General features: G+C 43.2%; 10 protein-coding genes, 2 long non-coding RNA genes, 1 other non-coding gene and 2 pseudogenes across 45 annotated transcripts; 8 read left to right on the forward strand and 7 right to left on the reverse strand.

Annotated features, from left to right (window-relative positions):
* Positions 1 to 5,069: 5,069 nt before the first annotated feature.
* NMS (neuromedin S) lies at positions 5,070 to 16,444 on the reverse strand. Of its 3 annotated transcripts, XM_043917022.1 has the most exons (10): positions 16,271 to 16,444; positions 13,822 to 13,877; positions 13,489 to 13,527; positions 11,510 to 11,533; positions 11,359 to 11,412; positions 9,318 to 9,392; positions 7,848 to 7,883; positions 7,212 to 7,253; positions 6,081 to 6,130; positions 5,070 to 5,222 (listed from the first exon to the last, which is right to left on the reverse strand). In XM_043917022.1, exons 1-9 carry the CDS (start codon positions 16,404 to 16,406, stop codon positions 6,092 to 6,094), a joined length of 501 nt encoding a protein of 166 aa, XP_043772957.1. In that variant the 5' UTR covers positions 16,407 to 16,444; the 3' UTR covers positions 5,070 to 5,222; positions 6,081 to 6,091. The 3 variants fall into 3 exon arrangements, with proteins under 3 accessions (XP_043772957.1, XP_043772955.1, XP_043772956.1); XM_043917020.1 differs by lacking the exon at positions 5,070 to 5,222 and having other exon boundaries at positions 6,100 to 6,130; positions 9,260 to 9,392; positions 16,271 to 16,434; XM_043917021.1 differs by lacking the exons at positions 5,070 to 5,222; positions 13,489 to 13,527 and having other exon boundaries at positions 6,100 to 6,130; positions 9,260 to 9,392; positions 16,271 to 16,434.
* Positions 16,445 to 30,674: 14,230 nt separating this feature from the next.
* Positions 30,675 to 54,267, forward strand: CHST10 (carbohydrate sulfotransferase 10). 12 transcript variants are annotated; one of them, XM_043918580.1, is made up of 9 exons: positions 30,675 to 30,947; positions 32,979 to 33,045; positions 40,144 to 40,288; positions 41,247 to 41,378; positions 42,440 to 42,568; positions 47,147 to 47,238; positions 48,077 to 48,296; positions 50,709 to 50,886; positions 52,404 to 54,267. In XM_043918580.1, the coding sequence occupies exons 3-9, from the start codon at positions 40,246 to 40,248 to the stop codon at positions 52,939 to 52,941; spliced, it is 1,332 nt and encodes a 443-aa protein (XP_043774515.1). In that variant the 5' UTR covers positions 30,675 to 30,947; positions 32,979 to 33,045; positions 40,144 to 40,245; the 3' UTR covers positions 52,942 to 54,267. The 12 variants fall into 12 exon arrangements, with proteins under 12 accessions (XP_043774515.1, XP_043774514.1, XP_043774519.1 ...); XM_043918579.1 differs by having other exon boundaries at positions 40,180 to 40,288; XM_043918583.1 differs by having other exon boundaries at positions 30,679 to 30,947; positions 40,180 to 40,288; positions 50,781 to 50,886.
* Positions 54,268 to 64,729: 10,462 nt separating this feature from the next.
* Positions 64,730 to 89,302, forward strand: LONRF2 (LON peptidase N-terminal domain and ring finger 2). The gene is given in 14 exon segments (XM_043918591.1): positions 64,730 to 64,933; positions 65,761 to 65,845; positions 69,053 to 69,171; positions 72,794 to 72,916; positions 73,576 to 73,641; positions 73,644 to 73,736; positions 74,652 to 74,853; positions 77,541 to 77,634; positions 78,173 to 78,285; positions 79,147 to 79,267; positions 80,457 to 80,615; positions 81,215 to 81,377; positions 83,354 to 83,503; positions 87,446 to 89,302. Coding segments are annotated over 13 exon segments (1,629 nt in total). The 5' UTR covers positions 64,730 to 64,933; positions 65,761 to 65,814; the 3' UTR covers positions 87,641 to 89,302.
* LOC122703963 lies at positions 76,182 to 76,560 on the reverse strand (annotated as a pseudogene).
* A 79,129-nt stretch (positions 89,303 to 168,431) lies between the features above and the next one.
* Positions 168,432 to 173,600, forward strand: LOC122702566. Its single transcript, XR_006343281.1, has 3 exons — positions 168,432 to 168,535; positions 172,855 to 172,862; positions 173,569 to 173,600. It is a non-coding gene; the product is annotated as an uncharacterized LOC122702566 (long non-coding RNA).
* Positions 173,601 to 205,341: 31,741 nt separating this feature from the next.
* LOC122703641 lies at positions 205,342 to 229,233 on the reverse strand. Its single transcript, XR_006343546.1, has 5 exons — positions 229,069 to 229,233; positions 224,780 to 224,784; positions 209,585 to 209,593; positions 206,267 to 206,269; positions 205,342 to 205,353 (listed from the first exon to the last, which is right to left on the reverse strand). It is a non-coding gene; the product is annotated as an uncharacterized LOC122703641 (long non-coding RNA).
* A 3,382-nt stretch (positions 229,234 to 232,615) lies between these two features.
* AFF3 (AF4/FMR2 family member 3) lies at positions 232,616 to 844,732 on the forward strand. 8 transcript variants are annotated; one of them, XM_043918593.1, is made up of 25 exons: positions 277,936 to 278,620; positions 279,300 to 279,407; positions 368,445 to 368,519; positions 370,748 to 370,868; positions 371,922 to 372,231; positions 372,358 to 372,740; positions 550,085 to 550,132; positions 636,192 to 636,272; positions 646,928 to 646,964; positions 659,202 to 659,253; positions 680,158 to 680,211; positions 715,604 to 715,655; positions 750,051 to 750,091; positions 788,252 to 788,435; positions 795,869 to 796,966; positions 802,113 to 802,237; positions 807,721 to 807,922; positions 809,980 to 810,101; positions 821,311 to 821,374; positions 824,865 to 825,001; positions 831,327 to 831,398; positions 833,305 to 833,398; positions 836,621 to 836,670; positions 837,066 to 837,289; positions 841,048 to 844,732. In XM_043918593.1, exons 2-25 carry the CDS (start codon positions 279,355 to 279,357, stop codon positions 841,167 to 841,169), a joined length of 3,801 nt encoding a protein of 1,266 aa, XP_043774528.1. In that variant the 5' UTR covers positions 277,936 to 278,620; positions 279,300 to 279,354; the 3' UTR covers positions 841,170 to 844,732. The 8 variants fall into 8 exon arrangements, with proteins under 8 accessions (XP_043774533.1, XP_043774528.1, XP_043774527.1 ...); XM_043918592.1 differs by lacking the exon at positions 277,936 to 278,620 and adding an exon at positions 279,003 to 279,152; XM_043918594.1 differs by lacking the exon at positions 277,936 to 278,620 and adding an exon at positions 279,003 to 279,152 and having other exon boundaries at positions 750,054 to 750,091.
* LOC122703966 (protein YIPF5-like) lies at positions 478,973 to 480,657 on the reverse strand. The gene has a single exon (XM_043918600.1). It carries the CDS (start codon positions 480,591 to 480,593, stop codon positions 479,820 to 479,822), a length of 774 nt encoding a protein of 257 aa, XP_043774535.1. The 5' UTR covers positions 480,594 to 480,657; the 3' UTR covers positions 478,973 to 479,819.
* TRNAG-CCC lies at positions 525,951 to 526,023 on the reverse strand. Its single transcript has one exon. It is a non-coding gene; the product is annotated as a tRNA-Gly (tRNA).
* On the forward strand, positions 825,060 to 826,469 carry LOC122702546 (annotated as a pseudogene).
* Positions 844,733 to 887,933: 43,201 nt separating the features above from the next.
* On the forward strand, positions 887,934 to 978,335 carry REV1 (REV1 DNA directed polymerase). Of its 9 annotated transcripts, none has more exons than XR_006343686.1 (24): positions 887,934 to 888,144; positions 914,222 to 914,282; positions 915,656 to 915,782; positions 928,421 to 928,589; positions 938,871 to 939,023; positions 941,702 to 942,417; positions 944,519 to 944,626; positions 946,043 to 946,159; positions 950,104 to 950,212; positions 955,138 to 955,266; positions 957,540 to 957,694; positions 959,736 to 959,855; positions 967,020 to 967,240; positions 967,501 to 967,673; positions 972,192 to 972,294; positions 973,010 to 973,175; positions 973,294 to 973,490; positions 974,519 to 974,752; positions 975,268 to 975,416; positions 976,113 to 976,335; positions 976,441 to 976,597; positions 976,862 to 976,964; positions 977,294 to 977,463; positions 977,711 to 978,335. XR_006343686.1 is itself a non-coding variant. In XM_043918602.1 (24 exons), exons 3-24 carry the CDS (start codon positions 914,232 to 914,234, stop codon positions 977,403 to 977,405), a joined length of 3,792 nt encoding a protein of 1,263 aa, XP_043774537.1. In that variant the 5' UTR covers positions 887,934 to 888,144; positions 905,383 to 905,581; positions 914,222 to 914,231; the 3' UTR covers positions 977,406 to 977,698. The 9 variants fall into 9 exon arrangements, 8 of the variants coding, with proteins under 8 accessions (XP_043774537.1, XP_043774538.1, XP_043774536.1 ...); XM_043918602.1 differs by lacking the exon at positions 977,711 to 978,335 and adding an exon at positions 905,383 to 905,581 and having other exon boundaries at positions 977,294 to 977,698; XM_043918603.1 differs by lacking the exon at positions 977,711 to 978,335 and adding an exon at positions 905,383 to 905,543 and having other exon boundaries at positions 977,294 to 977,698.
* Positions 910,387 to 913,668, reverse strand: LOC122703971 (cleavage stimulation factor subunit 1-like). Its single transcript, XM_043918611.1, has one exon. The coding sequence runs from the start codon at positions 913,611 to 913,613 to the stop codon at positions 912,318 to 912,320; it is 1,296 nt and encodes a 431-aa protein (XP_043774546.1). The 5' UTR covers positions 913,614 to 913,668; the 3' UTR covers positions 910,387 to 912,317.
* Positions 977,320 to 1,052,665, reverse strand: EIF5B (eukaryotic translation initiation factor 5B). Of its 2 annotated transcripts, none has more exons than XM_043918610.1 (24): positions 1,052,451 to 1,052,665; positions 1,019,289 to 1,019,414; positions 1,019,103 to 1,019,187; positions 1,017,770 to 1,018,445; positions 1,016,228 to 1,016,445; positions 1,015,677 to 1,015,827; positions 1,007,579 to 1,007,674; positions 1,007,012 to 1,007,101; positions 1,005,138 to 1,005,212; positions 1,001,852 to 1,002,135; positions 997,119 to 997,226; positions 996,824 to 996,934; positions 994,129 to 994,196; positions 993,423 to 993,564; positions 985,426 to 985,557; positions 984,824 to 985,006; positions 984,506 to 984,667; positions 983,860 to 983,991; positions 982,313 to 982,444; positions 982,130 to 982,206; positions 981,852 to 982,016; positions 980,947 to 981,085; positions 979,662 to 979,823; positions 977,320 to 979,356 (listed from the first exon to the last, which is right to left on the reverse strand). In XM_043918610.1, exons 1-24 carry the CDS (start codon positions 1,052,483 to 1,052,485, stop codon positions 979,249 to 979,251), a joined length of 3,657 nt encoding a protein of 1,218 aa, XP_043774545.1. In that variant the 5' UTR covers positions 1,052,486 to 1,052,665; the 3' UTR covers positions 977,320 to 979,248. The 2 variants fall into 2 exon arrangements, with proteins under 2 accessions (XP_043774545.1, XP_043774544.1); XM_043918609.1 differs by having other exon boundaries at positions 1,001,852 to 1,002,138.
* A 980-nt stretch (positions 1,052,666 to 1,053,645) lies between these two features.
* TXNDC9 (thioredoxin domain containing 9) lies at positions 1,053,646 to 1,063,326 on the forward strand. Of its 2 annotated transcripts, XM_043918612.1 has the most exons (5): positions 1,053,646 to 1,053,802; positions 1,055,733 to 1,055,951; positions 1,057,690 to 1,057,808; positions 1,060,161 to 1,060,415; positions 1,062,716 to 1,063,326. In XM_043918612.1, exons 2-5 carry the CDS (start codon positions 1,055,763 to 1,055,765, stop codon positions 1,062,831 to 1,062,833), a joined length of 681 nt encoding a protein of 226 aa, XP_043774547.1. In that variant the 5' UTR covers positions 1,053,646 to 1,053,802; positions 1,055,733 to 1,055,762; the 3' UTR covers positions 1,062,834 to 1,063,326. The 2 variants fall into 2 exon arrangements, with proteins under 2 accessions (XP_043774547.1, XP_043774548.1); XM_043918613.1 differs by lacking the exon at positions 1,053,646 to 1,053,802 and having other exon boundaries at positions 1,055,714 to 1,055,951.
* A 31,876-nt stretch (positions 1,063,327 to 1,095,202) lies between these two features.
* Positions 1,095,203 to 1,109,555, forward strand: LYG1 (lysozyme g1). 3 transcript variants are annotated; one of them, XM_043917725.1, is made up of 6 exons: positions 1,095,203 to 1,095,278; positions 1,099,790 to 1,099,856; positions 1,104,717 to 1,104,821; positions 1,105,694 to 1,105,887; positions 1,108,972 to 1,109,104; positions 1,109,307 to 1,109,555. In XM_043917725.1, exons 2-6 carry the CDS (start codon positions 1,099,814 to 1,099,816, stop codon positions 1,109,423 to 1,109,425), a joined length of 594 nt encoding a protein of 197 aa, XP_043773660.1. In that variant the 5' UTR covers positions 1,095,203 to 1,095,278; positions 1,099,790 to 1,099,813; the 3' UTR covers positions 1,109,426 to 1,109,555. The 3 variants fall into 3 exon arrangements, with proteins under 3 accessions (XP_043773660.1, XP_043773661.1, XP_043773659.1); XM_043917726.1 differs by lacking the exon at positions 1,095,203 to 1,095,278 and adding an exon at positions 1,095,784 to 1,095,837; XM_043917724.1 differs by lacking the exon at positions 1,095,203 to 1,095,278 and adding an exon at positions 1,099,220 to 1,099,344.
* Positions 1,109,556 to 1,127,350: the final 17,795 nt, after the last annotated feature.

The raw sequence follows: 1,127,350 nt of genomic DNA on the forward strand, positions 1-1,127,350 counted from the left end.
GACGTTTGACCTGGAATATCAAGGCTGTGAAGACAACCCCTTATCCAAGGTGTCCCAGAATCTCTGGTCTTCTGGACACTGAGCAGCCTCCCAGCCTCCTCTCCCACCACTTCCCAGGTCCTCAAGGAAGAGAAAGGGAGAGAGGTTCAGCATCCAGGGAAGAGATGGTGGATAAAGAGGGGTTTTAGCGCGATTCAGAGAGTCCAGAGAGGCGTCCGTTAGAGGAGAGGGAGGCAGTGGAAGGCAGCTGGACCGGGAGGATCCAGGTCGGTAAGCACTCGTTGCTTCATCAGTGGACACCAAGGCAGCTGGCACTGTGTGCTTTCCTCCCCACAGACACCCCTCACTCTTCACCTATTTCAGGTCAAGGTGAGTTTTGCCCAGGAGGGTGACAAACAATAGCTCTTCCCTGGACCACGCCTCCTCCAAGAGTGTGGACATATGGTCTACCAGCTGGCTGTCCTGCACCCTAGCATCTCCGCAGCTGCTGTGAAGGGAAGCTTCTTCCCCTGGGTTCTGCTTTATCACAGTCACCCTCCAAGTTCTGTTTCACTGATGTCTGGAAGACAAAGACTAAGAGTATAAATAAAATAACACCTACCACCCCTCCTTCATGGTTTCTATTGATCCTGGCTTAAACTCTTGAGGCAAATTGATGGTTTTAATATTAAACTGAAATACCAAGAGTCAGCAAAGAGATTAGAGAATTGAGCAAAAAAATAACCCTTTCCCAAACTGGAATTTTTCCAGCGTCTTTGGATGTGGATTATTTGGGCCAGGAAAATGTTCCTTTCAGGTCAGGTATTGAGACACACAAGATGAATAACTTTATAAAAATTAAGAAAGCCAGAGAGTCTAAACATGTTGAATTGGAAAAGCACCTGAATCTCCTATCTCCTGGGAAAGGTGGGGGAGGGTCCCTGTTTAGCCTCCCCTGATTGATCCAGATCCCTTTTTGGTCTCAAATCCGCTATAGCCCTGGCCATGGTGAACTCTTCTTCTTCTTCTTCTTCTTTTTTTTTAATTGATTTATTTGGCTGCACCAGGTCTTAGTTGCTGCATGTGGGTTCTAGTTCCCTGACCAGGGATCAAACCCAGGCCCCTGCATTGGGAATGGGGAGTCTTAGCCACTGGACCACCAGGGAAGTCCCAACCATGGTGAACTCTCGATTCACCTTGTTCTCGCACCAGGAACACCATCCCCACCTGAGTCAAGGGCTAAGGTGGCAGGGTTTTTAGGTTTGTAACTTCATGTGCAACTCAACCTTGTACCTGCATTTCATCTCACTCCTATTTTTTCATTTCAGTCTAACTTTAATAAAGATGTATCAGTCTTTTAACAAACATTCACAAACATTGACTGTCCCAGCGCTAAAGGAAAACATAATGATGACAAGATATTCTAGATGGAGGGACTCTGGGTAGAAAACGTGATCTGATCATAAATGGAGCCATCAGTGTATGGAAGGCAGGAATAAGGTCTAGTGGGAAATGTCTTATTAACTAAATCATGTCTTGATATTGCATTCTGATCTGATGATTTTAATCCCTTCAAATATATATTAAAGCATGTGTTCTTTAGCCAATTCTTTGTGACTTCATGAACTGTAGCCCACCAGGCTCCTTTGTCCATGAGATTTTCCCAGAAAGAATACTGGAGTGGGTTGCCATGCCCTCTTCCAGGGGATTGTCCTGACCCAGGGATCAAACCTGCATCGCTTATGACTCTTACATTGGCAGGCAGGTTCTTTACCACTAGCGCTGCCTGGGAAGCCCTTAAAGTGTGGTTTTTAAATTTCAAAAATAAATCCTCCTCAGGATGGCTGTGCTGGGTCTTCGTTGCTTTGTGAGGGCTTTCTCTGGTTGCAGAGAGGGGAGGCTACTCTTCCTTGTGGTTCAGGGGCTTCTCACTGTGGTGGCTTCTCTCGTGGAGTGTGCGGGCTTCAGTAGTTGTGGGCACGGGCTTAGCTGCCCCACAGTATGTGGAATCTTCTCAGACCAGGGATCAAACCCGTGTCCTCCACATTGGCATGCAGATCCTTATCCATTGTGTCACTGGGGAAGTCCTACTCAGGACATTTTTAAGGCAGTTTGGATACTCTTCTTATTACATCTAAAAATTACTTAGTTGCCCAGTTTATTTAGTTCATTTACTATTGGTCTTTCATCTTTCATCACTGAGTTGAAAGTTGTTTTCTTTCTTTTTACTTTAACCATATTCTCTTAAAGGTCCAAAGTTTCCAACAAAAGGGCTGATGTAAACAATATCATGTGTGGTTGTGTAACTCTTACTGTGAAGACACAATGCCTTTAAAATATCAAGTGAGGAAAATCACCTCAGTCTTGACCCTGGCCAACGGCTAATTCTAAGTCTCTGGGAAGTGGCCTGTGATGGTAAAGAGCTATAGGTATTGGAGTTGTTTCAACCTGGGTTTGAATTCTGACTCTACCATTTAGTGACACAGCCCAACATCTCGTGGAAGTAGACTTGCTCAACTCATCCTGCATGTCAGGGTCTACAGATAGGTCTTAAAATATTCTTTTGGAGAAAATAGGATTTAGACTTATTGCAAAAGCTTATGAAAGTGAAAATAACCTTTATTATAAAATAAAAAACTAAAAACTGAATCCTAGAAGTGTGATGGCTAAATGACAGTTTAAAATGAGGCCTCTTAAATATGATGAGAAGCTTGAGAGACTTCAAAGACAGAAGGTTGAGTGCAGTTTATGTTCATGACATGTATCATTCAGTTTAGTTCAGTTCAGTCGCTCAGTCATGTCTGACTCTTTGCAACCCCATGAATCGCAGCACGCCAGGCCTCCCTGTCCATTACCAACTTCCAGAGTTTACTCAAACTCATGTCCATCGAGTCGGTGATGCCATCCAGCCATCTCATCCTCTGTCGTCCCCTTCTCCTCCTGTCCCCAATCCCTCCCAGCATCAGGGTCTTTTCCAATGAGTCAACTCTTCGCATGAGTTGGCCAAAATATTGGAGTTTCAGCTTCCGTGTCAGTCCTTCCAATGAACATCCAGGACTGATCTCCTTTAGGAACTGGACATGGAACAATAGACTGGTTCCAAATAGAAAAAGGAGTATGTCAAGGCTGTATATTGTCACCCTGCTTATTTAACTTATATGCAGAGTACATCATGAAAAATGCTGGGCTGGAAGAAGCACAAGCTGGAATCAAGATTGCCAGGAGAAATATCAATAACCTCAGATATGCAGATGACACCACCCTTATGGCAGAAAGTGAAGAGGAACTAAAGAGCCTCTTGATGAAAGTGAAAGAGGAGAGTGAAAAAGCTGGCTTAAAGCTCAACATTCAGAAAACTAAGATCATGGCATCTGGTTCCATCACTTCATGAAAAATAGATGGGGAGACAGTGGAAACAGTGTCAGACTTTATTTTTTGGGGGGCTCCAAAATCACTGCAGATGGTGACTGCAGCCATGAAATTAAAAGACGCTTACTCCTTGGAAGGAAAGTTATGACCAACCTAGACAGCATATTAAAAAGCAGAGACATTACTTTGCTAACAAAGGTCTGTCTAGTCAAGGCTATGGTTTTTCCAGTGGTCATGTATCACTGGGAACCCTCAAATGTCATTTACAGAGGAGGCACCCGAGGAGGTAAAGGCCAGGTGCTCACTGCTTCTTGAAGAGTCTAGGGTTGGTATGTGGGATTTTATGGGTTTTGTTTGTTTGTTTGTTTTTAAATTTTATTAACGTATAATGTGGTATTAATTTCTGCTTGCAGCAGAGTGATTCAGTTATACACATATATGCTCTGTCTCATAGTCTTTTCCATCATGGTTTATCACAGGACATTGAATACAATTCACTGTGCTGTACAGTAGGTCCTTGTTGTTTATCCATTCTATGCAGAATAGCTTGCATTTGCTAATCCCAAACTCCCAGTCTATTCCTCTCCCGCCCCTTGGCAGCCACAAGTCCGTTCTCTATGTCTATGAGTCTGTTTCTGTTTCATAGATAAGTTCATTTGTGTCATATTCTAGATTTCACACATAAGTGATAGCATATGGTACTTATCTTTCTCTTTCTGACTTATTTTGCTTAGTAGAATCATTTTAATTTCTAGGTCTATCTGTGTTGCTGCAAATGACATTATTTCATTCTTTTTATGGCTGAGTAATATTCCTTTGTGTATGTACACAACATCTTCTTTATCCATTCATCTATCAGTGGATATTTAGATTGTCTCCATGTCTTGGCTATTGTAAATAGGGCTGCCATGAACACAGAGGTGCTTGTATCTTTTCGGATTATAGTTTTGTCTGGATATATGCCGTAGGCCCACAAAGAGTTGGTCACGACTGAGCAGCTGAACAAGTGCCCAGAAGTGGGATTACTGGATCATATTGGAGTTGGTATGTGTTAACTTGATGCTGTAACTTTGAGCCCCTGGTCAGCAATATAGGAGCAGCTCTCATTAGGGCAAGTCCCTTTGGTACCATTTGTATAACAAAACCCATCTCCAAAGCGTACTTAGAGCTAACACTCCCTGAGTGCTCACTGGGTACCACCACTCTAAGCCCCTTAGGTGGACTGTCTACTCAGTCATTACAAAAATGATGTGAAGATGCTGTTATTACCAGCCCCGTTTTATCATGAAAGTGACCAACCCACAGTCCTCCAGCTAAAAGGTGGAATCAGGATCTGAAGCCAGTCAGACGCTCCCAAGCCTGTGCTCTCAACTCTCAATAATAACAAGGTCGTCAAGATATGCTAAAACAGTACCAAATCCAGCACATTTTAAACATATGTATCTTAAAGCTTTCCCGGTGGCTCAGACAGTAAAGAATCTGCCTGCAATGCAAGAGACTCAGGTTTGATCCCTGGGTCAGGAAGAATTCCCCTGGAGAAGGTAATGGCAACCGATTCCAGCATTCTTGCCCGGAAAATCCCATGGACAGAGGAGCCTGGTTGGCTACAGTTCATAGGGTCGCAAAGAGTTGGACACGACTGAGCAACTAACACACGTACACTTTAAAAATATACCCAATCCTTCCCTCAACACTTTCCAATAAGAAATGAAAATGGTCGTGTCAATGCTACTTTATTTTTTACACAGTTGAATATTCTAGTGAATACAGAGACCAAGAGAATTCTTTTTAAACAGTGTTCACAGAAAGAAATTTGACGTTTGTTCAAAGCAATTGCTCAGTTGCCTGATCCAGACTCCCTTTGCCATTGAATTCTGAAAAGAAAAAGGAAAAATGTACAGGTCAGATGGAATCATTATCAGAATGGAGACAAAGCAGAGGGGCATGTTATTACATAACATATTTAAAAACGCCTCATCCTGACATGGCGTAAATGCCCATAATCAGGACTCATGAGATGTGTTATTGCTGTAACTGACCAGGCCATTAGGTCAGTGTGAGGGGGATGGCCTCAGGGACCAGCTTCCCCTGTACGGCCAGGGTAGCATGTGCCCCAGTATCTGCACAGAGCTCTCAGACACTTTCGCCTGCCAGGGCCTCAGTCACTGCTGGCTGGTCCAGGTTGTGCTCCAGGAGGGAGGCTGGGGCGTCCCTGAAGGACAGCAGCCTCATGTTCCTTGAAACACATCATTATAAGAGACAGAGAAGGTCCAGAGTTGCCCACATGCAGACTCCCCCAACACCATCACAGGCCAGAAGCCGAGAAATCTCCCAAGATTTCACCTCGGGGTCTCTGAGCATAATTGAATGGAGGGAATACTCTGGCCTGGCTGTAGTCGGAAATGCTCCCACTATAGAAAACTCCTCCCCACCAAGCATGCCAGATACGTGGATTTGCCTCATCACAAAGGCCCAGTGAGAAGTCACGAAAGCTTCTGTCTCCTCACAGCTGCTGCTGGAGACAGCGCACCTGCAAAGACTGCCTTATTTGGGACAATGCCAGGCTGCAGTGGGGTCTCTGTGATGCTGAGAGCATAAAAGGGAGGGAGCAGAGATCCTTAGGGGCTCCACATGGTCCCCACTTTTTGGAACTATCACCCCTCCAGCTGCCTCTCACTCCCCCATGTCTGACATAAAACATTTATTTGGAGAAGAGTTGCAGAGAGACTGACCTTGGACAATCCTATGAGGTGTCAAAGTCAAGGTTTCTTCCATTCCTTGGCTGAAACAAAACAAGACAAAACAAAAAAAATGGAGCTGCTTATAGCGCTGAGACCAAACTGCCTGGAATCTGCAGTGGTTCCAGATTCTTTCTCTACTACCCTAAGTTTCTGTTCTCCTAACTGGGATGTCAGCAGCTTCCTTGCGGGCTCAGCTTGGGAATGGGTCTGTGGGTCCTCTGGACAGTGCCCCAGGACCCCTGCTGCTCCTACAGCCCTGACACTGTCCCCCACCCCACCACTCCATCCCTTAGCCTCGGTTTATATGGCAGGACCATCCCCAAACCATTCATCACAAGATTTCTCATCCTAAAGACATCATGGAGACCCAGACCAACTGTTTCTGCAAGTACTTTCCAGAGAACAACCACCAATAGGGCATGCAGGTTTAAAAGGTGTAATTGGGGTGTTGTGGAGGTGGGAAGAATTTCTGTGGTTAAGTAAGTTTGGAAATGTGTGACTGAGCCACATTAAAGAGCTTGTTTCCTGAAGACATGGAAGTGTGCTCTGTAAACACTGGAGTGTCAGATGCAGTGTTTTTGACTGTATTTGATCTTTGCAGAGCATCTCTTAGCACCAGTGACCACAGAATGAAGATGGAGGGGCATACGCTTAGTCTGACTCACACGTTTTTCTGATGCAAACACTGAAGATCTAAGGGGTGAAACAGCTAGTGAGTGGTAGATCAAGAACTAAAAGACCATATGCGACTTTTGCAAGAGGCTTCAAGTGCCATAGGGAGAAGGACCAGTAGACTCCTATTCCCAGGAGAGGGCCAAGTTTTCTGGACCTTCATGCTAGGGAAAATAGACTCCAACTGTGGTTGGTCCCCGCATCTGTCCATCAACATAGCTCCTGCCTCCCACCCCTGAGCTCCTCCCAGGGCCCTGGTGTCCTCAGTCTGTGTCCTGCTGGACCTTTGCCTTTCCAAGTGATGACTCACACCCTAAGGGTGAGAAAGTTCCCTCAGTGATTCACCAGTTCCCCATGGGGCCCTGGCCGGGCTCATTCAGTAATAACTTCATAACTGGGGAGGCAGAACGGAATCAGGGTGAAAAAAAGAAAAGAAGAAACATGCTTTACCCTGAAAAGGAAAAACGGTCTTCCCAAGGTGGCAGTGTAATCCTGCAAGATAAAAACACAAACGGTTACCCGATCAGGCTGTGCCAAAGGTCTTTCAAAGATGTCCATGGCAGTAGTTTTCAAAGTGTGGTCCCCAGACACGAAACATCAACGACACCTGGGAACTTGTTAGAGATGCAAAACCTCAGGTGCCCACTGATTCTATGGAGTTGGGGCCCAGCCATTTGAATTTTAACAAGGTCCCAGGTTCTTATGATTCATGGTCAACTTGAAGAAGCACAGGTATTGACACATGGGGTTCATACCACCTACAGCATCCCTCCCCAAGTTTGTACAATGGCCTGTGGGCCCCTGAGCCAGAACACAAATCTCCAGGAGCAGATGGCCCCACGTGACTCATCTGTAAGAACTGACATGAAATAGTCCCATCCAGAGGCGTGGTTCCTTGGTTCCTTTCTGCTCCAGGACAAGCCCAGGGAAACCCCAAATTAGATGCTCAGCCTCAGAGAATTCCAGAGCATAGTGTGAGGCCAGTTCTTGGCAGAAGTGGTCCAAAGAGCCTGCAAGCATTCCCCCATCTCTAGGAGATGCAGATCTTTCTTTTTGGGGGTGGCGTTCGCCGTAAGGTTTACCTACCTTTTTGGTAAAATCCGCTGCAGTGGCCCTGGAATCCTGCAAAGGAATGAGGACCAGGTTCATTTAATAGGAAACTCACCCCCTGTTCCCTGACTTGCAGTGGTGCTGTGACCTGGCCCCTCCCTGGTTCCATTCAAAGATAATCAGAAGTCAGATGCAAAAAAGTCATTCAAGGAGACAGCTAACCTTGGAGACAATTACAGTTTCTTATTCTGGAAGGTGAGGATGTTTTCTTGATGGTGTTGCCTTAAGGTCTAGGACAATGTTAAACTTGCTTGTTCTTCCCAACCGCCTCCACTTGAAATTGACTCCTGGCATAAGCATATTTTCCAAGGATAAACCATTTCAGTTTCTTCAGCTCATCTTTGCCAGTAAATCTGGCCCGTTAGTGGAGGCTGACTCAAGCTGGAAGCCTGCTGTCAGCATCTGAACAGATAGACTGTGATGGCCTGTGCTCAGGGTGACCAACTGGCTTCTCAGGAAGTGAGCAATTTTCTGGGGTCTTGGCATTTTCTGAGCTAAACCTAAGAATGTCCTGGGCCAACTGCAAAGAGTTGGTCATCTTACTTGAACTCATATTGTCCAAAAATTGTGTTTCTTTGTTTTGCTCCCATGCAACAAAACTTTGATGGACCTTTTCAACAGGTTCAGCTATTACTGAAACTGCAATGCAATGCTAAGTCTCTTCAGTCGTGTCTGACTCTTTGAGACCCTATGGACTATAGCCCACCAGGTTCCTCTGCCCATGGGATTTTCCAGGGAAAAATACTGGAGTGGGTTGCCATTCCCTTCTCCAGGGACCTTCCCAACCTAGGGACCAAACCCATGTCTCTTGCATCTTCTGCATTGGCAGGTAGGTTCTTTACCACTAGTGCCACCTGGGAAGCCCATTATTGGAACCAGTCATAGCTAAACTTAAAAAATTTGAATCAAAATGATTCATTTTTAAAATTTAATATTTATTTCATATTAGTACATAGTTTACTTACAACATTGCATTAGTATCAGAGGTTTTTTTAAGAAACAAAGCTCTGGTGTTGCAGCTAAGACCCAGAGCAGCCAAATATAAATAAAAATATTTTAAAAAACAAAAGAAACAAAGAGATAGGAATAAAGGAGCAGGTGGGACAATGGGAAGCAGTGTATGTGACCAGGGCAGGTGGGACAATGGGAAGCAGTTTATATGACCAGGGCAGGTGTCTATGTCATGAGAAGGAATAAGATGGGGCAGGGAAAGTGAAAAAAATGGCACAAAAACTAAAATGGAAAAGGATGAAGAGCACAGATGAGGAGAGGATGGTCACGAAGCTGGACCACAGCCCCTCCCCCACCCCAGCCCTGCAGCCACCTGTGAAGCTTGTACAAGGAGAAAATGCCAGTGAGCACCACCCAAGGCAACAAAAGGCATTTACCACGGAGAAGTGAACTTTTAGCGGCATTAACAGTATGGTGGATGGAAAAAGTACATACGCGCCGCCAAAACGTCTTCATCCTTCGATCAGCAAGCTTGGCTGCCAGACGCATTAGAGGGTGCACGGGCGGAAACTGGCAAAGAAGTGGTGAGGGTCAGATAGTGCCAGGACGGAGCCCAGGGCTATGCGCAATCCTGTCTGCTCACCCTCTTACAAATGGGTTTAATTTTCAAAGTAAAATCCATTTCCAAGCCTAAGCCTGAAGTTTTATGTTATCAATAAAGAATCGCTTGCCTGGCTCACACATTTCATTCCAACACAGCACTTAAAAATATTCCCTTAGGGGAAATCAGACTTGTATCTGCATTAACCCCAAGCATTTGTCCCATTGTGGAGTACTTCATCTCACAGAAGCATCTCTGTGAAGATCCTCTCTGGCACGCCAGATGTTCTCTCCTCCTCCAAGGGACAGGCTAAAAGGTGCCATTCATCACCACCACCCAACTATGTTATTTCCCTGAATGTCTCATCTGTGACTGCCCAGCACACACTCAGATGTACACACCCTACCTTATCTAGTTCTGTGAATTCTCCCCAGGTATTTTGGCCCAGAGTAAAACTTAATTTTTGTTTCCCTGGTGGTGCAGTGGTAGATAATCCACCTGCCAATGCAGGAGACATGGGTTTGACCCCTGGGTTGGGAAGATCCCCTGAAGAAGGAAATGGCAACCCATTCCAGTGTTCTTGCTTGGGAAGTCCCATGGACAGAGGAGCCTGGTGAACCACAGTCCATGGGGTCACAAAAGAGAAGAGTCAGACACGACTTAGTGACTGAACAACAACAAAAGTTAACTTGCATCATAGGCATGGGATTTATCTTTTCCCTCCCATTTTTACTGTTTTAAAGATTTTTTTATGTGAACCACTTTTAAAGTCCTTATTGAATTTGTTACAATATTGCTCCTGTTTTATGTTTTGGTTTTTTGGCTGTGAGGCATGCAGGATCTTAGCTCCTCAACCAGGGATTGAACTTGCGCCCCCTGCATTGGAAGGCAAAGTCTTAACCACTGGACTGCCAGGGACGCCCCCTTCCATTACTGACATCACTCTACTTGAAGTGCCCATGGCCTGACTTGACAATATCCCCCTCCTTACCTGATCCCCATGACCAAATCTATACTATTCTTGAGTCTTTGCCTCTAAGGAAAAAAGAACATTTTGCTTGGTATTTGTATGTTTGTTTGTGTGCTTGTTTTTAAGGATCTTCCTGAAGACTTGGAAAGTCTTGATTAAATAAATAAGCAACTTTCTAATAGTATAATTTCAATCACTGTGACTGGATTGAAATTCTAGTAAAAATTCTATTCTGTGATCTTCCCAATATTCTCCAAATCATACCCTGTAGAAATTCAACAATCTCTCCCTGAGGATAACTCAAATTTCTAATAAGAAAATTAGAGATGATGCTTTCAATTCCCACAGCACATATTACACTGTGACAGTGATAAAATACACTCATGGATCACTTTTGGGAATACGGCACTTTACATTTAACGAAATAGTTTTCCAAAATTTAAAAACGAAAAGTAATAATGAGCAATGTAAATAGAGTTCAGTCTTTACCAGGCTCTTCTCGTCCCTCTGTTTAAGTGCATAATAAAAAGTTATTTCTCACTAATTTTTCCTTTTCTGTAATGTGTTCTCTAGCTTTTCAGATCTCTCAACCTCCCTGGCCCCTTCCCCAAAAAGGGAGAGAGATGATCCTTGTAGTCCTCAGCAAAAAGCACCAAGAGTGTCTGTAAGTCCCTTGTTTTTCTATTTATCTGCATATTTTAAAGATTTTTTTGATGTGAACCATTTTTTAAAGTCTTCATTGAATTTGTTACAATATTGCTTCTGTTTTGTGTTTTTTGGCCCCAAGGCAAGTGGGATCATAGTTCCCTGACCAGGGATCGAACCTGCACCCCCTACATTGATAGGTGAAGTCTTAACCACAAGACCACAGCGAAGTCCCTATCTGCCTATATTAAATGAGAAGGGACAAAGGCAGGCAGAGGAAAGTGACTTTTACCAAAAGATGACTATGATAAAATACTGACCCCTGTTTTAACTGGATGTGTCGGCTCCTGAGTTCTGGAGTAGTGAAATAAAAACTAAATAAGAGGGAAAGAAAGATTGATTTTAATTCTAAGTGTCACTTGCTGAAAGTGTAGTAATCACATACTTTGTTACTGGGTTGGTAGTACTCACCCTTTTGTATATGTCTTGACTATCCTGAAAAGAGAATAGTGAGGATGTCACATAGAATATTACTAGGGCAGGTTTCCAGTAGAAATTATAGCAGGTACCTTCTTGACTTACCTGAATATTATGAAATAAATTGGCAATCTAAAAGGAAATCATTTTATCACCTTAATACAGCTGCAGTTGATGTGGAATCTTGCAAAAAGGAAATTTGCCAGCAATAGCATTACTTTAAAACTTAATCTTATTTTACCCTCTCGATCTTCAGGGGAAAACATATGCTATAATGCATTGAAGCAATACCCTAATCATTTCCCAGATAGCCATCTGACTAAGAGGTGGGATAAAATAATGGTTGCAACTTTTAATCTGCTCCTGGGCATATGCTAGAATTCATTTTTTTAAGGGTTGCTTCATATAGCCCAATTTCTCCCCCTAAAATCTCTCTGCATGAATCTTCACTGTTTTTTCAGAAAACCCAGCTTTTAATTTCTAAATCCTTGCTAGAGCATCACTTTGTTCTGTTCTGTCTGCATGAATGACAGCCCAGGAAAAGCTGTACTGGCAGCAAATCCTACTCAAAGATGTACTGTGAATGATCTTGCAAGTATCTGGTTACTATTGGTCTCATCTCATTTATAATACTGACTGATCTCATCTCATTTATAAACATTGTTGAGTCAGCTCAAACTTCAATCAAGACAGAAATAAAAGTTGTTAGGAACACTTTGATTTTATTGCTGTGAGTAGATATTCCTACCAACTGTGGAGAGTTTCTTCAGTAACCAATACTTACATAATTCTCTCTTTCTCTCTGTGCTATGCATGTACACGTACACACATGCATATGGACACACACACAAAAACGAACCTAAACTATGAACAGCAGAGGCTCAATGGACATTAACTCTCTACTTCCTTACCATCATCATTTCTAAATCAGTCGAAAGTATTTACTACTTTTACACCTCCTGGTCTCTTGTGAGCTTCTGTTCATAGAAGTGTGTGTGTGTTGTGTATGTGTGGTGTGTGTGTGTGTGTGTGTGTGGTGTATGTGTGTGTGTGTGTGTGTGTGTGCATGCTCTGGACACATATCAGGTAAACAATATATTTGTTACCATATTTATCAACTTTATACCATTACTTTCCAAGTTAAAAAAAATGTGAAGATGATTTTCTAGGTGATGAATTCCAACCCTCAAGATAATATGCACTTTCCTGCTTTATTATTTTCTTTTTAGAGAAAAAAAAGTTTTTTAAAATTTTAGTTATCTATCCTGTAGACTATTTCCCCAATTAGAATATAAGTTCCATGAAAGCAAGTAATTCTGTCCATTTGGATCTGTACTATATCCCCACATAGTATGCAATTACATGTATATATGTGATTATGTGGGCTTCCCAGGTAGCTCAGCTGGTGAAGAATCCACCTGCAATGCAGGAGACTCTGGTTCAATTCCTGGGTCAAGAAGATCCCCGGGAGAAGGGATAGGCTACCCACTCCAGTATTCTTGGGCTTCCCTGGCTGCTCAGATGGTAAAGGATCTGCCTGCAATTTGTGAGACCAGGGTTTGATCCCTGGGTTGGGATGATCCCCTGGAGGAGGGCATGGCAACCCACTCCAGTATTCTTGCCTGGAGAATCCCATGAATAGAGGAGCCTGGTGGGCTAGAGTCCATGGGGCCTCAAAGTTGGACACGACTGAGCGACTAAGCATAGCCCAGCATGTGATTACATATATGGTGTGTATATGTGACTATGATAATTGTAAGAATGCAGATGAACTACCAATATTTTATGGTCATTTCTATTTAGGAGATTCACTTGTTATTTCCCAAAACCATACTTTTATACACACAATGCATACACACAGAATTCTGTAGGTTGTAAAAGAGTGCTTATTTACAGATATTGATTACAGCATAAACACGTGCACTGTTATAAATAAAAGAATTATCTTACATACATCAAGTTTTTTTTTTTACCTTAGGTTGTCTAGAAAGACTTGCCCAATATGCCATCCGCTAAAAAAATGAGGAAAATGATTCAAAGATAAGTACAAATTCCTTAATCAATAGAATTAAAATTAAATTCTAAAATTGTTTCCTTTATGAACCTTGCATTATCTTCTCACACAGCGGCCATGAATTTCAACACAACCCCCAAGATAACTTAGACACGGCCATGAAAATGACAACAGAGAGTTTCTGCTGCAGCCAAGAATCTGATCTGAAGACAGTTTTCAGTGAACATTGTTCACATGATATTTTCAAGGTTAAGACTAAATAAAAATCTCACATTACTGAACAATGGTGTACCTCAAACTTCACAATATCCAGGCCATCTGAAGCATCAGCTAAAGGTCGAGGAAATCCTATTGTGAGAAATCATAAAAACCTCCATTAGGAAAAAAGAGGTAGTAACATCAACTTTTCAATCTTTACCATGAAAAACATACAGTGATTCTATTAATATGATGTTGTTAAAAGGACTGACAAAGAAAACACACTTCTACTTACCACTAGCAAATCTCAGGCTTGTGCCAAAATTAACTTAAAATTGCATGGTTTTTCATATTTACCAAGAGTTAGCAAGTCAGGAAAGAAGAGAAAAAACACCTAGGTAATAGCTTAATTTGTATTTAGATGGAATGTGTAGGGACAGGATATCAAGAACTGGTGTCAATAAGAGGAGATATACGTATACATACAGCCAATTCACTTTGCTATACAGCAGAAACTAACACAACAATGTAAATCAGCTATACTCCAATAAAAATTAATTTAAAAAGCAACCTCCTCAAAACCTTGTATCTACCTCTACAAAACACTTCTACTTCATTTTTTATTTTTCTCCTAGTTATATTAATAAAATGTAGTCATTGTTTTAAAAAAAATAAGTATGTGCAACAGAGTTAGTCTTGGAACTTTAAATAAATATGGCCATTTGTCTCTCTGCCTCATCAGACACTTCAGGGGTAGGATTATGGGGAAAGTTGCTACCGGCATGTACCCGAACCTTCTGCCTGTCAATTTTTATCTGACCTAAATGAAGTCTTCATCTCATTTGCATACAACACAACACTTGAAAAAAATAGTTAATACGGCAACTGAAAGAATCAGCTGAAGGATAGATCAAAACCAACAAGATGAAATTAAATGGGATAAATATGAGATGCTCAATTCAGATTTTTAAAATCTGAGGCAGGGAATATCTGGCTCAAGAGTAGTATTTTTTTTTAATATTAAGTGACATTTTGCTCTCTACAGTCTTGCTATGAGCCAAGAAAATAATACTGTATGTAAATAATACTGTCCCAACCTTGAAAGGTTATAGTCCTACCTGAAATGATAGAATATGTGGTGAGCTGATGGAACTGAGCATAGGTTTCTTTCACCAAGGGAAAAATTATGAAGTGTGTGTTAACTGCCTTCAACTATTTTGAGAACTGTCATGAGAAATATTAGTCTTGTTCTGTTTATCCCCAAAGGGCAGAACTAAGACTAATGGTTAGAAATTACATGTGATCATATTGCAGCTTGATGTAAAAAAGTTTTTGATGACTGGAGGTATTAAAAAATGCAAAGTAATTCAAAACAATCCCCTAAGGACTTATTAAGAGTTTCTGTGTTAACATTACAATGATAAAGGTCATAAGGACCCCATACTCAGGGAACAGAAAATTAAATTATAAAAAGAGGGAGGTGGATATAAATATGTAAGCAGATAAATAAAAGGTAATAAGACATTGTAGTATTAATAAGATGCTTTTGAAAACCAGGGCAGACAGATACTGGCTGACTTGGTCTGGTAGTGAGCTGAGCGTCACTGAAAGTAATCAAATAGGGAAACCATAGAGGTGATCCCTGCTTTTCTGAAAGGCTAAACTAGATAAATTCCATGGTTCCTTGCAACGCCCAGGCTTTGTGATTACACCGCAGAACACGGAAAAACAAATATGCTATTTGAAATGTATTTTCTGGTCGAATATATTTTCAAAGATATTCTACTCCTTAAACCAAAATTTTAATGGAAAAACCTAAAATCTTGAAATAACTGTGTTTCCAACAGGAGCTTCCACCTCTTCCTTCCACTTCCTGTATCATATAGCGAGTTACGCAGAGATGGGTAAGAAATTTTGACTACGAACCCCATGCCTAACCCTCGTTCCCTACAAAAGCACTGATTCCCAGTTGCTGACGCGACCACCCGAGTCCCGTCAGCACCTCGGACAGCGCCCAAGACTTGGAAGACGGGAGCTTCTTGGGACGCTGCCCCCACCCCACTGCCCCGCCACCACCGGTCCCAACAACCCTGTCCAATCCAGAGGAAAGACTATGAAAAGATTCCTTTTTCCTGTGTTCACTTCTACACTGCTCCTCTCCAACTGTCCCTCAATCTTCAGTCTTTGGGACTGTAAGCTCAGTATTACCATCTCTGCTCTCATGTCTTCAGAATTCTAAGACCACATATGACTAACACGTTGGAGTTGCCCCCGACTCATATTCCTCACAGTTTCAGTGGCACATCCTGGGGCCAGCCCCAGGGCAGGAGCTGTTTAAAGGCAGTTCCACACGGGAAAGTAACCTCCTTAGGTAAAAGGCTGTGGCATCTCGCTTTGTCCCTCCTCTCTGATGGAAGCCATTTCTAGAGGGTGGGTGAGGAGATCAAGCTAGTCCTTCCAGAAGTGCCTTGAAGGATCAAGGTCTGTCCCAGTCTTCCTTAGAGCTCAGACCAGCTGGGGTCTCCTGGAAGGGGTCCCCTTACCTGAGGAAGGAATTTGTAGCAGGCAGAAGCAATAGATGGCCAAGATGGATGGGAACTGGGCAAGACATTTCATCTTCAAAGTCCAGATTCTCTTTGCTGGCCACAGATGTGTTCTGCCAGGATAGGAGCTGAGCATTTCCTGAAATTCCACCGGCACAGACAACCCTTCACCACGCGTCTGGGCAGCTGGGTGGAGAAGGTACCTTTATTTGCAGTGCCCTGGAGCACATGGGCTGAGCACCAATCAGCTTTACGCAGGAGGACTGGCTTTCTCGTAAATGTCATGCTGGGCCCTTATTTGTAGAATAATATCTTCCTGGTGTATGTAGGCATTGTAGAGTCATCTGTTCAAACCAGCAATAAAAATAAAAAGTGGAGAGTCATAATTGCTATCCTATAGTGGTTTGAGAAACATTTCTGACTCAAAAAAAAAGGCTTTTTCTCTTTTTTTAAAATCAAAGCACTGGGCATAGAACTATAAACTCTTGAACGATGAAGTCTTGTTTTGTAAGAAGCTGTTTATTTTCCACCATTAACAAAGGATGCTTTATAGTCTTTGCTGTATCTGAGAACAAAATTTGGAGTCCTGGATATAACTTTACAAATAACTCAGAAGTTCAATTAGGGTTTTTCAAAAATTAAGTATGGTTGGAAATTAGACTTCTTAAGGTTTCCTCAGATTCATTTCTATGAACAGGTAAAGTATTTCAAATTAAATCAGTATTAAAGAAATTATGACAGTGTTTAATAATAATAATAGCAAAATTACTTCATCTACTAAGCTTTCATTTAGGATACCATATAGGTTATTTTATGCAATCTTGCAGGAAACCCATAAGGAATGTGTTTCTTTCCTAATTTTATGAATGGAGAAATTGAGGCTGGGAGAGATTAAGGAACTTGCCAAGATCACCAAGCCATCAAGGATGCAAACCAGGGATTTGGACTCAAGGGTGGGATTTTAGTTGATGTGTTATTTTTTTCTAAAAAGAGCCTCCTTGAGATTGGATATGAGATAGAAGAAAAATGAAGTCAGCGAGCTTGCAAAAAGTGTAACATACATGTCAGATACAAAACAGCTTTAGGATTTTTTTCACCATGCTTGTCTTTAATTTTTGCTTTTAAGGATTAGGAGAGTAAGTTTTGGTGGAAGCTGCTCAGCATGAACTATTTATTTATGACTTAAAATGTGATCTTTTGTCAAAAAATTTCTAATTCATAACAAAGTGGAATTATAAACTATAGCCATAATATTTTGCCAACTTTTTTGATCCAATGAGAAATACAGATTTCTATTTATTACAGTATCTGACACTTTGGTTCAAGGAGAACAACCAAAGTCTTTAAACATCACAGAGAGAAGATGTCTTTTGTATTAAAATACAGTTGAACAGCAAGTCTACGGAATGAAAGAAAAAAATGAGTGATTGCTTTTTGAACATAAACCTCTTATCTGTATCATATTGAATACAACTGCTTATGGACATTATAGACACAAAACGCACAAATAATAGCAAAGATTTGTGTTCTATAAATTCTATAAAAGCAAAGTTCTATAAAGCATCAGTCAACAATTACTTTTCAAACATCTGGCCTGTGTCTACCAGTCAACTGGGTGCTCTATACACAAACATATATTTTAAAAATAAACCTATAGGATAACTGACTTGTGTCAAATTTATTTTGTTTCCTTTGCATATTTTGAATTCACTGTTTCTCATATTCAGGATAAAAAATTATTTTTAATAATAATTCAGAAATGGAAAAAGGAAAAACCGAGAAAAAATCTGCATTGATATTATTCAACAACATTGGTGTAGATTGAATTGTGTTCAAGCCTTGACCCCTCAAGGTGACTTTATTTGGAAACAGCTTTTAAGGAGCTAACTAAGGTTAAATGAGGTATAAGGATGGAGCCCTAAGCCAATAGGATTGGTGTCCTTTATAAGAAGGAAGAACACTAGCGTGCTATCCCCACCCCTGCTATGGGCTCACAGAGAAAAGGCTGGAAAAGGATACAGGAAGAAGGCCCTGTCTGCAAGCAGGGAGAAAGGTCTTGTCAAAAACAACCTTACTGGAACCTTGATCTCAGACTTCCAGTCTCCAAACTGGAAGAAAATTAATTTCCGCTGTTTAAGCCACCCAGTCTGTGATCTTCTGCTATGACAGCCCAAACCAACTGACACAAAGAGAGAGACTTTTAGCTAATTCAGTACAAACAGAAAATAATAATAAATGCATGCGTGCTCAGTTGTGTCCAACTGTTTGTGACCCCACAGATTATAGCCCACGAAGCTCTTCTGTTCATGGGATTTCCCAGGCAAGATATTGGAGTGGATCGCCATTTCCTCTTCCAGGGGATCTTCCCGACCCAGGGATCGAACCTATGTCTCCTGTGTCTCCTGCATTGCAGCTGGATTCTTTACTGCTGAGCCATCATGGAAACCCAATAATAAGATAATGAAATTGAAGCAAAAGATGAAACCTTTCATGGTTTAAAACGATGTGATTATCTACCCCCCCCCAAATCCAAAAGAATCAATTGACAGATTATCAGAATGAATAAGAGTTTACTGAAATAGCCAGAGTTAAAGAAAACTATTTTCAGGAATAATTTTCTTTCCTTAGAAAGAAAATGTGTTTGTTTCTTAGACTTAAGTGAAAATAAATTCAAAAATGTTTATTAGAAAATGTGACTAGCTTAAAAATCTATAAAATACTGAGAACTAAATGAAAAAATAAATATGGAATATATGAGAAAATAAATGTACAGAACTTTACTGAAGGACATAAAAGAATATGTAAATAAATAAAAAGGTACATCATGATCCTTGACAACATTCAATGTTGTTAAAGGTTCAACTGCTTGCAAATTACTCTATAAAGTCAGCACAATTCTTATTAAATTCCAAAATGACTTTTCATAGAATCTTAATACTGATTCTTGAAATTAATTTGGGAAAGAAAATATTCAAGAATATGCAAGAAATTTCTTTTAAAAAGAACCATACTTTGTTAATGTGAAAACGTACTATAAAGCAATAGTAATTATGTTGCAGTAGTCATTTTGTTAATGATCCATGAACAGGCAAACAGATCAATGGAAAGAGAGTATTGAAGCAGATCAGCTTTTCAAAAAATGTTTATTATATATGTTACAAATATTTCTTCCCAATTTGTGGGATCTTAGTTCCCTGACCAGGGATCAAGCCTGTACCCCCCCAACATTGGCAGTGCAGAATCTTAACCTCTGGACTGCCAGGGAAGTCCCAGACCAGTTCAAGGTGCTATTTCAAGTCAGTGTAAAAATAATGAACTACTCAATAAACGGTGGTTAGGGCAACTGGCTATCCATCTGGAAAAATCCCTTCTTTCAGACTATAATTTAAAATAAAATTCAGAGGATTAATTAATTAAACCTAACATACACATGTAATGTGCACACACACATATAAAATGCTATGTTAGAAACAGAGTAAATAATTGATTGGAAATCGCTTTTGGACAAAACCCCAAATAGGGAAGACTGTACAGTGGAGCTGGCTTTGATAGGGGTTTGAAAGACAGGTGGAGTTTGTGGAGCAGAGCAGGCAGGTAACGGCAGGGTAGAAGGTGTGGAGGCGAGAAAGCATCAGAGAAGAGTGGAGTTTGGGGACAGAAGCGAGGCTGATAGCTAGAGGAGCGGGGGGAGAGCCGTGGCATCTTTGGAGAGGTCGTGGGGACTGTGTCAGAGATGATGGGGAGGGACTTCCCTGGAAGTACAGTGGATAAGAACTCATCTGCCACTGCGGGGGACATGGGTTTGATCCCTGGTTCAGGAAGATCCAACGTGCCTTGCAGCAACTAAGCCCCTGTGCCACAACCACTGAGCCTGCAGTCTAGAGTCGGGGCCATAACTACTGAGCCCACATGCTGCAACTCCTGATGCCCACACGCCCAGAGCCTGTGCTCCCAACCCGAGAAGCCAAAGCAATGAAAAGCACAGGCGTCACATAGAGAGGAGACCCCACCCACTGCAACCAGAGAAAGCCTGTTTCCAGCAACAAAGGCCCAGCACAGCCAAAAATAATAAATAAATAGATATTAAATAAAATGGAAAATAAAATCTTTAATATAAAAGATGATGGGGAAGCAGAATGAAGGGTTCAATGGCAACAGGTTATCAGTCTGCAGACTTGTAGAGAGAGTGGTCAACAAGTAATGTCATTTTTATCTGCTTACTCTTTCCATTTGCAAATGTAGCTGCCCACCACTAGCTGGGCATCTTCTGATAGTAGAACCTGGCCTCCTCCTGAAGGAAGGGAAGTGAGAAGGGAGAGGAGCACAGTGGTTAGCGACCAGGTTGGCATGGAAGGCTGCCACTGCACTTGAAGAGCCTGCTATGCCGATCAGGAGTGGGATGTATTAGGTAAGAATCAGGACATTCTCACAGTTGGAACGCAGGATCTTGGGATCTGGAGGTGGAGTCATCTTCAGGTGAAGAACAGTGAGGACCACGCCCATGGAGTGTTACCAGGAATGGAGAGGAGGTGGCGCATTCAGACATTTGAACTGGAGAACTGACAGGAGTTAGGTGTGTTTGGAGGCTGAAGGGAAGCAAGGAGCTGAGAGGCCTTCCGGGAATGAGGTCTTCAATGGAGAGCAGAGTGGCAGCCCTGACTAAGACCGGGATGCAGGCTTGGCGGGAGGGCGCTGGGTTGATGTGTTGGCTACAGGCCTGCAGAGGATGCAAACGGAGGGGCCCAGGATGTGGTTGGAAACGAGTGTCTTGTGCTTTATCGGGTCGGCCAAAAACTTCATTTGGGTTCACCATAAGATGTTACAATCATTAGTTTCATGGGGACCATGTGCTATCAGGGATTGTAACTCCTAAGGGGACACAGATGTCTCTTGGTATGTGAGGGATGCTGTGCATTCTCATCTCTGAAAAATGCACAGACACATGTGAATGCCCAGTTTTCATAGCATTTCAGAGATTCAGGCACATGGTATTGTCCACCCTTTATCTTTATCAAGTTAAAATTTACATATAATAAAATGCACCCATATTAAATGTATCCTTCCAGGAATTTTGAACAACTAAACACACCCAAATAGCCAGCATTAAAATCAAAATCTGAAACATTTTCATCACCCCCCAAATTTTCCTCATTTTGGAGTTGGTCCCCACACCAAGTCCAAGCCCTAGGAAACCACTGATCTGTCAGTCACTGTAGATTAGTTCTGTCTAAGGCAAAGGGACCAGAGATCAAATTGCCAACATCCGCTGGATCATCACAAAAGCAAGAGAGTTCCAGAAAAACATCTATTTCTGCTTTATTGACTACACCAAAGCCTTCGACTGTGTGGATAACAATAAACTGTGGAAAATTCTGAAAGAGATGGGAATACCAGACCACCTGACCTGCCTCTTTGAGAAACCTGTATGCAGGTCAGGAAACAACAGTTAGAACTGGACATGGAACAACAGACTGGTTCCAAATCAGGAAAGGAGTATGTCAAGGCTGTATGTTGTTACCCTGCTTATTTGACTTATATGCAGAGTATATCATGAGAAATGTTGGGCTGGAAGAAGCACAAGCTGGAATCAAGATTGCCAGGAGAAATATCAATAACCTCAGATATGCAGATGACACCACCCTATGGCAGAAAGTGAAGGTGAACTAAAAAGCCTCTTGATGAAAGTGAAAGAGGAGAGTGAAAAAGTTGGCTTAAAGCTTAACATTCAGAAAACTAAGATCATGGCATCCGGTCCCATCACTTCATGGGAAATAGATGGGGAGACAGTGGAAACAGTGTCAGACTTTATTTTTGGGGGGCTCCAAAATCACTGCAGATGGTGACTGCAGCCATGAAATTAAAAGACGCTTACTCCTTGGAAGCAAAGTTATGACCAACCCAGATAGCATATTAAAAAGCAGACATTACTTTGCCAACAAAGGTCCGTCTGGTCAAGGCTAAGGTTTTTCCAGTGGTCATGTATGGATGTGAGAGTTGGACTATAAAGAAAGCTGAGTGCCGAAAAATTGATGCTTTTGAACTGTGTTGTTGGAGAAGACTCTTGAGAGTCCCTTGGACTGCAAGGAGATCCAACCAGCCCATCCTGAAGGAGATCAGTCCTGGGTGTTCATTGGAAGGACTGATGCTGAAGCTGAAAGTCCAATATTTTGGCCACCTCATGCGAAGTGTTGACTCATTGGAAAAAGCCCTGATGCTGGGAGGGATTGAGGGCAGGAGGAGAAGGGGACAACAGAGGATGAGATGGTTGGATGGCATCACTGACTCGATGGACATGGGTTTGAGTAAACTCCGGGAGTTGGTGATGGACAGGGAGGCCTGGTGTGCTGTGATTCATGGGGTCGCACAGAGTCGGACACGACTGAGAGACTGAACTGAATCTAGAATTTCACATAAATGAAATCATACTTTACATACTATTTGCATCTGACTTTTGTTTAGCATTATCCTTGTTGCATGTATCAGAGGTTCATTCCTTTTTACTGATGAACAGTATTCCTTTTTGTTGGAAAAGGAAATGCCAACCCACTGCAGTATTCTTGCCTGGGAAATCTCAGGGCAGAGGCGTCTGGCAGTCCACAGTCCATGGGGATGCAAAGAGTCGGACACAACTTAGTGACTAAACCACCACCATTCCTTTATGTGGATCTAGCACAATTTGTTATCCATTTACCTTGTGTGTGTGTCTGTTTTATTTTTTTTTAATTGACGTATAGCTGATTTACAGTGCTTCAGGTATGTAACAAAGTGATTCAGTTATATATATATATGTATATATATACATATATATATATGTGTGTTCTTTTTCATTTTCTTTTCCATTGTGATTTTTCACTGGATATTGAATATAGTTCCCTGTGCTATACATTAGGACCTTGTTTACCTCTTTTCTCTACAGCACTTTGTATCTGTTAATTTCAAACTCCCAATTTATCCCCACCCTTTCCCCTTTGGTAGCCACAATTTGTTTTCTGTGTTCTACAGTCCTTTTTCATGAAACCTCACCACGACCACCCACCCACCCTCAGGAGAGGATTCCTCTGAATACAGCCCCCAGACCACATGCTTCAGAAACACCTAGGGTGTGCATGAAAAATGCAGGTTCGTGGGCCCTGTTCTGGACCCTGAGAATCAGGATCGCCAGGTGTGGCACACAGAACTCGACACTGAAAACCCGCTTCCCAGAGGCCTCTGCTGCCCTCTGAGTTTGAGATGGGTTCAGGGGCCACAGGTGAAGAACCTCAGTTCAAACAAAAGTAGATGATTTCTGAGACTTCCTTGGTGGTCTAGTGGTTAAGAATCTGCCTTGCAATATAGGGCACACAGATTTGATCCATGGCCCAGGAAAATTTCACATGCCAAGCAGCAGCTAAGCCCCCATGCCCTACAGCCTGTGCTCTGCAACAAGAAAACCCTCCACAATGAAAACCCCACACGGCAACTAGAGAACAGCCCTTGCTCACCAAAACGAGAGAAAGCCTGCAAGCGCAACCAAAAAAACAAGTGCGTGCTAAGTCGTTTCAGTCATGTCCGATTCTTTGCAACCCCATGGACTGCTGCCCACCAGTTTCCTCCGTCCATGGGATTCTCTAGGCAAGAATATTGAAGTGGGAAGCCATTCCCTCCTCCAGGGGATCTTCCTGACCCAGGGATTGAATCTGGGTCTCCCACATTGCAGGGAGATTCTTTACCATCTGAGCCATCAAGGAAACCCCTATCTCTCCAAAAAACTAATACATAAATTAAATTTTAAAAAATTTTAAGTAGATGATTTCCTTTGTTTACTCAGTAGCTCATTCTCAGCCCATTTTGGATTCAGGACACGCAAAGATATTTTTATATTTTTTCTGTAAAAGTACAGACAGACAAATCTTGTACCAAAAATAAACAGATTAATACAGGACTCCCTGGAAACCACATGGAATGTCTGGAGTGATCTGTGCCCCAGCCTGGCTCCATCACAGCTGCTAGCATCCGCGTGATCTGTGCCCAGTCACCCTCATGTGTAAAAACATCATCATGCACTAACCTAAGAAGCTCTGGTGGATGGGAAGTTTCAGGAAGGCTCAGATGACTAGAATTTGTCATTTGGAGAAGCAGAAAGCAAACAGCCCCTGAGCACAGCTGGCTGCCCTGCTCTGCGGGCATCCTAGCCTTTCCATTTTATGACCCACTATGAATAATTCTCACAGTGCTTCATCTCCCTATTAGTCAGATGTCACAAGCTCGTTTCTTTTCATCCCAAGGCCATATTTTAATATCATGGAGCAGTGCTCCTCCACAGAAGTCAGTGTTTTTATTACCCATCATGATACCACAGGAGCACAGAGGCATAGGGACACTGCGGAGAAAGCAATTGGTTCACTGGAAGTAAAACCGGGCTGGAACGATACATTCATTCATTCTCTTCTCATCCGAGTAATTTTCTTTTTGGAAAGTCCGCTGACCAGTTCATGGAGTGACTCAGTTTTCTACTGTGAGACAGTCACAGAATTATTGCAGTTATAGCTACCCAGCCGTGATATCTGACACTGCTATACCGATCAGAAGGTATATATCTAGGTCCTGAGTCCGTGTCAAGCCCATTTAGGCATCCTTTTAAAAAGGCTCCGGGTGGTGTTCATGGTGCGTGTTCAGTCATTCAGTTGTGTCTAAGTCTTTGTGACCCTGTGGACTGTAGCCCACCAGCTCCTCTGTCCAGGGGATTGCCCAGGTAAGAATACTGGTGTGGGTTGCCATTTCCTCCCCCAGGGGATCTTCCCCACCCAGGGATCGAACACACATCTCCTGCATCTCCTGCATTGGCAGGTGGATTCTTTACCACTGAGCCACCAGGGAAGCCCCAAACCCACTTTATTTTGAAGAAACTCTAAGGAAGTCCGCAACGGGCTGGTGTCCACTGTATATACTGAGATGTGAGGTCAGAAAGGGGAGAGCAGTAACGTGAGAACTGTCTCCTGCCCTGGCTAACATGGGGAATGCAGGGGCCTCTCTGTGGCACAGTTAGGAGTAGGAAAGAGGCAAGAAAGAAAACAATGTCGATTTCTGGCACCCAGCACTGAAGAACTCCAAGTCCGTACTTGTCTACCAAAAATGAAGAACTGGAGAGAAATTTATGAAATCTCAATACCACAGAATGCTTAGAGGAACTGGCAAATTCCTACTCTTACAGGATGATGGCCCTCCATATAACCCACACCCCCTCTAAGAGGCATCTGCTACTGCTACTGCTAAGTCACTTCAGTCGTGTCCGACTCTGTGCGACCCCATCCCTGGGATTCTCCAGGCAAGAACACTGGAGTGGGTTGCCATTTCCTTCTCCAATGCAAAAAAAGTGAAAAGTGAAAGTGAAGTCGCTCAGCCATGTCCGACTCTTTGCGACCCCATGGACTGCAGCCTACCAAGCTCCTCCGTCCATGGGATTTTCCAGGCAAGAGTACTGGAGTGGGGTGCCATTGCCTTCTCCGGTAAGAGGCATCTAGTTTTCTCTAAATGTATCTATTTCATTATTCCACTAGTTTGGTTCAAACAGATAGAAATAGGTTTTGGTCAATGGTTAAATTCTGTAATTCCTCCAGCCTTCACTTTAAAGATGCACATTTGGCGACTGTGGAGGGTAAGAGGATCTGGTATACTCTTCTTTCAAGAATGAGGGTTTCTTTTAGAACAGCAGTTCTCAAACATTTTGGTCCGAGGATCCATTTGAACTCTTAAAATGATCAAGAAACACAAATAGCTTTTGTCAACCTGAACTGTAAAGGAAATGGCAACCCACTCCAGTATTCTTACCTAGAGAATCCCAAGGACAGAGGAGCCTGGCAGGCTCCATAGGGTCGCACAGAGTTGGACGTGACTGAAGCAACTTCACACACACGCATGCACACAGACAATATTAGTAATTGAAACTGACAGATTTAAAACATTTTCTTATTAATTGATTTGAAAATAACAATATTAGCATTGTATGTTACCATAATAACACATTTTTAAGGAAAAATGACTGCATTTTCCAAAAGAAAACTTTAGCATTGTTTACCTTTTTGCAAATCTCTTTAACATAGTGCTTAATTTAGAAGACAACCGGATTCATACACTTCTGCAGTCAACCTGTTGCAATGTTATTTTGGCCAAAGAATATGAAGAAAATCCTTCCTCATGCAGATAAGTAGAAAAGGAGGAAGTAGTTCAATCATCTTTTCAGATATTTTTTGGCGTTTTTCTTTAATACTATACCCCAATTCAGCAAGTGGTGGTTTCTTAAAGTTTGGTACAACATAGAACTCAAGTTCCTATCAATGACTTTCTGTACTCTTATATTAAAATTCATCAGCCTTGGCTTGTTTTCCAACCACCAACTCTTAGATTCCCCAGACACCAATTGAATGTCCTACAATTCTATCCTGACGGCATCCAGAGTTACCATCAGACTCCATAGGCTTAAGAAAGCTGCTCCCACTGCAGTCAATCCTAAAGGAAATCAACCCTGAATATTCATTGGAAGCACTGATGCTGAAGCTGAAGCTCCAAAACTTTGGCCACTTGATCTGAAGAGCCAAATCACTGGAAAAGACCCTGATGCTAGGAAAGACTGAAGGCAAAAGGGGAAGAGGGCAGCAGAGGATGAGATGGCTAAATAATATCACCAACTTGATGGACATGAATCTGAGCAAACTTCAGGAGATAATGAAGGACAGGGGAGCCTGGCATACTGTAGTGCATGGGGTGGCAAAGAGTTGGACATGACTTAGCGACTGAACAACAACAATCAACCAGGAAGTTTCAAAGGATTTAAGCTATTTGTGTCAAGAACCAAGAACAAAGGCCAAGTATTAGAAAAAAAGATGCTTTATCACCCCTATTATTTGAGAAATTTCAAAGGTCTTAGAATCTCTGTCAAGAACCAGGGAAAAGGCCAAATATACATTTCTTACTTGCCACAATCAGTCTATCAGTCTACAGTACAAAAATAATAATAATGACCGTCAATATCACCACTGATTTCATCAGAAAAATCTTCAAGTATTGGGAGGCTGTCAAACTCATAGTGGCAGATACAGGTTTTCCCAAAGTTTGAATTTTCACTTGAAAGCCTGAATTTTGTCATTGGCAACAAATACTATTAGGTATTTTCCTTGAAGTGACAGGCTCATTTCATTCATTTCAGAGAAAATGCCTGCCAAATCCTCAAGCCTGTGAAATGACAGTTTGTCTGTCAGTTCCTCCTTCAAGTAAAAATGGTGTTCAATGAAAAAAAGCAGCTCAGTGTTCTGAATTGCAAATCATGGCCCCAGAGCTTTGGTTCCAGACAATCACCATACCCAGGAGTGCTCCTGTGCACTTCGCATCGAATCCCAAAAAGGAGAGCTGCTTCGATCTCCAGTGGCGCTTTTTGTTTGCATGTTTGTTTTTGCTGCATGTGCATGATGGTGATGAACACGACTAACAACCCAGCTTTGTACCACTGCCTGGATGCATGCTATGCATCATCATTTTAGCCATCATTCCTTTTGTGCCATCAGAGCAAATGTCTAAGCAGTGAAGACAGCTAGACATAGAAGCAACATAAATGTCCATCAAGAGATGAATGGATAAAGATGATGTGATACACACACACATGTATATACAGTGGAATATTACTCAGCCATAAAAAAGAATAAAATAATGCCATTTCCAGTGACATGGATAGACCTAAAGATTATCATATTAAGTGAAGTAAGTCAGAAAAAGACACATAAATATCACTTAGATGTGGAGTCTTAAAAAATGATATAAATGAACTTATTTACAAAGCAGAAATAAACTCACAGACTTAGAGATGGAACTTACGGTAGGAGGAAGGGTGGGGGCAAGAGATAGTTAGGGAGTTTGAAATTGACATGTACACGCTGCTATATTTAAAATGGATAGCCAGCAAGGACCTGCTGTATAGCATAGGGAACTCTGCTATTAATTCTGCTAACAATATTATGTAGCAATCTAAATGGAAAAATAATTTGAACAAGAATAGATACATATATATGTATAACTGGATCACTTTGCCGTACACCTGAACTAACACAATATTGTTAATCAACTATACTCTGATGTAAAATTTAAAAAAAAAAAACAGAAATAGACTCACAGACATAGAAAACAAACTTCTGGTTATCAAAGGGGATAGCAGTGGAGGCGTAAATTAGAAAATTAGGATGAACAAACTACATAAAATGGAGGAGGAAATGGCATCCCATTCCAGTATTCTTGCCTGGAAAATCCAATGGACAGAGAAGCCTGGACAGCTACAGTCCATGTGATAGCAAAAGAGTCTGACATGACTGAGCAACTGAGCACATACGTAAAATAGATAAATAACAAGGATCTACTGCATAGCACAGAGGACTACACTCAATATCTTATAATAACCTATAATGGAAAAGAGTCTGAAGAAGAACATATATATATATATATTCAGGTATACATATATAACAGAATCACTTTACTGCACATCTGAAACTAACACAACCTTATAAATTAACTATACTTCAATTTTGAAAATGTTAAAAAAAATAATGAAGACATATAGTGTTCTCATATTATTTTGAAAGTAGTTTTGATATTGCAGATCCCCTAAAAGAATCTTGGAGACTTTCAGGGGTCCACAGATCACATTCTGAGAATTGCTATTTTAGGAACTACCCTGCTGTTATAAAGACTGAATACTAATACTTTCCTTAAGTTCATTTATAGAAACAAAAAGAAGAACTAGAATAATTTGGAAAACCCCCCAAAAAATATTCGGCTACCTTAGTCACTAATGCATAAGCCTCTTGAAAGAAGTGTATCTTTTACTATTTGAACAGCATCTTAGGTATGCAATAAAAAGTAAGCAATAATAATGAAAGTTTATGTCTGCTGTAATGTTTATTACTGGGGAGAAACATGCTATGTACTTTAAACGAATTATTTCTATTATTCTTTAGTATCAAACTCCAGGGTAAATACTAGATAATATTCCCATTTTGTAGATGAGGAATCGAGGAGCACAGAGAGACAGATGAACTTGACAGGTCACGGGCTTTCTGTGGTGAAATAAAGACTTGAAGCCACAAGCTCTAACTCCCAGAGCTTGGATCCTTAGCCCTGCATGTTATTCAATGTTACATCTAGGCTCCAGATTCATTTATTGTGCTTCTATCATGTATGTGCTTCCATTCAAATCCTCAAGGAGAAAGCAAATGTCTCTTGTCAACGTACTGCCCCAAGAAAGGGCTTAATAAATGTCTGAACAAGTGGTCAAAAAACCTAGCAAATCGCCCTTAAACCGCTTTGCCATCTTTAAGTCATGGGTGGTTAGTAATCACGTTAAAAGTGAAATTCTATAATACTGAACCCCATCAATATTGTATTTAAGTCATTAAGGAAGAAATCAACAGGGTAAATAAAAAACTAACAACAACAAAAAAACCTGGTTCCTGAAAAGCCTGACAAAATTTTATGTGTCCATGTGCATGCATATGTGTACACACATATCTATATTACCCTGTTTGCTAAATAGATATATATTTAGGTAGTTAACAAACATATAGGTTTTAGCATAACAAAACTGGTTTATGTTTTCTAGTGCAATAAAACTCTCATCACCTTTGAGGCTTACGTCACCAAAAATCTTAAAAAGGATTTCCCTAAAACTCCAAGCCTTACCACATTGCTCAGGTTAAGAAGTTACAGCTCTACTGGACTGTAATCTGACCTGGTCTTTATGTCTTGTTTATGAACCCCTATACTGGGTCGGGAAGATCCCCTGGAGGAGGGTATGGCTACCCACTCCAGTATTCTTGCCTGGAGAACCCCATGGACAGAGGAGCCTGCTGGGCCACAGTCCACGGGGTAGCAAATAGCGGGACAAGACTGAGCAAGTAACACTTTCACTTTTTTTTGCATACCTTGACAAGGAGGTGACATCCTCCAGACTGTCAGTCAAGGTGGGGGGGGGGGGGCGCTGTTGATGGCTCTGTTTTTTCTCTCTCTTTTTTAACCAGGTAGGCTGATTAGGAATGCTGGGAGGCACCCCAAACTCAAGCACTTTTGCTTTTTCCACTTTGGGATTTTTTTCTTTCATTTTTCCAAGTTTGGGGTTTTTTTTTTTCGTTCTCAAACACCCAGCCTGTTTTATGGATGGTAACCTGGTGGGATAAGGTTTGGCCACACGTCTCTCTGTCATTTCCTGGGATACACTCTCGTGGAGTTTTGGGGACTGGGTTGGTGTGGGACTGGAACTCGGCCGCAAAGGCCAGGCGTGGAGCCGGGTCCTGGGGTCTCTGGTCCCGCCTCCCTGCGCCTCCCCTTGGTCGACGCGGCGCCGCGCACGGCGGGGCGGGGGCGCGCAGAGCCGAGCAGGAGCGCGCACGGCGCTGACCGGCGCGGGGGCGGCGGCGGCCTCGCCCCCAGAGAGAGCCTCGCGAGTAAGCCTTCCTCCTTCCGGCGCCGCCGGCGCCGCCGCCGCCACTTTCCCGGCCGGGAGGGCCGGCGGCGGCGCCCTGGCCTCCAGGCCGGCTTCCCGCGCTCCCGGGACGCCTGGGCCCCTGGCGTCTCGCCCCCAGGCCCGCGAGGCCCAAGCCGAACTAAGCCCCCGAGACCGCGGAAGGGCCCGAGGACCCCGACAGCCCCGGCTCCACTGAGGGTGAGCTCGGGGACGCGCGAGAGCGGGGGGTGGGCGTCACATTGCTCTACCCCTGCCCCACCCCTGGTGGACGGGAAAACGGAGAGAACCGGCTTCTCCTTGCCAGCGACATCCCAGTGTGTTTCGGGGACTTAGGCCTCCCTCGTTCTTGGAATGAAAGGGGAGAGCCTTCACCACGTTAATTATGCAGTAAGGCAGCGTCTTTGCTGGGGATGCTGTAGTCGCAGCATCACCGGTGCTCGGTGATCCATAGTTTACTTCTTTCATCCTTGCCTGAGAATTTGCATTTGTCATTGGGAGCGGAAAGAGGAAGAAAATGTACCGCTTGGGCACAGGGGGCATGCAGAGATGAGAGGAGAGGCCAGGAAAGAAGGAGCATGTGCAGCTTTCTAAGTGCACAGTTAAGCACGTCTCCGGTGGGTGGACGGGAGGAGGGAATTCTTGCTTGGAGAATCCCATGGCCAGAGGCGCCTGGCAGGCTTCAGTCCTTGGGGTCGCGAAGAGTCGGATGCGACTGAGCACGCTCGCACTGGTGGGTAGGAGGGGAAAGGATGGTTGGAAATACGTGTGTCCTGCCAGCTAGGCTCCAGGATGCCCTCAGCTCAAATTTGGACATAAGAGGGGCCTGTCAGAAGTTGGAGGTGGAGGCATAGATTTCTGCACGTCTGGCCCGGAAGATGAACCAGATCTTCCAAAAGCTGCCTTGTTATTTTCCAAGTCTGCGAAAGGCAGGAGAAAGGGCCAGCCACTGAGTGGAAAATGGTACAGCCAGGTTCTGGTTAGCTGAGCCCGAGCATCGTCACAAAGGGGTTTTTTGTCTGAAACACCCGAAGTCACTGATTTTGGGCCCTGAGGAGTTGGTCGTTGGTCAGTTTTCAGGGTCAGAGTGAATAATGTCTCAGATATTCTTAAAACCAGGCAGCTCTGCTCCAGGCTTATTCACCCTTTTCATTGGCTGGGTTAAGAAGAGACATGAAGACTGAAACGGTCTTCTCTCTTTTTTTCCCCCATTATAATTAGGGCGTATTTCATGTTGGTCAAAATAGGAATTTCAGCATGGAAAAAAAAATCTTTCCATCTTTGCTTTTGACCCTCAAGAATAAAAATCTCCAAGAAATACCTGAGAGAGAAATTCTCTTCTTCCCTGGAATGGAAACTGGACTTCTTGCAGAACTCAACAAAGAAAGGGAGAAATTAGTTACTATCCTGGACAATTCTCAGTTATATTTAGATCATTTTTCAAATGTTTGAGGTTATATGATAGAATAGAAACAAGGGAGAAAGGTGGATGAGAGAAAAGGGCCTAAAGGATTACAGAAGCCAAGAGAGCAGTTTGTCTTGATACAGGTTTAGAAGAATCTGCATGTGAGTACATAAATCTTTCCATCTTTGTAATATGAAATTGCTTTTCATTTTAATATTGAGTTCATAAGCATAAAAGAAAGCATAGCTAGACTTCTCTGAGCATCCCAGACTGCTTGGGCTGCACTGTGTTTTCCATGAGTTGGATGTTTATTTTGCCAGCTCTATTAAATCTGTAATCTCTCTAACTCCATGAGTTTGGCTTGTTCCCAGTTACTCATTCATGATATGACATTTGCGTAGCGTTTGCCAGGTCGTTAAAGCTTGAAGAAATACAAAACCCAGTGAAAATCTTGCATTGAAAGATTTGATCATTTTATACAGAAATCCTTTACCCAATATCAAACATAAAAGTGGCATAATAGGATTTTATTATTTTTGCTCCAAAAATGGTTTCATTTTCATACTAAATTACAGGGAAGAATCTTTTAAACAGCTAGCTCTTTTGGTACATTTAGAATAATTTATTCATTTACCAAGCCATCCCCAAAGATAACCCCTCTCTGTAAGAGACCTGGTATGCGAAATATACTCAAATAATCTAAGTGGTTAGCTGTTAATACTGGTTAACTGTTTCCCAAGTATAAAGCAAGTTGTGTTCAGTAAGTTGATCTTGTAACTTTTAATGGTGCTTGTTTGTTTGTTTTTTTTTTTAATTGTCCCATACAGTTACAGGAGGAGCCAAGAACCTCAGGCAAAGCAGATACTGCAAGGAAATGTGGATCAAGCTCAGAAGGTATGGACACCTCACCAGTTATCTGAAATCCATGTCATGTAATAGCATTTTCCATTCTTGCTCATATGGAGATTTTCAGAAGCTTAAACTCATAAACAGGAGTTTGTGCATGTATTCTTAGAAATGTATTCTTAACCATAATAATAATAGGAGTGCCCTCTTAGGCAGGGGCTTCCCAGGTTGTGTGGTAGTGAGTAATCTGCCTGCCAATGCAAGACACGCTGGTTGAATCCCTGTGTTGGGAAGATCCTCTGGAGGAGGAAAAGGCAACCCACTCCAGTAGTTTTGCCTGGAAAATTCCAAGGACAGAGGAGGTTGGTGGGCTACAGTCTATGGGTTTGCAAAGAGTCGGACACAGCTTAGCAACTGAGCATGCACGCATGCACATACATGACTTAGGCAGGGCATTAGATGAGTTTAGTATCTGTAGAAAGCAGTGCATGGCCTGCGGCGCCCTCTGCAGACGTGTTTGCTGTTCGTCATCATCATTGAGACTCTTGTCTTCACCTCTTGTTGATTCTCCATCTGCCAGAGAGAAGAGTGTGTTTCCCTCCGGGTCACTAAGGATGAGCAGTCGTTCTGAGACAGGAAATTGTGCATGGCCAAATTCTTTTTGTGACATTTCCTTTAGTGTGTGGATAGGTTTTGAATGAGTGTTCTACAAACTGAGCCCCGGACAGGGAATCCTTTCCTCAGGGTACACGTGTGATGGGAGTGGGGGTCCAGGAGTCAGTTTCCATCTCAGTAAAGGGCCTTGGACAGGACTCTTCATCTGGGCCACTCCCCTGCCCTCTTGCTCACTCCTTGCCGCTCTGGTGATTCTGGACCCAGACTGAGCTTCCCAGGTGCTCCGTGATGGGTCCCCTCCCTTTGTTGAGCATCTTCTCAACATCATCTCCTCCCAGGTCCCCCTTCATCCCTCACCCTTATGTGTTATTAACCATGTCACTTAGCGCCTGTGTGATCGTGGATGTTAATGGCTCTGTTTGTTTATGTCCCATCTGCCTCTATTAGAACAAAGCACCAGGTGAGCAGGGTAGGTTGGTTGCTGGATTTCCAGAGCCTGGAATGGCTCTTGGCTCAGAGAAAGCCCTTGGTAAATGTAACTGAATGAATGACATTTGGGGAAAAGCTGTTTTGTGGTCTCTTTAAACCTCATCTCCTTCCTCTGTCTAGTTGTCCATCCCTCTGTCCCCTTCCCATTCAAGGAGTTGAAAGGGTGCTAACTCCTGGGTTACTGTCTCTGATGTCCCCAGGGCCCCTCTCTCATTTTGCTTACTTGGAGATTCCTTTCTCATTCCCTTTCCTCAAGCTCATTTACCCTCCCCCACCCACATAAGAAATCACTGGAAAGGTCATCCTTTTCTTTCTTTCTCTGTGTTTTCGTAGAACATGTTATTTTTGGTTTCAGCGCCTGTAAATGGCACTGTGTCATATAGCTCATTCTATTCTTACTGTATTCCCTTTGCACTACGGTTTTGAGGTTTATCTGTTACTGTGTGCACACTCGGCCCTGTCTGGAGCAATAGCTTTTGAAAAATTTTTAACTGTTTTAGAAAGTTAAATGGGCTTATTTACCACAGGATGAGTGATTGTGTGTAGCAAAAGTAGAACTAGGAAAAAAAAAACAGATAGAATTAGATGGTAGGGGGAAGGGGGAGTCCGACTCTTCAGCACAAATTCAGAAAGACTGCTTTTGGATGACAGCTCAGACAGGGTGTGGGGGGAGCCACTGGCAGCTGAAAAAATGGATGCTTTTAGACAGCATCTTTTTGAAAGTGCAGGGGAGGGAGAATTTGCACCAGAGTCATTGTTAGTTACTACAGATGTGTCATATGCATGCTGTCTTCCTCTTCATTGAGAGAGAGAGAAACAGGTTAGTATTTCTTGCATGTTTAGTGATCTTCCTGCATCCTTGGTCCTGCTTTCCCCATCTGTCCATCATTCTTCTTTTTTTTTATCCCCCCCCCAATTATTTTTATTAGTTGGAGGCTAATTGCTTTACAATATTGTAGTGGTTTTTGCCATACGTTGACATGAATCAACCATGGATTTACATGTGTTCCCCATCCTGAACCCCCCTCCCGCCTCCCTCCCCACCCGATCCCTCTGGGTCTTCCCAGTGCACCAGGCCCGCGCACTTGTCTCGTGCATCCAACCTGGGCTGGAGATCTGTTTCACACTTCATAATATACATGTTTCGATGCTGTTCTCTCTGAACATCCCACCCTCGCCTTCTCCCAGAGTCCAAAAGTCTGTTCTGTACTTCTGTGTCTCTTTTTCTGTTTTGCATATAGGGTTATCATTACCATCTTTCTAAATTCCATATATACGTGTTAGTATGCTGTAATGTTCTTTATCTTTCTGGCTTACTTCACTCTGTGTAATGGGCTCCAGTTTTATCCACCTCATTAGCACTGATTCAAATTAATTCTTTTTAATGGCTGAGTAATATTCCATTGTGTTTATGTACCACAGCTTTCTCATCCATTCGTCTGCTGATGGGCATCTAGGTTGCTTCCATGTCCTGGCTATTATAAACAGTGCTTCGATGAACATTGGGGTACATGTGTCTCTTTCAGATCTGGTTTCCTCGGTGTGTATACCCAGAAGTGGGATTGCTGGGTCATATGGCAGTTCTATTTCCAGTTTTTTAAGAAATCTCCACACTGTTTTCCATAGTGGCTGTACTAGTTTGCATTCCCACCAACAGTGTAAGAGGGTTCCCTTTTCTCCACACCCTCTCCAGCATTTATTGCTTGTAGACTTTTGGATAGCAGCCATTCTGACTGGCGTGTAATGGTACCTCATTGAGGTTTTGATTTGCATCTCTCTGATAATGAGTGATGTTGAGCATCTTTTCATGTGATTGTTAACCATCTGTATGTCTTCTTTGGAGAAATGTGTTTAGTTCTTTGGCCCATGTTTTGATTGGGTCATTTATTTTTCTGGAATTGAGCTGCAGGAGTTGCTTGTATATTTTTGAGATTAATCCTTTGTCTGTTTCTTCATTTGCTATTATTTTCTCCCATTCTGAAGGCTGTCTTTTCACCTTGCTTACAGTTTCCTTTGTTGTGCAAAAGCTTTTACACCTTATCTTCGACAAAGGAGGCAAGAATATACAATGGAAAAAAGACAATCTCTTTAACAAGTGGTGCTGGGAAAACTGGTCAACCACTTGTAAAAGAATGAAACTAGAACACTTTTTAACACCATACACAAAAATAAACTCAAAATGGATTAAAGATCTAAATGTAAGACCAGAAACTATAAAACTCCTAGAGGAGAACATAGGCAAAACAGTCTCCGACATAAATCACAGCAAGATCATCTATGACCCACCTCCCAGAATATTGGAAATAAAAGCAAAAATAAGCAAATGGGATCTAATGAAACTTAAAAACTTTTGCACAACAAAGGAAACTATAAGCAAGGTGGCCATCATTCTTTATCCTCCACTTCTGCCCTATGGGTTTTCAAAGAGCTGGCCTCCTGGCCTGACACCTTGATGCTTGCAAATCCCACATAATGGTCTGAAGTAAGGAGGTTCTACAGACAGCCGGGCTGCCCCTTCCTGCACTGGGGTGCACACTCAAACTCACCTCTGTTATCTGCAAGAGGTACCTTGGGAGCTGTCTTGGCTCCTTGAACAAAGGAGAGTTAAATACAGAAAGTGTCCGGCTTTTGAAAGGCCATTTGTCCCCAGACTTCAGGGGCGAGGAGAGGACTGTCTGTGGCGTCAGGCCCCAGCCTCTCTGCAGACAGAAATGGTGAGCCTTGAGCCCATCGCCCTCGGACAGGAAGCAGACCCGTGGTGAGTTTGTGCGTTCATGGAAACACTGCAGGTGGTGGGCACGCCGAGAGGAGCTGGGACTATGGGAATTTGGAATGACTTTCTTTTTGGTTAAAAAAATGGGGCAAATTATGCTCATTTTTCCAAGGTCAGCCCAACTATAGGGGCTAGTTACCTATAGCTGGGAAGGCTAAAACAGGAGTAAATGGGAACAGTGATGGAGGTCCTTTTTTGTATTTACCACTTTTATTTATTTTTAATTGGAGGATAATTGTGTTACAATGTTGTGTTGGTTTCTGCTGCAGAACAACATGAACTAGCCGTACGTGTACATATATCCCCTTCCTCTCGGACCTCCCTCCCTCCTAGATCGCCTCAGAGCACTGAGCTGAGCCCTCTGTGACCTATAGCTGCTGTCTGGTTTATGCATGGTAGTGTATGTATGTCAGGGAGGTCTTTGTTTTCACTAAACCAGTCAGTCCTAAAGGAAATCAACCCTGGACTATTCATTAGAAGGACTAATACTGATTGGGCACCTGATGTCAAGAGCCGACTCGTTGGAAAAGACCGTGATGCTGGGAACGATGGAGGGAAAGAGGAGAAGGGGGTGACAGAGGATGAGATGGTTGGATGGCATCACCGACTCAATGGACATGAGTTTGGCAAACTCTGGGAGACAGTGAAGGTCAAGGAAGCCTGGAGTGCTGCAGTCCATGTGGTCACAGAGAGTTGGACACGACTTAGCAACTGAACAACAGCAAACCTCTTTAATCCTACGTCGAGCTTTATCAGATGCTTGCAAATCCCACATAATGGTTCGCCCAGGTTCATCATCGCCGGTTTGCTTGCATCGTTTGCCACAGGTCTGCACTGTCTTGGCTCAGGTGTTCTTGGGGCCCAGGACATTGCTGTAGCTTTTTTTTTTTTTAACTTATTTTTAATTGAAGGATAACTGGTTTACAACAGTCTGTTAGTTTCTGCCATACATGAACGTGAATTAGCCATAGGTATGCACGTGTCCCCTCCCATCTCCCACCGCTGCCCACCCCTCTAGGCTGTGACGGAGCTCCCTGAGTCTCACGGCAGATCCCACTGGCTGTCTGTTTTACATATGGGAGCGTGTATGTTTCCATGCTACTCTGTCCATTCACCCCACCTTCTGCTTCCCCTGCCCCTGTCCAATCATCTGTTCTCCGAGTCTGCTTCTCCTTTTGTCGTTTAGTCCCTCATCGTGTCCGACCCTTTGTGACCCCGTGGACTGCAGCCCGCCCGGCTCCTCCGCCCCTGGGATTCTCCAGGCAAGAATACTGGTGTGGGTTGCCATTTCTTCCTCCAGGCATCTTCACGACCCAGGGATTGAACCCGAGTCTCCTGCATTGGCAGGCAGTTCTCTCCCACTGAGCCACCTTTCTGGATATGTGGAGATTAAATAGGAAGGTCACAAGGGATGCCGAGGGACTGGCCAGTTTCTGTTCTTAGAGGGTCTGCTCCTGGGCAGCTGGTCCTTTTGGTGCAGTTTCTTATCTAATCCTTGTGACCATCCTGGAAGGAGGAGGGCCTTGTCTCAGAGACGGGAAGCCACAGCTTAGGGAGGGTGAGTGACCTTGCAAGTCCCAGAGCTGGCGAGTGGTGGGACCTTGCAGGGCTCTGTACTGGGAGGTCCTAGAGGAGGAGTGGCAGGAGGGGACGGGAAGACCCTGTGGAGATAGACCAGCTGTTTGAGGAGGTCAGAGAGGGAGCGCGTTCCTCTTGTTGGGTGGTGCCAGAGAAAGCGCAGGACACGCGGGTAAACTGGAAATTCGGAGAAACAGCAAGTAACTTTTTGAAGTATTAAGTGTGTCCCATGCAATATCAGGGGCATATTTATACCAAAGTACTGGAGGAGGAAATGGCAACCCACTCCAGTATTCTTGTCTGGAAAATCCCATGGACTGAGGAGGCTGGTAGGCTATAGTCTGTGGGGTCGCAGAGAGTCGGACACGACTGAGCGACTTCACTTTCACTGAAAAATTGGGGCTTCCCTGGTGGCTCAGACAGTGAAGAATCTGCCTGCAATGCAGGAGACCCGGGTTCGATTCCTGGGTTGGGAAGATCCCCTGGAAAAGGGAAGGGCTAACCACTCCACTATTCTTGCCTGGAGAATCCCATGAACAGAGGGTTTAATTTAACTGAAAAATCAGTATTTAATCTGAAATTGAAACTTCATGGAGCATCCTGTGTGTTCATCTATTTAATCTGGCAGCTCTGCTAGGTTGTTGTTCAGTTGTGTCTGACTCTTTGTGACCCCATGGACTGCAGCAGCCAGGCTTCCCTGTCCTTCACTCTCTCTGGGAATTTGCTCAAACTCATGTCCATTGATTTGATGATACCTTCCAACCATCTCATTCTCTTTTGTCCCCTTATCCTCCTGCCCTCAATCTTTCCTAGCGTCAGGATCTTTTCTAATGAGTCAGCTCTTCACATCAGGTGGCCAAAGTTTTGGAGCTTCAGCTTTAGCATCAGCCCTTCCAATGAATATTCAGGGTTGATTTCCTTTAGGACTGACTAGTTTGATCTACTTGCTGTCCAAGGGACTCTCAAGAGTCTTCTCCAGCACCACAGTTTGAAAGCATCAATTCGTTGGCACTCAGCCTTCTTTAAGGTCCAACTGTCACATCCATACATGACTACTGGAAAAACCATACCTTTGACTATTCGGACCTCTGTAGGCAAAGTGACATTTCTGCTTTTTATATGCTGTCTAGGTTTGTCATAAGTTTTTTCCCCAAGGAGCAAGCGTTTTTTAATTTCATGGCTGCAGTCACCATCCACGGTGGTTTTGGAGCCTAAGAAAATAAAGTTTGTCACTGTTTCCATTTTTTCCCCATCTGTTTCTACCAGGGGACTCCAGGAAAACAATGCACCTGCTTTGTGGGAACTTGAGGGTGAAAGTATAGATGCAGGCCGGGTGGCAGGGGGAACCCCCCCTCATAAGCTGGAGAGCCCCTTGGGGGTGGGTATTCAGAGTCGCAATGAGGTCTAGGCGGCAGGGATCTGTCATGGAGACAGGCGGAGAGCTGACACCCGGGCCATGGTGAGCACGGTCCACCCGCGCACACAGGCTTTCCGAAGTCGTCTGCCATCAGCAGATGGTCTGTGTGGAATAGACCACCTCCCTGCTGCCCGGGAGTGATGAACGGGCCTATCAGCTGATGGAAACTAACCCAGCCTAGTGTGGTCTTTCTATGTGGCTGGGTCTGGCTTCAAGAAGTCCTGTGTTAAAGGTGACATGTGAATAAAGAGACTTTTTTGTCTCTCTTGCCAAGAATTGAGTGCAACTTCCAGTTCTGTGTCCCCTACAGCAGCATGTGGCTCATGTGACCCACTGAGGACCCAAGTGCCCCACATCGCTCCCAGGTGGCGATAACATGAGAAATGCCCACCCACAAGGCTCCTCCCAGGCCCTGGCAGGCAAGTGCATGGAGCTGGACACTCCAGAGTTCATTTCTAGGGTTCCAGAGGTTCTCCACATCTCTGTAGGTCTCCCCAGGTGGCACTAGTGATAAAGACTCCACCTGCCAACGCAGGAGGTGCAAGTTTAACCCTGGGTGGAGAAGATCCCCTGGAGAAGGGATTGGCAACCCACTCCAGTTTTCTTGCCTGGGAAATCCCATGGACAGAGGAGCCCGGCGGTGTACAGTCCATGGGGTCGCAGAAGAGTCCCACGTGACCGAGCATGCATGTACCACACTTCATTTCCGTACGTGTGGCTGAAGCTTGTCAACAGGGGATTGTAAACAGAGCCTGCTGGTATTTCCTCAGGAGGGTGTCTGCCCTCTGAGAATTAGCCACAGCAAGAGTCCAGGCCAAAGTGAGCCCCTCATGCCCTGGCTTCCAGGCATTGGCAGGTGACTGGGCCACAAAGAGTCAGCAGGCTCAACTGCAGCAGTAAAGTCTTACCATGTGTTCTAAAACCAAATAGAAATGGTTCCTTTCCATTAAAGTTTGATTTATTATGAATTTATATTGCACGCATGCACAATCATATCTGACTCTACAACGCCATGGACTATAGCCCGCCAGGCTCCTCTGTTCATGGGATTGCCCAGGCAGGAGTACTGGAGTGGGTTGCCGTGTCCTTCTCCAGGGGATCTTCCTGACCCAGGGATCAAACCTGCATCTCTCGCGTCTGCTGCATTGGCAGGCGGATCTTTTACTGCTAGCACCACCTGGGAAGCCCATCAACTTTATAAATTGTTATTAATTAAAAATATAATGTTACCAAGTTCAAATACCCATGGTATCAATAGAAAAAAATTTTAAAACATTTGTATCGAGGCTATTAACTGAAATAGCCCGTTCTTTTTATTATCTTTGGCGTAATTGATTTGTGTATAAGCAGCAGGATCATTTGGCTTGTGTTTTCCAGGAAGAATCGCTGAATGGCTGACGTTTGACAACATGCACCACCAGTGGCTTCTGTTGGCCGCGTGCTTTTGGGTGCTTTTCATGTTCATGGTGGCCAGCAAGTTCATCACACTAACCTTCAAAGACCCGGACGGTAGGTATGCTGCCTCGTGGAATGGATTTGGCGAATTCAGACCTTGCAGTGATACTGCTTCGGGGTATCTGCCCGGATGAGTAGTGACACAGAATCAAAGGACTCTCACGCCAGAAGGAGGTTGTTGGGTCCAAGTGATGTGCCGAGGCTCGAGAGGGGAGGTGGACAGGGGTGAAAGGGTCCTCGCCTATGCCTCCCCTAGGGGCGGGGGAACACACTTTCCTTAGGGGCTTCTTCCGTGTCCTGCTCTCAGGCTCCGGGTTTGGGGGCCTGCTCAGTGTCCTGGTGAGATGCTGCCTGCTGGGGGCAGCATGTTTGAAGGTCACCTTCAGGGCTCCGGAAGGAAGTTGGTGTAAATAGATGTGTGCTGGGATTTTTAACTCCTGTTGACTCGATGTCAGATGAGGACATGTTAAGAGCACCCAACCCGGTCTTTGAAGATCTGTGTCTGGTTCACGCCCTTGCCCATTGCTTGGGCCTTACTGTTTTTTTCTGTGAAGTGAGCGTCCTCCCTGTCTGACAGCTCCAAGCCTGACCCCAGCACAGTGAGGCCCTGAGAGTGACCTGTGAGGAGGTGCTGGGCATGACTGAGGAGCTGCAGGGATGGTCATTTGAACCCCAAGGCAACGACTCCCGCAGGGGTGGTGGGAGGCCAGGTGCCTGGGAAGGCTCCTGAGCAGCCGTGGACTGGCCTGGGGACAGCAGCCTGGCAGGGAGGAATTGCAGGCTGTGTTCATTCCACGCAGGGTCTGACGTGGCCACCTGCAGGTGTGGCCCATAAGGAAGGGGAGAAGAAAAGGATCCCAGGGGTGGTTTTCCTGATTCCTGCCAGCGGGCTCCGGGCCCTGCCCACCCTGGAGAGCCCCCCGGGCTGCCCCTAACTGCGCAGAGGCTGCCGACGCCCCACCCTGCCTCCATCCTCCCTGTAGAGGCGGAAGGTGGGAAGGCCGGCAAGAGAAGGAGGCGCTGAAATTAGCCCCCAGCGGGTTCCCAGCCTGGCGGTTTCTGTCCTGGGTTGGCGTTTATTTCACCTGCGTTCAGTGTTTTTGCTCTTGACCCAGGAGCGCACTGTGAGCTGGCATCAGGGCATCACCGAGGTGCAGGGGTGTCCCAATCCCTGGCCCCGGCCTTCAGGGAACCGAGGTGCTCCGTGTCCATGGGCGGCTCCTTCCAGCTCTGTCCCCGGGGAGGTGAGCTTTGTCCCAGCTTTCTAGTCAGCGGGTGAGGGGCTTGCTTCTGGCTTCCCTGTTCTGTTTTTAATTGTATGTTTTGTCTGGGTCTTCCTTGCGTTGCAGGTTTCTCTCTCGTTGCCAGCAGGGGCTGCTGTTCACTGGGGTGGTTTTCCTTGTCGCTCTGGGGCACGCGGGCTTCACACGTTGTCACACCAGGGCTTCGTTGCTCCATGGCACGTGGGATCTTCCTGGACGGGGGGTCAAACCTGTGTCTCCTACACTGGCAGGCAGATTTTTATCTGCTGCGCCCCCAGGGAAGTCCTGTACCTCCCTGTTCTTTTTTTTTTTTTTCTCCCTGTTCTTAATGACTTCCCAGCCACGCAGTGGATAGGAAGAGCACGTTTGTCTTCAGTTGTGGTTTAAAGCCGGTGGGGGGGGGTGTGTGTGTGTGTGTGCGCGTGCATGCATCTCTCTTTGGCTCAGCAGTGAAGCCACAGTGATGTTTGTGGCAGTGACTCAGTGTGGTTAACAGACTTCAGTGCTGTTCTGAACTAGCCTTTGTCCTAGGGAAATAAATCCCACTCGGTGGTAGAAAACTGACGGCATGGTATGTGGACACTTGATCTCAGAAGCGACATCCTTGTGAATCTGGTGGGTAGGTGTAGATGCTGATTTTCTTGCTTCTGTTTGACCGCTTCTTCCAATCTTCTGCCTCAGCTCAGCTGCCAGCCGCTTAAGGGCAGAACCCATGATGCGACACCTGCATGCCCTCTATCCGGCGTGTGATGCAGTGGGTATCCTGGGCAGCTGGACACACACAGAGGTCGGGATGAGGGGATGTGGTCACATCTAGAAAAACAAGGCAGTACTGTACCTGGCAAATGTCAGGACATTTTGTAAAGCAAATATGATGATGCCTCTAAGGAAAGTGAGCTCCTATGTTCTGACGCCTGGTCATACCTGTTGATCACCCTTGGGCCTGGCGCTGGTGCCTTGCCCCTGAGGGTTGGGGAGGGGTGTGATCTTTGGCCACAGTGTGACAGCGGGCATTCAGTGAAAATAAACAGCTGCGGGCAGAGCAACTGAAAAGCAAAGCCAGACATTAAGTTGTGCTGTCGGTTTTATTAGAATCTAGTTGAATTGGGCTTGAGGAGAGTTGAGGAGCAAATACCAGGAGTTCACAGTAAAAGAAGTTGTTAAGAATTGGTGGATGGCTGTGTGTGGCTGGCATGTGAGCTGTCCCTTAGCTACCAGGGTCATTCTCGATGCTCTTGAGTGTGTGAAATAGACACTTTTCAGAAATTCACTAGTAAGTCAGTTGTTTAGAATTCAGACTACATCTTACATCTAGAATGTCACTGAGGAAGCTTAGGTTTCTAGGAACCCACGTGGCCCCTGGCAGAGCCGAGCGTTGCCGTGCGGCTCACAGACGTGGGCACGTGAGGTGACCGGACCTGAGTGGGAGGGGACGTTCCCCTGAGCACGAGGGCGCTTGGAGACGAGGCTGTGGAGGACGGGGAGGGCAGGCGCTGGCCTCCTGGCCCTCACGGAGCGTTTCAGAGCCTGGTGGCCCAGGGCACTGCCTCTGTCTTCATACCGTCCCTGGCCTCAGAGCAGATGCAGAGTGGCTCCTGCGCACAGCTCTGGTCAGGGCTGCATTTCAGCTCAAACGCAGGAGAAAGGAAGACACAATTTCCTCGGGATTCACAGAGGTGTGTGGCCAAGATTTCTGCTGGAGATTTCTACTGGAGCCGGAGAGCTCAGGCGTGAGGGGTGGGAGATGGGTTATTATCACTGGTGGGGTTCCAGGAGGATGGGTTTCTCCCCACTGGGCAGGGAGGATGTCAGGCTGGTGCCTGTTCTCAGCGGTGCTGGCTGGGGAGTGGGAGGTGGGGAGTTGGGGGTGAAGCGGAGAGTTGGGGTGCAGTTTAACAGCCAGACTGAAGTAGGGGCTGCAGTGAAGCCTGCAGAGTGTGGGTGGTAATGACCCAAGAGGAGTAGGTTTTGATGTTTATAACAAAAGTGAAATGTGCCTTTGCTTATACTTTATTAGGCTGATTTCTATGCCTTTATTTGATAACTGCTTTTTTCATTCTAATTCTGTATTCAGGCTTTGCAAAATTTTGAAAGCAAATGTTTCTTTGATTGTAGAGATTTGAAAATTTTCTTCAAATTCTACCCACAGATTTCCCCCAGATCAGTTTGTTGTGAATGATTACGGTGCTCTAGCATTTTGTAAGATTTCCTTTAGTTGAATATCAATTCCCATGTTGTATAGTTGATCAGTCATGTCCGGCTCTTTGCAACCTGTGGACTGTAGCCCACCAGGCTTCTCTGTTGGATTTTCCAGGCAAGAATACTAGAGTGGGTTACCATTTCCTTCTCCAGGGGATCTTGCCTATTCAGGGATTGGACCCATGTCTCCTGCACTGACAGGCAGGTTTTTTTACCACTGTGCCACCAGGGAAATCATCAATTCCCATAAGTTTCAGAAATAATGTGTAAGCACTAACCTGACTGCTGACTTGGCTTTTGTCTAATTAAACCTTTAATTTTGAAATCACTGTAGTGTCACTCGCAGTTGTAAGTACATAAGACAGAGGGTTCTTTGTACCCTTTTTTCTTTTGCCCAGGGGTGACGCGTTGCAAAACCATAGTGCAGAGTCACAGGTGGGGTATTGACAAGAATGCAGAGCATCTTCATCACCACAGATTCTTTGAGTTGTCCTTTTATAGCCACTCCCCTCTCCCTAACTCCCAGCCCCTCTCCCCACCTCCACCCCCCGCCTTTGGTAACCACTAATCTGTTCTCCTCTCCATAATTTTGTTCTCTCAAGAATGTTGTATATGCAACCTTTTGCGATTATTTCACCATGGTTACCTGGAAATTCATCTAGCCTATCGTGTGTATGAATAGTTCATTCCTTTTTAGTGCTAAGCAGTATTCCATGGTTTGGATGTACCAGTTTCTGATTAACCACTCACGTGTTAAAGGAGAACTGATGGAGCCCATTATACAGAGTGAAGTAAGCCAGAAAGATAAAGACCATTACAGTATACTAACACATATATATGGAATTTAGAAAGATGGTAATGATAACCCTATATGCAAAGCAGAAAAAGAGACACAGATGTACAGAACAGACTTTTGGACTCTGTGGGAGAAGGCGAGGGTGGGATGTTTCAAGAGAACAGCATCGAAACGTGTATATTATCTAAGGTGAAACAGATCACCAGCCCAGGTTGGATGCATGAGACAAGTGCTCGGACCTGGTGCACTGGGAAGACCCAGAGGGATCGGGTAGAGAGGGAGGTGGGAGGGGGGATCGGGATGGGGAATACATGTAAATCCATGGCTAATTCATGCCAATGTATGACAAAAACCACTACAATATTGTAATTAGCATCCAACTAATAAAAATAAATGGAAAAAAATAAAATAAAGGAGAACTGAGTTGTTTCAGTTTGGGACTGTTATAAATAAAACTGCTGTGAACATGTGCATGTAAGTGTTTTGTTTTGGTTGTGCTTGATTTTGGTTGCTGCAGGTAAGTTTTCTCTGGTTGCTGCAATCAGGGGCTACTCTGTCGCAGTGAGTGGGCTTCTCATTGCAGTGACTTCTCTTGTTGCTGAGCGTGGGCTGTGGGCACCCAGGCTTCAGTAGTTACGGCTCAGGTTCCAGAGCACGGGCTCACTCTTCATGGTGCATGGGCTTCTGTGCTCCGTCTCATGTGAGATCTCCCTGACCAGGGATGTAACCTGTGTCCCCTGCATTGGCAGGCGGTTCTTATCCACTGCACCACCAGGGAAGTCCCATGTATAGGTTTTTTGTGACATAAATTTTTATTTCTCTGGGATAAACGCCTGGGAGTGGGTCATACAGTAGTTGAAGACTTAGTTTTTAAGAGTTGCTGCACCGTTTGCATTTTTCTGCATCCTCACCAGCATTTGGGGTTTCACTTTTTTGTTTTAGGCATTTTGGTAGGTGTCACGGTATCTCCCTGTGGTTTGCTTTTGCATTTGCCTGATGGCTATCCTTTCCTATTGAACATCCTCTCCTGTGTTCATCTACCATTGCAGAGCCTCTTCTGTGAAATGTCTGTTCCTGTTTTGCCCATTTTCTAATTGGATGGTTTGCATATTTTGCTGTTGAGATTTGAGAGTTCTTTCTATATTCTAGATCCCAGTCCTTGGTCGGATGTGTGGTTTGCAGATACTTTCTCTCCTGTAGCTTGTCTTTCCATCCTCTTCACAGGGTGTTTTGCAGAGCAAAATTTTTAAGTTTTGATGAGAGACAGTTTGTCAAGTTTTCCGAAGATTTACGTTGATGCTTTCTACAGAACTTTTCTAGTTTTATGTTTCACATTTTAATGCTGATCTATTGAGTTTGTTCTTGAATAAAGACTGAGGTTTAGGGAAGTGCTCCTTTTGTTCTCGGGGCGTCCAGGCCTTTGGGTCCATTTGCTAAGAAGGTGCTCCTTGCGTGGCTTGCCAGCTCCCACTTGGACCGTTTGTTGGGTCTCTTTCTGGGGTCTCTGTGCTGACTGCTCTGTCTGCCCCTTCGCGGGAAGACGTTTGAACCTCTGTGTCTCCTAGCCTACAGCGCCAAGCAGGACTTTCTGTTCCTGACTGCCGTGCCCGATGTGGGGAGGTCGCCAGGAGAGACACACTTCCCTGAGGAGCTGAAGGTGAGCATGGCCAGGCCCCGGCGCTGACCCAACCCCCCTCACGGCCCATTCTTCCCAGAGCGTCTCCGTCTCACCTGCCCTCCCCCTGCAGCCCCAAGCGGGTCTCCCATCATCGGACTCAGAACAGAACCAGGGCCGATGAGCTCCATTACCTGCTCACGGTGGCTAAATTTCTGGTACCCTGATGTGACTGCCAGCACTGCCTTCCACGTGTCTCGGGCTGCATTTCAGAGAAGCAAAATTGTGTGCTCAGCACTGAGGAAGTGGAATGATGGCTCCTGCCTTTGAAAAACCCATACTGCATGGCCTAAGGTATTTTCTTAAATTAATAAACCAGACACACCAGGGTACTGGTTTCATCTTAAACAGCCACGATCTGTGCAGACACACCAGGGTACCGGATTACCTTAGACAGCCACCATCTGTGGGTCCTTAGTGCGGCTCACAGGCTTACACTCCGGTTACGTGGAGGTGGGGAGTGCAGGGGCAGAGCTGGCCTCCCTAAAATTCCTGAGTGACGAGGCCCCTGCCTTTGCCAGGGTATCAGGGGCCCGCGTGCGGTGGGTCGGCGCAGTGCCAGGCGGACAGACAGCCCACCCGGCCCCTCGGGTGTCCAGGCTGAGGTTGAGGAGAGACAGTCAGTGGCCGCTGGCTGCTCGGTCGTCTGGCCCATCCACAGCCTGAACCCCGGGCCCCTGAAACTCGCACCTGCTGTCCGGCTGTTTCTGCCGGGCGGCCTTGGCCTCCGCAAGTTAACGCCCAGCACGGGGTCAGGGCAGGGCTCCTCCTGCAGGCACTCATGGCGCCCCGGTGCCCGTTCCGCCTCTGTTCCCTGCAGCCGACGGGGAAGATGCTGGTTGAGCCCCTGGTCTACACGCAGCGCCTGGAGCTCATGAGGAACGTGTGCAGAGAGGATGCTCTGAGGAACCTGTCCCACACCGCCGTCTCCAAGTTTGTCCTCGACCGGATTTTCGTCTGTGACAAGCACAAGATTCTCTTCTGCCAGACCCCCAAAGTGGGCAACACCCAGTGGAAGAAAGTGCTCATTGTGCTGAACGGTGTGTGCTGGGCTGGGTGAGACCCGTTCCGCCCGGACCTCAGGGTCTGCGGGGAGGGGGTCGGGAGGGCTGGGGATGGCAGCCAGGGAGACCTGGGAGGGCCGGCAACTCACAGACAGCTTGCTGGTGCTTTTCCTTTTTTTGGCCACGCTGCGCGGCACGTGGGACCTTAGTTCTCTAACCAGGCCTCGAACCCGTGCCCCCTGCAGTGGAAGTGAGGAGTCTTAACCACTGGACCACCCGGGAATTCCCTGGTGTTTACCCTGTGCCTGTCTCACGTTAGGTATTGGCAGGGTTCACCCAGGCAGCCCGCACCCAGCACCGGGCCTTCCCGCTCCTCCATTTCTGCCTGCCACCCTGCCTCCCAGGTTGATTCCTTTTCTCCCTCACGGTCACTGCATTGATTCTTACGGGTCTCTTGCTCTGTCTGAGGAGCTCAGGGCTCTGCACTCACTGAGTCACCTGGCGGCTGCCCTCGCAGCTGCTCTCCCGTGCGGAGAAGGACCCACGGCCAGGGCCCGGGGGTGGGGGTGACCCCTGCCGGTGGGTCTGGGGTCTCCCCACCCACAGTCAACCCCCTCTTCTAACGAGCAGCCACGTTCAGAGGGTTTAATTGACTTGCTTCAGGAAATGTAGAGTTTACTTGGGAGCAGATGAGATCACTGGAAAGTGCCCTTATGCTCTGCTTGTTTTGATTCCTCACCACTGTTTTTAGATGCTGTATTTGTTTAAACTCTAGTTACTCTGAACCAACCCAAGATAATTATGGGCTCTATTAAATTCAGCTTCAAAATAAAAATAATCATAATGGACAGCAGTGTGACTCCCAAATCAAGAATCAGACCTTGGAAGCCTCATGGGATGTGGGCCTGGGGTCTGCGTCCCCCTGCCCCGTGGGCCTCCTGCTGCTTTCAGAGGTAGTGGTTGGAGCTGGTGTCATTTGACCTTTTCACTGGCTGATTGGGGAAGGAAAGGAGACACTTGCTTTATCTTCTCGTGGTCATCAATGTGCTTCTGGAATAATCTGACAGTATGTTGGCTTTTAACATTGGAGAATGAGGTTACAGATCAAATTTAAAACAACAGATGTACGAAAGTCTTACACATTTGTTGCCACAGCATGAAGCATTTGTCTTTGAAGGAGAAGAATCCGTTGATGAGAGCAGGACTCAAACAGAAGCAGTTTGCCAGTGCACATGTGGGCTCCGCAGGTGGCACCAGTGGTGAAGAACCTGCCTGCCAGTGCAGGAGCATGAGAGATGGATTCCATCCCTGGGTCGGGAAGATCCCCTGGGGGAGGGCATGGCAGCCCACTGCAGTACTCTGGCCTGGAGAATCCCAGGGACAGAGGAGTCCGGCAGGCTGCAGTCCGTGGGGTCGCAGAGAGTCAGACAGGACTGAAGCGACTTGGCACAGTAGGAGGACAACAGGCCTGAGGCTGCCTTCTGTTGTCCCTGGACGCGCCTGCAAAGCGACAGGTACCAGAACAGGTCCAGGTGCAGATCCACAGAGCCGGCCCTTAAGTCAGCCCCTTGGGAGTAGACGGGACATCTTGCTCGTTTACAACCGTCCATTCTCAGTGCTTAGCACAGGGTGCTGGATCAGGGCTTAAATATTCTGCAGAGACTGCAGCCCCTGCTTTGAAGGCCCAGCAGAGACCCTTCCCTGCCAGACCCTGAGTCTAACAGAAGGATTAACACACAGGCGGATGTGAAGGCTGGTGAGGCCTTGACTAGCACCCCAGCACACTGGCACTTTATTTCCATTCGCCTGAGCTGAGAAATGAGTGAACACCCACCCAACCCCTAGCCCTAGGAGGAGCCCCCAGTGGCACAGGGGCCACCTGTTCCACCCGGCGGCCTGGACCCGGCGCTGTGGCTCTTGGTCCTGCCCGCCGCCTCCGATGCTCCTTGTCCTCCGAGCCCTGCTTCCTCTGTGTCACTTCCCCCAGCGCATCAGCCTGACTGATCCGTCACCAAGCGTGGCGGGCACTTGCCAGCCTGGGATGCTGTGAGGTTACCTAGAAGCCTCTGAGGCCCTGGTGCTCTGGTGCTGGGAGCAATGGAGCGGATCAGCTGGGTGCTCCATGGTCCTGCTTCTCTGATGTTTGCCCCCAGTTTCAGAGGAGAGGACGTGTTCCAGGTTTCAGGCATCCTGCTTGCGGGCAGTGATCTTTCTTACGTGGCAGATTGAGCCTCACTCAGGTGCTCGTACCTGTAGGCCTAACTCCCTCTTTCTGACTCCTGCGTTTCCTCCCATTGGCTCCTGGGTCACCAAAAGCTTCTCTTCAGTCTCATGCTGCCACAGGAGCAGTTGAAATTCAGGAGTCGAGACCTAAACGTGGATACTGGGGGATGGTTTGCGGGGAGTGTGGACCTGCATTCTAAGATGGGCATCTCTCTTTAAGGGCAGCAGTGGCCAACTTAAGAGGCGACCAGACCAACACACCTTCTTCCCCTACCCCACCCCCCATTTGCTTCCCAGGAGCCTTCCCTTCCATCGAGGAGATCCCTGAAAACGTGGTGCACGACCATGAGAAGAACGGCCTCCCACGCCTCTCCTCCTTCAGTGACACCGAAATCCAGAAGCGGTAGGAGTGGGGCAGGGAGGAAGAGGAGAAGGATGGGGAGGGGTGGGGAGGAGGAGGATGGGGGGTGGGGGGAGGTGTGGGGAGGAGGGTGGGGAGGGATGGGGAGGAGGAGGATGGGTGAGGAGGAGGGTGGGGAGGGATGGGGAGGAGGATGATGGGGGAGGGGTAGAGAGGAGGAGGATGGGGAGGGGTGGGGAAAGGGGAACGCTGATAAAATCCCAGTTTCCGCTCCTCTACTCATTGTTGTTACCCAAACAGCTCCAAGAGCTGCTCATTTGTGTTGGTGAGAGGCATCCAGGCACACAACCCAGTGTTTGGCGCATTTAAATTCACATCTTTCATGAGAATTTCTGAATTTCTCCACCTTAACCTTCACACAGGTCATCAAAATGAAAGTTACATGGTGGTCTTAGTAAAAATGACTGGTCGTTTTTGTTCTGCTTTGCTTTGGTTATGTTTTATGGGTTTCTTTCTGAGCATGACCTTAGTTTCATAAGAAAGGGATTTGGCTTGCAGGTAGACCCCACTTCGTTTCCCATTTTCTCCCGAGGTGCTGCGTGGCCTCCGGGGCAGCAGTCCCCTGATGAGTGGCCGGGTGGGCTAGACCCAGCAGAGGGAGAGGGAGACCGGCCTCACTGACCACAGCCAGGATGGAGACTGGCATGGGGAAGATTCCTTAGCTGACTGGACAGTTCTCTTGAGAGCTGTGAAATGGCCCCGTAAGACGAGGTTTAAAAGGAACAAGTGCATAGTATGCCGGCCAGTGTCAGGGCACCGAATGGTCTTTGAGCTCCTTGCTTCTCAGCTACTTCACTTCCACTGCTTCTGGCTCCAGCTGTTCACCATTTCCAGCTTGTACAGCCTCAAATGCCAAAGCAAAGACTGTCCTGGGGGCAGGTGGTCTTGTCACCCCCTCATCAGTGACCTTGTGGGTCTTTTGTGAGAGCAGCCGAACTGAGGCCTGTAGCACTGAGGGTCCCTGGCCTGGGGGAGTGCTTGGGGTCACAGCAGTGTCATCATCACAGGCTCTTCACACAGGCACCCCGGGCCACCACCGCCCCCTCTGGCAGCTCCCCCAGACCCTCTTACTGCCAGCTGGGGCCTGATGACCTCCCATTTTCTCTTCTCTCCCCCCACCCCCCATTTTTCCTTCCCCTGGCAATTTTGAATTGAGTTTTTAAAGGTGCACCTTTAGAGTCACTCACTTCCCCTGGCTTCAGCTATTCCTCACTTGATTAAGCAGGTTTCTACTCTTTTGGTTTTCTGCCCCCAAACAAAACTTGTAAAAACATTCCTGAAGTTAATATGGGGTAATGGGTTAACAAGAGGCTCTGCCTCCAAGGGTGGCTGCATGAATTAAGTAAGAACTGTGTGCAATGCCCTTGGCGCAGGGCCCAGCCTGGTGGCTGCTGTTGCTCCAGCCATCACGCTTCACTCTTCCCTGCCTCACAACCCGCAGCCAGCACCACCAGCAGCGTTGGGTTAACCTCTTCTTTGTCTTCCATCTTCTTCCTTAGCTTGAAAACATACTTCAAGTTTTTTATCGTAAGAGATCCTTTCGAGAGACTGATCTCTGCGTTTAAGGATAAGTTTGTCCACAACCCCCGCTTTGAGCCTTGGTACAAGCACGAGATCGCCCCTGGCATCATCAGAAAGTACAGGAGGAACCGGACGGAGACCCGGGGCATCCAGTTTGAGGACTTCGTGCGCTACCTGGGTGACCCCAACCACAGGTGGCTGGATCTGCAGTTTGGGGACCACATCATCCACTGGGTGACGTACGTGGAGCTATGCGCACCCTGCGAGATCACGTACAGCGTTGTCGGGCACCACGAGACCCTGGAGGACGACGCTCCGTACATCCTCAGAGAGGCGGGCATCGACCACCTGGTGTCCTACCCCACCATCCCCCTCGGCATCACTGCGTACAACAGAACCAAGGTCGAGCGCTACTTCCTGGGCATCAGCAAACGAGACATCCGGCGCCTGTATGCACGGTTTGAGGGGGACTTTAAGCTCTTTGGGTACCAGAAACCAGAGTTTTTGCTAAACTAACGTGTAGGACCATGAGTTCAGATATCTTTGTTAGACCAGAGGCTAACCAGGTGGAGCTCAGGCACAGAAATGACACTTCTTCCATCTCACTCCTCTTGAGGACTGCCACTCCCTGAGGACCGGGGTGCACCTTGCCCAGTGAAGCTGGACCCTGACTGTTACGACATAGTCTGCGCATAAGGTGCATGGAGGGTCCTGGCCCCCACCCTCCAGTGCCACTGAGCCTCTGCTCTCCCCGGGTGGTGGGGATAGCATTAAACATTTGCAGTCAGACAGAGCCAAGGGGAAAATCAGACAGCCTTGATCGTCTCCCTCAGTTATCAGACACCTGCAGGGCAGGGCAGTGCTATCTGTCGCCAGGGGACAGCAGGCATGGCACCCAGCACTTTGAAGAGAGGCAGACAGCGGTACCCTGCAGACATCCCAGGGGCCGAGACAGGATCAGATCTGAGTAATAAAGTCATCTTCTGGCTCTCATCTTGGCCGCCACTGTCATCGCAGAGGCAGACCCTTCTCTCCATGGCTGTCTAGTTCCCGAGAAGTTCAGGAATGACCCGAGGGCGCTCCTCCCCGTCCACCTTTTCAGAATACATGCTGTCTGCTGCTCGGCCGGATTTCCACACCTTACCTGCCAAGTGATTATCTCATTCAGTCCACGAGACCCAGTGTTGGGAAGTGAGGGAGTGTCCATTCTTCCCACCTGAGGAAGGGAGCATCTTTGGGGGCCTTAACGGGAGCATGGCCTGGGAAGGGGCAGGGCTGGACGGGTGCCGGAATCCAGGCTGCCCTGGACCTGGGCACGTCCTTCCCAGTGACTTTCTGCCTCTTGTCTCTGATGGACTCACATGGGTGGGCACAGAGGTCTTCACCCGTCTCCTCCAGGACCAGTCCCTCCTGGGGGCTGAAGGCAGGCACAGGCAGCATGCCAGCATCACCAGATCAGTGCGGTGTACACATTTTAGTCTCCTTTCATCTCAGCAAGACGTGTCCCACTGGGCCCATTTCTGATGATGCCGTCATCCTGACCCACGTTGGATAATCAGGTTCACCAGCAATAAAACCTTGGGCCGAGGCAGCCCATGTAACACATCTTCCAGGCACTGAGGAGCAGCGGACCACACTCGCCACTTCATGTGCCAGCCGACAGTGAGGCCCCTCGAGGTCTGGGACAGTCTCCCTGCAGAAAGTCCCCAGTGTCCAACCAGGCTGCACAGGGCTCGGGAGCCCAGCTCTTCCTCCAGGCAGCCCCTGCCGTCCCTTCCTCAGTGTGACTTCCTGAGTTTGTAAATGTGAAAGTAACACGAAATAAAAAACGTGCCAACCTGACGTGGGCTGTGGTTCCCAGGGAGGTGCCGCGTGGACTGCGTCCCGAGGGCTGGCAACAGTGCGGGGCATGTGCCCGCCCACAGCGCCGACAAAGGGGCAGCCCACAAGATGGCCTGTCACCTGCACCATTTTTCTGTCAAGTTGTAGCAAAGTCTTGTTGAAATCATCTCACGCCTGATGCACAGAACGATTGTTGTTTAGTTGCTAAGGCATGTCTGACTCTTTTGCAACCCCGTGTACCAGCCTGCCAGGTTCCTCTGTCCATGGGACTTCTCAGGCAAGAATACTGGAGTGGGTTGCCATTTCCTTCTCCAAGGGATCTTCCCTATCCAGGGCAAATTCTTTACTACTGAACCACCAGGGAAGCAGACATAACCTGGGAACAACCTCAAAAAACTCCCAGAGCTGTTCCCCATGTTAGAAGTCAAAGCACAGTTACGTAAGTTTTTGAGACAGCAGGCTGCACGTTAAATGACATATTATTGACAGTTTACACAATCCAGATCTTCAGGTACAAAGTGTTGGATCATCGTGACCCCTGGCAAGATGAAGAAGGAATGTTATCTTTTTAAGGATAACATTCTTGATGAAGCTGGGAGAAAGTTGCTCCTCATGGCTGAGCAGGTATTTTTGCAAATGGGGAGGTGTGGTCAATGCCCAGCACAGATACACGGTGCACAGTGGAGGAGAGAGATGATGGCCGAGAAGATACTTCATGTTTAAATTTTTCTTGTCTTGCCATAAAATACGTATTTCACATGACATTTTCCAAGCCCCTTGGACATGCCAAGCCCTGCCCCAGGGTTGTGGGATTCCAGAGCTAAGCAGAACCCTCTCCTCACAGGAGAGGAGAGGCTGGGAAGGGGTGGCTAGTACACAGGAGGAATAATATGTTTGTTTCCTTGCCTTCAAGCCAGTCTCCCTGTCTGGTTAATAGCAGTTATCTTGAAACTGCCTAAACCAAGACTTGGACAGCAACATCATACTCATAATCTGTGCTGTCCTCAAGGCCGAGTCGGTTTACCTGGTAAGTCACCATGGGCATTTGCACAGAGCCGCCTTCAGTCTTATACCCTATCACTTGGAATCTATAAACTCTCAATTTTTATGACACAGCAAGAAAATTCTGGACTTTGCATTTGTGCTTGCCACTTTCAACTAGCCAGTCCTCTCCACCTCTCTCTGCTTGGAAAATATAGAGAGGAATAGTTAGTACACATTCCCATTTTGCCCCTTTCCCTCCACTTTCCCCAACAGTCTCTGTCTTCTCTGTGTCACTCATGTTATTACAGATGACTTCACTGAATACCACACTGCAGCATTGCATGAGTCTCAATCTTTCCAGCCTACCATACCTATATTTTTAGCCACCCAGCTCCTAAACACTGAGTATGAAATATGAAAACCACATAGTTTAGGTTTCTGTAACTGCAGCCCCATATTAGTTCAGCCTAAAAGTGAAAGGGTTTCCCAGGTAACTCGGTGGTAAAGAATCCACTTGCCAATGCAGGAGACTCAGGAGATATGGGTTCGATCCCTGGGTCCAGAAGATACCCACGTCGAGAAGATCCCCTGGAGGAGGGCATGGCAACCCACTCCAGTATTCTAGCCTGGAGAATCCCATGGACAGAGGAGCCTGGTGGGTTACAGTCTATAGGGTTGCAAAGAGTCGGACAGAACTGAAGCAACTTAGCACAAAACAACTGCAGCCCCTTTCTTTATTGACTAGGGTAACATCAGCTGTCCTAACAAAAACCAAAGTTCAGCATCTAATGACAATAAAGTGATTATTTCTTGCACGCACAATAACCCAATGGTCTGTTCCTCATGAGCAGGGAGTTTTCTTTCTTGTGATTCCATTATGCCCAAAGGTCACATGGTCCTCGGCTTCCAGGAGAAGAGTAGGAGGGAGGAGGACCACTGGGGGCATCATCATGAACCAGTCATGGAACTGGACATGTGTCTTTCACAGCATCCAAGCAATTTCACTGGAACTGGGAAATGCAATTCCTAGTTTGATAGACATTTCCTGGTGACAACTCCACAAGTTTGCAGTGAATGTTGATAAATTGATAATAATCCTTATGAAAGGATAGTGCTTTACTGTCTAATTTAAATAATGACATGAAATAGGCCTAAGGGGCTTATAATACACCATATCATAAAGGGAGAAATGATTTCACAGGGATTAACTTGCTCTAGGTAATACAGCTAGACTTCTGGTTTCAGGTCCAGTGTGTGAAAAGCCTGGAAGTTGTCATTCCTGTTGTTAACAAAAACGCTGAAAAAACTGAAAACCAACACCTTACACTCATCGGAGAATTGAGAAATGGGTGAACACAATCTCAGCAGAGGTCAGCTTACCTGTAGCAGAGCCCCCAGAGCCATGAACCAGTGAAAGTGAAGTCGCTCAGTCGTGTCTGACTCTCTCTGACCCTATGGACTAGCCCGCCAGGCTCCTCCGTCCATGGGATTTTCCAGGCAGGAATACTGGGGTGGGTTGCCATCTTCTTCAGGGGATCTTCCCGATCCAAGGATTGAACTCAGGTCTCCCGCATTGTGGGCAGACTCTTTACCCTCTGAGACACAAGGGAATCCTTTAAGTTCTAGAGGGTGTTCTGGGCATATTTCAAAAATGCCCTACATGAACCAGTAGGGTCACTTATACAGTAATTTTGACAAATTGCTGGACGTTGACTGTGAGCTACCAGACATTGTTACCATGAAGAGTCAAGAAAAATCTCCTGGCTCTCCAGGTAGATGCAAAAGCTAACCATTTTGAAATATGCCCAGAATATCCTCCATAACATGCGCTACTCTCTACAGAGAAAGATTTTACCAGATCCATGGGAGATAGGCATTTACCCCCTCAAGCCTTTCTGTCTCACCTCAAGGGTGAAAAAACAGGTCACAGCCCAGAGACACAGGCCCACTGAGAAACAGATTTAATCACACGATTATAGAATGCTGCCGCCTCCCCCCCCCCCCCCCAGCCACCACATCACCAGAAATCACATATAATAGCAGTGAGTTAAGCTGGAAGAGCTGCAAAGTGCAGGCTCCGTGTGAGGGGGCGTCACTAGGGAAGCCCAGAGACAACACAGTGGGCAGCAGCAAGGACACTGGAGGAGGTGGGAGCGTCTCCAGCTAAGTAGTTAAAGGCAGCCATCCTCCCATTAAAAACAAAATTTCTAAAGGGGAAAACGTGGTCAAGATACACTAATTAAAAGACGGGCACCTGTGGCTGCAACAAACCTTAAACAGCCCAGCCCCTTAACAGCTAAACACAAAAGGCCTTTACTGCAGCTTCTATTACCTGATATGTCTGGTTTTTAACAACAAAAAAAATTTCAAGACATGCTAAAAGATAAGGAAAAAACAATATGAAGCGCATCAGAGCCAGACTCAGGTATGACACAAATGTTGGAATTATCAGGCAGAGAATTTAATATAACTGATTAATATGTGGAGAGCTCTAAAGGAAAAAGTAGACATCATGTAGAACAGATGAGCAGTAAAAGCAGAGAGATGGAAACTAAGAAAAAGCAAAAGGAAATGCTGGAAATCCAGTGTAACAGAGATTCAAGAAGGAGGGGACATACATATACTTACGGCTGATTCACATTGCTGTTTGGCAGAAACCAACACGGTGTTGTAAAGCTGTTATCCTGCAATTAAAAATTTTTAGAAAGGAAAAAAATGTGAATGGTCAAAATATGCTTATTAAAAGACAGAGTGGATTAAAAAAAACAGCCCCAGGTACATGTTGTGTGCAGTAAACCCACTCTAAGTACAAAGATCATACAACTAGTGAGGCTCTAGTGACCCCTCATTTTCCACCCTCAATCTGCGTGTCCTCTTCCCACAGCACATGCCGTCGGTGAATTACTTACAGAGCCAAGTTCAGTTGCTAGGAAAAACAGAGCCTCCACACACCGCCAACATTTATGTCAAAGGGGATAAATGAGGCCCGCTTCTCCTGCAGGTCCTTGAGGGCTTGCTGTGACGTTCAACAGAATATTGGACTAAATAAAACTAACTCCTCCCCATGCAAGGAAGCCTCGGGTCAGTGATCTATTATAGGAAAGAATGCTTTAAATGGATCTGTGTCCTACTCTCTTTCACCTCCTGCTAGGCACGCCCCTCCTCCCCCAACCGTCCCCCGACTCCCAACCCCAAGATTGGGTGACCCTCATGAGCAGGAAGTGTTTGCATTTACCCACAGACCCTGAGCCTGCACAGATAGTGGACGTTGCCCGACCTGGCCGGGTCACTCTGAGCGTGGCGTTTCTCTGCGGGGACGCTCGCTTACCCCTGTGGCTGCCCATCTGTTGTACACCCCGCACCACTGAAGCCGCAGGGAACCTCTTCCCCAGCTCCCAGCATTTGGTGGGCCGCCAGTCATGAACTAAGCTGCTTTTGTCCTTGTCACCTTTTCTCCTTGCCGCCCTCCACATCCCATGGCGAGGACAGTGAGAATATCCATTTTACATTAGGACATCAAAGGTGCACAGGTTAAGGGGGCCCTTGGCCCTTGGGTCATCCTAAGCCTTCTGGTCATCTGTTTCTCTGCCAGCTTTGTTCCCCATCTTCCTCCCGGGGGCGCTGTCTCTTCTAGCACCCGCTAAAGCCGGGTTCCCTTTGTGTACACAGGAAAGCTCACTGAGGTAGGCTTAGAAGCTACAGTAAGGATGATTACAAAACACTACTCCTCTGAAGTTAGGTCCAGGACGTACGTGGTCGGATTTTTCTCTGCAGAAGAGCAGGTAAAAGACAGGAAATCAAACGAAGTCTACAGAGAGAGTGCCAAAAGTCTCTGAGCCGTGGAAATGGAAATTTTGTCTATTTTATTAAGTCGTAAGCTCTGAAACAGAAAGCTTCCGTTCCAGAAGATAATTCTTAGTAAAAGACTGGGACTTCTTGCTTTGGTCTTTGTATGAGTGTGTGTATGTGTTTAGTCCCTCAGTCGTGTCTGACTCTTTGTGACCCTTTGGACATTAACCCGCCAGGTCCTCTGTCCATGGGATTTCCCAGGCAAGAATACTGGAGTGGGTTTCCATTTCCTCCTCCAGGGGATCTTCCTGACCCAGGGATCGAACCCGCATCTCCTGCATTGCAGGCAGATTCTTTACCCAATGAGCCATCGGGGAAGCTCCTTTGTATGATGTCACCCAATTTTACTTTTCTTGAAACTTGCCTCAAGTGATAGTGGCAGCAACTCCAGCTAACTCTCTAGTTCTGAAGGGAATGGGGACCTGCTGTGAGCCCAAGGCAGCTGTTCTCTTTGCGAGGGGCAGTCCTCACCAGCCACCGTGTACCACGGAGGACTCAGCCCACCTGGACCTTAAATACTCCTCGGGGCTTTGGTGGGAATTGCAGAAAAAGAAATCTTCCCTATTCCCTTCCTGCATCAACAAAACCCAAGAGTATAACGTTTTCATGATCAAGTTTTCTATTCCACAACTGCTTGAACTTGCAGGTCAATTAATTATTCTACAGGAAGTTTTTCCTGCTTAATACTCAGCAAACAGTAAAATCAAGATATGCAGGAAAAGCTTTGGGTGCGACAGGCATGTGTGTGTGCATGTGTGTCTGTCTGTACGCACATATTGTTAACAATTTAACAGTAAAATTTAAAGGCCTAATTGGTTTTTATTAAATGATTCATGAACTGGGCAGCATTCCTTCTAGCAAGCAGAGCAGAGCTTTGAGAAGCTGTATAAAATGCAAGGCTGTTACAAGCAGACAGAGGGAAAGAGTGGATTGTTTCAGGCTTAGGTAAGCTGCCTATGGGAGACAGAAGCTACCTCACTGGGACTGACCAGAAATTTCCATTGTTGTTGTTGCTAAATTGTGTCCGACTCTCTGCAACCCCATGGCCTGCAGCATGCCAGGCTCCTCTGTCCTCTTCTATCTCCTGGAGTTTGCTCAAATTCATGTCCATTGAGTCAGTGATGCTATCTAACTATCTTGGCCTCTGTTGTCCCCTTCTCCTCCTGCCTTCAATCTTTCCCAGCATCAAGGTCTTTTCCAATGAGTCTACTCTTTGCATCAGGTGGCCAAAGTATTGGAGCTTCAGCTTTAGCATTAGTCATTCCAATGAATATTCAGGGTTGATTTTCCTTAGGATTGACTGGTTGGATCTCCATATAGTCCAAGGGACCCTCAGGAGTCTTTTCCAGCACCACAATCAATGAAAGCATGAATTCTTTGGCGCTCAGCCTTCTTTATAGTCCGACTCTCACATACGTATATGATTACTGGAAAAACTTGCCCTGTTTTGTACATACTTCGCTGACAAGCTTCAACCCATATCACCTGAGATAACTGTCCTGTGCAGGGAAGCCAAAGCATCTTGTTTCTGCCTTACCTGTATAGATGGCAAACGTCATTAAAAATATAGGTGGGAACCCACAAGTGAACATAGTCACTGGGGAGACCTTGGTGGGTACAATCTTTTACAGCCAAGAGTGAAGAGCAGGAAGGTATATGAGGGAACCTAAGAAATGAGCTGTGAATACAGATAATGCAGAATGGGTAGGATGGTTTTATGCCTTGAGTTTCTTTTTAGCCTACTTGCTTGTCTTTTCACCAGATGTTTCTGGACAGTGGAAACCATAGTTAGATGATATATGAAACTAAATTGTATATTTGAGGACAACTTTGTGAAGATTTATTGGGTCTTAGTGGAAAGGACTTGTTGAGAGGAATTTCCATTGTAATACTGCACACGCTCAGGATCAGGGAGTTCCTAGGGGGAAAAGGCCACAGAGCTTTTATCTGATCAGTAGCCTCATTACCTGTTAGCCAGTAACTCCATTAGCGCTAATGATGGCTTGTTTCCGCTTTCAGCAACAAGTTTCAGCAAGAAGTTCCAAGTTTTAAGAAATGACTGATGGGCTGCAGAAAGGCACACCATCGCCTGCTCACTGTGCATCTGTGTCACAGATGGCTGGAAAGTTTCCAATAGTTTATTTTTATCTTCATGAATCCTGTAGTGTCTGTGCCTGATTTTGTAAAAATTGTCTGCCCATGGCCAGTGTATAGGGTCAGGGAACATTGATGTCTCCTACAGTTTCACTTCACCATCCTAAAGGAATTCCACATCCATCATTTAGCTCCAGTGCTTAGAGAGTCGTACTCATTTGAGCTGGAATCAAGATTGCAGGTAGAAATAGCAATAACCTCAGATATGTAGATGACACCACCCTTATGATAGAAAGCGAAGAGGAACTGAAGAGCCTCTTGATAAAAGTGAAAGAGGAGAGTGAAAAAGCTGGCTTAAATCTCAACATTGAAAAAACTAAGATCATGGCACCCGTCCCGTCACTTCATGGAAAATAGATGGGGAAACAGTGACAGCCTTTATTTTCTTGGGCACCAAAATCACTGCAGATGGTGACTGCAGCCATGAAATTAAAAGATGCTTGCTCCTTAGAAGAAAAGCTATGACAAACCTAGACAGCATATTAAAAAGCAGAGGTATTACTTTGCCAACAAAGGTCAGTATAGTCAAAGCTATGACGTTTCTAGTAGTCATGTATGCATGTGAGAGTTGGACCATAAAGAAGGCTGAGCACTAAAGAATTGATGCTTTTGAACTGTGGTGTTGGAGAAGACACTTGAGAGTCCCTTGGACAGCAAGGAGATCCAATCAGTCAATCCTAAAGGAAATCAACCCTGAATATTCATTGGAAGGACTGATGCTGAAGATGAAACTCCGAATACTTTAGCCACCTGACGTGAAGAGCCAACTCATTAAAAAACACCCTGATGCTGGGAAAGATTGAAGGCAGGAGAAGGGGATGACAGAGGATGTGATGTTTGGATGGCATCACAGACTCAATGGACATGAGTTTGAGCAAGCTCCTGGAGTTGGTGAAGGACAGGGAATCCTGGCGTGATGCAGTCCACGGGGTCACCAAGTGTCAGACACGACTGAGCGACTGAACAACAACTCATTTGAATATCACCATGTTTTCTCAATATAATGGTAGTGTGAATATTAACTGTGAAAATAAGGAACAAGCATCCTCAGTGCCCAGGCTTCCCAGGGGGCTCAGTGGTAAAAAATCTGCCTGCCAGTGCAGGAGCTGTAGGTTCGATCCCTGGGTCAGGAAGATCCCCTGGAGAAGAAAATGGCAATGCACTCCAGTATTCTTGCCTGGGAAATCCCATGGACAGAGCAGCATTGCAGGCTGCAGTCCATGGCATTGCAAAGAGTCAGATACGACTGAGCAACTAAACAACAACAATATACTCAGTGTCCATCAAGGGCTGGGGTCAGTCTATCAGGTAGTATCAGGTACCTATATTCCCCTTCACTCCTCCAATTTGGTTGCTGCTCATTTGGTCTCCTTTTCACTCCAGAGAAGGTAAATGCCCGAAGGTGGCTCCCCTTCCCCCGCCCTCTGAGGGGTACAGCTGGGTCTTGAGCAATGCATGTCCTATCACTTGCAGCTCTTGTTAAAGTGCCTCTTCTGAGTGGGGCCCCAGATCTTTCCTTTCTAATCAACTCCAGGTGATGTCAGTGCCATTGGCTGGCAGAGCATCTTTAGAGCAGCAACGTCTGGGAGCTGTGCCCACCGCCCCACAGCACAGTCTACTCCTGATTATCCAGGTGACTGAGTGGAGGCCAACTTAGATAAACAAACATCATGGTGAAAACGAGACCCGAGTCAGCCCATGATCATCCAGGGACAAAAGAACTGTGACCAGTGCAACAGCAACCTGGATCAGAGAGGCAGATTTCCCCAGCAGGTGCCCTTAATTAGGATGACAATTAGGCAGCAGTTCATTAGAATGGGGGTGGGGGTAAGACCTAAAGCCCAGCCAGCCCAGGCTGTTCTGGGAGGAGCTGGGACTGGCCCTGAGCACTCACCAGCAGAGATCCTTTGGAGCCTCAATTATGTATTGATCACTATCAATAGATAATCCACGTGTGGTCCCCAAACAATGCAGAGGTGATGGAACTCAATAGAATGGTCTTGAAGGTGGGCTTCTGAGGAACCCATCATGACCCATCTGGCCCTAGGGTGCTCAACCAGTGCTCAGCCCAGACTGTGTGGAGGGGTCAAGCCCACTGACCCCTGCCATGTTCATGCTGTGTAACCTGACTGACCTCTCCTAATTGGGAACATCCACTGTGATGCCTTAAGTTCCTCTCAAACAGAATGTGATCTTGTGTGCTGGCTAAGTGGCCTCAGTCGTGTCCGACTCTTTGTGACCCCATGGACTGCAGCCCGCTAGGCTACCTCTGTCTTTGGATTTCCTGGGCAAGAATACTGGAGTGGGTAACCATTCCCTTCTGCATCTTTTCCTATAGATGCAATAGAAAGAAAGGAAAAGAAAGAAGGGAAAAACAAAATTTCTCCTTGTGATGAGAACTCTTGGATTTGCTCTCTTAACAACTTTCCCGTGCATGGTACGCCACGTTAGCCACAGTCACCATATTGCACCTAAACCCTTGGTACTTATCTGTTCTCTTTTTAACCACAGCCGCAGGTGGTGGTCTTGGCCAGGCGTTGGAGCCAGGCTGGCACTCAGCGCGCAGAGCTGAGCGCCGGGCGGGCTGAGGGCACCTGTTACAAGAGCGGAGGGGGCTGCGGGCCCTAGAAGTCGCGGAAGGCGCGCAGAGAACGCGCGGGCGGGGGGCGCGTGGAGACGAGCGCGCACGCACACGCGCGCGGAGTCGCCGGGGGCGAGGAGAGGAGGGTTTGCGGAAGCCTCCGTCCGGGGAGGTGTCGCCGCGGTCCTGCACCGGGCGGGGCTGTCTCAGCTGCCAGAAGCCCGCCGTGCCGGCCCCGCCCTGCGCCCGCCGCGGGCGGTGGAACGCCGCCCCCAGACTCGCTTGGCCTGCGGCGAAGGAAGCGGCCGCGCTCCCGCCGGCGGGACCCGGGCAGTGAGCTTCCTCCAGGCCTCGCCGTCGCCGCAGCCCCGCGGTCATGAGCCCCGAGCGGTCCCGCCACCCTGTCGCGGCTGCGGCTGCGGGGAGCCGCCGGCACAGCGCGTGGACGAGGGCGACGAGGTCTTCCGCGCGGGCGAGTACGACACGGCGGCCGAGCTCTTCCGCTCGGCGCTGGCCGGCCTGGCGCAGCCCGACCGCGACCTGTGCCTGCGGCTGGGGGACGCGCTGGCCCGCGCTGGCCGCCTCCCCGAGTGCCTGGGGGCGCTGCGGCCGGACGAGCTGGGGGAACCGACGGCCAGCCTGGCGCGCGCCCTGGGCCCGCGCGAACTGCGGGAAAGCCCGCTCCGCGCCCCCGGGGAGGCCCCCCGGGACCTGCTGGGCTTCCCGCGCTGCCCGCGGCTGCTGCACAAGCCAGTGACGCTGCCGTGCGGCCTCACCGTGTGCGGGCGCTGCGCCGAGCCGGGTCAGCGTGGTGCTGAGCGGCCTGCTGGAGAAGTGCTTCCCGGGCGCGCAGGCTGGCGGGCCAGGCGCGGAACCTGCAGCGCCAGCGGCAGCCCGAAGCCGCGCTGGCCTGGTGTCACCAAGCCCTGGACCTGGCTAAGTGGGCGCGGGCGCAGGGCCGCTTGCCCGCGCACCTGTTGAGCCGCAGGCCCGTGCCGGGAGAACTTGCTTTCTGGAGGTGGTGAGGCGAAGAGCAGAGGCCAGGTGCACCCGCGGGCGGTCTTTTCCAGGACCTCCGCGGCATTGCTGAACCGTCTTGTGAGGCCAAGACTGCTTTTTTCACCCTGTCTTAGGAGTGAAGGGGTGGAGGTATAGTGAAGGGTTTTCGGTGGTCGTGCAGGGAAATGCAGATGGCTCACGCTCAGGGGCAGGGCGCAGAAGAGAGCCGTGTGGTGGGGCCGGGTCTGCTTTGGGGATTCAGCTGGTGAATCCAGGAAGGATGCTCTTACACTGCAGTCAGGCTCTGACCTCCCTCCTCTCTCCAAGGCCGTTAGGTGTTGTTACGGTGTAATTAGCTTTTCAGGTGGTTATATACCCCCTGGAGGAGGAAATGGCAGCCCACTCCGGTATTTTTGCCTGGAAAACCCCATGGAAGGAGGAGTGTGGCGGGCTACAGTCCCTGGGGTCGCAGGGTTAGACAGGACTTAGCGACTACACCATCACCATCACATTACATAGGTACATAGATGCCCAAACTTTAATTAAATTTCTTAGTATTTTGAATCCAGCTATGTAGTAAGAGTTAAGGTCAAGAGGGGAGACTTATCTCTGAAATGTAAGGGTAATTCAACATTAGCATCAGTGTGATGCACTGTAATACCAGGGGAGAGACATACTACATGTAACATACCCGCATGTTATAATGCCCTTATAAGAAACTAGGAATAAGAGGCAGCTTAACCTAATTTGATAAATATTCTCTCTCAGAAGATTTTAGCAAACATACTTCATGTTAAAACATTGGACACTTTTTTTTTTTAATTCAAGAATAAGAGAAAAATGTTCACTATCACCGCTGTTGTTGCCAGGTCAAAGGAAACAGTACAAATACTAGAATGCAAGAGTCCGCTATTTTTTTTAATCAGGTGTGATTATTTAGAGCATTCCAGAGAATCAACTTGTAGCAAAGTGGGAACAAGATGGAAATTTCCATTTTCACGGAGATTTTCAGTAGGTATATTTCCCAAGCTCAGAATATATTTCCAGCAGCATTTTCTTTCTCTCTCTCTCTCTCTCTCTCTTTTTGGTTTGTTTTGTATTTCCAAAAGTCTCTAAAGATTTCTGTGTTTCAAAATGCATTTAACTGTGCCCTTGAGGCACTTTAACCTGGTATTGGATTGGAAAGGATTAATCTGCAATTATGTTCAGTACAGACTGACTACAGAGGCTAATATCATGAGACAAATATAATAGAATTCTGTGAACACCTTCCAGGCATTGAAATACTCAACTAAAATCTACATGTTTGGGACTTCCCTGGTGGTCCAATGGTTAACACTCCACATTTCCAATTCCGGGGCCTTGGGTTCAATACCTGGTGGGGGAACTACCCATGTAGTTTTTTGGTGGCCAAAAAACAACACATAAAATAGAAGCAGTATTGTAACAAATTCAATGAAGGCTTTAAAGATGGTCCACGTCAAAAAAAAATTTTAAGTAAAATCATGTTTGTGGACTGACATCAGTATTGCATAGTACCTGTGAGCATTTTCAAAGATGAATATGTAAAATTTCACTATAGATCAGGTGGTGAACATTTTCAGTTGATTTTTATGACAGGGGACCCTAACTCTGAACCTGAATTGAGAAAATTTTACCTTCTGGAAGAGAATTGCGTTTTTCTAATTGTGTATGTGTGTGCTCAAGTCATGTCTGACTCTTTGTGACCCCATGGACCTATATTACAAAAATATTTTGAATTTTATTAGCAAATAAGTTATAAAAATTTGTTTTCTGCCTTGTTATATAAATACCTGTGTATCCTTGAGTTAACCTCTTGTCCTGCAAAGTGTAAAGTATTTAATACCTGGCCTTTTACAGAAAAAAAAGTTGCTGATCTCTGTTGTAGCTAGTCAATGTCTTTTTAAAAATTCAGCTTTTTCTTGTTTGACTTTCCATTCCTGCTGTCCCTTTCCCCTTTGCCCCCTTTTGCCCCTGTCATGCCCTTCTCTATATTATACACTTGTAGCAATAACACATTTATGAGCAATGCCTGCTCACCATGTCTTGATACAGTTATCTTTTTGCATGAGTTCTTTTATGCATGTTTTCCCAGTTAACTGTGTAAACTAAGAAGGTATAGAGTAGGGTTTGGAAAGCACCAAGTACTTGGAGGAAAAGGTCAAGCTCAAGGATTTTGAGCAAGCTGAAAACATGTGTGAAGTGGAGAGATGAGAACACATCTTAGGTGCCCCGAATATTTATCAATCAACTAAAAGGCACACTTCAGCCCTGTTTCAGAGATCCTACCATGAGTATGGGTAGAGTGAATTATGTCCAGCAGCGTAAGATATAGCTGTAATGGTTCTGCTTTCATGAGCTCTGACTTTGTCATATTTCCATGGTACCCTGCCTTCTCTGCAATCCCATACACTGCCACTAGTCTCTTGGCTTCTGTGTAGCTGGACTTAGGTCCTTGGTAGCATATGAGTAATTCTCAAGATCTCTTCTGTTTGAAGAATCTAGGGAAAAGATTTTTTTCCCTTCTTTTCCCACTTAAGAGAACATATTATGAGAACAATTATGGTCATGAATCTGCACCCACTCAGTTGTATAGAAAAACAAATTATGTTTTACTATTCTGTTTTTAAGTGCAAGTTTCCTTGTGTACTTTCAAGAAAATTACTCTGAATCTTTTATTTTTATATGCCTAGTTATAACATTAAGATGGCTCAGCGTTTACTCAGTGGAAATTATGTTGTAGCTAGTGTGTGTGTAGCAGTCTGTTTTCTTGATGCATTTTGAGATATCACTCATTCTCTTTTCTGATTGCCTGAGAGAAGCCATGTAAAATATACTTACCAAACTACGAAACTCTACATATGATTTGAGAGGAAGTTATTTATTTTACCTTTTTTTAAATTGGAGGACAGTTGCTTTACAACGTTGTGATGGTTTCTGCAATACATCGGTGCAAACCAGTCATAATTATAAAAATGTTCCCTCTGTCTTGCGCCTCCTGCCTCCATCCCTCCTCTAGGTCATCACGGAGTGTCAGGCTGGGCTCCTGTGTTACACAGCAGTTTCCTGCTGGTTATTTGTTTTTCATATGATATTGTATATATGTCAATGCTTTTTTCTCAATTTCTCCTAGCCTCTCTTTTCGCTACTGTGTCCACAAGTCCATTCTCTACATCTGTGTCTCCATTTCTTCTCTGTAAATAGGTTCATCAGTACTATTTTTCTAGATTCCATATATATGCATTAATATATTTGTTTTTCTCTTTCTGACTTTCTTTACTCTGTATAACAGGCTCTAGGTTTATCCGTCTCATTACAACTGAGTCAAATTCATTCCTTTTTATGGCTGAGTAATATTCCATTGTATATATGTGCCACAACTTCTTTATCCATTCATCTGTCAGTGAACATTTAGATTGCTTCCATGTCCTGGCTATTGTGAATAGTGCTGCGGAGAACATTGGGATACATGTGTCTTTTTTAAAAAATTTATTTGTGCTGGGTCTTAGTTGTAGCATGTGGGATCTTCGATCTTCCTTGCAGCATGTGGGATCTCTTTTTTTTTTTTTTTTTAAAGTTGTGGCTTGTGATCTGGTTCCCAGGCCAGGGATGGAACCCGGGCCCCCTGTATTGGGAGCTTGGAGTCTCAGCCCCTGGACCACCAGGGTTCTACACATGTCTTTATGAACTGTAGTTTCCTAATTGTCTGTGATAGCTCAGTTGGTAAAGAATCCACCTGCAATGCAGGAGACCTAGGTTCTATCCCTGGGTTGGGAAGATCCTCTGGAGAAGGGAAAGGCTACCCACTCCAGGATTCTGGCCTGGAGAATTCCATGGACTATACAGTCCATGGGGTCGCTAAGAGTCGGACACGACTGAATGACTTTCACACAATCATATAAACATTCATATAAATACTCACACAAAAGGAAATCTTGAAAGTGACAAAAAAACAATCACAAGGAGTCACACAGAGTTGGACATGACTGAGTGACTTCCACTTTCACTTTCATGGTAGTTTTCTTCCTGGTTTGTTAAAGAATCTCCATACCCTTCTCCACAGTGGCTGTTTACATTCCCACCAACAAAGTAGGCTTACCTTTATGTTCGTTTTCTAATTTAATCTTTTTAATCGCTTAAAGATAATTTTTTAAAATGCAGTCATGTTTGTTTATTTCCATCCCTAATGTCTTTCAGCTCCTGGTGATAATTCATTATTGCTGCTGCAAGCAGAGTTGTGTTTATCCATGAAGAACTGTGAGCAGGCTCTGCAGGATGCTGGTGAAGTTTGTCAGAATGAACCTCTCTTGCCTAAGGTATTTGTATGGGTCGGCTTTGGAGATAATAAATGTAAATTTATGGAATGTTCTTAATAAATTATTAAATAAGACTATTGTGATCAGGCAGCTATAGACAGTATACATTTCTCTCAGTTTATAGGTAGTCTAAATGTTGCAATCCAGTTCATAATAATCCAGCACAGTTGAAAAGACCAAGTTTCCAACTGGATCTAGATAAGAAACACTAGTTTAGATTACTCTTAGTAGATGATTAACTGAATAATATGCCTTATGCACTGAATAAACATGTAAACAAAATAAGAGAACTGTATAAATTTGTGAGTTAAATGTTTAAGATGATGGTTTAAATAGGAAGATCATGTAATAATCATGACCAGCAGTAGAGCCCTAACATACACGGTGAATATAGGCAATGTTAGTAAAAGGGTGAGCTTTGTATGTATTCTGGAATAATTTTAATCTCTGTGTCTTAGCTGGGAAGTTCCGATATCTCTTTCTCTGTGATACAAATTAAGGTTGGCTGACCTAACAATGATAGCTTAAATTGTCCTTGAGAAGATTTGTAAGCCAAAGAATAAAAGGTGTAGCTTTTTTCATGAATCTTTGAATTTTAAACCCCTTAAGAGATTTTAAAGTTTTAAAGAACTTGTAATGAGATAAACACCTATAGCATTCTCTATTTAATAATTAAGATATTTTTCCTCCCGCCGTATTACTTTCTAATTACATTTGTTTTAGAAACACTGAAGAAACATTAACCCAGGCTAATAGACAATATGTAGCCTGTTCTCCCTTTTTCCTTTATTTTATCTATCCAGTCATCCATCCATTCAGTCATCTATTCATCTATCCAACCATCCATCCATCCATCCAGTCTTCCATCCATTTAGTCATCCATCCATCCAGTCATCCAATCATCCATCCATCCAGTCATCCAATCATTCATCCATCCATTCATCCATCCAGTCATCCATCCATCTATCTAGTCATCCATTCATCCAACTGTCCATCTATCCAGTCATCCACCCAGTCATCCATCCATCCATCCATCCATCCATCTATCCAGTCATCCATTCATCCACCCATCTATCCAGTCATCCACCCATCCATTCATCCATCCATCCATTCATCCATCCATCCATTCATCTGGTCATTCATTCATCCATCCATCCGTCTGTCCATCCATCCATCCAGTCAGACATTCATCCATCCATCCATCTATCCAGTCATCCATCCACCCATCTATATTGTCATCCACCCAGTCATTCATCTACCCAGTCATCCATCTGCCCAGTTATCCATCCATCCAGTCATCCATCCACCCATCTATATTGTCATCCACCAAGTCATCCATCCATCCATCCATCCATTCAGTCATCCATCCATCTATCCAGTCATCCATTCATCCAGTCATCCATCCATCCATATATCCAGTATCCATCCATCCACCCAGTCATCCATCCATCCAGTCATCTTAGAATCTAACTGATTCAGTGTCAGAGGAAACCTGCTGAAAGTAGTTCATCTTTCTTAAATATGAGCGAAGAACTGAGGACCAACAAAAAAAAAACTCAACAGCGCAAGAAGAGAAAGATTAAATGATGGAAACTGCCAGGGTCCAGCCCCAGCAGGATCCAGGGGAACCCTCAGGATGAACGGCGTCGGCGAATGAGAGAGAGAGAGAAAGAAAGAAAGAGAAAGAGACCAGACGGGAGTGTGCAGCAGAGTCTGGCAGTTGCTTTATTTTTCACCGTACCCTTTATACCCTAAGCTGGTACATTTCTAAGGGGGAGATAAGCACACAGACTTAGTTTAACATTACATCAGCTTGTCCTCCACGAAACCAGGTGTGCTCTGTATATTTTTGTTTATGAGAGTCTTTTCCATAGATTTTTTGTACATTATCTTCTGGCCTTGAGGTTAGCAGAAAACAGAAAAGTGGCAGTCTCATGGTACAGCAAGTTGCAACATAATAGAAATACAATCCTGTTAACATAAAAGTCAGTCTATTTGCAGAAGTTCTCAGCTAAATTTATCTAAAAAGTTTAACACACAAAGACTCTGTGGCTCTGGTGAGGCAGCCCCTGTTTAGCACTCCTGGTTAAAATTAACAATTATCTTATTGTTTTTACACTAGGGCTAAACTCTTATTTTACTAGATCTCCAGCTATATTAACAATAGTTTCCACTGTACAACCTCAGCACATTAACATCAATCAAACGTTGATCCAATAACCATGTTTAAAACAATATGTTTTGTATTCTCTAATAGGGCTTCCTCACCCCCCAAAGGGCTCTGTGCCTATTAGGGCCTTTTTTAATGGTTAATCTCTATGTATAATATCTTTTGGCTTTCAGGCCTGTTGACAATTTATGGCTTGCACCTGGTATAACTTTAAGCAACCTCAGTAGCCGACCCTGTCTTTTTTGTGGTAAATCTATTTTCTTTCTATTAGGTGTCATCTTCATGGGAACTAGATAGGATTACATTTTTACAGAACAGAAATGCAAAGGATTGCAAAAACAGCAGATATAGCACAAAACAGGCTCTTAGTCTAAAAGTTAACTACCTGCAAGAAGTCACCAGCTAATCTCTATCTAAAGTATTTTTTATTAGGCACATTTGTGGCTATTTTATTTGTGGAGCCTTTCTTACCCCGTGGAGGGACCTATGCTTAATAGTTTCTTTTGTTAGCGTACTGTGCTTAGGATGTTTAGAACAATCATGAGCATTTTTTGCAATGGAAGCACATATTTATCAAACAAGCCAGAATGCCAGCAAAAGGGTTTGAACTGAAGCATTTCCTTCATCCCTGGCCCCTTCACAGGGTACCAGTGTCCAGGAGATTTATTAATTAGGGTTTTAAGTTGGTCTTTATTCAGTGAAAGAGGAACAGGAGAGCTCTCGGCAGGCAACACAAGAATCCGCAGCAGGGCAAACAAGAACAACAGCAGGAAAGGGGGGAGGATACAGAGTGGGGTAGAGGCCGAGGCCAACCTGGAGGGTCCCTTATATCCCGGACAGCTTTGCCTGTCCGGTATTTTCTTCATGACCTCATCATGGGTGGGATCTCCCATAATGGCTCCCGGCAGGAAACAACTGACTCCAATGGAAATATAACACGTGAACTAGTCAAACAAACAAATCACAATATATAGTGATTTGAGAAAATATTGCATCCATAAAGCAAAAACAAAATGCTGTTGGGAAATACAGATCCATGTTGTGTTCTGTTCATTTCTGTTGTGGTACTTTGTATGTTAACACTTTGTTATAGTTACTTCTATCGTGTGTGTCTGTTCCCACAAGACCGTATGCACCTTGAAGACAGGAACATGGTAGTGACCTCTGATTACTGAGTGAGTTAAAGGGCCAGACATCCAATTCTCTCTTGCACCTGCTTTGGGATCAGACTCCAAGTGTGGACTCTGGTGTTCTGATCGTGGATCATACTTGTGGGACATTCAGGTTTGCCTGCTTTATAACGTGGTTGATCTGAAGCCATCCTCCGTGGGCTTGTGTTTATTCTATTTGATATGAAAATAAAACAGTTCCAGTGATTTTTTTCAGGGCTGTTTGTACGCAAGTGTATCATCACACTGTTTTTTTCAAATGTTTGTCTTTGGATGCATCCAGGGGCATCATGTGAAAGCCCAGGCTCTCTCTGGCCTGGGAAGAAGTAAGGAGACGTTGAAGGAGTTTCTCTATTGCCTTGCTCTAAATCCTGAATGTAACTCAGTGAAGAAAGAAGCCCAGAAGGTGTGATTCCCCTTCAATGACTTGCTTCTTTGAGTCTTACCTTCTGCCTTTGTGTTCAGGCTGAGTAGCTCCTTTGTGTAAAATAAGCGAGGAATGTAGCTCTGAATATTCATGACAGTGTGATTTAAAATGCACAGTGATAATGATGAGTTCACGCATTTGATAACCTTCATTTATGAATAATGCAGCACGTCTCATGAGTCAGGAGCACATATATCTCACCTCTGCTGCATTAATGACAGGTATCAGTGAGACAAGGTTAATGTGTGACCCTGGGGATGCAAGGTGATTTATCCTGGGGTTTGTAATTCAAATGTTATAGTTTGTGCAGGAGCCACATAAAAGACATTGTGATATATGCAAAATATATCAATTCAGCTACATAGGTTGACTTGAAATTTTCAGCAAAGCTTCTCCAACAAGATGCAGAAATACCTGCTCTTTTATGCAGATCTTTAGCCTAATCTTATTAGAGGTCATCAAGTCACTTGGTGTAAGGACCTACCCTGTTAAAAAAGCTTGTATGGTAGTTACACAGCCTAAGCATTTCCAGTGACCATGAGTTCTTGTTTTTACATTTTCTGTGAATCTTTTAGGTTTGTTATGTATTTTTCAAAAGTGTTTTAAAAAATGCTTTTTTCCTCTTGGCAGTTTTGTAGGTACTGTGTGAGGTGTTTTTCCCAGCTTCAGAAAATATGCCTCAGAATTTAACATCTTCCACCCAAACATACTGTTGAACACGAGATTAAAGGCTCACTGTCAGAGCTGTGTGACCAGCCAGGGTCCTGTGGAGGACGGTGGCAGTGCAGGAAGGTCTAAGGTGGGAAGTGCACGTATTTGTCAATATTCTCTCTCTCTCTTTTTTTTCTTTTTTAAATTTAGCTGCGTAAGGTCTCAGTTGCAGCATGCAGGATCTCTTGTTGCAGCACACGGATTCCCCAGCTGTGGCTCTTGGGCTTTGCTGCTCCAGGGAATGTGGGGTCTTAGTGTCCTGACCAGGGGTGGACTCACGTCACCCGCATTGAGAGGTGGCTTCTTTAACTACTGAACCACCAGGGACGTCACTGTCGTAATTATCTCCATTAAGCTCAATGTAGTTTTGAACATTTACAAGTTATTCAGATGTTGCTGTTCCGTTAGCTAGTACTTCTCAAGACCAGTTCTGGCTTCTCCTCTTGAGAGTTAAAACTTTCAAAGGTTGTTGGTGGAAGTACTGAAAATCACTGAAGATTGATGGGGCTTCCCTAGTAGTCCAGTGGCTAAGACTCTGTGCCTGCAATGCAGAGAGCCTGGGTTTGATCCCTGGTCAGGGAACTAGGTGTCACATGCTGCAACTAGAGATTCCACATGCAACTAAGACTGGCGCAGCCAAGTAAATAAATAAAATATTTTTTTAAAAAATCACTGAAGATTGAAAGAAACTTCTAGAACATTCCAAAACACCCCAAACCTCAGGAGACTTGAAATTATTTTGTCTTAGAGAAAAGAAAGCACAGGGATAATTTGAATATATGAATACAGGTGTTCAGTTGCTCCCTCAAGAAGAAATTATCCTTATATTTTACCATGAAAACTGTACAGTTCATCTCAACAATTAATAGATGAAACCCATTATGAAAGAAGAGTGTAAGCCTTCTTTTTTTCCAAAGGTTCCCAAGAAAGGCTATTGCCTGAACTTTTTTTCTTACGCTATGATGTCTTTAGTATTCAGGATTCTTTGTTCCTACTTTATCAGAATCCATCTGAGAAACCTGATGTGTTTAGAAATAACAGTTCCTCAGTTTTACATTTCATACTGGGCTTACACTGTGAAGAGGATCAGGAGGTGTTAGACGACATCCTTCCAACGGAGCCCAGCACTGGTTTAAAGAGACAGTTTCCGAGTGACTCAGAGGATGCACACGATGTGAACGCCACTGGGAAAATTCCCAAGAAAGGTCAGTAGGCTGGTTGTCATGGAGTATGTGACTGTAGAGTGATAGCCTGTTGGCTGATGCTTAATATACTTAAAAAATTTTTTTATATAGGAGTTTAAGATGAATAATGAAATGAATATATCACCTTTCAGACTATAGGCCAGTTTCAGTGGTTACTTCTATAAAGACTTCATAGCCAAAAAAAGCAGAGAAATTTAGGTATAACTTTAACTTTTATTCATGGCTTATAGCTAAATAATGGCTATATACAGTCAGGCTTCAGTACATGTGGATTCAACTGACCATGGGTCAAAAATATTTGGGAAAAAAATTTCAGAAAGTGCCAAAAAGCAAAACTTGCTTTTACCCTGTGTAGCAACTATTTACATAACATTTACATATATTGCTATAAGTATTATTAGTAATCTGGAGATGATTTAAGGTATAGGCATGCCTCATTTATTGTGCTTTGCAGATTATTATTATTATTATTAACAGATTCAAAGTTTGTGGCAAACCTGTATTGTCAGGAAATGGTTAGCCCATTTACAATACATTATTTTTAATTAGGGCTTCCCTGGTGGCTCAGATGGTAAAGAATCTGCCTGTAATGCGGGAGACCAAGGTTCCATCCCTGGGTTCAGAAGATGCCCTGGAGAAGGGAATGGTTACTCACTCCAGTACTCTTGCCTGGAGAATTCCATGGACAGAGGAGCCTGGCGGGCTATATAGTCCATGGGGTCACAAAGAGTCAGACACGACTGAGCGACTAACACTATTTTTGATTAACATATGTGCATTGTTTTTTAGGCATAATGCTACTGCACACTTAGTGGACCACAGTAGAGTGTAAACATAAGGTTTTTTTTTAATTCTGTTTGCTCTTTTAATATCATTTTTTCGCAGTGTCAAGGAAGTGGTTAACATGGTATACTTCATGAGGTAGCAGTACATTCTTAACACAGTTGGCCCAGGGGTTCATTTGGGAAATCTTAAGCCCTGACTTGGCAGCTATTAAATTCCAAGTTTGTGCTTGAACAGGTGACTGAAAGAAGAACGATATGACCAACAGCACATAAGCTTTTATTAATAAAGCAAAAAACACCAACCGTTTTTTTCTTCCTTGCATTTTAAATCTGACCATATGCCAGAGAAATTGTTCTTTATGAGAACTTAGATGAGAACTGTCAATAAGCCAGTTCTGTCAAAAATGGCACACTGGAATATCTAATAAAGTTAGGTAAATGAAATTAAGAAGAGAACAAATCAAATATTAAAAATCTCAGGAACTGCTCCTTCCAATATCAGGGGCCTCCTTTAATAGTCCTCAGTGTAGCTCACTAGCAATCATCAAAATAGTTCAACCATACTGCACAACTCCCAAAGGAAAAAACTGAGGGAACTCATGGGTAATCTTCACAGCCTCATTGTAAAGCCCAAGATCAAAAGGATGATTATCTTCTCTAAACTGGACATAAGATGCACACATAATGGTTGCCTTGGCTGTCACTCTTCCAATTACTTCCACAATTCCAGAGATGTCTTCATCAAGAGGCTCCATCAACTCAATAGTTCCATTTTTTCCCTCACCATCTGAAAGAGTAAAAACATTTTCCCAGTGGGATGAATCTTCTCCAGCCTCCCTACGAAGCAGACCGGCTGGTCGATGAACTGAGCTAGCATGCAGGCGTTGATGCGCGCCTTGGGCGACTCCATCACGTCCACCATGATTGCAGCGCAAGGCGGGCAGCCGGCGAGACCTACGGTGTTTTTTTAAACTTTAAACTTTATTTATTTTTGTCTGTGCCGGGTCCTTGCTGCTGCTCGCGAGCTCCCTCTAGTGTGGAGGGTGAGGGCTACTCTAGTCGCAGTGCTCAGACTCCTCACTGCGGCGGCTGCTCTTGTGGCAGAGCAGGGCTCTAGGTGCTCGGGCTTCAGTAGGTGCAGCTCCCGGGCTCGGCAGTCGCGGCTCCGGGCTCATTAGCCGCGGCTCCCCGGCTCTAGAGCACAGGCTCAGTCGTCGTGGTGCGCAGGCTTAGTTTTTCCGTGGCATGTGGGATCTTCCCAGGTCAGTGATCGAACTCATGCCTCCTGCATTGACAGGTAGATTCTTTAACCCTGAGCCACCAGGGAAGTCCAAATGTAAGTTTTATCTGCACTGAGAAACCAAAAACGATTTGAACGACTCAGTTTATTGCGGTGTTCACTTTATTGCAGTGGACTGGAACTGACCCCGAGATGCCTCTAGGCTGTGCCGTGTGTGGGGGGCCGGTGTGCTTAGGTTATAGGCAAACACCACACCGTTTTCTGTAAGGGACTCCATCCAGCATCAGGGATCTTGGCGTCCCTGGGGGTCCTGGAACTGTCAAGGACATTTAAAACTCATTTAAATGTGTCCCTGCGTGCATGCTCAGTCGCTTCATTCATGTCCAACTCTTTGTGACCCAGTGGACTGTAGCCCACCAGGCTCCTCTGTCCATGGAATTCTCCAGGCAAGGATACTGTAGTGGGTAGCTCTTCCCTTCTTTAGGGGATCTTCCTGAACCAAGGATTGAACCTGAATCTCCCACACTGTGGGCATATTCTTTACCATCAGGGCCACCAGAGAAGCCTGTAAAACCCTTTAGCCAGAGGAAATACACTTTACTGCTTTCTCTTACCCAGATGTACAAGTGTTAATTATAGCATTTAAATGTTTTCAGAGGCAGACTCCTTACCCCAAAGAAATGTGAACTCTAACACAGGAGAAAGTGAAGAGCTCCCCACAGAGGTGGCTGACTTCGGGTGTGCCCTTTGCATGAGGTGTGGTGACACAGCATCTACACCACTGTGAAAAATCCAGCCTCTCTGAATTTTGTGTCCTAAACGTAATGGGCTTTTAAAAAAATTATTTGTTTTAATTTGAGGATAATTACAATATTGTGATGGTTTTTGCCATCCATCTGTATGAGTTCGCCATAAGTATACCTGTGTCCCCTGCATCCTGAAATCCCCTCCCAACTCCCTCCCACCTCATTCCTCCAGGTTGTCACAGAGCACCAGCTTTGGGTGCCCAGCTTCATGCATCGAACTTCCACTGGTCATGTTTTACATTGATCATGCATATGTTTCAATGCTGTTCTCTCAAATCATCCCACCCATTCCTTCTCCCACTGAGTCCAAAAGTCTGCTCTTTACCTCTGTGTCTCCTATTGTCAGAGAAATTACATACACCTCAATAACAATTGCTTTATTTTATAAAAACCCGATAAGGAAGATAAATACGGAAAATGGGTATAAACAGATTCTTTTGAAAGTCTACTGTGGACGTGTCTTGCTGAAAACCCAGATGTTTCTGCAGGTTGCTCTTTGAACCTGTGACTACGCCCTGTGGACACACGCTTTGCCTGAAATGCCTCGAACGCTGCCTGGACCACGCCCCACATTGTCCCGTGTGCAAAGAAAAACTTTCAGAAAAAAAAAAAAGGAAAACTTTCAGTAGGTGTTTCTCTGGAAGTGACTAATCCGGGCACTTTTTAAATTTGGCCTCCACCTCCTTTCCCTTCACATGCAGCTTTTAATTCCTTGGTCCTTTAGCTCCCATTCTCAGTCCTGACAAAGTCAGCTCTTTCTGCTTTTGTGTGTGTCGGTATAAGTAAAGAGCAAAGCTAGAGTCAACCCACAAAGTAGGGAAGATTAAATTTCAGTTGAAATTCATAATCTTAAATCTGAGACTTGAAACACCATTAGTCATTTTTGCTGTTCTTCTCCGGTAGCTTCAGCTTTTCACCCTCCAAGGCGATTCTTTGATATTTCTCTTGTCTTCCACCACCTGCTACTCACTCCCTCTCCCTTCCCTGACCTGATTCTCCATGGAGAGTGTAGACGCCAGCAAGCTGGTACTGCCTCTTCCTTCCTCCAGGCAAACCCTGTCTGCTGAGATGCTTTCCTGGGGGAGGAACAGCCCGCCCCTCCCTCACAGGGCCGACCTTCCATCTCTCTCACCTCAGTCCCTTTTGTCTTCTGAGACCCCAGCTCCCTACGAAAGAGAGCTCTTTTTCCTTAAGCATTGATTACCATAGGGACTTCCTTTCCTGGTGCAGTGGTTAGGACTTAATCTTCCCTTCCGGAGTGTGTGGGCTCCATCCCTGGTTAGGGAGCTAAGATCTGACATGACTTGCAGACAAAAAACCAAAACGTAAAACAGAAACAATATTTTTACAAATTCAATAAAGACTTTAAAAATGGTTCACGTCAAAAATAGATAAAGAAAAATCTTAAAAAGAAAAAAAGGAATTAAATACCAGGCAGTATTATTTAACTTTGTTTTGTCACAGTTGTTGGCAAGCAGAAATTTTAATAGAACTGCTCTGGCTGAAGAATTAATATTTCAGTATTTCTCAGATGAGCTGTCTGACAGAAAAAGAATCTGTGATGAAGAAATGACGGTAAGTCAGTCCTTGTATTCTAGGTACTTCGTGCTGAGTGGAGGTTAAAGAAGAAAATCCTGGCTAACCTCACAGCTCTATCTCAGTTTTTTTCCCCCTCTTTGGCAGAGAAATTGGCCTCAAAAAAAAAAAAAAATTAATTGCAAAGAGTTTATGGAATTTAATTGAAGAAGATTGTAAGAAATATTCCAAAAGTGTGTTTTGACAAAATAATATAGCTGCTTTTTATGTCTAAATAAGCAATACTGAATTTTTCAGAACTGAAAAGGCACAGTTCATTAAAAACAGAAGGTGTTTGAAAACAGGCTTTTTTCCCCTCAAAATAGGCTTGACAGTTGTTTTTTTTTTTCTTTTAAAGTGATTAAAGTTTTGTGTTGTATTGACCTGTGAGTATTGAGATCTTACCATTCTTCTAGTCTTTTTTATTTATTAGTAGAATTCATTACTTTTGACATCTGTCATTTTTGCTTTCATCAGAATTTTTTCTTATTTTTCTTGTGATGTAACCGACGTTTAACATTATACTAGTTTCAAGTGTACAACAGAGTGAGTCGATATTTGTGTCTACGGTGAAATGATCACCATAGTAAATCTAAGTTAACATCTTTCTCCAGACAAAGTTACGATATTTTTATTGTGATAAGAGCTTTTTAAGGCTTATTCTCTTAGCAACTTTTAAATATGCAATACAGGAGTATTAAACTATGGTCGCCATGCTGTGCATTGCATCTCCAGCACTTGTTTATTTTATAACTGGAACTTTGTGCTTTTTGACCCCCTTCACGGATTGCACACACAGATACACACACAGACACACACACAGACACACACACAGACACACACACCCACTACTGGTAACCCTGACTGTCCTCTGTATCTATGAACTTGGTTTTGTTTGTTTTTAGATGCCATATATAAATGAGATCATACAGTTTCTGTCTTTCTCTGACTTAACGTCACTTAGCACTGTGCCCTCAAGGTCATGAGAATGTGTGCATAGTGATCTTAAGCATGTTCTCTCATCAGATTAAATAAGAGGGCTTGCTGAGAACTTTCTCATGCTGTGACTGTTGACTTTCTTCTCCCGCCTAAGGCTTAGGCAAGCCTGAGGGTTTTGTCATTAAGAGAACCTCGGTTGTCACGCCCTTCCGTGTCTGACAGCTCCCACACCTAGTTAACATTCCTCTTACCCCGCAGTCTGACCAGAGATGTGCCCATCTTTGCATGCGCCATGGCCTTCCCCACCGTGCCCTGCCCGCTCCACGTCTTCGAGCCCTGCTATTGGCTTATGATACGAAGATGCATGGAAATGGGCACCAAATGGTTTGGCATGTGTTTATCTGCTGAGCACGTGGAGTAAGAATTATCAGTATTCAAAGAAAAGGTTCTGGGGACTTCCCAGTGGTTGAGACTCCACGCTTCCAATGCAGGGGATAGGGGTTTGATTCCTGGTTGGGGAAATAGGATCCCACATGCTGTGTGGCGGGGCTTCCCTGGTGGCTCAAATCGTAAATAATCTGCCTGCAACGTGGAGATCTGGTTTTGATCCCTGGGCTGGCAAGATTCCCCTTGAGAAGGGAACAGCTGCTCACCCCAGTGTTCTTGCCTGGAAAATCCCATGGACAGAGGAGCCTCGCGGTCCAGTCCATGGGGTCACAAAGAGTTGGACAGGACTGAGCGACTAACACTATGTAATTGTGAACATGCTGGGTAGTGCAGCCAGAAGATTAAAAAGAGGAGGGGGCTTATAATTAAATGAATCATTTTTCATTTTTCTTGGAGAACAACTTAAGATGATGTTGGTAATCTCTAGAGGCTCCTATTACAAAATGAAGTATAAGCCTGGGGACATCTGTGTTGTGACTCCACCTTTCATTCTGGTCTTGTCTCCCACGCCTTTGCCTTGAACATCACACCTGCTGATTCTCGGCTGTCTCTCCCACCTGTCCCGCCAGGATCTCGGAGTACGGCTGCGTGCAGGAAGTCAAGGACGTCAGGACATTCCCCGACGGCAGCTCCGTGGTTGACGCCTCGGGGATCAGCCGCTTCCGGGTTTCGAGCCACCGTCACAGAGACGGCTACAACACAGCGGACATTGAATACTTGGAAGATGGAAGGGTGAGTAGTCACCTGCAGTGCCAGCTCCGTCTCCTCTCCAGCCGCTCTTTCTGCTCGCCTGTGGGCACCGGGCCTCACGGGCCAGAGGGCAGAATGCAGCCAGGTGAACGGCAAGGTCTGGGGCACAGGGAGCTGGTTTGAAGATGATGACTGAGTGTGGTGGCTCTTGGGTTCCTCTTCTGTTTTTGTTGTTGTTTAGTCGCTAAGTTGTGGCCGACTCTTTGCAAACCCATGGACTGCAGCATGCCAGGCTTCCCTGTTCCTCACTATCTCTTGGAAGTCGTCCAAGTTCATGTCCATTGAGTCAGTGATGCCATCCAACCATCTCATCCTCTGTTGTCCCCTTCTCCTCCTGCCTTCAATCTTTCCCAGCATCAGGGTCTCTTTCAATGAGTTGGCTCTTCACATCAGGTGGCCAAAGTATAGGAACTTAAGCTTTAGCATTAGTCCTTCCAAACAGTATTCAAGGTTGCTTTCCTTTAGGATTGACTGGTTTGATCTTGCTGTGCAGGGGACTCTCAAGAGTCTTCTCCAACTCCACAGTTCAAAAGCATCAATTCTTTGGCGCTCAGCCTTCTTTATGGTTCAACTCTCACATCTGTACATGACTGCTGGAAAAACCATAGCTTTGACTATACAGATCTTTGTTGGCAAAATGATATCTTTGCTTTTTAATCAAATAAAGAATGGTTGTAAGTTATAATCTAGTTCCAGAGTCTACCTCAATTTTAGTAAATGCTGTAGTCTTGCAGTCAGGAAGGACCTTAGTGGTTTATTCCCATTTTACAGATGAGGAAGTTGTACCCTAGCGTGACTGAGCAACTGGCTAGCATTCCCACATGAGAGGGAGGGAGGAAGCCAGAAGAACCCTGGCCCCTGGCCCCTGCCTGGAGCTATTTCTGCTCAGTGTTCCTACGTAGGATGGAGCCTTGCTGGGCAGTGAGAGGGGCCCAGGCAGCAGGGTGTGTCCTTCTAAAGCCATAGGATCTCTCCTGGCATCAGGCTCAGACCATGCGTGCACCGTTGCTATAGCGTGTCTTTTGAAATATAGTTTGGGGGCATGGAATACAGGTGTTAAACTGCTGTAACTCTTTGACTTGGACTACCCTGGTGGCTCAGTGGTAAAGAATCCGCCTACCAGTGCAGAAGACAAGGGTTCCATCCCTGGATTGGAAAGATCCCCTGGAGAAGGAAATGGCAAACCCACTCCAGTATTCTTGCCTGGAAAATCCCATAGACAGAGGAGCCTGGTGGGCTATAATCCATGGGTCACAAAGAGTCAGACACGACTAAGCAACTAAATAATAACTCTTTGACTTGATAATTCTGCTTCTGGGAATGTATCCTGAGGCAATGACAGCCCCTTCTCATGCACATATGAAAAAAACCGCTTTGCATAATTACTTAATATTATTTGTGTTATCTTATTAATAAAATACATCTTATGTGAATGGTTGAATAAATTATGGTATATTTCAAATAGAGGATTGCATGTAGCCATTAAAAATGATTCCTGGTAATATCAGATACATCTTTATATCAAGATACTAAGAGGAACATCTGGATGTTGCTGTTGGACATGGGGTAGACTCAGCCCCACTGTGTAAGAGTGCAGGCTTCTACATGGAGCTTGTGTACCCGAGTGTGTGCGCTCAGTCCTGTCCCATCTTTGCACCCCACGAACTGTAGCCCGCCAGGCCCCTCTGTCCATGGGATTTCCCAGGCAAGAACACTGGAGTGGGTTGCCATTTCCTTCTCCAGGGGATCTTGCCAACCCAGGGATGGAACCCACATCTCCTAGATTGGCAGGCAGATTCTTCACCAACAGCGCCACCTGTCCGTTTATGAAATTCTAATGAATACTGAAGTGCTCAATGCAGGGAATGTGCTCAGCAGACGTGGCCTTGGTCACTGTGTGATGGACACGTAAGTGTGCTAGTGAATCGCTGAAAAGGCTGTCTGTCTTCCTTGACGAGGTGGAAGGCCCAGGGTACGAGGAGCTCGGCATGCTGCCCGACCCAGTGTATCAGCAGCCTGCGTCCCGGCTCGCCTCACTGCAAGCTCCCATGGAAGAGCAGACTTGAAGCCACTTTGGGTTAATGCCGGACAGAGAACCTGAGCCTCGGGCCCGCCGCACGGCTTCTCTCATGGTGCTGACGTTTCCTGCTGCCGTGTGCTGGGACGTCACAGCACCGCGGAGCGTGGCAGCCCTGCCCTGCCGCCTGCTCCGTCACGGCCGTTTGTGAACCACGTCACGTATCAGCAGCCCAGAGAAGCACCTGATAGAGCAGCATGTGCCTTGTGGAGCAAAAGTGATAAATGCTACGTGGAGGTAATGTGTTTTCTGTCAGAAATCAGTTTACTCTGGCTGGCTGTCCTCTTTTGTACTTCTCTCACCAACATCAGCTGGTTTGGTAACTGCCGTCCATCAGCAGGACAGACTCCACGTTTTGTACCTAATCCTGCCTTACCCCTAATGAACGGGCGTTGAATAAATGAGAAAATTCTCTGTCATTAATTTAGAAGCTTTCCTAGTCCTCTGTCCCATCTTCACGGGCTTTCTCTCTGCTCCCAGGCAAGCTTCAGTGATGCTGTTTTTTTCCTTTTTTTTCTTATTTATTTTTATTGATGTATAGTTGGTTCACAGTGTCGTTAATTTCTGTTATACAGCAAAGTGATTCAGCTATACCTATGTATACATTCTTTTATTAGTGTTCTTTTCCGTTATGGTTTATCATAGGATTTTGTTTGTATTGGAGTATAGTTGCTTTATAATGTTACGCTAGTTTCTGCTGTTCAACAAAGTGAGTCGGCCACGTGTGTACATACGTCTCCTTCCTCTCCCCCAGCTTCCCACCCCTCTAGGTCATCACAGGTCATGGAGCTGAGCGCCTGTGTTATATAGCACATTCCCACTAGCTACCTATTTTTGCACACAGTAGTAGGTATATTTCAGTGCTACTGTCTCAGTTTGTCCCTCCCTCTCCTTCCCGCTCTGTGTCCACAATTCTGTTCTCTACACCTGCTCCTCTATCCCTGCCCCGCAAATAGGTCCATCAGTACCATCTTTCTAGATTCCATGTACATGTGTTAATATATGGTATTTGTTTTTCTCTTTCTGACTGACTTTGCTTTGTATGACAGACTCTAGGTTCAGCCGCATCACTCCAAATGACCCAGTTTTGTACCTCTTATGGATGAGTAACATTCCGTTGTGTTTCAGTGATGAACAGGCTTCAGGTCTGTGAAGCATTGCTAAGTGCAAATAGCTCATCTCCCCCGCATTTGGACGACAGAGCCAGGAGGGGATGGTGCGGGCTTCTGACTGAGAGCCTGCAGCTCCCCCGGCTGGGCCCACTCACCTGTCCTGGAGACAGGGGAGGGGACAGGGCCAGGTCTCAGCAGGTTTAGGGTCAGATGAAGTGTCTTTGGTATTGTTTCCATCAATTTTCCTTTCTTTTCGTGTTTCTTGGTGGCTTGTATCTTTTACTGTCATGTGAGTTCTGTCTTTGCCAAACCCAGGAAAATGCTTTTGGTCAAAAATCACCCTCAGGCATTCCTCACCCTCTGCTCTATTATAATCTGTGCGCCTTCTCTGTTTTGTAGCTCAGATTCGGAAAGCAAGGTGGTTAGGCTAGCTTGATGACAGTATGAATTATCCTTTTTTTCTAGGTGTTTTTGCTTATTAACCCAAATTTTTCTCTAATTGTAACACACTGCATGATTGTCCTGGATTAAAAACAAAAGAAATTTATTATTGTACAGTTTGGGCTTAGAAATCGCTCACAGGTCTCTCCAGGCTGCGATCAAAGTGACGGCAAGACTTGATTCCTTGCTGGAGGCTCTGAAGGGTAGTCCGTTTCCTCCCCTTCTCTGGGCTTGGCCCCTTCCTTCCTCCAGGCCAGCAGTGTTGACCTCTGACCCTTCTTCCATAATTCACACCCCCCTCTGACCACAGCCCAGAGCAGCTCTCTGCTGGAAGGACTTTGTGATGAGGTTGAACCCGCCAGGAACAATTCAGCATCACCTCTGCACCTCTCCAGGTCCCTGACTCACTCACATCTGCAGGGTCCCTGCCGCCGTGTAAGCTGCATAGTCACGGGCTTCGGGAACCAAAAGGTGAACACCTTTGGGAGACCGCCTGTCTTCCCACTGCGGAGGATTTTAGGTCCTATGTGGGAGGTATTTTTATGCTGAAAGTGAAAGTGTTAGTCACTCAGTTGTGTCCAACTCCTTGCATCCCCATGGACTGTAGCCCGCCAGGCTCCTCTGTCCATGGGATTCTCTAGGCAAGAATACTGAGGTGGGTAACCATTCACTTCTCCAGGGGAATCTTCCCTACCCAGGGATCGCTTCTCTAACCTGGGTCTCTTCCATTGCAGGCGGATTCTTCACCGTCTGAGCGAGCAGAGAAGCCCCTTTATGCTGAGGCTTTCCCATCAAGCCTGCTACTCAGTTTCTCCCTACTCTGTAAAGTGAGGCGGGAAGAGAGTATGGTGTTTTGTCCAACAGCTGTGCCGTCTTCCCTTGGAGGGGAGGTGGGTGCCTTCTGCACGGTGACCTGGGCTGCCCACTTTGACCTTGGTGCCATTCTTCGTCTCTCACCCTGAGCTAAGGTGAGCCCAGAGCCACCCTCCCTGGTTCCCAGTTTGGATTCTGCTTGCTTCTGGAGTGGGGATGGAGGAGAAGCAGAGAGACCTGGGTATCTTGGTTTCAGTTCCGGGAATATTGAAAACAACTCTGTAGTTACCTTTTACTCAGAGCTCAATCCAGAAGTGCCTGTTTGGTTATGAAATAAAGGCTATCAGGTGGCATAATAATTCATATATATATTTAATAGTAACTCATTAAATGGGCTTCCCTGGTGGCTCAGTTGGTAAAAGAATATGCCTGCAATGCAGGAGACCTGGGTTTGATCCCTGGGTCAGGAAGATCCCCTGAGAAGGAAATGGCTAACCATTCCAGTATTCTTATCTGGAAAAGTCCATGAACAGAGGAGTCTGGTGGGCTACAGTCCATGAGGTCACAAGAGTCAGACACGACTTAGCAACTAAACTATGATACCACACACACACATATATATATATATAACAGTAACTCATATATATATAGCTATTTCATATATATGTATATTTGTCTCATTGACTTTATTATAAGATTTATAACAGTCAAATTTGTACCTACACTGTTTCTTTATAAACATTTTGCTTTGTAGAGCATGTTTAGAAAACAATAACAGAACATTGGAAAGTAGAGATTAAAAATTATGATCGCGTCTTCTAATGGGCCATAGACTTTGAACTAGAGCTTTATTATTATTAATTTGGCTGTGCTTGGTCTTACTAGTTGTGGCATGTGGGATCCAGTGCCCTGACCCGGAATTGAACCCAGGTCACCTGTATTGGGAGCATGGAGTCTTAGTCACTGAACCACCAGGGGAATCATGAACTAGAGTTTCAAGAGAATAAGAACAACAAATTCATGAAGCGTTTTCCTGTGGAAGATGCGTCTCTTGGCAGGTTCTTCCTTTTGTGAATTAAGTGTGTAACATTTAAGTGTGTAACATACAAGTGAGCTTCGTCGGGGCTTTGCTGGTAGCTCTGCGGTAGAGACTCTGCCTGCCAGTGCCGGAGACACGGGTTCAATCCCCGATCCAGGAAGACCCCACACGCCACAGAGCAGCTAAGCCTGTGCGCCCCAACTATTGAGCCTGTGCTGTAAAGCCTGGAAACTTCGACTGCTGAAGCCTGTGCACCCTACAGCCCGTGCTCCACAAGAGAAGCCACAGCGGTGAGAAGCCCGCGCACTGCAACCAGAGAGTAGCCCCCAGTCTCTGCAACTAGAGGAAAGCCCACACACCAGCAAGACCCAGCCCGGCCAAAAATAAATAAATAAATGATAAAAAGCTTTTTAAAAAGTAAGCTTTGGGCTTTAGGGCTGCATGAATGGGGCAGTAGACCTCAGAGAGAAGGCAGCATTTAATTCTTGCTCATGTTGATGAGACAGAAGACCACATTGAGAATAGGCTTGTACTTGAGGTGCTAATTTTGTCTTCCTTTCTTTTGCAGAATAACCCTAGTGGTCCCACGTGGTCCTGGTGGATGCTGGCGGTGTTGCCGTTGGAGCAGAAGGCTCAACTGGCCATACTGGGCATGATCTCGCTGAAGGAGCGCCTGCTTGCCATTAGGCGAATATTAGTCATCATCACGCGTGAGATGAATAGCTGGCAAGAGCTCGTTAATAGCAGGGAGAGAAACAGTTGATTTCTGTCAAGGTTTCTGGAAGGACTTGAGTTTTTATGAGGCGTGCCAGGCACGGATGAGTTAACATCCATCCACCATGCTTTGTAACATGCTTGTTGATAGGGTTCCAGAATGGAACACTTGGCAGATGTTGTTTCCTACTCAGAAGTTAAGTCTGTGCTAGGTGGAATCTGACTCCGTACAAGGTGAGCCTGAAATCTGAATGGATCCCATGGTTGGAAACCAACCTAAACAAATCTCTCTGGAACAGATGCTCCAGTGCTCAGTACACTAAAGATGACTGACAAGTGGTTTAGGTTTTGCTAGAAAGAAGATTGCCTTCCCAGTGAAGTGTCTTGCTTCTCCAGACGGGAACAGCTCGCTTGGGTGCGTGGATAGGAAGAAGGACACTGCCCTGTTATCTGGAAGCATATTTCTCAGAGTCCAGGCTAGCTGGAAACATGCTTATTAGGCTTTGTCTGTCACTGAAATGGAGGAGTCAAACTGTTGTTCAGTGTGGGGGGTGAAGTTAGTCCTTATCCAAGAAGTAGCATAGAAGCAAATAGAGCTGTGTTTTTGTGTCCTGCAGTAGTTCAAATGTGGTAAATTGCATATTTTAAATAAATGAATATCAAAATATAAGAAGGTGTACCTTCGATGTAGAAAGCCTGAAAACAGTGTAGTTGATTTAGGATATGTATTTGTGCGTATGCACACCCACACAGTACAGGATGAATAAAGGGAGCTAAAACTCTACCCATATTGGGATGTTAAGAATACAACCAAAATAGTGCAGAGAACCCCTTGGAAACACAATGTCTTATTAATTCAGTGGGTGTGAAGCATTTAGAAAATGTCATGTTTCTACTCAGATCAGCATTAGATGTTAGACCCATCAGTCAATTTGAGCTCACTGTCCATCCACTGATAGACATTAAAAAGCTGCTATGAATTCAGTATCTATTTATCCCAGGAAAGCATACCAGGACAATATACAAAGAGAGGGAGGTGGGTATGGGATGTAAATATTTAGCAAGTTTTTTTTTTTCCAAACCCAGCCTAAAAATTCTTTTTTTTTGTTGTTTAAGTTTTACTATGATCAGACTAGTTAAATACAGTGTATAAATTCCAACCCCCTAGTGCATATTGATGATAGTTGTAATAACCATTTGAACCTGATGTGCTGACTCATCCTCACTGGCCTGAAAGCTGGTATGTTTAGGTGGCTTCTTGGTCTGTGAGGTGGATGTTTTTAATGAAGAGATGATGAAAACCAGACTAGAGAGTTAATCACAGCTTTGAGTTTTGCTTTATTAGTCATTCAAGGTATGTGATGTTTGAATTTTAGAAAATGTAGTTAATAATGACCAGTGGTAGTGGGTTCACAATCCATCAAGCATTTTTATTAGAAAGACTTCATAGTCATATTTGTTTTTAGTTGTGGGAGGTTTCAGTGGCTGAAACTCAGTTTCATTATGGAGTGAGCAAATACTAATCTTAACTTAATCACAAAGAGAAAATTTGAAGGTATTTTCCCGTCGCTGTTTCCAGTGCCTCACATACTGTGTATCTCAAATCTCATCTTAAACATGGTTTCAAGGCAATTTGGCCAAGTGATTTCTAAAATATGTTACTAATTCATGCATTGACAACGTGTGTGCTCAATCTCTCAGTCATGTCTGACTCTTTGCAATGCCATGGACTGTATGTAGCCCGCCAGGCTCCTCTGTCCATGGAATTTTCTAGGCAAGAATACTGGAGTGCATTGCCATTTCCTCCTCCAGGGAATCTTGCTGACCCAGGCATCTCTTGCATTGGCAGGTCAATTCTTTACCACTAGCACCACCTGGAAAGCCCCTGCATTGACAGTAGACGTCACCATTTGTAGACATTATAGCCTAAGCTGATGACCTAAAAGAAAGCAAAACTGTGGTATACCAGAAACCTCTGTTAGAAGTGGTTCTTGACTGTCATGGGTATACCTTGACTGTGGTCTTTCTCTTCTGGAAAATCTTTTCTACCTTAAAGCCATATCATTGCTGTTCCGTAGTGTGATCCTGCTTTCCCCAGGAGATGTCCTGAAGTTAAGTTTCTGTGCTCAGAGTATAAGAGTTTCCTCCTAACAGTTGGATGCTATTGCTTTCTCAATGTCACTTTTGAAATGTTGTAGCTTACACATTTCTTTAACCAGAATCATTGTTACCTCTTCCTGATTCTGTCTGCCCCTTTCTGAGACGTATTGTCCTTCTGAGTGTTCTCATATAAAAGCCTAGTCAGCAGTGATGATGCAGACTAGAGCAGCAGAAATTTTTTCCTTTATTTTCAACTTTGAACTTTTTGTTTTGTATTGGGGTGTAGCAGATTAACAATGTTGTGATAGTTTCAGGTGAAAATTGAAGGGACTCAGCCATGCATATACATGTATCCGTTCTCCCCCAAACCCCACTCCCATCCAGGCTGGTATATAACATTGAGCAGAATTCCCTGTACTATACAATAGGTCTTTGTTGGTCATCCATTTTAAATATAGCAGTGTGTACATGTCCATCCCTAACTGTCCACTCCCCTGGCAAACATAAGTCCATTTTCTAAGTCAAAAGTTGTTTTTTTTTTTATTGTTTTTGTTTTTTGACACCAAAGGGAAGGGACTGTAGTCGCTTCATGCTGTCTAGCCTCACACCTCCACATCATTCAAAACAGAAGGAGGTGGATGCTTCCTGAGCACTTGGATTACATTATTTATCATGAAGCCGAATGAAAGAAACAATATCCCAAGTCATATTAGGAAGAAAGCTTCCTTTTACAAACTTCAAGGAATCCCAACTCTGGTTTGCTACAAGTCTAGTTAAAACAGAGCAGTCCACACGCCTCCCTGTTCCTGCCTTCCTCTTTTTTACTACGATAGAGATGTCATGTCTAAGGATATCTCAGAAAATAACGTAATCCCTTGTTCAAAGTCAGAGCATCCCAGTTTAATTTCACTGAAAACTTTCTGGTCCTAATGCTCTAGTTACATCAGAATAAAAACAAAATCTACTTAGAGTGATAAAAGTGTGGAGGAGTAACTTTTCTTCCTTAAATTTGACACTGGAAGCACAGTACACTCTGTTAGGTATTTTTCCAGTCACTCTCCTGAGTGACTTGACTCATAATTCCATCCCTGCCTGTCTTTGAAATGCAACTGATACCCTGATAGACAGTATTCTGAAAATCCAGGTGATTTTGCTGGGCTGGAGGGTGGGTATCTTGTTCCCTATGTAGCCCTGTCATCTGAATTGAAAGAATATTTTTTTAAAGTTCCAAATTTAAAAAATTTTTAAAGTTTCAAGGTTTATCCATGCAACCGCCATAGGTTCTAACCAGTTCACATGCCAAATTTTGAAGGGTGATCCCATTTTATATATAGGGATCCCATCCTTATAATCAAAGAGATGTCTTTGCTTAAACTGCTTCTCTCACCCAACCAAGAAAATGCCAAGAAAACATTTAGTAAGTTGTAACTCAACCTTTAACATATGTCAAGTCTTAGGACAAGGCTTTTCAGTTATCAAAGAACTCAAATTTATAGATGGTGAAATTGCTGTAAATCATGATATTACCATTTTGTCATAAAATTATTTGAAAGTTGGCCATTGATACAATGAAAATACTCTGTTGCCTGACCTAGCTGTATTACACAAAGTCATTCAGATCTATGACGCTTTTTAAAAAATATTCATCTGTTTCTTCTCCTTCCTGTCTTTCTTTGTATTTTCTCCCACCACTTAAATTGCTGTTTAAAATTTAGATGCTGTCTTTCAAATAATAGAGAAATCTAAAAAATATGAAGAAGAATGAACATAGCTCATTAGGAGGAAAATAAATGAGGGTGGTTTCTTTTTGTGTAAAGCACGGGTTTCATTTTACGCAGCTATGTCTATGGAGTCAGATAGGGAGGTTTCCCTTCTCCCATTTTAACGTGGGTAGCAGTGGCAGCTTGCAGGAAGAAGCTCTGTGTTTAGAACACCATCGCTCTTGAAAGGCCCTGTTCTGATTCTGTGGTTCATCAACACCTAATTCCCAAGGAAAGTGTTAGTCACTCAGTTGTGTCCAACTCTTTGCGACCCCATGGATGGTAGCCTGCAAGCCTCCTCTGTCCATGGAATTCTCCAAGCAAGAATACCGGAGTGGGTTGCCATTCTCTTCTACAGGGGATCTTCCCGACGTAGGGATTGAACCCATGTCTCCTGCGTTGGCAGATGGATTCTTTATCCTCTGAGCCACTGGGGGAGCCAGATTCTAATGGTAGGGACATCCGTACCAGCCACACAGGCAAAAGTGAACCCTGAATGTTACCAGATATCACCTCCTCTCCGCTAGGCCTGGATGCCTAATTCTCAGCCATTGACTTCTGTGTCCTAGAAGGTCTTTTCACCTTCACAAATCCTTACCTGAACTTTCACCTCTCAACTTAGCGCTAAAAAAAAAAAAAAGTACCAAAATCTGCTGAATCCTATAAAGTAGCTTTCAGTAGTGAATCTTAAGTCTGTACCAAAAAGACAATACTTTGGCCACCAGATGTAAAGAGCCAACTCATTAGAAAAGAGCCTGATGCTGGGAAAGACTGAGGGCAGGAGGAGAAGGGGGAGACAGAGGATGAGATGGTTGGATGGCATCACGGACTCAATGGACATGAGTTTGAACAAGCTCCAGGAGATGGTAAAAGACAGGGAAGTCTGACATGCTGCAGCCCATGGGGTTGCAAGGAGTCAGACACAGCTAAGCAACTGAACAACAACAAAAATTGCATATTAGGATGTTTCAGCAGAGTAAAATAATGAAGAAATGGAAGTGCTGCCGTTGTACTTGGCCATGTGGGAGCAGTAGCTCTGATTGGGCCCAGATCTTAATTTGTGACCGTGACTGGGTGACGATACTGAGAGGGTGAGTGCCATTGAAGGAAACTTCACTGTTCAACGGTTGTGCTGGACTCTGCGCTGGGGGAGCTGCAGAGTCAAGGAGGCAGACACAGGAGTGAAGGGAAAGCATGTGGCAGGGCCTTCGTTGCACTGAGATTTCTGCAGGCAAGGCCAGGCAGGGCAGGGGAAGCAGCTTGGTGATGTCCGTGTGGAGAGTCTTCTCCTGTGTTGTTGGAAGACGGTATTTGCTATGACCAGCGCGTTCTCCTGGCAAAACTCTATTAGCCTTTGCCCTGCTTCATTCCATACTCCAAGGCCAGATTTGCCTGTTACTACAGGTGTTTCTTGACTTCCTACTCTTGCATTCCAGTCCCCTATAATGAAAAGGACATCTTGTTTGGGTGTTAGTTCTAAAAGGCCTTGTAGGTCTTCATAGAACCATTCAACTTCAGCTTTTTGAGCATTACTGGTAGGGGCATAGACTTGGATTACCGTGATATTGAATGGTTTGCCTTAGAAACGAACAGAGATCATTCTTTCGTTTTTGCGATTGCATCCAAGTACTGCATTTCAGACTCTTTTGTTGACCATGATGGCTACTCCATTTCTTCTAAGGGATTCCTGCCCACAGTAGTAGATAAAATGGCCAACTGAGTTAAATTCACCCATTCCAGTCCATCTTAGTTCTCTGATTCCTAGAATGTCGATGTTCACTCTTGCCGTCTCCTGTTTGACCACTTCCAATTTGCCTTGATTCATGGACCTAACATTCCAGGTTCCTGTGCAATATTGCTCTTTACAGCAGTGGATTTGCTTCTATCACCAGTCACATCCACAACTGGCTATTGTTTTTGCTTTGGCTCCATCCCTTCATTCTTTGTGGAGTTATTTCTCCACTGATCTCCAGTAGCATATTGGGCACCTGCCGACCTGGGGAGTTCATCTTTCAGTATCCTATCATTTTGCCTTCTCATACTGTTCATGCGGTTCTCAAGGCAAGAATACTGAAGTGGTTTTCCATTCCCTTCTCCAGTGGACCATGTTCTGTCAGACCTCTCCACCATGACCCGTCCATCTTGGGTGGCCCTACATGGCATGGCTTAGTTTCATTGAGTTAGACAAGGCTGTGGTCCCTGTGGTCAGATTGGCTAGTTTTTTGTGATTGAGGTTTCAGTCTGTCTGCCCTCTGATACCCTCTCTCAGCACCTACTTTCTTAATGGGGTTTCTCTTACCCTGGATGTGGGGTAGCTCCTCTCGGCTGCCACTCCTTACCTTGGACATGGGGTATCTCCTCTTGGCTGCTGCTTCTGACCTTGGATGTGGGGTATCTCCTCTCAGCCACGACCCCTGACCTTGGACGTGGGGGCCTCCTCTCGGCCACTGCCCCTGACCTTGGACGTGGGGTAGTTCCTCTCTGCCGCTCGCTGCTCCAATTTGCCTTCATTCATGGACCTAACATTCCAGGTTCTGATGCAGTATTGCTCTTTACAGCATCAGACTTTCCTTCCATCACAAGTCACATCCACAGCTGGGTGTTGTTTTGCTTTAGCTCCATCCCTTCATTCTTTCTGGAGTTATTTCTGCACTGATCTCCAGTAGCATATTGGGCACCTGCCGACCAGGGGCTTCCCTAGTGGCTCAGATGGTAAAGCTTCTGTCTGCAGTGTGGGAGACCCAGGTTTGATCCCTGGGTTGGGAAGATCCCCTGGAGAAGGAAATGGCAACCCACTCCAGTACTCTTGCCTGGAAAATTCCATGGACCGAGGAGCCTGGTAGGCTACAGTCCATGGGGTCGCAAAGAGTCGGACACAACTGAGTGACTTCACTTCACTTCTCCAACCTGGGGAGTTCATCTTTCAGTGCCTTGTCTTTTTGCCTTTTCCTACTGTTCATGGGGTTCTCAAGACAAGGATGCTGAAGTGGTTTGCCATTCCCTTCTCCAGTGGACCACATTTTGTCAGACCTCTCCACCATGACCCATCTGTCTTGGGTGGCCCCACATGGCATGGCTTAGTTTCATTGAGTTAGGCAAGGCTGTGGTCCATGTGACCAAATTGGTTAGTTTTCTGTGACTGTGGTTCTCTGTCCACCCTCTGAGGGAGAAGGACAAGAGGCTTATGGAAGCCTCCCAATGAGAGAGACTGACTGAGGGGGAAATTGGGTCTTGTTCTGCTGGGCGGGGCCATGCTCAGTAAATCTTTAATCTAATTTTCTGTTGATGGGTGGGGCTGTGTTCCCTCCCTGTCATTTGACCTGGGGCCAAACTATGGTGGAGGCAATGAAGCTAATGGCGCCCTCCTTCAGAAGGTCCCATCATGCACTGCTGCACTCAGTGCCCCCACCCTGCAGCAGGCCACCGCTGACCCACGCCTCTGCTGGAGACTCCTGGACACTCATGGGCGAGTCTGGGTCAGTCTCCTGTGGGGTCACTGCTCCTTTCTCCTGGGTCCTGGTGTGCACAGGTTCTGTTTGTGCCCTCCCAGAGTCTGTTCCCCAGTCCTGTGTAAGTTCTGGTGGCTCTATGGTGGAGTTAATGGCGACTCCTCCAAGAGGGCTTATGCCACACCCAGGTCTGCTGCACCCAGAGCCCCTGTCCCTGCAGCAGGCCACTGCTGGCCCGTATCTCCTCAGGAGACACCCAAACACAGTTCTGGCTCAGCCTCTGGGTCCTGGTGTGCACAAGGTTATATTTGAGCCCTCTGAGCATCTCTGGCGGGTATGGGGTTTGATTCTGAACGTGATTTCGCCCCTCCTACTGTCTTGCTGGGGCTTCTCCTTTGCCCTTGTATGTGGGATATTTCCTCAAAGTCGCTCCAGCACCAGTGCAGCTGCTGGTCCAGCACCTACCGTCTTGCTGAGGCTTCTCTGCCCGTGAACATGGGGTATCTCCTCACAGTTGCTCCAGTGCCAAGCAGCAGACGTGGGGTATCTTCCTCACAGGAAGTTGATAATTGGGATATCCAAGGGCAGGGGGATTTATTAAACATTCCTTTAAGATTTGAAAAGTCATGCCATCTGAATCCTCCCAGAAGATAAGGTTAACTGTAGTAGTTTTTTAACAAGGTATATAAAGGTTGGTTCATAAGGGGAAAGTTTGGGATCCAGTTGTGACAGTTACCTGCCAATCCTGGAAAACCTTGCAGTTGGTTTTGAGCTTTAGGGCATTCAGGATTCAGTGAAGTTGTCTAAATGCAGTCCTTGTTTTGAGATTAAATGTCCTAAGTAGTGAACTTGAGTGTGAACTGCCAGGGTTAAGCCTCAGCAGGATCCAGGGTCAGGATGAATGGCATCGGAAAGAGAGAGAGGGAGAGAGACCAGACTGGGGTGTGCAGCAGGGTCTGGCGTTGCTTTATTTTTTACTGTAGCCTTTATACCCTAAGTTAGTACATTTTTAAGGGGAGGTGAAAGATAAGCATACAGAGTTAGTTTAACATTACGTCAGTTTGCCCTTTATGAGACCAGGATGTTTTCTGCATATTTCTTTGCTTATGAGAGACTTTCCATAGTAGATTTGTGTACATTATCTTCTGGCCTTGGGGCCCATTGCCAGTTTATGACCTAGGTGAATGCAAGGCTGTTTTCCGTAGTCTATTTTTTATTGTTCTATTTTGCCTTGAGCTTAGCATAAAACAGAAAAGTGGCAGTTTCATGGTACAGCAGGTTGCAACATAGTAGAAATACAATCCTGTTAACACAAAGGTCAGTCTTTTTGCAGAAGTTTTCAGCTAAATTTATCTAAAAAATTTACCACACAAAGACTCTGCAGCTCTGGTGAGGCAACCCCTGTTTAGCATTCCTGGTTAAAATTAACAATTATCTTATTGTTTTTACACTAGGGCTAAACTCTTATTTTTCTAAATCCTTAACTATATTAACAATAGTTTCCACTGCACAACCTAAGCACATTAAGAGCAAAAACACAGCAAGCAAGCGTTGACCCAATAACCACTTTTAGAATAATATTTTTGTGTTCTCTAATAGGGCTTCCTCACCCCCCAAAGGGCTCTGTGCCTATTAGGGCCTTTTGTGTGATCAGGTTCTTTATGCTGTTTATGATTAAGGTGTTGTGAGCAGTCGTGTGCATTAGTACGCATTTGCCAAGCAGGCTAGAATGCCAGCAAAGGGGTCTAAATTGAAACACTCCTTTCATCCTGGATAATCTTATAGATCAGCCTTTAAAGTCTGTGAGAAATCAGAAGGGCTTGAAGTGACCCTCTGGGACATTACCCTCCAGGTGTTTTGCTGTCCTTCCCAAGTAAGGGTAAAAAGATACTGTCTGACTTTATCTACTGGGGTCCTAAAGAAAGCATTACATAAATCAGTCACAGAAAAAATACTGTTGTCAGTAGGGATTAAAACTGATAAAGTGTGGGGCTGGGGACAGCAGTATCATAATCTACAATATTGATTATGTCTCAGAGATCCCGGACGAACCTGCATCGCTGGTTATTTGGTTTCTTCACAGGTGAAATAGGAATGTTGTGGAGAATGGTGCAATGGATAATGAGACCCTGGGCTTTAGAGTCTCATATTCCTGAATTAATGTCTTTAAAGGGCCTCTTTATTTATAAGATACTAACTAATTCTGGGGAAAGGTTTTGAGGGATCTATTTGGATCTCCATAGGAGGTGCACTGTGGATTCTGCCAATATCATTTGAGGATTTTGTCCATAAGGAGGGTGGTAGCTGATCCAGTAGGGATATATGATTAGTGTTCTTGGAATTGGCCATCAGAGACAGAGCAAATAAAAGATATTGAAGGGACATTTGATTCACCTAATTGGCCATTTCTGTTGCTGCTGTCAAGTTTTAGAATTATTTCCACCTTTTGGGAGATGAATATTCTGTTATACTTTTCTTAAATCTCAACCAGATAAATGAATAAGAGCAGAGGAGCTAAGAAGAAAAGGATGGGTATCTCCAAAAAAGCCTAAGCAAAGGGGGTAAATTTAGAGCTAGAAAGCTGCTGAGATTTTTTAGAGACCCAAATATTTGAACTGTTTGGAACTCTGAGGCAGGGACTGTTGAATGGTAACGGGGTTGAGCACTGAGAGTGTAGCTCTGGTGTCAGTAGGGACAGAAAGAATCTTTCCCAGTCTAGAGAGTGGTGTTTCTCCAAGACAGTCGGGAGAAGGATTGGGAAGAGCCCCTGGAGTCTTTCAGGAGACCTGTCACTGGGGACAGGAGAACATTGAAGAGGCTGGCTGAAGGGCTGTTACCTGGAGCACTTAAACTTGGAGCAGTATTTCTTTCAAGGTCCTGGCTTTTTGCAGTAATGACAGAGACCCCTTGCAGAACATTTGGTCCTGTTTGAAACATCCCTTGGGCAAACTACGGGAAATAATGAGGGATAGGGAGGCCTGGTGTGCTGCAGTCCATGGGGCTGCAAAGAGTCAGATACGACTTAGCAACTAAACGTCAACAACAAAATATCCCTTGAGACATTTGGTCTATGATTTGTTAAATAATGTAAACATTTCACTTTGTTAAAGTTTTATTATTTTTATTACAGTTCATGATGAATTTTGGATTTCACATTTATTCTGGTTCTTCCTCATCATGTAGTTCAGCAGGGTTATTCTAAAGTGGATGAACAGTTGCTGTTCTCATGCACATATTGACCTGATTATTGGCTTTATGTTAGTTATATATGTTAAAAATGTTGGTTATATGAACTTGATTTTGTTGGTATCATTATGAAGTTCATGCCCGTATTTGAGTGTGACCACCAAAAGTCTGGGTGATGACTTGTTCATTGCTTTGCTGTTCGTCTTTTCAACTTCAGTAAATCTCTACATTGAAGGATGATGCACTGCCACCAGCTTTTGAAATGTGCTTTGCCAGACTTCCACTGTGTCGTTTATCCTTTGATCACCATTCAGTCCTGATGTATAAACATTGCAAGTTTCTAGTGGAAATCCTGGAGCTCTGGTTTTCTGTCTCTGCCATGCCTTCCACAAACGTACACTCTTTCAACATAATTCATTCAGTCACTGACATTTTCTTCTGCCTTCTCCACAGTATACTCAAAGGTTCATTCACATCTTTTAAAGGCATAAGTGGAAGTTGCCAATCACCTACAGGTGTGTCTTTCTGTTGTCATGTATTCTTGTGTTAGACCCAAAGAAGATACTTTTTTACCAACATGATTGTGACAGTGAAACAAGCATCCTTTTATTTCTGTATTTGGTAGGAGTCATCTAGTAACATTTATATTCACAATCTTGAGATCTGTCGTGCACAATAAAGGGTTAATGTTGTGATTTCTTTCCCATGCAAATGCAGGTAGCCTCTAGTTGTCTTAAACTTCATTCAGAATAATTTTGTTAGATGGTATTGTGACAGCTGTCATATCAGCATGCGTTTAAAAAAAGAGTATTGAAATTAGTGAATTTCTGTGTGCGTGCTAAGTCGCTTCAGTGGTGTCTGACTCTCTGCAACTGCATGGACTACATAGCCCCCCAGGATTCTCTGTCCATGGGATTTTCCAGGCAAGAATACTGAAATGGGTTGCTATACCCTCCTCCAGGGGATCTTCCTGATCGAACCCATGTCTCTTATTTCTCCTGCATTGGCAGATGGGTTCTTTATCACAGAGAAAGCAATGTTTTCAGCATATTATGCTTTATTATTTCAAGAAAAGTAAAAACACAATTGAAATGCCAAAAATAAAAAATAGCCCAGTGACATATTAATTCACCATGTGTCATGAGATCCCAGTCTCAGCTCCTCTGTGCAGTTCTGTAACTGTAGGACTCTGCCTCCGTTCCCCTCTACTGCAGGGTTTGAGCCCTGACCCCATGTGCTGTTACCAGCTAGGCTACTGAGCAAGAAGCGTTACTGTTAGCAATAGAGCTACAGCACAATTATTGGACTAATGAAACATGATAGTATTTTTCATGTATTAATCCTGTAAACCAAAAGTATAAAGAAATGTTACTGGCTGTTTGAACCCAGGGATGTTTCCTAAGCCTGTTTTTTGACAAGACTAAACATCAGGGACCATTGAGTGTGGACCAGATGTCCACATGGATGTTTTGGACAGGACCAAATACCGCTAATCGGATAATTTGTGATATAAACTTTTAGTGTATAGATTCTGGATTTCCAGCTGGATCAAGTTGTAGACGTTTGTTTTACTGTAGTTACATATGTATATGTATTGTTGTTGTTCAGTAGCTAAGTCGTATCCTCTTCTGTGACCCCATGGACTGTAGCCCACCAGGTTCCTCTGTCTGTGGGATTCTCCAGGCAAGAATCCTGGAGCAGGTTACCATTTCCTCCACCTGGGGATCTTCCCAACCCAGGGATTGAACCCATGTCTCTAATGTCTCCTGCATTGGCAGGCGGCTTCTTTACCACTGAGCCACCAGGGAAGCCCATGTATATGTATTAGTGATACATATAAAATAAAATCGGGTTTTTATCAGAAACTGTGGTTTACGGTAGTTGATTTCTGGTAGGAGATGCAGGGTACATCTTTCCCAGCTGGGGTTTGTAATTGATGGCACTTCCTGTAATTAATGTTGGGGTGGTAGGGCATGAGCAGCCCTCTGGCCTCCTGACTCCACTTTAGTGGGGTCCCTTTAAAAATTTTCACTATATATATTTTATTTGCATTGAAATTATATATGATATAACTATAATATTTATAGTGTAATTAATATACAGTGTTAGTTGTTCAGTCATGTCTGACTCTTTGTGACCCCACGAACTGTAGCTCTCCAGGCTTCTCTCCAGGCAAGAATACTGGAGTGGATTGCCATTCGCTTCTTCAGAGGATCTTCCTGACCCAGGGATCAAGCCCAGATCTCCTGTGTTGAAGGCAGATTCTTTACCATTTGAGCTACAGGGGAGTCCTATAATTAATATATAATTATGTATAATTTTAATGCAAAAATGCATATACATATAAATACACATACACGTATAGGTAGATATAGTTATCTTTAGTTTCTCCCCTGTGTCTAGGGAGATATTTTTCCTTTTCTGTTTTTCTTTTTTAAAAATTGTTTTCTGTTTCAAACCTTTAGCCCCTGAACTTGAGGTTTTTAGTTTCTGTCTGACCGGAGGGAGAGGCGAGCAGAGAGGAAACCTGGAGCCTCAGGCAGAAGCCTCTCGCCAGTACAGCTGCTGACTGTAGCATCATCCATCCCCTTTACCCCTTTTTCTTTTATATTTTTTCATGATGGCTTGTATCTCTGTTCTTTTTCTCTTTTGTTTAAAAAAAGAGTGCATGACTTTTTCTTCTCTTGTTTTCCTTTGGTGTGGCCTGATAGCTCCTCATGGTCTTGAGAGGCCCTCTTTCTAGGGTACCCCGGGCCACATCACAGGGGCTGGTTTTGGTCCAGGAGAGCAGAGGTGCAGCGTCCTGATTTGGGAGGAAGCGCGTAGCATCTTCATAGGCAGCAACACGCATGGTGCCCAGAGATCTGCCGTCTCCTATGAGCTGAGAAGCTTCCCAGGTGGCTCAGTGGTAAAGAATCCTCCTGCCAGTACAGGAGACACAGGAGTTGTGTGTTCGATCCCTGGGTCAGGAAGATCCCCTGGAGAAGAAATAGCAACCCACTCTAGCGTTACTGCCTGGAGAAGTCCATGCAGAGAGGAAACCTGGCAGGCTGCAGTCCAGAGGGTCACACAGAGCTCGACTGCGCAGGCATGAGCTGAGAAACAGCCTCAGGTCCTGGGGGCCTGAGGACAAAGCACTCCTTCCCCGTTTCCTTTTCCTTTCTTTAAACTAAGGAAAGTACATATACATGGGCTTTTCATATTCATAAACTGAGTTATAGTTTACACAGAGCACCGGATCTTGAGCTGCCGGTCTCCTCAGAAGGGGTCTGTCACATCCCACTGGGTCAGGGGCAAGCCGCAGAGCAGCAGGCAGGCAACAGCAGAGGTTTACTCTGGAAGCAGCCTGTACACGTTTCAGCTCTGTGGCTTCCTTGAGGGGGGCTCCTCGCAGCATGTCGGCCTTTACCACTCTGGGGCCAACACCTGGACTCTCTGCTGGGGACACCCCCTGGAAGGGCAGGCCAGGGGGCCCGTCGCTCAGAACGGGGAGGGGGTGACTTAGCTGGGCTGTTACCTTGGTTGCTGAAACTCAGATTCAAGCACAGACTGCTCAAGGAGGTCGCCCCTCACTCCTTTTGGAAGGAGGCTGCCTTGTCAGCCGTTATCCTAGTTACCCCCAGGGTCTCCAGCCCAGAAGTGAGGCTGTCTGGGTAGAGAATCACATGGGACGGTAGGTGCCCCAGAGGGGGCCACCTAGGGGTTTACCATTATATCAGCCTGGACTACAGCACCCAAGAGTGAGTGAGGGGGGCAGAGGGCCGGGCTTTGGGGTCCCCCTGCAATTCAGGCTGGAAAGCCACGGCAGCGATGGCAGCCGGAGCGGTGGAGCCCAGGGGTGCCAGCAGCCGGCCGTGCCCCCAGAGGCAGCGTGGGCTAGTCGGTGTGGGTGTCGAGTAAGTCAAGCGCAGTCATGGGCATGCCGCTCTATCAAGGGCACAGTCGCCCCGCTCGCTGCACCAGCTGTGGTAAAACGTGCCCACAGGATTTTTTACAAAGATGTCTGTGGCTGCATTGCGTCTTAGTTGCATCATATGGAGATCTTTCCTTGCGGAGTGCCGGCTCTCTAGGCGTGACGTGAGGAGAGCGCCGGTTCTCTAGGCGTGACGTGAAGGGAGTGCCGGCTCCCTAGGCGTGACGTGAGGGGAGCGCCGGCTCCCTAGGCGTGACGTGAGGGGAGTGCCGCTCTCCAGGCGTGACGTGAGGAGAGTGCCGCTCTCCAGGCGTGACGTGAGGGGAGTGCCGCTCTCTAGGCGTGACGTGAGGGGAGTGCCGCTCTCCAGGCGTGACGTGAGGGGAGCGCCGGCTCTCCAGGCGTGACGTGAGGGGAGTGCCGCTCTCCAGGCGTGACGTGAGGGGAGCGCCGGCTCCCTAGGCGTGACGTGAGGGGAGCGCCGGCTGTCTAGGCGTGACGTGAGGGGAGTGCCGCTCTCTAGGCGTGACGTGAGGGGAGCGCCGGCTCCCTAGGCGTGACGTGAGGGGAGTGCCGCTCTCTAGGCGTGACGTGAGGGGAGTGCCGCTCTCTAGGCGTGACGTGAGGGGAGTGCCGCTCTCTAGGCGTGACGTGAGGGGAGTGCCGCTCTCTAGGCGTGACGTGAGGGGAGTGCCGCTCTCTAGGCGTGACGTGAGGGGAGTGCCGCTCTCTAGGCGTGACGTGAGGGGAGCGCCGGCTCCCTAGGCGTGACGTGAGGGGAGTGCCGCTCTCTAGGCGTGACGTGAGGGGAGTGCCGCTCTCTAGGCGTGACGTGAGGGGAGTGCCGCTCTCTAGGCGTGACGTGAGGGGAGTGCCGCTCTCTAGGCGTGGCGTGAGGGCTTAGCTGCCCCGCAGTGTGTGGGGCTCTCAGTTCCTGACCAGAGATAGAACGAAAGTCCCCTGGGATTTTTTTTTTTTTTTCAAGATTTATTTATTCGGGGGGATTTCTCTAAGTTTTTTATTGGCTGTGTTGGGTCTTCTTTACTGCATGAGGGCTTCCTCTAGCTGTGGTGAGTGGCGGCTACTCTCGTTGCAGTGCCCCGGCCTCTCATTGCACGGCTCCTCTTGTGGAGCACGGGCTCTAGGCACGCGCTTCTGTAGTTGCAGCACGTGGGCTCAGCAGTTGTGTGCGGGTGTACTTGCTCTGAGACATGTGGGATCTTCCCAGACCAGGGGTTGAACCTGTGTCCCCGGCATTGGCAGGCAGATTCTTATCCACTGGACCACCAGGTAAGCCGGCAAAGTGGATTCTTACCCACGGGAACGCCTGGGAAGTCCCTGCCCACAGGGCTTTAACTTACGGAGGTGACTGAGAAACAGTGAGAAGAGGGTGATGCCGTGCCACCCAGGGCCACAGGGAGAAGCAGCAGCTCCAGTCAGAAGGCAGGGGCTGGCGTGGGGGAGAGGGGGCCAGAGCTTGCATTGTGAAGGCAGGGAGACAGGAGGCACGGACCGGTTTGAACAGTGTCAGGGGCCTGGCCCTGGGCTGCAGGCTGGTCCCCGGCTGTCTGGTACTGGCCCTGGGTGACTCGGGCAGCGGAATCTTGCCTCCCAGCAGGTAAGAGCCACTGAAGGAGGTGGCTCAGAGTGTGGCTGCTGGGTTGGTTGGTTTTCCTGTGGAAGTCATGGTTCTTGTTGGGTACTTGATGCTGTCTCTGAGAATTGCTTGCCAAGGGAATGGATACATGTACGTGCATGGCTGAGTCCCTTTGCTGTTCATCTGAAACTATCACAACATTCTTAATTGGCTATATCCCAATACAAAAAAAAAAAAAAAAAACTTTAACGAAAATTCAGACCAAAAAAAAAAAAAAAAAATAGAATTTGCTGCCAAGGGAGGGCTCTTCCCTGTCAGGGAGGCTCCCAAAATGTCAGTGTCACAAAATACGAAAAATATGATTAAACAAGCTCATTGTAGCATTCTGGCTACAGCCTCTGTTAGAGGTTTTTACTTTCAAAATGAGTAAGTATTTCTCTGCAGGAGGTGAGCCTGGGGCTACCCCTCTCTGTGGGTGCAGACCCACTGCTGCAGTTGGGGAGCACAGAGACAGCTCTGCAGAGCAGGGTGCTCCTGGGCAGGTGACAGTCCTCAGGTAGAAAGATCGGGCCTGATAACAGTAGAATACACTGAGGAAGCTGGCCTGGCTCATGAGGCTGACTTGGCATCTGTGGCCCTTACGGGCAGAAATGGAGTTTGCAACATGGATTACCTCTAACTTTTTACCTCTGGGAATCTTTTTAAAACCTTGCAGGTGGACCTTCATTGTTTAATATGCTCCTGTAATGTGAATAGTTTGATTGAGTTTCCCACTGGCTTATCTTCTTTCATACTGCTGACCCCACCCCTGTCCCATCCACATAATTTCCCCCTGAACTCTGGGGAAAAAAACTTAGCAGGTCAGAGAGTTCTATTTGTATATTGCTTTTTTCATGCTAGCAGAGGATGGTGTCATTATAGCATCTCAGTGTGATTGTTTTGGGATGATTTTACAGTTAAGAATTTGATATGTATTTTTTTTTCTATTTAATCAGAAGGGCAGGTTTGAACATGGGTCAATGGAGATAAACTCAAAAATCATGCTTTTTCCTGTTTAGAGATTGGCAGTGTGTTTTCATATTCATAAAATGTAGATGATTCCTCTGGCTTTCCTTTTATTTCCTAAGTTCAAATCAGAATTCAAGGTGTAATAACAATATTTGACATTTCTTGTTGCTTAGCGAGACCATACTTCAGTGTTGTGATGTTTACTTCATGTATTCTTATGCTATTTACTTTCTTTCACTAGAAATGTATATCTAACATGTGGTATTTGTTGTAAATAAAAGCGTTGTAAATGTCCTTTAAAAAGTAATTGTACCCGAGTCATAGGATAGAATAACTGGAAATTAGATTGAATCGGTATGCAGGATATTGGATGATTTTCCATAGATGCTGTCCATCCAGTTACCACAAACTTGGTGGTGGTGAACAACAGACATTTATCATTTTGAAGTTCTTGGGGTTAAAAGTCCAAAATCAAAGTGTCAGCAGTGTCATGGTTTTTCCAGAGACCCCTCTGGAGGAATTTTTTCTGCATCTTCCAGCTCCTGGTGGCTGCCAGCACACTTGGACTTGTGGGCAGCAGAGCTTATCTGTGTCCGCAGCATGCCTACCTTCACTGTGTGTGTCTGTGTGTCTGAATCTCCCTCTTCTTATGGAGGGGCAGCAGTCATTGGCTGTAGGGCCAACCCTAATTCCGCATGACCTCTTCTTAACTTGATTCCGTGAGGAGCCCCGAGGGCTACAGTCCACGGGGTCGCAAAGAGTCGGACATGACTGGTCAACTAACACTTTCACTTCAGCATGACCTCATCTTAACTTGATTACATTGGCAAAGATCCAGTTTCCAAAGAAGGTCACAGTCACAGGTTCCAGTTGGACATGAATTTGGAGGAACACTATCCAACTCAGCACAGATGTGGAACTATTCCACCTTAATCCAGGAGTAGAAAAATCAGAGAAGAGGCTATCAGTGGCTTTGCTTTAAAGGCAAAAATTGCTTCTTAAAATCAGTTCTGTCCAAGGCAGATAAGATTTTATTTTATAGAATTTACAGAAAAATTTTGTAGAAACTGGAGCTTATTTTTTTTTCAGGGATAGGGGGTCATGTTTCTTAAGGAATATAAAATTCTAGGTACAGAGCTAGGTATGATAATGCCTATTTATTTAGAATTTTTAAAGAAGTAAGTTTAAAAAATATAAAGCTGGCATACCACACTCATCACAAAACACTATAAGCTCTTTTTATTAACTATTTGACACGTTTTTGATACTTTTCCTTCCCTTTTTAGTTGGTTCCATATACTTTGACCACCTCCTTCTTGAGACAGTTTTGTACTATGTTAGTTTCTCAGTGATATTTAAATTCTGTCTGTAGCTTGGTTGTTGTAAAACACAATTTAGAACTTTCAGTCCTCATAAATAGTTACTGGTAGTGTTATTTAAATTGTTAGGATTGTTGTCATAATTGGGAAAGCCTAAACTGAACTGTAAGATTCAGGCCTTTATCAAGGTATAGTGATGACTAATCTTAAATCCTTCATCACTGTCCAGTAGAATTTTCTATGATGACGAAAATCTTGCTTATTGATCCTAATATGGTAGCTGCTAACCACAAGTGGTTATTGAGCACTTAGTGTAATTAGTGTGGCTAAGAAACTGAATTTTTGTTTAATTACATTTTAACCCTTGGCTTTTCACCCAGAAATCTGCCCCTTCCAGCCTCAGGGCCCACCTCTGTGTGTGCTCCCTCCAGACCCAGTGACTGTGTCAGCAGACTGGGGACCTGAGCCAGTGAATTTGGTGAAACCAACCAAGGATGTGGAGGTACAAAAAAAATTGTCTCCCTCACTCACCTTTGTGTGCTCAGAATGACTGTTGAATCACCATGTTTAATAAAGAAAAGACTAGAATTCTAGAACAAGCTCCTTTTGCATATTCTTGAGGCTTCTTTCAAAGCATGAGATTCAATATATCTGTCAGGATAGACCACGTGATGCTACAGTAACGAGCATGCCCCCAGACCTCATTGTCTTCAAATGGCAAAGGTTGTCATTTGTTTATTTTACCTATATCTCATATTCATGAATGGTGGGCACCAGCAGTGCATGGCCCAGGTCCTCTTTAATGTGAGACTGGTGGCCTTCTGCTGGGAGAGTATCTGGCTGTCAGCCCCTTCAGATGGCCATGTTCCACCAGGTCTCATCCTTTCCTGGGGAGACTCACATTCAGTAACTGATCAAAGTGATAGGGTAAAGGGTCCAGCTGCGTCAGCCCAACAGAGGGACCCCGTGGGAGCCCAGCTGAGGCTGCTGTTGCACCTGCAGTCCGGCTGGATTTCTCCCTCTGCCTGTTCCCCCTTCCTTCCTTCAGTGTGGATCTCACAGGCATTGTTCCCAAGGCCTGCCTTAATAAATGTCTTGCAGGATACACTCTTGTCTCAGAGCCTGCTTCCCTAGAGCCAGCCTGTAGTGGTTTCATACCAGGCCAAGAAATCAAGTCTTAAAATGAGGTGTTGGAGCTGGATTTCTCACCACTTTCTTGCAGTAAGATCCCCATCCCTGGCTGGAAAGCCCCTTGCATGAAGTGACCATCTAACTGTGCAAACCTTCCCTGGTGATGAACTGAGATGGTGTCCTAGCAGAAGGAAAGGCACCAGTTCATGCCATCTGTCAGGCCTTTGAGAAATGGAATTGGGTAGCTATTGATAAGACTGATGGATGCTCTAGACAAAAGCTATGAACAATTTATTGCCAATAAAAATCCCTGGGGAATTCCTCCTGGACCTCGTGAACCTACAAAAGTAGCTTAAAGATGATGCCAGTGCTCCTTCCTATAGCAGCTGACACCATGGGCCCCTCAGAATCCACCCCCACCTACCCTCCTGTCACTAAGCCTGTGTGCTCAGCGGCTCAGTCGTGTCCGACTCTTTGCAACTCTGCAGACTGTAGCCCACTGGGTTCCCCTGTCTTGGGATTCTCCAGGCAAGAATACTGGAGTGGGTAGCCATTCTCTTCTCCAGGGGATCTTCCCAATCCAGGGATTGAACCTGCATCTCTTGTGTCTCCTGCATTGGCAGGCAGGTTCTTTACCACTGCGCCACCTGGGAATCCCCACTAAGCCTATAACTAGGATTAAAATCACTGTAAAACCCAAGAAGGGACAAGACCTCATCCATGTATACCAGCAGAAAGCAGAAGACAGTGCGTGGAGTGGGATTCTGTGGGCATGTCAACAAAGGGATTGGAGCATAAAGTTGAGTAAGAGAGAGCTGATGACTATGGGCACAATCTTTTGGGATTCCAGATCTATCTAACATGCTGGAAGGACTCCAGGGACTGGGAGAGTGGCCTGATGAACAGGGGTACAGAAATCCTAAAATCCATCATGATCCAGGGCTGATGTGGGAGCGTGTGTTACAGAACCCACGCCGCTGATGGCACTTGGGATTAGAGAATTCTTAGGAGAGGCCACAGAGCACACGTACCTTCCAGCAGGAGGCGGGCCGTCACAGTGAGGAGAGGTGCTGCCAACCGCAGAAGGCTACAAGGATGGTTATTACAACAGAGGGTCCCCTGGGACAAAATAGGTGGACAGCCACGACGGGAGCAACTCAGTCTGTACCACTCAGGGGAATCAGGAGCGGTGACCAAGAGGTCAAGGGGAGTTGCCCCAATAGAAATTCACATTCCTTTGCCCAGTTTCCGTATCTGATTCAGTTTCATACCCAGAACCTGCTGAATGAAGAAGAGACCAGCTCCGCAGGAAGAGGGGGACCATCACACCATGATAAGTTTCTCCTGTCTTTCTTCAGAGGTTCCTTCAGCCAGTCATTCAGCTAACAGTGCAACAGGGGAAGAGAAGCAGCTCACATTTTAAAGACTCTTGCACGTAGGATCCATATTTCTATTGTCCGGGTATGTGTGTGCACATGTGTGTGCTCAGTCGCTGAGTTGTATCCGACTCTTGAGACCCCATGCACTGTAGCCTGCCAGGCTCCTCTGTCCTTGGGATTTTTTAAGCAAGAAATACTGGAGCGGGTTGCCATTTCCTCCCAGGGGATCTTCCCGACCCAGGGACGGAACCCAGCCTCCTACGTCTTCTGCACTGGCAGGCGTGCTTTACCGCAGTGCCCCCTGGGAAGCCCTTGTCCAGGTGCATCAGATGTCGCCTTGGCACCCCTTTGCAGTGGGCTGTGTGCAGTCCTGGTCGGGACTCAGCTCCCTCTGGGTCCACTGGTTCACAGCCTCCCTCCACCCTGGTGGTCATTTCCCTGGTTCCTGAACGTGTGATCAGATTAGACCTGTTGTTGGCTCTTTGGCCTGAGAGGTAAGAGCTGTGATAGCAGGGAGGGGCAATCAGAAACTGCTGAAACTATCCCCCTCCCTTAGTCAGATGGCGAATTGAAACAATACTGCGGATGGGAGAAATCAATATTAAGTGTCAAAAAATTCAGAGGTAGTGGTCCCACCGTCTCTCCATTTAACTTCCTAGTCAAGCCCTTGAAAAAATCCCAGTGGATCCTGGAAAATGAGAGTAGATGCTCCTAAACTGAAATGAGCTTTCACCCCGATCACAGTCTGCAGTACCAGTCTGCTGTTTCTTTGCCAGGACATAGGAACTTGGACGGAGGTAGCTGATGTGCAGACACTGGCATTTCCTATCAGAAGAGAGGCAGTTTGCATTCACATGAAACAAACATGCACACTTAAGGTTTTATCCCAGGACTAATGTTGACCCACCCACCATAATTATAAGGTCTGAAGAGATCTGGACCACGTGGAAGTTGTGCAGAGCATCACATTCATCCACTGTACCATTGAGAGCATCCTAACCAACCTGGGTGAACAAGAAGCAGCCAGTGTGCAGGAGGTGTGGGTAAAACTTTGCAGAAGGTGGGAGATAAACCCTCTGAGGATTCAGGGCCTGCCACCTCAGTCTGATGGTGAGAGACATGCTGGAGCAGGACAGCCCACCTGACGGAAAGGATGCATGACACCATCTTGCGCATCCCACAGTGAAGAAAGAAGCACAGCGTCTGTTACCCTCCTTGGGTTCGGAGGCAGCAGGTTCCATATCTGGGGATTCGGTTCCCACCTGCAGACAAGATGAAACAGATGCCTGCAGACTTTGTGGGGAGGTCTGGGCTGTGGAACAAGGATCCCTGGCATTTGGGCTGTGTAACCTGGCAGAGGTATCGTCAATGGGAGAGGAGCTGTGTTTCTTTATGGAAAATCACAATAGGAGAAGCACTGCACACACTCCTTTGCCCTGCAGAGCAAGCCTGTGCCTCTCATATCTTTAAAAAAAAAAAGAAAACAGTTATAGTGTGCTGCAGGAGGCTGGTAGAGATGGGACCCTTGACCATGGGGCATATAGTGGCTATACAGATGACCGTGACAAGCTGGGTTCTGACACCCCCTGCCCCAGGACAAGGTTGGGTGGGCCCACAGAGATTCATTTTACGGTAGATGTGGTCTACAGTCAAACAAGCCAGATCAGAGGGAACAGCAAACTAGACGACTCACAGCCCAGGTCTCTGTCTTCCACCGTTCTCCCACCAGCGCAGCTCCTCAGTGCCTTCCTGAGACTGGGAGCTTGTGTGCGACCAGGCGAAGGAGGAACGAAAAGTCCAAGTCTAGTTCATGGTCATGTGGGCTTGGTACACATGTGGAAGCTGGAAACAGATGGCAGCTTTATACTCCTACAGTCAAGGGTGGTCTTAAAAGAGCTTTGTAGTAGCTCAGTCGTGACCGACACTTTGTGACCCCATGGACTGCGTAGCCCACCTGGTTCCTCCATCCGTGGAATTCTTTAGGCAAGAATACTCAAGTGCGTTGCTAGTCCTCTCTCCAGGGGATCTTCCCAAGCCAGGGACTGAACCCGTGTCTGTGCCATTGGCAAGCAGATTCTTTATCACTGAGCCACCAGAGAAGCCCCTTGAAACCGTAGCAAGGGGGAAAAACCAAACTCCTAATTCTAAACTCTGCAGACAGATGTCCTTGTCCTCAAAGGTAGATCTCTGCCTGGGAACATGTGAGACTCACTGAAACACAAGCCGTCATTGTATCCGAACACGTCAGGGTCACCAGCAAGCAGGAAGAGTCACATCCTGATGGGGGTATTTGCCCAGGAGTGGGAGGCAGAGCTGCCACACATGGGGGAGAAAGGGGATGTATGTGAAGCCGGGTGACGCACGCGGATGGGAGACTCTTGGAACCCCCTTGCGTAGTGTTGATGTAAATGAAGAAGCAACAGCTCCAGCCTGAGACGGGCATGTAGCCTAGGGCTCATATGTCTCAGAGATGAGGTTCTGGGTCATCACATCGGTTAAGCCACTGAAACCAGCAGAGTTGCTAGCCCAGGTGAGTGGAGCCTGGAGTGGAAAGTCCAGGAGGGAGACCATGGTTATCAGATGTGGCCTTGAGAGCAGCACCAGAGGCATCTTTACTGTTCATGTTCGACCTTTTGCGACCTCGTGGACTGCAGCATGCCAGACTCCTCTGTCTTCTGCTGTCTTCTGCTATCTTCTGGAATTTGCTCAATTTCATGTTCATTCAGTCAGTGATACTACATATCTCATCCTCTGCCACCCTCTTCTTCCATCTTTTCCAGCATCAGGGTCTTATTTACATCTTATGAAGAAATGCTGTGACAAACTTAGACAGCATATTAAAAAGCAGAGACATTTACCGACAAAGGTCCACATGGTGAAAGCCATGGTTTTTCCAGTGGTCACGTGTGGATGTGAGAGTTGGACCATAAAGAAACCTGAGTGCTGAAGATTTGATGCTTTTGAACTGTGGTGTTGGATAAAACTCTTGAGAGTCCCTTGGGCTGCAAGAAGATCAAACCAGTCAATCCTAAAGGAAATCAGTCCTGAATATTCACTGGAAGGACTGATGCTGAAGCTGAAACTCCAATACTTTGGCCACCTGATGCAAAGAACTGACTCATTGGAAAAGACCCTGATGCTGGGAAAGATTTAAGGCAGGAGGAGAAGGGGACTACAGAGGATGAGATGGTTGGATGGCATCACGGACTCGATGGACATGAGTTTGAGTAAACTCCGGGAGTTGGTGATGGACAGGGAAGCCTGGCGTGCTGCAGTCTGTGGGGTCGCAAAGAGTCAGACACGACTGAGTGATTTTATGCACACACACACAACCTCCTTTAAAGTGTCCCCAGGAAAAGAGGCCCATGGGAATCTTGAAGGAGCTGCTTCTAGAACATACAGTGGAAGAAGGGGTGGAAGCAGTGTGTCTGAGAGGCACAGGGTGGCTGTGGTGACCTCTGCCATGTGCTGCCGCCCAGGCCCCTTTCGGCAAAGGACAGGTTGCTCTGGGGGCTGGAAGTGCTCTCAGCCCCCAGCCTTCAGCTCTGCCCCTTCTGGGCTTGCCTAACTGCAGAGAGTTCCCGTAGCTCAGACCCGGGAATGACTGTAGCCTAGCCCAGGACACCTTTGAGAGGTTGTTCCAGCTCCAGCACTCCCCATGGGGCCAGCCCAGCCTGTGGTTTTGCTGCTCTGCCCATTTCTGCCTCCTGCCTTGCCCTTCGGTAGATGTTGACTCCGAGGGCATGTCTTTTTTTTTTTTTTTAAATTACTTTTAATTGATTGATGATTGCTTTACAATATTGGTTTGGTTTCTGTCATACATCATCATAAATTAACCATAGGTGTACCTATGTCCAAGAGCATTTCTTAAGCATCCCACACACCAGACTCCATCTCAGAGTCTGTTTCCCAAAACCCAGCCTGCAGCACCCCTCATATCAGCAGAATAGACGGCTGCAGGACGTGTTAGTGATGAAGCCTGTATCTGGCGGCAGCACGTCTGGTGAGCAAATGAGCATGTCGGCCTCTTAGCAGCTGGGCACAGACCAAGGGCCCAAGGAGGGGTGGGTGGACTTCCCCTGGCCAACAATAGTTTCTCCAAACCCAGAGACCTGGCTGGGCCATGCGGAAAAGCCTTGCCTGGGTTCCCAAGTCCTCGCTACCTGGAGCCTGAGGGCTCAGGGCCAGTCCAGGTGGCCACGGGCAGGCTGGGTGAATGCTGAGGCCCTGTGAGGTAGGCAGAAGGGCTCCCCAAGAGGCCCGTGGGCTTCCTGGTGGCTCAGTGGTAGAGAATCTGCCTGCAAACGCAGGAGACATGAATTCGATCCCTGGGTCGGGAAGATCCCCTGGAAGAGGAAATGGCGCCCCACTCCAGTGTTCTTGTCTGGGAAATCCCATGGACAGAGGAGCCTGGCGGGCTACAGTCGGACATGACTGGACAACTGAACAACAAGAGGCCCATGTCTTCACCCGCAGGATCTGTGAATATGTTAACTTATGGGCAAGAGGGGCTCTGCAGTTTAGACTAAACGGTGGCTCAGATGATAAAGAGTCTGCCTGCAATGCAGGAGACCTGGGTTCAATCCCTGAGTCTGGAAGATCCCCTGGAGAAGGGAATGACAACCCGTTCCAGTATTCTTGCCTGGGAAATGCCGTGGACAGAGGAGCCTGGTGGGCTACAGTCCATGGGGTCACAAAGAGTTGGACATGACTAAGCAACTCTCTGTCTCTCACACACACACACCTTGAGATGGGGAGATGATCCTGGATTATGTAGATGGGCCCACACAGTTACCAGGGTCTTTAAAAGCGAGAGAGAGAGACAGGGAAGTCAGAGAAGTCAGAGCAATAGAATAGCTGGCTTTGAAAATGGAAGTGAATCATGAACAAGGAGTGTGGGCAGCCTTGAGAAGCTGGAAAAGGCAGCGAAACAAATTGTCCCCCAGATCCTCCAAAGGAATATAGTCTTGATGACACCTTGATTTTAGCCCCATGAGACCTATGTGACATCTGACCTTGGCGGAAGGACTTTTCACATTGACAGGTGGGATAAGTCATTCTGGCTTACACGTGAGGTAACTGGAGCTTTATGCTCACTGAACAGTTTTGTGGCCCATCAAACATGCATTGTACACCTGCTTTAACTATGAAAGGAAAGAATGCATTTAAGAAATAAAAATGGAGTCACTGTGGTTCAGGCATCAAAAATGAAGCCAGGTGGCCATTGTGGATATGGTTTCAAGCACATTCCTGCCTCTCTGAGAACCGAGATTTCCTGAACTGTGTCAGACTCAAGGACACCACCAGCTGTTCCCAAAACATCTGCCGGCAGCTCCCACCTGCAGCCTTAAGGTCTTAAGGCCTCAAGGTCTCACCCTTGTAACTACAACCATTCCAGACTCCTTGCTCAGTGAGCGCCCACCCTTCTTGCCAGCTCTAGTTATTATTCTTGACAGCTTATGTATTTTGTGGGTTTTTCCTTTATAAGCCTCCTCCACTTTGCAGACCAGCAGAACACAATTCAGGTGCTTCTTGAATCTGACTTCTGAGCAATGAGGTGCTCAGTTGTGTCTGACTCTTTGCAAACTCATGGACTATAACCCGCCGGCTCTTCTGTCCATGGGGTTCTTCAGGCAAGAATACTGGAGTGAGTTGACATTCCTTCCTCCCGGGGATCTTCCCAACCCAGGGATTGAACCTGGGTGTCCTGCATTGCAGCAGATTCTTTACTGCTGAGCCACCAGGGAAACCATTTTGCCAAATTAATCCTTAAAAATATATTTAAAAATACTGGAGCATCAGTCAAAGGAACCTTGGAGTAAGTTGTTTTTAACCAAACAAAAGGATTTTCCTTTTGGAGGGCATGGCAACCCACTCCAGTATTCTTGCCTGGAGAACCCCATGGACAGAGGAGCCTGGCGGGCTACAGTCCATGGGGTCACAAAGAGTTGTTCATAATGGAAGCAACTGAACACACACATGGACACATTTAAATGAGTTTTACAGAATTCTGAACCTAACTGTACAAATAGTGAAAGATGACGCTGTGATGGGATGTTAAACCAGAGCAGTCCAGGGTCACCTAGAAGGTCTCACCTGTGGCTACAAAGTCAGCAGCAGCAGCAGAAGGATGAAAGATCTCCGTGAAACGTGCCCGGCCAAGTTGCTAATTTTGCAGCAGACCGTTCTGTTTAGTGCTCCCGCTCTTCCCCACGGCGGCACAGCAGCAACAACCTCCTCCTCAAAAAGAATGCCTTGGTGTCGTTTCTCTCTGCTTACAATTAAGAATCATTAGTAACTATGCCAAGCAAGGAGCTTTGAAAGGTGGCCCTTGGGGCAAAATGCCTGGCTGAGTCCTGTGGCTCTTCCCCTTCAACTGGTGCTCGTGTAAACACCTCGGAGTTTGAAGTCAGTTCTAGGTTCAGATTTTGTCTCCATCACTCACTACAGAGTGCAGGTAACAGCCTCCCTGGGCTTCCCTGGTGGCTCAGCAGTAAAGAATCCACCTACAATACAGGAGACGTAAGAGACAGGCTCGATCCCTGGGTTGGGAAGATCCCCTGGAGGAGGGCATGGCAACAACCCACTCCAGTATTCGTGCCTGGAGAATCCAAGGCTACAGTCCTTGGAGTCACAAAGAGTTGGACCCAACCGAAGTGACTGAGCATAACAGCAACAGCCTCAATAAACTGCATTTCCCTTACCTGTGAAATGGGAATGGTGAGCACCATCTGGAAGGGCTATTATGGGAATGGACGAGACAGTGCATGTAGACACAGTGGGCACTGGAGGAATAGAAGCTATTGTCCCTGCTAGTTACAGATGAGACTTCTTTCTGTTTTCTGCCTGGAACTCAGAACTGATGGCTGGAGCTCTAGCAACCCCATTGTGACCATAATGTAACCTTGTGGATAGAAGACATACTTCAGGATTGATGAAGCAGAAAGCAGAGCAGTTAGGGTCTCAGGATATGGTGGAGTCACCACAGCCGCCTTGGGTCACCTGTGCCTCTATTGGACTCCAGATTATGTGAGAAAACACCCCCCACCTTGTTTGAGCCCCCATGCCTTGACACGTGTTAGCCACAGCCTTGATTTTTCATAGTGGGTTTCTGAGGGAAAAAAAGGCACTACAACTTTCATCAACTGTGAGCCAGAAAAGATTATACAAGAATTCCAAGATCCTATAGCAATGGAAATAGTGACAGGAAAATTCTGCAAGCTTACTTTCTGGGCCAAAGGCAACACTAAGACTCTCGCCTCCTGGCTGCAGTGGGGGCCTGAGCTGTGCAGAAAGCAGCGTCTTCCATCCCTTCCAGGGGCAAATCCTGCTTCAAATCCAAAGCCACTTAGACAACCGCCCTCTACCCGCCTGCCGGCGCCCATCCCATCATCTCTATGCCGGCAGCGCCCCCGTGTGGCCATTTCCCAGTACGGCCATATGCAGTTCCTTCAGGGGAGACCTCTGAAAGTCGTTTCCCTCACTTAACATTTAATAAAATAAAGGAGGGGTCCGTCCCCGGACCTTCCCCTCTCACGTAACAAGCCCCCATTTCCACCTCCTGAGGCTGGAGGTTCTACCAAGGCAGTTTCCCTGGTTTCACCTGTTCGCCTTGATCTTTCCACCAAGTTTCAGCAGCCTGGATTCGGGGAGGGCTGGGGGGCGGGGTGGGAGGCGGGGAAGCAGGGGGCAGGTGGAGGGGCCAGTAGAGGGCAGCAGCTCACCTTGGGGTTAAAGGTTAGCTCAGTACCTTGAGGTCCCACCACCACCTTGCTGTCCCCCCAAACAGTGCCAAAGGGGTCGCGCTCGGCTGGCTTCCTGAGCTGGTGTCGCCACGGCCAGCATGCCAGGAGGACGTTTGTCCCCATCAGCTTAGCTGACCTCTGCCCAGTCAGAGCTGCTTCCGTTGCTCTCCTGTGCAGTGGGATGAAGGAAAATGGCTAGCAAAAACACCAATCTGGTGATTTTTTAAATAATGAAAAACCAGAGCAGCAAGACGCTGTACTGAGAAATGGCCACAGGGTGTCGCCGTGGGCTCAGAAATGAAGAGATGGATTTGGGGCCAGAGCTACCCTTGGAAGGGACGAAGATGCTCTTTTCTGCACAGCTTAGCCCCCACTGCAGCCAGGAGGAGAGTCTTAGTGTTGTCTTTGACCCAAAAAAGCAAGCTTGCAGGGTTTTACTGTTTCTGCTTTCATCGTTATAGGATTTTGGAATTCTTGTGTAATCTTTTCTGGCTCACAGCTGATGAAAGCTATAGATCCTTTCTCGCATGCATGCATGCTCAGTCGGGTCTGACTCTTTGTGACCCCATGGACTGTAGCCTGCCAGGCTCCTCTGTCCATGGGGATTCTCCAAGCAAGAATACTGGAGTGGATTGCCATTTCCTCCTCCAGGAGATCTTCCCCGACCCAGGGGTCAAACCCATGTCTCCAGCCTTGGCAGGCTGATTCTTTACCATTGAGCCACCTGGGAAACCCCGCCCTCTCTCTGAAAATATCAAATACCCACTAGGATAAATCAAGGCCAAAGCCTGTGGCTCAGAGGGTCCTGATGGTAAGTTTAGGTTCTATCGCCCCCTGCTGGGTGGATGAAAAGGCCCACAGAGCCACTGCAGATGGCTCTGAATCCCACACTGGCAACATGGCCCACTTCACTTACTGGAGACTTGATTTTCTTCTTCTTATAAGATGGGAACGCTGAGCTCCACCTTGGTCTGGAGTTAAAGTTGCTAAAGCACGTGGAAAGTCATCAGTATAGATGACCATGTGCCTCCCAGGTTGGGCACCCAGGAAGGAGAGACCATGGCTGCCACGAGGTTACCAAAAGTGGGGTCTGGCTTCTCCCAGCTCAAAAGCCAACAAAGAGGGAAAGTTGGTAGAAAGGAAAGTTTGTTTCGTTTCACAGGCCTGCAGCCCAGGGGATGCATGCATGCTCAGTCCTGTCTGACTCTGATGCGTGGGGGTTGGAGAGTTTGGGGGGGGAGGTCAGACTTATGTCCAAAGGCTGACAGCCTCCCCCAATCCCACCCCACCCTCCCCCAATTGAGGGGCAAGAGCTTTTATAGGCAAAAGGAGGTGGTACATGCAGAAACAGCATGTCGGCTCTGACAGCCATCTTCAAACTGGGCATCAGTGATCTGACCAGTCATCATTTTTGTTTACTAACTGAAGACAATCAGTTCCAGGGTCAGTGCTCCCGTCTCTTTGAGGCCAGTTCTGGGAGCTGTGGCAGCTCAGGTCATGGCTGAAGTCTGGTCATCATGGAGTTAACTTCTTCCACTGGTGGAGGTTCAGTCTCTACAAGACAGCTCCCAGGGTGTGGCTCAAAATATTGTCTGCAGCCTCTGAGAAGGAACTGAAGGGCCTTAACTTTGCTTAATGACTGTTATTATTTTGTCTATTATTTTGTCTTTTTAGACTGTTTTCCTTTGCTTCTGCATTTTCTCACTTCTCTGATTAAACTTATTCTTTGGCTAAAGTTTTTCACAGACAAAAGGGAGGCTGAGGATGTGAGGTGGGGCGGGGGGAGGCGGGCGAGGACCATAGGGTCCCGCCCCATTTCAATCTGAGCATGGGCGTGTTTGCACTTGGCTCCCCAGGCGGCGCTAGTGGTAAAGAACACGCCTGCCAATGCAGGAGAGGTAAGAGTCTCAGGTTTGACCCCTGGGTCAGGAGTCATGCCCTGGAGGAGGGCATGGCAACCCACTCCAGTATTCTTGCCCGGATAATCCCATGGGCAGAGGAGCCTGGCGGGCTACAGTCCATGGGATCCCAGAGTCGAACACTACTGGGTGACTTTCCGTGCACTTGGTCGGGGGGCAGAATTAGAGTTCGGGACCGAGGAGTGGAGGAGGGGGTGGGAGCACAGTGACTGCTGGACGCGCCCCAGTGGATGCTCAGTCCTAACCAGTGAGTCTGTCAGGGAGCCTGGGGAGGGATGGGAGAATCCTTCCTCCCCGAACCCTAAGGAAAGAAGGAACTAGCCTCCTGCCATCCCCAGTACCCCGTGTGCAGGAAGTGCTCCATAAATACACATTGGACCCCAGTGCTCACCCACCCACAGCCCCGGGGCCTGGACCAGGGCTTGCGTTTCTCCTGCTATGTGGCTTCTAAGGACTCTGCCTCCTCTCGCTCTGAAAAGATGCCTATTTTTAGCCTCAGTGCTTGTGTGTAGCCATTCTGTCGAATCAGTTCAGACACTCAGCCGGGAAGGGCTCAGATTAGAGCTGCGAGATGACCTGAGCTCAGCAGCCCCGGAGCAAACACAGGTTGAGAAGGCTCTGGGTCCTGGGAGGCGCGGGGGTGAGAGGAGTACCCGCCTGGTGGAGGGGGTGCTCCCGGCCTGCTGCTGCCTGACCCGCAGAACTGGGGTTAATCCAGGAAAAGCAGGTCTGCACTCATTTGAGGATCTGATGAAATTTTTTACCTTCAAAAGGTCCTAGATCTAAAAGTCAAGAGGCAAATGAAAGAAAATAAGCCACAAGGCCATGGGAAGTGATGTTGAGCTTACTTAGAATGTCCGCCTCCCCCGAGGTGCCTTCCCTGCTTTACCCTTCAGCCTTCTCTCGTTCCGGCTCCTCAGCTCCCGGGACCGCCGTCCCAGCCTCAGTGTAGAGCTGACGGTGGCAGCGGTGAGGTGCCACCCTGAGCATGGCGTGGGTGCTGCTCCACCGGTGGGTGTGGTCTGTGGGAGGGGGCACCAGCCCAGGGAGGCTGTGCAACAGGAGTGGTGCCGCTCAGCATCCGAGCCCCTGCAGCTGCCTCTTCCTTCCCTCATCTCTTCCCTGGAGCTCACCTCTAAGGAGCTGGGTTGCTGCTCAGTCACCCAGTCGTGTCCGAATCTGCAGCATCATGGGCTGCAGCACGCCAGGCCTCCCTGTCCATCACCAACTCCCGGAGCCTGCTCAAACTCCTGTTCACTGAGTCAGTGATGCCACCCAACCACCGTGTCCTCTGTCACCCCCTTCTCCTCCTGCCTTCAATCTTTCCCAGCATCAGGGTCTTTTCCAATGAGTCAGTTATTTCCATCAGGTGGCCAAAGTGTTGACGCTTCAGCTTCAGCATCAGTCCTTCCAATGAATATTCAGAACTGATTTCTTTTAGGATGGACTGGTTTTATCTGCTTGCTGTCCAAGGGACTCTCAAAAGTCTTCTCCAGCACTCAGGAGCTATGAGGGTTAATTTGATGTGTCAACCTGGCTGGGCCATGATGCCCTGATATTATTCTGAGTGAGTCTGTGATGGTGTTTTTGGACAAGATTAACATTTGATTGATGGATGGTGAGTAGAACAGGGGGCCCTCATTCTTTGAGGGGGGCCTCCTCCAATCAGCTGCAGCCTGAGTAGAACAAAAGACAACCCCCACCCCCAGTGAAAGAGACTGCCTCTCACCTGAAGTCTTCAAACTGGAATGTGAGCTCCTCTTGGTTCTACATAGCCTTTGGACCTGACCTAGGACAGTGGGTCTGCAAATTTTGGGCTTGACAGCTTCCAGTATCACGTAAGCCAATTCTGTATTTTATAATTTAAAGATTGTTTTTTATTTGTCTTTGGCTGCGCTGGTTTTCTGTTGCTGCGTGTGGTCTTTCTCCAGCTGCAGCGAGCGGAGGCTTTTCTTGTTGTTATACACGGGTTCCAGGGCTCGAAGGCTGCAGTAGTCACAGCATGTGGCCTCGTGTGGTGGTGCATGGGTTTAGCTACTCCGTGGCTTGTGGGATCTTTCCGGACCAGGGATCGAATCTGTATTGACAGGTGGACTCTTAAGCACTACATGCGTGTGCACTAAGTCGCTTCAGCTGTGTCTGGCTGTTTGCGACCCCATGGACTGTAACCCGCCAGGCTCCTCTGTCCGGGGATTCTCCAGACAAGAATACTGGAGTGGGTTGTCATGCCCCTCTCCAGGGCATCTTCCAGACCCAGGGACTGAACCCATGTCTTTTATGTTTCCTGAATTGGCAGGCAGGTTCTTTACCACTAGCATTACCTGGGAAGCCTTCTGAAGCACTTGATCCCCAGGGAAATCTGAGCCAGTCCTTTCTAATAAGCCTCTTTCTTTCTCTCTATACATGTATACACCCTATTGGTTCTGCTCCTGCGGGGAACCCCGCTACTAGTGGAACGCTTTGTAAAGTCTATGCTTTCGGCAGCTCCAGGGCACTCGGTGTAGCCCCCAGCTCATGGGGGCAACAGAAGCATTCGTGAGCCCAGGGGCCCCCGTGCAGTGGACCCTTGCCCCTGAGAAGGGTGTTTGGTCCTCCCCGACCCCTGCGGGGTACAGGCCCTGGGAGCGGGACGAGAGTGCCTGACCAGTGAGTGTCAGGGCGGAGCAGAGAGGCAGTCAGCCTGTGGTCCCCGAGAGGGCCCAGACTGGGTACTGATCCTTGTCGCTGTTGACCAAAGCAGCGGCAGGCTGTGTGCTACATGGCAGGGGGATCCCCGGGAAGGGGGGGCAGCAGAACTGAGTGTCCCAAAGGTAAGTCCCCGTGTGCAGCTGGGGGAGGGCTCGGCACTCTGGGAACCATCTGTCACTGCGGGAGCAACATAGTAGCAATAATAAACAGCAGACTGATCTCTGGTTAGAGTTTGTCACTGTTATAAATTCTCCACAGACAGTGCATCCCTTGCTGTGAGCGCCAGGGCCCCCACTCCCGCCATCCTCGGTGAGAAGCCCTTAGAATGCCAGGTCATCGAAATAAAGTGTTTGGTTTCATTTTTTACTGTTCTGGTTATTTTTTAAAACCTGATTCCCTTGGAATATGTGCAGAAACGTTCCCTTAAAACTGGAATAGAATATCAGCCACAGTACAAGTCATGGGTAATCTGGTGGTCATATTTTTAACAAATGGAAAGAAACAGGCAAAATAAATGTTAACAATATAGTTTATTTAACTTGGTGTGTTAATTCAATATATCATCCATATAAAATTAAGAATGAGCTATTTCACTTTTGTATGTGTATATGTGTGTGTGTGTGTGTGGTGTCTTTGAAATCCAGTATGGATTTTAAAATCAACACCCATCTCCACTGGGACCTGACACCCTTCGTGGGCTCGATAGCCAGATATGTAGAGTAGCTTCTGAACCCACAACCCCCAAAGCCTTGGCCCATCGGTGGAATGAGTCTCAGTCAAGTTGGTGGCTGCTTAGAGCTCCTTACCACTTAGAGATGTTTTGTTTGCTTGGTTTTGTAAAAACTTTTTATTTATTTATTGGCTGTGATGGGTCTTTGTTGCTCTGCACCAGCTTTCTCTAGTTGTGGCGAGTGGGGGGCTATTCCCTTGTTGTGGAGCACAGGCTGTAGGGCATGCATGCTCAATAGGTGTGGTCCACCGGCTTAGTAGCTCTGCGGATCTTCCAGATCATGTGGGATCTTCCAGGACCAGGGATCGAACCCGTGTCTCCCGCATTGGCAGGCAGATTCTTTACCACTGAGCCACCAGGGAAGCCCTGATTTTGTTTTTTAATAGGACACGGGGATGTACCATTTAGCTCTAAATATTGATGACACGTGGCCATTTTCCCCAGGGGAGCAAATTCTCTTTGGTACAAAAGCACAAACAGAATGCTGGCCTCCTAGGGTGGAAGGGTAGATGCTAAGAGGAGTGTCTCTACTGTGTCTCGGCACCCATGATCAAAGGCAGGAGCCTGCTCCCAGCAGAGTGATGAGAGCAGGCGGGGCGGCCGGGGCGGCCGGGGCGGGCGGGTTGCGGAGCCAGCCGTCCTCACCAGAGGCTTGGCTCTTGGCAGGCGCTCCTTGGCTTTCCTGCCTTTGGTTGCACTGTTTCATTTCCAAGCACACGCTGCTTCCTTCCGGTGAAGGAGCTGGCCTCAATGTCAGTCTGGGCTGTGGGCTGCAGTATCCCAGGCATCGAGCACCTACACGGAAGAGCAGCCCTTTCCCACTAGGGGCCGGAGGCAGCTGAGCCCCTGGGCGGTAGCAGTATGTGACCTCCTGTCTCTTCTCGGTGAAAGGTGAGATCCGACCTCGTGGGACACCTGCCCGCTGCTCCCCAAGACCCGCATACTGGGGAGCGAGGGCTCTGCAAGCTCAGCTCTCCCACCAGGTGGGCCCTTCCCTCTGAGGACCTGCCCAGACTTGGGAAGGACAGACGGGGGTCAGCCACAGAACCACGCCGCCCAAGTCGCCCCCGCGGTTCTCTGCCCTCCTGCCCAGGTCAGACGTGGAGAAGAGGGACATGAGCATGTCCGGCAGTCATTTCCCGGCCGTTCTGTGCTCTCTTCCCTCCCCTGCCTGGGGCTTTCCTTCCAAGACGTGGATAGACGGCAGGAGTGGAGGCTGCATCCTGGGCGTCCCAGCCGGACTTTTCCCCTGAGGGTCCCGGTGGCGAATCCTCACCCAGGTGGCCTCTGCGGGCAGTGAATGAAGCCTGAGTTCCCACCTGGCGGGTTCCACTGGTCACTTCGCCATGGACCCTCTGCCGCCACAGACGTCCGGGCATGGTCACTTCATGGAAACCCTGGAGTCAGCGGCACGTCGCCTGGAACCTGGGACCTCGGTAGGAGCGTTATATTCTTCAGGAAAGGGGCCGGTGAGCTTCAGATGATGGCACAGGACGCGTGCCTCTGTGCCGGTCCTCCCACTCACTGCACATCTGCGCCACAGTCGCGTCTTTCTCTGCCCTTTCTGCTGCTGGTAGTATTCCATCGTATGAATAGATTATATTGGGTCGGCCAAAAAGTTTGTTCGGATTTCCCCATAACAGCAAATGAAAAAACCCAAACTTTTTGGCCAACCCAATACATTGAGGACTATACTCAAGTTCAACGCACTTTGTGTAACTTATTGCATTTGTGTTTTCCCTCTGTGTAAAAAGTTATAAAAGGCATCCCAGGAATGCGAACCACCCAGTACAAAATCTGGCAGCTGCACACAGCTGAAAGGAGTTCTCACGCATGTGAGGGTGCCCAGCACACAGTCTACAGGGAATTATGAAATGCATGGCACTCTTTACCGTAGGACCTACACAGCTAATGGGTCCACACAGATGTCCAAGAATGTTTTTCTGGAACTCTTGTACCTTTAGCCACCCCATGGTCAAATCTCAATGATGATGTGATAAATGGAGGGGTTTCAATGTGTCACATGACTTTTGTTCTTGTTATTTTCTGTCTCTTTTCATCTTGCTTGCATTTAAACAGCTTAGCCGATTTCTCTGTCATTTGATATTTTTAAAAATATTTTTCTTTTTTTATAAAAAGATTTTATTTATTTGACCTTTCCGGGTGCTAGTTGTGGCACTCAGGGCACTCAGCGTCTTTGAATTTCATTGCTTCCTTGTGGCATGCATGATATTTAGTTGCAGCATGTGGGATCTTGTTCCCTGACCAGGGATTGAGCCCGGCATTGGGAGAGCAGAGTCTTAGCCACCAGGGAAGTCCCATGTCATTTGACATTTTGGGGACTAGAAACTGAAAAATAATTCTACATTGTGAGTGAAATTCATGAGACCAATTGAAGATTTACAAAATTTTCTGTTTGTGATCTTGTTATTTACATTTAGAAATGATATAGATTTTAAGCAACTTTATTTTTCAGTTTATACCTGTAACTTCAGTGACTCACTATTTCTTGCGAAATCTATTAGTCTTTATCATCTTATCACTGACAATAGTGTCACAAAATCACGCTACAGATACGTGCATGATACAATCTGATTTGACAGAGAACTCACTCATATCATTCTAAATGAATAAAACCTCACCATAAATGTCTATTGTTTATAAGGCAAAGTGAACCAACAAAGATGTATGTCACTCATTTGTCAATGGTGTAAGCAACTTCTTTGCTGAATTAGATAACAGTTTGCAAATACTGGAAGAATATTTGCTCAGTTTTTGAGCTGTTTGCAGTGTAATTGTTACAGGCACAACCCTCTTTTACATTTATTCTGCATTAGTAATGTGTTCGTCGGTATTTTCTCAGTCTAGACAATCATGCAAATAATAAATCACCCCCTGGTTTGCAGTATTTGCCAATTTCCTTTGTGTAAATACTTCCAGCCCAGTCAATTTCAAGCTACTGACATGTTGTCATAAAGAAGTGACACCCAACTTGTTTTTGAAGGACACATCTGCGTTAACTGGATGAACAAAGGAGTGGATGCTCCAGGCAGAGAGAAAAACGGTGTGAGAAAATGCATGGGGGGCGCAAATGGAGTGTGAAGGACCACGTCCAGGCTGTGGGAGACCTTGTCTACCCAGGAGAACTGATAGTATTGAGTGCAGATGTTCCTTGAATGGACTCGCTGTGCTAGGGTCTAAGCTAAACATCATCTTATTTAACCCTCATCAGAACCCTATGAAACAGGAATTTTCCTCAGAAGGAAATTGTCTGGCTTAGAGCAGTTGGCTGGCCCACCTAAAGTCACACAGTAAGTGGCAGAGCTGGGCTTTGAACCTAGATTAGTCTGATGCTAGAACTCCACCTGTGCATGCCTGCTAAGTCTCTTCAGTCGTGTGTGACTCTCTGTGATCCTGTGGACCATAGCCCGCCACGCTCCTCTGCCCATAAGATTCTCCAGGCAGGAATACTGGAGTGGATGGCCGTGCCCTCCTCCAGGGGGTCTTCCCGACCCAGGGATTGAACCCGCATCTCCTGCCTCTCCTGCCTTGGAGGCAGATTCTTTACCCCTCAACTACTGGGGAAGCCCAGATCTCTACCTACAACCTCTTAAAGAGCTCTCCTTTCTTATAGGGAATCCAGGCAGAAAGTGACGGGCACTGAGCCAAGTCTGGCTGTGGCAGGGTCAGAGACAGGATCCTGTAACCAGCCAGGCGGGGAGGTAAGAGAGGAAGGGAAGAAGATATGTCAATGGAATTTTTAACAGGAACAGTTGGGTGACTGGTGCTCTCATTAACCAAAGGTATAGACTCGGATAGGAGCGTGGGGAGGGAGCTGATAGAGTGGGTTTTGACATGCGGAGTGGAATGCAGGCTGAGCATCCAAGTGGAGAATTCTAGGAGGCAACCTCTTGTGGTTGCCAAGAGCAGGTGGTTGGGGAAGGATGGATCGGGAATGTGGGGTCAGCAGATATAAGCTCTTACGTATAGGCTGGATAAACAACAAGGTTTACTGTACAGTGCCAGGGACTATATTCAATATCCTGCAATAAACCACAATGGAGAAGCACATGAACAAGAACATCCATACGTGTATAACCAAATCACTTAGCTGTGCACCAGAAACTTGACAATATTGCAAGCCAACAAAACTCCAATAAAATAAATTAGAAAGAAAGAAACTCGGCCCCGGAATTAGCGGGGAGGCTGGCCCATTGGCCCAGGTGTGGACGACATCAGCCTCACCTGTGTGCCTGTGAAATAAGCTGGGGCGGGGTTGGTGGTGGTGGCAGCATTTGGCTTCAATCAAGCAGATTCTAAGAGCCCACAAAAAGAAGAGTCTTTTTCTTTCGGCGGTGTTACCACCTGGCTGAGTGTTCCTGGAAGGCTGGTTTTGATGACCGCAGAGTCTAGTCAGCAGGAAGAAAGCAATCCTGCTGAAAGTGTCAGAGATGGGCCATCTCTTGACTTCCACTGGAGGCCCCAGGGCTTGAATGGAAGCCAGGCCTGCAGACCCCAGGCCCAGGCTGCCCTGCCAGGAAGAGTCTAACTGCTCTCCTGGGGACCCCATCTTGGCCTCTTTGGGTGAAGGAAGAGGGACCAGCAGGGGACTGTGACCCTGCTGACTGAGAAAGAGGGGCTCTTGAGCCCTGAAACCCCCTGCTGGCCACGAAGCTCAGCTGCTTTCCTTCACAGGAGAATAAGAAGCTGCCGAGGTGCCTGCAGACTCCTGGGCGCCTCCAAACATGTGGATTCATTAGGTCTGAGGCAGCGCTCGAGAATCCTCATTGTAACGACTACCGACATCATGGTTCTCCTGATTTTATATATATGGGCTTCCCCGGTGGCTCAGTTGGTAAAGAATCCACCTGAAATGCACGAGACATGGGTTCAGTCCCTGGGTTGGGAAGATCCCCTGGAGAAGGAAATGGCAACCCACTCCAGTATTCTTGCCTGGAGAACGCCATGGATGGAGGAGCCTGGTGGGCTACAGTCCATGAGTCAAACAAGACTGAGTGACTAAGCACACACAACATTATATGTAATATATGCATATACGTGTGTATACACACATACATGAAGTCAAAGTGTTAGTCGCTCAGTCATGTCCAACTCTTTGCAAACCCATGTTGCAACCCCATGTTGTAGCCCACTAGGCTCCTCTGTCCATGGGATTCTCCAAGCAAGAATACTGGAGTGGGTAGCCTTTTCCTTCTCCAGGGGATCTTCCCAACCCAGGGATCGAACCCAGGTCTCCTGCCTTACCGGCAGATTCTTTACCATCTGAGCCATGAGGGAAGTTGACTACAACATATGTATATACATATACACAATATATGTGTATATACATATATATGCACATATATACATATTTTGTATATATACATGTGTATATAAATATGGAATTTTGACTAAATGTTTGGACACCCCATGGCCCAGGCAGGGTGACATAAAATAATCCCTCACCTGGCCCAGGTGAGTCTGAGGCTGGGCAGGCCCAAGAGGACCATGCTGGGAGCAGAAAAGATGGAAACTGGGAAGGTGGTTGAAGACAGGTCAGCTGAGAGTCGGGGGTGGGGGGGTCATGTCATCAGGACCTGGGTTTCAGGAAGCAGGGAGGGAACTGGGTGAAGAGGACCTGGGCTCTGACCGTAAGCCCCCAAAGACCTGGGTGGAGGGGTCAGCAGGGCCTGCTGCGCTGAACAGGAGCTGGGCTGAGAATGAGGAGGGCTGGCGGGCGGGGCTTCCCGCAGAGCAGCAGGGGAGGCAGGAGAGACACCACTCAGCCGTCCGAGGGGAGCCCAGGGCCGGCTCCCCGGTGACGGTGGGTGGTGGGAGTGTTCGGGGAAGGTGGGAACTAACCCAGTGGCTGGAAGGACTTGTTCAGTCCCCTGTGCCTTTTACTGGAAACCATCCTCTGGTTTTCTAACAGGCAGTGGCTCACCTTGATTTCAGTCAGTGGTTCCACCCAACAGCTCCTTTCAGAAACCTTTACACGTGGAGCCGACTTGTACCAATATCTGGAGAGAACACGCACGCCCTCAGGTTGTGTTCATAGCAGACTCTTGGCATTCATTTTCTGAATGGTTCCTGTAACAAGTTACCCCAAAACGGATGGCCTGAAACCATGGGAACTTAGTCTCTCACAATTCTGGAAACCAGAAATCCAGAATCAAGGTATCGTGGGGCTGGGTCGGCCTGGAGGCCATGGGAGAGACTGTCTTCCCTGCCTCCTCTGGCTTTGGGTGGGGTTGATGATGCTTCTTGATCCATGGCCAAATCAGCCAGGCCTCTGCCTCAGTCTTCACGTGGCCTTCTCCTCTATGTGTCTCTTAAAAGATACTTGACATTGGATTTAGGACCCCTTTAGGCAATCCAGGAGAAGGCAATGGCACCCCACTCCAGTACTCTTGCCTGGAGAATCCCAGGGATGGGGTCGCACAGAGTCGGACACGACTGAAGTGACTTAGCAGCAGCAGTAGGTAATCCAGGATGATCTAATCTTAATATCCTGAAATTAATTTATCCACAAAGACCCTTTTCTATTTTTTTAACTTGGCTGTGCCAGGTCTTAGCTGCAAGATGCCAACTCTTAGTTGCAACATGTGGGATCTAGTTCTCCCAGCAGGGATCGAACCTGAGTCCCCTGCTTTGGGATCTCAGAGTCTTAACCACTGGACCACCAGGGAAACTCCCCTTTTTCTAAATAAGGTCACATTCACAGGGTCTGGGGATTACGATGTGGACTTATCTTTGGGGAGGGACCGATCAATCTATACTACTACGTGCTCATGCAAACCTTCTAGACAGCAGAAGAAACCTTGAGCATCTAAGATGTGTGACTCAGGGGTCCCTGCAGAGAGGAGGGACCGGAGGGGTCCTGAAGCAGACCTCCTGCAGGCCCATTGCCCAGGGAACATTGAGGCCCAGAGGGGAGGTGGCAAAGCCGAGGATGGACTGGCAAGACTTCCTCTCTGGACGCACAAGTCCTTGTACCTGGAAACAACATCCCTTGGCCCTTTTTGCAAATAGCAACCATGTTGGAACATCTTTTCTTCGATCCAGAAGTCACGGTCATGAGCAGACTCAACGGCACATATTCAGGGCAGAAGATAGGGAGCAGTGACCTATTGATTTTGGCTGAAGCTCTTAAAGCTTCTTGGCGTGTGTAAATGATTGTTCTCTTCAGGTGATGCCTGGAATCCATTCGACTTTTCTTGAAGAACACAGCTGATTTTAAATGTCATCCACTGTACCCCTCCATGGCTAACCTTGGGCTTCCCTTGTGGCTCAGACTGTAAGGAGTTTGCCTGCAATGCAGGAGACCTAGGTTCGATCCCTGGGTCAGGAAGATCCTCTGGAGAAGGGTCTGTCAACCCACTCCAGTCTTTCTGTCTGGAGAATTCCACGGACAGAGGAGCCAGACTAGTGGGCTACAGTCCGTGGGGTCACAAAGAGTCAGACACGACCGAGCAACTAACACTTTTGCTTCCTTTCACTTTCATGGCTAACCTGCAGTAGATTTCAGAACAAAGGTTTGTTTGTCATTGTGAGGTTTTTCTGGAGGGAGATAGGATTGTGTGACAAGCTGGAGGAAGGGCCTGTGTTCAAAATCATCCCTGATCTTTTAACTGCTAAGCTGTGTGACCTGGGCCACTAAGCTAACCTCTGAGCCTCTGCTTCTCTACCTAGGAAATGGGTTGATGACACCCAGCTCCGAGTCAGCTTGGGCATTGGTGACGCGGCTGTGAAGCACCTGGTGTGTAGTCTCTACTCAACACATAACTTTGGGTTTTGCCTTTTATTTATTTTTTTTTTCTTCTTTTTTTCTTTTTTCTTTTTTTTTTTTTCTTGGCAGAGATTTGGGTTTTGCCTTTTAAAGAAAAGGTGCTTACAGTCTAGAGCGGAAGGGAGCACTTGTTGTTCAGTCACTAAGTCATGTCTGACTCTTTGCGACCTCATGGACTATACAGCATACCAGGCTTCCCTGTCCTTCCCTATCTCTCAGAATGTGCTCAAACTCATGTCCATCGAGTCGGTAATGCCATCCAACCATCTCATCCTCTGTCATCCCCTTCTCCTCCTGCCTTCCATCTTTCCCAGCATCAAGGTCTTTTCTAATGAGTCAGTTCTTCACATCAGGTGACCAAAATATTGCAGTTTGGCTTCAGCATCAGTCCTTCCAATGAATATTCAGGGTTGATTTCCTTTAGGATGGACTGGTTTGATCTTGCAGTCCAAGGGACTCTCAAGAGTCTTCTCCAGCACCACAGTTCAAAAGCATCAATTCTTTGGCACTCAGCCCTCTGTATCATCCAACTCTCACATCCGTACATGACTACTGCAACAACCATAGCTTTCACTATACGGATCTTTGTCAGCAAAATGATGTCTCTGCCATTTAATATGCTGTCTAGGTTTGTCACAGCTTTCCTTCCAAGAAGCAAGCATCTTTTAATTTCATGGCTGCAGTCACTATCTGCAGTGATTTTGGAACCCAAGAAAATAAAATCTGTCACTGCTTCCACTTTTTCCCCTTCTATTTGCCGTGAAGTGATGGGACTGGGTGTCATGATCTGTTTTTTTCGTGTTGAGTTTCAAGCCAGCTTTTTCACTCTCCTGACAAATTGTGGTCCACTGGAGAAGGAAACGGCAACCTACTCCAGCATTCTTGCCTGGAGAGCCCCGGGGATTGCATGAAAGGGAAGGGAAGACTCTGAACTTAAGAGCGAACACCCATGTGAGACCCTGTTGCCTGGGCCGCAGGTGTACTCACTCACTCTTGAGGAGCCTGCGCGGCATGCGCAGTTAGCACTCTAGCTTTACAGGTGGGTGAAGGGAAGCGTAGTGCAGGGAGGCGACCTGCCTGGGGTCACGTTGCCCCTCAGAGTCAAGGGAGGCGACAGGAGCTCAGGCTGGGTTTGCAGGCTCAGAGAGAGGACGCTCAGCTGGGGACGAGAAGCTGGGCTCCAGGACTCGGAGTCACGAGAGGGCTGACTGGGTTTGAACAGACACCGGGCGTGAAGCGATGCCTCTCGGGTGTCTGCCCCGGGGGCGGCCTGCTCTCCTCAGCCCACAGCAGCCCGTCTCAGGCTTCCAGAAGGACTCCAGCCCCTCTCCAACAGGGGTGGAGGTCCTGCAGGCTGGCCGGACTTTAGGGGCCGAGGAGATGCTGCTGGCGCTCAAAGCTTCCTCATCAGGCCGCTGTTGCTCCGTTGCTAAGTCCTGTCCAACTCTTTGCGACTCCATGGACTGTAACCCGCCAGGCTCCTCTGTCCACGGAATTCTCCCGGGAGGAACACTGGAGTAGGTTGCCATTTCCTCGTCCAGGGGCTCTTTCTCACCCAGGGATCGAACCTGCATCTCCTGCATTGGCAGGTGAGTTCTTTCCCACTGGGAAGCCCCCTTTTACCGGGTAGGGGGACCGTCGTTGTGGTTCGAACTGTGACACTCTGGAGTTCTTAACCATTCATCCCGGACAGGAGGTGTCAGCCGGGGCTGTCCCAGCAACCCGGGTCATGCGGTCAGACTGTCATGGAGCAGCCAGATGCCTGGCCCTTTGGGACACAGGTCACATGGAAGCAGCCCAGCGTGGCCCCCGACATCCCAGACGGGGCTCCAGGGGGTTTGGGGGGCAGGGCTCAGCTGAAGGCATCCTGACCAAACAGGATGTGGCCGGCAAGAGACCCTCTCAGAGCCCCATGTAAAGGGGAGTGGGGAGGGGGAGCCAGGGGGAGAGGAAAGCATCCCGTCTGTCTGGACACACCTGGACCACACACCTGCAGCCCCTGCTGGGTTCTGGGAACAGAAAAGCCCAAACTTCCCACCCAGAAGGGACTTTCTCGCTCACAAAAGGAAGACGCCACTGGAGTTGTTATTTGAGTAAAGCAGGCAAGAAAAGCCAGTGTGCGCTCCAGTCTCTAGAATTACCCTGGCCAAAAATAGCCTCCTAGGTGGTTTTCCTTCTTTTCACCGAGCCAGCTGCCAAGAGGGTCTGTGGTGCGTCCCGTGTAACCATGTGCCCCAGAACTCTCAGGGGCCCTGCGGGAGTGGGGGGCCTGCGTCCGGACCCCTGCCCCTGCCGGAGGCCCTGCCCTTAGGAGGGGATTACAAGTCCCCTGGTCCCCGAGGGGAGAAGCAGATAGAGAGCAGGGTCCTAAGGAGGAGGGTGAAGATGGGCGAGTGGTGGGAGGGGGTGCTGCTGGACGCACAGGTGGCTTGGGGAGGGGGTAAGGACAAGTGTCCTCTCTTCCTACTAGGACCCTGGCCAGGGATGTTGTGGACCCGACTGATGCATCGGTGAACAGCGGGGCTGGGACCCCCCTCACCCTGGGCCCCGCCTGGGGTCCCCGTGCCCGTCTGGGGCCCGCACTGTGGGGTGACTGACACATAAGCGCCGGGTGTCTCTCGGGAGCAGAATGTATCCACTGCACAGCAGCATCCCACGACTTTGCTTTGTCTCCTAGGAAATAATTAACCAGTGCTTGCATGATATCAGAAAATTGCTAATTATGGCAATGAGCGAACGCAGTGATCTGGGAACTTGCGGAGCTATCCTTAGCGATGACAGAAAAGGAAAATATCTGACTGTTTGGTGCTTCATCCAGGTTCTCTGGAGGAGGCGTGAGGCGAGGCCAGGCTTGGCGCCCCCGGGCGCAGGACTCCGCTGCGTCCTGGGCATGGAGTGGGTGTGCGGGGCTGGCCAGTCCAAGGAGCTGTGAGGGGCCCCTTGGAGGGCCGGCGCCTGGGCCCTGGCTGACCGCCCCGAGCTCACACACTTACACACACATTCATGTTCACATACCGGCCTCACACACTCTCATACACACACATTCACACAATTCAGTCACACATACACTCACAATCACAAACATACACCTGGTCTCACATATAATCTACACACACATGGCTCTCACTGCTCACACACTCATGTGTACATGCAGCAGACACACAATCACATCACCTGGTCTCACACACTCACTCACACACGGCTTTCATTGCTCACACATTCATATATACATGCAGCAGACACACAATCACATCACCTGGTCTCACACACTCACACAACACGGCTCTCACTGCTCACACACTCATGTATACATGCAGCAGACACACAATCACATCACCTGGTCTCACACACTCACACACACACGGCTCTCACTGCTCACACACTCATGTATACATGCAGCAGACACACAATCACATCACCTGGTCTCTCACACTCACTCACACACACGGCTCACTGCTCACACACTCATGTATACATGCAGCAGACACACAATCACATCACCTGGTCTCACACACACACGGCTCTCACTGCTCACACACTCATGTGTACATGCAGCAGACACACAATCACATCACCTGGTCTCACACACTCACACACACACACGGCTCACTGCTCACACACTCATGTATACATGCAGCAGACACACAATCACATCACCTGGTCTCACACATTCACACACACACGGCTCTCACTGCTCACACACTCATGTATACATGCAGCAGACACACAATCACATCACCTGGTCTCACACACTCACACACACACGGCTCTCACTGCTCACACACTCATGTATACATGCAGCAGACACACAATCACATCACCTGGTCTCACACACACACGGCTCTCACTGCTCACACACTCGTGTACATGCAGCAGACACAATCACATCACCTGGTCTCACACACTCACACACACGGCTCTCACTGCTCACACACTCATGTATACATGCAGCAGACACACAATCACATCACCTGGTCTCACACACTCACACACACACACGGCTTACTGCTCACACACTCATGTATACATGCAGCAGACACACAATCACATCACCTGGTCTCACACACTCACACACACACGGCTCTCACTGCTCACACACTCATGTGTACATGCAGCAGACACACAATCACATCACCTGGTCTCACACATTCACACACACACGGCTCTCACTGCTCACACACTCATGTATACATGCAGCAGACACACAATCACATCACCTGGTCTCACACACACACGGCTCTCACTGCTCACACACTCATGTGTACATGCAGCAGACACAATCACATCACCTGGTCTCACACACTCACACACACACGGCTCTCACTGCTCACACACTCATATATACATGCAGCAGACACACAATCATATCACCTGGTCTCACACACTCACACACACACACGGCTCACTGCTCACACACTCATGTATACATGCAGCAGACACACAATCACATCACCTGGTCTCACACATTCACACACACACGGCTCTCACTGCTCACACACTCATGTATACATGCAGCAGACACACAATCACATCACTTGGTCTCACACACACACGGCTCTCACTGCTCACACACTCATGTGTACATGCAGCAGACACACAATCACATCACCTGGTCTCACACACTCACACACACACGGCTCTCACTGCTCACACACTCATGTACACACACACAGCACACCACTAGCAATCACACGTATACACCTGGTCTCCCACACTCACAACCTACACACACACACACACAGAGGTCTCACACGCTCACCGACACACATACACAGCACACACAAACACACTTTAAGCCCCGTTAGAGCTCTCTTCTCCTCAAGAAGGCAGGCACGTTAGTGTCTCAGGCTCAGATGCCCTGGCTTAGGTACGGAGCCCTCCTTGTTGCCTTGAGAGGTTCAAGTCCTCACCTTCCACGCTCTCTGGTCTTTGAGGGGAGGCTGGACCTCCAGGGGGCGAGAGGGAGAATGTTAACAATGCCTGGAATAAATTCTGCTAAGATACTGCAGCTTCAGTAAATGTTGGTATAAACAGTACCTGCAAATCACTGCAAAGAAGAAAATGTCACGCGAATGCATGTCTTATCTGGTGGATAATGTGTGATGTGGAGGGGGCGCTGTGTGGTGTGGAGCCCCAGGAAGTGGTGAGGAACCACCTGCCTCACCAGCTGGTGGGTGAGCTCCTGCCATTAGCTGACCAACTGCCGTAGAGTCAGTGTTTGCAGAGGGCCCTCTCTGCGTTCTCTGCCCCCACACTCTGCTCAGCCATCAGGATACCTGAGATGCCCAGGAGCCTCCTAACCTGGGCTTGGTGACTGTTCATCTCTGAGCTGCAGCCCCCCTATCAGTGGCCACACTCTGCCTGGAAAACTAGGCTTCTTCTCACTCTAGATTCACCCCTAAGATCGGAAGTTGCAGGTATACAATATAAAGATTTACAATTTTTAAAGGTTATACTCTATGGAGTATAAAATATTGGCTATATTCCCTGTGTTGTATGATCTATCCTTATAGCTCATTTTATACCCAATAATTTGCACCCCTATCCTCTATTCCTATATTGCCCCTCCCCTCTCCTCCTGGTAACCTGTAGTTTGTTTTCTATTTCTGTGAGTCTGCTGCTGCTTTGTTATATTTGCTAGTTTGTTGTACTTTTTAGATTCCACTTATAAGTGATATTATACAGTGTTTGTCTTTCTCCACCTGACTTTTGTTTTACTTAGCATAATGTCCTCCAAGTCCATCCATATTGCTACAAATAACAACGTTTTGTCCTTTTTTATGGCTGAGTAGTGTTACATTGTGTGTGTATAATGCTTAGTCTCTTCAGCTGTGTCTGATTCTGTGCCACTCTGCGGACTGCAACCCTTCAGGTTCCTCAGTCCATGGGATTCACTGGAATAGGTTGCCATGCCCTCCTCCAGCAGATCTTCCCGCCCCAGGATCGAACCTGGGTCTGCTGTGTTGCAGGCAGATTCTTTACTGCTGAGCCACCAGGGAAGCCTATATATATAAATATGTATATTTACATGTATGTGTGTGTAAAATATACATGTAATACACATATATATGTATTATACATGTGTGTGTGTATACATGTGTGTGTGTATCTGCCACATCTTCTTTACTTATTCATTTGTTGGTGGACACTTAGGTTGCTTCCATATCTTGGCAATTGTATACAGTGCTGCTATGAACACTGGGGTGCATATATTTTTTCAAGTCAGTGTTTTCCTTTTTTCCAGGTATACACCTGGAAGTGGAGTTGTGGGTCATGTGGTAATTCTACTTTTAGTTTCTTGGACTGTTTCCATTGCGGCTGTACCAATTTCCATTCACACCAACGATGTACGAGGGTTCCCCTTTCTCCACATCCCCACCAATATTTGTTATTTGTGGTCCTTTTGATGATGGCCATTCTGACCAGTATGAAGGCCTGTCCTTCAAAGAGCTCAAGGAGGGGCATGATCAGAAAAAGCTGAGGCGGGAGTGAGGGAGCCACATGAAGGTACACCCTAAATTAGTTTCAACCCCCTGGAAATTCTTCCGTGTCCCTTCCTGTGATCAGCTGAAAACCTGATACCAATTCTGTTCATTTCTGGTCCTGAAAACCAACGCAGATAGTGTGCAAGTGCCTGGGAACAGTAGCGGATGAGGCATGGCCGTGCCTTCAAGGAATTTACAGTCTATGGGAAGGTGGATGTTAAACAAAGGCGGAAACGTGAACAACCTCTGTGTGTGTGTTTCAGAGCACCATAGGAACATGTACAAAAGACAGGAATTCAGCTAGTCTTTGTGTGCGTGCTTGCTAAGTCGCTTCGGCTGTGTGGTATCATCTGCATATCTGAGGTTGTTGATATTTCTCCCAACAATCTCCTTAAAAGAATCAAGGGAAGCAATAGCACTTGGGTTAAGAAGTGTGGGTTTTCCACTTTTCTGTGTTGACTCAGTTCATAAAAATAAGCAACTCTGCCTTGAGTTGTAAGAGTCTGTAAGGTTGGAATGCATTTGGTGGGACTAAATGGGAAGGAAAAACAGAATCCAAAAATTCCAGAGGAAGCTCTAAGAGGTCTGGGGTTGCCGGCCTTTCCCTGAGTCTGGATTGTGTTAAAGGGCCCCGGCTGTGCCTGAGCCTGTCCTGGGGGTGGGGGTGGAGGTTGGGGGGCGATGGTGAGGTTGAAGCCCCTGGTCTCCCCAGAGAGCTTGATAAGTGAACCTGAGCCCCTCTGCGTACTGAGCCCCTTCAGCCTCCAGGTGGCGCTCTAAAGCCAACGTCCTGCTTCTACCTTGGAAAGAGCCAGGTGACCCCACCCCCAGGCAACTAGGAAACTCCAAGGTCGAGCTTTCTAGAAGTGCAGGGGGCGGGGGAAGGGGGCGGTGAAGAGGGGTAAGAAAGCACTCTGCCATCTGCAGGCTGCGTCCCCAACGGGATTTTTATCTTACTCACGTAAAACAATTCACAACTTACATACTTTCTAGCCGGCCGAACTAGACCATTTATAAGGGGGTCAGTTCTGTCCATCTCCGCTTTCCTCTCCCCTACCCTCCCTTGTTCTAGTACCTGCATGAGGCTGTCTACAGAGCCAGAGAGGAATGACTGGCTGCCTGAAGCTCCGTCCTCCCCTGCCCGCGCCCCGCCTTTTATCCCGCCTCACGTTGTTTTCATCAGCTCGCTTCACGTGGTGCCCAGGGACCCACATGCCCCGGGACGGCTGCCTCCATCTCCTTGTAGCTCACAGGATCTCGGGCAGGAAGTCCTGAGATGCAGTCCGCACTGTGGCGGGCAGGGAAGGTGATTTGAGCACAGTGGGAGAGGACAGGTCCGCCCCTGCTCACTGGGGGATCCCTCCTAACTCAGACCCTGGTCAGGAAGACACTGTTCCCTCCAAAGAGGCGGAGGATGAACCTGGAGCCTTGGCCACAGTTCAGGTGGGGAGCGAGGGATCAGAGACCATGAGAGCCAGGGGCCCAGGCTGTGCAGGCTGTCCGGTCGCCAGGACTGGGTGCTCCACATGGAGGGAGGCACTTAGCAGAGTCTTAGGGGGAACCAAGTCTTCTCTGCAGTCCCTCCCATAAAACTGCTGAGGCTCGCTCTGAACCTGGTGGCAGAAATGATGTCCCAGCGCAAACTTTGCAGGATAAGCAAAATCCAGAGAGGAGAAAATGCTGAAGCCAAGGGATCTGGCTCAGCTTAGAGCAGAGACCAGCTCTTCTCCACGTGCTATTAAAAACGTTCTTACTTTTGGCAGCGCAGACTGTTGAAACTTTATGTCAGAATCTGTTTATATTACCTGGAGACCGTTTTATGTGTCTATACTCAAGTTAAGTATATGAGAAATTGCCTTATGTCTTATCCTAGAGCAAGAACCGGCTCTTCCCTTGTCTTTGTGCAATCCTGTGTTCTGGAAGCTCTTCTGGGGCTTGTCACAAGTAGGTTCCTGGTTTTGGTGCCCAGAGCAATGAAACGAGCCACAGTCACACTTAAGGGACTTCTCGGTTGGCTCAGTGGTAGAGAATCCACCTTCCCATGCAGGAGACTCAGGTTCAGTCCCTGGGTCGGGAAGATCCCCTGGAGAAGGGAATGGTGACCCACTCCAGTAGTCTTGCCTGGGAAATCCCATGGATGGAGGACCCTGGCGGGCTTAGTCCATGGGGTCGAAAAAGATCTGGACATGCCTGAGAGACTGAGCGTGCAAGCCTGCTGACGTGCTGAGAAGCTGCCTTCCTGCCTGGTTCTCAGCTAGTCCATGTGTGGCTCGGGGCACGGAGAAGCAGTCTCTTCCTGGTTTCCCAGCAGGATACATCCTGAGACAAGGTCTGATATGACTGGTTTATTTTGGGCCAAATAAATAAACTGGGTGGTCCCAGAAAGCAGGCTTGAGGGAGCAGGAAGCGGAGAGATGTGTGATCCAGCTGGGCGCTGCAAAGGGTCACTTGATGTTGCTCCTTGGGCTCTGAAGAACCTTCTGGAATAAGATTCAGAACCTGAGCATTGAAGAGGGGAGCATGGCCTCTCCTCCCATCCTCACAGGCATTAACTCTGCACTTTCAGGTGATGTGCGGGTGAGACATTTTCCACAGGCATCCTCAGCATCAGAGAGAAGACCCAAAGTGGGTGTGGTGAGGCAAGAAGCCGGCTGTTCACACCTGTATGAAGCTGGTCCCCAGGACAGAGGCTGGAACAAGAGGTGAGGCAGATGGGAGCTGAAGTGATTCACCAAAGGTGACCCCCGCCCAGGTGCAGGGTGAACGGTTGGTACTCAGATCACACTTCTCCATCAAGAACACACTGCACGAAAACGAGGTTAGATTACCCCGTGGGCCAGTCCACGGGCAGCTCGGGCTGCATCTGGAGGCACTGCTCAGGGAAATATAGCCATGCCATCAAGGCTCTCTCTGCAGAAGACAACATACAAACAAATCGCATTGCAGGAAATCATGTTTGTGAAGTTCATCTTGAATGCTAGTGCTTGAGGAAAGCAGGTTTCCTTGGAGAAATAGAATGAGTAGTTAGGGGCTCCTGGAGAGGAGCCAGCACTTCTGGGGGTGTCATTGCATCTGCCTCCATGGCAAAGGTGGACACGTCTCTTCTGGGTGGACCCAGATCCCCACCACGACTTGTGCACCATCCACCCCTGATTCTGGTTCACGTTTGGCTTCCTAATGGAAAGAGGTTAGGAGGTGGGTAGGGTGTTTCCTGAAGAAACTCCGATGAATTTCAAGAGAATGAGGAAGAGGAAGAGGTTAGAGAGAATATGGGTGTGTGTGGGAGAGAGGGTCTCTTAAGTGGAATTGACTCATTCTCTGTATGTAAATGTTTACTGCAGTGGTCCCCAACCTTTTTGGCACCAGGGACCGGTTTTGTGGAAGACAATTTTTCCTTAAACCAAAAAGTGATGGTTTTGGCATGTGTCAAGGGCATTTCATTTCTTGTGCATTTCATTTCTGTTATTATTACATCAGCTCCACCTCAGATCATCAGGCATTAGACCCTGGAGGTTGGGGACCCCTGATTTACTGGATGCTGGAAGACAGAAGGACCATGGTGGGAGCTTGGGGAAGGCACATGCCTTATACTGATCATCTTCTCAGAAGGACACATGAGGAAGCCAGCTGCAGGTGCTGACCCTAGGGCTCGCATGGACCCAAGGGTCTGGGTGGCTGCCTGGCAGGTGGGACCAGCACAGACGAGCTTGGGGGATAGGTGCAGTGGTGGTGCATGCAGATGGAAACACGTGTTTCCTAGGGTGAAAGTGCAGGACACGGGGACCCCAGAGATAAGCATCCATTTAAAAAAAGTTTTGCTGACATCTCACTGTAATGGAGAAGAAGCTTTGAGAGTCACCTGGTCCTGCAAGTCTAGCCCCACAATATTCTCACAGGTAAAGATTTATCTGAAATGCTCAGAGGAGGCTGTCATAGATTTTGATGCATATTTCATCGTCTCTGGCACACTGCTGATCTCACAAACAGATTTATGAAAACATAGTATTTGTTGTATCATATCCATGCGTGCGTGCTGTCACTTCAGTCATGTCCGACTCTTTGTGACCCCATGGACTGTAGCCTGCCGGTCTCCTCTGTCCGTGGGGATTCTCTAGGCAAGAATACTGGAGTGGATAGCCAGGGGATCTTCCGAACCCAGGGATTGAACCCAAGTCTCTTATGTCTCCTGCATTGGTGGGAAGGTTCTTTACCACTAGCGCCACCTGGGAAGGCTTTGTGCCACATCCATGTCTTAGTAAACGTGGTTACATTGCGAGGTAGAGGGAGGTCATGGCCACAGCCTCACTTCTGGGATGGAGCCAAATTCCTGAGATGCAGGGATGGGACCAGATGAGGTTGGCCTGGCCCCGTCAGTAACCACCCTCCTTGGTCTTTAACCTTGAGATCCCCCTTGTTGGAGAAGCCCCTGCCTGTTCTGACTCTGCAGGGAGAGAATAGCTCTCTCTCCTTTCTGCCTGGGCAGGCAGCAGAGCAAGCCGAGTATTAATAACATCGTTGGAGACGGGGGCCTCAATCTTATCTGAGCTCGAGAGGAGTCTGGCTCGTTATCCTGTCTGCCGCCCTCAACTTATCTGAGGAGCCACACAGCGCGGATTCATCCTTCAGCCCCAGCAACCCTTCCCTCCTTGGAAACCTGAGAGTCTTCGCTTCAAACACGGCCCTCCAGGCCAGGCATCCGATGGGCCTGGCTCCCCTCTGATCTCCCGGAGTCTGGGAGCCGGGGGTCCCGGCAGCTGGAGTAATTCTATGCCTGCAGTCTGGCTTCTTTTCTTTTCCTGGACAAGATTTATAAGGCAGGGTGTAGTCTTACCACAGTCATTCCCAGGAGAGGCCCTGAACTCCTGAGTCACCACAGCCCCTTTCAGCTCCTTGCAAGCTCATGTGAAGATGGGTTTTTAGGTAAAGTGGGGTTGATACTTAAGGCAAATCAAATTTGCGTGTGATTGAGAAACTGCCTTCCACAACTTGAAGCATGGTGCTATAGCCCTCTCGAGGGAGGGGAGTCGGGAGGCGGGAGCTATGTCTACCCCCCAGGCCGTGTGGAGAAGCAGGCATAGGCTTGGAGTCAGGAACAGAGCAGTTCGGCATCTGAGCTACCTCACTTTGCTGGCTGTGTGACTTGGGGCTAGTTACTTAAGCTCTCTGTGCACAGCTTCCTTAGCTGGAAAAGGAGGGTACTAACAGCCTTGCAGGGCTGTTGGGCGATAATGAATATGAAGCACTGTCTCGGGTGCAGAGAAAGAGGTCAATACAAGTTAGCTATTATTATGAGGTCATTTTGTTAATCCACATAAGCCGTGGACAGAGGAGTCTGGTGGGCTGCAGTCCATAGGGTCACAAAGAGTCAGAGACCACCTAAGTGACTAAAGCATGTACACACACACACAAGCCGCAGAGCCAATAGCTTAGCTGCTGTGGTTTGATAAAGGTCATGATTGACAAGTGGACAGTGTCCTATGTGGAGAATCCACAACCCAGGGAGTGAGTGAAGGGACCAAGAATCAGACCCCAGGCTGTGATCCATCCCCGCCTGATGCTACAGCTAGTGGTCCAGGTACTTGCTGGCTAAGGATGTTGAGGATGGAGCGGGTGCTAAGTGACATGAAATAATAAATTACACAAAGCATGTATAATTGTGTACAAAGCATGACCCCTGCATTTGAGGGGCTGGAGACATATCCACATGGGGGCCACAAATGCCGTGGGTGCAGGCATCTCCCCCTTCCACTGTGGAGGTGACAACGTGCTCCATCTGCAGTGAATGCCCTTTTATTTACCTGGCGATGTCAGTTCCAGACAGCCAGGCCTGGCTGCTGATCTGAATAGTAATCAGCTTCTCATGTCTCCCTGTCTTTGCGAGAACCCAAGATCCTAACAGCCTCCTCGGGTGGGGCTTCGGCCTTGCCGAGTGAGCGTCTGCACAAATGCACAGCATCAGGTGTCCTCGTAGGCGGCAGCCAGGGATGAAAAGGGTTTTTCAACTTGGTTGACAGTTTCATGTAAAAAGCAAAACAGAGTAAACACTTGTTTTTGTTGGCCGTGGTGGAGAGACATTTGTACTTTTGAACAGTTACTCAAAATGACTTTCTATTGGAACCTCCATTTTATTTTGTTTGTTTTTAAAGTCTAAATGCTCCTAGTCTCTTGATTTGTTGTTCAGTACCCCAAGAAATCGTGACCACAGTCCTACACCCCACTCCTACACACAAAGGGGGTTGTGTGGGAGGAGGCCCTCTGTACACCATCACCCAGAGAAAGGACATGGGCTGTTATAAGAGTGGTTTTTATTTGAATGCCCTTGAAATAGGATCCAACCATTCTTTCATTTGGTATTTATTTGCTCTGTGCACAGTCGGATGAATCGAGACCCTGTCGTTGGGGGCTTCCACTCAAGGCAGGATCCTGGAAACTTTAGCCCAAGTACTGTTTAGGCCCTTCCTGCTGTCCAGCTCTCCCTGTTTCCTCTGCACCCCTGCCCTGACTAGGTTGTGCTGGGGGTGCAAGGCAGGAGAGACGGTGCAGTGCCCAGCAAGCAGCTGGTCTTGGGGAGGAGCCCCCGCCCCCAGCTCGGAAGCTTAGCCTCCCTGTGGCTGTCCAGCCTGCACCATGCCTGTCACCAACCCCTGGGAGGATGCGGAAAAATTACTGCAGGGACTGCTAGGGAGGTTTCCACTCCCACAACTAAATTTATTCCATCGGAGTTTTTTCTTTGCTTAAGCCTAATTGGTGCAGTCATTATGTCAGAGTGAATGTTATTATTTTAGTCAAAAGCAATAAACTAGAAATGACATTGTGTATCACCCTCTCCTCCCTGTCCTAGGCCAGGATCCTTCCTTAGGAAGGAGTCCACGAGACCTGATTATGTCCTGCTGCTGCCAGCACAGACCTTCCAGGGCCCTCAGAGAACAAACAGAAAACTGGCCTGTGGGGTTTGCCAAAAATAATTTTAAACAAGGTGGTGAATAGACATGAGTATAGACTACATTAATGTAGAGAGAAAAAATACTTCTATACTACTTTCCTCCTGGGCTTGAAGATGTGAGTTCCATCCCTGGGTCAGGAAGACCCCCTACAGAAGGAAATGGCAGCCCACTGCAGGATTCCTGCTTGGGAAATCCCAGGCAGAGAGGAGCCTGGTGGGCCACAGTCCATGGGATCACAAGAGAGTCAGACATGCCTGAGCGACTAAATAGCAACAGCAGCTTTCCTTCTAGGATGGGCTGTTTTACCCTGGAGGGCTCCTCATCATCGTATAGGATGCTGGGCACAGTAGCCGGGGAGGGGAGTGTTTGCTGAATGAATGAATGAACTGTGCACTGTCCATGCAGTGTGATGCTGTGCCGTGCTAGTGGTGCCTGAGGCAGATTGAACCCCGGCTCCACTTCTGGTGAGCTCATGTCCTGACTGTCTGTGAGTGTGCTGTGACAGTTACCAGTGATGAGGAAGAAAACAATCCCAAATGGAATTCATGTTTATGTCTTCATCCAGCAAAATGCATATCAGATGACAGAAAAATCAGAAATGTCTGTAGATAAAATTACAGCGCAAGGCTCTACAAAGTCATCAAGGTAAATCCTATTTTGTGAAATTGCCACAAAATCATGAATGTTTTCATGGCCCTAATTCAGAAAACGTCCCTCAAACAAAGAACATCTTGGTTTGATTCCATTTGTTTTGGAGCCCATATTGTATGGATGTTTTTCTTCTGTGTGTTATAAACATGTAAGGATAGTAAGTGAAAACCTAGATGCTTTTTCACATGCATAGATTTCCAGTCGACAATTATATGGAGGACTAAAACACAGTTAAGTGGGTTAAATGGAATCAACATGCACTTAATCTAATTCTCATCGAATATTTAGGACTTTATGCTTAGGGTATCAGCTCTCTGGTTTTTTGTGTGTGTTTACAATATGTCAGTTAAGAACACAAATATCCCTTGCAGGTGGCACTGCCCTTGATAAGTAGATGGTTCTTGGACAGTTTCCTGAGACGTGAGGAAGTCTCACGGAAAGCCCGTGATCCTATTTTAGGCTGTGTGTGTGCTCAGTCGTGTCTGACTCTCTGTGACCCCATGGACTGTAGCCCACCAGGCTCCTCTGTCCATGGGATTCTCCAGGCAAGAATACTGGAGTGGGTTCCCATTTCCTCCTCTAGGGAATCTTTCCAACCCAGGAATCGAACCTGTCTCTTGCATGTCCTGCGTTGGCAGGCAGGTTCTTTTCTAGCTGCACACTGGGGAAGCCCTAGTTTAGTCTGAAAGCATGTAATTCCAGCTTTGCTGTATTTTAATGTGTAGCCTTACCCTGGGAACTGTTGTAGACAGGCTGGGTTTCTTTTAGCAGGATGTTGAAAATGAGCTGTTGTATTTGTTTTCAAAGGCAACCAGCACAAAGTCCAGAATCTGGTGTCTTAAACTACAGAGATGTGTTTTTTCCTGGTCTGAAGTCTTCCCAAGCCTGTCCCCGTGGGTGGCTAAAACATCCTTAGAGACTTCTTTCATTGCATCTTGGAGATTCTTGGTTTTCAGGAATCTCACCTGATTGCAGTCAAGCCCAGGAGAGATTTCAGTCATGCTCAGCCTTCAGCTAACTCTCTAGCACCGTGGCCCTCCACCTGTGCACTGCAAACTGTTACTGCCAGGCTCTGGTCAGTGTGTGCATGCGTGCTCGGCTGTGTCTGACTCTCTGTGACCCCGTGGACTGTAGCCCACCAGGCTTCTCCGTCCATGGGATTCTCCAGGCAAGAATACCGCAGTGGGTTGCCATTTCCTCCTCCAGGGGATCTTTCTGACCCAGGGATCGAACCTGAGGCTTCTGCATCTCCTGCGCTGGCAGGCAGATTCTTTACCACTGATACCACCTGGGGAGTCTAGGCTGGCCCAAGGGGCCCACAAAATGCATTGTAATGGCTCCAGTATTCTTGGTGGCTTTTTCTTTCTCCCTGGTCCAACCCTGGCTGGCAGTAAAGGCATAAACCCTACAAGACCGTCCCAAGCTCACTTGATGGCTTGTCTTTGCCACAAGAGCTGCTCTCAGGGTGAGAATCAGCCTGGAACTGTCCCCCACCCGCCTCCCCGCCTCTTTATGCCTTGGGCTCCTGAGCTGCTGCTGAGTTCTGCATGTGCAGCAGGGACCTCACAGCTTCCGGAGCAGTGGGGAGGTTGTGGGTAGGAAGGGGAAGTGGGGGTGGCCAGCGCTACGTGCACCTGGGCTGGATCAATGGCCACGTTGTGGAGCAGGCTCCCTTGGGGCAGCCGGAAGGCAGGCTCTGGGACTGGGGGTCCGTCATTGCCTCTTGAGGTCCTGGTTGGTTTTGCACACGTTTGTGAGTGTGATTTGCACCTCCAGTAACTCATCTGCAATGGCCCTCCCTCCTGACAGTCCCCATCATCACTCGTATTTTCTTCTTCCTAATGCATTTCTCTCTGTCTGTCTCTGTTTTTCTGATTTTCTTCAGTTGAGTAGCTTGGGGAAGCGGAGGCTTCGGATGAAAGAGAGAAAGTATTGGAGTGGGAGGGTCCACTGAGGTTATTCTGGAAGGGTCTGTGTTTAGCTAGATCAGTGGTGGTCAGCCAGCTCACACTGCCCTGGTGCTAGCACATGTGCCATGGCCAGCAGAAATTCTCACCTGCACTTCCGTACCCGCCCACCGAGCTCTTCTTAATCAGACCTTAAAAAGGACTTCTCGCCCAACTGAGGCTTCAAGAGACTTAAAAACTGCTCACCCAAAACCCACAACCAACCACACTGTTTTTTAAAAATTTATTTTTAATTGAAGGATAGTTGCTTTACAATATTGCTTTGGTTTCTGCCATACATCAACATGAATCAGCCATAGGTATACATATGTCCCCTCCTTGAACCTCCCTCCCACCTCCCACCCCATTTCTCCCCTCTAGGTTGTCACAGAGTCCCCGTCGGAGATCCCTGAGTCATACTGGAAATTCCCATTGGCTCTCTACTTTACATGTGGTAGTGTATATGCTTCCAACTGCACTTTTTAAAGTTTTATTTGCTTTTGGCCGCACTGGGTCTTTGCTGCTAGCCTAGGCTTTCTCCAGTGTGGCTGACAGAGGTACTCTTTGTCAGGCTGTGCTGACTTCTCCCTGCAGTGGCTTCTCTTGTGGAGCATGGACTCTAGAGGTCGGGCTTCAGTAGTTGTGGCACACAGGCTTATTTGCCTCATGCCATTTGCCTCATGCCATGCTTATTTGCCTCCCAGACCAGGGATAGAACCTGTGTCCCCTGCATTGGCAGGCGGATTCTTAACCACTGGACCACCAGGGAAGTCTCCCAGTTGCAATCTTTGATGTGATGTGGAATCTACATGAACCTGTGACGTGGCTTTGGATGTACCTCCCCTTGTTTATTCACACTGGGGATCCGTGTCCTCTGTGAAGTATCACTTCATATGTTCACGTGTTTAAGAACATCATGAGTAACTCCTGCTAATATTCACTGGCTTGAGATGTGTTTCAGAACTGTACTGCAACACAGTCCTATTTTTTTTCTTTTCTTCAAAAAATTTATTGACATGTAGTTGATTTACAATGTTGTGTTAATTTCTGCTGTACCACAAAGTGACTCAATTGAACATATATATATTCTTTTTCATATTCTTTTGCATTATGGTTTATCACAGAATATTGAATAGAGTTACGTGTGCTATACGGTAGGACCTTGTTGTTTTTCTTTTTTGCTGATTAACTGATTCCAGGTTACTTAAAATTCCAAAGTTTCCAGGAATATGCATTATTTCCCTTCTAGAGACAGGCTGCCAAAAATTGGTAATTAATTCTCTACCTTCTTTTTTTTTCACACTGATATTAACTCTATTACTGTTGCCATTGATTATTTTGGATGTGGACTCATATGAGCCAAGCTGCTCTGAGCTTGCATTTTTCACTTTCCACATCAGTATAAAGAGGTCTAATTCACTCTTAAGACATGTACAGTATTCTACTGTGTGAAGGTGCCAACATTTATTTAATCTTCTTTAGAGTTCGCTTGGGTTACTTGTATGTTTTTAATACTTTTAAGTTTTTAAGCAAAGCCACAAGGAACATTCCTGAGTCTCAGAGCACTTATAGAATGGTTTCAGAGGTTTAAATAGAAATACCAGGTCAAGAGGTATGACCTTGAAACATTTCAATAGATATTACAAGTCAAAAATGTGTACTGTGACTTCCCTGGTGTTCCAGTGGCCAAGACTCTGTGCTTCCAAAGCAGGGAGCCTGGGTTCAACCCCTGGTCAGAAAACTAGATTCCGCATGCTACAACTAAGAGTTTGCATGCCACAACTAAAGATCCTGCATGCCATGACCAAGACCCAGTGCAGTCAAATAAATAAATATATCTATTTTAAAAAGTGTATATGTTTTTAAAAGCTTGCTTTTTGGAAGAAAAGCTATGGGAAACTTAGACAGCATATTAAAAAGCAGAGACATTACTTTTCCAATGAAGGTCTGTCTAGTCAAAACTATGGTTTTTCCAGTGGTCATGTATGGATGTGAGAGTTGGAGCATAAAGAAGGCTGAGCACCAAAGAATTGATGCTTTTGAGCTGTGGTGTTGGAGAAGACTCTTGAGAGTCCCTTGGACTGCAAAAGAGATCAAACCAGTCAATTCTAAAGGAAATCAATCCTGAATATTCATTGGAAGGACCGATGACGAGGCTGAAGCTCCAATACTTTGTCCACCTGATACAAAGAGCCAACTCATTGGAAAAGACCCTGATGTGCTGGGAAAGATTGAAGGCAGGAGGAGAAGGGGACAGCAGAAGATGAGATGGGTGGATGGCGTCACTGACTCAATGGACATGAGCTTGAGCAAGCTCTGGGAGATGGTGAAGGACAGGGAAAGCCTGGCGTGCTGCAGTCCATGGGGTCACAAAGAGTCGAACACAACTGAGTGACTGAACAAAAACAACAAAAAGCGTACTGATTTATACTCTCGTCAGCCATGGACCCCAGCGTCCATTTATTTCCTACGCCCTCACCAATGCTGATTCTAATGGCCCATTTTTGGCTTCAGCAACTGGTCGCTGGAACACTAGGTCACTGCAGTTTAGTGCACGTGGCTTGATTATCTCCTGAAAAAAGTAGTGCCAGTGGTTTCCCAGGCTTGGGCTGTTTCCTCCTCCTGGCCAATCTGCTCCTTGGCTCTTTCCTCACCCCTTCACATTTGTGTAATTGGGAAATGCCCATGGATTTTAGTGGCAGCCTCAGCAGAGCCTACAAAGCAGCTGCAAATTCATGCCCTAAGTTCGGAGCAGAGATTGTGACTTTTAGATCAGAGGTATCAGCACACGGGCTGCCCAGGTGGCACTGGTGGTAAAGAGCCTGCCTGCCAATGCGGGAGATACGAGAGACGCAGGTTCAATCCCCGGGTCGGGAAGATCCGCGGGAGGAGGGCACAGCAACCCACTCCAGTGTTCTTGCCTGGAAAATCCCATGGACAGAGGAGCCTGGGTCCACAGGGTCGCACAGAGTCGGACGTGACCGAAGCGACCGAGCATGCAGCACTCACTCACCAGCACAGGCTTCTGTTAGCCCAGCCAGGAGTTGGCATGCTGTCATAAGATCCCATCACCGAGATACTTTCCTGCGGCCTTGATGGAACAGAATGATCGCAAAGGGGCTGCCAGCATCCGAGGGTGGTTGTGTTTCATAGGAAGGTGGCTCTTCTCCAGACAGTCAAGCAGCACTCTTTACCAGCTTTCAGAGTGTGACGTCCCACTGAAAGTCAACTTTCGGGAACAAAGGCGTGGCCATGGAGATTGTAGAATTCTTGAGGGCAAAGATCAGGTCTTATCCTCATTTGATACCCACCCAATTCCAAGTCTTACCCATGATGAGTGTGGATGAGTCTGGTGCTGTCCTGAATCTGAAGGGCTCCAGTGTGTACTGTCCAGATTCCCCAGGTGGTTTGACCTCTCTCCCACCCCCCCACCCACCGGCTTCAATTTAACCTTGCCTAATGAGGCCTGGAAAAGAGCCAGTTCTAGAACAAGCCAGAGACCTGACTTGTCCAGGTGGCCCTCAGACCACCCCCAAAGCCAGCCTGGACCTCTGCCCCCAAGTGAAACTTGTCATAAAGCAAGTGCTATGTTTCTCCTCTCAGACACATACTCCTGAAATTAACTTGTCACCACCCTCGCCAGGGTCCCTGCCTGATGGAAGGCAAAACTATGTCTACTCATGTACTTATATCTGATTTTTTTAAAAGAAGAAAAATGCTTCCATTTGTAGCACTGTGTATATTTCTTTATAATTTCTGAAGATTAGTGTTTGAGTACCATGTTGCTCTCATAGCACTTGGCCGAAACGTCATTAAGCCTGCTTTTGCTAAGCTTCACACTTTCAAGTGTGAATAACGTAACTCGTTCAACCCTACTTTTAAAAAAAGAGGAAACATGCAAAGCTCATTAGAGGTTTTCAGGCATTCTTTCAGGATTTAATTGCCAGATTTTATACCCCATTAGAGCCTTTCCAGCTCTCTTTAGGAGCCATTCCTAAAATCAAGACTTTATTAACACTTTTGAACACATTTGCTCTGTGACAGCATCTATGAGAGGAAAAATTCCTTCCTTTAAATTTTCCTACCTGCAGAAGAATATTGTGGACCATATAATATGAATGAAAACTTGGAGAAGGCTGTGATCGGTGAGGAGAGATTGTGTTGCAAAGGACTGAAAATTCATTGAGGAGTCAGAAAATGGAATGGTTAGACACTGGAATAACTCAGCCAGGGGAGGAAAGAGCCTGATGAGTGACTTAAAAAAAGAAAGCTAAGTTCTTTCTTTTATAAACCTTTCAAACTTTTAATAACTGGTGAGCATTTCCATGCAGTTCTGTGTACATTTAAAATTTCCCTTTGGAACTCCGTTTTTGGCCAATAGGTTTTTTAAATGAGGATTTGACGATTTATTTATTTTTGACTGTGCCGGGTCTTTCTTTGTTGCTGTGTGCGGGCTTTCTCTAGTTACAGAGAGCGGGGCTCCTGTCTAGTGAGGAGCGCGGGCTTCTCACTGCGGTGGTTTCTCTCGGGGAGCGGAGGCTCTAGAGCGCAGGCTCAGTAGCTGTGGCGTCCGGGCTTAATTGCCCCCAGCACGTGGGATTGTCCCCCACCAGGGCTCAAACGGTGCCCCATGCCCTGCAAGGCAGGTTCTTGACCCTTGGACCACCAGGGAAGCCAGACTTTTTTTTAGAAGTATATTGTTTAATTTCCAAGTGTTTAGAGATTTCCCTGTGTTCTTTATCTTATTGAGGTCTAATCTAATTGATTCCATTATGACACAGAACAAGGTCTGCATTTTTTCAGTGCTTTTACATCTTTTGAGATTTGTCTTATGACCCAGAATGTGGTAGGTCTCCTTTCACATACAGGTGCTAGGTGGGTAGGTAGACGTCACATACAAATGATCATGCATAGCAGTTGTCTTTCTCTGATTTTTTTCACTTAGCATAATATCCTGTACTAGGTCCATCCATAGTGTTGCAAATGTCAGAATTCAACTCTTTTTCATGAGGGTATGTGTGTGTGTATATAATTTCTTTATCCATTCATCTGTTGATGGACACTTAGGTTGCTTCCATGTCTTGGCTATTGTAAAATAAATAGTGCTGCTACAAACATTGGGGCAAATGCATCTTTTCAAATTAGTGTTTTCATTTTTGTTGTATGTATATCAGGGGTGGAATTGCCAGCAGATCATATATAGTTTAATTCTTAGTCTTTTGAGGAACCTTATATTATTTTCCATAGTGGCTACACCGATTTCCACTCATATTGATGGTATACAAGGGTTCCCGTTTCTCCATATCCTCACCAACATTTGTTATTTGTAGACTTTTTGATGATAGCCATTCTGACAGGTGTGAGGTGATATCTCACTGTGGTTTTGATTTCCATTTCTCTGATGATTAGCAGCGTTGAACATCTTTTCACATGCCTGTTGGCCATCTGGATGTCATATTTGGAAAAAAGACTGTTCAGCTCTTCTGCCTGTTAAATTTTTTTTATATTGAGATATAAGCTATTTATATATTTTGGATATTAACCCCCTATTGATCACATCATGTACAAGTATTTTCTCCCATTCAGTAGGTTGTTTTTTATTTTGTTGATGGTTTCCTCCCAAAAGCTTTTAAGTATATTTAGACTATTTATATTTAAACATTGATATGTTACAACTAAGTCTGTCATTTGTTTCTTTCCTCTGTCTCTCATTTGCCTGTTTCTTTTTCCTTGTCTCCCTATAGATGCTTCGCACAAATTTTAGAATACATTTTTCTTTGCTTTTCATGTTCTTGAGTGTATCCTTTTGAAAAGGCTTCTTAGTGATTACTCTGTTACCATAAACAATGTGACTTATGACAATCTACTATTACTAGCATTTTACCACTTCAAGTGGAGCTTGGAAATCTTACCTCCACTGAAGTGCCTTCATCTCCCCTACACTGACTTGAATGTCAGATAGTTATTTTTGTTTCCATGGTGAACTATGATTTATGAAACCTAGGAGTAAAAGGATAGCCTATTGTGTATATCCATAAGTATTCTCTTTCCATTGTTATTTTCTTCCTTCCTGGTGTTCCAAAATTCTGTCTTTCATTATTCCTTTTCTCTGTGTAGAACTTGTTTTAGCCATTCCTTAATGGTAGGTCTCCTAACTGCAAATTTTGTGTTTGCCGACTGACGATATTTTTATTTCCTCTTTATCCTGAAGGGTAGTTTTGCCAAATATAGAAATTGTGCATTAGCAGTCCTTTTCCTTCAGTTCTTAAAAAATATCCCACTGCCTTCTGGTACCCGTGGTTTCCAGGTGATGAGAAGCCTGCTCTCATCAATTTGTTATCTGTATCTTGGTGATGTGTTGTTTTCCTCTGGCAGCTTTCAAGATTTTGTTCTTTTTTTTTCATTTTCAGAAGTTTAATTGTGATGTGTCTTGGCATGGGTTTCTTTGGATTTATCATGTTTGGGATTGGCTCAGCTTCTTGAATTTGTAGGCTGATGTCCTTTACCACATTTGAGAAGTTTTCAGTTATTATCTCTTTGAATCCTCTTTCAGCCATAGTCTCTTTCTTTCTCCTCTGAAACTTTGATGTGGCAAATGTTGGATCTTCTATTATTGCCACACAGATCCTTGAAATTCTTTTTTTTTTGTTTTTGTTTTCTTTTGTTTTATTTCAGTTTCTTTTCTTTCTCCTATTCAGACTGTGTAAAATCTATTATTATTTTCTCAAGTTTACAAATTCGATCATCTCACATCTCCTCTCTACTATTGACCCTATCCAATACTTAAAAATTCCAGTTATTGGGTTTTTCAGTTCTTCAATTTCCCACTGGTTCTTATTTATTTATTTTGGCTGTGCTGAGTCTTAGTTGTAGCATGTGGGATCTAGTTCCATGAGCAGGGGTTGAACTTGGGCCCCTTGTATTAGGAGTGCAAAGTCTTACACACTAGACCACCAGATAAGTCCCCCATTGGTTCTTTTTTTTTCTTTCTTTTTTAATAACTTGCGTTTCTTGCTGAGATTTAAATTTCTTTCATTTGTGTCAACAGAATTGTAATTGATTGTTGAAACATTTCTATATGACTGCTTTACGACTCTTGTTAAATAATCCCATATGTCTGATTCCTCTTAGCATTGCCCTCAGTGGATTGTCTTTTTGCACTTGAGTTGTGGTTTTTCTGGTTCTTGGTATGACTTGTGATTTTTTTTTTTTTTTTTTTTTTGTATCCTGGACATTTTAGTGGAGAAGAAAATGGCAACCCACTCCAGCATTCTTGCCTGGAGAATCCCATGGACAGAGGAGCCTGGCAGGCTACTGTTCATGGGGTCACAAGAGTTGAACACAACTTAGTGACTAAACTGCAACTGGACATTTTAACTATAATGTTAGGTGACTATCTTTTTAGGCTTAGCATCCAGACTAACTTCGTAAGCTAAGGTTGCAAAAACAATTAAATTTCACTGCCTTCCTGGTGCTATTTTGATTTGCTTGATTTATCTGGTGCTGAGGTTTCCGCTGGTTGTTCCTTGTGCTGCCACAGCGGGTGGAGGGAACTTCTCAGCTGGTGCCTGTAAATGAGGGAAGGGACACTGCAGGTCCTGGAAGTAAAGTGATTCCTGAGCAGGCTCCTCCCTGCCTTTGGGGGCAGAGAGCACTTCCTGGGATGGGTGCTTATTGTGGCAGGTTCCCTCTTGCTGATGCTGCCCTGCACCTGATGTCTCTGGGTTGGAGTCTTTATCAGGAGACAGAGATGCTTCCTTGGCTCAGAACGTCCTATGGAAGAGCCCCCTTGCCAGGACTTTCTGGCTCCCTGGTATCTCTAGATGGAGGAGGGTCTCAAGCCAGAAGGAAAGGAGAACACTTTCCCTTGCCTTGTTTTGTAGGCAGGGTTCCTGATCCATCCCTTCTGGTATTTGGGGGGCAGGATTCCTGCTCTATCCAGGGAAGGAGTGTTACCTTGGTCATTTTCTATTGCAGAATTGGGAGTTGCCAGATAAGAAGGCTGTGTCACATTCATCTCATGGGTCGGGGGTTGAAAGAAGAAAAACACAGCCATGTTGCCTTGTTCTTCCACTTTTCAGTCTCTCTGTTTTCCTCTTTCTATTTTTCAGAGCTCTCTTTAGTTGCCTCTTACATTAAAGCAAAAATATTTGGGGCCTAAGGCCAGACAAAGTGTTCTTGCAAAAGTCACATCTGAGAAAGGACTGTTAGTTAAAATATACAAGTAACTCTTAAAAGTCAATGATAGGAAAGCAAATAACCTGAATAAAAATTGGGCAAAGACCTGAACAGACATCTCACCAAAGAACATATACAGATAGCACAAATGCATATTAAGAGATACTCCCCATTATATGTCATTCAGGATTTGCAAATTAAAACAACAACGAGATACAACTATACACCTATTGAAGTGGCCAAAATCCAAATCACTGTCAACAGCAGATGCTGGTGAAAAGGTGGAATGACAGAATTTATTCAATGTTGGTGGGAACGCAAATAGTATGGCCAACATGGAAGACAGTTTAAAAAAACCAAACTTACTCTACATTCCAGCAGTTTTGCTCCTTGGGACTTATCCAAGTGAATTGGAAACTTATGTCCTTACAAAAATCAGCACATGGATGTTTATAGCAGATTTATTCATAATCACCCAAGCTTGGCAGCAATCAAGATATACTTCAATACGTGAATGGATAAATAAATTCTGATATAGCCAGACAATGCAACATTATTCAGTGCTAAAAAGAAATGAGCTATTAAGTCATAGAAAGACATGGAAGATCCTAATCGCATATTACTAAGTGAAAGAAGTCAATCTGAAAAGGCTACATGTATGATTCCAATTACATGACATACTGGAAAAGGTAAAACTGGAGACAGTAAAAGAGATCAGTGGTTGCCAGGGGTTAAGGAGAAGGGAATGATGAATAAGCGGAGCACAGAGAATTTTTAGGGCAGTGAAATTATTTTGTCTGAAACTACAGTGGTGGATACATGCCATTATACATTTGCCCAAACCCATAAAATGTACAACACTGCGAGTGAACCCTAAAATAAACCCTGAACTTTGGCTGATGATGCGTTAGTGTGTATTCATGGGTTGTAATAATGTGCCACTCAGGTGGGGGGTATATGTAGAGCCTTGGTGGCTCAGACGGTAAAGAATCTGCCTGCAATGTAGGAGATGTGGGTTTGATCCCTGGGTTGGGAAGATCCCCTGGAGAAGGAAATAGCAACCCACTCCAGTATTCTTGCTTGGAGAATTCCAGGGACAGAGAAGCCTAGTGGGCTACAATCCATGGGGTCGCGAAGAGTTGGACATGACTGAGCGACCAACACTTTCACTTCCAGGTGGTGAGAGTTGATAGTAGGGAAGGGTGTGCATATATGAGTACATGTACTTTCTGTGAACCTGAAACTGCTTCAAAAAGCTACTCTTAAAAAAAACAAACAAACTCAATAGTAATACAACAACAACAGTTTAATCATAAAATGGGTAAAAAACACGAACAGACATTTCACCAAAAGGCAGATGAATAGCAAAAAAAAAAAAAAAAACCCACGTGGAAAGATATTTAACATCATTGACTTTCAGGAAAATGCAAATGAAAGTGATCATAAACTGATCAGAATAGCTAAAGTTAGAACATAATGACACTACCCAATGCTGGTATGAATGTGGAGAAACTGGATCACTCACACATTGCTGGTGAGAGAATGTGAAATAGTCCAGCCATTCTGAACATAGTTTGACAGTTTCTTATAACACTGAATGGAATTATCATGCGTGCTCAGTCACTCAGTCATGTCTGACTCCTTGTGACCCCATGGACTGTAGCCCGCCAGGCTTCTCTGTCCATGGCATTCTCCAGGCAAGAATACTGAAGCGGGTTTCCATTTCCTCCTCCAGGAGATCTTCCCAACCCAGGGATCAAACTTGTGTTTCTTGCACCTCCTGCCTTGGCAGGCGGATTCTTTACCATTGTGCTCTTGGGCATTTATCCCAGAGAAATGAAAACTTAAGTTCATAGGAAAAAACTACATGGATGCTTGTAGAAGCTTTATTTGTAATAGCCAAGAACTGGAAACACTCTAAAAGCCTTCAATGATTAAAAATGTGGTGCACCCAGGCCATGGTATACTAGTCAGCAATAAATAGGAACCCGAATTGACACATGTAGCTACTTGGAAGAACCCCTTGGATGCGTCTAGAAGGAATTATGCTGAGTGAAAAAAAAAAAAAAAAACAATCCCCAAAGCTTACACACTGTATAATTCCATTTATATGATTTTTGTTGACATGAAAAAATGTAGAAGTGGAGAACAGATTAGTTGTTGCTAGAGGTTAGGAATAGACCAGGGTCAGAGGAAGGAAGTGGGTGTCTATAAAAGGTCAACAGAGGGGTCCTTGTAGTGAGGGAGCCGCTCTGTATCTTGACTGCCGTGTTGAAAGCATGAAACTGCACCTGTGATGAAATTGTGCACAATTCAACACACACCCACACATGAGTGCAAGTAAAACTGGGGTGATCTGAATAAGATTGGTGGATTGTATCAACCTCGTTTGATATCCTGGTTGTGGGATTGTACTATAGTATTGCAAAATATTATGGCTGGGGGACACTGGGTAAAGATGTGTCTCTGTGTTATTCTGCATCTACAGCTATTTCAAAAGTTTCAACTTAGAAAGGCATTCACTTTTTTTTTTTGACACTAAAAGATAACTTATTGACTTGGCTGTTCTGGGTCTTTATTGCAGTGTGCAAACTCTTAGTTGCAGCATGTGGGATCTAGTTCCCTGACCAGGGATTGAATCTGGGCCCCGTTGTATTGGGAGCTCAGAGTCTTAGCTGCTGGACAACCAGGGAAGTCCCCATTCATTTCTTTGGATCAACTGTAGGCCAGCTCTGCATGTGCAGGAGCCCAGGTGTGCAACAGAGAACAGGGTTTAAAATTTATCTGGTGAATTCCACGCGGATGACTGGCAATTCTGCTGTCCTCCCCCTCTCCTCCTGGGTTCTGAGTAGCAAGTGATGAGACCACTAGATAAAGTCCCTCTTGGTCAGTTCTCCTTTTCCAAGTACAGCTGATTCCAACACTCCACACACCATGGTGATCAATGAGTCTTTTCCAAAAGAGAGAACTTGGAAGGGTTTTCCTAGAGGTATTATTTCCCTGTTATTGTTTGCTTTGATGAGAAAAACAGATGTAGTTAAAAAAGAAAATCAGTTTCTATTGGGATGGGCAGAAAGTTTGTATGGGTTTTTCTTTAATATCCTGTGGAAAAACCCGAATGAGCTTTCTGGCTAACTGATATATTAACATTCATTAATAGATGTGAAATGTTATGACTTACTAAAATGCTAACAATTCTTTATGGTTAAAACTTAAGCACAAAATTTCTATCATGATAAACCTGAATGATTATGTGTAGTACTAATGGAGGTTAGCAATAGGGAAGGCAGAGTGAAATTTTTATCATTTATTTGTAACTAAAAAGAGCTCAGCCAAAGCATAACTGAAGAGAAGTTTAATTAACACTTTGGAAATACAAATAGAAAATGTCAAGTCAGTAATTCTACAAAGAAGTCAAATTTCTCCAGGTTCCTAAAGGCACTCTGTGGACATTCTACACTCTTTATCTAGATAACCTGGTGCTGATTTTTTTTTAATTAGTATCATGTTATGTTATAAACATTTCTCCAAGTCAATAAAACCATTAATGAGCATCATTTTAGTGGCTTTATAATGTTCAATGAGGTAGATACATCATTTTCTTAACCATGAGACATGTAGATTTTCTGATATATATATATATGTGTGTGTGTGTGTGTGTGTGTGTAAGTAAATATGTGTACACACACACACCAACTGATGCTTCCCAGGTGGTCAGTGGTAAAGAATTCACATGCCAATGCAGAAGACTCAGGAGACACAGGTTCGATCCTTGGGTCGGGAAGATCCCCTGCAGGAGGAAATGGCAACCTACTCCAGTATTCTTGCCTGGGAAATCCCATGAATAGAGGAGCCTGGTGAGCTATAGTCCATGGGGTCACAAAGAGTCAGACATGACTTACTTAGTGACTGAGCATGCACACACGCCATAATATAAATATATATATAGAAAATACCATGGAAATATAAATATATCTCCATGGTATTTATTATGGTCTTATGTTATATTCCCAGCAGAATTACCAGATGAAAAAGAATGAACATCTTGATGTAATATGATGCATTTTTGTCCAAAAGTTTTTTCCAAAGGTGTATAAATTTACATCCCCTAGAATAGAGTTCGCCATTGGAAAGCCTTTCCAGAACCCAGTGATATACTTTTAAAGAGAAACATGTGCTAATTTAATAACAGGAAAATGGTATCCCATCATTGTTTTAAATTGCTTTTTCTTGGTTGTGAGGGGGAGTAATACTTTCCCCCTGTGTGTCTGTTAACAATTTGAAGCCCTTTTTGAAAATCGTTTGTGTCCTTTGAGTAATATCTATGAGCGATTCCATCGATTTTATTGACTACATAAAATTCCATTGAGAAGTGAAACTAATTGACTTAATCATTTTTCTGCTATTGGATGCATATTGTTTCTGAAATCTACTATTATAAATTAATTCTTTTATTACAGAGAAGATGCAAAAGTGTGCTCTATGTGTCACTGACTGTATAGCAGTGAACCAGTCAAAGGGGTTTGTTTTCCCCTGTAGGTAGAAGAACTTGCCAGGTGGCACTAGTGATAAAGGACCTGCCTACCAATGTGGGAGACATATGAGACGCAGGTTCGATCCCTGGGTTGGGAAGATCCCCTGGAGGAGGGAATGGCAACCCACTCCAGTATTGTTGCCTGGAGAATCCCCATGGACAGAGGAGCCTGGCAGGCTACAGTCCACTGGGTCAAAAAGAGTAGGACACAACTGAAGCAACTTAGCATGCACGCATGTAGGTAGAGGAGACAAGCTCTAAGCAATAAGTGTATTACATGCCAGCAGGGCTGAAGTGCTAGGAAGGGTGAGGGGAAGAGAAGGGTGGGTGTGTGGAGTCTTTGCTATTTGACAGAGAGTGTTCAGAGGTCTAACTGATAAAAGGCCAAGAAGAAGTAGGGAGCAAGCCAGGCAGATATCTGGCAGGAAGTGTTCTGGACAGAGTTTAGAGCAAATGCAAAGGCCCTGAGGCATGTATTAGAGAAAGGACAGGAGGCCAGTGTGGCTGGCATGCAGTGAGTTAGGAGGAAATGAGGGGATATGGGGTTGTAGAGATTGCTAGTAACCAGATGAAACTATGAGTGAGATGGAAAGACTTGGGCATGTAAGTGGAATGATAGGGATGATATTGGTTTACATATTTTTTAATGGCCCCCTTGGAAGAAAAGCTGTGACAAACCTAGACAGCATATTAAAAAGCAGAGACATCACTTTGCTGACAAAGGTACATATAGTCAAAATTATGTTTTTTCCAGTAGTTATGTACAGACGTGAGAGTTGGACCTTAATGAAGGCTAAGTGCCAAAGAATTGATGCTTTCTAACTGTGGTGTTGGAGAAGACTCTTGAGAGTTCCTTGGACAGCAAAGAGATCAAACCAGTCAATTCTAAAGGAAATCAACACTGAATATTTTTTGGAATGACTGATGCTGAAGCTGAAGCTCCAATACTCTGGCCACCTGGTTCAAAAAGCCGACTCATTGGAAAAGACCCTGATGCTGGAAAAGATGGAGGACAGGAGGAGAAGGGGATGACAGAAGATGAGATGGTTGGATGGCATCATCGACTCAATAGATGTGAGTCTGAACAAATTCCAAGAGATGGTGAAGGACAGGGAAGCCTGGTATGCTGCAGTCCATGGGGTTGCAAAGAGCTGGACATGACCGAGCAACTGAACAATAATAACAAAAGTTACTGTACAGAGATTAGATTGTAAAGGGGAGAAAAAGGAAACAGGGGGAGTCAGTTGGGCCACTGAAATATCCTGATAAAGTTATGGTATAGATGGTAGGGAAAAAAAGGTTGGAATTTTAGACATAGTCTGAAGAATTGGGTGGTGCATGGGAGAAAAAGGAAGCCAAGGATGACTCAAAGGTCATTTGGTTTAAAGTACCACTCATTTAGAATGGAAAACCTCCTGTTTGCTCCAAGGTTCTGTTTGGATGTAGTGAACTTGAGGTGATGCTTAATTTGCATAAGGATGTCAAGTGGGCAGTTGGCTATGAATCTGCCTTTTCTGGGAGAGACCTGGGCTAGAGGTGTGAATTCCACGGTCCTGAGCAATTAGAAGCAGTGATACCTCATAGGGAGTGGATGTGGAGAGAGAGAAGCAGAGATCTGAGAGCCGAGCTCTGGGCACTCCAGGTTGGATTGATGAAGAGGAACTAGCCAAAGACTCTGAGAAGGTGCCTTGAGATAGGAGGGGAGAGGAGAGACGATGGTGACCTCGAAACCAAGTAAAGAAAGAGTTTCAAGGAAGACATGATGAGTAAGATGAGAACTGGGAACTGAGAGCTAGGATTGATGGGAAGACGTTAGCAGAGACCTTGGTTAGAGCATTCAGTGGAGTGGATAGAATGAAGCTCAGGGTGGGACTTCCCTGGCCCAGTGGTTAAGACTTCACCCTTCCAATGCAGGGGGTGCAACTTTGATCCCTGGTTGGAGAACTAAGATCCCACATACCTTGCAGCCAAAGAAACAAAAATAAAAGAAGCAATATTGTAACAAATTCCATAAAGACTTTAAAAGTGGTCCACATTAAAAAAATAAAAAAGATTGATAATCAGGAGAGAACTGATCTATTTTTTATTTATTTTTAAAGTGATATCAACTTTTATTATAATTATGTATGTATTTTTTATACATGCTACTTGCTCATCCTGGCAGCAGATCTCCACCCCTGCTCACCAGAATCTCACGTTTACAGACAGGCTTTTGCGGGGCCAGTCGCCTACCGCCCTCAAAGGGTCTCACCGGCACCCTGCTCTCCCAGCTCAGGGAGCTGTGTCCGTGGCTCCCGCCGTGGGAAGGAGCGGCAGGTGTACACTGCAAGGCCAGGGGAGGGCGAGGAGCCTCCCGGCCCGCTGTCCAGTCCCGGGAACACCTGAGCGCACGCCCACTGGATCACCCCACCCTCCTTCAGCAAGCCGTCATGAGACGCTGAACGGTCTGCAGGACCCCGTCCATTTCCACCAGCTTTTGCTCTGTCTTCTGGCTTGTGACGCAGGCTGTCCTCTCCGCGATGGGAGCTGAGACAACTCTCCCAAAGAACATGCTTCTGTCAGATTCTCCACTCGGGTCCTCAAAGAGCTGCCAGACCACGGAAGGGGCCATGGCCCCCAGACCGCAGTCGGAAGAACCTTCTCCCCGAGTGATTAGCTGCTGCTTTGTCACCTTCCCTCAGAGCTTGTGGACGTGAAACACACCCTGAAGCGGCCCCTGCAGGAGACGTTCCGCCTCAGATCCTGCGGGTAGGCCCGGCGTGCGCGACACGCACTTCCGCTTCCGGCCACCAGCCCGCCTCACCCGCCTAGCACATAACGTGTGTGTTACATATACGTGTGTGCTCGTTATATCTGTGGTATAAAAACGTGCGTTTCTGGAAGCTGCCACAGCTACTGATGCTTGTGTCCCCCCGCCGCACCAAATGCATATGTTGAAATCCTAATTGCATAAAATATATGTATACTGCATATATACGTTTGTATATCTGAGGTAAAAAATTGTTGTTTCTAGCATCTACCATAACTACTGACAGTTGTATTCCCCCAGAAGTTGTATATTGAAATCCTAACAGCACGTAATATATATATTATGTATATCTGTGTGTCTATCTACAGGTACATATATATGGTTATATATCTGATTTTTTTTTTCTTACAACAATTATATTATCACTTTATTTTTTTTTATTAGTTGGAGGCTAATTACTTCACAACATTTCAGTGGGTTTTGTCATACATTGATATGAATCAGCCATAGAGTTCTGTGATTTTTAAAAGTGTTTTTAGAATTTACTTGGGCTTCCCTGATAGCTCAGTTGGTAAAGAATCCGCCTGCAATGCAGGAGACCCTGGTTCGATTCCTGGATTAGAAAGATCCGCTGAAGAAGGGATAGGCTACCTGCTCCAGTATTCTTGGGCTTCCCTTGTGGCTCAGCTGGTAAAGAATCCGCCTGCAATGCGGGAGACCTGGGTTGGGAAGATCCCCTGGAGAAGGGAAATGCTACCGACTCCAGTATCCTGGCCTGGAGAATTCCGTGGACTGTATGGTGGCAAAGAGTTGGACATGACTGAGAGACTTTCACTACTATGCTTGTGAGCTTCCCAGGTGGTGTTCGTGGTAAATAACCTGCCTGCCAATGCAGGACACATAAAGGGACACAGGTTTGACCCCTGGGTCGGGAAGCTCCCCATGAGAAGGAAATGGCAACCCACTCCAGTATTCTTGCCTGAGGAATTTCAGGGACAGAGGAGCCTGGCAGGCTACAGTCCATGGGATTGCAAAGAGTCAGACACGACTGAATCGACTTAGCATGTGCATGCACTGATGCTTGTGTCCCCCCAAATTTCATATGTTGAAACCCTAACAGCACATAATAAATATATTATGTATGTGCAGTACTTAGTCGCTCAGTTGTGTCCGATATAAGTATATGTTTATATGCATATGTATTTTTATATATCTTTGGTAAAGGAAAAAAGTGAACTAATCTTTTTAAAAGGAGAGGTAATAATTCTCTGGGCATTGAATTTTATTTTTCTACTTGGGAAAAGAAGGAGAAAAAGTTTTCCCATAAGTTGTCTAATCAGCATGGTGGTCCTGGCTTCACACAGCCAGTTAAATGGATCCACAGGAAACTCTGTTACAGGGTCAACCAGGTCTTTAAGGACAACCGGTACCTGCTTGGGTGATGGGATGTTAAGCTGTGTAAAAGGTGTCCTTCCTCCACCCCGATCCCTTCAGTGAACAAATAGAAAACTTCTACCTCACAGTCTTGCAGAGAGAAAGATAGTAACAGAACTGATGCATTAAATGTAAGGAAGATAGAGGTTTTAGGGGTAGGGGTGGAGATGAAATTTTAAAGAGTGGTCAAGAACAACCCCCCTTTGTTTTAAACTGAAGCCTAGTTGATTTACAGTGCTGTGTTTATTTTTGCTGTACAGCAAAGTGATTCAGTTATACATGGATATACATTCTTCTAACATTTTTTTTTCCATTGCGGTTTATCATAGGGTATTGAATAGAGTTCCTTGTGCTCTACAGTAGGACCTTGTTGTTTCTCCTTTCTAAATATAGCAGTTTGTGTCTGCTGACCCCAAACTTCCAATCCATCCCTCCCCTGTCCCACTCCCCCTTGGCAACCACGTGTAGGCAGAGTATCCTCACTTTGAATGTGATGTTTGGGTAAATACCTAGAGAAGGGAAAAGGGTGAACCTGTGACTCTCTAGGGGAAGATTGTTGCAGGCAGAAGGAAGAGAAGATACACAGGCATGTTTAAGGAGACCACAAAACAGAAGCAGGTAGAGAGCCAGGGAGAGTACAGATATGAAAGCAGAGAGACAGGTGGGGAGCCACATCAGGGAGGGCCTCGTAGGTCACAGTAAAGACTGGCTCATCTTCTGAATGAGATTAAGAGCTATTGGACTAATCCTAGCAGAGAAGTGACATGTTCTGACTATGTTTTAACAAGGGCACTCTGCCCCTGGGGTGAGTGTAGACCCTGATGGGTGGGAAGAAGCAGGGAGAGCAGCAGGAGGTCCTGGAATCACCCAGAGAGGAGGAAACGGTGGCCTGGCTCTCAGTGGACGTCCCAATAGCCACTTACTGCTTTTGTGGGGGTCTCATCCTACTTTTGCAGACTCTGTGAAGGAAGAGACTTACGTAACTTAGGTACAAAGGGAGTCTAGTTAATGGGAGCAGTTTGACAAGTTCTCTTCTCAGGAGTAAATTTTAGAGAACAAGTGAAAAATAAGAGCCTCTGGGTTCCATGCAGGAAGGAAGCCAAAAAGTGTGGTCCAAGAATGACTGTGAGAACGTGGTTGGATTTCTTGAGTCTTACAAGTTCTCCACAGGTATTAGTTTTGCCCATAATTCCATTCCTATGTAATTATAGAAACAATGAAACATTGGTAACAACAAAAATGATAACAATGAAAGTGACTCTCAGATACACCTAGAAATGAAGTCTGGGAAACTCACTTCTTTGGAGCCGGGCTGAAATGGAAAAGCAATCACTAGAAACTGAGTCCATGGTGGCAACTCTGAAGGGCTCTGGTCCTCCGGGGTGGGGGGTGGTTGTTGACAATAACTCTTCAGAGGCCTTTGAGCTATCCAAGGGGAAGAGGAGAAAAGCATGTTGTTTCTTTTAAAATGCATTTCCTGGGAACTGACCACCTCTAAGAAGTCATGTAATATTAGCCAGCCTTCTCCAGCTTTAGCTTATGGGCATCTCAGTGAACACCTGCTGCATTTTGTGTTGGACTGCAAAAGGATGGGGATTTAGTTCCAGCATGCTTTTGCTCATTCACAAGCCCATATTTTGGACCAAATGTTTCAGGAAATTAAACTGGCTCAAGAAAAGTTTCAAGATATTGCTGCCACAGTCTCCTTGCTTGGATAAAGGAAAAGGACTCGGTTGCAAGCATCAACTCAGTAGCATCTCTGAGCCTGTTCACTTTAGGGTGACTTGATTCCTTTAAGAACTAGGTAAGAGAATAAAAAAGAAAATCTGAATAGACCTGTAACAAGCAAAGAGGTTAAATTAATAATAATAATATAAAAAGCACTGAGGAAAGTCCAGTCCCAAATGGCTTCACTGGTGAATTCTATCAAACATTTGAAGAATTACAAACTCTTTCAAAAAGCAGGAAAGAAGGGAACACCTGTCAATTCATCGTATGAGGCCTGTATAACCTTAATCCCCGAATCAAAGCCATCACAAGAAAAGAAAACTACAGACCAATATGTCTTATCAATGCAGATGTAAAAATCCTCAACAAAATACTAGCAAATCAGATCCAGGAACATATAAAAAGGATTATACACCATGGCCAAGTGAAACTCATCCTAGAAATGCAAGGTTGATTTATCACCCAAAAGTTGATCAACATAATACACCACATTAATAGAATAAAGGGAAAAACCCACGTGATCATGTCAATAGAGGTAAGGATTTGACAAAATTCAAAACATCAGTTATAAAAATATTCAGCAAACCAGAATTAGAAGGAAAATTCCTCAACCAGGTAAAGGGCAACCATGAGCAGCCCTTAGCAAACACCATACTTAGAAGTAAGACTGAATGTTCTCACCCTAAGACTGGAACAAGACCAGGCTGTCATTTCCATCACTTCTACTCGGTATTGTCCTGGAGGTTCTAACCAGTGCAGTTAGGCAGGAGAAAGAAATAAGAGGCATCAGATTGCAAAGGAAGAAATAAAACATATCTATTTGCCAATGACATGATCGTACATATAGGAAACCCTAGCAGCGGTCCCTGACCCTTTTGGCACTGTGGACTGGTTTTGTGGAAGACAATTTTTCCACAGACAGAGGAAGGGAGATGGTTTCCATATGATTCAGGCATATTACATTTATTGTGCCCTTTGTTTCTGTTATTATTACATCAGCTCCACCTCAGATCATCCACCTCAGATCATCGGGCGTTAGATTCCGGAGGTTGGGGACCCCTGCCCTGAGGAATCCACTCAAAGACCCATGAAAGCCAATGAATGAGTTCACCAAGATTGCAAATAAAAGATCAATATGTAAAAAGCAATTATTTCTATATACTTACAATGAACAATCAAAAAACAAAAATCAGAAAACAATTCCATCTATAATAGCATCTAAAAGAAGAGCCTCTTATATTCTTGGTGTTTGGGTGTTAATACAGCATGAGGAGCCTGGGTCAGGACCACAGCTGCAAGGGGTCCCAGGAAGGTGATTATTCATGACAAGTGTGTGGTGGTGCTGATTAAGAGATTGGTAACAGTTACCCTGGGTTCTTGTGGAAAACGACTCATTTTAGATCACATCTCTGCCACTCACAGTGATGTCCTTAAGTATCCACAAGCAGGCAGCTTGTGATCTCCTCAAAATTAATATTTCCAGTGACAAGTAGGATTCCCTATTAGTGGACTTTGGGATATCCAATATGCCTTCCTATCCCCAAATTATTAATAGATCCTCAGTTCCTCACTCGGAGAACTTTGCAATGCCAATTAAAGTCTTGGTTCCTGCAAGAGATGTTTACACTTTAGTATGAATGAATTATAATTAATTTTGTGCCACATGTGGAGATAAACACAGAGATTGAGTACCTCTGAGGGCCCCAGGATAAACTGGGAAGCGAATCATGATTTAGAAAAGAACTTTTCTTGATTCTCAGTGTTCGCTTTACCCCTTCTACTACAAGAGTGCTCAGTCTGTCAGTAGTGTCCAACTCTTGTGACCCCATGGACTGTAGCCCACCAGGCTCCTTTGTCCATGGAATTTTCCAGGCAAGAATACTGGAGTGGGTTGTCATTTCCTCCTCCAGGGGATCTACCTGACCCAGAGATAAAACCCACACCTCTTGTGTCTCCTGCATTGGCTGGCAGATTCGTTTTTGTTGTTGCTGTTAGTTGTGTTTTTTTTTTAAGCTTTTTGTTTTATACTGGAGAATGGTCAGTTAACAGTGTTGTGATAGTTTCAGGGGAACAGCAAAGGGACTCAGCCATGCATATACATGTATCCATTCTCCCCCAGGCAGGCAGATTCTTTCTACCTGGGAAGCCCCTACCCCTCCTACTAGTGAATGTAAAATGAAGGAAGATGCCTTATCCTAGGAAAAGTTTTATAGCTGATAAAACACAGGCATGATCTTACTTGGTCTTTATAGTAAATAACTCATGAAGTAAGTGTAAATGTGGTTCCCATTTTCCGAAAGAAGCAAATAGAACATAAAGGTAAGGACCACCCCAGGTCATGCTGTGATTAGATGCTAGAGCCAGAATTTCAGCCCGCGTCTATGAATTCCAAATCATGTGTTCTTTCAACTACGCTAATGTGGATGGAGCCAATTCCGTTTCTTTCCCCAGAGAATTTAAATCTCAGCTAGTACTGTTTAATGCAACACAATAATTATTTTAAAATAATTTTAAAGGAGTTTCTTAGAGCAACTGAAAAGTGAAGGGAAGAAGAACGACAAGCACTCTTTCATAAATTCATCACTATGATACTTTAGCTTCATTTCTTCCTCCAAATGCCCCATCCTGTGAAGGATGCATAGAACTGCTAGGCCGTGAGCCTGTGTTTGAGAATTCACTGTTTTAATTCAGGCCCTCAAAGCGGCATCCATGTGTTCTGACAAATAAATTAAGGCACTTTTCAGAATTGGCCCTTGCTGGGTAGGGGGAGGGGGCTTTGATTGAATTACTCTAAACCCCAGGAGAAATGCTAGTGATATTAACACTCGTGCGGGTAGGAGTCAACAGGAATCTGCCTTACCCGGGAGTACCTGTGTTGGTGGCCTGAAAGTGGGTCAGGGATTTTTTTTTTGAAGATAAACATTCTTATATTTCCATATTAAACTCTATGTAGGTCAGTGCCTACCTAAGGGCTCTCGGTTGATATTGCAGCTGCGAGAATCAGAGTTGTATGTGTTTCTGTCACACAGGGGTTTGGTGGCTGACGAGTGGCTGCATTTGTTGTAGGGGGAGGGACCCTGGGGTGTAAGATGGGAGAGAGAGAGGAGGAGAGAGCATGCTGTCCTAGGTCTCCCTGCTCCTGGGAAGCAGTAGCATTGGGACATGTTAAGAGAAGCACGGACGGTCTCTCCCTGCCCCCAGCCAAGGTGGAGCGTTTTGATAAAACAGGGATCTTCCAGGACTTCAGAAGCAAACATGAACTGCACTCCCATGTCAGGAGGCCTTGGTCACCTTCATTGTCTCTCTCTGGCTGGTGGGTGGGGGCTCTTAGGGCCAGGAGCAGGCCCCCATGGGGCCTAGATAGGTGTGTGTTGAGTTTGGGGGTGCCACTGAGGGATGACCTAGCACTGTGTTTGTTTAGCAATGCAACTGCATCTCTGTACCTCGGAGCCTCGAGGTGAAGCCTGGGATCCTCCACCCTAGGTAGGACTCTGACGACGAGGATGCTGACGATGAGGACAGCCTAGGTAGGACTCTGATGATGAGGACACCCTAGGTAGGATGCTGATGATGACACCCTAGCTAGGACTCTGCTGATGAGGACGCTGAATGATGTCATCCACCCCGCCCCCATGCCTGTTAATTAGTTTTTCTGTGATTTCAGGGTTTCCCACCTGCTTCTATTAAAACACTCAAGTTAGAGAAAAACCTGTTTGGGAAAGAAAGGAATGTGTGTGTTTTACATTTTTATTGAAATATCTGAATGGTTTTTAAACATATACCTTAAAAGAGTCAGACTGCCAAGGAGTGGAAAAGAACAATCATATAAAGTGATTTTAGCCACGTGACGTCATTTCCCTTTATCAGTGAGGAAGGATTAGGCTGGTTGATGTAATAATATCTAAGGGATTCCCTGAAGACCCTCTTCTGCTTAGGAAAGCCTGAGGCGTGAGGAGGCTACAGGTCACAGGGAGAGCAGCCAAGACCTTGGCTGAGGCCGTGTAGACGATCACAGCAAGGACTCTGCATCTAAGAGGGGCAGCTGACATCCTGGCTGCCAGATGAGGTTTCACTAATACCAACCCCAGAAGCAGTGTGTGGTTCTCTGTTGGTTCCCCTTCGGAGATGTGGCCTGGGACCCAGGCTTCAAAGTGAATATTTTTAACGCTGGTGAGCAGCATGCCAGGGGACCTGAGTTCTCATTCAGGCTCACCCACCAACTGCATGGGATATCAGGCAATGTATTTAATTGCTCTGAACATCTCAAAATTCCTTCATCAGTAAAATGAGAACAATGATTTTGTAGGTCCCGCTTCATGGGTTTATTTGAGGGCTAAATTTGTGGATATTTTCTAAGCAGAGGATCTGGGGTACAGAGATGTTTGCAATGAATCATGACCACAACAGTGTCCTTAGAGGGGCCCACAGGACTGCATCTGACACATCTTGACTTTGCCTCTGTATGAAGGTTGTGCGCACATGCTAAGGTGCTCAGGTGTATCTGACTCCTTGCGACCCCATCGACTGTAGCCCGCCAGGCTCCTCTGTCCGTGGGATTCTCCAGGCAAGAATATTGAAGTGGGTTGCCATGCCCTCCTCCAGGGGATTCTAACCCAGGGATCCAACCCGCATTTGCAGGCAGGTTCTTTACCACTAGTGCCACCTGCCTGCCCATTATATGGGAGAGCCACTAAAGCATGTTGTATGCCTTTAGAGAAAGAATATGTTCGCAAGCTACAGAGTTCCTCAGCTGAGTATTCACCCAGCATGTGTAGGAGGTTATAGTCCTGAGTTGTGAAAGTCCTGGAGGAAGAAGATAATTAGTAGTAGAGAGAACCATGGTGGACGTTGTGGGACCAAGCAGGTCCCCACAGCACTCCCTCCCCTAGATGCTGGAGTGCTGCTGGAGATGTCACCTGGCTGTCAGCCCCCTTCAGGAATAACTGCTCCGTGCAGAGGTACAAAGGCACGGATCTTTCTACTCACTTGGCTTGGGACCTCTCTGAATGGCCCTTCCTGCTGCAGAACTCCCCTTGTGGAGCTGAGTGGGCCTTCACTGAGTCTGCATTGCAGCCAGGCTTCTCACCTGGTCCAATCCTGCCTTCCTCCCCTCCCTTCCTTTCCACAGGTGTTGATTCTGAAAGCCCAGAGAGGAGTACAGGGGACCCCTGATGGGATGGGGGATAAGACAAAAAGGGGAGGTTGAACCTAGTGACCTTTGAGGCATCCTGAGTCTGTGATGTAAAGCTTACATCTCACAGCCTTGATGAGTCTGGGATGTCCACTAAGATGACAGATTCCTGAGCCCTCCGTTGGCCCCAGCTGGACCCACAGAACCAGACTTTCTGGACTGCATTTAGAAATAGCTCCAGGATCAGACTTCTAACCACTGAGGAGGAACAACTGCCTTAGCCTTTTGGCTCCAGTAACCATACAACAGGGCAGGAAATTCTGAGTCATCTGAGATCAACGTGGGATTTGGTGGATGCTTTTCTGGGCATAGGGCTTCCCTGGTGGCTCAGGTGGTCAAGAATCCGCCTGCCAATGCAGGAGACCTGGGTTTGATCCCTGGGTGGGGAAGACCCCCTAGAGAAGGGATTGCCTACCCACTCCAGGATTCTTGTCTGGGAAGTCCCATTGACAGAGGAGCCTGGCGGGCTACAGTTCATGGTGTTGCAAAAAGTCAGACACGACTGAGTGACTAACAACTTTCACCTTTTTTTTTTTTCCCCCTGGGCATAAAGGAGAACAGGGGGCAGCCTGGACAGAGTAAGCCTTTCACTTATGCACCCACTGCCTGCCTGCTTCCAGCCCTGTCCTCACACCCTCGTGGTGAAATGACCTCCAAGTTAGAATGGTTTCACTCTTCATCTTTCCCACCTGGTCTTCTACTCCAAATAGATTTATTTTTGAAGAGATCATTTACATAGGTTTCACCAAGAAGCGTAAGGGTCAGAGATTATTTGCAGCTTTCAGGTGCAATTATCAAAAGATGTTGATTCCCGTCCAAAAAAGGAAAAACCTCTAATCGACAATTAAATATTTATAGGTTACCTTATTATTCATTTATTTCCCCAGGAACTCAGGAAAGCACCCAGATTTCATAGCTGAGTTAGTCATTTGGTTCTCAGCCTGGCCACACAAAACAAGTATTAATCATATCAGGAACATGTGCAGTGAAATTCGAGTCTCAGTTTTACTGTCCTCTTGATCTCTGCTTGAGCTGGCACCGAGTCTTGGACCCAAAGACTTTCTCTCTGATCAACCCTTGCATCAATGAGACCATAGTTGGGGCAGCCTGCTCAGAGAAGAGCTTGTGCTTCAGAGCCACAGACCAGCACTGGGGAGCCCTGTGACCTCGGGCAAACCACTGCGTCTTTGTGAGCCTTACCTCTCTCACCTGTCAACTGGGACTGATCAGCGCCTTCTCCAGCGGATGCCTTAACACCTTATGGGGCTCCTAGCATGGAAGCTTCTGGCACGTAAAGTGACACATGTGGTGGCTATTCTCCTATCTTCCAGTAGATTAACTGTCCCTGGGTGCACAGCAGACAACCAGCTCCTTTCTTCTGCTCACCACTGGAGGTATATTCAAATGCCAAGAGCTGGCGGGGGTGGTGTGCTAAGGGGACAAGGGGAAGATGGGGAGGGTGTGAAGATACTCACCACCTACCCTAGGAGGCAGAAACAAAATGACAAGTGACAGTACAAGGAAGCGAATGCTAAGCACAAATGAATGGTGAAGAGAAGTATTCTGGGATCAATGTTCCAGAAATACAAGGTCTGAGAGGAACAGGAAGGCTTTCTGAGATGGTGATTCCCAACCTTGGATACACAGCAGCAGCAGCTGAGGGACAAAAACCCAGAGCCCATGCCTGAGCTCTGCTCCCAGGGTCTCTGATTTAATTGGCTTGGGGTAGAGTCCAGATATCTGTATTTCCCCAGATCCCTCTCGTGATGCCAGCGTATGCTAGTTGGGGATCCTCTGTGCCAGGGGGCAAGGTCTGAAAAAGGCAGGACATGCTCACCTTGGACATTTGAATAGCACTTTTTTGTTCCAGGTGCTTTCAGGTACATGCTTTCAAGAGACCCAGGCAGGTGGGGCTAGTGGTAAAGGACCCTCCTGCCTCATGCAGAAGACTTAAGAGATGAGAGTTTGATCCTTGGGTTGGGAAGATCCCCTGCAGGAGAAAATGGCAACTCAATCCAGTACTCTTGCCTGGAGAATCTCATGGACAGAGGATCCTGGCAGGCTACAGTCCATGAGGTCTCAACGAGTCATATAGGACTAAAGCGACTTGGCACAGTGCAGGCAGGTGGGGAGAAGGGGAGGAGTAGAGCCAAGGCCTCATGGACGATGACGCTTTCAGTCCACAGATTCCTGGGGCTGTGCTTGGGCCGCGAGCTCTGAATGCTGTTGCTTCTCCTGTAGCACCTACACCTTAGGGCGTAAGGATTGTCCCTCCAAACACATAAATGGCCCATAGCAACCGCAGAAGTGGAGTCAAGGCTTTGGAGCATACGCAGTTCTGTTACCCAGTCTAAGCTCACCCCGCTCACCACACAGTGAGGCCAATAAATCGAGAGATGAGTTGTTGGGACAAAGGATAGTGGCTTTATTCTGGAGAGAGCTGGCAGACCGAGAAGATGGTGGACTTGTGTCCCAGAGAGCCATCTTGCCTGGGTTAGAATTCAGGCTTCTTTTGTACTAAAAGGGGAGGGAATGAAGTTAACTATTTTCTGGTTCAGCTCAGTCTCCAGAAGGGATATGTTCATTTCTTCCTTCCTGTAGTCATTCACACAGTCTGGTCAGTGTGTCTCCTGTGAGCTAAACAGAAAAGTTTTTAGCTTAATGATCATTACCTGGGAGGCAGGGTTCCCAGAGATGGGCCATTATATACAATTTCAGTTTATAGGCAGCATCCCTTTAATGACTAAGAATAGAGGTTCTTCCCTACTACACTTTGAGAGCACTTCCTCCCAAACAAGTGACACAAAACTACAACTACACATAAATCTTAGGCTTCATTAACTTTAGGCCAGACAGGCCCCTGGGAGGGGATGACATGTTTAGTCTCTCTTCTGGTTAAGGGGATGTGCCCCTTAGAACTGGCACTGGAATCCAGATCTAACTCCAAAAGATCCAGACTCTTAGCTGCTCTTGGAAACCCTGATGCCTGCACCGTCTGGAGTCATTAGCACCTTTTCATTCGAGTATTGGTCTCTCGGTGGAAATTACTGCTTGTTTAAGGTGTTTCAGGCAAAGCTTCCCGAGTAGAGTCCTGAGCAATAGGTCCTATTTCCATCTCAGGTCCTATCCCAGGAGTGTTTCCTGGAACTCTTTCTGCACCAGACAAATCCCATCTCCACACTGCCGCCCTCCCTTAGAGAGCAGTCCAGGCAAAGCTCCAAGTCGTGTGAGGGAAACCTCGGTGTGGCTTACTGCTGTCTCCGGCCAAGCTGGGACATTTATGGGCTGGCCCTGCCAGAAGACTTTCGGGGACTTAAAAGCTGAGAACTGGAACTAAGTCCTTCCGGGAAGAAAGAAGCCAGTGAAGATGCCCCAGCTAGAGAGGGCAGCCTGGAGCCTGGCCTGAGGAGCCTGCCCGGGGCTGGGGCTTGGGGAGACAGGCTTGTGAAAGGAGTCGGGCAAAGGCCCAGGGGATGCCCCCTTCTGGGAGCACAGGCTACCCAGCCATGCACATCAGCCTTTTGGCCTCTGACCCCCTTCGAATACCTCTGTCCAGGGGGACGTCCTGCTTCAGAGTCTGTGGGTGAGGGGGCTAGCCCCCAGCCCTCTTACCTCCACCCCTTTTGTGTGACCTTAGATGAGGCTGCTTACCTCTTCGGCCTCAGGTTTTTCCAAAGAAAAATGGGAGCTAATTATAGCTTCCTTGCAAGGTGTTTGTGTTGACGACAGAGGAAATATGCAAGATACTGGGCCTGGAAGAAGGTCTGAGTAACCTGCAGCTACAGTTTCATCTAGAGTTTTAGAAAATTGTATGTATTTTTAATGAATAAAGAGTAACACAGCATACTCTTGCCATGCAATAGACACCGAGGACCTCAGGGCGGAGATGGGAGGCCATGTCCCTCCCCGAGTCACCACCCTCCTTACAGCCCTGCAGGTGGTCTCGATGGTCAAGAAAACCAGTAGTGTGTGTGCTCAGAACTTGCAGTGCTTGGCGTGGAGTGTGACTCCCCTAAACATATGTTGCTGAAGCCCATTACCTTGATCCAGGTAGTGGTCGCCGGTGTGGGCTTGGGAAGGAGGCATGGCTCCCAGGCCAGGCCACATTAGGGCAGTAAGGGGAGAGGCTTGAGAAAACCTTCCCTGTTCAACGGAAAGGATTCTTTTTGGTGCCTCATTACAGATGGTTCTCATGAGAGGTGTGTGGCATGCAGGGCTTGGAGCCAGGAGGATTGGTGTCCAGGCCTGGCTCTGCTGCTGGCCATGTACCCGTGTGACTTGGAGACGGCATTTCCCTTGGTGAGGTCGTGTGTGTGTGCTCACGTGCTCAGTTGTGTCTGACTCTTTGTGACCCTATGGGCTGAGGCTGCCAGGCTCTCTGTCCATGGGATTTTACAGGCAAGAATTCTGGAGTGGGTTGGCAGTCCCTCCTCCAGAGGATCTTCCTGATGCAGGGATTAAACCCGAGTCTCCTGTGTCTCCTGCATCTCTTGCTTGGCAGGTGGATTCTTTACCACTGAGGCACCTGGGAAGACCCCTGAGGTCCAAGAGGCCTTGTTAACTGAATAGAGGGGTGGCCTAGATGATCTCCAAACTGCTCACTCACTGGATTTTACCTATTGCAAAAGTCCAGGGAAATACATCTAATAAAGCCATGAAATTAGAAGACACTTGCTCTTTGGAAGGAAAGCTATGACAAACCTACACAGTGTATTAAAAAGCAGAAACATCACTTTGCCAATAAAAGTCCATATAGTCAAAGGTATGGTTTTTCCAGTAGTTATGTACTATTGTGAGAGCTGGACCATAAAGAAGGCTGAGCACTGAAGAAAAGATGCTTTCAAATTGTGGTGTTGGAGAAGATTCTTGAGAGTCCCTTGAACAGCAAGGAGATCAAACCAGTCAATCCTAAAGGAAATCAACTCTGAGTATTCATTGGGAGGACTGAAGCTGAAGCTCCAATACTTTGGCCAGCTGATGTGAAGAGCTGACTCATGGGAAAAGACCCTGATGAATGCAAGAGGAGAAGAGGGTGACAGAGAATGAGACAGTTAGATAAGGTTGTTGACTTAATGGACTTGAATCTGAGCAAACTCCTGGAGATAATAAAGGACAGGGAAGCCTGGCATGCTGCAGTTCACAGGATTAGAAGAGTTGGACACGACTTAGCGACTGAACAACAAGAGTAACTTCAGCTCTATTATCGAACAATAAATATGGTCAGTGGATGGATAAATCAATCACCAGGTAGTTGTGGAGGACCCATTAAGGGTCTGGCGTGGTTCTAAACACTTCAGGGCAAGAGACAGGCTGTCTACGGTGGGGCTCTTGGCCTCTAACCGACAGCACTCCTGGTGTCCACTGTTCCAGTCGCTGCAGTGGTCTCTCCATGTTTACCATCCATATATTTATCTGAAAGCCTGTCACGCACACTGATCTTGGTTTCTACATGCCATTCTCCAAGACAAGGAACCAGCACTCCCAAGAAAAATGACTTGATTCCAGGGCTGTGCCAGGAGCGTACAAGGTGGACCTGGATCACTGTTATGCCGGAAAGTAAGGAAGCATGCACAGAATGATGGGGAGATGTTAGAAGAACTTAAAAGATAGGAGCCAGCATGCAAGTGTTCCCTCTGACCAAGCCTGGGACAATTTGAACATCAGAATAAATAAGGACAGTAATAGACCTTAAACCACTAAAATAATAAGAATCCATGAGTCCACGCTGACATACAAACCCACATGCAAACATACTTAGATACCCACATACATGCAGGGAGAGAGGATGCAGAATGCCAGCTAATAAAAGGAAAATGGAAGGATGGAATTGACAAAGCCTCCAAAATTTGCAGTGATCCTGGGAATAGCTGAATCAGACAAAGATCATTAATTTTGCTAAAATTATTGGGTAAAGATTTGATGAAGAACAGGTTATGACTTAATAATTACGAAGGGGAAATTGGTAAATTTACTACAGATGAGAAACCTAGTAGATCAGAGTTTATATCATCAATGATGGGACAAACTGACATCAGGTTCTGGTCCCCTGAGAAGGATAGCATCAACTTCCTGATTTTGGTAACCATGTGCTATGGCAGGAAGACACATAGGGTGTCCCCCATAAACCCCACTTCTTCGTATTCTTGCCTCGTATGATCCTCTTCCCTTGAGACAGGGCAGGACCGATGACCTCTTTCTTTTTAAATTTATTTTGCTGCTCCACACAGCATGTGGGATCTTAGGTCCCAGACCAGGGATAGAACCCCTACCCCCTGCAGTGGAAACAGAGAGTCTTAACCACTGGACAGGAAAGTTCTTGGTTTTGAAAAGAGAAGCTGCTATGGTTTTGAAAAACATGCTTTTGACTTCATCATTTCCTATCCTTTCCTGAAATTGAGGAAAGTTACCTTATCTCCTATTTTCTGACATTTTGAACTTGGGTTTGGCTTGACCATCCATTTGTGTTCATTGTGTCATGGGTTGAAAAGTTCAGAACCACTGTGGTGAAACTGGAACACCTCACAATCTGCAGTGTTCCCAGTTCATGGTTTTTAGACTCAAGATTTCAGTCAGGAGCCTGTTGGAGTTTTGCCGGGATCGGGATACCTAGTGATACATCAGGCTCCAGTCTCCCAGGGAAGTCATTCTCAGAACAGCCAGACTGTTCTGGATGGCCCCAAGCCCCAACCAGAGTATTTTGGATCATCTGTTTATGCAAATTTTGCTCTCACCAATTTCTGAGAGCCATTAGAATGTGTTGGTGAGATGATGACAATACTAGCAGAGGTGCTTTGAATCAGTTGCAAAGCCAAAGTCTAAAGAAGGACTTCATTATCACTGGGATTGATGCAGAAGGGGCTGGAACCCACCTGGGGTTTCCTGAACAGTGACAAGAAGGTCACAGGCACGCACCTGCCTCTCAGGAGGATGTGGTACAGTCAAGCAACTTCCTAAAGATGGCAGCTGAAGAAGGGGGGACTCTGGAGAGCCAGAAGGACTGGGATTGGTGGCCTACGAGCTCCCCAAGATTACCTGTGCTTTGGCATGTCCATCTGACACACCTCTTTCTAGCTTCTTTCCTGGAAAGGGAGTAAAGAGGGACTTAGGCATGCGTGCTGTTCCCAGGTAGTTCAGAGCAGAGAGCCAGGTGGCCCGGTCCAGCCTCACCCTCACTCTTCCACTGGCACGTGTCCACCCTGCTGCAGCTGTAGGTCCAGAAGACAGGCCTTCAGGGTCCCTGAGAAAGGGTCACTGGCCTTTTAGCCCGTTAAGAAACCATGGCTGGTCAGGCTTTCCTCATGGAAAGGATTCCTGTATTCCTGATGCTCTGGTATTCTGAGGACTTTCAGCATGTGGATGGGTGGTCCTTTCTTTTCCTGGACAGACGATGGCATCGTAACACTTCCGTAGGCAACAAAGCCCCAGCAGCATCTTCCCTGGTTTAATTGAATCCAATATTCTGGAAGAGCCTGAGGTTTTGCCTTCGAGTCCTGGGTAAAGCAGATGAATGCCATCCTTTTTGTGTTTTCTAAAAGGGAGACCGGAAAGTCTTGCATCCCTACTAAAAAGTATTCCCACCTCATTGAAATTCAGGCTTGAACTCTCCACCCTGAACACATCCAGAAGCCCTTTCTCTAATTTTGGAAGCAGTGATCTCGGGAGAGAAGTTTTCCATCTGTTTCCTTAGGATGCTAAGCTGTTAGTGTTGTTCATTATTTATTACATCTCCTACTTCATGTTAAACTCTGATTTTCTTTTTTGCTGAGTATTAAGAATTCCATCAGGTCGATATAAAAATAGGGTTGGCATCCACTCCTGCAGGCTGATTTTGTGAACAACATATTTGGGGGGAGGTTTGTATTTATTCTTGAACTGCTTTCATTCTCAGCCAGAACTTGATAACAACTCTGGTTGTTTACACTTGTGTTGTATCAGACACGACTGTGTGACGCATGTGCTGAAAATCGGCAGTGAGGAGTTAGGTCTGCACATGTGTGGGGGGCTGGGCTGTCTGCCCCCAGAGGCGAGACGACAGGGCACTAGGCCACATAGAGATGTGTGGCTGGGAGGGGCGGGGGGGTCTTTTGCTCACAGTAAATTCACAGCAGTTTGCATCATGTGCTTGTAAAGACAAACACTTTCACAGACTAAACAACTGTCATTCAAAACCTCTCCGGGTCCTTCAGGGCAGCCAGGGCTATGGCAGTGATGCATGCATCAGGTGAGGCCTGCCAGGTCCAGGTGGAGAAAGGAGCTGGGTTTCTCAGGCCTCGGGCCTCCAGCTAGACAGTGCCCCGAAGGGAGTCCTGCACGTCCAGTCAGGCAGGGACACAGCTGAGAGCCTCCCCAGGTCATGCACACCCCAGCCACACGCTGACAGACAGCTCAGGGTCTGGAGGAAGGGACGAACGGGAACCATGGCACGAGCATTCTTGCAGTTAAATCATTATCGTTCGCTCCCACAAAGCAGGGAGTTCTCTCTGTGGCAACCCCTGTCTGCCCGTCTCGTGCTTGTAGAGTCTCAGAGGTGGTGAAATAGCTGTGAAGGATGTTTATTTCCTTGCAGCCAAGTCGAATCATTTTCCACCCAGCATCTTGTTTATAGAAATATCCTATCAGACATGGAAAGGAAAAGATTGGTATCTTGTGTATCATAATTAAAGTATTACTTTTCTCCATAAAACATTATCTAGATTATCCCTCCAGAAAGTGTTGTTTACAACAGTGATGATAAATGTAATACAACTAGCAGCTAAAATAGTATAGAGAACATACTCACCGGACCATCTCTTCACAGTTTTTTTTAATGTCCTACTAGGAGATAAACAGACTTATCTTTGCTGTCATCCAACGCCGTCCTTAATTTAGTGGAGATGTTATTAAGATAAAATCTCGATTCAATTCCATATTGTATCATATTAACACACACAATTAGTAATGCTTTATCAGTTATGAAGAAAGATGATGACTGCTTTTAAGCTAAATTACCTTTATCATGGTGGTACAGGCTGGAAACCACAAATATTTACCCAGTGTGTGTTCATTCTTATTTAACTGTAACACTGCTTTTATCAACCAAATTAACCAATGGATTTTATTGAAGGGAATGTTATCATAGAAGAGCTTCCCGTACTGCATTTCATCTGCTTTTATTTATATAATTTTGATGGCTTCTTTTTCATTTCATTTTTAATTAAGAGGAACACGTGGAAAATCGAACATTTGGGCCTAATTGTAGCAGAATTTGTAATAATTAGACCTATGTTCTTGTAAATATAAAGATTGTCAATGTTGGGCCTGCAGGGCCTACATCTATTCATCTGAACCCTTGCAAAGGATGTACTGTGATGAAGGTACATTAAAAAGAGTGTGTGTACATTTGTCATCTTAGGCATCTCACATTCTATAGCTGAAAGGCTATTGATCAGGACACCTAAGTCCTTCTGTTCTCACTGTGGAAAGTCACTCATATGGCCTGGAGCAAGTCACTTGATTTCTCTAAACCTTGGTTCCTTATCTATAAAACAGGGAATACCTGCCCAATCCATAAAATATAACACATAAGATGTGTTCAACTAATGCTCAGGATCTTCTAAAGAGAGCATGAGAGAAGAAAATTGTTTTTAAATAGTTAAAAATATTATACAGTGCAAACTATCATTGTCATTTTTTTAACTGAAATCTGAATTATTTTTTATTCCCACTAAGTTAACAAGATCTGAATATACTACTGAAAAAGAGGTTAGAAAATGTTCGTTGATGAAATCATTTCTGATTGCAGAAGAACCTTAAAGGAAGTCTGTGATAACCCAGGTCTGGGCATTATTGATCTTATAAACTTGAAAATAACCAAAGGTTATTTTTATCAGATTGAGAACAAATAATTAGAATCTGTCTTCTTGCCAATATTCAGGTAGCAATTTGCCAGTAGTCATAGTAATAGTAGTATTATTATTCCCATTGAGTTATGATAGCTACCTGAAAGCCAGGGTTGTAATGGATAGCCTTACAAAACTTTATAGCAGCCTTAAATAAAAATATAATGTAGCCAGAGCCCCTCTACACCTCACTTAAACTAGCACTTCGCAGCTATGGAAGTCTCGTAAAATTCAGAGCCTGGCAATTTATACTTAATCTCTGTAAAGACCACGTGCTAGATTGCCCCCGTCCCCACCCTGTGAGACGGCAGCCAGCATCAATATTCTCTGCTGAATAAAATGGCTTGTCGGGAGTAAACATATTAATTTGACCCCAAGGGAGAGAAGGTGAGAGCAAATCAGCTAGAGTGAGTCATTTACATTATTGCTGAAGATGAATCCTTCATTGATGTTCATCCGGTAATCGGGCACTTGCCAAATATATGAAAATCTCATTTTCTATCTCTGAGGCCAAAGTGTCTCCTCACTTTGATAAGTCTTGTATTTAGGAAGTATTGATGTTTTAAAATTACATTTTAAACAGGAGAAAAAAATCAGTCTCCATATAATTAGTGAATGTAAGCAGATTATTTGCAATCAACATCTACTTAATGCCTTATTACCCTAATGGAAGTTATTGTAAGTGATGATAAAATTGTCAGAAGGAAGTTATGCTAAGTGATGATAAAATTGGTGTTATTAAGTAGTAAAACCTTTTACCTTCTGCTTGGCTTTAAACAAAAAGTCGACACAAATTCATCCATGATGAGAGAACCTGAAGGGCTCATTCATGGCCTTTGGGCCAAGGAAGCTACTATGGACTGAATGATTGGGTTCCCCCCCAAATTCAGACATTGGAACCCTAACCCCCATGTGATAGTATTTGGAGATGGGGCCTGGGGCAGGGAATTAGGTTGTGAGGATGGAGACTTTGTGATGGGCTTGGTGCCCTTATAAAGAAGGACAGGAGAAAGATGATCTTCTGTCTACCACGTGAGGACATGGTAGAAGGCCACCGCCGGCAAGCCGGGAAGAGAGCCCTCACCAGGAAGGAAGCTGGCCAGCAGCTTTCTGTTGGGCCCCAGTCTCCGGAACTGTGAGGAGTAGTTGTCTGTGGTTGAAGCTGCTACTTGATGCAGCCTGAGCTGCCTAAGACCGAGGAAGGACAGTGCTCTTACCCACAGCCAGGGGAGATGTCAGAGGGCAGAGGTGACACCCAGGTGGGAGGTGTGCATCCTGCTGTTGGGACACCGCATGGCTTCGCCCACCTGGTGCCTGTCTCTCCGTGTCTAATCTGTGGCTTTTGCCGTTGGTCTGTGGCTCCCAGGCTTGGTGCTGGAGAAGGAATGCGATGTAAAATGATCATTCTGCAAGTAGAAGTCAGACATAAGCAGTGCTGATTGTTGCACCCTGGGAAGGATGGAGAGGACCATCCTGGCCAATGGAGAGGACTTTCCTGCCTCCAGGGAGAAACAGAATCGGGCAATAACTGAGGAATTGCCCTCCCCAGGCTGGGAGATTCGCTCACACCCATCTGGAGTGTGAAGGAGTACCCACGTGATTCCTTCATCTCTTTTTATTAGCACTTATTGGATACACTGAAGGGGAAAATAAATAAATATGGATTTCTAAGTTAGTGTAACTGACTCTGGCTTGTCCGCTAAAAGCCCTGATGCTATCTTCATGTCAGCAGGAATGAGGTTGATGAGGCAGATGTGAACGTGTTTTCAAGGATGAAATGAACAGCAAGTCATTGGAGAAGGGCATGCAGCTGAGTCTGGCCTGCAGCTTCTGGCTTATGATGCTCCTTAAAGAAGCAGCAGTGTGTTTTCTTAATATTTATTTAATTCACTGGCTGTGTCAGGTCTTAGCTGTGTCCTGTGGGATCTCATGTTGCAGCAGACGGACACTCTAGCTGTGGTGCATGGGCTTCAGCAGTTGCAGCACTCGGGTTTCGTTGCTCCATGGCATGTGGGAATCCTAGTCCCCCCACTGGGGATTGAACCCGCGTCTGCTGCATTGCAAGGTGGATTCTTAACCACAGGACCACCAGGGAAGTCCCAGCACGATGTTATAAAATATCTTCCCCACCGGGATATAAGCTCTGTGCAGGTGGCTGGTTGGGGTTTGTTCATTCCCTGCTTTCTCCTCAGCACCTAGGACAGGGCCTGGGAGGTGCTAGGCGCGTCAATGCTTGTGGGATGAAGGCAAACATGATGGTCACTAGCATCCTCGTTTGAAAGAGGAAATGAAGAAGCCAATTAGCCCCTTACTTCCAAGCTTCTCCTCTTTTCCTCACTCCTATTCCTGCCCCTGTCTTTGGAGAGGCTGGCATTTGGAAGCTCTGATCATTCTCTTCTTCTCCTGCTCACCGCACTTTGCTGGTTGGCAGATCTTGCCCTTTGTGATCTACACTGCACTTTTCATTCGCTCTCCAAGGACCCTGGGCCCAGCCCTCTTGCCTACGCAGCTACTCCAGCCTCCTCACGGGCCTCCCTGCCTCCACCACATGTACTGCAGCCCAGAGCAGATCCATCTTCCTCCAGGACAGTTTGCCCTTGGCTCAGGAGGTGGCAGAGGTTCTCTGATGTCTGCAGGATAAAGTCCAGGTTACTCATGCAGGCACAGGGGCCCTCATTCTAAACTCAGACTCACTTCCTCAGCCCGGCCTTTTCTGGGTATATGACATTTTGGTGGGGCTTCTTTGAAGCTAGGAATACTTGGCGTGGCTGCTTTACTATTATTCAGGTAAGGGAGGAATGGGGGCTGTGGTAGTTGTCTGGCATCTGGTCCTGAGGTGATTAGGGCAGGAGAGGAGTGACCCTGAATGTAAGAGCCTGGTGGAGGAGGGGGTTGGATGGGTTGGTTTGCATATGAGAGGCAAGCTCAAAGACCTGGAAATTGACAGCCCTCGAGGGGCCATTCTCTCTAGGTATATCCAGGCCCCAAGGTGTCAGAACATTAGAAAACACACACATACACCCACATCCAGATTACTAAACCATTGCATAATGCCTGTGATAGTCAGCCTCTGCCTGTTACTGGGTGTCCCCGTTCCTAAGGCCCACTGCGATGCAAGTGACCGATGTTTCCACCCCCAGTTCCAGATTTACCCTTAGTTTCCTAGAAAATTCTCAGCAACTGAGGGGACATTAGACTGGGCTTTTCCCGTTTGCTCCCCAGGGAATCGCTGATCACACATTGTGATGTACCCCAGCCTCAGTCTTTGTGTCTTGGGCCACCTCTGTGTCTGAAAGCCTGTTGTGGTCCATTTCCTTCACAACTGGCTATTAAGAATCCAAACCCGTCATCTGTTCAGCTAGGTACTTACCATTTGCCAATTCACAGTGCTTAAAATAGTCATCCAAACTATTTTGTTAATTTTTAATAGGCTCTGTCTGTGCGCCCGGATGCTGATTCCTGAGAGCAGCCGTTCTGCTCAGCCTCCTGATAGAAGAACTTGGCCAAGCCCCCAAAGGCTTTTTTTTTTTTTTTTTCCGTCCCATAGACTTTTATTCCAGCTTTAAAATAACATAAATTCCACTTGATTACTCACTTCCCTATTTTGTTCACTCTCAGTCATTAATCAGTTTATTAAAAATGATGAGTGACCCAAGTTGCCATCACAATGTGAAAATAGTTTACCTTCAGTATTTGAGAAAATCTTCTCTTGAATATCTTTTTATTTTAAGTTCTTGTTTTTTGAAAATGAACAAAATAATAAGAGTAGGAAATTGCCATCTCTTATATATTCTTCAAAAATTTTTTAAAAAGGACGTCATCCCACCTTCTTAATCTATTTTACTGTATTTTAGTAGATTTTACAAAACTTCCTAAACACATATGAAATAGAGATCAAGCATACTTATTAAAAACTTTAATTAAAGTCTACTCTCTAATCTGACATTTAAGTGAAATAGTAGGCATAAAAAATGTCTTTATGATGGAGCATTCTCTCCAAAACCTCTTTTGTGACTGAGATTGTAAAAAACTCTCAGACTATAATTTTTCTCTCTGCCATTCAACGTGGTGATGTTTTTAGTGCTCCCTGGATTTCAAGTCTATGTATAATCTATGAGGAATAAAGAATATCCAACTTGGAGTGGTTAATTGCAGTTGATCTGACATGACCCAGTCTTTGTACAAAGCATGTGGCATCAGCTAATGTTGAATTTGCTTAATACTAATGATAGTCAAAGTGGAACAGAGCTTGCTTGGATAGATAATATTGATAATTTTGGACACATGCTAAATATCTTACGTGAAAGCAAGTTAAAGTGTTAGTTGCTCAGTCGTGTCTGACTCTTGTGACCCCATGGACTGTAGCCCTCCAAGGTCCTCTGTACATGGGTTTCTCCAGGCAAGAATACTGGAATGGGTTGTCATTTCCTTCTCCAGGGATCAAACCTGGGTTTCCTGCATTGCAAGCAGATTCTTTACTGTTTGAGCCACCAGGGAAGCCCTGAAATACCGTATATAGATCGTCTCATTTTATTTGCGGAATAACCCTAAGAGGCAGGTACTCTGATGATCCCCTTTTGACGAGTTAAAAAACTGAGTCATGTCTAGGTGAGCCCGGACTGCTTTGCCCAGTGACAAAGTCCCCTGACTTTGCCTTGGACCAAGGGTCCCCTCAACTAGGCCACCTCCCTCCCCAAGCTGAGAACCAGCCACAAAGCTTTCCTCACTGCATCCACATGCATGCTCGCCAGAGGCACAGCTCATCACCATAATATGTCCTTTAAGAAAATAAAAAGAATTCCTTGTCCAATGTCCTAGAGAGTTGGCCACCCTATGGACCGGGGACTGTAGAGCTTCAGTTGTCCCCATGTAGAATGGAAGCTTGGCTGGGACAGGCCGGACCTGTGTGAACTTTCTTTCATCCTGCCCACCAGCTGTCAGCACGTGCTGGCCGCGTGGGAGCACTCAGCTGAGGAAGACCTTGGCTTTGTGGACAGGGCTTCCACTGGGACTCCTGGTTTTGACTCTTTGCTACCCTTTGCCTTGTGACATTAGGCAAGTCCCCTAACCTCTTTGAATCTCAGCTTTCTCATCTCTGAAGATAGGGAAAAATCTGCTTTGTATGGTGGTTGTGAAAACAAGTGAGAAAATTATTGTGAGGGTGTTTTGTAAACTGTAATTAATACAAATATAAGCAATTTAGCAAGTTCCAGTTAAAATGTGACACCCTTATGCCTAAGCACCCACTTTCCAGGCATCTTTGCAGTCCCAGGGACCCCAGAATTTCTGAGTCCACATGGACAAGTTTCCTGGGAAGGTGAAGAATGAAAGTGGAGATAGTTGGAATACAGGATCACCAAGGCAAAACTCCACGCAGGCAAGTCCTGCTGGCTGTGCTCTGAGGTGCCAGGAGCCACAGACTCTAACATTAACTGTCACCATCACCACTGCAGGCTGGTGACTTCTCATGACCTAGCACTTCTCATGACCAGATGAAGTAAGTCCTGCTGAAACCATGCACTTCTCACTGGGGCTTAAACCCATGGCCTTTTAACTGAGATCACATATCTCGTCTCAGGACTTAATGAAGCTCAGGTTCTTAGTCTCAACAGAAAAAGAATTCAGTGAGAAAAAAAAAAAAAGAATTCAGTGAGAGACAAAGTGAAAGGTAAGAAGTGGATATATTTAGAAAGAAACATGGGCTTCCCTTATAGTTCAGTTGGGAAAGAATCCGCCTGCAATGCAGGAGACTCTGGTTCCATTCCTGGGTTGGGAAGATCCGCTGGAGAAGGGATAGGCTACCCACTCCAGTATTCTTGGGCTTCCCTTGTGGCTCAGCTGGTAAAGAATCCACTTGCAATGTGGGAGACCTGGACATGATCCCTGGGTTGGGAAGATCCCCTGGAGAAGGGAAAGGCTACCCATTCCAGTATTCTGGCCTGGAGAATTCTATCCATGGGGTTGCAAAGAGTCGGATGAGACTGAGCAACTTAGACTCTCACTTTCACTTTCATACTCTAAGCTACCGCTTCCCTTGTAGCTCAGTCAGTAGAGACTTTGCCTGCAACTCTCCCAGAACCTGCCGGAGACCCAGGATAAATCCCTGGGTCGGGAAGATCCCCTGGGGAAGGAAATTGCAACCCACTCCAGTATTCTTGCCTGGAGAATCCCATAAACAGAGAAAACTGGCAGGCTACAGTCCCTGGGGTCACAAGTGCCAGACAGACCCAGCGACTAGACCACCATACTCTGTAGACAGAGAGTGGGCCATCTCAGAAGGTAAGAGTGGTCTCACAGTATGGGTGAGCAGTTTTTAATAGGGCTGGGTGATTTCATAGGCTTAACGAGTAGAAGAGCTATTTTGGGGGAAGGGGACATTTCTAGGAATTGGGCCATCACCCACCTTTTGACCTTTATGGCTGGCCTTGGAACTGTCATGGCGCCTGTGGGTGTCATTTAGCTTGCTGACATATTACCTACGATGAGCTGTACTGAGGCTCAAGGTTTAGTGGAGGTAGACTTGTCTGCCATATTGGATGTATTCGGTCCTAATCAGTTTATGTCCTGTCCTCAGGCTATGTCATTCTTTCACAGATTGTGCCCTGCCCCCTTCTCTCCTGCTTCACTGCAATGACCCCCTTGTAGCAGTGAAGGGATCAAAGTGCACAGAGGCTGGAGGGCCCCTCAAGGTCAGGGAGCAAGGAAATAGCAGAAGCAGGCTGCCGGTCAGCGTCTGACCACTCGGCTGTGGACAGCTTGTCTCTACTCTCTGAGCTCTTGAGGAGTTCTGTAGGGCTGGGAGAGTTGGGAATCTACTCAGGGGGACCAATTATGTGAGGGGTGGAATGTCACAGATGCTACTGGTCATTAAAAAGCAAACCTTCCTCTGCGCCCACTGACTCTTCACAACCCCTCACTTAAGTCAGCGAAACAGAGAGAAATGTCACTCTTTTCAGCTTTTGGAGGGTAGATGGGCCCAGGCCAGGCCCTGGAAAGCAGATACCCTGGCGTCACTTGTGAGGGCAAGTATAGGCACCATGGTGGGCAGGGAAGGCTGGCCTGGCCTGAGGGAGGGGAGGTGAGGGAAGAGGAGCAGCTGGGCTCCAAGTGAAGGAGACTCTGGAGGGGGAGTTTGGGGTTTGGAGTTTTTTGTTTGTTTTTTCCTTTGTTTTTAATTGAAGTATGGTTGATTTACAGTGCTTCAAGTGTAGAGCAAAATGATTCAGTTCCATCTATCTGTTCTTTCTCAGATGTTTTTTCATTACAGGCTATTATAAGATATTAGGTGTAGTTCCCTGTACTATATAGTGCACCCTTGTTGATTATCTATTTTTCATATCATAGTATATACTTGTAAATCCCAAACTCCTAACTTATCTCTCCCCATCTTTCCACTTTGGTCACCATAAGTTGATTTTCTATGTTTGTGAGTCTGTTTCTGTTTTGTAAATAAGTTCGTTTGTGTCGTATTTTAGATTCCACACATAAGCGCTGTCATGTGTGTGTCTTCTCTGACTTGCTTCACTTAGTATGGTAATCTCTAGGTGCATCCATGTTGCGCAGATGGTGTTTACTTTTTGCTAAGGTGAAATTCACAGAACAGTAGGTGATCCACTTTACAGTGGTGTTAGCACACACACAGTGGTGTGCAACCGTCACCTCCATTAAGCTCCAAAGCATCTTCATCACCCCCAAGGAAGACCCTGGGGGGAGGTTTTGATGTTGTGAGCAGGCAAGGGCATGATAGGACCCCCAAATGTGCCCCAACCTCAACCTTTAGGCTTTTGTGTAAGGGGATTCCTACAAGGGATCCAAGAGGGGGTCTGTGTCTCACCCCCATCAGGACAGATATGGGAGACAGGGTGTGGGGAGCAAGGTCCAGACTGAGAGTGAATCTGAGGGTGCTCAGGAGTCATCAGAAAGCCCCCGAGGGCTTGAGAAGCCAAGATTCCCTCAATTCCAGGGTCAGTGAGGCCTCAGCGGACATCTGAGTTAGATCAGCAATTTGTCTGCCTAAAAGGCAGCATCTCCGACAGGCACAGAACATCTCTAGGACATAAAATGCCTTCCTCAGAGCTGTACCAACTGTACCTTGCATCACAGAAGCCAGTGTGCTTCAGAAACCGCTGTAAATTGTCCACGAAGTGAAAGCTCTTTTCCTATTGGCTCCGGGGTCCTCTCCAAGGCATGGCCCCATCCCTGGCTGTTTCTGCCTGGGCCTGATCATGGTGCAAAGCAGATCAGAAGGGAGTGGGGGAGGGGAGCCAGAGCTCCTGGGGCTGCTGGCAGCGGCCCTTTGGGCAGCCGGGGTCTCTGGCTTCCTGGAGCCACAGACCTTAGCCGAGACAGCAGCAGCCCTCATTCCCCGCCAGACTGAGGCTGCGCCCCTCCCCCACCACTCCTGCTGCCACCCCCCCAACCCCCCCCCCCACCACCTCGCCTCCTGTCTGGAGTCTGAGCCACATTTTTCATTTCCCTTCTGGTGCATTTCTGGTATTTCTTAGTTGCTTTACCGAAAAATCACTTTGAAGAACATCTCTATCCTTTAAAGCATGGCATACCTATGTCCTCCTGAGTTAAAATTGTATTTCATAAAGGATTCCCTTATATTGTGATTATTTAATGGACAATCTGCCCTGCTGGGAACAGCAGCAGATGTAACTATTGACAGGAAAAAAAAAGATGCACTTTCTGAGACAGATTTGGCAAAGTAAATCCAGCTTCTTACAAGAAAAGAATGTAATGAATTTCTCTCTATTTTTAGTCATGCATAAATCCCTTTAATACATTTGAGCTCAAAACTCCATATTTGTCTTGGTCTGAAGTTAAATCTACAGGATAAGTTTAAAGGACAGCATATTTGTCCAATGCTGTGTATTGAGACTCCCCAAGTGGAAGAGAGGTTTCCTGGACCCTGAGTGTCCTGGCAGTGCTAAAAACTCAGCCTCTGCCTCTGTGCCAAATTGAATCTTGGAGGCAGAGTTTTGGGTGAAGTAGAAAAGAATAGCCTTATTGCTTTGCCAGCAAAGGGGGACACAGTGGGCTTGAGCCTCTCAAAACTGTGTGTCCAACTCTGGGGGATTTGGTGAGGAGTTTTATAGCAATGGTTCAAGGGCAGGCTTGCTGATAAGGATGGGGTGTGTTGGGGCCTGCACTCCTTTAATTTGGCCTCAGGTAGTCTCCTGATGAGCTTCTCTCTGGAACATCTTCCATTTGGTGGGGGTTTCAGTTATGCAGAAGGGTTTAAAGATATTGTTATGTGCATCCCTTGAGGGGGAACCAGGACCCTGCCCCAAGGATGCACTGTTATTTCTTGGTCGTTCCTCCCTTGTCTCTGTATCCCTTCCCTTCCTTGCTTAGCAACTTTTTGAATGGCTTCTGGGCCCATTAGCCCCACAGGATCCTTCTGGGTTGCAGGTAGTATGAGAAGGGAAGGGCTTTCCCTCAACTTTCCCAGAAGCAGAATGGATGGGAAAAGAGTGCCCACTGAGGCCCTGGGAACACCATTTTTGATGTCCAGTCAGCATAGATGGAAGGCGCTGACTTTGAACTTAGCCCCTGGAGCATCTAATGAAGGCCCAAGTGGCAAGGGAGGGGAAGTGACTCTACTGAACTAAAAAATAAAGAAAGAGAAAATTTGTTACCCCAGGGTCACTATAAGACTCTAAGTCTCCCTATTTACAGATCTCAATTGTTTCTGTGAATCACAGTTAGATGGCAAGCCCTTGCCTTACCCAAGGGGTATGCCCAGACTCATGTGGAGGGAAAGAGGGGGTCCAACCCTGACAATCAGAGGTGACTAAACTGATTTCCCTAAAAACAGAGCTCAAGGTCATGAATCCTAGAGTCTCACAAGGGACACACGGTGTCCATGGCCCCCCAGGGACAGGTGAGTGAGGAAGAGTAGTGCTCCTGACTGCAGAGGTAGGTGTTCCCAAAGGACACACAAGTGAGGGAGCACAGCTGTGGCAGGACTCTAGAGGGACTTGGCATGTGTTTGGGGGAGGGAAGATGGCAGGCTCAAGACCCAGCAGGCCCACATTCCCTTGACCACACCTTCCCGGTAGCTGTGGTTTGAGAGCCCCACCCACACCTTCTTACATCAGGCCCCTAGAATGGAAGCAGAGCATCACAGCAGAGGTTCCTGTAGTCCTGGGGACTCCCTCATCCTTACCACATGCCCCCTTTAGTGGGTGAAGCATTCAGAGCATCTTAGACCTCACATGCAGACCTCTCTGTCTGGGGAGTGTGCCCAAAACCCACCTCCTGACACCCACCAAGCCCAAAACCGCTGCAGTCATGGCAGTGAATACACTGCTGGGGAAGTGACCACCTCTTCCCTCTCTCCCCACCAGGGACCAAGCCCGACTGTAGCCCGTGTGCTTGGCAAGCAGCCAGAAAGGCGAGTAAGTGGTACTGTGCTTTTCGATGATGCTCTGTGCTTCTTCAAGCACCAGAACAAGTTCTCATTCGTTCCCTGTCAGGCTTCAATGGGACAATGGGGCAGAGGTGTTCGTCTCTGTTTACTCACCGAGAAATTAAGCCACAGGAGGCTCAGCTGTTTGCCAGGGGTTAAAAGGTCCTGAACACAGGTCCCCCAATTCCCTTCCTGCCCATCTAACCGTTGGGATGTAGACATCCTGTTGGAATGATTTTCAAAATCTCCTTTTGAAATGGAAATTTTTAAAAACCTGCATAAAATTTAAGTTTGCAGTGTATAGAGGATATTTTCCATAAGAATGCCCAGTATTGATAGCACAAACCATTGGAGGGTCAGAAATCAATCAGCTTGCCAGGTCAAAGCACTTTAGTATAAACTCCCTTTAAAGCCTTTCGGAAAGGACTTTTGCAGTCTTTCAGATCTTTAACTGTCTTTCATCTCCTCCGTGAGCTGTAAGTTATAAGTAGCGTGGCCCTCAGCCCTCTCCACGTGGTCAGCAGGTGTGTCTTCTGCCGAGCCATTGCTGGGAACCTGCACAATGCCTAGACCCTGGGTTTTCCTTAGGGAGACAATGAAATGAAATGCACAACTTTGTTTTGGTCTCATTTTTCAGCCAGATGTTTTGGTCCATGTAGTGTAGACACAGACTTTGAGAAATTCCTAACTGGATCACAAGGAAGAATCTGCTCCAAAGATTTCATTCTCAACTTGGACAATCCACCACCATTTTTATTCCCTTAAGGGCAGAAATAGATGGAGAAACCAAATCTTTCATAAATGTTCCTTCTTTTATTTGAGCAAAGAGAAGGAGCAAAGAGAGCTCAAGGGAATTAAAATTTGAGATGAGGACATTAAGGCAAGTTTCCCATTTATTTCAGAGCTACAGGGAAATCTAGATTGATCACAGAAGTGGTTTCCAACCTTCTCTATAGCACTGAATACAATGCCATTGCCAATGCCTGAACTCCAGCTGATATAGTCGGTAATTGAAGAAACAAAACCAAACCCCCAAATTCTTGAGTTCTTTTGTTTAGATTTTTATTTCCAAGGCCAACCGTTTAAATGGAGAACTTCTGCTTAGTGAATGAATGTGCCACTGGGGCTTACAAAGGGTAGCTGACTCAGCAAACTCATTTCCATGTGATAATAACTGCAAATAAGGTGAAAACATCCATACATATAAGAATAATCAACAAATAAACCAAAGAGACCAAGAACAACAATAAAGCAAAACTAAAATAAATGAAACCAAATATCACGAAAAGTGTTTTCCCTCCTGACTTTATGCTCAGCTCCTGGGGGATCTCGTCTTGGAAAGTCTCTATATCAGGTGTTTTCTGTCTCCCCACCCCTGCCCCCTGTCCTTTTCCCCCTTCTTCCTTCCTCTGCCCTGTTCTGTGCCCCAGGAGGCTGACGTGTGCAGAACATGTCACCTGGCACCCTGTCCACTCAATTCCTGGTGAGATGCAGCCAGTGCGAGAGGCTGGCAGGAGGGAGGATAGTTCTTCCTTACTCCATACTTTGGTATTTTCTGAAAGCTGTGTTTGCCTCTTGGTGGCTGTTGAGTCAATAGACACAACCAAGCCAAACATGGGGAGAAGTAAAGATTTGTTATCTGCAACAAGTAAGGAGAATATCGGAGACCTTTCCCAAAGAAGTATCTTCTTGAACAACAAAACTGGGAAAGCTTTAAACTAAGCTACCTGCATATTCACGAACGGGCTTGAGCAGAGGAGAATTTCACATAGAGTTAGGGCAAAGGTCAACAGAGTCCAAGCTTTAGTTGACTGAAGTCAAGAGGGTCAACACCATCCTTCCGTCCTCCATCTGGGAGTGGGGGCTTGATTCCTGCAGAACTAAGACTGTGTCAGGTTGTTATGTATATTCCCTGAGGAGGAACTAGGATTCAGTTTTGTCACTGAACTATTGTTTCTTGACTGCTTTCGCTTTGTTCCTGCCTTGTCTCACTTTCCTTAAGATCACTGATTACTGAGACTTGTAAGGACAAGCATTGTGGCCAGGGTTAGATCACAAAATGGCTTAGGCCAAAATGGCTTTGCTATGTCAAGGAAGTGATGCCTGGTTCTCTTTCTCTGGAGACTCTCTTTCTGCTTGCAGTGGGGCCAGATTTCTCCTCTTGATCAGGCCCCCAGAACTCCAGCTCTCCTATGTTCCTTTGTACTATCTCTTCTTCTTGCCCCTCAGTCCCAGCAGGGCAGTGGCTTCCAGTGTGGCAACAAGAATGTTACCAAACTCAGGTTTGGCTACTTGCTGCTCAAAAGTCAAAACTCTACAGACCAGTGTTGGTAGGACTGGTTGTTGTTGTTGTCCAGTTACTAGGTCGTGTCTGACTCTTTATGACCTGTGGACTACAGCACACCAGGCTCCCCTGTCCTTTACTGTCTCCTGGAATTTGCTCAGATTCATGGCCATTGAGTTGGTGATGCCAGCTAATCATCTCATCCTTTTGCCACCCTCTTCTCCTTTTGCCTTCAATCTGTCCCAGCATCAGGGTCTTTTCCAGTGAGTTGGCTCTTTGCATAAGGTAGCCAAAGTATTGGAGCTTCAGCTTTAGCATAAATCCTTCCAATGACTATTCAGTGTTGATTTCCTTTAGAATTGACTAGTAGGAATGGAATTATTTGCATAATTCAGGAGGCCAGCAACCTGGGGAGAAGGAGGACTCATGTCCAAAATTCAACTCTGAAGATTCTGCTCAATCATGAAAGTTTTTAAAGGGGGGATAATTGGCGGAGTAGGTCATTTATTCAGTTCAGTTCAGTCGCTCAGTCGTGTTCGACTCTTTGCGACCCCACGGACTGCAGCACACCAGGCTTCCCTGTCCTTCACCAACTCCTGAAGCCTACTCAGACTCATGTCCATTGAGTCAGTGATGCCATCCAACCATCGCATCCTCTGTCGTACCCTTCTCCTCCCACCTTCAATCTTTCCCAGCATCACGGTCTTTTCAAATGAGTCAGTTCTTTGCATCAGGTGGCCGAAGTATTGGAGCTTCAGCTTCAGCATCAGTCCTTCCAATGAACACCCAGGATTGATCTCCTTTAGGATGGACTGGTTGGATCTCCTTGCAGTCCAAGGGACTCTTGAGAGTCTTCTCCAACACCACAGTTCAAAAGTATCAATTCTTCCATGCTCAGCTTTCTTTATAGTCCAACTCTCACATCCATACATGACTACTGGAAAAACTATAGCCTTGACTAGACAGACATTTGTTGACAAACTAATGTCTCTGCTTCTTAATATGCTATCTAGATTGTCATAACTTTTCTTCCAAGGAGCAAGCCTCTTTTAATTTCATGGCTGCAGTTACCGTCTGCAGTGATTTTGGAGCCCCAAAAAATAAAGTCTGACACTGTTCTATTGTTTCTTTCCCCGTCTATTTGCCATGAAGTGATGGGGCCAGATACCATGATCTTAGTTTTCTGAATGTTGAGTTTGAAGCCAGCTTTTTCACTCTCCTCTTTCACTTTCATCACGAGGCTCTTTAGTTCTGCACTTTCTGCCATAAGGGTTGTGTCATCTGCATATCTGAGGTTATTGATATTTCTCCTGGCGATCTTGATTCCAGCTTGTGATTCATCCAGCCTGGCATTTCGCATGATATACTCTGCAAATAAGTTAAATAAGCAGGGTGACAATATACAGCCTTGACGTACTCCTTTTCCTATTTGGAACCAGTCAGTTGTTCCATGTCCAGTTCTAACTGTTGCTTCTGACATGCATACAGGTTTCTCAAGAGGCAGGTCAGGTGGTCTGGTATTCCCATCTCTTGAAGAATTTTCCATAGTTTGTTGTGATCCAAACAGTCAAAGGCTTTAGTGTAGTCAATGCAGCAGAAGTAGGTTTTTTTTTTTCCTGGAACACTCTTGCTTTTTTGATGATCCAATGGATGTTGCCAATTTGATCTCTGGTTCCTCTGCCTTTTCTAAATCCAGCTTGAACATCTGGAAGTTCAGGGTTCACGTACTGTTGAAACTGAACTTGGAGAATTTTGAGCATTACTTTACTAGTGTGTGAGATGAGTGCAATTGTGCAGTAGTGGGAGCATTCTTTGCGATTGCCTTTCTTTGGGATTGGAATGAAAACTGACCTTTTCCAGTCCTGTGGCCACTGCTAAGTTTTTCAAATTTGCTGGCATATTGAGTGCAGTACTTTCACAGCATCATCTTTTAGGATTTGAAATAGCTCAACTGGAATTCCATCACCTCCACTAGCTTTGTTCATAGTGATGCTTTCTAAGGGCCACTTGACTTCACATTCCAGGATGTCTGGCTCTAGGTGAGTGATCACACCATTCTGATTATCTAGGTCATGAAGATCTTTTTTGTATAATTCTTCTGTGTATTCTTGCCACCTCTTCTTAATATCTTCTGCTTCTGTTAGGTCCATACCATTTCCTTATTGAGCCCATCTTTGCATGAAATGTTCCCTTGTATCTCTAATTTTCTTGAGGAGATCTCTAGTCTTTCCCGTTCTATTGTTTTCATCTTCTTTATATTGATCACTGAGGAAGGTTTTCTCATCTCTCCTGGCTATTCTTTGGAACTCTGCATTCAAATGGGTATATTTTTCCTTTTCTCCTTTGCTTTTTGCTTCCCTTCTTTTCACAGCTATTTGTAAGGCCTCCCCAGACAATCATTTTGCCTTTTTGTATTTCTTTTTCTTGGGGATGGTCTTAATCCCTGCCTCCTGTACAATGTCATGAACCTCCATCCATAGTTCTTAAGGTACTCTGTCTATCATATCTAATCCCTTTAATCTATTTCTCACTTCCACTGTATAATCATAAGAGATTTTATTTAGGTCATACCTGAATGGTCTAGTGGTTTTCCCTACTTTCTTTAATTTAAGTCTCAATTTGGCATTAAGGAGTTCATGATCTGAGCCATAGTCAGCTCCCAGTCTTGTTTTTGCTGACTGTATAGAGCGTCTCCATCTTTGGATGCAAAGAATATAATCAATCTGATTTCGGTATTGACCATCTGGTGATGTCCATGTGTAGAGTCTTCTCTTTGTTGGAAGAGGGTGTTTGCTATGACCAGTGCATTCTCCTGGCAAAACTCTGCTAGCCTTTGCCCTGCTTCATTCTGTACTCAAAGGCCAAATTTGCCTGTTACTCCAGGTGATTCTTGACTTCCTACTTTCACATTCCAGTCACCTATAATGAAAAGGACATCTTTTTTGGGTGTTAGTTCTAGAAGGTCTTGTAGGTCTTCATTGAACCATTCAACTTCAGCTTCTTCAGCATTACTGGTCGGGGCATAGACTTGGATTACCATGATATTGAATGGTTTGCCTTGGAAACGAACAGAGATCATTCTGTTGTTTTTGAGATTGCATCCAAGTACTGCATTTCATACTCTTTTGTTGACTATTGATGGCTACTCCATTTCTTCTAAGGGATTCTTGCCCACAGTAGTAGATGTAATGTAATTAAATTCACCCATTCCAGTCCTAATTCTCTGATTCCTAAAATGTCGATGTTCACTCTTGCCATCTCCTGTTTGACCTGCCAGTTTGCCTTGATTCTTGGACCTAACATTCCAGGTTCCTATGCAATATTGCTCTGTACAGCATCGGACCTTGCTTCTATCACCAGTCACATTCACAACTGGGTGCTGTTTTTGCTTTGGCTCTCTTTATTCTTTCTGGAGTTATTTCTCCACTGATTTCCAGGAGCATATTGGGCACCTTCTTACCTGGGGAGTTCATCTTTCAGTGTCCTATCTTTTTACATTTTCATACTGTTCATGGGGTTCTCAAGGCAAGAATACTGAAGTGGTTTGCCATTCCCTTCTCCAGTGGACCACATTTTTTCAGAACTCTCCACCATGACCCATCTGTCTTGGGTGGCCCTACATGGCATGGCTCATCGTTTCACTGAGTTAGACAGACTGTGTTCCATGTGATCAGATTGGTTAGTTTTCTGAGACTGTGGTTTTCATTCTGTGCCCTCTGGTGGAGAAAGATAAGAGGCTTATGGAAGCTTCCTGATGGGAGAGACTGACTGAGGGGGAAACTGGGTCTTGTTCTGCTGGGTGGGGCCATGCTCAGTAAATCTTTAATCCAATTTTCTGTTGAAGGGCGGGGCCGTGTTCCCTCCCTGTTGTTTACCTGAGGCCAAACCATGGTGGAGGCAGTGAAGATAATGGCGCCCTCCTTCAGAAGGTCCCATCATGCACTGCTGCACTCAGTGCCCCCACCCTGCAGCAGGCCACCGCTGACCCACGCCCCCACCAGAGACTCCTGGACACTCCCGGGCAAGTCTGGGTCAGTCTCCTGTGGGGTCACTGCTCCTTTCTCTTGAGTCCTGGTGTGCACAGGTCCTGTTTGTGCCCTCCCAGAGTCTGTTTCCCAGTCCTGTGTAAGTTCTGGCGGCTCTATGGTGGGCTTAATGGCGACTCCTCCAAGAGGGCTTATGCCACACCCAGGTCTGCTGCACCCAGAGCCCCTGTCCCTGCAGCAGGCCACTGCTGACGCGTACCTCCTCAGGAGACACTCTGACACAGTTCTGGCTCAGTCTCTGGGTCCTGGTGCACACAAGTTTTGTTTGAGCCCTCTGAGCATCTCTGGCAGGTATGGGGTTTGATTCTAAACGTGATTTCGGCCCTCCTACCATCTTGTTGGGCTTCTCCTTTGCCCTTGGATGTGGGGTATCTCCTCAAAGTCACTCCAGCGCCACGCAGCCTCCTCTGCACCGCCACACAGCCGTTGCTCCAGTGCCTACCGTCTTGCTGGGGCTTCTCTGCCATTCATTATCTTCCACCATGTTCAGAGTTTCTTCTGATTGGTTAGTGGTGAGGTAACAGGGCAGTGCTCTAGGAATCTAGTGCTCAGCCTGAAGTTACCATCCTCCGCCTGGGTGGGGACTCTAGTACCTACAGAAGAACTGGAAGGTTTTGTCATGTATATTCCTTGAGCGGGAACCAAGGCCCTGTCCCAAGACTGCTTTACTGTTTCTTGACTGCTCCTTTCCAGTTTCTGCATCTCCTCCCTTCCCTGATGAGCTGAATTTTCTTTACCACTGAAGATAGTCAACGACACTCTTCGGGGCCCCTCTGCATTCTTCTCTGATACCATTTACCATCTCCACTGTAACCTTCACATATCTCTCAGTCTCCCTGTTAAAGACTGCGAGCTCATTGAGGTTCAGGGCTGACTTCTTTACCTCCCATTCCTAGCACTGAGCATACTAGCAGACCTAAAATGGGCAGTTAGTTGATACTGCTTGAATGAACATGTAATTGCAGGTTAAACAAATAGGGTCTGAATGCTCTCCTGAGACAAACAGCATATTGTTTACTTTTCACTTTCATTAAGCATTTGCTACTTGCCAGGCCTTGGGCCAGATGATGAAGCCAGAACCATGAACATGACAGACACACTCACGGCCTTTAAGGAAGCTCCTCTCTGAAGGAGTATTGAGGGAGCTGACAAGAAAATGGCTGGTTGCAGCCCAGGTGGGATGCATGAGACAAGTGCTCGAGCCTGGTACACGGGGAAGACCCAGAGGAGTCGGGTGGGGAAGGGGGTGGGAGGGGGGATCGGGATGGGGAATACGTGTAAATCTATTGCTGGTTCGTGTCAATGTATGACAAAACCCACTGAAAAAATAAATTAATTAATTAATTTAAAAAAAAAAAAGAAAAAAAAGGAAAGAAAAAGGAAAATGTGAAAAAAAAAAAAAGAAAATGGCTGGTTGCAATAGTATGTGGAAATGCTTTGACAAGGACGTGGAAGGGGGCCTGGTAAACAACCCAAACCAGATTGGGAGTGGGCAGGCAGGGGAAGTCTAAACCAAGGCTGTGTATGTGTGTGTGTGTGTGTGCACGTGTGCACGCGCACGCTCAGTTGCTCAGTCGTGTCTGACTCTTGTGACCCCATGGACTGTGGTCCGACAGTCTACTCTGTCCATGGGATTTCCTAGTCAAGAATACTGGAGTGGGCTGCCATTTCCTTCTTCGAGAGATCTCTGCAGCCCAGGGACTGAACCCATGACTTTTGTGCCTCTTGCGTTGGCAGACAGTTTCTTTACCGCTGAGCCACCAGGGAAGCCAGTTCCCAACCTCATATGTCTACAGGGCCAAGCAGGCCCAAAAAAAGAGTTAATCTAGCCATGTAGAGGCTGAATGAACTGGAGTGGTTGGCTTAAATGAAAGGAGTCCTGCAGCCATGTGGGGCCAGTGTTCCCAATTTTCAAGAGGAATCAGCTGGATTTTTGTTTTTAAATGTCCAGAACTAATGCAAAAATATAAAAAGACAAAGGGAAACACACAAAATGTATCAATAGATCAGATACTGCCTGCTTCCCACTCGGATAAAACTACTGCTCAAAAGAATGAGCCAGAATTCACCAAGTAAATTGTGTTTGTGTGTGTGTATGTATGTATATGTGTATTCACGCTGGAGTCTGGGAGGATGTGCTTCAGTGGAAAAAGGGTTCCTGGTAAAAGAATGGCATAAGCAGATACCCAGAACAAGAACAGAGCCTGGCAGGTGGGGACATTTAGTGCAGCTGAAGAAGAGAATGGGCCAGAGACATTGCAACAGATGAGGCTGGGTGGGCAGGACCAGATGGAGGGTCCCATGAGCCTGAGGTGGTGGGCACTAATGACTGCTTTGCCACTAGCCATCCTTCTTTGCTCCTGGAATCTCTATGTTGTTCAGCTGCTAGGCAGGATGTGGTTGAGAGGAGGACCACTCCTCCCCAGACCAGGGTCTAAGCAGATCATGGTCATCCCATTCCCTTTTCAGGGACAAGGGTAACTTTGGCAAGTATGCAGTACTTGCCAAGGAGAAAGTTGCGGAGGAGTGTTTTCCACAAAGCTTTCCATGCTCATTAAAAGGGTCACAAAGAAGCAAACACATCACTCCCTTTTTCTTGCCCCTGTGGATATAACTTGCTATTTGGGGATCAAAAGATAAACCAACTCCAGAGAACAAATCAGTTTGTTGACAGGCCAGAGCAGTCAGATGAAGAGACCCCGCTTTTATAATGAGGTCTTTGGCCAGATGAATTGACTAGCTCTCAGGCCTCTCTTCCTAGGACTTCTCATTATGGAAGGTAGTCTGCCGTCTTACAGTTGGCCCTTTATGAATTTTATTGGTAAATTACCAAGTCAGGGAGTTGGAGCTTTATTCTGAGGGTACTGGGAAGCCAAAGAAGAGTTTTAAGGACAGAAGTGTCATATTCAGATCTGTGTTTTAGAAGGATCACTCTGGCTGCGGTGAAGATAAATGTTTGGAGCCAGGAAGGAACATATATGTTTCATTTTGACCAGGAAACGCGAGATCCCCTGAGGGTAGGAATGGTGTTTCATTAATCTGCTGCAATGCTTTGCATATGGTTGGCACTCAGTGTCTGCTCAGGGAATGAGGTCAGTTGCTGAGTGATTATATCCTTTCTATTACATCTGGAACAGCTGGAGGTCACCCTCCAGCTGTGTCACATATGAGTACCTATAGGTTTCTTGCCAAAAATTGCCTGTTAACATTTTTCTTCCTTTCTTTCTTCCTCTCTTCCCTCTCTTCCTTCCTTCCCTTCTTCCTTACCTCCCTCCTTCCCTTCCTTTCTCTCTTTCTTCCTTTTGCATTTAACATTCCTTTATCTGCACCCAGCTACATAATTTACTAGACCAGCACACCATGAATTTTTCGGATCTTTTGTCCAAAAGAAGGAAGGGAATAGTACTAAAATATAAAGTATACATATATCTCCTCTGCTCATGTGCGTACTCCATTGACTTCATTTGTAAAACCACGAGTTCAAAGAGTTACTAAGAATGCAAAGATGGTGAGAGCAGAGCGTTAAAGCCCACGCCTGGGACTGGTTTGAGCGTGGGGCTTCGTGAAGCCACGCAGCTGGCACCCAAGAAGCAGCGCGGCCTGGAGCCTAGAGTCTCTGGCTGAGATGTTCACAGCAAGACGAGCAGTGTGCAATGGGGAGGGGAGCCCAGGGCTAGGTTTCTAGGGGGCTGTGGGTGTGTTAGTCCCTCAGGCATGTCCAACTCTTTGCAACCCCTTGGACTGTAGCCCACCAGGCTCCTCTGTCCATAGGGTTCTCCAGGCAAGAATACTGGAGTGGGTTGCCATTCCCTTCTTGAGGGTATCTTCCCGACCCAGGGATTGAACCCAGGTCTTCTACATTACAGGCGGTTTCTTTACTGTCTGAGCTGCCAGGGAAGTCCTGGGGGATTGCCTAGATTCTAATTATTATTGACTTAAGCAACTTTATAATTACATTTATTGCAAATTTATGTTTTTTATGCACTTCTGCCAACCTGTATTTATTATGTTTTCCAACTATAAAAATTTAAGTAAATGATGAAGATAAATTCATTGTAAGTCTAATGAAGTTTCTAAATTGCCTTCTCCTGGGAACTTTCTCTCTGTTTCCATGATTGTTTTGGGTGTTTCTACATTACCATCTATTCCCTTCTCACTTCTCAGAAGTAATTCAGATCCATAAGTTCCAGATGGGGTATACACTTTTTCATGATCCTGCCAATGATAAGGGAAATGGGAACAGCATTCAGGGATGAATTAAAGAGTTAACTTTTCCCAGAAGTGTTATGCCAAGACTTAGAAGAATTATATCACACATAAGAGAAGGGCTTCCCTGAGAGCTCAGTTGGTAAAGAACCCACCTGCATTGCAGGAGACCCTGGTTTGATTCCTGGGTCAGGAAGAGCCCCTGGAGAAGGGATAGGCTACCCACTCCAGTATACTTGGGCTTCCCTTGTGGCTTAGCTGGTAAAGAATCTGCCTGTTATGTGGGAGACCTGAGTTTGATCCCTGGGTTGGGAAGATCCCCTGGAGAAGGGAAAGGCGACGCTCTCCAGTATTCTGGCCTGGAGAATTCCATGGACAGTCCATGGGGTCGCAAAGAGTCAGACACGAGGTAGCGACTAAACAAACAAGTGTCCATTCTGCCCCTTCATGGCAGAAAGAGACCCTCAGGCTTTCCTTCATAGAGATGTCTTTTTTTTTTTTTTCCCAGTTAAAGACCAAAAGAGTTCCCTCTCCTGGAGTAACAGGATTGGCAGGCATCTTAACAGAAGGATCACGCATCCTGATGCCGCTGGTGTGGCGCCATTGTGCCGCCTCTAGCTGTGTGGGCAGCACTATTATTTGTGCCTTGAGGATCCAGGTTGAAATGGGCTCTGGTCTCATTGGGTGGGTGTGCTGTGTGTCCCTTGCCCACCTAACTGAGTTGTTAAATGGTAATTTCCAGTGAGGGGACTGGATTACAGCAGAGTCTTCATATCAAGTGATCCACGTGCAAAATCCATTACACTTTATCAATAAATTTCATCATTCAACAGTACATGTAAGTTTTAAAATTTTTATTTTTAATTGGAGGATAGTTGCTTTACAGTATTGTATTGATTTCTGTCATACAGCAATGTGAATCGGCTGTAAGTATACATATATCCCCTCCCTCCTGAACCTCCCTCCCCCGCCCTCCTCCATGTTGCCCCCCTGGATCATCACAGAGTGCCAGCCTGGGCTCCCTGTGTACCTCGCAGCTTCCTATTAGCTATCTGTTTTGCACGTGGTAACGTGTATATTTCTATGCTACTGTCTAAACCTGTTGCAGCCTCTCCTTACCCCTCTGTGTGCACAAGTCTGTTCTCTACATCCGTGTCTCTATCCCTACCCTGAATATAGGTTCACCAGCACCATTTTTCTAGATTCCACATATATGTGTTAATACATGGTATTTGTTTTTCTCTTTCTGACTTGCTCCACTCTGTATCACAGGCTCCAGGCTCATCCGTCTCAGTCCAGCTGATTCAGGTGTGTTTCCTTCTGTGGCTGAGTAGTGTTCCACTGTACGTGTACCACAGCTTCTCTGCCCATTCGCCTGTCAGTGGGCATCTAGGTTGCTTCCATGTTCTGGCCACCATACACATAATTTAAATTTTTTAAAAATTTTAACCTTTCTGGAATTAAGATATGCCTAGCAATCTGTGACATCTTACATTCTTTGTCAAGGTTGTAACATCATTGCCATCGCCCAAGTTGGCGTTGACATTGGAAACACCAATATCAAAACTTGCAGAATGGAGATCACTGACCTGGAAGAAAACCCTGAGGTCACAGTGCAGCCCTGTACAGAGGGGTCACAGGACACGCTGGTGTGGGGGAGGAGGTGGTGAGCCAGGCTATGGGGCAAGACTCTCAAAGCAAGAGTCACAGGTCGGCTGACTCTACAAGGAGCAGCAGAGCTGAGGGCCCAGCGCCAGTTGCTCTTGTTCTAAATCACTTCAGTCGTGTCTGACTCTTTTCAACCCCAGAGAACCTGCCAGGCTTCTCTGTCCATGCAGTTCTCTAGGCATGGATACTGGAGTGGGTTTCTGTGCCCTCCTCCAGGGGATCTTTCCAATCCATGGATCGAACTCATGTCTCTTACATCTCCTTCATTGGCAGGTGGGTTCTTTACCCCTAGTGCCACCTGTGAAGCCCACTAGGGCTTATTTTTAGGACCATTTTAAAAAGTGCCACATCACCAATGAGCTTGATGGTCCTATATCCCAGAGCGTGACATGGGCAGGAAAACCTCCTCTTTGAGTCATATGGTGACTCCAGAAGGTCAGACTAAATATGAAGTTTTAGGGGTATCTAGAACTGTTCATTTCACTTATGTTTTCCTTTTTATGAATGCATAAGAGTGATATGTGATAGAAATCTATGTCTAATTAGAATGGCTATTATAAAAAGAAAATCAGAAAATAAAAAATATTGATGAGGATGTGGAGAAATTGCAATCTAGGTGCATCACCACTGATGGGAAAGTAAAATGGTGTGGCCACTGTAGGATGGCAGTTTCTCAAAAAATCAAACGTAGAATTACCATATGATCCAGTAATTCCACTTCTGGGTATAAATTCCAAAGGACTGGAGACAGGGACTTGAACAGATAATTATACATTCATGTTCAGAGCATCGTGCGTGTGTGCTAAGTCGCTTCAGTTGTGTCCGACTCTGTGCAGCCCCATGGACTGTAGCCCGCCAGGCTCCCTTGTCCATGGGATTCTCCAGGCAAGAATACTGGAGTGGGTTGCTGTGCCCTCCTCCAGGGGATTTTCCTGGCCAGGTGTTGAACGTGTGTCTCTTGTGTCTCCTGCACTGGCAGGCGGGCCCTTTACCACTAGTGCCGCCTGGGAAGCCCGATGCAGAGCATCATTACACACAAGAGCTGAGAGATGGAAGCAACCAAAGGTCCTCCCACAGATAAATGGATAAACAAAACGTGGTTGCTACGTACAATGGACGATTATTTGGCCCTGAAAATTTGTGAAATTCTGATACATTCTACAGTTTGGATGAATTTTGATGACATTGTTAAGTGAAATAAGTCACGAAAGGACAAACATTGTATGAATTCACGTATATGAAGTCCAAGAGTGGTCAGACTCATAGAGACAGATAGTTGAATAGTAGGGACCATGGTAAGGGGAGAAGTGGGGAGTTACTGTTTAATGGGTGCAGAGGCTCAGGTTGGAAAGATGGAGAATTCTGGAGGTGGACGGTGGTGGTGGTTGCACAACAGTACGAATGCACTTGATACTGTCGAACTGTACACTTAAAAATGGTTAAAATGGTAACTTTTATGTTTTGTATATTTACCACAATGGAAATCTATATCTTATTAAACCTGTATAAACTCTGTTAATAAGTATAAATTAATATCTTTAAGTGATAAGAGAGCATTTAGCCAGAATTAATTGATAGCATTTTCCTTTCTCATTGGTATGTGAAACAATGGTCGATCTTGTGGTCACAGACATCCTAGATTTGTGAAATATGGCCATATGTTTTCCTTTACCTCCTCCCTCCATATGAGAAAGGCTCAAATGACAGATTCACATTTGAAGAGAAAAAGTTGTACCACCTTCACCTCTGATCAATTATTAGGATTTGCTCCCTGTCCAGTCCTCTTCTAGGAGCTGGGACTAGAGACCTAATTCTTAACCTCAATGAATGTGTAGCTTCTTGGTCAAGTAAAAGTATTGCTTGGGTAGAATTGTGAGCACTGGAGCAGGAATCTTTTTTTAAAAGTGATTCTGAGAGGTCAAGGATAGGAGAGGAAACTGAATGCAAAGGGGCCAGAGGAAACTTCTTGGTGTGATGAAAATATTCTGTGTGTAATGACTGTGATTATATAACTGTAGTTGAAACTCATCACATGACATACTTAGAAAGTGGTGACTTTTATTGTATATAAGTTATACCTAAGTAAATAAAATAACCCAAAGAGAAGAAGGAAAGGAAGGAGGGAGGGAAAAAGGCAGGAAGGATGGAAGGAATCTGGAGAGCAGGGTTCTTAGTTTAGACTCTGCACCAGGCAAGTCACTTTGCTTCTCTTGCCTCATCTGTGAAATGAGATACTTCAGTTAAACCTCTGAGGTCCCTTATTACTTCTCTGCATCCACGGAAATAGAGAGACAAAATACAGTCAAAATGAGGCAGCATTTTGATGGAGCAGAGACAGTGCTTGTACACCCTTCCCACCCCCAACCCCCACCCCATATGGGTCCCTTCTCCTCCTAGGCTACATTTCCCAGTGTCCCTGGCAAATAAGTAGGGCTGGGTGGGTGATTCTGGAAACACGGCCAGAAATTAGGTGCGTGCCCTCAGGCCTGGCTCCTGGAGCATCCCAGTGGGATCCTCTGCATGCTCTGCCCTTCCAGGTTGCCTTCCCAGGCCTTGGGTTGAAGGGACTGTGCCTTAATGGAAGGTCCTTCCTTCCTGGGTTTCCCTCTGGGGATGTACCGCCCAACTAACATGGCAGGAATTGCATCATTGTTGTTTTAGGCTGCTCAGATCTTGTTTTGCTTATTTGAATAAACAAAACAAGCCTACACTGAATAAAATAAAGAGCTAAGTATGGGACAGTGAATGGAGCTCCCACCCCAGGGCCTTTGCACTTGCTATTCCCTTTGCCTGGAAGACTTTTCCCCACACGAATTTCCAGGTTCAACTCCCTCCCTTCCACTCAGATGTCTTCTTCATATGATCAGAGTCGACCACCATTAGCAGAATAACCCCCTTCTCCACCCCACCCCAGGAAACTCCGTCTCCTTCTCTGCTTTAATTTTCCTTCAATACATTATTAAAGTATGTATCTATTTATCTGTCTTCTATGAGGGCATGTCATTTGCTGTGTTTTCTAATGTGTGCCCAGGGCCTGGGAGAGGTACATGGGCTATGACAGGCTTCAACAAATACTCATTTGCTGAGAGATCTTGCTTGCTAACCCACAGCAGTAGCTTGTAGCTGTTCAGAGGGCTGTGCTGAGAAAGATTTGAGCATCAGCATACAGTAATCAATACTGATTGTTATTTTGCCCAGAGTCAAGAGGGAGAGCCAGAGGGTATGTTGGTACCACTGCTGCCTTGTATTGGGGTTGAAAATGGTGCTAGGTTTGTACTTTCCTAACATATTAGCCAATAAGGCAATATTCTCAGTTTATGGGTAGAATGAACATCACAGTGAAAATTTGATGAGGGAAGAGAGTCCAGCTGGCAAGGCACACAGGTCAGGGCAGAGTGGGGCTGTTATGGGAGGTAGCCTGAGCTAGGAGGCTGTGGTTGGAGGAAGCCAGGTCTGGGCTCAAGGCTCTGGGCGAACAGAACGCATGGAGGCTAGCTGGGGAGGTGGGGCTTGTTTGAGAAACTGACCAAGGTCAGCGAAGGAAGACAGACACAGAGGGGCCAGTCTATTCCCTTCCACCCCTGGGCTCCATAGCATCCTCATGTCACTCAGAGTTTCCCACCATCTTGCCAGTTCAGAGCAGAGCTATAAAGGGTCCATGGAAAAAGAGCGAGCAGGGAATAAATAAGCCCAGAGATTAATGCACTAGACTGTATCCTTTTTGCACTCCTTAAACCTGGACTCCTTAAATACACTGGGGTCATCGGGGATTCTTGCATACTCTCTTGGGTCCTTAGGCGAAGCAACAGAAAGAAAAGCATCTCCTTTTTTAGACTGGAGAATTGGCCAGCAATGTCAGGACTCTTTTTTCACTGTATTTTAAAAAATTTTCGTTGGGGGTATATATTTGGTTTACAATGTTATGTTAGTTTCTGGTGTACAACAAAGTGAGTAATTTATACATATACGTATTTTCACTGTTTTTCAGATTCTTTTCCCATGTAGGCCATTACAGAGTACTGAGTAGAGTTCCCTGTGCCAGACAATAGGTCCTTATTCGTTATCTGTTTTATATATAGGAATATGTATATGTCAGTCCCAATCTCCCAGTTTCTCTATCCCTGACATCTTACCCCTGGAAGACGTAAGTTTGTTTTCTACATCTGTAACTCTGCTTCTCTTTTGTAGATAAGTTCATTTGTACCTTTCTTTAAGAGTCCACATATAAGTGATATCATATTTCATCGTATGTTTAATGATAAGTTAACTGTGGGCTCTCAAGCAATCGTCCCCAGTGCCAGGCCGGGGCCCAGCACAATACTGCTGGCTTCCCAGCGCCAAGCTGCTCACTTTCTCTCTCTCGCTCCAAAGCAAAATAAAAGAACATCACTGAGCATCTTGGAACTGCATCGCCCAATTTCTGGGATAGGACGCAGAATCGACAGGCCCAGCTTTATTTCTCCCTACAAGATGTGTTCTTGTATAATAATCTCCTTCCCATTTCCTAGAGTGTCTTCCAGCAAACGATGACAAACATAAACAACACTTGCAGAAGAGATGGTCTTTTATTAGTTCTTAGAAAGACCTTCATTTCCTTCCAGGCTCATCTCTCTAACTGGGAACCAGCTGATCATTGGGAGTGAAGCAAATAGATCAGAACAGTAAACACCAGGTTTTTGAAATATGGTTATGCTTCTAATGGTAAAATAATTATAAGCTAGGGCCTTAAAGCAAGCTTTTGTTTACCCCCGGGAAGAACTGTACGATTACAGTGTGATGCTAGATTAAGACTGGAGGTTTAAATGATTGAATTGTGTCCCTCTTGAAGTGGTGCCACTTAATCTCTAGAGATCGGGAGAAAATGAAACCTCCTTTCATATTTCAAATATTTTTTTCCTGAGAAGCTGTTTGGATTTCAGAACTGATTTCTCATGCAGAAGAGATGCGCAAATGTCAGGAAATTATGCAGAGTTCCATTTTAGTGATCACCACTCGGGAGGATGTTGTCAGCCACAATGACCAGGGTTTTGCTTCTGGCACACAGGTTTCTTTTGATACATATGAAATTTTATACAAATGATCCCAGATCCCATGTTATTCATTTCTCGATTGTTTGTCGCTCACTTTTAAGCAAGAATTGAGTTCAAAAGCGTCTTGGTCATAGGTTATCCATGCCACACAAACCCCTTTCTGCCTGAGTGACTTTGTTGATGCCATTTGAAATGATCACCCATTAGGATTTATTTTTGCCAGTCTACACGCCTCAGCCCAGATAAGGCAGATCATTAGCGGGTGTGAAGGGAGGCTCAGGAAATGAAGGCCCTCCAGCACTTGTCACATTACTTTGACTGGTCTGATAAGACAGAGCAGGGCAGGCGGGGGTTTTTCTCCCCACTGGGATATTGAACTTACAGAAAATGAGACAGTGCATTGAGCTGAGGCGGTCAGATCTCACCAGAGAGACTGGGGTAAATGTGTTTCCCCAGTTGCTTAAGGAAAAGATTCCAGTGGATGGCAGGGGGCCAAGGGACAAAGAGAGCTAAAGGCCCGATGGGAGTGACCCTCTGAGGCCGCAAGGTGAAGAGGTGGGAGAAATGCTGACAATCAACCAGTTACTACAAAGACATCAAAGGCATTGGCCAGCCATGCACCCGACACTAGTTTCAGATCTTCTGCAGAGTGAAAGGCTGGCCCAGTGTGCCCCGTCTTACGGATGCAGGTGGTATGCATGGGCGTCTTGACTGATCTGTGCTCTACTGGGAGAGTGACCCTGCAGATCAGAGAGACGGGGCCTCCTGGGAGATTTCCACCATCCCTGGACTCCTGTCCCTCCTTTAGGGGAGCGCTCCCCCTACCTAGCTGTGCCTGAGCCCCGCTCAGTGGGCTGGGGGTCCCTTTGCCCCCCCCTTCCACCCAGCATCTCAGGATGCTGGGAAGAAAGCCACTGCTCAATGAAAAACCCCATGAAGGCCTATCTGCCTATTAATAAGTTATTAATAGTTATTCCTAGATGCCAGAGACAACATGTAAAAATTATCCTTGTGACTTTATTAAAATAAATTGGTGGAAGTCCACATAAATAAATTTGTTCTTTTTAAATAGCATGCTTTTTAGGATGACCAGCCATCCTGGTTAGCTCCTGGTCAAACTGGGGTGGCTGGTCACCCTACTTCTAGTTAATATCAGAGTAGCCGGTTTAGGATAGTATAAGAGAAACTATTACATTTTTCAGAACTGGATAGCAAAATTCTAACGGGTGATTCACTCCTCTAGCTTTATCTAAGGACATAAAAATATTAAGAAAACCACCGTGAACCTGCTTAGCCGGGGACCCCAGTGACTCTGGAGTCAGGCTACTGGGACCTGAATCCTGGCATCACCACCTCCAGGCTGTATGAACTTGGGCAAGTTGTCGCCCCTTCCCTCTGTCCCTTGATGACTTTGTCTATAAAGTGGAGATGATAGAGCACATCTCGGTGGGTTGTTATCTGAATTCAAGGAGCTAATACATGTGTGATATTGTGATTTATAAGAAATACATATTTGGTTGTTGTGCTTTCCTGACACAGAGATTCTAAAACCTTTGGGACTTTTTTTGTGATGTGCGCAATAAAGGTGTCTTTTGTTATGTTAATGAGGTGCAAGTTGGACTGAACCTAAGCTTGGGAGCTGGTTACCAGGGGAGCCAGTCCTGTGATTGGAGGACTGGAACTTTCAGTCCCACCCCCTGACCTCTGGGGAGGGGAGAAAGGGTGGAGGTTTTGTGTAGTCACCAGTGGCCAGTGAGTTAAATCAATCCTGCCTGTGTAATGAAGCCTCCATGAAAACCACAAGGATGGGTTCTGAGAGCTTCTGGGTAGGTGAGCACGTGGAGGTGTGGGGAGAATGGACTGGAGAGGGCGTGGAGGCTCTGCACCCGTTCCCCATCCCTGTTCAATGCATCTTTTCCATATGGCTGTCCCTGAGTCACATCCTTTATAATAAGCAGGGAAAGTGAAAGTTGCTCAGTCATGACTCTGTGTGACCCCGTGGGCTATATAGTCCATGGAATTCTTCAGGCAGAATACTGGAGTGGGTAGCCTTTCCCTTCTCCAGGGGATCTTCCCAGCCCAGGGATTGAACCCGGGTCTCTTGCACTGCAGGCGGCTTCTTTACCAGCCGAGCCACAAGGAAAGCCCAGTAAGCAGTGATGGAGAAAGTAAAACGGCTCTCCGAGTGCTGTGAGCTGCTCTAGCAAATTAACCAACACCAACCTCTGACATAGCCAGTCCGTCAGAAGCACAGTGATGGCCAGTGCCTGGGCTTGGCCTCTGACGTAGGGGCGGTCTCGTGGACCTGGGCCCTGGGCTGTGGGACCTGAGGCCACCTCTTTGTAGACTGTGTCAGGGTTAAGTCAAGTTAAACGATCCCCAGCAAGTGATTAGACAATTGCCTGCTTGGTGGTGGTAGGGGGGAAGCCCTGCCATATACACACCCCACCATGGTGGAATTGGTTGCAGAACTCTTTTAATACGCAAGAGGCTTAGAACAGCTCTAGCACCCAGTCAGTACTTAATAGTCTCAGTTATCATCCTCATTATTATTATCTCTCTTTTCATGAGCCCTGAATTACTGCCAAGGGTTGAATATAACTCCTAAGTATACATTAAGCCTCATGTCATCACTTAACTGTTGTAGTTCCTGAGTCACTAAACACTGTATTCTTTGAGTAGGCCTCAAGTGTGATTTTTCTTCTTCTTCACCCTGCACTGGTCTGGAACTTTTCCGTTTCTTCTGGCTGCCTCTGCTTTCTACTGCTCAGAGAAGGGCATCAGTTAGCTTCCTAAGAGCCCATTGGCCCAAGCTCTCTCCTCGTCATGTAGTTAAAACATCTTAGACCTACCGTCTTCTGTCTCTGCTCTAGGATTCTAGCTGCCCCTCTAACACACACACACACCCCACAGCAAACACCTCCCACATACACCAGTATATACACACAAACATACACACACAGCTATATACACTGCCACATATACATGTGTGTAAACATGGATGTACACACACCACGTATACATGTACATGGCATACAAACATATACATGCAAATATACACATACACCATATACACATTTACCTCACACCCATATACACAGATAAAAAATACACATGTACATACACATAAATACACATGGGTATATACACACATACACACCATATACACACATGCATGCAGACACATATACATGAATACACATACACATGTGCACCCAGATATACACAGATACACATACACATCAGGTGTGCATGCATACACACACAAACACATACATAGATACACACAAATGCACGCACATCACACACACATACCTACATGATACACACATGCACACACTCACACACACACATACATACATGCACATACATACACGTTATTCATGGTGAACTGTGGTCTCCAGCTCATCCCAGAGAGCATGGCAGAATATTTTGACCATCTCCACACAGATTTAAAGGTAGGTCTTCAGGAAGGAAAAAAAATCACTTCTAAAAGGTAATTATGTGTGGTTTTCTTCATGATCACATTATGAATAGTAATTATATAAAATATTATTTCAAATATCAAAACTTCTATGAGCATGCTGGTCAGATACTTTATTCAACAAATCACTGAAATTGCAGAGCCTCCTCTGTAGCAGGGGCCCACCGGGCATAGATGTCTTCTGAGAGAGTCTTCACCTCTCCCCCAGACCTCCTTGTCACTAACTTTTCAACCCTGTGTTTTTCAACATCTTTCACCTACTGGCTGAACCAACAGCCCCTTCACTTAAATAAGTGTAGAATCACTTTTCAGGCCATGTCTCTCTCCACATGAGGTGGTCAACCAGATGTGTTACCTGAAGCTTTGCCCCTGGGAGGATTTACTCCACCATTGAGTTTCTGGGCCACTTCAAAAAGGACTGTAGTGCTAACCCCATCTACTTCTTGCTTTCCTAGCATCCCCATTTTACTGATCCTAAGGAACACCTCAGGAAGCCATGGGTCAAGGGAGAAGAAGGAAATAGGAGCAGGACGCATATGACTATGATCCATTGGCCCGGGCAGTGTATTCATGCCTTCCAGACCTGCCCTGACTCAGTTTTACATTTGCCATTTTGCATTTGACAAGGGAATGTTATTGTGTATGTCCCTTTTTATGATCTGATACATCAGATAATACCTTGTTCAGGAAGCCAGTCCAGAGTGTATTGTCTCTTGGTATCTGTAGTGGATTACGCATGACAGCAAAGTCTGTCACTCTCTCCCATTGAGCGGTAGAGTTTATTTCTTCTCTCCTTGACACTAGATTGATGGACCAAGAAAATAATGTGGTAGCAGTTCCACTGTGTGTTCTAGGCCTGGACACTGAAAGGGCTGGTGGCATTCATTTCTTCCCTCCTTCCTCCTTGGAAGACAACCATCACGCTGTCAAAAGCCCACATCTCACAGAGAGCCCATGGGCAGGTACTCTGGTCAGCAGCCCCAGCCAATCTCCTCGTCAGCAGCCAACATGAACAGCCAGGCTTCTTGGACTCGGTAATCAACCTTGGTCTTTCCAGGCCAACAAAGTCAAGTTCCCATTGAGATCAGAAAATCCAATAAATGGGGACCTCCTTGATGGTCCAGTGATTAAGAATCTGCTTTCCAATGTAGGGGACATGAGTTTGATTCCTGCTCGGGGAACTAAGATCCCACATGCTGCAAGGCAACTAAGTCCACACATTGCAACAGCTGAGCCCGTGCACCACAGCTATGAAACCCACACACGCAACGAAAGATCCTGCACGCTGCAACTAAGACCGACACAGTCAAAAATAATTATTTTTAAAAGAAGTGAAATAACACAGTTGAGTTAGTTAAATAAAAAAGAAAATTCAATAAATGACCACACCAATATCCCCAACCTTCAAAAGATAGCCACCTCAGAGCTTTTCAACGATCACAGGCCCTTTTCACTGATTCACCTCTTATAGCCTTGGGGAAAGGATGGTCCTCCCATGGCTTAAAGTCAGGAGACATCTGAACAGGTTGTACTTACCACATCCATCCCATCACTGCCATCACCCTTCATCATCAGACACTTGCCTCTTCAGGTATTGTTTGAATGCTATCCCAAATCTACCTAGAGCATAGGTATCACCTAGAAGCGTCTTAGAAATGCAGGTTTTCAGATTCTAATCCAGACTTAGTTAATCAAAATCTCTGGAGGTGCTACCCAGGAAACTGTTTTAATAAACTCACCAGATTGTGCAAAGCGTTACCAGGAGTGTTCAACCTCAATGACTATAGACCAGGATTTGAGTCCAGGCTTCAACGAATCCCAGCAAATAATTGCTGTCATTTTCAGGTGTAAAAGTCAGCACTTTAAATCCAAAATCCTGAGTGAGTATACTAAATTAATTGATTTGATCTGATTATGTATTTCTTCTTCCTTGGCTTTACATCCTCAGAATTCACTTCCATTATATGCTTTCCGTGTGGGTAAACTGCCAACAATACTCAGCAAACAATTCAGCAAAGCTCTGAATCTCTCTTAGTTTGTTGTCATTCTCTCTTAGCCAAACAGGTTATTACCTTCCAGAGCAGGTCTTGTAAATTTATCAGGGGTACATGGGGATGGAGCTGTCTTTAGCATCTAGAGGTGATGAGGGCTGATGGCCGAGGGTCTTGTGATACAGTTGCTCAGCCACAGTTATTGAAAAGCTTCAGGGAAAGTTTTTTGGGAGGATGTGAGGTCTTCTTTCCACTACTAAAAGATTAAGGGGAATTTGGGTAGTTCAAAACTCTCAGCCTCTTCCCGTCTGCCCAGATGTCTGCATCCTACTTCTCAGGACACATCTTGTTCTTTACAGTGTCCTAGTACAGTGAGGTACTATTAATAGTATGTCCTAGCACTAAAGTGCTAGTGATGGCCTAGTACAGCAATGTACTAGTTTGGCCACCTCATGTGAAGAACTAACTCATCGGAAAAGACTCTGATGCTCAGGAAGATTGAGGGCCGGAGGAGAAGGGGGTGACAGAGGATGAGATGGTTGGATGGCATCACCGACTCAGTGGACATGAGTTTGAGCAAACTCTGGGAGACAGTGAAGGACGGAGAGGCCTGGTGCACTGCAGTCCACGAGGTTGCAAAGAGTCGGACATGACTTAGCCACAGAATGACAACAACAAAAGCACAGTGATAGGAGAAGTCTGGGGATCAAGACTTGGTGGGGTTGGGTGCTTAATTGATGCAGCAACACCCCAGATGCTATAACCAGATTCTAAGCTTGTTCCACAGCTATGCCTGCCCTACAGCTGTAAGAATGAGAAACACTTCAATGCTTCCATAAAGATCTTCTGACCTTTGAGTGCTGTGGGTTTTCTTTTGATTTTGTCTTTTCCCACACAGACTCCTTAAAACTATCAAAAGCAGTCATCTGAGCCCCCATCATTTATAATCACGTGTTGTTGTTCTTTTTTCTTCCCTTAGTTCCCAAATTCTTCCATGTACAGGCATAGTGTAATAAAGTGGAGTGGAGGCTCAGGTCATTTGGTCCAGGAGGGCTAATTCTTTCCTTGGGAGGCTAGCTTGAAGGGTCACCAGCATCTGAGTTACCCTCACCTCTTGCTGACTGGCAGGCATCAAGAGGTACCAGCCCTGGCACATTTCCTGGTCATCCTTTCATCTTCTTTCTACCCTTTCACGTCTCTGTGTTACTCTATTTCTCTTTCCCCATTTTCAACCGATATTTTTATTTTCTTCCTATCCGTGCCTAGCCACACACTTCTGACGCTGACATTTCTGTCTGCGCTCACAGTTTTAAACACTTTCCTGCCCTTCTTGGGGTCACAAGCTCCCAGATGCTGTGCTTCCATTTAATACCCCACAGTCATTCACTTTCTTCTCTTAAAGCCTCATTTTCTGCTTAAGAAACCCAACCTTACTGCATATCAGCTCAACTACAAATTGAAAGCCAGGTCAGTACACGTTATTTTTTCAACCCAGACTTGAGATACAGCAGCACCTCCCAGCAGTGGAAGACCACTCTGACCATTCTTGTATTTCTGCTTATGTCTGGCCCCTGGGGCTTGCCCTCCTAGCCCCATCCTGGTGACACTGGCAGATATGAGAACTCCCTACTTGCATGAGTCACCTTCCTGTCTGTCCTGTTTGTGGGTCATGATCTCAAGGTTTCCCCAAGCCACCTGAGAGAATGAAGTAACTTGGCTCTGTTGAAGCTTGGAAATAAAAAGGTCCTTGAGAAGCTTTTGTGAAAACTCTTGTACTGGAATGTGGATTAAAAAGGCTTGCAGGGGTGTACTGCTAAATCTTTACAAATGTTTAGGATAAAACACAAATGAGAAAAACATGTTCAGTGAGGCTTCTTGATTTGGGCTAAACTGTGTTCTTAATTCTCTTCTACTGAAATGTGCTCTGATCAGGGAGAATGACCGCAGGCCAGATGACGAAACTGTTGTCCTTCTGTACTTGGAGTGACTTCCCTCGAGAGGCTATGCTGTTTCTCTCTGACTCTGTCTCATTTTCTCTCTCTCCCTCCCTCCCACCTCACTCATGACATGGAAAGTCAATGTTTGGGGTACTCTTATTTAGTAGCATTACAGTGAACCTTTGTCACAAAACAGTCTTCTGGGCCATCGTCAAGCTTTTTAGAAGAAGTGGAAACTTGGGTGGGCTATGCTTCTTACTAATTAAGACAGCTGAAAAGAAACTGGTATAAAATGGCAATGAGAAGAAAATAAGTTTTGTGGGGCAAAAAAAAAATGGACGTCTATGATTTTGTAGTATTTTTTAAATTTAAAAACATTAATTTTGGCTGCACTGGTCTTTGTTGAAGCATGTGGGTTTCTCTAGTTGCAGCGCTTGGGCTTAGGTGCCCCCACGGCATGTGGGATCTTAGTTCCCTGACCAGGGATTGAACCTTCATCCCCTGCGTTGGAAGGTGGATTCTTAACCAGCAGACCGCCAGGGGAGTTCCTGTAGTATTTTCATAAAATTATTTTGGAAGCACAACACACATACAGAAAATGGTACAGATCATAAGTATGTAACTCAAGGAAGTTTCCACAAATGAATCACGTGTAGCCCCTACCCAGATCAAGAAACAATATTATTGCTGGCCCCTCAGAAGCCCTATTTAAAAGTGTCTATATAAAAGTGTCTGCTTTCATCATTAGTATTACCCCTAAAGGTAACCATCATCAAGACTTTTATCAGCAGCAGTTTTGTCTAGAATTATAAGTATATACACTTTTATGAATGGGTTCTCTCATGCAAAGCTGTGTTCAGGCAATGTATTCATGTTATTGCATATAGAGTAACATGTTCCTTGCTAGTGGTTTGAAGCAGGGACTAGCAGATGACAGCCCACCCCAGCTTGCCCTTGAATGGCCCACCAGCTAAGAATGGTTTTTGCTTTTGTCAAGAGTTGTAAAAAACAAAATGAGAACATGCAGCAGAGACGATGTGTGTGTGTGCGCTTCATTGCTCAGTCGTGTCCTCTGCTTTGAGACCCCGTGGACTGTAGCCTGCCGGGCTCCTCTGTCCATGGAAGAATACTGGACAAGAATTCCGGGCAAGAATCCTGGAGTGGGTTGCATTTCCTCCTCCAGGGGATCTTCCCGACCCAGGGATTGAACCTGCGTCTCTTACGTCCCCTGCACTGGCAGGTGGTTTCTTTACCACTGGTGCCACGTGAGAAGCCTCACCAGAGGTAGAATTATTTCCAAAAGATTTATTGAACTCTTTCTTACTACCTCCCTTCTGACCCTCCTCATCCCTACCCCCCAGCAACTACTGATCTGCTTTTGCCATTGTAGATTATTTGCATTTTCTCAAAAAAAATTTTTTTAAATAATTAATGGTAAGTTGCTTTATTAATGTCTTTTTTGGGGGCCAACCTTCTAAATCATTAGGTTTACTACTTTGGTGAGGAGGGAAGGAGACATTTTACTGACCCATGGAGCCTGAATATCGGGAACTTGTGGCAGCTGAAGAAAGAGCTCTTCAGTGAGAGCACAGTGTCAGCGGCCCAGCGGGGCGAGCCTGGTCACTCGGCACGAGTTTGGTATCTTCTGCAGTCTCGGCCCGATGGCATCCTCACTTGCCTCATTGATGGCATTTAGCTGCTAAGTCAGGTCTGACTCTTGGCGACCCTGTGGACTGGAGCCCGCCAGGCTCCTCTGTCCGTGGGATTTCCCAGGCAAGCACACTGGAGTGGGTTGCCATTTCCTTCTCCATACATTTTCTCAAATTTTATAGAAGTAAATCCCACAGTCTCTTCTCTTTATTGTCTGTCATCTTTTACTCAGCATAGTTATTTAGAGACTCATCCATATTGTGCCATATTTTCATTTTTTTAAAAGCCGACCAGTGCTCCATTGTGTGGATATACCACGATTCGTTGAAGCAATGTTTACTGAAAATCATAGTGAAGCCATTAAACTAGAGGTTTATCAGTTTTATTGTTCTCAAAAAAGCTAGTTTTTGTTTTGTTAATATTTCCCTTTTGTTTTTCTATTACATAAATTTTTGCTTTGACCTTTATTATTTCCTTTCTTCTGATTACTTCAGGTTTCATTGGCTCCTCTTATTTTCATTTCTTAAGATAGTCTTTGGTTTGAAAATTTCTTTCTTTTCTATTATAGGCGTTTTACATTTCCTTTTAAATATAGCTTTAGCTGCATCTTGAAGATTTTTGATAGGTTGTGTTTTCATTTTCATGCAGTGCAAAATACTTTCTTACTTAGTGTTTTTTTCCCTGAGATCCATAGGCTATTTGGAAGTCTCTTCAGTTCAGTTCAGTCACTCAGTTGTGTCCAACTCTTTGCAATACCATGGACTGCAGCACGCCAGGCCTCCCTCCAAATATTTGAGAATTTTCTAGGAATTTTTATTATTTATTTCTGATTTAATCCCATTCTAAAGAGCATACTTTGGATGACATCATCCCTTTATAAATTACTGAGAACGGTTTCATGGTCTGGAACATGGCCTATGTTGACAAACATTCCACGTGCCCTTGAAAAATGAATGCATTCTGCTGTTGTTGGGTGGAGTGTTTTTTGATGTAAATTGGTTCAGTTACATTGATAGGGTTGTTCAAATCTTCTATATTAACTCTGATTCTTTCTGTGTATTTGTTCTCTCCATTGTGGATAGATGGGTGATGACATCTACCATAATTGTGGATTTCTCTGTTTCTCCTTGCAGTTTTTTAAATTTTTACTTTATATTTTAGAAACATAAATATTAGAATTGTATGTTCCTTTGATGAATTGATCTGTTTATCATTATAAGATACCATTATCATTAACCCTCTTGGTCCTTGGTGATTTTTTTGCTCTGAAATTGACTCTACCTGATTGTAACACATCAGCCAAACTTTCTTTTATTTATTTATTTATTTATTTATTTTTTCAGTGGGTTTTGTCATACATTGATATGAATCAGCCATAGATTTACACGTATTCCCCATCCCGATCCCCAGCCAAACTTTCTTTTGACTAGTGTTAGCACGGTTTATTTTTTTCCATTCTTTTACTTTTAACCCCTTTTTGTCTTTATGTTTTGATTAGATTCTTACAAGCAGCATCTACTTGGGTTTTGATTGTTTTAAATCCCATTTGTTCTTGACAATCTGTGCCTTTAAATGGAAGTGGTTAAGTGGTATATATATATATATCTTCTTTATCCATTCATCTGTCAACAAACATTTAGGTTGCTTCCATATCTTGGCAACTGTAAATAATGTTGCTATGAACATTGGGGTGCACGTATCTTTTGAATTATTGGGTGTTTTTTTAAAAATAAATAAATACCCAAGTGTGGAATCAATGAGTCATATAGCAGCTCTACTTTTAGTTTTTTGAAAACCTCCATACAGTTTTCCACAGTAGCTGTAACAATTTACAATCCCAATAACAGTGTAGGCGGGCTCCCTTTTCTCCATATCCTCACCATTTTGTTATTTGTGGTTCGTTCGGTCACAAGGATTCGGACACGACTGAGCGACTGAACTGAACTGAACTGTTTTCTGTATACTTGATATTTTTAATTAAGTGTCAAATATCATGTGTGAAAATTGAAGTGACTGAGTATGTTTTATTTTCTTCCTTCAGAGAGGATTAATGTTATCCTATGTTATAGACTTCGTAAGACTGTCTGTCTCTGATTGAACTACATTTAGTATGTACTCCAGACTCTCAGCTGAGAGTGTGGGTGTTTACTAGAGCCTGAAGGGTGCTGGACTCACAATTTTTCTCTCCCCAGATATACAAGAGCACTAAAATACCTGCAGTACTTTCCAGCTATATTTTTAGAGATTTCTGAGCGTTTTGTATTACAGAAATTAAGAATCAGGAAGTGCTTCAAGGGGGAAATTGCTATGGGGTGTCAGACTCACTTTCCTGAGTTTCTCTTCCTTTCGTGTACTGAGCCCTTCAAGTCTCTGCTGCCTTGGCAACCCCAAACTCCCGTTTTGCCTTTGCATCCCTGTGAGATTAGCAAAAGCTCTTCTGGCTTTTCTGATTCTTCATGACATTCTTCTGCCCAGTTTAACCTTCTCTCTGTGTCAGGAATCCACAAATGTCCTAAGAGAAATGAAAATAGTTGACTTTTCAATGGGTTTCCTTTTTCTCGAGAGCTTTGGCCCCTCAAGTGCTGGCATTTGTCCCAGCATCTCTTCAGGACCCTCAAACAAATTTATTGTGTATTTTCTTGTCTGCTTGTCTTCAGCTGAAGCATTTGTCTACTACAAATGATGGAATCATCATAGCCTAAAGAAAAATACTCTCTAGAAATTTGATTTTAAAAAAAAATTGAATTGTGAACATACAGATGCCAAAGATTATATATTATTTTTTATTTGACTCTATTTATTCAAATTTGCTAGTACTAGTGTTTGTGAGTGTTCTCATGGTAATATTTTCTGTTGTACATGGGATGATGAAATATCTAATGAAATAACAGTGGTGGGGTCTATGGAAGAGGAAAGTTTTGAGATGTTAAACTTCCCAGATTTCCCTCCATTTAATTTTACCCATTTCTACTGAGAGTTCACTCTGTGTCCACTGTTTCATATGAAAATAGGATAGACTAGAGAGTCAGGAGGCATGTCAGTTGCTGACTTTGGTATTCCAAAAGCCTAGGACTTCAGAACAGCTTAGAGAATGGGACGATTCAACAACAACAACAAAAAAAACCTTTTTATTTTGTGCTGTGCTCAGTCATTCAGTCGTATCCCACTCTTTATGACCCCACAGACTGTAGCCCACCAGGCTCCTCTGTCCATGGAATTTTCCAGGCAAGAATACTGGACTGGGTTGCCATTTTCTTCCCTAGGGGATCTTACTAACCCAGGCATCGAACCCACGCCCCCTGCGTCTGCTGCATTTGCAGGCAGATTCTTTACCACTGAGCCACCTGGGAAGGCCCCCCCTTTTATTCTGTATTGGGGTGTAGCCCGTTAACCATGTTATAATAGTTTCAGGTGAACGGCAGAGGGACTCCCAGACACGCACATGTACTCATTCCCCGCGTCTCCTCCCATCCAGGCCACCACATCCCACTGGGCAGAGGTCCCTGTGCCCTAGCGTAGGACCTTGGTCACCCATTTTAAGGACTGCAGTGCGCACATGTCCATCCCCGACTCCCTAACTGTCCCTTCCCCTCATCCTCCCCCACCCCACTCCCCCCACTGGCAATCATAAATTTGTTCTCTAAGTCTGAAGACGCAACAAAACTCTTCAGAGAAACAGGGTGGGGACAGTAGAGGTCTCCCTGCTTCAAGACAAGAACATAATTCCCCAGAACTGGTGGTGATAGAAAGTGACGGGAGAGAGAGCCGCGATGTAGCAGGTGCCGTTGGTTACCCAACCCCCTGGCCCCAGCTATACCTTAGAATATGCCAATCTGACAGCCAGCTGCCAAGGCCTGCACTTCCATGCCTGAGGATTTTCTCTAGCTTTCAAACCTCATTTTGCTTTCAGCTGTGGCCGACTGAAGGTCTCAGCCAAGTAGTCTCTCCAGCAAGCAGCTTTCAACCAATGACAGATAGGGGTCATTATGTAAACACTCCAATCCCTAGCTCCTGAGTTGTATGTTCTACGTGGCTTCCTATTCATTTTCCCAGAAGGTTAAATTCCAGTTGGCCACAGTGGCTTGATATCGCCCTCTTTTGGATGCCTTCCCTTTCCTGTCTCTCTCTACCCAACTACCCTACTGATGTTTTCTTCGTCTCCCAAAGAAACGATTTGCACTAGAATCCTCATCTCAAGAGCCTATTTCTGGGGGACTTTACCAAAGACATGGCTTAGCCTCACACAGATGCTCTAGATCCTGGCTCCCAGACAGTAGCCAGAGGAGATAACGAGCCTCCAGAGATGAAAGACAGGACTCATGAGGTCTGTGGACCATGAGGCATGGTCAGCCTCGCAGAATGCTTGTTGAAGTAGTGTTAAATTGAAAAGAATCTTCTACACTAGTGAATGTCTGTCTCCTAGTTGGGTAGATAGTGGGAAGCTACATTTTGGAAGTAAGTAAATGACTCACTGGCTAGAAACAAGTGCTTGTGTCTGCAAGTGTAGCCTGGACAAAGCTTTTTATCAGGATGAGGTATTCTGTTCCTTCTGCCTTTATTTGCCCTGTGTTAACCATCAGCATGTTCAAACACAGGGCAATTATTCTGAATGTATAGAAGCAAATAGACTTTAATGATTATTCTAGATGACATTCATTTCAGATCTTCTGAATGTGTTCAAAAAGGGGCCAGGAGTAACTTTGCTTTTCAAATTTTTCTTAAGTTGTTCAAAGTATGATACAGTATGGGGTGATTTCCCTCTTAATTCCTTTATCAAACTTCCATTTGCTCATTAAACCTTATAAATCAAGTGAGATTATGAAACTGGTGATTAAGTTAAGGCTTGAAAACTTAGACATGGCCTCTTGGACTCAAAATGCCAGAAAATATTTGTGATATTTTCTGTAGCCCGTGGTGGGCTACAGCCTGTGGGGTGGCAAAATATGTCAGAATGATAGATATTTTTTTTGGCTCCCTGTGGTAAAGAATCCACCTGCAATGCAGGAGACCTGGCTTTGATCCCTGGATTGGGATGATCCCCTGGAGAAGGGAATGGCAACCCACTCCAGTATTCTTGCCTGTAGAATTCCATGGACAGAGGAGCCTGGCAGGCTACAGTCCTTGGGGTCTCAATGAGTCAGACACAACTGAGTGACTTTCACTTTCATGTTCAATTTCTCCTTTCCCACGCTGTGATCCGAGAGTCTGAACTTTATAAATGTAGTCAGTGGGCTCCCTTGCTTTTCTTACCTTGTATTTTTATTTATTTTTTTGTTTATTTTTGGCTATGCCAGGTCTTGCTTGCTGCGTGTTGGCTCTCTCTAGTTGCAGTGGGTGGTGGCTACTTTCTAGTTGTGGCACGCAGGCTTCTCGTGGTGGTGGCTTCTCTTGTGGATCACAGGCTCTAGAGTGCAGGCTTTGTTGCCCTGTGGGATGTGGAATCCTCTCAGACCAGGGATTGAACCTTCCCTGCATTGGCTGGGAACTGAAGTGCTAGGGAAGTCCCTCCCTTGTTCTTTGGATTCCACTGGGTTTGGTCAATGGGTGTCACTAGTAGGAGAGCAGAAGACAGTACAAGAGTGATGTCAGGGTAATTACACCCCCGGCTCCATGTCAGCTGGGTCACTGCAAACGGCTTGTGTCCTTCTATCTAAACAACAGCTCCTGCAAAGCATCCCTGCCCTGCAGCACCAGCTATGCTCCTTGGCTCACGGGAGGCGGTTTAAGGAATGAGGGTGACTGGTAATGGCTTCCTGACATTGCTAACCCAGATATCCTGCAGCATCCTCTCCTGGTTTCCCCTAGCCCTGCCCAACAACATTTTAAAAGTTTTCTTTATTAAACTCTCCTCCATTGTACCATCTGAGTGAGGAGGCCATCTGTTTCCTGCAGGGACCAAGACTGGTACAGTGTATCCCTCGTCACTGGTCAGACGTGAAGCAGAACAGGACAGTGCAATGCAGTGAACGGGTGGTGCAAGTCCATCGCAAAGTGAATCGATCCATTTTGCTAGAGAGGGTGGGATTTCATGAAGTGGATAAAAGTGGTGTTGGAGAGCTCTTTGAATCACATTTAAAACTATTATCTAATGCAGTTTAGCAGAATTTCTCTAGTTAAAAATTGAAGAGAAAATCCACACTTGGGCATTTCAAAAGAGAGTGATTTTTAATGTCAAGGATTAAGAGAGACATTAAGCAAATACATAAATCCTTTGCTGTTGCTTTTTTAATTTAAATACAAGAGACACTTTCTTCATGCTTTTGTCATAAAACCAGTGAAGTGAAGGGTGTCCTTATGTGCCATCCTACTCTTTCTCCAGAAATATTGCCCCCAAAAGCCACCCAAAGAATATTTAGTTTAAGGCAATCTTGTTTGCCCTAAGAATGAGAATGTAATTACAGTGATAACCGACACTTTCGTAAATGTAAGATAAACTTACTTTCTTAATTCTTCTCTTGATTTTTAAAGATTAAGTTGCAATCAGACTTCTTTTTTTTTTTAATCAGCCATGGATTTACATGTGTTCCCATCCCGATCCCCCCTCCCACCTCCCTCCTCATCCCATCCCTCTGGGTCTTCCCAGTGCACCAGCCCTGAGCACTTGTCTCATGCATCCAACCTGGGCTGGTGATCTGTTTCACCCTTGATAGTATACTTGTTTCAATGCTATTCTCTCAGAACATCCCACCCTCACCTTCTCCCACAGAGTCCAAATGTTTGTTCTGTACATCTGTGTCTCTTTTTCTGTTTTGCATATAGGGTTATTGTTACCATCTTTTTAAATTCCATATATATGCATTAGTATACTGTATTGGTCTTTATCTTTCTGGCTTCACTCTGTATAAGGGGCTCCAGTTTCATCCATCTCATTAGAGCTGATTCAAATGAATTCTTTTTAACGGCTGAGTAATATTCCATGGTGTATATGTACCACAGCTTCCTTATCCATTCGTCTGCTGATGGGCATCTGGGTTGCTTCCATGTCCTGGCTATTATAAACAGTGCTGTGATGAACATTGGGGTGCACGTGTCTCTTTCAGATCTGGTTTCCTTGGTGTGTATGCCCAGGAGTGGGATTGCTGGGTCATATGGCAGTTCTATTTCCAATTTTTTAGGAATCTCTACACTGTTCTCCATAGTGGCTGTACTAGTTTGCATTCCCACCAACAGTGTAAGAGGGTTCCCTTTTCTCCACACCCTCTCCAGCATTTATTGCTTGTAGACTTTTGGATAGCAGCCATCCTGACTGGCGTGTAATGGTAACTCATTGTGGTTTTGATTTGCATTTCTCTGATAATGAGTGATGTTGAGCATCTTTTCATGTGTTTGTTAGCCATCTGTATGTCTTCTTTGGAGAAATGTCTGTTTAGTTCTTTGGCCCATTTTTTGGTTGGGTCATTTATTTTTCTGGAATTGAGCTGCAGGAGTTGCTTGTATATTTTTGAGATTAATCCTTTGTTTCTTCATTTGCTATTACTTTCTCCCAATCTGAGGGCTGTCTTTTCACCTTGCGTATAGTTTCCTTTGTTGTGCAAAAGCTTTTAAGTTTCATTATGTCCCATTTGTTTATTTTTGCTTTTATTTCCAATATTCTGGGAGGTGGGTCATGGAGGATCCTGCTGTGATTTATGTTGGAGAGTGTTTTGCCTATGTTCTCCTCTAGGAGTTTTATGGTTTCTGGTCTTACATTTAGATCTTTAATCCATTTTGAGTTTATTTTTGTGTATGGTGTTAGAAAGTGTTCTAGTTTCATTCTTTAACAAGTGGTTGACCAGTTTTCCCAGCACCACTTGTTAAAGAGGTTGTCTTTTTTCCATTGTATATCCTTGCCTCCTTTGTCAAAGATAAGTTGTCCATAGGTGTGTGGATTTATCTCTGGGCTTTCTATTTTGTTCCATTGATCTATATCTCTGTCTTTGTGCCAGTACCATACTGTCTGGATGACTGTGGCTTTGTAGTAGAGCCTGAAGTCAGGCGGGTTGGCAATCAAACTTCTTGTTTCTCTATTGAGTATCAAGTTTTGTTCTCCACATGAAATGGATTCACTCAAAGTGAATCCCGATGATCCTTTTCCCCCAGTGATCTTTAGCTAAGAGGACCTTCTGAACATCCTTGGAGAAACTGCAGAGGCCACTCAGGGAGAAGGGACTGTTCCTTAGGTGATTCTTGAGGGCATCCCTTTGGATTTGGGGTTGGCCTCTGGGATCACACAGCCTGGATTCAGCATCCAGCTTCAACTCTGCTAGCCCTTGGCCTTGGCCAGGCCCTCAGCTTTGGAAACTCCATCCCTGCATCACATCTTTGAAGCACTTAGCCCAGGTTTCTAGTATGTGGTACACACTCAGTTCCCACCATAATTACTGAAATTATTGTGCCATTAGTAGCTCTATTTAATAGGCTTCTCTGTGAGATGTTATATCAGTTTACTAAAATTAAAACAGTAAATATTGCTTATGTTTTTACCAGTTTAAAAATGACAAGGTTTAGAGAATAAAAGGCAATGGAATTACAACAGGATCTCTACCTTTCAAAGAAAGGAACACATAAATTACATAGAAATATAAAAAAGGAGAACCCTGAAAAATAACAAGAAAAGGCAATTTAATTAAGACAATAAAAATAAATAGGGGAAAATTTCTTTTCTAAAGGGCAAAATACCAGCTGAAACATAAACTCTAACTAAGCTTCTAGGCTCCTAATATGTAAATCAAAATGACAAAGAAATATAAAAAGAATAAATAAAGACTCTCAGGAATGTGCAAAACATAAAGGAGGTGGGGGGGCAGTATTTATATTCACACAAAGTCTAAGTCAATTTAAAATTGTAATTATAATGAGAAATGGAATAATTTCATAAATTGGTATAAAGCATAATTACTAACAAAATTAAAACAAGCAGGAACATTAATGTGCCCTGAAACATAGTATTGGATAGAGAAAAGGCAAAATTTTAAGACAATCAAATTGGTAACTAAAACCCCCAAATGCAGGGATGCAGGAACACACGTATCAGCCAAGGGCCTACAGGGCATGGAAATCATAACCCTCTCTTAGCTTCTGTACCTTAGAACAGAGTTTCCCAACCAACCAACGAGTACTCCTGGGCTGGAGGACCTCTGAGCCCTTAAGGAGCTCAGGATGTCGTGTAAGGAGCCTAGGGATGCCGAACACTTCAGTTTGGTCTGCCTCGAGCCTTGAGCAGCTTTTCCTGGTACTTCTCAGAGAACTGCTTAAGCAGACTGTGTGTGACCACGTGGCCTGCAGTCCCTGAGACCAGAGAGAGGATACGATACGTGACATCTATCTTTGTCTGCAGTACCCCAGTCCACGGAGCATGGGCAAGGAAGTGTCTGCCACCTGAGCATCTGATTCAGCAGCCACCTGCAGAAAGGTCTTCACTGCCTGTCCTGGGACAGGTAAGTCCAGGTAGGGGGCCCAAGGAGCAAGTCACATAGCAAGCACCTGGCTGGGAGTTAAGGAGGATGAGCAGGGACCAGGCCGGGACTTGCATCCACATCGCTGTTGTTGTGACGTGGATGCTCTGTGGCAGGTGTGCCTTTTTTTAAATATAATTTTTTATTGTAGTATAGTTGATTTACAATGTTGTGTTTGTTTCAGGTATTCAGTACAGTGATTCAGTTTCAGGACTTCCCTGGTAGCTCAGCTGGTAAAGAATCTGCCTGTAATGCAAGAGACCATGGTTCGATTCCTGGGTTGGGAAGATCCACTGGAGAAGGGATAGGCTACCCACTCCAGTATTCTTGGGCTTCCCTGGTGGCTCAGCTGGTAAAGAATCTGCCTGCAATGTGGGAAGACCTGGGTTCGATCCCTGGGGTGGGGAGATCCCCTGGAGAAGGGAATGGCTACCCATTCCAGTATTTTGGCCTGGAGAATTCCATGGACTGTACATTCCATGGGGTTGCAAAGAGTTGGACATGACTGAGCGACTTTCAACATTATTGTCTTACCTATAAAGGAAAATTGTGTCAACATTAGCAATGAAAGATTGGCAGAAATTATTCTTTAAAAGTCTTGTTTAGGAATTAGATGCAGCATAGAACAAGAGAATACAGCAGTGTTCATGAAAGTTAAAAAATAAAGGAATGATTACATTTAACCAGTGGGAGAACTGATACTTCAATATTTATTTTAAAATATTTGTTCCTAAAATGATACTTCAAATACATGAGGCCAAGAATATACATACATAAAATGAAAGTGAAAATAAAGTGGCTAAGTCGTGTCCGATTCTTTGTGACCCCATAGACTGTAGCCCTGCCAGGCTTCCCTGTCCATGGAATTTTCCAGGCAAGGATACTAGAGTGGGTTGCCATTTCCTTCTCCAGGGGATCTTCCCGACCCAGGGATCAAACCCAGGTCTCCCACACTGTAGGCAGACTCCTTACAATCTGAGCCACCAGGGAAGCCGCATAGATAAATATGTACATGTATATATGTGTAACTGAATCACTGTGCTGCGCACTTGAAACTAATACAACATGATAAATCAGCTATGCTTCAAATTTAAAAGTAAACGTTTTTAAAAAGAGAAGAAAGAAAATGAATGAGATAGACACACAAAATATCCGTTAGCATTCTGAATTGAGAGCCGCATACCTGTTTTGAAGCCAAGGATACCATTTGAATTTTATTTTGGTCATGTTATGTCGTTAAACCTACACGGTATCAACTGAATGATTTTTTCCCTACTGACATGCTTTAATAACATGTATGCGGTCTTATCACCGTCCCATTCCTGTGCTTTCAGCATCTCATTTGTATGCAAATTCTCATGGAGGCAACTTATTCCCCGGTAAACGGTGCCAGCCGATTGAGTGGCTCTGTAATTATGTTCCATCCCTGTCTACCCTATTTGTTTCTTATTTTATCCCTGCCGCAGCGCCTGCTTCGCGTTCCGGTCGTGAATTACTGACTGGCTCCGCAGCAATCTTTCTTCTGTGTGACGGGATGCTTTGCCTCCCTCCCCTTGATGTATTCGTTCCCCTTTTGCCATCACTTTCTAAACCTGTGTGTGAGGCTTGTTCCTTCTGCCTTTGGATTGTTTCCTCCTGTTGTTTAATCTGGAAACCTTTGGTTCTAGGACAGATAAGTTGTTCCACTAACTAACTTGGCTTCATCCCTCTTCTCCCTCAGTTTGATATATGTGTTACTGAAATTTACTACTACCAGTAAAATGATTTTATATACATGTGTACGTTTGGGGTTGCTCAGGAAGGCTGAGAAATCTAATGAAAATTTCATGTGGGACAGTCATGCCAGGAATAAACATTATGCATATAGATTTACATATGAATACAGTATGTAGACTTGGTTTTACACATATGTACAAAAGTATGTGAATAAAGCGTGTGCGTGCATGTGTGTGTGTGTAGAAACTGTATGTGCCCTGAAATAGTAATACTTGTGTTTGAACTCTAGATTTATCATTGATTATTTGTGTGACCTTGGACAGTTTCTTAACTTCTGTACTTTATTTTCCACATTGGTAATGAGGTTAAGAATCATATCTATTTCACAGGGTTTTGGAGGATTAAGTAAATGAATACATACAGAGTGCTTCTTGGGGCACTGTAAGCTTGAATGCAATAAATGTCAGTTATTTTTAATTATCACACAGGACACACAGTAGATATGTATGCGTGCTAAGTCGCTTCAGTCATGTCCAACTCTTTGTGACCCTGTGGACTGTAGCCCACCAGGCTCCTCTGTCCCTGGGATTCTCCAGGCAAAAATACTGGGGTGGGTTGCCATGCCCTCCTCCAGGGGATCCTCCTGACCTGAGTCTCTTACGTCTCCTGCATTAGCAGGCAGGTGCTGCCTGGGAAACCCCACAATAAATATAAACATGCACAAGGAGGTATCAATTAGATTAGATCCTTCTATTCAGTCAACCTAATTTCATAGCATAGCTGTATGCAGGAGGCCTCGCTAGGGCGCTCAGAGTGGTGTGGAGATGGGCACTTTCTCAGATGTGCGTTCATGATTGTGCAGTCTTCCCGAGTAAGGAGCCGATGGGCCCCTCCCTTAGTACCCGGTCTCCATACCGAAACTGGCACGAGGCAGGGGAGGCTGCCCACACCCACTGTGGTCGGGAATGATGGCACGGACTCAGTCGGCACTAACCAGCCCGTACTCACCCATTGACCACCCGCGCTGTTCTGTTTGCCCAGCAAAGAAGTGCAGGATTCCCAGACACGTCTCCCCACCCCGCCTCACGGAGAGGTTCTCGCATGCAGCCCCTCGGGGGCCTGTCTGCTGGTCCAGCAGACAAGACCAGCTGCGTTTCCTGTACTCTGGTTCCCCATCGTGAGGCGTCAAACACAGCCCTTCCTGGGACAGAGGCGAAGCCCCAACTTTCTCCTGCTGGAGAAGCAGCATGTTTGGTCAGGCATCCAGCTGATGTCCTGCTGGGTGCAGAGCATTTCCCCCCTTCTCTTCTGTCATCTTCCTTCCTCTATCCTCCCTTCCTGCTTCCAGCTCCAAACACACCTGGCCGCACCACTTTCCCAATGGGCTCTGCAGTTTACAGCCTGCTTTGGCCACTACCCTGTTCCTACGGGAAGACACGTCTTGTGCTTCTCATTTTACAGATGAGGGAGCTGCAGCTCCGAGATGTGATGCCTGGCTCCAGGCTACACAGCGTGGCAAGGCTGACACACAGCTGGACTTGGGCCCATAACTGGTTTCACACAACTGCAGTGTAATAACCTCGTGGACTTCTTCAACAACCACTGATTGTAATGAAGTGTGCTGGGTATTGTGACACAGGAAGTACTTTTCCTACACATCGTGCCAGTTTGGGCCGGGCAAGGCACATGGAAGGAGAACAATGCATGTTGACTGGGAAGGTAAGGAATAGGTTTTCCAAATTCAAACTCTTTCCCCATTTAGGTTGTTGTATAATATTGAGCAGAGCTACTTGTGCTATACAGTGAGTCCTTGTTGGTTATCTGTTTTAAATATAGCAGTGTATACATGTCAATCCCAAGAATCTGATAAAGAATAGATACATGTATATATATAAATGGGGCTTCCCAGGTGGCTCAGTGATGAAGAACAGCCTGCCAATACATGAGACACAGAACACACAGGTTCAATCCCTGATCTGGGAAGATCCCCTGGAGAAGGAAACAGCAACCCACTCCAGTATTTTTGCCTGGGAAATCCCATGGACAGAGGAGCCTGGTGGCCTACAGTCCACGGGGTCACAAAGAGTCGGACATGACTTAGCAACTAAACACTAACGAATATGTATAACTGAATCACATTGTTATACATGTGAAACCAGTGCAACTTTGCTAATCAACTAAACTCCAAAAACACGAGAGATGACTCTACCCATGGACGGCCCCAGATGGTCAATACCAAAATCAGATTGATTATATTCTTTGCATCTGAAGATGGAGAAGCTCTATACAGTCAGCAAAAACAAGACTGGGAGATGACAGTGGCTCAGATCATGAACTCCTTATTGCCAAATTCAGACTTAAATTGAAGAAAGTAGGGAAAACCACTAGACTATTCAGGTGTGACCTAAATAAAATCCCTTACGATTATATAGTGGAAGTGACAAATAGATTCAAGGAATTAGATCTGATAGACAGAGTGCCTGAAGAACTATGGATACAGGTTTCTGACATTGTACAGGAGACAGGAATCAAGACCATCCCCAAGAAAAAGAAATGCAAAAAGACAAAATGGTTGTCTGAGGAAGACTTATAAATAACTGAGAAAAGAAGAGAGGCAAAAGGCAAAGGAGGAAAGGAAAGATATACCCATCTGAATGCAGAGTTCCAAAGAATAGCAAGGAGAGATAAGAAAGCCTTCCTCAGTGATAAGTGCAAAGAAATTGAGGAAAATAATAGAATGGGGAAGACTAGAGATCTCTTCAGAAAATTAGGGACACCAAGGGAACATTTCATGCAAAGATGGGCACAATAAAGGACAGAAATGGTATGGACTTAACAGAAGCAGAAGATATTAAAAACAGGTGGCAAGAATACACAGAAGAACTATACAAAAAAGATCTTCATGACCCAGATAACCACGATGGTGTGATCACTCACCTAGAGCCAGACATCCTGGAGTGCAAAGTCAAGTGGGCCTTAGGAAGCATCACTGCAAACAAACCTAGTGGAGGTGGTGGAATTCCAGTTGAGCTATTTCAAATCCTAAAACATATGCTGTGAAAGTGCTGCACTCAACATGCCAGCAAATCTCAAAACCTCAGCAGTGGCCACAGGACTGGAAAAGTCAGTTTTCATTCCAATCCCAAAGAAAAGAAATGCCAAGGAATGTTCAAACTATTGCACAATTGCACTCGTCTCACCTGCTAGCAAAGTAATGCTCAAAATTCTCCAAGCAAGTCTTCAACAGTATGTAAACCTGAACTTCCAGATGTTCAAGCTGGATTTAGAAAAGGCAGAGAAACCAGAAATCAAATTGGCAACATCCACTGGATCATCGAAAAAGCAAGAGAGTTCCAGAAAAAAAACTACCTCTGCTTCATTGACTACACTAAAGCCTTTGACTGTGTGGATTACAACAAACTGTGGAAAATTCTTCAAGGGATGGGAATACCAGACCACCTGACCTGCCTCCTGAGAAATCTGTATGCAAATCAGGAAGCAACAGTTAGAACTGGACATGGAACAACAGACTGGTTCCAAATTGAGAAAGGAGTACATCAAGGCTGTATATTGTCACCCTGCTTATTTAATTTATATGCAGAGTACATCATGTGAAATGCTGGGCTGGATGAAGCACAAGCTGGAATCAAGATTGCTGGGAGAAATATCAATAACCTCAGATATGCAGATGACACCACCCTTATGGCAGAAAGCAAAGAGGAACTGAAGAGCCTCTTGATGAAATTGAAAGAGAGTGAAAAAGCTAGCTTAAAACTCAACATTCAAAAAACGAAGATCATGGCATCCGGTCTCATCACTCCATGGCAAATAGATAGGGAAACAATGGAAACAGTGACAGACTTTATTTTTTCGGGCTCCAGAATCACTGCAGATGGTGACTGCAGCCATGAAATTAAAAGACGCTTACTCCTTGGAAGGAAAGTCATGACCAACCTAGATAGCATATTAAAAAGCAGAGACATTACTTTGCCAAGAAAGGTCTGTCTAGTCAAAGCTAAGGTTTTTCCAGTAGTCATGTATGAATGTGAGGGTTGGACTATAGAGAAAGCTGAGCATGGAAGAATTGATGCTTTTGAACTGTGGTTCAAAAACTGTGGAGAAGACTCTTGAGAGTCCCTTGGACTGCAAGGAGATCCAACCAGTCCATCCTAAATGAAATCAACCCTGAATATTCATTGGAAAGACTGATACTGAAGCTGAAGCTCCAATACTTTGGCCACCTGATGCGAAGAACTGACTCATTTGAAAAGACCCTGATGCTGGGAAAGATTGAAGGCAGGAGGAGAAGGGATGACAGAGGATGAGATGGTTGGATGGCGTCACCAACTCAATGGACATGAGTTTGAGCAAGCTCTGGAAGTTGGTGATAGACAGGGAAGCTTGGCGTGCTGCATTCCATGGGGTCGCAAAGAGTCGGACAGGACTGAGTGACTGAACTGAACTGGTGTGGCCAATACTGGGATCGGCATGGGGGTGAGTAGGGCAGTGTCTACATGTGTCCAGAAGTTTATCCATTCTGAGGATATGGATGGATGGCTCTGTTTGATAAGGAAACTGAGAGTCTAGCCTGAAAAAGCCATATTAGCCAAGGTCAGAGCAAAAAGCCAGACGGAGGCAAACTCAGGAGCAGGAATCAAGGAGCAAGTTGGGAAGATGACAGGAAGGGTTTCACAAGCCACACGGAAAGTGATGCAGATGCAGTTTACAGACCAGGATTTCATTCAAATGGTCACATCTGATGCCTGGGAGATGCCCTGGGAGAGCAGCAGAGATGGGAATAGGTGGACATGGGCTTTGGAAAGCAGTATCTAGTTTGCAGAAGAGGCCACTCAGGAGAATGCGAATCACTGCACTGAGGATGGAGCCCTGGGGAAGGACAGAATTTAAGGTGATGGCAGAGGAATGGAAGCCTGACAGTGACAGAAGTTACCAACTACAACCAGGAGTTGGGAGTCACGGGGCAAAGGGAAGGTTCCAGAAGTAAAGAAGTGGGCACAAGTGTCAACACTCCTGGGGAACAAATAGGGACAGGAACTGAAAAAGTGTCTCTTGTCTAAGCTTCCTGGTGACATTAGTGAAAGTAACTTTAGAGGTGGGGGCAGGGGCAGAGAGAGAGAGGCAAGGGCATGGAGCAGGAAACCCTACTGGTGGAGATGAGGAGGTACCAACCCTTCAAGTACACAGCCTCGGGTTGTCTGATTCCTCATCTAGTGTTCTTTCTTCTCTGCCAGTGCATCTGGGCCCTAGAAAGTTGTAGAAGGCTTGTTACAGTCCAGAGGCAGGATACAGATTTTGGCGTGATCTCTTGGGTGCCCAGGAAATTTAGGGAAACCAGCAGAGTTTCAGTTCAGTAGCCCATCTAAGTCACCATACCTGATGACAAGAATATATTTAAGGGATTCAAAGCTATTCCTGGGATTCTTTTAAAGGGTTTATTTAGAGTTAGGAAGAGGATCAGAGCAACTGAGAACTTCTGCCTTGGCCTTCCTGACCATGTTCTTCTGCTCTGTGTTAAGCAGCCCCCCAGAAGGGGGCCCAGGCTGCTGGTTCCAGCCTTCTGGTTGACCTTGCTCTGCTGTGGGTGAGAGGAGGCTGGCTGCATGCCTCGGGGGGAAACGCCATTGGCTGGTTTAGTCACTCGCCTCCACACTTTCACATCCTCTATCAACACCTGCACACTTCAGTGGTGACCACACGCACTCTTCCTGTTTATACGGAAAGTGCCATTCAGAAAGCTTGCCAGGGAGAAGGGAGTTGCACCCTCAGCCTCAGAAGGAAGACGTTGAACAACTTAATTTGGGAGAAAAAGAAAAAGAGCGTGTGTGTTGAGAGGTAAGATCAAGCCAAGGAGGTCTGACTCTCTGGGCCACCTTGGGTGGAAAAGAAGTGACTCTCCCTTTGCACCCTTCAGGGGGTGACTCAGAGGAGCCTGGCCCAAGCTCCTCGGGTCCAGTAGTGGGGACTCTTAACCTGCCCCATAGACAGAACCCAGCCTCGGTGAGTGGCCGCCCCTACTGGGGAAGCCGATGTGGAATGTAGTCCAGAAAGGTTGCAGAATTCACATGGGGGGAGCTTGTAGAGAATGCACAACCTGGGTCTGAGCGTGTGAACCACCTTTGCGGTGCTGGCTGGGCCTGTGGGCGTCAGGAGGAGTGTGTCTGAATCCCACGGAGGCCACTGGCTCCACCTCAGACAGAGAGCCCATGAGCGGTCTCAGAGACCTGGGCCCAGGAGGGATCAAGAGTGCAGGCAGGGCGCACTCTGAGGCCACCGCCAGCCCTGAAGAATGGCTCAGGCCGCCTCATGGGCGGGGGCCGACAGCACTCTGTGTATTTCTTGCACAGCACATTATCACAGCTAAGCGCGGGTCGAAGTGTGCAGAACGGAGTCTGTGTCCAGATTCTGCTTCTAGCTCCCCGTGTCACCTCTGCAGTGTGAGCTAAGCGATAATGGAATTGTATATGTGTGTGCATGTGAGTACACCCGTCATGCACATGTACATGCAGCATTATGTTTAGAGACAGGCATACACACATGTGACACATAAAGACTCATATATAATACAAAATAGCAATAGCAACTGTATTTTTGAAACTAGAGAGTTTATGGTGTGATAAAGGATTTTCTTCCCTAAGATGTGAACTCCTTGCTATTCAGGTCTTACAAATATAAAAGTGAAATCATATTTGGGTATGTATTTTATAATCCCTTTTATTCGAAGGGGTAAAAATCCCAGGGGATGGGAACTGCTCAAGTAGTCTGGGGCCTGATATTGCAGCAAGAATTAGCTAAAGGCTAGATGTTAACTCACACCCACATAACAAAGAGACAGTATATGCTCATTCTTTGAGTCTTGAGTGTACACACTGAACCCTCAGGTAAGAAAATTATGCTCTCTGCCCCAAGTATCAGGCTGTGGGTGCAAAATTGAAGAAGAGTGCCCTCCCTTACATAGGGCTTTCAAGCTTTCCCATCTCATGATAGTGAGGGTTTTATAGTAATAGTAGCATAAGGACTCAACATTCTAAGGTTTTGGTTTTGTTTCTGTATTGCTGTTCCCTTGCTGTGGGCATTACCCAAACTTTGTGTTCAGTTACGTCATGCATATTTTTATTTGTTTTGCATTTGGAAATGGAAAATATATTCATTGTTCATTGGCTAGACTTCTGGGTTCAAATCCCAACTCTAACTTCCTTTGGCTTTGGGCAAGTCGCTACACCTGCATCTGTAAATTGGGTTCAGTAGTAGTCTCTAATAATAGTCTACATCTAAATAAGGGTTAGATGAACTAATACATATGAAGTGCTTAGAAGAGTGATGCATTGAAAAGGCCTCATAAGTGTTAGTGGCCAGCATTATTGTTGTTGTTGTCACCACGGTTTGTGCAGTTAAGCTTTCAGATGTGAAGGGAAATGGTAGGAGGAAAAGGTCAGTAGTGGGAGAGGGGGCTGTGTGGTTGGGTGTTTGGGGAGACACATGAGAAGTCAGAGCAATGACACCAACACGCAGTCGTTTACCTGCAGGGTGTCGTGAGCAGGAGATGGGGAAGGAGCAGGGGCAGCCCTCCACAAATCCCCCTGGCGAGAGGGACAAGCACGTGAATTCAGCGAATTTGATTCCACGAGCTCTTGCGCTCTTCCACATGCTGTGTGTCCATGCGCACAGCGGCCAAAGGCACACGGGTGTAACTGACATCCTAGGGGTGGTAGACGGCCTGTGTTCGTGCCTCTCGTGTGGAAGGCGTGTGCTCCCGTGTCACACGCCTTGCTCACATTGTTGCTCAGATCCCTGTGTGATGGTGCCTGTTGAAGGAGAAAGCTGAGCGCTGGTCTAAGCGTGCAGACTCTGCTCCTAGCTCCCCGTGTCGCCTCTGCAGTGTGAGCGCAGTGGTTGTGGAATGTGATGGGTGAGGAAGCTGAGTCCCAGGAAATTAAGAACCAGATTCAAAGTCACGCTGAGAGTTAAAGCTGTGGCAGGAGCTGGATGCTGGTCTCTGATTTCCAGACCCTCTGTTCTGCTCTGTGGTTCAGGGGAAGAACCCCCAGGCTTGCACCCAGCCTCTTGACGTTGACAGCCGTGGGACTCCTTCAGTAAGTCCTTTTTTCTTCCACACTTTGGTATCTTTCTTTGTAAAGGGGGTAAAATAACCTGCTCTACTTAGTTTATAGGGTTTTATGAGATTTCAGCAAAGCTACATGTGTAAAATGCTATTAAATTGTAAAATGCTACATATGTAAATGCTATGTAAAGTGCAATTGATCTACACTGTTTCAGGCAGAAAGATTCAGTTATATATGTATCTCTTTCCATATATATATATGTATTACATACATATATATACACATACACTTTTTCAGATTCTTTTCTATTATTAATTACTAGATTTTGAATATGCTTTACAGTATGTCCTTGTTTATCTATTTTATATATATTAGTGTGTATCTGTTAATCCCAAACTCCTAATTGACCTTTCTCTCCTTTACCCTTTGGTAATGATAAACTGTTTTCTATGTCTGTGAGTCTAATTCTGTTTTGGACATAAGTTTATTTGTATCATTTTTGTAGATCCCACATCTAAGTGATATGATATTTGTCTTTCTTGGTCTGACTTACTTCATTTAGTATAATAATTTCTAGATCCATCCATGTTGTTGCGAATGACATTATTTTATTCTTTTCATGGCTGAGTAGTATTCCATTGTATATGTGTACCACATCTTCATCCATTCATCTGTCGATGGATATTTGCATTGTTTCCTTGTCTTGTCTATTGTAAATAGTGCTGCTATGAGTATTGGGGTGCATGTATCTTTTCAAATCAGAGTTTTCATCTTTTCCTGATGTATTCCAGGGGTCAGATTGCTGAATTATCTGATAACTCTATAGCTATTATATTTCTGATCCATGTAAGAAAAAATGTTGAAAGCAACACTCAGTAAGGTCAAAAGAAAAGGAAAATGTAAGTGATGCTGATTCTTCATAATACATCATTAAGTATGATTTAACTTATTCTTTCAAACGGCTACTTTGCACTCTCTGATACTGACATTCCGTAATTCATTTAACTAGACTCATATATGGAAAATAAATTTATTTCCATTTTTAAATATTCCAAATTAAACTGCAGTGATTGTTCTACAAATCCTTTACTGCCATCATTTTAATCAGTTCTTTTAATTTTTGCAAACCTGATAAGCAAATGGCATTACTCCATTGGTTTTATTTGCTTTTCTTGATGATTAGTGAGTTGAATCCCAATGTTTTAAAACATAGCTTCATAAAAGATGAAACACATTATCCTTCATCTAGCAAATAGTCAGAATTCCTTTTAAAGTGAAATAGCTTCATTTTTCTCATGATTAAAATACAAGCAGGTATTTGTGTGCAAACATAGACCTATTAAAAAGCACCTGCACAAGTATTTCTCTTTATAGTTTTTATCGGTGCTAAAAATGGGGGATTATAATGAATACAAGACAACCAGACTCCTGCAATAACTAATAAACATGACAACTTGATTTATTGCTGTTCCTCTGCTGTAGCCCGTTGACAGGTTATTTTTTTTCTTTCTGGAAAAATTACCAGGATTTAAATCTCTATCATATGGCACTTAATTCAATTGACAATATGTTACCAATTAGATTCTGCTTAAACTACCATCCGCCAGCAGACCACGAAGCGTGTTAAGTAGGATGACAATCAGATAACTAGTAAAACACTTTGGGGCAGCTTTCTCGGGGCTGAGGAGCAATGCTGAGATGATGGATAGTAAGAGAGAAAGGGCCAATCGAGCATTTTTTTTCCCCCATCTCCCCCAAAGAAATTGCTTCAAGTTCTCCTGAAAGCATACAGGAGTTTGTATTGGTAGTTATGTCAATTTGCTGTTTGCTACCCCTCTTCTGCACCTCCGTCCTCCTGCCCTTTTTGATGATAAAAAGACATTCTACTCCCAGATTCTCTCCAGCATGGTGATGCCTAACTTCAGCTCAGTGGTCCTGTCCCATTTAGTGATGTGTTAAGATTTCACCTTTCTCCCAAGTCCTGGATGTTGACCACAGTAAGAGAGAACTCTTGGAGTGAATTGAGCCTCCTTTTCTTCTTTTTCTTGGGGAATGTGGCTGCATCAGGCCGTGCTCTTGTTGCAAGGGAGAAAAACCACGTTGAGTTGTGCCGAACAAAAAGACCATCTATTTTTTATTTTTGTTTGTTTTTTTTTTTGAATTGGAGGATAATTGCTTTACAATGTTATGCTGGTTTCTGCTGTACAACAGTATGAATCAGTCGTATGTATACATTTATCCCCTCTCTCTTGAGCCTCCCTCCCCTCTGCCCCCTCCCCCATCTTACCCTTCTCGGTCATCACAGAGCACCAGGCTAAGCTCCCTCTGATATACAGCAACTTCCCACTAGGTATCTGTTTTACCTGTGGTAATGTATATATTTCAATGCCATTCTCTCAATTCATCCCACCCTCTCCTTCCCCCATTGTGTCCACAAGTCCTTCCTCTATGTGTCTATTCTTGCCTGGCAAATAGGCTCATCAGTACCATTTTTCTAGATTCCATATGTGTGTGTTAATAGATGATATTTGTCTTTCTATTCCTGACTTACTTCACTCGGTATAACAGGCTCTAGCTTTGTCTACCTCAGTTCAACTACTCAGATTTGTTCCTTTTTATGGCTGAGTAATATTCCATTGTATAAATGTACCACTTCTTTATTCATTCCAAAAAGGCCATCTTTTGTAACAATTTTGGAGGCTGACCAGGCTTAAAGAACAGCAAGTAAGGAGATCTGAAGGCCAGGCAGCCAGAACCAGTAAGATACCATTAAGAACCGTGGCAGTGGAAATGTGGGCATGGGCTGGGCCACGTAATGTAGCCATCGCTGTAGCAGACAAGACCTCAACTGCTCCCATGTTGGCGCACCACGTATATAAAATACAGGATCCCAGGAAGGGGACGGTGATGAGCTGTGTGTCAGTCACATGTGCGTCCCCAGGGAAAGTCAGATCCGTCCATTTGACTCCAAGCTATGCACAGGGAGGCCTCCCAGAGGAAGTCTGGAAACACAATAGGAAGGGGTGGGTGGTTGGATGGTGACAGCAGGAAGTGCCAAGTGATTCTTACACAGCAGGCTCTGAGTGGAAGCTGGCTGGTTGTCACTGGAGAGATGAGCCTTTGGTGGTTTGCTTGTACAGACAAGGGCACGCCAGGGAGAATCAGGAAACTGAGCCCCACTTCTTCCTGCATCCTCATTTATTCTGGTCACTTTGCTTCTACATCAGGGAATAGAGTAGGAGACCAGGGAATTTCCTTAAGGATTTGAGCAATAATATGGAACCTCCTTGCAAATCAAAGGAATAGGTATATCTCCCTAGCTCCAACCTGTGTTGAGCACTTTAGAGTCATTTTCTGAGTCCCCACAACAGTCCCACAATGTTAAATATTACACATGCCTTTTACATACGGAAGATGGAAATTCCAAGAGGTTAAGCGATCTGTCCACCGAGTGCACACAGTTAGATGTGGGGCTCAAATCCAGGCTCCCCAGCTCTGAACCCTTCCCCCAGCTGGCTTTAGGGCTACGCTGAGTCCAGGCTGCACAGAAGCAGCATGCGTAGTATTATTTGAGTGGAATCTTTTTCTTCTAGGACACCACTCTGTGTGTGTGTGTGTGTGTGTGTGTGTGCATGCACATGCACACACCCGACACACAGCACCAGGAAGAATTCTAAGAGGAAACTTAGGGTTTCAGAGGAAAAACATCCCATATGTTCTAACTTTGTCTGGGCTGTCCCTGTTTCTAAATACTGTGGCAATATTTTTTGAAGCAAAGATCAAAGGACATATGGTCTGACTCATGGATTAACAAAGGGAAAAAAATATTGGAAATTGGGGCTCTCCGGGACTGTTTGAGATGTATGGCTACAGTCATTCTCAGAGCACCTGGGGATCATGGAGTTCTTTGGGAAACACTTTGAAATCCTGACACATTACATCCCATTCTCCAAACTAGGAGTGATTTTATCAGCAGAAAGTCAGACAGTCTTATCCACTGGCTCTGTGATTCCAAAGCTGTCTCTCCCATGACAACAGCGAAAGGGCTGAAATCTGTCTGCATCACCTGTAAAATCATTAGACATGATAAGAGAATTCTTTATACAAAAGTGGATGGGTTTCTTAAGGCACAAAACAGCCAGTAAGAAGGGATTTAATTCACAAAAGTCACTGCAGTATAAATATCTAGAAAAGAACTTAAAACACATGAGGCCTTTACCAAAAAAAAAAAAAATCTACTTAGGGACATAAAATATATAATTGGAAATACATAGCATATGGAGACTAGATAAGCAATATGAACTTTCACCAACCTAATTTGTATGCAAAAAGTATGTAAAAAAAATTTCCAGTGCGTTGGTAGGGGGAGGAACTTAGTAAAATTCCAATCTAAAATTCTAAAGAATAGCAATGGTATTTTTGAAGAAAAGGTGGGGACAGGCATGGTGCTTGTCTTGTCAGCTATGAAAGTTTCAGTGGTCACATAGTTCCAGATGGATAAACAGATCAGTGGGAGAGAAGAGAAAGTACGCACACACGCTCTCACACACATGCAAATGTACCGGGTGATAAAAGCACCTTTTGGAATCAGTAATAGCAAGAGTGAGGACAGTCATATTGAGAATCAATGGTCAGTCCTCATTTGGCTTATCTTCAGCAGCTTTAACACAGTAATTTCTTCCTTTCTTTTTTTTTTTTTTTTGGTGTGCTGGGTCTTTGTGGTGGGTTTTAGAGCCCACAGGCATGATAGTTGGAGCATGCAGGCTTAGTTGCTCCATGGGATGTGGGATCTTAGTTTGCCAACCAGGGACTGAACCCACGTCCCCTGAATGGCAAGGTGGATTTTAAACCACTAGGCCATCAGATATAGTGTTAGTTGCTCAGTCATGTCTGACTCTTTGCAATCCAGGCTCCTCCTCCATGGACTTTTCCAGGCAAGAATACTGGAGTGGGTAGCCATGATCCTTCCCCACCCAGGGATCAAACTCAGGTCCCCTGCATTGCAGGCAGATTCTTTACCATCTGAACTGCAGACCACCAGGGAAGTCCCTCATTTCTTCTTGAAATACCTTCTTCTACCTCCAGAACATCCTCCTCTTCCTCCTTATCCTGTCTCACTGTTCTCCTGTTAGAGTCCTTTTCCAACTCTTCCGTGTGTAAGATGCTTCAGTGCTCAGGGCTCAGACCTCCAGCATCTCTACTGTGTCTGCATTCACTCCTCGTGTGATCTGGTCCAGTAACACCACTGAAACACCAGCGACATCTGAGATGACTTCTCCCAGCCCTGAGCTCCTTTCTGAGTGGACACCTCACTCTCCATCACCACTCAGCATCTCCCCTTGAATGTATGTCCAGCCTCACAGCCATCATAGGTCTAGCACAGAATTCCTGATCTCCCTAGCCCCAGCCCCGGTCCTCCTGTGGTTTCCTTGCACATCAGCAGAAGTCCACTTCATTCTTCCAGGGTCAGGCCCACCCTCTGAAGCCATCCTTTACTTCTTTCTTTCACAACCCACATCTAATCCATCAGAAGATCCCATCCACATGTCCTTTGAAATATATCCAGATTTAATCCCTTCTTAGCACTCAACCTCTTGGGTCCCTCACCTGTTCCACAAACATGCTCCCTTCTTTATTCTGTTCTCAGCACAGAGTCAGAGGAATTCTTGTAAAACTGAAGTCAAATCAGATAATTGCTCAAAACCCTCCCATGGCATCCTTACCTCACTGTTTCAGGCTACATAATCAAGTACCCCCCAAAACACATGGTGGCTTAAAACAGCCTTTCCATTTTGCTCAAAATCTTGTGGTTCATGAATAGGGGCAGTTTAGTGTGGGCTAGGCTGGAGGGCCCCTTCCAAGGTGGCTTTTTCACTCACATCCTGGCACCTGGTGACCTCTCTCCTTCCAGGGCCCTCCATGTGGTCTGACCAGTCCTGAGGTTCGTGCACGCTTTCCTTTGTGATGGTCTCTAAGAGGCAGGAAGAAGAAGCTGCCACACAAGAAGGAGCTGGGACAACATCTTTCTGCCATATTTTGTTGGCCAAAGCAGTCAGCAAGCCAGCCGAGATTCAGAGAGGTTGAGAGACAGCCTTTCCTGACAGGGGCAGGGCAATGTGGCCATGCAGAAGCATGCAGAGGATGTTGCTGAGGTCATATTTGGAAATGCAATCCACTCAACTCAGCCATCACCAAAATTCAAAGTGTTTACCATGACCTGTCAGGTCCTACACAGCCTGACTCCTGCCACCCCTCTGACTTCTGGCCTCCTTTTCCCTAACTAGTGGTATGGCTTCAGTTTGAGTGGCCTCTTTGCCATGATTTGTAAATGTAATTTACAATTTGCACCAAATGTAATCCCACCTCCTGGTCCAGTGTTTGTGGTCCCCTCTGCCTGGCACTCCCTGCCTGGGTGCCTGGGTCATCTCTTACCTCCTTGAGGTCTCCACCCAGATGTCTCCATTTCAGAGAGACTTTGCTTGATCACCCTTGACCAAGAAAGCCATTCCAGCCCCTCTTGGTCTGTCGTGTTTAACACCATCTAATGTGTTGTATGTTTAGTTGTCATTATCTGCCTCTTCCCATTAGAATGTAATCTATCACCAGGACCTAGAAAAATGTCTGCTCATGGTAGGTTCTGGATAAATATTCATTGAGTAAATGAATGATTCGACAAGTAACTTTTCATTAAATGATACTGGGACACTGTCTTAACTGTTGGAGTGGTGGGGAGGAGAATAAAATTAGATGCATGAATTCAGTTCAGTCGCTCAGTCGTGTCCAACTCTTTGCGACCCCATGGACTGCAGCACGCCAGGCCTCCCTGTCCATCACCAACTCCCAAAGTCCACCCAAACCCATGTCCATTGAGTCGGTGATGTCATCCAGCCATCTCATCCTCTGTCGTCTCCTTCTCCTCCTACCCTCTATCCTTCCCAGCATCAGGGTTTTTTCAAATGAGTTAGCTCTTCGCGTCAGGTGGCCAAAGTATTGGAGTTTCAGCTTCAGCATCAGTCCTCCCAATGAACACCCAGGACTGATCTCCTTCAGGATGGACTGGTTGGATCTCCTTGCAGTCCAAGGGACTCTCAAGAGTCTTCTCCAACACCACAGTTCAAAAACGTCAATTCTTCGGCGCTCAGCTTTCTTTATAGTCCAACTCTCACATCCATACATGACTACTGGAAAAACCATAGCTTTGACTAGACGGACCTTTGTTGGCAAAGTAATGTCTCTGCTTTGTAATATGCTGTCTAGGTAGACATACATAGTACATTAAACCAAAATATGTTCTAGAAAGATTTTAATGTCTTATAATAAAGCTTGAAAATTGCTAGAGAAAAATTCAGGTGAAGATGAAATAATCTTGTGGTGAGAAAGGTTTTTGTAAGCCTGATACTGAATAAATGAAGTATAAATAAAAATATAGATTTGACTCTGTCAAAAACACACAAAAGATGAGCAGCAAACTTGGAAAAATACTTCAATATATAATGAGGAAATACTGTTTCAAATATATAAAGAGCTCTGTCAAATAAATTCAGAAAAGAAAAAAAAATACAAAAGCCTAGTAAGCTTTTCAGAAGAAAAATCTCACCAGCTGTGTGGTTGGCAGGCGAGTTACTCAGTTCTGTAAGACGGAAAACCAGGTGGATTCAGGGAGCAAATATACACAGCCTTCTTAGAAAACTGTTAGGCATATGATGGTGGTTAGTAGCATTAGCTTTTCATATTACTATCTCTAGTGCCATGTATAACTTTTGGATGGGGCTTTTTAAATTCTTTATTTTTTAAACTGGAGTGTAGTTGCTTCATAATGTGTTAGTTTCAGCTGTATAACAACGTGAATCTGCCACGTGGAGAATAGGCCTGTGTGCCCTCCCTCGAGAGCCTCACTCCCGCCTCCTGCTCCCACCCTCTAGGCCATCACGGAGCACTGGGCTGAGCAGCTTCCCACTGGCCGCCTATTTGACACATGGGCGTGTATATATGTCAGCTCTCCTCTCCCCATTTGCCCCAACCTCCCTTTCCCCCATGTCCACATGCCCTTTCTCTATGTCTGTGTCTCTATTCCTGCCCTGCAAATAGATGCAGCTATACCACTTACCCAGATTCCCATATATATACGTTAATATACAATATTTGTTTTTCTCTTTCTGGCCTCCTTCACTCTCTGCGACAACTCTAGGTCCAGCTACATCGCTACAGATGACTTAATTTTGTTTCTTTTTATGGCTGAGTAATACTCCATTGTATATACGTACCATATCTTCTTTATTCATTCGTCTGTTGATAGACATTTAGGTTGCTTCCATGTCCTGGATATTGTAAATAGTGCTGTGATGAACACTGGGGTGCATGTGTCTTTTTGAATTATGGTTTTCCCTCTTGCAGTGTTGGTGGGAATATATATTGATGTAGCCACTATGGATAACAGTATGGAGGTTCCTTAAAAACCTAAAAATAGAACTACCTTATGACCTAGAATCATCAGTGGAATGTTTTTGGGGGCTCCAAAATCACTGCAGATGGTGACTGCAGCCATGAAGTTAAAAGATGCTTACTCCTTGGAAGGAAAGTTATGACCAACCTAGACAGCATATTAAAAAGCAGAGACATTACTTTGCTAACAAAGGTCCATCTGGTCAAGGTTATGGTTTTTCCAGTGGTCATGTATGGATGTGAGAGTTGAACTGTGAAGAAAGCTGAGCGCCAAAAAATTAATGCTTTTGAACTGTGGTGTTGGAGAAGACTCTTGAGAGTCCCTTGGACTGCAAGGAGATCCAACCAGTCCATCCTGAAGGAGATAAGTCCTGGGTGTTCATTGGGAGGACTGATGCTGAAGCTGAAACTTCAATACTTTGGCCACCTCATGTGAAGAGTTGACTCATTGGAAAAGACCCCGATGCTGGGAGGGATTGGGGGCAGGAGGAGAAGGGGACAACAGAGGATGAGATGGCTGGATGGCATCACCGACTCAATGGGCATGAGTTTGAGTAAACTCCGGGAGTTGGTAATGGACAGGGAGGCCTCGTGTCCTGCGATTCATGGGGTCGCAAAGAGTCAGACACGACTGAGTGACTGAACTGAACTGAACTGATGACCCAGAAATCTTACTACTGGGCATACACCCTGAGATAACCATTAACTTTTAATATTATTATGTTTCCACACATGACATACAGATGGGGCTTTTAAATGTTTATTCATTATTTTATCCGTCCATCCATCCATCCATTCATTCATCTATTCATCCATCCATTCATTCACTATTTCCCTGGGGTGCACCACTTCACAGACTGCACTCTGCCTTCTTCCCTCACTGACTCATAAACATAATAAAGAGAAGGTGCTGCAGGAGACCTTTAATTCTCATTCTCAAGAAATCTATTTAAACAGACAGCCTCGCCCAGGAAAACTGCTCTTACATCATATCAATAACAGTAACCTGAAAATCATACTCATCTGAGCAGTTTAAGGGCAGAGGAAACCCCAGTGACACGCTGAGAGAACGGTTCCTCCCTTTGGTGACCGGGGGGCCTGAATGTCACAGAAGTAGTAGGCCTCCCTTTTCCTAAAGGAACAGGGATACTGGGGAACTGGGTTCTTGAGTCCATCTTTTTGATTTCTAAGTAGCATATTTTACCATCTGGGGTCTGAGAAACTCTGGATTGAAAACGTTGATGTGGAATTTCTGGACATTAATTTTATGAGTATGTGTGAGTATGTGCTCAATCACTTCAGTTGTGTCTGACTCTTTGTGACCCCGTGGACTGTAGCCCGCCAGGCTCCTCTGTCCATGGGATTCTCCAGGCAAGAATATTGGAGTGGGTTGCTACACCCTCCTCCAGGGGATCTTCCTGATGCAGGGATCAAACCCACGTCTCCTGCTTTGCAGGCCGACTATTTACCACTGCGCTACTGGGGAGGCCCTATGAGTCTATTATTCAACCTTTTGTTGTCTGGCCTGAAATTATGCTTTTGTACTTTAGGAGATGCTCGACAATCTTTGTTTAGCAATAAGAAGAGAGTGCTTAGTGTTTTGGACTGGCAAACAAACACCCTTCTGTCCCCTCCATGGACACTTCTGTGGTCCTGATCGTGCCTAAGCTGGGTTGTTCCTTGAGGCAGTACCTGCTCAAGGAAGCTACAAGATAGCCCACCAATCTCACCACTCTAAACTGCATCAATGATTTTGTTTACAAGCCTCCTAAAAGGACTCCAGGAAACCTGGAGTTCCTGGAAACTGCTGTTTGGAACTTGTGGTATGCAGGACTTGTATTTCTGGGGCAGTGAATACAGCTTGCACTGTAGGAAGATCTCTGTGGGTAGCAGCCTCCTGCACAGGTCACACTGCTGAGTGTGTGAACAGGGCCGAAAATCCCTCCGACCCCATTTGCCTGGAGGAACAGACGCCTTTTCCTCAGTTCTCACGATGGACCCAGTGTCTCACCAAACCTGGTGTCCACCAGGCTGCACCCTTAGGAACTGGCGTCTCTTATGAATGAACACCAGCCAGGCCTGGATGAGGGCAGTGTTTGGTGCGGCATAAATCTCTGGTGCCGGGGAATGGAGAGCTGGCATGGAGCCTTGCCCACACAGCAACCTTGGGCACGTCAGCTTTAGAAATGATGACATGTGCAGCAGAGAATCTAACCATGGCTGCCATGAACACTGAATGTATCGGTGAACCTCTAGAATCTTTTCTGCGCACCTGTTCAAGTTGGGAGACTACATCTTAATCATTTGTTTGGGTGCTACATGCTCTTAAATGATAGGGAGCTCCTGAAAGTGTAACATACACAGTATGGCTCCCTTAGGACAAGGATTCCTGCCAGTGACACGTGGCCATGACCCACTTCCTTCTCATGGACGGTACAAGTCATAGGAGAACCACAGACAGGCCAAGTGTAAGGGCTTTGATGAACATGAGGCCCCTCCAGGCTCTGCCTCCCAGTAGAAGGGATGTTAAGGATCACTCATCAAGTACTTTGCTGTTTGACCATGGGCGAATTATGTTCCTTTTTTAAAGAATAATTTTATGAGTGTATAGTTGATTTATAATGTGTGTTAGTCTTAGGTATACAGCAAAGTGATTCAATAATACATATATTCATTCTTTTTAAGATTCTTTTCTAATATAGTTTATTAGAGTATTGAATATAGTTCCCTGTGCTATACAGTAGGTCCTTGTTGGTTATCTATCTTGTATCAGTCAGTCAGTTCACTCACTCAGTCGTGTCCAACTCTTTGCGACCCCATGAATCGCAGCATGCCAGGCCTCCCTGTCCATCACCAAATCCTGGAGTTTACTCAAACTCATGTCCATCAAGTCAGTGATGCCATCCAGCCATCTCATCCTCTGTCATCCCCTTCTCCTCCTGCCCCCAATCCCTCCCAGCGAAGAGTCAACTCTTCACATGAGGTGGCCAAAGTATTGGAGTTTCAGCTTCAGCATCAGTCCTTCCAATGAACACCCAGGACTTATCTCCTTCAGGATGGACTGGTTGGATCTCCTTGCAGTCCAAGGGACTCTCAAGAGTCTTCTCCAGCACCACAGTTGAAAAACATCAATTTTTTGGCGCTCAGCTTTCTTCACAGTCCAACTCTCACATCCATACATGACCACTGGAAAAACTATAGCCTTGACTAGACAGACCTTTGTTGGCAAAGTAATGTCTCTGCTTTTTAATATGCTGTCTAGGTTGGTTATAACTTTCCTTCCAAGGAGTAAGCATCTTTTAATTTCATGGCTGCAATCACCATCTGCAGTGATTTTGGAGCCCCCCAAAATAAAGTCAGCCACTGTGTCCACTGTCTCCCCATCTATTTCCCATGAAGTGATGGGACCAGATGCCATGATCTTAGTTTTCTGAATGTTGAGCTTTAAGCCAACTTTTTCACTCTCCTCTTTCACTTTCATCAAGAGGCTCTTTAGTTCTTCTTCACTTTCTGCCATAAGGGTGGTGTCATCTGCATATCTGAGGTTATTGATATTTCTCCCAGCAATCTTGATTCCAGCTTGTGCTTCTTCCAGTCCAGCGTTTCTCATGATGTACTCTGCATATAAGTTAAATAAGCAGGGTGACGATATACAGCCTTGACGTGCTCCTTTTCCTGTTTGGAGCCAGTCTGTTGTTCCATGTCCAGTTCTAACTGCTTCCTGACCTGCATACAGGTTTCTCAAGAGGCAAGTCAGGTAGTGTATATATGTTTATACCAAGCTCCTGATTTATTCCTTCCACCTACATTTCCCCTTTGATAACCATAAGTTTGTTTTCAGTATCTGTACGTTTGTTTCTGTTTTGTAAATAAGCTCATTTGTATCATTTTTAAAAATTAGATTCCACCCAAGTGCTATCATGTGGTATTTGTCTTTGTCTGACTTACTTCACTTAGTATGATAACCTCTAGGTTCATCTAAGATGCTGCAAATGGCATTGTTTGCCTCTTTTATTGGCTGCGTAACGTTCCATGGTATACATGTACCACATCCTCTGTATCCAGTCCTCTGTTGGTGGATGTTTGGGTTGCCTCCACGTCTTGGCTGTTGTGAATAGTGCTGGTATGAACATAGAGGCGCAGGCATCTTTTCAAATTATAGTGTTGTCTGGGTGTGTGCCTAGGAGTGGGACTGCTGGGTCGTGTGCTAGTTCTGTTTTTAGTTTCTGAAGGAGCCTCCATACTGTCCCCCACAGTGGTTGCACCAGTTCACACTCCCTCCAACAGTGCAGGAGGGTTCCATTTCTTCCCACTTGCTCCAGCATTTATTGTTTGTAGACTTTCTGACGGCTGTTCTGACCGGCAAGTGACTTTCATTTCCAAGACGCAGTTTACTCTTCTGTTAAAACAGGGATCCTAACACATCTGGGCTGCTGTGAGGACTTAACGAGGCTGGACTTCAGTCCCTATTCACGCACACAGAGTGCCTGGGACATATCAAGCTCTCAGTAAAAAGTAACTTTTTTTTTTTTTTTTTTTTACTATTTAGACACTGGACTCACCTCAGCTTTAACATGCTTATTACTTGAAGAACAAATAATTGAGACATGTTGGGGAAGAGGGTTAATTCCTCACATTGGTGGAGCGTTTTGTGAATAATAATAGTGATTTTTTAAATGGCTCTGAGTAGCCTGGAAAAGAGCGTGCGTCTAGCACCAGCCCTGTTGCTTTCCTGGAGAGTAAATTGCCCATTGGAATGGCCTGACCATTACTTGCTCATAATGTCAACTGTTACATATATATACACACATACATATCCACTTAGTAATAGCACATTTGCCAGGAAAACTATGAGGCTGATGTTTTTGCTGAAATAGTCAATCTTCTTTGGTCTTGGATAAAGTGTCAAATGTATGATTTGGATTTTATGTTCAGTTGATTGTTTACATCAGGAAGCATCAACCCAGAGTAACTGGCAAGTGGGTACACATTCAAATGATATGATGACATGCCTGCCACATTTTCCTGTGACTCTAAGTGGGGGAATCATTAGGGATTCTTGTTTTAGAATCTCATCAAAATGAATCCTTTGGTTTGGTTAAGTGCTTGATGCTGCTAAGTTTGTGCACGGTGATGGTGTAGCTGAAATCAGGGAGCTCTGACCCCTTAGCACGTGTTCTTCCCAGCTGTCCTCTTCGATGCTGCAGCCGGCATATTCCTGGCTGGACCGAGTGGATGAGCAGCCTGGGTTAGCCAAGGCGACAGATGGACTGGAGGTGCCTGACTGTTGACCCCTGATCTCTGACCAAACTCCAGAAATGTGTCCATAGGAAGGATAAACAAATTAGATATGTGAGCCTTGAGACCTTAGAGGTCACAGATTCTAACCATACTCTCCTCTTCCAGCATATTTTGATAAGGAACTGTTCACTCTCTTTAACTATCTCTGACAACAGAAAGCTCACAGTCCCTGAATACTGCCATTTCTTTCTTTCCAAAGAGTTTCAATGACTTGAAAATCTTTCTTTTCAAAGCAAAATTGGTCTCTTTGTAAATTTGGCCCTTGTTTCCCATTTTGCCTTCCGGCGTCACAGGGAATAAAGAAAAGAATATGAGGTTGACTTAGGCAGACAGATCAGAGTTCTCTGTACTCAAAGCATCCTTTGGGCCCAATAACAATAAGTATCATTTACTTATCTCCCGTGGCACCAGTTGGAAGAGGCAGGCTCTGGAAAACTCATTGCTTGAACTCTGAAATTAACCTTTCATGAGTGGGTCACTCTGGTCATCCTTAACCAACCCCTAAAAACACCAGAAGCCTCTGGATAGTTGTTCCCATGAGAATGGGCAAAAGAAGGGGGGCTGGGGGAGAGAGAGAGAGAATGAGTGAGAGAAATTAGGAGGGGTATCGTTCACACCTATCATAAAGGCGTCCCCAGCAGAGGCAGGGAGCTAGCAAGAGAGGCTCAGGTATCTACCTGCCCCATGATCGTTTGCTGACTGATGCCGGCCCCGCCCTCAGCTGCACCCCAGCCTGGAGTTCTCCAGTCTCTGGGTAACTCACCAGCATCAAGCTGGGAGCGGGGAACCACCCTCCTTGGGCTGCTTCTGGCAGGCCTTGTTTATTCAGACGTTCAGAACATTTGTGCAGTAGCAGGGGTGGAAAGCATCGATTGACGTTCAGAGGTCAGGCCGAGTAGATTCCGGGGTCAGGGTGTCAGTTAGAAGTGCCCACTGTGGGGACTTCCTGGTGGTCCAGCCAAGGCACCACACTCCCAATGCAAGGGGCTTGGGTTCGATCCTTTGTCAGGGAACTAGATCCCACATGCCGTAACTAAAGATCCTGCCTGCAGCAACTAAGATCATCCCTCATGCTGCAACTAAGACCTGGAACAGCCAAATAGATGAAAATAAGCAAATAAATAGAAAGAAGTGCCACCAGGAATCAAAGACCCTCATCTGGTTCTGGCTCTGCCACCAAGCAGCTGTGTGGTCCTGGGAAAGTGTCCTCAACCTTTCTGAACCTGATGTCCCTTACCCATCACTACACCCTGCTGGGGGCATCAGGTTCTTTTTCTCTGACTTGATGAACTGTGAATGTAGAGTGACCTCCTACCAAGGATGGGGACACAGCACTACTGTCCCTCCAAGCAGGATCACCCCCGAGGTCCTGACAACCTCCCAGAGCAACCTGACAGCTCATTGAAGCACATTTATATGCGCCAGCACTGTTTTCATCTTCGACTTTAAACAACCTTAATTAATAATACCCTCCCTTCTCAGAGTGTCAACAGAACTCCACCTTTTCATTTGGAAGGAAATTAAATAAATATCAAAATAAAATATCCAATTATCAGAACCTGGAATGAGAAAATATAATTGTTTTGAGAGGCTTTTGTTAACAAAAATCCCCCGGGGTCTCTGACTACATTTTATTAAAAAAAAAAAAAAACACAGACTTATATTTCTACATTTCTTATGTAATAACTGCATTTCTCAGGGGGAAAATAGTATTATGGAAGGAGAAATAATTATGACAAGTGCTAAGGATTAGTGCGCTGGATTCCCTTGATGTGCCACCAACATCCTGGGAGTAAGTTAAGTGCCTTAGAAAATGCCGTGAACCCTTGTCATTGACTAAATTACTGCTTCGATGCACTAACGAGGACCCCAGTGGATTAGAAGAGTTCTTTCAGCTTCCCGGAGTGCCGAGCCTAATCCCTGGGCAGCGTTTGTGCTCTGTGAGAATCTGGATCTGCGTTCACCCACATCTATTTCTGTCTTCCTAGAACAGGCACTTCCTGGGGCAGTGCCCATATCTGTACAGAGCTTGCTGGCATCTGGCCCAGCCCCAGGCTCCGGAGAGCCCCGTAAATGCACCTCCAGCTTCTTGAATGGAGCGCTTTGCTGTTGATCATTGCCTCAGTGGCCTTGAGCATGTTCCTCTGCTTCCTGCTGAAATGGGCTCCCAGCATCCTGACGAGGACTGGCACCCTGGTGACGGGGACATCCAGCCATTTCCCTCAGCACTCTCAGCTGCTCTCATTAGGGGTCTGCAAGTTAGCACACAGTGTGTGGAATAAGTGGATTCTTCTCAGGGGCTTTCCTGGTGGCTCAACGATAAAGAATCTGCCTGCAATGCAGGAGCCTCAGGAGATGAAGGTTCGATCCCTGAGTTGGGAAAATCCCCTGGAGGAGGGAATGGCAACCCACTCCAGTACTCCTGCCTGAAGAATCCCAAGGACAGAGGAGCCTGGTGGGCTGCAGTCCATGGGGTCGCAAATAGTTAGACACAACGGAAGCAGCTGAGCATGCCCACACGCATTCCACTGTTTTCTGAGAATGTTTTCTTCTGCTTTGGTAGCGCAGTTATTAGATCCTGAAAAGCAAACCCACAAGCTGGGTCCCTTCCCGAGAGGTCAAGAAGCCTACTTGGAAGCTCTTGTCTCAGGTGCATGCCCAGAGCCAGGAGATCCCAGGCTGAAGCGTGATATTGATAACAGACAAGTCACCATGCTTACATGGCATCTCTTGAGTGAATTCTCAGCGTCCTAAAATGCGGCCGACAAAGCCCTGTTAGACTTGGCTTTTCCCCTTTCCCAGGCTCACGTGGAGCTTCCTTACAGCACCCCAGTCTACCCCAGCCACAAGGTCTTTCCTCTGCCTGAAATTGCGCCTGTGTTCCCCAGCCCGGAGCTCTCTCCCCTCATCTGGCTGGATCTTCCTCAGGTTCCTCTTGCTGGTCGCATCCCCAGGGAAACCACCACTCCGTGTGACCACCTCTATTCTTCTGAGTACCATTACAATGATTAGGTTGGTGTGAAAGTAATTGCTGTTTCAGACTGTTAATTTTAGATCATTATAACTAGGCTAAAACACATCTTTATGAATCAAAATAGAAACCATTAAAATAACACATTTTTACCAATGAGAAATGTTTGCTGATTCCTGTAGTGTAAAATCATGCTTTGGGATTAGATGAATTCTTGGAAAGCATTTTCTGCCTCCTGCTCATCATGGAAGCGTTTGCCCTCCATAAAGTTGTTGAGATGCTTGAAGAAGGCTTAGTTGGGTGGTGAGAGGTCAGGTGAATATGGCGGATGAGGCAAAACTTCATAGCCCAATTCATTCAACTTCTGAAGCCTTGGTTGTGGGACATGTGCTCTGACATTGTCATGCAGAAGAATTGGGTCCTTTCTGTTGACCCATGCCGGCTGCAGGCATTGCAGTTTTTGGAGCATCTCATCGATTTGCTAAGCACACTTCTCAGATGGAGTGGTTATGCCAGGATTCAGGAAGCTGTAGTAGATCAGGCCAGCAGCACACCGCCAAACAGTGACCATGATCTCTTCTGATGCAAATTTGGCTTTGGGAAGTGCTTTGGAGCTTCTTCTTGGTCCAATAGCTGAGCTCATCATTACTGGTTGTCATATAAAATCCCTACCCCCGTCCCACACCCTAGGTCATCACAGTTCAGTTCAGTTGCTCAGTTGTGTCCGACTCTTTGCAACCCCATGAACTGCAGCACGCCAGGCCTCCCTGTCCATCACCAACTCCCAGAATCCACCCAAACCCATGTCCATTGAGTTGTGATCACAGAGGACTACTTTTTTTTTTTTTTTAGTTGGAGGCTAATTACTTCACAACATTTCAGTGGGTTTTGTCATACATTGATATGAATCAGCCATAGATTTACACTTATTCCCCATCCCGATCCCCCCTCCCACCTCCCTCTCCACCCGATTCCTCTGGGTCTTCCCAGTGCACCAGGCCCGAGCACTTGTCTCATGCATCTAACCTGGGCTGGTGATCTGTTTCACTGTAGATAATATACATGCTGTTCTTTCGAAACATCCCACCCTCGCCTTCTCCCACAGAGTTCAAAAGTCTGTTCTGTACTCCTGTGTCTCTTTTTCTGTTTTGCATATAGGGTTATCATTACCATCTTTCTAAATTCCATATATATGTGTTAGTATGTTATAATGTTCTTTATCTTTCTGTCTTACTTCACTCTGTATAATGGGCTCCAGTTTTATCCATCTCATTAGAACTGATTCAAATGAATTCTTTTTAACGGCTGAGTAACATTCCATGGTGTATATGTACCACAGCTTCCTTATCCATTCATCTGCTGATGGGCATCTAGGTTGCTTCCATGTCCTGGCTATTATAAACAGTGCTGCGATGAACATTGGGGTGCACATGTCTCTTGCAGATCTGGTTTCCTCAGTGTGTATGCCCAGAAGTGGAATTGCTGGGTCATATGGCAGTTCTATTTCCAGTTTTTTAAGAAATCTCCACACTGTTTTCCATAGTGGCTGTACTAGTTTGCATTCCCACCAACAGTGTAAGAGTGTTCCCTTTTCTCCACACCCTCTCCAGCATTTATTGCTTGTAGACTTTTGGATAGCAGCCATCCTGACTGGCATGTAATGGTACCTCATTGTGGTAGGACTACTTTTTTTATTGTATAGTTGATTTACAATGTGTTGTGGGTTTCAGGTGTACATCAAAGTTATTTGGTTATACATAAATACGGAGAAGGCAGTGGCACCCCACTCCAGTACTCTTGCCTGGAAAATCCCATGGACAGAGGAGCCTGGTGGGCTGCAGTCCATGGGGTCGCTAAGAGTCGGATACGGCTGAGCGACTTCACTTGCACTTTTCACTTTCATGCACTGGAGAAGGAAATGGCAACCCACTCCAGGGTCCTTGCCTGGAGAATCCCAGGAATGGGGGAACTTGGTGGGCTGCCGTCTATGGGGTCGTACAGAGTCGGACACAACTGAAGTGACTTAGCAGCATATATATATATATTCTTTTTCAGAGTGTTTGGCATATTATTGTTTTTGTTCTTCCTGTGTTTTTATTTGTATTTTGCAGTATTATACTAAGTCTGCATTTCTCAATCTATCAACTTTTGATGGGCTCCCCTGGTGACTCAGATAGAGAAGAATCTGCCTGCAATGCAAGAGGCCCAGGTTCAATCCCTGGGTAGGGAAGATCCCCTGGAGAAGGGAATAGCTACCCATTCCAGTAGCCTTGCCTGGAGAATTTCATGGACAGATGAACCTGGCGGGCTACAGTCCATGGGGTTCCAAAAAGTCAGACATGACTGAGCAACTAACACTTTCACTTTTTTCAACTTTTGTTAGTGTTATCTCTCCTATTCCTCACTTTAGAAGATGAAGGTACCCCTACACTTTCTCCACCTTCCATGTTCTACTTTTTGGGATAAACATTGACTGTACACTTTGGTCCTGTAGTTGCAGCCAAGTCTCCATGTCTCCATCCACTGATTAAGTCATTTAAGAAGTTTAACATCCTAGCCCATGGGCCAGTGAAGAGCTGATGTTCCCACAATCAAGGGTCATGAATCTTCTCTTTTTGTTTATATCCACCAATATGGCCACACTTTGGTTTACTTCATGTGTGAATTATGGTTTTATTATGTGTTCAGCTGTACTACATATTCCTCACCTTACCACTGAGCCCTGGTGGCTGTTGTTTTTCTTACATTATTTGCCCTTGTGATTAATTTTCCCCAAGTCTGTCTTTTCTTTTCAGTCCCCCTTTTCTCCTGGAGACCTCCACCCCTGATCTCCCCACCACCCTTCTGCTCCTTCCTCTAAGCTTGCTGTGCAACCCTTATGTTGCAAATTTCTTCCACTGCTGTCAGGACTCTGGGTTGGAACCACAGACTCCTAGACCCCACAATATCCTTCTTATTCTACCCTTTGTTTTTCTAGATATATCTCCAAATACTTTTAAAGGAAAGAATATATAGGAAATAAACCTTCTGATATGTATTTGTCTGAAAATATTGCTTGGCCTTCATGCTTGACTGATGCCTGTCTGGGCATAGAACCCTTTAGACAAAGTTTTCTTTATATTCTCAGTACTCATCAGAGTACTGTCTAGGTAACACATCAGAGGCGTGTCTAGGTATGGCTCTCTTTTCTTTAGTTGTTCTGGACATTCAGAAAACTCTTAATCCTGAAGAATTTTATTCTTAAACTTTGACAATTTTCTTCAACTATTAAGAAAAGTTTTTTTTTCATCTCTAACCCTGTATGCGAAATCTGCTAGACTAATTTTCTTTCTCATAGTTTTAAATTTCCTTGTCTTTTTCCCCCTATACTGTAACAGAGTCCAGTATTTGGGTTTATTTTCTAGTTTTTCTTTAATTAAAAAGTTTTTTTTTAACCAGTCTTATTTTTTTTAATCTGTAAATACTGTCTTTTAATCTCTAATCATTTCTTTTCTTAGCATTTTGTTCTCATTTTAAGGATATTATATTTTCTCCAAAATTGTCTTGGCATATTAGAGTCTTTTTTTTTCCATTGGAATATGGTTCATTTACAGTATTATGTTAGTTTCTGCTATATAGCAAAGTGAATCACCTATACAAATACACATATCCCCTCTTTTTTGGATTTCTTTCCCATTTAGGTCACCACAGAGCATAATAGAGTTCCCTGTGCTGTGTGATCACTTCTCATTAGTTATCTGCTTTATACATAGCAGTGTATATACAGGGGCTTCCGCAGTGGCTCAGTGGTAAAGAATCTGCAGGATTCTCACAGGTTTCATTACAGAAAGCTGTAATGCAGGAGCTGCGGGTTTGATCCCTGGGTCAGGAAGATGCCCCTGGAGGAGGGCATGGCAACCCACTCCAGTATTCTTGCCTGTAGAATCCCACGGACAGAGGAGCCTGGCGGGCTACATTCCGCAGGGCTGCAGAGTTAGACACAACTGAAGTGGCTTGGTACCGCACAGCACAGCCTAGGGTATGTATGACAATTCCCATCCCCCAGTTCCTCCTCCCTTCCTTCCTTGGTGTCCATATGTTTGTTCTCTACACTTGTGTCTAGTTAGAGTGTTTTTAATGCTGTCTTCTGTTCCCTAATTATCTTTTTTTTCTGGATCAGTTTTTGTTTCTTTTGATCTTTTTCATGTTCTCCTTGTATGCCTGGTGATTCTTAGTTTTGCATTTCCATTTCAGAGAGAAGGAAAGAGTGTGTATATTTCATTTGTTTATTGTCAGCAGATCTATTTTCTGACTGGATCTCTCTCCTTGAGAACTGTGAGTGGGATGGGGGTGGGTGTCTGCTAGGAAGCTTCGCTTGAGGGTAGCAAGATGGTGAGCCACAATCATCCTGAAGATTTCTAAATGCTAAAATGACAAAGACTTTATTCTAGTTTTTGAGCTATTTTTTTTTTTTTTGCTGAGCTATTAATGCCATTTTAAAAAGAGGAAACCGAAGCTCAGTGACCTGCCTGTGGTTAAATAGCTAGTAAGTGATGAAGCCAAAATTTGAACTGCTGTTTGCCGGATGAACACTTTTATTCTCATTCCACAAAACCAAATAAATTTTAACATAAATGGGAAAATCATGTTGCATGAATAAAAGCTCTGTCTTTTCTGTAAATATACACTTTCACATGCTCTACAACTAAAGCTTCCACCTTGATGGTCACATCTTGAGCACCAAGGACTCTGTACCTTTCTTCTCATGTAACAGCCATCTTTTCCTCTTAAGCAATTAATCTGCACTCTGCTATTAAAGAAAATGAGATAATTAAATTTCACTCACACTCAGAAGGCATCTAAGCAGAATTAACAGTTTCAGAGGAACTATGAGCTGAGGAGCTAGAGGGAATAATTTATTCCTGGGTTGGGCAGGTCATGAGACGGTAGAAATTCCTTAAATTATTTTTAGTGGATGTTAAGAAAGCCACATTCTTCCTAATTCTAAGGTTTTGTCCTGATTCTAAAGATCACTGCTTCTTCACTTTTAAAAAAATCTACTTAAAAACTCGATGACAAATAATGACTTTGTTATTAAAAAAATTCTCTGAAAATTAAAAAATAAGCATGTATGGATCACCTTGCTACATCAGACACCATGACATTAAACCATGGATTGGTTTCTTTTTTTAATGGATAAAATCCTTCTGTTAAGCATCAGAGATTCTCATGTTGAGTGAAGACAATGACAACATATGTTGTCCTGTGCTTTTTTTAAAAAAATTATTGAAGTATAGTTGATTTATAATGCTGTGTTAATTTCTGCTATACAACAAAGTGACTCAGTTATACATACATATTTTCTTTTTCATATTCTTTTCCATTATGGTTTATCATAGGATATTGAATATAGCTCATTGAATATAGTTCCCTGTGCTACAAAGTAGGACCTAGTTGTTTATTCATTCTATATGTAATAGTTTCCATCTGCCAACCCCAAACTTCCCAGTCTTCCCTCCCACCTCCCCTCCCTGGCAACCTCAAGTCTGTTCTCTATATCTTTGAGTCTATTTCTGTTTCACAGATAGGTTCATTTGTGTCATATTTTAGATTCCACATACAAATAATATCGTATGGTATTTCTCTTTCTCTGTCTGACTTATTTCAGTTAGTATATCATCTCTAGGTCCATCTGTGTTGTTGCAAATGGCATTATTTCATTTTTTTAATGACTAAGTAATATTTCATGGAATGTATATACCACATCTTCTTTATTCATTCATGGTAGATAGACATTCAGGGTGTCTTCATGTCTTGGCCCTTGCGAATAGTGCTACTATGAACTGAGGCATACATGTATCTTTTTGAATTATAGTTTTGTCTGGATATATGCCCAAGAGTGGGATTGTTGGATTATATGGCAACTCTATTTTTAGTTTACCATGTTGTTCTCCACAGTGGTTGCACCACATGAATTGGTTTCTTAATTCAACATTCCCCACACCTTTTAGGGATTTGATAATAAATATTCCATGAAAAATGCATTCCCAGGTCAAATAAGTTTGATCAGCTCTGGATTAAATGAAGTTAGTTTTCCTTTGCAGCTGCTCTTCTCAGAGCCTTTCATTGGTAATGGGCATTGAGAAAAGCACATTTTGGGAAATGCTCAATTTAGAAAACACATAATTTGAAAGACATTGATTTAATTTATTAAAGAGCCATTTTGCTTTCCTTTCCCCTTCAGAGACATGTTCTCAGTTACTCAGCTTTAGGCCACATGTACGGCGATGTAGTTTTCCATGACCGGGTCACGTTGTCTTTATTTTGGGTTGGGTAACCTCGCTGCTGTGTTCATTTTTGTTCTTTGCATTTGGGCTATGACTACCTCTTAATTTTGCAACCATTCCTTATGTCCTTGAAGATGCTATATGTTAATGCCTTAATGTCCTCATGTACAAAATATGAATCCACAAACTCATTAGGTGTTCGTGAGACATGAAAAAGAACGATTATGTGTGTGTTCCGTTGCTACAGTCATGTCCTCCTCTTTGCAGTCCCACGGATTGTAGCCTGCCAGGCTCCTCTGTCCATTTCCATGGGATTTTCCCGGCAAAATAGTGAAGCCCCGACCCAGGGATTGAGCCTCTGTCTCTTGTATCTCCTGCATTGGCAGACATATTCTTTATTACTGAGTCACCTGGGAAGCCCCATGACAAAGAAAGATTGCAGCCTACCTATTATCTAAAGCTGACAGTAAAGCATTTGAAATAAAGTTCCTGCTTCTGGAGAGTTCTCTTGGGATTGATCATCTCAGCCCTCAGAAGATGACATCCCATTATAATCAACAACATATTGAAAAATATATAAAGACTGAAGCTCTAGGATAGTCACAAATGTACCCATAAGAAAGTTATAGGAGGATTGCAATTTGTATAAATACAGAGAAAGGCAGATTGAGACAGTAACTCTGATTAAGGTCCACCAGTGTCTTGATGAAGGATTTCCCATGTGTGGCCAGATACCATGTTTGTTATGACTTTGACATCTCCTCCATCCATTATTTTGGCAGCACTGCCCATCATTTGTCTGAGTGAGAATTTCAGAGTCATCCTCACCCCTTGGCTTTCCTGATTTGAACAAACCCCTTTTCCACTGACCAAATCCATCCTTTAAGATCTGGCTCAAAGCCTTGACCAGCTCTGGCACTTTCTAGATAAATGTATCCATAGAACCAGCATTCTTTTAAGATTCAGTGGCCCAAGCCTTATCCAGGATTAATGACTAGTGGAATACAGAGCAAACCTATGTGAACTTCATTTTTTTTAATCTTCAGTTGGGAAGCCACTGCTATAGCCTGTATGACTGCCCTCCCCTCATCTCCACCATCTTTGGAACACGGGTCACAGGCCATTTCACCTTCACGCCAGCACTTTAATATTAGCAATTCCCAAATCTATTTCTATCCATACTTAGACTCATCTTATTAGGTTGAAAGCCTGGGGTGAAGGGAAGAACCCTTCAATCTTATGATAATCTTCTGAAGCTACATTTTAATTTGTCTCAAGAAGTTAAGGGGAATGGGGATTCCCTGGGGTCCAGTGGTTAAGACTCTGTACTGCCACTGCAGGGAGCATGGTTTCCATGCGTGGTTGGGGAATTAAGATCCTTGCAAACTGCAAGGCGTGACTTAAAAAACAAAAGAAGTTAAGGGAGAAGTTTATTTCCTCCTCTCAGATAAGTGGGGGTAGTCAGAACTATTTGGGTTGGTGGGGTCCTTACCCTCCAGGCTTTAGGCTTCTCGTTGGAGAAGTATTCACAGGGATACAACAAAACTAGTAGTCAGGGCAGCAGGACCACTAAGCAATTTTATTCTTACTCTAACTTCATGTCACCTCAATAAAAGATCCTCAAGTACAAAGACTTGTGTGGAGGGCTTTGGGCTGGGCTGTTAGAATCCTTAGTGAGGGTAAGTGCTGTAACCTGGTTACCCACTTAATGGCTCTAGTCAGAGATCTTATGGGAGCACAGAATCCAGTGACTAGAAGGTTAATTTTTCACAGGCTTAAACAGTCGACCCCCAAACAATGAAAAGGTTAGGGGTACCAACCTCCACAGAGTGGAAAATTCACGTTGAACTTACCGTTGTTGCTCCACATCCATAGGTCTACGGATTCAACTGACCACCCATCCTGTACCCTGCAGTATCTACTATTGAATAAGGGCTACATTTAGGTGGACACAGTTATTCAAACCTGTGTTGTTCAAGAGTCAGCTGTACTTTCAGGAGCATTGCCTCTCACTTAGCCCATTGTAAGTTTCTCTAAGAAGCTTCTTCTCAGGATCTGCTAATGCCTCCTCTAATGGATTATGTATTGAACATGACCACTTACATGGCCAGATGCTCTCCTTTGCTTTCAGAATCCTCTCACCCTGTTCTGATGGATTGATTTGGATATTTGCTAACCTAATCGTTTTAATTAGATCCTTAGTCTCTGTTCTCATCAGGATAGTCTTAAAAAGCACAGTCCACCAACACTGCCCTACTGTATAGCACAGGGAACTATACTCAATATTTTGTAATAACCTATAAGGGAAAGGAATCTGAAAAAGAATATATGTATACACACATGTATTATATATATTATACATATATATATATATATGTATGTATAACTGAACCACTTTGCTGTATACCCAAAGCTAATACAACATTGTATAAATAAGCTATGCTTCAATTAAAAATAAATTATGAGACTTTATTTTTTCTAATGTGTTTAAGGGTATGCAAATCCCATGGACAGAGGAGCCTGGCAGGCTACAGTCCAGGGGTTGCAAAGAGTCAGATATGACTGAGCACACATACATTCCCCTTAAGTATTGCTATATCCTTCTTGTTTTGATATGTGCCATTTATATTATCATTCAGTATAAAAACATTCTAATATCATTATGATTTTTGTCTCATTTTCTCACTGCTTAGAAAGCACTCCTATGCTTTCTTTCTAAGTTATCTTTGTTATTGGTTTGTAACTTAATTTCATTGGTGAAGTACATAGTCAAATTTTGAAATGTTCCATGTGTACTTGAAAACTAAAGGTTTATTCTTCTTACCCCCCCCCAAAAAGGCATATTCTACCCCATTCTAACAGAGCAATTCTGCAGAATAACTATAGATCTATTAATTCTCTGGTCATTCCTTCAAAACTTCACAGCTGCTTCCTCTGTGATACACTAAGTCTCAGTTTTTCAGTCTAAGATTCTACAGGGGCAGCACATAGACTCCAGGAGATACTGACAGGAGCCCAGTTGATGGTTTGTGGCCTTTGGTTAAATACTCTGCCCCTGTAAACCATAGTTCAGTTCAGTTCAGTTGCTCAGTCATGTCCGACTTTTTGTGACCCCATGGACTGTAGCACGCCAGGCCTCCCTGTCCATCACCAACTCCTGGAGTTTACTCAAACTCATGTCCATTGAATCACTGATGCCATCCAACCACCTCATCCTCTGTTGTTCCCTTCTCCTCCCGCCTTCAATCTTTTCCAGCCTAAGGGTCTTTTCCCATGAGTCAGTTCTTCGCATCAGGTGGCCAAAGTATTGGAGTTTCAGCTTCAGCATCAGTCCTTCCAATGAATATTCAGGACTGATTTCCTCTAAGATGGACTGGTTGGATATCCTTACCATAGTTCCTCTCCTGTAAAATAGGGATAATGACAATGCCTACCTCATTTGGTTGTTCTGTGCATCCAGTGAGCGCATATGTGCATGTAAACACTCAATATTGTTAGCAACTATTAAGCCTGTGATGAACTATTGTTAAACCCTATCATTGTTTTGCAAAGTCTGCCAAGGATAACATAACACTGTTTGCTACTTCTATTGACTTTTCACAAGATTTTGTTCTGGGGTCAAGACTAGGTTAGGAATTAAGCAGCATGAGGTCAATGAAGACTCCTAGTTATTGATGTTTAGATGAACCTGCTTTCAAGTGCCCAACAGGCAGAATTGGCAGGAATAGTCTCCTGAAGAGTAGATAATCTCTAGACATATAAAACAAGGCCAAGTGGTTTAAAAGTAGGGCTAGAACAACAGGGCCCCTGAGGGTAATCACAGGGACTTTTTGCTAATGTACCTTTGGCCTTACCTGTGGGTGAAGAGGCATAAAAACAGTTGGAGCAATTGTAGAAACTTAGACACATAAGCAGAAATCTCATACATCTCTGTGTGGAGGTATACTTTTCAACATTACATGTAGGCAAAGCCAGATTTGCTTTAATTGGAGCTTGTAATTGACCCCACAATGCAAGGAAGTATTCCACTGGGTTCCTGAGTTCTACAGCATAAACACTGCTGAGATTTGAGTATGAAAAAATTACAAAGCAAGTATTTCCAGGACCCCAGAGACATGACCTAAGAGTTTCTTTCTGAAATACAATACCAGAAAAAATAATCCCATAATTATAAACATCTTAAATCTAAAATAATAGTTATGTTTGACTCATGAAATATTTAAATAATTCATACTGAATAAGAATAGTTGCCATTTGATCGGTCCTTACACTAGATGCCAACTCTGTATTATATCTTTACAATATTGTCCTATTTATTTGTCAGCAAAGGAGCTGTAATCATCATTCACATTTTACCCATGAGAGAAGTGAGAATCAGAAAGTTTAATTAAGTTGCTGTAAATCTCACTGTTAACAGAAACAAAACAAAGATTTGCACCAGATTTGCTGGAACTAAATCCTGTGCTGTTAACTATTAATACAAAGGACAGTTCACAGCCATCCTGTGAAGGTCATTTTCAGAGCAAATTACCCAAATCCAAGAATAGCTTTGCTTCTCGTAGCACATGTGCATCTATTCAGTGTGTCTGAAGGAAGAACTTTTTGAATAATTAGAATGTAAAGGCATTAGAGATCTAAAAGTTAAGTGAAGGATTGCAGAGCCATGCTCCAGAAGAAAACAGAGATTAAGGGACGCATGTTTGGTGTCTAGGACTACTTTTTGTCTGAGGGTCAACTTTGAAGGCAGTGATAAGAGGATAACACAAGCTGTTGGCAGCTCTCTAGGGCTCAGGTGATGACAAAAGTCCATAAAGAAAAAAATAAGCATAATGAACACCCATTATTAGGATTGGAATCTTGGGGAGTGTATACCCCCCAAATGAAAACTATATGCCCCTAAAGGTACTTTTCTATCATTTAAAATTCCCCAGTATGTGAAATTATATAAAGGTAATCCTAAATTGCTAATGAGCCTAAAAACCTGGCAGAAAGGGATGTACTTCTCTGGAGAAAAATAATATCACTGTAGGCCTCAAATTACTTCTGAAAATTATTTTGCAACAATGTCCAGCATATGAAAAAAAAATTATAGAAGGAGGTATGAAAATATGAATGACTTGTCAGCAGAAAAAAATAGATGGTAGAAGTATAGGGGCTCCAGATAAAGACATCATTCGATACAAACTTTAAGATAACTATGATGTCTAAATTGAAAGCAGGTAAGATGGAGAATTTTAACAGAAGATGAGAAACTATGAAAATGAATCAAATGGAAACTCTAGAATGAAAAAATGTATTTCAATCAAGAACTCAGTAAATGTCTTAAAAGGCAGATTATACACAGCTGAAGAAAGAATTAGTTAACTGGAAAATACATTAGAAGAAAATATTCAGAAAGGAGATCTAAAAGACAAAAAATTAAAATTTTGAAAGACAATAGAAGAGAAGACAGTGAGAAATTCTAACATGCATGAAATGGAATCTCAGAAGAAAAGGAAAGAGAGAATGAGTCAAAATCAATAACTAGAAGCTATCGAGAAAAAGGCTAGTTCAGTTCAGTTCAGTCACTCAGTCGTTTCCGACTCTTTGCGACCCCATGAACCGCAGCACGCCAGGCCTCCCTGTCCATCACCAGCTCCCAAGTCCACTCAAACCCATGTCCATCAAGTCAGTGATGCCATCCGTCTCATCCTCTGTCGTCCCCTTCTCCTCTGCCCTCAATCTTTCCCAGCATCAGGGTCTTTTCAAATGAGTCAGCTCTTTGCGTCAGGTGGCCAAAGTATTGGAGTTTCAGCTTCAGCATCAGTCCTTCCAATGAACACCCAGGACTGATCTCCTTTAGGATGGACTGGCTGGATCTCCTTGCAGTCCAAGGGACTCTCAAGGGTCTTCTCCAACACCATAGTTCAAAAGGATCAATTCTTCGGCACTCAACCTTCTTTATAGTCCAACTCTCACATCCATACATGACTACTGGAAAAACCATAGCCTTGACTAAATGGGCCTTTGTTGGCAAAGTAATGTCTCTGCTTTTTAATATGCTATCTAGGTTGGTCATAACTTTCCTTCCAAGGAGCAAGTGTCTTTTAATTTGATTGCTGCAATCACCATCTGCAGTGATTTTGGAGCCCCCCAAAATAAAGTCAGCCACTGTGTCCACTGTCTCCCCATCTATTTCCCATGAAGTGATGGGACCAGATGCCATGATCTTAGTTTTCTGAATGTTGAGCTTTAAGCCAACTTTTTCACTCTCCTCTTTCACTTTCATCAAGAGGCTCTTTAGTTCTTCTTCACTTTCTGCCATAAGAGTGGTGTCATCTGCATATCTGAGGTTATTGATATTTCTCCCGGCAATCTTGATTCCAGCTTGTGCTTCTTCCACCCAGTGTTTCTCATGATGTACTCTGCATATAAGTTAAATAAGCAGGGTGACAATATGCAGCCTTGATGTACTCCTTTTCCTATTTGGAACCAGTCTGTTGTTCATGTCCATTTCTAATTGTTGCTTCCTGACCTGCATACAGGTTTCTCAAGAGGCAGGTCAGGTGGTCTGGTATGCCCATTTCTTGAAGAATTTTCCACAGTTTATTGTGATCCACACAGTTGAAGGCTTTGGCATAGTCAATAAAGCAGAAATAGATGTTTTTCTGGAACTCTCTTGCTTTTTCAATGATCCAGCAGATGTTGGCGATTTGATATCTGGTTCCTCTGCCTTTTCTAAAACCAGCTTGAACATCTGGAAGTTCATGGTTGGAGAATTTTAAGCATTACTTTACTAGCGTGTGAGATAAGTGCAATTGTGCGGTAGTTTGAACATTCTTTGGCATTTCCTATCTTTGGGATTGGACTGAAAACTGACCTTGTCCAGTCCTGTGGCCACTGCTGAGCTTTCCAGATTTGCTGGCATATTGAGTGCAGCACTTTCACAGCATCATCTTTCAGGATTTGAAATAGCTCAACTGGAATTCCATCACCTCCACTAGCTTTGTTCCTAGTGATGCTTTCTAAGGCCCACTCGACTTCACATTCCAAGATGTCTGGCTCTAGGTGAGTGATCGCACCATCGTGATTATCTGGGTCATGAAGGTCTTATTTGTACAGTTCTTCTGTGTATTCTTGCCACCTCTTCTTAATATCTTCTGCTTCTGTTAGGTCCCTACAATTTCTGTCCTTTATTGAGCCCATCTTTGCATGAAATGTTCCCTTGGTATCTCTAATTTTCTTGAGGAGATCTCTAGTCTTTCCCATTCTATTGTTTTCCTCTATTTCTTGGCATTGATCGCTGAGGAAGGCTTTCTTATCTCTCCTTGCTATTCTTTGGAACTCTGCATTCAAATGGGTATATCTTTCCTCTTCCCCTTTGCTTTTCACTTCCCTTCTTTTCACAGCTATTTGTAAGGCCTCCTCAGACAGCCATTTTGCTTTTTTGCATTTTTTTTTTCCTTGTCCATATTCTTGTCCATATACCTAAACTACTGTACAGACTCAGTGTAATCTCTATCAAAATCCAAGGACATTTTTTCACAGAAATATTAAAAAAAAATCTAAAATTTATAGGGAACCACAGAAGACCCTGAACAGCCAAAACAATCCTGAGAAAAAAATAAAACTAGAGATAGTCACATTCCCTGATTCCAAGCTATAATTACAAAGCCTTGATAATCAAAACAACACAGTATTAGCAGGAAAATAGAATAGAAATGAAAGCCTAGAAATAAATCCCCACATATATGGATAATTTATGACAAAGAAGCAAAGAATATACAATGGAGATAGACCCTTCACTAAATGATGCTTGGGAAAACTGTAAAGCCACATTCGAAAAGAAGACTCTAGACCATTACCCTACACCATACACAAAAATCAACTGAAAATGGATTAAAAACTTGAATGTAAGACCTGAAACCATATAAGTCCTAGAAGAAAACATTGGTGATATGCTCTTTGATACTAATCTCAGCAGTATTTTCCTATCTATGTCTTCTCAGGCAAAAATCATCATTAGAGATTAAGAGGGACACATCATCCTTTTAATAAGATCAATTCACCAGGATGATATAACTGTCCTAAATATTTATGCATTTAATAAACATAGCTTCAAAATATATAAAGCAGAACTTAAATTATAAGAAGAAACAAGTAAATTCTTAATTATAGTGGGAAATATTAACATGTCTCTTAGATATGATTGCAGAAAAAATATCAATAAGGATAAAGAGCTTTGAACAATAATATTAGAAACATGATATTATATATATATGCACATATGTATATATTGTGGTGTTTAGTTGCTAAGTCATGTCTGACTCTTTGTGACCCCATGGACTGTAGCCCCACCAGGCTCCTTTGTCCATGGGATTTCCCAGAAAAGAATACTTGGATATTAAATGGAGTGGATTGCCATTTCCTTCTCCAGGGGATCTTCCCAGCCCAGGGATCAAATCCGCATCTCCTTCACTGGCAAACAGCTTCATTATCCTTTGCCACTGAGTCACCAGGAAAGCCCATATGTATTAGAGAGAGAATACTATACCAACAGTAGCAGAATACACATATTTTTCTAGCATACAGAAAGTATTTACAAAATTGATCATATGTAAGACCAGAGAGTACGTCTCAAAATTTTTCATAAGATCAAAATTCTAGAGTACCTTCTGCAATCATAGTGCAGTTGAACTAGTCAACTGCTAAAGGTTAACTAGATAATTGCACATGTTTGGAAGCAAAGAAATATGCTTCTAAGTGACTAGCTTGTTAAAGAAGGAATCACAATGGAAATTAGAAAATACTTTGAGTTAAATGATAATGACAGTTCTATACATTAAAGCTTATAGAATGCAACTAAAGTTGTGCTTACATGAAAACATGTAGCACTAAATACACAAATTAGAAGAGAAGGAAGATCAACTATCAGAGCCAAGCACCCAACTCAAGAAGAAAACAGCAAATCAAAATGAAGTAAATTAGAATGAAGGAAATGATGAAGATGAGAACAGAAATGAATGAGGTAGAAAAGAGAGGAGTCAAAACAAAAGGCTGTTCTGTGAAAATAATAAAATTGAGTGCTGGTGATATTGACTTAAAAAGAGAGAGAGAGAAACCATAAATATGCAATGTAAGGAATGAAGAGGAGAATAACTACAGACCCTACAGCTACTAAAAAGACATCAAATAAGTAAACATCATGACTAGCCCACTCAATTTGAAATTTTTCATGATTTCCATGATATCTTTGTAGAAACAAGCAACTTACCAAAATTGACAGAAAGTAGACTTAAAACTGTTGAAAGTCAAATACAAAAAAAAAAAAAAGTCAAATCCATAATTAAAATTTTTTCCTTCAGAGAAATGTCTAAGCTCAGATGACTTTACTGGTGAATGCCACTAAATTCTTAAAGAGGAAATCATTCCAAGATTACACCATCTTTCCCAGAGAATAAAAAGAAAAAGAGGTACATGTCCCCAGTTCGTTTCCAAGGGCTTTCTTAGCAAAAGCTAATGAGCTCACTTCAAAACAGGAAAATTTTACTCACTTATTCATGACCATTGGTGCAGAAATTCCCCTCCCCCACAAAAACAGCACATTGAATCTATAGCAAGTAACGTATTACCACTGACTTTTATTTACTCCACGAATACAAGGCTGGTTTGACTTTTGAAAATTAATCAATGTAATTCACTACATTAACCATCAATAGAAAAAAAAAGTTAGATAATACAATCAACAGGCCACAGAAAACATTTTATAAATTTTAGCTACAACTCATGATTTCAACAAACAAAAATTAATAGCTATAAGGTTAACAAAGTAGGAATAAATGGAAAATTCCCTAATCTGATGAAGGATCTACTAAAAAACCCTAGTTTGAAATCAGGAATAAGACAAGGATGCCCACCATTACTGTTTCTACTCAACATTGTAGTTAAAGTTCTAGCTGGTAAGTTAAGAAAAGAAATAAAGGTGTAAGCATTGCAGTGGTTGGGAAAAAGCCATCCCTAAATCACATGATGATGTTGCTGAATTATCGTGTACATGGGAAATAAAGCTACAGACAAATTATTAGAATAAATAGGGTAGTTTAATCAAAGGCAAAATCTAACACATAATATGCAAGATCTCTATGGACATGAATATGAAACATTAACTGACCTAAGTAGAAATCTAAATAATCAGAGTAACATAGCATGTTCAGGTATCAGACGACAGTATTACTGATGTATTAGTTCTCCAAACAGATCTACATATTCAAAGCATTTTCCGTAAAAATGATAAGAGGATTTTTGTGTGAGCGTGTGTGTAATTTGTTGATTCTAAAGCAATGATGAAAAACAAAGAAGTGAGGGTCCCTGCCTCTAGGAGCCATCGAAGTTTATTATAAAGCTATAGTTATTAAAAATGTGGTACTGGCCCAAAGAGAGACAAACAGGTCAATGGAAATGACAGGGTGACCAGAGAAAATGGCCTGAACCAGGGCCGGAAGACATACCTAATCTTGGCCACTTGTGTGACGGCTTCCCTTGATTCAGAGGCTCTTCAAACTCTCCCTGGTGATTCTAATCTGCAACTGGGCTTGAAAATCATCTCCCCCAACACACACACACACACACACACACACACACACACCTCTTTCTTCCTAAGCGTGGAAGAGCATTGCAGTTTTTTATTTAAAACTGGTCGGGTATATCATATCATAAAAAATTCTGAAATCCCATTTAGATTTTCTGTCTTTGCCCCAAATTCTACTCCCTTAAGCTGTGGCCCCTTCCCATTCCTTCTGCCTCTAGCCAAGCTCTTCATTTCTTCCTGTACTCCTGTTATTACTATTTTCTTTTGGAGAACAATTTCCTCCTTCCCTCAGTTTCCCTAGCAGCTCTATCATCACTTGCCTAGCAAACAGAAACCTTTGTGAGGACTCACTCTTTTAAACGGAAAGTACTTTTTTTGGCTGCGCTGGGCAGCATGCAGGATCCGACCAGGGATTAAACCCATGCCCTCTGCAGTGGTAACTGAGAATCTTAACCCCTGGACCACTAGGGATGTCCTAAGACTACTTTTAATTTAAGATTTCCCCATCACATTGCTGTGCATGGCTTGGATTATCTTCCACTGAATGTTTTCAGTGCTGTGGTACAGACCGTGTGAACGCAGGCTCTGCTCCCCAGGTGCCTCTCAACCAGCCTTGTGAAGCAGGCTTCCCAACACTCACCCTATCAGCGACAAGGTGCCCTTCAGCAACAATACCTCAGCAACCCTGGCTTTGTGGGCTGTGACCTCGGCAGTGACACAAGGCCCCACACCTAGAAGGGTCCTGCCCTTGGGTTAATACTCTCCTCTCATCATCTTGAAATTCTTCATCATTTATGAACGAGAGGCTCCACATCTTCAGCTTGCTCTGGGCCCTGCAGACGGTGCGGTCAGCCCTGTGCTGCAGGAAGGGCTTGCTCGATTTTATAGCCAAAAAAAAAAAAAAAAAAGCCTCTGGGCTGAGTGCTCCGTGCAATACTTTCTCTGGTTTCTCAGAAACCATTTCCTCTTTTCGATTCTCAGTTATCCCCCTGGGTTTAGCAGCTGGGTGTGTGAGTGCTGCTTTACTGAATCTCTGATGTTCATTTCCTGCCCACTTACAGTGTTTTCACAACAGCCGAACGCGGCGCTTCACCACCTGGCCCTAATCTCTTGCCCTGGCCTTGGCGCCTTTTTCTTCTGCTTTTGCTCCCACCCTGAACACGACCCACTGACAGCTCCAGCCCTCCTCCCCAAAGCAACACTTTGATGACACAGAATCTCCTCTGTCACCAGGCTGTGACCTGCATCTTGCCTCTGCCTGGAATGCTTTTCCATCACTTCCATCTGCACTGTGGCTCTCATTCCTTTAGGCCCAACCCACATGTTAGCTTCTGCATTACGAGAGCCTCAGACAGGACTCATCACCCCCTTGCTCCTGCTCCTATAGCTTTGAAGACATACCTCTGTCATAGCAGGTGATTCAGCATGGCATAAGGCCTCTTCCATCCTCTGCCACACACCTTATTCTGGATGAGTCAGTTCTTGACTTAGAATATGAGTCAGTCATTTTTTCTAGAAGATCTCCCTAAGTGCTTGCATTTCCCTAGACATACCACTAATCACATTATAATATAATCGCTCCTTTTTTTTTGTTTTAAGCTACTTGTTTATCTATTTGGCCTTCCCAGGTGGCACTAGTGGTAAAGAATCCACCTGTCAATGCAGGAGATGCAAGAGACATGGGTTCGATCCCTGGGTTGGGAAGATCCCCTGGAGAAGGAAATGGCAACCCACTCAAATACACTTCCCTGAAAAAAAATCCCATGGACAGAGGAGCCTGGCGGGCTACAGTCCATGGGACCGCAAAGAGTCAGACATGACTGAGCAGAAGGACATTTATTTATTTGGTTGCAGTGGGTCTTAGTTGTGGCAATGCAGGATTTTTAGTTGCAGCATGTGGGATCTAGTTCCCTGACCAGGGATCGAACCTGGACCCCCTGTATTGGGAGTGTGGAGTTTTAGCCATTAGACCACCAGGGAAGTCTCTCTCCTTACATCTTAGTGCACTGCTTGGCATGTGCTAGATGCTCAATAATGTTTGTTCATTAATATATATATATGAAATGATTTATGTGCTCATTGAGAGTATTGTCTTGGGTCCTGAGCCCGAGACCTGGGCTTGGTTAAGTAACCCCACCCTTGACTTGAGGTCGCATCCTTCAGAGAAGGATGACAGAGATGACAGTGTGGGGATCCGGGCTGCCACTCACTTGGGCCCAAAAGGATGAATTTCCCTTTATGCTGTAATAAACTTCATATTGTTGTCTAGAGAGTGACAGAAAGTAATGTTAAATTCATAAAAATGTAACTATCTGTGCCAAGTATATGGAATTATAATATGCGTCACAGGAGAGTTGGAACTTTGGAAAAACACTGGGAACTAGCTCTTGAAAGAGCTGCTGTCTTGAAGGCAGGGTGGGTCTGGCCCTGAGGCCTTGGTGCTTTCTTCAGGCCTCCTTCCTGGCCTCACTCTCACCCTTCTCCCAGGGTTTTGGGCCCCCATTTTCTACTTCTCATTGTCCAGCTTCCTCCTTAAAAACCCGGTGGATATAGCTTTCTTTTGGGAAGGTTCCTGCCTCCCTCTCTTGTAGTGGCCATTTTCTTGCTCATGGCTCCTGCCTTTTGAAGCTCCCTTCTTCCAAGAGACCAAGGACCAGGTGGAAGAAGATGGAGTTTCTTTCACCCCCTGTCTACTTCCTCCTTCTAAGAGACGGGCTCCGCTTCATTGTAAGGGATTCCCAACCCAACAAGGAGATCCCTCTGCCAAAGGTGCCAAGGAAAACTACTTGAGCTTGCAAGTAATTCCAGGTATTGAGGACCAAGAGAGGTTCAGTGGAGCTGAGTGTAACTGTGCTTACTGTAAGCCAGTGAGATGCTAGGAAGTTGCAGGGAGATCAATTTGGGATTCATAAATATAAAGAGGAATGTTGTTCAGGCAGAGCTAAGTGCCATTAAAAATGGAATAGGAAGCCTTTTGAGAGAGTGCACCACTCATCATTAGAAATCTCCACGAGTGGGCTGAACACACCAGGGCTAACAGAGAGGGAATTCCTGCCTGGGGTTGGAGGTTAGCGAGAGAGTGCCTCCATGGTTCCTCCCGACTTTCAAGCTTCTACAATTTCATTATAGAGTTCTAACCTTGTAATACAGTTTATATTTCAAAATCCTGTTCTTAATTAGTTGTTTTTCTGAACTCCTTCTGAAGTAAATCAGCTTCATACAGTGGTAATTATTTTATTGGTAGAAACAATGGCAGAGCCTAAAACATGCATATTTTTTGCATATGTGGCAAGGACACAAGAAGGGCTGACTCTTATTGTTCCTACACTATTTTCCAGAAATGGGATCTTCCAGTATCCCTGTGAGGGATGTAACAGTCACTTAACCAGGTTAATAAATAACATGGAAATAAAGAAACAATTATTAATATGGAATATTAAAAAAATGCTGGAGCTGGATTAATCAGTCTTCAGACAATTGAGGCTGCATGGGTTTCTTGTTAACTGATCTTACAACTGGAGTGAACCCAGAAGGCAAGATTGTATTTAAGAGAGAAAATATAGGCTTTGCCTTTGGGGCAAGTGCGTGTGTGTGTGTGTGTGTGTGTGTGTGTGTGTGTGTGTGCGCTCAGCCATGTCGGACTCTTGGGGCAAGTGCGTGTGTGTGTGTGTGTGTGTGTGTGTGTGTGTGTGTGCGCGCTCAGCCATGTCGGACTCTTGGGGCAAGTGCGTGTGTGTGTGTGTGTGTGTGTGTGTGTGTGCGCTCAGCCATGTCGGACTCTTTGCGACCCCATGGACTGTAACCCACCAGGCCCCTCTGTCCATGGGACTTTCTTGGCGAGAATACTGGAGTGGGTTGCCATTTCCTTCTCCAGGGGATCGTCCTGACCCAGGGATCAAACCCCAGTCTCCTGTGTCTCCTGTATTGGCAGGTGGATTCTCTACCACTGAGCTACCTGGGAAGCCCATGGGGCACATCGTCTGGGACACCTCATAGACCTTACTGTAACAGTCAAAAATGATTATGGTGGCTCAGCCAAACAGAGTCTTGTTTTGTCCCCAAAAGTCTTGAGCTAGGTGGTGGTTCAAAGACGGCACAGTTATGTGAAGACACCAACAAGGGCATGGCCTCCTTCTAACTTCAGATCTGCCGACTTTAGCTTGTGGGTTTTGCCTGCGGGGTCCAAGGTAGCAGTTCTATCTCAGGCCTGCAGTTGCATTCTGGAAGAAAGAATAAAGAACTGACCTAGAGGATAAAAGTCTGCCTACTCCAGGAAAGTGAAACTTGCCAAGAAATTCCAGCCGACTTAGGCTTCTGTCTCATTGGCTTGAGCTGTGTTCCATGCCCAGTTCTTGCCGTGAGAGCACCTAGAAAATATAATTATTTCACCTGGGTCATCACTTCCCCAAACTTTGGTTTCCTTAGTGACAAAGAGGACAGATAGATACTGGGTAGGCAAGCGACCGCCATCACGTTTGCTCCAAGCTCCCAATGAGGTGCCCTGCTCTCTCTGCGTCTTCTAGTTCTAGACGAGAGCACTTCTGCTATGAACTTTGAGGTTTGGAGATGCTGCTACCTGATAGACTTTGTGAGGATCTTATACTGCTGTCCTTGGCCCATCAATGTTTAACTATCAAGACGTATATTTGAAATTTCTCTGTCTTTAGGACATGAGCCAGAACTGGCCCACCTGTGACCTCAGTGTCCTCTGAGGCTCTGTGGGGATCATTAGCTCTACACGTGAATGCTCTCTGGTGCCCCAGAGAAAGGAGTCTGACATGAAGTCATGTCATGACTTCCTTACCACGTTTCCCCCTAGACCTGAGCTGCATCTCCTCCTCCTGGACGCTACTCTTGCTGTCTGTCAACACCTAACCAAACAGCAGGTGCTCCTGTTGGGAACAGGCCAACACCTTGAGATTTGTTTAAGCCAAGGAGGAGGGCCTCCATTTACACAGGAGAAGATTAATGGCTCCCCTGCTGTCCTCCAGAGATTTCTGTCTGGCAGTGCTCAGGAGGACAGCTGAAGATAGAACTCCAACATTTTAGGGCTGTTAGAGACAAAAATGTCCAACCCAGCCTTGGTCACTAGATCCAATCTGCGTTCTTTGGTTTGTGACACATAGCTGTTCTTTTTTACTCATCTGTAAAACAAAAACAATGGTAACATACCTCATGTGGTTTTAGGAGGAATACACAGAATTGATAGAACCCAGTATATCATAACATAGAAATGTTGGCCATACTCCCAGGTAGAGCTAGTGGTAAAGAACCCACCCACCAATGCAGGAAATGCAAGAGATGCAGGTTCAATCCCTGGGTCAGAAAGATCCCCTGGAGGAGAGCATCACAACCCACTCCAGTGTTCTTGTTTGGGGAATCCCATGGACAGAGAAGCCTGGTGGGCTACAGTCCATAGGGTTGCAAAGAGTTGCATGCACACATTCTCAAAGGTTTAGAGTCCTTGAGTCTTTACACGATGGTCAGTGCACATCTCAAAGAAGCACAACAAACAGCCAATGGGAACATTAAATTTTAAGTCAGGACGGTTGGTCCTTGTTAGCAGTACCAAGGGATCTTCTCGTATCACAAATAAAGGGATTATCCCCCAAGTAGGTCAGCATGGTGTGAAATACATGAAATGTGATAGGAATTACTTTTCTGATCCACTTTTTGAATTGCCTATGCTTTTTCTGTCTGCATTTTCATTTTCAGTACACATGCTTTGTTTCTTTTTTTAAAAAAAATTTGTGGTGAGCTTCAGACACAATAGTCTTTTGTAGCAGATGTATAAGGAGCAACTAACAACAAAAAGGATCAGATGGTTGGATGGCATCACTGACTCAATGGACATGAGTCTGAGCAAACTCCAGGAGAGTGAAGGGCAGGGAAGCCTGGAGTTCTGCAGTCCATGGAGTTGCAAAGAGTCGGATACAACTTTGCAACTGAACAACACTGAAGACATATATCCATAGAATTCTTATGCAAATCAATTTTTTAAAATAAAAGTAATCTTTAATTGGACACTACTTTAATTCTCTAAACAATGTTACAGTAGTTGTCCACATTTTGAAATTGCCTTGTTTGGTACTTGAATGGCATGAAAAATTTCTCTCTGCTTCCCTCCCTTCTCCCAAGGGTCATTTCCCCCACTCTTTTCTCTGCCCTGCCTGGCCTCTGACCTGCCCAGCTCTGCTGTTTCCACAGACTTCTGAATCTAATTAATGTCTTAGTAGCTATATAAGTGAATTATGTAGGCAGGAGGATGTTGGAAACTTTGAGGAAGGTACATTCCTTAGGGAAAACATGGTTTGTTAAAAAAAAAAAAAAAATCCAGAAGGCTGCTCAGGGAGGGGGCAGAATGTCAGTTAAAGGTAAACTATCAGTAACATTGTTAGACTCATTACATATCTGCTGCCTGATGAGCAGAGACAAGCTTAGGCGCATCTCTTTTGACATGTGGGCAATAATCAGCCATTATGGAACCTGGCTGAAGGGACAGATAGTCTGAATATGCCCCTATTGCAAACTGGCCTCGGCCACACAACTGGGGTACCGGCATTCCCTCTCCTCCCGTCCCTTTTCTAGTCAGTCCTCAACCATTCCTGGGGAGTACGTCCTTAGATGATCTCGGAAATGACCCCGGCAGAAGGTTCTCCAACTCTTCAGAACGTGGGCAGGCCAGGGGGAGGGGCCAGAGGATACTGCCAGAGAGCCCAAGGCAGAGATGGTCCCTATGCCCCAGGTTTCCATGGAAACATAGGAGGGTGATGACAGCCAGCACAGCCACACCATCTGCTCAGGGCCCGGTGAACGATGAAAGAGATAGAGAAAGAAAGGCGCCTCAGGTCCCAAGCCAGAGCCACCCTAAGGCAGCAGAGGAGAGGACAGCCCGGAGGACTCTCGAACTCCCAGGTGGGTTAAAACTGGAGCTGTCCGGGGAGGCTTGACATATTAGCATGTCATTTGCAAGCAGAACGCCTAGAGGGCTGATCCTGCCATCCCTACAGGCAAACACAGGCATCCAAGAAGCCTCAGGAAGGAGACACAGACAGATCACCGCGCGCCGGTGCCATCCGCAGTCTGGCCGGAACAGGAGGGAGGCTGTGGTGAGCACAGTGCTGGCGGGGGCGGGGCAGGGCGCCCACCACCTTCCTGCAGGACCACCTGCACCGCTGACTTTTGGCCAGGCATATCCTTCCAGAGGAATGGTGGGATCGGAAAAGGAAGACTCCCACCTGGTCACAAAAGACCTCTGAGCTGAGGCCAGGTCTTCAGAATAAGGCCTGAATTAATAAAGCCATGTAAGGGCTCTCTTCTCTCAATTCGTATCCAAAAGGTGATCTTAGTCGGATACCACAGGTTTACTTCTGGGTCTGTTTAGGAGGTTTCCAGTTCCAGGTTGGCAGAATGTGAGTGAGGCCCTAGCTAAGTCCCCTTGAATGCCTGCCCCAGACTGAATAGCATTCATTTCTGAGTCCTTTTCATTCAGAGATGTGGCCTAAACAAACAAACCTGACCTAGGATGCCAGCAGCCCCTCTCACGTAGCTGCCTCCCCTGGCCGCTCTCTGAAGCTGGGCGCTTTTGTTGAGCTTTCTGTAGTAGTGTCTCATTTATCTCCAGAGAGAGAGAAGTCCCTCCAGCCTGACTGCCTTTACTATGCACAGAAACTATATCAGCTTCATAGGAAATACCAGTTTTATTTTTACTTTTAACAAAGGTTATCTCTTACTCCTTTACAAAAAAAAAAAAAATCCTCCCTTTTAGTTCTGGCATTTGAATCCCAGGGTGTCCAAGCACCACCCTCCCCCCTCTCCCCCGCCCCCCACACACTTTTTGGTGCTTTTTATTAAGGATTGAACATTTTGACATAAGTGCTTGCTTTGGTATGTGTACCAAAACATACCACTGGCTGGAGGATAGTAAGAACAGCTTAATAAATCTGATAAATAATAATAATAATAAGACCACACTATAAAAGCTCTCATTAACTGTTCTACATTTTACCTGTGAATGATATAAATTTCTTTCCATGACAACTTAGCAAAGCTGGCATCTATTGATACAATATTATTTGAGTTTTTTCAAAAGGCCTTATTGTCCCACTGGAGACTATACACAAAAACTGGAAATAAAAGTGTTCATGTAACTTCCCCTGTGTTAGACGCCCCAGACTGAAAACATGAGCTATTCCTGAAGAAAAAAATGCCTACTACCCACGGTGAAATTGCTTTAGGCTCAAATTTACCCACGTCTGAGCACGAGAGACTCCGTGTTTAAATTCAAATAGAAATCTATCTGCCATTCCTCTGTGGCTTTGGGGGAAGAGGTCTTTTATGAGGGAACCACTCTGCCAGCTCCATACCCCTAGGGCTTTCTCCTTTCCCTCTTCCAGGACCGTCTAGTCTATAAGCTTCCATGGTGTGGGCAATTCTGTATCCTGAGCTTAGGCCCAGGATGGGAGTCCCAGTGAACATGGTTCTGTTTGTTCTTCAGCCTTCCTCCATTGTATAAACAGACATGTGGGAAGGGAAGGGAAGGGAAGTCAGATCCCTGAGAAGGGTGGGAGGTCTTTCTGGAGCGGCTTCCCGGCAGGCAGCCGGCAGCCCTTAGCCCAGGGACAGGACGCTCCTCTTGTTGGGGAGTGGAACTTGCAGTTGTTCCAGAGTGGGGCTGTTTTCTTGAGCTCTCCTCCACCCTCCACAATGCCTCCTGCCCCTCCGCCCCTCCGCCTTTGTTCCTGGGAACACTGTCTGGATGCTTCAGCCATCTCACTTTTGCCAGAGCAAACATTTGCAGCAAGGCCTATGCTAAGGAGACGTTGAGAAGACAGATTCCCCCTCCCTCCCAGTCTCTCCAAATACACCCTGGACTGGGTCCTGGGAAGAGTGCTTCACACCTATGTGTTCCCCCATATTCACATTCTCTTTGTTCCTCCTAGCCTTGTTACTACCTTCAACTAATGAGGGAGGTCTTTAGGGGCTGGGAGTTATCAGCTTGTAAAATAACAATTCTTTTCCCTCAAACTGTGTTGAGGGGAATTCCTTTCTGTCAGACTCTGCCTTCCTTTACTGTTTTACCTTCTGCACATTAGTTATGGATGCTAATAAAGGAAGGACTACATCAGAGCTGGGGGAAGGCAGCAGGGGGCTGAGCGTTTTTGTAATCCAACCCCAAACAGGAAAGAATTCTCCTTGGTCCTTTCTTCTCCTGCATGTGCTCCAGACTTAGTTTGTTAATCCTCATTCAGAGGTCAGGGAGGTGAGGAGGGTATAATTCCTAGGCTTGCCTCCAGATGGAGGGATCCTGTGACTGACTTCTACCCAAGGGTCTAGATTTCTGGCAGCCTCCGGGAGTGGTTCCTCTTGTCTAGAATGAACAAAAGGGGAGCGTGCCAGAAGGCTCCCTGTGGCAGGGCCTTGGGGGGTTGGGTGCAAGGGATGGGTCTTACCCTGCCCTGTACTGTCTCTCCAGGAAGTCTTTGGGAGCTTGGGCCAGGCTCCCAGCGCTGTGGCCAAGAGGACAGGAGAGTCAGGAGACAAAAGAGAGGTTCTGGGTTTTGGCCAGCTATAGAGAAACAAACAGGGCTAGGGCGCTGATGGAGACGCCGGCTTCTCATCCCTTACACAAAAGCAAGGGAGGGGGAAGTGATCTTTAAAATCCAGGAAGTAGTAATAATAATAAGAACTTGGATTTTTAGGAGGCACAGTGACACTCTTTCATTCTTCTGTCAGACAGAAGATAGGGCTGGAAGTTTGCAGTCAACCCCCAGAGGCCTGTCCGCCTTCCCTGAAAGAAATAGAAAGGAGATGGGTTTCCAGGGTCGGGCCAGCTGAACCACTGGGGATGGCGGTCCCTTCCTCAAACTGCAGGTCCCCTCAGAAGAGGTTTCATCCCCGATCCCCTTGATTTAACGTAACTTACTGGCTCCGGATATTTTAAGCGGTTTGTTTACGGCGCAACTGCAGGCTGCACCGCCAACTCGCTCCGCGCCTGGAGCGGCCAGGGCATCTCCCAGCACCCACTCAGGTCGGCAGCCGCCCCATCGCCCGGCCCGCGGCGGGGGGCGCCCGGCCGGATCAGCTGCAGACCGGACCCCCCAAGAAGTGTGTGCATACGGGGGTGAGGGATGGGGGGGCGGGAGGCCGGGCGGGGCCGGGGCAGAAGATGCGGCAGCCCGGGACGAGCTGTGCATCTCCGACCCTCCGCGCCGCCGCCCGCCCCTCGGCCCGGCTGGCCGGATCGCGCCGGGCGCCCCCGGGAGGCCGGGGTCGCGGCGCGGAGCGGTACGCGGGGGTCGGGGCGGGCGGGGTGGCGCGGCCTGCTAGCGGTCGGGACCCGGGGGAGCCGCGCGGGGAGCGCAGGGGCGCGCGGGGCGGGCGCGGCGCGGGGCTCACGGCGCGCGCGCGTCTCGGCCTCGCCCGCGCACACGCGCCTCCCGGAGGAGAAAGGCGGGCGGGCGGGCTCGGAGCGGCGGCGGCTGCAGCGGGCCGGGCCGGGCCGGGCCGCCGCGAGGGCGGGAGGAGGGGCGGGCGCGGGGCGGGCGGGGTAGGGGGGAGGAGGACGCGGCGGCGGCGGCGGCGGCGGCGGCGATCGCGCCGCTCTCTGCGGAGTGTGCCTGCGCGAGCCGGCGAGCGGGTGAGTGCGCTGGTCGCCGCCAGCCGCCCGGCCAGCCCCGAGGCGGGAGGGGGGCGCCGGGAGCCCCGAGCCGGGGGCGGGCGGTGGGCGGGCGGCGGCCCCTCCGGCGCGGCCGGGATGCACCTTGAACGGCGCCTTTCGTTGCAGCGCGCGGGCGGCCCGATCCTCGGCGACGGCGGCGGCGGCGCTGACACCTCCCACCATGGACAGCTTCGACTTAGCCCTGCTCCAGGAATGGGACCTCGAGTCGCTGTGGTGAGTCCCTGGTGCCCGCCGCTTGGGCGGGCGCGAGCGCGAGGGGAGACCGTGGCGGCCCGCGCGCCCTCACCTGGGTCGGGGGTTCCGGCGACCAGCCACCGTGGGGGCGGGGAGGGTCCGGGGCGCCCGCCGCGGCGGCTCCTTCCCGTCTCCCCCGGGGGGAGGCCCGGCCGCCCGCTTGTCTTCTCGGCCCCCTTTCCCGTCTCCTCCGCACGGTGCTGTTGGCCCCCAGCCCCGGGGCCGGTGATCTGGGGGAGCCAGGGGCAGAGCGCAGCCTTGATAATGCACCGATTTCTAGAACGTGTCACTAGTGCCGGGGATCCACCCCTCGGTTCCCCCACCGCGCCCCCGCACCTCTCACCTCCCTTCCCTCCGTTTGCGCACCCCGTCGTCACATCAGCGACCCCCTGGAGTTGGGGCTGCAGCCAAGTGCCCTTAGAGGATGCTCCAGCCTCCCGCCTGCCGGCGCCGGGTCCTGGCCGCCGCAGCCTTTCTGTCTCTCCCACCCACTCCCACCCGAGATAGAAAGTGAACCCGAGGGCAGTGGGGCGAGTGCTTCTCCGTGCGGGAATTCCGGAGGCCCCGGCCTTGGGAGACTCATTTCCTCGAGGTTCGCAATCCCTGTGGGCACTTTCTTCACACCTCGCCTGGCCACACTCCTCCTGTCCCCGCTCCAGCCCACGGGCGCCCCGTGTGTCCCCTTATTCCGCGCTCACAGCTCGCAGCTTGGGGAGCGGGCGGCCTGGCGGAAGCCCTCTGTGGCTCGGGCTTCTCACATTGAGGAGCTGCTGTAGGTAAAGCGCCGCTGGAAACAGTTTAATTCTAGTTTCGGGTGTGTTAAAAATCCCATTGGCTGCTTCCACATCCCTCTTATCCACCGCCTCCCCCCATCTCCTAAATGTTTCCAACCAGCCCTGTTCAGGTGGTAAAATTACCGCCTGCATATTCCTGGAGGAACTTGTGTTATGTTTAATATTTACGGAATGAACATCTGTGGAACAAGCATATTAACTGCATTCTGTTCTGCCTCTGGAAATGGCTCATTGTAGAGCTGAGCTTTGGTTTCCCCCACCCCTCCCTTTTCTTCTTTAATTCAGTAAAGAGTTCACATGTGTCTAAAACTGCAAGTGGTGTGCACATGAATATGCAGTGTGCAGTTTTAAAGCTAAACTGCTATTTGATTTATAGATCATATAGATGATTTGTGGATATGTGTATGTTTCCCTTGCTTCATGCTTCCTGTGACTACTCCGTCTAAAACCAGGTGTAACTAACTAAACTGAACACAAAGCTAGTGCATTAGCAAACAGTTTCTTAAAAGAGATCCGAGGTTGAGTAAGTGCAGCTTGCTCTGCATAATGCTGGCACCCATAAAATACACAAGGATGGGCCCTAATGTAATAAAAGTTTTATATATTACACTGGAAACTTCAGAGAGTCAGTGTAGAAAGAATATGAAACATGTTATTACTCTATAAAAGTCACTAATTACTGTGTTGTTGCTTCTGGGGTTTTTTCAGTCTTTCATTTATAGATACTTATTACTTTACAGGTTTACACTTTGAAATGTTGGTTTCTGGCACAAATTCAGTAGGTTTGGAGATAGAAACTGTGCTTTAAAAATGACTTTTGCTTTTAAAAGGCAGTTTTTCAGTCAAAGGAAAGAACTTTTTGTTTTGGTGGAGTTTTAGGCTGCTTGTCTGCTTGCTGACTCAAAACTGAAGCCCCCTATGACTCTTACAAGGGATATTTTGAAATTATCAGTCATAATCTGTGACTTTTCCAGCACATGCCTAAGCTCTCTTTTCCTCTGCATCTTTAGTTTCTGGCTGAGTTACCTGGAGCACAGTTACACAAAAAATGTCTGTTGAATTGACTTGAAATTTACATTAGCTACAGTACTTTTATTATTTAAAAAAATTTAAAAATAAGCGTGTTTTTTTTTTTTAAGTTGCTGTACATGCAGTCAGATTTTAATCAATCCATCAGTTTCTCTTTGGCTTATGAAACTGTGCAGGCTTTCTTGCTTAGAACATAGTAGAACACTTTGGCTTGACTGAGGGATTATTTCTATTTTGCAGATGCAGAAGTTACATCTTCTAAGAGCTTATATATTTCTGATCAGTTAAGGTGAAACCAAACTCCTTAAGCATACATTTCTAACATGGAATGGATGCTAATTTCTAACTCGGTTTAATGGTTGACTTTTACATTTTTCTGTTTTTAAGTTTACTTTTAAGCTTATAGGTGACCCCAAATAACTAACATTTGAGTATTTTCTATGGGTCAAAACATTTTCATATCCATTGTTTCCTTACTTGAATCTCATAACAATCCCAAAAGTGGTAAGTGGTAGTAGTCCCATTCTACAGATAAGGAAATAGAGGCCTTGAACTGTAGAATGACTTTACTGAGACCATAAAACAAATGACAGCAGAATTTTTAAGCTAACATTTACCAGACCCTTAGCCAGACATGCTCAGTGCACGTACTTAGCATCTTTAAACTCTGTTCTAAGTACATCACATGTCTTAACTCATTTAATTTTCACGACAACCTTAGGGAACAACCCAGTGCTGTTTTTATTCCCAGTTTACAGATTGGGAAATTGAGGGTTGGGAAGATTAGCAGACCTGCCCAAGGTCACACATCTAGAAGTGGAGGAGCCATGTTTGAACCAAGCATTAATTTCAAAACTCAACTTTTCTGATTTTAAATCAAGCGTATTTTCTAAAGTATTACAGATGTATTCCCATTTTATGAGGGCAGGTCTGGAATTTATTACAAAACAAAATCTTGATGAAGATTCTGCTATAATATTAAAGAGAAGGTCAGAGCCCTTAATTATATTAATTTAAAGTTAAAAGATTTGAAAACAAAATACCATAATTTAGGAAATTACATCTGCTGCCCTATTTGAATTAGCTTATGAAATGTATTTAACTTTAAAATAGAGACCACTAAAAATTTCTTTCTTTAATCCCTTTTAGGAAAACACTGTTCTTTGGGGTGGAGTTGGTGGAGTGTGTGTGTGGGGGGAGAAGGTACTAAGGCAAAAGAGAATGGGATTTTAACAAACAATGTTTTCACTGCTGGATATCATTTTCCAATAAAACAAATTTCAGTTTATTAGTTGTGACTGTGCCTTTGAACCTGAGCTAGCTTAGTCTAGTGGTCACTGGGAGCATCCCCAAATGACTGTAGAGACAGTATAAACTAAAGAGCTCAGTACTGTTGAATTTAATCTCCTCTGCTTCCTTGCACACTCTTTCCCCTCCTCCCCTTCCCTCCAGAAACCCCCATTCTTTTTTTTTTCAAGGTGGGGGGTGGGGTGGAGATTTTGAACCTGAATCATCCAGATAGCAGTTTCAGTTTTCTTTTCAGCCAAACCTTAAAGTTGAGAAGGGTTGCCCTTATTCCCACTTCTACTTCTCATTTCTGGTTTGAAGCAAGAGTGGAGAGTTTGGAGCAGGTGAAGGCATGCATCCTGTGCCCAGCTCCCTAGCTTCATTCTTAGAGCTGAATCCCTGAAGAGCTGGGGATTCAGTAAATTTCCAGGAGCAGATGCCTAGAGAAGCTGAGCCCCTTCTCAGACTCCACCTCTGTCCCCTCCGTCCCCTCTTTTTCCAATTCTCCATGAGCTTTTGATCAGCTGCTGGCCATGTATGCCATTCCGCAGGGCCTTTAAAATAAAGACCATCCCTTTGAATGGCATGACAGTTGCTTTCATTTATTCACTTAACACATTGTATTGATCATCTCTTAAAGACAAGAGCTCGTGCTGGTTACCACAGGGGATGCAGAGAAGAGTAAACCGTGAGTTGTGCGTGCTGTTGTCTAGTGGAGATGAGACAAGAACACACGTGTTAAAAAGGCTTCAACACTGGTGATTCCCAAGTGAAAAAGGCCATATTTGGGACCAGGGTGGGTGGGTGGTGGAGGAGGGAAAGAGGAAAAATCGAGTTTTAAAAAAAAGGCTTCCGTGGAAAAGGTGGCCTTTGAACTAAGCCTTGAAAGATGAATGGGATTTTTACAGACGGTGGGGGTGGGGTATTGAGAGGACATAGCTGCATCTTGGGCAAAGAAAGAACTGGAACAAAGGCTTTCATGGTGTCTCTGAAAGATCCTTTTATGAGTCATGGTGGAATTACCTATACCAAATATTTTAAAGATTCAGAACTCTGTAATCATGAGGTGGTTTCGGTGACCGAGATAAGCTTTCCACAGTGAACTTAAGTCAAAATTGTATCTAATCTCCCTTAAATATAGACACATGTTAGTTACTGGGGAGAAAGTCTGTTGGAATAAAATAGTAAATATTCAGATCCCTCTCTCCTACTCCTCCGCCCCATAGTTTCACATGGCCCAGAATCCATTTCTTTTTGTTCCAATAGGCTTTCTACTTTATATTCTTTCCAAGTGGAACCTTTGAAGTTGTAATAAATGGATCGTATCATACTCATCAATTTGTTCAATGAGCGTTCACAGAGCATTAGGCAGCCTCTAGGTTAGGTGTCAGAGAGCAGTTGCTTTCAAACGTTTTCTACCATGACTCACAGCAGCAAGTATGTTTAACATTGCAACCCACCACATCATTTGTGTGCACACAGACTCATAACTGAAACTACTGTCACAAGTAACACTTGCCCGCATTATGGGAGAGGCACTTTGATATTTTATATTCTGTTTTTTAAAAATTGCTTATCCATGGGTTGAAACCTGTAGTTTAGGAGGAAAAAAATAAAACCTACTGTAGTAATGCAAAGGAAATTGGATTTGTAGGGAACTTGAAGGAGAATAAGCCATCCAGGTCGGTACTTGCTATAGGAAGAAGCTGAGGCTGCCCCGTTGAGGGGGAGACAGGCTTCCTTGGCGGCTCCACCGTCAAGAACTCGCCTGCCAAAGCAGAGGCGTGAGTTCTATCCCTGGGTCGATAAGATCCCCTGGGTTGAGAAGGAAATGGCAGCCCACTCCAGTATTCTTGCCTGGGAAATCCCAAGGACAGAGGAGCCTGGGGGCTACAATCCATGGGGTCACAAGAGAGTCAGACACGACTAAGCGACTAAGCAACAACAGCAAGGGTTGGGGGAGAGGCCTTTAGGGCAGAGGGGCCTGTGAAAGGCATCCTGGAGAAGTGGGCTTTCAGGAGGAGGAGGTGACAGGGAGGGAAGTGCATATGGAGGGAAAGCTGTGACTAGAAATAAGGCGGGAATAAAGCGTGGAGCTCGTTGGATGAAGTTATTAACTATTAATAACTCAGCTGGGGAGGGACTGCACCCCTGTGGGGGGCGGGGAGCCAGGCGGAGGAGCCACTAACCACGCAGTCCCCATGCCGAAGGCTCCCCAGGAGCGCCAGCGGGCCCATTTGGTTGTCTTAAAAGTCAATCACCTTCTTCCAGGCCTCCTTAGGCTCCCCCCATGGTAGGGTCAGAAAACGGCCCCTCGTTGCTGATTTTGACCCTCAGCCCTTTCCTCTAGCTCCAACAAAGCAAACATTTTCAGGCCTATCCCCATTCCTTCTGTACTGTTGGAAGCAGTTTACCAGAGGGAGAGGTGAAGCTGGTACCATCACCTCCACTGGGCGCGGCCTGAGCCCGGGCGTGCCGGAGCCCATTGGTCCAGAGCAGTCCTGTTGGCCGCGCTCCTTCTCATTGGCCGAAGGTGGAGGATGGGTGGCTGCGGGGGCCATCATTGGCCCAGAGCACGCATGCGCAGCGCGTGGAAAAGGGCCTCCCCGGGTGCAGGGATGAGAACGTTTACAGCTGAGTGGCTGCCAGGGCCAGGGCGGGAGGGCTGCGCCTTGGAGGGGCTGGCGGCAAGTGGGAGGTGGGAATCAGGGCAGTGCTGAGCGCAGGGAGCCGAAGGGTGCATCCCCTTGTGGTTCCGTGAGTGGTGTATCTTGGAGGAAGCCAGGGTGGGGTGGTGGGGGACACTGGTTAATTCAGGGCGCTGAAGCTGAGGGTCCTGGGTCCTCAAACTGGGTGTCAGGATAATGGGGAGGATCTGCGCTGGATGTGCATACGGGCTTTAACCAAGGGTTTTAACCAAGAGCCTTTTGATGACGATAAAAATGAGTCTTGTGTGTGAGGAAATGATTCCTTCCTGTGTTCCAGATTCTCTTCTGTGAAAATGTAGGAGGGTTATAAAATGCTAAAAGTCTATTTCGGGAGAATGTCCTTGTGAACCAGAATGGATCTAATCAATGGCACTTTAAATTTAGCAACTTGAACGAGGCCCTTTGGCATAATTTTGGTTAAAATAGCAGTCAAATTAAGAAAAAACTCCCTAAAAATGCAGGATTTTTTTTTTTGGGGGGGGGGGGATAAAGCCTTGGTGGCAAAATAAGGGCCATAAAAGATGATTTTAATATCATTTAATGATAACATAATGTTTCCTTGTTTTGTTTCAAAGTGGAACCCATAAAACTTATTTTAGTGTTGCCTGTTCTCTTTTGTTTGGGAATTTAATTGAGGTTTCTGAACCCAGCTGGCTCCAACCTTGCTTTCTGTTTGGCCCTGGGCAGCTCACAATCTTTCTCATTTCCTATTCTCAGTCTTGTTTAATCACTTATAAAAAGGCGGCACTTATACCGGCCTACCTCATAAGGTTGTGATGTTAAGTAATGAAAGTGTCAATTGCTTCATGAATGCCAAACGCAGTTCTTTTATACCCTTTACTTCCTTCAAAATGTCTCTTTATCATAAACAGGGAAGGATACAGAAAGGTCACGTTGGGTCAGGTCATCCATCTGGTGCAGAGTTCTGTCCCTGGCAGTAGGACCCAGGGACCTTTTTGAGTAGAGGTCAATAGTTTTTCTTAGTTGTACATCATGGTTGAGCAGACAAATACGTCCTTACTTACAGCTGTGCTAGTAACGTGTAGATATATTAACCATTACATAATCTTTGATGTTTCACTGAGAATGTATTGAATTACCACCCATTACATCAAATGACTTCATTTGGCTCTGTGGGTCTCATTAAATTATGTCAGGCTAATCATAATTTAGTTTCAGTAAAAACAAAATAACACAGTTATTCCAGGATGAGAGGGTACCACACCATCCGAGGAACTTAATGGGTTTTAGTCTATGGAAACGAAATACCTGGGGATGTGAAATACCTGGGGATATGATAGGGGCTCTGACTGTTCCCAGCTATTTCACTGGGTTGTCCAAGGATGTCATTAAGGTCAGTGGGTGTGAGTGACAAGGCTGTCTCAGAGAGTATCGACCTGTCCCTAGGAGGCTGAAACCCCCTGCCAGGGACTTTGTAGAATGAGTTTCCAGAGTAAGCCGACTGGCAGCAGGAAGTTATCTCTGAGTCCTTCCAGCTTCAGAATTCTGTGATCATTCCTATCACATGCGAGCAGGAATCAAAGACAGCCAAAGTCATTAATTGTGTTCACTTGTGTATTTTACCCTTTGCAATTTCTCTGCTCACATGTGGGGAAAGGCGTGGAGGGTACTTAGTCTTCTTCACATTAATTTCTTCCCAGGAGGCTCGTTGTTAGCTGAGGTAAACAACAGTGACTGTAATTTGGTGACCACACTAACATAGCAACTCAGTTTAGAGTTATGTGCTTAACTTGAACTGAAATAATTTTATTTTTCCTTTTTTTATGGATAGGAAATTAGTTTCCGAAAACCCTCTTGAGGTTGTAATAGGAGTCAGTTAGTCTTAGGTAAATTTTTCTTGTCATACCTGCACTGTTTACCTGAGTTATGAAATGACAGACCAAATTTTCTGTCAGCGTTCATTGAAATGATAATTAGTTACCTGGCAGTTTAGATAGCAAAAGGCTTTATTCTAGCCGATCATCAGCAGTTCTGGGAAATAATCTGTCTGCTTTTGTTTTCGAATTTCAAGGTATATTTATTTTTCTATAAAATATATCTTGAGGAAGAAGGGACTTAGGGCTTAGAAAATAGTTTTGAAGTATAAAGGTCCATATATTTACCTATCACTCAGGCCAGTGCTTCTCAAATTTTAACCTGCATCTAGATAAACTGTATCTTGATAAAATATAGATTCTGATTTAGTAGGTACAGGGCAGGGTTGTTACTGTTGTTCACTCACTCAGCCGTGTCTGACTCTTTGGGACCCCATGGACTGTAGCACACCCCGTTATGAGTCTGCAATTTTAATCAGCTCCCAGATAGAACTGCTGGTCCTTAGACCAAACCTTGAGTAGCAAGAAGTAAAAGAATAAACATTCCTTTGAAAAGAAGCTCTTTAAAAAATTTGCATCATCTTTTTGTTTTGAGAAGGCTCTGCATGATAACATTATAATTCCACAGTGCTGGGAGGTTACATTTTGATGCGGCATTTATTTTATTTTCGTGAGTCTTCCTAATACAATTTTGATGAGTGAGGGGGTGGTTAATTGTATTCTAGTGGGGATATTGTGGGAAATAAACATAAAAACCTAAGTAAACAAAGTTTGTAATAAATAGGCTAATCACTTTTTATAGCTTTACAGTTCTTGTCAGCCCTTCAGAGACAGAGTCCTGCATTAGGAGCCAGTGCTTAGAGTGACTGGATTTGGAGTTTTACAAATACTCTGGGTTTCTCAGGAATCTCACAAACGTTCCTATCGGTGCCCAGGACTCAGACCAAATGGTCCCATTCTCTTTAAGAAGGAACTAGGGGTGGGGTGGGGCAGGGAGGTGGCAGTGATGGGGGAGGGGGTAACTATTTGCAGAATTACTGCACTGCCCTGTGGCCACAGCTGCAAACTGCACCTCTCCCAGTGTCCTAAAAGAAATCACAACTCAGCTCCAGGTGGAACCCAAGGTGGGCTCAGAGCCTCTGGGGGGACCGTCCCTCCCTCAGCAGAGTGCCCGAGTCCATTAGGCAGTCAGACTTAGCTGCTGTTTAGCCATGTTTAATATCCAGTCCTGTTTCATTAGAAAAATAAGTGCAGATGAGACTGATTATGTGAGTAAATACAGCACAGTTGACTTTGAGTGTACTGTGAGCTTGGCGGGAAATTTATTTACTTTATCTTCTTAATGAGGGTTTGTGTGCATGCACACACATACACACACACAGATTTTCGTTCTCTGAGATAGGCATGGAAGAGTGAAGCTGATAGGAGCAAGCCAGATTGGGCTTTAGCAATTGTGACTATTTCAGATTTGGAAAAAAGAGCCGACTTTTCAGGAATGATAGTGACTGGTTTAAATTGTGCAGCCTGGAGACACATGTGACCCCCTCAGAGGAAGTGCTCACCGTTGCTTTTAGCCCGTTGTTTGGGGCAGCGCTTTGCATTTGTGCTTTTAGTGGCTGGAATATTGCCTTCTACCTCATAATCCATTGTTATCCAATTGCATTTAACCATTTCCTGTAATAGGCAACATTAGATTCTGTGTAACTTCTCCTTTAGATAGTGAATAAGCGAGAAGGAAACAGCTGCCCCCAGGCATGGAGATAGATCAGACCCATCAGAAGGAAGCAGGGGTTTGGTTATTGCTTAGATTTATACTATTATCATCAAATTAATGTATTTTCTCTTACTTTGGAGAAAACATTATTTAATGACTACCAATAATGATACAGATAATGGAATAGCCAGGTGATTTGCATAGCTCCCTAGTCAAGGAGGGGAGGCTCTCAGAGTCACTGGTTTGCTGTGTTGGGGCCTAAGTGGAAACAGTGACAGATTTTATTTTCTTGGGCTCCAAAATCACTATGAATGGTGACTGCAGCCACAAAATTAAAAGATGCTTTCCCTTGGAGGAAAAGCTATGACAAACCTAGACAGCATATTAAGGAGCAGCGACATTACTTTGCTGACAAAGGTCTGTATACTCAAAGCTACAGTTTTTCCAGTAGTCATGTATGGATATGAGAGTTGGATGATAAAGAAGGCTGAGCACCCAAGAATTGATAACTTTCAAATTGTGGTGCTGAAGACTCTTGAGAGTCCCTTGGACGGCAAGGAGATCAAAGCAGTCAATCCTAAAGGAAATCAATCCTGAACATTGATTGGAAGGGCTGATGCTGAAGCTGAAGCTCCAGTACTTTGGCCATCTGATGTGAAGAGCTGACTCATTAGAAAAGACCCTGATTGATGCTGGGAGAGACTGAAGGCAGGAGAAGGGGGCGAGAGAAGATGAGATGGCTGGATGGCACCACCGATTCAATGGACATGAGTTTGAGCAAACTCCAGGAGATAGTGAAGGACAGGAAAGCCCGGCATGCTGCAGTCTGTGGGGTCGCAAAGAGTCTGAATTGACTTACTGACTGAACAACAAACAGCAACAGCAAGAAGAAACACCCAGCTGTTCCTTTGGAATAAAAAAAGCAATTGATAGTGGTGGGCCAAATTCTGGACTTTGGCTATGTAATTCAGAAGTGGGGCTTGACTGACGAGATAGGCTGGCCTGTCTCTGCAGTTCACTGAAATAGAGGCTTAGGGTCTGGAATGGGTTGGCCCATCCACTTTCTGAAATATGTCACTTAGCCCCTCTTGTGGTCCATAGCAGCAGTGGAAATGAGGATTCCTTGGATAGGAGGGTGTAACTTTAGAGACCCTCCGAGCCAAGTATGTAAGCTGTCTGTCATCCGAGGGAGCAGGCTATAGCATCAGCAGTGATGGGGAAACCATACCTCTTCAACAACCTCCATATGTTAACAGCTTTCTCTCTTTGGTGGAAAATTGAGCAGTTAATAGTTGTATGGCTATGTTGTATGGCTGGCTATGGAAGTTCAGGATGAAGCCTTTGCCTGGCTCCCGTTGTCTGGGCTCATGTTGGGGTGAGGAGGGAACATCCATGCTGTTCCCAAGTGCCCTGATCATCTGCTGGTCATGATATTGGCGCTCAGGACAGATGCTGCCCGCAGAGGCTGCTGAGTCCTTCTCAGAATCGCCTCCATGTGCCAGAGTGGGCGGCCCAGCTGGACTTTCCTGTGTGTGTGTGAGTGTGTGTGTGTGTGTGTGTGTGTGTGTGTGTGTGTGTGTGCGTGTTCATCAAAGGTAGATCCCTCCCCAGAATATGGCATGGCTTCTTCTGAGAACTAAATCTTTTAGGTGACTTTCCTTCAGAGTGTGTGTGTATTTTTCAGTAAGTAGACTTTAATCTTTTAGTACAAGCAGAGTATCTGAGAAAAGTATCTTATGGGAAAGCAGTGAATTTCACATATCACTTTAGTCCCCGCCTCTCCCCTCCCACCCTGCAAGTTGAATGAAAACTTCAAGGCTGAGTTAACAAGTTCTGAATATGGAAATTAAATATTTATAGTAGAAAAAGAAAGAAAGTATGGTAATATCATTTCTAGTATTTAGGTAGATAATTAGTTACATAAATTGATTTCTATTCTTTTCTTTACTGTTATCCCTCAGCAGGATAAAAGTAATGTTTTAACATCCTGAAATAGTATATACAATATCTAACACAATATGTATGCCTAAGCTGCTCTTCATATCCCTCTTTCTCTATAGATTTATAGGTTTCTGTCTTGAGATTATTAAGCCAGACACAGAAATAAGCACCACATTTTTAGCCCTTGGTGTTTAAGCTTCAAACAGATTATTTCAAATAATCTCAGTAGGGTTTGTACCTGTTTTAATAGGGAACCCAGTGGAGTACATAAAAGAGTACCCTCTCCATTATGGAGTTTCAGGGAAGATTTCCTGGGGAAAGTGACATCCAATTTGAGTTTTGAAGGATGAATTGGAGGTCGGCTAGGAGAAGAGGGTGCTGCAGGTGCAATAGTGAAAGTAAGGTGGAGGGGTGCGGGACGGTGTGTGGGGACAGCAGCTGTGACACGTGCAGGTAGGTTGTGGGTCTGCAGCACCCCAGGCAGGGAGCAGCCGGAGAGGAGGCTGGGGTGCGGAGGGCCCCACCTGGCATTTCAGGGAGCTTTGACGTTTTCCAGTAGGCAGTGGACTGCTGCGTGAGCAGGGGAGCAAAATGGTCCCACTTAGGTTTTATTATTATTTCTAGAAGGCATTTGGCATGGGTGAGTCTGGGGGCCGTGATGGGCCACGTCTGGAGGATCAGGTCAGGCAGGAAGGATAGAGGGAAGAGGAGGACTAGAGAAGTCTTACGGAAGTACACTGGAAATTTCGCTGATTGACTTGTTGGGGGAATGAGGGAGACTGGGGTCGGGGGCAAAGATGCTTTGAGGATGTTTGGCTTGTGTGGTGAGGTGGGAGTATAGGGGGAGGAGCAAGCTGAGTGGGGAAGGATGGAGTGTTTGGATCTTAAAGTGTTCCGTTTGAAATCCCTGCAGACCATCCGGGTAGAGTTGCCTGAAGCAAGCTTGCCGTGTGGTAGTGACCTTTTGAAAGAAGGCAAGGACAAAATAGATATTTGGGAGTTATCATTATATAGGTGCTAGTGACAGTCATGTGATTGGACGGGATTAACTAGGAAGAGAGAGAGGAGAATACGTTGGCTGAGGACCCAGAGGAGCAGTGGGTTGGAAGGCCAGCCTGAGCAGGAGGTTGAAGAAATCGTCAGAGGGATGGAAGCCCGGGGAGAGAGGGGTTCGTGGCTGCCTGCTCTGTTTTATGGAAGTGTGGTTGGTTTACAATGCTGTGTTCATCTCTGCTCTGCAGCAAAGCGATTCAGTTATACATGTGTATGTACCCGTGTTCACATTCTTTTCCGTTAGGGTTTGGCATACAGTGTGGAGTATAGTTCCCAATGCTACCCAACAGGACCTTCTGGTTTGAGACGGAAACTGTTAGTCACTCAGTTCTGTCTGACTCTTTGCGACCCCGGGGACGGTGGCCCGCCAGGCTCCCCTGTCCATGGGATTCTTCAGGCACGAATCCTGGAGTGGGTTGCCATTTCCTTCTCCAGGGGATCTTCCTGACCCAGGGATTGAACCCGGGTCTCCTGCATTGCGGGCAGATAGCTTCTTTACCATCTGAGACACCTAGTGGTTTATCCATCCTGTCTATGCTAGTTTGCATCTGTTCCCACAGTGCATCCCTCCTCCTCCCTGCCTGCCCCAGTGGGCAGCTGCTTTAGAGGAGTCACTAGTGTGAGGAGGCTGGGGTGGTTTTTTGATTCAGAAGGAATTGGACGAGGCTACATTGCCAGGAAAAATTAGTGGACTTTTCTCACGGTGAACTGTTGAACATGGATTATTAAAAATGTTTTCAAATAGACAAGACTGACAGAGTCAGGTGCCCTGGGACATTGCTCTGACATTTAACAGCAGGATCTCCTTAGAAGGGTGCTCATCAGCCCATTTGGCCTCAGGGTTTCATAGTTTTTCTTCATAAGGAAGTGCAGTGAGCCTTTTACATGTATGGTATCTCAATTAATCTTCCTTACCTGTGAGGTCAGTTCTCTTATTCCCAATTTTATAGAGAAGGAAACAGTACCTTGCCCAAAGCCCCAAAGCTCCACAGCCAGCGCAGGCAGAGCTGGGGTTTTAGCCCAGGCGGTCTGGCTCCAAGGTCCTTCCTCGTGGCCATCATCCTATCAGAAGTTATCTCAATATCTCTCAATGACAGACTTATAGGGTATGGGTTCTGAGGTCCCTTCTGATGTTAAGATATTTGTAATTTATGTGTATATGCATATACATGTGTGTGTGTGGTCTCCAACAGGTACAATAAGGTATATATGGAAAGGCATCTCGAGATTTACTTTCAACTTTTAAATTCAGGATGAATAGTACACTGTGTCCAATTATTGTATATTTCAGATAAATGTAATTCTGATCAAACAGGCTTTCCTATGCTAGGATTTTCTGAAATTCATTGTCATTTTAGGTACTGCTCTTTTTGTCAGCATTTCAAACATATAGAAACTTTGTATCCTCGTAAAACCACTAATTTGACAAGTTTTATGCATGAAGAAATGGTCACAACTGTTCACCCCAGCTGGTCCAATCTACCCCAACACCTAAATGTAATTTTATTAATAACAATAATGATGCAGCAGACAAATTAGTAAAACTACCTTATGAAAGTAATTTGAAACTGTGTAAGTGATTCTTTTTCATACAGATTTTCCTGCAGTTACTTCTTAGTTTCTACATAAAGACAGACTGTCTCTTCAAGCTATGTTACTGCTTCTATAAAAAGTGTTACCTTGATGACATGGAAAGAGTAAATAGGCTTAATTTGTGTCACAAGATATTTGGGTGAAGTAAAGTTAATAGATTCTTGGCATAAGGAATTATGACATGCTGAAACAGGTGACAAAAATAACTTTGAATGCCTCCTTTAAAAATCCTTGAATAAGACAGTTTAAATTTTAAGGAAAAAAAATCTGCTTGGCTGATAAAATTTCAGAACACTGACATTTGATAATGGGAAGGGCAGAGGTTTTGAACCAGCATGTGGTGGGTTCTGACTATGTCATTTACAAGGTGTACTACATTAGACTAGTAAACTAACTTCTCTGTTTCCTAACCTCAGTTTCCTCATGTATAAAATAGGCAATAATGCCTATGCCACTGAATTGCTATCCAGATTAAATAAGATAATATAGCCCAGCACACAGTAGGTCCTCAAGAAGTGCTAACTTTATTATTCATTCTTTTTTCCCTCTCATGGTTACTTAATTTTTTTTTTTTAACTTAATGTTTTGATTAGCAATTGTATTCAATGGTTGTATCCATTCTGTGGCTGAAAAGATACTCAGAAACTCAGAGTCAGTTTGTATCTTAATTTTTAGCTGATATCTTCCCCCCACCCCAAAGGCCTGTGCTTGTGTTTATCTGATGACTGCAGAACATAGGCTTAGAAGATGGTCTAATACTTTTTTCTCTAGAGGGCAAGGATTCGTTCTTCTGGCTCCTCAGTGCTAATATTAAACATTATGAGCCCTGTGCATTGTGAGTGCTAAGAATTACCTGTTTTAAAAATTTATTATATGTGTTTTAGTTAAGATAGAGAACAATTAAAACCGGAACTTCAAAATTGGTGAAGCAATTATATTATTGTTCAGTTGAGGTGGACTTAGGAGCAATGACTATGGATAGCCCAAATGGAAATGTTTATATTCTTTTCTGTCAGTACAAACAGATCATTATTTCAGATGGATAACTATACCTTGACCTCATATCTCTACTTCAGTCCATACCCGTATGCCTGCTCCCCAGTCTTCGGTCATAGAATGACCCCAGATTCTCCAGTGGGATGACTGTTCCTTGTGCTTTTGGTACAGTGACCCGAAGTCATGCAGTCCTCATTTCTATAGACTCTAGATTCCCGTGCTTTCCATTCTCTTGATCCCCTTCTTCTTTCATCTCTGCATTAATCACTGATGTAGATCATGGGATAGCTTTACATCATATTGCTGGATCCTGGCAAATCTGGAGATGAGTCATGAAGTATTTCTTTCATATTGAAATGTGAAATCAACCTCCCCTAGGAGTTGTTTATGACATCTCTTAGGTTTGTCTCCCTGCAAATAAGTTAAATTGGTGAAGCAGGTTAAATGTTAGGGTTGTAATTTGTTATCAGGCAGCTTTTGTCAGGTGATGCTCTGGTAACAAACACCCCCCAGACCCCTGGCTTATAGCTGCAAATTGTTGTTCTTGTCCGTGTTACATGGCAGGTGAAGGTCAGGTGCACACTCGTGTCTTTTTCATTCCCAGACACAGCCTTACAGAGAGCACGCTTCTGAAATACGCCATCCTCTCGATAGAGGGGACAGAGAGCTTTTGCTGGATGTGGAGTCTGTCATATGGCTCCCATGTCATTGGCTTAATAAGTTGAAAGGTCAAGCCTGACGTCAGTTGGAAGGAAAGTATCCCTCTTTTCCAAAGCAGCACTGCAGGTCACATGCCGGTCAGCAGGGATCCATGTTCTCTTAAAGGGAGGGCGATGAAAAAGTGGAAAGTGGAATAGCCTACTATGTAATTAATCAGTGTGTGTCTGTGTGTGTGTGTGTGTGCATGTATATGCATACATGCATGCTTGGTCACTCAGTCGTGTCTGACTCTTTGCAACCCCATGGACTGTAGCCTGCCAGGCTCCTCTGTCCATGGAATTTTCCAGGCAAGAATACTGGAATGGGTTGCCGTTTCCTTCTCCAGAGGATCTTCCAGACCTAGGGATAGAGCCTGCATCGCTTACATCTCCTGCATTGGCAGGCAGGTTCTTTATCTCTGCACTGGGGGAGTCATATGTGTGTGTGTGTGTGTGTGTGTGTGTATGTATGTGTGTGTGTATGATGGAGGTGTGTATGTGTATGTATGTATGTGTGTGTGTGTGTATGTATGCATGTATGTATGTGGACTTCCCTGGTGGCTCAGTGGTAAAGAATCTGCCCGCAATGCAGGAGGCCCAGGTTCGATCCCTGGGTCGGGAAGATCCCCTGGAGAGGAGTATGACAGCCCACTCCAGTACTCTTGCCTAGAGAGTCCCATGGACAGAGTAGCCTGCTGGGCTGCAATGCATAGGGTTGCAGAGTCAGACATGACTGAAGCAACTTAGTAGCAGCATCATGTCTGTATGTATAAATGTTTATAAGTGTATATACACACGCACATATATATGTGCGTGTGTATATAGTTAATCAGTGTTTAGATTAAAGAAAAATAGCAAGATTCAAAAAAGAGTTTATAGAACTGTCTGGTACGTATCCTTTTATATTTTAGAAGATTTCTGTCTTTTGGCCTGTGGTTTTCTTTTTACTGGAATTTATCATCTCTTTTGAATTTACACTGAAAAAAAAGGGACAGATGATAAACCCTAGTGAGATGTTTTCATCCAAAGGTCCAAAGCTTCTGTGCTACAGACTTATAACATTAGGGAAATTGTTTTTAAAAATATGTGTTTAGTTAAACTTTCATCTCTAAATAATTTGCCTCCACCATGTAGAAAAGAATACTGTTATTCAATTATTATGTCCTGATTTGTAAATTAATAACTTGACTTTGCTTGCCACTAATTATAATCAAGTTGTAAATGAGGAGCAAAATCCATATGCCTTGGAAGGGAATCAGGCAATAAATTATCTGCTTTACAGAAAAAGTCTCATTAATGTCTTCTTTAACTGAAGCTTTACATATAGCTTGAACGTAGTTTTGATGTTTAAAAAAAATTTAAGTAACAAAAGAAGATGTGTGAACCTACAAGTACATGGGGAATGATAAATAACCATTGATGTGAATTAATGAGTGTGTGTTTATTGGGGTCCTAGAGCAGAAGGTATGAAGGGAATTTCCTGGATCTTCATAGTATTTCTCAGAGCTTAGTCATACTTTATTATATATAAAGCCCACTTTTTTCCTTATGGGTTTTAGAATAGGCAGGGTCCATATTCAGATCTTTAGAAAAGAGCTAAATATAATGCTTGCTATGTATTTTGGGGTTATGTTACTTAAGAAACATGTTCACTATTATTGGAATAAGATACTCTTCTACATTAATTCTAATGAAATTGAAGAAAGAGAGTCCACACCAATATTGTGATGTGCTTAATGGTGGTTAAAATCTCCAGGAGACTGGCCCAAAGTAAAAATATAAACTTTATAAGTGAAAATGTAGTCATTACTTTCAGTTTGTGTGAGCATCAAGATGCAATATTTTGAACCAATTACAACAAGACCCATTAGAGAATTAAAACATGAACAAATTAGTGTTCTTTAATGGGCCTAGCTGGAGAAGGAAATGGCAACCCACTCCAGTGTTCTTGCCTGGAGAATCCCAGGGACGGGGGAGCCTGGTGGGCTGCCGTCTATGGGGTCGCACAGAATCGGACACGACTGAAGCGACTTAGCAGCAGCAGCAGCAGCAATGGGCCTAGCAGAAGATCTTTGTTTCTTCAAAATCTTTTCTAATTCTCATCATTTAACCTTCTTGGCGATATAAGCAAAAGATTTTTCCTTTTACATTTTCTAGAACTGTGTGTATTCCAAGAAACATCTCTCTTAAATAACGGATAGTTGAAACATCTAAAATAAATTCTGAATTTTATATGTTTACGTCTCAGATGGAGATGAATAAAAATAAAAGAGCAACCTTTTTAGTTGCAATTAGTTATATATTGATGAAAATGTGGATGACTAATAATTTGTACTTTATTTTTTGTATATTAATCTTTACCCTGCAACTTTGCTGGATGTATTCATTAGTCTTGATAGTTGGGTAGTGGTGTGTTTGTGTGCATGTATGTATGTGTTCCTTTGAATTTTATATATGCAAGATCAGCTCATTTGCAAATAGAGATAGTTTTGCTTTTTCCTTTTCAGTCTGAATGTCTTTTATTTCTTGTTTGACTGGTCTGTTGGAACCCCCAGTATGAAGTTGAATATCAGCGGTGAGAATGGATATTCTAGACTTGGTCCTGATCTTAGGGGGAAGACGTTTAGGTGTGTGCTATTCAGTATGATGCTGTCTGTGGGTTTTCATAGATGTCTTTTTATCAGGTTGAGGAAGTTTCTTTCTGCTCCTAGTTTATTGAATGTTGTTATCATGAAAGTGTTTCATTGGTCAAAGGCTTTTTCTGCATCTATTGATCTGATCATGTGAATTTTGTCCTTTATTGTGTAAATGTGATTTATTACATTGACTAATTTTTGTATGTTGAACCAACCTTGCATTCCCAGAATATCTCACATTGTCATGGTGTATAATTCTTTTGTACAATGCTGGACTCTTTTTGCTAATAATTTTGTTGAATTATTAAAAAATACAGACATTTTGTCAGCTTCTTTTTTATTATTAGAAGCTCATGAATATGGGGGAGAAAAATGTTGGTACATGACTCCTTAATGGAAATATGGAAGTTTCATTTCTGCTCATACTGTTAATGACTGTCCTTCAAGTGATAACCAAATTTCAAAATATGCCTACCTGAGTACTCAAGTTCAGAAACTTTTATATGATGGTTATCTGAAGAGCTTTACCTTGAAACTTGCTTAAGAAATTCCCACACCATGTTATTTCTTGCCTGACACATTCAAAGTTTAGGTCCTGACCTTGTGAAAGTCACTCAGTTTTTTTGTTTGTTTTGGGTCTGAATTCTTTTTTTTTTTTTTTTTAATTTGTTTTTTTAATTTGAGTTAGATTTTTTTTTTTACAATGTTGTGTTGATTTCTGCCATACAACAATGCAAATCAGCCATAATTATACATACATCCCCATCCTCCCCAGCCTCCCTCACTTGCTCCCATCCCATCCTTCCAGGTCATTACAGAGCACGAGACTGGGCTCCCTGTGCTACACAGCAACTTCCCACCAGCTCTCCATCTTATGCCTGACAGTGTGTATATGTTGGTGCTGCTTTCTCTACACTCTCCCTCCCCCACTGAGCTTAGTTTTCTAATCAGGAAATAGGAATATGAGAAGCAAGTGAAACGTATGCTGTGAATGTGCTCTTAAGATATTATGTGATGTTAGGATAGAATTATTTACATTTACTTAAGTATGTTAATGTAACTTTTTAGCAGGGGGTTCACAAACTCAAATACCTTCAGGGACCAGGAAGACCCAGTAATTGTCTGAATGTGCTGAGTTGCTTTAGTTGTGTCAGACTTTTTGTGACCCAATGGACTATAGCCCGCCAGGCTCCTTTGTCCATAGGATTCTCCAGGCAAGAATATACTGGAGTGGGTTGCCATGCCCTCCTCCAGGGGACCTTCCTGATCCAGGGATCAAACCCACATCTCTTACGCATCCTGCATTGGCAGATGGGTTCTTTACCAGTAGCACCACCTGGGAAGCCCCAAAGGAGACTTGTCTGAAACAGTTACATAATTAGACGTGATGGAGCCTGTGGCCAGTTGGATGCTCTGACACCTTGTTTCAGGACCTTGGGTTCTTTACCAGTAGCACCACCTGGGAAGCCCCAAAGGAGACTTGTCTGAAACAGTTACATAATTAGACATGATGGAGCCTGTGGCCAGTTGGATGCTCTGACACCTTGTTTCAGGACCTTCACATTTAAAATAAAATGAATGCAACAAACCAACCCTCCCACTGACCTGGCCAGACATCACACATCTTCTTCCTCTGTGGGATTCCTGGTAGAAACAGTAAGAGAGTGTGAACCCTGGGTGTCTGGTTCTAGCTCCACCATGGAGAAGTTTCATAACCTCTCTGTTTTATTTTCTCATTTGTAAAAATGCAGATAATGTACACCTTGCCTGCTCCAAGGGCTGTTGTGAGAGGCTGAAATGAGATAGCATGTGAAAATGACCTGAACACTATTGTCGTTTACATTGTTGTTGTTCTTTAGTTGCTAAGTTGTGGCCGTCTCTCTGTGACACCGTGGACTGTATGTAGCCTGCCAGCCTCCTCTCTCTGTGGGACTCTCCAGGCAGGAATACTGGAGTGGGTTGCCAAGGGGTCTTCCTGATCCAGTGCTTGAACCCGTATTCTCTTCATTGGCAGGTGGATTCTTTACCACTGAGCCACCTGGGATTAAGCCTATATAAATGTGAGGACTATTGTTTTTTTTTTTTTCTGCTTCTGTAAATCTTAGCTTTTCAACAAAGATACTTTTCTTGTTAAGAAGATTCCATAGCCACACACTGGAAAACTCCAAAAGGCCAGCTAGTAAAGTCCCCTTTCAATAGTATAAGCTTGGTAATAGATGCAAAGCCCATTTGATATATTTGCTGGACTTGAATTGTTACCTGCATTTTCCTCTTGGCATTGCAGTAAAAAGAACTATGATCTTGTTTTTCTCACCATTACTTTCTCTTAGATATGTGAACACTTTCGACAGTACCAGCAATATGGCTTATAATTCTCACAAACCAGAGATGGAATCTGTAAGAGTTTTCTGTGGTTTCCTTCACAAATAGACAGAAAGTCAAAACTTAAGCTTTCTTGGTTTTCTGGTATTTGAAAGAGTGATTTCTGTAGTTTGCGGATGGCAGTAAATCAAGTGCCAATATCTTGAAGCCTCTGTGGGAGGTTCTTTTGGTGCAAGATGTAGCTTGTGGATCAGACTCTGCACAAGATTTGCCTGGCCACAGCAGCGTCTATCTCCTCAATTGGCAGGACATAGTCATAGGAGCTCATGATTACGTTTATTGAACTGTGCACGAAACACTCAGAAGAGGTCATGTGGTCTCTACTCTGAAAAACATGAAGTCTGGTTGGAGAGAAACCAGTATCCCTGAAGTAGCTCTAGAAGCTAGACTCCCAGACCGTTAGGTCCGTGTGGACGGAGACTTGGGATCATCTCTGCAGCCCAGTTTCCTCATTGTACAGTGAAGAACATTGATCCCATACACAGTGTTAATATCTACGGTGTAGTCCAGGAGTTCTTAAATCTAGCTGCTTCCCAGAATCACCTAGACATTCAGAGTCTCTAGGGTGGGGGACCAGGGATTTGTACTGGCGTATGAAACACCGACAGTCTCAGGCGATTTGGGCATAGCCAGTTTGCTGCATGGATTTGGGAATGGAAATGGTCCAGCTGGGAGTGGTTTTGGAGTTTAGGGTATAGAAATCTCAGTGAAAGGCCAAAGGCCCTGATGGAGGACTTGTATGTTTGCGGTCAAGGGATAGGAGAGTTGTTAGGGAAAGGTGTGGAGTTGGGAACTGGCGTGGCTACGGTGATAAGAAAGATGTTTACATCAGACCAGCCTCTTGAATAGAAAGGGGCTGAAGGGGCGTTCATACCTTTGCTTTGACAAAGAGCTATGACAGGCTCAAGACATTCTGATGTCACTTTGACTTGTATCTGTGTGTGTGTGTGTGTGTGTGTGGCAGGTTTTAAGAAAGTATTTGATTGCATTACAAGTAATTCTGCAAACCTGAATTCATTGTATTTGACTAAGCATGATTTTTTTCAAGTTTATCATTGGTGTCATGGTTAATACACTTGTCATTTGGTATCTATGGGAGATTGATTCCAGGACCCCTGAGCATGCCAAAATCCACCGATGCTCAAGTTCCTTCTACAAAATGGCAGAGCAGGTCGGCTTCCACATCCACAAGTTCCATATCCAAGGATCCCTGGCTGGTTGAATTCTGCTTCTGCAGAACCTGTGGATACCGAGGGTCACCTGTGTCTTCAGTGCCTTCCCCAAATTGGTTTTAGAGTAACACTGATAATTTTGTGTGTTAGTTGCTGTATCTGTTGGTCATAAAGTAATTGATATGCACTATGCTAATAAACGTGTGCATAAAGAAGTGTGCTATGGACAAGCAGTGAAAACATGAGCATTTATAAACTATCCTTTGTTGAAAATAATTTTATGTCCTGAAGAAAGTTGAGTTATCTTGATGACATTTTTTTTTAAATGAAGCATCTTTTATTTATTTTTATTAGTTGGAAGCTTGATGACATTTTAAATATTACTAAAGATACATGATATTTTATTGATACAAATCTTTCATAATAAATTAATGTGTCTAACCAGTATGTCTAGTGAGACACTGATCCCCTTTTTTGTAAAAAAAAAAAAAAAAAGAAAATCTGTCCACTGCATATTTACGTATCATTTATAGCTATGTTCATTTCACTGTCAAAATATTGAGCATGTATATATATTTTGTATTGAAACTATTCCCCTGGTGTGAGAGTTGGTGGAAGGCAGGAACCACCTACTCGATGTTAGAGAGCGTTGCTCTTAATCAGGTGGTCTGAGTCCCCACTCCCCCTGGGGCCACTGCTACTCGCTGGCCATGGATGGCTATTTTGTCAATTGTGAACTCTTGGAAAAAAGTATACCCACCACAAAGGATCGCGGTCAGGGTTAAATGAGTTCATAGGTATAAACTGTTTTGAGGTTATCTAGTTAATGCCCCTCCTTGTACACCGGAAGAATCTGGGGCTTATTCCAAGAGCTCGCTCAAGGTCACTGGGAAGCTAGAACCTCAACCAGAACCTAGACACCTGACTCCCAGGCAAGGAGAGAAGAGAGTCGGTTCTCTCCTGCAGCACGTTCTTCAGTGTCTGTTACTTGTTCTGACTCCCCCCCTCTCTCCTCCCCCCACCCATTTCTCTCTCTTTCTCTGTCTCCCCTACCCTCATCTCTTTCTCTCTGCTTGTGCTCACCCCAATCTTCCTCTCTTAGCCTTGAAAACTGGAGGTTAGGGACCCCCCCCTGCCCCCGCCAACATCACCTGTGCTTTTTTTTTTCCTGAGAAGAGAGCCTCCAGCTTTCAGTAGACTCCCAGAGGCATCTGTGACCCCACTTTCCAGGAGGGTGGACATGGCCCTGGCAGCAGCCGATTTCTACCCTGAGCACAAGCTGAGCTGGCACTCAGAGAAGAACTGTATTCCTCTGTTAGTGTTTCCAGATGCAGAGGAAAGAGGGCGAGCTCAGAGGGAGGCCTGGCCAAGCTGTGTTGCTGGGTGAAAATGATTGCATCCTGAAGGCACAGCTGAGTCTCTTCTGAACTGTCTGAACAAGCAGGAGGCTTGGAGTTACACAGCTGGGGCAGAGGGACAGCGTGGGCCATGGAGAGTCAGCCAGTAAGGACTCAGAGGCTATGCGGGCCCTGCTTCACCTGTCATTTCCTAGGGACATGACGGGAGTCTGCTGCCTTCGATTTGCCTTAATTGCAAAAGTTGATTATGTAGACGTTTTCATAGTGTAGGCCTAACTCATAAAAGAAAAACGCTGGTGTTCTGTGACTAAAGGAAAATTAAGGAGACCAGTATTGTGCATAAGGACTCAGGAATCCAAATGCATTGTTATAGAGCCATTTTATAAGACTGCATATCACCCTGTTTCTTAAGGACTTTTCAAGTGTTAATTGGAGCCTATGTTAACCCTGAAGATCACTCACTCAATGATAAAGTCGTGATCAAATAGCTTCTTCCCTTGTCACTTTGAGAGTGTCATGCAGCCCTTGATGTTTTCCCCTCCACGATGTAGTATTCAAATTTGTCACATGACAGCTTTCTCATAACTGATGGTGAGGCACTTTTTATTGGCTGTGGCAAGATCAAGGACTTTTTAATATAGTCTGGCTGGACACCAAGAGTACAGAGGCGATCCATTTCTCCCCTGGCAGTTGGGGAAGACAAGTTTATGTTGGGGGCATTGAATTAGCCATGGAGGGCTTTATCAGGATGACATTCTTTTACCAAGTGTGTGTGATAAAGCCGGGGTTAGACTTGGGGAATTTGGACATGGTCTATATTTAGAATCCAGAAACCACCATGGGGTGGTCCGGTCATTGTGCTTTAGTGAGTGTTCAGTCACAGTTCTGCTGGAATTAGACAATTTAAGCATCTAGAACAGTGCTGCCCTCTTGTCTCTTCTGAAGTGTGTTTGCTCATCCATTCATTTCATATTTCAATATGTCTTAATTTTTCCTGACATTGTGTTTGCTTATAGGACGACCTGAACCATTTTTGATGAGAAAGACTCAAAATGAAAAATTAAAGTTAAGAAGACATTAGAGCCTTTATACTTTGGCTAAACTTTCTTAAAGGGCTTTTCAGGGAATCAGATATTAAAATTAACTGAATGAAGGAAAGAAATGTCAATAGGAACTTTTCTTTAAAGTAATAATAATAAAAAAACAGCCTATACACAAGAGCTTTCTGTGTGGTTCCATCTCATTTTTACCTCCAGTAGACATAATTTCTTTACAGAGGCTGCCTGTTGACCATTACAGGAGCACATTTGGTTCACAAGAGACCAAATGTGGTCTTTCTTCTGGTTATGCCTAAGGTTAGCATCTGATTTTTAATTTCCTTATCTATAAAGTGGGCATACTATTACTGCCCCATCTTAGGAGAATTAAATGAATGAATTCTGACAGTTAACCCAGGACAGAGTCTTGCACTCAGCACTCAGTAAATCATAACTCTTTTCCCCCCAAAGATTCAGTGCATCTGAAGGAACAGAGGTGAGTCTGAGTCAGTTGCTGGGGCCTGCATCCTGTTCAGGGTCCCCCTGCTTTCTGTTCCTTTGAGAATCTAGAGCACACAGCTCCTGGGCCAGGTGAGGGAGGAGAGTGCAGGGCGAGGAGAATCCGGGAGGCAGGGCAGAGTGTGGAGATGAAGCAGAACCTGTCTGGGGTTGGGGGTGGGGGAGCTCAACCTGTAAGCAGGTGGGAGTTTCAAGCTTTCCCAGCTCCGTTCCACGCGGCTCCCAGAACTTTCTTCCTTGTCTTCAGATCTGAATGAAGGGGAGAGAATAGTTTTTACAAATCCACTTCCTGAAATTTGGAAGCCACTTCATGGTTAGACAGAAAACAGGTCTCTGAATCAAGATCCTTTCATCCATTTCACCATAATCACCCTACCACCCGAGGGCTGTTTTTCTCATTGTGCTTGTGGATGGTGGGCTTGGCCCCTCCCGCAGTGGGACACCCAGGAGCTTGAGGTCTTGTCCGTGCTGCCCTCTGACTTCTGTCTAGGCATTCTGGTTGGTTTTGGGGCCCCGCTTTTTCATGGCTTCCATGTGGCTCCCAGGTCTCTACTGTCACCTGGCTTTTTAGCCAGCTCCTTAATCCTGATTGGCTTCCCTGGTGGCTCAGATGGTAAAGAATATCCGTGTAATGCAGGAGACCTGGGTTCGATCCCTGGCTCTGGGATGGCTACCCACTCCTGGAATATTCTTGCCTGGGGAATTCCATGGACAGAGGAGCCTAGTGGACGGTAGTCCACGGGATTGCAGAGTCAGACACGACTGAGCAACTAACGCAACACAACCCTTAATCCTGATTACAAACTTCTGGGTGCCTCCCCGCCTACCTCTGCTCCTGGCCCAGCCTTGGCTCCCAGCCTGCCTTGACCGTCCTCCTGGGTTTCCAGTGCCAGTAGCAGTGAGGCCCAGTTATGACCCATTCAAAGGCCTTCTCTTTCGGAGACGTGCAGAGCTCGCTGAGCAGGTCCTCTGGCAGCACCCTGGTTTCCTAGAGACAAAGGTGGGTGAGCCAGGCTGATAGGACACGGCTTCACCCAGGCGCTTGTCACAGGCCAGTTAGCTCTGCTTGGAAGGCACTCGTCCTCTCCCTCCTGACAGCCGGCACAGTGGGACTCAGAGGCGTTAACTTCATGCCTAAGTGTGGCAGCTGGTCAGTGGTGCACCAGGGGTGCATCCTAGCTCTCTGTGACAGGCAGAGAGGTCCCCAGGAGAGGACAACAGTGCTCTTCAGCCCTGAAGTAGAGATTTGGCTGAGAAGTCACCGACATTGTACTGATTCTTCATCTGTGTGATTGACCACGTACCCCAAACAATACAGAATTTTCCCTTCAAGGAGAAGATCTGAGGCAAACCTGTTAGCACTTGGTGCATGCCTATGCTTTTTTTCCTCCAGAGTTTTACCTCTTTTTTTTTTGGTGATAGAACCTTCTTGCTTCTCCTTCCTGACTCCTTCCTCCATCCCCTTCTTTATGATCTGAGACGGTTGGCTTTACTTTTGCGTCTTGTCTCTGGGTTTCGGAACAGTGATGTACAAGGGGGTTGACCCATCAGGCCCTGCATGATACTGTAAAGGAAAAGAAAGCCCTCAAAATGAACTGTAGTCATGTTTTAATTAGAAGTAATTTATTGGGTTGGCCAAACAGTTTGTTTGGGTTTTGCCATAACAGCTTATGTGAAGAACTTTTTGGCCAACCCAGTATTCTTTGAGAGAGCTGAACAAACTTGTGATAAACATGCAGGAAATACTTTGCCAGTAGCAATAAATGATAGTAACCAGAGCTACTCATCACTAAGGGCATCTCACCCACACTCTCTTTAGTCTTCACAATAACCTACCCCAGCTGGCAGACACGGAAGGCAAGGCATAGTTGAGGTTGAAGCCCGGTTATGACATTGGACATAGCATCATTCCAACTTTAAAGCAAAACAGGTTCTCTCTCTGTCTCTCTCTTTTAAAGGATGTAGCAGCCTTCAAACCTTTTTTTAATTCTTATTGTTGGTCAGGCCGCTGCGCTAGAGGGCTGGGGGCAGGGCATAGTAGTTTACATACTATGTAAGTAATGTTGACGTACATGCTTGGGTAGTCAAGAGCAAGGAGAAGAAGCACCTGGGTGTCCTGTCTTCATGGCTAGGAACTCAGGAAACGACCAGCTTCAGGGAGACTGACTTCCTAATCTTTTCCTCCAGCGAGTCTGATAGCAGCCTGTTCGGCCAGCACTCAGGCACGACATTGGCATCCATCAGGCTGACTTCAGTCCCAACTGAGAATAAACTTCAAACCAAGGAGCAAACACTGCTCCAGGAACTAGGCCCGGAGGAAATGTTTAGATTATATCTGCAAGTGTTTATGAAGCTGGGGCCTTTGAGTTCTGTTGAAGGGCTGGAAGGAAGTACAATTCATATTATAAACTCCTGTGTTCTGGAGGGTCTGCCCATCTCTGAGGGCTGAGCAGGAATTTCGCATGCCTGTAGAATTCACCGTGTCCTGGTGGGCCACCCATTGTAAAACAAGGGGCGCAGACCAGAAGGGCAGTGTGGCAGGCAGGTCAGCCAGGGCGTTGACAACGTAGTTGAGAAACGTGTGCTAGTTTTTAGTTAACCTTTTGAAAAAAATTTTTGGAGTATTAGTTGATTTGCAATGTTGTGTGAGTTTCAGGTGTACGGTACACTGACTCAGTTATACATACGTTCATTCTCTTTCAGGTTCTTCTCCCATATAGCTTATTACAGAGCGTTGAGTAGAGTTCCCTGTGGTCTGCAGCAGGTTCATGTTGATTATCTATTTTTATATATAGGAGTGTGTATTTATCCCAAGCTCCTAATTGATGGCTCCTCCCACCATGTTTTCCCTTCTGTAACCGTAAGTTTGTTTTTGAAGTCTGTGAATCTGTTTCTGATTTGTAAATAGGTTCATTTATATCATTTGAAAAATGAGATTCCATGTGTGAGTGATATCATATTTGTCTTTCTCTGACTTCTTTTAGTGTGATGGTCTCTAGGTCCATCCATGTTGCTGCAAATGACATTATTTCACCCTTTTTTATGGTTAAGTAATATTCCACTGTGTGTGTGTATAATACACACACACACAAATATACATCGCATCTTTTTTAACCATTCCTGTCAATGGACATCTAGGTTGCTTCCATGTCTCAGCTATTGTAAATTGTGCTGCAGTGGACAGTGGGGTACATGTATCTTTTGAATTATGGTTTTCTCCATAAATATGCCCAGGACATTAAGTGTGCTCTCTGTGTAAAACAGTTAACTCCATTTGACGTAATATTATTCTTAATTGGATTTTTTAATCCTTTCACTGGGAGATGTTTGCAAGTCCACTTAACCCAGTTCAGCCTGCAGCACAATGAGCCTGTGCCCTGTGTCATCATTTATACACTGATTAAAAACAAGACTCAGTGATGCAGCTGGGAGAAGGCCCCCTGAGACATTGTTTAGTTTGCACTTCTGAGTCAGGACCATGTCATATGTACATACTCCTGTTGAGAGAATTCTCTGATTCAGTGAAAGGTGGAACAAATAGTCTCTAAGTGTCTTCCAGCTCTAAACAGATTATTTTGGTTCAAAATAATAAAAACAAGCCTTGTAAAAAGCTACAAATTTCAGGTGCTAAAAACTCTTGTATTTTTAAATTTTATTTTATTGAAGTTGGGAAAGATTGAGGGCAGGAGGAAAAGGGGGTGGCAGAGGATGAGGTGGTTGGATGGCATCACTGATTCAATGGACATGAGTTTAAGCAGACTCTGGGAGATGGTGAAGGACAGGGAAGCCTGGCATGCTGCAGTCCATGGGGTCACAAAGAATCAGGCACAATTTAATGATTGAACAACAACATAGTTGATTTACAATGTTGTGTTAATTTCTGTTGTACAGCAAAGTGATTCCATTATATATATGTGTATATACATATATATATATATCTTCTTTCCTGTTATAGTTTATCACTGTCACATTGAGTATAGCTCCTTGTGCTCTGCAGGTGGGGGCCTTGTTGTCCATTCATTCTATACATAATAGTTTCCATCTGCTAATCTCTAACTCCCAATCCATCATTCTTCCCTCTCTGGCTTGGCAGCCACAAGTCTGTTTTCTGTGTCCGTGAGTCTGTTTCTGTTTCATAGATAAGTTCATTTGTGTCATAGTTTGGATCCCACATATAAGTGTTTTGGATGGCATCTGTAGAACCTGCAGCTTGACAGACTTCTACATGGATTTATCATATCCTGTATGTGTCAGCAGCAGCTGAGGGCACCTGGCTTCAGGATCACGACCAGGCTAGCGCCCTCTGTCCTAGCTTGTGCCTGATGCTGTGCCGTGCACTGTAGTTCTCTGAGCTGTCTGTGCGAACATGCAAAATATGTACGTTTTACTAACTGAAATCGTTATTTGGGAGAAGTTTGCCAACGGAATAACTTAGGGAAGAAAGTCTGTGTTTCTGACAGACCCAGTTGTTGACAATACAAGCAGGAGATAGGAAATTTGGAAAACTGGGTTACGATATCAGCAGAAGTTACCAGTTGACTGGATGTCCCTGGGCATTCCTTGACACTCTCTGCATTCTTATTTACCTGTTGGTAAAAAGAAAATAATTTTCCTCTTGATAAAAATTGCAGGTTTGGCTTAAATTATCAGATTGTGTGTGTAGCCTTAAGAATTCTGCAATGCTGAGTAGTCTTCAAGGAAAGGAACTGATGCCTGGTTAGTTTCTGTTACTGGAGCAGCTCATCATGGGGAGTGGAGGTAGCTGAGAACAGAGTTTGGAGGCCTGCTAGGTATTTTCTACCTACTTGCTTCCCCAAACTCCCAGGTCAGATTAGATCAGGAGGGAGGTAACATGCTGGATTAGATTCGGTGGCATGGCTGGAGCAAATTTTCTCAAACTCAGCGGATTGAAATTGCACACATTTATTTGCAGTTCTGAAGGTCCAAAGACTGAAACAGGCTTCCCTGAGCTAAAGTCAAGGTGTCCACAGGACCGTGTTCCTTCTAGAGGCTGTCAGGAGAATCTGTTGCTGTCAGGAGGATTTGTCCAGCTGCTGGAGTCTCTCTGCAACTCTTGACTCCTGGTGTCTTCCTCCATCTTCACAGCCAGCAGCTGCCCCCCCAAACCCCTGATTCTCCAACCCTCCTGCCTCCTGCTTCTAAGAACCTTTGTGATTAGTTTGGGTCCACTGAGATCATCCCTGTAGCTCAAACGGTAAAGAATCTGCCTGCGATGCAGGAGACCAGGGTTTGATCTCTGAGTTGGGAAGTTCCTCTGGAGAAAGGAATTGCAATCCACTCCAGTATTCTCGCCTGGAGAATTCCATGGACAGAGAAGCCTGGCAGGCTACAGTCTGTGGGTTCGCAAAGAGTTGGACACAATTGAGTGACTAATGCACAAACTGAGATCATCCAGGAAAATATCTCCAGCTTGAACTCCCTACCTTAATCCCCCTGCAAAACCTCTTTTCCTCATGCCGTAACATATTCCCAGGTCCCTAGGACCATCCCCATCTCTGGGGGCCATGTTCTTGCCTCCCACACACCCTGGTGTGTGGCCTTGCCCTGGCACTGGAGACCAGGCTTCCCTCCCGTGGAGGAGGTATTGCTAACGGATTAAATCATCTTTAGCATCCTTGAAGGAGCTACACCCGCACTGTTCCAGCCTCTTGGGCTGCAACAGGAAGTTTGTTAAAAGGAAAAAGGGGAAACAATGGAGAAAGAATAACACTGTTGGGAGACGGTTTTAGCAACTCAGAGTCAAAGGCAAAGCCTCTGAAAGGAGCATCTAGGATGTACACTGACTCAGTGGAGCAGAGGAAAAGGCAGAGTTTCCCGGGGCCAGAACCACAGGTACTTTGAGACTTGTCTCCTAGGACGTTAGGTGTGAGGTATGAGGTTTCTGCTTCTCTGGGAGCTCAGCTGCAGTGACCACTCTTGCACTTGATGTGGAGGTCACATGTATTTACTTTCTGGTGGTGAGGCTTTTTTTTTTAAAGCACTGGGAAATTATTGGATTCTCTATGGGAAACCAATTCCTGTATTTAGTGTGAAGGTGACGCAGACAGTGTTGATCGTTTGCTGCAGCAGAAGTTGTGGTGAATGTGTGTTCTTTGTGTCTCGGGGGACATTTTAATTGTCACTGCATTAGATAAGAACTTATCTCAGTTTGTCATTAGAGGTGTAATTGATGGGGGACGATACAGAGTTTGAGGGAACAAACTTCAGTGACCCTGAAGACACAACTTTTTCCCCATAAACTGCAGCCACTTTGCATCCATGTCATCAGAAGAAACTCAGTCGGGCCAGGAGAATTTTCTGTTTCTCTAGTCCTTTCTGATTTTCTGATTTGCTTTGGTGGAGGCCTGCCAGCTGGCCTGCAAACCAGATTAACACCCGCTGTGAGTGGTGGGTGAGCAGATTCCGGGCTGTGTGGCTATGGGTGTGTCCCGCTAGCCAGGAGGTACCAGGGCTCCATAATGGGGACCCCAAGATATTCTGATCATGCAGTGCCTGCAAGGCCTGAAACCTCTCTCAGAAGAGAAGCCAGCGAGACAACTAGAACACGGTCTTCTGTGTTCACCATCATATGAAACATCCGCAGACAGATGCACACTGGGAATTTGGCTAGAACCTGTAAGGAAGAGCGAAAGCTTGAAACATTTATAAAATATCCAAGTTTGAGATTTTCCCTAATTATATTGAAATTTCCTTAGTTATTTCCCTAATTTTCTTTTCTTTTTTGCTTTGTATATATTTTTTGCTACTGTTGTTGCCACGTCTAGAAATAGGATTATTCTGGTCTGACAATTTCTAGGAGGTGTAGCTGCTAGTCCTCCAAGCTCTGCTTTAGTTGTGCTCCATGGAAGGGTATTTTCAGCACAGCATCCTGACAGAGTGTCCTGAGGAGAGTCAGAGAAGCAAACAGCCCAGGCGATCCTCTGACTGTGGGCCTCTAATACATTATGCCTGATGTCATATGCTTCTTCCTTTTAGTTTTCAGAGCTCTAGTGTAAGAAGGGCCCCCTTCACTGGAGGGGCAAAACTGTGGCCCCAGATTCTGTTGTTGTGCTCGAGGACTTGTTTGTTAGTGAAGGTTCGATCCTTGTGTTTCCTGGGAGGGTATTGGAAGAGGTGGGCTGGGGAGCTAGAGGTGTTTGCCATGTTTTACCTGGGATCCTTGACAATGAACTTCATCCAAGGCTAGCTTCTGTGTGGTCTTCTCTGAAGTCCTCTCATCCCCCACCGAGAAACACAACTCATTAGCTCAGGTCATTCTCGTAAAAGCACAGGACACTCCCTAGAGCCCAGAGAACTCTGCCCTGCGTTTCCTTTCTAGAGGGGTTATATTTATAGCTCATTGTCATGTAATTAAGTGCTCTATTTACTGGAAGGAGTTAAGATCCTATAATGGTCCTTTTGAACATTTAAATTAGAATTTTAAAAATCTATTCAGGCATCCTGCTGCCTCTTCTTACCTTCTTCTCTACTGCTGCTGCTGCTAAGTCGCTTCAGTCGTGTCCGACTCTGTGCGACCCCATAGACGGCAGCCCACCAGGCTCCCCCGTCCCTGGGATTCTCCAGGCAAGAACACTGGAGTGGGTTGTCATTTCCTTCTCCAGTGCATGAAAGTGAAAAGTGAAAGTGAAGTTGCTCAGTCATGTCCGACTCTTTGCGGCTCCACGGACTGCAGCCCACCAGGCTCCTCCGTCCATGGGATTTTCCAGGCAAGAGCACTGGAGTGGGGTGCCATTTCTCTACCAGGGCTTAAAGGTGGGCTTCAGTGTGCTTCTGAGAGGCAGTGGCTGTTTCCAAAATCCTGCTTCATTCTGCGGGGGCAGAATTGGTGTAATCAGGATAAACCATGTCAGTAGGCGCTCTCCGGGGCCTTTATTCTTTAGTTCTTGAAGTGTGGGGAAAAAAACACCCCCAAACAAAACAAAACCCCCCTGATTTCCATGAAGCAGCCATCTGAAAGCTCTTGATAGCAGCCTTTGAATTGTAGATGGCAACAGTGATACTTTTAAATTTTAACTTCTGACCGTGATACATGAACTTGCCTTTATTTGAGAAAAGGTTAGTGTCTTGTGTATCTGGTTCCGTGTTGTACTGAGTTTGACTGACTCTGTTCTGTGTTGTGTTGAGCTCCATGTTGTTTTGAGTTTGACTGACTGTTGTGTTGTGTTGAACTCCATGTTGTGTTAAGCTTAACTGACTTTGTGTTGAGTTGAGCTTCTTGGAGAACAGAGACAGTGCATGCCTAGGGCTACTGTGACCAAGTGCTGCCGACCGGAAGGCTTTAACAACAGAAATTCTCTGCCTCATCTTGTTGGAGGCTGGTACTCCAAGATGAAGTTGTAGGCAGGACTTCTTAGGGCTGGGAGGGACAATCTGTTCATGCCTCTCCTAGTTTCTCCTGGTTTGCTGGCAACACTTCATGTTCTTGGCTTGCGGTCTCCTTACCTTGATCTCTACTTTCAGTTGACCCTTTGTATGCAGGTTTGTGTTCAAATGTCTCCCTGTTGTAAGGACATCAGTCATAATGTATTAGGGGCCCACTCTACTCTGGAGTGGCATCTTGACTGATTATATCTGCACAGACCCTATTTCCAAATAAGGTCACATTCTGAGTGCCTCAGGGTTAGGGCTTCAATGGATGAATTTTGGGAAACACAAATTACAGGAAGTTTCTCCAAGACTGAGATTAGGGAATCTGTCTTCAACATTCAGACTTTAAAGTGCTGTAAGTTGTCATTGACATTTCACTGAAGTCCAGCAATACCATATTCGTGTTTAAATCTGTAAATTCACTAGCCAAGTCATTTAATATGGGAACAGACATCAGGAACAAAAGGACTCCGAAAAGTAAGAGTGATGGCAGGAAAAAAGAAAATAGTGACAAAATGTCAAAGATAAAGAAAGAAAATACAAATAAGAGACAGCCGCGATAGTTATTTGGGGAGCATGTTTCAGATGGAATTTTCTGGGTGCAGAAAATCTATGAAGTGGGCCAAGCATATTTTATTGTAATAAAAACCAAAAAGTCAATGTTTGTGATAAGGTGGATTCTTAGCATTCGTGGCATTAATCCCACACTTAAGAAAAAACAAAGGTGCAGCACTCGGGATGACTTTGGAGGTGTTTCGGTTTGTTGCTGACACCTTGCCTCCTGGTCCCAAATGGGCACTTCCTGGGACTGCAGCCTTTATCAGTAGGAGGGCCCCCTCCCAGTGCAGCCTAGCCAGCAGTCTGCCTCAGCCGGCTCAGGACTCCCCCTCCATGGCTCCTGCTCCGCATGGGTCCACAGCGTGTTCCCTTGAAGGCCAAGGGGTCACTTGGAGGACATCTTGCAGGGAGTCCAAAATGTCTCCTTCCGTGGTGAAAATTGAAGTGACTTCTCGGCCACCCCATCTTGTAGATTAGAAAGCTCCAGTTTTTAGCGACTCTCCTAGGGTCTATGTTTAGTAACAGGCGTCAGAAGGCATAAAAATACACGAGCAGTGGTGATTAGTTGGACAAGCTGGATTTGCAGACTGTCCTACCTACAGATAACCACCTCTGCCATGCAGAGGGTGCCTGGAGTCTGTACTCACTGGGGCTCTGAGATGGGCAGAGTATCTCCTGAGGAAACAGGCAGCTGATTTGCAGAGAAAAAGGAGAAGCACACCACAGTCATGGTGCTTAGATAAAGGCCCAGCCTGCTTACTGCGTCATTGGTGTTCGTGGATCGTTCTGCCTGAGCCTTCTAACATCTGCACGTTGCCAGACCCTATGAAGGAAGACCCTGACATGGAGCCCTCTCACGGGTCCTGTTTAGGTTGAATCCAAAGCTTGGACCTTGCTTTCTTCAGATGAGGAGTCTTACAGAATTGCACCCCCTCCTTCCAAATGTGTTTTGAGGATCAATAAATGTGTGTTCCCTCTTGGCCTGGGACTGTTACTTCTAACTGAAGTCCATATTTGTATAGTGTGGCCTCATGGAGTCATCTCATTCATAGACAGTCTAGCGTACATATCACAATTCATGTTCTGTACACTCTTTACATGAAAACCTAGAGTTTGGAGCTTTTAACCCCTCCTGTAATTTTTATACTTTCATTGAAAGATATCTCAGACTTTTCTCCTGTCAATCATTTTTGTTTTTAGAAACGTTCTCTATTTTATGTGATGACAGTTCCAGCATTAAGCTTTTACACACATTCTGTTTTTTTTTCTTTTTAGAAAAGGTCATATACTATTAGACCACAATCAAAAAGAATAAATTTACATTGTTAAATTGCAGTATATTTCAAATCCAGTGTTTCAGTGCTGTAACTTTTAAAATGTAGAGTCTTTTTGAACAATATTTGAGCACCTACGCTCTGCTGGACAAGAATATAAGTGTAATTTTATTCTATTGTGTACTCTCAAAATGTTCATTTCTATCAATAACTTTAAAACAGAAAGCCAGAAACAATATATTCCATTTTAAGAAAAACTTCATTTATTAAAATTAAGAACAATCAGACACATTCACTAGAGATGGCGATTTGCAATATGAAGACTTTGCCAAAAACCATCCGGAGGGCATAGATCTTTAGGTGTTAAGGATAGTTGCTTCATTCAGCTAATCTTGACTAAGCATCTACACTTAGTCAGAGGCTTCCTATGTGACAGATGTGGGCACAGAGACTCTCGGGGCCACGGCCGTTTAGAGTCAGTCAGAAATGAAGACAGTGTATTTCTAAAATGATCATGTGTGGAACAAGGTGAGAATATCACCAGTGATTAGAAACCAGCATATCACTTTTCAAGAACACAGCTGGAGAATAATGCCGAACCCCGTGCCGTCCTTCAGGAGAACCAGAGGGTGAACATAAATGAAAGACAGGGGTTCTGTCTCAGTCATGAACAGGATAATGGACCCGAGGCATCAGACAACTGCTCTAAAAAGTGATGTATCTTCCCAAAATGCTCAGATTTCTGTTCACAGCAACTCAGCAACGACAGTTTCGCATCTGTTAGTCAGCCGGTTTTAATCTGCTGGAAGGCAGAGTATTTGACAGCTCCTTGTTCTCACGTACAGATCAGCTGCTTGGAGTGTAACCTTAGGTGTGCTGAAACAACCATGCTTTACCACTTTTTTGTATAAAACCACCCAAACAGAAACAGTCTAATAACTTGCAATGAGAGATGCAGAGACCCAGGAGATGTCTTTTCACTCGATATAAATTGCTCCAATTACCTCTTTTCTTCCTTTCTGTCTGGGGGTATTTTAATGCTCACCCTAGTGTCTAGAAGCAACTTTACAATTAAAGAATGGGAGCCGTTTGTGGCAATAGAAATGTCAGAGCAGGATAATTCTTCCACCTCAGTGCCTTGCAGGATTTTAAACGAGTGAGTGTGACTGCCTGATAAAAGGAAGAAGAGAAATGGAGTCTATGTTTCACCTGAGTATGTGGAAATATGAGTTTTCAACGTTGTACAAAATTTGTAGCTTAAGCTTCTAATTGTTATAAAAGAGCAAAAATTCAAAGGCTGTATGTAGTACTGTATTAAACTTTTCCTGGCATCTTTATGTTAAATTAACTTAAGGTAATGTTCACAATAGAAAAGCTATGACAAGCCTAGACAGCGTATTAAAAAGCAGCGACATCACTTTGGTGACAAAGGTCTGTGTAGTCAAAGCTGTGGTTTTTCCAGTAGTTGACCAGCTGATGCGAACAGCTAACTCATTGGAAAAGACTGTGATGCTGGAAAGATTGAGGGAAAGAGAAGGGGGCTACAGAGGATGAGGTGCTGGGAAGGCATCACTGACTCAATGGACAAACTCCAGGAGGTAATGAAGGACCTGGGAGCCTGGCGTGCTATAGTCCATGGGGTCACAAAAAGTTGGACACGATTTAGTGACTCAACAACAACAAATGTTTGCATGTCTAAGGCATTTTTTCTGACTGAAAATACTGTTGCATCCAGTTTCATCCAGGTTTCATGCCTGGAAGGACAGGAAAATAGGAACATAGGAGATGGCTGAACATTCACTCTATGGAAGCCATGGTGTCCTCATTTTTAGTCAATGAATGCTTATGAGCTTGATCTTGTGCTACAGAGAACACATTTTTAAGGGACTGGGTGTTTACTAGATACAGGCCATGCTAAGTGTTTTACATTTGTCATCTTGTTTACATATCTTCATGACTCATTTAGGCAAAAGCTAACATCCTATTTCACAAATAAAGATGTCGGCTAAAAAGTTTATCCCTGGTTCTGCAAATTGGAAGACTTTTTAACAACTGAGATTCCTGGATCCACTTCTGTAGAGTAGGATTTAGAAGTTGCAGAGAATAGATAGAAATGTCTTTATGGTTGAGTTGGTTCACTAGTAGGTTTTACTAAACACCACAATTTGGGGACCACACTTGGCTGGAAGAGCGACCTCGTGTCACCCGGTTATGAGATGATTGTGTCGACCTAGGGACTCAGTCCGTGACCCCAGTGCTCATCCTCTGCAAGTGACCATTGTGAGGGCCTGAGCAGAGGCATTTAGAAACCATCGTCGAATCCCAGCAGGCTTCCCAGGTGGTTCAGTGATAAAGAATCTGCCTGCCAATGCAGAAGATGTGGGTTTAATCCCTGGGTTGGGAAGATCCCCTGGAGAAGGGAATGGCCATCCACTCCAGTATTCTTGCCTGGAAAATCCCATGGACAGAGGAGCCTGGTGGGCTATAGTCCATGGGGTCATAAAAAGTCAGACATGACTCGGCGACTAAACAACAACAGTCAAATCTTAGCATTTGAAGGAGTCCTTGCTTTCATTGTGTCTGACATCCTTCTCCATGTGAAAGTCTCCTCCCAACATCTTTGACTGAGGGCATCTGAGCTTTTGTGGGAGGCAGATGAGCCTCCAGTTTGCTGGTCGGCCTTCGCCGTGGTTGATCCCTTCTTGATTGTTAGTAAGCAATGCTCTGCGCATGTGTAGTCCTTCTTTGTCATGACAGCCTTTATGCTATTCCAAGCAACCCAGCTTCTTCCTATTGAGACTTTCCTACTCTGAGCTAACTGTGAGCCCCCCACAAAGGAAATCCCTTACCACCCCCAAAAACAACCCAGAAACCTCCCAGCTCAATGGGCAGGGTACGGTGTGTCTGTTCCTTCCAGGATAGGATCATCACTTCGCTTTCTGCAGACCCACAGTTAATTTTCTTTTCCTCCTTTCCCCCTTAGCTCCACATCAGAATTTGGACACTTGGTCATTGTTTATAACACAGATCTGAGTCTGGCTTGTCAGAAGAGATCACTGACATTCCAGGTCAAAGACAGGCAGGATTTAAAAGAGCAGAACTTGGAACGTTAAGAGAGAATCTAGCTGTGCCGAAGCAGCATGCATCTCAGGTCCACGTGGCCTGGGCTCTGGTGGCCCTGGCTGTGCTGGGCCAACCTTTCCCAGAAGAACAGGCTGCTCCTGACCAGCTCCTCCCCTGGAGGTAAAGCAAACAGATTTTTCTCCTATATTAAACCCTTTAGCCCTTTGTGTTTAAACTCTTTCCCATCTTGTTTGAAGTGTTTTTTTTTTTTTTTTCCTGGAACAAACATTTATCATAGGCAGTGTAAATAACAGCTGACACTCTGTTTGTGCTGACTTTTCTATAACTCTTCTGAGCTGTCCGTCATTTAGTTAGCCAGGAGTTGGGAGAACTGAATTCATGTCTTTCTACCTTGTCACCCATTTAGAGTCCAGACAAGTCTTTTAATTCTCTGGGCCAAAGTTCTTTTCTGAAATAGGGTTAATAAGCATCCTTGCCCTACCTTGTGAGGAGGGAAGCTAAAAATATTGCCTAGCCAGAGTCTTGATGTATGGGTTACATAAAGGCCACAAATGTTGTGACTGTTTAGTTGCCATTCTTCTTAACACCACTGTTGACTTCTCCGAGGAATTCAGACTCTTTTTCTAGTGGGCTGTTTTCTTATTTTGCTGTTGCTTTTAAACAGGGTGGAGTTGTCAGAAATATTTACCAGAAAATTCTGACCTTGCGGGGAACAGATCACTCAGAAACAGCGCTCTTAATTGAGCTCAGATGAGCTTGGAGAAGGGTGTGTGTGCGCACACACATGCACATTCGGATCTGTTGTTGGCTTCATTTGTTCTCAGGAAGGAAACAGATAAGAGACTGTTTCCCCTGCAGATCACCCAGTTCTTTCCTTGGCTGTAGACTGGACTCCAAGAAGTCAACTTTTTACATCTCTCTGAGGATTTAGGATTATTCATCTGGCTTTTTGAGCAGCACCACTTTTAACCAAGTGAAAGTATGAGCAGATCTTCGCGTTTCCTGGTTGAGAGGGAAAGAATTATGGGAAGGAGAGTTTAGCTGAAGATACAAGTCACTGCAGCTGCCCATTGTCAAGAGCATTATTGCCTTCAGGTCATAGGTGACCCTGGAGTGGAAGATACAAATAAGTTATCTTCTCTAGGTTCTAGTTGTTGACGCTCTCAGACTGTCTTCAAGTTTTCTGTAGATTTTTCTCCTGTCTTCCCCTCTGTAAAATATCCGTATCAGACAGTATTTTCTCTGGCTTTCCTTGCAGAGATGCTGTGGGGGTTAATGAATAGATCTCTAGCAAATGCTTTGAAAATCAAATGGTGCCTCAGACATGATAAACATTATTTGGTCCTCATTTGGAGTGTGTAGAAAAGAGCTCTCATTTCTTTCAAGTAATTTTAAGAAGATGGAAGAGAGGATGTTTCTCCTCTTGCAGTGATGTGAATGGCTTTGTTCTGATGCACTGCTTAGGCCATCACATATTAACGTGGAGAAGGCTTCTCTGGTGGCTCAGACGGTAAAGAATCTGCCTGCAATGCAGGAAACCCAGGTTCAGTCCCTGGGTTGGGAAGATCCCCTGGAGAAGAGAATGGCAACCCACTCCAGTATTTCCTGCCTGGAGAATCCCATGAACAGAGGATTCTGACAGGTTACAGTCCATGGGGTTGCAAAGAATCAGACATGACTGAGTGACTAACACTTCATAAGGGGAGAAATCAAGGAGCCCTCACTGGGTCTGCCAGGACCTTCTACTGCAGACCGTTACAAACACATTACAGTCTAACCAACATCTAGTAACTGTGTGTCTACAGCACGTTGGTTAGAATATTTAACTGTGCATTAAAAGAAGAGTTAATAAAGCGCCCAAGAAATGGAAAATAAGGTTAGGAATGGCACTGTGGCCCCTATTCATGTGGCACAGGACTGGAAAGATAGGAAACCCAAGTTGGGTTCTTTCCTGTGTGTTTGCCAGTGGCTCGTTTGTCGCTAAATGTCTGTATTTATTTGTATGTCACCCCTTCCCCCAAAATGTTCTACTCTCAGTTTAATTCAGCACTGTTTTGTCATTTTATGATATGTGGAAGTTTTAGAATTCACTTTCAAAATAAACAATAAAATGAGTTATAACGATTATTTGTTGATTTCTTGCTGACTTTTTTTTTCTTATAAGACAAATTGCATTGATTTCCTACTTTCTTCCCCTCAAAAATGACTAACCCCCAAAATGTCTGGAGATGTTTTTTTTAAAGTACAAGTGAACCCCTGTTTAGCAATATTGACTGCAAATGTGCCACATGGGAATTTCACCACTATATAATTGCCTTCTTCATTTCTTTTCTTGCTTAACCAGTGTACGTAACCACTGATTTATAAGTGTGAGCTGTAATAATGTCAGCTGTCTGCTGACATGATTGGAGAAGTTATTATGAAATGAAGTTAATTTTCTATCTTCTTTTCTTGGGAACTCTTTTACACTTAATTTTAAGCAGATAAGTGACATTAAAAGACCCAACCACTTGAAGATAACGCATTTAGAAATTGCTGATTGATGAGCTTATGCTTATCTAATTTTGTTTTAAAAAGATCCTAATATATCTTTGGAGACTAGGTTTTTGAGTGGAGGAACAAAAATACTCGAGGATAGGTGGATGAGGTACTGGAAAAAGGAAAATTGAAGGGCTCTGACTGAGTGTTTTTATGTCTCCAAAAATTATTTTAATATTTAATCCTGGAATTCATGTTTTAGTCATGGTTGTCAGTTGTGGAAAATATTATTTGGCTTAATCATTTTAATTAAAATAAATGTTTGTGTTTGAAGCAAAACAGTTTATGTTGTGAGAGGAAACAACATTTTAGGCATCTCTTTCTTTGCTGGATTTCTTTTAGAGATAATGATCTTTTGGGCTGCTTTTCATAAATATGCATATCATACTTGTGTTTCTGTTTAAATGCATGCATGAGTAAGAAGCACTGAATTTGATTAACTTTATTAACCATAAATAATCAAGTGGACTCTTTTACATTAACCCTTATTTTATTGTGTATCAGCCTTTAGACATTTGGCTATCTGGACAAGCAATCATTTATATCCTTTTAAAAAATATTTATTGCTTCTTTGACTAATTGTTTCTTATCCAACTTAAAGCCTTTTGCAGGGGTACCATTTGTTAAAACATTGCTAGAAGCAGGCAGAGCAGCGTCATTTTTCAAAAATTTAGTGTCATTTTTATAGACAAATAGCACTTGTAAATGATGGATAATAGCCAGCAGAATGCTGCACGGTATAAAGTGCGTTTGAATTATATTTTCTGGGAGTGAGGAGGTTAACTTGTCTATGAACTAATTGAAGAGCTTTATGGTAAATGTGAAATGCTGTGTGCACATTATCGGCAAGACTTAAACCAGCTGAAGAGGGGATTTTTCCTTCTCTTGGGAATTATTCATTATCTCATCCTCTTTTCTGGTCAGCTGATGTATAAGAAGAGCATCTCGTAAGGCATCTATAGTATTCATAAAAGAATAGATGCTTTTGTCAACAAGTTGGCAGGTTAATATTTTGCTTTTTAAAAATTGGAGTGGAGGTAAGTGCAGGCATTGACATTATTGCAGCATGGTGATTGTTTCTGTGTTTACACAGGCCACATGTATCAAGCCAACTGTGGTTTCCATTCCTGGGAGAACAAATGGTGAGAGATAGTCGTGATTTGTTTTGCCGCTTGCACTGTAGAAGTCACAGGAATTTAACAGTTGCATTGAGGAGGGATCACCCGTGAGTCTGTTTTTACAGGGGACATTTGGGTTAAGTAGAAAACACACTGTCTCAAATTAGTAACAGTTGGAATAGACAATCAACTGTATTGTTGTTGTTCAGTCTCCAAGTCATGTCCAACTCTTTGCAACCCCATGGACTGCAGCACGCCAGGCCTCCCTGTTCCTCACCATCTCCATCTCCCGGAGTTTGCCCAAGTATCATGTCCATTGAAATGGTGTTGCCATCCAACCATCTCAACCTCTATCATCTCTTTTCCTCTTGCCCTCAATCTTTCCAAGCATCATGTTCTTCTCCAATGAGTCGGCTCTTTGCATCAGGTGGCCAAAGTATTGGAGCTTCAGCTTTAGCATCAGTCCTTCCAATGAATATTCAGGGTTGATTTCCTTTGGGATTGACTTGTTTGATCTCCTTGCTGTCCAGGGGACTCTCAAGAGTCTTCTCCAGCACCACAGTTTGAAAGCATCAAAGAATTAGTACGTTAGTAAAAACTTGAGAGACTTCATTCCTCCAAAGGTAAGACTTTTCCTGCCTGAGGCATGCTTGTGGGCATCCACCCTGATAATGGAGGAGGAGGTGTATCTGGTGCCTTTTTCATCATCCCCCTGTGTTCACACTGCCCTTTCTCACTGGGCTTGTGTTGAGAAAGAAAAGCAGTTGAAGAAAGAACGGTAATTTAATTGTGAGAAACAGAGAAGATTTCCCACCTGCCCAGTCTGATTAGAAGCTGGCTCTGTGTTTTCTGGGCTAAGCGGCTGTTCCGTCTTTATCTCTGGTGCTTTTCAGTTTTATTATGTGTCTCAGCTGGATTTCTTTTTATTTACCCCAATTAGTATATCTGTGGATTCATGTCTTATCACCTCTGGAAAAGTCTTGGTTATTATTTCCTTGAATACATATCCCCTTCCCTCCATCTTTTCTATTCTTTTCTTCAAGAACTGTGTTTAGACTTATTTTAGACCCTTTCATCATATCCTCCATATCTGTTAATGTTTCTTTTGTATTTCACCTCCTTGTCTGTCTGAATTGCCCCCTTGCCAGGGCAGCTTTTTCCTTCAGCTGCACCCAAGTGCCCTCACAGATAGTCTGCTCCATCTAGACCCAGTTGGGGTCACCTCGTCTCCTGGAAGAAGCTGCAGGGTGACCTCCGGGCGGCATCCCCACCATACCTTCTGCGTGTGGCTCCCCAGGTCAAGGCCCCTTTGTTTCACCTGAGCGGGGACCAGGGTGCAGGTGTTGCCCGAGCAGTTGTGTCCGCACCGGCCTCCAGGCGGGGGTCGGCTTCCCGCCCAGCCCCGGCGGCCTTCGGCTCTAGGGCAGCCCCGTCAAGGGCAGTGCTTTTCTTCTTGGAGCTTCTCTCACGAGACTCAGGAGAGAGGGGGCACTCCACCCACTTGCTATCCCAGCCCAGCCCCAGCGGCAATGGTAATCACAGCACAGCTTTTTTCCTCAAAGAAAGAAATTCTCTCTTGACCTCCTTTTATTTTATTTTTTTTAAATTTAGAGTGGGCAGAGGGTATAAACAGTCATGAAATAGTTGTGATACGTTAACCTTGAAAAGTTCCTTTGAGAAGCCTGACACCTCACTTTGGAACTATGTTTACACCTGTTGTGACTGGAGAGCTCGTTGGAAGCTTGCACTTTAATAACTGTCCATACGGGACTTCCTTGGCGGTCCAGTGGTTAAGACTTCACCTTTCAATGCAGGAGGTACGGGTTTGACCCCTGCTCAGGGGTCTAAGGTCCCACATGCCTTGCAGCCAAAAAACCAAAACTGATAACAGAAAAGATATTGTAACAAATTCAAAAAAGACTTTTAAAATGGTCCGCATTAAAAAATATATTTTAAAAGAATAGCTGTCCATATGAAAAGTGTAAGTGTTACTCACTCAGTTGTGTCCGACTCTGCGACCCGAGGGACTGCAGCCCACCAGGGTCCTCTGTCCGTGGGGTTTTCCAGGCAAGACGTCCATACGAACATATACAGATTGTGTCACCCCCTCTCTCACGGGACAACTTTTCCCCTTCCTCTCACCTCGTTTGTTAAGCATCCTCTAGAATGGAACAGATTTCCGGCTTCTCTTTGCAAGCTCATTGGTTCACTTTTTTCCTTGCCTTGCAGAAAGTACCTGTTCCTCACTGATATTGAGACACAGGAAGAACAGAGGGAAGCCTCAGAACCCTGACAGGGTCACTACAGACAGGGCACGGCAGGACACGCTTCAACACCAGGACAGATTAAACCCACTTAGAAATACAGTTCTGTTTATATAGCTACACCCACTGAGGAAGTGGAGTTTAATTCTCCATCCCTGGAGTGTGAGCTGCTTTTTGTGACTTATTCCCAAGAGCCGTTTGTGGTGGGGGTTGGGGGGAGTGTGTTTTGAATGGAGGCACCTGGTGAACGCCTCCTCAGCCAGGGGGTCAGGGTCCGTGTCAGCAGTGGTGAGCGTGTGATAGCACATGTCCTTGATGAGACATGACAAGAAGGGCCCTTCACCCCTGGGGTCCTCTCCTGTAATCTCAGTCCAGGGATGAGGAAGGCATCAGTAAAACCCTCACTGAGGGATGTCCTACAAAATGCCTGACCAGTACGCCTCGGAACAGTCAAGGTCATCAGAAATGAGGACAGTCTGAGAAACTGTCGCGGTCTGGAGGAGGTGAAGGCACCCTGACTACACACTGTAATGTGGTTGGGCCCTGGAAGAAAAAAAGGATGGCGGGGGAGAAATTGTGAAATTAAAAGACAGTGCAGCGTTTCGTTAGTAGCAGTAAACCGGGGTTGGTTCCTTCCTTGTGGCAGAGGTAGTCATGTGAAAGGCCAACAGTAGGGTAAACGGGGTGGTGGAGAATGCAGATGACTGCCCTGTCTGTGCCGCTGTTCTTTACATCTAAAACTGTCGTAAAACCAAAGGGGTGTTTCAGTCAAAAATTTTAAAACAAATATAAGTAAACGAAAATGGCTATCAAAATAGTTTTCCTAAGAGCTCTGAGAGATATTCAATGTGTGGTTTGTCTGTATTTCAGCAAAACCTTTGACCAGCTTCTAGAGGGGATGGGAAATTGTGGCTGACAGGTAGCACCGTTAAGTGGATGGCACCTAGCACCATTAAGGGCACAGCCTTTGGAGCCAAAGCAACTGGGTTTAAAGCCCAGTTTCCTTCCTTGCAGCTGTGTGACCTCAGGGCCGTTAACACTGCTGTGCCTCAGTGTCCCCTTCTGTCAGATTTCTATCCTGGCGTCATCACTTGTATCTCCTGTACCCTCTAAGTGCTCTTTAATGATTGATGAATGGATCAGATGAGTACATTTAGTCATGGGTGTTTTGTGATTGTGGCCATGCAGAATGTTATTTATGGCTTTAAGGAAGCACATCATATGGTCGGGGTTATAAAAGGTGTCCTGTAGATATTGCCATGTTTCATGCAAAAACACTTCTATTGTCCTCTTCAGAGGCCCTTGCAAGGCATCAGGGCCAGGCCCTGGGCCACCTTCTTCCAGGTCTGACATCTGGCTTCTTGGTTGACTCTTCAGATGGATGGGAGCATTGATGTGGCTCTGGGTCAAAATTTGCTTTTGTTTTATCATTGTCCTTTTGTTAACTTACCTTGGTATAGTACAGATATACACTTTAAGAAAAATAGCTTCGTTGAGATAGAACGCACTTACCATACAACTCATCCGTACAAAGTCTTTTCACACTGGGCAGTCCTCACTGCAGTTGATTTTGGACCATTTTCATGACCTCCAGAAGAAATTGTATACCCTGTAGCTATCATCCCTGACCAGCTCCCCACTAAGCCCACTCCTGGAAAAACCATAAACTTACCACTTCTGTTCTCTATAGATTTCAATTTCATATAAATGAAATTATACACTATGTGGCCTTTTCTGTCTGATTTATTTTGCTCAGCATAACATTTTTGAGGTTTATCCACATTGTAGCACACTTAATTCCTTTTTATTGCTGAATAGTATTCCACTGAATGTACAGGCCACCTTGTTCACACTTTTTGGCTATTGCAGAAATGTTGCTTCAAGCATTTGTGTGCAGGTTTGTGTGTATATGTTCTCAGTTTTCTTGGGTATATACCTAGGAGGAGATTTGCTGGTTGAGATGTTTAAATCTACGGTTAACTGGTTGAGGAACTGCCAGACTGTTTTCCAAAGTGGCTGCATCATTGTATATCCCGCCTATAGTGTATGAGGGTGCTAATTCCTCCATATCCTCACCAGCTCTTGTTATGATGTTGATTAAATCTACTTTGTTTTTTTGTTGTTACTTGTACTTTTAGTGTCATATCTAAGAAAGCTTTGCTAATCAAGGTCATGAAGATTTACTCCTCTATATTCTAAAATAGTTTTAGCTCTTACATTTAGGTCTGTGATTGATTCTGAGTTAATTTTGATGTGAGGAAGAGACCTCTTGCTTTCCTTCTGTGAGAGGGGTGTCTGTAGTTTTGGTTTGAGTTACATGACCAACTTCTGATAAAAACCTGGGGTGCCAAGGCTCTAATGAGCTTTCCTGGGCAGAAACGTTGTATCCGTGTTGTTGCATTTTTGTTGCTGGGGGGAAAGTGTGATCAGTGTAAACCCTCAGGGAAAGGAGAGAAAGGAGAGAAAGGGAAGACTTTCCATGGATTCCTCCAGATTCCCATATATCTTTTCCTTTGTGATTTAGCTTTGCATCCTTACTGCATGGCTGTGATACATCTGTTACAACTCTGCTGAGTCCCTGTCCTTTCAGCAAATATCTGAGCATGGTGGTGGCCCTAGGGCTCCCCAACACAGGGTCCCATTTCATTCCCTTGCACGTGGATATCTAGTTGTTCCAGCATCATTTGTTGAAAGAAGACATAGTTTCAAAGAGAAATTTAACTGCTGAAAGCTCAAGCTCATGGACACCAAACATCTAATACAAGTTCCTTCATGTAGCCAGTATGTGGACTATTATAGGGACCTATTCTAGTCGGTTCAGGCAGCTCTAACAAAACTACTACAGAATACAAAACCCACCGAAATGTTGTGAAGTAATTAGCCTCCAACTAATAAAAAAAATTAAAAAAAAAAAAAACTACTACAGAGTGAGAGGCTTAAACAGACGTTTATCCCACACAGTTCTGAAGACTGGGAAGCCCAAGATCAAGTGCCAGCTGATGTTCCTTCCTGGTTGCTGGCTGCATGTCCTCTTGCTGAATCCTCAGTTGGTGGAGAGAGAGGGGACTCTGGTCCTTCCCTCTTTTTATAAGGGCACTAATTCCATCATAGGAGCCCCACCCTCACGACTTCAGCTAATCCTTATTATCTCCCTAAGGGCCCACCTCCAAATACTATCCCACTGGGGATTAGAGTTTCCATATAACGTTCAGTCCATTATTAATAGGACCCCATCTTCTGAATTCTGGGCCACTTCATGGCATTTACTCACTTTCTCTCTGGTACATAGAATGTGTCAAAATGAGACCTCTCTTGAGTTTGCTGGATGTAAGTAATTCATTGTAATGACCTGCTTCAGGCTACTGGCCTTGTGTATATTTTATATGTCTTGGGTAAAAAGCACCTGGGGTATCTGACTTTCATCATCCAAATTGCCGACTAAAAGTCATCTATCCACTTAATCAACGAGGTTTATAGATTTCTCTAAAATGCAAGTAAATAGTATTTTGCTTTTTTATCATGAAGGCTTTTTGCTTTTTTTTGTTGTTTTTCAGTCACTAAGTCATGTCCGACTCTTTGTGACCCCAAGAACTGCAACACGCCATAAACTGCCTTTTTTTTTTTTTTCTTTTTAAGTGTCTAAAACCAGGTTTGGATTGTCTTTATAAAAAAAATAACATGGTGTATCTGAAAGAGCCTGAACTTTGGGTGTGGGAGACCTGGGGTGAACTCTGTTCCTGCCATTTACTAATTATGCACCCATCGAGTCCTCTGAGCCTCACTCCCCAGAAGAATTGTTGAGAGGGATGCATGAAATAACATTTATGAAATGCCTAGCATGTCATTTCTTGGCATACGGTAGTCGCTCGGTAAAGGGTTGCTATTTTTATATTTGGTGCTGAAACCCGCTATCACTCATTTTTTCCTGTGTGGTCCTTTTTCTAATGCTCTTATTTGAATATGCTTCGGTCAGTCTTTTTTCTCAGGAAGTTAATGTAGTCATTGTGTTTTCTAGCTGGTATGATTTACTCTGGTTCTTTGGGAGTTGAAATCTCCCAAGTTTCAGTATGTGTAGGGGGGTTGCTGTTCCCAGGGGAACTATGCAGGAGTGTTGTTTATCTTGATTCCAGGGACTTGAGATGCTCAGGGATTCGTGGAATATGTGTTTGCATTCCTGCCAGAGCAGCTCACGAGTTATGTAGGTTGTTAATGCAAGTTGTTTCTTTGCTAGGGGAGAAACCTCCTCTGAGGAGCCCCACTTTCCAGGGAAGACAAAAGACTTCTCCAGCAAGGTGGGAGAGACTTTAAGAGACTGTGGGGGGGTAGAGTTGAGGGGGTGAATATCTTTGCTAATGATACTCATAGTAATAGCAGGTCACACTGAGCATTTACTCTGTGACCTGTGTGCTGTGCTAAATGCTGTAATCAGGCATGCATGAGTTTAATAGGTACAAAGATTCCAGCAAGTCGAGAGTTCGGGATTGATTGACTTTCACTGAGGTCACACAGCTAGTAAATGGCAGATCCAGGAGGAGAACCCAGCATGGCTAGAAACTTTAGCAGGGATGTTTTCCTCTTCTTCTTGAGTGTGTGAGAGACCCAGGAAGCCACCAAGTCTATGAAATACTGTCTGCCTCCATTTCCTCTGCTTTCTGTACAGAACCAGCTGTTCAGACTGAAAATGTTTTGGAGTGAAGAGGCTCTATTACCATTTATTTACCTCAGGGCCAAAGACAGATACCTGACTGCCCCAGGCAGCCCAGAATGCACAGCCACCTGGATAGAGATTTTAGAGCAATTGTATTTGGAGCCAAGAGGAAGAACGCAGAGCCTTATTTAGAACAGATGGTATAGTGCAAACAGATGTCACGGAGAGAGCAGAGCTGCTTGACTCCGGTTTTGACTTTATCATATTTATCAGGAAAAATAATCTTGAAATGGGGAAAGGGTAGAATAAACATGGTTGGGAGAAATTAAAGCCCAAGATAGAAGGGAGAATGAGAGCCGCTATATAGAGAATGTAGGTCTCCTGGGCACCAAGAGAACCTGCAGATAGGATTGTGGAGCCACTGTAGATATTGTTTTGTGAATCAAGAAAAAGAGCGATGCCTGGAGATTGTAAATGATTTCAGTGAACATGTCCTGGTTTTCAGTGGGGGAAAAGCATAGTTTAAAACCTTCAGATGGGTGCGCTTAAGTCAGTTTATGATGAAATTCGAGAAGCAATCTTGAACAGATGTTTGTGAACATCTAAAAAGGCAGCAGCGGTTACTGGGAGACAGAAAGGATCTTCAAAGAACAAGTTTATTCCTGTTTGCATGGGATTATTAGTTCGATACAGGAAGGGAATGTCAGATGGACAGTGAATATTGATCTCACCAAGCTATCTGAGAGTCCCTGGTGGCATGGCAAGACAGAAAAATGTGAGCTGGGTGACAACACAGTTCAATGAGTTTGTATTTGGTGCAACAACCCTTTAAAAACTGGATGAGGAATGGATTAATTGACATGCTACAGTCTGTGGGCCAACTACAATGCACTGCTTGCTTTTGTAAATAAAGTTTTATTGGAACACAGTCAAGACACTCATTTACGTGTGCCTGCGGCTGCTTTTGTGCTGCCGGAGCAGAGATGAGCAGCTGCCTTGGGGACCAGATGGCCCACACAGTGCCGAAGATGTTTGCTGCCTGGCTGTTTACAGAAAAAGATTTGCTGACCCCTGGCCTAGACAGAGGCCTGGCTTTCAGATCAGCTGCGTGTTAGAATCACCTAAGTATTTCTTACTAATACCTCCACCCCTCCACTCACAGCGGAATAGAAATCTCTGAGCTTGGGCCTGGCATTCATGTTGAAGGTTCCCAGTTGATTGTAATGTGCTGTCAGGGCTGGTGGCCTCTGGTCAGGAGAGGGGACAGGAGAGGGAGTGCTGTGGGACCCGGAAACCATCTCCTGTTTCCTGCTGGAGGTAATGATGTGTAATCCAGTCTCTGGATGACAGGAAGGCGAGCGGAAGAGCTGGTTCTGTAGATGACAAGATCATAATTCCACCATTTGTGCCCCGAAGGTAACAAAAGGATGTTGGTTATTGTAGCAAATGTGAAGTCCCTCACTTCTGCACTCAGGGTCCTTGGCAGAACAGGATATTGGTGGGGTGGGGGGTGGTTTCACTTCACTATGATGTATGTGAAAATGGGCTGAGGGTTCCCTGCAGACTCAATATTACCAACATTATATTTATAGCCAGGAAAATCAAAAGGAATCAAAACTGACAGTACCAGCCAAGGCAGTCTCGACCTGTGTTAATGTGGTTAGAATGGAAACAAGGATAGAAGGCTCCCTGTGTGTACTCTGCTCAGGTCATGTCACACCTGTTAGCTGCAGGCTCCCTATGCTGAGAGTGTGGCTGATTCAACTTTAGATTCTCATCCAGAGGTGGTACTTCCCACATACCACCCTCCTTAAAACAGGATGAGCTGCCGCGGGAGGTGTGCGAGCAGAGACTGGATGACCATCAGGCATAGGTTAGAATTGTAGAGGCCCTTGGTGATTGTATCAGTCAGGGTTCTGCAGAGAAACAGAACCACGAGGCTGTGTGTGTTTATACAGAGAGGTTTATTGTAAGGGATTGGCTTATGTGATTATAAGGGCCAGCAAGTCCCAGACTCTGCAGGGTCAGTCAGCAAACCAGAGACTCAGAAGAGCAAATCATTTCAAGTCTGAGTTCTAAGACTGGTGAGCAAGAGGGCCGACGGTATATGTTCCAGTCCGAAGGCCTGCAGGTTCAAGACTCAGGAAGGGTCCATGTTTCAGTTCAAGTTTGAAGGCAGGAAAAAGCCCATGTCCCAGCCTCAGGGCCTCAGGCGGAAAGAATTCTGTTTCCCTAGTGCTAGTGACCACAGGGTCCTCTGCAATCCTCAGGGTTAGACTGACGTTTTTAAAAGAAATGGAAGCAGTCATGCCTTGGAGTCAGAACCTTCACCAGGACAGAGCCCACAGCCCCTGGAAAGCTCAGTGCTTGATTTGAGGAGCTGGTGCGTCCACTATACACGGAGGCGGTCAGTGGGCACCCCGGGGACAGCTGTGGGCTTAGGTACATGGATTTCATGCATAAACACCCTTCAGGCCTCTTCAAGGAGTCCCAAGTGCTTGTTAATCCTTTAATACTGTCAAGAGGATGAGGAAGAGGGCTCTTCGGGCAGAATTCATGAGGGTGTGCAGGATTAGGTGAGTTCAAGGCCCCCATCAGAAGCTCCACTGGGGGGCTTCCCTGAGTGTTCTTGGCACGTGGGCTCCTCTTGTTGAATCAGCAGATGATGTGGCCAGAAAGACGCGAGACCCTCAAAGGGGAACTTCCTATAGGGTGCTGCTCCTGACACCGTCATAACAGGCTAAGGCACTTACCTTGAGTCTAAGATGCTTCTAGATGCCCCGTTATTTTTCCTAGTCCCAGACAAGCTGTGCAGGCTCCTAATTACCCCCAGTGCACAGATGAGAAGACAGAGCTCCAGGTGCCTTTTCTTCATTTTGGAGGAAAATGTTTGAGCTGAAAGCCTAGATATGTCTGGTATGCTTTCACTATGCTGGCATGGGGTCCATTTGATTTCAGGACCGTTAATATAGTTATTCAGAGTCAGCTCTCAGTTACTGGCAAACAGCAAAATGTGAAAATCCATGCCGGCTGACGGAGAAGGAAATGGCAACCCACTCCAGTATTCTTGCCTAGGGAATCCTGTGGACAGAGGAGCCTGGTGGGCTGCCGTCTATGGGGTCGCACAGAGTTGGACACGACTGAAGTGACTTAGCAGCAGCAGCATGCTGGCTGACAGGCTGCCACGGAGCACCACTCGGGTGTTGTTGAAATAAAATCAACAGGCTGACTTTTGAGTGAAACATAGTTTTTCAACTGCTGCCAAGAGGAAGATAATTGATACTAACAGGTAAACATGAATGCCTCTTTGATTACCTGTTGTAGATTACTGCAGCTTCTCTTCATCCTTACCCAAGAGACTTAAAAGTGATACAAAGAGAGTCTCTTGGTATAAATTTCCCTCCTTCCTCTTCCCCTCTTGTCACATTTCTCTACCCCTTTTAACTGAAGTCCTCCTCTTGGGGAAGTCAGGAATTAGTGGCTTAACTTTTTGAGTTAGGACGAGTGTGTTAAACAAATCCAGGTGAGAGGCTTGTGCATTGCAGGCACCCAGGTACCTGAGGGAGGTGGCTGGAGAGAGCAGGAGCATGTGCCACCTTCCTTTCCAGCCACTGCCCGAGATGTAATGCAGATGATGGTGCATGGACCTGTGATGCTTTGAGGAGTGTTCTGTCTGGATTACAAGTCCATTCCTTTTCAGCTTTAAACCATCCATGCTGTGTGCTCAGTCATGTCTACTTGCAATCCCATGGACTGTAGCCCGCCAGGCTCCTCTGTCCATGGACTTCTCCAGGCAAGAACACTGGAATGGGCTGCTGTTTCCTCCACCATGGGATCTTCCCAACCCAGGGATCAAACCCACATCTTTTGTGTCTCCTGCATTGACAGGTGGGTTCTTTACCACTAGCACCACCTGGGGAGCCTAGGCTTTAAACCATAAGAATTGGTATATGGACCTGCCAAGTTGAATGACAGTCACTAGACCCAGCTCCTGCACTCGGACTAGAGTGGGGACAGGAAGTGTAGGCAGTTGGGAAGTTTGGTGTTACCACAGGGAAGTTATCAAGTTATCCTGGAGAAGGAAATGGCAGCCCACTCCAGTGTTCTTGCCTGGGGAATCCCATGGACAGAGGAGCCTGGCAGGCTACAACTCATGGGGTCACAAAGAGTTGAACATGGCTGAGCGACAGACACACAGACACACACACACACAGGGACGTTATAGATCCAGCCCAAGCAAGTGTCGTCCTGGAAGGCAGGACCACAGCACTGGGTGGTCCCCACATACACTGCCTATGATACCCACACTGCCCATCCCTTGATCCATTCCTGGAGGGAAGGTGGGGTAAGATAGAAGATGTGACGCTGCCTCTGCTATTTTTTTCCATAACTTCACAGTTTACTTAAGTTTGTGAATTTCTTTGAACATCAGTAGCGATCTTAATTTTACTCTTGATCCTGTAAAGAAGTTTCAGTGCTGAGACTTTAAAAAGAAGCTGAGTGGCATGGCTGCTCTTCCCAAGATTAGGATCTTCAGTGAAAGATGTGATATAATGATATCTAATGTAATTCATATAGCTCATATGTGAACCGTCCAGACAAACAGATGTGAAAAGACCACATGAACGAGGGAAAGAGAGGCAGACCCTACATTTAGATGACCTTTTCTTCTCTCCCTCCAGTCTCTGCAGTCCCCTCCCACATGCCTGAACATCCTAAGGCTCTTTGAAAATGCATCAGCATTTCTATTGAATGCATCTCAGGTCTTGAAGGCTCACAGCCTGGAGAAGTATTGATTGCATTTAAGGGTCCATTACTTAGGTAAACCAAATAATGTAACTGATCTTGGCTCCAATTGATCACATCTCTCCCACAGTGTTGGAAAGATGGTAATCTAATTACTCCAGTTCCTGGTTTCTAAGGTGAAGGTTACGTTTGGCTGAAACTTACCTGCTTCAGCAGCCTCTCCTTAAGGGGTTGTTGCTTCCTGAAGCACACAGTGCAGTGCATGTAGTGTATTTGTGAACTTGGAAGTGAGCACACGTGCAGACACACACAATGCAGTCTGTGCCTGTCAGCACCCTTGGCTTTAGCTTTGACTCTATATAAACAGTAGATCGGGAGTCAGGTTAGTTTTTAACGGCCTGGCAGAGAGGGGGTGGGGAGATGCTGCTGCCCAGGCAGGGTCACTACCGGTCTCTTGTCTCTCCTACAAGCCTTGCTTCATCCCAGTTCTTTCCTTTTCTGGAGGTGGAAGACCCCAGAGACTTGTCCATTTGGGGATGTGCAAGCGCAGTGGGTTTGGAGGCCATTGTTTCAGCACCCAGCTGCAGGTTTACCGAGATATCGGCGACCTCACTAGCTCTTCACTAGCAGCCTTCTGCACCTGCCTCAGAGGCATCACATGGGCTCTGCCTGGATTTTCCTGCTCTTTCGTGAAACATCTTTTGATCTCCCTCATCCATGGACAGAAAAGCCTGGCAGGCTGCATAGTCCATGGAGTTCCCAAGTCACAACTGAGCAACTGAGGACGCACGTGCAAGGAGTAAGAGGGAGGGCGTGTGCTCCTCTTTCTGAGCAGAGAGGACTGGAGGCAGGGGCTGTGGAATGACAGGTATTTTTGTGGGTCCTGCGACAGCGGATCCTGGTGGCTATTAAACCCCAGCAACCCAAGAGCAGTGAGCAACCTCCAGAAGAGACAGTCAGCATTGTCTGTCATTTGGGGGTGAGCAGGAGTGGTCCAGAAGCAGGATGGAAATACTCAGCTGGCTCTACTTAGAGATGAGCGGTCTACACTCTGCCTTTTAGTGTTCTGAGGGGTTTCTCTTAGTTGGGTGAAATCTCCACGTACAAACGCTTACTTTTACTTATTAAGAATTGTTATTATTCAGCTACTAAGTCATGTCCAACTCTTTGCAACCTGATGGACTGCAGCATACCAGGCTTCCTTGTCCTTCACCATCTCCTGGAGTTTGCTCAAACTGATGTCCATTGAGTCGGCGATGCCATCCAACCATCCAAGCATGTCGTCCCTTTCTCCTCCGGCCTTCAGTCTTTCCCAGCATCAGGTCTTCACATCAGGTGGCCAAAATACTGAAGCTTCAGCTTTAGCATCAGTCCTTCCAATGAATATTCAGGACTGATTTCCTTTAGGATTGACTGGTTTGATCTCCTTGCAGTCCAAGGGACTCTCAAGAGTCTTCTCCAGCACCACAATTTAGAAGCATCAGTTCTTTGGTGCTCAGGCTTCTTTATGGCTCAACTCTCACATCCATACATAGCTACTGGAAAAACCAGTATATCTGGATTTTTAATAACAGAACCAAACAGAGAACTGGCTCTCTCTTCCGGCTGTGGGATTTATGAAAGAGTGTTTCTCTATGGGAAATGTCTTGGCTGCTCTGCAGAATGGATCCTTTCTGGGGTTGGAAAATGTCAGGTGATTAGAATGTACTTTATGGGAATTTTGCCTGTGCGTATGTGGAAGCACGACTGTGAAGCCATTTCTAAGGGTAACTGCCATTTTAATGGGTTTAATCGTCATGCTGAAAAGGTTGCACACAGAGGAGTACAGTATTTCTTGAAAGTCTGCATGTGAGAAGTTGTAGAAAGAGTGTTTCTCCTTCGGCCTCCCACCCAGCCCATTGGACTAGTTATACTTCCCCAACCTGTGACTTCAAGTTTATAGGAAAGTGGAAAGACGTTGTGATGAGCTTAACCCCATTCACTTGCCATTTTGCTACATTTCCTTCCTGGCTCTAACTTTGTTTTTAATATATTAAAAAAAATTTTTTAAAAATATTTATTTGGCTGTACCCAGTCCTAGTTGCACCATGGGGGATCTAGTTCCCCAACCAGGGATTGAACCTGGGCCCCCTGCATTGGAAGTATGGGGTCTTAGTCATTTTTTGCATATTTCCAAGAAGGTTGCAGATATGACAGTTCATCCTGCCACTTCAGGTATGTCTCTGAGGAATTAGTTGATTCTCTTACACAATCTGTTACTGTTAAAACCCCAGGAAAAAGTACCCTTGATGTGATGATATAGTGCCCAGTCCATATTCTAGTGCATAGGTTCTAGTTGTCATGATAATTTTCCATAGAGCTATTGTTGGTTTTAATCCAGGACCCAGTCAAGTATCACATATTGTATTCAGTTGTCACATCTGTTTAGTTTCTTTTAAATCTAAAATACTCCCTTGGCTTTTTCAGAGTCTTTTGTGATGTAGACCATTTGGAGAAGTCCAGTCTAGTTCTTGTGGAGTGTCCTGCAGTCCGTATCTGTTAATTTCCTGTTGTAAGAGTTAAGTAGGCCACCTGAGGAAGAGCAGCTTCCCACGTGGCCCTTAGGAAGCACATCAGGTCAGCTGTGTTGGAGGTGCGGTTGGGTGAAGCGCACCAGGTCAAGCCGCATTTGTGGGGTTGCCTCTTGGTCACATGTTTCAGGTGCCCACCAGACTTGTCTGCCCTAAAGGCACTTCCTTCTGTGATTAAGAGCCTTTGGGTTGGTCGTTTGAGACCAAGTGTCCTGTTCTCCATCCATCTTTCCCAGGAATTGAACATCTACTGATAGTATTTTCCTGAATTAATTATTCCATTGGTAGTAAACTATGCCCCAATATCTGGAGGGGAAAAGTCAGTTATACTTTGGGTGCCAGAGAAATGACTCAAGGGAAAAAAAAGGCATGTCCTTTTATTAAAAACAAAAGGAATTTGCTTTTTCTATACTTAAGAGTTTTAAATGAAATTTGTCAGTGTGCATATCAATAAAAAGAAGCCTATGTTAATTTTGAATACAGGTTTTAAAATTTTGAGCTTATAAATTTCTAAATGTTGGACACCCATTTAAAATTTGCATTAAAAACTTAGAGTTGAAGTCTTATTACTGGTAATTATTACAGTATTTGGAACAGAAGTGGGAAAATACCTTGAGTTCATGAGTGAAAGATTTCTGTAGAGATGGGTCACTCTGCAGGAATATCATCCAAGGAATTTATCATCCTCTGAATGAATCTGTTGTGTTTTTTAAGCAGTTCTCATTTGAGAAATTACTTGTGATAAATGGGTTCCACTAATTAAATCATACACTTCCATAGTACATTACATATAAAACTAGACTAGGAAATAAATATAATTAAAGCAAACATGCCCTTCTAATTAGTAATTGTTTCTGCCATTTTAAGCAAATTCCAGAGTCACAAAGAACTGCTCCGCTATAAACCTAATAATGAAGCTTGTGATAACAGGTGTAAATTAACACAATGGAAAACATTTACACTGTAACATGCTAAATTAAAAATGACATTAACAAGTCTCATTTTAAAATTCCCTATAATTAACATTTGTTCAACCCAGAGATGAATAAGAGCAGTACAACGGTAGATGTCTTGATTTATGGCTTATGGTATTTGTCATGGCTTTATCTTTGCTAAATTGTAAACAACAGAGACACACTCCTTCTTAAAATATGTCGCATTTATTTAATCTTAGACAGTTCTGACAAAGGGTAAACCGTGTTATTTACTGGTGCCATGACTGAGGGTGATGTGCAGGTGTGCCACTGGCAGGGCCCTGGTCGGGGTAGAGGTAGGCATGAAGTGCCGGGAGCGGGCCGAGCGTGGAGGTGTGCGGGTACGGGGTAATAACATCCACGACGTGATAAAACATCAGGATTCCCTCGAGTGTTTCCCCTCCAGGCACATATGTGCCTCTAAGTGCTCCAAATCAATGCTTGTTTCTGCAAATAAATATTATCTTAAAGGTTTTCTTTTATGACACTCGTTAATATAAGTGAGAAACCAGAGAACAGAGGAAACAGCTTTGCAGCTTAATATGTCACCAAGGACACGATGTTTTACTCCTTACAGAGAATTTCATCAGTGCGCTAATGATTGAATGAAGAACTTAAGTGTTATGGCCATGATAAACATCGGCTTAGATCTCACAGTTGATTTTTCTTTTTTAACTCAAGATTTTAATCAGTCTGAATTTAAGAAGAAATTGTCGAGTATGTGTACTGTGGATTGAATTGTTTTTTATTTATTTATTTTCTTTTTAATTTGGCCATGCCACACATCATGTGGGATCTTAGTTACCCAACCAGGTACCTGCATTGGATGCACAGTCTTAACCACTCAACTGCCAGAGAGGTCCCTTGAATTGTGATTAACACACCAACATAGGATTGTGGGGTAGTTTAGAAATCACATATGTGTGTGTGTGTGTGTGTGTACACACATCCACCCAGAATAATAAATATCGGTACCCTTCAAGGTAGTGTGTTTACGTAGTAATGTACGGTTGGCTGAGCACTGAAAAATGGATGCTTTTGAACTATGATGCTGAAAAAGACTCTTGAGAGTCCCTTGGCCTGCAAGGAGATTCAACCAGTCAATCCTAAAGGAAATTGATCCTGAATATTCACTGGAGGAACTGACGGTGAAGCTCCAATACTTTGGCCACCTGATGTGAAGAGCTGACTCATTGGAAAATACCCTGATGCTGGGAAAGATTAAGGGCAGGAGGAGAAGGGGGCAACAGAGGGTGAGATGGTTGGATGGCATCAGTGACTCAATGGACTTGAGTTTGAGCAAATTCCAGGAGATAGTGAAGGACAGGGAAGCCTGACGTGCTGCACTCCTTGGGGTCACAAAAAGTTGGACACGACTGAGTGACTGACAACCACAACCCTTGAAGGCAAGTTTTCAGGAAGTTCTTAGCAGAACACCTGATATATAGTGAGAACTCAATAATGATCTCTGTTCTTCTTAAGTAAGTTTGCAGTTGCTGGGTTGTTCTCTAGGCATCTTAGAGGCAAAACAAGAGCCCTAGTGAGAACATGAGAGGTGCTGATGGATGGGGACTGTGCCATCCAGCCACTGCCTGGCTCATATTGCCAACATCTGTTGGATCATAGGAAAACCAAGAGGATTCCAGAGAAACATCTACTTCTGCTTCATTGACTACACTAAAGCCTTTGACTGTGTGGATCACAACAAACTGGAAAATTCTTAAAAGAGATGGGAATACCAGACCATATTACCTGCCTCCTGAGAAATCTGTATGCAGGTCAAGAAGCAACAGTTAGAACCAGACATGGAACAATGGACTGGTTCCAAATTGGGAAAGGAGTATATCAAGGCTGTATATTGTCACCTTGCTTATTTAACTTATATGCAGAGTACATTATATGAAATGCCAGGCTGGATGAAGCACAAGCTGGAATCAAGATTGCCAGGAGAAATATCAATAATCCCAGATATGTAAATGACACCACCCTTATGGCAGAAAGTGAAAAAGAACTGAAGAGCCTCTTGATGAAAGTGAAAGAGGAGAGTGAAAAAGCTGGCTTAAAACTCAACATTCAAAAAACTAAGACCATGGCATCCTGTCCCATCAATTAATATTAAATAGATGAGGAAACAATGGAAACAGTGACAGACTTTATTTTCTTAGACTCCAAAATCATTGCAGATGGTGAGTGCAGCCATGAAATTAAAAGACGCTTGCTCCTTGGAAGAAAAGTTATGACAAGCCTAGGCAGTGTATTAAAAAGTAGACAATACTTTGCCAACGAAGGTCTGTATAGTCAAAGCTATGGTTTTTTCAGTAGTCATGTATGGATGTGAGAGTTGGACTATAAAGAAAGCTGAGTGCTAAGAATTGATGCTTTTGAATTGTGGTGTTGGAGAACACTCTTGAGAGTTCCTTGGACTGCAAGGAGATCCAACCAGTCCATCCTCAAGGAACTCAATCTTGAATATTCATTGGAAGGACTGATGCTGAAGCTGAAACTCCGATACTTTGGCCACCTGATGGGAAGAACTGACTCATTAGAAAAGACCCTGATGCTGGGAAAGACTGAAGGCAGGAGGAGAAGGGGATGACAGAGGAGGGGATGGTTGGATGACATCATTGACTCAATGGACATGAGTTTAAGTGAGCTCCTGGAGATGGTGAACAGGGATGCCTGGCGTGCTGCAGTCCATGGAGGGGCAAAGAGACAGACACAACTGAGCAACTGAACAACAACTAGCTCATAAGTTGCGGCTTTGCTGAGGGGAATTCACATCTTCTCTGGCTACCACTGGCCACTTGATTAAAGAAAACAGTTCTTGATTAAAGAAACTACCTCCACCTGCCTTTATGCTCTCCCCACCACCCATTGCCCTGGTTGGTTTCTCCTGCTTCCTTTCAGACCCGAGCTCTTCCAACCCTGAGCTGTAGGAGGATGGCTGGCTAGGTGAGGGAGGTGCTTGAGAGTCCCTGGGCCGTGGCTCTTTCTCCCAGAAAAGATGGTCATCCCGTACTGCTCCTAGCAGACTTTTCCTATCAGTGCTTTCAGATCTGCTTCAGGGCTTAATGTGGTGGGAGCTCCTGGACAGTGAGCCAGCAGTAGAACAGAGAGAGTCCATGGCCTCTGAATGGACAGAATGTTTTCTGTTTCCTCTTTGGCACATTTATGGATTAGTTTTGAAGGAATATAAACATATCAACTTCCTCCAAACTAAAATCTCAAGGGTCAACCAAGATCGAATGTCATGTCAAACATCCATCGGTCAGTGAGCCAGCAAACAGCGGGCCAACCCACAGAGGGGAAAATGAGATACTCTGTGTTTCTGTTTATTGTGGTAGGGATTTGACTCTCTTAGCGGTTGGCTACTGTGTCCATTCAGGAAAGGAAACTGCTGTGGTGTGTTGAGAATGAAAAAAAATCTTGAAAAACAACATTGAGAATCATTGCACTCTCTAACTCATTTAGACAGACACAAAGGAGGCGAGAGAAGGGGCAATCTTGCATACATTCAATATTTTCATCTAGAGATTTTTCTTTGTACCACCCCCAATATTTGTCTTAGAGGACAGAGGCAAATGAAAACAGAAAGAGCTATTTTCACTGGAAATGTGTCATTGTCTATGAATATATAGATATTGTTACTGCCAGGAAATGAGTGTTTATGAAGCGTCTTCCACGACAGGGGATTCTTCTAGGTGTGGAGAAAGAAGAGGAAGATGCCCTCCAGGCCTGACCGAGGGGAGAGCCTGGGTATCTCAAGGTGGAGAGGGAGGGCAGGTGGCTACACTGCTCATGGTCACGGGCACGCTGGGTTCATCTGGCCCCATGGCCAGATGGGAAGGAAGCTGTGCCATGAGATCTCATTACCGGAGGCGAGACGCTCAGGTGTGAGCTGCTTAATTATGAAAGCCCAGGGCACACATGCTCTCTGGAGGCCCACCAGTGTTACAGATATTGGAAAATTATTTTGGCAGCAAATTTAAGCTCAGATGAGTTCCATCAGGGCTACAAATGTAGAAAAAGAAGTCTAGGCTTTCTTAAAAAAAAAAAAATCACAAAACCCCTCAACAACAGCTACAAAACCCCTCTGGAATAATTATTTCAAGCCAGATCTTCATGCCAGTTTTGCAAGTGTGACAATGAATGCATATGAGGAGAATCTTTTAAAAGCTCAGATTTAAGGCAAAAGATCACACAGCTGATGGTTTAGTAGATGGCAGTAGTAAAAATAACTGCTCTCTGTTGTGCATAGTGGTTAAAAAGAAGTTTTATTTTCTGATATTCTTGATCACGAAACCTTTTTTTTGAATGTAGCTATTTTTTCCCTTCATCTGTATTCAATTTCTCTGAAAATAAAAATCTCAGGTGCAGTGAAGTGATTTTACGTCTTTTTAAATGTCACATTGTGTGTGTGTGTGCGCGGGCTAAATCGCTTCAGTTGTGTCCGACTCTTTGTGACTCTATGAGCAGTAGCCAGCCAGGCTCCGATGTCCATGGGGATTCTCCAGGCAAGAATACTGGAGTGGGTTGCCATGCCCTTCTCCAGGGGATCTTCCCAACCCAGGGATCGAACCTGTGTCTCTTGTGTCTCCTGCATTGGCAGTGGATTCTTTACCTAGTGCCACCTGGGAAGCCCTTAACGCCACATTGTCTCTGCGTAACTGTACAGGATTCGCTTTGCACAGCCCCAGACCAGCTCCTCCCAGCCCTGCCCTCCTGTGCGGGAGAGCCACATGTCCTCATGGGCCACCAAGCCTGGTGGTGACAGAGTGCTGCTGTCAGAGGAGAGGCTGGCGGAGGGGCCAGGAACACACACGGCACACTGCATCATTCCACCTGCCCTTCTTGTTAGAGGCTGAGGCTGCAGGTTCTTTCTCAAGCCAAATCTGTAGTCTTTAGAGGGAAGCATCTGGCCTTTTGGCAGCTCCACAGAAGTTCTCATGGTTGTTTGAGAGTTTCTCCTGTGTGCTTATCACATGGTTTAGATATTGAACAAGTTCCTGGCATCTGAACGTCCCAGTTTCTGGGCATGAGGAACGAGGAAAAGCTAGAGTCTGTTTGCATGTCAGAGCCTCTTTGAAATTTGTGAGGCTAAAGAAAATAAGTCTTCCCTACTTAAAAAAAATTATTTTGGTTTCTGTCATCTCTGCATTCATAGATGATTTTTCTCCTGCCTAATTTTAATATCCACATGTCCCATATTTATGCTGGAAAGATCACTAGAGATTATAGAGACATTTCTCTATAAAGTGGTCTTTAAAATGATTCACTGAGAAAGCCATAGTAACCTTCCAGAGTTTTCTTGGTTTAAATATTTCACAATTCAGTGATATTTATTGAGCAATTCTGATGTTCCAGGCAGTGGGTACCACATCAGACACACCATGTGTATGAGCTCAGGCTGTTATGCGAAATACAGAGTCTTGGGGCTTAAACAACAGACATTTATTACCCAAAGTTCTTGAGGCTGGAAGTCCAAGATGAAGGCGTCAGCTGATTTGGTTTCTGGTGAGGGCCCTCTTCCTGGCTTTCAGACAGCTGCCTTCTGGCTGTGTCCTCACATTGGGCTGGAGGGGGGCAGTGGTGGTGGTGGTGATGGAATGTGGTGAGGAGAGAGAGAGAGAGAGATGTTGGTGTCTCTTCTTCAGATTAGGACACTCATCCCATCAGGGGACCCCATCCTCATGACCTTTTTTAAACCTGGTGGTGGTGGTGGTTTAGTCACTAAGTCGTGTCCAACTCTTTGCGATCCCATGGACTATAACCCGCCAGGCCCCCCTGTCCATGGGATTCTCCAGGCAAGAATACTGGAGTGGGTTGCCATTTCCTTCTCCAGGGGATCTTCCCCACCCAGGGATTGAACCTGCGTCTCCTGCGTTGCAAGCTGATTCTTTACCAGCTGAGCCACCAGGGCAGCCCATCTAAACCTGATTACCTTCCAAAGGCCCCCACCTCCAAATACCACAACGTCAAAGGAGATCCTGGACTTCAAAGCATGAGTTTGGGGGAGGCACAAATATTCAGTCTATAACACCATGTTAGAACGTTCACCAAATTCTTCATTATCAAACCTCACGCAACGCCTTCCCAGCCTGGACCACTCGGATTTATGTGTGATCGTCCTTATTTGATTGATTAAATAATTTGTTTGAATTGAATACAGTCAGCTCACTTTGATGGCTTAATCTCAGTTGGGTATGAAACTGCTACATTTTGTTTTAAATGTTTTTTGGCTGTTCTTAGTCCATTTAATTCTCAATCATTAGATATCTTTAGCGGTGTGGATCATCATGTCTGTAACTTGCTTTGTCCATTTCCTAGCACAGCATTTATTTATGTGACCTATAGCTATTCTGGACCTACTGTGTGCCAAGCAATGTTCTAGAAACTCCACAGAGAGGAAACAGCTTTCCAATCTGAGCTTCCATCTCAATGGGCCAGATAATCAGTGGATGGCAAATTTCAGCCTGACATATAGTTATACAACAGAGAAAATGAAATGGGTGCCAGGGGATGTGATAATGATGGCAGGTGGAGGCACCCCTCATTGAGGGGGCAGGAGGAGCCTACCCCCCACACCAGTGAGGTGACATTTGACCTGAGATCTGGAGAAGGAAATGGCAACCCACTCCAGTACTCTTCCCTGGATCCATGGATGGAGGAGCCTGGTAGGCTACACACAGTCCATGGGATTGCAAAGAGTCGGACACGACTGAGTGACTTCACTTTCTTTCTATACTTCGTTTTGGAGAAGGAAATGGCAACCCACTCCAGTGATCTTGCCTGGAGAATCCCATGGACAGAGGGGCCTGGTGGGCTACAGTCTATGGGGTTGCAAAGAGCCGGACATGACTAAACAACTAACACACACCGAGAAGTTAACCACACGGAGGTTTAGGGGCGTAAAGCTTTCTAAGCAAGGGAAGAAGCAAGACAAGGGCTTCTCTGCTCACTCATCATAGGACAGAAAACAAAGAGGGCCAGCCTGCCAGGGGAAGCACAAGTCAGGCCAGGGGCTTGGATAGATTGTGGAGTGGGGTGGGGGTGGGGGGCATGAGATGGGCTCAGAGAGGGGGTGCAGGCTGGAGCTTTCCAAGTGATGATGAGGAGTTTGGCATTTATTCTAAATGCAGAGGGAAACCAGGGTAGGGTTAAATGCGAGAGAAAAAGGATTTTATGAATGCTGCAGGTTTATTCAATAAATATCATGATAGTCAGTATTGGCAGCCTGTATGCAATTAATAACATCCTGTGTACTTGCCATGATTCAAACACCTCTTCTCTATGTTTGGTTCGAAGCAAAAAGAAACATCTTATGCTAACTTAATAAATGAATTATATCTCTTTGTGCTTCTGACAGTTTAATATTCATCACTTGGAGAAGCTATATGTGGTTTTACCCCTATGCAGGCATAAATTGTTCATTCGAGCAGGGCATGTCAATTTTAGCTAAGGTCTCCTCTTAATTGTGATTGTATATCCCTTGTGGCTACATGTCAAAATATGACATACCAGCCTAGCCCAACCTGGACTTAATGAACAGGATGCCATGGAATTATATGATTTGGGGGCACACAGGGGCTTTCCTAATGCCAATTCCAAGGGTAAGTGGCATGAAGGTTATTTGATTAATTGGACAAGCCTAACTCTAGCATCAGCTGCCTGCCTGTCATCTGAACACAACACATTGAAGTTGAGTTGACTTGGCACTCCATGATTAAAATCATGGTACTTCTCTTATTGTTAACAGAATATTTTGCCTAGTGTTACACTATTCCTTGGTGGCTCAGTTGGTAAAGAATCTGCCTGCAGTGCGGAGACCCAGTTTTGATTCCTGGGTCAAGAATATCCCCTGAAGAAGGGAATGGCAACCCACTCAAGTATTCTTGCCTGGGAAACCCCATGCAGAGGAGCTGGTGGGCCACAACTGAGTGACTAACACTTTCACTTTCACAATGTCTTGCAAATAAGCATTGACACTGTCTGGCATATTTAATACTTACAAGTGAGGGTCTTTCCAAGGTGTGTTTCAAAAACAGTCTGCTCCCTGAAGTCAGGGTATGGTTGAAGCCACACCTGTGCGATGAGGCCGGTTTCCTGGCTCATCTGAGGACCTGTTGGCTACTCTGCTGAAACGAGGAGTTCCACCAGAGACTTAGGAGACTTACTTGAACTTCTCTGCAGATGTGATATTGATGGAACCATCAGTCCCACGTGACTTTCCTTGTCTTGAGGTGATGCATTTGCATATAGTTTTAGCTCAGTGTTGGCATGTTTGGAAAACTCAGGGACCTGGATTGGCTCAACTTTCCAGGTGGTGAAGAAAGAAGCCGTCACCTGGAGGAGGACTTGACAGGGCTGGCGCGCTGGGGTGATGGGGCCTTTGTCCTGATGAGCTGGTGTTGAGACTATACACTCCTCACCTCTTGGGAGTAAGAGAAAGCTTCAGAGGTCCTAACTGATCCTCCAGACTCTCACCACCATTTGGAGCATCCATCGCATAAACACTCCTGACACATTCAAACTTAATTCAGATGTGCTTTCAAATTCTTAAAGTTGATGACTTTTCAAGAAGCTCAGTAATAAAATTTAGGAGTAGTGGAGACAAATTCAACTCTGCTACAGATTTTAATGTTACGTTATCAGCATCAGTTTTTCTTTGGTGCTGCTACTAATAAACTGCTTTCTTACTTGATTTACTCTTTTATAGTAGAGGAGCAATGTCTTATATTGTCTTTCCAAAAATACAAAGAGGATGTGGGATATCAGCCTTATTGTCTCGCTTTGTGGGTAAAGACATTGATTGTTTCTCAGAGGTGGATGTCTGGCAAGTGTAGAGCTGGGTCCCCCCCCCCCACCCGCAGAAATGCAGACCTTAAGCTCTGTGCTTCTTTTCCATGCCGCCTTCCAGTTTTTGATAAGAAATCACTAAATTACAGAGTCGGTAATTGTAACTTTTTTTCTGGTTAAGAAAGGGTATGGAGTAATAAAAATTTATCTAGAGTATTTCAATATTCCTTTGGCACTGGTTTCATAGGAAGGTAATGTGATCAAGGAGGAGGCAGTCCTCTTCAGGATGAAGAGCTATGTGTATTGAGATTATTGAATTGTATCTTTTTTAGAATTCATAGACTAGAATTTGGTAAGGTTTAGTTCTTACTTGTGTTCAGTCTGTATGTTTCCAGTAGTCATGTATAGATGTGAGAGTTGGACCATAAAGAAGGCTGAGTGCTGAAGAATTGATGTTTTCTAATTCTGTGCTAGAGAAGACTCTTGAGAGTCCCTTGGACTGCAAGGAGATCAAGCCAGTCAATCCTAAAGGATATCAACCCTTGAATATTCATTGCAAGGACTAATGCTGAAGCTGAAGCTCTAATATTTTGGCCACCTGATGTGAAGAGCCAACTGATTGGAAAAGACCCTGAAGCTGGGAAAGATTAAGGGCAGGAGGAGAAGGGGACGACAGAGGATGAGATGATTGGATGGCATCACCGACTCAATGGACATGAGTTTGAACAAACTCCAGGACATAATGAAGGACGGGGAAGCCTGGTGTGCTGTAATCAATGTGGTTACAAAGAATCCAGCATGACTTAGTGACTGAACAGCAACAAGAAGAGGGTATATGAAGAGACAGTTATAATTTTTTTTTATATGTCAACATTTCTATTCTTTCTTTTCTTTTTTTTTTACTGACAACTGCTCTCACATTTCTTTTTACTTTAACAATCCTAATTAAAGGGGAAAAATAACAAGGTTGATAACCGTGCCACAGGATGTGACAGACTGCAATCAGACCACAGGTCTCCTTGACTCTTGTCACAGGTACATCCCCCAGTTGACGGGGGTTTCCATCCCTTAGTCTCACATCCTGGTTTTCCTTCAAGACTTTAGCCAAGTGGGGACTCTGTTCCCTCAGGGGGGTCTTCCCATCATTGTCCAGTCTGACTTCCCACCCAGTCTGACAAAACAACACTTTCCCTCAGCCCTGAAACTGTTTTCAAACACCGCTTTCACTTGTGATGGTCCGTGAGAAAATGCTCCAAAGAAAAGGCAGGCCTGTGAGCATCAGGCGAGGGAGCAGGTGCCCAGCCCTGGACACCGTCACCAGGCAGGGGCCACAGCAGGAGAAGCTGACACCGGTGTTCATGGCCACCCTATCATCTGTTCACCCCGGGGGTTCGTGGTGGGCGCCTGCTGGGATCGGTCGGCTGTGAAACCAGGACATGTTCTCCTGCTGCTAATGGCAAGGAAGGGGGTCCCTTACCTTCCTTTCCCTCTCCCCCTTAGTGACAGGACGGAGGTCCCCAGGAGCATTCAGACCCTTTGAAAAAGCTCAGTGCCGTATACAAGCTGGGTTAGTCAGATGATTGCATCTCAGCTGGATTAGACTCTTGGAGCAAAGAAACTCTAGTCATTGAGGTAGAATTCTGTGTGGAGTGTCAGCGACTCAGGAGAAATGGAATTCCAAGTAACTTGTCGTGTTTTCTTTCTTTAGAGAGATCACAGGCTGATGTGGAGGCTGTGCTGTGCTTAGTCGTTCAGTCGTGTCTGACTCCTGAGACCCCATGGACTGTAGCCCCCCAGATCCTCTGCCCATGGGGATTCTCCAGGCAAGAATACTAGAGTGGGTTGCCATGCCTTCCCTCCAGGGAATCATCCCAACCCAGGGACTGAATCCAGGTCTCCCGCATTGCAGGAGGATTCTTTACCGGCTGAGCTCTCAGGAAAGGCTGTTAGCTATAATTGGGCTTCCCTGGTGGCTCAGTGGTAAAGAATCCACCTGCCAACACAGGAGACGCACGTTCAATCCCTGGGTCAGGAAGATCCCCTGGAGAAGGAAATGGCAACACACTCTAGCATTCTTGCCTGGGTAGTCCCATGGACAGAGGAGCCTGGTGGGCTACAGTCCATGGGGTTGCAAAAGAGTCAGATATGACTTATCTTCTAAACAACAAGCTATGATTGTCATTGTCCTTAGTAACATTGGGCACACAGGGTCCAAACAGCTACATGTTTAGGAAGGCCCCCAGAGAAAAATAAGGTCAGAAGAATGTATGGGGGAGGTCAACAGAGTGGGGTCCAGGAGCAGAAGCTCCACTTGAAAAACTGACAAGAGTCATGAGGAAGGAGAAATGTTATGGGTCATGAGAGCAGGTGAAATTCCAGGGGGAAAGCAGAGCAGGTAGAGATCTTGGATTTGAAGTGGTGAGGCAGGTGCTTGCTGTATTGGTAATGTAGAAGACATAGAACTGTTCAGTTCAGTTCAGTTCAGTCGCTCAGTCGTGTCCGACTCTCTGCGACCCCATGAATCGCAGCACACCAGGCCTCCCTGTCCATCACCGACTCCCGGAGTTTACTCAAACTCATGTCCATCAAGTCAGTGATGCCATCCAGCCATCTCCTCCTCTGTTGTCCCCTTCTCCTCCTGCCCCCAATCCCTCCCAGCATCAGGGTCTTTTCCAATGAGTCTGTTGAGAGGACTCAATTTTACATGTATTCAGTGCCTCGTTGGAGCTATGCATGGAGCTGGGTTCTAAGAGAGCAAAAATGAGTTGCCTGAGAATGCAGAGTTTGGGTGGGGAAGAGGATGAAGAAAGCTATCTGGACTCGATGTGAGTCCTAGGCCCCTGGAGCAAGCAGCTAGTTATGGGAGAGACTGCCCCCTAGAGGAGAGGAGGAACCTTCCAGCAATGAGTTGTGGGTCAGGAAACAGAATTTCATGCCAGCTAAGATGTGTGCACCTTAAGATATGTGGGGAGCAACCTGGTCTTTCAAGAATATGAGTGCGTGTAGCAGAGTAACTTGGTTAGGGGTGGGGAGGCAGGTGGGTCATTGGGTAGGGCAGGGGGCTAGGGAGAATTCTTATGTCATGCTAAGGATTCTGGACATCATCACATCTGATAGAAAATATTGGAAAGAGAGTAAGTTTGATTGGATAGCTACTAATCCCTAGGAAGCTGTGGTAGATTTTTGAGCAGGAAGCTGACATAATGAAGGTGGCATTTCATTTAACTAATTAACATTTTAAGCACAGGTATAAAAGTCTTTTCTCATTGTAAAAGTAAGACTAATTTCAGGAACATTTCAAGGTAGAAGAACTATAAAGAAGAAAATAAAACATGTTGCTTAGTCTCATGACCCTTAGGTACAGATTCCATCACTTGAATGCTTTGTTACATTGTGGTCTTTATGTGTCAGGGGTAAAGTCACGGGAAGATTTGGCCTGGTACCCAGCCTCTTCCCCCAAAACGCCAAGCCCTGTGATGTGTTTCACTCTCTCTCTCCAGCTTTTATGAAATATATGAGAAATAAAATCAAAGCTCTCTTTGTATTACTGGTTCACAAAATGGTTGAGATAGTTTGCTCTTTTCTGTGGCTTACTGTAAAACATTTTTTGCTCTCTGCAGCCCTTTTCCTTTCCTTCTGATATGTACACACTTGCTCATCATTCTGGGGGCTTATTGATATCACCACTTGTTGTTGTAGTTTTTAAATTTGAAGACGATGTAAGTCGACTTGTGGAAGGTTGGAATCCTGGAGAGGATGAGATAAGGGGCCAGGAGGTCTGTTGGGCTCAGATCTGTGGAGACCACCCAGTACCCTTCGCGTGGTGGGAACGCAGACATCTGTAGGTCCACTTGCTCAGCTCAAGTGTTCATGGGTCCCTCTGTGTCCTGTGTCCTCTGGAGAGCACCCAGAGGCTGGAGAGGCTTCTCTTCATTGCAGAGGAATGACTCCTGTATTGTCCTTGCCTTTTCTTCCTTTCTTTTTTTCCCCCTCTTCATTTAATGACTTGATGGGGATTTTTTTTTTTCAGGTGAGAAGAAATAAAGCCAAGAGTTTTATAATTTGAAATATTGATTTTGAAAGTCTTTCTTTCTATCCATGCCATTTCAGAGTCAACAGAAACCCAAATCACACACTTAAAAACCAAACAAAAAGCACCAAGTCACTCCAGGTTCAAGCTGAGAGTACCGTTCCTGCTCTTCTCATGGGGCCAAGTGTACACAATGTGTATTCCTCTTGGCCCCTCCCCCCATATTTGGATCCTACCCTATATAATTATGAATCTTGCATTTTCAGTAATATTGTAAGAATTTATCATTAAATATTATGATATTTTCCTTGAAAACAGATTCATAATACTCAGTTACATGAAAGCACCGTAACTTACTTAGCCCTTTTCTATCAGACCTTTACATTCTTTTTCCTCATAGTATTTTAGCTGTTACATTAACATGAGCTATGGTGAGCATTCCTGTACAGAAGACATTGCAGATGTCACTGGTAATTCCTTTAGCAAAAATTCTTAAAAATGGATTTCCTGTTTGGAGATTGTGAGCTTTAGTACACTCTTTGATATATTGTCAAATTTCCCTTTGGAAAGACTTGACCTGTTTAGCTCCCAGCAGGAGTGAGTGAGACCGCCTGCCGCCCTGTACCATTGTCAGTATTGAAGATTATACTTTTAGTACTTTGTCTGTTTGGTATGGAAGGTGATTTTCTTTCTTTTTCCCTTTTGTAAAATTACTGGTTATCTGCATTCTTAACATGTTCAGTTGTTTCTCTTTCTCTTCATTTTTTATTTTTGGACTTGCTTTTTATATCCTGATTCACTTTATCTGTTATTTTTAAACCATTTTCTTTATTTCTAACAACTCTTTATATATTGAGTTGGCCAAAAAGTTGGTTAAGATTTTTCTGTAACATCTTTTGGAAAAACTTCAATGAACTTTTTTGTCAACCCCACATGAAATAATACTGTTATCCCTTTTCTTATATGTTTTATATCCTTTAAATACAGTATACTAACACATATATATGGAATTTAGAAATATGGTAATGATAACCTTATATGCAAGACAGAAAAAGAGACACAAATGTACAGAACAGACTTTTGGACTCTGTGGGAGAAGGCAAGGGTGGGATGTTCCAAGAGAACAGCATTGAAACATGTATATTATCTAGGATGAAACAGATCACCAGCCCAGGTTGGATGCATGAGACAAGTACTCAGGGCTGGTGCACTGGGAAGACCCAGAGGGATCGGGTGGAGAGGGAGGTGGGAGGGGGGATCGGGATGGGGAACACATGTAAATCCATGGCTGATTCATGTCAATGTATGGCAAAAACCACTACAATATTGTAAAGTAATTAGCCTCCAACTAATAAAAACAAAGGAAAAAAAAAACTTCAGTGAACTTTTTTGTCAACCCCACATGAAATAATACTGTTATCCCTTTTCTTATATGTTTTATACCCTTTAAATTTTTTCTCTTAATATTTTAGCTGGAGGTTTTATGATGTATATAAACGTATAATTTTTACATGGTCAAATATAGCAAGTTTTTTTTCTTTTATTGCTTTAGTGATTAAGAATCCTAGTACCCTCCAAGATCACTTAAATATTTACTTTCATTTTCTTCCTGGTATATAGCTTCATTAAAAATGATTCTTTGATTTATTGGGATTTATTTTTGAATATGTTATGAGGTAAGCTAAATTTTTTTCCCCAAATACTTTACCTATGATTCCAAAACTCATAAGGGGGATTATTGAAGAAGCATTTTCTTCTTCAAGCATGTGTAATGATATGAATTTAGTTTTTTAAAAGTTGGTAGGATAATAATGACCTTAGGTATTGTGTGGGCCAGTCCTGGAGCTGTTAAGTTAAAGGAATTGAATGTGATAGATAAATGGCAGACACTTCAAACCTAAGGCATTGTAAAGTGGTGCCATCTATGTTAAGTGGGAAATTCATGAGGGGAGAAGCTTGTCAGCAGAGACTTAGAAAAATTTTCTTCAACACCTTAGTTTTTCAGAGCCTAGCACACACTTACAGGTTTGGTTAGAACCGTATCAATGATTTTTCTTGGTAGATTGAACATCTTTGAAGCCAAGAGGTGGATTAAGTGGTTTAGGGACAGAGGAGAAATCTGGGCTTTTGGAGGTTATTTTATTTTTATTCACAATTGTTCCTTGAAGTACCCTCCTGACAGCCACCACACCCATCCCAAGAATGCATCTTTACTTAGAACTTACCTTTATAAACGTTGTCACCTTTGTTTAACTTACCTTTATGGTTAATAGACAATTTTTGTTTGTATTAGTTCACCTGTTCTCAAAACAATCTGATGTAAAGTCCTATAGGTGTTGAGATGTCCTTGTTTTAAAAACTTTGGAAACATGAGGGGCTTAAGGTAGACACAAAGAAGATGTGTTTTCTTGCTCTTTCATTGATCAAGCACTCACTGGGGGCTGGTCCTATGCTGAGCACTGTTAGATCCTGAGAATACATAAATGAAATTATTTTCATAAAAAGTTTATTTTATTCAAGTTTAATTGATTTATAACATTGTGTTAATTTCTGCTGTACAGCAAAGCAACTTAATTATTTACGTGTGTGTGTGTGTGTATGCACAGGCACGCATGCCAGGTCACTTCAGTCGTGTCTGACTCTTTGTGATCCCATGGACTGTAGCCTGCCAGGCTCCTCTGTCCGTGGAATTCTCCAGGCAAGAATACTGGGATGGGTTGCCATTCCCTTTGGGAATCTTCCCAAACCAGGGAATGAACCTGGGTCTCCCTCTTTGCAGGCAGATTCTTTACCATCTGAGCCACTAGGGAAGCCCATATGTACATATATATATATATATATATATATATATATATATATATATATATATATATTCTTGTTCATATTCTTTTCCATCATTGTTTATCTAGGATATTGGATGTACTTCCATGTGCTATACAGTAGAACCTTATTTATCCATCCTATATAAAATAGTTTGCATCTGCTAATCCCAAACTCCCAATCCATCCCTCCCTCACCCCACCTGTCTTGGCAACCACAAGTCTCTTCTCTATGTCTGTGACTCTGATTCTGTTTTGTAGATAAGCTCACCTGTGTTGTATTTTAGATTCCACATGTAGATGACATCATGTGATGTTTGTCTTTGTCTGACTGACTTCACTTAGTATGATAATCTCTAGGTCCATCCATGTTGCTGCGAATAGCATTTATTTCATTCAGAAAGGGGAGGTCTTGCTCTTCAAGTGCTTGAGAGAAAGAAAAGGTAACCCTGGAGCTAGAACCTGGATCCTGTGATTCCAAGCTGGAGTCTTCCCAGTGCAGTTTATTTTCTGGTTTGTGGACCCGTAAGCTTTGTGGCCAAGACTGGTCAAAAGTGCTTGGCTGTCCTCATTTGTTAGGACTGGACGGTCAACTGAAGAGCCATCATCCTCTGCTGCAGTCATTTTTATTCATAGTTGTGGTGTCTGGTTACTGCTTCAACTAAATGTGATTCATCCACACTTGGAGGGTCCCAGCACGCTGGCAGCATTCCTGGACAGAAGGTTGCCTAATTCAGTGAGGATTTCTTAAGCTTGATGTAGGCGCTGATCCTCGGGTGCAATAGACCTCATAAGCGTCCTTGTTTTTACAGAGTTCGGGTGAAGTAAGGGCAGCTCTTGGGCTTCTCAGGTGGCACTAGCGGTAAGGAGCCTGTCTGCCAATGCAGGAGATGTAAGGAGACTCAGGTTCGATCTCTGGGTTGGGAAGATTCCCTGGAGGAGGGCATGGCAACCCACTCCCAGTGTTCTTGCCTGGAGAAGCCCTTGGACAGAGGAGCCCAGCGGGCTACAGTTTGTAGGGTTGCAAAGAACTGGACATGACTGAAGTGACTTCACACACATGCATGCACAAGGGCGGTTCTTGGTGTGAGCAGTTCTCAAGCAGGCTCCACTTTGTTACAGTGTGTGGCTCCATGGGTTCCCAAAGATGGAAGTCTGAATGGAGGGAGTCGGCCTTGGCTGTAGAGAAGAGAGCCCTGATGGGCCCTCAGTCGGGTATTGCTAATCGTGAGATGCCATGGAGCAGTGTACTGCCTTGCTGGTGACCTTGAGGACGCCCAGGTAGGGCACAGGGCGATCCCCTCCCAGGGAATGGACACTGGAACAAGCAATGACTTTTCTTGGAGCAGACTTCACTTTTAAGAGTCAACCTTTGGTGCTTGGCAATAACCATCCATTAAAATATGGAAGAGGAAAAAGTGGAAACAGTGACAGATTTTATTTTCTTGGGTTCCAAAATCACTGCACATGGTGACTACATCCATGAAATTAGAATACCTTACTCCTTGGAAGGAAAGCTATGACAAATCTAGACAGTGTATTAAAAAGCAGAGACATCACTTTTCCAACAACTGTCCATATAGTCAAAACTGTGGTTTTTCCAGTAGTCATGTATGGATGTGAGAGTTGGGCCATAAAGAAGACTGAGTGCCAAAGAATTGATGGTTTTGAATTGTGGTGCTGGAAAAGACTCTTGAGAGTCTCTTGGACTGCAGGGAGATCAAACCAGCCAATCCTAGGGCTATCAACCCTGAATATTCATTGGAAGGACTGATGCTGAAGCTGAAACTCCAGTACTTTGGCCACCTGGTGCAAAGAACCGACTCATTGGAAAAGACCCTGATGCTGGGAAAGATTGAGGGCAGGAGGAGGAGGGGACGACAGAGGATGAGATGGCTGGATGGCATCACCGACTTGATGGACATGAATTTGAGAAACTCTGGGAGACAGTGAAAGACAGGGAAGCCTGGGTGCATGGGGTCACGAAGAGTTGGACATAACTTCATGACTGAACAACAATAATAATATGTTAAAATAAAAAAAAATTATATGAGGCAATGTGTATGGGTGACATTTACTACTTCATATATGGTGAGCTTGAGTGACCTTGATGTAATGAGGGAATGTGGATAATGATTAGATCAGTGTATTATGTTGCTATCTACCTAAGGTAGTTGCCCATATATAACTTTTTAGGAGTCTTTATAGGCACTAGATCAAAAGCCAGACAGAGATCTGTATTTCTGGGTTCTTTATTGTATAAAGTATAATTTAGAGTCACTCAGACTCTGTTTTAAAGAGAAATTTTTTTTTATTGGTGCTCTGATATGAATGTGCCAGCATTATCACCCCCTAGGAAGTTTAGTGTTCATACATAAAAACAAACAAAAAAAAATTAGGTTTCAGTTGACTTTCATGGTAATGGGAAAAGGTAGTTGTTCTAATGATTTCATTTATTATTTTGAATTCTGAACTGAAAAAGAGATGGGTATATTTGAAAACCAAAGATAAGAGTAAGTCTGTCCAACTGATTTTTGTCATCTTAGTTTTAATTTCCATATTTAATTTTTTTTGCATTTAAGTCTCTATTCATATGTATATTCATTCTGTTTTATGTGTATGTTAATTCTATTTTATATGTAATGTTGTTTTATATTTCCATTGCATCTTACATTATTATTCAGTGTACTTTTATGTGTTCTAATAAAATCATTGTTTCTGTATGTGTTTTCTGATTGACAAGTTGAAGAAAGAAATTGATTTTTTTCTTGGTTGTAAAACTAAGTATAGTGTCATATGGCAAAGCTTTTAGAAAACAAATAGAGCAATCCCTTTGTCAATGAGAATACTTCAGTTTTTCAAGCTACTTGCATGACTAGAGTGATAAGCAATCTTAGAACAAGCATTTGATATTGATTTGCCAGTCTCAAGTAACAAGTTACTGCTTCACTTATTGAGAATTAAATCAAAATGATTCTGTGCCCTAAATAATGTGTATCGTGAGAATTCCCTTGCATGATTTATATGCTGTGGTGTAGCAAGGGTAAATATCAAAGAATAATACGACTTTAGATAAAGGTTGTGTATTATTACTACATCATTTTATTATGTAGTAAATTTTAATTGGAGACACACAAAAAGCTGTTGCAGAGGTTCTTAAAAAGTTTTAGAGGCACATTGTATTGTAAAAATTTGTATCTTTTTTTTATTTATTCAGATGAATTCTTAGCCATATGGTCTTTATTGTCCAATAAAAATTGCAAGTGGGAAATACTTATTTGCTTACAAAACATAGACCTTTTTGCAAATCAGAATTGATTATCATTCAGAACTGATATTAGAAATAAAAATTCTTCTCAAAATTGAAATACAAAGTTATAATTAGGTACTCTGTGTTTCATATAAAAGTCAGATAGTATTTTTTTGCATATTTTAAATTTATTTCCAGAATTTGCCATCTGGTAAATGATTTGAGTTAATTTTAGAGAGTTGCAAGTAACTCAGATGTTTCATACAGATTTGACGATTCATGTAGCCCACATTTGTGTGTGTGAGTATGTAGATGCAAGCTTGTCATAGCTCAGATGTGTAAAATAAATCCATCTTTTAACTCTTCCTCATACACTAAGGCCATAGAATTTTTAGGACCATAGAATTTTTTTTTAATAATGAATGTCTATTTTTTGCTCTTGGGGGGGCTTAAACAACAGAAATTTTTTTTCTTGCAGTCCTGGAGGCTGGAAGTCCAAGGTCAAAGTGTCTGCAGGTTTGGTTTCTTCTGAGGCCTCTGTCCTTGGTTTGCAGAGGACAAGCTCTCGTGAGATCTTCCTGTGGTCTTTGTACAGGCCTTCCTGATTTCTCCTTCATGTGTCCTCATTTCATAAGACCCCAGTCAGATTGAATTAAGACCCACCCTAATGACCTCATGTTGACTTAATCACCTCTTTAAAGACCCTATCTCTAAGTACAGTCACATTCCGAGGCACTAGCGGTATAGGAATTGGCGGGGCGCGGGGGACGCAGTTCAGCCCGTGATGTTGTAGTGCACGTCGGAATTTCCTTCCTGTTAAGGCTGAGTAATATTCCATTGCATGTACAGACTACAGTTAGTTTACCCAGTCACTCATCACTCGGGCTGTTCCCACCTCATGGGTGTTGTGAATAGTGCTGCTGTGAACATTGATCTCTTTGAGGCCATCTTTCAAGTCTTACAGGGATATGGCCAGAAGTAGAACTGTTTGATCATATTGTAATTCTAGTTTTCATTTTTTCAGGAAGTGCCATACTCTTACATGACAGTTGTACTTTATTGGTATATTCCCACCAGCGGTGTATACATGGTTCCAGCTTTTACATATCCTCACCAACACTTGTTATTGGTTTGGCCAAAAATTCGTTCAAGGTTTTCCATGACATCGTACAGAAAAATGTGAAAGAATATTTTGAGTAACTTCATATTTTCTGTGTTTTTTTTTGAGAGTACCTATCCTAGTATGTATGAAGAATAATAAATGTTTAATACACAGCATCAAACATGCTAAGTAAAAGCAAAGGAAAAATAAAATGTTATTTTTTTCTGTTACTAAGAAATAACCAATGTTAATATCTTGGTATTCTCTTAGATTCTTTATGTATATATTCATGTATATGTGCACACATACATACACACATGTGTCTATGGATAATTTTAATGGAATTTTAATCACATTGCTTATATAATTCTTATTCTGTTTCTTTATTTCATATTACATTGTGGGCATTTCCTATGTCATTAAATATTATTGAACACATGAGTAGAGTGGCTACAACATACAAATGATTTCATTATTTTCTAATCATTGCACACAGGGTTGCTTCTAGTTCCCCCTCTTAGATACAATGAAAGTGAAAGTGAAGGTCGCTCAGTCGTGTCTGCCTCTTTGCAACCCCAAGGACCCCAAGTCCATGGAATTCTCCAGGCCAGAATACCGGAGTGTACCTTAGCCTTTCTCTTCTCCAGGGGATCTTCCCAACCCAGGGATCAAACCCGGGTCTCCCGCATTGCAGGTGGGTTCTTTACCAGCTGAGCCACAAGGGAAGCCCAAGCATATCGGAGTGGGTAGCCTATCCCTTCTCTGGTGCATCTTCCCGACCCAGGAATCGAACTTGGGTCTCCCGCATTGCAGGTGGATTCTTTAGCAACTGAGCTATAAGAGAAGCCCCCTTATATACAATATTCTGATAAAAATTTCATCTGCATGAATCTTTGCATTTCTGACAGTTGTCTTTGGCCAGATTCCTAGAAGGAGATTAGCAAGGTAAACAATTCTCTTTAAAGTTTCCAAATATGTACTACAAAATGCACAGTTGTTTTCAGGAATTTTATTCTGGTCTGTCCTCCCTCCAGCCCCAGGGGAGACACCCCAGTCACCCAACACTTACTGGGATTGAATATTATATTATTTTTCTACCTTGTTTTCAAAAAATTTTTTTCAATTGGACAGATAAAAATGGTTTCACTTTGGTATAGTTTGCATTTCTTAAATTATTAGTGGAGATATGCAATTTTTACATATTTATTATTATTTCTTTTATATATTTTCTTAATATACCTGGTAAATAATTGACATGGTTAGGAAATGGCATATTGGATTTGCAGGCTTACTAATATTTTTAGAGATACTAATAGAAATCCCATTAGTCATAGCCTTTAACGTTGAAGAAAATGTGATATGTCTAATTTAATATTATGGTGATTTTGCATTTATTAATGATAATTTTGTTGCTCTATAAGACTTGCAAATACTAGAGATAACTGCTTGAAATGTAAATATTTGAAACAAAGGAAACACACAACATAATCTGAAGAAAAATTATTTTTTTATCTAAAATTAAACTTGAAAAGAAATATCATAAGTAGTATTTCTCAAGCAGCAAACAAAGTTTGATGAGATGAAAGATGAGTCAGTTTCACATAAAAACTGGAAAAGAGTCCTAGAGAAATTAGAAGGCAGGAAAGATTTGTAGGGAATGGACAGTTAATTTGTAGCCGGGAGAGTAGGGTTCAGAGTTACTGAAGGGCCTTGGCAGTCCAGCCGCCCCTTTCTGATGTAAAATGTTGTCCCACTATAAATGCAATGTCCAAAATGCCTCTGCACCTAGGGTTCATAATCTTGTGGTTCTGTGTCTCTTGGAGGAAGCAGACAAGTTGAGTTCCCAAAGAGAAGTTCCCAGAGCTGCTGTCAAATGACCTGGTGTCTTCTGAATTATCCTTGGGAATCATGCATGTTATTTGTCTGAGGCCCAAATGATACTGGAGTAGGTGCGGTGAGAAGTTAGATGCTTTCAAGATGAATATGGTGGCTTTCTTTCCTTCTTTGTTTTTGCATGTGTAATTACAGGGGAAATACTGGGAAATTCAGAATGTTTTTGCTTGATGTAGAATTTGGTTGGATTGAAGTCAGTAGGTGAGATAGGTGGAGAGATTGGTTTAGTGTTTCCTTGGGGAGGGTGGTCAGTAGGAGAGAAGGAGTAGAGGAGAAAATTGGCCTGGCCTGGCGGGGAGAGCCAGGGTCCTGGCAGAGGGCAGCACGAAATCTGCTTAGTAAATCCAAACTTACTAATCACTGCCTTAATTTTGGCTTCCCCGGTAGCTCAGCTGGTAAAGAATCCGCCTGCAATGCAGGAGACCCCACTTCGATTCCTGGGTTGGGAAGATCTGCTGGAGAAGGGATAGGCTACTCACTCCAGTATTCATGGGCTTCGCTGGTGGCTCAAACGGTAAAGAATTTGTCTGCAGTGCGGGGAGACTTTGGTTTGATCCTTGGGTTGGGAACATCCCCTGGAGGAGGGTATGGCAACCCACTCCAGCACTCTTGCCTAGAGAACCCCCATGGACGGAGGAGCCTGGTGAGCTACAGTCCATGGGGTCACAAAGAGTCAGACGTGACTGAGTGACTGAGCACAGCGCAGCCTTAATTTTACATTTTGCATGTTTATAGACAGTTCAGAAAGGGATCCCCTGCATGTGTGTGCTGTCATGTCTGACTCTTTTGCGACCCCATGGACTGTAGCCCACCAGTATCCCCTGTCCATGGGATTTCCCAGGCGAGAATACTGGAGTGGGTTGCCATTTCCTTCTCCAGGGGATCTCCCCAAACCCAGGGATCGAACCCAAGGCTCTTGTGTCTGCTGCATTGACAGGTGAATTCGTTATCACTGAGCTACCCGGGAGGCCGGCACTACACACTGCTATATTTAAAATGGGCAGCAACAGGACCTGCTGATAGCACAGGGGACTGCTCCATATTATGTGGTAGCCTGGATGGGAGGGGAGGTTGGGGGAGAGTGGTTACATGGACGTGTATGGCTCTGCTCTGCACCTGGAACTATCACAAGATTGTTAATCGGCTGTACTCCAATATAAAATAAAAAGGTAAAAAAAAGACGCTGTTAATATTTTTAAAACACAATGCGCTTTATTCCACAAGTAATATGTGGTTATAAAATATTCAAAGAAGACAGAAGAATATAAATTCCCTTCTCTCCCCACCATTCCATCATTCATCTCAGAGATAAATATTTAAACATTTTCATATATCCATAAACACACAGGTTATTTTATGTAAAAGAGATTATATCATTTCCCATCTACAACTTATTCTTTTCGGTTTATGTGTCTTGGATATTTTCCACATCTGCACATTTAGATCCATGCCATCCCATGGCTACATACTCTTGCATTGGATGAAGTATTGTAATTTGTCAGCCAGTCTTCTTGAAATGATATTTAACTGGTTTAAATTTTATTTGTAAGTTAATTCATAATTTGCTTTGCAGTGATCTCCTAAGTACAAATTGTATATGCCTAGTTAGGACATTCTTGGGTCAAAGCCAGCTCTTCGTGATGGCCTTCTCAGGCCGTCTACCTGGGATGGATAAGGGGTCATATTTTTTCCTGCGTGGTAGGTATTTTAATCACCTTCCATCCAGCTATTCATGACACTTCACCTTGGCAGAACATGTTAACATTTTCAAGTACCTTCTGTGCTTCTCACTGATCAGTGTATGGATTGCTTTGGTTCACATGTTTGAGCCTGCAGGACAGAATAGTCCACAGCTTGTCTGTGGCTGGATCACCTCTGAGTCTTCTCACTCCCGGCCCAGCGGTAATACCTTTGAATGTAGAGAGGACAGTCCTTAGAAGTTAAGGTCTTGTTAAGTGGGAGGCTTTGCTGTGTCTTTTCCATGTAATTCCAAGCTGACTCTCACTCATTTTCTTCTTACTGAAGGCTTCGAGTTCAGTAATTTTCCAGTTTGTTTTCCACTGACCTGTTATTAATACAATATGTTCCATAAATGCATGTAGATTTTTCATTGCAAAAGGACATCATGACACTTCCATGTCTCTTTGTGCAAATCTTAAAAAAATTATTTGTTAAAGCCTAGCTTCAGCAGCTCCTCGAAGCTGCTGCTTTCAGAAAGTATCCGAAAGGGCTTTGTTTATTGGAGCATGTGCTTTACTGTCCTGAGAAGACCAGACAGATCCACTCCCAGTGTTGCTTCTCCTCCCTGGCTTCACTGAAGGTGGGATTAGTGAAAAAGAAAGTCAGTGATTCATTCATCCATCTGTTCCTCTGCTCATGGAACAGATAAATGATCATTGAGTGCCTCTTGTGAGCCAGGCATTGTCAGTTTATTCTGAGAGGTGTAGACATTAGTAAACTTACCCTAATATCAGAGCTCCTTACATTGCCTAAGACATTAGGCTTACTTTGTATATGGGTGTATGTGGGAAACATAAAAAAAAGAGTTAAAGGCTGGGGAAGGGGCTTCCCAGGTGGCTCAGTGGTAAAGAATTTGCCTGCCAATGCAGAAGATGCAGGTTCAATCCATGGGTTGAGAAGATCCCCTGGAGAAGGAAATGACAACCCACTCCAGTATTCTTGCCTGGAGAATCCTGTGGACGGAAGGAGCCTGGTGTGCTACAGTCCATGTGGCCACAAAAGATTTGGACAGGATAGCAACTAAACAACAACAACAAGGGCTGGGGAAGGAGAGGAAAGAAGAGGAGGTGACATTTTAAGAAAACATGAAGCGAGCATGTTGTCAGAACAGGCTTAGCGAGTGCCCTCTTTGAAATGTTTCTTGGAGAACTGGGATAATTATCATCATGTGTAGGCAGCCTCATAATATATAATATCTTAATGTTCTAGGGATCAAATAAAACAGTTTTATGATCAATGGCATGTCTGGTTGAACTGGAGAAATGTGTGAGTGATGCATCAGTCATGGGAGGACCCCTTGGTTTTCTGACACTGTGTTATATGGATATTTAGAATCAATCATCTTTAGTGTCACTCGCACAGAATGAATTATAGAACCGTAGAGTTCAAATAATTCATAATTTTCAACATCTTCCTCTACATCAAGCATAATTGACTACAGAATTTTCACCCCAGCAAGATGGAGAAACATCCTCAGGAGTCTCTGTGTCAAGGTAGGGCCACAGACTAGCTGGCAGTCTGTATAGAGTGTGTATTAGCTGAGCATTTTTTGAATAAGAATTTATTTTAAAAACTTAAATTGTATTTAATGTCCAGAACTTATACAGAACTTAGAATTTAATAGTAATGGTTACTACTAAGAGTTATGTTTAAATTTCCTAAGCCCTTTTCGTTGAAGAAGGGTGTCTATTTGTAAAATGAGCATAAGAATCTTTATGGCACACAGATTTTATTTCATTTTATATTCATTATGATGTTGTGCTTTGCATAAACAGAGGATACATAACAGGTTTGTTGAGAGGGATAAAGAAGATAATAAATACAACTTTGTTTAGAAACTCTTGAACATGACAGTTGTCCAATATTGATATTATTATGCTTCTCATTATTATATTCTGTATCCTTAAAAATATTTTAGGATCCAGGAATTGAATGGATTTTTCATTCTGTTTGTTCAAATTGTGGAATGTGTACAGGTCAAATTTTGTTTTAAATTTGGGTATAGGTGCTTTACAACGTTGTACAACGAAGTGAATCAGCTATAAGTACACACATGTCCCCTTCTTCTTGTCTCCATCCTACGCTCCATCCCGCCCCTCTAGGTCATCACAGAGCCCCGAGCTGAGTTCCCTGTTATGCAGCAGCTTCCCGCGAGCTGTTTGTTTTACATACGGCAGTGCTCATATGTCAGCCCCAGTTTCCCTTTAATGCCGCCTGTCCACAGCGGGAGCACTATGTCGTCCTCCTAGCCCAGGGTTGGTTCTGGACCTCACACTGCAGCAGCCCACGCTAACGGCTGCTCATCTTCAGAGTATTCATGTCAGCATGCATGTGTGCTCAGTCGTGTCTGACCCTTTGTGACCTCCTGACCGCAGCCCGCCAGGCTCCTCTGTCCATGGGATTTTCTAGGCAAGAACACTGGAGCGGGTTGCCGTTTCCTCTTCCAGGGCCCATGTCCGCAGGTCAGTGCTTATCTCAATCCTGTTTCTGGGTGGATGCAGAGGTGAAGAGCTGGATTTAGGAAGAAGGTGAGCCATTCCTTAATGGTTGATGCTTAAGGTCCCAGAGCTTTCCTTGTCCGGGAGCCTGACCTGTTGAAAACATCAGGAAGTTAGATGAGGCACCCCAGTCATTCTTCTGCCCTTCACATGGGCACCCTGGCCCGTGAGCCTGAGTGGCCGCACAGGGGCTGTTTGGGAGAGCATCCTGGTTACAAGAGGCTGGAAGATAGAGCCCTCCCTGGGAGTGGCTTTAAAATCCCTTGGAGCTGAAGTTTAGCAACTGATGCTGTAAAGTGAAAATGAAATTTAACTGAGCATTTGGTGAAGGAAGAGTAATTTATGGGCTCTAACATGAGAAGCCCTGGGAGTAGGCATCCTTGCTCACCACGGACACCTGTGATGGATGCTGGCTCTATGCCTCGGGCTGCAGTGGACTCTTCGAAATGGCATAGTAGGGGCTTCGCAGGTGGCCCTCATTTGGTTAAGTTACGGCTTTTGTGAGGTTCTGCCGTGTCTTTATAGTCTACCAAGGAGAAGATGGTAAATCAGTGTAATTGCTTCATCCCAAGGCACTTTTATATTGTAAAGCAAAGAGGTCCTGTTAAGAAACTCAGATTAACTTGGGCTGTGGATACTATACGGAGAGCCTCTCGAAAGCTGCTTGTCATCCAGCCCGGTGGTTTATCACGGAACAATTCCATTAGAACCTGACACTTGCTCTCGTGGCACCAAGACTGAGGATCCCTCAGGAAAAGCGTTTAACCCTTGGCTATGCAAAGCTGTCATTTATCTGTCATCTCTCTGAACACTCACTGGAGCATGTTTACGAGAGAGATTTGGAGCAGTCGTCATTTCCACCAAGATTGAAATGGAGTCGGGATTCAGTAAATAGTTGGGAAACAGTCAGTGTCCAGGCCCATCCTGCAGCATTGACCTGGCCCTGCTGGCCCCGTTATAAAACGCACTCACTGTGGTGTTCTGTAATTCTCAAGGAGCTCGCTGTACAGAATTCATCAGCTGGAGTATTAGTTAATTGCTGGTGCTGACTCATTTGACTTGCTTATTCCAGTTCTATTTTATAGGATTTAGAAGAATTCTTATGGTTCATACATAACCACCAAGGGAGCTTAGCAGATCTTGGAAGAATGAACTGAAATTGTCACGATCTGAAAATGAACACCCTTCTGCCTGACATTTACTAACAAAAGATGGGGGCACCATTTGTCAAAGTCTGTCAGTGAGTAAGGTCCCTGGGGAGCCATGCAAGCTGAGTCGAAGAAGTCAGTCTCTGGTGCCAGACGGCCTGGCTTCAGACCCAGGCCTTGTTGCTCACCGGCTATGGGCATTGAGCCTCTCGTTTCTTCGTGGGTGGATGGAGAAGTCTCTTGGGATTCTAAAGACTATGAAATGAAATAATGCATGTGAAGTCCTTCCTACAGTGGCTGTGTAGAGTAATAAAGGGGAATTGGTATTAGCAAAATTTAATCTGGGCCTAATGGGTCTGAGATGATGGTACAGGTCATCCCAAAAGGCTAGTTTTTGTTGAAATATTTACTGGCTGAATTTTTCTGTGAGTGTCCGTTACTTTCTGACTCCCTTCAATTTTCTAGTTTCACAAAAGCTGTGGTGCAGGAGAGATTATGGCACAGACCAGCCCCAAATCTCTTCCCCTTCTCGTAGAACAGGCTGGCAGCCCTAAGGCAGAGATCTGTAAATTCTCTCAGAGTTCCAAGATTGAATTAAAATTGAGACAGCCTTTTTGGTCAGAGACACACAAGTAAGGTTGGGCTGACCTTTTCAAAATATCCATGGTGGAAATAATCGTGGGGTTGACGCTTATACTTACAGAGCTTATGGTGAGCCAGGCATAGAATTGTGGGGGGAAAGTAGGGTGAACAGGCATGGGAACTGGGATTCAGTGACTCAAAGTGAAAAGCCTAGTATTGGTGAGCAGGGTCATAGGAGTGTTCTTCAGGGTTTAAGGGTTCATAGTATGCACTGTTGACCAGTCCTCATTCCCCAGCAGGGCTTTAATCACTACCCCCACCTACTGCCACCATCACAGTCCCCACCACCATCATCACCATCACAGTCACTGCCATTGTAATCACCACGATCACCTCCATCACCTTTGCAGTCACCACCGTCATTGCCATCGCCATCACCACCGCCCTCGCCATCAGTCACCATCATCACCATCACCACCATCATGATCCTCACCATCAGAATCACCACCATCACTACCATCACATTCTTCAGCATCACTGTCATCACCATCATCATCTCCTCTGTCACCACCATTACCGTCACGGTCACTGTCATCACCATCACCACCATCACCATCATCACCAGTCACCATCCATACCATCACCACCATCGTGATCATCACCATCACCACCAGTCACCATCCATACCATCCCCACCATCACCACCATCCCAGTCGTCAGCACCACAATCACCATTTTCACAGTTATCACCGTTACAGTCACAACTGTCAGAGTCACCATCAACACCACCAGCACCACAGCAGCTACAATAACTCAGGGCCTTCCTGCACCCCGTTTGGGAGGATCCTTGCTTCCTTACCCATCTCTGTCTCCAGCCACATCTTTTCTGCCTGACTTGCCTCTATCACCTTCCCACTCCCTGACCACCTTTCTGCCCTTCAGTCCACCAGCTCTGACTGCGGACTAAGAAAGGATTTTGCAAGTAAACTTCAGCAACCTTGCTTTTCTCTGATTTAAGGAAGGGTTACTGATCTTTTAGTATTTGTTTTATAAATAACAAGAGCTGTTAATTAGACTCATTAAATTTAAAGCAATTGTTATAATTTTGGAGCTTGGTTTAGTCTCCTTAGTTACACACGGTTGCTGATGTTGCTGCTCTGAAGAGCAGGAGCGTGTCTGCGGAACATCCTTCCCCCTTCGCTTGGTGCTTCTTCTTCCTGTTGACTCTGTGCCTCCAGCCCACCCCCCGGGGGCGTGTTAGCCCTGTATTCCAGGGCTGTCCACATCCTCGGACAGATAAGACTGTCTCCTCTGTGGTCCAGCTGGTTGAGGGAGGCCCTGATGCAAACTGTAAAGAAAGGGCTAGTGAGTCTGGGTGCCCGTTCATTCTCCCCTGCATCCACCCTTCATTATTCACTCCCAACCAGGCCCGCTTTCAGGAAGAGATCAAATAAACTTATTTAGGGTGAGGTAGCTTAGCAGTGGAGCAAAGCCAATAAACGAAACTTTGAATGTGGAATTCCATCTGGTTAAAGATGGTGTGGTGAAGGCAAATGTCACCTCCTCCAAACACTGTCAAAGGCCCCTTTCTCATTTGTGGGTCTTCTACTTCCTGGTCCTCTTCCCTTCCCTCTCTTCCATATGCTCCTTTGAGACCCAGCTCGAAGGAGATCTCATACAGGAAGCGATCCTGACTCCTTCTCAAGTGCCCTGATCACAGGATGTCAATATCCTCTGCTAGAAGGGGTCCTCTAACTGCTGTCTGAAGGAGAAAATAGCCTCCCTTTGTCTCACTTGCCCTGCTTTGCTTCGCTGCTGCTTATGTGCCCAGCTGCTCCACCCTGGGCTTACGGACACCAGGGCTTAGGAAATGTGGCCACTTCTTGGTTCTTAGATAGGTCCTCTTCCATGGATGGACATGAAGAAAGTACTTTGGATGTAGGGTCTTCCACATGGTGTCTTCTTCATGACACTGTTTAGACAATCAAACTCTTATCCTAAGTTCCTCGATCTTTAAAAAAGTGAACCTAGGAATAACTTCCATCCCTGTCTTTCTCCAAGGGACATTGTAAGGATCAAAGGATATATATGTGAAATGCTTTGAGCTCAGTGGTGGGTAGAAGTCTGAGGTTCAAAGGTATTACTGCTGCTTAGTTCCATGCTGTCACCATGTAATGGAGGATGCATTAATTTTGGAAATGATAATGTCATATTGGTGCGTCTTTTCCTCCTTAAGCAGCACAATTGGCTTTGACCAGAGCCCTACAAAATCCTTTAATTTATAGATTAAAAACAAATATATGGGAAATTATCAGATATGTTTTTAACAGCATTTTTCATTGACTTTTTTTTTAATAAGTCTTTTAGAAGAAGTTGATTAAAAAGCTTCATTTTGTGGGAATGATATGCATTGGCAATAAGTAATAAATAGTATCATAGCAGTTGACTGCCTTTACTTTCATGCAAAATAAATAAATACATTTGGTGACATGCATTTGAGGAGTATGATTCCTGTGAATGTCAGGGAAACAAGAAACCGCCTTACAGATGATAGAGATTTTACCGTCTGCTGGTAACAAAGAGACGTGACACATATCATGAGGCTCTTACTGAGTTTCTGTATTGACACGCCAAGCATCGGAATTCCCTGTGACTGTCCCCAGGGAGGCTGACCTGGCTTTTGGCACGTGGGAGGAAGGCTCCTTTGCTTGAAAAGCAAATGGCCCGACCCTAGTGTTGCTGGATGGCAGAGTGGGGAAGAGGGCTGAATTTTCTTGGTGCGACATCAAGAGAAATGTGCTCTCTGGGGTTGTGAGAGCCTTCCCAGGCTTGCTTTAGAGGAATGGTGGAATCACCACTGGGCAGGTACTGTCTCAGTGTTGGTAGAAGAGAGAGAAGTGCAGACACTTAGGGAGAGGCTCCAGACTTTCTGTTCCCATGACCTCTGTCGGTGACGAGGGGGTTGTGGTTCCTGTTCAGGATAAGGGAGGAGGAGGTGGGTTCCTGGTAGGAGATGCTGAATGAGCAGTGAAAGCAGTGCTTCCCTCCCCAGGTGGAGAAGAGAAACCTGAGGGAAGGCAGCCAACAAGGATAGCCTCCCTGGTGAGGCTTCCATCGCCCTCCTCTCGGGGGAGGGGGAGGTGTCATCTTGGGTCACTCTCGTTTCATCTGATGGCGTGGAGGGTACGTCATGGTGTCCCACGAAAGGTGGCCAGTGTGTTTGTGTTAGTGGCTTATGTGGAGGAGGTCCTGAGGGCATTCAGTCCTCCTTGTAGGAAAGCCGAGGCTGGGCGTGCCTGCGGGACCTCGTTAGAGAACTACAGCCAGTGGCAGCCTGCATCTGCGAGCGCCTTTGGGTATCTTTACGCTTCCAGGTGTTTGAGAACAAGGCAGGTCTGCCTAAGGAGGAGTGCAGCGTCTTACCTCCCTCTTCTCCATATTTGGGAGTGACCCTTGAGCCCAGAAATGCAGCCAGTCGGATACCTGCTTCATCGATGTGGCTTGTATCCTAATGCCTTTTTGTTTTTTTTTAAATTAATTTATTTTGCTGCATCTTTAGTTTCGGCATGCAGACTCTTCATTGTGGCCTGTGGGATCTGGTTCCCTGACCAGGGATTGAACCTGGGCTCCCTGCATTGGGAGTGCAGAGTCTTAGCCACTGGACCACTAGAGAAGTTCCTTTAATGCCTTTTTCTTAAACGTCTAAGTCTCGCTGCAGAATAGGTATGGTTCATTTTTTTTTTTTAAGTATCTTTTTTTTTTTTTGCTAGCCAAACATCAAATCCCCCTTCTAGGATTTTTTTTTTAATATTTATTTATTTGGCTGCATCGGGTCTTTTGCAGCAGACGGAGTCGTCATTGCATTGTGTGCGATCTTTTATGTCAGTGTGTGGACCCTCTAATTGTGGCACATGGGCTTACTTGCTTTGTGGCATGTGGGATCTTAGTTCACCAACCAGGGATCAAATCCGAGTCCCCTGCATTGCAAGGCGGATTCTTAACCATTGGACCACCAGGGAAGTCCCTTGAAATGTAACTTCTGTATCGTCATTGCTACATTCTGCATTGTTCCTGACCTTTACCTTGCATCACAGGTCCTGTTTGGACTCCCCTTGGACCGTGATGTCCTGTGTCCTTTCCTCCAGCCTCTGGGGAAAAGCTGACAAAGGCATGCGCACTTAGGCACCGAGGGCTGATCAGGTGTAAAGTGTTTTCCCTCCTTGTGGTGTCTGCATTTCTTACAGGGGTGAAGACATCCTAAACCAGAGGAATGACTCTCTAGTTGTGGAGTTTCAGTCGTCAGCCAGCAGATGCAGGAGGTATCACACTGGGTATGGGGGCTTCGCAGAAGCCCGGGGAATCATCCTGAACAACCACCTGCCTGCTCTGTGTTACATCAGTCCACCTCATGCCTCCCACCAGTCTTGTGTGTTTGGTTAGCCTGAGTTGGCTGAAGACAGCAAGCATGTCTGTGGGAATCTCTGTGCATGGGGGGCACACAGTAGGTGCTTCACCCATGGATGTGTGCATGTGATGCAGGCTTGTGTTTCTGAATGCCAGTGCTGGTCCAGAAATGAGCCAGTTCATTGGAAACCTGCAATGCCTCTCTTGGCTCCAGCCCACTCACTTCATGCCCATCCATAGCATGCGTTGTGTGTCCTCAGAGCAGCCTCCATCAGAAATCCATGGTGTGTTCACAGAAGTCAGGCCCAGGTGTCTGCTCTCCCCTGTGAATCTGAAACCTGGTTGTGTGAATGAGTGTCATTCCCATCTCGTGCCTCCCTTATGCCCGTCACTGTCACCAAAGCCACCCTGAGGAGTCCCCGGTAACTATAGGGTTGGAGTGGTGAGCCTCACTGTGGGAAGACTAGGGTCCCAGCCTCCCTTACGTGAAGGTCACTTCTTGGACTCCCAAACCGAATAACTTTGGGTAATGTACTAAGGATGAATTAAAATGCTAATAGGCTACATGTTCTGGGTATTTTAACCTTCCCTGATCTGAAATTTAAATGAAATGCCTTAGGTGCTCTCTAAGTCTTGCCAGAAGCACATTGAACATCACCCCTTTGACAGCAAATTTAAAATACATCCTGGTCTCATGGGCAGAGCTGGGAGGATAAGCAATATTTATTTTATGATCGTTTTATTTGCATCCTTTACAGCAACATGACGTGCATGTGCTCTTCTACTCGAGATAGCAATTTAGCTAAAAAAATATCCCAAACCTCACTTATTTTTTTGCTTCTTTGAACCCTCGAATCCTCTCATTATAACAACATTTGATAGCAGTACATTGGATTCTGGGCACCCGAAGCTATTACAAAGCCCTTTTTGGAGATTTCCTTCATGTTTAACCCTTGTGACAGTACCATGAAGGTGCTGTTTCATAATGAGGGCTGCGGAGAGAGCGATGGCATGGCTTTTCCGTCATCACATCACTGGTTTACGGCAGGATCGCGGTCAGGAGGTGGCCATCCTGGCTTCCAACTCTAGCCTCTGTCTCCTAGACTGAGAGGGAGGTCTGAGCGAAATGACGACAAGGTCACTTAAATTAACTGCTGGAAATGCACACAGCACTCGTTTGGAGGACGTGGTAGTGCCTTACAGTGGGTAGTTCTGTTGTCTACATGGCGGCCAGATTTCTCTGTCTACTGAGCTGAAAAAACAAGTCTGTTTCCTTCCATCACTTAACGAGTCACTTCCTTATTATTAGTTGAATTAGCCCCTTTATTTTCCCCTCACTAAGAGGAAGAAACACTATTTTTTTTTCCTTAGTCCTTCTAGTTATCAGGTTTCTGGTCACTTCGTAATTACATCTTGAGGGAATAGATATTAATTTTCTTGCACAAAAAGCCCGGGTTCCTTGATGACACACCATGATTCAATTTCCGTCCTCTCTGTCATTGCCTGCATCCCTTCCTCTTTGCACATTTTTCATGGTGAGGAAGAGTGATCGTGTCAAATATATCAGAAGGAAGGATGGATTCGGGAGGGGTTTGACGACTTGACTGATTAGCAGAGATCAGAAGAAGGCTCATAACCGTGAAAACCACTGCAGCATGGAGTTTTAACAGCTCTTTGGGGATCTAGTTAATGAAAGAATCACTACAGAAACACAGCCATGGAAAAAAAAGGCGGAGGAGAAAGAAAAGAGCAGACACATTCCCATATAACATTCTGGGGCTATGTCATAAGAGGAAATACACTCGTAATTTCTATTTACACATTGCTGTAATTACCGTCTGCTTTAAGATTATTTTCAGTCTTTTCCTGTCAAAGTTGCATAGGTACTCCCTCTTTCACGTGTTAGGAGAGAGGTCTAGTACTGGTTGCAACTTGTCCTGAAGATTTTTCTTCCCTCCTGAAGAATGGAATTCTAAAACACCCTCACCACACTGCTTGACTAGGCTGGCTTTCATCTGGTCCATGTTCCCCTTCACCATCATCGTTTCCCGGTGAACCAGACCTCTGCACTCAGGTGAATGTTACATTGGTCATTACATTTAATTTGTGTGTGTGGTTATCCTCTTCTTTCTCCCTTACGCAGTGTCTACGAACCAGATAGAAACGTGTTACGGAGGAAAGAACGAGAAAGAAGAAACCAGGAAGCTCAGCAGGATGATGGCACATTTAATTCGAGTTACTCCCTCTTTAGTGAACCCTACAAGGTAGGTGGTTTCCACTTGTTCTTCTTCACCCCCTCTTTCCCCCTGCTTAACCCCATGGAATGGCAGTTTTGACTACAGGATCTGGCCAACCCAACTTGAGACATCTCAGCCCCTAAACATGCCCCCCCCCCAATTTTGGTGTCTCTTTCGTGTGTCCTTACTGTCTGGTCCCTCAGTGAAGTACAACTTTTGTTGAAGATGGACGTCTGCATGCTGTGGTTTTTATCCATAATTGACTTCATCTCTGCACTGACTTGCAAAGTCAGTGCTGTTTGTTATGTTTTCTAAACTGTTAGGAAGCAAGCACTAAACAGAGGTTGGGTTCCGTATTTGTCACACGCAGCTTGTACTAGGAGCAGGGTACTTGATATGGTTCATAAGAAAAGAACTGTTGGTTGTTTCTTATTTCTGCTGAAGGCCAGAAGTACAACCTTGCTTCCAAAATGAAATTCTCTTCCCAGATTTCACTCATATCTCAGGCTGCTTGGAAGTGAGCATAGTTCAGGCCGGGGGCTTAGGGCAGATTGAGCACCCTGGTGCCCCCTTAGTCTGCTGCCCAGGGACTGCTGGCGGGGTGACGGACATGGTGCTGTGCCCTCTGGCTCCTTCTGTCTGTCCCTCTGGGCTTCTGATGAGAATAATTCTATATTTAGACATCGGAAGTGAAACAAGAGCCAAATCTGGACTTTCAAGGAAAATTTACAGTGGAATGAAAAAAAGAAAGGAAAAGGAAATCCACTCCTAAGGAAAGCCTTAGTCCAGACTATTTGGTGACGTGGTGATAGTAAATTTCCTGGTTTCCTTGGCTGCGGCACAAGACCAAGGAGAGATGCTTCACTCGCGCGTGCTGAGGCCGGTAGCAGTGGTCCAGCTCTGGTGAGATGCAGAGAGTAGACAGATGTCTTCAGAAGCACCGAGTCTGATCCAGTCTTCCTGCTCTCGTTCTGAATGTGGCAGGTCTGTGTCTTTGAGTGATAAGGGCCTGTTCTTCCATCATCCCCCTGTGTTCCCGTGATCTCTAACAGAAGTGTGGGTGTTGTGTTCTCTCTCTAGACTAACAAGGGGGATGAGCTCTCCAACCGGCTCCAGAACACTTTAGGCAATTACGATGAAATGAAAGACTTTCTCACGGATCGATCAAACCAGAGTCATCTTGTGGGTGTTCCCAAACCTGGGGTTCCTCAGGCTCCCGTGACCAAGATTGATGAACATTTTGTGGCAGATTCAAGAACCCAGACTCAACCAGCATCCGTCTGCAGCACCACATCTGCCCCAGCAGCCATGCCCGGGCAGCAGAGTAAGCGGGGCACCGTGGGCTGGCAGAAGGCTGGGCACCCGCCGTCCGATGGCCAACAGAGAGCAAGTAAGCACGGACACAGGACGCTTGATCTGAACAGATCTGCTCACCCAGAAAATCGTAATAAAAACCCCAGCCCCAGTGTGTCAAGCCCCTCCTCCTCATCTTCCTCTTCTTCTTCTTCCAACTCAGCACAACAGGGCGCTCTCAGGACCTTGCTTGGCGATGGCGTTGGCAGACAGCAGCCGCGGACCAAACAGGTGTGCAATGTCGAGGTGGGTCTCCAGACCCAGGACAGGCCCCCCGCCATGGGAGCCAAGCATAGCGGCAGTGGCCACTGCGTGCAGAACTTTCCTCCCTCCCTGGCTTCGAAACCCAGCCTCGTCCAGCAGAAGCCTACTGCCTATGTGCGGCCCATGGACGGCCAGGATCAGGCGCCCGATGAGTCTCCGAAGCTGAAGTCGTCTACAGAGACTGGCGTTCATTGCTTGTACAGGGGTGTCCCGGCCGCCAAGTCAGAGTCAGCCAGAGCCAAGGCCAAGCTCTCCAAGTTCAGCATCCCCAAACAAGGAGAGGTGAGTCTTCTCAACGCCACGTACGCGCATCTGGGTCGTCCGAGGGCTGACCTGACAGCTCCGAGTTTCCCTCCCTGTTTCTTTATGTTGATGTGTGACTAATGTCACGTGGTGGAATTTATAGCCATCAATACAGAAGGGTATATGCAGCCATAATGACTCTTAAAATCTCAAGTTGATTATAATAAGAATATTTTTAAGTACCAGCCTATGCAGCTGTGGCGTGTCTGCTAGTTCAGGAAGGAATGCCTTGAAGTAATATAGTTCAAGGGATTTGTGTGTGTGTGTGTGTGTGTGAACAAGGCAGTGTTGTCAGAGGTTTTGTATACTGGAAAAAAGTATGTTAAAGCTTTTAGTATGTAAAGAGGCTCATTTGTATGTAAAAGAGTTCAGAAATTCAACATTTTTGACAGTTTTGAAAGGTTCCAGGAGAAACTTCACAAGGCAGGCCTCATCATGTTTTCTAAAGTAATTGTTAAGTGATTCAGTATTGAACATGGTGATTATTCAAATGTTTCAGGTGTCCTATCCGTATTATAGTATCTGAGATCTGGATTCACTGATGTTAAGTGAGAATTCTCCTTGTCCTGTGGAAGTGATCTTAGGTAATGTGAAGAGAGTGAAATCTTTTAGTTCGGGATCTTCTGGTTTGCATGTTGAGTTTACTCTGAAGTGCTTTTTTATTGCATGACAAAATATATAGGATGAATATATGGAATATTAGACTTTAAAAAAAGTAAATCCCAATCAGAGTTAGCAGAGAGGCTGCGGCTAGACACTTGAATAGTAAGTCTGGGTGGAAGATGAGGTTCTGTTTGAGAAGATCACGTCTCGTATTCTATTCCAAATAGATAACAGTTGCTAAGATCACATGAAGGAGAAATATGACTGTACATTTTTTGTTTGTTTTGCTGTGATCTAGTAACCAAGTGAAACAGATGATTTGACATTTTTCATCGTGGGTCGGACAAGACTGAGCCACTGTCATCTCTTTTGTGCATTTCTGATTTCTCATCTCAGAAAGCACCAGATAGCTACTTAGAGATCAGTGTATTCCCCTTAGAGAAGACACACTTATTACTCTGAGATGTTTACACAGGTTCTCATGAGGAAATTAAGTGACATGCATACCAATAACTTTTTGATTATTCATTTATGATGATCCCAAAAAGTGTTTATTAGGAATTAATGGAAGCAAAATGTAACTTCTGTAAGCATTTACATTTCTAAACGTCTATAGGAAACATACCTAGATACTTGCTGACAAAATTGAATTCATCCAGCTCTTTGATTTTTCTTATCCTCATCAAATAAATGGTCTGTACCAGCCAGTGAAGCCTGACTTATTTTTGAACAGAGGTGACCATAATCACCAGGAATCCCTTCATCATTTTAATTCCCAGTGATTTCTTGTTAAAATTATTTTTTTATGCACCAAAGAAACTTAAAATTTATTGGGTAACAATTTATTTACTTTGGAACCTAATGAGCTTGGTAAAGCTCTGGTGGAAAGTCTGTTTCTGACAACCAGGGCAGCCTTATGTGGACAACTCTCCAGTTTTCACTGGGCTTTTGGGTATGTCCTTGATCACGTGGATGCTTCCATGATGCCTATCTCAGATTCCAGATTGAGAATGACACCCTGTGTAAGTGTTGGTATTCACAGAAAGGGGGAAATGCTTGAGATAGAGATGCAGACCAAGAGAAATGAGAACTTTTATATAAGAAGTGTTTCATCTCCCCAATGTGGAATGACATTGAACTTTCTCCAGGGTATATTTCAAAGAGGTCAATCATGCATTGAGGAAAAGAGGTAAAGTTGTTTGCACAACAAAGTTAAAATTGATGGGGTGTTTTGTTTGTTTGGTGGGGGAGGGTATAGTCCTTATTTTAGCAAAAAGCTTTGCATATTAGGGACTCTGGTAATTTGGATCATGTAACTCTTGTGTGCTCAGTCAGTCTGCTGTTAAAACATGACTCTCCAATGGGCAGCAGGGTGGAACTTGTAAGTGAATGTTCCACTTCCTGTCCTTCAAGCTCAAAGGGTTTGGTGGTTGGTTTGTTTCTTTACAGTATCCCCAAGAGTTTAAAAAATACCCTTTGCAGACCTATCATTCAATATTTATAAGACATTTCTATAAAGGCACAGTCATAATAGAAACTGAAGAATTTTATCAACTAGTTGGATTTGAAGGTACTGCTTTAATTTTTTGGAAGGAATAAAACAGGGTAGCAAACCATTTAATAAATGTTAATGCCTTTGTATTTTTTTACACAGATACCAGCTCTATGGAAATGTCCTTTCAGTAGTACTGATGTTATTTTCACTGAGATAGAGCATATGTTTCTTAGGAAAATTGACACAGGAGATGACCTGAAGGGACCTTGCATTACTTGACTATACTTTTTCAAGATGTTAGCTACAGAACAAAACTTAAGACACTGTGAAGAATTTGGAGACTCAAAAGAAGTGTTGGGTAAAAATGACATGAAAACCAGGGAAGTGAAAATGTAACTATATATGTATGGTACTGGGAAGGGCCGTTCCTCGTAAGAAAAGCAAATCAATAGCTAGGTGGAATGTGATGTGAGAGATTAAAAAAAAAATGTTTTAAAACCTGATCTCTGCCTCCAAGAAAGGAAGGAGATTCCAGCACTTCACTTTTAATTTGCCATTTCTCTCACTTATAGTCCAAACTAAATTTAAAATTGGGCTTCTAGCCCTAGGAAAATTCCCTTAACTTCATAATCCTTAGAATAGAAAAAATTCTTTGTTGCTTTTGAAAATTGAGAATTTGAGACTCTCTCTTGTCTGATCTTACACTTGGTGAATTCTTCATTCTTTCCAACATGTGCACCCTATCTGCTGCCGTGGCGAATTATTTGTTACCATTCTTTCATCTTCAATAAGAGGTAATCAGTGCAGAGAAATTTCAGTGCAGTTTGATGTGGAAGTGAGAGAGCTCAGGGGACTGCCTTCACTGATACACCTGCCTCTCAGCTGGCTGTTCCCAGCTCAGTTTTGTGTTTAATGAAAAACAAATTTTTGTTGTTATAGCCAAGACTTTCACTCCGGATGCTCCCTCTCGTTAAGTGAGCCCTCCCCGGGGTGCCACTTGGAAGGGTGGCTCCTATAGGAGCCAGGGGCCTTGAGGAATGGCTGAGGCAGGAGTCCTGGAGTGTTCTAAGGCAGGCACGCTGAATCTTATTTCTGGTGGAAGTGAATTATTTTTTTGTCTCCTGCACACACATACACAATTAATATTTTGCCCTTAACATGGAGCATGTAATTCACTGTTAGCCTAGAGGGGGCAAATATAGGTTGTGAGACCTAACATTTATACTGTCTTAGAGGTCCTGTTTAGGAAAAAAAAGAATAGGAAAATATTTTACACTTGAAATATTTGCAAAAACACATTACTGGGGCTCCTCATGGGACCTTGGGAGGAACCTTGGCTCCAGAGCCCCTGAAGCTTATGCTTCATTAGTTTCACAATGCCTGTCTTTGGCTCATGGGCTAATAAGACACTGTTATTTGAAATAAGAGGTGAAATTATCTAATTTCAGATTGGAAAAGTGTGCTTCATTATTAGTCTCAAAGTTGGTAGAATTAAAAAATACATATTTTTATCCTAGGTGCTGTAGGCAAAACAAAAATTGGGCAGTGCTATAGAAAAGCCTAATATGTAGTGCAGTGGAGACAAAATATGAGCCTTAGTTTTTGAATCAGTTTGTTTGGCACGCTACAGCTTCAGCGGTGGCATTCTAAAACATTCACGTTTTAGTTTCTGTTTGCTATTAATTTAATAAATGGCAGTAACTTACACTGCTCTTGCAGAGGGCTTGAGTGGCTGGGAAAAGAACGCGTTTGCAAAGTCAGGAAACCCGTGACTGCCCCTCCCCGGGGAAAGAGACACCTATATTTGAATATCATTTAGTAGACTGTATGTTAGGAGTTTTCTTAGTGGTTGATAATTCATTTACAAGAACACACTGACCGTTTTTGGTTGATCAGATTTCTGTTTTTAAAAGAAGTCATTAAATCCCTTAAGATGTATTGATTAATCATAGCATTTTCATGACGGGCATTTTAAAATCACCATTTATACCACAAATAAGAGCAGAAAGATAAAGCACCTTGATTTCATAAAACAGCTTCCTAGAAAAGCAATTAACTGATTTTTTCTTTAAAGTTCACAAAAGATAAATGAGGTAGGCTTCCTATATCCTATCACTCTCGGTTACCTTTGTATGAAAATGGATTTCTTCCAAATGAAAGTCGGCACCAGCCTGTCGGAGGAAGAAGGCGTCTGCAAAGCAGTGTGTACATTACATATTCATACCAGGCTAAATTTCTTAATTACATTTGAGCTGCTTAATGTTTTCAAATCAAAGGATGCTCTCTGATTGCTCCCTGATGGAAAGAGGGTGTGTGGCCAGCCTGTGGTCCCACTCTGTTTTGGCCTCATCCTGCCTATCATGACAGCCTCCATCCTCCCCCAGTGTGGCTTAGCAACGGCATCGATGGTTACACTCTGCTTCTTCCTCTCCACAAGATATGCATCCTCTTTTCTCTTGGGAAGCCTCAAAGAACTGGTACTGCTTAGACTTAGAAGTGAAGACTCACAAATTTGATCTCAGATATGGTGGGACGAAAGCGCTTGTTTTCCATCTTCCAGGTGGGTCGTCCTGAAGGTCACAGCAAAGGCTGGCGAGTGGAAATGTTTCTGTAGTTTTCAGTACTCTTATGTTCAGCCAGCCTGTTTTGGTACTCTTACATTTACCCTAAAAGGTAAAGCACTCAGTCACTTTAAAATGACTTCAGTTGCTCTAATCTTATATTGAAAATGGTAGAGAAAGCATATTAAAATGTGACCTGTTGGGAGAAGGTAGGCATCTTTTCCCATCCCCCCTTCCCCTCTGGCTTCTCTAGATTCACATTATAGAGTTTTCTAGCCATGAGGTGGGAAGCTACTCCCAGTGATGGAGGCATTGCAGGCAAGACAGGGATAGAGGCGGGTGGCAAGCCACTTTATTTTCCCCATATATTTTCTCAGTTCTCATAAAGCTTCCCATCCCAGATATCATCTGGACAGATGATGGGTCTGTTTTCCCTTAAATGCAACCTTGTGGGGGTTACTCCAGACCTGGGACTGAGAGCCTGAAGCCTGGGAGTTGGGAGTCACTTGAAAAGATGCTGGGTGGTCCAGCATCTCCCCTGCCCTGCACAGTCCAGGGAGGAAAGCCTCTTCTTATGTGTTTCATCCTCTCTTGGGCAGAAATCACGTGCAGGCTTTCAGACACACCGGGCTGGCACGTGGCTCAGTGAGATGACCAGGTCTCTGGACACCCACAAGGACCAGGTTTCAATCCTGGCTCTGACACTTGTTAGCCATGTCACCAGGAGCCAGGGCTTTAACTTCCCCTTGGTTTCCATTCTTATGAAGTGGAGCGGATGATCATATCTGCTCAACAGAGTTACCAGAGGGTAGATGACATAAAGTCTGTAATGTGCCTAGCATGGTGATATCATGGTAAGCGTTCAAAAATTACTGGCTACGTTTTTCTTGTTTGAAATGCCCCTGAAACAACAAAAGCTAACAAAATATAAAAATGAGGGTGTTATTGAAAGTGGTTTTGCTTGTGTGTGAGTTGGAGGTGTAGTGGCCCCGTGACAAGAGGTGGGAGGAGAAAGAAAAATGAAATCCTGCAATTTCTTTTGTGTTTATTTGTTAAAAGTCACTGCAGTCGTGAAGACTGAGATTATCCTGGATTAATACAGCAAAAAAGCCTGAGTGACACAAGTCTCCCTTACTCAACGCTTAGCCCCGTCCTGAGAGTTCATTGCTGAGTCTGGCGTGGAATTTCTCGGTTTTTCCGAGCTATTATTATCTGCCGTGGACCACATCATTCTTGAGTTTTATTTCCAGTTCCATGAAATACAAAATCAACAAGACTGGAGCTGAGAAGAAACGTTAAAATGTTCAGGTGGCACATATTCAGAATGACTCATTGAAACAGATCTCTTTGAAGGCACAGAGTATTAAATAGCGTGTTTAATTGAGCTGAGCGGCAGCATCACTCACCCACGTGAGGGAGCTGCATTAGTGATACCTCTGTAGTGTGCACGCTGCTTACACACTCCATCCGGGGCTGCGCGGGGGACCGATGGCCTGCCGGCCACCCCTGGACACGGCGGTTTTCTGTTCTGACCCAGGTCAGGCTTCAGGACCAGCAGACACTTTCACAAATTGGTTAGCATAGATCAGCAGAAATGTATTGTCTCACAGTTCAGGAGACTGGAAGCCCGAAAGCAAGGTGTCAACAGAGTCGGTTTCCTTGGCGGGGTGTGAAGGGGGTGCTGCTGCGGGCTTCTTGCCTTGACTTGTAGGTGGCAGCATCTTCGTCATGTTCTCATGGTGTCTCTGCTCGCTCTCCCTGTGTCTGTCCCATTTTCCTCCTCTCGTAAGGCCATCAGTCACTTTGGCTTAGAGCCCGCCCAGATGGCCCCATTTTAACCCAGTTGCCTTTGCCAAGACCCTATTTCCATCTAAAATTTAAAACTGTGAGGATCACAGTTGAATGCGACAGTACCCATTGATAGCATTTTTATGACGGCTTGATAAGTTAGTGATGTAAGTGCTTAGAACAGGGGTGGGCACATGGTAAACACTCAAAATATCCACAGTAAAAAAACAGCTAAAGTTATTATTATACTTGTTCATAGTAGCTCTGGCTGCTCACATGTCCCTCCTGATGTGCTCACCCCTAGATGGTTTGAGAGCTCAGAATCTGGAAATTGAGATGAGGTGGATGAAGCTCACTAGAATTGGAGTGCCTTGTGAGGGCAAGGATTTCTGTTTTGTTTTGACTTCTGTGTTTATGGAAGCACCCCTGACAGAGCCTGGCTCAGTTAGATATTTGTTGAATCAGTTGATTAATGTAAGGACGTGGGTGAAGGAAGTCACTCCCTTCCAACCACTGACCTCCTCTCTTTGGGGCCCCAGTCATTTCTGCCGAGCCTTTTATGGGAAGAAAGGAGGCTGATGCTTCCAACAAGTAATTTATAGCCGCTGTGCCGAAGGGCAATGGGAACCATATTTACTGATGTATGTAAACACAGCCCAAGTGAAATAAAACACGGAGCTATATGCAGGCCTTTGGAAACAAAAGCCGAAGCAGGCCGGGCCTCTGCCGGGGGTGCCGTGTATGGGCTTGGCCTCTTTCTCACTATTCTCCTTTGTCTGATTTCCGTGAGCAGAAGTCCTGGCTGGGGGGCAGGGCGTGTGGTGGGCTGTGTTTGTGATTCCTCGTGTCTCCAGCCACGTGATGTGAGATGTGGGAACAAGCAGGGCGATGCGGGTGCTGGGGGCGCAGGGCAGCGCCCGCCTCTTCACACTTTCTGCCATGAGAATCAAGTGTTCATGTACTGGAAAGAGCCTAGGATACAGGGGTTCTTAGAGGCCCCCGCCAGTGAGCGCCGAGTCCCAGAATGTCCCACGGCCCTTTCCTCTGGGGGTCAGTCTGTGTTTCTGTCACAGTCCTATTCCAGTTACTCAAGGTAATCCACCGTTTCATAATTTACACAAACATAATCCACATCCAGGCCTATTTGTCATCTTCCAGACACATCCTTCAGTAATACTGCTGGTTACATAGCATTCAGGTCTATGTAGCCCTTGGGTCAACGCAGTAAAGGGCAGACCCATTTAAGTGTGTGACCAGGAGGATAAACAGTGAAAAATAGAAAGGTGTACACATTCAGCAGTGTATCAGCCCCTCCCCTCTCCCTTTAATTCTCAGAAGTCTTGAAAATCTCACAGAGAGCCTTGGTGATGATGGAAGGTCTTCTCCAAACCTCTGTGGTTCCTCCTGTCTGTGTTCCAACTGCACAGCCTAGAGGCAGCTCGCAGCCTCCAGGGACGCCGCCCCATTTTGGATGCTCTCGCCCTTCCTATGTGGACCTGCAAATCAACCTGCCACTTGGGCTTCTTGGCTTTAGATTTGTTCCCTGGAATTTCAGTGGTGGTCTATTTCAGTTCTGCTTTTTTGTTTTCTTTCTTTTTTTTTAAACTATTAACTCCTGTAGGTTAAATCCGCACCATGTCCTTCTGGACAGTGCTCCTTGCAGGATCATAGCACCCTTTCCTGATAGTCCATTTAAGTGTGAGTTTTCAGAGTAGCTTTCTTTGCTTCATCATGGCCTGTTTTATCACTCCTCTTTAACCTTTCATAAGTGGTGGTAAGTATTAGGGAAAAAGAAAAAAGCAGAGCAGAGTAAGGGGTGGGGAGTGCATGTGATGTCGGGTAGGGACTGGGTTGCAGTGTAGAAAGGGTGGTTAGGACAGTCCTCACTGAGTGAGGGAGATTTGAGCAAGAAGAAAGTGAGGGAGTCTGCCAGGAAGACAGCTTGAGAGAGTGTCAGGTAGAGTAGGATAGAGGCCCTTGCCCTGGAATAGCAGCAAGGCCTACGCTGCCCCAGAGTGCATGGGGAAGAAGAAGACCGGAGGGGAAGCCCACCATCTGAGCCCTCTCAGCCACAGTAAGGACAGTGAGTGAGAATGGGGAGCCACTGGTGGGTTTGGAGCACAGGTGTCGTGATCTGACTAAGGTGTTACAAGGATCTGACTTAGGTGGTCCCAAGACCGGTCTTGCTGTCATGTCAAGAGCAGACTGTACCCAGGCAGGAATAGAAACTCTGCTGGCAGAGTGCTGCCCTGATCCAGGGGATCAGGCGGTGGCAAACACGATGAGGTTGGACTCTAGATCCACATGGAAGGAGAGCCAATGGAGAGGAAAAGAGGTCAGGTTTTGGCCTGAGCAGCTGAAAGGAAGTTGCTGTCAACTGAGATGGGGAAAGCCATATGGGAAGCAGGGTTGGGGGGAAGAGCAGAAGCTCATGGGTTTATTGAGTGTGAGATGTCTGTTAGACATCTGCGTGGAGGTAATAAGTGGGCACACAGATTGGAGTGACAATTCTGGAGTTTAGTAGAGAAGAAAATCTACATCTGGGCCAGAGATGGAGATTTGGGAGTTTTCCACAAACATGTGGTATCGAATGCCTTGAGGCTGGGCGGTCTCCCAGAGGTTGAGTGTGGCTGAAGAAAAGAGGTGAGTGCTGGTACAGTCCGAGGGCAAGGGGTTGATGGGTAGAAGGAAGCTGTAAAGGAGACAGAGAAGAAGGAATCAGTAGGTAGGAGGACAACCACGCGCCGTCCAAAAGCCACAAGGAGAGAAGGTGTCAAGATGGGAAGAGCATGATCACCAGGGTCAATTCTGCTGATACTGGATTTAGTAACATGGAAGAAGGGTTTTGGGGCCAAAGCCTGTTTGGTTTGAAGAGAGAATCAAACAGAGGAATTAGAGACATTACATATAGATAACTCCAGAAGTTTTACTGTAAAGATCAGCAAAGATTTTACAAATAGCATGTCTTCACTGTAGAAACTTGGATGACATTAAGAACACAAAGGAGAAAAAAAATCCCTTGTTAACCCACAATCTGGAAAAAAAAATCACAATTTATCTTTGGTATGGATCCTTCTGGACTTTTCCTATACTTCCTCCTGTATGGAATTGGGATGAAGCTGTTAGATTTGGTCATTATTCCATTCATTTTTCTAACACACCGTCAACACTGTACTATGTCATTGAACAGTCTTTGACAGCATTTGATGCCTGTTTTTTGCATCTCATTTGTTTGGGAGACTTCTTCAGTGGTTTTGTCCTGTGGAGGTACCACAATTTATTTATATAATCCTTTTCTTGGGCACTGAAGCTGTTTTCGGGTTTTTTTTAATTATTGTAAATTATTCTGCAATGAGTGTCCTAATAAATAAATTTTGTGTTGATACAATATTTCCCAAGAAAAAATTCTTAGACATCTAGTTTATGATTCCAAAATGAACAAGAGCTTCTCATATATAATCTTTTGTGAATCTTCTGTTCGTGTCCTTTGCTTATTTTTCTATTGAAGTATTTGTGTTTTCTTACTGAGAAAATGAAAGTGAAAGCCACTCAGTCATGTCCAGCTCTTTGTCACCCCATGGACTATACATTTCTTGGAATTCTCCAGGCCAGAATACTGCAGTAGGTAGCCTTTCCCTTCTCCAGGGGTTCTTCCCAACCCTGGGTTCAGAAAGAGTTCTTTAAAGTTGACCTTTCCTAAATATATTGTAAGCAGTTTTTAGTCTTTTGATTAACTTTGTTTAGTAGAGAAATTAAATTTTGTATCCTTCCTGTGATGTGTTTCTTTGTAATTATGGTTTACAAAGCTATTTCCATAGGTATATTGAAGAGTTAAATCTAACATGAAACCCATAAACGAACTAGATGAAAAGTTATCTATCAGGAACTTATTTTGCTGTAAGGTGAAGCTTTGCTTACTTATTTTTTCAAATAGTCAAAGTCCAGTATAACTGATTAATTAGTGTATCTTTTCACTATAAGTTCAGTAAGAAAAAAGACAAATATTTCATATTTATGAAAGTGTGATCCAGCTGTAGGTAGGGATCCTATGATACAATTTCTTGTAAAACTGGGAAGACTTAAAATACTCCATCCTTTCTTCAAAACCTACCACTAAGCCCCCACCACTTTGGCAGCCTGCTTCAAGCGTCCAAGAACTTCTTTTCTAAATTCCCATCATGTCCACGTGTGATGTATTGTCGTTGTGTTATTCAGTCACTAAGTCGTGTCTGACTTTGTGACCCTGTGGACTGCAGCACGCCCGGCTTCCCTGTCCTTCACCATCTCCCAGAGTTTGCTCAAACTGAGTCAGTATTGCCATCCATGGTGCTCTATTACCGTGTTATTGTTTATTTCTCCTTGTGTCCATCTGATCTCACAAATATCTTGTAAGTATCACAAATATCTGATCTCACAAATATCTTGTCCATCTGATTTCACAAATATGTTGACATCAGGGTTCCCTTCTCGTTTATATTTGCATTAATGATGAGGATTCTGTTTGATCTAATACTGAATTATTTTGTTCCTGAGGTCTGGGCATTGCATTTCTGCACCTGGTAAATAGAGACAGACCTACTTTAATTGGTTTGAATAGTATTCTGTGGTTTAGTGACAGAAATAAAGACTAGAATGAAGTTCAAGCATAGCATGTAATGTGACCCAGGCTTTATCTCCATCTGCTTAACTAGAGTTCTTGCTGGTCCTAAGCATGTCATTTTCTTTCACTCTTTTCTTTGTTTATGCTTGGAGTGCTGTCCTTTCCTAGTCTGCCTGCCAAATTCTTTTTTTTCCCAGGCCAGTTCCTCTTAAAAAAATGTAACAATAATACTTGAAAGTTAGGAAGTCACCACTTAGAATTGAACATCGTTGATATATTGGCACATTTGCTTTCCGTCTTATTCTCTCTCTCTCTCTCTCTTTTTTTTTGCCACTCTACCATGTGGCATGTGGGATCTTAGTTCCCCAACCAGAAATTGAACCTGTACCCCCTGCATTGGAAGCACAGAATCTTAACCACTGGACTCCCAGGGAAGTCCCTCCATCTTATTCCTGATACTTTTCTGTTTCATGACTCATTGTTTTCATTAACAGGCCACATGTTCATTTAAACAATTTAAATAATGAAGAACAATGAAAGTTTAAAACCAGCTCAGATCCCACCATCCAGAAAAAGAAAAATATAAGATGAACTTCACTCCAGATAACACTTTTTTCCTTCTCTCTCTTTACATTTCTTTAGATGCATCAAACACAGAACCCTCTCGAGTTCTGTCATATGTTCCTCTGATATGCCCATCTGTTATTTCTTGTAGATGTTTTGTTCTTTCTGCTTAAATACCTGAAGAATTACTTCTTTAAAATTCTGTAGCTTAATGAAAATGTTTCAGTACTGAGCATTTCCTGAAACATGGGGTGTTTGTTCAGTCTTTCAAGATTAGTTCATTTTTCTAGTTCAGGGAATTTCTTTTATATTAAGTGTTTGCACATATTGGTTTTGATTTGCCTTTTAATTGAATTATCCTTATGTTGAGTCAGATTGGTCTTTTTTGCAGTCCTATTAATACTAATTTCTTTCTAATTGCTTTGATCTGTATTTTTTCACCTGAATTCACTGTTATTTTTCCTAATCCTTTTCTCTGTGTCAGTGATTCAGAAACAGTTTCCATTCTGTTTCTTACAGTCTCTGATTTTTTTTCATTAGTTGTATCACATGATTGTATACATTAGTGGAGGAAAAAAAGAGATTATGCCCCCTCCCTGTGATTACTTGTCATTTTTTTCCAAGAATTTATAAAATTATACTTCTCATTTCTGTTTTACTGATTATAAGATTAATTTATTGCCATAGTTCAGGGTTTTATTTTTCATGAAAAAATTATAAATCATACTTTCCTTTATTCACACTATTAAATTTTGGTTCTTCCTTTTAATGGCCATTTTTCCTGTAACATAATCCTCAGAAAAAGAAGCATCTCTATTATAAATTAATTAGAGCACATTGTTATAATAGGTTCCAAAAACAGCAGCTTAAAAACAAGACAAAAGTTAATTTCTCTTTCATTTTAAATCTGAGATGGTGTGCTGGTTCTGCTTTGTGATATCCAGTCATGGACTCAGGCTCCTCTATCCCGTTGTTCGATGATCAGTAGGAGTGTTAGGCTCATACATGTGATCCAAGATGCTCCGTGTTCCTTTCCAGATTGGGAAGATGGAAGGGGAAAGGTGGGGAGCGTGTCCTGCCCTTTAGAGGTTCAACTTGGAAGGAGTGCAAACCACTTTCTTTCATATTCCATTGGCCCGAATTAGTCACCCGTCTCTCTGAGAGTCAAAGACGGCTGAGAAAATTGTCCAGTCTTTATGCTGGGTCATCGTGTGCCCTGAGAAAAATTTTATATTCTGGAAGAAGACATGAATAGATAGTGGGGGAAGCAAGCAGTCCCTGCTGTATAGTAGCTACTACTTCTTATCAGTGGTTGCTCGTTTAAGGGTTTAGTTCTCATGGTTTCCATGAGCCCTTCAAAGGAAGCAATCTTTCTCTCCTTTCTCACTTCTCCAGTGTTTGAGTCCAACGTTTTTGTTGAATTGTTGTTTTTGAATTAGGATGACACAGTCTATGTAATTTTCTGAATTTCTGGATGAATGGGATCTATAAATTCATAAAGTGTTTAAGGACATTGTGGACATTTTTGACAAATAGAGAGAAGCTCCCTATTATATTATTATATATGATAATTGCCCCTGACATCAATGATAGTTACAAAGTATATAAATTTGATTGAAGTAAGTATAAATATAGCCAGTAATATAGGTTCTTCCTACTCAATATGAAAATTTCTTTGGCTAATATGTGGATTCCTATCTAAATTCATGAGTTCTCTTCTGACATTTGGGTTAAGCCTGAAATGGATTAATCTTTTTCTGATAAAGTTTCATAAGCTGTGATTTCTCTGGTGACCACATTTAATTAGATATTAAATAAACTGCTTATCTTTATACCAACAGGTTTTATGACTGCATTTTTTTTTCTTGAGCTGTATTTCACAGATTAATTATCTAGCAGAAGTAAAAATAAAATAAAATATTTAGTAGATATATTTAGTAGACCACAATAACCTTAGATTAGAAATGAAAATATGCCTCCTTTTAAAATGGAAAACAAATATTTAAGCTTAAATTTAAAAGATAGAGATAGGTAAGATTGTCTAAATATATCCGTTCCAGTGAAAAAAAATACATTTTGCTTTTCCAGGTACTGTTTTCCCCCACCCCCTAGAAATTGACTACACTTGTTTTAAGTGGAAAAATTCTATTTAATCTGCAAAGGCTGAAACATTTTGTGATAAGGCTGTGAAGGTTTTAATTAAAAAGTTGAGTTTTCCTTTTTTCTTTTTTTCAATACCCCACTCTGTGGTAAGTTTCTTCCACTCAAATATAATGGCTTTCTGACTCGCTCCACCCCCCCCACCTCCGCCCGTGTGTTGGAATGGAGAGGAGAGATTGTAGGCCTTATGAATATTGAACAGCCAAGATTAATGTAATCTGCTGTTTCAGTGAATGGAACATCACAGAGATGGATCTGGAAATGCCAGATGACCTTTTGTTCAGATCAGAAGAGAGTTTCCAAGTTGCCTGCAGAAATAGGATCCAAACAGAAGGAAGATCAATTGTCAGATTGCCTAAAGGCATAAAATCTATAAAAGGTTTAATTTTTCTCAGTTAGATTATGTTCCCTAGAGCTCAGCAAAGTTTTAGAAAGAGACTCTTCCACCCTCCAGAAGTTTCTTCAGTTCCTTCAAATTGAAAATGAAGTGGTTGTTTCCTCTGTTAATCCCTCGCCTCCCCAGGTTAACTTCAAGTGAAGACTGTGTAGGGATAGGTGAGTAGGATAACCTCCCTGGGACAAAAAGTGATGGCTCAGCTGGTTATGGGAAGGTTGTGGTGAGCTGGGGTTCACCCGAGTTCCTGGTTTGAGTTTCTGGCATGTATCTCTGGATGGTATCTTTGGGCCTTGATGATTAAACAGCATTCAAGCTGTAGTCTCCTTTATCCAAATGCTTTCTGGATGTTTTCATTTCAATGGTTTAAATTCAAGCTGACCACAGCCTGTGCCGTGGTCTCACTGGGACTCTTGAAATCATCTTGGGTTCTTTATTTTATACCATATCTTGTTGATTGCTCTTTCCAAAAATCCCAAAGAGTCACCTAAATCTTAGTGCTACTTCCTATTTAACTACTAGCTTTTCTAGCTTTTGAGTATTCATCAGGTCCACTTCTCTTTAACAAACCCTGAAGAGCATTATCTGTTTAATCCTTCTAAAGGTCCAGTTTCTCCTCTTTCTTCCCCACCTCAAAATCCTTGCAGGCGAACAGGGGGGAAGTATATCTGTGTGATACAGAACGGGTATTTCATGGACAAATTTAAGATAATTTAATTTCATAATGCCTTTAAATTTTTAAAAATTGTGGTAAAAAGGCACATAGCGTAAAATTTACCATCTTAAGCATTTTTAAATATATAGTTCAATTGTGTTAAATGCACTCCCATTGCAGTGCAGCAGTATCTCATAACTCCTGAGGGTTTTTATCCCCCTCATTTTGAAGAGAGTTGAAATTTTGTTTTATCTCACACAGGTTTCAAAGTATTCTGTACTTAAAGCTGAAGAACTTCATGCCAGTCAGTTACAGTCATTACGTGCAGTTAGGTGGTGGCTCCTGGGACCTTCCTGGAGATCAGTTATGATTGTGCTGGTCCCTCCTCCTTTGCTGGTGTCTCCTGAGTGACTAGGGACTGTGTCTCACTCATGTTGGGTATTTGGGGACTGTTTGTTGATTGACTGTGTGGGATGTTAAGACCATTGTCGATAAAGGATACTGCCTTTCTTCATCACCCTCCCAATAAGCCAGGCTAATTGCATGATGTTACAATGAAATGCAATTGGGCTTCCCTGGTGGCTCAGATGGTAAAGAATCTGCCTGCAGTGCAGGAGATCTGGGTTCGATCTCTGGGTTGGGAAGATCCCCTGGAGAAGGGAATAACTACACACTCCAGTATTCTTGCCTGGAGAATTCCATAGACAGAGGAGCTTGGCGGGCTATAGCCCACAAGATCACAAAGAGTTGGCGACCAACACACACTGAAACACAATTTGACTACATCGAGAAAAAGAATAGTTAATATTGCTGATACTCTCAAATAAGGAATTAAAACTATGAAGAGAACATGTGAAGGTAGCAGGATGCCTTTTTAATATCTGTGAATGATCTTATTCAAGTGAATTATTTGATTTTATTTGCATTCTCACATACCTTAGAAATAAGTAAAATGAAAGAAAGCGTCATATTTTGAACTAATTTTCAACCTTCTCATTTCATAGGATTAAAAAATATATGGTTTTGATTAAAATTCACAGATGGATTTCTCAGTCTCCTTTCCAGACCTGATTCTTTTTAAAAAATCTTTATTGGTCTTTTCACCAACGAGACTAACCAGTACCAAGACTCCAGTCAGTTCTCTTAATTGCTCTGGCCTTCAGGCGTATTAAATTACACCCTATTCTGTTCCAAACATATTTTGGTTCCTTTACATGTTGTACCAGTGACCAAAGTGAAAAATATAACATGCAACCTTTGTCAGCCTCAGCACTGAATTTTCTGTTCTAGATAATGTAGAATAGAATGTTTTACATTATAATAAAACTTTACAATAAATTATAATAAAACCCCTAGGATTAAAACTACCCCAAAATGTTGCATAAAGCTGATTAATTAATTTGTATTTTATATATTGCAGTGTTGATATTCTTGGTTCTGTGCTCTTTCAATCTATACATTTTCCCATGAGGGTGGGGGAAGGGCTTTATCATTCCAGTAACTTCATATATCATCTGTATGTTTACAATATATTTCTTTAGTCCTGACCTTCCTTCTATGCCAAAAAGCCATATTTCTAACAGCTTCTTGATGTGCGCATGTGGATATTTTTGTGGACACCCCATATTTAAAATGACCAGCACCAATAGCTCTGCAGAGGACTTCTCTTCTGAAATTCTATGTCTTGGTTAAAAGAGGGCCTTTCCTCTGGGTTCTAAGCTAGAACCTTCGAAGTTGTTTGCTGTTTACATCATTCTATCTCTACCTGATTTGATCCTTGGGTTGGGAAGATCCCCTGGAGAAGGAAATAGCAACCTGCTCCAGTACTTTTGCCTGGGAAATCCCATGGACAGAGGAGCCTGTGGGCTACAGTCCATGGGGGTCACAAAGAGTTGGACATGACTGAGCACACAGGAGTGCACACGCACACACACACACACACACACACGCGCACACACACACACACACACACACACATGACCTCTACTTCATTGTTAATTCCTTTTAATTTTACCTTTGAAAGTCTCTTGAGTGGAATCCCTCATCCTTGGGTTTCATCACCTCTTGGCTTTTTGCCATTAATCTCTTCCAAATGTAGCTCAGCATCCACTCACTACCAGACATATATAACTAAAAATTTTTTCTAATATAGAGGGAATAAAAAGGAAAACACTAGTCTGATCATGTTACATTCTTGCTCCAGAGCTCCTTTTCTTACCCGGCTTCCTAGAGCAGCTTTCAGCATCCCCCAAGTGCATTCTGCAGAACGTTAGTCTGGAAGGTTATCAGTAGCTCCATGAAAATGATGTTTGAGTTACATGGGTTTTTACTTTCGTATTTCTCTTATACCAAAGGTTATATTATGAATCTCTGAAAGGAGACTATTCTGAGCAGCATTTTCTAAGCTCACTTGATTACAACAGTGTTTTGGTTGTTGTTGTTTTGTTTCTGTTTTTTTTTTTTTTTTTTTTTTCAGAGAAACTCATGGAATTAGCATTCTGAGAAACATGCTAGAAAATACTAACCTAGAAGATAAAAGTCTAGAACCTCACCATCTTCCCTCATCTCCTGCTCTGGCTTTCACCCGAGGACCTGAGCCAGGCCCTCTCTTTTCTAGCCACTCAGAGCAACACACCATGCATGCTCAGGCCTCCATGTTTTATAGTGAACTGCTCCTAAAGAACCTGCCCTCCAACGCAGGAGACATACGAGATGGGGGCTTGATCCCTGGGTTTGGAAGAGCCCCTGGAGTAGGAAACAGCCGGACGTTAAGTTTTTAAACACTAGAGATTATATTTTCAAAAGCTGTGGGTAGTGCAGGGTTAAACTGTGTGTATGAAACCTTCGTTTGAGGTAGCAAATAGTTGGTAGGGAAGTGTCGACATTTGAAAACTATTATTTCATTGGGATAAGTATTCTTGCCTGGAGAATCCCATGGGCAGAGGAGCCTGGCGGGCTATAGTCCATAAGGTTGCAAAGACTTGGACATGACTGAGCAACCGAACACACACACGCTCCCTACCAGAAATCTGCTGATTGCACTCACCCCTGCCCCACTGGGCTTCTGCCACTAAACCTCTTTATCATCTCTGTGAAACCTCTGCTCACAGAATGAGCTGCTTTCTCTATTCCTTCGCGGCACTTCTCGTCTCTCTGTTTTATCCATCCTTCCATCCACAGATTGACTTTTTCAGTGAGCTGCGGCCTGTGAGCTCCCAGTCAGGCTGGTACTCCTTCTTATTCATCTTTATATCCTGCGCACTAAGTACCCTGCTTACCATGCAGGTGCTTTACAAAGTAATGTTCAGTTAAAAGGTTAAATTTAACACTAAAAATTCTTTAAAGCTTTAAAAGAAAATCTTTAAAAAAGATCACATAGCATCCCCCCCCCACCCCCCAACAAAAAACTCAGTTTTATAAGAAAACATTATCCCAGGCTGGAGATTGAGAAAATAGCATACTTTATATCCTACATCTTGTCAGAATTCTGGCCAGACATTAAGTTTTAAACACTAGAGAATATATTTTCAAAAGCTGTGGGTAGTGCAGGATTAAACTGTGTGTATGAAACCTTCGTTTGAGGTAGCGAATAATTGGTAGGTAAGTGTCCACATTTGAAATCTATCATTTCATTGGGATACAGATCTAGTTTCCTTAAATTCTGGCTGCGGAAGAATTCTTTGAAACAAGTCAATGCTCATAGTCTGATATATTCAAAGTCCAAGTCACATCTCTTACCCTAGCTAAAGCTGAGAATAAGTGAGGTGAACCCTGCCCCGTCCTGGGTTTGCAGCTCTGTCTCAGAACCACATGCACTTGGAAAGGTCTGTGGCTGCATCTCCACTAACAGTAGCTTGAAGATATGTCTGTCTGTGGGATCGTTGCCCATGAAGGCAAAACCAGACGCTGAGCTATTTCAGCTCATTGCAGCAGACAACCAGTTTATGGAGAGCTTCATTGTGCCGGGTACAGGGTCTCTTAGGTTTCCCTTCTCCGTGCGGACCCCAGAGTGATTCACCAGAGATTACAGATGAAGTGTCCTGTATCCCTTTCTTTTAGGTTTGACACGAATTACTGGGTGGGATCAAGCTATCAGAAGAGAATTAAGCCTTGGCAACAGTGTTGAAATAGATGAACAAACATAATGAGACGGGTCAGAGAGCCCCTCCTCTCAGTGCAAAGAAAGCTTCTTTATGCTTTTGACCCCTGGTTCATGCATTGATGGTCACCATTTGAGAAGTGCAGCTGTGAAGCCACTTAAAGTAAAGCGTGTGTGATTATGTTTGTAACGATCAGCCTTTTTGTTCATCAAAGACCTAACTGGGAGGAGAGAGCGTGCAAAACGCCACCCTCGTGAGCAACCCCACGACTCACTAAGCTTATCCAGGTTCTCTCATGTCTTAAAGCTTATTTACAGCATTGATGTCAGCTTCTGAAATTGCAATTCCAAATGAAAACTCCACCGCTCTTTAATCTACTAATCAAACATCACGGAACTACATGTTGGGTATTTTGGTGGTTGTAGTGTTTTAAATCTAATTTTAAGTATTTGGACTCTTGCAAAGTACTATGTCAACTTGGGTAGGCATTATCTTACATTTTCCTTAGCTTATTGACATTGGTAGCTTTCTATAAGGATTATTGTTCCTCGGGCGAAAAATAGTGTGATAACATGTCCTTAAAAGAAGTGCTCCTAGAACCACATTTTACTGAAAATGACATGTTTAGAACTCCTTTGCTTTGAATTATAGGCGTCATAGTGAAATGCACAACAGAAAATTATTTAATATCCACACTTTTGGGGGGTGGTGATCAGTTTAATTTATTAAATAAGCTGTCCTAGGACATTGAAGCCAAAACATATGGCCAACTTAGTCACTCAAAAAGTGTAACTTAAGACTTGATGAAGATTATTAATCAAGACACTGTTGTAATAGTGTCAGGAAGTTTGTGATCACTGGGTGGATTGGGTCATGTAAAAAGGTTCTGGCTCAAACTGGTGAGCAGGTGATTGAGAATCTGGAAATTTAGTGCACGCCTTGAGTATTTTTAAAATTTAATTTCTTTTTTGCTTCTTGTGGAAGTACCCTTTATTTATGGAAAAGCAATCCTAAGTATTTAGTATGAAGACGTTTTACAAATTGAATACATCTGTGTAACCATCACCCAGATTAAGAGAGCACTACTTGACCTTTAGAAACCCTCTGATAACCCCCTTCCAGCACCTGCCCCATCCACCCGTGGTTGACTAGTATCTTGATTTAAATCATTTTTGCCCATTTTTGTACTTTATATTATTGGCTGCTTTTGTTCAGCATTTTGTTTGTGAGAATCACACATACTATGTGAACTGTAGATTTCTCATTGCAGCAGAGAATTCCATTAACTTGCCCTCACCTACCCATTTTTATTATAATTTTATCATTTCATTAATTTTATTTCTCTGACTTAACAGCACACCAATTTACCTTTAAAAAGGTCAAATGCTATTCTTTTTACTGCATGTGCCATGCAATCTTTTAAAACGTGGATAAATGAGGCAGCCATAAATTGAGCCAATTTTATGAGTAAAAGAAGCTGGTGGCACACTTTCATTATTTGAGCGAGGTCATGTCCATGGCAGCCCATTGCAGTTCTGAATATGTAAAAAGAAAGTGAGTTTGGGAGAATGCCAAAATAAATTTAGTTGCAAGATGATGACAGAAATATAGTTGTACTTAAGGTTTGAACATTGGCGTATGCTTTTCTCTTTGGATTATATTTTAAGAGAAGATTTTAAGGCAGAAAAGGTGAATTCGGTTTGGTTACCCAGTACAAAATTTCCAGTATGGAATGCCTCACATCTGTGTATTTGTTTTGCTGCAGACAAAACCAGCAAGAGTTTAGTGATGAAATCTGTTCTTAATTATGAGAGCAGCTGTTGGAGTGGTAGCCATTTTTTTTTTTCCTCCTGATGTGAAGTTGCCTGATTTACTCACTTTTTTTTTTTTGCCTGCATTTTTCAGGGTTGCTAGTGCAGAAAAGAGCCCCTTTGTGAGAGGTTGCAATTTGTTTTCTGTATGAGAGCCAGTGCGAACGGGCTCAGTCTGCACAGCGGGGGGGTTTTATCTGTCTTCCTCCTGCCCCGCCAGCTGTCCTTACCTCTGCTCGGCACCAGAGACCTATAAAACCAGCCGACAAATGAGGGGCCTGTTAAGTGTTCTGGCAAGAATCTCAGGCAGCAAGCCGCTCTCCTGAATTAACTGGGTCCTCCTGATGGGCAGGGTGGGGGTAGGGCTGGATGGTCCAGAACTAGAGCAATGGTATTCAGATACTATTTTGTTTTTAGGTTTGTAGATTTACTCACATACCTTTTCCCATTTCAAGCCAGTTATGTTTTTTAAACAGTAGTTCATATTTGCACTTTGGGAATCTTATTTAAGTTTAAAAAAATTTATTTTTTGTTGTGCAGTCTTCATTGCGGTGCACCAGCTCTTTATTGCTGCAGGTAGCCTTCCTCTCAGAGAAGGCAATGGCATCCCGCTCCAGTGCTCTTGCCTGGAAAATCCCATGGACGTAGGAGCCTGGTAGGCTGCAGTCCATGGGGTCGTGAAAATTCGGACATGACTGAGCGACTTCACTTTCACTTTTCACTTTCATGCATTGGAGAAGGAAATGGCAACCCACTCCAGTGTTCTCGCCTGGAGAATCCCAGGGACGGGGGATCCTGGTGGGCTGCCGTCTATGGGGTCGCCCAGAGTCAGACACGACTGAAGCGACTTAGCAGCAGCAGCAGCTTTCCTCTAGTTTCAGTGAACAGGAGCTACTATCTAGTTGAGGTGCCCAGGCTTCAGTAGTTATGGTGCTTGGGCTCTAGAGCAAGCAAGCTCAGTAGTTGTGGTGTTTGGGCTTAGTTGTCCCAAGGCATGTGGGACCTCAGTTCCTGGATCAGGAATGGAATCCGAGTTCCCTGCCAGGGCAGGTGGATTCTTAACTGCTGGGCCACCAGGGAAGTCCCTCTAGTCAGTTATTTTTACATCCATAGGACTGTAGCATATTTCTGATCTTGTAAGTTACCAAAACAAAGCAAAAACACATTTAGACAATCTTTCAGGTTATTTCTAAGCGATCTTAATTCTCAGCCCAGGCCCTCACAGAAGGGGCCAATGTTTAATTTTTCTAGGTATTTCATAGTGTACTTGAGATAAGGACTTTGGACTAAACAGGATATGGAAGCTGAGTGAAGATCTTACATTATGAAAATTTTCTACCTGGGGCCAAGCTTAAAAGCTTCGTACATCCCCTTCGTATACAAAAACCAGTGAATTGTGTAGTTGGAAGGATGGATCCCTGTATGTGAGCCTTTGATGCAGTGTGCCTTGTTCACTATCCATAGTATTTCAGCTCTTGGCATAATCACCTCAACACGTGAAGCCTGACATTTTAAAAAATAGTGGCAACTTATAATCGATTATGGGGCTTCCCTGGTGGCTCAGATGGTAAAGAATCTGCCTGCAATGCAGGAGACCTGGGTTCGATCCCTGGGTTGGGAAGATCCCCTGGAGAAGGGGATGGCAACCCACTCCAGTATTCTTGCCTGGAGAATTCTGTGGACAGAGGGGCCTAGCAAGCTACAGTCCATGGAGTCACAGAGTCAGACACGACTGAGCGAATACTACTCACTTTTTTTCATAATCCATGATAAAGTTGAAAAAATGAAGGATTACAAAAGTGAAAAAAACAGAGCTAAGTCTTGACAAACTGGGAGGAAAGCACTTTTATAATTTGGGTTATTTTATGTTAAAAAAAAAAAAGGAAAGAGCTTTTCTTTCTCGTGCTTGAAAACCATGGTTCTATATATAAGCTTTGTGAAGTAGATTTCTTATGAAATTAGTGAAATTAAAACTAATGTTGTTTGAATGAATTTTTCTGCTCAGCTGGCACTTTCTGGAGCTGTGTAGTACAACCATTGCATTAACCCTTGAAGCGAGTCCTCGGTACTCTAAACCAGACCACACTGCTTGCCTGGCAGAATTATTCCCTTCCTGATTTTAATTACAGGCAAACCAATGCAGAACAATTATCTGAGTAATTCAGTCCATTAAAGCCTCTTTAAACAAAGAATTCAGGGAAAAGTGAGTTTTTCTCACCCAAATTGTCCAGATAATTATGTTTCTGACTTCTGGCTCTTCTGAGGTCAATCAGATAAGATTCCAGGCCTGGTTCTCTGCAGTTTCTCCTCTCAGGTGGCCAACCATGCCAAACCCTTGAAGGTCAAAACACTTGAGATTGTCAAGTATTTGATATTATTTCAGCCTATGGATAGAGGAGCCTGGCAGGGTACAGTCCATGGGGTGGCAAGAGTCAGACGCAACTTAACGACCGAACACACATATACTAGTATTATTAATATTAATAACAACAAAGACTTTAAAAAATAATTCACGAGTGAGCCACGAAAAAATGAAAGTGAATTGTATCATCTTGTGTAGGGGTAAAGAATCTGTCTGCAATGCAGGAGACACAGAAGACGTGGGTTTGATCCCTGGGTTGAAAAGATCCCCTGAAGGAGGGCTGGCAACCTATTCCAGTATTCTTGCCTAGAGACGCCTACAGACAGAGGAGCCTGGTGGGCTACAGTCTATAGGGTCGCAAAGAGTCGGTCCTGACTGAGTGAGCAGCCGCACAGAGATGAAGGAAAACACAGGTGACGCAGAACTGTGGGAGGCATCCTTTGTGCGAAGGACTGAAAAGTTATAAACCACTCACAGCAGAGTGGAGGCAATGGGTCGAGTGAAGAACAGGCTCATCTGATGAAGCAGAACTTCTAATTCCTCTCATATATTTCTAATCTTTTATGGTTGAATTCTAATCAGCCACAGGCATATGAATAATTCTTTAAGGGTCTGAGATTTTTGTCTTTATTAAGGGTTTGTGGATTATCCTATGTATGAATGAGTGCTTACATACTATGATAAAGATAGTGTCCTGTCCATCAGGGAGATTACTTGTATGTGGTAATTAACTGAGTAATTGTGGAAGAGTGAACTTAACTCCTAAAGCCCAGAATGTTCTGTTTCCTCCACTGTTAAATCCTCCCCTGTCTTTAATTACGAAGTATGTTTTTAGACCTATCATACACTTTGTTTTTTTTTAACTCTCTGCTTGATGTTGAAGTATAGTTGATTAACAATGTTGTGTTAGTTTCAGGTGTATGGCAAAGTAAATCAGTTATGCATGTATCTATTCTTTTTCAAAAAATGTTTCCCATTTAGATTGTTATATAACATTGAGCAGAGTTCCCTGAGCTATACAGTAGTAGGTCCTTGTTGGTTATCCATTTTAAATACAGCAGTGGGTGCGTGTCCATCCGAGACTCCCTGACTGTCCCTCTCTGCCCTCACCCGTAAGTTCATTTTCCAAGTCTGTGAGTCTGTTTCTGTTTCGTCAGTTCATCTGTATCATTTTTTAAGATTCTGCATGTAAGTGGTATCATATGGTCTTTCTCTTTCTCTGACTATTTATATAATTGGGAAGTATTTTTTTTTTTTCTGTCCTGATTTTCTGTATTAGTTTTAATCTTAGTTCTCTTCTTGATTGCCTCATTTTCGGTTGCATTTTGAATTAAATGCTCTGGATTGAATGTTTTCTACATATTTCTAGTAAATTTAGTGTCCTGGGTCTACACACCAGAGTCCTGAGGAATATTTCCTGTAGTTAACTTGCCAAAATGAGACTCAGGTATTCAAGTGGCTCAGTGAGTGTGGTTGCTCAAACTGGGGTGCTTTATTTTGTTCAGTGTATGTTCCTTGGGTTCCTCTAAACTCCAGGCGGCATTCCAAAGGATGACAACTGGCCTGGACGGCCTTTGCCTGCTGGCGTGTGGCTCCTGTGCTTGGAAAGAGCCTTCTGTAGGGATGGGGTCTTTGGATACTGCTGGGTCCTGATCTCATGAATGGCAAAAGAACAATGGAAGCTATTGGCACTTGTCTTCTGATAATTGTCAAGGCTCTCTTTTTTACAAAATGTTTTAAGTGCTTTTCTGTTTTATGTGGTTAGCAGCCAGTGGACAAGTTCAGAGCATCACCTGTATCTGATTATTATAAATGGAGTCATTTCCAATGATGCCTTGAAGCTCCCCTGGGAAATGACACAGATACAGATTCCTATTCATTTGATTTTTTAAAACATGATCTCAGATTTAAAGGCAAATGACAAACTGGGACACTTTTTTAGTTTGTTAATATCTTTAAAACATAAAGGACTGTTAAGTGTCAATTAGGAAAAGACCCACAGGCTTTCCTGGTGACTCAGACGGTAAAGAATCTGCCTGTAATGCAGGAGACCTGGATTCGATCCTGGGTTGGGAGGATCCCCTGGAGGAGGGCATGGCAACCCACTCCACTATTCTTGCCTGGGGAATCCCCATGGACAGAGGAGCCTGGCAGGCTAGAATCCATGGGGTTGCAAAGAGTCAGACACCACTGAGCAACTCAGCACACACACGCAGGAAAAGACCCAGGGCTGTAAAAGAAAAGTGGGCAAAGGTCCTGGGCAGCCCGTTCACAAAAGACAGTGTCAAACTGTCTAGGAAACCATATGGAAAAACACAAATGAAAATATCAGTATCGTGGCTTGTCCCCCATCACATTGGCAAAAAATTAAAGACTGTGAAGGATTGGGAGCAGACGTTCTTGTCATATCCTTTTAGAGGTTTAAATTGTTAATTTTCTACAGAGCAATTTTGAGCGTGAGTAAAGAAATTTAAGGTATCTACAGAAATGTGTGTCATAGTTTCATTTAATGCATCAAGGAATTGGAAAAAATTCCTTTGCCCTATGTGACATTAAAAGACAATTTTGAAGATCACTAGTATCATGAGAAAATTTTATAATATGTTAACTGAAAAATAAGTGTATAAAACAGCATGCAGGGGATGATCTCAATTTTATAAATATACACTGTTACTAGAGATCATTTTGGCCTGTGACTTTATTTAATATTTTTACTCTTTTTTACTTTATTCTCATGATGAACATAGATTACTTTTATAATTAAAGAAACTACTCCTAAAATTTAACAATAACTCTCTTACTTTAAGTTTTCTTAGACTGACTATGAAAAACGTGTTATGCCAACACATATTTTGGTAAATACAATACCATGACTGAAAGACATATTTTTTTATAGAATCAATCTGGATAAAAGAAAATTGATCCAGGTAATTGCTGCCCAGGGAGTATTAAATAAGAAGAAAATACATGGTCTCATGGTTCAGGTCAACAAACCTGGCATTAATGGAATCGGGAAAAGAAAAGCAATTGTCACAAGTCCAGTTCTTAGTGCGTCTGTCTGTTATTCCTTTGAAATCTAAAAATTGCCACCTCTTGGGAAAGAGAACTCATTGCCTTTCTTCGTTTCCCTCTTTCTGGTCCGGTTGTTTCTGAGCTGTGCCCCGTCTCTAACTGCCCCCTTGTGCAGGTTTGTGCCAGAGGGTCATCATAGCGGCAGTCAGAGGAGCGAGAACAATGACATAGGGTCTGTTAGGGCTTCTCTTGTGTCTTCTGTCCTGGCCCAGGGGCCAAGTGTGCCCCACAGCCTTCCAGGCTGAAACGAGATTGCGGAACAGCAGGGGAAGGCAAGCAGCATAATGTGTATTTCCAGAAGCAACATTATGACGATGAATATGAAACTCACAATCCTCTATTAACTTAAGTCAAGCAGTCCCTGGGGTTGAATAGTGTGCTGTAGCCATAATGGGGCCATAAGTCCAAGGAGATTGTTGGGAATTTTTACATTATAAAAAAAATTGGGTAGAAACAAACTTAATTAAGGGCACCTGATTATGGTAAGAAGTGTAGTTGTTGGAAACCACAGATGGTGAGACGTGTAGACAGCATGATACGATACTCAGAACAGCGTTTGCATTATCTGCATTGCTTGGCTCTACGGAATTCAAATTGTTAATGATGCTCAGAGTTCAAATAGTGAATTTGCAGCAGGAAAGAAAACATTTAATATAGAGATAGCAGAACTTAAGAAGTCATTTATTTTTGTAAATAAAGAATAGAAAAAAGAAACCTAAAAATACACTGAGCTTTTTTTTCTCCATTGGACTCTGAATGGTGGCTTTTCATGGCTTAGGAGACTTCTCCCTGATTTGTTCTTACGCAGCCTCAGCCCCACAGCTGTTCTGAGCTTGTGACCAACCAGCCTACTTCTTTTCTACAGAGACTCCTCTCACATGGCGCCTCTTACTGAAACGAGCTAGTTCTCAAGCTGGGACTCTCGCCTGGAGAAAATGCAGTCCGTTCGGTATACATGTGTGAGAAACACCTAGAGTGCGCAAGGCCCTGGAGAGCCTCAGGGTCACTCGGAAATAACTTAATCCAAGTCTTTGTCTTTGAGAGCAGGAGGGAGGCAGACAGATGTGCTTGTTAGTCAGATATTCCCTGCTTTTTTCAGATTTTGGAGAGGCTTAAAATATCTTCCCTCCTTGAGTTGGTCTCTCCTAGTTGGAGGATGCTTTCTCAGGCCTTGTCCGCCCACTCTTGGTTCTGTTAGCTCTTCATCTCTTCCTGGCTGTGTCATGCATGCTCATGTGCTGTCCCCTCCTCCAGGAGGAGAAGGAGGACGCCCCCATCCTCTGGATGATGATTTCCATCTGCCATGTTGGCTGCTCAGGCCGTGTGCTTCGGGAAAAGCCAGTGACATTCCCCTTCATATTATTCTCGTCGACACTTTGACATTTTTATTCATCAATAAGTAATGTTGAGATGGGCTTCCCAGATGACACTAGTAGTCAAGAATCCACCTGCCAGTGCAAGAGATGTGAGACATGGGTTCGATCCCTGAGTCGGGAAGATACCTGGAGAGGAAATGGAAACCCACTCCAGTATCCTTGCCTAGAGAATCCTGTGGACAGAAGAGCCTGGCGGGCTACAGTACATGAGGTTGCAAAGTGTCGGGACATGACTGAAGTGACTTCGGATGCATGCAATGTTGATGTATTCGTAGTACCACATTATTATTCAGTTCAGTTCAGTTCAGTTCAGTTGCTCAGTCGTGTCCAACTCTTAATGTTACCGTGTTACTAATGTTAATAAAACCACACTGTGAGCATTTTCTAAATATGTTTTCCATACTGAACTTCTGAGCCACTCTTGGTTTCTGCTGGGTTTTCAACTCTGTACTAGGCAGCTACAGTATACCATGTTGAGATTTTTCCTGTGGATCGGAGTTCTGTGAGGATTCTTCACTTGTAAAGAAGCCTCAGACATGTTTTTCAAGTTATTTTGTTTCCGAAAAGAAGAGATGGCACTAACCTCAAAGGAATTCTGCTCCTGAACCTGAGGTTCTGTGATTGCGACCATGGAAAGCTGAGAGTGGGATCTGCCCAGGCTCATGCAATAACCTTTTGACTTCTATTTTGAAAAGGAGATCCCCTCAGTGAGACAGCAGGATAAGGGGTCTTTGTTCCCAGTGTCTCACATTAGCTGACTTGAGGTCTCCTTGCAGGGGGATAAGAAAAAATCCAGGGTGCCGGCAAGTGACAGTTCAACTACATCTGAAGCAAATAAAAAGCATACAAAATATAAAAACAAAACAACCCCGAAACCCCGTACCTGAAGGCACATTCACTGCAGCTGTCTTGGGCTTTATTGCCCAGGTGAAAGTCCTGCATTTAGATCTTTGACTGACATTGCACAGGCTCGTGTGGACCAGAGAAAGAGGCAGATTTCAGCCCAGCTCTTTGTCTAGTTTAGAGTAGGCCAACTTGTGGATGGTTGGGTTGAAAGTAACGATTCCTCCTCCTGGGGGCGCCCTGGCTGGAGCTGGGTGAACCACTTGGGAGCCTTGACCGAGGGGCAAGCATTGTAGACAGAAGTTGACCAGATGTCTTCCAGGCTCCCTGAACAGCTCAGGGTCTCTGAGCCTGTGAGGATGGGCTGATCAGAGTTGGGGGAGCGGGGTTTCCAGACCCTTGTGTCCCCTTGGTGTCCACTTTGGCTTTCACATTAAGACTTTTGAGGCCGATCTGAAAGTCTAAGACAGTAGACATCTCCTCCCTTCTAAGTGGGGGCAGGATTGTCCAGCAAATAGGGAGGCAGAAACCAGCCCAGCTGGAGAGATGGTGTTTCAGTAGCAGAGCCAGGCTCTGCTTTTTGCCAAGAGAAGAAAAAAGATGTGCTGAAAAATTAAATATGGATTTAAACAAAACTGATGTTCATGCGAGTTTCTACTATCACACCTGAGATCTTTTGGGTTGGTCAAAAAGTTCATTCTGGTTTTCTGTATGATCTTACAGAAAAACCCAAATAAAATTTTTGGGCAACCCAATACTTCTGTTTTCCTTGAAAACTTAGGTTCACTGAGGCTTGGTGGAGATTGAGGGTAAAACTGGGGAACAGCACTTTCCCCTCTATTGGATACCCCCTCCCTAGCCTCAGGCAGAAGCAGGCCCCAAGTGGGCAATAGTGGCTGAAAGATGACTGGTGTGTGGGACTTATTGGTTGGTGACTGTCCAGCCCAGGTTACAGAGCTGGACATCCAGGGTGAGTGTTGGAACTTCTGATACACCAGCCATATCCTTACATTTACAGGCTAGGAAGGGACTGTGGGGGGCAAAATTCACCCTCCTGACGTCAGGCAAGACCACATCCAAGCCATCCCAAACTTTTAAAGAATCTATCCTATTCAGAAAGTCTCCAAAAACAGTACTTAAGTCTCTCAGTTTAATGTTATGAACTCTTTATGTCAGGAAATTTAACTTCAGAGCAAAACTCAGATTCTTCATAGTTTAGTTCAAAGACCATTTCCTTGGGCCATCATCCTCCATCTGAGTACCCTTCATGTATTTGAAAACCAATATTAAATTGGCTTTCAGCTTTCTCTTCTCCCCAGGTGGAATAATTTCAGTTCCAGTCACTTGAATACAGAAGAAAAAAGCTCGATAGGAAAATTCAAGTCAAGTAAATATAAGCCTTTCTTTTTTAAGGTAAAAAGACTAGGAGATAAGGGGGTAAAAAAGGGAAAGAAATGGTTTCTCTGCTGACACTATCCAATCCGAAATTCAGGCTACCTGAAATGAAGTAAAACGTTGTATATTAAATTTTCATCAGTACAGAATTCATCAGTTCCTGCCCGTTTCCCTTCCAGTGAGAGCTGGAGTTGACTTTTCTTTGTAGGTCTTACGGATTTCCTTTGTGAATTTAAAAGCAATTGCGCGAATCAAAGAGATTTAGAAGCTATTGAGAGAAATAAGATTCCAGAGTGCAGATTCCTTACTTCTGCCAAAACCTCAGCCCTCTCTGGAACAGAAGTTATTCATCTTTGGGGAAAGTCCTAGATCCATTTGAAAATCTGATAAACGCTAAGAACATTTTCCTAGAAAAATATTTGTATGTACATCCAGGAACTAGTCTCTACAATTTCACTGAATCCCTGGACCTCAGATTCTAATCCCCAAACCTATTTTAATAGGCTGCATTTTAATCAGAGGTGAAAATGAATCATTTTGCACAGAACTCTTAATTTATGACCAGAAAGAAAAAAGGGAATTTTTCTTTTTATAAAAGGGTGAAGTAAAACAGATTCCTATTGAGGTATGAATTCTCGGAGACATAATTAGATATTTAATTTAAATTGAAAATGCTTTTTAATTTCCAAAGTATTCCCATCAGAAATCCGTATCTAATAGAATTTGATTTTGAAGAAGAGTTGGTATTAACCTCCTCTTACAGTGCAGTGAACTGTGTGCAAAAACCCTGGGTGGGCACCAGGATAGTAAAATATCCTGCCTCAGCCCTTGGCTGGTTGTATGGACCTGGGTCCATCTGGCACCTTCTTGGTCCTTCTTACCAATAGAATACTGTTTTCAGAATCTGTTTCTTAGCTTCGTTTTCTGTATTTTAGCTCTCCATCTCCCTGGCTGTGCTTTTCCACAATTTAGTGAGATATTCTTTGATGCATCACTTTTATAATCTAGGGTGGTTTAGCAAAAAAAAAAAAAAAAAACAAAGAGGGGAAGGAAAACTATGACGAGATATTGGCAGGAAGAGCTGTGGCCACAAGTGCTCATCAAAGCACATGTGTCACTTGTCCTACCTTAGCCAGCTGGGTTCCAAAGGTCTTGTAATAAAATGGAAACTCACTCCTAGCCCAGGAGTGCGCTTTAAAGATACAGGGTGTATGAGAATCCAGATTTCCTAAACAGTTTCTCCATTTTATTCTCACTAATTAGCAAAATACCAAAGTCAGTGTCTTGGTTTACAGATAATTCGTTTACAAATATATTTCCATGGTCCACACTGGCATCCATAGATTTGAAATCAGAAGACTTCCCTGCCATAGTGATTCATATTTTAGAAGCAGGTGTATCTTTTGTTGTGTTGTTGTTCAGTCCCTAAGTTGTGACCAGCTGTTCGCGACCCCGTGGACTGCAGCACCCCAGAGTTCCACGTCCTTCATTATCTCCCAGAGTTTGCTCAAGTTCATGTCCATTGAGTTGGTGATGCTATCTAACCATCTCCTTCTCTGCTTCCCTCTTCTCCTTTTGCCTTCAGTCTTTCCCAGCATCAGAGTCTTTTCCAATGAGTCAGCTCTTCACATCAGATGGCCAAAGTGTTGGGGCTTCAGCTTCAGCATCAGTCCTTCCAATGAATGTTCAGGATCAATTTCCTTTAGTATTGATTGGTTTGATCTCCTTGCTGTCAGGGTACTCTCAAGAGTCTTCTCCAGCACCACGGTTCAAAAGCATCGATTCTTTGGCACTCAGCCTCCTTTATGGTCCACTTTCACATCCATACATGACGACTGGAGAAACCATACCTTTCCTTATACAGACCTTTGTTGGCGAAGTGATGTCTTTGCTCTTTAATATACTGTCTCTGTATATCTTGGGCTTTCCTGGTGGCTCAGACAGTAAAGAATCTGCCTGCAGTGCATGAGACCCGGGTTTGATCCCTGGGTCGGGAAGATCCCCTGGAGAAGGAAATGGCTACCCACTCCAGTATTCTTGCCTGGAGAATTCCATGGACAGAGGAACCTGGCGTGCTGCAGTCCCTGGGGTCCCAGAGTCAGACACAACTGAGTGACAAGCACTTTCACGTCTAGGAATAGCTTGTTGTGGTTGTTGTTCAGTCACTAAGTCATGTCTGACTCTTTGCGACCTTATGAATGGCAGCATGCCAGGCTTCTCTGTCCATCACTGTCTCCCTGAGTTTCCTCAGACTTAGGCCTATCGAGTCAGTGATGCCATCCAACCATCTCATCCTCTGTCGCCCCCTTCTCTTGCCCTCAATTTTTCCCAGCATCAGTGTCTTACCCAAGTAAAGTTGTTGGATCATTTAGATAGATTGTTGAGGTTTTTTCCTGCCTTGTGTGATACTGAAGAAGACCCAATTCTTCCCCAATTCATTGGGGTTAAATAATTCAGTGAGTCTGAGTGGATTCTGGCTTCAAACTCCACATCATGCTCCCTAGCCTAACTGCTGTCAAGATAAAAGACCCAAAGAGCTTGGTGAGACTGAAAATCAAGTTGACCGAAAAGTAAGGGCAGGTGAATGCTAGTCCCAGGTTAAAGAAGCCTTCCAGGTTGGCAGGCCTTATGGTTGGCCCACATACTGCGGGTTCTTTTGGTTATTTTAAGTTCCAAATGAAGTGGACAGTCTTCTTAATACCCTCTTAGTGGTGGAAGCTGTGTATTTTAGGAAGCATATTTTTAATGACCTTGTTACAGCCTGCTTATGGGACTCCTCTGTGTCACCATGTCGTCACAGGGCTGCATCATTGCTGGCCTGGGATGGCTTCACACGTGTGTCGTATCACCGCTTAGAAAGTGATGTGTCCATGGTCTCCATCGGCACCCAACAGGTGGATGGGGAGAAGGGATTCGAACAGATCCCACTCAATAACCTTTCAGCCCTGCGGTGTGATCACCAATGTCAGCTTCTGAATTACTTCATGCTCAACAAGAGACCCTTCACCGTCCAGGGGCAGCACTGTCAGACCATTACCCTTTTTCATTAGTCAGAGAGACAAAAGGTGGTCAGACCTGGTCGAGGGGTTTCAAATAAATGCCAGAGCGCCCCGGTGGTCAAGGCGAGCAGGCTGTCTGTCTGTGGATCAGGGCTGTGATGATGCCTGCTTGTGGCCAGGCTCCTTCTGTCCCTGCACTTAGCTTCTTATCTGCCAGTGTTTGGGTACAGGGTCTGTGGTTGTCATGCAGTCAGTGGCAAAATCGCTCAGCACCGTGCTAACTTTTGAGCAGGAGGACACTTATTGACACGCGCACAGGTTTTAGATTGGTTTCAAGGCATTGTACGGAGTCATCAGGCACCAACTATTCTTCCTCTTGTTAAGGTTTCTAAAGCCCGGGTTACAGGACTGGGAGGAATCTTCATATGGTTTTAATCAAGTAGGAATTTTAAAGGTTCACTTGCTTTAAAACCTTTCCATCACACTTCACCTAAAGGTGGGGGGCGGGGAGGGGGGAACAACCTTTGGTAGAAAATAGGCATTTAGATAACAGGTATATGTTTTACAAGACAATGCTCTTGACTTTCATTTACCTCTGTTGTATTAACATAATTTGTACATATTCAACCTCTAAACTCCCTCACATCCCAGCTCAGAAAATCCCTGGTGAAATTGTTCTTCTTCCGGAGTTATGTTTAAATGCAAATGAGAAAGGCAACCTTAGAAATTCATGAGCCATCCTCTCCTGGGGGCATCTCGGGTGCTCTGGCTCCGGGCTCAGCAGAAGGCTGTCTTTCTGAAATGGCTCATTAAGACCCACATTCCAACAGAAGACCCCTCTGCAGGCCCCCACGCCCCAGAGCAGGCCACAACAAAGGGCCAGCCCACCAGCACACAAACTAGTTAAAACAATAGCTGCAGATGCAAAGTGGAAATAGAAGACCTGTAGTAATCATTTGCCATCAAAGGTCTTATCTTTTAAAAATTGCACCTGGATCAGAGAGAAGATTAAGAATGAGAGTTAGGCAGTGGGCGGAGGCCGTGCCTTGCCTCACGGAGCACGTGCCTGCTCAGTCCTGTCTGCCTCTTCGCCGCCCCACAGGCTGCAGCCCGCCAGGCTCCTCTGTCCGTGGGATGCTCCAGGGAAGGATACTGGAGTGGGTTGCCATTTCCTCCTCTAGGGGAGCTTCCCGACCCAGGGACCAAAACCACGGTGTCCTGCGTCTTCTGCATTGGCAGGCGGACTCTTGTACCACTGAGCCCCCTGAAAAGCCCACAGTGTTATACACCCACTTCCAAACAGTGAGAATGATTTCCATGGACCCAAATGTCTAATTTGGGTCTAATTCCCTGTGGCACAGGCTTAGGGTGTGAAACTTAGGAGAAACGTGGGTCCAAGTTAAGTGATCTTTTCCTCCTCTGTGCATATAATCAAATAAGAGAAACAAACCCCTCCATCCTAAGTGCTAATCTGAAGGGATGGATAAAAATTACTCATGAAGTATTCTGAATTGATGCAGGTCGTGAGAAAGTAAGGCCTGGAGAGCAACCTCGTTGGCCCCAGTTTTCACCGGTGTAAAGTTACAAAGGATGCAAGTCCTGAGGGCCTGTTTTCCCTCCTCCTGTCAACTCCTAGCAAACAGGTGTTTTTCCTGTGAGCAGCTGGCCTGCCCTTTGGCTGCATCATGCACAGGTCAGTGAGAGGTGAGTGTGACCCAGGAATGCTGAGAACAACAAATGTATCCACAGTGAACACACCATTCAGAACGACTGAGCGTCATGGGAATGGAAGTGTTCAGAAATTATATAAGATCTCCAGGAAAATAAATGAAAGGGATCGTGTGTTGTTTTAGGGTCCATTTCTGATCAGGTCAAGTATGTCCAAAAGCATGCTTGTCCATGAAATGAAACAACTAGGAAAGAGCTCATGTGTCCATATGTACTTGACCACGTGTAGGTATGGAGATATTGCTTTGTTATGATGGTGCCGGGCTTCACAAAGGAGTAAAGAGGCAATGTACTATTTGTCCCAGGCAGGATTGGAGACAGAGCTCTGGCTGAGAGGTGGCTTCCGACTCCAGGAGCCAGGGGAGGGTGGTGAGAAGGAGTTGGAGACACATCCTTGTCCCATGGCCTCCACTGACTGCCTCCCTCAGGTCCCTGACCACCTACATGTATTCTGCATCCTTTCCAGCCTGTTAAGAATGCTGCATTTCACTTATCAGTGTCTGCAGCTCCCTTCGTCACTTTCTGGTTCATTGCCTGCCTCCTCAGTATATTAAGTACCATGTCTGTTTTGTTTACTGGTGTATCGTGAGAACCCCTGCTGGGGGTTCTAGCATCCAATAAAGGGCCCGTAACTGGTCGTCGAGTTAATGAAAATACCATCCATCTTGAAAAGAAAATTAACCAGAATATTCCATGAAACTCTGCATGGTGTCACTGGTTGTCATTGACCCCCTCCCCCACGTGAGTTCCATGAACTGATAAGAAAGGACACTGCCTGAGGCTTCCCTGACTTCAGAATTCACCAACTATAGCAGCCCTAGAGGTAAACCTTGTCTTGGACGCGCTCCTGTCCAGATCTTCCTGCTAAACAGATCTGGTGGCCTCCTCGTGGTCTCTGGGAACAGAGGGTACCTGGAAAGCCAGCCCGTGGCTCCTGAGCCTGCCACACTCCTGTGGCCTCTGCACTGGACCGTCATTGGCCTTCCCTGTGGAGCTGGGGGATCTATTCTGATTGATGCCCAGGAGCAGAGTTCCATGCTCTTAGAGCTGGTGGACTTATCAGAGCCGCTGTCCTCCGGCAGATGGTCATCTGGCCCTAAACAGGAAGGTTGCTGTGCCCCTGGAGAGGACACTGGCTTGAAGCGGTTCTGACTCATTTCACCTGTTCAGGGATTGAGGCTGCTTCTGTCTTTGCAGTGCACAGACATGTCAGATTCTTTTGGTTTCCTGCTCATGGTTTAGACACTGGGAATCATCCATGTTTTTTTTTTTTCCCTCCCACCATAAAGTTTTGTTAACTGGGCCTCAGGATATGTTTCTAGATCAGTCTTACTGTGCTAAAACCTCCAACTAATACACTGACTTTTGTTGCTCGTTTTTTGGTTTGGCCCTGGGCCTGGCTCCCCAGTGTGGGGCTGGATGATGTTATTATTGAAACTGCAGTGGCTTTCATTTCCATATGATTTTGTGATCATATTACCCTGCTTAGCGCTTTCAGTGCAAGTTGGCTCCAACACCACATGCTCAGTCACTATGGACTATGCAGTGTGGGTTACACAAAATAAATTGAAGACATGTTTCTTTAATGTTGGTATATTTTCATGGAGCTTTCAGCCTTGAGGGGAGACAAGGCGTTTACATTTAGGAGTCACGGGTTCTGGTTTTGGATTTGTTGGAGATCCTTTTGATTGGACAGAAAAGGTTATGTTCCAGGGGGATTGAAAGTCAGCCAGGAGAGTTTGGATATTTTCCTGGGCAGAATGGGGACCATCATCAGTTTAGGAAATGGGAAGAGATGTTGTGGGAGTTAAAACTTAGGAAGGTTGTTGTGGGGGTGAGGAGGTAGCAGAATGGATAGAGAAGAGAAAAAGAGGGAAATATCTGAATTTGGAAACTGTTGCAGAAAGTAAGTATTGGGTTGACTAGAAAGTTTGGGTTTTTCTGTATCATCTTACAGAATGAACTATTGGGTCAACCCAATACTTGGGGGGACGGGTGAAGGTCTGGACTGAAAGAATGAGAAGGATGGATGCCTCGAAGGGGCAGGACGTGAGGATGTACCCAGAGGTGCGAGAAGGGTGGTGCAAGAAGGGAGAACATGGAAGAGAAGGCACTGATTCTGAGACTTAGGAAAGGGCTCCTTAGAGCAATGGGGGAGGTAGGAGAAATGACAAGACTCTATTGTAGGCATTTACAGTGTTTGGTAGGTGTAAAAACCATTTGACCATCACAACAACCCTCTGAACCAGGCAGGAAAGATATTTTTGACTCTCGTGTTGTAGATGTAGATATTCAGAAAGCTTAATCCATGCAAGGCACGTGGGTCATAAAGGTGGAGACACTGACAAGCAGCCTCGGTTCTCTGGGATCTGTTCCAGCATGTGATAATTTCTCATTGGATGTGTTGAATTTGAGTTGATGGCAGAAAATCTAAGTGGAATTCTGAGGCATTTAGAGAGGTAAGGTAGGTGCTTGCGAGAGCAGTCCTAGAAATGAGAATTCAGTGAATGGAACAAGTAAGTGAGTCTCTTTGGGAAGGAGATTGAGAGAAAGAAGAATCGTCATGGGCTCAGAACTCAGCCCTGGGAACCCAGCACCGTTAGTGCACAGTGAAGACCCCAGCAGAGAACAGCTGCAGGCGCGTGAGAAGGATGTGGAGTGTCCTGGAGCGGAAGGAGGGGCAGTGTGTCAGGAGGGCGAGGGGAGAAGCAGGTGTCTCCCGTCTACATGCCTTGGGAAGTTAGGAAGAAAGTTTATCTCTGTGGCCAAAGAAGGTCCTTGTTGACTTTTGTGAAAGCAATAAAAATAGGAAAACAGTTTGGTAGAACCTAAGCCAGGTGGGGAAAGATTTCAAAGTGAGTGGATGGGTGACGATGAAATAGAGATTTTGATTCTAAGTTATGTTTAGTAATGAAGAATGATGGAAGGATGGAGAGAGAGAAGGAGGTTTCCAGGAAAGCAAGAGGATCAGTCAGTGGGTTTTTCAGGCTGTAGAAGAGCTGTGGTTGTTGGAAGGGGAGGGAAGTTGGTGTTGGTGGAGGAGAGGTTCAGGATGACCAAGGATGCTCTCTGGGTCACAGGTGGAGGGTTACTCAAGAGAAGGTGGGGCCCTTCTTTCTTCAGGACGTCAGGAAGGTGACTTGGGTGTGTTGTCATTTAAGAGTAAGTGCCCTGATATGTACAATGGCCAGGACATGGAAGCAACCTAAATGTCCATCAGCAGATGAATGGATAAAGAAGATGTGGTGCATGTATACAATGGAATATTACTCAGGCATAGGAAGGAATGAAATAGTGCCATTTGCAGATATATGTAGAGACTGTCATACAGAGTGAAGTAAGACAGAGAAAATATCATATATTAATGCATATATATCAGATCTATAAAAATGGTAGAGACGATCTTATTTGCAAAACAGAAACAGAGACACAAATATATGGATACCAAAGGGGGAAGGGGGAAAGTGGGAGGAGTTGGGAGATACGGATTGACACCTATATGTTACTGATACTATATATAGAGTAGCTAACGAGAACATATCGTGTAGCACAGGGAACCCTGCTTAATGCACTGTGGTGAATGGAAGGGGGAGGAGAGATGTACGTGGAGGCTGATTCATTCTGCTGTGCAGTCGGCATGAACACAACTCTGTAAGGCAACTATGCTCCAATACAAATTTTTAAAAAGAGGAAGTACCCCAAAGAAAAACTATGGGGACATCTTTTCAGGTCTGTGCCTTTTGCCGTTTTTTCCCTTTTTAGTACTTATTGAAAATGTTTCTGCCTCTCCCAGAGAAGAGGCGCCTTTTGTAGGCTATTAGGTAATATTGTGTTTTTCTCAGTTCAAAGAGCAGGACAAAAATTGAGGCTGAGGTGGACAATGTTATTCCTTGGCGAATGTTATTTCTTGAGAGAAGAATGTTATATAAATGTATAGTGCTATTGTAACTATTCTGTATAAAAGATGACAGCAAATAGATATTCAGGCTTATAAATACTAAAATCATTTTATTTGGTAGAGATCTATGAATTTTTAAGAATGGATCTGGTAGAAGCCATATGGATTTTCAGGTTTATAAGTTTCTATTAATAAAGTTATCTTTCTTCTTACATAAGAGAGTTTAAGTTGACCCTTCCCCTGTAAAGGGTTTCCCTGATGGCTCAGACAGTAAAGAATCTGCCTGCAATGCAGGAGACCTGGGTTCAGTCCCTGGGTCAGGAAGAGCCTCTGGAGAAGGGCATGGCAACCCTCTCCAGTATTCTTGCCTGGAGAATTCCACCAGGCTATCGTCCATGGGGTCACGAAGAGTCAGATGTGACTGAGGAACACTTTCTCTTTCACTTTTCTCCCCCAGAGAAACCAGCATTATCCAAACATGGATCTTTCTACCGACTAGTATGTTTTATTCAAGGCAGACTGGGATCGCCAGTCACCAAAAGACAAAATAAATGTTAGTGTCACCGGTGAGGGTGTTAAGGCAAGGGGAGTGTCCCAGGTCCCAACATCCCTGGGGAGTCTGGCAGGGAGATGTCGCATGCCCACCTGAGGAGAGCATCTCCTCACCCGCGTGGCTGTGGGTGTAAGTGCCTCACCCTTCTACCCCAGCAGAGGGGAGAGCAGAAATCCAAAAACTATAGCCATGCTTCCTTCCTTCCTTCCATGGGTCTCAGAATGAGCACGTTTGCTCCTTCTGACTCCAGAGCCTGTGTCACCTCCCTTTTTCTTCATTTTTATCTCATGCATTGCCTACAAAGGTCGATATAGTCAAAGCTATGGTTTCTCCAGTAGTCAAGTGCAGATGTGAGAGCTGGATCATAAAAAAGACGGAATGCCGAAAAATTGATGCCTTTGAACTGTGGTGCTGGAGAAGACTCTTAAGAGACCCTTGAACAGCAAGGAGATCAAACCAGTCCATCCTAAAGGAAATCAACCCTGAATATTCACTGGAGGGGCTGATGTTGAAGCTGAAGCTCCGATACTTTGGCCACCTGATTTGAAGAGCTGAGTCATTGGAAAAGACCCTGATGCTGGGAAAGATTGAGGGCAGAGGAGAAGGGGGTGGCAGAAGATGAGATGGTTGGATGGCATCACTGACTCAATGGACATGAGTTTGAGCAAACTCTGGGAGATGGTGAAGGAGAGGGAAGCCTGGCGTGCTGCAGTCCAGGGAGACGTAAAGAGTTGGACACGACTGAGCAACTGAAAAACAACTTTTGACCCTACATCTGTGAATGTCTTCTTTTGTGATTGCACAATACTGAATTCTGGTACATAATTAAGAGGATGCTGCTTCAGTTGCCTTAGATGTGGGCAATGAAGAGGTAAAGGGAAGTAAAGCTGAAAAAGGAAGGATAATGGGAAATTGTACAACCTCTCCAGCCAGCCAGAAGCTAGTGTGGCTCCCCGTGGGTGTTTATGACAAATCAAACCTCCTCTGGGTCCCTGTCTCTTCCTGTTCACTCCACGTTTCACCCATGACTCAAATACATTGAGGGCATTCCCATTCCTTGTTTCTTGATGTCATTGCATGCTAAATCATGCCAGGGCAGCGGAAGCCATTGCAACTCCAAGTTGAACCAAAGCAGAAATGTCAACTAAATTATCTCTAATGAAATCATTTTCTTTCTTAATCACAGAGTCAACCAACAGGAGGAAGAAAGATTCACTTAATTGCAGGCACTTGGAACACCCAGCCTGGGGTTAAATATCCTTTCATCTTGCATGATTGTGAGAGACAGACCAGGCATTCTTAACTCTGTAAATACTTATGGTTTGAGGAATAATTAAATTGGGTTAGGAAAGCAAAATGAAGGAAATCCATGGTTGAAAGGAACATGGAGTCTCCATCAATTCAGAGCAAAAGGAGGTTTTAAAAAGAGATAGAAGTGAAGTCAATGGCTTGCCAAGTTTCACCCACAAGACATTGAAGCTTAGAAGGGAAGAAGAAATTGTGATCAAACAAAGGTTATGTAGGCACAAAGGAAGGAAGGGTTACTACTTCTGGGGAGAATCAGGATGGGGGCTTCTCAGCTGAGTGAACCTTGAGATGAGGGTGTTGAGGGTAAGAACGTTTGAAGTCAAGGGACTACAAGAGAAATTCACAGATGTACATGTTCAGGTACTTCTTGTGTTCTGGGAACACAGGATGATCTACTGTGTTTTGGACTCAATTCCTTAGAAAAAGGTGAGATATGGAAGCAGAACTGAAGGTACAAAACTCTATTATAAGGGATAGAGTCCTGTGGCTGTGAGAAGGACAGATTGTATGATCAAAGATGGAAGTCAAGGGGATCAATTGCAATTGAAACAACTGCAATAGTCTAGATGCACACCAATGATGGCTTGCATTAGGCAGTGGCACTGCGTGGAATGTAGAAGAATAATCTGGAGAGGGGCCATTTGCCAATTTTCACATCATAGACACTTTCTCCAAAGCTGATTTCTGCCTACCGGGATGGTGTCACTCACTACCTGTGGAGTTGAGAAGAGGGAACCAGTCAGAGCACAAACTGCTTAGAGCCTGCCCCAGCACATGCCTGTGTCCAGTAGCTTGTGGAGAAGGACACTAGGTCCAGTTGGGAATGGTTTGAATGTCATGCATGAGCAGAACATCTATATGAAAAGAGTCTTACAGGCATTGGAAACTCATAGCTGGCACTCGGGAGAGAGGGCGGGGAGACATGGAGGTAGAAGTCTTGAACTTTCTGGGGATGAGGAGGGGAGGAAGAAAGGGAAGGAGACTGGGAAGAGTTGGGGTAGTGAGGGAGAGAGAATTTACAGACATGGATTTAGAACTGAGTCCAGGGGAAGACCTGTGTATAAGGGCTGAGATGTGGGGAAAAATAAACGAAAGTGAAGGCCTGGGAAAGAGAAAGCAGGGGTGGGGGAAAATCAGGAGAAGGCAACCTAGGAGCATCTGAGACAGCAAAGCATTCAAGCTGCAGAATGATGTCATCAGAGCATAGGATGTTTTGACTCCAATTTATGAGCATAACATTTTAATCATAATTGGCCCAGCATGAATTAATTTTCATGAAGTTCCTGAGGGAACATCATTAAGCCAATTTAATTCCTTCCCATAATCAATTTTCCATAGAGCACTGTTAATCTGTTTCCAATTTTTCTCATTTTCATATTTAGCTTAATGAAATTATTTAAATCAGGATCAATGGTTTTCCTCATAAATAACATGGTAATGATTTATCAATGATTTTTTTAAAAAATCTCGATTGAGTTTTACTGATTATTCCTTTCTCGTACATTTTCTTTTGAGACCATCGTTTCTGAGTCCAGTTTCCCTTGGTCATTTTTTTTTTTAACCATTAATAATAGGTGATCTCCTTAGGCAGTATTTCATCCGTATTAATTTTAGTCTTTGGCCATTATAGCCATGTATGTTTTACTTTGTCTTCAAATGTAAACCCAATTGTTGTTCAGTTGCTAAGTCTTGTCCGACTCTTTGCAACCCCATGAGCTAAAGCACGCCAGGCTTCCCTGTCTTTCACTATCTCCCAGAGTTTGCTCAGACTCATGTCCATTGAGTCAGTGATGCCATCCAACCGTCTCATCCTCTGTTGTCCCTTCTCCTCTTTCCCTCAATCGTTCCCATCTTCAGGGTCTTTTCCAGTGGGTCAGCTCTTCACATGAGGTGGCTGAAGTGTTGAAGCTTCAGCTTCCACATCAGTCCTTCGAATGAATGCTCAAGGTTGATTTCCTTTAGGATTGACTGGTTTGATCTCCTTGCAGTCCAAGGGATTCTCAAGAGTCTTCTCCAGCACCACAGTTCAAAAGGAACAGTTCAAACCCAACAAGCTCATCTAAACTGATTGCTTTCTCCTACCAGTTTACATGAGCCCACAGCTCACGTAAGGGAGACCAGGTTAGGGGGAGGTCCTGATGGAGAAAGATGAAGTGTTTGTAAAGGTCTTTGTCTAATCTTCCATATCATAAGCCTAATGGAGCTAATTAATAAGAGTCTTCAAGCCTGGAATTGGGAGAAATTAATTTCATTGCCTCTATTATAATCATTTTTAAATTTTGAATTTTCATAGTGCTTTAAAATAAGCAAAAACAAATTATTTCACTTGCCAGTCAAAGCAGTAGTAAAACTCTCATGTATATTTCTATTTGTCATGCAACAATTGTGTTAATATAATCAAAGAACAAAGTGCCATATTGAATTTGGTTTTATTGATTGAAGAATGACTCAGTTCAGTTCAGCTCAGTCATTCAGTCATGTCTGACCCTTTGCAACCCCATGGATTGCAGCACACCAGGCCTTCCTGTCCATCACCAACTCCCGGAGTTTACTCAAACCCATTGAGTCAATGATGCCATCCAACCATCTCATCCTCTGTTGTCCCCTTCTCCTCCTGCCTTCAATCTTTCCCATCATCAGGGTCTTTTCAAGTGAGTCAGTTCCTCACATCAGGTGGCCAAAGCATTGGAGTTTCAACTTCACCATCAGTCCTTCCAATGAATTTCAGGACTGATTTCCTTTAGGATAAACTGGTTGGATCTCCTTGCAGTCTAAGGGACTCTCAAGAGTCTTCTCCAACACCACAGTTCAAAAGCATCATTTCTTCAGTGCTCAGCTCTCTTTATAGTCTAACTCCCACATCCATACATGACTCCTGGAAAAATCATAGCTTTGACTAGATGGACCTTTGTTTGCAAAGTAATGTCTCTGCTCCTTAATATGCTGTCTAGGTTGGTCATAACTTTTCTTCCAAGGAGCAGGCATCTTTTAATTTCATGGCTGCAGTCAGCATCTTCAGTGATTTTGAAGCCCCAGAAAATAAAGTCTGTCACTGTCTCCACTGTTTCGCATCTATTTGCCATGAAGTGATGGACCAGATGCCATGATCTTAGTTTTCTGAATGTTGAGTTTTAAGCCAACTTTTTCACTCGCCTCTTTCGCTTTCATCGAGAGGCTCTTCATTTCTTCTTTGCTTTCTGCCATAAGGGTGTCATCTGCATATCTGAGGTTATTGATATTTCTCCTGGCAATCTTGATTCCAGCTTGGGCTTCACCCAGTCCAGCGTTTCTCATGATGTACTCTGCATGTGAGTTAAGTAAGCAGGATGACAATATACAGCCTTGACATACTCCTTTCCCGATTTGGAACCAGTCTGTTGTTCCATGTCCAGTTCTAACTGTTGCTCCTTGACCTGCATACAGGTTTCTCAAGAGTCAGGTCAGGTGGTCTGGTATTCCCATCTCTTTCAGAATTTTCCACAGTTTGTTGTGATCCACACAGTCAAAGGCTTTGGCGTAGTCAATAAAGCAGAAATAGATGTTTTTCTGGAACTCTCTTGCTTTTTTGATGATCCAGAGGATGTTGGCAATTTGATCTCTGGTTCCTCTGCCTTTTCTAAAACCAGCTTGAACATCTGGAAGTTCACGGTTCATGTACTGTTGAAGGCTGGCTTGGAGAATTCTGAGCATCACTTTGCTAGCATGCGAGATGAGTGCAATTGTGCAGTAGTTCTTCACGACCCAGATAATCACGATGGTGTGATCACTCACCTAGAGTCAGACATTATGGAATGTGAAGTCAAGTGAGCCTTAAGAAGCATCACTATGAATAAAGCTAGTGGAGGTGATAGAATTCCAGTTGAACTATTTCAAATCCTTAAGATTGATGCTGTGAAAGTGCTGCCCTCAATATGCCAGCAAATTTGGAAAACTCAGCAGTGGCCGCAGGACTGGAAAAGGTCAGTTTTCATTCCAACTCCAAAGAACGGCAAAGTCAAAGAATGCTCAAACTACTGCAAAAAAGATCTCGTGGGCAAGACGAATGACTAGTGGGTTCAAAAAGATCAGAGCCCCCAAGACAAACAGAGGGAATGACATTGGCTGTGAAAGTCAACCCAGTTCTTAAGAGGTCATTTGTGGTGGTGCCTTTCAGTCCATAGGCTCAGAAAACTGATTTTGTATCCAGAGTCTGAAAACTGTACTCACATAAATTAAACTATCAAGATGTGTGAAGTAGAATGTCAATTTATTCACTAAAGTGGGGAAAAGATTACAAATTTGGGGAAGAATATAGGTTTGAGATCTGTCTGGCTTCGAGGGAAAAAAGCAAAAGATAGACATGTATGCTAGCTGTCAGCAGATACAGGATTACTATGGATTTCTAAATATTTTGATTTATCTGCCATGCACCCTAGGAAGGAGAATAGGACTGGAATATTTGAAGTCCAGTAAGGACAATTCTGCGCTTCCATCCCGATGGTGTGAATGCCTTATTAATAGGATCTTAGTGATAGATTTGACTAAGGCTTCTTCCCTGGAAAGGACTGGGATGGTCAGTCACCTCAACCATACTTCTGAGTCACATGGCATTTCTTTAGTTAGGTAGCTTCAGTCTGGTTATGCTGTTGTCTTCTAAGTCTAGCATTCATAGTAATTTTTTAATGTATTTTTATATTTTGTCTTACATTCACTTTGAGTCGTTCATAAAGTTGAGGTTTCTTTAACCCCTAAGAGCCAACCACCATGGCACTCCGTCTTCCATAATAATGGAGATCTCTTAGAGATGAATGATTGAGTTGCATTAGATCCAGCAGCCACAGATGCTTTAATTACACATTTTGTTTTGAGATCATTGCAGATTCACAGGCAGTTTATGGAAATAATACAGAAAGACCCCAGGTACCCCTCACCTGTTTCCTCCAGGGGGTAACATCTTGCAACTCTGGTAGAATATCATAGTCAGGATATTGACAGCAGCACAGTCAACATCAGAGGAATTCCATCACCACAAATTTCCTTCAAGTTGTCCTTGCCTTCCAGAAATAAATCCTGCTTGGTCATGGTGCTTAATGCTTTTTATACACTGCTAGATTTGATTTGCTAGTGTTTTATTGAGGTGGTTTTTTTTTCTTTGTCTCTAATACTTGATATCTTTCCTTTTTTCTAATGCAAGTATTTTAGCGCTACCAATTTCCCGTTCAGTACTGCCGTAGCTGCCTGTCCTGAATGTCGAATGTGTTATATTTTCATATTCAGTTGTGTCGATTCTTTATTTGCTTTAAGATTTCCTCTTTGATCCATGAATTGTTGAGAAGTATGTTGTGTGACTTCCAAGGGTTTAGAGGTTACTGTCTTTTGTTACTGACTTGTAGTCCGGTCTCCTTCTGGTCTGTGTATGATTTCAGTTCTCTTAAGTTGGTTGAAGTTTGTTTCTGACACAGAAATGCTCCGTCTTGTTGACTATTCCATGGGCACTTAAAAAAAATGTGAGTTCTGTTGTCATTGAGCGGAGTTTTCTGTATATGTCAGTGAGATCTGTGCTGTTCATCTCTCCCACATTCTTCTTGATGTTCTGTTTAGCAGTTCTGTGGCAACCCACTCTGGTGTCCTTGTCTGGGAAATCCCATGGACAGAGGAGCTTGGCAGGCTACAGTCCATAGGGTCGCAGAGGCAGACGTGACTGAGGGGCTGAAAACAATGACTGTCGCTGGAAGTGGGGTTTTTAAGCAGTGAGGTCACCTGCTTGTGGTGGCAGAGCCCCCTTCCATGGTGTGTCCGGGCGAGGAGGGCTGTCTCAGTCTCACACAGAACACCTCTTGACACCAGTCTGTGTGTGGGGCGTGGGACCCACCCCCCGTACCAGCTCTGCCTCATGTGCTATTGTGGATTAAGTGTGCTAAGTCACTTCAGTTGTGTCCGACTCTTTATGACCCTATGGACGGTAGCTCGCCAGACTCTTCTGTCCATGGGATTCTCCAAGCAAGAATACTGTAGTGGATTGCCATGCCCTCCTCCAGGGGATCTTCCTGACCCAAGGATTGAACCCATGTCTCTTACGTCTCTTGCCAATGCAGGATTCTTTACCACTAGCACCACCTGGGTAGGTTAAGACTCATTCAGTTTACAAAAGAACTGAGTCTACCTGGCTGCCTTCTGTTCCTGCAGGTTGTGGGCCGGGGAATGCCAGGTCTGAGACATCATCTTGGGTTGGATGAGGCCGTTCTAAGATGCTGTCTCTCTGTGTACCTTAGGACCTAGGATCCCAGGCCAGTTCACCTTACCTTTGACACCTTTTAGAGTTTTCCTTCAGCTGTTCTCTGTGTTATTTCCAGGGTTCATTGCTGCGCTTAGCAGAAACAGGGAGAAATGAGTTGTCACCATCCCTCTTCAGAACTGAGGCTCACAAGTCATTCCACACATATGTTTGAGACCCAGTTTGCATAGCCTATGAAAAATGCAGAGATGTATAATCCATATAACCTCTCTGTCAAACAGACTGGCCAGTTGGGAACAAAGAGTTAAAGAAAATGGCAAATGGCAAAAGGGAAACCACTGTGTCTCAAAGCAAGACGTGATTAACTGCCAAGTAAATGATATAGACAGGAAACATTGGGGACTCCAAGGGAGGAAAGATCAATATATCTCCGAGTCTGATCTCTGCAATTCATAACCACAGTTTTTCAATGGTCACAATGCCAATAGGATATGATCTTAAGATTAAAGAGGCTTCTAACTGGTAATATGAAAACAAGAGCTAAAAAGTCACATCTTAAAGCAAGATACCTCCCCGCCCCCCAAGTCATCTGGTCCCTGCTTTACCGTATCCTGGGAGAGTGGGAACCGGGGCAGGCAGAGATCAGTGGGAGAGAGGTGATGGGGAAGACTTTGGGAGAATGGCTTTCATAATGAATGCCTGCATGTGGTGACGAAAACCCTGAAGGCAGTGGTTGAAAAGTGAAAGAGGTGTCTGGCTGAGTCAGTGGGATTTCCAGTTTTGAGAAAACAGGTAGCAAGCCCTCTGTACGGATGGACATGTGTCAGCGGGGGAAAGCCGGGAGCACAGGGCGCTGAGAAAGTAGGTCACTGGTTTGGCAGCTGTGTCCATGAGGCTGAGAGCAAACGGCACGGCATGCCCAGGCAGGGGCTGGCAGAAGGTGGAGGCCGGATCCTGAATTAGCCTGCCAGAGTGCTCAGCGGGGGGCCTGGGAGGCCCACGGTCTGATGTGTGCTGTGGTTGGTACCCATTCCCCTTCGGAACCTGCCAGTGTCCCTTCCTCAGGTGCTCCAAGCTCCTGGTCCAGTTTTCAGGGTTCCTGTGCTAGGTAGTGTATAGGCACGAAGGAGGGGAGGGAGGAGGGAGGAAGAGATGAAAAATAATTCAACATAGATGGCATACTTGATTTTTTTTTTAAATCAAAGATTGCAGCCTGAAGCTCAGCAGGTGATAGGAGGAGAAGTATTGGGAGGGTTATTATAAGGTTGATAGCATTTAGCATACTGTTCATAAAATACAACATCCCAGCAGATTATCTGAGTTAGTCCTAAGGTACTAGCAGTTTTTTCAGTAAACATAAAAAATAATCATAAGTAGTAATATTAGATGAAACATCAGAGTGACTACTTTCCTTGTAATAGTTATGAAAGCGTGAGAACATATAAGGTCAGCATTTTCTATGCATGCATGCTCAGTTGCTCAGTTGAATGCCGACTCTTTGCAACCCTATGGACTGTAGCCCACCAGGCTCCTCTGTCCATGGGATTCTCCAGGCAAGAATACTGGAGTGGGTTGCCATGCCCTCCTCCAGGGGATCTTCCTGACCCAGGGATCGAACCCATGTCTCTTATGTCTCCTGCCCTGGCAGGTGGTTTCTTTACCACTAGCACCACCTGGGGAGCCCCCAGCATTTTTTAGTTGAGTCTAAATATCACAGTTGAGAAACCTGCACCATTATTGTTGTTGTTTAGATACAGTTAAATATTTAAAGGTGGGTACTGGGGTGGGGGGCGATGATCAATCTGATAGTCCATCAAGGAAGGAAAGGGTTTCCCTTTTAAAGTCTGCACATTCACATTTCATTTAGTGCGAAATCAGGACTGTGTTGGAAACTCTGTTGGTATCATGGATAATTTTAAGGAGCAAAGAAACAATTAAACACATAATTTTATTTTGGGTTATTCTACATAAGTTAAAGATCTGTTTGCTTTATTTGACAACAAACTGTTGATCACAGACCATGTACCAGGGATTGTTCTAGTCTATAGGAGCATACAAGAGCCCCTGGTCATGTCTGTTTAGTCTTAAGTCACTGTTGAAAATATCTACGGTCTTGTGATGGGATGTGGAAGCGAAGGGTGTGGGAGGGAGGGGTGTGAACTCCGTTTGTGTCTAGAGGAGATTGATACGGAATTTAGGGATTTAAAAGGGGGGCCGATACTGTAAGGCTGTTTTTAACATGAGTGGGCTGTGTTGACAAACAGAAAGGGAAAAAGAAATCTATGACTAATTTTAGGAGGAAAAATGCCAATAATCTCATTTGTATTTATCCTGTTACACTATTTTAAAAAACATAATTTCATTTTCCTGTTCAAACCAGTAGTCCATTGTTGAGTGTTTACAATGTGTTGAACCAAAAAGTTTTACCTGGAGCCAGGGGGTTGTGAGGGAAGGATATTTGTTCTCTGTTTTCCTAACACTCAAATAAGAGTATTTTTATAATGTGATAAAAATTCTCTTTGAATATAAATATGCCTGGGAAATACATGTTTACACACCAGTCTTCCATTACTGTCCTCATCATTCTGTATTTTCCAGACAAAACCAGACTCTTCTCTCCACCCTCAGACATTTTATTTTCCACACCAACCTCTGTGTGTCCTATTCCTGGTAATGTCCTGTTTCTTACCTTATACTCAGAGAGTCTGGCTCTGCACTTCATCATCCCTCCACAAAGCGCTCTAGTGAAATATGACCTCGCCACACCCCCATGAGTCCCCAGGGCCCGTGGGGCTTCCTCACACTTGTCTGTGTCCTTACTAGTAATTTCTAACCTCCCAGGCTACACTGAGTTGCAAGCTCCCCAAAGACAGGGACTGTTTTGACAGTGTTACTACTGGGATCATCCACGTGAGGGTTCCTTAGTGAAGATTTACTGAACTGCATCAGATAGCAAACCTTCAAATACTTTGAGGATTGACTCTGTTCCACCAGTTTTCCTCGCTCTCCATCTTCAGTTCTTAAGGTTGATCTCCAAAGCCGTTGTCTTTCTATTTGCTCCTGTTTGGATCTTGTCCTAACCGTGTATCTAGAACTGAAAACAGAGCTCTTACTGGTGCTGAGGACAACATGATGACAAATTTCCTTGCTCTAGGTGGAAAACTACCCCCCTAGGGACATGAGGGACATTTTGCTTTAATTATCCTGGGCAAGTCAAGTCAACCAGGGCTTCCCCGGTGACTCAATGGTAAAGAATCTGCCTGCAGTGCAGGAGCTTTAGGAGACATGGGTTCAATCCCTGGGCTGGGAAGATCCCTGGAGGAGAGCATGACAGCCTGCTTCAGTATTCTTGCATGGAGAATCCCATGGACAGAGGAGCCTGGCAGGCTACAGTCCATGGGGTCACAAGGAGTCAGACATGATGGAAACGACTTAGCATGTGCACAAGTCAGCCAGAAACTCTTTGTGGGCCAAATGGCCGTGAGCCATGCTGCTGGGCCTGTGGCCAGGGCAACCCAGGTCCTGTGGCTGTTCCCTCTTGAAAGGCCGACCTCTCTTGCTTTAAATGCTGCTGCTGCTAAGTCACATCAGTCGTGTCCGACTCTCTGCGACCCCATGAACTGTAGCCTACCAGGCTCCTCCATCCATGGGATTTCCCAGGCAAGAGGACTAGAGTGGGTTGCCATTGCCTTCTCCGTTTAGATGCTGAGGATACATCAAACAGCATCACAACCCTTTGTTTCCACACACTGAGTGGCTTTTCTGCTGAAAAAGATTGAACCTGTCCTTATCTTCCAGGGATCTTAAGAGTTTGCTTCTTTTTTGCTCATTGCATGTGCCCCGTCTGAAAGATCTCTCTAACCTGGAGGATCTGGTTGGTCCTGCAGAACCTTCACACCACCCTTGGAGACAGTGTTGCCTCATGAACGCCTGGTTGGGGCTGACAACCAGGAAGCTGGTCTTTCTGTGACCCTGGCCTATATCTTTCTCACTCTGTAAAGAGATATACTAGCTTACGTCCATCTCCTCTCCTGTTCTTCCACATCCCACACGCAAACGTAAATGAATGTTCTGACGTGACAGGTTGTGGAGATAAACTTAAGGGAACGATCACACGGGGTTGTTTTCCTTTGATTCTAATCTCTTTCTGCTGGCAATTCTGAGGTGCCTAGCATGACTCCCTTCCCTGTAAAGGAGTGACACATTGAAAAAATAACTCAGGAATGCCTTCCCCAATTCTTAGGGTCAAGATTTAATTAAGTAAGGTATGTAGCAGGTTTCTACCTGGCCCTGTAGAGAGGGACACACACACGCGCGGTCTGTGAATGTGAGGGACCTGTGTGGTTTTTGCATTGGAGACCCCTGTTCAGATCCCATGGGCAAGGAAAAGTGTGTTGTCCCTTCATACCAGGGCTCAGATGCGGGGCTTGAGTTTATTGAGCACCATGCCCAGTCCTTTCTGCTGAACTTGCTGTAAATTGTAACTTTGGTGGGTAGGTACTTATAATATTTTGCTTTATACTTAACCTACTTTTACGCTGTGATTCTTAGGGCATGAAGCTTCCATTTCCCCCTCAGTCAGAGGCGATGGTAATGAATCATCATATAATACCAATGAGTTCCTTATTTCCTATTCCACCTTCTGTTCCTCTCTCAGGAAAGGCTTGTCTGTCACCACTCTCCAGGGGTAATCTGTCGCCTATTGTTCAGCAATGCTGAGATGTTCTGTCATGAATAGGAATGGATGATGGACACAAGTGCTCCTGAAATTCCTTTCATGGCATAATACTGAAGGGTTGAAATTAGGCATCTTTAAGGAATGTCACCAAATCGTTTCCATTTATTTTTATGTAAAAACAAGGCCTTGCAGGAGAGGGATAACTTTTGTGGTAGAGTAAAAACAAGTCCTCAAACCACAGCTTGCTAATAAAAACCAGATGCAGGCTTCATGTCAATCAGTTTAAGCTAAGCTCTGCTGCGGTAACAAACAGCCCCTGATTGACTGGCTTCCGACAGAGTGGTTTACATTCCACGTCTGTCATGATTGCATTTCAGTTCTGCTTCAGGAGACACTCACTCCCATGGCTCAGGCTTCTTCTCACAGCCGTGTGGGAGGGCCTTGGTGCTTGCTACCGCTGTCTTCCTGCTCTGCTGCTGGTCTCACACTCAGCTGTTCTTTCAGTGGAAGCACATTAGTCGATCCTTCCTTTAATGTCCCACTGTATTACCTTCACTTGTATATGTTTGGACTGAAACTATATATTTTTAAAAAGCAGCTTTTGTGGGCAAGGAAAGTATTAGAGGATGAAAAATTAAATACAGTTGGATTCTTGATAGCTGTTTGATGTACATATATACAATTCTCAAATTTACTGTGACTATTTTTTAGTAAAACATCTTCATTTTTGAGTGGTTACAAAATCTGTATAAAAACATTTGAAATCTTAGCCTCTCCCCCCATCCCTTACAGTAGTATAGAGTTTATGTTTACATGTGCCTATGTATACAGAGAATTCTCTAGACTCTGAATATGCTGTAAAGAAGACTGAAAGGTGGGATTTTTTATACCCTTTTAAAAACTGAATGCTTCCCACAAGGACACTGGAATGGCTTTATGGAACATTGTCCTACTTCCTTAAATGATAAAGAAATGTGTAAAAAAAAATTGACATGATCATCATTGGTAAAAATATATTCTTCTGCCAGTCTTTCTGTAGAATATTATTTTTGCATTAAAATTTAATTTTTTCTTAATATTAAACTGTGCTCAGCCTTGGCTTTCAGAGCATTGGACATTTCTAATTGGAGCAAAAGTCTGTCTCATGGGCACCAGAAATATGACAAGTTCAGCTGAGTCCTGACTGTGTCAAAATTCATTTCTACTTGTTTATAACACACATCTTTGAGTTCCTTTAAGATGTTCCACCATCATAAGAATTTTTTGGAGGCAATTCTCCATTAAAGTATCTTGAGTTCACAGTAGTAAAGTGTCACAAAAGAAACTTAACAGCTTTCTATAACTTTAATTGCTACCTTGAAGTAATTATGTCTAGAGGACAGAATACAGTATATTTTATTATCCATCAGTTTCTTTTTTTCATATGAGTTCTGGGTTTGTACAAGTCAATTTTTTTATAGTTTCTGTAAATAATGTTTAATTATATTTTATCGTTTTTACTTTACTACATCACCTTGGTGATAATTGAAGCATTTGTAAGCACTGTAGTTCTTGACAGTATTGTGTGCACTATTGCCTTGTTAGCATGTCCACAAAGTTTTAATAGGTATATATCTATATAGAGAGAATTCCCAGATGGCTCAGTGGTAAAGAATCCGCCCGCCAATGCAGGAGATGCAGGAGTCTCAAGTTCGACGTCTGTGTTGGGAAGATTCCCTGGAGAAGGAAATGAAAATCCACTCCAGTATTCTTGCCTGGGAAATCCCATGGACAAAGGAGCCTGGTGGGCCACAGTCCGTGGGGTCTCAAAGACCCAGACACGACAGAGCACACATGCACGTATCTGTATAGAGACAGATAGGTATATCACCATTTACTGGAAAATATTTGAAATCCATCTTCTCTCCACTTACAAGTTGGAAAAGCCCTACAATGTGAATGAGGGGTGAAAAAAAACCCAACAAGCAATACCTTCTGTGTATAATTGTCAGTGTGGCAAATTGTTATTTAAGCAGGTTATTATGTTTTTTGTATTTTTAAAATTTTAATTTCTCTGCTTTTATATAATTCTAAATGTACATGAAAAGATGTCACTGATCCTGTATCAGAAGGACATGTTTTGGGGATTTTGGTCTGTGTGCAGCAGAGGTAAAGCTCTGTCATCTGTTCACACACATGCACGATAAGACCCTGCAATTAGCATACAAGGTCAGTTAAGCCGTGAAGTCCCTAAGTTAATCCATGACCTTGGGCACGCAGTCAGACCCACCAGACGCAGTGTCATATCCACTCATCATCTGTTACGTCTGCGTAATGACTCACGCCGTCATATGGGTGAGAGGTGCCTGTTTCCAGCTGTGGGCCGTTTCCGGAGGTAGTGGAGGATCACGGGAACTGCGGCTGTAGAGGGCAGCCAGCTCCTCAGTTAGGTTCTTCCCAGGCTGGTCTGCCACCCTCTCTCCCATGCTGTCCGCTCACTGTGTTTGTAGAACCATCCATCACCTTGTCTCTCATTTTCACCATTTCCTGACCACTTTTAACAACTGGCATCCACCCCACCCCGCTGCACCACACCGCTTCTGTATAAAACACAGCCCCAGAAAGGATGTTATAAAATAACTTTCTCAGTTCATTTCTCAGCCTCTTCTGTACAGGATGAAATGATAGATTTTGGTGACTTTGAAAAGTTACAGCTATTCCTGATCCTCCATCTTCAAAGGCTTATGGTTTGGACATATAACAATTTAAAATTGACCACAATACACTTTTATTTACACGGCACATCCTCTTCTAGGTATTTGCAGATTCAATAGAGGGGCTTTGTTCTAAAGAAGGAAAGGGAAATGAACATTTGTGAGTAGCCGTGTGAGTCTGCTTCTGATCCTTTGTCAAACACATCTTGCATATTAAAAAAATTCAAAAAAAAAAACCATCATGTGTTGGGGAGTGTTGTGTTCATGTTTTACAGTCAAGGAAAGTCTAATGATATATTAGATATTCAGTCTAGAGTCACACAACTGCCAGGATGCACAGATGGTGTTGAATGTCTGTCCCTACTCAGTTCAGTTCAGTTCAGTCGCTCAGTTGTGTCCAACTCTGCGACCCCATGAACCGCAGCATGCCAGGCCTCTCTGTCCATCACCAACTCCCGGAGTTTACCCAAACTCATGTCCATTGAGTCGGTGATGCCATCCAACCATCTCATCCTCTATTGTCCCCTTCTCCTCCCACCATCAATCTTTCCCAGCATCAGGGTCTTTTCCAATGAGTCAGCTCTTCGCATCAGGTGGCCAAAGTACTGGAGTTTCAGCTTCAGCATCGGTCCTTCCAATGAACACCCAGGACTGATCTCCTATAGGATGGACTGATTGGATCTCCTTGCAGTCCAAGGGACTCTCAAGAGTCTTCTCCAACACCACAGCTCAAAAGCATCAGTTCTTTGGCACTCAGCTTTCATTGTGGCCACACTCTCACATCCATACATGACTCCTGGAAAAACCACAGCTTTGACTAAAAGGACCTTTGTTGGCAAGGTAATGTCTCTGCTTTTTAATATACTGTCTAGGTTGGTCATAACTTTTTCAAGGAGGAAGCATCTTTTAATTTCATGGCTGCAGTCACCATCTGCAGTAATTTTGGAGCCCCCCCCCAAAAAAAAATTAAAGTCTTGTCACTGTTTCCACTCTTTCTCCATCTATTTGCCATAAAGTGATGGACCAGATGCCATGATCTTAGTTTTCTGATTGTTGAGCTTTAAGCCATCTTTTTCACTCTTCTCTTTCACTTTCATCAAGAGACTCTCTAGTTCTTCTTCACTTTCTGCCATAAGGCTGGTGTCATCTGCATATCTGAGGTTATTGATATTTCTCCGGGCAATCTTGATTCCAGCTTGGGCTTCATCCAGCCCAGAATTTCTCATGATGTACTCTGCATGTAAGTTAAATAAGCAGGGTGATAATATACAGCCTTGACTACTCCTTTCCTGATTTGGAACCAGTCTGTTGTTCCATGTCTGGTTCTAACTGTTGCTTCTTGACCTGCATACAGGTTTCTCAGGAGGCAGGTAATATGGTCTGGTATTCCCATCTCTTTCAGAACTTTCCACAGTTTATTGTGATCCACCCAGTCAAAGGCTTTGGCGTAGTCAATAAAGCAGAAGTTGATGTTTTCTGGAACTCTCTTGCTTTTTCGATGATCCAACAGATGTTGGCAATTTGATCTCTCGTTCCTCTGCCTTTTCTAAAACCAGCTTGAACATCTGGAAGAGTTCACAGTTCACATACTGTTGAAGCCTGGCTTGGAGAATTTTGAGCATTACTTTACTAGTGTGTGATGAATGCAATGGTGCGATAGTTTGACCATTCTTTCACATTGCCTTTCTTTGGGATTGGAATGAAAACTGACCTTTTCCAGTCCTGTGGCCACTGCTGAGTTTTCCAAATTTGCTGGCATATCGAGTGCAGCACTTTCACAGTATCATTTTTCTTACATGGTCCTAAATTACACAGCCATGAATGTGATGCTTCCTTTTGAAGTTCCCACCTTACAGACCCCTTTTCAGATTTCAGGGCTCAGGCATGGACCCTGATGCCTCTTGTTAGTGTAGCCCTGGATGGTACTTGACGTACCCAGTAATGACCAGCTCTTACTCAGTGCTTGCTGGGTGCCAGGCACTGTGTCGGCACGTTTCCTACATTGTCTCACCTCATCCTCTTCCTGACTCTATTGAATTGAGCACTGTTACTACCCACATTTTACAGGTAAGGAAACTGAAGCCCAGAGAGGATGAGCAACTCACTGTGGGTCACATGGTAAATTAGAGAGCCAGGGTCTGCACCCAGCTGTCTGTTCTCAGCACCCACGTTCCCAACCACTAGGGTCCACGTGCCTGGGATTAGTCAGTCCTCAGTGGAAGAAACAGAAGGGTCCTGGTAAAGGGCAGTGTGTCAAAGGAAAGGACTTCTGTCTTTGCACCATTTCTAATCACAAATGATGTCGTCAGATAAGGCTTTTATTGGGTTGGCCAAAAAGTTGATTTGATTTTCCGTAATGACAAACTTTTTGGCCAGCCCAGTGTGTTAGATAGCTATTTTCCTAATAAAGCTTAGAAATAGTAATATGCAGGATTGGATAATCAGGGAAGGAGGAAAAGCAGAACACTGGAGGGAAGGTCAAGGGGAGCATCTTCAGGATGGGGGCAGTGGGACACAGAGAAGCAACTGAGGGTTTCAGTCTTAGAAAGCCGAGGACTTTTCTGGAATGGAAGAATTCCACTGGTACCTCTTGTCTCTAAACAAGGCAAGTTTGTATCTCATTTTTAATTATTAGAGAACTCAGTCACTCCAGATTTGCAAATGACAATATTTACAAGTGAACTCACCATTTGTTACTTTAATTTCAATTCAGATGTCTCTTTTCTGACCCTGTGTCTGCCCATCCTATTTGTCACAAAGTGATTGTAAACATCTGACAATAAATTGCAAATACACATCAGTTTGGAAATGGGTCTGGACAAGGGAATGGCTACCCACTTGTATTCTTTCCTGGAGAATTCCATGGGCAGAGGAGCCTGGCAGGCTATATAGTCCATGGAGTCCCAAAGAGTCAGACACGGCTGCGTGGCTGACACCACGCTTGGAAATGGGACACACACATCTAAATTTCATCAGTGAGAGTGATGAAGAGCCACTCGAGTCACAGGCAGAGTGCCATTGGCAAGTGAGCGTTTGGCAGTTAAACAAGTGAGTAATTAGAGAAAAAAATCAACCGGGATGATGGCCTGGTAGGTATTTTGAAAAGAGAAATCCTTGGAAGAATCACAGACCCTCTAAATTATTTTTGCAAAGGAATCCTCTTTATGGATTGAAACTCAGAAAGATGTTCTCAAGGACAGGCATTCAGTTTTTGTCAGAAACATTATTTTGAAGAGTAATTATGACTTGATTCATTCTTTACTCATGACAGAGTGGATATTAAATTAGAATGGTAAAATGCTCAACTACAAGTTAATAAATGTTTTCTTAGTTTGATGCATACATTCTCCATCTATGAGTTTAAAATGGCTAAGTCTATTCTCTTAATCTTAATTTTGTAAAATAAAATTATTTCATAGATACAGCAATCCACTCAAAGCACACACCAAAGCAAAACCCACTCAGTTTTTGTTCAGCCATATTATTTTCATTATTACTAGTACTAATGATTTCTTGTGATCATTCAAAGAAGAGAAGAAACAGTTAATTGTCTCCAATACCCCAGGTATTGGAGTCCAGAATACTGTGACTTTATATCTCTTTTACCAAAGAGAATATTGAGAGTCAACACATAATTTCATTTTTCCTCTCTTGGAATGTCTATCACGTATTTCCCCACACACCCACTTTCCTTTATCTTGCGTCCCCTATTATTTTTGGGTGGATTAAAAAGCGAAAACAAAACTCGAGGAACGTAACCACAAATGTAGAAATACCTGAGAACAGAAAAAAACGGAAAGAAAATTCACTTAATCTTACTGTTAGGGTACATGTAATTTCACAATTAAGTTCTTTGTTCAAACTTACTTGACACAGTTGAACATGTAATTAAGATTTAGCTATAAAATCACTCTGTTAGTAATGCTTTGTTTGTCTCTTATAAAATCAAATTGCTAATATTAGAGATTTGATTGTAAAAGTTTCTCTATAATGGCTAGGAAAAATAGAGTTTTTTTTTAAGTACTTGGAAAGAGTGAAAAATATTACCTCATGGTTATTGTGTAAAAAGACATTTTATTCTATTTCTTGTCACTGAATTATTATTTTAAGAGCTTTAAAAGACATACTTAGAAGCCTGTGATTGTTGTAGGACATTCAGTACCAAGTGGCATTTATACACTTGGCATTTATACACTTCCCCCAAAGTTTATCTTTTCTCCTGTCTTTAGAGAGACTGAAAGGAAAGATATTTTACTTGTAATGGAAACAGTTAAATAAATAAAACAGTTTTGATACATAAATATTAGCAGCAATAAGGTATCCAAAGTGGGTGTGTTGAGTACTTTTACATGAACTAGTTCACTTAATTCTTGACAGCCCCATCGGGTTGGTACTATTATTTTCCCCATTTATAGATGAGAAATCCAAAACCTGAGTAACTTGCTCAAGGTCACCTAGAAAGGGACTTTTCTTCCAACTAAAATTTTATTTGGAGCAAGTAAATTCAGGACACATCCAGAGGTTTCCCACCTGTTTCCCGCCCGCTCCCCCCCCCGACCCACTCCCACCCAATTCATCTCCCTCTAGTTGAGGATTAGATGATGTCTCATTTTTGAGGTGTTTTTTTTTCCCCCATGTCTATTTTTTCCTGTGTTTTGTTTGCTTTTTGTTTTCTGTTTGTGACCCAGCCTTTTTCATTGTCAGATGTCTTCCTGGAGGAACTGCTGGTTTGGAATAGAGGGTGATGGCTCTGTCTTAGATTTCCCGGGCTGTGTCTTTTTTTTTTTTTTTTTCCACTTTTTATTTTTTTTATTTTTTTATTTTTTCATTATTTTTTTTTTCCAGTGGGTTTTGTCATACATTGATATGAATCAGCCATGGATTTACATGTATTCCCAATCCCGATCCCCCCTCCCACCTCCCTCTCCACCCGATTCCTCTGGGTCTGGGCTGTGTCTTTAGGACTTAAATTCTTCCTCAGGATTACGCAGAGGGCCCCTTTGGGGACAACAGGAGAAGCTCATTTGTGAGGGAGAGATGTGCTCTTTAATAAGGCCCTTGTTCTCCACTGTTTTCTTTCATCTTCCTTTTCCTTTGAGTTTTTCTGTTCCATGTGGAACAGAATTGAATGGAATTGCAAGAAAAATGCATGCATACAAAGCCCAGCGAAGGCCCAGCAAGTAGATGCAGCCAGGCACCTTGGGGAGCTTTTGCAGGGTTTAATTTGGAAGAGTCTCTGAGACCAGGAGATTCTCAAAGGAATGAGTGGTAATTGTTGTAGCCACGCGTTCCAGGAAACAAACTCACCCAGGAGGACAATGAAGATAGTGGAGTGCAGTTTATTACACTGGCGGGGCCCAAGGCAGAGTCTCCTCTTAGCCAAGGACCCCGACCAGTTTTTATGAAAACCTTGGATACCCTAAGTGTACGTGCTCAAACCCACCTCCCCAAATTCTCTGAAACTAGTCTGAACAAAGGAAAAGAAAGATACAATCAAAGTTAACCCGTGATTCTTTTGCCTTAAGCCTAGGTAGTTAACAGTGGACAATTATCAATAGGCCTGTGGTCACACCCCAATAAGCATAATAGAATTTGTGATTCTATTCGGTTACACAGATAATTCGGGTATTCTTTTAGGGGATGGAGAGTCTAGGTACTAGCCTGGGGCTCTTCCATGGGAAGGGGGAGCTGGTTTTCCGGTTGGTGTGTTGTTTCCATAGATACGGGGCGTAGAGCTCAAAGTCCACAGTCCGGCCCAAGATGGAGCCTGTTCTGTCTGTTGCCTCCTTCAGTATAGTATTTGAACAGTGCAGGCAGGACACTGCCAGGCCTTCCTCAAGGCAGAGCTCACAGAACTCCGAGGCCCCGACTGGGGATCTGTCCCACGCAGACCAGCATGGGGGAGGGAGGCCAGTCAGCCCAAGTGAGAGGGCCTTGTGTTGCAGAGGACTGGAAAAGTAATTTGGCTTTATTGCCCTTACGTTCAGTGTCGTGATCTCCCTATTGTAAAGGAGTCCAGCCGCTCGCTGTGCACAGCCTGAGTCTCGATGCTTGATTACCGCTGAAGGATGCTCTGTTCCGAATCCCTGAGCTCTCTTCCAAGGTTTATCCTCCACTAGTCCTTTGGTTGACTCCAAGACTGAAAAAACTGGATGTCTCAGTATTCCCCACGCACCCCAGGCATGCTTCCCACCTCTCCTAGCTGATTTACAGTCTCCACCCACACCCCACCCTCCAACTGGTCCTAAAGACCCCCCGTCGTGATCTCCATGCTCAGATGCCACTTCCACTTCCTGTGGAAGTTTCATGCAGTTCATCGATACATACCTCTTTTTTTCATTATCTATTCCATGAACTTGTTTAGATGTCTGCTTATTTTTCCAATCTGTTACAGTACTTCATGGGCTTCCCAGTAGCTCAGACAGTAAAGAATCTGCCTGCAATGCAGGAGACTCGGGTTTGATCCCTGGGTTGGGAATATCCGCTGGAGAAGGAAGGAAGTGTTCTTGCCTGGGAAATCCCATGGACAGAGGATCCTGGTGGGCTACAATCCATAGGGTTGCAAAGACTCAGACCTGACTAAGAGACTAGCATACGCGTGCGTGCACACACACACACACACACACACACACACACCACACACACAATACTTCATACAGGGCTATGCACATAATAGGTGTAGAATAAATATTTACCTAATGACTGACTAGATCAAATAACACATTCACTGGCATGTGGGCAACAAAATGTTGCCAAATAGAAACCCATAAGTGACACATCTTCAAAAGGATGCTTTCATCCCAGATGTAGGCAAGGCCTGCTGGGTAATGCACAGACGAAAAGGCACAGTCATGGCTTAAAGGTTGGCGATTAGTTACTCATTTGTATGTAATTAGGGATTAAAGCAGCCTGAGATAGTCTAGCCTCCTAGGTAGGTTATAAATGACCCTCCCACATGCCCATTCTTAGTATTATTTTCTTAACAAACCATTTTACCCAAGTATCAAAAAATAAATGTAAACTTTGACTTGGTTTTTATTCATCTATTATTGATTTCTAAGTAGGGTGGCCCACCTTAATTGGCTTCCCTCTATTCTTGATAACTGTCAGTCTGCAAGGGAAACATCATGTCTGAATTTGAGGCGTGTGATGGAGAAATTCTGGAGATGCTGGTGCCTCCTGATCCCCCAGCAGGAGGTCAGAGCCTCCTTCTGGACCATCACCGTATTTTGAGTTCATGATCCTTCCCTCTGTCATGCTGCAGGATAGAAACAGGTCTGCGAGGTAGGGGTTATGTGTGTCTCTCAGAGCTTAGGAGAGGGATTCACAGGGGACATATGTGAAGCATTTAGAAAATCACTGAAGTAGGTAACTGAAGAATTTCTATCTGTCCAAAATTCAGCAACTGGCTTTGCACATATGTCGTCATTTATAGTAATCATTAAGTACATTTTTTTTTTTTTACTTTTATTGAAAATAAAGGCTTCCCTGGTGGCTCAGATGGTAAAGAATCTGCCTGCAGTGTGGGAGACCTGGGTTCTATCCCTGGGTTGGGAAGATTCCCTGGAGAAGGGAATGGTACTCCAGTATTCTTGCCTGGGAAATCCCATGGACAGAGGAGCCTGGCGGGCTATAGTCCATGGGGTTGCAAAGAGTCAGACACGACTGATTGACTAACACTTTCACTTTCGTTGGACTATAGTTGATTTACAGTGTTGTATTAATTTCTGCTATATAGCAAAATAATTCAGTTATACACACACATATATATTTATGTATTCTTTTTCATAACTCTTTTCCATATGGTTTATCACAGGGTATTGAGTAGAGTTTTACCCGTGCTATACAATAGACCCTTGTTTATCCATCATGTATGTAACAGTTTGCCTCCAGGCCTGTGCCAGCGTGGGGCAGAGCCCTCTGTCACATCCCTCACACTCTTCTTGAGAAGTGCTGAGTGGGTGCTAAGATTTCTGTCTACAGCCTTTGCGTTCCAACCCCAAGCATCTTCCAGGTACAGGGCTTACTTTCAGAGAACATGACTTCTCTAGGGATTATTTTTCCCAGAGTTTAGAGCTGAGCCATGTGTAACATATCTGTGGACTAGGCTTTAGAGTCAGCAAGAAGCCAATTGAAGGAATCAATGTTTGCGTAATCTGGATCACAGATAGTTTCCCCGGGGAGGATAAGACTGATGGTGAGGTCCTCATTGTCCCTGGCTAGACAGCATGGGACAGAAGTGAAACAAGCGGAAAACAGAAACCATCCCCAGTAGCCTTCATGAAGAGCAGTAAGGGCTGGACTCCACCCCCTCTGGTGGGGACCACTGGGAAGCCTGCATGAGTGGTCTGACTTCACAGGTGAGAAGGTGTAATGGGAGCTGAGAAGGTTCGATGGGGCATCTGATCTCTGCCCTTCACCCGTCTCTGGAGAGGGAGTCATGGTTGCCACCGGTCTACAAGGAAGATGTAGATGGTTTCCTCGGAGTTCCATGAGCCTAGGAGTTTTATCTGGTCAAAGAATTGTTTTCTTGCTGCTTGTTTTGCTAACTAGACAAGCAGAGAATCATGCATTTGTGTCTTCTGAATCCATGTATTTACATGATCCTGGTGGTGTCTGAACAGTGGGAGAAAAAGACACTGTTGCTTTGGAGGAGTAGAAATCCCAAACTAATTCTTACTCAAAGGGTGCCAGGTCTCAGAAATCATATTTGTCTCCCAAGAACCAGCTAAAGGCCATTCTTTGACTGCTGGTTCCTCTGTGCTTGGTCCCTATCTCTGCACCAGCCCTCATTGTCCTGTATGCAGAGTGATCTCTGTATTCTGACCTCATCTCTGAGGATGAGGTCACCTCAGGAGGAGGGTCAGGTCTTGCTTTTGTTCCTGTGACATTAGTTCAGTGGTGTGGAATTTTAGTGTAGTTTTCTGTGGCATGCTTGAATGGGGGAATCACATTAAAGAGCATACATCACAGAAGCATCCAAACTCCTTAGCACTGAATTTTCTCGAAAAGTCTGTTTTAAAAAAAATACCCAAGAGATAACATCTTGAGGTCCATTTCTTTTCTTAACTGAATGTAAAATAATGTATGTTTTAAACCGTGATTATTATAGTTCATGTTGAAAAAGAGATCTCTTTCTGGACTCGGATCCTGTGGGTTATTGACCGTATGTCACCCTGGGTAGAGGGCAGCTCCTTGGCCGCTCTGGAACCCACTGCTGAGTCTTATCCTTCTTTGAACAGCCAGGCCAAGCATGGCTCATGGCACATTAAGTGCTGAAAAGGCCAAGGAACAGTAAGTAGTAGAGCATGTTGATTCTTCCGTAGGATGTCAACTTCTCAACCTGCAGTGAGAGAAGGGCTGGTTCTTGGTATTTTCTTGAGGTCAGAGTTCCTGTCAGGTGGTGTAATTTGATGTGGCTGGGAATCTTTCACCAAGAACTCTGGATTTCTGAAGAAGCAGGAATTCAGATTCTCCACCATCCATGAGTCTGCTTTGCCTTAAGTTGAGTTTTTGTCTGATCAACCCTACTTTACTTATTAAGACATTCCTGAGTATGGATGTTATTACTGATAGGGCAGTTGCGAGTACATTTAAATAGCTTTAAGTTTTAGTGAGAAATATTCACATTGTGACAACATGTGTGCTAAGTCACTTCAGTCATGTCTGACTCTTTGTGACCCTATGATCTGTAGCCCATCAGGCTGCTGTGTCCATGGGATTCTCCAGGCAAGACTACTGGAGTGGGTTGCCAGGTCTCTTATGTCTCTTTCATTGGCAGGCAGATTCTTTACAACTAGCACCATCTGGGAGGCCCTTGCGATAACATGCAAAGAATATAATCAACTCTAACCCGAGATAATCAACCCCAACACCAGTTGTGGCCGTTAGAACAAGAAGTTAATGCAAGTAGACTTATTTTAAATACAGAGAACTCATGGAAGGCAGAAGTGGGTTAGGTTGAAAGCCAACATTCAGTCTCATGTTGATGAACATCTAAGCAAAAGTTGCAAATAGAGACTTCAGTGGGAAGGATGATCTACTGGTCCCAGTTTTAAATAAAGTACTAATCTGAGAGAAACATACAAGAAGGGAAGCACCAGAAGACTCTGCAAAGATTGCCCTCAGCTCGTTATTACACAAGAGACCATGAACAGTCAGCAGAGGGGTAATAGGAAGCTGATGAAAAACTATTATTTCACACTGGGGTTCTTTTTTTTTTTAACCAAGTTGAGTTCATTAGAAATAGATCACCAGGTAATAATTTGACAGTTATGGAAGGCAGTAAATCTATGAAAAGTGAGAAAGGATCTTCACTAAAATGAGGAAAAACCCTTTCACTCAATAAGCTCTCATTTTTTTTTTTCCAGAGGAAAAGAGCTCTTTTGGGTTTGAGAAGTAGACAGTGCCACATTTTCTTTGAAAGATCAAAGAATTATTGTCCATGTAATAATATCATCATCCAGTGAAAACCGAATACATCACCTGTGAATCTTCTAAAGTCAGTGGACTAGTGTGTTTCTACATTCCTCAGGGTTCAAATAATGGGCTGTCGCCCTCTTCTTAGTATTTGTCCTGGAGCCGCTTAAGGGTCCTCAGGGCTGCAGACCATCCCTGGGTCCTCCCTCAGGGCTTTGGAGGAAGGGGCTGCGTTGTGTGTTTTACTTGCTGTGTTCTCTCTGCAGCTTTGAGGTTCTAGGGGGGCAGTTTCTCTTCCATGACAGCTTGGCAAATGGTCAGGGAAGATACAGTCAACTGTTTCAATCAGAGGTCGCTGGCAAATTTTGAACAGGGATGGGGTTTTGGTGAGCTTTTGAATGGCCGTTAGTCTGGGAACAGGCTGGGTCTGATTCACGACAACTGCTGTTGATGTGGTGATGCTGCCAACAATGTGGTCCTCCAGCAGGGAAGGAGAAGGATGGGTTTCTTCTGCTTTTTTCTCACATGACTGTTTCTCAGGGAAGTAAAATCTTTTGGGAGCGAGACACAGATGGTGGTGTCACTGAGCCAGGTGTGTGGTGGTCATGGGTGGAGAGGGGATCCAGTCACTGTGCTTCTTCTCTGTTGGGAATACGTTTGCTCTAGAAAGGAGGAGGGCATGGGTGTAGCCAAGGCCAACTTGGAAAGCTTCTTTGATTTCTCCCTTCCCCTAGTCAGAGCTAAGGGCTTCTGTGTGGGTCATCAGTATCGTCCTCTAATGTGCTGACTGTATACCTACCCCAGGACCTTTGCATCTGCTCTGCCTTTGCCAGGAAGATTCCTTCCCTCGCTCTGCACAGGGCTCTTCTTCCTCTTTGCTCAGGATCTCAGTTCCGATATTATCTTTATAGAGAGGTCTTTTCTGGAACGTATCTAAATAGCCCCTCAGCAGTCCCTCTATCACAGCACCCATGTTTTCTGAAGCCGCCTTGTTCATTAATTTTCTTCTTTGTTATTTTTGTTTCCTCTCTTTCTCTTCCCCTTGCCACCTGGAGTATAAACTCTTTGTCATATGTTGCTAGGAGAGCACCTAGCACTTAGCAAGTACTTAACAGACATCTTTTATTATTATTTTTTTACTTTTTAAAATGAATTTTTGTTGGGGTACAGTTGCTTTGCCAGGCTGTGTTAGTTTCTGCTGTACCACAGAGGGAATTGGCCGTGTGTATACACATAGCCCCTCTGTTTGGATTTCCTTTCCATTTGAGTCGCCACAGAGCATTCAGTAGAGTTCCCTGAGCTGTGTATGGTAGGTTCTCATTCATCATCTATTTCATGTGTGTTATCAATAGCATATCTATGTCAGTCCCGATCTCCTAGTTCATTCAGCCCTCACCCCTTTCCTGACCTGGTGCCCACACGTTTGTTCTCGACATCTGTGTCTCTGTTTCTGCTTTGCGAATAAGATCATCCATACAATTTTTCTAGATTTCACATATATGTGTTATATGAAAGCATCTCTTAAATGAATGATGATAAGCATCTTAGTGTAATATAAAATGTATGCTGCTGCTTACCTGAATGTTTCCCCCAGTAGACTATTATAGCTACATCTTACCTACATTTGTATCTTCAGTCCTTGGCACACTCAGTAATGCTGAATAATTGACTAGAGAAAGGGGTGACCAAGGTACCTGAAAGATAAGCTATGTGTATCTTTAAAAGATTGACCAGTTGATTGATCTCAACAGGCTGTTTAGCCATGATGTCATCATTGCCTCAGGCTCATTCTTTCTGTTACCATCCTTAGTAGTATTAGTAGTGTTTAGTCGCTCAGTTGTGTCTGACTCTTTGCATCCCCATGGACTGTGGCCCGCCAGGCTCCTCCTCTGTCCATGGGATTCTCCAGGCAAGAATACTGGAGTGGATTGCCGTTCCCTTCTCTGGAAGATCTTCTCAACCCAGGGATCAAACCCGGGTCTCCTGCATCGCAGGCGGATTCTTAGTGTGTAGCTTCTTTCCTCGAAGTTATTCATTGTCACAAGGTGGCTGCTGCATCTCCAGCCATCATGTTGCTCTCCCTGCTAGGAAGGAGGGGAATGGGCGGAAGAAGGGCTGCCAGCTGAGTAACTCTACTTAAGGAACTTTCTCAGAAGCCCCAACAGATAACTTCTTGTATCTTACTGAAAGAAATTAAATCACATGAGTAGTCACAGCAGAAATTGGTAAGTAAGACTTATCAAGTGAGTACATTGCCTCATCCAGCAAAATTTGGGTGCTGTTAGTAAAGAGGAAGGGGACAATAGATAGTAATATGTAGTTAGCCATCTCTGCCACTACGTGTAATTGAGATTATGTAAAATTGGAAGGTTTACTGCACATGGCCTGCAAGGCAGCTCTAGTAAGCATAACATGACCATGGCATGGTAACTTAGTAGACTGCCTGAAAGATGCTACCTACAGAAATCTTTTAGGCAAAGCTTCTCGTAGCAGGAATGGCCGCTGAATCTTCTAGGGAATTTTTGGCAGTTCCTCTGAATTTAGAGCAGCGCTGAGCCAGTTTCTTTTGCTCTGACTGCCAGAGGAACTTCCAGGCACCATCCATACCCTGATGACTGGCTCTCACTGGGACCCTCCTTCTTGGAGAGAGGGGGTGTGACTGTCCTGATTTGGTCTCCATAGAAGTAAAAGCTCATTTCCCTATTCAGGGCTTCATAGCAGCGTTCTGGAAATGCTCATTCTCCACTGATGGGTCTTCAGCCTCTGCAGACCTTTTCTGATTCCCTTTAATATGGACCTAGTAATTTGGAACATGAAGAAAGGGAGTGAGGAGGCAGTGGTTAGGAAACAAAGGGGGGATTTGACAGATGGAAAATAAAACAAAGTGGAATTGCCTCTTGGTTCTAGTTCTAGTTTTGGTTTCTGGAAACAAGTTATCTGGAAGATAATTTGGAAAACTGGAAAATTCTATCTACTTAAGAGGGATATTTTTCTAATTTCTTAACTGATAAAAAAATTTATAATCACAGAGGAAAGTCCATGTAACAGATTAAATGGAATAGCATGCACATACCCACTGAGCACTCACTTGCAAACATAGAAGCTCTGGAGTGTCAGGGTCTCCTGAAATAAGATTATATGGTAGCATGAGTTGCCACATGATGGAAGGTTGTTTAGAAGATTCTAAGAGTTCTTATCATGTGTGTGCGAAGTCACTTCAGTTGTGTCTGACTCTTTGTGACTCCATGGACTGTAGCCTGCCAAGCTTCTCTGTCCATGGGATTCTCCAGGCAAGAATACTAGGATGGGTAGCCATTCCCTTCTCCAGGGGAATCTTCCTAACCCAAGGATTGAACCCACATCTCCTGCATTCCAGGCAGATTCTTTATCACTGAGTCACCAAGGAGTTCTCATCACAGGAGGCCTTTTCTTTCCTCTTTATCATATCCATGTGACAGATGAATGTTCACTAAACCTATTGTGGTTTATTTTATGATAGATGTAAATCAAGCCATCATGCTATACACTGTAAATTTTTACAGCGATGTATGTCAAGTATTTTTCAATAAAACTGGAAAAAATGTAAAAAAAATATATAGCAAGAGTCATCTGCCATGTCAGATGTACATGTATTTGGAGGTGAACTCTAATGAGCAATCTAAGATCTCAGTGTTTGTGAAAGAAGGGATATTTTTTCCCTAAATTAGCTTTTAGTTCAGTACACTGGAGCACATCTGACTGTCATCTCAATGCTGCAGACCCCATCAGAACAACATAGTCACCGTTTAGAACAAGACTTAAATATAAAGCCTTTATGTACCTTAACAACTTAAATTTACCTCAAGAGAAAATTGACACACTAGCAAAGTTATTCTTATTAGTGCCATAAACATAATGAAAGAAATATAAATTTCACTTCTTGTATTTCAAGTGTTTCATTAATGCAGAAGAAGTAGGTAGAATACCAAATGTTTCCGGAAGCTTAGCTTTAACAAATAGGTCTATTTGTCCCTGTCTGGAGTTAAGAAATATGAAAGAAAATTGTTAGTTTCTACCTCAATACAGCATAGCCTTTTCAAAGCTGCACGTAGTTGGATGTTTCTGGGTAATTCATTCCAATTTGTTGCAAATATTTAAATGCTCCTTAGGTACAGTGTCAACCTAAACAGAAAGAAACTATTGTGTTGGAAAGGGGCTTAGGTTCTTTAACCAAGTGAAAAAGAGGACCAAAAACATAAAAGAGAAGCCCTTTTCTCTTCTAAATCAAAGAATTTAGTCATTACGTTTATGTGAGTAGATGAGCTAAGTGTAAAGACCTTTGTGATCAGGAATGTAAAATGTTACTTAAGTGCATCTTAAACATTTATATTTAAGCTAAACTAAACATTTATATTTATTTTGTGATGGAAAGGAAACAACCAGGTATATGTTTTAAGTAGATCATCCTCTTGACATTCTGCCTGAGATCTCTGGGATCCAAGATCAAACAGGACGATCCTTGTGGAAACAGTCAATCAAGATGGAATCTTGCGTGTGATATTGATCCCTTGCATGTCTCATCTTTCTTAGCCATAAAGTAATAATAAAAGGCTAACATTTATATTAGGGTTCTTCAGAGAAACAGAACCAATAGGGTGTGTGCATACATGTTTGTGTGTGTACATTTATACACACATATACATACGTATGTACACATGTAGAGAGAGTATAGTATATATATTAATATATATTATATATATTGAAAGCATATATGGCACTTCCCAAAAGTATATATGGCGCTAGTGGTAAGAACCTGCCTGCCAATGCAGGAAACAAGAGAAACAGGTTCGATCCCTGAGTAGGTCAGGTCCCTTGGGGGAGAGCATGGCAACCCACTCCAGTATTCTTGCCTGGGGAGTCCCGTGGACAGAGGAGCCTGGCAGGCTACAGTCCGCGGGGTAGAGTTGGACACGGCTGAGCACACACACAAATAAAGGCTATCACTGTTCTCAAATCTTTTCTGATAAGAACCTTCATTTCACTAAATTATATGTGCTTTATACATTCATCTCTTTTCATGCTCCTGTATATCTGTGTGAATTGCCTTTTGCCTTTGTCTCCCTGCCTGTCAGACCAACACCCCACGGTTCTTATGGCCAAGCACCATGAAATACACTGTACTTTCCTCCTCTTTCCTTCCTGAATATAGATAATCATTTTAGAATGTTACTTTTTGGGCTTGGGGCCCATTAAATAATCATAGGTGTCCTTGGATCATGCTTGAGAGTCTGAGGGTCTGCTTAGACTGAGATGTCCTGCATTGACTTTGATTGTGGACGATACCACACAGAGATCCAGCTCGAGCTCATGTCTGGACTGAGGGCAGAAAATAGACACCAATAATTATTTTTTTTTTAATTAATTTACTTATTTTAATTGGAGGCTAATTACAATATTGTGGTGGTTTTTGCCATACATGGACATGAATCAGCCACGGGTGTACATGTGTCCCCCATCCCGAACCCCTCCTCGCATCACCCTCCCCATCCCATCCCTCTGGGTCGTCCCAATGCACTGGCTTTGAGTGTCCTGTTTCATGCATCAAACGTGGACTGGCAATCTATTTCACATATATACATGTTTCAACGCTGTTCTCTATAATCATCCCACCCTCACCTTCTCCCACAGAGTCCAAAAGTCTGTTCTTTATATCTGTGTCTCTTTCTGTCTCGCAAATAGGGTCGTCATTACCATCTTCCTAAATTCCATATATATGTGTTAATATACTGTATTGGTGTTTTTCTTTATCACTTACTTCACTCTGTATAATAGGCTCCAGTTTCATCCACCTCATTAGAACTGATTCAAATGTGTTCTTTTTAATAGCTGAGTAATATTCCATTGTGTATGTGTTCCACAACTTTCTTATCCATTCATCTGCTGATGGACATCTAGGTGGCTTCCATGTCCTAGCTATTGTAAACAGTGCTGTGATGAACATTGGGGTGCACGTGTCTCTTTCAGATCTGGTTTCCTCGCTGTGTATGCCCAGCAGGGGGATTGCTGGGTCATATGGCAGATCTATTTTCAGTTTTTTAAGGAATCTCCACGCTGTTCTCCATAGTGGCTGTACTAGTTTGCATTCCCACCAACAGTGTATGAAGGTTCCCTTTTCTCCACACCCTCTCCAGCATTTATTGGTTGTAGATGTATTGATAGCAGCCATCCTGGCCGGGACATGCCAATAATTATTGAAGGAAGAGACTTTTTCTTGATGAAGGTCATTAGTCCCTTAAGGTGTTTGCCTTTCTGACTAGTGCGTTTACACTTTGTAAGTCCGGTGATTTCTCCCCGTGAGCCAGCATCTGCAGGCAGAATGGATGACCCCTGATTCCCTTTCCTTTCCCTGAGACTTCTGAAGTTGAGGTTGGACCTGATGCCTTTCATGTTGTGGAACTTCTCCTTAGTGTTCTAAAAAAATTAGAACATGAAGTTACAAGGCTATAAACTTCACAGGCACAAGCCCAAATGGCATTTCCTCCCATCTGTGTAGGAATGTACACGGATTTGACAGATAACAAGAATGCCTTGGTTCTGTAATCCTCCTGGTAGCAGCATGGACATCTCTCAGAAGCTCAGCTGGCTTCCTTGTCCCTTCAGTTCCTGGGTGGTCTGATTAGGGTAAAACCCATCATCAAAGCAGGCCAGGTGCTGGCACTCAGCAGATGAAGCTGTCAGGAAGTGATCCTCTGATTTCCTGGGAAGTCCTGCCCACACAGCCCCACCAGGCCCTGGCGGCTCCGGTGCCTCAGGTGAGGGATTAACCGAGCATCGTGTGGCTGGCTCGCGCTAATCCTTCTGTACCAGTGAACTCAAGTCCTCTAATTAATACCCAGCTGATACTCAACTCCCTTTCCCAAAAGGCTGTGATCTCTGAGCAGTAGAAAGAAAGAGAAGGGGGAAAGGAAAGAAAGAAAAGCACAGGACTGTTGGGTTATGCTTACTTTTCCTTCCAAGTATCTTAGAAAATTCTTTCTCTCTAGCTCTCTCCCTGGACATTCATCTATCTATTGATTGATCTGTCAATTTACCTATCTATCTATGCTCCAAGATCAGTCAATGAGTATGTGTGTTTTCCTTTCCTGATTTTGGAGTTATTTCTGCTTTTGTTTTTGTTTAAACTCATAGTCTTATATCCCTTCTCCTTCCTTTCATTTCTGTTGATTAAGGATGAGGAAACTGTATTATTTACTGGGAAGAGTATTCGAAGTTGGATTGTTTCAAGCAAATGTTCTCAATTCCTTCCTCCATGTTGTTGAGCACTCGTATATCTTACTCTCTGATAACCTTCAGTGGAAAGGAAAAAACTGAAGTGTATTCAAATCCTAAGTGTATTCAGAATAAAGGCGTGGTGATGGAGTTTGGGAACAGACTGTATGCCTTCCAGCATGGGGCTATTTGTAGGGTCCTGGGAACACCCATGGTGGTGCTAGGATCCCTCAGAGTTCTCCGCCATCAGATGGGACATACAGCCACCACCCTCATTCGTGGGCATGGCCTGCAATTGTCAGAGAATGTTTGAGTTTTTTTTCTTTTTTAAATTGTAGCCATGAGTGTAGTGAGAATATGTCTTCTCAGTCGGGCTCATGGTACTATATTATGCTCCGTACTTAATTCTTTTAAAGAAGTTCATTAAGGAAAATGTCTGCTGCTTTCTCTCCCACTTGGTTATAAACTGCTTATTAAATATTTGTACAGTGAATGAATAAATGAGTGAGAGAGAGAAGCCATCTGGCTGAGTATGGTAAGAAAGAGTTTCTTCTAGAAAACACAGCCCATGTCCAGTATGAAGGAACAGGAATAGCAAACAGGTTACAGTTCATGTTGCAAAGGCGGTTCAGTGGCGGTGCTGCTGCAGACACCCTGGTGCGGGGGGTTCTGAGGTGTCTCCACGGCTCTGGAGCAAAGGATGCCACCCGTGCTGGAGATGGCCGTTGCCTTCGCTGTGCCAATCCTCAGCATTGGGTGACCTCCCTTTTCCAGACATGAAGGTGTCAGGTTTTAGGCAGGCTATAAAGTCTCTTCCTATCCTGGATTCAGAGCTAGTTGGGAAGTAAGATATAAGCAGCAGATGTAGGTGGAAAGCTCAGCTGACAGAGAGGATGAGAGAAGGTGGTCTTCCATCTGTGTCTCTTCTCCCCGGAATTAAACATTCCAACTCCAGCAGGTTTGGGTAATGCTGGAAGCCACAGCTTTCCCTGAGAGGACTGGCAAAGCTTCCTGTCTGATGGGAGAGCAAAAGGAAAGTACCAGAAGGATTTGGAGCCAGGCGCTGGGCCATCTCCCTTAGGCAGTAACAGACGGAGGGCCCCCCTGCCTGGGGCTGAAAGTGCTTCTTCCCATCGGGCCCCTTCTGAGCACTGGAGTGCAGGCCTCTTCTCCTCTGGATCGAAAAGAAGAGGGGAGCTCTGAAAAGGTAACCATCTGTATGTAAATATCTACTGTTAGCACAAGGCATCTAGAAAGTCTCTGGATCTATTCTCTTGTTGTCCCTGGGCCAGCGCTGCCCTCACTGTGAGGCTAAGCCCACTGTTCCCCTGCCCCGTCCTGTGGGTGGAGGTTGGCCAGGACTTGCTTCCTCGGACCTGCCCTGCTCCTCGGCTCCTGTGAGCGGGCCCTTATAGATACACATGCAGCCCCTCTGAAGTCCTGTAGATCCCTCTGTTGTTTTAGAGAATTGCCTTTGTAGCTCCTGACGTGCTGGGTCACAGAGGAGCCTTCCCAGAACCATTTTTGACATTCAGCACTTCATGAATACTCACGTAAATGTATTCACCTTCTAGACCTGAAAATGTACAGTTGATAGATCCGTGTCAAAGGTCAACCCATAGGTCTAAAAGAGAGCCACAGGCTTGATGCAGGCATCACTGTCCCTTCTAACGATGTGTTGGGAGAAGCATCGGGAGGCAGAAGCCCAGCTTCTGATGGGGAGACCTCAAGCAGGGCGTCTGCTCCTCAGTCTGCTGTGTCCTATACGTCCGCCCTTTTCAGCTCCGTGTGCGGTCATTCTGACCATTCCAGAGGAGCGACTGGCTCCCTAGAGATGCTGGGGCTTCCTCCCCAAGCCTGGAGTGCCGGCTGAGCATTTTGTGGAGGTCTCAGACCCGAGGGAGTTGAGCATGCTCAGCCGGGTTGACACGGGTATTGAAGCCTACCTCCTTCCCGGGACTCCCTTATTCCTAACACCTCCAGCCACCGTTAGCTGTCTGCCCTACAAACAAAGCTCATGTTTAAGACTCTTTCAACTGCTTACCCTAAATACCACCACCTCTGGTTTAAGATCATTGCTTTCTTGATGAGTCCTCAAAAGAACTTTCTTCAACTCCTCCCCAGACCTTTAATTTTCAGAATGTTGTGTCTGTCTGAAAGCAATCTCAGGCGAAATACATCACCACTGTTGCAGGGCTCGAAATTTCCATACCGCCGTCTTCTTTCCATTATGCTCCTTGCTGGAAATATAAATCTGTTCTAATTATGAACATATATATTTATTATCTGACAAGCAAATCTGGTTTGCCTTTCTATGAAATTACTTCATTGCAGTGCAACTCCTAGGAGCATATTTAACATCAATAAAAAAAAAACCCACATTATTGAAACTGTACGTTATGATCATGAATAGAACAAGACAATCTGTGTAGCACAATGGAAAAGTTAATTGGAAAATATGATTAACTCAGAAGTCCAGAGGGTCACGTGGAGGCTGTTTCCCCTGCTGCCTTTCTGTGTAGCCCTTTAAACTCTTGAAGTTCCCTTCTCTGATCCTGAGAGTGGGGAGCTGACACTGATGGGTGTTTTGTGTGTGCCACACAAGGATGAATTTTTGAGGTGCAGTCCCTACCCTCCTTGGAGAAGGAAATGGCAACCCACTCCAGTGTTCTTGCCTGGAGAATCCTATGGGCAGAGGAGCCTGGCAGGCTACAGTCCATGGGGTCGCAAAGAGTCAGACATGACTGAGCGATACACACACCCTGCCCTCCTAGTTCTCACAGTTTAGCTGGGCAGACAGTTTATAAGGTGGCATGGTGTCCCGTGTGTAGTACTGTCCCTGAGCAGGGAAAGTCAGCACCATCCAGCAGGCCCCTTGCACAGTCTGCAGGCAGTGCCCTGGTGTGTGTGGTGTGGGAAAGGCCATAAATACAGAGGATGCCTCTGCACTGCAACATTCTCTTGGCAGTGCTTGCTACTTGCCCCGTAAAACTAGAGAGTGCTCCGTTACCAAATCTTGGTGTTTTTTTTTCTTTTCTTAATCAGCATAAAATCTGGAATGAGGAGAACTATCTTCTGAAATGCACTTTCTCAAAGAGAAAAATGAGCAGAGTCAGCTGTATCATCTATGCACTGATTGTAGTGCTAAATTAGGGAAGATAAATGCACCTAATTTATAGTTACAAAGACTGCGCTGTTGAACATCTCGTTTCCCATGGACTGAAGTGGGTACATAGCAAACCTCATGATGCAAATTACTTAAAGTGTGTTTCTATAAATCAAACAACAACAAAAGTATCACAATGATCTCTAAACAGTGTACGTAAATAACTGTGGCTTTAATGAAGCACTCAGTGAAATGAAAAAGAAAAGCAAAGAATCCATGGGAGGTCTTCCAGCATCTCAACCAGTCCTCATAGCTGAGGTCCTTCCGGGTTGGTATCCAGAAAGATCCAGTCTCTTCTTAGTCATGAAACCAACACCTGACTCTCCCTTCAAAGGCGCTGTGCCTTGCGGCTTTCCTTGCTGGCCACACTGAGAGCTCTTTGTGGACAGAGCATGCAGACTGCCTTGCTTGATATCCCAGCAAGTGGTTTGAGCTCAACAACTATTCAAGGAATGTGCTTCCCTGTTGTCTCATTGAAAAAGAATTTGCCGACCAGTGGAGGAGGTGTAGGAGACCGGGTTTGATCCCTGGGTTGGGAAGATCCTCTGGAGGAGAAAATGGCAGCCCACTCCAATATTTTGCCTGGAGAATCCCATGGACAGAGGAGCCTGGTGGGCTATAGTCCATAGGGTCACAAAGAGTCAGACACAACTGAGCAACTAAGCAACGACAAAAACAACACTATTCAGTGAATGGAGGTTCTTAGCACCTGACGCATCATGCACTCAAGGCCTAAACCAACCAAAGGTAATGAGGTGGGAGGACACCATTGTGTTTATTTTCTAATTTTGTTGATTTGTTATAAAGCAGGCTGATCCTGGGATCATGATAATCCATACTTATTCAGTGTCTTGAAACTGTGAACCATTGCCAAAATTGTGAAGTTTAAAAAAAAAAAAAAAAAGGCAGACTCATTCAGTAACTTTAAATGCTCTTTTATATGAATTTCAATTCCAGATCTTAAATTTGAGTTGGAACCTGAGTATGCAAAAGCTTAGGCAGGTTACTAAATCATACCCAGATGTGCTGTGAGGACAGTTATAAGCATGAACCTCTCAGGTCTCATGAAAGCCTTCGAGACATGGGGCATGTCCTTGAGAATGTAGATTGGAAATTACATACATTTGAGCTTGCATTTTGAAGCTAACTTCTAAGGTCCCAGTGGGAAACTTTGCCCATCAAATGCTGGCACTTTAAAGAAACATGAAAACCCTTAGGCTGGTCTTCCCCTCCCCTCCATGGATCTGCATAGCAGGTACAAGCATTAATCAACACTTTGGAACCCCAGTCACAGATCACCTTTGATCGGAAGCCTCGTTGGTCCCAGAGTACAGAAATGTAGGAGTTAAGTGAAAGAGAGAAAGAGGGAGAGACAGAGGGAAGGAGGGGGAACAAAAGAGGAAGGAGATGGAAGGAGGAGGGAGGGGGAGGAGCCTAGCTCACCTGCTGGAGAATTTTCTCCTCCCTTCTCAAAACAAGTTCTACTATATATAAAAGATAACTAATAAGAACTTACTTTATAGCACAGGGAATCCTTAGGTGTCTGGAGCAACCTATGTGGGAATGGAGTCGAGAAGAGAGGGGTCTGTGTGTATGTGTGGCCGAGTCACTTTTCTGTGCAGCAGAAACCAGCACGATGTTGTAAACCAACTATATGCCAATAAAAATTTAAAAAATAGTTCGTGGCACATTCAGGTGACCACATGGTATCCATATGTGGGGTCAGGGCTCAGGCTGGACTCTGATGAGTGTGGGACCAGCATGCAGCAGCCACGTTGAAGACACTGCTGACAATGCAGCTGACCTTGAATTTTGACCGCACATTACTGGGTGGGCTGCACGGCCCTTCATGGGAACCAGCTGTTTGTTCAGCTCTGCTTGTCTTTCTTAGTAACAGATTGCAATCCTTGGGAAGAGAATGATTTTGTTCCATTCTTCAGATAGGGACCATCCTTTTATCCTTTCCTGGTGGGAGGGTGCAGGGTTTGGGTAAACTGAGCTCATCCTGTCGACCTCACCTGGGCATCGAACACTCTCTTAGCTCAGAGTCAACATTTCCCTTAAGTTTAGAGAGGTGCTGGTGTGCAGGTCTGTGGCAGTCATTGTGGAATCCTGAAAGTAGTTTATCTATGTGAATATCTCAGGATGTTCTGCTTTTCCTGAATTTGAAACATATAAAGAAGTTATATGCTCATTTTTAAAAAAATTAAATTCGAAATGTATGATAGTGCGTCTGCCTCTGGTTCCCCTTCACTGAACATGCCAAACTATATTTGAAAGTGAAGCTCATTCTCTGCTCTTTTTTGGCATTCCAGCCTCTTCAGTTGTTTAGAAATGCTATTTGAAAGCTATTTTGGTTGTAAAATATTATACCCAAACACATTTATTTTAAAAGTTTTCAATTGCTTTTTATTTCATTGCACTATGAACTTGAATCTAAGTAAAGTGAAGACAAAGCCATGTGATATCAGAAAATGCTTTGTTCTAAGAGGACATTTTTCTATAAGAAGCTACACTTTTAGTAAAGTGGTTTTTCAGATGATTAGTAGAAGTCCCAGAAATAAGAAAGTGATTGGTTTTTTAAAAAATAAATGAGGTCAACCTAAGTTAGTGTAAAGTTATATGAAAGGAGGTAGCAGTCAAGACTTAATGATACAATGATTTCTTCTTGAATTGAGTTGATCCATGGACTTAATTTCAATTATGTGACATAATTGGTTATGAATTTTCTCATACTAAGCAGAGTTTTTACTTCCATTTACCCATGCTGTTTCTTAAATCATAGCTCAAAATGTCTTCAGGTTAGCTCAGTTGCTCAGTCATGTCTGACTCTTTGCAACCCCATGGACTATAGCACGCCAGGTTTCCCTGTCCATCACCAACTCCCTAGCTTGCTCAAACTTGTGTCCATTGAGTCGGTGATGCCATCTAACCATCTCATCCTCTGTCGTTCCCTTCTCCTCCTGCCCTCAATCTTTCCCAGCATCAGGGTCTTTTCAAATGAGTCAGTTCTTCACATCAGGTGGCCAAAGTATTGGAGTTTCAGCTTCAGCATCAGTCTTTCCAATGAATATTCAGGACTGATCTCCTTTAGGATGGACTGGTTGGATCTCCTTGCAGTCCAAGGGACTCCCAAGAGTCTTCTCCAACACCACAGTTCAAAAGTATCGATTCTTCGGTGCGTAGCTTTTTTTTATGGCCCAATTCTGACATCCATGCATGACTACTGGAAAAACAATAGCTTTAACTATTTGGACTTCTGTCAGCAAACTGATGTCTCTGCTTTTTAATATGCTGTCTGGGTTTGTCATAGCTAGGAACATAGGTTGGATCATCACAAGCCACAGTAGAGTTATTAGTTTATTACCCAGCAAATCACCAAATCCTGCCAGAGAAATTGTCTTGTTTTCTGGCTTCTTTCTGTGTTTCCTATTGAAGAACACATTGGACTTTCCTTGTTTATCTAAAGAGTGATGATAAAAAAAAAAAAAGTAACCTCATTTAGTTTATGCAGATACAGTCAATGAACTTTTAAAGCAAGGTTATTTTATCTATCAGAGACTTTCAAGTTTCTCTGGATACTGGCAGACAAAGTCTAGTTTATTCTAGTTTTGTAAATAAAATTAGATGAGTACATTCTGTGTGAAGATGACCTGTAAGTATCACTTACAAATATCTGTGTGGACAAAGAACTTTAGGAAACTTGTGTTTAGGAAGGATCCCAGGTTTCATGTTGTGCATACTAAAAAGATGGACATGATGCTATTTTACTGTCATTTTGAGGTTTTCGTGAAGTTATGTAGCCTGAAGCTTTCATTTTTTCTCACATTAGAACATCTGTCCCACAATAGCCTGATGGACCCTGAAGCATGAAATAGCCTCGCATGCTCTCTGTAGCATCTCTGTGTACATCCATGGTTCTCTGATCAGGATATTTCCTATTTTGAAGGTTTAGATTCTTGGACAGGCTCCAAGGCTGGATTGCTTCCAGCTCCATCCAACTCAGAGGCTTCTAATTTGGTATCCTTTGGAAAATTGTTTAATTATTCATCTCCTTCTGATGAAAATTATTTGATTATTCAACTCCTTCTAGCTGTTGCCCCTAAGCCAGTATCTTTCTACACAAGCAGGGGCATGATGAAAAGTAGGGAGATGAGAGGTGTAGGTTTCAACCACTTTCCTTCAAGGAAGCAGATGTCCACCACACTCAAGAGAGTCCAGGACAACCTTGTATGTCACTTATACCCCAAGCATGGAGCCCATAGGAGCCAGAGGGAAACTGGGTAGAAATTGACATGGATCAGCACATCCACCTGGAGGAGGAAATGGCAACCCACTCCAGTATTCTTGCCTTGGAAATCCCATGGACAGAGGAGCCCGGTGGGCTACAGTCCATGGAGTCACAAAGAGTTGGACACAACTGAAGGACTGAGCATGCACACATGGCATATCCACTAAGATGCTTTTATCTAGAGGTTTTGGAGGTTTACATATATGAGCATCATCCTGATTGGTTTGACTTCAGAGATTTGATTTTATTTGAAAAAGTATTTAATCTGTTAATATAAGCAGAGGAAAGAAATCAGGTTTCTAGCAGGAGATCAATAGAAGCATTGTTCAGTGTGTATGATATGTTGGAAACAAGTTGTTGGATAATAAAAGGACAGGCCGTATTACATCCTCTGCAAGCCTGCATGGCATCAGGCTTACCCCTTCATCCAGGTCCTGTGTGTTTAAAGCGCTTTGCACATCTGATGGAGGGGTTAGTCCATGTACGAGATGAAGATTGCCCTTGAAATGCTCTCAGCCTCCCCTACAGAACAGTTTGTGAGTGCACCGTGTGCGTGCAAGCTCAGTCACGTCCGACTCTTTGTGACCCCATGGACTGTACCCCGCCAGGCTCCTCTATCCATGGGATTTTCCAGGCAAGAATACTGGAATGGATAGCCATTTCCTTCTCCAAGAGATCTTCCCAACTCAGGGATCAAACCTGCATCTCCTGTGTCTCCTGCTTTGGTGGATTCTTTACCACTGAGCCACCTGGGAAGCCCATACAGAACAGTTTATGCCTGTTCTAACATATCTGGTCCTCCACCTATGTATGTATACCATGTATGCATAAGTTAACAATGCAGGGAGTAGGTGCTTTAGGTTGCTTTTTGGTTCTTGTATAAAAAACATGTGTCTGTAAACAGTAGAACCCAACTCAGTGTGGGGAAATGAGAAACATAAAGAACCTAGACCTGCATGTGGACCAGCAGGTCCTGCCCCAGTCCAGACACTCTGGGCATGCGTGCTCATAGCAGAGACATGGCCCGTGGAAGCGATAGATGCCTCAGTGACTGTCATGCTCTTGAACCCATGCATTTGTGCTTTCCTCCCTGGCTCTCACTAGCTCTCTCCATTGTTTTTCCAGGCATAGATATTCGGAATCTGGTGTTGTACTTACTGGTTTACGTTACAACAGTGACGCCATTGGTGGGGAGCCCCATGAGGACGAAGGATTGTGAAGTATTCATTTTTGTATACTCAACTCCTCACGCAGCTGAATTGGGGCTCAATAAATGTTACTGAGATGTGTGAATGATGACTTCATTTTCCTTTGCAGATACTAATTAAAATGTCTGCAAAGATGGCACACTTGTCTGTAGCATGGAAGGGACATCAGCTTACCCAGTAATGTTATCATTTCCTGATCCATAGTTATGACCTTGGTTGATTCCCTGATAATTAACAGCTTCCCAGGAATGAAAGCTCAGCTAGTGGGTCTCAGAACAATATGCACTGTTGAACTGACAAACATTGACTGCTTGTCTTTTTGTGTGCTGAGTGGTGCAAGGGTCTGCAGACGTGTTCTGTGTGTGCCCTTCCACTTGCACTTAACCTCTGAACTGTTCTATCCACCAGGACAGGCTCAGCAAAGGCACGCACCCCAGGGAAGCCCAGCAAGGAAGGTCAGAGGTTGTGAAAGGCTGAGATCTCAGCACGTTCCTTTTTTCATTTTTGAGTCATCTTTTCATCTGCCCAAGACTAACTGAAGGGCATCCATTCCACAAACTTTGATTGGGTATCTACTATGTGCCAGGCGCTCTGCTGTCTGCTAAGAACACAAATGTGACATTCATGTGTGGTCCTTGACCTCATGGAGATCAAAAGCAATACATGTAAATTCCAGTATCTGCTCGGTGGTAATCTGATTTATTCCTTGAATATGCTTGCATTCATCAATAATAATAAGCATGCATTCACGTGTGCTTGCTAAGTCTCTTCAGTCATGTCCGACTCTTTGTGACACTATGGAACTGTAGCCCACCAGGCTCCTCTGTCCATGGGATTCTCCAGGCAAGAATAATGGAGTGGGTTTCCATGTCCTTCTCCCAGGGATCTTCCTGATCTAGGAATTGAACCGGCGGCTCCTGCATTGCAGGCAGATTCTTTACCACTGAGCCATTGGGAATAGTTTGTAGGAAAATATCTGTGTTGAGCTTGAAAAAATGGACATTGATCATCGATGCCAAAAGTGAAGTAAATTTTAACAAATCAGTAGGAGCAAAAGGAGAAAAATCTGGTGTAATAATCATGTTGATAGTTATAGCAATAATAACAATAGTAGTAATAAAAACCTTAGCATTTGCATTTGATGCTGTGGTTCTAAAATAGAAATTCCCTTTTGAAGTATGCGACATGGGAAAATTAAGTTGATGAAATGGCATTTGGGTTTTAATGTGTCATCTTAATAGTTTCTAATCTGAAGCTTAGCATGTGATACAGTGTCCTCATAACGTTGCTATTTTTGTCAGGTCAATGCTGAGTTTATAGCAATAAGCACAGGTAAAGTGAAGTTTGGGTTCACATGTAATGTGATGGATGGAAGGACGAGGAGCGGGATTTTTGCTCCCTCGACTTCCTGATAGCCATGGTCCTCTCTCACATTCCTGACTGAAATGAAAAGGCCGGGGAGCAGCTCTTCTTGTTGAGTGAGCACTGGCTGCCTGCAGGGTCTGTGCTGACCCCTGTGGGAAGACCTCCACATAGACAGACCCAGAGCGAATACCACACGCGCCCTGGAGGTAAACCGTAGCTCTCCACAGGATCACAGGCGAGCCATGACAGGGGCACGGGCAGTGATGGGAGGAAGAAGGTCAGTTTCTTTGCAGGCTCTAGGAAAGCAACTCACAGGAAGTGACCTGCAAGTGGAACCTGGACGACTGTGTGAGATCTGTGTTTGCTGAAGAGGGAGGAGGGTGTGCGTTGTTGACTGGTCTCTGTGTGTGTGTTCTTTCCGAAACACCTGAGATTCCCTCAGTCCTCAGTCTGATGTAGGGCGCAAAAGTTTGTTCCGTGGTGTTTGCTGGAGGAAGGACAGGGCTGGGAAACTTAAGGGTTGGGGGAGCGGAATTACAACAAACTAGGAGGATTGGCTTGAGTTGGATACATGAATGGTGCTCCTTCTCTGACAGTCCTCACGGGCAGTCCTCTCCATAGACCTGAACTTAGCTACCTACTCTGATTCTCTCCATTCTCCAGTCAGAAAGCAGAGAGCCATCTTAAAGTGGAATTTTCTGAACCTTTATGTACAATTTTATTCTTGACCTTGGTTTAATTATCATGGTAAGAACTGTAACATTAAAAATGCATTCCATGTTATGAATATAGAGAGACATAAGCACACTTAATGTTTAGTACAGTACATGCATACTGGTGTAGGTCAGAGCATCTTCTTTTTCCTTTTTTTTTTTAAAGCTATATAGATCTTAGAAACCAAGGAGGCAGAAATTTTCTATTTGGAGAGTATGTTTTTCCCAAAGCGAAATTATGAATTTCTATTGCAGGCAGCATCATAGGTGTGCTTTACACCATTGAACCTCTGTTGTCTCTGTGATTTGTCTCTTTTTAATGAATTTGTTGGGCCTCACTCTCCACTCAGCCAGAATTCAGAAGATCCTCAGTTCAGTTCAGTTGCTCAGTCGTATCTGACTCTTTGCGACCCCGTGAATCGCAGCACGCCAGGCCTCCCTGTCCATCACCAGCTCCCAAGGTTTACTCAAACTCATGCCCATCGAGTCGGTGATGCCATCCAGCCATCTCATCCTCTGTCGTCCCCTTCTCCTCCTGTCCCCAATCCCTCCCAGCATCAGGGTCTTTTCCAATGAGTCAACTCTTCGCATGAGGTGGCCAAAGTACTGGAGTTTCAGCTTCAGCATCAGTCCTTCCAATGAACCCCCAGGACTTATCTCCTTTAGGATGGACTGATTGGATCTCTTTGCAGTCCAAGGGACTCTCAAGAGTCTTCTCCAACACCACAGTTCAAAAGCATCAATTTTTCGGTGCTCAGCTTTCTTCACAGTCCAACTCTCACATCCATACATGACTACTGGAAAAACCATAGCCTTGACCAGATGGACCTTTGTTGGCAAAGTAATATCTCTGCTTTTTAATATGCTATCTAGGTTGGTCACAACTTTCCTTCCAAGGAGTAAGCGTCTTTTAATTTCATGGCTGCAATCGCCATCTGCAGTGATTTTGGAGCCCAAAAAAATAAAGTCTGACACTGTTTCCACTGTCTCCCCATCTATTTCCCATGAGGTGATGGGACCAGATGCCATGATCTTAGTTTTCTGAATGTTAAGCTTTAAGCCAACTTTTTTACTCTCCTCTTTCACTTTCAACAAGAGGCTTTTTAGTTCCTCTTCACTCTCTGCCATAAGGGTGGTGTCATCTGCATATCTGAGGTTATTGATATTTCTTCTGGCAATCTTGATTCCAGCTTGTGCTTCTTCGAGCCCAGCGTTTCTCATGATGTGCTCTGCATACAAGTTAAATAAGCAGGGTGACAGTATACAGCCTTGACGTACTCCTTTTCCTATTTGGAACCAGTCTGTTGTTCCATGTCCAGTTCTAACTGTTGCTTCTTGACCTGCATACAGGTTTCTCAAGAGGCAGGTTCAGGTGGTCTGGTATTCCCATCTCTTTCAGAATTTTCCACAGTTTATTGTGATCCACACAGTCAAAGGCTTTGGCATAGTCAATAAAGCAGAAATAGATGTTTTTCTGGAACTCGCTTGCTTTTTCGATGATCCAGTGGATGTTCGCAATTTGATCTCTGGTTCCTCTGCCTTTTCTAAAACCAGCTTGAATATCTGGAAGTTCACAGTTCCCGTACTGCTGAAGCCTCGCTTGGAGAATTTTAAGCATTACTTTACTAGCGTGTGAGATGAGTGCAATTGTGCGGTAGTTTGAGCATTCTTTGGCATTGCCTTTCTTCGGGATTGGAATGAAAACTGACCTTTTCCAGTCCTGTGGCCACTGCTGAGCTTTCCAGATTTGCTGGCATATTGACTGCAGCACTTTCACAGCATCATCTTTCAGGATTTGAAATAGCTCAACTGGTATTCCATGACCTCCACTAGCTTTGTTCGTAGTGATGCTTTCCAAGGCCCACTTGACTTCACATTCCAGGATGTCTGGCTCTAGGTGAGTGATCACACCATTGTGATTATCTGCGTCATGAAGATCTTTTTTGTACAGTTCTTCTGTGTATTCTTGCCACCTCTTCTTAATATCTTCTGCTTCTGTTGGGTCCATACCATTTCTGTCCTTTATTGAGCCCATCTTTGCCTGAAATTTTCCCTTGATGTCTCTAATTTTCTTGAAGAGATCTCTAGTCTTTCCCATTCTGTTGTTTTCCTCTATTTCTTTGCATGGATTGCTGAGGAAGGCTTTCTTATCTCTCCTTGCTATTTGGAACTCTGCATTCAAATGGGAATATCTTTCCTTTTCTCCTTTGCTTTTTGCTTCTCTTCTTTTCAGCTATTTGTAAGGCCTCCTCAGACAACCATTTTGCCTTTTTGCATTTCTTTTCCAATGGGATGGTCTTGATCCCTTTCTCCTGTACAATGTCACAAACCTCTGTCCATAGTTCATCAGGCTCTCTGTCTAGAAGATCCTAATCATCTCTAATTGGTCCTTTTGCAAAACTTTGAATCATCTCCTAAATTTATAGAACTTATAACTGTGGATCTTGGGAATACTTTGAATAGAATGTGAAATAAAGTACTTGCTGATTCTGAAGCCCAAAGCCTATTTCTTTCCAGCTGTCCCATATGTTTTTCATTATTGAAAGCTTATTTCTAGAAATTGATAATCAGAGTTCTGCTAAGCATCACAGATACAGCTCAGACCAAAGTCTTGTTGATACTTTGTGCACATGGAGGCTGAGGAAGTTCTCTTTTCTTCCTAGCAGGCTGAAAGTTCTTCACTTAAATGGGTGATATAACACAAATGGGTTATGTATTTGGACATAAATGGATGTGTCATATGCTTTGTCTGCATCTACTGAAATGATCATTTGAATATCCCCCTTTCATGTGTTAATACAGTGAACAGCGTTAATTGATTTCCAGCCTTTAATTCATGGAGTAAATTCTACCGGTTATAGTATATTATCTTACTTCATATATTTCCAAGTGATTTGATATTTTTTTAAAGATTATTTTTTTATATTGCTATTCTTGAGGAATTTTGACCTGTAATGTTCTTTTCTTATCTTTGATTTTGGTAGTGAAATTATAATGACTTCATATGATGAGCTGGGAAATAATTCTCTTCCTTATTTTCTAAAAGTGTATGACTGGTTTTAGTTCTTTTATTAGTTTTTGGAAGAATTTAACTGTGGAGACAGTTCTAGAGTTTTCTTCTGAGAAATTGTTTAATTATGAATTCAATTTCTTTAACAAATGCAACATTATTTAGATTTTATTTCTTTTTGTGTCAATTTTGGTAAGTTGTATCTTTAACTGAATTTGTCTATTTCATCCAGGTTGTCAAATTTATTGGTATAAAGTTGTTTATGCTACCCCCTCATCGTGTTCTTCATTTTTATGCAATTTCTAATTATGGTCACTGTTTTCTTCTTAATATTGATGATTTAGTTTTCTCTTTTTTTCATCATGATCAGTATTGCTCTGTGGTTATCAATTTTTTCAGTCTTCTTAAAGAACTGACTTCCAGCCTTGTTGATTCTTTTTCTGTTTGTCAGTTTTCTATTTCATTGATTTCCTCTCATATTTGTCATTTTCTACTCACTTCAGGTTTAATTTGGGAAACTGTTACTTTTAACATTATCCTTAGTATTACTAATTAATAAGAAGAAAAAAGATTAATTCATGTGAAAAAAATTTAATAGGGATTTTTTAAATTAAAAATATTACAGGTAAGTTGAATTTAGTTTTCTAAACATGAACAAAGTTTATCCATTAGACCTAAAATAATCTGAATAAGCATGGCTGCTCCGGTCTTTTTAAATTTATTTTTAATTGTATGATAGTTGCTTTACAATGTTGTACTAGTTTCTGTCGTACACCAACATGAATCAGCCATAAGTATACATAATTTCTCTCCCTCTTGAGCTTCCCTCCTACCCCTCCCCACCCCATCTCCCCCTTCTAGGTCATCACGGAGCATGAGCTGAGCTCCCTTGGTGAGCGACTTCCCGCTAGCTATCTATTTTACCCACGGTAGTGCATGTATGCCAATTGATGGCAGCTGCCCGTAGGATTGGACTTGTTCACAGAAGGAATCATCCCATATTCCACAACCTTTTCTAGAATTGGCGAAGTAATGCCTCCTGAAAGACCTATACAAGAGGGCATACAACAGATTTTCTTCACACAATTAAATTCATTTGAAACATGAAAATTATGAATCTAGTTTTAATTGATGTGTTCAACCATGAGCATTTACGTGAGAAATATGGTAATTACACTTAAAAGATAAACATTAATAGCTTTATGCTCATGGATCCTCCATAAAAGCATTAGGTGCCCCAGATGTTTTTCATCCATGTCATTTATGGGGAAGAACATTAACTGTGGAGGGAAATGATTCCAGACTACCACTAAGAATTAATGATTATTGTCTATGTTCATAAAAATCAAACAGTAACCTAAGGTATACCATAAAGCAATAAAGATAATGATTAGGATTAATAATAATTCCTGCTTCAAAGCATGATAACCAGGCCTTTTCATGCCCCTGATGAAAAGTACCTTTTTTATGGGGCCATAGGGGGATATAGGAGTTTTGTGTAGAAGCAGTTTTGGATGACAAAGAAGGAACTGACATTGAAGTTTAGTCTTCATATGAAACTTTTCTACTGAATTTTGTAGCTGCTGTTATTTTTCATAAAATCTTTGGAAACAAGACTGCAGCATATATAAAGTTGGCCCGTGGAGGCTGCTTCTATTAGGTTTTGATTTCAAGTGACGCTTGTACTTATTCTTCATGCTCCATTGGCACATGACTTCTGTGAGGTAGCCTTGAGGTTAGCACTTCCTATGCCTGTTGTTTAATGCTTATTTGGGTTATGTCTGTTCATCTCACCCTATAAATATTTGTTGTCAGAATGAATGAGTGCAACAACCCAGAGTTGTTAATGAATTAAAGATTGGCACATTTAATATTGCAAGCACTGATGCTTTTCTAACAGTGGCACCATCTTTGTGGAAGGCAGGAGTGGAGCATGGCATGTGGGGACTTAGTACTTCTGACGCACAGAGTGTCTAAAGAGCTAGGAATTGGTTAATGGAGATGTTTGTTAGTAGATTTTTAAGAACAACAAATGTAATGAAGTAGTGGTCTAATTTAAATTGTTTTAAATGGCCCCAGAAATTCCCAGGGTATTTCCAACTTTGATTGCCTTTTCCTCATTGTCTCTAAAGCTAGATGATGATGCTCTGAAAACTTCCTCTATGACTTGTGAATTATCATGCTCATCATTAAAAGATACCCAGCAATGCACAGGGCAAGCCAGTACAAAAAATAAGAACCGGAATCTGTATCTTATTTTGTTTCTTCAACCAGAATATATTTTCAAATAATAGGAGAGAACTGCTTGGTTGAAGGAATGGTAAATTACTTTTTCCCTTTTGAAAACTACACTGAAAGAGAAAAACTGGGTTTTTCTTTCTTCCTTTTTTTGGTGTTAGAATTGGTCATGCACTAGCACATTACTATTCAATTCTGTAAGAATTCATTGGGAGTTTTTTCTCTTTGTGGGGTTTTTATTTCTGTAATATTTTCATATAATGACCAAGTAATAAATACACACAAATTTTTGTGGGTTTTGTTTTGTAGAGCAGATAATACAGTTTCCTTGTCACATAGCAAGATACTTTCATCATTTACTTTCCTTACCAAATAATGTTGTATCTTGTATAGAAATACATATTAGTTGGTACAGAATTCGGGCTACCATTAATGAGATAGATATCCATTGCTATCACATATAATCAGAGTATTGTAATTTCTATTACTTTTGGGTTGTGTTTTAGTATCAGAAAATTTGATGGTCTATCTAGTAATCTGTTATGTGTGTGTGTGTGCAGTTGGGTCAGTCATGTCCGACTCTTTGCGACCCCATGGACGGTAACCAGCCAGGCTCTTCTGTCTGTGGGATTTCCCAGGCAAGAATACTGGAGTGGGTTGCCATTTCCTCCTGCAGGGGGTCTTCCCGACCCAGGAATTGAACCTGCATCTCCTACGTTGGCAGGCGTGTTCTGTATCACTTGAGCCACGTGGGATGCCCTATTTACAGGAAAGAAGGGAGAGCAATTTGGTTGGAAGAGAAAATCAGGGGGTTTATCATGAAATTACGTTTTTATATAGGTGACATTATTTTTCCTTAAATGAAAATTATAGAAAAATATAACAAACCTTAAAAAAGACTTTGAAATGTTGAATACTGGATTGTTTTTTCTGCTTTTTTTCTGGTTTTATCACCACAGGCTAAAGCTATATTAACATCTTAAGGAATGAACTTAAGGAAAGATCCTTTATAAGCTGAAAAAAAATTGAAATACTGAAAAGTACATAGAATAATATAGTGAACACCTGGATATATACTATCCAGAAATAGCTAATTCATTTTGGTTGTTATGAAAGAAATAAAATATTACAATAATTTATGGGGCACATAATTTAAGCCCCAGTCAGAAATGAAAATGTGGGATCTTCATGTTAAAAAAATACTAAGAATTTCACCAAATATCTTATGGTAATATTTCCCATGTTTGTTTTAAATTGCATATGATACTGAACTGTCCATGACATTGTCTAACTTGCCTTTTTCACTTGACATGGTTTCAGCATCTATCCCTATTGGTCCATGTTGTTCTGTATTTTTTCATGTTAACTACTGTTAGAAATTAATATGTAGCATTTTAATTACCCTGTTTCATTATTAAGTGAATTTTTTCATCTTTCCATATCTGTATAATTCTAAGATACTTTGAAATAATTTCATCCTTAGAAGTTGCAGGAAGAATCAAAGTCTTCCCTTACACCTTTTACTCAGATTCCCCAAATACTAAACACATTGCTTTATTTTTCTCTTTATCTCTCCTCTCTTCCCTCTCCTCCCCCTGCCTTCTTCTTTCTTTTGCTTCTCCTTACTTTGCTTCCTTTATGTGTATATAATGTAAAATATATTAGCATATGTACATATAATTTTTTGGAACCATTTGAGAATAAGTTACAGACATGATGCTTATTTATTCCTAAACACCTCCAGTATATTTCCCCCCAAAGCAAGAACATTCTCTTACATAACCACAGTACATACAGTGATACAAATTAGGGATTTAATAATTACTATAATGTTATAATCTCCAGTCCTTACTTTAATTTCTCATATTGTACTAATGATTCCTCTCTTTCTTTTTCTGGTCCAGGATCCACTTTAAAATCATTGTTGACATCTCTCTTTAGGCTCCTGTAATAGGTATCAGTTCCTCGGGCTTGTTTTCCCTGTCTTTTGTGACCTTGACATATTTTGAGGCCTTGAGACCATGGTTTTATAGTCTGTTCCCTAGTTTAGGTCTGTTTGATGTTTTCTGGGGCTTCCCAGGTGGCACAGTGTTAAAGAATCTGCCTGCCAATGCTGCAGACACAGGAGACTTGGATTAGATCCCTGGGTTGGCAAGATCCCCTAGAGAAGGAAATGGCCACCCACTCTAGTATTCTAGCCTGGGAAATCCCATGGACAGAGGAGCCTGGCAGACTACAGTCCATGGGGTCTCAGAGGTGAACAGAACTGAGAAGATTCAAGTTTTGCATTTTGGGCCCTGGAAGGGTGCTGATCCCTCTCAGAACATTATGTCAGGAGGCCCATGATATCAGTTTCTCCTGTTGCTGGTACTGTGAACATCATCACTTGATTAAGGTGGTGTCTGTCAGGTTCCTCCACTGAAATTACTAATGAGTTTGATCAGTAAGAATCTTTGAGCTATTGCAACACCTTATTTATCATCCAACTTTCACTCAATAGTTTTAACATTCATTGATGATTCTTGCCTGAATCAGTTACTATAGTGATGCTTGAGGTGGTGGTTTTCTAACTACATAGTTACCTTTACATTTATTAGTCAGCATTCGTCTGTAAGGAAGAGTTTACCTTCTACTTGATTTACTTAACCAATATGAATTCATGAATTTTTATTTTATTCAATGGTTTACAATGCCAGACCTAGAATCAGCCATCTTCAGGGAGCCCTGGTTTCACTTATCGAAGAATTGGTTTTTAGCGAACACTGTGTGTGTGCTCATTGCTACTAGGCCCTTTCATTGGACAAAGCTACTACATGACCTATCTGTCTTATATAGTATACTAAATATACATATAAAATACATATATACATCCATCCATCTGTAACTACTATAAGTATCTATTTAACATCTATCATACATCCATATATCTTATTTATCTTTCTTTTTATCCAACAAAAAATAGGGTTCATACTGATACCTCTAATTCCAATACAGTTTCACAGAGATCATTCTAATATTCTCTTTCTGTATTCATAACTGCCTTTTCTGACAGACAGAAACCTTGTTCTTATTATCCACAATCTATTTACTTATTTGTTCAATATTAGGATGTACACAAACATACACACACAAAAATTCACCGTTGATAATATATACACATGTGAGAAAAAAATACTACCAGAAGTTCAATATTTAATATAATTACTTAAGTAAAGTTCCTACTGCCTTAGGCACAGTGGTAGGTATAGCTAGATAAGACACTGTCCTTGTCACTTCAGTTTCAACTTTTCTTCTTTCTCCTCCTCTCTGGGTGGAAGGGGTGAGGTGGAATTGGTTCTGCTCCAGTATTTGTTAGAACACAGTGAGGGCTGGAGAGCCCAGGTGACGACAGGGTGTGGAGTTGGTGGGGAAGGAGGAGCTGAGCTCAGAGCAGGGTTGTCCTTTCTCCTCCCTGTTTCCGTGCCTCTTAGCATTTGCCTCTACAAAGAGAACAGCCGTCACAAGCGCCTTTGTGCGCTTCCTACAGGAGTCTTTGTGTTAGCTGTTGCTGCATGGCAAAACACCTCGAAACCTAGTGGCTTAAAATAACGAGAATAATTTATTTTGCTTGTGGAATGTGTGATTTTGGCAGAGCAAAAATCAATCTCTAATACAGAAACAATAAGCTGAGAATTTGTTTCCCTGTGTTATCATTTGGGGATGTATGACCCTGTGAGGTTTTGTCCTTCATTATATTTACGGTTTCCTGATTAAATATGTAGCCCTGTGTCTCTTCCATACCCTAGTGATTTCTGATTTTGAAGGGATCGTTTTGTGAGAAATACAACTACATTTATTCAGGTTAAAAATACGACCTTTTGAAAGCTCTGTGTGATTGGAAGTTACCCTAATGAAGAAAGATCTTCATAATCAGTGGTGCAGAGATGTAATTTATTGGGTCTTAATAGGGACCTACAGCATAGTTGTAAATATGAAGACCTGTTGTAATCAGTTATGTGGTACTTGGAAGCACACATGCCCCATGTGTGACTTTTGGCTAATAATTTTTGCCCATGCAAATTACCAAGTGACATTTATGGACTGTGTTTGTCATCACGCATAAAATTTAGCTAAATATAATATAGAACTATTGATTGTTTGTTTCCTGGGCAAACGTTTTCCCAAGGGTCACAGTAGGTTTTTGCCCTTAGCCTCTCATAATGCTAGATTCTTACATTAATAAATAGAGCAGTCTTCCCTTTATAGGTCAATCACTGGGAGAAACCAGGGCTGGCTGTTCCTCAGTGATGTGAATGTAGCCTTGCTCTCCTTGGTGCTAAAGAGCAATCTGTTGTCCTGTTATCTCTGAACTACTTCCGTGTGCCATGGAATATGTGTCTGAGGCTCCAGTCCTTGTTGCAGATGAATTCTGTCTCTCTCTTTCACTGGGACTCAGTCCCTTGCACTTGTAAATTCTAGCATCTCAACAAGACAGTACTGGTGAATCAATAGAGAGGTTAACCTTTACCGTTCAGAGCTTTTAAAATGTTAAGTGGCTTTCAGATACCCAAGGCTTCTTGGAATCTCACCTCCCAGCCATCACCGTGGGGGTCCTTCACCGCCTAGCCTGGTGCTGGGTTTTGTCTTCCTGGCGCTACATTGCCACAGGTATACAGGTCTCCACTTCCAGCCCCTTGGCTACCGGGACTCAGTTGACCCCATTTGGGTACCAGTCGGCATCTGTTCAGGGGGATAATGGCAGCTGCTGCCGGGTAAAGCAGCTTATTTCTTAAAGAAACATTTTGCAGTAATACGTGACGCATCACTTACAATCTGTTTTTATGTTCAGTTTAAAGCATTAATCAGTAAATTTCAATATGAATCTTGGGACACAGAAAACCCCCAGGACTCCTCGACCTTCCTACTTGGATTTTGCCATGTCACAGGGGTCAGAACTTGCTTAGCTGCAATACCCATACCCTTTGCCCTGCTCATCTAAGAGAACATAAAAAGTGCAAATCTTGAAACGGTCATGAATATTCGACAAAACCAGTTTGATCTATTGAGGGAGCTAGTCTGTAATTTCCATTTTCTACTGAGTTTTGAGAGTATTCTTTTTCTTAAAAAAAAATTATTTTTGCACTAAATCTTGGTACATTCTCAGTCTTATGAAAAGGAACACATAGAAATAATAGATCAGTGGTTGAAAGAGATTTGGATGTGATAGCCACACACAAAACCGCCTGGACCGGGGCGTGAGGCCGCACCTCCCGCAGCACGGGCCAATCCACCGTCAAAGACAAAACATCAGACAGCTGGCAGGATGAATGGACTAATATGCTCCACTCCAGGAAGCCCAGAGCCCACAGCTCTGACTCAGACACTGCGCTGGGTTATTATACTGTGCACACAAATCAAAAGCTTTTTTAAAAAATACTTTTCTTAACATTTATGTGCAAGCATTCTTTTAAGATTTTTTAGTTAAAGTTCACCAAGTTCACCAATCATCAGAGTAGCCTTGGATAAGGAGGAAGGAATTGTAGCGTCCCTAATTCTGAATTTGGAGAAATACGTGATGTTGGCTTTAATTAAGTGATTTGCTCCAGCCAAAGAGCAAAGCCACCCAGAGTTCCTGAAATGATGATATTTAACTTCGTCTGCCAAACCACACTGCTCCTCATAGTTCTCTTATACTGAAAAGGACATTAGGTAACTTACCAAAATTCGTACAATTATTGGTAAGTAAAAGTAGCCTGTAAATTGGTGCTGAGATTCCTAGCAGTGAAAGTGAACAGGGAAATTCGAGAGACTTTAAGAGTCATGTTGTCCTTGGGACTTCCCTAATGGTCCGGCGGATGCAGGTTCGACCCCTGGTCAGGGAACTAAGATCCCGCATACCATGGAGTACGGCCAAAAAAAAAAAAGGAAAAAGGTTCGTGTTGTCCTTAAATAGAAACTCAGTTACTTAGGAGAAGCAGAGTCCTTCCTCATTGTGATCCAAAAGACTTTATTCCTTAGTATTCTCATAGACAGTGATACAGATGACAAGATTGTTTATAACATCCTTGAAATAACTATAGAACTTTCATCTAGGTGTTTTTGGTGCATCCCTTTGTGCATACCGTGATCAAAATGCTAAAATATAGCACAAGGGTGGTAGAGGATGAGTAGATTGCTATTTTATCTCTAGAGCTTTCTTTAATGTTTTAATATAATATCCAAATGCTACTACATAATACAGTATTTTTAATTATTAATCAGATATAGTTTTAAAAAATAGGCCTGGAATTGAAAATAAATGAACAATAAAATTGTTAACTAACGATAGTTAGTGAATAAATAATGAGAGGATAGTTTTCTATCGTTGCCTGAACTATGTTTATTCCCAAATCAAGTATTGAGAGTGCTTTTCTCCTGAGTAGTCATTTTATTGTGATTAATATTTAGTGAGTAGTCTCTGTGGCAGAGCATAGCATTGTGGTTGTGTTCTTTTTAATCTAAATCAGTACATTTTATATTTGGGAGTTCATCTCAGATTGAACCTATCCCTGTTGTATATGAAGAAATCATTTTTAAACATTTTTTCATCAGTGACATTGAGTGAAGGTTGAAAGTTAGCTTCAGTGACACATAAATGACTTCTTACTGGTTTTAGATCAGTAGACAAGACGTAGAATGGGCAGCACAGATTCAAAATTATTATGAATGAAGACTGGACTTATGACCACGTGATGCTTACGACTTATCTCTCTGCCTGCTTGATCTTTGTTTTTATTCATATGATCTGTACTTGCCCATTTTCTTCCATTTCCCTTAATAATGAATGGGGGAACTGTAGTAGCGAAAGGATGAATATAGTGAATCCAAGACCTTTCGATACTATTCTTCACCTGTTCGTTCTTCTTCTCAGCAGAGAGGGACTTGGTTCTTTACTTTCCATCTTGAATCAAATGAATGAGGACTGGACTTTTGACCATGTGATGCTTACAGCTTATCTCTCTGCCTACCTGACCTTTGTTTCTATTCATGTGGTAAATATTTGTTTCATATTAAGAGTAGTGTGCATGCATACTCAGTCATGTCTGACTCTGTGACGCCATGAACTGTAGCCCGCCAGGCTCCTCTGTCCACGGGATTTTCCAGGGAAGAACATTGGAGTGGGTTGCCATTTCCTCCTCCAAATAAGAGCAGCATTCCTCAGCAGTTCAGAATCCCTTATCAGAAGAAAGAATCAAATGCTAGCTACTTAGGATGAGAAAGAATGAATAGCAAAAGCTCCACAGGCGAGCAAGTGAAGTAATTGCCAGACTGGATGCATGATTCACTGTGAAGCATTCAGGGAATGTGGTTATTTAACCTGAAGAGAAGAATGGGCTTTTCTAAACTAGTATCTAAGGAATAATATTTTGGTAATACTAGGAATACTTCACTTTAATCTTGCACATAGAATGACTGAGTTTTGCATGAACTCGTTAATTATGTAAAATGGTAAAATTGTACACAGTGCAACAGAATTGAGCTAGTGTTAGGCAGCTTACACAGATTTTACAGAATTCTGACATCTTTTAGTCAATGACATAATAAATATATGAGTGAGTGACTCCAAGTACATAAGTAGGATGTCCTTGAAGGATACGCCTCCATTAAGGAGAGAAGAGTCCTGAATTACAAAAGGAAAAATAGAATTAAATTTGCTTGTCACTAAGGGATTGGGATAGGTTGATTTTCAGGAATATAGTGCATCAGATGTTTGCCTGGCGCGTAGTGTATGACTTGCTGAACAATTGTCACGGGAGAGGGCCCTGTGCAGTACTGGCATGTGACAGTTCCTTAATCATCAGTAGAGTTCTTAGGTGTGAAGCAGTCAAGGTTCCGGAAAAGAATCAGAAACAGAAGGAGACATACATATTATATGCATAATATAATATATATGTATTAGATTGTTATTGTTCAGTCGCAGTTGTGTCTGACTCTTCGTGACCCCGTGGACTGCAGCACCTCAGTCTTCCCTGTCCTTCACTATCTCCCGGAACTTGCTCAAACTCATGTCCATTGAATCGGTGATGCCATGCAACCATCTCATCCTCTGTTGCCCCCTTCTTCTCCTGCCTTCAGTCTTCCCCAGCATTAGGGTCTTTTCCAATGAATCGGCTCTGCACATCAGGTGGCCAAGATATTGGAGCTTCAGCTTCAGCATCAGTCCTTGCAATGAATATTCAAGGATAATTCTATATTATCCATAATAATAATGCCCTTTGCATGAAGCCACCTGATTGTGGATGTTAACAGCATTTTACAGAATACCTTTACACCTAGGTGAGCATTTGATTGAGAAACCAGGGCCTCTAGCCTAGCTAAGCTGACACATACATCTGACGACCCCAGACAGACAAGGGTAGGATTATGTTTGAGGCCAACATGCAGATCTTCAAGCACCTACTTGGATGTCACAGGGTGTATGTCTAAAGCCCAGGTCCGCCACGTCTTAGTTCTCTGCCTACCAAGTGCATTTGCTAAACTCTTCCTTTTTAAAAAAAAAAATGTTTATTTATTTATTCGGCTGCATTGTGTCTTAATTGTGGTGAGCAATCTTAGTTGCCCTGTGACATCTGGGATCTCAGTTCCCCAACCAGCGCTGGAGCCCTCATCGCCTGCAGACTTAACCACTGAACCACCAGGGAATCCCTCTAAACTGTCTTTGTTCTAGTTTCCTTGTCTATAACGTGGAGTTTGTGGGGTTCTTGGGCCAATCACATGAATATCTGACATGATGAAAGAACACAGTTAAAGGCTTCCAAGTAAAGTTAGAGAGTTTCATTTTCACATTGTTTGGCATCACATCTGGAAATATAAGAATGCCTAACAATCAGCTGGATGGAGTGGTAGGCAAGAAGCTGGAGTGTTTTGGTGCTGGGACATGAAATAGTTTATTCCTTCTTATATCTCCAGACACACATTAGTCAGGCCTGGTTTTAATATTCTTTTATTGTGCACCACAAAGATTATCAGCTTATTTATCAAACACAAGGAACTGGAAAAAAAGAAAAAAACCAACAGTGAATGGGCCTGATTCTGCGATGGCAGCGGAAGGCGTGATACATGATAACGTCTGTAGGAATACCAAATGGAATCATTAGGATCTATGCTGCTGGTATGAGCACCAACTGAATCTGTAATGTGGAACTCTTCAAATAATCTATTACTTAGGATGTGAGGAAGTGGAGCGCTTAATTTTTCTGTTGGTTTATTGCAGCCCTTAACAAGCATGGCTGGTTGTAAGTAGACAGTTAAATTAAACTCATGAATATCTGTTATAGTTTTTAAAATATAAAATGGCAACAAAGGACTTACATTGCTGTTCGTATCCATGTCGTGGAGTGCATGACGCTTCTGTCCTTGTGGGTCTGAAGCTGGGAATAAATACCCAGGAGAAAGGGAGCAATGCACTGGGGCTGTTCCTCCTTGTCACGACAACCAACATCAGAGATGGTGAGAGCAGAAACAGTAACTGACTAGATGACCTTAATTTCTGAGGGAGGGAGGGAGGGTGGAGGGGCAGGCAAGAAGCATTTTGCCCAAGAATGCCAGGCAGGTATGCTGAGGACTGACTTTGTCCTTAATGTGGAAGGTTAGTTACCAAGAATTAAGAGTGCTATTATGTAAGTTTCAGTGGAAGCTTTTCCCCAAGGTAGCAGAGTAAGGCTGGCAGAAACTTGAGCAAGCATCTTCAGGGCAGTTCCTTGAAGATGTGGGTGCCAGCTGGAAGAAGAAACAGGAGAGCCTCCTGGATGGCACACCATTGTCAGATGCCCTGCAGAGTTGTAGGCAGCACAGTTCCATCCCTTGAAATGCTGGCTATAGGGGAGCACGGTTTATGGACTTCCCCAGCATGGAGACCAAAGCGGTAGAGTGGGAGGAGCAAATGCAGGAGAGTGACAGCAAAGAGGAGGAGGCCAGAGGGCATGGAGGGAAAGGGAAGAAGCCAGAGGCAGCACCAGCGAAGAGGAGAGTGGAGGGAAGGGAAGGCAGGCCCGTGGGGCACCAGCTACCTGGGCATCATTATGGAGCAACCCGCCAACATGGCTACAGGCAGGAAGGCAGGCCCTGGGGGCGTGGGAAGGGCTATAATTCTAAACCCTAAAAGACATCTAGGAAAGGGGACGAGACGCATTATGTTAGTGATCCAAACAGTCTTAGAGAACTGGCCACAGTCATTTGGAATTTTCTTTCCCCCTCCAGAGGAGCCTAGGCAACAAGGCCAAGGCAAAGTTGATTGTTGAAGAAACAAAACAGTGAAAAGATAGGGTAACATTGCCACCAGTATCGCTTGCACCAAAAATATATCAATAAAAATGAAAGCCCTCTTGTAACTGAAAACTTTACAAGGCAGCTAAAGGAGCATGGGAAAGTATTTTAGATTTCAGGGCCTGAGACTTCTGTATCTACCAGTGTTTGCCTTCCAAGATATTGAGAGAAAAAAGTGTAAAATAAGTTAATTAAAAATCAAACAAAAAGGGCCCCAAGCCAGAGTGTATTTTTGGATAGGACTTTTTTCCTGTACTCTAAATTTTACCAAGTGGAATTCTTTTATAAATACTGTTCTGTTCAACCTTTGGAAGCGAAGGATTTGCCATTTAATAGGAGATGTGCGTTTCGTTGTGAAGACAGAACACGATGACCTTGGTTCGTTATTTTCCAGAGTCCAGACCCTGTTTTGCATTGTTTATTGAGTACAGATATTTCAGACCCAGTGGACCTGGCATTTTTACATGAAGATCAAGGCTTGGGGAATCCAGAGATTCCATTCCCAGTGGGCCATCAGATGGCAAAACCATTAAAGATGACATTACCAGTTCCCATTTTCATACTTGTAAGCCCATAGAGGCAAAACAACCAGGAAGAAAAGGGAAGTTTTCAGATGAAGGTGAAAATCCATAAAGAAGATGTATAAAGGGATGAACTAACACTTAGCCAATTTAAGCAAAAAGTGAGAAGTTATTGAACTCTCTTCATTTATAAAAGTGCTCCCTGTTGGTAATATCTCAAAAGAATGTCAGCTAACAGAAGAGAGATATACTAAGGAAGAACTGTTCATGAAATACACTTAGGAGTTTGTAATTGGCAGCATCAGCAAGTTGTCAGCAAGTGTAAAATAGGGCACTTTCCCATTCATATTGACAGGATTTAAGATATAATCTAAGGGGTATTTGGTTACATTAAGATAACTCACACCTTTGAGATAAGTCTGAAATAAAGGGGCTTAAAGTAAAATTCAAAGGACAGTCTATTGCAAACTATTATCAAAGTGGCATAGCAGGGTGATCATTTAAAAATGTTATAAAAAAGAATCTCATAAAATTTATAGGTGATTTTTTTTGCATGTCTTAAACCTGATTGTCATCTATTTAATGGACATTTATAAGAGTTATATTTATGTTCTAATTTCCTGAGCTGCAATTAAAAGGAGAGACAATTGGTATATAAAACAACTGTTATTTTTTAAAACCTTTGATCAGTGTCCATAATTTATATAATTTTCCTATATGCAAGATATTATTTTGCCGTGTTTTAAATATTATTATTTTTTCCTTCACTCAAGAAATATTTGTAGAGTGTTTACTGTTTGCCAAGCAGTGTTCCAAAATGCTGGAGAAGAAGCAGAAAGGAGTCTATTCCTATATATCAGTGATTTCAAAACGCACATTTTCTCACATTTTAACATCTTTGAAATTAGAGTGTGTCTTACAATCTATTATGAATCATAATGTGGTTGACAGAAGTTTTTCTTTCTCAATAGCACACAGCATTGTGGTACATCTCACAGTTGACAGCATCTTATAATTGTTGAAACAGAGTGTAATGATACAATTACATGTGTATGTATATTGGTATGCTTAAGAAGCTATTTCGTCTTTATTTACTTAAAAATTGAGATAATTCTTCTAAGAATCCAATATTTGTGCCTTTGGGAAAAATGCCTCTATTCTAAAATGCCATGTGTGTTCTTGGTAGTTGTAAATTGGGAGTTTTAAAAAAAATTGAAATTAGTAGATCAAATGGGATTCAGAAGGATATAAATACTAAACTTTCCTGTATTTCTGCCTTCATTATGCATGAGAGGCTTTTAAGACAGCTTAATCATCTCAGTGTTGGTATTATGTAGGATGTTGGTAATAGGTAGCTACATATCTTATATTACTGGGTTTTTTCTTCGTGTTTTATTCTGTGATGAGAATCAATTTAATTAGTTTATAATATTGCTATAAGTAGATCCAATTATAAAAGTCTGGATTATTCAAGAAAGTTAAATTAGGACATGATTCTTCCCTTTGAACATGGAATTACACAGAATTTGCTCATTGGAACATTTAAAATAAACTTTGATTCACAGAAGTTTAGTTTGCACACAGTTATCAAAGGATGCCCATCATGTAAAATGAGGTACACCTGCATTGTTGAGCTGAGTCAACAGAATTCAGCTAACTATACTCAGACACATAGTATGCTGCATATGTGTGTATTTAAGCATTATTCAGAAAAGTCCCCTACCGGGAATTAGAGTTTATTGCTTACTGATTTTAAATAAATGTTTGATTTCTCTGACTGTAGAAAGAGATTATTTCCTTCAGTGTGTGTGCAGAACAAGTCAGTATTAATTATAGCACGTGACTTCCAGATTTTAAAAATTTATAGACTATAAATTATTTATACTGTTTATTAAAGTTTATACTTTTTTAGTTCATGAGCTTACAGTTTAAACAGTCATGTGCAAATACAGTTCCATAGATGTGTAAAATCTTGATTTCATGAGCAATATCAATGGCCACCACACACAGAGTTTTGTGGGAACACCCAGGAGGAGAAAATTACATCCAAGCAGAGAAGTAGATGATGCAGAGGGACAGGGGGAAACAGATTTGTAAAACCTAGATGTCTAGGTGAGGCTGAACAAGGCTGGAAGGAGGAACTGTGGAAGAAGTTGAGCAGGTGCATGTATGCCAGATCATGAAATGCCCTCCTAGCTGTGATGAGCAGTTGGCCTTCGCTTCTAAGGGCACAGCCATCGAAGTGTCTCGGGCAGGGGAGAGAGGTCATGTTGTTCAGCCACTCGGTCGTGTCCAACTCTTTCTGGCTTCACGGACTGCTGCCTGCCAGGCTTCCCTGTCCTCTACTGTCTTCTTCACTATCTCAGACTCGTGTCCACTGAGTCGGTGATGCCATCCGACCATCGCATCCTCTGTCGCCCCCTTCTCCTCCTCGCCTCAGTCTTTCCCAGCATCAGGCTCTTTCCCAGTGACTCGGCTCTGCTGCTGCTTTAGAGAGATGATTGCAGCTGCAGTAGGAGAAGCCCCTGGAGTCGGAAGGGACCCCAGAAGATGTGTCAGAAGGCACCTGCCGCGGCCAGACTAGAAAGATCGGAAGCAGGAACAGACTCAATACTGCAGAAATGGAGAGGAACATGCAGAGGGCAGAGGTCTCAGGAAGAGTTTGTAATGCATCGGTTGTGGGTGAAATGAGGACAGAAGTTGAGGCTGACTTCCAGGGCTCCAGCTTGAGCAGTCGGAAGGGTAGCAGTGTCATTCCTTGAGGAACTAAATACACGAAGCAAAGCAGACGAAGGCAGGGGACCAAGGTGGACCAAGTGGAGAGCCCATTGGCCACAGAGCCCGCAAAGTTTGGCAGAACTTGTCGGAGACTCGGAGCAGCCTAGACGGAGAAACACAGGTTTGCATGGCCAAGCCTGAGGACAGGGCCCAGTCTGCCAGGTTGCATTCAGATTTTCTCCAGCTGTGCTACATCACCCATGTGTAGATGGCATCCTGGTAGAGGAAGGGAAGATCTCAGTGATTTGACAGTGAAGTCTTCTTTTTCTTCTACAGTAAGTCCCCAACGTACGAATAAGTTCTATTATGAGAGTACATTTGTAAGTTCAGTTGGTTCATAAGTCCCACAAAGTTAGCCTAGATACCCAGCTAACACAGTCAGCTGTGTACTACTGTATTGTCATAGGTTTATAATACTTTTCACACAAATAATACATAAAAAACATGTTTTTTCCTCCTTCCACTCTTTCCATTATTTTCACTTTTGTTTCCGTTGTTACCACTTGGCACTTCTTAGCAGTACCAGCTACATCACTGCTGATTTTATGCTTGCTTCTGGATTCCTGGGCTTGAAATAAAGACATGGTACTACTGTCCTCTACAGCGTACTGTACAGTGAAATACACAAAAGCACGAAGGCTTGTGGAGGACGCAGGCACGTGACAGTGTACGCCAGATGTGAACATGTGAGCTAATGTATGTGATGGGACATGCAAACATACATTTGCATCTTTGAAGGTTCATATGTAGGGGTCTTGCTATAATGCATTGGGAAGACATGTCCAGTATGCCTCAGAGGTACTTGGGAAGGAGGGGAAGAGAGAAGACATCTCCCACTAATTTCTTTAGTGCCATCATACCAGGGAGATTTACTGCAGTAAATTTATAGCTGGATGGCATGTGTGCATATACACCCAAGCATGATTGCACAAATACACACACATGCACACACATAGCCTGGTCCTTCAAATGACCAGGAGGGATGCTGCTGTTGGACAGGGACCTGCATTTCTGCAAGTCTGGCTCTGATCCTGTACTTTGAGCTGTTTAGGGGATGGAAACTGAGTAGCACTGTATACTCCATGGACTCTTTCTAGTGACCTGTCATCATGAGAATGTTCCAGGCCTGTTTCATGGAGCGCATCCAGCCCTACCCGACAGCCTCTTGTTGAGGGCCTTTCCCCCTTTGACTGTACCCATGGCTACCGCTCTGTCCTTGCCTGGGGTGGCTTGCACAGCTGTTAGAACCACATTGCCAGCAGCCTGTGACCCTCAGGGAATCCCAGGCCTGGTCTAGCCATCCAGACACTTCCATCAGTAAATAGCATTGTATGCAGCGCCCACTATGTCCTGTGGGCATCACACCAGCCCCCAGGGGGGAGACCCTGTTTTTAGCTACCTCGCCTAATGCTGAATGGGCTTTTCTCTAATGGGACCCTGAAAAACCTCTTTCTAGGCAGGAGTCTTTGAAGATGGCCATGGTCTGTGTGAAGGAAAGGAAAAAAATCAGGCGTTCTTGAAGGGGTCTTGGTACTAATAAGAAGAGAAGCAGAGCAGGCTCAAAAGTTAAGCCGGGAGAGCCTTTTCTGAGGACACTGAAACCAAGTTCGTAATCAGTCTCTGCATTCTAAGAGTCGCGCATCTCCCTGGGGGGTGGGGTTTGACCGAAGTCCTGATTGGGCTGAAATGACTGCATCAACTTGTGTACTTTTATCATCATCAGCTTGTTCCATCACATGGTGGTAATTTTGTCTTCACACAACTGCAGTAAAATCTTCTTGCCAGTTTAAGTTCTCATGGTATGTTATAGCCACTTTGCAGGGTTCCCACTTTTCCTGGACTTGAGTCAAGATTCCTTGGAAGCCTTAATGTCCGGGTGGCTCAGACGGTAAAGAACCCACCTGCAATGTAGGAGACCTGGGTTCATTCCCTGAGTCGGGAATGTACCCTGGAGGAGGGAATGGCTACCCACGCCAGTATTCTTGCCTGGAGAATCCCCACGGACAGAGGAGCCTGGTTGGGCAACACAGGGTCGCAAAGAGTCAGACACGACTTAGTGACTAACACTCTGACTACACTTTCACTTTGGAAACCTTAATGTCCTCTTACAACCACCGTGCTGTGGCTTCATCACAGCCTTGCGTTGAAATCTTTATGGGATCGTTGTGGTGCAGGTAAGTGATTATTGGTACAGCCTGATTTAACAGTAAAGCCTTCAAAAGCCACTTCAGAGTGTACCCCATTCTGATGTTTTTTAATCTAAATAGACTGCCATTTCCAAACATACCTTCAAAATATTCAGACATTTCTCTACCTTAGAGTTTCTAGCAGTTGCTTTCCGATTAGCAGAATGAAAAAGCAAAAAAAGAAAAAGAAGATAAAAGAAAACAAACCCTTTGTTGATTTGCATGCCTATTTCATGAGGACTTGATTTTTAGGTCCTATTTTTCTTGACCCTGTGTTTGTGAAAATGTTAAACCAGTTTTGTCTTTCAGAAATCAGAATTGTCTGTTATTTCTTCCTTCCAGTCCTTATGTCAGTGATATTTCTTTCATGATAACATTTATTTATCAAAGTTTATGCTACTTTGACTTTTTATAAAATACCAGTGAAGATAAATGGATCGATTGACCCCAGGAACAGTTTATTTATCCCTTTAGTCACACTTCAGTGGCAAAATCAATAACCTTCTGAAATATTTGATATTACAGCAGTTCCAGTAAATAGTGACATTCGTGAGCAATGTGCAAGGGGAGCTAAAATTTATTATCAACTTGGATTTTTTAGTACCTGTATTGATTTTCCTGAAGATGCTTGTGAATTTTTATTTATCTGTGGCTGAGCAAGTGACCTTTGTTTCAGAAAACTGCAGTTTCAATTTGCCAAGATTACGGGAGTTGAAAGGACTTGTGTATATTAGTGAATGTGGGGTGAAAGACAAGAAACCATGAAGAGGGCTTTTTTTTTTTTTCATAAGTGGGCTTTTTTGTTTTCAATACACTGCATTTTTTTTGTGTGTGAGCAAATCCAGACATTCCAAAGCCACAGGATTTATTAAAGACAACATCGTGCTGAGTCCTGCAAGATGGACTCTAGAGGAAATGGTATTTGAACAGTTCTTGGGTTTGAAGGGGTGAGGTTAGCCTAAGCCGAGATGTAAAGAGAAGACAAGGAGCTGAGACCAGAGCAGGAAGGAGGCGGGGATGCTGGACCAGAGGGGCGGCAAGCAGTCCTGAGGGAGCAGGGCAGCAATGGGACGTGAAGTTGACCAAGAGGAGGCCGTCAGCGGGACCTTGGCTTTGAAGTCTGGAGGCAGTGGGACCCATTGTAGAATTTTTTTTCTTTTTCCCATTGTAGAATTTTAAGCTGAGATGAAAATGTATTTTTTTTTCCACTGCACATGCTGTTTTTTTATAAAGATTGGGGAAAGAAACTTTTTTAAATTTAATTTTTATTCTACACTGGAATGTAGTTGATTTACAATGTTGTGATAGTTTCAGGTGTCCAGCAAAGTGCATGAGTTATACACACACGTAACAATTCTTTTTCAGATTCTTTCCCCCCACAGGTTATTACAGAATACTGAGCAGAGTTCCCTGTGCCGTACTGTAGGTCCTTGTTGATTGTCTATTTTATATTTAGTGGTGCATATATGTTAATCCCAAACACCGAACTTATCCCTCCCCTCCACCTTTCCACTTTGGTACCTGTAAGCTTATTTTTGAAGTCTGTGAGCATTTCTGTTTTGTCAATATGTGCATTTGTATCATTTTTTTAGATTCTATATATATGTGATATTATATGATACTTGTCTATCTTCGTCAGACTTACTATGATAATCTCTAGAACCGTCCATGTTGCTGCAAATGCCATTATTTCATTCTTTTTAATGGCTGAGTAATATTCCATTGTGTTGGGTTTGTGTGTGTGTGTATACACACATCACATCTTTATCTATTCCTCTGTTGATGGACATTTAGGTTGCTTCCATGTCTTGGCTATTATAAATAATGCTGCTATGAACATCTATCTTTTTGAGTTATCATTTTCTCTGGTTATATAACTGGGAATGGGATTGCTGGAGTATATGGTAGTTCTATTTTTAGTTTTTTAAGGAAGCTCCACACTATTCTCCTTAGTGGTTGTACCAGTTTACATTAGGGGAGAGAAACTTGGAAAATTTGCACACTGTATTCTAGTATTCAAAATGTAATGAAGTCATATCAATTTCCTAAAAGTAAAACTATGATTTTACACATTTTAAATAAATACAGCAAATTCTGAAAAATGTGTAAATCATGAGTGTATGGCTTGCTAAAATTTTACTAAGTAAACCCATGTAATCAGCACCCAGATCTAGAAACAGAACAGAACCTATAACCTTGACATGGCCTTCATGCCCTCCCCAAAGGTCACCATGAATTATCTTTCTAATTTGGAAATACAGACTGTGTTCTCTTTTTATCTTGCTTCTTCAGCTGACGTCAGATGTGTGAGTCATCATGCTGTCGCATGTAGCAGTTGTTAACACATTTTCCCTGCTTTTAATATTTCAAAAATATATTATTAAAGCTTTGTCTGGGGGTAGGAGGTGGGCAGAGCAGATATGGAAGAAGCTTCTTGAGGGAACAGTCACAGGCTGGAAGCAACATTTGGGGATTGAAAGTGTTGGCAGAAGCAAATGCAGGACTGAGGAAGGTGTCCCCTGGGAGAAAAGGAGACAGTGAAAGGGAAGGTGTCCATGATGCAGTTGTTTAAGGATGTGCTCTTTGAGATCGCGAGCTTGCTCTTGAAGTTGGAAATGACAGCTTGTCCGGTGTGGGGTCATGGAGTGCTGTGGTCAGTGTTAAGAGCCAGGGCTTTGGAATCCAAGGGAGATGGGGAATGCTGGCCTTGAGCTGCTCTTGGTGTCCTCATATGAGGATGAAATGAGACGGTTCAGTTGAAGCATTGAGCGCCCTGCTGGATACAGTGTAGATTCTCAATACATGTATGTAGTCATTACTTCAAAATTTATGGGGAAATGTTACATCTCAGGAAAATTGAAAGAAAAGCAAAGGGGATGAGAGCACAAAATTTTCTTTGCAAACATGTTTCTTAGTTAACAAGAGAGAAGAGAACCCACTTTTGTCTGGGTTCTTTTTTTTTTTTTTTTTAATTGGGAAAATTTTAATCAGTAAGCATCAAACGCACTCTACATTGGGAACTGCAATACTGAAATTGTGACATTTTAAGTATTTTCCTCAAAAATGGTTAGTGATTTTCTTTTTCCTGGGAAACATGGAAATCCAACTATAACATTAATGTGGCCAGTCTAGGTCACTATGTTTTAGTTAATGCTACTATTTAAATAGATATTCCATTCCATGTCTACAATAAGGTAGACTGTGAACTACCTGTATTGCTGAATTTTAGCCAAAATTCCATAAAATAACTCAGAGGAACGTCAAATTTCTGAAGTGCAAACTCATAAAACTTTACATTGGGATCACTTTTCGGCTTCAATTGCATCTGACTTGACAATACAGGCAAGTTTTCTTTCCTAATTCCTTGGGAAAATATTTCTCCAATAAGTCCTGTGTCTTCTCTACTATGGATTGTTTTTAAGATATCATCTCTGTGGTTAGTTTCCCACAGTTGATAAAAATCTATCAAAAACACCATAATATACAATTAGCAAGGGAAAAAGTTGTTTTTCTAAGGCTGCAGGAACAGGAAAGAAATAGCACTTCTTATTTGTATAAGCACAAACACCTTTTAAATCTAGTCATACTGCATAAATCCAATATAGTATTCAAAAGTTCTACAAAAATGAACAAAAGATACTTATTCACTTCCACTGCTCCAAGAGTCAAACATTAGATCTGCATGAGAGTTGCACTGCAGCCGTTTGCTGGTCCGATTAAAGAGTTCAAAGTCCTTTTCATTACTTGGCCCAATGATGTCCACATCCCAGATAAATTCAGTTCAAAAAACGGAAATTAGGGCGAAGACTCCATATAGCAAAGCACAAGGATATGCGACTAGAAGTTGCTGTCCTTCCATGGCTAATGCAGAAATGAAAATTTTGGAAGCAGAGAAACTACACCATCCAATAATCCCAGCAGTAAGGATGATTCCTACCACTCCTTGCAAAGAAAATATCACTGCGAAGCTGGAAAGCAGGATCATAGGTAGAAGGCAATATCCAAGGACACTTGCCACACAACCAAATGAAACACCAGTCATACTCATTAAGTTTAATAAACAAAACATTCCTAGGCATCCAATTGCACTGATCCCATATACGTAGCCAAACTGGATTTTGCCAGCCAATAACAATGTAGCTCCAAAAGCAAGGCAGAAAACCATTGGTCCTGCCAAATCAGTCTCATTCATGATGCTGCCATCTGCTACTTTCAAGGGGTGTAAAACTGTCAGTGTTTTTTGCCAGATGTGGTCAAAATTGATACCCAATTCTTCTAATAAAGGTGGTTCATCTTCAAAGTTGTTTCCATAGAATGGCTGAGGTGTAGTTGGAGTATATGCCTGAGTTGGCTGGAAAATCTGCCCGGTGTATGGCTGTTGTGGCTGCATCATGTCTGCAGGGACAAACCGGCTTTGGTGCGAGTAGTCATAGCCAGCATACTGTTTGCTATAGGGTCCTCCACTTCCTCCATAATCGTAGGACTGCTGTGACTGGTCATCGATGCTGTAACTTGTCTGGTAGAAATCCGTGTTTAAATTATCAAAGCCTGACATTGCAAATGATCAAACGTGGAAGCAGCGGCAGCGGCGGTAGCTCTGGCAGCCCCCTAAATCCCCCAAACTCAGCTCTTGTCTGGGTTCTGTGTGTAACTTTATAATGTCCTCAGCAGTAATTGCAGAGAGGGTTGAAAATAGAGAAGTCTTCAGTCTTGTTGACCCAGCTTATCAGATAAGTTCTCCAGGATATTCTAAAAATTAATCATTTGAGAGGCTTCATTTTCTCGGGAGGCTTCGTTTCTTCATTTCATTAGGGACTTTGTTATCATTTCACAATTAATATATTTTTTTATCAAATTGGCAGATCATTAGTCTGCTTTGCAGTTCAGGGACTCTTAAATGAATCATATTCATCAGCTGTATCTATATCACTTTTTTTCAACTAAGTATTTCAATTCAGTATTTACTGGCATTTGCCAACTCTATGTTCATCACTAGTCTGGACAAATAGAAGGGCATAAGATGTGTGATATAACAAAGTAAATGAAAAAAGACAAGAAGTGGTGTGGACAGTCCACATTCCAGAAGTTGAAGGAAGTTAGAAATGCACCAAAATCATCAGGAGAGGATTCACAAAGGGCAAGAAACTGGCCTCTGAGGAGGCAGCCGGGTGTAGACAGTGAGACGCTTTCCTTCCTAAGTTTCTCCTGAGAATCTGTTGAATGTCTTGCTAGAGAAGGGGATGGGGGTTGGGCAGGGGAGTTTGTTTTTTATGACAAAATAAATCAATTGCACATAACTATTCAGGAAATCAACCCTGAATATTCATTAAGGACTGATGCTGAAGTTCCAGTACTTTGGCCACTTGATGGGAAGAGCCGACTCATTAGAAAAGACCCTGATGCTGGGAAAGATTGAAGGAAAAAGAAGGGGTGGCAGAGGATGAGATGATCAGATAGCATCATCGACTCCAACGGACATGAATTTGAGCAAACTTCAGGAGGGAGTGAAGGACAAGGGAGCCTGGCATGCTGCAGTTCATGGGGCCACAACGAGTTAGACACAACTTTGCAGAACAACAAAAAAATAAGTGTATATGTTTACAGTCCAATTTCTTTTTTATCTGTTGCTGAAATAAAACTTCTGAAATGAAGTTTAAATGTTGGTCTTTATTGTCCTAAAATGGTGATCATACCTATGGTAATTAGTTGAATTCAACTTTCTGTTGACTTTGTAATAAATATCTGCCTCATTTAGTTTTGGCAGGTAAAGTGACCAACCATTTTCCATTTTTGAGTAAACCTCCACAGTGCAATTGAAAAAATAATGAAAAAGACTTTTTAAAAACTCAAGGAAAAGTAAATCATTTCTTTAAGATTTAAAAGTTTTGCTGTACTTGAAAAAGAGTTCATTAACCCCTTGGGTAGAGAACTATTGAATAAGAATGTATTTTTGACTGGGAGAAGATGACCAAATGAAACATATTGACTAGCAACTTTAAAGCACCTTGACTTAACTCTGCTTCACTTCAAATGGAAACTTCTAACAGATTCTTGGGTCAAGTTTTGTGCAAAAAATATCGAGTACTGACCCTGGAAAATTCTTCTAGAGTCAGACATGCCTGGAAAAGTCACAGGAGTAGATTGTGGGAAGGTGGCTATGGCAGAAAGTAGGTCAGAATGGGCTTTTCTGTTTCGGAAATTTGGAGGTAATAGGTGAGCACTTAGATGGTATTGGTGGGGAGTTCCCTGAACTGATAATAACAGTTTCATCTAAATTTATAAAATCATATGTATGTGTACACTTAGTTGCTCAGTTGTGTCCGACTCTTTGAACCCAATGGACTGTAGCCCACCAGGCTCCTCTGTCCATGGGATTCTCCAGGCAAGAATACTGGAGTGGGTTGCCATGCCCTCCTCCAGGGGATCTTCCCAACCCAGGGATCAAACCCAGGTCTCCCACATTGCAGGCAGATTCTTTACCATCTGAGCCATATGTGTTGTATTTATCATATAACCGCCTTGGGTCTTCCTGCCTGTTTACTTGAGAAACCTAAGGTGAACAGTTTTCTTGTTTTCTATGCTATATGACTTCTCAATTGAGATTTAGTTTAACAAAAAAGGAGGAGGAAGAAGTAGAGGTGGAGATGCAAGAAAATGAAAGAAAAGAAGTGGCCCTTTTACAGTATATGTGTGTTAGTCACTCAGTTGTGTCCAACTCTTTGCCATCCCAGGCCATGCCAGGCACCTCTGTCAGTGGGATTCTCCAGGCAAGAATACTGGAGTGGGTTACAGTATACAAGCAGCTACTAATATGCTTTATTACTTTAAGTCACTTACACCAAGTGTCTAATGCACTGCTCTTTCTGTTTCATCAGAACAGACAGAGTATACAGCCCATGCCTTTGCTGGAATGGGCCATGGCAAGCAGGTTCTACATCTGTGTAAGAGGTCAGGCTTGACCGCGGGTGATGGTCCTCTCTGCTGTGAGCTCTGGGGCCTCTATAAAGCTGATTTCAAGAGTTCTGTGAAGAGAAGCAATTATAAGTGAAGGCAATGATCCGTATTCCACAAGAATATCTTCTGCTTTCAGTTCAGTTCAGTCACTCAGTCATGGTCGACTCTTTCCAACCCCATGGACTACAGCACGCCAGGTCTCTCTGTCTATCACCAACTCCCAGAGTTTACTCAAACTCATGACCATGTTGGTGATGCCATCCAACCATCTCATCCTCTGTTATCCTTTTCTCCTTCTGCCTTCAATCTTTCGCAGCATCAGAATCTTTTCCAGTGAATCAGTTCTTTGCATCAGGTGGCCAGAGTATTGGAGTTTCAGCTTCAGCATCAGTCCTTCCAATGAATATTCAGGACTGATTTCCTTTAGGATGGACTGGTTGGATCTCCTTGCAGTCCAAGGAACTCTCAAGAGTCTTCTTCAACAACACAGTTCAAAAGCATCAATTCTTTGGTGCTCAGCTTTCTTTATAGTCCAGTTCTCACATTCATACATGACTATTGGAAAAACCATAGCCTTGACTAGACAGACCTTTGTTGGCAAAGTAATGTCTCTGCTTTTTAATATGCTGTTTAGGTTGGTCATAACTTTTCTTGCAAGGAGCAAGCGTCTTTTAATTTCATGGCTACAGTCACCGTCTGCAGTGATTTTGGAGGCCCCCCCCCCAAAAAAAAGCCTGTCACTGTTTCCATTGTGTCCCCATCTATTTGGCATAAAGTGATGGGATCAGATGACATGATCTTAGTTTTCTGAATGTTGAGTTTTAAGCCAACTTGTTCACTCTCCTCTTTCACTTTCATCAAGAGGCTCTTCAGTTCTTCTCTGATTTCTGCCATAAGGGTGGTATCATCTGCATATCTGAGGTTATTGATATTTCTCCCAGCAATCTTGATTCCAGCTTGTGCTTCATCCAGTCCAGTGTTTCTCATGATGTACCCTGCATGTAAGTTAAATAAGCAGGGTGGCAATATACAGCCTTGACATACTCCTTTTCCAATATGGAACCAGCCTGTTGTTCCATGTCCAGTTCTAACTGTTGCTTCTTGACCTGTATACAGATTTCTCAGGAGGCAGGTCAGGTGGTCTGGTATTCCCATCACTTTAAGTATTTTACACATTTTGTGGTGATCCATATGGTCAAAGGCTTTGGCATAGTCAATAAAGCAGAAATAGATGTTTTTCTGGAACTCTCTTGATTTTTTGGTGATCCATCAGATGTTGGCAGTTTGATCTCTGGTTCTTCTGCCTCTTCTAAAACCAGCTTGAACATCTGGAAGTTTATGGTTCACTTACTGTTGAAGCCTAGCTTGGAGAATTTTGAGAATTACTTTGCTAGCGTGTGAGATGAGTACAATTGTGCAATAGTTTGAACATTCTTTGCATTGCCGTTCTTTGGGATTGGAATGAAAACTGACCTTTTCCAGTCCTGTGGCCACTGCTGAGCTTTCCAAATTTGCTGGCATATTGAGTGCAGCACTTTCACAGCATCATCTTTTAGGATTTGAAATAGCTCAACTGGAATTCCATCACCTCCACTAGCTTTGTTTGTAGTGATGCTTCCTAAGGCCCACTTGACTTCACATTCCAGGATGTCTGGCTCTGAGTGACCACACCATCATGATTATCTGGGTCATGAAGATCCTTTTTGTATAGTTCTTCTGTGTATTCTTGCCACCTCTTCTTAATGTCTTCTGCTTCTGTTAGATCCATACCATTTCTGTCCTTTATTGTGCCCATCTTTGCATGAAATAGTCCCTTGGTGTCCCTAATTTTCTTGAAGAGATCTCGTCTTTCCCTTTCTATTGTTTCCTCGATTTCTTTCCATTCATCACTGAGGAAGGCTTTCTTATCTCTTCTTGCTATTCTTTGGAACTCTGCATTCAGATGGGTATATCTTTACTTTTCTCCTTTGCCTTTTGCTTCTCTTCTTTTCTCAGCTATTTATAAGGCCTCCTCAGACAACCATTTTGCCTTTTTGCATTTCTTTTTCTTGGGGATGGTCTTGAACACTGCCTCCTATATAATGTCACGAACCTCTGTCCATAGTTCTCAGGTACTCTGTCTATCAGATCTAATCCCTTGAATCTATTTGTCACTTCCATTGTATAATCATATGGGATTTGATTTGGGTCATACCTGAATGGTCTAGTGGTTTTTCCTACTTTCTTCAATTTAAGCCTGAATTTGGCATTAAGGATTTCATGATCTGAGCCACAGTCAGCTCCTGTTCTTGTTTTTGCTGACTGTATAGAGCTTCTCCATCTTTGGCTGCAAAGGATATAATCAATCTCATTTCAGTATTGACCATCTGGTGATGTCCATGTGTAGAGTCTTCTCTTGTGTTGTTGGAAGAGGGTGTTTGCTATGACCATTGCATTCTCTTGGCAAAACTCTATTAGCCTTTGCCCTGCTTCATTCCGTACTCCAAGGCCAAATTTGCCTGTTACACCAGGTATCTCTTGACTTCCTACTTTTGCATTCCAGTCCCGGATAATGAAAAGGACGTCTTTTTTGGGTGTTAGTTCTAGAAGGTCTTGTAGGTCTTCATAGAACCATTCAACTTCAGCTTCTTCAGCATCTTCTGCTTTAGCCTGTCTGAATTTCCACATGTCATCTTTTTTTATAATCAAAGACATGTCCCTACACTGTGTTATTGAAATACAGTTCAGCTTCAAAAGCAATATTTAAATTTTTAAAATCAGTCTTTGTATCAGTTTTCTTCTCAAACATAGGAAAGTACTCTGTTGGTGAGTTTGTAAACTGGCATTGTCTTTTCAGAGTGCAATTTAGCAGTATCTACGAGTATTTGAGAATATGAGCCCATATGAGTATATGAGCCCTTTAGGCTGGAAGTTTCATTCCTGAGCACATTTCCGGCAGAAATATCCACACATGTGCACAAAGAACTAGTAACAGAGAAAAACTGTCAACAACCCTAATGCCTCCTGTAGGGGAGACGTTAAATTGGGGTATAAAAATATTGTGGATTATCATATGTCAATGACACACAAATGATGCAAATCTACATATGCTGAATGTAGAAGATCTATGTATCAATCTGTAGTTGATGAAAGAACTTTTAAAAAGTTAAATGAAAAGCAGTTGCAAAACAAGTATATGGGCCTGATTCTACTTTTCTTTTAATTTATTTATTTATCTTTATAATTTTATTTATTTATTTTCAGCTGTGCTGGGTCTTCATTGCTACACAGGCTTTTCTCTAGTTGTGGCAAGTGGGGGTGGGGGGTAGACTACTCTTTGTTGCAGTGTGCAGGCTTCTCTTTGTGGTGGCTTCTCTTGTTGCAGAGCACAGGATCTAGGGTACATGGGCTTCAGTAGTTGATGCTCCTGGGCTCTACAGCACAGGCTCTGTAGTTGTGCAGGGGCTTAGTTGCTCTGCAGCATGTGGGATCTTCTTGGATCAGGGATCGAACCTGTGTCTTGGCAGGTGGGTTCTTTACCACTAGCGCCACCTGGGAAGCACAAAAGTACATAGATTTTAAAGTGTTAATCCATTTTGCTTTTTGCCAGTCTGTATCTCTCTTCCAAAATAACCAATTAGCAATAGTGCACTTTTGTGCTTTGTGAAGTTTTTTAAAAGTGTGTGCTTATGTATTATGTACCTAAGATTTTAAAAATGTTTTGCTGACATTCATCAGAAAAATTGTCAAACAATCTAAATGCTACATGCCAGACAAAGTCCTTCTTTCTTTTTTTGTTGTTTCTTTCCTTCATTCTTAATTTTTCAAGTTTAAATAATATTGAAGGGCTTCCCTTGTGGCTCAGGTGGTGAAGAATCTGCCTACAATCTGGGAGACTGGGGTTTGATCCCTAGGTTGGGAAGATCCCCTGGAGGAGGGAAAGGCTACCCACTCCAGTATTTTGTCCTGTATTGTCCATGGGGTTGCAAAGAGTTGGACACTACTGAGTGACTTTCACTTTCACTTTTTAAGAAAGTATACAATAAAATTCCACTTCCACCTTCATCCTCATCTCTCCTGTATTGTCCCACTCCATCTCCCTCCAAAATTTATTTAAATATTATAAATATTGCTATATTTATTTATTTTTCATTTATTTTTATTAGTTGGAGGCTAATTACTTTATAATATTGTAATGGTTTTTGCCATACATTGACCTGAATCAGCCATGGATTTACATGTGTTCCCCATCCTGAACCCACCTCCCACCTCCCTCCCCATCCCATCCCTCTGGGTCTGCCCAGTGCACCAGCCCTGAGCACTTCTCTCATGCATCCAACCTGGGCTGGCGATCTGTTTCACACTTGATAATGTACATGTTTCAATGCTATTCTCTCAGATCATCCCACCCTTGCCTTCTCCCACAGAGTCCAAAAGTCTGTTCTGTACATCTGTGTCTCTTTTTCTGTCTTGCATATAGGGTTATTGTTACCATCTTTCTAAATTCCATATATGTACATTAGTATGCTGTATTGGTCTTTATCTTTCTGACTTATTTCACTCTGTATAATGGGCTTCAGTTTCATCCATCTCATTAGAACTGATTCCAATGTATTCTTTTTAATGGCTGAGTAATATTTCATTGTGTGTATGTACCATAGCTTTCTTATCCATTCGTCTGCTGATGGACATCTAGGTTGTTTCCATGTCCTGGCTTTTATAAACAGTGCTGCAATGAACATTGGGGTGCACATGTCTCTTTCAGTTCTGGTTTCCTCGGTGTGTATGTCCAGGAGTTGGATTACTGGGTCATATGGCAGTTCTATTTCCAGTTTTTTTAAGAAATCTCCACACTGTTCTCCATAGTGGCTGTTCTAGTTTGCATTCCCACCAACAGTGTAAGAGGCTTCCCTTTTCTCCACACCCTCTCCAGCATTTATTGCTTGTAGACTTTTGGATAGTAGCTATTCTGACTGGCATGTGATGGTACCTCATTGTGGTTTTGATTTGCATTTCTCTGATAATGAGTGATGTTGAGCATCTTTTCATGTGTTTGTTAGCCATCTGCATGTCTTCTTTGGAGAGATGTCTGTTTAGTTCTTTGGCCCATTTTTTGATTGGGTCATTTATTTTTCTGGAATTGAGCTGCAGGAGTTGCTTGTATATTTTTGAGATTAATCCTTTGTCTGTTGCTTCATTTGCTATTATTTTCTCCCATTCCGAAGGCTGTCTTTTCACCTTGCTTATAGTATCCTTTGTTGTGCAAAAGCTTTTAAGTTTCATTAGTTCCCATTTGTTTATTTTTGCTTTTATTTCCAATATTCTGGAAGGTGGGTCATAGAGGATCCTGCTGTGATTTATGTTGAGGAGTGTTTTGCCTATGTTCTCCTCTAGGAGTTTTATAGTTTCTGGTCTTACATTTATATCTTTAATCCATTTTGAGTTTATTTTTGTGTATGGTGTTAGAGAGTGTTCTAGTTTCATTCTTTTACAAGTGGTTGACCAGTTTTCCCAGCACCACTTGTTAAAGAGGTTGTCTTCTTTCCATTGTATATTCTTTCCTCCTTTGTCGAATATAAAGTGTCCATAGGTATGTGGATTTATCTCTAGGCTTTCTATTTTGTTCCATTGATCTATATTTCTGTCTTTGTGCCAGTACCATACTGTCTTGATGACTGTGGCTTTGTAGTAGAGCCTGAAGTCCGGCAGGTTGATTCCTCCAGTTCCATTCTTCTTTCTCAAGATTGCTTTGGCTATTCGAGGTTTTTTGTATTTCCATACACATTGTGAAATTATTTGTTCTAGTTCTGTGAAGAATACCGTTGGTAGCTTGATAGGGATTGCATTGAATCTATAGATTGCTTTGGGCAGTATAGTCATTTTCACAATATTGATTCTTCCAATCCATGAACACGGTATATTTCTCCATCTATTTGTGTCCTCTTTGATTTCTTTCATCAGTGTTTTATAGTTTTCTGTATATAGGTCTTTTGTTTCTTTAGGTAGATATATTCCTAAGTATTTTATTCTTTTTGTTGCAATGGTGAATGCTATTGTTTCCTTAATTTCTCTTTCTGTTTTCTCATTGTTAGTGTATAGGAATGCAAGGGATTTCTGTGTGTTAATTTTATATCCTGCAACTTTACTATATTCATTGATTAGCTCTAGTAATTTTCTGGTAGAGTCTTTAGGGTTTTCTATGTAGAGGATCATGTCATCTGAAAACAGTGAGAGTTTCACTTCTTTTCCTATCTGGATTCCTTTTACTTCTTTTTCTGCTCTGATTGCTGTGGCCAACACTTCCAAAGCTATGTTGAATAGTAGTGGTGAGAGTGGGTACCCTTGTCTTGTTCCTGAATTTAGGGGAAATGCTTTCAATTTTTCACCATTGAGGATAATGTTTGCTGTGGGTTTGTCATATATAGCTTTTATTATGTTGAGGTATGTTCCTTCTATTCCTGCTTTCTGGAGAGTTTTTATCATAAATGGGTGCTGAATTTTGTCAAAGGCTTTTTCTGCATCTATTGAGATAATCATATGGTTTTTATCTTTCAATTTGTTAATGTGGTGTATTACATTGATTGATTTGCAGATATTAAAGAGTCCTTGCATTCTGGAGATAAAGCCCACCTGGTCATGATGTATGATTTTTTTAATATGTTGTTGGATTCTGTTTGCTAGAATTTTGTTAAGGATTTTTGCATCTATGTCCATCAGTGATATTGGCCTGTAGTTTTCTTTTTTTGTGGCATCTTTGGTTTTGGAATTAGGGTGATGGTGGCCTCATAGAATGAGTTTGGAAGTTTACCTGCTGCAGTTTTCTGGAAGAGTTTGAGTAAGATAGGTGTTAGCTCTTCTCTAAATTTTTGGTAGAATTCAGCTCTGAAGCCATCTGGTCCTGGGCTTTTGTTTGCTGGAAGGTTTCTGATTACAGTTTCGATTGCCATGCTTGTGATGGGTCTGTTACGATCTTGCATTTCTTTCTGGTTCAGTTTTGGGAAGTTGTACTTTCCTCAGAATTTGTCCATTTCTTCCAAGTTGTCCATTTTATTGGCATATAGCTGCTGGTAGTAGTCTCTTTATGATCCTTTGTATTTCAGTGTTGTCTGTTGTGATCTCTGCATTTTCATTTCTAATTTTGTTGATTTGGTTCTTCTCCCTTTGTTTCTTGATGAGTCTGGCTAATGGTTTGTCAATTTTATTTATCTTTTCAGAAAACAGCTTTTAGCTTTGTTGATTTTTGCTATGGTCTCTTTTGTTTCTTTTGCATTTATTTCTGCCCTAATTTTTAAGATTTCTTTCCTTCTACTAACCTTGGGTTTTTTCATTTCTTCCTTCTCTAGTTGTTTTGGTGTAGAGGTAGGTTATTTATTTGACTTTTTTCTTGTTTCTTGAGGTAAGCCTGTAATGCTATGAACCTTCCCCTTAGCACTGCTTTTACAGTGTCCCATAGGTTTTGGGCTGTTGTGTTTTCATTTTCATTTGTTTCTATGCATATTTTGATTTCTTTTTTGATTTCTTCTATGATTTGTTGGTTATTCAGAAACGTGTTATTTAGCCTCCATATGTTTGAATTTTTAATAGTTTTTTTCCTGTAATTGAGATCTAATCTTACTGCATTGTGGTCAGAAAAGATGACTGGAATGATTTCAGTTTTTTTTAATTTCCCAAGGCTAGATTAATGGCCCAGGATGTGATCTATTCTGGAAAAGGCTCTGTGCACTTGAGAAAAAGGTGAAATTGATTGTTTTGGGGTGAAATGTCCTATGGATATCAATTAGGTCTAGCTGGTCCATTGTGTAATTTAAAGTTTGTGTTTCCTTGTTAATTTTCTGTTTAGTTGATCTATCCATAGGTGTGAGTGGGGTATTAAAGTCTCCCACTATTATTGTGTTATTATTCATTTCCCCTTTCATTCTTGTTAGCATTTGCCTTACATATTGCGGTGCTCCTATGTTGGGTGCATATATATTTATAATTGTTATATCTTCTTGGATTGATCCGTTGATCATTATGATGTGTCCTTCTTTGTCTCTTTTCACAGCCTTTATTTTAAAGTCTATTTTATCTGATATGAGTATTGCGACTCCTGCTTTCTTTTGGTCTCCGTTTGCATGAAATATTTTTTTCCAGCCCTTCACTTTTAGTCTGTATGTGTCCCTTGTTTTGAGATGGGTCTCTTGTAGACAGCATATATAGGGGTCTTGCTTTTGTATCCATTCAGCCAGTCTTTGTCTTTTGGTTGGGGCATTCAACCCACTTACATTTAAGGTAATTATTGATAAGTATGGTCCCGTTGCCATTTGTTTTGTTGTTTTGGGTTTGCGTTTTTACACCCTTTCTGTGTTTCCTGTCTAGAGAAGATCCTTTAGCATTTGTTGAAGAGCTGGTTTGGTGGTGCTGAATTTTCTCAGCTTTTGCTTGTCTGTAAAACTTTTGAATTCTCCCTCATATCTGAATGAGATCCTTGCTGGGTACAGTAATCTGGGTTGTAGGTTATTCTCTTTCATTACTTTAAGTATGTCCTGCCATTCCCTTCTGGCCTGAAGAGTTTCTGTTGAAAGATGAGCTGCTATCCTTATGGGAATCCCCTTGTGTGTTATATGTTGTTTCTCCCTTGCTGCTTTTAATATTTGTTCTTTGTGTTTGATCTTTGTTAATTTGATTAATATGTGTCTTGGGGTGTTTCAGTGTTGGTTTATCCTGTTTGGGACTCTCTGGGTTTCTTGGACTTGGGTGGCTATTTCCTTCCCCATTTTAGGGAAGTTTTCAGCTATTATCTCCTCGAGTATTTTCTCATGGCCTTTCTTTTTGTCTTCTTCTTCTGGGACTCCTATGATTCGAATGTTGGGGCATTTCACATTGTCCCAGGGGTCCCTGAGGTTGTCCTCCTTTCTTTTGATCCTTTTTTCTTTTTTCCTCTCTGCTTCATTTATTTCCACCATTTTATCTTCTACCTCACTTATCCTATCTTCTGCCTCTGTTATTCTAGTCTTGGTTCCCTCCAGAGTGTTCTTGATCTCATTTATTGCATTATTTATTTTTAATTGAGTCTTTTTTATTTCTTCTAGGTCCTTGTTAAACATTTCTTGCATCTTCTCAATCCTTGTCTCCAGGCTGTTTATCTGTAACTCTATTTTGTTTTCAAGATTTTGGATCATTTTTATTATCATTATTCTAAATTCTTTTTCAGGTAGATTCCCTATGTCCTCCTCTTTTGTTTGGCTTGGTGGGCATTTTTCATGTTCCTTTACCTGCTGAGTATTTCTCTGCCTTTTCATCTTATTTAGATTGCTGTGGGGTGGCCTTTCTGTATTCTGGTAGTCTGTGGTTCCTTTTTATTGTGGAGGTTTTTCCCAGTGGGTGGGGTTGGACAATTGGCTTGTTGAGGGTTCCTGGTTAGGGAAGCTTGTGTTGGTGTTCTGGTGGTTGGAGCTGGATTTCTTCTCTCAGGAGTGCAGTGGACTGTCCAGTAGTGAGTTTGGGGAAGGGTCTATGGGTTTGGTGTGACTTTGGGCAGCCTGTATGTTGACGTTCAGGGCTATGTTCCTGCGTTGCTGGAGAATTTGCATGGTATGTCTTGCTTTGGAACTTATTGGCTCTTGGGTGGTGGTTGGTTTCAGTGTAGGTATGGAGGCTTTTGGATGATCTCTTATTAATTAACGTTCCCTGTAGTCAGGAGTTCTCTGGTGTTCTCAGGTTTTGGGCTTAAGCCTGTTACCTCTGGATTTCAGTCTTATTCCTCCAGGAGCCTCAAGACTTCTCCATCCATACAGCACTCCTTTCGAAGACAATGGGCTGCTTTTCTGGGTACCTGATGTTCTGTGCTAGCGATCAGAAGTTGTTTTGTGGAGTTTGCTCAGTGTTCAAATGATCTTTCGATGAATTTGTGGGGGAGAAAGTGGTCTCCCCGTCCTATTCCTCCACTATCTTAGCTCCTGCTGAGAACCTGTCTTGAGATAGTGGACGTACAAGAGTTGGAAGCCTGGAACTCTACTTCAACTGACAGCAGGGAGTCCCTGCCAACCTCATCCACTTTATGTGCAATGTAAATGCTTCTTGTATTAAGCCATTCACATTTCAGATTAAGAGAATTTTATCTCACTGAGTCACAGCTACTAGTTCTGCTGTTGTCTGTTAGTTGCCAATCTATGGTGTTCGACCCATAGACTGTAGCCCGCCAGGCTCCCCTCTCCATGAGATTTTTCAGGCAGGAATACTGGAATGGATAGTCATTCCCCTCTCCAGAGGATCTTTCCGACCCCGGGATCGAGCCTGGGTCCCTAGATCACTGGTTTATTATACAAGGATGTAACTCAGGAACAGCCAGATGGACGAGATGCAGAGAGAAAGTGTATAGGATGGGACATGAAGCTTCCAGGCTCTTTTCAGGTGCACTGCTCACTCTCCCCACATCTCCAAGTGTTCACCAAGCCAGAAGCTCTCCTAATGCTCTGATCACTGTATTTATTATCTTGTGGATCCATCTAAAGTTTTCATTGAGCCAGTGCAATCACATAGGAATAAATATTTTCCTTATTTTCCTCCTCCCCCATTCTCCCCTCTCCCTCTCTCTCTCTCTTTCTTTTTACAAAAGACACATATCAATGTATATTTTCTCTTCCTTGTTTATCTTTTCTTTTCACTCACCAATTTGTTTGGACATCTCTCTCTCTAGAAGTTTCCTTAGCACATTACACACCTGCATGGTGTTTCACTGTATGGGCAGGTCATGACTTTTCTAAGCACTTTATATGGAACTTCTCATTTAACCCTGTTATGAATTCTGTTTCATAGATAAGATCCCTCTGTAGTTTAGAGAGAAGAGTTTTACAAATGAGAAAGTGGCAAAACAGGGTATAAATTCCAATAGTCTGAATCTAGATTCTTAGTTTGGAATCCTTTAAATGTTAATAGATAAAAAGTTCAAGTCAAAAGCTGGAGATAATGATTAAAGGTAATTAGTAATTTCTGGATCTTTCTGTCTCGTTTATCTGTCTCAATTTATGAAATAATGTTAATTGATGCTCTTTCTCAGCCCCATAAAGCTATCTGTGTTCATCTGTTCAGGCTGCTATGACAAAATGCCATGGACTGGTGACTTAAACCACAGACATTTATATCCTTGAGTTTCTGGAAGCTGGAAGGCATAGATCAAGATGTTTGCATGGTTGGGTTTTGGTGAGGGCCGTCTTCCTGGCTTGTAGACTGTCCCTTTCTCTCTGTGTCCTCATGTGGTTGGGAGATTCCTCATGGGGACGCTCTGGTGTCTCTTCTTAACCCATTACTGATTGGGAGACTTTAACAGAAACCAGCTCCTGTGGCTGGTGAGTTTTCTTTTGGCCAGTCAAAAATTAATTCTCAGTTCAGTTCAGTCACTCAGTCGTGTCCAAGTCTTTGTGGCCCCATGGACTGCAGCACGCCAGGCCTCCCTGTCCATCTCCAACTCCCAGAGTTTACTCAAACTCATGTCCATTGAGTCAGTGATGCCATCTAGCCATCTCATCCTCTGTCATCCCCTTTTCCTCCTGCCTTCAATCTTTCCTAGCATCAGGGTCTTTTCAAATGAGTCAGTTCTTTGCATCAGGTGGCCAAAGTATTGGAGTTTCAGCTTCAGCATCAGTCCTTCCAATAAACACTCAAGGATTGATTTCCTTTAGGATGGATTCCTTTGGATCTCTTTGTAGCCCAATAGTCTTCTCCAACACCACAGTTCAACAGCATCAATGCCTCTATTAATTGATTAATATTAAATTAATATTAATCAATATTAAATTTAATAATATTAAATTAATTCTATTATTTCATTAACACTTTGTGAGTTATTACATTCAGTAGTTAGGCCTGACGCACCTGTGAAGTCTTCCCATTTTCATGAAATATTGTCTTCAGTCCACTCTTCTGCAGAATCAAAGGAGCATTCTCCAGCACCATGAGTCTCATTTTGACTTTATGTATCAGAATCAATCATTAAGGATTTTTGTCTTCTTGTTGGTCTAATATTCATATCACCTGAATCAGAACTATATCTTGAAGAACTGTCATCTTCTGAGACACTAGTGTATATGTCGTTTGGATAGTCAGATAAAGTATTTGCACAAAGTTCACTGAAAAACTCTTCTTCAGTCAAAATTTCATGTTGTATCATTTTTGGAAAATTTTGTGTTTATAATATACACAAGGTTAGCGAAAAATCCTAATGGATCAATAGGTGAGTCATAACAATAACAATAAGGTGTATAGTGAACCTTGATCAATGTTAAACTCTAACAGTTTCACGCAGTAATGTTAATGTGCAGATGACACCACCCTTATGGCAGAAAACAAAGAAGAACGAAGAGCCTCTTGATGAAAGTGAAAGAGGAGAGTGAAAAAGTTGGCTTTAAGCTCAACATTCAGAAAACTAAGATCATGGCATCCGGTCCCATCCCTTCATGGTAAATAGACAGGGGAACAGTGGAAACAGTGGCAGACTTTATTTTGGGGGGCACCAAAATCACTGCAGATGGTGACTGCAGCCATGAAATTAAAAGAGGCTTACTCCTTGGAAGGAAAGTTATGACCAACCTAGACAGCATATAAAAAAGCAGAGACATTACCTTGCCAACAAAGGTCCATCTAGTCAAGGCTAATGTTTTTCCAGTAGTCATGTATGGGTGTGAGAGTTGGACTATAAAGAAAACTGAGCACCGATGAATTGATGCTTTTGAACTGTGGTGTTGGAGAAGACTCTTGAGAGTCCCTTGGACTGCAAAGAGATCCAACCAGTCCATCTTAAAGGAGATCAGTCCTGGGTGTTCATTGGAAGGACTGATGCTGAAGCTGAAACTCCAATACTTTGGCCTCCTGATGTGAAGAACTGACTCATTTCAAAAAACCCTGATGCTGGGAAAGATTGAGGACGGGAGGAGAAGGGGACGACAGAGGATGAGAAGGCTGGCATCACTGACTCAATGGACATGAGTTTGAGTAAACTCTGGGAGTTGGTGATGGACAGGGAGGCCTGGCGTGCTGCATTCCATGGGGTCACAAAGACTCAGACACGACTGAGCAACTAAACTGAACTGAACCGAATGTTAATTTTATCACTGTCTAAAAACATATTTATATGTCTGGTCAGTAATGTTTGGGTAGCAAAAGACATATGAATATGTTTCCAGTCAACATGTGTTAAAATAGCACTAATCCTGTGAGGAGGACTCCCCCCATCACGACCTCTTCTAACTCTGATTATCTCCAAAAGGCCCCCACCTCCAAATTCCAAATACTGTCACATCAGGGTTTAGGGCTTTGACATATAAACTTGGGAGAAGACAAATTTTCAGTCAGTAGCACTGTCTAAATTAGGACTGTCAAAATTAGCACATCACTAACATTTATTAAATACTTGCTCTGTGTCGCATACTCTGAAGTGCTTCAGATACATCCTTAAGAGAAATTATTCCTGCTGTGGGAGGTGTTGAGGAGGCTCTGATCATCTTCATTGTGAAAAGAAAGCTTAACCAGCCCCAGGAAGTAGACAGGCCCAGCCCTGGTGAACAAAATGGTTTATTTGGATTAAAAAAAAACGTCAGGGAGGGCCAAAGCTGATTCCCTCTATGATGTCCATCCAGATGGTGAGAATGGCTTTTCTCTTCTTCACGGGTCACAGAGCAAGTCTGCGTCAGCCTCAGGGTGAGGAGAACTAAGTGACCATGTCCTCTTTCTTGTCCAGGACGGGGCATCACTCCCATCTTCCCCCACAAGTCCACACCCTCCGTCTGAGCTGTTTGAGGAGGAGAGATCATAGTGTGGAATGTTGATCCCCACAACAGATATGGGAAGAAATCCTGCAGTGATTCTCCGTGTTGTTGATCTCACGAGATTCTCTTCCGTGCTCAGAATGTTGATGTGTATATGTTACTGATCAGGGGTCTTAGACTCATTGATCAATAGTAATTGATAAGAAGCTAGAGAAGAAATTCGGACAAGTCTTTAAGGGGACTCAGGCTGCAGCCGTCGGGAGTGAAAACAAGGAACAGATTTCCTTGCTTGCTCCCTGAGGAGAGGAGGGAAAGCTGGTCTCTTATATGGGGTGATGGGTCAAGCCAGAGGGGTGGCTTGGGTGGTCTGCCCACCCCCTTGGTGGTGCTGTATGCAGGATCATGCACAGGTCCCTGCTTTTGCTCTGATACCTCAATAGTGGCAATTGGGTTTGTGATCTTTTGTGTCTTGTTATTTATAATTTGCCCCAACTGCACAGGCGTGGATTTATTTTTAGTCCCTTCAAATTTCTTTGTGTTCTGTTGCTTGTAGAGATGTTTGTCCAGGTGCAGGCCCTGCAGCAAAAGGTCCCAGGTCCCTGGTCCCAGCCCATCTCAGACAGAAGGAACACACGGGCTTTAGGAAGAATTGGGTGGGAGGGAGGATGACAGATGCTGACTAACTAACAGAGGACGGATGGCAGCATATAGGCTCCGCTGTCTCCTCATCGTGATGCCCAAATAATATTCTCTGAGGCTCTATGAGTCCAAGAGTCTCTCCAAAGAGACTTACATAAATAACATCAAATAATACAGACTTTCCTTTTTCACATTCAAAAGCAATTTACATTTGAGGATGTGTTTACTTCAAAAATAGTATCCTAGTTCTAATTTATCTAAACTAATGTACCCTAAATTTGTGTTAAATTGCCCAGGTAGCAAAAGGAGAATGTGGTCAGAGTCTCAGGACAGCTGACTCCCAGACCTTGCCAACTCCTTCACAAATATCCCAGAGACTCCATTAGAAATCTGTCCTGTGTTTGAATATTCTCACCTTGTTTAAAACTGTGAGATCATACACTGTAGCATTATAGGTATCAGATGCTGCAGTGAGATCTGAGGTGTGATGAAACGTTGGTAGTTACACCAGATCCTTAGAAAAATAAGAAAGAGGCAAGTAATTTAGAATGTGTTCAAGTTACCAAGACATGACTTTTAGAGCAGCCGTCTCAGGGAGAAGGCAGGAACCATTTTCTTCAGGCAGACAGTGTTGAAAGGAAATTCCAAACAGAGAGGAAAATAGAAAAATGACCTCAGAGAACCAAGATCATGGAAGTCTAGATCGCAGAATTAAGATCATCACAGTATTAAGATCAGTAAGTGTGATTTGTATCATTTCTTTTTCGATTCCACACATAAGGGATGTCATACAATATTTCTCCTTTGCTGACTTACTTCACTCAGTGTGACAGTATCTAGGTCCATTATGTTGCTGCAAATAATGTTACTTACAAAACAGAACAAGACTCACAGATTTAGAGAATGAACTTATGGTTGCCTGGGGGAAGGCTGGGGGGAGGGGTAGTTAGGGAGTTTGGGATGGACATGCACACACTGCTGTTTTTAAAATAGATAACCAACAGGGACCTACTGTATAGCTCAGGGAACTCTGCTCAATGTTTTGTGGCAGCCTACTTGGGAGGGGAGTTTGGGAGAGAATGTGGATATACATATGTGTAGGTATGGCTGAGTCCCTTCGCTATTCACCTGAAACTGTTACAACATTATTAATCAGCTGTACCCCAATACAAAACTAAAAGTTTTTAAAAAAAAATCAGTAAGTGTGAATGTCAGTCTCTAATTTTCTACAGGTGATTCTGCAAATTAAAGTGGAACAGAACAGAACAGAATTTAGCAAGCTTTTTTCTATAAAGGGCCAGATAATAAAGATTTAAGGCTTTGGGGACCATCTGGTCTTTGCTGCAGACATTCAAGTCTGCCATGGCAAAGCAGATGAAAGCAGCCATGGCCAATACGTAAATGAATGAGTATGCTTGTATTCCAGTAAAACTTTATTTGTACAAACAGGTGGAGGGCTGGATTTGACCCATTAATCATAGTATACGATACAGAAGACCAGTTAAAAGAGTGAAGTAATACTGCGTTTCCAATCTCTCAGTATCATAACCATTTAAAATCATGCTGTACATCATAATGTATACCATACAGTGAGATTTGTTCTGTAACTATACATTTATTTTTCTGACTCCAGTAGATGATGTTCTTTACTGAATTTCTTTATTGCTTTTCTGATTAATTTTCCATTGAAAATCCATACTAAAAATAAATGATTAGAAACAAAACATGTACATATATAAAGCTAGTTCAGAAACCTATAAGCTTATACCTATTGGCAAGCCTGTCCAGCCCCCTAAATTGTGTAAAATTCAGAAAGTATTCCCTGGCCACTGTCTCTCTGGGTGGGAGTGGCCACCGGCAGTTTTTCAGGCTGTTCACAGAATGCTGTGGACTGAACCCAGATACCCATGCCTTCCCTCCCAGCCCTAAGACAGAATATCCAGGGGACCTCTGGGGAGGCCGCTGTGAGAACAAGACCAAGCTAGAAGCCCAGTTCATTCAGAATTTGTCAGTGGACAACAGAAGGATACATGTGCTTTTCAATGGTTGAGGCAGGGGAAAATTTACCATTCAGTTAATCAAGCTTCAATTTCAGGGCTTTTGGATTGCGTTGTCCTCTTACAAAACCCTGTACTTAATTTTGTGTTCCTTACTTTGCATTCTTTTCTAAGTGATCTCCTCCAGGGGCTCCCAAAACCCACATCTGCCCCTGAGAAGGTGTGCTTGGGTGTTATGGGATGTTTTCATTCCTTTCAAAGAAGTCTGTCATGATAGAGCATGTGTTATGATGTGTCAACATAAATGTATTTCAAATATATTATTCATGACATCTTAAAGGAATTATATTGAAACCTTTTGCTTTTCTCTATATAAGATTAGATCTGTTTGAAGTCTATGTAGACTATGAGAAAAATAAAGAATTGATAAATCCGGATTTTTAATTCTAGGCAATACATCTGTCCTTCTAGACTGTAAACCAAAACATAAATTTTTAAAGGTGTGAGGCACACAGTTACATCATATTTTTTATGACAGTCAAATTAATTCTTTCATCTAGCACTTGAAACCAGTAGAGATCGACAGTCCTGTTTCTTGCTTTAATGATGTAAAAACCTCATTGTAAATGAAGATTCTGCTGGGTGAACAATGATGCGGTGACTGCTATTGATTTAACTGTCTTGTTGGCTTCGTGGTTCAGCCCTCATCGGCCTCTTGGGCAAAGGGAGGCCCAACAATAACATTGCTGATATTTCCTTGAAAAGATGCAACGCTTTGACAAAGACAGCTGCACGCTTCAAAAAGATACAGTATGGACATACATGCTTTAGTCTTTTCAGAAGTTACAAGTGATGGATGACAATGCACAAAAGAGAAAGATGTCTTATGTTCGGCTGAATGTCCATCTGAAATACTTAAGAACAAAGGTCGTAGGATAGTAACTTTTCAAAATCCACACTAGCACAGTTTTTAAAAAGAAACTGACAAAGTGGGAAACAATAAAGGAAGAGCTAAGAAAATTATCTGCAAGCATTGGAGTAATTATAACATTTAATTTAAATAAACATTCCTACTCTTGTAAGTGAAATCCTGGATGTGATTTTGAAATATAATACAGAAAACGCTATTTTAAAATGGCAAAGTTCAAACATTATACATATACTAAAGCTTCTGTTTAGTTGACAGTTTTTATTCACTTGAAATTTCATATAATGTCATCAATGTCTATGTTTTATAGACAAGATTTATTTAATTTATCCCAATCCTCCCATTACCTGCTCTCTCGTTTGTTCTCAAATTACAGTGACATTTCACTACATTTTATTTTTTGAGTTCCCATCCCCAATATGCTATTAGGGATATACTTTTTCTTCTCTTGCTTTGGCCTTATCTAAAGTATTCGTATTAGGTTCATTACTAAAAAATTCCATGCGTAGTTTTGACTATGTGTCACAGTGTCTGTGAAATTCTTAGTGCAACACTTGCTGACTTTGGTTACAAATAGTAAGTGCGGAGAAGGATCCCTTAGAATCACATGTGGTCATGGATATTTACTAATGTTCCTGTTGGGAGCTGGACAAACCAGGCTGAATCCAGTCTCCTCCCCTCATAGCAGAAGATCTAGACGAGAAGGCCCCAACGTTCTTGGCGCCAGGGACCTGTTTCGTTGAAGACAGTTTTTCCGCAGACTGGAGTGGGGGGATGGTTTGGGGATGACTCAAGAGCATGATTTTGGGTGGGTGAGCTTGAGCAACTATCTCATTACGGGAAGTTGAGCGAGGACAAGTGAGGGTATTTTACAAGTTAGGACTCACTGGGAATATAATTCAGAGAAAGGTACTATTTCTTAAAGTTGAAGTCAACATATTTTAAATATTTTTTCCTACATTTGCCAGAAACCAATGCTGTATTGTAAAGCAATTATCCTTAATTAAAAAAGAAAGCCTGTAAGAAAATAGCCCAAATTAATACAGTAAAATTTCCTCATGAATACTGTTGTTCTTTTTCCGGTTAAGAAATCTACAAATCAAATATTATAATGGAATTTCTTCTGCAGCCTTCAGTTTGATGTAATATATGTCTGCCTTATTGTCATTCAGTTTTTTTCAATTTGGCTAATAAAATTTCTTCCATGGAGCGTGGAATACAGACCCTTTTTAAAGGACCTTAATCCAATGGACTTGAAGTTAAACTAGTCCAAAAGCAATCAAAGGTTGTCCTGATGGCAGACTTGCATGCTCCGAATTTTCCTGGCAGGGAGGGGAGACAGCAGGGGACTGTATGTGCTTTTAGCTCTGCCCGCAGGCCTGACATCATGGGAACTTGTCCATCTCCTGTTAAGGAGGCTGTCTGACCTTTGCATGTCCCCCCTTTGTTCCGGAAAAAAACATTTTTCTTTAATGACTCTAGTGTACTGATTTTAATTTAGCTGTGGGAATCTTGGGACATCCATGTGTCGGGGTAGGCTGCAGCCAATCTGAAGAAAGGGTTCCCCAGCAAGACCTGGCCGGGGGCTCAGATGAGTGTCCTCCCAATTTGTGATGTGTGGGTGGAAAGTAATGACAAGATCCAGCAAGCATGAGTCTGAGCATCAGCTTAGGGTCATGTAAACCTTTCTGAAGTAGGAACAAGATCATAAATCTGAAAGGCACAGTGGAACTGAATAAAACATGAACAGGGCTGGATAACAGGCGGAGGGTGAATAAGAAGCATTTGAAAGGAGGTATTTTTGTTTGTTTGTTTGTTTATGTATTTTGAGGACTTAAAAAAGAACTGCACACTGGGTTCAGACCTAGTTCCTCATCACCCAGATTCATCACCAAAAGTCAACTGGATCCATAGCTTTCACTTGTCTACATTTCTCCTGTTTCAGTAGCTCCTGGCATGTCTCCAGACAGCAGGGGGTGAAATAAAACTAGCTGATAACAGGTAAGCTCCATAGCCTATAATGTAACAGGAGAGGGTATACAGAGACATTCCATCTCGTGATAGCTTCCAAGGCTGGTCCTGTCAGTATGATCTGCCCAGAAGTGAGATCTGCCCTCCAAATGACCTTGTTCAAACAGCCCAAGTGAGTGGTCAAATTTCGCTCTCACCCAGGAGTGAGATGCAGTGAAGGGCAGATCTAGCATGAACAACTCAGTGATCACGGACAAGCACCCCCAGAGGGCTCCATACCTAACAACTCAGTGATCACTGACAAGCACCCAGAGGGCTCCATACATAACAACTCAGTGATCACTGACAAGGACCCAAAGGGCTCCATACCTAACAACTCAGTGATCACTGACAAGGACCCAGAGGGCTCCATACCTCACACAGTGATCACTGACAAGGACCCCAGAAGGCTCCATACCTAACAACTCAGTGATCACTGTCAAGGACCCAGAGGGCTCCATACCTAACACAGTGATCACTGACAAGGACCCAGAGAGCTCCATACCTGACAACTCAGTGATCACTGACAAGCACCCAAAGGGCTCCATACCTACACAGTGATCACTGACAAGCATCCAGAGGGCTCCATACCTAACAACTCAGTGATCACTGACAAGCACCCCAGAGGGCTCCATACCTAACACAGTGATCACTGACAAGGACCCAGAGGGCTCCATACCTAACACAGTGATCACTGACAAGGACCGGAAGGGCTCCATACCTAACAACTCAGTGATCACTGACAAGGACCCAGAGGGCTCCAGACCTAACAACTCAGTGATCACTGACAAGGACCCAAAGGACTCCATACCGAACACAGTGATCACTGTCAAGGACCCAGAGGGCTCCATACCTAACAACTCAGTGATCACTGACAAGGACCCAGAGGGCTCCATACCTAACACAGTGATCACTGACAAGCACCCAGAGGGCTCCATACCTAACAACTCAGTGATCACTGACAAGCACCCCAGAGGGCTCCATACCTAATAACTCAGTGATCACTGACAAGGACCCAGAGGGCTCCATACCTAACAACTCAGTGATCACTGACAAGGGCCCAGAGGGCTCCATACCTAACAACTCAGTGATCACTGACAAGGACCCCAGAAGGCTCCATACCTAACAACTCAGTGGTCACTGACAAGCACCTGAAGGGCTCCATACCTAACAACTCAGTGATCACTGACAAGCACCCCAGAGGGCTCCATACCTAACACAGTGATCACTGACAAGCACCCAGAGGGCTCCATACCTAACACAGTGATCACTGACAAGGACCCAGAGGACTGCATACCTAACAACTCAGTGATCACTGACAAGGACCCAGAGGGCTCCATACTTAACAACTCAGTGATCACTGACAAGGACCCCAGAAGGCTCTATACCTAACAACTCAGTGATCACTGACAAGCACCCCAGAGGGCTCCATACCTAATAACTCAGTGATCACTGACAAGGACCCAGAGGGCTCCATACCTAACAACTCAGTGATCACTGACAAGGACCCAGAGGGCTCCATACCTAACAACTCAGTGATCACTGACAAGGACCCCAGAAGGCTCCATACCTAACAACTCAGTGATCACTGACAAGCACCTGAAGGGCTCCATACATAACAACTCAGTGATCACTGACAAGCACCCAAAGGGCTCCATACCTACACAGTGATCACTGACAAGCACCCCAGAGGGCTCCATAGCTAACACAGTGATCACTGACAAGGACCCAGAGGGCTCCATATCTAACACAGTGATCACTGACAAGCACCCAGAGGGCTCCATACCTAACAACTCAGTGATCACTGACAAGCACCCCAGAGGGCTCCATACCTAACACAGTGATCACTGACAAGCACCCAGAGGGCTCCATACCTAACAACTCAGTGATCACTGACAAGGACCCAAAGCGCTCCATACCTTTCACTGCCTCTGGAACCTATAATAAGCCAAGGATGGAATTTTCAGGGCTTCAAAGCCCCAGCACCCTCATCCCTGCAACCAGCAATTCCTGGCACAAACACACATTTAGAAGTGAGAATATCTCTCTGAGACTCATTTTTCCCTCAGACTCCTTTGGAGATGATTGAGTTGTCATTTAGTCTTTACTCTGGGTAAGGCACTCTGTGATACGTATGTGTGTCTGTGTACTCACATGCTCAGTCATGTCTGACTCTTTGCCATCCCATGGACTGTAACCCACCAGGTTCCTCTGTCCCTGGAATTTTCCAGGCAAGAATACTGGAGTGCTTTGACATTTCCTTCTTCAGGGGATCTTCCCCACCTGGGGGAGAAGGGATTGAACCCATGTCTCTTGCATCTTCTGCATTGCCAGGAGTGTTCTTCATCAGCTGAGCCACCAGGGAAGCCCCTCATGTTATAGGTAGGCTACATGCATTTCAGTACCAGTCCCAATTTATGCTACTAGAGAGATTGTTCAGAAGGAAATGCCCAAATGAACCAGACAGGAAAGCTTAGGATGGGGCAGCCCGTGGCTCTGCAGGCTGTAGATTTATCCTCTCGGTGATGGAGAGCCATTCAGAGTTGGTAAGCATGGAGAGCTGAGTGGTGAATGCTGTGTTTCATGCAGGAGTGTTGGTTCATGAGTACTGCCGCAGTGAGCATAATGAATCATTTACCCAGTGGACATAAAAGATATACCAAGTGAAATAGCTTTAAATAATTGGCTTGGAGTGGCTAGTAGCTAGCAAGTGGCTTTTAGAGATACCCAAGGTTGAGAGGATGTTTTTCTTAAACCATTTGCTATAGATGATGAAGTGGTAGGGTTTACTCTCTTCTTGTTTACTCCTTCCAAGTAGATGTACACAAAAACGCTGTTTTTCCCCCTGTTCCTCCACCCTGCCACCCTGTTAAAAAAGTTTACGACCTCCTCCTCAATACATGTAAAATTTGTACAAAAATGTCTCCTATGAAAATGATTTATAATCTGTAGACCTAATACCTGGGAAATGTCTATTATCCTTTGCCTTGCTTCATTCCGTACTCCAAGGCCAAATTTGCCTGTTACTCCAGGTGTTCCTTGACTTCCTACTTTTGCATTCCAGTCCCCTATAATGAAAAGGACGTCTTTTTTGGGTGTTAGTTCTAAAAGGTCTTGTAGGTCTTCATAGAACCATTCAACTTCAGGCTTCTTCAGTATTACTGTTAGGGGCATAGGCTTGGATTACTGTGATGTTGAATGTTTTGCCTTGGAAACGAACAGAGATCATTCTGTCATGTCCAACTCTTTGCGACACCGTGGACTGTAGCCTATCAGACTCCTCCGTCCATGGAATTCTCCAGGCAAGAATACCCGAGTGGGTTGCCATTTCCTTCTCCAGAGCATCTTCCTGACCCAGGTATCGAACCTGGGTCTCCCACATTGCAGTCAGAGGAAAAGAAAGAAATACCCTTTGAGGCCACCAGGGAATAATTCTGGCTGAAGAATCCCAAAATACGGAAAGACACAGATGGTTCCACGGAATATCCTTGAAAGAGGGAAGAACTGAGGTTGAAGGATGATGTGAATAAAAGTTGCTCAGCCACATCCAAATCTTTGCGACCCCATGGACTATACAGTCTATGGAATTTTCCAGACCAGAATACTGGAGTGGGTAGCCTTTTCCTTCTCCAGGGAATGTTCCCAACTCAGGGATCGAACCCAGGGCTCCCACACTGCAGGTGGATTCTTTACCAGCTGAGCCACAAGGGAAGCCCAATGATAAGACAAAAGATGATAAGAGAAGGAAATACAGTGAACCCAGCAGTCCTTATGCCAGAAAGGCTCTCCTCTGAGACCTGGCTTGTGTGGGCTTCATGGTGAAAGCTGGCCGGCAGCACGGCATACTCTGCTTTGGGTAAACATCCAGCTTTGAAAATCTAGATTCGTACACCAGCATATAAATGAACAATTATTTACTTTCCAAAATGGATCTCTTCCTCAGGGGGAATTACAGTAAGAATTACCTTGTAGACCAAGGCCTCCACATGTATTTAAAACTTGATTTCTGTTCCTCTGATATCTGACACATTGGGTGAAAGGGAGCAGCGTCTCTCCTGACTGCACACAGACCTCATCTCTTCGTTTGACTTGTTAACTACATTAACATAATTCATGTTCCATGGGGTTATATTGTGGAAAATCAAGCAGAGTTGTGTCTTCTTGACAAACCAGATCCCCGCAATGAAGAATAAAATCCCAGCTCTTGTGAATTTACTAAACTTTTATTAATCGCAATGCTTCCTTCTCCCTGAAATGTATAATCATTCCCTTTAGCCTGTTTTTATTTTCCCACAGACCTAACCTTAAATTTTATTCCCTTCCTGATCCAGTCTATAGCTGCCCCTTACTTTTAGATTTAGGGTGTTTCGGTTGAGAAGGAAAAAGCAGCCACCTTGAGGGTGAGAATGGGGAAGTGATAAGAAGAAAAAAGCCATGCTATTTTCCTTCTCGCCATGAAATCATGGTCTGCCAAAAGAAAAAAAGACCTTTTGTGAAATGTGGTAGTTCTCTTCCAAATGAAATGGAAGGGTCACTCCAAAGATTAATGATGCTGAGATGTTAATTCAGAGGAGAATTTATTTTTAAAGGCTGAGATTTATTCTGAGCCAGAGGATTCTGAGTTCAGCTGGAGGACTAATGAAGCATGTATTTTATTTTGTGGAGTTCCTAGTGAGACTGTCAGTCATTTATAAAGGGGCCTGTTTGCAGGAATTTTAGATCTGGTTAAAAGTCTATGCATTCAAACTGTGAGATCCTTCTTCACTGGGAATTTGCTCCGAAAACATTTAGGGGAGGAGCTTATTTCTTTTATTCTTGAAGGGTTTTGTGTGTGCACATTTTGTGTTTTTAAGGAGGTACCTACCATAGGTGTGGATTTATGTTATTATCAGATTGCAAAGTTTAAAAGGCACATTCTTCTCAGTAGGGAATCTCCCTGTTCCTGGACTGGACAATGTTTTTCCTGCCTGGGGTAAAAAATAAATTAATTTATTGAATCCTAACCAGTTATCTACCCAGACTCTAGTTTAAGGATTGAGGGTTAAATCCCACCTAGGGCTAATTCTTGTTTGATGTACGACAGAAACCAACACAACGTTGTAAAGCAATTATCCTCCCACTAAAAATAAATTTTAAAAATACATCTCTCGATGTACAGTACTTTATTAGAGTTAAATGTCTACGTAGAGCCATGCCTTGTTTTCTTTGTCAGGAGTAATGCCTGCTTTATCGCTCAGACTACATCCCTTCCCTATCTTCTTGTTCCTTTCCCACCAGGACTTGTCAAGACCCTGTGGACCTGTTGCGTTAGCGTCCTCCTCACCCGTTAATGCTGCTCTTAGATCATATACCAATCCATGGGCCCATCAAAATGTGCATTTTAGGAAACTGATGGACAGAAGTGAAACGGCCATTGCTTGAGTTCAGACGACAGAGTCTCTTTATGTGGCCAACGGTCATGTTGACAGTCTTGAGTCTTGTGTTGAATTCAGCTCTGTCATGTTGTAAAGAACATTCTTCATTAACAATAACCCATGGGATGTGGGGTGGAATATGTGGATCTTCCTGTGAGCCCCTGTTTGTCCTAATGGGCTGTTTCATCAACCAAACCTTCAGAAGGAGGTGACACTCAACCAGAGGGGGACCTTCCCTAGGAGCTGCTACTAAATATGGGAGCTTCTAAGATGCAACAATCCCCACGAACCACACAGGCTTTGGGGATGTCCCTCAAGCCAGGCCAGCAGTTGGTCCCTAGCCCTTGCAAGAGCCTAGGTTTCACTGTGATGCTGCCTACCAGCTTGCTTCTTTCCCAGCTGGATGGTTTCAAGCCGCCCTTCTGGGCTCTCTCTCCAACAATTCTGACCTCATAAAATAGAAAGTCTCTAGAATACCTAGCTTGGTTAATGATAATTTATTCTGCAGATTGGGGCTGTAGAAACCCCCTTGCACAGATTAATGGGTGTCCATTGGACATCAGGTATACCTCAGCAGTGCAATTATTTGTACCTTCATTTTATATACATTCAGTCACACACAGAGCTGAGAGCTAGAGAGAGACATGGGTTAGCTGAGCTCTCCCATAAGCAGGAACGGCCAAAGAATGATTTATAAGTTGCAGAAAGAGAGGCTAGGCTGGGGAGGGGTGGGGAGAGAGTAGCTGGGGAGGGAGAGAGAAAAAGAGACAGAGAGAGGCAAATGAGGACCAATCATGCCAAAATGAGACATGATTTGCTGCTGTATTCCTCTCCCGGCGTATTTTTCCTGGGTGCCTCCCGAGCAGGGCTGCTCCGTCACTCCTGTCGTGTGTGTGCTCATGCATAAATTCAGGTCAAGTACAAAACCCTGATTTCTCTATTCATCATAGGAATGGGGAACGTTCTTATCAATACAGAACAAGAAATTGCAACTAATTTGGCTCATGACCTTATTCTTTTATCATTAATGTTTGAAATGGTGTTTGCCTAGCCATTAATGCATTCGGTTCGGTAAACTCAGGCTGTTTGAAATTTTCACTAATCCTTTCCTATTGAGGGCTTCCCCAGACCAGATCGCTTCTGAATAAAACAAAGCAAATGCACGCACAGGTTTCTAAGATTTTTCTGAATCAGACATAATTTTACAGGGCACAGCATTTTAAAATGTGATTTGGGGTTTTTTTTGTGGTTTTTTTAATCGCAAATTCCAGAGTACTACAGAATGAATGAACTGTTTACTGAAAATATGAATTACATGAACTTACCCTATAAAGTGTTCACGGATTGAGGGCTTTTTTTCCCCCAGCGAAAAAATGAACTGATACATAAGAATAAAAGTAGAAAAATGGTTTAACACCAAGCACAAAGATGCTTTTCGAATGAATCCATCTTTGCTATTTAATTTACATTTTGAGGGGTCATTAGGATGATGAATGACATGGCTGGAGAATAAAACACACTTCCTGAACAAAAGACGATCTCTGTAGCCTAATAACATTTTATGCCAGCACTTACATTTGTCAGAAGTGGATGCTATTTATCCCTATGATTATTTAAAAATCATTTTTATTGTCCTTTGTGCTGTGTCCTCTTCTGGGAATTTTAATTCAGAGTTTGACACCTACTTATTAACTTCAGTGAAGTATGGAGTACAAAGGCCTCTACTCCATAAAGAATTCCACACAGCCATGTTTATACTGCCCGCAGCTGTACACAAATTAGCTCAGTTTGGATTTGTTTCCATCAGAAATAGAATGTCGACTGGAAGAGCCTGTAACCTTTGCTTCCTCCAGGAGGCCAGTGCTCACTCAGTCTGAACCATGCAGGACTGGCCGAGTCGACAAAAGGGGAATTTTCCTAATTATCCTGCAGCCCTTCTGCATAAATACATCACTTCCATTTCCCTCGCCTCCCCCAGCTGCTCCTCCCCAACGACACTCCGTCATCTGTCACCATACCGAGGCCCCTTCTCTGCTCTCCCAGCCTCCATGTCGACTCCCACACCTCACTATCATTCCAGATTGCTTCTCCCCAGGCCATCTGTTCCCCTGGCTGTGGATCTTCCCATCTCCTCCGTGGACCAGGTTTGTTTCCAGGGTGGGTAGCACCCTTTGGAAATTGAGTGGGAGTCCTAGAAGCATGATGAGGTCCACGCCAGGAACCCTGGAGCTAGGGCTTCTCCGCGCACAGCACGCTCACCAACCCTCCCTCACTGCCTGTGAGCGGTCGCAGCATCCTTCTGCCCGTGCACGGCCTCGCTTCGAGCCTTGATTGCCACACGCCACCCCAGAATGCCAACTCATTTTCCTTGTGACTCATCTTGGAGGTTTTTTTTATAAAGGGCAAGTGTCTAATCTTTCCCAAGAGGAAAAACAGCCCTGATACAGTGAGTCAGAACCTCCAAGCAAGCCGCGCCCCAGGAGGTGGCTCCGCAGCTCCTGCAGGGCCCTCCTGGGGCACCTGACTTAGAATGCGGCAGGGTGCAGTGCGGGCCCATCCGCTTTCATAGGATGTGCAAGGATTTCTTCATCATCTCCTTCCTGCATCTAGGCTCAAACGTCTGCCTACTTCAGATGGTCTTACCTTTCCCAGTAGGCTGGAAATAAAACAACCAGCAACAAAAGCTGAAAGATGAATTCTTGGAAAGTAAAATCCTGATACAAATTTTAAATCTCATTTATCAAATGATCTTGGCTGTTGATACCTCGAACCCATGTTCTGCAGAGAATCCAGCTTTGAGTTATGGGTCTGGATTCATTGGCAATTGAATGAACATGGAACCATCATACCACTGTCATTGGCATTTTTAAATGATATCAATAAGGAAGACTATTTCTCTTTGGTCCTTAACTACTTTAATTTTTTAAATAAAAGTTACAATGATGTTACCTTATACTTAAAAGGGGTACCTGTTGTGTCTACTCCCATGGACACTAATAATAATCAAAAAGAGCATTAAAGACTCAAGAAAGCTTAAGATCAGTGTTTTCATAGTTAGGACAGGAGCACAACTGTGGCCTCAGACACACTGGCAAGACCGGATTGCTTGTGAATCTGGCCACATATGAAATAATAACCCATTTCTTTTGCTGCTTTTTGCAAAATAACCACCAGTTGTTTATTCCCAGTCGACTCTGAGCTTTCCAACAGTTCAGAATTGCCTTTGCAGAGAACCTCTGACTGTTTTCCTACCATGAGGTAATAATAGAGAAATTTTACAGAGGTGGCTCTCTTCACCCACAGGAAATGGAAGAAAAACTGATACCCACTCTGCAGTATGTAATGCTTCATTAATATTATTAATATTGTTGTTATCTAGACATTTATGGAGCTGCTAAGAGGTTGATGAGCATGGCTCAGAAGATATAAACGTGGTCCCTGTTCACAAGCTGAATTTAAATAGCTTGGAGACAGATAGTATAAACATAAAAATTCAGGTAAAGGAAACGATTTCAAGAAACGAATTCCATGAATCTGCAGAACTCGTTATGGACTGCCTAGGGAAGTGACTGACTTTTTTCAAAAGCATGAATAATAGGTATCTTTGTTAAAGAATACAATCTGGAAAACAGTTTTAGAACTGCACACTCTTGTGTTTCCCTCACCATGACCAGCTCTGGGAATTTTTTTCTTTCAGCCCTATGAGTTATTACTTCATTGCCTCTACCCAAGATTCATGGGCTGCCCTGAGTGCAGACTTTATGCAGACAAAGAAAACCTGGTATCTCCTCCAGAGTGATCTGATTTTGTGGACTTAAAGTTGTCTAGCTTTCTCCTTCCTCTGCCCATGTTTAATTCAGATATTTGCAAGATTTTCCATAGACTTAAAAGAGTCAAGGTGTGCGATTACTGCTTAAAAGTGGTCCAGTGACAGGGTACTATTAAAATAAGAGTGCAAAAACAAACCCTGTTGGCAGGTTTCAGGAATCACCTGTCTTTCACTTGAGAGATGTCCCATTGCTAAATCAAGAATTTAGGGATAGTTTTTCTAATTAATTGATTGAAATGTCTTACATGTTCTTAAATTTGCACTTATTACTGATTATTTTTAGACTATATCAGTTTTGATAGGCTAGCCTCAGAGAATATGACAATGAAAAGAAATATGTCAGTGTTTACTGACAGAACAGAAATTTGTTTACTTCATTTCTACTAAAGTGTACTTATCATGAAATTGTCACCAAGTCCAGCCTGGTACTGTTCACCATGAGCTAGGCCAATAAACGGAGAGATGAGTTCCAAAGAATAGCAACTTAACTCTGAAATTCAGCAGACCAAGAAGACGGTGGACTAGTGTTCCAAAGAACCATCTTACCTGAGTTAGAATTCAGGCTTCTTTTATCCTAAAAGGGCAGGGGGTGTGGCTGGTTGCTGCAAACTTCTTGTTGTCTGAGTTATTTTTTTTCTTGCAGCTGTCCACATAGGTCTGGCTGCACTGTTCTTATAAACCTCCAATAAGACAAATGTTATTCTCCATTCTGCAACTTTTTATCTCTGTATGAATCAAAAGTGTTATACCTCTAAAGATCAGAGCATGGAGAATGGACTATCCTGTATATTGTGGTGGTTCAGTTGCTCAGTGGTGTCTGACTCTTTGCGACCCCATAGACTGCAGCACGCCAGGCTTCCCTGTCCTTTACTGTCTCTCAGAGTTTACTGAGAGATGTGCATAAGTGTCAGCTTTTCCCCAGTGCTTTGAGGAGTTGGCTGGCAAACCCCAAGCGAGGTGCTTGGGCCACACAGGGGAGGCCAGCAGTTAGAGTTTTTTAGATCTCATCACTAGGGCCTTTGAAGGAGTCCCTGACTTGTTGATGAAAGGGAAAGAGGAGAGTGGAAAATGTTGGCTTAAAGCTCAGCATTCAGAAAACTAAGATCACAGCATTCGGTCCCCTCACTTCGTGGCAAATAGATGGGGAAACAGTGGAAACAGTGACTGACTTTATTTTTGGGGGGCACCAAAATCACTGCAGATGGTGATTGCAGCCATGAAATTAAAAGACTCTTACTCCTTGGAAGGAAAGTTATGACCAACCTAGATGGCGTATTAAAAAGCAGAGACATTACTTTGCCAACAAAGGTCCGTCTGGTCAAGGCTATGGTTTTTCCAGTAGTCATGTATGGATGTGAGAGTTGGACTATAAAGAAAGCTGAGCGCCAAAGAATCAATGCTTTTGAACTGTGTTGTTGGAGAAGACTCTTGAGAGTCCCTTGGACTGCAAAGAGATCCAGCCAGTCCATCCTAAAGGAAGTCAGTCCTGATTATTCATTGGAAGGACTGATGCTAAAGCTGAAGCTCCAATACTTTGGCCAACTGATGCGAAGAGCTGACTCATTAGAAAAGACCCTGATGCTGGGAAAGATTGGGGGCAGGAGGAGAAGAGGACGACAGAGGATGAGATGGTTGGATGGCGTCACTGACTCAATGGACATGAGTTTGAGTAAACTCTTGGAGTTGGTGATGGACAGGGAGGCCTGGCATGCTGCAGCTCATGGGGTCGCTAAGCGTCGGACACGACTGAGCAACTGAACTGACTGACTGACTGACTGACTGACTTGTTGATCTTTTACATTTTAAATAAGTTTAATTTATTAATGTTCATGAGATATTTTTTGAAAACTCTTAGTTTAGCATACTGTAATCAGTTGTTTGAAAATTTGGCTATAAGTTCAATTTATTTTGACATTTGATTTTAAATGATAGCTGTAATTTAATTTTTTAAAAAAGGTCCTAAAAGGTAGATACAAATGGAAGGAACACGTCATTGGCTTGGCATTTTTAAGCATGATACTGATATCCCCCTGATCGTGATCCAATATCACTATCTCAGAGAAATACTCAACCAACAACTCTTTCAGCAGAAATGACTGATGAGTGTTCTCCTTTTTGTTAAATCACTGAGCTGGTTGTTTTGATCATGCCTAAATGGGCCAGAGGATGAGATGGCTGGATGGCATCACCGACTCGATGGACATGGGTTTGGGTAGACTCCGGGAGTTGGTGATGGACAGGGAGGCCTGGCGTGCTGCGGTTCATGGGGTCGCAAAGAGACACGACTGAGCGACTGAACTGAACTGAACTGAACTGAAAATGGGCCACAGCTCCCAGTTGGTCCCTACTGTCCTTTCACCTCATCCTTAGATGGTGCCTGCCATCAGCCAGCTTTGTTCTTGACATGGTTTATTCCATGTAGTTCTTACAGCAACCCTGTGGGATTTGTCCTGTGCATTATCTCCATTCTACAAATAGGAAAACTGAGGCAGAGAGGTAAAGTTCTTACCACATAATCTTTGAGGGCACCGAAACCCTTACGGTGGGTCCCCAAGGCCAAAACTCTCTTCACAGTAATGTTGAGATAACAGCTATTTGTTGTTGTTTTCCACTGTGTTGACGGTCACACTTGGTGTGAAAACAATGGGAGAATAAAACTGCACTCACAGCCATGGACTCACAGTTTAAAAAAAACCAAAAACCTGCCAGTTTCACTTAAGAATGTCCTTGATGAAAAAGTGAAATTATTCATTTTTTTAGATTTCAACAGCTGAATACATGTCTTTCTAATACTTTCTAAGTGAGGAGTATGTATAAGGCATTTCTGTCTCCCCCATAGGGTGATAGGTTGAGAAAAACTACTTAGTGCTGCAAAAGGAAAATGGAACGCGACTTTACTTTAAAGAATGCCTGAGAGACACCCAGTGGTTCTAAAACTTGGGTGTTTGGCAGACAGCTTCTTTAAAGTGAATGTAGTGAGTCTGTCACTTCCAGGAAAACAATTGACAGTGTTTGTTGCTAATGATAAAATTTGAGCTTTGAAAGTAAAAATTAGAATTTTAGAAAAAACTTGTATCTGCCACTTAGGAGCTTGACAGCTACATTAACTTACACTCTTAAGATCTTTTTTGATGAGACTGGTGGTGATGTAAATAAATGTGATTTCTTGATGTTCTATAATGAAATGTGTTAGCATATGGAAGATCTGTTTAATTCAACCAACCGGTATTTTCCAAATTATCAATGCATCCCGTTCCACATCCATGCATACATATTATGCATGTGTAGGAGATTTTTCAAAGTGCCAGATAAACCAATGGCTTTTAATGCAATGACATTTGGAAACGTCATTGCTATGAGTTCAGAATTCACCTTACAACTAGCCTTTCTCATTTCTCAAAACATTGTTGCTGTGATAATAAAAATCTTCACAACATTGCCTTCAGTTAATTGTTGGGTGGAAGTCAACCTTGAAGAAACATCTGCAAAATAAGCCAGTTTTGTGAGCCTTTCCTTATCATTAAGGATTTTATTCAACTTACCCAAGTTTTTAATGTTTTATGGTGGGTCAGAGAGACTTCGTCAAGAAGTGGAATAGAACAGAGCATAGTGTTATGATGTAGACAGACACTTAGTAGCTGATATTTATGGAGAGTGCGTGCTCAGCTGCTCAGTCATGTCCAACTCTTTTGTGACCCCATGGACTGTAGCCCGCCAGGCTCCTCTGCCCATGGGATTTTTCAGGCAAGAATACTAGAATGTGGTGCCATTTCCTACTCCAGAGGATCTTCCTGATCCAAGAATTGAACTCACAACTCTTGTGTCTCCTGCATTGGCAGGCAGGTTCTTTACACTGAGCCACCAGAGTGGGTGGCTACTATGTGCCAGGCATTTTGCAAGGAGATCCAACCAGTCCATCCTAAAGGAAATCAGTCCTGAATATTCATTGGAAGGACTGATGCTGAAGCTGAAACTCCAATACTTTGGCCACCTGATGTTGCAAAGAATTGACTCATTGAAAAAGACTCTGATGCTAGGAAAGATTGAAGGCGGGAGGAGATGGGGTGACAGAGGATAAGATGGTTGGATGGCGTCACTGACTCAATGGACATGAGTTTGAGTAAACTCAGGGAGTTGGTGATGGACAGGGAGGCCTGACGTGCTGCAGTCTATGGGGTCTCAGAGTCGGACACGACTGAGTGACTGAACTGAACTGAACTGAGACATTCTCTGTGAGGCAGCTGGTCTTACGTTTTATAGGTCAAGAAACAGATACAAAGTGGTTATGTAACTGTCAAATGACAAAGTCAGCATTCAGACTGAGGCCATCCACATCCAGGGGTCACATTTTTAATTACCTTTCAGGGAATTTAACCAATTTGACAGAGTGGTTTCTTTCTGTAATTGATAATTTTGCACATAATGCTTCTTACAGTTGATTATTGACCCCTTTTTTTCCTGCAAAAAGCTGCATTGTTTCTGCTTTTCCCTCTACTTAGGGGAGAAGGCTTCCAGGGTGGTTAAAACCTCCCTCCTGGAGGCTCCTAGTCCCAGAGTGCCAGCCTTTCTCCGGGGTCCTGGCCCAGCCCACAGGGTAGCCTGACCTCTGTGAAGGATAGTCAAGAGGTCACCTTCCTCCTCATTGTCCTAGTGTAGGAAGTGGTCCTCCAGGAGGTCACAGGGATAGGGCGTGGGGGACCTGTGTGAGCTGACGTATCTGGGCTGGGATGTCCAGGGTGCCACCCCCTACGGAGGCCAACTCTGTGTGTGTGGGGTTGGGGAGGGTAGCAGGTACATCCTCCCACTCTCCTCTGCCAACTGGGGAAGTGCCCACACCCTGCAGGCCCACGCCATAAGGGCGGAAGTCTAGGTTCAGAGGGAGGAGGTTTGGGAGGTGAATGCAGATCGCTGGGGAGGTGATCCAGTTGGGTCTGGGAGCTCAAGGCTGCTCAGTGACAAGATGCCAACTGGAAGCAGAGGGTGGCCAAGACGGGGGTCCAGAGGCGGAGGCTGGGGAGAGGCTTGGAGGTTGCTCAGCTCTGTTAGGTAGAAGCAGTAGCCTTGAAGTGAGGCCTACCTGCAGGACCACCAAGTTCACAGTGTATTCATTTTCTACAAACTTTCTCACGGGGTCCCTGCAGATACACTGAGGCCTCACCAGGGTCTGACCCTGGCCAGCATCCCCGCCACTAGCTCCTTTGTGCCCGGCTCACCTGGACCTGGTGAATTCCCTAATACAGGTTCCCTGTTAGCCAGCCAGCCCCTCACTGAATGCACACGTTCCTGCTCTTTCTGAATGTTTAGGAATAGTGTGAAATTAACTCACGGAGAAGAGCAGAATTTTGAGTTCCTCCACTAGTGACAAGATTTTTTAATAATATATGACTTTCCCCTCCTAAATCCTCCCATCGAAGTGATCCTCTGTGACAAGGTTCTGTCGTTACACACTGGCTTCACGGGCTGGCCGGCACATCACTGTGTACACTGGGATGCCTCCCGGGTAACACGGGGTACGCTGTGTTACTCTGATGTCCTCTGAAAGGACACACGGTGGTGGACCTGCTGGGCTGGAGAGAATGGATACAATTGAATATGGTAAGTCCCCTATATACGAACGAGTTCCTTTTTGAGAGTGCGTTCATTAAGTCCAGTTTGTTCGTAGGTCCAAAATGTTAGCCCAGGTACCCAGCTAACACAATCAGCTATGTAGTCCTGTGCTGTAACGGGTTTATGATACTTTTCACACAAATAATGCATAAAAAACAAACAAAATGTTTTGACTCTTAACAATATAGTGCGTTGGAAAGCACAGTAGTGAGGTTCACAGTGGCATCCAGGGGCTGGCGTTGACTGCACAGGCAGAGGGTCACTGACGGGGGAGGGAGACGAGGTGGGAGACGGAGGGGCTGAAGGTCATCAGCAACGGGAGACGGAGGGCAGGCCGCAGTTTCACGCACGCCTGACGCTGATGGAATGCACAGGCGCATCTTTGAGAGTCTGCAACTTGAAGGTTCGTATGTAGAGGACTTACTGTGCTACTTTTTCAGCATTTCTTATTATTCAGTTAAGTCCGTGCCAGCACTTCCTGGGGACAGATGTTGTCATTTCCAAGGTTGTATCAGTGATATTTTAAATTGTGGGTTCTCTGCAGTAGAAAGCCTATCCCAGTCATATTTAATTCCCTCCCATCTGCCCACACCTACCCTGTAGGCCTGCAGCTGACACATGGGCATAGTGGGTGCTGAGTAAATGTTTATTGAGCCAGTGCCTTCTTTTTATGGAATGCCTTTGCTGAGATTGAAGAAGTCCTATAATTTTATCAGCCAAATAAATTCTTTTGGGTATTTTCTGGGAAGATTGCTGATCTCATCCTTTCCAAATTCTGGGCATGTGTTGGATGTATCGACTACCGCTCTCTCTGTACCAACTCCCACGGGGAAGGGGGCCCTTTGTTGGGAGACAGTTCGCTGAGACCTGTGAGCTGGCTGGGGCCAGGTGGGGGTGGCCAGGGCCATCTCTAAGTCCAGAACTAGGAACTTGTATTCAAGATCGGACTGTTGGATCTTGGCATAGCTCCCTTTCTTCTTTCTATAAAGAGACAGCTTCCTACAAAGAGAACACAGCGTCCAGCCAGAGAATAGTAACTTTATCCTCTCTGCTTCTTTGATGTTGTTCAGAGGATCCGAGATGCTACTTATTAAAATGCGCAAGTCGCAGGGTCATCCCAGACAGACTCATGGTTCTCAGAACTCTTCCTGCAGTGCTCATCCCCTTCCTGCTTCTGTACGGAAACTCCCAGCCCCCTCTCTCCAGAACTTTCCTAACAAGATAAAAGGCCCCTCCTTCAAGACCTTCCTGCTTCAGGACACACATCCCTTCAGGGCACCACCTGTCAGACCTCCACCCCCTACCCCCTGCCTGTCCTGTCTACCCTTCCAGCCTAACATTGAATTTCAGTCAATTCCAGCTAATGTTGAGTCTGTTTCCCGTGCTGTGCCCTCTCTGTGAACTATGCAGACAAGATTAGCAGATACAATTAGCCGCTTTAAGATTTAAAAAAAAAAAAAATCACAAGGACTCGATTTTAATTATTGCCCTATTGTTTAGGACTGCTTGGAATGTTGGCTTTTTTGATAGTCTGTCTCTGAAGCAGGGAGAGTGTGGGATATGCGTAGACATCAGACACAGGATTTCTTTTTCTTCCTAAGGAACGAAACCAAGCATGCTTTCAGAAGCTGTGAGAGCCTTCTCATGAGCTGGTAGATCCCATCTGTGCGTTTTTCAGTGACATGCTTCAAGTACACAAGCTGCAGACAAAAGACCTTAAAAAAAAAAAAGTAGAAAAGAAAGAAAGCTAAACGTGGGTGTTAATGAGAAAGCCCCAGCTTGACAGCTGTGAGGAGGCTAGTCTCTTTTTCCATGTGCCCACCTGTCCCAGTGGTGTGATTAGCACACTCGCATTTCCTGGGGCGAGTGTGGCATTCAGAGGTGTCACCTATTGTCTAGATGCCCCAGAGGACGCTTTCCCGTATTGTATGTGAGGTTGTGGTGCCCCGCACCCAGCACTGTCCTGTGGAGACCACAGTGAAATTGATGGAAGAAATGGTGAGCCCCTTGTCTGTGTTTTCACTCCTGGGGACTGGAGGGGGAACTTGGATGGAAAGAGCAAAGTGTTACTCAAGAACATTCTGAGCATGAGATGGAAGTCTTCTGCAGTACTGTCTTACTCGTGTTAAGTGTTAGTCACTCAGCCGTGTCTGACTCCTGGGACCCCGTGGACTGTAGCCCACCAGGCTCCTCTGTCCATGGGATTCTCCAGGCAAGAATACTGGAGTGGGTTGCCATTCCCTCCTCCAGGGGATCTTCCCGACCCAGGGATCCAACCCTGGTCTCCTGCATTGCAAGCAGATTCTTTACCATCTGAGCCAACAGGGAAGCCCTCTGTCTTATCTACGGAAGTTATCACATGACCTTCTCTAGAGGCCCTTTGGCAAACTGGGGCTGCCAGCAATCTTTTTGGAAATACAGGCCCAGGGACACTATATGATGGGTTCCTTGGTTGCTAGAGGTTGCTCCCAGTCCCATGATACTAGTAGGTTATTCTAGTCTTGTTGCTGTGATGAGTTTTCCAGTAGGCTGACTTCAACCTCATCTGCCATAATAGATTTGAGATGGCTCTTGAAGAATGAATTCTCCAGGCAAGAATACTGGAGTGGGTAGCCATTCCCTTCTCCAGGGGATCTTCCCGACACAGGAATGAAACTCAGGTCTCCTGCATTGCAGGCGGATTCTTTACTGCCTGAGCCGCAGCCTGGAACTCCCTGCTTTCTCTTTGGTTTTTCTCCTCTTATCAGTTCCATTCAGACTTACTATGACAGTTTACAATGCTACCCATGTTTAGGAGTGGCCATGACTTACAGAATTCTTCCATAAAATTGGGATTTAGAGGAGCAAATGTGTGTGTGCTAAGTTGCAACCCTATGGACTGTAGCCCGCCAGGCTCCTCTGTCCATGGGATTCTCCAGGCAAGAATACTGGAGTGGGTTGCCATGCCCTCCTCCAGGGGATCTTTCTGACCCAGGGATCGAACCCATGTCTATTCTGTCTCCTGCATGGGTTGGCAGATTCTTTTCCACTAGTGCCACCTGGGAAGCAAATACTCCCTCTCATATTAGAGAAGCTACTTTACCAGCTTTCATTTTCTCACCTTTTGGCCTTCTCTTTCAGTTACTGGGTTTCATTAATATATTATTGGAAGAAGAATTGCTGTAACTTCCATTGAGTGTTTTTACATCTTTATTAGTTTTAGGAGAACTAAGCATCTGATCATCCTAATAGAATCCTCTGCCTTATGAGGCAGAGCCAAGCTGCAGAAACTGAAAATGCTGGATAGCTGATTCTCCAGCCTCCTTTGAAACTGGGGCTTAAGCTCATGATACAGGCTCTGCCAGCTTGATTAAACCCCTCCAGATACCTGGTGGGAGCCTTGTGGTCCAAAAATGTAGGGAATGTGTGGAGTCCATCCAGTAAGGATGTCGACAGTGGAGACAGTGTCCTCAGGTTTCCAGGCTGCTGTTTCCTTGTAGCACTTTCCCACCACCCAGTGCCCGCCACCCAGTGCCCGCCACCCAGTGTTCAACATCCAGTGCTCACCACCCAGTGCTCGCCACCCAGTGCCCGCCACCCAGTGCCCGCCATCCAGTGCCCGCCATCCAGTGCCCGCCACCCAGTGCCCGCCATCCAGTGCCCGCCATCCAGTGCTCACCATCCAATGCTCAACATCCAGTGCCCGCCACCCAGTGCCCGCCACCCAGTGCCCGCCACCCGGTGCTCGCCACCCGATGCTCGCCATCCAGTGCTCGCCACCCAGTGCTCACGACCCAGTGCTCACCATCCAGTGCCCGCCACCCAGTGCCCACTGATAGGGATGGGGCCCATCAATTACAGAGAGGCATCTTCCCCAGACCCCAGCCATGCATGCTTTGCACCTTCTCTGTCTTTTAAGGCCTTCAAGCCTAGCTTCCCAGATCTCGTGTGGTGTCTGTAAGAAACCCAATATTCTCTTTAATAAATGCCATTTCAAATTAAGTTCACTAGAATTGGTTTCTGTGGCTTTCCACCAAAAGCCACATTGAATAGTTAGCCTCTCTCATAGAATGTAGAAGAACTAATAAAGAGAAATACATAGTGTAACTGGTAGGTGGTCATAAAATGCTCTGAGTTAGGAGTTTACAATTCACCTATTCCATTTCCGGTCAGTCTAAGATGGAAAAGTAGCTTCCAGGCTTGGCTTTAATATCTTCAGAGACCCTGTAGTCATTGTATATTCTAGCCAATTTCTGAGAAGATCTGAGTGTTGAAGAGATGTACCTTATCTTGCAATTCCACTGCCGAGCACGATGCCTGACACGTAGTAGGAGTTCAACAAATACCAGTTGAGTGAATGAACCGTGTGCCCTTCATTGGCTTTAATTTCCCTTTCAGAAATGTGAGGGCTATAGGATATCCTTGACTTTTCAGTGACATCATATGTTCCTCTTCTCTGGGTGCCTTTCTAATGAATGGCTTCTGGAACATAGCACAGGGCACTCTATTTGGTCCAGAGCAAGGTTGTCCTTTTTCCTGCAAAAAAAAAAATAATAATTTATAAGTCAACTTTACTTCACTGTCAACTCCCACCAGTAACTTCTAAGTTGTACACAAAAGAGGCTGCTTAAGCTCCAGCTCATATGTTCTTGGAGTTGTATCTTTGGCCCTAAATATAATATTCATTTATCTCTATTAAATTCCATTCTGTTAGAATGGCCCATCCTGCTTAATGAGCTCTTTCTGAATCTAATTCTGGCATCAAACATATGGAGTATGTGTGGCTAAAATAAGCAATGTGACAGCCAGGACCTTCTGTGCTCATATAAATAATTCTTTGGTTTACTCTTTAATCACTCTTTGTTTCCATAGCTCATTGCTCATGGGTCAAAGCTGCTGCCCAGTTGTATTTTTTTTTTTTTTTCCATCAAAGGCTTCCAAAGAGTCAGCCCAGAGAAGCTGTCCCGTTTCCACCAGCTGGGATGGTCCCTGTTGCTGTCTCCGCCGGCACTGACGGCTGGCCCACAGCAATCAGAGTTCTGCCACTTGCCCTTACAGCACTCACCTACCCGCAGCTCGTGTTGACGACCATTCAGCAGCTCATGCAGCTGTTGCCTGAGGTCATCAGTGTCCACATGTTTTCAGCAGTGTTCTCAAATTGTCTCTCTGCATCTCTCCTTTCTATTTAATGCTGAAGAAGGTTCCTACAGGACGCTGATTAAAATGCCTGAGAAGCAACATGTGACCGCCCTGTCACCTCTGAGTATCCAGCGACACAGAAGGCGTAACTCTTGGGCCTTTTGTTTCCTTCTGGGTTCTGTGGGGTGTTGCTGGTGCTGAATGCTGTCTGTCACACTCCCGAAGAACGTGTCAGCCCTGAGTCACGTTCAGCTTCGTGTTCAGTGAATGTAGTAGGTTGTGGAGCCACATTCAGGCAAAGCTCCCCGGTTCACCTTCCCTGATGCAGCTCGGGTTGCTTGCAGGCCCTGGCATCGACCAGCTTGTAGACTCGGGCTTCTCCCCGCCCACGGGAGGGGCAGTACCAGCAGCGTGGTCGTGGTGTCTGCGGGGTGAGTGGCCTTCGGATAGCGGGTCACATGGCTGATCGAATGGCTGATTGTAGGATTCTCCTGACATTCGTAGACTACTGAGAATTTCTTTCAAAGGACTGGATTCATCGTTATCCCAATCTCCAGATCTGTGTTTATGCTTAAAAAAGTATGAAGTAGATCCAACAAAATAGAAACTGTTGTGGAACTCTGCTTTACTCCATCCCTCATGATCATGGAAAGGTTAAGTGGACTTTTAAAGATGTGTGGATTTTTATGAGCAGATGAACTTGTCAAGACCCTAGAATCCAACTCCAAATGATATCACACACCTTGGATAAAAGTGACAGACCCAGAGTAGAGACTTTGATCTTATCCCCTGTCTGTTTTCTGTCTGGGTTATGCAGCCATCATCAGATTCTTTGTATCATAAATCAAATAAAAGCTACATAAACTGTAATTCTGCGAGACCACAGAATTGGGTGAGATTGGGCAGTAGCTAGACTAGTCAGATGTTACAACAGTAGTGAATTCTCTTGGAGGCCCCTGGCAACAACTGACTTCCTCAGGTTCCCTTGGGAAGGTGATTCAGAGGAATTGAAGTGCCAGAGAGATAGGTGGTTTCTGCTGCATCTTCCTGGTACCCTCATGGCTTGGAAGTTCTTCATTAATGTCTCTCTTTTATCCCCTTCTCTGTCATTTCCAATGTGGCGTGTTTGCTCCACCCTTGGGAAAGAAGCAACATCTTTGTGGCCTGTGGATTTCGGGTGAAAATTGACCATGAACCTGCCGTGTTACTTTTCATGCAGTGCTTCCATCCCCGTCTGGCTCAGAGTTGCTCAGTTAGGATGCTGTTGACTGACTCACACACCCTGGCCACACACAGCCCCAAAACCTCTGGGTCACCTTGTCAAGAATGGGTCTACTGTGTGGATAAATTAGTCTCCACTAAATCATATTTTTGTGTCTTTGGATAAAAACATAATATGTACATTACTAGTTGATTTTTAGAAGTGGTCTCTATAACATGGCATGTAAGAAACATAAATCAGTGGAGGAACTCAGATATTTCCCAGTGTCTCTAAATCATACTTTTATTTATTTAAGATACTTTATTTGGAGGCTAAAGGATTAGGGTTAGGGTTGTGTGAATTCTTTCCTGAATTTTTTTTTAAGTGAAGACAAAATAAATAGAACAGTCTGACTCTAATGTTTATACAGTTTAAATCAGTCATCAGCTAACTTCATAGCCCATGAGAAAATAGTATATTTACACTGAAATAGTCATCTCCATAGCACAAAAGTGTTACTTTTACTCTGAAATAGTTATCCTTTTAGCACAAGATACATTTTTAACTTTTTTTGTCTGAAATAGGCAATTTTACCCTTTTTTTGCCTCTAAAAAGGGAGCAAAAGCTCCTTTTTGAAAGACAAAAACATCCCCGTTTTTAAAAGCTTACTTCTTCTCAACCTCTGTTATTACCTGCAAAAATCAATGACCACAGTAAACGAACAGCAGAGTCTTTATTGAGCAAGATAGATGGATTCGTTTTGAATTCTGTGGTTCCATTTCCTTTGCAGAAAAAAATCTGTTGAGATTGTTATTGAGTATTTCCACATAAAACTATTTATTTTAATAAAAAATCCTGGTTATAATATTCATTGGCCAAACTAGCATCATTAGATGATAGAATTGGTTAGAATAGAGCACAGTGTAGTGACCACAGGGCTCTTTTTAATTGCCATCAGAACTACTTAAAAGAAGGACACAAAGAGGAAACCTTTGGTATCCAGCACAGAAATTTAATTTAGACCAGAAAACTGAGTACGTTTTATCACAATCTCATTTAGTTCCTTTCCTTTCATGAGGCTTTTGCCTTTGGCATGCTGACACACCAAAAAGGTCTCAGAGATCCCTTTTATGCTTGTAAAATATTGTCTTGTACTCAGCTGTTACACAGGGTGAAGAGCATAAGGGATGATTCGAGACTGTGGACGTTCCCTGCCTAAGTACTTTAGGCCAGTGTCAGGACCACAGAACCGTGGTACCCGGGCCAGAGTAATGATGCATAAACATGGCTAGATGTCAAAACGTTAAATGAGGGAGTCTTGGGGAGGATGGGGGATAGAGGAAGCCTTCAAAAGCTAGGCAGTGAAGAAAGAAGTGGACCATTGTGAGGAACAAAACAGCTTTCAGAGTCTGTGACAGTCCTCACTTTAAGAGAACAGGAGAGCTTAATAAAAAGGTGGCAGATGGGAAATGTTGACAAGAAAATAGGTCATAAAAGGATTTATGAGCAACTTGCAAAGTTTTCTTAAAAATTGTATTAAACAGAAAGGTAGTAAAACTCTAAAAAGCAAGGGAATGACAGACACACCATTTGGGATGGGGAAGGGTGGGTGATGAGGTGAGGAGCACAGTGGACCTGAAAATATATTTTAATTCTGTATCTGAAGCTGTTTGGATATACAAATAGGCATTTTACTGTTACTCTTTAAAGCATGCGTATGTATTATGAACACACTTTTGTATGTGTTTATATATATAGAGATAGATAGATAGGTATTTATTTATGGCTGCATTGGGTCTGGCTGTCTAGTTGCAGCAAGCAGGGGCTGCTCTCTAGTTGCGGTGCTCGGACTTCTCATCTCAGGGGCTTCTCTGGTTGCAGAGCATGGGCTCTGGGTGCATGGGTTTCAGTAGGTGCAGTACATGGGCTCTAGAGCTCAGGTCAGGAGTTGTGATGCTCGGGCTTAATTGCCCCGCGGCATGTGGGATCTTCCCGGCGTGCGTGCTGACTCACTTCAGTTGTGTCCGACTCTCTGAGATCACATGGACTGTAGCCCACCAGGCTCCTCTGTCCATGGGATTCTCCAGGCAAGAATACTGGAGTGGGTTGCCATTTCCTTCTCCAGGGATCTTCCCAGACCAGGGTCAAACTCGTGTCCCCTGTATTGACAGGTGGATTCTTAATGACTGGACCCCCAGGCAGGTCCTGTATGACATATTTTGAAGTAAAACATTTAAGAAAGAGAACAAGGAGTGGGTTAAGGACCCAGGAGCCTAAGATTTATAACAGTGCCAAGAATACACTTGAGGATTTCAAAGTAATAATGATGACCTTACATCTTGTCTTTGGAGCCAGGCCCTTTTCAGTCACTTTTCAATGTAATACATATAATACACTGACCTCTGTAACATGTTATTGCCATGATCAGTTTTTAGAAGTTAAAAAAAAAATTTTTTGACACTGCTGAGTCTTCATTGTGGCATGTGGGATCTAGTTCCCTGGCCAGGGATTGAACCCAGGCCCCCTGCGTTGGGAGCACAGAATCTTAACCACTGGACCACCAGGGAAGTCCTGCTATGGCATGGCCATTTATACAGAGGTGGGAACTAAGACACACAGTGTGACTACAGTGCAAATCCAGGCACTGCTCTTGGCCTCTTTTCTGTACCACCTACATAGTAGTAAACTAAATAAAACCTGTATTGGCTCTTGGAAAAGATCAAATTGTCTTTTTTTTTTTAATGTTATGAAGTATGGTTTATTTACAGTGTCGTTTTTCTTCTGTACGGCAAAGTGACTCAGTTATACGTATTTTGATGATGGCCTTTGTGACCGATGTGAGGCGATACCTCATTGTAGTCTCGATTTGCATTTCCCTAATAATTAGTGATGTTGAGAATCATTCTCGTGCCTGTTGACCATCTGTATGTCTCAAACTGTCTTTTGAATCAGAGAGGTACAAAACTACAAACGAAACGAATCAGCAGCAGCATTGATTTTGGAGCTGTTGACCAAAACCCATCATTTAACTGGCAAATTGCTGAAAGCCTGGTGACCAGTTGAGTTGTTTCCATCAGGAATTTAATGAATTAATATTTATGAGTCATTTCTGGAAGAGGCCAGCCAGTGAATATCATTAAAGGAGACACTCACTGAGTGCAAAATGCCAAGCAACACATGGAGGGGTGGGGATGTGGTTTCCATAGGGAATATCTTGACTAACCCAGAAGCCACAGTTTTGAGAGAAGATATAAATTTGTTAATAGAGAGAAGCCATTGAAAAATTCACTTAGATTATCAGAAGGCCTTTAAAATCACTCTGTACCAAGATTACTAAAACAAACAAAAAACAGAAAAATAAAACTGAGCTTTCATGTGATTAAAGGTGGAGACGTGGAAGGAAGAAAAAGCAATGTTTTGAAGTAGGTAGAAAATGATCATATAGAAAACAAAGGATAAGCAGGTATATTTCTGGATGATGATAGATAATCATGTAACTCCGCTAGGATTATCCTCAGTATTAGCTTGGGATCTAGTTAGTTACCATATTCCTAAGTATGCAAGTATATTACAAACTTGGTTGTAATATGAGAATTTCCCAGGGAACTTGTTAAAAATGTAAATTCCTGGATCCTACCCCAGAGATTCTGATTCAGTAAGTCTGGAACTGGCCCAGGAATTGGTAATTTTAACAAAAGTTCTAGATGATTGTGCTGTGGATGGTTTCTGGCCATGTTCCTCCCCTCACTGCCCCCCAACAGTTCATACTAAAAATGATATGATTCTAGAAAACAGGGTGCAGAGTAGCATGTTTGCAGATTCACAATTCTTCTGAAGAACAGCGCGGTCAGGAAAACTCCCAGGAGAATCTTCAAAGACTGAGTGGGCAGTAAAGAGAGACATTAGCTTTACTGTAGGCAAGTGTAAGATAATGACAATATAGGAAAGCAACCCAATCTCAATCTAACACTGTATTTAGGATGTGGGAAATGCAGAGCTACAATATTTTATTCTGGAGATTATTTCAGAGTATAATTTAACACAGATATATTCATAAAGGATGAAACCTCACATTTTTAAATTTTTTAAACATTTTATTGACTTTATCTTTACAGAGATGTTTAAAGTGTAAACATTTTAAAGTGTAAAATTTTCCTTTAAGGAAAATTGAGGGGAAAGCAGAGAGAGATGTGCCATATAATCCCAGCTTCCCAGGTGGCTCAGTGGTAAAGAATCTGCCTGCCAGTGCAGGAGACACAGGAGACACTATCCACCCCTGGGTCGGGAAGATCCCCTGGAGGAGGGCATGGCAACCCACTCCAGTATTCTTGCCTGGAGAATCCCATGGACAGAGGAGCCTGGTGGTCTACAGTCCACGAAGTCGCAAAGAGTCAAACACAACTGAAACGCCTGGGCACACACATACTAATGTTACATTTCTATATCTTAATGTTTTTTATGCTTAAAAATAACAACATGTATTCACCCTAGTTTAGTTTGCTAATGAGCTGTTGACAGAATGGCTTGGAAAAACCTCTAAATTCTTGGAAGTAAAGCAAGCACAGTAAAATAAAAAGGCCCTGTGGTTCAAAAATCCAAGAATGCAGTGATTATATTAAACAATTTCTAACTGTTACAAAGAAAAACTAAATAATACAGAATCATTTGATAATCAGCATAGTTATTTTAGGATTAAAAATTATTCAGTCTTATTAACAAACTGTGACAATTGATCACAATTAATGCAAATAAGTAGGATGCAGTATTATGTACTGATTCGATCAATTGTGCTTGTAAATGAGTGACACAATTATAGGAACAGTTTGCAAACGAGCTCCCAAACATAGTCACCAATTATGATTACTCACTTATTTAGAATCAAAGAAGATTAGTTTCACAGTTTTCCCCTTCAGAAACTAAATATTCATGTGGACAATCTTGAAATCTATGTACATAGGTCCCTCTCCAAATAATTTAATAATAAGTAAAGATAAAAATTAGTCCTATTAATTAGTCTCCGATTCTTTCTAGGAAAAGACTGAAGAATTTAAAGAGATGGACTCAATAAAAACAGAGCGCATTAATTTCTAGCAGAATTTCAATACAAGAGGCAAAAGTGATAGGAGGCTGGGAGCTATAACTAATGTATATGTGTTTATGTGAATTGGGTATATGGAGTTTTTTCTCTGGTAAACAGTTGTAGTTACAAACTTGTCATGTTTTCTTGTTCTGCCCAAAGTTGTTGTTCTGGTTCTCTTTATGTTATTACTCTTTGGCTACATGAGATTTAAAGAGTTGCTAAACACAGTCAAGATTGCTAAGAAGTCAGGAAATAAAAGCATTAGACAAAAGCAAAAGAGGTGAGTGTGAAGTGAAAGTTTTGGGAAAGAGTTTTATGAGACCACCTAGCTTTCTGTGCAACATGAATGCCCCTGGCCATATGTATCAATAACTTCTTTGCTGGCTGATTTGTAGACGTAACTCAAGGGCAATGTACCCTTTCGGACTGCTGGAAGTCACTGAGTACCTCACATCTAGCCTTGTACAGTTTTTTGCATTTGTGAGGTTACAGTTACAACTTCATTTCCAGAGAACTTAAATGTTTAAGAGATGTTCCTACTGTCTGACTTCCTTTGAGCTCTCCCTAAACTATTCATCAAGTTGTTTAAATATGTTTTGTTATTTTTTTTTTGCATACTTATATTTTATTACAAAAACATACACTTAAAATAATTAACTAAAACTACTAATTAAAAATCAGAAATGGGTAAATAAATATTTGTTCCATGGAGCAGATTGTAAATAATAGCCAGACAAGCCAGACCATTATAAAAATAATAATATGTTTTGTTATTTTTTTAAAAAGTCTTCTAGATACAAAAGTAACTTTAGCATTTAAAATATACTCACCAGACCCCAGCCTTTTGAGGTAATAGAGACTTATCTCAGAGAGATTGCAGGTTCAGTTCAGAAAGCAAGTCACCTGATTTTTTTTTTTTTTTGGTTTATCAGTGCATATAAAAGATATATTTACACTATCCTGTAGTCTATTAAGTTTGTGATAGCATTATTTCTAAAAACAAACAAGCAGTGTTTTATGCCTTAATTTAAAAATACTTTCTTGCTTAAAAAAAAGCCATCATCTGAGTCTTCAGCGAGTTGTAATATTTTGCAATAGTAATATCAAAGATCACTGATCACAGCTTAACATAACAAATATAATAATTGTGAAAAAGTTTGAAATATTTTGAGAATTACCAAAATGTGACACAGACACATGAAGTGAGCAAATGCTGTTGGAAAAAATGATGTTCATGGGTTTGCTCAACTCAGGACTGACACGGACCTTCAATTTGTAAAAAATCACTCTATCTATAAAGCAAAGAAAAGTGAAGTGCCATAGAACAAGGCATTTATATTCTGATTTTTACATGTGAATTAAAAGTGCTATTCAGTCATCAAGAATTAGGTTCCCACTGTATCCCAAAGATACTTTGTGAAACTGTTAAGTTGAATGAAACACCTTTTTAATTCCTTTGAAACCCCAAGGATTTCTGTTGTAAATTTTTAATTCTCTAGGCCTTTATAAATTTTGTAAATTTTACCAGGCATTGGAATTGGCTTCTAAGATGAATTATGAACTGAAATACAACCAGTGAACTTCAGGCTGCTTTTCTGTCTCACCAGTTGAACTATTTATCACAAATGCTTTGCTCAATTTGATGGACACACATCTCTGCAGTGCTGGTCGCCACTGTGTTAGGTGCACCAGGCATGTCCTCAGGCGGATGCTGGAAGGCTTATGCTCATTTACACTCTGTCTCTCTGATTGAGATGAAGTCGCTTCTCTAGTGGTGAGTGCTTTGGGTTATATAGCAGGGTGCATCGTCTGTTACTGACAATGGAAATAACAGCTTTGTAGATGTCATTTTTTAAAAAATATTTTTTGTGAACCACTTTTAAAGTCTTTGTTGAATGTTTTACAATATTGCTTCTGTTTTATGTTTTAGTTTTCTGGCCATGGGGCACGTGAGAGCTTAGCTCCTTGAGCAGAGATCAAACCCTCAACCCCCCTACATTGGAACTCGAAGTCTTAGCCACTGAACCTCCAGGGAAAGTCCCACTGCAGATGTCATTTTAAAAGTTAGGTTGAAAAGTTTAGGTCTCCGACTTACTGTGGGAGACGAGGTAGGCTGTGCTGATGTTAATCTTCTTCTAATGCCTTTCTCAAAAAGCGCATTGGCAGTGTTCACTCACTGTCCTCCGTTTGGTCCTGGGCTTCCCACTCTGTGACTGTCCTTCTGTCTTCTGCCTCTGCAACAATTTTCCTGTAGACTACTGTAGAACACTCCTTCTATTCTTTAAAGTTTAAGGCACTTCTCTAAGAATCTCTTATTGATGAGACAAGAAAGCTAGCTTGACCCTAAACATACATTGGGTTTCCCTGATGACTCAGACAGTAAAGAATCTGATTGCAATGCAGGAGGCCTGGGTTTGGTCCCTGGGTCAGGAAGATCACTTGGAGAAGGGAATGGCTAGCCACTCCAGTATTCTTGCCTGGAGTATTCCATGGATAGAGAAACCTGGTGGGCTACAGTCAATGGAGTCACAAAGAGTCGGACACAACTGAGCAACTAATACACTTAAACATACATTGCTCATTTCTTAAGCTTGAAAAGTCAACTCTGTTTGGTCCACAGAAATATCTGAATACTGATGTATGGCATGGAATAGTAGTTGAGAATGCGTTCTTGGCCTGCAAAGTTGGGTTTGGTTTATGGTCCTGCCACATGCTAGTCTTGTGACACTGAGGAAGTTCCTCTTTTACAAAATGTGATAATAGTGGTATCCACTTTGTAAAACTGTGATGATTGGAATAGATGATGAATATAAAGCACAGCGCCTAGACACTCAATGAAGTTGGCTATTATTTCTGAGACTGTGAGATCAATATGCAGAGACCAATAGACTTAAAACAAGTGTGTGTTCATTAAGTTATATGTAGTCACCTCCATGTTCCTTTTTCTAGAACAGTTGACTTTAATATTCCTCACTATATTGTCTACTCCATCAGAAGAGTGAAATGAATATTATGATTCTAGGTATAATTCAAGAAGCTGTAAACACCAAGGAATTCAACAGAAAAAAAGGAACCTGTTTTAGAAACCATTGGGTTGAAGTAGAAAATGCAAGCAGGGTGATTTTTTTGTAACCTGCTGTAGAGCCATATGGTTGCTGAATGTGTTGATGCTGGTTTTAAGATTCCTGAGTATTTTAAACTTGAAATGTTATTTTTTTAATGATTTCAAACATCATTTCTTTCAGGGCCTTTTCCCAATGTTGTCATCACATTGAACAGATGGCGTGATGGCATGTACATTTGCATTCTGTAATCCTCCCATGTTATTTGCAAAATTTCTTATCACAAACCTGTGATTCTTTTTCTACCTTTTCAGTATGGCTGCAGTGAAACGGTAAATAGGTTCTTTCCTAGAGTGCTGGGGATGTGGTAGAAATTGGGACCGCGTGTTGCTGTTTCTTTTCAGTTTTATGTGATTGTATTTTGGGATTTTATACCTACTGTTATTAGTACACACTCTCATCTCAAACTGCCCCTTTCACCCAAAGGACTAAAAGTCCTCATTATACCTTTATGATATGAGTAAAAATACAGTAGTATCCGTGCTGAGAGGAATCTTAATGGTTACACGTCACCCTTTCATGCCATTATGTTGACTTTTCTCATTGCTATCCGAAATTGTCCTATTGGTTTATTGCCCTGTTTTGCCAGAGGATGGAATAAGCTCCGTGAGACTCAGGACCCTGTCTGTTTCCTTGGTCCCCATTGATCACGTGTGGACAAATGTATGAGTGAAGTCATTGATAAGGGACCTTCTAGATACTGTCCCTGAACATAATTGCTTTTCTAGTCTTCTTAGCTTTTATTTTATTCAAGTCTGTTTGCAAAAGGGTTTGTCCAAAAGTGATATCTTCATAATCTTCCTTGTTTTTTATGCTTTTAAAAAATAATATATGATTTTTTTTAATAAAAATGTGTGTATATAAAGAGTCCCTCAGGAGACTTTTCAAAAAATTTTATTTGGCTGCTCCAGGTCTTAGTTGCAGCATGTGGGATCTAGTTCCCCCACCTGGATGGAACCTGGGCCCCCTGCATTGAGAGCACTGAGTCTTAACCCCGGACCACCAGAGGAGTCCTCAGAGACTTTTTTTAACTTGAGGGGCACAATGGGATTAGTGCCAGCATCAAGGCATCCTCCTGCTTCTCAGATCGAAAAGACACAGGACACCAGAAAGGCTGTATTGATCAGAGCTGCCCCAAGGCCTGTCCTTTCAAAGGCTTGTGATGATGAAAAGTACACCCCCGCCTGCCCCCCCCCCCCAACCACCGCCGCCGCTATGTCTCTATTAAGGTCCTTAGATTTTTCTCTTTTTTAAAAAATTATTAATTAATTAACTTTATTTTCAGCTGTTCTGGGTCTTCCTTGCTGTGCACGGGCTTTCTCTAATTTCAGCGAGTGGGGTCTACTCTCTAGTTGCTTGCGGGCTTCTCATCGCAGCGGCTTCTCTCTGGAGCGTGGGCTCTAGAGCATGCAGGCTCCAGTAGTTGCAGCAAGGGCTCAGTGGTTGTGGCTAGCTGTGGAATCTTCCCAGACCAGGGGTCGAACCTGTGTTCCCTGCATTGGTAGGCAGATTCTTAACCTCTGGACCACCAGAGAAGTCCTGATTTTTCTCTTTTTAAATAAGGTCTGCTGAGGGACCTGTGTGGCCCAGGGGGTCCATGCCGTGGGCTGCACTGTCTGACGACTGGCTTACTGTCCGTGCGAATCTGGATTTGCCCAGCCCGTGGCCTGCACTGAATGTCTCCCTGACTTCAGGCTAGGGATCTTTCTAAGGTTCATACAAACTGAGCCGCACATATAGAACAAATAGAGGAAACACTTAATATTGACGGTGACTCTTTGCTGTGTCTAGAAGAGGACCCTTGCCTCTAATTATTGCCGAGTGTTGGCAGGTTCTTTGTCAGAAGATTAATAGATTTTATCAGCTCAGAGGTACACTGAGAGGTGAGGGGACACTTTGATTACTTCACCGTGTGTCTGGAAAGTGTTTTGGGCTTCACTGAGTAGGTTTCTATAGATGTTAGAGTTTCTGTGAAAAGGCAGCGGAGCTTCATCTCTGCTGAATGAAAACTTTGATTTTTCTGAAGCCAGAATGACAAACGTGAGCGTCTTTGTACTGTGCATTTATACTTCCCGCTTCTGAGCCTAGATTTTGCCCGTGGAAGCCCCCCCTGATGCTGAGTAGGAGATTAAGTCCTGTCCGAGGTCAGCTCCACAGCCCAAATGCAGGAAAAAACCTAAATGGGAAAAGAATTTGAAAAAGAATAGATATATGTATATATATAACTGGATCACTTTGCTGTAACACAGCATCAAAAGTAAATCAACTATATTCCAATATAAAATAAAAATTAAGGGGGTTTCCATGTGGTTCAGTGGTTCAGAATTTGCCTTCCAATGCAGGTGGTTCAGATCCAATCCCTGGTCAGGGATATAAGATCCCACATGCCTCAAGGCCAAAAAACCCAAGCAAAAAACAGAAGCAATATTGTAACAAATTCAATAAAGACTTTAAAAATGGTCCACATCAAAAAAATCTTTAAAAAAATTTCCCTTGGCTTTCACAATACACAGAATATATTCTGTGAAACATTTATGCAGGTGAGATTTGAGGAACCAAAAAGAGAAGACAAAAAGTCAGCTTCTACAGTTGAGTCTTTCCCAACATGGTAGAGTTCATTATGTTCAGTGAAGGTATTAATGTATGGCTTCGCTAAACTTCCTCCCTCACTTTGGAAAATCTCACCTGTCTTAGCAGGAAGCTTTATTTATAATGTATTTTCTAAGGCAGGGCTTTGTGTTGTAGGGTTAAGGAACACTGCCTAAGTGTAGTATTTTCCTCAGTAATGAGTTTATCCCTCTGTTTGCTGCAGCCTGTAGTCATGTGACCTGCCTCTCTGTGAAAACGAATACTAATTATCATTATAAACAGTTTTTTTTCATTATGTTCCTATGGATGGCATCTTTTATAGCTTGCTAATTATAAGCACACAGAACTCAAGTGCTTGAAGTTAAATAATGTCAACAGGGTTGTAACAGATTTTCACATTGAATACTTTTATTGATTAATTGTTCATTAAAATCTCTCAAATCTCTACCCAATTAATCCACTTAATTTATTGGGTTCTGTAATAATTCTTATTTCATACTTATAGATTAGTGCTTTTAAAATATTCTTTTTCTTCTCTTTATGGATTTTCTTCACAAATAACTCATACAGACTTGTAGTACTGTAACTAAACTGCACACAGGTGGCTGATTCATGTCAATATATGGCAAAAACCACCACAGTATTGTAAAGTAATTAGTCTCCAATTAAAATAAATTAATTAATTAAAGACAATAAAAAACAAATTTACTGTGCATAATAAAAGGAAAAAAAACACAGCATAGTCCTACTGTATAGCACAGAGAACTATATTCAATATCCCGTGATAAACCATAATGGAAAAGAATGTTAAAGATAATTATATATATGTATGTATATATATATATATATATATATATATATATATATATGAATCACTTTGCTCTACAGCAGAAATGAACACAACATAATAACTGAACTATAGTTCAATAAAAAATTTTTAAAGTGGAAGAAAACTTATGCAACATTTTATTGATTGAAAATTGGTTGGTAGTGACCAAAATTATAGTCTTAAAGTTAGCGAGAATCTCACCCTTAGAGGTGTGACTTTAATAACTGACTTCCAATCCGTGTGTGTGTGTATGTTAGTCACTCAGTCATGTCCGACTCTTAGGGACTAACTTCCACTCAGTCCCTTAATTTCTGGTTGAACATGTAATTAATCATTCTATTTGACTATTTCTTTGTTAAAGAACTTTCAGGACTCTAGATTGACTCCTGTACTTCACCCCATTGGTCAAACTCCACCATCTGGAGTGACCCGGAATTCCTTTCAACCCTTTTCCGTAGCAGCGGCCTTGAAATGTGTTTCCTGTCCGCTGTGGCCCACTCCACTCCTGTCCTTCCACTCCCGCCAGCTCTTCCGCAGAGACTCAGACCTCCCTCAATCTTGTCATTCTTTTACAGACACCTGGAGCTTTCAGCTCAGCAACAACGGGAAGCTCTAAAGACAAATATGACTAAGAGTGACGAGGCTCTAAGTGCTGCAGGTATAGAGAAAGTGCTGCAGCTATAGAGACGGGAAGGCGGTGGGGAGGGAGCTCCCCCAGCCCAGGCCTCAGACTCTGTTGCTTGCAGAGACAGTGGCCTGTGAGATGAGCCACGTGCTTATCCTACCCCACGGTCCCAGTCCCCTTGCTCTGCACGTTTTTCCCCTTAACGTTTTGCCTTCTAGGATACTATGTGATTTATCTGTTTGCCATTTTTAGCTCAGTTTTTTATTTTGCACATTTCTTTGGCTATGCCAGGTCTTAGTTGTGGTACACGGGATCTTCAGTTTCAGTGTTCGAGATCTTTTTACCATTCCTTTTCGTTAGAGTCTAGACACGACAAGGGCAGGAATTTTTGCCTGTTATATTCAGTTACGAGTCCCTGGCATCTAGAACATGCTGGCCACATAGTAAATGCAATAAGTAATTTTTGAACAATACTTACTCCTTGTGTACTAGTTCACCTAACCATGTTAACAACCAATTCGTACATTTGCAGCTCACCTACTGGGAGATCTTTTAAGTCCTTGACAGAAAGCTGAAAGAAGTCTAGATACATTATGTTTAAGACCAGAGGAAGGACTTCCCTGGCGGTCCACTGCAGGGGGTGTGGGTTCAGTCCCTGGTGGGGGAACTGAGATCACGAATGCTGGCCGTGTAGCACAGCCTCAAAAAAAAAAAAAAAAGCCCAGAGGAAACTGGAGTGAGAACATCATCTGGCCTTTGTGATCCTCATGCTGGTCCCTAGTGTTCATTGCTTTCTTTCCTAAGTACTGAAATATTCTCTAAGATAAAATCATTGGGGCTATTTACTGATCGGCTGTCAGGTGGAAGGCACTCTCCTAAATGCCTCATACGTGTGGCCTCATTTTGGTCCTAAAAGGGAGGAGATATATGATGTATATGTATGACTGTTTCATTTTGCTCCACAGCAGAAACTAACAACATTGTAAAGCAACTCAACTCCAATAAGAATTAATTTTAAAAAATTCAAAAATCATTTACTTTCCCAGTATTAGAAATCAAGTCAATATCCAAATATTGTTATTCATTGGTATTATGTTAGAGAGAAGGGTTAATAGATCACTTGGTGATTTTTTTTTTCTGTGAACCTTTAAGCCATAGTGTTAGAAAACAGCCTTGACTAATTTTCATTTACACTTTCTGACTTCACTTGACTGCTCTTGGCATTTATCACAAAATGTTCTTTATCATTAAATTGTTCCAATATAATCATGGGTGTGTTTTCTTTAGATTTCAGCCCCTTTTATTTTTTTTCAATAAACACAGTTAAAAATTTCTTCTTTGGAAAGAGAGATTCTAGATTCAGAAATCTGCCTTCTGATCAAATATGGTAACATCCTAACAAGAGAAGCCAAAAAAGTCAAAGTCTGTGCCACCAGCAGGGGACCTAAGCAAATGGTGTTCTCTCCAATTCTTTCTTGTACTTGGAAGACCTGACACATGGTGTCAGGCAACAGTGAAGAGGGGCCATCTGCATTCTGTCCAGGTAGCATCTTGCCATAATAATCATAGTATAGTTTAAATGGGGTATTTACTTACTATCAAATTTTTGCTTTGTAAATCTTTTTTCTCCTTTTGTTTTTTTCCATAATTTTATTTATTTCTTTTTGGCTGTGCTGGGTCTTCAGAGAAGGCAATGGCAGCCCACTCCAGTACTCTTGCCTGGAAAATCACATGGACGGAGGAGCCTGGTGGGCTGCAGTCCATGGGGTCGACAAGAGTCGGACATGGCTGAGCGACTTCACTTTCACTTCTCACTTTTATGCATTGGAGAAGGAAATGGCAACCCACTCCAGTGTTCTTGCCTGGAGAATCCCAGGGATGGGGTCACACAGAGTCGAACACGACTGAAGTGACTTAGCAGTAGCAGTGCTGGGTTTTCTTTGCTGGTTGCTGGGTAGGCTTTTCTCTTGTTGTGGCAAGCGGGGGCTGCTCTCTGGTAGCAGTGCCCGGGCTTCCCACGGCAGTGGTCTCTCTTGTTGCAGAGCACAGGCTCTAGAGCTCGGGGTCAGTAGCTGTGGCTCATGCGCTTAATTGCTCCGCGGCTTGTGGGATCTTCCCAGATCAGGAATCAAACCTGTGTCTCCTGGATTCTTTACCACTAAGCCACCAGGGAAGCCCTGTTTTTCTCCTTTCAGCTTATGACTCCAAGGGGTTTTGTGACCCAGTGAGGGAATGAAGATGGAGAGTTTGTCCTTTTATTGGGCCCCACAGAGGCCCTGGACTCGGGATGGCAAACAGTCCAGCTCTCCTCCCCGCATTATAGGGGCACAGGAGCTGATGTGCCTCTTGTCTTCCTGAGTTGCCCAGCGAGGGTCAGCAGAAGATGGCTTTGTCTGGTCATATTTCACTTGGAAATCCAGTGGTCATCGGGCACTGCCCGGGGCCTTCTGAGACCTGCCCTGGTAAGGGAAAGGGAAAACGGTTGGACTCATATCCAGGTTCAGCCGCAGGCACCAATGGTTGCACAGGCCAATGGACTCACTCTGCCTTACCCTGTGACACACACAGGTTTTGAAGTAACTAAGCATTTTATGGCAGTGGAAGGGAAAAGATAAAACCTACTGTGACTGTTAGGTTGCAATAGCCTGCAAGTATGTTCCAAGATGACCAGTAAAACTACATCAGCAGACTCAAGAATGAAAATGCTGGGACTTTCCTGGTGGCCTAGTGGCTAAGACTGCATGCTCCCGATGCAGGGTTCCATCCCTGATCAGGAACTAGATCCCACATGGCACAACTCAGACACAGCACAGCCAAATAAACAAATAATAAATTAAAATAAAATAAATTTTTTAAAAAGGATGACTTAACAGAAAGAAGGAAAATGCTGTTAAATATGCATAAATGAAAAAAAAAGAAGAAAACCTTTAAATATAGCATTGTAGGGTGCCTCCCAGGTGGCTCAGTGGTAAAGAATCTGCCTGCCAAGCAGGAGACATGGGTTCGATCCCTGGGTTGGGAAGATACCCTGGAGAGGGGAATGGCAACCCACTCTAGTATTCCTGCCTGGAGAATCCCATGGACAGAGGAGCCTGGCGGGCTACAGTCCATGGGGTCGCAAAGAGTCAGACACGACTTGGTGGCTAAATAGCAACAGCATGGCATTGTAGATAGATTTACAGAATAGAATTTAAGAAAAGAAAACTTCCTAGTATTAAAAAATTCTCACCAGCCAATCAAAACGCATACTGATCTCTTACTCATGTTCTCCAAGGTTACCTGCTTCCTCCTGGCAGGTGAATCTTCTCCCCTATCCCAGCTGATTTCAGCTGGGTATCTTAATTCAGCACATATCTATAGCATATCTCCTCCAAGGGCATACATAGAAAGAGTTTATGTTAAGTGTACACACAGGATGAACCCTGTTCTGAGGGCCAGATGACATGAAACCTTTTTGGAAAAGTGAAATGATAATGCAGAGAAAAACTCATGAGGGACTTTAATATATTACACATTATTAACCAGAGATGTATCAGTACATTCTTAAAGAGTGATACAATTAACAATACCTTGCAAAATTGTTAAAGCTTAAAATGGATGAAAGGTTCATTATACAACTTATGATTGTCGTTATCATTTACATTTTGCTCCATTAGATTTTTGTTCCAACCTTGTGTGTATTATAAATGCAAGTTTATTACTGTAAAATTTTCAAAGATGATGCATTGCAACATTTTGAGTGAAGAAGAATTTTTCAGTGAATTTATGCAGATACTTTGTCTGACTGTCCAAGCAACATATATACTAGTGTCTCAGAAGATGATCGTTCTTTAGAATATAGTTCTGATTCAGATGATGTAAGTGTTAGACCACCAAAAAGACAAAAAACCTTAGTGATTGATTCTGATATGGAAAGTCAGAATGAAACTCACCTTTCTGGAGAAGACTTTACAGGTGTGTCAGGTGTAACTATTGAATGTGATAACTGGCAAACCATTAGTGAAGTAGCAGAATTAATTTTTGACTGGCCAGAATACAAATTGCCGGCCACAGGTGTTAAGTTTGCAAAAATCCCCTGGTCTGTAATGAGTTAAGAGTTATTTGTGAATCTCTCTTTCTCTTAGCAAAATGCTTAGGTAAAATTAATAGACTGTGTCACATAGAATTTTGCCAAATACTTAGCCCCACTTTTACCATTTCCGATAGTCATTTCAGTTCAGTGCTAAAAGAGAATTGATTATCCATCTTACCACGGGACACAAATCAGAGCAGCCCTAAGTCTCTTTAATCGGTTAATTTCTTCAGGCCCTCTGGATTACTCTCTCCATCTTATAGGTTTCTGTGTTCAGAATTTCATGACTAGAAACAAAAACCATGTTCTCACTGTACACAGTAATCAAATGTTTTTTCTTGTACATTTCATTCCATTTTTAAGGGGAAAAAAAGGATAGATTATAGGACTGCCCTATTAGTAAGCCTTCTGCTACCTACAAATAACATGTGTTATTAGATTACAATTGACCCTTGAACAATCCAGAATTCACTTACTGCTATCTCTGCCTCTGAAACAAATGAATTGATGAATGAATCACCCAAGGACAGGAAACAGTGTGGATAGAATCAGGACTCGGCTCTGGGTTCTTTGAATTCCACATCTTGTGACCTCTCTCCAAACACATACTTTCCCCTACCTTCAGTTCACTTAAAGATATGTAAAATGAAAACACAGTTACTATATTTATTGGGAAAAAAATAGGCATATAGATGGTTCAAACCCATGTTATTCAGCAGTCAACAATATATAGATGGAATGCTGGATGAGATTCAGGATGAAAAAGGAAATGGTGCATTTAGAAGTCTCAGTGAAGAATGCCTGACACGGGAGGGTCAAATACCTTCAGCCTTGTCACTTACCTGAGCCTGTGTGGTCTTCCTCTCACTAAAAGTAACGACCACACAGTTGTGGATGAGAAAACACAGAAAGAAGAACAGTCTTGGAGTGGTCTTGTCAGAGTCAGGCCGCAGGTGGGACTTGCATGTGAATTCTGTCTGTGAATTCTGTCCCCAGTTAGGACAGGACAGTGTGGAGCGTGGCCCCGGTATACAGCGCAGGGTTCTGTATTGAGACATGACCCCCTGGAAAAGCACTCAATATCAATTAGTGATCAGGATGTAAAACCACTGTCTCTGGTTTTAATCTCTTTGTGCCATCAGCAGACATTTGACAAGGTCAGTGCACTGACAGACCACTTAACTTCCTGAAAACCAAATGCATTTTTAACTACAAGCTCTCACTGAGATCACTAATTCTCATTATAAAAATAGCAACATGATTGAAAGATCTTGTCCTGTGGCTAGGAATCTGACCGAAAAAATCAATTATTAACTCTTTAACAACTTTGCCTGTTAATAGAAGGCTAATACTTGTTCCCTAATTTACAGATACAAATGTGGAGATTAGGAAAGCCAAATGACTTGTTAATGATTTCTCTATTAATGGGCATATGCTTAATTTTAATAAAGTATATAAATGTTGATATTTTAAGAGTTTGTCTTTAAGGTAATTCTGGTTTTTTTTTTTTCCATTAAAGTGAAGACATTGTAATATAGATGACCAATCATACTAAAGTGTAAGACTTTAACTTTTTTAATAGTCTTTTCATTTTTTTAGTGCATTGGCCATTTATTATTCATTCAACAAACGTCTTCAAGTGCTTACTCTGTTGTGCCAAGTACTCTGCCAGAAACTGGTCATAAACACATAAATGAGAGATAACATATCCAGTTGTAAAATCTACTAATACAAGTAAATGATACTCATCAACATTTTTCTCATTTTGTTCTTTTCAATTCAGTATGGTATTCATTACTCTACTACAATCATAGTAAAAATTTAGCATGAAGGGGATTGAGGAGAGACTGCTTTATGGATGCAGTGTTTCACTTTGGGATGATGGAAACGTTTGAAACTAACCAGAGATGACTATGACTCACAGCACTATGGATATATAAAAGGCCACTAAACTGTACACTTTAAAATGCTTGGTTTTCTGTTACATGACATTCACCTCCTTTTTTTTTTTTTTAGATATACACTTTGCAGTTTGTCCTAATTGATACATTTATTTAGCTTTGTATTGTCTAATAGAGTTGAAAGGTGTTGGAGAAGCTAGGAGCAGTCTCTTCCAAGCATTTCATCTTTCAGTAGAATTCTGAAGATTTTTCTTACAGATCTTCAACATGTCTCGTTAAGGTTATTCCTCATTTGTTTTTCTTGATAGTGTGGGTAGAATTTTTTTCATATTTTTAAAGTGTTTATTGCTGCTGCACAGAAGAGCTATTGAGCTTTGACTGTTAATAGCCAACCACTTTTAAACCTCCCTTTTAAATAACAGTAACAGTGGACTCTTTTGGACTTTTCTAGATATATGATCAAAAAATCTTTTGAGGTCAGAAAAAAACCTGAGATGATCACAGTTTTACATGTTTTCCCTAGTGATACATTACTTTAAAGAGGCCCTAGGATTGTACTTGGAGAAGGCAATGGCAACCCACTCCAGTGTTCTTGCCTGGAGAATCCCAGGGACGGGGGAGCCTGGTGGGCTGCCGTCTATGGGGTCGCACAGAGTCGGACACGACTGAAGCGACTTAGCAGCAGGATTGTACTATTTTTGCATTCCTGGGACAGAGCCCACTAAGTTTCCACTAATTCTTAAAATATTTTATTAAATCATATTTACAAATAATCCATTAAGGATTTTACACAGATTTTGAGAGGAGGATTGATTTATTTTCTTATGTGAGGTTTTTGTACTAATTTAATAAAATAAATCACATAGCTCTCCATTACCTTCTACTTTGGAAGAATAAACGTGAAATTAGTTCTTTCTTGAAAGTTTAAAGTCCTTCACTTTAAAACTATTTGGCTTAAAGCCTTATTTGAAGATAATTTTTAATTTAATCTGCATTCTCAGATTTATAGGTCTAACCTCATTTTTCTTTATTTCTTATATCAGCTTTTTTCCCAGAAAGTTACCAACTTCATCAAACTTTATTAGTATTATTTTCTATATTAATGTTAACATCAATGCTTTCTTACGATTACAAGCCCTTCCATATATTTTATCTCCTTCTTATAACACATTATGTTTATTTGGGCTTTTTTTATTGAATAGATTTCTAAGTGACTTTCTATTATAGTTTTGAGTAATGTGTTTTTGTTTTAAGAAATTATATTTTTGTTTTATAAATTGTGACTTTTGTTTTATAAATATTTCATTGGTTTTCTCTATTTGTTATTTTCCTTTTGTATGTCTCCTTTATTTTAAATTTTTAATTGATTGCTTAGCACATACATTTTATTTAAAAAAGAATGAAAGCTTTTAGTGTACGAATTTAGCTCTAATAATATCCCATTATTTTGCTTTGCAGTATTATAATTTTATTTTCCTGTAAATGTGAAGATTTATTTATAGTTGTGTGGTATTTGTTTTATTACAAGAATTCTAGGAGTTTTTTATGTCTACTGTTTTAATTTGTAGCTTAATTGTTTTGATAACTTGTGACTATAGCGTCTGGACTATAAAACAACTGCTTTCTGGAATTTTCTGATGCTCTTTTGTAGCTCACCGTGTACCCACTTCAGTAGCCATCTCACATACACTTGAAACATTGGGGTTTCCTCATAACTGTCTAGGTTCATTATAGCTCTCAGTTTAGCCTTATTTAATTTTATTCTCAAATTCTCTATCCCCCCTTATATAGCTGGGGTCTTCTTTTTGGTATCCTTTGTCTATTAGGGAAAATAGAAGTGGGTTAAAGACATCCAACCGTAATAACTATTTTTTCTCTTTCATAGCATACCTTATTTTGATGCTCTATTTTTCTTATGAGCTGTCCTTTAGTTGAAAATAATGCTGCTACCATCTGCTGCCATTTTGTTTGCATTCTTGAAATACAGCTTTCTATTTTTATTATTCTGTGTTTTTTTCCCCTCGATGAGTCAATGTCTCAGTGATGGTGGTGACCGGAGTTCTGAGAGGAACAGGGGGATATCAGCAGCAGAAAGAGAGGTGAACAGATCTGCTGAGCGCATCCGGGATGTCAGGAGGGACACCCAGGAGGGATGGGGCCAGCCTCCCGTGGGCGACTTGGAGCAGAGGGTAGCCTGAAAGGGGAGGTGCCAGGTCTGATGTAAGACCTGCTGAGGAGAGCACGGGCTGGCTGACTCCTGGCCTTGGGTGACTCTGCCCTCGGATGAGCCTGGCCAGGGATACAGTCAGAGCGTGGGGCTTCACACAGATGTGTGAACATGAACACCCCTGGGTCCGAGCTCAGATCCTGACCCTGCTTTGGTGGCAGTCACAGGACACCTCCTTTCTTTGTATCTCAGTTTCCCTCTGAATCAAGTTTGATTAGTCTTCTACAAGGTATCTAGAACAGTCAAACTCATAGCCAGAAAGACATTGTTAGATGCCAAGAGGAGTTAGTGTTTAATGGAGACAGAGTTACAGTTTAGAAGAAGGTGAAAAATTCAGGAGGTGTATGGTGGTGAGAGTTGCATCACTGTGAATGTACACTGTGCCACTGAACTGTACAGTTCCACATGGTTAAAATGGTAGGATTTCTATTATGTGACTTTTACCACAACTAAAAAACATTAGCAAAATAAAATATGTGCAAAATGCTGCTCTGAAAAAAATAGTAAGACATTTAAGAATACTTTTGTAGAAGTATTTAATACTCTGCATGTGGTGAACAGTTCCTGAATGTTTGAGGACCTTTTGAGTGCTTGCAGACAGAGGTACTGTGACTTTAAAACAGTGTTATTTTAGAATGAAAGTTCCTCCTTCGATGCGTCTGATGAAGAGTTAAACTATTTTTGAAAATAGGATGCGTACAGCTTCATCTCCTCCGTAGTGAAATGCCATTTCGCACTGATTGGCTCGAGACTTTTCTCCTACAGCTCGGCTTGCTTCTTCCAGGGCTGTGTGCCTGGCATGGTAATTAGGGGCTTAGGCTCTCAGAAATAGGATGCTCCTGGATATTGCTGAGCTCTCCTTGCCCACAGCTCCGTCCCTCACGTTGTGCTGGGAGTGTGTGGTGTGTGTTTTCAAGCAGTAAAGATTTGAGGAAAGCAGTTCTGTGAAAAAGGAACGTGATCGACAACACTGTCGAGAAGAAGAATCAGCTGGGGTTGCTCGCTTTTAATTGAAGTTTAGTTGGAGGTTCAATGAGGTGAGGCTGTTATGACAGATTTTCAAAATGCAATGATAGGAAAATGGCGTGGGTTCATCAGAGTCAGAGTAAATAGGGAGCAACAGCTCAGCAACCCAGCATGAAGTAGCAGCTCCAAACCCTCACAAAATACAGAGTAATTCAAATTTTCATTGTGCAGCCGTGCTCCTCAGTGGGTACCTTTCCAAGGAAAGCAATGACTTTATTGTGAAAAATATAAACAAAAATTTGGAGATGTAAATTACATGCATGTTTTAATCTTTGTTCATAAACACTGAAAGTTTTAAAAATGTAAATATAATCGAAGTGTACAACTGCAGCTGAAACCATATTTGAGAAAGACTTTGAGAAAGAAAGCAGGTAAAAGGCCCCCCAATCTCCCTAACTCCCATGCCTAACTCATTCCAACCCTACATACCCACCCCAACCTTTGTAGATTTGGAAAAGGTGAAGTAGAATTCTGTCCTCCAGTTTCTGAGGGCACAAATCCTTGTCTCTGATGTGTTAGTGTCACAGAAGAAATGGTTGTATTAACCCTTTTTCTCCACTTCCTCTCCTGTCTCTTCCACTTTTGGTTTATCCATGTGATGTTTGATGTTAATGAGTAAGATCCAGAGTGACTAAGTACTGGATAATTTGCAGCATGGGAAGAAAGGAGGAAATTTACCTGACTACTGTCCAGATTCTTTCATTTCTATACAGTAAGCATGATGGTGACCTCAAGTTGAGCCTGTTCTGAAGGTTGAGCTTGGAGAGATTGCATGAGGTAGTAAAATTCACTAAACTGGTGTTGAACAGATGTGTGTAGGTTCTACCCTGACTGTCCCTTGCTGCCAAAAATGATTTTGGGCAAGACGCTCTACTTCTGTGGGTCACAGTTTCTTCATCTGTTGAAGTCATCCAATTGGGTAAAATGAGCACTAAGGTTCCTTTCATTTCAAACTGTCTACAATATCGTGCCTCATGGATCCACTCCAATCCACATAGGATCTGGGAAATTCAAACCCGATGTGGTGCCTTCCTTTGGGACCCCCCGGAGTCAGAGATGTTCCAGAAAAAGCTCCAAGTGTTCCTCGCCAAAGCCCCTCCAGCACTGTAATTTAAAGCTAGGACTCCCTGAGACTGTTGTTGGAAGGCCTTTGTCCTGGCCTCATTCCTGGCACCTTCTCAGCTGGGTGAGGGGCCCTCCCAGGAAGGAAGGACTTGATGTTTGGCCAGACCCTCAGAGCTCACAGTTGGAGTTCCCATTGAGATGACCGAATGTAATAATCCTACGTCCTACATCTACATTGACAAGGGAAGTATTTAACAAGGCTTCTATACTGTTTCCCTCTCCGGGTGTTCTATTTTCAGAAAAGGGTAGTGGAAATTTATAGGATTATGAGGTGAGATACTAAGGGGAACCTGTCATTGATATAAATCACTTCAAATGAAATTAAAGTGTGGTATTCAGGGTAAGCTTAACTTTAAGGAACCAAACATAGAAAGAGTTTTTGTAATAAGTTGTGTGCCTCAGTGAGTCCACCAGGAGAGTGTAAAGTCACGTTTTCCTTGGCTGTTTGTTTTTAAGGTGGAAAATAGCAAATACATTGACAATTTAGGGTTGGAATTTGGAAGTGGGATAAGAGGAGTGGTTGATGGGTCTGAAGATACGTTTTCCAATGCATCCATTCTTTCTCACCTGAACTCCAAAGGAGGTCATTGTTCAAAGGACCATTGAGACCTTCATGATGGTTGCCTCTGGCTGCCCTGGAAAGAACATAGGGTTTAGGTCTGTTCCAAAAAGAACTCTCTGATCTAATTTGACTGAAGTATCAGGATGGTGACATTTCCAGAGCAGTCCTGGGATAAGGCACTGGAAATGGAAGTTGTGGGGTGTAGTCAATGTGTTTTGCCAAAAGAGAACTTTTGGGAAAACAGAAGAAGGGATGAATATAGGAAAGAAGAATGAGATATTAGTGAAAGCATTGAGTCTTCTAATCTTATCTTGATAGTTAACACTGCTTTTTACAGGGATAGACATATATATTATGATAATGCACTGTTAGCACAATAGTTGTGCTTTACACATTTTGTTATCAATCTTTTAATGATGCGACTAGAAAGGAGCCATTTATACAAAGATAGTTTTCCTATCTTAACTAAAATAGTGTTCCTATTTTAACTAAAACTTAGCAAATAATTTGTAAGGAAATAAACGTCACCTAAAAGTTCTCAAACTATTGGATTAAAGTCCTAAATGTAAAAACTAAAACTGTAAAACTCTTGGAAGAACACATGGGGAAATCTTCATAACCTTGGATTTGGCTTTGGTTTCTTAGAAATAACCTCAACAGCAAAGTAAAAAAGAAAAAGGTAAATTGGACTTCATCAAAATTAAAAATTTTGTGTATCCATGAACACTATGAAGAGAGTGAAAATACAACCCGCAGAATGGGTGAAAATATATGCAAATCTTGTATCTGTTAAGAGTCTTTATCCAAAATATATCAAGAACTCTACAACCAAACAATAAAAAATCAAATAACCCAATGAAAAACAGGGAAAAAGCCATTTCTCCAAAGAAACTTAAGTGGCCAACATTCACATGAAAATGCTCAACCTCTTTAATCCTTAGGAAAATACATATTAAAATATCAATAAGTTACCATTTCAACCCAGTAGAATGGCTATTATCCAAAACAAAACAAAACCAGAAAATGACAAGTGTTTGGTGAAGATGTGGAAAAATTAGAACCTTCATACATTGCTGGTAGGAATGTAAAATGCCATTATGGAAAACCTTGTGGCAGTTCCTCAAAAAGCTAGGCATAGAATTGCAATATGACCCACCGATTAGACTCCTATGTCTGTAACCCAAAAGAAGTGAAAACAGGTATTCAAACAAAAGCGTGTACACAGATATTTATAGAACTGCTATCACAATAGTCAAAGTGGAAAAACCAAAATGTCCATCAGCTGAAGAACAGATAAATTGAATGTGATAATATTCAAATACAATGGAATATTATTTAGCCACAAAAAGGAATGAAGTACTGACATAAGCTACAATGTACGTGAACCTTGAAAACATTATTCTAAGTGAAACAAACCAGCCAGACACAAAAGGGCACATAATGTATAATTCATTTATATGAAATATCTAGAATAGAAAAATCCATAGTGATAGAAAGTAAAAAGATTAGTGGTTACCAGGGGCTGGGGAGAGGGGGGAATGAAGAGTTCCTGCTTAAGGGGTGTGGGGTCTCCATTCAGGGTGACAGAAATGTTCTAGAATTAGATGTGACATTATAAATGCATTTAAGGCCAGTAAAGGCCTATATACTTAAAATGGTTAAAGGCCATATATACTTAAAATGGTTAAAATCATTTATTTTATGTGTATTTTACCTTACCACAATTAAAAAAAAAAAAAAAAAAAAAGGTTTGCAAGCTATAGAAAACTCCTAGAAACCATGCTGATGAAATACCTTTGACAAACACGTGAGCTCAGGTTTGGGAATGGATATATTTCCAGCACAGCCTTTGGGATTGGGGAAAGCTTCTGTACACAGCTGAGGATTGGGAGTCCTGTTTCCTGGTCCAGGCCCTGCTGTTCTGTGGCCTGAGGATAAGTCACGTAAACCTTCTGTGCCTCAGTTGGGAGCCTCGGACAAATCGTCTATGTCTGAGTAGGAAAAATCTCAATCATGTATAGGACCTTTTCAAGCCTCACATACTTTCATTCACCCATGCTCCTTACCTAGTGTGAAGTGTGGAATATTTCTGATAAAATACTCCACCACCAGGAAGAGAAAGTGGGGGGCATACATGGAAGTCTGGGGTTTGAAGGTACATTTTTTGGTAGAACCTTTGTAATATTGGAAAGTCCTTGAGTGGGTTGTGGTAAGCGTTCCCATCCCTGGGAACGGCAGAAAGTAGATTCGTTCGTGCCTTCCTGACAAATCCTGGTTCACTGCAGATGCTTAAACCACATGAAGCATGTGCCGAAGGACTCAGAGCCCCCAGCTGGGTGGAGTATGTGTCCTGGAGGGAGGAGAGCTCTTTCCAGGGTCTGTCCATAAATTGCCATCATGGTGAGCACACTGCAAGGGGAGTCAGTGCTATGTGAACTACCATCCTGCTGAGTGCCCTGGAGAAGAAGCAAATGCTGCGTGGCTGAATATTCCAGGGCCAGGGGTGCTACTCTGAGGAAGTCACGGTTGACACCTGCACTCTGAAGGATGAGTTAGAGCAAACGAGGAAAACCAGCAATATGCAAGTCAGCCTTCGTCGGGGAGAGAGAACCGTGGGAAGGAAAGAGAACAGAGTAGTCTTGGGAAAGACATCGTGAAGAAAGCCTCATTCTGGGAGGTCATGCCGAGTTCTGGTCAATGTCATTGAATCAAAGGCCAGAGAAGTGTCTCACTGAGACCACAGCGGGCACTTCTGCCAGCAAACGCTGCTTTCACGTCCCCATAAAACCACCTCCTGTGCTCTGGGAGTATGTTCCCAGTAGTAACCCCACAGCATCTCTGAAGCTTAGAATGGTCCCCAGAGTCGGCTGTGACCTGACGTCCCTATTTCTTGGAGCCTGTACCGTCTTCAGCTCAGGGCAGTGTGGGTGATGTGACAGCCAGCCTGCCCTTGCAGGATGTGTCTCCTTTTGGTCTTTCGGGTTGCAGCCCATCACCCTGGAAATCTAGGCTCTGGGAGTGATACGACTACCAGAGTTGTGCTTGTGTTTGGCAGGGCCCTTGCATGTATCCAGTGGGTGGACTAGATGCACCTTTGCAGCAGAGGCCACCTTTCCTTCCGCACGTTGATGGAGCCCCAGGTGCACGGAGCGCACACCTGCCAGGTGTGTGCTGTGCTCCTGAGGAGCCTGCCCTGCTTAGAGTTGACAAGGCTGGGGGGTCCAATGCTGCAACTCTGGGGCGTGTGCGATGCTCTGGCCACCCTGTCCATGGTGCAGCAGTTGGGGAAGGGGGTGGTCTCAGCCGTGATGGGTGCTGTCCCCTTAAGGAAAAGAGCTCATCTGTAAGTCCCCTGTGAGGCATGGCACCCTGTCCAAACTCTATTCAGTTTGGAGGCTTACGTGCCATCTTTTCATTGTAACCATAAGACTGTTCTATCAGGCTTAAAGTTTTTTACCCTTTGCTTGCAGGAGAGTCGATCTGGAGAAACCAACAGCTGTATTGAAGAAATCATTCGGGTAAGGATACTCTTTTAAAATTTTTACCAGTTGGTTGATGTAGGTTTTAAACAGAGGGAGGTGTGCAGCTAGTAGCAGAGTGAGCCCATTGTTTGTGTGTTGTTTGATCTTTACCCTTTCAGAGGGTAATCACCCAAGTTGCCTAAATAAGACTTTACAAAACCATGCTTCCTTTAGAAACCTAGGAGCTCCACCTCCATCTGGTCCCTTTGCACAGGCTTGAGGTGACGCTGTATGAAGGGGATCAGCTGGAAGATAGAGCAGCAGAGTTGAGATGAAAAATATGGCCGTGTTCACGTTTGGGTGTCCCCATTCATCTCGCTACTATTTAAAAGCATCTTTTAATAGTCCATGCTTCCCAGTCAGGCAGGGGTTGCCTGGTTATTTTTCTCCCAAACTTAATTAGAATCAGAAGCACTCTGACAAAGAGGTAATGCTCAATGCTGAAGATTTATTTCTATATTGTTACGCACGTTATTATTTCGCCTGGTCCTCTCTGTAAGCCTGTCCTTTTCATCATCATCATCTCACACGCACACCTGCTGTGAACTAGTTTCACGCACAGGTTCGCTTAGACTGGGCTGTTCTGCCATGTTAGTGTTCTCCTGAGTATTCAGACTTATAACCAGGATGTCCTCTTCAACCTGTATTTTTTCTTCACTCAGCTTTTTTCATTGGAATAACCTAATAATTTATGGCTCTCAGAAAGCTGATATTACACTGGGCAAAACACCAGGATAAAGCAGACCAGATGGTGTGGCAATTCCCTATAAATAAAAAAATAACTTTATTTTAATATATTTTTAATGTTTGGACACCTTACATATTTTTTCTTGAATTGCTTGTGAACTACAATAATACAATTATTTGGTTTAAAATTTTACATTGACTGTCAAATCATTTTCAGAGGTAGAATATTTTTATTCTTCCTGGAAAGCATTATTTCACAAATCTCTTCACTGTAGAATTGATGAAAATAATTAATTGAAATTTGGTTTGTTGAATTTGTAATGATTTTTGTTTTTGTGGCAGAGGTTTATAGAGAAAACAGTTATCAGAAAAGTGTGGCAGCTTCATTCCTGGCATTTAAGTATATGCTGAATAAAATGCACATTGTATTTTATATCTAAATTCTCTTTCCTGGGGCCTTGTTTCAGACTAAATGCAAATAGTGTAAAATGCTAATGTACTTGTCCTATTTTTCTCTTTCAACATACTTTCATGTTTTGGGTCCCAGTATTCAGTGTTGAAGCCATCTTCCTTCAATTGGTTTTGGCATCTGTCTGAAAAATGAGAAGATCACAACATACCAGTCCTCTTATTGGTTTCACTGTGTTAAAAATCCTGCCGCTTCTGATCCTTTCTTGTCTTTTCTGAGGATGTGGAAGAGCTCTGTCATTTGACCTGTCTGTTCTATAGTCCAGGCAAGGCTTGTTCATAAAGAGCTTGAGTAGTTCTCATACCAGAAGGATATGTGTTGGATAATGCGAAAATCACTTAAAACTGGATACTGCAGTCAAGTGTTTAAACCATCATTTGTTTTTTTCTGAAGAGGGCTGATTTGAGGTTCACAGCCTCGCCTCACTCCTGCCTCCCTACAATACTGACCCCTAACCCATCATACCATGGGTGCCTCCCCTGCCCATCTCAGATCAGGTGTGGAACAAGAGGGAAAGCCTGGACCCATGAGATAATTGATTTATGCACATGTGCAAGGTCAGGGGTGGGGGACGCTGCCTTCCCTGGAAGACAGCTGAGGTCTAGGTCATGCGCTTCCTAAAGGCCGCGAGGAACAACCAGTGAGGCGATAGTGTAGACGGGGAGGTGCTAGTGGTGCTGGTGCTGTCCTGGGAGCATTTTCCTGCCCCTTACCTGGCCGTCTAAGGTGTTAGTGTGGCCGGTGGTACTTCGGGAGCTCCTCGAGGAGCATGTGGTTATTCCCAGCTTTGCCTGGAGTGTTTTCCTGGCCATCACCTGCCTCTCACAGCAGGAATCCCCAGGATCTTCTTGGCCTCTTCTAAGCATCTCCTTTCCTGCAGACACATGCACGATTCCTTCTCAGGTACAGCCTGCTGGGTTGGTTGTATGTCCATCATATATCTGTGTCCTTCCCACATGGCGGCCCCAGTGTCTAGACTTTAGAATTCATGATCTTGTGGGATGAATGAATAAATGAGTGAGTGAGTGAAAGAATACTCTAAAGGAGAATGGTGAGCATCAGTGTGATGGCTCACAAGCAGATTCCCTTCGCTATAAACCATGGACAAGATGCATTGGATGGGACTTCCCTGGTAGTCCAGTGGTTAAGACTCTGAGCTTCCAAAGCAGGGGGTATGGGTTCCATCCCTGGTCAGGGAACTAAGATTCCACATGCTGTATGCCTCCCCCTTAAAAAAAGAGGTGTATTGGCCTTTTTAATGGTGGGTTACTATGGACTCTCTTTGTGGAGCCCAGTTTTCCTTACCAGGTTCTCTCCCCTTGGGATCAACTCAGGCAAACCTGATGTCATCAAGATCACCAGAGGTAATTATAATTTGCAGGCATCTCATTCTGAAAAGCAGTGGCTTCTCTTCTTGTGGAAGAAGAAGAGGGTCATGAAAAATGCCTTAAAATAATTAAAATTGAGATAGTCATTGAACAAGCGTTAGCATGCCCTTTCCATATGGGAGGTACTGGGCATCAGTGGTACGTTTCAGACAGATGTGACCCTGGCCCTTTTGGAAGCAACAGTGTGCTGGACGAGATAGATGCTACATTATTTTTTAAATCTCTTAAATAAACCTGTCCTGCTATTTGTGATAAATACTCAGGGTTTCCTGAACATTTTCTCTAGCATTTTTTACCTAATTTGTGATCAAGAATAGTGTCCCTGAGGAAGCAACCTGTGAGCTGAGAGTTGGAGAATGAATAGGAAAGCAACCTAAAGAAAATGGTGGGGCTTCCCATCAGGAGGGGCGAAGAGCTCGGCTTGTCAGGGACCTGGGAAGGAAAGAGGAGGCCCGTGCAGCCAGAGGGCGGATGGGAAAAGCCGGGCAGGAGAGGCCATTCATTCGGCACCTTCTCAACCACACTCAGGAACCTCTAAGCACCAGGGAGCCGGTGAAGGATCGGAGCTGGGAGGGATGTGATCAGACTGGCTGTCATGGGGAGGAGAGGGAGGAGGAGGGGGAGGCTGTTGCAGGTCCCAGGGCAGGGATGCTGGGTAGAGACCTGTGAAGATGGAGGGAGAGGCTGATGCTGTTACCAAAAGAGTGGTTACTGAAAGCCAATAAACAGGCCAGGCTGGTGGAGAGGACAGTTTGCTTTATTTTAGATGCTGGCAACTGGCAGAGGAGGGCTGCCATCTGTACAAAGGCAGGAGCTTTTATAGACAGAAGTTGGGGGGGGGGGTGTACATGCAGAAGCACAGCACAGTCAGCTCTGACAGTCATCTTTAAATTGGTCATCGGGGGTCTGACCAGCGTCATCTTGGTTGTTTTAGGTACAGTTAATCTTCAGTTCTACGATTGGTTTGTCCCCATTTCATTGAGGCCGGTTCTCAGAATTGTGTCAGCTAATGTAATGTCATGGGTATAGTCCGGTCATTATGTAGTTAGCTTCTTCTACCTGGGGTTTCAGTATCTATAAGACAGCTCAGAGGGTATGGCTCAGAATATTATCTATAGCCCTTGAGAAGGAGCTAAAAGTCCTTGACTGTGCTTAATGACTACATTATTATTATTTGGTCTCCTTTGTTTTGTCTCTGCATTTCTCATTTCTCTGATTAAGCTTATTCTCTGACTAAAGTTTTCCACAGGCAAAAGGCAAGCAGAGGACTGGGGTGGGGGGTGGGCAAGGACCATAGGGTCCTGCCCCGTTTAAGTGTTGGGCAAGAAGAGGGAGTACATCACACGATCGTTTTCAGATATCCTGAGTTTAAGGTGCCTTGTGATATTCAGGTAGATGTGGAGAATGTGCATAAGCTCAGAACAGAGGTCTGAAAGGCAGGCCAACATTTTGGATGAATTAGCACTTTGGTTGTAAAACTACAGAAATGGGTCCATTTGCCTGGAGAGGAACTACAAGCTGAGAAGCAATGAGAACCTAAAGTCTACCATTTCAAGGCCAGGCAAGGGAATAGCCACTGGCAAATGCATGTGAGAGGGAGTCAGCAGAGAACCTTAGGAAAATTCGTGACTGAAAAGTCACAGAGTTGAAGCCAAGAGAATTTCCATTCAACTGGGCTCAGAAATTCCCAGAGGAGAAGAGAGAGGAGGGTGGAAGACCACCCAAAGGATTGGAAAGAAAGGTCATGGGTGACCTTATGGAGTGCTGTTTCTTTTTTCTTTTTAAATTTATTTTTATTTATTTATTTTTTGGTCACACCATGCTGCCTGCTGGATCTTAGTTCCCCGACCAGGAACTGAACCTGTGCCCCCTGCATTGGAAGCTTGGAGTCAACCACTGGACTGCTGGGGACATCCCTGGAGTGCTGTTTCTGTGGGGGAGAGGGGGCAGAGTCCAGACTGGAGAAAACTGGGGTGGGGTCCCTGAGTTTAGAAACCGCTTATGAGGAGAGGCCTTGGTTTCCATTCATGCTCTTCATTTGCACTAAATTCTATGTGAGTGTGGTTCAGTTGCTCAGTAATGTCCTACTCTTTTGTGACCCCATGGACTGTAGCCTTCCAAGCTCCTCTGTCCCTGGGATTCTCCAAGCAAGAATTCTGGAGTGGGTTGTCATGCTGTCCTCCAGGGGATCTTCCCAACCCAGGGATCAAACCTGCATCTCTTGCGTCTCCTGCCTTGGCAGGTGGATTCTTTACCACTAGTGCCACCTAGGAAGCCCAAATTCTATGAAGACCACCAACAAGGATGGGCTGACATTTATTGGAGAACAAAATAGCAACCCACTCCAGTACTCTTGCCTGGAAAATCCCATGGACGGAGGAGCCCGGTGGGCTGCAGTCCATGGGGTCGCAGAGAGTCGGACATGCCTGAGTGACTTCACTTTCTTTCACTATGTCTGAGACATCTTCTAAGGTTCTTGCCTATGTTTTCTCATTGGGCCATCACAGCTGCCTTCTGTATAGTTGGGAACTATTATCATCCCCATTTTACAGAGGAAGAAACTGAGGCAGAGGGAGGTTAAACACAGCTGCCATGCAGGAGAGCTGGGATTTTTGACCAGCTCTGTCTGGGACCAGCACCGCCCCCACTCGCTGTGCTGTCTTATTAAAGCAAGAAGCACCCCCCCCCCCCCCCCCCGCTGGCTCATTCATGAAGCCACTCAGGCATTTTACCGTAAAAGGGAGGTTTCCCGCTCCCACGTGTTTGTGATCCAAAAGCGCCTGATCACGCGTGCGTGCACTTGAACTCACGGAGGTTTTATGGCCAACATTAGCTACCTCACCTTTAAACTTCTTTTTCCTCTCCCTTCTCTTATTTTTGCTGAGGTGACTGTTTTCCAGTCATTTGAATATTACATTATGTTCTCAAGTACAATTATTTTTTATCCTCTCTGAGAGAATTTCATTCCTGGGACCTAGTAAATCTATGTATTATGGCAACATTCATTTAACCAAGGGACAAATTATAACAGAGTTCTATGGAGATGAGCTCCAAGGGCTGGGAGTCCTCCTGGCTTGACATATGTTTTTAACAGACAGTTTTTTAAGTTACACTGTATTTCATCCTTAAGGGCTCCAGTGCTATAATACTTAGGTGCTTTTCCTAGCGTTATCCATTCACGTAGAATGGCATTAACATTTGTTCAGCAAATAAAATCCATTTACAATGTAATGGGGTCATGCGGGGCTGAAACTAGAATGCACAGATTTGATGCCAGACAGCTTTAGATGGTGGTTATTTAGAGGCACCCTTCATAACGTAGGGAGCTTTTATAATAAGAGACCCATGTTCGAGATCTGGTTTGGATATAAAGGATGGGTTTACAGACAGTTTCAGGGCACCATCTGAGCAGATTATCTTCTTGGCTTTCATCTGTAGTCACTAATTTAATTCCAATTTCCTGCGAAATATTCATGGTGGATATGTACGTAGAGTTGCCTTTCTGCTGTATGAAGTGGGTAACTGGGACTTGTTTAAATTCTGGAGACCTATACCAATTTCCTGACACTGTGGGTGGTCAGGTGTCCAGCAAATAGAGGGAACTCAATTTCCTTGGTTTTCTAGAAACTAAGGAGCCTCCTCGACAATATTTTCTGTTGTGTTTCTGGGAGGTCTGTGAAAGAGGAGAGAGCTGAGGTTACCATCACATGCCACGTACATCATCATGCCACCTCTACATGACCAGGCCCTGAGTGGTGTGCCAAGAGAAACCTGATGCTCAAATGTCTACATGCTCCTTAATCAAAATGAAAATACATGTGTGTGTATGTGCTCAGTTGTGTCCAACTCTTTGAGACATCATGGACTATAGCCTGCCAGGCTCCTCCATCCATGGGATTTCCCAGGCAAGAATACTGGAGTTAGTTGCCATTTCCTCTTCCAGGGTATGTTCCTGACCCAAGGATAAAACCTATCTCTTGCATCTCCTGCATTGGCGGGCAGATTCTTTACCACTCTGCCACAAAAATGCATTAACCCCTCTTGGAGAAAATAGAAAACAAAGAGACTCTTGTTTTAAATGATCTGTTTGGGTCATTTGCAGAACTGGAACGAGGTCAGATCTGCCCTGTTTCCGACCAGACAGGCATTTTCTGCCTCATGTTGTTTTCTTTGTAAATTACTTCATTTGTTTCAAGTAGTAAGGATTTTATTCATGACAAAACGAAGCCCACAAATGGCAAAATCAGGCTGGGCATAACTGCAGAGGAGCCCGATTTACATATCCCATTACTTGATATAGTAAAGTAGAATCAAAGCAAAAGTAACAGTGGTGGAGGTCTGGAGAAATTCACCAAGCAAACTGCATGTCTTATCCAAGATATGTGAGTTTCACTTGGCAGTGTCTTGTTTTGATTTTTCTTTTTTTCATTTGACCACCTGGATGAAAAGACCCTGATGCTGGAAAAGACTGAGGGCAGGAGGGGAAGTGGGCGGCAGAGGAGGAGATGGTTGGATGGCATCACCGACTCAATGGACATGAATTTGAACAACCTCCGGGAGTTAGTGAAGGACAGGGAAGCCTGGCATTCAGTAATCGTGGGACACAAAGAGTCAGACACAGCTGAGAGACTGAACAGTGACGCCCTGGATGGACAGAGACACAAACACCATGTAAAATATCTTATTTTAATCTGAAGCTGCAGTTTTGCTAGATGTTATTAGTCCTTTTGGCTGAAACCAGAAGCCCTACTTAAGTGGCTCCATGTCTCTGCCTGAGGCACCCTGGTGCCTATGAGGGGTATCCAGCAGCCTGCTGCTAGTTTCAGGGCTATTGGGCTATACTCTGCAGGCTTTGTGGGGATGCCAAAACTCTTTAGTTTCTAACAGAAGTGGGGTGAGAATTTTGTAATTCAGAATCTGTTCTGAGCCCAGAGGCTTCGGGGCAATGGCCAGAGGGGCCTCGGGGGTCTGGAGGCTCCAGGCCGGAGTGAATGACTTTGGCTTTCTGTGTTTACCTGTCCATGTGCATGGTTAGACATCACGGAGGCTTACAGAACCAGGAGTGGAGAAGCACAAGGGGATGTTAGCAGGCCCAGCGGTATGTGGGAATACACTCTCTACCCTCACAGTCCCGGCTGTGTTCTGATACCATAGTCAATAGCTTTGCTCCCATGTTTGTCAATATCTTGCTGTGACGGGGCCACCTGGAGGAAAGGAGCAGGTCCACAAATAGTAACAACAGCTGGACGCTACGGGCTGCCAAGGAAGCTCGGGCGCTGGTGCCTCCTGCAGTGCCCAGGTTGGGCCAGGTCTGCATGTCAGTAGCCAGACTGCATGATGGAGGGGTTCCCAACAAGGCCAAAGACAGCTTCCTCGTTTCACATCAGGATACTGGGAGAACTTCAGCACTACATGAGAGGACCAGGGCGTTAAGTAGACTGGATTTTTAAAGTTTTCTGTTGCTCTAGCCTTGCAAGGTACATCCACAAAGCCAGAAAGGTAATAAGATTGAATGTGACTCAAAAAGAAGTAGATTTACCCGGTACTTTAGAATGCCAGCCAGACTCACAGGAGGAGCTCAGCCCGCGCTTACAGGACAAGTTGGTTACAGAGAGAGAATGTGGACAAGAAAACAGAGATGCATTCCTCTGAAAGGCGGTATGCGTGGTTCAGCCCCAGCGACACAAGAATGTAGAAGGTGTGACGGAGCCAGCCGCGGGGTCCACTGGCTTACACGGCGTTGTGTGTCCGCTCCTGTTTTCACAACGTCTCAGAGTATTTTGCTTCTTTATATTTCAGTGGGTCTTCATTCTCATAAAGATAAGCACTTGAACTTGGCGCCTGTGCAAATCCTTATTGGTCTCTTTCCATGAATGAGATTTACCACTGCACTGTTGTGAGCCCTTGGTGGGCATTCAGTGCCACTGACCACCACTCCCGCCTCAACGTGCCATCTCTCACACCGCGTCCCCCTGGGTTTACTCCCATCCTGGTGGCCGTTCCCTCCCAGGCTCCTCCATGGGCGTCTCTCCCTGTAACTGTCCCTTAGGTGGAGGTCTCCTGCCCCGGCTCGCTCTCCTTCTCACAGGCTGCTTTGCTCAGTTCACGTTCACATCTGTGCTGAGATGGGTATCAGGCGTATTTATCAAGCTCTGTTTCCTGATTTTCATGCTCACCTGTCCCATGCCCCCAGGCCGCCCCACCAGATGTGTCGTGATACCTCTGCCCTGAGGTTGCCTCTCACTGCAACTGGCTTTTCCTCTGCCGGCTGTCTCCTGAATCTCCTCCTAATGGGTCCATTGCTTCCTGTCCCCATCACCATCCCTTCCCACCTTGATTACTCCAGAGACCCCCTTTCTGGCCTCCGGTCTCCTGCCTCCCCCTAGCTCTCCCCAGTGCAGGCAGAATCAGCTTTCTAAAGAACGTTTGCTGGAAACACATTAGTGGCTTCCCCAGGCTCAGGACACGGTCGGGTTCCTGGATGTGGTCTACAGAGCCACATGTGCTCCGGCTCCCGGGGTGTTCAGCCTCATCTCTCCCCGCTGCCCACCTCCCATTCTGTACACAACAATACCACAGCCGTCTCCTTCCCCTCCAGGCTTACTCCCCAAACATCCAAGTGTTTCTTTCTTTTTCTCTAAGCCTCACTTAAGATGCTACTGCCTCCAGGAAGCCTTCCTGATTGCCAGAGTCTGAATACATGCTCCTGTTCTATATTCTGCAGGGACCCTTTACTTTTATCACAGCGCTTATTGTATGGACTCATAATGGTCTTTCTTAAGCCCCATTAGGCAGTGACCGTTATCTCCAGGGGCTAGCAAGCAAGTAGCACATAATGGATATTTAATTAATGCTGAATAAATGGATAAGGAATAATGAATGAATGAATGACTTTGACCTTTTGCGCAATGTCTGTTTTTGCTCTCTACCCTGTTGTCCTTCCCCAAAAAGACTGAAGTGCTTTTTTGAACCATAAGCTTGAAGCATAACCTGAAACATAAGCTCTCCAAAGACAGTCAAGATTGTTGGGTTACCTGGGAGCATTAGGAACCATTCTGCAATTGGTACACATTCAAGAGAGATGAGAATTCACTAAATAACTCCTGAGGGTTGGAAGTGGAAAGGACATACCACTGATGTCCACACCAGAAAAGCTCAGACCTTTTGTGTAACATCTGCTAACGGTAGTCTGATTATCTTTCATGAGACTGAGTTTTCTGTTCTGATATCTGATGAATCTACAAGTTGAAGAAATCAAGGTAATAAATTTGCAGGGATAATTCAGTTAATTAAGATGTTGATCATGGCATCGGGAGAGGGAAGTCAAAGCTATTTCCGTGACTAATACGCTCCAACTAGAGCCATTCGTGGAACAATTAAAGCACATCTACCCAAAGTTATCAACTCAAGAAGTGCATTTTAAGACTGTACTTACTATCATGAAAATCACACACAGTGTTCTTTATTTATTTCACATGGAGAGTTGTGATATTACCCTGATGTGCTGTACATTACTATTACATACTCACCGGGAAGTTTTGAATAATTTCTAAGATCGAAAATGATCATTTGAGGATTGACAAGATCCAGGCCTGGAAAATTAGAACATCTATCTAGATATTAATCATATTGTTTGTTTTTTAAACAAATGTTTTGAGAATTCACATACCCATTGAACATTTACGATCCACTGGCTTTTAGTACATTCATATAATTGTGTGTCCTTCACCACAGTTACCTTTAGGACATTTCATTACCCCCAAAAAATAACCCCCACCTCTCTTCTTTCCCCATCCGCTTCAGCCCTAGGCAACCATTAACCCACCTTTTGTCTCTATAAATTTGCTTATTCTGGACATTTCATAGAAATGGAATCAAGTAGTATATAGTCTTTTGTGGCTGGCTTCTTTCACTTACCATAGTGTTTTCAAGTCCATCCGTGTTTTAAATAAGACATAATTACCTGTAGTTCTTACACTCATAATTATTTAGACATTGCTGTGTGTGCTCAGTCGTGTCCTATTCTTTGTGACCCCATGGACAGTAACCCACCAGGTTCCTCTGTCCATGAGATTTTTCAGGCAAGAATACTGTAACAGGTTGCCATTTCCTCCTCCAGGGGATCTTCCCGACTCAGGGGTTGAACCTGAGTCCCCTAATTGGCATGCAGATTCCTTACCACTGTGCCACTTGGGAAGCCCATGTAGACATTATAACATTAAAAAAAAAAAAAACAGAAACCTGATTTTTTTTTTTTTTTTGCCATTTCATGTGTATGTTGTCTTGTAAATTCTGACATATTTGATTTATAGTTGTGCAGTTCTTGTTTTTTTAATAGTTGTTGGAGGCAGTGAGATGTAAGTATTGTAAAAACACAGGGATTGAGACTCAGGACATTTTTCATGACTTTTAGAACATGCGCCCTTATTTATCTACATGTTATTTTGTTCTGATTTTGAAAGCTGTCCACACACACAGCCGCAATGTCAGAATAGGAAATCCAGTCTCAGCATTCTTTAGGCTCCAAATTAACTGAATTTTGCACATGAGGCGTTTTCGCATTTGTCTGTGGCTCCGTTCCTGGGCCCACATGTAGCCGAGAAATTCTGGAGATTCACTGTGCTCAGCCTGCTTCCTAACACTTTTATTTCTGTTGATAAATTAGGGAAAGGACACCCCTTTCTGTCTCTCCAGGTACAGCAGTCCTCTTTTATCTGCAGTTTCAGTTACCCGTGGTCAACTGAGGTCTGAAATGATTAAATAGAAAATTCCAGGAATAAACAATTTGTTTACCATGTGATTTTAAATCACATGGTATTGTGAACAGCGTGATGAAATCTTGCACCACCTCACTCCATCCCACCTGGGATGCGAACCATCTCTTCGGCCAGTGCAGCCCGCCCGCTAGTGACCTTGGAGTCTTCTTGGTGTCTCGGTACTTGTATACAAGTGGCTCTAATTTTTCTTAATAATGGCCCAACAGTGCCAGGGTAGATACTAGCAATTCAGATATTCTCTGACTGTGCCTAATTTATATCTAAACTTTATCCCATGTGTGTGTGTGTGTGTGTGTGTGTGTGTGTGTGTGTGTGAGTTTTTCAGTCATGTCCAGGTCTTTGCAACCCCAGGGACTATAGCCCACCAGGCTCCTCTGTCCATGGGATTCTCCAGGCAAGAATACTGGAGTGGGTTGCCATTCCCTTCTCCAGGGGATCTTCCCAACCCAGGGATCAAACCTGGGTCTCCTGGATTGCAGGCAGATTCCTTACCATCTGGGCCACCAGGGAAGCCCAGACTTTTCCATACTTATGTATTAACATATATAGGAAAAAACATAATGTATGCAGAGTTTATTGCTACCTGTGGTTTCAGGCCCCCACTAGGGTATTAGAATGTTTCCCGCGTAGATAAGAGGGGATTGCTGTTTTGGTTTGGAAAATATTTGTCATATCCTGACACTGTTGTTACTGTTTTAGTCGCTCAGTTGTGTCTGACTCTTGTGACTCCATGGCCTGTAGCCCTGTAGGAGCCTCTGTCCATGGGATTTCCCAGGCAAGAAAACTGGAGTGGGTTGCCATTTCCTACTACAGGGGATAGTTTCGATCCAGGGAACGAATCCTCGTCTCCTACATTGGCAGAAGAATTTTTTTACCACTGAGCCACCAGGGTATTCTGACACTAGATGACCTATTTTATTTATTAGAGTTTCCTCTTCTTTAGCCTCCCACTAAAAAGGTGTATCTGTTTATCCAAATGGATGTCTTTCTCCCCTGAATTTCCTAAAAAGTTACAGGAGTGTAGCTCATGGGTGGTTTATTATTACCCATGTTTATTAGTACAACGTTTTCACAACAATGTTTTCATTTTAATACCTATTTTTATGTTGTCCTAAATAACAAGAGTTCTGTGGTTCTATGTAATTAAAACTACTAAACATTTTATATTCTACTCCTTTAAAAAAAAAAAGGTATTTTTTCTATGAACATTGATTAGGCTTCTGGAACCTGATTAAAAAAATCTTAGATCAGCATTATTATTGATACATTATGTGCTAATTTAAAACTCTATTCTTCAGTTCAGTCGCTCAGTCGTGTCCGACTCTTTGCGACCTCGTTAACCGCAACACGCCAGGCCTCCCTGTCCATCACCAACTCCCAGAGTCCACCCAGACCCATGTCCATCGAGTCATTGATGCCATCCAACCATCTCATCCTCTGTCATCCCCTTCTCCTCCTGCCCTCAATCTTTCCCAGCATCAGAGTCTTTTCAAATGAGTCAGCTCTTCGCATCAGGTGGCCAAAGTATTGGCGTTTCAGCTTCAACATCAGTCCTTCCAATGAACACCTAGGACTGATCTCCTTTAGGATGGACTGGTTGGATCTCTTTGCAGTCCAAGGGACTCTCAAGAGTCTTCTGCAACACCACAGTTCAAAAGCATCAATTTTTCAGCACTCAGCTTTCTTCACCGTCCAACTCTCACATCCATACAGGACTACTGGAAAAACCATAGCCTTGACTAGATGGACCTTTGTTGGCAAAGTAATGTCTCTGCTTTTTAACATGCTGTCTAGGTTGGTCATTACTTTCAAGGAGTAAGCGTCTTTTAATTTCAGGGCTGCAGTCACCATCTGCAGTGATTTTGGAGCCCAGAAAAATAAAGTCTTACACTGTTTCCACTGTTCCCCGTCTATTTGTCATGAAGTGATGGGACCAGATGCCATGATCTTAGTTTTCTGAATGTTGAGCTTTAAGCCAACTTTTTCACTCTCCTCTTTCACTTTCATCAAGAGGCTCTTTAGTTCTTCACTTTCTGCCATAAGGATGGTGTCATCTGCATATCTGAGGTGATTGCTGTTTCTCCTGGCAGTCTTGATTCCAGATTGTACTTCCTCCAACCCAGCGTTTCTCATGATGTACTCTGCATATAAGTTAAATAAGCAGGGTGACAATATACAGCCTTGACATACTCCTTTTCCTAATTGAACCAGTCTGTTGTTCCATGTCCCGTTCTAACTGTTGCTCCCTGACCTGCATACAGGTTTCTCAAGAGGCAGGTCAGGTGGTCTGGTATTCCCATCTCTTTCAGAATTTTCCACAGTTTATTGTGATCCACACAGTCAAAGGCTTTGGCATAGTCAATAAAGCAGAAATAGATGTTTTTCTGGAACTCGCTTGCTTTTTCGATGATCCAGTGGATGTTGGCAATTTGATCTCTGGTTCCTCTGCCTTTTCTGAAGCCAGCTTGAATATCTGGAAGTTCACAGTTCACGTATTGCTGAAGCCTCGCTTGGAGAATTTTAAGCATTACTTTACTAGCGTGTGAGATGAGTGCAATTGTGTGGTAGTTTGAGCATTCTTTGGCATTGCCTTTCTTTGGGATTGGAATGAAAACTGAACCTTTTCCAGTCCTGTGGCCACTGCTGAATTTTCCAAATTTGCTGGCATATTGAGTGCAGCACTTTCACAGCATCGTCTTTCAGGATTTGAAATAGCTCAACTGGAATTCCATCACCTCCACTAGCTTTGTTCGTAGTGATGCTTTCTAAGGTCCACTTGACTTCACATTCCAGGATGTCTGGCTCTAGGTGAGTGATCACACCATCATGATTATCTGGGTCTTGAAGATCTTTTTTGTACAGTTCTTCTGTGTATTCTTGCCACCTCTTCTTAATATCTTCTGCTCCTGTTATGTTGCTACCATTTCTGTCCTTTATTGAGCCCATCTTTGCATGAAATGTTCCCTTGATAGCTCTAATTTTCCTGAAGAGATCTCTAGTCTTTCCCATTCTGTTGTTTTCCTCTATTTCTTTGCATGGATTGCTGAGGAAGGCTTTCTTATCTCTCCTTGCCATTCTTTGGAACTCTGCATTCAAATGGGAATATCTTTCCTTTTCTCCTTTACTTTTCACTTCTCTTCTTTTCACAGCTATTTGTAAGGCCTCCTCAGACAGCCATTTTGCTTTTTTGCATTTCTTTTTCTTGGGGACGGTTTTGATTCTTGCCTCCTATACAATGTCACAAACCTCCATCCATAATTCATCAGGCACTCTGTCTATCAGATCTAGTCCCTTAAATCTATTTCTCACTTCCACTGTATAGTCATAAGGGATTTAATTTAGGTCATACCTGAATGGTCTAGTGGTATTCTCCACTTTCTTCAGTTTCAGCCTGAATTTGACAATAAGGAGTTCATGATCTGAGCCACAGTCAGCTCCTAGTCTTGTTTTTGCTGACTGTATAGAGCTTCTCCCTCTTTGGCTGCAAAGAATATAATCAATCTGATTTCGGTGTTGACCATCTGGTGATGTCCATGTATAGAGTCTTCTCTTGTGTTGTTGGAAGAGGGTGTTTGCTATGACCAGTGCGTTGTCTTGGCAAAACTCTATTAGCCTTTGCCCTGCTTCATTCCGTACTCCAAGGCCAAATTTGCCTGTTCACTCCAGGTGTTTCTTGACTTCCTACTTTTGCATTCCTGTCCCCTATAATGAAAAGGACATCTTTTTTGGGTGTTAGTTCTAGTAGGTCTTGTAGGTTTTGTTAGAACTGTTCAACTTCAGCTTCTTCAGTGTTACTGGTCAGGGCATAGACTTGGATTACTGTGATATTGAATGGTTTGCCTTGGGAAAGAACAGAGATCATTCTGTTGTTTTTGAGATTGCATCCAAGTACTGCATTTCAGACTCTTTTGTTGACTGTGATGGTTACTCCGTTTCTTCTAAGGGATTCCTGCCCACAATAGTAGATATAATGGTCATCTGAGTCAAATTCATCCATTCCAGTCCATCTTAGTTCGCTGATTCCTAGAATGTCGATGTTCCCTCTTGTCATCTTCTGTTTGACCCCTTCCAATTTGCCTTGATTCATGGACCTAATATTCCAGGTTCCTATGCAATGTTGCTCTTTACAGCATCAGACCTTGTTTCTATCACCAGTCCCATTCACAACTGGGTGTTGACTTTGCTTTGGCTCCATCCCTTCATTCTTTCTGGAGTTATTTCTCCACTGATCTCCAGTAGCATATTGGGCACCTACCAATCTGGGGAGTTCATCTTTCAGTGTCCTATCTTTTTTCCTTTTCATACTGTTCATGGGGTTCTCAAGGCAAGAATACTGAAGTGGTTTGCCATTCCCTTCTCCAGTGGACCACATTCTGTCAGACCTCTCCACCATGACCCTACCGTCTTGGGTGGCCCCACACAGCATGGCTTAGTTTCATTGAGTTAGACAAGGCTGTGGTCCATGTGATCATTCTTCAGTTACTTCTCTATTCTTCAGTCCCATCTCTATTCTTTAGTTACTCATAAATATCTTTTTAATGATCTCAAATATATATTTGTCTCTGTTTATAAAGTGCATATTTTCTAAAAATCACCCTGGGAATCCATATTAATTAATTCAACATTATTGGTATATTTATATCTGCATATTTGATTTATGAATCATTTTTTGTGTTCCCTTCTCTGGCAATAACTTGTGATCTCATAGTATTTTTGGTCATTTTTAAACCTGTTTTTTGAATTCAGTTTAACAGTGGATACCTGGGTGGAGGACAGGGAAGGGTAGGCTTTTAAAAATAGAACCTAAATTTAGCTAAAATTGTTGATACAGCATCTTAAAAAATGACTAACTCCGCCGCAACCTACCCTGGAAACCAAATGACATTCTCTGACCCGGGTGAGTCAAAGACTCAGCTTCAAACAGGAAAGCCCTTTGAAAACTCAGCTGCCAATAAACCAGAGAGAAAGAGAAAAAAGGGAGAAAGAAAATTCAGCCACGATGCATGAAGAAGGTGGTGTCCTAAGAGATTACCTCCAGGACCCCGAGATGAAAACCTCCCCTCTGGGCTGCAAAATCAGCGCTGACCGTTCTTTTTCCCTTTCTATTTCCTTGTTTTTTTCACCAAAGTCTCTCACTCACACCTCCACCCACACCCCAAGCCCAGACTCTGGATAAAGGCAAGTGAACACTAAGTTCTTTTGGACGCTGGCGGTTATTGTTATATGAGATGAGGAGCCCACTGTGATGTGAATACAGACCCAGGAGCAGATTCCTGACATGTGCAGAACAGTGTAGATTGTGATGGGGGTGGGGGGCCTTGGTAACTGGAGTCATCTCGAAAGACCATCAGCAATCCTTAGAAAGTTGAAATGATTAATTACTTCAGCACAAAAGGAGACTTGCTAAGAATAAGCAGGGGACAGAGTGTCAGCTCCAGGGGTGACCGACTTGTATGCTTAATAATGTGTTTTTAAAGTGCATGCCACATCAAAAGCCAAGCACGTGCTCATGGGGGAAAATGGAAAGAAAAAGCAGTGGGCAAAATATTTGGTGTATTAGAACACATGTTTTGGAGATAAAATTAGCAATAACTTTGGTTGGAGCATTTTTTAAATGCATTCCTTCTGCCCACCCAACCTCCCACCCACCCCCTACCCCACCCCAAGGTCTTAGCAGTGCTGGGAAAACTCAGGATGTGAAAACTTGCAGGACATGTGCTGGAACTTTTATTACCAAAAATGATAAAGAGCCCATCAGAGCCACATTGCATGACAGCCTCCTTTTCTTGAAGGTGCAGGGATCTGAATAGACTCTGTGGACCAGAGCAGACTGCATGAACTAAAGCAACAGAAGCAATGACGGTAGCATGGCGTGTCACGCATCAATGGCCTTCTGTGCTCTCTCCTTTAATCCTCATTCTAACCCTGGATGAAGTCATCCTCACCTTCCAGAGCAGGGAACTGAGATAAGGGGAGGGGAACACATAATAAATAATAGACATAGTTAGGGCTTAAATTCCAGACTCCAGAGCCTAAGTTCATAAACCAGATAGAGTGATTTTTTAATACATAAGACTAGGCAAATTCTCCTTGTGGGGATGCATCTGGACTCTTGTGTTTGTATCACCTCTCTCTCCTGGCCTCGAGGATATGAAAGGATGCTCGTGGCTGCCACTGTTGCTTCAGTGGGAAGAAGTTGTACAGGGCTTCCAGCAGTTTGGTTGAGGATTGATACCTGACATGTGGCACAAGGGGTGCACAGGGGTACTTTTGAGGGACTTCCCTGGTGGTAGAGCGGTTAGGAATCCACCTGCCCATGTAGGGAACACAGATATGATCTCTGGGCCCGGAAGATCCCGTGTGCCACGGAGCAGCTAAGCCCATGCACCACAACTCCCAAAACCCGTACGCCCTAGGGCCCTGTGCTCCACAAGAGAAGCCCGTGCACCACAGCCAGGGAGCAGCCCCTGCTCACTGCAGCTAGAGAAAGCCCCCGCATAGCAATGAAGACACAGTGCAGCCATAAATAAACACATAAGTTTTTTCAACAAGAACATTTGATAGTTCCTTACAGATTGGTCTCTAGCATGTATTTATGCATTGCCCAGTTATGAGTAGTGCATCTTGAAGCACAGGGCTCTTCTGCATCAGCCTGTGTCTTGCCTCCCTCCATAAAGCTCTGTTACTGACACCATCTGCCCATATTACCTTCCTAAGAGCTCCAGCAGTCAACATTGTCCTCCACTCCAGGAGAGGGGTGGACAAAGATGGAAAGTCAGAGGCCCCAAGAGGTCCAGTTGGCCACAGCCTGCACCCCTGCCGGCCAGGGTGTGTTTTCACCGCAGCTGGAGCTCTTGCATCAGACTCTCTGTTCAACAACAGCTCTGCCACTGACCAGCCTGGTGACAGCCAGTCAATAGAGATTTCAATACAGCGTGCATTTCGCAGAGAAGAAAGGCATTGTTCTCACTCATTATGTGATGTGGTTGTAACATCTATTGCCAGATAAATTTGTGGATACACACTTCTTCATGAGTCAACATGTCTAACCAAATGTTTTCATTCATCACACACAGTTCTGGAGGTAAACCAATCTTGCAAAGCTGTGATTGAGATAAACAGTTTATTTTGAAACTGATGACTGTTAGCTGCTATTATTCTCGTTAGGATAATCAAGTAGTTTCAAATTCATTAGAGATGAGGTTCACTTAAGGAAATATCCATCTGTAAAATCCAGTTGTAGAGTATTGATGAGATTATCTTTATAGCTAGGAAATCATTGCTTTGCTGAAGGAGTCCTGCCTACAGGAAAGGATTAATATAGGATTAATAGTAAATTCCCCTAGATATCCAGAGTCTAGGTGTCTGCTTACAGCTTTTTTTACAAGGTAATATTACTAGAAAACAAAAGCATTGGAATCATTTTGAGTTTGATCGACAAACAATACAATATAAAGACAATACTTCCTCGGAATAAATATCAAAGTCAGTGGGACATTATAAATCACTTTACAAAAATTCTGTCTTTTAAAACAACTGTTCAGGTGCATACATTTGCAAAGCAGCCACAAAGCAAGTAAATGCAGACTACACCCCCTGGTGGAACATTGTTTGTAGGTGGTTGATGGTTTTTTATCTCTTTAAGTACAGTTAAAGTGCTCATTTAAATTTCTTTGCCTTCTTAGTTATGGTAAAACTACATTCATTTGTGTGGATTTATGCCCCTTTCGTTGCTTTTACAAGTATATGGTTATACCAATGATGCCTAATTATGAATCAGATTACCCAGGCAAAGCAATTTTTATAATATATGTTCTAGTCTACTGTGTTTCTAAGGACTCCTTCTCAGAGCTCACAAAGGATTAAAAATTATGCATAGCTTCTAACTTACAGCGGTATTTTCACATCGGAATAAACTTGGTAGATTGCTTGGAGCAGCTGTCTTATTGGCAAATGACATAGAACCCTCCTACTTAAATATAAATCCAACCCACGTTAAGACGTATCCAACTGAGGTGAGCAGTGTGAAACACAGAAATCTACTTGGGCTTGGAAGGAACAGTTAAAGTAGCGGGAGTCTAAGAGGTAGGTTCAGAACATCCCCAACTTCAGACTTCCCTGATGGTTGAGTGGTTAAGAATCCTCCTTCCAGTGCGGGGGACATAGGTTCGATTCCTGGTCCAGGAAGATGCCACATGCCTCGGGGTAACTAAGCCTGTCACCACATCTACTGAAGCCCGTGCACCAAGAGAAACCATCACAATGAGAAGCCCGCACACTGCAGTGAAAAGGGGCCGCTATTCTCTAAAACTGGAGAAAGCCGGCACACAGCAACAAAGACCCAGCACAGCCAACAAAAATAAAAATAAAGAAGGAAAGAAAGAATTTTTTAAAGGGGTATCAAAAAAAAAAAGAAAAGAAAATCTCCAGCTTCCACATGGACCCTTAAAAGAAGAAATGAGAAAGGAAATGGGTTGATATTCTTATACCATGTATGAAGGATTGTCACTTGATTCGAGCTCTGCCCTGTCTAGGTACACCTCCCTTTGACAATATGGCATCTGTTGCTTGTTCTAAATCAAAAGACAAAGACAAAAACAAGTTCCATTGTCACGTCCTGTTCAGTAGGACTCAGTGTTAGCATGACCAGGAGGACTTGCTGAAATAGAAAGTGTACCTAGTGAAAAGGTTTACCATTTTGTTAGTCGCTCAGTCCTGTCTGACTCTCTGTGACCCCATGGATTGTGACCCACCAGGCTCCCCTGTCCATGGAGTTCTCCAGGCAGGAATTCGGGAGTGGGCAGCCATGCCCTCGGTTTCCCTGGTGGCTCAGACCGTAAAGTGTCTGCCTGCAGTGCAGGAGACCCGGGTTTGATCCCCAGGTTGGCCCTCCTCCAGGGGATCTTCCTGACCCAGGGATCAAGCCCAGTCTCCCACATTGCAGGTGGATTCTTTACCGTCTGAGCCACTAGGAGAGCCCTTACATTAGGTAGTATCTACCATCTAGGTTACAAATCTAAGAAAATCTCACATCTCAGAGACAAGGCTTTAGCCAGGTGGAACTAAGCATGTCTGTTTTCCTTTAATTCCCTCACATTCCCAGCCTTCTTAATCCTCTCCAATTTTCCCTTTGCCTTTTAAAAAAATTTTTACAGTGAATTTGGCCTCAGATGAGGTATACGGACCTCCCTGAAATCATGAGCCAACATCTGCATGGGGGTCCTAGTGCCCAAGCCTTATTAAAGAGTCCAGGTCAGAATCTGGTTCTATAACTTCTGGAGGATCAACCAGAGGGCACAGTTAATTCTTATTAAGAGTCAGTTCTCATTTTAGTAAATGTTTCTTATCCGGAGTTTCCCAAAAAGCTGGTTTTAGCTTTGTGAATAAAACTAGTACAACAATCTTCTTATACAGATAGTATGTTTGTTTAAAATGAGCACATCCCAGTGTGATTGAATTAGGGTTCTTTTTTAAAATTTTATTTTATATTGGAGTATAGATGACTCGCAATGATATGTGAGTGTCAGGTGTATCAGCAAAGTGATTCAGTTATCCATATACATCTATTCTCTTTCATACTCTTTACCCAAATCAGTTCAGTTCAGTTCAGTCGCTCAGTCGTGTCTGACTCTTTGAGACCCCATGAATCGCAGCACACCAGGCCTCCCTGTCCATCACCAACTCCCGGAGTTTACTCAAACTCATGCCCATAGAGTTGGTGATGCCATCCAGCCATCTCATCCTCTGTCATCCCCTTCTCCTCCTGCCCCCAATCCCTCCCAGCATCAGGGTCTTTTCAAATGAGTCAGCTCTTCTCATGAGGTGGCCAAAGTACTGGAGTTTCAGCTTCAGCATCAGTCCTTCCAGTGAACACCCAGGACTGATCTCCTTTAGGATGGACTGGCTGAATCTCTTTGCAGTCCAACAAGAGTCTTCTCCAACACCACAGTTCAAAAGCATCAATTCTTTGGCGCTCAGCTTTCTTCACAGCCCAACTCTCACATCCATACATGACCACTGGAAAAACCATAGCCTTGACCAGATGCACCTTTGTTGGCAAAGTAATGTCTCTGCTTTTTAATATGCTGTCTAGGTTGGTCATAACTTTCCTTCCAAGGAGTAAGCGTCTTTTAATTTCATGGCTGCAGTCACCATCCGCAGTGATTTTGGAGCCCAAAAAATTAAAGTCTGACACTGTTTCCACTGTCTCCCCATCTATTTCCCATGAAGTGATGGGACCAGATGCCATGATCTTAGTTTTCTGAATGTTAAGCTTTAAGCCAAGTTTTTCACTCTCCTCTTTCACTTTCATCAAGAGGCTTTTCAGTTCCTCTTCACTTTGTGCCATAAGGGTGGTGTCATCTGCATATCTGAGGTTATTGATATTTCTCCCGGCAATCTTGATTCCAGCTTGTGCTTCTTCGAGCCCAGCATTTCTCATGATGTGCTCTGCATACAAGTTAAATAAGCAGGGTGACAGTATACAGCCTTGACGTACTCCTTTTCCTATTTGGAACCAGTCTGTTGTTCCATGTCCAGTTCTAACTGTTGCTTCCTGACCTGCATACAGGTTTCTCAAGAGGCAGGTCAGGTGGTCTGGTATTTCCATCTCTTTCAGAATTTTCCACAGTTTATTGTGATCCACACAGTCGAAGGCTTTGGCATAGTCAATAAAGCAGAAATAGATGTTTTTCTGGAACTCTCTTGCTTTTTCGATGAGCCAGCGGATATTGGCAATTTGATCTCTGGTTCCTCTGCCTTTTCTAAAACCAGCTTGAACATCTGGAAGTTCTTGGTTCACATATTGCTGAATCCTGGCTTGGAGAATTTTAATAAGTTGTACCAAACGTTGAATAGAGTTCCCTGTGCTATACAGTAGGTTCTTGTGGATTATCTGTTTATATAGATAGTTGTGTGTATATGTTAATCCCAAACTCCTCATTTATTCTGGATTGATCTTTAGAGATGTGCCAGGGGCAGCTCCACAGCCCACCTCCTCACTTCCCCTCAAGGTCAGACAACAACGGCTGTCACTGTAAACAGATTAGGTGTATATTACAGTGTCCTTGAAAAAAGCTTTCTGTTTAGTGCCACGTTATCATACAGCATGAAAACATTAAAGAAAAGAAGCACGGGCTTTTAAAACTGTGTCTTTTTTATGAGGTCAAACCGTTCATTTTGACACTTAATGACTAAAATGTTCATGTTGCGAGAAATGCGATAATGAATTGTAAAAAGACATAATCAGCAATGACTAAATAATTAAGGGAATTGAAATGCAGAGTCATTTGGGGATGCATTAATAATAACACGATTTGTTCCATATGCTAAGGAATTCTGTTTTTAGAAAATCAGTCATCACACATGCTCCATGGCAAAGATGAAAAAAAAAATGATGTTGACTAATAGGAACTGTAATTAGATGTTCTGCTTTTAAACAGCTGAATAAAAGATGAAATCATATAGAAAGTATATTTAGGTACAAGTCAGAAAGTAAACTGATTATTATTCATAGAGCTGTTAATAGGAACTGTAATTTATGCATCTAGTGGGGATTGTATTAGGCAATTAAGAAAGGGAGTCACTCTGGGCTTCCTTTATGCCTTCGAATTTGTGTGTTTTCCTTTACCAGTGATTCTCATTTTCCTCACCCTCTACCAGTTTAACCATCAAAGTCATGTCTTAAGGTGGTGGCCAGTGAGCATTCTGGGACCTGGCAGGTCTTACCTCCAGAGGATGCTACAACGGGACACCCAGTGTGCTCCCTGAGACTTTCCTGGGCTCCACCGGCAGGCGAGCATGACTTTTCAGCTTCTGTTAGTTTTTAACCTACAGGGGTTTCTTCAAAGATCCCGGGAAAAGATTTCATTTCTCATGGCCTCTGTGGATTGCCTCCAGGTGGGGAGAGTGGGCGATGGTGACCAAAAAGCAGTCACTATAGATGGTCTATGGAGGGGCCACATTTCACAGACATCCATCTCTTTGGTGGAGCATGAGAATCAGTCCCTTTATTTTTTAAGTTAAGACATCAGAACCCATCTGTGAGATCATTAAAGCAAACAGGTTTCTGACCTTGGATTCTCCATGAAAAAAAAAAGTACCTTTTTGGAGAATAAAAGAACCTAGAGTGGCAAGCAGGAATGCCAGATTTTAACAAAACTCCTCCACCTTCCTGGTTATATGTGTTCAGGTACCTAGTTGCCAGCGGGCATGGCAGGCTGCAGCCATTCACAGCTGCTTCTTTTATTAATATACAGAACACTAATGCCAGTAGCCGCTTGCAGCTCTGGGTGTGAAGTACGCACGTTGCCCTGCTGCTCCTCAGCCCTGTGGTCATGCTGGCTGGCTATGTAGCCCTTCATCATTACATCACTGTCTACAGTGAGGACCAGGGATAAGTTCTGGGGTGATGCGGGGAGAATGTCTGCTCTGCGGGAGGTGTAGGCGTACTCTGTGTTCCTTATAAAGTTTCTGGACAGCCCCACACCTGGGCTTCCTTTCATACAGTAGAAATAGGATCTCTTCCCGCTTCTCTGGGCGATAGATGTTGACATGACGTATCCTGTCAGGGTTTTGCAGTATGAATAGGTTTTGCTGGGCTGGAATTCTGCCCATCTACCTTTGAATCGGGGCTTCTCAGGAGGCACTAGTGGTAAAGCGCCCACATGGTTTTGATCCCTGGGTCAGGAAGAGTCCCCGGAGGAGGGCATGACAACCCACTGCAGTATTCATGCCTGGAGAATCCCATGGACAGAGGAGCCTGGCGGGCTACATTCCATGGAGTCGTAAAGACTTGGACGTGACTGAAGCGACATAGCACACTTGCACACACAGGTTTAAATCTGCTGTTTCTGTGACTTTAAGAGAAAAACAAAATTCCTCCGTGCCTCAGTTTACTCACCTGTAAATTAGAGATAATAATATTTTCCTTACATGTCCTGCAAAGTAGTGATGAGGGTTTAATAAGAAATATATATGCCCAAGTATTTTAGCAACCATAAATCATGTTATAAATGCTAGGGTTCTTTTCTCATGGTGATTAATACTTTATGCATTACCTTCCTTAGAATGCAAGGTTCTCAAGGTGATAAACAGCCTTGGACAGGTTGCTGGGCTGTACCCATAGAATTCATAACCCATCATTCATCTTTAAAAAAAATTTTTTTTTAATGTATGTGTGTGTTTTGTTTTTGACTGCACTGGGTCTTCATAGTGGCACATGGACTTTCTCTAGTTGCAGTGAGCAGGGGCTACTCTCTAGTTGCATAGGGCAGGCTTCTCACTGCGGTGGCTGCTCCTGGTGCAGAGCATGGGCTCTAGGTACATCGGCTCAGTAGTCGCGGCGCACGGGCTTGGTTGCTCCGTGGTGTGTGGGATCTTCTCAGACCAGGGATCGAACCCTTGTCCCTGCACTAGCAAGCAGATTCTTAACCACCAGGGAAGTCCTCCTCATTGCTCTTGATAGGCAGATAATGAATCATATACAGACACTGTGGGGGACAGAGTCATGCCTAATGTAATTAGAATTACATTCCTAATCCCCAGAATATAGGAATGTGTTATGTGGCAAAGGGGAGTTAGGGGAACAAAGGAATTAGGTTGCTAGGCAGCTGATGTTGGGATGGGGAAAGATCATAGACTATCTGGGTGGGTGCAGCGTAATTACAGGTGCCCTTATAAGTGGAACAGAGAGGCTGAAGAGAGAGAACCGGGGAGATGGGGGTGTGAAAAAGCCTTTAGTGGAGTAGCCATGAGCCAAGAAATGCAGGCAGCCTCTAGAAACTGGGAGGGGCAGGGAACAGATTCTCCACTAGGGCGTCCAAAACAGAACACAACCCTGCCACTACCTTGATTCTAGCCAATTCTGGGCTTCCAAGTTTCTGACCTGTAAGATAATAAATACACACACACTAATCACTATGTATAAAATGAACTTTAGGCACTCATGAATTTCAAGGCTTCCCTAATAGGCCAGTTATTTATCACTCATGATCCTCTGGAGTTTGACTCTCTCTATCTCTCTATCTATCTATTCATACAAAGCCCAGGATAAGCAAAAAGGTCTGTTATTCCTGGAGCGAATCTGGAGTGGAATGACTCGCATTCCACTAATTTTGAAGTGATTTGTTACAGCAGCAATAAAATAAATAATAAAAACCAACACAAGCATATAAACAGATTTTGACAAATGTAGGTAGATGAGATTTTTTTCAAACACTGCTCTTAAATACCCCAAAGCCAAGACTGCATATGACCATGACTGCCTGGAGGCAGTTAGAGTCTCATGCTCCTACTTGAGCCTGGTTTGCCCAGGTATTTGGCCTAATCCTGTCCTTTGCTTTAGCTTTAGTTTCTGACTTAAATAAGCAATAAGTTTATTGCTTTGTGCCCTGTGGGTATTCCATAACTACATCTTGACTGTCTGACAGTGTAAGTGTTGTAATTATTTCCTAGACAGGAAACCAGGTGAGGTAAGAAAGACCAGGTAAGATGAGGGAAAATGCCTGGGGTTGCATAGCAACTGAAGGATGCCTAGCTGCCTTGGAGTGGTCCTCACCTACAGTCACTGCCCTTCCCAGTAAACAACTCATTCCACTCCAGATTCCCTCCAGGGATAACAGACCTTTTTCTCATCCTGGGCTTTATATGGATAGATAGATAGATAGATGAATATTGAGTCAAACTCCAGAGGCTCATGAGTGAAAAATCACTGGCCTATTATGGAAGCCTTGAAATTCATGAGTGCCTAAAGTTCATTTTATACATAGTCAGTGAGCGCTTACTCTGTTTCAGCACATGTACTGAAGCCAGCACCATGAATCAGACAGATCCATTCCCCCAAAGATGTGCATGTCTCCTGCACTGGCAAGAGAGGTCTTTACTGCTAGCACCACCTGGGAAGCCTGGGGTCCAGCATACCATCTTGCAAATAGTAACAAGCATTCCATTTTGAATGCTGAATCCTCACATGGGTGTCTCTTATAGTCTCTTATACATTCAAGTGGGTTTCTCTATTTCAGTAGTTTTTCATCATTTCTGAAAGAGAGATGTAGATGAATCTGGGAGACATACTGATGGAATGTAGTAGTCCATGGAAACCTCTTGATTTCTCACAGATCATGGACTCGATCATGACCTCAGGAATTTATCAAAGCCATATTTAAGGGCTCAAAGCTCAGCTGAGGCCTAAATCTTAGCCTAACCCCAAACATTCCTTGCTTTGTTTGGATGGGGCGACTGGTACCTTCAGGGCTATTTCTTGCACCCTCAACAGTCACAGAAGGAATTAGGATCCTGGTGGAAGGGGAGAGAACACAAAACAGGCGAGAGAAAATGGCTTGGTATATGGGTTGCTACCTGGTCTGTTGGTTCTTTCCTCAAAGTTCACAGAATCCCCCTTAGAAGGACTGTCCATGAACCTAAGGCAGGAAAGGAAATTGAAGTCGCTCAGTCATGTCCAACTCTTTGTGACCCCATGGACTGTAGCCTACCAGGCTCCTCTGGCCATGGAATTTTCCATGCAAGAAGGCAGCAATCCCTGCTAAACTTTAACCCCTGCTAAAGTTTCTGCTCTTCCTTGGGTGGGGAGCTGTGATGTACCCAAAGAGACCCTTTAGTTTTCTGGTCTCTCAGCTGATAGAAAGGTCTTCCTGGTCAGCCACAACTATGAATTTGACTTCTCGGTCCTGGATTCTTTTTTTTTTTTTTTTTGCCCTGAAATTGGAAAAGCCCGTCTAATCGTCTATCTCTGTGATGGACTAACTAAGATTGAGATTCAATACTATGTGCTCCCTTGACATCTGGTGAAACCAGGAGGGCTTCACATGATCTAACCACAAGCTCCCACCTATCCCATCCTCATGGCTAAGGTCTCCTACCCAAACAGCCCTCCTTATTGAGGTTTCCTGCTCATCCCCAAGGAAGGAGTCTAGTTCCCTGCCAGCCTGTGGAATTAGTAGAACAAGCCAAGGTCCCCCTGGTAGGGTCACCCTATCCTCTTGCCTGCCTCCCACAGCCTCTGCTGATTCACTCTATGCCCTGAGAGCCTCTCCCCAAGCTGAGGATAAATGTGACTGATAAGCTGCTGCCCATCGCCTCTGCCTAGCCTCGGGAGGACCACACTCTGCATCCCCATCACTGTAGGGCCAGCGTCCCTCCCTCACCAGCAGGGTGAAGAGAAGACACTTCCCGTTAGCAGGAGTCCAGGAAGAGTGGGTGAGAGAGAGGCCAGGAGAATGCTTTCATGGGAAATGACCAGTCACCTTTCCTTACCCTCTCCACCCCCTCTGAATACCCCTCCCCCATTCTCTTAAGTGACAGGGGATATGGCTCTAATGTGCCACATCAGCAGGAAGCAAGAACGAGTAAACAGAGGCTGGGTCAAGAGTCACACTTCAAGAGAAAGAAAATAAAGGAATACTCTGGGGCCTCAGGACCATCGGTGATAGGAAGCCTACTCTAGAAAATACATGTAATTACTTACCTCATTCACTGGCAGACTCTATCCCCATCTTCCTCTCGTCCTTTGAAGACCGCATCTCTGGGTACCAGAACTCTACCTGTCTGTGTATGAAAACAAAGAGTGACAAACAAGAGAACTAATGATTAGTATTAATGTCTGTGTTCTAGTTACAGACACAAGCCTGCCTTGCCCTCCCCCCGTCTCACCCCAAGCTAATGGATGAACCTCAATCAATATACTCAGGAAAGACCACAGAATCAATAACGGGGCTAATTTAACAGAATTAAGAAGTGGATTTTTTTTTAAACAAGAAAGCAGACACATTTGCAATAACCACATTCTTAGATGTTGCCTAGCAACAAGATATAAAAATGATATACAATGTCGGTAACTTATTTTCACGTACAAAAACAGCCCCCTGCCTTGGCAAGGCTATAATGTACTTTTCCCCAACTAGAACTCCACGGAGACTATTAACACTGCCATTTTCCATAATATACTCTGTTAAACAATCATGTGTTTTTGTTAGTGCGTTAAAACACTGACTCTACTTAATGACTACTAGTGAAGCGGCAGCTGCAGAAAAGGGAGGAGGTTCTCTGTTTCCATTTTAAGCTCACAGGTTCACTGCCTGGGCAGGAGAACTCAATAGATAGAAAAGGCAGTGAATTAAAACATGGAAATTCTCCTACAAAAGGTGAGAGAACCAGGCAAGGAATGGTCTCATGTGGGGCTTTTAAAGGGTAGACAGGTGATGAAATTAACGTGAAACACTGGTGTTTCATGATGAGTTTTAAAATTTTTTTCTTTGGAATATGAAGGAAGCTTCTGGAAGGCAGAAAACCTCTGAGGTTCCAAGGTCTGACCTTGGAGATGGGAGTGGAGGCAGGGCAGAAAGGGAGAATGACGGCAGGGCTAGTGGAGAAGAAAAGGCAGCTTCTGAGGTGCTGAACTCTTAGCGGCCAGCTGAGACCCTCACTCCTAACTGTGGCCGCTGCTCCGTCAGGTGGGGATGGGGGCATGTGCGCACCAAGCCGGGGCTTTGAATATACTGTCCCCTTTCATCCTCCTTGTAGGCTTCCTGGTGGCTCAGACAATAAAGAATCTGTCTGCAATGCAGGAAACCTGGGTTCACTCCCTGGGTGGACAAGATCCCCTGCAGGAGACCATGGCAACCCACTCCAGTATTCTTGTCTGGAGAATCCCATGGACAGAGGAACCTGATGGGCCATAGTCCATGGGTCGCAGAGTCAGACTGAGCTCATCCTGCTTTAATAGAGACAGAAAATAGGCTCAGTGAGAATAGGTGATCTACCCAGAATCGCTCAGCTAGTCAGTGGTGAGGCTGGAATTCAAGGCAGGATTTGTCTTCAGAGTCACCGGGCACCTCTCTCTTGGTTGGCTGTGACCGACATCCAGCTGTGGAGGAGGCTCTGGGATGGCTGCTGCTTGGTCCCAAGTAGCTGAGGAGGAACCTATTTTCTCAAAAAAAGCAAGGAAACAAAACCCAAACCTTCCTGACTAGCCTCGCACCACACTGAACTGTATTTATGTGAATATCTGTGAACTTGCATGCTTCCATGATTTTTGCAAGTTTCTTCTTTGCTGTTAGGCAGGATCATTAACTCCTCCATTTAGGGCCATGTATTACATTGCAAGGGGCTTCCATGGTGGCTTAGCAGTAAAGAATCCACCTGAAATACAGGAGTGCAGGATTCGCAGGTTCAATCCCTGGGTCAGGAAGATCCCCTGGAGAAGGAAATGGCAGCCCACTCCAGTATTCTTGACTGGAGAATCCTATTGACAGAGGAGCCTCGTGGGCTACAGTCCGTGGGGTCACAAAGAGTTGGACATGACTGAGACAACTTAGCATGCACGCATGACACACATGTTGAACCCCAACCTACTGATTTGTTTGCCAACAAAAACAGACTGAGAACAATGCTTGCCAGTTTTTACCCTGGAGTGAGGGTGGATGAGTTGGGGATGGGTGTATTTAGAGAGAATGGGGTTCCTGAGACTAATGAATCTTCCAACTCTAGGATCTGGGATGTTGGAGTCATTCTAAGCCAGTTGCTCTGGTGTATGAAGTTCAACTTGGACTATCTGCAACAACTCTGAAATGGTTAGGGTCCAAGGAGCTCGATCCCTCAGGCCATGTGCGGAATTTGTCACGGTGCGCTCTTCCTGTCCACACTGCCTGGGTCTTGGCACACCCTCTGACCGCAGACTGAGCATGTGCACTGCCGTTTGCTTCTGCGTCTGTCCTGTTCCTGGAGCATGAGCTCTGTGAGGGCAGGGGCTGCTACTTCCTGCTCTTTGTTGCATCTTTCATACCAGCACACTGCTTCACGTAGAGTAAACAGAAGCCCAAGAAATGCTGCTGCAGGTAATTAACTAATGAACTGAACATTAAACTGCTGCAGATGAATTCACAAGGTGAAGAGTGATGCAGCTGTCTGCTGAAATGGGGCAACTCTGAAGACCAGACTGATCAGATCCGACAGATACACACTTATTAATACAGTGGTCCTCTAACGTCATGTGATGCAAAATATCAAGCTTTAGGCTGTGATTTACTGTAACTATTCTAATTTTTTCTTGCCATCTCTGTGCAACATACTCTTTTATTTCATGTTTGTGTTTCCTTTTCTGTCCAAGAACAAGTTGTCATCTGAGAATGATCTTTAGCAGTATTTGCAAGTGAAGCTGTTGGGTTTTGAAAGATGTGCTGGTGATATGTGTTGTCAAGAGATAGATTCATTCTATGTCCCCATGAAAAAGACAGGCAAAGATGCCTTCATTGTATGTGTGCCTGTGTATGTATCTGTGTGTAGAAGACTCCTGCAGGCATTCAACATGTGTGAGAAATCTTTCCTGCGCTGAGTGATTGCTCTCCTAGAACTCACATTCTGAAGAAGTGGCAGACGTAAACATAATTATGAGATAATGGGATTAAGTGCTGTATTATTAAGCATGTACAAAGTGTTATGGGCCTGAAGAGGACTTAGGGATTTTTCCTGTGAAGAAAGTAATCAACTGCTGTGTTGACTTGGATCACAAAAATCAGCAATTGATTGCCGGTTTAGATGATGAGGATTATTTCCTTACGCACCAAATTATGACCCATTAGACTTTTTAAAAGTCTTTTAAAGCTGTTACTGCCCATATTCTCTCTGTGTTTTATTTATTGGCCCTGTGTCTGTCTGAACAGCGTAAATCTGGAGAACTCATCTGATCCCTCTCTGCATCTCCAACCTAGCATGGCTGAGCCATCATCGTTATACCACTCAGACAATACACTTCTAGATTTAAAAAAAAATTTTTGTTCAAGTTGAAATTAAATGGACAGAGGTAGATTTTTCTTATTATGGAGCCCATGTATAATCAACATTTATTTTTAAAATTAGCATTGTACCTTTGAGACCAAGCATAGAATTTGGGGACAGAATCAGAAATACTGTCTCATGGATTCACCAGAATACCAGCTGGGTCACGACTTTCGTACTCAGTCATCACTACTTACTATTTTGTCTTTCTCCTGCATCCAAATTATGAACTCTTAAAGGTTTTTACTATTTTAATAAAATCAAAATCTATTACATTTTTTGAAACTACTCAACCCGTCGAGTGAAATAGCTGCTTGCTGGATTGTAAGTTTGTTTGCAGCTAAAATGATTTTTAGAACGCTAAAGTAGTGAACTTTGAGAGCTGCCTATTCATACATGCATTATTCATTTAAAAAATAATTTCCATATTATTTTTTTAACTTGGTAATTACATGTTTTAATTATGTAATTACACATTCTAATTATGCAGTTAAATCCGATTACTGTAATTATGTAATTACATAATTGATACATAATACACATTCAGAAACTTGTATAAGCATGTATTTAACAAAGGAAATAGTTCTAAGGGGAGGTAGTTACAGGAAGAGCCGCAAAAGGATTGACTTACAGAAAATAAAGGAACTTGGCTAATTAATGACTTGAAATAATATAGAGAGCACTGATGCTATGGCGTGTGTGTTCACAACTGCTTTTATGATCAGAGGGAATGCATAAATTGAAGAACTGGAGCACGGGGGCGGGGGGTTGCTGAAGGTGAGAGATCCCACAACCAGGTGTTAATACAGGGGCACAGTTGGTGAAGACTTTTCAGCAGAGCAGCCGCCTTCATGCAGGTGTTCTGAAGAAAAGAAGCCCAGTTTCTGCGTGCAGCAGCAGGATCTTGCTATACGCCCAGCTCAGGAGTGTCCTGCCCGGTCAGTGGCTGCCTTACTTAGGCATCCGATCAACAATGCCATTGACTTCATTTTCTTGACCTAAAATATCCACTATCACCAGAGTCTATGACACCGAAGACCAGGTTAATGAAAACATGAGAAAATACCTTTCAACACATTTAGAAAAAGGTTAAAGGATAAAGTTAACTTATAAAATGACAAGAAATAACTGAAGTTAGCATACTTGAAGATTTTCTGAAAATTTTCTTGAAAATTATTGGGCTTGTTTTGATGAAAGAGATACTACTTGGAGCATATAGCAAGGATGGCATGTGTGAAGTCTCAATTGCATAGAATTGGGGAAAAATAGGAAATATTATTTTTGCATTTCTTCACTGAGGTGTAATTGACATACGATAATCTGCACATGTTTAGAATGACAGCTTCATAAATTTTCATGTAGAAGCATCACCACAATCAGGATAATGAGCATATCCATCACTTCCCAGATTTTTCTGCTTTTCATTCACCCCTCTTACCTGTCTCTGCATGTCCCACCTATCCCCAGGCCACCACTGATTTGCTGTCATTATAGATGAGTTTGTGTTCTATTTATTTATTTGTTCAAAATACCATCGGCTAACTTTTATTTATGAGTCATGTTTTATTCTTTTCCTTTTCCAAACAAAATTTATAGAAATATTACAATTAAAGGCATAGATACAATTTCTAGTGAATTAGAAAGTATACTGTTTTGCTTATACTTGCATCTAAAATTTCTGGTAGCCTGACTAAAAAGAAATAATAATGTAGTATAAACCTCTTTGGATTCCCAGGGAGTGCTAGTTGTAAGGAACCCACCCGCCAATGCAGGTAGACATAAGAGACATGGGTTCAACTCCTGGGTCGGGAAGATCTCCTGGAGGAGGGCATGGTAACCCACTCCAGCATTCTTGCCTGGAGAATCCCATGGACAGAGGAGCCTGGCAGGCTGCAGTCCATAGGGTTGCACAGAAGTTGGACACGACTGACGTGACTTAGCACACACGCAACCATAAACCTCTTTATTAGGTAAAAGGAAGTATCCCAGGGTCTGAAAAGAGTTTCTTATTTGATATTAATTTTATTGCTACCACTTCCATTCCTAGATCAGATTTCAAGTTCTTTCAGACAGAGATTTTGATTATGCAAATGCTTATAGGACCTGGTGGGTAACATAAGTGTGCAAACCAGTGGAAAGCTCTCCTGACCCATCTTTATTAAAAAGTCAGGTGTTACTCAGGTCCAGCTCACAGACACCTGATGAAGATATCAATTCAGTATTACCAGACTTTTGTGAGTTTTTTTCTTTAATAGAAAAGCCAGGTTTTTGTATTTTCATTAGTTTTTTTGTTTGTTTCCATGTTACTCTTTCCATATATCTCACCCTCTCCTCCCCTCTCCCCTTGTCCGTAAATTTATTATCTATGTCTGTTTCTCCACTGTTGCCCTGTAAGTAAATTCTTCAGTACCATTTTTCTAGATTCCGTATATATGTGTTAGAATATGGTATTAAGTATCATTTCCTTATGAGTTTGTGTTCTTTTTATAGTTTTATATGCATAATATCATACAGTATGTATTCTTTCTTGTTTGGCTTCATTCACTATACATAATTATTTTGAGATTCATCTGTCTTTTTGCTTGTATCAATAATTCATTCTCTTTTTACTGTTGAGCAGAATTCCAATGTATAGATTTACTGTATTTGTTTATTCATTGACTTTTAAAGGACATTTGAGTTGTTTCTATTTCTTGGCTATTACAAATGAATCTGTTATAAACATTTGTGCACATGTTTATAACACACAAAATGTCTTTTAGTAGAATTATGCTTTTTTCCCCCCTGGAGTAAATATCCAGGAGTAGAGTGTTTGGATCAACTGGCAGAAGTATATTTGGCATCTTAGGAAACCTCCCCAGCTGTCCGCCAAAGCACTTACCCTATTTCTCATTCCCAACAGCGGTGTGAGCGTTTCAGCTCCCCCACAGCCTTGCCAGCACTTGGTCTTTCTAAATCTAAACATTCTGATGTTTGTAATGGTATCTCATGGTTTTAATTTATGTTGCCTTAATGACTAATTATGTTGAGCATCTTCTCAGGCACTTGTTATTCATCTATATATCTTCTTCTGTTGCTCAGTGGCTCAGTTCATCCAATGAACACCCAGGACTGATCTCCCTTAGGATGGACTGGTTGGATCTCCTTGCAGTCCAAGGGACTCTCAAGAGTCTTCTCCAACACCACAGTTCAAAAGCATCAATTCTTTAGCACTCAGCTTTCTTTATAATCCAACTCTCACATCCGTACGTGACTACTGGAAAAACCATAGCTTTCACTATATGGGCTTTGTTGGCAAAGTAATGTCTCTGCTTTTTAATATGCTGCCTAGGTTTGTCATAGCTTTTCTTCCAAGGAGCAAGCATCTTTTAATATCTCCTTTGCCAAAGTGTTTAAAACTTTTACACTTCTCTATTGCATTGATTTTTTTCTTATTATTGATTTTTGAAAGTTTTTATATACGTAAAAGTATTTATATGTATACATACTTTGCAGATACATACTTTGCAAATATTTTCTGTAAGTACGGGGTTCATCTTTACTTTAACAATGTCTTTTGAAGATGATATTTTAAAAAACTAATTTGGATGAAGTTCAGTTTATCAATTTTTTATGTATCATGTTTTAGATGTCATAGTTGCAAAACATTTCCCTAATCCAAGGTCACAAGGATTTTTTCCTATGTTATATTTGAAAATTTTTGCAATTTAGGTTTTACATACTTTAAAATAATGGATAGAAGTTCAGTTTTTGCACATGGATATCCACTTGTTCCAGCACCAGTTGTTGAAAATACTATCCTTGTACTTTTGCTAAGAATCAGTTGTCCACATGTGTCTATTTCTGGATTCTGTATTTTCTTCCTATCTCTGTCTTTACACCAATATCACACACTCTTGTTCACTGTAGCTTTATACTGAGATTTCCTATCACATACTGTTCTCCAACTTTGTTCTTGGTTTTCAAAGCTGTTTTGTTATTTTAACACCTTTGCATTTCCTTGTGAATATCAGAATCAGCTTGTCAATTTGTACCCCCCAAAAAATTGCCTGCTGGGATGTTTATCAGAATTGTATTGAATCTGCAGATTAGTTTGGAGAGAACTGACATCTTAACAATACTGATTCTTTCAAACCATGATCACAATATATATCTCCATTTATTTAAATCTCTTTTAATTTCTCTCTGCAATGTTTGGCAGTTGTAGTGTACAGGACTTGAGTATCTTTTATCACAATTGTCCCTAGTATTTTGCCATTGTAAAGGGGCATTTGTTTTTTTAATTTCCATTTCTGTTTATTAGTTGCTAGCATATAGGTATAAAATTGATCTTTGTTTACTGATATTTTATCTTGCAACACTGTGAAACTAACTTGTTAATTTTACTAGCATTTTGTAGATTCTACTGGATTTTCTGCATCCTGACTGATTTTCTTCCTATTTTGTCAGTTACTAAGGGAGGGATATTGAAATATAGTTATAATTAGAAGTTTGTCCATTTCTTCTTGCCATTGCATCCACTTTTCCTTCATACATTTGAACCTTTGTTATTAGGTATGCATTCATTTAGATTGTAATGTCCTATTGATGAATGAATTCCTTAAACATTAATATATAACCATCTTTTCCCTAGTTGCACAGAGATATACTTTGATATTAATATGACCTCTCTAGCTCTCTTTTGACTAATGTTAACATGTAGTATGTATTTCTGTCATTTTGTTTTAATCTCTTTGTTTTTTATGTTTAAAGTGTGTTTCTTTTTAAATTTTTTATTTATCTGGTTGTGCTGGGTCTTAATTGCAGCATGTGGGATCTAGTTCCTTGACTAGGGATTGACCATGGGCCCCCCGCACTGGCAGCACAGAGTCTTAGCCACTGGACGACCAGGGAAGTCCCTAAAGTGTGTTTCTTACAAACAGCCTATAATAGGTCATGCTTTTTCATGCAGTCTCATCATTTCTGTCTCTCAGTTGAGACTTGAGAATGTTTACATTTAATGTAGTTATTGATATGTGTAGGATTGAATCTGTTGTCTTGTTATTTTCTACTCATTCAGTCTTTTGTTTGTTTTGCTTCCCTCTTTTTCTGCCTTCTTTATTTTTTCATTATTCCATTTTTTTTTTATTTGCTGTCTTACTAACTATAACTCTGTCATTTTAATGGTTGCTCTAGGGTTTGTATCTTCAACTTGTCACAGTCTACTTCCAAGAGATATTATACCACTTCATATACTGTATTAAGGTTAAGCCTAGACACTCAGTCGTGCCCAACTCTTTGTGACCCCATGGACTGCAGCCCACCAGGCTCCTCTGTCCATGGGATTTTCCAGGCAAGAATGCTGGAGTGTTGCCATTTCCTTCTCCAGGGGATCTTCCCAACCCAGGGATCAAATCCAGGTCTCCTACACTGCAGGTAGATTCTTTAGCAACTGAGCTACAAGAGAAGCTACTCATATACTGTATAGGAGCTTCCCAAATGGTGCTAGTGGTAGAGAACCTACCTGCCAATGCAAGAGGTGTAAGAGACGTAGGTTGGGGACATCCCCTGGAGGAGCACATGACAACCCACTCCAGTATTATTGCCTAGAGAATGCCATGGACAGAGAACCCAGCGGGCTGTGGTCCACAGGATGGTAAAGAGTCAGACACAACTGGAGCAACTTAGCAAGCATATACGGTATAAGAACTTTGCAATACGATGCATTCACTTCCCAGTCACCTTTATGCTATTGTTGTTATGTAGCTTGCTGGCATATGTTATAGACTCCACATTAATTATTATTTTTGTTGAAACAATTATATTTTAAACACATTTAAATAATAAAATATATTTTTATATCTTGACCTCTGAAGTTAACCATTTCCAGTTCTCTTTAGTCCTTTGTGTGTGTCTATATCTCCTACTATTGTTTTCCTTCTGCCTATAGGAGTTCCTTTAACATTTCTTGACATGCCGGTCTACTGATTATGAATTCTTTTAGTTTCAATATGTCTGAAAATGTCTTTGTTTTACCTTAGTTTTTCACAGGTATTTTTGCTGGTTATGTGTTACTGAGTTGGTATCTATTTACTTTCCACATGTTAAAGATGTTGTTCTACTGTCTTCTCACTTGCATTGTTTCCAACAACAACAACAAAAATCTGCTGTAATCTGACAAAAATCTGCATTTCATTTTATTCTGGCTGCTTTAATGTTTTCTCTTTATCACTGATTTTGAGCAACTTGATTACACTGTGTCCTCGCATAGCTTTCTTTGTGATTCCATGTTCATTTAGTTTCCTGAATGTTTGAATTTATAGTTTTCATCAAATTTGAATTTTTTCTTTCTATATTTCTTTAAGCATATTTTCTATCCCTTTCATTCCTTGATTCTTTAGGAACTCCAATTTCATGTACATTAAGACATCTGTGAAGTGATCCTATAGTTTATTGATACTATTTTTACTTTTTTTTAACCACTTTTTTTGGTCTGTGTTTCATTTTTGTGTAGTTTGATTTGGGTCTTCTGTATATATTCTGTGTCTTACTTTGAGGACATATAGATTACAATTATAATGCTATTTCATATCTTTAGCTGCTAATTTTAATACCTGTCAGTTCTGCATTGCTTTTGGTGTCTGTTCTCCCCATTGTGGGTTGCACTGTCTTGCTTCCTTGTAGGTCTAGTAATCTTTAGTTGGATATTAGACAGTGAGAATTCTGCCTTTTTGTATTTCTGTGCATCTTCTTGAGCTTTTGTTCTAGGGTGCAGTCAAGTTACTTGGAAACAACTTGATCATTTGGGGTCTTGTTTTTGCAACTTTGAAGGCTAGAGCAGAGCAGCATTTAGTCTGTGGCTGACTGCTCCCCGGAGCTGAGACAAGATTCTTTCGCATGCGATATCCAATGCCCTGTTCATGCTGAGGTTTTCCACTGGAGCTAGTGAGAACAGTGGCTGTTTCTGGCTCTCTGAACCCCTGGTGTTTTCTTTCTGCTCATTTCAGATGACTCTTTCCCCAGCCTCACGCTGTTTCCTCACTCTTCTGTTGCACAGGACTCTGAGTCCTCAAGGGGACCTTTCTCAGGTCTCAGGGTTCTCTGCATGTAGCAGTCTCCTCCCTGGCACCCTGTCCTACAACCTCTGGTTGACTTGTCTTCCCAGAGTCTCAGCTCAGGATGGTCACTGGGCTCTAACTGGACTAGTTATAGCTCTAATTACCCTCTCAATTCCATAGTCTGGAAACTTTCAGCACAGGAACCTGGTGTAACGCACAGCTTTACCTTACTTCTTTTCCATCTCCTAAGAATCAGTGTTGTTGGTTGTCCAATGTCAAGAGTCTTAAAAATCTTTGTTTTATGTGTTTGTCCCAGTTGGGAAACTTTCTGAATTAAAATAAATGTTCATAAAAGGGAAAAAAAAAATCATGACACCATATTTAACTGTAGTCTTGTACCAACCCAGGGATCAAAGACCTGGATTCAATCCCTGGGTTGGGAAGGTCCCCTGGAGAAGTGAATGCTACCCACTTCAGTATTCTGGCCTGGAGAATTCCATGGACTATACAAAGAATCAGACACGACTGAGCAACTTTCACTTTCACTTTGCATCAAATAGTGAGATTATGGGCATGATAGTTTATGTATGTCAGCTGCAGTAGGTACTGTAGTAGACTATTAAATATAGTACAGTGGGGAAATTGCTGGTATTTTCCCAACATTGAAACTTATCAAATTTTGGCAGGTTTACTTAGATCATAAAGTATAAAGAACCTCTATACTGAGATTTTCAGGTTTTAAAATCTTGACTTTCTAAACAGATTTTGACTGTTGTTCAGAGTCTAAGATTAATAAGATGATTTGGTGCTAAGAGGCCTTTGAGCTTCTTTAACTTCAAAAAGTGAAAGTGTTAGTTGCTCAGTCTTGTCCAGTTCTTTGCGAACCCATGAACTGTAGCCCTCCAGGCTCCTCTGTCCATGGAATTCTCCAGGCAAGAATACTGGAATGGTAGCCATTCCCTTCTGCAGGAATTCTTCCAGATCCAGGGATAGAACCTGTGTCTTCCGTATTGCTGGTAGATTCTTTACCAACTAAACCACAACAGAAGCTCTTTAACTTCAGACTATAGATATTGAACTATCTCCTAACCTACCCATATCACTTTTCCTTTATCCAATATTTCACAAATACTGCTTCTAGATTAATTTTTCAAAGGTATATTTCTTGATTTTGTACTTCCTCAAAATTCTAGCTCATGAGAGGAGGAAAAATGTAAACAAATTAATGCAATGCCATGAGGTACCTGCCAAATAAGGTACAATGTCCTATGTAGACATAGAGGAAGATAGTGTTTCAACCACCTGGAGGGCAGAAGAATAATTTACTAGTTGGACAAGAGAAGAGAGGGGTCAAAAGCAAAAGAAAGAGCATTATCAAGTTAGTAAAGCGTAAGGAATAAATGTTGTTGGAAAAGGAGGTTGGGTAAAGGTAATAAGAGCTCGGAAGCTAAGCCAAGATGCACGACAATGGCAGAGTGTTATAGTTTTCCTGTGATCATCTGCCTTTACGCCTGTTATCACAAAACCCCCTTTTGATTAGTATTTTAGCACTACCAAAATATCTCAATGTGGACAATAAGTTATATAGTCGGAGAGTGCCATCATCAGGCTTGTATTTTTGAATGATTACTCTGGTTCCACTGATGAAGTAATAAACAGCATAAAATTTGTCCTTTTGCCATAAATAACTAAACACTGCACAAAATACATGAAGTAACTATTTTTAGACACTGGAACACCATCAGTACAGACTTGTGATTCTATAAGAAGGAAAAATAAATTAGGTGACTACTGAAACCACTTCAAATTTATACTCAGAAGTGCTTTCCAGACTGCAGTAGAGAGAGGTAGCTTCAAGCAGAATCTGGAAGTCTTGCCAAGTTGAGAGGAGAAAACAACCTTTGGAGAGGCCCAGGGAACAGGAATTTGCAAGGCAGAATACAAAAGTAGAGGCATTAAAAGAAAGAGTTTCAGAAATCTGCATAGGAAATCCCTTGAGTCTTTGACTGAATACTAATCCTTGCATACATAATGTGAAACTCCACAGGCCATGCAAATAAAGATTTCCATGGAGCTATAAACTGAACAATTCCCAAAGCTCATACAAGGCAGAGGTGTATTTGAATTCTCACAAACCGTAATGGAGAAATCTCTTTAAAAGAAAAATCAAAAGGCCACCAATAAGTGGAGACATACCTTAGTAATAATGATAAAATATCCCCAGAGTAAAGGTTACTTTGGATACATGCTAAAAACTTTAAAATTAATCCTTGGAAGGATACACCTTATTCACAAGTAACAAATTTCACCAATCTTTGAAGAAAAAAAGGTTAAAACTGTTATCAGTGTAACATTTATGACGTCAAGTATTGATTCCAATTGTTTAGACATAAAAAGAAGCAAAATGTGACCTTTAACGAATGGAAAATTGGTCAATAGAAACATCCCTAGAAGTGAGAATATTAAGGAATTGTCAGATCAAGGCTTTGCAACAGTTAATGTAAATGATCTTGAAGATTTAAAGGAAAAGACTAACACAATAAGGAAAGAAATCTATGATATAAAAGTTGATGATGATATAAAATGTTGATGATATAACACAATAAGGAAACACACTGATGATATAAAAATGGAACTTCTAGAGCCAAAAGTATACTATTGAATTTTAAAACTCACCAAGTAGACTTACCATTAATTTGATGTTTCAGAAAATAAAAATCAGTGAAATGGAAGATATCACCATGGAAACTATCCAAAATAAAGCATAAGGATTACAAAAGAAATAAAACAGAGACTCAGTGATCTGTGTCACATTATCGAGGTGGCTAGTGTAGGTTTACCAGGCAATTCCAGAAGGAGAGAAGAGAGAAAGATGAAGAAAAAAATGTTTTGAAGTAATAATGGCTTACAATCTTCTATATTTGATGAAAACTATAAACCTGCAGATCCAGAAAGTTTAACAAATCCTGAATAGGATAAATACAAAGAACATAACAATCAAAGTAGATCATATCAAAATGCTAAAAATGAGTAACAGAAAAGTCTTAAACAGACAGAGAAGGATAAGGAACACTATATACAGGGGAACAAATATAAAAACATAACCACAGTCTTATTACCAGAAATAATACTAACAACAACACAATGGAATAACATTTTCAAAGTGGGTTGAAAGAAAAATAAATCAACCTAGAAATAAATATCCAATGAAAATATCTTTCAAAAGTGCAGGAAAGTAGAATTTTTCAAAGAAACAAAAGGTGAGACATTGCCAACATATTGGACTAAAAAAAATTTTAAAGAAGTGTCTTTAGGCTTAAGAAAAATAGTAGCAGAGGGGAACTCGATACTTAAAGGAGTGAAGAGCTCCAGGAATGTTAAATATGTTATTGAATATAAAATATTTTTCCTAATTCTATGTTAACGATAACTGGTAATCTAAAACCAAAGATAGAAATTTATTCAAGTGTCTGTGTAAAAATAGCAAGAATGGCAACAAGTATACAAAGGACTGAACAGGGAAATAAAGGGTACTACTATAAAGTTCTTACATTGGAAATAGAATGATATATTACTTTACGACAGGCCATAATAAAAATACACATCATAAACTAAAAAGCAGCAATTTAAAAGTAAACAGAAATACCACAAATAAGTGAATAAAGGGGGAAAATACAAGAAAGATTCTATTAATACAAAATGAGAGTGAAAGTTGCTCAGTTGTGTCCAACTCTTTGCAGCCCCATGGACTATACAGTCCATGGAGTTCTCCAGGCCAGAACACTGGAGTGGGTAACCTATCCCTTCTTCAGGGGATCTTCCCAACCCAGGGATTGAACCCAGGTCTCCCACATTGCAGGCAGATTTTTTACCAGTTAAGCCATGATTAATACAAAAGAAAGCAGGAAAAGAGAAGCAAAGAAACCAAGGACAGGGCACATAGAAAGCAGCTACCAAGATAAACTTAAAAGTCCAAGATAATGTACATGTGACATTAAATTAATGTAATTCATAATTACATTAAATGAAAAGGCCAAGATTTTCTTTTTTTTTTTGACCACGATTTTTTAAATGGATATAGTAGAAGCTATATCAACTATATTCTGTCTACATACTTTAAATATAAAGACAGAGATAGGCAAAGTGAAAGGATGAAAAATATCAGTTCAGTTCAGTTGCTTAGTCATGTCCAACTCTTGCGACCCCATGGACTGCAGCATGCCAGGCCTCCATATCCATCACCAACTCCTGGAGGTTACTCAAACTTATGCCCATTGAGTTAGTGATGCCATCCAACCATCTCATCCTCCATCATCCCCTTCTCCTTCCGCCTTCAATCTTTCCCAGCATCAGGGTCTTTTCAAATGAGTCATCTCTTTGCATCAGGTGGCCAAACTATTGAAGTTTTAGCTTCAGTATCAGTCCTTCCAATGAATATTCAGGGGTGATTTCCTTTAGGATGGACTGGCTGGATCTCCTTGCAGTCCAAGGGACTCTCAAGAGTCTTCTCCAACACCACAGATCGAAGGCATCAATTCTTCCATGCTCAGCTTTCTTTATAATCCAACTCTCACATCCGTACGTGACTACTGGAAAAACCATAGCCTTGACTAGACGGACCTTTGTTGGCAAAGTAATGTCTCTGCTTTTTAATATGCTGTCTAGGTTGGTCATAAATTTTCTTCCAAGGAGGAAGCGTCTTTTAATTTCATGGCTACAGTCACCATCCGCAGTGATTTTGGAGCCCAGAAAAATAAAGTCTGCCACTGTTTCCACTGTTTCCCCATCTATTTGCCATGAAGTGATGGGACCAGATGCCATGATCTTAGTTTTCTGAATGTTGAGCTTTAAGCCAAGTTTTTCACTCTCCTCTTTCACTTTCATCAAGAGGCTCTTTAGTTCTTCTTCGCTTTCTGCCATAAGGGTGGTGTCATCTGCATATCTGAGGTTATTGATATTTCTCCCAACAATCTTGACTCCAGCTTGGGCTTCATCCAGCCCAGCATTTCTCCTGATGTACTCTGCATAATAGTTAAATAATCAGAGTGACAATATACAGCCTTGACATACTCCTTTTCCTATTTGGAACCAGTCTATTGTTCCATATCCAGTTCTAACTGTTGCTCCCTGACCTGCATACAGATTTCTCAAGAGGCAGGTGAGGTGGTCTGGTATTCACATCTCTTGAAGAATTTTCCACAGTTTATTGTGATCCACACAGTCAAAGGCTTTGGCATAGTCAGTAAAGCAGAAATAGATGTTTTTCTGGAACTCTCTTGCTTTTTCTATGATCCAGCAGATGTTGGCAATTTGATCTCTGGTTCCTCTGTTTTTTCTAAAACTAGCTTGAACATCTGGAATTTCACGGTTCATGTATTGTTGAAGACTGGCTTGGAGAATTTTGAGTGTGTGAGATGAGTGCAATTGTGCAGTAGTTTGAACATTCTTTGGCATTGCCTTTCTTTGGGATTGGAATGAAAACTGACCTTTTCCAGTCCTGTGGCCACTGCTGGAATATAAAAACAGAGATGGGCAAAGTGAAAGGATGAAAAATATACTCAAATATTAATCTAGGGAAAGACTGAGGGTCTATATTAATATCAGCCAAAGTAGAATTCAGAATAATATTGCCAGGATGTAGTGGTGTGTTTTAAAATGATTAAGTTTGCATAATAAGTTATCAAAGGTGCATAATAACCTCAAATATGTATATATTTAATAAAAGAGCTTACATTGTATGATGTGAAAACTGGTAGAATTGCCTGGAGAAATTGACAAATTCACAATTTTAGTTGTAAATTTCAAAACTTTTTTCTCCTTATTTGATAGAACAAGTAGACAGAAAGTTACTGTCATTATGTTGTTGTTTAGTCACTCAGTTCTTTCCAACTTTTTTGCAACCCCGTGGGCTATAGCCCACCAGGCTCCTCTGTCCATGGAATTCTCCAGGCAAGAATACTGGAGTGGGTTCCATTTCCTTTTCCAGGGATCTTCCTGACCCAGGGATCGAACCCATGTCTCCTGCACTGCAGGCAGATTCTTAAACACTGAGCCAACCATGTCATTAAGAGCTTGGAATTTCCATCCCTACATCCTGGCCACCAGGGAGGGTCCTGAGGTTAAAAGTTGCATTAATCGCCAATGACCAATGATTTAATCAATCGTGCCTACAAAATGAAGCCTCTAGAAAACTCCAGAGGGATGGGGTTCAGGGACCTTCCAGGTTGGTGAACAAGAACTTATCCATGTGCTCGGAGGGTGGCTCACTCGAAACTCCTCCTCAGGATCTTCTGGACCTCATCCTATGCATCTGTTCATCAGGCTATTCATTTGTGTCCATTCATTCATGGCTCTTGATTTGTGGACATGTGTTTCTGTTTATCTTGGCTAAATACCTAGGGAATCTCTGGGTTGTCTGTTTTTCAGCCCTGGCACTGTTGACATTTGGGGCCAGAGGACTCTTTGTTCTGAGGGCCCCTTGCATCATAGGATGTTCAGCAGCGCCCCTGGCCTCTGCCCCCTGCAGGCCAGTAGCACCCCCTCAGTTGTGACAATGAAAAAAATGCCTTCAGACTTTGTTCCGGATTGAAAACTACTATAGAATTTGGCGGCGACTTAGTGCAGGTTGATAATTAAAACTCTAAAAGCAAACAGTGCTCCCTGAAGGAAGCATTTTATCCCCAGATGAGTATTTCTTAAGAGTTCCTTTACCAGGGAGAAGCAGATCTTTGGTGTCTCGTTCATTCACAGAAGATTCTATTTAGTGTATTTTATTCAAAAATTCCAAAGCGTTAAGCCCATTGTGTCTTGATGGTGAAGAGAAGATGGTAATATGCTTATTAATAGGTTTTTAGAGGTTTTGTTTTGCAACTGTTGGACACCATGGTTACCATGTTTACCTGGTTCTTAGTCAATTTCAACCAGTTCTGGTGACATTTCTTTTATGTATTGGCTTTCACACAGTTCAAGACTCTGATGTTGCTGTAACATTTCTTCTCTTTTCCATGCTGTGTACACATTTTGGACAAGAAACGTTAGCTTGCAGTATTTTTCAAAGCAAGTTGAAAATGCTTGAGTAGTCATTTTGTTGGAGGAATTTATCACAGGCGAAAGAGTTTTGCATGGGAAAGTATGTATTTTCTGATGAGCAATCGCTTTGCATTTATTTTTGCAGGAGCTGCCCCCAAGAATCTAATTTTAGGTATCATCACCAGGGTCTGTGTGTGTGTGTGTGTGTGATTTTGATGGGATCTACATTCCTTTCATTGTTGAAATTAGTTGAATGATTCTGTAATTGGCTTTAAAATGCAAAGGAGATCCTCTTGTAGCTGTATTTTAATTTGCAGAGCTTGGGCTTCTGCCACTAATGTTTATTTTTCCTGACAAGACTGTAAAACGTGTGGGCAGGACCCAGCGCTGCAGCTTTCCCATTGAGGCAGCCGGAGTCCTTGGGCAGTTTCCTCTCTGGCTTCTCCCCCAGGACCCATTCTCGGTGCTGATTTGCAGGATTTCCAAAATGAGTCTTTCGTGACTCCAGAGGCAAGAGCAATGCAGCTGCCACCCACTGCTTGTTAATCCAGCTGGTATCAGAGAGGCCTGATGGAAGTTCCAAGAGAGGGCAACTGGACTGTCATTCTGGGTACACTTTCCAGGGTTTCTAGGGCCTCTAGAAAACAAAGCAATACTTATTGCTTGAAAGTGGAAGTGTTAGTTGCTCAGTCCTATCTGAATCTTTGTGGCCCTATGGACTGTAGCCCTCCAGGCTCCTCTCTCCACGGGATTTTCCAGGCAAGAATACTGGAGTGGGTTGCCGTTTCCTCCTGCAGGGGATCTTCCTGACCCAGGGATGGAACCTGGATCTCCTGCATTACAGGCAGATTCTTTACCGTCTCAGCCGCTGGGAAAGCCCCTCATCAACAGTTTCTTTAAAAATATTTATTATTTATTTGTTTATTTGGCTTGCCAGGTCTCAGTCGCAGCACGCAGGATCTTTGATCTTTGTTGCAGCATGTGGCATCTAGTTCCCTGACCAGGGATTGAAACCAGGCCCCCTGCATTGTCTTAGCCAGAGTCTTAGCCACTGAACCACCAGGGAAGTCCCAGCAATTTCTTACTAAAACTCTGAGTGTTTTAGTAAGAAATAAAATACTAAGCTTTATACAAAGCATTTCACAAGTGTTAGCTAATTGTTTTATGAGAGTTGTTTTCTATGAGACGTATCATACCAGGTCTGGGAGGCATCTTACAGATAACAGAGTCTTACAGAACAGACTCAGAGGATGTCTGGCCCCGCTCACAGAGCAGGTTCAGAACCCAGCAAATGCAAAGCCAATCCTCTGAGTAACGTTCAGGATTTTTTTCCTGCTCTACCAAAACTATCTCCATCCAGATTTGAAACCCAGACAAATGGTCGAATCAGAAATGTTTCAGACCAGCAGCCCCTGATCAGAGCTCTCCAGGGTACCCAATCCTATGGAAATGATAGTGAGTTTGGTCAAGTGATGTGATTCTGAAATATAAACTTGTAACCTGTCTTGGGAGAGGGGTGGACAGGAACTGGTCCAGGGAAGCATACTTCCTCGAAGTCCTTAAGCAAAGAGCCAAACCATGAGGCTTTCTTACAAAGCAAACACACCACTTTGCAGGGCATGAGTGTGAAATGAAGGGTTGCAGGTATCCAGAGAAGGAAGCTTCCCGAGAATACCGAGAAGGTCGTTTTTGCTCATTTTCCTCCCTCTGTGCCTAAGCCTGGCACTCGCTGGTCTCTGATTTAAAGAGTTGAGTTTGCAGGCAGTTTGCTAATTATGACCCAACGAGGCACTTCTGGCTGCAGTCGAGTGCGTGGGTGTGAGCCAGCCGCCGACACGGCCTCCCATGGCCATCTGTGATTTAGAGCAAAATCTTTGAGAGAAGTATAACTGCCTGAATTACTGCTCTTTTATATGTTTTTAAATGAGAATGTAAAGGCCAAGGGCATTTTTTCCCATTTAATACCATTAAATCCATCATTAAATCTCTCGCTGAACACTGGCTGATTTTAATGATGCCCTCAAGGGCCGATCCTGGTGCTTGACTGTGTTAATATTGTTGTATATATAGATACAATAAATAATGCTTAGCTAAGATGGTATGAGATGCATTGCTGTGCGTATCAATAAAAATAGTCGTGCTAATGAGACCAAGTGTCAGGAACAGATGGTATGGTGGGAATCCAGCCACTGGAGCTAAAAGCACCGGAAAGGACAGAGTTCCACCGACACGTTAAATCTATCACGAAAGCCAGCCTGAATCCTCTAAATATTTTAGAGCAAGTTGGCATAAAAGGATTAATTTGGAGTTAGCGTTTATATTTTTATTATCTTCCTTTATAGCACTGTGGCATAAAAACCACAGATGCTTTCCAGTATCTGTTCTGTTTTCTGGCTCCAGCACCCCCAATTGCTAGGCAGCATCAGAGACTTACCTGCCTGATTCTTGATCACAGTGCGGAGTTACACTCATGTTTTTATCCCAGAGGACCAAGAAACAGAGTGTGGGGAAGCTTAAATTTTTTTTAAAAAACATTTGTGATTTTGAAGATGAAACATTTTTTAATCTGACTGTCCAATACTATATCCTTCACTTTATGAGTATTATTATTATATGATATATTGTTTTTATCCTTAACGATAATTTCAATGGATAAAGAAGATGCAGCACATATATACAATGAAATATTACTTGACTCTTTGCAACCCTATCAGCTATAGCCCACCAGGCTCCTCTGTCCATGGGATTCTCCAGGCAAGAATACTGGAGTGGGTTACCATTCCCTCCTCTGGGGGATTGTCCCAACCCAGGGATTGAGCCCAGGTCTCCCACATTGCAGGCAGATTCTTTACTATCTGAGCCCTGTTTGTTGCTGTAGAAAAGAATTAAATGATTCCATTTACATCATAAGGGGTGGATTTAGAGATTATCACACTAAGTGAAATTAGAGAAAGACAAAGATCGTATGATATTGCTTATATTTAGAATCTAAAAAACTGCTACAAATGAACTTGTTTACAAAACACGAATAGACTCACATAGAAAACAAACTTATGGTTACCGAAGGGGAAAGGCAGAGGAGGGATAAATGAGGAGTTTGGGACTAACAGATACATACTACTAGATATAAAATAGCCGACAAGAACCTACTGGATAGCACAAGGCACTATATTCAGTATCTTACAATAACTATCGTGTTTTTTGTTCAGTTTCTCAGTTGTGTCTGATTCTCTGTGACTCTTGACCTATGATGGAAAAGAATCTGAAATATATGTATACATACACACACATATGTATGTACAATTGAATCACCTTTCTCTACAGCTGAAACTAATAATGTTGTAAATCAACCATATTCCAATTAAAATTTTTTTAATTGAAGAAAAGAAAGCATCTACCCCCAAAAAAACACAAAATTTCATTGGCCGCAACTGAGATTTAAGGACACAAGGAGCTCATGCAACGCTGATGGGAGCGTTGGTGCTCCTGTCTTATCTGAGCCTCTCATCAGCCCCTTGAGTCAAGTATGGTCATCAGTCCCCATTTACAGATGAGGAAACTGGACCTCAGAGGCTCCATAGGACGCAGAGCTCAGGCAGTAAGCTAAGATTCAGACCCACCAGGGTCACATTACAAAGCCCAGACTCTTCCCTACTGTGGTTCTTATGCAAAACATATCAGGCATTGTGCTGGCTGGGTGTCACATGTCACTCAATGAAACTCAATTGAGATTCAAATGCAGGAACTTGATTAATATCCGTGGGATGGAGTGAAGAGACTAACTTCTTAAAGACTATAATGTCTTAAAGAACTGAAATGTTTGCACTGACTCCAAGTCTCAGAATTTCTTGAGTAATATGGAAACAGTTGGAAGTTTTCTGAAGAGTTCTAAACTCTTGTCTATCACAGAATAAGATACAGCGGATGAACCTTTCATCTGCAATATGTTTAAGAACTTTTAGCTTAACTGTCTCCCAGAAACCTGAAGTGAAAGGAGATGTCCCCTTTTACTGCCCTTAGAGAACTTATAAGATTCCATTATAAAGAGAGGAAAGGAATAAGACAACAGTAAAGTTTTATTCTTTCTAAGCTAGTCAGTCATCCTATCTTTAGCAGTTGTAACCTTTCCAGGTAATTGTTGGAGATTTGAATATAATTTTTGAACTAGCACTCTCCTTTTACAGGCAGATAGAATCTACCTCTGTGCTATTATTTTAGATTTAGAAATGGCTGTTTAATATGAGTGGGCACTAAGGTAGTGATGTATAATTTCTTTTTTTGGGGGGGGGGGTGCACTGGATCTTTGTTGCAATGCATGGGCTTTTCTTTTTGTGGTACACAAGCTCTGAAACACACAGGCTCAGTAACTGTGGCGAGAGGGCTCTCTAGTTGCCCCCAGGCATGTGGGATCTTAGTTCCCAGATCAGACATCAAACCCACAGCCCTGCATTGGAAAGTGGATTCTTAACCACTGGACTATCAGGAAAGTCCCAGTGATACATAATTTCCTAAGTCATAGAGTCTTACTGTAATCCTCTATCCTCTGTTTTTCTCTCTTGCTATTATACAGATCCACATAGATTAGGGCTTGGGGTGGCTTAGCGAGACTTTGATTGTGTGTGTCTGTTAGTTGCTCAGTTGAGTCCGACTCTTTGTGACCTCATGGACTGTATAGCCCACCAGGCTCCTCTGTCCATGGGCTTCTCCAGGCAAGAATACCGGAGTGAGTAGCCATTCCCTTCTCCAGGGGATCTTCCCGACGCCTTCCAGGCCTCCTGCGTTGAGTTACAAACAGACAAACCAGTTCACGCTGAGCTGCAGCATCTGACTCATTCTGCATCTTCCAGCCTCTTGGATGTCAGGACACAAGCAGAGCTGCACATGAGGATCAAGTAGAGAAAACCTCAGAGGGTACTCGCATTACCTCCATGCGTACCCACCAAACAAGACGCAGGCAGCTTCCCACACTGTGGTTAGGATTCCCTCAACGATTTCAGAGCTAAGGTTAAGGATTGAGGAGATATGCAGAGAGAGTACAGAGAGCACATTTCCAAAGAAGAAAACTAATATAGCCGTCTGATGGGACCATTATGAATTTTTATACTCTAATAACTTAGCATGTACTCATGATAGAAACAGCCTCTAAAGGTAATTGAAAGAGTATGGACTGAATTTGAGGATAGTAACAATTACATGGATATATTCTTACTTCAGATCCCAAAATAAAAAGCGTCTAAGAGGATTGAAGCTCATTTTATTCAATAGAGGAAAATTGCTGTCATGTCTAATGCCATGTAGAGCTTGCTTGCCACATGCTAACAACCTAAGATTCTGAAGCTGAGAAGCAGTATCTTAGTACTGCACAGAGCTTTCTCCTGTCCTAATATCGTCTCATATGTCATGTGAAAAGTGTGGAGGTGTTAGTCACTCAGTCGTGTCCGACTCCTTGTGACCTAAGAACTGTAGCCCACCAGGCTCCTCTGTCCATGGAATTCTCCAGGGAAGAATACTGGAGAAGGGTAGCCATTCCTTTTCCAGGGGATCTTTCTGATCCAGGGATTGAACCTAGCTCTCCTGCCTTGCAGACAGATTCTTTAGCATCTGAGCCTCCAGGGAAGCCCCGTATGTCGTGTGCAGGAATAGAATTTCCTGGTGTCTGCAGCTCTGTCGGCCAGCGCCTTTGCGTTCTATCTATTCTTTGCTCCAAGTCTGTTCCCAGCCCCTGCAGAGATGGAAGCTCCAGGCCTTGTCTGTCTGTCATACTTGTTCTGTGATATGGTTCTTGGTATGAGTCTGCATCTGTCAGACTTGAGCCTGCTGAGGCTGGACAGGGTATTACTACACACACACACCATCACACACACACACACACACCATCACACACACACACACACACACACACACACACCATCACACACACACACACACCATCACACACACACACACACACCATCACACACACACACACACACACACCATCACACACACACACACCATCACACACACACACACACACACACCATCACACACACACACACACACACACACCATCACACACACACACACCATCACACACACACACACACACCATCACACACACACACACACCATCACACACACACACACACACACCATCACACACACACACACACCATCACACACACACACACACACACCATCACACACTCACACACACACACACACACACCATCACACACACACACACACACACACACCATCACACACACACACACACACACACCATCACACACACACACACCCCCCATCACACACACACACACACACACCATCACACACACACACACACCATCACACACACACACACACACACCATCACACACACACACACACCATCACACACACACACACACACACACACACACCATCCCAGACTGCAGACCAGGGGCAGCTCCCCGATGAAGTCTTGTTTCCAGGCAGGGAGGTGTTGGAGAGGACGTGGTCCTGGAAACACGGGCTGTGCGGGCCTGGTTCTGATCAACAGATACTGCCTCCAGATTCTCTGGACTGAATCCAGTTCCCTAAGGGGCTGAGGGCTTAAATAAATCCCTCGCTAATCATTCAGGCCAGAGCAGCTGGTGAGCTAAGTCCTTGCTTCTCAGCCAGGCATACAAGGAGGTTTCCTCGAGTGTTTTCTTTGGTGCTATGGGGGATGCCCGGGTGCACCCAGAAAGTAGATCAGAGTGAATGCAGCTGCCCCGGGTTCTTGCAATGAGTGATGTCTGGCTGACAGAGTACAGGCTGAGCTTGGTACAGAGTGGGTCCTCTAATCAGACACGTTACACCCTCCCCAGTCACTTTCCCTCGCCACGAGGGCTCCCTCTCTGGTGCAGTCGGAGCAAAACAGAATACCTTAGAAAAGTGGTTGGTGTTAGATCTTCAGGGAGGTCTCTCACCATTTTCTTTTCTGGAGAAAAGTTCCTCCTAATGATAGCCTTCCACATCATAGAGTATGCCTAGATTCTAGAAAGACAGTCAGGCTAAATGCTTTATGACAGATAATGCTTTGGTTTCAAAAAGAACACACGTTTTGTCAGTGACCAAGCTGGACTTCATCCTTAGGACAGTGTGGGGTTGACAGGAACCCTCTCAGGCCGTCCAGTCCTTGCTGTCACATGGCATCTTTGCTGAGTAGGTACTGAGTGCCCTGGGAAGCAGAGGCCTGAGTGACAACTTCTGAGGGTGTGTCGCTTCTCTCACGCTGCAGGGCAGCTTGGCTACTGGCATGAAGTTGCAGAGTTGACACTTATACCTTCCCCTGGCAGCCCTGGGCACAGACAACACACCCCCCTCAGAGCACCCGGACTCCAGGTTAGAGGCCCCAGTGTGTCGGGATTCCCACGCTTGGGGCCAAGCATGGAGGGAATGTCCATCCGGAAAGTTTGAGGAGGGTATTAAGAGGAGGTGGTTTAGGAGGTGGAACTGGCAACAGATGGCAGCTATGAGAAACTTGGAGATAGAGCCAAAGCTTTCTGTCCATTTCAAAGTTGGGTAGATAGTGAAGTTTTCTCATGGAAATCTCTTCTCATTGTCCATTTTCCTCCTATGAGGATGGATTTTAGCCACCACTGTCTTCTGCAAAAGAAGTGCCTAGAGAAAAGAAAGCTGGGTTGGGCCCAGGTTCTAAGCAGCCACTCACTGTCTCTGCCTGCCACGTAACTCCCTGCAACTCAAGGCACTTGCCTAAAAGCAACAGAGCAGAACAAACTTTCGGATGCTGAAAATTATTTCTGTAGCAAACATTCAAACTTAAGAAAATGGACCCTTTATACACTCATGGGCCAGAATAAGCATTTATGTCTTTTTCACTTCTGGATACCTAAATGTCATGAGTTTAAAATATTTTGAGTCTTTAATGGGGCTTTGGAGCACTAATTTTACCTTCAGAAGCCTTGCCTCTGATTTTGCCATTAGTGGGTGTGGTGGTGATGGTGGTGGGTGTGTGGTGGGGGGGGGGGCATGCACGCTTGGGTGCACATTGGAGCAGGAGTATCTGTCCACAAACGTAACTATCCGTTTAAACAAACATCGGGTGAGGCCCAATCAGTCCTTAGATGTTAACACCAAAAGTAAAGCCCAGAGCGAATGCATTTGAAGTTGGAGTTCCTGAGAACAATCACTGCAGGTCAAGGTTTAAAAAGTTTCAGGAATCTTTGACAAAAGAGGCAAGAATATACAATGGAGAAAAGATAATCTCTTAACAAGTGGTGCAGGGAAAACTGGTCAACCACCTGTAAAAGAATGAAATTAGAACACTTTCTAACACCATACACAAAAGTAAACTCAAAATGGACTAAAGATCTAAATGTAAGACCAGAAACTATAAAACTCCTAGTGGAAAACATAGGCAAAACACTCTCTGACATAAATCATAGCAGGATCCTCTATGACCCACCTCCCAAAGTAATGGAAATAAAAGCAAAAATAAACAAACGGGACCTAATTAAACTTAAAAGCTTTTGCACAATGAAGGAAACTGTAAGCAAGGTGAAAAGACAGCCTGCAGAATGGGAGAAAATAACAGCAAACGAAGCAACTGACAAAGAATTGATCTCAAAAATATACAAGCAACTCCTGCAGCTCAATTCCAGAAAAATAAACGACCCAATCAAAAAATGGGCCAAAAAACTAAACAGACATTTCTCCAAAGAAGACATACAGATGGCTAACAAACACATGAAAAGATGCTCAACATCACTCATTATTAGAGAAATGCAAATCAAAACCACAATGAGGTACCATTACACTCCAGTCAGGATGGCTGCTATCCAAAAGTCTACAAGCAATAAATGCTGGAGAGGGTGTGGAGAAGAGGGAACCCTCTTACACTGTTGGTGGGAATGCAAACTAGTACAGCCGCTATGGAAAACAGTGTGGAGATTCCTTAAAAAACTGGAAATAGAACTGCCATATGACCCAGGAAACCAGATCTGAAAGAGACATGTGTACCCCAATGTTCATCGCAGCACTGTTTATAATAGCCAGGACATGGAAGCAACCTAGATGCCCATCAGCAGACGAATGGATAAGGAAGCTGTGGTACATATACACAATGGAATATTACTCAGCTATTAAAAAGAACACATTTGAATCAGTTCTAATGAGGTGGATGAAACTGGAGCCTATTATACAGAATGAAGTAAGTCATAAAGAAAAACACCAATACAGTATATTAACACATATATATGGAATTTAGAAAGTTAGTAACGATGACCCTATATACAAGACAGCAAAAGAGACACAGAAGTAAAGAACAGACTTTTGGACTCTGTGGGAGGCGAGGGTGGAATGATTTGAGAGAATAGCACTGAAACATGTATATTATCATATGTGAAACAGGTCGCCAGTCCAGGCTGGATGCATGAGACAGGGTGCTCAGGGCTGGTGCACTGGGGTGATCCTGAGGGATGGGATGGGGAGGGAGGTGGTGGGGGAGTTCAGGATGGGGAACACATGGACACCCGTGGCTGGTTCATGTCAATGTATGGGCAAAAACCACTACAATATTGTAAAGTAATTAGCCTCCAATTCAAATAAATAAATTAATTAAAAAAAAATTTAGGGCTCCGTGCATGTTAATTAGATATGCTACATACATCATATTATTAAGATTTTCTCTGTTTATATGTCTTTTAGTCCACTCAGTTTAATGAATTTAAGGGAATAAATTAAAATATGCTACTCATAAAAAATAAATAAAAAGTTTCAGGAGCAGCTTCAAATAGATCACCTCAGAAAACCTTGGCAGGGTCAGTGGCAGTCCTACTGCTATAGCAAAGGTCATGGTCAGGCAGGATGTCCCCTGAGTGTTCAGTGGGGACATTGTATTGCCTTTTAAAATTCTAATGCTTACCTTAACCTTTCAGGTTGTGTTCCTTTATCTCTCCCTGTTTTCCTCCCTCTTTTTCTCAGAATTAGTCCCTTAGAAAAATAGCATCATAAACCTGGAATTCTGTTTCTTTATTTTATAATGTTCACTAGCATTTACAGATGTTTGGGCTACAGGGCTTTTGGTAACGTGTACATTAAGCCTTTCAAGTGCACTCTGTTTACAATTATTACAATGTGAAGACCCTAAATCCCAAAGACAGCTGTCTTCGTGCCCAAAGGGAAATGGAAAATCAAAACATTGGCCAGAATAATTTAAAGAAGAGAAAGGAAAAAAACTTTCCTTTTAGGTTTCTGAAGCAGTAGTTTTTGGTGTGTGTGTGTGTGTGTTTGATTATTTGGAATGAAGTCTCCAAAGTAATAAAGTTCTCCATGAGTTTAAATGACATGTCGGCCCCCAGTATCCCTCTCAGCATTTCTCTCTCCTCACATCAAAGAAAATGCATTGTATTTCCAGCTTACAGGAAAGAGAATTATAAAATATATGTTACATATGTTTGGATTTTGTTAAGTTCAAATCCCTTTCTGTATTCTGCTAGACTTGATTAAGTTGCTAACAAATGCAAATACCCTTTTGATATATTTCTTCACCCCATTTCCTTGCTTTTTTCTTTTCCTCTTTCATGCATTCATTCATTAATTTGAACAAGTTTGTTCAATGTCTGTATCATATGCCAGCATGGTCTTCTAGGCGAGTTTCTAAGCTTCAGTTTCTTCACTTGTAAAATGAAGATTAAAAATAATAACTGTGTGGTCACTTTCCCAGGATTTTTTGTTTGTGAAAATCCCATGAAAATGTGAATTACCAACACTGGTACATGATACTATAAGCATAATGATCACATTCCTGCTGTTTTAAAATTTTTGTTTAGGAATTTGTCCGAGGAATTCAAAATCGATTCAACAAATGAAAATCAAGTAATGTAATAACTATAGAATAAATGATCTTTAAAAACCTATTATCATCTAATAGATTAAAAAGTAAAGCTTTTGACAAAAATCTAACACCCTTTCATGATAAAAACTCTCACCAAGCTAGAAATAGAAATGAACTTCTTCAACCAGTAAGAGTATCTATGGAAAACCTACAGCTAATATCATATTTAATCGTGCAGGACTGAAAACTTTCTCCTAAGACCAGGAACTATATAGGAATGTCCGCATTCACTGCTTCATTCAACATGGTATTGGAAGTACTATCTAAGGCAATTATGAAACAAAATAAAGGGCATCCAGATTGGAAAGGAATAAGTAAAACCATCTCCATTCACTGACAGCATCATCTTCTATATGGAAAGCCCTAAAGAGCCCCCATATATGTACACAAAACTATTATAATTAATAAACAAGTAGCAGTGTTGCAGGATATAAGATCTTATACAAAAATAAATATTTCTCTATACTAGCAATGGACAATCTGAAAGTGAAATTAGGAAAAGAAGTCCATTTGCAATGGCATCAAGAGAATAAAATTAGGAGTAAAATTAATCAAGGAAATGCAGTACTTGTACATTGAAAACTAGAAGACAATGTTGAAAGAAGTTCAAGGTCTAAATAAATGTAAAGATATCCTGTGTTCATGGACTGGAAGAATAACATTAAGACGGCAGTACTCCCCAAACTGACTCACAGATTCAGTGCAATCCCCATCAAAATTCCAACTGCCCTTTTTACAAAAATGGACAACCTGATCTTAAAATTCATATGGAAATCAAGAGACCTCCAAAGCCTAAAGAAAATATTGAACAAAGTTGAAAGGCTCACACTTGATGATTTCAAAGCTTACTACAAAACAATCATACTTAATTAAGGTGTTGTGGTGATGAGATTAGGATAGACATATGGATCAATGGAATAGAATTGAGAATTCAAAACTAAACCCATGAATTTATGGTCAGTTGATCTTTGACGAGGATACCAGGTCCGTTCAATGAGAGAAGAAGTGTCCGTTCAATAAATGGTGCTGGGACAACTGAACAACCTCATGTAAAAGACTGAAGTCAGCTACCTCACACCATATATAAAGATTAATTCGGACTTTTCTGATGCTCCAGAATCCACCTGTCAAATCAGGGGACACAGGTTCAATCCCTGATCCAGGAAGATTCCACACGCCACGGGGCAACTAAACCCACGGGCCACAGCTACCGAGCCCATGTTCCGCAGCGAGGGAAGCCACCACGGTCCTAAGCCTGCACACCACAGCAGGAGAAGCAGCCCCTGCTCGCTGCACCTGGAGAAAGCCCGGGCACAGCAGTGAAGACCCAGTGCAGCCAAGAGTAAATAAAGAATTTTTTTTAAGTAAAAATTAACTCCAGATGGACTGAAGATCTGCATTTTAGAGCTAAAACTATAAAAATCTTAGAAGAAAATATAGACCCAAATCTTTGTGACCTCTGATTAGACAGTTACTTCTTAAATATTACACAAAAAGCCCAAGAAACAAAAGGAAAAATAGCTACATTAGCACCTATCAAAAGCTGAACATTTTGTGCCTCACAGGACGCTATGAAGAAAGTGAGAAGACAACTCACAGAATGGAAGAAAGTATTTGCAAATTATATGTCTAAAAAGGATCTGTTATCCAGAATTTATAATGAACTTAGACTACAACAATAAAGAAAAAAAACTTTAAAAAATGGGCAAAGGATTTGAATAGACATTTCTCCAAAGAAGATTACAAATGGTTGGTCAGAAAGCACATGAAAAAAATTGCTTATCATTAGCCATTAGCAGAATACAGATCAAAACTACAGTGAGTTACCACTTAATATCCCATGCTGCTGCTGCTGCTAAGTCACTTCAGTCGTGTCTGACTGTGTGAGACCCCATAGACGGCAGCCCACCAGGCTCCCCCGTCCCTGGGATTCTCCAGGCAAGAACACTGGAGATGGTTGCCATTCCCTTCTCCAATGCATGAAAGTGAAAAGTGAAAGTGAAGTCCGTTCAGTCACATACGACTCTTAGTGACCCCATGGACTGCAGCCTACCAGGCTCCTCCATCCATGGGATTTTCCAGGCAAGAGTACTGGAGTGGGGTGCCATTGCCTTCTCCGTCATAGCCCATGAGGGAAAAATAAAAGAAGTATTGGCAACAATGTTTAGAAATCAGAAACCTCATACATTGCTGTGGGAGTGTAAAATGGTGCAGGGGCTGTGGAGAACTGCTGGCAATTTCTCAAAAAATTAAACATAAAGTGACCAGTGACCCAGCAGTTCCCCCTGAAGTATATATCCAAGATAATTAAAAACACATGTTCACACAAAAACTTTTACATGAATGTTTATAGCAGCATTATCCATAATAGCCAAAAAGTTGAAACCATCCCCAATGTTTATCAACTGATGAGTGGATAAACAAATTATGGTACAATGAAGTCTTTTTTGGCCATAAATAGGGATGAAGTACTGACATAGATTGCAACAAGGATGAACCCTGGGAACATTATGCTAAGTGAAAGAAGCCAGACGCCAAAGGCCAAACATTGTATGATTCCATTTACGTGGAATGTCCAGAATAGGTAAATCCATAGAGACAGAAAGTAGGCAGGAGTTGCCAGAGGGTGGGAGGAGCCTGGGATTGGAAGGTACAAGGTTTCTTTTGAGTATGGTGGAAATGTTTTAGAATTAGAAATGGACGACAATTGTACAGCATTGTGAATAACTAATAACCGACTCAACTGTGCATGTTAAAATGGTTAAGATGGTGAATTTTATAGTATGTGAGTTTTATGTCAGTTTTTAGAAAGTAATTTTGTAATTCCTAGTAAAAATAATGCAATAGCGATTTTAGGCTCTGAGGTGCCAGAAAAATACAACTGTAGTATCTACTTTATTGGAAAGTGGCCAGGTTCTCCACAAGAAGCATCTCCTTAGCACGTTCGTACACACTCATCCACATGCACACACACAAACTCAGATGTCTTTCTTTCCTACTATTTTCTTTCTTTTAACTGTGAAGGTAGGGGACTTCCCTGGCAGCCTAATGGTTAAGACTTTGCCTTCCAATACAAGGGATATGGGTTCAATCCCTGGTATATAAGCAAAGATCCCACCTGTCTCGAGGCCAAAAAAACCAAATCATAAAACAGAAGCAATATTGTAACAAATTAAATAAAGACTTAAAAATGGTTCACATTAAAAAAAAATTTTTTTAAGGAAAAGATTTTTTTAAATTGTGAAAGTAGACAGTTTAGATTTTAAAAAAAGAGCTTCCAAATAGGAAATATAGTGAAGTTCTGCGATACATGCCTATTACCCTAACATAGTAGTCAGTGTAGTGTTAAAGCCCTGTTATCTTCTTCCTTCTCCAAAGCCTATCTACATTTCAAGTTCTGGGAATCATGAATCAACATGTTTTTCTAGCCATTAGATGTGAAAATAACTGAAAATCTTAATATCATCATCGCTGAATATCTGAAGATCCACCAGTAGAATCTATACTTCATCTCACTTTCCCATCAGTGAGAGTCCAGTGAGAATTTTTCTCGTCTCTTTTTCTCATCATTATGTTTATGATGATCCCTAAGGAGAGGCTGTGTCCGACTCTTGGCCACGCCGTGGACTGCAGCCCGCCAGGCTTCTCTGTCCATGGGATTCTCCAGGCAGGAATACTGGAGTGGGTCACCATGCTCTTCTCCAGGGCATCCTCCTGACCCAGGGGTCAAACCTGAGTCTCTTACTTCTCCTGCATCGTCAGGCGGATTCTTCACCTGGAGAGCCACCTGGGAAGCCCAAGGAGGGGCTATACTTTTTTTTAAATGTCATTGTTTCCTGATTATTAAATGTGGTGTGTTCATTTAAAGGTGATACTGAATTTAGGATAACTTTTTTAGTTATTTCACGGTCACTATACCCTAAAAATTACAAGTCTACCAAATTCTGACTTCCAAAAGGTATCCTTATATTGAAATTTTTGAGGAGGGACCACTTAAATGGAGATGACTTCTCTGAGCTCCTTCTTTCCATGTTTATATGTGTGGTGAGTGGGGGCGGACACACATGTACAGCATACACAGAGATGCCCTCACAGATGCCCTTGCCAGATGGATACATAGATACCTAGACAGAGGGGCTTCCCTGTGGATCCCAGTGATGCTCACACGAAAGGGAAATGGATGTGGGAGCAGGAGAGGCAGACTTCGATCCTGCCCTGGCTGGTTATTGTTTAAGAGTAGGGGAGGCATGGGGCTTCCCAGGTGGCACTAGTGGTAAAGAACCTGCCTGCCAGTGCAGGAGACATATGAGATGCGGGCTCAATCCCTATGTTGGGAACACCCCCTGGAGAAGGAAATGGCTACCCACTCCAGTATTCTTCACTGGAGAATTCCATGGACAGGGGAGCCTGGCAGGCTACAGTCAGTCAGGTGGCAAAGAGTTGGACATGACTGAAGTGACTTAGCATGCATGTAGGGGAGCCATGCTGGAATGCATATGTGTGCATGATCCTTCTTCTGCTTTCTAATCTGCTCTTAGCCGCCTGTTTCCTCCACCTCCCATCCCAGTCACTGTCTGTCTGAGACACCCACGGCTTCACCCCTTCCTTAGATCCACGGTCCATCCTTTTATTCATTGAACAAATACGCCCAAGCTCAGCGCCAGTGCTGCGTGAGCTGCAGATAATGGCCTTGAACCTGCAGGAGGAGCTGGAAGAGGAGGCCAGAAGCCAGGGAAGAGGAAGTGAGCTGCAAGCCGCCAGAGCACTGGGCCGCTCTGGCCAAGGACACAAGGCAGGCACACGGCTTGCTGCAGAACCCCTCAAGCCTGGGACAAGCCAATCTGTCCTTATTACACAGACCTGTAGGGACAAGGTCAGAGGGACTTACCAGCTTCCTGTTTGAACCAGCAGTGCTGGAACTAATTTTCCCAGATGTGGGTTTTGTAGAGTAACCCTGGGGGCCTGCTGGGGGAGCGCTGGGCCTCTCCTCTGGGCAGCCTGGGGAGCTACTGAAGGGAACTGCCTCCAGGGAGGTAGCCTGGCAGAGACCAGCTCTCAGGGCAGTTTCATGTTCTCAAAAAGGACAGGAACAGAGTAGAGAGCCTGCCAGGTGCTGGAGTTGCCGAGCTAGCATCCTGATGAGTTATAATGAGGGGGTTTGAGAGAGTCGTAATGAGGAGCTGTGTACTTACATCTGCGAGAGAAGCGTAGAAGGCCAGTCAGTGGGATGCCTAAACCCATGCAGGAAGCGAAGACCCAGACAGCCAGGACGGTGTCTCCCCTGGCCAATCATCCCTAGGACTCAGAGTTCAAGCCAGGGACCCCGCGTGGTCTGTCCACAGACCCCCACGGCCTGGGGCCCACTGCTGTGTGCAGTTGGCCCTTGGGCTCATCCCAGCCACCATCTGCCGTCAGCTGGTTTAAGGCCCGCGAGGGATGGGGCTTGGGTCAGGAAGGACCAGGACGAGGCTTTTGGGGGAACAGAGGCCTCCTCTGTGTGGAAAGCACAGCAGATGCCTGATGCACTGTCCTGAGACGTGCCTGGGAAGGACGTAGGTCCGTGACAGGACCTGTGTAAGGACTCTGCGTGGACGCAGGAGGCTCTCCGTAGATGCTTGTTTAAAACCACAACTGACTTGAAAGCCTGAATGGTGTGCTTTTTGTTTGTCTATTATTGTTGGTGTGTTTGTTTGTTTTTAAGAAAAGCATAGACCCCCTTATCAGAGGCCTTGCTCTGGGCCAAAGATTACTTTATGGCGAGGACTCCCCCTTTACCATCACATCCGCCACCCCAGCAAACAGTCTATCTGGAAATACCCAGGTCTCAGCAACTAGTTATGCCTATGAAATTATACTAATGCAAAATAGATTTCCCCTGAGCTGTCAAACTACCCATGTTTCAGAGAGTGAGCAGCAGCTCAGGGCCTGCATCCCCTCTGGAAGCATTTCTCATGGAACCTCAGAGAGCCTTGCTCTGCTCTACTGCTCTGTCCAGGGCTTGGTCAGTAGCAGAAGGTGCCTGTTGAGGGCATGGGAGCACTTCTGGCCGCCAGTCCTCTGGGTGGGAACCGAGCAGCCCCTTCCCCATGAAGGTGAGCATAGAGACGGGGTGGCTCAGAGGCAGGTGAAGGTGGCTCCTTCACCTCCTGGCCGTGTGACCTTGGGGAAGTTCTTTAACTTCTCAAGTCCTCAGTTTCCTCATCTGTAAAATGGGTCTGTAGCACTTACCTCACGCTGTTCTAAGGACTGCAAGAGCCGTGCAGAAGGAGACCTGGGCGAGTGTGTTCTATACTCAACACCTTTGAAAATGTATTAGGTGTCCATGCTCTGATCAGCAGTAGCCCAGGGAACTGAATCAGCTAGTCTCACCCTTGAACTGAGATTTTAAATGTGAAATTTCCAGTTAAAGGTGACTTGGTGATCATGCTGGTCATTGTTTAATTTTCATACATCCATGCAGATATTTTGTCTCTTTCTCAAAGCCCAGCATTCGTTCTGTCTTAGAGTCACCCTCAGTAAGGAAGAGCAAGAGTCCTTTAAAGCAAGGCTGCTGTGCTCATTTCAGACTCTTATGCTTTTTTGAAATTATTTGGTCATTGATTCTAAATGCCTTTCAACTCATCTAACCCTTGTGATCTAAAATGCATAATGTTGCCATTCTAAAAATGCTAATTACATGCCATTCTGTGATGCTCACTAATTCATATGTGTTCATCATGGGCTTCCACAATGGCTCAGCAGTAAAGAATCTGCATGCAATGCCGGAGACACAGGATATGCAGGTTCCATCTCCTGGTCAGGAAGATCCCCTGGAGGAGGAAATGGCAACCCACTCCAGTGTTCTTGCCTGGAAAAATCCCATGGACAGAGGAGCCTGGCGAGCTACAGTCCATGGGGTCACAAAGAAAGGACATGACTGAGCATGCCTGCATTGTGTCTCCACTTTTTTTTTTTTTTTTTTTGGCTATTCTGGGTCTTAGTTGCAGCATGTGGGGTCTAGTTCCCTGACCAGGGATTGAACCCAGGTCCCCAGCTTTGGGAGCTCAGAGTCTTAGCCACCGGATCACCATAGAAGTCCCACATCTTCACTTCTAACCGTGATTCTCCTGAGGGGAAAGACTGTGGTTTTGATGTCTTCTGTATGGTCAGAAGCTGAGCAAAGACTGTATGAAGACTCTAGGTTGCATTGGATAAATCAGGTGGGTCGATACACAGTTTTGTTTGTTTAACTTGAGGGCACACTGACCAGGTTCCCTTCTCTCTGCTGTAGTGACAGAGAATTCGGAAGAGTGAAGGGGGCTCCCTGTGTCCTAAGGGTGCCTAGGCTGGACAGGGCGGGGCACAGAAGGGGTCCAGGAGTTGAGGTGGAGCATGGCCGCCCCCAAGTCATTCTTCTGGGCCTGGGACACTTTGGTGCTCCAGCTACCTCCAAAGAAACCTGTTCTGAGATCAGAAGCTGGCCCTGCAGACTCTGTCCTCTAAAACCAGTTCCTTACTCTGATGCTGAAATATCTGATTTTTCCTAGAGCCTGCCACCTCCTCCTTCCTGTAATTGTATTTCTCATCACTTTAAAAGGTCACCTTCTTTTCCACTGTCCCCTCATCCAGACTGTCTGGCACACTGTTGCCAAGTCACTCTAAAACAGCACCAGATATGTGTGACCCTCCACATTTAGACCCTCACTGCCCACCCACTGCCAGCCCCTACCCTCCATGTCTCGAGGTGACATTCAAATTCCCTTGTAGACCTTGGAGGCCCATTACCCTCCTCTGCTCTCTACTCATTCCCTTGTCCCAGCTCAGACTATCCCACCAGCCTGTTCCTGGGGTCACCCAACTCTCACCTTCTGTTGTAAATTCTGGACAATAGATTCATGCAGCCCTGGCCATGCCAGCTTATGGTGAGCTCTGCGTCACTGCCTGGCCCTGAATTTGGAATCTGCTGCCCATGTCTGAGGACTTCCCAGGTGGCTCAGTGGTAAAGAATCCGCCTGCCAATGCAGGAGACACGGGTTCAATCCCTGGGTGGGGGAGATCCTCGGAGAAGGAAATGGCAACCCGCTCCAGTATTCTTGCCTGGGAAGTCCCATGGACAGAGGAGCCTGGTGGGCTACCGTCCATGGGGTCACAAAGAGTTGGACACGACAACTTAGTGACTAAGCAACAGCAACTGCAAGCCATGCCTGAAGGACTGTTTTCCTGCGCCTTCATGCGTTTGCGGATTCCTGTCTCCCCGGCTACCCCGTAAGCTCCCTTCCATGATCCCTGTTCTCTGTGCCCCATTGACAAGCACGGCTCAGGGCCACTCCCTTGCCCTGGAGCCAGGTTGGAGACTGTTCTCACGATGTTCCCAGAAGTCTGGTTTCTACCCGAGGCAGAGCCACTGAGGATGCCTCAGAGTGGAGCCCTCTCGGGTTTGGGCCAGAGTCTGCCACGGAGCCCAGACAGAACATCTGTTGTGCAGACAGCGGTAATAAAAGGTGATTTCAGTGGTTTGTTCATAGTGGCACCAACAGCCCTTCTGTGTGAGAGCAAGGAGCCCAGTACAGGAGCAGGGAGCGCGCGTGCTGCCAGCTCCTCTCCATTGTAATTGGGAAGTTGGCTTGTTTGAAATAGTTTCACAGGTGCAGGATTCATCCTCGACAGGTGACTATGTTTTGATTTGTATCATCACTTGCAAAACAGAATGGAGAGAGCGATTTCAGACTATAAAGCACGTTCTGCTGCACAAGAGATATTAGTGTTAAAAATTCGTCAGTGTTGCTAAATATTTACCCAATACTGGGTTTCTACCTTCTGCCAACCTGAAGCATTTTCTTGGCAAATGCGCTTCATGGAACTTTGGAAGTCTCTCTGCCATACTCCTCTAACTACATAAATACAGCCATCTGTCTGTGCTAGGTAAACAGACTGACCTCTATTCTTCTATTTTTTTAAACTTTTGTTTTAATTTCTTGAAATTTATCCAGAATAATCCATAGTCTGCTGCTGATTCTTTGTTAGGAGCCAAAAATACACAATTATAAGGAACTCCAGAAACAACTAGAGTGTTCTTTTTTGCCCAGTGTTATTTGAAACCCCTCTGAGAGTCGTAATTTGCAAGTTCTGCACATTTTCCTTCCTTCTGAGAGGTCATTATGTATTTTTCTGTGTCCCCTACTGTTGCATTATTTTATTGTTCTACTGGAGATGCTGGGTTTTTGTTCAGCGTCAAATTTATTTCAAAGTTCATATTTGCTCAGAACCAAACTAGTGTTCTGCCACAACTGTAAATAAGACGAGATCAGTCAGTGTCGAATTAGTTCCTACTGTGTGTTTAGTTGCTAGATTTGTTTTTAAAAGAAATACTCACATCTGGAGTATTTTTAATGTATTCAAAGGGATTACTCACTGTCCCTCAAAAAGTCATTTTGAGACACTAAATAACTCGATCTAGTAACATCATCTCGCAAGCATTCCTAGAACTACTTTCTTCTTGAGAGTGAAGTGGATGAGCTCTGAGTTGAGTTATGACCCAGAATGGCTCTCCTTAGCTTACTCATTCACTTTCTTGAAGCTTGACTCTGAACCACTTCTGACTCTCTCTGAATTCAGATCCACTGTTAACACTGACATGCCCAACCCTTCATCCCCCAGGAATTCAGAGGCCTGTGATGTAGAGGCATTAGTTCCCAAAGAGGAATTTCAGAACGATCTTGAGTTGCCCCAGCCCTGGTGGAAAGACCCACCTGCCGAACAGCAACAATAAATGATACACATGTGTGTTGAATTAGCAAGGTTGTAACAACAGCTTCAGGACAGCATCACACCTCACTTGTTGAGCAACCGTTATCTGAGTACCTGGCATGGGCACTGCGCTGAGATAGACCCTGGGGATGGAGTCATGAACACAAGAGGGGTCTCTGCCCTCAGAGGGCTTGACCGTGGTCTCAGTATTGACTGAGTTACAAACTATTAGTGCTCTAGGCTTTCAGAGAAAAGGAGAGTTAAACGAAGGAGGCTGTGAGATGTTCCTGAACCATTGGAGTCATGAACTAGAATGTGATGAAAGGGTAGGATATGGACAGAGACATGACGACAGAGGTCAGACATCCAGGCAGCCTCAATGGTGGCGAGTGCATGAGCCTCCTTCATGTGGGAGCCGTGGGAACCCAGCTTGCCTGAACCCCAGGGAGATGCTCCTGGGAGAGGCATCAGGACATGTGCTGTTAGGCCCAGAGGCGCCTGGCATTTAAAAATATGCTTTCCCCAGTATTTCAGGGCCCCCAAAGACACAATAACTATGTGTAAGGAAGTAGGAATAGCCCTGGACTTGGAATGAGGAAGTGGTGAGTCTGGTCCCAGGGCCACGGGGAACCCTGGAATCTGGGGGCAGAGGCCACTGTAGTGAGCAGTGTTACTACTTTTCACATGAGAGGTCTTGACCTGGAGAAGTTGTCTGCCCAAAGCCAGCAGTCCTTCTGGGGCTCAGCTGAAATGTGAAGCCAGGGCTTCTGTGTCCTTCAGTATCCCTTCAGTTTGTCAAAGAATGATAAGAACATTTAGCTGGGGTCCTCTGAGGAGGAGGGCCATGCTGAGGAGGGTCTGGACCCTTCATCAGTAGCTTACTACTCCTTCCCTGAGTCCAGAGGATATTCATTGTCTCAGAACCCCTCTGCCACTCACCATCTGCACATGCAATTGAGCAATCTCTAGGTCTTCTTTTTAACAGCTGTATCGAGGTGTGATTTACATATCAAAAAACTAACCCATTTCAAGTGTGCGATTCGATGATATGTAGTAAATTTATAGATTTGTGCAACCATCATCATAATATAGTTTTAGAAGATTGCATCAACCCAGTAAGACCCCTCATACCCATTATATGGAAACGTTCACACACACACAGACACACACACAGATATACACACACACACACTCTTATACATTGGATGGTTCAACTAGAATATTGATACCCTGCCCTATTTAGGCTTTTAGTACAACACGTATTTTTAATGGGGAAGTGGTAAAGAATCTGCCTGCCATGAAGGAGACACCAGTTCGATCCCTGGATCAGGAAGATCCCTGGAGAAGGAAATGGCAACCCACTCTAGTATTCTTGCTTGGAGAATCTGTTGGACAGAGGAGCCTAGTGGGCTACAGTCCATGGGGTTGCAAAGAGTCAGACGTGACTTAGCAACTAAACAACAACATATTTTTAGCAATAAGGTTTCAACATTTAGAAAAGTTTGCTGCTATATAATAAAACTTGCCCGCCGCATACTTTAATGATTATATGGAATACTCTTCAAAGATAAAATTTTATGGCTCACCTTTTCTTTTCAAAAGTTGCTTTTCCTTCCAGTTTTCTTGTTCATATTTATTTCAGGAATTCTACCCATAGAGATGTGATATGGTAAATATATTTGTGGAACAACCTAAGAGGTGAGGTAGAGAACTAATTTCCCAAATAACCAAAGCACTCTTTAAACAATAATAAAAATATATATTCTCATATAAAAGTGAGCAAAGATATAAACAGGTATTCTAGAAATAGGAAAAGAATGCATCTAATAAATATGCTATACTAATAGGGATGCAATTAAAGCAACAGTTCATTTCTCCTGTGAAATTGGCAGTGAGTTAAAAAATGTATTTAATTGAGGTATAATGAACTGTGTATAGTGAAATAAAATTGCAATACATTTAAAGTATACATGATGGTATGAGATACATTGTGAAAGGATCCCCACCATCAGGGTAGTTAGCACATCCACCGCCTCATATATTTATCTTCCTTATTTTGGTAAGCACACTTCCATTCTGCTCAGCAAGCTTCAGTCGCGGTTGTGGTTTAGTCACTGAGTTGTGTCTGACTCTTTGTGACCCCATGGATTGTAGCCCGCCAGGCTCCTCTGTCATATTTCAGTTGTACAGTACAGCAGAATCATTACAACTGTAAGTATCTTATTATCAGCTGTACTTAGTCCTCAGACTTTATTGCTCTTCTAACTGAAAGTTTGCATCCTTCAGGGCTTTCCTGATAACTCAGTTGGTAAAGAATCCTCCTGCAATGTGGGAGACCCCGGCTCAATTCCTGGGTTGGGAAGATCCGCTGGAGAAGGGAAAGGCTGCTGACTCCAGGATTCTGGCCTGGAGAATTCCATGGACTGTATAGTCCATGGGATCCCGAAGAGCTGGACACAAGTGAATGACTTTCACTTGCATCCTTTTACCAATCTCTCCCTGTTTACCCCACCCCCCAGTCCCAGGCGGTCAGCATTCCTCTTTCTTTCTCCACAGAAAGTGATGCCACACAGTATCTGTCTTTGCTGCCTGACCTATTCCACTTAGCATAATGTCCTCAAGGTCAATCCATTTGTTGAAAGTGGCACAATTTTCCTCTTTTTTAAGGCTAAATAACATTCATATATATCACAGTTTGTTTTTCCATTTATCTGCCAGTGGACACGTTGGTTCTTTGCGTACCTTTGCTGTTATGAATAATGCAGTGAACTTGGGAGTGCCCATGTCTCTTTGGGATGATGATTAGTTTCTTTTGGATATATACCCAGAAGTGGGATTGCTGGATCGGTGGTAGTTCTGTAACAGGGCAGGTCAGGGCATAGTTGTTAGCACAGGACAGTAATCGTGAGAGTGAGTGCGGCAGTTAGAGGTCCCGCTCTGCTAAGGGTCAGCCTCGTGGTCAGCCTCGTGGTTGCCCTTGTGAGAGAGGGTGCTGTGGGAGGTGGACGGTAGCCTGCTCCCTGGGACCCTACGGGCCCTCCAGCCTCGGGGCCTGTGGGTGAGCTGTGGGCCGGGGACAGGCTGAGGGCTGTGTCCTGCAGGGCTCCAGAGCCCTCATCACAGCCGCCAGCTAGCCGGTCCCAGGCCTTGAGACAGTGGGAACCCCTTCCCCACCCCTGCCTCCGCAATGTAATGGCAGCCGTGGTCTTCATGGGTAGCGGACTATGGAGGCCTCAGCAATGGGAATACGTGCACACTGCCATTCAGGTACCAGCTTCAGCCAGCTTCAGTCTCTCTGTTCAAGTTTCAAATCTCAGTCCAGCCCTAGTAAGTGGCCGGAGGTCAGGGTTAAGTTCCAAGGACCTTACACGTCGTTACTTCAGGTCCACCTCTGTGGGTGGGGCTCTTCTCAACAAAGGGCAATTGTTTTAAGCTGGCAATTAACCTGATGGGTACTCGTTGACCTTAGTTCCCTAACCACGTCTCCTGCGTTGGAAGGCAGATTCATAACCACTGGACCACCAGGGGAAGTTCCGAGGTGTGTGTGGTTTTGATTTGCATTCCCCTTACCCTTTAGTGATGTTGAGTACCTTTCCATGTACCTGTGGGCCATTTGTGTGTCATCTCTGGAAAAAAATGTCTTCAGGTCCATTGCCTATTTTTTAATTGGGTCGTTTGGCTTTTTACTATTGAGTTGTATAAGTTCCTTGTCTGTTGTGGATGTTAACCCTTTATCAGATGTGTGGTTTGCAAATCTCCAATTCCATGAGTCAACTTTTCATTTTGTTGATGTTTCCTATGCTATGCAGAATTGTTTTAGGCTGATATCCTGCTTGCTTATTTTTACACTCTCTTTCCCACATTTTGTTTCTGATGTAACAATCTAAATATTTTTCTATTGTATATTCATTAACAAATTATTATAGTTACAGTTATTTTAAATAATTTCTTTTCACCTTTATATTAGAGTTGTAAGTTATTTATCCCCTCCCTTGTTAATACTCACCATCATTTTAATATTAGAGTATTACAGATTTATATATTTACCCTTACCAGTGACTTTTACACCTTCATATGTTTTTTGTTACGAATTTGAATTCAACTCATAGAAGTCCCTTTAACATTTATTGTAAGGCTGGTCTAATGGTAATAAACTCCTTCAGCTTTTGTTTAACTGGAAAACTTTTTATATTTCTTTCAATTCTGAAGGACAGCTTTGCTGGGTATTGTGTTCTTGGGCATAATCCCACTACCTTCCAGCCTGCAAGTTTTCTGCTGAGAAATCTGCTCATAGTCCTCGAGGGGCTCCCTTGTGCATAAACAGGTTGCATTTTTCTTACTTCTTTTAAGAGTCTCTCCTTGTCTTCAACTTTTGACAATTTAGTTGTAACACATCTCAGTATGAGTCTCCTGTGGTGCTTTCTGAGAGTCCTAGATCTGAATGTCTGTTTCCTTCCCCAGGTTCTCTGAAAAGCTTTCTGCCTCTTTCTCTCTTTCTTCTCCTCTTGGGATCCCCACATGCATATACTGTTCCATTTGTTAGTGTCCTATAAGTGTCTACACTCGTTCTCAATATTTTTTTTTTTCTCCTCTTACTGGATGAATTCCGTTGCCCTTTCTTCTAGTTCACTGATCCTCTCTTCCACTTCATCTAGTCTGCTTTTGAATCTTTCTGTTGAACTTTCTGGGACTTCCATGGTGGCTCAGATGGTAAAGAATGCCTGCAATGCAGGAAACTCAGGTTCAGTCCCTGCATTGGGAAGATCCCCTGGAGAAAGGAATGGTAACCCACTCCAGTATTCTTGCCTTGAGAATTCCTTGGACTGAGGAGCCTGGTGAGTTACAGTCCATGTTATTATATTTATTATATTCTTCAGGCCTGTGATTTCTCTTTCACACTTCTTAATATTTTCTCTTTGTTATAATTTTCACTTTGTTGACGCATTGATCTCCTCACCTTGGTGAGCATCTTTATGACTGTTATTTTGACCTATCTCAGTTCAGCTCAGTTCGGTCGCTCAGTCGTGTGGTACATATACACCATGGAATATTATTCAGCCGTTAAAAAGAATTCATTTGAATCAGTTCTAATAAGATGGATGAAACTGGAGCCCATTATACAGAGTGAAGTAAGCCAGAAAGATAAAGAACATTACAGCATATTATATATATATTACATATATATATAATATGTATAACATATATATGGAATTTAGAAAGATGGTAATGATAACCCTATATGCAAAACAGAAAAAGAGACAGAGATGTACAGAACAGAATTTTGGACTCTGTGGGAGAAGACGAGGGTGGGATGTTTCAAGAGAACAGCATGTATATTATCTATGGTGAAACAGATCACCAGCCCAGGTGGGATGCATGAGACAAGTGCTCGGGCCTGGTGCACTGGGAAGACCCAGAGGGATCGGGTGGAGAGGGAGGTGGGAGGGGGGATCGGGATGGGGAATACATGTAAATCTATGGCTGATTCATATCAATGTATGACAAAACCCACTGAAATGTTGTAAAGTATTTAGCTTCCAACTAATAAAAATAAATGAAAAAAAAAAAGAGTAATGGAAAAAAAAAAGAATATTAGTAAAGGAACAGAAACTCATATACTGTTGGAGAAATATAAATTCATAGGCCCTTTTTTGAGAACAATTTGACAATATATGAAAATTTAAAATATTTATGTCATTTAACTTAGAAAATCAATTAATCCAGGAATTAATCCTATTGAAGAAATACAGAACCATGAAAAAAATCAATGTACAAGCATTTTTGCCAAAGCATGGTTGTAGTAATGAAAACTAGCCACAATTTAACTCTACATCACTTGATTAAATAAACTATAGTTCTTCCAGGCAATGCAATGGTCTATGCAGCCTTTAAAAAGATGGTAGGTTTATACTTCTTTGGGGAAAGAAGAAATGAAAAATGAAAAAGATTAAGTCACTAGACAGTGTGACCTTATTAGAAGTGTACATATAATCCCCCTGTTAGTATATGTATATAAGAACTGGATAAGTAGTCAGGGCTTAAAACTGTTTACTGTGGGCATTATCTCTACATCTTAGGATCCTGGCTGGCTTTCACTTTCCTGCATTTTGTATTTTTGTAGTGTTTAACTTTTTAACAAAAATCATGTACTATTTATGTAAGCCAAAAGATGTAGTGAGGATACTTTTCAGTTAAATAAAAAAACGGAATCATGTATCCCCAGCCTTTCAGTGATCACATGGATAGTTAAGAATTCATTGAGTCAGGAATCAGAGACAAATGGAGGGGGCAGGGGTTGCCCCAAACCCGGCTGTGGTCCCACCAAAGTCAGAACAGAGCAGATGCTCCAGACTGAATTCCCAGAGACCTCTCACTCTGTATGATCCTGAAACTTCCAAGATAAGCAGCTCACTATTTTAAGATGGCCAGCTCAAAAACAAATTGAATAGTTTTTGTGTTTCATTATTATGCTATTACATTATGCTAAGTTACACTGTGTTTTATTGTACAGTGTTACAAAGTATTGTCTCATTTTGGCCAGAAGGTGACCTCCATGAGGACGTTGACTTTATTTTCAGCTTTATTTCCAGCTCCTACAGCAGGGCTTATTAACACAAAGCACCTGTGGAATATTTAGCACCGGAGACAGATTCATTAGAAAGTTTATAAAAAAGCAAGCTCCTTCCTATAGCTTTGACTCCATTCGTGCTTATTGTCTCCATAGGACACACAAAATGTGTTTTCTACAAGGCGGCCCCTCAGATGTCTGTTAACAGCAATCCTGACCCCTCTCATGCTTTTCTTTTAATTAGACACATCAGATCAATGCAGCAAGCTTGAGGAATATGGTTTCTCAACCAGCACCCATTAAGGCAGGATGGGCACTGGTGACTGGGGTGGCCCTATCAGAAAACAAAACAAAACTCGGCAACCATGAGGAGTGTGGGCCTGCTGTAGTTACATTTCTTGTTCATTGTTCATTACTTGGCTCTCCCAGGGATGCTCATGTTTCCTAAGAGCCAGGGGCCATGTCTGTTGCATTGTATTCCCAGGACCTAAAGTAGCACCTGGCACATAGTGTGAGGCTAAAATATGTGTCTGGGGGAGTTCGCATCTGGGTGCATTAGTAGAGACTGACCCGACTGGCTTTACTGAGTCATAAACTATTCAGCCGATTGGAGACCCCTTCTCCTGACATGGAGCTGTGTGTTGTCAGCGGGGATCAAAGAAGAGAAACATCTGTCTGAAATTTGTAAATTATCCATTTGCCCCGTGTATTCCGAACCTTCTCACTTTCTCCCCCTCCTGAGAGATTGCTGCAAGATCATCTTTGCTTTCTAATTTCCTCCTAAAGTTCTTTTCTTCCTTTCCTCGTGTAAAGACACATTTAGCAACTGAGCTCTGAATCTTATCTTTTTTAGACATCATTAATTTGGTGTCTTCCTCTTTTATCTTTATTTCTCTGTTTTCACAGAGTATTTTTTCCCAAGGGGTAAGCTTCTTATCAGGCTATACTAAGCTCAGTCTTTTTTGTTGTTCCTTTCTTCTAATAAAGGTAACTGTTATCCTGTTTTTCTTTTGACCCCAACATCTCTTCTTCTTGAAGACCTGTGAACTTCTGAGGGAAAACATTTTAATCTTTTGCTTCTCCTTTTTTTAAGGATATTTTAGCCTCATGGTAAAAAAAAAAAAAAGTTTCTCTGGAGCTAACCGGCTTTCTCCCAGTCTCTGGATTTGACTGCCCATATATGGAGCACTGCAGTAGACATTTTCTGTCTCCTATGAAGTCACCCTGCTTTTCACATTCATCCTTAAGTCCAGGAACATCTGGCTGGTCTTGGGCAGTGCCAACCAGTGATTTATAAATCATCTTTCAACCTGAGAAGAGATATTTGAGTGAACTTCATAGACAGGAGCCTGGTGTCTGGTAGGAAGTTAGCTGGGATAGGGCTTGAAGGAGGGAAAGACGCATGCCTTCAACAGGGTTAGGTTCACAGCAGTGAAGCAGTAGACTTGCTTTCCCTCTGGTGAACCAGAAATCCTGCCACACCAGAGACTTTTTATCTTAACCTCAGTGGCTTCCAGGGTCTGTTGCTGTCCAGGCTGGCCCGCTTTGCATGTGCCCTGCCTGGATGCTAAGTCCTGCCCCCCACCCCACAGAAGCTTTCCTCCTTTATGTCCACTTTCCCCACTCCATCCTGCAGCTCATCTGAGATGAGCTCTCAGGCCAGCATGCCAGCTGGACAACCCTCACTGCTGTCCCGGGAGGAATCTGTAGGCACAAAGGCAAAGCATCTGAACTCTTTGGAACCCAAAACCAACTTTTGGAAACAGGACACATCCTGGTTACTCATAATTGTCCCATTTAGGAAAAACACCAGTCACTGACGTGGCACATCCCCCGCCCACCCCCCGTGTGCGTGGTGCTTTAGTGGCAAGGGAGTTAGGGAAGCAAATTATTGTTTAATAAGCACACATTCTTTATGCCTTCTATTTGACTGGGAATAATTAACCAGTTAAATATTAAGTAATTAACAAAGTAAGATAGATTTAAAAAAAAAAACTCATAAATGTCTTCTGTATTCATCCCATCCCTTCACAAAGTCTACGCCAAAAGCTGGAACACGCATCCTAAAGTTAGCGACACGGCAATGATTACCTTCCAGGGAGCACCGGCTTCAGGCCAGACCCTACGCTAGGTACTTTGTGTGTCTGTCGCTGATCCTTTCAGTAATCCTGCAAGAGAAGGTTATTAACACCAATTGTGGATGAGGACACCAATAATCAAAACAGGGAAGTTGCCCAGCGTCGTCCTGCTGGTCCATGGCAGGGCAAGTATTAGGCAAGGTTGGCCAATAGTAATGCCAACTCGGAGTCTGTTCTGTTCCACCATTATGCTTCTCTGTTACTGGGACACAGGCTTCATCAAAAGTACGTTTCCAGATTATCTGTCTATGGAAAGTGGTTCAGAACATATAAAGTGAAAAACATGGCCAAGAACATAATTATGACTCTCCTTTCCTTCTAACCTCACCGCCCTCCTCTCTGTCCCAGATGATAGCATCTTTCCCCTTGTTTTTGTTGTTTAGTTGCTCAGTCATGTCTGACTCTTCTGTGACCCCATGGACTGTATGTAGCCTGCCAGACTCCTCCGTCCATGGGATTCTCCAGGCAAGAATACTGGAGCGGGTTGCCATTTCCTTCTGCAGGGGATCTTCCTGATCCAGAGATCGAACCCACGTCTCTTTCACTGCAGGTGGTTTCTTTACCACTGAGCCACTATGAAAGAGCAGCTTGATTACTGCAAACCACAGTTAATTCAGAGATGATTAATTATAGTTTATATGTCTTTCCCAGGGCTAATTTCTGAGTGTCTGCATCTCCACTAAGAGGTATAACGTAGATCAGAAATAGGGTGACAGGGGCATCATTACTAACATGGCCTTTCTCGTGAGCTGGTCAGAAATTTGGCCCTCTTCCTGTAAACCTAGGTTTATATGGTTTATTCTCAGAAAGAATGCAGGAAAATACCAGCCCAAGATTCCAAATGTGGGAAATCCTCTTAATGCTCCTCAAATGCTTCAGTCTCTCCTTGAAAGCGTCTTTTAAATTTATGATTAGACCTGTGAGTGCTTCTCATTGGAGCGCAGGGTTTCTAAGAATGCACGAAGCTAGCAGGTACCTACTTGTGTGCTGCCAGCAGAAACTCAGGGGTGAACCTGTCACCTGGGTTTAACAAGCGCCATGAAGTTCCTGCAGCTGTGCACTCAACATCAAACCATCTCCTTTACATTCTGAGAACCTGATGTAGATTTCACTGCTGGTAACATTTTAACACACTCTTAGGTCCTAGAAGCTATCCCCAGATCAAAGAATGGGAATGACAGTAAACTTGAGATATATTCATCTTAAGTGAATAGATTTCATTTAAAATGAACCTTAGAAGTAACTGGTTTTTATTGTTTTGGAAGGTCCCAAGTAATACACAGAGAGAATGGGGAATGCACTTAACACAAAGGGATAGGAGAATAAGACAGATCATGTTCATCTTCCTGTTCCGAAATAAAACAAGAAAACAACAAAACTGCATCTAGAACAAGAAATCTTCAGAAAAGTCCAAAATGCAGGGATCTAGCATGAGATAATTTTTTCAAGAATGATAGTTATATACCTGGTGGCTCAGATGGTAAAGAATCTGCCTGCAAGGCAGAAGACCCAGGTTCAATCCCTGGGTCAGGAAGAGCCCCGGGAGAAGGGAATGGCAACCACTTCAGTATTCTTGCCTGGGGAATTCCATGGACGGAAGAGCCTGGAAGGCCACAGCCCATGGGGTTGCAAAGAGTTGGACATGACTGAGTGACTAACACTTTCACTTTCCAGCATGAGATAATTTTTTCAAGAGTGACAGTTAGTTATATAAACTTCAGTCAAGGCTCTTATCCTTTCCACAAGGAGTTCAGAGTTTTCAAGGACAGCTGAAGTCAGAGAGGTGAGGGGTCTGGGTCTCCAGCAAATGGGCCTGATTGCCTTACAATGAATAACGCTCTTCACAGTGTGAAGGCAATAAGGAAAGGCCATACACCACGTGGGCTTAGCTTTGTGAGAACTGGAAGTCATATGGAGTTATAGGATTGAGTGTGTGGCTCAGGTCTTAAGGCACCCTTGGAATTTCCAGTTGGGAAGGTTTCCTTTTGTTGTCAGTGCCCAATGCCTGCCTTCCTGCTGAAAGCCCATGGGATTATATTGTCCTCTCATGCACGTGTTCTCCAGTCTGTGAAACCTGAATTAAAAGCTGCTTCTTGAATTGTTTCCATTAATCTTTACCGACATGGTGTACCCTCTGTTGTATCCACTGGTGATTAACTTCATTGAGAACAGAGGGCAGCGACAAGTTTAGAAGCTCTGATTGCAGTGAATTAGATTAGTCAGTGTTCCAGTCAGAGAGTCTCCCACCCACCCCCTGGTGGGGGAGGGTGTGTGAGACCAGATAATATACATACAGCAACTGGGAATCCCCTTCTCAGGCCAGTTTTAGTTTATATTGGACATATGCCTGGGTTTTCAGTTTAAAGAACGAGATTTCATGATGATTTTGGTAACCCTATTTTTACAGATTTCCATTGGTTATTTGCATATTTTTAATTTTAGCAGCCTGAGTTGTACTAAGAAAAATAGGTTTTTACAGACTCACAGATCTGGAGTACAGACTTGTGGTTGCCCCGGGGAAAGAAAGGGAGGGAAGGGGTGGGTGGGGAGTTTGGGATTAGCAGATGCAAACACTATACATAAGTATATTAAATATATACATATATATAGTAGATAAACAACAAGGTCCTACTGTATAGCACAGGAAACTAAATCCAATATCCTGTGATAAACCAAAATGGAAAAGAATATGAAAAAGAATTCATATATATGTGTGTGTGTGTATATATGTATATATAACTGAATCACTTTGCGGTACAGCAGAAATTAGCATTGTAAATCAACTATACTTCAATAGAATACATTTTTTGAAAAAGAAAAATAGGTGTAAAAAGTCTTAATAAGAAAAGTATTTTTATTTTTCAGCAGCTACTGCTTTTCCGAAAGCTTTCCATCAGTTGTTTTGAATGCACTGTACTTCCTGTTATTTTTCAGACTACAGGTCCCTCTGCTGTAGGAACAGAATGAAGATGTGTTTGGCTTTTTTGCAGATTTGTTGAGTTGTTGTTGTGTTAGTTGCTCAGTCATGTCTGACTCTTTGCCATCCCATGCACTGTAGCCCGCCAGGCTCCTCTCTCCATGGAATTCTGCAGTTAGACAGGAATACTGGAGTGGGTAGCCATTCCCTTCTCCAGGGGTTCTTCTCGACCCAGGGATCGAACCCAGGTCTCCTGCATTGCAAGCAGATTCTTTACTGTCTGGGCCACCAGAGAAGCCCAAATTAGTGATCTTGACAGTAACCTCCTTGTTCTAAGCTCAAGCCTGCCTAGGCTTCAAGTCTGACCTGGAGTCTGTGTTTACAGTCCAGGGATGGGTTGTCAACTAGAAAGTTCTTTCTAGTTCTGTCCAGGAAGGAGCATGGTTTTCCCACTTCATCTAACTCCAGGTCTGCCACGTACAGGCCAGCTGTAACGCCTCCCTTTCGCCAGATACGGTGCTCCTGTTGGCTTCCAGCATTAAAAGCATGTGCAAGTGTAATCAAAATTACCAGGTTCCATTGCTGGTGGCACTTACCTGATAAAAGTGTAATAACATGAATAATATGTGTGAAAGAACTGCAATGTGGAGTGGTGATTCTGATATGGAAACTGAAAATAAAATCATGCTCTGATCTGCAGCAGCCCCTGCCACAGACAAAAATCGACTCTGCCCTTTAGCGTTTGACAGGATTAACCCAGTGTTTTGTTTTGTAAAGAGTCAGTTGCTGAGTCCAAAGCATTCTGGAGTTCACTGTGGTCATTGGCCAGGCCTGTGGAGGTGGACCCTCCGTTGGAAGCAAACGTGGAGACATTGCTGAGAGAGAGAAATAAGTAATTTAATTTAATGTAATTTAATCTCTCTCATCCATGTATGGATGTGAGAGTTGGACCATAAAGAAGGCTGAGCGCCAAAGAATTGATGCTTTTGAACTATGGTGCTGGAGAAGACTTTTGAGAGTCCCCTGAACAGCAAGGAGATCAAACCAGTCCATCCTAAAGGAAATCAACCCTGAATATTCATTGGAAGGACTGATGCTGAAGCTGAAACTCTAATTCTTTGGCCACCTGATGCGAAGAGCCGACTCATTGGAAAAAACCCTGATGCTGGGAAAGATTGAAAGCAGGAGGAGAAAGGGTCAACAGAGGATGAGATAATTTGATGGCATCTTCAACTCAATAGACATAAATTTGAGCAAACTCCAGGAGATGGTAAAGGACAGGGAAGCCTGGGATGCTGCAGTCCTTGGGGTCGCAAAGAGTCAGACGTGACTTAGCAATTGAACAGCAATCCTGGCAGCAGTCATATGTGTTTGGTAGGACAAGTATAATTTATTGTTGTTATTTTACAGGCAAAAAAGAATCTCAGAGAGGTTAAATGGATTCCTATTATTTTACCCATTGTGTAGGCATTGAAGGAGGTACCAGACATGATCTTTTCCCTCCAAGAGGTTATCATCTGGTAGGGAATAAAAGGTTTCCAATCTGATAGTGATAACCCATAAAAGGAAAACTCACATCCCCAAGTAGCCTGTGAACCATAGAGAAATGACACAAATCATGGGTGAGAGAAAGGAGGCCGGGCAGCCCTTGCTGAGGACAGCACTGGTCAGTGACCTGATTCAAACAGAGGTGGGGGTGAGAGAGAATGAAGAGGTAAGTGAGGCTGGAATAACATGAAATGAAAATCGAAAGAACTCAGGACAAGAAAAGCTTGGACAGGACAGGAAGTAAGTCCATCAGCCTTAGAGGAGGACAGTGTAGGAAGGTAACAGAGAGTAACACTGCAGTGTGCCTTGATAGCATCCTGTGATGGGGCATCCTGAGTGTGTGGAGCAAGGTCCCGGAAGCCGCGTGGCACGGTCAGTTTCAGATAAAACACTTCTGTGGCTGTGACCGAGGTAGACTGCACAGGGAAGCAGTAACCAGGGACAGAGACCAGGGAAAGTTGTTTTTCTATTCAATGCATCTAGTAGGAATAAGATACAGCTTAAATTTTTTCTAGTTTCATCTTTTTGCAAGCTCAACACTTCGCAGGTCTTCCTAACTGCATGTTTTGAACTCTAAGATTATTAGACCTCAGCGTAAAATGCAAATTTTTGTTTCTTCTCTCTTTTGATAATGAGCTGTGCTACTTATTGAATGGACGCTTTAAGTCTCCCACCATTTGTCCTGAGATGGGCTGATACAGGTGATATCAGTGCAAGTGGAAGCTACATGGCAGTGGGGGGCAGGGGTGCAGAATGAGTGTATGAGCGTCCTCTCACCTTGACGCTGCAGAGTCCTGGGACCCATGATCAGTCTTGCTCTCTAATAGGCAGGAACATGGAAACTGGCCTATGTAACCCCTGGCTTCTGAAGATTGGTATATGGAGGAGAGAGGTTTATGATATATGGAGGTATATGGAGGTATACGTCTTTTCAGTTCATGAAAGACAACCTTCTATACTCCTATTATTTAACCTTATCTGTTCATTCATTTAGGACAGAAGTGAGTATATTTGCTATATAGAGACTTGACATTTAAAGTCTGTCTAGGAAATAAGAAGATATTCTGATATATATCCCTTGGGTAACTAGACATCTTCCCTTGGGAGATGGGACTGGTGAGGCTGTGTTAACACAGATACATTGATTCTTTTTATATATATATATATATATATATAATTTTTATATATATAATTTATATATTTATATAAATATATATTATATATTTTATTTATATATTATATAAATATATTATATATATATAAATTATATATATAACATATATATACTTAAAATTTCTTTTGCTCTTCTGTTTCCAACTTATATATTTTTATGTGTTTCCAATATATGTTTCTTATATATGTTTCCAATGTATATATATATTATATAAATATTCTATATTTATATATACATAATTTTTATATATAATTTATATATATATATATACTTAAAATTTCTTTTGCTCTTCTGTTTCCAACTTACTTCTTATATAACAGGCTCTAGGTTCATCCACCTCACTAGAACTGACTCAAATTCGTTCTTTTTATGGCTGAGTAATAGTCCACTGTGTATATATACCATATCTTCTTTATCCATTCATCTGTTGATGAACATTCAGGTTGCTTCCAGGTCCTGGCTATTGTAAACAGTGCTGCAGTGAACACTGGGATATTAACGCATATCTATGGAATCTAGAAAAATGGTGTTGATGAACCTGTCTGCAAGGAAGGAATGGAGACAGACGTAGAGAAGGGGCTTGTGGACACTGTGGGGGGAAGGAAAGAACAGGATGAATGGAGAAAGTAGCTTCAACATATATAGACTGTCATGTGTAAAACATGAATAAATAGCTGATGAGAAGTCACTATATGACGCATGGAGTCCAGTCTGGCACTCTGTGATGACCTAGAGGATGGGATAGGGGAGAGGTGGGGAGGAGGGTACAAGAGGGAGGGGATATATGTATAATTATGGCTGATTTGCATTGTTGTACAGCGGAAACGAGCACAGCATTGTAAACATTAAAAAATAAAACAAAAAACGTAAAGCAGATTGCCTTCAAAAAATTTTTTGACATATATGTGATTTACAATGCTATGTTTCAGGTGTACCACAAAGTGATTCTGTTATATACACACATATACAATAATTTTTTCAGACTCTTTTCCATGCTAGGTTATTACAATACATTGAATATAGCTCCCTGTGCTATACAGTAGTTCTCTACTGTTTCTCTTTTATTTATAGTAGTGAATATCTGCTAATCTCAGACTCCTAATTTATCCCTCCCCCTCACCTTTCCCCTTTGGTAACCACAAGTTTGCTTTCTATGTCTCTGAGTCTACTTCTGTTTTGTAAATAAATTCATTTGTATCATTCTTCTAGATTCTTAACCCCATCAGTTGGCTAAGAAGCATAGGCTGTTAACTGAGGACCTCCCAGCTGCTGGGGAACAGGGTATGATGTCATTCCTAAGTGACAGGAAAATCAGAAAGGAAAGAAGGTAGACAGATGCAAGCCGTAGCAGAAAAGTTTATCAGAAAGTGCCTGGCTAGAGTTTGGAGTAATTGGCTTCAAGCTTTGTATTTCTCTTCCTGTCTTATCTGTGGTCCAGGAAGTGGGCAAAGAACAGCTGAGTAGGGGTGAGGATGGGAAGATGAAGGGATGGTTGAGGTGCGGAGGTCTGGGGCAGGGCAGGGCTGAGGACTATTGCATGCAATGGTGTGGGGTCCATGGTCTGGCAATGGGACATAGCATCCTTTCCTTGTAGAGAAAATAATCTGAGGCATACTAAGTGAAGGTTTAGCAGTTATGAGAAAATATACCTTTGCTTACATCTAAATCACTCCCAGAAGTAAGGTACCAATTAAACACTTGGTGTCACATCTTTTCCCACTGGTTGTTATTACTGTGTCAGAGATCTATTCTGATGAGAAAGCTTAAGGAGGTTTTCTCCAGTATAAAGTACAAATCATACTTAGGAATCATAATAATCTCTTTAAATAACTTTCTGTTTTAGTACTATCTAGTTTCTATTAATCATTGCTAACTTAATTATAGATTACATTTGCACAATACTTCATTCTTTTATAAAAACACTTTCCCAGATACTCTGTCATCTCAGATTTCCGACATCTAAAACAGAGAGAAATTCTACCTCTCATTTTAGAGAGAATTCTGAAACTCAGCTTGGTACTAATCAGCATCAGTTCTGTTTTTTATTGAATGATTAAACATTAGGGAACCATGCTCATATATGTGTATATACACACTCACACACATGTAGAGTTAGTGATATATATATATACACACACACACACACACATATTATATCTATAAAGTCTCATTTAATCCTCATGATTAAACCATGAGATACTTAGCATCTCTATTCCCTCTGTTTCAAAGATACCACAAGCTGAGATCTGGTTGCTTCCAAAACTGATGGTTTGAAATCACTACAACTAGCTGAAGATGTGACTTACTAGTTCACTGAGCTAGTAAGTGACTGAAGAGGAAATGAAGATAGTCTTTTGCCCTCAATTTTCACATGAAACCCTAATGTAGAATTTTAATATAATGAATCAGTCTTCGAAAGTCATTCCACATTAATTAAAAACAAGTATATTTAAATGTTTAGGGAAATTCTAATAAACTGTTTTAGACTTCCTTTTGGCTCAGATGGTAAAGAATCTGTCTGCAATTCAGGAGACCTGGGTTTGATCCCTGGGTTGGAAAGATCCCCTGGAGAAGGAAATGGCAACCCACTCCAGTATTCTTGCCTAGAGAATTCTATGGATGGAGGAGCCTGGCAGGCTACAGTCTATTGGGTAGCAAAGAGTCGGATGGACTTACTATCTTTATTATTCCTTCGTAAATTTAGTGGTACTCGTTACGTGGAAAAATCACATGGAAATATTTAACTATAATTAATGTTAGCAAGCAATTTTGCATTGACATATAGGTGCTCATTTCAACTCAACAAGGTAATTTTGAGCAAAGTGTTTTACTTAGTCCACACAAAGATGAGTAGACAGTATCCCTATTGAAAGAAATGTTTGGTCCTTCTTTAGAGGACTGTTCTTGAAAGACATTAGGTTTCCTCAGCATGATTTTTATTCTCCATTGGGAGAAGGGTATCAGAAGAGGGGAAAATGGTTGAATGCAGACTGAGGAGTTTACTCACAAAACTACAACACAAAAAGGAACATAACAGTTACTATGAAAAAGAGAGAGGAGAAAAGTGCCTTGGAGGAGAATGAGAAGGGCGCTCTCTTATCGTATTGGAATAGAAGGGGAATCAGCAAAGGCCTCATGACAGAAGTGATGTTTAAGACGAGCCTTCACACATGGCTAGAAATCCAAAAAGCATGTGGTGGTAGGGCATTCACACACGAAGAGAATGCTGTAAGTAAAAGCAGAGAGAGTAGTTCGTCCTATCTGTAGAGTGCATGGTTTAACACAAAGGCACAAGGCTGAAAATCGGAATCTTTGTAGAAGGTTTGAACACTGGGATGATGTCTTAGTAAATGCGGTAGAGTGAAAAACAGATACTGGATTTCTGCTAAGGAGATAGATGTGCGCACTTCAGCGGTGGCATTTTTGAACTTGGGCAAAGCAATGAATCCTTTTGAGCGTTGGCTTCCTCACCTGTAACATGGGGATGTAATCATCTCGCTCAGGGTTGCGTGTAAACCTGAATGGAGCTCGCACCCTGGAAACCGTGGAGCACAGCCCCTGGCGTCACCAGCAGCTCTATTACGTGCGTGTGTTCAGTCTGTCCATTGTGGTCAGCTCTGCAACCCCATGGACTTCAGCCCGCCAGGTTCCTCTGTCCATGGGGTTCCCTAGGTCAGAATATTGGAATGGGGTGCCATTCCCTGCTCCAGGGGACCCTCCCGATCCAGGGACTGGACCTGAGTCACTTGTCTCCTGCATTGGCAGGTGGGTTCTTTACCAAAGGTGCCACCTGGGAAGCCCTTCTGGCTGTGTCCGTGATGGTATATGAAGACTGTGGAGCCAGGCGAGCTTTTCCTGTGGATCTGCACTTCAGAAAAATTAATTCAGCAGAGATGTGTGGGAAGGATTAATAACAACAGTAGAAAGAGAACCATCAGAAAGCATTAACATCTTTCAGGTTAAAAATAGTGAAGGTGTGATTAGAATGGTAGTTCAGGTAAGTGGAAAGGTAGAGATGTTGCAAGGATGTGTTGCAAGAATACGAATTAAGAAATGCACTGAACTGATGCTGTCCCTAGACACAAATTCAGCAGTGTTGCTTTGCAATCTCTTTAAAAGAGATAACATGATTTGATACATGATAGGACAGGCAGATGCTTGGGGAGCAGAGGGGAGAAGGTCACAAGGGGACATTAGGTCTTCCTTTGCTTTTTTTAGAAAACCTTGGTAACAGCAGGATAGAGAAGGGACACCTTGACTGCAAGAGTTTCGTCCCCCCCACCCCATGGCACATGTGTCACGGTGGGTGAGAGGTGACATAGAGTCAGTAAGTCCTTCCAGGGTGGGACTTCCAGAAAATGTGTTCACCTAAACAGAGGATTTCTTGCTTTTCTCAAAATCAGTTCAGTTCAGTTTCTCAGTCGTGTCTGACTCTTTGTGACACCCTGGACTGCAGCAGATCAGGCCTCCCTGTCCATCACCAACTCCTGGAGCTTACTCAAACTCATGTCCATCGAGTTGGTGATGCCATCCAACCATCTCATCCTCTGTCGTCCCCTTCCCCTCCCGCCTTCAATCTTTCCCAGCATCAGGGGCTTTTCAATGAGTCAGTTCTTCGCATCAGGTGGCCACAGTATTGGAGTTTCAGCTTCAGCATCAGTCCTTCCGATGAATATTCAGGGTTTATTTCCTTTAGGATAGACTGGTTGGATCTCCTTACAGTCCAAGGGACTCTCAAGAGTCTTCTCCAACACCACAGTTCAAAAGCATCAATTCTTCAGCACTCAGCTTTGTTCATGGTCCAACTCTCACATCCATACAGTCATACTGGAAAAACCATAGCCTTGACTAGACAGACCTTTGTTGGCAAAGTAATGTCTCTGCTTTTTAATATGCTGTCTAGGTTGGTCATAGCTTTTCTTCCAGTGAGCAAGTGTCTTTTAATTTCATAGCTGCAGTCCCCATCTTCAGTGATTTTGGAGCCCAGAGAAATAAAGTCTCTCACTATTTCCATTGTTTCCCCATGTATTTGCCATGGAGTGATGGGACTGGCTGCCATGATCTTAGTTTTCTGAATGTTGAGTTTATTTCTCAGAATGAATCACCTCTTGCCTCAGTGCTTGTCAGTTAGGTTTGGAAGTGGAAGGAATCAAGAAATAGGGTTCAGAACTGATTTGTAAATTCCAGGTCAGTTTCTTGGTAATCAGAAATGGATTCAATTGAAGTCCACAATCATTTAGTGAATGCAAATATTTTCCAGGAGATGGAACTGGAGAAAAATACCAGATATGAATGAAACAAACACCGTCCCCCTGTCACCTTGCACTCTCTCTCTCTCACAGTTTAGTGAGAGTGTACGTCAAAAAGCAGATGAAGTATTAGTACATGTTGAGCTAAAGTTGTATTCTTTGTTTTTTCACTTCTCCATGAATGACATTTCTATGAAGACCAAAATGATGTTTTGGACTTACTGGAAGCTTATACTGCTCCTAATAAAATAAATAGCCCCTCTAAATAATGACCTCTGTATTTTGTGCATTCCTTCAGAAACACCCTGTGAACTTTGTTGGAAGCAAACTTTGTTGTTTCCAAACTTTGTTGGAAACACCCCTTTGTATGGTGTTTTCTGTAGAACTTTACCACTGGGTCATCCCTTTACTAAGGAGCTTAAATGAAATGAAAATAGGATAGCCTAGTAGATCTTTCTAAGGTAGAAAGCACTCATGGAGATAGCCATGGAACCAGGAATTGGTAGATGAGGAAAAGAAATCATAAAAGTGTGTTTCAGATCTTTTTTAAAAAAAAGTTCCTTTCGTTTATTATTTATCTCTGTTCATTCCTTATCCCTCCCATGCCTTACTAAGACCGGCTTGTGAAACTGTTTTATGTGCTACTTCAAATGCTCTCTGTTTGATAGCGTTGTTTTTTTCTCCCTCCCTTTAGGAGATGACCTGGCCTCCACCGCTTGCTGCTATTCAACCACCTGGCAAAGTGGAACCAAGCAAGTTTCCATTTCCAAATAAGGTGAGATCCTGCATCACTCAGGATGAGTATACTTTACTCACACAAGATTTCTAGTAGACAGTGGGCTTTCCCTTATTGTCTTTCCCTGTGTAAATATTCCTGGCAGGGGCACATGGATCTGATTTTCAACAATTTGCAAGTGTAGGTCTGTTCATCCAAGGGATAATATAAAGCTTACAGTCCTATTATACTTACCTCCACTTTCCTACTTCCTACAAAACATGATGAATATTGTAATTATCATTTTATCTAGAAACATTTGTGAAGTTGAAATGTATCTTATAATCATTTTATGCATTCAGTGTGATTGTATACCTTGTTTTTCTTTCTGAAAAGCTGTTATTAAATTAATGATGTATCTTAAAATCAGCGTCTTAGAATTAAGGACATGAAGTATATAATTTCTTAGTTATCTTTTATAAAGCTGAAAATATTTTCTAGGACTTAATAAAAAAGATTTTCTGAGATCTAGCAGACACAAAATATCTGTCACAAAATGTATTTCAATTATACATGAGTGTAACAAGTTTTGATTTTTTTAATCATACAACCAACACATAATTATATACTCATTATAAAGATGTAATTATACAAATAGAAGAAGCAAAATATGAAAGTTTATCACATTCTTGTCCAGATTTTATTTCCCTACCCAGAGATTACCATCAAGAGTTTGGTGTATACCATTTCAGTTCTTTTTCTTGTGCATTATATACACATTTGTGTAAATGCAGTTGTTTTTTTTTAAGTCCTAAATGGTATAATACTAAAAGTACTTTTTCTAAAAATTGGTTTTTTTCCAGATACACACAATGCACAAATGTCATTGCTAAATGTTAAATCACAATTTTCTAAAGTAAATTATCAAAATAATTGTTCATTATAATTATCACAATGGTAAACTCTGTCCTAAAAGTTGACTTTTAGTTCTCTTAATAAGGTATATTTAGAAGTCTTTCCAAGTGAGCATATAGAGATTTTTTTAATTTTTCTTAACAGTAGCAGTAAGTGGACAGTATTTCAAGCAATCATTTTGTAACTATTTTTTAGCATTATGCCTTCACAATGACTTGTCAGTTTCTTAATTCATCAAGGTTTATTGTGTCTCAAATCTTCTGCTTGTTAAGATGTGCTTATTGTGTTGCTGGGGTGTATTTTCTATCAAGTTTCTGGTCCAGTCTTGATCCAAAGTCTCTGATTGTCACTCTTTGTACTTACCTGTAGTCCTTCAACTTCCCTCCTCTCTGCTGGTTCACTCTCCTGGCGCTCTTATCTTGGTCTCTTGTTTTAAATACCCTGTATGCTCAGCTGGCTGACATCTAGATCTGTATCTCTATCTCCTTCTCCATTCCCCAAGCTCCATACTTGTGTTTCTGTTTACTTACTCAACATCCCCACTTGGGGATCTAACAAACATCTCAAGCTTGACATATCAAAAACTGAGCCTTTACTCTTCCCACTAACCTTCTATCTTGTGTTTTGCAATAAGTGGTTTCTTCATTTTTGCAGTTGGCACAGGTCAAAGTCTTGGAGCCATCTCTATTTCTTTTCTAAGGTACCTATAAAACTATGGTTTTTCCAGTAGTCATGTACAGATGTGGGAGTTGGACCATAAAGAAGGGTGAGTGCTAAAGAATTGATGCTTTCAAATTGTGGTGCTGGAGAAGACTCTTGAGAGTCCCTTGGACTGCAAGGAGATCTAACCAGTCAATCCTAAAGGAAATCAACCCTGAATATTCATTGGAAGGACTGATGTTGAAGCTGAAACTCCAATACTTTGGGCACCTGATGGGAAGAGCTGACTCACTGGAAAAGACCCTGATGCTGAGAAAGATTGAAGGCGGGAGGAGAAGGGGATGACAGAGGATGAGATGGTTGAATGGCATCACCGAGTTGATGGATGTGTGTTTGAGCAAACTCCGGGAGATAGTGAAGGACAGACGAGCCTGGCATGCTGCAGTCCATGGGATCCCAGAGAGCAGAACATGACTTAGCGACTACGCAACAACAGCAGTAATGAAGTACACATACCAGGTGGCTTAAAATAGAAAAAGTGTATTTTTCTCACAGTTCTGGAGGCTAGAAGTCTGAAATCAAAGTGTCAACAGGTTCATGCTCCCTCTGAAGGCTCGAGGGAAGGATCCTTCCTTGCCTCTTCCAGCTTCCAGTGACTGCTGACAGCAGGTCACACCCCTTGGCTTGTAGGTACATCACTCTGATGTCTGCCTCTACACTTATGAGGCCATCTCCCCAAGTCTCCCTCCTCTTCCAAGGATAGCAGTCACTAGATTTAGGGCCCACCCTCAGCAACCATCTGAACTTGAGTTTACCTGCAGAGACTCTTGATCCACATAAGGTCAAATTCATAGGTTGTGAGCAGATACAAGCTTCTGGGGGACGCTCTTCAACACCATCCTTGATTCTTCTCTTTCCCTCATGGCATGCATCCAACCCCTCATTAAATCATATCCACCCTACCTTCAAAATATGTCTAGAATCTAAATGTTTCTCCCCATCATCGCATCATAGAGGGCAATCCTGTCTTCTCTAGGATTACTGTAGAATTTGTGGGGAGCTATTTCAGCTCTAGATCTTTTGGTTTTTCTCAAGAAAGAATAGGTGACTTTACAAAGTGTAGGAACATTGGACTTCCCTGGTGGTCCAGTGGTTAAGAATCCACCTGCCCTCGCAGGGGACATACATCCCAGGTCGGGGAAGATTCCACATGCTACAGAGCAGCTAAGCCCATGGGCCAAAACTACCTTGCCCATGTGCTACAACTGCAGAAGCCCGCATACCCTAGAGTCCATGCTCTGCAACAAGAGAAGCCACAGCAGTAAGCCTGCTCGCCGCAACTGAAGAGGAGCCGCTATTGCCACAACTAGAGAAAGCCTGCGTGCGGTGATAAAGACCCGGCACAGCCCCGAAAATTAAATAAATAAGTGAAGTGTAGGAACATTGCATGATTTTAATAATGCCTTTCTTTCAAACATTTCACAATAAGTATTGGTGATTTATCTCATGCCAATGAAATAAGACTGCATTAGTGTCATTTCTACTATAACAAATCACCATAAACTTAGTGACTTAAGACAACGCAAATTTATTATCTTACAACACTGGAAGTCAGAAGTCTGAAATCAGTTTCACAGAGCTAAAATCCAGGTGTCAGCAGAGCTTTGTTTCTTCTGAATGTTTTAAGGGAGAATTTGCTGTCTTCTCTTTCTCGGCTCCTAGAGGCTGCCCCTGTTACTTAGCTCATGGCTCTCGTCATTCTGACCTCTAACCTCCTTGTCACATCTTCCCTGACTCTCCTGCCACCTCCCTTCCCTTTGTGATGATGCTGGGCCTCCTGGATAGTCCAGGATGATCTCCCGTCTCAAAATAGTTAATCACTTCTGCAAAGTCCCTTTTGCCATGAGAAGTAGCATACTCACAGGGCCTGGGAATTAAGATGCAGACGTCTTTGGAGGAGCCCTTGTCCTGCCTACTGCAAAGACCTCACTAATTCTCTTTTAACCTGTATCTCCACTAATTAGTATTCTGACAGCTGGAGGCTTGCAGTTCATTAATTAGATTATTAATGTTTGGGATTATCATGATTGCTAGTGTGTAGGAGCTAGAATTGTTTATGGAACTTGCAGGGCAAAATCTCCAAAATGACTAATAAATAATGAAATTAAGCCCTTATTGAGATTAAAGGAGCAATTTGACCTCAAAGGAAAGTCGATTTAAATGTGCTTTCTGAGTTACCAGTAGCGCTAAATTAATTAGCTACATACTTCCGAGAATTTCCCCAATTTGTCTGGGTATTGAAGGACATAACATATAATAAAGTCAATTGATACTGAACTTGGATGTTTTTTCTATTCTCTGAAGATTTAATTTCGAGTCACAATTCCCTAGACAAACACTACCAGACGTGTCTGCCTTATTCTTCAAATCTCAAAAGTAATTGAATTTGGTAAAGAATGCATGCCATTAGCAGGTATTTCAATCAAGAAAAAAAAAAAAAAGAATCTGTTTTGTCCTTTTCCCTTGATTTCCAGAGCAGTCTAATAAGTTTTGAAATGCAAATAGGGAACTGAAATTGTAGAACTTTCTTCATCCCCAGAAGGCATCTGTGCAAATCTAATGGCGTTCCGCAAACATTTCACATGGCAGTGAGTGCCGAAACTGATGGGATCAGATCTGGTTTGAAACTGTTCTTCCTGATCAGTTTCTAAAGCATTAGGCAGAAGAGTTCTAGCATGATTGGAGAAATGAGAGCCCTATTGCCTTTCTCTCTATATAGTACAAGGAGAATGAAAGCCAGCAAGCATGAAGGAAAGCACTTTGAAGTTAAAAAGTTTATGATCTATATCTCTCTTTGGGTTCCTGGCATGCTTTAGAAATGACCACAAAATGTTTGGGCTAAAACTTCACTTTTACTTCATTACCTCAAAGTAAACATTTAAATTGATTTTAATTTGCATTATTTCAGTTGTTCTGAGCTTCATAGAAAAGAAAGTGATTGGTGGGGAAGAAGGAAAACCAAACCACAGCAAGTGTTCTTTTTCCTCTAGTAACTAGCTTTATGTGGGGGTCTGAAAAGCAAAGAAGCTGTATTTCCATTTCTTGTCTTTTATAATTCCTATGATGGATTGACAGACAAGCAAGAGGACATATGAGGACAGCAGTCTTCAGATGGTTCCAAAAAGCCATTTTTTTAAAAAATGGACTATAATTGCTTCACAATGTTCTGTTAGTTTCTGCTGTTATTCCCACTACCGAGCATGTACTCTGAGAAAAAACCATAATTCAAAATGACACATGTACCCCGCTGTTCATTGCAGCACTATTTACAATAGCCAGGCCACAGAAACAGCCTTAATGGCTCACAAAAGATGGACAGATAAAGAAGATGTGGTACATATATACAATGGAATATATATTTAGCCATAAAATAATGAAATTAAATCATTTGTGGAGATGTGGATGGACTTAGAGACCATCATGCAGAGTAAAGTAAGTCAGAAAAAAAAACAACAACGAGTATAATATGAAATCTAGAAAAGTGATACAGAGAAACCTATTTTCAGGGCAGGAGTAGAGACCAAAACCACTTTCCAGTAGTGTCTTCACAGGATAAGGACTCCCTTCCATCAGCAACATAGCTTAGGAGCAACTGTATTTTATTGGTCTAACATGCATATTTTTTTTCACATTTTAAGGTCCTAGTATCAGGATGTGTTTTACATTGATGGCATTTTACAATTAATTGGCAGCAATTGTCTTCAACAGTAATGCATGAGGTAATGCAGCCTTACATAGTTTTGCTACCTTTGATGAAATATGGTATTTATTATAATGCTTCCTCAAATGGTTTTCTCAGCCACTAATATGCTCAGCTATTTCTGTCTTCAGCAAAATGATTTGTACAAAGTTTACTTCCCAACTCATTACCACCTTTAAAGAAGTTTTGGGATTTCTTTGTACCCAACAATAGTTTAGGTGTTGGGAATTCAGGATTTAAAGATGGAGAAGCCTAAGTTTCCAGCTGTAGATATCCTAAGTAACCAGAGGTGGTTCTCCCCTCTGTGCACATGACCGTCAGAGTGACATATGCTTCATGAATGAATGTGGAAAACTAAAAGCACCAGAGTAACCTCAGAAATGTCCTGTTATAGGAATACAGGAAACTTTTTCTTATACTTTCCTGTTTTCCTGAATTTTCTTTAATGTTCCTTTCGTTGTTGTTGTTCAGTCGCTCAGCCATGTCCGACTCTTTGTGACCCCATGAACTGCAGCACACCAGGTTTCCCTGCCCTTCACCATCTCCCGGAAGTTGCTCAAACTCATGTCCACTGAGTTGGTGATGCCATCCAATCATCTCATCCTCTGTTGCCCCATTCTCCTTCCCTCAGTCTTTTCCAATGAATCAGCTCTTTGCATTAGGTGGACAAAGTATTGAAGCTTCAGCTTCAGTCCTTCCAGTGAATATTCAGGTTTGATTTCCTTTAGGAAACTGCTGTTGTTTAAATAGCAAATGCTATTTAATAAGATGGAGCCATCCTTGGGTCAAGATAATAATAGTAACATTCTTTTATTATATAGTTATTATCTAATTGAATACTTTAAATATGTACAGTTTATGTTATATCATTTATACCTTGATAAAGCTTTATTTTTAAAACAGGAGTCATAGTCAAAAAGACAATTCTTATAATGGAAGTTTGACACTGTGTAGTGAAAACATAAAGCAAATAAGTCCTTCTGAGATTCAGGAGTATTTCAAAGAACAGATACCCTTGAGCTCCTTTGTTCTGAGCCTTGAGGGGAGAATGAAGTTTCCGGGCAGAAAACAGAAGATGACAGGACGTACACCCAAGAATGAGGACGGGCTCTAAAAACTCAAAGCACTCCCACACAGCAGTCATGACGTGCCTTTCTGCCCTGGGTTATCAGAACTTGTATACACATCATCTCCTCTGCTCCCTGGGCATCTCCTCCACTCACTGGGCTCCCAGGCGGGGAAGGCAGGGGCTTTACACCCTCACTTCTGTAGCCCCTGAGGGCCTGACAGAGAGCCTTGCAGGTCTGGTGGAATGCTCCCAGAGGAGGCTGAAATGACAGTGCCCAGATGGGGCCAGCCACTGTCCAGGCAGCTCCCCAGGGATGGTGTTCACAGAGAGAGAAGCAGCCTCTGAGACGGAAGCTGTAGCTGTAAGCGCGTCTGAGTGTCTGACTTGGGCAGCAGGAGACACGAAAATGGAGAGGACTTCAGTGTCTGGAGCTGGTTTCCCTCTGAGCCCAGCCAGGCTCTGGCTCAGTGAGGGGTAAAGGATCTGCATATTCTGTGCCCTCTGCCCATGCTTCCACCCGCCAGTCTTGCAGCCGGCTGGGCAGGGAAGTACTGCTTCAAGAGGCAGCAACCATGGGCCCTGTCGTTGGCAGCAGAGAACTGAGAATGCAGCCAGGGCCCTGTGACCTAAACTTGGGAGGAGCCTCATTATACCTTCCACCAGCAGACAAGTGATGCACTCTCCAGATCAGTAAGAAGGATAATGGGGCATCATCTGTACCCACAGAGTGGTCCAGTCTAGGCACACGGGCTCCATTTGTGGTCAGTGCACCATCCAGAGGATGTCAGCTGGAGATGTGAGATGACACATTAGGGGCAGAGTCTTTATTGTGTCTCTCCAAAAGTCTCTTTCTCTACAGACAGCAGATTTCGATGGTGATTTTTTTTTTTTAAACCAATGATGTTAACCATTTTCTGCCTCTTTTCACTCCCCCATCCAAAACAGAAATTATCATCATTAATGACACAGATGTGTTCATTAAATTTTGAAATTTACTGCTTATGAAACACATGTTCTTGCAGTGTGAAATTACCATTCAGGTTCTCTGTAAGCTCTTTTCAGGTCTCAAGAGCCTGTGGTCAGTGGTCATCATCTGGATTTGTGGATGTCTGCAGTGCATCAAGCTATAAAATGATCTATGTCTCAATAACATCAGCAAGCAATTTCACAAAAATTTGTACTGTTTTTTGGGTTTTTTTCCCCCAAGAATGGCCATAATGTTGAAAACTATCTCAGTTACCATTCTTCTTCATCTGACAGTAAATGAGTCTTCACCACTCTGGTACAAGACATCTCCAAAATGCCAAAATCTGCAGGTGGCTCAAGGGACTCAACTACATGAGACTCAAAGAATTTTTCACGTATAAGAGCTCACACTAATTCATGTTCACATGTAAACTCTACATTAGTTAGAAGGAGTGAGAAATATCCCAGTCCATTTGGGGAAGTTAACTATGGATGTCCTCTTTGTAACAGCAACCTATTCAAATTGGCCAAAATCATTTCTGAGGATTACATTTTAGCCCATCATCTCAGGAACCATGTTTTATCTTAATACACTGTTTCCAAAAGCTGAAGCTTGGGTTGAGAGTTGAGCTTGTTATTTTTCTTCAGGTGAATCAGCTCATTTCTATCAACATTAACATTAAAGGCATCTCTGTATGACTCAGTCTGCTTAATAGAGTGGAAATCCAAATTTCTTACCCAACCCCCACCTACCAATCTGAGTAAAATTAAAATAATAAAAAAGAATAAATAGAATGTTCACTGCTGTTTAAAATAATAAAAAAGCCGTAAAAAAGAAGTTAACTTCATTTCATTGGATTTTTGTCCTACACACTAAAATTGTAAATGAGTTTCACTGGACTTTATGGGTTTTTTACATTCCTACCATCTCAATGCATTGTTTTATAACTCCCTTTTATAATTCATATTAAATAGGAATCTTGCAAGGGAGGTACTCAGTCTCTCGGTCGTGTCCAACTCTTTGCTACCCCGTGGACTATAGCCCACCAGGCTCCTCTGTTCCTGGGATTTCCCAAGCAGGAGTACTGGAATGGGTTGCCATTTCCTCCCCCAGGGAATCTTCCCAACCCAGGAATTGAACCTGAGTCTCCTGCACTGGCAAGCAGATTCTTTACCACTGAGCCACCCGGGAAGCCCTTTGCCAGGAAAGAGGGTGTGAATTCCCAAAACAGAATTTAGCATTTCACTTTAGTGGAAATAAAACCAGGTTCACTCACCGCTTACCTGATCAGTAACTGAGATCAGACCCTGCATAGCACTGGCGTCCTGCCGTTGTAGGCATGTGGAGAGCTGCGATCATCTCCTGTCCACCGGTGTGAAACCAGCAGCGGCTGTGCAGGGGGACGTCCCCGAGGGTGGTGGCCAGCCTCATCCGCAGAAAGGGGGTTAGATTAAAAGCCACTAATACAGTAGATCCCCGGTGTAAGAACTAGAACCATAAACCTCACAGAGGAAGCATAGAGATTAATATTTCCAACCTTGGATTTAACAGTGGAGTCTCAGAGCCGACCCCAAAAGCATGGGCAACAAAAGAAAAAAATAGATAAATTGGACTTCATCAAAATTAAAAAGTTTTGTGTGTTAAAGGACATCATCAATAAAGTGAAAAGACAACTGACAGAAGAATAGGAAATATTTGCATATCACTTATCTAATAAGAGTCTTGGTATCCAGAATATATGAAGTACTCTTTTAAGTCAACAACAAAAAGGCAAACAACCCAATTAAAAAATGGACAATGTAATATAAAAAAGAATATGTGTGTGTATATATATATATATATATATATATATATATAACTGTATCATTTTTCTGTGCACCAGAAACTAATACAATATTGTAAATCAACTATACTTCAATGAAACAATAAAGATAATTTTGATACTCTTGAAAACAAGAAAATGGACAAAGTATTTGAATACACATTTCTCCAAAGAAGTATACAAATGGCCAAAAAGCATATGAAAAGATGTTCAGCATCATTGTCATTAGGGAAATTCAAGTCAGAACCACAATGAGAAACTACTACATACCCACTTAAATGCCTATAATAAGTTTTTTTAATTAAAAGAAAATAGCAAGCTTTGATGAGGATGTGGAGAAATTGAAATTCATACATTGCTGGTAGAAACTCAAAATGTTTCAGCCACTGTGGTTGCTCAGAGAGTTTAATGTAGAATTAGCATGTGACCCTGCAATGACTCCTAGATGTATACTCGAAGGATTGAAAAAGAAGGATTCAACAAGTACATGTGCATATGTGTTTTTAGCAGCACTACTCACAATAGTTAAAAGGTGGGAGCTGCCCACGTGTCCATTAACAGACGAATGGATAGACAAATTGTTGTGTGTGTGTGTGTATACGTATATAATGGGGTATTATTCAGCCATAAAAAGGAATGAAACATTGACATATGCTATGACATGGGTGAACTTCTGAAACATTATGCTAAATGAAAGAAGCAAGACAAAAAATGTGACATATTGTATCATTCTATTAATGTGAAATGCCCAGAACAGAAGAAGTCATAAAGACAGGATGTAGACTGCTGGGTACCAGGTACTGAGGAGAGGGGAAATGGGGAAAGTGGTGAGTGGGTAAGGAATTTGACTTTGCAATGATAGAAATGTTTTGCAATTAGAAGTGGTGGTTTAATACATGGTGACTGTACGCAATGCCACTGAACTGTTCAGCTTAACGTGCTTAATTTTTTGTGATAGGAATTTCACTTCAGTGAACAAAACAAGTCCACAATACAACATAGACGTGATTATGAGCTGTATACCGGAACTGCTTAAGGAACATGTAAATGTTTTTCATTATGGTAGCTGATAGCGATTATGATCAGTGATTAGGTTCTGAACGACCAATAATATATCTCACTTTGAAAGTCAAAATAAAAAGATTACTTTTCTCGACCTCTTATAGTTTGGGTATTTACACATGGATCTATGATTTGATTAGAGTGATTTTAAGATTAATTCATATAAAGGTCAGAGTTATTTTTTTCCATTAGATATCCAGTCATTCTGTTATTCCTCAAAAGCAGTGCTGTCCAACAGATATATAATATAAACACATATAATTTTTTATTTCATAGTAGCCACATTGAAACTGTAAGAATAAAGATGTAAAAATAATTTTCTCATGTAATTTTTGTAATCTCATATAAACAAAAGAGTATTGTTTCAATACATAATCAATATTAAAATGTTAGTGAAATGAAGAACAAAGTCTAATAAAAAAAATAAGAAAATTAATTGATAATTCTTGTTTTATTTTAGGACTCTCAGCTTGCCTCCTCTGGACACAATAATCCAAGTAAGAAATGCTTCTCTCTGTAGCTTCATATGTGGGGGTGGGAGTGGGTGAAGAGTGGGCGTGCATGCAATATACAATAGGGTTAAATGAACTTCACTAGGACAAAATCAAGTGGGGATATGAGGGTCATTGTTAAAGTGCTGCCCACACAGATAAGGTACATCGTGACCTTGAATGTTCTATCTTTATTCAAGGGCAGCAGGGCCAAAATATAGACTTCCCTGGTGGCTCAGGCAGTAAAGAAGCTGCCTGCAATACAAGAGACCCGGGTTCGATCCCTGGGTCAGGAACATCCCTTGGAGAAGGGAATGGCAGCCTACTCCAGTATTCTTGCCTGGAGAATTCCATGGGCAGAGGAGCCTGGTGGGCTACAGTCCATGGGGTTGCAAACAGTCGGAAACAACTGAGCAACTAACACTTTTTACTTAGGGTCAAAATATAAAATGATGAATTTCGAAGTAGCCCTAGGAGGAAGGAATACCATCCTTTCTTACAGTTGGCCTCTAGTGTGTATGAGGGGAAAATATTTTTAAAGGCAACTAATGAGTTACCTAAGTTAAAAGAAAATAGGTGGGCAAAGAGAACAATCAGAAGATCTCATGATAAATGTTCTTAGAATCCACGAAGAAACCATGCCCTCTTCTAGGGAGAAACAAACTAAAGTGTCCTGGAAGGAATTTCGTTGTTGAACCCAGTGTCTAATAAAACACTGGGGTTTCATCACCAAACAGAGAATATCATTCCATGAAGTATTGTTTTAATTCTCTTCTTCAGCAGGGCTAATTGGTATTAATGTTTTCTTGAGCATTAAAAATGCATAAGCCACCCCATCCATGTCGTGTAATCACACCCACAGAGACTGTGCTTTGTTAGGCTGTTGACCAGCCAGTTGGCTAAAGAGCATTGCTTGCAAATTTCAAAGCTATGTTTGAACGTGAAAATCACTCTGAGCCAGTAGATGTGTCTGGGGCTCACTCACTGAGCGTCTGTGAGGGCAGAAAGATTATGGAGGAAAGACATCGGAACAAATGCATTAGGAAGCCCTAGACTTTTAATGCACAGCTAGAGGAAGGTCAGGGGAGGGGGATGGTGGCATAATGGTGCATAGGCAATCTCATTAACTATCCCACCCTCTGTTGGAATGTGCTGTGAGCACAAGCACCAGGGAATAGGTGAAATTCTAAGGGACTTGAAATCTATAGAAATTAATAAATGTAATAGTAAGGAAAGGAATCAGGAGATGCGTGGTTAAGTTCGTGAGGTGTGCAGGCATCGGCATCATATGAAGACGCGAGCATACAGAATTGCCTTTGCTTTCCTCACCATTTCTTTCCATTTCAACTTAAACAGTTCAGGGTAAAGGGAGCAGGCAATAGATATAATAGAATAAATGTACTTCCCCTCAGCTTGGAGTCTTTGACATAAAGAAGAACAAAGGAAATAGCTGTTCAGTCCCTTCTGTGTTTAGTCGCTTCTTTATGTTTGCCTTTCATTTAATCCTGACAATAGCTGTATGAAGTAGGCATTGCATTCCCATTCTGCACAGGGTGAAAATGAGATTCTGCAGTTAATACCTAGACCATGGTCACATGGCTTAAAAACAGTGACAGGATTCGAATTCAGGGATCTCTGTCCCAAAGACAATAGGCTTTCCCTCCCATAACCTTGACCCCAAAAAGGTTGCTTCCATCCCTTCAGTGTGAGATTAAATTCCTGTCCAAGATTCTTGTTTACATCTGGCCTGTTTTTTGGCACGGCGTAACATTCACTTGCTGATCCTACCATTGAGATTATGTAAGCACGCCTACCTTCTTTGGAATTGTGAGTGGCACCTGCATGATATGGCATAAACCACATTCTGGCAATTCATCATCTAAGGATATTTGTCATTGACTTTCTCTTTTCTAGGGGTAAGGGGTTTTTTTTTTTTTCTCCAAATAAAGCTTCACCGATTAAAAAAAAAAGATAATATTATTTAAAAATCAATGATGTGGTATGTATATGTATACAAGTGTGTGCATACACACACACACACAAAATGGAATGCTATGCAGCAAAAAAAAAAAGAATGAAATAATGCCATTTGCAGCTACGTGGGTGAACCTAGGGTTTATCGTGCTAAGTGAAGTAAGTCAGACAGAGGAGCAATATCATGATGTCACCTATGGATAGGATATAAAATATGACACAAATGAACCTATTTACAAAACAGAACCACAGTTACAGAGATAGAAAACAAACTTATGGTTACCAGAGCGGAAAGTGGGGGAAACAAATGAGAAGTTTGGGGCTAGCAGATACTATTATGTATGTAAAATAGACAAACAACAGATCCTACTGGATAGCCAAGGGAACTATATTCAAAATCCTGTAAGAAATCATAATGGAAAAAAATAAAAATCAGAGTGTCCTCTGTGGATTATAGCACACTGGAAACTTTTCAGAGCTGGTCCTACCAGCATTTCCTGTGCTGTTTCTTGCATTTGGTTTGAAATAATTACAGTTTGGGGAATCATGACTCCACTAAGTATGTAGAAAATAGGAAAACACTGAATTTCAGAGAAACAAAATGTGTCTTGATGGACTGATCTTCCCCACTCTAGGTCAGTGCTTTTTTTATTTTTGAAATTAGAAAACTATGTTACATAGATACTAAGAGAAAAGAGTGTAAAAATAAAACAAAATTATTTTTTAATCCAAATCTTTTAAAAGAGAGCTGCTTTAGCAAGCTTGCTGATTACCAATTAATTTAATATTATAAAACGGCAGCTTGTTGAGTATTGAGAAACTTAAACATTAAAATAGGAGATGCATGTTCATAGTTTCTTAAAGGTGTGAGAATGTCCCGTTCGTGTGTCAGACTGAGCATAAGCACTTCTTCCCCTCCCTTCTGAATCTGCATTGAAATAACCAAAAGCAGTAGTGAAGGAAGGAAATCCATAATAGCCCTGAGGACAGGAAAGGATTTCATTAACAAACCAGAAATTCAGCTGAGTTTCTGGAAAATGGAGATTGGATGGGACTGTGCTGTTAGATAATCCTGGGCAGGGAAGGTGATGGCTCAGAAAAAGGAAAATAATGAAACAAACAGGAACAAGCCATAGTGGTGATGGGAATGTCCGTAGGAGCTCACTTCAGGAGAAACTCAATTCCCTCTCAACACCAACAAAGAAGTGTGGACTGTAGACCGTGATGGGTACGTGCCTGTTCTTCCACCCTTTTCTCCTCCACTCCCATCTTGGCAGGTTTTCATAGGGAGCTGTCAGTCTGGTTTTCCTCCCCCAGACACCAAAGTACAAAAAAAAAAAAGTAACATTTGCCAAGAAAGTGAAGTTATCTAGAACTTCTAGTTGGGAGCTGGTACCTAAGAGAGAGAGACTTTCCTCGTAGCTCAGCTGGTAAAGAATCTGCCTGCAATGCAGGAGACCCTGGTTCAACTCCTGGGTCAGGAAGATTCCCCTGGAGAAGGGATTCTTGGGCTTCCCTGGTGGCTCAGACAATAAAAAATCTGCCTGCTCAGACAGTAAAGAATCCGCCTGCAATGCAGGAGACCTGGGTTTGATCCCTGGGTTAGGAAGATCCCCTGGAGGAGGGCATGGCAAGCCACCCCAGTATTCTTCCCTGGAGAATCCCATGGACAGAGTAGTCTGGCAGGCTCCAGTCCGTAGGGTCACAAAAAGTCTATCACGACTGAGTGACTAAGCACACTCACATGCATGCATCTAAGAGAGAAGCAGAGTAGATTCTGAGATAATACCAAACCTTAAAAATAGACATCCATAGTTTAGTTCAGTTCAGTTCAGTCACTCAGTCATGTCTGACTCTTTGTGACCCCATGGACTGCAGCACGCCAGGCTTCCCTGTCCATCACCAACTCTTGGAGCTTGCTCAAACTCATGTCCATCAAGTTGGTGATGTCATCCAACCATCTAATCCTCTCATCCCCTTCTCCTCCCGCCTTCAATCTTTCCCAGCATCAGGGTCTTTTCCAGTGAGTCAGTTCTTTGCATCAGGTGGCCAAAGTATTGGAGTTTCAGCTTCAGCATCAGTCCTTCCAATGAGTATTCAGGACTGATTTCCTTTAGGATTGACTGGTTGGATCTCCTTGCAGTCCAAGGGACTCTCAAGAGTTCTCCAACATCTAAGGTTGGTGGAAGAAAAGTAAGTTTTTCTCAAGAGGGAAATAAACCAAAATGCTGTACACCCAGAATAAACTACTTCCTATTTTTGCTAGGGGTTCAGAGGACAGTCAGGCCGCCCAGCTTGTCTTGAGAGTTCTTCTCTCTTGAACTCTAATTAACATTCTCTGTCCATTTAGAAAAAGCTGTAAATCAGCCCCTCCCTACAAGGGAGACATATGTTAGCAAAATGGATCAATATACTCATACAGACAATCCACACCAGTACCTTTTTAACCAGTTTGAAATCACATTCAAAGAGGTGAATACATAGCCATGAGCAACAAAGAAAAACACTGACCCAGAGGAAATCTACTTAATTCAAGAAACAGAAGAAAAAAATTTCAAATGTGACTGCAGTCTTTAGAAGCAATTGAAATTATTTGCATCAAATAAAAAGAACAGATTGATATGAAAAAGAAGCAGTTATAGAACAAATGAGTACTTGAGAATCAAAGATAAAGTTGACAAAATTTTTAAATTTAATAGAAATGATAGATAATAGCTGAGGTCTAAAATATAAGGTTGATAACATTTTTTTCTGAATATAAAGCAAAAGACAGATGAAAAATATGAAAGGAAATTAAGGTACATAAAGATTAGTCATAATGGAAAGATCAAACCTGGCTATTTAGAATATACCTCAAAAAGAAAACAAAGAAAATAGAGAAGAACAAATAATAATAGAATGAGAATCCCTAGGGAAATGAGAGCTTATTTATCAAAAATATTTACATGCAAGAAAACAAGAGACCTTGAACAAAAGCAAAGAAAAACAATAGACAGCCAAGAATTAAAGAAAACTCCAAGGACTTCAGATACTTGAATTACCAAGCCCAGAACATAAAATAAGAATGTTTACGTTAATTTTCAAAAATGAGAAAATTGAAAATATGGTAGCAAAAGTATTTGAAAGTATACTAATCAAAACCTCTACAGAAATTAAAATTTCTTTGGTTAGGTTTAACTTTTGTTTAGATATAGGTGAAGAAAAAGTAATGAATCGGGAAATTGAACTTAAGAAATTACCTAGAGTGCAGTCAAGAAAGGAAGTTTAAAGACCTGGGATATAAAGCAAGAAGGTCTAACATATACTTAACTAGAATTCCAGAAAAAGATAAGGAAAGAGAGGGAATGTTAAAGGAGATGATGGCTGAAATTTTTCCACAAGTGAAAGACTGTACCTTGCAGATTCAAGAAATCCAATGAATATTAAGCAGGATAAAGAAAAATAAGTCCACACTAGACACATAGTAGTTAACTGCAAACCACATAAATAAAGAAAAATTCTTAAAATACCATTTAATAAGGAAGCAACAGTTAAACTTCCAGTTAACTTTTGACAGCAGCTGTGGGAACCAGGAGACAATGAAATTATAACTTCATTTTTCTGTATGTGGAAACTGACAAGGTTGATTCTCACATTTATTCGATATTACAAAGGGCCAAAAATACATAGCTCATACTCTTTTGAAGAAGAGCGAGGCTGAAGGCTTGTGTTACCAATATTATGAATGAATGAATGTTTTAGCTAAGGGAGGCCTGGTGTGCTGCAGTCCATGGGGTTGCAAAGAGTAGGACACGACTTGGTGACTTAACAACAACAAAACTAAGTAGTGAAGATAATAATAGGCAAATTGAGCAGTGAAACAGTATAGGGGAAACAGACCCACAGATATATGAAAACTAGATTCATGTCAGAGCTAACAATGTAGATCAATGGAGAAAGAATGGGCTTCTATTAAGATACCAAAATAACTGGTAATCTACAGGGAGAAAAAGGAAGTTAACTCCTACCTCACATCACATATAGAAACTATTCCAGGTATTTGTAAAAGACCTAAATGTGACGAGTAAAATTATACACTTTCAAAAGGGTATAGAGAATATCTTTCTGATCTATTTCTTAAGTAAAACACCAAAAGGAAGTGTCAAATAAAGGAAAATAGCAGATTTTTATTGATGCTTTTGAACTGTGGCGTTGGAGAAGACTCTTGAGAGTCCCTTGGACTGCAAGGAGATCCAACCAGTCCATCCTAAAGAGGATATCAGTCCTGGGTGTTCATTGGAAGGACTGACGCTGAAGCTGAAGCTCCAATACTTTAGCCACCTGATGTGAAGAACTGACTCATTGGAAAAGACCCTGATGCTGGGAAGGACTGAAGGCAGGAGAAGTGGATGACAGAGGATGAGATGGTTGAATGGCATCACCAACTCGATGGACATGAGTTTGAGTAAGCTCCAGGAGTTAGTGATGGACAGGGAAGCCCGGTGTGCTGCGATTCATGGGATCGCAGAGTCGGACACGACTGAGTGACTGAACTGAACTGAACAAAGGGATGCAGCACAGCAGTGAGGATGAATGAACCAAAGCTAGGTGCATCATGTTGGCCGAATCTAAAAATCATACTATTGAATGACAGAAGTAAGTTCCAGAAGAGTGCATGCAGTATGATTCCATTCATGTGAAATTTAAAATCAGGAAAAACTGAAGACTGTTTTGTTTACAAATAAATACAGGACAGCCAAAACTGTCAAGAAAAATTGGAATATTAATGCAAGATTCCACCACTCGCTAACTGGAACTCAATAGGATGCAGGCCTAGGAGCATTCTGGGTTATTTCTTGTCAATGTCCTATTTCTAGGCTTGCAAGGTGTTTTCACAATTAACTCAATTAACTCAATTTACTTTGTAAAAACTGTGTGTGTGTATATATGTGTGTGTGTGTGTGTTCAGTCGCTTCAGCTGTGTCCGACTCTTTGCAACCCCATGGACTGTAGCCCACCAGGCTCCTCTATCCATGGGATTTCCCAGGCAAGAATACTGGAGTAGGTTGTTATGCCCTCCTCCAGGGGATCTTCCCAACTCAGGGATCCATCTCTTGTGTCTCCTGCATTGGCAGGTTTGTTCTTTACCACTAGCACCACCTGGGAAGCCTATATATACACACACACACATTTTTACACACATTACATGCATGCTCTATTGAACTTCTTTTTAGGAAAAGCATAGCCTTTGTCTGAGACAGATTAATCTATGCCACAGTGAGATATAAGAATGAGAATCCATTTGACGTAGATGCTGGGAACCCTTGCCTTCATTCAAGTTTAGTGGCAGTCCTTCTGCACAGGTCCAGTCTTTTAACTGTTTCTTAGACACGAATATTTATATTGTTACAATATTATAAATTCCATGATCATATATAATTTTTCTCATTGGCCTATAGTCAATTCCCAAAATTATTAATTAAATTGATATTAATGAGATAACTCAATAATACTGAACAGAGTAGAAATATTTTAAACCTCAGCTATGCAGGAAGAAAGGTGTAGCTATGCAGAGTAGGATGTGATGGAGGGAGGGGAGAGCAGGAGGGAAGAATAAATGGGGGGAGCTTCTCCACTTCACATAGTATAAAAGAAAAAGTACTGTCAGAAGCTGATTAATCAAAAAATAGGAGATTAAATTTACTTAAAGTTAAAATACCCACTAGACATTAAAAGGGCTTCCCTGGAAGACATTAAAAGGGCTTCCCTGGTGGCTCAGATGGTAAAACAATGCAGGAGACCTGGGTTTGATCCCTGGGTTGGGAAGATCCCCTGGAAGAGGTCATGGCAATCCACTCCAGTATTCTTTCCTCGAGAATCCCTATGGACATAGGAGCCTGGTGGACTACAGTCCATGGGGTCACAAAAAGTCGGACACAACTGAGTGACTAAGCACAGCACAGACATTAAAAATAGTTAAAGAACTGGCAACAATTGTAAGAAGGGAGGTGGTCATATAAGTATATTAAATATCTTCTCTCATTTTTCATATTAGAAATTATTATGTAGTCTCTGAAGTTGATTCATCTAAAAATAAGCATATTATTTAGCATAATGGTTGTTACCATGAGCACAGATTACTTTTATTATGAAGAAATGTTGTAATGTAGCATAAGTTTCCTTCCAAGCAGAATGCAGCCCAGGTCTATTTTGATTTCCTTTTCACAGTACAACTTATGTAGAGTGCAGCACTCCAACAGTGCAGTCATTTTCAGTTAAATTAGATATTATCTGTCTTCCCAGACAGAGTACACACCATTTAAGCCCTTGGTACATTTATTGGATTAAACATGTAGCTTCTGTAACTTTTTAAGTGGCCTATTGGAGATTCGAAACTTTCACACGCCAAAGTCTGTATCCACCTCAGTGGAACGTGCAGGTGCACCACTCCCCTCTTTCCCACTATAGCGTGGGATTCTGAGTAATGAAAGGTCATCAGACAGCGGACATAGACTGAGTGTGTAATATGTGCTTGGTCCTGTGGAAGACAAATACAGAGCAACAAGCTGAAAGAACACATGTGAGATTAACATGGACACATTGCTATATTGAAAATGGATAACCGGCAAGAGCCTGCTGTATAGCACAGGGAACTCTATACTCGACGTTATGTAACAACCTAAACAGAAAAAGAAGCTGAAAAACAATGTTGCTCAGTCGCTAAGTCATGTCCGACTCTTTGTCATGCCACGGACTGCAGCACGCCAGGCGTCCCTGTTCTTCACTGTCTCCCCGGGTTTGCTCAGACTCATGTCTATTGAGTTGGTGATGCCATCCAACCGTCTCGTCTGTTGCTCACTTCTCTTCCTGCGCTCAATCTTTCCCAGCATCCAGATCTTTTCCAGTGAGTCAGCTCTTCACATCAGGTGGCCAGAGTTTCAGCTTCAGTTACATGTATCTGTATAATTGAATCACTTTGCTATACACCTGAAACTAACACAACATTGTTAATCAACTATACTCCAACATAAAATAAAAAGTTAAAAATAAATTTAAAAATAAAAAAACACAAATAATATAAATATACATGTACATACCTATTTACATGTGTGAGTATAAATATGTACACATATATGTGTGTGTGTATATAATTTTTCCTTCTATGGCTCATTTTTTCTCTCTTCCTATCTGTAGTTATATTTCCTCATCAAGATGACTGTGATGCACCTGAGTCCATCTCTTATGCCTAGTGTCTTCAAAAGATCAATTCAGGTCCCTTCCAAAGGACAGCAATGTGGAATCTATTGTGAAATCAGCTGAAATAGTCAGAACAACCCCCAGTAGTCCTCTTTGGTGGTGGCAAGGAAACGTCTCCTGAGCACCCAACTGAAAAGTCTCTTCCTGAGCATTTTTTCTGGCTTACATTCATCATTTTTCCCTTGGGTCCTGGTAAAGAGCCTATGATTCTTCCTGGCTTGTAGGACATTTCAAGTTAACTTCAGAAATTGCATCACCTAAAATTTCCAGATATTGGGGGAGAATTTTGTGTTTCATTCTTTCTGATGAACAGACATAGTTTTAATTCCTGACCCTATCCTGAGCTTACTTTTCCCCCAGAAAGGTTAATTCATGATCAGCTGAGAACATTCACTCCCAGACTGTTCACGAATGCCTCGTTTGGCCCTGTTGCATCCTTCCTGTTTGCCAGAAACTTTTCTGTTTTCCCCGTTGCCACAACATAAGTGCTGCTAAGAGCAGAGGTAATCAGCTGCAGCTCTATGCCTGCGCTGATCCGGCCCCCGATCTCCGCAGCCCCCAGATCCCAGGTGCAGTAAGGCCTCTGTCCCCCAGCCCACGGGTTATCTGGCAGCATTGTTGATCAAGGTAAAACATATTTATTCAAACATCCAAATAATGTCTTCATATAGCATATTGATTTTTTTTTTACATAATTTGTTCAGAAATGTTTACTGTTGCCTGCTGTTCATGTTCCTGATTATGATGAGATGTGGGGTGACTTCTGCTGGCTGCAGACCAGGAAACATAACCAGTTTCTCCAAATGAAAGGGGGAAAAGTCACTGTGTTTAAGAAAAATTAAACCTCCGTCTAGTTGTCTTTTTCACGTTGAGTTTTAAGCCAGCTTTTTCACTCTCCTCTTTTATCCTCATCCAGAGGCTCTTTATTTCCTCTTCACTTTCTGTCATTAAACTGGTATCATCTGCATATCTGAGGTTGTTGATGTTTCACCCAGCAATCTTAATAAGGACAGAGGAGTCTAGCGGGCCACAGTCTATGGGGGTCGCAAAGAGTCGGACACAACTGAACAACAGCAGCAGCTAGTTGTTTCTACCTGTCTTAGTTAATGCAGCTATTGTAACTCTGTATTTGGGGATTCTGGCAGGAATTGTGGTTACTTATTGGAAAGTAATTCTGGAAGCTACTAAATTAGGCTATTTTCTAGCATGAAAGTAGTTGACAAGGTCTTGCCTGTCTCTCAATGAGTTCACAACAGATCTGGCCTGGAAGACAAAATATGATACGGAAATATGAGCTTCAAAGTTTATTAATTTGCTGCCTCTACTTTTACTTCACCGTGATTTCCTGTGTTTGGGGCTCTGTCTGACCAGTGTTTGCTGTTGAGGCAGGTAAACAGGTGTTGTGGCATTTTTACAAGGTGGCTGCCCTTCCTGGAGGCTCCAAAGCACTATGTGGGCACTCGTTAGCGCAGTCACATCTGAGATAGATGCGTGGACCATATATAGCGGTCTTCCTTCTCTCACAACTGTTCCTTTTCCTGTAAGGAAAAAAGAAGTTTACTTTTGCGTTCAGCTTGAACAGTGTCTTTGGAATGTGTTCATCATGTGATTTAGGAGGTCGTTCCTGAGCCTAGGTGTCAAAAAGGGGCTTGGTACAGGGCATAAACCTGAAGTCCTTAATGATAGACTGAGGGATTCTATGAGGTCTCCAGGCCTGACTTGAAATAGCAAAATAAAGCAAGTTGCCACCTTCAGTCCCATCTCTTGGAACTCATAATCTCGTCTGGGGTTTGTTACTATTAGCGGTGCATAACCACAGCTAACTCACAATGGCAGTCATGACCTTCTATCTCCTCTGTTGTTGTTTAGTTGCTCAGTTGTGTCCAACTCTTTGTGACCCTGTGGACTATAGCCCGCCAGGTTCCTCTGTCCATGAAATTTACCAGGCATGAATGCTGGAGTGGGTTGCCATTTTCTGCTCCAGGGGATCTGCTTAACCCCAGTATCGAATCCATGTCACCTGCTTGGCAGGTGAATTCTTTTCCACTGAGCCACCTGGGAAGCCCTTCTTCTATCTCCTAGCCTCAAGGAAATAAAAAGAAGCACCTTGTAATATGAGGATGTATAGTTTCAAACCATCAGTGGTTGAGGATCTAAGAATTATATCTACTGTAAGAGGAATTTGCCCTTTAAAACTCCAAAAAATGGACCCATTCAATCCTTGACTACACATGGCAGAAATGTGGCTTAAGTGGCCTCTCAGATGGTCAGCAAGGATTTCTGATTTACTCTGCGTTAACAGGGTGACCCCAGAATCTGCTGCCAGGGCTGTCTGTGGAGTGTCATTCTTGGGGATCTCATAAGTGGGGGTGCAGCCTCAGTGTTGTGTACAGTCCTCTTGTCCAAGCTCTGGTGTGCCCACCTGGTTGAGCTTGTGTTAGGGCTAAACACAAGCTAAACGCCACCATCCCACGTGGCGCTGGTGGTAAAGAACCCGCCTGCCTATGCAGGAGACATAAGAGGCTCAGGTTTAATCCCTGGTTTAGGAAGATCCCCCAGAGGAGGGCATGGCAACCCACTCCAGTATTCTTGCCTGGAGAATCCCATGGACAGAGGAGCCATAGGGTCACAAAGAGTTGGACATGACTGAAGTGACTGAGCATGCACATGGCAGAAAGGATCAAAGTGCCTTGCATCTAGAATGCTAATGGGGTTTATTTCCTGAGATTTTCTATAAAATGAAGGGGAAGAAAACAGGTTGCATCTGTAAGAGATTCATCTCTTGGCAGGGTCTCCACTCTGAGCCCTGGTTGTTTGCAAACAGCTCCTTCGCACCTATTCATAGGTCCATGCCCAGGCAATTGTATTACAGAGAAGAAACTATTTTGCAAATCCAGTTCTTGGACAATAAAAAGATGTTTTTAAAGCCTACTGCTGCACATTTTGAATGATTGTTAATATTGAATCTCTCTTAAATCTTAAAGGCTGTAACACTCATATGTTGGTATTTTTTTTTCTGCTTCCTTTTTTAAGAGAAAGGTGATGCCGAGCCAGAGAGTCCAGACAATGGCACATCGAATACATCGTAAGTCTCTTTCCTGTTTCTATCCCAAGGTCTTTAATACGCTTATAATACAAAATAGCGCAAATATCTTGTTATAGTAATAATAATAATGGAAGGAAGTCTGTGGTTCTCTTTCTCATGATAATGCCTGCTTAAATGCTTTTGGATGCAGTTGCATTTTGAGGTCTTTCTAATGCTTTAGCCCAGTAAGAGTAATCTTGAAAACACAAGGCTCCTCTTTATAATGTACAGATGTAATGAGATTTGATAGTATTATGGGGTGGAGGAGGGAAGGAGAGCTTTTGGAACTTGCTCAGCAACTTCTATCACTGTCATAAATAATTGGAGAACATTTCTCACATACTGGGAGATTGTCCTACACACCTGGGAAGTACCAGGGTCATTTTAAAGCCCGCCCTTTGCAACCTCACCTCTGAATTATGTGAAACATAGAATTATAGACATCTCTGGACCATGAAGGGTTTATTCATGTTCCTGAGTTAACAAACACAGTTGTAAAAAGATAAGAAAGGGCTCTTTTTAAACATGTTCTTCATTCCACATTTCATCTTTCTCCTCTCAATACTCAAGCAGTCGAAAAATGTTTTGATGATTAATTTGATGCCAAATTTATGTGCCAAAGTTTACATAACTCATGAGCTAACAAATTATTTTGGCTGAATAGGAATTAGTCACAGTTTTTTTTTTCTTAAAAATCATTATTTTTATCATTTCTGAGGAGTTAGATGTGATTTCTTATTATAAGACAGTTTTGTGAATATATTTATATTTGGACCAGTGTTCTTCTTACTAAGCATTTAAAGTGCTTTCTAGCCATTAGAAATGACAGCTTGTGATATAACATTATTGAGTGTATTTGTCCAAGATGTGTTTCTCAGTCTAGGAAGAGTCTTTGGCTTGCATAGGATGACTATTTATTTCATAAAGATTGTGATTATTTGCTGGTCTTTCTTAAGATATTATCCTAAAAGTTATAAATGGTTCTATTGTCATGATTTCTAATGATATAATGAATGTGACTGGTTTTAAATTGTTAAAATATTACTAATTTTTAATTTTTTTACTATATAAAATAGGAAAGGGTTTTAATGCCATCTGGAGGCATTCTAGAGAACTGAAAAGGGTAGAGTCATTTTTTTAAATGTAGTTCTTTTGAGCAGAGTTTGAGACTAGATAAAAATTTATGCAACTAAAATGTAAACTATTTGAGAGTAAGTTATATTTTTATAATTAATTTTATAAAATGTTAATTATTATAGAAGCAACCATTTTTCAACAAAATCATTTTAAAAGCAGACAAAGATACATACAAAATATGTTGGAAAGCAGCTAGCATCCTACATTTAATTTTTTCAAATTTAAAATCACATACAATGGGAATTCCCTGGCTGTCCAGTGATTAAGACTCCACACTTTCACTGCCCAAGGCCCAGGTTCAGCTCCTGGTTGGGCAACTAAGATCCCACAAACTTCACAGAACAACCGAAAAAGAAAAATCACATTCGATAGACTCAAATTTTGTTAACACAGTTTGATGTGCAACTAAAGTTCTCCTTCCCTTATATATTTCTGAAAAGTCTTAGTTTCTATAACTTATTACCTTAACAAAATCAACATGTTGTCGGAGAAATTACTTTTAAACCCTCCGGAGATTAGTGAATAGTGAAAGCTTGAAGCATCACCTCACATTCCTGAACAAAGCAGTTCCGTATTCATCTGCTCACATCCTGCCTCTTGAACTGGAAATAGCACAAATAAAGTCTGAGGTTGGACCTCTATTAAAAGTGGAGACTTCTGAGCTTGATCCTCTCAAAGAGCCCTCTAGCTCTTTCTGTTCTGTTATGATTAGGCAAGAGGAATAGCTTATTATGAATAAAGAGCAGGACTCAGGCTGTCTTAGACTTGGGTGGAGATTTACAGTCTCTATGTGGTACCCTGTCTGAGCTTTATCTATGTAGACAGATAAGTAGGGCAGGGATAGTATCCTTACTTTTTATATAAGGAATCTAAGGATCAGAAGAGTCATTCAATTTAAGTGATAAAAATAGGACACAAATCTTAGGATATTTTGCTTTTTTGGCTATTTATCATGATGAGGAGGTGAGTGGATCTTAGGAAACAAAGTCATAAGTCAAACCAAGTATAAAAATGGGGATCTATTTCTTTGTTAAATGGTAAGCATATTAGTTTGCTAGGGCTTCTGTAACAATATAGCACAGACTGGGTCCCGTAAACAAGAGAAATTTATTATCTGGAGTTATGGAAGCTAGAAATTATGAGTTCTGGAAGCTAGAAACCCAATATTATCATTAGGGTTTCTTTCTACTCTGAAGGAAGGATCTTATTCTAGGTCTTATTCATTGTTCTGTGGATAAACATCTTCTCCCCGTGTTTCTTCACATCCTCTTCCTCCTATGCTTGTCTCTGTGTGCATATTTCCCCTTTTTATAAAAATACTAGTTATGTTGAATTTTGGCCCGCCCCAATGTTTTCATTTTAATGTCATTACCCTGGTGAAGACTGTCTCCGCAAAATCACATTCTGGAGTACTGGAAGTTAGGGCTTCAACATGTGGATTTTCAGAGGATACTCAACATTAAGGGTCAGGACAGTCATAATGATTTAGAAGTCAGTTCAGCAGAATCAGAGTGTACAGATGCCAGAAGATGGAGCAAGCTGAGAGGACCTGATGTGTATCTGCTGTCACCTTAGTCGTGTCCGACCCTGTGTGACCCCCACCAGGCTCCTCTGTTCATGGGATTTTCCAGGCAAGAATACTAGAGTGAGTTGCCATGTCCTCCTCCAGGGGATCTTCCCCACCCAGGGATTGAACCTAGGTCTTTTGCATTATAGGGAGATTCTTTACCATCTGAGCCACCAGGAAAGCCGAGATAACCTGATAAAACAGACCAAAATTATGAACTCCATGGGAACTGAAGGGGTGAAGCAGAGCAAAGAAAACTGTCAATAACATCCACACAGGCACTGGGAAAGATATATCTTCCACACTTGTGGTTTGGTGGGAAAATGTCAACTTCCAAAATGCCTCTACATCCCTTTGTCTGTATAGTTCCGTGAACTGTGAGTTATTTAAAGGCATTTTATGGATTTAAATTGTAGTATAAAATTGAGTCTCCATACAGCTCATTTTCCAAGGAAGCATCTTTCCTCAATGGCCTCTTTTATTTTTTTATTTTTATTTTTTTGTTTCTTATTTATTTTTTTTTCATTTAGTTTTATTAGTTGGAGGCTAATTACTTTACAATATTGTAGTGGTTTTTGCGTACATTGACCTGAATCAGCCATGAATTTACATGTGTTCCCCATCCCAATGCCCCCTCCCGCCTCCCTCCCCATCCCATCCCTCTGGATCTTCCCAGTGCACCAGCCCTGAGCACTTGTCTCATGCATCCAACCTGGGCTGGTGAGCTGTTTCACCCTTGATAGTATACTTATTTCAATGCTATTCTCTCAGAACATCCCACCCTCGCCTTCTCCCACAGAGTCCAAACGTCTGTTCTGTACATCTGTGTCTCTTTTTCTGTTTTGCATATAGGGTTATCATTACCATCTTTTAAAATTCCATATATATACGTTAGTATACTGTATTGGTCTTTATCTTTCCAGCTTACTTCACTCTGTATAATGGGCTCCAGTTTCATCCATCTCATTAGAACTGATTCAAATGAATTCTTTTTAATGGCTGAGTAATATTCCATTGTGTATATGTACCATAGCTTCTTTATCCATTTGTCTGCTGATGGGCATCTAGGTTGCTTCCATGTCCTGACTATTGTAAACAGTGCTGCAATGAACATTGGGGTACATGTGTCTCTTTCAGATCTAGTTTCCTTGATGTGTATGCCCAGGAGTGGGATTGCTGGGTCATATGGCAGTTCTATTTTCAGTTTTTTAAGGAATCTCCACACTGTTCTCCATAGTGGCTGTGCTAGTTCGCATTCCCACCAACAGTGTAAGAGGCTTCCCTTTTCTCCACACCCTCTCCAGCATTTATTGCTTATAGACTTTTGGATAGCAGCCATCCTGACTAGCGTGTAACGGTACCTCGCTGTGGTTTTGATTTGCATTTCTCTGATAATGAGTGATGTTGAGCATCTTTTCATGTGTTTGTTAGCCATCTGTATGTCTTCTTTGGAGAGATGTCTGTTTAGTTCTTTGGCCCGTGTTTTGATTGGGTCATTTATTTTTCTGGAGTTGAGCTGCAGGAGTTGCTTGTATATTTTTGAGATTAATCCTTTGTCTGTTGCTTCATTTGCTGTTATTTTCTCCCATTCTGAAGGCTGTCTTTTCACCTTGCTTATAGTATCCTTTGTTGTGCAAAAGCTTTTAAGTTTCATTAGGTCCCATTTGTTTAGTTTTGCTTTTATTTCCAATATTCTGGGAGGTGGGTCATAGAGGATCCTGCTGTGTTTTATGTCGGAGAGTGTTTTGCCTATGTTCTCCTCTAGGAGTTTTATAGTTTCTGGTCTTACATTTATATCTTTAATCCATTTTGAGTTTATTTTTGTGTATGGTGTTAGAAAGTGTTCTAGTTTCATTCTTTTACAAGCGGTTGACCAGTTTTCCCAGCACCACTTGTTAAAGAGGTTGTCTTTTTTCCATTGTATAGTCTTGCTTCCTCTGTCAAAGATAAGGTGTCCATAGGTATGTGGATTTATCTCTGGGCTCTCTATTTTGTTCCACTGATCTATATTTCTGTCTTTATGCCAGTACCATACTGTCTTGATGACTGTGGCTTTGTAGTAGAGCCTGAAGTCAGGCAGGTTGATTCCTCCAGCTCCATTCTTCTTTCTCAAGATTGCTGTGGCTATTCGAGGTTTTTTGTATTTCCATACAAACTGTGAAATTATTTGTTCTAGTTCTGTGAAGAATACTGTTGGTAGGGATTGCATTGAATCTATAGATTGCTTTGGGTAGTATAGTCATTTTCACAATATTGATTCTTCCAATCCATGAACACGGTATATTTCTCCATCTATTTGTGTCCTCTTTGATTTCTTTCATCAGTGTTTTATAGTTTTCTATATATAGGTCTTTAATTTCTTTAGGTAGATATACTCCTAAGTATTTTATTCTTTTTGTTGCTATGGTGAATGCTATTGTTTCCTTAATTTCTCTTTCTGTTTTCTCATTGTTAGTGTATAGGAATGCAAGGGATTTCTGTGTGTTAATTTTATATCCTGCAACTTTACTATATTCATTGATTAGCTCTAGTAATTTTCTGGTAGAGTCTTTAGGGTTTTCTATGTAGAGGATCATGTCATCTGCAAACAGTGAGAGCTTTACTTCTTCTTTTCCTATCTGGATTCCTTTTATTTCCTTGTCTGCTCTGATTGCTGTGGCCAACACTTCCAAAACTATGTTGAATAGTAGTGGTGAGAGTGGGCACCCTTGTCTTGTTCCTGACTTTAAGGGAAATGCTTTCAGTTTTTCACCATTGAGGATAATGTTTGCTGTGGGTTTGTCATATATAGCTTTTATTATGTTGAGGTATGTTCCTTCTATTCCTGCTTTCTAGAGAGTTTTTATCATAAATGGATGTTGAATTTTGTCAAAGACTTTTTCTGCACCTATTGAGATAATCATATGGTTTTTATCTTTCAATTTGTTAATGTGGTGTATTACATTGATTGATTTGCGGATGTTAAAGAATCCTTGCATTCCTGGGATAAAGCCCACTTGATCATGATGTATGATCTTTTTAATATGTTGTTGGATTCTGTTTGCTAGAATTTTGTTAAGGATTTTTGCATCTATGTTCATCAGTGATATTGGCCTGCAGTTTTCTTTTTTTTTTTTTTTTGTGGCATCTTTGTCTGCTTTTGGTATTAGGGTGATGGTGGCCTCACCCTAATTAGGTATTAGGGTGAAGGTGGAAGTTTGCCTTCATCTGCAATTTTCTGGAAGAGTTTGAGTAAGATAGGTATTAACTCTTCTCTAAATTTTTGGTAGAATTTAGCTCTGAAGCCATCTGGTCCTGGGATTTTGTTTGCTGGAAGATTTCTGATAACAGTTTTGATTTCCATTCTTGTGATGGGTCTGTTAAGATCTTCTATTTCTTCCTGGTTCAGTTTTGGAAAGTTATACTTTTCTAAGAATTTGTCCATTTCTTCCAAGTTGTCCATTTTATTGGCATAGAGCTGCTGGTAGTATTCTCTTATGATCCTTTGTATTTCAGTGTTGTCTGTTGTGATCTCTCCGTTTTCATTTCTAATTTTGTTGTTTTGGTTCTTCTCCCTTTGTTTCTTGATGAGTCTGGCTAACGGTTTGTCAATTTTTCAGTCTTTTAAAAGCAAGGTGGTTTAGTTACAAAGTCATGTCCAACTCTTGTGACCCCATGGACTGTAGCCCGCCAGACGCCTCTGTCCATGGGATTCTCCAGGCAAGAATACTGGAGTGGGTTGCCATTTCCTTCTCCAGGGGATCTTCCTGACCCAGGAATCGAACCCAGGTCTCCTGCATTGCAGGCAGATTCTTTACCAACTGAGCTGGAGATTAGCATTGTTTGTGATGGCCAAGACATGGATGCAACCTAAGTGTTCATTGATAGGTGAATGGATAAAGAAAATGTGGTATATGTACACAATGGAATATTATTCAGCCTTAAACAGAGGAATATCCTGCTACTTGTGACAACACAGATGGACCTTAAGGGCATCATGCTAAGTGAAATAAGTCCAACAGAAAGACAAATACCATATGACCTCACTTGTATGTAGCATCTTTAAAAGAAAGAGAGAGAGAGTGCTCAGATTAGTAGCCTCCAGAGGCTGGGGGTGAGGCATGGACAAAATGGGTGAAGGTGGTCAAAATGTACAAACTTCTAGTTATAAAATAAAAAAGTCCTGGGAATGTAATGTAAATCATGATGACTATAGTTAATAATCCTGTATTAAGTATATGCAAGTTGCTAAGAGTAAAGCTTAAAAGTTCTCATCACACACAAAAAAAAGTGTAACTATGTGTGGTAATAGATGTCAACTAGACTTACTGTGGTGATCATTTTGCTGTATATACTTGTATGGAATCATTACTGAAACATTAGTAACTAACATTACATCAGTAAGCATTACTTACTGAAACAAGTAAGAGCAGGGGGTTAATTGTAATACATGATACGTAATATGTAATACATGTATAGCGATTGCCTTATAGGACACAGTAGTATGGATAACACCTGAGGATCCCTTCAGGATATATTGTTGAATGGTTTTCTGAGTATTCATAAAGATGAGAGGTACAATTTAATCTTAGCACACACACAAATTAAAATTTCTGTGATAGGGTGCCAGTGTTCTCAGTGATAGAGAAGCTTATGTTGGATTAACTCTCCTGTTGATAACTATTGAAAACTCCAGAAGAAATATTCTTAAAAAAACAAAACTTAAAATTTGAAGACACTAGAGTGTGATCGAGAAAAGGCAGAAAATGTTGGCAATTTGACCTTTGAAAGAAAGAAATTGGAAAGCATGAAATCTATATTTATACAGCTTCTCCCCTGAGGGCACTCCACATTCCACAAAGAGCAACTGCAATTCAAGGCCATAATCATATAATCTTGAAGTGTCTGAAGATGGAGTTCAAGGCTGTTCAAGGGTGGCTAGGATTTAAGGGAGGAAATTCCAGAGAGAAGGCAGCCATGCAGAAGATAGTTCCACTTCTGTATTTAAATTCCCTGTCATGCTTGAATGACTTCTAAACTGCATATGTATGGGGAAAAGGCCCATGAGTCCAGTGGAAAACAATAACTGAACCACTGAAAAGCTGATCAGAGATTTCAACATCTGTCTACTGCCTGCAACAACTATCTATAGTGTATGGAATTTGAATCTCACCCAAGTTATAGGGAATGTAATGTAAATCATTGCAAACACTTGGAAAACACTTGGGTTTTTGCTTGAAACCTCAGAAAGGCCTTGCCTTTAAGAATAAAGGATTCACCCTAAAACTTAAGGGCAAAACCAAAGTAGATCATAACAAAATGTAATCCTAAGTATTCACAAGTTCAGCAAGTGATTTGTCTGAAAGAACAAAAATATTAATACTCTAAAGGTATAAAACAGAATCTAAACCCTCTATAACATACCATTCAAAATATTTATTGCCTAACCAAAAATTAAAGAATATGTGTAGGAATAGGAAATTGTTATTATCCATAATCAAGGAAAAAAAGTAATTACTATAATAGAACTTGAAGTAACCTAAATGTTGGGATTTTCAGACAATAACTTTAAAGCAGATATTAAGATATGTTCAAGAACATAAACAAAAACATGGTCATAATAAGTGAAAGAAGAGGACTCTCAGCAGGGAAATGGAAATGATTAAGACAAACCAAATGAAAATTCTGGAACTGAAAAGTAACATGTTTGAAATGAAAATGTCACTGGATAATCTTAAGTGAAAAATGGAAATGATGAAATAATGGGTAAATAAACTTCAGATCAGTAAGCATTATCTAATATGAAGAACAATGAGAATGATGATTAGAAACGATGAGCAGAGCCTCAGATAGGACAGTACCAAGCAGTATAATATACATGAATTAGGGTCTCAGAGGAGAGGACAGAAAAGTAGATCAGAAAAAATATTTGAAGAACTAATAGCTGAAACTTTCCTAAACTGGCTGAAAACATTAACTTACATGAAGCTCAACAAATCCTGCTGCTGCTGCTAAGTCGCTTCAGTTGCGTCTGACTCTGTGCGACCCCATAGACAGCAGCCCACCTGGCTCCTCCGTCCCTGGGATTCTCCAGGCAAGAACACTGGAGTGGGTTGCCATTTCCTTCTCCAATGAGTGCATGCGTGCCAAGTCACTTCAGTTGTGTCTGACTCTGTGAGACCGTATGGACAGCAACCCACCAGGCTCCTCTGTCTACAGGATTCTCTAGGCAAGAATACTGGAGTGGGTTGCCATTTCCTTCTCCCAACAAATTCTAAACAGGATAAAGAAAAGTAAAACCACACCTTGAAAGATACAGAAAATTGCTGAAACATAAATTAAAGAGATTTTTAAAATCTTAAATATTGCTAGAGAAAAATGACATACTGTGTTTAAGGTATCAGTGATGCAGTTAACCAAAGGATTCCTACTACAGAGTACAGAGGCTGGAATACAAGCAAAGATATCATTAAAGTGCTGAAAGACAAAAAAAAAAAAAGAAGATAAATAAATGTCAAGTTAGAATTATAAATCTAGCTAAAATATCCTTCAAAATAAAGTAAAATAAAGTTGTTTTTGATGTTATATAATCTGAGAGAATTTGTCTCCAGTAGGCCTGCACTACAATAAATGATAAAGGAAATTTCTCAGACTGAAGGGTAATAATTTCAGGTGGAAGTTCAAACCTACATGAAGGAAGTATTTACAGGAAATGAAAAAGATATGTGTAAATATAAAAGATTATTTAATGCTAAAAACAAGATACTCTTTTATGGAATTTATGATGTATGCAAATATGAAATATATGACAAAATAGCTCAAAGGATAAGAGAGGGTAAATGGAATTGCATGACTGCAAGATTCTTACATTTCATGTGAAGTGATATATAATAATATTAAATGCAGGGAGACTGGCAGTAAGTTAAGGATGCATAGTGAAATACCACTAAAAAATATCCAAAAGAGCATAAGTGTCATTGGAGGCATTAAAATAAAATACCAAAATAGGTTAGATTTAAAAGACTGCCTACTGTCTTTAAGATATACAGTTTAAATACAAAAACCAGTAGGTTGTAGCCAAAAGAGGAAAACCTAGACTGTGTAAATAGTAGGTGTAGGAAAGTTAGTGTGATACTATTATACCAAATCGAGTTCTAGATGAAAAGTATTAGAAGAGGTAAAAAGAACGTTTTCCCATTCTAAAAAGGTTAGTTAATGAAGAAACCATAACAGTCATAATATGTATGAATTTACTAATAGATCATCAAAATATATGAAACAAAAACTGACAGAACAACAATAGAGAAATAGAGATTTTTTAAATCTCTTTCTTCAGTAATTGATAAAAAAATAAGCAAAATATTAGGAAATATATAGAAGATTTGAACATTAACAACCACTTTGTTCTAACTGAAATTTATAAAACACTACCCAAAAAGTGTACGATATAATCTAATCAAGTACACATGATTCACTCACCAAGATAGACCTTATTGTGCACAGTAAAAGACGTATCAATAAATTCCATAGGATTAAAATCTTAAAGAATATGTTCTATGATCACAGCATGATTCCATTATAAGTCAATAGCAGTGGAATTCCAGAAAACCTCTAATATTTAAAAGTTAAATAGCATTCCTAAATAGAATAATCACTAAGGAAATTAGAAAATAATTTTAACTAAATGAAAATGCATGTACGATTTATAAGCTTTTATTGGATTCACTAAAACAATATGCACAGCAAAAGACAAATGTATAACTTTACATGGCTAGAATAGAAGAGAACAAAGGTGAACATCAGTAATTTATGTTTCCACTTTAAGAAGCTAGAAAAGGAAGAATAAATTAAACCCAAATAATTAGGAAGAAATACGTAATAACAATAGGAGTAGAAATTTTAAAACAATAGAGAAAATTAAGAAAGCCAAAATTTGTTTCTTTTAAAAATTTAGTAAAATTAGGAAAACACTGACAGGACTAATCAAGGAAGAAAAGAGAAAAAATATAAATTACCAACATTAGCAAAGAAAAAGCGGTCATCACTGCATATCCTGCAGAAATTTAAACAGTAGTAGCTGGATATTATGAACTAATTTCTGCTAATTAATTTGATAGCTTAGATGAAATAGTCAATTTCCTCAGAAAATGCAATTTATCATAACTGTCATGAGAAAAAAATAGAATATGTGAATGACCCTATTTCTATTAAAGAATTTGAACTTGTATTCAAAACTTTTCCACAAAGAAGATTCCTCCAGAGCCAGGTGGTTTCACTGGCAAATTCCATCAAAACTTAAGTAAGAAATGTTTCTACCAATGAAACACCAACAAATGAACCACTAGTCTTATACAAACTCCTTCAGAAAATAGGAGAGGAAGAAAAACTACTGAATTTATTGTTATAAAATCAGTATAACCTTGATACCAAAATATGACATAGGATTATAAGAAAGAAAGTTATCACCAATAAGAAAGTTATCACCCAATATTTCTTATAAACATTAAAAACTTAAACTTCTTAACAAACTATTAGTATGTATGATCCAATGATACATGAGAAGGGTATGATTCATTATAACCAAGTAGTGTTTATCACAGGAATGAATAGTTGACTTAACATTAGAAAACATAACTAATATAATCCACCATATTAATAAAATAATGGAGAAAACCATATGATCCTCTAAATAAATGAAGAAAAGGCATTTGATATGATTCAACACCCATCTTTGACTTTTAAAACTCTCAGCAAACTAGGACAAGAAGAGAACTTACTTTATCTGACAAAGGGCATCTGCTCCCAAACCTCCTGCTAACATCATATTTAATGGTGAAATACCGAACACTTTCCTCCTGAGATCAAGAACATAGCATTAATGTCTGCATTATCTCCTTTATTTAGCATTGCACTGGAAGTTCTAGTCAGTGCAATAAGGCAAGAAAAGGAAATAAGAGACATAAAGATTGAAAAATCTTTTGGAAAAATCTTCATGAATGATTGCTTACAGAGAAAATCCTAAGAAATTCAATAAACGACTACTAGGGCTTCCCAGGTGGCGCTAGTGGTAAGGAACCCGCCTGCCAAGGCAGGAGACATAAAATACACAGGTTCAATCCCTGGGTCAGGAAGATCTGGAAGAGAGCATGGCAACCCACTTCAGTATTCTTGCCTGGAGAATTCCATGGACAGAGGAGCCTGGTGGGCTACCGTCTACAGAGTCCAAAGAGTTGGACATGACAGAAGTAACTTAGCACACATGCACTAGAACCAATAAATGAATTTAGAAGGATCAGTTTACAAAACTCAATTGTGTTTCTAATAGCAATAAACAGTAAATAATTGTAAAATAAAATAAAAGCCACCCTGTTTACAATGATATAAAATGCTTAATAGATTTAGCAAAAGACATATAAGACTTATACACTGAAAGTCATTAAACCTTGAGGAGAGAAATTTTAGACTTAGATAGATGGAGAGAAGTTCATAAATTGGAAGGCTAAATAAATGTTAATATGTCAGTTCTCATATTAGTACACACAATGTTAATCAAAGGGCAATAGGACACTGTTATAGAAAATTACAAGTTGCCTTGCAAATTTTTATAGACAAGCAAAAGATCTGGGTAGTCAAAACAGTGTTGAAGAAGAGCAAGTTCGGAGGCCTTACAGTATCTGATTTCAAGGCTTACTGTAAAACTAAAGTAATTAAGATAGTGTGGCATTGACATAAGACAGATAAATAAATCAATGGAACAGAACTGAGTCTGGAAATAGACCCACAAATATATGGTCACCTGATTTTTGATACAGACATTAAGCTGTTGAGTGGGGAAAGCCAAGTCTTCAACAAGTGGTACTTGAGCAGCTGCTGGGGAAACATGAATCTCACACCAGACACAATGGAGATGGACCACAGACCTCAATAAAGAGCCCAAACCTGCAAAGCTTCTAAAAGAAAGCATAGGAAAACTTCTTTATAACCTGCAATGATTTCTTACAGAAACCACAAAACCATAGAAAAGAAAACCCTGATGAATTGGACTTCATCAAAATTCTAAATCTATGGTCATTGAAATGACAAGACAAGACACAAACTGGGAGAACGTATTTACAGTACATATACCTGACAAATACTTTGTATCCAGAATATGTAAGGAACTCTGACAATTCAGTAACAAAATGATGAAAACACAGGTTTTTTAAATGGGCAAAGCCTTGAACAGACAAAAGAAGATAAACAAGTGGCCAAAAAGGAATTAAAAACATTCATTTTACTAATAATATTCATCTTCAGGGAAATGCACATTAAAGCCACAATGAAATACAACTATATACCCACTATAATGAGTAAAATTGAAAAGACCAACACCACCAAATAGTCACGGGTTATGAAGCAATCGAAACTCTTGTATATTGCTGTTGTGAGTGTAAAATGACATAACCATTTTTAAAAACTGTTTCTTATACACACATTTATTGCATTCCCCAGCAATTAGGCACACACTTCCATTTGTAATTATTAACATGAGAAAAATGAAAAACATATGTCATTTAAAATATTAGTACAAGAATTTTAATACTGGCTTTATTCTTGATAGTCAGAAACTGGAAACAACCCCAATATACATCAACTGGTAAAGGGATAAACAATTCTGGCATATTGGAATACTGAAATACTTTCCAACGTATTGGAAACATAATGGAATACTTCTAATAAAAAATTAACAAATTCTCCAACATCATCTTTGGATTCAGTGCAATCTGAATCAAAATTCCAGCAAGTTATTTTGTGGATATCACCAAACTGATTCTAAAGTCGATAACGGAATAGCCAATACAATAAGAAAGAAGAACAATGTTGGAGGACACAAACTACCCAGCTTTAAGACTTACTATAAAGCTACAGTATTTAGCAGAAGAATAGATAAGTATATGATGGAACACAATAGAGAGCCCAGAAACAGACCCACATAAATATAATCAGCTGGTCTCAGAAAAGCGATTAAAGACAGTACAATGGATATAGATGGTCTTTTCAACAAATGGTGGTAGAACATTGTATATCCACATATTAAAAAATGAATCCAGACACAGCCTTACAGTGCTCACTAAAATTAACCCAAAATGGATCACAGACCTAAATGTAAAACACAGTACCGTAAAACTCGTGGAAGGTCGCATAGAAGAAAACCTACATGGGGACTTCCCTGATGGTCCAGTGGTTAAGACTTCATCGTTCTCCCAGTGCAGGGGGCATGGGTTTGATCCCTGGTCAGGGAACTGAGATCCCGCATGCTGCATGGCGCAGCCAAAAGAAAAGAAAAACAAAAAACCTCCATGACCTTGACTATGGTGATGACTTTTTAGAGCAGGTGACTAAGGCGGTATGGGCAGCAGAAGAGCAAACTGAAATCATTTCAGATTCTACATCTTTAGTAGAAAAGCTCTAGGAATAAGGAGCAACTGGAGATTTCCAAGACACAATGAAGACTGCAGTTTGGCAGGGTCACTGTGCTTGCTTAATCCAGATTTGCCCACCACTGGCTAATCAATGCTCAAGTCTGAGGTTGAAAGCATAGGCTTGTAGAAAAGGCCTAAGGCAGGACCCATCTGCATTTGAACAAAATAGCGATAAATTTAAAGAATAAATGAGGATTCAAAATGACCTTCATAAATTAAGGAAGCTGGATTAAACACAAAGAGTTAAACTCCTAGGAAAAAGAAATAACAAAATGTGGTGGAAGGAAGTAGTCTGCCCAGTGTTCACGTTGTACAATAAAAGACTGGGAAACTATTATGAGCTCAAACTGAACTAGAGCAACCCACAAAGCCTTCTTTCTCCAAAGTTAATACAGTAGTTGGAATATATGGTAAGGGCCCATTACCTAGTAGGCACTCAGTAAATCCTTATTATTACTATTCAGCAGTAATCATATATGACAGAGAGAGAAAGTGAAAAGAGAGAAAGAGAGAAAGCAACCCTATCTCTGCAGTTGGTACAGATCAGAGCTTAATGAGAATTTTCATCTCTCCTTTTAAAAAGATAACACAATTAGAAAGGGTTAAGTTTACAAAGACTCTTGAGAGTCCCTTGGACAGCAAGATGAAACCAGTCAATCCTAAAGGAAATCAACCCTGAAGATTCGTTGGAAGGACTGATGCTGAATGTCTAATACTTTGGCCACCTGATGCAAAGAGCTGACTCGCTGGAAAAGACCCTGATGCTGGGGAAGATTGAAGGCAAGAGAAGAAGCAGGGTGACAGAGGATGAGATGGTTAGCTGTATCATCGGCTCAGTGGACATGAATTTGACTTAAATTCTCGGAGACAGCGAAGGACAGGAAAGCAGTCCATGGGGCTGCAAAAAGTTTGATGTGACTTAGTGACTGAACAGCAGCAAGAAGTTTACAGAGTTCTCCTAGTGAAGCTGAGGCTGTGAAGAAAAGGCTGAGTGGTCAGTTTTCTCCAGAAATGTCAGCTGGAATGTTCTCTTCCCCCAGCCTTCAGACTACAGAACCAGAGGCCAACAGTTCATGGAGTTCTCCCCAGAGGTGAACTCCAAGCCAGGAGTTGGCTGGAGAATTCACCTCCACCGCTGCTAATTATGTTAAACATCTTGGAAGACTTGGGTATCACAGACAGGTGGAACAAAGTGGGTCTAAATGATGTCCAGAGCTCCTTTCCAGGTGTCTGATGTGTACCTGTGAGTCGTTTATAAAGGTGAGAGGTGACCCATGTTACATCAATGAGTTTATATCAACTCTATCAATTCAGGCTACTGTATAACAAACCACCATCGACTCAGCGGCATATAAACAGCAGAAAGTTATTTCTCATAGTTTTGGAGGCTAGGAAAGCTAGGATCAAGTGCCGGCAGGCTCAGTGCCAAAGCCAAAACTTCCTGGTTTGCAGGTGGCTATCTTCTTGCTGTGTCCTCACACTGCAAAGAATGGAGAGACAGGAAGCTAACGCTCTTGTGTCTCTTCTTATAAGGGCATTAATCCCATTCATGCTGCTTCTACCTTCATGACCTCATACTTCCCAAAGGCCTACCACTTAATACCATTACATAAAGGGTTAGGATTTCAACATATAAATTTGGGAGAGGGGGCACAGCCCATAGTTATTTATTAAACATATCTTATGCCCATTGTAGAATTACCTTAGAAAATGTTAAATATGGAGGAAAAATATACAAAGGAACAGTTATGTGCTAAACATATAAAGAGATCTCTCACTTATGCATGTGCTTTTAATAATAAGATTATAGAAACTAATCATATAATAGGTTTCGGAATTTGAGAGATCAAAGTCGATTTGAGAACTGTTACTTACCAAAAGAGGTTATTTTCTTTTTAGAGAAATCTGAAACCTTCCTGATATTTATTTTGGCCGTAGCAGTCCGTGTCTAAAATGATGAACTATGACTGTTCTTTTAGCCCATGAGGTACCTTCCCTAGAGACTTCCTTTCTATATCTGTTTAAGTCATTTGCCAGGATCCTGTCTGCTAGGAAAATGAGAAGTCTAGTATAGGCCCTTTGTCTAGAGAAAAGTGGCCAGATCCCGTTTCTCCAACTCTTAGGCACAGAATAAAAAATAACCTTGGAAGGCCGTTTAGGGCTCCTTGGACTCCCTCCTTACACAGATGAAATTAGATTGAAGGCCTTCGAGGGGTGTGGTGTGTCCCGTGGATATGGAGGGAAGATCTTGACCCGGCCTTCAGGGACCAACTGGTCCAACCGGGAATGGGCAACATTGCTGAAGGAGAGGAGGGGTCAGGAAGTTGTTCTACCTGAGAAGGAAATTAGATGTTGCTTTGTGTTGGTTGTTATTCATTCAGTCATGTCCAACTCTTTGTGATCCCAGAGGATGTCGGGAAGATCCCTTGGAGAAGGGAATGGCTACCCACTCCAGTATTCTTGCCTGGAGAATTCCATGGACAGAGGAGCCTGGTGGGCTGCAGTCCACGGGGTCACAAAGATTCAGACACAACCGAGTGACTAACACTTTCACTTTCACTTTGTGTTAGTTGTACTCTCAGGTTAAAATACTAAATGAATCTAGAAATGTAGATTGGAACTTATGCCATCCCAGAACAAGACTGCAAACCTTAACTTCCATATCCTTACACCAGACTGAAAGGCCCATAGTCCCAGAGATCATAAAAGAAAATTCTTCGACCAAATAGGAAGTCTGATCCCATCTCCTGTTTGGTTCCCCTGGACTCATGCTTTCTGTTTTCTTTATACCTGGATTTCATCCAAGCATATCTCTCCTCAAGGTGTCAGCTAGGTCAGGGTTTCTCAAGCTTTTTTTTTTTTTTTGTAATTTAAAGGGTTTATAATTTAATTTTGATAAAATACATATAACATAAAATTTACCACTTTAAGCATCTTGAAGTGTACAGTTCAGAGGCATTAAGTACATTCACATTTCTGTGGCTACCATCACCACCAAGTATTCCCAGAGGTCTTCATCTTCCCAAGCTGAAACTCTGTTCTCATTAATACCAAATTAATAAATTGCTGTAGCCAATATCTCTCTGTTTCCTCCTCCCTCTAGCCCTTGGCAACCACTACTCCACTTTCGGTCTCTATAATTTTGACTACTCTAGGCACCTCACAGAAGTGGAATCAGACAATATTTGTCCTTTCATGTCTGACTTATTTCACTTTGCATAATGTCTTCAAGGTTCATCCGTGTTGTACCATGTGTCAGAATTTCCTTCCTCTTTAAAAATGCATTTTCTTTTTCTTTAAAACTGAATAATATTCCATCGTGTGTATAGACATTTTATTTATCCATTTATCCATCAATAGTCATTTGAAGTGTATCTACCTTTTTGGCTGTTATGAATTACACTGCTTCGAACATGAGTATACAAATATCCCTTCCTGCTTTCATTCTTCGGAGTATACACACATCTCAAATTTTCAAACATAACCTTCTCAGTCAGCCATACATCACATCCTGTGAGAGTGTATGTTTCAAACAAAAGTGTCACAGAACATTACCCGCCGTGACACTGACATTTTCTATTCTTAGTATTTTTTTTTAATGCAAGTCAAACCACACAAATTCATTTTTGTCAACCCAGGTTCACAAAGCATAGTAAAGGTTACTGACCAACAAACGAGATATTAATAACTTGTGCCGAGGGGGTGAGGGAAGAAAAGGACATGCCGTGTTTGTAGCCCCGGCTCGTCCCTGATGAGGGTGAGCTCTTCCAGCCTCCTCACAGCCTGGAGAGAGAGTTCTTCCTTCCCACTGTACAGGGGAGGAAACCAGGCTTGTCTAAAGATCTGCCTCCACGGAGTCTGTCTGCTGTGGAGCCTCTCTCTGGCCCACCCTGCCCGACAGGCTAGTTTATAGGGAGCCCTGCAGGACTCCCCTCAGAGAACCCAAGGCAGTGTAGTAGAGCCAAAGAAAACTCTGACTCAAGGGAGTGACAACTCAGAAAATTTCAGGACCCATTCACAGCCTCATGGAGCATGTATCTGGGGTGAATGCTGTACGGGAAGGGTTATTTTTCACCAACCTCTAACTCAACCAGCGAAGCACCTACTTATTTCACTTGATGATTAAGGTGGACAGTCTGTGGAAGTGAGTTTGGCACCTTTGCAATGAGCTCATTCAGTCCAAAGAGACATTCATTAGTAAACTGGAGCGTCTCTGTATTCAGTGTGGTTGTAGCAGATGGCAGTATTTTTCTGAGTCACTCTGGCCAAGGGAGACTGTGGTAAATCAATAATATTACCATATGTATTGATGGCAGTACATAATCAATAAATATTGCCTGACATTAACAGAGTGATTATGCTTCATCCAAATGTTTTCTTTCATAAAGCTGCTTCACATTCTTGTGTTGAAGCCCGGCCCAGCATTTAGAACATAATACTTATTCAGTAAAAGATTATTAGTGTGAGTAAATGAATAAATGTAGGGTAACAGACAGGCTGGTTTGAATACATCCACTGTGTATTTCGTATATCTTCTTTCAGAAATACCATTAGCTTGATTTGCTCTTTCTTTTCTGTGGATTTTAATCAAATGTAAATCTGCAAAATGCAGAGCTTGTATATTTACAACCTGAGTTTTCCCCATCCCTCCCACCCCCAGATCACAGATTCTCTTTGCACTCCATGCCTCTCTCTAACGCTGGTCCCTTCTCAGGCAGCCTGGTGCCAACATGAAATTCCCATGCATTCAGTGCCTGTTTAGAGCCTAGCACTCTGCCGGACACGTTGTCTTATTTCAGTCTCACAACAGTCCAATGATGTTACTACATCTCATATTACAGATGGGAAAGGCAAGGTCTCAGTGAGTGAGACCTCCCAAGCTGGCAATGACAGAGCTGAGATCCCTGTTGGAGGCACTGCTTTAGGTCTGGTGCAGAGAGCTCATGAGGTAGGATAGGAAGAAAGAAATCCTGTTTCTGAGCAAAAGGCCGGCATCTCCCTAAAAGCCCTGACTGCCTGCTCTCCCACCGTAGAGTTTAGAGCGCTGTAGCCCCAGAGCCCAGAGGAGGCTTGCGGGCGGAGTCAGGAGGAAGCCTGGTTACAGGCCATGAGTCACAGTGGTGTTTCTGCACAGCGATGGAGGTCTTGGAAATAGCAGGGGCTGGACTCTGGAATTCATCTGACAGTCCAAGAAGCTGGCAGACATCAAAGGACAGTTCCCCAGCCCTGGCCCACCTGCTCACCTCAAAGGGCCTTCTGCTGTTGGCAGAGTGTGTCTTGGTAAAGCAGTGTTCACATGATTCCCCTGAAGCATGTAAAGTATTTAAGCCTCTGCCCTCAAGTTTCTGCCACAGAGAATTCCATCTCCACTTTGAGCTTCTTAAATGACTGAACAGTACAAATGGTCTTCCCAGGTGGCGCTAGTGGAAAAGGATCCACCTGTCAGCGTGGGAGATGAAAGAGACACAGGTTCGATCCCTGGGTTGGGAAGATCTCCTGGAGGAGGAAATGGCAACCCACTCCAGTATTCTTGCCTGGAAAATCCCATGGACAGAGGAGCCTGAGGAGCCTGGCAGGCTACAGTCCATGAGGTCGTAAAGAGTCAGGCACAACTGAACATGCACACACAGACACACACACACATACACACATAGAAAGGGACAGGGACTGTAGGAATAACGGACAGGTGACAAAACGTTCACACATATGCACTCACCCTTCTGTGTGAAGAAGGCCATTCCTGCTTTAAAAGTGATGGCTCTGCGGGATGTAAAGCATTTCTTTCAAATAGTACCATGGGGGTATATATTTATCATGATGAAGAGGTTACAAATACTGAATACTAACTGTAGACCAGACTGCATGCTGATGCTTTCTAAAACTCGGAGGGTTGTACAATATATAACAGTGATGCAGGGACAGCTGGCGTAAACTGAACACAAGATCACCCTGTAGACGAGTCAGTTCTTTGAATCCTCATAGCAACTCGAAAACATTGACAGCATTAGAATCTCCCTTCTTATAGGTAAGGAACCCAGGCTCAGAGAGCTCACATAGGTAGCATGACCCAGCAAGGAAATTCCCCTATAAGTGTCAGACTTGAAGGCACCCTTTCTTTGACACCGCCTCAGACTGCAGAAGCACGGGCTGAGCTGGAGCCCTCCGCACACGGGCTCAGCCGCCGCTTCCAAACACAAACAAATGAAGTTCTGCGTCACCAGATGGCAGGGAACCCGGCAACTGGGGACTGTTTCATTTGAAAGTCTGTCTAACACTAAACTGAGAGGATTGAGTTAGATTAATTGGATTGTAGGGATGGGGGAGAGGGTATTATTCATTTGCTTTTGGAGTTTTGTTAAGTAAGGAAAATTAATAAGCAGGGTGAGACGAGAAGAACAACCAGGAGTTGGGTAGAACTGGTGACCCTACAGCCTTACTTCTTGAAACAGGGTGATGCTAGTTTCAGAAGCAGATTCCTCTAAAAACAGAGGACTTTTTAATGAATAAATGCATAAAATATCTTTATTTTTAATTTTGAAAAAATAGATGTTATCCATTTGACCACAAAAACAAAAACAAAAAAATCTTTTTTTTTCTCACTAGTCACTTATGAAAATGGAGATAGTCTCTTACTTTTGTGAGTTTTGTTTTCCTGCTGACAGTTTTGGCTAGGTCGTATGACTCTCACCCCTTAAAGTTACTGAGCATTTACTATGTGCTAGGCACTGTTCTAAGATTTTACTCATGTTATTCTCACAGCTCTCTGGGATGGTTATCCCCATTTACAGATAAGGGAAATGATGCGCTGAGAGGGTAAGTAATTTGCCCAGAGTCACACAGCCATTGTGTGACAGAGCTGGGATTTCAACTCATTTTGCCACCTGAGCTCACGCTTTTAACTGCACTTCTCTACAGCCTTCATTTCCGCTATTAGACTTCAGATTATTTCCAAATACTGAATATGACTGTGTCTGTAAACTAGAGAACAGCATTTCTAAATTGTGTGATACCCCTGGGAGTACTTAGATGTTGGAAAATACACTTGAATTAAGAATTAGCATAATGTGTTTATCTTATCTTTAAATGTCTGTAGCATATCATTATTTTTATTTTCCCCTCAGAATGTCCAAGAGGTGATCATTTCATTACATTTTGAAGTACATTTGAATTGTTCTTCTTTTTTTTTTTTAATCATACCGTTCCCAATCATGCTGTACAGTCTCAGAGTCAGAACAGCAGAAACCAGTGCCTTTGAAAGCATTAAATGTGAGGTTCAAACTTGGAAGAAAAGTGAGCCGTTAAAACTCAAGTGTTTGTATGGTATCTGCTTGCACTAAGATCGCGTGTTGCCTGAGGGACCAGTTTCACAAGTTCTGGATTCCGGTGATACTGGGTCAGCCCTGGAGCTCTGAGTGGACTCCTTCAGTGTCAGGATGTGGTACCCCCTGTGGATCTTTTATTCAAACTGGATTGATCAGAAATAAACTGAAGTAATGCCATGGAGAAGGCTGTGCCTAGACCAAAGGCATTCAGAAGGACAGGAGTGGAAATGTCTCTTCTGCCAGGAGTTGTAAATGGAAGTCTTTGTTGTTTCATGTCCCTCTGTTTAACCTCTAAACTAGGATTGCCAGATAAAACACAAGACACCCAGTTCCATTTGCGTTTCAGATGAATGAGGAATAGTTTATGAGTGTAAGTATGTCTCATGCAGTATTTGAGACTTAGCCGCTCAGTCGTGTCCGACTCGTTGTGACCCCATGGACAGTAACCCACCAGGCTCCTTTGTCCATGGGGATTCTCCAGGCCAGAATACTGGAGTGGGTTGCCATTCCCTTCTCCAGGGGATCTTCCCAACCTAGAGACTGAACCCAGGTCTCCTGCATTGCAGCAGATTCTTTACCAGCTGAGCCACCAGGGCAGCTCAAGAATACTGGAGTCGATAGCCTGTTCCTTCTCCAGGGTACCTTCCTGACCCAGGAATCGAACAGGGTCTCCAGCATTGCAGGTGGATTTTCTACCAGCTGAGCTATCAGGAAAGCCCCATTTGAGACATACTTACACTTAAAAAAACAAAACAAAACCAAAAAACGGGTGGGGAGTGTGTATTTTTTACCTGAAATTCAAATTTCACTGGGAATATGTATTTTTATTTGCTAACTCTAGCAACCCTGCCAAGTCAGACATAGACTGTAGGTCCAAGTGGACTCTAATTTAAATATATAATTTATCAAAGAATAGAAGAAAAAGAGGGGAAAGGTGGGAGAGAAGAGAGACAGGAGAGAGATAAAGTAATGGGAGAGAGAGAAAATAAGAATGAATTCAGGCAATCTACCAAGCAAAATAACTAACATTTTGCAAGAAAGAAATTCTAAAACAGGTCATAAGATGGAAAAAGTCTGTTTCACAGACTCTTTGGCCTGAACATTGGCCAAAAAAAAAAAGCAGGCATCCTATTAACATGTGAATACCAAAGCTCATCCAGGAATGGAAAGATTTGGAATTTGAAGGTTCTTAGTTTTCAGCTTGGTTAGAATACCCCCAATTCTTTATTAATTGCAAGGAGGATTTTGCTTTTTCAGTGAGATGCTTTGGTAATTCTATATCAAAGAAAGCTAACTTCCGTTTATGTAACTAAGACGCATTTGAAACTTCATCGGTCGTGTTTTGCTTGCTTGCTTACGCTGACATGCAAAAAAACTATCAGATGCCAGAGACGGAGGAGAATTTACCTGTTTAAAAATCACACAGTTCTTCTGTGAAGCATGAAAATGGCTTTTTTGTTGTTGTTGTTAAGTGAAAAATATTAACTGACAGCTCAAGTTTTTTTTTTTTTCTTTAATCTCTAACCAGACAAATTACTATAACCAAGAACTCTCTTGCCTTAATCCTGGACACGTCACAGACATGACACTGTTCTGTAGGAGATGGCTTTTTAACTGTGGATGAGGGAAAATAACCTTTGGAATTTTTAGGATGTTATTACAAGCAAGTTTACTAGTTTTTGACTTACTAAGCCACAGCTGGAGCCAGCCTTCATCGGGGTAAGAATATTTTCATGCTACTATTATCTTGTTCATATTTCAAGCGTAGGATTATTATGTTGGGGGGAATATGGCCTTTGAGGCGTGTACTGTCTGTTGAGAATGCAAATGTGAATGTCCTATAAAAAGAGAGAGAAACTGACAGCTTCCGTCTGTGCCGTAAACTTAAAAGACTCCAACAGATGAGGCACTGGGGCTGTTGGAGCAGGGACTGGATCACACCACCATTTTGGATAAAAGAAAATGTTTCTCTGGGAGGTATTAAAAGGGCTGGGCTTGCAGCCTCTCTCAAAGCCAGACAAGCGTGTGTCAGGCTCTCATTTCTGTACTTGTTATTGTATTGTTGCTGCTGCTTTAAAAAAAAAAATCAACAGAAGAGGGCAAGGAATTTTCAGACCAAATTAATTGTGAATCTACTTGATCAGATTTTTGTTTGAATTAGTGAAATGTGGCTCTTTCTACCACCTCGTCTCTGTTCTGCATCTTACTGTTTCTTTCATAAGGTTCAGTGTGTGGTTAGTTCAGAGAAAAAGCAATGTTTTTCTATATGCTTTCACTTAAAGGAGATGCAAAAACAGTTCCAAAGCCAGTCTCTCTCCAACGAGCAGAGCTGACCTCCCCACCGGCCTGGCTGCCTCGGAAATGCATTGACAAGTCACAAGCAATCATATCAGTCCACCTGCAACAGCCAGGCTGGGAGCAGGCGCTGTTTTGATAGGAAAAATGTCCACAGGAAATTGTCAGGTGATGTCAGGAACAGAGAAGCAGTCTGTATGGTGACTTCAGTATCCTTCCTGACCAGGTTGCTTTTTCAGTCCCATCTCCTCACTGTGGTTCTTAACCAGGGTGCGCACCAGATCTCCCGGGGAGCTTTTGGAAATGTCAGTAGCTGTGCTGTGGACTCAGTGCCTGCCCCTGTCATTCTGATACACGTCTTTGGTTAAAAACATGCTTGGAGGTCTCAAACCCAGATCACCATAGGAATCACTGAGGAGGCTTTACAGTGCAGATTCCTAGGCCCCCTCCACCAGAAATTCTTATTCACTGGGGCTGGGTTTGGGCCTAGGAATCTGTATTTTTTAAGTTTCCCAGTTAATGTTGCTGATTAGTCAGATTTGGAAACCCCCTAGGCCCCAGCGGAATCACACAGATTTCAACAAGAGAAGCATCATAGGTTAAAGAGAAGAGTAACCGTGTGTTCAGAGGCTTTGGAGCAGCATCCTGTACTTGCTTTGTTTCCACCTTAAATTTTTCCCTAGCTTTGTGCCCCGCTGCTTCCTCCCATCCCAGAGGAAGAAATGCCTGATCCATTTCCCTTCTGATTCCCTGACCTCATCTCCTCCCTCTGTCCTTCTCCAGCCCCGGTTCATTCTTTCCTTAGGTACTCTTCCTCCCAGCCTGCAACATTCTGGTGTTTTCCCAAACCAGAGCAAATAGCCACACCCGTCAAGCGTTGTGGCTGCCGGGCTCTCCTGCTTGTTCTCTCTCCCATCCTCGGACCTCCCGTGGGCCCTCCTTTCTGCCTTCCTGTCCCCTGAGTCTGGTTTCTGGCATCTGGACTTGTGTGCCGCCATGACCTCCGTGTCCTGGGCCCGACCAGTGGCCCTTTCCCAGTCCCTGACTTGCTTGGCGTCTTTGCAGACTATGCCTGCAGCTCATGCCTGCTTTGAACCATCTGCTCTTTGCTGTCCAGCTACACTCCCTTGATTTGTTTTGTTGTTGTTGTTTTTCTTACCAACGTTCGATCTTTGATATGTTTCTTTTTCTCAGCAGCCTCCTAATGGTGATGTCATCCATTCCCACATCTTTTACTCTCGCCTGTGTCCAGGAGCCTCCCAAATCAAGATCCCTAACTCTGATGTCTTCCTCGAGTTCCTAACCAGTCTTTCCAGCCAGTCACCAAGACCGCACACTCTTATGTGTTCAGAACCTCACATTCCTCTCCATTCCACCACACCCCCCGGCTCTTTCTCTTTCATTAGTGCTGCCACCCAGAGTCAAAACCATGGACTCTGTCTCCTTCCTCAGCTCCAGAACCCAGTCACTTGCTGTATCCTTTCACATTCTATTTCCACAGCTTCTCCTGCGTATAATAATTCTATTCCTTTATGTCTCTGTAGCCATACCTTTGTTCAGGCCTTCCCTGCTTTGTTCCCAGGCCTCTATAGAAGCATGATCTTCCTGCTACCAGTTTCTTCATTCCAATTATATGACTAATTTATCTAAAGTACATTTCTGATCATGCCAAAATGTGAGTCAGCTAGGGATTAGCACACTGACCTGGGAACATAATACACTGCATGATCTAGAACTGTGTACTTTGTTCTACTAACTGGATGATTTAGGGGCTTGAAAAGCAATAAAGGGCAAGAAACATGATTAGTTGCTTGTTGGTTTTAAGGCAGCAGTCGATGGGGTTGCACAGAGTCGGACACAACTGAAGTGACTTAGCGTAAAAACAAATCCTAAAAGTGGAGTGGCTATTCATGGTGGGATCCACAACTTCTGAGACCAGTACTTCATTTTACCCAATTATAGCCACAGGTATGATACTATATATTGAATCTGACCATCTACCTAGGGTTTTTATCAGACATCTGAGATCTGAGCTATAGTGAATGGTTATATTCTTATGTTTCTTTAAACTAAATTCATGTTACATGAAGTACCTGCAAGCCCAGTGCCTATACAAATAAGATGTTATTGGTACAGGAATGGCTTGAGACCTCAAGGTCACACCTCAAGTTCAGGAACCACAGGACCTCATATTTTGGACCCAGACTTCTAAAGCTATATTCTGATCCCAGAGTAAACTGTAGGATAAAGGGACTTAAATGGAGGTAAAGTTTCTATACTTCAAAGTGGATGCCAGTAGACTGATAAGTTATCTATGTGTATGGCACTACTTAAAGCAACCCCTAAGGAAACTATACAAAGTACCATATTAAAAAAACACCATGAATAAATCAAAATGAAGCTCCGAGAAATGTACTAGTGAGCCATTGAAGGGGAAAAAGAGGAATAGGAAGCAAAAGGAATAAACAGTGTACAATAGACAATATGGCAGAATTATGCCCTAACATTTTCAATAATCACATTAGATGTGAGTGGTCTAAATACAGAAACTAAATGATAGAGATTGGTAGAGTTGATTTTTTTTAATGACCCAACTATTTACTGTCCACAAGAAACTCAGATCAAACATAATGACATAGGTAGATTGAAAGTAAAAATATTAGAAAATACATCATGTAAAAATTAATTTAAAAAATCAAGAGTGGCTATATTAATATTAAAAGGTGGATTTTATAGCAAATAAAATTACTAGGGACAAATAGGGAAATTACATAAAGATAAAAGGGTCAACCCACTAAGAAGATATACCAGTTGGAAATGTGTATGAAGAAATAATAGCACTTCAAAATACGTGAAGCAAAAATTGATAGTATTGAAAAGATAGATAGACAAATCCACAATTATAGTTAGGACTTAACCCTACTTTAAGCAATTAATAGACTACTAGACAGGATATAGAGGAACTGAACCATACCATCAAACAACAGGATCTGATTGATGTTGATAGAACACTTCACCCAAGAACAGTAGGATACACAGTCTCCCATGGAACATTCATGAAGATAAGCCTTATTCTGGTACATAAAAAAAAAAAAAAAACCTTAACAAATTTAAAAGAATTGAAATCATAGTGTGTTCTCTCACCAAAGCAGAGTCAAGCTAAAAGTCAGTAATGGAAAGACAACAGGAAAATTCCCAAACACTTGGAAATTAAACAGCACACTTCTAAATAAATAACCCATAGGTCAAAAAGGAAATTTCAAAGGAAATTTATAATATACATAGAAAGAAAAATTATGCACACAAAAAAGACAGCATATCAAGATTTGTAGGATACAGCTAAAACAACACCAATATGTAAATTTACAGCACTAAATGGACTTCCCTTGTGGTTCAGCTGGTAAAGAATCCTCCTGCAATGCAGAAGACCTGGGTTTGATCCCTGGATTGGGAAGATCCCCTAGAGAAGGAAAAGGCTACCCACTCCAGTATTCTGCCCTGGAGAATTGCATCAACTGTATAGTCCATGGGGTCGCAAAAGAATTGGACATGACCAAGCAACTTTCACTTTCACTTCACTTTCATAGCACTAAATACTATGTTAGAATTGAGTAAAGATCTGAAGTCGATTATCTAAATCCTACTTTGAGAAACTTGAAAAGCCAAGACACGCAGAAGAAAGGAAATAATATAGCCGAGAGCAGAAATCAATGAAATCGAAAACAGGAAAACAATAGAGAAAATTAATAAGCAAAAAGCTGGTTCTTTGAATAAATTTAAAAATTCTAGCATGATTGAAGAGAAGAGAGAAAACACAAATAACCAGTATCAAGAGTGAATTGGGAGTATCACTTTAGACCCTGCAGATGTCAAAAGGATAAGATAATCCTGTGAACACTCTACACACATAAATTTGATGATTTATGTGAAATGGACCAATTTCTTGGAAACAACAGATTATCAAAACTCAGCCAAGTTAAAATACTTAACCACAATGAAGTGAAGTGAACGTCACTCAGTCATGTCCAACTCTTTGCAACCCCATGGACATAGTCCATGGAATTCTCCAGGCCAGAATACTGGAGTGGGTAGCCTTTCCCTTCTCCAGGGGATCTTTCCAACCCAGGGATTGAACAGAATAGCCCTGTAACTATTTAAGAAATTTGTTGTTTAAAATTTGCTTCCACCCTGAAAAAAAAAAAAAAAAACTCCAGGTTCTGATGGTTACACTGCAAAATTTTACCGTATATTTAAAGAAGAATTAACATTAATTTTATATATTCTCCCAGAAAAAGAAAAAGGAGGGATCACTTCCCAAATCATATGAGGCCATTTCCCTGATGCCAAAGCCAGGCGAAGACAAAAATGAAAATAACAGACCAATATCTCCCATAAACTAGACATTTAAAAAAAGGTTTAAGAAAATGTTAACTTAAATCTTACATTGTATGAAAAGATCATGCTCATGACCAGGTGGGATTTACTCCAGGTATGCAAGACTGGTTCAGTATTCAAAAATCGACCAGTGTAATCAACTATAGCAACAGGCTAAAGAAGAAAGGGCATATGATTATATCAATTGATGCAGAAAAAACATTTGATGAAATTTAACACCCAAAAAAAAAAAAAAACAAAAAAAAAGAAATTTAACACCCATGCATTATAAAAATTCTCAGTACTCTAGGGGAACTTCCTCAACCTTGCAAAGAACATCTGCAAACCACAGCTAACATCATACTTAATAGTGAAAGAGCGGATGCTGTCCCTCTAGGAGTGAAAGCGAGATGAGGATGTTTACTATCATCACTCTGATTCAGTGTCATCCTGGAAATTCTAGCCTCTGAAATACGGCAAGAAAAATAAGTATAAGACATATATTGGAAAAGAAGAGATAAAACTGTGTCTATTTGAAGACAACATGCTTGTCTATATAGAAAATCACAAAGAACCTATCAAATAGAACTAATGAATAAGTTCTATAATATTACAGGATGCAAGATCAACACACAAAAATCAGTTAGGCTTGTATATGCTGACCACAAGTAGAAACCAAATTAAAATATACAATACTATTTACAGTTGCTTCAAATAAAATGAAATGCTGAAGTGTAATTCCAACAAAACATGTACAAGGACTCTGCGATGGACATTATAAAATGCTGATGCCTAAATGTCTAAAACGTTCTCACATGTTGCCTACGAACATGTCTATCAGAACCATGAGGTATTCTCTTCTAGCAGAAGAGTGCTAACTCTGATCCATAGTAAGCCTTGGAAATTGCTGGGTAAATGTGTAAAAGATTAAGTGCTCAAATGGATAAAAATTATTGGCAGCATGGATACTGATAAAGTTTTCCACTGTCTCAGTATCAAAAGCCCAAGAATGCCAGATTCCCCAAGTGAGCCAGGGTGCTTGGATTGTTTTTCGTGAAAGCAGCTAGCCAGGATCAACACCCTTGGAGTAGAGCTTGAGGTGGAATTTCCAAATCCTGTAAACATTATGGTGACAACCACCCAGCACCCCAGTGCTGGATAGCCCAAGGCGTGAGTCACAGGCAGGCTCTTGGACAGTCAGCAGGGGAGAGATGCCCAGGTTGGCCCCAGCACTCCATCATTAGTGGTGTCAGAAGACACGTAGCCATGGGATGGAGAAATGAGCTTTAAAAAAATAATAATAAGCTGCTAAAATAATAGTCCAAAGGCAAAGAAGAGAGGTTCCTGGCTAGAGATTGTTGTTGCTTAGATTAGATGAGTTTTCAAACTGGGAAGAAGTTTAGAGATGGTCTGGTTCTTGGAACTTTGGGTTAGGTCCAGAAACAACATAGCATTGCCCAGTCCTACAGATGATATGCACTTGGAATTCTATTTTGAACAGGCTGGGAATATACAGAGAAGTTTTAGAGAGAAAAAACATACATAGAATGTTAGAGATGAGACCTTGTCATACAGGCAGTAGATATATTCAGTTCAGTTCAGTTCGTCGCTCAGTTGTGTCCAACTCTTTGCGACCCCATGGACCACAGCACACCAGGCCTCTCTGTCCATCACCAACTCCTGGAGTTTACCCAAACTCATGTCCATTGAGTCGGTGATGCCATCCAACCATCTCATCCTCTGTCATCCCCTTCTCCTCCTGCCCTCAATCTTTCCCAGCATCAGGGTCTTTTCCAATGAGTCAGCTGTTCACATCAGGTGGCCAAAGTATTGGAGTTTCAGCTTCAACATCCATCCTTCCAATGAACACCCAGGACTGATCTCCTTTAGGATGGACTGGTTGGATCTCCTTGCAGTCCAAGGGACTCTTAAGAGACTTCTCCAGCATCACAGTTCAAAAGCATCAATTCTTCAGCGCTCAGCTTTCTTTATATAGTCCAACTCTCACATCCATACATGACCACTGGAAAAACCGTAGCCTTGACTAGACAGACCTTTGTTGGCAAAGTAATGTCTCTGCTTTTTAATATGCTGTCTAGATTGGTCATAACCTTCTTTCCAAGGAGTAAGTGTCTTTTAATGGCATGCAAATTCCTAGTCAGGTATTTGTTTAGTACTTCATTTATGTTCATAAAATAATGTCTTTCAAAGCACTTTATCACATTTTCTTCAACAACAACCTATAAAGAAGGTTGGGAATTGGGTTCTTTATTCCCATTGTAAAAAAGCCACAAGGAAGTTTAAGGCTAAATAGTTAACATTAGAACCAGGAGGAGAATTCAGATCCTCAGATCTACCAGTCATCAGCTCTGAACATGTGGCAGAACTGCCAGACCCTGAAAACAGTTATCAGGACTTGGATCCTTACTAGGACCTATTTTTTCTCTTATTTTCATCCCAAGGACCTTTCTTTCAGAACAGAACGCTTTGCTTATCTAAAACAAAAGTAGCCTTTAGAGTAGAAGTATGTCTGGAAGCATAACTCATCATCTTATTCATTGCTCTTTCTTACCACATTTTCCTTGTAGACCTGAAATTTCCATATCTTCTTTCTCTATAAAAACTCTGGACTCTTAACAGTCAGTCTTTGAGTTGGAAAGTTTATTTCAAGGTAGAATATCCACAATTCCAAACACACACATACACACCACTCCCACACCCAGGTCAGGGATGGGCAGAAGGCCATCTCATGCCACAGACAGGTCTACTCAGCTGCATATGTGGCAGGAAGGACCCCACATGGCCGTGAGTATTCTCAGATCTGCAGGAACCTGACCTGAACTCGTGAAACGTACCCCTCACCTGCTTTCCCCTCCTTCTTCCAGTCTCTACTTAGAAAGAGCCAGGTGGGCTTTATTTCCTGGAGGTGGGAAGAAAAATTGAGTTGAGAGACCTAACACCTTCAAGTCTCCATGGTAGGGCAGGGGTCTCAGAAGAAATAGATGGTGGGAGAGAAGAGCAAAGAGCAGAGAGGCTGGCCGCCTTCTTCTCCATGGCCGTCAGTAATCCCACCAGAACACAGAAATTACACGCTGTGTCATACCACGTGTAGACCTTTCATTAGTCCAAGTTCTGGGCTTCCAGAGACCACGTGCCTGGTGCTTAAGGGAGAACAATATAGAACAGTAACAAGCATAACTTGATCTCTTTCTTTTGTAGAAAACAGAGTGAGGGTAGATGTAACTGTGCGTGTTGCTGACATACTCCCCGGATTATGAAATGCATAATACCTTTTCTATGGAACGCAACTTAAAGTTTAAATGACAGCATACAGGATAAACTTGGTTTATAATTGCATACTATTTGGCGGAGATGCAGTCACTTTAGCTTCTTGTGTATAAACCACCTGAGACTTGATGCTGTTAAATGACAAGATGCTGGTAGGAGGACGTTGGAGATTGGTGTGACATTAATGAAATTTTTTATAGTTCTTCTGAGAAGCCAAGATTTTAGGTGATCATATGTCAAATAGACTTCTCAGGCAATTCATTTGAGAATTTTATCTACGTCCCTCACTAAAAAAATAATCAGTTTTGTTTGAATGGGCTTGGATGGCTAACTGGGGCGAGGGGCACCAGGCTTTGAGGAGTGGGTGCCTCCACGGCGGGGCTAAGTTCTGGATGACTCATGTTTAGTAAGTGCCTTATTGGTATGGTTTGGGCTGTCCCCACACACATAGGTCATCTTTTCAGAGATTCTGGAGAGTTCTCTAGCCAGAGAAAAATGACCCTGTGATGTTTATTTTTGCAGACACTTTATTTCAGCTTCTTCATCAGCTCCCTTATTTTATGGCATTCAAGTGTGTATAAGTGCTTGCAGAGTCTCAGGATTAATCATTACAAATGAAATCCAATCTCTGACCAATAAAAACAAGTGAAAATGTAGGGCTTTGTTGTTAGTGTGAGAAATCTCTTTATTACGGTTGTCGAAACTAAACGTGTTCATTTATAATGAAAAGAGTGGGGGCAAGGATAGTCCCACCTGCTCCATGCCTTGAAGCTATGGGCACGCATGTAAAATCAGAGTTTTTACGGGAAAACTCGTACTCCAGATTTTCCCTTGCAGTGTCAAGGCATGCTTCCAGCCTTTCTTAAAAGATCTAACTAGAGAAGAACGTGTTCGTGCTCATAGATAAGGCACCTGGCCTAAATCCCCCGGTTGTTGGGAGTCAGATTGTCCAGGGCTAGAAACACTGAATCTATGAGAGTCCCAGGGAGACTCACCCAGCACAGAGCTGGGAGTAGGGCCTGGGAGCCACCCTCCCACCCAACCCTGAGGCCCCTGGGGAATCTAGGGCTGCACTGCCCAGTCCAGGAGCCGCCAGGCACAGCTGCCTGCTGAGATGTGGCAAGTCTGGACTGAGAAGGTTGTTAGTGTAAAATACGCTCCAAATTCCAAACACTTGGTACCAATAAAAAGTGAAAGGTCTCAGTAATTTTTTATTGATTTTGAGTGTTAGTCCCTCAGGCGTGTCCAACTCTTTGTGACCCGGTGGACTGTAGCCCGTCAGGCTCCTCTGTCCATGGAATTCTCCAGGCAAAAATACTGGAGTGGGTAGCTGTTTACTTCTCCAAGTGATCTTCCCAACCCAGAGACTGAACCCAGGTCTCCTGCATTGCAGGCAGATTCTTTACCATCTAAGCCACCAGGGAAACCCTTTTATTGATTACATGACACTATTTAGGATGTATTGGGTAAATAAAGTATATTATTACAATTACACTATTTCTTTTTATTTTTTTAGCACTATTACTAGAAATTTTAAAGTTACCTAGGTGGCTCACTTGATCCTTCTGTTAGACAGTCCTATTGTAGGCAGGCATCAGGTATGTGAGGGCGGACGGGGGGGGGGGGGGGGGGGGGGGACTTATGGAAAACAATGCAGATGATTTGAAACTGAGGACTCGGCATTTCTGTTCTTAAAAGCCCTTGTCTGCCCCACCAGCTTCTTCTGCCTGGCTTCCTTGGGTAGCTTCAGCATCTACCCCACACTAGCCTGCTGGCCCCCCTCTTTGCCCTCTGCCCATTCTGCCCACAATCCAGACACCCTGCCTTCTATGGGGCTGAGCAGTGCTTCTCCCTGACCGCTCCACTTGATCCACTCCAGGCACTCAGCAAAACACAAGTGTCTTTGGTCAGCAAGACCCATCCTTCTTAGAAGACTTTCTTTTAAATACCAACCCACAGCCTCTCTCTCAATCCATAAACTTTAAAAGCTCTGAACACTTGAGGTTTTTAAAAATTCCTCTGGCAGAACCAATTAAAAGTGATGTGCAGCTTTTATCCCACTCCCTGAGACTATCTTGTCATTAGAGCACCCAGACCCTGCCTGAGATGGTGTAGGCTGTGTGGTAGAGGCATTGGTTTGCTTTCCTAAAATACAAAGATGTTCTGAACCCCAAACACATGCAGACCTGAGGGTTTCAGATAAGGATTGTGGACCTGTTTTTCCCTTAAAATCTGGCTTTGCTCTCTCCCAGCTTCCCATCAAGTCCGCCCTAAAGATCGTCTTTCTGAAAGACAGGGCTAGGCAGGTCCTTGTCCTGCTCTCAGTCCTTTGAAGGATGCCCGCAGCCTTCAGGACCAGAGCCCAGCACCTTCACAGGTGTCCGGGCTCCTCATCAGCTATCACCTGCTGCAGACCTGGTCCTCAGACAGGGGCTGAGGGGACTCAAAAGACACTTGAAATACCATCTCTGACCTCAAAGCAGAGAGGTAAAGCTCCAGGAAACATAGTGAACAGTAGAAAAATTAAGTGCCTAGGTGAATGAAACCAGCTACAGGTACAAGCAGAAGAAGAGAAGGAAGAAGCCAGAAGCACCCAGCCTGGGTCCCGGGCATGGGGAGGAGGCAGGCAGGCTGGGCAGGTGCAGGATGGGGGTGAGGGGACAGGAGAGGGAAGGGAAGGGGTGCAGTCCCCCGGTCCCTCAGCTGGACGTCTGCCCTCTCCAGATACTCACTGAGGGCAGGCCTATTGCCTGCCTTTCCAGGGGGCCCATGCCATCGAAAATTAAATGAATTCCCTGTGTTTGTTCACTTGAACTGATTCCTTAGCTCCATATAACCAGATGTTGAAGTTCATTACTTCTGTCCTGGTGTCAGTTAAGAAAGCAGATTGGAGCGTGCTAAGCCCAAGTATAATCTGCCAGCGGGATTTCCCGCCTGCCCTCACCCCTGGATTACTCTTCAAGTTGCCATAGGAATTAGTGGTGACTCTTTCGTACCCTGCAATTCAGTTTCCATTTATTGAGACCTTACTCTATACGAGGCTCCGAGCCTACACTAAAACCCTCATTTATGCTATGATTTAAAATCTACAGAATACTTTCATCTACATTATCTTACTCAACCCTTTAAAGTTGAGGAGAGGTGTATTATTTATTCTCAATGTATATTCAGAAGTGGAGACCTGAAAAGGTTAAATTGCTCAGGACCATAGAGCTAGTAAGTAAGTGACAATGTTAAAAGTCAAAAATTAACTCCAGACACAGCACTTTTTCCTGCATAGGTGTCAGCCACTTCCTCTTCATATCATACATAACTTGAGGAATTCAAAGCTTTCTTTTAAGTAGATAAGTTGAACATTCGAAGGTCATTGAGGAGGTGTGGAGGCCTGCTCACAACTGACCCAGAAATGCAACTGTTCTTATTACTTCTTAAAGCAATGTTGACAACGTTTAGCCTCTTTCTCTAATATATTTTAAGTAGGCTGAAAATCAAAATGATACCCCAAATTTGTGAAGGAAAGGTTGACCCAACCAGATGAAATGGCAGAGCGGATCAGGGGAGGCTGAAAATACTTTGTGCGTAGCAAGAGTGATCCAGGGTGCTGGCTCATGAAGGGAGATGCCCTCTTGTGGGGACATGGGGGACGGGCAGTTGTGCATAAGTATTTAGAGGATAAATCCCCTAGATCCGAAACTGCAGTAATTCTCATAACCAAGTGATAAACTTTTGATAATGTTTCATTCCTGGGAATACAGAAGCCTTTGTTCAACATATTTTCTTTCAAATATACCATTCTGAGAGAGTATTTTGTATTCTCCTCTATAGAGGTGGACATGGACAGCAAGTATCACCACCAGATCACCAAGCTGGTAAAGAACCCTAGAAAGTAGAGCCAGAAATCGAATCGCTTACACACCAAGCCCCCAGCTTCCTCTGGGCTGCCCAGGGGCTGACTGCCCAGGGTCCACTCTGACATAAGCGCCCTGTGTTTACACCTGCTGCCTGATCAGTGGGGTGAAAAAGTTGGTCTCTCGGGCTCTTCTGTCCATGGGATTCTAGCCATTCTCTTCTCCACGGGAACTTCCCAACCCAGGGATTGAACCTCGGTGTCCCACATTAAAGGCAGATTCTTTAGCATCTGAGCCACCAGATCAGTGGGGTGAAAACAGCCAAATGGGTCATCCTTCAGAACTTGACCTTGAGCCCACAAAATCCTTTGAGTGTTTAAAGCACCCATCTCCAATTTCTTGGCCGGAGGGTTTTTTGTTTTTTTTTTTTTTTTTTTTGGTTGTGCTGGAGCCTAGTTGCTTTCTCTAGCTGCAGAGAGCTGGGGGCTACTTTTTGTTGAGATGGTACAGGTTTCTCATCGCAGTGGCTTCTCTTCTTGCAGGGCATAGGCTCTAGGCACACAGGCTTCAGTAGTCGTGGTACTTGGGCTCGGCCGTTGCAGCTCCCAGGCCCGAGAGTGTGGGCTCAGTAGCTGTGGCACACGGGCTGGTTGCCCCGAGGCATGTGGAATCTTCTCAGATCGGGGGTAGAACCCCTGTCTCCTGCATTGGCAGAAGGATTCTTATCCACTGTACTACCAGGGAAGTCCTTGCCTGCAGAGTTCTGAAAAGCACATATTTACACAATGAAAAGGCTGGGTTTTATTTATGTAAGATACCTTAACATTGGAAATAATGATGGGAAAAGAAAGAGGTATTGTGAGTGCTTTACTTATTACCAACCTAAATGTAAATAAGGCACCAAAAATCACTGGCTTTCATGTTCATTCTTTTTTATTTTTTTCATGTTCATTCTTTAAAAAAAAATTGACTTTATTTTTGAGTAATAAGGGAAAGGTAGAAGGAAGTATTTACTTGGTGTCATAAGATTTAAAAAGTCATTTCCCTGTTGTCAAGGAACCAGCAATAAACGTAGGACTTACAAACTGCAGGATCTAGGAGGCAATGCCATTTCTGTAATATCCACTAATGCTTTCATTTTTCTTTGGTTGAAATCACCCTGGCTTCTGAAAAAAGGAAAAGCTTAAGTGTTTTTCCTTAATAGAAAAAGCTTAGAATTACTGTAAATGATGATCTTAGGTAAGAAATCCTAATGGTATTTAAACTCTTTCCATATGAAAGTTAGATTTGAGCACATCCGGGTTTTGCACTATCCAAGCGGGGGAAGAAGGTTTCTTTCCAAGAATATGATTGAAATACACACAGAGAAAAATACAATTTTCTTGCACAATCACATTTAGAGGTACCCATTTGGAGTAATGATCTTAACGTTCCTATCAATTAATAGACTTGAGTTGCAGTTAGAATGGAATTCTCATCGTGACGTCGTCTTAGCCCTTTTCTCCTGTTCTACTGCCCAGCTGTTCCTCTGTAACCACAGTGGTCTATTTCTGTTCATTTGGTTCAGTTGAGAATCTGTCCAGTTAAGTTCCTTCTCTGTCAGGGGCCCCATGCTCAGCCCTGGACATGACTGTGAACATGGGAATATGACATTCTCAGCCCCTGCTCAAATGACATTGACCCTGTGGGGCTAGGGGCTGAAATGGAGAGAGAGCATTTCTGTGCAAGGTGTCAGGAGCCATGAGAGAGGGGTGCGTCGGGATGGGCGCGGAGCCCCCACAAAGCTGCAGCAGCTCCAGCCCCCTCGCACCGTGTTTCACCTGGTACTGACCACCTGACTGGTCCACAGGATGTGAGGAGTTTCATTCATCATCTTGGTCCTTCAGCCAGGACAAGGGTCCGTGGTGGTGCTCAAAGATGGGAGACCAGAGCAGGTGGACTGCCTGTGGCTTCCTAAAGGAGCGTATCTGAGGTGGACCCTCAGAGGTGTGTACAGTTCAAATGACAGAGGTTGGGAGCAGGCTGCAGGTGAGGACGCAGCACCCAGAGATTTGTAGGATATGACTTGCTGCTCCTCCTCCCCTCTCCTTGAAAACTCCTCCGGGACCTTCATCAGCCCGTCCTCCTTATGCTACCTGTACCTCCCAGGCACAATCCCCACCTCTGACCACAACAAACTGATAAGCTCTTCCCAACCCTCACTGCGGTTGATGACACATAAGAGCAAGAATAAGGAACAGTGCTGCTGAAGAAGGGATCAAGACCAAAGAATCAACAGAATTCACTGTCCTGTCCCCTGACCGGAGGGGCCCCCTGGGCTAATGGGAGACCTCTACAGAGGCCAACATTGGATTTAACAGCTGGAGACTTTTCATGCCTTGGGACTCAGTTCTGCAGGGGAAAGAGTTAACAGTGCTTGAGATTTTCAAGAGGCAGGCTGGGCCCGGAGAGGTAGGGGGTGGGCCCTGCAGCGATGGCCACACCCTCCCTAGGTTTCAGCAAAGCTGTTCTGACCTTGCACTCCAGCAAGCTCAGCCAAGCCTCAGGGACTGATGACCAGTCACTGCTTCCAGAAGTTCCCAAGGAGAAGGGAAGAAGGCTATGCTGAAATGTCCTTAAAGGCTTCTGAGTTCTAGATAACATTAACCTCATGTTAAATACTAAGTTAATTGAATGAACTTAGCCTTTCCCTGATTCCTGAAAGTGAGAAACTGTTAGTCACTCAGTCATGTCCAACTCTTTGTGACCCCGTGGACTGTAGCCCGCCAGGCTCCTCTGCCCATGGAGATTCTCCAGGCAAGAATACTGGAATGGGTTGCCATTTCCTCCTCCAGGGGATCTTCCTGACCCAGGGATCAAACATGCATCTCCTGCATTGAAGGCGGGTTCTTTACCGTCTGAGCCACCCCTGGTTCCCAGTCGCTAAGTAAACATCCTCCTGAAACACAACCTCCCTCAGAATGAGTTTCTACCTTTTTATCTAACAAGCCTCGTCCTAGGGAGCTTTCCCCTTAAGCCGGGTTTTCTCCTGACCCTGCAGGGCTGTCCGCATGTACTGTCACGAGCCTGTTGCCTCTGGGGGCTAAGGTGGCTGCTGAGACGTTTGGGGCCCTGCCCTCCTGCACAGGCTCTCCTCTGCTAAAAGGGCTGGGCTGCCGGTGACAGCGCAGCTTATCAACCACTGGTCTCCGTTGTCACAACGCCCCTGAAGTCCCTCTGCAGAGGATTTCTCTGGTGCACAAGTTCATTCACGGCCTCAGTCCCCTAACTGTAGCCTGAGGGAAATGTCTTTGGGGAAGGCAGGTCAGAGGAAGCAGAGAAATAGTCCAGGGCAGGGGTGTGGGGGGAAAGGACACAAGGGCACTCTATCACCAGATGCTCCAAAATAAAACCCTGCCCTGGACCACAGGCTGCAGGAGTTGGGCCCCTACACGTGTCTCTGGTGGAGTTTCGTGACGGTGTCTGCATCTTTCGTGAAGATAATTTGGGCACAGATATATTGCAAGATCCCTCATGGAGCTCTCAGAGTACCCCCGAAACTCTAAAATTTCCGGAAACTCACACTCAGCTGGGGGGACAGAGCTGTGATGGGGAGCCTCCGGGGTGGGAGACCAGCCTTGGGAATCGGGCAGCCTGAGATCTCCCTGGAACAGGGAGTGCAGTGCAAGTGGGAGGGAGGGAAGTCTGGCTCCGATGGTCCGATGGGGAGGGGAAAAGGGCGGTGAGGGGGCCTGCCAGGGCTGGAAGGCACCTGCTCAGCCTCAGCTTTCTGAGGGCCTGGCCCTCTAAGCCACAGTCGAGGTCAGTGCCCAGTGAGTACAGGGGAGCCAACTGCCATGAGTTGAGGCCAGGCCATGAGGAGGTTTGTGTACTTTAGAAGCAGCAGGGACCATGAACGTAGATATGAGATGGACTGAAGCAAGGTGGGAAATGGAATCTAGAGGAATGACGGGGGAGAGGGAGTAAGCGATTACAGTGAGACCTGGAGTGAGAGAACGGGTGGAGACAGAAATGGGTTCAAGAGAAAGCTGAAGAAGCTGTAAGGAGGAGAGAGGGGAAGCCAAACTCCGCATGCAGGTGAGCAGGTAGACATGGAATTCAGCAGTGAATGTTGGATTTTAGGTGGGGAGGTAGTGGGATCTGGTTTGGGGCATATCACGGTGGAGGATAAGGTCACAGTGGTCATCCTTGGGAGCAGATGAAGAGATGAGAGGGTGTAAAAGATCAGAGAGTGGGAGCGGGCAGGATCCTAGGATAGCATCAGCTTCTGAGGAGTGGCCAGAAGAGGTGGATTCATCAAGGAAGTCCAAAGTTAAAGAGACCCTCAAGAGGCCAGAGAGCCATGCACAGAGCATCTCTAAGAAGGAGTATCACGTAAATGTCACATAAGTCAGAGTGACCAAGCAAGACCAAGAAACAAGGGTGTCCCCTATACCCTTAATGGGTTGTGCCTGCATATGCAGATATCTGTCACCTGGAAAAAATTCTACTTTTGCTGGTCAAGAATATGAATGCTTTGTTAGGACTTAAAATGACTATTTGGCCAGAATTTAACCACTTTTGCACAGATAATGACAAGCCTTTGATTTGTGCCTGTAGCTATCATGGAGACACGTTGCAGCTCCACCCCTTAGCTGTGTCTACAGACTACTCAGTCTAGCACATTTTTGGGGGGCACACCGGTGTGGCATGCACAACTTTGTGGACCAGGGGCCCAGGGATTGAACCCATGCCCCCTGCAATGGGAAGCACAGAGTTTTAACGCCTGGGCCACCAGGGAAGTCCAAGCTCCCAATCCATCCCTCTCCCTTGGCAACCACAAATCTGTTCTCTGTGCCTATGAGTCTATTTTGTAAATAAATTCATTTGTGTCATATTTTAAATTCACATAAAAGTGATATCATATGGTATTTGCCTTTCTCCTTCTGACTTTCTTAGTATGATCATCCCTAGGTCCATCTCCGTTGCTGCAAATGGCATTATGTCATTTTCTTTTTTTGGCTATGCCATGGCTCCTAAGGCTTGTGGGATCTTAGTTCCCCAACTAGGGCTTGAACCTGGGCCCTTGACAGTGAAAGCACCAAGTCCTACCTACTGGGCCACCAGCGAATTCCTTCATTTTTCTTTTTTTTTTTTTTAATGTTTTGGCTGCACTTGGTCTTCATTGCTGTTCGTGGGCTTTCTGTGGTTGCAACGAGCGAAGGCTACTCTATAGTTGCAGTGTGGGGGCTTCTTACTGCAGTGGCTTCTCTTGTTGCAGAGCACAGGTTTCAGGGTGCACGAGCTTCAGTAGTTGTGGCGTGAAGGCTCGGTAGTTGTAGCACACGGGCTTTTGTTGCCCCACAGCATGTTGAATCTTCCCAGACCAGAGATCGAACCAGTGTCCCCTGCATGGGCAGGCAGAGTCTTAACCACTAGACCACAAGGGAACTCCTCCTAGTTCTTTTTTATGGCTGGAAATATATTCCATTGTGTATATGTGTACCACATCTTCTTTATCCATTCATCTGTTGATGGACATTTAGTTTACTTCCATGTCTTGGATTGTAATTGCTGTGAACACTGAGGTACATGTTTCGTTTTGAGTTGTAGTTTTCTCTGGATCTATGTTCAGGAGTGGGATTGCTGGACCATGTAACAACTCAATTTTTTAATGACCCTCTATGGAGGGCCTTTCAATACACTGACAGGGTTTGATATGCATGGATTGTTTGATACATTTTTTATCACCATGAGAGTAATTCCCCAAAGGATGTCATTGGTGGATTGAGATGCAGGGGTTATATTGATCTATTTATTTAATTTTTTTTTTTTTTGGCTGTGCTGGGTCTTTGTTGTTGCACATAGGCTTTCTCTAGTTGTGACCCAAGGGTTTCTCATTGCAGTAGCTTTTCTTGTTGTTGAGCCCACGCTTTAGGGCATGTGGGCTTCAGTAGTTGGGGCACATGGGCCTAGTTGCCCTGTGGCATGTGGAATCTTCCCAGACCAAGGTTCAGATTGGTGTCCCCTGCATTGGTAGGCAGATTCTTAACCACTGGACCACCAGGGAACTCCAGAGATGCACGTTGAATGGGTTATCATAGTTCCCATTGCAAAAGCCAGTGTGTATACCTGAAAATTATAAATAGAACATTTCACATACTTGACCTAATTTTCAGCCCTTTTCACTTAAAAAAAAGTGGTGAATTAGTCTTAGTATGTATGAGAAATTTTTTTAATTGAGGTTATTTGATTTATGTATTCAGACCACCTGGATAAGTTTTATAGTGAAAATCTAGAAACATCAGAGGTATTATGCAAAGTACTATGAAAATGGTAGCATTAAAGGTGAATTCACTAAATGCCTTGGTTTGACGATCATCTACCAATCCCCCAACCAGTTCAATGAATAGATAATAGGATGCTTTAACATGGAACATAGATGGCTTTTCCTTCTCCTTACATTTAAGTGATCTGCTTATCAGGTTTGTGGCAGAGAGGGTGAGTAGATTCATATCATAGCCTCTGTCTGGGGCTTTCCTAGTTGCTCAGAGGTAAAAAAAAATCAGCCTGCCAATGCAGGAGACGTGGGAGAATAAAATCTATGAGGAAAGAAAAAGAGCAGGGCTGTCCAACAAGGAAAAAAGATGGGGATCTGTGCTCCCATTTTTTACTCACTTCACTCGGTTTATTTATCTGCCTTTAAGAGCCATATAAGGGCAGAGACTTTTCAACTTTCTATTTCTAGCACCTAGAACGTACCTGGCTCACTGGAGGTGGTCAATAAATTAAGAAGTTTATGTTCTCTTTTAGAAAAAGTAAAAAGAACTTACATTATCCCATGGTATTATTACAAGACAGAATGGGTAATAAAATTCTAATATTGAATATTGAGTAATTCCTGTGTATCAGCCACTGTATAAAATGTTTTATGCATTTCCCCCCATAGGATTCCCACATTCCTAGGAGGTGAACATTGTTTGTTTGTCCATTTTAAAGATGAGGAAACTGAGAGAGCAACTCTGAGTTCTTTGCACAAGGATGCACAGCTCATATGTGGCAGAACAGGCATGGGGATCCATCAATCAGGCTTTCTGACTGCAGGGCTCAAGCTCTTAATTACTATACATACCAGTTAGAATTTGATCTGAAAAAGAGAAGCCACTTGAGGTGTTTCAAGTAGGAAGACATTTAACACAGGAATGAGTGACCTCCAAGTCCATCAGGAGGGTTAGGTAAGCTAGCTCAGGGGCCAGCTGGAAATCAGTGATCAGTTCTGGAAAGCCATGGATGAAAGCTGCCGACAGTCATCTCAGATGTCTTGGCATCTGCAGGTGTTATTCCCAGAAGGATCCTGGAAGCCTCTGGAAGAACCTTACATCTACCACCTGCTGTAGCTTATACACCTGCTTCCACTGCCCCAGTGCAACACCTTCTGTTACCCTTCCACCTTCCAAATCCTATGCAGGCGCCTCTCACTGGTGACATCTAACCCAAAGCCCTGTAGGCAGGCAGAGGATGAGATGGCTGGATGGCATTGTCAACTCAATAGGCATGAGTTTGAGCAAACTCTGGGAGATGGTAGAGGAGAGGTAAGCCTGGTGTGCTGCAGTCCATGGCGTCACAAAGAGTCAGACACGACTTAGCAACTGAACAACAGCAATAACTATGCTGTACTGTCTTGAAGAAAGTTTGGGGACTTCTCCAGAGACCTTGGAAGGTGGGATAACCTATGGAAGCATCTCTATTTCATCCCAGGGGCTGAAGAACAAGCCAGAAGATGATCTCAGATGCCCTAGCACTGCCCATCATTGCTGAAAACAACCACTAAGAATTCTAAAACACAGAATGATAATCCATTAACTCATTAGTAAGGGTGAGTTGTGCCTTACCCTAGGCATTCAGGAAATGCCCACCTCCCTGGAAATATTCTTATTCAAATGGAAATTGGGGGAAAGGTGAAGGCAGTTGAGTTGATACATGGTCTTAATACAATGCACTAGTTCTGTACAAAGTCAGATAAGATGTGGAGATTGCAGACGGCTTTAATGAAAAGGTGAGCATTTATTTGGAATTAGGTAGTGGTTTTCAACCCTGGCTGAATAGTACATTCATCTGGGATACTTGCCAAAAATATCAATATTGGGACTTCCCTGGCAGTCCAGTGATTAAGAGCATGCTTCCAATGCAGGGGGTGCAGTTTCAATCCTGGGTCAGGGAACTAAGATGCCATACACTGTGTGGCATGACAAAACAAGAGTACTGACGCTGGTGCCCAGCTAGGACCAATTAAATTAGCATCTCTGGGAAAGAGGCACGTGAGTCAGTGCTTTAACACCCAGGTGGTGCTGACCTCACGGATGAGAAACCCCCAGGAGGCTCTCCAGTTTCCAGTGTGCTCCCACTTGTATCGTCTCATTTGTGTCTTGACTTTCATGCCTTTTTATTAGTGGACAGAGTAAAACTCAGAGTTTGGGACTTTTTCCAGGGACCAGAGCTATTTAAGATATTCCCCTCTGCAGACTGTCCAGTTCGCTCTGTTATATGGTGGTTCCTTTGTTTGGCTATAAATGAGAATCATCCTGGGAGCTTTTAAAATTCTGGATGCCCAGATCACATCCCAGATCTATTACATCAGAATGTGGGGGTGGAGTGGGAGCCTGGCATTAATATTTTTTTTAAAGATCCCAAGTGATTCCATTGTGTAATAAAGTCTAGAAACCACTGTGTTAGGCCACACTCAGGGAACATGTGATGTGAGTGTAGTTCAGCTTGCCTGCCTTTACTTATTAGGAGATTATGCGCAACTCTGTTTTCTAACCTTCACAGTATATCTATTCAAATAAGTCTGTTAATTAGGGGCTGTCTCAGCAGTCAGCTTGTCAATAGCAATCGCCACAAAAAATGCAAAAACTGGTATTGTGAACAAAAGAACACATCTTAACCTGCCTGCCCTATGTATGACCCTTCCAGATTCAATACATCCTTCCTGTCAAAAGTTATGAATGAAATAAGCAAACCACTAGTTAGGAAACAGAATAGGCAACCCAGTTTCTGACCATCAACATTTGGCATCACAGACTGGAACTCAATCTGTGCGGACCTCTTTTCTCCTTCCCCTCGGGGTAGGTACACAATCCCCTTCTAAGAGGTTCATGTAAAGAAATGCCCGTGGTCAAGTCTGGGCAGCACAGGAAACTCCAAGTTCCCAGTCAGGGTCCCCTGACCTCTCTCCCAGGTCTGCAGAACTTGAATTCATCACTCCTTAGAAACCTCTAATTAGAAATAGCTTTATTAGAATCCTCTACTACCAAAAACATTAGTTCAGAAGCTAATTTTCTAAAACTCCTTGTAACAGACAAAGTTGGGAATTTTAAACCAGCTTTGAAAAGCAAGCCTTCCCTATTAAAGTACTCTTTCTAAAGTCCAGCTTGTTTTTGATAGAGATGATCGAGTCTAGCCAGCCCTCTTTCCCTGTAATTCTTTCAGGAGGAAGCAATTTTCGAGGCTAATAGTTCTGAGAAAGCTACTTTATAATCTACAGTGCCCTGAAGGGAAAAGAGGGAGTGTTTTCTTGTTTTCAGAATCATCCCAACTGTGTGTTGTGCTTACAACTCTTTGGGTGGAAAGAGGCCTGAACTGTTCAAGGAAACTGGGCCCAGCTGCCCAGATCTCCTCGCTAGAACTGCAATTCCACATAAAAAGAACAGCCAGCTCACTTTTTAAAATAGGTAACTAAAAAAAAAAAAAGAAAAAGCAAAAAACAAACAAAAACTGGGCTATTTCAAATAACTTTGGTAAGATGGGTCCATGCCACGTCTGAGAGAAGCGAGGACATGATCAGTGAGAGGAGAGAGCAGACAGACTCCCCTGGCCAGGCGGTCAGCATCTGACGCAGCGCATTTGCACAGCTGTTTTCCAAGGCTGTGGCTCCTGAATGCTCCGTCCTGAGCACATCCTTCTGTGAACCGCCCACAGCTGTGCACTGGTTTCTCCTCACAGCTCTTCCATAAGACGCTGTGGTGTGTCAGGTCCCGAGCAGAGAGTGTCCTCAGAACTGGGAGCAAGGTGGGTCACTGACACATTTAACTCGCCTTTGGGGTCCCTGACCCCACCAGGAATTGTCAACAGGGGTGCACGTTTGCATCGGTTCTGACCAGAGCCTGGCCTTTCTTCCGCTCAACTCCTCCACGCCCTTGAGTTATCAGAGTCTTTAGCTTCACAGGCTTGTCCAGTGTACCCCGTGAGGAAAGAAATGTAGAGAAGAGTGACCCCTGAAAGAGGCAAAGAGGAGCTGAAGGTTGGAGGGGGCAGGGATGTGAAACCTCCTCGGGATACAAACAGTCCTCATCTGCAGAAGCTCTGAGCCTATCTTGTCCAGTCTGGCAGCTACTGGCCACATATGATTGTTGAGCCCTGGAAATGTGTATGTTATCACTGTGAAATGATAACATTGGTTTATATATATTGAATATATTGTGAAATTAATTTTACCTGCTTTTTACTTTTTTTTACCATGGCTACTACAACATTTTAATGACCTGTTAGGCTTGAATTGGGACTTCCTAGGTGGCTCACGTTGTAAAAAATCTGCCTGCCAATGCAGGAGATACAGGAGACACAGGTTCGATCCCTGCTTCGGGAGGATCCTCTGGAGGAGTAAATGGCAACCCACTCCAGTATTCTTGCCTGAAGAACCCCATGGACAGAGGAGCCTGGCGGGCTACAGTCCAGGGGGCGGCAAAGAGTCGGACACGACTAAGCACAGCTCTAGTGGGCTCATGGTGCTGCATTCGTATTTGCTGGTTAATGCTTAAAGAAGCTCTGAAGTCATACAGAAGAAACTGCAGACGGTGGTGACTTTGGGGGGCAAGACCGGGAAGTGAGTAGGTAGGGACAGGAAGGAGGGAGGCATTTCCCTGGATAGTTTATCTTTAGGGGGAGTTTTGTATTGTTCGTGTGTGTCACTTTTCAAAAAGAGCACCATGGGCCTGCAGGGTATAATCTACCTCCATCCCCAGGCCCGCCAGGCCTGGGGATCCCCTTCCTTGACTCCATCTGACCCCTGCACGAGCCTGAAGCCAGCACAGTCCTCCTCCTGTAGTGCTCTGCTCGGGGGCTCACTGGGTCACCGGTCCCCATGCCTGACTAACCCAACATTCTGAGGGCAGGTACGAGCCTTGGGAGCTTGTATCCAGTGAGTCAGGCTCAGCTGGTCGGATGAATGAGCTCTTTTCCTTAGCAGATGTGGGAGTGAGTGAGAGGAGTTCTCCCTGGTTCTCTCTAGGATCCCACCCTTTGGCCCAGGTCAAACTGGGAGAGATCTGGGGAGGAATCCACACTGGGGTGTGCCTGAGTGTCAGGGCCGCAGGCCCCCGGACCCAGACCACAGGCCCCAGTAAGTCCTCAGAGGAGCCTCGAGGGACCATCCCACAGGCTCTCTGCTCTCAGTGGCTGACTCGAGATGTAATAAACCTTTGTGGGCAGGAGATTACGGCCTAGCCCAGTGCTTCTCAAAGTGTGGCCTCTGGCCGGCAGCCTCTGCATCACCCGGGGACTTATAAATGCAAATATGGGGGGGCCCTTTCCCACACCTGGAGGCGGGCCCAGCTTCCTGTGTCTTAACGAGCCCTCAGGTGTCTAAGAAGCACTGGTCCAGCTTTGACTCCCAAGGCTCCTGTGCGGGGAGCTTCCTGCTGCCCTAGGCGCTGGAGGTCAGAGCCGCCGGCCTGCCGAGTCCGCTTTCCTCGGTAAACAGTCTGCCGCAGCACCTCGGGGTCCTTGCTGCCCCAGAAGACCGATCTGGTGAGGAGCTAACGGCTCAGTACACTTGGCCACCAGCTCCTTGTTTCCGTTACTTGGAAGAATGTCCTGTGACCACGTGCTTTTCTAAATGTGCCTTTGCAGTGGAGCTCGGGGACACATTGTTCCTTAGAAAGAATGAAGTCTCCTGCAGACACAGTGTTTAAGAGGACGTGTGCCTTCAGTGCTGCACAGAACAGAGCCTGGAGCACTTGGCGAAGGCTTGATGGGGGTTCTTGGCAAATTTCTGTGCTGCTCTGCTCATCATTTAGCATATGTGTCATCTGATTTTCTTTGTAGATGCCCTTAGGAGAAAAGAAAACTATGAGTCTGGTTTTTTTAAACTACCCCAGAGCTGTTAGATGTGTGTTTGGGATCACATTCCAATATAATAAGGAAGAATCTAGAAAATATCTAGAGACAACAGGTTAGTTTATAACAGAAGAAAGAACACTTCCCTGGTCTCAAGCCCCGGTGGGGAGCTGCCACTACCTCCCGGTCCAGGTCTCGTGACCTCCTGGCACAAGAGCCTTTGTTCCTGGGAAGATGATCAGTTATTACAGACTCAGTGTAGCCGGTGCTTGCAGGTGAGGCTCTGTCCTTCACACCGTATCACATGAGAGATGTTTCTTACTGTTGTTCAGTTGATAAGTTGTGTCTGACTCTTTGCGACCCTGTGGACTGCAGCACACCAGGCTTTTCTGTCCTTCACTGTCTCCCAGAATTTCCTCAAACCCATGTCCACTGAGTCAGTGATGGCATCCAACCAACTCATCCTCTGCTACCCCCTTCTCTTCCTGCCCTCAAATTTCCCCAGCATCAGGGGCTTTTCCAATGAGGAAAAGGTGATGCCAATATTTTGGCATCAGGTGGCCAAAATATTGGAGGTTCAGCTGTAGCATCAATCCTTCCAGTGAATATTTAGGGTTCATTTCCTTTAGGATTGTCTGGTTTGATCTCCTTGCTGTCCAAGGGACTCTCAAGAGTCTTCTTCAGCACCACGATTTGAAAGCATCAATTCTTTGGTGCTCAGCCTTCTTTATGATCCAACTCTCACATCCATACGTGCTACTGGAAAAACCATAGCTTTGACTCTACAGACCTATGTCAGCAAAATGATGTCTCTGCTTTTTAATATGCTGTCTAGGTATGTCAGAGCTTTTCTTCCAAGGAGCAAGCGCCTTTTAATTTTGTGGCTGCAGTCACCATCCACAGTGATTTTGGAGCCCAAGAAAATAAAATCTGTCACTGTTTTCATTTTTTCCCTATCTACTTGTCATGAGGCGATGAGACTGGATGCCATGATCTTAGTTTTTTGAATGTTGAATTTTAAGCCAACATTTTCACTCTCCTTTTTCACCTTCGTCAAGAGGCTTTTTAGTTCCTCTTTGTTTTCTGCCATTAGGGGGGGTGTCATCTGCATATCTGAGATGTTTCTAGAAATGTCAAACACTCTGTAGCACTCTACCATCTAAAAGCACTGCCATGTTCATTTTTATGTAAATTTAAGAACCATGTGAAATGTTTCACCTGACATGCGAGAAAGTAGGCATTCAAAGAAATAACTGGACTTCACTCCAGGCTCCTGGCTCCAGTGTGGAACTTGGGCCATTTAATCAAATTCCAACCTGGCAGTTTTACTTTTAAATGAGTCATGTCAACTCAGATCCAGGGAACTCTCTAAACTCCCAGTCTAACTGGACTTTCCACCCGTTGGTAGTGGCAGAGAGTCAGAATTTAGGGCCACAAGAGTTTGTAGAGGTCATTTTATCCCAGCTTACTTTTAGAGCTGAGGAAACCATGTCCAGAATGAGTGAATGATTTGCCCAAGTTCACAGAGCTGGTTAGGGACAGAATTCAGACTCAGTGCTGGCCAACCCCATTCCACCACCCCACACTCTAGTGCCACGGACTGTGTCCTTTTATTCGTGTTGATTTTCACCTTCCTTTGATTTCCATTTATTCTATATTTATGTATTGATACTAGATATTAGACTTCCCGGACTTCCCTTGTAGCTCAGATGGTACAGAATACTCCTGCAATGGATATCTGGGTTCAATCCCTGGGACAGGAAGATCCCCTGGAGAAGGGTATGGCAACCCACTCCATATTCTTGCCTGGCGAATCCCATGGACAGAGGACCTGGCAGGCTACAGTCTGTGGGTTGCAAAGAGTCAGACATGACTGAACGACTAAGCACACACACACACGAGACTATCTGCTTGATTGAGATTTCGAAGACAAACGTGTCTCACCAGGGTCGGGCAGGATTCCTAAATGGGGTTGGCTTTTGCAAGGGTCTTAAGTGGTAGGAAATGAGATGCTGTCCCCTAGGGAAGACAGGCCTGTATCAAGACAGCAGGTAGACTCAATAGAAGAAAAGGACCATTGGAACTTAATGTCCTTAAGAAAAAATAAGGCCATATACAGAAAAGCTATAGGACTCTTTCACCCCAGAGTGAACATGGGTGAAAGAGCTCAGAAGACAGTTTGCGATTTCATGAATAGCTAGGACTAATCCTGGAAGGAGGGGATCCAGAAAGACTTCTATGAGCAGATGCCATCTTCCCATGAACCAGCATTGCTTCAAAAGATGTCGACATGACACCTGGGTAGGATAGACTCAAAGTTGGAAAAGTCTCAGGCCGTCTGTATAGACCACACTTTGTCTTGTTCCTGATCTCTACACTGGCTTCCAGACTAAGTTCCCTGACTTGTGACCTGGATGCACTACATCCCCAACTCTGGCTGAGCCTGTCACCTGGGTTCTCAGTTAACTGGGGAATAGCACAAGCTGAATTCTTCTGAACAAACGCAGAGAGGAAGGGTGTCACCTGTTTATGAAAATAAGCCCAGGCAGGTGGTAGCGCTAACCTTGACAGAGCAGTGGACTTCAGAAACAAGAAGAGGAGTTTCATAAGTTCCCCTCCTGTGTTCCAAGCAGCAGAGTGGAAGACTCAGGGAATTCCTTCAGAGGGATGAACTTGCATGACAGGCAGGTTTAACATGCCACAGCTAATTGTTAGAGTAGATATTTGCATATATGAATATGTTTAATAGAGAGTCATAAGCATTTGTCTTTGGCTTTAAATCTCAAACAGGTGGAGATCATAGAAGCACCAGCTATAGAAACAAATCTGCAAACCAAACAGCCCAATTAAAATTCCGATTTTTAAGAAGCCATTAAGACCATGAAATGAACGTTAAAGGACTAAAGGATTCAGATCTGATAAAGGCCCCAAATGACAAGCAATTCCAGGAAATACTATTAATGAAAAACCACTGCTGTGTGAAATGACTGCCATCATATTTGAAGGTAGTTAGTGTGGCTGTTTGCAATACCTGTGTAAAAAGATGAGCCCTAGGAGCAGCTGGCCATCTGTGAAGGGTGGGCTACTATTTCTGCTTCCTGAGGAATTGTGGATATCAAAAGTATAAGCAGCAGCCACAACATAAAGTTGCGTGTGTGTGAGAGCTCAGTCGTGTCCGAATCTTTGCAGCCCCACGGACTGTAGCCCACCAGTCTCCTCTGTCCGTAGGATTTCCCAGGCAAGAATACTGGAGTGGGTTGCCATTTCCTCCTCCAGGGGATCTTCCCCACCAAGGGGTCTGCCTGGCAGATTCTTTACCTCTGAGCCAGAGCTACCATCTTCAGATATTAAAGTTGCAAGTGCATGCTTCATACTGAGTTACTTCAGTCATGTCTGACTCTGCAACGCTCTAGACTGCGACCCGCCAGGCTCCTCTGTCCAAATCGCAAGGGTTGTATTGAAATCCTCACTTTTCTGAGAGCCTTACCTTCAGATGAGGCAGTTGAGTTCCATGAGAATTAGTTATGCCAGACCTCCAAAATTTTAAGGCCCTTAAAAATGTTGGTACTGGTTTGAACATAATGTGTGAGAAGAACCAGCCCTGGAAGACAGCATGCTTTCCAAAGATAGGTGCCCACCACAAAAGAATGCGGAAGATGGAATGAGTACGTGATTGGGAGTTTGGATGGTAATCCTGCTGACAGTGGTGAGGCAGTGTTTTCATTCATCCTTCACTTCCAGAAACAGAGCGGTCCACCCGAGGTGGTACTTGGCAAACTGTGAAGGGAAGTGTTTGTACTGGGTGCCCCATCAGAACTGAGAGGCAAACGACCACACACCCTTTTCTCTGCACAGCCCCCAGAGGACCCTTTGTTCAGGTGGAAAGCAGTAAAACAGTGCAGGAGACACAGATTCGATCACGGGGTTGAGAAGATCCCCTAGAGGAGGAAAAACACTCCAGGAAGAGTGCCCAGGAAATCTCGTGGACAGAGGAGCCTGGTGGGCTGCAGTCCATGGGGTCGCTAAAGAGTCCGACCCGACTGAGCATGCACACACACCAGCTGCTCCTGGGACAGTAATGTTCAGAAACTGTTGTCTACACGTTGTGCCAGTGAGAAATGAATAGAATCTGAATCACCAAGATGCATGTTTAAAACAAAGCCCTGCCTCAGTCCTGTCCAGGTGCTGGTTCTCAGCTGTCTGACCAGACTCCACCGTGAAGTCACCACCAGGTACTGACCGGAAGTGGCCCAGACACAGTGTGACAGTTCCTCGGGCACTCAGGATGTGAAGTCCAGGTTTCTCTGCACCGCTGGCTGCACCTCTGCTCTCTGGCCTTCATTCGCAGCGTTTTACTTTATCAGCTGTCTTATTTCAGCATCCCTATTGTCATCAGATTGTGAGTCCTGCTAAGGGACTCTGTCATGTGGCCAAGCAGAGGCTCCAGGACACATCCCCTGTGCACTCAGACTGCTGGCTGTGTTTTTTGCCCTCTGTAGACATAAAGTCACATCAGATCCATCAACCATGGCAGCAATTATATCCTAAAATATGTTCCCTCTCCACAATCTCTAGAAAACGTCATCTTTTCTTCTCAAGATGGCCTGAAAATAGAGCAATGGCTTAGTTTTAAGGCATTATTACAGAAACATCTTCTGTCCCAAATTGTTGACACATGCACGTTTCTTAAATGCTCCAAGGCTTTATCCTCAGAGGTAAAAGAGGAGTATTCATGAAAAATGAACATGTGTTGAATGTTGGTTCTGGACCAGCTTCTGCACTAAGCACTTTCCAAGGGTTGTGTAATGATTTCTCAGGAAACCCACTGAGAAAGGACTAGCTGACTGCAAAGCCAAGATTCCTCCCAGGGTGGTCTGACCTCTGACCCCTGAGGACCGCTGTCCCGGCAGCATCCACGTCAAGGAGATGTTGTGGGATAGAATGAGGTCTAGAAAGTGCTCAGCAGGCCTGGCACCTTGGGAGCTGCTACTGTTGGACAGGAGCTGGGACACCTAGGAGGACACCCCAGGGACGTATAGGGGAGAGGCCGAGGGACGTGGAAGGGAGGAGCCTGGTGGGGCTCAGATGGAGGGGCCTAGAGATGCAGTCTGTACTTCCATCCCAGTCACCGACCTCAGTGTTTCAGAGTGTTGCAGTCGGCCTTCCTTCCTTCACCCCTGCCCTGAGTCCTCACCAACGCTTAGCTTGCATTTTCTTTCACTCTTGGTTTAAAGCTTTTATTGTTATTTATTGTTGTTTAACTTACTTAAGCTCATCTATTTCCTTTAGAAAATAGATGATAAATATGTTGTCAGTGGGTGGGCTGGAGTTGGGGGCAGACTGCTCTGATGGTGCGTGTGGATGTGGGTGGAGGGTGGCCTCCAGCCACAGTCTGCACCCAGTGGGGACAGTTCTGAGGGTCTTAAGTGGTCCCAGCTTTTCTCTTTTCTTCTCTAACCTCAGATACTCTTCAGCTCCTCTTCAGGCTCTCTAAGAAGCCACGTTGACGTTCCCAGCATTGAAAGGGACAAGTGCTGTGCTTTGGAAGTTCAGTCACAGGGACTCTGCTGTGGCCAGAACGAAGCAGAAGGCCGGGCGTGTTCTTGGGGGCCTTGAGCCTGAGTCACCTCAGCATGTGGCATCTGAGCTCCGGCTGGTGGTGACTATTACAGAACTGCGGTCCCGGGTGCTGGTGGCAGCCGGCTCCCGGGGTGCTGTGCAGTGTGAATAAGCTGTAGAACTCGGTGTTCCCACTGCCAGTTTCTCCTATTCCTAGACATTCTGAAGTTTAATTGGATTCTCAGAGGCAAACGGCCACATATTCTTTTCTCTGCACAGCTCCCAGGGACCAACTCACATAAGACTGGTGTGCAATCAAGCTAAAAACCCTGGCTTTGGGGCGTGTCAGAGTGTCTTCCTCTGGTTGACAGTGGTCTTCAAATGTGTACACACTGCTGTCCACACAGAGATGAACTCCTCAGTCACCCCTGACATAACTTCCATCTAACAAGGGCTTCCTAACCATGATGCTGTGTCCTTCCCTCCACCTTCCCATGCACACTTTGAACATCCGGTGCTTACAGAGCAGTCCTCGAGATTAAACCAAATTTCAGTTGACACTTGACCCCAAGACAGGTAGTGGGGGAACAGAAACTGTCGTATTCATCAGAAAGGAATTATGCCTTTAGGTAGGAAAGTCATCTTGTGATAGGTGCCCAGGCAACCAGTGGGTATTTTACCCTGTGCCACTACCCTGCTGGCCACTAGGGTCCCAGGACCAAGGACACACAGTCCCCTCCTGGGTTCTTTCCCAGCAATGCGCTAATAAATCCCAATGTGTCTCTTCTCTGTGAAGCCCACGTACGAATTCCTGAGGTCGAGGGAAATGAGTGATAAGCCACACGAATGTAAAGGCAGTTACAGTGTACTGTGCAGTCTTTGCTGGCACTTGGCTTGTTTGCTTCTGGCTTAGGTAATAAAGAAGGGTGCCACTTGCTGCTGGTAGAATGGCCACAACTAGGAGGGGATTTGGTGCCCTCATGGTTATGGCTTAAATGGTACAGGAAAATTGCCTGGAAAGTTCACAGTCGTGCTCTTTAGAACAAATGCAAGAGTTTTTCTACTTTAGGAAATGAGGGGCAAATTTATTTTGCAGACTCAAAGAATCTAAAGCAGTACTGGACCTTGCAGATGTCCAGTTTTATAACCTTTCACTTTACAAAGAGGGAAATGGGGCTGGTGAGGGGCTGTTTGGGGCAGAACTGAGCCCACACCCTGCCCTGGCAGATCGTTACCCCAAGTTTACCCCAAAAGTCACTGAAATTACTAAAAATATTCAGAAGGGACTTCCATTTCTAGTGGTTAAGACTCTGCCTTTCAAGGCAAGAGGTGGAGGTTCAATCCCCGGTCAGGGAGCTAAGCTCTCACATGCCTCATGGCCAAAAAAAAGCAGAAAACAAAACAGCAAAGCATAACACAAAAGCAATATTGTAACAAATTCAGTAAACACTTTTTAAATGGTTTCTATCAAAAAAGAGATCTTTAAATATTGAGAGGAATTTATCAACAATAGGCCTATAATTAGCTTTTAAAGGAAACAGCACATTTTAGGGGTCAGGCTTTGGACTTTTTATTTGGCTGCAGTGGATCTTAGCTGCAGCATATGAAACCTTAGTTGTGTCACGTGGGATCCAGCTCCCCCACCAGGGGTGGAACCTGGGCCCTCCACCTCGGGAGCACAGAGCCTCAGCCCCTAGACCACCAGGGGAGTCCCAGACTTTGGACTTTGGAGGTAACTTCAGACAGGACAGTGAGGCCTTTCGAGCACAAGGACTCAGGGGCCTCCAGACTGATCCCTGGAGCCCCAGTGCCCATCCCAGGATGGACTCTTCCCCTTGCTTCAGGCAGAGCAGTTTCGCACTCATCTGTGTTTAGATGTGCTTCTTAGTGAGATTTCTTTTGAATGACGTCCTGTGAAAACAATTATTCTATAAAGAAATAAATGAGCAATGCTGATAAGAATATAGTTTCGTCATCATCAGAAATAATAACATTTGAATATTGTTTCTTTTTAAAATTTAATTTTTTACATATCTATCATCTTCCTATGTTTTTATTTTATGTTTGAGTATAGCTGATTCACAATATTGTGTACAGCAAAGTGATTCAGTTTTACAGATACATGTATCTATTCTTTTTCAGGTTTTTTTTTTAATTTTTGACTTTTAACTTTTTGTTGTCCAGTTACTAAGACATGTCCAAACCTTTGTGACCCCATGGACTGCAGTGCACCAGGCTTCCCTGTCCTTCACCATCTCCCAGAGTTTGCTCAAACTCATGTCCATTGAGTCAATGAGGCCATCCAACCATCTCATCCTCTGTTGTCACCTTCTACCTGCCCTCCATCTTTCCCAGCATCAAGGTCTTTTCCAATGAGTCGGGTCTTTGCATCAGGTGGCCAAATGATCAGAGCTTCAGCTTCAGCATCAGTCCTTCCAATGAACATTCAGGGTTGATTTCCTTTAGGGTTGACTAGTTTGATCTTCTTGCAGTCCAAGGGACTCTCAAGAGTCTTCTCCAGCACCACAGTTTGAAAGCATGGATTTAACTTTCATGGACCCAAAAATATGCTTTCCCACTGGGTCTGTCATGACACACCTGAGGGATGAGATATTTCAGAAAGTTTCCTGCTACTTGATTTTTCCCATCCAGGAGGATGGTCAGATAGTGATTCTTCTCCAGATCTCCGATGGGGAACATCAAACAGCTGCACCAAAAACTCAAGTTTACTATTTTCTAGCTCTTGGCAGAGTTCTGCCCACTCTCCTCCTCTGTTTCCTGCCAATAATAATAGAGATATGGCCGAGCCCCTGCCACATGAGAAACAATGAACAAACAATTATGGAATTAAAACGTCACAAGGGAAAGCACCCGTTTGATTCTGTTTGTTTAAAGCCTCATATTCTTGAAGCATCTTGTCATGTCCTATGGCTGTCCTGAGGGTTCATTTTCATAAAGTGGCATTGGAGGTAAAGGGCTCAAAAGGAAACATTTTTCCAATGAAGAAATCTAATACACTCATTCCCTATCCTTCACTATCTCCTGGAGTTTGCTCAAACTCATGTCCATCGAGTTGATGATGATATCCAACCATCTCATCCTCTGTCTCCCCTTTCTTCTCCTGCCCTTAATCTTTCCTAGCAACAGGATCTTTTCCAATGAGTTAGCTCTTCGCATCAGGTGGCCAAAGTATTGGAACTTCAGCGTTAGCATCAGTCCTTCCAATGAATATTCAGGGTTGATTTCCTTTAGCATTGACTGGTTTGATCTCCAGTCCATAGGGCTACAAACAGTCGGAGACAACTTTGCGACTGAACAGGAACAAAAACTACACTCATTACTGAAGCGTTGCTCTAACACAGGTATTTTGGTGCTGAAGTCTCTTGAATTTGCTAAGTATCTGTACCTTTGTGTTCCCTCTTTCAGAATGCTAGAGGATGACCTTAAGCTAAGCAGCGATGAAGAGGAGAATGAACAGGTAAGATTTCCTTTCATGTTGTAGTTCTTTGAATGCGACATGGTAATGCTGACACAGTAGATGGTCCTGGGTGTTGAGTCGGATGGATGCTGGATTGCAATACCCTTGGCTGCTGGGTGTCCTCTGCTGATGATGGGATTCTGTGCCGTTCAGCAAGTCTGTTCAAATATAAATATCTTGGCCTTTAATTTCCCTTAAAGCTGTAATTCTGTATCTTCATGGTGATGAAGCCATCAGCAGCTATTTACATGGAAGCCACCTGGGATCAGGCTTCAGTGTGAGATAGAAACTTTTTTTGGAAAGGTTACTGGCTTTCTGGAGATCAAACGTGTGAGTTTCACCTCATCAGCATGCAGTAAGCATGCTGTAGCATTAAATATTGAGAAGTCTTCCACAGATACTATTAACACTGAGCAGAAGCAAATGCAGAGGTAAGCTAAAGTGATGAATAAAAAATAATCACACTCAGAATAGCCTGTTTGTCTTAAGTGATAAATGTGCTTGAAATGTTCTCCTCTGGTGTTGATTTATCAGCTCCAGACATCAGTCAGGGGTTTATAAATACTCTTCTGATCAGTCAGTTAAGGTGAAAAAATACCCACTTAACATTCATCACTTTCACTTCTGCATTTCAGGAAATGTTTGTATTTTAAAGCAAGTTTGAAAACCTGGAAGACAGATTTTCCTCTGCTTCTGTTTCCTTTTTCTCATCACCTATTTTGTATTGTGTCAAGCTGGGGTAAATGTGATCGGTATAAAGACAATTCAGAGAGGTTTTCTGTGTCATTTTTACATGTGATATGAGACACATGCACTGTTCAGTTGATCTTGGGATAGTGAATTTTATGCAGAGGTATCACGGAATGCCACTCAGGTCACGCAGCCGTCTAGACATCCAAACGCAAATAAGGTACCAAGAGAGTGTGCCAAGGAGAGATCAAAGTCAAAGGCAACATCCAGGAAGAGCATCTGAGCTGTGGGGTCACACAAGAGCCTCACACCCCGTAAGAGAAGGTGAGGCATCGAAGAAGGGACTGAGGACAAGACAGAGCCCAGTGCAGTTTGAAACTAGATGGGCCAGCCAAGAAAGGCCCACGTGAAGGAGTTTTGAGCAAGCAGGACCACTCAGGCTTTTGGTTGTTAAGAGATGGATCCATCTGTTTCTGGGTGCACCCAGCAGGCTAGACATCCACAACCTGATGATCTTGGCAGAACTAGGGAGAGAGTTGGTCATGTTGGTCATCATCTTTGTATCTATAAGCAAATGATCTCATCTCTTATGTCTTTTTCCCCAGTGGACATTCAGATTAAGTACATTCCATAATGTACTTAATGTGGAATGAACAGCAAATGTGTAGATTGTGTATACTTCATATTGGAAAAGTGGTTTACAGACTGTTTCATTCAGCAAGTGTTAATTTGGAAAGAATTTCCTGGGTTATTTCCAGAAAATATTTCTACTGAAAGCACAGTTTAAAAATTCAAGGATGGACCAGACAAATTGTCTAAGGCAGTGGAAACTTTTAGTTTATCCATTTTGCTTTATTAGCTACTCCTTTCCACTCTGTAGCCATGGAAAATCCTGTTCTGTGAATATACTGGTCAGGTCTTTCTTCTTGCTTTTGGTCCCTACGTTTATACATCGTCCTGTCATTTGCAATGAAAGAATGAACGATTTTCATATCCTAATCCTCCCTTGTAACCACTCCAGACAGTGGTTTTGTATATGGCAGTTTAGTGATTGTCCTAACACTGATTATGTTATCCTTTGTGTGTATGTGTGTGTGGGTGTGTGTATGTAGAGCTTGGCCTTCATATACATATGTATCTCCTGGCCTAATCACAAAATTATAATTCTCATGCTCTTAAAAAAAGACTAATGAGACTTTCCTGGTGGTTCAGTGGCTAAGACTCCACACTTCCAATCAGGGCACCCAAATTTGATCTCCCAGGCAGCAACTAAAGATCCTACATGCCGCAGATAAGACCTGGCACAGTCAAATAAATAAATAATAAAGGTTTTCAAAAGAAAAAAAGGAAAGTAGATAAATAAAGACTGATGATACAAAATTGTGTTTTCTCTTCAAGACCAAAATACGATTGTGCCCCCAAAAGAGTGGAGGCTTTGCACACACACAGCACACATACACAATCTGCCTTTCTCTGGCATGGAGAGATAATGAAGCATCTTACATATGTGAGTTTTTCAAATATAATCAGAGTCTGTCCCTTAGCCCAAAATCTTTCAAGAACTTTTCCCGGCCTTGGTAAGTACAGTGCACTGAAATCCTTGGCCTTTTCTGACATGACACCAGGTTGTCCTGTGACTGTCGGTCACCAGCCTGTGTAGCTGCTGTGATAAGGGGCTCCCACAACAGCACAGAGTTGCCCCACCTGTTTGTTGTTCAGAAAGTAGCCTCAGACTCAGATGCACTTGCATATTCCTGTCTAATGTTCCTTTATCCTCTCAGCCTCTCTACTCTCAAAATCAGAGACAGGCCAGTTTACTGAGTGAGCGCGGGCTCAGCAGCCCTGGCTCCAACTCTCTGCTCTGCCCCCGGCGGCCCTGCAGCCCTGGCCTCGGCTCCCTGCTCTGCCCCCGCGGCCCTGCAGCCTGGCCCCAGCCTCCGAGCTGCTCTGCGTCCAGTGCTGCTCGTTGCAGAGCTGAAATTGACATGAGATCCCCGCAGCCTGCCACCTCCTCACAACTTGTGCTCACCGGTAACCTTCATATCACCATGTCCAACAGGCTTTTTCCTTCTTTTTACATCAACTGCCTGGAGAATCTCATGGACAGAGGAGCCCAGCAGGCTACAGTCCATAGGGTTGCAAGAGCTGGACACAACTTAGTGACTAAACCACCACAGTTGAATATACCAGACGAAAAGTTGGACTTCCCAGGTGGCTTCAGTGGTAAAGAACCTGCCTGCCAATGCATGAGACATAAGAGATGTGGGTTTGATCTCTGAGTCAGAAAGATCCCCTGGAGGAGGGCATGGCAACCCACTCCAGTGTTCTTGTCTGGAGAATCCCATGGACAGAGGAGCCTGGCAGGCAAAGGTCCATGGGGTCGCAAAGAGCCAGACACAAGCGAAGTGACTTAGCACTCATGCACGATAAAAGTTACACATAAGGGCTTCCCTGGTGGTTCAGAGGTTAAAGTGTCTGCCTGCAATGCGGGAGACCCAGGTTCGATCCCTGGGTCGGGAAGATCCCCTGGAGAAGGAAATGGCAACCCACTCCAGTATTCTTGCCTGGAGAGTCCCATGGATGGAGGAGCCTGGTGGACTACAGTCCACGGGTCACAAAAAGTCGGACATGACTGAGCAACTTCACTTTCACTTTCACTTTAACCTCAGAGTATTACTTGATGAGTATTCATAAACCACACTCATGTAACCAGCACCCAAATCAAGACACACACATGACCAGTCTTTCGGGTGTCCCACATCTCTTTCCAGAGTGACTACTCCTGATTTCTAACACCATATCATAACTGCATTTGTCTTTCACATTGACATCAGTAGGATTCTGACTGAATGCTGTTGTGTCTGGCTTCTGTCACTCAGCACTTTGTCTGTAAGACTCATGCATGATATTGCATATAAGTGAAGTTTGCTCATTTCCATTGCTGGATCCTAATCCATCATGTGCATATACTATCATTTGCTTACCCAACCTACTGCTGACAGGCACAAGGGCATTTAGGGCTATTGGGATAGTGTTGTTACTAACGTTCTTGTACAAGTCTTTGGGGAGCATGTGGGAACATTCTTGTTGGGTCTGTCCCCAAGAGTAAAAATGCTGTAGGATGTTCAATTTCAGTAGATTATCCCAAGCCATTTTCCCAAAATGGTTGTACCTTCTGACTCTGCCCCCAGCAATGTTAGAGAATTCCTTTTGCTCTACATTTCCTCACGTGCTTGTCTTTTTATATTCATGAGGAATATTGGTCCAAAGGTTTCTTTTTCTGTATTGTCTGTGTCTGGTTTTGACATAAGGGTAATGCTGGCTTATAACATGAATTGCTAAGTGTTTTCTGCTCTTCTTTTTCTTGAAGCACTTGTATAAGATTAATGTTGATTCTTCTTTAAATGTTTGTCAGAATTCTCCAGGGAAACCATGTGGGCTTGGAGACTTTTAGAAACTTAAATATTCTATTTTCTTGATAGTTAAAGGGCTATTTAGATCATTTCACATTGGGTAGGTTATGGTAGTATGTGCTTTTCAAGTAACTAATCCATTGTGTCATTTTTTTTTAAGATTTTTTGACATGGACCATTTTTTTAAATTAATGTATTTTAGTTGGAGGATAATTACTTTACAATATTGTGGTGGTTTTTGCCATACATCAACATGAATCGGGGAGCATGTGTATACATGTGTCCCCCCTTCCCACCTCCCTCCCCACCCTATCCCTCTGGGTTATCCCAGAGCACTGGCTTTGGGTGCCCTTCTTCATGCACCGAACTTGCACTGGTCATCTATTTTACACAGTCTTCCTGTTTTATGTTTTGGATTTTGGCCCCAAGGCTTGTGGGATCTTACTTCCCCAACTAGGGATTGAACCTACACCCCTTGGGTTGGAAGGCGAAGTCTTTTTTTATTTTTTTTTATTCTAAGTATTATTTATTTATTTATTTTTATTGTAGTGGTTTTTGCCATACATTGACGTGAATCAGCCATGGATTTACATGTGTTCCCCATCCCGACCCCCGCTCCCACCTCCCTCTCCACCCGATCCCTCTGGGTCTTCCCAGTGCACCAGCCCTGAGCACTTGTCTCATGCATCCCACCTGGGCTGGTGATCTGTTTCACCCTCGATAATATACTTGTTTCAGTGCTGTTCTCTCAGAACATCCCGCCCTCACCTTCTCCCACAGAGTCCAAACGTCTGTTCTGTACATCTGTGTCTCTTTTTCTGTTTTGCATATTGGGTTATCATTACCATCTTTCTAAATTCCATATATATGCGTTAGTATACTGTATTGGTCTTTATCTTTCCAGCTTACTTCACTCTGTATAATGGGCTCCAGTTTCATCCATCTCATTAGAACTGATTCAAATGAATTCTTTTTAATGGCGAGTAATATTCCATTGTGTATATGTACCACAGCTTCCTTATCCATTTGTCTGCTGATGGGCATCTAGGTTGCTTCCATGTCCTGGCTATTATAAACAGTGCTGCGATGAACATTGGGGTGCACGTGTCTCTTTCAGATCTGGTTTCCTCGGTGTGTATGCCCAGGAGTGGGATTGCTGGGTCATATGGCAGTTCTATTTCCAGTTTTTTAGAAATCTCCACACTGTTCTCCATAGTGGCTGTGCTAGTTTGCATTCCCACCAACAGTGTAAGAGGCTTCCCTTTTCTCCACACCCTCTCCAGCATTTATTGCTTGTAGACTTTTGGATAGCAGCCATCCTGACTGGCGTGTAACGGTACCTCGCTGTGGTTTTGATTTGCATTTCTCTGATAATGAGTGATGTTGAGCATCTTTTCATGTGTTTGCTAGCCATCTGTATGTCTTCTTTGGAGAAATGTCTGTTTAGTTCTTTGGCCCATTTTTTGATTGGGTCATTTATTTTTCTGGAATTGAGCTGCAGAAGTTGCTTGTATATTTTTAAGATTAATCCTTTGTCTGTTTCTTCATTTGCTATTATTTTCTCCCATTCTGCAGGCTGTCTTTTCACCTTTCTTATAGTTTCCTTTGTTGTGCAAAAGTTTTTAAGTTTCATTAGGTCCCATTTGTTTATTTTTGCTTTTATTTCCAATATTCTGGGAGGTGGGTCATAGAGGATCTTGCTGTGATTTATGTCGGAGAGTGTTTTGCCTATGTTCTCCTCTAGAAATTTTATAGTTTCTGGTCTTACATTTACATCTTTAATCCATTTTGAGTTTATTTTTGTGTATGGTGTTAGAAAGTGTTCTAGTTTCATTCTTTTACAAGTGGTTGACCAGTTTTCCCAGCACCACTTGTTGAAGAGGTTGTCTTTTTTCCATTGTATATTCTTGTGAAAGGCGAAGTCTTAACCATTGGACTGCTAGGGAACTAGTCCCCACGATGTCATTTAAATTGTCATACTTATCTGTGTAAAGTTGTATTACTTCATTGTCTATTTGAAGTCTGGATCTATAGTGATAGGCCCTGTTTCATTCTTTTTTTTTAATTCTTTTTAAAAATTTTTAATTTGTTTATTTTTAATTGGAGAATAACTACTTTACACTATTGCGTTCAGTTCAGTTCAGTCGCTCAGTCGTGTCTGACTCTTTGTGACCCCAGGGAACAGCAGCATGCCAGGCCTCCCTGTCCGTCACCAACTCCCAGAGTTTACCCAAACCCATGTCCATCGAGTCGGTGATGCCATCCAACCATCTCATCCGCTGTTGTCCCCTTCTCCTCCTGCCCTCAATCTTTCCCAGCATCAGGGTCTTTTCCAATGAGTCAGCTCTTCTCATGAGGTGGCCAAAGTACTGGAGTTTCAGCTTCAGCATCAGTCCTTCCAATGAACACCCAGGACTTATCTCCTTCAGGATGGACTGGTTGGATCTCCTTGCAGTCCAAGGGACTCTCAAGAGTCTTCTCCAACACCATAGTTCAAAAGCATCAATTCTTCAGTGCTCAGCTTTCTTCACAGTCCAACTCTCACATCCATACATGACCACTGGAAAAACCGTAGCCTTGAGTGGATGGACCTTTGTTGGCAAAGTAACGTCTCTGCTTTTTAATATGCTGTCTAGGTTGGTCATAACTTTCCTTCCAAGGAGTAAGCGTCTTTTAATTTCAAGGCTGCAATCACCATCTGCAGTGCTTTTGGAGCCCAGAAAAATAAAGTCAGCCACTGTTCCCACTGTTTCCCCATCTGTTTGCCATTAGTCTCTGTCATACATCAGTATGAATCAGCCATAGGTATACCCGTGTCCCTTCCCTCTTGAACTTCACTCTCACCTCCCACCCCATCCCACCTCTCTAGGTTGTCACAGAGCACCTGATTTGAGCTTCTTGCATCATACAGCAAATTCCTACTGGCTATCTATTTTACATATGGTAATGTATATGTTTCCATGCTATTCTCTCAATTCATCCCACCCTTTCTTTCCTCCACTGTGTCCACAGGTTTGTTCTCTATGTCTGTGTCTCCATTGCTGTCCTGCAAATAGGTTCATCAGTACCATCTTTCTAGATTCCATGAAAGTGAAAGTCACTCAGTTGTGTCTGGCTCTTTGCGACCTCATGGACTGTCCATGGAATTCTCTAGGCCAGAATACTGGAGTGGGTAGCCTTTCCCTTCTCCAGGGGATCCTCCCAACCCAGGGATCAAACCCAGGTCTCCTAAATTGCAGGCAGATTCTTTACCAGCTGAGCCACAAGGGAAGCCCAAGAATACTGGAGCGGGTAGCCTATCCCTTCTCCAGAGGATCTTCCGAACCCAGGAACTGAACTGGAGTCTCCTGCATTGCAGGTGGATTCTTTACCAACTGAGCTATCAGGGAAGCCCCTATAAATGCATTAGCATACAATTTTTTTTTTGTTGTTTTTCTGACTTACTTCACTCTGTATAACAGGCTCTAGGTTCTTCTACCTCATTAGGACTGACTCAAATGTGTTCTTTTTATGGCTGAGTAATACTCCTTTGGATATGTGTACCACAACTTCTTTATCCTTGCCCCTGTTTCATTCCTAACACTGATCTTTATTTCTTTCTTTGTCAGTTTCACTAGAGGGGTATCAATTTTATTGCTTTTCCCAAAGAACTAGCTTTTTGTTTCACTGATATTCTCTGTCTATTTTTCTGCTTTCAATTTCATTGATTTCTTGCCTTTATTATTTCCCTCCTTGCATTTGTTTTGGATTATTTTGCTCTATTTTTTCTACTTTCTTGAGGGAGCCTAGATTATTGATTTGTGATTGTCCTGTTTTAAGAATAATAATTTAGTGCTATACATCTCACTCTCAGCAATGCTGTAGCTACGTGTCATAAATTTCTCTATGTTTGTACCTTCACTGTAATTGAGTTCAGAGAGACATCCTCTCTGATGCATTTAGAACTGTGTTGTTTTATTTCCAAGTGTTTGGAGAATACCTATGATCTTCCTTGTATTGATTTCTGGTTTGGTTCTATTGTGGTCTAAGAATACATCCTGTATGATTTCAGTTTTTGTAAGTATATTGAGTACTTGTTATGGCCCAAGATATGGTCTACATTGATATATGTTTTATGGGCACTTGAAAGAATGTATATTCTGCTGATATTGGATGGAGTGTTCAATAAATATCAATTAGAACCTGTTGGTTGATGTCGTCCTTGAGTTATTCTGTATCCTTGCTGACTTTCTGTCTCGTTGCTCAATCCATTGTTGGGAGAGGAGTGTTGAAGCCTCCAACTACAACTGCGGGTTTGTCTATTTCTCCTTTCTATTCCATCAGTGTTGTCGCTTCACATGCTTTACTGCTGTTACTTTGCGCACACATTTGGGATTGCTTTGTCTTCGTGGTGGATTGACCTTTTGTCATCATGTATGTGCCGCTCTGGGCTTCCCATGCAGCACTAGTGTAAAGAACCTGCCTGCCACCGCAGGAGACATGAGAGCGGGGTTCAGTCACTGGGTCAGGAGGACCCCCTGGAGGAGGGCATGGCAGGCCCACTCCGGCGTTCTTACCTGAAGAATGCCACGGACAGAGGAGCCTGGCGGGTACAGTCCAGAGGGCTGCACAGAGTCGGACACAGCTAAAGCAACTTGGCACACATGTCCCACTCTAGCGCTCCTAAATTTCTTTGCACTGATGTCTACTTTACCTGATATCAGTGTGGCAACTGTTGGTTTCTTCTAATTAATGTTTGCATGATATAACTTTTCCCATTCTTTTGCTTACAACCTACCTATATTGTTATATTTGAAATTAGTTTTTTACAGACAACATATGGTGTCATATCTTTCATCCTCTTTGTAATTTCTGTCTTTTAATTCAATGTATTTGGACCACTTACATTTAATGTAATTACTGGTTGATAATTAAGGTAACTAATCAACATTATGTTACATTAATGATAGTTATGTTAGGACTTAATCTTTATCATTTTATTTTTTGTCTTCTGTTTGTTCTCTTTATTTTTTCATCTTTCTGTTTTCTTTTTCCTGAATTCCTATAGGTTCCTTGAACATTTTATATAATTCCGTTTCTGTTTACGTATAGTATTTTTGAGTGGATCTCTTCGTATAGCTTTTTTAGTGCCTGTTCTAGGTATTACATATAACAGTTCACTGGTGATGGAATTTTTAAGTTTTCTCCCTTAGGATCCTGTAATTACCTCCATCACAGAATTGATAATATGAGATTTAGTTATCTATCTTCCTGACTTCTTGAGTGAATGACCTGAATCTTATTCTGTGCCTTATTCATCTTTACTTCCCTATCGCATACCATGCTGACTGGCATCTAGCCGGAAAGCGTCATCTTCCTGTAACCAGATGGGCACAACTACCTTTTCCTTCGTTCATCTTCTCCCTTCTCCCTATTGCAAGAGGACACTGCCTTCCTCCTATCAAGATTTCCTCCCAGGTGCTTGGGGACTCGCTCCTTGGACCCTTTTCTGCCCTGCTCTCCACCAGAACCACTCACTGGGCCACAGTGTCTGCAGTGGTTCTGCAGAGCCACATGTGCTGGGCTCTTTTCAGGCTTTTTCCTTCTGAAGTCTCTTTTCAGGAGACTTACAGCATTGAAAACTGTTGGTTATTCCACTTCTCTGGAGGTTTCTGATGTCATACCCTCCTTGTTTCTTGCCCGTCTTCTTCTCAGACTCCTTTGCTGACTGCGCCTCCTCCAGCCAGTCTTGAATGTTGGAATCTTTCATCGTTTATTCCTGATTTATCTTCCCCACTTCCTCTGTCTGTCTGTCTCTCTCAGGGTGAGCTCATCAATTCCCATGACCTTCAGTTTTTATACGCTCACAATTTCTGAAGTTATATCCTCAGCACAGAGCTCTCTTCTGAACCACAGACCTGCTTGATTTTTCCACTTGGATGTCTCACAGGCATTTCAGATCCAGTTTGTGCTAAACTGGAGTTCTGGTTTTTGCCACCCCTCTCCCTACCCACACACAAATCTGTTCCCTTGTGATTGTTTCCATTTCTAACCTAGAACTGCCAGACACCCAGTTGTTCAAGTCTGGAAACATCAGACTCATCCTTGATGACGCCCCTGTTCCTCACTCCAATGTTAGTTTTATCTCCAAGTCCTATAAATTCACAGCTGTTAGTCCATCCATCTTACCTCTTTCCATCCTGGCTAGTCTAAACCAGTCTAGTAGGAACCAGCATATCTCCCTTCTTACCCCTCTATAATACACAGGGATCTTTTTAAAAAGATCAAGTCAGATCATCAAAATCAGATCCCTTAATGGGCTCCCATTCCACTTGGCACAATCCAAAGCCCATAGTGTAGCTGACAGCACCCTACACAGGCTGGCTTCACTCAGGGCTTCCGCTTCACTTCACACTGAGATGGGGCATGGTATTTCCACTCCATGGGTCTTATTTCAGCTCCTCCAGGAAGTTGAGCTCAGGTGGCTTAGGGCCTCCATAGGCCTCTCCTCCCTCATTTTTTGCCCCGCTAATACCTACTCATCTAGGAGGTGCAGCATCAATTTCACTTCATCAGGGAGCCTTCAGTAGTCTTAACTTGGGCCCCTTGTTAGTCCCTGTCATCATAACCTAATCTTTCTTCTTAGGTCTCATCATAATTTTAGTTATATATTATATTTACTTTTAAAAATATCTCTACCAACCAGATTGGAAGTTTCCTGAGGGGAAGGAACTGTATTTGGCAGAGCAGAGGTGCTGTGTACTTGCTAAATGGATATGTGAATGATGCATAATGTTAAGCTGAATTAAGAATACTTCCTGCTGCCTATTGTTAAGTATCAAGGATGACTTTCCATCTATTTCTTTTATTAAACACTGTGATTTTTCAAATTAGTCTTATCAGAAGATCAAAGGTGTTGACAAAGAAGACAAAAAGCACAGACCCAAGGTCAAAAATTGTCTGTAGATAAATACACAATTCACCTATCTATTTAGGAGAAAACACTTATCCAATCTCTGTAGAAACATCAACAACTGCTTTGTGCTCAGTTCTGTCTAACTCTTTGTGACCCCATGGACTGTAGCCTGCTGGGCTCCTCTGTCCATGCAATTCTCCAGGCAAGAATACTGGAGTGGGTTGTCATGCCTTTCTCCAGGGGATCTTCCCAACCCAGGGATCGAACCCGGCTCTCCTGCATTGCAGGCAGATCCTCTACTGTCTGAGCCACCTAGGAAGCCTACAGCTTCATGCCAGGGCATACTGAGGTTAGTTATTTCCAGAAATCTCCAAAAACCAAGAGAATGGATTTCTTCACAGCCTCCCCTTTCACACACTAGAATTTTGACTGTAATCTCTAGGTCTGGAATTGTGACCAGGTTTAATGAAATTTGGAGGTTTAAGAAAAATGGATGTTCAGTCTCATGTTTATTCTTATAATTTTCATACTTTTGACTCTCAAACTGGAAATAAGACAGATGATTTGAGAGTCAGATTTCTTGTTTGGGCAAATTAAGGAAGGACATAGAATATGTGTGGCACCTCCTTGTCTGTGACCCTTGGCTTTAACAATTCTGGACACCAGTGTTCCTTTGGAAGAAAGTGATGGAGTTAAAAGATTTAAGACAATGTGCTTCCTGAAAGTACTAAGTACTAAAGGAATTTTTTGGTGGATTTGGAAGGGAGAGATGAATTATATTGCATATCTTCCCATTCAGTGAAAAAATGAGTTCTGGGACTTCCCTGGAGATCCAGTGGTTAAAACAACATTCTTCCACTGCAGGGGGCACGGGTTCAATCCCTAGTTGGGGAACTAAGATCCTGCATGCCACTCATTGAAGTCAAAAATAAAAGTAAATAAATAAAAGGCAAGTTTAAAAAATGAGTTCTGCCTCTCAAGTGAGGAGGGTGAGCTTGGGCAGTTGGACATAGCAAGTACTTAGTTGAAATTATTATAGCTAAGGTGTAAGGACAAGGCCACGTGGTTAAAACATTCAACAAGGAGCAGCTGAGATGGTGTCAACTGCAAACAGTGTTTCAGAGATGACAAATACATTAACTCAGGGAAGTAAGGCACAGGGATCCAAATTGAATGGCTATGTGTGTGCCTGCAGCTTCCAGTAATTACATTATCCACACATATTAGGCAGTCTTTTCATTTTAATTATATAACTGCATTTTTCTCTTTAAATGAGCATGGTTTATCCACTTAAACTGACAGTTTTAATTTTACAGGCAGTGATCATGGGATATAATCTGCAGAGGGAAATTTTCCTACTGGCATCATTTGCTTCTCACAATGAAGAAAAGTTACCTTTTAATCCCCAGTCAATATTTGGAGAGCCCACAATTAATTTAATAGATGTCCACGTAGTTAACATAAATCTGCAAGTTAAAGAGCCAGTTATTTGCTTCTTCTTAATGCATAGAGTGCTAATAACCTCTCTCAAAAAGAATCTAGTCCTCTGAGAAAAATGCTAAAGTTTCGCTCATCAAGGTGTCAGGATTATAGGTGAGGCCACTCTGAGTGCCGAATTGCAGTTCTTACTGCTTTTTGTTAACACTGGTTTCTTATGAAGAAACATGCAGAACGTTCCCATCTCAATTTTCTGCTCTTTACTGTAGAGGTCACTGGGTAAGTAACATCAGCTCTGAGTGTGATATTAAAAGCAGATTGCCGATTGTAATGGCCGCTGTTCATTTTCTCCCTTGTTCCTTCTTAATATGACAATTGCATAACAGAAAGCAGAGCTTTTCAGAACCTCTGAAGCCATCAGCAGGGCATGCCCATCAGTCACCAGATGAATCAGCTGAATGACATGCAGATGTGAAGTAAAAATACAGGAGGTTTTTGCAGCCCAGCTCCACTTCCTTGGGTGCATTTTTCTTCTCAGGATCAGCTTGGTGGATGCTGAAGTTCTTGGCCTGTGAAAATTTATTACCCGCAGAGTCAATCTGCATTCAGGCGGCCAAGTCTGAATAAATAGAGTCATTGTGCTTGTCTGGGATTTGTGGCCAGAGTTCATCCAGTCAACTTGACATTCACATCTCAGGAGATTCATAAAAGCCAACACCCTGGTATGTGCTCTTGATTCCTGCCAAAATTGTGTAGAATTATATAAACAGGAGTTGAAGCAGTAATCAGGACCAGGTTTGAGGGCTGAGGCTCCAAAATCAAGTTTCTGCTACATTAGAAATGACCTGTATCATAGATGGGATTTGTAGCCAACAAGAACTGAAACATTTTTCCGTAAAAGTCATTCTCAGAACAATCTTGAATGCCTACTAAATGTCAGATATCCTGCAAGATGCTGGCTTGTCAGTCTTGATGAATTACACATTTGTAATATTCATTATGATCATTTAACCTCAAAATTCCAAAGTACTTTTTAAATGCTGGGAAATGCCCTGTTCTCAATGACTATACAAAAAAGTATGTATTACATATATTAAGTGAGAGTCGCTCAGTCATGTCCGACTCTTTGTGAGCCCATGGACTGTAGTCTGCCAGGTTCCTTCATCCATGGAATTCTCCAGGCCAGAATACTGGAGTGGTTAGCTGTTCCCTTCTCCAGAGGATCTTCCCAACCCAGGGATCAAACCCAGGTTCCCCGTATTGCAAGTGAATTCTTTACAATCTGAGCTACCAGGGAATGTATATAAAATATTACATGTATTAAATCTAACAGCAAAAATGAAAAAAGGAGTAGTCTAGGTTTGTTTTTATTTTTAGTCTTTCATTAATGTTGTACCTAAGCTAACTATCCAGTTTAATTATACTGATAGATTGGTTTCTTGTTAATATGGAAACAAAACAGTAGCTCTCTTTGAAAATGATCAGATCTTGGTCACATGAAGTAATCATCATTCAAACCTCAGTCACAGTCGGTGAAACACCAGTGCTCAACAGGAGGTTTTTGTCTGTTTATTTGTTTAATGGCCCTAAAGTTTAGTTAGGTAATCTTTTATACATAAAATTTTACTATCACCAGAAGCAAATGCAAAATTCTTTTAAGATGGCCAGTTTTATTATGTGATAGCACTCTCTTTTTTAACTTTTTGTTTTATATCAGAGTATAGCCAATTAACAAGGTTGTGACAGTTTCAAGTAGAACAGTGAAGGGACTCAGCCATACATATACACATGTCCGTTCTCCCCAAAACTCCCCTCCCATCGAGGCTGCCACATAACATCAAGCAAAGTTTCCTGTGCTGTAGAGTAGGTCCTTGTTGGTTAACATGATGCCAGTCTTTATAAACATCATTTGTGAGCAGCATAAGCATAAATGGGGATACACAAGAATGTAGTTAAATCTGTTTTATGTTAATCAACAGGCATTTCCAAAACTGAAACAGCCAGCCAACCTAAAGGTCATGGAGCTCAGATATACCAAGGCCCACAATCTTGTCTTCTAACTTTTTTTCGCAAACCTCCTCTGGGGGCCTGAGATTGATGGAAGCTTAGCTGTGTCCACTCAGCGTGGACCATGGGATGTGACTAATTTCAGTCTGAGGATCCTCAGTGGGTATCTGGAAAATGAGAAAATTATGTAGAAATTTAAAGGTGATCCATTAAATTTGGGCAAACACACAATTAACACAAAAATGGAGAAGCGTGGCTTTGTTAAGCTGAAGAATTCAGAGGAAGCTACATTTTGGCAACTAAGCCAGGCTTTTTTAATGGATATCAGAACCACCAAAAGAGACTCCATTCAGAAAACAGAAGAAGATAGGCATGCTCTTGTCAAATGAAGTCGCTAGCCCCGCACTGGTTGGCAGAGGAAGTGGAAATCTCCCTCCAAAGGACTCTGAGGGAGAGCCCTTTGTCCTGTGACTTTTATGGGTTTTTTCCTTCAGTAGCATTTGCAGAGGGGCAGCCATTCAAGAGTGGATGCTCCCTGGAGTCTGCGCTATCACTCATACCCAGCCTAGGGGGCCTTCACGTGGGAGAGGCTCTCCCTACAGTCATTCACGTTTCTGGTCCAGATATGCGCTTGGAAAGTTTTATTTGTGTTTGTGTTTTTCCAAGTCTTCTCCAAGTAGGGCCGGTTATCTCAGAAGCACAGCGTTCCTCAGGAGACTGTCTTAGGCTCTTGTTTCTGTAATATGGGGAACAAAATCATCAGCGGGAATTCAGTGTCCCTGGGCACTTGCAGTTCCATCCTGGCCAGATCTGTAGCTGAAAGATTGTGCTGAGTGAAACAAGACGATCTTTAAGGAGCCGATCAAGGACTTACCAGGTGGTCCAGTGGTTAAGACTCCGTGCTTCCCCAGCCAGAGTCACAGTTTCTATCCCTGACCAGGGAACGAAGATGCCGCATTCCACAGGGCCTGGCCAAGGAGAAAAAAAAAGCAGCAGACCAGACGGTTTCTGAAATGTCATCAGACATGGTCCTCTTCTCATAGAAAAGTGCTAGCGTACGAGGCCGCCAGAATCTCCCTCTGGGGATGTCTCTGGGTACCCCTCCTTTCTACCTAGACTTTGTTCCTTTTTTAATCAGTTTTATTGGAGTTTTATTGCCTTACAATGTTGTGTTAGTTTCTGCTGAACAGGAGAGTGAATCCCTGATACATATACATGCACTCATTTTTAGATTTCCTCCCCATTTAGGTCACCATAGAGCATTGAGTAGAGTTCCCTGTTCTAGTAAGTTCTCATTGGTAATTTATGGTGTTCAGACACTCAGTCGTGTCTGACTCTTTGCAGCCCCACAGACTGTAGCCTGCCAGGCTCCTCTATCCATTGGGTTTTTCAGGCAAGAATACTGAAGTGGGTTGCCATTTCCTCCTCCAGGGGAATCTTCCCAACCCAGGGATCGAACCTGAATCTCATGTCTCCTGCATTGGCAGGCTGATTCTTTACCACTAGTGCCACCTGGGAAGCCCTATCTATTTTACACATCGTCTCAGTAGTGTATATATGTCAATCTCAATATCCCAATTCATCCCACCTTCCCTTCCCCTTTGGTATCCAAAAGTTTGTTCTCTACATCTGTGTCTCTCTTTCTGCTTTGCAAACAAGTTCATCTCTAACTGGACTTCATTCTTAGAAGTCCGAGGCAGTTGAAGGAAAAAGATGCAATTATACATGCTATGTGTGAGAAGACTTTCAAGTATAAACCATCAAGCAGTGGTCACTTGAGAGGTGAAAATCCTAACACCAATAGTAAAACAATCAAAAGTGCTTCAGCTTTCTCTTATGTTATCTAATTGGCTTGCAAAGTGGAATTATGAGGCTCTTTCCTAATGGTGACAAACCCATTTTTACATTCAAATATTGCTACTTTGTCTAATTCAACAGGATGTGTTGTGAAACAGAAAGCCAGACTTAGATTTTGGTTCTTCAAGCACAGGTTGCATTTTTAAGAAAACTATCAAAATATGTATGTCTTGTCTTCAGACAAGAACAAAGTAACACCTATCTTCTGCACCCCTGGGTCTGGGTTGCATTCATAGTGACGAACCACGTACTGCAGCAAGGGGAAGTGAATGCGACTCCACCAAAGCATCGAATGAAGGTAGCGTAAGGACTCTGTTAAAAGCTCCAAGAGGCATTTGGCAAACCCTCAAAGCAGGGGGTGAGCAATCCCAGTGTCCGCCCGCTCTGCCAAAGATGAGTTACTAATGGGCCGTCGTCATCCTGGCTGCACTCAAGGTCTGGCCTGCACTGAAACTGCCCGGTGTGAAGATTCGAGGAGTTATGATTGACCGAAGCCCTGAAGAGCAGGCCAGAAAGCCAGGCAGCCACGTAGAACCCACAAGGCCTGGATTGCATCACCCTGCACACTCCCAATTTAGCCTCCCACTCCCAAGAACCAGAAACTGCAATTCACGTCCTACTCAGAGAGGGTCTTGGGGCAGCTCAGCCATCAATAGTTGTTGATCCTATTTGCATTCACTTTGAAGTTGACAAACATGTGTGCGTGCGCGTGCACACACACACACACACACACACGGACTCACTCATGTGAAAGGTGCTATTGCCTTGCCAACATTGTCCCAGAATGAACGCTTCTGCCGCTCTCACTGACCTGAGAATGGACCACTGAGCTTGGCTCTTTCACCTTCGAGCAACAGCACCAGACCTGGAAGGGCAGGCACCCCCTTTACATATGCAGTCCTGTTACAGTGAGCCCTGGAGATTAAAAAAAAATGCTTCCCTGGGGAGTTTCTTGCAGGCTCTAAATAACCAATATGCTTCTGCCTAGCATACCATTCTTGAGGAATCAAGATTAGTCTCAAAAACATAAAGCCCTCCCATCTTTAGGTCTTTGGGAGACACTTAAGAGATGACTCCTGCGTGAGCGTCCCCAGAGAGTTCTCATCTCCAGGTCTGTCCACATCCACTCTGTGTCCCACCAGTCCTCTTGGCTGGGACGGGCAGAAACCAAAATGTATCCAGGCCCCTTCCCTTCAGTCTTTGCCCCAAAACCAAAATGCATATGGACCCCTTCCCTTCAGTTTTTGCCCTGAACAGTCCACAGCTCAACAAAGGCAGGACCAGGGTGCTCTCTGGCACTGTGCATGTCCAGTTGTCTTACTTTCTGACTCTGTGACCACAAACAAGCCTTTAGTGAACCTCTGTTTCAGTATCTTAATGTCAGTAGACAAAAATGCTAAAGTAGATTTAAAAAAATTTTTTTAAACAAAGAACCTAATCAAAAAAAAAAAAAGGGCAAAAGACCTAAATAGACACTTCTTCAAAGAAGACATACAGATGGCCAACAGGCACATGAATAAATCCTCAACATTGCTAATTATTAGCAAAATGCAAATCAAAAATTACAATGAAGTATCACCTCACATCAGTCAGAATGGCCATCATCAAAAAGTCTGCAGATAATAAATGTTGGAGAGGGTATGTAGAAAAGGGAACCCTCCTACGCTACCAGTGGGAATGTAGTCCTTTAAAAACTAAAAATAGAATTAACCATATGATCCAAAAATCCCACTCCTAGGCATATATCTGAAAAAGATTAAACGCTAATTGAAAAAGACACATGCACCCCAGTGTTCAGAGCAGAACTATTTGTAATAGCCAGGACACAGAAGCAACCTAAGTGTCCATAAATAGATGAATGGATAAAGAAGATGTGGTATATATACACAGTGGAGTATTAGTCATAAAAAAGAATGAAATAATGCCATGTGAACCAACATGGATGGACCTAGAGATCATACTGAGTGAAGTAAGTCAGACAGAGAAAGACAAATACCATATGATGTCACCTACATGTGGAATCTAAAAAAGGGTGATACAAATGAACTTATATATAAAATAGAAACAGACTCACAGACATAGAAAACAATCTTGTAGTTACTAAATGGGAAGAGGAGAGAAATAAATTAGGAATATAGGATTAACAGACACTTACCACTATATACAAAATGGATGAACAGCAAGGATATACTGTATAGCACAGGGAACTATATTCAGTATCTTGTAATAACCTATAATGAAAAGGAATCTGAAAATACATATATATGCATATATATTTGTGTATAAAGTATATATGTGTATGAATCACTTTGCTGTGTACCTGAAATTAATACTATTGTAAATCACCCATACTTCAATTTTTTAGAAGTATTTTAATATAAATAGATATTTGCATAAAATTATTAAACTATATATTTTAACATCTTCCCCTTCCCTTCCTCTGCTTCCTCTTCCCCTTCTCTCCACAAATGTTCTTTATTTACATTGCTGGAAGTTTTTTTTATTTTTTTTTGTTTTTTTTTTTTCAATGCCATTCTCCCAAATCATCCCACCCTCGCCCTCTCCCAGAGTCCAAAAGACTGTTCTATACATCTGTGTTAATTTATTTATTTTTTAGTTGAAGGATAATTGCTTTAGAGAATTTTGTTGTTTTCTGTCAAACCTCAACATGAATCAGCCATAGGTATGCATATATTCCCTCCCTTTTGAATCTCCCTTCCATCTCCCTCCCATCCCACCCCTCTAGGTTCATACAGAGCCCCTATTTGAGTTTCCTGAACCATACAGCAAATTCCCGTTGGCTATCTATTTTACATATGGTCATGTAAGTTTCCATGTTACTCCTTCCATACATCTCACCCTCTCCTCCCCTATCCCCATGTCTATAAGTCTATTCTCTATGTCTGTTTCTCCATTGCTGCCCTGTAAATAAATTCTTCAGTACCATTTTTCTAGATTCCATATATATGTGTTAGAATACGATATTTATCTTTCTCTTTCTGACTCACTTCACTCTGTGTAATAGGTTCTAGGTTCATCCACCTCATTAGAACTGACTCAAATGTATTCCTTTTTATGGCTGAGCAATATTTCATTGTGTATATGTAATACAACTTCTTTATGCATTCATCTGTCAATGGACATGTAGGTTGCTTCCGTATTCTAGCTATTGTAAATAATGCTTCAGGGAACAATGGGTTACATGTATCTTTTTCAATTTGGGTTTCCTCAGGGTATATGCCTAGGAGTGGGATTGCTGAGTCATGTGGTGGGTTTATTCCTAGTTTTTAAGGAATCTCCATACCATCTTCCATAGTGGCTGTACCAATTTACATTCCCACCAACAGTGCAAGAGCATTCCCTTTTCTCCACACCCTCTCCAGCATTTATTGTTTGTAGACTTTTTGATGATGGCCATTCTGACTGGTGTGAGGTAGTATCTCATTGTGGCTTTGATTTGCATTTCTCTAATAATGAGCGATGTTGAGCATCTTTTCATGTGTTTGTTAGCCATCTGTATGTCTTCTTTGGAGAAATGTCTGTTTAGGTTGGGCTTCCCTGGTGGCTCAGATGATAAAGCGTCTGTCTGCAATGCAGGAGACCTGGGTTCAATCCCTGGGTCAGGAAGATCCCCTGGAGAAGGAAATGGCAGCCCACTCCAGTACCCTTGTCTAGAAAATCCCATGGACGGAGGAGCCTGGTAGGCTAAAGTCCATGGGGTCACAAAGAGCCGGACCCGACTGAACTACATCACTTTCACTTTTCCCCACTTTTTGATTGGGTTGTTTTTCTGGTATTCAGTTGTATGAGCTGCTTGTATATTTTGGAAATTAATCTTTTGTCAGCTGTTCCCTTTGCTATTATTTTCTCCCATTCTGAGTGTTGTCTTTTCACCCTGTGTATAGTTTCCTTTGCTGTGCAAAAGCTTTTAAGTTTAATCAGGTCCCATTTGTTTATTTTTGTTTTTATTTCCATTACTCTAGGAGGTGGGTCATAGAGGATCTTGCTTTGATTTATGTCTCGAGTGTTCTGCCTATGTTTTCCTCTAAGAGTTTTATAGTTTCTGGTCTTACATTTAGGTCTTTAATCCATTTTATCTTTGTGTATGGTGTTAGGAACTGTTCTAATTTCATTCTTTTACATGTAGCTGTCCAGTTTTCCCTGTACCATTTATTGAAGAGGCTATCTTTGCCGCATTGTATATTCTTGCCTCCTTTGTCAAAAATAAGGTACCCATAGGTGCATAGGTTTATTTCTGGGCTTTCTATCTTGTTCCATTGATCTATATTTCTGTTTTTATGCCAGCACCATACTGTCTTGATGACTGTAGCTTTGTAGTATAATCTGAAGTCAGGAAGGTTGATTCCTTCAGCTCCATTCTTCTTTCTCAAGATTGCTTTGGCTATTCAGGGTCTTTTGTGTTTCCATATGAATTGTGACATTTTTTTGTTTTAGTTATGTGAAAAATGTCATTGGTAATTTGATAGGGATCACATTGAATCTATAGATTGCATTTGGTAGTGTAGTCATTTTCACAATATTGATTCTTCCTACCCAGGAACATGGAATATCTCTCCATCTGTTTATGTCATCTTTGATTTCTTTCATTAGTGTCTTACAATTTTTTGTGTACAGTTCTTTTGTCTCCTTAAGTAAGTTTATTCCTAGATATTTAATTCTTTTTGTTGTAATGGTGAATGGGATTGATTCCTTAATTTCTCTTTCTGAGTTTTCATTGTTAGTATATAGAAATGCAAGCGATTTCAGTGTATTGATTTTGTCTCCTGCAATTTAGCTAAATTCACTGATTAGCTCTAGTAATTTTCTGATACTGTCTTTAGGGTTTTCTATGTACAGTATCATGTCATCTGCAAACAGTGAGAGCTTTACTTCTTTTCTGATCTGGATTCCTTTTATTTCTTTTTCTTCTCTGATTGCTGTCACTAGGACTTCCAGAACACCCTTGTCTTGTTCCTGATCTTAGGGGGAATGCTTTCAGTTTTTCACCATTGAGAATAATGTTTGCTGTCAGCTTATCATATATGGCCTTTACTATGTTGAGGTAGGTTCCTTCTATGCCCATTTTTTGAAGAGTTTTAATCATAAATGGGTGCTAGATTTTGTCAAAGGCTTTTTCTGCATCTGTTAAGATTATCATATGGTTTTCATTTTTTAATTTGTTAATATATATCACATTGATTTGCATGTATTGAAGAATCCTTGCATCCCTAGAATAAACCCAACTTGATCATGTTGTATAAGCTTTTTAATGTGTTGCTGAATTCTGTTTGCTAAAATTTTGTTGAAGATTTTTGCATCTATGTTCAACAGTGATATTGGCCTGTAGTTTTCCTTTTTTGGTGCTGTCTTTGGTTTTGGTATCAGGGTGGTGGTGAGCTCGTAAAATGAGTTTGGATGTGTTCCTTCCTCTGCAATTTTTTGAAAGTTTTAAAAGGATAGGCATTCGCTCTTCTCTAAATGTTTGGTAGAATTCTCCTGTGAAGCCATCTGGTCCTGGGCTTTTGTTTTTTGGGAAATTTTTTATCACAGCTTCAATTTCAGTGCTTGTAATTGGGTTGTTCATAATTTCCATTTCTTCCTGGTTCAGTCTTGGAAGATTGAACTTTTCTAGGAATCTGTCCATTTCTTCCAGGTTATCCATTTTATTGTCATATAGTTGTTCATAATAGTCTCTTATAATCCTTTGTATTTCTGCATTGTCTGTTGTAACCTCTCCTTTTTCATTTCTAATTTTGTTGATTTGATTCTTCTCTCTTTTTTTCTTGATGAGTCTGGCTAAAGGTTTGTGAATTTTGTTTATCTTCTCAAAGAACCAGCTCTTAGTTTTATTAATTTTTACTGTTGTTTCTCTCATTTCTTTTTCTTTTATTTCTACTCAGATCTTTATGAGTTTTTTCCTTCTACTAATTTTGGGGGGTTTTGTTCTTCTTTTTCCAGTTGTTTTAGGTGTAAAGTTAGGTTGTCTATTCTATGTTTTTCTTGTTTCTTGAGGTAGGATTGTATTGCTATAAACTTCCCTCATAGAACTGCTTTTGCTGTATCTGATAGGTTTTGAGTTGTCATGTTTTCATTGTCATTTGTTTCTAGAAATTTTTTATTTCCCTTTTGATTTCTTCAATAACCTATTGGCTATTTAGAGTATTGTTTAATCTCCATGTGTTTGTGTTTCTTATGGTTTTTTTCTTGTAACTGATATCTAGTCTTATAGCATTGTAGTCAGAGAAGATGCTTGATACAATTTCAATTTTCTTAAATTTACTGAGGTTTGATTTGTGACCCAAGATGTGGTCTCTCCTGGAGAATGGTCCATGTCCATTTGAGAAGAAGGTGTATTCTTCTGCATTTGGATGGACTGTCCTGAAGATATCAATGAGATCCATCTCATCTAATGCATCATTTAAGATTTGTGTTTCCTTCTTAATTTTTTTTTGATGATCTGTCCATTGATGTGAGTAGGGTGTTAAAGTCTCCTACAGTTATTGTGTTACTGTCAATTTCTCCTCTTATGTCTGTTAGTGTTTGTCTTATGTATTGAGGTGCTACTGTGTTAGGTGCACAGATACTTACAATTGCTCTGTCTTCCTCTTGGATTGATCCCTTGATGATTATGTCATATCCTTCCTTATCTCTTGTAATATTCTTTATTTTAAGGTCTATTTTGTCTGATATGAGGATTGCTACTCCAGCTTTGTTTTGCTTCCCATTTGCATGGAATGTATTTTTCCATCCTCTCACTTTCAGTCTATATGTGTCTTTAGGTCTAAAGTGGGTTTCTTGTAGACAGCATATTTATGGGTTTTGTTTTTATAGTCATTCAGCCAGTCTCTGTCTTTTGGATGAAGCATTTAATCTATTTACATTTAAAGTAATTATTGATATATATGTTCCTATTGCCATTTTCTTAATTGTTTGGGGTTGATATTGCAGATCTTTCTCTTCTCTTTTACAACATTTGTTGTAAAGCTGGTTTGATGGTACTGAATTCTCTTAACTTTTGCTTGTCTGAAAAGCTTTTTATTTCTCCATCAATTTTGAATGAGATCCTTGCTGGGTACAGTAATCTTGGTTGTAGATTTTTCCCTTTCAGTACTTGAAATATATCCTGCCATTCCCTTCTGGCCTGCAGAGTTTCTGCTGAACGATCAGCTGTTAAACGTTTGGGGTTTCCCTTGTACGTTACTTGTTGCTTTTCGCTTGCTGGTTTTAATATTCTTTCTTTGTGTTTAGTCTTTGTTAGTTTGATTAGTATGTGTCTTGGCATGTTTCTCCTTGGGTTTATCCTGTATGGGACTCTTTGTGCCTCTTTCAGTTGACTGACTATTTCCTTTTCCATGTTGGGGAAATTTTCAACTATTATCTCTTCAAAAATTTTCTCACACCCTTTCTTTTTCTCTTCTTCTTCTGGACCCCTATAATTCGAATGTTGGTGCATTTGACAGTGTCCCATAGGTCTCTGAGCCTGCCCTCAGGTCTTTTCATTCTTTTTACTTTATTCTCCTCTTCAGAAGTTATTTCCACCATTTTATCTTCCAGCCCACTGGTTCGTTCTTCTGCTTCAGATATTCTGCTATTGATGCCCTCTAGGGTATTTTTAATTTCAGTAGTTGTGTGTTTGTCTGTTTATCTTTAATTCTTCTAGGTCTTTGTTAATTGATTCTTGCATTTTCTCCATTCTGTTTTCAAGGTTTTGGATCATCTTTACTATCATTATTCTGAATTCTTTTTCAGGTAGTTTGCCTATTTCCTCTTCATTTATTTGGACTTTGGTGTTTCTAGTTTGTTCCTTCACTTGTGTGGTATTTCTCTGCCTTTTCATTATTTTTTTAAAACTTATTGTGTTTGAGTCTCCTTTTCCCAGGCTTCAAGGTTGAATACTTTCTTTCTTTCTTTTGGTTTCTGCCCTCCTAAGTTTGTTCCAGTGGTTTCTGTAAGTTTTGTATAGGGTGAGATTTGTTCTAAGTTTTTTCTTGTTTGTTTGTTTTTCCTCTGATGGGCAAGGCTGAGTGAGGTGGTGTCTCATTCAGCGTCTGCTGATGATTGGATTTGTGTTTTTGTTTTGCTTGTCGTTCATATGAAGCATCCTTCACAGGGTGATACTGGTGGTTGGGTGATGCCAGGTTTTGTGTTCAAGTGGCTTCCTTTGTGTGAGTTCTCACTATTTGATACTCCCTAGGGTTAGTTCTCTGGTAGTCTAGGGCCTTGGAGTCAGTGCTCTCACTCCAAAGGCTCAGGGCTTGTTCTCTTTGTTATAAAGAGTAATAGTCCAGTGGAAGCCATGCACAGGGTGAGGCCTGGGGTAAGTGTGCGGACTCCTGTGTTCTCCCAGCTGACCCCTCTCGCCCAGTCTCCAAGTTGGCATCTACATTGCTGGAATTTTTTAGGCTTATTTAGATAATAAAAGGAGAGGAGTACAGGAAGGAGCCAGAAAATTGATTTATCTAAGTAAAGGCAAGTAGCTAATGATAGAAGAATAGATCTAGAAGTCAGAGGAGGAGGTGAGAATAGTGAGCTAGTGATTTGGGGGAGAGGGGCCCAGAGATGGGGAGTCACATAGAGTAAAAGAATCTCTGATTTAGTACCTTGATAGAAGCTTTTACTGAAAAATGCCACAAGGAAGAAAATGAATTTTTTTTTTTTCTAAGAGGAAGGGGGAGGAACAGACTTTCTTTATGTTGCTCATTTATACATTTTCTTACAGCATTCTATTTCATTCCAAGGTCAATTTGCAAGGTTTTTTAAAATGTAATTAATTTATTATTTGGCTGTGCCGGGCCTTTGTTGCTGCATGCAGGCTTTTGTCTAGTGGCGCATGGGGGCCACTCTGTATTTGCAGTGTGTAGGCTGCTTCTTGCGGTGGTTTCTCTTGTTGCAGGACATGGGCTCTAGGGCATGTAAGCCTCAGGGTTGCTGCACATGCGCTCATTAGTTGCGTTTCCCAGGCTCTAGAACCCAGGCTCAGTAGTTGTAGCACATGGCCTTAGTGGCTCCATGGCATGTGAGTTCTTCCCTGGTGGCGCTAGTGGTAAAGAACCCACCTGCCACTGCAGGAGACATAAGAGACTCGGGTTCTGTCCCTGGGTGGGGAAGATTCCCTGGAGAAGGAAATGGCAACCCATTCCAGTATTCTTGCCTCGGAAATCTCATGGACAGAGGAGCCTGGCAGGCTGCAGTCCATTGGGCCACAAAGAACTGGACATGACTGAGTGACTGAGTGTGTACACACACGCACATACGTGTGGAATCTTCCCGGGTCCAGGGATGGAACCCATGTTTCCTGCATTGGCAGGCAGATTCTTAACTACTGAGCCAGCAAGGAAACCCCAAAATGAATTTCTTGTAAGAAAGCAGGTACATAGAGCATGCCATTTTGATTTTTAACAAAATAATAGTTCAGCAAAGATTTTTCATATCATCTTACCTGGCCAGCTGCAGCCCATGGGGTCACAAAAGAGTTGGACACGACTTAACAGACTAAACAACAACAGCAGCTTACCTAAAAGAGTAACGCAATTGAAGGGTAACGCCGGTTTAAACACAGAAGACTGACTTTCTCGTTCTTTTAAAATTAAGAAAAAAAAAAACTCTTTGGTTTGTAATCGTACTAACAAAAGCGTGAATAAACTTTAAAATCTGTGAGAGACTTTTAAATCTGTTGCTGATTTTGAGTTCTCATCCTCTGACACAAATCTTTTTAGCGATGAAGTCAAACTGAGTGAATGAATGAATGAGAGAAAGTTAATCCATCCTCCGTCAGGGCTTTGGCAGAGGCACCAGCATGTCTTGGTCACTTAGGGACATTGTATTTGTCCAGTATCTATGTGCCCTGTGCTGTTGGTAGACCTTGTACTGTACCGAGAGTTGCTCAGTCATGTAACTGGCACCCACTTCCTGTCCTTAAGGAGCTGGTGTCTAGCCTCCCTCAGTCTACCCTTTATAGAGTGAATTCCTAGATGCCCTGGTAGAAGAGGCTACTTGCTCTAGGACAGTGATGCCACAGCTCTTGAAGCACAAGTTGTTCCCCAAGACCTGGCAAGGAGCTGAGTGTCACCCAGCTTGCTTCTGCCTGGCCCCCCACCGCCCCGCCACACTAACAGCCTAATGCATGGCTGTGGGTCTTCCTGCCATTACCCGCCCACCTCAGACTGACCTCTTAGCACCATATACCACCCCCTCTACCACACAGACCTCCTCCAGGAATCTACCAGGACTCTCTGACCCATAACGTTGCCCTCATGGTGGTCTGTATGGCCCATCACTCTGGGTGCCTATATCATCCCAGGCCCTCCCCAGGGCCATCGCCTCCTGGGAGGAATCTGACATCAGTCACTGTAGTTGGAGGACAGCCCCTGGGGCATGTGCTCACACTATCCCCACACCTTCCCTTCTTTCTCCTAACTCTTAGCAGCTGCCCCCAACTCTTCTCTTGTGATGGCAAACCCCTCCTGGATGCAGAAGAGGCAGCCTGACGAATGTCACCATTGTTCATAGAGTTGTCTCTAGAGTAAAATGTCCTGGAAATGCTCAGTGAAGACAAGAGTGCCTCTTAATCCCTCTCAGAAAGTTTGAATTGCCAAGTTAGGATGGCCACCAACCTTAAATAGGCCCCCAGATCGGTGCGTTGGTAACAGAATCCACATTTTAAGATAATGTTATCCAGCAAACCATCTGGTGTCATCAAGTCTAATCAGCACTTCCCATAGGATATAACAAGTACTAATAAGTGTCAGTTGCTTTCTTTATCAAATCCTTGGTAGACATATGCAAGTCAAAGCCATGCAGTTAAAACAACCAGTCAAAATTTCTCTAAAGAAAAGTATATCCTAGTTTTTCAATATAGTAAAATAGAGAAAGAATATACAGCTAAGAGGAAAAAGTGTATTTCAGCAAAGCTCTGAAATTGGAGCCGTGGCACATAGTAGCATTCGCTAGAAGTTACTACTCACATCCTACCTCAAATCCCACTGCAGGTGCTGTCCATCCGAGGGAGGCTCTTTCCAGCAGAGTGAGGATGAGCTGAGATCTCTGCCTTTAGTGATCTTCAAGGGACTTGAGTTTTAGCCAAAACTAAAATTCCTGTGAAGCAGATGCCAAGTCCCCCAGGAAAGAATAGAATCCAGCGCTAAGCCATGTTCTGACCAGGAGCTCTGAGAGTGGAGGGTCAACAGGAGCTTGAGTGGTCAAGGCAGTCTTCATAAAAAGGACCTCAGGTTGTAGGCAGACTCTAAACAGAGGACAAGCTGGAGGAAGAACAGGAGAAGCACCTACTTGATTTAAAGAGACACCAAGAGTCGGGGTGGTTTGTCCACAAGTGACCACATTCAGCTGTTTGCTTCCTTTTTTGGCAAGTTCCTCAGCTCCTGAAATTCTATGCTGCTCATCCTGATCGTGTTTATATTTGTAGAGTCATCTTTATTCGAGTGACTGTATGTTGTGCCCCAAGAAAGCAGGATTTTCTCCTCTTGTCCCTGACACCCATTTGGTTAGCATCCCCTTTCACTCTCAAAACTGTTCTTATTTGGATGATGAGTCATAGTGTCACCCCTGACTCTGCCTGACCCCTGTAGAGAACAGGATAAGGTCAAAGTCCACTGAGCAAAATGCTTCCTAGACAGCATTTCTAGACACCTAAAAATGCCAAGTACTCATTATTACTTTAAAAAAAAAAAGAAATAGACTGTTTCCTTTGTCATGCAAATATTGCTAAATGGATTGGAAAACACCAAATGGAAACTCACAACATAAAGTTAAAGACGCTCATCAACTAGAACCAAAATGAAAAACAACAGCATAAAAATTAAGTTAATGAAACATAAAATGTGCTAATAGAGGTAGAAGGAAATTAAACAGGGAAATAAGTTAATAAATGCGAGTTTCAACTTGAAGAAGAATGGCAAGAAGACACTAGGCCTTACCAGCCAGAATTCCTAGAAAGATGTGAGCGTCCATGTCAATTTCATAGCCTGCTTCAATAACAGCCAAACACAAATGAACTAAGATTAGCTGCGATCATGTTTATTCAAGTAATTAAAGGTGGAGACAACCCTAACACAGTGATGTGATGTGATCGTAATTACTGCTGCAGTGGTACCTCCTTGACTGTCCTGGTCATAAACCTGATGCTGTGTAGCAGATGGAGGTCATGCCCACAGGAAATGCAGAGACAAAAGTGTGTCCTCCCCAGCTGGAGTCTAGATCTGCTTCTCTTAGGCCAATACAAAAATGCAGATCCAGAAAATCAAACCATCTCTCTACTTGTGATTGTCACTTGCCAAAAACATGTTGATGTTGTATTCTTAGCTGGCATTTAACAGTTTTGTCTCACAAATCCAACTGTCTACTCAACATCTCCTCTTGACATCCCATAAGCAATTGGAACTTTGCACACCCAAACTTTTGGAAGGGCAGCAGGGAGATCTTAGCATTTTTTAAATGCAGTTTTAAAAGTTACTTTCCTTTTCAGTTACTACCAAATATTGGCTGTATACCCCATGTTGTACAACCTCCTTGAACCTGTCTTACACCCAGTAGTTTATATATCCCCCTCCTCCCTCCCACTGGTAACCACTAGTTTGTTCTCTATATCTGAGTGTGTTTCCTTTCCAGTATATTCACTAGTTTCTTGATTTTTTTAGAGTCCATGTGTAAGTGACATCATACAATATTTGTCTTTCTCTGTCTGACTTAACTTCACTAAGCATAATGCCTTCCAAGTCCATCCATGTTACTGCCAATGGCAAAGTTCCATTCTTTTTGATGGCCGAATAATATTCTATCATATACACGTACCATTTCTTCTTTATCCTTTCATCTGTTAATGGAGATTTAGGCTGTTTCCATGTCTTGACTATTGTGAATAGTGCTGCCGTGAACACTGGGGTGCATGCATCTTTTCGAATTAGAGTTTTTTACACGCCCAGACCTAAACTCTGCCTTTGTCCTGCTTCTGCCCCCATCTTGCCTGTCCAAGTCAGTGGTTCTCCATCCATACCAGATGCTCATGCCAGGAACCTGGGACTCATTCCTGACACCCTCCCCAACATTCAATCAGTCAACAGTTCCCTCAAGCCTGCCTCCAAAATGTAACATGAACTCTCTCCATCTCCACTGCTTCCATGCACTTCTCTTGCCTAGAGCACTGCAAGTGACCTTCAACTTTGTCCCTTCCTCTCCCAATCCATTTGCCACACAAAAGGCAGAGGGGTATTTGAAAAATGTAAGTCATATTGCCTTTCTCCCTACTCTTTTTTTCTTTAAATTATAGATTCACCGGAAGTTGCAAATAATGTACAAGAAGGTCCCACACACCCTTCTCTCAGCTTCCCCTCATGTAAACCTTTCAGTGACTTCATGTTGCTGTGGATAATGTCCAAAATCCTTAACCTGACCTCCACAACCCTTGAGACCTGCCACTGTCCCCACCGCTCACTAACGTGCCTGACAGCAACCTTGCTGTAGCTCCTCAACTGAGCAGGGATCCAGACCTGCCTCGGGCCTCTGCTACTAAACAGTTGTCCCTTCCTCCTTCTGCATTCATACTTTTCTTATTCAGTAATGTTACCCCTGCTTAGAGAGGCTTCCTTGTACATTCATCCCAAACAAGGACCCTTCACATTCTGGTTCACAGCTCCTATCCCCTTCGGTCACAGCCCTCGTCATTAGAATGCTTCTGTGTGTTTAACCGTTTGCGTCTGACTCACCTGGAGATTCTAAGTACAGTGTTGCAAAAGCTTTGTCTATTTTGACTGTCACCCAAGCCAAGCCCAGTACCTGCACATAACAGGTACATCAGATTGCTTTACAGTACTCCTCACATGTTAGTTCTGTTTCTGTCATTAAGAAAGAGACTGGATCATGCTGAGACCTCACTGAATTCCAGTCTTTTCCCTTTGTTTTCTCCCCACTCCAGTATCCATGAACTTATTCACCACTCGACCCAGTGACAGTAAGAGCACTTAATTTCCTCTTTAACTTCCTGTCGATAACAGATTGTGACTAGTAACTCATCTAGTGTACATTGAAACCTGCAAGTCTACTGATTAGGCTCCCAAGCACCAGCTTACTATAATAAAGACAGAGAAAAGATGTCATCTCTTGAAGAGAACCTGGAAAATGATTATTTCTGGCAGAAAATTTGTTTTGACTCATAGACTTACCCTTCAGAGTCATTCATGAATGAGTAATGAACTCAGGAAAGATCAATGATGCATGCTCTTAACCCTCTCAATCTATTCTGCTGAGAGCTGAATAAAAAGAAAGTTACAAGAGAAGATGATTTAGGAAGAGAGAAATACGGTTGCTGTAATGTACAAGTCTTAAGAAAACGAAAGTGGGCAATTCATCTAGTTTACTATGAGTAGTTTTTCAGGCTTCAATCATGAGTCACCTAAGTAATTTTTCTGTGCTGTTTAATTCCAGTGTTTATTTATTTTATTATTTTCCAACAGTAAAATAAAATAAATAGTATGCAACTGCCAAAGTTTAATGCAGTAAAAAAAAAAAAAAAGTTGGTGGTCTTTGCTCTGGCATGTAACATAGAGTTTTAATGCCATAGCTTTTTTTCCTCAAGGAGTTATTTAAAACATTTAATATATTCTCATCTCCTTTCTTGATGGATGATGAGCCATCTTCTGTTAACTTTTTAATGATGGAGAATAACTACAAATTAAATAGCACAATCAAAAGCAGGCATTAAAAATAGTGGTGCAGGCAGTTGTGTGGACAGACTGCAGAGTGACTGGTTAGGTGCATGATGTCTAAGCCTAGAAGGACCTATTGGTCCCAGGATCATGTCTATCTGCTAAAGGAAAGCAGCCCTCGTTCCCAGCTTCAGCTCAGCTTGCATTAGAGGCCTCGCCCACATCAGTCCTATGGAGTTATTCTCAGCAGGTACTACCACCTGGGAAGCATCCATTCATAGGTATTCTAGTGATGGGCATCTGAGTTTTCTGTTGGGGGTTTGTTTTGCTTTGCTTCTGCTTCTTAAGTCATCTTCTTATAGATTGCATATCAACAAGCGCTGTGTTTTCCTTATCACAAAAGCCAGTGGGAAGTATTTGCAGGCAGGAGAGAAAGTAATCAATATACTTTTTAAAAAATTGACATCCAGGGCTGGGGGAAAATTCAGATGCCATGAGAGAGATTTCTGTTGAACTTCTAGTCATATCTCCTGTGATTTTTGTTATTCCAGGAAGAGTCCATCTCCAGTGCCTCCTACTGAGACAGTGTGGAGAGACTGTGCTAATAATATGTGCCATCTTTCCTCTGGGGAGTTCCAGATGCTTTTTTGTATACTTAGCCAAACAGAGTCAGGAGTAGAAAGTGAAGTTCTTTGCAGGGATACCTTCCAACATGCAGACCACCTTGCTGAGTGAGGAGAGACCCCCTTAGGAGACAAACCAGGGAACAGCGGTGGCTCCCTGGCACCAGCTGGGTGATCTGTGAATGTGCTCCTGGGGCGGCCCTCACAGAGGAAGGAGAGAGAGGAGGGGAAAGGATGTGCCTCCTCTGAGGTGTCCCAGGGGGAGCCGGGACTCCAGACCTTCTGCCAGCCTCTCTCCTCTCCCCCCTGCCTCATTCCGCTCCCTCACGTGTCCCCAGGAAGAGAACGCGCAGCACACATTCTTGTTTCCTGTCTTGAATGGATGACGTGACCCTAGAATGCCAGGACAGTCAGGCTTTCACTCCCTGGAATCCAGGAAGGGAGGAAGGGGCAGCTGCCCCGCGGATTTTCCCCAGGACCTGGACCTCGACTGGCTCCCTCAGCACCCATTCGGGGAGGGTAAGGGTCGTTTGAAAACCAAGGTCTGGGTTGAGGACCAGAATACAGGTCCATAATATAAATGAAAGGCAGAGCCTGTCCCAGGGCATAAGACTCTCCATTCCCAGTAACAGATGTGATGTTTTTTTCTGACTCACTGGGGCTGTGTCCCTTGCAGACTTATCTAAATTTCTCATCTTATTTTCCGTTCCTGGTGCTCAGCCCCCAAGCTCATGTCCCCTGGGCTCTTCCTTTGAAATCTGCCTTTCATTCCTACTTTGCTGCAGTGTCTCCACGGAGACACCCTTGTCATTTTAAGGGGAGAGTTTCTGATCCTACCAGGGTCGCCCCTGACTTTTAAAAGCCGTTCGCACCCTCAGGGCAGGTGCTAAATGCCAGTAGTGAACCCCTCATGGGGTTCACACAGAAACACCCCCAGCTCAATTCCGGACGCTCTTGGCACTGGGCGAGGGGAGCCCAGGTGAGAACCTCTGCTGGGCTCAAACAGGCCCTTCCTCTGCCATCCAGTCCGGGACCAGCAGCGCCTCCTCCCCCTGGACCACAGTTCAGTAGGAAGGGTCCCCTACGGGATGTATTCATTGGCATTTCCTCTGCAGATATCCCCAGAGCACCTGCTAACAACTGCACACACTGCTTGAGGATCTGTAGAACCCTGGTGGCTCAGACGGTAAAGAATCTGCCTGCAGTGCAGGAGACCCAGTTTCAACCCCTGGGTCAGGAAGATCCCCTGGAGAAGGAAATAGGAACCCACTCCAGTGTTCTTACCAGAGAATCCTGGTGGGCTACAGTCGGTGGGGTCACAAAGAGTCGGACATGACTGAGTGACTAAAGATCCACCAGCCATTAGTCATCACTCATGTCCGCCCCTTCTTAGCTCTGTCCTACCTTCACCTTTTTTAAAAAATTATTTTTAATTGGAGAATAATCGCTTTACAATATTGGGCTGGCTTCTGCCATGCAACAACAACCTTCACTGTTTTATTTGCATGTTATCTCATCAATGTCTGCAAGTCATCCCTGGACCTCCATTCTTACTCTCTGTCTGGAGACTCAGCTTGTCCAGGACAGTGACCACTTCTTCTGCTTTTGCCTTTGTCCCCCTTAGCACCCAGGGCAGTCATCTTCTGTGTAGTAGGAATTCAGTGAGTGTTGATCTGACTGACTGATCCATGGATATGCTACTATCACCAGGGGTAGCTTTCATTTCTGTGATAGGGATAATGGTACTGATGTGTCCTTTTTTCTAATCTGAAGATTCTATTTTGTCTGCTTCCTGTGAAGAAGAAGAGCATGGGAGACGTTATTGTCTCTGATAAACAGTAAACTTTGACACCTGTTGGGTCAAAAGTGAAGACGGACCATGTACACTGCTTGTCTCCTATGTGGACCCAGAGGAGGCCTTGGTCTTCGAGGCCACGCTTTGATCCCCTCCCCATGTGACTTCTCATCGGAGAAGACAGTGTGCTCTCTGCCTTCCATAGATTCAGGAGAAGGCAAGTGGGCAGAAAAAAGAACAGGCAAAGGGAAAGTGAGTGGACAACTGGGAGAATCTGAAGGAGCAGTGGAGGCCTCCTTGTTTTCTTTTTTCTTTTAATTTTTCATTATGGAAATTTTAAAACACATACAAGATTTCCCAGAATACTGTAATATTCCCCCAATGAGCTCATCACCTAGCTTCAAGAGTCATCAACCCAAGGCTGTCTCGTTTCATTTATATGCCCACCCCCTCTCTCTCCCATCCGGTTATGTTATTTTAAATCCCAACATCATGTAATTACATTCATACATATTTCAATGCGAATCTCTGAAAGACTCTTTAGAAATTATGTTAACTGTGTCTAAAACATATCAATAATCACCTAATATCATCTCAAAGCCAGTCAGTGTTCCAATATCCAGTTGTGATGACTTTATCAATAAATCTGAAAACTGGGAGTAAAATTATATCTTCATTGGGAAAGTAATGGCAACGGAACCAAAACAGATCCTTTTCTTACAGGAAACTAGAATAAAATAGTGTTAAAAAATGATTTCAGGAAGTAAAAATGAAATAGGTCTCCTCAAGCTCTCCCCCTGGTGGCAGGTGTGCCCAGCGGGTGGCTTCAGTTAACTTCAGAAATGTTCATTTCCTAATATTCCTGATAATACAAAAGGGTTCTCGACTATGTTACTAGTAATTTCATATTTGGCCACCTGGCAAAAAATGTGGGTGACACAGGGTTTTTTTTTTAAGTATTGATTGAGCGCATAATTTAAAAGCGAGAATATTAAACAAACATCTCTGCCCTTTCTTCCAGCAGGCAGCCCAGAGAACGGCCCTCCACGCTCTGTCTGACAGGTACATTTTGTCATTTTTATGAACCATAAATTGCTTTATGAAACATTGAGCCCTATTTATTGTGGCATATAATTCATAATCGGATTTTGTCCCTAAAGTATCTGTGAACTGGGATGTTAAACATTTTGCATGCTTCGATTTGTCATGCATGTGTGGAGTTTATTACTGCAAAAATCGCCGTGTTGTATTTCATAGAAAGTATGGAGAATCCCTCGTTGTGCAATGAAACAGGAGACAAGAAACGTGGAAGGAAAGTCCTGAACGGTGCAGTAAATTCTGAAGTTTGGGATTGGTTGAGATCTGAGCTCATTTTTCAACAATAAGTACTTCATTTATTCTGGGGTGTTCTCTTCAGACATGTTCCCATATCACTTCTCCAAGAGCTGTCTGTCTTCTGATGAGATTCTCTCTCGAAATACTTTATGCGCGGAACCTAGTTCATAGTGCTGTGTGCCTGACTTTTTACCCCTCACTTTGGCTTGTCTTTTCTGACTTGTGTTATTGAATGAGATATGGAAGCCTAATCAGTAAACATATTCAAACTGTATTTCACATCTTGCTTTGCCTATAAGGCTGTGTAAAGATAGTTGAGTGGGGATATATAATAAGTTACTTCCTAGAGTAGACTTGACCATTTATTGGTTTGGGTTGGTTTTTTATTTCTCATTTGCCAAGGGGTGTGTGTGTGTGTGTGTGTGTGTGTGTGTGTGTCTGTGTGTTTTAAAGAACTATCAGGTGGTAAAGATGAAGCCTTGTTTTCTTTCTGTCCACAAGTGATGTTCTTACAAAGTTAGAAAGACCTGGAGGAAACGTCCCACTCAGCAGGCTAGCAGACACCTTGGCATTGTCTAGCTACCATCACCCCACTCCTTTCCTTCCCAGTTCTTTTTTTTTTTTTTTTTTTTGTGGAATGAGCTGTAATTGCCTGTGTAAACCAGCTCAGTTCAGTGCCTCTCCAAGGAAAAATCTGTCACTTAGGCGAATTATCCATGCACATAGATGAAAAGCATTTTCTCAGTGGTGGCAGGCTGAGCTGCAGTGTTGTGACTTCAGCTGAAAAGCCTTCCCCATGACAACCACACAAGCCTGTGTGCTCGAAGAGTGGCTGCCACATCATCTTCTGGGGTTGCTTCTGTGACTTTTGCAAAAGCTGGTAACTGTACCACCTCTGAGTCTGTTGGTAGGAGGAGGAGAGAGACTGGATCAAAACACATTTAAAATCTGACACATTAATTCCTTTTCTCGACATGTTTCTTTTTTCTCTTTGACTCTTCTTCTTAAGTGATTCCTTCAACAAAATACATTGAGAAGCAAGAGGAAGCCCACAATTTACAATGCTATGCCATTGCCAGTAGTGACAAGGTTTCTTTTTGGGATGATAAAAGTCATGTAAAATTAGATTGTGGTGATGATTTCACAACCCAGTAAATATAATAAAAACAACCAAATTGCATGCTTTAAATGGGTGAACTTTATGGTATATCAATTACATTTCAATAAAACGACTATAGAGACACAAAATCTGTTTATGGCCTTTGGTAGAATGAATCAAGAAGTATTTTTTAAAAGTATGGACTCCCTTTGAAGACATGGTTGTGTATACAAAGACAAATCATCAGAAACTAGGACTGGTATATTCTAAGGCTTCTCCCCAAAAGACACCTGACTCTGTCCTGGGTAAAAGATGGGTATGGACTTTCATGATGAGCAACGCTAGTACCTTTGACATTTTCTGATCTTCTCAGAAACTTCTCCTGAAGCCCAATAATTAATTGACTTGTAAGTTAGAATCTTAGCCCTTGTTGTTATATAACCACTAAGTGCAGAAACTCTAAGGAAAAAAGTCCATTCCCTGGAAACAGAGGTTCCCATTGTCACTGCTCTTCTTATGAATTTCTCTATCTTCAAATGTAACTGAGCATTTCCCTCTAAATCTAGCAGTTTTCCTGTTCACAATGCGAGGAAGTCAGGGCCTTTCAAAGTACTGAGCTGACTCCACCTCCTGTTCTAGCAGCGCAGTCGTGTAAAGCTGTGCTTTTCCTGCTTTGTTTTCTGTTAATTCAGGGCCACATGAGTATTTCCATGAGTGAGAAGTATCTGTAATTGTTGGGAGATACAGTCAAAAAACCCTTCTTCAAAATAAGGACTTGTAACACCTACTGAATTAACTGGACTCATGTTTTCCAGTTTCTTACGTTAGAGAATGCTAGCTTATCACATGGCAGATGTCATTTTCTGTCACGTTACGTCTTCTGTGGAATAAACTAGCCTTTTCTAGAAAATGAGAAATGTGACTCTGGGTCCAGCCGCTGTATGACTTGCCTAGAATTCTTTTGTTGCCTCAGGGTGGAAATGGAATTGAGTAAAAATCCCCCCAAAACCCCAGGCTGTGACCTTCCCAAAGTAGAGGTCTAACCCCATACCTCAGACTCCTTACAGCCTGATGGTGATCTTTTCTACATCCATTCACACAAACTATTCTGGTTTCCTAAACTTTTTTTTTTCAGCCTGTTATCACCTCTTGATGTAAAATTCCATAATGATTAGGCACTTTTGTTTCTGTTCTAGAAGAAGCACTTTGGGGGCCTTCACAGTTGCTTCCTGAGTTCTGGGAGCTGGGAGTTGGACAGGAAGCCCAGGCTGGTTTGTGTCCCACCCCCACGTCACACTGAGGTGTCCTGCTCGTTTGCCCCTTTGTGATCCCACGTCCATCCCATTAGCTGGTGAACACGGGACCTCTGATGCAGGAGTAGAGTCGTTTGCCTCAAGATGAACAGCCTGATGATCAAGTAGTTTACTCGATGTGGGTTGGAGAGGTGTGAGTCTACACAGTAGGGAGACAGTTGTCCTCTGCTTCCCGTAAGAAAGTCTCCCTTCACGGGACAGGCTTTGCTCTTTCCTTTCTAAGGTCAGGTGGAAATCTCATCCACGTGGAATGTCAGAGTGTGGGGGACATCCGGATGTTTTCTGAAGGTCAGTCTTGTCTATCTTTTCATTGTTCCAGCTTCCTGGTTTCCAGGGACATTTTAGCAGAAACCCAACATCAGACAGTTGAGACTGTAATGCTTTAAAGTTCAGTGAGTTCTCCGTAATCAATACACGAGCATGCATGCTAAGTCACTTCAGTCGTGTCCAACTCTTTGCAGCCCCACCAGGATCCTCTGTCCATGGAATTCTCCAGGCAAGAATACTTGAGTGGATTGTCATGCCCTCCTCCAGGGAATCTTCCTAACCCAGGGATCAAACCTGTTTCTGCTGCAGTTTCTGCATTGCAGGTGGATTCTTTACTGCAGAGTCATCAGGAAAGCCAATCAATACACAATGTTGATCAATTAAATCTCCGATATTGCCAGGGCTTCCCCGGTGGTCCAGTGGTTAGGACTCTGAACTTCCAATGCAAGGGGGAGCAGGTTTGATCCCTGGTCAGGGAACTAGGAACCTACATGACACACTGGGTGGCCAAAAATATATTTTAAAAATAAACAAAAAACCGTGATATTGCCATTACTAAAATTTTAAAAACATCCAAGAAAAACCTGTCGCCTTCTTTGGTTTTGCCTGAGTGATGGGCTTAATTTAGGGCTGAACGAAAATACCCCAAGTACTCCACAAGTCCAGACAGGCTTTGGCCCAGTTCATCCGTGCCCCCTGCAGTGATGGGAAGGGTGAGTGAAGATGGGGTGGGTGGGTTTTGTTCTTTTCTCCTGATGGCTACAGAATTTTTCATCTGTCCATTTTATGCTGTTGAGAGGCAGCTGGCTTACTAGAGAGGCCTGCCAATGCCCCTGAATAACGGAAAGGCAAAGATCTGGAAGAGTTGGCAAAGTTCTCAACAAGGTAAACCGGTCAATGACAAGAAAACCACCCTTTGCAAAGAGACACGCTCCTTCTTACTTACCCACTCCTTATAATGTGCCTCTCAGGGATCTCTTCTTCCTACCGATCATTGTGCTGGGTGGGGCAGAGAGAGGCAGAGAAGAATTGGGATTAATTGGCCAGTGGGTCATTTCTAAAGGCACGTCTTAGGTGCCGCGTCCCCGGTAATGTGGAGAATATGCAGAGTGCTATCAGGAGAAAACAGGGTATGTGTGCAGTAGGTAAAGTGCCTCTGAATACCGTTAACTTCCCTTCCTAGCTAGTGAATAGTAGATAACTGTGATCAGAAAAAGGATTCAAGTGATTTATCAAGCTGAGCAACTGCACATTGGCAGAGGAGCTGGAGGTCAATCTGGAAACCCAGGGCAAGAGGGGCACTAGGCAGTTGGCAGGGCTGAGAAGTTAATCACGCCCTTGGACCGCTTCCATCCGTCTCGGAGCAACGGAGCTGCTGCAGAGCGAGCCAGGATGCTTTATAGCTGTAGATCGGGAATTAATATTTTCTGTGAAACCTCCAGCTTCATTTGCAGTAACTTGGGTTTTATAAAAATGGAGCATAATTTCATATGAATAAATCACATTCAGCAAGAAAGATGAGAAGCTGGCAGGGGGGGGAGGGGGGTGGGCAGGGGAAAGATTGTGCTTAACTTTGGGGAAAAAAAAGAACAAGCAAGAAAGCCAACATGAAAACAGTTGTTAAGGCCGTGGGGCTAGGAGGACATGAATGGCCGTATGGTTAAATTGTGCATGTAATCGTCTTCTGAAATGTCATCCTGCAACTCCAGAAATGGCTCCGTTTTTACAGCCTTGGAGACGCATCACCAGACTGTAACCTGGTCTGCCCATCTGGCAGTATCTCAGGTCCAAGATCCATTTATAGTGGAATCTCAACAACTGCCGTTGATTTATTCGCTGGTGCCATGAGGCTCTATTGAAGTGCCTTGTGTGCACAGCGGGCCCTGGGCCGGTGCCTGTGGGCCGTGGGGAGGAGCAGCCTGTCACCTGCTCTCAGGGCCCCCTGTCCAGAGTCCAGAGGTGCTGACTTTGTGAAGAGAAAGCCCTCATTAGCCTCATGCATCTGCTCGCCTCAATCTTGCCCTTCCTCAAATAAATCTCACCCATCAACTCTCCTCTTTCCATTAGGGAGAATATAATGAAATTAGGTAAGTGAGGACTCATCTAGAATGAAGGGCTTACCTCCGTTTGAGTGTGATCCTGTCTGGACACGGCGCCACTGGGGAGGGAAGGGCAGGTGTCTGACGGCCGGGGGCGGGAGGGTGTGCACTTTGCATTCAGCCTCACCTTCCTGACCTGTCGCCAAGTGGACCAGCCTCGGTCAAGCGGAGGGGAGTGTCCTGGGCGTGGCCACCCGCACTGCAGGGAGACTTTCCGGGTCACATTTTACACACCGTCCCTGAAATCTGGAGGAGAAAGTCACAGTTGCCAGGCACTGGTGACGATTGGGCTCTTCTCAAAGGGTCCGAAAAGGGAGCAGGAGAGGCTCATAAAGTTTCAAATTTCCAAGTTGTAAAATGACAAAGCAGCAGGAGGGGAAATATCAGCCTCGCCCTCGAGCCCCACAGTGGTCTCCAGTCTCTCCAACACAACAGCTTCTTACGATAAAGTCACTTTGGTATACCATGCAAAACGTCTTTAAAGAGCTCTAGAGTTTAGAAACCCTATCTCATTGACTGTCTGATTTTATGATCCCACAACAACCCCATGAGATAGAAGGGACCCATTTTACAGATAAGAAAACTGAACCTGAGACAGCCGATGAAGTCACCCAAGGTCACAAAATAGCAAGTGCTAGAGCTGCAGCTGCAGTCCAGGTTCTCCGATTCGTGTGGAGTAGAATTCTCTCACCCCCATCACGCCCCAAGGAAGCAGGCTTGGGTGGGGTCATAGGCTGGTGGTTCACGCCATGTCTTATAGTCCAACAAATGTTAATAGCTTACTCCATCTGCACTTTGTTTAGTAGCTAGTAGCATTAGTAGATCCTTTGTCTCTACTAATGATTATAATAATCCTTACATTTTTGGCCTAGCTATTTTTTTTTTAATCCTTAGCACCTAGCACATTTCCTGGCAACTAAGAGACACAGAAGTCATTTGATGAATGAAGAAAACAATGAACAAATGAATGAATTAATTAGGTCCCACGTTTCGTGGTTAAGCAATGGCAACTTTGCGCATTTCATGGATCTTTGTCGTGGTGAAGGATGTTGCATAACTCAGTGAAACCATGAGCTGTTCTTTGCAGGGCTGCCCAAGATGGATGGGTCATAGTGAAGAGTTCTGACAAAACGTGGTCCACTGGAGAAGGAAATAGCAACCTACTCCAGTATTCTTAGCTAGAGAACCCCATGGACAGTATGAAAAGGCAACATAGGAAGATGAGGCCCCCAGTTCGGAAGGTGTCTGATATGCTATGAGATGGTTAGATAGCATCACCAACTCAATGGACATGACTCTGAGCAAACTCCAGGAGACAGTGAAGGACTGGAATGCTACAGTCCACGGGGTTGCAAAGAGTCAGACACGACTTAGCGACTGAATGACGACAACAAATGCAGCTTTGGGCTTAAAATAGAAAATTGCTTGCTGAAATGGTGCCTGTTCACCATGACAGCAGAGCACCACAGGAAGCAGAGCTTAATGGTCAGGGGCTTATTACTAAGGAGTCTACGCCTAAAAGATGCTATAAAATTGAGACGTACTATTAACTGCCACACGGGACAGGGAAATGGAATGATTTCTTTTTTTTTAAATGGTCCAAAAGTAGGAAGAAAGTCTCCAGAAAAAAAAACAAAAACCTTCAAAAAATTGAAACCATCCAGTGCAATTCAATTAGAGTGGAGTTAAATTAGAAATCAGTAACCAGAGAGAACTGGAGGATGCCATAGTTCTGTTAATACCTAGACATGATCTCTGGCTGTTCCCTGTCTCTTTCTCCCCTCTCCTCATTGCCAGGCTTCCCACTGTGGGCACATCTTAAGATGCTCTCCCATACTATCTCTACCAGTTCTTCGTGTTTCTGTTTTCCTTCCTTCATTCAATGCACGTTTGCAGTATAGAGACCCCACAATGAGTGAGGTGTCAAGTCAGTCTCTATGCAAGACACAAAAATGCTTTGCCCATGTATCCCACTCTCTGGGAGTTTACAGGGTGGTACAGGAAACTTGGTGGCTCAGACAGTAACCAATCCGCCTGCAGTGCAGGAGACCTGGGTTCGATTCCTCGGTCAGGAAGATCCCCTGGAGAAGGATATCCCACTCCAGGATTCTTGCCTGGAGAATTCCATGAACAGAGGAGTCTGCCAGGCTACAGTCCATGGGGTCGCAAACAATTGGACACAGCTGAGTGACTAACACTTTCACTTTCAGAGGAAACATAGACACATGCAGACCTACTGTGTGTATTAAATGTCGGCATGTGCTTGTGTGGTCCTGGGACTTGTTAGTACAACAGACACGTGTAAGTACAACACCAAGCATTTCACGTGTATCACTTGTCGTTATTACACTCAGCCAAGAAGGAAGAATTCAACATTAGGGCCTAAAGAGATGAATTTTTATTTCATTTCGTTCTCCACATATCCTCTGAAATCCCAGCGAACCTAGGTTTCCAGACACACGTGACTGACCCACAATCTAACGGCTGAAAAGCCGCAGTGCGGCCTGTCTGACTCCGGCTGATGCTACAGCTGATGGTCTTAGCAGCTTCAGTAACATCCTCCCACCTCACCAAGTTAGAGAGCGATCTAGAGCTCGCACTCCACAACGAGAGAGGCCACTGCAACGCGAAGCCTGTGCTCGACACCTAGAGAGTAGCTCCTACTTGCCACAGCTAGAGAAAAGCCCTCGCCGCAACAAAGGCCCAGCACAGCCAAAAGTAAATGTAAATTTAAAAAGTTATTAAAAAAATAAAATAAAATAAAAAGTTATTTAGAGAAAAAAGAATGGCTGCTCAATAATAACTTAATGCCTTTCAAACATGAAAGGCCGTGAGTTCGAATTATGCTACACATCTCTGCTCCCATAAGGAGGAGGAGAAACGCCATATATCTGGCCCAGCTTTCCCTGACTTCCTCTCTTCTTTTGTAAGACATCATGAAGCAAGCATCGGATTTTGAATCCTTGAACTTGGGCTGGAATTTGGGAAAAGTATTTATCCATCTGAGTCTGAACTTTCTCAGTTGCATAAACAGGATAGTAATTATGCCCTCATTGTTAGGTTTATGGTCAGATTAAATGAGGTGATAAATAGAAAAAGTGCTTTGTTAGTCTATCCATATGATAGTAATTACCCTATTGCATCACTAAGAAAGCCCACTAATCAAAGTACCATGAGATATTCTCTAAGTCCTGCCAAGAAGCTTAAAAAGGAGCACAGGAAAATATGACAGAGTGGATTTAATTTATGGAACCATGAACAAATCATAGTGTGGAGCATGTTTTTACTTTGACATTATAGAAAAATAAATATCAACAAAGCCCAAGAACTATCCTTTACATTGCTCATTTCCTCCCAGCTTTGTACTAGGTTCTAATCTCGCCTATTCTCCCATCTAAAGCCTGTGGGTCCCTGGGTGCCGGGTGAGTTCACCCCGGCCCCTGCGGAGCCTGCCACCTGCCTCTCCGGTCAGTCCTACTTCACTCACCTACAAAAGTCACCCTGGGTCATTTCCTGACACCTTTCCCAGTTGATTTCTAAAGAATTTGATTCATTTTATTATTTTTAAGGTAAATCATCCTTATTGCAAAAACAGTGACTCTCAGGTAACCTGGTGGATCCCGGTAGAGATCTGTTTGGGGGCCATGGAAAGAGGGAAAGTGCTCACTAAGCCTCTTTGTGGGGTCTCTTCTCCCACGGGGTCAGTGGCGCCCATGGACACTCACGGAGCGGACACGCTCGTCTTGCTGCTGTCCCTGACTGCCCTCCGCTGACTGTCCGTGCAGCTGTCTGCACCAGTGTCATAGCTGACGCAGGCTATCGAGTCTAAAAACCAGCTTCTAAAAAGCCCCCCAGTACTAATTGCCACCATAAAACGTAACAACTCCAGAGAAGACAGTCAGTCCTACCAGGTAAATAAGGCATATTTTTAAAGGTCCCAAACATGTATTTTACGCAACAGAACAGAGCAGCCTGAAAGAAACTGTTAATGGTCTTTCGAGTAAATAAATAACAAGCTGTTTGAAACCACTAATTACTCATTAAGGTGGTTTAGTGACTTGGTGGGGGGGAGCGGGGAGCCTGCGGGTTCCTGCGAACCCACCGCCTGAGGTCTGAGCCAGGAGGATGCAGCCAGAGGGGCCTCTGGTAACAGGAAGTTTTTTAAGTGAACTTTTAGAAAAGTTTAATTTATGTATTTATTATTTATGGCTGTGCTAGGCCTCCATCGTGGCCCACGGGCCCTGACACTGCTGCACGTGGGCTTTCCCTAGCTGCAGGGAGCAGGCTCTCACTGCACTGGCTTCTCTTGTTGGGCACAGGGTACATTGTCTGCGGCTTGCCAGCTCAGTAGCTGGGAGCCACTAGGCTCTCGTGGTCAGCAGTTATGGCACGTGGGCTTAGTTGCCCTAAGGCATGTGGAATCCTCCCGGACCAGGGATTGAGCCCTTGCTCCCTGAAGTGCCAGGCGGATTCTTAACCACTGCTTTTGCTTGTGCATGCTCAGCCATGTCTGACTCTTTGCGACCCCACGGACTGTAGCCCGTCAGGTTCCCCTGTCCATGAGATTTCCCAGGCAAGAATACTGGAGTGCATTGCCATGCCCTCCTCCAGAGGATCTTCCTGACCCAAGGATCGAACCTACGTCTCCTGCATTGGCAGGCAGATTCTTTACCACTAGTGCCACCTGGGAAGCCCCTTAACCGCTGGACCACCAGCAAAATCTCCCATGTATATTTCTTAATGCATTGAGGCCTCCATGTCTTTATAACTCATTCACTTGTGTCTGTGCCCTTAATAAGTGGAAGTCCAGCTGCAGAAACATTTGTGGTGGGTGGGTAGTTTAAAACTAGTAGATTAGTGGGGTTTTGTTTTATTTAAAACCAAACTTCTTAGCTTCTTTTGATGGAAGTGTATTTAAATTGTGACACCACAGCTGTTTTTTGTTTTGTTTTTAATCTCCTTTTAGTGGAGAAAACTAGCCAAAGGCCTGGAGCCTGCATTCTCTGCTCCCAGAGCCTTCCAGGCCAGCACCTCCCACCCCCTCGTCTCCCTGCCTCCCCCACCCGCAGCCAGGCGGCCCCACCCAGGCGGTTCACTGCTCGCTCCTAGGATGCTGAGCCAGCTGGAGCAAGCTGCCCAGCCAGCTGCTAACTCTGGGCACCGGGCCGGTCCCTCCGCCACTCTCGGCCCCTCTCTGCCACTCGCCGCCTCTGACTCCTGCCTCCGACGTCCTCCGCAGGCAGCCTTGGGCCAGCATTGGCAGGCTGGCCTGCTGGCTCTGCCGACTGTGTTTTGGAGCCCGATGAGCTCCCCTGCTGGTGTTGAAAGGTTAACGTGCTCCCCCTGGAGGGGAGCAGGCTGACCTTTCCCGTGCTGGCTCCCAGGCCAGGTGCTGGCAGGCCAGCCGTCATACCGGGTCCTCCTATTGGCCAGCAGAATATGATGCCCACCTCTGCTCTCCTCAGCCGGCATCAGAGCCTGGCCATCTGCATCCCTGTTGTTCAAGGACAGCCATCTAACCTGCTGCCAAACTCTGAGCGGCTTCCTGAGCCTCTCCTCCCCCTCCCTGTAGCTTTCTCTGGCCTTGAGTTTCCCTTTTCACGCTGCCCTGTATTCACTGCTCCTCCATCCTGGCAGGCAGCATTTGGAATGTCCATGCTCATTCATCAAGTACAGGTCAGTTGGGTTAAATGTTGATACGAAACCAACTACTTGGGAAGGGAAAGGCTGTGGCCCTTTTTTCCTTCTTGCAGACCAGGTCCACTGGCTTACTGGCTCCTCGCTGCTAACTGGATGGAGACTCGAGAAGCCCAGCCCAGACATGAAGTCCAGAGGCCCCAGTTGGCCTCCCGGTGGCCCCATTTGCCCTGTTCACCATAAGGGAGCCAGCAAGCCTCTTTAGGCCATGGTTCCTCTTCTTAAAATGAAGACATAATCCCCATTCATCCTAAAGGAAATCAACCCTAAATATTCATTGGAAGGACTAATGCTAAAGCTGAAGCTCCAATACTTTGGCCACCTGATGTGAAGAGCCAACTCATTGGAAAGGACCGTGATGCTGAAAAATATTAAGGGCAGGAGGAGAAGGGGGTGACAGGATGAGATGGTTGGATGGCATCACTAACTCAATGCACATGAGTTTGAGCAAGCTCCGAGAGATGGTGAAGGACAGGGAAGCCTGGCATGCTGCAGTCCATGGGGTCGCAAAGAGTCAGACACGACTGAGCAACTGAACAACAAACCCCTGTTCAGCCAGCCGAATCCTGGTCCGGGGAGGGAAGGCAGATAGGATGTGTAGAGGCCCTTTCAGCCATGCATGCTGCACAGGCTCAGAGAATTGGGGTGTTTATTAGTTTTTGCAGGACTAGGTGAAGGAGGCCCTGTTTTCTTTGCGTCATTGCCCAGCCACTGAGCTATTCAGTGGAATCTAAAAGGACAGCCTGGTGGGCCTTTGCTGTTTTTGGAGGATGAGCAGAACGCTGAATGAGAAAGGCTTGTGGTCTTCAGGCCACCGCCAGGCCTCTGGGAACCTCATGGCTGCCACACCAAGTCCTCTGCTGGGACCTGATGTTGTCATCCCACTTCATCCCCCCGACTGTCCTCTGGGGTAGGAATCACTGTCCCCACTTTCCACATGGGGAAACTGAGGACTGGAGGGTGGAGTCAGGTGCCCAAGGTGGGTGGAGCCCAAGTTTTTGGAAGGCAGCATAGCCTAGGGCGGGGAGAACCTGGCAGACCTGCTTGGTGGCAAAGGGCCTCATCCTTGCTCTGCCTACAGAATCCCCAAGAGGACAAAACCCATGGCCTCACGGTCATGCAACAGGCCCAAGTGCCTCGTGCAGGACCACAGGCTGCCCTTGCCCCTGCCCACGTGTCAGAAAAGAGGCACGCTTTGTCACGCTTCGTCTCTGTCCACTCCACGTTTGCACGTGAAACGGAAACGAACACAGGCCCACGAAGGATCCCGCTGGGGGCTTGCGTGGTAGGACAGACCTCAATCCACTTCTCTTTTCTCCGGGCAAGCACTTCTAGGGATTTCAGACCTCCTGCTGTGTCCTGCACTTAAAATAGAAGATGATGGAAAACTTGAAAAGCGCTGTGGTCGTGCTTTGACTGAGTTATATGATGAGTAAAGGAGAGCCAAGCCAGCATGATTGCCTAAGGCTTATATTTCTTGAAGGTTTTTTTTTTCCTTCCAACTGGCCGGAGAAATATTAGCTATTCGCTAACATTTCAAAATACAGGCCAAATTTTGCTCACATCCTGACAGCAACTCTCTACCCTCACTTGAGTCTTTAAAATGTGAACCTGCCCTTATATTGTTCCGTTGCTCACCAGTCATCCATCGTCCTGAGTTCCTTGCCTCAGTCAAGTGAGGTGAAGGCTCTGGGTGGTTAAGACCACACAGATCTCTCTGGGTATCAAAAGGAATGTCATGCCAACAAGGACTTAATTTCCAAAACATACAGACACTTCATAAAACAGAATAACCAAAAAACAAAGAACCCGATCAAAAAATGGGCAGAAGCTCTAAATAGATATTTCTCCAAAGAAGAAATACGGGTGGCCAACAGACACGTGAAAAGATGCCCAACATCACTAATTATTAGATAAACACAAATCAAAACTACAGTGATGTATCACACTGGTCAGAAAGGCCATCATCAAAAAGTCTGCAAACAATAAATGCCGGAAAAGGCATGGAGAAAAGGGAACCTTCCTCCTACACTGTTGGTGGGAATGTAAATTGGTGGAAAGCCACTACGGAATACAGTATGGAGGTTCCTCAGAAAACTGAGAGCTACCATATAATTCTGCCATCCCTCTCCTGGGCATATATCTGGAGAAAACTCTTAATTCAAAAGATACGTGTGCCTCAGTGTTCACAGCAGCACCATTTACAGAAGGCAAGACATGGAAGCAATCTAAATGTCCATCAACATGAATGGATAAAGACGTGGAACAGATAAGTAACAGAATGCTACTCAGCGATATACGGGGCTTCCCTCGTAGCTCAGTCAGTAAAGAATCTACCTGCAGTGCAGGAGACCCAGGTTTGATTTCTTAGTCGGGAAGATCCCCTGGAGAAGGAAATGGCAACCCACTCCAATATTCTTGCCTGGAGAATCCCCATGGACAGAGGAGCCTGGCAGGCTACAGTCCATGGGGTCACAAGAGTTGGACATGACTTTGCAACTAAACCACCACAGCAGTTAAAAAAAAAAAAATGACATCATACCATTTGCAGCAACAGAGATGGATCTAGAGATGATCATATTAAATGAAGTCAGTCAAGAGAGAAAGACATATACCAGGATATCACCTACATGTGGAATCTAAAATATGATACCAATGAACTTATATTAAAAAACAGAAATAGACTCACAGACATAGAGACCAAAGTTGTGATTAATGAAGATGAAAGCTGCGGGGCAGGGGGCGGGGATCAATTAGGAGTTTGGAATCCATAGACACAATGTACTGTGTATAAAGCAAATTACCAACAAGGTCCTACTGCATAGCACAGGGAACTATATTCAGTGTCTCATAATAAACCATAATGGAAAAGAAAAAGCAGAGGTGTCACAGCAGGAGCTCAACTCTCAGGAGGCCTTGGGTTCCCTGGGGACTCATTTCGAGAGTCGGGGCACAGGAGTCTTCATTCCCCTACCCCGAGACACACGCTGTTCCTTCTGCCTGGAACAGGGTCTCTCCTCTGCTCTCCTCCCTCAGACATGCCTCACTACCCCATCCATGCTTCTAGTCACCGCTGAAACACCCTGCCTTGCTGCCTTTGCCATCCGCCCCCATGGTACCCTCTGCTCACCTCCTGTGTGGCCCTCGTCACTGGTAACGAGCTGCTGAATTTCTTGCGTTCTCTGACCATATATTGTTCCTTTGGGCACTGATCATCCGTCATCCCAAGTTCCTTGCCTCAACCAAGTGAGATGAAGTTCCTGGGTAGTGGAGACCACGTGGGTCTCCCTGGACATCAGAAGGGATGTCACAGCAACTGGGGCTTAATTTCTCTTCTGTGAAGTGGAGATAGTAGTGCTCATTCTATCCATCTCAAGGCCTTGTTGTCAGGCTTTGAGAGATGATTTTTGCCAGAGAGTTACGTTAAAAAAGACTGATTACAAATGGCCCACTTTTTAGTAATACAGTTGCTGCAAAAAAAAGAAAAGAAAAGAAAAGAAAAAGCCACTTGAAAAGCTCTTGCTCTTGATGAGGAATAAAGGGTAAAGTCAAAAGAACCCCATTCCCTCCTTCATCCTTAACCCTTTACATCCCAACCTAGGCATGGCGGCTCCTTTTCTCCAAAAGTAATGAAATAAGTTCCATAAGGGCAATGGTGGTAAATGTTCTAATACAAAAGCAATCACTGAAGTGGCAATTTTAATTCAAAAATATTCACCATTATGCCAACTTTTTCTCCTTTTTTGTTGAATCAGTTCAGTTCAGTTGCTTAGTCGTGTCCAGCTCTTTGCACCCCCATGGACTGTAGCACGCCAGGCTTCCCTGTCCATCATGTGAAATAGAGACAGAATTACTTCAAGTGGTTTACAGCAAACATGACATCAAATATAATGATTTTAAATGTATATCATAAACTGAATATATCCAAAGCCAATACTTAGATGCTATCAATACCCAGTTGCTTTTCTGGAAAAGTTTTAGTTGTCCCAGTTGCTAAAGTCATCAATTATTATAGTAATAGTTATAATCTGTTATTAAAATGCTATTGGGGGGATTTCCCTGGCAGTCCAGTGGTTAAGACTTAGCTGTGATATAGCTAAGTACCATTGGCTATGTCACAACTACAATCCTTCCTCATAGAACTCTCTCTTAATAGTAGGATGGTGTTGGCTGAAAAATACCTTAATAGTAGTTTCCTCCTTTTCTATACTTGGAATAGAATCTGAATACTATCCAGTGTAAAGCCTTGAAAATGTTTTAGTTCGTGTAGATTTGGTTAAAGTTCTAAAATAATACGTAAATTGTGGGTGCGTGCTCAGTCGCTCAGACAAGTACAGCTCTTTGCGGCCCTGTGGACTGTAGCCCTCCAGCCTTCTGTCCATGGAATTCTCAGGCAAGAACACTGGAATGGGTTGCCATTTCCTACTCCAGGGGATCTTCCTAGCCCAGGGATTGAACCCATGTCTCTTGCATCTCCTTAGGAAAGATTAAAATTGTATAATTGGTGATTCTATATCTTTACTTGAGGCACCTAGTAGACTAGACATGGGAACCTGGAATATTAGATACTCAGGATAAAGAACAACATCTTTGTAAATCTCTGATATAATCTCTTTTCCCATGAATATCCTGGATCACCAAGATCACCATGTTGCCACCTAATCCTGAGCCATTTCTGTGTTCATTAAATCCAGCTTTCCCATGAGCTGGTCTCCTGTAGCAATCTATCAGTTCAGTTCAGTCCCTTAGTCGTGTCTGACTCTGAGACCCCATGGACTGCAGCATGCCAAGCTTTCCTGTCCATCACCAACTTCCAGAGCTTAATCAAACTCATATCCATAGAGTTGGTGATGCCATCCAACCATCTCATCCTCTGTTGTCCCCTACTCCTCCTGCCCTCAATTTTTCCCAGCATCAGGGTCTTTTCCAATGAGTTAGTTCTTCACATCAGTTAGCAATCTATGGATCTATATTTTTTGTTGTTGTTGATAAAGCAAAGAGTCTTATCAATATTAAGAATTGACTCATCTGTTTAATTTCTCAGTAATTGCATTAGTATCTGTCTTTATTATTTTAAATTTTTTATCAAAAGTTTTTTAAATTCTATAGTGCTTTACAGTTTTCAAAAGCTTTACACACATGATTTCATATAAATCCAATAATAACCCTTTTTATAAATTCTGCCCGCCCCTACGTTCCACCTTCCCTGCTCCCTCTGGTAACCACTAATTTGTTCTCTGTTCGATGCATCTATATTTTATTAGGATCTCTAAAGCTTTACTCACAATCAATATTGGCCTACATAATAAATCTTTACACATAAATGGAGACTTGTCACAAACAAAAATTATCATATAAAATACCCTAATCTAAAGTCAAATGACCAGGTATATATGTAAATCTAGTTAGAGATGTGGATTATTTGAAGCACATAGCTAACTAGTTGTGTGAGTATAGCATAGCAGTTAACTGCATTGCCTTTTTTTTAATCAGCCCAGCCAGGTCCAAATGCCCACTCTTCTAACCAGAGTGTTTCGACAAGCCTAAATTTTCTTTGTGTTTACTATGCAATCAATAACAGTGCTCAGGGGCACCACCTTATTTAAAATCGTGTCCCTACAGAGCCTTTTTGAGCTTCCAAAACTGTCACCACCTTGGTTACCTGGCGGGAATCTGCAACATTTTCCTCTACCTATGCAAGTTGGGAATGCCAGCAGATGATGACAGGGAGGAACGGGCCCCTCTGCAGACTGGTGCGCGCTCTTCTGCAGAGCGCTGCAGCCTGGCTTCCTTGCCCCGGATCCGAGGTCAGCGGAGCAGCACTTCCTGCGTCATTCCCCAGGCTGAGGGCAGCTGCAGCCGCCACGCACCCTAGCGTAGTGACGGGCTGTGTCTCCCTCACTGGTGAGAGTGTTCCGGTTTAAAATACAATGAGTTACCACTACTCCACTATGACAAAAACAAAGCAGCAAGTGTTGTCGAGATGTGGAGAAATTGGAACACATGTACACTCTTGGTGGGAGTGTAAAATGGTACAGCCATTATAGAAAAAAAAATATGGCAACTCCTCAAAAAATGAAAAAGGAATTACCACATGATCCAGCAATTCCGCTTTTGGATATGTATCCCAAAGAATCGAAAGCAGGATCCCCAAGAGGTATGCAGACCCATGTTCATAGCAGCATTATTCATGATAGCCAAGCTGTAGAAGCAACTGAGATATCCATAGATGGATGAATGGATGAACAGGATGTGGTCTCTGCGTAACACAATGGGATATTAATCAGCCTTTAAAAAGAAGGAAATTTTGGACTTTCCTGGCCGTCCAGTGGTTAAGACCCCTTGCTTCCAATGCAGGGGGTGTGGGTTCAGTCCTCAGTCAAGGATCTAGGATCCCACATACTGCATGGTGTGGCCAAAAAGCTTCAAAAAAAAGACTAAGAAATTCTAACATGTCCCTTGAGGATATTGCATACTTTGAGGACACTATGCTAAGTGAAACAAGTTCCAAAAAAATAAAAACTGTATCTGGAGTGGTCAAATCCAGACAGAAAGCAGAATGGTGGTTGCCATGGGCTGCAAGAGTGGGAGATGAGGAGTTCGTGTCTCACAGGAATGGAGGTTCAGTTTTGTAAGATGAGAAGAGTTTTGTAGATGGATGGTGGTGATGTTAGGAAAGCAATGCAAATATACCTACTGCTACTGAACTGTACATTTTAAAATGACTAGGATAGGATGGTGAATTTTATTTTTATGTGTATTTTACCAAATTTTTTTTTAAAAAAGCAAATTATCCTGGTTTAGACCATAAACTATATATCCACACTAATTATAACTAATTCTGAATATGTGTCAGTGTTAGGAAACATTTTCGACATAAACCATTCATTTCCAACTATGGAATAAGAGCTCTGGTTATGAAGGCAGATGGGGAAGAGTTGAAAGGGCATTTGTTTGGAATGGATGGTGATAGGCAGCAGTTCATACGAGAATCAGGCCACCAGTGAGGAGAAATCGAACTTCATCCTTTCATTGACTCGAGGCTGCAGTTCTTTGGGAAAGAAGGCTCCCTGCAGTTTCTAGAATGCTAATCAGGGGGCCAAGGAAGAGGCTGAGACATCCAGGCCACTCCCAGGAGCCTTCGCCCCTGGACTGAGCCCTCCTCCATGGCCTACCTCACCCCGAAGGCCTCCCCTGTCCTCCAGACTTAGTTTGTGGCTGCTTCCTTCTGACATGCCCTCTTCCATTTCCACTTTACCATCCCTGATGAAACGTTGTTGTGGTTCAGTCACTCAGTCATGTCCTCCTATTTGTGACCCCATGGACTGCAGCACGCCAGGCTTCCCTGTCTTTCACCGTCTCCCGGAAATTGCTGGAACTCATGGCCATGGAGTCAATGGTGCCATCCACCCACCTCATCCTCTGTTGCCCCCTTCTCCACCTGCCCTCAACCTTTCCCAGCATCTAGGTCTTTTCCAATGATAGCTCTTCAAATCAGGTGGCCAAAGTGTTAGAGCTTTAGCTTCATCATCAGTCTTTCCAAGGAATATTCAGGGTTGATTTCCTTTAGGATTGACTATTTTGATCTCCTTGCAGTCCAAGGGACTCTCAAGAGTCTTTTCCAGCACCACAGTTCGAAAATATCAATTCTTCAGCACTCAGCCTTCTTTCTGGTCTAACTCACACATCTATTCATGACTACTGAAAAAACCATAGCTTTGACTATGTGGACCTTTGTTGGCAAAGTGATGTTTCTGCTTTTTAATATGCTGTCTAGGCTGGTCATAACTTTCCTTCCAAGAAGCAAGCAAATTGAAATTAAAAGACGAAACCCTGGGTCCCCTAAAAAGTCAGCCCTTCCATGAGGGGAGCCCAAGACTCACCTTTCCTTCAAAGTCTGGGTCCCTCTGCTGTGTCACTCCTGTGTGAGAGTGCCCCATTGATTCTCCCAGGCCACCATCCTCCACTGGCCTCATCTCCTCATTAGCTGATAAACTTCTGGAGGGAAGTATGACGATGGCATCTGAAATCTTCTCTTTGGTTCCATGACAGGTGCTTGAACACCAGCAATGGATAGTCACTGTAGTTCATTTTCCATTTGCTATCACCATTGCTGCGACTTCAGTTACTATTTAGCATGCTACTTGTTAACCTTCTCCTTTTCAAGCTTCATGCATTGCATCTTCATGGTAGCTCCGGTGTTAGCTTTCTGAGGAAGATAATCTGTTGGAAGTGTTTGTTCTTGTTTTTTAATTTGGCCGTACCAGGTCTCAGTTGTGGCAAATGGAACCTTCATTACAGCGTGCAGGATCTTTAGTTTGGGCATGCGGGATCTAGTTCCCTGACCAAGGATCGAACCCGAGTCCCCTGCATTGGAAGTGTGGAGTCTTAACCACCAGACCACCAGGGAAGTCCCTGTTGGCAGTCTTAATGCTAGAACCCTAGTCAAGGCAGGCTTCTCCAGGAAACTCAGGTCTTAATGAGTTCACCCCTCACAAGGGTAGAGTTTCTGAGGGGCTGGGTCACTTGCCCTCATGAGCAGCCCCCTAAGAGGAATCTGGAATGAAACTTGGTGTGAGCTGTCGACCTCACCTACCTCTCCATCCTCCCTACATGTTCTAAAAAGGGTAAGCTGCATCCAGGACGGTGTTAGTCTCTCAGTCATGTCCAGTTGTTTGTGACCCCATGAACTGTAGCCCACCAGGCTCCTCTGTCCATGGAATTCTTCCAGGCAAGAATACTAGAGTGAATAGCCATTCCCTTCTCCAAGGAATCTTCCCAACCCAGGAAGTGAACCCCGGTCTCCTGCATTGCAGGCAGATTCTTTATCGTCTGAGCCACCAGGGAAGCCCATCCAGGGCAGTAGGAAGGTCCAATAAGGCCTGACGGAGTAGAATTGCTTTCCAAAGGACTTTTCTACCTTGCCTGTGGTATGAGATTAAAAGTGGAAACAACAGCGAACGCAAGCTTGGGAAATCAGCTCTAGCTTTAAAGATCCCATTTTCTTTCTGTGAAACACCCAAAGAGGGCAGGTACTTATTAACTCCAACATTATCACCAAGCCTGTTGTGTTGCACAAAACAACATTTTCCACCGTCTGTTGTCCAATTGCAGCAGCACACAGCTAAGGCGGGGGGAACCCTGTCAGCCAGGATGTGCGAAAGGCCCCTGGGTGTGGACACTCTCTGCATCTGCTCTGGAAACCAGTTCAATACATTTGCTTTTTATGGAAATTCTAATCTCTAACTATGGCCACATTAGGTTTCTAAGTTAGCTGGCAGTGTTGCAATTGTGGAGATGTAAACAAATTTTGCTTCACTGGGAAAGAGGTTACATAAGGCTTACTTTTCATCCCTTTCAGCTCATTCAAAAGCTTTAAAAGGTAACATTGTAACCCTGAATTTTGTGACTTTGAAATAGACACAGATGGTACCATCCTTTTATTTTCTGACTATAGTCTACTAAAACTATGGTCAACTAAAAACCAATGCCCAACCTACAAGTTGAGAATTATGTTTTATTCAGCAGACAAAACTGAGGACTTAAGCCCGGGACACAGCATCTCAGATAGCTCTGAGGGGACTGCTCCAACGGGCTAAGGAAGGAGCCAGGATATATAGGAATTTTTGCAACAAAGACCAGGTGGTCAGAACTTCAAGAGATTACTGTTTTAATTAAAGAAAATCAGATATCTCAAGTTTAAGAATTTAGCACTTTTGTGTTCATGGCAAAATATAAGAGTCAGGGGCTCATCGAAATCATTCCTTTGATGTGCCCCTCAGCTAACTGGAGCCAGTATCCTGCGTTTTCTCATCCTGAGTCTCCTGAGGGGGGGGGGCACTCTCTGGGTGGTTGAAACAGCTCTAATGTGATGGTTGATGGCTGTAACACCCTTTGTTTACTGATACGGCAACATTTTTTTTTTCATTGATACTGTTCTTCCATGAAAATGTCTGTTGTATTACACTGATCTTAAAATACAGTTTAGGCAACCTGAAGTATGAACTCCCAGATCCTCCAACTTCCCAATCTGTGATTAACTGTAATTAATCATCTCATGTGTTATCCCATCTCGGATCCTGTCAAATAACCCAGAAGAAACTGTGCACAACTTTCAGCAGGAAGTCCCTACATGTTATTTAATAGTGATGCTGTTTGCCAGACATGCCAGACCATGCATCTTCCTTAAGTAATTCATTCACAAACATTCCAGGAGTGTTTCCTCCATGCTTGGCACCACACATTTCTACATCGGATGGATTAGAAAGATCACAAACATTAGGCTGCCAGATTTAGCAAATAAAAATACAGGAATAACTTTGGGATAAGTATATCCCTAATATTGCATATTATTCATTGTTTATCTGAAATTCAAATTTCAGAGGGTGCCCTGTATTTTATCTGGCAACCCCACAGACAGCATATCTTGATCGAAAGTCCATTTAAAAAGTAATCTGTGAAACTATCTGATGTTCATTGAAAATTACATCAGAAAATGTCCAGATCTTGGAGGGCCACGTGCATACAAACTATCAGTGCAGCTTAAATCACAATTCTGTCTCACTCTCCAAGAGTGCTTCTTTGAAAACTAATTTTCTCTCTTTTCAGACAATAGGATAAGCACCTCACTCCCAGTAGGATGGTGCACAAGGATTCTGTTTGATTTTCCAGACGATTGTGTGTCTTTGTGCCTGCGGAGTGTGTCGTCCTTGGAGCAAGTGTTGGTCTATTTGGAAGTCCATGTGGGGGGGTGGAGGGTACCACTTGGGGGGGGTGGGGGGTACCACTTCGGGGGTGGGGGTACCACTTGGGGGGGTGGGGGTACCACTTGGGGGGGTGGGGGGTACCACTTGCAGATCAAAGGCAGCTGACTGCACTCCTACTCCTCCCTCCACATCCCCTGCCCACCATCCATGTCCTGATGGAAAACATCAGGCTCCACTTTATCGAAGGCGCAGACCGCTGCCTCAGCACTGTGCTGACCCCTTGGTGCCATTTCTGATTTATATTTTGCTGAGTTATCTGTGCCAAGGACTGTCTGTTTTCAATAAAGTGGAAGCTTTTTCTTGCTGCCACTGAGGAGAATTCCTGACCTGTTTCCACGTCTGGGAGGAAGCCACAGAGATTTCTGTGCTGACCTGTAAGAACTCCAGGGGACGGGCACAGAGCATCAACCTGCCAGCATGTGGCCTTCGGGCTGCGAGGTTCTCATTAATGGGACCGCATGCAGGTGACACTTCCAAGCTCTGTGTCTTAAGCCCCATTACTCCCTTGGTTATCACATCTCATTAATTATTCATTGCCTAACTTTCTTCCAGATGTAATTAATGAGATAAGTTACACAACGGCAATAGTAGTAAATATTATAATATAAAAGCAATTACTGAAGTGGCAATTTTTATTCGAGATTATTTTAATTACATGGGACTCCAACTTATTTAAAAATCCATTCTCTATAGAGCCTCCTCTGAGCTTCCAAAGCTGTCACCACCTTGGTTACCTGGAAATAGTCTGCAGAATTTTCTTCCACCTTTACAGCAGTGAGCTAAGTAGGGGCATTCGAGCAGATCGGTTACCGGTAGATTACAGGCAGGATCTGCCCTCCCACCCCCTGACAGGAGCCTGGAAGACAGCCTGTGTATTGAGCACTGTGTTTCAGAGGAGGACAGACGCGGAAGAAACCTGCATTCTAGGCAGGACCAGCATCATGGGCCACTGACCGTGCAATGTCGTTCAGCCCCACGCTCAGAATGCCCACGCTTGGTTTAATGCTCTGCAGTTGTCCTCTTGAAATTCTGAAGAGTTTGTTCCTTGCATCTGTGTTTTGTAAGCAAAGTCCAGTGGGACCATGGGGCATGCAGCAGGGGCTTGGGGCCCTTGGCTCTGGGTAGACCACCTCCCTATGATGGGCTCTCAGAGTCTGCCTCCCTGGGTCCCACCTAGTGTTCCCCGCTCCACTCGGCACAATTACTGCTGCCATCTCATACCCCCAGCAGGGCATGGACACAGCTGGGTCGGGAGGGCAGCATGCCTCGGGCACTGCAAAGCCCTTTCCACCCGAGCTGGCAGCCCTGGGGTCTATTCAATGGGCAGCTGTCTGGGGGCAAGCCTCTCCCCCAACCTGACTCCAGTGCCTCATGCGTCCTGCTGCACAGGCCACAATGCCCTTGAGGTCACCCCCTGCCCGTGTTGGCTGGGGTTGTGGGCGTATGAGGAGGGAGGTGCCTGGCTCGACGTCACAACCCCCAAGCCAGGGAGCCACCTGGTAAGACCCCCAGTGCCTGGGCTTATATTCACCCCACAGGTACACCCGGGCTCAGAGAGCATGGTGTGAAATAGCAAAGAGAAAGTGCTGTGGCCCATTGAGAGGCCATAGAAGAAAAGAGAGGCGCTGTATCGTAGTGTTGTGATGACACTAGTTTCCCGCCTCCTGAATAACAGGCCCACATACTCGTTTTGCAGTGAGCCCCTGCAAATTAAATGGCAGGTCCTGGCTCCAGGGCCTGGGGAAGCCAGGTCCTGGCCTTATGTAGCATAAGGCAAGTCTCATTTTTTAACCTAAGATCCTCCTGGGGAGTGTTCTTTCAGGTGACACTCTGAGGTTCCACATGCGCTCTGCTCCTTGGACTCGCCCAAGGCGCATGCTGCCAGCCGTGCTCTGACATCGGACCTTCCTCCTGCCCTCTCTTCCTCCTGCCTGCTCTGATCCCCCTTGCTCCTTTTTCCTTCACTGGGAAAAGAAAAGTGAGACAGCCTTTGAGGCAGAGTGATTCTGATCAAGGAGACACACGGGTCTGAAGCGGGAGCTCCCTGCTGGCAGGAACCGTTCCCCTGGACAAGCTGCAGGCTCTCTGCCTTTCACCAGAGCCGAGCTGGGGCCCAGACTGCCCCTCCTGCCTCCATCCTGGTGTCCAGGGAAAGGACACACTGCGGCCCTGCAGGCCTAGCTCAACCATGGCTGATGCACAGGCCCATTCAGGTCCTCCCAGAACAAATCATCTCATTGGGCAGGGATGAGAAAATCTGATGGGCCTGTGGTGCGATGTTTGGGGATGCTCTTCCTGTCATCGGGCTGCACATCTGGGGAGGGGGACTGCTCACTTTCTCCTCCAGGACGGCGCTGGAGAGCCACAGGACTTACTCGGCACTATGCGCGCGTGCATGCATGCTCAGTCATTCAGTTGTGTCCAATTCTTTTGTGACCCCACAGACTGTAGCCCGCCAGGCTCCTTTGTCCATGGGATTCTCCAGGCAAAAATACTGGACTGGGTTGCCATGCCCTCCTCCAGGGCATCTTCCCCAGCCAAGGGTCAATAACATGTTTCCTGCATTGGCAGGCGGGTTCTTAACCACTGCACTGTCTGGGAAGCCATACTCGGGAATGATAAAGCAAATAAAGTTATAATATATTGCCCACATTCTAGTTCATTGCATTCCCCTTTCCTTTTCTTACCTACCCATCTCCACTGTTCTCCCTCTTTGATCAGTGTGGCAATGAAACTGCCTTTCATTGTTCAGCTAACTTTAAAGAAACAAAGGCATGGCCTGAACATCTTTGTTGGTTTTGGCCATTTAAAAATTGTGTTTTCTTTTAATTTGTATTTTGTGTCAGAGCACAGTTGATTAACACTGTTGTGTTAGTTTCAGATGAATAGCATAGTAATACAGTTATACATATACATGTATCTATTCTTTTTCAGATGCTTTTCTCATTTAGCTTATTACAGAATATTGAGCAGAGCTCCCATGTGAGCAGACTTCCCATGCTATACGGGGTCCCGTCCTATAGTGGGTCCTTTTTGGTTATCCATTTTAGATATACCAATGTGTACATGTCTTTCCTCGACTGGAATGTCTTTGTGGTGTTCCCCCTAGCTGGGTTTCTCTCATTCTCTGCCTCTGTCCATGGGGGTTGCTTTCTGCCTTGAGGTCTCCCTCAGTGTTCTCTTGGGGGCACCGCCTCTGAAGAGTCTATCTGTAGGGCCACACTGTAAAGGTGGTTGGAGAGGAGCCCACCTCCCTATCTGTATGCCCCACCTCTAGCTGCGGCTGTACCGAAGTGTGCCTGGAGAGCCCTGGTCCAGCGTTTTTCTCAAGAGCTTCCCACTCAGAATAGCCTTGCTCTTTTAAATGACATAGAACATTTGCTTATAGAATTTCATTTCTTGCAGTCCAGGAAATCCGTCAGTCCCTGTCTGTTTTTCCAGCACTGTTCATCATCATTCGTGTGCCTAAATAGAAGGGCCAGAGTGCAGAGATCTGCAGAACCAGGTTTGATGGGAGGAGCCCATCTTGTCCACGTGGTGCTAGAGAACCCAGATACCTGGGGAAAGGCGCGCAGGAGCGAACTGCGCATGCGCAAGCCACAGGGCCTCTGCTCCTCCCTTCCCGCGAACCTGGTCACCGGTCCCAATTATCAAGAGCCAGGATCACAGGCGCGGGCCCCTGGGACGAAAGTAAATTAAGTAATTAATTAAAGGGCTACTTGATACCAGACTCTGGAAACTAGGAGGAAGGATAAATAGTACCACTTCCGGTGTGAGCCTGTTTCACTTCACCCTGATGGGTCTGGCTGGCCTTGGCTTCACACCCATTCTTTGACCCCCTTGCCCAAGGCTTGCCCCATCTCTGCTCTAGAGGATAAATCCCACCTTGTGTTCAGCACTCAGCTTAGCTCCCACTTCTCTGGGGACCCCCCTGAAAACTCTGGCCCTCCCTATTCCCCTGGTCTCTCAACTGTCAGCCCTAAGGATTTTATCACACAATTCAACACTTGACGTACACTGTCTTGTTTGGAACCTTGTTCTGGGCCCTCCAAATCAGAGGGTGTGGATTCGCATGGTGCATTTTGCCCCCATCATGCTCAGAACAACGCCAGACAGCGGTGGGTGCAGACCCACAGTGCAAGGAAGGAGCCTGGCAAACTCTAAATGGCAGAGGAACCCTGCTGACCTAAAACAAGAGGAAGATGCCCTGGATGTGGCTGGATTCAGGCAGGTAATGCCTTCAGCTTATCCTGGAAGTCAACATACAGCAAGCTAAGAAATCTCTAGCCCTCAGCACAGCATCTAACGTATCAGAGGCTCAGTACATAGTTGTCAAGAGAATGCCTGTGATCACCTGGGCTTGTAGAGGTAGGTGTTTCACATGTGCTCAACCGTTACATAGAAACCTCCATGCACGTTCAGGAAGAAAACACAGGGACAGCATATTAGAGTCCACTCAGGACTAACCAGCCGTGAGGAGTCTTCGTGGCTTTGGGGCCAGTGTCCTCTGGTTTTCTCTTACCCCCCACCCCACCGTGGCACATCATCCTGAATGAGGGAAAGGAAAAGAATTCCATAGAAATGAACATGTATGTGCTCAGTTGCTCAGTCATGTCTGACTCTTTGTGGCTCCATGGACTGTAGCCAGCCATGCTCCTCTTCCCATGGAATTTTCCAGGCAAGAATACTGGAGTGGGCTGCCATTTCCTACTCCAAGGGCTCTTTCCCACCCAGGGATCCAACCCGCATCTCTTTTCATCTCCTGCATTGGCAGGTGGCTTCTTTACCATTAATGCCACCTACGAAACCCAGAAAGGAGCATGTCATCTCGTTAGAATTCTATTAGACATTTCTCAGGATAAGTAACTAAAATGAGGATCATTGGATTTTTTATTAATTATAGGTTTATCAGAGAATATTAGTAGTGAGAGGAACCTTAGAAATCATCTGATCCAAGCCCATGTCTTAATCAATGGGGAGGTGGAGACCTCCAGGGAATGACTATGACCCAGGATTGCAGGTTTCCAGGCTGCCCCACTCTCCCTGAACCTCAGCTGGACTGATTAATCAAGCTCACCTTGATGGGCATGTGGCAGGTATCTGAGAAGTCAGGATCACATGGATAGTGCAGGCTTTCTGCATGATGGTCTTCACTTCCTTACAAAGAGAACCCTCTGTTCGGTTCACCTTACACTGAGCCACAGGTTCTTCAGGGGAAGTTGGTTAGGCGCCAGCCGTAAGAAGTGTCTGTTGATTGGTCCAACCCAATCTTTGTGGTCTTATCACGCTTACTGTGGAACTGGTTTAGCCATGGTCACATGATGCAGTTCAAGGCAGCTTGACATGAGGTGTAGTCTGTGCAATGAGGGAAATAAGATAGGACCATCCCTTTTCGTGGACGTGGACAGCTATGTGTGATGACCGTAGCAGCCGTCTGGGAGCAGAGAGGAGCATCGGCCTGCAGCCAAGTCAAGGAAGGCAGTGAGAGGGTACGGAAAGAAACTGGGCCCTTGCTGAGGCCTCAGAGTCTCTGAATTTGCCGGTCCCGGAAACTCCCCTCTTTGGGGGCTTCTTACTGTGAGGCCCGCATGTCCTTCCTTACCAGGTTTCTGCTTATTTTAATTGCTGTCCATGTTCCCTGTCACCAGACATGGTCTGTCAGCTCTGCTCTGTTACACAGCCTTTCAAAAGGCCCTTCTGAAGAGCCCTTCCTGCAGAAACACCTGAATAATACTTGACACGTTTGCCCTGAGAGTCCTCATCCGGGGAGTGAATCCAGCCTGGTTGACAGCGGCTCACGAGATCACACCCTGAGTGGGCAATGGCCACAAGTCTGGGTCCACATACTGTCATTTGGTTCCCATAAAAACCGCTTGTACTTGTCATTCTTAAGTCTTGTATTCCTTGGTGAGATGCAAATTAAACACCACGTCATGCTGACATTAAGAAGCTTGGTTTATTCGCTTTAAACACAGGAGAGAAATGGGATTGATGTATTCAGACGGAGATGAGGGGAGGGGGAGGGTTTTCAGGAGACATACTTGATTCCAACTGGGTGCTGCCAATCTCTCTGGGCCCCAACAGCCTCCCTTGGGAGCTGCCTTTGACCTTGTTCAAGGTCCTAGCTGTCTGGAGCTCTGCACTAAAACAGCAAAGTTTATGGAAATAGGAGACCTCCAAGAAGTAGTGTTGGAAAGCTCATTTGCTGTGTCACCTTTGACATTCTTTTTCTGGAGAGACAGAGTAGCTAATCTCCCAGGTTCCTTCCTGATCACACATTTGACAATCCCATGAAATGACCAGAGATGGGTAATATGAGTTAAGAATGCCAGTAGACTGGAAGAATTCCTATCTGTTTGGGCTGCCATGTTGGAATAAGTATGAGAGTTATTAAAAATTAAAGGAGACTAGCGTTAACCTTAGGTATTGGGCACTTGCTATATACTTGGCACTGTGCTAAGAACATTACAAGCATGTTCTCATCTAGTCCACCTAGCAACCCTATGAGGCCAACACTGTCATTACCCCCTTAATCCAGTGAGGCCGTTGAGAGGCTCAGAGAGGGTCAGCAACTTCCCCAAGGCCACACAGCGAGCAAGCAGAGGAGGTCAGATGTCCGTCTGGGTCTGTCCAGTTCTGAAGTTTACACGGTATTCTGCCTCACATGGTAAGAATTCTCTAGATGTGCCTAATGTGCCTGAGGCCAGAAAGGCTGATAATTTAACCCAGTCACTGAGGAAGTCTGGGTCCTCAGAGGGTGAGCCTGAGGAGCCTGGGGTCTGGGGCGGAGCCTTCCTTCTCCAGCAAGCGTGCGCCCGTGCTGTAAAGAGGACAGGATGCGTCTCTTATTATGTAGGATTATTGTGAGGCTCAGGGGAGGGATCTGAAAAGAAAATGCTTTGAAAAATTGTAATAAACCATATACATTGAAGCATCTGTTATTAAAAATAGTCAAGTAAGGATAAAAAATAGGCTAATCTCTAGGGGTCCCCAAGGAGAGAGAGGTCTGGGATATTCAAGGAGGAAGAAAGGACAAACTTTTTTACTTTTTTTCCTCTACATTCCTTAGGATTATATAACAATAATGTATCCTGCCTGAGGACAGTCTTTAGATTAAACCCTCTGGCTAATTCTGTTATTTTAAAACATAAATTATGGGAGTAGGTCTGGTCTTTACAAGGATGTATCCTGCCTGAGGACAATCTTTGGATTAAACCTTCTGGCCAACTCTGTTATCTTAAAATGTAAATTATGGGAGTAGGTCTGGTGAGGTCTTTGCAACCTCCAGACATTCTTTGGATTCATTGGAGAGTATATAACTCCATTGCTAATACTAGCAAAGGGGGTACTCTTTTGCCCCCTTCTGATGCCTATGTCAGAAGCTTTCTCTATCTCTTTTATACTTTAATAAAACTTTATTACACACACACAAAAAAAAATAGGCTAATCAACTACATCCAAATTAAAAGTGTTTTGCTGCAAACGATATCATCAAGAAAGGGGAAAGACTACCCAGCCAGGAGAAAATATTTTCACATTGTATATCTGACTTTTATCCAGATAGTAATAAAATTATGTTAATTTTATTAATATAATATTTACATTAATAATAAATTAATAAAATATAAATGGGACTTTATCCAGATAGTAACTCTGCCAGGGGAGGCATTGTGCTTGGGGGTCTTTCTGGCTTCCCGTAAAGTGAGCTGTTGCTGCATTGCAACTCCAGTCCCGATTGTGAAGAGAAGGATGTTGAGTTCTTGGCTTTGAAATGCTCTCTGGGCCAAGAAAGATTTTTCAACTCAGCTTCACTGGCAGGACCACCCACCTGACTCAAAGGGGAGCAAGTTTGCATCACCAGAAGGCAGCAGTTTCTGGGCAAGTCTCTTAAACGGTGCCAAGGGCTGCACGGTAACGCAGCTGCAGGCTGGTTTTGCTTAGCTGTAAGGTTCAGAGACGGTCTAGCCCAGCCAACAGGCTTTTGGAGAAGCATTCCATGAAGGGGCAAGCCCAGTGTCCTCCAAGACCCTAACTCACCAGGCCTCCCAGCTTAAATCCTGTCTGATACTCAAACAAGAGGTGCAGATACTTCTCTGCTTCCCAGTGATATTTACAGACCTGCCTCCCTGCACCCCCTTTTAGACTTTTGTTATTACAAAAGTGGTAAGTTTTAAGTGATAAGTTCTAAAATTTCAAGGAACAAATAATTCTCATACTATGTAAGCTTTACTGTAGATGGGACACTATGAAAGGTGAAACACTATCCAATATATTCTTTTAAAGCTAAAACCACCATGATGCAAAATCTGCCAAAAATTGTTCCCAAAATATGAAATGCTGTGTGCTGTGCTTAGTCACTCAGTCATGACCGATTCTTTGTGGCCCCATGGACTAGCCCGCCAGTCTCCTCTGTCCGTGGGATTCTCCAGGCAAGAATACTGGAGTGGGTTGCCATGCCCTCCTCCAGGGGATCTTCTAACCCAGGGATCAAACCCAGGTCTCCCACATTGCAGGCAGGTTTTTTTACCAGGGAACATAAAACACGAAATGGATAAATGTAAATATATGTCAAGGTTACCTGTAAATATAGGTCCTCCCTAAATCCTAACTAAAATACTAGCAAGCTACATTCAATAATATAGTAGTAGAACAATGTTCCACAATGTAATTGACATTTAAAAGGAAGCATGTTATATTGGTGAAAAAATGAAGCACTGGAAAAAATAGGAATGTTTGAAAAATATTATTCCAGATAATTCCGCCTTCTGAAAATATCCGGTTAACATTTGCATATGTATCTTTCCAGTGTTTTGCTCTGTATATGTAATATGTATATATTTTATGTACTTCCAATCATGCTACTCTGTAGCCAGCAGACTTTCCAGGAAAGACCGCAGACATATATCATGTGAGGTTAGATGACGGCCTTCACTGACTTGGCAAAGCGTTCAGAAACACAGCAGAGAAAGCGGTACCCCACAGTTATCACAGGGGCACCCCAGGTGCCCTTGGAGGTTGTAGCAAAGTACTTACATCACAGTGCTTCTATGCTTGGGCCTCACAAACCCCGTCAAAAAGACTTACACAGTCTGTGTCCTTAATACACCATGTCAGAACCTGTTTATAGACAAGTGGGACCCTCTGATTCTTGAGCTTAAAAACCCTGAGTCAGTAAAACCCTATTCTCTCTTCCAGGGGAAGAAGCAGGGTTAGCACATAGGTATTCCTGGTCCATTTCTCTGCCCTCAGATGATAGGCCTACTGGAAAGTCCATTGCCTCACAAATGCAGAGTGAGAATTTTTCATGGCAGTAAATATTCTGCCATGTTTATATGCGTATTATATGTTTATATGTTTATAATAACTTCATAGTACTACATTCCCTCATAAGAGTGTATAGTTATTTAACTGATCTCCTGTTTATAGGCATTTTGGTTGTTTACAAATTCTTTCCTATGGACTGTAGCCCACGAGGCTCCTCTGTCCATGGAATTCTCCAGGCAAGAATACTGGAGTGGGTTTCCATTTCCTTCTCCCGGGGATCTTGCGGGCCCAGGGATCAAACCTAGGTCTCTTGCATTACAGACATATTCTTTACCATTTGAGCCAGCAGGGAAGCCCATTGCAAGTAACACAAGAGCATATATCCTTGTAGATACGTGTTTTACACATCCCTGATTGTTTTCTTGGATACTTTTCTAGAAGTAGAATCTCAGCTCTGTCCCTTATTAGGAACTTTGTTGTCCCTACCTAGAAAGAGACAGAATAATACCCACCCTCTAAGAAAGAGACAGAGGCATAAAGTAACTGAAAGAAAACCCAGGGTCTCAGGTCTTAAGACCTGAGTTCCTGTTTGGGGGTATGGCTATTGTCCTCCCCTGGGGTCTGCGTGCTCCATTCTGATTTATTTGTAGAACTTTCCTTTGTTTGATTTTGTATATTAGTGAAAAATATGCAGTTTTTGCATTGTCAACAAGTGGTATCATAACTTGCATTACAGTTTTTTTTATAGCTGACTTCATGTACTTTATGATTCTGTATGGCCCTGATGACTTACCGGGTAAAGAAGCCGCCTGCAATGCCGGAGACACAGGAGATGTGGGTTTGATCCCTGGGTCGGTAACCCACTCCAGTATTCTTGCCTGGAGAATTCCACGGACTGAGGAGCCTGGTGGGCTGCAGTCCCTGGGGTTGCAAAGAGTTAGACGTGACTGAGCGACCAGGGAGGCACGCGCACATGCACGGTTTCCGATGGTTCACCTCCTTCCCTGGAGAAGCTGAGAGAAACCGTCTCTGTGGCAGGCTCTCTGCCCGGCTCAGTGTCCGTCAGCTCCCTCCTCCCCAGACAGCACACGCACACGCTATAGCTCTGCGGCACCGGGCACCAAGTGAATTCTCAACAAAGGTCACACAGGAGCATCCTTTACCCCAGGCCACTTACTCTGAACATAAATTTAAAGACACGCCCTCCTTTTCATCCTTAACATTTTTACAATCTCAGTTCGAGTCGTTTTTCTCACAAGACTCTCCATGTACATGTTGTTTCTAGCTTTAGTACACAGACTTTTAATATCAGAGCTTAATTTCCACAATAAATGTCTTTTGACTAGATTAAGGAATGCCTGATTTGCTTGGGTGATAGAATGGGCGGTGAGTGTAGAAGAGACCTGCTTGTTGTTCCACACATCGGCTTTTAATACAGGTAAACAGTGCTGGAGTTTGGAAGGACTGAGAGAGGGTTCCTTCTGACTTGATAAATACTGCGTTTAATTTTTATTGGGGTGTAGTTGGTTTACAATGCTGTGAGTTTAGGTGTACAGTAAAGTGAGTCAGTTACACATACACACATCCACTCTCTTTTAGATTCTTTTCCCATATGTTTTCCCAGAGTATTGAGTAGAGTTCCTTGTGCGGTACAGTAGGTCCTTATCAGTTATCTCTTTTATTTAATGTGTATGTGTCAGTCCCGACCTCCCAGTTTATTCCTCCTTGGTAACCATAGGCGGTAACTTCCGCCTTTGTTCTCTACATGTGTGACTCTGTTTCTTATGGTAAATAAGTTCATACGTACCTATTTTTTTCTAGATTCCACATACAAGCAACATCATATATTTGTCTTTCTCTGTCTAACTTACTTCACTCAGTATGACGATCTCTGGGTCCATCCGCGTTGCTGCAGATGGCATTATTTCTTTCTTCTTATGGCTGAGTAGCATTCCGTCGTGTACATGTACCGCGTCGTCTTCCTCTGCTCCTTTGTTAATGGACATTTAGGTTGTATCCATGTCTTGGCTTCCACCTGACAAGTGTTAATTCAGTGGTTCCTATTCTGGAATAAGACGCTGGTATACTTCTCTCTATTCCTCTTGCAAAGCATAGCTAAAATCTTCAGGTAGTATATATTAAAATATCATAAGAAGACTGAAAGGGGGAGAGAGGCAGATCAGCCAAGGACTCTGGGCCTGAGGAAAGACATGGCAGGGTGCGCCCTGTATGTGTGTGTGCTCAGTCCTCTGTATGACCCCGTGGACCGTAGGCCACCAGGCTTCTCTGTCCATGGGGTTTCTGGGTGTTCATGTTTCCTCATGTAGCCTGGATTAGCTGGAGAAGCTGGCAACCTGGAACTTTTAGATGTTGCAACTCATTCCTGGAGTGTGAGTTCAAGGTAACCAGAGGAAGAAAGGGAGAAAGGGCTTTCTGGCACAGAAAATGGCACATGCAAATGTACCCAGGTTGTCAAAGTGATGAGATTTATTATAGCTGAGGTTTGGGGATGGACCCATTGAGGAATTGCCAGAAATTTAATTAAGGCCAGACCATGAAGAGCTTCAGAAGCCATGTTTAATGCAAGACTTGTTCCTAGAGGCGTTACAGAGGTTTGTTGCTGTTCAGTCGCTCAGTCGTGTCTGACTCTTTGCGACCCCATGGACTGCAGCACGCCAGGTTTCCCTTCCTTCACCAGCTCCCGGAGCTTGCTCAAACTCATGTCCATCAAGTTGGCGATGCCATCCAACCACCTCATCCTCTGTCATCCCCTTCTCCTCCTGCCTTCAATCTTTCCCAGCATCAGAGCTAACAAAAACTTTTAGTACAAGACCAACAGTCTTATCAGTTTCATATTCTGGAAGATAATTCCAGCAACAGCAGACCTCCTCAGGCCAGCCTTTCCACGTTCACCTCTCCTAATGTGGTTATCGGAGCTTCCCTGGTAGCTCAGCGGTGACGAGTCCACCTGCCAGTGAAGGAGAATCGGGTTCCATCCCTGAGTCAGGAAGACTCCCCTGGAGAAGGAAATGACAACCCACTCCAGTATTCTCGCCTGGGAAATCCCAAGGACAGAGGAGCTGGGCAGGCTATAGTCCATGCATTCACAAAAGAGTCAGGTACAACTAAGCAACTAAACAACAGTGTGGTTATAGTTTTAGATCAATTGGTATCCATAGAGACACCATCAGTAAAGGAGGACCAACGCCAGGGCACTGATGACGGTTTAGAGATCAAGCGTGTGTTAGTTCTTACAGAATGCTGAGTGAGAAGGAGCGGGACCTCTCCTAAACTATTATCCTTCAACCCATCTCAACGGCATGCTGGGCATCACAGAGACCCACACAGAGCCCAGCAGGCACAGAGCCAGCCTCCACGTTCCTTGTTAGTTCAAAGCTCATGAACGACTTTGGATATTTATCCAGGCCCCACAGTACCCTTGGCAGGAGGACCTGTGCTGTGAGATCTAGGCATCTGGGGTCCAGATCTCGTCTCTGACCGTCTGTACTCAGACTCAGCCCAGGCCAGATTCAGTCGCTGCAGCCAAAGGAAGGGGCACGACAGGCAGTTTGTTTAGAGTGAATCTAAGACACCCCAAGTGGGTATTTGGTCTCAGCCACTTCACAAAGCAGGCAAAACATTTCTTGAAATAAAAATACCAAAAGGAAATAAACCATCCAGGGGAGAACTGGGCTTACATTACATAGCAAATGAAATTTTGAATACGTTTAAAGACATTCTCTTCAAGGAGAGGTATTAACACTGGAGAAGCATGAGAGGGGCTGAAACCCCCTTACTTGTTTTTGTTGTTTTTTTTTTTTAAATAGAGAAGAGAGATTGTTTTTCTTGTTTGGTTGCTAAGTCATGTCTGACTCTTTGCGACCGCATGGACTGCAGCACGCCAGGTTCCTCTGTCCCTCACTGTCTCCCAGAGTTTGCTCAGATTCATGTCCATTGAGTTGGTGATGCTATCCAACCATCTCATCCTTTGTCACCCCCTCCTCCCTTGCCTCCATCTTTCCCAGTATCAGGGTATTTTCCAATGAGTTTGTAACCTTTTTGAGAGGTTAAATCCTTTTTTTTTCTATTGATTTTTTTCATTCAGTAGTCACATATGATCACTTATGTCCCAGGCACTGTGTGAAGTTCGTTGACACAAAGGCTTTTATTCCATGATCTCAGTAATATCTTCACGTCCACAAGTTTTCAAAGGCACCACGATCCAGAAATGGCATAGGGTCCAAGAACTCTCCTAAAAGTTGTCCAATGCTGTGTCATCACCGACAGTCGATCCATGTTATCATTTCAGGAAAAAGTTACTTTTTAACTTAAGTTGAAAAAACTGTTAATGTCTCTGGTATGGAAACATGACAACTAGTCAGCACACTAAAATTCACAGTTTGCAGTTTTAAATATATAAAGCCTGAAGTCTTCTTGCAGGAGGGTATGCTCAATATGTCTTTTTCCAGCTTCTACTCCAAAGAGCTTCTCTGGTTTAAGTGAGTCCATCCTTCTCTTGCATCTGCCTGCAATGCAGGAGACCCGGGTTTGATTCCTGGATCAGGAAGATCCCCTAGAGAAGGAAATGCAATGCACTCCAGTATTCTTGCTTGGAGAATCCCATGGACAGAAGAGTCTGGCAGGCTACAGTCCATGGGGTGATAAGAGTAGGACATGACTGAGCGACTAAACCACCACTATCCTAATTCTCATCTGCTGTGATGACCATCCCCGGCTTCTTTATTCTGCTACCCTGGCTGCCACCGTGGCTTCCACTTATCAAAGACGGTCACTACACTGAGTCTGAAATGACCAGCATTCCCCAGTGGCCCCCAAAAAGGCTAGTTAGTGGAGCAGGTTTTATGGAGGTCAGGGCAGTTACCTTAATCCAACAACCGAAGCTTCCAGAGCCCTTGCAGACAGGCCTGCCTCCATCCTTGATATGGATTATTATATCAAAAGCCATGCAGTCTCTACCCAGACCACGGAAACACGGATGTATTCAGTCCTGACCCCAGAGGCAACAAGAGCCTCACAGCCCTTCAAAGCAAGGCAGGAAGAAAACCTAAAATTCTTGGCTCTCCCGACTGTTTCAAAAGCAAATAATAGTTATGCCAGTAAAACTGTCATTTTAAGTGAATTTCCTAATATAAGGAAGGAAAACATAAAACTCTTAAGGCTTTTCTGCCAATCTGATTCAGATCAGAGACTGTCTCCCTGGGCTAGTGGGTCTCATTACGACAGGACAGCAGTCATAAAGGAAGGCGGCACAGTAACTGTTTAATGGACATTTTCCCAGAAATTAAAGGGCCGCTCCTCAAAAGACAGCCACTTCGTGGTGCAGGCCCCGGGGAACTCCACACACGTTGCTGCCTCCGCTGCAAACACAACACCAGGTGCACACAGCGCCAGCCTCTCACGTCCTTTGTTGTGGGGATGAAAGCAGGAGAATGTACTGCCTGGTGATCAAAGCCTTTGACCATCATATAAAACCAATCAAAATGCTCTCTGTTTCTCTTAATTTCCTGGACTTCAGCAGATGTCATTCCAGAGTGTGGCAGGCAGACAAATCTCTTTCCTCCAATGTGTGTTCTTTGGCTTTGGGGAGTTTTTAGGTTTGGGTTTGTGTTGGTTTGGGTTTGGGAAGGTTTTTGGCTTTTTGGAGTTTTTCCCCAGTGTTTTGGGGACCTACTGACAAACCGTTAACATGGATCCCAAACGTTCATGTTCAGTTCAGGATCTAACAGCCTTTTTTTAATGATTCCATTGATAGTAGTCATTTTGACTCGGCCCCTAGGAAAAATGGATTTTAATTCATAAGGGAAGAAAGAAATATTATAACCCTTTGATCGCTAACCGCTTCTTCCCAGCCTCTGTCTAAAGATCCAGGATTCCTCACTCAACACCGGAACAAATAGCAGGCTGGGAAAGGAATCATTTTAGCTCAGGCAAGGTGTCGAGCCGCAGATGCCTGACAGTGAAGAATTTTGTCAGACTGTTTGGGTACAGACCGTGACACTGGCAGAAGAAATAAAAACCCCTGGGGAAGCTTATGTTCAAACTCCCCTTTTCCTTAAACCTGCAATTCAGAACAGTGCTTTGATTTGTAGGTCCACCCGGCAAGATCATTTCTTGTCTTATCATTCTTCTGAAAAGCAAGATCCCAATGCATTTTAGCCCCCTCCCCCGGCCCCTCCACTGAGGATTTATGGGACTCTGTCCCGCAGCAAAGCATTTGTCAAAGATCTAAGGGGCGGGTGGGAAGGATCCTTTACCTTGCCCTAGCTGCTTTTGCACTTGAGACCATAAACTCTGACGAGCTCACTTGCATGCAGTCCTGTTGAAATGGTGGTCACAAGTGGGAGAAGCAAGCCGATATGTGCTGACTCAACATTAAAAACGTAGTCACTGCATTTTCTGGGTTTAGAGTTTGACCTCAAAAAGGACAGTCAGGTGTGTTTCAATGCAATTAATAACGGACACTGAAGATGTTGGCTATTTTGTGAGTACCAGAACTTTCTTTATGGCTCACTGTTTGGGTGGATGTGTGTTATTTGCATTTTTGTGGTTAATTAATTGCCATGAGGAGTATCCCTGTTTGCTGTTCTTTTTGAGTTTCTAATTTGAGTATAGAACTTTCTGGCAGATTTCAGCGTGGATATGAACATCAAGTATAATTTGAAGTGGTATTGCTCTATGCCACTGCACTGGAGTTGAATTTTAAAGTGAGAATAAATAAAAACTGTGTGAGTGAGGGATCTCCAGTTTTCTAATAGAAGGCTCAAAGGAAAAGTACTGTTTAGACAGCAGCCCAGCTGCGGTAAAGACGACAGCACTGGAGTCTATGGGTGGGGAGAGGTAGGAAGCCAGACAGCTTGGTCGGTCCCTCTGTGTCTGGAACCTTCCAGCAGGCCGTGAAAGCACAGAGCAGGACACTGCGCCCTTCCTCACAGCCCACTTCCTAAAATAAAGCAAACAGACCTTTTCGTTCTGCAAGGTATTTCAAGCATTTTGGATTTCCTGGCTTTTTTGGTCGATGATTGGAATCGGGGATGCATTTGAAAAGCCATTCCCAGAAACAGCAGCAAAACAGGGACAGTCCTCTTGCAGCGACGTCACCTCCTTTTCTGAAATGGGCACACAGGCCAGTCCCACCACCCGGTGCCCGACGACCAGGTGGCACCAGCCTTCACTCCCAGTGTTATTTCTGTGCCTCCGTTGTCTTAACCAGGAGGCCGCTGTGACCTTGACGGAGGCTCTGCCGGCTCCGTCCGGGCGACGGCCGGCAGACGTGCGGCCCCGCGCCGCCGGGGCCCGCTCAGCGGCGCTTCCGCGTGTGCTCACTCGGCTTCCCTTCCCTCTCTCTCCGCGCGGGCGGGCAGTGCCGGACTCCAGCCGGCCGACGGCAGGGCCTCCGCGCCCTCGAGCAAGGGCAGCAGCAGCGGCAGCAGCAGCGGAAGCAGCTCCTCCAGCGACTCGGAGACCAGCTCGGGGTCCGACTCGGAGACGGAGAGCAGTTCCAGCGAGAGCGAGGGCGGCAAGCCTGCCCACTTCTCCAGTCCCGAGGTGAGTGCCTGCGGGCTCTTCTCCCCCGGGGAGCACTGTCGGGCCTCCTCCCAGTGTGGCTCTCACACCTCCCGCTCCCCCAGCCTCCGCGGCCTGCAAGCTGCCCTGACCCGTACAGGCCACCACTCCCAGGCAGCCTGCCAGGGTTGACTGGGGCTCATTTCCCCCGACCTCCTCCTCAAAGTGCTCCTAGCTACAGAGCTTCCTTTGAGATCTAAAAACTTCATCTCTTACAGTCCGAAAATCTCTATCTTGACTTCCAGAACTTTACAAACATGCTGTAAACATCGCTGACTGGAAATAACCTGAGGATTGGGGTCAGCGAGGCAATAAGCAGATAGGGCAGCTCCAACCTGAAGTGTGAGCCCTTGTAAATCATGGAGAAAGGAGTTTTGTGGATTAGACATGGCTAGAATCTTACCTTTTTGCAGTTTGTCACAGATTAGGAGAACACGGGATATAAGTATAAATAAAACCTTTTTAACTGTGTTTTCTTTGTGAAAATATACAGAGAAAAATTAGCATGAACCTGAAAATAATAATGAAAGCTTTTATAGGTATGATGAGTATCTATGTGGAAGTATCTATGAGTATCTATGTGTGGAAGATTTAGGTGCCTCATATAAAAATATGATACTGTCCCGATAAAAGCCATTGCTATTTCTACTTTAAAGGGGAAAATTAAATAGTAATTCAGAGCATGGATCCTGGAGAGAGGACTGAGTACACACTTGTCCAGTTTCTGGATTGGTAAGGGTAGACTTTGATTTCTAAAGAAGGAATAAAATAGACTTCTTCTTAAGTGTATAGACAGTTCACATTACTGAGGGTCATAGGATTTTTTTTTTTTTTTAACCTGCAACCCTCTGTATCACTGCGGGGCCCAAATTTCTAAATAAGCTCTAAAATGAAAACAAACCCACATGTGCAAACCTTGATGGTGAAAAGAGAGCACCTTTAAGGGCCAGCCAGCCTCACATTTCCAGTTTGTGTGCCTCTGTTATCTCTCTCTCCCTCCATCTCTCTTGATCTGTCTATCTAGTGATCTCTATCTTCCCGTATAAGTAAGGGAAAGGCCCTTAGCAACATTAACCTATAAAAGCTACATGTTGATATAACCCTGACTTCCCCCAGAAGCTAAATTATTCCTTCTCCATCATTTCATTCATTCATCTGTTCATTCACTCATTTATGGTTTTCCAACAAATATTTACTGAGTCTCTGCCACAGATTGGCCCTGGGAGACAGCAATGATCTGACAAAGAAGATTCCTGCCTATACAGACCTGATATTCTAATGAAAATAATTTGAAACAAACAAGCAAAAAAAAAAAAAAAACCAGAGCCAGCTTTATGATCTAGTTTGTTGAAAAACTCCAGAATATGCAGTAGAAGAACTGTGTTTCAGGGACATTGAAAGGGCCAAGGGGGACAGTGGCGGTGGATTAAAAGCCTTAGGGTCTGTGAATGAGAGCCCCCATCCCCAGCTCTTCGTGACTTTGAAGGTTAAATTCAGGAATGTTGAATATTATTTGCATGTTGAAATGTGACTCCTGGAGTTTCTAGATGAGGTTTAAACCAGCCTCAGAGAAGCACACTTAAAAAGGGCTCTGAGCAGACTCCCTCCAAATGTCACTGAAATAATCACAAAGACCCAAACTTCTTAGTGATGAAAAGAAGCACTTGTCGTTTCTTCCAGCAGCTATCAGAGCCCTCAGCCGAGAAGGAGGAGGAGGAGGAAGGGAATCTGCTAACACAGGCCTTAGAGTTTAAGTTGCCTGAGGCCGAGGGTAGGTTTCAACTTCTGGCTTCTCCTTGCGGAGGGAGTGCAGAAGTGACAGGTGTCGCAACAGAGCATGTGACTTCTCTCTGCTGGAAAGGGATGTATTCCTTAGAATAAAAGTAAGGGGTTTGGGGCTTGTTTTCTTCTTTTGTAACATTTTTTCCCAAGACGACTACAGACACACGCCCTTCAGAAATACAAGGAGGGAATTCCCTGGTGGTCCAGTGGTTAGGATTCCGTGCACTCCCAAGGACATTGTGGGTTCAGTGTCTCATCGGGGAACTAAGATCCCACAAGCCATGTGGCATGGCCAAAAATGTTATTTTTAATTAAAAAAAAAAAAAAAGAATTACAATGAGTTTGCAGAATGAACATTGAAAAGAGGGGAAAGAAGCATTACGGGCCGACTCTATGGCAGCCCTGCTCTCCTCTGCCCTGAGCTGGCCCAGGTCCCCTGAGAGAGAGCAGGGAGACCCGTTTCCCTGTCCCCACAGGACCACCCAGCTCTTCATAGCCACACACCTCCCATTCCACCACAGAGACCTGCTCCTGCTGCTTTGCAGCAAAACATATCTGGCCCTCTTTCCCCTCCCAGAAATGTTCTGATATGAGAGCAGGAGACCCTCATGATGTCCCAAGACACCTGCATTCCCCCTTCCCCCCGCAACGTGCCAGCACTGGGCACCTGCTTGGCTCTCCTGAGTCTCATCCAAGCTGTGTTTCTGGCCCTGGTGGTAGAAAGCCACTGCCTTTCACACGCATCACCATGGAATGAAACCCCTTGTCTGCAAGCGGGCATGGAAGAGACACTGGATTCAGTGTTTCCATTGCTGAAGATCCCATGTCTGTGGCCTGAGGTTTGCTTGCTTGTCAGCAGACTAATTTTTTTCATTTGAGTTCTTTTTTCTTTCTTGGTCTGGGACATCCCCTATACCAGAGCTTGACCAGGGAGCAGGAAGGGGTTGGGGGGGGCGCTTTGCCCTCCATTAGCACATTTAGAGCAGCACACAGGGCTCCTTAGACCAGTGTTCGAAGTAAAGGGATGACTTGCTATGTGGACAAGAAAGAGACTGGTCATAGGGCTTTATTTTTATTTGACTGCACAGGGTCATAGTTGAGGCATGTGGGATCTTTAGCTGTGGCATGGGAGCTCTTAGTTGCAGCAGGTAGGACCTAGTTCTCTGACCAGGGATCAAACCTGGTCCCCCTGCATTGGGAGCACAGAGTCTTATCCACTGGGCCACCAGGGCAGTCCCTGGTCACAGGGTTTTGAGAAGAGCCAGGATAAAGTAGGTTCCACCCGTTTCTCTACTGCAGGGCATCACTCAGCCCTCAACATCACTCATGTAGACAGTGTTCTCCATTGTGGCGTTTCCCAGATATGTCCGACCATGGTAGGCTTTCTTCATGGGCTAAAAACACATTTTGGAAAATGCTGCCCTAGATCATTCTTGAAAATCTTCAAAAATACAAGTTATTCATGGATTCAACAAGCTTCTCCTTAATTAGGCATCTATGGGGTATGTGGCAGTGGGTGCTCTGAAGGTTGTAGATGAAATAGAGACTAGAGTATACCCTGGAGAGCTTGTGCATGAATCAGAGGGAAGATTGATCAGAGAGGAGAGTCCTGGCTGGGAATACACACTGCAAGCCAGCAGACAAGCAAAAGCGCTGGGCAGAACCCCACTGGATGGCTCAGACAGTAAACCAGAGCCAGCAGCCTGCCAGGCAAGGAGCTCCACGCCCCAAGTCTGCCCTCCTCCTGCCACCTAATTCTTGGCTGTTTAAATTTCCTTGGCCACAGTTTTATCCCCCCAAATGGCAGATGATCTCACACTGTCTAATCTGTGAGGTTTTTCTGAGGAGTAAGTGACAAACAGGGAGTGACAGCTCATTGTGAGTCATTGGTGGCAACCGGGTCATAGCAAGCTGCCCCTCACCTACTGGGTCCTGCGAGGGATACAAAGAAGCAGAAACCTGGCCTCTGCCGGAAAGCAGTGTTTGTCTTTGCTGAAGACACAGATTCATATACATGAAACAGATGTGGATATCAAAAGATGATGCCGTTGAGGATAATGGAAGGCAACAGGTATTATCTGGAGAGTTAGTGGTGTCTTCTCCAAAAGTCAGATCAAATTCTATCATTTGAAGACCTAACATTTCTCAAATGAAACAAGGTCCCCTTTGCATGAGGCTTCCCCAGAGAGTAATGGGAGCTTAGGCAACACAACAGGGAAGGGAATCGGATCTCTCAGCTTTGACAAGCGTGGGTTTAGTCTTGCTGGTGCCTGGTAGCTCTGCAGCTTTTATAACCTCTCTGAGCCTCATCTAAAAACTAAGGGTGATAGTACCTCTGATCTATGGATTAAATGAGATGATACATGTAATATGGGAGCACACTGTGGGTGTTCCAGCAATGAAAGATGCCTGTAAGATGATGGCTGCCTGAGGAGTTTGGATTTTGTTCAAGAGGCAAGAGGAGGTCATTGTAGATCCTTGAGAAAGGGAATGTGATTTAGCAATGTATTGAAAATGGTCCTGATTTCTTTGGCTGTGGAGAGCAGAAAAATGACTCTGTGGCACGTAGGGCAGCGGGCCCTTACCCCATTGATTAAATCCTCCCCTCGCTGTGAAGACTCCTACCAGGGAGTTTTAGTAGGAGTCTCACTGTAAGCTGCTGTGTTTTGGCTCCAGGCAAGCATCTGTGCTCTCACATGTAAGAGATGTGAGGCGTGGAAGGCTCAGGACGGTGGGGATGAGGATGACCTGGGGGGTGAGGGGAGGGCAGGTGGTAAGTGGCGGATGCTGCCATAAATGTGTCCACCCTGGCCAGTGTGCGTCCCCATCTGCAAGGCGCCTTCAGCGTCCATTCACATTACTGGGCCCCGTTTATCTGGGGAAGCTGAAGAACAGAAGTCACTGACCCAGCCAGGGGTCAGAGAGAAATGGGCCTGGGGAGGAGACAGCCCAAAGCCATAAATGTGTCTGCCACCAAATTAGCCTTCAGGGGACTTCCCTGGTGGTCCAGTAACTAAGACTCCGAGCTCCCAATGCAGGGAGCTGGGGTTCAATCCCTGGTCACAGAACTAGATCCCACATGCCGCAACTAAGCATTCGAATGCCCCAGCTGGAGATCCCGCATGCCACAACAAAAATCGAAGCTCCCGAGTGCTGCAACTAAGACCTGGTGCAGCCAAAGTGGATAAATAAATACATTTGTTTAAAGCAGCCTTTGGTCACCCTCAGCTGACCTCAGGGCGGGCGAGAGTTCCACAAAGAAGGAAGTTGGCAAAGAAGGAAGCCATTCTGTGTCCTGCTTCCCTGCTTCCTCTGTCACTTCACTGTTGCAGGAAGGGCCGGGTCAGGTGGGCTCTGCAGGTTCCATTGTTCCCTGTCTCTGGAGGTGCCACATTAAAGCAAGGTCAGAATTTACAAAATAAAACTCAGGGGCCCAAAAAAAGATTTTATCATTTTGTTTTTTTGCCTCTTGTTCAGGAGCCCTGGTCCGATGGGTGGCATGAAAGCAAATACAGCAGAACATCAAGTCAGAGTCCAGACTCCCTATCAGGGTCATGAGAGAGCCCCCTTCCACACTTGTATCCCGTGGGGATGCTCCCCCACCCTCATGGCCCCAGGAGCAGGGCCTGGGATCCCCGTGCTGGCCTCCACTGAAATGCCTCACAAGGAGACTCCCACTAAGATTTCCCGGAGGGCGCCTTCACAGCAAAGGGAGGATTTAATCATTGGAGTGATCACTGATGTGCTGCCGGGTCATTTTCTGCTTACGGTCACTGTCGCTCCCAGTCCCTGCACACTGTGTGCTGCGGTTCCCTGAAGTGTAGCTGGTCTCGTCTGTTTGGAGGGAACCAGTAGAATGTCCACAGTCCCTACCACAGGTCCAGTGCCCGCTGTCCACACTCTGTGGCCTCTTCATCCTGGCCCCAGGCCCTGCTGGCCCATTAAAGGCTTCCCGTCTCCCTGAGCTGTGCCCCAGACTCAACCAGGACCCCTGGGTCTAAAGCACTGCCGGCCCTCCTTGCACTTCGCCGCCCTGCCACTGGATCCTTTCTGCATGAGGCTGTGCCCCAAGTTCTGCTCTTAACACCAACCTCTTTGTTGAAAACCAAATCTTGGCACCTAAAAGCAAGTATTCAGAAGTTATGATGTTAAAGAACAGTGTTTTTCTCCTGCAAGGGAGCCTGACTTGCTCTGGGCTTTAACAAACCAACATGAAATGCAAAGCTAAGCCATTCCTCTTTATTCTAGGAGGTATCTAATTCCACCACCCCCACCTCACCCAGTCATCAGAAGCCATGAATTTATAGAGTGGAGGACATAGGGAAGGAAACACACATCATCTTAATCATGCCAAAATTTTTCCCCATTTCACAAATTAAAACTCACAAATTAAAAACATTCTAGCTAAAGTTCTATGGGGCTTCCCTGGTAGCTCAGCAGTCAAAAATCCACCTGCAATGCAGGAGACGTGGGTTCAATACCTGGGTCAGGAAAACCCCCTGGAGAAAGAACTGGGAAATCCCATGGACAGAGAAGCCTGGCCGGCTACAGTCCATGGGGTTGCCAAAAAGTCAGACATGACTTCGCAACTAAACAACAACAAAGTTCTGTACTTATCAATATATATCTCTTTTCTACTAATAATCAGAGAGGCTGGATAAATGGACTTTTATTAGAAATCAACATTTACTCCCTGTAAGAGAATCAGTTCTTAACCTTTCAATAAGACATAGATCCCTAGAGAGGTAAATGCAAACTATGACCCTATCTCCCAAAAATGTGTCTAAATGACCTTTGACATTCTGTTACAGGGCATTCACTGGCCTCCACCCTCCCCCAGAGCCAATCTGTGGGTCAGAGTTTAAGACCTGGAATGCCCAGGATTTTCTCTAATTTAGCAAAACTGTTTACAGGAGAGGTTTTCATTATCACCTCCTCGTCTGTAACATTTCAGGCAAAGTGTAATGGAGGCGGGTTGAGGATGGACGAACCAAGTCCAGCAGGGTCCACTCGGCCCCCTTTTCTAATTTCTCCCCAAATTACAAGTCTCACCAAAAAAGTGTGCACTTCAACACTCAAGGTCTCCTAACTACACCCCAGGTAACTTTCATGGGCTCTCAAGTTTATGCATGTCTGTATAAATACAAAAAATATACACCGTGTAACACTCAAAAGTGCTGGAAATGGGTCCTATTGAGGAATAGTGTGTCCTCTCACTTCTCAAACTGCTGCCCTGGCATTTCAGTGTGGGGGGCCAGGAAAGTGTTAGTCGCTCAGTCATGTCCCAGTCGTTACAACCCCGCGGACTGTAGCCTGCCAGGCTCCTCTGTCCATGGAGTTCTGCAGGCGAGAATGCTGGAGTGGGTAGCCATTCCCTTCTCCAGGGGGCCTTCCCCGCCCAGGGATCGAACCCGGGTCTCCTGCACTGGCAGGTAGGTGCTTCACCCTCTGAGCCGCCTGGGAAGCCCCGTGGGTGGACACACCCACTGCTTCCATGATCCTTGGGTTTCCAGCCCATCAGGTTTCTGCTCACACACCTAGAGGAGCAGCAAGTCAAGAGAAAAACAGCCAGGTGCGTTTAAGTGAGTCTGTCCTAAACGATGTTTTGTTTGTTGCGGGTTTTCTGCTTTTAGGCGGAACCAGCGTCCTCTAACAAATGGCAGCTGGATAAATGGCTAAACAAAGTGAATCACCACAAGCCGCCTGTCCTGATCCAAAATGAAAGCCACCACGGGCCGGAGAGCAGTGAGTACTACACCCCAGTGAAGGAGGACACGCAGGACTGCGGGAAGCTCCCCGACGTCTGCCCGCCCGGCCTGAGAGACAAGGACATCAAGGGCGCCTGCAAGGAGGAGCAGAGGCCGAGGACCGCGAACAAGGCCCCGGGCAGCAAGGGGGTGAAGCAGAAGTCCCCGCCCGCGGCCGTGGCCGTGGCCGTGACCGCCGCCGCCGCCCCGCCGCCCGCGGTGCCTGGCGCGCCCGCCGAGAGCGCACCCGCGCCTGCCCGGAGGTCCGCGGGCAAGAAGCCCGCCCGGCGCACCGAGAGGACCTCGGCCGGCGACAGCGGCCCCCGGCCCGAGGAGCCCGTGGCTGCCGAGGCGCTGGGGGCGAGCGCGGGGCTTCCCCCGGAGCCCCCCAAGCCCCGGCCTTGCGGCAACAGCAGGACCAACCACCGCAAGGAGCTGCGCTCGGCCGTGACCTGCGAGAAGCGCCGCACGCGGGGGCTGAGCCGGATCGTCCCGAAATCCAAGGAGTTCATCGAGACGGAGTCGTCCTCTTCGTCCTCCTCCTCGGACTCGGACCTGGAGTCGGAGCAGGAGGACTACCCTCTGTCCAAGGCCGTGGCCGCCGCTGCCGCCGCCGCCTCCGGGAACGACCCGAGGCTGAAGGAGGCTCCCAGCAGCATCAGCGGCGGCGGCCCCCGCGCTCCCGTGGGCTCCATCAACGCCAGGACCACCAGCGACATTGCCAAGGAGCTGGAGGAGCAGTTCTACACACTGGTCCCCTTCGGCCGCAACGAGCTTCTCTCCCCGTTGAAGGACAGTGACGAGGTCCGGTCACTCTGGGTCAAAATTGACCTGACACTTCTGTCCAGGATCCCGGAACACCTGCCCCAGGAGCCGGGGGTCTTGAGTGCTCCAGCGGCCAAGGACTCTGAGAGCGCACCCCCGAGCCACGCATCCGAGGCGCCCGTGGAAAAGACCTTGCCAAAATCCAAGAGGAAACGCAAGGTAGGCCTGGAAACCGGAGGGGCTGAAGGCACAGAGGGAGGGAGGGCCCTCCCCGAACTTGTGGGCAGGTCCACTGGTCTGGGATGTTCCAGGAGCAGGAGTTTATGTGTCCTTCTTCAGCAAACGTTCATAAAGCACTTTACATGTGCAGATACCGATGTAAGTGCATAGGGGCCTGCTAAGTCGCTTCAGTCCTGTCTGACATTCTGCAACCCTATGGACTGTAGCCCACTAGGCTCCTCTGTCCATGGGATTCTCCAGGCAAGAATACTGAAGTGAGTTGCCATGCCCTCCTCCAGGGCATCTTCCCAACCTGGGATCGAACCCATGTCTCCTGCATTGCAGGCGGATTCTTTACCATCTGAGCCACCAGGGAAGCCCAGTGTAAGTCCTTGACACATATTAACTAAACATCTTAGAACTGCCCATTGTGGGACGACCAGCTATTATTCCCATGTGATAGATAATTAAGGCCTGTCCCACCGCATGTGGAAGTAGGCAATTGGGAAATGTTCACTGAGTGTCTTCAGGGAATGAGCTAGAGGCTGGACCAGTGAGGAAAACTTAACACGGGTGAACCCCATTCTTTGCTGGAAGAGGTGGGGTCATTCATTGACTTAAGAAGCCAGCTGCCTCATAGAGTTGAGAAAGGCTGTGACTAGGGTGAGGCATGAATATGGAAGTGACCAGTGGGGATCGTGGGCAACAGGACCCCAGAAGGGGACCCCAGCCTGTGGCATGGGAGCCATAGGCTGGTGCTCCCCATGGTGTTGATCAGGACTTTGTGGTGGAGACAAGCTGGGAACAGGGCCCTAAGCAGGAGGGACTTTTGAGTACTCAGAGGATTCACTGCCAAAGCTGGGAAGCCAGCTGAACAGAGAGGGATTGAACAGAGTGAAGCGAGCAGGGACTTAAATGCAGGGAGAGCTGGACAAGGGTCCAGAAGTAGACCCAAACACTTGGCCATTCAGGTGTTTCTAAAAAATTTCTGAGCACAAGAATCACTTAATCATAATTTAAAACCAGTTCTGAGAATCTTGACCACCTCCTGTTACTACATCTTCAAAAGTAAATAGGACCACAGCAGAAAACACAGTGGGTGACAAACCAGATTATAGTCATCATGGATGGCGCCAAATTTGGGACAAAATCATTCACAACTGTTAACACATGTATATGTCCCCATGAGGGTGCTGAATCATTTATAAAATCCTTACGACATTATCAGGCAAATATTATTATCATACCCCTTTTACAGATGAGGAAACCGAGGCTCAGAGAGCCTCAAGTGACTTGCTGCAGGGTCGTGTAGGTGAGAAAGGACAGAGCTGGGAATGAAGTCAGGTCTCTGGCTGTAGGGTCTCCCAATAAGAAACCAGCCGGAGATTTGTGTAGTACTTTTGCCTCACGGCCCCCGCTCAGAAGACTCCGTGCCCGGAATTTAATGCCTGTGGTTGCCATCTTGGAATTCTCCCTTTTATCTTTGAATCTGTCTTTTGTAAGTGAAGGTGATGGGACAACAGAGCTTGCTTGGTCCCACCTCCTACCCACTTCCCCAGGATGGGTTCTGCCTACCCCGTGGCCCCTTTGCATTCCTGGCCGGGAGCAGCCTCCCCGCTCTGCATCCCCATGCAGGGGGCCGGGGTCAGGATCAGCATCTCCCCACCCTCAATCCAGGCACTGAGGGGTCCCCCAGGAGAGACTCCAGGAGGCCTTGCGGGGGGCGGGGGGGCGTGATGCCTGACTGCACTTCCTCACCCCTCGACCCACAGTTGGCAGGTGACAGAAACCATTTGCTGGGCTGCATGCACGTGCCCAGTCTCAGGCCAGCATGCCTGGCATTCAGGAGAGTCAGCACATGCCAAGTATCCCCATGCTTCAAGAAGCACAATGTAAAACAGCAAATAAACACACTTCTATGACAGGTTAAGAGACCAATTTTAAAAGACAGGAAAGTGTTCCTGACTTTAGTACTTTATAATGTTACTCTTTAACAGCTTTTTTTTTTTTTAGGTATAATTGACATAACATTATATTATTTTCAGTTATACAATATAATGATTCAATATTGTTTTACCTGTGTTGCAAAATGATGACCACAATCAGTCCAGCTAACATCCATCACTATACATAGTTACAAATGTCTTTTTCTCCTTGTGAGAACTTTCAAGATCTCCTAGCTACTTTCAGATGTGTACTGCAGTATTATCACTATACTCACCATGCTGTTTATTAGCACTGCACTGCATCCACATGACTTAACTCACTTTTATAACTGGAGATTTGTACTTTTTTATTTCCTTCACCCCTTCGTTTTGTACCCCCCTGTCCACCCCAGAGTGGTTTGGTTTTGGTTTTCAGATTCCACATTTAAGTGAGATCCTAAGGTCTTTGTCATCTTTGTCATCACAAAGAATCGGACACGACTGAGTGACTAACACACACACATCCCACTCATTTCACTTAGCGTAATGCCCTCCAGGTCCATCCGTGTTGTTGCAAACGGCCAGACTCCCTTCTTCCGTTGCATACATACATATGCCACAATTTCCTTCATCCGTAGCCATTTATGCTGTTTCCTTGTCTTGGCCATTGTAAATAATGCTGCAGTGAACATGGGGGTCTTTTGAAATTAGTGTTTCAGTTTTCTTTGGATAAATACCCAGAAGTGAGATTGCTGGATCATGCAGTCGCTCTATTTTGATTTTTTGAGCAACCTCCATGCTGTTTGCACAGTGGCTGCACCGACAGTGCACTAGGGTTCCTTTTTCTCCACATCCTCACACATGTATTATTTCTAGTCTTTTTGATGACAGCCATTCTAACAGGTGTGAGGTGATATCTCATTGTGGTTTTGATTTGCATTTCCCTGGTGATTAGTGATGCTGAGCATCTTTTCATGTGTCTGTTGACCATCTGTATGTCTTCTCTAGAAAAAATATTTAATCAAATCCTCTGCCTGTTTTTCAATCAGATTTTTTTGTTTGTTTCTTTGTTGTTGAATTGCAAGTGTTCTTTATGTGTTTTGAATATTAACCCCTTCTCAGATATATTATTTGAAAATGTTTTCTTACATTCAGTAGATTGCCTTTTCATTTTATTGATGGTTTTTTTTTTGCCGTGCAGGCTTCCCTGGTGGCTCAGCTGGTAAAGAATCTGCCGAAGACTTGGGTTTAGTCCTTGGGTTGAGAATATTCCCTGGAGAAGGGAATTCTGGCCTGGAGAAGAGTATTCTGGCCTGGAGAGTTCCATGGCCTTTATAGTCCATGGGGACGCAAGGAGTCAGATGCGACTCAGTGACTTTCACTTTGCAGAAACTTTTTAGTTTAACATAGTCCCACTTGTTTATTTTTGCTTTTGTTGCTTTTGCTTTTGGTGTTAAATCCAAGGAAATCAACACCAAGACTGACATCGAGCATCTTCTCCAGCTTTTTCAATAAGGGGCCTAGCCTTTTCATTTTGCACTGAACCCCACAAATCATGCGGTCAGCCCTGACCTCCTAGGGGAACTTGATCAGGTGACCTTCCCGTCTGTGTTTCTTCATTTGTAAACTGGTGACATCTTTACAGGGATGTTGTTAGGTTTAAATGATATAATTTAGTAATACAGGTTGGCTTGCTACACACCTGCCCCTCTTTTCCTTCTGTTTTCCTCTGCATACCCTGCCCTCCTCATTACTTGTCAGATTCATTTATCCATCAACTCCCAGGTGATTAATTGATTAATGAGTAAATCAATCAGTTATCTGGAGATTGATGGATAAATGGACAGGCTGATATAAAGAGAGAGAGGGGTGTTTCAGAGATAGAAATCGATAAACATATAGAGATTGGAAATATATATAGCTATAAGGCATATGTCAATAGAGATGTGCGAAAACAGAGACATGTATAATTCATCATATTCTGTATTTTAGTAATTTTACTATTCGTGCACTTCTTAAATTTAACTTATGCAACTTCATTTGCACTCAGCCCAACACTCAGCTCTCCTCATGAAATCTACTGAATCATACATAGGTGAACATGCATAGAGAAGGGAAAGAGCATTTGCACAGCACTCTTTACTCATCACCTGGCATGTGAAGCCACCAGTTCTGGGTGCAGGAGGTGGGACATCGTATACCTGGCTGCCCAGGGTGCAGAGTCTAGCCCTGCCAGAGCCCTGGGGGCCAGAACTAGGGGGTTCAGAGCTCTGGCTTGGACCCTCCATGGGGCATAGTTTCAACGTGAGCATCTGTGGTCCTTCCTCCAGAGGCTGTGTGACATCCCAGCTAGAAAGAGAAGGTCAGAGTCTTTCTGTCTTCAGTACCAGTGCCCGTCTCCTGGAAACACCACTGAGAGTCCTGAATGTCTCTCTGCTGTGTTGCTGCGATCTCAGCAAAAATACAGCTTGGTTGAGTGCACATGCATCACCCCTGCGTGTGTGCTTGCTAAGTCGCTTCAGTCATGTCTGACTCTTTGTGACCCCATGGACTGTAGCCCACCAGGCTCCTCTGTCCATGGGATTCTCCAGGCAAGAATACTGGAGTGGGTTGCCAGGCCCAGGATTGAACCTGAGTCTGCTCTGTCTCCTGCATTGGGAGGTGGGTTCTTTACCACTGTGCCACCTGGGAGGCCTACATCACACCTATTACACGTCTAAAGTAAATACAGTCGTGGAAAGAAGAATCCAGTCAAACTGCTGTTTTATGAAAAGATCCTTCAAGGCCATGAATTTCAGAAGAAAAGCCTGAGCTTGTCACTGCTCCCACAGCATGAAGCCTGGGACAGGTCGCTTGCTATACCTTGTTTGGGTACCAAGAAATGCCAAAGAAAGGGATGCTGAAGCTGCAGTGAGGCTCCAGAGCAGGTCTTCTTTGGAGGGTAGAATCCAGCCCATTGGTTGAGCAGTTTTCATCTCCTCCTGCACTTTGATCCCGGTGTCAACACTTTTTCCTCTCAGTAAGCTGTCAGTAGTCAAAACGACAGATTTCGTCCTTGTTCGAGGAGGAGCTGACAGGGAACCAAGGCCAGGGCTGAGGGTGTTCCCATCGTGTCGGTGCTCAGGACCTTGTCCAAAGAAGCCCCCTGAGCTGGTGGGATGGGAGCCCACTGTGGTCCCTCGAAATCCAAAGCTGATTGGTTTTTGCTTCTTTCCACGCAGTGCGACAACGAAGACGACTACCGGGAGATCAAGAAGGCCCCGGGAGAGAGGGAGAGCTCCTCACGACTGACCGCCTCTGCCAACAGTGCTTTGCCCGCAAATCATTGCAGCATGAACATCAACAGGTACGTGCACTCCTGCGAAGGCAAGGGCTGGTGGAGGAGTGCCTGGGCCTGAGAGGCACGTGTTTGCAGGGGGAGAGTCAGATTTTTCTTAATGATTTCTCTGCTCTGGGTCTCCAGACCAGGGTTCTTGGACTCCTTAATCAATAGAAATTGATAAGAGGCCAGAGGAGAAATCCAGCCAAGGCTTTGTTGGGGCTCAGGCTGCAGCTTAAAGGAGTGAGGGAAAAGTAACAGTTTCCCTTGCTCTCTCTCTGATGGGGGCAAGCCCATTCCTTAAATGTGAGGAGGGAAGCTGTGGGTCCAGGGGCTGTGCCGGAGGGGGGACTTAGGTGGTCTGCCCACCCCCTTGGTAGTCTTGTGTGCACGGCGCATGCACAGGACCTGCTTTTGCTCCCAGTTCCTCAAAATTGGCAGTTGGGTTTTTGGTCTCTTTGTATCTTGTTGTTCTTAACTTGCTGCACCTGCACCAGCTCACAGTTGTTGTTAGTCCCTCATGCTGCGCTTAGTTGCCCAGTCGTTCCCGACTCTCAGCGACCCCATGGACTGTAGCCCACCAGGATCTCTGTCCATGGGGACTTTCCAAGCAAGAATACTAAAATATGTTGCCATGCCCTCTTCCAGGATATCTTCCCAACCCAGGGATCGAACCCTGGTTCTGCATCGCAAGCAGATTCTTTACCATCTGAGCCACCAGGGAAGGCCTTAGTCCTTTATAATTGCTTTGTACTTTGTTGCTATGAGAGACGTTGCTATGAGAGACATGTGTCCAGGGGCAAGCGCTGAAGCAGAGGATCCCAGGGTCCCAGCCTGTCTCTTGCAGACCTGCTCCCCTTGGTTTAACACAGGGCTTCCCTGGTAGCTCAGCTGGTAAAGAATCCTCCTGCCCTGCAGGAGACCCTGGTTCAATTCCTGGGTTGGGAAAATCCCCTGAAGAAGGGATAGATCACCCACTCCAGTATTCTTGGGCTTCCCCGGCGGCTCAGACAGTAAAGAATCCACCTGCAATGTGGGAGACCTGGGTTTGATCCCTGAACTGGGAAGATCCCCTGGAGGAGGGCATGGCAACCCACTCCAGTATTCTTGCCTGGAGAATCTCCATGGACAGAGGAGCCTGGTGGGCCACGGTCCAAGGGGTCGAAAAGAGTCGAACACAGCTGAGTGACTAAGCACACGTGAGGCTCACCAGCGTGCCTGGGCATGTGACTAAGCATACTCGGGGCTCACCAGCGTGCCTGGGCGTGTGACTAAGCACACTCGAGGCTCACCAGTGTGCCTGGGCGTGCACTCCTTGTCACAGCTCCAGGTGCACCAGCAGTGCTGCTTTGTAACAAAAGACCAGTTACCAGTTACAGAACATTCTATCCTTTCAAAAACACACCCTCCACTCTGGAAATTTAAAAACTGAATTGTGCATGTGTGCTAAGTCACTTCAGCAGTGTCCAACTCTGTGTGACCCATGGACTGTAGCCCACCAGGCTCCTATGTCCATGGGATTTTCTAGGCAAGAATACTGGACTGGATTGTCATGCCCTCCTCCGGGGGATCTCCCAACTCAGGGATCAAACCCAGATCTCTTACGTCTCCTGAATTGGCGGGCAGGTTCTTTATCACTAGTGCCACCTGGGAGACCCAAAAAACTGAATTAAGAGTCATGAGAACGCTAAGCTTATCACTCAGATGTAATAAGCAGACTCTTCATACAACACACCTTTTAAAGATCCTGGCTATGGACTGAATTTGTGGTGATAGACAAGATCGGGGTCTCCAAGGTGAAAGAGCCCCCCCCATCCCTCCTCAAAGGGGTTCCAGTGGGACCTGCATGGCAGTGACTCCGCTCCATGACAAACGGCTTCCTGGCAAAGCAAGGCCCCAGATATTTATTATAAGCGAGGAGCTCATCATCAGTCATAGAAGCTCTTTCCATTTAGAAACAGCACAGCTCAGAAACCACTTTCCCTCTGCTCAGACACTCTTCACTCTCCCCAACTGTGTACATAGGATTTTTAAGGGGAGATTAATGTCTCAGTGCAACACATAAAAATGTAAGCTGAAAGGTTAGGAGAAGATGTAGAGCAGCACTAAAGCCCGGAGAGGAAATTAGAGAGCATGGGCGCCCGAGCGCAGGCGCTGCGGTGTTAGAATCACCTTGGGGAGGAAGGCCCGGGGCTCTGGAAGGGCTGAGTGAGGAGGAGCAGCAAAGACAAGCTGGCCAAGCCCACAGTCCTCTGTGCCCGGCAGGTGGTGTCCCAAAACACTGGGGACGTGTGAATGGAGAAAATGTGGCTCCAAAGTGTCTTTTATATGTGTGGCTGAGTTACACATGTGCTTCTTTGTTGATGCCTTAAATAACCTGTCTGCTGGCTCTCGTAACTGCTGTAATTGCTATAATTGCTAGTAGTGATGAGTCTAAATAATATTTGAAGATGTCTGTAACAACTGATATGACATGAAAATATCTGTGATTTCCACCGGTGACACAATCACAGGTACTGCTAGTAGCACACCTGCTAAACCACTCCTCTGCTTTCCTGCCTTCGTTCATCATTAAAGGAAATGTTCCGTGTCAGTGAGAGGTTAATGACAATGAAGATGTAATTTCTTTTCCATGCAAGTTCAGGGACACCAGGATAAAAGCAGAGGTCCTCAATCTCCAGGGTTGAATGCCTGAAGATCTGAGATGGAGTTGATGTAATAATAATAGAAATAAAGTGCACAGTTAAATGTAATGCACTTGAATCATCCCAAAACCATCCCTGCTCCTGCTCCTGGCCCGTGAAAAAATGGTCTTCCACAAAACTGGTCCGATGCCAAAAAGATTGGGGACCCCTGTTCTAGACCCTTTGCTTGGCAGAGCCTGCTGGCTGTGATAGTTTCACTTATGTTAAGTAGGGACTCAATGCCGCTATGAAAGAGCTTTGAATTTTTCTAGGCAAAGTGGTCTGTGTATCTCTGAAATTGTGATTACCTCTGTCAAGCTGTACCAGTGTAATAAGACAATGCTATATATACGGTAATCGCATGTCCCAAAGACATGATCCCAAGAATGTTTCAAAATCACTTTAGTCAACTTCAATAGATAAACTTATGATGAAGAAGAAAAGATTGTATGTGCTTGACAGTATTTAATGTAATATTCATGTAATACAGTAATAACTTCCCTGGCAGTCCAGTGGTTAAGAGTTCACTTTCCCAATGCAGGGGGTGTGGGTTCGTTCCCTGGTCGGGGAGCTAAGACCCCATATGCTTTGTGGCAGGAAAAAAAAACATAATACTGTAATGAATTCAATAAAGACTTTTAAAATGGTCCACATCAAAAAGTCTTTTAAAAAATAAAATAAAATCATATAGTACATGGCTTAAAATTCAACATTCAAGAAACTAAGAGCTTGGCATCTGGTCCCATCACTTCATGGCAAATAGATGGTTTAACAATGGAAACAGTGACAGATTTTATTTTCCTGGGCTCCAAAATCACTACAGATGGTGACTGCAGCCATGAAATTAAAAGACAGTTGCTCCTTGGAAGAAAAGTTATGACCAACCTAGACAGCATATTAAAAAGCAGAGACATTACTTTGCCAACAAAGGTCCGTATAGTGAAAGCTATGGTTTTTTCAGTAGTCGTGTATGGATGTGAGAGTTGGACCATAAAGAAAGCTGAGCACCGAAGAATTGATGCTTTTGAACTGTGGTGCTAGAGAAGACTCTTGAGAGTCCCTTGGACCGCAAGATCAAACCAGTCCATCCTAAAGGAAATCAGTCCTGAATATTCATTGGGAGGACTGATGCTGAAGCTGAAACTCCAATACTTTAGCTACCTGATGTAAAGAACTGACTCATTGGAAAAGACCCTGATGCTGGGAAAGACTGAAGGCAGGAGGAGAAGGGACAACAGAGGATGAGATGGTTGGGTGGCATCACTGACTCAATGGACATGAGTTTGAGCAAGCTCTGGGAGTTGGTGATGGACAGGGAGGCCTGGCGTGCTGCAGTCCATGGGATCGCAAAGAGTTGGACACGACTGAGCGACTGGACTGAACTGAGTGCATGAGTGGGAAGTCGATTCAGCCAGGTCCAACTCTTCGCAACCCCGTGGACTGTAGCCCACCAGTCTCCTCTGTCCATGGAGAGCTCCAGGTAGCAATGCTGGAGTGGGTTGCCGTTTTATCCTCCAGGGGATCTTCCCGACCTAGGGATTAAACCGGCATCTCTTATGTCTCCAGCATTGGCAAGTGGATTCTTTACCACTACAGCACCACCTGAGTACTGTATGTAAAATAATAGAGACTTAGAAATAGGGTTTCTTTACTCATGTGTCAAGAAACCATTACGTTCAGACAATTAACGTCCATCTTCAGCTTCAGTGTTTCATCCTCACTGGCTGAGGGACTTCTGATTCGCTCACGGCAGTTTTCTAGAACACAGCTTCTCACTTCTCAGTTGTTGGATGCACAGTACTTTTTAAACCAGAAAGCTGTCATCAGAAATTCCCTCCCTACACAAATGTGTTTGCATAGCATTAAGCATCTTGGTTTCTCATTTGTTCTAGAGGCCTACATTTGTAATTTCTACACTGTGACCACCAACTAAGGATATTGCTTAAAAAATAAGAAGTGACCTTAATGGCTTGTTTACAACAGCACATGCAATGAAGAAGTCATAAATGCAGGGATAATGACTAACTCTTTGTCCAATGAATCTACCTTACATTAACTGACTCCACCAGGTGACTTCTAGAACCATCCCAAGTTAGCAATGATTGAGTTTATTTTGGGCTAATGTGTCTTCCTACTCTTTTTGTTTCCAAGTGAAGTAATAGAGAGAGCCCTATCCACATTACATACATTGTAAAGACCCAGATATAAGTGACTCCCTTCTGTGATGGTCCACTGGGATGTATTCAGGCATAGACAATAGTTTTGAAGGTAAAATAAGGAACTAGGAATCAGAAAATGTCATTTCTAATGACCATTTCAGTTCTTTGTATTCTGATCAATGCCTGCTTGCCTAACAACTGGAAGGTGGCTTCATGCTTGATTATTCTGCAATTGTGTTATTCTCTGTGTAATAATTAGTATAAGCTCAGGTGTTAGCAAAAGTCCTTTTGGAAGTAGAGATCTCATGTATCATTTAATTGAGTTTCCCATTACCTGCTGCTTGAACTTGTTAGGAAAACAGTAAGTGGTTTGCTGTGTATTTTGAGATCCTTGGATGAAAAGCTTGGGAAATGAAAGTATTATTCTTAGTTGTTTAGCTACAGAATTACTATTAATTCTGGGAGAATAAGTAAAGAAACAATGAACAAAATGTGTTTATTGTTTGTTACGGTCCTAATGCCATAAAATTGTTTCCTGGCATAATAATTCCCAGTAAATGTCTTCCTACCAGCAGGTTTTAAATGGGAGGTTTGGGTCATATATAAAACATTTTCCTTCCCCTGTGCTGAGTGTGTGACATTCCATTACTGTGACTTCCTTTCTCAGCTTGGCAATACCAATAAATAAAAATGAAAAAATGCTCCGGTCGCCCATCTCACCCCTCTCCGACGCATCTAAACACAAATTCTCCGGCGAGGACTTAACTTCCTCCAGCAGATCCAACAGCAACGGTCTGTTCACTTCCACCTCCTCCAACAAAAAGCATAAGGTGGAGAGCCAGCTGCAGACCCACGCCGCGGACCTCACGGTAGGTCGATGCCCTCCTGTCCCAGTTAACACAGAAATTAAACTGAGCACCCCGTACTCTTCCTGTAACCCAGCTCAGTCTAAACTCCAGCTCCAGGCCCCACAAGGCAGCCCTGAATGTTGCTCTGGGAAGACCCAGCAAGAGCTGCCCTTTGCCTCTCGCACAGGCTGTGGCCGAAGACAAAGAGGCGGTATTTTAAGCCTCTTCTGCTTAGGAACCTCTTTGGAGGACCTCATTTTCCATTCTGAAAAGAAACAGCCCTAAAGTAACTCTCCCAGGACAAAGTAAATTGGGAGTCTAGGGCCACCCAGTCTTTACATTTGATATCTTTCTTGCCCTGGGGCAGAGTCAAGCCTGGGGTTAGAGCTCAAGGCCAAAGCTGCAGGGCTCCCTGCCGCCCAAGGTCACCAAGGTGATGTCCAGTGTGAGACTGTCGCCCACCGCTCCTCTCCTAGTGACCTTAACAAGGGTGATTCCAACACCCTGCATTCCCCATGGCCCCGCATGGACCCGGGTACACCCCAGGTCCACCCTGTGGACACTCACACTGCATGTGAGTTCCTCTTTACGGACACTCTCTAAGAGTGGGCATCCCTGAGTACTTTATTTAATTTCAAACTCTCCCCACTGTGCTTCTCAAAACCAGCAGGGCTTTGTGAGGCAGGGAGAAATGAGACTTGGCAATAGGACTCTGCAAACAAACAGGGGAGGCAGCGTTTCCTGCTTTATCCAGTAAATCAAAGAGGCAAAAAAAGTTGTTAAGGTCCAGCAAGAGCCTCAGTCTTACTGAACCATCAGGGAACTAAGCCTCTTAGGCACCCTCATTTGAGAGCAGTTCTCTTTAGTTCTAGGATACAAGAATCTGAGAAGATCGTTATTAGGAAAATCTGAAATAAAAAGCAAGCAATTCAAATTTTAAACCAAACACAACTTCTCTTTGCCTCTAGATCCTTCTATCACAAGCAACTATGATGTGCAGAGGATCTTTAGCCAATTACAGACTTTATTTAGACCTTCTTTCACTACACAGGTGTTTATCAAGGAAGTACTTATTGTGTCCCAGGCACTCTGCTAAGCAATAGAGATGCATTGATGATCTAACAGATTCAATCTCTGCCTGCAGGAAGCTTACAGTCTAGCTGAGGAGAGCCACTTAGACCAGGGTTCACACACATCCATAATTTACTACTCTGCCTGCCAAAAAAGAAATGCCCAGAGTCCTAGAGGCTCTCATAACAAAGAGGCTTGATCCGCACATAAAATCAGCCCGTACTTAAAGAAACACTGGTATCTAGTCCACTTTAATTACTTCAGAGGAATCCATTTGAATTTCCTAACCAAAGACAGGGTGTTTTATGATCCAAATGATCAGCACACAGTAGGTGCTCCCTAAATATCTGTATCTCCAGGAGAAAAAAAAGGATGTTTAAATTTTCCCCCAGATAGAGAGTGTTCCTTTTTAAAGCACATTTTAAATAATTTCTTGCAACACCCATCGGCTCTTCCTTTCCGGCACAGACAGCTGATGAGAACCAGTCAGTCTATGACCTGAACCTCTCGTGAGGAACACAGCTCGGTGGTTCTGAGAGCTCAGGTCCTAGACCAGCACTCTGAAACTTGTGCAGAATGCGTGTTCTCAGGCCCTCCCCCAGACCTACGGAGACGGAGATGCTGGCGTGGTCTCGGCTGTCTGTGCGTTAATGGTGATTCTGATGTGGTCAGTTTGGAGAACCGTGGGTCTAGCAACCGGCAAGAGTAGGAGCCTGAGTCCTAGCCTGCAGCCGGCACCCGCAGCAGCCGTCTGAGCTTCGGCAGGTTCAGGATCTGGATGTGCGAGAGCAAGACTAAGACCTCCCTGGTAATGATGTTGTGGGGATGACATCTGACCACACGCATAAAAGCTTCCGGCTTGAGACCTGAAATGCATGCATTTCTCTTTCTTAATCGAAACAAAAAACGCTATCACGTCTAACCTAGAACCCAAGCAATTCTAAGGGGTTACTCCTTCAGCCAGAGGGCCAGTTTCTCAAAGGTGGGTGTGTTTGTTTGTTGTCTAGAAAGCGGCTCACAACAATTCCGAAAGCATTCTCCACAAGTCACGGCCGCAGACAGAGCCCTGGTCTCCAGGCGCCAACGGCCACCGGGACTGCAAGAGGCAGAAACTCATCTTCGATGATATGTAAGTGTGGAGTCTTGCTGATGTGGGGAAGCCCAGATAAGTGGGAACAGGGAGATGGTTTGTATGTGTATGTCTATATTAGACACATAGAAACCATAGTGTGGCCGTTTCTGTCATGTGACCCAGTCAGTTAAATGTCACCCTCTCAAAGGAAATTGCTGAGTGCACCCCCTGCGCCCTTGCGGGGCAGTGGTTTGAATGAATGGAACAACCAGGGCTAGCACGGTTGTATCCAGGATGCCAGAAAACTAAGGCAAATGGCATCAAGGAGTCTTATATTTCTGAGCACCTGCATTTGAGGTTGTATGCTACCAGAAAGAGGCGTTTCTGTCTTTGTAAACTGTAACAGGCAAAGAAAAATAGTGATTCGCTCCTGAAAGCTTTCTGTTCTCTAAAATGCTGTAAGTCTTTATAAAGGTGTAAATAATTCTTATACAGGAAAAAAATATCCTGTCATCCATCCCCCCATCATAGTGCCAAAACCCAAGTATTTCATTCCCAGCATCAACTCAAGAGGCGGAGAAACAAAAGAAGAAGATGAATAAATATAGCATCCTGGAAAGCTCGGGAGATGCCAAAAATGACACATGAGAAATGATAAAATGATACTGAAAATTATTTAGGCTCTTAGGGAAAAAAATATGTGTCAAGGACAAGCCTCCAGGGCAGGAGATATGGTTTCAAGAGTTTGGCTTGAATCCCATTGTCAACTTCAGCTATTCAGCAAGCATACAGTTGTGTATCTGTGGGAGTCATGCCCTTAAATCCCCAGCAGGGAGCAGCAGACAACAGTGAGAGACCCCCCTGCCCCCTGACTGCTGACCGTCCAGCTGAGGGGACAGACTGTAAACCACGCACCCCACCCACAGTCAAAAGCCAAAATGGTGCTAAATGTCCCTGAGTCCCTGCTTCCTAATCAGAAAAGGTGAGTCATGACCCTGGCCTCCTGGAGCGTCCCCTGGGACCCAGTGAGATGGCCCCTTCTCAGTGTGACCACCTGGAGAGTTGAACGCTGTCTCTTTCACCCTCATCTTCCTCCCAGCCTTCTGTCCCACCCTGTCTTTACCAAAAGTGTAGACAAGGTCTGTTTCTTCATGTCTGAGAAACAGGAATACTAAGTTGTCTCCCTCAGGCCCTGTTTGGACTTCATTAAGCTAACAAGGAGATAGACTTCGGGGATTGAGAGCCAAATCCAGCTTTTTTGTTTCTTCATTGGACACACTCCCAGATGATTGAGTTTAGTAAAGCCTAAGGGTGGCCCAGGAGAACGTGCGTTTTTCTCCTCTTCCTGTGATCGCACCTGCACTCAACCCCACACATGCTCTCCCTGACCCTCACCGGCTGCCCTTTCCCTCATCTCACTGCCCTGGGCAGCCAGAGAAGTGGTAATTAACCCCCAGGGTGAGGGGCGTGTAATGGGAGTACAATCCAATCCGACAGTCAACTCCATATACAATTAGTGTTTGGTGGTGTAAATTGTTCAAAGGGAGCGTTAACCATTTGTAAAAACAGGCAATTGGAATTGTATTTAATGACAATGTGGAAATTTGCATTTGGAAGATGTAGGAATCTTTTGATTTTCATCTTAATTAAGGATGCTGTCCCTAATATTAAGAAGCAAATTGAAGATAAAGTAGATACAGATGGGTCAGCCTCTGTATCCTTCAACTTGTAACTCAGTTCCTTGAGGAATGAAAAACAGTTATACTTGTCTTATAAGTCAAGTCTTTATAAGAATGGAAATGTGGCTCTATACATCATTCAAACCAAGTTTGCTGAGGTTTTGGGCCCCAAACCTCCCCTATCCATCTCAAGAAGCTTGCTGAGGGGGAGGGATAGCCTGAGAGTTTGGGGTTAGGAGATGCAAACTAGTGTATATAGGATGGATAAACAGCAAGATCTTTCTGTATAGCATAGGGAACCATATTCTCTATCCTGGGATAAACCATAGTGGAAAGGAATATGAAGAGGAATGTACATATGTGCATAACTAGTCACCTTACTATCCAGCAGAAATTAACATTGTAAATCAGCTGTATTCAATAAAAAGTAAATTTAAAGAAAGAATAATGCAGATATTATAATAGTGCAGATAGTGCAATAAAGATCTGGTGATAGGAAACAAAAAAAGAAGAGGAAGAAGTCATAGTCTAACAAAGTGAGCGTACACACACATTCAACAGTAAGGTACCTGGATCATCAAACATATCAAGGGCGTGGTGTTTAAACAGACACATATGGGAAATTAACATGTAAGGCATTTTCCAATGTATAGACCAGAAAGCTAAGTCCAAAACAGCAACAGCTAAACAGTCCTACATGGACCCGCAGCTCCTTGGACTGTTTACAAGAGGAAATGTCTCTCAATCTGCTGGGACGGCGGCTAATGTAATTTTGTCCCTATCTGTATCAAACCAAGAGGCTGTTATCATGCATTCTTCCCATTAGCAAACTGTGTGATTTTTCTGGCTGACAGCTACAATAAAACTGTTTCTCCTTTTATGGATATAGATGGAATTTAAAAAAAGCCCTCTTACATATCCATCATATGGAGAGAGAGACATCTTCCAATTGCCATGTGTCCCAATTGATTTGAAATCCATGACAGTAAAGAAACACGCGGCTCAAACAGCCACTCAGCCACTGAACTGAGAAAATCATGGGGAAATTCTTCAAGCTTGAAAAGCAACAACAGGCACTGTCTCTTCCTTGGAACAATAAAAATATGGGTCTTAAGAGATCACTGGGCTAGGAAGTCACCTAAAAGTGTGTAAAGTGTTCAGCTGGTATGTGCTGAGGTCGGGGGGGGGGGGGAGGGGGGGTGTATGCTTCATTCATTCCGTTATTAATTCAGGGAAGATGGCGGTCCATGGGCGGCCTCTGCAGGAAACTCCTCTGCCATCACAGTTCTCAGCCTCCTCCTGCTTTCTCCGCTCTGCACCGGCTTCAAGGACCATGATCTGGCTCCTGTCACTTTCCTTGTCTTGTCCTCACTGGAGGTGTCAACAGGCAGTGACATGAACAAAGAGAGATCACCAGAAGGAAAGAAGGAACTAGAGAATTAGCACCAAAATGATTTAGAGTTGATAGAAATCCAGTTATTGCACTCCCCAAAGTAACAGTTGCCATCCTGTCATTTCCCTTTTAGAGCCGCATCCCATAGCTTTAAAAAAAAAAAAAATAGTAAACTCATCCTTTTGTATTATAAATACTCGTTAATGGTTGAATAAACTTGCATTTCAGACAACAGTCAGAATTCAGCAGGCACTCCAGTAACAACTGTTGAATGACCCTAAATGGAATAACATTCTGGGGGGGGTGGGTTGAAAATGTTAGTTGCTCAGTCATGTTTGTCTCTTTGTGACTCCAGGGGCCGTAGTCCACCAGGCTCCTCTGTCTGTGGAATTCTCCAGGCAAAAATACTGGAGTGGGTTGCCATTTCCTTCTCCAGAGGATCTTCCCGATCTTGGGATCGAACCCAGGTCTTCTGCATTGCAGGCAGATTCTTCACCGTCTGAGCCACCAGGGAAGCCTGTCTGGCAGGGGCCAGGGGGTAGTGCCTGCATCCTTTTTTTCTTTTTTTTTTTCCGTGAATGTAAGGAATTACTACAGGCAAGTCAATTTAAATTCATAGTCTTCCAGCCCCTTCTCCTAGGTTACTTACCAATTCAGCAGGTACCAGGTGGTGCCTTCGGAATGCAGATAGAACTGAACAGAATAACTTATTTTAAAAATGTGATCCAGATCAGCCTGTCCTGCAGGCTCAGACGGGAGGCAGTAGGACTGCACCTCCTCCTCCCGTGATGTTTAGCCGTGTGCCACTTTCAGTCCTCAACGGGGTTTTTTTTTCAAGCTTCTTCTTTTGTGTTAGGGAATAGCCGATTCGCAATGTTGTAATAGCTTCCGGTGAACGGCAAAGGGAGGCAGTTATCCATAGACCTGTGTCCGCTCTCCCCCAAACTCCCCTCCCATCCAGGCTGCCACATGACACTGAGCGAGTTCCCTCTGCTATAATCTTTTGCTGGTTATCCATTTTAAATATGATGGGGCTTCTCCGATTGCTCAGTGGGTAAAGAATATACCTGCAATGCAGAAGACACAGGAGATGAGGGTTTGGTCCCTGAGTCGGGAAGATGCCCTGGAGGAGGACACGGCAACCCACTCCAGTATTCTTGTCTGGAGAATCCCATGGACAGAGGAGCCTGGTGGACTACAGTCCATGTGGTTGCAAAGAGTCGGACGTGTGCGTGCGTGCTAAGTCACCTCAGTCGTGTCCGACTCTTTGCGGCCCTATGGACTGCAGCCCACCAGGCTCCTCTGTCCATGGGATTCTCCAGACAAGAATACTGGAGTGGGTTGCCGTGTCCTCCTCCAGGGCATCTTCCCGACTCAGGGATCAAACCCACGTCTCTTATGTCTTCTACATTGGCAGGTGGGTTCTTTACCACTAGTGCCACCTGGGGAGGCCGAAAGAGTCGGACAGGACTGAGCAACTAGGCACACACACAACATTTTAAATATAGCAGTGTGTACATATGGATCCCAAACGCCCTAATTATCCCTCTCCACATCCTGCCCTCTGGCAACCAGGAGCTCATTCTGTAAGTCCATGAGTCTCTGTTTTATAAGTCAGTTCATTTGTGTCATTTATTTTTAGATTCCACATGTAAGGGATGTCATCCAATATTTCTCCTTCTCTATCTGACTATCTTCACTCAGTATGACAATGTCTAGGTCCATGCATGTAGCTGCAAATGGCATTATTTCATTCATTTTAATGGACAGCTCTGGTTTTAAGGTGACGCTGGTGTGATTACCAAACTTTTGTTTCAAAAATCTGTTAGGAATTTATATCCATGAGTAACAGCACTTCATTCAACCCAAAGCCTAGAAACCGACCTTATTAGTGCAAAGCCATGAGCTATAAATCTCTTGGTGTCATCACTAGTGACGGGAGAGTTCTTGGCGGTGGAAAATCTCGAGAACAGCTGTGTCACGAAGGCCTCAGTGCAGACGTCTGAGCACAGCTGATGGCGAAGCGCTTGGCCTCCGTTCACCCGTGCCATATTGCTTTGCCGGGGAGCCAGAGAACCCCGGATGCCAACCTGCCTGCTGCTTCCAGAAGGATGTGCTGACTCTCTTGCCCACATTTCACAAGGAAGAGTCAGTCACGATCATCACATTCAGCCAAGCCTCCAAACGCCCCATCTGTCCCCATGGCATCAATTATAGGAGCCTGGCTACTGAAACCTCCAGACGCTGAGAAAAGACCCCCTCTCCACCCGATGCTAAAGCCACGACCTGTGCCGTGTGGCTGGCAGGTCCGGAAGACGGAGTTGGCACTTGTGATGTAATGATACTCAGCATTCTTATAGCTGGAAGGATTTTAATTTTATAGACGATGGAAGACTCCTGTATGTGAAAGGTCAGGTGATTTATTCAAAGGACCCCGACTGAAATCCTTATGTAGGTGATATTAGATCAAGGCAAGGCACTCCTGTGGTGGGCTGGCCATGACCATTCCCCTCCCGAGGGGCCCCTCTGCCTCCCATTGCTTCAAAGCTGGACCCCACCCCTCCTGATAATACCATTCCTGTGCCTTTCTTTCTTCATATGGAATTTTTTCCCTTATGAAATCCCTCTCAGCCAAGGTTTGTTTGTTTGTTTGTTTTTAGTCAAAACAGAGAGAAAGAAAGAACAAAAGGATTTGGTCAGAGGTTGGGAGGGCAAGAATGGTGGACAGGGCCTTTCAGATCATTCTGATTGAAATCTGAGCCCTCTGATCCTTTTAAGGGCTTTGTAAAATGATTTTATCTTACCTGTGACACCCGGAGAAGAACAGCAATCTAATTGATGAGTTTCCACTTAAACAGAAAGTTGCTTATGATAGAATGACAAAAACCTGCACATTTAGCCTGCGTGTCCTGGAAAGCATGTGTTATTTTTTAAGTGTGGCCAGGAGAGGAGTCTCCTGTGAGAGCCTGTGACCTGTGGGAGAAACGATGTGTCATCGCTCATGCTTCTGAGAAGCCAGGGATTTAGGGGTCCCAGCCAACATCAAGGGCATAGAAACAAAAGCTGCATTTGAATTCTTGTGCTTAAAAGTTAATGTGCTTAGTTGCTCAGTCATGTCGGACTCTTTGTGACCCCATGGACTGCAGCCCACCAAGTTCTTCTGTCCGTGGAATTCTGCAGGCAAGAATACTGGAGTGGGTAGCCATTCCCTTCTCCAGGGGATCTTCCTGACCCAGGGATCGAACCCATGTCTCCTGCATTGCAGGCAGATTCTTTACTGTCTGAATCACAAGGGATGCTATAAGCAGCCTTCTCACTTCTTTCTGGAAGTGCTCATAAAGTCAACGGCAGCACCGGGGCCCCTGGCTATGAAGTGCCCTCACCCACAGCATTCATCTAGTGCGTGGAACACAGTTCCTCCACTTCTTACACGTTCTTAGGGAAAAAAGAACCTCACAGCTTGGGCCATGGTAACACCTCCAGGACTTATCAGATGACAAGCTGACAGGCCTATCAGATGATGAATTCATCTGGTGTGCAGTTGCATCATTGTCTGGTTTGGATTCCAACTTCCTAAGAAAATTATCTCGACTTGTGCGGTGCCAGGGAACCTGTTTGTTCAGACACGTCAGGCTTTCCATCTCTGCCAGTTTTCACAAAACAGGCTGGCTCTGCCGGGTTGGGGGTGGTGTTGGGGTGCTGGCGTTTCACAGAGGTAGGAGTCACAGAAAGCTGCCTGCCAGCCTGTCCGTGGGAGGGCATTTAGTTCCATCTCGGTCTCACAGGAGAACAAAGCATCAGGGCGCTGTGATACTCCCATGCCAGCAGAAACATGAGGGTGGCTCAGACCTACTGCTGCTGAGCTAAGGCCACGGGTATGCTCGTAGGGGCGCTGGGAGGAGAGGAGGATACTGCTCTCTGGATCCAGTGCTCACATTACTTTTGGTGCCAAGAGCTCTTATAACAAACATACATGTGGCTCAGCCTAGGTTTTTAGATCCTCCAAGCCTAGGTTCTAAAGAGCGCCTGAGATGCAGTCAGTTACATGCGTGATGTTTAACTGTACTTTTCTTAGGTTTTCTCATGGATTAGCATCAAATACCATCACCCTGAGAAACAATGTGAAGAATGTTATTATCACAATGAAAAGCAAAACTCTAGGTTTTCCACATTTAAGAATAAAAAAAAAGACTGGAGGAAAAATCGGTTTGAGCACTGAGATAATTAGGTTTCATTTTAGTGCCTCTGCAGTCTTACATTCTGTAGCTGCCGCAGTGGTGGCAGCAGTTTTATCTTCCTGCTGACTTGAAGGTCACCACCAGAGTGATGCCTCCCTGACAGCACGTGTCCATGGCGTCGCTGGGCAATCTGGGTGACGTCCCGTCATCCAGTTGCCTTTATAATGACCTGACCTGGAACCGAGGCTCCAGAGATCACCTGAGAGGAGAAAATGGGCCAATCACCAGGCAGTCTTCAGTGACTCAGTGCAGTGAGATGCAAAGATGAGAATTCTCATGTGTTCCTAAACAGGCCCTGATAGTACATTTCTTCAGCATCTCAGGTTAATGTTGTCACTCCTGTGATACAGGCAGAAAATAGATGTGTTACTTATCCACATACACTATTGTGAGAGTCTGTGACTCAGCCTCCATCCCAGGTTTAAAGAATATATTTACTCACTACACATAAAAGCAGCCCTGATGGCGATATCCATATGGGGAATTCGATGCCACTGACACCCCAGGGATAACTTAAAAGGCTAGTAAAAACGAAGATGCCTTGGCTTATTACCAGAATTCTTTCATGAAAACAAAATGTGTTTGAAAAAATGATGATCTGTCAGTGAAGAGGTCTACAAAAAAGAGGGCAAGAGAAAAATGACCAAACTCCTCTACTCGAGTGTGGGACCGATAATGATGCGGAGACTATCAGGTTGCCATGGAGATGTTCTCTGGCTCGTTGGCTTCGAGGCTGCACCCCATCAGAAGCCAACACTCTCTCTTCTAAACTCGAAATGTGAATGCATGGGGGACTCATTTCTCTTCTACCATGTACCTAAAACAAGGTGGAAAAGATCAAAGAGGTCTACGGCAGGGCCCACGCTGAAAATATTGTAGCTGCCAGCTTGCACACATGTGATGACTGCAGCCCGGGACAGCTCAGAAGGTAATTAAGTGCCTGGAAGTGAAGTGTGAACAAGAAGCGGTACCCGAGATCAGGAAAGACATAGCTGAGCTTGAGCCAAAATTACCAAGAAGGCCTTTTGTTATTGTTCAGTCGCTAAGTCATGTCCAACTCTTTGTGACTGCATGGACTGCAGCACGCCAGGCTTCCCTGCCCTTCAGCATCTCCCAGAGTGTGCTCACTCGTGTCCGTTGAGTCGGTCATGCCATCCAACCATCTCATCCTCTGTTGCGGCCTTCTTCTCCTGCCTTCAATCTTTCCCAGCAAAAAGGCCTTAGGGTCTAAGAATTAGAGACACAAGCAACATCTGGCTCACTGTAAGCATTTAATGAAGGAGCAGAGAGGAGGGTGTTCTAGGGATGAGGGAAGGGATGAGCAGGGCTGAAATGTTGACCAGCCAGTGAGGACACCACTCACTGTGGTTGAGGGACTGGGTGAGTAAGTAATGCAGTGAAGAGGGTTAGGCAAGATTAGGGACCGGAACTGAGATTCAGTTTCAGAGGCCCTGGAGTTTGATTTTAGATCTGTGAGTAGGGTGGTGATATATAACGAAAGACATATTTTACAAACATCGCTCAAGAGTTAAAGCTCAGGAGAGATGGGACAGGAGTGAAACTCGAGGCCGGGAGAGGTATTGAAAGCCTGGACCTGGGTGGATGTGGTCCTTGAGGAAAGAAGGGGATATTGACAAGGAAGCCTTCATAGCATGTGATAACAGCAGGGAGGAAAGGGATGGAGGTACGGGAGCTCCTTTCCTGAACAGGTAGGCTCCAGGACCCCATGTGAACTCAGGAGTCAGACCTGGCTTCCAGCTAGTGGTAGATCTGGTCTTCTGTTCTGGGGCATTCAGCAAAAAGACAAAAAATATTGCAGAGGATTTTTAAGATATGAGCCTATTCTGTATGGTGCTATTATGGTGGATATACGTCATCATACAGTTTTCAAAACCCATAGAATGTGCCACACCAAGAGTGAATCCAAATGTAAACTACAGACTTCAGGTGATAATGACATGTTAGTTTAGGCTTTTTTTTTTTTTTAATCTGACTGTGCCGGCACGTGGGATCTTTTCGTGCAGCATGAAAACTCCTAGTTGTGGCATGTGGAATCTAGTTCACCAACCAGGGATCAAACCTGGGCCCCCTGCACTGGGAACTTTGAGTCTTAGCCACTGGGCCATCAAGGAAGTCACTCAGTTTAGGTTTATCAATTGTAACAAATGGGCTGCTCAATCGAGGGGTGTTAGTAGTAAGGGAGGCTGTCCACGTGTAGAACCAAGTGGTTTATGGTTTTTTCTACTTTCTACTGTATTTTCTACTTCATTTTGCTCTGAGCCTAAAACTGCTCAGAAAACTTGACAGTCTATTAAAAAACAAGAACAAAAATAATGTAAATTGCCAGAGTTGGCATCAAAGACCCAACAGATAGGCAGTATGTGTTCAAAGGTCAATCTGTGGACAAAGAAGAATAAACCACCATGAAAAGCAACCAAAACGTCATTAAATGGAATAAACATAGAGGAAATAAATTGGAGAAAGAAGAGATGGTCGAAGCTGGGCCTTCCTTTGAAGGAACCCACAGGCTTCACCCACCAGTGCAGACCCGTCAGGATGAAAGGAAGGGCTCAGGCCCGTGTGGCAGGGAAGACATGAAGGGATCATGACCCAGAGACAGGAGTTTCATCATAAACATAGGGGGGCCCTGCAGCCACATTCCTATCTCCTTGTTGGGAAAGTTAAATATTCCCAGCGTGTTACCACAAGTGCTGACGACAATTTATGGGGAAGAAGAGACAGAAAACCAAGGTCTTTCTCTTGCTTCTGTGATTTGTGACCCAAGATTAAGTATTTGCTTTTATCCTGGTTTGTCCATTTGTTTGACTGATTAAACCATTCAAATGAGGATCACAGTTTTGGATGGTAATATCATTGACACGATCTGTGTGATTTTTTTAAGCATTTTGACCCCTTAGATAAAAAAGGATGCTCTGGCTACCTAATATTGTAGTATGGAAAAAGACTCATTAGAATCTGAAAGAAGGCAGTTCAAAATAAGTGTGTTAAATAGACTACACAGTGTATGATTAATATCACTACTAACATCTTATCTCCCATCAGGGTGTGCTGCCTTATGTTGAGTATTCATGAATAGGTCAAGTTTGTTGATTACATAAAGACCCATAATACACAAAAGGTTTATACTGATGGTTCCTAAACTATGTAGATTTTTAAAAATCCACCTGACGAAGTACTTAAAGGTGCTGTCTGATGAGTGGTTTAGTGTAACTTGGGGTCATTTCACACTCTCAGATTCGTCCCTGGATAAATTACCTTCATCTTGCAGCAGAGTCGGGTTATTGCTTTAACAATGCCCATGCCTGGGATTAAATGTTTACCAGCCAGCTAATCAGAACTCAAGAGAATACAAGGTAGACATCATTTTACAATTAGCTTCATTACAACTGGAATGCAATCATTCCAGCGTCACCTCTTTTCATTTCTCACTGCAAAGCTTTAAAATAATTATAGAGACACATACAACTTTAGGTACCAGTTATGCAAACAGACAACACTGATTTTCATAAGGCTAGACAAAGACATACACCTATGTACAACTATACAATTATTATATCTTTGCCATCTTTGTACCAAAAACAGATTGTTTTACGTAAGTGTCATGTGAAATAAGATTTTGCATTTTCTTAACCATGAAATAAAAAAATCTGATTTACAAATTAGGCGCTGGGGATCCATGTTAAAAAATCACTGTAAACATATATACTTATCTACATATATTTAGCATGTTTTGAATTGCTAACTTAAGAACAATATAATGGTTGTCTTTTACATATAGGCGGCAGTAGTTTGGAAATGCAAAAAAAAAAAAAATACTGATTCCATCTTAAGCAGAGTCTTGAAATTGTGGTTGAAGTTTGAGCAAAGGAAAGAATATTTGCTGAATATCTTACACTTGCTCAGTAATGATATTTCATGTCGCTCTCTCCTCGTAGGCCACGCAGTGCAGATTATTTTATGCAAGAAGCTAAGCGAATGAAGCATAAAGCAGATGCGATGGTAAGACCTTTTCTCTCCAGATCTGTTCCTCCAAATTACGTTTGTACCGCAGCTTCATCGCTGGGGCAGCATAGCCAGGATAATTATAAAATCTATTACAAGGATGGCTGGGTCTGTTAAATGCAGAAGTGTTTATATAATCCAGGGCTCATGGCCCAATAAATTATGACCTCAACTAATAATGTCTGACTTGGAGGAAGCCCTGGATAAACAAATATTTCAATTTAGTCCTAAAGTTTGAATGGGAACCAGAGGCAATGGAGTCAGTGGGTGGTAGGTTTTTGGGTGTTTTTCCCTTAAAAAAAAAAAAAAGGTTTACATTTTTCTCCCTTGTTAGCCTAGCCAATCCTTGGCTTGGTCCCAGGATCAAATCCCTTTTCAAAAAGACTTTTGTTCTTCGTGTGTACCTGCCAAAATAAATACTTCCCCTGAAACTGGACAACCGAGAAACTATTACACACACACAAGACCATAAAGTTACTATGATTTGATGGTTTCAAAGAATAAGTTTTCTTATTTGGGAAAGCTTAACGCCTTCAGGCAAGAAGGCCTGATTTTCTTCTGTAAGAGATCATATGGTGGTTCCATCTGAAAGTCTCATCCTAAAGGACCCCTTCTTCCTTGGTCATTTCAGTTCTGCGCCCCTCCAGTGTTCATAACTGAAATCAGGGCACTAGAGATGAGTTAGGCATCTCAAATGACCTTTAGCTCAGTTCAGTCCTCAGTCATGTCAGACTCTTTGCGACCCCATGAACCACAGCGTGCCAGGCCTCCCTGTCCATCACCAACTCCTGGAATTTACCCAAACTCATGTCCATTGAATTAGTGATGCCATCCAGCCATCTCATCTTCTGTTGTCCCTTTCTCCTCCCGCCTTCAATCTTTCCCAGCATCAGGGTCTTTTCCAATGAGCCAGCTCTTCGTATCAGGTGGCCAAAGTATTGGAGTTTCAGCTTCAACATCAGTCCTTCCAGTGAACACCCAGGACTGATCTCCTTTAGGATGGACTGGTTGGATCTCCTTGTAGTCCAAGGGACTCTCAAATGACCTTCAGAGTATTATTCTTCCAGGGTTGCAGGTGCATAAATTGTAACCTCACGCTCCCCAATGATACTGAGGTTGCCCACCAAGCATTTATTAGTATAAAGCTAATTCCTGGGTCCACTGGTATACAGGGGAAACAATCACAGAGTATCAGAAAATACAAAAGGGAAGTAGGAGGTAGAGTTCTCCTCCTCACAATCCCACAGTCTGATGGAGCACGGGTCCCCAGCCGATGTGCCACAGACCACTACTAGTCTGTGATGTGTTAGGCACCGGACCACATAGCAGGAGGTGAGTGGTAGGCAAGCAGAGCTTCATCTGTATTTACAGCTGCTCCTCGTCACTCATTACTACTTGAACTCTGCCTCCTGTCAGATCAGCAGCAACATTCTATTCTCTTAGGAGTGTGAACCCTACTGTGACCTGCAAGCTTGAGGGATCTAGGTTGTGCACTTCTTATGAGAATCATCCCAAAACCATCCCCCGACTCCAGTCTGGAAAAATTGCCTTCCACAAAACTGGTCCCTGGTGCCAAAAAGTTTGGGGACCTCTGTGATGGAGAGGTCTGGTTGCCAGTAGAAGCCAATGCATGGTCACATTGAATTTTAAAGCAGGAAATTTCCTGCCCGAATTGTCCAAGGTTTACCAGGATTCTTCATTCCGTGTCTCCTTGCCCAGCCTGGCCTTTCCCAGTGACACTTTGCTACAACCACATTGGCCCCCTGCCGCCTCTGAGCACACCTGACTTGTGCCAGCCGGTGGGCTTTGCACCTAGAGAGGGCACACTCACAGTATCTCACACATACACACTCTCACTGTCGTGCATACTCACACCTTCAGTGTGCTCCCCAGATTCCACCAGATCATACTTTCCCTTCCTGGGTCACCTTCTGGGTCCCTTCAGGTCTCCTCCCTGAGGACCCAGCCTCCCTGTAGCCCTGTCACTTGCTCCCTCCTGCCCTCCCTTTGGCATTGGACCCCTTTGCATTTCACTAGTTAATCATGGACTCCCTTGCACTTTGAGCTATCTCATGAGTGCATATTTTTTCTCTCTCTAAATACATGTTCCTAGAAGGAGCTTTTGTGTGTCAAGTGCAAATCACACAGAATCGGGTACTCCAGCAAATACTTGTTGAAAGAAATGACTTCCTTAATCTAAAAGCACTGCCAAGAAATACTCCTCTTAGGTTTAAAGCTGTTTAAATTCTTGATTTGCTAACACAGGAGAGTTTTATCTTACATTTCCGTTTCCCAAGGTGTCATGAATAATGAGAGGGTTTTTTTTAGAGGCAAGACTTAGATCAGTAGTTAAGAGTCTCTGTAATTCTGTTTTATTTGGTGAATGAATGTTTGAAAACCTGGCAGATTATCCAATCCCAATTTAGAATGTGTTATCCATCGAGAGTAAGAATGTATGGAACCACGAATCTGATGTATACATTTAGATTTATGAGAACCTAAGAATGTAAAGCTGATATAGGGAAAGATTATCATAAGTTTAGACAGTCTACAGTCTCCTGCAAGGGCTTCCCCTGTGGCTCAGACGATAAAGAACCGACCTGCAATACAAGAGACACAGGTTCAACTCCTGGTCAGGAAGATCCCCTGGATAAGAGATTGGCTACCCACTCCGGTATCTTTGCCTGGAGAGTCCCATGGACAGAGGAGCCTGGCAGGCTGTAGTCCATGGGGTCACAAAAGAGTTGGACAGGACTTAGCAGCTAAACAACAGCAGCAAATCCTCCCAAATCAGTTCTATTAATGTTCAACATTGTGTCCAAGCTGATATCATTCCTTGAGCTTTACCTCCTCTCCCTTTCTTTCCTCACCCTTAGGGCGGAGTCCTATTCATGAAACAACTGAAAAATTCATAACTACACGAAGACATGGAGATGTATTGGGTTGACCAAAAAGTTTTTCGGTTTTTTTTTTTTTTTTGTAAGATGTTACAGAAAAACCCAAATGCACTTTTTGGCCATCCTAATAGATGTCACAAACAGTGCAAAAGATAATAAGCAAGGCCTTAAATTGTCCAAGTAGGAGTATACCATAAAAATGTGAAAACTCTTACATAGAGTCAAACCCATCAGCTTACACATATACTAATATTTAGCAAAACAGCAAGGACCAAGGGGTGAAGTTGATTTGACCATTAGGAGTTAAGAAAGAGGACAATAGAAATTAAAGCAGCCGTGAAGTTCTGTGCAATTCTGATTGTGATGTGGATTTGGCATAACTCTGTATAACCATTCACTCACTTGCCCTAAACCATCAGGAATCTGTGAAAATAACTAGAGAAGGAATTATACCCTATTTCTATCTTTTCTGGGCTCCATTCGCAAGACTTTAGAACTTCAAAGTCGAGTTTCTCAAAGTATGTAGATTTTGTGACAACGCTGTTTGAAAAACTCTTCTTGAGGAAGACACTGTTCACTGTCTTGACCAGGTGGAAAAGTTTGGAAAGGCTCTGAACTATGCAGAAGCAGCCTTGTCATTCATTGAGTGTGGAAATGCCATGGAACAGGGCCCCATGGAGTCCAAATCTCCTTACACCATGTATTCAGAGACAGTTGAGCTCATCAGGTAAGCGCTGCATTTTCTTGCAAGGGGGCAGTGCAGGGAGGTGGAGGGAAGAATATATATGTATAAGCACTGTGAACACAGAAAAGATCACACCATCTGGGTCAAAATAGTGAGCAGGCCTGCCGTTGCAATGTCAAGCAGGTGCTGGAGGGTAAGCGAAAATGGTATTACAATGCTGTCGGGTTCAGCGCACTGGGCCTACTGTGAGCTGATACAGTATATGAGAAAGACAATGTAAAAGAAGCCACGAGAAGGCTTCCTGAGCTTTTGTGATGACAGGGGGTACATATTAAGAGAGCGCTGGACCTGAGCATGAGGAAACAGGTCTTGCCTTTAGTGACAGAATACGAGGAGGATAAATTCTACCCTGAGCCACACCCTGAAAGAGGGTATTCGGGAAAGAAAAGAGAGAGAAGAAATCATCATGAAACAATCATGCAGTCTAAATCTGTGGATGTGGCTGCCCTCAAGTATCTTTATGAAGTTGGTTAAACCTGAAATGTGGGCTTCCCGGGTAGCTCAACAGTAAAGAATCTGCCTGCAATGCAGGAGATGCAGTTTCGGTCCCTGGGTCAAGAAGGACCTCTGGAGAGAATGGCAACCCACTCCAGTATTCTTGCCTGGAGAATCCCATAGACAGAGGAGCCTGGCAGGCTTCCGTCCATGGGGTTGCAAAGAGTTGGACACGATGGAATGATCAACACTTTCACTTTCAAACCTGAAATGTACATTGTAGAACTATCTGTGCTATAACTGTAGTACTTTAAATAAATACCTATTATAATTATTCTTGGGGGACAGAAAAAGATCACACTGTCAGTTACCAAGAGCCAGTGTTCATCCCCCAAATAAGATGGATGATCTTGCAATGTGTTTTGGTATCGCCTGCCTCCTTTGATCTCTGTGTGAGCGATGGTTGGGAGGACGGCTCCTCCAACCCCACTGGCAGGAAGGAAGCTTTGTCTGAAGGAGATATGAGTTGCCAACTTCACCTGCTGGGAAGTGGCAGAATTTGAACTCTTTTCACCTCTGTGCTGTGGTTTTATTATTATTATCTGATTCAATATTATTTAGATTTCTATAATCTAAATTCTAACTCCAATCAATAAATGATTCGGGAGTATTTAATAACAGGAAAAGAAGGTGCAAGGGGACTTTCGGAAAGGAAACCCATCCGATGAGGCTCTGTCTGAAAAGGCACTGGGCTTGTTCTGGTCTAAGACTTGGACCTGAGCACCATCCCCCAGCCTGAGTTAGGACCACGGGGTGAACAAACGCAGGCTTTGTGACAGAGGCACAGCAGGGCCATGGGCGGGAGACGCCTGCCTTCCACGAAGGCTGCGTGGAAAGGCACATCCTTCATGTCGCTAATGAACCATTAAGGGAATTTCATCCATTAATCGTTCCGAGAGAGCCTTTGTCATGTTTTATGTCTTTAGCTGGTTCAGCTGCTCGGAATAACGTCTAATATGCATTATATGAAATAACCCTTCCCAAAATTAATTTTAAGAGATTTTTCTAATTCTGGAATTCTAGGCCACCTGAGAGTAGCTGTGTTTTACCATGCCTCACTATTCCAGATGGAAAATGTCTTATTTATTTGTGGCTGGGTTGGGTATTCGTTGCTGAGCACAGGCTTCCTCTCATTGTGGAGAGCAGGGCCTGCTCTTCGTTACAGGGTGTGGGGCCACTCATCACAGGGCCCCCTCTTATCTCAGAGGACGGGCTTAATTGCTCTGCTACATGTGGGCTCCTCCCAGACCAGGGCTGGAACCCACGTCCCCGGTACTGGCAAGCGGATTCTTAACCAATGGACCTCCAGGGAAGTCCTGGAAGATTTCTAATCATCCTAAATTTAATCTTCTTGGTATGCATTGACCCAAGTCAACGATGTTTTTCATCACTCTCCTTCAGGATTCAGAAAAGGATGACAGTCTTTGAAATTGTCATCCCAACATCAAGAACACATCATCTGCAAAATGCACTTTTCAAGAATGTTTTGGAAGTCAATGCTGTCTGGCCCTTTTTCTTATTAAAATATTTCTACTACACCAATGCATTGGTGATTCCTTCATACTGTCTTCTTATTTGGTACAGTACTTTGGACTGTGAAGAAAAGAAATTGCCATATTAAAAAAAAAAAAAAACTTAAAATTACTTTAAGAGATCTTGTTGTTGTTATTCAGTTGCTAAGTTTTGTCTGACTCTTTGCGACCCCGTGGACTGCAGCGTGCCAGGCTGTCCTTCACCGTCCCCAGGAGTTTGCTTAGACCCACGTCCATGGAGACCTTAGTTTCTAATGTTTCGTCCTCTGAATAAGGCACAGACATGGACGCCCACAGGCAGACAGGGAAGAAAGTGGAAGGAAGCAGACAGGCACAGTGCTGTGGGGGATCCTAGAATGCAAGTGCCTTGAGCACAGAGGTTTGGGGGCTTTGTCTGATCTGTTCATTAATGTGTTCATAGCCCCGGGAGGAGTTCCCAGAACATAGTACGCACTCAGTCAACATTACAGATCAGCGGGTCACAGGGCCTGTGGTGAACTGGAGTGTACGTGGTCTGCTTAAGGCATTCACACTTTAAGAACAAACAAACAAACCCAAACAGCAGTAATTGCCTGATTCCATCAGATACGACTGGAGGTGCTGACATGCTCACCTGCTCTGCACCAGGGATGGGACTTGGCGTGGGTGGAGAATACAGTCCATTTTTTAGATGACTGAGTCAAGTCCCTTAAGCTACTCTGAAAACTAAAATAAGAGCTCTTCTTATCTGAGTTAGAAGATAACATTAATTTACTGCTTGAAACTGCATGTTGCCCACCAGGTTTGAGACTCCCTTCCCCCACTGAGAGACTCTGGGGAGCCAGGAGCACTGCTGGAGGCAGGGGTGGGGGGTCCTGCCACAGATGCCCAGCTGACAGTGTGAGAAAACTCCTCTCTCCACCAAGGAGAAAGTGCCTGGGGGACACCGGCAAGTGGAACCCCACCTCCTCAAACCAAAAATTGCACCATGTAGACTTCCTTGGAGGTCCAGTGGTTAAGACTACATGCTTTCATTTCAGGGGGGCATGGGTTCAATTGCTTTTCAGGAAACTAAGATCCCACATGCCAAAATTTTAGGAAAAAACTGTAGCACAAAGGCTCTGAAAATTAAATTGTTATTGGAACCACAACCCACAGAAGTAGGCTAGGACTTGCCTGCTAAACCTAAACAGGATGACTTCCTTTTAAAAGAAAATATTTAAACAGGACCCAGGATCTTCTAACATAATAGCCAGAATATCTAACATAGAGTAGAAATTCACTCATCATACCAAGAAACAAGAAAATCACAGCCAAGATGAGAAAAGACAGTTGGTTGACACCAGTAACCAGGATGAATCAGATGTTAGAATTATCTGACAACGATTTTAAAGCAACTATCATAAAAGTGCTTCAACAAACAATTACAAATTCCCTTGAAACAAAAAAATCAAAGTCTCAACAAAGAAGAAGAAGTTATTTTGGAAAAGAACCAAGTGGAAATTATGGAACTGAGAAATGTAACGGAAATATAAATCTCACTGGCGGGCCACGGGAGTAGAGAGGAGATGACAGAGGATAGGATCAATGAACTTGAGAACAAGAAACAGAATCTACCCCCAACCTAAGCAACCAAGAAAACAGACTGAAAAAGAAGTGGAGAGCTTCAAGCACAATGACAATAGAACTGCCAGGTCATCTTTGGGGTCCCAGAAGAAGGAACTGAAAGATATGTTAAAGAAGTAATGGCTAGGGCTTCCGTGGTGGTTCAGTGGTAAAGAATCCCCCTGCCAATGCAGGACACATGGGTTCCATCCCTGGTCCAGGAGGATCCCACATGCTTCAGAGAAGCTGAGCCCAGGAGCCACAGCTGCTGAAGCCCAGATGCTCCAGAGCCTGCGCTCCACAAGAGCAGAAGCCACAGCAGTGAGACGCCCTCACCCCACAACTCGAGAGCAGCCCCCACTCACCACAGCTGGAGAAAAGCTCATGCAGCAAAAGTGGCCCCGCACAGCCAAAAATCAGTAAATAAATAAAAGTATGTTTTTCAAAAGAAGTAATGACTGAAACTTGCCAAATTTGGCAAAAGGCATAACCCTACAGGTTCAGGAAGCAGAGAAAGCTCCAAACAGCCTAAAGCCAAAGCAATGCATGTCGGTACACCATCAAAACTACATTTCTGACAACTGAAAACAAAGACAAAGTCCTGAAAGCAATGAGAGATGAATGACACATTACCTATCGGGACACCAGTTCTGGTAACAGCAGACGTGCGGCCTGCAACCATGGGGGCTGGAAGCGGCATGCCGTGCTTCCAATGCTGAAAGAGGAAACCTGTCTAACTATCACTTAGATTCAGGGAGACCTCGTTCTTCAGGAATAAAGAGGAAATCAAAATATTCTCAGACTAAGGAAAATGAAGTGTGTTTCTAACAGACCTACCTTTAAAGGTTGGCTAAAGGAAGTTTCTCAAACAGAAAGGAAGCGGCAAAAGAAGGAATCTCGGACCAATAGGAGGAAAGAAAAGGCAACATAAGCAACGGACTGTGGACACATGCAATAAACCACCCTCCTCGTGAGTTATGTAAGCAGAGTGCTCAGTGAGCGAAACAAAAACCATTCCACCATCTGTGATCAGTGCACCTTGTTAGTGCTCAGTCGTGTCTGACTCTTTGCGACCCCGTGGACTGTAGCCCACCAGGATCCTCTGCCCCTGGATTTCCCAGGCAAGAATACTGGAGTGGGGTGCCATTCCCTTCACAGGGGATCTTCCGGACCCAGGGATCGAACCCGGCAGGTCTCCCACATTGTAGGCAGGTTCTTTACCACCTGAGCTACCAGGGAAGTCCATCTGATGCTCCAGGCAATGTACTTAAAGGCATAAACATGGAAGTAAGGTTTCTACTCTTCATGCAGAGTAGAAAATGTTGGTACCAATTAACTGTGAGCAACAACTATGAGAACTAAACAAAAGGGATACACTCGAAAAGGGAGGAGGTTCAAGAGGGAGGGAACGTAAGTGTACCTACGGCTGATTCATGTTGATGTATGGCAGAAACCAACACAACATTGTAACGCAATTATCCTCCAATTAAAAATAATAGGTTTTTACACACTCGCCCTGTGCGATGGCCCACACTCTGTCTGTGCAGTCTGCTTTGCTCTGAATCTGAATAAATCCATGTCTTACCTATCAAAAAATAAATAAATAAAATTTTTAAAAGCACCTCAAATCTACATGCATTGGAGACAGTGTTATTACAGTATCATTTCTTGAGCAACTTGCAACAAGCCAGCCCACTATGCTAAGAGTTTTACAGATGCTGTTTCACTTAATCTCTTCAGCAATACTATGCGATCAGCAGTAATGTACTCATCTTACTTTATAAATAAGGGAAAGGATGCTCAAAGATGTTAATTTGTGTAAGCTCCCCTGACTAATAAGTGACTAACCTGGGATTTGAACCCAGAACTCCCTGACGGTTCCCCAGCCTGCCTCAGGCCTCTCCAAGGATCTGCAAGTAACTTGGTGTATTATTGGAGAAAGGAATGACCGTGGACTGCTGGTTCAGAGAAATAAGTGAGATTGAGTAAAGTTCATAAAATCTACTAGTTATGCATCCAGGATACTGCTGTCAAAATAAGAGTTTTGTAACAATTAAAAAAAAAGGTAAACCCATGCATTCATCTGAGGACAAAGAGTAAACATTTTTCTGGAGATTGGTCCAAAAGGGTTGAACTTTACCAACATCTTCTCAGCCACTCAGCCATGGATCAGAATTTGTAAAAATGGATGCATCACCATATACGCGGGTAATGCTTGAATAGGTAACACTCTTGACCATCTGTAGAATTTGGACTTGTATTGTTAAAAAGCAGAAAGTAGCTAGATGGTCATCAAAGTCATTTTGTTCTAGTTGTGACAATAATGTCATGGTTAGGTGAAATGGGGCAACCTCAGTTGGCTTGCAAGAAAGAACTGTCAGGGCTTCCCAGGTGGCTCAGTGGTAAAGAACCCGCCTGCCAATGCAGGAGATGTGGCTTCAGTCCCTGGGTCAGGAAGATCCCCTGGAGAAGGGAGTGGCAGCCCACTGCAGCATGCTTGCCCGGGAAGTCACACGGACAGAGGAGCCTGGCAGGCTGTAGTCCACGGGGTCACAAAGAGTCGAAGATGACTTGGTGACTAAATAACAATAAAATCCGCAAGCACCATGAAAAACTAAGAGAACTACCAACCTAGATGTTCGATGGCTAATAAGAAAGCTTTATCTCTTTTTCTTTCCTTTTTTTTTCTTTTTAAGGTATGCCATGAGACTAAAAACCCACTCCAGCCCCAACGCCACACCAGAGGATAAACAGCTGGCTGCATTATGGTAAGTGCACCGTATCGGCTTAAAATAGCCACCCCAGCCTTGTACATCTCCACTGGCGAACCTGGTGACCTGGTCCCAAAGTGCATGACGTGTTCACAGTGCTTCTAACACCAAACTGATGGCATATCTAGAGGTGGCCGTGGAGAGCCTGCACCCTGCTGTCCTATGCATGAGGGGAATTCATGACTAAAAGTGAACAGGTCTGTGACACAAGGACTCATTCTGTGTGTGTGTGTGTGTGTGTGTGTGTTTTAATATCAGGTAAGTTTGTGTTTTAATCATTTGAATGTGAATTGTGCCCAATGTAATCTCTCATATTTAACATTTTGGATGCAATCAAAATGACTCATCTGTCTCTTTACGTGTGGGATTAGTAGGGCTGAGTCAAGACGGTATGTTCAAGTTCTCAACACGTTAAACTGAGGAGCCGTTCCTTGCACTTTGATAATCAAAGACTTTTTAAATGTTAATCAACATGTAATAGGTTTTTTTCTATAATAACAGAAATTATAATGATTATGTGATTATAATAACAATAATTTTCCCCATGACATTTCCTCAGGACACCTCACTCAACTCTATCAAATTACAGGACACCTCTCTGTTAGTTCCTGCTGTGATAAGGAACCAAAATGTCTCTCTCTGACGGTTCATACTCCACCCTAGAACCGGATTTGCAAGTCATAGAACTGAATCTCGAAATAGTAATAGTAATCATAATAACAGTGACAGACACAAAGGAGAGGGTCTCTGATAGTTTTGCATCACCAGTTCCTGTAGAGTTTGATGTGCTGTTACTCAGGGATACATTGTATTAGTACAACACAGGGAATGAATGCAGCCAATATTTTGTAATAACTGTAAATAGAAAGTAACCTTTAAAAATTGTATAAAAATAAATTTTAAAATTTAAATAAAAAGATAAAGTTTGAGACCATTAAGTTGTATTTTCTAGGTTGGTATTCTACTATGTCAATACCATATCTGAGTTAGCAAATAATTATGAGTGAAAAGCACCAAGGAATAGTTGATATGGCTCAGGAAATGCTTTCTATGCTCTTTTCAAACTTTAACTTTCATGTTAGGATTAATAAATTAACTATGATTAGTTCATATTATATAAGAGGGATTACTGGTATGTAAATAACAAATACATAAACTATAAAAATAATAACTACTCCCAACATAGTTTTTAATTATTTATAAAACACATTCATATCTGTTACTTTATTTGAACTAATCATAGTCCAGTAAAGTAGGTTTTTTTTAACTTTTTGTTTTATGTTGGAGTATCGCCGGTTAACAGTGATGTGATAGTTTCAGGTGATCAGCAAAGGGATTCAGCCATACATACACATGTATCCATTCTCCCTCAGTAAAGCAGCTTAAAAGGGAAGGTGACAAAAACAGGTAGAAGGGCTGTGCTTTCAACAAACCCACGGCCAGAAGTTCAAGATGTCCGAGGAAAATCAGAGTAAATTAGTTCTGCCCTGAAGTTTACCCAGAAAGCAGAGCGCTGTGCTAGCGCTTCTCACTCCTCTTGTGGAGAGAGACTGCCCTCTAGTGGTGGAAGAAGAAAATGGCCAGCTGCTTGGTCCCAACGAAGACGCAATAAAGCTATCTGTTTGTACTTCCATTCTTTCTTTATATATGTACACACATTGTTTATTGATTGATATTTATATTATTTATGTATATATGTTCTTTATACATGAAGTGATGTTTTTAATGGAGTAACTCTGAAGTTTTGAATCACATCAAACAAATAGGAAGGTCAGATACCTGCAGACATACATGCATGTATAGAAATACTTAATATATATATAATCATGCTATGAACATTGAGTGCTTTGGAACAACAAGATTGTTGGCACAGGGGCCACTCACTTATCTCTTCCTGCCGCAGTTACCGATGCCTGGCTCTTCTGTACTGGCGGATGTTTCGACTCAAAAGGGATCACGCTGTGAAGTATTCAAAGGCACTTATCGACTATTTCAAGGTACTGTCTGGCTAACGGGCAGAATGTTGTATGCAGTTTTCTCCCTGTCAAGGACATGTTCAATGTAGAATCCACTGATTTGGGGCTAATACAGGAGACATCTGAAATCTGCACTAACCCCATTTACGACCTACTCATGGCATTCAGGGCTCAGAGAACCCATCTAATTTATCCCCCTGCCTGTGTCCAAGTATTTTTATAGCCCCTAGAGAAAGAAGATCCTGTTACCCACCCCAGTGTCCTAGGAGATCCATCTTTATAGCTAACATAAATTCCTCGTGTTCACTCAGAGCTTCCTCTTAGAAGTAGCTCCTTAGAAATAACTCCTCTTTGCTATCTCCAGTCACTAATTTAATTTTTAATAAAGGTGTTATTTTAAATGACAAGAAATGGCTTGGTAGAACCCAGAGGCACTAGAATAGCACTGTGCACATAAAAGGATAGAATTGGAAACTGTGCTTTTTTAGGGAATGAAATCATTTTCATTGGGAGAATGAAGAAAGAGGAGGGGAGACAAAAAAAAACCTCTGTGTTCTGTTGTGAAGTGGACGTGACATCATAATTTATTAGAGACTTTTTGCCTCTTCACTGACCATTTGACTATAGAAACAAGAAATTATACCATCTCTGCCTCCAGCAATCTTTATCAGATACACAGCCATCATTTTATATTTATTTTTGGCTGCACTGGGTCTTTGTTACTGAGTGGGCTTTTCTTTAGTTGCAGCGAGCAGGGGGTGCTCTTCTTGAGGTGCCCAGGCTTCTCCTTGCGGTGGCTTCTCCTGCTGAGCGCACAGGACCGAGGCGCCTGGGCTTCAGCAGCGGCAGCATGCAGGTTCAGCAGCTGCGGCTCCTGGGCTCTAGCGCTCAGGCTCAGAAACTGCAGTGCACAGGCTTCTAGTCGCTCCATGCCCGGACCAGGAATCTTCCCGGACCATGTCCCCCCGCACTGGCAGGCGAATCCTTATCCACTGCACCACCAGGGAGGTCCCCACGGTCATCATTTTTGATCTTTAATCCCCAACCTCCACTTCTTGGAGATGATTTCTGACGGCCCGGCTGTGTTGGAGGTCCTGTGGGCCATGTCCATCCAGTAGCCTGGCCATGCATGTAGAGTATCCAGGTGCTAAGTAAAAAAGGTAACTGTCTTAGTCCATTGACAATCATGGGTTATAATGACAAGTACTAACACTAAGAATCTCCCTTTACTTTGGGTGCCTAAGTTTAAGATGAATCATTTTCAAAAATTCAGAATCTAAGAGCTATTTTGGGCTCCAAAATCACTGCAGCCATGTGAATGGTGGCTGCAACCATGAAATTAAAAGACACTTGCTCCTTGGAAGAAAAGTTATGACCAACCTAGACAGCATATTAAAAAGCAGAGATATCACTTTGTCAACAGAGGTCCATCTAGTCAAAGCTATGGTTTTACTAGAAGTCATATATGGGTGTGAGAGTTGGACTATAAAGAAAGCTGAGCCACCGACGAATTGATGCTTTTCAACTGTGGTGTAGAGGTAGACTCTTGAGAGTCCCTTGGACTGCAAGGAGATCCAACCAGTCAATCCTAGAGGAAGATCAACCCTGAATATTCATTGGAAGGACTGATGCTGAAGCTGAAACTCCAATACTTTGGCCACCTGATGTGAAGAACTGACTCACTGGAAAAGAGCCTGATGCTGGGAAAGACTGAAGGCAGGAGGAGAAGGGGACGACAGGATGACATGGTTGGATGGCATCACTGACTCAATGGACATAAGTTTGAGCAAGTCCTGGGAGTTGTGATGGGCAGGGAAGCCTGGTGTGCTGCAGTCCATCGGGCTGTAAAGAGCTGGACACGACTGAGTGACTAAACTGACTGAAGAGCTATTACTTAGGAGTTATTATAGTAAAGCAAAGCACTTAAAGAAAGAAAGAATCCGAACTCTAAGCCACAGAGCTTACCACAGAACTTTTAAGAGATCCAAGTTCTTAATGTATGTGGATTGTCTGTGAAACTGTACAGAATGAACAGAGAACGTAGCTTAAAGATCAGAACTCCCCCTCCAGAAGTTCCTGGTAGATACCCTAAATCAAAGGCTATTTCAATACTACTTAAAGTTCAAAGATCATGAAAACTTTAGGAAACAATGATTAGTGTTAGTTGCTCAGTCATGTCGGACTCTGCGATGCCATGGACTATAGCCCTCCAGGCTCCTCTGTCCGTGGGATTCTCCGGGCAAGAATACTGGAGTGGGTTGCCATTCCCTTCTCCAGGGGATCTTCCCAACTCAGGGATTGAACCTGGTCTTCATTATTGCAGGTAGATTCTTTACCATCTGAGCCACCAGGAAACAATGATAGTTGGTTCTTAAAAATAAGTTTCGTCAGTACAACTGGCTCTGAAAAACAGGACTTTGCCCCCACGCGTGTCTTTTATAGCCACAGGACCTCAGTTGTAGTGAAAGAGAACTGAAGGCAATGTTGCGCAATTCCCATGTGTAAGGCCATTTCTTACCATTTTGATAACACCTCCACTAAAAGCTAAAAAATCAGTCACCACTTCATAAAATTCTTTTTAACCAAAAGAAACATTTTGTCTCTGGGGAACCACGCTGAGGCTATTATATTTTTCTTGTTTCTGGAAGGGAACATTCACATCCATATTATAAAGACCATTTTTTCCTTAACAATCTCACAGACTTATGTCCAAGAAAGCTTCATTGGACTCTCAGGGAGGAAATCTTCTGTACATTTAGAAACTTTCCTTGCCAAAGGCAAAATGTCTTTTAAATGCCTGATGCAAACAACTGGCTCAGGCAACAAATCCTAAATCAGAATATTTAAATAAATCAGAATTTTTGAATTCACTCTCTGTTAAGGAAATACATTTAATCTATTGTTCAAGAGCAACTTCCTTTAAGAGAAATACTTTAAAGCTTTGTAAGTTAAAACAGTAACAGTTGATGTCTCATATATTTTCAGGCATTAAATGTATGTCAACAGTTCTGCAAATATGCCCTACATTTAATATAAGATGTTCTCAGTGTATGTGTGGGAGGGGGGTTGCCCGAAGCCAATAGCTTAGTAATTATAACTTCCCAGATCCAGTTTCTCTGAACCTGCATTTTATCTACAGTGTCTGCCATTACTTCTCTCAGCGGTCACCTAAGAACATGTTACTGTGGGCTGTTTAAACTCAAGCAGATGGTACTCACTGTCAACATTTTTGTTTTCTTGCAGAATTCGTCTAAAGCTGCCCAAGCCCCATCTCCATGGGGGGCCAGTGGAAAGTAAGTTCATTTTTGCGAAGTGAAGGTGATAAATGAGATGTTGCATGAAGCTGAGCAAGGGCTTCCTGGGGGCTCAGTGGTAAATTACCCGCCTGCCAATGCAGGATATTCAAGAGACGGGTTGGAGACCTGGGTCGGGAAGATCCCATGGAGGAGGAAACGGCAACCCACTCCAGTATCCTTGCCTGGAGAATCCCATGGACGGAGGAGCCTGGTGGGCTACAGTCCATGGAGTTGCAAAGAGTTGGACACGACTGAGCCCTCCCAGCCCAAACACATACCCACATACACACACAGGAAGCTGGGCAACGCGCTACAGTTGACAGTGCCCTGAGGGGCCGCCCGACCTCACCCGGTACTAACCTCTCCTGTTTCTCCATGCTCTCCCCTTCCAGGAGCACTGGAACCCCATCCCCCATGTCTCCCAACCCGTCCCCCACCGGCTCCGTGGGCTCTCAGGGGAGCCTGTCCAACGCCAGCGCCCTGTCCCCATCAACCATCGTCAGCATCCCGCAGCGCATCCACCAGATGGCAGCCAACCACGTCAGCATCACCAACAGCATCCTGCACAGCTACGACTACTGGGAGATGGCAGACAACCTGGCCAAGGAGAACAGAGGTGCGTGCACCCCGGGGAGGCGTGCGCGGGCCAGCCACAGCTCGGGGAGGCAGCCTCATCCGTGGGCGTCACCGCGAGACCTTACCATTCACCGAAGTAGAAGCTGTCACCTGAGTGAACTTTCCCTGACTGCTCCCCCTGCTCAGCACCTCTGGGGCCTTTGCCTGTCTTTATCGTTACTGTGGGAAAGATCAGAGATGGAGATGGGGTTAGAGATGATACAGGTACCAATGACATAGATACAGGCTTTAAAGATGTGCACACATATGTTTTTCCTTTAGACAGTGAGGTCCTTGAATAGGGATGACATTTTATTCAACTTTGTAACCGTAAGACCTGCACAGTGCCTAGAACATAGCTACGGATCTGAATGTTCCTGGGTTTCCCAGGTGGTGCTAGGGGAAAGAACCCACCTGCCAATGCAGGAGGCGTAAGAAACACAGGTTCAATCCCTGGGTCAGAAAGATCCCCTGGAGGAGGGCGTGGCAATCCACTCCAGTATTTTTGCCTGGAGCATCCCTGGACAGAGGAGCCTGGCGGGTTGCAGGCCATACGGTCTCGAAGAGTTGGACACGACTGAAGTGCCTTAACACACACACACACGTGAATGTTACTGCCTATTCAAATGATAGCTGGTTACTACTGAAAAAAAGGTTTTTATGGGTAAGCTGTATTTCTTTCTTTTTAATTAACTTTTATTGGAGTATGGTTGCTTTACAGTGTTGTGTTAATTTCTGCCGTGTGGATATATATATCCCTTTTTTTCTGATTTCCTTCCCATTTAGGTCACCGCAGAGCCTGGTAGAGTTCCCTGAGCTATACAGTAGCTGTATTTCTTTTAAATAATGTTTGTTTTTACTCATAAAAGCATGTTTAAACTTGTATGTATGTAAACTATGGCTAAATTTGTAAAGTACAGAAAATAGAGAAAAAAATTTTTAATTATCAGTAATCTTATCACGGGCTTCCCTGATGGCTCAGTGGTAAAAAACCCACTTGTCATGCAGGAGACATGGTTCGATCCCAGGGTCAGAAAGATCCCCTGGAGAAGGAAATGGCAACTCACTCCAGTATTCTTGCCTGGAAATTCCATGGACAGAGGAGCCTGGTGGGCTACAGTCCACGGACGCTAAGTCAGACACGACTTAGCGACTAAGCAGCAACAATCTTGTCACTAAGAAATAGCACTATTAACATTCTATTGAAATGCCGTCGAGTCTTCTCCAAACATGCATGATTTTTACCAAAATAAGATTATAGTGTATGTACAGTTTTACATCCTTTTTTTCATTTTACATTATATCAGGCATATTTTCATGTCACTAACTAGTTCAAAAACACCCTTTATGATGGCTCTGTAACACTGTCATAATAGTGGTTATACAGTCACGTGTGTTACTCAGTCGTGTGACCCCTTTGTGACCCCATGGACTGTAGCTTGCCAGGCTCCTCTGTCCATGGGATTCTCCAGGCCAGAACACTGAAGTGGCTTGCCATTTCCCTCTCCAGGCATCTTCCCAACCCAGGGATCGAACCGTGGTCTCCTGCACTGCAGGCGGAAGCTCTACTGTCTGAGCTGCTAGGGAGCTGAGCTACTTTATACAGTCATAAAGTATCACAGTTTCTCAAACCATTCCCCTGCTGTTGAACATTTATGTTACTTCCACTCTCTTCCACTATTACGAATAACAGTATGACAGATATCTTCATAGAAATCATTGTTCGTATTTCTGATTATCTTCTGACAGGAGGGAATTGTAGAAATAGAATGTTGAGGTCAACAGGTATAGATTCTTTTAAGACATGCATTGTTATGAAAGAAAGTGAAGTGTTAGTCGCTTAGTCGTGTCTAACTCTTTCCACCCCATGGACTAGAGCCTGCCAGGCTCCTCTGTCCACGGGATTCTCCAAGCAAGCATGTTGGAGCAGGTAGCCATTCCCTTCTCCAGGGGACCTTCCCGACGCAGGGATTGAACCCGAGTCTCCTGCTTTGCAGGCAGATTCTTTATTGTCTGAGCCACCAGGGAAGCCCTGATTGGTATATATGTTATTAATTTTCTCCCTACCAAGTTCCTGCTCTTTCTCCAGTGCTGAGAGCTTTGTTCCCATGGTAACATGCTTCTGAGGCCGAGACTGACAAGTTCACGGTGAGATGAGGACCAGTGGCAGAGAGGCAGCTGGGCCCTGAGCACGTGAAACCGATGGTGTAACCAGACGGGACACAACAGCAGCTCAGGGATGGTGCACCCAGAAATCCCAGTGGGGATGCCACGGAGATCAGGGCCGGGGGCCAAGACCAGCAGGACAGGCTCCCTAGAGGAGCTGGCACAGAACAGGGTTTTGAAAAGCAGATAGTGGTCGAGTAGCTGAGATGGAGTCGGGGTGGATGTCACAGGTGAATAAAAGAGCAAGGACAAATGTACAAAGGTTTCTACGCCCGGTTTGGGAGAACCTGAGCAGGCCAGGCTCCAGATGGTGCCACCAGCTGCCACCTGGCCCTCAGCAGAGCCACACATCCAGTCTGAAGTCCACCTGGCTTCCCCCAACCTGCCCTTCGCCCCTGGCTCTGCTCCTGGCTTCCTGCCACGCTGCCCTCCCTGCCACCTGGACCCTGGCTCTTCTCTGAGCCTCCCTCGTGGGACCTCACTCAGCACATCCGGTAGCACCTTTCAGAACCTCGTCCCAGGGCCTCGGGCTTCCCTGGCGGCTCAGACAGTAAAGAATCTGCGTGCAGTGCAGAAGAGCAGGGTGCAGCCCCTGGGTCGGGAAGGTCCCCTGGAGAAGGGAATGGCTACCCACTCCGATATGCTTGCCTGGAGAATCCCATGGGCAGAGGAGCCTGACGGGCTGCAGTCCGTGGGGTCGCCAGGAGTCAGACATGGCTGAGCGACTAACACTTTCAATATTCAGATATATATATATACACATACATATTTAGTGCATATATGCACACTTTCCCCAGATTCTCACTTCCAGAGAGAGCTGTTCAGTGGTCTTGGACAGTGCACCATGGCAGCCACGTGAATGGATTTGTCTCTGTCAGCCGCCAAACTGCAGTCTCTGAGATGGCAGAGCCTATGCATTCTTCATCTTGGTGTCCTCTCTGCCTCCACCCTTGTGCCCCTAGCATAGCGCCTTGGCAGTGTTCATATGTTTAATGCAAGGACAAACCCAGAGAAGGTTCACAGATTGGCTGGCAACCTCAGTAGAGATGTCTCAGAACCTGTCTGTGAACAAGGCCCTACACTATAGCACAGGGAACTCTACTCAGGATTTTGCAATAACCTATAAGGGAAAAGAAGCTGAATGTTATTTCACATATGACTGAATCACTATGCTGTACTCCTGAAACTAACACAACATTGGAAATCAACTCTCCTCCAGCAGAATAAAAATAAAAGACAGTTTATACAAGCTGATTGCTCCCAAAGCCAGAACAAATCCATCCCTGATTTGCCTCCAGGAGCCCCGGACTCCCCCAGGGGCTCAGCATCTAGCACAGTTGAGTACAGTGTAAAGGCTGCCAGAGCTTCAGGCCGAGTTCAGGGTGAGAGGTGTCACTGCGGGAAGGACGGTGCCACCCGGGGAAGTCAGTTTTCCTTGCTTTCTGGCTGAATAGGTGTCATTGGTTTGAATTAGAAGTGGCCAGTCGAGGGACTCTCGGGACGCAGGTGCACTCTCTGCCGGGGGGCTCCCGTCACGTGGCGGGACCGGGCGCTGAGCGTGTATCCCGCTGACGACCCTCTCTGTCTCACCAGAATTCTTCAACGACCTGGACCTGCTCATGGGGCCGGTCACACTGCACAGCAGCATGGAGCACCTGGTCCAGTACTCCCAGCAGGGCCTCCACTGGCTGCGGAACAGCGCCCACCTGGCCTGAACGCCGCCCCGGCCGCGGCGGGCGCGTCTCCAGGACGGCCCAGCGCTTCTGGACACTGTGCTCCCCACCTTCCCGGCCGCAGCGTTTCTCGAAAGGCGGTGAATATTTTCCAGCATCGAACAGCAGTCTGTTCTCCCAGGGCGTGTGTGTTTGTGTGTGTGGGTGTGGAATAAGCTGCCGGTGGAGGTGTGTAAGACACAACAGTTCTCTAGAACACATCTCCTGTGTCCCACTTCCAGCATCCCAGGCTAGACAAAGTGATCTGACGTTTCTGATTAGAGAAAACACACTCACTCACACACACACACACATTTTCTAGTTCAAAGCTCAACCGTGACTTCTTAGAATATTCAACCAAAATCTCATGGGTTAGTGAACCAGGTGCAATAGAGCACACCAAAAGCTTGACTGCCCGTTAAGATGAACCCAGCTCTTATACTATTGATTCCTTTCAGTATTAATATCCTTTTCTCCCATTATTTTTTTATTGTCTGTATTAATGGGTTTTTGAATAATGAAAATAAGTCAGTTATTTTTGTGCTGGACGTTTACTAGATTGCATGTTACCAAATACCCTGCTTTTTGTCTAGTCCCTTCCCTCCTCCATCCAATTCTCTATCTAACTCTGCTATCAACTAAACGTGTTAGACGCAAATGACTCGACTCCCATGGGCCTTCCCTGCCCCCCAAAATAGGATGACCATGACCCTGACCCTGAGATTTGGTGGGGAAAAAAAAAAAACAAAAAACTCTGTGTCTTTGAAAACGCACCCACATGGAAGCAGCAGCAGCTGTGTCCCCGGGCTCGGCGAGGAACTGACCCCCGCACATGCCAGGAGCCCCCCGGCACGTGTGTTCCTTCCTCCCGCCACTGTGACCCCAGGGGCTGTGCAGCCCCGTGGGTTTGTCAGCCGATACTTTTCAACAAGTCTTTTCTTTCCGTGAGAGCTTTCTTACCCATGTTCTTGGCCAAATGAGGACATTGTCTCGGATGTCCCTTCCCTCGGAATCTGTCTGTTGCTTTGTCAGGCCAAGAACTGTTTGCTGCAATGATTCTGTCTAATCCTGTCTTTGGAGAAAGTGCCGTGCAGACCTTAAATGCATTTTTGACCTGGGGTATGTATGTCAGGGTCTGATGAGCAGGTTGCCCACCACAGAGCAGGTGATCCCTGTAGTGATTGAGGTTCTGTCTGGGGTAGCAGCGACCCGAACATCATGCTTAAGCCCCCGTGCATCTGGTACGTGTATGTCTTCCCCCGATTCTTTTTTGTTTTGTTTAATTAAGTTTACATTTTAGTTTTTTCAACATTTTGTTTACAGTGTTTGAAATTTCTTTTGTTGTCTGAAATTTATTTCTTTTATTGTCTCTTGTCATATCCTAGATTTAGTGTTCCTGTTAAATATATTTGAATACAAAGATATTGGTAAAAAAGAAAAACTCCTGGAAAGGAGGATATACCTTGTCATGCTTTAAAAACAAAAATAATGACCTTGATGCCTCTCACTTGACAAAATTACCCCATGACAGCCTGAGAAAGACAGATGATGGGGTACATGGAATAATCCATTTTTCAAGGTGGTGGTAACATAAAATACTTATATCAGATGCTAATGGTCTCACTGGTTTGGTTGCAATGTTAACATTTTCATCAGCCTGATCTGTGGGTGGGAAATCAGATTGCTGTAATCCCCTAGCTCTAAGCACTGATTCAAAACTGTGCAAGTGATTGAACAGCTTTGGCGATTTGAAATTCATTCAATGAACAAGTGAAGGCTTTGTGAAATTTGTATTTGGTGTTGGCCTTTAAGCAGCTGGAAATATTAACAATACTTCTTTTTTCACATTTATCCAACTGCGGTGCTTCTGACATTCCTTTCACTAATTATTACTAGATCTCCCCTTCCCATTGGGGTCTCACTTAAGACATTTTTGTTTTTGTTTGTTTGGTTGGTTTTTTTTTTTTTTGGAGGACTGAGGCTTAGTTCTACTCACTGTTGCTGAATTCTGATGAAATGTTCAGACTCTCACATAAAAGGACGGCCCCCCAGTGTCCCTCAGGCATCCCTGGGTGCCTTTCTGATCTTATCCACCGTTAAGCCCCAGGCCCCATGGTGGCATCCACGTAGTGTGCTCACATGTAAAGGCACAGGCTGTCTCCAGCCGGTTGTGCCCCAGCACTGCATCAGAACGCCGTGAGCCGCGGTCGTTTCCAACAAAACGTGAAACCAGTTAACTGGGGGCAGTCACAGCATGCCATTCTTCTCTGTCTCATTTCATTGGTGGAGCATGTCGGGGCAGTGGTTGTTCCTTGCTTTGGCATCAGTGCTTTTGATAAGGAAGCATCTTCTGATCATTGCTGGTCCCTTTTCTTTAGTTTTGTTCAAAGTAAAAATAGCTTTCTTGTGTTTTCTGATTATGAAACTAACAGACACTCATGGTGAAAATTCAAACAATACAGACAAGTGTAAAGTAGGAAGTACTCAGCCCCAACCCCCAGAGACAGCACTGCTCACACTTCCCTGTATATCCTTCGGGAGAGTCTCCCATTTAAATGTAGAATGTCTATCATCATTTCCTTCTATTTGAAGACATTATTTCTTCAGAAGTTCAGTACAAGTTCAACTGGCCTTATCCCTCCATGACCTGAATGGACCTGGATCACAATTGTTAGAAATATCTTTGAAAGAGAGGAACCCAAATAATATTCATGATTAAAGTGTGGGATTTGTTACCATTCGACACAGATCAGACTTACATGCAGAATTGTGCTTGGGAAGAGAGGTTCGGTTAAAATGTTATTTCTGGAAACTTTCAAATTGCAAACGGAAAGTCGGACCCACTGTCTAAAGAGAAATGTACTGGAAAAAAAAATCTGAAAAGTTGACAAACTGTGTATTGGATTGAAGATGTGGAATCAACGCAGTGAGCTTTTCTGCACTAAAACGTACCCTCGTATCTACAACAAAGATGTGTGTATTACATAACAGTGATGTGTACATTTCTGACATCCCATACATAATATACACAGTTTGTATAAATGCATACATTTAAAAATATATATGTACAGTACAGCTACCATAAAACTGTAGTACGCTTGAAGGATATGACCAGTGCCTAATGTTGAGTATAAGTCACTGCGTGTTTAAATCACCTCGGAAGTGCAGTAATTGTTATCAGATTAATCAGTGCAGCCAATCTTATTTATGAACCACATCTTTGAAACTGTGCAGTAGTATATACATATATATTTTTAAATAACATTTTTCACAGTTTTCCAGAGTTACTGTTGAAATCTGTATCACCAAAAAAAAAAAAAAAGCAAGATTTTTTTTAATGATGTAGACACTCTCCAAACCCAGTAATCTGTGTGTGATTTCCTGTTTGTAGATACCCAAGACACTTTAGCAGTCACCAGCCTTAATGCATGTACAGGATATTATTGTGACTTAATTTATCTGCAGTTTTTAATCCATGTGAAATTGGAATTTATAAACTGACTTGGATTAACTATGTCTGCCTTTCTAAGGTTGCAAATGTTACATTAAATGATTTATGTTGTAAATGAGAGACATCGAGTTGTACGTAAAAAAAGAAAAAATGTCCACCAATTTCTGTGAATATTTTTACAAGGAAACTTCAGACTCAAAATATATTCAAATAAGCATTCTGGTCCCCAGTTCATAATCTCTGTAGAATGGACCTTGTAGTTTCATAAAAATTTTTAAATGACGCTTCCAACATATTATCATTACTAAGTCTGATATTTTTCATGGGGGAAAAAAGTAATGTTTTCATTATTGGAAGTATAGTTTGCTACTTGTCTTTGCCATTTCCCAGCATATTTACACACATGTGTGTGAGAACACACCCACAGTGTCCCAGAAAATGCTGAATCGGAAGCTTAAGGGGTTATTTTAATAGCTACACTGGTGCCTGTCCAACCAGCAGCCCCAGGACACCGTTTTACTCAACATTCCATGATGACAGAAGTTAATTCCCTCACTTGTGTCTACCAGGTTTTTCCAACTCTAACCAACATGGTGGAATAATGTCAGCATTATTGAGCGAAATGAGAGAATTTTGAACTACCGAAGACAGAGATATTAGACCAGTGGCTTCCCATAATACATATCTCCTCCATGTGAGAGCATTTTTTATTAGCCTCATATTTTTTTTACTCTTCTTTCTCCCCTTTTTCATTCCTCTCCTCCCCAAATTAAACTAAATAGAAGCAGAAACAGTAACAGAAGTAAAACAATTATTTCACTTTGCCCAGCCTATATCTTTATATTCAAATACGACAGCAGAACCCTAGCTCTGGTCACCATGAAGACCACCTCATCTCAAAGATGACCAGAGTGGGGTTCTTGGCTTTGCTTGCTCCAGAGACTATTGAACTTGGCACTCTTTCAGAGGTGGTTTGGGCTAAGAAATGTCCAATAGTCTTTCAAGAACTATCTTCCCCTTATGCAGTTTAGCCTACTAGTCAGCTGAACTCTGTTCCCATCAGAATCCTGTTTTTAAGAAGTGGTGGCCCAGAAGGTAAAGAATCTACCTGCAATGCAGGGGACCAGGTTTGACTCCTGGGTCGGGAAGATCCCCTGGAGAAGGAAATGGCAACCCACTCCAGTATTCTTGCCTGGAGAATCCCATGGACAGAGGAGCCGGAGGGCTACAATCCATGGGGTCGCAAAGAGTCGGACACAACTGAGCAATTGACATTTCACTGAATCAACTGGAGTCTTAAGAGATCTTTTTTTTAATGAAAGAGAAGGAAAAAAAAAAAAAAACCAACAACATAAACTGCATTTCCAGCAATCTGGAGCCAGAGTTTATTTCCTTGTCTTCCCATTCCCAGAAGAGCACAGTTTTTCAACATTACAAACTTCCTAACAAATAGCACAAGAAATGTTCAGACTTCTGAGATGCGTGTTCTCTTTGTTCAAACTGAATCCTTCTGTATGTCATCAGATGGGTTTGTTTGCTTGGCATAAGGGAAATTATAAAACTCTGTTCTCAAATGAAACACATCTGACCATGGTTTGGTTTGGGTTTTATTATTTAATTGGTGCTCTGAGGCAGCATGGGGTGAATTTGGGGTCAGTTGTAAGGCTCACAGCTCTTACTCGTAGTAATGGGAATCAAGGGATTAAATCCCTCTGCGTTACTTTGAAAATCCACCTCTTATGACCAATTGTGAACCCACTGCTCTGAGGGATGAATTCAGGGTACTAATTGCCAGTCAACACAAGGATCAGCATTTGTCTTTAAGCATCAGGAAGCAATGTTGAGACCTGAAAAGCCGGAGCAGGCTCATTTCTAACATAGGAAAAGCTCATCAGAAAATGCTTATATCCAGCTATGATGTAAGATAATGCCAATGTTTAGAATTATCAAAGAGTGCTCTTTGTTTATAAAAAATAATCACAATTTTCTTATATCTGTATTGGTTTCCAATGCTTTTTCAGTTTTTCATAAAACAGGGCTGGTTTTTTTTTTCCCTCCAGTATTTTATCTTCTCTTTATTTCTAGATGCCCAAATGAGCAAAGAAAATACTCACCACTGAGGAATGTGCGTTACTTGACTGGGCAGTGTCTACCCGCAGTAGCCAAGTGTATGTGGCTTTTTAAAGAACATTGTTTGAGTCTCCTGTTACCTTCATCTACAGCGTGAATGATCACCAAGGCTGAAGTATGGCCACATAGTTCAGGTGTCAAAAATCCTAAGCGTGTGACACACTCATCTTTAGTGATAGGCACTTCCTTTAGCCTTACCAGCTATCTCTGGGATGTTTGTAGGGCAAAAAAACAATATTAACACTTTCCTCTGAGCAATTTGCAAACTGGTTATGAATCCCCTGAAGTCCCCAGCACTGCCAACTCAACCCAAAATGTCCTTCTCTGTGAGTTGACTTGATTTTTTTTCGTTCCTTTGGGTTTGTTTGTTTTTTTTTTTTTTTCCTTCTATCAGTCAGATTCTGTATCTTGACTGTTTAGAAAAACAGTTACTAGAGACAGCGGGAACTTTAAGCAAACAGATTCAATATTGGAACTTGATGATGTTGAAGTTTGAAGGGTCAGGGGTAAATCAGGCTGCCCAGACACTCTCTTCCTTTGCTTGCTGCCCCCGGATCTTGGATAAAGCCCCTTCCACAATTCCATTTCCTCTACGTGAAATGTAGCCCAATTAACTGCCGCCCCAAAGACCCAGTTGCGGATCACCAGATTAGAGCAGCAGTTGGATACCCCAGCTGTCGCCAGCAGCTGGAGTTAGCATCGCTGTCACAACAGAGGCGCCTGCAGCCCAGTCTCTCTAAGTACCATGATGCAAAGGCGTGTGATGTGCAAGGTCCCAGCTCCAACCCGGTTCTCTGGAACCAAGAGGATGACAGTGGGGTCTCCATGGGACCCCCGAGCTTTTGCTGTTACCACTTTTGAGTCCAACCTGCTGGTAGGCAGGGCTCTAATAGACCGGTGAGGGGGCAGGGGTCTGTCCATGCCAGGTCCCCTGCAGGTAGGGGTATAATCCCACCACCCTCTTCCTCGTCCCGTCCTGGCCTTAAGAAACAGGGGAAGGAGGGACATGGGGTCCCGCTCCCCGTGGGTGCCTCTTCAGTGAGAACACAGCCTGCCTCTAGACCACCAGGCTCTGAACACTCCTGCCCCTCTGGTGGTGATTGTTTTTGTTGTTTGGGGCTGGTGGGGTGGAGGACAGCTGCTCTGGGAGGTTTGTCCCTGAGAAAGGAGACCTGTCACAAGGGTATGTCACAAGCTTTAGGAAAGCAGAGACCCCTCCTGAGGAAAGGCGGGGTTTTCCCTCTAGTGGGCTAGATAATTGCCTCAGTGTTATTGCTTAATTGTAGGCTAACCCTTAGTCAGGCTCCCTGGAGAGGGAGCGTCAGCCTGAGAACTCAGTGACTTTGTGAGAATGACCACTCTCCCTTCAAGCATCAAGACAGAGACTGGAAATCTGACCATTGACCTGACTGTCATCACCGAGGTCAAGGCATAAATGTTCAGTTGAGGTTTTCAGCTTTTCCCTAATATTTCTATTATTTAGACATGGGGGCTTCCTTGTGTCCCACAATGAGTGCTTTGAGCTTAACCGAAATAATCATGAAACGCTCATTCAGAAGGGCCTCTTCTTGTCATACTCACTGGAAACCCTTTCCTAGTCTTTCTTTAGGACAAAAGAGCAACAACTGACCATCATCAAAGTCCCAGCCTGATTTAAGCCCAAATAATATCAGTACCCTTTTCCCAGCAGCACAACACCAAGGTGGACTCCAGGTGTTTAGATTAATATTAGCATGAGGAGGTGGAGATTCACCAGCTAGACACTCAGATTTCATCTCATCTCAGGCAGGATGTTAAGGAACAGACAAGCCTACTACAGCACAACAGCAGGTTACCGCCAAGGTTCTGTGAAATCAAGCTCAAAGTCACTCTCACACAGTTTGCCTCCGCTGGAGCAGGAATTTTAATTCCACCATTTTCCTTTTGCTGTGTCATCTTGGATGTTTATTCATGGAGCTGGCAATTCTAATTCAAGATTTCAGTGTGGGAATATCAGAGGCCCGATGTGTCACACTAAACACCTTTTCAAATTCTGCATCTTGGTCTTGGGAAAGCTGCCAGCCGCTTAGAAACCAGCTCATCCCCTGGTGACATCTCCTGCCATCCAGTTGAAGCAGCCACCAAACCAAAATAAAGGGCCTTCATTTTCTCATACAGGAATTGGTTTTAGGATTATTTCAACAATTGAAGAGGATTTTAAGTCAGACAGTTCTATACAGTAATATATGCTGTAAAAATGTATATATTGTAGCATTGATTATAGAGTGCTATATTTATTAACATCAAATACTGTTTTCATTTTTGTCTAGCTGTTCACTATTAAAAGAGCTTAAGTTCATTTTTGTTATGTGATATTCATTTGGGACTTCTTGTGAGAGCATTTGACATGGGTAAAAAGCTCAGGATCTGTGTTGATCATCACTATTTTAATCCAGTAGTCATAATGATCTGTTAAGAATCACCATGACACACCCTACTCCTGATGAAATCTCGTGCTTTCAAGTGCATCTTTAATAATGTGATTTTTTTTTAAAATCTTAACCCAAGAAATTAACAAAGAATGGTGGCTTTAGCAAGGAACGCCTCCTCCAGGTTTTCTTCTTGAAATTCGTGAACACTTTTTCCAAGGAAATCCCATTGGACCCTCCCTAAGTTACCAAGAGCTCTTTCTTTTCCAGAGAGGTCTCATCTCCCAGCTGCTTCTAAGACGTCTACAGTCCTGGAGGGTAAAATTTCTCTCATTTGCTGGTTGCTCGGATCTGCTTACGGAAATGTAAATTGTCTCCCTCTTGTATTAAAGAAAAAAGTTGCCCCCCCCCACAGCTGTATTTTATCATATTGCAAATAAACAGAAGTATACATTCAAATAATGAATTATTTGGGCAAGATATTAGGAAGGAGTGGAGAACAACTAATATTAAGGATTTGTCTGGGAGGATCATATGTTTAGTCTGAGTTTAAATTGACGAGCACAAGCAAGGATGATGGATTCGTTGGCCATTTATTTGACTGTATGGAGGTTTTGCCATGTCTGTAAGTCACATGAAACGCGTGTGGCACAGTTCTGAAATGGGGAAGCGTCTTCCTGTACTGTAACAGAATGAGCCTTAAGGATTTGTGAGAATAAGCACTTTTATATTTGACAGTAAAAACTGATGCATCAGTGAAAAGTACTTTTTTTAATATCTCATTAAACCTTGAAATCCACATCACTCTGTCTCACAAACATCCTACTGTCTCTTCCTAGAACCTCTTCCAAGTAAAATGTCCCTTCTCTTGTGTTACAGGATTTTGTGTTAAATGTCATCCACTTGTCACAGGCTGTCTTTTCCTGTACAAAAGTCTGAAGCCCCCTGAACTGGAAGAATGGATAAAAGCATTTTAAAGAAAGGGGCACTGATCTAATAATGCTTTTGGCAGGAGAAGTTAAGTGTTAGTTCGAAGTGAAAAATAAAGCAACCTGTGACGGAGTCTGGAATCATCTTGCTAAGAGAGTTTTTGATTGTTGTTTATTGTTTGCTTGTTTATATGTCCAAGCTTTGTTTATTAGCTGTTATATGATTTAGTTCGAACACAAATGGCACAATGGTTGAAAATTGCACAAGGGTTGAAAACGGCACAAACACTGAAAATGGTCCATACTAAAGAACTGAACTGAAAGGTAACGTAAGCCTACATTTCTTTTTCCCTTTTCTTTCTTGTGTTTGACTTTTTAAGGAACTTTTGAACCATTCTCCACAGAAGCAGCACTGTTATAGGTTCCCACCGGCAGTATATGTGAGTTCCAGCTTCTCGACATCCTCAACACACGTTACCGTCTTTTTTTATAGTGACTGTTCTACCAAGTGTTAGATTGTGGGTTTGACTTGCATTTCCCTAATGACTAATGATGTGTGTGTGTCAAAGCATTAGTCGCTCAGTCCTGTCCAACTCTTTGCAACTCCATGGACTGTAACCCGCCAGGCTCCTCTGTCCATGGGATTCTCCAGGCAAGAATACTGGAGTGGGGAGCCATTCCCTTCTGCAGGGATTCTTCCCAACCCAAGGATCGAACCCAGGTCACCTGCATTGCAGGCAGATTCTTTACCATCTGAGCCACCAGGGAGAATCCAATGACTGATACTGAGGTGCTTATTGGCCATTTTAAAATCTTCCTTGGAGAAACGCCTATAAATTACCCATTTTTAACAGGTTATTTGCCTTTTGCCTTGTTGAGTTGTAAGAATCTCTTTTGTGTTCTGGATATGAGTCCCTGATCAGGTGTAAGATCTGCAAATATTTTCCTTCTGTGGTCATTTTTTCACTTTCTTGATAGTATCCTTTTGGGTACAGAAGTGTTTAATTCTGATGAGGTGCAAGCTATCTATTTGAAATTTGTCTCTTGTGCTTTCATCATATCATATATAAGAAGGGTTTGCCTAACCCAAGGTCATGAAGATTTACTCTTCTATTTTCCTCAAGTAATTTTAAAATTTTAGCTCTAAAATTTAGATGTAGGATCCACTTTAAGATGGTTTTTGTATATAGCATGAGAAAGGGGTCCAGCTTCTTTCTTTTGCATGTGGATATCCAATTGTCATGGTATTCTTTGTTTAAAAGACTGTTCTCACCCCCAGAAATAAACCTTCTAGTGTGTAATCACTTGATTTCAGACAAGGATGACAAGACCATTTAAGACCCCTGTGTCTTTCCTTTTGCAGCACCTCACTGTCTCAATTACTGTAACTTTGCAGTAATTTTTAAAATTGGAAACCCTGAGTCCTCCAGCTTTGTTCTTCTTTTGTAAGTTGTTATAGGCTAAAAGTGGCCTCTTATTTAACCATCAGTTATGAATTAAACTTCCTGTAAATGCACTTGTTTCAATCAGGCGACATCTAGCCCAGTTGAAAAACAAATAATGTGTGCCTTAGCCTCATGGCTGAAGGAACTGTAGGAAAAGTGCAGAGTGGGTTCATGAGCCAGCCACAGCCTGCCCATTCTCAGTCCCTGTTCTCCAAGAGATGTAGCCCACACTGGGGTTCTTGGGCTGGTATGTGGGTATCCTGCTACAAGCTGGAGCATTTGATATACGTAATAGTGTTTCTGTGGGTACAGTAGAGGTATAAAGTTGTTCCAGACATTCTGTGCCTCCAGAGTCCTGCTGCCCCTTTCTGCCCCAGTGCTCTGGGCTCAGACACCCCAGCACCCAGTGTGGACCTGGTACCTTGGCTATCCTGTCCCACTCAAAAGATGCTATCTGGGTCGGTCTGCCCGAGGCCACCAGACTTCCCAGTGCTTGACAGGCAGGCTTGACCCCCACGCCTCTCTGGGACTTTTGCCTCATACCCGGTTCATGTCTTTCTGGTCACTTTTCCTGATCTTTCTGGAGTCTAACAGATTCTCCTGTGATCATCAAGGGTGTGGGTTTTGCTTCATTGCTAGTATATGGGGACACAGAACAGATTTTGAATCTATATTTTAGACGTTTAAACACCCATGGCTGATAAATCTTCTTGACAGTTTATTCCTTTTATCTACATGAAATATACTTCATGGTCTTCTTAAGCTTCTGCTTCAAATTCTATTTTGCCCCATGTTACATTTCTATAGCACCATATATTATATATGGAAATGCATCATTTATGATAACTTGCCTGTATCTTTTCCCGTCCTAGGATCTCTTATTATCCTATGTGGTTTTGCTTTAGGTTTGTCCCTCACATATGGTTACAACAGCATGTGGTTGAATGTAGGGCTTACCCACTGTGAGCACCTCCACATTTTTAATAGATGAATTTCACAGAGTCAGATTGGTTGTGACTTACTGACCTGCCATCTCACTGTGTGTTCATTTGCCACAGTTTTCTGTAGCTTCTCTCGTCTATCTCTTGTTGGATGGATCAAGTTATATTTATTTTGCTTTCTCCTACTGTCTCAAGGACTCTGCAGAAAAGAGAGGAAGGGAACCCTATTTCAACATCCCGTTAAATTAGGATGAAGACCTGGGGCAAGACCGCTGACGGGCACAGGAATTTCTATCTGGGCGATGAGAGTGTCCTGGGGTTAGACCCTGGGGACAGTTGAACAGCATTGTGGAGACGCTAAAGTCTCCTGAATCATACCCTTTAAAAGGATAAATCTTGTGGTATGTGAATTATAGCTCCATGTTTAAGGTATTGACTCACCATTTGCTTTGTGGTTTCTTTTTTTTTTTTTCAGCATGTGGGATCCTAGTTCCCCAACCAGGGATTGAACCCCTGCCCCTGACCCGCATTTGCAACTTGGAGTCTTAAAAACTGGACTGCCAGGGAAGTCCTCCTTGTATCATACTCCTTGAGTTAATTCTTTCAGATCAGGTCTGAGATGTCAAATACTTGAATCCTTGCATGTCTGAAAAACATCTCATTTTGGGTCCTCACACTTGTGTTGTTGTTACACTTGTGGAATACTGACTCCCAAGGATTTTCCTCAGAAGTTTGAAGCTATTTCCCCGGTTTTTCCTCGTATCCAATGTTATTTTTGTAGTTATTTACTTGCTCCCTTCTCTACCCTCCTCCTACTACTCCCAGAAGCCTTTAGGGTTTGCTCTTTATGCTTGAGCTCAGAGATTTCACTGTGAAATTACTGATAAGAGTCTTTCCTTCAGTTTGACCTTGATTCTGCTCAGCTGTCTCCAGGACCCACACCTGTCCTCAGTCTGGGATCTGCCTTCCGTTCCTGCCTGAGTGACCTCTCCCCGCCGTGTTCTCTGTTCTCATCTCCTGAAGATCAGTTAAATGAACGTTGGCCTGTGGGGTTAGTCCTCCCATTCTCCTAACCGGTGTTTATCCTTTCTGTATCCTTGTCCGTTCTTGCTATTCAGAGAGCATTCCTATGCTCAGCCTTTCAACTTACTCTCTTATCAGCTTCAGTGCTTCTGCCCATTTACTGAGAATTTTATTTCAATCATCAAATTTTTCATTTCCAAGATCTCTAAAACATTCCTTTTTATGGGTGCAATATCATTTTATTTCTCTCTGAGGATTCTAATTATATATGTGCCAAATTCTTGTTCTGTTTGCTCTATTAACTCTGCTCTGTGGGTGTAAACTTTTCCATTTGTTGGGGTTGTAACCTCTGTTTCATGGCTTTTTCAAATGTTTAGGGGTCATTGGCTGCCTGCTCCACTTCACATCTGGTTCTCAGCCCTCTGCCAATTCCTACTCACTGCATCTAGTTTCCTGAATGTAGAGAGCATTCCATCCCTCCTGGGTGTTGCCAGGGCCTCACCTGGCCTCCCCATCATGACTGTCTGAACCCAGTGCTCCATACTGGGGGACTGAGACCTCTACTGCCAGCTTCTCAACCTTCAGGGTGGAGAGGTGGCAGCTCCTCTACGGTAAACAAAGTGACTCCCCTCCCCAGATCCTCCCAGTGTTCTTGATCTCCAAGCTCATCACATTCTAGAGCAGCCCTCTATCTTTTCAGTTCTGCACAACCTCAGAACTGTGCTTTCCTCTTCATGATGATCCTTTCATCCTCAGAGATGCTTCATAGTTCCGGGAACTTTTAAGGCACTGCTTGTAGTTTTTTAGTGCAGTTTGCGGATGATGGTGGTGATGACTGTGACGGTGATGATGGTGGTAAATTATTGTGATGATGGTGGTGATGATGAAGATGACTGTGATGATGATTTTGATGATGATGGCAGTGGTGGTGATGGTAGTGGTCGTGGTGGTGGTGATGGTGATGGTGATGATGGTGGTGGTCATGGTGGTGGTGATGGTGATGATTATGATGGTGGTGGTGATGATTATGATGGTGGTGGTGATGGTGGTGGTGATGGTAGTGGTGGTCATGGTGGTGGTGATGGTGGTGGTGATGGTGGTGGTGGTGATGACAGTGATGGCAGTGATGGTGATGATTATGATGGCAGTGGTGATGGTGGCATTGGTGATGGTGGTGATGATGATGGTGGTGGTGATGGTGGTGGTGGTCATGGTAGTGGTGGTCATGGTGGTGATGATGGTGGTGATTATGATGGTGGTGGTGATGACGGTGATGGCAGTGTTGATGATGATGGTAGTGGTGATGATGGTGGTGGTGATGGTAGTGGTGGTCATGGTGGTGGTGATGGTGGTGATTATGATGGTGGTGGTGATGGTGATGATTATGATGGTGGTGGCGGTGGTGGTAATGGTGGTGGTGGTGGTGATGGTGATGGCAGTGGTGATGATGGTGGTGGTGATGGTAGTGGTGGTGATGGTGGTGATGACAGTGATGGCAGTGGTCATGGTGGTGGTGGTCATGATGGTGGTGGTCATGGTGGTGGTCATGGTGGTGGTGATGGTGGTGATTATGATGGTGGTGGTGATGGTGATGATTATGATGGTGGTGGTGGTGGTGGTAATGGTGGTGGTGGTGGTGATGGTGATGGCAGTGGTGATGATGGTGGTGGTGATGGTGGTGATGACAGTGATGGCAGTGGTGATGATGGTGGTGGTGGTGATGATGGTGGTGGTCATGGTGGTGGTGATGGTGGTGATTATGATGGTGGTGGTGATGGTGGTGATTATGATGGTGGTGGTGATGGTGATGATTATGATGGTGGTAATGGTGGTGGTGGTGGTGATGGTGATTGCAGTGGTGGTGATGGTGGTGGTAGTGATGATGATGGCACTGGTGGTGGTGGTGGTGATGGTGATGATTATGATGGTGGTGATGATGGTGGTGGTGGTGATGCTGATTATATCTCTCTGGCCATCTTGATCCTTTCTCTCCTTTAATAAAACCAAGCCCGGGTGTTTCCCAGTGGCAGGAGCATTTCCATACTGTGATCATTTCATACAGGAGCATTTCATACAGGTTTGATGCAGCTCAGGCTTCCTTACCAGTGGTTCAGCATGTTGGTGGTCTGCGTTCTTCCCTCTTCCATCTAACTCACTTCCTGAGATTGTCTTGGACTTCTAGACTCCATGTTGCTAGGAGCTTACTGAGGCTGCAGCCCCACCAGCAGCCACCTCCTTGGCAAGCCAGCTCTGGTTATCCTGGCCTTTGTGGCTCGGTCACTGCTCAGGCGTCCCCTGAGAACCTCTTTGCCGTTCAGCCCTGCTGCCTCTTCTCCACGTCTCGTCAGTACATCCAGCAGGACCCCTGGCAGGTCCCTCCTCCCTACTGGCTGTTTCTGGCCTTTGTTGCTTCTGCCATATACATCAGTCTAGTATGGGGTGCTTTTTTTTTCCTACCCCTAATTTGGCCTTAACAATGCTCCCAGGAGGCAGAGCAGAGATGTCTTCTCCATCACAGACCATATGGAAACCATTTCTACCCTGGCCTTCAGAGAGCCACACCCAGAAACCAGGCAGTTCTAATCCACTTCTGGTCAACACAGCACCTTCTACCCTGAGTGTAAACCAGGGACCCGTCCCAGGAAAAATAGCAGAGATCAGGTGTCAGTGCTGGGACAGAAGAGCTGGACCAGAACCAAGGGAACTTGCCTGTGAGCTGCCGGGACCCTGAGCTGTGGCTCCTGACTCAGGGCGGCTCAGAGAATGAAGTGGGTGGCCTGCAGTTGGAGGTCTCATGGCTTCAGCCATGGGAAGGGAGGGGATGAGGGGTAGAGACAAGTAAAGGGAGTCCATGCTTCCCACTAGAACGACTCTTACAGAGCCCGCTGACCTGGAGGGCAGGAGGTGGCACTCAGCCGCTGCGCCCCTAGAGGAGTCATTTAGCCTGGACATTTCTAACACGGGACTTGGGGACACCTCTGTGGAGGCTGGTGTTATCTCAAAGCAAGTAAGCAAGGTAAGTAAGGCTAGACTGTGGAAAAGGTCCAGGAGGTTGAACGCACAGGCGGACATGTGAGCCTGGACACAAGCCCCTCTCCTTGGGGAGGTGGAGGCAGGTGACAGCCAGATAGTGTGATTCACGGGGCGCTGGGAAGACAACTCTACCTCCCTTGGTGACTGACAGCTCCTGGACATCCACTTCCAGGCTCTTCTTTGTAAAATGCCTGTTTTCCCACGAGGTGTCTCACAGGCAGCCCCTGACTCACTGTGACACCTTTTCACAGTGGTTCCCTCAATTACCGAGAGGAGACGATGAAGAGGTGGGGGTGCCAGGGAGGGCGAGAGAGGCCCAGCAGAGGCAAGGGGGCTTCCCAGCAGAGGAGGAAGGCCCAAAGTCAAACCCGACCACTGCACCAGCGCTTGCCCCCAACAGGCCATTTGCCTGAGGTTGTTTGCCTTTACAAGGAGACCGTGACCCTAGGGAGGCCAGCTCTATGTGGACACTCCCAAACTGTCCTCCCCTCACGGGCAGGGCTGGAATCTAAGAGGAAAGTCCCCCATGGGTAAGCGTCGCTGCCTTCCTGGGAGAGTTCAACATGTTTATCTTGGGCTCGGGGTTGTAATTATGATTTAGCGGAACACGGCTTCAGAATGTCTTTTCCTTCGTTTCATGTAAATTAAGTTGCTGGCGCATGAGGGGATGTGTGTCTCTATTCCTAAGGGGAGTTGGAGAATTCATTACTTATTGTCTAGGAAGAGCTCCGTAGATAAAAAGCTCTCTGGAAGTGCAAGGTATTAGTATTCGGTGTCTTCGATTTGTAAATCATGGTGAATGGATTGTATTGTTTTATTCCATTTTGCTTTTGTATGAAAATGATAGCTTCAAATGCTAAGTTCAGCAACGGCCAATACAGATGCTGAAGAACACATGCAAGAGAGAATGCAGGTTTTTCTTTATTCACTCCAAGGGTGTGATTGGCATTAAGAATTTCAGCCAAGTAACTCGAGTCCCAGAGGCTGGTTCCAGGGATCATACTGCCTGTGACCCTCAAAAAACTGCGCTAACTTCTCTGGGCCATGGCCACCACATCTGGGAGGTTGACCAGTTGGATAAATGATCCCTCTGATCCTTTGTTGGCATTTTGTGTGATGTATCTATGTGTACGTGCCTGCCATGGACTGAGCCCTCCTGACACATGGGACATGGTGCTAAGGTCTCCATACCCTGTCTGAAGCCAGAGCCGGCAACCTGTCCAGGTTACACAACTAAAGGGCGGTGCTTGTGGCCGCTTTCCTCCCCTCTGCTCACGGGGTTCCAGGACACAAAGAGAAAGCACAAAGGGGAGAAGTTACGGGTTCTGTTCTTTCCCATTTCTCTTCCGTAGCCACATAACCCTACCTCAAACTGATCAGGAAATAAGACGTGCTGGAAAGTGAAAATGTTAGTTGCTCAGTCATGTCCAACTCTTTACGACCCCACAGACTGTAGCCCACCAGGCTCCTCTGTCCATGGGCTTCTCCAGGGAAGAATACTGGAGTGGGTTGCCATTTCCTAACTCCAGGGGATCTTCCCGACCCAGGGATGGAAAACCTCTCCATCTGAGCCACCAGGGAAGCTTAAGGGCTGCTGGAGGTTTTCATCGATTCTCTTCCCATTTCCTCCTCTTTGTGGTCCCAGCCTCTTTCCCTCCTACTCAGGCTCATAGAAGAGGTTTTCTGACTGTCATACACCTGATTCCTAGAGGGGAAAGGAGGGAAAAAGAAACATGCATAGCTGAATAAGCTCTATATATCTGTCTACCTTCTTATAATTCATATGGATCCATTAAGATTCGGGGGAGTGGGCCACAGGCTATGCTCAGATGAATGTCTATCAGAGGTCAAAATAACTTCCCCACTTTCAAGGAAGTCCCTCCCATCAGTGATACTATCCTGATAGTCTGACAAGGAGGAAGGTCTAAATCTATGCCTGTCCATCCTTTCCCACTGAACTAACACTTTATATCCATCTTTCCATGAGAGACTCATTCTGAAAATATACAGGTTGGCTCCGAAAATCTCTAAATCATTTCTGTAAACTGAAAAATTCTGCATCTGAGGTGAACAACTGGGAAGTAGAAGAGGGTGATGTCTGTAACTAAGAACGTGAGTAAGTTATGATGCAGGGAGGACCCTGAATAGGAAGTGGATTCCTGGAAACAAACTCACAGATGTGGGTGATCCTGGACCCTCTCAGACTTTGGGAAGTTCTGTGGACCATCCTGATCTTCACAACCTACGTGAAGGGCAATGGTGAATTGTGCAGATGTGTGCAAAGTGTGCAGAGAACCTGGCCTTCATTGTTAAGTAAGTGAATGAATGAAATTGTAGATAATTCCTACCCTCCAGATACTTTAGTTCAGTTCAGTTCTGTATCTCCGTCGTTTCCGCCTCTTTGCGACCCCATAGACTGCAGAAGCCAGGCTTCCCTGTCCATCACCAACTCCCGGAGTTTACTCAAACTCATGTCCATTGAGTCAGTGATGCCATCCAACCCTCTCATCCTCTGTCATCCCCTTCTCCCACCTTCAATCTTTCCCAGAATCAGGGTCTTTTCAAATGAGTCAGTTCTTTGCATCAGGTAGCCAAAGTATTCGAGTTTCAGCTTTAGCATCAGTCCTTCCAATGAATAGTCAGGACTGATTTCCTTTAGGATGGACTGGTTGGATCTCCCTGCAGTCCAAGGGACTCTCAAGAGTCTTGTCCAACACCACAGATCAAAAGCATCAATTCGTCGATGCTCAGCTATCTTTATAGTCCAACTCTCACATCCATACATGACCACTGGAAAAACCGTAGCCTTGACTAGATGGACCTTTGTTGGCAAAGTAATGTCTCTGCTTTTTAATATGCTGTCTAGGTTGGTCATAACTTTTCTTCCAAGGAGCAAGCGTCTTTTAATTTCATGGCTGCAATCACCACCTGCAGTGATTTTGGAGCCCCCAAAAATAAAGTCTCTCACTGTTTCCATTGTTTCCCCATCTATTTCCCATGAAGTGATGGGACCAGATGCCATGATCGTAGTTTTCTGAATGTTGAGCTTTAAGCCAACTTTTTCACTCCCCTCTTTCACTTTAATCAAGAGGCTCTTTAGTTCTTCTTCACTTTCTGCCATAAGGGTAAGTGAATGAATGAAATTGTAGATAATTCCTACCCTCCAGATACTTTAGTTCAGTTCAGTTCTGTATCTTTCTGCCATAAGGGTGGTGTCATCTGCATATCTGAGGTTATTGGTATTTATCCCGGCAATCTTAGTTCCAGCTTGTGCTTCCTCCAGCCCAGCATTTCTCATGATGTACTCTGCATATAAGTTAAATAAGCAGGGTGACAATATACAGCCTTTATGTACACCTTTTCCTATTTGGAAACAGTCTGGTGTTCCATGTCCAGTTCTAACTGGTGCTGCTTGACCTGCATACAGATTTCTCAAGAGGCAGGTCAGGTGGTCTGGTATTCCCATCTCTTTCAGAATTTTCCACAGTTTATTGTGATCCACACAGTCAAAGGCTTTGGCATAGTCAATAAAGCAGAAATAGATGTTTTTCTGGAACTCTCTTGCTTTTTCAGTGGTCCAACGGATGTTGGCAATCTGATCTCTGGTTCCTCTGCCTTTTCTAAATCCAGCCTGAACATCTGGAAGTTCACGATTCACATATCGTTGAAGACTGACTTGGAGAATTTTGAGCATTACTTTACTAGCATGTGAGATGAGTGCAATTGTGCGGTAGTTTGAGCATTCTTTGGCATTGCCTTTCTTTGGGATTGGAATGAAAACTGACCTTTTCCAGTCCTGTGGCCACTGCTGAGTTTTCCAAATTTGTTGGCATATTGAGTGCAGCACTTTCACAGCATCATCTTTTAGGATTTCAAATAGCTCAACTGGAATTCCATCACCTCCATTAGCTTTGTTCATAGTGATGCTTCCTAAGGCCCACTTGACTTCGCATTCCAGGATGTCTGGCTCTAGGTGAGTGATCACACCACCGTGGCTATCTGGATCATGGAGATCTTTTTTATATAGTTCTTCTGTGTATTCTTGCCACCTCTTCTTAATATCTTCCACTTTTGTTAGGTCCATACCATTTCTATCCTTTATTGTGCCCATCTTTGCATGAAATATTCCCTTGGTATCTCTAGTTTTCTTGAGGAGATCTCTAGTCTGTCTCATTCTATTGTTTTCCTCTATTTCTTTGCATTGATCACTGAGGAAGGCTTTCTTATCTCTTCTTGCTTTTCTTTGGAACTCTGCATTCAAATGGGAATATCTTTCCTTTTCTCCTTTGCCTTTCACTTCTCTTCTTTTCACAGCTATTTGTCAAGCCTCCTCAGACAGCCATTTTGCCTTTTTGCATTTCTTTTTCTTGGGGATGGTCTTGATCCTGCCTCCTGTACAGTGTCACAAACCTCCGTCCATAGTTCTTCAGGCACTCAGTCTATCAGGTCTAATCCCTTGAATCTATTTGTCACTTCCACTGTATAGTTGTAAGGGATTTAATTTAGGTCATACCAAAATGGTCTAGTGGTTTTCCCTACTTTCTTTAATTTAAATCTAAGTTTGGTAATAAGGAATTCATGATCTGAACCACAGTCAGCTCCCGGTCTTGTTTTTGCTGACTGTATAGAGCTTCTCCATCTTTGGCTGCAAAGAATATAATCAATCTCATTTCAGTATTGACCATCTGGTGATATCCATGTGTAGAGTCTTCTCTTGTGTTGTTGGAAGAGGGTGTTTGCTATGACCAGTGTGTTCTCTTGGCAAAACTCTATTAGCCTTTGCCCTGCTTCATTCTATACTCCAAGGCCAAATTTGCCTGTTACTCCAGGTGTTTCTTGACTTCCTACTTTTGCATTCCAGTCCCCTATAATGAAAAGGACATCTTTTTGGGATGTTAGTTCTAGAAGATCTTGTAGGTCTTCATAGAACTGTTCAACTTCAGCCTCTTCAGCTTTACTGGTCAGGGCTTGGATTACTCTGATATTGAATGGTTTGTCTTTGGAAACCAACAGAGATCATTCTGTCGTTTTTGAGATTGCATCCAGGTACTGCATTTTGGACTCTTGTTGACTATGACGGCTACTCCATTTTTTCTAAGGGATTCTTGCCCACAGTAGTAGATGTAATGGTCATCTCAGTTAAATTCACCCATTCCAGTCCACATACTTACTATCTAGAAAAATAATATTTCTTACTCTGATGAGTTTGTTAATTCATGGAACTAGCCCTGCCCCCCCAAGAAAGTAAGACTTTCCAACAGAATGTATTCACTCCAAACATTTAAAATGGGAAAGCAAAGAAAGTGAAAGTGTCTCAGTCGTGTCTGACTCTTCATGCCCCCATGGACTATAGCCCACCAGGCTCCTCTCTCCATGGATTCTCCAGGCAAGAATACTAGAGTAGGGTGCCATTCCCTAGGGATTGAAGCCAGGTCTCCTGCATTGCAGGCAGATTCTTAACTGTCTGATCCACCAGGGAAGGCCACGGGGGAAGCAGACCAAGACACAACTAATCGAGCATTTGTATAGCATGGTCAAAGGGAACCCTGGCCAGTGTGTGTTAGATCAAAAGTCATCTTCTCGTTTGGACCTTGCAAGGTAAGGAGTCAGCCCTGGGGAGCTGTCTGGTGAACTGTGGGATGTTTCGTGGTGTTCTCGACCTTTACCCATTAAATGATACCAGCTGCACCGCTCTCCAAGTGGTGACCATGTACATCGTCTCCAGACATCACCAGCGGTCTCTTGACGGGAAAAATCTCCACACATTGAGAACCACTGCTTTGGAAGATAATCCAGCATCTTTGATATATAAAGACCCTCAGTGATCTGGCCTTGGCCTGTCTGATCTCAGCCCTCTCACGTGTCCCCATTGAGGGCTCCAGTCATGCTGAGCCCACTTGAGATCTTTGGACTCAAGTCCCAACCCAGCACCTCCATGCCTTTGTACACCTCCTCCCCACTTCCTAGATGTTCTTTCTCCAAATTCACTCAGCCAATCCCTTATTAGCCTTCAAACCTCAGACAGGCATCATCCAGACCACCACCTCCCCCTCCCCCCACCTAGATACAACCTTCATTTATTTCTCTGCCTCCTGACTTCTGAGAAAGGGGCCAGCCTCGGACCCTGGAATCACCTTGCTCAGAGCTCCACCCAGCCCCTTCCTGCACTACGTGGTGCAGACTTTTATGGCATCAGAATGTGAGCTAGTCTGCTTCGTTAGGGTGGGATCCTGTCTTTCCTCTCCTTGTCCGCAGTACCTGGCTTGATGCTGAGTAAATGAGCTTGAGAGGAGGGAGGGATGCAGGGGGAGATGAAGGGAAGCAGGGAAGGGGGAGAAGGAAGGACAGAAAGAAGGAGAAAGGCTGCTGGAGATTTTCCTAATGCTACAGGAGTAGTAAATGTTGCTTTCTGTGTTCAATTTTTATTTCTAGAAATCCATTAACTCAGCCATAAAAGTAAATGCTGGTCCCTCATAAAAACCATATATATGTATATCAATAAAGGGAGGCCCTTAGCACATACATCAGTTGCTGGGCTATTTTTTTTTTTTTTAATCTCAGGCAAAGTACTTTACCCTCTCTCCAATGATTACTGGTTATCCCAGATGGTCCTTGTTCAAACACTGGCCCTTCTTGGATGTCCCTCCTTGCTGACGGTGTTGAGGTTGCCCTGACCCCTGATTCACCCTTTGCCCTCTGACCATGCAGTTCACTCATTCCATTCTAAGCTATTCTGGTCCTCTGCTGGCTCTGTCAATGAAGGGTTAGACATTCCTTTGAAGGCTGCAAATGAAGTTCCTCTTCCTCTATCCTGTCCATTAGATCCTAAAGGAGGAAATGTGCAGGAGGCTCCTAGAAGTGGCTGCGCCGATGCATTTCTGAGCAGAAAACTGGCTCTTAATCTCCTGGCTTCCCTAGAGCTGGGGATCATCTTCCTTTAAAAGTATAGTGTAAAAAAATGTGTGTTAATCACTCAAGTGTGTCCAACTCTTAGCAACCCCATGGACTGTAGCTCACTAGGCTCCTCCGTACATGGGATTCTTCAGGCAAGAGTACTAGAGTGGGTTGCCATTCCCTTCTCCAGGGGATCTTCCCAACCCAGGGATCAAACCTGGGTCTCCTGCATTACAGGCAGATTCTTTACCATCTGAGCCACCAGGGAAACTAAGCCTTGTATTTGGGATGGAAAAGTCATCATGGATGAACAAATTTTAAAAATCTAAGAGTATACGGAAAATCAGCCGAGGTTCTCAGATGAATGGAAGACTTCCTTTTCTTCCTGGAATAATACTTTTTGAGATATTTGCCAGTTGTTTTCCCACTTTCTAACTTATCACCTCCTGGTCCTTAGAATTCAAGCATTCAAGGCTATTCTGTGCTCATTGTCTCAAGGGAAGAATTTGTCAAGCAAAAGAGCAGGGGTGAAGGGGTGGTACTGAAGACTTGAAATGAAGTTAGCCTGGACTGAGATGTGTGTAAGTAAAACATACCCTCAAGATTTTGAAGGTTTAGCATTAAAAAAAAAAAAAAAAAGAACACTATCTAACTAACATTTTTATTGCTCATATGTTGAAATGATAATATTTTGATACCTTGGGTTAGAATATTATTAAAACTAATTTCAGCTGCTTTTTACTTATTAAATGTGGGAAATTTCTAGAAAAATTTAAATTATATATGTGAGGTTTTTTAAATCATGAATGGATGTTGAATTTTGTCAAATGCTTCTTCTGCATCTATTGAAATGATCATGTGGCTTTTGTCTTTTGTTTATTTTGTGTATCATATTGATTGATTTGCATATGTTGAACCATATTTGTGAAGTTGGGATGAGTCCCACATGGCCCTGGTGTGTGGTCTTTTTTATGTGTTGTTGGATTCAGTTTGCGAGTATTCTGTTGACAAGTTTCGCATCTGTATTCATCAAAGATATTGGCCTATAATTTTCTTTTTTTTTTTTTTTTTTAAAAACATTTATTTTTATTCATTTGGCTGCATAGAGTCTTAGTTGTGGCATGTGGGATCTAGTTCCCTGACCAGGGATCGAACCCAGCCCCCCTGTATCAGGAGCGCAGAGTCTTAGCCACTGGACCACCAGGGAACTCCCTTTTTTTTTTTTTTATAATTTTCTTTTTTAGTGCTGTCTTCGGTTTTGGTATCAGGGTGATGGTGGCTTCATAGAAGACTTCCCTGATGGCTCAGATGGTAAAGAATCCGCCTGCAATTCAGGAGACTTGGGTTTGATCACTGGGTTGGGAAGATCCCCTGGAGGAGGGCATGGCACCCTACCTGAGTATTCTTGCCTGGAGAATCCATGGACAGGGAAGTCTGGTGGGCTACAGTCCATGGGGTTCTAAAGAGTTGGACATGACTAAATGACTTTTCTTGGGGAGTGTTTCTTCCTCTTCAATCTTTTTAGAAAAGTTTAAGAAGGATCAGTATAACTTCTTTGTATGTTTGGTAGAATTTGCCTGTGAAGCCATCTGGTCCTGGATTTTTGTTTCTAAGGGTTTTTTACTATTGTTACTATTACTACAGATTCTTTTTCATTTTTAGTGTTCAATCTGTTCAAATTATCTGTTTGTTCTTGATTCAATTTTGGTGGGCTGTGTGTTTCTAGAAAGGTGTCTATTTCTTCTAGGTTTCCAATTGGTTGGCATATAATTGTTCACAGTATTTTTTTATGGTTTTTTGTATTTCTGTGGTATCAGCTGAGATTTCTCCTTCTTCATTTCTTAATTTGTTTATTTGGGTTCACTCTCTTTTCTTCTTGATGAGCCTGGCCAGAGGTGTGTCAATTTTGTTTACCCTTTCAAAGAAACAGCTCTTGGTTTTATTGACTTTTTCTATCATGTTTTTAATCTCTATTTTACTATTTCCTTCCTTCTGTTGACTTTAGGTTTTGTTTATTCTTTTTCTAATTCTTTTAAGTGGTATGTTGGGTTGTTTATTTGAGATTTTTCTGGTTTTTTTGAGGAAGGCCTGTATCACTATGAACTTCTAAGAGCATCCTTTGCTATATCTCATAGATTTTTTAATAGTTGTTTTTTCATTGTCATTTGTCTCAAGATATGTTTTAAATGTCCTTTTTATTGACTCATTGACTTTTCAGCATCTTGTTTAATCTTCATGTCATTTTTTTCCCCTCATTTCTTTTCCTGTGGTTGATATCTAGTTTCATGCTATTGTGGTCAGGGAAGATGCTTGAAATAATTTCTGTACTCTTAAATTTGTTAAGGTTAGTTTTGTGCCCTAGTATGTGGTCAATCCTAGAGAATGTTCCCTGTGCACTTGAAAAGAATGTATATTCTAATTTTTTTTTTCTTAATGCAATATCCTGCTAGAGAAGGTATAGAGAAAAGGGAACCCTCCTACACTGTTGGTGGGAATGTAAATTGGTGCAGCCACTGTGGAAAATAGATTGGAAGTTCCTCAGAAAACTTCAGTTGTATCTGACTCTTGCAATCCCATGGGCTGTAGCCTGCCAGTCTTCTCTGTCCATGGGATTCTCCAGGCAAGAATACTGGAGTGGGTTGCCATTCCCTCCTCCAGGGGATATTCCCAACCCAGGGATTAAACCCATATCTCTTATGTCTTCTGCGTTGGCAGACAGGTTCTTTACACTAGTGCCACCAAGGTGCAGATTATAGAAGAGCAAAAATAATCTTGACAAAGAAAAATGCAGTGGGAGAAATAACTCTAATATGAAGGCTTAATTTATAGCTAGAGTAAAAAACACAGTGTGATACTAGCAAGGGAGATACATATAGAACAATGGATTAAAATTTAGAATGCAGAAATATTCCCATACAAATACACTCAACTGATTTTTAGCAAAGATACAAAAGCAATTCAATAGAGGAAGGATGGCCTTTTCAACCAACAGCATTGGAGTAATTGGCTATCCACAGGCAAAATAAAGAAAATAAACCTCAACCTAAACCTTAGTCTTTATACAAAAATTAACTCAGAATAAATTATGGACTTAAATGTAAAATGAAAAACTAGAAACCTTTCTGGAGCTGACAGTGGAGAGAATCTTTGGGATCTAGACCTTTGTAAAGAGTTCTTATATTTGACACCAAAAATACAGTCCATAAAAGGAAAAACTGATAAATTGGACCTCATCAAAATTTAAAAGTTTTTCTCTGTGATGGACTCTGATAAGAGGATGAAAAAGACAAGCTACAAACTGGGAGCAAAATATTTGCAAATGATACATCTGACAGTGGGTTAGTATTTAGAAGATATAAAGATCCTGAAACTTAACAGTTAAAGAAATTCAGTCAAACAATGGACAAGAGACAAATATTTACATTTCACTGAAGGCAAATACATAGCAAATAAGAACATGAAAAGTTTATCATTAGCCATCAAAGAAATGCAAATTAAAATCACAATGATATACCTCTACATACGTGTCAGAATGGCCAAAATTGTACCCAACCCCGAAGCACCTAAATAAAGACAGCACCATATGTGGGCAAGGATGTGGACAAAGTGCGTTGTTTGTGGTGATATAAAATGGTACAGTCTCTCTGGAAACTGGCAGTTTCTTATACAACTAAACATGCAATTAGCTTGCATCTCACCAGTTGCACTCAGGTGTTTATTCCACATAAATGAAATCTTGTGTTCATACAGAAACCTGTCCATGAATGCTCATACCAGCTTTCTTTGTAATAGCCAAAAAACTGGAAGCCCAACATAGATGTCCTTCAGTGGGTGAATGAGGAAAATGGAATACTATTCAGTCATTAAAAATGAATGAATTATGGATAACTGCTACAACTGAATCTCCAGAGACCTGTGCTAAGTGGAAAAAAAATCTCAAAAATCTGCATGATTCCATTTATATAACATTTCTATAACATCTAAAACACAATTCTAGAAACAGAGATCATTGGTTTCCAGGGATAAAGGAGCTTGAGGGAGGTAGATGTAATGTTTAAGGGACAACAAGAGGGGCTGTTGCAATGTGGAACTGTTCTATATCTTGACTGTTGGTGGTGAGTACATCAACCTAACCAGGTATAAAATTGTACACATGTCCACTCAAACGTTTACAAGTAATACGGGGGCTATCTGAACAAGTTGGTGGATCGTCAATATCCTTGAGAAATTGTACCTCAGTTTGCAAGATATTTGGGGAAACTAGATAAAGGATACAAGGGATCTCTCTGTATGACTTCTTATAAGTACATGAGGATCTATACTTTTATTAGTAAAAAAAAAACTTTAATAAAATAATGAGATACTTTTTACTCAGTCAGGACATCTTAAAATACAGCAAATGGATGAGAACCTTTTGGAAACTGTAACACAAGACTTTCTTACTAAAACAAAAACAAAAGAAACAAACAAAAAACCACAGACCTTGATTCCATCTTGCAAATAGCAAAAGAAATAATCCAAAGAGTCTTCATCAGCAGACTAATCAGCATACTTAGACAATATCCTGGTTCAGCTCCTGATATCATTTCTAATGTCCTGTCCACCTTTCTTTGTTGGTGATTTAAAGGCAGAAATTGCAGATTTGGTTCATTAAAAAAAATTGACTTGCAGTTCACCCCTTTTCATAAACTTTAACATTTGGCTGAACATTTTGAAAAGGCTCTAGGTACCCAAAAGAAAAATAAACCAGTAAACAAACAAAGCACATAATGTTCTGATTAAAGCAATTAAATCTACCCTCCTCTCCCTCAAGAGACAATAAAAACTTTCCCTTGACAAAGACTACTTGCCAATACTGTAAAATAAAGGAGTGGAGAGGGAGAAGGGAGCCCTGAAAAAATATCTACCCCATCTGAACTAAAATGAAACAGAATTGAGACTTCGCTGGTGGTCCAGTGGTTAAGTGTCAGTGCTTCCAAAGTAGGGGCCTGGGATTCGATCCCTGGTTGGGGAACTAAGATTCCCATATGCCTCAGAGCATGGTCAAAAAAAAAAAAAAAAAATGAAACAGAACTACACTGCCCCCTTGTTATTCCAAACAGGAACAATGAAGGGACTCTTGTAGTCCCTTCATTGTAGTCCCCAATTTCCAATGATTCCTCTAAATCAACCAGGAGAATTATCTTTAATAATAAAAAACAAAAGCAAATCTTTTTGATAAACATGTGTGCTACTCTGTCAATGTAAATTCTACCACAGTGTCTCTAGCATCAAACCATTTAGGCATTTCCAATAGTGCTCAAACTCTTCCCATTACCCAGCCTGTGACTGTAACTCTCGACCCTTCACTATTCAACATGTTTTCTTCTCTTTGACACCACACCGGTAAATTTTATTGGCAAGGATGTTTTATGTAAATGGAACTACCCATTCAAATGTTCCTCAGATTATTGCTGGAAACACCCAAAGTCCCTCCTCTGCATAATCCTTTAATAGTGCAATTTAGATGGCACCCTTGCTATACCTACAAATCCAGCTGAATCTCAATTTGAGCAATTATATGAGCCCTAATTTTCTCTGGGCCAACAGACCTACTAACGAATTCTGAAGACCAAACCCATCAAAATAGAAATGGACTCTTCTAAACCCTGCCCTGTTCTTGCTCAATACTCTATAAAGCCTGAAGCTAAGGAAGGATTGAGACCCAGTACAGAAGATTTTATAAATCAGGGATTCATTATTCCTTGCATCAGCTCTTATAAAACTCCAGGATTGCCTGGTAAGAAGCCTCGTGGGCATAGATATCGATTTATGCAAGACTGTGCCACCATAAATAAAATGGTGATTCCTCTTTTCCCAGTAGTCTTTAACCGCAATTCAATTTTGTCTTCACCACTGCTCGAAACCACCCACTTCACTCTGATGGACTTATGTTCATTCTTTAGCATCCTATTAGGTCTAGACAGTCAATATTTATTTCCTTTCTCAAGGGAAAATAAACAATACACCTGGACTATTTTGTCTCAGAAATTTGCTGAAGCTCCCCTCTTATTTCTCTCAGATTAATTGAGATGTTAAAGATTTGAGATTTCCTTGTGATTCTCTTCTACTCTAATATGTGGATGATCTTTTACTACATTCAAAAAATGAGCAAAATTTTAAGATTGATTTTTGTGTACTTATTAAAGACCTTAGTCCAGAAGCGACTTACACCCTTCAAAGACATTCAATTTTGCAACAACAAGTTCATTATTTATGGCAGACAATATCGCAAGAAGATAACTCTCTCACTACACTGAAAATGGCAAACTATTCAGAATTTTCCAAGACCAACTTTTTAAAATAAACTTTGAGGACTCCTAAGATGACCCTGTGGAGAAGGAAATGGCAACCCACTCCAGTGTTCTTGCCTGGAGAATCCCAGGGACAGGGGAGCCTGGTCAGCTGCCATCTGTGGGGTCGCACAGAGTCGGACACAACTGAAGTGACTTAGCAGCAGCAGCAGGATGACCCTGATGCTGTGAAAGATTGAAGGCAAAAAGAGAAGGGGGCACAGAAGATGAGACGGTTGGATAGCATCACAGGTTCAATGGACATGAATTTGAGCAAACTCCAGGAGATGGTTAAGGACAGAGGAGCCAGGCAGGCGCGCTGCAGTCTATGGGATCACAAAGAGTCAGACATGACTTAGGGACTGAACAACGAGCAAGGATGATTGTTTCTTGCAGACACTGAATGCCAAGCTTGTCTAACACTGAATCTCCTTTTCAGAACTAAATCTTCAGACCTTGAAGGTATATTTGGAAGATGAATAAACTTTCTGACACCTAAGAACAGGTCCGCAACAACCTCAAACCTGGGTTGCCTAGTTGTCATAAACCATAAATGTTGACTCGATTACCTGGGAGTCATTACAGGCCCATAGCTTATTTCAATCGTCGTTTAGACCTGGCCGCTAAGACATAGTTACCTCATCTAAGAACTGAGTGGGCTTTCCTGGTGGCTCAGACAGTAAAGACTCCACCGGCAATGCAGGAGACCCAGGTCGATCCCTGGGTTGGGAAGATCCCCTGGAGAAGGGAATGGCTACCCACTCCAGTATTCTTCCTGGGAGAATCTCATGGACAGAGGAGCCTGGCCGGCTACAGTCCATGGGGTCGCCAAGAGTCAGACACGACTGAGCGACTAAGCACGCACATACACACACACAAGGACAAAGCGGCAGCATCAAAGCTTCGGCAGCCTCAGCTGGCTTAGATGTAGGGACTCCACCAAACTTAATGGCTCTCCGTGAATAGACTCCTTTACGTATGGAAAGCAGACAGTGTTTCTCATCTCGCTGCCTCACATCCAATGAAACGTTACTCTTTTTCTTTCAACATTACTATCTACTGCTACAACACAGGAAACCCAACCTCTCCCCTTCCTTCACCTAAAGGAGAACTTTATGATTATTTGTGTGTCTTCAAGAATTTTCTATGTCTCCTACCAATTTATTACAGATTCTCTGGGTAACCCTAAGATGATTTTATTGGTGGGTGGCTCTTATTTAAAAACAGAAACCTGAAATTGTCGAGCAGGTTATGTTGCACAAACCCAAATTCACCTTTGGAAGAGAAGCTACTCCCCAAATCAAATCAGCTCAGATATAATTGCCCTTACCTGGCTCTACCAGCTGGAAAAGAATAAAAGAGCAAACAGTTATACTGATAATGAACATATTTTTAAGAGTAGTCTATGACTTCAGAATGCTTCAGAAAGCCTTTCTTACATCGGCAGGATCCCATATAAAAATTAGGCAACAAATTAAAGAACTTTTAATGCCTTGCTTTCACTTAAGGAAATAGCGCTAATAAAAGCGGAAGGTCACTCAAAATGCAAAGAACTTGAATCTCCTGGTAGTGCTCTAGCTGACCACTATGCCCAGAAAAAGGGCAGCATTATCCAAGAGAATTGCTCATGCACTCATACAGGAAAGACAGGTGTTGGAGGAATTCAAAGAGGTGATTAGGCTATGAGAGACCAGCCCCTGATTCAGAAAGTGTAAGTGGAAAAAATTAGGATGCTAACTAATTAGACAATACTTGGCACTCTCAGGATGAGCCAAAAAAAAAAAAAAAAAAAATTGGCACCCTCTCTGGTTGTGCCAAAGAAAATTTTAATGAAGCTTAGCAAAAATGTTTTATTATATCATGTTGTTGTTTAGTCACTAAGCCATGTCTGACTCTTTGCAACGCACCAGGCTCCTTTGTCAAGGGATTTCCCAGACGAGAATACTGGAGTGGGTTACCATTTCCCTCCCCAGGAGATCTTCCCAACCCAAGGATCAAACCCGTGTCTCCTTCTTTGGCAGGCAGGCTCTTTCCTGCGGAGCCACAAGGGAAGCCCTATGGTATTATACATAATAGCAAAAATCAATTGGCAGGGGTGTCAGACTAACATTAGTGGGTAATCTTATAATGAGGAAGTTTCCAAAACACCTCCCACCAGCTAGTGACACAGTCCTAGCAAAGCTCTGGAGACCAGATGTGGATAGGAACCAAACTTCAGGAATCCTTAAACTCTCCTTATGGCCTTTCTGTCAAAGCCTCCTGCCTGGGTTGTGAATCTATTCTGGTTGTTGCCTGTTTGTTCTAAGAAAAGATTCTTCTCCTCTGGGAGCTGCCGCTCTAACCATGGCAGGGTGGGGCAGAGAGAAAGAAGGAGAGAAAGAGATGGAGGAAGGGAGGAGAGAGAGAAGAGAAAGAAAAGAAGATCAGACAAAAACATTTTAGGAATCAGCGAAGTAAAGTGGACTGGAATGGGTGAATTTAACTCAGATTACCATTATATCTACTACTGTGGGCAAGAATCCCTTAGAAAAAATGGAGTAGCCATCACAGTCAACAAGAGTCTGAAATGCAGTACTTGGAGGCAATCTCAAAAGCGACAGAATGATCTATGTTGGTTTCCAAGGCAAACCATTCAATATCACAGTAATCCAAGTCTATGCCCTGACCAGTAATGCAGAGAGGCTGAAGTTGAACAGTTCTATGAAGACCTACAAGACCTTCTAGAACTAACACCCCAAAAAGATGTCCTTTTCATTATAGGGGACTGGAATGCAAAAGTAGGAAGTCAAGAAATACCTAGAGTAACAGGCAAATTTGGCCTTGGAGTATAGAATGAAGGAGGGCAAAGGCTAATAGAGTTTTGCCAAGAGAACACACTGGTCATAGCAAACACCCTCTTCCAGCAACACAAGAGAAGACTCTACACATGGATATCACCAGATGGTCAATACTGAAATGAGATTGATTATATATCTTTGCAGCCAAAAATGGAGAAGCTCTATACAGTCAGCAAAAACAAGACCGGGAGCTGACTGTGGCTCATATCATGAATTCCTATTGCCAAATTCAGGATTAAATTGAAGAAAGTAGGGAAAACCACTAGACCATTTTGGTATGACCTAAATCAAACCCCTTACGATTATACAGTGCAAGTGACAAATAGATGCAAGGGATTAGATCTGATAGACAGAGTGCCTGAAGAACTATGGACAGAGGTTCATGACATTGTACAGGAGGCAGGGATCAAGACCATCCCCAAGAAAAAGAAATGCAAAAAGGAAAAATGGCTGTCTGAGGAGGCCTGACAAATAGCTGTGAAAAGAAGAGAAACAAAAGGCAAAGGAGAAAAGGAAAGATATACCCATTTGAAGGCAGAGTTCCAAAGAATAGCAAGGAGAGATAAGAAAGGCTTCCTCAGTGATCAATGCAAAGAAATAGAGGAAAACAATAGAATGAGAAAGACTAGAGATCTCCTCAAGAAAATTAGAGATACCAAGGGAACATGAAACAACAGACTGATTCCAGATAGGAAAAGGAGTACGTCAAGGCTGTATGTTGTCACCCTGCTTATTTAACTTATATGCAGAGTACATCATGAGAAATGCTGGGCTGGATGAAGCACAAGCTGGAATCAAGATTGCCAGGAGAAATATCAATAACCTCAGATATGCAGATGACACCACCCTTATGGCAGAAAGTGAAGAAGAACTAAAGAGCCTCCTGATTAAAGTGAAAGAGGAGAGTGAAAAAGTTGGCTTAAAACTCAACATTCAGAAAACTAAGATCATGGCAGCTGGTCCCATCACTTCATGGCAAATAGATGGGGAAACAATGGAAACAGTGGCTGACTTTATTTTTCTGGGCTCCAAAATCACTGCAGATGGTGATTGCAGCCATGAAATTAAAAGATGCTTACTCCTTGGAAGGAAAGTTATGACCAACCTAGACGGCATATTGAAAAGCAGAGACATTGCTTTGTCAACAAAGGTACATCTAGTCAAGGCCATGGTTTTTCCAGTGGTCATGTATGGATGTGAGAGTTGGACTGTGAAGAAAGCTGAGTGCTTAAGAATTGATGCTTTTGAACTGTGTTGTTGGAGAAGACTCTTGAGAGTCCCTTGGACTGCAAGGAGATCCAACCAGTCCATCCTAAAGGAAATCAGTCCTGAATATACATTGGAAGGGCTTATGTTGAAGGTGAAACTCCAATACTTTGGCCACCTGATGTGAACAGCTGACTCATTTGAAAAGACCCTGATGCTGGGAAAGATTGAGGGCAGGAGGAGAAGGGGATGACAGAGGATGAGATGGTTGGATGGCATCACTGACTCAATGGACATGGGTTTGGGTGGACTCTGGGAGTTGGTGATGGACAGGGAGGCCTGGCATGCTGTGGTTCATGGTGTCGCAAAGAGCCAGACACGACTGAGCAACTGAACTGAACTGAACTGAAGGGAACATTTCATGCAAAGATGGGCACAATAAAGGACAGAAATGAAATGGACCTATCAGAAGCAGAAGATATTAAGGAGAGGTGGCAAGAATATACGTAAGAACTATACAAAAAAGTTCTCCATGACCCAGATAATCATGATGGTGTGATCACTCACCTAGAGCCAGACATTCTGGAATGTGAAGTCAAGTGGGCCTTAGGAAGCATCACTATGGACAAAGCTAGTGGAGGTGATGGAATTCCAGTTGAGCTATTTGAAATCCTAAAAGATGATGCTGTGAATGTGCTGCACTCAATATGCCAGTGAATTTGGAATACTCAGCAGTGGCCACAGGACTGGAAAAGGTCAGTTTTCATTCCAATCCCAAAGAAAGGCAATCCCAAAGAATGCTCAAACTACCGCACAATTGCACTCATCTCACACACTAGTAAAGTAATGCTCAAAATTCTCCAAGTCAGTCTTCAACGATATGTGAATCATGAACTTCCAGATGTTCAGGCTGGATTTAGAAAAGGCAGAGGAACCAGAGATCAGATTGCCAACATCCGTTGGACCATTGAAAAAGCAAGAGAGTTCCAGAAAAAACATCTATTTCTGCTTTATTAACTACGCCAAAGCCTTTGACTGTGTGGATCACCACAAACTGTGGAAAATTCTTCAAGAGATGGGAATACCACAGCTTGATCTGCCTCTTGAGAAATCTGTATGCAGGTCAGGAAGCACCAATTAGAACTGGACATGGAACAACAGACTGGTTCCAAATCGGGAAAGGAGTACGTCAAGGCTGCATATTGTCACCCTGCTTATTTAACTTATATTCAGAGTACATCATGAGAAATGCTGGACTGGATGAACCACAAGCTGGAATCAAAATTTCTGGGAGAAATATCAATAACCTCAGATATGCAGATGACACCACCCTTATGGCAGAAAGTGAAGAACTAAAGAGCCTCTTGAAAGTGAAAGAGTTGGCTTAAAACTCAACATTCAGAAAACTAAGATCATGGCATCTGGTCCCATCACTTCATGGCAAATAGATGCAGAAACAATGAGAGACTTTATTTTTGGGGGCTCCAAAATCACTGCAGATGGTGACTGCAGCCATGAAATTAAAAGATGCTTACTCCTTGGAAGAAAAGTTAATACCAACCTAGACAGCATACTAAAAAGCAGAGACATTACTTAGCCAACAAAGTTCCATCTAGTCAAGGCTATGGTTTTTCCAGTAGTCATGTATGGATGGGAGAGTTGGACTATAAAGAAAGCTGAGTGCTGAAGAATTGATGCTTTTGAACTGTGTTGTTGGACAAGACTCTTGAGAGCCCCTTGGACTGCAAGGAGATCCAACCAGTCCATCCTAAAGGAAATCAGTCCTGACTATTCATTGGAAGGACTGATGTTGAAGGTGAAACTCCAATACTTTGGCCACCTGATGCGAAGAACTGACTCATTTGAAAAGACCCTGATGCTGGGAAAGATTTAAGGTGGGAGGAGAAGGGGATGACAGAGGATGAGATGGTTGGATGGCATCACTGACTCAATGGACATGAGTTTGAGTAAACTCCGGGAGTTGGTGATGGACAGGGAGGCCTGGCTTCTGCAGTCCATGGAGTCAGATAGAGTCGGACCCGAATGAGTGACTGAACTGAACTAAAAAGAAAAAAGGAAATTACCTGCTTTGTTTTCCCAACTTGTCTTCACTTATTTCTCTAAAGAGAGGGACATGTATTTTACTGGTATTTTTATTAAATAACTTCATAAAGTTTTGTCTTCTAGTGTGAAACTAATGATCCAGAATTCTTGCAATAATAATAATAATAATAATAATAATAATGGGACTAGAGGAATTCTAAAACAAAATTAGCAAAGCTCTCAGAAACCCTTAACTCCCATAACCTAAAGTATTATCATTAGCTGCAATGTCTAAGCAGGAGACATCAGGGACACAGGTTCGATCTCTGGGTCAGGAAGATCCCCTGGAGGAGGGCATAGCAACCCAGTCCAGTATTCTTACCTGGAGAATCCCATGGAGAGAGGAACCTGGGGTCGCAAAAGATTTGGAGATGACTTAGCGACTAAACAACAACAAAGAGTCTCTGCAAGGTCTATGACCTGGAGATTTAGTGAAAGGACCATGTCAGTTAATAGCAGAAAAACCCCCAAGGTATTGTATCTTAGATTTATGTTTTCTAGCCCAAAGGATATATATATATATATATATATATATATAGTCAGAATCGCAAAAGCCAGTCTAATTCAGCATCTAGAGTCGTCATGGACAACCATGTAGCCCTTGATTTCCTCTTAACCAGCCAAGGGGAAGTTTGTGCCATAGCAAATACTTTGGTTGCACCTGTATAAACACAAGTGTACATAGAACAGCTTTGAGTAAGCTAGAAGAAAAAGCTATCTGGCTCTCTTGAAGAGACTCTGGTGGACTAGGGGATACACCTTCATTGCCTGGGTCTCATCATCTAGACCTGGCTCCAACCCAATGCCAAAGGCTAATAGTATTCTACTTCTGATAATTGTCTGTGTTGCAGTTGGCTGATGTAGCCTGTCCAGAGTCTTAAAAGCTTCTGCAAAGCCACTGTCACTTAAGAATTTCAACAACTCCTCCTACAAAGAAGAAGGAAAGATTAACCTTTGATTAATGACAGACTACATTCAAAGGACACTTTTCTGATCATAATCAACAAAAACCTGGCAACGGTAACAATGTGGATATCATGATTGATGTTTCATGGCCTGACTTCATCTGTCCTTGACCAAAGTGAATGAGAGAGAGAGAAAAAAAAAAGAACAGAGCAGCTTGTGATATTCAGAAACTGGCCTGTCACAGCGAGGTGTGTAAGTCTTCTAGTAGAAAGAAACCATCTCACAGCTTCCCATTCTCAGACAAGGTCTCTCTGAGACCGTGATGAAATGAGACCTAGCAAGGTCACTTCATAGCTTTGCTTAAGTATGGAAAAACCGAGGTCACTCTGCCACTCAAAATTACCAAACAGCTCCTGTCTCAACCAAGTGAGTGACTCTGTTCCTTTACTAATTACAACTTTGTCTTCCTTCTGATCTTCTCTCCCCGCAGGTAAGAGTTATTAAGACAAGCAATCATAAAATTACCCCTGCTTTCTGACATGCAGTCTAGAGTGTACCCCCACTTCCTTAAACCCGCTTCCAAAACACCCACCCAAAGACAAATCTTACAGTAGATTCTTCCTCTCAGTCTTCCTGAGAGAGTCCCACCGCTGCACACACACATACTGTGTGTCCTCCATTGCTAGTAATAATTGTTGTTGTAGTTGCTTAGTTGCTAGTGTCTGACTCTTTATGACCCCACATACTGTAGCCTGCCAGGCTCCTCTGTCCAAGGAATTTTCCAGGCAAGAATATTGGAGTGGGTTGCCATTTCCTTTTCCAGGGGATCTTCCCAACCCAGGGATCAAACCCGCATTTCCTGCATCAACAGACAGATTCTTTACCACTGAGCCACCAGAGAAGCCCAGTGAGTAATAAACTAGATTGCTAACTACATGTATGTCCCCAGTGGTCCTTGGCTGGCAAGCACTGACAAATTCATCATAGGAAGAGTCATAACAAAGATGATATCTTAGGGAGAGTCATCTGAAACTAACATGTGGGAGGGGCCAGAGAAAAGGGCAGGGTGATTTTTTTTAGGAAGCAACTGTGTGAGTCTGAAAGGAAAGGGATGAGCTAAAACTACAGTCATTGGAATAAAGATGAAGAGACAAGGGACACTTGGAAGAAAAGTTGGTGGGAACTGGGTAAGTATCATTCTTTTATCCAGGCAACCAATGCCTCCAATGCCTGCTGAGCAAGACAACCAAATCTCTCTTCTCAGAGAGCTCATACTCCAGTGAGGGCAGTGAGATGGAGACCATTTGGGCACAAGATAAGAAAGGAGATGGACAACTGAGCCGGGGATGTGATGGAAAGTATACAGAAAGCATGGTGGCAACACCTTGGGCAGGCTGGTCATTGGGAAGGTCACTCTGCCAAGGTGAGTGATGAGCTGGGGCCTGAACGGGGAGCTTGGAAGGAGTATTTTGGACAGAGGGACAGATAAGGGGGAAGAGCCAGAGGTAGAATTGAGGGAAGGCACAAAGTTTAATTGCAGAGTGGTGGGTGAAGGAGAGAGTGCCCCAAAGTGACACTGGTGAGGAAGCAGGCCAGTGACCTGGAGGCCAAGAGAAGATTTCCACTGCAGAGGGGACCAAACTGCATAGATGCTGCTCACCCCTAGAGCCCCTCTCCTCACCCATTTCTTCTTTCCTGCTGCCCTTTCCATTTCCCTCTGGGGATCTGGGCTCTCTGAGCAGTGGTGTTCTAACTCCAGGACACTGATGAGCCACCCTTCTACCTCTTCCTGGCTCATAAGGGGGGCAACTTGCTAGCCTCTGGCACAGCATTTGAAATGATCTCCCCTGCAGGAATTTCAAATACTCCCTACTAAAAATCATTGTGCACAGAACCAACCCTTAGCTTTACTTCATCATTACAGAAGTAACCTCCAGAAATGCCCCAAATTTGGTGATGGATGGTTAAGCTCATGTCTGAGAATGAGACCAAATGGTGCTTTTCAAAATTCAAGTTGCTTTTCCATAGCTTTCTTTTAACTAGTTCATTGGTTTGCCTGTGCTGGGTCTTCATTGCGGCATGTAGGATCTTCAGTTGCAGCGTGAGAATTCTTAGTTGGGGCATGCCAGTTGGCATGTGGGATCTAGTTCCCTGACCAGGAATCAAACCCATGCCCCCTGCACTGGGAGCTTGGAGTCTCAGCCACTGGACCACCAGGGAAGTCCCTCCACAGCTCTCTTCTTGGCCATTTCCCCACAATAGATTTTGCATTTGCCTAAACTACTGTCTGGGCTTCCCAGGTGGCACTAGTGGTAAAGAACCCACCTGCCAGTGCAGAAGACGCAAGAGAAGTGGGTTTGATCCCTGTGTTGGGAAGATCCTGTGGAAGAGGGCATGGCAACCCACTCCAGTATTCTTGCCTGGAGGGTCCCCATGGAGAGAGGAGCCTGGTGGGCTACAGTCCATAGAGTTGCACAGAGTCGGACATGACTGAAGCGAATTAGCACGCATGCGCACCAACTATTGTCTGTTGTGACTTCGTCTTTCAGTTGTTTTTTTGTTGTTTTTCCTTCAAGGTAACTGTGCTTCTTCCTACTCTGGAATCTTCACATTGGTTGGGTTTTGGTTTTTTGTTTTTTTTTTTTTCATAATTGTTTTCAAGTTTTATCTATATCTCTGTTTCTTTGCTGGACACCTTTGAGACAATACTGTCTGAGCTTGGTGCTTTGCTTAGCTGAAATGCATTCCACCTGTTAATAATCACTTCTACCAATGCCTTTTCACTCAGTCTCCTCCTGAACATCAACTGTTGTTCCTAGATTTTGGCGATTCTTCGCTCTCCCTCTGTGAGTCATGAAATTGTCTTTTAAAAAACTAGTCTTTATTTCTTTTGTACTCTGAGCCGCTCTTCCCCCCATGCAAAAACATTTGATGTCTCGTATGTGTGGTTTAAAAGCCAACGATTATGAATGCCGCTTGCAGTATTCAGCCTCTTAGTTTTTTTAAATCTTTCTCTGATTATATTCATATAATGATGAATTCTGCTTGTCTTTTATAATCCCCTTATCTCTATTCTGACTTCCTCTTGTCCTTAAAAAAAAAAGAGATAGAAACAAAAGCCTCTCTATTGTTCTTTGTATCCTTAATTGAATATATTTCTTAACCATTTTAGCTTTTTAAAATTGTATTCAGTGAATTGCATTCTTTTGAATATTTTGGACTGCACAATACAACCATCAGTCCAATTCACTTTTTTCAGTTTTTAAACCTTTAAAATGAATGTTTTCCAAATTTATGATTACCAAAGGAGGAAGATTGGAGGGAGAAACTGGGAATTGGGGATTGGCATATACACGGTACTGTATCTAAAATAGGTAGCCAACAAGGACCTACTGTCCAGCATAGGAAACTACTCAATACTCTATAGTAACCTATATAGGAAAAGAATCTGGAAAAAAACGGATATATGTATATTTATAACTGAATCACTTTGCTGAACATCTGAAACACAGCATTGTAAGTCAACTACACTCCAATATAAAGTAAAACTTTTATTAAAATATTAGTGTTTTCATAGGGTGTTAGAACTAGAGAAAACACCGTTTATCACAGTCCACTCATTGAACAGACCAGGAATTTGAGGTTTGGAGAAGCTAAACTGTTTGTCCAAAATTAAGTGGCTCATTGGTGCTGGTGTCAGAACCAGACACCTGGTCCCTATCTTCTGGTCCAGTGATGTTTCTATAACAAAACCTAGTCTCCATTTAAAGTGGCATCTATGTTTGAATACCATCGGCCTAAGTCATCATTTTCACAACTTGTGGATTAATTATTTTTCCTCCGGTATTTAACACCTACAAAGGGGAAATCACCCAATAAAATTCAGAAACAGACTCCATCCCTCAAGGTCCCTGCAGGTCCCTGACTCATTGTTGACAGAGTGGGCAGTGAAAGTCCCCATGCTTTATTTTCAGCTTTCCTGCCGATATGGTATATAACTTCAGTTGTATTTTCCCTTTGGGCTTTGCTAATGTGATGGATTCCAGTTACAGACAGACCCTAAGAAAAACCTCATCTAGAAGAGTTTAAAAACAAGATATACAGCATCATTTAGGACATTCACTTTGGGCATTCACATTTTCCTCCAAAAATGTGATCTTCCCACCTCTCGTGCTAATTAAGAGTACATTTCTCATTCTCTCCCACTCAGTCCAAGACTCATGGCAATTTAGAATGTTCCTTGGGTTTGCTTACTGTTCTAATGAAAAGGGCAAGGCCGATAAATTAAGCCTGTGTCCTTATGTTGTTTTCTCCATGTGGTGGCACATAGTGAGTCCCTGAGATCAAGTTCTGCTAAAGTCCAAAATCATGGGAATTTGCTGGTCCCCAGGATAGTTGAGTTGAGAGCTGTTGGTCCTAAGCCCTGACCTTGGTTCTTTGTGATGTTAGTAGGGAGAAATGCTTTAACTCTCCAAAGAGAGTCCGATCAACCTTTCAGATGAGTGAAACACAGATTTTAAGCTTAGTATCCTTGAAAGTGAAAGTGTTAGTCTCTCAGCCGTATCTGACTCTTTGTGACCCACAGACTGCAGCCCACCAGGCTCCTCTGTCCATGGAATTCTCCAGGCAAGAATACTGGAGTGGGTTGCCATTCCCTCTCCAGGGGATCTTCCCAACTCAGGGATCGAACCTGGGTCTCCTGCATTGCAGGCAGGTTCTTTACCGTCTGAGCCACCAGAGAAGCCCTTAGTAAGCTTGGCTGCAAGTTACTGAAACCAACTTGAGTCAACTCACACTTGACAGAGAAATCAGCTTCAAGGACACAGGCCTATCACAGAGCCGGGGCTGACAAGGCCTGGAAAAGCCCTGAAGGGGAGCCCAAGAGGAGTTCTGTCCATGGCAGCTACTTTGCTCTAAGAATCTGTTCTGGGAATCCACAAGAAGAGGCTTCCTGGCACGCAGCCCAGAAATTCCCCATAGGCTGTGTGTCACCCGGGGATACCCTCTCTCTGTTCTGATTCCAAACTCCCTAGCCAGGGCCCAAGATAAATGGAGGTGGGGTACAATTACATTTGCATGGTTCTTTGTGATTCTAACTTGTTCATAAGGGCACACCCTATATTTCAAACATGCACAAAGACCCACACACACTCACACACACTTTCTAAGGAAACACTCCTTGTAGTTTTAAATGGTGGTTGTCAGTTCAGTTGCTCAGTCGTGTCCAACTCTCTGTGACCCCCTGGACTGTAGACTGCCAGGCTTCTTTGTCCATGGGATTCTCCAGTCAAGAATATTGGAGTGGGTTGCCATTTCATCTTTCAGGGGATCTTGCCATTCCAGGGATTGAACCCAAGTCCCCTGCAGCTCCCGCATTGCAGTCAGATTCTTTACATGCTTTTTTTTCCTGGCTGGTATCCAGTGGTAGTATTCCCAGGCAATTCATAAATAAAATGCATTGCTTCATGCTCAAGGAGATTTAGAGAAAGGGAAAGGAAGAAAGCAGGAAGAAAATCTATCACTCAGATTATTGATCGATCTCAGATAGAAAACACAGGCTCTGAAACATCTGATATAAACATCAGGAAGGAACAACTGACCTAAGCAAACCAGAAAAATAATCATTCATTAATTTTAAAAATAATTCAATGAGACTTTCTGGTTTAAGCACACATTATTTCTTCCAAATCTCACAAAAAATGACCATAAAGAGATTTTTTAAAAAATTGAAGTACAGTTGATTTACAATGTTGTGTTAGTTTCACATGTACAGCAAAGTGATTCAGTTATATCTAAACATTCTTTTAAAATTTCTTTTCTATTAAAGATTACTATAAGATATTGAATATCTTTCCTTGTGCTACACAGTAGGACTTTCTTGTGTATCCATTTTTTATATATCGTGGTGTGTATCTGTTAGTCCCAAACTCCTGATTCATCCTTCTCTTCTCCACCTTTTCCCCTTTGGTAACCAGAGGATTGCTTTCTATGTCTGTGAGTCTGTTTCTGTTTTGTAAATAAGTTCATTTGTATCTTTTTTTGTAGATTCCACATATAAGCAATATCATATGTTAACCATTATAGGTTATCACAAGATATTGAGTAAAGCTTCCTGTGCTATACAGCAGGTCCTTGTTGGTTATCTATTTTATATGTAATAATGTGTATCTGTCAATTCCAGCCTCCTCACTCATCCCTTCCCTGCCTTTCTTCTCTGGTGACCATAAGTTTGTCTTCTGTCTGTGAGTCTTTCTGTTTTGGAAATAGGTTCATTTGTATCATTGTTTTAGACTCCATATACCAGTGATACCATGTGATTTTATCCTTTTTCTGACTTAACTTTACTTAAGTGTGATGATCTCTAGGTCCATCCATGGTGCTGCAATGGCGTTATTTCGTTCTTTTTTATGGCTGAGTAATATTCCACTGTGAAGAAAGCTGAGTGCCGAAAAATTGATGCTTTTGAACTGTGGTGTTGGAGAAGACTCTTGAGAGTCCCTTGGACTGCAAGGAGATCCAACCAGTCCATCCTAAAGGAGATCAGTCCTGGGTGTTCATTGGAAGGACTGCTGCTGAAGCTGAAACTCCAGTACTTTGGCCACCTCATGGGAAAAGTTGACTCATTGTTTAAGACCCTGATGCTGGGAGGGATTAGGGGCAGGAGGAGAAGGGGACGACAGAGGATGAGATGGCTGGATGGCATCACCGACTCGACGGACATGAGTTTGAGTAAACTCCAGGAGTTGGTGATGGACAGGGAGGCCTGGCGTGCTGCGGTTCATGAGGTTGCAAAGAGTCGGACATGACTGAGCAACTGAACTGAACTGAACTGAATATTCCACTGTATATATGTACCATATCTTCTTTATCCATCCCTTTGTTGATGGACATTTAAGTTGTTTCCATGTCCTGGCTATTGTAAATAGTGCTGCCATGAATATTGGGGTGCATGAATCTTTTCAAATTAAGGTTTTCTCCAGGTATATGCCCAGGAGTGGGATTGCTCCATCATATCAGAGCTCTATTTTTAGTTTTTAAAGGAACCTCCATACTGTTCTCCATAGTGGTTGCACCAATTTACATTCCCACCAACAGTGCAGGAGGGTTCCCTTTTCTCTACACCCTCTCCAGAATTTACTGTTTGTAGATTTTTTATGATGGCCATTCTGACCCATGTGAGGTGGTACCTCATTGTAGTTTTGATTTGCATTTGCCCTTTTCTTCATTATACTTGCCTTGCAAAATCCCTACTCAGGCCAGATGCAACCCCTGCCTCCTCTAAGCCTGCACCTGAAAACCTAGGCTATTACAAGTCAACTCCTGACTGCCTCCCCAACCTATTTTCCATACAGCAAACAGAGTGACTTTCTAAAGTCACACTATCCCTTAAAGCCTTTAGGATAGAGTCAAAACTCAGTCATACACTTTATGGGGCCCTTCCCTGCCCTGACCCCTGCTTGCCTCTCCAGCCTCCTTTTTCAGCACACACCCCACCCCTACCCATACCCCTCTGTACTTCACACTTTGCAGTTTCTGGAATGTTCTTTGTTCTCCCTCCCTTCTCTGCCGTTACACGTGTTGCTCCCTCCATGGGTGGTGGTATCTCACTTGTCTCTCGGTCCTTCCTGGTGGTATCTCACTTGTCTCTCGGTCCTTCCTGGGATGTCATTCTCTCTAGGAACCCTCCCAGACACCCTCCGTGTGTGCTCCATGGACCACGCTCTGGCAACAGCTCTGAGCCTGTACTGCAAGTGTGTGGTGTTTTTGTGTGTGTGTGTGTGTGTGGTGTTTATTTGCTTCCCTCGCTACACCGGGAACTGGTCAAGGGCAGGACATGCAGTATGTTCACCATTCACACAACAGTGACTGGCACTCAGAATGCTCATCGTAAGTCATTATTGCATCATCTCGAATCTTGTGAACTATGCTATTTAAGTATGTTGGATGTATTCCAGAACCCCTCAGATAGCAGCATCCCCAAAGACCCAAGCCCCTTATATAACACAATGTGGTACAGTCAGGCCGCTGTAGCCACAGTTCCGACTCTGATGGATCCAGTCAGTTACAGTGGCACTGTGTGTGCTAAGTCGTCTCCAACTCTGCGACCCCATAGACTGTAGCCCGCCACGCTCCTCCGTCCATGCAATTTGCCAGGCAAGAATACTGGAGTGGGTTGCTGTTTCCTATTCCAGGGGATCTTCCTGACCCAGGGATCGAATTTGCATCTCTTGAGTCTCCCGCATTGGCAGATGGGTTCTTTACTGTTAGCGCCACCTGGGAAGCCCAGTTACAGATGGAATTCTGCCCTTAAGGAGGGCTGATATTATACATATCTGTCCATGGTATGTCTTTACTCTGTAAAAACAGATACTGTGTTTAGAAGAATTAAGTCTTGGTAAGCCAATTCTGGTTCCAATTTCCTCTCAAAATTTCTGTGGGCTTGTGCTTCTTATTATTATTTTGTCTTTCGGCATAAATTGCCTTATAGCATAAAAAGCATATATTGCCTTATAACAATTAGCAAGATCACTCTTTCCTAAGAGCATATACATGAGTTACAGTGTGTATTTCACCCAAGGGACTTAAGTACAGATTGTTGTTTTTTAATGGTTCCATGTTCTTATTTTCTGTTTTTGGCATGTGAGGAAACCAGAGGTGGATGTTTCCAAGAAGAGCTTACTGCTGGATATGGAGGTTAAAAGATATCAGGGTCATGTCCTTATCCAGGGCTGTCCCTACAGGTGTCAGGGATCTACACTTTCATAGGATCTTGAGATGGCATTAATATTAGACCTTTCAAAAATGATTTTTAATAAAGTTCAGAAAAGAGGAGTAAGGTGCAGTGCCCCCAAAGCGCTCCCCTATGTGAGAGAGTCCTGAGTGGCCTTCTCAGCTGCTTTTACCCAAAGGTGAGGCCCGCTCTCCTCAGACTGGGAAAGATAGTCCTCATGAGAATAAATGGAAGTAAATGAATGAATGAATGAGTGTAGGTGACTGGATAAAATTGAAATAGAAGGATCTTTAGGCACTGTACAATATATTATGGGATAGCATAACAGAATATTCTAGAATGGGCAAAAGAAAACTTTGACAAAATTGTTTCAGAGGATTCTGTGGTTTGTGTATATCTGCATACAAAATGTGTAGGTATAAAATGTACATTTTATTTATCTATTTTTTATCTCTCTTTTTGCCCTGTTTTATCTAGAGAGCAAACTGATTTTTCTCCCTTGTTATTGGAGACTGCCTACTAATTTGCACTAAAATGCAGCTAATACCATTTCACTATATTCTATTAAGGTATTGCTGAGGTCAGTTATCTCAATGTCTGTGTTTCTTTCTTGAGAAAATACAGGGGGAAAAAATCTTTGACTTGGATAGGAGAGAGTGGGAAAGAAAATTGAAATATAAGAGTATTGTTCCTATAGAGTTCCCAGTTCATTCTTCAATTTGAAAATCGAGTTTTACCATTTCATGTTAATAGAATACTGACATTTATAGATTTATATTAAAAAAATAATAAGGGGCTGCCACTGGTTTTCTGTGGCATCTCACGAGGTGATACCCTGAAATACCTGTTTGTGGTCCTGTTGAAATGATGCCGTTTTTATTAAATTATGATGTCTCAGCACAGATGTATAGAACAAACTTTTGGACTCTGTGGGAGAAGGCGAGGGTGGGATGTTTTGAGAGGACAGCATCGAAACATGTATATTATCTCTAGTGAAACAGATCACCAGCCCAGGTGGGATGCATGAGACAAGTGCTCGGGCCTGGTGCACTGGGAAGACCCAGAGGAATTGGGTGGAGAGGGAAGTGGGAGGGGGGATCGGGATGGGGAATACGTGTAACTCTATGGCTGATTCATGTCAATGTATGACAAAACCCACTTCAATATTGTAAAGTAATTCGCCTCCAACTAATAAAAATAAATGAAAAAAAAATATGACTTCTCAGAAGAACATTTTCAGCAAGGTTAGACAAGAATACTCAAGTTGAAGTGCATTTATAGAAGTCTATAAAGTAGCAAAAACAAAGGGACTCGAAAAAGGAAACAAGTTATTTGAATACTGGCTGAATCACCAGTAAACAAGCCTCTGCTCTGCAAAATCAGTTTTGAAAAAGAGTATTAATTGTTTCCTAAGCACTTGCAAACTCTTCAAGTCTTTCAGGTAAGGGAATAAATGGACAGTGTTGAGCCTTTGCTGGGAGGTTCGCTTCATGCTTGTGCGTTGCAACAATAAAGACTATTGTAATAGAGATATGGGATGATCTCCTGGCAAACCAAAATTGCCAAGAGGGGGAAAATGGTCCTTATGGAACAACTTGTCTTTTGCCAGAAGGTCCTCAATTACAATTGTATTTAGGCATACATAATATATGATTTTTTTTTTCGACAGTAGTATCAAATTGCTTTCACGTGTAACCCCAGTGCTGCATGTGGGATGGGCCACCTGCCTCAGGTTTACAAAAGTCCAGGTGCAATGCAGGGCGAGCCTGGTCGCGCAGGGACAAATGTTCGAGCCCCCAAGGGAGCTGGCAACGCTCACCCTCGGCGGCACAGCTTTCTTTCCCACTAACGTCCGTGGGCCCTGGTTCCCGGTCGCCCCCTGACACAGCAAAGTGTTAGTTCGCGAGTGTCCCTTCCGTCACTAGATGTCACTGTGAGTCAACGGCTAGTGGCGGGGGACCCCGGTGTTTTACGGATCTTCCAGGGTTTCCAGCATGGTCAGTCCCTGACTTGTGCCTTCCCGGACCGGGGAGCGCAGAGCCGGGCTGGACCTCCCGGAGGCCAGGACAGCTCCGTGTCCCAAGCGGGAGACGCGCCGGGCTCGGGGTGCAGGGCTGGCGGCGCGATGCGGAAGGCGGGCCCGCGCCGCGCTCCTCTCTGCCCCCGCGAGCGAGACGGTCATGTGCCACGGAGGCGCGGCCGCTGCGGGCCGACCGGGAACAGCAGGGGCTCGGCGCCCGCGGTTCGGCATCGCCCGGGGCAGTGCTCCAAGCGGGCGCCAGCGCCGCGCGGGGCGGAGCGCGAGCAGCCGCGGGCGGGGCGGGGCGGGGCGGGGCCTGGGAGCGCGCCGGCCGCCGGAGGGGGAGGGGCGGGGCGGGGCGGAGCCGCGGCGCGCGCGCCCGCCGGGGGGGAGGGGCGGAGCAGGCGCCGAGCGCGCGCAGGCCGGCCGCCGCGAGCGTGGGGCGAGCGTGGACCGCGGCGCGGCGGTGCGACTCCTTCGCCGGCCCTCCTCCCCGCCCACGGCGAGGGCACCGTGCGGCGGCTCCGGGGCCCGCGAGGCAGGAGGAGGCGGCCGTGCCCGGGCATGGTGGTCTGGGGCAGGGCTGAAGGTGAGCGACCCCGGGCCGGAGGCGGGGGTGGGGGCGGGGTGGGAGCGGCCCCGCGTCGCCCGGCGCGGCGGCCTGAGGCGGGGCGGGGGCGGGCGCGCCGGCCCGGGCCCCGCGGCCGTTGGTCTCGCGGCCTGGGCGGCCCGCGGCGCCCGAAGCGCGGCAGCTGCCGGGTTATGTAACGCGTGACCTCCCCTTCCCCCTCCGCCATGGCGCGGCCGGCCCGCCGTCGCCGCCCGCGCTCGGCCGCCTGCGGAGGCGCCACGCCGACGACCCGCGCCGGCGGCCCTCCGCCGCGCCCCGCGCCGGCCCCGCTCGGACCGCGCCGCAAACTCCCGGCTGCTGCGCCGGCGCCGCGCCGGCTCTTCAGCCCCGCGCCATTCATTCGTGCGCGCGGGCGGCCGCGCTCGGAGCGGCGCGGGCTGGCGGCCGGGGCCCCGCGCCGGACCCTCCGCCCGGCCTCCCGCCGTGGCGTCTCCCCTCCGCCCCGCGGGACCTGGTAATCGGTGTCGGACTCCCCGAAGACAGTTTTTACTCACTTGTTTTTCCTGGTTACTTATCTGTTGCCTTAATACGCGGGCACCTGTCCCCAACTGTCCTGACAAGCGCCCCTCGCCCACTGCACTCCTTGTGAAATGATTCAGCACCTGTGTGGACGGAGAGGGGCATTTCCCTCCATGTTTCCCTGCTCTTACAGCCGAAACTCAGTTGGGAAAGAAATGTTAGTGTATCACTCCTTAGTTGACCCCCCCACCCACCTCTGGTTTAAAAAAAAAAGATTGCAGGTGTTGAGTCTACTGTAATTTCTGCCTTCCGCATGTTTTCAGGTCACGTCCAGCGTAGAGATGGTATCATTTAAATGAGAATAACTAGACTAGCGCGTACCATAAAAGAGCTTGTAACTAGCTGGTAAGGAGTTGAGGTAATTCTGATTCTTAATTCTGTCTGCCGAGCCTGTCCACTATAGTCTGCGAGAATTAGCCTTTTCCTCTTTAGTGTGCAACGTAGGTAACCTTAGGCACCGTCTACCTGCTTTCCAAACTTCCATCTCTGCTTTTGCACATAGGCTCGTCTTAGCCGGAGCGGGTGCTGCTAGAGCGTTGCCCCCTCCCTGTACTTGCTAGACTCTGGGAAGCTCACCTGTGTGTGTTACTGGCTCAGTCGAGTCCGACTCTTTGCGACCCCATGGACTGTAGCCCGCCAGACTCCTCTGTCCGTGGAATTCTCCAGGCAAGAATACTGGAGTGGGTTGCCATTCCCTTCTCCAGGGAAGCTTACCTAGAGTCCCTCTTTTTCCAGCAATCCTTCCCTGATCTAGAAGGCTCTTCATTCACTCCTGAGGCTCTTTGCCACTTCTCAGGTATTATTGATGATTTTCTTTTTATTTGCTTCCTGTCTTTATCTGTAGGTCTTTTGAGGGCAGAATCTGTACCAGACTTCTCAGCATTACTCCTACTTCATGGTAAATGATTGATATTTAAGATATTTTTTTTTAAAGGTGGGGAATCTTTATGATTAATTTCTTTGAAATCTCAAGCAGAAAATACTTTTTCAAAATAATGTATTTGAATATGTAAGATCACTTCATCTTCTGCACTCCCAACTTCAAAACTCAGATTCTTCATAAAAGAAACCCAGCCCCACCAACAACAAGGTAGTCAGTAATGAGAAGCTAGAAAGACTACATGTGATATATATTTTATAATCCTGTCTTTGATAGCTGCTGTAATAGAAAGACAAGAACTTCAGAGTTAGATGTAGGCTTAAATCCTGGCTCTGCTTGTTATTATTGTGGACAATTTAAGTTACTGATCTCTCAGATTTTTTTTTTTCCTCTCCTTTGTGTAATGAAGACTTTACTTCCTACCTGGGGTATTTGAGGATTAAATGAGTTCTTAAATGTACGGCATCTAGTGAGTCCATGGTACATAGTGGTGCTCCCTGAATACGTGTTATTCCCTTTGGTGTACTTTATTGCAGTCCACAACCTGTTAATAGTATGCACTGGAATGTGCTGAGACGAAGTGTGAGAAGAAAGCTGATCAGAAGAGCTGCCACTTCTTGTCTCCAAGTAAATGAACAAGCCCTGAACTAAAGAGCAGTAAAGCTGTTTCTGCTTCTCAGGAATGTATGGTGTGTGTGGCATATGATAAATCATAAGAGTATGTTTGTAAGTGAAGGAAATACCTTTTAACCTTATTTTCCTCCTATAACAGTACCCACTAAAGCATTAACATGGATATTTTAGAAAACTGATTTTTTTTTTTTTTCCAAAAAAGTCAGGAACAGGGGATGAGGAAGGAGGACTATTTTAAGAAAGTCTTTTTCAGGGATGAGTAGGTTGCATGCTCTTCTTTTAGTGTCTACTGGGGATTTCCCTGGTGGTCCAGTGGTTAAGACTCCAAGCTTCCACTGCAGGGTCCGTGGGTTTGATCCCTGGTCAGGGATCTAAGATCCCACATGCTGCATGGCCAAAAAATTAAAAAATAAAAAGAATCACTTTTAGTGTCTACTGATAAAGAATACATGGATCCTCATCTTAGTTCAGGTATCTCAGATGGTTGTGACCGTGCTTTCCCCCGTGACCCTGTTTTTCTGGGTCTTACTGACTGATCCCAAAGTAACAGAGTGGTCTTTTTTTTTTTTTTTTTTTCAGAGTGGTCTTTTTAAAAACATAAATCACACCATCATTCTTCTTGATCAAAATCTTCCAAAAGCTTCCTGTTACCCTTAGAATTGAATCAGAACTTTTTGCCGTTTCTTGAACAAATCACGCTATTCCTGTTTTAGGGATGTTGTATCTTCTGTTCTTTAAGTTGGCCTGCCTCTTCGCTCCTGGTGGTGATCTTGCCTTGACAGATGTCTTCCGTTTGCTGCTTAGATGTCATCACATCAAAATGATCCCTTCTCTCACCCCTAAAATGAAGCCAGCCCCTCTCTCTGTCACTTTCGATTCATTTTGTTTTTTTTCTCTCTTCCTGGCATTTATTATGAGGTAAGATAACTTTCTTCATGTATCCATTTCCCCCATAAGACTTGTTTGTTCCAAGACCTCTTCTCCCCTAGAGGGCAGAGGCCTTGTCTGACTTGTTCATGGCTCTGTCCCCGGTGCTTAGAAGGGTGCTTGGCACACAGTAGGCTCTCAGTTAAACTTGTTAAGTGAATGAGTGGTATATAGTTGATGTAAACATTAGTTCTGGAGTCAAGACAGCCTGGCTTCTACCATTTACTGATTGTGTGGCTTTGGGCAAGGGAATATCTTTTGATGCCTTAGTTTGCCTTCCCTGTAAGATGGGACAGTAATGCCTACTTTATAGGATTATGGTAAGAAATAATCAAGTTAATATATATAAAGTGCTTAGAAGGGGCTATTTCACAGTTTTGAAAGCCACTACTTGAAATTAGCTTTGAGTATTCACTTAGGACTTTTGTGTTTTTGCATGAGATAAAAATGCAGTTCATCGAGTTTTATCTTTATTTTGCTGAATTTTTCTGGCTACCAAAGTTATATTTATGGAACTCCCTTTTAAAATAAATACATTTTGTGGATGTCTAGAATGGATTTAGAAAATAAACTGCTGAGAATGGTGACGAGTATTTGGTCTTTAGGTGTGAGTCAGCTTTATTCTTAGATCTGTGGAAGATGCTAAGAGTGATTATCTCAACAGTCGTCCACTGGAGTGGCTTTTATATCTTTTCCTTTGAAGTTCAGCTGGAGATGTGATTGTGGTGATGAAAGGACTTGCTGGAGGCTGAAGACAGGAAAATCCTTGAGATCCAGTTGAAGTACAAGTCTTGTAGTTGGGAGAGGGGAGATTTTCACCATCTTTAGTATGTTCAATTTCTGCCTTCTTTCATGATGGGTTCCACACCCGAAAAATGCGTGTGGTTCTTAGGTAGAGCTTATAGCGTGCTCAGTCGTGTCTGTCTCTTTGCAACCCCATGTACTGTATGGACTTTATAACCGCCAGGCTTCTCTGTCCCTGGAATTCTGTAGGCAAGAATACTGGAGCGGGTAGTCATTCCCTCCAGAGGATCTTCCTGACCCAGGGATTGAACCTGTGTCTCTTGCATCTCCTGCACTGGCAGGTGGATTCTTTACCACTGAGCCACTTGGGAAGCCTCCATACTACACTGAAAGTGAAAAATAGGTTGTGAGTGTGTCAGTGGTCCATCCTCAGGACTGGGTGGCTGATTGGGAAATGTGGATCCCCAACCCAGCACCACCAGAGTATCACACGGGCGAGGTCAGAAGGGCAAGTTTGGTTTCTGTTGAATGTGTGTCACTTTGGTATCACCAGAAAGTCGAAAAATTGTAAACGAAAGCATTCTGAGTTAGGGACCATCTGCACTATACTTAAATGTCTGTGTTTTATAAGTGTGAAACACTTATAATAGGGTGATGATATGCAGAATTATTAAGTTATTAACAATAAGGCAAAGCATTGTGTGTGTCCTGGTAGGTCAGCTCTGTAGTTCGTTTGAAAAGGCTTTGCATGTCATAGATTGTATCAGATTTAGGAAAACGTGACTGTCTTTAAAGTTGCTTAAGGCTAAAATAAAATAGATTTCAGATGGCAAGTAAATAGATGTGTTTCTGTTGATTGTGGTGCAGACCTTTGTTATTTTTGTTTTTAGTAAGGAGGGATACATTGGTGTAGAACATTTTTACGCCATGGTAAGCTTTAATGATTTTTGACATCACTTTGTGGCATTTTTAAAATTTGAAGAATATCTAAATTCTAAGTTGCTGACTTCTCAACACTTAAGTCGATTCAGAATGCCAGTGCTAGAATGAACCCTGAAGGTTCTGTAGGCCATGGCCCTGTATTTTCCTGGAGAAAAAATGAGACCCAGAGAATTATTTGATGATCGAGAGGAGAAATAGAACTAGAATCTAGTTTTGTTGGAATATTTTTTGTGTCTTTAAACTCTAAAGCCATTTTTCTCTGATACCCTAAATTTCCCCGTTCATCACCCAAAGACCAGTGTATGCTTAGTATCTTAGGTTCAAGAGGGTAGAGTTGAATGGTATATTCTGCTATATGCATCTGGGATGGTTTGAGAAACTTTTTAAAGACCAATATAGTCTTATCCTTAAATTAAAAGATTGGTTGGGGATGGGCATAAAGTTGATTATGATGTAAATAGTTTTTGCTTGAGCCCAGTATATGAGTAGGCAAAATGTTGCTTATTGTTCTCAATCATGCCTGATCAGAATCAAGGCTAAAATGAGCTTTTGGGAGGTTTAATCAGAATATAATAGCTGAATTTCACATTTTCTAAACTGCATCATTTCTATACTTGAGATTTAAAATCTTTTCATTGAATTTCTCAGTTTTATCTTATAGTAAACTTTATTTCTGTGTAACTTATTGGCTATTTATTGATATTTTAAGCCTGTTAGAAATTTAAGCTGAAGAATCATGAATTTAAAAAATATTTTAATAATTTCTTCTCTAATTTTTTTGAGCACATAACCAGAAAAGTCCCTTTTTGTAATGCTTTAGGCCTTAAAAGGGCATCCCTGGTGGCTCAAGACGGGGAGGCCTGGGTTTGATCCCTGGATTGGTAAGATCCACTGGAGAAGGGGATGGCAACCCACTCCAGTATTCTTGCCTGGAGAATCCCCATGGATAGAGGAGCCTGGTGGGTTACAGTCCATGGGGTCACAAAGAGTCAGACACGACTGAGCAACTAAACACAGGCCTTAAAAAGTGCTTTCACTCGACTTTTTCTCATTTAGCCTCTGTTAAGTCCTGAGACGAGGGGCAGGGCTGTATGTCCTGCTTCATGTGCACTGTGTGGTTTTGGCTCTTAACAGCCCAGCGCTGGGACAGCCATCCCGGTGCCACAGGTTAAGGGCATCAGCCTCCCCCTTTTTCAGATGCCAGCTGCAGGCTTTGGGGCTTGCAGGCCCCCGGCACTTGTGGCCACCTGGCCCCATATTTGGGAGTTCCCACTGCCCCCTCAGATTTGATCATTTGTTAGAATGACTCACAGCACTCAGGAAGGTGCTGTACTTAGAATTAACATTGTTACAAAGGATACAAACCAGCATCTTCCAAATGAAGAGAGACGTGGAGACCCGGTGCTTCCGTGTTCAGGACTCACCCTCCTGCCCCGTCAGTTTATGATTACCAGGGACGCTTACCTGCATCTCAGAGTCAAGAGGTCTTATTGGGTTTTTATTACATTGGCACGATTGATTGAATCATGGACCACAAGGCCGAATTTCATCTGCAGACCCCTCTTCCAGGAGGTCAGGCTGATGGCGTGTGGCTCAGAGCCAAGCCTCTAATCACTTGGTTGGCCTTGCCAGCATGGCCTCCCCGTCTTGAAATAAGGGGCCACCTGGGAGTCACCCGTTTATATAAAAGACGTGTTCCTGGGGTCCACTGTGGGTAATAGAGACTACAGTCAGTTGTGAAATTCCAGGGGTTTAGAGTCTCCCAGGAACCTGGGACAAAGGCCAGCCAGATTCTTTCTCACAGACAGTAGCTCAAGAAGGGCAGACAGAGGCCCTGTTGTCACAGCTCAGTCTTGGATACAGCTCTGCAGAGGTAACTTGGAGATCTCCAGTGTACTAGAAATGGGGGCGGGTTGCATTTGAATGTATTTATGTATGTAGAAAGATTGCCTTCTGTTGAAAATAGCATTTTCTCTTATGGAAATAATGGCATTTGAAACCTGGGTTCATTTGAGTTAAATACTTTATTTATATAAATTGTGTTGTAGGTAGGGTTATAAACTACATGCCTTTTGGTATTTTAAAAGCACGGTAATTTTAACTCTTAAAAAAGTTTACTCTTGGTTTCTTTTTGAATTTGTAATTTTAAACTTAGGTTATTACTATTGTTAACTGAAAAGAGACCTAAATCTATGACACGGGATTCTTGTTACTGAGGTGGAGGTGGTAGTGTTAGAGTTGTAAAATCTTGTAGCCACTTAGTTGGCACTTTGAATTTTAGATCTTGAGTTGAAGTTGCTAGGTTTACAGTGTTGAAGGTTAATTTTTTGGCATATTATTTATGCCCAATGGAACATCTTATTTCTGATTGTCCCTTAAAGGTTATTATATCCTCTTGGAGCTCACTGAGGGTTTCTCAGAAATAGAATCTGTTAATGCAGCCATAGAACCTAAATAAACTGTCTTGAGGAAGACTTCTAGTGTCTTATGATGAATATAGTAGCTTGGTAAAATGTCCTGTCATCCTAGAAAGTAGTGGAGTTGTTTTTGGTTGTTTTTAACATAGGGAATTCTTGTCACAAAGCAAGAGAAAAGAGGCCAGAAAGTAATGCAGTGGCTGTTTCTTAAGCACTCTATTTTCACTTGCAGTTGCATTAACATAAGGATTTGTGAGAGAAGAGGTTTGTGACAGATGGAACTGATAGCAGATCTAGACTAGAGTGGGTTTGACCTTATTTTTGAATTGCGGTTACTCAGGAGGATTTGTTTCTAGTGTGTGTCGCCACGTCTGCCTTATGAGTTCGGAGCTCTAATGCTTTGTGTGGGCGGCAAACGTGAGCTCTTGGTGTAGAGGAGGCTCGGTAGCTGGAACCTCGCCCCTGTGTGCAACCGTTACCTTCCCCATCATTGATACTCACAGGTTCAGTGGTTCAGATGGTAAAGAACCTGCCTGTCAGTGCAGGAGACCAGGGTTCGATCCCTGGGTCAGGAAGATCCCCTGGAGAAGGGCATGGCAACCCACTCCAGTGTTCTTGCCTAGAGAATCCCATGGACAGAGGATCCTGACGGGCTACAATCCATGAGGTCACAAAGAGTTGGACATGACTGAGCAACTAACTTTTTTCTTTCCCTCACTTTCACAAAGGAAGGTTCAGACTTATGATTTTGAGGGCCTACTGTTAATATTCCCTTACCTGCCTTGTTAGTTCATCTGTCACTGGCTCTGTCCATGTGTCAGCCCCAGATTGTTGCCTTGAACACACTTTTTTTTCTTCTTCTTGAAATCGCTCTTTAAATCCCCTCTGCCTGTTAAAATCTTATTCATTGCCCTCAGCTCATATCTGCCTTTTCAGTGAGGTCTTGGATCTAGTCCCCAATGAGAGCGCTACCTACTGCTGTCTTCCTGGGGGTCTGTTGCTTTTTGTCGGTGCTGCTACTGTTGGCTCCAGTATTGCAGTTCTGTGCAAATCCTTCTTCTCTAAAAGATAATTTTGAATTGTGGTTTATACTTTATTCATCTTGAAAACTGCAAATTACAGTAAATATTCAGTGATTGTGGAGTAAACTATTGGATCAGACCTGAAATTTGCGGGGAGAGGGAGAAGGCGAAGGATAGGAAAGATCTTGTTACCCATAATCTAATCCAGACCTCCTCTTGCTGAGCTGCATTCACTCTGTGGTGAAGTTTTTTCACTGGTGCAAATGGTCCCGGCATCCTTTCTCCTCGGTGGACTCCGTCTCATCACCGCTGAGCTGCGCTTGCACTCGTCTCTGTCCTCTGACCACCCTAGGTGCACTGTAGGCAAAGCTGGTGGCTTTCAAAGCCCATGCCTCACACCAGCACACCGTTCCCCAGGAGCTTTTCAGAAATTCAGGTACCCAGCCGCACTCCTGACCCACCTACAGAGTGAGGAGCTTGCAGTTGGGGCCCAGCGTGTGTTTTGACACGCCCTCCAGGAGCTGCTGGTGAAGCTCCAGTGTGAGTGCAGGCCGCCCTCTTCTCTGACGGGACTCCTTTGTTCTCTGGCTGAATTCTCTCCCTGCCTTCTGCAGTGGCCTTGGGAGTCCTTGATTTCCTGCAACCTTGAACTTCCTCCAGGTGTCCGTTTGGCTTTCCTGTGAGACTGGAGCTTCTCCTTAGTGAAATCACTCCTTGCTGACTCTCTTTTCTAAAATCGTATCATCTCCAGAACATTCTTTCATTTTCCTTTGTAGCTTGATCCCTACTTTCGGACATGCTGACTTTGAGAAGCAGGTGGGACCTCCTAGTGGAGATACTTTAATGAGGGAGGGCTTTAGGAAACCAGTTAATGTTGCTACACCCTTGAAAACCAGAGGAGGCGGTTCTTTGTACTTTATTACAACTGTGTCTTCGTTTCCTTTTCCTTCTATGGAAATCTGTAATGACAGGGAAGAAAATCATTAGTGATTCTTTTAGAACACTTTGTTTTCAAATGACTGATTTTGTTAGATCAGTCATTTGTGGGAGGAGGGGAATGTATTTTCATTGTTGTGGATAACCAAGAGGATAAGAGAGAAATTTGTTATATTGAATGGTTTGAGATAGAAAATTTGCTTTTAGCAAGATCAGCCTCAGACAGGACATTACAAGTATGTTACCCATTTTCAGTTTGAATATAGATTTCCCCTGCTGACTGAGTAGAGTGTTCCTGTGAAACCTTTCTTAAGCTGAAATGGCCAAAAGCAAAGAAACAATTACCATAGGACTGTCTTGCCAATGGGTGCAAAATATAAACTGAGATGGAGTACAGATGCTCACAGACCCAGTGACTCTGCCTATCACAATGGGGGCTTGATGCTGTGATACGGAGCGTGGTTCCTGGAGAAGGAGCCGGGCAGTGCTTGGGTGCACGCTCCCTTGGTAACAGGCTGCTGCAAAGCAAGCCAAATGCTGCTTTTGCTTTCCCATTTTTTTGTAAAAGTGAAAATCCTCTTGGGGTTTCTTTTGGTTAGCAAAAACGTGTACTGATGTAGGTCTTTCATAAGAGTAAAGTGGTGCAAAGTAAACTTTTGAAAAAAGGGGGGCAAAACCTGTATATCCATAAATTTTAATTCTCTATTTTATTGCTTGTCTCTCTCTATTTCTGTGTAGTTTGTTGTAATAATTGATTCTCAGTCATAATACCCAAACAGTGAAGTGTAGGTACCTTCATTAGGGTGCAGGGTAACACGGTACCAGGGTATAAGGTTGTGGCCGAGACTTAGAGCGCAGTGATGTGGGCGGTGACAGAGTATTAACAGTTCTCTCCCCTGCGATGGCGGCAGGTCACAGCTGATGGACGACTGCTTGTTTTAGGTCATTGAGGGCCCAGGTTCCTTCTGTTTTCTTAGCCATCCCCTGTCCTTGTTCTGTTGGTTGAAGCTTGGTCACCTCAAAGCTGCATTCCAAAAAAGAGTAAACAACTTCTTTTCAGAAAAATGGCACAGTGTTTTGTATACATTACTCTGCTCTCATCTCACGGGCCAGAGCTTAGTCACATGGCCACTCCTGATTTAAAGGAGCTGAGGAAATGGAGCCTCCCTTTGCAGCCCTGCTCACCACGAAGATGGGTTAGGAGAGGTGTTCTTTTACTAAAAGAAAGGATACTGGGAGACTGTTGTCATTCTGGCGCTCCAGAGTTTGGGGGTCCCCAGGACCACCCTCAGGTGCAGTAGCTCACTGGAAGGACTCCGAGCTGGTGGGAGCAGCTGTGGTTATCGTGGTGGTGACTTACTGCAGTGAACAGATGGGGTTAAAGCCGGCCAAGGGCATGGGCCACACGGGGGAGTTCCATGTGGAACTTTGGCTGCACCACTGGAGTCTGAGGTGGGGTGACTTCTGTTAATGACAGTTGACAATACCCAAGAAGTGTTGCCAAGCAGGGCAGCTCACCTAGTGGCCAGGGTTTTTATTGGAGTTTGGTCAGATAGATGAGGTTGACCTTCTGTCTCCAGCCCCCAGAAGGTTAGTGGCTCATGGCCCGAAGCCTCCACCGTAAATCTTATTGTTAGACTACCTGAAGTGACTGTTAACCCTCAGGTAAAAGGAGACATTTATCAGCAGGGCAAGCCGGGGCAAAGGCCAGACCTCTCACTGAGCAGGGTTCATTACTTACTGTAGAGCCACGTCTGTGCACAGCCTTTGTTTCCTGGACGTATAAACAGAGTAGCATAATACGCGTGCTTTCACTGTAAAAGCCTTTTTAATAAATGGATAGATGTATAGAATCATAATTTTTAAAAACTGCCAGAGACTAGAGTTTGTCAGGCCCCGCTCTGTCCACAGACGCAGGAACTACTGAGGGCTTGAGGCCAGAGAAGCAGCTGAGGGGGGCGGTGTTCCCGGCCTCCGCCGCTCGTGACTGTGGGCCACAGCGGGCTCTGGATGCGGGCTGTTCAGGGGCCTGTCCCTCGGCAGTCCTCTGTCACAGGTCCGGCAGCTACCGTTGCTGACCCGGACGGGGCGAGGCGAAGCGTCTTGTGTTGTGGAACTGCGTTAGGCTGGCTCAGTCCAGTGGGAGTGTTGTTTTCAGAAGTTTGTTACACTAATAGCATTGTTCATTTCTCCATTGGAGATTTGGAGACATACATTTGTACGAGATGAGTGTGGTTTTGCACCACAAACCGGCCATGCAGCCTTATCAAACATTTTAGCCCTTTTACCTAGAAGGCTCCTGTGTGTGAAAAAATCAGTACTTGGCCTCCCTATTCCATAGATGTATTGTCAAGATAAATAGGAGATGTACAGACCTCCTTGGGGAGTAAGACACTGGAAATGCAGCGGTAAGATACAGTGGTGTGTTTAAATTTTTAACATTTAAATTTAAATAACAATTTAGCATAACATTTAACATAATATTGTTTAACATTTAACATTTAAAATTCAATGTTAAAAATTTAAGGAATACTGAAGAGGAAATAGTGTCAGTCAACAGGTGATTTTTTTTTAAGAAGGTGGAAATGTGATAATTTTCCCTTCCGTTTTTTGCTCCCTGTAGTTTCTCAGTTTTCTGCAGTAAACATATAGTGCTTTTACATAGAAGGAAAAACTGTTTTTGAAAATGGACACCTAGCACAACTGAATACAAGCAATCTGACAAAGCAGTGTATAAACACAAACCATGAATTTGGAGGGTAGTAGAGAATGCCTTGAGAAGAGATAGATCAGGTCCACTTCTTGAAAAGTCGTTTGTACCCACATGTACAGTTTGTTGTTTAGAGAATGCCTGTATATTGAGCCACTTCTGTTGGTGGGTTAAATTCTTTGAAGTCTGTGTGTGTGTGGTGTTGATCAGACTGGTATCTTGTAGTACAGGAATTGTTTCATTGCACATTTAAATAACTGATAATAGGAAAATCTTTCACTGTACTGAAGGTGAAGAGACCAGGTTAAAAAAAATTTTTTTAAGAGTTCTGTTAGATTAGGAGTAATATCTGTTCTAAATGTCTTGATGTTGTTTCTGTAAATTTTTCAAAGGTATTTTAAAGGTAAGAAATACATGCTGTGTTAGAATATAAACTGTCAGCTCGATTTAGAATCCCTAAAAGCCAGTATATGGTGAATACAAAAGAGAGTTACAAAGACATAATAATGCCCTGCACATAGTTATCTGATTTTTGTTTCTAATAACATTGGTGAGAGTCTCTTCAAATTGGCAACCTGACTAATGGGTCTAGAATAAGGTTCTGCTTCCCTGGGTTTTGAATTCCAAGAATCTCCATTGTGCTCTTATAACCTCAGTGATCTGAGAATGATCATAGCCTTAGACAATGAGGGTCTCTATAGTTGAACAGAAACAAAACAAAACCTCAAAACAGCTCTTTGGTGTTGAAGCCTTTCCCATTTAAGGACAAACGAGAACCCGTTGGAGCAGCTAGTTAAACTTCGTAGTGACTGTCCCATTTTCTCGTATTGTGAGGACAGTACTTGGTGGTGGGGGTGTTCAGTTGCTTAGTCCTGTCTGACTCTTTGTGACCCCATGGACTGCAGCACACCAGGCTTCCCTGTCCTTCACCATCTCCCGGGTGCTCAAACTCATGTCCGTTGAGTCGATGATGCCATCCAGACATCTCATCCTCTGTCGTCCCCTTCTCCTCCTGCCTTCAGTCTTTCCCAGCAGCAGGGGCTTTTCCAATGGGTGGGCTCTCCACAACAGGTGGCCAAAGTATTGGAGTTTTCAGCTTCAACATCAGTCCTTCCAGTGAATACCCAGGAGTGATCTCCTTTAGGGACTCTCAAGGGTTTTCTCCAACACCACAGCTCAAAAGCATCAATTCTTCAGCACTTAGCCTTCCTTATGGTCCAACTCTCACATCCATACATGACTACTGGAAAAACAATAGCTTTCACAAATGGGCCTTTCTTATCAAAGTGATATCTCTGCCTCTTAATACGTTGTCTAGGTTCGTCCTAGCTTTCCTTGCAAGGAGCAAGCATCTTCTAATTTCATGGCTGCAATCATTATCTGTAGTGATTTTGGAGCCCAAGAAAATAAAATCTGTTACTAGTTTCATTGTTTGCCCATATATTTGCCATGAAGTGATGGGACTGTATGCCATGATCTTAGATTTTTGAATGTTGAGTTTTAGGCCAGTTTTTTCACTCTGCTCTTTAACCTTCATCAACAGGCTCTTTAGTTCCTCTTTGCTTTCTGCCGTAAGGGTGGTGTCATCTGCACATCTGAGGTTATTGATATTTCTCCTGGCAATCTTGATTCCAGCTTCTGCTTCCTCCAGCCTGGCATTTCTCATGATGTACTCTCCACGTAAGTTAAATAAGCAGGATGACAATATACAGCCTTGATGTATTCCTTTCCCAATTTTGAACCTGTCTGTTGTTCTATGTCCAGTTCTAACTTGCTTCTTGATAGGCATACAGGTTTCTCAGGAAGCAAGTAAGGTGGTCTGGTATTCCCATCTCTCTAAGGTGATCCACATAGTCAAAGGTTTTAGCGTGGTCAGTGAAGCAGAAGTAGATGGTTTTCTGGAATTTTGTTGCTTTTTCTACGATCCAACGGATATTGGCAATTTGATCTCGTTCCTCTGACTCTTCTCAATCCAGCTTGAACATCTGGGAGTGCTTGGTTCATGTACTATTAAAGCCTAGTTTGGAGAGTTTCGAGCATTACTTTGCTAGCATATGAAATGAGGGCAGTGGTGCAGTAGTTTGAACATTCTTTCACATTGCCCTTTTTTGGGACTGGAGTGAAAATTGACCTTTTCCAGTCCTGTGGCCACTGCTGAGTTTTCCAACTTTGCTGGCATATTGAGTACAGCATTTACACAGCATCATCTTTTAGGATTTGAAGTAGCTCAGCTGGAATTCCATCACCTCCACTAGCTTTGTTCATAGTGATGCTTCCTAAGGCCCACTTGACTTCACGTTCCAGGATGTCTGGCTCTAGGTGAGTGATCACACCATTGTGGTTGTCTGGGTCATTAAGATCTTTTTTGTGTAGTTCTGTGTATTTTTTCTACCTCTTACTATCTTCAGCTTCTGTTGAGTCCATACCATTTCTGTCCTTTATTGAGCCCATCTTTGCATGAAATGTTCCCTTGGTATCTCTAATTTTCCCGAAAAGATCTCTAGTCTTTCCCATTCTGTTGTTTTCCTCTATCTCTTTGCACTGATCACTGAGGAAGGCTTTCTTATCTCTCCTTGCTATTCTTTGGAACTCTGCATTCAAATGGGAATATCTTTCCTTTTCTCGTTTGCCTTTCACTTCCCTTCTTGTCTCAGCTATTTGTAAGGCCTCCTCAGACAGCCATTTTGCCTTTTTGCATTTCTTTTTCTTTGGGATGGTTTTGATCACCACCTCCTGTGCAGTGTTACAAACCTCTGTCCATAGTTCTTCAGGCACTCTGTCTATGAGATCTAATCCCTTGAATCTTTTTGGCACTTCGGCTGTATAATTGTAAGGGATTTGATTTAGGTCATACCTTAATAGCCCACTTTCTTCAATTTAAGTCTACTTGGCCCTAATTAGTTCTGCCCACTGCCCTCCTGAGGTAAAGAATCCCAGGTATGCTCTGCAGATTTCCCAGAGAAGAAACGCTTCTTACCAGACTTTGTATTCTCAGTGGACATTCTGTTACCCTTCGCTGCAACTTGCCAGTCCCTGAGAACCCAACTGCCTGCGGAGTATTTCCAGTGTTATGGTCTTTCTTTATTTTTAAAAAATTATTTTTAAATTTGTATGTAAAATACATATAAAATTTACCATCTTAACCATTTTTAAGTGTGCCCTTCATTCAGCAGCATTAAGCACCTTCCCATTGTTGTGTAGCCATTTCCACCGTCCGTCTTCCCGGAATGATTTTCACCGGGGATAACTCAAACTACGCGGTAAGCAGTAGCTCCCTGCTCCCCTCCTGTCCGTTGGGCTTTCTGTGTCTGTGAATCTGTGCACTCTGGATACCTTATATAAATCGTATGGCATTTGCCTTTTTGTGACTTGCTTATTTCACTTCGCATAATACCCTCGAGGTTCACCTCTTTTCAGCATTTGTTGGAATTACCTTCTTTTAAAAAATATTTATTTATTTTTATTTTTGGCTGTGCTGGGTTTTCGTTGTCGTACGTGGCCTTTCCTCCAGTTGCGGCAAGCAGGGGCTTCCAGTTGCTGTGTGAGGGCTTTTCATTGTGGTGGCCTCTCTTGTGGACACAGGCTCTGGGTGCGGGCTTCAGTACTTGCGGGTCCCAGGTTCTAGGGCAGTTGTGGCTTAGTAGTCGTGGCCCCGAAGCATGTGGGATCTTCCTGGACCAGGGATCAAACTGGTGTCCCCTGCCTCACGAGGCGACTCTAAACCAGTGGACCACCATGGAAGCCCACCTTCATTTTTAAGGCTGAATACTGTTCCACTTTATGTATATCACGCTTTGTTTATCCACTCATCTGTCAGTGGACACTTGGGTTTCTTTCTTTCTTTCGGGTTTTGAGAATAATGCTGCTATGACCATGGGTGTACAAATATCTCAATCCTTTTGGTTTTGTACCCAGAAGTGGAATTGTTGGATCATGTGGCAGTGCTGTATCTAATTTTTTGAGGAACCACCATAGCATTTTTCATAATGGCTACACCATTTTATACCATTTACACCATTTCCCACCAGTGGTGCACAAGGGTTCCTGTTTTTTAAATGCTTGTTAACACTTATTTTCTGTTTTTTTGATAGTAGCCATCCTAATGGGTATGAGATGGTTCTCATTGTGGTTTCAATTTGCATTTCTCTAATGGTTAGTGATGTTAAACATCTTTTCATGGGCTTAATGGCCATTTGTATATTTTCTTTATAAAGAGATGTCTATGGAAATTTTTTGCCCATTTTTTAATCCGTGTATTTTTTATTAAGTTGTAGCAGTTCTTCATATACTCTGTTTATTAGTCCCTCTGCAGATAGATGACTTTAAAATATTTTGTCTCATTCTCTGAGTTGCTTTTTACTCATTTGATTTATCCTTTTGATGCAGATTTTAAAATTTTGGTTTAGTCCAGTTTATTTTTTCTTTTGTTACCTATGCTTTGATGTCATATCCAAGAAATCATTGCCAAATCCAGTGCCATGTAGCTTTTCTCCTATTTTCTTCCAAGAGCTTTCTAGTTTTAGGCCTTCCATTAAAGTCTGATCCACTGTCCATTAATTTTTGTATACGGTGTAAGACAAGGGTCCATTCTTTTGCATGTGGGTGTCTGAACATCCCAACTCCATGTATCAGAAAGATGTGCTTTCCCCCTCTGAATGGTCACAGGGAAGTCCTTTTAAATACACAGGTCCCTGGGGTGGTCATACTTTAAGCCGTTTATCAAGCAGCTTGTTGATTGTCAGCAGAGAATTGACAGCTAACTAAGGTAAAGAAAGAGGCCCTGAAGGAGAAGAGGCATTGCACAGTGACATGGTGAGAGCCACAGGGAAACTCGCTTTATTTTGACCTTGCCTGGTGACGGTCTGGGTGGCCACAGGCTGCTCTCTGTGTGTGTCAGTCATGGATTCTTATGCTACTGTAATTTGCATATTCATTCATCCATTGTGTATTCATTTGTGTATCTGTATATTCTAGTTCATTTGTCAACTATTTCTTAAGTAACTATTAAATGAAGATAAGCTAAACCTATCCATGTATGTGTGTGCTGTGCTTAGTCACTTAGTCGTGTCTGAGTCTTTGCAACCCCATGGACTGTAGCCCACCGAGTTCCTCTGTCCGTGGGATTCTCCAGGCAGGAGTACTGGAGTAGGTTGCCATGCGCTCCTCCAGGGGTCTTCCAAACCTAGGGGTCAAACCCAGGTCTCCTGCATTGCAGGTGGATTCTTTATCATCTGAGCCACCAGGGGCAAGAGTAATGAGACTGAATAAAAGCCACTCAATGTCAGTTTCATGACTTAATAGTCAATATACTTGAGGGTTACAAATACGTAACCAGTAGAGTAACATTAATATGTATTTGGGCATTTTCTAGATATGTAGTGGGAATTTCGCTGGTGTGTGCTGAACTATCTAGAATATTAATGATTCTTTAACAAATAAATAAATACCACTTTTGCTTGAAAACAGTTGCTCCTGGTGATGAACATCATCCTGTGGGGAGATACTAAAATCCACCAGTGATCCTAGGAAAGAAGACAGAACGAAGTTCTTTGCAGTGGTAACTTGACTAGCCTCGTAAGACACGCGTTGGAAGTCCTGAGTGAGCTGACGACAGTGTGCTCCGGCAGGTGTGAAATGGTGTGTCAGTCATTCCAGTATCGTTTTCGTAAGTAGGACCGTGCTGACACTCTTCATAGTGTTCTGAGTGTCTCTGGTAAGAGCATGAGAGAGTCGGGAAATCTTTTGCATCGTGGGCACCCAGGGCTCCTGGGCTCCTGGAGCTGCTCTCCTGTTGGCCTCACACTTGCCTCATCTGGCAGCTGCTGGCATATATAGAGGGCGGGGCTGCACGGTGCCTCCCATGTGGTCTTTCTGATTTCATTACTTGAAGCCTAATAGGTGAATTTGGTCTTTTCCTGGTAAAGAATCTTCCTGCAATGCAGGAGACGAGATGCAGGTTGGGAGATGCAGGGCTGGGGTTAGAGCTCAGGTCTCGTGTCAGTAAATCTACTGTGTTGTATATAGACCACAGATAGCTTATTTAAGGAAAGACATTTGTATCTTGCGCTATTCAAGCGGTTTCCACATACGTGGTCTCATTTGATTTTCACACTGTGGCCTGGGTAGAGTAGATTTGTATAATAATAGCTAGGGCTCAGTGGTAAAGAATCCTCTGCCTGAATGCAGGAGACCCGGGTCCGGATCCTTGGGTCCAGAAGGTCCCCTGAAGGAAGAAATGGCAACCCACTCCAGTATTCTTGTCTGGAGAAGCCCATGGACAGAGGAGCCTGGGGGCTGCAGTCTATGGGGTCACAGAGTCAGACATGACTGAGCACACACCCCCTCAGTGTTAGAGATCAGGGTACTTTTGCATACATGAATTCATTCTTTATCCATTTTTTTAAACTAAGTTTTAAAAACCCAGAAATTGGCTTCTACATTAATGCTTGAATAAGGCAAGGTTGGATGGTTATTCTAGGTTGTACATTACAGTCTCAGCAATGTGTAACACTTTCCTCAAGGCCACTGTGTACAATGGAACTAGATTGGGAACCCAGTCTGCAAGTTTCATTTAAAAACCAGAAGGCAGTTTTTATGTACAAGTCTGGCTTGATAACCAAATGGCTTGTTAAAGGGTGTTCTCGAGAGGACATACTGTAATTGAGAAGGTTGCTTGGAACCTAGAGGATGTGTTACGTCTGAGGGCTGCTCTCTCTGTCAAGCTGAGGTTCCCATTCTGGGGAAAGTCCTGTTTGAAGAGGCAGATCAGTCCTCTACTGTGGAAGTTCCTTTCGTGATAGAGCTTCTGAGCACAGGCAGAGACTCTTTCCATGATCCTTATTGGTTAGCAGAAACAGTATCAGTTCACAGCAAAGTGACTCCGCCTTAGCCATTCATACACTTGGATCCATTCTCCCCTAACTCCCCTCTGGTCCAGCTGCCAGGTAACGTTGAGCAGAGTTACAGTGGGTCTTTGTTGGTTACCTGTTTTAAATATAGCAGTGTACATGTCTAACTGGATAACTATCCCTTCCCTGGTAAACAAAAGTTCTTTCTCTTTAAGTCTGTGAGTCTCTTCCTGTTTTGTAAAAGTTTCATTTGTATCATTTCTTTTTAGATTCTTTTTAGATAAGGGATGTCATATGATGTTTCTCTTTAATTTTTTATGTTTCATTTCTGAAAATAGTTATTTAGTGTGTCTTCTGTAGGGCGCCCGAGGGGAACTCTAGTAGTCAACTACCCGAACCCCTGGTAGTAAGAGACCCCAATAATATAGTCATTGAGACTCCATCAGAGAGATCGCAGTTGACGAGCGGTCAATGAAGTCAGAGGCAGAGCCTGGATTAGAAATAAGTCCCTTTCCCCTAGTCTTTCATTCATAATCTTTTGATTCGTATGTTCTGACCATTACGCTACAGACAGTATCTGATTGTCATGTGGTTTTACTAAGTCAGTTTCTGACATTGGTTCATGCAGCTCTTTACTGTTTTCCTTGCTGTGTGTGTGTCTGTTTTTCCTGTATTTTTGATCTTCCATCTGAGAGGATTTTCTTTCTACCTAAGGGACATACTTTCTAATTTTCTTTAGACAACTTTGCTGGTGATATTAACCTCTTTTTATTTGCCTGAAAAAGCCTGTATTTCGTCTCTCTTGGCTGAATTTTTCTCTGGGTATAGAATTCTGAGCATCATTTCCTTTCAGCACTGTTGTCTTCTGCTTCTGTTGTTTCTATGGAAAAGATAGCTGTCTCATTACCGTATTTTGAACGGGATCTCTTTTTCCCACCCATGACAGCTTTTAAGACTTTTTTTTCCCTGTCTTTAGTTTTTCATAGTGTTACTATTATATGTTTAGATGTAGGTTCTTTATGTTTTGTTTCCAGTTTGGGACTCATTGAGCCTCTTGAATATGTAGTTTGATATCTTTAATTAGTTTTAGACTATGTTTTAGCCATTGTTTCTTTAAACATAACTTCTCTTTTTCCTCTTTACCCCCACAATTTACTTAAATTAGACTTTCTTATATATATTCTGTATCTCTTTCCCTTCTGTCCATATGCTCCATATCTGGACATTTTACCTGTTCATTACATTCTTAATTTCTAATATTTTATCTTTTCACTTGAGAGTTGCTGTCTAGTTATTTCTGATATTTTCCAGTTCTTTACCAATAGTCTGAAGTTTGTCTTTCCCCTCTTTGAGCAAAGTAAACACGGTTACTTTAAAGTCTACATTAATTTCCTTTCCTAGAATCTGTGTAGGTCTGTTTATTTATTTATTTATTTATTTTTTCTGTTGGTTCATGTGATCATTTCTTTGTGTGCCTGGTTATTTTTATGTGCCAGATACAGTATTTGCAAGCTCGTGTGTAGAGATGTATGAAGTTTAGGAAGTTGTCTCCTCAGAGCATCCACATTTCCTTCTGCCAGGCGCCGTGGGGCAGCTGAGGTCACCTGGGTCTGCTCTTAAGGCTGGGATGACCCCGGGCAGGGTGCTCTGGACTGCCTGCCTCCAGTTGACCCTGACCCTGGGACCCTCAGCCCAGATGTGAAGAGCTTTGTCCTAGGACGACCCTGAGCCCCGGCTGGCATTCCCTTAGTGCTCACTGTGTGTTCTCAGCCAGAGGGGAAGGCCACCCGGTTTGGGGAGGTGATGTGATGCAGCAGGTCTCCTCTGTCAGCTGCCGAGTCTTGGCCCAGTAATTTTTCATCGTTTACTCGGCCTTCTGTGCCTTGAGGCTATCTTTTTAAACAATGTTTTGTCTAGTTTTGCTCCTCCTCCGCAGGGAGTTGGTCCAAATAACCAAATTGACTATTTGTCCTGAAATTTTTTCAGAGTAGAATTTGAATGTAAAAAGTGAAGTGTGTAAAAATAAAATAAAATGAAGTGTGTTTCTTGTTTCCGTTTCCCTTTTCTTGGTTTTTATTGAATCTTGGGCCAATAGGAGTTTGCTGTACATGGGTCAAATTACATTTTTCGAAATTTGATGAAATTACCTTTTCAGCCCTTCATTGCTTTTTGTTTTCAAAACTTGGTCTGGGGTAGCTTTATTTGGGAAGCTTAAAAGTTTCTTTAAAACTTTTCTTCAAAGAAATTTTGTGTCAGTGAGATCTCATTCATTAAGCCATCAATAAGGATTTTCGTATTGACCTTTTACAATGAGGCTCTTAAATGGTCAGGTGAATTAAACTTTTTAAATGTGTTTTGTTCTTAAACTTACCTTTGTGTAACAGATTAATGGTTTCGTATAATTTTTGTTATTATTCGTTCTTAATGTACAGTGACCAGAATGCCCACACTTTTCACTTGTAAGAGCAGATGTGTGGAGTCAGAGTTAGTCAAGAACTATGTGGTCACATTTCCCAGACTCCTTTAAGATAAGAGAGAGGTCTTGGGGGAGCAGCCTGGCCAGAGTGAGCCTGTTGAGACCAGAAGAAGTATTAAACAGCACTGATGGCTGTCCTGGCGCTCAGGGTGAACACACGCCCTTACTTGTCGGAGACAAAACAGCCACCCTCCCCTCCTGCGCGCACCGTACCTGCTCAGGGTTAGCCACTTGGCCTCCTGTTCTCAGAGCCTCCCCACCTGCCCCTTGTCCCCCTGTTGGAGTTAACTCTGAGGCTATCTCTGCATGTCTTTCAGGTGCCTTTTAGAGTAGGCAGTAAAAATTGGTAATTAATACAGAGTCACCAAGTAGATATTATAAATCCTGTATATACTAAGAAAGAAATATTTGAAGGAAAATGTCAGGTGATATATGTGGATAAAGTGTGGCTATTTTAAAATGTTACTCAATAAAAGATTGTTTTAAACCGTATCAGAACCAGTTTAACTTGGATACTGTATGACTTCTCCAGTGGTGTATGGTAACCATTCGGTATTAACCTATATAGTTACTAAATGAGAAAAATGGACCTCACATTAATTTTGTGAAGGATAATGCAGTCATGTGCCACCCAGGATGTAGCTGTTTGAATGAGAAGAATTCGACTTTACAAGGAGCCTCATGTAGTGCCTGCTTTGATTTATACCTTTATCACTGCTATGCCGGCTGACACTTGAGATGAGCCAGTTTGGTGGCTTTATGGTAGAGCTGGTCATGTGTTCCCTTAAGGAAAATGCTAGAGTTACTAATTTATTATCAGTGATAATCTTTCTGCATCATGTCCCTTAATTACACTGCTTTGATCGATTTCTTTTAGGATTTTTGCATAATTGATGAATTACACTGGGACTGCGCTCTTTTTTGTGTGTGTGCTTAGTCATATGACTGCACTCTTAAGTATGCAGTATGTAATAGCAAAGACAGAAGTCAAGGGAGTTCCCTGATGGTCCAGTGGTTGAGACTGCACTCCCAATGTAGGGGGCGCAGGTTCAATTCCTGGTTGGGGAACTAAGATCCTGCATGTCATGTGGTGTAGCAAAAAATAAAATAATAAATTTTTTATTTTTATTTATTTATTTTTTTTTATTTTTTTATATACAAAAAGTTTATTTTAGAAATCACATATCTTTAAAAAAAATAACATTGAAGTTTTAAGTTCTGATCTTGACTGAATGTTAGGGTGTCATGTCAGGGTGTTCTGTGGTATAATTAGTGATGCGAGGAAACCAAGTCCCTTTACACTAGTTCGAAACATGAATGTGAGTTTTAAAAGAAAAATTTTAAAAAGAAGTTATTTTGGAAACACTTGGAAGCATCTTGATCTTGTAAACAGAAGTCCTGAAACTACAGACACATTGCTGAGACTATTCCAAAAGCTGGAAAAAAGTAGGCATTATCATTTCAATTCATGAACGGTTAAAAAGGTCCAACGGAACCAGTATCGAGTGTAGTGTGCTCATCCCAGTGCATCTCAGAGAGAAGCAGCAGAAAAGTTAGACCTTGACTTTACCGTTTCGAAGGCTGAAAGTCGGAAAATGTGGGTAGTTTTGGCTGGTAATTTCTTGGGTAGAACTGGTTATCCTTTATTCTACTCAGCAGATTTCTTTCAGTCTTATAAAAACGGCACCCACAGGTGGCCAAGCTCAAGTATTGGAGAATCAGGACACAAAATAAAATTTAAACTCACTACGGACCCAAATATATAGCTCTTTGGAAACCTGAACTATAAACCTGTGACTTAACATGAAAATGGTTTTATAGATCAAAGAGTTTAAATGATCCTTAAAGATGATGTCTAAAACAGAAGCTTTAAACAGTAAACTTCAGAAGACTATAATATTAATTCCTATAACATAAAACAATTAAGTCTATTTAGTATCTTTATCAAATGATCCCGGATTGTATTTCTAGCAACTCCTACTCAGATCATGAGGTATCTGTATTGGGGGATAATGATAAACCAGAACATCTATCTGTAACAGGAGCTCAGGGCTCTCTGATGAGGCTAGAATTGAATCCAGAGAAGTATTGTCACTATATAAAAAATTCTAAGAATAAGAAAACCTGTATTATTTGGTTAATTGCAAAAAAAAAAAAAAAAAGGAAAAAAATTCTGAGAACACCGCTGCTGGGTGCATCCAAGATGAGCAGTCATGGTACATGCTGAAGAGCACTCAAAGCTAAGATTTAAAATCACATGAGGAGAAAGTCAATTGATAGAGATCATTCCTGACGATGAGCAACACCTGACAGCAGTAGCCGGTTCACCTAATTTTGATTAGATCGACTATACTGTCAATGTTTCCCATCAAAGGGTAACAAGGTCATCTTACTGAAGACAAGCGTTTTAGGTTGTGAAAGGACTATGAGGGAAGCGTGCTGGGACACACACTTCCTACGAATCTTCAGGAAAAGCGGGCCACTCATTTTACTGAAGTGAAACGTGTGTTGACAGTAAAGTTGCAGATCTGATCTTTATTATCAGAATGATGTCATTTTAGGATAGAATTGATAGATTTTCTTAAATGAACCTAATAAGGCATAAAACTCTTTGACTTTCAGAGCTATATGCCTATGTATATGCCGAAATGTGTTTTGGAAATATACAAGGAGGATGCAGAACAGGCACAGAAGCTGACAAAAATATCCGGATGCACGTTCCTCATGACAGATCCACGTGGGATCCAGAAAGCACTTTAATACCCTATCCATCAAATGATCAAGAGTCTAGAGAAATAGTAAGTCCTGTATTTACAAAACTGATGAAAATCACACTGTACTAATCAGTGAGTGCAGAACAACCGCACAGATCTGTGTTTCCAACTTTTTCCACCATGATTCTCCATCAAGGTAAAAAAAGATTCTTTCATACAAATCCCAGAAGGATGTAGAGGTGGCAGCACAACCGCTGGAGATGGAGCGATGACTTACTACTGAGGCTGGTGACGGACACAGGAGGGGGGTTGGTGAAGAGGGCAGAGTCCTCTTGGAAAGAACCCTGCTGGGCGCAGGCAGCTCTAGTCCGTGGTTGACCTCCGGTACCAAAATCGCGCCCGGAAGTCATCGCTGCAGGTCATGAAGCCTGGGTTGGTGGGCGAGTGCACGATGCAGCGCACGATGTTGTTGTGGCCCAGCGAGAGCAGGTTCCGGCGCTCGGCCGTCCGCGAGTCCCAGCAGCAGAGGCTGATGGTCCTCTCGTCCGGCAGCAGCACGTAGTCCTCCGTGTGGTTGAAGACGGCCTGCGTCTGGTGCACCTGCCGCCCGCTCAAGCCAGCGCCTGTGTATCTGACTAGCGTTCGTCCTGTTGATATTTCCCAAAGTTTAGCTACGGAGTCTTTTCCACTTGACAGAATATATTTAGAATTTTTCGAAAAGATGGCAGAACAAACTTCTGCGCCATCATGTGCTTTCTCAAACGTTGTGATGCATCGATTTGAGACGCCATCCCATAATTTGATGCAGCCATCCTTGCTACCAGTCACATACATATTAGCACTAGGATTGTAATTCACTGAACATATGGCATCGGTGTGCTGATCTTGAGGGTTGCAAGAGACAAAGCACTGAAATGTGTTGATGTCATAAAGTCGAAGTGTCGGATGCTGAGTCCCCACAAGTATAAAGTCTCCGGAAGGATGAAAGGAGATGGAGCGTAACATTTCAGCCTCCTGGATGTATTTGAAGGCTCTTTTTGCAGACGGTTTGGAATAATCAAATAATTTAAGAGTATAATCCCTTGAACCAGAGGCGAGAATCTGTTCTGTTGGGTGGAAGGCGAGACACGTGACTTCATCTACGTGGTCGTAAAGAGTTCGAATCACTGGGTGGTTTTCCATGTTCTGCTGTGCAGTCTCGTTCATCATGACCTCAATCGGCATGGCGCTTTTGGCCAGCATTCTTTCCGTGTCCAGGATTTTTATGGACGCATCAGCAGATCCAGTAGCTATTAGCTGCCCATCTCTACTATAGGTAGCTACGCGACAGGGTCCTTTGTGGGATGTGACGTAGCAGGTTTCGTACTCTGACGCTTCTGGGGACATAGTCTGGACATCTGCATCAAACTCCAGGTCAATTCCTGTGCCAGGGGCAACTGTGTCTGACCGACCAATTGCATACTGAACTGCAGTGTCATCATTTTCCATTCCAAGTTTGATGAGATGCAGGAGCTGCTCCGAGGGCGCGCACACAGACTGAGGCTTGATTTCATTGATGAGGCCATTGGCAATGCTGATATAGCCGTCATAGAGCAGCTGGCTGATGATCAGCTTGTAGAGCTGCTGGCGGTCCTTCAAGCCCACTTTGGTTCTGTACATCTTGGAGAAGAGGAAGAGAATTTTTCTGCCAGCTCCTTCAACTTTATCTACTCTGCGACAAATACAAAATTCAGAAGCCATATTTTAGGACAGTTTATGGAGGGAAATGATTTTTTAGGTTCTTTTAACACTAATTAATGTTAACAAGTAAGCACAGTATGTTAGTTGGATTTGGTAATGCTTTATATAAGTGGGTGTTAGGACTGATGCTCAGAAATGCATAAAAGTTTTTCCTGTTAAACTTGAAGGGATTTCCCTGGTGGTTCAGTGGTTAAGACTCCGTGCTTCCAATGCAGAGGATACGAGCTCGTTCCCTGATCAGGAAACTAAGATCCCACATGTGCACGGCATGGCCAAAAATAAAAATGAGTTGTAATTAAAGTTTGATATTTCAACCTGATACTTATCTGCAAGGAGTTTTGGGGTGAAGTAGGAGAATTGTACGCCTTGGAAAAATTTCCTCAGTTTTATACTTTCAACTTGAATGAATTGAACATTTGAATTTATTTTACTTTCTCATTTTTCTTTATATTGAAATATAGTATCAATTAGTAGTACAGTCTGTTAAGAAATTGAAGTATTTCTTTTTTTCTTCCCCCCTAATACAGAAGCTCCACCATGAGACGAGGTGGATGGAGGAAGAGAGCTGAAGATGACTGGGAAAAATGGGTGTGTTTTAAAAGAATAAAAATAATTATATTGAACTGTCTAGGTATTCTTCATTCTTCTTTTAGTTTATAATGTGGTTTAAGGTCTTTTCTAAATTGTAAATCGCTTTAGACACCAACTCTGTGTGTGTATTCACAGTATATTGAAAGCTTAAACTTTGAGAAATTTTGTCCTGAGGAAATAAATGTTCTAGTGCACAGAATGTATTATATCATCGTTTTATCACAGATTTGCTAATAATCCTAGATAACAGGAAGACATAGACATCCAGTAACAGGGGATTGGGCAAGTAGGTTATCTTCTGTAGCAAAGAAGAGTATGTACCTGTCATTTAGCTGTGTGCTAACCTGGCAGGATGGTCTTGTGGTATAAAGGAGTATTACATGTGATCCTGTGTGTGTAAAACTTATTGTGTTCTGAGGCACAGAAATAAGCTTTGAAAGTAAGATCCCATACTGTTAGCACTGAATGGATCACAGCTAATTTAAATTTTCTTCTTTTCTGGGAAAAGAAAAAAAATTTTTAATGGCATGTGATATTTGAATAATCAAAAACAGTATTAAAAGTTATTTCCATTTTGGGAAAAATATATACCACTTCTAGACATCTACAATTTTACTTTGAAGACTTATAAATAAAGTGAGATTAATAAGTCTTAATAGATTTAGCTTAATTATTTCAGTGTTCAGGAAAGGTATAGCTGAATTCATAGATTTCTAAATGTCTTTAGCAGACGTAATAATGTTTTTACATTCTTTTTTTAAGTTGGTGTTATAAATTTTAGTACTACTATCAGATTGATTAGATCCAGAACCTAACCACTGAATTGTTTATTGTATTCTTATCCACATGTATGGGTAACTGTGTTGGTTTGTCAAACAGCTTCATTTAACTTGAAGTTTTTGATGTTAAGCTTACTATACAGAGAAGACAGTGGAAGCCAGTCTAAAATATACTCTGACTACTTGTCAAATTTTTAATTGGTTTAAACTTTGTCATAACTTTTGTAGACAAGAGCAATATTCTGTGATATTACGCTTATTCTAGACTTACCTTTTTCCTCTTTTAACATAGTACTTACTGTTGTAAGAATGTGATAGAATTTTTCTTTAATTGGAGGTAACTGCTTTACAATGTTATGGACAGAATTATTAAAAATCGAGTTGACAGGAAAAGTCTCCCTTGACCTGCCTGTTGTATCACCTTGAATTATGGTTTATGTTATCATTATGCCCTATGTCATCCTTGTATGTTGATCACTGTCACAGAGTAAGGTCTTTTTTTTTTTTTTTTTAATTTTAATTTCATTTTAAAATGGGGAGGTGGGAAGGAAATAAAACTTTTATGATTAGTTTACTTTTCTTGAATTCTAGGGTGGGTATATGGCCGCCAAGGTCCAGAAATTGGAGCAACAGTTTCGATCAGACGCTGCTATCCAGAAGGACGGAACTTCATCAACAATTTTTAGTGGAGTCGCCATCTATGTTAATGGATATACAGGTTGACTGCATCTTACCTTTTATTTATCTCATTTTGGCGTGTACCTTTTTTTAGGATTGGGGTGACTTGTTTTAAATTCTGTTTTTAATTGTTTATCTTGCATATAAAAAAGATAGAAGTAAGACCCTCTGCTTAGATACTCCTTCCTCACGCTTTCTTTCCATCTCCCCTCGGCTTGCCATGGTCTTATTTTAATTTTTATCAAAGCACATGGTTTTTTTAAAAGTCAGACGAAGTTTAAAATGAAAAGTTGTAGTCCTCCTGCTTAAACAGCTCATCACACGTGTGGGGCTTTGTAAACTGTGAGCCTCGAAGAGGGGGGCCTTGTAGGGACCCTTCCCTGGGGACTCTTCAACTGTAATTGTCCAGAGGTCCTTTGGGGCTGGTGGGGGAATGGGTGGGGCGTGTGTCAGGCTCTCTGCATCCCGTCTTGAGAAGGGTGTAAACGCAGCAGCTGGCATCTGGTTGCCAACAGGAAAGGTGAGGGCCCAGTTCTCACTGTTTAGGAAGCAGAATCTCATTTACTCTCCTGCTGTATTTTTTTCCTCCTGTTTCCCTCCTGTCCTCCTGCCATGCCTGTTGTCGTTGAGTCCAGTGTCTAGAAGGGAAAGGATGGTTTTTCTCTGTGAGTTGGAGAGGAGATTGAGAATTTTAGTTCACAATGTCAGCCATCAGCTTCCTGTTTTACCAGCCATCCAAGGGCCCACTTTTCCCCTCCATTTCTTAGTTGGCCGTTAGCTACTTGTTTTTAAGGTCTCCGTGAACCAATTCCTGTTGGTTGTGTCTCCCTGCTCTTGGTGGGGGTGGCTCCTTGCATTTATTCACATCCTGGCGTTTATTGGATCTTACTGTAGCTGCCGGTTTACAGACAGGAGCAAGAGCGCCATTTCCACATTCACTACTCCTGTGTCCTTGGTGCCCCTGCAGTCTTGTGGGTAACTTGGGGTATTTGTTGATTAAAGTTAGGTTTCAGTTAAGCAATAATGTTGCCTGGTTGCATTTTATCAGACATCATTGACAATTTAGTCTAGGAATGCTAACTCAAAGCCAGTGCTGCTGCAACTTTGGGAAAATTCACATGCAGCTTTTCTACATAGGCATCTTAGAACATTCAAACTCCACAGACTTTCATGAGATGCATTATAAAAGACTAAAGATGTTAATAAAAAGACATAAACATTACTTGTTACATTAGCCAGTTTGGAAGTCTCCAGTTTACAGGGGCACCCTCATTTACATAAGAGGAAGAAGAGGAGATTCTTTGTATGAGGGAGAAGAAAATGAATGTTGTAGTAATCACTACCATGGTTGACAATTTGGAATTCCAATTTACTTTCATCACTAATTTGTATGTGACTGTTCGACATTTTCTTGTTTGGACCTTTTATTATCCCTGTCCTTTCCTTTAAGATAGGGATAATAATATAGTTTTTATTCTTGGTTTTGTTAGGATTACAGTATAATTCCATAAGTAAAGTTCCATTAAGTTGACTTTTATAGGGATATGCAAGTTGTCGTGGTATAATTGTTTTTAGAAAAAATTTCCACTTGCAGTGACTGCTTTGCAGCTTTATAGGTGAAACAGAATCTAAGATCTCTGTGATGACTCCGCAAGTAAAGACTAGTGCTTTGGAGTCATTGAGACAGTGGGGAAACTCTATGATAATGTTGACTCTTACTCACGCTCCTCACAGACTTTAACTGATGTTCCAGGTTTCCTTGATTCCTTTAAAGCTCCCTGTTCTGCTATATGAGCTTCTCTTTGGTGATCCCCATCCCTTCCAACATAGTTTAGAGATAAGATCCCGCATCTTCTGGATACTCTGCCTCTGTTAACTTATTCTCTCTTCTCTTTTTCCTCCCAAACAGCATCTTTTCCCTTCTAAGTTCACTTCTTTGCCTTCCAACTTTTTTTTTTAATTAAAAATTTTTTTGACTATGGATTCACACACAGAAAAAATACAGAGAGAGACCATGACTCTTGTCCACTTTTCCACAGTGTAATATCTTTAAAAAGATAGTACTCTTATCAACCAGGATAGAGTATGGATGATATGGATACAGTCAAGATGCAAAACTTTTCACACAAGGATCCTCGTGCTTCACTTCTGTAGCCACTCTGCTCCTTCCTTAAGCACCTGGGGACTGCTAGTCTGGCCACCATTCACGTACTTTTTCAATTCAACAATGTTACATAAATAGAACATACAGTACGTTACCTTCTGGAATTAATTGGCTTTTTTTACTCAGCATAATATTCTGGAGAGTCATCCAAGTTGTTGTGTTTATTATTAATTTTATCCTTCTTATTACCGAGCTGTATTCCATGGTATGAATGTTTCCACAGATTAACCATTGACCCATTTAAGAATGTCTGGATCATGTCCTCTTTTTGACTGTGAGCACTCATGTACGAGTTTTTGTGTGAACATAAGAGTGCAGTTGCTGGGTTATATGGTTGAAGTTGCGTGGTTTTTATTTTTCTAAGAAGCAGCCAAACTCTTTCCCAAGTGGCTGTACGATTTACATTCCCACGAGCAATTTATGGGCGATTCCGTTTTTCTGCATCCTTGTTAGGATTTAGTGATTTGTTTTAAACATTTAATAGGTATGTAGTGATATCTCTTTGTGGTTTCAGTCTGTATTCCAGTTGCTCCACATCCTCATCAGCATTTTGTAAAGACAGGCTGGGTTTTTGTGGTTTTAATGTAGGTATTCTAACAGATGTGCAGTCCATCTCGTGGCTTTAGTCTGTGTTTGCTGCTGGCTAGTGATGCCGAGCCTCCTTGCATGGGTTGCTTTGCCACCTGCCGATTCTCTTCAGTGAACTGTCTGTACGTGTCCTTTGCCTGTTTTCCAGTTGAATTGCTTGGTTTTTTACTGTTGAATTTTGAGGGTTCTTTGTTCTCAGTACTGCTCCTTTGTCAGATACGTGGTTTGCAAATGTTGTCTCCCAGTCTGTGGTTTGTCTTTCTCGCTCTTCACACAGTCTTTTGCGGAACAGAAGTTTTTTATTTTGATGGGATCCAGTTTATCAACCTCTACTTTTACGGATTGTGCTTTCAAGTCAAAAATCTTTGCTTGGTCCTAGATCCCAAAGATTTTCTCCTAGTTTTTTCTAAAAATTATACAGGTTTATGTTTCATATTTAAACTCATGGACCATATTGATTATTTCTGTTTGTTTTTTGTGACCTGTGGATATCCACTTGCTCCGGCACTGTTTGTTGAAAAGGCTGTTGTTCTTCCTCCATTTTGTACTTTTCTCAAAAATCAGTTGGCCGTATTTGGGTGGGTCTGTTTCTGGGTTCTGTTTTCTGCCCCACTGAAATATGCGTCTGTCTGTTCACCAGTTCCACATATCTTGATTATGGTCCTATATAGTAAGCTGTAATATCAGGTATATTATTTCGGTTTTATTCTTTGTCAAGATTGTTCTAGCTATTTTTTTGAGCCTGTGCTTTTCCACATAAAATTTAGGGGAAGTTTTTCTGTGTCTACAAAATAGGTGCCTTGCTGGGATTTTGGTAGGAATGACATTAAACCTATAGTTGAATTTAGGAAGAATTGACATCCTTGTTAAGTTTTCCAGTCTTTAAACCTTTCATCCCATTTTACTCTACGTTGATTAATTAAGCAAATATATTTTTTATGCTGCTTGTGTGTTAGGGATTGTGTTTGAACAGAGATGACAATGGTGGAGAATATGAATTTTGTGATGAAAAAGTCAATTTCTGAGCATTAGATACGGACAGAGGCAAGAGGTGGCAACACAGACAAAAGTAAGCCTTTGAGGTAGAATTGACTTTTTAAACTGGTTCTGGGTAAATCGATGTTTCTGGATGAAGCTGGGTAAAGGCATTCTTGTCCTGACCCTCACCTCCATTTTCACCTTGACACCCTCTGACTGTGGTCAGCAGGGCTGTTCTGACATCTCAGTTCCCTCTGCTGCTGTTCGTGCTGTCACTGTGATCATAGCTCCTCGCCTCACTTCTGTAACCTGGAGTCAGATTCATTCATTAATTAGATTTGCCTCCTTCCCTAAGCTTGGTCCATAGTGTATACATCTCAGAGCATTTTGGCTAGAAAACAAAACACCTGAGTGTCGTTTTGTTTTGTCAGGTTTCTAAATGTATTAAGTTTTGAGGAGTCAGAAAGCCCGTTTTGTGTAGTGACCCCTGGGCCTCCATTCAGCCCTTCTCCTCCAAGTCTTGATCATTCACGCCTCGGTCAGATATTACCTTCTCCAGGAGACTTTCCCTGATCAGCTTTGTCTAAAATAAATTTCTCATCTCTTATCCAGCTTTGTTTCTCTTCATAGAGTTTCCTTGCACTCGAGCTGGTATTTATCCGGGTTACTTTCTGTCTGCCCAGGGGAGCGCCGACGGGAGTACCAAGGGCCCGGAGCTTGCGCAGCACGTTGTGAGGTCTCAGTAAATATCAGCTGAGCGTGTGAGTGCGTGCCAGGGTGTCATGCTTGCACATCAGAATGTTAAAATGTGTTCACTTGTGTGCTAATTCAACTCCATTTTCTTAAGTCTCTAGTTTTTAAATAAGACACTGGCCACACTCTAGGCTTACTGGATTGTAATCTCTGGGAGACGGGCCCTGGGTATGTTTATCTTGGTGAAAGCTTGGGTCAGCTAGTGCTTCAGATATAGGGAGCTGTAATTGCTCTTCTGTGAGGTTGGATCAGGATAGTTAATACGGAAAGAAGTGTTTGGGTAATTTTCTGCCTTTTTCAGTAGGTGGATCAGAGACCAGGTCTGGGGACTTTGGCACTACTGAATTCTGTGGAAAAATGGGGCAGGCAGAGACATTCTGCAAATATGACTGCAAAATGAAATGGGAATATACACATACAACAGACTGATGTTCTAAGTGGTAGAGATCTGTTTGAAAACTGAACCTTTAACATTGATGTTTTCTGAGCATACAAATGTGACTTAGGGACAGAGCCCGTTTAATACTCTGATCTAATTCTTTTGAAATGGATGCCTTCCAGGAGTTATTTTCTGTGGATCCATACATGCTGTCTCCTCCCATTTCCTGTGGGACTCTGATCTTGTGAATCCAGGAATGGAGGAATTTAACCTCCTATGTGGGAGAGACTTACTGTGTTAGTTTATACCATTCCCTGTAATTTTGCCAGAGTCTGAAAGGTATTTGCTCCTATTAGAGGTTCTTTAGGCTTTTGAAACTTTTCTTCAGTTTTTGTTTGGTTGAGTGTATGTGGCTTTTAGCTGAATTTGGTAGTAAGTCTCACGCACTTGCTGAGGAGAGTGGATGGCCACTGGAGAAAGTCATGATGGACAGAGCTCAGAAGACCAAGAGTCTGCACAGTGGTGGGTGATTGTGGATACATCCTCTCATTTCCTCAGCAGTCAACACAGTGCTAAACTATCTTTCTCATTTACAGGACTGTGAAACTCAAATGAAATAGTGAAGGGTGTTACCTACTGTAAGACCATAGGAGGTGTAAACAGCTATTGGCTTACTTCTTCCTATCATGCATGTGACACGGCCAGTATTTAGTCAAGCTCTTTGGATGTGCAGAGTGAAATGGTGTGCATAGACTGTTTTCTCAATAAAGATCAAAGAAAACTTTTGTACAAGATTTTAAAATTTATAGAATGTGTTTGTTTATAGGATATGTTTTAGCCGAGTGAGCAACCTTTTTATAAGTTGTGCCCAGAGACTTGTCAGTGGTCTTCAATGGCTGTTCTGATGTTACGTGATGGCATTTACTGTGGCAGAATTTCACATGTGGAGCTTTAGGCCTAAACTGTGGTCCTTTTACCTTTTCTGTGCTTAAGTTGTTTCTTAATATGGTTGGTTTTAATTAATGTTAAACTTTGATTGCATACAGAATATTCCCGAAGAATGTTCTGTAAAATTAACAATAGGAATATTACAGAATATAATTGTTACAGATTTGCAAAGTATTTTTTATAAAATATTTGTAAGTTTTAAAAATTGTGCCATTCTATTTAGTGAGAAATATAGATAGCTTAGATAAATTATTTTCTAGTTGATCAAATGTTCTTTGATGTATCTTGTTTGTCAAGCAGGGATACATGTAACATAGAAAAGAAAGGTGTATTATGTTGTTCAACCTATAAGAGACATTTTAGAACTTATTTTTAGATTTTTTAAAACTTGAAATGTTGCCGTGTTACAGTCCTCTTACCTGAAGTTGGTCTCCTTTGTAGAAACATCTTTCAGGATGCTGAAGGAGCTCAGAATTTTGGTTTAAAGGGATGTTTCATTGGGATTTTAATTTGCATTTCTCTAATGATTAGTGATGTCAAGTGTCTTTTCATATGCTTGTTGGCCATATGTATATCATCTTTAAAGTCCTTTGGCCATTTTTAAATTGGACCTTTTGTTCTTGTTGAATTTCTGTTCTTTTTTATATAGTCTATTAACTCCTCCTCAGAGTGATCTCAGTTTGCAGATATTGCTTCCAGTCCCACAGGTTGTGTCCTTCATGTACAGAAGTTTTGCATTTTCATGTAGTCTAGTTTATCTGCTTTTCTTTTTGTTGCCTGTGCTTTTGGCATTGTATCTGAGAAATCATTGCTGAATCCAGTGTCATAAAGCTTGTCCCCTGTGTTTTCTTCCATTTAGGTCTTTCGTCCATTTGAGTTAATTTCTGTCATGTTATAAAGTCGCTTCATTCTTTTGCCCGTGGCTGTCCGGCAGGTGTGTTGGTTTTTTATTTATTATTTTTGGCTGTGCTAGGCCTTTTGTTGCTTTCTTTTGGCACAGGCTTTCTCTGGTAGTGGCGAGCTGGGTCTGCCCTTTGTTGGAGGGCACAGGCTTTTCATTGCAGTGACTTCTCTTGCTGTGGAGTGCAGGCTCTAGGCGTGTGGGCTTTGGTAGTTACGGCCCACGGGCTCAGTAGGTGTATCTCGAGGGCCCTAGAGCGTGCAGGCTCCAGCAGTTGGGGCACACAGGCTCACTCGCTCCGTGGCATGTGCAGTCTTCCCAGACCAGGGATTGAACCCATGTCCTTTGCATTGGCAGGTGGATTCCTACCCACTGCGCCACCAGGGAAATCCCCACATGTGTTTTTTATTGACCCTTTTCCCCCACTAATTTTTTCTGTTCTATCACTACACAATCAACATTTAAATAGTGTACCTTGATGTTTTTGGTCTTCATTTGATGCAAGTGCATTTTTTGTACCTTACGTTGGTTTCTGTTCTTTTCATTAGCATGTGACGTTTAAAGCATTCCCAGTACCTCCATAAATAAAACCTGCACAGAAGTCATGATTATCCAAATTATCCAGAACATGCTTGTTGTTTTGGTTTTGGTAAGAATAACATTGCAGTGACATTAATAACCTTGCAAAGAACATGTATGCCAAGACTGTTGTTGAATTCCAATCTTGGAATCACCAGTAGTGAGGATTAAGTGAGATAGAGTGTGGAAGTACATGACTGACTAGGTGTTGCATTACTGTGAATTCTCTTTCCTCAGTTCTTTTTATCTGCTTATGACTATAAAACAGGAAATGACAGTTTCATTTCGTTCAGCAGAGAGGTGGTGTGTTTTAATCAAATTTATATATATATATATATGTTGGTGCTACTAGAATGGACACATGTTAAGTGTCTGCTGACTATAGGAAAGAAAAAATAATATTTTCAAGTTTAATTCTTACTGTGATCATGTGTAAAAACGTTCCCTTGTTATTTTGTGCAGGAATTATGTATTGGGGCTTCCCAGGTCGCTCAGTGGTGAAAGAATCCACCTGCCAATGCAGGAGACACAGGTTCAGTCCCTGGTTGGGAAGATCCCCTGCAGGAGGAAACGGCAACCCACTCCAGTATTCTTGCCTGAGAATCCCGTGGACAGAGGAGCCTGGCAGGCTACAGTCCCTGGGGTCACAAAGAGTTGGACATGACTTAGCAACTTAACATGCATGAAATCATGTATTGAGAGCACATACTCTGTTTCAGGATATGCCAAGTATTGTGTAAATTGCTGTTCAGACATTTTGTTAAATATAATGGCTTAGGGAAACTGTCAACTGATCTTAAATTTCTATATCAAATATTTAGAATTATTGCTAGTAAAAGTCGTGAAATTCCACATGATTGCCCAGTTGCTTTGTTAAGAGGTTTCCTGAGCATATTGCTCATATATCGTGGTAGCTTTTGCCGACCACTGCCTTTCCTCATAGTGAAGCTGCAGTTGAAAAGAATAGATTACACTTTTCAAATCTGTCTTTGATCTTCTGGCTGGTACTTCGTTTTAATCGCTTCTTTTTTTGTTTTTTAAGAGATTCTTCTATTTATTTACTTTTGGCTCTCTGGGTCTTCGCTGCTGCCTGGGCTTGTCTCTCGCTGTGGGGAGTGGGGCCTGCGCTCTCGCTGCTCTCAAGGGCTTCTCGTTGCTGTGGCTTCCCTTGGGTGGGGCACGGGCTCTAGGGCTCGTGGGGTTTGGTAGCTGTGGCTCCCGGGCTTTAGAGCACGGGCTCAGTCATTGGGGTGCACGGACTCAGTTGTTCCTCCGAATGTGGAATCTTCCAGACCGGGGGTCCAACCCATGTCTCCTCTACTGGCAGGTGGGTTCTGCAACCACTGAGCCACCGGGGAAGCCCTACTGGCTGATATTTTAGTGGGCAGTTTGGGAGTTGATGTTGGCAGTTCAGGGTGTGTGATGGTACACATATAAGCACACTTAAATATGTAATGAATACATGTATAGTAATGATAATGGTGATAATATTGCTTATTGAGGGAATAATATCAGTGAAGACCCCTTGAATCTTTGATCCCGTTAACAAATACTATTTACATGCAATAGTATCAGATGTAGAACTTCCTTTATAGAGTACAAACTAAATGAAGCAGGAGTCTGGAAAAAAAAGTATCATAAAAGATGGTTTATTTTAACCAGGTCGTTACTTTTTTCTTTTTGGTTGTAGAATTGACTTTGTAATACTGATTTTTGTTTTCCATGGTGGTGTTTGATGTAATGGAATCTACTTGTAACGGAATGTGAGGCAGTGATAGAGAATTTGTCCAAAAGCTAAATAAATTCCTTATGTTTTAAATCTGAAAGGAATACTAGAGATCATTTGTTCCATTTATCCCATTTGACCTTCATCACACTGAACCACAGATGGTGGGAAGCCTGTGTGGGGGTCACCAGCTAGTTCTCACAGCCGGGCTAGCACTCAGGACTTCCACTTCCTGCACTATTTGCCCTGTACCACATTCTGTTGCCACAAGTAGAGACCTTGCTTGCTTTTAGTACTTTCTGTTGTGTGACTTTAAACTTCTTCAGTTTTGTACTTGTTAAGTGTATAAGACATTGTAGTTTATTCGATAGGCAGGATATGAGTTGTTGACCTACTTTTTCTGATGTCCCGCTAATTTATATGTATTTTTTCCACCATTTACATTATTCTGCTTTCTGTTCCTTTACCTGTAAAATTGGGCATAGTGTGACCTGCTTTGCTTTTAGTCTCCAGATTTTGTTTGCTGGAGATAATGGTTTTAGTGCCTAGAATTGTATGATAACTTTGTAAGCGATCTTAACTATCATCCAGTCTCACCTCTGATATTGATTCTTCTAGACTGAGAGCATGGTGTGTCTTCCCATCATTTCTGTCATCTTCAGTTTCTTTCATCAGCGTCTTACAGTTTTCTGAGTACAGGTCGTCTTTCTCCTTAGGTAGGTTTATTCCTAGGTATTTTATTCTTTCTGATGAGATGGTAAATGGGGTTGTTAATCTCTGTTGCTGATGTTTTGTTCCTAGTGTACAGAGATGCAGTGGATCTCCATTATACTGATTTTGTGATCTGCTTTACCGAAGTCACTGATGAGCTCTGCTGGCTTTCTGGTAGCATCCCAATTGTGTCCTGTCACCTGCAGATAGTGACAGTTTTACTTTTCCAGGTTGGGTCCCTTCTGTTCCTTTCTCTTTTCTGATTGCTGTGGCGAAGACTTCCAAGACTATATTGAATAAAAGTGCTTAGAGTGGGCATCCTTGTCTTGTTCCTAATCTCAGAGGAAATGCCTTCAGCTTTTCTCCATTGAATATGGTGTTAGCTCTGGGTTTGTCATACACAGTCTTTATTATGTTGAGCTGTGTTCCCTTTGTGCCCACTTTGTGAAGAGTTTTTAATAATAAATGGATGTTGAATTTTCTTAAAATTTTTTTCTTCATCTATTGATATTTATCATATGGTTTTTATGCTTCAGCTTGTTGATGACTGAGTTTTGAATGTTGAAAAATTCTTGCATCCCTGGGTTAAATCCCACTCGATCATGTTGTGTGATCTTTTTAATGTATTGTTTGAGTTGGTTTGCTAGTACTTTGTTGGGGGTTTTTGCATCTGTGCTCATCAGTGATACCAGCCTGTAATTTTCTTTTTTTGTGATGCCTTTGGCTGGTTTTGTTATCAGGATGATGGTGGCCTCATAAAAGGAGTTGAGAAGTGTTCCTTCCTTCAGAAGGACAGGTGCTAGCTCTTCCCGGTGGCTTGGTAGGATCCCCTCTGAGGCCGTCTGGCCCTGGGTCTTGCTTGTCGGGTGTCTGGCCGCTGCTGCGTGGGCTCTGTCCCAGCACAGCGAGTGGGGCTGCTCTCCCCTTGTGGCCGCGGGCGTCGACTACAGTGGCTTCTCGCGGCAGAGCGCGGGCTCCAGGCGTGCGGGCTCCCTGCTTGTGGCTCCCGGCTCAGGTGCTCCTCGGCACGCGGGCTCACAGTGTCCCCTCTCTGCAAGGCGATTCTTAGCCACTGGACCGCCAGAGAAGCCTTTCTTGGGAGTTTCTAAATTACTGATTCAATTTCAGTACTAGTAATTGGTCGGTTCATGTTTTCTGTTTCTTCCTGGTTCAGTCTTGGGAGATTATTCCTGTCTGAGAATTTGTCCATTTCTTCTAGGTTGTCCATTTTATTCATGTATAGCTGCTCACAGTAGTCTCTTAGGAGTCTTTGTATTTCCATGGTGTCCATTTTAACTTTTTTCATTTCTGATATTATTTGTCTTTATGATTTTTTTCTTTCTACTAACTGAGTTCTGTTTGTTCATCTTTCTCTAGTTACTTTAGGTGTAAGGTTAGGTTGTTCATGATAAAAACCCTTACCAAAACTCCTGTTAAGGGAACATGTTTCTTCTTCTAAAGACCCAAACTCACCGAATTAGTTATTCTAATAAAGGTACTCATTTAAGTGCTTGGATTTGTATTATTTGTGCTTAAAGACAGTCTATTGCTTGAATAACCAAGAAGATACGCAAGCTTCCTGTGGATATCACCCCCGCCCCCACCCCGCCAATAGCTACTGCTGTGGGAGGTGTGATGCAGAGTCTTCCTTGTGGCTCAGCTGGTAGAGAATCCACCTGCTATGCGGGAGACCCGGGTTGGATCCCTGGGTTGGAAAGATCCCCTGGAGAAGGGAAGGGCTACCCACTCCAATATTCTGGCCAGGAGAATTGCAAGGACTGTATAGTCCATACGGTCGCAAAGAGTCAGACATGACTGAGTGACTTTCACTTTCCTTTCCTTTTCTTAGGATAAAAATTAAAAGAAATAGAAGAGCTATTGAAAATAATTAGTTTAATGTGATACTAGTAATGCCAGTCATAACATAACTTTTGTGAGTCAGACATTTTTATGGGAAAGCATAAACCACATTGATTCATATTTATTTTTTTGCAGTTTTACTAAGAATGAAATAATTTGAAACAGAATTGGGGATAAAACAGTGCTTCTTGGTTGGCAGTTCCTTTTTTTTATTTGGTTTGGTTTATTTTTTGGCTTTGATGCAAGTTCATATTAGGAAACCAAATAGGATTATTTTAACTTTTCTTATATTTTCTTAAATAAAACTTTAGATAGCTTCATAGGAGTAAAGTCTTAACAAGCCCTACAGTAAGTCTGCTTATAGTAAGTATTTTTAAGCATAACAAAAATATCACGGTCATATAGCTGTGGTAAAAATCCTCACCGTTTCATAATACTGCACTGTTGTCAGTATCAGATTCATTACTTGAGGAGCCTGTCTGCTCTTTAGGCGTCTCTTGTCAGTAGATGTTTTTGGTTTTGCTTTTCTAAGATTTTTTTTTATGTGGATGAGTTTTTAAAAAATAGTTCATTTTGGTTGCATTGGGTCTTTGTTGGCGCATGGCCTTTTCTCTCGTTGCAGTGAACGGGAGCTCCTCTGTAGTTGTGGTGCACAGATTCTCTTTGTGGTGACTTCTCTTGAGCACAGAGTCCAGGGTGAGCGGGCTTCGGTAGTTGCGGCTTCTGGGCTCTAGAGCGCAGACTTAGTAGTTGTGGCACATGGGCTTAGTTGCTGTGTGGCATATGGGATCACCCCAAACCAGGGATTGAACCCAAGTCTGCTGCACTGGCTGGGGGGTTCTTTATCACTGAGCCACCAAGGAAGCCTGGCAGTGCATGTTCTTGTGTTGGTTGACTATTAGTAGCCAGGAGAATCAGAATTCAAGCTGTGCTGAATAATGCAAAATAGCTCTATCACAGCACAGCCAAGGAGAAGGTGAACCAGTGATGTGTTCTTTAAATCATCCAGTTGAAGGGATTGTTCAGCCAGTGCTCTACTTATACTTTCTTAGGTATAAAACTTTCAGCATGTTTTATTATTAATTTTACAGACCCATCTGCTGAGGAATTGAGAAAGCTAATGATGTTGCATGGAGGCCAGTATCACGTGTATTATTCCAGATCCAAAACAACACACATCATTGCCACAAATCTTCCTAATGCCAAAATCAAAGAGTTAAAGGGAGAAAAAGTAATTCGACCAGAATGGATTGTGGAAAGGTAAGTTTAATTTTTAATTAAAGCGTTTTTAGAAATTGGAATGCTTATTTGTATTATAAACCCTTACCTAACCTGCGGTGCCTTTTAACTTAAGGGTGAAGAGTAATCAATGTCTTAAACAACACGGCTCTGCTCCTTGGGTGGCTCAGTGGTAAAGAACTCGCCTGCCAATGCAGGAGACACAGGTTCGATCCCTGGGTCAGGTCAATCCCCTGGAGAAGGAAATGGCAACCCAGTTTAGTATTCTTTCCTGGGGAATCCCATGGACAGAGGAGCCTGGTGGGCTCCAGTCCCTGGGGTTGCAAAAGAGCTGAACATGACTTAGCAACTAAACAACAACTGTACTCCTTAGCCTTGCATAGTAGTTCAGGTGCCTGTGGTCTGAGGTCAGTGTTCCTGCATCCTCAGCTCCCAGAACTTAGGGAAGACGACTCAAGGAAGAGCAGGAGACAGTGATGGAAGGGCTTGACGAAGCATGTTACTCATTCAGCAAATGTTCGTGCACCTGTTATCAGTAGGCAGTGTTCTTTGTACTTGGGAAATACATCATTGAGCAAAACAGAGTACCTCCCCTACTTCTTGGAGCTTACATTCTACTGGGGGAAATAGATAATAAACAATATGTGAGTAAGTTTATATCATATTTTAAAATTTAGTACATGCTAAGGGGGAAAAGATGAGGATAATGTGGACCTGAAGTTCTTGGAGAGGGGAGCAGTTTGCAGTATTATTAATAACCTATTTTTCAGTTGTTGCAGTTCCTTGACTGTTGTTTGGAATTGGTGTGTTGTAAATCAGTGGTGGCCATTCTTAGTAACTTCCTAACATAAAATACATCATCTGAAATTTGAGGATGAGCTAGAACTTAAGTGATTCACATGTAATTTATGAGTGATTGAAAGTTAAAAGTGAAAGTATTAAAGTCATAATTTTATGCATGAATGGATTGTAATCAGTATGTGAGAGAATGGTCAGATTATATAGTGGAGTGTTAATGACACAAACTTAGAAATTATTTTAAGTCAACTGCCAAAGCTTTTCTTACCCCAAATTTCATTAATTCTGACACCATAAACTAATTTGTTTGGTAGATTTAGACTTGTTCAGGTCTTCTGTATCGCAGATCCAGCAGCATAGATTCACACGAGGCAGTATGTGGAAAGGCTGTGCTGGGCTCTGGAAACAGACCTGGGTTCATGTGCCAGCTCAGCTCTTCAGGGCCCCTGCATCTTGGATGGTAACAGGAGCGGGGGTGTCGCCATTCTGAACCTTGTCTCCTCATTTGTAGAAGATCACTGTCTACCTGTTAGGGTTATGTGAAAACTAGAAATAATTCATGCAAACTGCCTAGCACAATGCTTCACGTATTACAGAGGCATAATACGGAAGAAGCTGCTGCTGCTGTGCTATTTTATTTTTACTCTATAAACATGACCAAGTATTAGAAAAATGAATTCCAGAAGCTCAAAGGTACATTTAGGGAAAAAGTGCATTTGGCTTCCAGAAAGCCAAATTATTTATATAAACTGGGGGTTTTTTAATTTAAGTCTTGGTGTATTGAGTTGAAGACTCATCCCTGGAACATGTTTGTGCTGTGTTCCGAGGACCCAGTCACTGTTCATTATATAGGATTTATCCACATGGGTTTTAGTGGTGTGTCTTCTTAAAAAGGAATTGTGAAATTTTTTTATAAGAGGTTAGTTTTATTTCAGAGTTCCACTGTGTGTGGGCACTTATACACAGTCATTTCATTGTTCTGGGGCTGGAATTTTGATCTGGGGGTGTTAGTTTGGCTTTGGGAGGAATAGGGGAGATTGTGGATGATAGGAAAGGGAGGTGAAGAGGGCCCTGGCTGGGTGTAAGTTGACGTGTTTAGAAAATGGTGGACTTCATGACAGCTCTTTCTTTATAATGACTCTTTTTTGCTGAATGCAGCTAGATGGGTAATTCAATAATAAATGCAGCTGAGGCAGTTACAAGTTATAAAATACACCTTCAGACCTAATGATCTGTTTTTAAATAACTGAAGTGACTATGGAATCATGATTATGTGGTGTATTTGCTTTATGTGGTAGATGAGAAGGCAGGACAGATAAGGTTAACTGATTTGCCCAAGTGACAGAATTCAGAATCCAGATTCCTGACTCATCATTGGGTCTGCTCTTTGCCATTTAATTAAGTCGTTATAGGAGAACTGGCTCGCTCATCTCTATAGAAATGGATCAGTCGGCGCTGTGCCCTAATAGATGACATAAATGCCCGGTGGCTGTAATGTCATAAGCATGGGCTTCTCCAGGGTAAATCAGAGCTGTTTGCTTCCACACTCTTAATCCCAGCCTTGTTCATCTCTTGTCCTCTGCAGTGCTTTAATGAGAGTTTATTATACTTAAAAATTTGAACATTATATTAGCTATTTAAAGGGTGATATATGGTATTCTCTTCTATAATTGGTTTTCCTGTTTTTGGTTTGAGCAGTTTAAAAAGTGACTAACACTTCTAAGTGTGCAGGTTGATTACTTTGATTCAAATTCCCTGGTGCCTGTGTAGGTGCCATTAAACCTGAGTTAATACAGGCATGATTACGAGGTCATGACTTCGAAGAGGCAGGGGAGTTCTTTAATGAGAAGCCTGTGTGCATTAGTTTAAGTTCTGAGTTATGTTACTGAAGGCTTTGCCTTGTGAATCTTATGGTTGTTTATGGTATAGTATGAGTTTGTGATTTTCACATTTTTGTTAATCCCTTTCTTCAGACAATTTGGTGTGGAAATTTGAAGTGTGAAGTAGTTACAGAAGCCGCTCTGGTCACCTCTCTGACTCATCAGGGCGCAGCACAGTAGAAACCATGGTTTTGTTCTCGTCGTCCACTTTGCATCAAGTCTCCATGGCGAGAGAGCCTGGTTCTCACGGGCTGGGCTGTGAGGAGAGAGGGTCCTGTTCATGCCAGCCCACAGGGTCTTCTCATGGGAGGAACTGGCTCCCAGGCAGCACGCCCTTCCTGAGCGTCACATGCTTGTGTGTCTGTCACGTAATTGTGATGCCATGAAGGCCTCGTGCTTCAGGTGGAATAAAGCTGTTTCTAATTACACTCAACGTAATTATTAGAGTGCCTATTGAGATCAAATATAAGCTGACTGCAATTTTATCTCATGATTTCCCCCTTATGTTTCTGTGTCTTGCCTCAATTCTTAATAGAAAATATGCATGATTCTCATTTCTAGTCTAGATTTGCATTTTAAAAAAATTTTTTACCTTGAGTGTTTACTTTTTTCTCTCACTACACTACAGAATTCTTCTCAAATTATTTTTACTTGGCCAGCTACCCAGTACACACATTTCAGTCCCCCCCACCCCATGTTGTAGATAATATTTATAAGAAAATATATTCTTGGTTATCCCAAAGAAAGGCAATGCCAAAGAATGCTCAAACAACCGCACAGTTGCACTCATCTCACATGCTAATAAAGTAATACTTAAAATTCTCCAAGCCAGGCTTCAGCAATACGTGAAGCATGAAATTCCAGATGTTCAAGCTGGCCTTAGAAAAGGCAGAGGAACCAAAGATCAAATTGCCAACATCTGCTGGATCATTGAAAGGGCAAGAGAGTTCCAGAAAAACATCTACTTGTGCTTTATTGACTATGCCAAAGCCTTTGACTGTGTGGATCACAATAAACTGTGGAAACTTCTGAAAGAGATGGGAATACCAGACCACCTGACCTGCCTCTTGAGAAACCTGTATGCAGGTCAGGAAGCAACAGTTAGAACTGGACATGGAACAACAGACTGGTTCCAAATAGGAAAAGGAATACGTCAAGGCTGCATATTGTCACCCTGCTTATTTAATTTATATGCAGAGTATATCATGAGAAACGCTAGGCTGGAGGAAGCACAAGCTGGAATCAAGATTGCCGGGAGAAATACCAATAACCTCAGATATGCAGATGACACCACCCTTTTGACAGAAAGTGAAGAACTAAAGAGCCTCTTGATGAAAGTGAAAGAGGAGAGTGAAAAGTTGGCTTAAAGCTCAACATTCAGAAAACTAAGATCATGGCATCTGGTCCCATCACTTCATGGGAAATAGATGGGGAAACAGTGGCTGACTTTATTTTTTTGGGCTCCAAAAGCACTGCAGATGGTGACTGCATCAATGAAATTAAAAGATGCTTACTCCCTGAAAGGAAAGTTAGGACCAACCTAGACAGCATATTAAAAAGCAGAGACATTACTTTGCCAACAAAGATCCGTCTAGTCAAGGCTATGGTTTTTCCAGTAGTCCTGTATGGATGTGAGAGTTGGACTATAAAGAAAGCTGAGCACTGAAGAAATGATGCTTTTGAACTGTGGTGTTGGAGAAGACTCGTGAGAGTCCCTTGGACTGCGTGGAGATCCAACCAGTCCGTCCTAAAGGAGATCAGTCCTGGGTGTTCATTGGAAGGACTGATGCTGAAGCTGAAACTCCAATGCTTTGGCCACCTGAGGTGAAAAGCTGACTCATTGGAAAAGACTCTGCTGCTGGGAAAGATTGAGGGCAGAAGAAGAAGGGGACGACAGAGGATCAGGTGGTTGGATGGCATCATTGACTCGATAGACATGGGTTTGGGTGGACTCTGGGAGTTGGTGATGGACAGGGAGGCCTGGCATGCTGTGATTGATGGGGTCGCAAAGAGTCAGACACAGCTGAGCAACTGAACTGAACTGAACTGAAGGGAAAACCACCAGACCATTTTGGTATGACCTAAATCAAATCCCTTATGATAATACAGTGGAAGTGACATTAGATTCAAGGGATCTGATCTGATAGAGTGCCTGAGGAGCTATGGACAGAGGTTTGTGACATTGTACAGGAGGCAGGGATCAAGACTACCCCCAAGAAAAAGAAATGCAAAAAAGCAAAATGGCTGTCTGAGGAGGCCTTACAAATAACTGAGAAAAGAAGTGAAGTAAAAGGCAAAGGAGAAAAGGAAAGATACTCCCATTTGAATGCAGAATGGGAAAGACTAGAGATCTCCTCAAGAAAATTAGAGATACCAAGGGAACATTTCATGCAAGGATGGGCACAATAAAGGACAGAAATGATATGGACCTAACAGAAGCAGAAGATATTAAGAGGTGGCAAGAATACACAGAAGAACTATACAAAAAAGATCTTCATGACCCAGACAATCACGATGGTGTGATCACTCACCTAGAGCCAGACATCCTGGAATGTGAAGTCAAGTGGGCCTTAGGAAGCATCACTACGATCAAAGCTAGTGGAGGTGATGGAATTCCAGCTGAGTTATTTCAAATCCTAAAAGATGATGCTGTGAAAGTGCTGCACTCAGTATGCCAGCAAATTTGGAAAACTCAGCAGTGGCCACAGGACTGGAAAAGTTCAGTTTTCATTCCAATACGGAGGAAAGGCAATGTCAGGGAATGCTCAAATTACTGTGCACAATTGCACTCATCTCACCTGCTAGTAAAGTAATGCTTAAAATTCTCCAAGCCAGGCTCCAACAGTATGTGAACTGTGAGCTTCCAGATGTTCAGGCTGGTCTTAGAAAAGGCAGAGGAACCAGAGATCAAATTGCCAACATCCGTTGGATCATTGAAAAAAGCAAGAGAGTGGCAGAAAAACATCTACTTCTGCTTTATTGATTATGCCAAAGCCTTTGACTGTGTGGATCACAACAAACTGTGGAAAATTCTTCAACGGATGAGAATACCAGACCACCTGACCTACCTCCTGAGAAATCTGTATACAGGTCAGGAAGCAACAGTTAGAACTGGACATGGAACAACAGACTGGTTCCAAATAGGAAAAGGAGTACATCAAGGCTGCACATTGTCAGCCTGCTTATTTAACTTATATGCAGAGTACATCATGAGAAAAGCTGGGCTGGAGGAAGCACAAGCTGGAATCAAGATTGCCAGGAGAAATATCAGTAACCTCAGATATGCAGATGACACCACCCTTATGGCAGAAAGTGAAGAAGAACTAAAGAGCCTCTTGATGAAAGTGAAAGAGGAGAGTGAAAAAGTTGGCTTAAAATTCAGCATTCATTAACTAAGATCATGGCATCCAGTCCAATCATTTCATGGCAAATATATAGAGAAACAGTGGAAACAGTGAGAGACTTTATATTTTGGGGCTCCAAAATCACTGCAGATGGTGACTGCAGCCATGAAGTTAAAACACACTCGCTCCTCGGAAGAAAAGCTATGACCAACCTAGACAGCACATTAAAAAACATAGACATTATTTTGCCAAAAGTCCATCTAGTCAAGGGTATGGTTTTTCCAGCGGTCATGTATGGATGTGAGAGTTGGACTATAAAGAAAGCTGAGCGCCGAAGAATTGATGCTTTTGAACTGTGGTGTTGGAGAAGACTCTTGAGAGTCCCTTGGACTGCAAGGAGATCCAACCAGTCCATCCTAAAGGAGATCAGTCCTGGGTGTTCATTGGAAGGACTGATGCTGGAGCTGAAACTCCAGTACTTTGGCCATGTGATGTGAAAAGCTGACTCATTGGAAAAGACCATGCTGCTGGGGAACATTGAGGGCAGGAGGAGAAGGGGACGACAGAGGATGAGATGGCTGGATGGCATCACCGACTCGATGGACATGAGTTTGAGTAAACTCTGGGAGTTAGTGATGGACAGGGAGGCCTGGCGTGCTGCGATTCATGGGGTCGCAAAGAGTCGGACACGACTGAGCAACTGAACTGGACTGATATTCTTGCTTTTTAGGAGTTAAAGAATGACTGTGAATAGCTTAACTCTCAATATTTGTAGTGAAAAATAAAAAGCAGTTTGGGCCCTGTAGGATAAAGGACAACAAGTTATATATATATGTGTGTGTTCATACCTGTTATTTCCTTTTTTGAGCTTGTACGATCTTGGTGAGTGGTTGGAAAGCTTAGGTGATCAGGGAGGTGGGGACGGAGGAAATTTAATGTTGAATGAATGGAGAATTTTTGTTTAGTGGTAGAATATAAGGCAAAAACAGTTCTGTTTTTCCTTAGCACATAATTCACTCCTTTCTTGCCTTAAATTTACTTTTGAATGAGGAAGAAGACAGATGCCTGAATTGGATGGGCAGATGAATATACAGTGTTAGTGGTTTTCTAATAGAGAATGACTGGGATGTTGACTGGAACCGTATGACATTTGATGAGCAGAATTGCATTTCTAAAGAAGATAGTATTGCTACAGTGATACTACAGAGTTTGAAATAGAAATCAACGTACTGACTTTTATATCTCGATTTTTACAAAATTTTCCAGATTCTGGTTATAACTGTCAGTGTAAATTCATTGTGTCAGCATAGGAAATGATTTAGAGGATTGTTAGAAGCAAAGTTCTACTTTAGAGATAAGTTTATTGGGGCTAGAGGACAAACCAAGTTAAGAGTCCCCAAAGTAAGTGAATGTTTCATATCAGTGAGCATGCGTCTGATACACTGACTAGAATGTAATCTCTTTCATATATACCAGAGTCTATTTTCAGTGTATGAAGGAAGTCCACTGTTTAAAGAAATCATGTAGTAATATCTTTTGGTAAAGTGAAACTCCTTTTGATCTTGAAATTTGGATTTTGATATTTGGTATTCAGCTTTTTTTTTTTTTTTTCTTAAAAATAGTAGAAAATATACAGCTCCTTTGTGCTTAGGATAAGCAGTGAAATTAGAAAATGTTACAAGTTAATCCCTGAGAGATTTCTTAAAAGAAGATCTTTTAAAAACATTCCTTCAGATAATGCTTCTGCCATGTCTGTAGTTGGACAGATGGGTAAGTCTTGACAGTTAGGAGTGTACAGTGGATGTGTAGTGGTTTGGGTTTGAAATTTTAAAAATTCCTTGTCTAACATTATTATAGTGTGCTGGGTGTTAGTTGCTTTTACTGGGCATCTCTGAGGATGTCTGGTTAGAAACCTGCAGTATTAAAATCGGCTTTCTCTCATCAGCCTCCATGGGCTGAGTTACATAGGCCTTAGGCTCTGCCAGGTGACCGCAGTCTTCACAGGGGTCGTGTGTGATCAGTGTCGACCACAGAGAGCACCTCCAGGGTCTGGTCAGCCAGCACACTGTCAGGAGGCTGGGAGAAGCCAGCATGACCGCAGGGCATGTCCTGGCTTTGCTGCACCTGGGTCTTCCTCCTGACGTGCCCCTGGCACATCGGGCACCGTTTCAGTCTCCACTCAGCCCTCAGTCCCAGCTGTGCTGTGTGTGATGGAGCCGGCAGATGCTCAGGGTAGGGCCAAGTCCCTCTGCTGCTGGGGCTGGGGGAGCAGGTAGGACAGGAGAGGCTAAGAAGACAAAGATCTGTGGCCAGGCAGCGGAGACGATTGTTAAAGGAAGCAAAATTAGTTTGAAGAAGAATAAAGGAGATTAATAAATAGTCCAGTTTTAGGATTTTCATTCTCTTATTTGCATGTAATCTGTCGTCTTGATAAAAACTAACTTTAGCCTGATGGTAAATTTATTTTGGTAAATGAGAATTGAGTGTGTTGTCAGCAGTAATGTTCTCCACTGTCTTAATTTAGTACTTCAGCATATTTAGTAATGCTACCTAAAGCTGAAGGTGTTATGGGGGCATTATATACTGATATAATTACATAAAGGACTTAGTTTGTAACATGGCATATTTCCATTTTTAGGATATCATCATATGTTTTTCAGTATTCACAATTGTTGACTCAATATTTTGAATTGGTTTGTTTGTTTAAGCCAGTTCAGTAATTTCTTACTTTTTTTTTTAAGTTTTGTGGAGTGCCCTTTGAGGAAAATGTCAAAACTTTTGAATTTGTCAGATACTAAGAAAAATATTTTACTCTTTATTCATTTTTTCCTAAATAATTGAAGGGTGGCTTTCTTAATATGTAGTTTAGGTTTAAAGCCACACGTGCTTTGAAATGTTTCAGTTTTGAATTGAAAATGATATATTTAAAGGCACAGTTACCATATGTAACTCAGTTTATTAGAAAGCAAATATTAGTTTAATGGCCTTGGTTTGAGTTCTTAGTTACAACAGGTGTTTGGGAATGTCTGTTAATGGGCCTGGCTGTCTAGCATCATACTCCTCATGCCCCCTGATTTACCGCAGTGGTGGTTGGTATGTAGATAGTGAACGTTTGGAAGAGGATACCTAGATGTATATGGTAGCTTCTCTTAGTTCCTGTCTTCTAGTGGCCTTGTCTCTATCACACTTATACATATAAAATAGTATAAGTTACTTCTCTTAAAGTTGAGGTTCTTTATTTTGGCCTTCACATTACAGGCTTTCACATGTAATAGACCTGACATGAATCTTAGGAATGGGGGATCACTGGGGAAACCCATGTGAGATGGGTTGAGAAAACCTCGATGATTGTGTGGGAACTGGAGAAAGGTTGTTGTTGTAGTTGTTGTTCAGTGGCTCAGTCGTGTCCGACTCCTTGCGACCCCATGGACTGCATCATGTCAGGCTTCCTGCCCTTCACCATCTCCTGGAGCTTGCTCAAACTCATGTCCATTGAGTCGGTGATGCCATCCAGCCATCTCATTCTCTGTCGTCCCTTTCTCCTGCCTTCACTCTTTCCCAGCTGATATCAGGGTCTTTTCTAATGAGTCGGCTCTTCCCATCAGGTGGCCATAGTAGTGGAGCTTCAGCATCAGTCCTTGTAATGAATATTCATGATTGATTTCCTTTAGGTTTGACTGGTTTGATCTTGCAGTCCAAGGGACTCTCAAGAGTCTTCTGCAACACCACAGCTCAAAAGCATCAGTTCATCAGCATTCAGCTTTGTTTATGGTTCATCTTTCACATCCATACTTGACTACTGGAAAAATCATAGCTTTTACTATATGAACCTTTGTTGGCAAACTAATGTCTCTGCTTTTTAATATGCAGTCTAGGTTTGTCAAAACTTTTCTTCCAAGGACCAGGCTTTTAATTTCATGGCTGTAGTCACCATTTGTAGCAATTTTGGGGAAGGATTGTGGTTAATATTAAAGTCATGATGATTAAAATATTGACTAGTCCAGCTCTGTATTTAAACTTTTCTCATCCTATTCTCTAGTTTTCCCTTCCTCAATGTGAGATTGTTGGCCACTGGTTTTTAAAGTTTCAGACACATCTCTTCATGTTTAACTAAAATTATATTGTGTTAGGACCACTAAAACGAAGGAGGAAGGAATAAACTAGAAAGAGCAGTGGCATGCTGTTGGTGGAATACTCCTGTTCTTGAGAACGTTCATTTTCTGTGAAGCTCGTGTACCCCAGTATTAAACCCTTAAACTGGTCTGACTTTTTCGTTTCAGCATCAAAGCTGGACGACTGCTGTCCTACATTCCGTATCAGCTGTACAGCAAGCAGTCCTCCGTGCAGAAAAGCCTCAACTTCAATCCTGTGTGCAAGCCTGAGGACCCCCTCCCCGGTCCCAGCAGCATCGCCAAGCAGCTCAGCGACAGGGTGTAAGTGCGTCTGGGCTGGGGAGACTGCAGAGCGGGAGTTTAGCAGTGCATGGCCCCTGCTCTACGCAAGCTAGAAGCACACGTGAAACCTTGTTACTCGTCTGTATTAATGCTGTGGAAGTATAGGGGTGGGTGTCTTAGCTAAAAATTATTTTTATCACGACAGTTTCATAAATAAAATGTAAACAAGAAAACTTTTCCACTCACATTAGATTTCCAGGTTAAACCAATGGCTGTTAAGTTACTAGAAGTAAAATTTTTCATGGATTTTCCATGGTAGTAATAATTTTTGACACAAGTAATTTGCTGTAGAATATTACCTTCTCAAAAACTGAGCTACGCCACCTGTACATTTGTTGTGCACTGTTACACAGAAAGATAGATAAAATGTTAACATTTCTAGGTTATTTTTGAAAAATTCTAAGTCAGTAACAATATAAAAACATAAATATTTTATGTTGGTGAAAATTTAGTTGATGACCCTCAAGGTTGTAGAATTAGAGATGAATCTAGGCCTTATTCCATGTGTTTTTAAAATATTTTGATTTAAGTTTTAATTGCAGTAACCCTAGGTAAATTGGCTCTATAGTTAATTGGTATGTTGCCTTAACTTGTATATCAGGTGGTTTATCATCATGATTCATTATCATGAGCCTTCTCCTTATTTATTTAAATTGCTTGCTTTGGGAGTTGGATGTATTTTTTCCCAAAACACCAGGAGTGTTAATTGCATTGGGGGGATCCGATGTCACTACCTTCTGTAGTTTTGTTGGTGTTTGTTCTTTAACTTGTGTTCACTTACATAAGTTGTTTTTCATGTTACCTAAAACTTCTAATTTTGTTTTTTTAGTACCATCAATGTGTATAGGCAATATCAGAAAACTTTCTGAATGCACAACTTCATCTTTTTTTTTCTTACTCCACTAATAAAATATCTATGTGTGTGTGTTTTGAAATTCTTCTCTGTGTCGATTTTAGGAAGAATTTGCCTATTAGATTTTAATTATTGATCCATTTATGTTGTTGCCTAGTGAATGTATTATCCACTCATGGTGCATTTCCAGTCCAGCCACTTTAGATGCCCGATTGCCTAGGCTGGAACACCGCAGTGCAGAAAGAGGGCCGTGAGCAGTGTTTTATTGCCAGTGTGTGCATTTCTATTGCATGTGTTGCTAGTATTAATTTAAAGTCTTAGTATTTAAATGAGATCTAAGGCTTTTCTGATTGCACTTTTGTTTCTTTCTTGATCTTTATTTTTTGGCATGTTCCGTGCATTTTATAAATTTTTTCTGAAGCTCCTTCGTGTCGCCTTTTGCTCCCTCGTTCTTTGTCTCAGGGGCCAGACTTTCTCTGTCTTGCCTCGCTTTAGGTTTTCTTCCCTTCCTCTCTTAATCGTTTCTGGCTGGTTTTCTGTTTCTCTCTTTGGTGTGCTCACTTGTGAGGCTTGGACCTGCCCAGAGCTGGCGGTCAGATCCCACAAGCTGATCAGCCAGAGCCAACCCAGAAATGGGAGGTGATGTTTGGATCCAGCTCATGTGTGGTTTTCCTGTGTAGTCAGACTGTCATTACTAATAGACCCAGTTGGTATTAGGAGGAGAAACTTGAGATTAAGCCTGTTGACGGGGTGGTAGTCTAACCACCACCCCGGGGTGCTGTGCACGCCCTCATCTGGGGCCTGAACTGTAACTGGGCTGACGCTGCGGGCTTTCCTAAGTAGAGTGAATTACGGCTTTGTGGTTCAGACTCTTGTTTTTGTTACTTAGATGATTCTTTTGAATACAAATTATTTTTTTCTTTATTACAGAACATTACCGGGAATCATTAGAGGAATGATTAATTTAGTGTAACGTTTGTCATAGTTCCTGCATTTATAAATCTGTCATCAGGGCACTGGGTCCAGACTGCCTTGGACCTACCACCCTGGCATCTAAATAATGCATTTCTTAGAATGGAAACACTAATTCCCTGTCAATGGGGCAAACATCCTCATTTTTCTAGATATAAATTTCATTGAATTAACCTTACACATTGACTTTTTCTTTCTTTACTTTTTATCTACACCAGTTGACCCTATTAATGGATTAATGAATATAGTATGTTGGTTGTTTCCTGAGGGAAAGTAACCAGCCTCAGGAGGGCAGCAGTATTGGATTTAATGTGTTGAATAGTACCTTACATAAAAAACTGAAAATAAACATAGCAGTAAGAATTCACATGAGGTTTCTTACCCATTTTTACAGGAATTATTCATATTGTATTAATTGAGCAAATGCTTGACTACTAGTGTATGCCAGGCACTGTGACTCAGACTTACATCAATAGATGACAATTTTTAATGGGAAAATAATTGAAAATTGTTTCTTGGTTTTTTCTTCAATCTGAAGAAGATCCCATTCTATTTCTTCTTTGGGAGTATCTGAAATTTTTAAAAAGGAAACAAAACCTAAAAGACTGTTAGTTAATATGCTGGAATTTTCCTAGTACCTTGCTCCTTCAGTTTAGCAAAGAATTATCTTCTGTTGGAAGAGCAGTAATTCAAGTCATGGTTTAATCTTTCAGATTTGGGTGGGGGGATATTAAAGTGTGCATCAGTAAGAAAGTTTACATGAAAAATTGTTTCAGCTTGAAAGTCAGACACTATTCATTTAAAGAAAATTTTTTTTCTTTTCCTGCTTTAGAAATCACATAATTAAGAAAATCGAGACGGAAAGTGAAGTCCGAGTCAACGGAGTGAACAGCTGGAATGAGGAAGCTGCAGATAATGACTTTGATTTTGTGGGGCTGCAGCCTGTGTTCCCAGGAAGGAAACAGAATGGCATTCCGCATCCCAGAGATGGCCGTGCCCTTTGTAATGGGCACGCCCACAGCTCTCACGGTGCCTTAAAGAGCCTGGATTGCTTGGCGCCCCCGGGCAGCAGCGGTGTCTCCAGCAGGCTGTCCGCAGAGCCCGCCCGGGAGGAGGCCGCGGGGCCCGAGAGGAGCCGCGGCGCCTTCAGAGACTGCGCCGTGCAGCCGGCCCCGCAGAGCACCTGCAGCGCGGACGCTCTGCGGGACCCACACAGAACTAAGCCCTTCTCCTCGCCGTCTTTGCACAGCAACCCTCGAGTCAACGGTGCTCACCACTCCACCGTTCAGGGGCCTTCAAGCACAAAGAGCACTTCGTCAGTACCTGCCCCGGGCAGGGGGGCGCCCTCGGGGCCGCCCCGACCCTCGGACTGCAACTTCATCTCGGACTTCTACTCCCGGTCCAGACTGCACCACATATCCACGTGGAAGTGTGAACTGACTGAGTTTGTCAATATGCTGCAGAGGCAGAATAGTGGTATCTTTCCAGGAAGGGAAAAGTTAAAAAAAATGAAAGCAGGCAGGTCTGCACTTGTTGTAACTGACACAGGTAGATACTCAACTACAATCGTTTTCTAAGAAACAGTCATGCTTACCGTTTTGCTCTTAATCTGTCACTGGTGTTCTGGTCAGTACTAAGCTCTTGTAACATGGCAGCCTTGAGGAGTATCGGGTTATGTAAGTAACAGTAAGTATAACAGATGATGAAAAGCTTTCTTACTAAAGTATTTTTTACAAAATTATTTTTGAGTGTGGCTAACTGAACATCTTTAAGTAATTTGAATAGGTCCAAGGTTGGGGTTCTGAGCATTCATTCTTCCTGTAGACTTTATCAGTTGTTGAAGTTTTGAACTGTAAAATATAGCATAGTTTATATTCAGTGCTTAATCTCCTGTAAAAATGAATTGGTTTGATAAGAGTAACTGTTAATTTTTAAAAGCTTGCGTCATAATGATTTTTAAGTCTTTCAGTAACTTTGACATAATAGCTATTGTAATTATAGTGGTACACTTTTAGTGAGGTTAAGTATTTTCACATAAGTAGATTGGCTAATTGTATATTGTATTTCAATATTTCTCTTGTCATCAAAAACGAAACCACAGTAACAGGCTGTATCTCTGTGCCTGTCAGTGTGTTTGGTATCTAGTGTGAGGCTTTCGATGCTTTTTGTGGCTTACATGGTTCCTCCCTGAAGATGAGCTGATACTACCATTCGTTTATAGCTGTGGAAGGTGAGGTGCAGAGAGCAGCTCAGGTCTCCCAGACTGGTAGAGCCGCTACATGTGGATTTTTTGTTACGTTTTGCTGTTTAGTTATTCCAGATGCTTTTTGTTATTTATAAAATAGTTCAAAATAATGGTTATAGGTATTAGATTTTCCTTATATCATGCCTTGGTCTTGTTACCTAAAGGTCATTTAATTTAGAAAGCTTCCAAGAGCAATTATGAATCATTTCTATGAGTGGGAATTTTCCAAGATGAGAGATTTTTATATTGTATGAAAGCATTCAGTGGGCATTTCGTACATGCCTTCCATATGACTTGAATCTTTAAAACCATTATTTTGAGTTGTTTACGTTATGTTTATATAATAGTTTCTTATCCAGCAGGATTATAGTAAAGATTTATAAGTCCTTTCTTGAGGTAAGAGGGAGAGCAGCAGGGAAGTCCAAGGCTTTGGAGTCAGGTAGTCGCGCGCAGCCGGGCTGCACCCTTCTCGGGAAGTAGCGTGTGAGTTCACTCTCTGAGCCTGTTCCCTGCTGGCTGACGGGTGATGGTCCAGGAGGGTGGCAGGAGCAAGGCCCCATGCTGTGCCCTAGTGGGAACAAGGGAAACGTGCTCATAGTCACAGTCTGCTAGATAGAGCTGTCTCAACCTTTTGGGTACTAACTGGAAGTTTTTAGGAGCCTGTCATGAAGACTAACCTCAGTACAGTTGTTCTTAAATCTATCAGAGGAAAGAAAATTCCTTTATGAGAGCATGCTTTTTACAAGGGTGGTGGCCTGTGGGCTCTGAAATCAGATGCCCTGGGATTAAATACCAGCTCAGCCTCCTACTGGCTGTGTGACTGAAGTTATTACCCTGGAAAATGGGGATAATCTTACTACCTCTTTCATAATGTTGTTGTGAGGGTTTAAATTAATACATGTAAAGCTCTTAAAACAGTGCCTAACACCTACTGCTAAGCGCTGGATAACAGTAGCCCTGTTTCTGGCTGTCCTACCAGGGAGTGTTGTCACCACATGGAGTAGTGCCCGCTAAAGTTACTTAGCTCCCTGGGACTAAATACATGAACACACCTCTGTACATTTTTATGTACCATTCAGCACATAGAAATAACTTTGAGATAGGTATTCAGACAGATTGAGAGACTTGTTAGAATATAGACTCGGAAACATGATGTCTTCATGATTGATTTTAAATTATGTTTGGAAACTAAATTTGTATCTCTGAATTATTTTTAGAGACAAAGAAGCTGAACTTTGATTTCTCTTGAGGTGATATAAATAATCAATTATAGAATCTGTATTGTTTTAAAAACTTTATTCTGCTTATAAGCATTTAAGAATATAATTTCTAAAGTTAACTAGACCTGATATTTTAAAAAGTATTGATGAGTTTGGGGTTTGAACGTTCTTTTTTTCCTTCTAGGAAATATGTCAGTATTGAGTTCACCCAGACATCAGAGCTGTATAATGCATGTTGATATGGATTGCTTCTTTGTATCAGTGGGTATACGAAATAGACCAGATCTCAAAGGTCTGTATTCTTGTTTATGTATTAAGAAAATTGATATATTGTTACAAATATATATTCTAAGGGATCACAACATACTCTTTAAGAAATATTCATTCTGATTTTCCTTGGCAAAATCAGTTACTGCTTCCAAATTTTCTGGACTCCATAATAAAGAAAGATTGAGGGAAGTTAGAAAAAATTGTTTTCCTCCCTGTAGAGACCAAGCCTTTAGGGAAGAATACTCCTCTTCAGTTGAAGGATCTATCATCTAAGATTAGGGCATTTTCTATGTTTTTAACCTATATTTATTATTTTTTGTCAATAAATGGAAATTTTATGGCAGCATATGTCTTTGCAACTTGGGTCACTATGCTTTCTCCTGAGTGAATCGCTTAACTATCCTTCTGTTAGGGGAAATTCTAAGTTTTTTGGTTGTAGAATAATTTTGTGTTATTGAACATTGTTAAAATGTGTTGTCCTCTGTGCAGTCTTTGTTTTAATGGAAATTTTAGGTATTTGTGACCTGTCAGTAATTTTGGAAATATTTGTTCTGGATTTTTCAGAAGTTTAGATCTGAAAGCGATAACTATTAGCCTTTTCTTCCAAGAGTATTTTTCGTGTAAGAGAAGCACAGAAGCTGCTGGGGATAATAGTAGGGCTTTATTTTTATCACAAGTAGTTGCTGCTTGAGCTCCGATAGAGGTGTTTAGATTGTAAAGAGTTGATTTTAGCCCATGACTGGCTTTTTGATGCATTTTTTTCTTTATCCTCACTACAAATGCATTCAGTGAAATATATTTTTATACACACACACACAAACATGAATTATCCATGCTGTTGGTTTACAGAGTTAGACCTATCTTCTGACACATACGCATACAAGGAAATGGTGTGTGAAAGATTTTGTAACTAAACCAAAAATTTCGCGACCGTATACACTCACCTTTGTTCTGTAGTAGGTCAGGTTGTGATTCCTCTGCATATATATTTTGATTAGTTTTTTCTTGCTGTAAAAATAAAGATTAGTTTAGATGTTACCTTACTTTTTTGATACCAGAATTATAAAAAACCTAGATACAGTTTTTGTTTCTCTCCTCACCCTGCCACTCTGAATTGAGGTTCTGTGTTGCCTATTTTCTACTTTAAGAAACCAGAGAGACAACGAGAAGCTATGATAGTGTTGCTTTTAAGTTGAATAAATGCATCAAGATTGTCATGAATAGTTTACTTTGGGGGGTGCAGAGACACTTAGATGACTTTTGCATAGCAGTTGATAATCTTTAAAGCTCCTGTCTCCGTTAGGGACTAATGCCTGAATAAAGCTAGAGAAAAATGTCATATTTTTTTACGTCTTTTGAAAAATTTTCCGTTACATGTTTTTTACTGTTGTTAACATTCCTGTACTTAGGTTTAAAACTGATCGTACTCTTCTTACAGGAAAACCAGTGGCTGTTACAAGTAACAGGGGCACCGGCTGGGCCCCTCTGCGTCCTGGCGCTAACCCCCAGTTGGAGTGGCAGTATTATCAGAATAAGATCCTGAGAGGCAAAGCAGGTACAGATACAAGCTGCACAGTCCTAGTGCACCTGTCGAAGACTTCTGCATTTTGCTTTGGTTCTGTTGTTACAGAAATAAAAGCAGAGTTGAAACAATTAGCTTTTTCATTCAATGGTTTTAAGGGTGTCAGTCACATCTTAAAGCAAAATCTGAACATAATACAAATGAGTGGTTTATAGTTAGGCTTTGTTGAATTGGATAATGATACTTTCCTGGGAAAGAGAGTGAAGAATGTTTAAAAGGCATGATTAGCTTGCGTTCTATAGATTTAGTTTGGGGAGGAAAATCATGGACATCATTTTGTAGGAACTTCTAGACTTGAAAGTTAATTACCTGTTGTTTTGGGCTCTGATCCAAGTAAGGACACTGAAGTTTGTTTTCTGAAGATGTGTATGCATCATTGGACTGAAGAACAGTTAAGGTTTTAGTTACTGGAGTGAGAAGATAAAGCCAGCAATCATCCCCCACATCTTTGTTGCACCTGTTTCATATGGGAAACTTTTTTCTTGCCTCTTTGGCTTTTAAATTTTGGCTGTTAATAAACAAAATTATATAAATTACACTAATCACATTACTGTTTGATTTTCATGTCTCTCCCCTCCTCCTCCCACCCCCACCCGACAGTTTTCCCTGAGAAATATTTGCTTAGTAATTACGAAGTAATTGTTTGACATTGGTCAGTTTTCCCATAGATGTCTGCAAATTTTTTAAAATTAATTTTTCAGAAAATAGAGATCAGATATGTAGTAGTCTGGAACGCTTGCAGTTAAATTTCATCCCAGTTACTTCAGGTTCTTAGTGTTCAGTTAGAAAAGTTGGGGGTTATTTTAGAAATGACCTCGATGAAATTAAGATGAAAGTAACGCCAGTAGATGTCTCGGAGGACCTTCTTGGGATTACATTTTTCTTGCTGGTTGTGATCATCTGTTTACATGCCATGGATACAAAGGAGAATATTTATAGCTACATTTTGATGCTTCATGTGTACTTGTATTCTCCAGATTTCCTGAACCTTTTCCTGGTCATTTAATAAGAGAGTTTTTGAGATTCTAGTGTGAAGTGAGTAGATCTTGAGGTTGGTATTCTGAACTTGTTGAGCATTGCATTGTCATATTTGACAAGGTGGGTAGTTGAAGTATTGGTAGCTTGGTTTTGTAGTAGGTTGGTTTTCCTATCTGCTTTTCTGTGTGGTATTAAAGATGAAATCTAAGATTCTGGTAAACAAGTAGCTTAAGAGAATGCACGGCACTTGTCACACTGGGCGCTCAGTAAATACTGAATGAGCTTTAAAGAGGGAAGACGCCTTGTGCACGCTGCTCGTAGCATCTCTTGGTTCCCCGGTGCTCAGAGCTGCTCCTGTGGGTAGACTTGTGTCTGCCCCTGTTACGCAGTGTACATCCAGAGGTTTGGTCTTGGCAAGCATGCCTTCCTCAGAGTGAGTGGAGAGCTGTTCTCTCACGTCTTTCCTCCTGTCACCAATGATCTGACCATAAGCAGTTTGTAAGCAGAATTCTGACCTTTGTAATAACTTAACTGTCTTCCTCAGTGTAGCCGCTGGATTTTCATAAGCTTGTATAGCTCACGTTCTCTCTGCCTCTTTAAGTATGAGTGGTAAACCAGAGGTAAATATTAGAAGAAGTATTGATGTTGGACTTGCCATTGAAAACTGTCAAAACTAGATTTTCCTGTCACTAGAAAAAGAGAATACGATACTTTATATTTTACACTCTCTCTGACGTGACATCATTCACTTTTATGTGTGTGCTGAACCTTTTGACCTGTTAGGATCTTAACAATATTTGCTGCATATGATGTGAATAGATGGCCTTTGTTAGAGCGGTTGCAGTTAAGCTCACCCCTGGAACTTGTTTCTCCAGTGCTTTCATTCCTCTTTGCTTTTTATTCTTTGATCTTTCTTTCCCTGGGTCCTGTTATTAGATACGACACCAAATTTTAAAACATTGAGGATCAATTTAGGAATTAGAATCTTTGCCTTCTGTACCATAACTTAAAAAAAAAAACAACTCAGTTCTAATGTTTTGTCTTGTACATCTAGGCGAGGTATTAGAGCTAACACATCATTAGCCTTTTATAGGACCTCAGTTTCTTTCTTGTCATACTCAGGGACTCTGTCTGATCAGACCAGCGTGACCAGGGTCTCCACCCCTGGCTTCTTTGCAGCTGCTCCTGAGCCATACTCAGCAGTGGGCCTTGTCTGGAATTTGGAATCTGTGTATACTATGATTTCCTGGCTGGGCCTTTTCTCCCTTCCCAGATTCCAGAATGCAGGTGTTCCTATCCCGTCAGCAACTTCAGTGTTCGTTCTAAAGAGCGACCGAAGTTTTAAATTGTATTAGTCATAGACTTACTCTCAGCAATTTCTTTTTCACAGATGTGGGTCCTCTCCTGATTTCTCCAGCCATCCCTGCGCATACTCCATGTGCCCATCTGGTTTGTCAGGGCTTGACGAGCCGCCTTCTCCCTTGCCCTCCAGGGAGGAGAGGACAGTGTGTCCCTGCACTTCCCCGCACCGCCCATGGAGCAGCTCGCTCCGCTTGTGGAGGCACTGCCCTGGCACACTGTGGACTGGGTCAGTCCACCCAGCGGAGAGAACTTTGCAAGGTTCCCCCGGCAGGCTGCTGGGAGCAGGGGCCGCGGACAGTGCTCTCAGCAGCAGTGGGACTTTTCCCGTAGGTGGGTTAATTAGCCCTTGGAATAGAAGTCCCCTGACTCCCCAGCTCTTAAGGCATAGCTCATGGGTGCTCCTTTGAAAGGCAGCTGGTTGTGGCTGTTCCGGCTTCAGCTCTTCTTTTTTGGGTTAGTAGCAGCCACCGTTGAACTGTCATACTAACAACCCTGAAATCCTTACAGGTTTTCAGCTTGGAATAATGGACTATTAAAGCTGATATTTAGCCTTCCAAACCCCTTCAGGACACTGGGTCGGCCGCTCTGCATTCTGTCCTTAATTTGTCCTAGTATAGCACATGTTAGTCATGCTGTATCAGAAATCATGACTCAGGGTGTGTGCTCTGCTGTTTTTAATTTGGATGCAAGTGGAATTTGACCCCATGAATATGCCAGTCCTCAGACTTTGGTTTGTATTTATGCTTCGTGTATGTGGGTGCTGGAACCCAGACTCGCTTGTATGTGTTGCATAGTCGGGTGAAATGTGTTGAGGATCACCGAAGTCAGATCAGGAGGAGTTGTTCGTAAATCTTTGTTTACCTGGCAGTGCTTTTCACTTGGCTGATTTTTCATGGAATGTTATGTCTCTGAAATAAATAGGAAAGAGATCCTGAGCTTGTTAGTGATGTTGTTAACGTCGTGCTCTTAATGTATTTGTCTAGAATTAGCCCAAGCACTCTCAGTCATATTTTACTGACTCATGGTATTTTTGTTCAGAATAGTAGAACTATGAGAATAGATTTTTTTTAGAGCATATTCTTTTTGGGAATTCTGTGGTGTCCCAAGAGACGTAACTGAAGTTGTGTTTTAACCCATCTCTCACGTGCTGGTCACATCATAGGACGGGCAGTCAATAGGCTGTCTAGACTGTGTGCTTTGGTGTTCTTGTGTGAAGCTGGAAGTTGGGAGAGCTGTGTCATCCTTTTGCGGCTGTAGGAAGAGGTTCATTATTCTTGTGCATCTCCAGAGACCTAAGGGATGGTTTATATTTATCCTTCGGTATATGTCTCTTCAAACTGTTATTAAGATAGAACTGTATGTATTATGATAAGTTCTTGATTGCTGGTAAAGGATATACTGGAAGTAAGCTATTTTAGAGTTTTAGATTTTCTTTTGTTAAATGATTAGGGGGTAAATGTCAGTTTACTTGGAATTTATTGAACATTTGTATATGAAATGAATGGTAAACAAACTTCTTGAATGAAAGTTAAGGAAAATCATTTTTAACATAAAATCATTCAATTTTATTTTTGAAGCAGAAATACCAGATCCATCAACGTGGGAGAGTCAAGATTCCGCACAGATAAATGGAATTGATTCTGTTTTGTCAAAGGCTGAAATCGCATCTTGCAGTTATGAAGCCAGGTATGTAGGCATTAAAGATGTTGTTGAATAATTAATTTACTTCATTTCTTATATAATCTTTTGAAGTGGATTTAGATGGGTTAGTCAAACCTGTGACTTGAATGTAACAAATAAAGAAAGAAGTCTTTCTAACCTTAATCCCTTCCGTTTCCTTTTTTTGCCTTCACAAATGCTCAGTAACTTTAAATAAATACCTTAGTGTCCTGCTGAAGCAGTAGGTTCTGTGATGAAAACCAAAAGAAGCTGGACATTGTCATTTTTCAGTCGTTGTCTTTCAAAGCATAAGATTAAAGAATTAGATATTTTTGGGTGGAAGAGGGCCTTAGGGTCATCTACTCTGATCGTTATTTCTTTCTGCCAGGAAATATCCCTTGTTATTTAAACCTGGTACTCAGCATTTTTTTAAGTTATGTTAAAACCTGATTGCCTGTTAGGTCACAACCCAGCAGTCCCGCCCTGGCACGCCTGGTCATCTGCTCACTTCAAGTCGCAGTGCTCTGGCCTGCCAGCACGAAGCCTGATTACTGCCGGCTGTGTCAGTTCTGGAGGAAACAGATACATCCCACACGTTCCTCCTAGTTTAGAAAGATGTTTTTAGAAATCGATTATTCGGGTTGTAAAAATGGAGTCATGATTAATGATTAAGTGATTAATTTAAAGAGCATTCATTATTTTTTTCTTCCTTGTTAACTGAACACAGACACTTTATAACACAGCGAGCATTTAGACTGTGTGTTAAAAAGCAAAGACATCACTTTGCTGACAAAGGCTCACGTAGTTAAGGCTGTGGCTTTCCACTAGACTTGTATGGATGTGAGAGCTAGACGATAAAGAAGGCAGAGCACCAAAGAATTGATGCTTTCGAACTGTGGTGTTGGAGAAGACTCTTGAGAGTCCCTTGGACAGCACAGAGAGCAAACTAGTCAATCTTAAAGGAAATCAATCCGAAATACTCTTTGGAAGGACTGATGCTGAACCTGAAGCTCCAGTACTTTGGCCACCTGATGGGAACAGGTGAATCATTGGATAAGACCCTAAGGCTGGGAAAGATTGAAGACAGAAAAAGGGTGACAGAGGATGAGATGGTTGGATGGCGGCATTGATTCAGTGGACATGAACTTGGGCAAACTCCAGGAGGTGCTGAGGGACAGGGAAGCCTGTGAGTCACAGTTCGTAGGTCATGAGGAGTCGGATACGACTGAGCGACGGAGCAGCAACAGCAAAGCACTTACTTACACACCGCTGGCAAGTGTGGGAGTGTTTACTAATTACAGAAGCAGGCTGAGGTCACATCGGGCACACTTTTCAGTCCTGTTTTTGTTTGGTAGTGTCTTAATGGTTTTGTCATTCATGCTTTTTAAAAAATGAGATATAATTGACATGTAACATTAACAGTATACAACAATGACTTGATATATATATTACATTTTTCAGTCGTGATTTAAAGTTGGAGTTATTCAAGCAAGTCTAATCTGATCAAAAAAGTATCTTGACACATCATCATCTAACCAGAATAGTTTGCTTAAAATCTTGCCAATTGTCTTATTAAAAGGATATCTAAGAAAAAAGGATTATATTCAAATCCTTTATGACACGTCAGGCTTTACTCCCCGACTGACTTTGCTTTTTTCATTGACAGTTATGTTTTAATCTTTTTCATTGTTCGTTGATCATGTCGCCAAGGAATTGAAACTTTCTTTAATGAAAAAGATAATTAGATCTGAATGCATTGTGGATTCTATGTTTTCATTAGTGCAGGAAGTTTAGAGCTGATTCTGTGCAGTGGGCTAGTCTCCCCCTGCTGAGTTACGGGTGGTGACAGACGGCATGCTTCTGGTGACCGGGCGTCGTGTTCTGCATCTCGAAGCTGTGAGGGATGCTTGCCCAGTCTTTGGTCTTGGCTGTCGGTGACGTGGGAGCGGCCTTCCTGTGCTGCCTCTGCCGGGTCTCTCCCCGTACCCGGCGCCCCCTGCTGGATGCTGGCTGGGGAGTGAGTGCCAAGGTCGCCTCAGAGTTCAGAGTGTTGCCAGCTCCTGGTGGTTTTGGACTCCAGGCCTCTGTTGGTGTTTGGATAGGGCATTTGTATTGTACCACAGATGGTGATTGTCAAGCTGAATATGTTACAGAATAATTGGAGTGATGATATATGAGGGCCAAATGCTGTGCAGCAAGCCATTTAAGGGTCACTTAGATGGCAAATGTTGAAGGAGATGCGAAAAGTGGTGAAAATGAATTTGAGTGTAAGTTGAGGGGAAAGAAAACATGAAACCCACAACAATGGGGTTTTTGTCCTTTAATTGTAATTTTTTCATTTTCTAGGCTACTCCTAATGAGAGTCTCTTGGATATCCTATTTTTTAAAGGCTATCTAACAGTTATATTTTCCTTCAGTGAGATTTTTTTTTTTAATGAATATATACAGAGTTGCATCAGAGAAATGTTTCCGGACTTGGACTGGAGACTAGGTTGTAGGGACAGTCATCCCAGTTTTAGGCACTGGAGAGTTTTCAGTAGACATGGTCCTTATAATAATGGGGTTAGCTAAGTATGGAACATGACCGTAGAAGCCATAGGAAGGTAGAATCTAATTCCACAAGTCGAGATTTGCATGCCTGTTTTCTTTACTTATATTTACCATAGAGAACCTGGCAGGCTGTAGTTCATGGGGTCTCAAGAGTTGGACACAACTTAGTGACTAAACCACCATAGAGAACTAGTAATAGCTTTATCCATAACTAAGTTAGAAGGCAGATATGTGGATGGATAGGTAATGATATACATATATCCTACAGTTACCGATTTTAAGGAGCAAATAATTTCTAAACCTCCGTTTTCACCCTTTACTATCCTGAATTAGTGATGTGGATGGCCTTCAGAATATTGAATTGACAATGACAGCGATTTAATAGCTGGGTTTTTTTTTAACATTATCTAATGCAACCCAGGTACCCTTGCCTGAGCACATAGCACAGAGAAGACGGCGTGTGCTGCTTTCCCTGTAAACCTGGCAGTGGGCGCCCGTGAAGTCCTGGTGTTGGTCCTGCTTGGTGTTTGAGCTGGCGGGCAGAGATGTCAGTGTGGTGAAGTCACCGTGTAATTGTCTTTACCTGTTTGTTATTACTTTCTGACCATGCTGCATGGCTTGTGGGGTCTTAGTTCCCTGACCAGGGATTGAACCCGGGCCCTTGGCAGTGAGCGCGCTGAATCCTAACCACTGGACCGTCAGGGAAGTCCTGCGCATTTGTTTTATGTGAAACAAGCCTCCTTTCCCAGCCACCAACTAGGAGCGTTCTACTTCCCTCAGTTGTGGGAGGCCTCTTAGGTTTTTCCTTTTCTGTTCATAACTTCCTCACAGTGTCTAGTGATCCCCAAGCATCTCTCTCTGGGACATAGGTATGCCTGAGGACGTAAGTTGATGTATTATAATTTTCTAAGTAATATGCCTGTGGAATTTTTTGTGTAGGTAAAAAATTTGAAAATGAAAGTACTGTAAATATAAGAATATAGTACTTATGGGAATTATGTAACACATGCCTTTAATTTGTAAGTTTAGCTTTTACATGTTGAACCTACCTATCATGTTTTAAACTATTTGTGTACTTCTACGTAGCCTTGTAAACTACTGTGCATGCACTTCCCTGCCTCACAATAAGGCCCGTGGGCTCGAGCCCGTTCTCTCGTGGGTCTCTGCGGGTCATCCTCGTGGACGTCATGGGGTCCATTTTGTTCACTGTCTTCTACCCACCACTTCACATGGCGCCTGAGACATAGATTTTTGTTAAATGAATGAGAGCTTTGTTTTCTTTACCATGATTTGTTAGTCATCTCTTCCTTTCCTGTCATTTTTCCCTCCTATTAGATGTTTCTCATCTACTCTGGGCTTTGCAGTCTGATCATCCATTACTGTTTTATATACATTTAAAAAGTATATCATTTCATGTCAGTAGCTTGGAGGATTCTTTTCCTCCTTGCTGCTCACTGCTGGTCTGGGATAGTCAGGGAGCCGCAGGCCTCTGCTTATTGAAGACCGTGTTTCTTAAAAACAGGGACACCTCTGTACTAAACACTGAGTACTGAGTGAGTACATGTTTATTGAGTGGAAACATGACGTAACCATGTGATGCATTTACCTACAAGTATGTAATCTCAGGAAACACTGCTTATTGTCATCTGCTTATGTTTTTACTGTAAGATTTTTTTTCTTGATCCATTGCAGAGTAGTAACATGGAATTTTACTCACTGTGCATAATCCCATAATTACAGTTTTGTGCTGAATGCTCTAAATATCAAAGGTGATGTGCGGCACGGAGACATGTAGGAGATTTGAGATGTACCATTTTCAACCAGGTCCCTCACGGTTGTGGGACCCGGCTCCTGCCAGAGTGACGTCCCGCCGTGGCCACCGCTGTCGGCATCTCGGCCACCGTGGAACCGCCACAGGCGCTTGGAGTCGGTCGCGGGGGAGCTGGGTGGTGACGGGATGAGTGCCTCCTGCCTGCCTGTCACGCAGCGCTCACTGTCCTGTGTGGTTCTCTGTCTTTGGGGGATGAACCGTGGCTGAGCCAGGCCCTCTTTTGGGGCAGCAGACCTCCATAGCACGGTCCCGCTCTGTGGTGGTTGTGGCATGGCTGGGGACTCTCTGGCATCTGCAGGGGGGTCAGAGGTACGAGGCCCGGGAGGTGTCTTTGAATAACATATTTGGGCATGTCTGCTGTGTCACTTACACTTACCTGACAACTGTGGGATTCTCCTTTGTGGGGAAACAAACTTGTAAGCTTTCTCACTGCCTGTTTTTTACGTCTCCTGAGAGGGGAGTTAAATGAAAATTGTGTGTCAGTGGCTTGGGGAGATAGCAATATTTGATACTTGATTTGACTTTTAAAAATTCCAGGTCTAACCTCCCCTGTATTCTGTTCTTTCTCTAGACAAGTTGGCATTAGGAATGGAATGTTTTTCGGGCAAGCCAAGCAGCTTTGTCCCAGTCTCCAGGCGGTTCCTTACGATTTCCATGCGTATAAAGAGGTTGCACGAACGATGTACGAGACGCTAGCCAGGTATGTGCGCCATGCTTACTCCTCTGTCCCTTGGCTGCTCAGACCTAATCCTGGGGACGGACCCGCTGCCTCAGGCCTGGTGGAAACCCACTCCTCCGCCGCCAGCATCCGGCCCACTCCTCCCGTGCGCACCCCCAGGGCGAGGCTCGGGCCGCGGGACACTTCTGTGCAGCCGGGCCTGAGCCGCTCGCCGGTGCTGCCGCGGGCCTCACCTTCTGTCCACATGGCGTTTGCTCAGCGGCTCCAGTTTCCCTTCATGGGACCAGACGGATGAAAGATGGGCATTTTTAACCTGGTTATTCTCTTTTATTACATACGAGCTATAGTTTTGTTGAAAATTAGAACTGTAGGTTCACAAGTAGAGACTCTTTCGAATCCTTTGTCCTCTGAAATCATTAGGCGTGCCAGATGTTAGCTTTTATAAAAACGTTTAGTGATGCAGCTGGCCCTTGAACGACTTGGTGGCAGTGGGGAGCTGTGCTCACGAGGTGCAGAATCGTGTGTAGCCCACAGCCAGCTGTCTGTACCCTTGGCTTCTCCGTGGTCATGATCACGTAGCACTCTTCGTATTCACTACTGAAAAAACCCATGCATGAGCCATCCCTCAAGGTTCATACCACTGTTGTTCAAGGGTCGCCCATAGTCTCAAGATAGGTGATTAGATGGCTTGAGAAAAGGAGATTTTGTTTTTTGAATATTTACAGTATACATATATTTAATGTTAATTCAAAACTCAAACTTTTAAATAAGTATGTGGGCCTGCCATATTCTCTCTATAAAAGGCCAGGTAAGGTCATCGTCCCAGCCTCTGAGCTCTGCTGAGGGCAGCGGGAGCCGCCGCGGGCGAGGTGTGAGTGGACGCCGGCCAGCCCTTAGGCTGTACCAATGTTCTGAAGGAGTTCTGAGGGAGATGCTCGCCTCTCTCGTCACTTCGTCCTCTCCTGCTTACAGGGCATCTACCACGTGCAGACAACTGTCGATGCTGCCAGTCCTGCAGGAGAGGAGTCAGATCCAAGCCCTGCCTTTGGGGGGCTTCCTCTAACGGAGAGAGAACCTGAGAGGGCCAGGGAAGCTCTCTGCCATCAGTGTGTGGACTTAGGGCTGAGGGACAAGCCAGTTCTCACACAGCTGTCCTAAGACCCCAAACACGGGCCCGCCCTGTTAGCAGGTGGGGTGTGCGCTTGTTGGGTCCCCTCTGGAGCTGTGGTCAGCCGCTGCCCGCGGGGGCTGGAGGTGGGCCTGAGCTGGTGCTGCTGCTTGTGGTTATGAAGCCGGAGTGGCCAGCAGCCTGGACCGCAGGGCGGGGACTTCGTGGACACGGTCACGCAGTTTTGGTTGGTGGAGACATTTTCAGTGGCCATGTGGCTGTGCTTTGAACAAAAGATTCCTCATTATTCTCCTGCCACCTTTGGAAATCCCGCCTCAGGGCAGCTCTAGTATCAGGACACACTCTGCTCTGATAGATGGCTCCCTGGAGTTAATCCAAGACAGACCACTCATCTCTTAAATGATTGTTGGTAGTAATTAGTCTGATATACAGCCTGCAGTGAGTTGGGGTGAGAGGTGGAGGGCTGGCCCCCTGATACTTCACCAGGTGGATTTTTGAAGATCCGTTTCTCGTCCCGAGGCCTTTGCTGGCCTGTGGTCCACGTATTTAATGAACATCAGAGCCACACAACAACTCTTCTCTCCCCTTTCCTCTCCTCTGGTGAACTGAAACAGTGCTCTGTGTAGGTAGATCATGACCAAAAACAGCAACAACCAAAACCAAAGCCCAAAGTGTTTCCATCTGAAGAGAATGTCACCAGTGTCCTTCTAGACGGGCACGTGGCTGACCGGCCGTCATATCCTGCTCTGTCCCGGGCATTTGTGTTCAGGAGACCATCAATTGCTTGTTTGATTTGTGTGGTTTTTCTTCCTCAGGGATTCTGGTAAAACATGTTTGAATATGTTTAAAATTAAATGTTGTGACAGTTCTAATTGACTCAATACTTTGCAGATATTCAAAGGTTTATGGAGGTGTTCTCACCGTAGAGAAATTGAAGTGATCATTTCTGTTGTATTTTTGGTAATTAATATGGAAAAAAATACTGATGAACTAACTTTGCAGTTAGAGGTGAAGTGACCTGAGCCAGCTCAGTTCAATGGTAGCACTTCTAGCACCTTCAGTCTCAGGGGATGTTGGGCAGGCGGCCGTGGGAAGCCTGCTGGCCGGGCGCGCCTGCGTGACGCTAAGCACGGCTGTGACTCGCACGTCTGCTCTGTGTCGGCAGCTACACACACAACATCGAAGCCGTCAGCTGTGATGAGGCCCTGGTGGACATCACCGAGATCCTCGCGGAGACCAGGCTCACGCCTGACGAGTTTGCCAACGCTGTCCGCATGGAGATTAAGGACCAGACTAAATGTGCTGCCTCTGTGGGGATCGGTCAGTAGACGGCGTCTCTCGTACTGCTCATTTTAGTCAGAGCCTCGCTCTAGGAGCACTGAAACCTACTTAACTTTAGGAGTAATTTTTAGGTTTTGTTTTTATCACTTTCATGTATAGACCTCCACTTCTGAGACGGTACTTAGCATGGCTCACAGGCAGAGCCCGAGATCAAACTGATGGAAGTGTTAGTAAATGGTTGATAACATCTGTAGAGTATACAAGTTGGAATATTTCTTTTCCCTCAGAAATGGAGAGAATTGAACTCAGTATTGGTCAACAATGTTATTTTTCTCACGTGAACAGAGGCTGTGTTTAAAGCCGTGCAGCGGGGCTGGGTTTGGAGTTCCGTGTTGATGAGCCTTGTAGGAACTCGATTACCCTCCGAAGCTCCCCGGGCCCCTCAGCCAGCCCCGCCTCCACGGTCTGCAGAAGTCACAGTGCTGACGTGTGCCTCCCTCCGCTGGCTGCCCCCACGCCGGTCGTCTGTGCTGCCTTGGACTCCCCCGCTGTGTGCCCTGAGTCCCCCGTGTCGCCCTCGGCTCCCCTGCCTGCCTGCCCCTCTCTGAGCACCCAGTGCCTCTGCTGCCTGAAGACCCCGACTGCTTGTGTGGCCCTCGCAGGGTGGCCTGACGGAGCACCAGGTCTCCCTCTGGAGGCAGAGTGGGAGGGAACAGGCTCCTCGGTGGGGCCTCTGCTGGGGTTTGTGTGAGTGTGCTTAGGGGGTTGGGCTTCTGCCGGGTGTGTGAGGCGGGCTCCCAGGAACCGGAAGCAGCTTGCCATCTTCAGGAGTGAACCAGCCCTGGGAGGGCAGGTGCTCCCGTCAGGCAGGACTTCTAAGGTGTCAGAACATCATGAGCCCTAGAAGATACTGGGTTGCCCAGAAAGTTTGTGTGGGTTTTTCCATAAGATGTAGCAGGAAAACCTGAAAAGACTTTTTGGCCCGCCCAATGCAGAGCAGGTCAACAGCATCCCTCCGCTTTCCAGCAGGCCTGCTCTTGGGCTCCTGGGTGTGGCCTGCAGACCCCCCTCAGCATTCGTTTAGGACTTGCCTCTTGGAGTCTGCTATCAGGCACTGGCTTAGTTCTTCGTTTTTAATTGTATTTATTTTAAATTTACAAGTGGGATGATATGAATATGTTCTTTTAAGTTCAAGCACATTATTAAGACCCAAATGATGTTTCTACTTCTCAGCCCTCTTTTTCTTCACAGCTTACCACTTTTATCATTTTGGTGTGAAGTTGCAGTACTTTTTCTCTTCAATGAATATTTTTACATTTACCCTAGGAAAACACATTGTTTTTAAATAAGCTTCCCATAAAACTAAGATATGTCCTTTATAGAAGTCTTCTGTAGTTTGTGGAGATTTTGTTATTTACATGGAAGTTCATCTGACGCGCGTTGAGATGTTTCTCAGCTGCCTGACACCTTCTCTGGCACCGGTAGCCTTCTGTCTGCTCTGCGTTAGCATCTGTGTCCACTCACACCCCTTGGACCTCCCTATCTGTCTGCCTTCTTTTCTAAGACACTCAACGCCTGCAGTTCTGCACCCGTATTCTGATCATATAGTGAGACATCTGGTTCTTGGGGCTCCCCCCACCAAGTCCAATGGCATTTCTTTGGCCTTATTTCTCCCTAGTGTGGATTCACTGGTTGGTAAAATGAGGGACTTCCCTGGTGGTCCAGTGGTTAGGACTCTGACCTTTCACTGCCTTGGGCCCGGGTTCAGTCCCTGATTGGGGAACTAAGATCCTGCAAGCTGCATGGTGTGGCCAGAAACACAAAGATTGTTTGGTAAAATGAGCTGATTGCTGATGATTGCCTGCCTGTAAACCTCTCATCTTTGGTTAGGATTATTTTCTCTACTCCTTCACCTGGGTGGGAGATGCAACTCAAAGTTACCACAGTTGCAGATTATTTTTATTCTTTTTAGAAATTTGATAGATAACCTATCTGTAGATGTCTTTGTTAGGAAATTTTGAAAATAATTGTGACTATTTCTTAAATGACTTCTTTGTTTTTTAAAAACAAATTTTTATAGGTTCTAATATTCTGCTGGCTAGAATGGCAACTAGAAAGGCAAAACCAGATGGCCAATACCACTTAAAACCGGAAGAAGTAGATGATTTTATCAGAGGTCAGCTCGTTACTAACCTACCAGGTAAATACAGAGCATTTCTTTCTTTTATTTGTTGTAAATATTCATTGGTGCTTTGTATAGATGTATAATGTATCTCTCTTTTCCAAAACATGATTTAAATTTTTTTAATCTTTATTGAGTGCCATGGTAAACAAAATTTACAACACTGCAGTAAATACCCCTTCGATTTGTTCTGATATAATGTTTTAGCTTTGCTGCTCATGTGTTTTACTTCAAGTGTTTAAGTATTTCTGAAGTACCAAGGTCAAGGAGTTCTAAGAAGACATATATAAAAGAATATGATGAAACTGACTTTTGATCCTTTAAATAAATCAGAATTGAAATAATGTACATCTAGGCCCAAGATAAAGTTTTGACAGTTGATTCCCCTGTTTACAAAATTGTCCTGCCAAGCTAGTGATATGTTTCTGAGTTTAGTCAGCAAGTTGTTTTAAAAGTAGAAAATGTTTGAAGCATATCAGGTAGAAGAAAACCTAAACTGAAGTATTCTGTTCTCTTAACTCAGGCAGGAGTGAAGTGTCTAGAGGGGCATACCTTTCTCCCCTCCTGGGCAGCACGGCTAGTGGTTTTACTGTTTTGTGTAGTGTGGCTAGCTCACCTGGCATGCAGAGGCCTTTCTCTATGGAAAAACATCAAGTGTCATCGACTATAACGGAAAAATCATTGCCCTTTGGGGCACTTGATCAGGTGTAAATTTTGTGTGTAGGGAATTCACTTCACTTTTACTAAATATTTAGACTTGCTTTCTATGGTGATGCCTCTTTCTAACAAAGTTCTTTCTGTAAAGCAATTATCCTTCAATTAAAAAATAAATTAAAAAAAAATTTCTCTGCACCTTATAGTAATCCATGATTCCATTTCAGATTATCCTCTCCGGTTTTTGTAAAGCAGCTTGTGTTAGCTTCACAAAACTCCTGTGTATTTGTAGTATGAACATTCAAGACAGTGTATTTTTAGTGAATGTTTGTTGAAAGTATATTCAGTGGTGTTTTTGAATGCATGTTCCTGAGCCTAAGAAAAGTATACCTGAACTAACATAAAAGTATCTGTTATAGGCCAAAGTTATTAAAGGACCCAAATGCCATTTTATGATGGATTAGTTCTAAAGCCACTTTGCTCCCTAATAAATAAATCTAAGAATGTACTTGATGAAACTAGGAGCCATGCTGTGTGGGGCCACCCAAGACGGATGGATCATGGTGGAGAGTTCTGACAAAACATGGTCCACTGGAGAAGGGAATGGCAAACCATTTCAGTATTCTTGCCTTGAGAACCCCATAAGGAGTACGAAAAGGCGAAAAGATAGGACACTGAAAGATGAACTCCTCAGGTCAGTAGGTGCCCAATATGCTATTGGAGATCGGTGGAGAAATAACTCCAGAAAGAATGAAGAGATGGAGCCAAAACAAAAACAGCACCCCATTGTGGATGTGACTGGTGATGGAAGTGAAGTCTGATTCTGTAAAGAACAATATTGCATAGGAACCTGGAATGTTAGCTCCATGAATCAAGGTGAATTGGAAGTGCTCAAATAGGAGATGACAAGAGTGAACATCAACATTTTAGGAATCAGTGAACTAAGATGGATTGGAATGGGTGAACTTAACTTAGATGACCATTATATCTACTCCTGTGGGCAAGAACCCCTTAGAAGAAATGGAGTAGCGATCATATTCAACAAGAGTCTGAAATGCAGTACTTGGATGCAGTCTCAAAAACGACTGAATGACCTCTGTTCGTTTCCAAGGCAAACCATTCAATATCACAGTAATCCAAGTCTATGCCCCAACCAGTAATGCTGAAGAAGCTGAAGTAGAATGGTTCTATGAAGACCTACAAGACTTTCTAGAACGAACACCCAGAAAAGATATCCTTTTCATTATAGGGAACTGAAAGGCAAAAGTAAGAAGTCAAGAAATACCTGGAGTAACAGGCAAATTTGGCCTTGGAGTACAAAATGAAGCAGGGCAAAGGCTAATAGAGTTTTGCCAAAAGAACACACTGGTCATAGCAAACACCCTCTTCCAACAACACAAGAGAAGACTGTACACATGGACATCACCAGATGGTCAATACTGAAATGAGATTGATTATATTCTTTGCAGCCAAAGATGGAGAAGCTCTATACAGTCAGCAAAAACAAGACTAGGAGCTGACTGTGGCTCAGATCATGAGCTTCTTTTTGCCAAATTTGGACTTAAGTTGAAGAAAGTAGGGAAAGCCACCAGACCTTTCAGGTATGACCTAAATCAAATCCCTTATGATTATACAGTGGAAGTGACAATTAGTTCAAGGGATTAGATCTGATAGAGTACCTGAAGAACTATGGACAGAGGTTCGTGACATTGTAGAGGAGGCAGGGATCAAGACCATCCCCAAGAGAAAGAAATGCAAAAAGGCAAAATGGCTGTCTGAGGAGGCCTGACAAATAGCTGAGAAAAGAAGAGAGGTGAAAAGCAAAGGAGAAAAGGAAAGATGTTCCCATCTGAATGTGGAGTTCCGTAGAAGGGCAAGGAGAGATAAGGAAGCCTTCCTCAGTGATCAGTGCAAAGCAATAGAGGAAAACAATAGAATGGGAAAGACTAGAGATCTCCTCAAGAAAATTAGAGATACTCAGGGAACATTTCATGCAAAGATGGGCACAATAAAGGACAGAAATGATATGGACCTAACAGAAGCAGAAGATATTAAGAAGAGGTGGCAAGAATACACAGACGAACTATACAAAAAAGATCTTCACGACCCAGATAATCACGGTGGTGTGATCACTCACCTAGAGCCAGACATCCTGGAATGCGGAGTCAAGGGGTCCTTAGGAAGCATCACTACGATCAAAGCTAGTGGAGGTGATGGAATTCCAGTTGGGCTATTTCAAATCCTGAAAGATAATGCTGTGAAAGTGCTGCACTCAATATGCCAGCAAATTTGGAAAACTCAGCAGTGGCCACAGGACTGGAAAAGGTCAGTTTTCATTCCAGTCCCAAGGAAACGCAATGCCAGAGAATGCTGAAACTACTGCACAATTGCATTTCATCTCACCCGCTAGTAAAGTAATGCTTAAAATTCCCCAAGCCAGGCTTCAACAGTACGTGAACTGTGAATTTCCAGATGTTCAAGCCGGATTTGGAAAAGGCAGTGGAACCAGATATCAAATTGCCAACATCCTGTTGGATCATTGAAAAAGCAAGAGAGTGCCAGAAAGACATCTATTTCTGCTTTACTGACTATGCCAAAGCCTTTTACTGTGTGGATCACAACAAACTGTGGAAAATTCTTCAACAGATGAGAATACCAGACCACCTGACCTTCCCGAAAAATCTGTATGCAGGTCAAGAAGCAACAGTTAGAACTGGACAAGGACCAACAGACTGGTTCCAAATAGGAAAAGGAGTACGTCAAGGCTGCATATTGTCACCCTGCTTATTTAATTTATATGCAGAGTACATCATGAGAAACGCTGGGCTGGATGAAGCACAAGCTGGAATCAAGATTGCCGGGAGAATTATCAATAACCTCAGATGTGCAGATGACACCACTCTTATGGCAGAAAGCGCAGAAGAACAGAAGAGCCTCTTGATGAAAGTGAAAGAGGAGAGTGAAAAAGTTGGCTTAAAGCTCAATTCAGAAAACTAAGATCATGGCATCCAGTCCAAACTCTTCATGGCAAATAGATGGGGAAACAGTGCAAACAGTGAGAGACTTTATTTTTTTGGGCTCCAAAATCACTGCAGGTGGTGACTGCAGCCATGAAATTAAAAGACACTTGCTCCTTGGAAGAAAAGCTATGATCAACCTAGACAGCGTATTAAAAAACATAGACATTACTTTGCCAACAAACGTCCGTCTAGTCAAGGCTATGGTTTTTCCAGTGGTCATGTATGGATGTGAGAATTGCACTATAAAGAAAGCTGAGTGCCAAAGAATTGAGCTTTTGATCTGTGGTGTTGGAGAAGACTCTTGAGAGTCCCTTGAACTGAAAGGAGATCTAACCAGTCCATCCTAAAGGAAATCAGTCCTGAATACTCATTGGAAGGACTGATGCTGAAGGTGAAACTCTTAATACTTTGGCCACCTGATGGGAAGAACTGACTCACTAGAAAAGACCCTGATGTTGGGAAAGGTTGAAGGTGGGAGGAGAAGGGGACGATAGAGAATGTCATCACTGACTCGATGGACATGAGTTTGAGTAAGCTCAGGAGTTGGTGAATGACAGGGAGGCCTGGTGTGCTGCAGTCCATGGGGTCATGAGGAGTCGGACACAACTGAGTGAACTGAAGAATGTGTTAGTATCAGAAACGTGGAATACAACATTGTGGTGGTCAGTTTGAGGTTAAATTTGAAGAGTAATTAGCCTTATAAAATCATGCTAGCAAACTACCTTATTAGACAACACAGTTTAGCATTTTTCTAACACATCTTATTGCAGTTATATATAAGAAGAAACCAGTATATTTAAAGTGCCTGTGAAATCTAAGAGTTCAAGATTATGATACTGGTTATCTATATTAGTTTGCTAAAACTGCCATAAGAAAATACCACACAGGTTATTCCCTCAAGATCTTGGAGACTAGACATGCACAGTTGAATTGTCAGCAGGTTGGGTTTCTTCGAGGTCTCTCCTGTTGGCCTGTAGGTGGCTGTCTTCTCAGCGTGGTGCTCGCTCTCCGCGTCTGTGTCCTGGTCTCTTACAGGGCCAGCAGGGATGCTGGATTAGGGCCCGCGTGTGTGACCTGTTGTTACTGTAATTACCTTTATGAAGGACCTTTCTCCAGTTAGTCGTGTTCTGAGATTCTGGGAATTAAGATTTCAGCATAGCAATCCTGAGATTCTGGATGCAGTTCCACCCATAGCACCATCTTCATACTGGATCTTTTTTGTCAAGTTTATTTGTTGGGTTTGGGTGGTTTTTTTTTAAACACAGAAATAGAGAGTTTACCTTTCACCTTCGTTTGCTTCATGGTCAAAAGGACTTGATGTTTTGAAGGGCAAGTGTGCGGTTATGTGTCCTGGCTGAATCCTTCCGCACAACCTTGAATTTCCTAAGAGGCAGCTGAGATGCGGGGGAAGCATGGCAGCCAGGATGGACTTCTTCCCACAAACCACCTTCTCACACTGCTCCTCTCTCCTTCAGAACCGGCTTGTAGCCAGCTGTGGCCACCCAGAATTGTCAGTGAGATTTTTATATATAACACTGCTGCTACTGCTAAGTCACTTCAGTCGTGTCCGACTCTGTGCAACCCCATCCCTGGGATTCTCCAGGCAAGAACACTGGAGTGGGTTGCCATTTCCCTCTCCAATGCATGAAAGTGAAAAATGAAAGTGAAGTCGCTCAGTCCTGTCCGACTCTTAGCAACACCATGGACTGCAGCCTACCAGGCTCCTCCATCCATGGGATTTTCCAGGCAAGAGTACTGAAGTGGGGTGCCATTGCCTTCTCTGACATATAACACTACTGACTTTTATAAAAGTCCCCAATTTATTATTGGACAGGTTTTAGAACTTTTTAGTATGTAAAATGTCAGCATTTTCGGTTGTTATCCCTGCCCTGAGCTGGTAACCCATCTAAAATATGAGCTGTTCCTTTGGAAATGGGTCTCACATATGTACAGGAGACTAGGCAGTAAACGTTTCTGAAAATTCTGACAAGGAAGCAGCTGTTTATCTTGTTAAAAATTAGTCATTTCCCAGGTGGCACTAGTGGGACAGAACCCACCTGCCAGTGCAGGAGACACAAGAGACGCAGGTTCGATCCCCGGGTTGGGAAGGTCCCCGGAGGAGGACTTGGCAACTCCAGTCTTCTGCCTGGAGAATCCCACGGACAGAGGGGCCTGGCGGGCTACAGTCCACGGGGTCACTGAGTCAGGCACGACTAAAGCAACTTAGCACACACGTACGCACCGCCTGCTGCTACCTGATCCTTCGCTCTTTAGGACTTCCCCGGTGGCTCATCAGTAAAGAATCCTTCTGCAGTACAGGAGACGAGGGTTCGATCCCTGGGTCAGGAAGCTCTCCTGGAGAAGGGAACGGCAACCTTCCCTTATATTCAGTTAGGTTTCACTTAAAATTCTGTCTTTCTGCGCACAGTGTTTCTCCCTCTGGCTGTTGACTGAGACCCTGCTGTCTGTGCTTGGTCTCTGTTCTGACTTGAACTTTAAAGTGGCGCAAATGGGATGCAGCGCCCTTAGCGCCTCTCGTCTGACTTCCATCAGGGGACAGATTTTCTTGAGTTAAACTTGTCCCTCTCCCCCTTCCGTGGCTGTATACCTTTTATCAGGTTGTCCACCTCCCTCCTAGCCATGTGTCCGCACAACGGCTATAAGAGGTTCCCCTCCAGAACCTGGACGGACTGCTTGTCCCCACAAGGCCACTCAGACCTGGAGCCAGGAGCCTGCAGGAGACCAGAACCTCAGTCTGAGTCTCTGAGGGGCTCACTGACCTCGGCACGTGGAGACCACATTGATAGGAGCCCAGCCCTTCGGCTGAGGCTCCACCTTGCAGACAGTGACGAGGGGGCTGCTGGGTGCCGGGCTGGCCGCGGGACACTCGCTGTCTGTCTAGGGAGATAGTTCTCGTTTGTAGAAGACTTCTGCCTGTCCTCGGCTCGCTGCCACTTGGCTCAGGAAACACCATCCCACATCACTTGTGCCACCTTGTTTGGTATGAGAGCATGTGGGCATCGGCCTGTCATGACTTCTGACTCTAGTTCCCATTCAAAGAAAACGCGGCTGAAGCCACTGCGAAGTTTGCTCACCGCCGGAATCATGGTAGAGTCCCTCACATTGCCGGGTCTCCTAGAATGTCTGAGTCGTGCTGTGAGCCAGCTCAAGCCAGTGTGTAACTTCGTTGATTTTGTGACTAAGATAGAAAACTTTATTACTCAGTAATAAATAAAAATCACATCTTTTGGAAAACTTACTAATACCCGTTTGAGAAGTTCTGGCGCACCTGTAGGGGGAGTCCAAATTGAGAAGCAGTGTCCAGAAATAACTTTCCTAGTACGATTTGCACTAAAAAACATGCTTAATCTATGAGATGCTTCAGTTATGTCACTTCAGAACTATAAGGGAGATTATTTTAAACTAGTTGTGCATTAGCAGTTATTTTGTGTCGCTGAGTTGTTTTTAACAGTTTACATGCAGAATTAAGGAACTGTCCCTTTCCTAGGAGTTGGACGTTCGATGGAATCCAAGCTGATGTCTTTGGGGATTAGGACGTGTGGAGACTTGCAGTATATGACCATGGCCAAACTCCAGAAAGAATTTGGTCCCAAAACTGGTCAGATGCTTTATAGGTTCTGCCGAGGTTTGGACGACAGACCAGTTCGCACTGAAAAGGAAAGAAAATCTGTTTCAGCTGAGATCAACTATGGAATAAGGTTTTCCCAGGTACTGATCTCCTCACAGGTTTCAGCTTCTGTTTTTCGTATTTGCACATAGTCCTGTCTCTCCAGCTAGACCATGACTCTTGATACTTGAAATGAAGCCTTAAAACCCTTGCCGTTCCCAGAGCTGGCAGAACATATGTTCTTAAATAGAGCAGACAGTGCAGTAAATCACATATTAAATACTGAAGGTTAATATACTTGAGAAGAACCATTAGGCGTGGAGGAAAATAACGGGTATTTTTTATGTTTGTCTTTCTGTAGCCAAAAGAAGCAGAAGCTTTTCTTCTGAGTCTTTCAGAAGAAATTCAGCGGCGCCTTGAAGCTGTGGGCATGAAGGGCAAACGCCTGACTCTCAAAATCATGGTACGGAAGCCGGGGGCCCCTGTAGAAACGGCCAAATACGGAGGCCATGGCATTTGTGACATCACCACCAGGTAAGCTTATTAATAAAAAGGACATTAGATATCAGTATTTCATTACAGGTGATTGTAATGAATGGAAAATGGGAAGGAAAAAAAAAAACCCAAGGAAAAGTGTGCCCAGAGAGCTGCAGACACTGACGCTCCTGGGTGATGTTCAGAGCCAGGCCTCGGGCCCTGCTGTGGAGCGGCCCTGCCGGGCCAGGTTGCCCCAGCCTGTCGGCGTGTCCGTGGGGTCTGCAGGCTGTGGGCTTCGGTGCGGGGACAGGAAGGGGGATGCTTGTGGGCTTGGTGGGAAGGTCCCGTGGGGAAGCATCAGTCATTCAGAAAATGATTGCAGTGAGGACTTGACTTCATTTAGGGAGGTGTGATTTCCTTTTTGTGAAAAGATTAATCATGATAGTCTCTGGAAATTGGTAGAAAGCATTTTAAAACCCTATTTTTTTTTAATGTGAGGGCCACTAATATAAGACTGATGTAAGATCTGCGGCCAGTGTGAAAACACCTAATTTTGTGTGCCACTTATACTATACAGGACACTGTTGTAAAGCTTTGGTTGACTGATGGGTAAATTAAAATAAACTGTAGTAGTTTCTTCTTGCTCTCTACTCAATTTTAAATACCTTACAGTTTCTTAGGACTCTGTATTTTGGTGTACCTAGGGGCTGAGTCTAAGCTCAGTAAGAAAATCTGCCTTCATTTAAGCCTTTTTGGAAAATCCAGATATTCCAAAAAATCTAGTTACCAACACAACACTAAAAAAATGGGATTTTTAACTATACTCAAAGCCCACCCTCCAGTTCAACAATAATATTCATTCAGCGTTTTTGATGTACACTTATCTGCTTGCTGTTACTGGTATTTGTTCATTTTTGTCCTATTGAAAAGTTTTATTTTGGAAAATGTGTGCATGTGTAAGTAGAGAGCAGCGTCCTGAACCCACACCCCACCCCCTGAGCTCCATGGTCGCTGCTGGGCTCCTGCACCAGCCCCCCCTGTCCCCAGCTATTCTGAAGTGACTCTCAGAGACCGGACCGTTTCTTCCACGGGTATCTAGGTGTCTATCTCTGACAAGACCCTGGTTTAGTAAACACAGGACAGTTCAAAAGCTGCCTGCGTTGCTGGCAATAAAGTGCTCATTTCACCACGCCCTTTACCTTTGGGTAAGACGTGATTTTCTTCAAGCATTTACCTGATAGCTGTTGACTGTTTGTATGTGAACTGCTGAAACGCGGGTGCCTCTGGACTCTCAGTAGGACACGCAGGCCAGAGGGCTTCACTTGGCCCTCACCTTTGTGTAAGACATGATAATGCATGATAATTACACTTTTTAAACTGAAAGTAGTGTCATTTTATAAATATAAGATGTTGGTCAATTGTAAGCCATTAATTTCAGCCTAACATTTTGGGAGCCTAACATTATAACTGCCTAGGAGAAGCTTTAGGTAAGAGCTTCTGAAATATTATAATACTGATCCTGTATTTCCTCTAACTTAGGGGATGATAAACTATTTCCTGAGGCCCACATCCAGCCTGTGGCCTGTTTTTACTTGATCTGTGGCAACGAAGAATGATTTTATCTGAAAGGCTGTGTAAAATAGAGGCTATGTGAGAGACGGCAGAGTGCAAGCTCCCACAAGGCTGCAGTTTGGAGTCTCGGGTGCCTGCTAAATTCAGTGATCATTTTGTGACCTCAGACTCCCTGCAGTCTCGTGACTCACAGACGTGTTAGGACACTGTCAATGCAATGACAAAAGTTTCGTAAGCCAGAGAGCCGCGTGGAGATATTTAGATCTGTGACTTCTTAACAGTTTTCCTTTTGGAAAAAGAAGTTTTCCTTCCTGGGGTTCTTTTGTGTATATGTTTTTATTTTGAATTGTATATGTATTTTTAAAAGTGATTAATTGAAAAGGTCAAATAACAGCTTCAAGCCCCTTGCCCCTTTCTTCTCCCTGGTTCCGAGCACCGTTGTTCTTTCATGGTTTCTTCTGATGCTCACATCCACAGTTTTCCAAAATGTCAGCTGGCTGTGCAGTAGGAGAGCGGATCGCTTTCTTCCGTCGCCTCTTGCTGTTCGCACGTGTATTTCTTTTGCCCCTGCTAGAGTTGGTGGGTTTTGTTCAGTCCATCCAGTGTTCCACTGTTAGGACGTGCATATGCTGTACATACCCCACACTGTCCACTAGGCTAACATTCTCTTTCCTTTTGATGGTTTCTCCTCAAGTTACTGAGCATCTGGTTTTGCTGTTTTGTGAATTTACCGCTGAGTGTACCCCCAAACTCCCTTCCAGTGTGACTCTGTATTAGCACATCAGCAGGTCCGTTACTGGTTTTGACGTCTTTTCTTACCGGCCTGTCTCTCGGGGCAGCCCAGCCTGCTACTCCAGTCGGAATTCGTTTTAAGGGTTGCTGAACAGTTGGGAGTTGTGAGATGTCCTTTTTCTGTGTGGATCCGTTTCCCTGGGCCCCTGGTCTGCTCAGAGCTAGAGCAAGAATTCACGGGTTACACCCATCTCTGCTCGTACTTGGCGGTCTGCTGACCAGAAGTATAGACATGACCAGCAGCTATCCTCCCTCAGACACAGAAAGGCTCCGTTGCCATCGTCTTCTCGGGGTGCGGTTGCCCCGATTGCCTCGTTATCACAGGGGTCCTGGAGCGGTCTTCATTTGTCTTTGTGCCCCATACTTTGTCAGTGGATTTTAACGTTTCATCTCTACTTTTAACGTTTCATCTCTACTAACTAAATTTTTCATTTCTACTAACATTTTTAGTTTTTAAATTTATTCTTTGGACCTTAAGTATTTACAGTATCTCTTCACAGAGAGAATTTCTCTCACCTCCTGGAGATTCTTCTAGTCCCAGTATCAGTCTGTTTCTTAAGTTCCTTTTATTCCAGTTTCGGTTGCTGTCTTTCATAATAGAGATTTTCTTCAAGCATTTACCTGATAGCTGTTGACCGTCTGTAAGTGAACTGCTGAAACATGGGAGCCTCTGGACTCTGAGTAGGACACGCAGCCAGGGAGAGCCGATGGAGGGCCGTGTCTTCGGTCACTCACCAGGCCGGGCGGTGTCTGCCACCCTTCCTGGGAGCCGTGCAGCCCTGGGTGGGCGAGAAGGTGGGCCATGCAGCTGGTGTCTGGGTGCTCAGGAGGGGTTCGGGGGGCGTCCTGTGCTGCAGAGGGGCCTTGCTGCTCCTCGCTGTGCCCCAGTCTGTAGCTTCTGTGTCACCATCCCCGTCTCTGGGAAGCTGTCAGGGGAGGAGGCACCCCCGCACACATACCTCTGACTGCTGAGCCATCCGAGGTTCTGTACTGTAAACTGGCTTCTAAAGTGGGTGCCTTGCTTTACACATTTAACAGGCATTTGGTAACTTACCACTTACTGATTTGCTTTCAGTATTCAAGAGTTTATACCATTCGGAAGGAATTTCAAGTCCATTTTAGTGTTGTTTTGGAAAGAAACATGTTTAAACCACCACAGTCCCCTGCAAATTTTGCTTTTAAGTTATTCTCTATTGATTTGTGTGAAATACATTTAAGATTACCATTAGGTAATCAGTGGAAATTTTTTGCAAATGTGTTTCTTTAAAGAAACAGGGACTTTTCCTAAATAAGAACATGATGTATTCATGGTATGGAAAAAATCAAGAGTAAATGTAGTTTTTGGCACCTAATAATGCTGGCACAGTTCCCTCGTAGCTTACTTGGTAAAGAATCTGCCTGCAATGCAGGAGACCTGGGTTCGATCCTTGTGTTGGGAAGATCCCCTGGAGAAGGAAACGGCAACCCACTCCAGTGTTCTTGCCTGGAGAATCCCATGGACAGTGGAGCCAGGCAGGCTGTGGGGTTGCAAGAGGCACACGACTTAGCAAGTAAACCACCACCACCAATGCTGGCACATTCTCTGGTCCTCCTTGAGGAGTCTTTAGATGTAAGAATTATATAATCTAGTCTGGGTTTTAGACAGGGAGCCACCACACTTCCTTTGTCAGAGCTGTCCACACATTCTGTGTCCACTTAGGAGACCCTCTGGGAGAAAAGGACAGTTATGTTGGGCATGTTCATGTGTTGAAAACAGTCAGGAGAATCCAGGAGTCATCTTTCTCTCGTGAGTAGTAACCGTAAGTCAGCATAGATAGTCTTGCAACCTAAAAGCTCTGTTGCAGTCTACATCGTTGTACTTAGACTCATGGTTTAGAAGCAGCACCATGTGCCAATATTAAATATACATTAAAATACAGTTTCTCTGAGACATTTTTCTCCGCGTATTTTTAGTTGACCAGGTCTCTGAAAGTCCCAGTGTTCTTGATTTTCCTTTCCCCCTTGTTGCCAGCATAATGGATTTCACATTATTGACTTCACTGAAGGAAGACACACCTTCCTTTTTAAGGATCCCATTTACTTAAAGCTTCTGATAACTTTCTTTACAACTTTAGTCTTTTAAAACAGTTCTTTCTGTACCACTTACGTACTAGGGAACACATATGGAATGTAGCTTTTGTTCTTCAAAAGAGTTGGTTCTATCACTTGCAGGACCGTGACTCTTGACCAGGCAACAGACAGTGCAAAACTAATTGGCATGGCCGCGCTGAACATGTTTCATGCGATGAAACTCAACATATCTGATATGCGAGGGGTGAGTAGGTAAAACCCTAGACTGGAACGTTTTTCTTACTTGAGGGTTCATCTGAGGGTGCTCGTGGTGCGGTGTAGGGTTTCACTCACTCATGGTCTTGAATTTTCAAAGCGTTTTTCTGTTAAACAGTCAGGGACCGCTGCTCTGGTCCCTGCAATGGGCAGGGCCGGGGGGACTGTGAGGCTGCAAATGTTCTGACCTGTGAGGTCCTTTTTTGTCAGAAATTTGCTCTGAGGTCTGATGACCTAGCAGGGAGACTTTACCCCAGGCAGGTGAAGATACCTTTGGAACAGATGGTGAGAGGGCATCTAGATGTAAAAACCTCAATTTTCTTAAAGGTTAACCTTTGTAGGTTGTGTGTGCACACACGTGTGAGTCAACGGTAGTTGCATGGCGTGGGCTTTGTGGAAGGACTGAAATGTCCGTAGGGGTGCTAAGAGTCCCCCCGACACACACACCCGAGCACTGGAGTAACTGAATGAGTGCTCCCGGGGTGGGGCTGCTTACCTGCACGTCCCTGCAGCGCACCCACTCCCCGCCCCCCAAAATGAGAGATGAAGTAGGGCTGCAAGGAGACTCCCCCTAGTTAAATTTTGTTGAACTCTTAACTGCTCACCAGCTACTGCAGTAGTTTTGGAATAAATGATATAAAAGGCTGTTTGAATACTTTTCACTTAACCTTTCTTCCTAGAAACCTGTTTCATTCTGGTTCCAGGTTGGGATTCATGTGAATCAGTTGGTTCCAACGAATCCAAACCCTCCCGCGTGCCTCAGCCGCACAGCAGCCCAGCCCAGCCACGGTTCGGGCGGGGCCCCCTCGGTCCTGGAGCTCCTGCAGGCCCAGCGGGCGAGGCAGCCCCCCGAAGAGGAGCCCGCACAAGGTCAGTGCTGCCGGCGGGCTCCACCCGACGCTCAGCAGCAGCCTGACGCTGAGTTAGGTGAGTAACGAGGCCTTCTGCGCATGAAGAAGCTATCTCACGGCCTCTCCTGTATCTCCAGTGTCTCTGGCTGCTGTGGATCCGGAAGTGCCACCTGCCTCTCGATCTTGCACTGCGCCGTCTCTGCCTCTGGCGTCGGGCGCCGCGCCTGTCGGTGCCAGCAAAGCCGAGTGTGCCGGCAAGTGGAACGGGCTGCATTCTCCCGTCAGCTTCAAGTCAAGACTCAACCTGAGCATCGAGGTCCCGTCACCTTCCCAGGTGGGTGCTCAGGGTTGACGTGAGGTCAGCCCGAGTAGCTTTACAGCAGGAATGCGAGTTTTCTTCACCAATAACGGCCAAGAAAGGGCTACCTGTCGGGGAGGATTCAGTTGCTCATTCCAGTGGGAAACAGCCGAGAGGCAGGAGTGCTTCCGTGGAGACCTGCCGCTCTTGCAGGTCATGCAGCACGGATGAGAGCCAGTTCCTGAGCTGTCGCCATCAGCAGCCCCCAGACGTGATCGTGGTGACTCACCCTGGTCAGCAGCACAGCTTTGCTCCAGAGGCCTTATGTCAGAGGTTTTTCTTGCAGCCCTGGCAAGCAGCTCGCTCTGTAGGGTGGATGATTTTCCTCACACAAGCTATTCACTCAGCTGATGGGGGCTGTAAGCAGGGTATGCTGTTGGTGTGTTGGCTGTTTGGAAGCTCTGTTGGGGAAATCCCTTTTCTCTGTTCCCCTGAGTGGGGGCTGTGAGGCCAGGGAAAGGGGGTGTGACCGGGCCGGGGGAGGGCACGGGTTTCTGGTGAGTTCCCCAAGGAGTGGCTCCCAGCACGGCAGCCTGGCCTGCCCAGTGTCTGCAGTCATGTTCCTGTGGGGATGTCACGGACGGGCAGGGGTTCTGGTGTGTAGGCTGGAGCGGAGTTAAGCTTCTAGAATCCTTTTTTTCTAGGTTGCTGCTCTCAAATAGATGTGAGGCAGGCAGTCTCCTGTCTGAAACTCAAACCTCTGACTCCTGACCCATCCCAGAAATGCCTATGTGCCTTGGGCTCTGGCTGCTTCCAGGGCAAGGTCTAGGACCGCCCGTGAGGAGGCGAAGAGGTGGGGCAGAGCTGACCCTGGGAACCAGCCAGGGGCCCGCGCTGGTCATATCCAGAGTCCACGTCGGACGAGCCGGGCGTCAATGGCCGAAATCCCAGACATTCCAGAAGTTGGTCTGTCTGGGGGTGGCCTTGCTAGCCGGGCACCTGTACCTCGCGTTTGCTGCCGTGTCCAGAGGAGATGTGGTCTCTGAGCATGTCTGCTCTCACAGCTCGATCTCTCCGTCCTGGAGGCTCTCCCGCCCGACCTCCGGGAGCAGGTGGAGCAGGCGTGCGCGGTGCAGCAGGTGGAACCGCCGGGCGAGCGGAGGAGAGAGCCCGTCAACGGCTGCAGCCCAGGGATCCTGCCGCAACCCGTGGGGACTGTGCTGCTACAGATACCGGCACCTCAAGACCCTAGCAGCGACACAGGGATTAATTTAATAGCCCTTCCGGCGTTTTCCCAGGTGAGTCTCTGCGGTCGTCCAGCCCCAAGCACTTCTCGTCTCCTCTGCCCCTCCCAAGCAGAGCCCGGCCGGCCTCCACATCACCCGCGGGACAGACGCTGACAGAGCAGCCAGGACACCAGGGCGGAGAGGAGGGGGGCTCCAGTGTGGGGGTGCCCAGAGCTCCCCCCAAAGAAAGAACAGTCTGCTGTTCCTGGGCCCCCTCAGCACCAGGGACGACAGCAGTCAGGGTTTGAGGTTTCGGGAGCATTACACACACCTGTTTTCTTGCATTTTGCTCCCCTTTTTCTACTAATGCTTCTTGCCCTGGTTGTTTTTGTTCATCAATTCATATTCAAAGTTGTATTCCTTATTCTCAGCCTAAAACTTTGTGAGAATTTAATGAGCTTTGATAGTGAGGACCTATTAAGAATTCATACAGATCAGAAAAGTATGATTTGAAATACTTGGTGAAGAACATAAACCAGCTGCCTGTGGCCAGCCCAGGCCTGACTGAACCTTCTCCTTCCCGCCAGGTGGATCCAGAGGTGTTCTCGGCTCTCCCTGCGGAGCTTCAGAAGGAGCTGAGAGCAGCCTACGAGCAAAGGCAGCGTCAGGGCGAGCAGGCCCCTCCCCAGCAGCCGGCCGGCGCCCCCGGTGAGCTGGGCAGGTTTCCCGGGCCAGCAGTGAGGCTGGGAGAAGGGAGCGTGTGGTTGGGTTGGCGGGTGTGAGGGCCTGGGGCAGTCGGTCAGTGCTGTTCACGCTCCTCACCTCAGACAGGACTAGGGACTAGCACGTGGTCCGGGGGAGGCCGCAGAGTCCCAGGCAGATTCGTACCAGGAACTTCTTACATCTGAACAAGATACCACCCGGAAATCTTCTGAATTATCTGTTATCCTTTGAGACTGCTCCTTGTAGGGATGTAGCTTTAAAGCACAGAATCTGAAGGTTTTCTGAACATGCATCACAAACACCACATTTAACACCTCACTGACCTGAGGATTTTTGCAGTGAGTGATTTGTTATGTAAGTGAACACTGAAATACCTCTGGCCAGTAACATTCCGTTCCAATAACAAAAGGCATTAAGTCTCTGGTCAGAAGTCATTTCAATAAGAAGTTGTTAAAATGAAAACGGAATGGTAGTGCTGCTGAACTGTTGGAAGTAATTCACCTGTTTTCATTGACTCCTGTGAGCCCCCAGATAGATAAGCAGAGGCCGTGAGCACCGGGCTGAGCAAACCCTAGGAACTGGGGCCGTTGTCAGCGGCCGCCCTCAGGCTGGGCCCACACCTGCATGCAGGGCTGCACGTGCAGAAAAGGGGCCTGCGGCGCTCCCCCCTCTGGCATGTTTGTTGAGGGTCTTACATCCATCTTCCTCTAGTGCCAAAGAACCCGTTACTGCAGCTAAAACCAGCAGCGGCGAAAGACAAGAGAAGAAACAAGAAAAAAAGTCCCCTCAGCCCCCAAAGAAAGATTCAGAGCCCTCTGAAAACCACGCTGGTTAACAGCCCGGCGAAGACCGAGCCAGGGGCCTGCACAAGTCCCCAGAAGCTCATTGATGGGTTTCTAAAACAGGAAGGTTCCACATCAGAGAAAGTTCTGGTAACTGCTCTGCACTTTTTAAACCTTGACCCCTTCCTTCATCAGCTCCTCCTGTACCGGATGTTATGTAAACCCAGCACTTGTTATCATTTGTTTTCTTAACAGGGAGAACTCTCTGCTTCCACTTCAGGTGTTGCTGGCCTTTCTGGGTTGCAGCCTGACGTGTCCACAAGTGTCAGGCCCCCCGCGCCCAACCTGGCTGGAGCCGTGGAGTTCAGTGACGTGAAGACCTTGCTCAGAGAGTGGATCACCACCATCTCAGGTTGGTGGCGCTAGTGTTGGTCCTGAGATGTGCCAGCCTCGCAGGCGTGCAGAGCATGAACTCAGCTAGAGGGAGGGACTCGTTTCCAAGGTCTGATAAGCCAGCCTCTGACACCCACCTCCCCGTCTTCTGCACTGTGGGGTTGGCTCTGCAGCCTCGCTCACTACAGCCCCCCGGGGTGAGGTCTCCCCACCGTCCCCACTGAGTGCGGCCTTCCCCTTCAGAAGGACAAGCTGGTCCTCACACGTGCTCTCCCCGCTCTAGATCCGATGGAGGAAGACATTCTGCAAGTTGTAAAATACTGCACTGATCTAATAGAGGAAAAGGATTTGGAAAAATTGGACCTCGTTATAAAATACATGAAAAGGTAAACTACTCAGGATTTTACCAACATGTCTGTCACCACAGCTTGTGGGGCGGGGGAGGATGGCAGGGGGGCGCAAGCAGGCTGCATTTCTTCTGGGCATCACGTAGGTTTAGGTTAACTGTGCTCCTCGGAGGTACTGATGTGAGAGCGGTAAGTTCATTTTGAACACCGGCTAATAGTGGCTGGGGAGTAAAAGGGGTCAAAACGAGATTCCCCCTCTCAAAGATAAGTCAAACCATGAAAGTACCTTTTTGAGTGTTTATACTGAAGATGTTAAAGCCCTTAACCTTCATATATATATACGCTAACCTCTCGTCTCCTGCCTGTAGGCTGATGCAGCAGTCGGTGGAGTCGGTTTGGAATATGGCATTTGACTTTATTCTCGACAATGTTCAGGTGGTTTTACAGCAAACGTACGGAAGCACATTAAAAGTCACATGAAGATGAATTACCAGGGAGCCTGGCGCTCTCCACTAGCTGTGCCATAAGTGCTCGTGAGGTATTTGCAAAGTGCATGATAGTAATGCTCTGAGTTTTATAATTTTTAAATTTCTTTTTAAGCCAAGTGTTTTTGTACATTTCTTTTCAGTAAGTGCCAAATTTGTCAGTATTGCATGTAAATAATTGTGTTCTTTTACTGTAGCATAGATTCTATTTACAAAATGTTTGTTTATAAAGTTTTATGGATTTTTACAGTGAAGTGTTTACAGTTGTTTAATAAAGAACTGTATGTATATTTTGTACAGGCTCCTTTTTGTGACTCCTTTAGGAAGCAAATCCTGAACTATTCTACTTAAAGAGGCTGAAAACCCTCCCAGCCGGACGGTTACGGGCTCCATGCTAAGCTCTGAAATCCCTGAGAGCTCTGACTGGCGTTCTACTTGTGCCAACCAAGCAAGGGTAAAGAAAGCGTGCACTCACTCCTAACCCAAAGCACCAACACAGGACCATGTTAAGAAAATCTCCTTTACTTCTTCCAAGTGGAGGAATTTACATATTCTGAATTAGAACACACACACAATGAAGACTAAGTTTTTCCTGGGAAAAGCACATCCCCCAGATGGTTTAGAGGTTTTTTTGTCTTTGCCTCTACTGGCCCTTGAGAAACTTTAACAATAATGAAGAATGAATGGTACAGATTTTCAAATGTATATAAAAGTATTCGTCTATGCTATATGTTATAATACTTTAAAAATATAGTTTATAATTCTAATGCCAGTGAATACTTGGGAACACCTGCTATCCAACACCCACACTGACTTCATTCAACACTGTGCTATAGAAGGTAGTCAGGTACTAGTCTGATGCTAACAGACTGCTTATCTCAGGGACCCACTTCCCATATTCTTCAGGAAAACCTTAGGGGACTAGCTACCACCAAATTACTAATATGAAGAAACTGTTATGTCTCAGTATTTCTAAGTTGTTAACAAAGTCCAGACAGTTAATCAACACCCTACTGATTGTCTCATCAGAAAATGTATGCATGATAGAACCTGCTAGGACAAAACAGACCCAGACTGATGTATAAAAACCCCTCATGTTAAGAGTCAATCAGACAGTTCCTGTCCTTGAGCGAACGTGCTATACCAGAAGGAGACTTGGGAGAGCAACTATGCTGACAGGAAGGGAGCCCAGCGGCGCTTGTGGGCAGCCTCTGGGTTCTTTCTTGGAATTGCGGACGGTGCTGAGAACTGTGGACTCTCATGACCACACAAGCAGTAAAGGGCAGCCGGCGATGCTTGACACCATGGTTTCACACAAAGCAGATAAAGAAATATCAAGAAAGCCTAATTTTCTATTTTAAAAAATTCCTAAGGGCATATGGCAGAAGAACGCTGGAAGAATCACTGGGAAGGATATGCATAAATAAAGACGTGTTTCTTACCTCAAAAAAGTCCCAAGAATCACAAAGTCTGCAGAAGCTTGGTTAATCAAATACTGCAGTACTGATTTAATCAGTATAAAATTGAAAGAGCTTTAGATCTGTAATAAAAATCCAGATTTGGGGAAGGAAGGGCAGACTTTAAAACAGCAGCCAGTAGAGAGGGGCTGGGGAGGGCGTGGGCGAGTGAACAGGCACGTCGGAGCTGTGGGGACGTGTATCGACCACTGTCAAACCAGTGTAGTTTCTTGGTTTCTCATGGAAAACATTTTATACACCTAGTTTTTTCCTTCTATACTTAAGGTCAATCAGTGTTCCGACAGGTCCATTCCTTGTTTTTCTTGGTGATATTACCACATAATATTACGCTGACTCCAATTCCTGCCCCGGGTGGAAAACTTAGATGATCTCAAACACTTTCTTCAGCTCCACAATAAGCTGCCAGTCACTCTTCTGCATCTCGTCTCTGAACCAGTCTTTGAGGGCGTCGATGGACTGCCGGCTGATCTGCAAGGCCCGAGGCAGACAGTAAACAAAACCACGTCCCGACGAGTGCCAGTTGCTGTCGTCACCAAGAAAGCTCAGGCGGAACTTAACCAAGGCAGAGGCCCAGTGCCCCCCACTCTGCTCGGCAAGGCAGGCAGAGGGAACCCAACCTAGATGTTCGAGCAGGTGCTCTGAGGCGGCTGGACACCAGCCAAGCCTTAATGAAGAATCCAGTCCCTTCAGGTTCTAAACATCCGCCCTCCGCTCCCGAGTAAAATCGGAAGAGCTGACAGCCCCCTCCCTTAACTGCTGAGTGAGCGGCTTACCTTACTGACGAGAATGTCTGTAGCTTCAAAATGGCGTCCGTACATTTTGGGAGATTCACCAGGGATGGGTTCTATTTTGACACAGACTTCTTGTCCTTTTTTCGCAACATCCACTTGTTTATGGTTTACTTCAATACTTGTTACTATTCCAATGTCAACAAACTGTAAAGAACAGAAACTGCAGTGTGAGCGGAGGCACTGAGTTGTCTCTACCCTGCCCTCTGCGTGACAGCTGCCGGAGGAGGGGGGACAGAAACAAGCCTGGGGTGAGGGGCAGGAGCCCACGTGGGGCGAGCGCTGAGCCAGCTGCCCTCAGCCACAGCACCACTCTGCTGCCTGGGTCCCTACCCAGGAAAACACGAGTGAAAACGGAGTCTAGTCTGGCTAAAGCCACACCAGGGGCCCCTGCTGCCAGGAAGTGTCCAGCTCAGCCCACTGAGACGGTGCAGGAGCGATGACCCCGAGGAGCAGCCGAGTCACGGTGCGCAGAGGACGGCAGGGCCCCCGGCCTCCTGGGGCACCTTCGTGCACCAGCAAGGGGGAGAAGGCTCCAAGTGCCACGGGCAAGCACACGAGGACCAAACACCAGATAACTGGGGTACCAAGGGAGACAAACCCCTTTGTACAAGATGCCTGAAGCAAAGTCCAGGGTGGGGAGAAGGCATAACCACTGCCCAGGGGAGGACAGTGAGTGCTAAGTGGGGCAAACCTGTCCCCGACGGAGATGCTGAGTGGCCTTCCCAGTCACTGTAACCTGCACCCAGTCACATGGGAACCACCAGACAAATCCAGGCTGAGGAGCCCTCTGTGAAACTGCTGGTCTGGACTCTTCAGGAAGGATGGTGGGCTGTTCCTGATTGAGATCGAAGCACTAATAACCAGACCCCGAACATTTGGACGGAGCCCTGGGCCGGATCAGCAAACAACATGACCGAAGACATTTTGGGCACTATTGGTGAAGTATGAATGAGAACTGTGAATTACAGGGTTTTACTCAATGTTACTTTTCCTTAGGTATGACGCTAATCCAGAGGAAAGATGAATGAGTGTTCATTAGTCTAGTCTGAATTTTCTCCCAGACTCAGAAGTATCAAGGTTGATAATTCTGCAGCTTTCATTACTTCAAGCACTGACACCAGGAGCCGAGAATCGACACTGATAAGGAACTGGCACCGAGGAATAACGTACAGTGAGGAGCAGGCTCTGCTGGGCTTTCTGTCTTCACTCCTGAACTACCAGGACTGCTTTAAGAGAAGACTTAGTTCTAAGTACACCCAGAACTTACATTTTTGCTGGGCACGCACATGGGTGTCCCCTGCTTCACTTGCCCTGCTTCCACAGTCACGCCCATCACTATCGGATCCCGAGAATTGAAGATAAACTGAGGGAGGATCTTTATCTTGCAGGGGAATACTGCTATGTGCCTACAAGAATAAAACCCAAGAATTTTTGAGCTTACAGAATCACTTAAGATGCATGAAAAAGCAAGCACAGGTGACTATGGGACGTCCCCTCCCCTCAGGGGAGGGCAGCAGGTAGGCTGGCCCCCACTCAGGCCCTGCTGGCCAGCCCCACCCACGTCCCGCCTGGACTATGCGGACTGCCCGCTTCTCTGCACGTGCTTCCCGCCGCTCTCCCCGAGGTCACCGGTGCCTCCACCCCAGCACTCATCCTGATGGCCAGGGCTGTTCTCACCCCGCCGCCCCCTCCCCAGCCACACTGTCAACCTCAGCTCTCCCGAGGCCCTTCCTTGCTTTACCCTGCTTCTCCCAGCTTCTCCCGTGTTCTCTGCTCGTCTTCGCCCTGAGCTCCAAGAGAAGGGACCTGCCAGGGTCGCCCTTGGAGCTTTGCTGGAGGAGTGGGGCTCCTTTACTTTCTAATTCCCCACTCACACTGGTCCACGTGACCCCAGATGAGGACCCCCAGCAAGATGCATCCCCAGCCCGTTAATGCAACCTAGGTCTGCCGACTGGAAAACCAAACACTAAACAGAAATGTTAGAGAGAGCGTGGGTTCACACACTGTGCGTCTCAGGTGGGCCTGATCTGTGGTAACACATCTCCGCAGGATGCAGCCTCCAGGAGATCAAGTGCCATGCTTCTGTTGCCCACACATAGCTGTCTGGTACTGTAGACAGTCACGTCATCAGCTGTTAGCACAGATCCAAAGTAGGTACAATTACCAACTTACTTAAATTCTTCCTGTTTCTGTTTCTTGTAGTCTTGTCTGTATTTTGTAAAGGCATCAAATAAATGATAAATAATTTCTGCACTAAAAATTCTAACTCCTAAACTATCAGCCATTTCTTGTGCATCCCGTTCAATTCTCACATCGAAGGCCAAAATCACTGCATACCTGCAAGGTTAAAACACATCAAGGATTACTTGATGAAATACAGACCGTGTCTTAACAGTCCTACTCAATCAAACAGGCAGCATGCAAGCCTTCAGCGCAGAGAAGTGACTTACTGAGGGTCGTGTTCCAACATCACTGAAGCCTTCATGACATCTTTTTTGTGGACAGGCCCAATGTTGATCCCTGCATACTGTAAAAAGGGGGTTTCCCAGTTCAGATGCCTATGTTAGGTGATGGGACAGCCCCCCCAGACAGCGCCTCCCACTGAGTCCTGGGGAGTCAGCCCCACGACTTACGGGCACTTCTGATGTCTTCAGAAATTCAAGGAGAGCTTCCAGAGATCCCAGTGTCGAGGCCTGGACGTAGACGCCTTTCTCTTCTAACTTGATAGCATTCAGTGTCTGCTTTAACTCGTGGATTAGCTCATCCTTGAGAATAAATGACATTTGACAAGGTTATAAATAAGCCACTATCTCAGCAGCCTAGAATTAAACTGTTTCTCTTTTTGATTAAGTGTTCATCTGAAAATATGAACCCAAGGCTGAATGCGGGCAAGGCATGGTAAACTTGTGCGGGAAGGGAAGAAGAGATGTGGGTGCAGACCTGGGCTGTTAGGCTGACTAATGTTGGGACGTGTGAAACCTCTGCACCACCCTGGCAGAGTAGATATAAAGCAGATGGATGAAAGGAATGACATAATAATCTTCTGGAAGATAAAAGTACTGATGTAATGTGGTAAGGAGTCCTGAGCCCAGCGGGTTTGATGGTCAAACCCCCTCATCTCAACCGTCCTTTATTTCATCACTGTTCCTTAGAAGGTGAAGAGATTCTGACCAGAGGTCAGTAAAACCACCCTGTCGTTGTCACGCAAGCCCCGTCCATGGCCTCCCGGAGACTGGCGAGAGGGACGCCCTGTCCTCACTGGCCCTGAAGTGGCCGACTCCCTGAGCACAGTGCCTGGGTGCTGCCTCAAGGACAGCGGCCCCAGCACACGGGAGCCCTGTGCGGGCAACAGGGGTGTTTCTCTTCACGAGAGAACAGTCATGTCTCAGCATTTGCTTCTGTGAAGCTCCGCTGGGCTCAGGTGCGCCACCTGGCAGACGGGCTTTAAAAGGACCTCTAGAACCCAGTAAGAGATCCGTTAGTTCTGTCTCTATGACTGAGTCAAAGTGGCTCGGTCGTGTCCGATCTTTGCGACCCCACGGACTGTAGCCCGCCAGGCTCCTCTGTCGATAGAATTCTCTAGGCCAGAATAGTCGAGTGGGTTGTCATTCCCTTCTCCAGGGGATCTTCCCAACCCAGGGATTGAACCCAGGTCTCCTCCATTGCAGGCAGATTCTTTACCATCTGAGCCATCAGGGAAGCCCAGTCTATATAACTGAGTATCTTAAAAAAAATAAACACGAATGGAGAACTTCCAGTTCCCCCAGAACTTCCATCCCCCCAATGGGGGATGTGGACCATTTTTAAAATCTGTACTGAATTTGTTACAACACTGTTTCTGGTTTATGTTTGGTTTTTTGGCCATTGAGGCATGTGGGACCTTAGTCCCCCAACCAGGGATTGAACCTGCAGCAAAGTCTTCACCACTGGACCACCAGGAAAGTCCCTGGTTCATTTCTTAAATAAAATGTCCTAACTTTAATGTATATAAATGATCATTTATGCCAATTTGTGATTATACGAACGGAAGTAATTCTAAACCATCAACCATTTGTTAAGAGGCCCAGATAAGTCTCCACAAAGACAAAGGTGCCTATTTTATTCTTCATTCTCAGCATGTGCCCTCCTCACACAATATACAACACAAAACATCACTGGAGGAAGAAATAAATGAACTTACTTTAAGAACTGGGATTTCATCTTCTTTATAAGCCACAAGGAGGGGTAAACCAGCCAATGTTTTTTCCAGGTCCTTTCCAAGAATCTTTACCCCCTGAGCTGCTTCTACCTCTTTATGCTTCTCATATTGGTTCTACAGAGATCAAAACAGTTGTTACTATATTTACATGAAAGGTGGCTAGCAGGGGACAAGGATACTGTCATGATGATACTGTCATGACTTTGGGACAGGAAGAGTTTGCTAAAGTACATGCAAAAAGAAATAAATACAAATCAAAGACTGATAAAGTCAACATTAAAGCTAAGTAACGTTGATTCCAAAGATACCACAGAATGAGTAAACAAACGAGTCACAGCAGAAAATGCCACAATACTTACTGCTAATTACTTATCTAGTTAATGCTAGTAACTAGATAGCTATGTGGAACCAAAACAACATGCTTGTGAGTTTTATGAGGAACTCTGCTGTTAAGTAAGAACTTTCTCAAATCTCTAATAGAAGGTCCTTTCTGTATGAAGACACCTGGAATTTAACCAGTGAGGGGTGCGTGTGTGTATTAAAGTAGGTGGCTCTCAAAGGGAGGAACAACCCCAGCAGAACTTCTCTGTGCAAGTCCTGTGTGCCGATGCTCACCACCCTGACTCACCTTCACTCTTAACTCCTTCATGGGGGGAGGTAACAGGAGGCCTCGGATCTGTGTGACGATAGGCCCTTCTACTCCGGGAACAATAATCGTGTCTCCTTCCTTCAGACGCCCGTTGATCAGTATTACATCAATAGTCGTGCCCATTCCCGGGAGAGCCTTAACCTAAGAGACGTTGTTGTAAATGGGGTGAAACACAGGCTACAATGAACCACATTGATTAAATCAAGAGCAGTCCACGGCCCCACCTGAAAACCCCTGCTGGGGGCGGGGGGGGGGGGGGGTGCGGCGGGGTGGATTAAACTGAATAGCTGGCATTACCTCCATCACCTGGGCTCTCAGCTCCTCACACTGGGCAAGTCTCTTACTCAACATGGTCTGAGTCAACTCGACAAGAAGGCAGATCAGACTTCCCATGCCATCTCCAGTATGTGCAGAGGTAGGTACCAAGGACACAAAAGTGCGGGGATCCTTATTCTCATAAAACAAAGCTGCATTCAGCCCCTAAACATAAAAGCAAAGTCACTGGTACAGGCCAAGCTGGGGAGGAAGGTCTCCAGAACAGAAACCACTAGCTGGAAGCTGGATGAACAATGGCTCTTCGTTCTGAAAACTCCTCACCAACACCTGGATCACATGAACCCTGGAGGTATTAATCATCGTACAGAAAAGCAGCTTCTTTCCAATCAGCTTGGTTTTTAACATTTATTTAAATGTTAAAAATTCAGACTGCAAAGAGAGGTCTTTGAAATAAAGAATTTAAAAGGAGACTGGAGAAGAGAAGAGAATGAAAAATGCTAAATGCCATTCATAGGGAAACAGAACCAGTATCAATCAAAGTACTGGCCTGATTATAAAGACAGGGCAAAAGAAGAAAAAATCTCCAATGATGTGCTCTCTTGTAAAGAAGGGAACTTTCTGACCTGCTGTGCAAACTCCACAATGATCGCCTTGGCCCGCTCCTCGAATTCATCTCTGGTGTTCTTCTTCTGCTTCTTCAGAGTAGCAGCCACGTCAGAGTCAGGGCTCTTTTTCCAATCATACAACCTATCAATCTAGAACATTTTTTTATGTAAGAAGCATTTCTAAAGCACTCACAAAGCTCAGCAAGTTAATAACTAAGGTTAATGTAAAAGCTCCAGGAAATCCAAATGTGTATCACACACATGTGGAAGAGTGTGTACTACTCAGACATTTCATGGAACCAAAAGTCCCAATCATGTGCTTAGCTGCACCCCCTCTTAATGAGAAACTGAAGTACCACACTGCCCTGGCTTCCAACCAGTTCATGAGAGGCTGCCATTTATTCCAAAATATCCTAGGAACATTAACATATGCTGGAATTCCAAAATGGTTAAGTAGCTGACAGAAAAAAGGATTAATTACAGCCAAGTACATCACCAGGAAAATGACATATGAAAAACATGGAAAATAGACAATAATTATTTCCTACCTCAGAGAACACCCCACCATTACCTGTTTTATTGCTCAAATTAGGGTTAAATCTGTTTAATAATCTATGTTCTCTCACTTTTCAAGAGTGATAAATGGGTATAAAGAGGAAGATTATTTAACAGTAAAAACAAAAAAACCATCATATGTTGGCTCAGTCTAGGATGATAATACAAAGTAGCAGACCAATCTGAATGTTAACAAGAAGGAAAATCAGTAGAAACAGACCCAGAAATGACAACGATGAAATATAATTAGCATCACCTCTGAGCCACCAGGAAAGCCCCCCATCTAACATCCAAGGGCCTTAAAACAGTTATTATAAATATACTCAAAGACTTTAAAGGAAACCCGTAGAGCTAAAAAGTGTATATATACATATATAAAATCTGAACTAAAAAGAAAAAAAAAAATCCCTGATTGAACTGAAGCAGGTGACACAATGCCAAAGATCAGCAAATAAGATATAGCAAATAAAAACTACCCCAACTGAGGCACATAGAAAAAAATCATGGAGAAAAAGAAAACTTCAGTAACTTCTATAAAACAATATTAACAGAAATAACTCAGGGTCTAGAAAACCTCTAGAATTCTATCAAACACTTAAAGAATAAGAGAAGAGAGCAGAAAAATAACTGCACAAATAATGACCAAGAACCTTCTAAGGAAATCAAACTGACTGAAGGATAAAGAAACTATTACATAATCTCACTGACAAAATTCTTAAAAAGCCTTTTTAAAAGCAATCCCAATAATGACAGCTTCAGACTTTTTTTAAAAATTTGAAAATTTATTCATTAATGTATATTTTTATGTAAATTAATAAATCATAATTTCATTTCCCCAAAAAAAAAAAGCAATCCAAAAAATCCCACATTACACACTGCGGAACAAAGAATGAGTAGAGATAAAAGCCAGAAAGTGATGATGATGAAGGGCAAAAAAAATTTTTTAACCTAGAATTCTGTATCAAAACTATTTGTAAAATATTTTTACCTGTGATAATAAAAACACAGTACGTCTAAGCAATGTTTTTAACAGTGCTAATAAGCATATCTTTAAAGGCTTGTGTTAGAAAAGAAAAAAATATCTGAAAGCTTCCATTTTAAGAAGCCAGAAAAAGAACAATGAATACAAATGTAAGCAGAAAGAAAAAAAAAAATGATAAAAATTACCTACCCCTGAAATCAATGAAATACAAAACAGACAAACAGTACAGAATATCAATAAAACCAAAAGCTGGTTCTCTGAAAGACACAGATTTCTATACTAACAAAAGGAAAGTAAAAAAATAAATAAACTCAGCTTACTTAAACTCCATGCTGATGTGACTTTAGTAGTGAATGCTATCAAATACCTAAAGAATAATATTTCTATACAAACCCTTTTAGAAAACAGAGGAGGAAATACTTCTCATCTTATAAGGTTATTATTCTGAAAACCAGACAAAAGATATTAGAAGAAAACTATACATGAAAATCACTCACAGACAGACACAAAAATCTTCCCACATAAAAAAGTTAGCAAATCAAATCCAGCAAAACATAAAAAATATACTATGACCAAATGGGTGTTGTTCAAGTAATGAAAAAGTTGGTTTAATGTTTTAAAAAGGCAATGGTAAAGAACAAATGGTGCTGGACCAACTGGATGTCCACAGGCAAAACACTGAAGAGACACACAAATCTCACACCCTTCACAAAAACGTTAGCTCAGAAGGGATCATCTAAATGTAGAACACCGAACTCTAAAACTCTTTAAACAGGAGAAAACCCAGATGACCTTGGCCATGGTGATGACTAGATACAACACCAAAGGCATGATCCATGAAAAACAGAACTGATAATCTAGACTTAATTAAAAACTTTTGTTCTGTGAAACAGAGTCAAGACAGTGAGATAACAAAGAACAGACTAGAAGAGAATATTGGCAAAATACATGTGGATGAAGGAACAATATCTAAAATATACAAATAACGTTTAAAATTCAACCGTAAGTAAACAAAGAATCCAATTTTTAAAATGGGCCAAAATGCTTAACAAACACTTCACCAAAAAAGACACACAGATGGCAAACAGGTACATGAAGAGATGTCATCTTACGTCACCAGTGAAATACGAATTGAAACAAGACACTACTACACACCTACTGGGCGTCCCTGGTGTCTCAGCTGTAAAGATCCGCCTGCAGTGCAGGGGAACCCGGCTTGATCCCTGGGTGGGGAGATCCCCTGTGGAGGGCACGGCAACCCACTCCAGTATTCTTGCCTGGACAATCCCATGGACAGAGGAACCTAGTGGGCTACAATCCATGGGGTCACAAAGACTTGGACACGACTAAGCACAGCACACACCCATTAGAATGGCCAATTTCAAAACACAACACCAAAGGCTGGTGAGGATGAGGAGTGATGGGAACTCTCCTCCACTGCTGGTGGAAATACAACATGCTACAGATACTCTGGAAGACAGTTAGGCAGCTTCCTACAAAAACTAAACACTCTGACCAAACAGCCTAGCCATCACACTCCACTGTTATTTACCCAAGAGTTGAAAACTTATGCCCACACAAAATGGCTACAGCAGCTTTATTCCTAATTATCAAAACTGAGATGTCCTTCAGCGGGTAAATGGATAAATAAACTATGGGTCATCTAGACAATGGGATATCATTCAGTGCTAAAAAGAAAAGAACTATACCAAGTCATGGAAAAAGGACATGGAAGAAACTTTTAACACATTACTAACGGAGAGAAGATAATCTGAAAAGACTACATACATACTATAGAATTCCAACCATATGACTACTCTGGAAAGGGCAAAACCAGGAAGACAGTAAGATCAGTGGTTGACAAGGGGTGGGAGGCAGAGGGACGAACAGGTGGAGCACAGAGGATATCCAGGGCAGTGAAAACAATGTATGATTCTATACTGGTGGGTACACGACACACCTGTGCAAACCCAGAGCGCGCACCGTAACAAGAGTAAATTTTAAGGTAAACTATGGACTCTTGAGTGTGTCAGCGCAGGTTCATCAGTTGCAACAAAGGTAGCACTTAGGTGGGGTGTGTTGATCATGGGAACAACTATGGGAAAAGCTATGCGTGTGTGGGGGCAGGGAGTGTATCAGAAATCTCTACTTTCCCCTCAGTTTTGCTGTGAACTTAAAACTGTTCTAAAAAATTAAGACTTATTTTAAAAATAGCAATAAGCTTCTCACACCCTCAAAAAACATGGATGAATTCACAGAACCATAATGTTAAATGTAAAAAGCCAGACACAAAAGACTGTATTTTGTCAAATTTGACTTACATGAAATTGAAGAACAGGCAAAACTAATCAATGGACATAGAATTTGGGACAGTGATTGCTATAAGGGGCTGGGAATTAGACTAGAGTGGAGCACGCTAGTACTTTTGAGGTGATGGAAAGTTTTATGTCTTAATTTGGGCTATTTAACAAAGATGTGGGCTTCCCTGGTGGTTCAGGGGTAAAGAACTCACATGCCAATGCAAGAGACCTGGGTTCAATCCCTGAGCTGGGAAGAAGCCTGGAGAAGGGAATGGGCACCCACTCCAGTATTCTGGCCTGGAGAATCCCATGGACAGAGGAGCCTGGCAGGCTACAGTCCATGGGGTTGCAAAGAGCTGGACAAAACTTAGTGACTAAAGAAAAACAGATAAGTATCTATGAATACATTTATCAAAACTCAATTTCACACTGTATATAAATTTTACCTCAATCCTCCCTGGTGGCCCAATGAAGAAACCTCCTGCTATACAGGAGACCGGAGTTTGATCCCTGGGTTGGAAAGATCCCCTGGAGAAGGGAATGGCAACCCACTCTAGTATTCTTGCCTGGGAAATTCCATGGACAGAGGAGCCTAGCGGGCTATAGTCCATGGTGTTGAAAAGGTCAGACACAACTGAACGACTAACACTTTAAAAATAAGGAAAAAGCAAATTTATAGAAAGAATAAAAATACTTATGTCGCAGCTTTTCCACTTGATAATAATTAACCTATTTTGAACCTTACTCTGATCAAATACTAGTCTTAAGACCTGACATATTTTATCACCTCTAATTCTTACAAAAATTCAATAATGCTCTATTCTGCAGGCAAAAAGAGGCTAATTAAGGCCATTTTTCTAAGTCTGAAGTGGTAAAGCCAGGATAAGAACCTAGGATTCAAACCCTGGACGCCAAGCTCTTAACCATTGTCCCTCTCTGCTAACTCCGAGCTCTCAGGATGCTGCTTCTCCAGAAACAACAAAACAACAAAACACAGTCAGTTGACTAAGGTGGTGCCTACAGCAGAAGAGCAGGCTGAGGTCAAGATTGTCAGTTTTTCTAGGAAAGTTCTAGGAGTAAGGAGCAAATAGAGATTTCCAGGACACAACAAGACCAGAGTCACTGTGCTTGCTTAATTCAGATTTGCCCACCAATGGCCAAACCACGTTCTGGTGAGAAGTCAAAAGCACAGGCTTGTACGGTCTGGGAGAAAACTCCTAAGGGAGGACCTGCCTGCATTTGAACAAAGCAACATTCGAATGACCTTAATAAATTAAGGAAATTGGATTAAACACAGTTAAACTCCTAGAAGGAAAAAAACTAACAAAATGAAGTGGAAGGAAATGGTCTATCAGGTTTGCATATTATACAGTAAAAGACATGGAAACTATTGTAAGTTCAAACTGAACTAAGCAACCCACAAAACAGTCTTTCTCCAAAATTAGCACAGTGGTTGGAATATATGGTAAGAGTTGGGTATGCAGCAGGCACTCACTAAATTCTTATTGTTACTATTTAACAGGATTTATGACTTAGAAAAGATACAAAACAACTCCATCTTACAACTGGTACTGACCAGAGCTTAATGAGAATCTTTTTATCTCTTCTAAAAAAGTGATGAACTTAGAATTCAGTTTCCAAAGGTCACCTAGTGAGGCTGCGTCTGTGAAGAAGGCTTAGTGGTCAGTCTCCTCCAGCTCTGTCCAAACCCAGAGAATATAACACTACCAAGAGTGAACCATGAATTTTGAGCGATAATGATGTGTCAGCGGAGGCTCATCAGTTGTAACAAAAGGTATCTCTTCCGTGCAGGATGTCAATAATGGGGAAGGCTTTGCATGTGTGAAGACAGGGGTACTTTCCCCTCAATTTTGCTATGAATCTAAAAGTGCTCTAAAAATAATAAAGTTTTAATAACAAGAAGTAAGTCAAGTCCCCCAATCTCCACATCAACAGGAATTCTCACTGTTACTGAATAAAGGAGAAAAGCCACATGATCATATCAAGAGACAGAGAATGGGCATCTGACAAAAATCAACAACCATCTCAAGACAAACAAAAAACAATACTAAGTAACCTAGGAATAGAAGGGAATGTCCTTTTTACCTCATGGTAAAAAATGGAAAACTTTCCCCTAAGATGGAGAAGAAACAAGGATGTCTGTCATCACTTTTATTCAGCAATATTCTAGACGATCCAGTTAGTGCAATAAAGAAGAAAAAAATTTATAAAGGATACAGATAAGGGAAAAAGTATAAAAGTTTTCATCAGCAGATTACATAATCATGTATTGACTTGACCAAAAAGTTCATTTGGGTTTTCCCCAAACCTGGAAAACCTGAATGAACTTTTTGGCAAACTATAGAAAATTCCACATGAACTACAAAAGAAGCCCCTAGGCCTAATCTATTGAATTTAAAAGGTCACAGGATAAAGGTCAATATATAAAAATCAACTGTGTTTTTATTTAAAACTGATGATCAGAAATCCAAACAGCTATTTACAGTAACACCAAAAGCATGAAATATTAGGGAAAATCTAGTAAAATATGACCAACACACGGACCATAAAAAACTATAGCATACTGTCGAGAGAAAGTAACTGGAGAGACAGACACCGTGTTCACTGACTGGAAGACTCAACTTTGCTAAAATGTCCATTCTCCCAGAATTTACCTACAAATACAACCCCAATAAAAATCCCAGAAGGTTTTTTGCAGAAAATAACAAGCTGATTCTAAACTTTATATGGAAATTCAAGGACCCTGAAATAACCAAAACAAATCTGAGAAATAAGAAGTTGAAGCACTTAACCACCATCTGCTTTCATGACATCACTATGAAACTACAATCATCAAGACCGGGAAGCAGTGGCGTAAGGAGGGACACAGAGGTCAGTGGAAGAGAAGAGAAATACTAAGAACGAACGTGTACCTGGTCAGTTTTAACAAAGATTGCAAAGTAATTCAATGGGGGAAGAATAACCCTGTCACAAGGGGATTTTGAGGTGGATATACATTTTGAAAAAAGTGAACTTTGATTTCTACTTTATACCATGCAAAATTAAAATCACAGATCTAAATGCTAAGTATCTAGCAACACTGGAAAAAAATTTTCATGAACTTGGGGTGGGAAAAGGTTACTGTATAGAATACAAACAACAAATTATAAAAAAATTTCTCATAAATCAATTTTGCTAAAACTACAAATTTCTTCTCTTCAAAAAACATCATTAAAAAAAAACCTCTTAAGTCTGACTATAAGAATATATCTGCAACACACACAACTGACAAAGGACTTCTATCAACGATAAAAAGAACTCTTAAAACTGAGCAAGATGACAATCTAATAAAAAATAAGCAAAGGATTTTGAATAGATACTTGAGAAATCAAGTAAGTATACAAAAAGATGTTTGATGCCATTAGTCATCATGGAAATGCAAACAGAAACGGTACACTTTGGCACTACACACTTATCAGAGTGGCAGCAGGCAGGGGTTTAGTGTTGGCAAGAATGTATAGAAATAAACTCTTCTTAACTGTTGGCTAAAAAATGTAAATTGGTACCATTTCTTTGGGAAAATGTGTCATTTTATCATAAGGCTGAATATATACCTACCATATGACCCAGAAATTCTATTCCTAAATATTTACAACAAGTAAAGGAAAATAAATGTCTACACAAAGACTTGTGTAAAAATGTTCATAGCTGCTTCATTAATAACCTAAAACTATAATCAATCCAAGAATCCTTCAACAGATGCATGGATGAAGTATGGTGAAGACGTTATTAACCAGGTAATAAAATCTTACTGAACAATAAAAAGAACAATCTATGGCCTATGTAGCAACATGGATAAAGAGGTCACACACTGTGTAGTTCCATTAACATGAAACTATAAACCAGACGAAACTAGTCTATGGTGGCAGAAAGAAGGCTGGTGTTCAGGGGTGTAGAAGGGGCGCACTGACTTAAAAGAACATGAGGGAACATTCTGGGAATATGGACGTTAAGTCTATATTCTAAATGATGGCGGCTGTATGTGTGTGTAATTTTGTCCACATACACTGAACTGTACACTTAACATGAGTGTGTTTTCTTATATGAAAGTTATGTTATTTTAACCATAAAAAAATAAGCACATTTTCACGACTTAATTTTTCAGGAGAGGAGCTTACCTTATTGAGGGCAACAATGAAGGGACATTTTTTAGATTTCAAAAGGTTGATAGATTCAATTGTCTGGGGCTCCAAACCATGCATAATATCAACAACTAAAATGGCAATGTCACAAAGAGAACTTCCTCTGTTTCTCAAATTACTGTTGGAAAAGGACACATAAATAGAAATCTTGAAATTAAATACTTTTACTCAAAGAAACTTAAAATTTTCACTTATTTGTAAAACCTACACAAAAAGAACAAAATGAAGCACATGCATTAAATTCAAGTGGCATTAGCCCTTAACTTGCGAAATGCTTATCTGACAGTGAACTGACATCAGTTGCAATGACTTAGTTTCAGAAATTACTCCATTATTTCTGCCAGTTTAACTGACCAAGTTTTTTGCACTAAGGAACATGGTCAAGAGGCAACAGAATAAAACTCCACCTGTAACAGGTTTCATAGGAGATAGACCAGGCATGTACTAGGATTTGCTCTTTCAAAATGGAAAAGACTTCTCTCTACAAAAAACAAGTACCCAAATAAAGTGCTACTAACAAGCCAGTGACGCACTGACTTGTGAGGGCTGGTGTTACAGGGACCACAGAATCAAATTAGTACACAAAGATTAATGACTAGTCAGAAGTCCTCACTCACTGAATTTTGAGACTTAATGGTTTCAAGCAGTGTGCCTGCTGACAAAAGACACAAATCACTCTTACCTGAAAGACTCATGCCCCGGAGTGTCAATAATCAGCATTCCTGGAATCCGTACATTCTCTCGATCAAACTAGAAAAAGTAGGAAAAGTGGAGAGCTTACTTAACACACAGAACCAAAACAACAAAAGCATCTTTACAAGACAATTATTCTGCCAGGAACTTCAAAATAACAGCACTTCCTTTTCCAAATGAACTGCTTTAAAATAGTGAGTCAACCAGCAAAGCACAACTGTTAACATTTTCATTAATATTAAAAGGAGTTTTGCAGGAAAAAAAGTGAAATGAGAAAAAGTCCCCTTGTTAAGTTAACTTTGATGTAGTCTAAAACTGAACAGATTACTTGTAAGGAACAAATGACAGAGGAGTCATCTGAGAGTGATTATCTATAAAAAGCTGACACAGAAGAGGCTCTCAGTGTTTGGAAAATTTATCTGGTCCAATTTTAGAGCAATTATAAACTCTGAAAAACACCCCAAAGTATGTTTTAAAAGAAAATTAGTATATTAAAATATTAAAGAATTAAGCTCATATCCTGCTTTATTCAAACATCATTATAAAGACTTGATTTTCTGAACAAAAGTCCATGAACAAATGGAAACAGCATTACACCTGAGTATCCATCCACTGGAAGGACTGATGCTGAAGCTGAAGCTCCAATGCTTTGGCCACCTGCTGTGAAGAGCTGACTCATCAGAAAAGACCCTGACGCTGAGAAAGATTAAGGCAGGAGGAGAAGGGGATGACAGAGGATGACACTGTTGGATGATATCACCAACTTGACAGACATGAGTTTGAGCAAGCTCCAGGAGTTGGTGATGGACAGCGAAGCCTGGTGTGATACAGTCCGTGGGGTCTCAGAGGCGGACATGACTAGGCAACCGAACGGCGCTGAACTGAGACACGGACATCCTCTTTTAACCTGAACAGTAGCTCCGACCAACAAATCTCTCACTCACACACACACAGAACTTTTTTCACTTTGCTTATCTATACTTTTGTCAATCTTGAAACGATTTTCCAAAACCTTATCTAGGGATCTGGGTCAAAATGAATCAAATACAACACATTTCAATTTTGCATTCTGGTGGTCTTAAATCAAAATGTGCCATGATTACTTTCAGTTCACTGTCTGGAATACAAACAATATCATTACAATTGTCATATAAAGGTTATCCTGAGAACTTTAATACAGACCTAATAAAAATCATGCTATTTAACTATGTTCTGAAATAACACCAGGTTTCAGGTTCAGAAAACTGATGGAATAAGCTATTATAATTCCTCAGGAGCTAACACAGACAGGTTAACAGATAAACACCACCAGAATCAAATTTAAATTACAAATTCGGAAAACTGCAATTCAAGAAAACTATCCTAAAATAAAAATTTTAACTATATACTAAAAAGGAACACCATATAACTAGAAAATTGACCCAGAACAACCATACCAAGATGCAAAAGACCACACAGCTTATAAGAGGATGAAAGCCAGGTTATATTAAAGCTCGAAAGGTGATGCTTTATGTGAGAAGAAACTGGAATAACAGTCAATACATTTAAGGAGAGAAAAAGGGAACCAAGGATTTACATGCAGCCAACTGATTTTCCAGGATGAAAGCCACAAAGTAACGCTTCAATGTTCAAAGAACTCAAGCAATATTACTCCCATTACTCCTTTAGGAATCTACCAGAAAAGAAGCTTCATAAAACCACTTCCAACAAACAGAACAGAAACTGCAGTGACCCGCTCACAGAGCCTTTCTAAACACAGAGCTGAGACTGAGCAAAGAGTGGGGACAGACCCCAGCACGTGACAACACGCTGTGTTACATCAGAGCGCATGGAGGCCACCAAAGACAAATATGACCGACCACTTGAACAGTATCAAAAACACAGAAGCCAATCACTCCTGGAACGATGGAACTACCTCGGCATAGTAAAAACTGAAATGGATTAAAACACAGTATAAAGAGGTTGAAATCCATGAGTTTATAATAATATAGAACCAAACCACTCTTTGTTTGAAAAGCTGGGACTTAAAGGTGAAGGATCAGGCCTTTCCCCCACATCCCATCACTCTGAAACCGAACAGTAGATAAGGACTCTGCAGAAGTAATCAAATAATGGGATTGGAATATCAACATTTAGAGATGACTTTAAAAGCTAATCCTGGGTGGGAGAGGAAGACTCGGATTGAAAAGGGACACAAGGCTTCTGAAGAAACTGGCAAGGTTCTGCCCAGAAGCTGAGTAACACAAACGATGTTTGATTCACTAAGCTTTACATTAATCTTATGTGATTTTCTCTCGTATTACATTTAACATAAATAAAAACTGAGTATTTCCAAAGTTGAGAAATAGGAGATAAAATCAGAAGAGTGGGGGAGGAAACACAATGTTCAAACATGGAGACCCATGATAAAAGTATTAAAACAAGGAAATGGCATACTTTTAACAGAGAAAAGCAACTGCCTCTTGGAGCAAGAGGGAAGGAGGATTCCTACAATATTTAATGCTTTATGTCTTTAAGAGAGACCTGAAGGGCAACGTGGCACTTGTTACTTATGAACGGTGAGCTTATGGGTCTGTGATACTATTCTGTTCCTTTTTATATATTTATAGATATATAAATAATTGTAAAATTATTTATAACAATTTTTGTCAGAGATTAAGACACACGAAACATAGTGCACTTACACTTTTAATCATCTTCGTTTGTTCATTAATAGCTTCAAGAGGGACATTGGTGGCACCAATTTGCTGCGTGATACCACCTGCTTCACCATCTTGTACATGTGTGTGACGGAGCTGGGATAAGAGAGCAGATGCCAAGTCAAATTTCAAAATGCAAAACGAAGCAAAAGCAGTAAAACAGCAGCTTACTTTTTGTAAACAGAACTGCCCATGTGTGCTATAGTTTCTATTAGCTTTTCATAAGGTATCATTCACTTATTCAAAGAGTTATGTATCAAGGCACACCACATTTTCTTACCTTATCTAGAATTTTTGTCTTCCCTGTATCCACATGTCCAAGTACACAAATAACAGGAGCTCTCAGCTTCTCTGTATTTACATTTTTACTGTGTTCAAGTCGCCGTTTCTAGGAACAACAACAAAAAAACCACACACAAAATTAAATATTTCAAACCTTCACTACCATTTTCCTTTAGTTTGCCTTCTCAAGAGAATGCCACAACCTGCATACAAGTTGTTTGCTGATTTAACTACATGTAACTGCATTTTACAATGTGAACTTTACAGTCTTTGAGCAAGGAGACCCCTGCTTAGATTTCAGAGCAGCACTGCTAATTATGGATGAGAATGATGTAAAACATTGGCTCAAACTTCCTGAACACTTTTGTACATGGTTAATTTAATGGAATATAATAAATATTTTGTTCACACTTACTATATAGTAAAACCTCTAACTTATGTTGTTGTTTTTCTGTTGTCTAGTTGCTAAGCCATGTCCAACTCTTTATGACCCCATGGACTGTAGCCCACCAGGCTCCATGGGATTTTCCAGGCAAGAATACTGGAGTGGACAGCCATTTCCTTCTCCAGGGGATCTTCCCAAACCAGAGATTGAACCTATGTCTCCTGCAATGCAGGTGGATTCTTTACTGCTGACCCAGCAGGGAAGCCCTGTGGAGGGGGGGAGTTTATATAAAAAGAGGTATACTCTAGCATTCAAAAAAATTTCACTTCAAATTGTTAAAAATTTTAAAGCAATGTATTTCAAAACTCTATCCAGTGTACAAATGTACACAGCTACTGCAAGCTTCAGCCCAAGACACCCAGATGACACTTCCCACCTTCCTAAGGTACCTCTAAGCATGAGAAAGCCTCTTCAACCACAATGTGTTTATTGAAGCATTTATTTCTAAATACTTCAGTTTTCTGAGAACCAAACAAAAACACAAGGCAGCAGTTCCTCTTCAAAACGACAGCCTTTCAAGCAAAGCTGGCATGCAAATGAAGGAGGACTTCTACAAAAAGTCTGAAGTAATGTCATTTACAAAACTATTTTCTGTCTAATAAACCATTTTTGTAAGAACACTCTCATTTCTAGCATCAGACACTGAATCTTTCTATAGAAACTGTAATGAAAAAATATTTTGGAATGCCAAAAGAGAGATGCAGTTTACTAGCAAAGAGCAGTACAACAGCTTCACAGTATTTATGACTCACTTTCCCTGGTGGTCCAGTGATTAAGAATTCACCAGTCAATGCAGGGGACAAGGGTTTGATCCCTGGTCCAGGAAGACTGCACGTGCTGCAGAGCAACGAAGACCATGCCCCACAACTACTGAGCTGGTGCTCTAGAGCCCACATGCCACAACTCCTGAGCCCGTATGTGCCCAGAGCTCCTGCTCCCCAGCAAGAGAAACCACCGCGAGGAGAAGCCTGTGCGCTGCAACTAGAGAGCAGCCCCTGCTTGCTGCAACTAGAGAAAGTGTGTGCAGCAATGAAGAGCCAGCACAGCCAAAACTAATAAATAAAAATCTTTAAAAAAAAAAAAAAAAGTATGACTCAAAAGCAAACATCATGAGCTTAGTTACAATCTATGAAAAATTACTGGAGTAAAAAAATTTCAGTGTAGTGCTGCATATAAGATCAATCTATAAAAATCAACTGCGTTTCTTTGTACTAACAATGGAAGATTAAATAGTGACTCCGCTCACAAGAGCATCAAAAAAACAATATATGTGACAATAAATTTAACAAAAGAAAAATAAATCCTATACTCTTGAAACTACAAAACATTGCTGGATGAAGTTTCAAAGGATCTAAATAAATGGAGAGACAGCTATTTCCATGGATTGGCAGATTCAGTATTAATAAGATGGCAATTCTCCCTAAAATTGATCTACAGATTCAATGCAGTCTCTATCAAAAGTATGAGAAGACTTTTGCAAAAACTGACAAGCTGATTCTAAAATCTGAACCGTAAAGCAAGTGACCTAGGAAGTTGAAACAATCTAAAAAAGGAGGAACAATGTTGGAAGACTTACATTACCCAACTTCAAAACTTACCATAAAAAAAAAAAAAAAAAATCATAAAAACTACAGTATCAAGACAGTGTGGTACTGACCTAAGAAAAGATGTACAGATGAATGAAACAGAACTGAAAGTTCAAAAGTAAACCCTCACACTTCTGGCCACTTGATTTGTCAAAGACAAGGAAGCAACACAAAGAGGGGAAGAGTCGTCTTTTAAACCAACAGTGCTGGTTATCATTAAAAAAATTACCTAAGTCCTTACGTTACACCCTACATAAAAATTATCTTAAAATAGATCATAAAGATACAAGGAACAAAAAGTATAAATCTGTAAGAATAAAGTCACAGGACAAACTATTCATGATCTTGGTTTCAACAAAGATTTCTTCAATACAACACCAGAAGAATAACTTACGCTCTAGTAAGAGAAAAACTTAATAAATTAGATGTTATCAAACTTAAAAATGTATGCCTTTCAAAAAGAAACTGCTAAAAATGAAAAGAACTACTCTTACAACACAATAATAAAAAGACAAATTCCAAAATTTAAAAATGAACAAAAGTTTGAATAGATGCTTCAACAATTAAGATTATAGGAATGGCCAAAAAGCATACAAAGAAATGATTAACATCATGGAAATGCAAATTGAAACCACAGTTAGACACACTGCTTCACATCCCTCTAGAATGGTTACAATGGGAAAGCAGATAATAACAAGTATTAATGAGGATGCAGAGAAATTAGAACCCTCAAGTGGTTAACATCTTTAATTGTAGAGCCACTTTGAAAATGCAGTTTCTGAAAAAGCTAAACATGAATTTACTATGTGAGTTAGCAATTTCACTCCTAGAAATTGCTAAATTTCTAGGATTTAAAAAATTCACTCCTAAAAATTGTTTTTATTCAAAAGTAATAAAAATATATTTCCACACACAGACTCCTATGAGACCATTTTGTAACAGCAGTACAAATGCCAAAAAGTGGAAACAATCCAAATGTTCTTTAACTGGTGAATGGACACTAGTAAAATGTGGTAATATCTGTATGTAACAGAACACTACTGTCAGTTAAAAGGAACACAGTACTGACAGAACAGCAACACAAATGAACAGGCTTAAGTGAAAGAAGCCAGACACAAAAGGCCACATAATATAAAGCTGTGCTTATGAAGAAGTTTCTGGAGAAGACGCTCTCCTGAGGCAGAAAACAGGTGAGCAGTCGCTTGGGGGCAGGAATGGGTAATGACTGGAGATTGGTACAAGGATCTTTCTGGGGTGATGAACATACTCTAAAACTTGAGTTATGGGAGTGGTTGCACAACTCTGTAAATTTACAAAATGTCACTGAATTGTAAACTTAAAATGGGTCAATTTTACAGTATGTAAATCACATCTCAACCAAGCCGTTTAAAAAAAGCTAGGACTTCCCTGGTGGTCTAGAGGAATCTGCCATATAGTGCAGAGACACAGGTTCAATCCCGGGTCCTGGAAGATCCCACATGGCACAAAGCAGCTTAAGCCCGTGAGCTGCAACTAGAGACAGTCTGAGCGCAGCAACGAAGACCCAGTGCAGCCAAAAACGATGTTTAAACCCAACAAGCTAAAGAGGACCCGTGCATACTGTTAAATGGCGGGGGGTGGGGTGGGGTGGGGTCGGGAGGTGGAATGCATCCACTAAATTTATTACTTTATTTTTAATTATTTAAGAAAAAAATCATGAGGTTCATAAACAGATTCACTACCAAGGGTAGTTCTTCTGTCTCACTAGGGAGTGAGATAATAGGGAACTCTTACTTTCTGATTATACCCATTCTATTTGTAAATCATCAAGCACAGTATACAATATCTGGCCAAAGCAGGTGCTGTGGGAAGAAGCAGACACAAGCAGCAGAAGGGAGGGGATCTAGAGGGTGCTCAACATCCTAAAATGAAGAGGACAGTCCCCCACAACAGAGAATTCTTAGGCCCAAAAAAGTCAATAGTGCTGAGGCTGAGAAATCCCAATTAACAGTAACAGACTTTGCTAGTCCTTTAGAAATTCGGAAAATGTATTCCTAACTAAACTTTACAGAAGGAAAAGGCAAATACTGACACAGAGGTATTAAAACACAAACTGAAAGCTAGAATTACACAGGAAAAAATTAAGGAAAGCTAAAAAGAATTTTTAGTTTTAAAATAGTTTAGCCTCCTCAAAGCAAATTAGTTTTTAGTGTATCATTTATGCTAAGCTGACATAACTAGAGAAAACTTTCTCTTGAAGTCTAGCAGTAGTAGCAGAAGTCTACTGCATTAAGAAGGGAAAACAGTAAGTGGCAGGATATGTGAACTTGACTAAACGGAAGCTTCATTAACCCACCTGATTTAAACAACTGAAGGGACCACATGCGTCAGAATGACTAAACATAAGGCAAACACTCAGAGCGCATAAGCTCAGAATACCTCTGTAAACCTATAAAAAAATCTCTCAAAGAGCACACTAAAATTTGGATTAAAAAAGGAAAAACTGATAAAGCAGTCATCATTCCATCTTAAGCAAACAGTGAGGTCCTTGGGTTAGACCAGTGTCAAGGACCTATTATGTCTCAGCATCACAAAAACTGAACAGACACCAATCCAAGACTATTTTTTAAATTGCTCCTCAATAGAAGCCTTAGTTGTAAAGCTCTAATGATCACAGAGGAAAGGGGAGGAAAGAAGTTAGAGAAGAGGAAAAATGAATACCTCAATCCTCCGTTTTGCTTTGTCATAAGCCCGTTCTTCTTTAGTTCGATCGTCATCAGAGTCATACTCAGATTCTGAGCTCACGTCTTTACTTGGTTTTTTATCTAATGTTTTCCCAGCATCCTTCTCATCTGACACCTTTTCATCATCTTCTTCACCTTCACTGCCTTCACTGTCTCCTTCATCTTCCTCTTCCTCTTCACTCTCTTCTTCCTCCTCCTCCTCCTCTTCCTCCTCCTCCTCCTCTTCAGGGTTTTCTTTTACTTCTATATGCACCGTGTTTTCTTCTTTCAGGAAAAGACATTTCGAAATAAACCAAAATTAAAAATGAGGTTTCTATCAAGATAGAGACCTTAAAGACAAAATAATACCTAAACTGTACTAAATAAGGCAGTAACATTTTACTATATAATTCCAAATTAATGTTTTCATACATCATAAACGCAAAGTGTTTGTCTACATACTACAGTAAAGACTGCCTTTTAACAGTAAAAACTTAATGCATTAACCATACTTAAGCTAATAAAAAAAGCAAAGCATCGCTGGCCAGGACACAGCCAGGATACACTGTCCCAGAGAGGACAGCAACCCAGGGAGGGGAACACAATGTTCAGTACTTCCTGCCTCCCAGGGTCATCTGCAGGCCCTGGAGGAGGCAGCTGAAAGGCTATGCAGTGCTCTCAAAGGCCCCTCAAAGCTCAAGGGTCCAGGCACTGGGGGTTCAGGCCTACCAAGGATTTCAGGGGGGCAAGGTAGACGAACAATGGGTAATGCCCTTACTGTGGGGTGAAATCCTGAAAAACTCTACTGTGGAAGTAGAGATAAACAGGAAGTAAACAGGACCTCCCCATCACTGACGGATCACCTCCAGGTTCTCTAAATTCCAAATGTGGAATAAGATGATTCTATATTGCTAGTTCACTCAGACTCCTGGCAAATGTGCACATAAATTCTCTCTGGAGTAAGAAAACACCAACTTTGCCATCAAATTATCTCTACAGTTTCAAACAACTCAGGAGAAAATAAAAACAAACCGCGCTGTATCATAACAAAACTGATGAAAACAAAGACACATGGAAACTTCAGGGCCAACACCTGACTTTTAAACAGAAACAATAAAAGCCAAGACAGGGGACTAGTATCATCAAAGTATTAATAAAATTACAACAAAGAATTTCTCATTTAGTATGTCACCTTCAAGAATGAAGATGAGGGATTCATTCCCTGGTGGCTCAGAGGAGAACAATCCGCCTGCCAAAGCAGGAGACATGGGTTCGATCTCTGTTCGACTGAGGAAGATCCCACATGCCGCAGAGCAACTAAGCCTGTGTGCTACAACTATCAAGCTTGTGCTCTAAAGATCAGAAGCCCCAAGTGCCGAAGCCCCCATGCCCTAGAGCCCAGGTTCCGCGACAGAAGGCACCGCAATGAGAAGCCTGTGTACCACCACCTAGAGTTAGCCCCTACTTATCACAGCTAGACAAAAGCCCATGTAGCAATGAAAACTCAGCACAGCCAAAAATAAATTTAAAAAAAAAAAAAATGAAGATGAGATAAAGCTTTTTCAGAAAAACAAATATGGACAGTCTCTGTAGCAGAGTCATACTGAAGGGAATTCTAAAAGATACTCTTCAGGTTGGAAGAAATGACCCCAATAGAAGGTCAGAGATTGAGGAACAAAAGAAGCACCACAAAAGCTAAGAATGTGAGTAAACTTCAATATATACCCATTGGTGTGTGTGTGTGTGTTTTAAAGCTTTTGGCGTTTAAAACGAGAATTAAAGTAAATGAGAACAATGGTATATAAACTGAGAACTGTTCAAATGTAATTTATGTATTCTCTGGTCTTTATCTTGCCTGGAAAGAAGGTAATAGACACTGATACTTCAGAAGTCCACGTTAAAACTGTCTAGAGTAACCACCAAAAGTAAGTAGAAAAGTACAAAACGTCCAAGCTCATGAAAGGGCAAAAAAAGGAATTAAAAAAAAAAAAAATCAAATAATCCAAAAGATAGTTAGAAAGGAGAGAAAAAGAAATAGAATTAAGAAGAGTAAGATGATAAATATAAAATCACTAAACTTCATTAACTGTATTAAATGCTAGATGTAATTGGCTAAGTACACCAGGTAAAATAAAAAGTGACAAACTAGATTTAAAAATCTCAACTATATGCTGTGTAAGGATACAGAAAGTGTAATAAAGACAGAAAAAATCATGTAAATTAAAGCTGGTATAGCTATATTAACATCAGATAAGGCAGACTTTAAGAAAAAAGACATTACTAGAAATAAGTGATGAAACAGTCAATTCACCAGAAAGATGTAAGATTACATTCATTTAATAATACAGCACAAAAATACATAAAGCAAAAATTAACATAACTCTCAGAGAAAAAGACAATCTCAGAGAAAAAGCACAATGGGAGATTTAAGTATACCACTCTCAGCAAGAGAGAGAAAAGTATACCAGGAAAAAAACCTCAGAAGCTGAACAAGATAACCAGCAAACTAAATATAGATAATAAGGCCCTCAACTAATGCAGAATATAAATTCTTTCCAGTCACATGAAATATGTAAAATAACCACCCGTTTGTTGGGTTATAAATTAAGTCAACACAATTCAAAGGACAGAAACATGTGTTTTTCTGATCACAAAGAAATAACAAAGATACGTAAAGTCCTCATTTTCATAAATTAAGAAATAAACTTTAAGTAAATTACAGGCTAAAATATCAAAATAGAAATTTTTAAATATCAATATATCAGAACTTAGAGAATTTGGCTAAAGCCAGGCTGAGAGAAAAATATGTAGATTTAAAAAAAGACTGAAAAAACAAAGAGCCAAATAGTCACTTCAAAAAGTTAGGAGAAAGCCAGCAAATAAAACCCTAAAATAGAAGCCAGGAAGAAATGACCAGGAAAACCATTTTTTGTTCATAGTGATTAAGAGGAACTCTACTATCTTGTCTGTATTATCTTTGGATTATTCTATTTTAAGTTAAAGAGCTTTAATAACCTATTCTCATTTGTAAAAATCACCAGTCTAAGACAAAATGCATTCTAAATCCTAGGCAACTATCTTACAAGTCACTTTCTGAAAAACCATTTATTAATAAAATCAGGATCCAGTGGAGGATTTAGGAATCAAGGCAATGGAAAGAGCCAGACTGTCCTCTATCTCCGGGACTGTGCGTGCAGCTTTCACAATCAAGAGACCACTCCCTGAAACACAGACACAGCACCAAGAGCCAGTGGGCTTGCAGAGTGTGCTTAGGGGCCGCTCACCTGTCTCTCTCTCCTCATCGCTAGCCATAGCTTCCCAGTCATCCAGCCCAGCATCCTCTGTTTCTTCTTCCTCTTCTGTGGATCAAAGTTTTCATTAAGGACATAAAAATTATCTAGACATTTAAGACTGCTTTTAGGAAAAACAAATGCAGAAAACTATACTGACATTTAAAAAATGCTTTAGTTATAAAAAGATGTATATAATTTCATTCTTTGCAACTATTTTTCAACATACCTAGCATGCTAAATCCTTTACTGTCACTAAATGCTTCATAATTTCCTCATGTTTTGAATACAATATATTAAACTTCACCCAGATTTCATATCTGAGGTAAAATATTGCTGTTCAGTCGCTAAGTCGTGTCCAAAATATTAGCAACTCATTGAAATGTTCCTTTAGATCTTGAAGAGGGTACATGATGGCATTCAGTTCTTGAGGACAAATGGAATTTCACATATATCTTCTTTTTGATCTTCAAACTATATACATAAGATTGTATTGTTTATTTAGCTTTAACCTCTTCAAATACATACAAGTACTACTTAAATTACACAGTTGGAGGTACAAATCTACAGTTCTATTCCAGCTGAAAGTAAGAACAGCATGTTGTGCTTATAACCCCAAAATAGCCAGAAAGGTATAATTTTGAATTTAAAGACTATAAACTCTCCTTATTAACAAAAATGACTCTCTTTTTACTTAGATCTAGTCAAGCAAAGTTATTCTCAAATGAAAGGAAGATGAGGGTGGAACATGGGGTATTTGTTTCCCTGTCATAATTACTGCTTGCCAACAAGCCTGGATACATTTTCCTGAGGAGGAGGAAATGAGTCAGAAACATGAACCCTAAACAACTCCTAAATTAGTAACTCTTTCTACTGCTACAAATTGCCACCTAAGGTAGTGAACTCCCATTAAGTCTATCAACATGAATGTCTTTGATCTCAGGTTTAATGTCAGGTTAAGCTGAGGTGTGTTGAGGAAAATAATCCTTTTTACATTGAGAATAGGAGGGGAAGAAAAAAAGGATCAGTAATACTGGGTTAGCCAAAAGGTTCATTTGGGTTTTTCCGTAACATTTTAAAATAACCCTGAGTGAATTTATTGGCCAACCCAGTATCTTTCACAAGTGTAGGTCAGTCTTTTAAAAAAAAGATAGAACTTTTTGTTTTGTATTGGGGGCACAGCCAACTAACGATGTTGTGATAGTTTCAGGACAGCAAAAGAACTCGGCCATGCATATACATGAATTCATTCTCCCCCAAGTCTGGGTCAGTCTTAACATTCTCTAAAGGAACTCCTACTCCTATCTGTAAACACCAGAGATTCTCCTGATTTTACCAAACATACAATTTAGCCAGCCTCTGGCTCTCCCAGCAACACCTAGTTTCATGAATTAGAACAATGTTTAAAGAAAAGAAAAAAATCCAGAGATGTTCTCTAATCTCAAAATACACACATAGAATGAGTAAACTGAATCCTCTTTACTAATTTAGTAAACAGAAGCTGACCTCTAAAGATTTTAAAATGCCAATTCTTATGATTCTTAGTAAAAGGTCTAATCAAAAGTGCTCCCAATTTGCTTCCAAAGGATTTAAACAAAGAATTTTAGGTCTTTTTGGTACCACCTAAGAATTCTGACCCATAAATAAAAACATCAGAGAAAATCCAAATACCTCTATCCTTTCTATAAAACACTTCCAACACTACTGTAAAGAACAAAAGTGATTCAAGTCTCACCTCTACAATTTTTTCAGAGGAAATGAAATGATTTAAAGAAAGAACTATAAAGTAAGAAGGCCATTCCGCCAGACACCTGGTTTCCACAAACTAGTGATAGCCAAGACAAGCACGACACAGGAGCACTACTGGCCTGGTTCAACAGGGGGCGGCGTCTCCTCTTTTTCGGGTACTCCCTGCTCCACAGCTTCTACAGCAGCGCTTAATTCCACTGGTTCAGAAACTGACAAAAGGAACAGAAACCAACGTAACAATACTTTTCAGTGCATTTTCTGTTAGGATACTCTGTTAAGTATTGAATAAAAACCAGTAGCACGATCTAAATTCTTTAGTAAGTTTACAAAACATTTAATACCAGCTATGGTTTTTTACAAACAGGAAACTAGTTTTTCTTTCTGACAAGACTATATAATTACAGAAGGTTGAGAAGGAAACAGAAAAGAAAAAAAAAAATGATAATTATGCTTTTTCAGTCAAGAACAGTTATTCATAGCATAGAACCCAGATTTTACAAACACATGTCCTTTTTCATTAACCTGTCATTTGAATCAGTGGAGAATGATATTAATATGAAACAAGGTACAGGAAGTTGGTTTCAATATGCAATTCTGATTTGATTTCTTTTTAAGACTTCTATTTTGAAGGTTATGGGGAAAAGGCAAGCAAAACTGTTTCTAAATCACAGGTTTTGTATGCAAACCTTTATTTTCCATCTGCTGTGGTGGTTTTTTCTTCTTTTTATCTTCATAAATTGGCCTCTTCTTTGGCAAAGAGTCTTTTGATGGCACTTCAACACCTGAAGGATAAAATTGGAAAAGTTCAGGGTTTATACTACTTGCTTGTCACCTAAGAAATACTATTTAAGAAGGTAACATTTTATTCACCTCAGAGATACACACCCTAAAATATAAAGAACATTCATGGAAAACCTTCTTTTCAACATGAGGTATTTTAAACATGCATTAGAATTTCATCTTTTTGGTGTCTAGCTCTTTGACTTTTGACAAATGCTTGTAGTTACACAAGTACCATCATAATGAAGATGCATAACAGTTCCATCACCCCAGACTGCTCTGGGAGGTCACTATTCACATCCTTAAGCCCCTGGCAACCACTGATCTGTTCTCTATCCCTTAAGATGTTCTCTTTCCAGAAAGTCACAGAAATAAAGCTTTACAGTCTGGCTATCATTATAATGGATCCAAATCATCCTCGTTACTATATGTATCAATACTTCATTTCATTTTATGGTGAATAGTAGTCCAATTTATGGACGGACCACAGTCCATTTATTCAATAGACAGCTAAAGGACATGAGTTATTTCTAGTTTTTGACATTACAAATAAAGCTGCTATCAACATTTGCACGCAGATTTTTGTGTGAATGTTTCTCTGGGATACACATTGTAGACTGGATGGGACATTAAATACATACAACTGACGCTTGATAAACATGTAGGTCTGGGCTGCCAACCCTCCATGTAGCTGAAAATCTGCATATAACCTATAGTCAGCCCTCTGTATGCATGGTTCCAAATTCTTCGATTCAACCAATCACAGATCGTGTACTGTAGTATTTATTATTGAAAAACACCCTCACAATTCAAATACATGTTGTCCAGAGGTCAACTGTATTTAAATCTGTAAGAAACTGCCAACTGTAGTGGCTTTACAATTCTGCGTTCCCACCAGCAGCATATGAGACTTCCAACTGCTCTTGCCAGCATTTGGCAGAGACAAATGCTGGGTTTTTTTTAAATTTACATATTCTAATAAATGGTTAGGGATACCTCATAGTGGTCTTAATTTGAATTTTCCTAATGGTTTCCCTCATAGCTCAGTCAGGAAAGAATCTGCCTGCAATGCAGGAGACTAGGGTTTGATTCCTGGATCGGGAAGATCCCATGGAAGGAAATGGCAACCGACTCCAGTATTCCTGCCTGGAGAATTCCATAGACAGAGGAGCCTGCCAGGCTACAGTCCATGGGGTCTCAAGAGTCGGAAACGACTTAGCAACTAAACCACCACCAATACTGTCGAGCATTCCTTCCACATGCTTATAGTATCTCAGTGAAGTGTCTCTTCAACCTTTTGCCCCTTTTCAAATAGGATTGCTTTTCTTGTTGAATTCTGAGTTATCTTTATATATACACACACACACACAATTTTCAAATGTGTGATTTTTAGGTATTATCTTTGATATTCTCTCAATGGTCTCTTGAACTGCAGAAGCTGTTAACTGGACTTCCTCAATTTTATGATTTTATCCCTTTTATGGATTATGCTTTTGAAGTTGTAACTAAGCACTCTCTGCCTAGCACAAACTCATAGTTTCTATGTTTTCCTCTGAAAGTTCTTCAGTTGTATATTTCACATTTAAATCTACAATCCATTACACGTTAAATTCTATATAATGAGTGGGGCTGAGGGCTAGGTTTTTCGTTTTGAGTTTTATTTTTTGCACATAAATGTCTAATTATTCCACTATCACTTGTAGCAAACACTGTATTTTATCTACTGAATCATCTTTTCCTATGACACAAAGAAATGCAAAACAGCAAAATGACTTTCTGAGGAGGCCTTACAAATAGCTGTGAAAAGAAGAGAAGCGAAAAGCAAAGGAAAAAAAGGAAAGATATACCTATTTGAATGCAGAGTTCCAAAGAATAGCAAGGAGAGATAAAAAAAGCCTTCCTCAGTGATCAGTGCAAAGAAACAGAGGAAAACAATAGAATGGGAAAGACTAGAGATCTCTTCAAGAAAATTAGAGATACAAGGGAACATTTCATGCAAAGATGGGCACAATAAAGGACAGAAATGATATGGACCTAACAGAAGCAGACAATATTAAGAAGAGGTGGCAAGAATACACAGAAGAACTGTACAAAAAAGATCTCCATGATCCAGATAATCATGATGGTGTGATCACTCACCTAGAGCCAGAAATCCTGGAATGTGAAGCCAAATGGGCCTTAGGAAGCATCTCTACGAACAAAGCTAGTGGAGGTGATGAAATTCCAGCTGAGCTATTTCAAATCCTAAAAGATGATGCTGTGAAAGTGCTGCACTCAATACGCCAGCAAATTTGGAAAACTCGGCAGTGGCCACAGGACTGGAAAAGGTCAGTTTTCATTCTAACCCCAAAGAAAGACAATGCCAAAGAATGCTGAAACTACCGCACAATTGCATTTCATCTCACCCGCTAGTAAAGTAATGCTCGAAATTCTCCAAGCCAGGCTTCAGCAATACGTGAACTATGAACTTCCAGATATTCAAGCTGGATTTAGAAAAGGCAGAGGAACCAGAGATCAAATTACCAACATCCGCTGGATCATCGAAAAAGCAAGAGAATTCCAGAAAAACATCTATTTCTGCTTTATTAACTACATCAAAGCCTTTGACTGTGTGGATCACCAGAAACTATGGAAAATTCTTAGAGATGGGACTACCAGATCACCTGACCTGTCTCTTGAGAAATCTGTATGCAGGTCAGGAAGCAACACTTAGAACTGGACATGGAACAACAGACTGGTTCCAAATAGGAAAAGGAGTATGTCAAGGCTGTATATTGTCACCCTGCTTATTTAACTTCTATGCAGAGTACATCATGAGAAATGCTGGGCTGGAAGAAGCACAAGCTGGAATCAAGATTGCTGGGAGAAATAGCAATAACCCCAGATATGCAGATGACACCACCCTTATGGCAGAAAGCAAAGAACTAAAGAGCCTCTAGATGAAAGTGAAAGAGGAGAGTGAAAAAGTTGGCTTAAAGCTCAACATTCAGAAAACTAAGATCATGGCATCCGGTCCCATCACTTCATGACAAATAGATGGGGAAACAGTGGAAACAGTGACAGACTTTATTTTTGGGGGCTCCAAAATCACTGCAGATGGTGACTGCAGCCATGATATGAAAAGATGCTTGCTCCTTGGAAGAAAAGTTAGGACCAACCTAGACAGCATATTAAAAAGCAGACACTACTTTGCCAACAAAGGTCCATCTAGTCAAAGTTATGGTTCTTCCAGTAGTCATGTATGGATGTGAGAGTTGGGACTATACAGAAGCTGAGCACCGAAGAATTGATGCTTTTGAACTGTGGTGTTGTAGAAGACTCTTGAGAGTCCGCTGGAATGCAAGGATATCCAACCAGTGCATCCTAAAGGAAATCAGTTCTGAATATTCACTGGAAGGACTGATGCTAAAGCTGAAACTCCAATACTTTGGCCACCTGATGCAAAGAACTGACTCATCTGAAAAGACCCTGATGCTGGGAAAGATTGAAGGCGGGAGAAAGGGAAGACAGGATGAGGTGGTTGGATGGCATCACCAACTCAATGGACATGAGTTTGAGTAAATTCCGGGAGTTGGTGATGGACAGGGAGGCCTGGCGTGCTGTGGTCCATGGGGTCGCAAATAGTCAGACACGACTGAGTGACTGAACTGAACGGAACTGATGACACAAAGAAAACCTGACCAGACAGACTATTCTGTTCTGTCCTACTGACCGATTTGTTTACCCTTTAACCAGCATCACACTGTGATTGTTGTAGTTTTACAGTCAGTCTTGACAGCGGATGCTGTGAGTCCTCCAAGGTTCTTTCAAAAATACTTCAGTCATTCTAATTCCTTTATCTTTTCACATACATTTTAGAAACAGCTGACAGATATCCACAGAATATTCTGCTATAATTCTGACTGAGATTGCACTGAATCTATGAATCAGTTTGGGAGAACTGGTATCCTAACAATATCACACCTTTGGCTCCGCGAAAGCAACATCTCTCTATTTACACAGGCCTTTGATTATTTTCATCAGTGTTCTACAGGTTTCAGCATATAGATTCCACAAATACTAGAACTTTAACCAAGTGTTTCAATTTCTTTTATGGGCGAGCGCTACTACAAATAGTACTGTTATTTTATACTGTTAGTATTTATATGTTAATTGCTAGCATACAGAAATACAGTTGATATTTGCATACTGGCCTATCTATAATCTTCTTAACCTCACTTACTAACTATAGGATTTTGTGGGGGATAGACTGCATGAAATTTTCTACGTAGACAACTGGCATCTATGAATAGACAGTTTGTTTCTTTCCAATCTGCAGGCCTTATTTTTTGCCTAATTGCCTGAATCACGACATTCCAGACCAATATGGAATGATTGTGATGAGAGTGCATATCCTTGCCTTAATCACAGTATTAGAGTTTATTAGTTTTCAGTCATTAAAAGTAAGTGTAATTGCATATTTTTTGTAAATGTCTTATATCAGGGAAGGAAGTTCCCTTCTATCCCCAGTTTGTAGATTCTTATTATATACGAATACTGAATTTTGTGAAATGGTACTTCTGTATATTGAGACAATCATGTAGATTTTCTTTAGTCTATTAATAAGGTGAACTAATTCTTGATTTTTAAATACTGAACACCCCTGCACTACCAGGATAAAATCCACTTGGTCATGACAAACTGTCCCTAAATATATACATAAATATATGCAACATATATTTATATAGTCGACCCTTGAATAACACAGGTTTGAACTACATGGATACTTGGACTCACATTTTTTTCACTAAATACTACAGTACTACAAGATCCACTGCTGGTTCAGTATGTGGATACAGACCGTGGATACAGAGGGCCAACTATAAATGTCCACACACTGGTGACTGCATGGAGAGCTGCCTCTGACTCCTAGATTGCACAAGGGGCAACTGCATTGCTGGAATCACACTGCTAATACTCTGCTGAGAAATCTGCATCTCTGTTGAGGGATATTGATCTATAATTTCCCTTCTTGTAATGTCTTTGTCTCACTATGCTCCTGCTGCTAAGTCGCTTCAGTCGTGTCTGACTCTGTGCGACCCCATAGAGAGCAGCCCACTAGGCTCTGCCGTCCCTGCGATTCTCCAGGCAAGAACACTGGAGTGGGTTGCCATTTCCTTCTCCAGTGCGTGAAAGTGAAAAGTGAAAGTGAAGTCGCTCAGCTGTGTCAGACTTGTAGCAACCCCATGGACTGCAGCCTCCCAGGCTCCTCCGTCCATGGGAGTTTCCAGACAAGAGTACTGGAGTGGGGTGCCATCGCCTTCTCCAGTCTTACTATGACATAAGGATAATGCTGTCCTCATGAGTTGGGTGATTCTAGAAGATAATGTTGATAACTGGCAATATTTCTTACCTAAATATTTGTTAGAATTCCCAAGTGAAATCATAGAGGCATAAAGTCTTCTTTATTGTAAATTTTTAGCTAAGCTAAAATGTAAATAGATATCAGTATGTTTTTAAATAGATATAGGACTATCTAGGTTATGTATTTGAGTTTTGGTAGTTTGTGTCTTTTAAGGAATGTGTACTTGGTATATGCTCAGTAGTTACAGGCTAAAGGCTATGGAACAGACCAAAAAGGTAACCTGCTACACAATTCAAGGTCATTATCTGAAAATAACTGCAGATATACTCTCTTAGAACACATTTTTGAGCTCCATGAATAAGTTTATCTATATTATTCTAGGTAATGAACATAGTAAATAATATTTATCTAACAAGGTGGCTTCAAAAGATATGGTCAGACATAACATGTAGTACTTCTTCCTTCAAGTGACTCAATGAGCAGACTTGTAGAGGACCTTTAATCCCAGGCTAGGAAGTTTGGATTTTTTTTTATTACCAGACCATACAGAGCCCGTACAAAGGCAAACACTGGGCAACATTATGAAGAATAAAGAAGGAGACTGAGGCTAGAGATGCCACACGAGACACCACCTCTTCCAAGCCTGTCCTAAAGACAGATGCCAAGTTCATAATTTTAATTTTCATCTTATAGACACAAGTCAAACTACTCCATAAAACAGCATTTCCGAGACTGGCATTACTACTCTTTGCATGGCCCCATCCCAACTTCTCCATGAGAAGTTTGTCTTCCAGTCTGTCACAGCCATTGGTTAAGTCCAATATTTGGATTTGCTAGTTGTACTCGAATCTGTTCTTTAGTTTCATTTTTTAAAAAGCTATATCACCAGTTAAAAATAAAACTTTCTGAAATCTCAGTCCTGTGCTTCTCCAAATTTACTGCTTCCACCTGAACATAGCACAGAGGAAGTCCCACAGATAAGTTAAACCTCAGCTCCAGGACCTCCGGCAAGCTGTTCAAGTTTCCTGAGTCTCTATTTTTTCATCTATATGATGGAAATGAAGACTTTTATGAAGAAATAATGTCAAAAATGGCATCAGTTATATACTAAATACATTAATAAATGGTAGCTATTATTTTAATTATAGCATAAGCACCAAAATTACTATAATATAAAACCTGTGGAATGCAGGGACAGTACATAAAGAGAAATCCCAAAACATTCTTCTCAATGGAGCAAAGACACTATTTTAAATCATCTTACCTGTCAAAGGCACAATTAATGAAATGTTCATATTATAGAATCTAAACTAAAAGGAACCAAGTTCCTTGGGTAAACAGTTGATTTTAAGGTCTAGAGAAGAACATCTACAAGGAACTTGGTGAGATATCTCGTGGTGTCAGAAAGCAAGGAAGGGCCCAAGAACACTGTAGTCAAATGAAAAAGTCACAGGGACCAACCTGACTGACCTCCTCCGAGCCAAAGATAGCATCTAATTAGAATATCCAAAATGTAAATAACTTCAGGAGATGAAAACTTACCAAATACATAAAATTCCATTAAGATGAAGTGTTCTACATCCAAAACAAAATTAAACTCATTGGTTAGCTTTGGAGGTTGTGGGGACAGCAAATTATTATTTTGTAAATCAGTAAAGAAAGGGAAAGAATTAAGCATATTTCCTGATTTTCCTATCACAATTCTGCAGTTCCTAATGAAATACAAGACATAGGCAATGATCACCAATTGGAATTTACATTATTAGATGAAAAGTCAATGAAGTACTTCTGTAATGGACAAGGCTACCAAAGGTTAAACTCAATGATCAATCCTGACATCATTAGAAGCAAGACAACCAGATCATACGCCTACTCACACGAGGCACTCGGTGCCACACAGCACTGCTAAGTAGCAGCCAAACTACTAGATCTAAAAAATTATAAGGTATAGAGAAATAAATTAGCCAACACCAGCAGAATGCAATTAGATAAATTCAGAACAGGGAAAGTTCTAGAAAAAAAATCCAGTATCTTGAACAAATAAATCAATCCATGCCAAAAGCAGAGGGTGGAAGTAGTATCAATGAGAGACATGCCAACCAAATGCAATACTTGAATCTAATCTGGATCCTGATTTGAACAAATCAATTATAAACGATGTTTTGGAGACAAGTAAAAAAAAAAAAAACAGACATGGACAAAATCAAGAAATCAAGGAACTTTGTTAAATATAATAATACACACTATACTATGTTAAAAAGGAAAATCTCCTTATCTGTTAGAGACACATACTAAAGTAAACTGTGAGTAGAATAATACTGACTCCTGGAATTCACCTTAAAATACTCTGGGGTTGGGTGGGGGAGGGGAACAAAACAAGAATGGTTAAGTGTTAAAACAGTGATGCATACATGGGGACTTGTTTCACTATTCTGTACTTTCATTTACGGAAATACCATCACTTACATGCAAACTTATCACAGCATAGAGTTCATCTCCTGAAATAATGAAATTATCTCACCTACTTACACTATTGGACTTTTTCACAGCCTTTTCACAGAAATTCTTCTGTCTCAATTCAATTCTCCTTTTGACCACTACAGAGATAACTGCTTGAGAGAACTCTCTGGACTGTTCAGTTAATTAAGAACACAACCTACCCTGAGCTTGTAGAAGTTTAAGGGTAGCTTCGGCTCTGGCTCTGGCTTCTCTCTGGGATTTAGTTAAAAGTTTCCCCTCTTTTTTCAAGCGTTCTTTCCTTTCCTTTTCTTTTTGCTTTTTCCTTTCTCTTTTTTCTTGTTCCAATCTTTCCTATAAAAGAAAACGTAGCAGACAAAACTGTATTGGCTTAACAAATTACAAAATTTAAAAGCAAACATGCCAAATTTCTAACAAAGCTCTTGAGATACATGCAGAGTATTATGGTAGGAACTTCCAAATGAAAGTATTTTAAATGTTGTACATAATGAGTATAATTAGTATCACGTGAGGGTAGACTATGTGTTGGTAATGATGCAAAAGCAACTCCTGTCTGTACCCAAGGAAGTAAGGCAGGATTTTCTGTACTGATCTTATTATCTATATCTGAACAATAATGTAACTGAACTACCATGCAACTAAGAAAGTTTTACAATTAGAATGCTAGAGATGTGTCATGAGAAGAGGATTTAAGTAACACAGTGTCAATGTCAGCAACTTCACAAAAACACACCTCTTCTTTACGCTTGGCTTCCAACTCTTCCAGCCGTTTTATGCGCTCCTCCTCCTCTCTCTTCTGTCTCTCCTCCTCTTCCTTAAGCTTAGCCAGGGCTTCCTGCATGGCCTTAACTGTGGCTTTGCTAGGCCCTTTCTTCTTTTCTTTCTCCTTTTCTTCCTTTTCTCCTTTCTTTTTCTTCTTATCTTTTTTCTTTTTGTCTCCTTCATTGTCATCTACAAAAAAAAGAGGCAGAGTATTTTTAAGTCATTTCCTACAACAGTGGTGAGCAAACCCTAGAATCCAGGGACTACAATGGGCCAGCAGCAGACTAAGGTCTTTAGGCATCAAGGCCTCCTGAGCACTTGGGAGTAGCCAGTAGCTCAGAACAACCCAGCTGGCTTCCTTAGAAGCCTATGATGTTGGTGTTACTCTGAGTTATCCTAACGGATTCAAGAAGACAGCAGGATGCTGTCAGAAGGGAGAGGATACACCGTACCTAATGCTTCTGTAGGATGGAGATAAGAAGTCTACCTTAAGGGGACAGATATTAGGATAAAACACAAAAATACAAATATGTTCCAAGAACTCTACAGCATTATACTAAAGAATTAAAGCTTCTGAAGCTACATTCATGATGGTTCTCCTCAAAGATGCCCAGACAATAAGAATTTGAGAGGTTAAAAAGCTATGCCAATCTTCCCATCAAAAGTTTTCCAGTCTAAAAGAAAAATTATGTAAATCATTTGCTCTTTGTTTTCATTCTGAATAAGAGGGGGAAGTTTAACTAGATAGCTTTTTTTTGTTAATTGGTTCCAGTACAAAAACATGGCTCACTATTGCTTAAAAGACGTTAACTAATTTTAGTATATTGTTTTTCCATTTCATTTTCATTTGAAAACCTGAATTAGGTTTTTAACAACAGGAGAGAATTCAGGTATCATCTCACACTGAGTTATCAAAAGGAACAATAAATTTTTCATTAAGCAACTTCCAGTCTTCATCAGCAGCAAAAAGTTGTTTTCCAAAGTGAAATTCCACGAAAATCCTACTTTGTGTACAACTCATTTGAAAGATATTTTATACTACATACATGTTTAACAACAAAAATCAATTTAAAAAGAGTACTTAGACTAATTTTTTTTAATGCATCTTACAACTCAGTACCCTTATAACCAAGGATAAATAACAAAATGACTTTGGAGCATAACAATCAAAATTCAGATTAACTGGAAACTTCCCCAGTGGTCCAGTGTTTAGGAATCCTCCTGCCAATGCAGGGGACAGGGTTCAATCCCTGGCCCAGAAAGGTCCCACACGCTGCGAGGCAACTACGTCCATGCTCCACAACCACTGAGCCCAAGCTCCTAGAACCTCCTGAGCTCTGCAACGAGAAACCTCCACAATGAGAAGCCCACGCACCACAAATAAGGGAGTATCCCCCCGCTCACTGCAACTACAGAAAGCCTGTGCGTAGCAACAAAACCCAGCACAGCAAATAAATAAAGGAACTAACTATGAATCCAAGCCTCTGACCCTTCCGTCAGTATTATTACCAACCTTCTGCACCTGTGGGACCCTCTCCTTTCTCTTCAGAGGCAGGAGCTGCTCCAGAGTCAAGTGTCACTTTGGATTTCACTGGTTCCTCCTCAAGTTTCCTCTGAGATTCTTTTGGTTTACCCTGATCCTTTTTACCAGACTCCAGCTCTTCTTTTTCTTTCAGCTTCCGCAGTTTTGCCTTTTCTTCATCCCGTTTTTTTCTCTCACGCTCTTTCTTCTCTGCCTTCTTTTGAGCCACTGTCTTAATTTTAAAGGAGGAGTCATCATCTTCATTCCCGCTCTCGACAGTAGGACCTGGCTTGTTTTTCTGATTCTTTTTCTGTCCTTTCCTGGATTGCAAAAATTCATCCGATTCATCACCACTTTCACCAGAAGAATGTGCTCTCATACGCTCTTTAATTCTTTTACTGTTATCCTCATCCTCTTCTGATGCATCACGCTTCTTATTTGATTTCTGAGCTTTCCCCTTTGCTTTTTTGGAGAGTTTATTAAAATCATCATCATCATCACTCCCAGAGTACATTTCCACTTTGGGTTTTGCAGTCTTTTTTGATTTTAAATCTTTTTCTTCCAATTCTTCACTATCATTATCTTCAAAACTCTGTTTTTTGCCTTTCTGTCCTTTCTTTTTCTTATCTTGTTTTGAGATGGGTTCATCTTCATTATTTTCTGTTGGCTAAAACATGTCCACTGTTAGAAATATTAACAGCATTATATTTTATTTTTTTTAATAACTGAAGCTGTTCAAAGTCATGTACTTCATTAAGTACACATGGAAAAAACTATCAAAAGAATTTTAAAATATGGTTCTTTCGTAAGAATATAAAACTCAAGCAAGTACCAGAAGCTGGCCTAGGACTCAAGCACATCTCACAGTCACTGTAAGTTTTGGAACTCAGGTGCTCTGAAGTAGACACTAATCACAGTCCACCTCACTACCTTCTTCACATGGCATAAAAAACCTAAGGGGGAAAATTGAAAGAAAAAGTATCTACCCCTCTCTCATTACTCTGAGGCTTATCCAATTTCAAAGGATGGAAAGGAAATAATATAGAATATGGAGGTAGTGTTGTGAAATGTTGCATTTCCAAATGTACCAATTTTATAAACTGGCAATATAAAGTGAAACAGCTTTAGACTCCCAAATAAAACATCTTTATATCTGTGAAAGACTTCAAAATTCATTATTGCTTTCCTAAAAACTGTTTTCCCCCTTTGGCATCAGCTAGAAACTTCTAACCAACATACTTATATTGCTCACAAATTTCCAAAGGCAGTCCCTAAAAATGGAGCTAGGAAGAAGCATGAACAAGTAACAGTGATCTGTATTCACCTTTACCGCAGCAGGTTCTCTGTCAGCTTTGATGCCTTGAGCTTCCCAAGACAATTCTTCCAGTTCTTTCAGGATATCATCTTCACTGGAAATGGGTTAAAATACAGTTTGAGACACTGACTCAGTTTAATAAGTAAATTTAGCACCAAAGCTAAGAAAAATCAAATATATTTAAAATCTACTTACTCAAAGTCTTGTCTTTTTTTCTCCTTTTTCTTTTTCCCCTTTGCCTTTTGAGGTTCTTGCTCCTTGGCAGCACCAGCTCCTTCTATTTCTGCAGCCAAGGCATCAAGATCAATATCATCCTTGGCACTTAAATGAAAGCAAAGGAGACCCAAATGTTACTCAAGACCAAAATAATAAATCTACCATATTCACTTACAGAAAACATTTTTTCTTTTCATTTTAGCATTTTTCATGCATTGGCAGCCCAGTGAAAAAAAATTCACTTGACAAGTTCTTTCATGACAACACTTGGGTTGTATTTATTCAGACTCTCTGCATCTTCAATGAAGTCTGAGTTACACTCAAACCCAGAAAGAGTTGTAATGAGGAGCTCCAGGGAGAAAATCTAGGTAATCAAGAAAAGGAAAGTCATGCTTGTATTCAAGTAACCCTAAAGAAGAAAAAAAAACTCACTTTTGCTGACACCAAAGTTTCTTTTGTGTGTGTGAATATCTGAATGGAGTTATTTATAAAATGAAAAGAACTTAAAAGAGAAAAATATTATTATTTGATTATCAGTAAAACCTAAATCTTTGGAAATCTTTGTAGCTTTATTTGGAAAAGTAGAAATTTTTAGAGTTGAAAGGAAGTTTCATTGAGGGGAAACAAAGATGCAAACAGTTTGAGTACTTTCAGCAACTCATAACCACACATCCAAATGTAAATAGGAATGACTGAGTAAATAAAACACATAAAACAGCCCCCAAATCCAGAACCAAACCTGCTCACAGTCTTTTACATTCCTGGTTTCGCTTCTGGTTCCATCCCCCAACATCCTCATCTGCCAATATTATTTTATTTACAGCAAAACAAACTAAATTCAATTAAAACCTACAGGAAACAAAGGAGGTCAGTTTGAAACACACAAGTAGAAAAGGTGTATGAATTCAAATAATGATGCAATAAGAAAACAAGGGCCTCATGCAACATGGCCTCCACTGGTAGGTGCCTTGTTGCAAAGGTGTTTCACTTCAACAAAAACAATTCCTAATATGAAATATGTAATTTTAAGATCTGGAGAAGGAAATGACAACTCACTCCAGTATTCTAGTCTAGAAAATCCCATGGAAAGGAGGAGCCTGGTGAGCTACAGTCCATGAGATCACAAAAGAGTCAAGCACAACTTAGCAACTAAACAACAACAAATTTTAAGATTATGTAACAAGACACTGAGGACACAGAATTTATACTCAAGAAGCTTCAAGGAGAGACAGAGAGAGAGAAAATGAGTAAATCAGGAACTGCAAAATGCTAAATGCCACAAAATAATTTAATGCCTTTAAGTGACACATTAGAATTGAATGTGTTCTCTTTGGTCCTATATTTTACACAGTGTATTTGAGGGAGATTATGGAGAAGGAAATGGCAACTCATTCCAGTATTCTTGCCTGGAAAATTCCATGGACGGAGGAGCCTGGTAGGCTACAGTCTATGGGATCTCAAAGAGTCGGAGATGACTGAGTGACTTCACACAGAATACAAAACCACTGTACTGGTGGTGACTTTCCAAAGCACCAAATCAAGGAAGAGAAAGTCAGACACTTCCCAGCTGAGTGAAACTCTGACCCGAGTTTCAGAAGGAAAAAAGAAGTTAACCAGGCAAAGGAGGCCCAGGTATCAGACACAATGAGCACAAAAGCCTAAGGGTGATACCATGCACAGGGCCTCAGGAGGACTCAAAAAAGGGCATCTGAATCAACTGAGAAGCTTTTTACAGGCTATTAATTTCTCAAGGGAACCAGAATTTAGGGTGGGAGCCAGGCAGTGTACATTTAGCTATCTTTCCAGGTGACTGCAAGTCAGATTTGAATTGTTTTTCCTTTTTTAATAAATGAAGAAATTGAAGCACAGAGAACTTGTCCAGAATTAGACAAGGCAGAGATGGGATTTGAACCCTGGAAGCTCTGATTCTGAAGTTGAAGGTCTTAACCCTGCTGCCATAATCAAATTCGCATTTTAGAAAGCTGCCTCTGGTATAAATTACAGGGCAGAATCCCAACTAGTTAAGAAGCAAGAGAAGGTAGGAAGCTTTTACAGTTAATTGGGATGACAAACTCCTGACATGCAGCAGTGGCAGGCATGATGAAGACATATGAGTCAGGTAAATACTTGGGGATCAATCAGCAACACCGTGACCAACTGAATGTATACAAAAAGGGGAAGGGAAGAATCAAGGACAAATCTCAGGTCTCATCAGGTAACAGGAACCTAAGCCTGGCCCAGCATCAGCCATCTGGCCCAGCTTGAGATCAAGCAGCACTATCTCCAAAGGCAGCCCTGCCAACATTTCACAAAACAGAAGTCTGACAGGGTGAGAAGGGAAGGTGAAGGCGATTAATGCTGAAACTTGGCACCTCACCTCCAGAACTGTCAGCCCTCACTCATCTAATCAAAGCAGCTTATGGTAGGCTATACTGCCACAATATTCATTAACAAATAGCTCTAGAATAACAAAACACAGAACTACATCTGTATGCCACTGAGTTTGAAAAGCTGCTCCTGGGTAGGAAGAGAAATTAACAGCTTCTTAGTGCTTTCTGTGTCTCAGGCACTGCGCTGACCCAGTCACCAGACACACTATTTGTTATGCCATTTAATCCTCCTTAACAACTCTATTCAATTAAGCTTCACGATGACAGATAGTTTATAAAAAGCATCCTGCTAGAAACTCACACACCAGGAACTCAAGCCCAAATCTGACACCAAAACTGTAGTGACTTCCTAGAAAATGGGAAATTCAGTAATCAAGTTTCTGAAAAGTATCTGAGAAATCCAAATACAACTACAAAACATATCAATGATACAGCAATGCTTAACAGTCTTCATTACTGTGGTTTTTAAAGCATTCTTTCAATGTGTACAGAACTTCCTGCCCTTGATTCAAAAGAATGTCCTAAAATGTCAACCCTATTACAAGACATGAAAGTGACGTTAGTGCCAGTGATCTAACTTGAAACTTTAAATCATACTCTATATACGGTCTACATTTCAGTCCTACTTTTCTACCTGTCCATACACATTACAGCTTGAAGATTTTAATGAACTAAGAGTCAAATCTAAAATCCAGTCATGCTGATAATGAACCCTTTAAAATCTTTAAGGAATCTGTAAGAGTATTTTTCCGTAGGTATATCTTTCCGCAGAGCACTTTTTCCTTTATTAAAGCTTCCTACCAATATTCCTACCAATATTTCCGCTATAGCTCCTAATCTTTTATTCCAAACTTACTGCAAAATTCCAGAAATAAAAGGCAATTTTCCATGGTACTCAATCAAGGCACTGTTTTCAGAGGCCACACTCCTCCGTCAAGACAGAAAAAATGTTACAACTGAATGGCCTTAAAAAATTGAAGCTATTAACAATATTGCATGTGCAATTCAAGAAACAGCTGAAGCACTTTCTGAAGTGGTTTCCCATTTAATATTCACACCAACAATATTGATGTATCTCCATACATACACCAATATCCACACTATCTCCACAGAGATATACATTTTCTCCCACACGCCAGCCTATTATTTAGTATTACAGCTACTCTTCCTTTAAGTTGCTCTAGTAGATGTGTGGTGATCAAGTCTTCCTATTCAATTCCTTGAAGGCTAGAGAAGTTAAACATTTTTTCATGTATTTGCCATTCACACACATTCAGTGAAATGTCATTTCTTTTACCCATTTTCTAGTTGTAATGATTTTCTTCTAATGTTGAGTTTTCAGAACTCTTTTACATATGGTTTGTATATACTTTCTTCCAATTTGTAGCTTGTCTTTCCATCCACTTAACAGGGTTTTGAACCAGAGCAAAAATTTTGAATTTTCATGAGGTACCATTTATCAAGTTTGTTCTTTATGCTTTTGATGTCATGAAAAGGAACTTTTCACCAACTCCTAGGTCCTGAAGATTTTTAACTGTGTTGTGTTCCAAACATTGGGTATTTCAATGTTTAATTGATCTTTTGCCTTTGGGTAGCCAACAGCTCCAGCAACATTTCAACTATCCATTCAACATGGAATTGCCTTTGCACCTTTGTCAGAAACCACTCGGCCGTGCTCGTATGGGGCTATTTCTAAGTCCTCTATTCTGCTCTATTTACTGATGTGTCCTTCCCTCTGACACTACTAAACTGTCATGATTAATTTAGCTATAAATCTTGAAATGAAATGGAATGATTCCTTTCATTATCAGAATAGCTCTCTCTATTCTTAATTCCTTTGACTTTTCAAATAAATTTTAGAATATTCTTGCTGTAATTTTAATAGCAACTGCATACACTGTACATGAATTTTAAAAAACTGACATCTTTACTATGTTCAGTTTTCCAATCTGCGAACACAGTATTTCTCAATTTATTTAAATATTCTTTGATTTTTTTCATCAGTGTATGTATTTAATTTTTAAAGTAATCCAAACTGGTATTTTTGTTTCCACATCAGTTCAGTTCAGTCACTCAGTCGTGTCTGACATTTTACAACCCCATGGACTGCAGCACTCCAGGATTACCTTTTCCATCACCAACTCCCAGAGCTTGCTCAAACTCATGTCCATCGAACCAGTGATGCCACCCAACCATCTCATCCTCTGTCATCCCCTTCTTCTCCTGCCTTCAATCTTTCCCAGCATCAGGGTCTTTTCAAATGAGTCAGTTCTTCACATCAGGTGGCCAAAGTATTGGAGTTTCAGCTTCAACATCAGTCCTTCCAATGAATATTCAGGACCGATTTCCTTTAGGATTGACTAGTTGGATCTCCTTGCAGTCCAAGGGACTCTCAAGAGTCTTCTCCAACACCACAGTTAAAAAGCATCAATTCTTCACCACTCAGCTTTCTTTGTAGTCCAACTCTCACATCCATACATGACTACTGGAAAAACCATAACTTTGACTAGACGGACCATTGTCGGCAAAGTAATGTCTCTGCTTTTCTTTTTTTTCATTTATTTTTATTAGTTGGAGGCTAATTACTTCACAACATTTCGGTGGGTTTTGTCATACATTGACTTGAATCAGCCATGGAGTTACATGTATTCCCCATCCCGATCCCCCCTCCCATCTCCCTCTCCACCCGATTCCTCTGGGTCTTCCCAGTGCACCAGGCCCGAGCACTTGTCTCATGCATCCCATCTGGGCTCGTGATCTGTTTCACTATAGATAATATACATGCTGTTCTTTCGAAACATCCCACCCTCCCCTTCTCCCACAGAGTTCAAAAGTCTGTTCTGTACATCTGTGTCTCTTTTTCTGTTTTGCATATAGGGTTATCATTACCATCTTTCTAAATTCCATAAATATGTGTTAGTATGCTGTAATGTTCTTTATCGTTCTGGCTTACTTCACTCTGTATAATGGGCTCCAGTTTCATCCATCTTATTAGAACTGATTCAAATGAATTCTTTTTAACGGCTGAGTAATATTCCATGGTGTATGTGTACCACAGCTTCCTTATCCATTCGTCTGCTGATGGGCATCTAGGTTGCTTCCATGTCCTGGCTATTATAAACAGTGCTGCGATGAACATTGGGGTGCATATGTCTCTTTCAGATCTGGTTTCCTCGGTGTGTATGCCTAGAAGTGGTATTGCCGGGTCATACGGCAGTTCTATTTCCAGTTTTTTAAGAAAACTCCACACTCTTTTCCATAGTGGCTGTACTAGTTTGCATTCCCACCAACAGTGTAAGAGGGTTCCCTTTTCTCCACACCCTCTCCAGCATTTATTGCTTGTAGACTTTTGGACAGAAGCCATTCTGACTGGCATGAAATGGTACCTCATTGTGGTTTTGATTTGCATTTCTCTGATAATGAGTGATGTTGAGCATCTTTTCATGTGTTTGTTAGCCATCTGTATGTCTTCTTTGGAGAAATGTCTGTTTAGTTCTTTGGCCCATTTTTTGATTGGGTCATTTATTTTTCTGGAATTGAGCTGCAGGAGATGCTTGTATATTTTCGAGATTAATCCTTTGTCTGTTGCTTCATTTGCTATTATTTTCTCCCAATCTGAGGGCTGTCTTTTCACCTTGCTTATAGTTTCCTTTGTTGTGCAAAAGCTTTTAAATTTCATTATGTCCCATTTGTTTATTTTCGCTTTTATTTCCAATATTCTGGGAGGTGGGTCATAGAGGATCCTGCTGTGATTTATGTCGGAGAGTGTTTTGCCTATGTTCTCCTCTAGGAGTTTTATAGTTTCTGGTCTTATATTTAGATCTTTAATCCATTTTGAGTTTATTTTTGTGTATGGTGTTAGAAAGTGTTCTAGTTTCATTCTTTTACAAGTGGTTGACCAGTTTTCCCAGCACCACTTGTTAAAGAGGTTGTCTTTTTTCCATTGTATATCCTTGACTCCTTTGTCGAAGATAAGGTGTCCATAGGTTCATGGATTTATCTCTGGGCTTTCTATTCTGTTCCATTGATCTATATCTCTGTCTTTGTGCCAGTACCATACTGTCTTGATGACTGTGGCTTTGTAGTAGAGTCTGAAGTCAGGCAGGTTGATTCCTCCAGTTCCATTCTTCTGTCTCAAGATTACTTTGGCTATTCAAGGTTTTTTGTATTTCCATACAAATTGTGAAATTCTTTGGTCTAGTTCTGTGAAAAATACCGTTGGTAGCTTGATAGGGATTGCATTGAATCTATAGATTGCTTTGGGTAGAATAGCCATTTTGACAATATTGATTCTTCCAATCCATGAACACGGTATGTTTCTCCATCTGTTTGTGTCCTCTTTGATTTCTTTCATCAGCGTTTTATAGTTTTCTATGTATAGATCTTTTGTTTCTCTAGGTAGATATACTCCTAGGTATTTTATTCTTTTTGTTGCAATGGTGAATGGTATTGTTTCCTTAATTTCTCTTTCTGTTTTTTCATTGTTAGTGTATAGGAATGCAAGAGATTTCTGTGTGTTAATTTTATATCCTGCAACTTTACTATATTCATTGATTAGCTAGAGTAGTTTTCTGTTGGAGTCTTTAGGGTTTTCTATGTAGAGAATCATGTCATCTGCAAACAGCAAGAGTTTCACTTCTTCTTTTCCTATCTGGATTCCTTTTACTTCTTTTTCTGCTTTGATTGCTGTGGCCAAAACTTCCAAAACTATGTTGAATAGTAGTGGTGAGAGTGGGCACCCTTGTCTTGTTCCTGATTGCAGGGGAAATGCCTTCAATTTTTCACCATTGAGGGTGATGCTTGCTGTGGGTTTGTCATATATAGCTTTTATTATGTTGAGGTATGTTCCTTCTATTCCTGCTTTCTGGAGAGTTTTAATCACAAATGGGTGTTGAATTTTGTCAAAGGCTTTCTCTGCATCTATTGAGATAATCATATAGTTTTTATCTTTCAATTTGTTAATGTGGTGTATTACATTGATTGATTTGCGGATATTAAAGAATCCTTGCATTCCTGGGATAAAGCCCACTTGGTCATGGTGTATGATTTTTTTAATATGTTGTTGGATTCTGTTTGCTAGAATTTTGTTAAGGATTTTTGCATCTATGTTCATCAGTGATATTGGCCTGTAGTTTTCTTTTTTTGTGGCATCTTTGTCTGGTTTTGGAATTAGGGTGATGGTAGCCTCATAGAATGAGTTTGGAAGTTTACCTTCTTCTGCAGTTTTCTGGAAGAGTTTGAGTAAGATAGGTGTTAGCTCTTCTCTAAATTTTTGGTAGAATTCAGCTGTGAAGCTGTCTGGTCCTGGGCTTTTGTTTGCTGGAAGATTTTTGATTACAGTGTCGATTTCCTTGCTTGTGATGGGTCTGTTAAGATCTTCTATTTCTTCCTGGTTCAGTTTTGGAAAGTTATACTTTTCTAAGAATTTGTCCATTTCTTTCAAGTTGTCCATTTTATTGGCATAGAGCTGCTGGTAGTAGTCTCTTATGATCCTTTGTATTTCAGTGTTGTCTGTTGTGATCTCCCCATTTTCATTTCTAATTTTGTTAATTTGGTTCTTCTCTCTTTGTTTCTTAATGAGTCTTGCTAATGGTTTGTCAATTTTATTTTTTCAAAAAACCAGCTTTTAGCTTTGTTGATTTTTGCTATGGTCTCTTTAGTTTGTTTTGCATTTATTTCTGCCCTAATTTTTTTTTTTATTCTTTTTTTTTTTTTTTTAATTTTTTTATTAGTTGGAGGCTAATTGCTTCACAACATTTCAGTGGGTTTTGTCATACATTGATATGAATCAGCCATAGATTTACACTTATTCCCCATCCCGATCCCCCCCCCATCTCCCTCTCCACCCGATTCCTCTGGGTCTTCCCAGTGCACCAGGCCGGAGCACTTGTCTCATGCATCCCACCTGGGCTGGTGATCTGTTTCACCATAGATAGTATACATGCTGTTCTTTTGAAACATCCCACCCTCACCTTCTCCCACAGAGTTCAAAAGTCTGTTCTGTACATCTGTGTCTCTTTTTCTGTTTTGCATATAGGGTTATCGTTACCATCTTTCTAAATTCCATATATATGTGTTAGTATGCTGTAATGTTCTTTATCTTTCTGGCTTACTTCACTCTGTATAAGGGGTTCCAGTTTCATCCATCTCATTAGGACTGGTTCAAATGAATTCTTTTTGACGGCTGAGTAAAATTCCATGGTGTGTATGTACCACAGCTTCCTTATCCATTCATCTGCTGATGGGCATCTAGGTTGCTTCCATGTCCTGGCTATTATAAACAGTGCTGCGATGAACACTGGGGTGCATGTGTCTCTTTCAGATCTGGTTTCCTCAGTGTGTATGCCCAGAAGTGGTATTGCTGGGTCATATGGCAGTTCTATTTTCAGTTTTTTAAGGAATCTCCACACTGTTTTCCATAGTGGCTGTACTAGTTTGCATTCCCTGCCCTAATTTTTAAGATTTCTTTCCTTCTGCTAACCCTGGGGTTCTTCATTTCTTCCTTCTCTAATTGCTTTAGGTGTAGAGTTAGGTTATTTATTTGGCTTTTTTCTTGTTTCTTGATGTAAGCCTGTAATGCTATGAACCTTCCCCTTAGCACTGCTTTTACAGTGTCCCATAGGTTTTGGGTTGTTTTCATTTTCATTCATTTCTATGCATATTTTGATTTCTTTTTTGATTTCTTCTGTGATTTGTTGGTTATTCAGAAGCGTGTTATTTAGCCTCCATATGTTTGAATTTTTAACAATTTTTTTCCTGTAATTGAGATCTAATCTTACTGCACTGTGGTCAGAAAAGATGACTGGAATGATTTAAATTTTTTTTAATTTTCCAAGACCAGATTTATGGCCCAGGATGTGATCTATTCTGGAGAAGGTTCCATGTGCACTTGAGAAAAAGGTGAAGTTGATTGTTTTGGGGTGAAATGTCCTATAGATATCGATTAGGTCTAGCTGGTCCATTGTGTCATTTAAGGTTTGTGTTTCCTTGTTAATTTTCTGTTTAGTTGATCTCTCCATGGCTGTGAGTGGGGTATTAAAATCTTCCACTATTACTGTGTTACTATTAATTTCCTCTTTCATACTCGTTAGCGTTTGCCATACATATTGCGGTGCTCCTATGTTGGGTGCATATATATTTATAATTGTTATATATTCTTCTTGGATTGATCCTTTGATCATTATGTAGTGTCCTTCTTTGTCTCTTTTCACATCCTTTATTTGAAAGTCTATTTTATCTGATATGAGTATTGCGACTCCTGCTTTCTTTTGGTCTCCGTTTGCGTGAAGTATTTTTTTCCAGCCCTTCACTTTTAGTTTGTATGTGTCTCTTGTTTTGAGGTGGGTCTCTTGTAGTCAGTATATATAGGGGTCTTGTTTTTGTATCCATTCAGCCAATCTTTGTCTTTTGGTTGGGGCATTCAACCCATTTACATTTAAGGTAATTATTGATAGGTGTGGTCCCGTTGCCATTTACTTTGTTGTTTTGGGTTCACGTTTATACAACCTTTCTGCATTTCCTGTCTAGAGAAGATCCTTTAGCATTTGTTGAAGAGCTGGTTTGGTGGTGCTGAATTCTCTCAGCTTTTGCTTGTCTGTAAAGCTTTTGAATTCTCCTTCATATCTGAATGAGATCCTTGCTGGGTACAGTAATCTAGGTTGTAGGTTATTCTCTTTCATTACTTTCAGTATGTCCTGCCATTCCCTTCTGGCCTGGAGGGTTTCTATTGATAGATCAGCTCTTATCCTTATGGGAATCCCTTTGTGTGTTATTTGTTGTTTCTCCCTTGCTGCTTTTAATATTTGTTCTTTGTGTTTGATCTTTGTTAATTTGATTAATATGTGTCTTGGGGTGTTTCACCTTGGGTTTATCCTGTTTGCGACTCTTTGGGTTTCTTGGACTTGGGTGGCTATTTCCTTCCCCATTTTAGGGAAGTTTTCAGCTATTATCTCCTCGAGTATTTTCTCACGGCCTTTCTTTTTGTCTTCTTCTTCTGGGACTCCTATGATTCGAATGTTGGGGCGTTTCACATTGTCCCAGAGGTTGTCCTCATTTCTTTTGATTCTTTTTTCCTCTCTGCTTCATTTATTTCTACCATTTTATCTTCTACCTCACTTATCCTATCTTCTGTCTCCGTTATTCTACTCTTGGTTCCCTCCAGAGTGTTTTTGATCTCATTTATTGCATTATTCATTTTTAATTGACTCTTTTTTATTTCTTCTAGGTCTTTATTAAACATTTCTTGCATCTTTTCAATCTTTGTCTCCAGGCTACTTATCTGTAACTCCATTTTGTTTTTAAGATTTTGGATCATTTTTATTATCATTATTCTAAATTCTTTTTCAGGTAGATTCCCTATCTCCTCCTCTTTTGTTTGACTTGGTGGGCATTTTTCATGTTCCTTTACCTGTTGGGTATTTCTCTGCCTTTTCATCTTGTTTAGATTGCTGTGTCTGGAGTGGGCTTTCTGTATTCTGGAGGTCTGTGGTTCCTTTTTATTGTGGAGGTTTTACCCAGTGGGTGGGGTTGGACTATTGGCTTGTCAAGGTTTCCTGGTTAGGGAAGCTTGAGTCAGTGTTCTGGTGCGTGGAACTTGATTTCTTCTCTCTGGAGTGCAATGGAGTGCCCAAGTAATGAGTTTTGAGATGGGTCTATGTGTTAGGTGTGACCTTGGGCAGCCTATATGTTGACTTTCAGGGCTATGTTCCTGCGTTGCTGAAGAATTTGTGTGGTATGTCTTGCTCTAATACTTATTGGCTCTTGGCTGGTGGTTGGTTTCAGTGTAGGTATGGAGGCTTTTGGACGGTCTCTTATTACTTAAAGTTCCATGTAGTCAGGAGTTTTCTGGTGTTCTTAGGTTTTGTGCTTAAGTCTCCTGCCTCTGGATTTCAGTTTTATTCTTCCAGTAGTCTCAGGACTTCTCCAACTATACAGCACTGACAATAAAACTTCTAGGTTAATGGCGAAAAGATTCTCCCCCGTTAGGGACACCCAGAGAGGTTCACAGAGTTACATGAAGAAGAGGAGAGGGAGGAGGGAGATAGAGATGAGCAGGAGGAGAAAAAGGGGGACCCAAGAGGAGAGAGACAGATCTACGCAGTTGTCTGTTCCCATAGTATTCTCTGTAGCCCAGACACCCACAAAGATTCACAGAATTGGATTGGGAACAGAGGGAGAAAGTTCTGAGGTAGAAAACAGAGAGTCAAGATTGGGAGAGAATAATCAACACACTCCTGAATAAAAATGGGAACTGAATATTGGATTCTTAAATGTCCACAATTTATATCATATACTGAAAAACAAAAATTAAAAGTCTAGAGTAGAGGTTAGACTCTTAAAAATACTATATTAAAAACAAAAACCAAAACACACAAAAAAATTTTAGAAATATATATGAAGTTCAGTTTAAAAATAGGGCTTCTCTCTTTTATTTTGTAAGGTTATAGTGTAATGAAAATGAAAATTAAGGAGTAGTAGAGGAGTAATAGAGGACTTTAAAAGGAAATAAGAGAAAAAGAAAAATAGAAAATAGAAGAGAAAAAGGAAAAAAAGGGAAAAAAAAGTTTTAAAAAAACTTTAATTAAAACTTTTTTTAATTAAAAAAATTAAACTAATTAAAAAAATCGTAAAAATCTAGAAAATGAAAGTTAAGGAGTAATGGGGGTTAGGTTTCTTACTTAAAAAAAAAAAAAGTAAAAGTATATCTAGGAATTTCTCTGGAGCTGTTGTGGTCAGTGTGGGTTCGGTTCAGTTTCAGAAAGCTCCTCGTTCCAGCTTACACTTCTCGATATCTACAGGCCCCTTCCGGTGTAGTCGGTGTTACCTACAGGGATTTTGATCTGTTGCACCGGTCCCTTTTGAAGCGGTTCCCTTTGTTTATTTGCCTTCTGTTTGCCGGTCACTTCAGTGCCCAACTTCCGCCCGCTGGACTCATTCAGGGTGCTAGTTCCGTCGCGCTGCGGGGAAGGGCTGGCGCTGCTTTCCCCCATCTAGGTTGCTCAGGCTCCCGGCTGTTCTATATGGAGCGTGCCCTGCGCTGCGCGCAGTTCCAGCCCTAGGGTGTTCCACTAAAGCACGGAACAAAAAGCTGCGCCTGCTTTTTGTGCCTTCCCCGCCAGAGCGGCTCAGGCAGCCAGGAGCTTGACTGGTGCACTCTCCCCGGGTGCGGCACGCCTTCTCCCCTCCGCGGTCCCAGTCTCTGTTTCCACCTGCACCAGTCAGGTGCGTACGCCTCCTGCCCTCTGTGTCCCCAGCCCCAGTCCCCGCCCGCGCCGGTCGGATGCCTGCGCCCTGTGTCTCTCCGCCACCCTCCCGGCGGATGTCGACCATCCAGAATCTCAGGAGGTCTTTGATTAGAAACTGGAGGCCTGTTTGCAGTGCAGTAGGGGATGCGGTCCTTGGGGCCAAGCCTGCCCCTTTCCCCTCCCCCCTGCCTCCAGCCTCAGGCAGGGCTGGGCCGGTGCGAAGCCTTCGAGCTCTTCTCTGGACTTGCTTGGTCCCTTTGTTCTCCGAACGGCCGGCAGTGTGTTCCGGCCGGTTAATTTTCTCTCTCTCTTTTGCTGTCCCACAGTTTAAGTTGGTAACTCACAAAAGCTCCCTCCGATTGTCCTCAGGGCACTCCAGCCTGGTCCTTACCCTAAGCAATGCCGCCCGCTCCTCTCCATTCCGCCCCCACTTGCTGGTGGCGGATGCGGGCATCTGGGGTACTTTTCTGCTGGGAGTTGCTTTTAGGCTGGTAATCTGTGGGTTTTATTTATTGTTCCCCTCCCAGTCAGGTTGCCCTCCGAGATTCAAAAACTTCCCCCAGACCCGCCAGTGCGAGGGTTTCCTGGTGTTTGGAAACTTCCTCTATTAAGACTCCCTTCCCAGGACGGATCTCCGTCCTTAGCTCTTTTGTCTCTCTTTTTATCTTTTATATTTTGTCCTACCTCCTTTCGAAGACAATGGGTTGCTTTTCTGGGCGCCTGATGACCTCAGCTGGTGATCAGAAGTTGTTTTGTGAAGTTTGCTCTGCGTTCAGTTATTCTTTTGATGAACTTGTAGGAGAGAAAGTGGTCTCCCCGTCCTTCCTCCGCCATCTTCGTCTCTGCTTTTCAATATGCTGTCTAGGTTGGTCATAGCTTTTCTCCCAACGAGCAAGCATCTTTTAATTTCATGGCTGCAGTCACCATCTGCAGTGATTTTAGAGCCCCCCAAAAATAAAGTCTGTCACTGTTTCCACTGTTTCCCCATCTATTTGCCATGAAGTGATGGGACCAGATGCCATGATCTTAGTTTTTTGAGTGTTGCGTTTTAAGCCAACTTTTTCACTCTCCTCTTTCACTTTCATCAAGAGGCTCTTTAGTTCTTCACTTTCTGCCATCAGGGTGGTGTTATCTGCATATCTGGGGTTATTGATATTTCTCCTGGCAATCCTGATTCCAGCTTGTGCTTCATCCATTCCAGCATGTCTCATGATGTACTCTGCATAGAAGTTAAATAAGCAGGGTGACAACATACAGCCTTGACGTACTCCTTTCCCAAATTGGAACCAGTGTGTTTTTCCATGTTCAGTTCTAACTGTTGCTTCTTGACCTGCATACAAATTTCTCAGGAGGCAGGTAAAGTGGTCTGGTATTTCCATCTTTAAGAATTTTCAAGTTTGTTGTGATCCACACAGTCTAGGTTTATGCGTTTATATGTTTATCCACACAGTATATGTTTCCACATACTCATTCCTAATACACAAAAATGTGACTGAATTTTTTATGCTGATCTGGTATACTGCAACCACCCACTTACTGAATTTGCTTATTAGTTCTTTGCACTAAGCATGGAGTTATGAAGTTAAAAGTACAATTCAGAAAAAAAAAAACTGGACTTCATCAAAATTTAAAATATCTACTGTGCAAAAGACCATGTGAAGGGAATGTAAAAAAACAAGCTACAAAGTAGAAGAAAGTATTCGCAAAGTACATATCCGGGCCAGGGCGGAGGGAGGGGAATTAGTATCTAAACTATATAAAGAAATTTCCAAACACATCAGTAAAAATCCAAACAAAGAAAATGGACAAAGGGCATGAAAAGATATTTCACTAAAGAGCATTTACAGATGACAAATAAAGGATGTTTCACATCATGAGCTGTTTGGGAAATGCAAACTAAAACCACGATGTGCTATCACTACACACCATCAGAATGTCCTCTCTCCAAACAACACTGATAATAACCGTAGTGGTTGAGGACATAGAGGACCTGGATCACTCACACACTACTGGTGGAAAGGCAAACTGGTACAGCCACTCTGGAAAACAGTCATTTTCCTGTAAAACTAAAAACGTACTCACCATATGATCCAGCAACTGCACTCATGCTCATTTATTCCAAAGTAACAAAAAATACATCTCATGCAGAAACTTGTAGACAAATGTTTGTTGCATAAACAAAAACTGGAAATAACCCGTATGTCCTTCAATGGGTGAATGGTTAAATAAACCGTGGTTCACCCCATTCCATGGAATACTATTCAGCAGCAAAATGGAATCAACTACTGATACATGCGGGCTTCCTTTGTGGCTCAGCCGGTAAAGAATCGGCCTGCAACGCAGGAGACCTGGCTTCGATCCCTGGGTTGGGAAGATCCCTGGAGAAGGGAACGGCTACTTACTCTAGTATTCTAGCCTGGAGAATTCCATGGTCTGTATAGTCCATGGAGTCGCAAAGAGCTGGACATGACTGAGCGACGTTCACTTCACTCACTGATACATGCAACAACTTGGATGGATCTCAAGAAAATCAGACTGAGTGGAAAAAAGCTAATTCCCAAAGGTTATATACATATATGACTCCACTTATATGAATTTTTGAAAATAAAAGATTTTATGCAAGTATAGACAGACTCAGGGTTACTAGGGGCTACTAGGGGGAGGTGCACAGAGAGGAGATGATTATGGTTACTAATGAACAACATGAAGGATCCTTGCAGTGATGTTCTGTATTTTGACTATGGCAATGAAAATACAAATCTGCCAATGTGGTAATACTGTATAACACTAAAAACAAGCATACACACGTGTGCTAGTACAAGTGAAACTGGGCAAATCTGAATATGATCAGTGAACTGTATCAGTGTCAATATTCAGGTTGTGATACTGTACAGTTTTGCAAGATGTTATTAAAGGAAACTGATTAAAAGATACAGGAATCTCTCTATTAATTCTTACAACTACATGTGAATGGACAATAATCTTGAAAGTTTAATTAACAAAACTAAACACTGTTTAAATGAGAAGGCAAACCTTATACTGAGAAAAAGATTTTGCAATAATATATCTAATGAAATATGTCTATAATATATTAAATTTCTACAGCTCAACATTAAAGATCACAATTTTTTTTTTTTTTTAATTTTTTTATTAGTTGGAGGCTAATTGCTTCACAACATTTCAGTGGGTTTTGTCATACATTGATATGAATCAGCCATAGATTTACACTTATTCCCCATCCCGATCCCAAAGATCACAATTTTTAAACAGGCAAATGATTTCAACACTTAACCAAATGAGATATAACAATGGCAAACACATGACAAGACGGTCAGTACCATTAACTCATAAGGAAATGTAAGTCAAATCACAATGATCCGCCACTCCACAACCACCAGAACGACTGAAAGGACTGATAATACTAAGTGTTGAGAGAAGATGTGGAGCAACTGGAACACACCCCTGGAGGGAATGCAAAAATGGCACAGTCACTTTGGAAAAGAGTTTGGCAGTTTCAAGTTAAACATACACACTTACCATATGACCTAGCAATCTCACTCCTAGGTATTACCTAAGAGAAACGAAAACACACATCCACACAAGGACTTGTACTCAAATGTCCATAGCAGCTTTAGTTGTAATCACAAGAAGCTGGAATAAAAACTAAATATCCAGCTACCCTTCCCTGGTGGCTCAGATGGTAAAGAATCTGCCTACTGTTCGAGAGACCTGGGTTCAATCCCTGGGTTGGGAAGACACTCCAGAGGAGGGCATAGCAAACCCACTCCAGTAAGCTTGCCTGGAGAATCCGCGTGGACAAAGGAACCTGGTGGGCTAGAGTTCATGCGGTTCAGAGTCAGACATGACTGAGCAACTAGGCATGGCACGGCACCCACATAATAGAATACTACTCAATAATAAGCATATAAAGAATTAATATTATACATACCAACACAGATGAATCTCAAAAGTACTGCTTTAAAAGAAACCCAGCCAGTCAATAAAGGCTACATCCTCTGGTTCTATTTACATGAATTTCTAGAAAAGGGAAAATTACAATAACCGCCCCCCCCCCCCAAAAAAAAACCAAAAGCTACAGTTATTTTTAGCCTGAAAGGATTGTCTACAAAGGGTCATGAACTTCTAGGGCTAATGAAAATATAAAATATCATCCAGGGAATCTTCCAAACCCTGGGATTGAACCCAGGTCTCCCACACAGCAGGCAGATTTTTTATTGTCTGAGCCACCAGGGAAGCCCTGGTGAAGAAGCACAACTGTATAATTTGCCAAAGCTTATTGACTCCACACTTGAAATCTGTGTATTTTATTTTGTGTCAATTATACCTCAAAGAGGAGAATTTAAATCTCTAGGAATGCTATAAAAGCAGCTGAGAGGATACAGAATGGATTTATCAATTTTCTGAAAACAGTGAAGTTAAAATTATATATATATAATATGTCATTTTATTCATTTTTATAAGTTATGAAAAAGAATCAACATATAATATTTTTATAATACCTTAATCTCTACTAGCACAATGTAATATGTAACCAAAATGATATTACTGTGAAGGAGTCTTTTAAAAAACATGGTTATTTATTAACTGTATGTAAAAGCATGTGATCAACTTCAGTGCTTGGCTTTTTGGAATAATCAAAAAACACATATAAAAATTTAAAATGAGACACTTCACTTTGAGATCAATACACCAAAGCCTTTTAATTATACACAATATAACCCCACTCAAAAAAGTTTACTGTGAAGAAGTAAAATTAACTTATTTACAAATCTCTCAATTTTGAACTAGGCAAATTCGATTTATTAATGACATGTATGTTCCACTAAAAAGTTGTCTAAGTTAGATAAGAACACAGGAAATCCAATCCCCTCCCAATCAGTCCACAATTCAAAATCTGCCAGCTCCCAAGGATTCTCTCCTACTATAATCCCCTTTCTCCAGCGCCTCTTTATTTTACCCTCTGTGGAGGTCTTACAACCTGGCCCAAAATTTCTCTGACATTCTAAGAGGGATCTATGCCCCTTCCTTTTAATACACGGTTGTATGTTTACTCAACTGAGTATGGCAGAAATGATGCTACAATTTCTGAGCCCAGGCCTTCTACTTCCTGGCTCTTGAGATATTCACTGCCAAGCTAATGAGGATGTCCAGACGACATAGAGAGGCCAAGGGTGGATGTTCAGGCTGACATCCCAACCAACAGTTACCATCAACTACCAGAAGCAAGCAACGGCCAGTGAGGGGGCTGTCAGATGACTCCATCTCAGTCATCGTTTACCTGCAACAACATGGAGACCTCCAAGCAAGACCCATTTGAGTCCAGTCAACATTCAGGACCAAGAGAGACGATTATTTTCAGTGTTTTAAACCACTAAGTATGGGAATGACTTGCTAGGATACAATAATAACTGAAGCACTCACATGTTTCTTTCTGTTCCTAATAGGATACCAGGGCCTATAAGTAGAAAGCAGAGTGATGGAAGAAGGTAAAATCCAAACCACACCAGTCCTTCCTCTCCCCACCCAGAACTTGACCCTCCCCCAAACCCGGGTGGAAAGAAAAAAAAAAGTTCATAATCTATAAGTACTGAGGGCAGGCATAGTGGTCACTAACCCTTTTCACTTTACTTTGGCTTCTGCTCCTCCCATTAAACCGGCTTACGAATAAGAGCAAACAAGACAGAAACCACAAAGACTCCCTTCTTCACTTCCAACTCTATCTCGGCAGTGCCACTACCAATAAGGAAAACAGGGAAATCTAGTCCTGCTTCTCCTTAAGACTCCTTTCAGATTTCTTCTCCTCCAACTTCCATCTCTTCTTATCTCAACACCTGTCAAACACTCCTTGACAACAGTTACAAACAGGAAAAACAAAGATAAAACAAGAAAAAGTCCAGCAGTCATTGCTCCTCACTAGCTCTCGCCACTTGCACAACCACAGAACCCCACACTCTCCACTCCCTCAATGGAGTTCTATCTTAGGTAAAACTCATTAATAAATTCAGAAGTACCTAATCATGTCTTAGAGAAAAACGAAAAGCCCCTCCAACCTTAAAATTTCCTTATGCACTGAGTCTTGATGCCCTTCAAGGGGATATGAAACCATACTGCATCACACAATGCAAGCAAACAGAATGTATCTTACTACCCTCCACAAAATGCAGCCTAATTCTCCACTTTCTAAATGCCTCATAACTGAAGTAGTAAGAATACAAAAGCAAAAGCAAGAACAAGCACCATCTCGTAGCCTTCCAAACATACATATCTAAGTTCACACATTATTATGGATTCCAATATGTCCAACTATGTCATCAGTTGAGGACAGCTTTTTCAAACTGAAACAAGTACCACCCTCAAAGGAGGGTTGGGTGGGATGGGTTAGGATGGGGAAATGCAGGGTTGTGGATAATTTCAGAAATCTGAAAACTGTCCCCAGTGACTTTTATCTAATTGAACATTCCATGAATTATATGGATTGCCACTTTATCACAGTTTACTATCACAGAACATCAGCCAAGGCTTTTGTTTACAAACCTCTACTAAGTTGTTTCACATTAATGTAAAAGATCAGAAGCAAACAATGTGGAAATTAAACATTTTTCCCAAGACAGTGCTATAAAGCAAAACTGAAAGTCATTATTTCATACTGAAAAAGATATCATAAAAAAAGAGCCTTTACTAGCATAGGCATGTTGAACTCAAGTTTAGGTTTTGAACTTTTGCCATCATAGGAAGCAATACATTCACAATAAAATGGTCATTCAGATCCTGCCACTCAAAGAACAAATCCAGGATAAGCAGCATTAGCATCAGCTTGTTGGAAATGCCAAATCTCAGGTCTCACTCAAGACTTACAGAATCAAAATCTCCATTTTAACAAGACCTACAGGTGAATCACATGCACATTAGAATATCAGAAGTGCTGGTTCAGAATCAACGAAAGTATCATTCTTCACATTGATGCTGCAAATCTGAATTTCAGAAACTTTCATCTTTGTTTCTATTTGATATGAGTATTTACAATTTCAAACCACATCAGAGTTTATACTTAGTTTTGAGCTTGAAGATATATATATATATAAGCAGTGTTGATAATTTAAGTCGACATTCTCAATTAACACCTTAAGGACACAACTTATGTTCAAAATTAATTGACTGAATTGAATATTTTCAGCATTCACAGATAGCAAACTCAATCTCTTTGTAAAAGAACTCTAGTCCTTAATCAGTGTTAAAAGGTTATTCTCACCTGGCATAATCAAATACTAATAACATTTCAATGTAGGTAACTACTCTCAGGAGACAGAACTTCTCATGTGCTGAACACCACCAGCATTAGAATGGTCCGGCTGCACATGAGTACAGGCAACAGTGAAGCAACTCGAGATCTCCTCACTATACTGTGCCTATTTGCTATATTAAAATGTAAGCTCCTCTGAGAACACAAAATGTCTTTTTGTATGCTCAATTCATCTCCCTACCTTTTACAACTAGCAACCAGCAGGGAATGTAACACATTCCTAACAGACATTATTAAAGAAAAAACCCTATTCTGGAATGGCTACCACAATTTGCACACCACAGGCAAACCTCACCAGTTTCATCACTTGAGCTTAATAAAAACCTTGCTACCAGCGTAACAATTACTATATTTTGATCACTGTAAACTTCCAAATTGAATTTTCTGAGACAACAGATTCAAACAACAGTTTAAAAATCCCACTGAGAGAAAACCACAATATTTCATTTATCTAACACAGGCAAGGACTCTATGTGAATTTTTCATATGAATGAAAACATACCATTCTTTAAAAATCATATTTAAGATGTAAAGCTTTCTTTCCTATAAATATATAATTTTTTCTAATTATATAACCTATTGAAATATTTACACATGTCTGGGGTTATTTCAATATAATGGGTAGAGTGAGGAGAAGAATGAGTAGAATGTAGACGAAACAAAATAATCTGTGAATCAATAATATTTGAAGGTGAGTGGTGGACAGATGTGTTCATTAAACTGTTCTACTTCTGTATACAGTTGAAATTCTTTATTTAAGAAAATTTACCCCACAGTAACCAAAACAATGTGGTACTGGTTATTAGGTACTGGTTATTATAACTGGTTATTAGGATAAACATAAAAAACAAAAGAATAAAACCATTAGTCCAGAAATAAACCCATTTATCCATGGTCAACTGATGTGACAGTGCCAAAATCAATAACTAGGGAAAGAAACAGTCTTTTCAACAAATGGTGCTGGGACTAGATTTCCACACATAAAAGAATAAAGTTGGACCCCTACCTCACACTACATAGAAAAACTAACTCAAAATGGGTTATAACCTAAATGTTAGTGCTAAAACAAGAGAACTCTTAAGAAAACGTATAGGTGAATCTTCATGACCTGGTATGACTCAGCAGTAGATTCCTTGATACGCAAGGAATACCCAAAACACAAGCAAAGAAAACTAAATTTTATTAAAATTTTTAAAATTTTTGTAAAAATGACACCTTATCAATACAGTCAAAACACAACCCACACAACGGCAGAAGTATTTACAAATCTGTTAAAGATCAAGCATCCTGAAATAACTCTTACAACCTGAGAGAAACAAGCCAATTTAAAAATAAGTAGGACTTCCCTGATGATCCAGTGGTAAGAATCCACCTTGCAATTCAGGGGATGCAGGTTTGATTCCTAGTCTGAGAACTAAGATTCCCATATGCCCCAGGACAACTAAGCCCACATGCCTCATCTTGCAGATGCCCACGCCACACAACTAAGATTGAACAACAGCCAAATAAATCTTTAAAAAAAAAAAAAAATGAGTAAAGGACTTTCACAGATGTTTGTCCAAAGATACACAAATGACTGGGCTTCCCTGGTGACTTGGCAGTAAAGAATTCACCTGCCAATGCAGGAGACCTGGGTTTGATCCCTGAGTTAGGAAGTTCCCCTGAAAAGGGAAATGGCAACCCACTCCAGTATTCTTGCCTCAGAAATCCCATGGACAGAGGAGCCTAGCAAGCTACAGTCCATGGGGTCGCAAACAGTTGGACACAACTTAGCAATTAACCAACAACAATACAATTGACCAGTGAATACATAAAAGATGTTCAACTTCATCAGTAACCACGGAAATGCCAATTAAACCATAATGGGACCCCACTTTACAACTGCTAGGATGGCTATTAACAACAACAAAAAAGGAACAGAACTGTTGGCAATGAAATGAAGAAATCAAAACCCTTGTACATTCTGGTGGTAATGTAAAATGGTGCAGCTGTGGTGGAAAAGTTTGGTGGTTCCTCAAAAACGTAAACATTGAGTGACCTACCAATTCCATTCCCAGGTGTATACTACACTCAAAAGAACTGAAAACTGGGACTCAAAACCAAACAAAACCACAAACAAATGTTCAGAGCAGCACTTTTCTTCCCAATCCAGGAACTGAACCAGAGTCTCCTGCATTGCAGGTGGATTCTTTACCAACTGAGCTACCAGGGAAACCCTCAACAGCCAAAAGGAAGAAACAATCTACCTTTTTATAGGTTTACAGGGCTTTATATACATATGCAAGGCAAAATTTTAAGTCAAACCAAAGTAAAATTTTAAGTCAAATCACTTAAAAAAAATAGAAACAGCATGTATAAATTCTAATCCAAGATAAGAGGGGGTAAAAATAGAAACAAAGAACTGCAGAACTGGCACAAACAAAAAACAAACCAGGATGGCTGAAATAAGATCAAATATATCATTAATCGGGCTTCCCTTGGGGCTCAGATGGTAAAGAATCTGCCTGCAATGCAGGAGACCCATGTTCAATCCCTGGGTCAGGAAGATCCCCTGGGGAAGGGAATGGCTACACACTCCAGTACTGTCGCCTGGAGAATTCCGTGGACAGAGGAGCCTGGTGGGCTACACCACACAGGGTTCCAAAGAGTTGAACACGACTGAGCCACTAACACAGGTGTATAATCACAAGCCAAGTATAAGTAACTCAGAGATATTATCAAATTGTATTAATAAAATTTCAATTCTATGAGGTTTTTCTAAAGAACTCAAACAAGTACATAGAAAGGTTAAAAGTGAAAAAAGAAAAAAAAAATGAAATTCTCAATAAAACACTAGCAAACCAAATTTAGAAACATATAAAAAGGACTGCACACCATGACCAAGTGGGATCTATCCCAGGACTGCAAGTTGGTTCAACACATGAAATCTGATTAATGTAATCCATCATGTATAAGTAGGGTAATAGACCAAAATCACATAATCATCTCACAGATGAAGAAATACCATTTAACAAAATCCAACAGCCATTCTTGGGAAAAACTGAAAGCCTTTTTCCCCCACTAAGATCAGAAACAAGACAAGGATGCCCATTCTCCCCATTCTATCCAACAGTGGACAGCAGGATCTAGCCAGAGAACTATAAACCACTGAGACAGGAAAAGAACGGAAAAGAAAGAGCAGACTGTCCGGACTTGTACCTGATATGACCACATACACAGAAAATACTAAGGAATCCACAGTGATTATTTACTTGCTCAGTAGTGTCCAACTCTTTGAGACTCTATGGACCACAGCCCACCAGGCTCCATGGTCCATGGGATTTTCCAGGCAAGAATACTGGAAGGGATGTCATCCCCTTCTCCAGAAGATGTTCCTCACCCAGGGATCAAAGCTGGGTCTCCTACATTGGCAGGTGATTCCTTACCACTGAGCCACCAGGGAAATCCACATACACAACAAACATTCAAGCTATTAATAATATAGGAGTTCAGTAAGCTTGCAAGAACAACAGATTGATATATAAAAATCAACTGTATTTAAACTGTACAATAAACAATCTGGGAATGAAATTTAAAAATAATCCCATTTATGACAGCATAAAAAAATTAAATGTCACGATGATTTTTTAAAAGTTGCAATTGTTATATATTGAAAACTACCAAAAAAAAAAAAAAATCACTGGAAAAAACCTGAAGACCTAAATAAATGGAAACACATTCCATGTACATGGATTTGAAGGCATAATATTGGCAATACTCCCAAAATCAATCTACAGAAGAAATTCAATCTCAATTGAAATCCCAGCTGCCTTTTCTTTTTTTTTTCCTTTGGCCGGGGGTGGAGGGGGCCAGTAATTGAGAATCTAACCATAAAATCTGTATAGAAATGCAAGGAACCCAGAATAGCCAAAAACAGCTCTGAAAGGAACGAAGAGAAATCACTTTCTAAATTCAAAACTTAATACTAAAGCTGTAATAATCAAAACAGTGTGACACTGCCATAAGGACAGACACATGGACCAATGGAACAGAACTGAGCCCAGAATAAAACACGACACACACAGTCAACTGATGTGAACAAGGAATTAGAGAAAGAATGATTTTTAATAAAATAATAGGGCTGTCTGTCCTATTATTAACTGAATAACTGAATGTTATTAACCTAATAACTGAATGTCCACACGCAAAGAATGAACCTGGTTCCCTGTTGCTGCTGTTAAGTCGCTTCAGTCGTGTTCAACTCTCTGCAACCCTATGGACTGTAGCCCACCAGGCTCTTCTGTCCAAGGGATTTCCAGGCAAGAATACTGGAGTGAGTTGTCATTTCTGCCTCCAGGGGATTTTCCCAACCCAGGGATTGAACCCACATCTCTTGCATTGAGATTCTTTACTGATGATTTCAGACAACAGAAAAAAAATTAACCCCAGATGGCTCAAAGATCCAAATGTAAGAACCAAAGCTATAAAGCTCCTAGAGGAAAACAGTAAAATTTCATGACCTTAGATTTTGTGATAATTTCTTAGATCTGACACCAAAAGCACAAGCAACTAAACAAAACAATAGATAAATCAGAATTCATCAAACTTAGAAACTTCTGTGCTACGAGCACCACCACCAAGAAACTGAAAGAACTTCCTATGGGAGAAAAATAAGGATAATGCACAGAAGAAGAGAAAGTATTTGCAAGCCGTATCCGATAAAGTGGTTTTTCTAGAATATACAAAGAACTCTTATTCCTCAATAATAAAGAACTCAATTTTAAAATGAGCAAAGGATCTGAACAGATAGCTCTCCAAACAAGATATACAAATACAAAAGTCTAATAAACATAAGATACTCAACACCTTAAGCCATCAAGTGCAAACCAAAAGTCACAATAAGATACCACTTCACACCAACTAGAAAGGCTATCATCAAAAAGTCAGATGATAAGTGCTGACAAAGATGCATAGAAACTGAAGCTCTAATACACTGTTGGTTGGAATAAAAAACGGAGCAGCAGCTTTGACACTTCCTGGAAAACAAGTTAACCTACTCAACAGTTCCTGAAAAAGTTAAATCTAGAGTGACCAAGCAATTTCACTCTTAGACATCAGTTCAGTTCAGTCGTTCAGTCGTGTCCGATTCTTTGCGACCCCATGAATTGCAGCACGCCAGGCCTCCCTGTCCATCACAAACTCCCAGAGTTTACTCAAACTCATGACCATTGAGTCGGTGATGCCATCCAGCCATCTCATCCTCTGTCGTCCTCTTCTCCTCCTGCCCCCAATCCCTCCCAGTATCAGGGTCTTTTCCAACGAGTCAACTCTTTGCATGAGGTGGCCAAAGTATTGGAGTTTCAGCTTCAGCATCAGTCCTTCCAATGAACACCTAGGACTTATCTCCTTCAGGATGGACTGGTTGGATCTCCTTGCAGTCCAAGGGACTCTCAAGAGTCTTCTCCAACATACACCTACACAAAAACTTAAACACGCATTTTTATAATGGTTATTATTCAAAAGAGTCAAAAAGTGGGAAAAACCCCTATCTCCACTAACTGATATATGGATGGGTTAATAAAATGTGGCACATTCATACAATGAATTCTGAGGGCATGTGATTCTAGACTTAAATTCCAACTACTACAGTATCATCAATGACATCTACTAGTTTCACCAGAGCTCAGTACTTAAAACCTAATGGCACAAATTTAATTTCATTGAAACAGTACTTACTGTGTTTTTGGAGACTGCTCATATGAAGTTTATGGTATGAAACAAGTTTCAAAAACAGAAAAAACAAATATTTTGTATTTGGTCTGAAAATAAATGATTCTAAAAAAGGACTGCTACCTGGGTGAAAAGTAGGGATTCCTCTGAAAAAACACACCTGAAAATTTCTATATCATGTCTGAAATGGGAAGGAATGAAACATCAAATCATCATAGCTTTCATGGTAAACAGACTATGAAACAGGTAGTTATTCAATTAAAGTTAAGTAAGAAAGAAATTGGCACACTTAACCACAGGTTCTGGAGTCCCATTTGCCTTATCAGCTGAGAGGCTGTGAGCTGCAAGCACATTATTATGCTAAATCTGTTTCCTCCACTACTTGTTACAGAGTAGTTCTTATCTCTTTGTACCTTTCCCTTCCTCCAGATTCTCAAACTAGTTACAGCATACTTACTGCCTCTACATTAAGTGTTTTCATTATTAAAATTATGTAAATTCTGTGATTACTGCTAGGGCAAGTACTATACTGTGTTTATTTCAATATTGTTTAACAACAGTTCAAATTACTTGATTTAAAATTTCTTAACAGTACATATTTGACAAAAGGAAGGACAGCGAATGACAAACCTAAACAGTGTATTAAAAAGCTGAAACATCACTTTGCTAACAAGGTCCATATAGTTAAAGCTAGTTTTTCCAGTAGTCAGGTATGGATGTGAAAGTTGGACCATAAACAAGGCTGAACACAGCAAAACTGATGCTTTAGAACTGTGGTGCCAGAGAAGACTTTAGATAAAGTCGCTTTGACTGCAAGGAAATCAACCCTGAATCACTAGAAGGACTGATGCTCCTAGAAGCTAGAAGCTCTAGAATCACTAGAAGCTCCAATACTTTGGCCACCTTACGCAAAGAGTTGACTCACTGGAAAAGACCCTGATGCTGGCAAAGACTGAAGGCAAAAGAAGGGTAAGGCAGAGGTTGAGATGGTTGGACAGCATCACCGACTAATGGAGACGAATTCAAGCAAACCCTGGAAGATAGTGAAGGACAGAAAAATCTGGCGTACTGCAGTCTATGGGGTTGAAAAGTGTCAGACACAACTTAGCCACTGAACAACAATAAAAGTTAGAAAGGGAGGGGAAAAGGAGTCATTTGTGCTGTTATGTTAATTTTTTCTCCCTGCTCTTCCCTCTATCACATATTATCACAAACTAAGAAGTGAAGGCCTCATCCTTCACAAAGTAAGATGGTCAGATCATCTCAAGAAGTTTTCATATATTAACAGCAACCAAAACTGCAAGATACCTAGAAAGAAACCAAACAAGAAATATCCTAAAGGTGCAAATGAAGAAAATAATATTGCTGATAATTAACCAGAGAAGAATATTGTTACTAACTTGTTTATCACTATATTTCAGCACTATATTTGGCATTTAAAAACTTAAACAGACAATGTATTTCTCAAAGGGAATGATTCAATACCATAAAGATAAAAGTGTACCACATAATCTAAAAACTTAATGGGATTCCTAATTAAAATCAGTCCCAAGAGATTTTTAATAGACCTTGATAAACTCACTTATTACATAAAAAAATAAAATTATGAATGCCTAAACTATCAAGAGCATGAACATGCCCACAAATATCTTAAGTTTTCCTCTGAGTGATACTCAAGCATTCTAAGCACCTGTTGGACAAATATTAATGGAAGTCAAAAAGCCTGCAGAATGTCTCACAAATGTCTAACTCTTAAGTTTAGGAATCCCTAAATAAACAGTTCTCAAGGTAGTTTCCCCTCAAGACTTATTCAGGGCATCTAAACCAAATCAAGAGATCATAACTATTTTCCACATAATACTGGGAGGCCTTTTTTCATTCTCATTTCCTCACGACTGTAGAGTGTTTTCCCAAGGCCACATGGTGTGTGATTTGCTACAGACTGAATGCACAAGCAGGTAAGAATCAAGTTATCTTCTACTAAACCAGACTGTGGAGGTTTACAAACCATTTAACACCATTACTTTCATTAATTTTTGAAAGTGATTATTCAGCAATGTTATTTTATGTTGATATGTGATGCTTATTGTTTTTATTTTTAAATCAATATATTCAAAGAATTTTTCAGTTTTAATTTGTAATGTGGTATCCAATAACATGGGCTTCCCAGGTGGCTCAGTGGTAAAGAATCTGCCTGCCAATGCAAGAGATGCAGGTTTGATCCCTGGGTAGGGAAGATACCCTGGAGGAGGAAATGGCAACCTACTCCAGTATTCTTGTCCACTGGAAAATCTCATGGACAGAGGGGCCTGGCAGGCTACAGTCCATAAGGTCACAAAGAGCTGAATGTGACTGAGTGACTTAACACACACAGAGACATTGATATAACCCACATAAAGAAAAGCCTTTTGGGTTCCCTAGTAATTTAAGAGTGTAAGAGGGTTCTAGGACCAGAAAGTTTGAGAACTGCTTTTCTAACCTAACCAGACACTCCATTCCTCAGTTAAACAATGCTTTGCCCAATGTACAGCCCAACTGCCAGATTGGAATAAACCCAGAAGGATAAGTCAAGTCCAACTAGCTGGTAAGCAACATCAAAAGTACCTACATAAGCTCCTCAGAGATCACCAGTATAGAAGGCTGAAGAGGCTACCAGAACCTCACAAGTTTATTATCTGCGTTTTTTATCCATTTATGACTAACTAGGACATCTTCCCCTCCTTTCAGGTATCAATCACCTGAAGTATCAGCACAGGAACAACGTATGCCAAGAGAATGATCAGATTATACATCTTTTTTTCTTTTTTGATCTAATGTATGCAAATAGTTTATTGTTAATTCAAAAAATACACAAATGAGAGGTAAATTTCTTTGTTGAACTGGACTACTTCCTCTGGAAAGCTCTGGAGTACCTGCCATGCTCACAGGCTCCTTAAGCAGATCACCACGTTTCTATCTCAGGGGAGGGACCCGCCACCCTGTGATCACACCTGAGTAAGGTGAATGCGTGAAACCAAGACAAAAGTCTAGAACATAGACAGTTGACTCAGAGATAGCCAGAACTCCCCTAAAGGCAGGAATCTTGCCAGGAATGACAGGAGCATTATATATCATTAAAAGCAAAGAGCTACTGTACTAGTTCACCTGCTTATTTAACTTGCATGCAGAGTACATAATGCAAAATGCCAGGCTGGATGAATCACAAGCTGGAATCAAGACTGTCAGGAGAAACATCAACAACCTTAGACCTGCAGATGATACCACTGCAGAAAATGAAGAGGAACTAGAGAGCCTCTTGATAAGGTAAGCGGAGTGTGAAAAAGCTGGCTTAAAATTCACATTCAAAACATGAAGATCATGGCATCCAGTCCCATCACTTCATGGCGAATAGATGGGGAAAAAGTGAAAACAGTGACAGACTTTTCTTTTCTTGGGTTCCAAAATAACTGTGGACGATGACTGCAGCCACGAAATTAAAAGACTCTTGCTTTTGGAAGAAAAGCTATGACAAACCTAGACAGCCTATTAAAAAGCAGAGACATCACTTTGCCAACAAAGGTCCATCTAGTCAAAGCTTTGGTTTCTCCAGTAGTCATGTATGGATGTGAGAGTTGGACCATAAAGAAGACTGAGAGCCAAAGAACTGATGCTTTCGAACCGTGGTGCTGGAGAAGACTCTTTGAGAGTCCCTTGGACTGCGAGGAGAGCAAATCCTAAAGGAAATCAACCCTGAATATTCATTGGAAGGACTGATGCTGAAGCTGAAGCTTCAATACTTTGGCCTCCTGATGTGAAGAGCTAACTCACTGGAAAAGACCCTGATGCTGGGAAAGACTGAAGGCAAAAGGAGAAGAGGGCAACAGAGGATGAGATGGCATCACTGACTCAATGGAAGTGAATCTGCGCAAACTTCAGGTAATGGTGGAGGACAGGGAAGGCTGGCACGTTGCAGTTCATGGAGTCGAAAAGAGCTGGACACAACTTAGTGACTGAACAACAATAACTAGCTCACCACCAGCAAACAGTCAGAGCTGAAGATGCCCCACAACTGCACTCAATCCTGAAGTGAAGAGAAAGTCACTCAGTCACGTGCAAGTCTTTGTGACCCCACTGACTAGACAGTCTGTGGAATTCTCCAGGCCAGAATACTGGAGTGGGTAGCCTTTCCCTTCTCCAGGGGATCTTCCCAATCCAGGGATCGAACCCGGGTCTCCCACATTGCAGGCGGATTCTTTACCAGCAGAGCCACAAGGGAAGCCCACTCAATCCTGAAACAACTCCTAATTCCTGAATGACATCCCCATCTTCATGTCTGACTGTGAGATAAGTGAAATGATGATCTTTCTTCGCTCTACAGCCTTTGTGATGGAATGGAAATGTATTAATCTTCCTAAATAAGGCAACAGAACACATTCCTTACAACCTGAAAACTACAACTACCACACTTGGGGGATTTTAAAAAAAGGATTAAAATGATGAATTGGAGATTAACTGTGAAAAATTAGATAATCAGGATCATTTTTTTCTCTGCACATACTAAAAAGAGATGTGCTGTGTAAATGGAAACAGCAGGGCACTGCTAGAGCACACAAGGCACCGTGAGATGCGGCCCGGTCACATAAACTGATGACCAGAAAGTTCTATGTGTGGGTGTTAACCGCTCAGTCATGTCCGACTCTTTGTGACCCCATGGACTGTAGCCCGCCAGGCTCCTCTGTCCATGGGATTCTCCAAGCAAGAATACTGGAGTGGGTTGCCATTCCCTTCTCCAGAGGATCTTTCCGACCCAGGGATTCAATGTGGGTCTCCTGCATTGCAGGCAGATTCTTTACCATCTGAGCCACCAGGGAAGCCCAGGAAGAAACGAAAATATTGGCCATGTATTTTGTCTGTATGATCTGTGAATATTGAATCTTACCCCAGTCAACTGAAAAAGGAAACTTGCTTAACACCTACCAAAATCTCACTCAGAATTTCATAAGCTAAAACAAAATTCTAGAACTCTATGTTTAAACAAAGGTCAGTCACTGATATAACAAAACATATGTAATCCAAATAAGATCCCTCAGATTAGATGTGTATGTGCGCACTCAGTCACGTCCAACTCTTGTGACCACATGGACTGTAGCCCACCAGGGCTCCTCTGTCAACGGAATTTTCCAGGCTGGAATACTGGAGTGGGTTGCCATTTCCTTCTCCAGGGGATCTTCCCGACCCAGAGACTGAACCCACATCTCTTGTGTCTCCTGCACTGGCAGGTGGATTCTTTACCACCTGGGAGCCCTCAGATTAGATAGTAAAATCTAATTTTAAATGAACACTGAGCGGCTAAAAATTTTAAATTAACAATATATGGATTAAAATAGTCACGTATTTTATGTTCTTTCCAGTAACTGAAAAGTGGCCCAATGCCTTAACTTGATAGCTAATGAGCAGGTGCTCATTTCTCACCCAGTTCTTCCTGAGGAGAAACATGTCTGGCTTAAGACAACTGGGAAGGAAAGGGGAGGTGGGAAGTCTCCACAAAGCATTAAAAAACAAAGAAACTGGATACTGGTTTATGAGAAAATGTGTTTTTCACTGACATTGCCACCATTTTTCCTTCAACAAGAGCCAAAAAATAAAGGCTGCAGATTTAGTCTGAGGGGAAAAAAATCCAACAGCCTTCTTTCTATACTATCAAACCAATCATTGAACAGGTTCTAGTGTTTGCAATCTAAACTTTATGTCATCCATAAACAACGTTATGAATCAGTAACACTTTTCTCTAAAAAATACACACACAAGAATAAATATTTCTCTTCTGAATAGCTTTTCTCTAATGCAAAAGAGCTTGAAAAGTAAAAAAATTAAGATAACATATACATGTTTTTTATCTATAGAGTTCTGTAATCCTGATCCAAACAAACCTATTGTTTAAATAAAAAAAAAAAAAGATTTCTTAAAATAAGGATCAGTGAAATTAGAAAACTGACAATTGACTGTATTTAAGAAATCATTGCTAGTATTCCTTGGGTTTAATGACACTGTGTTTGTACTTTATGTTGTGTTTCTGTGGTTTTTTTCCCTCAAGTATTCACCTTTCAGATACACTTAAAGGATTTACACATGAAACGATTTTCAGAGTTGCTTTCAACTATCCAGCAGGTAGATGAAACAGGACCAGTCACGTGACAACAATGGCTGAAGCTGGGGAACTGGTACAGGAAGCTTTATTACACTCATCTCTCCATTTCTTGTGTAAGGCTGAAGAAAAAGAAGTATCTCAGGCACCAAAACATCCTGTCAAAAGCATAGAAATTTTTGCCCCACTAAATCACCCCAGAATTCTGCTTATTTTTTCTTATTTATCTGGCTACTCTTCAAACCAATTAACTTCTTCCAATAGACCTCTAACTGAAATACAAGACACTTGGTGTCTTTTTAACTCCATTCAACAGCTAGGTGAGGGCCAGGTCAGGAAACGACCCAGGATTCCAAATCACGACTTATTCAAACTTCAAGAGCAAATATCCGTTTTGAGTCAAAATGAACTATCACAGGTTGTTGTTTTTGTCTTTTGAATTCCTCTTACTACACCCAGTATTTGAACTAAGTCTGGTGAGTAGTTTACAAAGGTGAAAAATAACATATTGTTCACTCCCAGGAAGTAAGCCCTTTCCATGAGGAGGGGTAAAGAACTCCACCGAATGTGACACCCAGGAATGTTACAATAATCTCGGGGTACTCAACTCTACACACATCCTTAAGCTCTCTCGCCCCCAAAGCCTTTTTAAGTGGTTAGAAAAGAGCGACCCTGGTTGGTTTGTTTCATCTCCTCCTTTCTTAGGGGAGGTGCTAGCGAGTAAAGAAATGACCAAAAGGCCGGAAGAAGAAACGCGAAAAGCATGGAGTCTGGACAATCAGCCCGTAAGTAATTGAAAGCTGAACCAAATTAAATGAAGTTAAGACAGAGCAACCTGCTACGCTCTTCGCGTTGTCTCTAACGTGCCTGAGAGGCTCCGAGAGTGAGAACACCTGGCTGGAGACATACCGCATTCCAAACCCTTCTCTCCCCAAGAATTCATAGGTACACAGGCATGAAAAAGAACTCTTCCAGACCGCCGCCAAAAGCAGCGCCGCAACAACTCCCACCCGCCCGTGCCACGGTGGCCAAGCGGCCCCCGGCTCCGTGAGGCCGCCCGAGCCCTGCCCCACGGGACCGCGAAACCCAAAACGACCCCGGGCTCCTCAAGCCGGAGACCTTCTCCCGAGCCGGGCGAGGGGACGAAGTCTCGGCTGGGAACCCGCTCGCCGCCGAGGCCCTCCTCGCCCGCCGGGAACTGGGGTCTCGGGCCCGCGCTGCCCACTCTGGGTCCCGGCCTGTGCCTCGGGGGGCCGCTCTCGAGCCTCGACCCGGGTCCGCCCCGCGCCCGCGGGACCCGCGCGACCCCCTGAGCCGCGCCGGCCGCCGCCGTGAGAACCCGCCACTAGCTACCTGTCTTCGCTCTTGTTTTTCTGCTTCTTCCCCATCGTGTGTCAGCGGCGCTCGCAGCCCCAGCCCCTCGACTCGGTCCCTCACAGACCCGCTGTCCCTCGGCTGCCTTCGGTCTCCGCTCGGCTCCGTCCCCCTCGCGCTGCCGCCTCTCGCACCCGGCTCTCCACAGACCCGCGCACTGGGACAGGGCACATATGGTGTGAGCTCCGAGTGCGCAAGCGCATCGCCCCGCCGCCTCGGCGTGGGGACGCAGGGCGCGGCTCATCGAGAGCTGCGCCGCGGGTAGAGCGTCTCTAGTTACCCCGCCCGTCAGGCGGGAACCCGAGCGCCCTCTTCCGGCAAGCGTCAGGGGCGCTCCGAGGTCCTCGAGGTTTCAAGATTCTAGAACCCGGGGGTGGACAATAAGGTTGAAAATTTACCCCGTCGGCCCCTCTCCCTGCTGGGGGACGCAGAGTTGGGGAATTGGATCTCAGTTCAAAAGCAGACTTTGGGCTTCCCTTCCACCTTTAACCTCTGTCCCTTTGTATTCAGCTGCGTCAAGTTCAATAAAGCAGCACAGTGAACCACTGGTGAGCCGTCTGGGTGTTCCAAAGGGAGACAGAGAAATCCACAATATTGAGCCTCGTAGTCATGTCCATGAATTACCGAAACAAATAAACAGAAACCATTCTTTTAAAAGGGACACACCCATTAATTCTCCTAAATAGATCATGATCTTTACATTCAAACCGAGAACAAGCTCTAAAAATTTATGTCAGGGAAGTCGCGAAGGGAGCATACTAAGGTTGTGAAAATGTTTTATATCCGGATCTGGACAACGACACTATGTGTTAACTATGTAAAAACTTACACGTAAGTTATACTTTGTTTTTTAAAGGTGGGAATTGTTCAATAAACCGAATGGAAGCAAAATTGGAGTGCCACTCCCGAGCAGGAGCATAGCTATTCCCTTTCTGATGTAACATATGTCAGAGCATAAGAACGTCAACTCCAGGCTGAGCACGAAGAAACTACAATCTCCAGCGTACTTCGCTCCCCCGCCCTCTGGGCTGTTTACTCGGAGGGAGGGAAAGGTTCATACGCCAAGCGCTCGGAGCGCTGGAGCGCCGGAAAGGTGCAGAAGGGCGCACGCGCAGAAGCGCTCGCCGCGCGCACTTCCCTCCCCCCTCCCCCGCACTACCTCCACTTCCTGGGACGTCGCAGATACTATCGCGTGAGAACCGCGGCCAATGAGGAGGCAGAAGTGACGGCCGCTTCGCAGCTACCCGCAGCTGCTTGGAGGCTGAAGCCAGAGAGGATTGCTCTTCTGGAGAAGCTGTGTCTTCGTATCTCAGGTGTCGCCGAGAGCTCAGGTGAGGCAGAGGGTGGTGTGAAAACACCGCCCATGCATCTTGGTGCTAACGGACACCCGACTGCTCAGCATCCTGCCTGGGCGGGGGAGGGGCGCGGCTCGGGCTCCGAAGTCCCCGCCACGGAGGAGGCTTTGGCGCATGCGCCCGGGGAGGCTTTGAAGCTGGGGCCACCTCGCCTCTGCCCTCGTCTGTCCCCGGGGGCGCGGGGAGTGGCGAGGGAAGCGGCTGGCGTGCGGTTAACGGTGAGGCCCCCTGCTTGTTTTGGCGGGTGCTCGCAGGGGAATCGCGGAAATGGTTAGGTAACTTGAGGACACGTCCCTGCCCACCATTCAGTTAAACTGAAAAAAGAATCAGAAGCTTGTGGTTTGGAGAATGAAGTTCTCTCTGCACCATCTCCTTTCCCCCTTTGTGAAGGCGATGACCAGCACAGCCTGCCCCCCACAACAGCTCTTGTTAATCGCTTCTCCTCCCAGTTATCCCAGAATTAAATTCTGAGCTCAGCCTGTAAAACTCCAGAAACAAGCATCCGCTACGCCCCTTATAAAGAACAAGGTCTGACAAGCAAGTCAGTGTTTAACGAATACTTTTCTGTCTCATCCGGCTCCAGTCCTGAGAGTCACAGCCTTAAATTTTTCTTGAGAAGTAGGGAGTGTGAAATTCATTTCCTGTATTTGAAATACAGCTCCTTTAAAATTTTATCGCATATGAGGAACTTACATTTTGGTTTTTAAAACCCAGAAATACTTTTGAAACATAACCATAATTTGAACAATAGCTAGACACATGCTACTTCTACCGTTGACAAATATTTTTTGCGCACCAGCAGTGTTCCCAACACTGCTAGCTCCAGGAATACAAAGATAAAATCCAGTGTGCTTTTCGACTGCTTTTCATGTGGGGGAAACAAGTGGAATCAGAGGCGAATTTTGCAGAAAGACTGTTTCAATTCAGTTCAAAGTTAATAGGGGGTCTGGTGGGCCAGGCTGTGTGTCAGAAGCTGGGCAAATGAGCTCACAAGTTTATTCAGATTTTTTAAAAGTGCTTCAGTAGTAGTTGAAACATATCATAGTTAGTTGAGATCAACAGACTCCTGTTTTGACAGAAAAATTATAAATTTCTGTGGTAATAACCTAGGAGTACACATAAAATCACCATCTAATTGTTGCTGGTAGAAAATAATTTCTTTTAAAATATGCAGTTGAAGTAGATAACCAACAAAGACATGCTGTATAGCACAGGAAACGCTACTCAGTAATCTGTAATAACTTAAATGGGAAAAGAATTTGAAAAAGGTAATTGAGTATGTATAAATTAATCACTTTGCTATATTCCTGAAACTGACACAACATTGTAAATCAACTATATGCCAATATAAAATAAAAATTGTAAATAAATAGACTCATTGAGATCTGCCTTTCTAATCTGAATTAGAGTCTATTTTTAGAGTATTTTTAAACTCCTATCTTACATAGAGGAGTGATGGTAAAATCAATATACTTTTAATATTTGGAGTATTATGTTGTTTGACATCAAAGTTACAAGCACTGAGTGTCCCTAAATCAATACTAGTGTCAATCTTTGTGGGCTTATAGACTATTAGTTACTGAGAGAACAGAATTGGAAACTAGAGCTTAGGGAACACCAGGCAGAGTTCTTTACACAAGTTTTAATGGACAGAGGAGCTTGGCAGGCTCCAGTCCATAGGGTTGCAACAAGTCAGACACAACTGAAGCAACTTAACACACAAGAGTGACTATAACCTGTTGAAAATTAAATTTTAAAACATTTAAGTAAAAATTCTTAACATGATGTGGTTGGTTGTCAGCAGAACACTTTGTGAACTCCAAATTATATATTTGCTAGCATTTTGGGAACTAAGAGAAAAGTTTCCTGTCATTTTTTTCTCCAACTTTGTAAACCTTCTCCCCAGCGTCAAGGCTGAACTGTACCATTTAGAAGAATGGAAGCGAACGCATCTGTTGACATGTTTTCAAAAGTCCTAGAGAATCAGTTGCTTCAAACCACCAAACTAGTGGAAGAACATTTGGATTCGGAAATTCAGAAACTAGATCAGATGGATGAGGATGAATTGGAACGCCTCAAAGAAAAGAGACTCGAGGCTCTGAAGAAAGCTCAACAGCAGAAACAAGTAACCTCTCTGCCCTGCTTTCTGAAATTGCTCTCACAGTATGCTTCTAACCACTTCTATATACACGTGCCGCAGTAGTCAGTAGTCACATTTCAGTCCTCAGTCTTTAGGGTTGCTTGGCCTCAAAAGTACCTAATGCCAGTGAAAATTTTCCCTGGGGGAAAAGATAGTTTTTAAAGACACATTCCGAGTTAGCCTGCTCAGTGTTAATTCAGTCAAATACAAGAAACACCTGGCCCAGGATAATTTTCTGAGCTCAGATTTGTGTAGTTGAGGAGAGTATGGATGAGGAAGAACACTGGGAGAAACAGGGATCAGCAGGTTCCCTTTCAGGTAGAGTTACGAGAAAGCCCATCATGATTTGTCTGTGCTCAAAGGAAGTGGGTCATTAAGGAGTTTAAACTCTTTATGGAAGCTTTATCAAAGAAATAAGGTAAAAATACCAGGGCCTCCTGTAGCTCCGCATAAGCCAACATGAAACAGATACGAAAACTAGGGATGCAGTCTGCGCTCTTGCCCCTTTCTAGAGCGCGTTCAGAGGATGAGGACGTCTAAAAGTCATTTCATATGAGAAAGTCAAAAGCAAACAGAAATGTTCCCTGTAGAAGAGGACAGACGTAAGCATCATGTGATATTTGAAGGGCTGACCTGAAAGATAGATTAGAACTTCTCTCATTTGAGGTCCAGGCTGGGATCCACAGACGAAAGGTCAGGATATATTTCAGTCAGCGTGAGAAGACTTTTCTGAGAACTAGAGAATGCATGTATTAATGCTTTTCAGGCACATGTGATGTGCCAGCCAGTCTGTTATTTTCATGTTGTCTTGTCACAGTAGCTCAGTGAGATAGTTTTATGATCTCTACATTACAAATGAGGAATGTGAGACTCAGAAAGGTTATGAGAATTCACAGCCTAATGAGTGGTAGAGCAGTGATTCAAGTCCTTCTGTCTGCAAGTCCAGTCCTCCTTTTTATTAAAACCAAGTCTTGAGAAGGGCAAAGAAATAGAGGGAAAAAAAAAAAAAAAAAGGTTAAATGACAGTAGAAGTCTTGAGAAAGGAAACAAGTTTCCACTTGAGGCAGTCAGCTTCCTGCCACAGGAAAGGTACAGGAAACTGAAATACCTGTCCAACATGGATGATGAGGGCCGAGACAGTGATTTGGAGAATTGGATTAGATGGACTTGTGGGTCCCTTTTTCTGGATACCATGTGAGAAAACCCCTTTTTCTTCACTGGATACTATCCGTGGGTGGCCGGGCTAGAAGAGTCCTCTCTCTGAGGTGGTCATCAAAAGTACACAGGGCTCCTCAGCTTCAAAGCTGCAGTACCCGCCCCCTCCCCAAAAATCAATTGGCTTTATCTCACAGCTGTTCTTTTTTAAAGCTTTGTAGTAACTTGGATCAGATTCTTTTGATTTTAGTAGTTTAAGTGCAAAGAAATTAAGTAGATGTTTACATTCTCAATCTTTATGGTCTAAATTTTTATTTTCAAAATTCTAGGAAAACATGTGTTTCAAGTTACAAAGACAAAATAATTACAAGCCATGCTGTGGAGATAGTCGTGGCCCACAGACTATTTCTGCATTGACACTAGAAAGATAGGAAAGTACATCACCAAGAAGAATTCATTTCTAAGATAAAATCGACTTAATTACAAAATAATTTAGTGATTTGGATATAAGATGTAAAGTGACATTGAAAGAGATTTCAAATGTGTGATATTTCTCTTTTCAAATTAGGAATGGCTTTCAAAAGGACATGGGGAATACAGAGAAATCCCTAGTGAAAGAGATTTTTTTCAAGAAGTCAAGGAGAGTAAAAAAGTGGTTTGCCATTTCTACAGAGACTCCACATTCAGGTAACTTTGTTTCCCCTCAGTGACTGTTTTTAAACATGAAGAGATTGTTGAATAGGTACCCTGACTTAATAGAGAAATTAAGAAAAATGTGAAAGGAACTAATTCCTTAGTTGTCCCTTTGTACTGGAAGTCTGTATATTAAAATTAAGCAGTCATCAAAGATTAACTTAAAAACCAGTGACATAAAAAAGTATAAATTATTGGATTTCAGTTTTTTCATAGAAGTGGCTATTTTCTGAATGATATTTTCGCTAGCTAATTTTAGAAACATCTTAGCAATGAGCACTTAAATTTTTTTTTTTAATATCAATTCCAAGAGTTCTGCTTTTGTCCCTACTATTACAATACAGCCACAGTGTTGGAAATGGGGCCAACACCCGAACACCAAGTTTGAATTCAGTCACTTCTTAACTGGCAATTCACAGGGGGACGATGGCTTGACGAGGCCTTTCTCCAGAAGCAGAGTTGGGACTTCAGGTTTGGCTGGAAGGTGGAGAAAGTAATTTCTCTTAGATGAGCCCAGGTCTGCCAACCTCTCTTTGGAGGCAGATCCCTCACAGTAAAAATAGCCCCAGTAGAGGTTATATCTTAAACCAGATGGCTCAAGCCTGTTTTTTTTTTTTCCTAGCTCCAAAGTTTGAATAGTTGCCAACATCAGATGATGTGATAACAGACCTAGAATTGTATGAAAGCAGTTTGCTGATGCTGAGTAGCTCCTGTGGAAACTCACACTCCACCCAGAGTCTCCCCCAGCCCTGCCCTCTTCTCTCATCTCCATAGTCTGCCTGGCACCTGTTTTTGCCTCTTCACCCAACAACGTGGTTATTAATGCCTGGGATTTATTAACTAATAGAATACAAATGAAAGAAAATAAAGTCAAGGTTGAATGAATTGATATAAATATAGACAGGTAGATATCAAAGTTTTTAGCATGTGGTAATGCTAGATGCTTCAGGCGATATAAGATCCTGGAACATTCACAATCTCCCTTTGAGGTAAGCACTTTATAATCCCCATGCTTTTTTGTGTGTAGACACCAAGACTTGGAGAAATTAAGTGACCTGCCTGATGTCACTCAGTTGCTAAATGATAAAAGCAGATTTGAGCCCAGCTTAATGCTATTTTAACTACATCATGACTGCTACCTCTGGGTTTAAATTGGATTTAAAATTCGATTAAAAAATGGATTAATTGGCCAATGGGACATACTTATTTAAAATAGATTCCATATTATTCCAGTAAAACCGTGGAGTTGATTGATGTAGAAATCCTCAAGAACGTATTTCTCCAAATGATCTGTCACTGTTTTGGAGCTTCATTCAGAAACCACATATTCTCTCCTGACAGTTTTCACTATTAATAAAATCCCATTGCTGCACTGCATGAGTGATATATAAAAAGAATCACTCAGAGGTGGTGAGGCATCAAGGTTATAAGAAACTCAGTGGACCCGAACTTAACTCAGGAAAAACTACCAAGAAGTACCCCAAAAACCTGCTGGTAAAATCAGCTATGATTTTGGTGTCTTAATTTGGTGTCTTAATCATCAAAAGCAGAGTAGTTATCAAACTTCACTGAGCATGAGAATCACCTGCATGTTTCTCAGCTCAAGTCCCAGAGAATTTTGATTCATCTGTATGTTTTAAAAGTTGATTGTACTAATCACCTCTGGGTAAGAACAACTGCTCAACTATAAGTTATCTCTCAGATACACTAAAGGGTTGGCCAGTTTAAAGTATAATTTAAAGAAAATACCACTTTTCCTTTTCAGGTGGCTTAATAAAAATACTGCTGGAATTTTGCACTTCTTTAGGACCATAATGACCATATATTTGTAGCCCTTAACCTTGACAGACTTCACACTAACAGAATTTGAACGGTTGGAAAGGTTCCTTCTCAGTGACACATTTGGTCTTTCCTAGTGACTTCCAAGTACACCACCACCTGTATATTTCTAATTCTGAGAGGTGTCTTCTGAGCTCTGTCAAGTTCAGGTTTCTCTCTTTCTATGAAATGGCAGGAAATATGCATAAGGAAAATGACTATTTTTTATTCTTAACAATGAACATGACAGCTTTGTGAGCCACTTAAGACTTAAGTCATATGTTGAATACTTTGTTCTTTATATTTATCATTAAGGGAGATCCAGCCTTCTAGACTACAGTATCATAAGAGGTAGAAAAAGAGGTACCTAACCTATGAAATGGAAATAAGGTTATCTGATAGATATATAGGTTGACTGGCAGATTATGAGATTCAGAAAAAGTAAAAACTAAGATGTGCCTTAATATTTATTTTGATAAAGAAATTGTCATTTTTAGCTTTTGGTTTTCTATGTGTTGTTATTTACAGGTGTAAAATACTAGACAGACATTTGGTGATATTGTCCAAGAAACATCTTGAGACCAAATTTTTGAAACTGAATGTGGAAAAAGCACCTTTCCTTTGTGAGAGACTGCGTATCAAAGTCATCCCCACACTAGCACTGGTGAAAGATGGAAAAACACAGGATTTTGTTGTTGGATTTTCTGACCTAGGAAATACAGATGACTTCACCACAGAAACCTTGGAGTGGAGGCTGGGTTGTGCTGATATTCTTAATTACAGGTAACCTTCAGCAAACTCTCAGTTTATTTTAACTGCCATATTCAGTTGAAGTTTTTAGATAATTTTTTAATGTTAATATTTATTTTATGGAAATATTTCTATAAGCTTTATCTTGAAGCTGGAGATGAAGAAAAACTGCCACACAGGAAAAGCGTATCTCTTAAAGTGTACCTTAGTATGATCTTAAAGCAAAATCAGAGTTCCAAATAAAGTTGATCTTGGGTTCTAGAGTCCACCTAACTCTAAAAGTTTTCAAACAGATCCTATGAAATCTAATATTCATAGGATTCATCTGGAAACCCAGGATGACACTCCAGAAGAATTGACTCCTTCCTGCTTGAACCCAGCTTACTCAAATTGATAATGACTTATTTTCAAACATTAGATTTTTAATGTAGTTATTCCTGTATCACTTGTCGACTCTGATAAACTATATCACATCTCATTTCTATGTTAAGCTTAAATTACTTACCTATAAAGAACAGTCTCAGTAGAAAATGATCTAAAATCCAACTTCCATTTTCCACTCATCTCTTTGTTCACTTCTCCAGGCAGTTTATCTAATTTCACAGATTAGAGCACATCATCTTATGTATCTGTTTTTTATTTGCAAAAATAATAGGTTAAATTTTCCAGTTATTCCAGAGTACCTCTCAATAAGTAGAAAATTCCCTCATCTTTTTATTTTCCTTCCTCCTTTTTCTCTGAATCTCTCCTACATGTGTATAAGTCATTCCTATATTGTAGAAATTGATTTTGAAGTTCCAGGTTTTGTTTTCTTAAGTAAAATGTTAATATTAAATCGTGACTTCCAATTTTAAATAAGTTGGAAACTAGTACAAAGAATTCTCATATATCATTCACCTGTATCCCCCAATTTTCAATATTTTATATTTGCTTTATCATTCTGTTTCTGGGTATATATAAACTTTTCAGAACCATTTGACTGGATATTATAGATGTATTGTCCCTTTACTCCTAAATATTTCTGTTTGCATTTCCTAAGGGACATTCTTATACATCCACAGTAAAATTATTAAAACACAAAATACATAGTTTACAGGCCTTATTCAAAGTCCATCATTGTCCCAATAATATCCTCCCTACTGAAGAAATGAGTCACAAGTACTTACTGTGAATTTTTAGTTCCCTTTAACCTGTAGCACCTTGTTCCCCTTGTTTTCCAACAGTTTAACACTTTGGACGAGAACAAACTAGTTATTTCATAGAGCATCTCCCAGTCTGGGTTCATCTAATGATTCACAGTTAGAGTCAGGTTTTGCACCTTTTCCACAGGTGTAATTTGGAAGCGATGTGTTCTTCTTTCTCATTGTACCATATCAGGAGACATAGGGTGGTTTCTCACATTACTGGCAGTATTATCTGAGCACTGGCTAATCAGTTGTCTACCAAGCCAACTGGTAATTTAAGGAAGACCTTTTCCAGACCCCACATTAGTTTACTTTTTCATTTATTTGTATTAGAATGGGCTATGGATTGTTTTGTTCAATGGGATATATTCTTGAATATTACTGTTATTATTTACTTTGAAGCTCAGATTGCCTCACATTTGCCCAGTGAGAGCCTTGCATACTGACTTCTGTGTGTTCTTGACACGTCCCCATAATCCTTTGAGCACTTTCTTTCTGGTGCAGGTAAGATCTTTTAGGGGGGCCTGTGTTGTACTCTCCATAGGAATTGACTTTATCTCCGAGAAGCCATGATTCCCTTCAGTGACAAATGATATTTCAAAACCAAGATCTTATTTTTCAGGTATCATGAAAAGCTTTCCATAGTAATTCAGGGTTAATGATAATGAGTTCCATGAGTTTGTTGTCTATAGTGATCTAAACATTAAAAGATGTTAAATAGGATCGAACTGGCTGTAACAGGCTATCGAAAATAGAGCACGATTTTCCTGTCATTCTCACAGGGATAGGAATCTAATACAGATTCGGCATACCCAAAACATGAAAATAACTGATTTCCTCCTGTGGTTTTCAATGAGAGATTTTGTTGGTACATTCCATGAAATGCTAATCAGTAATTAACGATAAGAAAATAAAATGCTAGTCAAAAGCATTTAGTAGTACAGAGTAAGGTTTAAAACTGCTAATTATCATTATCAACTATTAATTATCAGTATTAATTTTCAGTACCTCTTCCTCAACACCAGCATTATAAAGAAAATTTTACTCTATTCCATGTGTTACAGTGAAGATAGATTTTTGTGTAGTTTAGTATACCAGCTGTACTAAATCATAGAGAATTAAGTGTTTTTGAAATTTGTTTCTTTTTAGTGGAAATTTAATGGAGCCACCATTTCAGAGCCAAAAGAAATTTGGAACAAACTTCACAAAGCTGGAAAAGAAAACTATTCGAGGAAAGAAATATGATTCAGACTCTGATGATGATTAGAAATCAGTTATAATTCTTTGTAAATTGTCTTTTTATTTCTCCTTACTTCACAATTAGATGTGTTTTCTAAACTCCATTGATTTCAGTATGTTCATCTCCTGATGGTCACATTCTAGAGTTTTATGCAGTGGCATCATGTTGAAAAACATCTTTAATATTTTCTATGTGGAGCTTGTGTTTAAGTAGAAGAAAACGTCTTGAGTTCTAAAATAATCTGAGGAGAGTCCGGATTCTCTATTTTTGAGATTGGTTTTATCACAATGATTCTTACGTTTTTATACCATTCACAATTGTGTTTTTAATCTACTGAATTGAAAATAGAAATTCAGCACACTATTCCAGGACTAATTCTTACGCAGCATTATTTACTTTATAAAGAGGTCAAGTAACATTTACTGGTGTAACAGATAGCACTTGTAAATGAATTAGAAACACTCATCACTTCTGGAATATATTTAAGTAATTATTAAAGAACTGTTTATTTATTCTGTAAGCTGCTTGGTGTTGTTGAACCAGCTGATGGCATCAGGAAGCTTTTTCAGGTTGTGAACATACTGCCTTATTTAAAGGTCCTGATTGCTTATATTTTAAGATGTGCATTAATCAGGCAAGAAGCACTTTGGTAATGGCAGCATGATCTACAGTGAAACAGCCATAACTGGTAAATATTTTTTTAAAAATTAAAGTCTCTGGGAATTGTCATAAGAGCATACAGCAAACAAAAAACACTCAAGAAAATACTCAGTCTTGGGAAGAATAGTGAGTCTCTGTGGTACTTGAACCATGATCCTGCTAAAACTCACACAAGAAATAGACAATCTGAATAGACCTATTTTATATAATCAACAGCTACTAGCTTTCTAAAACAGAAAGCACCAGACCCACGTGGGTTCACCGGTGAATTCTAGCAAACATTAATTAATGAAGAGGTTTTATTAATTCGCTACAGTCTGTTTCAAAAGATGGAAGCAGAATGAGTTAGGTCTCATTCCTAACTCCTGAGACCAGCTTTACTCTAATGCCAAAAACAAAGACATTATGGGAAAACTACAGACCAGAATCTGTCTTGAACAGAAGCAAAGATCCTTAAAATATTAGCAAATCAGTCCAACAGTATACAAAAAACAACCAGGCACCACAACCAAGTGAGATTTATCCCAGGTATGCAAAGCTGTTTCAATACTTGAAAAATCAATGTAATCACAGTCTAAAGAATTAGAATCACATAACCTTATCGGTAGAAAAAGCATTTGACAAAATCCAATACCACTCATGATTAAAACTCAGTAAACAATAGAAGGGAATTTCCTCAACTTGATTTTTTAAAAATATCTACAAAAACCTACAACTAATATACCTATAGCTAGTATCACACCTAATGGGAGAGGTTTGAAGTTTTCCAATTGAGATCACACACAAGGCAAATTGTCTTTCCCAGCTCATCCCTGCTTTTCAGTATCATACTGGAACTCTTAGCTAATACAAAAAGGAAAGAAAAAATATATGTGCAGATTGAAAAGGAAGAAGTAAATTTGTGTTAGTTTGTAAATGACATGATTATGTATTAATAGAAAGTCCAGCATAATTTACAAAAACAAGCACACAACCCTCCTGGGACTAATGAAAGATACAACAAAGTTGCAGAATACAAGGTTAATGTACAAAAGTCTGTTGTCTTCCTATACCAGCAGCAATGAACAACTGAAATTTGAAATTAAAAGATGCTACCATTTACATTAGCACTAAAGACACTTGCTCCTTGGAAGGAAAGTTATGACCAACGTAGACAGCATATTAAAAAGCATAGACATTACTTTGCCAACAAAGGTCCATCTGGTCAGGGCTATGGTTTTTCCAGTGGTCATGTATGGATGTGAGAGTTGGACTGTGAAGAAAGCTGAGCACCGAAGAATTGATGCTTTTGAACTGTGGTGTTGGAGAAGACTCTTGAGAGTCCCTTGGACTGCAAGGAGATCCAACCAGTCCATCCTGACGGAGATCAGTCCTGGGTGTTCATTGGAGGGACTGATGTTGAAGCTGAAACTCCAGTACTTTGGCCACTTGATTCAGAGAGCTGACCCTGAAAAGACCGTGAAGCTGGGAAAGATTGAGGGCAGAAGGGGACGAGAGAGGATGAGATGGATGGCATCACCGACTCGATGGACACGGGTTTGGGTGGACTCTGGGAGTTGGTGATGGACAGGGAGGCCTGGTGTGCTGCAGTTCATGGGGTCGCAAGGAGTCGGACACGACTGAACTGACTGAAATGAAATGGACATGAGGTATGTATAAGACTTGAGGGAAAAAACCAAAACAGATGAAAGATATTAAGGAATAAATGGAGATACAGTCCATGTTCAGGGATAGGGTGACTCAATATTTAAGATGTCAGTTAATCATTACAGTCAACTTGATTCACAGGTTCATAAATTTAATTCATAGATTCCACACAATCCCAGTCAAAATCCCTGAAACTTACTTTATGGATACTGACAAACATTCTCAAGTTTATATGAAAAAGAAAAAGCCAACACAGTATGGAAGGAGAACAACAAAATTGGAAGACTGACGTTACCCAACTTTAAGACTTACAATAAAAGATCATCATATCTTTTTATCATACCTTTTAAAAAGCACTTTTTAAAACATGAGTGCTAGTTAGAAATACATCTGGAACTTCAGAGAAAAAAAGCAATACCTGGGCATTTATATTTTTCAAAAACTTCCAACATAATTCTGGTAAATCTAATCTAGTTTGTTTCACTTCTATTTCATATTCAGTGTTCTCATTTCATTTAGTTTATGTTTTCCAATTTCTCCATCTTTTTTTCCTCCTTGTTTATCAAATGTAGTAGAAGAGCTTTTCTATACACATATATATAAATAGTAGGTATAATGTAATATGGGCAAATACATGAGGAAACAATGACAGACATTATTTTCTTGGGCTCCAAAATCACCGCTGATGGTGACTGCAGCCATGAAATTAAAAGACACTTGCTCCTTGGAAGAAAAGCTATGACAAACCTGAAGTGAAAGTCGCTACGTCGTGTCCGACTCTGACCGCGTGAACTATACAGTCCATGGAATTCTCCAGGCCAGAATACTGGAGTGGGTGTCCTTTCCCTTCTCCGGGAGAATCTTCCCAACCCCGGGGTCAAACCCAGGTCTCCTGCATTGCAGGCAGATTTTTTAGCAGCTGAGCCACAAGGGAAGCTTGTGAATCACGAGGGAAGCCCATGACAAACCTAGACAGCATATTAAAAGAGACATTACTTTACCAACAAATGTTCATATAGTCAAAGCTATGGTTTCTCCAGTAGGCATGTGTGGATGTGATCGTTGGGCCATAAAGCAAGCTGAGCAGCAAAGAATTGGTGCTTTTGAACTATGGTGTTGGAGAAGACTCCAGAGAATCCCTTGGACTGCAAGGAGATCAAGCCAGTCAATCCTAAAGGAAATCAACCCTGAATATTCGTTGGAAGGACTGATGCTGAAGTGCCAATACTTTGACCACCTGATGCAAAGGGCTGACTCATTGGAAAAGACCCTGATGCTGGGAAAGATTGAAAGCAAGAGAAGAGGATGACAGTGGATGAGATGATTGGATGGCATCACTGACTCTATGGACATGAGTTTGAGCAAGCTGTGGGAATTGGTCATGGGCAGAGAAGCCTGGCGTGCTGCAGTCCATGGGGTCGCAAGGAGCTAGACACAACTGAACTGATAATGTAATATATATTTTAGAAAACTTCAGAATTTTTGCCTAGGTAAGAAATTTATGGCATTGTGATTCCACTTGTTTGACTTAGGATGAATAGAATGCTAGATTTCTAATTTATATTCACTCAAAACTTTTAATATACTTCTGTGTATTTTGGCATCTGGTATTACTGCTAAAAGTCTAGAAATTTTATTACCTTAATGATTTTCAAAAAGAATTTGATGCTTGACCCTTCTAATCCAGTTCTGAGAATATGAAGAAATAATATGTTGCCAAAAAAACCAGGAAATTAATGTGATACAGTATTAATGAAAGTACATATTTTCTTCAAATTTCACACACAAAAAGACATGGATAATGCAGCCATGAAATTAAAAGATGCTTACTCCTTGGAAGAAAAATTATGACAAATCTAGACAGAATATTAAAAGCAGAGACATCACTTTGCTGGAAATGATCTGTATAGTGAAAGCTATGGGTTTTCCAGTAGCAGTGTATGGAGATGAGAGTTGGGCCATAAAGAAGGCTGAGCACTGAATAGATGCTTTCGAACTGTGGTGCTGGAGAAAACTCTTGAGAGTCACTTGGATAGCAAGGAGATCTAACAAGTCAATCCTAAAGGAAATCAACCCTGAATACTCATTGGAAGGACTGACGCTGAAGCTCCAATACTTTGGCCACCTGATGCAAAGAGCTGGCTCATTGGAAAAGACCCTAATACAGGGAAAGATTGAGGGCAGGAGGAGAAGGGGCTGACAAAGGATGGGATGGTTGGATGGCATCGCTGACTCTGGACATGAATTTGAGCAAACTCCAGGAGTTAGTAAGGGACAGGGAAGCCTGGCATGCTGCAGTCCATGGAGTCACAAGGAGTTGGACATGACTTAGTGACTGATCAACAACAATGACAGTGTAGTGTTGGCAGAAGAATGGACAAATAGAATAGAGAGCCCAGATACAAACCCATATTGTATGTATAGTCAGCTGATCTTTGACAGGAAAAGCAGAGGCAAGCAAAGATAACCTTTACAACAATGGTGCTACAACAACTAGACCTTCGCATGCCCTCCTCCCAAAAAAGAATTCAGACAAATTTTATGCCATTCACAAACATTAACTCAAAATAGATTTTAGAACTAAGTGTATCAGCAGAAAACTAAAATTCCTAGCAGATAACTTAGGAGAAAACCTAGATGATCTTGGGTATGTGTGGTGATGACTTTTTAGATGCAACACCAAAGGCAAAATCCCTGAATGAAAGAATGGCTAAGATGGACTTTATTAAATAAAAATTTGTGCTCTGTGAAAACAAATGTGAAAAAAATAAGACAAGTCATAGAGAGGAAATACTTGCAAAATATAATAAGAGACTCCTGAAATATAAAAAGAACTCTTGAAACTTAACAACAACCCATAAGAAAACAACTCAAAGGATGGGCCAAATACCTGAACAGACACTTCACTCAAGAATATATGCAGAAGATAAAGAAGTACATGAAGATATGCCCCACATTGTATGTCATAAGGGGAATGCAAGTTAAAACAATTGAGATACCACTACACACCGATTAGAATGACCAAAGACGCAAACCACAGCGCCAAATGCGGGTATGGGTGCAGAGGGAGAGGAACTCCCATTCATTGCTGGTAATAATGGTACAGCCACCTTGAAAGACAGTTCAGCAGTTTCTTACTTACAAAACACTCTTACCAGATGATCCAGAAATTGCACTCCTGATATTTACCTAAATAAGTTGAAAATTTATTTCTACACAGAAACCTATACATGAATGCCTACAACAGCTTTATTCATAATTGCTAAACTTGGTAGCAACCAAGATGTCTCAGTAGATGAATGGGTAAACTGGTACATTCAGACAATGGAATAGTATCCAGTGTTCAACATAAATGAGCTATTAAGACTTGAAAAGGCATGGAGGAAACTTAAATGCATGGTACAAAGTGAAAGATACCAATCTGGAAGGTTACATACTGTATGGTTTCAACTATGTGATATTCTAGGAAAGGTAATATTGGAGGCAGTGGACTTCCCTGCTAGTCCAGTGGTTAAGAATCCACCTGCCAGGAGACTCAGGTTCGATCCCTGGCCCAAGACAACCCCACACGCGGCGGAGCAGCTCAGCCCATGCACGGCATGTACTGAGCCAGCGTTCTGGAGCCGGCAAGCAACAAGTACTGAACTTGCATGCTATAATCACTGCCGCCCATGCCCTAGAGCCTGTGCACTGCAACAAAGAGTAGCCCCTGCTCACTGCAACTAGAGAAGACCTGCATGCAGGAACGAAGACCCAGGGCAGCCAAAAATAAATAGATCTTAAAATATTGGAGGCAGTGAAAAGATGAGTGGTTGCCAGGGGTTAAAGTGGAGTGAGGTATGAAAAGCTGAAGCACATAGGATTTTTAGGGCAGTGAAACTACAGATCTTTCCGGACTTCATGACAAGGTTACAGCCTGATAAACCCACAATAAATTGAAGATACCATAACTTAAAAATGCTTTTAATACATCTAACCTATCTAAACATCATAGGTTAGCCTTGCCTACCTTAAATGTGCTTAGGGCACACATTAGTTTTCAGTTGGGCAAAATCATGCAACACAAAGCCTGTTGTATAAAGTGTTGGCTATCTCATGTAATTTAAATACTGTGCTGGAAGTGAGAAAAAACCCAGGATGGTTGTCTAGGTACAGATGGTTATAATCATGTCAGTTGTTTACCCTGGTAATCATGTGCTGACTGGAGCTGTGGCTCCCTGCTGCTGCCTGGCATTGCCAGAGTTCTGTCCAACAGGGCACTAGCCCAGGAAAAGGTCAGAATTCAAAGTTCAGTTCCTACTGAATGCTTATTTACATTCACACCATTATAAAGTCAAAAAATCTTTAAGTTGAATCATCACAGGTCAGGGACATCTGTACCCTGAATCATACTGTAATAGCAGATACATGTCATTATACATGTTTACATTACACATTTGTCCACATCCAAAACAGCAACAATAAGAATGAACCCTAAACTAAGGACTTTGAGTGATAATGATGCATCAAGGTAGGTAGGTGATCAATTGTCACAAGTGTGCCAGTCTGGTTGGGAATGTTGAGAATGGGGGAGACCATGCATGAGTGGGAGCATTTAATATATGATAAATCTCTTGCACTTTGCACTCAATTTTCCCATGAACCTAAAACAGCAGAAGCCATGGTTCTTCAGTAGTCACGTATGGATATGAGAGTTGGACCATAAAGAAAGCTGAGTGCTGAAGAATTGATGGCTTTTGAACTGTGGTGCTGGAGACTGCAAGGAGATCAAACCAGTCAATCCTAAAGGAAATCAGTCCTGAATATTCATTGGAAGGATCGAAGCTTCCAAGCTGAAGCTTCAATACTTTGGCCACCTATGTGAAGAAATGAATCATTGGAAAAGACCCTAATGCTGGGAAAGATTGAAGGCAGGAGGAGAAGGGGACGACAGAGGATGAGATGGTTAGTTGGCATCATCGACTCGATGGACATGAGTTTGAGCAAGCTCTGGGAGTTGGTGATGGGCAGGGAATCCTGGTGTGCTGCAGTCCATGGGGTCACAAAGAGCTGGACACGACTGAGTGACTAAACTGAACTGAAAACAGCTCTTAAAAATATATATTTTTTCAAAAGGGAAAATCTCAGTAAGCTCGCTTTGTATCTTAAGGAAGACAGAAAGACAAGCTAAACCCAAATATACCAGAAGGAACTAATAAAGATTAAAGCAGAGACAAATGAAATAGAAAAATTTTAAAAAGGAATTGATTATACCAAATGTGGTTCTTTGAGACTGTTAGCCAACATGGCAAACTGTTAGCTAGATTGAGAAAGAGAAAACGTGCAAACAACTAATATCAGAAATGAAACTGGGATGTTACTATTGACCTTACAGAATTAGAAAGGGTTATAAAAGAATGTTATGAACAACTGTATACTAAATTAGATAACCTGGAAGAAATAGACCAACTCTTAGAAAAGGCACAACCTACCAAAACTGACTCAAGAAGGAATAGAAAATCTGAAAGACCTATAGTGAATAAAGAGGTTGAATTAGTTTTTTAAAAAGAAGAAGCCACCCAGGAAAGAAAATCCAAGACCATATGGCTTCACTGGTGAATTCCACCAAACGTCTAAATAAGTAACACTAGTCCTTCAAACTCTTCAAAAAAGAGAAGAGGAAGCAATTTCTTATGTATTCTGTGAGGTCAGTTCAGTTCAGTTCAGTCGCTCAGTCGTGTTCGACTCTGCGACCGCTTGAATCGCAGCACGCCAGGCCTCCCTGTCCATCACCAGCTCCCGGAGTTTACTCAAATTCATGCCCATCGAGTCGGTGATGCCATCCAGCCATCTCATCCTCTGTCGTCCCCTTCTCCTGCCCCCAATCCCTCCCAGCATCAGGGTTTTTTCCAATGAGTCAACTCTTCACATGAGGTGGCCAAAGTACTGGAGTTTCAGCTTCAGCATCAGTCTTTCCAATGAACACCCAGGACTGATCTCCTTCAGGATGGACTGGTTGGATCTCCTTGCAGTCCGAGGGACTCGCAAGAGTCTTCTCCAACACCGCAGTTCATAGTGATGCTTTCTAAGGCCCATTTGACTTCACATTCCAGGATGTCTGGCTCTAGGTGAGTGATCACACCATTGTGATTATCTGGGTCGTGAAGATCTTTTTTGTACAGTTCTTCTGTGTTTTCTTGCCACCTCTTCTTAATATCTGTGAGGTCATATTACCCTAATACCAAATCCATACAAAGGTACCTAAAGAACAGAAAGCTGTAGATCAGTATCACTTATAGTTGCAAAATCCTCATTAAATACTATCACATAGAATCAGACAACATATCAAAAATATTATACACTATGGCCAAATAGGATTTATTCTAGGATGCAAGGATGGTTCAAAATAAGAAAAATCAATATAATACACTACAGTAATAGAACCAAGGAAAAAACCCACATAATCATCTTCACAGATGCAGAAAAAGCTTTTGAAATTATCTAACATCCTTGCAGGATAATAACACTCAGAAAAGTAGGAATAGAAAAGAACTTCCTCATGATTCAGGTGAAACCACAAAGCTAACTAACTTCATATTCATTAACAGTTTCTCCCTTTAGAGCAGGAACAAGACCAGGAAGCCCACTTTCATCACTGTTATCCCACACTGGACTGGAAGTTCTTGCCAGAATAATTTAGTAAGAAAAAGGAAAGGCATCAAAACTGGAGAGGAGGAATCAATATACCTCTGCTTGCAGATGATATGCTCCTGTAAATGGAAAATCCCAAAGAACACACACAGAGAGAAAACTTACTACCAGAATAAATGAATTTCAGTTTGCATATGACAAAGATGCAGTGTACAAAATGAACACACAAGATCAGTTTTGCATTTACAATACACTATCAAGGAACAAGCAGTAAAACAATTGAGAAAATAATGCCATTTACAATAGCATCTGGGACTTCCCAGGTGGTGCAATGGTAAAGAATCCACCTGCCAATGCAGAAGATGCATGAGAGATGGTTTGATTCCCAGGTCAGGAAGATCCCCTGTAGTAGGAAATGGCAACCCACTCCAGTATTCTTACCTGGAGAATTCCTTGGACAGAGGAGCCTGGCAGGCTATCATCCATGAGGTTGCAAAGAATAGGACACAACTGAGCAAGCACACACACACACACACACACACACACACACACACACACACACACACACACACACACACACACACACACACACACACACACTAGTATCCAAAGAATAAAATATCAGGAATAAATTTATCCAAGGAGGTTGCAAAGAATAGGACACAACTGAGCAAGCGCACACACACACACACACACACACACACACACTAGTATCCAAAGAATAAAATATCAGGAATAAATTTATCCAAGGAGGTTGCAAAGAATAGGACACAACTGAGCAAGCGCACACACACACACACACACACACACACACACACACACACACACTAGTATCCAAAGAATAAAATATCAGGAATAAATTTATCCAAGGAAATTAAGTACCTGTACACTGAAAACAACACATCACTGAAGTAAATGAATATTTATTTTAAAAATTCAAGTATATCTCAGGTTCATGAGTTACACAATATTGTTAAGATAGCAATACTATCAAAAGCAATCTAGAGATTCAATACAATGCCTATGAAAATTCCAGTGGCCTTTTTTTGCAAAAATGGAAAGACCAGTTCAAATTCACATGAAATTACAACTCAACAGCAAAAAGGCAGGGAGGTCCCTGGTGGTCCAGTGGCTAACACTCTGCACTCCCAATACAGGGGACCCATATCCAATTCCTGGTGAGGGAACTAGATCCCACAGGCCACAACTAAGAGTTCCCACGTCATAACTAAAGATACCATGTGAAGACCTGGCGTGGCCAAGTAAATTTTTTTTTTTAAAGAGGCAAACCATCTAAAAATAGGCAAAGGACTTGGATAGATATTTCCTCAAAAAATATATACAAATAACCAACAAGCAGATTAAATGTTTACCAGCATGAGTCATCAGGGAAATGCAAATCAAAATTGCAATGAAAAAAAAAATTGCAATGAGATACCACTTCATTACCCACTAGAATGACTAATTAAAATTCAAAGAGAACAGGTGCTAGGATAGATACAGAGTGGAACCCTTGTAACTCAACAGTGAAACATAAAATGATGTAGCTGCCATGGAAAACACTTTCTAGGCTCCTCAAAGAGTTAAACAGAAACACCGCGTGACTCAGCAATCAAACTCCTAAGTGTAAAACCCCGTTTTGTATTGCCACCATTGTGATTGGGACAGAAGCCAAATACTGGGGAATTTAGGGATGACATGGGGCTTCCCTGATGGTTCAGTGGGTAAAGAATCTGCCTGCAATGAAGGAGACAAAGGAGACATAGGTTCATCCCTGGGTCAGGAAAATCCCCTGGAGGAGGAAATGGCAACCCACTCCAGTATTCTTGCCTGAAAAATCCCATGATTTTTCATAGATCATAGAAGAGTCTGGCGGGCTACAGTCCATGGGGTCACAAAGACAGAAGGGAAAGGTAAGGGATATGAATAATTTTAGAAAAGCCTAGAAGGGACAGAAAAGCTACTCTAGGTTGTCACTAGCAAGCAAACTGGACTGTTCTTGGTGATAAGAATCTGAAGTCAGGACAGCCTCCTATAACATGGACTCCTCTTCCCCCCACCCCCAAACACACACTTAACTACTAGCTTGAACATTGTCCCATAGTGATATGTACAGAGCTACCTGTCTCTCTAATGAATGCAAAGTCTTCTATTGTACAGAAGCTGCATGTGAAACTGGTTCCTAATCAGGCAAATGTGAACCAGAAAACCCTCCCCTTTCTTTTTAACACCCCCTGCAAATTCTCATCTTGTGAAACGAATGGCACAAGGCAAGTCCTTTATAGGAAATAAAATGTGGACTGCTCTGGGCCAGAAACCTCAACAATGTTGTTCTTTCTTTTTCATAAAACAAGAGGAAGGCTTCCCTGGTGGCTCAGTGGTAAAGAACACCTGCCAATGCAGGAGACACAGGTTCGATCCCTGGTCCAGGAAGCTCCCACATACCTCGGAGCAGCTAAGCCCATGCACAACTCACTACAACTATGGACCCTGTGCTCTAGAGCCAGGGAGCCGCAGCTACCAAACCCATGTGCCACAGCTCCTGAAGCCTGCACACCCTAGAGTCTGTGCTCCACAACAAGAGAAACCACCACAGTGAGAAGCCCCCCACCACAGCTAGAGAGTAGCCCCCACTTGCCACAACTAGAGAAAAACTTGCAGCAATGAAGACACAGCATAGCCAAAAATAAATAAATTTTAAAAATTATTTTTAAGGAAGAGGAAACCAAATCTCTAAATGACATCTCCATGTAAAAACAATCTTGAGAAAAGTACCAGGTTTTGTATATTCATAAAAATGTAAAGCACATATTATACACTATGAAATAGTCTTGAGAGAGTATCTTAAGTTTTTAATTGCCTGATAGAAGCATTACTGAATTTACTTTTCCTAATAAGAAAGTCAAGACAGAGAAAGAAAGCTCTCCAGTACTTCCAATTTTAAAGTGTCATGTTTCAAGTGATTGGGAAAACAGCCAACAGAGGAAGGGATATGAGTTGGTTTGGAGGGAAGGCGTTGGTGAGGTAGGAGAGGACACATGCTCTCTGGGTTTCTTGGACAGTGCAGGTCTGTTAGAAGGCTTCCCTACACTCAGATCACTGCCAAGATCTTTCCTCTCCACTTCACACCCCTTCTGTGAGTGGCCCAGCTTCCTTAGTGTCCTCTTTCCCAGATCCCTCCAAGCAAACAAGTTAATACACTCCCCCCTTCATGAGACTCTCTTAGACTTTTCTAATCTTTCTTCCGTTAAGTGTAACGAGGGGTATGCCCTTTTTCTTACATATGTTATAAATTCTTGTTTCATGTATTTTTAAGCCATCTGACTTAAATAATTTTGTGCTAGTCATTACCATCCTTGTAAAGAAACCCATTATTTACAACTCTTGTTTTTCTAACTGTGTGTTTCAAATTGCACAGAAAAAAGAAGAGTGTGGTCCTTCAGAAAGACAAAAATAAAACTAAAGCAGGCTGAATCTCGTAGGGGAGAAGTCCTGATTGTGAAAACTGGCAATGGGAAATGACCTCAGCATTATGTGGTATAAGATGTCCCTCCTTTTTGTCCCTTTATAAAACAACTGGGTTTCCTTGGTGGCTCAGTGGTAAGGGATTCACCTGCCAATGCAGGGGACGCAGATTCAAATCCCGAGTCTGGGAAGATCCCACATACCATGGAGCAACTAAGCCTGTGTGCTGTAACTTCTGAGTCTGTACTCTAGAGCCTGAGAGCCACAATTACTGAGCTCACATGCTGCAGCTACTGAAGCCTGAATGCACTAGAGCCTGTGCTCCACAACAGGAGAAGCCAGTGCAATGAGAAGCCTGTGCACCGCAATCTGAGCAGCAACAGAGACCCAGCACATCCAAATAAATAAGCCTTAAAAAAAAAAAACAAACCTTAAAAACAATCACAACAGCTAATTACCCATCCATCCATAAACAAAATACCTCTGTGGGAGTTGTGGGCTCCACCACCGAAAGCCAAGGGATCCAGGAGGAGTCTCAGTGCCCGTGCATCTGGTAACAGGCAGACCTTGGTACAGGCCATGGAGCCAACAGTGTTGGGGAACGTGCCCCAACCCCTCCCAGCCACGGTCAGGCAAGACCTGCAGAGTGCTGACCTGGGCAGATACCCACGGATGTCCAACCTTCCAGAGGAGAGAGTCCAACACACTGCTGGAGGGAAAAAAGAAAAGAAGGATGGATTTGGATGCACTGGAGGGGGTAAGAAGAATTTTGCCAGTGCTGCCCCTCCCAAAGCAGTGCCCTGCAGGGCTGAATGAACCAACAGCAGCCTCTCTCCCAGGGGAAAGGAGAGCAGTGTGTGAGCGCCTGGGTGTCCTGGCTGTGCGGGACACTGCTGGACAAACCCCTTTCTCTCCAGCAGCACCTCGAGTGCTGAGGCAGGGCCTCCGGGACTGGAGAGATGAAGGAAATCAGAAAAGAGGCAGATAAGGATATTAAACAGAAATAGATAACTAATAAGGACCTACTGTGGGGCTCGTGGTAAGGAACCCACCTGCCAATGCAGGAGACCTAAGAGTCGGGTTCAATCCCTGGGTCAGGAGGATCCCCTGGAGGAGGGCATGGCAACCCACTCCAGTATTCTTGCCTGGAGAACCCCATGGACAGAGGAGCCTGGCAGGCTACAGTCCATATCGTCACAAAGAGTTGGACACGACTGAAGCGACTTAGCACACACGCACATGCAGCCCAGGGAACTCTACTCAGCACTCTGTAATGACCTATATGGGAAAAGAATCTTTAAAAGAGTGGATATATGTATATGTATAACGGATTCATTTTGCTGTACACCCAAAACTAACACAGCATTGTAAATCAACTATTCGCCAATAAAAAAAATTTTAAGAGTATCAAACAGCATTAAAGGGACATGGTTCCCACTGACTGTGCTCAGGATTCCGGCAGGAAGTCTGCTCATGAGCCTCTGGGAGACTCGCCTGAAAATCTCCCCACTGGACCCGCAGGTACCCCCAAAGCCCTGAGTGCTAGACTCACACTCCCCCCTCCACCCCTACTCTGCCGTGGACACTGTGTGTGCTACTGACTGCAGTCAGAAAAATCTGACCAGGGTCTGTGGACAAGAACCTCAATCTTGTGCTGTAGTGCCACCTTCTGGCAAACAAAGAAAGGTTTCCAGAGGTCAACCTGATGAGTTGTAAGAACCGGAGAGGGCATAAAAGCTTAACAATTCCATCACAAAAGGGAGAAAGAAGTGTGGAGCAGGTGCACCCAGACAGGGTCAGAGAAAATCCAGATGTAACAGGACAATGAACAGTATATCCCACCTGAAGGTGACCGGTGAATTTGAGGGGAGGAGCCGACTCATTGGAAAAGACCCTGGGAAATACTGAAGGCAAAAGGTGAAGGGGGAGGCAGAGGGTGAGATAGTTAGATAGCATCATCAACTCAATGGACATGAATCTGAGCAAACAACAGGAGATAGTGGAGGACAGAAGAGCCTGGCATGCTACAGTTCATGGGGTCATGAGAAAGTTAACTTCAGCAGGTTGACAAAGAGTCCAAGCCTAAGGCCCCTTTAAGGAGGAGGTAAACATTCTTTCTTTCTCACATTCTTTTGCCTTAGACAAGTAGGCCTCCTGGGCAGCAGTATCTCTTGTTCAAGGACATTCCTTTTTTTGAGCTTTGGATGTATGTCATGGGAGAAGGTCTGGGTAAAAACTTCCACAGCCTTGAGCTCTGGGTTAACCTGTTCCTTCTGGCTAATCTCGTGCTGATGTCATCCCAGGAGTATGTTGTGGGAAAGGGTCTGGGCAAAATTCTCACAGTCTTGAGGTATTTTTTAACCTATTTTCAGCAGCTAGTTGAGAAGTATATAAGGCCCACTTAAACTAGTGAGGCGGGTACTCTCCTGCCCGCTTCTGATATCTATGTCAGAAGCTTTTTCTGTCACTTTCACTTTAAATAAAATCTACACAAAGCTCTGAGTGACTGAGACTCTCTTTGGTCCTGGAGTTAAATCTCCTTTGGAGACCGCGAATCTGGCGGCAGCATTCATGGTTCGCCATAGCTGTGAGTCATAGTCAGACACGACTCAGCCACTGAACAACAACTGCTTCAGTGCACAAGCTGCAAACCTCCAAGGAGCATGAAAAATATCATCACCAAAAGAAAACAGTAATCCTCCAATAACTGAACTCAATGACATGGAATTTTGAGATCAAGCTGATATAGAGTTTGAAACAGCAGTTCTGAGGAAAATCCAGTATGCTACAAGAAAACACAGACAACTCAATGAAATGAGGAAAATACATGAAAAATGAGAAATTTAACAAAGAGACAGAAATCATTAAAAATGACCAAATTCTGGAGGTGACAAATTCAGTGAACAAAATGAAAAATGCAATATAAAACATGTACAGCAAAGTAGATCTAATGGAAGACAGGAAAAGTGAGCCAAAGGATTGGAACTTTGAAATAACACAGTTAGTGGAGAACAAAGAAAGTAGAATGAAGAAAGTCTAATGGTCTATCCTCATTATTTTTTCTTTGTTCTCCCCTAACCTCTTCTCTAAGATATAATGAAAATGTCATATATCAAAGAGAATCTTAAAAACAGCCAGAGGGAAAGAAGCTTTACTGGCAAATTCTACCAAACATATAAAAGATAATTAGTGCCAGTCCTTCTGAAACTTTTCCGAAAAATCAAAGAGGAATCACTTTCAAACTCATTTTATGATGCTAGCATTACCCTGATACCAAAGCCACATAAGCACACTATAAGAAAGAACTACAGACCAATATTCCTGATGGATATAGATTAAAAAATTCTCAAAGTATTAAGAAATCTAATTCAATAGCACATTAAAAGGATCATACACCATGACCAAGTGGAATTTATACCTGAGATGCAAGGCTGGTTTAATATATGTAAATCAACAAATGAGATACAACACTTTAATAGGATAAAAGATAAAAGTCATATGATAAAAACTCAAAAAATTATGTATAGAAGGAATGTACCTCAACATAATAAAGGCCATATATGACAAGCCCACAGCTAACATCATTATCAGTGATGGAAGACTGAAAGCTTTAAAAAAAAAAAAGAAAAAGAAAAAGGTTTTCCCATAACATTAGGAACAAGACATGTGCCCACATTCACCACTATTATTCAACATAATACTAGAAGTCCTAGCTAGATCAATTAGGCAAGAAATGAAAGGCATTCATTCAGGAAGGAGGAAGTAAAATTTTCATTATTTATAGATAATATGGGGCTTACAAGGAGGCACTAGTGGTAAAGAATCCACCTGCCAAAGCAGGAGATGTGAGAAACGCAAGTTCGATCCCTGGGTTGGAAAGATCCCCTAGAGAAGGAAAAGACAACCCCCTCCAGCATTCTTGCCTGGAAAATCCCATGGACAGAGGAGCCTGGTGGGCTACAGTCCATGGTATTGCAAAGAGTCAGATGTGACTGAGCACGCACATATGATCTCTTATAAAGAAAATCCTAAAAAGTCAATAAAAAAAACTGGAACTGTATAAATTTAGTACATTGTAGAATATAAAAATCAACATACAGAAATCAATTATGTTTCCATTGATAAAGGAAATCAAAGATGATCTTAAGAAGTAAAAAGATATCCCATGCTCTTGAAGTGGAAAAATTAATATAGTTAAAATGGCCATACTCTCCAAAGCAATCTACAGATTTAATGTGATTTCTATCAAATTCCCCATGATATTTCACAGGACTGGATAAAACAATCCTAAATTTATATGAAACCACAAAAGACCAAAACTGCCAAAGCAATCTTGAGGAAAGAGATCAAAGCTGGAGGTATAACCCCTCCAGACGTCAGACAATAATACAAAGCTACAGTAATCAAAACAGCATGGTGTTGGCACAAGAATAGACATATACATCAATGGAACAGAATAGAGAACCCAGAAATAATTCCAAACACCTATGGTCAATTAATCTTCAACAAAGGAGGCAAGAATATACAATGGAGAAAAGCTAGTCTCTTCATCAAGTAGTGTTAAGAAGGCTGGATAGCTGCATGTAAATCAATGAAATTAGAACACTCCTTCACATCATACACAAAAAATAAACTAAAAATGGCTTAAATATAAGACATGATGCCATAAAACTCCTAGAATAGAACACAAGTAAAACATTCTTTGAAATGTTTTGTAAATCATAGCAATATTTTCTTAAGTCAATCTCCCAAGGCAAAAGAAATAAAAAATAAACCAATGGGACCTAATCAAATTTAGAAGGTTTTGCACAGCAAAGGAAACAAATGAACAGACAACCAATGAACTGGAAGTAAAAATTTGTAATCAGTGCAACCAACAAGGGCTTAATTTTCAAAATACACAAATGGCTCATACAACTCAATATCAAAACACCAAACAACTCAGTCAAAAAATGGACAGAAGACCTAAATAGCCATTTCTCCAAAGAAGACATACAGATGGCCAATAGGCACATGAAAAGACGGTAAACATCTCTAATTATTATACAAACCAAAATTACAATGAGTATTAGCTCATACCAGTCAGAACGGTCATCATTATGAAGTCTACAAATAGTAAATGCTAGAGGAAAAAGAACTTTCCCAATCTATTGGTAGGAATGTAAAATGGTGTAACCACCATGGACAGCAGTATGGAATCTCCTTCCACAAGAATATACAATGGAAAAAAGACAACCCCTTTGACAAGTGGTGCTGGGAAAACTGGCCAACCACTTGACCAGTAAAAGAATGAAACTAGAACACTTTCTAACACCATACACAAAAATAAACTCAAAATGGATCAAAGATCTAAATGTAAGACCAGAAACTATAAAACTCCTAGAGGAGAACATAGGCAAAACACTCTCCGACATAAATCACAGCAAGATCCTCTATGACCCACCTCCCAGAATATTGGAAATAAAAGCAAAACTAAACAAATGGGACCTAATGAAACTTAAAAGCTTTTGCACTACAAAGGAAACTATAAGTAAGGTGAAAAGACAGCCCTCAGATTGGGAGAAAATAATAGCAAATGAAGAAACAGACAAAGGATTAATCTCAAAAATATACAAGCAACTCCTGCAGCTCAATTCCAGAAAAATAAATGACCCAATCAAAAAATGGGCCAAAGAACTAAACAGACATTTCTCCAAAGAAGACATACAGATGGCTAACAAACACATGAAAAGATGCTCAACATCACTCATTAGAGAAATGCAAATCAAAACCACAATGAGGTACCATTACACGCCAGTCAGGATGGCTTCTATCCAAAAGTCTACAAGCAATAAATTCTGGAGAGGGTGTGGAGAAAAGGGAACCATCTTACACTGTTGGTGGGAATGCAAACTAGTACAGCCGCTATGGAAAACAGTGTGGAGATTTCTTAAAAAACTGGAAATAGAACTGCCATATGACCCAGCAATCCCACTCCTGGGCATACACACTGAGGAAGCCAGATCTGAAAGAGACACGTGCACCCCAATGTTTATCGCAGCACTGTTTATAATAGCCAGGACATGGAAGCAACCTAGATGCCCATCAGCAGATGAATGGATAAGGAAGCTGTGGTACATATACACCATGGAATATTACTCAGCCATTAAAAAGAATTCATTTGAACCAGTCCTAATGAGATGGATGAAGCTGGAGCCCATTATACAGAGTGAAGTAAGCCAGAAAGATAAAGAACATTACAGCATACTAACACATATATATGGAATTTAGAAAGGTGATAACGATAACCCTATATGCAAAACAGAAAAAGAGACACAGAAATACAGAACAGACTTTTGAACTCTGTGGGAGAAGGTGAGGGTGGGATATTTCAAAAGAACAGCATGTATACTATCTATGGTGAAACAGATCACCAGCCCAGGTGGGATGCATGAGACAAGTGCTCCGGCCTGGTGCACTGGGAAGACCCAGAGGAATCGGGTGGAGAGGGAGATGGGAGGGGGGATCGGGATTGGGAATACATGTAAATCCATGGCTGAATCATATCAATGTATGACAAACCCACTGGAAAAAAAAAAAAAACTAAAATTAAACATAGTTACCACATGATCCAGGTCCCACTCCTGAGCATATATCCAGAAAAGATGAAAACTTTCATTTGAAAAATTACTTGCATCTCAATGTTCAAAGCAGCACTATTTCTAATAGCCAGAACATGGAAGAAACCTAAGTGTCCATCAACAGATGAATGGATAGAGAAGACACAGCATATGTGTGTGTTGTATGGTATGTGTGTGTAGTGGAATATTACTCAGCCATAAAAAATGAAATGCCATTTGCAGCCACACGGATGGATCCAGAGAGTCTCACAATAAGTAAAATAAGTCAGAAAGAAAAAGACAAATATATTATATTATATCACTTATGTGCTGTGCTTAGTCACTCAGTCATGTCCAACTCTGTGACTCCATGGACTGTAGCCCACCAGGCTACTCTGTCCATGGGGATTCTCCAGGCAGGAATACTGGGTTGGGCTGTCATGCCCTCCTCCAGGGGATCTTCCCAACCTAGAGGTCAAAACCAGGTCTCTTTAACGATATTAATTCTTCTGATACATGAACACAGGATCTCTTTCCATCTGTTTACATTGTCTTAAATTTCTTTTCTCAAAGTCTTGTGGTTTTCATTTTCCTGATCTTTCACTCCCTTGATTAAATTTACTCCTAAGTATTGTTTTTTATACTATTGTAATTGGGACATATTTCATTGTTAGTGTATAGAAACATAACTGATCTCTTTTAAAATTTTATTATAGTTGATTTAAATTTTGTGTTTGGGCCATACCATCCAAAGTCATCTATAGATTTAATGCAACTATCAAAATTCCCAATGGCATATTTCACAAAAATGGAAAAAACAATCTTAAAATTTGTAAGGAATCATGGAAGGCTCTGAATAGCCAAAGTGCCCCAAGAAAGAAGAAAATTGGAAGCATCACACTTCCTTATTTCAACTATACTACAAACCACTAATAATTACATCAGCATGGTGCTAGACACATAGACCAATGGAATTAAATAGGGAGCTCAGAAATAAAGTGAAGTGAAGTGAAAGTGAAAGTCACTCAGTCGTGTTTGACTCTTTGCGAGCCCATGGACTTTACAATTCATGGAATTCTCCAGGCCAGAATACTGGAGTGGGTAGCCTTTCCCTTCTCCAGCAGATCTTCCTGACCCAGGAATTGAGCTGGGGCCTCCTGTATTGCAGGCGGATTCTTTACAAACTGAGCTATTAAGGAATCCCTCAGAAATAAACTCCATGCATAAATGGTCAACTGTTTGACAAGAGGACCAAGAACATTCAATGGGGAAAGGATAGTCAATAAATAGTGTTTGGAAAACTGTATAACCATATGCAAAACAAAAATGAAATTAGATCCTTATCTTACACTACTCACTACTTGAAGTAGATTAAAGATTTAAACATAAGACCCAATATTGTAAAACTCCAAGAAAACACGGGGAAGAAGCTCTTTAACATTAGCCTTGGCAATGATTATTTTTGGCTAAGACACCAAAAGCACAAACAACAAACCCAAAAATCAACAAGTGGGACTATATCAAACTAAAACGCTTCTGCACAGCAAAAGAAATCACCAAGAAAAACCAACCTATGGAATAGGAGAAAATATTTGCAAACCATGTATCAGATAAGGGGTTAATGTACAAAATATATTTTATAAATTTGTAAAACTCAATAACATGAAAACAAACAATACAATTTTAAAAATGGACAGAAGAACTGAATAGAAATTTTCCCAAATGTCCAAAGACATCTGAGTGGCCAACAGGCACATGAAAAGATGTTCATCCCTGATGGCTCAGATGGTAAAGAATCTGCCTGCACTGCAGGAGACCCAGGTTTGATCCCTGGGTCAGAAAGATCCCCTGAAGAAGGGCATGGCAACCCACTCCAGTAATCTTGCCCAGAGAATCCCCTTGGACAAAGGAGCCTGGTGGGTTACAGTCCATGGGGTTGCAAAGAGTCAGACAAGACTGAGCAACTGACACTTTTATTTTCTTAGACTCTTGGCAGGAATGTAAATTGATGAAGCCACAGTGAAAAACAATATGGAATTTCCTCAAAAAATTAAAAACAGAACTACCATGTGAGGACTTTGCTGGCAGTCCGGTGTTAAGACTCTGCGTTTCCAATGCAATGGGTGCAGGTTTGATCCCTCTTCAGGGAATTGGGATTCTGCATGCTGCATAGCATGGTCAGAAAAAAAACAAAACAAAACTACCATATGAACCAGACATCTCATCTCTAGGTGTATATCCAAAGGAAATGAAAACAGGATATCAAAAACAGATCTGCATTCTCAAGATTATTGCAGCAATAGTCACAATAACCAGGATATGGAAACAACCTAAGTGTCTGTCAGTGGATAAAGATGTGTGTATAAACTATGTATATATGTATGTACGTATATTACATATATACACAATGAAGTATTATTCAGCCAGGAGAAAGAAGGAAATCCCTAGGCAGAACACTCTGACATAAATCACAGCAAAATCTTTTTAAATACATCTCCCAGAATAATGGAAATAAAAGCAAAAATAAACAAATGGGACCTACTTAAACTCAGAAGCTTTTGCACAGCAAAGGAAACAATAAGCAAAACAAAAAGACAACCCACAGATTGGGAGAAAATATTTGCAAATGGTGTCACTGATAAGGGATTAGTCTCCAAAATTTACAGCTTATGACACGTAATAGCATCAAAACAAACAATCCACTCAAAATGGGCAGAAGACCTGAACAGACATCTCTCTAAAGAGGACATACAGATGACCAAAAGGCACATGAAAAGATGTTCAAATCACTAGTTATTAGAGAAATGCAAGTCAAAGCTATAATGAGATATCACTTCATACCAGTCAGAATGACTGTTGTCAAAAAAATCCACAAACAACAAATGCTGGAGATGGTGTGGAGAGAAGGGAACCCTCCTGCACTGTTGGTGGGAATGTCAACTGGTGCAGCCACTATGGAGAACAGTATGGAGGTTCCTTAAAAAACTAAAACTAGAACTACCATATGACCTCGTAGTCCTATTCCTGGGCATGTATCCAAAGAAAGACAGGGCCCTAAAGAATGCATGCAGCCCAATGTTCACTGCAGCACTATTCTCAATAGCCAAGACATGAAAACAACCTAAATGTCCATTGACAGAGGAATGGATAAAGATGATGTGGTGTGTGTGTGTGTGTGTGTGTGTGTGTGTGTGTATATAATGTAACATATATGTATACACACACAATGGAATTTTACTCAGCCATTAAAAAGAATGAAATAAGCCCATTTGTAGCAACATGGATGGACATAAAGAGTGTCATACTGGGTAAAGTAAGTCAGAGAAGGAGAAATATCATATGAATCATGACATCCCTTATATGTGGAATCAAAAAAGAAGTGATACAAATGAACTTACAAAACAGAAAGAGACTCACAGACTTAGAAAATGAACTCATGGTTGCTGGGTGGGGAGGGATAGTTAAGGACTTTGGGAAGGTCATGTACACATTGCTATACTTAAAATGGATAACCAACAAAGGCCTATTGTGTAGCACGTGGAACTCTGCTCAATGTTATGTGCCAGCCTGGATGGGAGGGGGGTTTGGGGGAGAATGCACACATGTGTATGTCTGGCTGAGTCCCTTTGCTGTCCACCTGAAACCATCACAACATTGCTCATTGGCTATACCCCAATACTAAATGTTTTTGGTGTTAAGAAAATTAAATCAAAAAAGAAGGAAATCCTGTCATTTCAGTAACATGGATGGATCTTGAAGGCATTATGCTGAGTGAGATAAACTATGATATCTTTCATATGTGCAATCTGAAAATGCCAACTCAGGACTTCCCTGGGGGTCCAGTGGTTAAGACTCCCAAGTCAGGGTTGCTCCCTGGTCAGCGAGCTATGATCCCATATGCCGCACGCCACAGCCAAATAAATAAAAACACCAAACTCTTTTTTTTTTTAAAGAGTAGAATGATGATTGCCAAGGGCTGGTGGGTGGGGGAATTTGGGAGATGTTGTTAAAGGGCACAGTCCTGCAACTAGAAGATGAATAAGCTCTGGTGATTCAATAAATGGTATAGTGATCATAGTCAACAATACTGTATTACATCTAAATTGGTAAGAGACTAGATCTTAATTGTTCTTACCACAAAAAAGAAATGCAAAGCGTGTGTCATGATAAGCACATTAGCTAAAACCATGGTGGTGGTACTTCCCTGTTGGTTCAGTGGCTAAAACTCCAAGTTTCCAACACAGGGGACTGGGGTTCGACCCCTGGTCAGAGAACTCAATCCCACATGCTGCAACTAAAAGTTGCCAAGCCCCAGCCGAGGACCCTGCCTGCCACAATCAAGACCCGACACGGCCAAATAAACAAATGCATACTTACATATTTTAAAAATAAATAATAAAAAATAAAACTATGGGGGTAACCAAATTTGCGTATGTAGTTGTATCAAATCAACACATACACCTTAAACTTACATGTTATATGTAAATTTTATCTCAATTTTTAAAATTTAGAAATAAAAAATAAAGAACTGGAAACAGTGAAACAGCCACAGCAACTCACTCCCTCTCGGGCAAAGCCACATTCCTCAAAAGATTTCGAGAAAAGATTTTGACAAATGATGGCTGAGAGCCCACAGAAACTCAGCAGCAAAGAGGGTTTTGGTTTTTGACAGTGGTTCTTAACCTTGGTTGCACATCTCAGTTCCTTGTTGCTGTTGTAGAAACTACCACAAACACAGTGGCCAAAAACAACAGACAGTTCTGGAGGTCAGAAGTCTGGGGCACTCACTGGGCTCAAACCTAAGGGTCAGCAGGGCTGGCCTCTTTCTGGATGCTCCATAGAGAATCCATTTTCTTGTCTTTTCCACCTAGAGACTGCATCATTCCTCGGCTAGGGGCCCTTTACTCCCTCTTCGTAAGGATTGATGCCTGTTAGCATCTCTGACACTGACTCCTCTGCTTCCTGCTTCCACGGTCAAAGATCCCTGAAAATACACTGGACCCACATGGATAATCCAGAATTATCTACCTATCTTAAGGTCAGTTGCTTAGTTAGCAATCTTAATTCCACCTGCTGCCTTGATTCCCTTCTGGTAACATACATTCAGAAAACAGGTCACAGGGTTTGGGGATTAAGACATGGTCTTTGCGAGACCACTGTTCTGCCCACCACACCTGGGGAGCTTCAAACAGTACCCATGCCTGGGCCCAACCCCGAGAGAATCCAAGGTAATTGGCCTGGAACATGGCACAGGCATCTCGATGTTTTTAAAAAGCTCTCCATGTGGCTCTAATGATCAGCCACATAAAGAAATAGAACATACCTAGGTATCTAGCACTGTCCTAGATGCTTAATATTAGTTATATACCATTTAACCTTCCTGACAACCTGCTTTTACTTAACAACTGTTAAAGGAACCAGATTAAGCCTAACATGGAGTTGTTCACGCTAAGTTTCTACCTTCAGCTCTCCCGTTCAAGGAAGGGTCAGGTCAACCAATCAGAGCTTGCCTGCTCAGCACAAGTTACCTTGCCTGCTCTAAGACTTTCCGCTGCTCCGTATAAAGGACACTACTGCTGTTTAGCTGCTAAGTCGTGTCCAATTCTTCTCGACCCCTTGGACCGTAGCTCACCAGTCTCCCCTGCCCAGGCAAGGATACTGGAGTGGGTTGCCAAGCCCTCCTCCAGGGAATCTTCCCGATCCAGGGATGGAACCCACATTTCTTGTCTCCTGCATTGGCAGGTGCATTCTTTACCACTAGCGCCACCATACTTCAGTAAAATAAAATCACAAAACCAAAACCAACCAACCAAAAAAACAAAAACCATTGAAAAACTGAAAAGTCAAGAAAAGAAGGCAGACTGGCTCATGACCTGAAGAATGACGTGGCAGTGAGTTCCCTGGGTTTTGTTTGTTTTCTTTTGCTTTGTTTTTTGTTTGGTTGGTTTCTGCTCTGTATATGCCAGACTTTGCAGAAGAAACCAGCAACCTGGAAACACCCATGATCCCAGAAAAACTCCCTTCCCTCCCGCAAAAGACCTCGACAAAATCTGCAATGTGTCTAACCAGAGGACCAAGAAAGGAGCAACCTGGCAAGACAGACAACCTCTGACAATTACCGCTCTACTTCAGGCAAACACAGAGATCAAACTCTAGCCCCACCCCTAGCAGCAGAGGCTGAACAGGGAACTTAGATCTTCCCCCCTCGGCAGGCTGTAACAAGAGGCTCAATTGCTCCCCAAGTTGTGGTGTCAGGAAGGAAGCTGGGACTTTAACCCCAACGGGGTTCCTGAATGTCCTGCTCTCACCGTGGTGTCCCTGAAGACTTCCGCCATCACCTGACAGTAATGAGCACCTTCTCTCCAGTGGAGCTGATTCTGTGTGGGTCTAATGGAAAATCAGGACTTTACCATTCAGAGGTAATGAGGTCACCCCCACCCAGTGTCAGAGTTGCAGCTGGGCACTCTTACTCTTCCCAGCTGGGGAGATGTCAGCAGAGGCCTGCTTGGGAACCGACCCCCAACCCTGCACGACAGTAATAAGGATCCGCTCCTCACAGGGTGTCAGTGGAGACTGAGCGGGGACCCTGAACTCCCAACCGCACCTAGCAGTAAAGACACGGCACCCTTCCCTTCCCCGGTTGAGCCAGTGTCCGAGGGAGCTGTTAATACGTGTGCTCAGTAGCTCAGTTGTGTCTGACTCTTTGTGACACCATGGATTTAGCTCCCCAGGCTCCTCTGTCCATGGAATATTTCAGGCAAGAATACTGGAGTGGGTTGCCATTTCCTACTCCAGGGGATCTTCCTGACCCAGGGGATCAAACCTGTGTCTCCTGCATTGGCAGGCAGATTCTTTACCGCTGCACCACTTGGGAAGCCCCCTAGTTAAAACAGGTTTAGATAAGATCCAGAGTCTCATAACATAATACCTCAAATGTCCAGATTTCAACGAAAAATCCCTCATCATACCAAGAACTAGTGAGATCTCCAAATAAGTGAAAGAAGAGTCAGTAGATGCCCATACCCAGAGGACAGAGACGCTAGATGTATCTGACAAAGATTTCTAAATCCTTCAACAAACGTGCTTGCTTGAAAAAAACAAAGTCTTAGCAGATAAATAGAAAGTCTCAGCAAAAGAAAATAACTTTTAAAGATACAGAAAAGCAAATAGAAATCTTAGAATTGAATGACACCATTACACATTCAGGTCCACAAGTCTAGTGGATCCCAGAATTAATTATTATTTGGAGGAATCGTAAGACAGAACAGCCAACTGATGCATCTCAGCCCAAGTTAAAGTTAATTCAGAACCAGTGGAGGGGAAGCCCTAGCCAGCTTATAGTGCACTCCTTTTGACACAAATACGAGGCAGTTATTCTCAAGGGAGTGTCTACAAACCATAAGAACTTTCTTATTCCTTCTGGTTACTCAACTGACCACTATTACCGAGGCCATAGATGGCTTGAAATTACTGGCTGTAAATGAGGCGCTCCCGAGCCTGGTCTCTATGTTCTTAAGGCAACACATCTTACTACTCAGATAAATCTCCATCTCAGATTTTCCAGGGTCACCCTGAACTTGACATTGGTGACTCCATGATCCAGGCTTCCCCTCAGGATCTGATTTTGGATAGTAACCCCTGGGAGCTCCATGCTCAGAGCATCTAATGTCCTCCATTCCTGAATGCAAATCCCCGCGATGTGGGACACAGAGCTCCATTCCCAGACCTGATCAATGGCATTCCCTGATCAAAGGCTACCTCCCCGGCCTTGCTAGGGATGCATCATACCCCTGGATCCCAGCCACCACTGGAGGATGTCACCTCTATACAACCACCGTGAGCCAGTGTTCTCCATGTAATAAGCAACTTTCTGTGGCCTTGACTGATGCAGGTTCCTAAATCACGGTAGTCCTCAGAGATGCCATCAAATTTAAGAAAGGATCTCTATCTTCTCTGAAGAGTTATAGGTTATAAGGTTGAAGGCAAACAAGTCCACCTTCCCTGACCTCTGCCCCCATGCTGATGTGGTCATCTGAATAAACCGTTTCATTATTGTTATATTACAGTCTCCTCAACCATAAAATAAGGGTGATGATGATGTCTGCCTAGTGACTAAACAACAACAGCAACAATTCATCACAAGGGCGCTACAACAGCACATGTGAAAGTGTCTGATACCCTGGGAAGGGACCCACCACTGTGAGGCGTGACTGGGTGATCCCTTGGGTAGGTTCCCACATTTGGGCTATTTGACACAAATCACATGAGTCACAGCATCTAAGAATTTTATTGGTTCCTGAATACGACAGTGTCATTGGTCTCACACTTCCATGCCTGTGGACAAAGAACTCAGAGTTACTTCATCAGTGTGTTATAGGCTGGCTAATAAATTCTACGGAGTTTTATGACTTGTACATGAAAGGCTGGATGTTGGCTCCAGGAGGAGCCAGCAGTTTAGCCCCTTAGCCCTACAGAGGTCAGAAAATCATCAGCAAATAAATGGCAGTGAACTTCTTGAGGGCAGAGGCTGTGTCTTATTAAATATTTTATTCCTGGCATAAACCCAGTGGTTGGCACATTGCAGGTACTAAGTAAATACTCATTTAATGGAGGAACAGAAATACTTTGAAAGGGATATTGTTGTTACTTGCTTCCTGGAATTGCTTTTCTCTATAACCCGCCTAGGCATTTTTTTATTTGCCTTGCTTTTGTAGTTTTTTTGTTGTTGTTGTTAACACAAGGTCAATATTTTATTTCACTCTTATCGGAGAAAAGGCATCATATGAATATAAATAGAAAATGCACAAAAGTGCCTATGTCAGGTTCATAATTCAAATGCCAAATTATTCTTTTTCTTTACATAAACTAGAAGTAATCAGAACAAATTAAAGGTCCAGCCTTCATTCATAGGCAATCTCTCTAATGCTTTCAGGCAAAAAAAATTTTCTGGTCCATGTAATAGAAGTTTTTGACAATTGAGAAGTATTTTTCTTGGAGATTTTATTATGTATAAGAGGAAAGCCAATAAAATATGTGTTTACATGTCTGAATTTATATAGGTACTCACATGTTTGTAAACTGGTATTAAATCATTGCTCTTAACACACAAGGGGACTTCATAACTTAGGGATGTGTCAAGCCAAAGATTTTAAAAGTAGGCTTGCAAAATAGAAGATTTTCCCCCAGAGAAAAACAAGCACAGAAGAACTTCTCAATGAACTGGAGTTTGACTACTAAGAACAAGACAATTCTCTGACTCCTAGAGCTGGCAGGAGGCTTCTTGTGAGCAAGATTGATCAAAATACCTCTCTTCTGCCAGCAATCACTGACAAGAAAAGCAGTTAGGTTTCAAATTGTCCTTGCAGCAACCAGCAGCATATTTAGACATGATACCTTTTCCCATACGACAGGTTTTGGTAGTCAAATTTTTCTTAGACTGAAATTTCAATCATAGCTTTCCTTCACATTGACTTCATTGAAAACTGGAAGATATGGACTTTTGAAATGAGAGTATAGACCTTTCTTTCTGAGCATGGCATCCTACACTGTGAAAAGAAATGGGAAAAAAATCATCCATAAATTCTGTGTTCAATGTGTGAAAAAAGCTTGCATAGATTTTATTGTTCCTGGTGTTTTGACTAGTCTTTGATAAAGAACAGACTTCCCCAGTGGCTCAATGATAAAGAATCCACCTGCAATGCAGGAGACGCAGGAGATGCAGGTTCAATCCCTGGGTCAGGAAGATCCCCTGGAGGAGGGCATGACAATCCACTTCAATATTCTTGCCTGAAGAATCTCATGGACAGAGGAGCCTCACAGGCTACAGTCCATGGGGTCTAAAAGAGTCGGACATGACTGAAGAAACTGGGCATGCATGCATGCATGGAAGAGCAATAATAAGGCTTATATGACCATAGGATCTCTTCAAATGAATGCAAAGATTCTACAGGTGCACATGAGATCAGATCAGTTTCTTCCTTGTTCTTAGAAAAGCAAAAAAGATCCTTCCAGGATATGGAAACAGGAAAACCGTCTTCAGCCTACCCACAGAATGAGTATGCCACACCCAGTATCCATGGGGTACATTCTGTGAGACTGTACCCCAAGCGTGTGTCTGACACCAGCCTCAGGGGAGGGCAAGAAGAGCTGCCAAGGGACTTCCCTTGTGGTCCAGTGGCTAAGACTCGGGTCAGGGAACTAGATCCCGCATGCTGAAGCTAAGAGTTTGCAAGCTGCAACAAGGATTGAAGATCCAAGACACAGCTCAGCCAAATAAATAAACATAAATATTTAAAAAGAAGAAGAAAAAAAAAAAAAGAAGAAGAATCGAATGCCACCTGGAGCAGCATCTAGGGCAAAACAGGTTTGGCTCTTAGCCTAAACCTGGGTTCCAAGCTCCGCCCCTCCATTTGTTCCCTAATGGACACAGAGCCCCTAACACCTAAAGCCCTGAGAATTTCCTCAGTGATGAGAACCATAAAGTTGTCTTTTGTTATTTTAATGAAAGACTCCAAGGATGGGGGCTGGTTGCCAGGGAATCAATCAAGTGATCAGAGGATTGGAACTTCCAATCCCACTGAGGGGAGAGGGGCTGAAGATTGAGTTCAGTCACCAATAATCAGTGATTTAATCAATCCTGCCTCTGCAATGAAGCCATCATAAAACCCAGGAGAGGAGTCGTAGAGCTTCTGGGCTGGTGAGCATGTGGAGTTCAGGGAGAGGGTTCCCAGCACAACGGGAGCTCTGCATCCCTTCCCCAGCCCTTGTCCTAGGGCATCTTATCCATAGGGCTGTTCCTAAGTTACACCTTTTATAACAAACTGATGATCTTGTAAGTAAAAAGTTCTCGAGTTCTATGACCCTTCTAGCAAATTAATGGAACCCAAGGAGAGGGCATTGGCACCTCTGATCTACAGCAACATGTCAGAAGTCCAGATGCACCCTGAACTTACAACTGGCTTCTGAACTTGGAAGTGGGAGCAGAAGGCAGTCTTATAGGACTTAGACCTTAATCTGTGGGATCTGATTTCCAGGTAGATAGTATCAGAATTGAGTTAAATTGTAAGACTCAGCTGGTGTCACAGAACTACTTGAATGGAACAAAACTCACACAGTGGAATTGGTGTCAGAATTATAGAAGTGTGGCAGGGAATATCTTGAGCTGTTTCTATTTAGTCTCACTTAAGAGCAAGTTCAACAAGCTATTTTTTCAATACTTCCTCCAGCTTCCCCACTGGGTGTCCACCTGGTCTTTGAAGGGAAGATTGTCCATAGAGACTTGCTGAAGACTGAACAACGCCTGAGGGCATTAGTGGGCATCATTTATGTGGAGCTGTTGCCAGGCAACATGCAGGCTGCCAACCAGGGGAGAGCCTTTCAGGATGCTGATATGCGCCTTCAGCACTGGGTTAAATGGGCCCTGGGGATATGATGCCTTCACAGATGAGCCCAAGGCTTTTCCAAATTTCCACACATTCTAATGAATTTGAGTTGTGATGGGTGTGTGCTAGACCTTGGTAGACAAAGTAAAGAGAGAGGATTCTATGGTTTGGTAGGGATATGGTTTATAATAGGGTATATTGTTTATCTCCTTTTTTTAAAAAAGTTTTTTCTTGATGTGGGCCATTTTTAAAGTCTTTATTGAATTTATTACAATATCGCTTCTGTCTTACGTTTTGGAATTTTTGGCCACGAGGCATGTGGGATCTCAGCTCCCTGATCAGGATTGAAATTGCACTTCTTGCATTGGAAAGTGAAGTATTAACCCCTGGATCACTAGGGAAGTCCCTATTTATCTGCTTTTCATGCCAACTCTGCCAACAACAGAGAGATCAGCGTTCTCACACCCTCTCCACAAATGTGAAAATCAGGAACTCTTGGTCTCTGGGTCTAGATGCTTGCTCAGAAGACCTTGCCCTCTTGTAGCCCCACCGTCTCTGCCCCAGGGAGAGAACCAGGAAATCCCAGTTTCCAAAGTCTGGGTCATAGATAGAGTCAGTGACTTCCCCAAGTCATAAATATCCATTGGTTCTTTTATTCATTTCAGCAACATCTGCCAAATACCTCTTAGGTGCCATTTAGATAATATAGGAAAAAAGACCCAGGCTTTGCTCTCAACTTGTTTTCAGGCTGAAATATCCTCCAGGCAAAATGGAACCCAAGATAGGATGTGGGGTTGGAGACTGGATCTGAACCTGGGTGAGACTGGAGGAACTCTTTCTGCGTTGACTGATTCAGCAAGTATTTACTGAATACACACTCACAATGTGCCATACTCTGATCTGGAATCTGAGGATTCAGTCATGAATGAAGCTGCCAAGTTCACTGCCCTCATGGAGCCAACATTCCAGTTGTGGCAGAGTAGGGGGCTGGGGAAAAGGCAGGGGATGCAAAAGAGACAGATCAGCAAGTCAGCCAATGAGCAAGCCGCTTATTCCATGGGTTGAGCATCTCATAGGTGCTGGGCAGGGTGTTAGGTGCTGGGGTTGTAAAGACTAAGGAGACGCTGATCCGGTCCCCAAGGGTGTTTCCCTCAAAGGGAGGGGCCTGTCATAGGCGCAGAGCAAACAGTGAGGGTGTTTGGTGGCAATCAAGCCATTCAGTAGAAATAGGGCATAGGGTATGGCGATGCAGGAGGCGCCCTCTTTTAATTACGAAATTCATCCCTTGGGCAATCTGGGGCAAAGAGTCTTTCCTTGAAACTTCATATAAACCCTCTCGAAGTATTTATTGGGGTAGACATTTAGGAACAAACTGTAAGTATCGGATGAGTACAAAAGAGCATCATTCAACCTAAGGCGTGGCTCTTGTTGCCTAAAATACACACCAAAAATAAGAGCTTCTAATACTACAAATTCAATTCAATTTGTCCCTCCCTTTCTTCCTTCTTCCCTTCCTTACTTCCTTCTCTTACCTGACCCCATTCCCAGAAATTGGTGAAAATAAAAACAAGTGTAGGATCTGAAGGGGCTTTCCCAATAGCTCAGCAGTAAAGCATCCACCTGCAATGCAGGAGACATGAGAGGCATGGGTTCAAACCCCGGGTTGGGAAGATCTCCCGGAGAAGGAAAGGCAACCCACTCCAGTATTCTTGCCTGGAGAATTCCGTGGACAGAGGAGCCTGGTGGGCTATAGTCCATAGGGTCACAAAAGAATCAGACATACTGAGCACCCACACAGTAGGACCTGAAAGTGTCAAAGTGAATAGAACTAGGATCTGCCCTCTTAGGTGTGGTCAGGAACTAATTGATTACTGTTTACAAAATGTCAGAACATTCCTGAATAAAAGGCCCTATATAAGTTCAAAGTCTTTATAATTATTTTGATGATTACTATAATTTGTAAGACTTAGCCATAACTCTCTTCTCAAGAGGATGAAGTCAACACTTTTTGAAAGAGGAAGCAGGCCAGGGACTCTATATAAGCGGAGATGGGCTGATGGGTTCTAGGAACAAGAGCTTACTGAAGACAGGTGAGTGGTGGAACCCTGCTCAGGCCTATTTTGTATGAAAAATTGATAAACTGATAATGATTGTGAGTCTGCTGCTAAGTAAATAAGAAAAGTTGGAGTCAGAGAAAACTCAAGAAGCTTGCAAGGAAAACCCAAGTTGTAAAAGATTATATAGATGATAGAATGATTTTTTAAATAATGCTTAGACGTGTTTAGACTTCTTTTAATTAAAAATGTATTAACAGTTAGTTTTGGATTTGTTGTTGTTTAGTTGCTAAGTTCTGTCCAACTCTTTTGCGACCCCATGGACTATAGTCCACCAGGATTTTCTGTCCATGGGATCTCCCAGGCAAGAATACTGGAGTGGGGTGCCATTTCCTACTCCAGGGGATCTTTACAGACCAGAGATCAAACCTGCATCTCCTGTATTGGCAGGCGGATTCTTTACTGCTGAGCCACCAGGGAAGGGACCATGGGCAAGAGAAAAAAATGGAGAACAGGAATATGTGTGCATTTAACAGGAACTGTGATGGGCCAAATGGGATGTCTTCTTTTGTGAATTCAAGGCCAAAAGACAGAGGTATTTGCATTTTTCCAGATGTAACCCCACCCACCTTAAGTGAGGCTGCTATATCAAACTCCTGTCTTCTCTGGAGGCTGTGAAATATTGAAGGCCAAGAAGTCTAACAGCATAAACTTGACAGTGTCCAAGAGTCAAAGACTGGACAGGCTTCAAGAGTTTTGGGTGGAAGAGAGACCACAGTCTATTGGACTTGATTGTTATTCAGAATAGGATATTCCTTAAGACTTCCCTGGTGGTCCAGTGGTTAAGACTTCATGCTTCCACTGCAGGTGAAGTGGATTTGACCCCTGTTTGGGGAACTAAGATCCTGCATGCTGTGTGGTGTAGCAAAAAAAAAAAAAAAAAGAATGGGCTATTCCTGGGAAAATCCTCAGCACTGGGAGAGAAACTTCCTGGAGTTCTCAACTCTGGAAATCCCAGATAGGCAAAATGAGGAAAGCAAACACAAGGGCCAAAGGGATAGAAAGAACTCCCTCCTAGATTTCTATCGACCAGGAAAGGATTTGCCTGCAGAGAGTGGAGAGAAGAGCTTGAACCTTCCAGGTTGGTTCCTTGCTCAGCAGTCCAAATTCACTAAATACATATTTTCACAGAGCATGCGAAAATGCAACTCTGCAAAAAGTGAGCTTAGAAGGCGGCTTGTGTTTGACTCAAGAAAACGTGATCCTAATGGCAGAAACATTCTCTATGTGTGACTGTCATTGCTGTTATTTTAATTTTAAGGCCTATTGGTGCATAGCAGTCTGTGGGAGTGTGCAAGGAGGGAGAGAAAGGGAGGAGATGGTATCAGTACAGATGCTGCTATCAGCAGAAAGGCCTGTCAGTCCACACGGGCAAGAGACCTGAGTCAGCATTAAAGCCAGGGTCAGGGTGTACAGAGAAGTTCTCAATCTCTCCAGGACCAAATGGGGTGGGGCACGATGGGGCAGGGCCACCTCTGTCTCCCAGCACCTTAGAATGTTAACATGGCACTTTTTCCAGACAAGTTGGAAGGCCCCAAAGACTGGGGATGCCTGTGGTTCAAGATTTATGGGGACATCTGGGAGAACATTTGTGGAAAACAGATGGGGGCTCTCTGGTGAGAGAAGTGCAAAGACCTTTATTTCCACTTTTCCAAGAAACGTTGCTTAACTGAGGAGGAAATGGTCTATGATGCCTTACAGATCCAAACCTGCTTTAAGGATTACAAAGTGCTCAGTGGAGGGAGGGTGAGGGGAGGCCACCAGGACCTAAACTAGCTCCCAGGGGTGTTGAGGTTGTCAGTTTCCAGGGCACTCCCCAGTTTGACACCCCCATGCTGTCTGTCACTGTTTTGCTCTCAGGAAGGGAGCAGAGGGTTGCCATGCTTGGCATCACAACTGCCCGGACACTTTGATAGTGGTTCCAAGTGGTGGAAGCCACAGGGTATGACCAGATCAGTCCTGGGTGACCTGTGGACAGTCCTCACATACACTCCAGCGACGCCTCAACACTCTTTTCTGAACATGGACCACTTTTTGGCACCTGGAAAGTTGGGTCACAGAGTTCGGGTTGCCCACTATGCTGAGTTGACATCTTACTGTCACTTCTTGCTCCTTCCTGATATAATTGGAACAAAAAAAGAAGAAAGTGACTCTGTGTTCCTAAGTCACTGGCATGTGTGTTTACATAGTCTCTTTGCATTCAAGAGTGTACTCAACACAGACATTTAGTTCCATGCTTGGAAAATGAGACAAGCTTTCATATTGCAATAAAAGCTAAGTTCTTCTACTTTGGTTTCCAAGAAGTATTTTTGCTCCTTGGAAAAGCAGTAAAAAGAGCAAAATACTCTGGCTTTAGCAACTGGATGCAAGCAGTGCTTTTTTCTGATGTGTCCTTTCCAGAAAGCCAGTGAGAAGCCTCTGTAAAGATGCACTTTCATGAAACTCTGAGCTTTTCCTGCACCTACAGGACTCTTTATTCTTTCTCCTGGGCCAGAGTGTCCTCTTTTTTGCAGTGCTGGGGGCTCAGTGGCTGATTCCTGGCAGGTGACTGAATCTGAGAGTTCCTGCAGACACAGCTAAGATTCCAAGTTCCTGTATGTTTCTGGTGTTTTGGACTGAGCACGACATTTTCTGCTCAGCTAAGGGAAATCAAATAGACCGTCTCGATTTTGTAGGGAAGAAAAATGAAAAGCATGGCTTTTGTTTGTTCCAATAACTTTCTTAATACCTCTTCTTCATCTTGGGACATATTCTCATCCCAGGTGTTTAGAAGGAACCGCCCAAAAGACTAACTTTCAAACAAAAAAAGATGAAAAGAGCATTACAAAAGTGCTGAGTACGTATTTATACTCACACTCTACTTGGAATGATAGTAATAAATCAAAATGATGGTAGCCAAGCTCAGCTGACCAAGGGAGATGATGGGAGGAGCTTGCAGTGGGAGGGGTTGGTGGAAAGTGGAGGCTTTGGGGCAGGTGGCTGGCTCTTTAGGCATTCCCTGGGGTCAACAACAAGTTGTCCTGGGTGGCATTTGTGTATTCATTCAGTAGCTACTAGGGGAACCAGGGCTCTTTATACATGAGGAAGATGATTAGAATAATGGTTGGGATGAGAATGAACTTGAGAGCAAGTGCTTAATGGTGATCAGTTGTCTGATCTCCTGTCTGCCAAGCCCACTATGAATTCAATCCTGGACCCTGACCACGACCTGACTTCATGGGGGTTTAACTTTACTGGCGGAAATAGCCTGCTTATTGGTATCCCCAGGCTCTGGCCCAGGTCTGTTCTTGCCTAGGCAGAGGGAGAACAGGGAACATGGCTCAAGGTGACCAAAGGGGTCTGAGATGCCCAGGCTAGGGGCTTAGAGGAGTGGGAATGTCTTCCAGCTTCTTCTTTTTTATTTTTTAATTAGAGGATAATTACTTTACAATATTATGATGGCTTTTGCCATCCATCAACATGAATCAGCCATAGGTATACATATGCCCTTCCCTCTTGAACATCCCTTCCACCTTCCTTTGCATCCCACCCACCTAGGTTGTTACAGAGCACTGGTTTTGGGTTCCCTGAATCATACAATGAATTCCCACTGGCTATCTATTTTACATATGGTAATGCATATGTTTCAATGCTATTCTCTCAAATCATCCCACCCTCCCCTTCTTCCACTGTTTCTAAAAGTCTGTTCTTTCTGTGTCTCCTTTGCTGCCCTGAAAGTAGGATCATCAGTACTATCTTTCTAGAGTCCATATATGTGCATTAACATAAAATATTTGTTTTTCTCTTTCTGACTTTTTCACTCTGTATAATAGGTTCTAGGTTCACCCACCTCATCAGAACTGACTCAAATAAGATTCCATCATGTATATGTACCACATCTTCTTTATCCATTCATCTGTCGATGGACATCTAGGTTGCTTCCATGTCCTAGTTATTGTAAATAGTGCTGCAATGAACAGCCAGATCCTTCTTAAAGCAAAGACAATGGCAAGGCACTGAGGAAAGTGTAACCCTTCCTCTAACTTAAGGAAAAGGACCCCAAGTAAGTGAAACACTAATATAAAATTCTCCTTTTGGTAACTATATTTTGATAATGAGGAGGCTACTAGGACAAGGCAGAAGCATCAGAAATTTCCTTTTCAAGATCTGTGGTCAGGTCAGCATGTTTCTCCATGTTGAGAATCAGAGTATCTTGGTTTCTTGAAAGAATCAAGTATTGAAAGTATTCTGTAGCCTGACAGTATCTTGAGTCTCTGTGGGCTGAGCAGGAGCCTCATCACTTTTAATTAAAAGGACAGATGGAGCACATGTCCCAGTTCAATTTATTTCATTCTGACTCCAATAATTAATTTTCTTATTCAGACATAGGGACACTGAAGGGACACTTCATTCTTCTCACATCTTTCCATAGAAACAGTACATAGTGTTATCATGACAATTGATATTTTCACATCTTCAAGCTAATTTCTATTTAAAAATCATTTCAGGATCTGTGGAGCCAAGTCATCGATATGTCTGTGCTGTGGCTGCTTCTGGGCCTCCTTGTCCTTACAGGTGAGTGTGCTCCATTTCCCCAAATGACCTTGGAGATGGGAAAGATAAGCATGGGAATACAGTGGTGTTTCTGATACTTAAAACTGCAGTGGGGAAAAAAAACGGCAGTTTTTTTCCCCAAGCTGTTCAACAAATCCTGGGGTTGGTAACAGCCATCCGCAGTCTCTTCCCAGATGCCTCACAAAAGGAGGGAGTTCTCCAGAATGAGGGGTGGGCTTACAGCAGCACTGCTTGAGGCCAGACTTTAAATCTATACCATTGAACAATGCTCACTGTTCCTCTATAAAAATTCTTTCACCAAAAGTACTTACTGAATTTGTTAATAGGCCATATATTTCTACAGAAGGATAAGGTGATTTACCACTGTAAAACTAACGTAATTCAACAGAAAACTAGCATTTTGGGGATCAAGGAGATGTGACTCAGTTAACCACTGAGGCTGACATTGTTGCCCTGCTTGAATTTCAGATTTGGTCCTAAGGTTCCTTGCAACTGGGGCAAAGAGGAAAAGGTCATGTTTTTTGACAAAGAAAAAGAGGAAGCATAGTGTCTTAAGAGAAGCAAATTTTTTTCCTGGATCTAAAATTTAAAAATTTCTCAAATGGGGCCAGCTTTACATTTATTCCTTTCTTTCTTGACCCACCAATTCAAGAAGTATTTTTTCAAAAATTTTACAAGGAATTTTGGGACCACAAGAAACTAGGGAAGAGGAGATAGATGGTGGAATAGAAGGATGTGAGCTCACCTCTTCTTACGGAAACACCAAAATCACAACTAATTGCTGAACAAGCATCAACAAAAAATGCTAGAACCTATCAAAAAATATATCCTACATCCAAAGACAAAGAAGGAACCTCAATGCGATGGTGGGGGGGGGCACAATCTGATAAAATCAAATCCCATACACACCAGGTGCGTGACCCATAAGCTGGAAAATAATCATGCCACCAAAGTTCTCTCACCCGGAATGAAAATTCTGAGCCCCTGTCAGGGTCTCCAGCTTGGTGGTCTGGCAATGGGAGGAGGAACCCCTGATGAATTTGCCTTTGAATGTCAGTGGGGTTTGACCTCAGGAATTCCATAGGACTGGGGTAACTGAAACTCCACTCTTGGAGGGTGTACATAAGGTCTCGTGCACACCAGGAATCAGGGTAAAATGCAGTGACCTCATCAGAGATGGGGTCAGACTTACTTGCTAGTATTGGATGGTCTCTTGTGGAGGTAGAGGGAGTGGCTCACTGAGAAGACAAGGATACTAGCAGCTGCAGTTCTTGGCATGAGCCCTCTTGGAGGCCACCATTTTCCCACCAAGACCTGGCCCCACCCAACAGCTGGTAGGCTCCAATTCTGGGAGGCCTCAGGCCAAACAACCAACAGAGTGGGAACACAGCCCCACCCATCAGCAGATGGCTGCTTAGAGCTGTCCTGAGCACACAGCTGTCCGACAAACTATACTCGTTGACACATCCCTGTCCACCACCAGAAGGACAAGACCCAATTCCACTCACCAGTGGTCAGGTTCCAGTTCCTCCCACCAGGAAGCCTGCACAAGCCTCTTAGCTTCATCCACCAGGGGGCAGACAGCAAGAACTACACTCCTGCAGCCTACAAATCAGAAACTGCAATCACAGAAAGTTAGACAAAATTAAACAGCAGAGGAGTATGTTCCAGATGAAGGAACAAGATAAAACCCCAGAAGAACAACTGAAGTGGAGTGAAGTGGAAACAGGCAATCTACCTGAAAAAGGATTCACAGTAATAATAAGAAAGATGACCCAAGACCTTAGAAAAACAATGGCAGCACAGATCAAGAAGATACAAGAAATGTTTAATAAAGACCTAGAAGAAATAAAGAGCAAACAGAGGTGAACAATACAATAACTGAAATGAAAAATACACTAGAAGGAATCAATAGCAGAATAAATGAGGCAGAAGAACAGATAAGTGAGCTGGAAGACAGAACAGTGGAAATCACTGGTGCAGAACAGAATAAAGAAAAAAGAATGAAAAGAAATGAGAACTGTCTAAGAGATCTCTGTGAAAACATTTAATGCACCAACATTCACATTATTGGGGTCCTAAAAAGAGAAGAGAGAGCAAGAGAAAGGACCTGAGAAAATATTTAAAGAGATAAAAGCTGAAAACTTTCCTAACATGGGAAAGGAAACAGTAACCCAAGTCCAGAAATAGCAGAGTCTATGGAGGAATATGCTGCTGACATATAGTAATCAAACTGACAAAAATTAAAGACAAAGAAAAAATACTAAAAGCAATAAGAGAATAGTAACAAATAATATATAAGGGAACTCGCATAAGATTATCAGCTGATTTCTCAGCAGAAACTCTGCAGGCTAGAAAGGCATGATATATTTAAAGTGATGAAAGGGAAGAAACTACAACCAAGAATACTCTACCCAGCAAGGCTCTCATTCAGATCAAACAAAGAAATCAAAAGCTTTACAGACAAGAGAATTTGGCACCATCAGACCAACTTGGCAACACATCTTAAAAGAACTTCTCTAGGTGGAGAAGAGAAGGCCACAACTAGAAAAAAAAATTACAAACGGAAAAGCTCACCTGTAAAGGCAAACATACAGTAAAGGTAGGAAATCATCTGTACACAAATACGATATCAGAACCAGCAAGTGTGAGAAAAGGAGTGCACAAATGCAGGATATTGGAAATGCATCTGAAATTAGAAGACAGCAACTTAAAACAATCTTGTTTATATACTGCTAAATCAAAATCTCATGGTAACTGCAAACCAGAAATCTACAGTAGGTACACACACAAAAAAGAAAAAGGAATCTAAACACAACACTAAAGTTAGTCAAAAAAATCACAGCAGAAGAGAACAAAAGAGGAAGGGAACAAAAAGGAGCTACAAAGACAAATCCAAAACAATTAACAAAATGGTAGTAAGAACATGGTGATGGTGGTGATTCAGTAGCTAAGTCGTGTCCAACTCTTGCAACCACATCGACTGCAGCCCGCCAGGCTCCTCTGTCCATGTGATTCTCCAGGCAAGAATACTGGAGTGAGTCACCATTTCCTTCTCCAGGGGATCTTCCTGACCCAGGATCGAACCCACAGACAAGCATCTCCTGCATTACAAGTGGATTATTTTATCACTGAGCCACCAGAGAAGCCCTACGTATTGATAGTTACGTTTAACATAAATAGATTAAATGCTCCAACCAAAAGACACAGACTGGGTGAATGAATACAAACACAAGATCCGTACAGATGTTATCTACAAGTGACCCATTTCAGATCTAGGAAAACATACAGACTGAAACTGAGAAGATGGAAAAGGTATTCCATGCAAATGAAAATCAAAAGAAAGCTGGAGTAGCAATATTCACGTCAGACAAAATAGACTTTAAAATAAAGACTGTTACAAGAGAAACAAAAGGAACTTTGGGGAGCATATAATGTGACTAGGAAGAGGCTACAGGGCAAGGAATAATGAGTAACACAACCAACTACTATTAAGGGTATTTGTCACCAATTATAAAGATAAAAGTGCACTGATTAAAAAATAAACAAGAAAATGTTGGCTTATTTAATTTTTAGTACACTCATAAAACATCAAGTCATTTCATTTCCTCATTTCTCTTAGGTTACTCATTGAAAGTTTTTAAAGTAGTATTTATTCTAAAATACCTGTATTTTCAGATGTCAACCCCATGAAGCTCTTAATAAGAAATCGGAACTTTAAAATGCATTTACATAAACCTACAGCGGGTTTCCCAGGTGGTGCTAGTGGTAAAGAACCCTTCAGCCAATGCAGGAGACAAAAGAGACACAGGTTCAGTCCCTGGGTTGGGAAGATCCCCTGGAGGAAGATCTTCAAGCCACCCCAGTATTCTTGCCTGGAGAATCCCATGGACAGAGGAGCCTGGCAGGCTACAGTCCATGGGGTTGCAAAGAGTCGGACATGACTGAGCGACTTAGCACACAAACCTACAGTACACAGATATACTTCCCAAAATCTGTATATCATGGAAATTTGATGACATAATCCAATTTAGTCAAAGATGAAATAAACAAAAAAAGAGTAATCTAATGCAAAGTTCTTACAAGCTGATAGCAGTGAGATGATTCTGTCAAGGGGCAGTCTCCTGCTCTCTGTAGGTAACTTGTTGCTCGCTCATGTGCCCTCCTGATGTGAACTATAAATTCTAGGGAATGCTCACCCCTCCAGTGGCTGGAATGGGAGTTAGAGAGAGAGACGGAAGGGCACAGAGAGAAAGGGAAGAGGGCAGAGGAAGCCTGGTGCAGAGACCTGGTCCCAGACCTCACAATGTATCCTCCCCTCTTTGCTGTCTTTGGCTCCCACCTAGAAGTGTGCCCTAGAGCAGGGGAAGCCAACTCTGAGTCCAGTTTACCAGCTGTGCCTTCACTTTGACCCTGGTTGAGATCTCAGGGAGATCAGGCTTCATACTATGTGTTTCTCCAGAGCAAGCACAAGTATCTCACCAGACTACAGAGTTAGGAGTATGAAGGAGAAGCTCTGAGGGTTCACCTAAGACATGAGATGAGGACTAGCTTATAGGGAACACAGGATCTCTGCTTTGATTCCAAGACACCTACCCAACAGCACTGTTCAGCTCCAGAGGTTTGCAAGGATTATAACTCCAACTGTTCCTGAAGTCCATGGAAGAAGAGGTGAGACACTAGTTTCTGTAATCACTTGGTCGCCATACTATAAATTTCAGAATGCTTTCCATGGCTGAGTGATTTCCACTGTCACTGATTTTTGTTTGGTTATTTTTATTAATATCACTTTGTAATGGACAGAAGTAGGATCAGAACTCCTAGTTCAGTGTCTCAGACTGACACTTGCTCCATTTGTAGGTTCATCGGAAAGCAGCAGTTGGGGATGCTATGGAGACATCCGGACCCTCCACACCCCTGGGGCATCTTGTGGCATCGGAAGGCGTCAAGGCCTGAGCTACTGCGGTATTCATCATCTTTCTGTCCACCCTGCCTTCCTCTTATTCTTCCTCTTTCTCTCAGAAGGTGACTCCTTTCAGCAAGGATGTCTTCCACAGGACTCTGACGCTTCCCTCAGGAGGCCACCCTATGCCCCTCTGTCCTTTCCCACAGTTTTGATCCTTTCAGCATATCCTTCAGGTCCCCGCTGCCTCCCACAGCCCCACCTGGTGGAGTGGTGAAGAGGGTACTAGATGTGGGGTCCCCAGAGCTTGTCTGAGTGTCTTGGTTCTGGGGCTTCAGCAAATCACCCAGTTCTCCTGAGTGTCCCCTGGAAGTATAGCACCTACTGTAAGGTGGATGAGAATGCTTGTGAAACCAGTAAAGTGGACTAGCCAGGTAAACTAGTACTGATCTTCATTTTGTCATTTCTCATTACTTCATAAAAGTTTGAGCTCACATGCTTTCTGGGTGTCATTTTTAGGGTAGAAAAGCGGGCAGGGGTGAGCATACCTGTCAGGGAAACTCTCTGAGGACTCCTTGAAGGGTTGGAAGAACTTTTCTCTCGCATTCTGTGTGTGTGGGAGCTGGTTTTCCTGGGTCCCTCTGGGATGCTCAGGGGCCAGTGGTGCATGTGTCTGTGGAATTTCCCAGGTGGGCAGAGCAGTCCAGCCGAGGAGCACAAACGGCACGTCTCCGGGCATGGTGACTCCACTTCAGAGAAAGAGAATTACAACTTCGGGGCTAGGAACGGCCATCAGAGATTTCAGACAAAAACTTGGACTTCTCAGTCCTAGACCACTGCCCGAGTCCCTGGAGTGTATTTTCTCTCCCCTCTTGAGTTCCTGTTTCAGCACAAATCACCTCAACCTGCCTCCTTCCTTCTATGTTTGCGGTAGGAGTTCGTGCTTCTGAAAGGCTGGCTGAAATAGACATGCCGTCCCTCCTGAGATATCGGCCTGTCATGCGTACTGTTGGCCAGAAGTACTGCGTGGACCCTGCTGTGATCGCTGGTGTCTTGTCCAGGCAGTCTCATGGCAGCAACGTCCTGGCCAATGTGGACGGTGTGGGTGATGGAGTCAAGGTGGTACAGGTAACCTGCCATCAGTCATTATATCTCATATGTCACTTCACCCAAGGGGTTCCTTCACATTTGTTAATTTTTTAAGAAAATATTTATTTATGTTTATTTATTTGGCTGTGCTGGGTCTTAGTTGCAGCATGCGGGATCTAGTTCCCTGACCAGGGATTGAATCTGCGTTCCTTGCATTGGGAGCATGGAGTTTAAGCCACTGGATCACCAGGGAATTCAACGTTCAAAAAGCTCAGCATTCAAAAAACTAAGATCATGGTATCTGGTCCCATCACTTCATGGCAAATAGATGGGGAAGCAATGGAAACAGTGACAGACTTTATTCCCTTGGGCTGCAAAATCAATGCCATGAAATTAAAAGATGCTTGCTCCTTGAAAGAAAAGCTATGACAAACCTAGATGGCATATTAAAAAGCAGAGGTGTCACTATACTGACAAAGGTCTATATAGTCAAAGCTATGGTTTTTCCAGTAATCATGTATGGATGTGAGAGTTGGACCATAAAGAATACAGAGTGCCAAAGAGTTGATGCTTTCAAACTCTGGTGCTGGAGAAGACTCTTGAGAGTCCCTTGGATAGCAAGGAGATCAAACCAGTCATTCCTAAAGGAAATTAACCCTGACCTAGATGCCCATCAGCAGACGAATGGATAAGGAAGCTGTGGTACATATACACCATGGAATATTACTCAGCCATTAAAAAGAATTCATTTGAATCAGTTCTAATGAGATGGATGAAACTGGAGCCCATTATACAGAGTGAAGTAAGCCAGAAAGATAAAGAGCATTACAGCATACTAACACATATATATGGAATTTAGAAAGATGGTAATGATAACCCTATATGCAAAACAAAAAAGAGACACAGATGTACAGAACAGACTTTTGAACTCTGTGGGAGAAGGCGAGGGTGGGATGTTTCAAGAGAACAGCATCGAAACATGTATATTATCTATGGTGAAACAGATCACCAGCTCAGGTTGGATGCATGAGACAAGTGCTCGGGCCTGGAGCACTGGGAAGACCCAGAGGGATTGGGTAGAGAGGGAGGTGGGAGGGGGGATCGGGATGGGGAATACATGTAAATCCATGGCTGATTCATGTCAGTGTATGACAAAACCCACTACAGTATTGTAGGGTGGTTAGCTTCCAACTGATAAAAATAAATGAAAAAAAAAAAAAGAAATTAACCCTGAATATTCAATGGGACTCCCCTGTAGCTCAGGTGGTAAAGAATCTGCCTGCAATGCAGGAGACCTGGGTTTGATCCCTCGATCAGGAAGATTCCCTGGAGAAGGAAATGGCAGCCTGCTCCAGTATTCTTCCCTGGAGAAGTCCACGGACAGAGGAGCCTGGTGGGCTACAGTCCATGGGTCCGCAAAGAGTCAGACACGACTGAGTGACTAACACACACATTTATTGGAAGGACTGATGCTGAAGCTGGAGCTCCAATACTTTGGCCACCTAATTTGAAGAACCAACTCATTGGGAAAGACTGATGCTGGGAAAGACTGAGGAGAGGAGGAGGAGGGGGCGGCAGAGGATGAGATGGTTGGATGGTATCACTGACTCAATGGACATGAGTTTGAGCAGGCTCTGGGACATGGTGAAGGAGAGGAAAGCCTGGTGTGCTGCTTCATGGGGTCACAAAGACTTAGCGACTGAACAACAAGATCACCAGGGAAGTCCTCCCCTCTTTTTATTTCCTTGACACGTATTGTTGCTGATGGCTTCCCTGGAGCACAGTTTCACAGAATACAGAGTGAAAGGTGCTCCCTGGAGCTGGAAGAGCCCAGCCCTGCCTGAGAGATGGAACCAGCACTTCTGCCTTGCTTAGAGTCACAGTTTCTTCAACCATACCCTATTCTGGATTTCCAATAAGGTGATGGTACAGGAGAGAGATCACAGACTGAGTTCTTGCTCTGTTGTGTTGTAACCATGTGACCTTGGATAAATCACTTACTCTCCCTGGCTCTCAGTTTCCTCATTGACAAAATGCAATCTCAGAGAGTCATTATGAAGATTCAGTGAAACAGTGTGAAAAAATAGTTGATATTTGGTGGATTCTCAACAAATATTGAATTTGTCTTTCCCTTGTCTTCTGTCTACACAATTCTTAGTTGTGAAGATCGATTTCATTTTCGTGCTAACTCTGACCAGTATCACTCACAACCAGATAGAACCTTTCAGGGAACTGTTAACTGTTAAATTAACTCTGTGCTGGGGAAACTGGGATGGCAAAGATGACAATGAGGCTTTTTCCTTTGTATTTCACATTATTGTAGTTGTTGAGAAACCTTTAAGTATTGCAGTCATAATTTAAACTTTTAGGAAAACATATTCCTCAATGACCTTTAAACAGGCTCCCCAAAGTATGTGACACTTGACAATTTAGAAGTACTTTCAAATACTTTATCTTCTTTTGATCTGAAGACTCACCCGGATGGTGTTGGAGGGAGTCAGGGAAGACAAGTCATCCATCCTTTACAAGTTAGCAAGTGGATTTGTGAGGACAGAGTCATTGCTGCAAAGTCACCTGACAGCTGGAAAATGCAGAACTGGGACCGAGGACAACATTAGTGATGTTATCACCAGCGCCATTTCTCCTGCCCTGTTCTGCCTTCTTTCTAAAATCTCATTCTTGGGGAAAAGATGAGCCATCTCTTTTGAAGATGAAGAAATAACTCCCCGGAGTCAGACATTTCTCCTACGTATGGTGAGACGCACATGGTGTCTAAGAAAAGTCAGAAATAGCTTCAGACGTTCAGATTATCTGGAAGAAGAGTTAACGAGTACAGATAAAAAAGCCCCTTTCTAACCTGTTGTGGGGGTGGAGGTGGGTTGTGTTTGCAGCATGAGAGGAGGGCATCAGACTGGTCCCTACACTGTGTCACCTCTGGTTTCCAGCTGTGTCCATCACCATTACCCTGAAGCCCTTGCCCACACTTGTAGCTTTATTATTTACCCTTGGGGAGATTGAAGGTGGCAATGGTTCTGCCAAAGGAGGAGGAGAGAAAAAGAAGGGAAATGAAAAAGTAGCCTTGATCCCAGGAAGCTGCGAGACCCACTGCCTCTCTCCCTGCAGGACCCTGGTCTTTATGCTCCCACATCCTGGATCAGTGAGGCCCAGGTTTCCCGAGTGACTGAAGTCCTGACTGTGAGAATCAAAGAAATCCAGAGGAGGTTCCCAACCTGGACCCCTGACCAGTACTTGAGAGGTGCGTGTTCCCCATGGGTCGGTTTCCCAGCGTGAAATCAACAGAAATGCTATGTAATATGTTGCATCCAATTCCCCCAAACCTCAGTTGCCTCCTGAAAAGCAACTCAGAAAGTTAACTGCTGTTAACTAAATTAACTGCTGAGCACCCTGCCACAGTGAGGGGCTGTGGGGTCAGCATTAACCAACGTCACAAATTCTAGGTGGACTCTGTGCCTACACGGGAGGTGCTGGCTACATCCGAAGCAGCCAGGACCTGAGCTGTGACTTCTGCAACGATGTCCTTGCACGAGCCAAGTACTTCAAGAGACAAGGCTTCTAAAACTTCAGGTCAAACCCAAGATCCCTATCATGCAGCCGGCCTCAGCCATTACACAAATAAAAGTAGCCAATGAGGCCAATAACTGTGAATCTGAGTTTGCCTGAATGTCATCAAAATAACGTGAATCACATTAAAGAATTATTACGTGCATTTTGTAGTCTGATGTGTGTGTGAATAAACGGCTGTGTCTCTTTAAAGGTATTTCTATTGGGCTTCCCAGGTGGCTCAGTGGGAAAGAACTACCTGCCAAGAATCTCCTGCCAAGACACAGGAGACATGGGTTCGGTCCTTGGGTTGGGAAGATCCCCTGAAGAAGGAAATGGCAATCTACTCTAGTATTCTTGCTTGGGAATTCTCATGGACAGAGGAGCCTGGCGGGCTACGGTCCATGGGGTTGCAAAGAGTTGCACATAACTGAGCATATACACGTGCACATACATGTGTATATGCGTGAGTTGTCATGTGGATTTCCATGAAATGCTTCCTGTACCTCATTGGCTTGCATTGCTGGATTAGGAAATAAAAATACTAGATCCCAGTTAAATTTGAATTCCAGATAAATAAGTTTTTTTTAGTCCAAGTCCCATGCAATATTTGGAACACAACCTAGGCAGTGTACTAAAAAGCAAAGACATCACTTTGTCCAGAAAGGTCCATATAGTCAAGGCTATGGTCTTTCCAGTAGTCATGTATGGATGTGAGAATTGAACCATAAAGAAGGCAGAGAGCCAATCACCAAAGAATTGATGCTTTCAAACTGTGGTACTAGAGAAGAATCTTGAGAGTCCTTTGGACAGCAAGGAGATCCAACAAGTCCATCCTAAAGGAAATCAGTCCTGAGTGTTCACTAAAAGGACTGATGCTGAAGCTGAAACTCCAGTACTTTGGTCACCTGATGTGAAGAGCTGATTCATTGGAAAAGACCCTGATGCTGGGAAAGATTGAAGGCAAAAGGAGAAGAGGGCAACAGAGGGTGAGATGGTTGAATGGCATCACCGATTCAATAGACATGAACTTGGGCAAACTCCAGGAGATGGTGAGGGACAGGAAGGCCTGGGATGCTGCAGTCCATGAGGTCACAAAGAGTTGGACATGAGTTGGTGACTGAACAACAGTCTTCTATCTGAAATTCAAATATAACCGGAAATTTGGTTATTGTGTCTGGCAACCCTATCACTGATTTCTTTTAAAAAATTCATAGTTTCAAATTTTTATTGAAAACTTTTAATGAGAAAAAGGGTAAGAGGGTGGCCAGACCTATCTGCTGGGGGAAGTTTTGAAACAGTAGGGAAGGTGGCAAGGCACAACCTTTAAAAAAAATAACATAGTCATTGAGGATATAACAAAAACTAGTTAGAACCAACTAGATCCAAGAGTGTGAACATGTTACTTCCGGTACACCCTGATACTGGGAAAAATTGAAGGCAAAAGGAGAAGGGAGCAGCAGAGGATGAGATGGTTAGATAGCGTCACTAACTAATGGACACGAATTTCAGCAAACTCTGGGAGATAGTGCAGGACAGAGGAACCTGGCATGCCGCAGTTCATGGGGGCACGAAGAGTCACATATGACTTAGTGACCGAACAACAAAGCCCCTGAGTCTCAGCATATGCCCATTCAAATATATTAGCTCAATGACACACCCCCAGGTACCATGACAGTTCGGAGGTCCACCGTAAAAGGCCAAAAAGTGGGCAGTGGCCCAATTCCTAGAAATCTTTGCCTCTTCTCCAAAATAGTTGTTATAATCCTCTCATTCATTACCCTGTGAAATTACACAGCCCATAAAAGCTGACCACCCCCTATTTCAGGGCCTCTCACTTTCTGAGATGGCCCATAGTCTGTCTGTGGGGTGTTTCTCCCCAGGCTGCTCTCCCTTCCTGAGACAACCCCATGCACTGGGTGGCTCTCACTTTTTGATACAGTTTGCATTCTGTTTATGGAATATGTATCTCTCTAAATTAATCCACTTCTTAACTACCACCTCATCTCTCAATGAATTCTTTCTGTGATGAGACATAAAGAGCCTGACCTTCATTAAGTCCTGAGACCAGGTGTGTGATCTCAATTATTGGGTAGGCCAAAAAGTTTGTTGGGCTTTTTCCTTTACATTTTGTGGAAAAACCCAAATGAACTTTTTTGGGCAACTCAATAAAAACAGTGGGTTCAAGGCCCAATCTCTGATGTGCAGTTTCAATTTCACTTTTAAACTTTGCAGCATTATCTTAACCCCAGGTCTTTCTGACATGTAAGTTCACCTCTTCCTCTCCTCCCCTGGACCACAGAGTCTTCTACATCCAGTTTCCCCAACTCAGTTGAGCTCTCCCCTTGTTTGGGGCACCAGACAGTGATTCCTCAGACTTCCCCCATGGCTCAGCAGTAAAGAATCCGCCTGCAAGGTAGGAGCCGCAGGAGATCCGGGTTCAACCCTTGGTCAGGAAGATTCCCTGGAGGAGGACATGGCAACCCACTCTAGTATTCTTGCTTGGAGAATCCTGTGGACAGAGTAGCCTGGCGGGCTACAGTCCATGGGGTCGTGAAGAGTCAGACACGACTGAAGCAATGTAGCACACACATATAGTGATTCCTCAGTTGGAGCTGCCCTCAAGGACTCTGACAACACCCTCACTGCTAAATTAAGTCTCATGCTTGCACGCTATAAAACTATCTATCAACACTTTACAGAGGGTCTTTCTAGAACAACTGTCATCACTTCAAGCAAAAATATATTTTTTAAAACAACAACTTTGTCTTAGCATGTATGAAGCACTGTATTAGAGGTTCTGCCCTTAGGAACTGTTCAATCACACAGCTGAGTTGAGAATAGCAGCCAGCCACACGTGCACCCAAGGTACAGATGCAGGGCAGACACGGGGTGATTGTGTGAGTGCTTACCTTCTGTGCTGAAGGGAACGCAGAAGCTACTCGTGGCCATCAGTGTCCTTGAACTCCTCCAGGGCTACGGCCTTCTTGTCTCCCAGCCCTCTGCCTTTCAAGACCAGTCTGAAGCCTGAATCCAGTGAAGGGGTTCTCACTCGGGACAAGAAGACTGAGAAGCCCTAAGGAACACAGCTTTGAAGATTTCCATTTCCTTGGCACTAGGGAGGCAAACTGGGAGGCATTGGTTGCAAGCCCAGATGGGAATCAGTTGGGTGAATAAAGTCCTGAAATCACACCAGGGTAGCTCTTGTAGGCAGATTGCGTAGGGTGTCACCAGAAAAAAAAAAGAACAAAGCTCTGAAACAGGAGGGAAGGGGGCAGAACACAATCTTTCAAAGAATGAAAGAGCCATTGAGGATGTGATATAATCTGGTTAGAACCAACAAGGTCCAAGATAGCAGAAAAATCAACTTCCAGTAGACTTTGAACCTCACTATGCGTTCACTGAAATACATCAGCAGAACAACACACTCACAGGTGACATGACAGTTCTGAGCTGACAAAAAGGGACAAAAAGTGGGCAGTGGCCTGATTTCTGGAAATCTCTACCTCTTCTCCAAAATAGTTGGAATAATCCTCTTAATTGTTAGCCTATGAAATTACCCAACCTGTAAAAACTAACCACCCCACATTTCAGGGCCTCTCATCTTCTGAGATGGCCCACACTGTGTCTGTAGGGTGTATTTCTCCCAGGGCCATTCTTATTTTCTGAGACAACCCCATTCCCTGGGGCCACTTATGACCATAAGGATGGACCTAAGAAGAGGTTTCAAGAATACACAGAACTATACAAAAAAGATCTTCATGACCCAGTTAACCCTGATGTTGTGATCACTCACCTAGGGCAAGACATCCTGGAACACAAAGTCAAGTGGGTCTTAGGAAGCATGATTACGAACAAAGCTAGTGGAGGTGATGGAATTCCAGTTGAGCTATTTCAAATCCTAAAAGATGATGCTATGAAAGTGCTGCACTCAATATGCCAGCAAATTTGGAAAACTCAGCAGTGGCTGCAGGACTGGAAAATGTCAGTTTTCATTCCAATCCCAAAAAAGGCAATGCCAAAGAATGTTCAAACTATTGCACAATTGCGCTCTTCTCACACGCAAGCAAAGTAATGCTCAAAATTCTCCAAGCCAGGCTTCAACAGTATGTGAACCATGAACTTCCTGATGTTCAAGCTGGATTTAGAAAAGGCAGAGGAACCAGAGATCAAATTGCCAACATCTGCTGGATCATCGAAAAAGCAAGAGAGTTACATAAAAAACCTACTTCTGCTTTATTGACTATGCCAAAGCCTTTTACTGTGTGGATCACAACAAACTGTGGGAAATTCTGAAAGAGATGGGGATACCAGACCACCTTACCTGCCTCTTGAGAAATCTGTACACAGGTCAGGAAGCAACAGTTAGAATTGGACATGGAACAACAGACTGGTTCCAAATAGGAAAAGGAGTATGTCAAGGCTGTATATTGTCACCCTGCTTATTTAACTTATATGCAGAGTACATCATGAGAAATGCTGGGCTGGAGGAAGCACAAGCTGGAATCAAGATTACTGGGAGAAATATCAATAACCTCAGGTATGCAGATGACACCACCCTTATGGCAGAAAGCAAAGAAGAACTAAAGAACCTCTTGATGAAAGTGAAAGAAGAGAGTGAAAAAGTTGGCTTAAACCTCAATATTCAGAAAACTAAGATCATGGCATCTGGTCCCATCACTTCATGACAAATAGATGGGGAAACAATGGAAACAGTGAGAGACTTTATTTTCTTGGGCTCCAAAATCACTGCAGATGGTGACTGCGGCCATGAAATTAAAAGACGCTTGCTCCTTGGAAGAAAAGCTATGACCAACCTAGACCGAATATTAAAAAGCAGAGACATTACTTTGCCTACAAAGGTCCGTCTAGTCAAAACTACGGTTTAAAAAAAAAAAAAAAAAAACTACGGTTTTTGCAGTAGTCATGTATGGATGTGAGAGTTGGACTATAAAGAAAGCTGAGCACCGAAGAATTGTTGCCTTTGAACTGTGGTGTCGGAGAAGACTCTTGCTAGTCTCTCGGACTGCAAGGAGATCCAACCAGTCCATCCTAAAGGAAATCAGTCCTGAATATTCATTGGAAGGACTGATGATGAAGCTGAAACTCCAATACTTTGGCCACCTGATGCAAAGAGCTGACTCCTTGGAAAAGACCCTGATGCTGGGAAAGATAGAAGGGGACAACAGAGGATGAGATGGTTGGATGGCATCACCAACTAGATGGACATGAGTTTGAGCAAGCTTGGGGAATGCATGAAGGACAGGGAAGCCTGGCGTGCTGCAGTCCATGGGGTCGCAAAGAGTCGGACACGACTGAGCGACTGAGCGAGTGAACTGAACTGAATTGAGGAGAAAGGTGTGGAAACTTGGACTGCATTTCTGTTCTCATCAAAATGACAAGTACCATGCAACTCATCCTGTGTTTAAGGTGGCTTTCAAAGTGAATTTTCTCTGATTTTCCTCTCTACCTTGCAATTAGTCAATAGTAGAAGGTGTTGCAATGGTAAACTCCTGCCTGCCAATGTAGGAGACAAGGGTTCAACCCCTGGGTCAGGAAGATCCCCTGGAGGAAGAAATGGCAAACCACTCCAGTATTCTTGCCTGGAAAATTCCATGGACAGAGGAGACTGGCGGGCTAGTCCATAGAGTCACAAAGAGTCAGACACGAATAAGCAACTGAGCACACATACACGAAGACCTTTATCATATATAAGTCCAGAATTTAAATTTAAGACCCTGTTCATCAACTATTTTCATATGAACAAGGACAACATATAAAGAAGTGTCGTTTGCTGACTTGCTTGTTAGTCTCAGACGTAATTATGGATTTTCCTGTCAGGCTGGGTGACTCAGAGGAGATATGGGCACTGCCAATGAAGTTTTTAAACCGCATGTGACGAGTGGCTCAAAATTTCCCAAATAATGTAAATAGCTGGCAAATACAGTAAACTGAAAAATCAAGCTTCTCTTTTGAAAAATCATAATGCTCAGGAGAGTTCGATCCAGGTTCTGGTCACTGTCTCTCATAGTTTGGGGCTCAGTGGACCCTGAAGGCTGTCACAGTGTCTGTCATGTGATGTCTGGGTCTGAGACAAGAGTCAGAGGCCTCGAGCAAGTCCACTGAATTTTCCAGTTTCCTTTCCTGCTGCCTCTCTCTTCCCTGATCCCAGTGTCCTCCTTCTCCTTGGGCTAATCTGATAACAGAATTGTAGTAATTGACGACAGAAAGTATACAGTCATAGCATTTTCAGATACAGTTTAATTTTTAACCAGGGCTCTTAATACCTTAAGTTTTGTTTTCTTGAAATGAAAAATGACCCAGTCTGAGGTGGGTCGCCCACCTCCGGGATCTAATGCCTGATGATCTGAGGTGGAGCTGATGTAATAGTAATAGAAATAAAGTGCATAATAAATGTAATGCACTTGAATCATCCTGAAAACATACCCCCCAACCCCATCCTAGTCTTTGGGGGAAAATGTCTTCCATGAAACCTGTCCCTGGTGCCCAAGGTTGGGGCCTGCTGTGCTGGGGTCACCAGAGCATAGAGGGGACACACATCATTGCAAAGGGGGTATTATTTTTATAGTAAAGCACATACATTTAAAAATCCACACTTTTATTGTGGAGAAGAATGGGTAAGATGGAGCATCAGATTAAAAATCTTTCTCTATCTGCTCCTTCTTGTGACTCTGCTCAGACACTCTCTCCCCCGGGGCAGCCTCAGTGTGCCTCTGCCAGTGAGAGACCTTCAAGGGAAAAGCTTAAGGAGTATGTCCTCCTAGTTAGGAGACGGAGAGGAGTGACGCTGGGATGTGAAGCACTGTGTGTGTCCAGAAATCAGGATTGGTAGGTGTTCCTTGAGGGAGTCGTCAAATCACACCCGGGAAAGAAAGTTAGCCATGTCCTGTCCTTGGGAGTTAAAGCAGGCCAGCATCTCAAGCTCCCTTGGTTCCCTCTCCCTCTTCGTCCGTACTCTCCTCCCTCCCAGAACAGTCTGTAGTTATAGACACAGGTTCGATTCCACCGTGCTGCCATTTGTGAATGCCAACCATGGTCCTCCATTCTTTGCTTTTTTAATAGTTGTATTTATTTATTTATTTTTGGCTGTGCTGGGTCTGTGTTGCTATACGGGCTTTTCACTAGTTTCAGAGATCGGGGGCTACTCTTTGTTGCAGTGCGTGGGCTTTTCACTGCAGTGGCTTTTCTTGTTGTGGAGTGAGGGTTCTAGGGTGCGCAGGCTTCCGTAGTTGCAGCTCCCAGGCTCTGGAGCACAGGCTCAATAGTTGTGGCTCACTGGCTTAGTTGCTCCCTGGCACGTGGGATCTTCCCAGCACAGGACTTGAACCCATGTCTCCTACTTTGGCAGGTGGAGTTTCCCCCGGAGCCACCAGGGAAGCCCCACAGTGCTCCATCCTTAAGAACAGCCAAGGTTGATTATCATGTGTCACTCCTTTAACCTCTCTGAGCCTTAGTTGGCCTCCTCTATAAAATGGACATGATAATGATGCCCTATAACTTTGTTTTGAAGATAAAAATAAATTATATATGTGAAAACATCTTGTAAACTGCAACGCTTCCCACAGATTCCAGTTATTATGATGGGGTTGTCCTCACATCCTGATGGATTAGCTGGTTGTTGATTTATTCCTTTGCTCATTTATTTATCCATGAAGCTTCAGGAGCAATAACGAAGAATTGACTTATAGGACAGGAAGTAACAAATAAAGCCTCCTTTCCTCCAGGAAGGAAATATGGCAGCACAAGCAAGGGCTGTTGCTGGGACTCTGCAGCCTGTCTAGTGAGACAGGAGGAGAACAGAAATAGCCAGGCATCTACTACATGACTTCAAAACCTATGGAATGAAGGAGCTGCCTAAACACCCATGGCAAAGGCACTTTGGTAACAGAGGCTGGGGGAAGGCAGAAGGCAGAAGCCTTTCCATCACATTTCACTAAAAATTTCAATTTAATCGCAAGAAGTTTTCGTGCCTGGCTTGAGCTGCTGAATGTTTTTCTTGCTTGAGGTTTAATCTGCTATATGCTGGGGCTTCCCGGTTAGCACTAGTGGTAAAGAACCCGCCTGCTGATATAAGAAACATAAGGGACTCAGGTTTGATCCCTGGTTTGGGAAGATCCCCTGGAGGAGGACATGGTAACCCACTCAAGTATTCTTGCCCGGAGAATCCCACAGACAGAGGAGCCTGGTGGGCTGCAGTCCATGGGGCTGCAAAGAGTTGGACATGAGGGAAGTGACTGAGCAGGAATGCACCACTATATGGCAGGTAAACTGCCATGTCCTTCTGCAGACACACTTATATGGCCTTCCAGGGTCAAGTATGTGACCAACATTTGGGAAAAGAAGATATGCAAGTGGTCAAGAAGCTCATGAAGAAGGTCCTCAACATCATTAGGCATCACGAAATTATTACTAATTAAAACCACAATGAGAAAGCATTTCAGACTCTCTGAAAAGACTAAAGTCAAACGCTGGCTGTGTCCAGTGTTGGTGAGAACATAAAGCAAATAGAATTTCATACATTTGGACTGTAAAATGGTATCATTTCTTTGGAGAGTTGTATAGCAGTTTTTAATGAAATTAAACACACATCTACTCTATGACCCAGCCATTTCATTCTGAAGTATTTATTCAAGAGAAATGAAAACGAATGTCTCCCAAAGACCTGTACAGAATGTTCATAGTAGTTTGATTCATAATAGACCAACACTCCAAAAGTTCAACAGGGGAATGGATTAACAATTGTGGTATATGGGGATTTTCCTGGTGGTCCTGGGGTTAAGACTACTTGCTTTCACTGCAAGGGGCATGGGTTCAATCACTGGTTGGGGAACAAAGATCCCATATACTGCACAGTATGACCAAAAGAAAAAAAGAGACCACAGGGCTTCCCTGGTGACTCAATGATAAAGAATCTGCCTGCCAATGCAGGAGACACAAGTTTGATTCCTGATCAAGAAGATTTCACATGCCATTGAGCTTGTGCTCCAGAGACCAGGAGCTGCAATGACTGAGCCTGTGTGCTGCAACTGCTGAAGCCTGAGCACCCTGGAGCCCCTGCTCCACCACAAGAGAAGCCACCACATTGAGAAGCCCGTGCACTGCAACTAGAGAGGAGCCCCCTGCTCTCACAGCCAGAGAAAAGCCCAGGCAACAACAAAGACCCAGTGCAACCAAAACTAGATAAATAAACTATAAAAAAGAAGAAAAGGAAAAACAATTGTGGTATAGCCATATTATGGAATAATGCTCAGATTAACATGCAAACAAATGAAGGTAGAACTCCCATCCCTTGGTTGGGTCAGGTGCCCACATTCAACTACATCTAGAAACAGATTTGTTTGAAAAGAAGCTTCCTTGTGGTTTAAAAAGGAAAAAGGAAAAGTCTGAATTTTTAAGACATGTGCCAAGATTGCTCACTGCCTGTGATGGAGACAAGAGCTGGGGTGGCATCTGGAGGAAGACTTGGGTGGGGCCATTTTGTTAGGGCTGATGCTTCAAGTGACTCAGAATATTTACATACTGTAGAAGGTATTGAGGATGTTGGGAGTGGAAGCATTATGTCATCAAGTAATGTTAAAGGCACGAGTTTAAAGGCATAGAGACTGGCCTGGGGCAGGAATGGGAACCCCTCTTCCAGTGCAGCAGAAAGAAGAAAGGAAAAAGTCAGATAGCAATGCAGTTCAATTTATAGAATTTTATTTGTTATTAACTACTTAATCAATATTTTGGCTGTGCTGTGGCTGCAATGCAGCGTGTGGGCTCTTCACTGTGGTGTGAGTGGGTTTCCCTTGTTTCAATGCTTGGACTCGCTAAGTTCATACACTGGCTCTCTAGCTGTGGCACCCAGGTTTTAGTTGCCCTGAAGCATGTGGGATCTTAGTTTCTCAACCAGGGATTGAACCCATGTCCCCTGTATTGGAAGGCAGATCCTTAACCACTGGACCACCAGGGAAGCCCCCAGTTTATAGAATTGATGGAAGAAAATGGAGAGAGCGCTCTAACAATTCCTAATCCCTCTGTGAAATAAGAGTTCAAGTTGTGTGCTGAGAGTGAAAAATATGTGGAATTAGAGGCTTAAGGAAATGGAGAAAATGTGGGAAAGTCAATCTGGAGACTCAGAACTGACAAGAGAGCCAAAAGGATTGTTGTTCAGCCTCTAAGTCACGTCCGACTCTTTACGACCCCATGGACTGTAGTCCACCAGGTTCCTCTGTCCTCCACTCTATCTTGCAGAGTTCAAATTCATGTCCATTGAGTCAGTGGTGCTATCTAACCATTTCATCCTTCGCTGCCCCCTTCTTCTTTTGCCTTCAATCTTTCTCAGCAAATTAGAAATTGAATTGTACCTGGAAATGATAGGACTTTAATCTTTCCCAGCCAAAAAGATTACTGACCTCCAGACACAGGTGAGCTGAGGTTGGAGCCTGTCAATATTCAGAGGCTCCAAAATGCTAGATTTGAGGCTTAGCAACCTCAGCATGGACAGGGAGAAAGCAGAGGGCTTCCTCTGTCCCACGGGACCCTCTCTCCCTGTCACTTCTGACTCCACCCGCGGCTGCAGCTTATAGCAACACACAAGCTTCTACCTGCTTTGCCGGGCCCTTCTCTAGGGCAATTTACTCCGTTTTCCTGCCTACTGCAGTTTTCATTTCTAGGAGAACTGGAAACCCCTAGCACTTCCCCCTCAGTCACAGGAGCAAAATCAAGGACAGAAGGACGATTTGGGGGTGGGCAGTGGATCAATGAGACGAACAGATCAAGCATGCGGTGTCTCCACTGGCAGTGGGGAGCCTTCAGGTGTGGGCAGCCCTGGGATGGTGTGTGCAAAGGCCTCTGGTGACCTTTTATCAGGCCAGAGGCCTCTTGAGGTGCAGAGAGAGGAAGCGCAGGTTAGGCCTCAGCTGGAGGCTTTTTAATAATAAGTGTTATTGTTTATCAACAAGAAATATTCATGACATATTGTTAAGCACTTTATGTAAGCAGGTTATTAAAGGGCACTAATGAATATTACCAATTTTGTTTTAAGCAGGTGTATATATAGTTATAGAAAATAAGCCAAGTTACATCTTCAGCTGTACCAGAAATCTTATAAGGTCACACTTCAAAGCAGCCACACCACAGTTACCTTCTGGGGGTGAGGGGAGCATCTCCACCAACGTTGTCTATTATCAGACTTTAAATTGGGTGAGAAAAGTCTCATTTCCCCAATTGAGGTTGGTTGTCTTTTTCTCATTTTTAAAAATAGGATTCCTTTCAACAACATATTTAAAAGATCATACATCATGACCAAGTGGGCTTTATCCAAGGAATGCAAGGATTCTTTAATGTCCACAAATCAATCAATGTAATACACCACATTAACAGATTGAAAGATAAAAACCATATGATTATCTCAATAGGTGCAGAAAAAACCTTTGACAAAATTCAACATACATTTATGATAAAAACCCTTCAGAAAGCAGGAATAGAAGGAACATACCTCAACATAATAAAAGCTATATATGACAAACCCACAGCAAGCATCACCCTCAATGTTGAAAAATTGAAAGCATTTCCCCTAAAATCAGGAACAAGACAAGGGTGCCCACTCTCATCACTACTATTCAACATAGTTTTGGAAGTTTTGGCCACAGCAATCAGAGCAGAAAAAGAAATAAAAGGAATCCAGATAGGAAAAGAAGAAGCAAAATTCTCACTGTTTGCAGATGATATGATCCTCTACATAGAAAACCCTAAAGACTCCAACAGAAAACTACTAGAGCTAATCAATGAATATAGTAAAGTTGCAGGATATAAAATTAACACACAGAAATCCACTGCATCCTATACACTAACAATGAGAAAACAGAAAGAGAAATTAAGGAAACAATACCATTCACCATTGCAACAAAAAGAATAAAATACTTAGGAGTATATCTACCTAAAGAAACAAAAGACCTATACATAGAAAACTATAGAACACTGATGAAAGAAATCAAAGAGGACACAAATAGATGGAGAAATATACCGTGTTCATGGATTGGAAGAATCAACATTGTGAAAAAGAGTATACTACCCAAAACAACCTATAGATTCAATGCAATCCCTATCAAGCTACCAACAGTATTCTTCACAGAACTAGAACAAATAATTTCATAACTTGTATGGAAATACAAAAAATCTCGAATAGCCAAACCAATCTTGAGAAAGAAGAAGGGAACTGGAGGAATCAACCTGCCTGACTTCAGACTCTACTACAAAGCCACAGTCATCAAGACAGTATGGTACTGGCACAAAGACAGAAATATAGATCAATGGAACAAAATAGAAAGCCCAGAGATAAATCCATGTACCTTATCTTCAACAAAGGAGGCAAGACTATACAATGGAAAAAAGACAATTTCTTTAACAAGTGGTGCTGGGAAAACTAGTCAACCACTTGTAAAAGAATGAAACTAGAACACTTTCTAACACCATACACAAACTCAAAATGGATTAAAGATCTAAATATAAGACCAGAAACTATAAAACTCCTAGAGGAGAACATAGGCAAAACACTTTCTGACATAAATCACAGCAAGATCCTCTATGACCCACCTCCCAGAATATTGGAAATAAAAGCAAGAATAAACAAATGGGATCTAATTAAACTTAAAAGCTTTTGCACAACAAAGGAAACTATAAGCAAGGTGAGAAGACAGCCTTCAGAATGGGAGAAAATAATAGCAAATGAAGAAACAGACAAATGATTATACAAATATATACAAGCATCTCCTGCAGCTCAATTCCAGAAAAATAAATGACCCAATCAAAAAATGGGCCAAAGAGCTAAATAGACATTTCTCCAAAGAAGACATACAGATGGCTAACAAACACATGAAAAGATGCTCAACATCACTCATTATCAGAGAAATGCAAATCAAAGCCACAATGAGGTACCATTACAGGCCAGTCAGAATGGCTTCTATCCAAAAGTCTACAAGCAATAAATGCTGGAGAGGGTGTGGAGAAAAGGGAACCCTCTTACACTGTTGGTGGGAATGCAAACTAGTACAGCCGCTATGGAGAACAGTGTGGAGATTCCTTAAAAAAACTGGAAATAGAACTGCCATATGACCCAGCAATCCCACTCCTGGGCATACACACTGAGGAAACCAGAATTGAAAGAGACACGTGTACCCCGATGTTCATCACAGCACTGTTTATAATAGACAGGACATGGAAGCAACCTAGATGCCCATCAGCAGACAAACGGATAAGAAAGCTGTGGTACATATACACAATGGAATATTACTTAACCATTAAAAAGAATACATTTGAATCAGTTCTAATGAGATGGATGAAACTGGAGCCCATTATACAGAGTGGAGTAAGCCAGAAAGATAAACACCAATACAGTATACTAACACATGTATATGGAATTTAGAAAGATGATAACAATAACCCTATGTGCAAGACAGAAAAAGAGACACAGATGTATAGAACAGACTTTTGGACTCTATGGGAGAAGGTGAGGGTGGGATGATCTGAGAGACAGCATTGAAACATGTATATTATCAAGTGTGAAACAGATCACCAGTCCAGGTTGGATGCATGAGACAAGTGCTTGGGGCTGGTGCACTGGGATGACCCAGAGGGAGGGGATGGAGAGGGAGGTGGGAGGGGGGTTCAGGATGGGGAACACATGTAAATCCATGGCTGATTCATGTCAATGTATGGCAAAAACCAATACAATATTGTAAAATAATTAGCCTCCAACTAATAAAAATAATGAAAAAAAAAAGAATATAGCCAAAAGAAATATTCAACTTAAAATAAATAAATAAATAAAAATAGGATTCCTTATTACACTGTCATCTGGGTGCGAGTCTTTTGTTAATCATATGAAAACTAAAGAAAATAATCACTTCTCTGCAGAGATATGTAAAAAAAGCAGAGACATCACTTTGCCGACAAAGGTCTGTGTAGTCAAAGCTATGGTTTTTCCAGTAATCATGTACAGATGTGAGTTGGAGCTGAGCACTGAAGAATTGGTGTTTTCAAATCGTGGTCCTGGAGAAGATTCTTGAGAGCCCCTTGAACTGCAAGGAGGTCAAACCAGTCCATCCTAAAGGCAGTCAGCCCTGAATTGGGAGGACTGATGCTGAAACTCCAGTACTCTGGCCACCTGATGTGAAAGAGAGGACTCATTGGAAAAGAGCCTGATGCTGGGAAAGATTGAAGGCAAAAGGAGAAGGGTGATGCAGAGGATGAGATGGTTAAATAGTATCACAGACTCAATGGACATGAATCTGAGCCAACTCTGGGAGATAGTGGAGGACAGAGGAGCCTGGCCTGCTGCAGTCCATGGGGTCACAAAGAGTTGGACACGACTGAAGCGACTTAGCATGCATGTACACACATGTTACATCCCTAATATTTACTTATCTTATAATGGAAGTTTGTACCTTTTGACTGCCTTCATCCTGGCCCCCCCCCCACCACACCCCCTCCTATGGTAACCACAGATCTGGAAATCTGCTCTCTTTTTCAGAATTTGTTTTTGAAGTATAACTAACCTACAACATTATGTTAGTTCCTGTTACACAGTACAGTGATCCAATATTTCTATGCATTTCATACTGATCAATGCAATAATTTTAGTTGTGATATATCACCATACAAAGACAGTATATAGTTATTGACTATATTCCCCACACAGTACATTTTATACTCACAACTCATTTATTTTGCACCTGGAAGTTTGTACCTCTGACTCCCCCTCATCTAATTCTTTTCACCTACTACCCATTCTCCCTCTGGAACACATATTTGTTTTCTGTTTCTATAACTCTGTGGGCTTTAAAAAAATTTTTTTTTATATTTTTTACTGGGGGCATAGTTGATTTACAATGTTGTGTTAGTATAACTGTTCTGTTGTGTTTTTTCATTTGTTTATCTTTTTAGATTCCATGTATAAGCAAAATAATGCAGTATTTGTCATTCTATGATTGATGTATTTCACTTAACATAATACCCTCTGGGCTTCCCAGGTGGTGCTAGCAGTAAAGAATCTGGCTGCCAGTGCAGGAGACATTAAGAGACACAGGTTCGGTCCCTGGGTCAGGAAGATCCCCTGGAGGAAGGCATGGCAACCTACTCCAGTATTCTTGCCTGGAGAATCTCAAGGACAGAGGAGCCTGGCAGGCTACCATCCATAGCGTCACAAAGAGTGGGATACAACTGAGGCAACTTAGCACAGCACAGCACGTTACTCTCTTGGTTCAGCCGCTCAGTCGTGTCTGACTCTTTGCCACCCCATGGACTGCAGCACACCAGGCCTCCCTGTCCATCACCAACTCCCGGAGCTTACTCAAACTCACGTCCATTGAATCAGTGATTCCATCCAACCATCTCATCCTTCTCTTCCCACCTTCAATCTTTCCCAGAATCAGGGTCTTTTCCAAGGAGTCAGTTCTTCGCATCAGGTGGCCAAAGAATTGGAGTTTCAGCTTCATTATCAGTCCTTCCAATGAATATTCAGGACTGATTTCCTTTAGGATTGACTGGTTGGATCTCCTTGCAGTTCAAGGGACTCGCAAGAGTCTTCTCCAACACCACAGTTCAAAAGCATCAATTCTAGCTTTCTTTATAGTCCAAATCTCACATCCATACATGACCACTGGAAAAACCATAGCTTTGACTAGACGGATCTTTGTTGGCAAAGTAATGTCTCTGCTTTTTAATATGCTGTCTAGGTTGGTCATAGCTTTTCTTCCAAGGAGCAAGCGTCTTTTAATTTCATGGCCACAGTCACCATCTGCAGTGATTTTGGAGCCCAAGAAAATAAAGTCTCTCACTGTTTCCATTGTTTCCCCATCTATTTGTCATGAAGTTATGGGACTGGATGCCATGATCTTAGTTTTCTGAATGATGAGTGTTAAGCCAGCTATTTCACTCTCCTCTTTCACTTTCATCAAGAGGCTCTTTAGTTCCTCTTCACTTTCTGCCATAAGGGTGGTGTCATCTGCTTATCTGAGATTATTGATATTTCTCCCGGCAATCTTGATTCCAGCTTGTGCTTCATCCAGCCTGGCATTTCTCATGATGTACTCTGCATATAAGTTAAATAAGCTGGTGACAATATACAGCCTTGATGTACTCCTTTCCCGATTTGGAACCAGTCTGTTGTTCCATGTTCAGTTCTAACTGTTGCTTCCTGACCTGTGTACAGATTTCTCAGGAGGCAGGTAAGGTGGTCTGGTATTCCCATCTCTTTCAGAATTTTCCACAGTTTGTTGTGATCCACACAGTCAAAGGCCCACAAGATAGCAGAGTAAAAAGATGTGTGCTTATCTTCTCCTGCAAGAACTCAAAAATTACAACTCACTTTCTCCTCAACCTCCCATGTTTATTCCCTCTCCTAGATCCAGACACACTTGACTTACCAGCTCCAGAAGATGGTGGGAACCAGAGGAGATCTCATTGATCATCTGGTCTCATCCAACTTTTTGACTCTATAAATGGGAAAGTAGAGTCTGCACTGTTGGCTACTCTCAGCTGGTTAGTGGAGTATCGGAGACTGGGAGCTGGGTCTCTAGACGTCCAGGCCAGGGTTCCTTCTGCCAGAGGCTACCAGAGATTTGCTATATTGTGAAGTTTGAGAGGCAGACAACTGATTGGAAGGGTCATGAGGTCAGGGGACTGGTCATAGAGTTCTGTTTGCACAGCAAGGACATTGCATGCATGTAGAGTGTATTTTTATTTTGGAAGCCTGGGGACTGAGGGAGATTATAGCAGGTGACAAGTTCCCCTCAAGCCCCTTCTGGCAGCATGAATACAACTCATGTGCAGAGTCATTTTTGGCATCACTATGAAGAGATGGAGAATCATTCAGTAAATTCAGTAAATTCCTTTCAAAATACCAAAAATTACTAAGATCACCCAAAAATTACTAAGAAGCTCCAATACTTTGGTTACTTGATGTGAAGAGCCAACTCATTGAAAAAGACCCTGATGCTGGGAAAGATTGAGGGCAGGAGGAGAAGGGGATGACAGAGGATGAGATGGTTGGATGGCATCACTGACTCAATGGGCATGAGTTTGGGCAGACTCCTGGATATAGTAGAAGACAGGCTACCCTGGCGTGCTGCAGTCCATGGGGTCACAGAGTCGGACATGACTGAACAACTGAACAACAACTAAGATCCTCATATGATAGCACTTGGATTTCATCATCCATTGGGTCAGTAGATTGCAATGGTTAAGAACTAGGCTTTAGAACTTCCCTGGTGGTACAGTGAATAAGAATCAGCCTGCCAGTGCTGAGTACATGGGTTTGATCCATGGTCTGGGAAGATTTCACATGCTGCAGAGCAGCTAAGCCTGTGTGCCACAACTACTGAAGCCTGTGCTCCTAAAACCTGTGCTCTGCAACAAGAGAAGTCACAACAATGAGAAGCCCATGCCCCATGGCAGAGAGTGAGCCCCCACTTGCAGCAACTAGAGATAGCCTGTGCAACAATGAAGACCTAGCACAACCAAAAATAAATAAATGAATGAATAAAAAAAGAATTAGGTTTTAGGGAATGTAAATTGGTGCAGCTGCTATGGAAAACAGTATGGAGGTCCCTCAAAAAATTAAAACTAGAGTTGCCATATTATCCAGAAATTCCACTTCTGGGGATATAGTCAGAGAAGACTATAATTTGAAAAGATATATGCACCCCAGTGTTCATAGTAGCACTCTGAACATAGCACATACAATAGCTATGACATGAGACAACCTAAATGTCCATTGACAATGAATGGAAAAGAAGATGTGGTGCATACATACAGTGGAATACTACTCAGCCATAAAGAAGAATGAAATAATGCCATGTACAGAAACACAGATGAACCTAGAGATTATCAAACTAAGTGAAGTCAGATGGAGAAAGACAAATAATCATATATCTCTTAT

Source organism: Cervus elaphus, chromosome 11 (genome assembly GCF_910594005.1).
Source record: "Cervus elaphus chromosome 11, mCerEla1.1, whole genome shotgun sequence".
Taxonomy (NCBI): Eukaryota; Metazoa; Chordata; class Mammalia; order Artiodactyla; family Cervidae; genus Cervus; species Cervus elaphus.

What these genes read in the sequence shown, in the direction of transcription:
- NMS (XM_043917020.1), bottom strand. Translation starts at nt 16,406, where the DNA reads ATGCTCAGCTCCTATCCTGGCAGAACACATCTGTGGCCAGCAAAGAGA. An exon ending in TGGATATTGTGAAGTTTGAG is followed by an intron (nt 13,528 to 13,821) that starts GTACACCATTGT and finishes TCATTTTTTTAG; the next exon opens with CGGATGGCATATTGGGCAAG. An exon ending in GTCAAGACATATACAAAAGG is followed by an intron (nt 11,413 to 11,509) that starts GTGAGTACTACC and finishes CCTCTTATTTAG; the next exon opens with TTTTTATTTCACTACTCCAG.
- CHST10 (XM_043918580.1), top strand. Translation starts at nt 40,246, where the DNA reads ATGAGAAATGCCCACCCACAAGGCTCCTCCCAGGCCCTGGCAG. An exon ending in AACCTTCAAAGACCCGGACG is followed by an intron (nt 41,379 to 42,439) that starts GTAGGTATGCTG and finishes CTCTTGACCCAG; the next exon opens with GAGCGCACTGTGAGCTGGCA. An exon ending in ACTTCCCTGAGGAGCTGAAG is followed by an intron (nt 47,239 to 48,076) that starts GTGAGCATGGCC and finishes TGTTCCCTGCAG; the next exon opens with CCGACGGGGAAGATGCTGGT.
- AFF3 (XM_043918593.1), top strand. Translation starts at nt 279,355, where the DNA reads ATGGACAGCTTCGACTTAGCCCTGCTCCAGGAATGGGACCTCGAGTCG. An exon ending in AGTTTCCATTTCCAAATAAG is followed by an intron (nt 636,273 to 646,927) that starts GTGAGATCCTGC and finishes GTTTTATTTTAG; the next exon opens with GACTCTCAGCTTGCCTCCTC. An exon ending in CTCCACGCTCTGTCTGACAG is followed by an intron (nt 750,092 to 788,251) that starts GTACATTTTGTC and finishes GCGGGCGGGCAG; the next exon opens with TGCCGGACTCCAGCCGGCCG.
- LOC122703966 (XM_043918600.1), bottom strand. Translation starts at nt 480,593, where the DNA reads ATGTCAGGCTTTGATAATTTAAACACGGATTTCTACCAGACAAGTTAC.
- LOC122703971 (XM_043918611.1), bottom strand. Translation starts at nt 913,613, where the DNA reads ATGTACAGAACCAAAGTGGGCTTGAAGGACCGCCAGCAGCTCTACAAG.
- REV1 (XM_043918602.1), top strand. Translation starts at nt 914,232, where the DNA reads ATGAGACGAGGTGGATGGAGGAAGAGAGCTGAAGATGACTGGGAAAAA. An exon ending in GCTCGTTACTAACCTACCAG is followed by an intron (nt 959,856 to 967,019) that starts GTAAATACAGAG and finishes TCCCTTTCCTAG; the next exon opens with GAGTTGGACGTTCGATGGAA. An exon ending in GTTATAAAATACATGAAAAG is followed by an intron (nt 976,965 to 977,293) that starts GTAAACTACTCA and finishes TCCTGCCTGTAG; the next exon opens with GCTGATGCAGCAGTCGGTGG.
- EIF5B (XM_043918609.1), bottom strand. Translation starts at nt 1,052,485, where the DNA reads ATGGGGAAGAAGCAGAAAAACAAGAGCGAAGACAG. An exon ending in TAAACTTCTACAAGCTCAGG is followed by an intron (nt 1,007,675 to 1,015,676) that starts GTAGGTTGTGTT and finishes TTTATCCTTCAG; the next exon opens with GTGTTGAAGTGCCATCAAAA. An exon ending in GCCGCCCCCTGTTGAACCAG is followed by an intron (nt 1,005,213 to 1,007,011) that starts GCCAGTAGTGCT and finishes TTTGATCCACAG; the next exon opens with AAGAGGAAGAAGAAACAGAG.
- TXNDC9 (XM_043918612.1), top strand. Translation starts at nt 1,055,763, where the DNA reads ATGGAAGCGAACGCATCTGTTGACATGTTTTCAAAAGTCCTAGAGAAT. An exon ending in TACAGAGACTCCACATTCAG is followed by an intron (nt 1,057,809 to 1,060,160) that starts GTAACTTTGTTT and finishes TGTTATTTACAG; the next exon opens with GTGTAAAATACTAGACAGAC. An exon ending in GCTGATATTCTTAATTACAG is followed by an intron (nt 1,060,416 to 1,062,715) that starts GTAACCTTCAGC and finishes GTTTCTTTTTAG; the next exon opens with TGGAAATTTAATGGAGCCAC.
- LYG1 (XM_043917725.1), top strand. Translation starts at nt 1,099,814, where the DNA reads ATGTCTGTGCTGTGGCTGCTTCTGGGCCTCCTTGTCCTTACAG. An exon ending in TCAAGGCCTGAGCTACTGCG is followed by an intron (nt 1,104,822 to 1,105,693) that starts GTATTCATCATC and finishes TGTTTGCGGTAG; the next exon opens with GAGTTCGTGCTTCTGAAAGG. An exon ending in ATGGAGTCAAGGTGGTACAG is followed by an intron (nt 1,105,888 to 1,108,971) that starts GTAACCTGCCAT and finishes CTCTCCCTGCAG; the next exon opens with GACCCTGGTCTTTATGCTCC.